This window comes from Lissotriton vulgaris, chromosome 8 (genome assembly GCF_964263255.1).
Source record: "Lissotriton vulgaris chromosome 8, aLisVul1.2, whole genome shotgun sequence".
NCBI lineage: Eukaryota > Metazoa > Chordata > Amphibia > Caudata > Salamandridae > Lissotriton > Lissotriton vulgaris.
The window spans coordinates 1,183,373,179-1,184,356,183 of NC_141696.1; the positions used below are offsets into that span (position 1 = coordinate 1,183,373,179).

The 983,005-nt window shown below is 46.4% G+C and overlaps 4 protein-coding genes and 1 non-coding gene across 7 annotated transcripts; 4 read left to right on the forward strand and 1 right to left on the reverse strand.

Annotated features, from left to right (window-relative positions):
• Positions 1–1,056: 1,056 nt before the first annotated feature.
• Positions 1,057–224,106, forward strand: CKAP2 (cytoskeleton associated protein 2). Of its 3 annotated transcripts, none has more exons than XM_086935045.1 (8): positions 1,057–1,324; positions 42,738–42,819; positions 64,411–64,483; positions 121,833–122,965; positions 144,223–144,418; positions 180,424–180,505; positions 216,394–216,694; positions 223,575–224,106. In XM_086935045.1, the coding sequence occupies exons 1-8, from the start codon at positions 1,306–1,308 to the stop codon at positions 223,828–223,830; spliced, it is 2,142 nt and encodes a 713-aa protein (XP_086791171.1). In that variant the 5' UTR covers positions 1,057–1,305; the 3' UTR covers positions 223,831–224,106. The 3 variants fall into 3 exon arrangements, with proteins under 3 accessions (XP_086791171.1, XP_086791169.1, XP_086791170.1); XM_086935043.1 differs by lacking the exon at positions 1,057–1,324 and adding an exon at positions 1,703–1,903; XM_086935044.1 differs by lacking the exon at positions 1,057–1,324 and adding an exon at positions 1,772–1,903 and having other exon boundaries at positions 216,397–216,694.
• On the forward strand, positions 65,210–65,314 carry LOC147698467 (U6 spliceosomal RNA). Its single transcript, XR_015299495.1, has one exon. It is a non-coding gene; the product is annotated as a U6 spliceosomal RNA (small nuclear RNA).
• Positions 224,107–296,551: 72,445 nt separating the features above from the next.
• On the forward strand, positions 296,552–558,615 carry VPS36 (vacuolar protein sorting 36 homolog). The gene is made up of 14 exons (XM_086935046.1): positions 296,552–296,775; positions 328,165–328,233; positions 356,328–356,398; positions 381,648–381,762; positions 413,040–413,129; positions 419,452–419,538; positions 448,873–448,905; positions 449,008–449,085; positions 501,182–501,316; positions 523,716–523,781; positions 539,567–539,631; positions 555,245–555,329; positions 557,360–557,436; positions 557,524–558,615. Exons 1-14 carry the CDS (start codon positions 296,680–296,682, stop codon positions 557,615–557,617), a joined length of 1,161 nt encoding a protein of 386 aa, XP_086791172.1. The 5' UTR covers positions 296,552–296,679; the 3' UTR covers positions 557,618–558,615.
• Positions 558,616–565,410: 6,795 nt separating this feature from the next.
• THSD1 (thrombospondin type 1 domain containing 1) lies at positions 565,411–675,959 on the forward strand. The gene is made up of 5 exons (XM_086935047.1): positions 565,411–565,543; positions 625,610–625,746; positions 634,079–635,038; positions 656,071–656,229; positions 674,366–675,959. Exons 2-5 carry the CDS (start codon positions 625,671–625,673, stop codon positions 675,778–675,780), a joined length of 2,610 nt encoding a protein of 869 aa, XP_086791173.1. The 5' UTR covers positions 565,411–565,543; positions 625,610–625,670; the 3' UTR covers positions 675,781–675,959.
• Positions 675,960–681,995: 6,036 nt separating this feature from the next.
• Positions 681,996–885,068, reverse strand: LOC147698470 (fibrinogen-like protein 1). The gene is made up of 8 exons (XM_086933449.1): positions 884,937–885,068; positions 875,884–875,967; positions 864,516–864,732; positions 759,797–759,956; positions 740,475–740,572; positions 740,281–740,366; positions 718,293–718,483; positions 681,996–682,413 (listed from the first exon to the last, which is right to left on the reverse strand). Exons 2-8 carry the CDS (start codon positions 875,956–875,958, stop codon positions 682,233–682,235), a joined length of 1,008 nt encoding a protein of 335 aa, XP_086789575.1. The 5' UTR covers positions 875,959–875,967; positions 884,937–885,068; the 3' UTR covers positions 681,996–682,232.
• Between the last annotated feature and the right edge of the window lie 97,937 nt (positions 885,069–983,005).

Consider the following 983,005-nt stretch of genomic DNA (forward strand, 5'->3'; position numbering starts at 1 on the left):
TGATGTGTCTAAGGTTAATGCCTCCATCTTTAATTTCGCGTCTAAGCTTGGCAAAAAACCCACGGCTGCTATGATCAAATTATATGACGCAAAATCTGTAGCAACCGCAGCTTATGGGAGTGAGCTCTGGGGCTATATGGCCGGGGATCAACTTCAGATCACAGAAAATAAGTTTTATAAACGACTTCTGTGTGTTTCAGCCTCTACTTCTAACTTTATGGTGCATGAGGAACTAGGAGTGGGGTATTTGAGCGATATCCTGTCCCTACGACCTCTATCATGTTGGCTGAAAATGTGGTTATGTGAAGAAATCCCCCTTACACATTTAATTGTGAATGATTTCCTAGCCCTTGAGAACGCATTAGGCTCCCCCTGGTTGAAGTACTTAAAAACATGTTTTTCTGAGTTGGGTCGCCCAGATTTATTTGAAAATCCATCAGGAATTGTAAAGGCGGACATTGACCTAGTGAAGCAGGTGTTTACACATCGCAAGATGGCTGAGAGGGAGGGTGCCGAGATACAAAAAGTCAGCGTGAGGAAATTTATTATGGTCAAAACATGTTTGACAACTGAGCCTTACTTACTTGGCACTTTTAGCACCCATGACAAGTTCTTGCTTACAAGATTTAGATTCAACCAGTTTCAACATCTGATTATAAGACCCAAAAAGGAGAGCTTCTGGAAAAAACCTTCGTCCTGTGGCTGCGACGGAAAGTCTCCACAGGACATGATGCACTTTATGTTTTTGTGTAAATATTATGAATTCCCCCGCAAACGCTTTTTAATTGCCCTTTTAAAAAAAATGAATTTTAAACAGATACGACCAGCCTTTTTATATTTACAATTACTACACAGTGAAAGTGTCCTTCAAGTTCTTGAATTTTTAAAACTGGCTCTTAAATTGCGTCTCTGTCTGGATCAATGAATGAATTAATGTATGTAACTTTTTTTCTTATCTGGACTTATAATGAAACTTGATGTATGTATTGTTTGTTTTTAATGTACTTTTATGGTTGAAATACACCGAATAAAGTTTCTTTGAATTTGAATTTGAATGGAGTAGAGAGGGCGTGTCGAAAAAAAATCACGGCGGCGTCGCACTGAACGAAGAGACGGGTGTACAGGGAAGACATTATTTAAAAAAATGCTATCGGACAATATACAAACTGAACTGCAGAAATCTAGCAGTTTGTGGAAGTCTGCCAAGCTCAGCCCTTCTCAGCTGTTCTTTCAGACGGTAGATTCGAAGGAGGACTAAAAGTGAATGCCCGTGAGATCGTAAACAGGCCAATTGCGGCAATCTTCATGAATACGTGCTTACTGAGTAAGTAAAGAAAACTATGCACTGGAACAACCAAAAATAGACATAATTTATCAGTAAAAATTTAATAATTCGATGTAATTTTTACTCTAATCTTTTCTGAAATAATTCGTATATAAAACATTTTCATTGCATTTCTTTACATTTTTCATCCTTGTTGAACTGTTGTTCACGAAAAGCAGAAAAAAATGTATTACTATTTCATTCCTGGTTTGGCGTTTACCTCTGATCACTAACCAAATCCTCTTCCAAGATGGCCGACTCTTTTGCTAGTGCCAACGAATGTTTATCGTCATTTTCTCTCTTTCAAATATTAGCTGGAGTTCAGCACCGAGGTCAGCACAATCCAGTTTGCTTCTAAATAGTACAATCTGATTGGTCGCTTTGGATTCTAACCTAATGCCTGATTAGCTGTGTGTGAGCTGGGGCGTAATTACTCTAAATTCAAACTGCGGAACAGTGCAACGGCTGGGATTGATTTGTCAATTTCATAGTGCAGTATAAGAGAAGGATCAGTCATGAGCTCTGCACTGTTTTCTGTGTCGCGGCAGTCCCTTAGCCACCGATTCCTGTCGGGACGAGGTCAGTTGGTGTCTTTTTCACTGGTGTCATCTGAATTTACGAATTGCGGTTGTAGCATTTGTTATGATTGGGAGGAGTACCTGAATGCAGGTATGAAACATGTTTTAGGCAGTTGAATATTGCTACCATTTGCTTCCTGGAGTTAAATGACTACTTGCAGTTTAAGGTATTGCATGTTTAATTACGTGAAATCGCGTATTTTTTTATCCTGCCTATATGGAAGCATTCCATATTCCTGGTTTCAAAGCGTAATTTATTGCAAAGTAACACAGGCTTAAGCTCATGTATTCTCGGTACTGGTTGTTGAAAAGCCCGACAGGTTTGACACGGGGGCAGTTGGTAGACACCTGTGCGGACCGGACCCTCTGATGTAATTTGAGAGCAGGTGTATGCGCGGTGTTCTCGAAGAATGCATTCTGTGCATGGGATAGCTGGTGAGTGCTGATATGAGAGCGCAGCTGAGATGTGCTCTTCTCGAGGTGGGCGTGTAAGAGAAACGTTGTTGTGTAATATCCGCTATCACAGGGAACACGTATTATCCCGTGGGTTATCTTCGGAGCTTTATTTTCCGAAGACGACCGGAGGGCAGGGTATGAATCCTGATTCTAAGGGACATAACAAACGACGCACAGCACTGCTAATTTACAGTTAGTATGTGCGAATTGAGTTTCATTGAGCAGTTGTACCTCTGGAGTACCGCAGTTGTCTGGATTTTTACATCCAGACTCAGCCCGTACTTAGCAGATTCTGTAATGTCTTTATACGTCAGTTTGTTTCGTGACTATGCATGGATGTGAAAGTGTGTTGTAACTAAAATGCAGTGTCCATAAAAATAAGTGACTCATTTAGTATGTGCCGCCCACCCCCTGCCACTGGCTGCATACAGAACAACGCCATTACGAACTCTCTGTAGATTACAGGGTATGCTTGCATTCAACTACAGTACAGTGCTCGTATACTGAACCTATACCCGCTGGAGAGAGAATGATCTACTTTAATGAGGCTCTATTAGTATTCAAGAAACGTTGGGTTGGAGGAGGAGCAGTCAACATATGCATCGTCTAGACTGTTTCAAGAAAGAATAAGGCGGTGCAATCAGGACCCCCAGCCCTCCCCTCCATTTGTATGTTCTTCCAGTAACAGAGAGCCTGGCGGCTCGGGTATTTTATGCAAAACTCTAATTGAATAATTTTGAACACTTTCTCCCGAAAGCAAATGTATGCAGCAGGTTTGCCTGCTCTTTGCACGTGGAAGGCTGGCACCTTATCTTATAAGTGTTTGTTTACACACACTCTTTGGGAAATGCCAGGACTGCCTTGGCCCAATTTGCTGGAGCATTCAAGTCCTTCAATGCTAGTTTGAGAACTGGTGGCCTGCTGCATTGTATGCAGATTGGTTCGGATTCTGTTGACACAGCAGAGTACCTGATGGGTCAGTCAGTCAAAATTCTTTATTCGATTATTAAAAATCATAAAAGAAGAACGAGCAAAATACATAGCAATTCATCAGAGCACAAATTCATACATGGATTTACATAATCAACATATTTAAAAATATATATTTAAAAAAAGATTTTAAAATTACAATACACACACAAAATATATTATACAAATATATTTAAAAAGTGTTAAAAAGAGACTCTCCGGGAGACAAAGAATTAAAAATTGGAGTTTAAGATGGGAGGCATTATTCAATGGTCAGTAAGGTGCCTAACTCTAGTGCGGTTCTTATTTATCCGAGCTCCAGCAACTAAAAAGCTAGCGACGTAAAAGGCTACTTTCATTAGGAAGGAGTTGCAAAAACATCAGGGCTGGTTTAACCTGAGTAAAACCTTGATTACGCAGGGTTGGAAACAGATATTTTTTTCTAATATCAGTGTAATGTTCACAGAACATAATGAGGTGTGTCGTGTCCTGAATAGAAAAGTGGTCACAGTCACATGGTTCAGCATCATCAGGTCTACTCCAAGTTTTATAATTGCCTAAAATAAGATGGATCAGGTCAAAACAAAATCTTGTTAAAAGGAAACGATGGTATGGTTTAGTTACCAGGAAAAGGTATGGTTCTATTCCTGGGCCAGATTTCAACATACAATGTTTCCTTACCGTGGGTTTACTTAACTCTATAGCTTCCCTCTCCAAGACATACAACTCAGTCAAGGTATTTTTTACTGTTTTAAGATCATCTTGAGTTATTAAGTCTGGGGAAGAAAAAAGCTCCGGGCGACCGGCAAGAGTCAACTGTGTTTGTACAAATTTTATCCACGGAATATACAAGGCTCTATCCAGGGCTAAACAATCTTTTAAGATGATATGATTTAATGTGAGCTCCTGGTTGAGCCAGGTTTTCATCCATCCAATGACAGGGGCTAATTTGAAAGAGTCCATTATATAGCCCAAACCTAGCTCTGCGTGTAATACATAAGTGGGAGTCGATTGGGGGACCGAAAGCAGAGATCTCAAGAATTTGTTTTCTACTTCCTGGATTTTATCGTGGCTAGTATACCCCCAAATAGCAGAGCCATACTGGGCAATGGACACACATTTTGCTTTGTAAACTTTGATGATGCTTTCCATGGGACGGGCACCTAATTTCTTAGCAAAACCGAGCAACCCTGCAGCCGCTCTAGCAACAGCGTTGCTTTTGACGGAGTGCTGAGGGCCCCAAGTGCCCTTTTCATCAAAGGTCACACCTAAATATGGGAAAGATGGGACTCTCCTAACCTTTCCCTGTACAATAAAACGTTTTAGTCTTTCTGATAGGTTCAGGTGTTGTCCTAAGGAGCCCATGTGTTGAATCTACAGGATTTTGGGGGATGTCCAGGTAGTTACTGGAAAAGTCCTGATCTGCAAATATGTTGAGGATAGAAAGCAGATCATACTTTCAAAATGTAAGTGCAGTAGAGCCACTGCTAGGGCGTCTCCTATTTAAGTAAGTAAAGTAGTTCTTTATTGTTGGTTAATTAAAACCATTACAATATATACACTGCTAGAGCGTCTCCTATTGATTTCCACCAACTGTATGTGAGGGTTTCATCAGACTAGTCGCCAGTTCCACAAATCAACCTCTGCCGCATAATTTTTTTGGAGGATGGTGGTGGACTATACATCTTCCTTCACTCCCACAGAAAAAGCCTGTTCCCTAGTAGTTGCTGTCTACACCATAACGCGCATGTCACCTTCGTCTTTCAGAATTATGCATTATTTAATTCTTTTAGGAAGTGAATTGTTTTGACTGTACAAGCCTCCATATTTCGCTCTTATCTGCATGCTAAGTGTTGAAAACGTGAGAAATCTCGGGGGCTAAGGTGAGTCCAAAAGGGAGGATTGCAAATTGAACAAGGTAGAGAACTTTCTCACAGCCCAGGAGCTTAATTTTACACCCAGTCCATTAACTTTCATTGTTTGATCTTGACAGTTAACTCTGTCAGCTACACTCTACCATCTGGGGTCATGGCGGCCCTGCTTGATTCTAGAAGGCCTTCTAAATTGGAAATATGTTTGAATAGGTTGTCGGTGTTTGTGACATAACAAACTGATTGATCCACTTGAAACTGAGAGAGTTGACTGTCTGATTTGCAGGGTTGCAATCAGAAAAACAAGCATTGGAAATGCAATCGGGCTCGCATTAGGAAAGTTTGAGCTATTGGTCTTATAAATGTTTTTTTTTTTTATTTATGTGTTATTTTTTCAAATCGTTAAATTAATAGTTTTGCCATTTACAATGGCAATAGTTATAACTTTCGCAGTGTAAAGCTCTTTCCTACGGTGACGCCAGGTTTGATGCATGACATTTATTTCATAAATTAAGACTTGTTCTTCTAGGCTTCTCACATTTCTCCAAAAGTGGATGGATAATTCAAATTATTTAAGCAAAACATCTAAGAAAAACATCACAAACAAGACAACACAAAATCGGAAGAAACGTTTCAAACTACCCTTTCTCACAGTGACATTGAACAAGTACAAACTACTTTTTCCCCACATTCATAAGGTAATAGTCTAAATTATTTACAGAAGCTAATGCCACATCAAACCTAGGCAAAACTGGAGTTCAGGCAAAGCAGAAACTTGATAAATCAAGTCAGACTGAATAGAAAAATGCAAAGAGAACGTCCTATGTCCTCGGAGGGAGAAATCAACCATACCGCAGGTATCAATCAACACCCCTCGAAAGAAATCTGAAGAGGATCCTCTCTACAGAGGATTTCTCTTGTACTGCAGTTCTCCTTGGATCACACACTCCACCCGCCATCTAAAAGGTGAAACCATCATCAATCTCCCTGAGAAGTCCATTACTGCATACTAAAGACTCTTTTCTCTTAGCTATCAATATGCCAGGTTATGGGTTAGCAAGATGGACGTAACTGTCAAATTATTAATTACTACAAAACCAATGACATTAATAAACAAATTAAAAATGACTGATTATTATTGGTGGAATGCATGTTGAAGGTTTGCCATTTTTGGAATCGTAATAAGAACATGTGCTATATGTTGGGGAATCAAAAATACTAAGCACTTTGATTCTGTCCACATGTCAAGCAAGAAGATTCATCTTCAGGTCTCTCTCAGAGGTTAGAAATCATCTTGGTCTCGTGAGGGGCTCATTCTTGAGGTCTGAGCGCACAATACACCAATATCTCTCAGTAAATTAAATGAATTTGACCCCTGGACTTTGGTTGGAATGCATTTTTGGTTGACTTGCAATCTCTTGTGTTCTATGCATAATGCTAAATTGTACCTTTCTAGGCAGTCGGCAAAGCAACTTCAGGACAGGAGTAACAGGCCTATTCTATGGTGTGTCAACAAAAATGATCAATAAAACATGCTTTCATATTGGTTTACAGACTTTCCAATAATACAGATGGTATGTTACCATTGCAATGGCCAGGGTAACTTTATATGGAAGACAGAGAAGAGCAAGGAGCCCCAGTAATTCTGGTAGATGGTTGCTTGTGGGTTGAAGGAGAGATTCTTACAAAACACCACACCTAAATTACATATTCGATTCTGCTGCTGGCCATGCACCCACTGACAGGAAATACTGAGTTTTACAAGAAGCCAATGAAAGAAAATAGATAGTCTCTTATTTTCAGGTTTATGATGAGTCTACCACCTGAAGCAGTAGGGTTTAAATACAGGTAGAACAATGGCGTTTTAAAAGCACACTAGAGGATGAGAAATGCGGTAGAACAATAGCGTTTAAAAGCACACTTGGGGATGAGAAATGCGCTGGATAAAAGGAGACACGGCCTGGCGGCCGTGAAACTGAAAGTACGGCCATCCGGCTGTGAATAATTGGGGGATGAGAAATGCGCTGGGAGGAGAAATGCAGAGCGCACGCTGAGAAGCTTGTGGGAGGGAGGCTGGGCTGCCTTTGATGTGGTAATGCGAGGCAGGCTGGTGGCATTGTGCACGCGCTTTTTAGGGTTTGTGCTTGCACAATGGCCTAAAAAGCGCACATGCACTGCATGGAATCGCCAGTGGTTAAACTCCGGATAAGCCACTATAGAGCTTCGCCAGCTAAGCGCAAGCGCATCAGTAGGCGAGCCCTAATAAATAAACCTAAAGTAGGTATAGTGGTAGACTGACTGACTGGCTGGGATTTGTTGTTTGCTAGGAGCCACGCCACGCCACTAACCTCGGACATCCTCTGATTCAGCCTGCTGAACCGCTGTGCTCGCCGGACCCGCTGCGCGGTGACAGCAGCTGCAGCCTGATTGAAAGGGGTATCACCTGGTGACCGGCAGGGCTGCGAGGAAACAGCGGGTGGACTCCACGGACCAGGAGTCCCCGCACGCCAGTTTCCAGCTGGGCTCCTCTCCCTGCCGGCCCCGCCCCCTTGGTAACTCAAGGTCACCTATAAAGAGGAGTGGACATACCCACTGCGCGGGAGCGCGCGGGAGAAGCCCGGGACAAGGGTGGGACCGTCTGTGGCCGTCAGTGGCCGAAGGAGGCCGGGCTGGGCTAGGATATTTACATTTTGTTTTTTGTTGGCAGAGCTATAGTATTCTTACATTGTGGATAGTTAGCAGCGGTCTATAGTTATTACACCGCGCCTTCATACTGATCCCTCCTCCCTGAACATGAGCCATTCTGCTCCGCCTGGTGTGAGTGTCTCTGTTCTGGGTCCCCTGGATAAATTTTTTAAGAAATCTGCTAAGGAAGTAGATATGGACTTACTCCTTGCCGAAAGAAGAGCCGAGCGCAGACGCTCAATTGAGCAGTTAAGGAAAAACCCTCTACCACTTTTTAATAACACTAAAGAACTTCCCGCCCAAGGTCTGAGCGTTATTGATGCTGACGCGACTGATCTCAACCTTACCCCTAATATATTTAGGTTTCCTGCTATCTCCCCGCCCTGTAGTAGTGCCACCTGCGGAGGTCAGCTTGTTTGTCCTCCTATTGATCACTCAAGCATTATTGAAACAAGCATCCCGAGACTTCCATTAGGGAAGTAGAACCAACCCCCTTGCTGTCCAACTTGTCTCTGGTCTGTATTGATCCAGGCGAGATCATTCCTGAGACGAGTGGACTAAAGCCAGGAACTACGTCTGATAAAGCTACAAGGGTTGTTCACTCCCCACCTAGGAAGAAAAGGAGAAAGGGAGGGGTTAAAAGGAAAGTACGTAGCTGCCCCACTCCACCACCACCCCCATCAAACCCAAATATTGAGCCGGGTCCACCTCCAATAGTAGAGCCCCTTCCTTCAGACACACGTGATCACGTTACCCCAGAGTTGGTAACTGTAGGGGTAAGTGAGGTGCCCCTTGAAATCTTGGAGAAGCTTATTAAATCCTACATGCTTCCCTTGTTAGAACGTGTGAGGATTATGGGTGAAAAACTGGATCACCTTGTGGCGACCATTGAATCTACACACACCACTGGCCTGGATAAGAACAGGGGCCCCTCTACCAAATCTGCCGGTTCATCTCTTGCTGCTGGCAAACCATCTAAAAGTACCAGCCAACTCACCATCAATACCACTAAAGCAGTCACCATCTCAAATAAAGCACCGACGGTGGTGGCGAAACCCACTACAACATTACCCCCCGTGACAGCTAACCCCAGTGTGGTAGTCAGTAAATCACTGGCCAAGGGATTAGCACCGCAGACAAAGAAAGGGATGGGTAAACCCGCTGGCGCAAATGGTAAAAAGAAAATACCATTACCATCAAAGAGAAATGTTGAGTTGCCGCCAGACTCACTAAATTTTGTTATTGTCATGACAGGTGTGCCACCAGTTCATGAAGGGGAAAGAGAAAATGACGAAAGTCTAAAAAACAAAGTCATTTTCTGGCTAAAAACAAACGGACCCCTTCCACCTAACCTTAACGGGGATATCGTCACGGTCAGAAGATGTCAGTGGGTTGGAGGGCGCCCTAAGGATATTGAGGGGGACATTGTGATTATTAACTTCAGGGACCATCGGGTTGTTTCTCACCTTACAGATTGGTATGTGGGAAACAACGAGGGAGGGATTTCCACAAGGAATCTAAGTTATTTCTACCCCGAAACTTTGATTAACACTAACAATCAACCTCCTGGTAGAGCTAACAAAATCACCAAAAGCCTCCTTAAATGGTCCAACTTTACACCAAGTTTCCATGTTCCCCACTTTAATCCTGAGGCGCTATATCGCTCTTATATCCAATCCACTTACAACTGCCCAGTACAAACGCCGGGGTGGGCAAAGCCTTATATCCAGCCCTCTGGTCCCCCAACACATCTGGAACTGCCATTTGCAAATAATCCCCCGTTTCCCCTGGCTCCCCCAACGTCTGCCTTTACACAGTTACAGCAGCCTCCCAGTTTATTTTCAGTGAATCCTTACACTATTAGGCCCTCCCACCCCAAAGACCTTTGGAACATCCCACTGAGAAACCTGTATGATCCTCTCTCTGGGCTGTCGTCTAATGATTGACAAACAAGAGAGAGTAGTAACGAAGACCTGTATAATTCGTATGTGGGAGGTGATTCGGGTATCCTCCCACGTACTGTTGCAAGCTCTAAAGGCTCTCTGCGCCGTTGTGAGGAGGGAAACTTAGTTCAACTAAGTGAGCTGGTCTCACCAACACAATCTCTTGCCACACTGCAACCCCAGGTCGCTTCTTCCCTAGGCTCTCCTGCAGTGTTCGCAACACAGGATGGGTTAATAAGCACGAAAAGGAAAGGGGTGTTCAATGAGGTTTCTCCATTCGTTGAATCTTCCCTGCAACCCTGTGAACCCCACCCTATTGATACAATAGTCCTGTGTGTTCAAGCTTGTGTTTAAGGGTACTACTTTGGGATGTTGGAATGTGGCGGGTATAGAATCTTGTATATGTATACCTGACTGGGCTGACTTCATCAGTCATGGTGATATTTGGTCTTTTCAGGAGACATGGTCAACCCATCCAGGTTTTCTGAGCTTCAACAAACCCGCAGTTAGAGGCCAAAGAGGCAGGGCTATGGGGGGCCTCACTGTTTGGGTTCGTCAAACTGTAGGGGTCTCAGTGAAGGAAATTTATTTTGACTGTCCTGATAGCCTTATAGTTAACATGAAATTTAATAGTGGGCTGGATTTTTTGTTGTTTAATGTATATGCCAGAGGAACCCCGGGTGGTCGTGTATCATCCACCCTAACATGTCTAGATGAATTCCTTGGCTCTACCAATTCAGTGGGTCAGGTGGTTGTAATGGGTGATTTTAATACTTGCTTCGAACCTCTAAGCAGGGAGGATGGGATGCTAACTGAGGCCGAGGACATGATGTGGGGTATTCCTCAACTCGAGCTTCCTCCCATTACTAAGTGGTCCCAATGCGCTACTTTTATCAAAGGCCTATGTCTGAATTGGGGGTTGCGCGCCCTAAACGGTCGTACAAGATCGGATAGATTGGGCAGCCCAACATTCTTCAATGGCAGGCATAGTAGTCGCATCGATTATATCCTAGTCGATACATCCCTGTGGCCCTTGGTGACGGACATGGCAATCAGACCACGCCCTGAAAGTGATCACAAACCACTCATCGCAGAACTGAAGGACTTTAGTTTTGCAGGGCCGATTGTGCGACATTCTAATCTTGTTCAAGAGGCCGTGGCACTAACTAATGATATGAGGAGGGTTCGATGGCCAAAGGTTGCTGTAGACGGGAGTGCACGTAGCAAAATAAGAACCCTGGTTTTCAGTTCCCTACGGGAACTAGAGAAGTGTGACGTCCCGAACCGGACAAATCCCAAAATCTTAGACATTCATGCCAGCCTGTTTGCATCCCTAAAGACACTATTTGTTAAAATTGTAGCCAAAAAGGGCTTAGGAAAGACGAGGAAACCTGCGAACTGGTTTGATGAAGATTGTGTCAATTCCCATTCAAACTTGTTTAAAGCACTAAAATCTAGGAACCCAGCCCTTATCAAAACCTGCAGGAAGGCTTGCAATGAAGCTAAACGGAGGGCCAAAGCCGCATGGGATGATGAGCGCTGGGCTCTCCTTGTTGAAGCCTGCGGCTCTGGGAACCTCACGCAATTTTGGCATCTCCTCAAATGGGGACAGTCCCAGGACGATCGACCTAGCCCTGCTTCTGTTGATCAACTTACTTGGGTGTCCCACTTTGAGGAACAGTTTAGGTGTGTTGGGGAGGGGGATGCTCCCATTAGTTGGCCACTGACCTGTGATACCCTTGTGTTTTCTGCCAAAGAGGTTGAAAACGTTCTGAATGCCATCCCTAGGGGCAAAGCGCCCGGTCCGGACTGCATCCCAGCAGATATCTTCCAGCAGGACCAAGACTTATGGGTACCTTATCTACTGTATTTGGCAAACTCGTTGGCTAGGGGTGCAAAGGTACCTGATTCATGGGCTGGTGCCGAGATTTTGCCCATCTTCAAGAAGGGTGATCGGTCGGTTCCCTCCAACTACCGGCCGATCAGCCTTATTGACGCGGTACAAAAGATAGTTTCTCGTCTTGTCCTTTCCAGGGTCCAGGCATGGATTGAGGAATTTAATGTACTCACTCCTCTCCAAGCAGGGTTTAGACCCCACGTAAGCACCCTGGATCAGGCTTTCCGCTTTATGCTTCTACACTGGAAGACGGTCACCCTTGGTAAAGGAAACTTATTTGCGGCATTCGTAGACCTTCGGTCTGCGTTTGACCTTGTCCCGAGGGCTGGGCTCTGGAATAGCCTTCTAGAAATGGGTATGCCTCCCACTTTGGTCCGCATTATAGTTAATCTCCATGCAGAGACCTATGCCCTTGTAAGATGGGGCAAACCTGGTGAGGTGACTAAGAAATTCCCTGTGTCGAAAGGTGTCAGACAGGGATGCGTTTTGGCACCAACCTTGTTTTTTCTATATATTAATAGAGTCACCAACTATTTCGACGGATTTCCCACTGATGCTCCGAGTTTGGCTGGCATGAAAATCCCCCTGCTCATGTTCCCAGACGACACTCTCCTGATTTCACGAACCAGACAGGGCCTCCAGCTTGCACTGTCGAGGTTTGAGAGTTTCTGCAGCGAACATGAGCTCGAGGTGAACGTAGCCAAAACCAAATTTATGGTGATGAGGGGGCACAAACAGGTCAAGGCTAGGGTTACAATGGGGGACACCCCCCTGGAGCAGACCAAGCACTTCACCTATCTGGGTGTTACCTTCAGTGACACCCTCAGCTGGACCCATCAGATTGAGCTCATGACCCTGAAACATCAACAGTTGGGTGGAGCCTTGATTAAGGAACATAAAGGGTCTTTCACGAAGCCCATGTCACCGCTGATGAAGATCTATGGTGGGAAGGTATTGTCTGCGGTGTTATATGGAGCAGGGCTATGGGGTGGAAGTAATCTGGAATCCCTGAAACATGCCCAAAACAAGTTTCTAAGGATGGCAACAGGTCTGCCCCAGTCAACTCCTCTAATCCCCCTATTATTTGATCTGGGCTGCCATTCGGTGGTCGACTATGCTAAATTTCGACCCTTATCATTCTGGCGACGCCTGTGGACAACGCCAGAACTACACCACTATGCGGAAGCTTGTCTGGAGGTAAAAAATAGTCCTGGAGCCACTAAAATTGGTTGGCTAAAAGATCTTAGGGCCACTCTACTATCTTTGGGCCTCATTGAGTTGTGGTCTTCGCCCGAGACAGCCAAATTCCCATCAAAAAATGAGCTTAAAAAATGCTATTGGGATTGGGTGACGCACAACATTTTCTCAAATACGAGCTCGAGCAGTCTCTCTGGACTATTTATGGTTCACAAAGATTCACCCAGGTTAGAAAGGTACTGGGAAACCATTACCAAACCTTTGGACCGTAAACTTTTTTTTCAATTTAGATGTGGTTCTCTTCCCCTGGGGGACTTCACCAAAAAGTGGGGAATGGGCAGTATGGGGCTTTGTGCTAACTGTCAGGGCACTGGGGAAAGTCTTTCTCACTTTTTGTACGTGTGCCCACTATATTCAGCCCCCAGAACCAAGTGGCTCAAACCAATATGTAGACTATTAGGTACCAGATCGGCTGTTGAAGCCTTGAGACTGTTAAAAACTAATCTGGATCCACTTATTGTTGTGGGGGTTGCTAAGTTCCTTGGGTGGGCATGGGTGATCAGATGTAGGTTTATCAAACACATAACAGCGGAGATTGCCTAAACTTTTTGTATGCACTGTGATATTATGGTTATGCACGATACCTTTTTAAATTTTGGTATAGTTCTGTATGAAGTCAACTTGATGCCGAATATTTAATACTGGTTTTATATGTTCTTGTGTATTTGGTTCATCATAAAAGACATAAATACAATCGAATAAAGACTTCTTGAACTGAACTGACTGACTGGCTGTGATTTCTGCCTCTAAGCAGCTCTTTTGGTGGAAGTCTTCTTAAGCATTTGGATTGAGAGCCTCAGTCTCTTTGCAGCTACCTTTTCTGCATTCATGAATGACAACATAACCTTGAGTGTTAGGCCGTCTTCACTGAAGGTAGTTTACATTGCTACATGTCTAAAACTGCTTTTTATTTATTTTTTTAACTCTTTTTATTGGTACTTCTATGATGGTGGTATAAACATGGAGTAAACATATCTGTGCATTATTCCATTTTGCATTCTGTTCAATTTACATTTAAATTTAATAATAAGTAGCAAAAATCCTGTTACTTTAGTGTCAATATTACAGTCCTAGGTAAGTCTGCCAGGCCCCCCAGACTTTCTCCCCTGTTTTGGGGCACCCTCTGCTCTTATATATTGCACATTCTGCTTGCCAACACCAGTCCATATTGGTTACTCACTCCTCCAATGTCGGAACAATGACCGCCCCTCTGTACTTGCCACATTCCTTTTTGCTACCACCGTCGCCAGTGCCAGACATTGTTTTATGTGCCTCCTCCAGTACTCGTTCCCGGAGGTTGCCAGCAAAAACCACCGAGGCTCTAGTGGGAACTCGAAGCTGACAACTGTTGCCATGGTGTCGGTGATTTTATTTTTTATTTATTTTATTTAATGCAATTTTATATAGCGCGAACATTACCCGAAGGTGTCGGGCGCTTTACAAAAGAACCAGTTGCGTTACATAAGGACTTTAGATTACATGAGTTACATAAGAGATACAAACAGAAAAGAATTGCAAATGTACAAGGTGTAAAGTCACTCAAGGAAGAGATAAAAACAGGAAAAAAAATGCACGTTAAAAGTCACTCAAGGAAAAGACACAAACAGAAACTCTAAAATCACATGGGAAGGGTAGGAAGTACAAAAGTCTACTACATATACTAGTGGTTAGAGTTCTATATAAACAAAAAGTAAATTCACACAGGGTTACATTTTAACAGCAATTAGGCTTGGATAATTATATAATATATAGCCCCCCCCCCCAGCAAAAAGAGAAACTATCTAGGGTCATCAGGAGTCCTCCTGATGGAAGAAGGAAGGGAACAAAGGTCCGACAAAATGGCGGGTCCGGGTTGTGGGTGTAGACGGAGAACATCTCAGGCGGAAAGCACAAAAGTCAGGAAAGTCAAGAATCCAGAAGAAGAACACAGAGCAGGATTCCATGGAATAGTCAGAGGGGGGACGCAGCATAGGAAAGGATTCCTTGGCGAGGGACTGGCTGTTGAGATGGTCCGGAGTTATCAGGAGGCATTATTTCCTCTGCAGGCGCCATTTTGGAGTCGGGCAGCGTCGAGTTCGGGGGTGTCAGTATAAAAAAATTATTGACCTGCATGTCTCGCCAGTTTCTGTGTCCGCTGCCGCCCCCAGATAGCTGCCTCAATGCCTACCTGGGCATTCCGCTTCTCTCCCCACGGTGTTCTCTGGTGCGTCGCAACAGATGCGTTTCACTGCCACCCGGGCCCCAAAGCGCCGGGCCTGCGCCTCGTACACCACTCCGTAGCTGCATCGCCCGATCTCGGGCAGTAGAGTGAAGCGGGGCCGGGAAGGCGGTTGAAGGAAGGTCGGCGTCTGCGGCCTCCGGTGCTGCTGCTGCTTCACGCCGGTCTCCGTGGCTTCGGGCTCCTAAGATTATGCAAATCTCCTTTATTGTAACAATGAAGAGGATATAGAACTTCAAACAAAATTCCATTACAGTATATAGAGCATGAGCACACCACCTATTTTCCTTCTTTGTTGCTGCTGCTCAACAAGATGATGATCCACATTTGTAAAGCACGAACAATCACCCGTAAGGGTCTCTAGGCGCTGGGGGCCGTCGGGAAGATTAAGCAAGCTATTGCCCAGAGTCACATGGTGCTGGGCTAACCTGCTGCCGGAGCCGGGATCGAACTGTGATCCCCATATTTCAGCGTCGGTCTCCCTGGCCGCGGCGCCACACCTCTCCCTGATGAGTACCCTCACTTTATTTGTGTTCATACAATTTATTTGTTTACCTGCTTGTATTCGTTTATCACATAACTGGGTCCTATTGACCCTACTGTGCGATATCTCTTGTCTAAAAATGTATTTTTCTTAGATGCCTTGTTCATTTGAACCATAGACTTTTTTTTTTTTTTGTATTTTTCAACTTTTTCCCCATGGGACTTAAGACCCTTCAATTCTGACTTGTTGCGCCTTTCTTCCTCTTACCCGGCGTGCCCACATGTTGTTGAAACGTAATTCAATTTTATCTGCATGCTTCCTCTGAAAGACTCGCTCGCTTACCGTTGCCTGGCATCGCTTTGAGCGCGAGCCAGGCCTGTAAGCCGAAGCACGTCCCTATCTCCATTATCCCGAGCCCTACCGGACAGATCGTCTTGTCTTTGCGGCCGCATCGACCTTAAATCTACATACCTTCGGGTCCTCCCGGCTCCTCGCAGCATGCCATTAGCCTTCTTTTCTCCACCGCGATGCGCATCACGGCACAACACTGGGGAAGAAAGATTAAAGGAAAGGCCATAGGAAACAACCACGCACGCAGGAGATGTGCGTGGCTATATCTGAAAGAGACACGTTAGTGATAGATTCCTTACCTTAGAATATCCCCAGGCGTCAGACTGGATCTGTAAACTTTTGCGTAGCAGTACCCTTGCGCGTCGGTAGACGTCGTCTGCGGCTCCGCGTCCGTCCTGGGCGCCGTGATGACGTCTGAGTACTTAGACGCTGCCTCCGCGTGCTGACGTCAGTTCTTCTTTTTTCCGCGCCAGCCAGCGCAGATCTGGAAAGAGCAGTTCCCTAGTCACTTTTTGACTAAGTTTTGGTGATCTTTTGATCCATTTCGAAGTCTGTACGACTCCGACGGTGCCTGTAGGGATGCCCGGATTCAAGCATTGCGACGAGTGCGACCGTACCATGTCGGTCACGGATCCCCACCGCCTGTGCCTGACGTGTCGACCATGACGACGAGGCCTGCCCCGACTGTCTGGCCCGGAGCGGTCCCGCAGGTGACTCGAACTCCGGCAGTCGGCCCGTGCCGTGTGAGGTCCCGGTCCCAGCCCCACAGGAGGTCGAGGGACAGGTCGCGGGGACGGAGCCGTCACAGCTCTGAGTCGGCACCACTCCTCCGGGTCCAAGTTGTCAGGTAAGCAGCATAAGAAGTCGAAGAGACATCATCGCTCTTCTGACTCTACCCCCCCCGCCCCCCCCCCCCCGCTCCGGGCGCTGCGTCCGGCCCCATACCCTCCGGTCCCTGGGCTGAACGCGACGCCGGAGGAGATTGATCATTTCCTCATGGCCATGAGGTCCCTTTCTCCTTGCCTTCGGGCACAGCGAACTCGTCTGGGGGCCCTAGTGGGTCGGGGTGCTTCGCCGCCGACGCCTTCGGGCCCGGCGCCGCAGGGCCCCACGATCCCGACACCGCCGGTGCCTTCGGGCCCGGCGCCGCAGGGTACAGCGGCCCCGGCGCCTTCGGGCCCGGCGCCGTTGGACCTTCCTCAGGCAATGGAACGTCACTGGTGGACCTTACGACCCCCCCCTCCGGCGCCGTCCCCGATGCCTCCTTTCATTCGGTTCCGACGTCGGGACGGCGCCGATCTCGACGCTGTTTGGAGATTTTAGCTTCTACGAACAGACCTCATACAATTACGACCCTGAATCTCAGGAGATGAGGGATGAGGAGGATTGGGAGGGGTCTGAGGACCCTCTGGCCAGGGAGTGCCAGTCTAACATGGACTGGGCAGGAGACCTTGGGGAGGCCAGTGGCCTGGACACCTCTCCAGACACTGGATTTGTCTCTCCTCCTACTGTGGCTTCGGAGGAGGGAGCTACCTATGGTGTGGTGTTGACAAGGGCTGCCAAGGTCTTGGGCCTTGAGCTCCCTGTCGCGGCCATGAGGACTAACTTCCTCACTAAGTCCTTAAGCCGCAGTCCTGCTCCATGGAGCCTCTGCTGCCGTTTAATGAGGCCTTGACGGACGTTCTTTTGGGCATTTGGTCCAGGCCCGCTACAAGTTCGCCTGTAGATAGGAACGTGGCCAGACGCCACCGTCCGGCTCCGGGCGACCCATGTTTCCTGTCCTCCCATCCCACCCCGAGAGTCTGGTAATCCAGGCCTCTAATTCCCAGACCGCATTCCCGACGGCCCCGCCGGACAGGGAATCCAAGAGGTACGAGAACTATGGCAAGAAGATCTTCTCGTCCCTTAGTTTGGGACTGCGGTCTTCCAACACCGCATGCCTCTTGGGCCGCTACACCCACTCTCTGTGGGAGACGGTGGCGGAAGTGCTGCCAGAGTGCCCGTTGGAGGTACGGGCCAAACTCGGCCAAGCCCTTGTGGAGGGCCGGGACGCAGCCAAGTATTCAATCAGGTGTGGGCTGGATACTACTGACTCACTGGGCAGAGCGATGGCTACGACGGTGGCGGTACGACGCCACGCCTGGCTGAGATCTGCCAATTTTTCGGCAGACGTCCAAAACACCCTTATGGACATGCCGTTCGATGGCCGTCGCCTCTTTGGCGACAAGGCAGACCACGCGCTTGAGCGCTTTTAAGGACTCCAGGGCTACGGCCAAGTCCTTGGGCCTCTCGGCCTCGCGCCAGCAAACGGGTGCCTTTCGCTCCGTTCGTGGCCAAGGAAGGGGCGTCCCCACACGCGCCGCCAGCCACTCGCCGCAAACTGTCGTCCAGCGTGGCGGCGGGGGCCGTGGAAACCGCCGTGGAGGCGGTCGGGGAACCAGGCGGCATCAGTCCACACCTGCCCCCGCGGCATCCACCTCTAAACCCTCCTACTCCGTGCTTTTCGGCCCATGTGACGCCAGTGGGAGGCAGGGTTCGCCATCACCACTCTCACTGGCGCACTGTCACTTCGTCCGAAGGGGCTACTCCGTCCCCTTCGAGACGACTCCTCAAGCCATGCCACCGCAACACCACCGCGTTATCGGGGGATCACTTGCGGCTCCTGCAGGAGGAAGTTTCGGCCCTCTTGGCCAAGGGGGCCATCGAACGCGCTCGAGAAGTAGGGCGTGGTTGCTACTCCCACTACTTCCTGGTACCCAAGAAGGGCAAAGGGGGCCTACGCCCTATCTTGGATCTGAGGAACGTCAACGGCTTCCTCCGGAAGGAGAAGTTCAAAATGCTGACACTGGCTCAGTTCTTGGCTGCCCTAGACCCAGGAGACTGGATGGTAGCGTTGGACCTGCAGGACGCATATTTCCACATCCCCGTCCTGCCGGCCCACCGGCGTTACCTGCGGTTCACGGTAGGCCTAGAGCACTTTCAGTTTACCGTGCTCCCCTTCGGCCTTACCAGCGCCCCACGGGTGTTCACGGAGGTGATGGCGGTGGTCGCAGCTCATCTGCGCAGGTTAGGGGTGTCAGTCTTCCCCCTACCTAGATGACTGGTTGTTGAAGGCGGGCTCGCCCCAGACAGTCGTCAGCCACCTCCAGACTACGGCGGATCTCCTGCACCAGCTGGGATTTTCCCTCAATGTGCCAAAGTCACACCTGTGCCCCTCTCAGAAGCTCCTTTTCATCGGAGCAGTTCTCGACTCGGCGCAGTTTCGGGTTTACCTGCCCGAACAGCGGGTTCGGGATATACAGGCTCTGATTCCGATCTTCGGGCCGTTCTCCTGAGTTTCAGTCAGGTTGACGCTGCGGCTTCTGGGGCTGATGGCCTCCTGCATCCTTCTGGTGCATCACGCACGGTGGCGGATGCGGGCTCTGCAGTGGGACCTGAAGTTTCAGTGGGCCCAGCATCAGGGCAACCTGTCCGACCATGTCCTGATCTCGGAGGGCACTGCGAGACAGCTGCAGTGGTGGCTCACGGACCGCGATTGGGTCAACGGCAGATCCCTCTCCCTTCCCCAACCGGAGCACGTAGTTGTGATGGACGCGTCCCTCCAGGGCTGGGGAGGTCACTTGGGAGAGGCGGAGATCAGAGTCCCGGCTCCAGATCAATCTGTTGGAGCTGCGGGCGATTCGTCTGGCACTGAAGGCATTCCTCCCGTCTGTCCGAGGGAGAGCAGTGCAAGTGTTCACGGACAACACCACCGCCATGTGGTACTGCAACAAACAGGCTAAGTGCAAGTGTTCACGGACAACACCACCGCCATGTGGTACTGCAACAAACAGGGCGGAGTGGGGTCGTGGACCCTTTGCCAGGAGGCTCTGCGTCTCTGGCAATGGCTGGAACATCAGGGCGTGACACTGATGGTTCAACACCTGGCAGGTTCTCTGAACGCCAGGGCGGACGAACTCAGCCGTCGGTGCTCGATGGATCACGAATGGCGCCTGAACTCGGACGTGGCGCAAGGCCTCTTTCTGCGATGGGGAGAGCCTTGGTTAGATCTATTCGCCACCGAAGAGAACGCGCAATGTCATCAGTTCTGCGCGTTGGAATTTCCAAGGCGGCACTCGCTCAGAGACGGTTTTCGTCGCGAGTGGAGCTGCGGTCTGTTGTACGTTTTTCCGCCTAAACCACTTCTGCCCAGAGTGCTGAAGATCAAGCACGACCGGGCACAAGTCATCCTTGTAGCTCCGGACTGGGCACAAAGGTACTGGTATCCCGAGCTACTCAGTATGTCAGTCGATTTCCCCCGGTTCGTCTGCCTCTTCAGGAGGACCTTCTGTCGCAGCAGGGGACGATCCTCCACCCGAACCTGTCCAGTCTCCACATCCATGCTTGGAGATTGAGCGGCGACAGTTGAGGCCATTTGACTTGCCTCCTGAAGTTTGCAACATCATTCTGGCAGCCAGGCGTCCCTCCACAAAGTCGGTATATGCCTGCAGGTGGAACAGATTTGTGGCATGGTGCACAGCAAAGGCTGTGGATCCCCTCAATGCCCCTCTCTGAGGTTCTCCTCTTTCTTCTCTCTCTTGCCCAGCAGGGCTCTGCTCTGGGCACTGTCAAGGGCTATCTTTCAGATCTTTCAGCCTTTCTGAGGCTGCCTGACCAACCTTCTTTGTTCAAGTCCCCTATCGTTAATCGATTCCTGAAGGGCATCACTCATACCTTTCCTCCTGTTCCCTTCGTGAATCCTCAGTGGGACTTGAACCTGGTTCTAACGTTTCTGATGTGCGCTCCCTTTGAGCCACTTCACAACTGTCCTCTTCGCCTTCTTTCTTTGAAGACTGCTTTTCTGGTAGCCATCACCTCTGCCAGGAGAGTGAGTGAGCTCCAGGCTCTGTCTTGTAAGCTTCCTTTCAGTCCATCCGGACAAGGTTGTATTACGGACAAGGCCCTCCTTCCTTCCCAAGGTAGTCACGGCCTTCCACATTGGGCAATCCATCACGTTGCCCACCTTCTTTCCGCCTCCGCACCCCTCGAGAGAGGAGGAGAGGCTCCACCGTCTGGACCCAAAACGTGCGCTCTCATTTTATCTGAACCGCACACAACCGTTCCGGGTGGATGATCAACTCTTTGTTGGGTACGCGGGCGCTAAGAAAGGGAAAGCTGTGCACAAGCGGACTATCTCCCGGTGGATTATCTTGTGCATCCAGGCGTGTTACTCCTTGGCTAAGAAAGAACCCCCTGTTGGGCTGAGGGCTCATTCCACTCGAGCCACGGCCACTACAACTGCCTTGGGCCGAGGTGTGCCCTTGCAGGACATTTGCCAGGCAGCTACGTGGGCCTCGCTGCACACGTTTGCAAGACACTACAGGGGTGTGGAAATTTTACAAAAATCTACTTGGCCAATGGACAAAATGTTACAGAAATCTACTTGTCCTGGGAAGATATCTGCTTGCCTCACCTATTCCATAAATCACTGAGGTGTGTCTGCACAGAGATAACCTGCACGGCAATCAGTGCAACATACTTTGCAATATATACTTTCAATGCAAGTCCAATTTATGCAGTGCATGGTCACACCTTTTAATTCAACTATTGTACTGGATAGATGTACAGCATGTGTGCAGATGTGTCAGTGTGCACTGCACTCAATTATTAACCAGTATGCATGAGACAAATTTTCAAATTTAGAGAAATAGTACCTAAAAGCAGAGTGCAGGCTGGTAAGACTACATTTCCTGAAGCGTATTTGGCATAGACTGTGCCGGAATATGAACCTGTAGGGCAAAAGGGTGTTCTTCATTCTAGGGACAATTCATAGCTGTACAGTATAAAAAATACTCACATGTGATCATGCTCTGATAAACATGTGGAGGGGAATAACCACTTCCTGGCAGAGCTTATGAATTGTTTATGGGGCAGCAATAATCACATAGCAGAGGTGTTTAGTTCACTGAAGCAGTATCCACAAGTAAGAAAACACAGGAGAAAGTAATGGGCAGTTAAATCAATCTCCCCTTTTACACTCCTGAGCAGGTGTGGTATCATTATATTATTGTGCACTCACTGCTACATCCCCATATTCTTCTACCACACAAGGAGCATATGCAACACTGGCAGTAGCAGTACAGGGTTCTCTTGTGCACAGTAATGGTTAGTCATGGCACCAGCAGAGAAAGCTTCCCTAACATGAAGGGACGCAGATCAGCAATGGATGTGCAAGTTTGTCTCTCTGAGATTTGTAAAGATCTCTGCCACTTGTCTCTCTCCTTCCAGTGTCCCCAGCCCTCCACTGCCCACCGAAATGTGTGTTATCTTCAGGGAATTCCTGTAATTCTGTTTTAGGATATTGATATACAAGTATTGGGAAGCCTGGTGAAGGAAACAGTTTTAACGTTGCAGCAACTTGTGCAATCAGTTTCTTTATTTCAGAAGCTGAGCATCCTGAGGGTCCAAGGGATGATACTTGGATATTTGAAAATGGGCACATGCATAAAGAAGGCACAAAGACAGGACCCACATGAATAACACCCATTGGCAAATCATGTAGGGAAAGAAATGCAAACCTTTATGTCTATATAGGACAAATATTTACACAGGCGGAAGAGTCACTTTTCCTTAGATCTGTTATGGGCTATTTTTTACTGCTGACGTAACTGGGCAACAAAAAAGCAACACTACAGCGGTTGCATAAAATTCCCAGGTAGGAACATTGTATATTTTCACCCAGTTGTGAATAAAATAGGATTGTGAGACCTACAAATGCGTATTTTGATAATTTCTGCTTTATATTGAACTTGCTTCTTCAATTTTTGCCATTTTATATCGTTGCAAATGAAATATGGTCCCCCACTGGTGACTGGTCCCTCGTGCTTTATATGCAGAGCAACTCTAATTATGAGATTCTACAGCTGAGGAATTTTCCATATAATTTGCCATATAATCAACAGATGCTGCCTAAACGGCATATTTTAACAAAAAACTGTTTATACTAGCTCAAACAGATCAAAAGTTACTAAAAAGGGGGTAACATGTCCTGGCACACAATAAAAAGCCCATCACAAGTAGTGACTGGTCTCTTTTAAATTGCTATTGCTGTATTTGGGTCTTAATCTGAGACTAATGAGGCGAAACATTTATAGAGTGTTAACGTGTACAGATGTCAAAATAATGAAGTAATACTATCAACGAAAGTGAGCTGCATTATGCTACATAATTCTCATTTTTGTGGCAACATAATTTAGTCAACCCTACTGCGTAATTTAGACCTTCCCTGCCGCTTCATTACAATGGCTCTGCTTATTTAGCACAAACAATAGGTACAGGACACGAGAAATTCAACCAAATAAAGGTACAGGCTAACAGAAACGAGCCCTAAATGTGGAGAAAAATCAGTTTCTTGAAAGGATTAAGCCTGCAAGTATTGACACGGACGTGAGGCTTTTCCTCTGCAGCAGTGGCTAGATTGAATGATTAAGCGAGAAGCCGTGGAGCAAAGGGGGAGGTAACGGAATAAGGAAAAGGCAAAAAAGACTGTGGGGGAGAGTATTGGTAAAGGAGAACTCATCTTGGGCAAAAATGTGGACATTGCAACGTTTCAAACGCCAAGAGTGGCCCACATCTCAGTGAATAGTGTGAAATACGCTCCACATTTCCTGGATTACAAAGATACTTTCTGCCTTCAGCAAAATGTGGTGTTTTCTTTATTCAACTATAGCTTGATTTGCATAACACCAGGAAAACAATGCAAATTAAAAAATGCTTCCATTAACAGCACACGCATAATCCTGCAAGGCTGCATTTTCTGTAAGCCTGCCAGGTATTTAAAGTATTCTCGTTTGCTCCGTGCCCCCAAATGCGACCTTGTCCATAAAAGCAGAAACAAAGTAAAGGTCAAGATCGCTCTATTAAACTTCCTTTTATCGTGTTTTCACTCCTTACCAACGATGTACTGGCTCCATTGCTAGATTGTAAAAGGAGAGGTGACGACTTATTGTAAAATGTTAAGGTGCCACACATTTGACCTGACCCTGCTCCCACGCTCACGGACTCCAGATCATTGCGTGCAAAATCAATCACAGTTAACAACATTTTCTTAAAGCTCAGACCGCTGCAAAACCCATTTTCAGACGGACTCACCTTCTGGGGAGGCATACAGTGTGTCAGACGCCGACTTGTTGCTCCCGATTCCATGAAGTGTGCAGCAGCGCACCAAAGATAAGAGGCCTGCCTTGGACGGATCCCACTGGGCAGGGCGATCGAGCCACACAGCATTAAGCGGCAATGAAACCACCAGGTCACTAGGCCAACAGCTCTCGGTGCTGGCAGTGGAAAAGTGTTTCCTGTCTCGGCGCCCGCCCTTGCACCTTCGGCAGCTGAGTTCCAAAAGCAGGTGGGCTGCACCAGTGAGGAATCCGCGCTAGAACACGGACGTTTAGCGCAAGACTCTCCCAGCCAATCACTGGCTAGATAGCGCCCAGTCATGGCCTTCCAGCCAGTCAGTGGCCTCCAAAAGCATTCTGGCTACACTTCTGATTGGCTGTGAGCCCGAAAGGGCCCACAGCTCATATATTTTTAGTGATTCAATGTCTACATGTCCGTCGGACAAAATAGACAATAAATCTTCTTGCCCATTATAAAAATATACTTGGTTTGGGCGTCGGGCGATACGATTTCCCCACCCCTGCACTATTGCCTGGACAGTCAAGTCCGGAGGGACGGCTACTTTGGCCGTTCCGTCCTCCAGGACTTTCTGGTATGATTATTGGTTCGCAGACCCACCACCACGGGGATGGTATTGCTGGGGTATCTATTCTAAGGTATGGAATCTATCACTAACGTGTCTCTTTCAGATGCACAAGTTACTACTTGTGCAACGATATATCTGTAAGAGACATTAGTTAGTGATAGATTCCTTACCGACCCACCCATCCTCCCCGTTCTGCGAACCGATATCTAGGGTTAAGGTCATCCCCTTTCACGGCCCTAGTTTCTTGGGACCAGTGTTGGTTTTTGTCATGGCTCTGCACTTCTGGCGCGGAAAAGCTGTGGCTAAGAACGGACGTCAGCACGCGGAGGTGGCGTCTAAGTACTCCGACGTCATCACGGCGCCCACGACGCCGACGACTGACGCGGAGCCGCAGACGACGCCTACCGACGAGCAAGGGTACTGCTACGCAAAAGTTTCCGGATCCAGTCTGACGCCTGGGGATATTCTAAGGTAAGGAATCTATCACTAACTAGCTGATAACCTTCCTAATCCTATATTACTCCTTATTCTGTGTTTTTTAAAAGAGATAAAAGGAAGATTATTATACCTGATTTTAATATATTAATTCTATTTTCCCTACAATGTCTCTTAATCCAGATTGTAAGCTTGAATCAATGGTCTCGAAGGCCATGGACCGAGCTATGGATTCTTCTAATGAGATAATTCATAAAAAACTTGAAATGCTGTCAGGGGCACGGCCCTCTACCAGTACTGCGCATACCTTTGGCGCAAAAGAAGGGGCAGATAAGGCCCCAAAGAAAAGAGCTGCAGAACCTCAGCCTTGATCTGACTTCCTTAGGAATTTCTCTTCTGAGCCAGAAGCTAATGTAGTCTGCTACATGTTGGGGAAGGAAACCATTCTGGGGACAAAGGTTGTTTGATTAGCTAGGGATCAAACATATTCTCCCCAAAGGGGTCGGTAATGTCCATTTTTGAGCCTGAGGGCTTACTTGCCTCTTCAGAGCTTCCCAATGTTTTGTCTCCTAGGTTCTCATCATCCGAGTCAAAGTTTGATGAACAGGAGAGAACTATCTCTGCTTCATCCTGCTCATCGCTGTTCATGTGTATAGGGGATTCAGAGTTTGTCTTCCGGCCTTCTGTGATGTCAGAGGCATCATTCTCGTCACCGCCTGAGAAGCGTGAATCATGTGTTTTTCCTGTTTTCTTAGACTTTTTAGCAGTATCAACAGGGTGTTATGCTTCATCTCTTTTCTTTGGGGCCTTAATTGCCCCTTCTTCTGCGCCAAAGGTATGCATAGAACTAGTAGAGGGCCATGCCCTTGACAGCATTTCAAATTTTGTATTCATTGTCTCACTAAAAGAATCCATGGCCTTAGAGACCATTGGTTTAAGCTTACCTTCAAGGTTGGAATCTGGATTAAGAGACATTGTAGAGGAAATTTTAATTAGTATATTAAATCAGGTATGATATTCCTTTGTATCTCTATTTTGTATTTTTTTTTAAAAAAACACAGAATAAGGATTTAATATAGGATTAAGAAGGTTATCCGCTTTTTGTTTTATGACTATAAACTGGACAGAGATATAATAGGGGTGGGAAGGGTTTAATATTTTCAATTTGTTGCCGAAGGAGTGCAAGCCAGTAAAACTATATCCGTGTTGCGTTGGTTCAACAGCAGCAACTAACAAATGTTGCCTGCTGTAGTTCTGACAACCACTCACGTCTCCTGCGTGCGTGGTTGTTTCCTATGGTCTTTCCTTCAATCTTTCTCTCCCCGTGTTGCGCGATTGAGATGCGCATCGCGTTGGGGAAAGGAAGGCTAATGGCATGCTGCAAGGAGTCGGGAGGACATGAAGGTATGTAGATTTTAGGCCGATGCAGCCTCAAAGACTAGACTATGTCCGATAGGGGCGCGCTTCGGCTTACAGGCTTGGCTCGTGCTCAAAGCGCTGCCAGGCAACGGTAAGTGAACGCGTCTTACAAAGGACCCATGCACATAACATTTTTTATTACTTTTTAATGATAGGTGGGTGCGCTGCGTAAGAGGAAGAAGGGCGTAACCAGTCAGAATAGAAAGGTCTAAAGCTCCATGGGGGAAAAAAATTTAAAATAAACAAGTTTATAGTTCTAATGAACAAGGCCTCTAAGACATTTTTAAAAAAGAGATATTGCATAGTAGGGTCAATAGCACCCAGTTATGTGATAAACGAGTACATGCAGGTAAACAAATAAATGGTATTAACACAAATGAAACCGCTTTATGTGGGGGGGGGGGGATCTGTGAGATCAGAAGTTGAGTTTCAACACCTCTCGGAGAGACAGTTTTCTCTTCATACTCTTTTAAGCATTTGACAACACAAAGACTTTCATTTAAAGAGAAGAAAGCGTAGAAAATTGAAAATTACATGGTTTTTGTAAGATATAAAAACAAACTCCCTCAGGTTGATAAACTCTGCTAGTAATATCTAAAGCCTTAACATCAGAGGTTCGTTTAAAAAAACTAAGTGAAGCAATACAGTAAGCTTATAAGAGATGAGAAAGGTTAACATTGTCACCCCAAGAGGATATAAGTAGTAAAACATTTCTTATGACCCATAAGGCCGTATATTTAGGGGTTGGAGGATTAAGAACCTGCATACTTCTCATAATTTTCTTTGTTAATATGTTTTGTCCCACCGAGACACCATAAACTAAGGAATGACCCCAGCTATTGCTGATCTATAGACATTAACAGTTCTGTAAGACAGGCCAGAAGCAAACGGTTCCGATAGGAAATTAAGTTCGTGAACTAAATCGATTGAAATGGATCGTAGTGTCCTTGAATACACCAGCACACCCATTTATTCCATGGCAGTCGATATGCCTTCCTTGTTCCAGATGCCCAAGACTCCGATATGAGTCGGAAAGCATCCTGCGAAAGCCCTGGGATTTTCCATTGTCGCCTGAAATCTTCCATGCTGTCAAAATCAGTAGACCTTGGTCGATGAGATTCGCCCTCTGGACCCAGAAGTACTTGCTTGAAAGGCGGTATTAGAATTGTAAAGTCTACAGTCCTCTCTATAATGAATGGGAACCATGCCTGTTGCCTCCAAAGAGGCTACCATGTTCTGTATGTAATGACTGGCATGCAAGAGAAGACATGGAAGCCTGACAAACGGTGGGAAGGCATATGGCTTTAAGCCCCGCCAGTCCTGGAGGAAGGCATCCACCCCTCATGCTCGAGGATCCGGCTTCCAGCTGAAGAAGCTCTTTAACTGAGTGTTCAGTCTGTCTGTGTTAAGATCAGTCCCGAACAGACCCCATCCGTCTTGGATTAACATATACTCCTCTGACTAGTTTCCAGTTGCTGTAATCCTTGAGAACCAATCTGTGATGCCATTGTTAAAACTAGGAATGTGCTCTGCTGTAACAGAAGGTTGTCGCTGTTTCTATTTTTGGTGTATAGTGTGGTTCCTATATTCCCAATAGGCTTCTGCGCATTGGAATAATATATCCTATAGATTTGATGTACAACTTAGGTCGCTATTGAATATACTAAACTTAATTGTGAGTGCCAGCTAGCTCCGAGGTCACTAGAAACTTTCTTGAATTCACAAGAAGGGATTAGTTTCTGACATTCGCATAAACATGACAACTCTAAGAGCATTGTATGGTTTCTAAGCCATTTAAATATGCCTACATAAATACACAGGCTAAAATACTCAGCTGGTGCTTCTAAAATACGCCTACCCCAATGTACCTAACCTAAGTCTAGTACGAGGGAGGAAGAAAGTATGGTCTTTTGCATAGGTTTAGTTTTGCCAATAAACTACCAAAGATTTCTCTAGGAATGAAGGAGGTCTGGTATCTTTGTCTCGGGGGCTCGATTTCCCAACACCCCACAAAGGGAGTCAGAAACACTGGAGTTGGATTTCTCAGCAGAGGACAGCTTCCTGATCAGTGCGTCAGCTCGAGAGTCTGCTTCCTTCGCTACTTGCTGTAGCGGGCATGTAAGTCGTCAAACTGCTCCGAACCACTGTGCTTTGCCATAGCAAGTCAAGGTATATTTATACCTTGAAGGTGTTTAGGAATGCCATAGTTGATGTAAAGTCGGGCATATGAACGTCATGAATGAACCCCTGGGGAATAGTTGTTCATTGTAAAACTGAGTTCTTAGAGAAATCAATATGCAAGCTTAAGCTGGGTTTCCAAGAAATCGTTGTGACGTTTGGTGAACGGATGGAAGTAGCCATGCCTGTATTTGGGTAGCATGGACTATGCCTAAATAAGGGCTTGATTTCTCTGCCTATATAAGGACAGCGTGATTTGTACTTGCATAAGGGCATGAATTGGGAAAATCCATTTGGGATCTAAAACCGTATACAACACCCACTCCACTTTTTTTATGTACGACTTCTACGACTTCTATGTTCTAAACACGTTATACATAGCTAAATATGTTGTGTTAAAACCCACCCAAAATGCATTGGTTGTACATGAAAAGAGCATTTGTGCTGTGCGCATTTAAAGCAATGTTTCATTTCAAGCATATAGTTGACATTTGAAAATGCCATCTGAATGAATCATGAAAATACATTTATGAAATGGCCCGTAAAAACAGAAGAAAAGGTGCTGAAACCATATTATATCATAATACATATAACTTGAGGTACAAGTTCCATTGCTTTGTTGCTTAGTCCTTCATTTTGCACTGCAGATTCTTCAAAGGTGAGGAGTCTCTCAGTTTGAACCTCTTGGAGAGTAGCCAGATTAGGGTGTATGCTACATTGGCGGAGCCCACTTGGCCTACTGCTTATGATCAGCCACATGATGTGGTTTGACCAGGTCGATGGACACAAACCTGTTCTCCTTCTTTCCAGCAAGTGGCGGCAGTAATACTGTTCTTGATCCGTGGATTGCTAGGACCGGTACTGGTTGTCTGTAAGAAGGCCCAAATTCCTTCTTGGCCGTGATCTTTTCTGACTAGATCCCCCAATCTTTGGAATCCAGACAGCCCTTGTTGGGACAGTCTGTTTCTCTTCAGTGGTTGTTGGCTTCAGGAACATGTTACTTTGTTTAATTCTTATTTCATTTAAGTCTTGCAAAACAGCCAAACTATCTTTGATATCAAAGGGTTTTTGTTCTACCACTGAAATCTGACAATCGAGGTCCGATATTATCATTCTGGTCCCAAAAAGGACTTCCTATGGAGTGATACCCCCTAGAGAACTTCTTGGCAGATTATTAAGACTACGTTGGACACTTATTAGATGTTTGACCCACCCACCACCCGAGCCTAATACTATGTACTAGAGTACCGCAATGCAACTCCCAGATTGGCCATGGCCTCCTTGTAAGCTCGAGAGCTAAATGCAGGACCCTAGTCAGAACGTAGCGTGCCGACTGCGTATGTGACGATGAAGACTCTTAAATCTTTTATAACAGTTCGAGCATCAGCCGAGCGCCGAGGCCACATCCAAATGAATTTCGTCAATTGTGGGACTGCATTTGTCCACAAGGATGTCTGCGTGTAGAAAGTCTAATGCTGTCTAACAATGGTGTCTGTACTGGGCTGGCTATGCTATAGTCGGGTATCTGGCGGCTTTCTGTGCTGCGATCTCTATTGCAGCCTCTGCAGTCAATGACCAACATGTGAATGTGATCATTCATTCCTGGCCTCCAGTAAGTCTATTTAACAGTTAATATTGTTTTAGAGATCCCTTGATGTATCGGACCATCTCCCAAATGTGCTTTGTATATCAAAGCTACGCTACGTTTCCTGTTAGGAATCGCTCTGCCCCCCACTCCAGGGATTCGCTCAAAAGGAACAGAGTTTGCGTCAATTATATGAGTATTTGAGTGGAAACTTATTTGGTAAAGCTGCATCGCTGCCTTTGCTTGTGGTATTGATAGCTAGCATTATTTTGCCGTCTATATTTTTTGTTTTTGAACAAGTGATTGCAGCTACGGAAGCCATTTGTACAGCTGCCTTCGCGGCTTCATCAGCCAATGAATTCCCTGCAACGTGAATGCCATCACGTTGATGACTCTGTCTATGTATCACATGAGTGTTTTGTAGTCCCTGTCGTGACTCTACCTGTTCCCAAAGCAACTTATGTTTGATTGTGCCACCTTTTGCATCTTTGGGAACGTTTTGAATCCAGTTCTGCAAGTATTCATTGTAAGATTGAACACAATAATACGAATCGCACACTATGAGTGTGGGAAATTCACCATCAGTATTTTCAAGCTCCATCTTAAATGCTTGTAGTTCAGCTTGCTGAGCTGAACAGTCTCCTAGAGATTGTGTTTGTGACCATAGGTCGGAATTTGCTATCTCGCCAACATCCTTTAACGATTGCGCATGCAGCACTATAAGCTTGTTTACCCCCCTCCCCCCTGTAGCGGGCTGTGCTGATCCGTCAGTATATATTATACATTCATATTTCTCTAGAGGCAGAATTTCAGTAGGCGGAGGACATTCTTGTTCGTATTGTAGAAATTCTTGGGTTTTCAGATATGGATCACAAACTTATTCAACGTCTGTTGCAGCAAGAGAATTAACCGATTATATATCTATCTTGGAGGGAAGGCTCGCTTTTGTCACTGCTTCTAAGGCAGGTACAGGCGTAACGACCAAAATACGCTTATGTGCGAGGGCTCTCTTTTTTTTTTTTTTTTTTGTTTTTTTTTTTGATACTGCAGTTTGAACCGCTGTCAATTTTTTCTGTAGAAGTGAATTTCCTTTCTGCTTGTGTGTACGAAGGTGATTTGTATGCTATTGGTACTTTTTCACCTTCGTTAAAAGTTAAGTATGTGAATCCGCATTGTCCTGGAATGATTCGGATCACAAAGTTGCGTATGTTTAGGCGAGTTTGCAATTGTTTTCTTGCTGACATGTCTGTTTGGACTGAACGTAAAATTTTTGTATGTTTTTGTGTCCAATTAACTGTTTTAAAATCAGGTTTGATTAATACGTAGAGGTTTAACCCTTTCTGCATAATTTAGAATGATAAGTTCTTCCAAAATTTAGGAAACCTAGAATTGACTACGTTTTCCAGCATTTTTGGAGGTTGGAGCAGCGCACACTTTTCTAAAAAGTTGGCTGCTAGGCTTTTTCCTTCACTTGATAACTCGTAACCTAGACAGGGCTCGACAAATCCACTCGACCGCTCTCATTTGCGAGGTTAATTTTATGAGGTCGAGCAATATTTAGGTCATACTCTCCCTTTCTGGCGAGTAGGAAAACATGCTAACTTTTGTCCTCCGTCTTTAAAAACGGAGTAAATGTGACAAGATAACAAGATTTAAAGGCTTTTTTATTGCTCACAAAGCAAATGAGCAATAAAGATACCTTTAAATCTGGTCACATTTGTTCCGCTTTCAGAGACGGCGGTCAAGTAGGTTACTGTTGGGTCGAGGAGATTTTTCAAGGTACTAAACCTGCAGGACTAGTAAAATCTTTCGAGCCCTGCTACAAGCAGGATGTTGAGATGGGCAATTCTTGATTTCTTAAAATTGAATTTATACCCTTCAGAGGCGAAGCCCAGTATAATGGTGGTCACCCTGTTCAAGTGTCTATCCAAATCATCGTATGTTAGGTAGATGTCCTCTACGTACGACAATGCTCAGTCATCATATATGTGTAGTAACTCTGTTACTCTAGCTGGAAATAACCCAGGACTATTCTTGAATCCCAGAGGGAGACGACAGAAGTGACGCTGGGTCCCCATAATTGAGACAGCGGTCAAATACCAACTTTCTGGTGCAATGTTTTGACAGAAGAAACCGTTAGAAATATCTAAAGTGGTTTTGTACTTTTTACGCACAATGGTATTCATTAATGCTGCACTGTGTGCAATTTGTACTGCAAAAGTTTTGCCACAAGAGTTTAGATGTCTTATCCAAAACCAGAAGATATGTACTGTCTGGTTTGGAGACCGGAAACAAAGGATTGTTCATTAATGAGGTGCATGCTTCAATTACCCAATGGTATTCAAGTTGATCTAATATCTTCTTGACCTGTTTTTTAGCTTCTTGCTTTAACTGGATACTGCCTTTGTGCGGTTGGTTGAGTTCAACAGGATTTTATGGTGAGGAGAATCCTCATCCCATCCCACATGATTTTTGTATAATGCAGGAGCCTGGGCAACTGCCCATTTCCTGGCATAGGTATATTTTAAATAAATTTGGAATATGGTTGGAGAAGACTGGCATAATTATGTCCTCGCCATGTGTGCGCTCTGACAAATTCTGGTGGCCAGTCTTGTTCAGCGAGAAGAATGTCATAACCCTGAGAGAGTTGCTCCCAAAAGAGTGCTCTTATTTTTCTTGTTAGATCTCCCTCCATCCGGAGTGTTACTTCATATATTTATGTGGGCAACTAATCCTGGAATCTGCAGTTTCAACTTCCACTGTCTCCAGATGATCCTTCAAGTTCTTGCGAGCTATGGTGACTTCTGCTGCGCTGTCCAACATTGTCTGAGCCCACTCCCCGTTCTTGGTTGTGTCCTAAAGATCCTCTGCATGTCTGATTTTAGACCTGCTACCTTCTTTTTGGTGAATTGAGGTTTCTTGTTTTTCTGAACGTGTTGATAGTCTTTGGACTTCGTGCGTTCTTCCTTGTGTTCTGTCTGGCCTCCTCTTTCGGATTTCTTTCGGAGCCCTTCAGAAGCTCTCCCTAGCGAGGGTACTGGGGCTGCGAGCGACTGTTGTGTTGTAAAACGTGCATCCTGATTTTACACTTTTAAACTGCATTTTTAATCCACTTTGTCAGCGTTTTTCACTCGTTTTTAAAACTGTCTGGAAATCTTTTCTGGGGGCTTCATAATTAAGGGGAAACGATATCTAGGCACTCTGACACCCTAAACACCTTTGTTCTCCTTTCAATTCCGCCCTACCGCTCCTTAGCTGATACGCGGCGGTGGGCGCCATCTTCAGTGAGGCAGTCGGGGAGAGCGCTCTAGTCGCGCACTACTCCCACCCTCCTATCTTCCTACATAATGTGCATAGCAACCAGACGGCGCAGCGGGCTGGCGCAGCGGGCGCGCCGAAGCCGCGCCGAAGCCGCGCCTAAGCCAAGCCCGTCTGCGCCCGTCCGCGCCAAGACCGCGCCAGGCGCAGGACAGGCTGCTCCCACTTCCCCTGCACTCAGGTACGACTTTACTGAGCTGCTGTCTATGCGCCCTTCCTTACCCAGTCTTTCCTGCTGTGTGCATTCCTTTTCTGACCACCTGGGTGGCCCTTACACATGTCTATCGTGTGGTTGGTCATCTTCCAGTCTCGCCAGCCCTATTACCCCCCCTCCCCCTCTTCCTCGGCATAAGACAACCTCCTTCAATGGCGGCCTTATCAATGCCAGATCCTTAGCCCGACATGGACAAGACATCTATGATCTTATCATAACAGCTAATCTTGATGCCTTGTTCATTACTGAATCTTGGTTGCACGATGCTTCAAATCCCGACCTTGCCACCGCTCTCCCCCCTGATTATTCCATCTTCAGGCGAGACAGACCCATCGGCCGGGGAGGCGGTTTGGCCATCATTGTAAAAAGTGCACTAAAGTGCCACACATTTGATCTGGCTCCCCTTAAGGATTGTGAATCCTTGGGATTTGTCATCCAAACTAGTTCCTCCTCCGCTTTTTCTGGAGCACTTGTCTACCGCCCCCCCCGGAAATGCCACTACTTTCCTGGACTCTCTTGATGAAACCCTGGCAGCCTTCCTTACCCATTATCCTACCTTCACTCTCTTTGGAGATTTTAATCTGCATCTGGAATCTGTAACTGATTCCCACGCTCTTAATTTCCGCCACTCTCTTGAGATTTTTGGTCTTTCCCAATTAGTTTCCCTCCCTACTCATTGTGCCGGACACACCTTGGACGGCATTTGCACTAACTTGACCTCTCTAGTTGCTTCCACCCCCGTGCCACAAATTTGGACAGACCACTGTCTCATTCCTTTCTCCATCAATAACAAAGCCTCGCCCCCCCCTCCCATTAAACTTCCTCACACCCCCTTTCCTATCAATTGGAAAAAGGTAGCTGAGTATATCAAACTCTATCCCCAACCAGGGGTACCACCCCCGTTCATCACGGGTGACGTGTCTCTAGACTCCACAAATTTCCACCTGTGGATTGAGAGTGTAATCTCTGCCAATTCAAAACCCGCCAACCAAAAACCTGTCCGAGGGAAAAAGAAACCTAATGCCCCCTGGTATACTCCGGCCCTCGCTGACTGCCACCTTAAGTGTAGGCTTTTGGAGAGAGAATGGAGAAAAACTTACGATCCAACGTCTAGATCCATCTACATTCTCCAGAGAAAGCAATACCTTTCAAATATAAAAAAAGCAAAAAAGGCATTCTTCACTCAAGCTATAGACTCTGCCAAACAGAAACAACAAACAATCTTCAATATCGTAAAATCTTTTACCCACCCCAAAGCACTGGCACTTGAAATCCCCCCCTCACAAGCCCTCTGTGATCAAATTGCTGATTTCTTTGAGGAGAAAATTAATAAAATCCACAAGGAATTCCCCCCGGCACCTATTCCTACCCAAGTGCCTGACACAACTATTCCTTCATTAAACAAATTTAAAGCAGTTTCCCTAATGCAAACGCATAAAGCCATACTAGCCTGTAAATCAGGTGCACCCACAGATTCCTGCCCCCCAGTTATCTTGCACCACCTTGTTGAGGCCGTTAACCCTCTAATTAACGCAATTGTGAACGAATCCCTTGACTCTGGTATTGTTCCTCCTGAGTGGAAGAAGGCCACAGTCAAGCCCCTCATGAAAAAGCACAATAAATCCCCCACTGACTTGTCTAATATGCGCCCTATCTCACTCCTTCCTGCGCTAGGCAAAATCACTGAGCAACTAGTTCATGAGGAACTAAAGAATTTTGTGGAAAATCATTGTATCTTACACCCACAGCAATCTGGCTTCCGCTCCGGCCATTCCACAGAGACCGCTTTGATTGAGTTGTCAGACACCATCAAGTTCTTGCAGGATGAGGGCAGGCAGGCCGTCCTCATCCTGCTCGACCTTACTGCGGCCTTCGACACCATCTCACATGTTGTTCTAATTAATAGGATGCGTGAGATTGGTGTCTCGGGCCCCGCACTGGCCTGGATAACCTCATTCCTGTCCAATCGTTCTCAAACGGTGTCCCTGGGCCCCTTTCTTTCCGATGAACGATCAATCATCTCGGGGGTACCCCAGGGTTCCATCCTGAGCCCCCTTTTCTTCAATGTGTATATGGCCCCCCTTCTCACGTTGATCGAGTCACATGGGATTCTCGTGACATCCTACGCTGACGACACCCAGCTTGTCGTCACCATCGATAAAAAACTTCCGCATGCTGCCATCAGATTCCAAAACTGTCTGTCAGAAGTCTTTTCTTGGCTTAATCTGCATCATTTAAAATGCAACAGCGCCAAAACAGAAATCATTCCCCTAGGCAAAGGCACTTTCTTCTCCCCCAAAGACTGGTGGCCTCATAACTCTGAAGCACCACCAAGCGCGGTTGCTTCAGCCCGCAACCTGGGCGTTCAATTTGACGCTTCCCTCAGCTTCGATGAACATGTGCGCATCACCGCTGGGCGCTGTTTCAGCCTGATCAGGCAATTAAAGAAATTTTTCAATTTTCTGCCCATCACAGCCAGGAAATCAGTCGCGGTGGCGCTCATCCTTTCCCGGCTGGACTATTGTAACGGCCTCTTAGCAGGCATCAAGAAGTCCTCTCTGAAAAAGCTGCAGAGTGTCCAACATGCAGCAGCCAGGCTTGTTTTGAAACTCCCCCGCAGGTCCTCAGCCTCTGCAGCCCTCAACACCCTTCATTGGCTGCCCCTCCATAAGAGAATCTTATTCAAGCTCCTAGTCACTGTATTTAAAGCAAACAGGGGCTTGGGTCCATCTTACCTGACCAAGCGCTTCCAGCACTACATCCCTATCCGCTGCTTGAGGTCATCTGGCGCCAATTTCATTTCGGAACCCCGCATAAAACTAAAATCCAAGGGTGGAAAGACCTTCTCCTTTCTGGCGGCTAAGGCATGGAACCGTCTCCCCCCCCAACCTTAGGCACGCTCCCTCAGAAAGCCTATTCAGGAAATCTCTGAAAACCTGGATTTATTCTCAGTCTGACTCCTCAGTCCTCGCAGCTATTTAATCCATGCACCCCTAGACGACCTCCTGTGGGCTTAGCGCCAAGATGCTCCCTCCGGAGCGAAAGTTAGCGCTCTACAAATGCCAATAAATATCAAATATCTTTCGGATTTCTGTGACGAAGTCTGAAACGTATGAGAGGAACGTGCATCAGAACCTTGAAATCAGTTTTTCTCAAATTATCCCTATTCCTGAGGTTATACCTCCTTTCAGAGGGCTTCTTTTTAGGAGACCTACCTCTAGATTGATAATGCTTCTCTTTAGAAGTTTGTTTAGTGTTCTCCCACTTCTTTTTAGAAGGATTAGGAGTGTTTTTAATAAAGACCTTTTCAGGACTTGACAGTTTAGGTTTCACGGGTTTCCCTCCTAGACTGTCTCTACCTAATTCTTCATAGGATTTTTCAATTCTCCTGGCTAATTCTTGAGGTTGCTTAGTTACATCGAATTCGCTTAGCTTTTGGTGGATCGCCACGGATGCTGCTTCACCTTTTAATATTCTTGTTGAAACCTGTTTGCAATCTTTCAATAATTTCATACCTAAATTTAAAGCAGGCTCTGCCCCGTATTCATTTTGAATCGTCTGTTTCAGGACGTCTGGTATTATCGCCATAGACTGAACACCATGTGTTTCAGTGCAGATTGCAGTAAAGACTGTACCCCAAGTGTCGCAGTCCTCCAGATGTGGTGCGATTTTATTTTTTTCCCCATTGGTAAACAGATTGTTAAAATTCAGTTTTTCTCGTGATGGGTAGTATCAGGAAATCATGCTTTGATTTGAGAAATCTTTTGAGCTATCCAGAATGGAATTTGTTCCCGTTTTTTTTTTTTGTGGGTAATTTACCAACGACTGAATGTAGAGTCTGCGGTGTAATTTTATTCGTATTCCCCTGGTAAGGGGGATATTGTGGAATCCTTATTGCCGGTTGGACTGTTAGTGTCCGCATGACATATTGGACCAATTGTCTATAGATTTTAATGAGCTCTTTGAGTTGAGCCAATAGTTCCGCATCTGACATTTCATTAATTTCAGTGATGTGATGTATAGCTGGCTAAGACCGGTCATGTTGCTCCTGGTCTACCTGGTGAACCGAGCCTGGTAATGTGATTTATGTTTTAGGGCGCCTTTAAACCAGAGCGCATGCACTCTGGTATGTTCATGGAATTTGAATATACTCACAAGGAATGTATTCAGTTAGTGGTTCATCATCTTTGTAGAAGTGAAACACTTGTGTTCTTGGATCTGCTTCAGGGAAGATTATCCACGAATAGAATACCTCTGTCTGGTGATATTCATGTGCCTATATCACAAAAACTACCCCACCACCTTCCTTAAATTTTCTGAAATGCTTATCGTATCCTCGTCGGCTTCAATAATGCCTGTATAGTCTAGAACTTGTAGGGCGTTATTGCCTGTAGCTCCACCGGTATCAGTATTGCCGTTATTCAACATTGTTTAATGAAAGTTGTAGAGCAAGTTTCAAGGAAACCAAGATAAGGTGCACAATATTTTGTAACACTTGGTCCTTCAACGTTGAACAACCCAAAAAGTAATGCATAGGATTTTTGTCCTACTCCGCTATGGCGGATACTTATCCTTTTACCCACTCCAGACGTCTGTTAGAGTATTACGGAAAAAGGGGTCTCTGAGAAAAGCACGACTAAGTTACTTTAGTATCTAGCGTTACATTAGTGCCTTACCACACGTTGGGCACCATGTAGTGTAGTTCCTATTTTCCCAATAGGCTCTGTGCATTGGAATAATATATCCTATAGATTTGACTTACGACTTAGGTCAGTAGGTCGCTATCGAATATACTAAACTTAATTGTGAGTGCCAGCTAGCTCAGAGGTGGCTAGAAACGTTCTCTAATTCACAAGAAGTTATTTGTTTCTGACATCCGCATAAACATGACAACTTTGTTTCCCTAGAACTGGAATAACTATCTTCAGAGTCGTGGAAACAATAGATAAGTATTTCACTCAGTCAATCGTGCATGCTTCATTTCTACAGAGTTGCAGAGAAATAGTGAGACGGGTGTTTTCAATAAAAGGTTTATTGAACAGTCTTCTATCTCATGCCTGAGAGGAGAACTGCTACAATCGACTGGACAGAATGCAAAGTATAACTGCTTAAGCTGGTTTTCCAAGAAATCGTTGACGTTTGGTGAATGGATGGAAGTAGCCATGCCTGTATTTGGGTAGCATGGGCTATGCCTAAATAAGGGCTTGATTTCTATGCCTATATAAGGACGGCGTGATTTGTATCTATATAAGGGCATGAATCTGGGGAAAATCCATTCTAGATCTAAAAAGGTATACAACAGGTGCACACTCCCTCAGAGGCGCATCTGCCTTTAAAGCTTTTATGTTAGGTGGTGGGCTCCAAGATATTCTTAGAGCTGCTGACTGGTCAAATGTAAGTATATTTAATTTTTTTTAATTTTAGAATAATCAATAATGTGATAACGTGCTTCACTGCATGAGCCTGAATCATGCCCATATTGCCACTTCCCGAGGTATGTCTAAAATTACTTATTTACTGTGCTGTCCTGACACCTTTGAGACCTACAAAAAAGACCAACAGACACTCCATAGATCAGAAAGGCGTTTAGCCATTACATTGACAGAATAGGTTACTAAATAGATGAATGTGTACCATAAGATAGGAAATTCGTCGGGGAATCATGTAGTTTTATAGGTGGTTCTGGTTTTAAAACGCTGTCATGAAATCCACCTCAGACTTGCATCTAAGAATTTTGGACTATTCCACTGGGAAAGCCTTTATTTCTGAGTTTGTCATGGGGCTCCTTGAGTGCCTCTGCATTCCCTTTATAAACAGGTCTGTTTGGATATTGTTACATTAGCTGAGCGCCAGCTTTATGTATTGAACTACTCCTGCCATGGTTCTTAGTTTACCTCCTTGCAGAGATTCTGGGAGTTCTTCATATAAGAGATCTGTATGAAAGTGTCCTTTTTAGAACCACCAATTACTTACTTTCTGCAACATTGTTTCCTATCTTCTGCAGATTCCTAATGACCTTACCACCTCCAACCGGAATCTTTGTTGGAGGACTATTAGTAGAACCAAACAATGCTGGGATCTTAGTCTATGGCTGCTTCGGAGATTTGGTAAAAGGAGTCTCCAGAATTGAGCCACTAGCACCTCTGGTGTCTTGTAAAAATCCACTCCATCAAATCAGGTGTTCGTTAAGCGCGACTACTCACCCGTAAGGGTCTCAAGGTGCTGTCGAAGAGCAAGGTTTTGAGACTTCTTGTGGAGATGGGGAGCAATGTGATCTGTCTGAAGTGGAGCGGAAGGTTGTTCCAGGCTCTGGCCCGAGGAAGGAGAAGGAGCGGCCTCCCGATCTGGTCTTTCTGGTGTGGGCGACCATGGCGTAGGAGAGCTGGGTTGATTGTAGGCTCCTTTGGGGTGCGTGGAATTTGAGTCTGCTGTTCAGGTATGCTGGTCCAGTGTCATGCAGGGCCTTGTGAGCGTGGGTTAGCATCTTGATGTTGACTCTAGCTTCAATGGGGAGCCAGTGGAGTGTGTGCAGATGCTGGGTGAGGTGGCAATGGCTTGGCAGGTTGAGGACCAGTCTTGCGGTGGCGTTTTGGATGTTCTGTAGCTTGCAGGTGAGGTTTTTGTTCCAGCATGGATTGCGTTGCCGTAGTCACGCCTGTTGGTGACCAGGGCGTGAGTGACTGTCTTTATGTGTTAAAGGGGATCCATTTTGAAGGTCTTGAGTAGGAGGCCGAGGGTGTTGAAGCAGGAGGACGAGACTGAGTTGATCTGGCGGTTCATTTTGAGCTCTGATTCCAGGATGATTCCCAGTTTGCATCCGTGGTCCGTGAGGTTGGGCGGCCTTCCGAGGGTGGGGAGGGGAAACCGGTTGTTTAAGGCATCTGGGTTTGGGACATGAGTACTTCAGTTTTGTTTGTTTAGTTGTAGGCAGCTGTTTTTAATCCATTTGGCAATGGCTTCCATGCCTTCTCGAAAGTTGTGTCTGGTGGTGTTGGGTTCGTTGGATAGGGAGAGGATGAGTTGGGCATGGTCTGCGTATAACACAATTTTGAGTCCGTAGGTTTTGACGATGGGGGCGAGCGGAGCCAAGTAGACGTTTAAGAGCGTAGGGCTGAGGGAGTACCCCTTAGGGACACCGCAGGTGGTAAGCGTAGGAGAGGAAAGGGGGGGGTCTGACCTGCTGCGTTCTGCCGGAGAGTAAGGAGTGGATCCTGTAGAGGGCCTTGTCTTAGATCCCTGCATTGTGGAGTCTACGTATTGGGGTGCGGTGAGATGAGGGCTGCTGTTTCTCCTTTGTCCAGTAAGGTACGGATGTTGTCTGTTGCGGCAAGGAGGGGGGTGTCAGACTGATACGAGTCGAGGATGTTGTGCTCTTCGAGGAATGTGGCGAGTTGGCTGTTGATGGCTTTCTCGATGACTTTCGCTGGGAACTGTAGCAGGGTGATTGGTCTGTAGTTTTTGTGTTTCCAGTCATCGGGAAACAAGGCAGTTGCCAAAGAGTGGTTGATGGTGTGGCAGAGCCTGGGTACGATGGTGTCAGCGGCTCTGTTTAAAATGTGGTGGGGGCAGGGGTCCATGGGGGGCCCCGGAGTGGATTGACTTCGTCTTCAGTGTGTCTTCGGTGGTGAGGGCTATCCAGTTGTCGATTGCTGGCTTCAAGGTGTCGGTGGTGTTTGGTGAGGTTTCAGTGTGTTGGTTGTCTTCGTCGAAGTTGTTGTAGAGGCTCTTGATTTTGTGGTGGAAAAGGTGTGGAGTTTGTCGCAGAGGTCTTGTGAGGGAGGGTTGCCGGTGGACTCGCTGGTGGGTTGGGCGAACTCCTAGATGATGTTGAGTTCTTTGCTATTGTGTGCATGAGTGGAGATTCACTCGCTTTTTTTTCTCCTTGTTTTTCTGATGAGTTGGTGGTGGGCGTTGGAGGCGGCTCTGAAGTTGTTGTGGTATTCTGTGGATTTGGTGTTCCTCCAGGCCTTTTCGAGGCGGCGGCAAGTTCGTCTGGACACTAGTTCTGTGGTGAACCATCTAGCTTTCTTGGCGTGGGTGTTTTTCTTGAGGGGGGCTATGGTGTTGGCGCTGTCGGAGATCCATCTGTGCGGGCTGTGGTGTTGGCGTCTTAGTTTTCCGCAATGATTGGGGTGGAGTTTCTGAGTGAGGAGGTTAGCTGGTCGTCGGTGATTCTGGTCCAGTTTCTCCGTGAGAGCTGGTGTCTTTGGATGGTGGGTGTTCTGAAGGTGAAGTGGACGCATCGAAGGTCAGTCCATGGGAGTTCGGTTGTGTGGCTGAAGGTGATGGAGTTTCCTGTTATGAAGAGTGGGTCGAGGGTGCCCCTGCTGAGTGTGTGGGTTCGGTCACGATCTGGTGGAGTCCAATGTTGTGGAGGTTGTCCAGGAGGTATGTGGTGCTGGGGTCCAGTTGGTTGAGGTCTCCCAGTAGGGTGTAGTTGGACGCGATGGCATGCAGGGAGATGATGTCCGTGATGGGAGTTGGCAAAAAAGTCTGCGGGGTCCAGGGTGATATTATATCCAAGTGTGCCTCAGATCATCGCACACCATCAGCTGTTGTGACATGGCTTTGCTAAGAATACAATTCTGGCTTCAGTTGAGTCTGAGAAATATATTCACAAATGAAATATAAAGGGACTCTACCTATACATCAGGAATAAAGTTTATTTAAGTTAGAGTACCAATATTTTACCTGAATACCCAGTCATTTTAATTTGGACTTTGTTAGGCATATCAAAGAAGTTGAAATGGAAATGTGGTTTCTTGTGTATATTTGCTGTCCTGTAAAATCTATTGACTTTTTTTTTTTTATGCAGAGCAAAGGCCTCGAGAAGCTGAGCAGTTTTCAAGAAAATCGTTTGTGGGCCCAGGTATAAATCACAAGGGTGCCCAAAGCAGGTTAGTTGTTTGTGTGTGTTCAACAACAATCTTCTTACTTTTGAAAGGCCCATTAATTGGTAAGCTTGGGCTTGTACAATGTTGTGGTCGAGTGTAGTAGAACATGGATATGCCTTTCCATGGCCCAGGAAGGGCATCACCCGAAGATTGTCACTGTCACTTGTCGTAGGACTGTGCATATGCTGGACAAATTATCCACATCAGCGTATAACTGGAAGACCTATTCTAGGGAATGCCTATGAAGATTGCAGATCCATTATTTTAAACCAAATATAGTATGTAAAATTTGCCTGCTACACAGGGAATCCTTGTAATAAGATTTTTTTAGCTCCAAATAAAGAAGCCTTAAAACTGCTGGTCCTATTATGATGCACAGATTAGTAATTTGGTAGGTAGTTAAGGTGGAAACTGTAAGCAATTCACACAACCTTACTTTCTCATCAGCATCATTATCTGTGTCTTTGGCATTTTTCTTACCCCAACTTTTTGGCTTTAAGCTTCGTCTAATTCATTACCTTTGCTGCGGTGTCTTGAAGGACCTCTGTTCTTTTGAAGAACTGATTGAAAGAGTTGTTGGGCTTCTTGTATTGCAAATAATGTGTAGACTTATGTAGTGATAGTGAGTATTTTTCAGGCGTATCGTTTAACAATATAATTCGCTCTGGTTTTTTTTTTTGTTGTTGCTAGGAGAATGTTGATCTGTGAATGATTCAAGAATTTCTAAATTATGGATGACTAATATCCTATACTACTAACCAATACAGTTCAATTGAAAATATTATCCTGGATGCTGTTAATTATAGGGTCTATTTTAGTTGTTCTTTCCCTACTCATTTCCTGTTTTGTGAATCTAGCCAAAACAGTGTTTATTTATTTTCCTCTCCATCATATCTCTACAGTGGTCTTCAAACTTTTTATTTAATTTTGCTCACTCCCCTTCGGGCGGGGAATGGAGAATCAGCGGCTCACCCCCTCAATTTTTTCATTCTATTAAACTGGCAATGTTTTTAAATATGTATGGACTTATTTAAACATTACATTTCAGTTCTGTTAGCGTTTTACCAATGCAATCAAATACATGCTTGCCAAACATACTATTCTGTTGAGGCAGGATTTTCTAACATGTAAAAGATCCACAGTCTGATTATTAGTAGTGGAGGTGTTGAACATCTGGAGTCCTTTCCTTTTTATCACCTTCACCCAGCTGGAAAATAAATGACAAAAGTTGTTAGTGATGGCCTATTACAGGGCGCTTACTGGCACTCTTTGTGTTTTTTTTTTCTTCTGAGAACAAAGGACCGTTGTAAGCATAATGCGCCACCCACCCTCCCCGGAATCACTTAAGACCCCTCTAGGAGCCCCCCCCCCCCCCCCCCCCCCCCTCTCGTTTGAAGTCCCGGCTCTAATTTCAATTGTTGCAATATGTTCCTTAATTACAATTTCCAGCAGAAAAAAACATTCTAATAGAAGATATTTGAAAGCCAGGCATGGATGATGCATTGTACTTTTCATTTGCCCAGAATCACAGGTGTTGAACAATGTCTGAATGCAAACCTTGTGAGCCATGTTCCAAATCAGCTGCTGTAGCCCTTAGGCCAGGGGTCCCAAACCTTTCTGTAACAAGAAGTACTTATGTTCAATGAAAATTATACCGAGCTACTAATAACGGGAGTGTAGTAATAGTGATCGTCCAACCAGTTTACATTAGTTGCCACCCGAGCAAAGAACCAGCAATGATCATATTAGTGCATCACTCTGGCATTGCTGGCCCTAGTCATCTCTCAGATCGACTACGCTAACGCTTTGTATGTAGGAATCCCTCAATATCAGATCAAACGATTGCAGTTGATACAAAACCAGGCAGCTCGCCTAATTTATCATCAACCCAAACATCATCACGTCCACCCCCTGCTCAAAACCCTTCATTGGCTTCCTGTATCAGAGCGCTGCAAGTTCAAACTTGGCTGTCTGACTCATAAATCTTTGGCCGGCATCGGCCCTTCCTTCATCTCTTCCCTCCTACATCGCTATGTCCCCTCCAGGCACCTCCGATCCTCTGACCAAGCACTCCTCCAGGCACCCAGATACAGGCGCAAAAAACATGGAGGTCTCAGATTTTCTTTTCTGGGCCCCTCATTTTGGAACTCTCTCCCATTGGAACTTAGACTCTCTTGCTCCCATCTTCAATTTAGGACTCTCCTTAAAACCCACCTCTTCCGCAGTGCCTATTCATAGGCTTTTCTCACCCCCCTCTGCCTCCCACCGAATATAGTGAACAGCGCCAAGAAACCGTCCGGTGTATGCTGCGCTTTATAAGTAATTTTTACATTACATTACATCAGGCAGGGCTACCAGCAGTTAGTGCATCAGGCAGGGCTACCAGCAGCAATGGGGAAATTGACTTTAATGATTTGCAATGAGTCTACTTGGTTAACAAATGGCAGCCATAGCTGCAATTACCCTAGCACCAAGGTAAACTGTGGTAAGTCTCCCCAAGGCCTCCTTATTTATTGCACAGATATCCGCTTTAAATATAGTTTGGAAATCCAACAATTTCTACCCAAACACCAGGTGATGTGTTGTAAAAGTGCACACATTTTTATCTCGAGTACAGTCTTTTCAATTTTGGGATATATGTGTTCAACATAGCAAAAGCTTTAAAATTAGTAGGCTGGGCTGCACGCTGCCGAGCTACTCATTGGAGGTTCCTGCACTAGGCCACATCACCTGCAAAAAAGGTGGTGTTGCAAGGAAGTCTGAGCCAAATTGTCAACTTCTTAGAACTTTAAAGTCAACGTTAGTTAAGTTGTGCTTTGATGGAGTGTATCTTATCAAAGTTTTATAAAGCGCTCGCACACCCAAAGGTTTCATGGAACTTTTATGTTACCAGAGGGTGTGCCGTGTGGCGAGCCGTGCCGTGCTTAAACCTTTTGTAGCTCTATGGAGCATGAGTCACACAAAAAAGTATACATCTGTGTTATGGCATAGTCTTCGATTTGCATCATTGCAGGTTTTGAGTGAGTTACAGAACCCTAAATGACTGTGCATTGATGTTCATAATAACTCTAGATTTTCAGGCGTACTATACCCACCATGAATAGCATTTTCAAAGGGGAAAAAAGTAATGAGTTAACCTTATGGTGCCACCCACCACCCCCCTTTTGGCAGGGAATCCACTCCAGATTCAAAGTTCTTGGAATCTGATGTGTCCCAATCGCCAACTCAATTGTGATTGCAACAAGTCTTCATTGAACTTCTTAGAACACTTTAAAAAATGTGATTCTACAGGAAAAGCCTTGGAACACTTCCAGGTTTGAAACCATGTTCAGGAGGCATCTTGTCATTCACCGTAAGTAGTTATTTTCTGGAAAGTCTTGCTCCTTCCTCACTTTCAGGTCTTGCTCCTTCCTCACTTTCAGGAAAGCGCTAGTCTTTAATTTGAGTACGAAGACATGTAGTGTTTGGTCTTCCCTGGAAGCATAAGCTCCTCTAAGTGCGACTTCTAATGTGATGGTAAGATCCAGGTTTAGGTACTCTGGGTTCTAATACTGCTTGAATCATTACTATGACCTTGGAGCGATAGTTGCGCGGTATAAATAACCCCTTACATTACATTACATGGAAAATTCTGTTACCACCACCCAGATGTAAAAGTGCGAGGGCTTGAACAGCAATTCCGAAGTTACTTTCTGGAAGGAACCATTTCACTTTCTTTGTAAAAATGCTAGATCTAGACCATTTATTTCAATTTGTTTCTTGAGGGCAACATTGATGACCATATAGAATGCAAGTGACTTGGTGTTCAGTGAGTTGTTTGACACCATAAAAGTTTGTCACTGAGCCAGGCTTGTACTGTTTTTTGTTATTTGTTCTTGGAAAACAAGAGGTATCCTGTCTTGTTTGGGTTCAGCTTCAGGTAGGACCTGGGCATCCATGCTAAATGGTGTTCAGGCAGTGTTTGAGGCATTTTTCTGAAGTATAAGACTTTGAGTTGAGCATATTCGTTAATCCTAATGCTGTCATCCGAGTAGCACACCAGGTGGCTTCATGTTGAAGATGACGGGACAATTTGGAACCATGTGGGGCACTGCTAGGGATTGGGACCTGGAGGTCCCCTTGTGAATAAACTGGTGTCTGGTAGAAAGATTGGAGAAGAGATAATTAAGGACTTTTCAGGTGAAACCACCTGAGGCTCCAGGGTGCATATGAGGGTAGGATGGTAGACTGCAGAAGGCAGCTGAACGGTCCTGCAATATCGAAGGCAGATGTGGAAGGGAGTGTACAGAAAAGAAGACTAAATGAGCAATACATAGCTAAATCTTCGTGCAGTCTGCCCACATGAAATGAAGAACTTCTTAGTTTATTGATGGATGGCTGTTTTGGCTCTGAAGTAAAGCAGTTGACATTTCTACTCTTCATATTGTGTACATGTCATGTGCTATTTCTGGATGACTTCATCAGTATGAGAAGGCACATCTACATACTGCTTATGTATTGCCTTCTGCCTAAATGCTGGTCTTTTGCTTAGGCTGTCCCAGTGTTCAAATGGCCATTCATGTGTGACTGTGAATGGGGTAGTGGACTAATAAGCCTTTAAGGTGAAGATTGTGAGCAAAGCTTGAGGTGGTGATGCTACACTTGTAGATGGGAAAAGAGGTGTGCCCCCCTCCCCCCCCCCCCCCCCATTTTATTAACCGATACTTAAGGGAAAAGTTTTGCTCATTACTTGGAACAAGCTGGTCAAACATGGACATTTGAGTGTAAGCAAGTGCTCTTTAAGAGATTCCTGTTAAATAGGATATTCAAGGACGTTGAGAATAACCTCTCTAGTCACCACAGTGGACTGTCAGGTGGGCATCTATTTGCAGCATATAATTTAAAGCGGAGTATGTAGTGGGTCGGTTAACGAACAAAGAGAAGGCTTCTTAACTCTTTTTGCTACCTCCTAAGTCAATTGTGGAATTTTTGCATGATATATATTTAAAACAAATTGTTTGATTCATGGTTAATAACCCAGATTGCGCAGTCTGCTTTATCTGGCACTTCTTGCCCATCGCTCTGAAAAGAGATTAAAACTGGTTCCTATTAGCAAGCCAAGGACAGTGAATCAAAATCAATGGAATAACCCACTTCATTGTGTCGTTAGTCGACTAGAGTACAAAAGTCTAAACTTCTCTGTTGGTACTAAATGTAAAAACCTACTAGGGATACATTTCCTACTACTCCAGTTTCTGCCATATTGCTATTCTCTTGTGGATTGTCACTTGAGATAGTGGGGATGTCGGTGGTTGTCGTACTGCTAGTGACCATCTCCGGGGGATTGAAAGCTGCACTTATTATGCAACCATCTTTTGCCCTTTAATAATTTTAATAATCCTCGAAGGAGGAAGTTAGGAGGAACAGATGCACAGTGAGCTGTCCCATTTTTAGGTCTAGCCTGAGCCAGCATGCATGCGCTGCTCTGCGTGGCTTCTTGTAACTACTCTAAACCACTCCGTGTGGGTCTGACCTCCCCCCCCCCCCCCCCCCCCCCCCCCGCATAGGATTGCCATATGTGGTCTGACTTCCCTCACTCTTGGGGGCTGGAAGTGTGTGACTCTGTCCCTCTCACGTGCCCCTATATTCCGGCCAGGGAGACAATATCTTTTCCCATTTATTGAAGCAACCTCTACTTTTCTATATTACTTCTGGTCATTGTTACTAATCTAGGTAGGCCTCCCACTCTGCCACTGACTGGGGAAGAGGTGTGCCCCCACTCCCCTTATCGTTGCGCTATATTGCGTTTTACAACTCCTGCTGCAGCCAGAGTCTATTTTCCCGGTGCCAGTCTCACTCTCGATCATCAGTACCACCTGGTGTCCATTGACACATCCACCCCCAATACTCTCGACATCACTTGTTACCCCTTGCCAGGATGATCTGATGACCAGGCATTCCTATAGAATATAGATGAAGGATCCTTTCTGTTGACAACCTCTTGCACATTCCACCAACTGTATTTTGCTCCATGTGTAGCAGTGTGCGTGGGTAATATGAGCGGTGCAAGACCCGGAGTTGTACCAGCCTGAATCTCGCCCTATCGCTATGTCTCTAGGGCTCTACAGCGCCTCAATCCAGTTCTTCATCTTCGATATTGCCCAGGTTGTCTGTCCAGGCACTTCTGGGGGAGGGGGGGGGGACAATGGGTCTGGTGCATTGTTCATTATTTTCTTATACGCTATGGGCATCCCTTTGTCAAGAATGGGGTCTTGTAATATTCTATCTTCCGGATGGGAATTGTTTGGGAGGGTCGTACCTTGTTGTATGCATCTTTTTAGGGCATGCTTGAGTCATGTGTAGGGGAAACTTTGCGAGAGCGCCAAGTATTCTTGTTTTAAATCGTCAAAATGGTGAGGCACCCCGTCTTTCCACACGTTTTCCAGGTGCTCAATACCTATAGTCTGCTATCCAGAGAAGCCCTCAAAATGTGACACCTCCCTCATTTGGTCCCCTATCCATAGTGCTGCCATGCCTGTCAACTGATACTCATTTGCCTCTTTCCAACATTTGACCACAGTTGCAGTATGTGCTGACTAGTCCTTGCGTGGCTTACGAGCATATAGGAAAGGTTCATAGTTCCCGTTTGGCATTGTTTCTCTGTCCATTCTATAGGCCGGTTCCTCCCTATCTGTGTAGACCCAATTGTTTATCAATATTAATTGTGAGTCCCAGTAATGAAGTCTAATGTCTGGGACTGCCAAGCCTCCTTCTGAGACCCCACTCTGCGGTTTATTTTGGGTATCTTGACTGTATGTTGTGCAAGGCTTTGGTTAAATGGATAATGGCTGACTTACGAATATCATGCACTCTAAGGCATTGACCGCTTGAATGTCCCATGGAAACAATGGGAGAAATGGAACAGTTTGTAGTTGGCATATACATTTTGTTATTATACAATAAAACATCTTTGGCCCGATTCACAAAGGTGAACTGGGACGAAAATCTAACTTGACTTTCGGTATTCACAAAGGGCATTAAAGAGTAGTAAAGTTAGACTTTTATCTCAGTTTAACTTAAGTTTACACTCTATTAGACTTAAGACCAATACTTAAGTTACACTGAGTTTATAGTCTAACTATGCCCTTTGTGAATACCGAAAGTTGTAAAATTAGACTTTCGTCTCAGTTTACCTTTGTGAATCGGGCCCCTTGTGTCTGTGGCTGTTTTCTGAATCCATTCACTGCTGCGACTGGGCTGAATGGCTTGATAAGTTGCTGCACAAAACTGAGGTGTAATATTACCTTATTGTGTAAGTGAAAATCAAGAGTCCTTCAGCAGTTTCTTTACTTTTCTGAACCATTGAACAGTGCCTAATTGAAATTAATGGCAAAGGGTGTTTATTGCATACCATAATGGTGTTGAGTTTGATGTAATAAATGTACGGGTGCAGTTTTCTATTGGGTTTTGGAGTTCCTGGCATTGCAGAGAATGAAGGGGCATCTAAGACCTCAAACCCCGTGTTTTCAAAATGTCTGGTAAGAAACGTGAGTAGATTCATGATTTCTTTTGTTACATCTCCTGATGTTAATGGGGTTACATCACAGCTCTCACTGTGGTGTTGGCTTATTTACCAAAGGTATTAAAAGTTTCGCGAAGGCATAATATAACCAGAATTGGCAAAGCTATTAGGACTGGCCTTTCTCATAGCTACAGTAACTCGAGTCTTTATTTGACGTCCTTTTTAGAGTCGGAAGAAACCGACCTCTTTAACAAGACTGCAGCCCTTCAGAAGGTTAATAGATGTCCCTCTCGTCGGAAGTAACTGCTTAACAAGTCTGTCACAAAGCTGCAATAACTCCTGTTAATAAATGTGCCTCCTGAGTGAGATTCAACTGCTTCAAATGCCCTTCAAAGTTGAGGAGGTGTGGCTTCTACATAAATATTGTTGTACTTCTACATAAACTTTTGCTACTCTAACAAGCATTGGAAATGCAATAGGTCTCGCAGCATTAGAGTTAGTGCTTTTAGAATTGTTTATGGGTTTTTTTGTAAATCTTTAGCATTTTTGTTTCCTGTAGCCAATGCTAAAGAATTAAAAAAAAAGCCATAAACATTTCTAAAAGCTCTAACTCAAATGCTCCGAGACCTATTGCACTGTGTGAGGGTGAGGGGTTGAGGGTGAGGGTGAGTGAGGGTGAGTGAGGGTGAGGGTGAGTGAGGGGTTGAGGGTGAGGGGTTGAGGGTGAGTGAGAGTGAGGGTGAGTGAGGGTGAGTGAGAGTGAGGGTGAGTGAGAGTGAGGGTGAGTGAGAGTGAGTGAGGGTGAGTGAGGGTGAGTGAGAGTGAGGGTGAGTGAGGGTGAGGGTGAGAGTGAGTGAGGGGTTAAGGGTGAGTGAGAGTGAGGGTGAGTGAGGGTGAGTGAGGGTGAGTGAGAGTGAGGGTGAGAGTGAGGGTGAGTGAGGGTGAGGGTGAGTGAGGGTGAGTGAGGGTGAGTGAGGGTGGGTGAGGGTGAGGGTGAGTGAGGGTTAGGGTGAGGGTTAGGGTGAGTGAGGGTGAGGGGTTGATGTTGAGGGGTTGAGGGTGAGATGGTGAGTGAGGGGTTGAGGGTGAGTGAGGGTGAGGGTGAGTTAGGGTGAGGGGTTGAGGGTGAGTGAGGGTGAGGGGTTGAGGGTGAGTGAGGGTGAGGGGTTGAGGGTGAGTGAGGGTGAGTGAGGGTGAGTGAGGGGTTGAGGGTGAGTGAGGGTGAGTGAGGGTGGGTGAGGGTGAGTGAGGGTGAGGGGTTGAGGGTGAGTGAGGGGTTGAGGGGTTGAGGGTGAGTGAGGGTGAGGGGGGTTGAGGGTGGGTGAGGGTGGGTGAGGGTGGGTGAGGGTGAGTGAGGGTGAGGGGTTGAGGGTGAGTGAGGGTGAGGGGTTGAGGGTGGGTGAGGGGTTGAGGGTGAGGGGTTGAGGGTGGGTGAGGGGTTGAGGGTGAGGGGTTGAGGGTGAGTGAGGGTGAGTGAGGGTGAGGGGTTGAGGGTGAGTGAGGGGGAGTGAGGAGTGAGAGTGAGGGTGAGTGAGGGGTTGAGGGTGAGGGGTTGAGGGTGAGGGGTTGAGGGTGAGTGAGGGTGAGTGAGGGTGAGTGAGGGTGAGGGTGAGTGAGGGTGAGTGAGGGTGAGTGAGGGTGAGGGAGTGAGGGTGAGTGAGGGGTTGAGGGTGAGGGTGAGGGTGGGTGAGGGTGAGGGTGGGTGAGGGTGAGGGTGAGGGTGGGTGAGGGTGAGGGTGGGTGAGGGTGAGGGTGAGTGAGGGTGAGTGAGGGTGAGGGTGAGTGGGTGAGGGTGAGTGGGTGAGGGTGAGTGAGGGTGAGTGTGAGTGGGTGAGGGTGAGTGGGTGAGGGTGAGTGGGTGAGGGTGAGTGAGGGTGCGTGAGGGTGAGGGTGAGTGGGTGAGGGTGGGTGAGGGTGAGTGGGTGAGGGTGAATGAGGGTGGGTGAGGGTGAGTGGGTGAGGGTGAGTGAGGGTGGGTGAGGGTGAGTGGGTGAGGGTGAGTGAGGGTGCGTGAGGGTGAGGGAGGGTGAGGGGTTGATGTTGAGGGGTTGAGGGTGAGTGAGGGTGAGTTAGGGTGAGGGGTTGAGGGTGGGTGAGGGTGAGGGGTTGAGCGTGAGTGAGGATGAGTGAGGGGTTGAGGGTGAGGGGTTGAGGGTGAGGGGTTGAGGGTGAGGGGTTGAGGGTGAGTGAGGGTGAGGGTGAGGGGTTGAGGGTGAGTGGGTAATGCTACTCTGAGGTGAGCAAAAGGCCTTTAAGTGCCTATGTAAAAAAAATTGGTAACAATAGGCCTCTAGAGAGCTGCACTGTGATACCTGACCTACGAGTAACCACAGCGTTACATTATCTATTTCTAAATACAGGAAAACGATTTTTGTAAAGCATATAAGATGTAGATCCCAATACACAATTCCTAAATTGTTCCTAATTTCACGATGTAGGTCTTCCAATGATAATAACATATATTCCTATATCTATTAATACATTACAGTAAAATAATAAGTTAATGGGAAGAAGTTTTAAGGCACAGTCTACATTTTATTGACAAGTTTTGGACATTACTCTTTTTTGCAGCGACATTACTTGACTGATTCCAAATAACCTGTGAAACAATATGGCTGTCCTACTAGTAGCTATAACAGAATACCTTTTTCCTCAACAAATATATACGATTGTAGAACCATTCACTAGTAATCAATTTAACTGCTTTTTTTGGGTTGAGCCATACTCAATCACGGCTTAGTCCATATAGCCAGAACTAGTCAAAACTGTGTTCGGAAATAATTAAGGTGATAAACACAATTGGCGAATCTTGTCCTGTCAGCTTAATATACTAATGTATTTTCAAGGTACAGACACATGGAAAAGACCCAGTGACACTTCACCAGGAACAAAGGTGTCTTCAGAGCTCAGCAAGAGTTACACGGACTGGTCCAACATGGTGGCACAGAACACTGGGAGCAACACACATTCCAAGAGCAGCGTCATGGCCGCCACTGACAGAGACAAAGGACACTCAACAACAGGAGGCAGACCAGACCACCAGTCACATCTTTACACTATACAATACCTTAATCCTTGGCATTACAAATCTGTCTTTACAGTATGCTAAACATACTGTAAAGACAGAAGTGTTGAATGCCAAGCTCCAGAATTCGAAAGGGGTGGAGAGTGTAGAAGGATCCTATGCCCACCGCTTATTTTTAGGAAATGTACATAGTACCAGAAATGTAGCCAGATGGCAGCTTTGGAGCACTTTCACTTGGCACACATGGAATAGAAGACACAAATGGCCAGAGTAGGGGGAGGATAAAAGCAATATTTGTAACCAGGAGAGGGAAGCATGCTACACAGTTAAGGAGGCACAGATGGTCTACCCTATTTTTATGCGTTTGTTCTGTGGCGTTTATCTGTGTTTTATTATTGACGTGTCTCACAGTCATACATCCTTATTAACATTCGGGGTTGTGGCTTATGTTCAAGAGAGCGAAGTTTGGAGCAGCGTTTAAGGGTTCTGATGTAGAAGCGGTGCTCACGGCTCAGGGTGCCTCATTGTGCGATAACAATGAGAACAGGAAGTTGAAAAGCACAAGACATAGGCGTGGAGACTGCGGCTCGGTTTCTCATACAGGAAAGTCAACAAGGGAGGAGAGGAGGAGGGGGGAGGAGAGTAGGGGAGGCACGGCCTAGCGGCCGTGCAATCAAGTAGTGAGGGGGCGGAGCTGGGGGAGGCTGTGGAAGAGAGTAGGCAAGGCGACACGGCGGGAGGGGGCGGAGCGGGTAAACAAAGACGGACATGCACGCGCCCGTGACTTTTAAGGTCAATGCGCATAAGCTTAATGCGCATGCGCATTGACCTTAAAAGTCACGGGCACTGCAAGGAATCGCCACGATTCCTTGCAGTGTAGATAAAGAGTGGATAACTCGCAATACTCTCGCCTTGCTCGATGCGCATGCGCATCGACAGGCGAGACCTAAAAACTGTGCTTGATTTTCAGTAGGATAAGGAGCTATGCCAATGCTGGTGTATGCTGTTGAATTTAGATCAGTAATTTCAATAAATGTCTTGATTACATTGGAACACTTGTAAAGACAGCCGTGCATGTGTAATAAATAAAATATAATTAGCATTCATTGGTTAAGTCCAGTACCTTCCACTGATAACTGTATTTGGTGAAGTGTGTGTGTGTGAATACTTTATTTCAGCAAGGCAGCATTTCACCACAGGAAAGTAGGTACAGTGATTGTTTCTGCCAAAAGTCCCGACGCGTTTCAGGCTCCTTTCGCCTTTCTTCTAGGGGATGGCTTGTGAGGAAAAGCAGCTCGCAGATGTTGTAGATCATGCGGCAGTCAATAGTCCCGCCCAGTGGGCGTGTGCAGGCAATGCACTATGGTTGATGTAGTCTATGCTATATTTGAACCTGTAGTAGGGCCAGCCGCTTTCATTTTCCTAAATGTTTTTTGTACCACAGTGGGTTCACTGCATCTCGCCATACCATAGTTAAGCCAGTGTTCACCTTGCAGAGATTGCGATGCTCATTGTAGCCCCGTACTAGTGACGGCGCTTGACTTGCTCGTCCGCAGGGAGGGGCTCTCCGCGACTGTGGCAGGCCGCAAATTATTCCATAAACAAGACGCCAAAAGAGTATATGTGTGTATGTATATGTATATGTATATATATATATATATATATATATATATATATATATATATATACACACACACTACCTACTGATAGTTAGATATTTTCCTATGGAAATTAGGTCCTATTTTTTTATGGGAGGGAGGGACATTTGGTGTTTGACAACATGTTTCGACGCTAGTATGACGCAGTTCAGCTGCTATGTTAAGTTTCGGTGTGATTTCACCAAGCGGCGGTTGAGAAAATGAGGGATGGTGGTCCCAAAACTACCCCCTTCCCCCACCAAATTTTAAAAGCTCTTCTATAAAAAAAATATTTTTAGCTGTGAAATTGCGAGAATTCGCCAATTTGTGGCCCAAAAAAACATAGTGCGGGACCCACACTTGTTTAATGATTAGCACCCAGGTGAGCCAGGTCCCAAGGGCTCCTTTTTTAAATTTAAATACAGCTCCAACAATTCAGAGGGACACGCGGGGTTGCCAAGATCATACATTTTTGTTTAATGCATATGCTTCTTCGCGATAAGCCGCCTTCAAAATACATGACATAACGGCCGAAAATGGAAGAAACATTTTTGATTTCACCAATGAGATGTGCTCACTACTTCAATGAACTGAACGATGTGTGCTGTGTCCGGATGTCTGCCTTCTTCCCGGGGAAGGCCAATGTTATTTTAACTGGGGGGAGGTGGGGGCGCTGCATGTGCACCCTCATGAGGCTTCTGAAACACCCAGGGTTCACCACCTCCCCAGGGCCACAAATTAAATTTAAATGGGGAGGGAGATTACGCGGCCTCCCCTTCCAGGCCATTTACAGCCCCGGGACCACCACCACCACCACCACCACCACCACCACCTCCTCCACCTCCATAGGACTGGCTCCTAAATAAAGGATGGAGAGGACTGGGTGGGCCTCCTGGAGCCATTACTGGCCCTGGGGACCACCGTGGTCCATTACACAGATGTAGTGTGGAAAACGCAGTGAACATTTACCCAGGAGGTAGCACTTAGTAGTTGAGCAGTATGAAGTTCACCACATACTGCCACTCGCACACCCATTCATAGACCCCTACAGCCACTAGCAAAATCAGTCATGCACTCTCAAAGGTTAAAGTTCGGAATTAAAATTAAAAATATAAAATGTTGCAGGGACGTTCTAGTTGGGCTCAGATTTGTCATGTACAAAACCATTGAAATTCAGCAGTTATAGTTACCTGAGCGAACTAATCTTTATTCTCCTGCAATGCACTGCTCTAAATAGATGCAGTTGACGCCTCGTTGCATGCATGGCTGCAGCTAGACCAAAGAACAACCTACCTGGTCCAGAACTCCTCAGAACTCTTTTTTTTAATTTTTACATCATCCCTGAATGTTTGTATCGATGGAGGAAAAAGCTGTAAGCTTCTTAAGACTGGCACATATGAAAATGTTAGACTTGTATCCCAATGGCGAGTTCCTCACTCTGAATGACTTACCTGAAGAGGCTACCTGATTGTCTGTTGCTGATTTTTTTTCTTTTTTTTTTTTTTTCTTTTTTTTTATTTTACAGTCGAAGGGGCTGTTCGGAGTGCATTGCCTACCTACCCAGCTGAAGCCTCACCTTCACACCACCTTCGAATTGAAAATACTGTTCCGAATTTAGACTGCTTAAACTAGGCACAAATTAATTACTTGCTTATGTAATTCCATGCAAGCTGAAGCACCAATTATGATAGCCGTGGTATGAGCGAAATGGGTGATAAGTTACGGATGTGGACTGGACGTTGTACTGCACACAGAGGGGCTGAAGTCTCGCTATAGGCTGCATATAATGCACTTTAAACTTCTACACCAACTGTATTAAACACCTGACACTCTATAGACACAGGCAGCGACAAGGCGCTGAATGCGATAGGTTTCCCCGACTACTTTCTCCACTAAACCCGGAGCGTGGCCTCTGATTCAGAGCTTGTGGCAGGTTGATGGAGACTCACTGGCAGACATTATCCTGGACCATATGGAGATTTCTCTTAAACACTGCCTCTTGGGTCTGGTTAAACCTGTATCGGCTGCTGTGCGAAAGGTTGTAGTGGTAGCATAACACGTGGTAAAGAGATGAGTTGCAGTGTATGGGTCATGGGGTGGATGCCTGTCAAATGAACAATGGTTAAAAGATCGAACATATTGTAATGATCCTTTTGACATATATATGTAGAAGAGGTGCCTAAGGCATCCAGGCCAAAGAACATATGTGGGCCTTTAAAGAAGTACTTGCTGGGGTGAGCCCTAAATATGACTCAACTGGGGGAGGACAGCTGGGATACCCCGGAGAAAAAACAAGATCCTGATTGACTATATATGGCCAAAGACAGCCAAAAATTATGAGTCAGTATGTTATTCACTAATGTACTGTTTACCAGATGGAGACTGGCATTACAATATGCAAACGTGTGCTGTTGGAAGGAAGGCTGGTGATGGACTTGAAGAATGTGAGCAACCCAATGACACTCTATTGTCGGGCAATTTGCTGCTGCAAGTGCTTGTTCTTTTCTGCTGTACAAGTTCTGACCCTGAAGTTCCTGTATGGGTTGCCAGTCACCATGTTGGTGTGGATCATTTTAAATTGGACAATTCAGGAAAGCCTCTAAGCACACAAGGGAAGAGGAGGATGTAAGCCAGCACATATCCTCCCTAGAGTGAAAAACAACACAAACTGATTTAGAGGTTGTCCGTCCTGGTGTGAGGGGAGGTTACCTATGATAAAGCATGACACAAAGTGGGTGAGGCTGCCTCTTCCAATAAGATTGGTATCTTACTAAGAAATTTCCTAATGTCTAAGATTAGTATCTGGGTATGAACCAAATCATGCTAAGCAAGGCTTTTAGCCACTGCACCGATTTGTGTGTTTGTCTCAGATGACAGCATTCCTGGATTCAAACGCCACAGCAAGTTGAAACCTGGACCCCACAGATACCTTAGTCTTGTTAGAATAGAGGTCAGAAATGCCACAAGAATCGAAGATCTCCTTTAGGCTCATAAAGACTAGTTCTTGACAACTAAGTAGGACCTTCTGAGAACTTTTACCAAGCAACTTCTGTAATTAAAGGGAGTGACTCTCCATAACGTAAGTAGAATACAACTGTTGGGAACCTTGAATATGCGTTGAGACTGGTTTAAAAAAAAATCATAAAATATATTGGGCAGACTGATAGAATGGGGCTTCACCCTTGTAATAGTAGAATGTGCTGTAACAAACTCCCATCGGACCAGGATGCTTACCGTTCTCTGCTTGGTGTGTGCCTTTTGCTATGATAACATGCTTCGACATCTTCAAAAGTTATTAAGGGAGGAAGTATGTTGATTCTGTTTGAGATTTAACAACCCTTCATAGTTTCCGTTCTCTTGTTCAATTCAAAGTATAGTTGGAGTCAGTTTGAATATGGTTTGTTTTGTTGCTATGAAAATGTGAATCTCTTGCAGTCCTCTGCAGTGTCTTCTCGGAACGGCAGGAGCAAGTATTTGCTAACAGTCTGGAGAGCAAACCTGATGATTCTCTATCAAATTTGCAGGATCTCTGCAAGGTTCATGCGCCTTTCTATATCCTTTAGGCACCCTGCTAAAAGTGATTTTGTGAGATACCAGATGACTATTTCAGTTTCTGGGCATCCACAAGCCATGGTACTGTTTTGGACTGCAGTGTTCAACCGAAAGTCTTACAATTTATCAAATCAATTCCCCCTCCATAATGGCAGTTATCAATCTTTTGGTTTTGCTCTGAGCTGCCTCCTTATGTTGAGCTACAGTTAACTTATTTTTGCAGCAAATTTAAAGGTTTAAGTGCAGCTTAAACACTGCCTGCAACTCAATTTCTTGGCCAGCAACGTGGCTGGATCTGGCTTTTGTATTCTGCTTACTGATAAAATTATTAAGTCTGCCAGTAAAGAACTACTGGATGGTAAGCCTTTACTCTCTTTGCCCTTTTCTGTTCTTATTCAGTTGCTCTGAAGCTTCCAGACTCCTATGTAGCAAGAGACGAAAATACTAATTGGGTAGCCAGCCTTCTGATTTCAGGGAAACACTCCTATTAAACTCTAATTGGGCATTCAAAAAGTAAGCTAGTGGGTCCATATTGACACTGAAAGGGATTTTACTTTCCTTTTTTGAGTTATATTTTGCTTCATAAATAAAGAAAATTGTAAACACTTTAGAGTTGCTTCTCATTGGTCAAATTATGTCCAGTCTCCTTACTGAGATTGTCAAATATGGAGTACCACTTCTGCCCATAAATGAGATCTACAGAAACCTGCATTTAATGTGCTGTGAATGGACCGGAAGCAGAGACCTGCTCCGCTTGACTTTAAGGTTCTACAAGTGCATCCTATGTCTGAAGGGTTGCGGATTAAAGTGTTTTCACCAAAAATGAAAATATGTGCTTTTTCCTAGCTATACAGCTTCTGATTACTCACCCATCTGTCACTTCCTCGACTTCAAATGCAAAGTTGGTTGCTCAGGGTTATAAAATCCTTTTCATAAGGAAAACCCTCAATGAGGGCTGATATGTGAACTATTTCCATGTTAACCTGGCATTTGCGAGGATCTTGCATGCAATGAAATAGCAGTATGGGGGCCTGTGGATAAAGTCACTAGGTGACCAGACAGTTACCTAGTTAAGAAGACTCTATTAGATGGGCAGGACTAATTGATCTGCTGGATATGTCCATTTAATTGACTTTCTGGTTATTAGTGAGTAACTGTTTGTTAAACATGTGGATGGTGTTTTAAAAGATGTAGAAAGGAGGGTACACTGCAACACTCTGAAGTTAGCATCTAGTTGTCAACCGCTTCACTAGGAATGCCATCAGTATTGTAGATATGGTTCTGCTCCTAACCCAATTGAACCCCATCAGTTATTTTAACCTCCGAGAACCGTGAAAGGGCCTAAACTACAGCAACCTTCTTTGCTGTCCACTCAGATAGCAATACACCTTTTTAAGGAGTTAATCTCCAAACATTCCCCATACTCTGCATAGGAAGGGCAGATGTTGGAATTCCTTCTAAAACATAGTAGATTGCTTTGAACCTTAGGATTACTCGGCTAACATTGCTCATTGCAATTTTGTTTCAAGCTGAAACAATCTCCCTTCCTGCTCTTTTACTTCTATGTATCAAAGAAAAAGGAACTACACAAAGTAAAATAGCATAATTGAGTGAAATTGTAAACGTCCAAAAACCCGAGTCCTCTGGTAGCAAATTAACTAGGAAGAATCTGCAGTGTAACTAAATGATGGTCAGTTGCTTTATGTATCGCGTATGTCATTTTATTAGCTCTGTCCTCCAGACCGCTTTTAGTGAACTCTTGTCAAAAGACCTCTGGTGGACTATACCAATAAAGTACAGTTTCCTCATGGCCAGCCCATTGGTTGCCTTCATTAATAATAATACTACAGCGTTTTGTAAAGCGCGAACAGCTACCTCGCTAGGAGGTGTCCCGGCGCTAGGAGAACACAGTTGTCTCTCTGATTGATGGCTTGCTTCTTAATCAATTGCTTTCCTTCCTCTGCCTGTGTTTGTCCATACCCTAGCTTCTTTCCCATCCTTTTGATTGGATTATATGTCCTTCCACTGCTCAGTCAGACTATTTTTTTCTTTCTACACTCCCGTGAGAATGCATGTGTTCTTTCTCCCTCATGCACAGCTTGTCTTTGCGAATGCCACTCCCCGCTCACTCAGTGTTGATCCCTCCTGCCCCTCCTACAGAATGTGCATTGCTTGTTCACCTCATTTTTCACTTCATACCTCTGCAGAGAGGAGAAATATTCAGCTTATATCTCCCCTGAAACAATTAACCATCTATTCACTATCCGGCATCAGGTCAGTCTGGCCGTTTGCACTTAATTAATTTTGTGTGTGTGTGTGGTGCCAGTGTGTCTCATCTAGGTGCCTGTGTGCCATAATGAGGTGGAGTTAAGGAGGACTACAGGTTTTTGTCTTCTCCTGTGGAAATTAGCTATTTTAGGGGCCCACCGGTACAGGGGTTCACCCTATTCTGTCCACCCATCGTAAAACAACAACATTGAGATTGGCACATGTTATGTTCTTTCCACTAGTTCACATGTAATACATGTATATTTCATCAGATGCATTGGAACACTTACTGCTCCCTAGCAACCTGTCTTCTCTGAAGGAGCTCTGGAATGTAGAGCAGTTGCGGTGGAGAGTGGCTGGTCTTTTCAGGGGTCGTACTTCATATCTGAATAACTTTGTATCCATATTATGTGTCATGGCTCTTGAAAAGCACTGAATCTGGAATATCAATACAACATCCTGGGGCACTGTATGAGGTAGTACAAGGGATACAGAAACCCAAGGGTCTTTTATACCCACTTTGTTGCACAGTAAGAATGGAAACTCCAATAGAAGGTACAGGCATACACAGGAGTAGGACAGTTCAGCAATGCCCTTGTACAGGAGAGCCCTCCTGGTGCTATAGGTGCCGAAGAGGCATGTAGGAACTTGGAGAGATGGATCACGGAGGCTCTGGACTGTACTGCCCCCTGGGCACGGAGGAAACCGGGCAGAGCTTCGAGATCGGCCCGTGGTACTCAGACGCCTTGAGAGTAGCAAAAGCTGGGTGCAAACGACTGGAAAGGCGCTGGAGGGTAGATATCTCAGAGCAGGGGAGAGGGCAGTATAAAGAGTCACTAACTAATTATTACAGGCTCAATAGAGGAGCCAAAGCAGCTCATTATCTGGAGAGAATTGATGCGGCTAGTCACTCTACTTGTGAACTGTTTAAGGTCTATAAGGGGATATCCTCCTTAACCACTCTATCTGCACGGCTGTGGGCTCAGAGGAGCGATGTAATCGGATAGCAGACTTTTTTCCCGATAAAGTGGAGAAAATTTACTCCACCTTCCTTGACTTGGCCAGAGCAGGAGAGGAAGGGACGAAGGAGATAGAGTATGGTGATGAGGGAGAGGGGCTATAGAACTTTTTTTTTATGCCCCTAAAAGGTTGAGAGGGAGTTTGGAGAGCCTGGAGCCTTAGATAAGACACCTGTGGAGACATCTTTCAGGACCTGTATAGTACCTAGCTGCTGGACGGAAGCTGTGGTCCTTCCGCTCCCAAAGAAACCGCACATTGATCTAGACCAACTGGACAATCTGTGCTTTTGCCGTACTTTGCTAAGGTGGCGGAAAAAGTGATGAATGAAGATTTGACTCTACATATTGAGGAATTCGATCTCCTTCATTCCACCCAGTCTGGCTTCCGAGCACAATACTCCACAGAATCAGCCTTGTTTTTTAACATGGAATCCATCAGGCAATTTGTGGACGCAGGACATACGGATGCCCTGATTCTGCTGGATCTAAGTGCTGCCTCTGACACTGCGGCCCACCACAAGATGGTGCAATGTCATAGGAATGGAGGGGTGCCGGGCAGTGCCCTGAGCTGGCTAAAATCTTTTTTTTTTTTTTTTGTCTGGGTGCAGCTTCCAGGTGAGACAGGCCGATCACTATTCAAGAGTCATCAAGCTGAGTCGGGGGGGGGGGGTACCGCAGGGATCGAACCTGAGCCCGACACTGTTCAATCTCTATGTGGCTCCCGTAGCGGAGATTGCTGATTGGTTTGGGGTCGTATCCTATGCCGATGACACTCAGTTGGTGGTTTCCCTAACTCGGGCACCAGAGATGGCTGCCTCCAACTTCACTGCATGCCTGCTAGAACTGGCTGCATGGATGGCAAAGAACTGCCTTAAGTTGAATGGCAACAAGACGTAGGTGCTTGTGGTGGGAAGGGCCCAGACGGTATGGTACTCTGCGTGGTGGCCCCAGAATCTTGGGACCACGCACAGTTGCGCAGGCAAAGAATTTGGGAGTGTGGTTAGACACCAACGTTTCCTTTTACTATCAAAACCTGCAGGTGGAAGTCTCCTGTTTTGGAGTCCTGAAGGTCCTGCGGAAAACCTTGGACTTACTGCCTTTGGTGGCCAGGAAGACTATGGTCCATGCCCTGGTGATGTTGCGCCTGGATTATGGCAACATTCTTTATCTGGGTGCGACGACCAAGTGTATTCTCCGACTTCAGGGAGTGCAGAATGCAGCAGCCCGCCTGATTCTTATGCGCCCAAGAAGGGCATCTGCAAAGGCAGCACGGGCGGCGCTGCACTGGCTTCCGATAAAGGAAAGCGTATTATTGAAGTGTGTGTGTGTGTTGCATGGGACTGCTCCGTCGCACCGGTCTGATCTACTTCCCCCCTATGGTCCAACACGCCAATTGAGATCAGGTGGGGTGGGCCTGGTGTGTGTACCCGCTGTCAAGAGAGCTAGGATGGGTGGACGGTCTTGCTGCCTACTGGCGGCCAAGCAGTGGAGTGCTCTCCCTGTGGGCCTCCGGATGGTGGTCCAGGAGAGCTGCTTTAGGAAACATTTAGCAACCTATCTATTCCCCTGTGAGAAGTAGGGCAGGGGAGGAGGGTAGTAGAATTCTGGGCAACGTTACCGCAGCGCGGGGACACACTGGTCATAGTGTAACCATTGCGCTTTATAAATTAGCCTATTATTATTATAGCTATCGACTAACATGGACAGACAAATATCACGTGGTCATCAAAGTAGGAGGGGAGACATAACTGCTTACATCAGTTGGAATAGATTAACAGTTTAATTCTGAAACAGGTGCATTCTAGCAGCTACAGGCCTTTCTGAGCTCATACATTGCTCTGGCTCAGTACTGAAGGAGTTAACTACAGTTGATTCAGCAGAATAGAAAGCCAGGCAACAGTGAAGATGGCAGAATCACATGGCTTAAAATGGATGCCACAACAAAAATGGCTTAGACTTATGCTAACAGTAATTTCTGCGATTTCCATACTCAATCCATGTCCCTTACCAGCCATATGTAAATTAATGTCTGTTTACATGTGTTGTGGCCATGCTTGTCCGTTATGATGTGTTGCTTTTTCGTGACCGTTTTTTTTGTGTATTCATTCTTACATGCATTGTCTGTGCACGAAGTAGAAATCTAAGGTTTTTATTTTTATTCTATTTTTTTTTTTTAACTTGGGGCAACAATAGTCACTAACGAAGGCCTGCCAACCCACACGGTGCCCCCATTCGTCATGCTGACAAAGGTGGCAGGCTAAGCAAACGTAGTCATTTTTTTGGGGGGGTGAGGGGGGGTAAGGTGATTGGGATCTACCTCTTGGGCAGCTCATGTCGTAAAACTTGTCCAAGGCCCCTCTCCTATACGGTTAGCTTTTTAAAATGTATTTTTTTATACTTGGAATTTGTATTTCTCTTGGTATTTAGTGTAAGCGAGTGTAATAGGACAATTTCTGGCATGGGACGAGGGTGATTATGGTTATTAACATGGTAGTGTATGTGGTTATTAACATGGTAGTGTATGATGTGCAAAGAATAAATTTCTGAGCCAGTATTACGTCTTTTTAATATGATCTGTTTATATTTTTAAAGGAGTAACTGGAATGCATTACATGGTGTGACCGTTCGAAAGAAAAAAAGCTGCACAAATCCTACACAAATAATGGTGAGTAATCAAATTACTTATAACATTATGGCATAAAACTAGTCCTATGGATGGCTAAGCATGCATTTTAGTTTTTTTTTCCTGCATAATACAAAAGCTACAAAATAGTTTGTTTTAAATTAAAGTTGGAAGATAAAAACCAATTGATTAAATTCACATCGCTTTATGATGGAGCTATATGATGGATTCCCAAAAATGTAAACGCTCAACCATACTTGCCAACTCGCATTCATCCAGCCTGGTAGTCTTTCTGATTTATCCTAAACTGGAGAATATCTGCATGCTCAGTTTTCTGAAACAACTCTACGAGTGTGCATTTTCAGTTTTGTAATTCAACATAGACGATGTGGCTATAAAAGGAAAGTCCGATTTTGCCAATTAGATTGCATCAGTCATAATAATGTACATTTAAAAGACCCTACTTTAATAGGGTAGTTAAAAAAAAAAAGTAAGACAGGAAGCAAAGGTGCTTCTGTGTAAAGGCTGCAATATGGGAGAAAAATACTAGAACCTCATTGTGCCTCAGGGATTTCCCATAGCTGTGCTTGACAAATAGGAAGGAGTAGAAAGAAGAGCAAATCTAGGAGTATCAGGACAGTCTGTCACCCTGTGGAGCATATAAGATCAGCCTGGGCTTTCCTATTTTTGGAAGAAACGTGTTTGTGAAAACTTAAGTGTCCAACTTCTTGTTGCAATATATTTTGTGCAAACTAATTATCCATACCAGTGCTCTTTCAGAGCACATTGACTAAACTTGGACCAATAAAGAGTAGATTAGCAAGGCCCCAGTCCAAGAAGGTCAAGGTAATTTGTGAAGTGTTCCTTATTTTCATGGCAAATTTGCATATGCCATTCCTTTTTGAGGGCTTGATACTGTTGTAGTGGCAAGTCTACACTGGAATGCCAATTGGAACATTTTCTTGGAGTTTCTGTATCCTGAAAGTTCATTCAATAGGAGGCAGTTTTGAACATAATGACTTCTATATAAAAAAGATGTTTAAAGTCCATGAATTTAGTTCTATGAAGCATGGAAGTGAAGTGTTGTTTCCTTTGGTATAATCCAAAGTAGCTATTCTGAGGCTTCCTGCAGTAAACAATGGCTAAAGGTTTTACTCCTCCAAGTTCAGGTCCTCAAATGTGTTTTGTGAGATCACGTTTTAAATAAAAGCAATAACCTAACACATGAAAGTGTTTATTCTCCAGGGATGATGAGCTGGGTGCTGTTGGACTCTTTTATTACATTTAAAAAGAAATGCCCTTTTCTGTTGGATACTTCTAACTGCAGATTCCTCACCTTTAGAATATTCCCCAGGCGCCAGACTGGATCTGGTAAATAAATTTTTTTAATATTCAATTGATATTGGTAATAGAAAAGAGCATATAAATGAATGTAGTTCTAAATAACTATACAAATTAAAATAGACCTAAAACCGCTTTATACAGTCTGCGCAAATTAATCTACTGGTAGTCCTGAGATTCAGATGCAAACTGATGAGGCTCACAATTTTCCACTCTAGGACCTCAACTTTGGAAGTCTATGCCTATTGCAATCACACAGACCACAAATTACATGGCTTTTTACTCAAGTCTATAGTTAGCTGCAGATTCAGCGGTGGCCCCTAGCTCAGCGCCAAGAGAACTATTGGTGTATGTGCGCTCTATAAATCCCCCTTCACATAACCTAATAAAAACTGCTTTGAGACATACCAACGAATCCATGAAACTAAGTTAAAGAGCTTAGCATAGACATACACTTGTGCAGAGTTTAAGTTGTATCAAATACAATCCTACTTCTTTAATTGATTGTTTGTGCATATACATCTTCCACAAAATTGATTCTATTCATTTTACTCTGCCAATGAATGAATAAAGGTGTCTCAGTTGAATTCAATCGTTGCAAAATCAGAGTGAGCAACAACATTGCAAGGAAAATGAACCTGTGCTCAGATGAGAGAGCGTAACCCGGAGTCATTACTAATAATCCTGAACGGAACAGTAAGGGCTTAATTAGTAATGAACTCAAATGACCTGCCAACTGATTCCAAAACTCATGAAGAGGGGAACATAATGTGGTAATATGGAACCAGTCTCCTCCCTCCAGATGGCATCTGAAATAAAGATTATGAACTCAGGGGAAGAAGCTGCTCACGCACTTGGGAGCATGATGTTGAAGCCAACGAGACTAATGCTCTATGCCTCTAAAATTAGCACCTCTAAGTGATTGATAGCAGAATTAGCACAGCTCCTCCCACTCCTTAGATGTCAATCTAAATCCACTTGCCTTCTCTATTTTCTGAGCATGTTTGGTAAGCAGCTCAACAGAATCTCTGTACCAGCAGCCAACGCCCCTCAATTTAAATGAACACAACATTTTTAAAATTAGCGACCCACCTGAAAAGGAATGCTAAATACAGCTTTGACAGATTGTTGATTTTTTTTTTTTTAGTTAATTCTTACACCATAATGGGTCTTGAATCACTGTATCTTTAAAAAAAAAAAAAAAAAAATTGGGAGATAAATAAAATCCTAAATCCTGGCAGAAAGACACCTGTATACTCCAGCATGGCGCGGATTAAGCAATTGTCAAAAATATGGGCATGAAGCCTATCCCTGAGACAGGAAATGGTGTCTAAAAGTGATGCCAGATAATCTGATCACAGGTTGGGCATCTTAAGGCCTCCGCATTCTTTGTCCAATTGATGATTTGGAAAACTTTGCCTGTGCTGATTGTTCCTGCATAGAAGCAAGTCTTATCTCCGGGGGAAAAAAAATCCCTGAAATTTTACCCAAGGCATTAAAAAATAAAAAGATGAAAGAGGCAAGATTGACATTTTAATTAAGGCTACTCTACCATTGATTAATCAGTTAGTGAAGAACATTTAAAAAGGTTACATACTGTGATTAAACTTAACTATGTGTTTACACTAAACTGTTCCTCATAATTGGATGTGATGTAGAAACACAAATATCTAACTGGATGTAAAGGGTGTACTTCTAGCCTAAGTCTAATATATCTGCAGCTGAAGCATTAAATAATAGAATATCTGCCTTTCCTAAATTTTATTTTGTACAACCCCGGCCCTTCCATTCCCCCCCTCCCCCCCCCCCCCCCCCCCCCCCATTGAGGTAAACTCTGCTCTTGTCAAGTAAATTCTGAATATTATTTTTATCTGCTTTCAGATAAACCACTAAATCATTTGTGTATAGCTTCAGTTTAGAAATACCAAGTAGTGGAGGGAAGATGTTGTCTTTAGTAAGAGGTTCGATAAAGAGCTAACAAAATCTGAGATGACAGGCACCCCGATGTATTATCGATGCTGAGGTATTCGTATGGAGGTCTTTCAACATTGTCAAACACCTAGGAGGAAATAAAGTTCCCCAGAATATGAAAAACAGCCTCCCAATTTACCAGATCAAAGGCTTTTTCTGCGTTTACAATTCAGGTGGCTGCACAGAATTTACTTTGAGCAAAAAAGTTGATAGCCTATGTTAACTGAGACTGATCTATTCACCAGAAACCCACTCTGATCTGCAGCTACAGACATGAGCCGAGATGCAATAATTTACTTCAGTATTGGAACTTTCATAGATTCGCATGCTTGAATCCTTCCCCGTCGTCAGATGTGAGTCCCCAGTACTTGTGTTAGACTTAATAGTAGCCATAGTACACAGATAGGGTAATAAACTAAGAGGCGTAAAAGAAAAGAAACCAAAGTTCTGCCCCAATCAATCTCCCTCTACAACACTCCTGAGAGAAGCTCAGTACCTCAAATTTTCTACTGCACGTTGTGCTAAGGGAGTCTCTGCTGAGCTCTGCTTAGATTTCTCATCTAAAGAACAAGTTTGGATTCCTTCCTTCAGGAAAGTGCATTCTTTTGATTTATATTTCCTATATCGCTAATCTTTCTGTTTGTGGGTTACCAAATCTGACTGGATTATAGCTGACCAGGCTAAAAAGGCTCTCTTCAGAGAATGTGCCACTTGCTTGAAGAGGCTGTATATAGAGGACCCTCAAAAAGACTGCATTTGTTTGTACCCATCTCAAAAGGCGTCAATGTGTGATTTGTTGCACTTTTCCTAACAAAGCCCTCAGAGACTAAGAAGGACTTCTTCTTATCTCGTTCCAGAAATTGTTAACCAGGTGTAACTCATTGTCGACTCTGCAGAAATTTTAGAAACTTTTGAAGAGGTAGACTGTTCACTCTCAAAGAGGGTCAAGGATTCTTCACAATCTGATAAAGAGCGTGTCAGGATATGCACCAATAAGTTATATCCCGAATCTGGCTCTGAACGCAATAAAGGTTCTCACAAAAAAGAACAGCCATCTAAGCCAAAAACATCACCTACGGAGCTCAAGTTAACATTAAAAAAACCTTCTGGCAAACCGCCAGTGGAGATAAGTGTTTCAATTCTGTCGACAACTAGAGGCTGTCGTTAACATCGATGCAAGGTCTAATTTCGTCGACCATTCCACATCATCTAAGGAGGGATAAGCATTGGCGACGAAGTACTCTCCGTTGCCCTTTAATTCGACAACCACCCCATCGTTGTCTAGGAAAGTACCGTCGACGAGGTTGTCGTTGACAGAAAAGTCGACGAAGCCACAGCAGTTGACGAGGAAGTCGGTCGTCACACATGCCACAGTAGACAAAGACCCTATCGTCGACAATAGTGCAGTCACCGGCGTCCACTAAATCTTTGCCGTCTACGAAGTCTCATCTGTTGACATCACCGTCTTTGCCTAAAGTAAAGGTAGTTAAAGGAAAGACATTGTCGTCGATACAATAGTCGACGAAGATGTCCATGAAATTAATTTCACCTGCAAAGACACTGGAAACGGAAATTACACCAGACCATACATCACCCAGTAAAATTACACCACTTACCCACTCCTCTTGTGGAGGAAGGATATTCTGAAGAAGAGGGAGGCCCTTTTGGAATGTTATAGCCTGTCAGTTACACGTTAAGTGTCAACCAGATGATGATCATCATCTGCAATACTATAGTCGAGCCTATTTTGTTCCTCCTGAACAAGGAAATCAGCAGAATCATTAAGAAATGGTAACCATGCCCTCTGCATTACATTCGGATCTGCAATTCATGCTACAAGATTACTGACGACACTTTCCACCTTCCGAGCTGGCTATTGGAGCTACTCCACCTCCGGTGGCATCACCAGTACGACTGAATACTCCTGTCGTACTCTCTGTACCGAATACTCCGCTGTCTGTTCCTCGCCAGGAAATGGTCTCTTCGGTTGAAGAGAGAGAACTTCATGATATGGCCTCGAAATGGGACGATTACAGGATGTTGTCACCTGCCTTGCCAACACCACCTCTGGTAGATTCCCCACCAGAGAATATTGGGGGATTTCACAGTTTATTGGACCGTGCATCGAATTTGCTGTACCAATGCCTTCCAAGCAAGCCGACTGCTTTTTATACAATTTTAAAGAACCTTTTGTTATTCTGTCGGAGCTATTCCCTTAATTCATTACATCTGGGATGAAGGTATTGGAATCATGAAAAATCCTTCCTCTGTACCCAAAAAAAAAAAATATATATATTCTTTACCACACCAAACTTCAAAATGAAAGACGGCGCTGACTCCGTGAATCTTAATCCAAACAATTTATTTACATGATCAGTTCTTGCTCAGACGCGTTTCGGCGGCTTGCTCCCGCCTTGTTCACTAACATCTGCATTACATTTTACTTGGGTATATATACATATACATGTTACCATGGGTTCAATTGACATACTATATTCAACTGGCTGTTGCTATGGTTACATGGGCACTCCCCATGTATCGACATAAACAAGTTCATGACTTGCACATTTTAAGTTTCATGGCAGTCTTTCTTCACGCGGTTAAATAAAATAATGTACGGTAACATAACTTTGTGTCCTTATATTAAAGCGTTTCATAAGAATGCTAATTGTTAAAATACACCCACATCCCATCACCCGTTACACCTCTATGTTCTTTTTTTTTTTTTTTTTTTTTTAAACATTTTTATTGTTTGCAAGAAGTGACAAGGTTCATGACAATTCAATTCCATACTTAACATACAAATACAATTGATACAAACAACAAATAAAATTGAGGAATGGAAACAATATAAAGTAATCCGTAAATCAAACTTCACATTGACTCTACTATTAAAGTAAAAAACTACTTAAATGGAAAAACCAGACTAGGCCTAATCACATCTCTTGGCCATCAAAAAAGTTCTTCCATATCTTTTCTTTTCTCCGAAAAGCTTTAGGACCTCTAAGCTTAGCTAAAGAAAACTCCATAGTTCTAATTTCATACACCAATGATAGCCAATCTGCAACCTTAGGGGGTTCTTTAGATATCCAGACCCTAGCTACAATTAATCTAGCACATGCTAGCAAAATCGTTGAAAGATCTTTGTTGGGACAGTTCCTATCTTGAATATCTAACAAAACCATTTGTGCCGTAAGATCCGTTGAACTTATTTGATTAAATTGAAGATGGTAAGATATGCGATTCCAAAAATTGGAAAGTGCGGGACAGGAGAATAACATATGTTCAATTCCAGCCGCGGCAGTATTACATTTAGCACACCTAGATTTATCTGTCAAAGAATTACCTTGTGCCCAGCTGGATATTCTTTGTGGCGTATAATACAGTTCCGTGATTGTCCTATATAGTTGCATTTTCAGATTGGAAGAGTGAACTATATCATTTAAATGGGTTAGGGCATTACCAATGTGGACTGAGTTAATATTTTGATTTAATCTACGAGACCATTTGGCTGCGATTTGAGTTGTGTTTTCTCCCTTCTCCTTAATGAGCCATTGATATCCCCATTTAATTAATGATTTAGTTTTTTCTGAGTAAATACCCTCAAGAATATCAGATTGTTTGACTTCCATTATTTTCAATTTATTACAAAAAAAATCTCTAAGTTGTCTATATTTAAAGTGCATATCATCCGTGAGCCCGTTTGTGATTTTTAAATTCTCAAAATCCATCAAACCATTAATACCATACAGGTCTCCTAGTGTGTTTATATCCTGTCTTATCCACCGATTACCCAAACCATCCGAAAAAATACCAGGAAGGCCAGGATTGTTCCATAATCTAAGCTCAGCGTTGTAAAATGAGCTATTACTAATGTGCAGAATTTTGTCCCAAATTCTTATAGCATGCTTAGCAGTCTTAAATGTTACTCTTTTAAAGTAATTGGGATCATGGACGCGTGATAGAAATTGGTTGGCATCAGCCCCCAGCATGTATTGATGAAAAAATAAAGATGGAGTGTTTTTAATAAGCTCCTAATGCGCAAAAAAAAAGTAGCTAAAAAGTAAAGATTAAAATCCGGAAAGGTAAGTCCCCCTTTAGAGATAGGTAATGTCAAAAATGTTACCGCCCTTCGTGCCTTTTTATACCCCCAGATAAAGCTGCTACAGATGCCATCCAATTTCTTAAAAAAAAGCTTATTGGGTTGTAGCGGTATAGCTCTACACAAATAAAGTAATTTAGGTAAGATTTTCATCTTAATCAGATTTAATCTCCCTAGCAAACTCAGAGGTATCTTATGCCATTTTTTAAAGCTCGCAGTAGTTTCTTTGAGAAATGACCCATAATTTATTTCAACAATTTTCTCCACTTTAGCCGTGAGCTTTATACCTAAATATACGGCTTCTTTGCAGGTTTTATAAGTACATGTAGCCGGAGTATAGTTGAGTATAATTTGGGTTTTATTAACATTTAATTTATACCCAGAGATTTTCCCATACTTATGTGCTTCCTCTATAATTGCAGGCATAGCTTTACAAACATCCGATGTATATATTGCAATATCATCCGCGAAGGCAGTTAATTTAAGGGTTATGTCCCCATGTTGAGCTGGTATTATATTGGTTTGGTCGTTTAAGGCATTTAAAAAGGGTTCTAAAGATAAAGCAAATAATAATGGGGAAAGGGGGCATCCCTGTCTTGTACCTCTTGCAATCTTAAAATTATTAGAATCTGTACCTCCATAGCTGATCACGGCCCGTGGTTCATCATAAATTGACTTAACCCAATCTAGGTAAGAGCCATTTATACCCATTTTACTTAATACTATCCACAGATAATCCCACCCCACTCGGTCAAATGCTTTTTCAGCATCTAACATTATCATACCGAGTGGGGTGTTAGTAGTTTCTGCTACATCCAAAGCGGTTATTGAGGTATTAACATGCAGAGTGGTATCTCTACCCATTACAAAGCCATGCTGTTGGGGATTAACAATGTCCGGCATATGGGGCGCTAGCCGATTAGCTAGGATTTTAGCAAAAATGTTCACATCGGAGTTTAGTAGAGATATGGGCCGATACGAACCACACTCTTTTTCTGGTTTTCCCTTTTTCAGAAAAAATATGATTTTAGCGAGTTTCCATGAGGAAGGTGCTTGTTTAGAAACAATAATTGAATTAATAACTTTTTGTAGTAATGGAGCCAACTCTTGATAACTAAGTTTATAAAATTCTCCTGGTATACAATCTTCACCGACCGCCTTACCTAATGGTAGATGGTCGATAGCCAGTTTAATCTCCTCAGTGGTAATATTAGAATTTAGTTGTTGAATTACTTCATGGTTTAGTGCTCGCGATGGGCCTAGATATTGATCAAGATATTTTTCAATCTCTGTTTTACTCGGCAACTCCTCTGGGGTATATAAATGTTGGTAAAATTTAACAAATTGATTTAAAATTTGATCCTCTTGCCCATATATCACTGAATCTGATCCAATTATTTCCTTTATTCTAGTTTTCGCTTTTCTATCTGCAGTTTTAAAGGCTAATATTTTTCCGATGCAGTCGCCGCCTTCGTATTGATCTAATTTGTATTTATCTAATTTGTATTTATGTAATTTAACTGCATATCTTTCTCTTAGCGTTTTCCTAAGTCCAGCTTGTAGTTCCGCCAATTGTGTTCTAAGCAAATCAATATTATTTTTTGATTGTAATGTTGCTTCAGCCAGTTGTGTTTCCAGATCTGATAATTTAGATGTCATATCCTTGTTCTTATTGCGGTTTTCTGCATTAAGCCTATATACATACTGTTGGACACACCCTCTAATGCTACACTTGCAAGTGGAGCCAAGAGACGCTGCATGTGGGGTCTGCTCCTGACAATCGCGTTTACGCTGCCTTAATGCTTGATATCTACATACTGTTTCTCTAAAAGGAGAAAGGAGAAAGCAAGTTTAACGTATTTTTTGCAAATTGGCACCTACCGAGAGGAACGAGAGGAACGGTTGGAGACCGGAGCTTGGCGGGATCGATGCTTTGGAAGTTGCTGCAGCACGGCAGGAGCTTGCTTCGCTCCTGGAGCCGAGCGGCGAGCTTCGCTTGTGCTACGCCGCCCTCTACCTTTTCGGCAGGCTGGGCGTTCCCAGCCTTGACTCAGCAGGGCGTACACCTGAGGGCTTTCCCAGTAACACGGCAAAGGCTGCAAAGGCTGCAGAGGCTGACAGAAGCGGCGGAAACGGCAGAAACGGCGGCGGTGTACAATTCGATGTCCTCACGCCAGACCAGATCCAGGAAGACCGCTCTGACACTAAAGAAAGCACCCACAGGTACTATGACTGCGGTGGCTGTAGGGGTAACGGTGGTAGGCTCTTTGGTGGATAAGAATGAGACACAACAAGCATCTTCAAATGGGACTAGTAACTCTGCTAAACTCAAGCACAACTCTGACTGCTCAAAAACTTTGAATGTCCATGGTGCTAATAACGTAGAAGGTGATGTCGGTAAGAGTTTGTGCCCGGGGATGCTATTTGATTCTACCACAGCCGCAAAGGGAAACATCAGTGGCGAGCTAAATGTGGATTTAAGATTAACAGAGATGCTGCCTGCCGGCAAACAAAAGAGGAATGAGAATGGCAAAAGTGATAAAAATAGGGATAAAAATGATGAGATACATGTCAGAAATAAAGAACTTGCTGCACCCATAGGGCCCTCAGAATCATGTAACAAATCTGTGGAGGCTCAGGCAGAGAAGATTACTCAGGAAGTTATTCAGGATAATGGGCTTGCTACTGAGATACGCGGTGGTAAGAAAGGATCGGATAAACTACCCATGGATAAGGGGGCAACAAGCTCAGTAATTAAAGAAACCAGTGAGATGAAACTGGTCAAGATAAGTGAAACTGCAAACAATACAGAGACTGACTTAACTAATAGACCACTACATATGGTACAAGATCAACCGGGAGGCTCTGAGCACCTTAACGTTAACACTAAGACATCTGTAAAGACTGACCAGCTTAAATCAAAAGAGAAGGAGAAAGAGGGTGTGATTGATTTAGTTCAGGAATCTGGGACTAAATCAGATGAAGACTCAAATGTTGACTATGAGGAAATTTCGGAACCAGAAGAAGAAGGGCTCAATGAGGTTCCCAAAGCGATAACTAATAAAAAACTGGTGCCAAGGAAAGCCAAGAGAAAGGTCAAGACGAAACAAAAAATCCTCCTATTAAAAGCAACAGGTAAAGAAATGGTAGAAAATAAAAGTCGATTAATAGATGACAGCCCTTTGAGAAGGTGGATAGAAGCTAAAGGCGGAGTTAAGAATATGGCCTTAAGACTTTCGGGGGCCAGTCCTGACGAGCTGAATGGGCAGTTGAGTAAAATTCAAGAGGACAATTTAAGTAATGATATAAGCTTAAATTTGGACAAACCTATAGATCCACTAACCGATTCTAGCTTAAACGCACTTCCTTTGAATCAAGAGGTATCTAGTAACACGATCATAGTCTCTGAAGAAGAGAATGGTGACTTAAATGTCGTGACACACTCAGGGACTCCTAGAGTTTCTCCTACTCCTACTGGTACTTCAGATATCTTTCTGTCTCATACCATACAAAATGAGGTTGTGAAATCAAGTGAGGAACAAAATCTCGAACTTTCAATTCTTAATATTGATGAGACAAACGAAGCCAATGAAACTATATTATCCAGCTTGAGGAAAACTCAGACACAATTAGATCAACTAGATCATAACTCTGATGATGATCCAGGAGAAGCAGTGGAACCCGATTCTTTGGTTGACGTGTCGGCAGATACAAATCCAAATCATCAAGAAACAGTACCTGTTTTGTCTATAGTACAAGCTAGTAATTCCTCTCCGCCAAGTACTTCTGACACTTCAAATCTTACACCACCGAAAGTTATATCAATGGAGGTAATTATGCAGACCCTGTTAGAACAGAGGGTGGAGATTCAACAACAATACCTCCAATTAAGAGAGGATAATACTAAAATACAAGGAACCATGAGGGATATCTGCCAAAATTTAGGAGGAATAACTAAAGAAATAGAAGATATTAAAACACGAATAGTGGAGGTGGAGGAAGATGTTAACCAAGCCACATCAACTATCAAACAAAATACTTCTAGAGTGTCCCTTCTAGAAGCTAAAGTGGAAGACTTGGAAAACAGGGCCCGAAGACAAAACCTTAGATTATTCGGTATACCGGAAGGTATTGAGGGGTCAGACCCGAGAGCTTTTATGGTTAAACTTTTCCAAAGGGCTTTCTTGGATCTCACGGATTGGGATTGGGACTCCCAACTCCAGAGAGTACATAGACTTCCGTTAGTTCAAAGGAACACTAATAGCAAATTTCCAAGACCTTTTTTTGATTTATTTTGGCAATTTTCTTTTGCGACAAGCAGTTGCACTAAAAGCAAAACCAAACAATCCGGTAACCGTTGATAATTTCACTTTTTTTGTGAAGTCAGACTTAACTAAGGCAACTATGGATAAACGGTGGGAACTTCGGAAGCTAATCGATGCCTTTAAAAATCTAGGATGTTTGGCCTATCTTCAAGAGCCTGCTCGCCTTAAGGTCATTCGGGATGGGCAAGTGGCCTTTTTCACTGATCCCCTATCTGCGGAACAATGTTTGGAAAAATTCTCATGTGATAATGAAAAAAGAAACCAAAAAGAAAAAGAAAATTAGTGTTACACTTTTTTGTTAAAGTATAAAAGGGCAGGTTAGATACAGCCATATGTTTATATCCTTTATCTTCTTTCTTTTTTTTTCTCTATCCTTTGCTTTGTGTGTTATTTTGAGTTTGAGCTAAATATAGATACAATAAGGCATGAATCAATTATGGTTTGAGCAGCCACTCATGCATGCTTCTTCAGAGCTGCCACTCCAGCGGCAGCAACGCTAGAGGGGAGCTCCCCCCAAGAAACTGGTCGCTGCAAGGGAGGGGGTGGGGTTGCCACAAGGGCAAGGGTGGCAACGGGAGTCGTGGGTGGGGGGTGGTGATACAAGTGAAAAATGTGTTTGCAAGATTTGACGCTTTATTTTTTTTCAAGAAAAGTAGGAATGAAAATTTAATGAAGGTAAAATACATGGAGGAACAGGAGAACAATATGTATAAGACCAATATCAAATAAATGCTTAAGTTAAGAATTTTATGTTGGAATGTAGATGGCCTAAACAATAAAAGTAAAAGAAACCTAGTACAAGAAGAGATTAAAATGTATAACCCTAACATAGTGCTGCTGACAGAAACTCATATAAAATATCAAGATAGAAAGTTGCTAACCCAACTAGGCTACGAATTGGTTACTTGTACCTCTTTTAATGAGACTATAAGGGGGGTTGCTATTTTAAAACAAAGAACACTTCAATTAGAGATAATGAGAACTGCCACAGATAATAGAGGTAGATGGGCAATAGCACAGATTCAAGGTGCTAAGGATAAACTAGTATTCTGTGTGGTATACGGCCCAAATATTGATAAGCCTAATCTATGAAGATCTAAGTTTAGAACTACTAGAATGGGAAGGGGAAACTATTATTGCTGGAGACTTTAATTGTGTTATGAATTATAAAATAGATTCTACGGGGCCAATGAACTCTAAAAGAATGTACAAAGTAAGAGCTGCAATTTTAGAGCTTGCAAGACTAAACAATATTAGAGATTTATGGCGGTCCAAACATCCAAAGGTGCCAGGCTTTACTTATTACTCTGCCCCGCATAGATCATGTTCTAGGATTGATATGGTATGGGCCTCTGAACGAATCCTAGAAAACTGCGTGATTGAAATTTGTCCCAAAGTTACATCGGATCATAATCCTCTTCTTTTGGAAATTAATATTGAAAATCAAAATGTAAAATTACGAAAGTTCACTTTTCCTAGACACTTATTAGTTGACCCAACATTTATTTCATTAATTAAAAAACATATACAGGAATTTATTGTACTAAATGTTAACTCAGCTAGCATCAATACGGTATGGGACACTTACACCTCTATGTTCTTTAAACACATTACCACTTATGGTAAACCAATTCGGATTGAATGCGTGTGAGTCAGCTCATACCTGGCTCCGTTCATGAGTGTCATGTGGGCCGTGATTGGCTTTTTCTGCAATGTGGATAGTGTTACTTCCTGCTCGTGTGCGGTCGTGCGGGGAGGTAAGGCAAAATCGCGGTATGCTAGTTTGTTTACTAAAACAGGCAATGCTGCATAGATTAAACAGACCGAAACTTCGGGTGAGTGTTGATTCATTCAACTGAAACTAATAGGAGGACAGTGCCTACTATATTGTCAGTACTTGACTCTTAGGTAAATGAGTGCCTCAGCCGCGGACAACCTTCCGATATTACTGCATAGTGCTTGTGTGTGTATGCTACCCGCTAAAACCTAAGCGTTAGTCCCACATTGCATCATATGCGTTGTAACCAATTGCATGTATGAGATCTCGGACTCCATGTATATTTTGTGTATGGTACTAGTGTGTGAGATGTCCGTGGTGATGAATGGGTGGGTGATTGTGATAGTGACGTGATGTGGCGAGTGTGTGACAATGGTGTGTGTGTGTGTGTGTGTAACAAACCAATTTTAACATGTGGGGTGAATTAAAGTGAAAAGTGTGTGAACTGCAGATGTTCAAAATGGTACTTCGGAAAGAGAACAGGACAGGCTGGGTTATAGATGTACACTATGGGCTTCATCCGCATTCAAACCGAATGGGATCTTGGAATTCAGAAGAATGATGTATCTCGACTCCAGGCGGCGTAGAGCAAGTTTACGGTTACCACCTCTAACATTCCTGGGGATGCTGTCTATGACGAAGTACGTTAGGCCTTGGGCATTACCTGCATGTGTCTCATGGATGTGCCTCGCTACTGGGTACGCTTGGTCATTATTCGTGATTGCCCGCAAGTGCTGCAAGATTCTTACGTGTGCAGGGTGGATTGTGGACCCTTCGTACCTTTTACCACATATACACGTCAGCACGTACACAGCAAATTCTGTTTTGCATGAGAAATGCTCCCTGATTGTATATGGAGTACGTCTGAAAGGTAACTCGACATAGGCGGTATTGATACCATGGTTACAGGCTTTGCATTTACTGCATTTTTTGAAGCCTTTCTTGGATTGTAGCCAATTGTTTGGCTTTTTTATGGCAGGGGCATTGCAGACTAATTCGCTGCGCATAGATTTAGCTTTCCTGAATGACACTAGGGGTGTTTTGCCCACTGCATGGCCTATGGGTGGGTCATTACGGACCAAGGGCCAGTGCCTCCTTAGTATCTTGTGGAGGTTCGTATGGTATCTGTTGAACCCCAGTTATTAGCCTCGGGGTTGTCTTTCTTGGTTATCACTGCTTGTTCCTTTCTCCACCGGGAACAGTAGTTCCTGTTGAATTTTAGTGCTACATTTAGCTTCTGCATTTTGGCAAGTCTTGTCTGTGTACCCCCTCTTTCTGAGCCTAGTGAAGAGGTTTTGTTTAGCTTCTGTGAGTCCCTCAGTGGTACTGCAGTTGCGAGTCATCCTTGGGAATTCTGCGTAAGGGATTGATTGTTTGAGGTGTGGGGTGGAAACTATGAGCATGTAAAATCGCGTTCCCTGCTGTAGGTTTGCGATAAGTGCGTGTTTGTATCCTGTTGTGTTGGATGAACAATTCAAGGTCTAGGAATTGTATTGCTTCTGTGCTAGTGTTACATGTGAATTTTAAGTTCAGTGTGTTTTCATTCAATTCACTTGCAAATTTCTCTGCACTGTCCACATTGCCCTCCCACAAAATAAAGATGTCATCAATAAACCTCTTGTACACAATCACATTGTTTTTCATGGTCTCCGAGTGCTTTGCCCATAATACGTGCTCTTCCCACCAGCCCATATGCAGATTCGCATAGCTGGGGGAGAAGCAAGTTCCCATGGCCGATCCTTGAACCTGTTTGTAGTGTAGTCTATCGAAAATGAATGTGTTATTCGTGAGACACCACTCAGTCAGTTCCAGCAACATGTTCGTATGTTCGAATAGATTAATCGGTCTTCTTCCCAGGTAATGTTTGATGGCATTTAGACCGTCCTTATGCCTGATGCCTGATGCTGGTGTATAGTGCCTGTACATCCAATGTCATAAATAGATAGTTCTCCTTCACTCAACATCGTATATTTTGGCCAAAAAGTCACCTGTGTCTTTTATGTAGGCTGGGAGTTTTTTAACTTCTGGTTGCAGGAAGTGGTCTATGAAGACACTCGTGTTCTCAAAGAGGCTCCCAATCGCTGATATTATTGGCCTCCCAGGCGGTATTTTGTCATTCTTATGTATCTTAGAGATAAGATAAAGTTGGGCGGGGACAGGATAGTCATTTTTCAAAAAATCGAACTCCTTTTTGCTCAACAGTCCCTTTCCTCTCCATTTATATAATTCATTGTGATACCTCTCTTGTATACCAATGATGTGTGTAGGGCTGATTCTTGTGTAACATTCTTGGTCTTGTAGTTGACTAAGCGCCTCTCGATTGTACATTTCCAAAGGCCATAGGACAATGTTGCCCCCTTTGTCCGACCATCTCACACCGATATGTGATCTCGCTTTGATCCTTGTCATCAGGTTGTTGTATTTGCGCATGTGGTCTTGATTTTGAGTGTTGTTTCTTGGTGCTCAAGATGGAAAGTTCTTTAAGGTCTTTTGTCACACAGTCAGACAATAGGTCTAACCCATGTTTGGGCATTGCTGGCATAAACACTGATTTTGGGTTTAAATCCGGTTTCGATTGTTCGATAAATGTCTATATCAGAGCTCATGGCTGCCCCACTTGGTGTAATACCGTCAGTCTCATTTTGTTGCTCCAGATCAATCCTATCCTGTAACGTTTCCATTACTCAGCATTTGGCTTTGGTTATTGGTTGATGGCGTTCCAAGTGTGCGTTGGCTTGAATTGGCAAAGTATTTTTGTAGTTTTTAATTTTCGGACATAAAGGAACAAATCGAATCGCGTTTGAGCATAGTCAAAGTTAGTGTTGCTGCAGTATGTTAACCCCAGCGATAGAATTCCTAGTTCCTGTGGCGACAGCTCCATATTAGATAAGTTAATAACTGTGTTGTCTTTTGTTGTGTCCATCATCGGCGTCTGTTTCATCTGTATTTTGTTTTGTTTTGTTTTTGCCCTTGCTGTCCCCCATCTTCTGTTCTTTCTCCTCCTGCTTTTGGTTGCTGCCTTTGGTTCGTTCGGCCTCTTCCACCCCCATTGTGATTTGGCGGGTTCCTTGGCCGTAGTGTTCTGAGGAGCTGTATTCGTAAAAAAGCCAATTCTTGGGCTGGAGTTGGTGCTGGGCCTGTTGTACCTGTGCTGTGGTTGCTTTCATTGTCTGTGTCATATTCAGAGCTAATTTCATTCTCTCTTTGCTCCACAGTCGCGGTCTGGCCACCATTCATCGGTGCCAGTGGTTGTTTTCTTATTTGATCATATTTCCTCGCAAACGTATAGATTCTACCATTCATGTAGTCGTTGCGATCCCTCTGGAATTTTATCGCTTTCCTTTCTTTTATGTCGGTTTCGTGTTTTTCTAGCCTTGTTTTTATTTTTCATTCTCTCAGCGATTTCGTCTTTGTTAAGTTTTGTGTCCAGTTCTTATAGTATTTCTTCAATGCGGGTAATAATTTTTGCCCTGTCACTTGCTGCAATTTGTATGAGAATTTTCAACATATTTTCCGATGATTTTGCGCTGTTATCAGCCCACATTTGTAGCATTTCAGGGTTGGGGTCCTCGTACATTGGTGCCACTAAAATTCTTAGCCCCGAGGAATTCTCCCCACATCGAGATCTGGTGAGGGATTTCACTTCGCACCATTTAGCTACTTCCTTTTTACGCAGTTTTTCCAATTCATTTAGTAATTTTTTCGTTTCATCTGGGAACATTCTATGTAGTCTGGTGGGGTGAGGTATGCCCTATGTAATACCATAACTTGGATGAATTTAAATCTAACGTTCCTGGACACCTTTCTGAGGTTTTCGAGAACCACTTGCCAGGCGCCATCCGATAATGCTTCCTCGGTGTCCTGTGCCCAGGTATCTGAGTGGGGTAGTCGCATGTTCTCTAATCCCCATATAAAGCCAGCGCACCAAATGGCCCCCGGTTCCCATATGGTAAAGTAGGTGAACTAATTCATGTTGTGCTGGTTTAGTCCTTTGTGGAGCCCAGGTGTGTCTAATGTAGTGCGATACTGTAGCGTGTATTAAGTAGAACCTCTCAGGAGCTCCCGTGGCTTGTAGAAAAGTCATGATCTAATAGTCATTCTCAAAATGCCCCCACATTCTCCACCCCGGCGTCTATCCAAGGCTGCAACCTACGCTGGTTGAGTGTACCCTGTGGTGTTGGAATACCCTTTTAAACAAACTTGGGCGTAAATAATTTACACAATTCACTAAAAATCTAGCCATCTAGCCATTACAGAAATATAGCTGAGCTGAACCATAGACATTATCTCCCTGTTTGAAGCCTGCCTTTAGAGATTGATATTTTTAATTTTGTAACTTTACCTTTCCCGCCGAATTAACGGCATGCTATTTTTTGGGTAGAACACGCAACCTGTGTGGTTTTTGTCTAAGGGGACGCCCAAGTTTGTTTAAAAGATTCTATTTCCCCCCCAGTCCCTTATCAACTGTTGCGGGGTCCTCCTTTTATTTCCCAGCAGTGTTGGAATACCCAACAACTGAACGTTCTCTGCAAATGGCACAGTCCTAGATGTATATGCTAGTGCCTTCCTCCAGCACGTCCATGCTGTGCTCAGGAGCGGAAGGCAGTCTGGTGGGATCCTAGTCTTGGGCAACAGCAAATGGTGCAGTTCTCCACAAGATAATTGCTCCGCTGTAAAATTAATCTCATGTAAGTTTCTTCCCACTACCCAACACGCCAACCACTCTAGCTGGCTGGCGTAGTAATATCCACGCAGGTCAGGTACCCCGAGGCTGCCCCTCTTAGTTCCATTTTGAAGCTTTCCGAGACTGATACGTCTCCGCCCAGACCCCCAAATAAGTGTAGTCAATATCTTATTCAATGTAGTGAATATCTGTTGTGGTAGGACGACCGGCAAATGAACAAAGTAGTAGAGCATTCGTGGGAGCAGAGCCATCTTTGAAACATTTGATTTTACCCATGACGGATAAGGGCAAGGACGTCCAGAACCCTACACTGCCTCGGAGGCCAGCGAGGGCTCTTAATATTGCCCACAATTTGGTCTTCAGGAGTTCTATATACCTGTATACCCAGGTATTTGAACATGGTCTGGGCTACTGGGATCTGGTATCTCCCAAACTGTAGGAGAGGGGGGTGTGGTAGATCTCTGAAATAGAAGCCAGTGGACTTTTGGGGGTTTATGGCAAGACCGGTCAAAACCTCGACGCAGTTGAAGGTGTCCGCTATACCAGAGTGGTCTTCTTCCAAATAGCGAAAGTATAACAAAATGTCAACTGCGAATATTGAAATCAAGTTATGGGTCCAGCTAATCTAGATACCCATCCGTTCCTCCCGAGCTCTATGGGCTATAGCCAATGGTTCCAGCGTTAGAACAAACAATATGGGCGATAAGGGACAACCCTGCCGGGTGCCTCTGTATATTGGATAGCTACCCAAGATGTACCGGCCAGTACGCGCTCGGGCTGAGGGGTCCGTGTATAGTAAGCGCACCCATTTTAGCAGGGAGTCTGGAAAACCGAAACGCTGCAGCACCTCGAACATAAATGTCAAAGACAGTCAAACGCCTGCCAAAGGTCCAGCGCTATACATCCGGCCTGAGGTAGATCTTGCGGTATGGCTGCCATAAGGGCATGAAGTCTCAGTGTATTCTGCGATGTACTCCTACCTGGGAGGAAGCTGCACTGGTCCGGGTGTATCAGGGCAGGGAGATGGGGTTGTATCCTCAAAGCAATTGCCTTACTAAGTATCTTGTACCCTGTTGAGAGCATTGATAAGGGCCTGTAGTTAGTCAATTCTAGCGTATCCCTTCCAGGTTTTGGAATGGAGGGGACCTAATAGCAGCGCGAATGTCCCGTTGTGTAATGGGACCATCTACCTGCTCCTGGAAGTCTTGTGATAGGACTGGGAATTGCAGATTCTGAAGAAACTCTATCAGATCTGGGGCCTCCGCAGAGAGGGGAGCATAAAGTGCTTGCAGATCGTGGAATGCCCTATTAATTTTGGACTGCGTATGTACTATGGCACTTGACCTGTCACGAGTCTGCGTAATCACCGGAGGATCCGGCCTGTCACGTACCAGTCGGGCCATTAAGGCTCCCGACTTGTCAGCTTCGGCGTGTTGACGGCGTAGGTAGTCTTTATAGTCAATGGTTCTCAAAGTTTCTAATAGCTCTACGTGATCTATATTCCCTGCTTGCAGTCCTCTCTTCTTCTCAGGGTCTACACTTGCCTCCTCCTCTAGTTTTTTCAATCGGCTCTCAGTTTCACAAAGTCTCTTATGGATTTCTTGTCCGGCCCCACTAGTTGACCAATAGCGGCTCCTCGAACCGTTGCCTTCATAGCATCCCATACCACCAAGTTAGGGCAAGCACTTTTCTCTTTATCCTGACTGTCAAGTTGAATTTTGCCAGCTCAACGGTACGCCTGCCTGGGGGTGCTATTCAGGAACTTATTCTTAAGCACTCTCCGGAAAGCCCTGCAGGGGACAAATAGGTCTATCTGGGTATAACCAGCCAAGCGGGCCCCACTCCCAACACCCATTTCTCAATGAATCGAGTCGCTCTAGACCCTGTTCCATGCATCAAATACAAATCTAGTTTTCCATTCCCCCCCCCCGGTGCCTCCCTGCATGCCATTATGACAAACATCAACCAAATGTCCCAGAAAAGGATATCAAACTTTGCGGATGATCTGTCCACTCCGGATCGAGTCCCTTGACCTTTAAATTATCCAGCATATCGTCCGCTGCCCTGGGTGTAATAGTTGGGAATAGAATCTCACTGTGGTCCGAATCTGAATGAACCGTGCTTGTGTCCTTGTCTGTGCTGATCTTCTCGTAAGTTGCCCACCAGTGCAACCGCTCCCTGTTGGTCTTCCTTCTGCTGTTCCCGTGGGGGTCCGCACCGTCCCATTCTCCTCTCCGAGACAGGCGAATCTCCGTCTTTTTGTCTCAAACGCTTCCTCGATCCGCCAGCAGATGTGTCCTGCGTTGCCACCTGACTACCGTCAATGCCCATCACTTCCAGCCATTCTTCTACATCTGTGGGGCTTTCGAATAAATGCATTTTTTTGTCATACACAACCTTTAGGTGAGCCGGGAACAGCAGTGCATACTTAAACTTGGCCGTTTTGGAGTTTCTTTTTTACCTCCAGGTATGAAGATCTTTGTTTTTGCACCACATTGGTATAGTCCGGATATAACCAGATACGACTGTTCTCAAATTGTATTAGGGATTTCTCTCGCCTTTTGCAGTAGGACGCCCCTATCCCGGTAATTCAATATCCGCACAATCAACGGGCGGTGCGGGCGGCCTGGACTGGGCCGTCCCATAGGAATGCGATGTGCTCTTTCCACACAGCATTGCGGCGACAGACCCTCCTCAGCAACGTGTTCTCTGAACCATTGTTTCATGAAGTCCTCCGCGTGGGTCACCTTGCATCGCTCCGGAAGGCTAATGACGCGAACATTATTGCGACGATTGCGGCCTTCCGCATCCTCCACACGGTCCATCAAGGAGGCAACCTGCTGTTTTAACTGCTGAAAAGAGGTAGTATGATCTGCCACCGTCTGGGTAAGGTCTGCCACCACTCGTTCCTGGTCTTTAACCTTATTGGCTAGTTTATTATGGTCTGCTTTAAGCAGAGAGGTTGGTGGTAAGGGTCCAAGTTGCATCTCCATTGCGATCCTGGATTCTCTAATTTCTTTTAGAATCCGGTCCAGCTTTCAGTCTGCTGCTCCCCAATAGGGTTTGTCTCACCGGCCCTCTTCTTCCCCATGTTCAGCTCGTTCGTTTCAAACTCATTCCACCCGCCTGGGAGGCAACATTTCCTTTTACCTCCACCATTGGCAAACCATTTCTACAGAATGGGTCCTGCGCCTAGTACAATTTGGAACATACACTCAAATTTATCCTAAAACCACCTCCACACCCTCCCCAAGCCCCCCTACCTCACCCCAGGTATCTCAAGGTTCTTCAGCAAGAAGTCAGAAGCATGCTTCAAAAAGGGGCTATAGAGAAGGTCCCATTGTCCAGCTGGGGCACAGGCTTCTACTCCTGTTTCTTCTTGATTAGTAAGAAATTAAGGCAATGGCGACCAATTTTGGCCCTCCGGAACCTCAATCTGTACTTTTAAGAAGCAATCATTCCAAATAATAACATTGCAGGAGGTACTGAAGCTACTAAATCAGTACGAGTTCTTGACAACCCTGGACCTCCAAGATGCATATTTCCATATACCTATTCACCCAAGATACAGAAAATACCTGAGATTTGTGGTAGCTGGACGCCGCTACCAATTTAGAGTCCTTTGGTCTGAAGTCTGCGCCCAGGATTTTTACAAAATGCCTTGCTCCGGTCGCAGCGTATCTCAGATAACCGCAACATCAAGTCTTCCCATATCTGGATGACTGGCTGATCAAGGCTCCACCCGACACCGCAGCTATAGTCCACAAAGGCCTGCTCAGCTCTCTTCAGGATATTGGGTCTTGCTATCCACTAGCAAAAATCCAATCCGAATCCGTCACAAAAGATTGCCTTCTTAGGAACCCAATTAGACATGGTCTGCTTAGAAGCATATCATGCAGAGGAACGCCAGTGGCGGCTGCTCAGTATGGCCCATTCCATCAAAAGCAGAAAGTCTCTTTCGGTCCGACTTTATAGATCCCTTTTGGGAATGATGTCCTCATGCACACCACTGATCCCTTTCTGTCGTCCAAAATGCGCCCCAATTCAGGAGGAGCTGGACAAGCAGTGGGTACAATCAGCGCTCCTTCAATGTCCAAATCAAGGTAGCTCCACGCTGGTGAAATCCCTAGAGGGGTGGATAGACACAAGCCATCTGTCAGTTGGGATGCTCTTGCAGCAAGAGGCCACACCACTAGTGATTACAACGGATGTGCCCTTAGAGGGATGGGGAGCTTTCTTCCAGGAGCTTCAATTAAGCTACATGTGGCATCGGGTTCAAGCTCAATCCCACATTTACTGGAAATGAAGGCTGTGTAACTGGCCCTCCAGACTTTTCTTCCCAGAATACGAGACTCATCAGTGCTAGTCTGGACGGACAATACCACAAAGATGCACTATATAAACAACAAGGTGGCACAAGTTCTTGCCATCTCCAGGGAAACACAGAAGTTGTGGAAAAGGGCCATACCTCACAGAATCTGCCTCCGAGTAGAACATGTGCCGGGATGTCTGGACACGCTAAGCAGACTGACTACATCATACCACGAATGGAAGCTGAATCAGCAAGCACTGCAGAACATATTCCTACACTGGGGCACACTAGACTTAGACCTGTTCGCAGCTCCCCAGAACCGCAAATGCTGGTACTATCAAAGTTGGCATCCCCAACAGGGGTAATGGGAGAAATGCCTTTTCAATTGCATGCCTGGATCTTTGCTTTCACCTTTCCTCTTATCCCAAGAGTCCTGAGAAAGTTGAAGGCCGAACCATGCAAATTGAGCCTCATTGCTCAGGCGTGGCCACGTCGAAACTGTTAGACAGAACCGCCTCTTATATCGCAGGTCCCACAATTCTGACTGCCAGTATTTCCTTACCTTCGGATTATGAACAACTGGCAGATACTACTTCCAGATATCAGGGACCTGCATTTGTCGGCGTGGCTCCTGAATACGAGTTCCAGTACCTGAACATTTCCAACTAAGTCGTGTTTATTTTAGCAAGAGCTAGGGCGGACAGTACCAACAAAACATACCACCTCAAATGGAAGCATTTCTGTATCTGGTGCCGTCAAGAGGGTTTGCATCTACTGCCGTTCTCTCCAGAGCAGATCTTACCTTACCTCTTGCAGCTAGCGACGTCAGGATTGGCACATAGCTCTGTAAAGGTTCATTTAGCAGCCATCTTCTTTTACAGAAGATCACTTTCCTCTCCACCTCTATAGTCCTCTAGAGCAATTAAAGACTTCCTCAAAGGGCTGTTTCAAGTGTTTCCTCCTGTAAGGCCTCCAGCCTGGCAGTTACAAGCTGTTCTTTCACAATTAATGAAGGGTCCCTTTCGAACCAATTCACACAGCAGATATCAAATTGCTGTCATGGAGTTGGCTTTACATCTTTCCTCAATGTCAGCCAGAAGGGTCAGTGGAATTCTGGCTTTTGTAATAGAGGAACCTTTCTTGCAATTCAATATGGATGGAATTCTACTCCGCACAAATCCAAAATTCATTCCCAAGGTTCCATCTGATTCCACCTGAATGAACCAGTGGACTTTCTTTCTGAATCAAGCTACTTCGGTAGAGGGGACTCTGGACTCCTAAGATGTCAAGCGTTGCCTAAAGTTTTATCTGCATAGGACACAACCTTTCCGCAAGACTTCTCAATTATTTGTTGCATACAGTGCAAGCCTTACGGCTAGAGCAGTTGACGGCGAAGATGGGGAACTGGGTTCTAGTCTCGACAAAGGCGCTATAAATACTGTGATTCTGGGCAAATCACATCTCCCAGAGTCTAACCAAAAAAAAGAAACTGTCCATCTGTATTGAAACTGGTGCTCGCGTAAAGCGCTCTGGAGATTTGCTGTGCAGCAACATGAAAGAATAGACACCCGTTTACCAGACACTACTGCCTGGAGTAAGAAATAAGTTACTTGACTGTAACTAGTTCTTAAATATTGGAAGCTTTCAAAGATTCACATGCGACTTACCATCCCCGAGGGGAAGCCCAACTTTTGTTTATCTCAGCATAATAAATTTAGCCCTTGTGCTTTAAAATCTGAGGTACTGAGCTTCTCTTAGTGTTCTAGAGGTTGATTGGTTGGGGCATAACTTCTTAATTTTTTTTATGACTAATAGGTTATTAATAAACTAAGAGGCCTAGGCCTTTCTAGTCTATACCTATCGGGTACTATGACTACTATTAAGACTAATACTATTCTAAATACCAGGGACTCCCATCATGACGACTGGGAATGATTCAAGCATGTGAATCTATGAAAGCTTCCAATACTGGAGAGTTACAGTTACAGATATGTAACTTTATTTCTTTCTTAAAAAGCTTAATCTGAGTTTAAAAGACATTGGATTAAATGAATTCAGATGAACTGCTGGTTTCTTTCTTCCAAATGCAAGCAACAATTGCCTCTGAAAACCAGGACCCCCCCCCCCCCCCCCCCCCCCCCCTCCCAGATTAAGATTGAATTAGAGTTCAAACAAAATATCCTGCAACTTGGGGAAAACAGCCTTATAAACGTCTATAGGGAGTACATCGCTACTTACCTCTGTCCCATTCTCGCAACTGTCTAAACCTAGCTGATTTCCTCCACTGAAATCAGAGCCGAACATCTGAACTTTGGGTGGAAATTATCTTGGATTGTAATCTTTTGTGTTAAAAATAAAATATCTGAGATACTTTTGATCAGCAGTCTCATCTGCATTATAAAGTCTTGTATAATGGTAAAGAAAACCTCTGAATAAGGTGGGACTCACATACAAGCTGTTAGTGGGTTCTTAGTCGTGTTGCATTGGTTTTGGTCTTTACAGAGTATGCTAGCAATCTGTCTGCAGTTTCACTCTTCTCATAAGATTTATGTTCTGTTGCCTCACCAATTTTCTGCATAAAAATCCTTGCATTTGCTTTGCAGAGTCCAACTCCTGGAGATGGGCTCATGTAGCTTCTTATCTAAGCTTCCAGCAGAGGTGTCATGTTCAACATTCTTCTGAAGTATGAAGTCCAAGCTTTTCCGATTTGTTGCCATTATAGCCGAACGTGCAATCACCTGGCCTCTCAAAACCACCGTTGAGTGTCCCAGACAATATTAGGAGGGGCGGCATCCAAATTAATTTGAAAAAATGTGATTGGTAACATTTTTAATCCAGTTCTGATAGCAACACTATGAAAACACCACCTATTTTGGGGCGAGTAAGCCTGCACCTACTCCAATCTCTGCAATCGTGCTAAAACCAAGGTCAGCTCCTGAGGCGGAAGCCGGGAGCTTTGCTCTTTTTAAAAAATTGTATTTCGCTCTTTTAAAAAACTCACTTTATCACGTTGCTCTGTGCACTTTACCGCCTCATTCTGTAACGCTGTATTGTCGACGCGCAGCCGATTGAACGCTGCGGCGGGGAAACAAGCTGCTGCCAATTACGAGGACAGTGGGACACCTCCACCGCCCTGAGGCCACGCCCCTTCCTCACCATTAAAAAATATGTGCCTAGGTCGGACGCGCAGCGGACGCACGCAGCAGGCGCGCCGTCTGCACGCCAAAGGCAAGCCCGTCTGCGCCCGACCGGGGCTAGGGGCTATACCCCCTGCAAGCCCCGTCCAAAATTTGCCGACGCCCATTCGCTACTCACGAAGCGAACTGCTAGCTCTTCACAAAGATAAGCGGTATAAAAACACATTTATGCACCTGAACGGTACCAGGTCTCACCTAATCACCTATCTCATGCCTCGCTTGTCACTGGGCCAGTATGAGTTTAACCTCATTGGATAACCTTTCACCCCACGAGAAGAATAACCTGTCATTGAATTGTCTATATTTCAATGCAAGATCCCTACCGGGACATGCCCTAGATATCTGGGATCTAATTACTTCTAAGACCCCGGACCTAGTGTTTGTAACTGAAACCTGGCTATCTGAGACCAATGCTCCAGACTTGGCAATTGCCCTCCCCTCTAACTATAAAATCATCTAAAAAAAACAGGGCTGGAAAAAAAAGAGGAGGTGGGGTCGCTGTTGTATTCAGGGAGCATTTAACATGCTTGGCTGAAACAATGACTGCCCACAGCGAACACGAAATCTTGCCTTTTTAAAATACTCCTAGATGGTTTTACCATTCTAGCGGGTGCAGTGGTTTACAATCCCCGGGACAACAAGCCAGCCTTGGCGCCAAACTTTTAAACCAACTTCTGCCACTCTATCTAAAATACAAAAACTATATGATAGTCAGTGACTTCAATATCCACTATGAAAAAATGGATGCCCCGGGAACCTCCCAACTGAAATCCGATATGGAAATTCTCCAACTCAAGCAGTGGATTGTGGGCCCCACGCATTCTGCCGGCCACACACTAGATTTATTATTCACCAATATTGAATCCATCAGTCTTAAAGAGGTCAACCCACTACCCTGGCCGGACCATTTCCTTATATTCTTTTCACTTATCCTTTCCGGACGACCTCCTAAACCCAAGACCGCCCATCAGATTTCAAAACGAGCTTGGAGGCTGATTAACGAATCTAACTTTGAATCAAACTTCCCAAAAGATAGTCATATTCTCAGAGGATCCCCCTATCTGTCATAATGTCGCCTTACTCGACGAGGGTATATTTCAAACATTAAACACACAAGCCCCGTTGAGGAAAGCCAGAATAAAAACCATGACCGAAAAATGATACACTCCCAGCCTAAAAAATCTTAAAAAGAACTGCCAAAAAAAGGAACATCTATGGAGGCAGTCCAAAGACAGTGAAGCGAGACAAAATTACGCTAACACACAGAAGCAGTATATTCTTGCCATTAAGCAGGCAAAAAAGGATTCTTTCACACAGTGCATCCAAGACCACTGCAATTCAACAAAAGAACTATTTAAAATAGTGAAGGAACTTAGTAAATCTTCCAGCATTTCACAAACACTCACTCCTTCAACTGAGGCCTGTGAACGCATTAGCACGTTCTTCTCGGAAAAAATCGGGAAAATATACTCCACCTTTACCCCTCAAAATACCAGTCACCCCGACAATCTACCTAAAATTGTCTCCTCACCAGAAACGTATACAGATACACCAGACCTAGGAACCGGGCCTCGCCTTACCAGCTTTGATCCACTCTACAGAGGAGGTCCGAACAGCCTTTAAAACAATTAAATCTGGATCCCCTTCCGACCCCTGCCCCCATTTTGTGTTCTCGAAAACTGCATCCACGCTCTGTCCCTTAATTACTGAACTTTTCTATAAATCATTAACCACAGCCACCTTTCCTGACATCTGGAAGCATGCCTCTGTGACCCCTCTACTAAAGAAAGCGGGAACTGATATTCTCAATCCTGAGAATTATAGACCCATTTCTCAGCTCCCCTATCTCTCTAAAGCATTGGAGAAACTGGTCAACATACAGCTGACCAGGTACCTTGAAAGTAATTCCCTTCTGGACCCATCTCAGACTGGGTTCAGAGTTAACAACCGCACCGAAGCAACGTTGCTGGCAGTGTCGGACAGTATCGGATCCTCCACCGATCAAGGTGGAGCGGTGGCACTGATACTGCTCGACCTGTCAGCGGTGTTTGATGCGGTATGATTGCCTACTACACATACTTCGGAGTAAGGGAGTTCAATCCAAAGCTTTAAACTGGCTCCACTCCTTCCTGACCAACCGTACTCGGGCAGTACACATGGGACAGTTCCACTGTAGACCCAACCCCATCAGCTGTGGGGTGCCACAGGGCGCCTCTCTGAGCCCCACCCTTTTCAATGTCTGTTTCATCTTTGGCCGATATTGGAAGTAAGTGGGGCATTGGCGTCTGCTCCTATGCAGACGACACACAGCTGGTGGTGGCTATGGATGAGGGACCCGAGGTAACCAAAACCAAATTACACAACTGTCTGGAAGAAATGGCACAATGGATGCACAAGCATTTTTTGAAACTGAATGCTGGAAAATCGGAGATTTTACTGTTCGCGGGAGCAAAACACGTGTGGGACGCCACATGGTGGCCATCTTCATTAGGAACGGCCCCCATCCCCAAACAACATGCCAGGAACCTGGGAATCATCATGGACGCACTCTCCATGAAGTACCACGTTCAATCTCTCTGCGGCAAGAGTTTTGCTACACTCAAACTTCTTGCCAAAATATTTCCCTGGTTACCCCTGGACTGCAGACGGTCTGTCACACAGGCCTTACTGGTCAGTCGTCTGGATTATGGCAATGCACTTTTTAATGGGATGAATGATCCGCTATTCTCCCGCTTACAGATTGTACAAAATCAGGCGCCCAAACTCATCCTTAATAAAGGTAAACGAGATTCGGCATCTGAGTGCTTAAACAAACTTCACTGGCTCCTAATGCGCCAGTGGGCTGCCTTTAAACTACTCAGTCACGCTCACAAAACCTTACATGGAATAGGCCCCTCGATACTCCTAGGAAGGATCGAATTCTATGTACCCAACAGAAGCCTGCAATCGTGCCAATCAGCTTTGGCGAAATCTAAACGCATTTATAAGGTCAGAACAGGCGGACGCTCCTTTTCCCACCTTGCAGCCAAAAGATGGAACAAGCTCCCTTCTGACCTGAGACATACCACTAACCATCTCCAGTTTCGAAGGAATCTTAAAACTTACCTCTTCCCTAAACTGTAAATCTCCCAGTACACACTTCAGCAGCTCCCCTGGTTTCTAGCGCCGTGATATCCCACGGGATGAGTGTTGCGCTCTACAAAACCCGCAAATAAATAAATGATCAGAAAAACCAGTCCTAATAATTTGAGTCTTTGATTCTCCTAAAAAGCGAGAAACCAAGAAAAAATAAATTCTAGATTCTACGCGGAGTCTAGCCATATAACATGTAACCAGTATATTGTCTACATGTTGGGGATTGGAATTACCCTGGGCCTATAAAATAGACGCCAGTCTTAAAAGCGGCAATAAAACATGCAGTTTTTGGCTTAGCTTGCCTTGTATTCTTTCTTAAGGTGTATAATTTGGAGTCTTGATGGAAATTAAAATCTCACCCCAGAATAGGGCCTTTGAATTAGCCTGCAAAGGAATGCAAATGCTGCAGGGCCGCAATCTGGTCAGTAATTGGCTGTAATAGTTCACAAAATTACAAACTGCATCACCCACCAGGGACCGGACCCAGAGCCATCTTCCTAATGGGTCCTTAACTGAGTTGATGATCTCCACCTTTTAATGAGCGCCTAAAATTTCCACAAGAAATATTTGCAGAATTAAACTGAGCCTGCAATTCCCAATCGTGCAGCGAAAGCCTTAGATTGTTGTATTTAAAATGATTCTCTTGAAGAAATATGGTCTCTGGGGGGAATTGGGAGCTTAACAGCTCATAGCCGCACGAAATTTAAACTTATTATTTGCCCCGTTGATGTTGCAGGACACAACCTTCATTATCCAAATGACCAGCATTTCTACAGAAGGTGGTGCCTCTGTCCAAGTTAAACATTAACCTTTGCCAGAACCAAAAAAAGTCTACCATTTCTCCTTTATGCTACCCCCATCACATCCACCCCCTATTTCCTCCCCCTCCACCATGCCTATTTATAGAACTTTCCCCTTAGTGGTATCTTCCCCCACCCCAGAGACGTCACCATGGGATGGAATTGGGGGGCGGGGGCAAAAACATAACCCTGAAAAAAGAAATAAACAGAATATAGATTGTCAGAAAGAGACCACCCGGAAGCAATAATTGAAGGCAGCAACATCCCCTAGCCCCAAGAAAGAAAGCAAAACTAAACCTCATCTATCTAGTCTTGTCATTCGGTAGGGTTCACAAAGATTTGTGCATCTTAGAGTTTAAAGTGTGAAAACGACCCTTATGAAGTAATCTCAGCTTAGTCTCCTAAAACAAATTAGGTTTGCCTGACTGCATAAAGCATGCTCCAAAATTCCTTTCGCGGCTATAATGGTAATCTCTGAAAAGATCTTACAAGAAAAAACTTCTGGGGGACCAAATTAATTCTACTGGATTGCTTTTACCAAGATTTGTTCCATTATGCGGCACTCTGGAAAAGTCACCAGCACAGTCCATGGATAGTTAAGAGAGGTTTTGCATTTGGGCAGGGACTTGATGAGCTCTCATAGTAAAGTCTGCAGTTGTGTTAGAATTTTTAATGGGGAGTTCCACACAAGTAATCATACTACAGCCTGATTTGAAATAGACTTTCTTTTCCTTGTAGCACAGAGTGCACCGGGAGGTGCCTGGCTACCGAAACGCTCAGTTTTTATCACCACCATCTTGTAAGGGTGGTTTTATGTATGTTTTACTGTTTCTCCTGTTTCATTTAGTTTCGTTTTTTTTTTACCAGTAGCTTTGTCTCCACAGGAAAGCGTGTGAGACTCAGCAAGGGTTGCTGGACCTCAGTCTGATTTTACTTTGCCCTCACTTTTTTAGTTCTTGCAAGCGCCGAGGAGTGCTCTAGACCATGAGCACGCAAACCATTAGTAGTCTCATAGAATTAAAAGCCAGTTTAGCAGACGTCACAATCCTCAGTGATTGTAATTATCACCTGGGAGAACCCATTAGATGTAGACTGTCAAACCTATTCGACCATATGGCAAGTGAAGGTCTAATGAAGTTAGTTTGGGGTTCCACACATGAAGCGGGCCACCTCATCGATGGCATTTTTATGGACAACCCACAGCTTAAACCAACATCTGCTCTCTCTCTATGGCTTGGTATGACCATAAGGCGATCATGGTCGAGAAAAGAGTTGTCTAGGGAAGACAATTCTTGTTTTCCTTCAGGAAGCACAGTCCAGCGTCAATGGTGCTCCACAGGCGGCGGACAGCTTAGTTCCTCTCTCTCTCTCATCCGTTTAACTAGGTCTTTCTCTTCGTACATGGATATAGCCTTTTTATCAATGGTTAGACTCCTCACAAACCTAGATAGCCCCAGTAAAAAGTCATCATAGTTGCAAGATCAATCAATCTGAGCCTTGGTTTAATTAAAGTCTCAGATGCAAAAAACTGTAATGTAGGAGATCTGACTGTAAATGGGAGGCTTGATTACAAAACAGCTGACAAAGATTTATAAAACCAATAGACCAACCTATTGAAAAAAAGAACTGATCCAAACTGAGTTACTTCACTGCAAAAATAGAAGATGCAAATAATTCCTTTGAGGAATTTTTTGCAACAGTTTAAACTATAGAAACCTCCTGAAGCAAGAAAACCCAATATCAATCCACTATCCCAGCTAGCCTTGTACTCTCAAGATAAAGTCAAATCAGTGTAAGACTCTTCTCCAATGCTAATCAAATTGTAGACCTAAACCATAGACTGTCAAGATGCACCTAAAACCCCAGTACTAATACTCTATCTCACTTTGGGCCATTGATCAGACATTAAAAGTCTTAAATCAAGTGAAATCTGGCTCACCCCGGGACCCTTGCCCAGCCAGAATAATCAATCTGGTTCTGGAGGTGATAGCCTTACATCTTACAAACATTTTTTATAATATGTTAGAGGCAGGCTACTTTCCAAAAGACTGGAAGATAGTCTATTCTTCCTTTGCTTAAAAAAACCAACCTTGATGCTGGCAACCCCAATAGCTATAGGCCCACTACTCTATCATTTCTGCCCAAAATGGACGAAAAAGTAGTTAATCAGGAAGCGACTACTTTTATGGACAGAAACCAGACCAAACCAAAGGGAAAAACAAGAGCCATGATCCAACGCAGTTCCAATTCCGTAGTCATCATGGCACTGAGCTAGCAATTATCACCGATACGGAGGAAATTAGACAGACCATAGATTGTTGGGGAAACACGGCCCTGATCCTATTAGATCTTTCAACTGTGTTTGACACAGTTAATCATACTTTCCTAATCGACCAACTTGAATCGATTTACATTAAAGATAATGCACTCCAGTTCACCACTTCCTCCTTAGCTGATCGAATCCAAACCGTTTTGCTCTGGGACTTTACATCACCAGCCATCTCACTCCCTTGTGGGATGCAGTGTTGATGATATCCTATGGTTTTGTGTTAGTCTCGTATGCTGACGATAGACAGATTATTGTCTTCATAACAGGTAATCCTGAAGTCACGGCTGTTCAGTTTCACGATTGCATGCTCCATATTGGTAACTGGATGCGCATTAACTGTTTGAAGCTAAACTCCACAAATACTGAGGTTTTGCTGTTTGGTGGTAACCTCACCTGTTGGTCCTCCAGTTGGTGGCCTCAAGATTTGGGAACCCTGCCCACCCAAAGGAGTAAAGCAAAAAGCCTGGAAGTAATTATTGATACCAAGCTATCCTTCAAAGGACAAATAAATCACCCCACCTCCTCGTGTTTCTATAGCCTGAAAATTCCCAGGAAAGTCTTGCCCTATGTTCCACTAATGTTTTAGAAAAAGAATGGTTCTGGTATGGCCACAAAGCTCCAAGGAAAAGTCTCCCCGTTGGCGATACTGTACTGGCATTGGAATAGATAGTTAATATCTTAGGAAACGGTAAGTAATATGCACAGGGACCTGTAGGTAAAAATAACGTATGTTATTTTAAGAAAAATATTCAGGTGCTCACAGATAAATGACAACAAGTGTGACGTGAAAAGTGAGGGTGACTTTAAAAAATAGATATCGCATTGAGGACAAATATTGGAACTTCTCTAGAATTTACAAATTGTAAGGAGTTCCTGTTGTAGGGGGTCGACAGTGTTTTGATCTCAGCTATTCGAGATCCTCTTCAAGACATAACAATGTGAGCAAGCTGAATCTAAAAAAGATATTAATTGTTAGCCTGGTCCCTGGTTACTTGTATATACAGAGTAATTCCTAAATAACAAATCGCACCACCTCTTCGTGTTTCTATAGCCTGAAAATTCTCAGGAAAGTCGTCCTATGTTCCATTAAGCCTGCAAAAAACAGCAGTCACTGCCCTAATTTTGTCTAAAGTGGACTACTATAACGTGCATTAATATTCAAAAACATTTTCTGGGCAAGTTGCTGAATGCAGCAGCCCAGTTGCTGCTGGGTATCTCAAAACCTAAATCTGCATTTCAATCTTTGGTCCAACTACACTAGATCCCCATTGGTAAACTCATCCAATTTAAAACGCTCTGCATAGCCTTTAGGGCAAAACAAGGCCTTGGTCGAGATTACCTGATAGTTTTCCAATGCTACACCCACGCACATTCACCGCTCATTCACTATTGGAAATCTTGTAGTCCCTAGATTAAAAAATGTTAACTGAGGAGGGAGGGGATTTGTAACTAGTATGACAAGGATGTGGAACTCTCTTCCAACAGAACTCAAACAAAGCAAATCTACTGGAATTCAGGAAGAATATAAAAAAAACTAAGGTTTGAATGCAGGGTGATTTTTCGAACTCTGCTTGCATATCTTTTGAGGGCTTTTAATGGTTTGTCCAACCCACTCGAGTGTCTGAGTAGTACCAATCTGATCCTCCAAATCAGAAGCCCTGTGTTCCAATTCATCAAGCCTGCTAGTAGTACTAGAAAGCTTCTGATCAATACCATTTAGCTTACTCTCCACACACCATATCCTAGCCTTGGGAGGTTTTGATATCTCTGATGTCTGAACTTACCATAGGGATCTGTGCCTGGCCCTGGTAATGTAGGATAATGAGTAGTCTTCTTGATGGTTATCTTGAGACATTAATGGAGCCAATGGAATCAAACTTGAAACGGCAGGGTCCAGCTATGGAGTTTCTTGGGCCTTGCTGACCATGCTAACAGAATTAAGTGCTATACCATTTGCTCCATGCACTTAGATTGAGTAAACCTAGGGCATTTCTGGTCCTTATTCTGCAGTAAACAGAGCCGTAAGTACTCCCCAGCAGTTCACTGTTCTGATGCGCTCTACATCTCCATATCCAATGAGCGTGTAGAATCCGTTTCTGTGCCTGACCATCGGGGATTTTTATGGGGCCCAGTTTATAAATGCAGCCTTGCATCGAATGGATGAGGACGATTCAGTTTGACCTGATGCAGCAGCAGAATATTTGGAAAATGCAGAGTCTAAAGTGGGCTTGCCCTTCTGCAGGGAATTCCTTAAGCTGTACTACTTCATTTTGGTGAAAACCATGCTTACAAAGGAGCCTACACCACACTGTTAGCAAACAGTAATTTTAAATAGCCTACCGTCTTCCGGACTCCTGCGCAGCAGTATAATTTATCGCTTAGTAGCTGAAGTACTTTAGTGATGCCCACTTTCCCCCATGGCACCCATTGCCAAACTCCTTGAGAGCAACAAAGTCGGACTCCTCATTTGACTGGAGTTTGTAAGTTTCTTTTTTTTTAAGCTGGAGTGAAGTGAGGAGGATTCAAGATTTAATCCCTGAACAATCTGCTTCCTGCTGCAGTCGTATTTGAAGCTGTGAAGAATATCTACTTGAAGCAGCCAAGCGACCTCCACCTACTTCAAACTGCCCGAGCTCAGCCGATTCTGCATCATGTGATTGCAGCGGACACTGTTTGTAAAAGCTCTCAAGGGGAAGAAAGCATGCATAGGAAGCCAAAACCACAGAGGTGGATAGAACCACTAATTCCCCAGGCTGTCGTTCCACCGGGTCTTTACCATTTTCCAGCTCTCTGAACTCGCTCACTTTGACTGTTGGTAATTCAGTTTGTGGCATGTCTCGGTGATGCGTTTAGTGTGCCCTCATGCACTGGAAGTCAGTCCGGGACCTCAAAGCTGTACACCATTAAACACAGGAAAGTCACAGGCTTCACACAAATCCCTCCAAGCGGAGGACCCGCACTCCAGGCCACTCCCATGAGAAGTAGTCTTCATGTTAGAAGTTCTCTGGTAAGTCAAGGCAGAAGAAAGCTAAGTGGGACTCCGCTTTGGATACTTGTCACAGTTTCTTTGCCAGTTTCAAGGATACTCCTGAACTTTCATCTTGACGGCCCTCGTAACTCAAAAGTAGGTAACTTCTCTGCTGACCTAGCAGCTTGTCAGCGGCTCCAACTGGTTCAAGGCCCCACCCACTCTGCTTGCCATTTGCTAGATCCAGTCTTCTCTAACCTTCCCTACCTCAGTTACTACCCCCATCCCGCTGTGCTGGTTTGACCACTATCTGATCCTCATGACACACTCTAGGATAGAGCCTCCTCGGAGGGTGCTCCAGAAATTCTTTCTCAAACACCCCTGACACAAATTACATTTTGACCATTTCCATGCCCTCCTCTCTATGAACACACCTAGCTTGCCGGATGATCCAGATGCTGCTGATAAAGCACTATCAGACTGGATCTTTCGCCCTTTGGACACACCTATTCCTACTAAATGGTGTACGTGCCGTAACATCAAATCTAGTCCCTGGTACAATGACAAGCTCGCTATTATGCGCAAACCTTGTAAGAGGTTGGAGCGGGTGTGGAGACTAGATTATGACCCAATCCTGAAGGCATGTTATCGGGCAGGAAGTATCACAGAGCTATTTGAACAGTACGGGCAGCCTACTTTGCAGACGAGATCAGGAGCAGCAATAACCCCACCAAGATTATCTTCTCCATACTTAAAGATCTGAAGTCGGCTGGGGTACCTGCAGCGCCCTCTATCACGTCGGATAAGCATTGGGAGGCTATCACCACCTTCTTTGTCAACAAGGTGGAAAACCTCTAAGACCTTTCCTGAAGCTGATATGTGTTCTGACCCTGTGTGTAGACCCTTTCACACTCACACGCTTGCCGCCTTCCTGCTGATCTCTCGGGATGAGCTGCGCTCATTATGCAGCAAGGTTAAATCCGGCTCTTCTGCTGATCTCATGAAGCTTGATCAACTTCTGAAACTGCTAACTGTGTTTCTAACATTTCTGGGTCAGGTGATTAACATGTCCCTGTCTATGGAAGTTGTCCCTAGGACTTGGAAACAGGCCAGGGCTGTTCACCCTCGATACAGCTAAGCTTGCGAACCTTCGTCCTATCGCTCTCCTGCCGTGGGCATTCAAGATATCTGAGGCCTACATAAATTCCATCTTGACTTGTTTTTTGGAAGAGAATAACATACTTGAGATTGGCTTCCGTCCTGGTCACAGCACAGAGTCTGCTCTCCTAGCAGTGACCGAACATCTGAGGGTAGCACTGGATGTGGGATGTTCTTTGGCACTGATCCTGATGGATCTCAGTCCCGCGTTTTGATACTGTTTCTCATCCGATCCTGTTGCATAGGTTGGAGGCAGGCATTGTGGGCCCTGCTCTGGATTGATTGGTCTCTTTTCTTTCTTTGAGGAATTTCCAGGTAACTGTCCCACTTTCACCTCCATGGTTCATACTATTTAACAGGATGTGCCACAGGGTTTGGATCTGAGCCCAACGCTTTTCAACTTGTATGTCCTACCATTAGCAGCAGTGGCCAGGAGTAGAGGACTTGCAGTAGTATCATATGCTGATGATATGCAGTTGGTAGTTGCACTCTCCGATGACTGCGTGCGGGACGCTCATGAGTTTCGGAGCGATCTCGCTGCTATCGATGATTGGGTGAGCACCAACTGCCTCCAGCTCAATGTCCGCAAGTCTGAGGTATTGCTGGTAGGGAAAGATCCTGAGCTGTGTAGTGAACGCTGGTGGCCTAATACCCTGGGCTGCACACCCGCCCCCAAAGTGTCTGGATGGACTCTGCTTTCAGCTTCCAGGTCCAAACTAAAAGTGGCAGGGACTCGTTTTTGGGATATTGCAGGGGCTCAAACCGCTGTTCGTTTTTTTTTTCCCATCCACCCATCAGGCAGGTTATTGTTCAGTCCTCTGTTTTGTCAAGACTGGATTACGCTAGCTAGCTCTACCTGGGGGCTAATCCAACTGAGATTTTGAGACTGCAGAGGGTCCAAAACTCAGCCGCCAGAACTCTCCTTGGCCTTCCTAGAACTTGCTCCACCTCCAGTGCTATACCTCGGTTACAATGGTTGCCGGTGGCCAGACAAGTGGAGTTTAGGTCCCTCTGCATTGCTTTTAAAAACTTTTCCTCTCCTGGCATCTTTGCTTGCTTTCATCATATACTCCCACCTGCCAACTCCGCCTGATAGGTCATCATCTGGCGGTTGTTCCCTGGGTAAGGAGGGTGTGTGTTGGTGGGTGCTCCTTTTTGTACACTGGCAGCTGAACTCTGGAACTCTCTTCCCATACACATTCACAGCATTGATAACTACCTGGCTATTAAGACCCAACTCTTCCCTACACTATAGGCCCTCTTCTGTCAGTAGCCTCTTTGTGTTTGCTGTTTGCTGTTAGGTCCAGGAAGCCCCTTTGCTCAGACAGCTGTGCGCTCTATATAAGTACATAACATAACTCTGAGGGCTTGGCATACAGGCAACACCAGTCTCTCCAACCACTTCAGCAGTGACCCCATCTCTTCAGCAACTACTCCAGTCCATGGTTCTGGTTACCAGTGTATAGGTTATTTGGGGCACCAATTTGACAAATCTTAAATTTCGCAGTTGATTATTCATGTATATTAATACCTCCATATTCAAAATAATTGGCTATCCATTTTGGATCCTATATATCTTGGCTTTAAAAATACATGTGCAAGAACCAAACATTCTTGTTACACCCTATGTATTAGTTCTGTAACATTAGAAACATTTAAGTCTCTTGAGCAGTCTCCACACGTAGTTAACTTCTTACTTTATACCGTACCCTTTTTTTCTGCACCTACCTTAATACACCGTCTCTCAGGAACACTTGTCTATTCTAATGCAGGAGGTATGAGGTTTACTCACTAAAGACATCAAGAAGGTCTCTTTGCTGTTCATCAAGGACCGGCTTGTATGGGTTCTCGTGGACTACCTCACCGCCATGTAGTATTTCAACAAGCATACCAGAGTGTGGTGCTGGGTTGCATGCCAAGATGCTCTGTGCCTCTGGAGTTAGCTGGAGCATCGGGCATCATCAGCCGTCTGGCAATTATCTTTAAGCGCCGGGGTAGACTAGCTCAGCCTGCAGCACCTGGCAGATCAGAAATTGGTGGCTGCTTCCAGAGTTGACACAGGACTTCCTTTCAACAGTGGAAGAACCACGGCTAGATTTTCTTTTTGCCACCGTCTAATATGATCCGGCAAAACATTTGTGCCTGCAAAACTCCCAGGAGATGCATTCCAACTGGAGTGGAGCACGAGGCTCATGTGCATAGTCCTGCTATTGCCTCTCCTGAATTATGTATATTCGGAGAGACTGGACTAAGTCATCCTAGCAGCTAAGATGCACAGAAATTCTGGGCATGAGCGTCTGCCTTCCAAACAGGTTGCTATGTGAGCATGTTCTGTCGCAGCAGCAGGACGGGGTTCTGCCCCAAAACCTGTAATATCTTCTCTGTGCATGGAGACTGAGCAGCAGCAGTTGGCCGTGTTCGAACTACCACCTGAGGTTGTGGGTTTTATATTGCTGCCAGGTGTCAGTCTATGAAGTCTACCTGCAGCAGGCACTGGGCATAATGTGTGGCCTGATGTGAAGTACGCAAAACAGGCTCTTTGCAAGCCAAACTGTTGTATGCTTTTTGTCTTTGGCCCAGCAAGGCCTTGCACTGGACACTAATGAAGGTTATTTTCTGATGTAGTTGTGTTTTGCTGGACCAACCTTCCTTTTTTAAATTACCTGTAGCGATGTGGTTTCTTGAAGGTTAAACTTGTATCTATTCCCAATAAGTAGGTAATGCCAAAGTGGGGTTTTAACATGGTCTTGACATTTCACATGTGTACTCTCTTCAAGCCAATGCACAGCTGCTTTCCTTCTAAAAATTAAAGGCGGACTTCCTCATTGTAATCACTCATGGTTGACACACAAGGTAATTTCAGAACAACCGCCCTACTCTGCTTTTTTCCCAGACAAGTTAGTGCTGAGAACTTAAGCGGCCTTCTTGAAGAAAGTTGGGACTCCTTTCCCGATTGGGCAATCCCTCTGTCTGCCAGCGTTCATTGCTCCACCTCCTCCCCCTCAATAAAGGATAGGCTCCATAGATTTGAACCTTAGAGAGCGTAAATCTTTTACATCAATGGGACCAAGGACCATTCTGTGGACTATCTGACTATTTTGGGAGGATTCCCCTGGGTGAAGATGTAGAAGGCTGTGCAAAAGAGGACGCTGTTGAGCTGGCTAGTCCTCTACATTAAGATCTGCGATACATTGTACAAAAATCGGCCTCAAGAAGGCCTGAGAACCCGTTCTGCCAGGACTAAGGCTGCTATCGCTGTGTTTTCACCTTGAGCGACATTCATATCACAATGTGGCCGCAGGCGGTGTACATGTTCATGAAATGTCAGTAAGGACATTTTGCCCACTCGATTCTGCAGGATTTTTGGTCACTCCCATACCTGCTTCGGGAGGTACTGCTCTCGTATCTGTTCACAAGGTGAGGAACCTGTGTTTAGAAGCATCCATCGGAAGAGCAAGTTACTTAAGTTTGACACTTTTTTTTTTTTTTTTGGTGGCTATGCTCTCTAACTGCAGTTTCCCTAGCACTATCCTCTTGCTATCTAAAACTGTTTCACATTGGAGATCTGCACACTGATCCTGACATTTATTTTGTGCTCTGCATCCAAGGTTGCAGAAAGAGTTGAACAAGAAACTGACATTTGTGCAGGGAATTTATTTATATGTGGCTCACCATCACTTCTGGGGCAGACTGAAGCCTACATTGAGCTGCATGTTGCCACCTAGGAGCTCAAAGGACAATTGCAATGAGGTTTCTGGATCCAGTCTGTTCTTGGGGAATTTTCTAAAGGTGAAGTATCCATCAGAAAGAGCATTATTTCAGGTCAGTAATTTGTTCTTTTGCAAACTATCATATGTTCTCCTTTTTAGTAATTGCCATGTGTTAACTTTCCATGAATTTTGAGAGCTTGAAAGTGAAAGGTAATTTACCAAACAATCTTAGTCCTTAAATTAAATGTAAGGACTAAATCACACTATATTTACTTCTCTTGTTCATGGATACTAAATGGTGTCGTAAGTCCTTTGCCCTTCTCAATATTTTTGCACTTCAGTGTTTTCTTGCTAAGGTTGTGTATTTTACTACCATTCCTGTGGTCTTCTTGCCGAAAAGAAGTAATCAGCTTGCTATTATATTCGGTGTTGATGAATATTAGCGAAGATCCATTGACAGAAGAAGTTAAACGACTGGGTACCAGATATCGTTCAAGGGATGCTTCATTATAATAAAATAACTCTTTCCTGTGAAATCAAGGAAATGAAGCAAAGTTTTGATAAAGGCAGTCAAAAAGAACTGAGGCTAATTGTCCTAGTTCTGCATGCTTGATTTGTAGTGGTCCAATTGTAGCCCAAAGTGTCTGCAGTTTTTCTCAATGGGAAGCTGTATGCTAATGATAAATGTCTTTCCCTTTTTAAAAGGTGGAAAGGGAAGAGCTGTTTTAGTGCTTCCAAGTTGCTATGTTTTTTTTCCTTCTCTGTAGTAGTGTGGTTTGATATTCTCCATTTGGCTTTGAAAAGATCGAATATGCCAGCTGTTGCCTATAGGTGATCATCCATATATATTTTTGAGAGGTTTTTATCTCCACGTGTTCTGGAATACTACATGTGGGCAGCCCTTCATGGTTCATGGTTTTAAAATTTTTAATGAAGATACCCTTCACTAATAACTAGTGTCTCACCGGTATGTAATGTTTTTTATTCTTCCAGTGTAAACGTTGCCTGGAACGATGTCTCATCTTAAGGATCAGTCCTTTGTACGGACTAGGTCCTATTTAAAACCACCATTGGATACGAAGTATAAAAGACAAGAAGAATGAGACCGTTGTCAACTAAGTGGAATTCTTGCGCTAGTACTAGATCTTTTATAGTCTAGCTCTTCAGCAAAAGGCAATTTATGAGAGGCTAAGGGATGGGAGACTCTTTCCTGGAAACGTTTACTCCAGGTCCTGGTCTGCGCTCAAATGGATAAATGCAGCTTTTTATGGCAGATTAAACTTTGGGAATTGGGAAAATTTGAGCAACTTTGAGTTTTGCCTCAGACTCTGCAGAGGAATTCATTTTCAGCTTTCAGTAGTCAAAACAGCAGCCTTCCAACAGTTTCTTATTGACAAAAAAGACTGGCCTGCAACTGGGCTTAATGTATGTGCCTATTTGTAAGGCAATACTTGGGCACTGATGTATTTGCTCAAACATTAGATCGGAATGTGTATTTTTTGTTTAATCACATTTTTTTTTATTTTTTTTTAATCGAGCTTAATCATATTCCACTCTGATAAAGAAGCCTAACTTGGACCCATTTGACTTTGACAACTATCGTCCTATTTCCCTGCTCAACTGGGTGAGTAAAATCGTGGAGAGGTACGTCAATCTCCAGCTGGTTAGCTTTCTTGAAGATAACCAGCTGTTAGACACCACCCAGACAGGGTTCAGACCTAAGCACGGAACAGAGTCCGCCCTCCTAATGGTCATCGAGGAGTCCAGGAAAATTCTTGATCAGGGAGGATCAGTGGCAGTGATCCTCCTTGATCTCAGCGCGGCGTTCGACACGGTCAGTCATAACACCTTACTGAACCGTCTTTCGAATGTCGGCATTGTGGACAAGGCCTGGCTCTGGTTAAAATCTTTTCTGAGCAACAGGTCGTTCCAAGTGTTTGATGGACAGACAGTGTCTTCCAGTATGCCCCTGAAGTGTGGAGTCCCCCAGGGCTCCTCTTTAAGCCCCGCGCTTTTTAATATCTACATGAGGCCACTGGCTGAGGTAGTTCGTCCGTATGGAGTTAAGATCATATCCTATGCGGACGACACCCAGTTGGTGGTCTCATTAGCGCAGGAGGCTCACCAGCCACTTTCAGGTGGACTAACAAAATGCCTGGAGTAGGTGAAGTCCTGGATGACTCTGTCATCGTTAAAACTCAATGGTGACAAAACGGAGCTTATGCTCCTGGGCCCTGCTGACCCCACCTTCTTCAAATCACTGTGGCCCACCTGTCTAGCCTCCCCCACCCCCCCCCCCCCCCCCCCCCCGGCTCCGGAGGATAACATCAAAAGCCTAGGGGTATGGCTGGACAGGAGTCTCTCACTCAACACCCAGGTCACAAAGCTCTCAGCCACCTGCTTTGGATTGCTCAGGACACTGAAGAAAGTTCTTCCTTTGCTCCCAATGGAGGCAAAGCAGATAGCCATACAGGGCCTGATACAGTCACGATTAGACTCCAACAACGCCTTCTATCTGGGTGCACCAGAGTACACCCTAAAGAGACTACAGCTGGTACAAAACTGCGCTGCCCGCACTCTGCTGCAGATGCCACGCAGACTGTCAGTCAAAGCGGCACTGACCAGCCTACATTGGCTCCCAGTGCATAAGAGAGTCACTTTTAAGGCAATGTGTATTGCTCACCAGGCCTTCTGGGACTCGGGACCTCTAATTACTCGCAGTCTAGTAAGCCAGTATCGTCCAGGTAGAGACCTGCGATCCAGCCAGGCTTTTATGGCAACAGTCCCAAGAATCAAAAGGACTAGATTGGGTGGAAGGACGTTTGCCTTCAACACCGCCAAGATCTGGAATTCCCTCCCTTCTCATTTGAGATCCAATCCTGACCTCGCCTCTTTCCGCAAACAACTAAAACACACCTGTTCAATTCTCCTCAATAAAACTCAGTTCTCCTTCCCTTTCTTCCTGGTCTGCAACCTGACCCATCCCACCAACAGGTTCCTCTAGCGCTTGGACGCCTCAGGGCAGCAATTCGCGCTGTTATAAATCCACTTTCATTCATTCATTCATTCATTCATTCATTACAGAATCAATCGTTATACTTTTATAGCATGGCTTATACCCTGAGCGGGTATCCAGGCGTTGTGCCGTAGGAATCTGTCAAAGCGGCAGGTCTTGAATCCCTTCCTGAAGTGGGTCAGCGAGGCGAAGGTGAAGTGGGGCAGGTAGGGGGGTTAGTATTTCAGGCTGTGGCGATGTGGTGGGAGAAGGAATATCCTCCGCAATGGCGGATGCATAGTATGAAGGAGAGGTGAGCGAAGATTTCTGGTAGGTCAGTGGCAATGCAGACTGTGGTTCATGCAGGTAGGTCTATTTGTGAGTCTTCTTGAACGGGTTCAGGATGAATCTGGCAGCTGCATTGTGGATCGTCTAGAGTCTTTGCAGGAGTTGGGTGGTGCCTGCATAGAGTGAATTGCTGTAGTCCAGTCAGCGGGTGATGAGGGCATGTGTCACTGTTTTCCTGGTGCTGATGGGTAGCCATTTGAAGACTTTGCTGAGCGTGTAGAAGCAGGCTGAGGAAACTGCGTTGTCCTGACTTTTCATAGAGTTCGCTGCCAGGATGATGCGAAGGTCGCAGGCATGATCTTTCAGCGTGAGCGTGGGAATGAGGTCCTCTGGCCACCAGGAGTCCTTCCATAGCGTGGTGTCTGCCTGAAGCTCAACACGGGCAAAACTGAAGACCTGATTTTCGCCAGTCCAGGCTGAGACTTTCTTCATACATTTGTGGAATTTGGTCTTTGTGGTGGGGTCTGCTAAGGACGAGCTAGGTATCGTCTGGTAGGAGATGTTGTGTGATCTGATAATGTTTGAGTGGTGTCATGTAGATGTTGACGAGGGTTTGACTGAGGGATGAGCCTTGAGGTAACCTGCAGATGGTGCTATTGGGTTGCGAGGGGAAGGGAGGAAGGCGGACACTCTAGGTGCGCCCAGTGAGGGAGGATGCCATCCATCTGAGTCCACAGTTTGTGATTCCTATCCAGAGTAGTCTATCAATGAGTGTGTGGTGGGAGACTGTGTTTAAGGCTGCTTAGAGGTCCAGCAGGATCAGGACAACTGATTCGCCCCGGTAGGGTGCGGGTGCGGGTGTCATCTGTTGCAGCAATCTGGGCTGTCTCGGTGCTGTGGTTGGCTCTTAAACCTGATTGGGAAAGATCCAGTATCTGGTTTCTTTCCGGGTGTTCAGTGTTTCGAGGTGTCTGCAAGGGTTACTGTGGTTATGGAGGCATGGAGGGTGGTTGTGAGTTGGTGGCTGATCTCTTCTCATTGAAGGTCTAAAAGTCGGTGGGGGTTGGCATGGTTGGTGCTCCCGAGTGGATGGCATTCATAAGTTAATGTATGATGTGCGGAGCTGTTCCCATGTGGTATGAAGGTGGTTGGTGGTGGTCGATCAGTTGCGGAGGAAGTCCGAGGGTTGGGGATTGAAGTTTCTAATGATTGCTATCATTTGGAAGTGGTCGGTTAGGACGTTGCAGAGTTCCTGTGGGGAGGGTATCAAGTTTTTGTAGCTGATGAGCAGGTGAACTCGGACTATGGCGAAAAGTTCCTTGTTCTGGTTGGCGCTGGTCTTTATCCAGTGGGTCAGCTCCTCCTTTTTCAACTTGGAGCTGGCGGTCGTTGTCATTGAGGGCTGATTTGAAGGTGGCTCAGTCGGTGTGGTTCCTGCTGGTGCACCATCTTTCCAGTTGTTTGCCCCTGTGCTTCAACATGTTAAGTTCTGGAGTGTACCAACTTGCTTGTTTGGTAGGTCTGCGCATTTTATCTGGTTTGGAGAGACTGACTCAGTTGGCAGTGCTGGTGATCCAGGTGTTGAAGTTGCCTACTGCCTGGTCCAAGTGGGTTATGACATTCAACTGTGTGATGCTGAGGGCATCGATCCTTTGTGCTGAGTGAACTTGGTCCGGTTGCGGTAAGGGGTGCTGGGGCGGTGCAGGGAGGTCCGGCGAGGTTGACATGTTTCCAAGTGTCTGGTAAGGTGGCTGTGGTTATGGAGGGATTGCTATATCTGATTCTGTTGCTGACAGGAAATTGGGGTCCAGCCTGTGTCCTGCTTTGTGTGTGTGGACAACATCGGCTTCAAGCAGCTGGTCACCAATCTTTCCAGGAGGTCGGTGGCGTTGGTGTCCTTGGAGACTTCCAGGTGGAAGTTGAGGCCACCCAGGATGGCGAGCGGGATGATTTTTGGCAAAGGTGGGCGCTGAGTCCAGTTCGTGGTATTGGCGGTTTGTATGCAAGGGTGGCTTTGATGGTGGTCTTGTTGTCTATGCGGAGATAAGTCATGTGTTCCCACCTCGGTATGGTTTTGTCATCAGTGATGGTGCAGGTGATTTTTTTTCCTTGTGTACGATGGCAGTGCCACCTCTGTCTGTTGGTGTGGTCGCGGTGTTTCATCTTGTAGCTACTGGGTGTTGCTGTGGGGATGTCTAGGGGCTGATGTCGGGGGCGAGCCAGGTCACCGCAATAAAGGTAACGTCTGGGTGAAGATTATGTCCCAGACTTCAGTGGCGTGTTTGCCGAGCGATCTGGCATTGATCAGGTGGCAGCTGACTTGTTTTGAGGGGGGAGATTTTCATCATCCAGGGATGGCACTGGTTGCTGTGGTGAGGGTTGGTGCTGGGATGGAGGGTAATCTGCATTGGATGCAGGTTAAAGGTCCTGCTGTAGAACAGGGCAAGGCAGCAGCGGTTGTTGCGTGCAGAGTATTTGTGGGAGTGCGGGGAGCAGGGTTCCTGCTGCTAGGCACAATCCAGGCATAGGCTGGCTTGTCTTTGTCAAACACAGGTTATTTCCAACATGTAGAACTGCCCAGTTCCCTCACCCCTGTCCTCCACTATACATCATCCAGGTAACACAATCTGTATGTTCTGATATAATTATGAAACATTTGGTACAGATCAAGACCCCTAGGTGTTGAGCCATATACAGTAAATGCTTTGTGTTCACTTTGCAAGGCTTTTTTGATGTCAGATAGTTAATTATCATGCGTGAGCTAAGCCTGGTGTAGGATCGAAAACTGAATGTTTTTAAACATTCCAAGAGACCAACTTGGAACTTCTGGGCGTGCTCTCATTCCTTGTTATGTCGCATCCTCCTGCCTGCTAAATAGCTCTGTCAGTTGGAACGTAGTGTGTTCTCCCATCACATTATAGATCTAAGTAATTCTGTGTCCTCCCGCTCCCTTTTGGAAAAGCGCTTGCAGTGGGGGTAGATGGGGTTCCTCATCCATTGTGGACCAGAGAGCCCGGAGTGTATTACAGAGTTGTCTGTATGTTTGAAATTGGCCTGGTGGCATGTTGTGATCAGTGACAAGCTGGTCGAGGGTGAGTAGGTGTCGATCAGAAGAAATCACCTATTGTGGCTAAAGAGCGTTAATGCCAGAGCCTCAGGTCTGCTGTGGGAAGGGCGTTGCATGCCCTGCGGCGGGAGTGCTGGGGTACATGGTGAAATGTGGCTCGTAAGAAAATGAGGCTAGATGTGCATTTCTAGGCTACCCTAGTCTGTAATGCAACTGGAAGAGCTGCATCTTTCCAGGGAGTAGATAACCTTTAAATGTGGCCAGTTTGAGGGGACCTATCCCTGACATGCCTCTCCTAGGTCCCGCGCCGCAAACCATCAGGACAGCGCGGTAGGCCTTAAGAGGGGGCGTTCATGCCGAGTGGCAACTGCAGCTTATCCAGTATTTGGGTGTCTTTCATAGATTCACATGCCTGAATCATTCCCCGTCGTCGAGACGGGAGCCTCCGGTATATAAAAAGTAGTGTCCTATAGACATGCATATAAAGGAATAGGCCTAAGGGTCTCACCTTAGTGTCCTATCTAAGTCCTTATGTAGGAAGGACCAAAACAGAGTAGGCCCAAGGGTCCCACCTTGGTAGCCTATCTGTGTCCTTTTGTAAAAAGGACCAAAGTAAAGAGAACCAACCAATCAGCTACTACCTCCTTCTAGAACCTTCCTGTCAGGAGCCTCCGTCTTTCAGATTTTCTACTGCACGTTGTGCTAGGGAGTCTCCACCTGAGTTCTTCTCAGGAAACTTTCTTCTTTCTTCAAAAACGAATTTTTCACAACTTCTTTGCTATGGCTGATAGCCAGAAAAAAGGTCTCTTTATAGCCTGTTCTTCCTGCAGTAAAAAAAGGCTACACGTAGAGGACAAACATGAAACTTGTTTATACTGCCTCTACCCCCAACATCAGGCCAAGGACTGCAAAATATGTAGAACCTTCTCCAACAAAACCCTGAAGGACCGAGAAGGACGCCTATTACTATGGCTGAAAAGACTGAAGAACAAACCAGAGAGCGACTTGGTCTCAGAAGGTGAGAGCATTTCTAGCGCTTCGCAGTTCTCCTTGAAGAGGCCAAGGGTTTCTTCCCCTAGCCCCTCAGACACCCCTCCTAAGAAGGCCTCTAGAAAGTCTTCAGAGGGCAGAACACCTGTGTCTGACAAGGAACTTCCTGTCCCCAGGAAGCAGCCGCTGACTCCGGCGACAATGACCGTGTCAATGGTCACCTCAGCGCTAAGAACCGTTTCGACGTCGACGACAACAGTGTCGACGACGACGGCATCGTCGGCATCTTCCTCGACGACGAGAACGACACCATCGTCGGCGAGTAGACCTGTGTCGTCTACCGTCCCATCGACGACTAGGATTGTGCCGTCGACGACGAGATCTACGTCGAAGACATCGACGACTCCGTCGACGAAAACCGCAACGTCGACGAAGCCTCCCTCGTCGACGAGGAGTATTCCATCGACGACGAAGCCGTTGACGACGGAGAAATTGCCGTCGACAAGAGTCTGAACTACTTTCACATGCCATGGATGCCCAGACATCCCATGTCACAATCAAAATAACAAAAAAGCCAATCACTCCAGACATTACGTCACCTAGTAAGGTGCAACAACTGACCCCGTCCTGCTTATTGCAAGATGAGGAGTTATATACTCAGGCCACTAGTCCTTCAGAATTGGTGCTTAAGTGCCAAAGCACAGATGAGGAACAAGGAGTGGAGGAACACATGGAACAGACTGTCCATACTCAGGTGCACACACAAGTAACACCGATGGTGTGCCTACCAGCATCCATTGTCTCTGACTTACAATTCCTCATAAAGGACTATAAAGAGCGGTTCCCAGAGAAAACCACTACAACTGCACCTCCAGTTACACAGGTACCTGCTCCTGTACCTAGACATAAGCCTCCTCCACTGGTACGTTCTAAAGACCAAGATCCAACACAATACATTCTCTCGTCTGATGATGAGGAGAGAGATCAAGAGGAAGGGGGGAAGTCCGTGACGATGACTCAGACCCTGACGCAGACCAGGAGTACGTCGCTCAATCCCCGGCCTCTCCAGAGCCATAGTCTTCGGAATCACCACCCGTTGACATTGGTGGTTTCCATAACCTCATAGAGCGGGCGGCCAAACGGTTCCATATGTCTATGGAAACCCAGTAGACTGAATGTTTCCTCTACGATTTTAAGGAGCCTACAAAAAAGACGACTAGGTCAATCCCGATTATTGACTACCTATGGAAACAAGGCAAACAACTAATGCAAACGCCAGCTTCACTTCCTGTGGTGGTGCCCAGGCTTGATAAAAAATACAAAGCAACCTCATCGGCGCCAGCATGCCTCACGGGTCACCCCAAAGCAGACTCCGTGGTAACACAAGCGGCGCAGAAAAACTCGCACAATCCTGCATCTCCTTTATCGACGCCACCCGACAAGGAAGGCAGGAAGCTAGATACCATTGGGAAACGCTTCTCTACCACATCTGCAATGACGGTGAAGGTCGCGAATTCAATTGCACTCCTGGGCTGCTACAACCGTCAACTCTGGGCAGACATCGCGCCCTACCTAGCTAATCTGCCAGAGGATTTACGGGAGGAAGCACATTCGCTTCTCCTAGAGGGCCGAACATCTGCCTCTGAACTGATTGACTGTGCAATAGACGTAGCCATGACTGGCTTCAGGCAGCTGGCGGGTGCCGCTGTTCTGAGACGACAAGGTTGGCTTAAGGCCACCTCCTTCCGTCAGGAAGTACAAACAAAAATCATCGATATGCCCTACGATGGCGAACCTCTCTTTGGCGAGAAAATCGACGAAGCCCTCACCACTATCAAAAAGGACACCGATACGGCCAAAGCTCTGGGAACTCTACAATTTAGAAACCAGTCCTTTCGTGGTAACAGAGGAAGGGGACAACCTGCATACAGAGGATCCTACCTGCATACAGAGGATCCTACCAGAACAAGTCCTCCTACCCGTAGACCCAGAGCAAAACACAGTACCAACAGCGTCAAGGCCAGACAGGACGTCAATCTTCCTACAATAAATCGACCTACAGGGGAAAAAAACAAAAGAGACCTGCTGGAAACCGCCAGTGACTCATCCCAATGGCCAGCCCATCCACCATTACATTTTTTAAGACTTGGAGGAAAACTCACGTTCTTCCTGAAGAACTGGCAAAAAATAACGACAGATCGGTGGGTGTTACAACTTATCCAATTCGGACATTCACTAGAATTTCTCTCAATTCCCCCAACGACACCACCAGCCAAACGGTCCCACAGACACCTATGGCTGCTTCTTCAGGAAATAGCTTCCATGCTTCAAAAGGGAGCGATAGAGAAAGTTCCACACACCCAAAAAGGGAAAGGATTCTACTCCCACTTCTTCCTAATTCACAAAAAAGGCAAGAAATGGAGACCAATCCTCGACCTGAGAGCGCTCAATGTGTTCCTAAAGAAACAGTCGTTCCGAATGGTCACACTACAAGAAATCCTGGGCCTCCTGGAAGAAGGCGACTACATGACGTCCCTAGACCTACAGGACGCCTACTATCACATTCCTATCCTCAAGGGACACATGAAGTACCTCAGGTTCGCAGTAGCAGGAGCCCACTATCAATTCCGTGTTCTCCCGTTTGTCCTCATCTGCCCCACGGAAATTTACAAAATGCCTCTCTCCCGTGGCAGCCTTCCTTCGTCAACAGGGTCACCAGGTTTTCCCATACCTGGACGACTGGCTGGTAAAAGCACCGTCTGCGATAGCCGCAGCCACATCCTCCAGCGCCTGTCTAAATCTTTTCCGCCGCCTAGGCTTGACCCTCAACAGAGAGAAGTCGTCACTAGAACCAAACAAAGTCATCACTTTCCTTGGAGCGACTCTGGACACGGAACACGTGAGAGCCTTCCCCTCTCAGGAGAGAAAGACCAAGCTCCTCTCCTTAGCCACATCAGTGGCATCGAGAGACTGTGCCGGTCCGTACCTTCAAGTCTCTCCTCCGCATGATGTCCTCATGCATTATGCTCATTCCACACTGCCGTCTCAAAATGTGCCCCCTCCAGGAAGAACTAACGAGGCAATGGACACAGGCCGCGGGATCCTTCGAAGACCGCATACTTGTCACACGAGCTATAGTCAATCACTTGCAATGGTGGAGGTCGCCCAAACATCTGTCGCAGGGACTGCCGTTCCTGCTTCCGGCGGAACCACACGTAATAACAATGGACGCATCCCTAGAAGGCTGGGGAGCGGTCCTGCAAGAACTCCAGATCAATGGAAAGTGGACGCCACAGGAATCCGAACTCCACATCAATCTACTGGAACTAAGGGCAGTCTTTCTAGCTCTACAAGCTTTCCTTCCATGCATCCAAAACTCCCCAGTGCTCGTCAGGACAGACAACACCGCGACGATGCACTACCTGAACAAACTGGGAGGGACGCGATCACTTTCACTCTCTCGAACCACTGAGAGTCTGGAATTGGCTTCTAGAGCATGGAATAACGCTCAAAGCCGAATACGTCCCGGGCAAAGACAACGTCTTAGCGGACGCCCTGAGCAGGGAAAGGTCACCATCCCACGAATGGGAATTGGATACGGAGGCGCTGAAATATATCTTCGCGGAGTGGGGAACACCGCAGATAGACCTCTTTGCCACCAGAGAGAACGCCAAATGCCCAAGCTTCGCAAGTAGGCTTCATCACCCAGGAACCCTCGGGAATGCATTTTCCATTGCTTGGCGGAACGTGTTTGCCTACGCCTTTCCACCGATACCCAGGGTCCTCGGGAAGATTAAGTCGGAGCCCTGCACTCTGATCCTCAACGCCCCATCCTGGTTGAGGCAGCATTGGTACACGGAACTTCATCGCCTATCTGTCCGACCACCCCTTCGCCTACACAATCATCCGGCCCTGCTCACAATGTCTCAAGGACAGATTCTCCACCTGAGCCCTCAGGAGCCAGGCTGACAACTTCAGAGTACCGCGAATTCAGCCACCTGAACATTCCGCAGGAGTGTAGAGATGTCCTCGCTAAGGCTAGAGCCGACAGCACTAATAAGACCTATTCTCTAAAATGGAAGCGTTTCTGTGTTTGGTGTGTGGCAGAAGACCTACACCCCTTCCATGTCACTCCACAGCAGCTGCTACCATATCTACTGCATCTAGCGCAATCAGGCCTTGCACATGCGTCCATCAAAGTACATCTAGCAGCGATATCCAGGTTCACAAGAACTTCCAAGGGTCCTTCCCTGTGGGCGGACAGGCTTGTCAAACAATTCCTAAAAGGTCTATTCAGATCCTTTCCACGACCAAGACCAATCCCTCTGTCGTGGCACCTCAACGTGGTCCTTCACCAACTGATGAAGCTCCCCTTCGAACCCATCCACAGAGCAGATATCAAATTCTAACCTCTGCCAGAAGGGTCAGTGAACTGCAGGCTCTCTCCATCCAAGATCCTTTTTTGCAATTCAGAGAGGACAGGGTCATTCTACGAACTAACCCCCGCTTCATACCGAAAGTCCCCTCGGACTTCCACCTTAACGAACCAGTGGTGCTCAAATCGCTCTTTCCAAACCCAACTACTGCAGCTGAAAGAACCCTGCATTCATTAGATCTGAAGAGATGTCTCAAATTCTACATCGACAGGACACAACACTTCAGAAAGTCGTCCCAACTCTTTGTCGCCTTTAGCAGACCAAGAAAAGGCATGCCCCTGACGAAACAAAGTATATCAAGGTGGATCTCTTCAGCGATAACTTTCTGCCACGACAAGGCTGGACGGCATTTGGAGGCACGAGTCAAAGCCCATTTAACAAGAGCCATGTCCACGTCTGCGGCACTATTTGCTGGAGTGCCGATACTGGACATTTGTAGAGCGGCGACCTGGAAGTCCCCGCACACCTTTACCAGGCACTACTGCTTGGAAACTGAGCTGACGAGGGATGCAGCAGTGGGCAGAGCAGTGCTTCTTCATCTATTCCAGTGAGGTGAGCCTTCTTACATCTCACCATCCTTTACTGGTATGCACATTTCTTTATTCCTAGATACTACATGACATTGCATGTTGGTGATTTGCAATCGCCTGATATGTATTATCTACAGACTCATATATGAGGTACTTTCACAGAATGTGCATAATGTATTGCTTGCTACTCTGATTCAGGCATGTGAATCTATGAAAGACACCCAAATACTGGATAAGAAATGCGTTACTTACCTGTACCTGCAGTTATCCAGTATTAGTGTCTTTCATAGATTCACATGCACCCTCCCGCCTCCCCTGGAAGGACTCACCTATCTCTCTAACAAGTTTGCGCCTAACTAGCTTGGTGCGTACGAAAATCTGAGAGACTGAGGCTCCTGACAGGAAGTTTCTAGAAGGAGGTAGTAGCTGATTGGTTGGTTCTCTTTACTTTGGTCCTTTTTACAAAAGGACACAGATAGGCTACCAAGGCGGGACCCTTGGGCTTACTCTGTTTTGGTCCTTCCTACATAAGGACTTAGATAGGATACTAAGGTGAGACCCTTCGGCCTATTCCTTTATATGTATGTCTATAGGACACTACTTTTTATATACCGGAGGCTCCCGTCTCGACGGGGAATGATTCAGGCATGTGCATCTATGAAAGACACTAATACTGGATAACTGCAGTTACAGGTAAGTAACGCATTTCTTTGCCAATAGTATGCAGTGGAGTTTCCCATATGAGCTCTCAGAAGGGTGCTTAGCTCCTGAAAAAAGGGTTGGGAAGGAACGAAGGGAAGATGTGCAAAATAATAGAGGAGTGTGGTGGAGGTGAAATATCGTTTTTGACAGGACTATTCTCAGTCACGGCGAAGAGAAGCTGTTTCCAGAACAGAGCCCTGTTTCAGTAAGGTTGGGTCTTTTCTCTGGTTACCGTATAATTGAGCGGCTAAAGAGTGATAAAGTTCCACCCTGAGATATCGGATAGGGGCATATTCTTCCCTAAGCATATGGGAACTACACTGACCTGAGTGCTAGAACACCGGGGGAAAAAATTGTACCATGAGATGTTAGAGGGGAAGAGAATATTATTTGTCCTGAAGAAGGTGGCCTAATGAACACATTACCACTGAAACGCTTCGGAGAGATTTTGTTGCATTTGTTGTGTGGCAGCAGCCATTAAGACAGGAAATTTCTATGCCCTGCTGGTGGTTGTTGACTACATGCAAATTAACGATCTAGAAGACAAAATCTTTATCTTGTCAGGTTTTTTTGTTGTTATTGTATGTATTTGGATTCATTGAACTACTAGCATTGTTTTATTGATTCGTATGTATTTTTTTGCGACGTTACATAATTGTCATTGTTTTTTAACTGCCATTCATTGTTATTTGACTTATTAAACTTGTGCACAAGAACTTTTACATCCTGAGTAGAGCGCCTCTATTGCGTATGTAGATGTAAGCATGATTTGCATGACTGCCTGGGGTGAATCGAGCCATAATAGGTCTTTGAGATAATACTGAGTTGCTCCAAGGGGAAATTTTGTTTTTAACCGTCTTGGCAAAGTGGCCAGGCAAGTAGTTGGCTGGACTAGTCTCCCTCGTGATGTGTGCTGGTTGGTAGGCGTTGAAATTAAAGCACTGCAGTCGCTCTAAGAGTGGTGTGTTGCTTCTTAGCCTCCTCCAGTGCGGCGGGTCTCCTAGAAGCACTGATATCTGTTTCCCTCTTCAGCGCCAACAGAAGCCATTTAACAGTCTCTACCTCTGTGTCTAAGGTTCTACGCACCTCCGCGACCACCTAAAGTGTCCCATTCTATTGTTGTAGTGGATGCCGAGGTGCGGTTCTTTTGAAGTACTGGTGAATATGGGACACTTGGGAAGCACAAAGTGAGGGATCCTCCAGGCAATCTGAGGAGATGCCATGTGTGTATCAAGGGAGCCGGCTATTTCATTGCACATCTAACCAAGCCAAATCTTTCATTTACTTTTTTTTTTTTTATCCACTACTTTTGTCTTTACCCATTACTTTTGTCTTTACCTTATGCTAATTTTATAGTAGTGGGAGATTTTAACTTCTGGGTAGAACTCCCTTTTGTATCTGTTGGCAGGCAGGTTTGTGAGTAGTATGGTGGTCCTGGATCTCCCTCGAAGAGTTCAGAAACCAATCCACCAAAATGCGCTGAATCGAATTTCTGGGGCCATAGATACAATTCACTGCAATTAAATTTTATCTTGGGTATAAAGTAACCATTACTTGGTTGATTTTTTTCTCCTGTAAGCAAATATCTGAAGCTTTTTTTTTTTTGTAATAAAAGCAGAATACCGCTGGGGATATAAAAACACTCATGGGCCAAATTATCAATGCCTGCCTTTGTCCACAAATTTAGTTGGAATCCTATACCCCATAATCGGGTCACTACAATAAAAGGATCTAAGACGTATATTCAGTGGATGGTGATCGTGTTGGATGGAGCGCTGCCACTAAAGAAGTTCAGTCCGAAGCAGGACAGACCTTCGAGCCTGTGGTACACTCCCCTACTTAAATAAGTCAATGCAGGATGCAAGTAGTTGGAGGTTATGGCATTTTGATTATTCAGTCTCTGCCGGATTGGTGTTGAGAAAATCATATATATATATAATATTTTACAGGTTCTTTGCTAAAACTTCATTTTATGCCAACAAAATCCTAGCAGCCAAAAACTCCTGAACGGGAATCTTTCAACTGGTCTACTTTCTAACGTCTCCCAAGTGTGCTCTTGCTGCGGTGGAGAATTCTCAGGGTATGGCAGACAAACTTACTAACTACTTTGAGGAAAAATTACTACCATCTGTCCATTGATGACAAGGTTTAAAGATAGTCTTCTAATGCACAAACATGAATAGATCTTGCTCTAATGTGTGAGGTAACACTCACAGGGTCCTCCTTTCCAGTTTTGTCATCTAGGACCAACAAACAACTCCCCGCCTGCACTTGGAACATCTGGAGTCACTTTCAGTTAATTTATATTGCTAAATCAATTGTTATGTTTACCTTTTGGACACAGTTTCACCTAATGTTTCGAAAGCTGCCATTGCAGATCTTGCTGCACCTCTGGTAGGCTTGCAATAACTCTAGCTCAAGCATGTGTCCCACTGTAATGGAAAAAGGCTCTGATAGGGCACTATCACAGATCCACCTATCCCATCCAACGTTAGACCGATTTTCTTTTTTTTTTTCTGCCTGTTGCTTGAAAAAATGATGTTCTCTGGATTTATGGTACAAAATCACATCTTGGATCCTGTTCATTCTAGATTCCTTTTTTGCACAGCATGGAAACTGCTTTGCTGTTGGACAACTTGCAAATGTCAACAAATATGGCAGAATCTACTGCATTTCTGTGTTGGTCTTGTCGCAGCATTTGAAATTGCATTCCATCCTGTTATCTCCTGTTGCTGATAGGATTTGTCCTGCTGATTCCAATCTAAAGGAGAGGTCCGAAGCATTCCATCTGCTCCTTATGTCAGCATTCAAGTCATGCTGCTAGGGTCTGCTCTTTAAACCGAGCTGTTTGAACCAACTGACAAATACAGATGTCAAAATTAGGTCATTTGGGTCTTAACTGTATGAACTATGCAGATACCCAATTAATTGTCTTAGACTAATCTGGTACAGCCCCTTTTACGCTATTCCATCAATACATGACTGCAATCTTGTCTTGGGCAGAACTTAATCGCTTTAAGTTCCATTGTGACAAAACTGATGTGCTTTGAATACACCATTTTCAATTAATTGGGACATTACCTTATAAATTCTGGTCTCCATCCAGGTCCAATTACCCCATGTCCAGCAAAGATTGTGAAAAACATAGGTTTTTATTTGGATCCTTTGTGACCGCTGGAAAAGCAAGATAATCACTGGTCTACCACCTGCTTCTACTTGTTTAGGGTAATGGAGATTTCACCACTTCTTCCTAAATTGGCCTACTTCTTCCTAAATTGGCCTGCTGGCTGGTCACTAACACAACTTTTGAAACTCTTTTGTTGGCTAATCAGCTGTACTAGTTAATGAACTACAAATGATCCAAAATGCCACTGATAAATGTGTTCTCTCATTCCTGCTTCCCTCTTCTGCTTCTAATGTACTGAACAATCTGCACTGGATTCCGGTGGAAAAGGGAATACTTTTTAAATTCCGATAGTCTTTAGAGCTCTGTATGACACCGGTCCTTCCTACCGGAGCAAAAAAAATATACATATGTTCCTGGTCGCGCTCTACAATCCAAGGTGACATTCCTATTAACATTACCAAGATTTAGGAGGGATTGTTCTGGAGGTAGGGCCTTGTCTGAGGTGGCAACCAAACGTTGGCATTCACTTGCTCGTGTATCACACAGGATGCTGCAGTTCAGGAGATTTATAGAAGCTAGCCTACCTTTCTTTATTGACCATCTTGCCTAATCATTTCAATGAAGCTGGTCGGCCTTTAAAGTAGGCTGGGGTTGCCATCATTAAAGTAGCGTTTCTATTATTTTGTGATCGCAAACTCAACCATGGTCACAATTGTCTTTATTTGTAATTTGGTCACAGGGCAGATATTGGAGTCATGCTAGTTGGTATGATCACTTATCTTGATTGGTTTATAGTGGTGGTTTCTGAGCTGTTACGTTTCCCTCTAGTACAGCCGTTTAAAGTGCTCTTTACAGAATGATTCTTTTCTTAATATTGACCTAGAAACCATTATTTGTACTAAAGATCCTAACTCGGTAATCTGTGAACTGATTTTGATTTTAACTTTTTTTTACCAATATTTCATCTGAAATACTTTTGTTATCCTTGCTTTCCATCTATCTACCGATGAGACGAGTGTGTACTTTTATTCTATGTTAATGAATAGTAATGAAGATTTTGTACCGAGAAGGAAACTTCAGTAATCGCCCTATTCTTCTCTGGAAGCTCATGAAAATCGAAATTAAAATGCTGGCCAAGAATTTTGTTTCTCATCTGATTTTTTTTTTTTTCTACATTTGTCTGTTTTAAAGTAGATGCTAGTTATTTTGTAACCACTCTGGCGTTTATACATTTTATTATTATTTTTTTTAACTGTCCTTACACCAGTACCCTTTTATTTTAAAGGGAGTTTTAGCTTCCATATGTGTTAGAAAGATTTAGGAATATTATCAAGATGCCCAGGAAGGCTATCTGGGATTAATGTGTTTCATGCTGGTATCCACTCTGTTATAACCTTTATTCTTAGTTTCATACATTTATTGTATTTTATCTCCCTTTTGACTGTAGGAAGATAAAGAAAATGCAGGGAAGCAACCTGTTCAAGTGAATCCAGTGGAAAGGACTGGGATTACTGTGCTTCAAACAATCCAGTCTCCCAACTTGTGTGCAGCATCTGTGATTACCAAAGATTTTGAAAATCTTCGATTAGAGGAGATAAAATCTCTACCTTTGGAACAAAATGCTGCAGCTATTTCATGTAGTCGCTCATTGGTGAAAAGTGTTGCAGATAAACATTCAGTGGAGGACACGGGCAATGCTGGCGCCGAAATTACCAAAAAGGCACTGCACGGTTTGGAGAAATGTAATCCTGATGCCAAATTTACCAAAAAACCTATCCGTGGAGTTTTCCGTGGCAGAGTAGTGCAATCCAAGATAAGCTCACTCTGGAAAGTGTCAGATAATAGCCAGGCAAAGGCTTCAGTTCTTTCTAACAACTTGGCAACATCCCAGCCTTCAAACAATTCAACTGCTGGTCTAGGAAATAATGCACATTTCACGAATAAATCTTCACGTAAAGAGTCGAATTGCCCTTTGGATAAGGCACATTCTGTAGGTGTTTCAAAACGTCCTGCAAAACATTCTGCTTCCACTGTTAAACCCGCTGGAAAAAAACAGTCCTCTGTTCCGGTCAGGATGACCACAGTATCAAACTATGTTAAAGGTAGTAGCACTGCTTTTTCTGCACGTGGAACTGCACCCTGGCTTAACAGTTGCTCAGACTTGGATAAAAAAACAAAGACTGCAACCGCTGCAGAACTGCCCAGTGGTAAAATGCATCCACCTAGTTCGTTTAAAGTATGTAAAAGCACAAAGAAGCAATCTACTGCTAGTGCCGCACTGCCCAATGGTAAAATGCATCCTTCTAAATCGTTCAAAGTATGTAAAGATATCAAGAGGAAAGAGAAGTCATTATCTACTGCTGTTACTGTGGGGAAAAACTCTTACCGGCCTCCAGTAAAACGGTGTCTTCCTACTGGTCAAGTATATGCACCTGGAGCTAGGCAGTTTCGAGTCTCAAAAACAACTTCCGCTTCCTCAAACACCATTTCTGCACCTTTCCGTCCCAAAGCAGTCTCTGAAATGCTTACTGCTGCTTCTACTAGATTTGTATATCCAAAGGAGTCTGCAGAAGAGCAGAGGTAATTTTCATGATTATTTTTTTTTAAATCGAAAGATTCATTGCTTGTGATGTTTCCATGTGAATTGTCTGTTTCGGACTTTTTTTGTGTGGCTTCCTTAGCAATCTATTATAGTAAACACTGCTTTTGAAATCCAGTTATCACTGCTCTGACATCGAATTGGTGAATATTCGGGTCCGAAGCCTGCCCTCTATAGGATGCTGATCCACTTCATCAGGTAAAGAGACTGTAGGTGGCAGTGGAATGGTAGCTGACAGTTGCTATCTCTATCCTGTCAGCTGCTGGTCCATACAAAACCTCTGCTGACTGGAGTGAGGGGGGGGGGTGGACTTCAGGCACAGCTTGACAGATGCGGTATAGTAGTCTCTGTGCATAACTCCCTGATTGGCTCTCTTCCCCTGCACACCAGGTAGTTGACTGAGAAGGGGAAGAGAATTTAGGTCCGGCTTACACATCTGAACCAGAGGTGGAAAACATCCTGTTAGCGAATTGACATCCTAGGCAACTATAGTTTCACTGTTCATCTGATCAGTTGCAAACCCTCAGTGGGGGAGCTGTTATTAATAGCTACCCATCAATATTTCTTTATGTTGAGAATAGATATCTGCTCAGTGATTAAACCAAGTAAATAATTGTGTATTTCAATACGCTATCTTAGTCGGTTAGCAAATATTTTTATTTGTGCTGTTACAGGTTACAAACTTGATTAAGGGTAAATTGCATCCTTGGATGAACAGCGTGGAAGCAAAATACTAACCGGCAATGCAATTCTTCATTGCCAAGCACCAAAATGCATTGCATGGTATTGCATAAACACTGCTACTTGAAACTGCAATATTTTGTAACCAGTTGGATTCAATAATGTTAAAATTCAGTATGGAGTCCTGAGTTCAAAACTCGCCAATGACGGCTAGTGCACTTTGGAAACGACTAGGCTTCAACAATTGCTTCAAATTGAATTGAGCCAGCTAGACATCTCTTCTTCATTCTCTCTTAACCTCATAATCAAAGCTCATCCTCTGAGCTTAATTTGAAATAAATGAGCCAAATTGTGTTTGTGGGTTTTATTTTTCTTCCCCTACAAGTTGAATAGTCTCCATTGCATCAGTGGTGAGCATGGGGCAGTGAAGCCTATAACACAGCAGCAATGGTCTCCAAGCATATGTCCATGATGACCTTCATTATGCTAGGAAGGAAACTATTGGTGTCATCAATGTGAGATGGGCTTTCACAAACACACCACTCGTTCAAACACCAGCATGAATGTTGTGACAAGCGCATGTATTGAAATAGGCGCAAAAATAGCACCTGTGTTTACAAGGCTTGCACCTTATCTTTCCCTGGACGAAGTCCATTCAGACAGGTGCTCCTAGTTGGTCTTTAGGGGTGTTTGTGAAGGGGTTTTGTCCCCCACCCTCCTACCCACCCACCCTCGTGGCTCTACTGAAAGTGACATGTTGACGGCCATTCAAGACACCACATTTGTCCTTCTGCAGCTCCATTGGATGTGGGATCCAAAGTCCATCAATGTTCACCTTGAGTTTTTTTCAGTAACTGCAGGAAATTGCCCCTTTTTAGGTCTCGCCTAGCGTATTGCGTAAGTGCCCATGCATCTATTAAGGTGCATTTGGCGGCAATTTCACGATGCAGGAGAAACTCAGCACGTCCTTCTCTGTGGTCGGAGAAAATTGTGAAGCAATTCATGAAGGGGTTATTTAGAGTCCGGCCTCCACCACCTGTATGGCAACTGAACGTTGTCTTGTCACAATTTATGAAACAGCCATTTGAGCCAATACACAAGGCGGATCTAAAATTCCTCTCCTGGAAGGTGGCTCTTTTAATAGCTATGTCAATAAAAATTGGACAATTACACATTAACAGATGCAATATGATTTACAACAGTATTTCTGCTACCCTTCTGGCTGATGTTCGAGCTAACTTTTCTCCCGATCGGTTTAACGCCGGCTCGCTCAATCACATCAGTCTACTTTGGGTTGTAATGTCCATCTAGAGGTGTTCACCTCAGCATCCTCAGGCTGTTAAGTTTTGGTTTGACCCAAAGTCACATGACCGCAGTTGTTGATTAAAAGGAATGGAGCAGCACAATAGATTGTTCTGCACCAGCTACGTTCCTTGTTTGGCTTGTATTTGTTTTCTTATTCAAAATGCTTGATAGACCAATGAGTTTCCTCTACACTGCCATGTAATAGGAAGGGTTGCAGGAAGTGGTTCCATAATCGCCCGCCATTTCTGCTGGGTGGGTGGTCTAGCCAACTGGCACTTAGCATCCACAGCGGAAGACCTGCAATAAGTGCATTCATGACAAGTGTTTACTAATGCCTGCTATTGCTGCTCGGTCTAGACTACTGGCACCAGGCATTTACAGCGAGACACATGCTGCTGTCGGCATGACCAACATTAAAGATTGTTACGTGAGCTCACACTTCTAACATGCAGGTACTGTTGATGCTAATCTAGGTTATTAAACCAGGCAAGCACAGGACGGAGTAAGTATGGCAAAGCTGGGTGAATCCTCTAGCTAGCATCACACTTTATCCACTCCATCACAAACTTTACCTTCCTCTTTACATGCAGTGAGGCTACAGGCTCGCCTCTTCACTGTGGGAACTATGGACCACTAATTAGTGTTTCTTTGAGTGTGTACGGTCTACTATTCATGCCATATGTTCAGTGTGAATGTTTTTGATCACAGGTTATGTCCAGTTATGTTCACATTTTCCTCTTTTTACACATTCATTGGATGCTGATCTTTAGATGCCTGCTCGAAAACCATGATACTGTAGATTTTGGATTTCAACACAATAGGCGTTTTGTGACTACTACACAGCTTTTAGGCACACAGGATTTTAAACAGTGACCATTAATATATGTAAGCTAATTCTCACTTTTGTGTTGCAGATTTGGAATAACACAAAGTAGGTGTATGGTTTATATTTGGCATTCAGAGTGCATGATTATGCAGCATTCTGCGCGTTGTAAAGCACAGTTGGGAGTGGACTTGGACTCTACCACTCTACCGCCCGCACTCACTCTACCGCCCGCACTCACTCTACCGCCCGCACTCACTCTACCGCCCGCACTCACTCTACCGCCCGCACTCACTCTACCGCCCGCACTCACTCTACCGCCCGCACTCACTCTACCGCCCGCACTCACTCTACCGCCCTCACTCACTCTACCGCCCTCACTCACTCTACCGCCCTCACTCACTCTACCGCCCTCACTCACTCTACCGCCCTCACTCACCTTACCGCCCTCACTCACTCTACCGCCCTCACTCACTCTACCGCCCTCACTCACTCTACCGCCCTCACTCACTCTACCGCCCTCACTCACTCTACCGCCCTCACTCACTCTACCGCCCTCACTCACTCTACCGCCCTCACTCACTCTACCGCCCGCACTCACTCTACCGCCCGCCCGCACTCTACCGCCCGCACTCACTCTGTGACGTCACCTGCATGGTACACTAGGTGCAGGAACATCAACCCTATATGCTACTGTATGAGTCAAAATTGTGACTGAGTCGAACAGACCTCTCTAACCATTAGTTATATTTTAATTTTAAAACTGCGCTCGTCCAGTAAAGTTCTCTAGCATTAATGTCAGTAATGGAAATCAACTAGCTGAAGTTTTATGGCTAAGCCCCTCGCGAGGCGGTGAGGGCCATGGAATGTTTCAGAGCCTGGTTGCGCGCTCTGTGGCTGGTCTCGCGCGCCACTTCCGCCAGTGGCGCTTGTCCAGCAGACGCGTGGTGTGCAGCCTTGGGCCTGGGATGGACAAACACGTCTTTTGTTTCAAGAACAGCGCTGTCACCGCGCTCCCAGGAAGCAGTTGAAAATTGTGCTGATGGAAAGCTGGACGAGAGGAGACCCGGGGCAGTGATGTAGGGAAGTCATGTGTTAGACAATACGACCCTGCCCTCGACAAGGGCTCGCACCAATGGCTGCAATAGTGACTGCCAGGTAAATATCCCATTTACAAGCAAGCACAAAGAAAGCCACTCAGACAGTGCTGGCTTTTATAGAGCTGCATCCCTGGCGGATATTCCGAAAATAAGCGAACCAAGATCGAATGTTGTACGTGGAGGGAGCCATTTGGTTTCTCGCACTAGCTTCTTGCACTGCTGTGCTGAAAGTATGTGTTATGTAATCACCTTTAAGATATATGAATTGTGCTTTATTGGAGTAGGTCCTATCGACACCTGTAAGTAAAATGTAGTATACTCCATTGCAGGAACTGGGTAATTAGTATCAATGAAATCAGGCGGGCAACTAGAACCAAATTTCGGGGGGCGGGGGGGGGGGGTACAGAAACTAACGAACAGCCATAGAAAGATCTCAACAGCAACAGACTGAGGCAAAGACAGACAGGTAGTAACAGAGTTGGCAGAGACGTACAGAGTCAGAGAAAGAGAGACTGGCAGGGGCATGGAGGCAGAGTTTAGAAGGAGGTTGACCACAAGACGAAGGGCATTGCTGTTTGGATGGGGGAGGAGAAATGCGACACGGCCGCTGCAGGGGGCGGAGCGGCGATGAGGGTGTGAAGCAGCAGGGGCCTTTGAAGTGAAGCTAAGCTTCACTTCAAAGGCCAGGCAGGCAGGCGGCTGGTGGCATGTGCACGCGCTTTTTAGGGCTTGCGCTTGCGCAATGACCTAAAAAGCACATGCACTGCAAGGAATCGCCAGTGGAATCGTGTGCTTAGTTAAACGCTGTTTAAGCCCCTATAGTCTTGCTCCGCTCAATGCGCATGCGCATTGAGAGGCGAGACCTAAAAATCTTCCTGGGAGCACAGATCAACACCTTACAGAGCAAGGTGTTCCTCAGCGAAAAGACCACACTAGCACTGCTGAAGGAGACTTGCCTCTACCAGAAGGGGCAAGCTCTGATAATGAGGACGGCGAGCAAAATAATGGGTATGATGGCCTCATGCATGCATCTAGTGCCAAATGTATGGCTCCACATGAGACCATACCAGGAATGGCTACAGGACCAATGATCACAAGCTACAGGTAGTTTGGACGAGCTAGTGGTTGTAACTCTCTCAGTGCAAGAAGAGAGGCCTCGAACACCACCGACCCCAATGGTGACCATCCCCACAGACTCATCCCAGAAGGGATCGGGAGCACACATAAAACTCAGAGTGAGGGGTCTGTGGACACCAGTGGATGTGGTCAAACACATCAACTACCTGGAACTGAAGACCATTTTCCTTGCAATAAAGGCCTTCCAGACAAAGCTGTACAACAAGAGTGTTGATCCAGACAGACCACACAACAGCGATGTTCTACATCAACAAGCAGGGAGGAACACAATCAGCCCCGCTATCGAAACTAGCACAGGAAATATGGAGATAGGCCATCCCACTCAAAATAGACCTGCTAGCCATACACCTACCAGGGAAGGACAATGTGGAAGCTGACTGACTCAGCAGACCAACATCGATATCCCACGAATGGGAGCTCCATGCACAGGAAACAAGGAAGCTATTCGGCAGGTGGGGAACACAGTCAATTGACCTGTTTGTAACACGCCAGAATGCAAAATGCCAACACTTCGCATCCAAGCAACCAGGGGAAGGGGTCCCTGGGGAATGCCCTATGGATAAGCTGGCTGAAGACATTTGCTTAACCTTTTCCGACGATTCCTGATACACAAAGTACTCAGCAAGTGCAGAACCAGCAACATGACCCTGATACTGGTCGCACCCCAATGGGCCAGGCAAACCTAGTGCTCGCAGATCATGGAATTGACACAGAGTACACCCCACAAGTTCGGGAAAAGAAAAGATCTACTCTCCATGCAAAACGGAGAGGTGCTGCACCCAGAACCAGAGAGCCTCAGCCTAGCAGCATGGCTCCTGATGACATAGAATTTGCACATCTAAGACTACCTGAGAGCACCCGAAGGGTACTACAAGAGGCAAGAAGGCCCAGCACACGAAGGTGCTATGTGGCAAAATGGAAGAGGTTCACACTATGGTGCAGAAAGTAAAAGCTACACAAAGATGACCAAGGAATCAACCGTGCTTAAATACCTCGCACACCTGCTCGAAGCAAAATTGATCTCATCCGCCCTAAGAATACACTTTGCAGCGATAGTCGCTTACACGAGGAGAAAACGGCAAGAGCTTCTTTACATCACTGATGGTAAAGAGATTCCTGGAAGGAGCAAAGAGGATTGCACCGCCAAAGAGGTTGCCACCACCAGCATGGAACCTTAATTTAGTCCCAACGTAACTCAAGAAAGCACCTTTTGAACCAATCCATAAGGACTCCCTACACTCTCTGATGGACTGGGAGCCAGTGTAACTCCTTAATCCCTGTAGATGTTGGGTGATATTTGGGTAGGCCAAGTAAAACCCGACCGCTGCATTCTGGAGCGATAGGAGTTGGTATGGGACAGACCAAAAAACTTCAAAGTATAGGGCGTTACAATAATCGATTCTTGACCGAACCAGGGCTCCGACCACTGTTTTTCGAAGTGACAGAGGAATGAAGTGCAGAATTTTCCGTAAAATTTTTAAGGTGAAAAAGCATGATGAGGAAACTTTATTTATTTGTGAGGCAAGTTTGAGGTCCTTGTCAAACACAAATCCCAAGCTCCTAACCTTGGGCACGGGGACTGGACAGGTGCTTGCTTCAGGAGTCCACCAGGCTTGGCTCCATACCGAGGGTAGTTGCATAAACTCCAGGACCTCATTTTTTTCTGTATTTATCTTTAAAAAGTTTGAATTCATCCAGATCATTACATCTGTGAGGCAATTTCGAAATCTCTCAGCTGTAAGCCCCACATTTTGTGTCACTGAGACCGTTAGTTGAGTGTCGTCACCGTACAACACCAACATTATACCGTGCTCTTTGATTACCTGAGCCAGAGGACTGACCTATAAATTAAATAATGTCTGAGACGAGGCCGAGCCCTGAGGTACTCCACTTGGGAGATGGAAGATTCCAGATTGCAGGCCATTCCAGTGGATTAATTGTTCTCATGAGGTTAGAAACTGTTAGTAGAGTCAGAGCCACATCTTCTATACCCGCTTCCCTTAATCAACGCAGCAATACTGCATGATTTATAGTGTCAAAAGCTGCAGTCAGATCTAACAGGATGAGTGCAGCTCTGCCTCCCCTATCCATCACTTTACGGATCTCCTCTGTGGCCATGATTAAAGCTGACTCAGCGGAGTGCCGCGAGCGAAAGCCATGTTGTGTGGAGTCAAGAATGTTACTGCTATCCAGGTATTCTGTCAGTTCTAGGTTCATGGCTTTCTCCAAGATTTTTGATGGAAATGGAAGACTGGAAATTGGGTGGTAGTGTTTTGGCTCGGAGGGGTCTAAGGAGGCCTTTTTTTTATGATCGGCCTAATGCATGCCTTTTTCCACAAGGAGGGAAACTCCCCAGAAGTAATGATCGAATTTAATAAAGGAGTCAAGGTGGAACTTACTACTTCCGATACCAGATGTAATATTTAAGGGGGGACATGGGTCCAGAGGTGAACCTGCTTTAGTATTTAACAGGTTGGCAACTTTAGCCTTCTCTAGTGTGGAAAAATAAGACCACCTTGGCAGAGATGCCGGGTGATCCACAGAATTTTTGAGACACAAGTAGCAGTGGATTGCCCATCATATACCACTTGGACTTTATTCTGAAAGAACACGGCCATCTGTTCCACAAAATTTTGGTCCGGGAGAAATGCTCTGTCACCCGGACATTTTGAAAACGCTGTCACTGTTTTAAACAGCTCCTTGGAGTTTTTTGCTTCCAGGATTTTTTCAGTAAAGTAGACTGATTTGGCAAATTTTATGGCTGCCTTATAATCTTCTAATGGTACAAAAGGGGGTGGTGATGGACGGAGCATCTGAATCAATCAAACACTCACACCTAGTCAAAAGATCTGGGTTTAGTCCATCACCACCCCCTTTTTGTACCGCTTTTGGCCGCCATAAGTGTGGCAGGGTATGCTCAGACGTGAGTCCCTTGCTCACTGGATTCAAGCAAGCCGGGCTGAAGACGGCTGGAATGCCAGAAACCAGTCCTCAGAAGCTTGTTTCCGGTCTAGGGAAGACATGGCTTGGCAGTTCGGCTGGACTGTTCCATGAGGCAGAGGGTCAGACTGATTTGCATATAGCCATGTCTGAACTGGCGTGCCAGAGTGGGCTAAAGAAAGGTGATGGATTAAACCCAGATCTTTTGACTGGGTGTGAGTGTTTGATTCAGATGCTCCGTCCATCACCACCGCCTTTTGTACCGTTATAATCTTCTAAGGCGCAATTGTAGTCTTTTTTTTTTTTTTTATTTATGATCAGCACTATAATCTGATCTCCAAATTTTTAATTTGCCGTAGCTGTCGTATACCAAGGGGAGCTAATACGTTTATTATGGAGTTGTTTGGTGGTTTCCGGGGCTAAGACATTTACTGCTGAACTAAGCCAGCTGTCAAAGTTTCCGACTGATGTATTAGGGTCAAGAGTCACCACCGGGGGATTATTCGCCAATGCGGTTACCAGATCTCCCTTTTGGGTGGATTTCCAAGTACAAGATTTAAATATACCTGACCTTTCCCAACAACCCCTAATAATAGGGGAATGGTTTATACAGAAATGTATTGCAGAGTGATCCGACCATGGTAAAGGTTGCACGCTGACTATCTTAAAATGTTCGTTGTTGGTAAAAATACCATCCAATGTATGGCCAGCCACATGTCGGCTCTGCTACAAGCGGACTCAAACCCTAACTTGCAAGATTGTCCAACAAGTGAGATGTATCCGGGTTATTATTAGCCTCCAAATGGAAGTTAAAATCCCCCAAAACAGTAAATGTTGGAGTGTCCAAGCAAGACTCCAGAAATGTCTGGAGCGAGCTAGAGAAAGGCGGTTCGACCCCTGGGTGGTCCGTAGATTAGTAGCCCCTGAAGAAGTTCGAAGTTATTTCCAATGTTAAAGGACAGTTCCTCCCCCTTTCGTGAGGATTGTGGCAAAATACGAACTGAAAAGCAAGATCCCTGAGGCTGATTCTCTGGACATCCAGATTGTTGCTCTCTTTTGGGACAGCATAACGGTCCAATTTGTTAGATTGCAAAGCTTTTGAACCCCGCACACCCCCAGTCTTGACACGTTCCATCATGGCTCTCTCCAAGTACCCCCAGTCTGGACACCTGAACTTAGGCAAAGCAGTCCCTCCACTACCAATAAATTGGCCTAGATCCTTGCATGTTAAAGGCGCCAGAGGGTTTCTGTATGCAGTCAATTGGTTCTCTTCCAGGGGATCCTCATCAATTGTCATAAGCATTAGAATATTCCCGCCCATGCGCGGGAATATTCTAATGCTTATGAATTTGATGAGGATACCCCTGGAAGAGAACTAGGATTACAGGTAAGTAACTAATCCTTTTCAGAAGGGGTATTCTCAAAGAGGAGATCTGTCCCTTTTCCGGACACGGATGTGGCAGCCGCCCAAGGAATCTCTGGACAATCCAGGTCTGTGCACCCAATCAGCGGCTCCAGGAGGCAGCAGGTCTCCCCTTTCCTGGCACAGTGGGTCCACCAATCACTTGACAGCAATATGGGGGCTCAACAGCCTTATTTCCACCAGTACCAAGGGGGACTGTGACTGCGCAGCCGAAGGTCTCCAGGAGGCCGTGTGTCTACCCAGCGCCCGCTAATAAGTCTGCAACTCTAGGGGGGGGGGGGGGGTGGAGGGGGACGATGACAAACCGGTTTTGGCTGTCTCAAAATCTGCTCCCCGGTCCGTGCCGGGTAGCAATGCGGAGCAAGTCAGTTGTCGGCCCCCTGCACACCAAGCGATCTAGTGCCACTCCCGTATGACAATGGATCAAGGGGCCACTGTATAGAGGCATAGGACGGGCTTCTCATCGTAGCGGCGGCGCCTTTTAAGACGCGGCGCCGCAGCGAGCACTGGCCAAACCTTCTGGAGCTTCCCTGTCGCCCCACGTAACACGGTGGGTCCCGGCGCAAGCCTCGCTGCGAAGCCCCACCTCTGCAGCGGCAGAGTCTACGAACTCCAGTGACTAAGCAGGTTAGCAGCAGCCACGTTTCTGACCCACAAAGGTGTTCATGCGGCCACTAATCGAAGTCTGCCCTCTTGGGGGGTGGGGGGGGGGGGGGGGGGGAGAGGAGCAACGCACAACAGTTCCATGCAGCACCAATATCTGCACCCCGGTCCTCGTCAGGCGGCGCTTTGGAGCAGGCTGGCGGCCTGTTCACAGCTCACAAAGCGGTCCAGGGCTGCTCTCCTACAGCAGGACCGATGGGGCCTCTGTGTATGACCGCGGGAGCGCACTGGCCACAACGTTCTGGAGCTTCTTCTCTGCCCCACACGACACTGTGGGTCCCGGTGTGAGCCCTGTTGCAAGGCCCCACCTCTGCAGTGACCGGAACTTCGGTCTCCGATGTAGGAGACGGGTCAGGATTAGTGGGTTCGTGTCCGCTACGTTTTGGACTCGCAAATCTGCCATCGGGCAAGCCGGATCTTGGACAGGAGGACGGGGCCGGTCCCGGAGCTGCGCCTTACGTGGCCATCTTGCCTCGCTGCTTGGCCACGCCCCCTTAGGCCACTGTTCAGGGAGATTTGTCTGCTTTCTGCTTTTCTTTGTTTGCCGGATCAACCGTGTTTAATAAACATCATCAAAACGGGAGATTTAAATAAAGGCCTCATTAATAGGTTTCCACCTACTCATTTTGTGTTGCCTCAGTGGGATTTGAATCTTGTTTTGGCTTTCTTGATGTGTTCCCCGTTTGAACCCTTACATAGTTGTCCATTTAGGCTTTTGTCCTTTAAGACTTTCTTGTGGCTATTACCTCAGCAAGGAGGGTGAGTGAGCTTCATGCTCTTAGTCCAAAACCCCTGTTTTTAATGATACATGCTGAAAAGATAGTCCTCAGGACCAGGGCTGCTCTTCTGCCTAAGGTGGTTACTCCTTTCCATCTAGGGCAGTCCATTACTCTTCCTGTGTTTTATCCTCCCCCTCGCCCTTTCAAGGAGGAGAAGAGACTTCACGGCCTGGATCCTAAAAGAGCGGTGAGCTTTTATTTGGACAGGATGAAGGACTTGCGAATGGACAATCTGCTCTTTCTGGGTTACGTTGGACGTATGAAGGGCAAGGTTTTGCACAAGCGCACTCTATCCAGGAGGATCATCTTGTGCATTAAGATCTGCTACGCCCTGGCTAACAAGGAGCCTCCTGAAGGTATTGGGGCTCATTCTATAAAAGCCAAGTGGTCAACTTCTGCTTTGGCCAGAGGTGTACCTGTAGTGGACAGGTGTATGGCAGCGACTTGGGCCTCCCTCCACACTTTCGCAAAGCATTATTGCTTGGATTCCGAAATGAGGTTGGGCCACTTTGCGTGCGCTGTCCTACAGGACTTTTTAGTATAGAAGTCTGGACCCCCTCCTCCGGGAGTGGGACTGCTGTGGGAATCCATTTAAAAGTTGAGGAATCCACAGGCAGATGTATCCATCAGAAGAACAAGTTACTTCCCTTCGGTAACGCTTTTTCTTGTGGATACAGCATCTGCCTGTGGATTCCTCACTGACCCACCCACCTCCCCGTTATCCACCCTTATATACCTTAAAGGTGTTTGTGTTTAACATGATTGTTTGATTTTGATGTATAATTTTGCATTGTGTGATGTTAGGAAATGCTGTTGCTCTTTGGCTTTCCTTTTTGATTTTGCACTATGTGTGGGTATTGAATATTGTATACTTATGAATATGTTGTCGGATCACCCTTTTGCCTCAGGCATGGGAAAAAGTGTGAAACTGACGTAATCACACCGAGAAGGCTCTCTTATGACTCAAGTGACGTCATGCGGAGTCGCGAGCAGAGCGGTGGCATTGTGGCGTTCTCGTCGGTGTGCAGAGCTAGGAAAAGTTTTGCGGAATGCTGTCACTGGGAATATTCTTAAGGTGAGTAATCCACAAGCAGATGTAAGGTGAGGAATCCACAGGCAGATACTATATCCACCAGAAAAAGCGTTACCGAAGGCAAGTAACTTGTTCGATAGACTATAATGGCCCTAGGCCACCTGATTAATAGCCCATCTATGTCCTTTAAAAAAAAAATAGGACCAAAGTTTAAACTATAACCAATCCGCATCTAGCACTCCTTATAACACTCCCAAGAGAGGCGGAGTCCCTCCAGTTTTCACCACATGTGGTGTGTGTGAAGGGAGTCTCCCAGAGCTCTGCTTAGTTTTCTTCTCAAACAGCTTTTTTCAACCTTAAAGGTATTATGTCCGACAGAGGCCTTTTCAGTCCCTGCAAGACCTGTGGGAGGAAAAGGGTTCATGTGGACGACCCACATACTGCATCTACAGCCTCCCTCCTTGACAGGAGGTAAAACAATGGAAAATATGTTGTATTTTCATCTAAAACATTGAGGAATAGAGAGGGCAGACTGCTCTTGTGGCTTCATAAATTTAAGTAGCAGAAAGCATCTTCAGATTAAGACTGGGATGCCTCTTGCAGGTCTCTTAAAAGAGCCAGATCCTAGGAGAGTATGTCTGAGGAGACCAAGAAATTGAAGGCCTGCCACCAGGCTAAAGACTCCTTAAGGCGAAATGTAGAAAATTCTCCAGCCTCGTCTTCACAATCTGCTTCTTCTGATAAGGAGAAACAATATTCTTCTGCCCTGTCGTCAGATTCAGTGAGGCATTAATCTTCTCAGAAGTCCCTTTCTACAGCGCCAATACCGGCAATGCAGCGGTCGTCGACCACAACTACCACACTTTCGTCAAGAAGTCAACTGTGGCTATCGGTGCTCCCTTCTTGTCGACAAGAATTCGACCATTGTCGAGGCAAGACCATCTACTAAAATTCCGTTGTCAACGGATCCACTAACTCCACCAACGATCCCATTGACTGTCCTGTGGATGTCTGATCTGTTGACCGCGGTCCCGTCTACCTCCGATCCATCGATGGTGGTCCTGTCACCTACTTCTAAGTAAGACCGCTCCATCCTGCTAACGACTATAATCTACAACAGGACGTATTACCAAAGTGATTAGGACCGTTTCCTGCCATGAAGTCACTTCCCCATGCAAGGTCTTACCTTTGCCACCAAGCCACTTACTAGACACAGAAGAATCTGACCATGTCTGTCCGTTTGTGACTCCTCTTAGCCCTACACATCTTCATGTCCAGTGGAGTAGGAGGACAATGATGACTAGGAACAATTCTACCAACATTATCCCGCTCCTCCAAGGTAGCTTGAGCCTTATAGGTATTACTTGATCCCTCTCAGACGGTATATTACACACCTCCTTGAGCCAGGACTTGCAAGCTATGTTATCAGATTACAGGAAGCAGTCTTCCCTCCACTACAAGAAGGGTGTAGTGACCTGCCATCACCACCTTAGCTTATCGCTACTCTTACTCCAGCAGGACCTCCTCCTGCTATTTCTAGGACACCTCTGTCCTTAGTGACAGAACCTCTTAGGGACGACCGTCCTCTTCGGATAAGAACACTGAAGAGGGCGAAATTTATCATCCTCATTCTCCACCACCTCATCTCCACATTAAATTTATAATTCCTGCTGAATCCCCTCTTCCAGATCGCTCTGTAGACCCTCATTCGAGAAATTCACTACTTAATTGAGACAGCGGCTACCAGATTCCTCCTTCCTATGACAGTAAAGCAATCCGATTGCTTCCTTTATAATTTTAAAGAACAAACCAGGAAGTCTGTATGCTCCCTCCCTAATATTGACAACATTTGGCTTAAGGGGTTTAATGTCATTAAGACTCCTGCTACAATGGCTGCTGTTCTGCTATGTATAGGACCCCTGAAGATTCCCTTTCATGCCTTACAGGGCACCCCAGGCCCGAGTCAGCCACATCTCAGGCACCGCTTGGATAATATTTGCTAATGCTTCATCATGGCCGTCATAACCGTATGAGCTGCTTTAGCATTACAATCGCCAGATTGTAATGTAATGCAGAGGCTAATGACAGGAAGCCAAGAAAATATTATTGGAAGGAGAATGCACGCCTCTGAGGTGCAGTATATCTATACTGCGTAATAGATATAGCCACCACAGGCTTTACACAACTGCCCGGCACTGCAGTATTAAGGTGCCAACGATGGCTTAAGGTGACCTCATTCAAGCATGAAGTCTAATCAAAGATCTGGACAAGGCTTATGATGGTGGTCATTTATTCGGCAAGGATACTGATGCCTTGCTAGCCATCCAGACCGATACTGATTCCGCCAAATCCCTTGGCACCCTGCAGTATCGAAAGTTGCCCTTTAGGGGAGCATGCTGTCTGGGGGTTTTTCAAGCTATAGAGGTGCATCCAGCAGTACCAGCCCTACCAGTCACAGTATAGACCTAGGTTACCAGCAGCCAGAATATAGACCACCATCTAAATCTGGTTTCTTTAGGCAGGGCTCCCACAAAAACCCACCACTTCAGGGCCTTGACACAGGTTGCAAGCAGTTACCTCAGTCGGGTACTAGCTATTATCCCCTCCCTTCCTGTTGGTGGGAATCTACAACAACATTCTTCACCAGCAAAACATCACCAGGTAGATTGATGTTAAATTTGGTCAACTATGACCACACCCTGGAGTTTTTAGAACGACCACCAAGCTCTCTGCCCAGGGTAGTGCACCATCCTTGTCTTCACTTATTAAAACAAGAGGCCAGAATAATTGTCTCCAAGGGAGCAATTGAGGGGTTCCTGTGACTCGAAGGGGAAAAGGAGTCTACTTCTGTTTTTTTTGCCATAGACGCAAGAAATCAAGAGAGTGGAAACCTATCTTGGATCTCAGAAAACTCAAATTCTTCAAGAAGCGAGCCTTCAGGATGATTAGTCTTAGACATCCTTCAGTGCCTCTACAGTGGACATTACATTACATGACTTTAGTGTAGAAGATGCCTATTTTCATATCCCCATCCATCCAAAACATCAAAGATACCTCAGATTCACAGTAGCTTGTACCAATTCAAGGTACTTCCCTTCGGTCTGACATCCGCTCCTCGGATATTCAACAAGTGCATGGCTCTAGGAGCAGTCACCCCAAGAAAGCAAGGTCATGAAGTATTGCCCTACTTGCACGACTTATTGCTAAAAGCCCCAACCTATGTGCAAGCAGCCAAAGCCATGGAGAACTGCCTGACCCTCTTTCACAAACCCAGTCTTATCCTAAACCATCGAAGACCTCCATTGTTCCCAGTCAGTGACATTCCTTGGAGCCGAACTCGACTCAATCCAGAACAAGGCTTTCGTCTCTCGAGAGAAGAGGGTGGTCGGCAAATTTAGCACTAAGCATTATAGGTACAGCCAAAAGACTAACAAGATCAGTTAAAAGAAACAAACCCTGGGTAACACGGTGGTTCAACATGTAGTGTTTCAGAGCACAGAAGAATCTTAAAATGGCTCCACATGCCAAGCCTAGTGATAGAACTCAAATTAAAAGCGCAAGACAGGCCTATGAAAGTATTCTAAATCAAAGGAAAGAAGAACCAATGAGATTAGCCTGGGAAGATCTGGTGAGAGCTAGTGCCCTCAAAGATTCTAAAAGCTTTTGAGACCTTATTAATTGCCCTTTTTTTACAGCCTAGGTTAGGCACACTGATTCCCTGATTTTTCGTGGATGCCTGGGAATCTCATTTCTTGGTCATATTTAACCCAAATCTTATTCAGTTAGAGAAAAGTGACGATTTGCCATCTGACTTCATCTCAACCTTCCAATTAAGTGTATCCCTTTCAGTAGCCGAGGTTGAGGAGGCCTTAGCAAAGGGAATCTGTATGAAAGTGCCAGGTCCCTATGGTGCCCCATTAGATTTGTTTTAAAGTAAGCCCAAACTTTGTGCACCGTTGCTGACCAATGTCTTTAAAGCGGTGGTGGTTGATCCAATCCCAGCACCTTGGAAGGAGGCCATTGTGGTTCCTGTGTTCAAAAACCGCTATAGGTGTGATCCTGCCTGCTACATTCCAATCTCACTTATCGACACAACGGCTAAGGTATTGGGGAGGGTGGTTCTTGCAGGACTTGAGACGTGGGTGATAGGCGCAGAAATCACGTCAAACACAATATGGGTTTAGGAAGGGGATGGGCACCATAGAGCAGGGCCTCATTTTGTCCCTGATTATGGGCAAGTATATGAAGGCCAGGAAGGGTTCTATCTACCTGGCCTTCATGGACTTATCCAGTGCGTTCAATACTGTTAATCGGGAGAAACTGTGGGCTCAAATGGATGTTGAGGGAGCTTTGATCTCGCTCTTGTGTAGAATCCATGCCTCCACCACCGTTGCCATAAGATGCAGCACTCCGGGGGGGCGGGGCGGGGGAGAGACTGGGCCTATTGTTTTCACAGGTGTACTGCAGGGGTGTATTTTGGCTCCTTTCCTGTTTTATACTAATGGCATAGAGGGATTTTTTTAATAGAGCAGGAAATTGACTTTCCCCGAATTGGAGGTAACCCGGTCTAATGGCTATGACCACAAACCGCCTCCAAAAATCCCTCAATACTTTTACAGATTTTAGGATGGCGCTTGATTTAAGTCAATTTTATTAAATCTTATGTGGTGTGTGGCCCCAAATCGACTGAAACTATAAAGTTTGAGGTAAGGGGTAAGACTATTGATAAACTGGCCAAATTTTTATACTTTGGGAACACTTTTAATAACACTATGACATGGGATCCTCTGATTACTGCAAGGGTGCAACAAAGAGCTGGTTACCCTTTATAAAACCAAATGCCTACCTGTTGCATCTTATGGGGCAGGAGTGTGGTGTGGCCATAAAACCCTCCACTTAGCTTCTGGAATTATTTTTTATAAAAAGGCTATTGATGACCCCAAACAGTGCCCCAGGTTCTTTTGCCATAGTGAGCTGGGGTTGGAATGTATAAGAGGATCGAATACATATTGCTCCTCTGCTTTTATGGGCAAAAATCTGGCTGTCTGAAGGATTAATGTTCACAAGGGAAGTCATTAAGGACTGCATTAATCTATGCAATACATGAGATGGGTGTTGGGCACTACTATGACTAACCTGCTAGCATTAACATAAACGTGAAAGTTATTATAAACGAGTCTTACCATTTTGGGGTAGCCGAGCACCTCTGTCGAGCTGCATCTACCGGTCCCTCACATCTGTCTCCGGCACAACAGCAATTTTATCTAACTTTTAATAATAATGCACACACACGATTTCTTTGAACCAGATCACGTTTATGCACTTTGTGGTGGCATTCCCAAAACAATCAGGAAGGGTCGACAAACTCACACCTTTTCCATGCAATAACCTGGCAGCTCAGAGCACGTTGCACTTTATACTGTCTTGCCCCCTTTATAAAGAGCAGAGGAACATTCTTAGCCCCACTTTTGAGGCTATCAGGCTTTGTACCTACACCGAAGGTTTTAATTTTTTGCATTCTTTGGCTACTGCTGTCATTTTAACTGCAGTTACTAATTATATTAAAGTTGCAATGACTATTAGAAATCGCTATGAGTCACAACAGATCAGGTATGCTGTAATTTTAAATGATACATTTTTATATATTCATGAAATGTTAGCATTGCTAAAGCAGCTTGTCGTACTGGGTATTTGGTACCAGGATTATACTCCTTTTTTTTAAATTGTGCAAATGCTAGGAATTGTTTCTTTTATCGTTTAACCTATGCTGCTGCACAAATATGCTAAGAACGTTTTAAAAGTGGATTGTATATTTTGGCAAACTTTTATGGTTCTTGTAACCAAATAAAGTTATTCTTGAGTAGCATTGCAGGAAGACAGTATTCTTCAGTGAGGATATTCAAATAGCTCCTAGGCATGCTTTCTTGGGCAATCTATTTAATTCCACTAGCTCGCCTCAAAATGAGACCACTGCATGAATAACCAACTACAGTGGGTAGAAGTGACTGGATCCTTCTAAGATTTGATCTCCATCACTTTACACATGAGGGAAGCGTTAAAATGATGGTATCTCAAACCACATTTTTCAGAAGGTCTCACATTTCTACAATTTCTTCCAGATTTCATAATCCACCAATTCTTCTAGGGAGGGCTGGGGAGGTCATTTGCAGGACCTTCAAATGCAAGGGAAATGATCTTCCTCAGACGACTAATGCAGATCAACAGCCTGGAGCTAAAAGACCTATTCCTCTCCCTGCAAGCTTTCCTCCCACGGATCTCAGGATCCTTGGTGCTGGTTTGTATGGACAACATGACCAGCATCTATTGCATCAATAAACTTGGAGGAACCGAGCCCCCAGCACTCTTCCATGAAGCAGAAGAGCTTTGGCTCATAGATCACAGGATAACTCTTAAGAGCCAAACATGTTCCAGGACTTCGTAATACTCTCGCAGATGCTCTCAGCAGGACAAAGGACCGCAGCCACCAGTGGGTTGGGAACCAACATAAGCTAGACAAGGTGTTCTCAGTGTTGGAAACCAGCACTGCACCTCTTTGCCACAGACTGCAATACTAAATGGCAGTTTTATGCCAGCAGACTCCCTCTCCCAGGATCGTGAGGAAATGTCCTTTCGATGCAGTGGTCTGTGATTATATGCATACACTGCCCCCAGACACCCCCTGGCCTCCTTGCCTAGATGAAAGCAGAACGCAGTCTCCTGCTGATCGCGCCCAAGTAGGCCAGTCGGTACTATTTATTTCAGAGCTGCTCCAATGCAATCTTTTCTGACCATGAACAGGGATCAGATGTGTCATCTGGAACCAGCATCTCTCCAATTGCATGCATGGCTCCTGAATTATGCACATTTCAAAATTTAAGGATCTCAAGAAGGCAGAGATTTTCTCTTCAAGTCTACAGTGGAGGCCACTTAAAAGACTTGCAGGATAAAATTGAAAAGATTCTGCATTTGGTGCCAACGGAACAATTTGCATCTGTTCTGCTATTCTCCAGAGCAGATCTTACCCTATCTACTCTCCCTGTCTAAGTCTGGCTTGATCTATGCGTCATTTAAGGTCCACCTCGCTGTAATCTCTGCAATTTATGAAAGGGTTATTCTGAACCTTTCTCCCCCACTGGCGAGAGCCCCATCCACCGGAATGGCATCTTAATGTGGGCTCTCGCAATTCCTGACGCAACCATTCGAGTCAGTTCATTGAGCTGAGCTCAAATTTCTCATAGTGAAAGTCGCTCTTCTCTTAGCTCTCACAGCTACCAAAATGGTTAATAAGATGCTGTCTTTTACCACTGAAGAACCTTTCCTTCGCTTCACGGATGACTCTGTTATCCTCAGGACAAATTCTAAATTCATCCCAAAGGTTCCCTTCAACTATCACCTTAATAAGACTGTTCTCAGGACTTACTTTCCAAATCCAATCACACCTGCTAAACAACCTCTATACTCTTTGGACATTAAACAATGTCTCAAATTCTACCTGCACAGAACTAAGCGTATTCACAAGACTGACCAGCTATTGGTGGCCTATGGACAAGGTGATCAAGGCACCACAGTGACAACCAACCATTGCCATATAAACCACCTCAGCAATTCAATTTTGCCTACCTAGGCGGGCACACCTTTGGTGAGAAGAGTTAAAGTGCATTCAACGAGGGCAGTCTCCACTGCGGCTGCTCTGTTTATGGCCTTCCACTGGAGAAAATATGCTGCTCTGCAACGTGGCAGAGCACCCACATGTTCACTCAGCACTTTGGCCTGGAATTCATGCAGCATACTCACACAGCTGCGGGTCAGGCGGTGTTGCTTCCTCTATTCCAATAAGGCCAGCCTCTTTAAATACAGGTGTTTTTTTTTCGTATTTATATTCAAGAGTTTAAATGTCCCCTTACTTTTGTATCATTTTGCTTATTGAAAGTTGTTGCACTAATGCTTATCTTAATGTCAATAATGAAGAGGTTTGCATGTTGAGATATATTTTCATCGTTTAGCTCTTTAAATGCTTTATCTCCAAATGCTTTATATACAAATGTATATCCGCGTTACCCACCATCCACTAAAGTTAATCCCCTTTATCATAATACTGCTTTCTATCCTGATTGAAGCATGTGAATCTATGAAAGACACCCCAATACTGGATAAGAAAAGAAGTTACTTACCTGTAACTGCAGCTATTCAGTATTGGTATCTTTCATAGATTCCCATGTGACCCACCCTCCGCCCTGAAGGGGCTCCCCTTTTAGTTTTGATATTACTCACACTGGGATGGAAAATCTGAGGGACTCTGCCTCTTTTCAGAGTGGTCTAAAGGGGTGCTAGCAGCTCATTGGTTATAGTTTAAACTTTGGTCCTTTTAAACAAAAATAAATAAATTAATCTGCTGGTCTAGGGCCATTCAAGCCTATGATACTTTTACCCTACTGCTTCATTATGGTACTGTGGGACTCTCACTTCGACTAGGAATGATTCAAGCATGTGAATCTATGAAAGATAACTGTACTGGATAACTGCAGTTACAGGTAGTTAACATATTTTCTTTTGTGCCACCAGTGTCTGGCTCTCCTTAAGTGCCTCCAGTGCACTCTGCATTTGACTAGAAGCTAAATTGGCCTCACTTATTGAGCGGTCTTCAGCAAGCCTTCATTTTTGATAGTTGCAGAATAAAAGCAATGTTTCATGGATGATTTTAAATACACAAACTAATCCGTCCTGGACATTTTGCTGCTGAAGTGTGAAGAAATACTCCTGATGAAGGCTCTTCCTTCTCCATATTATTTCGGTGCAATTGTCCCAAAAGGAGAACATGTGCACACCGTATTTACTGTTGTTTCCATTCATTCCCCTTGTAGAAGTGGGCCAGTGCCATAAGTGAGAGGTATGTAACCTATGAGAGAATGCAATATTTCATGTTAGTTGTAACCTGTTTTCACACCAATGTGTAGCTAGTATAAGGGCATTCCATGCTTTCCTGTCTGTTTGAAAAGGGAGTGGGTCTAGTAGAAGGGTAGATTAAGAAAAAGAATGTTTGTAACCTCGTCCCTTATTTAGAAATATTTGACCCTCTTTGTCTAGATTACTCGCTTCCTGAAACTAAACTGATGGGGAAGTGGGAAGATTAGTTGCTGTAGTGCTGCTCACCTTTCTTTCCTCCAAAGACGTCCATGTGGATCAGGATAAGTAAGGCAGTGGGCTAAAAATAAATACAAAATAACTTGTGGTTCTAATAAAACTGTCTCTTGTTGTTGCAATTTCTGGTTTCTTTATTTTCTTCCTCACTTATACAAACTCGTTAGAATAGTTATGGATTCTAATTGACCTCACATTGTCACTTTTTTAACACAGGGCCCGGCTTGCTCGGTGGCAAGCTTCAAAAGGTAAGGTTATGAAGAGACCACCGATGGCAAAAACTAAGGTGCCTCCGCCTGATGTGCAAAAAGAAATCGCTCCTTTCATCCCAGAGCGCGTAAATGATGACCTACAAAGATTATCCACGGAAGAAGCAGATGAAAAGGACTCTGAATGCACAAAGCTAAATCAGGTATACCAGTACTTATATGTACAGTGTTAGCATTTCATAACATTTCAGTGTACCTGTGAGGCTGTCGGCGTACCTTTCCTTACAATGCGTCCATGCAAAAAGGCTTAATGCTGTAGAAGCTTAATTCAGCAGTCTGCGTAACGTAACGTGCGGCTTAACTTCAGGCAGTTTGTTTCCATTTTCTACTTCTTTTTATTTAATGAAGATGGGATTGACCTTTTTTTCAGACTATTAAAGTACACTCTTGCTGTAAGATGCCTTTCCTCCAGCCTAGTGTGGCCAAAGTGTTTTGTTTCACAGACCTTTAATAATTTGAAAGAGTAACTCCGGGCACATTTTTGCAGTGCAGGAAGAGACCCACTAAGAGCACTGAATAAAGATGGGAACTGATGTCAGTGTGTTAGGTTGTGCCCTTTTATAGCTCAGATCTGTCCGAGGGATGACCTAGAGTTGTGGCGTTGAAAAACTCTGCAAGAGTTTTACAGATCTAGTCTGGTACATGGATGGAATTGCAGCGTGAGTAAGTTGCAGGTAGATGTAGTATTCACAAGAAAGATTGTTAACCAAGGTAACTTATTCTTCGAGGTGCTTAAGGTCCTTTGGAACATATACGGTTTTAAAGATCTAAATGGGCTCTGTTGAAGATGTAGTCCAGTATACTTTACTCAGTTGACGTGATGGTGTTGAAATAAGATGTCCTTATTGAATCTCCACAGCTCCAGCAAGTGATGCCTGGGACCCAGTCTTGACCCTTGGCCTTTGGATGCATGGAGATGCAGGAGTCAAACAGAAAACCTGAGGCTGGTTCATGCCCCATTGGGCCATTCTAGAGGGCCTGCCTTTTCCTATCTGTAGCCAATTGCTGTCCTTAAATTTAAACATTGAATCATTTTGGTTCCATATGACATCTCCCACAGCAAGGCTTTTTGGTAGGTTATTTTGATGTCTTTAACACTGCCCAGCATCACTTTAGGACAGTCTCCAAGGAGGACCTGACTTTGAGATCAGTACTCCAACAGCACCTGACGTCGGAACTGTGAAGGCTCCGGCCTCCGCACTGCTTTAGAATAAACCTTTTCCCTGCAGAGATGGCCATTTGGACCTCTGTGCAATCTCCGGTGCCATTCTAGGTACCACCCCTGTCCTTAAAGTTGGCATACATTCTTTGAGAAGCAAACACCCCTCTAGAGCCCCGATATTCACTCGAATGGAGGAGCCCTTCAGGTCACATTATGAAATTTTAGACGTGCTTGACCGGGATTATAGGTGCATTTAGGTAAATGTTGCCTGAACGGGATTATATAGTAGTAGTAGTAATAGCTTTATTTCGATACGGTACATATCATAAAAGCAATACGGAACATCAAGTAAAAACATTACAAGGGTACATAATATAAAATACCGTAGGGAATCATAATAAAAGCAGTAAGACATAAGTGTGCAAGTATAAGATATCCTTCAACATATATACGCCAGTATAAGATGCAGTTCAACAGGGAGCACATTACTGGATCAACAGCTTCCTTGAGGTTCTTATGCGCCATGCCCAGCCTAAAAATTTTGCGATACAGCATGCAATAAATGGGCGGGCATCTGAGCGCAGTATACATAGGGCTTCTAGGTGTGATCTTGTTCCCAGGCTCCTACACAAGGGCTTTAGCCATTTCGATCTAGGAGCTGCATAGGCATTGCACTCAAACAATAGGTGGGCGACAGACTCAACCCTTGAAACGCAGAACGGACAATACGGAACCGTTTGTAGTGGAGGGTTCCAGGAGGAAGTTAGCAGTCCTAAGGGGAGTACACCCACCCTAAATTTAAAATACAGTGATCTGTCTCCAGAGTTATGAATTAAGTCCAGATAAGGTTCCCTGTGGGGGAGCTCCTTAACTAGCAAAAACTGGGCGACAGATTTGCAATGGTTGGAGTTACACATTCTCTTATTGTTTACCCATAACCAATAGGCCTTCTTTAGGAACTGTTTGGGCGGTGCTGTTTTGTTAACCCAAGCGTCTCCTAAACCCAACTCATAGAGCAGTCGTTTGACCTCCCTAAGCCAGGATACCTTGTTGCAACCTGGAAGGGACAACAGATCTTTTAGGGCGTCAGCGTAACTACACAGTTCTGGGACATTCCATATCCGGGACCAGAGTAGCAGGGGACGCAATTTTGCTTGTTCACAAATTGGGCGGGTGCCTGTATCTAACAGGAGGGGGATTGTAGGAGTACTGTGGGGTAGCCTCATCAGATCTTTATGAAAGTTGTTTTCAAGATGGGCCAGGATATCCACTCTCTGCGTGCCCCACAGTTCTGCGCCATACAGAGCTGCACTTACAACCCTTGCTCTATAGATATCTAGCAGTGCCCCAATTGGTTTTAAGGATGAGGCTCGTTGTTCCTTGAGCAAGGCTCCTGTGACCCTTTTATGAGTCAGAAACACCTTTTGGTGGTGTGCCTTCCAACTCATGGTATCGCAAAGACGTATTCCCAGGTAGTCAAATTCTTTGACTCTTTCAAGGGGGATAGAGTCTAAGACAGGAGGAGCAACGGATTTCTTGGGGGGGTTAAGGACAAGGAATTTGGTCTTGCCTATATTTATAGCCAAACCCTTGGTATCACAAAAAGATTTGAAGCTAGAAAGCAATTTCTGAATGCCCGCTGGGGATTTCGAGATCAGGAGGGTGTCGTCCGCAAACAGGAGCGTTGGAACTTTTCTTCCCGCCAGGGTAGGTGCATCCGCAGGAAGTTGCAGGAGATGCTCCACCACTCCGTTAACATAAAGAGAGAACAGAGTGGGGGCAAGCACACACCCCTGGCGGACGCCCCTATCTACAGGGATACGAGTTGTTTTTTCTCCCTGAACACCCCATCTGATCTGGGCGAAATTGTCTTCATGGAATTTTCTAAGCAAGAACAGCAAGTAGGGGGGTAGACCTAATCCATCAAGGACATTCCATAGTAGTGCCCGTGGGACCAGGTCGAAGGCAGTTCGCAAGTCTATAAAGACTAGATACAAAGTGCCCCCTACCAGCACCACCACTTTCCAATATAGCATTAGAAGGCGGAATGTCTGCTCGATGGTGCCTGTCCCTGTTCTAAAACCTGCCTGAAAGTCGGACAGGATCTTTTCCTCATCAGCCCACTGCAAAATCCTACCCAATACCACTTTGCCCGCAACCTTCTGGGTTGAATCCAACAAACTGATAAAGCGATAGTTGGCTGGGTCATCCCTGCTGCCTTTCTTAAAAATTGGCACAACTTCAGCGCCCCTCCAAGAGTCAGGAAAAGAGCCTCCTAGCAGAACCTCGTTTAGAAGTGAAGCAATTAATCTGCTCCACACTGCTGGGTAGGACTTCAGTAGATCACCTGGGATCCCATCAGGACCTGGAGCCTTATTGGAGACGATACCCCCAATTGCCCTTTCAACTTCCTGGCTAGTGAAGGGGCCGTCGATGGCAAGGGGATTAGCTAATGGACTGGACAAAATTCCCGGACATAAAGGAGATGACCCCAGTGTAGCAGAATATAGCTTGGAGAAGTGAACAAACCAAGCGTCACCAGGGATGTTACAAGTTATTTGCTGGTCAATGGGCTTATTCCTTGCTCTTAGAAGATCCCAAAACCCCTTTGAGTCCTTTTTGCTACTTGCCTCAGTTAGCTCACACCAGAAATGATATTCATGAGCCTCCTTCGCCTCAGCCACCGTTTTTTCTGTAGAATTTCCTTGCGGATCTAATAGTGGCTGGATCCCTGTTCTTTACTGCAGAAATGAGCTCCCCCTTAGCAGCTCGGCATTTAGAGGAATACCATTTATCTCTAGCCTTGGAGGCACTTTTGGGTACAACCCTGGCCTTGGATTGGGGAATGATAAACAGTTCACTCAGTGCTGCTACGGTCTCTGAAAATAACGGTAAAACTTTTATACTAGATGGACTTAAAGCGTCAAGCCGAGGCTCCACCACAGACAAGATGGTCCCGGCTTGCACCAGCCTTGCCTCGTCTGCTTTGACATTTGCCCACTTCAGACGCCTGCCACAGTTAGACGGAGCAATTTCATGGGATGATTTCCAGATATGGACAGGCTGATCTTGCTTCTTCATCTGCCAAGGGGAAGTGAGGGTTAGGCAAAGGGGGTTGTGATCACTATCACAAGACGCTATAACCTCCAGGTCTAGGTGGAAAGGCCAGAGATTATAGTTCAACATGATAAAGTCAATTCTGGAGGTGCGGCCCGTCCTGTTGTAAGTATGAGCACCCATAAGATCCGATTTAGATCGACCATTTGTTGATCTCAAGTTGTGTTCCATGCAAAGTGCATTGATGTCTATCGCACTTTGCGTCCATTTTGGAATCGGGTCGAGGGTCAGGATTCCTCTTCTTGTGTCCTCATCAAAAGAATCCAAAATATCCTCCTTTGCCAATGGTTCAAAACAACAGTTAAAGTCGCCTGCAAGAAGAACATAAGAGTCGATCTTGCAAGCAGCTAGGTCGTTGCTTAGACCTGTCGATGGTAGACTTGATGACCCGCTCCTAGCGCCCCTCAAATAAAGATTGAAAACCTCTAACGTCCTTCCCCCATGGCAGTGTATTGAGATCCTTTGGAGGTCAGGAGATTGGGTGGACTTTTGGCTCACTTTTAGACCCAGAGCAATGCTGACCCATATTAGAAGGCCGCCAGACGGGCGACCCTTAGATCCACTTTGTTGGAGAGCTGGTACAAAGTAGGTTGTAAAGCCTACTCTATGTTTTGGTTCCTGGGACCAGGTTTCTTGCAGAATACAGATGTTATAGGGCTCTAAGAACACATTCCATTCTGGGTTATCAAGGTTGCGAGCAAGCCCTGCCACATTCCAGCTTACAATCTTTAGCAGGGGTACATCTATGGTAGACTGACTAGGAGAGTGAATAGGTACGGATGGAATGGGCACAGCCAGTAAAGGTAGCATTTCTAAGGGCTCACTTTGAGGAATTTTGAGAGCCATGATTTCCTCAGGCAGTTTTCCCACTGTTAAGGTGGCCTGGGTGGGTAACGTGGATAGAATGTGGGGAGGTGCCAACTGATCTTCCCTACCTTGTGGGTAAAAATCACCTAGAGCGGTCAGGTCAGCTGGATCTACACCGCTCGAAGCTATCAACCCCCCCCCTCTGAGAGTGGACTATTTGATGTTCTTACTAGGCCAAAAATGATCAATAACTAGGGGTTCAGTACACACGCGAGGAGATTCGCAAGGCCCATGAACTTGCAATGGCAATACATTTCCCACTGGATGGAAACCAGGGTGCCTGGAGAGTCAATCTACTTCCTCTAGGCCTCCAAATCTGTTTGAAGTTGGGAAGCCATTCCAGTGTGAAAAGGAATTCACACGATTATTAGGGCGGCTTCTCCTTGATTGGTGAACTAGTGACCAGTTATCCGTTTGATTGTATATGGGGCGCGGGGGATAAAAAAAGGACAGTGGCCTAGGAATGACAGAGGACCCTTCACTGCAGGGCCACAAACATATATGCTGTGCTATGTGTGGATCGTCAAAGGTTACAACTATACAATCCCCAGGATTGGTTTTCCTTGTTGGGCCCACCCAAGGAGTTCTACGCACCATCAGGACTCTACTTCTACGGCCATTGGGAATAGGTTTATTGACATTAAGCCAATGCATTATTTTATTTTTCAAGGACCAGTGATTCTCGTGTTGGCCGCTACTAATCTGGGGAACACCCGTCAGCACAACTACAAAGTCGTTGGCCTCCGGGGGGAGGTCAATGTAACCCCCTCTAAAGTTATTCTTTGCCGGGAGATCCTGGGTAGGCTGGTGGGCCGCTTCGCCAGGATGGAGTTTGAGGGTGGCTCCAGGTTTAGGGTTGGCAGGTAGGTGTGTGGAGGCCCGTTTAGGGGCCTTGGGTTTTGTAGCAGTTGAAATTTGGTCCACAGCCACAGTCCTCGGTTTGGGGACCGGGCGTGAAGTACTTGGTATTGTAGGGAGAAGTTGATGGGCTTGTGATGTGGGAGCTAAAGGTGTAGGATCAGCTACTGGGAGACCCTGGTTCTCAAGACTTCTCAGGCCGAGAGTGGCCAGAGCAATAATGCTCTTTTCCATCTCGAGTAGATTGTTTTCGATCCGTGAGAGTCTGAGATCTAAAGGGGAAAGGGGTTTTTTAAGGGATTCCCATACCAGATCTATGAATTCCCTATCATTTTTACCCAAACCATCTACCTGTAAGCCCTCAGCCTCTAAGGTGATGTTAGGTGGCTCAGCAGTTGACCCAACCCCCCCTCCCTCCATTAGGGGCTGCTTCCCAGGGACCCGAACACCTTTTGTGTTAGGTGTCGAGCCTTTCGGCAGTGCCAAATGTTGTGACACCGCGATTTTCGCGTTCTTCCGAGAATAAGCGGAACGAGATCGATGCTTCCGTTTTGGTTGGATAACACTAGTGGCATTAAATAACACCGGGGGGGAGATTAGGAATAGCATTCTGAGTGCAAGAGGTGGCAGGTACACTCATTTCGTCTAGTTTGGGTGGATGGACGGGGGGGCGGAGAAGGGGCAAGTGGGAGCGGGGTCAGGTGAACCTCAGCCTGTGTGACTACACAATGGGGAATAGGAGGGCGCTCCGGAGTAACCGCAGCGGCTATGGGGCTTAGGGAGGATTTTTTGGAAGTAGCAATAACCTCGGACAATCTTCTAGCAGCTACCAACTCTAGAGATACCCGGGCTTGAAGTTTAGATATTTCTTGATCCATAGCAAAGTTGGTGCGGGTAATGAAGTCATCCATGGGGCCACTAATTGGATGGCCACCTTTAGAGGCCTTACTCCTGAACGGGATTATATGTGTATGGAGGGAAATTATGCAGACAGCCCCTGTTTTCCGTGTTTAAGGATGCTGGACTTTATCTAGACCTTCAAATCGGTACGGGTCTTGACCCCTCCTCAGAAGGTGGTATTCTGTACCCTGCTTGACCTTCTGTCAGTTATGTTACATTTCAGTATATGCAGAGGCTCTGGAGTTGCTCTTAATGCTTGTGGAGTCTAAGCAAAACATCACGAGGGAAATTCCCCAGCCTACGTTTACTGTTGACTTTAAACTATGCATTTATGGAGCCAGTACTGTGCTACAAAGCTGCCATAGTAGTGGTGCCTTTGGTCAGGTCCACAACACTCACTATGCACTGGTTTGGATTGTGCCCCTAGATATCTAGAATGATTGTTTCGTCTACCTATCCAACATTTTCACGAGCAAATTTACTTTATTTCTTTTTATCTTGCTACCACTTTGCAGCTCTTCACCGAAGTGCTGTCTGGTGGCGGCTTTTCTCAAGAGGTCAGAAGTACATCCATTCCCATACTTTGACAGCTAACTTGTGAAGGTGGGGTGTTTCATTCTAGTCAGACCATATTCAGCGCATCATGACTACGTCACAGCCTATGCTTTTTAGTTGGTTTACAGTAGCCCGCCTTATTCTGCTCAGAGGGTAAGCTTTATTGGTGCAGTGTTGCTGTATGAAAGCTTTTCCTTTGCCTCAGGCTTCTGAATATTCAGGATATGATTCCAATGTTTGTGGCTGTGTATATGATCACTGTCCTTGGCTTGTTTTATTTAATGGCCTTATGCAGGCTACTTGAACATGTCGGATGAAGTGGAGCTGTAGAGAAGTCTGGCACCGGCATCAGGGGTGTCTTGGTTCCAATGTACAGTTCTTCTGGTTCTCCATTTGTATAAAAAAAAAAGTTCATTTAGTCCTATCTCCGTTGTCACGGATTCCTCCTTGTTGATCTGAGGTGCAGGTCTTAAGAAGTTGATGGAACACGTCTCAGTGGTCCACCATTCAGGAACATTAGCACATAACTGTGCTGGTGTTTTGGGCCGTACTCCTGCATTGAAGGCCTTTCTCTTCTCCATTTGGGGGTAAGTTGTCCACATTATTTTAGACCAAGCAATCCGTTGGATGAAAAGACCGGTCCTGCATTTGGAGGCCTTGTGTTTGTAACAGGCACTCTAATACTGCAGGTTGATAACTTCAGTCTCCTGTCACAAGTGGATCATAAATGGTAGCTTTATTGCGAAGTGACTGACCCTGATTTGAATGTCCTTATGTGAATCTCTCCACAGTGGTTTTAAATAGGAAGTGTCTTTCCTGTACCTTTCGTTTTCCTCAAATATTTTGTAGGGAGCACGTTTTAATCTGCCTATTTGCAGGGCCTGTTTGATGCATTCCTTCTAATCCCTCTGCTTTTGCAGGCCCTGTAGAAGATGTAAGAGTATAAAGCTAATAAGATTAATTAATCTAATTTCTTTTCACCCCAGACTCTGCAGTGGGGTTTTAACAGTGCCAATTGACCGCCTTCTGCCTGCTACTCGAGGTAGCGGACATTTTAGCTGTCAAAAACTCACTACCAAATAAGGCTAAACAGGCCTATAATCTAAAAGTTAATTTCTTGGTGCAAATCTGTAAGCTTAAATCCATTTTGAGGCTCGCTTTTCTGAAATAGAGTGCTTTGCATGTTCCCTTTCTCAACAAGGTTCAGCAGTCATTACCGTTAAGTGGTATGTGGCTGCTTTACATCTCCCTGAACTGTTTGTTCTGCTCATCCTTAGTGGCATATTTTCTTGAAACAACCGCTTTCATGCCGATTTCCTCCCACGCTCTTCATTGTTCTTCAGTGAGCCCTAAACCTGTTAACTCATCTGATTGGATCAACCATCTGGGTGTGATATTTGATAACACCTTGTCGTTCGACACCTAGATTAATAGAACAATGGGTTTCTTCTTCTGGATTATTGGTATTCTGAAGTAAATATTACCTTTTCTTCCAAAAGAGCTGAGGGTGTCACTGGTCATTGTTCTTATCACCTCTCGCTTAGACTACTGTAATGCTCATTATTTAAACTCCAGACAATATTTTTTAAATAAGCTCCAAATCATCCAGATTGCTGCTGCATGCCTGGTTCTGAGTATACCCAAACTCTCTTCGTTTAGGGAGGGACTGAGATTGCTTCATTGGCTTCTAGTTAAGCGAGTGTGCTTTAAAGCACACTGACACACAAGATGATGGCACTGAATGTGGCACATTGGCAGAACATTCGCCCCAGTCACAGATCTGGGTTTAATCCATCGTTATTTTGTTCACACGCCACCCCTGTTCAGACATGGCCATATGCAAATCAGTCTTGACCCTGTGCCTCATGGGTTAGGTAAGGACTAAGATTGCTTCGTTGGCTGCTAGAAGAGAGTGTGCTTTAAAGCAATCTGCTTGACACACAAAGCCCTCCACACTCCGATAGAGTAATCTCCGGACAACCCTTACTTGGTATATGCGCAAAGAGACTGCTGCGTTCGGCTGGACAACCTATGGGGGGGGTTCCTTTGTGGGGGAGGGCGTGTCAAACAGGCCTTCACTGTGGCATCCGCCATGCTCTAACTCCCGGTGCATTTCAGCATCCTCAAGCAAGTTAAAACCTGGCTTTTTGCTGATTAAAGCAGCTTTGTTCCTCTGTTATTCCTCCTGCGTAGTGCTTTGATGCCTTGTTTGGTGTAATAAACTCTATAAGTGCTACAAATACCATTTGAACCAGTGCACAAATTGTTCAGTGTCTGTATTCCTAGTGGCTATCACTTTGGCCTCTAGGGTTCGGTGACTTCTGAACCTTCTCTGTCCGAGAACTATTCAGATTTCTGTTGACAACCTGGTTGTATGTCCCTTGCTCATTGCACCATCAGGATTCAAGCAAGCTGGGCCGACAACGGCTGAAATGCCAGAAACCGGTCCCCGGAAGCTTGTTTCCTTCCCAGTGTAAGAATTGGCTTGGTAGTTTGGTTTGCCCTGTTCCCATCATGCACTGGGACAGGAACAGACTAATTTGCATATAGCCAGGTTCTGAGCTGGGATGGTGCAGTGAGCTAAAAAACGGTGTTGGATCTAGCCCTGATCTCTTGACTGGGTGAGAGTATTCTGCTTAATTCAGAGACTGTCCATCACCACCCCTTGTTGTTAAATATGGTTGTATGTACTGGTCTATTTTGTCTACCAAAATGTGTCTGTCATTCTTATGGGCCAGTCCATACCCCTTCAGTTGTTCTCCTTTCTTCCACACCAACAAGGAATACGAGTGTTTGCACAGAGTGAATTTTAATCTTGCATGTGCTCTCTACCACTAGGTTGCTTGTACTAGTCACGACAGGGTAGAATGATTAACTGTGTGCAACTAAGATGGAGCTACAAAAAGCAAAATAATTACAAAACACACTATTTTGTGTTGGGTTACCTTCTATATCATGATTGGTTACGCCTTGGGCAACAAAATCTGCTGACTGGCATTTGGGCACACTCCCAGGGCTTAGTGGAAGGTTTTATTATTCTCAGCAAGGGCCTCCTGGTGACTGATATTTGGTGGGCGGCTGCTTGGCCTTCTATGCATACCTGTGCTAAATGTTGTTTTACACCCGAGCACAAAGCAATTTACCAGGGATGTGTTGCATAGTTTAGTTTACTAAGTCATATTAACGTATTTCTTTTTTTTAATACCATAGAAACCCAATTACATATTATAAAAGCAATAGAACAAGTAATAACACATTTAAAGAACATTATAAATATAGTTACATCATCAAAAATCTAATTTTATACAAAACTGTTAAATGTTGGGGTAACCAATTCATTTCTTCTACAGACTCTATCAGGCAGTGAATCCGAGCAAAATAAACCATTTTGAAGGTACAAGGAAGCGGTCTTTTACATAATGAGGACACCAGTTTGACAGAATAAAGGTTTCTTAAGGGGTCTGATAACTTTAAAAAAAAGAAAAGAATTCACTAAATATGCATTCGCGTTTGAACCAACCAGTAGTTAAGTGCATGGAATAGTATAATAAAACCAATACTATCTATGGGGGAAGAAATTATTAAATGAATTTCACCCAGAGTAAATTCCATCAGTCAGCCAACCTAAACATTTGTTAGGATGGGTAAATATGGTTCTACACCCAACACGGTTTAGAAATAAAAAAATACTTTTTTATATTAACATAAATCAATAGACAATTACTTGACTGTTAACATGTGTACAGCATCTCAGTCATTTGTTTCAAGGCTTTTATTTCATAGTAGTTAGTTTTGTTTTTTTTTAAACCTTTATTTTCAGATTGCACAGTACACAGCGTCTGCCTACAACCCAATCGGGCCGGCCGCTATGACAAAGTCTGGATACCAGACAACACATTATAACATTGAAGCCATAAATCGCAACATATCGGTGCACTGGCATCAAAACACCATAAAGAAAGGATCGACCAGGTTTCGTTTTTATAATTTTGATGAAAACAAGAACAAACCTCACACACTCACATGGTAAGAGCAATATCTAGGGTGCAGGGTGGAGAGGAGGAGGAAGACAGTTTCTAAAGAATGTAGCGACTACTATCGAGGGGCGGGGGATGGCGAAAAGGATCACAAAAGTTTAATTAGTCAGTCTTCAGGAACGTCAATTACGGGGATGAAGGAACATCAGCAGTGTATTCGAGTGGAGGGGTGCAGATATCTCCACGGTACTCATTCCACTGTGACCAAATCCTGCCCCACTTCCTGGGACGGACCCGAGCCTCATAGACCGTCTTCTCCCGAAACATGCACCAGTCCATGTTTTCCTTCCAGGCTGTTATCCCAGGCGGTCTACGAGAACCTCAGAGTTGCGCTATGTCCCTCTTGGCAACCATGTTGCCAAGAGTTACCCAAAAGGTCTGAGCGGCCGTGCAGTCCGTAGGCTCCCAGACATTAAGCAGGCAACGACGCGCCTCAGGCAAGAGACCCCGGTGACCCGCCCCATAATATCATGCACTCTGGACCAAAAAGCGGAGATCACCGGACATTCCCAGATGATGTGGAGAAAGGTGCCACTCATGCCAAAGCCACGCTTACACAGCTCATCAATCGAGTATCCCAATCGAACCAGATGCGTACCAGTCATGTAAACTCGATGGAGGATCTTCAATTGCACAAAACGAAGGCGAGCTGGAATAGCCACCTCTTTAGCGGAGGCGATCGCTATCTGCCAATCCTCGTCATCTAGTTCGAGGCCGTCCGCAATCCAGGAGGCCCGAAGCCGCACCAGAAGATCAGCTCTGGTATTAATGAGCTTTTTTATAAATCAAGGAAATCGTACTGTCAGGCACGTGGCCATCCAGAATACGATCCTCTAGCGGCGACGACTGGGGGATCTCCGTCCCAGGAGGGAACACAGAGATCAGAGCATGGCGCACCTGAAGATATCGAATACTCCCTGTCGTCAAGCTGGTACTCCACCTTAAGGGCCTCAAAGGACTTAACTGTGCCCTTGGACCACAGATCCTCCACCTTGCTAATACCGATCATATCCCATCTATCAAACCCTTTCGACCGCCACAGGCTGCCCAACCTCTCAGTCATACAATGGAGTCAGCCGTGTCATCTTATCACCCCAGCCCGTAGCCACAGTCTCATCTCCACAAACGCACAGCACATTTTGTAGGTCCAGTCAGAAGTCGGAATGGCTCCTTCGAATACAAAGCTCTGTTGTAGTTGCCACCCGGCAACAGTCATTTGTCCATTGCGAAGGCAGGGACGGGGCCCGTTGAATACGTCACATGGTTGACCGCGCTCCACTGTGAGGCCCAGTAATAGCGTTTGATGTCCGGAAGGGCTATGCCACCATCATACCATGGCAACGTGAGTTTAGATAACGAGATACGAGCCCGTCCATCCCAAATCAATTGCCTCTGGAGCCCCTTAACCTCACGAAAGTAGCTAGAGGGAACAGGGTCAAAGAAATTCTGCAGGGCGTATAAAAATCTAGGGAGGGACATCATTTTGAAAAGAGCCGCGCGTCCCAGTGGGGACAAGGGCAAGCCGCGCCATCGCTGGACGTCTAGTTTAAGGCGCCGAAGAGGAACATATAGATTGCGGTCGTAACGTACAGAGGGGTCCAGGGAAATGAAAATTCCAAATACTTGAACCCAGTCTCCGCCACCTGGATCGGGAATCTACGAGGTAGCGGAGGCAGCACCCCCGCTATAACCATAGTAGTTAATTTAACACATACACGGATGTACTTCTGACCTTCTCAGAAAAGCCACATCCACAGAGCGCATTTTGGTGAAGTCTACTATTCTTTATTCAACCTTACCTACAATCCATTTCAACAACCATTGTTGCTTTCTTGAGTCGCTTTCTCTATTTCTTTCATACATTTTGTATGGATCCCTAAAGTCTCTTGTGCAGCCCTCTGGTGCGCCAACTCGCAATAATACTCAATTTTACCAACAATATTCCATAAACAATCATCATTTTCTTTTGCTTTCTAGCCATATTTCTAAAGTTTGCCAAAGCTTTCTTAATACAAGTATTATCCTTCTTTAAAACCAGACATAGAAATTTGTAATTGTCTATAGTTCAGTCACTGCAAAGCTTTTTAATCTATTTTAACCGAGGGATTTTTAAAAACCAAGTTAATTTGCATTCAGTTGAACTCTGTGGCAAGGTTTATCTAGACCAAAGCCCATAATCGAATTGGGCCTAATTTAATCATTTAGACCCGTAAACCTAACTTCTCATGGCAGGAAAAACGGAGCGTTTTCAGAGACCCCCCAAAAGCATCCTGCAGAATTTCTTTTCCTGTAACTTTGAGATCTCCATTTAACCCCAAATGACCAAACTATAACTAACAGAAGAAACACTCTTGCTGTACTTAGCATCCATTTGTTTCAGCATTTTGTTTTCCAATTTGCTAACGTGATTAAGTACTGCACCTATGGTCTTAGAAACCGCAGAATTCTAGTATATAAAAGAAGAGGGGAAACCGTGTAAACCAAGCAGTCTAAACAACGCGTGTCTTAACAATACAAGCGGAACACAGAGGTCTAAACCACGCATATGCCTTTACCACGCATATGCTTGGTTCGACGTTTGTGGAAGTTGGTCCTCCAGACTCTGTCGAGGGTTGGAGGTGCCTTCCTGCCAAAACCAACTTGGTGAGGGCTTGGTGAGTGACTTTTTTTTTTCCATTACTTCTGTCTAACATTTTTATATTGTGATTATTTCTCACCCTATACCTTTCTCAGTTTTTGCACAGTTTTACTGTACGCAGACAGGACAGCGGCTACTGCTTGGGCGATTGGGACTGTGACTGCTGTGTACACTGCCATCGCAACCTGGGCTGCATCACTCCTCTGCCCAAGTGGGGTGGCAGCGTCCGACTACTGCTGCCGTATCCGCACTTGCACCAACCACAGTTCTACAGACTAGTTTGGTGGGCATGCGGACTGATGTCCCATACCTGTCCTGCACTGTATTCCAGGGGACTGTTTAACTCACCATAGCTCCCAAATTATACATGGGAGGAGAGCCCCTGATTCATTTATTTATTTGTACAGTGCAACACTCCTCCCCCAAAGGGATATCTCGGCACTAGAATTGCTGCGAGCTCTGAAGTCCGAATTAGGGGGTTAACCGCTGTAAAATGCGCCAGAAGTCGTTATTCCCGGAAAAGCCAAATCTCTTTCTTTCTAAAATTAAGATGGTTTCCATGAGGTGAGTGTTAAGGTAGTAAATTCCATTGGGTCGCCACTAAATAAAAGAAGGAGCAGCCCCTTGTCCTCACTTTTTTGATGACTTCAACGCCAAGCTTGTTTTGTGCCTTGTGTGTTCGGCAGAGAAGTCTAAACTTTGGTTTTTTGCGCATGGGCAGCCAGTGAAGGGTTTAAAACCGGCCGAGGCAGAGCTTAATAGGTCTTTGTTGCATATTAGTCTGGCTGCCATATTCTGGATTACCTGAAGACATGAGACAAGGTAATCCGCCTTGCCCACATGTCGCTTTCCCGTAATGATCTACCAGTCACTAAAGCCTGAACTATGGTTCTTCGTACATCCATCAGAAGATATTTCTCAGAAGTATGCCAAGCATTTGCCACAAGTACTATTGACTTGTTCCTGCCTAGATAGGGAATTGTCAATTTGGATCCCTACGTTTTTTGTCACTTTCTTAGGCTCAGGGACAGGGTCAAGCGTAGTCGGCCACCAGGAGGAGTTTCAAATCTGTTGTGCTCCACCAAAGAGAAGGATTTCGTGTTTTTAAGGTGTTTAATTTCAATCCGTGTGCTTTCATCCAACTTGACACCTTCGTAAGAAAGCTGGTCAGATTGACTCTGGTTTCCTGATGTTTTTCCCACATCAAAATTACCAGCTGGGTATCATCTGTGTAAGAGCAGATCTTAAAACACCATTTCCTCACAATTTGTGTGATGGAGGAGACACACACAGGAGTTGGCCTTATGGGAGGAGCCCAGAGGCACTTCGCATTTGGATATACAGGGAAGTGAACTGAAGGCGACTAAAATGACTAATTGTTTTTTCTTATTTAAGAATGAGCCTAACCATTTTAGAGCTTTAGAATAGATCCCAGTCTTGTACAGTTTTTCTATCAATAGGTGATAAGACGCTGTCAAATACTACGGACTGATCCAGTAGGATCAGGACTGCAGCCTTGCCCTAACCCACCTTTTAATATGATGTCGTCGAACAGCCAGAAAAGTGGATTCTGTGCTATTAGTTCTAAATTCTGTCTGTAAAGGGTGTGACAAATTGTTTTCTAAAAAGGTGGGGAGCTGGGCATTGATTAGTCTTTCTAATACTTCTGACATTGGGGAGCAAGGGGATAGGGCGATAGTTGGGCATCGACATGTCAATCTTTTTATTTTTCCTTGCGAAGGGAAGAATGAAAGCTTGTTTTCAGGAACCTGGGTGTACTGCCGAGGCCAGGGATAGATTACAAATTTGTCAGGGAGGGGCCTAAAAGTAGGGCCACCCGAGCATAGTAAAAGGGGGGCGGGTCTAGTGTGAGTGTCATTGTAAATATCTCCTAGTTATGCGCTCTCTCTCTCTCAGTGGGGTGCTAAATTGTTGCCATGGGAATTCGACTAAATGAGGTTGTGTCAAACGTAGCATATATATATACACTTGTCAATGAAGAATTTCCCTATATCTTCACAATTTGTGGCTGACTGGGTAATGGTTTGTAATAAAGCTGGTTGTGAGTTGCTTTATGATTTTTAAAAGGTTTGTTTGGATGAATTACTAATTTCTTCAATACACTTCGTAAAGTAGTCCTTTTTGAAATCTCTTTGGTAGATCTTCAACTCTGCCGATCTTTGATGCATTTGGAGTGCCTCCAGAGTTGCTCCAAAGATTTGCTTATTCTTTTTTTTTGTTCTGAATTCTGGGGAGTACCATTTCTGGTGGTGTGCTCTGCCAAGATTTATTTATTTTCAGCGGGCTCCTTTATTCAGTTGATGGCAGCGTTAATCTTCTCTAGATAGCTGTTTGGTGAGGACCCTATGGTCAACCTGCGGAAAGACAGAATGGTTTTAGAATGAATCTAGATTTATTTTGCTCCAATCTATCCTTTGGGCAGGGGTAGGTCAGTATGCTTTCTTTGAATAGGTAAAACCAACAATTGATGGACAGAATGCAGAACAATGTCATACATTCACCCCAGTACAGAGATCTGGGCCTAAATCCATTGTTTTTGCTTCCCCATGCCATTCCAGTTTGAAATCGAATTGGTGGTGGTGAGAGCTAGAACGTAACCTGAGCGTAGTCCGTCCAAAGTAAGGGTTTCATGTTTTTGATTGTGATGGTTTTAATATTAGTGAATAGTTGGTCTAAAGTGTCCTGCAATGTCTGTTGGGCCAGAAATCCATTTCTTGAGCTGCATGATTTGCATATTCCTCTCCAATCGTTCAGAGGGGATCCTTTAGATGTTAATAGTGTATGTTAGTATCCTATCACGATGTTTGTCATGGTTTAGGATTAATTGAGTGAGCCAAGAGATTTGGTTGGGGCCATTAAGGGTTGTAACCTGGGCGTCTGAAAAAATTCTGGTCCTCCAAGCAATCTTCTATATTATTGGGAGATTTGGAACCCTAAGAACTCATGTTATGTTGGAGGAGCTGAGTTCAGTGGAGCATGTGTATTTATCTTTAAAGATGACGGCCGTGCCGCTTCGTGTATGACCCGATCTGTCACATTTCAAAATTTGTAGCCCATAGGTATTGAAATAATGACGGCAGGGTGTGATCATTAATCCAACTTTCTGTAATAAACACCACTAGTGATAGAAGGGGTAAGCCACAATACTTGCCATGAGTTTGAGTCATACTGACTACTACAAGGACACACCATAGTTCGGGGTGTCACATGGGAGAGATGCGTCTTAGCGCTTGAAAGAATCTGTCTCGAGTCTTTGACTTCTTAGAATTATTGGAATTCTGTAGTATTTAGTGCAACTGAGTGAAAATAAATAAAATATATATATATTTCACTCCGTTGCACTAAATACTACAGAATTCCAATAATTCTGAGTGAAAATAAAATATATAATTGTGTTTTTTTTTTTTAAAGAAGCCCTGGGCTGACATTGAGGTTGAGTGTTTGAGTGCACACCTCGAGCACCTCGCACTGGACCTCTCTGAAAAGCTTGTGACTGCTTGACCTCCCCAGAGTATAGTGCAGGAGGTGTTGTCTATGGCCCAGTTTGTTGAGTCATGGTAGGTTAGGACCCAGGACGTTGGTGGCAAAGAACCTCAACCCTCCAAGGTAGAGGCCCAGTAGCCCGTGCCTGCCCTGTGCCCCCTATACAGGACTAACAATATTTCAGACAATACGAAAGATAATATGATGTGGGATTTTGTAGTAGCAACATTATTCTTGTGAGCAGTAAGGGCACAGCATACCCTGAGATATGTAGAGGAGTTTCTGTTCCTATATCTGCAAATTTCCATTATTATGAATCTGCTTGTTGTGCCTTGATATCGTAATTCAAACTGAAGGTAAGCTTTATCAAAGGCCTTGAGAAATGATCAAGGCCTGTATGAAGTATGCGATCTGAAATCCAAAAGTTACCAGGATGGATGTAACTTGGAGTAAGGCAATGATGACCGTCCTGGTGACCTGGAAATATTTAAACGATTTGGCTACACCGTTCTCAGCTTAAGTAAACACTAGGTTTATATGTTGCTATATTAAGTGATGCGGTAAATGCCCTGACTAGATTCAGCCCTCGCAACAACGGTAAACACTACTTGCTGTTCCATTAAACCGTCATGTAAACCTATGAAATATAAAATCCTAAATAAGAATGTTGCCAATTTATTCATTTTAGAGTTTTTATATAGCGCTGGCTGGATCCAGAGGTATCAGAGCGCTTAATCTGATAGAGATGGTTACGGTAAGAGACAAATTACAGCATAAAAGAATAACAAACATCAGAGTGCTTTACAAGACTGAGATACATGTGGTAAAACAAAAAATTACAACATTATAGGATAAACAGCAGTAAGGCTTGAGGTTATACATATCCTGTAAATAGATACTCTGAGAAAAGAGTTGAAATACCTATAAGATATTGAAGAGCGAGTTTAAGGCGCAGGTAGAGACCCCCAATATTTATTGAGGAGGTGAATTTCGAGAGAGTTTTTAAAGCTGGTGTAGGAAGGGTTGCATCATAGGTCTTTGGGGAGGGCATTCCAGATGTAGGGGGCATTTCCGGAGAAGGACCGGAATTGAGTGGATTTCTTTTTTAGCAGGGTTGGGACAAGGCGGAGAGTGTTAGTGCTTCATAGGGGTCGTGTGCTTCCCGCTTTGCAGAGTTTATTGGCAAGGTATGGTGGTGCATTTTGATGTAGGACTTTGTGTGTGATGCATGCGGAGGCAGATGTGTATCTGCCTTCGATGGGCAGCCATTTTAGAGTTTTGAGAGCTGGGGAAATGTGGCCGAACCGTTTACAGTCGCTGATGAGCCTGGCTGCAAGGTTGAGTACAGATTGGAGTGGAGCTAGGTGGACCTTGGGAATTCCGGTGAGGATGGCATTGCCGTAATCTATTTGTGAAAGGACCAGGGATTGAACCACTAATTTAAAATCTTCAGTTGGGAGAAAGGGTTTGATTTTCTTGATGAGTGAAGAGGGCTCCTTTAGCTGAATTTTTGATGTGGGCATTGAGGTTTAGACTGTTGTCGATGGAGATACCAAGAGATTTTACTGAGTTGGACAAGGAGAGAGAGCATTTGAGGGCATTTAGGTCGGAGATCCAAGTTTGAATGAAGTTCGAGGTTCAATCAAGATTTGAAAGGAATGTTTCTTAGAGTTATAAGTTTAGGAGGGGGCTATTGGTCTAGGACATCTGTGACCGCTTTATTAAAGTGATCAGTAAGCTCATTTGCGTTTTGGGAGAGTAGTGCGGAGCAGTTGAGCATGTAGTTTGAACTCTAGTTCGCCAGGCGGGTTAAGTTTTAGATTTCTGGTCCATTTCATAGGTGTAATTTGTTTCGAGGTGGGGGGGGGGGGGGTGATGGAAATGGTGATCAGTATGAGGTGGTGGTCGGACCAGTCAATGGGGATAATGTTAGTCGGGAAGGCTAAGTCATTGTTGGTAATGATGGCGTCTTTACGGGGGGGGGGGGAGAAATGTGTAGATCAAGCAGCATCAATGTGTGTTCATTGAGCCAAGTTTCTTTTTTTTTTTTTTTATAAAATATTTTTATTAAGTATTTTTCCCCATTTATACATGTACATAGCACTTATCTTGTAAATTATATTAAACAGCAAGTAGTACAATCTAATACAGTGTAGTTACCTTAATTACATTCTTAGATAACATGTGTTTAAATAGCAGGCCGAAATAAAACAGTCAAGCAAATAGAAAGGATACAACAGAGAAGACATTTGAGTGACGTAGGTTTAGGATGTCCAATTAACTAGTACTTCCCTCCTTCCATCGAGTAATAGGTTCCCAGATTTGCCTACCCAGCTTTTTCCCCTTTTTCCCCTTTCTTGCATATATCGCAGTTTCTAGATTATAGATTGACAGCAGTTTAGCTAACCACAGGGTATGAGGTTGGTAAAGGATCTAACCATGCCGAGGCTATGCACAGTCTCAGGACTGCCATGGCTATAAATATAAAGCTTCTACCTTGCATCTGCATGTAATCATTATTAGCTCCTAAAAGTATTATCGATGGAGTTAATGCAATCTCCGTCCCTAGTAGTATATTTAAAAAGATCTCAATATCCTTTTTAGTTGTTTGCAAGTGGGGGCATGTTGCAAAGACGTGCACCAGATCAGCCTCTAAACTACCACATCTGAAACAATTTATGCCAGATACCCCTCCCCATTGGGCTATTTTTGCAGGCGTATAGTATAAATGATACAAAGTTTTGTAGTGTTGTGCCTGGAGTGATGCTGAGCACAGTATTTTCTGCCCCAACTCTAGTGACTGGAAAAACGGTCCCCCCCCCACCCCCCCCACCCCCCCTATATCCAAACTACTTGCCCACTTATCTGCCCATTTTTCCAAATCTTCCTGTTGGTTTTATCAGCTCAGAATAAAACCTCTTAATCGTGCAATCTGTACCAGTTTGAATAAGTTCCATAATTGGGTTTTTCCCAAACCCAGCCGAGCACCCCCTCTTTGTGATGAGAACTTCTAACTTGTAGGTATTTAAAAAATGGTCTCATCTCTAGACCATTTATCGCCTGTAGTTCTGGAAATTGCATCAGTCCTTGTGGGCCAATAACGTTGCCAAGCATCATAATTCCCTTCCTCCCCCATTCATCAAAGGCTAGGCCAGAAAATACCTCACTCGGGAAAGTAGGGTTACCGTTCATCCTTGTATAGGCATTCTATTTCCCCAGGCCAAACCTCTTAGCGAATGCTTTCCAGACCGTATGTGCAGCCAGAATTGTCTTAAATCTAGTCCTCTTAAAATAACTCGTATCAGTAAACTTCAGGAATAGATTTTCTGCTTCTGCCCCCATGACCAATCCATAAATGGCTAAGGTACCCAGCTCATCCTGTCCTTCTACCTCCGCTCCCCCCAGGAGACCCGCCATATACTGTATGACCGCTGCCCAATAGTAGAGTTTGAAATCTGTAGCGTCCACCCTCCCCTTTCCCGAGGGAGTGACATAAATCGAAGAGCTCTCCTTGTTTTTCCCCTTCACCCAAATAAACCTGTTGATCATATGCTCACAGCTTTTAAACCACTTAGCTTCGAATAGAAGTGGATCGCTCTAAAGATATATAAAAACTTGGGTAGTATCATCATCTTTACAATATTAGTGCGACCCACGATTGAAAGAAGGTTATCCAGCCTATCTAGCTCCTTCTTTACATTAGCTATTATGGGAGTGGTATTTTTTTCCACTAGGGTATTAAGATTAGCAGTGATAGTCACTCCCAAATATATTCCTGTCTGGACCGCTCGGTTATCAGAGCAATCTGTCTGCCGATTTTTAATTATCTGCGTCTTGGCGGTATTTAACGCATACCCTAAAATATTACCAAATCTCTGGGCCTCAATCTCTACCTGTCCTATAGCCTCCGTGGGGTTTGGTGTAATCACTCCCACATCATTGGCATATGCAAGTATCTTGCATTGACCCATGTGTGTATTCAACGGAGTGATTCTTTCGCTGATCTCTATTCTGCGAATCAGTGGGTCCATATACATTGCAAATAAAAGTGGGGAGCATGGGCACCGCTGCCTCGTTTTACTTGAAATGGACGGGTAGAGCCTGCATTGACTCGTATGGAGGCCACTGGGGCAGTGTACAGCGCCTGAATCACTTTAACAAATCCTTCTTTGAATCCTGCTCTAGTTAAAACCTGCCACAAGTAGTCCCAGGAGACCCGATCAAAAGCCTTCTCAGCGTCTAGTAACATAACCGCCATCGGGTCCCCTGCGACTTCTGCTGCATCAAACAGTTATAACCTTGCGTATATGGTGGGTGGTGCCCCTTCCTGGGATGAACCCATGTTGGTTACCACTCGCAAGATTTTCTATTATTCTGGCGAAGCCAAAGCCTTAGAATATATCTTAGTGTCCGTGTTCATTAAAGTAATCGGCCTATAAGACCCAGGCTCGGTAGCAGGCTTCTCCTGTTTTAGTATCACAATTTCCGGTCCCCCCCCCCCCCCCCCCCCCCCCCCCTTCCCAGGACGCTGGTATAGATACACCTGCCTGTGCCGACTGCATTGTTGTGGCCATGTCATCAGCTAGTATCTCCCAGAACACCTTATAAAATTCGATTGGCAGTTGGTCAGGGCCAGCCGCTTTTCCTGAGGGAAGATTTAATATGGCTTTTTTTAATCTCTTCTAGATCCAGCGGATCTTCCAGCTCCTCTGCATCTTACTCTGCCATCCTTTCGACTGGTATTCGTTCAAGTAGTCCCTTATTTCCACTGGATCTCTATACTGCCTGTCATCGTACAGTGCCTCATAGAATTTCCTGAATACTTCCCGTATCTCATCAGGATCTGAATGCAAGTTACCCGCTATATCCCTAATTTCCCTTACCACTCCTGATGCCGGTTTTTTGCCTTGTGAGGATGGCCAATGTGCGCCCTATCGTCTCACTAAATTCATGACCTTTCTCCCTTTTTGTAATAAAGCTCTTAGCTGCCTTGATTGCCATATCCTCTTCTGCCTCCATTTTAACCTTCATAAGCTTGGTGAGTGCATGGTCCAATGAAGCCCCTGATAGTGCACATTGATGCAGCTCTTCCTCCGCATCAAGTACTGCATTGGTTAATTCTCTGTTCCTGAGCTGCTCTTGCTTGCGTTTAAAGGTGTTAAAACTCAGTCTCACCGCGAGCCCCTGCCTTAAAGTCATCCCAGACCATCCCTACTGCCGCGCTACCCCTATTGATGTCGAAAAAGCTTTTAATCCATTTTGTCATGTGCTGTATGTGTTTATCATCATGTAGGAGTGCTCTTTCAAAAGTCCAAATCCTCTTTTCTGCTCACTGTAGGCAACGTTCATGTTAAAATAAGGGGATTATGATCACTAAATATCCGTGGGAGTCTATCAATCCCTGAATTGGAAAGTAATACATTTGATATATAAAAGTAATCCAGCCTTACGCAGATTCGATGTGGGGCCGAATAGTATTTAAACCCCTTCTCATTTGGTCTTATTTTCCCCCACACATCTGCAAGCACATTATTTGTTACCATACTAAGTAGCGCTTAATGTACCCTTTTTTTCCTACCTTTATATCTTCCAAAAGAGACTACCCCTAACCCATCTGCTCCATTAATATTAAAATCACCAGCAATGATTACACGAGGAGCCCATATAGCGAGTTCCACGTCTAAAAAAAATCAAAGACCTCCGTATCCTCTTCTGTAGAACCGTATACCACCCCCAGAGTGGTCCATTCACCCTCCAAGAGACATTCAATAAGTGCCCACCTCCCCCACTGATCTTCCATTTTTTTTCCAGTAATCACATTTTTATTTCTTGCTAGTATAGCGACCCCTCTATTTTTAGCACCTTGCTTCGAGCATGCTAATACATGGAATCCCAGCTGATCCAGCAGGTACCCTTGCGAAGCCATAATGTTTCTTGCAACAAAAATAAAATCTACATTCATCTGTTTTAATGCCATAGAGATCCTTTTGCCTTTTCTGGCGATCATTCAACCCGCAGACATTCCATGTTACTAACCTAGTACCCATTCAAGATTTCTAATAGATTTCCTAACTTTAAGATCCAGGAAGCTTTCTTTTCTGCAACAATTTTGAGACCGAACCACATTGCACATTGTTTTTAAACCCCATGTCACTATCTACTCTCAACAACTCGTTTTTCTGTACACTAAATCTGCCTGTTCCACCCTTGTGCTTTCTTATTATGCAATGCCATGTACCCCTCCCCCTCCCCTGACAACCCACCCTTGAATGCCCTGTCCCCCCCCCATACTGGCAAATAGGTCAATCCTGACCTATATCTGACAGCCAAGGCCCCTGGGTTGCCCCCCTCCCTTCTTAGTTCTCACATCCCTTGCTGATCCTCGTTACTGCTGTACAATCCAGATTCTCACCATATTTCTCCCTTTTGATCCCCTTTTTCCCGCTTATTTCCTACTACTTGTAACTACAGCTTGCGGGCTGTTTGCCTCACGGTGACAGTCTGGCTATTCTGCCCCCTATTCTCTCTAAGGGAGTTAAGGTATTCTTGAGCCATAATCTCAGAATAGAATACTCTGAACTGACCATTGACACCAACTTTTAGACGTGATGGAAGCATTAGGTACACCTCGCACCCTGCATTTTGGAATGGAGTGATTAATTGCTGCATGCGCCACCTTCTTTCAACGGTGGCGTGGCAAAAATCAGGCCGGGCAAAAAAACATATAGCTTTATACGTACGCTTGGTCTGTGGCTTTGCCTTGCTCATTATTTCCTCTCTTAACAAACAGTTGCCTACGCACACCAAGATTGCCCGTGTTTTGCTAGACGTTTCCCCCCCCCCCCCCCCCCCCCCCCACCTTTTTCTGTATCAGTGGGAACCTGTGGGCCCGCTGCACTTCATTTTCCCAATCCCACTTATCCATTTCCGGAAATGCACCCTTAAGTAGTTTGACCACAAATGCCCGCACATCTTGACCTTCCTTCCCCTCCTCCACCCCAAGTAATCCTATATTATTGCATCTGTCTGTTTTCGAAATCACATTGAGAAATCAATAGGAGAAACCAAATTATAGGCAAGATGGCCGCCGTGAGGCCGTAGGGGATGGTCGCTCTTTCCCTCCTCTCCTGAGGAAATCATATCTGACTTTACTTACACTCCGATTGCTTGTTTTGTCCGTTTAAACTAGTATTCCCGCAAACCCCAGATCTAAAAACTCAAGATGTGGGGTAAGGAAGGCTGAAAAGCGGTAAGAAATTGACAAGTTGCAGTAGAGCGATGGAGAGCTAGGAATGCTTGAAGCATTCTATACTTGGACAGCTCGCGCCTCATTTTTTTTCTCTGAGGTTATCTACACTGCTGGACACTATAAAGCACTGCTACTTTGGCTGGAGCAGCCTGAAACTAATTATGGCTCCAAAACCTCAGAAACCCCATAAGGAATACAGGGAGCCATGAGAGAAAGAGGATGAAAGATTTCAGCGATGTTGGCGTGCCAGCGGCTAACCTCGGGGCAAAGTCAAGCTCTGGTACTACCAAGACTAGACTACGGTAGTACCACCCTCGCTGGTCTCCCGAAATACAGGCTTGCACCGTTGAGAGCAGCTCTGAATGCTGCGGCTACACTGGTATCAGGAACCAAAAGAAACAATCACATCTCACCAACCTTGAAAGCACTGAACTGGTTGCCTTATGAAGCAAGAATACACCTTAAAGTGGCGTGCATGACGCACAAGGAAATTCACAACAATACACCCAGCTACTTGGTGCTAAAGTTGGAAAAATCAGGAGGCTGCAGACAACTACGAAGTGCGACCACTCTACTTCTGAAACCCCAATCCTTGAGGAAGAGAACAGGCTACAGAGCTTTCTCAGGGATTGCTCCAAAGATTTGGAACTCTCTACCACCCCGAGTGCGTGGAATCACATCCCTTACTGTATTCAAAAAGGAAGTAAAAGGTCTACTAATGAACAAACTCATGTCCTAAATCTAAGTATGGGACGTGTTTGGCTGCTTGTCTTTTATCACATCCCCTGTTGCTCCACAATTGTTTGCTGATTAATGTTTTTCGTGGGATATAGATCTGTGCGGCTGATAGCACAATGTCTAATGTAATTTGTTCTGCAGATGCTATTGCTCTATTATGACAATTTGACATTTTGTTTGTTTTGACTACCTCTTCCACTGTTTGTTATGTTATACTTTATTTTTATAGCGCACGGCTACTCCAACGGAGTGTCCCGGCGCTTTGATTTGGCAGCTCATAAAAAGAAACATAGCAGATGAAGGACTTTCAGACAAACAAGATAACATAACTAAAGAGTAAAAAACCAAGTTTTTAAACTTTTCCTAAAAGACAACCGATTCGAAGTACTGCGTACTTCTATTGTAAAGCGCTCTGATACCCTCGTGCGTCATGTTCGCGCTATATAAGACTTTATAAAAAAATACAATAAAATAAATAAAGTCCCGGCTGAGAGCACAAGCTCGTAAAGAAGCGGCTAGAGCCGTCGAAGGAGAAAAGGCAGTCAAAGTGCCAAGTGTTCAGAAGACAAAAGAAAAAGAAGCTGAAAAGAAGGCTGGTTCCAGCAAAAAGAACAAAGATCGAACAATGGCTGCTGACACAGGCGGCGGAATGGGAAGAGAAGTGGTTCTTCGCCAGCCTACCTTATTTGAATCTTTCTCTCCGATGCCGGTGAGTGCAGCGGCGGAACAGATACAGATACGGACTTGTCCTCAGATCCAGACGCTGCCGCTCCCCCCGCCTTCCCCGCCTGATGTTACAGAAGCAGCTGATGCGTCTGTCATTCATAGCGGGGCACGTAGTGAGAGTGGAAGCGGGGCACGTAGTGCGAGTGGAAGCAATGCGCAGGCAGCCGAAACACAGGCGGAGCTGTCGGTTTCAGAGCGAGAGATGCACGGAGGGATCAGCGCGGAGACTTTGAAGGATGCAGAGGAAGTGAGAAACTGTGAAGGGCTCAAGTAACGAGATTAAAAGTGCTCCCAGTGCATTTCAGCAGACAGACAGCAGGGGAACAAGACTATCCAGATGTTCAACCGACTATTGATATGCAGGTACTGGGGCACTCTACAGAGCAGCTTTTGACTTCTATTGGGGTGCTGGCGACTGCAGATGGGGGTGCTATGCAAAAGTCAAGTACTGTGAGTAGAGAGCTCAACCAGCCCCTTAATGGTATAAATGGTGAAGCCGATGGTAACAAGGCGGTTCAACCTGGCAACGATGTCACTACTTGCAGTGATATAACTGTTGCAAAGGCAACTGGCACAATCGCACCAGTTCTACCAGCAGAAGATTTAAGTACTAAATTATTTGGCTCTTCAAGGGAGACCTCTGGTGATAAAGTTGAAAAACAAGTTAGCGGTAGTGATTCTCGTTTAAAGGCTAATTTTGGTACAGATTTAGACACTATGAATGCGAGACATTTACAAACTAACTCTGGGGGTCAAATAGTGACAAAAGCAGATATTATAAACGCAGAGGTAATACAAGCTGACACTGGTTTGATGGTAGAAGGTCCAAATACTGCTCCATCAGTCACGGGCTCACCTAGCGATGAATGTTTTTCACTGGGAATGATGACGAAGAAGATGATGAAGAGTAGGAGGAGGAGGAATCTGATTCAGCTTTAAGTGAAGGCCTGGACACGGACACGGATCCAGATTCAATATCATTATCCCCGAAGAGTCGGGAATCAGATTTAGAAGTCTCAGAAGTAGAACCAGATACTGTGCACAAGGGGTGTGCTGGCCGAAGGCTAATTAAGTCAAAGCACAGACTGCATAGTAGAGCTAAGAACTCCTTGAGTCCTGCTCAATCGGGAGTTGCAAAAAAGCTTGATTGAGATTATTCGGCCACTTCGCAATTATATCATGAGGGAGCTGGTGGCTCACAGCAGCCCCATCTAGAGACCACGGGATTAAGTCCTAAATCTAGCCCTAAATCTAGCCCTAAATCTAACTCTAATTTTGTTCTTTTGTTTACAACTTTAAAACAAATCCAGAGTGAAGCCAGAGCTGAGGGCCGAAGGGCAAGACATGCTAATAAAAAAATTCAGGTATCACTACGTAAAGTAAATAAACTGTATGCAGAAATGGCAGGTCGAGTTTCAGAGGTGGAGGAAAGAACGGGCAAACTGGAAGATGAGGTGGGGAAACTACAGGAAATTAGACTGGAACAAGAAAAGACCATCAGACGTGCTTTGGAAGCTTGAGCCAAGTTTCTGTGAGAAATGCAATGTCAATAGATTCACTAAGGTTAAATTCGGAGATTTCAGTGGCGTGTCAGGCAGCGGATCGGCCGTTAACAAGCATGCATGCGGGTGGATTGGTGTTATTTTGGGAGGGAGGGCAGGAGTGGATGAAGGTGAGTTAAGGAGGGGTTCTGGGGGAGGGGGGAATGGAGGGAATTCTGTTGGTCCCTAGAAAGACAGGGATGTAGGAATAGGGGGGGGGGGGGCTGTTGACTGAACTAGTATGGTAGGAATTGGATAGGTCGGATGGGGAGAGGCGGTTCGGGGTCGGCGAGGCCTAGACATACTACAAATCAGTGTTATCCACTAGAATCTTTTTATAATTCATTTACAACCTACTATGAACAATAGGAGTGATTCAACTAGGAATATTGTAAATAATACAGAATCTGACCTTAAAACTACTCATGGTTTGGAGTGAGAGATGACTTCCTACCCCCTCTGGCTACTAGTAAAATGGCCTAAAGGAAAAAGTTGCTGGTTAGTTTTAATATTTGTTTTGGAACTATGCAGATTCAGTTTGAAGAAATGTAAAAGCGGGTGATCTAAACACTATGTACAATTGTTATGTAATCTTATTTTAACTAATGTTATGACTGAAAGACAGGAAGGATGTGATAAAAAGGGAGGCTTGGGACTAACTTTGCTCAGCGTCACAATCTAAGGATCAGGCTGCTTTTTGGAGGGTTATAAATACCCCGCTCCTTTATGATAACAAAGCACGCATGGAAATTGCCATTACAGAAGATGAATGGGTGGCCCTTTTCTCCACCCTTTACATGACTGCTGAACTGGCGCTCGATACAGGCCCTGATCCAATGCTGGAAAATATGAATCAAAAGATTTGGTCGTGACCCTCCCTGAAGTCCTGGCAAGTCTGAAGGCAACTAAGGGGGGCAAGGCGGCCGGGCCTGATGGCATACCAGCTGACCTTTATAAGACTTAATACTGATTTATGGGGGCCAATGTTGGTCCAGCTTTTTAATGTTGCCCTGGCAAAAGGCCTAATCCCTACCTGGTTTACATCAATCATTGTTCCGATTTTTAAGAAAGGAGACAGGCAGAATTGCACATGTTATAGGCAGATTTCTTTATTAGATTCCTCCATAAAAATTCTTGGGAGAGTAGTTTTAGCTAAGTTGCAATGCTGGGCAGAAGAAAATGGGGTGATAAGTGATTTTCAATACGGATTTCAAAGGGGTTTGGGGACAGTTGAGCAAGGGTTAAACCTATTTATTTTGCAACAGAAGTATATAAGGGTTAAAAAACAACGCCTATACCTCACTTTTGTCGACTTATCGTCGGCCTTTGATTGTGTGTCCCATAATAAGTTGTGGGAAATAATGGTTGAACTGGGGGTAGATAAAGCGATTATATGCTTTCTGAGAGATTTATATTCTGGGGCCACTGCCACGGTACGGTACGGTAAAGAAGGTGAATGTAGCAGACATTTTGGGATAGGCCGTGGTGTACGCCAAGGGTGCGTTTTAGCGCTCTTTTTATTTTTAGTTTTACATAAATGGTTGGAGCATTGCCTCGTGCAGGAGGGCAGGGATATGCCTATGGTGGGAAGGAGACCTGTCCCTGCACTACTGTATGCGGACGACGCAGTACTGATGGCACGCACCCCAATGGCACTTCAAACTTTGGTTGAATCTTTTAATAGTTTCATGCTTAGCTTGGACTTGAAAATCAACTGCTCCAAGACATTTTTTATGTATTGTGGGACAAGAACACACAGGCATTTGAAGCCTATTTTCATAAATTCCAAGCCCCTAGAGCAGACCTCTACTTTCCCGTATTTGGGCATCTTGTTTCATGAAAGTGGCTCATGGACTAGTGCTATTAATGCTAGAACCCTGTTGTTTTCTAAAACTGTTATGGCCTTACAGTGTTTCCTAAAAAAGTTGGGGAAAAAACCCATAAGGGAAATTTTAACCATCTACAATGCCACCTGTATAGCGGTAGCTACATACGGTTCTGGATTATGGGGTTATTCAAATGTCAGTTTGATTCAAACCGTGGAAAATAAGTTTTCACGGCACATTTTGTCCATCCCGGAAAGTACTGCAACTTTTATATGTCACGCTGAATTAGGTTTGATGTATATTACCGACACAATTGGCTATTTTAAAGGACGTACTAGCACTCGATAATATTAATAATTTTAAATGGATATGTTATGTTCGAAATTTTCTTGAAGAACTAAGCTGTATTCAATACTTTGAGGATCCATTATCTATGGCACACATTTCAAGAAGTGGATTAAAAAACTTGTGTATCGCTCATCTCAAGGAACAAAGGCGACTAGAGGAGGTGAAAAAAAAGACTGTCCTTGCCCACCAGTCGATCATAACTGGAGTGAAACTACAGCCATACTTATCTTTATACATGTCCAACCATGAACGTTTCCTTTTAACCCGGTTCAGACTTAACATTGTTTTTAGGTTACTATCTTTCCCGGAGATGAATTGTTGGCTGAAAGACTTATGTCCTTGCCCATGTGATGATGTGTCCCCGCAATCCGATATTCATCATTTATTTTTTTGTAAATTTTATACTTCTTATCGTAGGAAACTTATCATCCCAATTCTTAAAGATCTAAATGTACATAGATGCCGCCTAGCGTTTTTAGAGTTTCAAAAAATGGAAACTGTTTTTATGGTAGCGTCACTCTCCGAATTTCTTAAATTGGTTTTTAACTGTCGTAAAACCCTTCGTATGAACTAATTCTTATGCTGTATTTATGTTTTTTAATATGTCTTTTTTGCTGTGATTTTAAATAATGGTCATCTGACCCATTGTAAACTGTATTTTACATGCTACTTTCATGGTTATTCTCTGTTTTTAACCGAATAAAGTACTTTTGAACCTTGAACTAATGTTTAATAAATATTGAAACTTATATGCAGGTTTATTTGTAAAAAAAAGTTCAATAGAATTGTCAAACAGAATATTGAACTTGTGCGTTTATGAAAGATTAAGCTAGAGATGCATAGTTACAAGCAAATGAGTTATTCAGTAACGTTCTGTATTAGCTGTTCATGTAGGTGCATTGAGCATTACCAGGTGGTCTTGTCATACAACTCTCTTCATCGGACCTATCCTAGTTTACAAAGTACTAAAAATAAAGATAAGCACAGTTTGTGAGAGCCTTCATTTACAGCCACCGGCTGTAAGGGAAAAACGTATATACTCTGAAATAAAATTAGCATTGGCAAAGTTAATAGGCCTAGTCTTTTGCACATTGGCTTTACCAGGGTTTTGTTTTGGGGGGGGGGGGGTGGATGTGATTCCAGGATGGCTGCTGTGAGTGCTCACCAACAGTGGTGGCTATCTGGTAACGCTTTTCCTTCTACTTTAAGCAAAAAACATTCAAGTTGGCCACTGTGCATATGCATGGGTACCCATCTTGGAATGGCTTGAAAATCATTTTTAGGTCTCGCCTGTCGATGCGCATCGAGCTTGCGAGACTATGGGGGCTTAAACACTCTTTAACTAACTTGCAAGGAATCGTGGCGATATCTTGCAGTGCCCGTGAAATTCAAGCTCCATGCACATTGAGCTTGAAAGCGCGTGCACATGCCCCCAGCCGCCTGCCTTGCATGGATTTTCCCTCAGGCGCACTCCTCCCACACCCCCGCTCCGCCCCCTCCCCTGCCTGCCGTGTCACATTTCGTCACTTCCCTCAGCCGCACTCCAGGCCCCTGCTCTCCTCCCCCCTCCTCCTCCTACTCTCCTCCCCACTCTCTCCCTCACATTCAGAGACACCAGAAGCTTAACACGCAAGATCACTGACAAAGAGGTAATTTTCAAATGACCTATTAGCTTTGCTTCCATTTGATTAAGGGCTTACCAAGATGTTACAGGAATAAGCACGGTGTAAATGTGGTGATAGTCAAAGCTCCAAAACCCACCCTGTGTACACCATCTCACACAACACCCTGTGTACAGAGGGTTTAAGGAACTACAATTACCAAGGAACAAGTGTGATTGACAATGCTGACACCTTCACAGTGCATAATGATTATACATAGGGCTTAGAGCGCTCGCTTCACCACAAAACAGGGTGATTAGAGGGAGGACTGACTAGCTGAAATGCATAAGACCAATGAACCTCCTGGAACACATACCGTTGTCCTTCAGCGCATACCTTCAGTGCAATTGTCCTCTGTTACCACTCATGCTCTGTAAAAGTTTGAACGGGGCATTGAATTATGTCATGTCTAGATAGCCAGCATTGGGGGAGAATAATGTTGTTGCATTTCGCATTTCGTCACTTCCCTCAGCCCCCTCAGGCGCACTCCTCCCACACCCCCGCTCCGCCCCCTCCCCTGCCTGCCGTGTCGCATTTCGTCACTTCCCTCAGCCGCACTCCAGGCCCCTGCTCTCCTCCCCCCTCCTCCTACTCTCCTCCCCACTCTCTCCCTCACATTCAGAGACACCAGAAGCTTAACACGCAAGAGGTCATGTATTACTTGGAAAAACAATACACCCCAGTCATACATGTTCCGTGGCTCTCCGGGTCTTTTATCGAGTCTACCAGAAGGAATATTGAACAATTTAAATTAGGCTCATTTCTCCTGCTTGAATATGAAACTTCATTCCTTTGGTGGGTAGCCTCCATTGTGATGTACCAGCGCCGGTTTTCAGGAAATCGGGAACTCTACTTTAGATCGGAGCCCACTACAACTGACAGTGTGAGGTGTAAACCTGTGCACTGCTGTTATTAGAAGCCTACACCTGCAGGATGAGCTTAAGAAAAAGGTTATTTGACTAGTGTGTTCTTACGCCATATAGTGCTCCTGATGGCAGTGTTTGACTGTGCTGTTGGATGCAGGTAATTGTAGTATTTATAATAATGTGTATGGAAAAATAGTCATGATTACAAGGCTATCTGTGTGCCACTTATGGGGGCGCCTTGTCACTGCCAGGTTGGAGCCTGTACCACGGCCTTGCAGCTGGCAGCCTTATCACAACTCCCGGAGGCAGTAGCATCTCTACCACAGCGTTCACCCCCCACCCCCGCTACTGTCACATAACATCCACCACCGCCACCGCATCCACCACCACCGCATCCACTACCACCGCATCCACTACATCCACCACCACATCCACCACCACATCCACCACCACATCCACCACCACATCCACCACCACATCCACCACCACATCCACCACCACATCCACCACCACATCCACCGCCACATCCACCGCCACATCCACCGCCACATCCACCGCCACATCCACCGCCACATCCACTGCCACATCCACTGCCACATCCACTGCCACATCCACCGCTACCCACCACCACTACATCCACCACCACCACTACATCCACCACCCCATCCACCACCACCGTATCCACCACCACCACCGCATCCACCATCACCACATCCACCACCACATCCACCATCAACTCCACATCCACCACCACCACATCCACCATCAACTCCACATCCACCGCCACCAGATCCACCACCACTACATCCATCACCACACCCACCACCACTACATCCATCACCACACCCACCACCACTACATCCATCACCCCATCCACCACCACCACACCCACCACCACACCCACCACCACACCCACCACCACACCCACCACCACACCCACCACCACACCCACCACCACATCCACCACCACATCCACCACCACATCCACCACCACATCCACCACCACATCCACCACCACACCCACCACCACACCCACCACCACACCCACCACCGCATCCACCGCATCCACCACCACCACCGCATCCACCATCACCACATCCACCACCACATCCACCACCACCACCATCAACTCCACATCCACCACCACATCCAACACATCCACCACTACATCCACCACCACCGCATCCACCACCACATCCACCACCACCATCAACACCACATCCACCACCACATCCACCACCACACCCACCACCACACCCACCGCATCCACCACCACCACCGCATCCACCACCACCACCGCATCCACCACCACCACCGCATCCACCATCACCACATCCACCACCACATCCACCACCACCATCAACTCCACATCCTCCACCACATCCAACACATCCACCACTACATCCACCACCACCGCATCCACCACCACCACCGCATCCACCATCACCACATCCACCACCACATCCACCACCACCACATCCACCATCAACTCCAAATCCACCTCCACATGCACCTCCACATGCACCTCCACATGCACCTCCACATGCACCTCCACATGCACCACCACATGCACCACCACATGCACCGCCACATGCACCGCCACATGCACCGCCACATGCACCGCCACATGCACCGCCACATGCACCGCCACATGCACCTCCACATGCACCTCCACATGCACCGCCACATGCACCGCCACATGCACCGCCACATGCACCGCCACATGCACCGCCACATGCACCGCCACATGCACCGCCACATGCACCGCCACATGCACCGCCACATGCACCGCCACATCCACCGCCACATCCACCGCCACATCCACCGCCACCAGATCCACCACCACTACATCCATCACCACACCCACCACCACTACATCCATCACCACACCCACCACCACTACATCCATCACCACACCCACCACCACTACATCCATCACCCCATCCACCACCACTACATCCATCACCACACCCACCACCACCACCGCATCCACCACCACATCCACCACCACCACATCCACCATCACCACCACATCCACCACCACCAGATCCACCACACCCACCACCACCACACCCACCACCACCACACCCACCACCACTACATCCACCACCGCATCCACCACCACCACATCCACCATCAACTCCACATCCACCACCACCACATCCACCATCAACTCCACATCCACCGCCACCAGATCCACCACCACTACATCCATCACCACACCCACCACCACTACATCCATCACCACACCCACCACCACTACATCCATCACCCCATCCACCACCACTACATCCATCACCACACCCACCACCACCACCGCATCCACCACCACATCCACCACCACCACATCCACCATCACCACCACATTCACCACCACCAGATCCACCACACCCACCACCACCACACCCACCACCACTACATCCACCACCGCATCCACCACCACCGCATCCACCACCACCGCATCCACCACCACCGCATCCACCACCACCGCATCCACCACCACCGCATCCACCACCACCGCATCCACCACCACCGCATCCACCACCACTGCATCCACCACCGCATCCACCACCACCGCATCCACCACCACCGCATCCACCACCACATCCACCATCACCACCACATCCACCATCACCACCACATCCACCATCACCACCACATCCACCATCACCACCACATCCACCATCACCACCACATCCACCATCACCACCATCACCACCACATCCACCATCACCACCACATCCACCACCACATCCACCACCACCACCACATCCACCACCACAAAAGCCATTGTTATTTGTAATATCAATACATCTAAGTCACGTAAATACAACACACATTGCATTACAAATGCTATAGGTGTCACATTTGCAAAAGTCAAAACTATTGACATTGTAACTGACAAAGCTATTAATTTTGCTATTTTCAAAACCAACACATAAATAAAAGTGTCATTTACAATAACAATCGCTCAAACTTTCCTAATGCGAGACCTATTGCATTTCCAATGCTTGTTTAAGATGGCTGCCAACTCTTATAGCGGCAAGCTGCACAAGAGTGTGTATTTGGGGTCAGGTGGCTGCTGGGAACTAAAGCTCCTTTTTGTGTTTTTAATCATCAGAAGAATAGAAAGGGGCAAGGTCAACCAAAACTGACCAAGCAATGCATGGTCGGATGTCTGCAGTGGAAGGATACCTAAATTAGTGAAGCCGAAATGCTGCACACCCATCCTATGAGGAGCAGGGGTGTAGAATAGTCACTGAATCATGAGCAAGAGGTCGATGCAAAAGTCTCTAAATCAGCATTAAATACAGTAGGGCTCTTTGCTTACTGGTAGCTGAAGCAGTAGGCAGGTCTTGAGCAGTAGAAAAGAATGTTCTAAAAAATATATAAATCTCTTATCTCTAATCAAATTGGGTTTGGTAGCTATGGAAAATGGTATAGACCTCCTGCTCTAAAATTATGAATGGTTTAGATGAATTTATAATTCACCCCCCCCCCCTTCCCCCCCATATGCTACTATGATCTTGGTTTTAACATAGTTTTCTTCAACAGACAGTCGACATGCTACAGAACATCCCTCTGAACCAAAACATCCCTCTGAACCAAAACATGGACTCTGCAAAATACGAGAAAGGTAAGGAATAAATGTATGTAATTAATATCCACACATTCAAGGTTGGGAGCATGAAGGAATGAGCTGTTCATGTTAATCTGCATCTTCTGCACTCTATTTAATTAGCCATTGACAACTGTACACATACCTATGCTGTGTATTTACCAAAGGTTTTCAGTTGAGTGCATCAGTTGCTATTGAACAGTTCATGTATGCATTAGAGATTCATTAGGGTCTATGTAGACACAGCACTACATTGGGAAACCCTTTTTTGCATATTTAATTGCTTTGCTCGCCACTGGAATGTGTGCCGGACTATGGGACTACACAGTTCAACATTTAGGATTTAATCCTTCTGAATTTGGTGCTGGTTGTTCAAAGGTGGTTAAAGGTATAAGGCTGGTCCCATCGCAATGGTGGATATTGTTTATATATTTACCGTCATGCCCTTTTCTCAGGATGGTGGGTGATTTGTGGAAACCAGGCCTTAGAAAAATAAAAGGAGTGACATTGGATTCCTAGAGCATCTTTTAAGTAGTCTCCCCTACCTTGCCCTTGGAATCTTCCCCAATAATAAATACGTGGGCAGTTTAGTAGTTCTCAGTCGTTCTTTGCCTGCAAAATGTTGGGCAAGAATGAGAACCAAGCCAACTGGGGCACAAAATGTATACCCTCATTGAAAAGGCAGAGGTTTGAGGGGGGGGGGGGGAAACATGCTCCATAGTCACGGGGAGGTTGGTAGCAGGTCTCTTCCTTATCCAATCTTCTTCCCATCAACCCACTGTTGGACACAGCAGGGAAGGGGGGTGGGGGGGTGTTGGCTCTTAATTACCCACACCCACATTGGATTTAAGGCTAGGATTGGAAAGCTGCTGATATTGAGGGTTATTGCTACTAGTCAGTGATCTGTACTCAGTTGAGGCATACATGCTCATTACTGCTTAGGTACTTTAGGTGTCACTTATGTTGTGACTATACCTTATTAATCATCATAGACTTTATTTCAATCATCATAGATCATAAAAGTATAACCACAAGACAACCACAATACAAACGTGAATATACATAATAAATATCATATATATCTAAAAGATTTCAGTTAGAAGAACAATAGAAAAGACTCCAAATTCATGTTTCAGCCATTATGCTAAAAATTGCTAAGTCTAAAACCACATGTAAAACTACAACATAAAAGAATTCACACCAGCTAACTTCTTTGAAATCAAGCTATCCATATCAAGGATCATTGACCAACTTTAGCAGGTTGGCTCGCTTAATCCAGAATGCCTTTAGAAACCTACCCACACAAAACACTACAATCTGGCTGGTATCACTATGAAATATCCTAAAAGGTTCCTTGGGCTCCTCCATCCCAGGTTTCTGCATAAGGGAACAATCCATTTTACACGTGTGTATATATATATATATATTTATAAAAGGGACAAAAATCAAAACCTGGCTAAGCGTTTCCGACCCTACACACAGTTCGTCTAATGGACCTCTATCCGGTTGCCATTTGCGCGTAAATGATTTTAGGGTAGGGTGCCATATCTGAATTGGAGATATTGTTTTTTTGCCAGTGAGGGGACAATCTCATCGATGTGGCTTTCGTTGGTGGCTATTGGTTTCTGATCAATAAATAACACTGTCAGGGAGCCCTTGCAATCTCTAGCAGTGTCTAGTGCCACACTTTCCCAGAATAATCCCTTAAGGTTGGCCTTTCCAATCTGACACATACTCCGGTGAAGTCCAATATTCATCCATTTTCAACTTCAATGATGGAGTTCTGACTGCACAGATCCAGTGTTTTTCGTGCATACTGTGGGATCAAAAGATCTTTGATACCATAACGGTAGGAGACTCCAAAGCCATGGTTGTTCATAATCTATTCTACATTCAATCTTGTGTACCATTTTCTTTTGTGCCATATTTAGCTATAAGGGAAGTCAATGGTGTACTGACCGTAAGAGGGTTCTAAGGAAACTGTGTTCCACCACAGAAAGACCTACAATATGTGAGTAGCCCCATAATTCAGCACCATATAGAACTGCACCCAAGGCTTTCACGTTGTAAATTTCCAGAGCTGGAGTCACCCTTCTTGATAGTGTTTTTCTTTGGATTTTCCCAATTTGTGTGTTATACAGGATCAAGAAAAGATGCACATTTTCCACCTGTGGCACCCAACATAGGTTCCAATTTAATGCCCAAGTAATCCAAACTGGATACTATGTCTAAAATTATATCGCCCACTAACATCCTCCTCTTACAGGGTTTCGATTTCTGGCTAGTGAAGATCATACATTTTGTCTTGAAGCTATTTAGCTCCACCCCGCTGTACACAAAACAATTGAAAGGAGTTCAGATGTTGTTGCAACCCTTGAGGTGATTTAGAAATTAGCAAAGTATCATCCGCAAAAAGGAGTGCAGGAACTCTCCGACTTCCTATCCTTGGTGCATCACACCCATCTCTATCTAATGTGTCAATATCACCATTTATGTACAAGTAAGAGTGGGTGCCAGGACGCACCCCTGTCTTACCTCCTGATCTATCTGGATCGGATTGGTCAGGGCCTATCCTGCCCCCACCTCACCTGGGCAAGTGTCATGTAATCTCATAAGAACGCTCAACACAGAAATCGGAAGCCCCCTATCCTCAAGAACCCTCCATAATTTGGAACTGGGAACGGGGTTGAATACTGCACGTAGGTTGACAAAGGCAACCAAGTTTACCTTTGCATATGATCACCTCTCTTCAGTATATACAGGCAAAACAGAAGTTCTGATCTACAGTGCTCACATTTTGTCTGAAACCTGCCTGCCAGTCAGAATGTAATTTTATCCCTGATCCACTCCTGTACACGTTATAGAACTGGTGCAGGTATCTTCTGCACCATTATTGACATAATCACCTCTGTGGGAATAAAGCTGTTCAAAGTGGGCCCCCCATTCGGAGGGCTGGATGCAAAAATCGAAGGTTTGCTTGCGACTGCTAAGACAGCCAAACGCTGACTTCCAAAATGCCTTATCTTTATTACAAAGTGCTCTATGCAGGTCGACCCATATGGAACTCTCCCATTCTCTGTTGGCTCTATTGATCACTTGATGGTATAAGTTTCTTTTCTTAGCTACATCTAGCTGAATTTTGGTCTTCAAAGCTACAATGAGCTCCCATTTGGCTTCCTTACATTCACTATTATACCAGTTTACATGTTTGGTGATAATAATCCCCAACCGCTTTTGTTTACCCAATTTATCTCTAGTAAGGTCAATTGGCTTTTCATGGAAGGCAGCAAACTTCTCTATTCTAGAGGCAATCAGGAAATTCGATAGAGACTCATGTATAGTAACACTGTTCTTGATCACTTCTAAAACCTCAGGGTTTGTTATCACCCAGTCCTACCTGATTTCCTTGAAAATGCTAGTATGTGAGAGGGCACCTGTATCTTTATTGCCGTACAGTATCTGCGCTCGGAACTGCATCCCATAGCAACCTAAAGAGTATTGTGGTCACTATTCTTGCGCTCCATTATATCCATATCCCCAATTGCCAGCAAAAGTTTTAGATCAGCTAGAAAATCTATTCTACTGCGATGTCCTACCCTATTAAAGGTCACTTTACCTTGTCTGTCTAATTGACAACTACCATTGGTTGCCCTCAGATAACATTTTTGTGTCATAGCCAATATTTGGACCGCCTTTGTCGTTTACCTAACTGTAGGAATATCTAGAGAAGGAATACCCCTTTGGCTATTCTGGTCCATTATTAGATCAAGTAGGAAAAAAACCATGGGTTCAAAGGTGGCATTTAGATCCCCGGGCAACCAAAAGCCTATCTTTATCCGGGCTCTCAAACAGTGGGTGCTACAATAGACTAATTACATTTTTTCTCCTTACTTCTGCTCTCTGCTCTTTTATAAACATTATAAATTCGTAATATCATGCCAGACCGAAACACCAATCTAACAGCTAGAATGTCACTGGAGGCAACAGGCACAGGGGGTATTCTACACTGGAGTGATTAATCCCCTTGCACTACCCGCCTGAGGGTCTGCCCCTTGCGGACTGGCTAGCAGCCACACAAGGATGTATACCCACTTTTATGGGCCGGGGCTAGACGCCATGTTTCTTGAAAGAGGCAGATGTCAAATGTTTTAATAAAATCACCCCAATCATCCTCCTCCAGTAGCTTAGTCAGTCCTGCTTAGTCAGTCCTGCTACATTACATGACAAGATTTTAATATGGGGGTCCACGGCAGAGGAGACTCAGTTAGAGGTGGCAAGTCTTGTTACCCTATGATGCTACCCCCACGGCTAGTCTGGAGGCATACTAACTGAAGACTAAGTCTGATCCCTCAATCTATCCCCATTATTCCATACCGGAATCTCCCTACCCAGCTGGGGCGGACTAGTTGTTTGAGCTATTGGCGAATGGATCTGCCTGCCTCCTTCCCAGTCTTAACCTGTGTGAGCTTTAGCTTGCTCAGTGTAACAGGATCACAAAACTTTATTTGGATCTGTGTATTTGTATTAGAATGCTATGGCCTTCGACCCGCAATAAGACCTTCCACCAACTCCCTATTAGCAAATGAAATGCGCAATTTATCATAGCACTGGTCAGTGGAACACAACCTTTCTACTCCTATAATAGCACTCCTGGTTAGTGCATAGCATTGTCTGGTAGGTCTAAACAAATAAATTACCTTGTTAATCAAGTAGTCCGAATCTTCTCGGACCCCAGTAGCTAGCTTTAGGAACCTTTGCCCTCGTCGCCGTCCCCCGCATCCGACGAGCGACTACAGGAGGAAGGTCCTTCTCCTACCTGGCCGCCAAGACCTGGAACTCCCTCCCTCCCTCCCGACCTGCGCCTGACCCAAGACCACCTCTCCTTCAGGAAGAAGCTGAAGACCTGGCTGTTCGAGCAGTAGCGGCAACCCCCAACCCGCCCCCCCCCCCCCCCCCCCCTCCCCAGCGCCTTGAGACCCTACGGGTATGTAGCGCGCTTTATAAGTGTCATTGATTGATTGATCATTGATTGATTTGTCTAAAATATCACAGCTGGCTCACCCCCCACATTGTCCCGGGTGTAAATACCATTTTGAACTTTCCCTGTTGGCCAACATCCCTTCCTTCGGCAGAACTCTGGGTGCAGTCACATGGCAAAGGCTGAGGTTGCTGGGCCAATGTAAATGATTCCCATTCGAGTGGACTCAACCAAGATTGAGAGGGTTGCGGACTGCCATTCCTGTCGGCCGAACACACCCTTTTCTCGAACTAAGTCAGTTTTTTCCTTTTCCGCGTGCAACGCGGATCCGGTCCTTGCTACAGGCCTGTTTCAGGCCCCTTTTCTTGTCTCCATTCTTTTGGTGGAGCAGTGTGCACATGCCTTCGGGCTTCAAAACTTGTATGTTTTGCGGGTGTCTTATGTCGGCTACAGACCCACACCTCATTTGTATGTAGTGTTTGGGGGAGGATCACTGCATCACCGACTGCGAGGCCTGTCAACAGTTGAAGCTGAAGTCGCGGCGGGAGCGCCGCATGAAACTTCTCTCAGCATGTCTATTCAGGTAGACGTTCTCCCCTCTGTCTGCTTCAGCGGACGGCTTCAGGTTCGGCCGTGGTCGTCGTCCTCGCCCTTCTCCGATGTCCGTGAGCGTCACTCCCCGGTGGGTAAGTGTCACAGTTTGTCCCCAGGGGCTGGGTTCCGGCCTTCCGGGGGCGTGGACTCTCGGCAGGTGATGCGGACCCACGTGTCATCCTATCCACCCGGTGATGGGGGGTAGAGAGTCCAGGTGGAGACCTACGCGGTGGCTTGCAGGTCTCGCTGGTGTCTACCCCCTCCTTCTGGGGCGTCGGCGGACCCCTCGCCTTGTGCAGGGCGCTCCGTGGTGGCTCCGGCGCCGACTGGTTCGGATCCTGGCTTGGAGGGTGTCTTGTTGTTGGGGTGCGGCTCCTCTGGGGGCAACTCCTTCAGGCCACGGCGTCTCTGCCTTGCTGTAAACTCCTGCAGGAGTAACTGCGGTGTCTCGAGAGGTCGCCGGGGCCCTGGTTGTATCCCAGAGTCTCTCTCGGTACCTTGACAGGGTGGTCCTGTCTAAGGCAGAGTTGACGGCGCCGGCAGCAGCTGGACCGTCCGGAGCCACAGGGGTCGGTGAACCCTCCTTGCCTTGCTCCAGGTCGAGGCCTGGTGAGGACCCCTCACCGGGCACATCTTGTCCTTCCCCCGCAGTCAGCCACCTCGACGAGGGGGGTGAGTTGGAGGTGGAATTGTCCGTGGCAGCTGCCTCATGGGTTGCCGAGCGTTCTACGCCTTATTCTGATGGATACATCTGCCAGTGGATTCCTCACCTTGTGAATATCCTCCTGCATCAGCAACATTCGGAAATTATTTTGTAGCTCGTCACACCAACGTGGACGACCCCACGGAAGCATGGCATCGCGCGTGGCTCCGCTGACGTCACTGACTCCATAATAGGACTCCGTCGGCGTGATGACATCAGTTCCCTTTTTTCCGCGTCGTTGACGCTAACGGTTTTCTAGGGATCCTCAGTAGCTCGTTTGATACTCTGTTAATGTTGGTTGTCCGAGATCTTCGAAGAAAACCGGGTTCAAGCCCTGTGAAGAGTGCGGGAAGATGTCCCTAACGGATCCGCACGAGGACTGTGTATGGTGTCTGACTTCTGACCATGACATCCAAGGGTGTCTATGTTGTAAGAAGATGAACCCCAAGGCGCTGCGAGAAAGAGAGGCGAAGCTTCTTGTGGCGAAGATGAAAGACTGGAAGAGTTCGAAGTCCCGCTTTAGGCGGTCGAGGTCACGTTCGAGGTCTGCTTCGAGGTCATTTTCGGGGCACGCTTCTCGATCCAAGAAGAAGCAGAAGAGTAAGCATGGGTCTCTCTGAATGACACAGAGAGAGTCTGATCTGAAGTCTAAGTCTCCAGGCCGTCGACATCGGAAGGATTGTGTCTCCTTCACCTGTTCTACTGGACCCAGAAGGTGAGCCCTCGCCTGTGGAGCAGTCTCCAGCATCTAAACCTTTCCCGGCGCCGACACACACACTCCACCTCGTGAGGAGGAAGAGGCTCCATTACCTGAAGTGTCTGCGACTCTGGAGCATAATCCAGAAGATCCAGTTGACCTGGTTCCTGTACCTCAACCGGAGCAGCCTGTGGGTCCATACCCTCCCTTTCCAGGCCCGGGGCAAGACCCGACGCATTATTTAAATGCAATGTATGGGGCCTTCTCGAGAGCCATGTACCCCTCTGGAGCACCGGCTGGTCCCATGGGTCCGATGGCCTTTGATCTGGGCGTCCCTCAGACATATGCACCGGTGCCGTTTATTTATTTTTTTAAATATGTTTTATTGAAGCAAGTGACATACAGCTACATTTCCGTGTGCATAATACAGTAGGAAAACAGAGTTATTCAACTCGTACAAAGTCCGTATTGATGCCGCCGACAGCCGGAGTCCCTTTAAGTACCAACAGCAAGGGGTCATGCATTCAGCTGTAATGGGAACAGTCCCGGCGTCTACATTAAAGGACACTCTTGCATTACACTCCAATGTATTGTGTGTTATTCATCCCACCAGAGTGTCTGGCCTACCCCGTCAGATTGGGCGTGTCTCTGGCCGACCCTCTTCCCCCCCCCCCTCCCTGTCTGTAAACATGGAGTGTGGCTATCGCCAATGCTGAGCGCGCCCTGGACATTGTCGTGGTACGGTAGAGGGCTGCGGCAAGGGTCGTCGCGTAGTGTATGAACATGCGTGTACTCGTCGAATGTAAAAGTGCAGTGTGGTCAACTGGGGGGTGACCGTCTGCTAAACGACCTCCAAACCGAGGTAGGGGATAGAAGAGAAATAGGGGTTGTAGTGAACCTTAAGTCAAGGTGAGAGGGGTGTGCTGCAGTGTAGTGTCAGTCGGTGTTGGCCCGCGGCCAGGTGGCGCGTCAGTGCTGGGTGGAGATGCTATGCATTTGCGTGTCAACGAGGTCGTGCGAGTTGTGAGGACTTCCAGCGTTGGGGCGGTGTTGCCTCGTGTGTGTCGGCCTCGTATTCGGTCCTCCCCAACAGGGGGGGGGGGGTGCAAAAAAAGGGGGGGGAGTGAAGAGAGGGGGGGGGGGCGGCAAGCAGGTGGGGAGGGAGGGACCACGTGAGTGGTGGCTCACGCCTACATATGTGCGGCTCCTACATCATGCTGTTGCCGTGTAGTACTTCCCCTTAGTATACCCCTTCACTCCACTGGGGGGGGAAGGGGGAAGGAGATAGGGTTTCCTTCCTGTCTGTCACCCCACGGTCATGGCAAGCCCTGGTGAATGCCTGTAGGATATCATCCCAGATCTGGGCTATTGGAATGGCCCTCCGTCCCGCTGTCTCCTCTCTGCGCAATACTGTACCCTCTGCTGTCGCCCAATAGGTGAGAGAGGCACACCAGTGTTTCGTCTGCGGTGGATTTGTATCTTTCCAATGTCGTGTTATGAGCCGTTTGGCAGTGATCAGTCCCAGATCCCAGAATCTGGTGTGGGCCTTGTTGTGTTTTGTCCTTTTGATCAGGCCCAGCACGCAGGCGTCCCAATCCGGTCTCAGTTCTGTGCCTGCCCCTTTCGTCAAGAGTGTAGTGACATCATGCCAGTACGCTTGCAGTCTGGGGCACGACCACAACATGTGTAGTAGGTCCGCATTCAGTAATGCACATCGTGGGCAGCTGGAGGTATCCAGCGCGAAGTAACGATTAATCTTGTCCAGGGACAGATACGCCCTGTGTACGATATAAAACTGTATTATTTTGAATCTAGAGTTGTGGGGTATGTGGCGTGGACTTTCCAGGATCCTATCCCATTCCTTATCCCTCCAGTCCTTCAGCCCTTGAGAGACAGGTGGACGGCTGACAGGGAGGAGTGTGCACTTGGTGTGGGATTGTAACGCCTGTGCCAGCCAGTGTATCACGTGTGACCCGCTCCCCATGATGTGCAGGTATTGTATCAACTGGTGTGTCGGAGGCTCCTCCGATATATGCCCCCAGTGTGTCGTGAGGACCCGGACCATAGAGGCGTGAAGCAGGAACTGCCCTGCCGGCAGAGCAGGGTCCTCCGTAAGTCTTTCGAACTGGAGTAGGGTGCCATCGTTATACAGGTCCGCCATGGATTCCATCCCCACGCGTTCCCAGCTGTCCTACTGTGTTGCAGTTACTACTCCTCCAGGCCTAGGCAATCCTTCCAACGGGAGTGCTGGGGCGTAGGGCGCTATCCCCTTTGTCAGTTTTAGTGCTCGCTTGTAGCATCGAAGTGCCACCGCAAGGTGTAGTTGCATTCCGCGGGTCGCACTATTGAGGGGGTGGAACATCGCGAGGGCCCCCGCGCGGGTCAGGGCCGGGGCCATTGAGGCTGTGTCGTTGAGGTTCCTTCCCGCAAGCCACGCCACCACCCATTGAAGTTGCGCCGCGAGGTAATAAAGTTCCTGACTGGGGACCGCTAATCCTCCCGATAACGTCGGGCGTACAGCTTCTTCAGGGCTACCCTGGGTCTCCCTGTGCTCCATAGGAGCGTGCGCACCATGGTCTCCAGGTCCTTAAATATCCGGGCTGGGACGTATACCGGTATGTTAGAGTAATAATAAAGGAGTCTCGGTAGTACTATCATTTTCGCCAGTGTGATTCTGGCTGGGACATTCAGCGGGAGCGTATTCCAGAATTTTATCTGGGCTCGCAGGGAGGATATGGCCCTGACCAAGTTGCCCTCCAGTATATCCATTGAAGACCGGTATAGATGGATGCCGAGGTATTTAAAGGTGCCCGCGTACCATGTTAGCATTGTGCCTCCTAGTTGCACCGCACATTCCTGCATGTCAGGGTGGAAGGGGTAGACCCCAGTTGACTCGCAGTCCCAAGTGGGCTGTGAATTCACGTAGGGTGTCCGCGAGCCCTGGCGGTATCTGTGTGAGGTCCCTAACGTAGAGGAGCAAGTCGTCAGCATATAGCGAGACCGCATGTACGCCGTCTATCAATGGGATGCCCCATTCTGCACCTTGTCTCCTTAGTAACTCCGCCAGTGGTTCCCACGCTAAGGAGAAGAGCAGAGGAGACAGTGGGCAGCCCTGACGAGTGCCCCCTCTGACTCGTATAGTGTCCGATAGGAGACTCCCGGTCCTGACCCGGACGCTAGGTGTTTGGTATAGGAGGCTGACCATTTCCAAATAGGCATCTCCCAGGTCAAATTTTTGCATCACCGCCCTAAGATATGGCCACTCCACTGAGTCAAATGCTTTTTCCAGGTCTAATACGAGACAACCCGAACGCGGCCAAAGTCTCCTCGCGTATTCCTGTACCCTGAACAGCCGACGGATGTTGAGCGATGTGCTGTGGGTAGGTACAAAGCCGTTCTGGTCCGTGTGTACCAGAGTGGGTATGTACTGGGCCAGCCGTCTTGCCAGTGTGGAAGCTAATATTTTATAATCTGTGTTTAGGAGAGCGAGCGGCCTGTATGAGCCCAGTAGCGTCCCGTCTTTTCCCGGTTTTAAGAGGGAGACCAGGGTGGCTTCATTCAGAGAGGGTGGTAGTAAGGAGTATTCGAGCGCTGTTTCATACACTTTAATCAGTTCAGGGATCAGGAGGTCCCGATACGCCTTAGAACTCCGCTGGGAGCCCATCAGGGCCAGGGGATTTACCATTAGACAGCGCTGCTATGACCTCCCGGAGTTCCTCGGACGTGATGGGCGCTGCTAGATCTGCGCGTTGGGCATCGCGGAGCGCCGGTAACGGTATCTGGTTGAGGTATCCCTCCGTATCCGGGGCGGGGGAGGGCAGGTGGGAGCGGTATAGTGCGTCGTAGTGGGCGACGAACACGTTATGGATCTCCACTTGAGTGTAAGATCGATCCGTCTGCGCCCAATACTTTTGTGACTGGCTTTGTTTTTTCCTCCCTGGCGATGAGCCACGATAACAATTTACCCGGTTTGTCCCCTCCTATCGGGGGTGCGTGCCGCATGGGCCGCATAGTTCAAACACCTAAGCCTCTCCAGTAGTTTTTCGTGGCTTGCGCGTGCAGATTGTAGCTCAGCGCCACCATCTCTAACCGAATCCTGTTCGTGTCTGATCAACTGTGCTTCTATCTTTTGAAGGTCTCGCTCAACACGCCGTTTAAGGTTGACCTGCGTGCCCAGACATTGTCCTCTAATGACCACTTTAAATGCGTCCCATTCTATTTGTGGGGTGGTGGCAGAGCCCGCGTTTTCCTCGAAGTAATGCGCTATGTGTGTGAACAGTGAGTCCCGAAAGGGTGCATCCAAAAGGAGATCCGGTTACATTCTCCAAGTGGGGACAGGGGGATGTGGGGTTGCCTGAGAGACGGTCAGCATTTGAGGGTTGTGGTCTGAATGTGTCCTACCCATGTAGTATGCCTCCTTCACTAACGGGAGTAAGTCATCAGTGAGCATGTACCTATCTAATCGGGTGTGTAGGGTGTGAGCTCCTGAGTAGTATGAATACGCCCTGGTGGTTGGATTTCGGTGCCGCCACACGTCTTGCAAATGCCATTGGTCAGCCCAGGCTACAAGTGCTTTCATGGCGCCCACTACAGGTGCGTTGGGTAATGGCGGGAAGGAACGGTCTAGTGTGGCGTCTAACACGCAGTTATAGTCCCCTCCCAGTATCCAGGGGATCCCATGCCAGTGTGATAGGGCCGCGGATACCGTCGTAAGGAAACCCTGCTGGTCCGTGTTAGGGGCATAAAGTGACGCTAGAACTAATGGATGTCCATCCAGACGTCCCTTAACCGCCACAGTCTTCCCTCCCCGTCTATGTGTGAGTCTTCAATTTCAAACAGAGTTCCTGGTCTTACCCATATTAAGACACCCCTCGCATAGGAGGAGAACCCAGTCGCGTACAGTTGGCCACGCCATCGCCTGCGTAGTGTGAGTACTTCGGTCGTTGTCAGGTGTGTCTCCTGTAGGAGCGCTATCTGTACCTTGTGCCTCTTCAAATAGGAGTATATCATGTACCTGCTGGATCACCCCGACCCAGACGCTATGTGATTCACTCAACGTCTATTTCATCGATAAAATACAGGACATTAAAGCCAGCATCCCTCGACCAGTGTGTCTTCTCACCTCTGGCATGTCAATTAAACCCAGCCACCATATTCTGAGCAGTTTCCCACCCATCACTCAGGACCAAATTCAAGAACTTTTATCGAGAGTAAAATCTGGCGCTCCTTCAGATAGTTGCCCGCCCCACGTTTTAAAAGAGTGCTTCCTGGCCCACCCAACTCCTGCCCTTACAATTTTGAATAAATCCTTGACTCTTGGCTTAGTTCCAACAGCCTTCAAAGAAGCCATAGTCATTCCACTTCTAAAAAAAACGGGGGCTGACCCAGCCTGCAAGGCCAACTTTCGCCCGATCTCACTGTTGCCCTACCTGGCAAAAGTCCTTGAGGCACATGTGGCCAAATGTCTGTCCAATTTCCTCGAGCAATCCTCCTGCTTCAACCCCCATCAGGCAGGCTTTCGGCCGGCCCACTCAACCGAAGCAGTAGTCACGACAGTCCTGGACAACCTACGCGACTGTGCGGACAGACGCTCTCCACAAGCCCTGGTGCTCCTAGACCTCTCGGCTGCTTTCGACACGGTCGACCACAACATCTTGGTCGACCGTGTCGAACAAGCCGGCGTCAGGGATCTTGCAGCCGGTTGGCTGAGATCCTTCTTGACTGGCCGCAACCAAACTCTACGCCTTGGCGACTTAATGGGCACCAAACAGGATATCACCTGCGGAGTGCCACAGGGCTCCTCCCTATCTCCTCACCTATTCAACCTGTACATACTCCCTCTGATCCAGACCTTGAGAGACAATCAGGTGAGAGTCTTCAACTACGCAGACGATTTACAGCTGCTGTTCACCATCGATAACACCGAAGACTCTATATGGCACTTCCAGTCCACAATGAATTTCATTAAAACCTGGATGGACCAAAACCAGCTTAAATTAAATCCGGGCAAAACGGAATTAGTCCTGACCGGCGAGAGTAGTAAGTTCTGGGGCCCGCACTACTGGCCTCCCGAACTAGGCCAAGCCCTCTTTGTCAGCCAAAACACTAGGAGTCACTGTGGACCGTGACCTATCCCTCAAAACCCAAGTTGGTCAAGTGGTCTCCAAGTGTTTCTTCCAACTGAAGAAAATTCGGAAGGTACGCCGCCTGCTTACATCCGAGGCACTCACCCAAGTGGTGATCGCTACTGTATTGTCCCACCTGGATTACGCTAACTCCATCTACCTAGGTCTTCCCAACTACCTAGTGAAGCGACTCCAGATGGCACAGAATCATGCAGCAAGGTTAATTTTGAACCAACCTAGGCGCCAGGCAGCCACTCCCCTTCTTAAGAAACTACATTGGCTCCCTGTGGCCCAGCGATGTGCCTTCAAAACCGGCTGTATAATCTTCAAGTCCTTATACCACAAAAGCCCATTATTCATCAACAACCTGATTTCCAAATACACCCCATCTCGCAACCTTCGCTCACTCCACCAGAACCTCCTGCAGCCACCTTCTTTCAACTTAAAACGCGCAGGAGGCCGCAGGTTTGCCACCCTTGCCCCCCGCCTCTGGAACTCTCTCCCATTGGAGACCCGGAATTGTCAGGATCTCCTCTCCTTCCGGAAAGCCTTGAAGACCGGGCTGTTCAGACAAGCATTCCAATAATCCTCTTCCCTCTATGTTCATGTTATTACTATCATAGCGCCAAGCAACCAATTGGTGATAGTGCGCTCTAGAAATACTTTTATAACATAACATAACATAACCTGCGTGAAGGTGTGTGTATACCGCGCACATTCCAAGTGCAGAGTTTGACTTCAGCCATCACATTGCATCAAGTTGGTCCCTTCCGCTCTCCCCCCCGCCCCACGCACACCCCCGGGAAGCTTTCCGCCACTCAACTCCACAGCAGTTCCCCGCACACCTGTGGGACACCACGAAAAGTTCAGTAATTCCGCCATTATACTATGATTGCAGCACATTGCAAGAGTAGGGAGAAGGGTGAACACTAACTGGGGGAAATATCATAGGGTCGGCTGCCAACCGGGCAGTCGTCCAAATACTCTACTGAGATATCTAACGTTCCAGTCTGGGGGTTGCTGTCCATCACGCAAGGTGAAAGGGGTAATGAGTTCCAGCAGAGATTGTATGCGTGTACCACTCCACATGGGGGGGGGGGGGGGAGTATACAGTCCTGGACTGCCATCAGGTGGGCTATACCGTCGGCAGCGCAATGCAGCCGTAAAGTCTTGCAGCACCAGCGCTGCCAGTTCCTTGTGTGTAGTGGGTGCCCCGCCCATCCGGAGGGACCCCCGCCGTATCTTGACTCAGGGGGGAGGAGGCTCTCTAGACATATTGTTCAGCGGCAGGTGACCTTATATGTGCGTCAATGTCTACTTACTGCGTCTCAGGCGTGCGCCCCCGTAGGGAAGAGTTGTCTCACCGCTTCTGTCCCACGCCTTCAACCGGTGCCACCCGGCCGCCCACACCGGTACATTGGCCCCACTGGTTGGCTAGTGTGAGGGCATGGAGTGAGTGGGAGAGCGAAGCAGGGCAGAGAGAGTGCCGGGATGTGACACTCCGTCAACCGAACAGGTCTGATGTTTGAGGTGTGACTGCAGGTAGATCACCTGAGATTTGTGAGTCCGGTAGCCCATAGATCGCCTCGTCGTCGCTTGGTGATATCCTGGGGCTGGTGTTGGGTGGGGAGCACTGGGGCGGAGAGCCGCCGAGCTCCGTGACCATCCCTAGGGCCTCTTGCTGCTCCCGGCGTTTTTCCTCTTCAGATGGGCTCGTGCCGTGGTGTGTGCTACTCGCTGCTGGTGAGGGCGATCTGTGTCCGCGTCTCCGTTTGGATCTCCTGCGTCTCCGTAACCTAGGCGGGTCTCCATGTCCCCTTGTATCTTTGTCCGTCCCGTTGTCCAACCAGGCTTCCACCTCTTCCGAGGTATTGAAGAAGTGTCTTTTCGTTGGCTACGACCCTCAGTTTTGCCGGGAAGAGGAGGGAATATGTGAGTCCTAGTTGGCGCAGCCGTTTTTTCACCATCAGGTAGGAGTGTCTCTGACGTTGGACCTGAATTGTGTAGTCCGGGAAAAACATAATGTTTGCGTTATCCACTTGTATGGTGCTGAGTTTGCGGGTTTCCCTCAAAACTGCATCCCGGTCTCTGTAGTTCAGGATTCGGATGAGGAAGGGACGTGGGTTAGAGCCAGTTGGGAGCGGTCTGGTCGGGACCCTGTGCGCTCGTTCTACCACAAAATGGGGCGAAAGGGTACCCTCCGGTAGCAGGGCACGAAGCCAGTCCTCCACATGTGATGTCGGATCTCTCCCTTCCCATTTTTCGGGCAGACCCACTATTCGGACGTTATTGCGTCTCGCCCGTCCTTCTGCATCCTCCGCCCTGTCTTCTAGGAACTCCACCCTGTTGAGAAGATCCTTTATCTGCTTATCCGATTGCGTGACGCGTGGTTCCAGGTCTGTCACGGTGGATTCCAGGGTTGTGGTACGTTCAGCCAGCTTCTTGTGATCCGCTTTCAAGTGCGTCAGGTCAATGGCGACCCCATCTATCTTTGCCTCCAGTGACGTCCGGGTGGACTGAATGGAATTCTCCAGTCGCTCCATGGCCGCCAGTACCGAGTCCAGTCTGGCCGTCACCGGGTCTACATCCATCTGCTTCTGCGTCTTGTCCATTTTGCCCTTCGGGTACGTGCTCCCGGTACCTGTGCGTTTCCCCGCAACTCCAGACATGGGCAGGGTTCTACGCTCGGGTAGTCCGGACTGCGTATTGTCAACGGTGTCTGCGGGTCGTCCGCACTACAGGCACCTCTTCAAGGCAGGGGACTATATTTGTACACCCGCGAAGGAAGCTGCCGGGAGAGGTCCTCGTGAAGGTGCCTTAGCTGAGGTGGTCTGGTCAGTATGCGGGCCCGAGGGTCCCGGTGGTAGCTGCGTCACTACCCGGCACTGTGGCTGGACACGATGTGCTGCGTGGCTCGGCCCTGCGTAGTTAGTTGCGCCTCACCGCTACGTCGCTGAGTCGGTGGAACTCAGGGGGGGTCAGTGTCCGCAGGCCGGCATCCTAATTACTTGTTGACCCCAGCGGTCCAGTAGTACCTGAGTCACTTAAGTACTTAAATGGCCATATCGCTCGTGGGTGTCACTCCCACAAACCCCCCCCCCCCCCGCCCTTGGTCAGTGTATTGCAGGGGGTCGCTGCTCGCCTCCGTGCGTCTCCACAATGGCGTCTTGCGTGGCCAAGTGGCGTCTCACCCGGCCGGGCGGCCAACAATGGCTGGTGGACGCGTGGTTCTGTGGTGGGGTGGGATCGGGCCGCTTCTGCCTGGTGGCGTGGGGTGTTGCGATGGCCCCCCCTGGGGCGCCCGGTTCAGGGACGTTTTGACTGGTCTTTGCTGAGGTCGGTGGTCGATGCACTCAGCAGGCGGTCCCCCGCCAGTGTCGCCGCGTAGGGGTGGACTCTCCCTCTCGATGTGAATGTGGGTCCCTCTCGATGTGAATGTGGGGGTCCTCCGATTGCTGCCCCTGCTGCCCCGCTCACCTCACAGGCTCAGTGCCGGTGGCGCCGGGGGTGCCAACCCCAGTCGGGAGTGCACGGGCCCCCGGGGGCCCTTGCCAGGACCTGCACCGGTGGTGCCAGGCGGGTGTCGGTCGTCCGGTATGCGCTGCCGTTGGGGGCCAGGGGGGGAGGGGTACCTGTCAGTAGCCGATGCTCCCTCGGTGAACCGGGTCTCAGCTGTCCTCAGTCCCGGTCCGCCACTTCAGGTTGTTGCCCTCGCTGCCTCGGTGGTCCCGGCCGGGTCGTTGCCGCCTTCAACGTCTGCTAGGTGATCGCGGTCAGTGCACCTCAGCTCAGAGTCCACCGTTTTGTCACTGGGTGTCTTCTGCTCGTGCGGCCTGCACTTCCGGCTCCGACCCTGGGCTCGCCTGGTGGGACTGGCCGTCGTTGTGACTCCCCTCTCGGCATGGGTGAGCTCCTAAGTGCCGGTGCGGTTCAGGAGCCTTCGGAGCCTTGAAACTCAGTCCGCAGCTGGGTGGACGCTTCGCAAAATACCACACCAAGTAATGGCACACCAGTCGAAGAAATGATCGGAGAATTTGCCCCCAGATCGGAGGGTTACGCCGGAGCTCTGCTAAGGCACAGCCAGCCTCGTTGCGCGCGTAGCCACGCCCCCCCCATGCACCGGTGCCGTTTATGCCAGCACCGGCTCAGTCTTGGCAATTCTCGGGGCCGAGGTCATCAACGCCGATTCAATCTTCACCAGCTCCGGTCTCGACTCGGCCGCTCCAGACTGATCCTCTGGCTCAGAGCTAGACGCCGGTGCCATCTGAGTCTGTTGTGGCTGAGGTCTAGACGGGAGGCGCAAAGGCTTCTGGAGGAGCGGAGATGTAGAGAAGAGGAGATGGAAGAGAGCTGCAAGAATGATTTTTCGATGACCTAAAGGAAGCAAGTGGTTTGGAGTCATCTCCGGAGGGGGAGCTTTCCTCGGCTCCTGATGCCCCTTCGAAGGATGTTGCACCATATTTCAGGGTCATTAGAAAGGCAGCTGAACTTTTAAATTTGAATCTGCCCACTGCAGAGTTTAAATCAAACATTTTGACGGAGGTACTCCATTCTCCCTCTTCAGTGGTGGAACCAATGCTGCCTTTTTAATGTGGCAATTACAGACCTGTTGCAGAAGTGTGGCGTAAGCCCTTTTCGTCTCCTGCAGTATCAAGAGCTGTTGCGAGGAGATATAGGGTGGTTCCTGGGGATCCAGACTTCCTTTCATCACATCCGTCTCCAGAGAGTTTGGTGGTTCAGGCGGCCTGCTCCCAAAAATCTACTGGCTCTTTTCCTCAGGTGCCTGGTGACAAGGAGTCTGAGAAGCTGGACCAATCGGAGAAAAAAGTTTTCTCTTCGGCTAGCATGGCCCTCAAGTCCACAAATGCCACGTGTCATTTTTAGGGTGCTATATACAGGCTTTGATGGACTCTGCGAAGCAGTTAGTGCCAAAGATACCGGAGGAAGACCGGCAGAACTTCAAGAAGGTTCTTGCGGATTCACAGGCTGCTGGTGATCCAGAGCGGTTTGGACACAGCTGACTGTGGCAAGGGTCATGGGATCATTTGTTACCACCAGGAGGGCTGCTTGGTTGAAAACGTCTGAATTTTCTCCTGATGTGCAGGCTACTTTAATAGACCTTCCAATTGATGGTTCCGGCCTGTTTGGAAAGAAGGCGGATGCTACCTTGGAAAGGTTCAAGGACAGTAAGGCGACAGCTAGGTCTTTAGGGCTTCAGTCCAGAGGATCTTCTAGTAAGAGGTTCAGAGGTTTTGGAAGAGCTTCCTTTCGCTCTTGCAAGCAACCGCAGCAGCAAAATTTGTTGTACAAATCGCACAAGGGTAGAAATGGAGGCCGCCCTAGAGGTAGTCAAGCTTCCTCCTCCTCCTCTTCCCACCCCCCTCCTACCACAGCAAAGCAGCCCTATATCCGCCATTCCGGATCATGTTGGTCCTGTAGGGGGTCGGCTTACTCATTTTCTACGAGATTGGGAATCGGTCACAACAGACCTTTAGGTTCTCGATAGAGAATGGGTATGCTCTTTCCTTTCGGGAATTTCCCCCAAATAACCCTCCTTGTCAAGGATTTTGCACGGAGGACCACCTTCTCCTGCAGGAGGAAGTTCTGGCATTATTGAGAAAAGGTGCGATAGAGGTGGTCCCATAGCAGGAAAGGGTTCAGGGATGCTACTCCCAGTATTTCTTCATTCCCAAGAAGGATGACCGGCTTCGTCCAATCCTGGACCTCAGGATCTTGAACCTCTTTCTGAAAGTTCAAGATGCTCCCCCCTTGCGCATGTTCTTCAGGCGCTGCAGCAAGAGGACTGGATGGTGTTGATCGACTTGCAGGACGCTTATTTTCAAATACCGATCCTGAAGTCGCACAGGAAGTATCTCCGTTTTACAGTAGGGTTGCAACATTACCAGTTTGCGGTCCTTCCGTTTGGTCTTACTACTGCACCCCGAGTCTTCACCAATGTGATGGCTGTGGTTGCAGCACAGCTCAGGTCAGGGATTCCAGTATTCCCTTATCTGGACGATTCGCTGATCAAAGCCGAGTCGCCAGAGAGTGCTCCAACTGCAAGTCACAACTCCGTTGTTGTACAGATTGGGCTTTTCGATAAATGTGCCCAAATCTCACCTGGTGCCCTCCTAGTGCAACCTGTTCATAGGTGCTGTACTGGATACCACTGTGTCGGCCATTCCAGCATCCACAAAGGATTCTCGACATACAGGAAATTATTCCTTTATTTTACAATGGAGCGGTCGTTCCAGTCCTGAAGGTCCTTCGTCTGCTCGGTCTGATGGCTTCCTGCATTCTGTTGGTCAACCATGCACGCTAGCACATGAGGGCGCTCCAGTGGTGCCTCGCAGGCAGTGCTGTCAACACAACGGAGATCTCGGAGTCAGTCAGGATCTCCAGAGAAGCTGCGGTGGATCTGTCTTGGTGGAGTGTGGAAGGCAATCTGTCAAGGAAAGCCCTTCCATCTGCCTCCATCGGTGGCCACAGTGATAACTGATGCATCCACCCTAGGGTGGGGTGCTCATCTGGGGGGGGATCTGGAGATCAAGGTCTTTGGTCTCCAGAGGAAAGTTTGCTTCACATCAACCTTCTAGAGTTGCGGGCGATACGTTTAGCGCTCAAGGCCTTTCTCCCTTCTCTTCGCGGTCGGTCCGTTCAAGTCCTAACGGACAACACGACTGCGATGTGGTATGTCAACAAACTGGGAGGAGTGGGATCGCATTGCCTTTGCCTTTGCAGAGAGGCTCTGCGTCTCTGGTCCTGGGTTCAGGACCATCAGATTTGTCTGATGGCAAATCATCTGGCTGGAGTTCTGAACGTTCGCGCTGACAGTCTGTCGGCAGTTCTCAGCCGACCACGAGTGGAGGCTTCATCCAGAGGTAGTTAGTCACGTCTTTCGGACGTTGGGAACTCCTTGGGTGGATCTGTTTGCCACTCAAGAGAATGCTCACTGCCTGTCAGTCTGCAGTCTCCAGTATCGGGTGCAGGGAGCTTTGGGGGACGCGTTTCAGTTGAGTTAGGGCTCACAACTCCTTTGAGTTTCCTCCCATACCCTTGATTCCTCGGGTTCTGAGGAACATACGCCAAGACCGGACCCAAGTCATATTGATCGCGCCGGATTGGCCAAGAAGGGTGTGGTACACAGATCTTCTCCACCTCTCCTCGTGCCCTCCGCTCCGTCTCCCTCTCAGGGCAGACCTTCTCTCGCAGTCGCAGGGGCAGGTTCTACACCCCTACCTCCAGACCTTACACCTTCATGCCTGGAGATTGAATGGGGCAACCTGAATTATTTTTTTCTCCCACGTGACGTGGTGGATGTCATTTTATCCGTCAGGCGGCATTCCACCAAATCTATCTATTCTTATAGGTGGTCTAAGTTTGTCTCATTGTGTGGAGAGAAATCCATTGACCACTTGAAGGCTCGCTTGTCTGACATTTTGCAGTTGCACTCTTTGGCTCAGCAAGGATTTGCTGTGGCAACTGTGAAAGGTTATCTTTCGGCCTTGTCGGCATTCCTTTGTCTGCAGGACCAGCCTTCCTTAAGTCTCCTATTGTTTTAAGGTTTTTAAAGGGCCTTACAAATACCTTTTCTCCTAGCCCTTTTATTGTGCCTCAATGGGACTTGAATCTTGTCCTTACTTTCTTAATGGGTTCACCTTTCGAGCCCTTGCACAAGTGTCCCTTGAGGTTGTTATCTTTTCAAAACTGTATTTCTGATGGCGATTACCTCGGCAAGGAGGGTAAGTGAGCTTCAAGTTCTAAGCTCAAAACCCCCATCCTTGACTATTCATGCTGAAAGAATGGTACTCTGGACCAGGGCTGCTTTTCTTCCTAAGGTGGTAACTCCCTTCCATCTGGGGCAGTCATTACCCTCCCTACCTTCTATCCTCCGCCCCCCAATCTCCCCCCCCCCCCCCCCACCCCCCTCACCCTCACCCTTCAAAGGAGGAGGAGAGACTTCACTGTTTGGACCCGGAGAGGGCGGTGAGCGGCTACCTGGACAGAACCAGAGAGTTCAGAGTTGAGGACAAACACTTCATGGGCTTCATTGGTGCCAGAAGAAGCAAATCGGTGCACAAGCGCACGCTGTCAAGATGGATTGTCTTTTGTATCAAGATATGCTACTCTCTGGCCGGTAAGGAACCTCCAGAAGGTTTGAGAGCTCATTCTACTAGAGCAGTCATCTACATCTGCTTTGTCTAGGGCTGTTCCTGTGGAAGACGTTTGCAGGGTGGTAACTTGGGCCTCCCTCCACACTTTAGCAAAGCATTGTTTGGATGCAGAGGTAAGGAGGGACGGACACTTTGCTCGTTCCGTCCTTCAAGACTTCTTGGTATAGAAGGATGGACACCCTCCTCCGGGAGTGGGACTGCTGTGGGAATCTATCCACCAGGTGAGGAATCCACTGGCAGATGTATCCATCAGAATAACAAGTTACTTACCTTTGGTAACGCTTTTTCTGGTGGACACAGTATCTGCCTGTGGATTCCTCACTGGCCCACCCACCTCCCCATTTTCCACCCTTGTATACCTGTATAGTGTCAATATTTTGATGTATAATTTTTACTGTCAAAAGAGGTGTATTGTTATATTTGCTTTCCAGAATTGTTTGCACACTGGGTGTGTTACCTTGGTTATTTTGTACTGTGTACATTGTATGTATGTATGTGTGTATATATATATATATATATATATCTACTGTTGTCAGTCCGTCCGTGTGCCTCGAGGGCATGGGAAAAAAGGGCAGAACTGATGTTATCACGCCGACTGAGTCCTATTATGGAGTCGGTGACGTTAGCGGAGCCGCGTGTGATGCCGTGCTTCTGTGACGTTGTCGGCGTGAAGAGCTACAAAAGAATTTCAAAATGTTGCTGATGCACAGGGATATTCACAAGGTGAGGAATCCACAGGCAGATGCTGTATCCACCAGAAAAAGCGTTACCGAAGGTAAGTAACTTGTTCTTCTGGGCCACGGAGGGCTTCGTGTCACTCCCCAGGGCTATCTCGTTCCCCCACGCGGATGGCTACCTCAGTGGAGGTCCCTCCAGTGCCGCCCCGGGGCCGGTTCGGCTCCAGCCCTCCTCCGGTGTGGGGTGACTCGCCGGAACCTTGTCTGGCGACGCAGGATGGCGCCGGCACTCCACCTCAGGCAGCGGACTCTATGGCTCCGTGCAGGGGTCGTACCGTGTCTTCGGACGCTCCTTCTCCGGAGGCAGCCTGTATCTAGGTGTCATCCTTCCCGGAGACTGGTTGCAGTGTGGTGTCTTTTTCACCAGCGTCGAAGGCTGGCTCCTCAGCCTTCCTGAGGCAGAGTTGTTCGTCGGAAGAGCGGCAGGTCCCTCATTCGTCGTCTCCTTCTGACTTCCAGGTCTGGCCTTTGCCCGCCCTACCTGGCCTTGGGGACGGCCGCCTGAGTTTGCAGCCATTGCCCACGGAGGAGCTTCTTTCCCCGCCAAGGGGCCCTAGGGAGGCGGGCACGGCCTCAGCTCACACGGTGTCCACGGTTGTGGGCATCCTGCTTATGGGTGACCCGGTGGCTCATTTTCCTGCGGACAATCCATTGGAGGTCCTCCACTAGGGCTCTGGTGGAAGGACGATTCTGCTCCCCTCTGAAGGTTCCCTCATTTCGTCCTTGACAGGGGCTTGGAGGCGTCCTGCCTCGGGATCAGGTGCCTCAGCATCTTTTGCACCGGCATATCCCAGCGCTGGGTGACCCGGCGTGCCTTTCCCTCCAGTCCTCGGCCTCCAGTCCTCTTTTGCGGACTGCTTTTTCCTCCCTGCCACCACTGTTGACTCTGCCTTCCTGAGAGGCCAGCTGGCTGGACTCTTGGAGGCTCAACATGTTCGCCTCGACCAGCGCTGCCCTGTGGGCTCTGAACACCTTGTGTGCATGCTAGCTCGAACCTCCTTGTTTGTAGGACTCGGCTGAATCTCAGCGGCGTCCCCGGAGGGTGGTCAAATGGATTTACGGCATCATGCGATGGGTGGCCGGTAGCTGGCGGCTTTTATTCTCCACTCCCCCCTGGACGTCTGAGGTGTTGGGCTGGGCCATGGCTTCCTCGGTCGCTCTCAATCTCCATGCTTTGCTTCGGGATGGAGTATTCCCTGAGAATGTTGATGAGCGACTCATTGACCTTCCGTTTGATGGCAGCTTGTTGTTCCATGCCCCGGCCGACTCTGCCATCCAGAGGCTCTTGGCAGGGCTTTGTCCTCCTCCTCCGCCTTATTCTCATCCTCCGTCCTTTCCTCCGTGATTCCTGAGTTGTGTTGATTCTGGGCCGTTTTTTCTGGCTGTGGAGTGTTTTCTGGCCATTGTATCCTTCTGGTCACTTTGGCATTGTTGGCTGCTGGACGACCCTTTTGTTGGTTGTGTAAGTCTTGGAATTATTGCGCGGACTTAGCCCTGAGATTAGGCCTTCTGCTTGCTTGGGCTGCTTGTCAAGCCTTTTGCAGGGGTGTTTTTTTCCCCAGTGGCTCCTTTGTTTGTTCCTCTGCTGCAGAAGTTCTTCCAAAGAGGGCTCCCATGTTTGGGGCTTATTGTACACTAGGTCATATGGCTTGCACTATGCTGGACAGTTCTGGTCGCCTTCGGGTGCCTGTTCTCCATGGCATTTGTGTAGGTTGCTTTTGATCCTTGAGGTTGTGTGCGCGGCCACTTGTAGTGGTGTGCCCGGGCATCTCCTCCTTTCCCTGCTCCTGTTCTGAGGTCTGGGACGCTCCTGTGTGCACGCCTACTCTGCCTTATTGGGCCTCGGGCTGTTCTTGTTTCTAGCGGCTTGACTGCCTGCGCTGTTCTGGCTGTCAGGCTGCTCTCCATCTGGAGTGGGCCTTATTTTCACTCTTTTCCTTAGGCCCTCTAGGCTTCTTCCACTTTTCCTTTCTTGGGTGGAAGTTGTTACCTTGTGGGGGAGTGGGATGCTTCAGCCTCTCCGCCCTTGTCTTTGGTTCCTCTGCTGTGATGTACGAGCCTCTTCTGCCTTCTTTTCCCTCCTACATCCCCTTGGGGTCGTTAGGGTTCTGATTGTGGGGGGTTCCCCTTGCCTGGTAGTGACAAGGTTCTTCCTGTTCTGTATTGGCTGGTGGGGTCCTTTCGCAGACCCTCCTTCCCAGGAGGTATTTCTTGGGAATCTATTCTACGTGAAGGATTCTGCGGCTAGTAGTCTCTATCAGATGTATGAGTTACTTACCTTCGGTAACTATGTATCTGGTAGAGATGATTCTAGCCGCAGATTCCTTCACGGCCCGCCCTTCCTCCCCTATTCTGAGAGGGCCCTTGGCTTGGTCTTCGGTACTCTCCTCCCGGTGGGGGTCTGTGTCTCCTGTGAGTGCCTTCCTTGTTCTTGATGGGTGGCTCCGTCTGGGGGCGGTTCATTCTTCCTTGGTTCTTGGAGGATGGAGTTACGGGTTCCGGTGCCCTGCTGCTCTGGCTACTCCAGGTTTGGGGGAGATTTCTTTCTATCCCTGTCCTTCCTTCCAGTGCTATCCCCTGATAAATGGTCATCTGGCCAATGCTTGCCTTGTCCCCTGGAGGGTGGTTGCCCTCTATTGGGGTGGCCTGGAGGGTTGTTGTCCCTGTCTGTCTTGGGACTGGTCCCCTTTCTCTGGATGGGGGTGGTAGGGTTACTACATGTACCAGGACTTTACGCATGTTCCTTGCCTCTGGGGCACGGGAGTGGGAGGCTGTCTATATGCTGACCGGGTGGCTGCGTAGGGCTCTGCTTGCGCTTTCTTCTTTCCTGTCTTTGGGTTCTACAGTGTTGCCACTATTCTGTGTAGTGTTGTTAGTGACCACTTCTTTCCACTTTTTCTGCTCTCCGCACACTGTTCCCATGTGTCCACAGTTTTTTATCTGGTGATTCTGCGTTGTGGTGCAAAAATGTTCTCAGAGGAAAACTGACGTGGGCGCGCCGGGGCGGGTCTTATGAGACCTCGCTGACTTAGTCATATGTGAGCTCGCTGACGTCACGTGACCCGGACGGAGTCGCGTGATGTCGCCCCGCCCGACGTGCGGGGATGCTGTGGCAAAAGTTTCCGGGTCCAGTCTCACGCCTGGGGATAATTTTACGTGAAGGAATCTGCGGCTAGAATAGTCTCTACCAGATACATTTTTACCGAAGATAAGATACTCGTACATCTATTTTTATGTTCTCGTTTGGTTCTGCAGCATCCTCAATGGAGCGGGGCAAAACTGGTTGCTGTTTTCAATAGTCTATTCTATAGATAATGGATTTGACTGAATGGAACTGAGATTTGATTAAGACACACAAATCATTGTGGGGCCTGGCTAGGACAGGGTTGGGATTTAGGTTTGGCTTTTTCAAATATTTTGTGTAACCGTTTAACAGATGCTACATCTGTAATTGGCTGGGCATTGGGGGATACAGGTTAGAACTGGCCAGATCTGTGCATTCCAACAACAAATTATCTATCCTATCACCTCATTTTCTCTCAGACACTTGCACTTTCTTCCCTTTCGGGGCCCTATGCCCACCCCCCACAGCCTTATGTTTGCCCATTCCCAACAGAAAATGCTTTCAGGGAGGCAAGCACACAAAAAAGGACTAACCTTTAAAAATGAATTCTCTTCCAAGACGAGGGCCACTTGGGTCTAGAGGACTACAGAAACCTATAAGCCCTGCAAAATAGAAAAGACCAATCCTTAAAATAAATCAACGGATTGATGGGGAACAGACTTTATAACTGGGTACAAATCTGCTCCCAAAAACGATTTTCAATAATGCGGTATAGTATCTTGATGCCAGGCAAGGTCAAGTAGAACAAAAATGCCCCAAGCCAAAGAGGGGTTGCACAGGCCAGCCTCAGACGGGCGCAGTCTGGCCCGCTCTTGGCCCAGGCACGCGACCTGGTGCATCCCGCGCTGCGGTGGCTGAGGCAGCGCGATGGTGAACGTCTCCCCCTGTCAGCAGGTGTGCGAGCTTCCAGCAGTGGAGCCAGGGGTGCCCTGGGACAGGAGTCCAACCAGATCAGAACCGTGAGTGGCAACAAAGCAGACCGCGCTGCAGGGGTTGAGGTAGCGCTTTGCAGCGCAATGGTAAATGCTTCCCCCATCAGCAGGTGCGCGATCAGGAGTGGAGCCAGGTGTGCCCTGGGACAGCAAGTTCCACCAGGGCTGTATTGTGAGCAACAACAAAGCCGACCTTAATAATGCTCTTGCCATCCAGTGTCATAACTTGGCACCATTATGTACATTACTATACCGGGTCCTTGATGCTTGTTAATTTTACAGCGTTTTTTCACAGTGCACTTATGCCAGGAAATTACAGAGCATAGAGGAGGGGGAATGAAGTCTCAATTAGTATTCATTTTGACACCTATGCTTTTTCGGAAGTGTTGGGCCTGTGTGGAAACCCACTCAAACGGGTTCAGACTTGACTAAAGCAATGAGACTCTACTGGGAGTCCTACCTTTGAGGTGTATTTATTCAATATTTGCCTGAACAGATTTGTAGAGATAGTCTTGGTCTGTGCCACATAAGGCTTTGTAATAGGGAGAAGTTTACTTAATAGCCTTCTGTATTTGGACAGCCAACGGACTGATTTTTAGGTCTCGGCTAAGCGCACCGAGAACCTATTGTGGCTGTGTCTGCTTCCCAGGAGACAATCCTGGCCGCGCGCAAGGCGATTCGAAACAGGCACGCGCCGCGCTCGCCGTGGCTGTCTCCTGGGAAGCGCAAACATACACAGGCACACCTCCCCCTGCACGCATGCGCGCACACACACGAGTGCACATACACGCACGCACACAGAGACACACGCGTACACACACGAGCGCCCCCCAAGGCCCACTTACCGCCAATCCGGTGTTCTGTCGCCTCCGAGGGGCTCTCCCTCAGGCATGGGAGCCCCGCGTCATCACTGCTCCTCGGACCAGGAACTCTGTGGGCGCGGGCTTCGCGCACAAGACTGAAGTCCCGCCCCCACGCTAGGCTTAGTTTTCGAGTGCGCGCACATATTGCAGTCATGCAGCCCGCGACTGAGGGGAAGGGACGGCTGCCGAGGGAAGGCGAGGGGGGGATCCGTCATTTTGGGGAAAGCAGGCGACAGCCATACGATGGATGTCTTCAGCTGTCATGGACGCAGGCTCCGTGCTGCGTCACCGCTTCCTGTATTTCTGATAAGTAAAGCATGAGCATGTCGTATGGAGTGTATTTTTAAGTACTGCTAAGCACTCCGTGTCCATCCTTCTCCCCTGCTTGTTGTCGCTGCCAGGCCTGCCCCATCCTCGTTATTTCTCTTGTTTTCAGTGTCTAAACCTTTCTGTATTTTTCGGTCTTCGAGCCTTTCTTTCCTCTGCCTAATTACAAGCTTCAGGTTTCTTTCTCTCTCGCCTCATTTCCAATCGACTTCCGCCTCCCATTCTCTTTGCCCCTGTCTTTTCATTTCCCTTCCTGGGTGGAAGGGAGTCTTGCCGGTGGCAGTGGCAGGCTCTTTCCGCTCGCGCTGGCAACTTGACTGATCTCCCTGCTTAGCGCTGATTACTGCGTATTTTAATGTTTAGGCACTAGCCTCTTTTTAAAAACTTGTAAAACTTTATGTAGCATTGTTATTGCATTCACCTATCTGCCGACTCCCGCCCCGGTCCGCCGCGTCCATTTCTGGGCGTTTGTTTGCGGAGGGTGAGGAGGAGCCTAGCACTTCCGGGCTCGGGCGGATGGTCAGCGCTCTAGTTGCGCTGTAGACCAATTGTATTTAAACTTCCTGGTTGCTCAGTCGCGCTGTGGAAGGGAGTCTTGCCGGTGGCAGTGGCAGGCTCTTTCCGCTCGCGCTGGCAACTTGACTGATCTCCCTGCTTAGCGCTGATTACTGCGTATTTTAATGTTTAGGCACTAGCCTCTTTTTAAAAACTTGTAAAACTTTATGTAGCATTGTTATTGCACTCACCTATCTGCCGACTCCCGCCCCGGTCCGCCGCGTCCATTTCTGGGCGTTTGTTTGCGGAGGGTGAGGAGGAGCCTAGCACTTCCGGGCTCGGGCGGATGGTCAGCGCTCTAGTTGCCCCTACAGCCTATAAATGTGTATTGGTCAGCGACCGCGCAGCGGACGCGTGCAGCGGGCGCGCCGGAAGCGCGCCGAAGTCGAGCCAAAGTCAAGCCCGTCTGCGCCCGTCCGCGGCCGAACGGGGCGCGGGGCCAGAAACCCTGGTCAATTACAGCCTCCTCCATTACGGTATGACAAACATACTCTACTTAGTCTACGCCCTGATCACGTACCATCTTGTTTACACTCTATGGAGGCGCTATCAGTACATGATTGTTCAGTGTGCCAGTTTACACCTAGCACCAGCTCCTCCGACACCCCCCATAAAAGTGTTTTAAAAGCTGCTCTACTTAACTGTCGATCTCTAAGCAAACATAACACCCAAATTTTTCACCTCCTTGAGGATGAAGCTCTTGAGATCCTATTTCTGACCGAAACCTGGCTGGGTGAGCACTCCGATCCCGACATCATCGAGGCGATGCCTCCAGGATACTCCCTCGCCAGGCTCGATAGGCAGGATGGCAGGGGAGGCGGAATAGCCATTGCCGTCAGAGCCCCCTTTGAATGCTCTTTATCGCCGGTGAATATTGATCACTGCGAAGCTGGATCCTTTACCATTATGGTGAGCCCTAAATATTCCCTATCGGGCATTCTTCTATACAGACCCCCGGGAAGACTGTTTGATTTTACATGCAGCCTTATAGAGGCCACAGCCCATCTTACTTTAAGGAAATCTAGACTTTTGGTGCTAGGAGACATGAATATACACTTTGATGATGCTGGGGACAAAGACGCCACCAGCATACTAGCAGAATTACTGTCTCTACAGCTAGATCTGAAACATCAAAGTCCCACCCATAGACAGGGCCACCTGCTTGATCCAGTATTTAGTAACTGGAACGGAGTAAAAGTGCTTCCTCCTATTCCAGTTCCCTGGTCTGACCATTTTGTGGTCCCCTTACATATATTAGCAACTGAAACGGCAGTCAAAAATGAAAATCTGCAGACCTATTGCTGTCGCAAATGGAAAAATTTTAATCCCAAAACGTTCACCGACAAGCTTGAACTGGCTGGACCCCCTAAAGGCTCCGACTGTGAGACCGCCTATACTTGTCTAAAAAATACGATCCTCACGGTCCTGGATGAAACTGCTCCCATCCGTAGATCAGTGACCAACAAGAAATTGAGGAAACCTTCCCCATGGTTTACAGCTGAACTTCAAGATGCTAAAACCGCCTGTAAAAAACTGGAACGAGATTGGCGTGTTAATTTCTGCCCCAACGCCAAAGCCCATTATAAAAAAGAGCAAGCTAAATACTATAAATTGATCCGTTCCGCTAAAGCTCTACACTATAAAACACGTATAGGTGAAGCAGAAAACTCCTCCAAGGAGCTTTTTAAAATTTTTAAGGAAATTTCAGTAGTCACCAACGAGAGCAATCCCCTTAATGATTCGGTGGCGAAATGCAATGATATTGCCAAATACTTTGCTAATAAAATTACTACCATCTACTCTAACTTCTCCACCGACCTGCCTTCAGGTTCTGATTTTACTGAAAATTTGGAGCTCATCCATACAAAAAAATGTCTGACCAGTTTCTCTGTTCCTCACACTACTGCTCTTACCAGCATCTGTAGGAGCATCAAGTCTGGCTCGCCCCGGGACCCTGCTCCCCCCAAGATACTCACAGCCAGTTTAGAAGTCCTCGAGTATCACTTCAGGCACATCCTCCAACTCTCTTTCTCTACGGCTACCCTCCCTATGGAATGGAAAAAAGCTATTGTGCTGCCGATAAAGAAGAAACCCAACATCAGTCAGGACACTCTGGAAAATCTCCGGCCCATCTCGCTGTTACCCTACTTAGCGAAGGTGGCTGAGAAAATAGCTAATAGCCAACTTATGGCCCATTTAGAATCCCATGGCGCGTTTCACAGCTCCCAATCAGGTTTCAGGGCAGGCTACTCTACCGAAACCGCCCTACTGAGAGCGACAGAAACCCTACGGGCAGGGGTAGATGCAGGACAGACCATGGCACTTATAATGCTGGACCTGAGTGCGGCGTTCGACACTGTAGCACACTCCATCTTGCTACAGTGTCTGAACAAAGCCGGGGTCACCCAGGAAGCTTTGGGTTGGCTAAAGGCTTTTCTCACCAACCGCTGCTTTCAGGTTCAGAGAGGTGTTTATCTCTCTGACAGCATTGCCTTGGAACAGGGGGTGCCTCAGGGCTCTGCCCTGAGCCCCACCCTCTTCAATCTGTATATGGCCCCTCTGGCGGAAGTTGTTCAATCGTTCGGCATTGAACTAGTTTCATATGCCGACGATACCCAACTTCTCATCTCCCTATCCCAAGCTCCCTCTGTTTCTCCAGACAACTTTAAATCCTGCATGCAAGCTCTGGCGGTCTGGATGACCCAACACTGCCTGAAGCTGAATGGCTCGAAAACAGAGGTTCTTGTTATGGGAGGTAGTGATTCTAGCTGGACCAAGGAGTGGTGGCCTTCTTGTCTGGGACCGCTACCCACCCCCTGTGAAGCAGCCAAAAATCTGGGGATTTGGGTTGACCCTAAACTCTCCTACGACTGCCACGTGAACAGGGTGGTCGGTAAATGCTACGGGGTCTTAAAGACCCTTAATCGCACCCTGGATCTCCTCCCCCTTGAAGCAAGGCGCACCATGACCCAAGCGCTCGTGACTTCCAGAATAGACTATGGGAATGTGCTTCTGCTCGGAACATCGCAAAAAAACATCAGGAGACTTCAAGTCCTGCAGAACACAGCAGCACGTCTAGTCCTTAGGCTTCCCAAGAGAGCCCCTTCCAAACCATCTCTAGATACCCTCCACTGGCTACCCATAAAAAAGAGAATTCTTTTTAAAGCTTTATTAATATGCTATAGGATCATCTCCCATAAAGCTCCTTCCTACATGAAAGACTTAGCCATTCCCTATGAGCCCAATAGAACTCTTCGCTCCAGGGGAACTGGCTTGCTCACAGTACCTCGTATCAGGAAGGCCAGAATGGGTGGCCGCTCTTTTCGGGTTATGGCCGCCAAAGAATGGAATGCTCTCCCTATGGAGATTAGACTGGCGGACTCGGAGACTGCTTTCAGGAAAAGCTTGAAAACTCACCTGTTCTCCCTGTAACTCCATCTTGCACCTGACTTCTTTCCACAGCGCGGGGACACGCCGAGATGGCGTCACCAGGCGCTTTATAAACTCCTTTGTTGTTGTTGTTGTCCTCCACCCCTTCTCACCCTCCCCGTCCTTTGTGCGCAGGTGGGGGATGGGGCACCAGGACAGGTATCTGTAACTTGCCCGTGTGGGGGCTTGGATGAGAGGCAGATGGGCAGACATCGCCCTGCCCACTGTCACCATAGCAACAGCCTCTCCCCTGAGCCAGGCTAGCTCCCTCTGTGGTGATGCTGACAGCACGGGAGGCACTGCCAGGGACCCTCATGGCACACTCAGTGAGGAGAGGGGCTTTGCCAAAGGAGGGGGTGGCACCATCTGATTGGCTGCCTCAAGCGATCACATTGAGTGATGGCATGGCACGCAGCGTGGCGTCCATGCGCTGATGACGCTCTCATTAGGAATGTGCACCCCCCCCCGGCACTGTCTATAGGGTTAAAGGACAGATGAAGGCAACATGGGCAGCTTGGCACCCCCTGTGTGAGTATAACAGTTGTGAGTGTCCATCTACCAATCAGCGTAGCTTAGCCAAATGAAATATGACGGGCGCCTGCTGTTTGCAAAAATTCTAAGGACAGTGCTTTTGGGTGGTTTTGTTAACTTGATTATCTGCAATAAAATCGTTTGAATGAATATATACTTTGTTCATTCGGGTGAATTGGTTTTCATGTACAATTATGATGTGTTTAAGGGACTTCGCGATGTTGGAAAAAGATGTGAGTCATTGGCTTGTTTTTCCAATTCAGTTGACCTGTCCAATAATAATTAATTTTAGACTGCCTGTTAGGCTGATCGTTATCTGCAGAGAACCCCATAAGTCCGTATATTGCCCTGGGAAAAAAAGTCATGAGCAATGCCAATAGCTCTACCTTTGATAATGCCGAGACCATTGCATTGTAAATGCTTGTTAATGCAGGGGTGGAGTGATGAGATGCGAACCTTTGAGACTGGAAATGAGTAGGCCAGCAAAGTTTGCATATTGCTTTAGCTGGGAGACCACCAAAAAGTCCATTTCAGTAGTCTGTATCTGAGAGGGCTGCAACATGGTGAGGGGAATTGAGGCTTGAATTTGTGGTTCCCAACATGCTCCATCTAAGTGTCCAGTTCTGGAGGGCCAATGAGCAGGACCTCCGATTCATTGCATTTTAAGCAGAGCCAATAGTTAATATTGTGCATGCTCTGAAGGGGTGTACCACCGCCTTTGGATTGGGATGTGTATTTGCGTATTGTCGACATACATATGGTAATCAGCGTTGTAGCTGTTGAGAACTGGAACAAAGGGAGGTGAGTACACTGATAAATTACGCTGCATACCTTCGGAGGTCAAGTGGACCAGTTTATTTGAAAAATGCAGTAAACCAGGAAAGACTTGAACCATTTGAGAACAGCTCCTCTCAAATATGGACTCCAGTGGAGATAGGAGAATGCTGCCTTTGATCACACACAAGCTGAGCAGAATCCAAGCAAGGTCCCTGATAGTCATTCTGCCATGATGTTCATTAAGGCTGTTTGGAGCCTCTTATTGGTCTGAATCGTAATGGTCATTGAGGAGATTTGATTAGACAGTCTGAAATGTGTGCTTTGACTATTACTTCCTGGACTAATGATGGGGAACATTCCTGTTCATTGTGGAAATTACCTGGCCAATTATGTTTTTTCCAAGGGATCATTGATGCGCATTACACGGACTATTAGGGTAATGTATCGAAAAAAGGTGCCTATGGCACAAAAGCTCAGAAGACAAGACCTGCAATAGTTGAGGTAGTAGTGAACTCCAATTCTGCCATTCTCAGTTTGATTCTTACAGATTGGTAATCTTTACAAATCAATAGCATCACAAATATAAATTGATAAAACGTGAAGCCACAAACCTCATTCATGTTATGTGGAGTTGTGACTTAGGATGAATCCTTGGCATAGCAAGAAACGTACATTTCTCAGGTACTGGGGTATCTTTCATGGATTCACATGCTTGTATCATGATAATTAGCAGTGCAATACATAAGCACTAAAATAAGAAATAATGGACAGTGGATAGTGGGTACAACGTTATACATTTATGGTAGCAGGCTCACCTTATTTGAAAAGATGCCCAAGTACTGCTTAACTCAAGCTGTATCACCACTCTGTGCCGAATCCAGACTACAATGCTGGGTAAAGTGTGCCTGCTCCTCCAGGTTGCAAGAGACACACAACTGATGGACGGAATGCAGAACAAATCAAAACACTCACCCACAGTTAAGAGAGGAGTGAAACCTCGAAACTGGTCCTAGGATGCTGGTTTCCAGTCCAGAGAGGGCCTGGCAGTTTGGGCTGGACTGTTCCCATGAGGCACAGGGTCAAGACTGATTTGCATATGGCTGGGTTCAAACCGGAATGGCATGGTGAGCAAAAAAACGATGGATTTTGGCCCAGATCTCTGTACTGGGGTGAATGTTTGACATTGTTCTGCATTCTTTCAATAAATTGTTCTTTTTGCAATGCTCTTCAGGTTGCAGCACAGCATATACTACCTTCGATGTGCAGCTCAGTCTAAGCCTCCTTTATTGAAACTGCTATAGTAGAGTTTAGTCTTTTGTCTCTAAGGTCTGTCCGCCTTAGAATGACAGAACTGAATGGCTGTTAAAATTCACAGTGCTATGGTGGGCTTGGAAACTGGACCCCCTTTCTTATTGTTACCTTAGGACACACAAATTTGATCTGTACTACGAATATGCTTAGTGCGATGTAAGTAACATCTTAAGCACCTCTTTGCATCGAGAGTATGAAACGCTGTTTCCACTTGTGTTTGAGGATTTCTAAAGTCTCTACCATAACTGGTTGATTGAGATGAAAATCTGTGGAAACCTTCGGTATGAACTTTGGATTAGTCTGAAGAACTACCATGCTATCCTTGAATTGTAAAAGAGGTTCCTTCAATAGTGAATGCTTGGCGTTCGCTCACTCTTCTAACACAGTAAGAGCCAGCAGTAACGCCACTTCCCAAGTAAGGAACTTCAGTTCAGCCTTATGGCTAGGCTAAAATTGAATTTTTATCCCTTGTGATAGAACAATGTTAAGTTGCCATTCAGGTGGTGGTGACTGGACTGGAGGATGTGCTCTTAATAGTCCATTAAGGAATTGGACCATTAATCTGTGAGACCACACAAAACCACCCCCCATCCCCTATGTATGTATAGATGTGCTGTGAATAGTCCATTAAGGAATTGGACCATTAATCTGTGAGACCACACAGAACCCATCCCCCATGTATGTATGGAAGGCAACACAGTTTGCTTATGTTAAACTATGCCATATGACTGTGTCCAGTGCCCCCCCCCTTATCTTTCATCATGGCCTCAAATCTCATCCAAGCTGCAGCCCCAGTTGCTCTAAAGGCCGCTGTTATCTCTCCCAATTCCCATCACCTCTCCAGTGCTTTTGGACAAGTTGAACAGTCTTGATTTACTCTGGTAAGACCGGTCACGTTTCTAATGTAAGTATAACCATTTACAATTACTCACCAGTTGCCATATTTGGTAACCATGCTTTTCTAACCTTCTATACCAACATTTCATGATTGACAAAGCTTAACCATTCTGTTATTTGCAGAAACTCAATATGACTGCCCACCTGATGATGACATTTACGTGATGCCATAAATTTAACAAGGAACAACTGTTCCTGTGGAGTATATGCATATTATTTGATAATTATAAATCTCAATGGCATACACTCATGGGAACGGATTGTCCGAGTGAGAATCAAAATCGTACACACCAAGGCCATCACTGCTCACGTAAGGATCCTGCCACTTGTCTAGCCCGGGAAAGAAGAGTGCATCGCCTCCCTCTCTCTACGTTCCCGTTCCCATGAGTATATGCCATTGAGTTTTATCATTATGAAATATTATGCATATAGTCCTTAGGAACCGGTGTTCCATGTTGCGTAATTGATACCCTGGTTCCTTGTGAGTGTTCTTTTTGAATATACATTTATTTTAAGCATCTTCATAAGGGACCCAGTGAAAAAAGCAGATTGCTGTTGTAGACTCATTCATAACGGTGGGACATGTCGAAGCAGGCTTATCCTGGTAGAGGATACTTCTGCACCGAATCCGGGCAAGCTCGGAATCCGAGCCAGGGCCTCAGCCAGCTGCTTCTGTCTTGCACCTCTAAACCTACACACCCGTGACAGAAGAACAACATTCCTCTAGGCATTCGCTTTTTGCCTACAACTAGCTGCCTGCCTACCTTTAACAATGTCTGAAAACACAAAATGTTGTTGGAATAGGGAGCTATTATTTAAGAGGGTGGCGGGTTATTGGTGACAGTGCGATCGCTTTATGATCGCAGTTTATCTTCAGGTATAATTTTGATCTTATACAAGTTTCTGACTAGAGTACAGGCATATAAAATATACCTTCTGTGATGCATGGTTTGGAGATCAATGGCTGCAGTTGAGTGCACTGCATTTATGGAGAATATAAATTTATCTCATGTAAAGATTTTATTTTTTGTAAAGGGTAGTTTCTTGCTACAGAAAGTGGTCTAGTTTGGAAGACAGGAGTAAGGAAACTGTGGGTTTTTGAACATTTATCATTACTAGGTCTAAATATGTTTCCGATTATCATGTCTGCAGTAGAGATCGGCAAAGAGGAACAGAATAATAACGGAGAACTGGAAGATTTGAAGCATTTGGTCCAGAATGAAGGGCTTGTTGACCATGAAACCAATTCAGAAGTAAATGATACTTTTGAAAAGCCAAAGACCGAAAATATGTCTTCAAAAAAGAAGTTAAACTTGAGACGAGCATACCAAAAGGCAGACGATGACAAAGTTGGAGAATTTATCACATGTTCACAATTCATGTCTCCAGACAATGAAGCAGAAGGTTCATCAGTAATCCGGTTCAATGTGAGGACGACTCCGTCATTGAAAAGGTAAGTGCATTTTTTTGGGTAATTTAGTGGGAATTTTATTTTCCTCCCCCATTTTTTAACGGATATCTCCATCAAGAGATCTTGATATTTTGATTAAAAGTAGTTTGCACAGTTCTCATTTTGCTTGTTGAGGCAGAATTCTTATCTTACACATTGGCAGTATTCCTGAACTCCTCCAACTACACCACTCATCTTCGGCCATGTTCTTCTATTTTTAACTGTGGGCACCTTAACATGGTTTACTATCTTGTCATTTTTCAAATTGTTTAGTCATGGTGAATCAGTTCCATTACCAGGGTATACAAATGAAAAAGGACTAGAGTGAATTGCTGATCAGACTTTTTTTAAAGAGGGGGGTGAAATGTGGCCAGCGGCTAGAGCTGCCAACTCTGGAACCTGGGGACCCAGGTTTGATTCCAGGACTTAGTTCGCACTTGGCTCCACATTGTTATTCTGAAAAAATCACCATCTCCCTGTGCTTACAAATGTGAAATGTAAGTTCTGCATTGCCGGATCTTCATAAATGCAAAATTCACTGCAGCTTGTGTGGACCCCAGCACATCTTTAAATACATTGTCCTTCATGAAATTAACATGCAGAAAGTTATAAATCAAAGTTAATTTCCTATAGAATGTAATGTTAGACTGTCAGAAATACCATTTTTATCTGCATGCTAGTAAATATTGATGAACACGATTAACTTAAGTTTACATCTGCCATGGAAAGAAGCCACCTTTCAACATGAAAAGCATGAAGAGAAAATGCATTAGATAGGGCTACATTGAGGAGAAAGAAAGCCAGTCTCTTTAAGAAGCTTGAAGGAATCTCTGCCCACAATTCCTTGTACAGGCAGTTGCCTGTGAGTGAATTCTTTTTTTCCAACTCCTTCAGGTATCATCTCTGAACACAAAGTGTTTCCCACACCTTAAACAAAAAAGTTTTTAAAAATCCAGTAAATACTTTTTCAAAACAGTTTTACTAAACATATCGCTACTATCAGTGACTGTAATTTTTACCAACTGTACTTCCTGTGAAAGGAAGAAGGCAAGTTCTGATGCACAGTATGTGTGGTATGCTCGCTACCATCTCGTCCGGTGAAAAAGATGTGACATTTGTAGTTCAACACTAGTGATTCACAAATTGCGATAATCAAGCCTGAAAGTGATTCTAATAGCACTGGTCTGGCCAAGACGGTGGTGGTAGACAGACCTTCCACTGTCCATGAGACTCCACAAACGTCTTCCACTCGGGCCTACTATCCAGACTTCACGGCCAGATTTGACATGCAACCCTCCAGTCTTTGAATTTGGCAGCAGAGCTCCTGAAATCACACACTATGGTCACTGAATATATGAAGAAATCAACGCGCCATTCCACAAGATCATTATGCCCTTCAATGAAAGCGATTTTGTATCTGGTATCAAAGCAATGGGCTTAATCCTATTCCTGGTGAAGAAATGTCCTCCAGTCTTTGCTTCACTTAGCCAAAATCAAAGTATAATTTTCATCGATAAAGGTTCACCTAGTAGCCATTAATAAATAGAGGAAATCAAAATTCCTGTAATAAAAGATTTTCTCAAAAGACATAAGATTTTCCCTCAAAGCTTTTTTTTTTTCGCACCAAGGGAACTAGACCTAGTGCTTTCAAAACTATTGGGTCCACATTACAAATTAATTCATCAAGCAACCTTACAACAGCATCCTGGAAGACTGCTTTTTAATGGTAATTGGCTCTTGATACATACTTTGTGATTTTGCAAGCGCTCTCAGCAATATAATCCTTTACTGTTTTTCATCATGATAGAGTAGTATTGCATACTCATCCCTCCTTTTTATTTTGTACCAAAAGTAGTAGCTGACTTTTACATTAATCAATCCTATAACTGCCTACATTGTTTCTTATCCCTTCTATGGCAGCAAACATATCTCCATTCACTAGATATAAAAATGGTTCGCTGTTTTATTTTTTAGACAAATCATGTCAGAAACCCACTTCTACTCTTTGTAAATTGATACATTACAATAAGGTTTACCAACTTCAAAACAAGCCATCATGACATGTAGTGTTACATTTCTTTATGCTACCAAATTTCTAACAAACCTCTCACAGGTTAACTTAGGACTCTCTCAACAAAAGGTAAAACAGCAACCACAGACATGCTAAGGTACCCTGGCTCAGACCTGATCCTATTCTGGAAGTTTTCAAAGTGGCCACCTGGAAGTCAATATAGTCAATACATATTATTATAAGACACTGCTGTTTAAACACCAGTACAAGAGCTGATCAAGAAACACTTAGAAACCTATTTCAGTAAATCTGCCACTCTTTGACAACTACCATTACTAAACAATGGGGGAAACCCAGAAAGACCCTCAGGACCTGGGTATGTAATAGTACAAAAACAATTGATCCCAATGGGATTATTGTAACTTTGATAGTACCCAAAATATAGAAAGCAGACACTCCAAGTGAGCTACTATTGGATTTTATCATAAATGTGATAAATATATTTTTTTACTTTTACAAACGTTATGATAAAGTTGCTCAAAAGTGAGTAAGAAAATGATTGAAGCGAGTGCTTGTGATAAAGAGCCAGCTATTCGATTCTTGTGGACTTTTTAGCTAAAAGCAAATTATCTGCCCCCAGGAGCCAGCTGGCCCTGTATGAGGCCTACCGCCAATTTGACTGGTGTCTTTTTTTAGGTTGTTCTTCACCCTGTCCTGATGACCCCCTATTAAGGAGTTAAATGGCCTACCTTCCGGTTGGGGTCAAAAACCACCAGAAACACTATTCTCATATTATCCTGTTCCAAGACAGCTACTTAGACGCCACCCTCGCCCGCTGATGTTAGTTCTTTCTTTTTCCGTACCTGCAAGTGCAGATCCAGAGAGAGCGGTACCCCTAGTCACTTATTGATCAAGTTTTTCAAGGCCATTTTCTCTTCTTTTCGAGTCGATCGACTCCTGGTGCCGTAGAGATGCCTGGTTTCAAGTCCTGCGGGGACTGTCATTGAATGATGTCGGTGACGGACCCGCACCGCTTGTGTCTCTACCGCCTGGTGTGCGAACACAACCTCAGGTCCTGCTCCGACTGCTGGGCCATGGCGGCGAACACTTTGCGGGAGCGGTCCCGTAAGTTGCTTGAAGTCCGGCAGTCTGCCCCATGCCGCTCAAGGTCCCGTGGGAGGTCGAAGGACCGGTCACGGAGCCATCCCCATCGTTCGTCGGGATCAAAGTCTTTGCACTCTGGGTCCGGTAAGACGAATCATCACAAGATGATGTGGAAACCGGTCCGCTCGATGCCGATTGGGTCTTTTTACCCCGGTGTCCAGCCTCCGTATTTTTGGCCTGTCCAGCAGCCTTCTGAGGAAGGGGAGGACTGGGAGGGGTCTCGTGACCCTCTCACAGCATAGTGAGAGTTTGACCCGGACTGGGTTGAGGAATTGGGGGATGCCAGCGGTCTTGACACCTCTCCTGACCTTGGCATGCTAACTCCTCCTACCATGGCTACGCAGTGGTGTTGTGTAGGGAGGCCGAGGCTTTACACCTCCAACTGCCTACAGTGACTGTCAGCACTAACCTCCTGACCGAAGTGCTTCAGCCGGCGGCTACCTCTGTGGAACCACTGATGCCTTTTAATGATGCACTTTCTGACGTTCTTTTGGGCACCTGGTCCAGACCCAATACAGGGGCTCCTGGTTGTCCAAGCCTCCACGTCCCAAAGCGCCTTCCCTACCGCACCCCTGGATAGGGAATCCAAGAGACTGGAACAGTTCGGGAATTCGATTTTTTCTTCTGCCAGTTCAGGGCTGGGGTCTGTGTACACCGCATGCCTCGTGGGCCATTATTCCCACTCTGTGTGTGTGATACGGTGGCGCAAGTTCTGCCTCAGGGTCCGGAGGAGGCCCGGACAGTGCTCTCTCAGGCTATTGCTGAAGGGAGAGATGTAGCCACATTCACAGTTCGATGTGGCCTTGACACCGCCGACTCACTGGGCAGAGCGATTTCCACGACTGTGACGCTTCGTCGCCACGCCTGGCTGAGGACTACTGGTTTCTTTGGGGATGTCCAGAACACTCTCATGGACTTGCCCTTTGATGGCGTTCACCTTTTTGACAACAAGGCGGATATTGCGTTGGAGTGTTTTAGGGCCTCATGGGCTACGGCCAAGTCCTTGGGCCTTTCGGCCACTCGCCCTCCAGTGCCTTATGCCTTTCGCTCCTTTTGTGGCCACGGAAGAGGTGCCCTGACAAGTACACTTAAGAGCCACAGGCCTGCGGAGCAACAGTCCCAGCGCGACTGCGGACGTGGGACCCGCTGAGGTGGGTCAGGGGGCCAGCGGGCGGGACAGTCCACCTCCACCCCGGCCACCACTGCCTCAACTTCCTAGTCTGGTTTTTCAGGCCCATCAAACGTCAGTGGGTGGAAGGATTTGCTATCACCTCCCCGACTGGCTTATCACTGCGGACAGGTGGGTTTTACAAATAGTCTGCAGGGCCTACTCCCTCCCCTTCGAGACTACCCCTCCAGCCATCCCACCCCAGTACCACCACATGTCTGGGATCCCTTGGCACTTCAACAGGAAGTTGCAGCCCTCTTGGCCAAGGGAGCCATTGAGAATGTTCCAGCGCCAGAAGTAGGTCGTGGTGGTGGTGATTCCCACTACTTTCTGGTGCCCAAGAAGGACAAGGGCCTGCGTCCTATCTTAGACCTTCGGAAAGTCAATCTCTTCCTCCGTAAGGAGAAGCTCCAGATTTTAACTGGCTTAGGTCTTGTCTGCCCTCGACCCTGGAGACTGGATGGTAGCGTTGGATCTGCAGGACGCATATTTCCATATTCCCGTCCTGCCGGCCCACTGGCGTTGGCTACGGTTTACGGTAGGCCACGAGCACTTTAAGTTTACTGTGCTCCCCTTTGGACTGACCAGCGCCCCTCAGGTGTTTATGAAAGTGGTGGTGGTCACCGCTCATCTGCGCAGATCAGGGATTCCAGTCTTCCCCTATCTTGACGACTATCTGAGGCGATCCCACCTTCAACAGCCAGTCGTCTCCCACCTCCAGACTACGTCCGCCCTCCTGCATTTGCTGGGGTCCTCCATCAATGTGCCGAAGTTGCACCCGATTCCCTCTCAGAAGCTCCTCTTTATCGGAGCGGTTCTGGAGAAGACGCTTTTTCGGGTCTATCCTCCTGAACAGAGAGTCTGGATATTCCGGCTCTAATTCCGATCTTTCGGCTTTTATCCTGGGTTTCTGTCAGGCTGATCCGGAGGCTGCTTGGCCTCCTGCTGGACGATCATGTCAGATGGCATATATTCGGGCTCTGCAGTGGGACATGAAGTTTCAGCGGGTGCAGCATCCGGGGAACCTGTCCGAGTCTGTCCAGATCTCGGAGGGAACTGCAAGACAGTTGCAGTGGTGGCTCACAAACCGGCAGTGGGTCAATGGCAGATCCCTCTCCCTTCCCCAACCGGAACACACAGTGGTGACTGATGCGTCCCTTCTGGGAGGGGAAAGTCATATGGGAAAGGCAGAGATCAGAGGCCTCTGGTCTACCGGCGGAGTCCTGGCTCCATATCAACCTTCTGAAGCTTCAGGCGATCCGACTTGCACTGAAGGTATTCCTTCCCTCTGCCAAGAGGAGGGTAGGGCAGGTGTTCACAGACCACACCACTGCCATGTGCCACTGCAACAAACAGTGTGGGGTTGTGGACCCTATGTCAGGATGCTCTGCGCCTCCAGACATGGCTGGAACACCGAAGAGAGCGCGCAATGTGAGTAGTTCTGCGTGTTGGAATTTCCAAGGCGGCACTCGCTCGGCGACGCTTTTCGCCGCAAGTGGAGTTGCAGTCTGTTGTACGCCTTTCCACCTATACCACTTCTGCCCAGAGTGCTGAAGAAGATAAAGCGCGACTGGGCCCCAAGTCTTTCTTGTGGCTCCTGACTGGGCTCAGAGAATGGTATCCCGAGCTACTCCGTATGACCATCGATACCCCGATTCGACTGCCTCTTCAGGAGGATCTGTCGCAGCAGCAGGGGACTGTCTTCCACCCAAATCTGTCCAGTCTCCACCTCCTTGCGTGGAGATTGAGCGGCGGCAGTTGATTCCTTTTTGACTTGCCTCCTGAAGTTTGTAATGTCATTCTTGCGGCGAGGCGGCCCTCCACTAAGTTGGTATACGCCTGCGGGTGAAACAAATTTGTGGCATGGTGCACAGCAAAGGCTGTGCATCCCCTCCCTTTCTGTCCCTCTTTCAGAAGTCCTTTTGTTCCTTCTTTCTTTGGCCCAGCAGGGCTCTGCTTTATCCAGGGCTACCTTTCTGCTATTTCGACCTTTCTCTGGCTCCCTGATCAACCCTCTTTTTAAGTCCCCTGTTGTAAATAGATTCCTCAAAGGCATTACTTAACTTTTTCCTCCTATTCCTTTTGTGATGCCACAGTGGGACTGGTCATGGAGGGTTTGGTTCTCAGATCCGCTCCATTTGTGTCTTCTTCCATTCAGGACGGACATCCTCTTGCAGCGGGAGGGCTGGGGGTTCTCCATCCGAAGATCCACCTTCATGTTTGGGGTTGAATGGGGTAATTTTATCTCCTTTGACCTACCTGTAGAAGTTGTAGACCTCATTTCCCCCTCTACTAATCCTTGATGCTAGGTAATGTAACGTGCCATTTATTTCTCTCAAAGCTGCCTGCTCTATATAACTACAGGTAAGCAACTTTTGCATTCTTAACAAGCGTGTGGGTTTAAAGGTATGACTGCCCTTTGAGCTCTTAGGGCTGGTATTGTGAGCAGAACTTAATTTTAAGCTGTTTGAACTGTGCCTATTCTAAATAGTAAAAATGTATGTGGTCTTAGCCTTTTCATTATTTTTTTCTGTTTGCAGCCTTTCCAACAACATGCACAGTCATCTAGGAGATTCCACTTTTAAAGACTTCAAGTTTTTAACTCCAGTGCGGCGCTCATTACGCATCGAGCGCAAATCATTCAGACTTCCAGAAATGTTGCACGACCATGACCCGTGTCTTTCATCTCTTGGGGAGCTGGCGGAGTTGGAGGGGGACGTTAATGCATATATCTTCAGAGAGAATAACGCTCTAGGAGACCTGGCTAAGAACGCCAATCAACAGAAGGAGAAATGAAGCTTTACATTTTTTTACATTTCTTTTGTATGTGCCTTTTATCCTTTTCTGATATATTTGTTCTTTAATGTCCATGCCTGCACTTTTGTGGGCCTTTTTTTTTTCTTCTTCTAAGGACCGATTATTTGTTTTAAAAAAAATGAGTTTTCATTGTAAGACTGGTTGTGGCTTTACTACTAGGTGCGGCCAGGCCCTTTTTATCTGTTTGTGTGTCATGTACATTAAAATAACCCAAAATGTGTATTAAAAGTATCCTAAATATAAAAGTTTATTTTTATTTTTATTTAAAACAAGTGCCCACATGGGAAGTGTTATCTTGGCAGAACTTATCCACATGGGTGGAGGTGTGGCCTAATTGCCACAGCTACCAACTTTAGAACTGGGTAACAAAGGGCCTCCGGTATGAATAGCAGATTAGATAAAAGGGGTCGCAATGTATGCACAGATTTTATTTTTAATTTTTCACTAATGCGTTCTTATTTTGCAAACCGACCAATGTATTTATAGGTCAGTTCACAAAATACAGAATCCTAGTGTCAGAATTGTACCTACCTCATATATAATGTGTGGTCACAAATTGCGACCCACTATTGTCCTAGGCTGGGGGTCAGCAGACCACCATGTCCGAGATTGCTATTAAATTTTTTTTTTAAATGTAATGCGGCCTGAATTAAGTTTAAGCAACGTTTTTTTCTTTGAGAAGTCAGTGATCCTCGGGACCACAGCCTATTCCTAACAATGTTCACCATTCAAAGATGAAAGGGTCCTATGGGGGCCCATTCGTGTTTGTGAATGGATTAACATCCGTTCTAAGTAGTTGGTAAGATATTAATGTTTTTCATCTGGATTTTGATTGCAAAACATGAATACATACCTTAAGGTATCTATATTCTAGAAGGAACCACTTTACAACGTCCATTCCAAATAATGATTCTTTAATGTTTCCTAAACCCATTTAATGATGCAGAAAACCTTTTCGAATCGTTGTGTGTTCAGTACATTTAAAGTGTTTTTAGGGGTCCCAGACCCTTAGATTTACCTGTATCTGAGGGTTTGTGACCAGCCTTTGTACACGAGGCCCTAGCTTCGAGTCCCAGCGTTGACTCCACTTAATGTGATTTTGGACAAATCGTTGAATCTCTGGGGCCTACAAAAAACAATGAATCCGACATTGTGTAATTTATTGTGGTGTTCATGATAACCTCACCAATGCTCTTGGGACGAGCGGGTGTGGGGCGGGGGGGTACATGTCTATTTTGCTGAAGAAAGTTGAGGCTCTTTTGGCAAAAGGAGTCTTAAGAGGAATTCTGGGCTTGGAAGTTGGAACTGGAATGTTACTACCTGTTATTTCCATGTGCCAAGAAAGGGTGGATACCTTTGTTCTATTTATTTTAGAGTTTTGACTTCTCTATTTCTTCCTGCTGAAAGACCAATTCAAGAAGCCCAGGCTGGCCCAGGTACTATCTGTGTAGAACCTAGAGACAGGATGGTAGCGCTGGACCTGCAAGAGGCCTATTTCTATGTTCCAGTCTTGCAGGGCTAAATGTGCTACTTGTGGTACAATGTAGGGTTTGACTATTTTCAGTTTGCTTGCTCCCGTTCAGCCTCACCTCTGCCTCTTAGGCGTTCATGAAGGTGATGTTGGTGGTTGCAGCATACTAGTGGAGGTTGGGTGTACCAGTCTTCCCCTACCTCAATGATTGGCATGTTGATAGTGAACCTAGATGATGTCAGGAGGTTTGCTGTTGTCTGGAAGTGGTCCAAGTCTGGCTGTTGAAGACTGGCTCACTACAGACAAAGTCACGCCTGACTTCTTCAGAGATACTCCCTTTCATCGGAGTCATCTTTGTTATTGTACATTACTGGGTCTTGAATCCAGATCAGAGTCCAGGACATTCAATCTATGATGAGGTTTCAGCCTCAGTCCTGACCCTCTGTGACAATGGTTCTATGGCTTCTTGGTCTATTGGCCCCCTTCATACTGCCCATCGACCATGCCAGGTGGCATGTAGGGTATCTGAAGTAGGACCTGAATTCTTAGTGGGCCCAGCACCAAGGGAATCTGTCGGATTACATTTCAGGTTTCTGAGGAGCCTGAAAAAGATCTGAAATGGTGGCTTCTTGACTACAATTAGACCAGCAGCAGATCCTGTCTAAATCTCACCCAGAGATTTTGGTGGTCCCAGACACTTCATTGCTGTGTTATTGGGGGAGAGGGGTCATCTGGGAAAGGTGAAGATCGCAGTTCTCTGGTCTTCAGTGGAGACCTTTCTGATAGATACATCTGCCGTGTGGATTCCTCACCTTGTGAATATCCCCCTTGCGTCAGCAACATTCGGAAATTCTTTGTGTAACTTCGCGCCGACGTGGACGCGGACGTCAGAGTCACGGCTCCGCTCGCGACTCCGCTGACGTCACCGACGCCTACAATAGGCCCACGCCGGCGTGATGACATCAGTTCCCTTTTTTCCGCGTCGTCGACGCTAACGGTTTTCAGGGATCGTGCTGTAGCTTTTCAGTAACTTTGTTACTATTTTCCTGTTATTCTGTATAACATCATATTCTTCGAGATGTCGTCGAAGAAGACTGGTTTCAAGGCTTGCGGCGAATGTGGCAAGACTATGTCCATCACCGATCCACATGACTGCTGTGTCTGGTGCTTAAGCTCCGACCATGATGTCGAGGACTGTGCTTGCTGCAAGAAGATGACTTCGAAGGCGCTGAGAGAGAGAGAGGCGAAACTCCTTGTGGCTAAGCTTAAGAGTAAGAAGGAAAATAAATCTTCGAAGTCTCGAGCTCGTCGGTCGAGGTCTCGGTCTCGATCGAGGTCACGCTCTGAGTCGTCTTCAGCTCACGCGTAGAAGTCTTCGAGGAAGAAGCACAAGAGGAGCCACGAGTCACGTCATCGCTCCGGAAAAGACTCTGGTTCGAGACCGAAGTCCCAGGTTAAGCTCCTGAGTAAGGAGTTGGTGGTTTCGGAGTCGGAGCATGTCTCTGTGGGTGAGGCTTCACAACCAGGTTCGCCCGAATCACAGGAGCAGGTCCATTCTCCAGTTCAATCCAATCCTTCTGGTCAGGAGGATGAAGGTGAGGAGCAGGGGGCTGGTGAAGTCGTAGTTCCGGTGCCTGCGGGTTCGTCGACCCCGGTTCCAGGACTCGTGGAAGAGGTAGACGTCGTCTCGACTCTGCCTCCTCAGGAACGTCCCAGAGATTCTTATCCTGAGTTTCCAGCTCCAGGTCAGGATCCATCTCAGTTCCTGAACGCCATGTTTGGTGTCTATTCTAGGGCAATGTTCCCGTCTGGTGCACCTGTTGGTCCCACGGGTCCTATGGCTTTCAACTTGGGTGTTCCCCAAGCTTATGCCCCTGCTGCGCCCTTCATGCCTTTTATGCCGGCTATACCACCGCATTGGCATTTACCGGCACCTCTGGTGTCGTCGACGCCGAAGCGCTCGACGCCGGTCACGTCGACGCCGATGCCCACGACTCCGAGGCAAGATTCTGTCCGACCTCGAGCTGAGAAGCCTCGTCCGACGTCGGGTTTGACGCCGGCTCCTGCGCCGTCGGAGTAGATTCCGAACCCGTTGGCTTCGATTGTGAAGGAAAGGTCTCGGAGAAGGGCTCAGACTCCTGGAAGAAGATAGGTATCAGTATTCGGATACTGAAGGAGTGTTACGGGATTCTGAGGATCCTTTTGTGGATTTGTGTGAGGCCAGTGGGCTTGAGTTGGCTTCAGTTTCTAATGTGCCATCAAAGGATGTGGTGCCTTATCACACTTATTAAAAAAGCAGCAAGCCTTTTGAACATTACTCTTCCTACTGCTGACTATAAGCCTAACATCTTGACTGAGGTTCTTCATTCTCCCTCGTCAGTGGTTGAGCCTGTGTTGCCCTTCAACGAGGCCTTGACTGAGCCCATCTATGAGGTATGGAAGAAGCCTTTGTCGGCTCCTGCAGTTTCGAGATCAGTTGCAAGGAGGTACAGAGTGGCACCTGAGGACCCAGCATTTTTATCTATTCATCCCTTGCCTGAGAGTTTGGTGGTGCAGGCTGCTTGCGCTAAGAAGTCTGCTGGAGCTTTCCCACAGGTTCCTGGGGACAAGGAATCCAGGAAGCAAGATCAGGGTGCCAGGAAGGTCTTCTCATCAGCCAGTATGGCATTAAAATCAACCAATGCAACGTGCCTGATGGGTAGATATATCCATGCCTTGATGGATTCTGTCAAGCAGCTTGTTCCGAAAATCCCTGAAGATGATCGGAAGGATTTTCAGGAGGTGATTTCGGACACTCAGGCGGCTGCGAGACAGGTGATTCAGAGTGGCCTGGACACTGCTGATTCGGTGGCAAGGGTCATGGGATCGTCTGTGGCCTCCAGGAGGGCCGCCTGGCTTAAGTCTTCAGAGTTCTCTGCGGACGTCCAGTCTGCGTTGTTGGACTTACCTTTTGATGGCTCAGGATTGTTTGGCAAGAAGGCTGATGCTGCCTTGGAACGTTTTAAGGACAGTAGGGCCACTGCAAAGTCCTTGGGTCTTCAGTCCAGAGGAACTACTGGTAAACGCTTCAGGGGGTTCGGAAGATCCTTTCGTTCCTACAGACCTTCCCAGCAACAGCCTCAGCAGCAACAAAATACTCTGTACAAGTCGTACAGGGGCAGACAAAGAACCCGCCCTAGAGGTCGGCAATCCTCCTCCTCCTCCTCTCCTTCCCAACCCCCAGCCATTGCAGCAAAGCAGTTCTAGATCCGCCATTCCGGATCATGTGGGCCCAGTGGGGGGTCGGCTTACTCATTTCCTACAAGATTGGGAATTAATTACATCGGATCTTTGGGTTCTCAATCTTGTAGGGAATGGGTATGCACTTCCTTTCCGGGAATTCCCTCCCAATTACCCTCCTTGCCAGGGTTTTTGTTCGGAGGACCACCTGCTTCGCCTGCAGGAAGAAGTTCTGGCTCTTTTCATAAAAGGTGCAATAGAGGTGGTTCCAGAGCAGGAGAGGGGTCAGGGGTGCTACTCCCGGTATTTCCTGATCCCCAAGAAAGATGGCAGGCTTCGACCTATCCTGGATCTCAGGATCTTGAACCTTTACCTGAAACAGGAAAAGTTCAAGATGCTCACTCTTGCGCAGGTTCTTCAAGCGCTGCTGGAAGAAGACTGGATGGTGTCCATCAACTTGCAGGATGCGTATTTTCATTTTCCCATCCTGAAGTCGCACAGAAAGTATCTGTTTTACGGTGGGGTCACAACACTACCAGTTTGTGGTTCTTCCGTTTGGTCTTACTACTGCTCCTCGAGTCTTCACCAAGGTGATGGCGGTGGTGGCAGCTCATCTCAGAAGATCGGGGATACATGTGTTTCCGTATCTAGACGACTGGCTGATCAAAGCGGAGTCGTCGGTGAAGGTGCTCCATCATCTGCAAGTGACAACTCAGTTGGCGCACAGGTTGGGTTTTTCGATAAATGTACCCAAATCTCACCTGGTGCCCTCGCAGTGCAACCTGTTCATAGGTGCGGTACTGGACACTACTGTGTGTCGCGCATTCCCTCCCCCTCAAAGGATTCGCGACATTCAGGAGATGATTCCTTTGTTTTTCCCTGGAGCGGTTGTTCCAGTCCTGAAGGTCCTTCGTCTGCTCGGTCTGATGGCTTCATGCATCCTGTTGGTCAACCATGCACGCTGGCACATGAGGGCACTCCAGTGGTGCCTCCGCAGGCAGTGGTATCAGCACAGCGGAGATCTCAGGGAGTCAGTGAAGATCTCCAGAGAAACTGCAGCGGATCTGTCTTGGTGGAGTGTGGAAGGCAATCTGTCACAAGGAAAGCCTTTTCAGATTCCTCCTTCGGTTGCCACGATAGACGCGTCCACCCTCGGGTGGGGTGCTCATCTGGGGGACCTGGAGGTCAAGGGTCTTTGGTCTCCAGAGGAAAGGTTGCTTCACATCAACCTCCTGGAATTGCGGGCAATTCGTCTGGCGCTCCAGGCCTTCCTCCCTTCCCTTCGCGGTCAGTCGGTCCAAGTCCTAACGGACAACACGACCGCGATGTGGTACATCAACAAACAGGGAGGAGTAGGGTCGCAGTGTCTCTGCAGAGAGGCTCTGCGTCTCTGGTCCTGGGTTCAGGACCATCAGATTTGTCTGATGGCAAATCATCTGGCCGGAGTTCAGAACGTTCGTGCAGACAGTCTCAGTCGGCAGTTCTCTCCCGATCACGAGTGGAGGCTCCATCCAGAGGTAGTTCACGACATCTTTCGGATGTGGGGGACTCCTCGGGTGGACCTGTTTGCCACTCACGAGAATGCTCACTGCCTGTCATTCTGCAGCCTCCAGTTTCCGATGCAGGGAGCCTTGGGGGATGCGTTTCCGTTGAGTTGGAGCTCGCAACTCCTTTATGCGTTTCCTCCCATACCCTTGATTCCTCGGGTTCTGAGGAAAGTTCGCCAAGACCGGGCCCAAGTTATATTGATCGCCCCGGATTGGCCAAGAAGGGTGTGGTACTCAGACCTTCTCCACCTCTCCTCTCACCCGCCGCTCCGTCTTCCTCACAGGGCAGATCTCCTCTCTGTGGGAGGGGCAGGTTCTACACCCCCACCTCCAGACCTTACACCTTCATGCCTGGAGATTGAACGGGGCAACCTGATTTCTTTTTCTCTCCCTCACGATGTGGTGGATGTCATTTTGTCAGCCAGGCGTGACTCCACTAAGTCCATCTATTCTTATAGGTGGTCTAAGTTTGTTATTTGGTGCAGGGAGAAGTTCATAGACCCTTTGAGGGCCCATTTATCTGATGTTCTCCAGTTTGCCCTTTCTCTGGCACAGCAGGGGTTTGCTGTTGCCACAGTGAAGGGTTATCTGTCAGCGCTGTCGGCGTTTATTTGTTTGCCTGACCAGCCTTCTCTGTTTAAGTCTCCTATAGTTTTGAGGTTTTTGAAGGGCCTCGTTAATAAGTTCCCTCCTGTCCCTTTTATTGTGCCTCAGTGGGATTTGAATCTAGTTCTGACATTTTTGATGGGTGCTCCTTTTGAGCCTTTTCATAAATGTACCATGAGGCTCCTAACTTTCAAAGCGGTTTTCCTCGTTGCGATAACTTCGGCAAGGAGGGTAAGTGAGCTTCAAGCTCTTAGTTCCAAGCCCCCATTCCTGTCCATTCATGCTGATCGAATGGTTCTAAGGACCAGGGCTGCTTTTCTGCCGAAGGTGGTGTCTTCTTTCCACCTTGGTCAATCCATTACCCTCCCTTTTATCCTCCCCCTCACCCTTCCAAGGAGGAGAGGTTGCACCGTCTGGACCCCAAGAGGGCGGTGTCTTTTTATTTGGACAGAACTAGAGACTGTCGCATGGACAACCAGCTCTTTATTGGCTTTGCTGGCTGCAAGAAGGGAAGAGCGGTCCATAAGAGGACTTTGTCGAGGTGGATCGTCCCCTGCATTAAGATCTGCTACTCTTTGGCCGGTAAGGAACCTCCAGAGGGCATAAGAGCTCATTCAACTAGGGCTAAGTCTTCGACCTCTGCATTGGCTAGAGGTGTGCCTGTAGAAGATATTTGTAGGGCCGCAACTTGGTCTTCCCTCCACACTTTCGCGAAGCACTACTGCTTGGATACCGAAGTGAGGAGGGATGGTCATTTTGCACGCTCCGTTCTTCAGGATTTCCTGGTCTAAGAAGAGTGGACACCCTCCTCCGGGAGTGGGGACTGCTGTGGGACTCTATTCACAAGGTGAGGAATCCACACGGCAGATGTATCTATCAGAAGAACAAGTTACTTACCTTCGGTAACGCTTTTTCTGGTAGATACAATATCTGCCTGTGGATTCCTCACTGACCCACCCGCCTCCCCGTTGTCCACTCTTCTTTGCCAGAGTATCTCTGATGGGTTGTTTTATTGTAAAATGTTTTATTGCATTTACTTCACACTGTGTGTGTTACCTTGATTTCTATACTGTGTATATTGTGTACATTACTACTGTCATCGGTCCGTCCGTGTGCCTCGAAGGCACGGAAAAAAGGGCGGAACTGATGTCATCACGCCGGCGTGGGCCTATTGTAGGCGTCGGTGACGTCAGCGGAGTCGCGAGCGGAGCCGTGTCTCTGTGGCGTCCGCGTCCACGTCGGCGCGAAGCTACAAAAAGAATTTCCGAATGTTGCTGACGCAAGGGGGATATTCACAAGGTGAGGAATCCACAGGCAGATATTGTATCTACCAGAAAAAGCGTTACCGAAGGTAAGTAACTTGTTCGTCTATACCATCGGACTTTTGTATTGCAGCCCATTCTCCTGGCATTGAAAGCTTTCCTGCCGTTCATCAATGGATGGCCAGATCTGATTGAGACTACTAGCCGCAGATTCCTTAACGTAGGATTATCCCCACACGCTGGGGGGACGGCATCACGTGACTCCGGTCAGGCGTTGTCCGCGTATGTGACGTCAGTGAGGTCACAAGTCCCACTCCGGAGCGCCTACGTCAGTTTTTAGGGCTCGCCCCTTTCCTATTCCGCAGGAATAGGAAAAGAACCCAAATGCAGCCAAACCATACTTTCTGCCAAGGGCTCTCCAGCGGATTTTGAGAAGTGCACGAGCTTGCCGCCTGCCTCAACATCCAAGCCATCTGTTGCTTTGCGCTCGGCTTACGGCCAGCATTTCTCCTCCCCTAATTATTCACTGCATGGCCGGCCGGCACATAAAAGGCTGCTGCTCCCCATGCGTCTTGTCACCCTTCCTCCATTATTTTCACTTCTTTCACTGCCACTCTGCTTTGCGCTCTGCTTTCAGTTTACTTTCAGTTTTCCTCTCTTGATATAACTTAATACTGCAGCCTGCCTTTCTCTCACAGACAAACCAGCCTTAGTACGTGCGCTCTCACTCTCCAGCTCCGCTTTAGATTTCCCATTTACTTTCGCTTTCCTTGTTTCAGGACTCTTTCTCTCCTAGCTTTACTCTTTGCGATCTGCCTCAGTGTCACCCGTTGGTATTAATTTCTGCTACCAATACCTCCTCTGCTATTCCTTCTCTGTGAAGTGGCTCTGTGCACTTCTGTTAAACCTTCTGTCTGCAGTTTCTTTCCCAGCTCCTCTCTTGATATAACTTAATTCTGCAGCCTGCCTTTCTCTCAGACAGACCAGCCTTAGTGCGTACGCTCTCACTCTCCAGCTTGGCTTTAGATTTCCACACTTCTTAGTCTGTTTCCTCTGCCCCTTCTCATCAGCCTTTAACGCTGTCACAGATATTCAGAGCTGTTAGTGTCACAGGCATGGATTGTATCTGCGTGCACAATGTTATGTTTTTGGATTGTTACTAGTTGTGGCTGCACTCTCTCTGGGCTTAGTTGGTCACACTAGTCGTGCAGATTTCAGTGGTTAGTTTCTGGTATCCCCCCCCAACCCCCATTCATATCGCGAACCACCATTTGTCTGCCTAGCCCTAGGCATCAGTCTTCAAAGGCTGCAGCTCCTCCGCCCCCCCCCCCCCCCCCCCCCCCCGCCGCCACAGCAATGCCCAGAGCCTTTTTTTTTTTTTGTTACGAGCAGAAAAGTCCCAGCAATTGCTCAGTATTTTTTTTTTTTTCACCTTACTTGCACCACTGCCGAATACACCATGACTTCCCAGACTTGCACGCAAAAGACAGCATTATACTGGCCTGGGTTCTCATTAAGTATTTTACCAGAAAAGTCCCAGCAATGGCTCCGTTTTTCGCCCTACTAGTCTACTCTGTGCACAACCCTCACTCACTCACACACCCTCACACCCCCTCACCCTCACACCCCCTCAACCCCCCTCACACCCCCTCACACCCCCATCCCCTCACCCTCACCAGACAACTACAGAACCCAAGTCCACCCTCCAACTCCACATGCAAGACAACTACAGAACCCAAGTCCACCCTTCAGCGCCACTCGAACGCCACAGCGCCACTCGAACGCCACAGCGCCACTCGAACGCCACAGCGCCACTCGAACGCCACAGCGCCACTCGAACGCCACAGCGCCACTCGAACGCCACAGCTCCACTCGAACGCCACAGCGCCACTCGAACGCCACAGCTCCACTCGAACGCCACAGCTCCACTCGAACGCCACAGCTCCACTCGAACGCCACAGCTCCACTCGAACACCACAGCTCCACTCAACGCCACTAATCAACAACTGTTTCTAATATGTTCTTCCAATGTTTTAAGCTTTATTAGAAATGTTACAAAATTATGTTAATATTTCACTTCTGTTCTTGGATTTTCATCACAGTAAAATACACTGAACATAATCTTCCCAGAAGTTATTTACAAAAGTTTAAGCTATTGCCATTATACATTACAATAACTTTTATTTAAGTATTAATTCTTAAAACAAAAGCCATTGTTATTTGTAATATTAATACTTCAAAGTCATGTAAATACAACACATTGCATTAGAATGCTATAGGTATCACGTTTGCAAAAGTTAAAAATATATTGGCATTGTAAATGACAAAGCTAGTAATTTCCCTACTTTCAATACCAACACATAAATAAAATATTTGTCATTTGCAATACCAATACCTCAAACTTTCCTAATGCGAGACCTATTGCATTGCAAATGCTTGTTTCCTTTTCCACGTGCAACGCAGATCCGGATCGTGCTTCAGGCCTTTCCCTTTTGCTTATTGCATTGTATGTGGGAACAGTATGCGAATGCCTTCGGGCTTTAAAACGTGCTCGTCTTGTGGATGCCTGATGTCAGTGACGGATCCGCACGCGCATGTCTGGGGGAACACCACGACTTTACTGATTGTGAGGCGTGCCAGCAGATCAAACCAAAGTCCTGGCGGGAGCGCCGAATGAAACTTCTCTCAGCTCGCATGTCCAGGTCGACGTCATCACCATGCCCGGCCCTCAGACGATGTTTGGGACCGTCGCCTCCGTCCTAGACATCGTCCCTCTCCTAGGTCGCAAGGTCGTCACTCACCTGTCGGTAAGTGTTGCAGTTTGTCCCAGAGGGCTGGTTCTCGGGCTCTCTACAGGTGGTGCTCCCTATCTGCTGTTTCTTGGTGTGGGAGTGACTAGAGCCCAGATGGAGACCTATGCGAAAGCTTTGCAGGCCTCACTGGCTTCTGCTCCTCCTTCTTCCCCTCCTGGGATGTTAGCGGATCCCTTGCAGTGTGCGGGGTCCTACGTGGCGTCGCCGGCCCAGACTGGTTCTGGTCCAGGTTCGGAAGATGTGGCACTGCATGAGTGCCCTTCTGGGGTCTTTCCTTAGGCCCACTGCACCTTAGCTTCGCTGCTAACTCCCATGGGAGTCCCTGTGGTGTTGCGGGAGGTCGCCGGGACTCAGGTAGCATCCCGAGTCCCACTCTGTCCTCTGGGCAGGCGGAGGCCTCGTCCAAGGTGACACCGCTTCGGCGGCTACTGCCCAGGCGGTCCCACAGGGGCTGGCGGAGGGCCCTTCTCGTCCAGTCACGGGCCGAGATTGGCGGGGGACCCTCGTCCTTCCCCGAAATTTGTCAGGCTACAACGTGTGAATCAGTGCACACGTTCACAAAGTGTTGTACAGTTCCTGTGCGTTTGTTGGACAACATAAATGGAAGGATTGGTGTCTAGATGGATTCTGGACACCCCCACAGGCTATCAGGCTGTAGACCAGCTATCTCACAGTGCCACCATTTGCCTCTGAACCTTACCAAGGAGCAAATGGATTCTGGCAGCCATTGAAAATAACAACCCTTGACCCTACAGAGATCGTGGATACAGTACTTTTTGCTCAGTCAATCGTGCTCACTTTATCTCAGAGAAATGCACAGAATAATTGTTGGGTACGTTTTCAGTAAACATTTATTGAATTAGCATCCTTCTAGTATAAGCATGTTTGAGGTGACAATCAATAGACTGAAGCAAATGTAAGAGAATACAAGCACTAACCGAGTATACAGTAGATTCATTTCTACCATGGTGCTTAAGCAACAAATATATGCAGGCATATAAACATGACCGTAATTAAACTTACTACTATATGTACCCTACTTAAGTGTACGTCAGTGTACCTAGCATGTATGTGGGTGTGAAGCCAATCTTTCCCTAGGAAAGAGCCAACCCCATTACCTGATGGGCGAGCATGAAGGACCTTATTTTGGTCACGCGTTGGACAGCCTGCAAGAGATGTTAAACCCCTGCGTGTTGAAGCTTCAGCCTGCATTGACCTCAGTGTCTGTGTCAGCATGGAATCGTCTCCTCTAGTTACCTAGTGAAGGTGCAATGCTTTTATATCAAAAAGGTAGCCTTGGGAGTTCTACCACAATCGAGATGTTGGGAGTGCGATTATGTAGATGAGCCTAATTCAATAATTGTAACTATGCAAAGTAGCCCTGTCGCCCTAGTATGAAGATAGTAATGACTTTTGTACAATGTTAATCCTGTTATGTACGTGGTGCAGGGGATTAAGATATGATGCTAAGATTCCTCATGCATAGCAAATGAAGCTAGGTTCATGGAAACCAATCAACATTTATTCAGCATGTACCTGGGTAAAAGGTCATTGCTAAAACAGTTATATAAAGCCAGGTGGGACAAATGTAGATAAAAGGTTGCTTTGCTATGTAGGCCTAGCTTACGAAACATCACAAAAGCGCTACAGCCTTTGGTAATGCTCTTTCTGGAGGATAGTCTATCAAACCTGCAGTTTCTGCTCCACCCTCTCGCCTCCCCCTTCTGTGGAATGGATTCATATCAGAAGGTCCCAAATTAGAGATCTGAACAATGCCACAATTAATTGCTTTTTGAGCTCTATATCAAAGGGTGCAGGCGGCATGAGGAAGGAAGAGGACATCAGCGAGCTTGGGTGGCACTTGTATGCAGCTTTGGCTGTCATTTCCCGGGCTGAGCATGCTTGACTTGATGCAGAATAGGGCAGGTTTACCAGCTGCCTGCTGGACCATTAGTGTATATCGCATTCAAAAGATGCAAATTACCCCTCACTTGTCATGAGGATGCTGCAGTATTGAGGCTTTGGGTCCCAGAGGTGGCAGAAAGACCATTTTAGCTTCCTGGTGTGGGGATTGTGGGCCGTACTCGGATAGGCAAAGCTATTCTTCAAACAAAAAAGATCCTTGGGCTTCAGTTACGCTTCAGGGTCACTGCCTCTGTTAGTCTTTGCTTTGTTCACCCTAAGTTGGCAGGGTATGCCCCGATGCGGGTCCCTTGCTCACTTTGCCACTGGATTCAAGCTAGCCTGGCTAATGAGGGCTGTTATCTTGAAACCGGTCCCAGACTGCTTGTTTCCAGTCCAGGGAAGACATGCCTTGGCAATTCGAGCTGGACTGTTCCCATGAGGTACAGGGTCCAGACTGATTTGCATATAGCTGTGTCTGAACTGGGATGGTGATCGATTCAACCCAGATCTGTGACTGGGGTTGAGTGTCTGAAAAATGTCAGCGCTCCGTCCATCTTGTTTGCTCTGTTAGTGTTGCAACACATTTATAATTAGGTGCTCCTGGTGGATACTTTTACCTTCATATTCCTCACATTAGAATACCCCTTTGAACCACATTACTAAGTGGTGTGTGGGAACATTTCTCCAGCAATGTTCCCACACATCACTTAGTGGCACATTTTGGCTTTGCGTTGGCCCTTATGATCCAGAATGCAGAACTGCATGTAAGAGCCACCAAACTAATTCCAGTGAGCAAGGGAACAAAGTCCCTTCCTGAAATGACAGGTTTCAAACATGCTATGAATGTAGACAGATGTTGGTCATGGACCCAGTTTCTGGTGGCTGGGCGTAGGACTCAACTTAAAGTTGTGCGATAAATGCACCCTAATGCATCTTAAGGCGATCCGAACATAAGACATTCTGGCCCTTGCGTTAAGTCCTACCGCAAGGCGCAGAAATGAACTAGATCTTGCCATGGCTGTTTTCAGGAGAGGTCATGAGCACACATCAAAGTGTAGTCAAGAGATCGCTAACAGTGTGAGACATGTATTGTGTAGGAATGCTTTACCTTGCACATTAAGCTGGAAACACCAGTTCGAACCGCTAGTTCTGGGAAGGTTAATGCTGGCACACATGAGTTAGATGATTAAAGGAGTACAGTTTCTTACCGGAATAGCTTATCCTTAAAGCTGGATCCCTAGGCATGATCCAGGCACAGAAGGGCTTGCCTTAGACGTGCCAGTTGCGCAGAGGTGCTAATGCAATGTTTAAATAAGCCTTCAAATTAGGGGAGGCGTGTACAGAAAACACTGGGGCTAGGAGCGCAATCCTTAAAAAAACAAATTAACACCATCAGCAAAGTTAACAGAACCATCATTTTTCAAGTATACAATTATCAGGTGGGATAATCTTCGCCTTTGTGTCCTTAATAGAATTGAAAATTCTTATTCACATACACTGGAAAAATGTTGATTCTATGTAGGACAGAAGGCTTCAGATTATGCAATAATATAGCTTATCAACCACAATAGAAAAGGCATTACATACTGGTTTATGATAGTTAGACAACTAATCTCCCATGTGGATAATTTCTTCCAATTGAGCATGAAGTCATTGCTCCTTTGTCTGAGTGAGCGCCAGTTATGGAAATGCCTGTTACTGCTTCGAAAAGGAACCATTTCACCCAGCATGCTAAAGTGGAGCAAGACATTAGGCCATGAGGTTGTAACAAAGAGATTAACCGTGAACCTGAAGATAAGCTCCTTAAAGGGGCAGTAATTCTCTTGTACTCCTGTGGGTTGCCAGGGCCTTGAGCTCCCCGTCGCGGCTGTGAGGACTAACCACCTCACTGAGATCCTTAAACCGCAGGCAAGCTCGGCTGAGCCTCTGCTGCCTTTTTAATGAGGCCTTGTCAGATATTCTTCTGGGCACTTGGTCCAAGCCCGCTACAGGTCCGCCTGTAGATAGGAATGTGGCAAGGCTCCGGGCGACCCTTACTTCCTGTCCACCCACCCCACCCCCGAGAGCCTGGTCATACAGGCCTCTAACTCCCAGACCACCTTCCCGACCGCTCCCCCCGATCTGGAATCCAAGAGGTAAGAGCAATACCGGGAAAAGGTATTCTCCTCCCTGAGTTTGGGGTTGCGGTCAGTCAACACTATGTGCCTCTTGGGCAGTTGCACCCACTCTCTGTGGGACACAGTCGCGGACGTGCTGCCTCAATGTCCGGAGGAGGCCCAGACTAAACTCACCCAAGCCCTTGCAGAGGGTCGAGATGCATCACTGTATTCCATCCGGTGTGGGCTGGATACCACCGACTCACTGGGCAGAGCGATGGCAACGACAGTGGTGATTCGTCGTCACGCCTGGTTAAGGTCCACCAACTTTTCGGCTGATGTCCAAAACACCCTTATGGACATGCCGTGTGATGGCCGTCACCTCTTTGGCGACAAGGCAGACCATGCGCTTGAGCGCTTTAAGGACTCCAGGGCTACGGCCAAGTCCTTGGGCCTCTCGGCCCGTGCCAGCAAACGGCTGCCTTTCGCTCCTTTCGTGGCCAAGGAAGGGGTGCCCCCACACGTCCTGCCAGCCACAAGCTGCAGACTATCATCCAGTGCGGTGGCGGATGTGGAAACCGCCATGTCGGCGGTCGGGGACAATGGCGAGGCCAGTCCACACCTACCTCTGCAGCATCTGCCTCAAAACCCTCCTAGTCCGAGCTTTCAGGCCCATGTGATGCCAGTGGGGGGGCAGGGTTCACCGTCACCACCTCCACTGGCGCACTGTCACATCGGACAGGTGGGTGCTGCAAATCGTCCTAAGGGGCTACTCCCTCCCCTTCGAGGCGTCCCCTCCAGCCATGCCACGCGGTACCACCGCGTGTCTGGGTATCACTTGAAACTTCTACAAGAGAATGTTACGGCCACTCGGCATTCCTGGGCCAGAAGTAGGGTGTGGTTGTTACTCCCACTACTTTCTGGTACCTAAGAAGGGCAAAGTGGGCCTACGCCTTATCTTGGACCTGCGGAACGTCAACTGCTTCCTCCAGAAGGAGAAGTTCAAGATGCTGACACTGGCTCAGGTCTTAGCTGCTCTGGACCCGGGGAACTGGATGGTAGCGTTGGACTTGCAGGACGCTTATTTTCATATTCCCGTCCTGCCGGCCCACCGGCATTACCTGTGGTTCACGGTTGGCCATGAGCACTTTCAGTTTACTGTGCTCCCCTTCGGCCGAACCAGCGCCCCACGGGTGTTCACGAAAGTGATGGCGGAGGTCGCAGCTCATCTGCACAGGTTAGGGGTTTCAGTCTTCCCCTACCTCGACGACTGATTGTTGAAGGCGGGCTCGCCCCAGACAGTCGTCCGCCACCTCCAGACTACGGTCGACCTCCTGCACCTGCTGGGGTTTTCCATCAATGTGCCGAAGTCACACCTGTGTCCCTCTCAGAAGCTCCTCTTCATCGGAGCGGTTCTAGACTCTGCGCAGTTTCGGGTTTATCCTACCGAACAGCGGGTTCGGTATATTCAGGCTCTGATTCCGATCTTTCAGCAGTTATCCAGAGTTTCGGTCATGTTGATGCTGCGGCTTCTGGGGCTGATGCATCCTTCTGGTGCATCACGCCAGGTGGCGGATCCGGGCTCTGCAGTGGGACCTGAAGTTTCAGTGGGCCCAGCATCAGTGCAACTTGTCCAACATGTCTTGATCTCGGAGGGCACTGCAAGACAGTTGCAGTGGTGACTCATGGACTGCGATTGGGTCAGTGGCAGATCCCTCTCCCTACCCCAACCGGGGGCACGTAGTTGTCTGACTTGTCGCTCCAGGGCTGGAGGGGACACATGGGAGAGACTGAGATCAGAGGCCTCTGATGTGGAGCCGGAACTCCGCCAGAGACCAACCTTCTGGAGCTGCGGGCGATCCGGCTTGCACTGAAGGCATTCCTCCCCTCTGTCCGGGGGAGTGTAGTGCAGGTGTTCACGGACAATACCACTGCTATGTGGTACTGCAACAAACAGGGCAGGGTGGGGTCGTGGACCCTATGCCAGGAGGCTCTGGCAGTGGCTGGAACATCAGAGCGTGACCCTAGTGGTTCAATATCTGGCAGGTTCCCTTAACGCCAGGGCAGACGTGCATGATGGATCAGGAATGGCGTCTGAACTCTGACATGGCGCAAGGCCTCTTTCAGCAGTGGGGAGAGCCTTGGTTAGATCTATTTGCCACAGAAGAGCACGCTCAATGTCATCAGTTCTGCGCGCTGGAATTTCCAAGGCGGCACTCGCTTGGAGATGCTTTTCGTCGCAAGTGGAGCTGTGGTCTGTTGTACGCGTTTCCGCCTATACCACCACTGCCCAGAGTGCTGAAGAAGATCAGACGCGACTGTGCCCAAGTTATCCTTGTGGCTCCGGGTTGGGCACAAAGATACTGGTATCTACGAGCTACTCTGCATGTCTGTCGATTTCCCCCCGATTCGTCTGCCTCTTGGGTCCTCCACCCAAACCTGTCCAGTCTCCACCTCCATGCTTGGAGATTGAGCGGTGACAGTTGAGGCCATTTGACTTGCCTCCTGAAGTCTGTAACATCATTCTGGCAGCCAGGCGTCCCTCCACAGTCAGTATACGCCTCCAGAAGGAACAGATTTGTGGCATGGTGCACAGCAAAGGCTGTGGATCCACTCCCTGCCCCACCCCCCTTTCTGAGGTTCTCATCTTCCTTCTTTCTCTTGCCCAGCAGGGCTCTGCTCTGGGCACTATCAAGGGCTACCTTTCTGCCCTTTCGGCCTTCTTAAGGCTACCTGATCAGCCTTCTTTGTTCAAGTCCCCCGATTTGTAAATAGGTTCTTGAAGGGCATCACTCATGTTTCCTCCCACCCCCACCCCTCCCCCCTCCTGTTCCTTTTGTGATTCCCCAGTGGGACTTGAACCTGGTTCTAACTTACCTGATGTGCGCTCCTTTTGAGCCGCTTCATAACTGTCCTCCATCTTCTTACGCTTAAAACTGCTTTCCTGTTTGTCATCACCTCTGCCAGGAGAGTGAGTGAGCTCCAGGCTCTTTCCTCCAAGCCTACTTTCCTTTCTGTCCATCCGGACAAGGTTGTGTTGCGGACAAGTCCCTCTTTCCTGTCCAAGGTAGTCACAGCCTTCCACATCGAGCAGTCCATCACCTTGCCCACCTTCTTTCTGCATTCCTCTAAAGAGGAAGAGCGGCTCCACCATCTGGAACCAAAACATGCACTCTCATACTATCTGGACCGGACACGCCAGTTCCGGGTGGATGACCAACTCTTTGTTGGTTACGTGGGCGCTAAGAAGAGACGGGCGGTGCACAAACTGACCATCTCTCGGTGGGTTGTGTTGTGTATCAAGGCATGCTACTCTTTGGCTAGGAAGGAGCCTCCTGCTGGGCTGAGGGCCCATTCCACTCGGGCCACGGCGGCTACTACTGCCCTGGGCCGGGGAATCCCCTTGCAGGACATCTGTCGGGCAGCTACGTGGGCCTCGCTGCACACGTTCGCAAGACCCTACTGCCTGGACAGCCAAGTCCGGAGGGATGGCTTCTTTGGTGGTTCCGTCCTCCAAGACTTTCTGGTGTGATTATTGGTTCGCAGACCCAACACCGAGGTTGGTATTGCTGGGGTATCTATTCTAAGGTAAGGAATCTAATACTAACCTTTCAGATGCACAAGTTACTTACCTTCGGTAACGATATGTCTGTAAGAAACAGTAGTTAGTATTACATTCCTAAGTGCCCCACCCATCCTCCCCGTTCCTCGACCCGATATCTAGGGTTAAGGTCCTCCCCTTTCAGGGCCCTAGTTTAATGGCACCAGTGTTGGTTTTTATCATGGCTCTGCGTTTCTGGCGCGGAAAAGCTGTGGATAGGAACTCACGTCCGCGCTTGAGGGCGGCGACTAAGTACTCCGGCGACGTCATCCCGACGACGACGCCGACGGACGCAGAGCTGCAGACGACTCCTACCGTCTACGCAAATGTTTCCAGATCGAGTCTGACGCCTGGAGATATTCGAAGGTAAGAAATCTAATACTAACTACTGTTTCTTACAGATATGTCATTACCGAAGGTAAGTAACTTGTGCTTTGGGCACTGTGCCACTGCTATTCGGTGCCACAGTGCAAGTGCTCCCTATGGTAAATTGATGTATTAATTAGTGATTCCATGATTGGGTTATTTGATTTACTTGTAAGACCCTAGTACGGTGCACCATGTGTGCCCAGGGCTTGTAAATCAAATGCTGCTGGTGGACTTGCACCACTGGTTGTGCCACCCACAGAAGCAGATTGTAATGTGTGTCTCAGGCCTGCCGTTGCAAGGCTTGTGTGCAGCCTAGTACTGCCATGTCGACTTGGCCAGTTCACCCACTTGCCAGTCCCTCAACCTTCCCTTTGCTTCATATCAGACACCCATATGGTAGGCCAGAGGGCAGAGTGCATTGTAAGTGTAAGGTAGGACATGCCTGGTGTGTGTAGCATGTCAGAATAGTGAATTACAGCCATTTTCGTTTTTCACTGTTGCAAGGCTACCTGTTCTCCATAGGATTATAAGAATGTTTTCATCGAACTGCTCATTCTAGCCTAACTGACTCAGGGAACATGGTTGAAATTCGAATTTAGTATGCCTGGAATCCTTTTTTTTTTTTAGTAAAGTTGGATTTAATATTCTGTGTTTGAAAATACCACTTTTAGAAAGTCTGTATTTTCTTGCCTAACTGTCCAGGCCTGCCTCTGCTAGGTTGCGAATTTCTTTTCTGGGTTTGTGAGAGACCGGGCTGAGGAATTCCAGGAGACAGGCAGGGGCAGCCCAGCGGTGAATAGAGATCTGCATCTAGATGGGAGGGAGGAGTTGCACCTGAATAGGGCTGGGCCTTCCCTATACAATGCTGGCTCCACCTCCTGGGGTGCGGCTGATGTCTCTGCCCTGCACTGTGAAAGGAGAGAAGGAGTCATGTAAAGAAAGTGCTCAGGAACTGGTTTGGACTAGGCAGAGGCCTCTGCCTTCAGAGAACAAAGGATTTTGAGGTATAAATATCGCGACCCAGTCCCAAGAACTTTAGATCACTTTTGCCAGGAGAAGAGCCAAAGGAAGCTGCAGGAGTTTGGACTGCCCCTCTGCCAGCGTGCTGTTTGCTGGGTTGGCCTGCAGTGGTGTCTTCATTTCCAAGGGAAAGGAGAAGGAACTTTTTAAGGACTTTTATCATCTACAGAAATATTCTCCAAGGGCTTGAACTTGTGCTTGTCTCCTGCTGAAGTCTCCGGGACAAAAGACTTCACCACCAGCTCCCCCTGTGAATTTCCTTGCTGGGAATTCTATCTACAGACATTTGTGTGTCGCTGGGAGCTGGAAGCGCGACGCACCGAGAGGAAGCGTGCTGCCGCAGCTGAGATCGTCACATCGCCGGAGAAGCGTGCCTCCGCTGCATCTCCCTGGAAGCGTGTGTTCATCGAAGCTGCCTGCTGCCGCATCACTGGAGACCCGTGTTGTAGGGCCTATCACGGCTATAAATAACAGTCGTCGCAAGCCTGCCAGGGCGTGTTCGCATCATTGCCGCATCAAGGGCACCAGCTTCTCTCATCGCAACCGGATCATCGCATCACATCAAGGTACCATCTTGCGCACCGCAACAGGCCCACAGGCTGAGAATCTACGCATCACCTCCGCACTGGTAAGGATTACAACGCATCCCCTACTCTCCGCAAGCAATTGAGGCAGGACGCAACCTTTCCCCTGGATCACTGAACCGATGCATCTCCACTTTTGCGAGCCTTTTGTTCACTTTGTGTTACGCATCCAGGTACTTTGTCGCATTTATTATCCACTTGAACTAAGCAACGTTTATCATCTTTAAGTCCACTTTTAGTATTGTATTGTGGATGTTTATCGTTTGTGGTCTTGTGTTAAGTCTAGATAAAGAATACTTATTTTTCTAAAACCTGTGTTGTGTCAATCTGTAGTGTTTTCACTGTATTACTGTGTATATTCATAAATGCTTCACACACTGCCTCGGAGATAAGCCAGTCTGCTCGTGCCAAGCTACCAACGGGGTGAGCACGGGTTATTAAGGAGTGTAATCCCCTTATCCTGACTTAGAAGTAAGGGTCCCTATTTGGACAAAGGTGAATACCATTGCCAACTAGAGACCCCTGATCTTGAACATCAGAGACCCCTTTGCAGGATACGAGGCAAAACAAGAGTCAATGTCAGGGATAGGTGTTATTTGGTAAGCAGAGAATTGTTGGCCCAAGGTTGGAAAAATCTAAGGACAATGGAAACTTGCCAAAGAGAAGAATATTTTCGTTGAAGAGGAGCAGAAAATCTTATTCCTTTGAAGTTTGTACACAAGCAGGAAGTTCTCCCACAGGCTGGTTAATGATCGTCAAGTGGCCGGTTGAAATCACTGATCTGGAAGAATTGATGGTACACGAAGGGAGGCTGTCTGAGACTAGGGAGGTAAGAAAATTGGTGACATTAATCACATTTGCTGTCACTGGATCCAAACCCCGTTCCACGCACCAGGCAGACCATTGTGTCCATGCTGTTTGGTAGCATTTATGTATCGTATCCAACCCAAGCCTTGTCAATGAAGTTGCGCGCCAGTTTTGAAAGTCTATTTTCAGAAAGTCCCCAAGCTAATAATCTGAGCTGACTGCTCATGAATAAAGGATGTGGAATCCCGAGATGGTACAGGGGGAGAGTCGGGAACTTAAGAGTAGCAGAGGGCAATCGCAAGACCGTTCCAGCAAAGTCGGAAACCAAGTCTGTGATCTCCAAAGAGGTGATAACAATCACCTCTGCAGTTTGTCATCTGATCTGAGGGGTTACTGTCGGCATTATAGAAAAGCATAGTTTAGCCCAGTTCAAGTCTGCACCCGGCTATATTGCTAGCGGATCCAGTCTCCAAATGTAAAAGGATGGTAATTGGAACGTTAGGCAAGATGCAAGCAGGTCCATCTGGCATGGACCTCCTCTGTGTATGAGCCTGGAGAACAGGTTTCGATCCAACTTCCACTTGCTGGCACCAAAAGTTCCAATCTGCGACTGAATTCTGAGAGCACGGAAGATGAATAGCTATGACCAAGATCTGATTCTGAAGGCAATAATGCCAGAAGTCTTTGCTATCTTCATGAGGAGGCTTGAGCATGTGCCTCGCAAGTAGTTGATGTATTGGACTGCAGACACGCTGTCCATTTTCAGAACGATACAGCAAATTGTGTGATGGGTTGAAAAGGAGCAAACTCCAAAAGAACTGGCCAGCAACTCTAGACAATTGATATGTAAAGAGTTGTGATATGGACCAATGTCTCCCTGTTTAGATGCTGCTGCAGCGAGCACCCTACTCCCAACGGCTGGTGTTGGACTCTGCCACTGTTGGACTTGGCCCATTTCACTGAATTTTTTTTTGCTTTTCTCTCCCCTAATTCTGGAAGTCCCCCCCCCCCCCCTCCCCCTTGTAATGTAGTTGTGTAGGCCCTATGAGGTTAAAATGCCCTGGGTAATGTTAAAATCAATGCTAGGTGCAGGTGCCCTCTACCTTCAACATGGCTGCCATAGACCCCTGCTACTGCAGGTTGGTCTTGTTAAGGCGCATTCTAGCTGCCAGGAGCTGGCTAAGACCCCATACATTGCTGCCATTCCAGCCTGCCTTGCCTGCCCAGTTAGAGCAGAGAAGCTCCTGGCACCTTCTAGAATAGGGGCGGAGCCTAGTATTGCCGCCTTAGAGGGTGGTCACCTGACCTGGGCCTATATAAAGAAAGGGAGGGAAACTTTCCAGTCAGTTGGGGCATCACTGACCTGGGGAACCCACACAGGAGATTTAGGCCGTAGGGCCTAGTCAGGGACTTATGCCACTGGGAGTGACAGGACTTAGGTGCTGCCTCTTAAGTTGAGTGAGGTACCCTGAACTAACCCACTGATTTGGCCCGGTGGGAGGGGAACCCAGGGACCATCTACAGTGATCTGCTGAGGAAACCTGCCAGCAGCCCTCAACTCAACCCCCCCTTCAAGTAACAAGAAACAGCTATTTACAAGGGTGCCAGAACCATCAAGCGCCAAGAAGAAAACTAACCACCACAGGACTGCTGGGGACCAACCAGGTACTGGGCTGGGTTACTTCTGCGCCCCTTAATCCTGTTCTGGACCCTCTTTGCTGATTTGCCACTGCTGTGTGGCCTGTCCTGTTTGAGCTGCTGACTAAACTGCTAAGCGCTCCCCTTTCTCTGCGCCAGTATCCTGGACTGACGATCTGCTGAGTGCTTCTGCCAAAAGAGTGCTGTTGTAATTGCCCCCGAGAAGCGCTGGTCTGCCAAGTTGTGGTGCCCTTAAAGCGCCACAAAGCTCCTGGGCGCTGTTCCTGCCTGAAGCGCTGTGTTCTGAGGACCTGCTGTGCCCCTTGAGAAGCGCTTATGTTCTGCAGACTATTGTGCTCTGAAGCGCCATACTCTTGAAGCGCCATGAAGTCCCTGGGCGCTAGTCCTGTGTGGATCGCTTCTGCCCCGTTGAGCTATGTGCCCCCCAAAGCGCTGCCTGTGTGTGGGTGACTCACTGCCGCAGCCCCGGTCCTTGGCGAGCCCTGAAGTACTGCATTCACGGGAGGGGCCGTCGCTTCCTCCGCCGCGGTCCCCGTGTCAGTGTGAGGCAGTCTGGGCCTCGTAGTCCCTTCCGCAGCCCAGCGCTTTTCCAGGGAGGCCCCCGCAGGTGAATATCGTTGTGGCGGCCTTCGGTGCCAGGAGAGGCCGCACGAGGCCTGACGCCGGAGTCCGCGAATTCCTGTCAGGCCGGACGAGTGAAGCCTGTACCCTCATCACGTGACGGGGGCGCGTCTTGCCCTGCCCCCGCCACGCCACATGCCCATTGGGCCTTGATGCCGTGCCCCCACCCATGGAGGCTGCTGATTGGTCCCCGGCCTCGGACCACGAAGGAGACCCCAGAAGACCGGAGAAACATCGGGACTGATGGGAGGCCCCGAGAAGAGCGCCGGAGTAGCGCGGGCCTCCCCTGACCGGCCCCAATCAAGGGCTCTTGTTGAGGAGCCGAGGAAAAGACAGGTAATCCCTCGGGGGAGGGGGCGGGCCGCTGAGTGCGGGGCCTCTGGAGAACGGGAGAGAGGCCCCGAGACAGCCCCGCCCCAAGGGAGACTGTTGTTGGGCCCTGTTGGCCCTGATTAACGGCGAAGAGGCAGCAAACCCCCAGGGAGGAGGGCGAAAGGCCCCGGGAGGCCTGGAGTTAACCCCTGCCTGGGGTGCTGTTGAATGCCAGTTACTGTAGCCTAATGCATGGCTTGTTTTGGATTAAATGAAATGCCTATTTTGCCTGTTGAAATGTTTTACTTCTGCGGACGAAATGGTTTACCTCTTATGAAATGTTTATTCCTGTTCCGAGAAGTAGTTTTTACCCCCTGCCACTGCAGTGATCTGCTAGTGCCTGCCTAATGAAAGGTTTTGTTCCGAGATAATGAAAGGTTGTCTACTCCAACCTAGTGGAATGTTGAGTAACTTCTAACAGGAGGGTGTTACAAGGAATGGTTTTATATGCATGAGCCAAGGTTATATGATCATGGAAATGCGCATCTTCACCTGAGGCCTGGTTTCCTTTGACTTCTGAAGGGCTTACCTCTGCTGATTAACTATTCTACACTTAATGGAAGGTGTATTACTGATTGAGGAGACATATACCCTGGCATAAGGAGGTGTCTAGTTCTTTGAAAAGTGTTTACCGAAAGGGTTACCTCTGATTGCTGAAATGTTTTAAGTTTGCTTCATAGAAGGTTCTACACCTGCTTAAGGGATGGTTTGTATTCCTGCCACAGAAGATGCTAAATGGGAGTCTACGGTTAACTCCGGAGTTGCTCATATAATGAAATGGTCATGAGCGCCTAATGCATGTTTAGTGCTGAGGAATGAGATGGCTGTTTACCTGCTGAAATGGTTATCCCTATTCATTGAAATAGTTAGTCCCGACTAAGGACATGTTAACTAACTGCCTACAGGTTTCTAATGACAGGGTTGATTGTCCCTGCCTAATGCCATGAATAGTGTGGCCTGATGACATGTTTATTCTGCATTAAATGTTTTACATTTAATGAAATGTTCTATCTTCATATTAGGCACTGTTCATTCCGGCTGAAGGGAATGTTTTACTCTTGCCAAGGAGTTTACTGAAATGTTCACTCTTGCTTGGTGAGAAGTTACTTGCTTTACCTGCTGAACAGGTTACTTACCTGAAGACCTGTGGACACTTGCTACAGGATTTGCTCATCCTTGCCTGATGAGCTGGTTGTCCATGCTAATTCTTTCATGGAAGGTTCATTGTTAACTAATGAAATGCTAATTCTCTAACGGAATGTTATTGCGACATGTTAAATTGGATATTGAACTGCTCCCTTTACTCCCCTCTGATGAAATGCTTTAATGAGTAATTGATACTGTGATTTTCCACTCCTGAACCTTAATCTTATATAAAAGTTATTTGATTTTTAATCAAACTTACTGGAGTGGTGTCAGTCATTGCATGCCTCTTATTGTCTAAGTGGATGCAGGTGCTGTGTAGTCACTTAACACCTAAGCTTTCAGGTGCCTACCTGCTTGTGCCAGGCTACCCCCGGGGAACTGGCGACCCCAGTTCCTACAGCCACCATGTGCAGAATGAGTCCAAAAATGGCCTTCCCATTCCAGGTGTTAATGTGGTCCAGCCATCATAGTTGCCTGTGAATGTACTTCCTGAGTTGAAGCAATCTGATCTGATTAGGACAAATTCTAGAGCAGATGAGCAATCTTCAGACACTAAAGGGCCCAATAATGGTGGGGCCCTGGAAATACGGCTTGGATGGATTATGCCAAGAGGCCCACATGTCGCACTAACCAGTGAAGTATGGTTAGGAGAAAGATTTGTGCATTTTATTGTTGATTGCTTTGATCTTCTGTCATGAAATTGCTAAGGTGGCTGAGACAGATTCAATAGATAATCCCAGAAAAATAATTTGGTGTGTGGTAAGATTGTCGAACTCTTCGTAATTGATGACAGCATAGAAACTCTGACAGGGCTGTCATCTAGGTAAAGGATCAAAGGGATCCCTTTCTCCCTCAAGAACTCCACCACTAGCTTGAGCAGTTTTGATAAAACATCAAGGGGCTGACAAGACCCTAAAAGGCATTGCCAAAAACTTTAGGTAGTCTCCCACCATTAAAACGGCAAGAAACAATGGTGTGGAGGAAAGATTGAGACTTTTAGATAGGGGTCCTTTGGTTTCAAGCGGCCTATGTAGCCACACACTCTCAGCTGATCTCGTACCAAATGAATCCCTTTCATTTTAAAATGACAGTGAAAGATCCAAGAGTTGATCTCTGAAGTTGATGACTAGGTGAAAGGCTCTGCCTTTTTTTTATCCATGAGGAAGATGTTGCTGAGATCTCACAGGATGTAGTTGGTATGGAGCTATGGCTCGCTTCTGCCAGAGAGACAACCCCGGATCTATGAAGCAACTCTTGTGTGATAAGTGGAGTTACCCAAAGAGTGATCTTCTTAACTGGAGTCCCGTAGAACCCCAGTTGAAAACCTTGAATACTCTGAAGAACCCATGCATCATGGGTAATGGAGATCCAGTTGTGGAGAAAAAATTTACCTCTGAAGAATGGTGAAGACTCAGTTTTGTAAGAGGTGTTGGAAGCTGATCCACGGGCATTTCCACAGTTAAATCATCCTCTTAAAATTTGTGCCTGGGTAGTATAGTAGGGAGTTCCTCTCTGCCCATCATTCCAACTAGAGAATCTTCTTCTGCTCTGGCCTTGAAAGGAAGAGCCTGGATACTGCAAGCAGCTGGTGGAGGGGCCCCAGCCTCGACCAGTCTGGGGGAAAAAAGGTGGGGTTGGAATACCTTTTTCAATGCGGCCTGAGCTTTGGCCAGAGAAGTAAGCATGTTTACAAATTTTGCTACTACCTTAAAAAAGGGTCACCAAATGGTGGACCATCAGCCGAGGGTCTGGTCTCATTGGTAGCCAACTCTCAAAGCTTGGGGTTCACGTGAAGGAGGCTAGAGCGCCAGCACTCAGACGATAAAGTGCAGTTAGCATTGCCCAATAAGCAAACGGCTCATTGGATCTAACCAGCTTTTGCCCGAAAAGCCTTATCTAAAGTTTTTTCCAAGGGGATAGATCTATCCAAGAGCTTATCCTGGTGAGCGTTCCAGAGCGTTTGACCTTTTTTTGGGGTCTTTAACAAATTTTCCCCATGAAGGAGGACAGTTAAGTTCAATGTCTGCGGTCAAAGCCAGCTTTCCCTTAAGAAGGCCTGGGTCATTCCAAGCAAATTAAGCTCCAAACCTCCTTAGGGAATCACTTAGAAAGCCTACTCTGGAAGTAGGCTGCAGTCTTGAAGGATGGCGTCCAGTCTGTGCAATGCAGATGTACCATATCCTCTGGAATAACAATATCCTGTAATAAAGGGGACTCTGAGGGACTTGAAGGACCTTTTTTTCTGCATAAGTATCTAAGCACCACTTCTTAGGAGCAGGCAATGAGCATCAAGTGTCTTCCTCATCAAACATCTGTAACCCCTTCTGGAGGTTATATATAACCTTATATAGACACTATACTGTCCGGGATATCCTCTTCTAAATACTCCTCCTCAAAAGAGGCCATAGAAATCAAGTAGACATTTTGTTCCAAGGCGTCCATCTTGCATGTTGCTTTGAGGGGGAAAAGGTTTCTGCTATGGAGGAACTGGGGAGTCTTGAAGCTTCTCACGAGGCATGCCTTCAAAAAAGGTCTGACGTTTTTCAGCCAAAGGTCCTAAAGATTTAGTGATGGTCCTGTTGACATAATTTTGTATATCTTAGGATATAGCCTCGTTGTCAGAAAAGAATGAAATCTGAAAAGTTTTCTTGCGTTAAATCAACAGGCAAGACAGCAGGATTGGACCGACTCATCATGTTTAAACACAGTAAGTAGACTCAATTTAATTCCCCACTGGTTAGTCGCCCTAGGGTTATATAGGGCACACCGCACATATGCTATAGGCAAGCCTGGTTAATACTAATACTGGGGGTGAACACTGGCAAGGTAGCAAAACACTCCCTTGCTCTAAACACAAACCAACATATAGAGAACGGGTGCACAAGCACTAATAACCCACAGTGTGTCTGTATATCTGTAAATAGAGAAAGACTTGGTCTCTCGTGAACACCAGGTTTATTTACCCACAGACTCCAGCTCTGCCAACATCCGCTTGTCTGCACCACTCTGCACCCCTCATCCACGGCCCAAGTGCGAGTGCCCCAACACCACAAGGAGGTCTCCCCGATTCTGACCCAAGATCTGGTTATCTCTGACCTGCCTCGAATCACCCAATGTGAAGCCTGCAGCCTCTTTCTGGAGGTTACCCCCGAACGCGACCGGAGCTGGTAATTGAAACTTGGCGCCTAAAGACACCCCTGCACCCGAAGCCCCACAGCCTTGGGTGGCCCAGCCAATGGTGTCCTAGTATCCCCAGGCATCCCAACTTACCTCTCCAACCAGTGGTCCGCTCCAGAAGGAAGATCTTTGTCCCCGAGCCAACAGTCAGTCAGTCAAAGTTCTTTATTGCGATAACTTAATATCATACAAAGACAATGGCATAAAAACACAAACAACAAATAGCATGAATAAAAAAGCAGTTAAAAACAATTAGAAACAGTTAGAACATTAAAAAAGAGCATTTCAGGGGGAGGAGCTTAGCGGGCGACCAAGATGGCCGCGTAAGCTCGGAGCTCCGTGGACCGTCCGATCCACCGCAATTATCCTGCTTAGAATCCTGGTCCACGTTGGTGGCATTGTATGGCTGGCGGCCTGCTGAGGCGGGGGCTGCAATCGGATTCCAAATCGATGGCTCCGGAGTGAAGTTACGTCGAGCTGAACTCCGCTCCGTAACGGTGCCATTGTCCATCCGGACTTCGTCACTTCGCCACTTCGCTCGATCGCACGGAAGGGGCCTTGCCTGCCATCTCCTGGGTGCAGACGCTGTGATCTGGCCTTGCCCTGGTCGACCTGAGTGGGGTTCTTTCTGATCTGATTGACTCCTGGCTGTGGACCCTGACCTGAGACCTCCGGTCCTTTGTTCTCGGGGACCCAACATGGCGGGCAGAGGCGATTCGGAGAGGGCATCTAATAAAGGTAGTCGTGGCAAACCACAGACGCAGAACAACCGCATGGAGCGGTATGTTAACCTCAAATCGCCACCTACGTCGGGTGCGGTCTCCAAGGGGACCCCAGCTACTGCCCTGCCGGACGGCTCGGATCCTACTCTGGTGGACATTATGGGTGCCATCACCAGTCTCCGCGCTGACGCACAACACCAGCACGAGATCCTGTCTCACAAGGTGGATTCCATGGCCATTGATATTGCTCTGATCAGGACCGACTTGGGCAAGACGAACGACCGTGTGAGAGCGCTGGACATTAAGACCACTAGTCTGACCTCGGATGTCTCTGAACTGCAAACGGAGGTCCGGAACCTACGATCGGCTGCCGATCAGTTCTCGAAACGGCTGGAGGATTTTGAGGGGCGAGCCAGGCGGCAGAACGTCCGCATAGTGGGGGTTCCGGAAGGGGCCGAGGATGGAGCGGCAGACCTCTTTGTGGAGGAACTGGTCAAGACGCATTTGGCGCCCTCTGGACTGAGCAACTTCTTTTCGGTGGAACGTGCCCACCGTGTGCCGGGTGGTCCACCTAAAACGGGGGCGACGCCACGACCCATTGTGGCGCGCCTTCTTAACTTCAGGGATCGAGATGCGATCCTCCAGGCGTCCAGATCGCACGGACCACTGCACTACCAAAACGCGGAGGTGCATTTTTACCCTGATTTCACCAGACAGGTGCAACGCCAAAGGCTGAGCTACGCAGGAGTCAAGAGACGCCTCAGGGACATGGGTCTCAAATACTCGATGCAATTCCCTGCGAAGCTCCGTGTGGAATACAAGGGCCGCGCATACTTTTTTGACTACCCGGACAATGTGAGCGAGTGGCTGGACACTGTAACACCAGAACGGGAAGAGCGAGAGGAAGATGTTGGAGGAGCCTCGGGCGGAGCGGAACGGCAGGAATGAACTGGGAGCCGGGGCTACCCTTGCCTCGAATGACCGCCGGCCTACTGTTTTGGTGTGATTATTCTCTCCTTTATTCATATGGTGGGTGTCGGGACGATTCCACGGAGATTCCTTCCTCCTCTGGGTCTTTGGTAGAATAGTTAATGGGGCGACAGGCACACTGCAGGTTGGGAGGGCTTTTTAGTCTAACGCAGGGGTGCAGGGTGGGGGGTTGGTTGGGTACAGTTTTGGTTTGTTGTGTGTTTCTCTTTTCTTCTTTTTTGTGGCACACGGACAATGGTGATCCTGGACTTTTATTGATGCAGGTGTCTTTGGGTGATGGGTGGGGCGGGCGGCGGAGGGATGAGGGGTAGGGTGTTGAAGATTCTTAGTTGGAACGTTAACGGGTTGGGTGATCGTATCAAGAGAGGGGTGGTTATTCAACTGGTTAAACGGCATATGCCGGATGTTGTACTTCTGCAAGAGACGCACTTGGTGGGCAATGCCTGTAAAGCCCTGAATCGCAAAGGTTATAAAATGGTGGCCCATTCGGGGTTCTCTTCCGGCTCCAGGGGGGCGGGGATTCTCATGCGCACATCCCTTCCCTTAGAGATAGGGACCACCTTGATAGATGATAGGGGGAGGTACGCCGCTGTATCCGGGAGATGGGAAGGGCGTTCCCTCACGTTGTTGTCTGTGTACGTCCCCCCAGGGCTGCAGTCCAGTACTTTTCGGGACCTTGGTGGTGCCATTTTGTCTATGCCGGTTGGTCGTTTGATAGTGGGGGGCGACTTTAATTCGGTTTGCTCTGGTCTCCTTGATCGCCAGCCGCCTCGCGACCTACGTGGACCGCAGATGTGGCTGCCGTCCTTTCTAGATTCTACTGGGCTGGTGGATACGTGGCGGCTTTTGCACCCCACGCTTCGTCAATTCTCTTTCTTGTCGGGTGCGCACGGGAGTCTCTCGCGGATTGACTATGTCCTTACGCTGGCCTCGGACGCACTAGCTGTGTCGGAGGCCCGCTTCCTTGCCCGTGGCATTTCTGATCATTCCCCGCTATGGGTCTCCTTTGACTTTGGCGTGACTCTGTCGGAACGCCCGGCGGCGGTCAATCCTTGGTATTTTCGCGATTTTAAGACCTGCACCCTTTTGGCCAAATCTATCGACCTTTACTTTACCGAAAATGTGGGCTCGGTGGAGTCGGCCGTCACACTGTGGGAGGCTTTTAAGACGGTGCTCCGTGGAGAGGCCCAGGCACTCATTGCGGCCACCCGCCGTGAGAGAGACTCGGCTATGCTGGCTATCGAACAGGAGGTGCTACACCTCGAGACCCAGCTGCGCTCCGACCCTGACCCTTTGGCCCTCCACAATCTCTCGTTGAAACAAGCGGAGTACCAAGCTTTGGCCACTGATGCCGCTCTTGTCCTCGCCAAGGAACAGCAAGGCCGCATCTACGATGTGGGTGATAAAGCCGGGAAACTGTTGGCATGGCTCGATAAGAGAGAGATGGCCAGCCGAGTGGTGCCGGAGCTCCTTGGTGGGGACGGTACGATCCTTACGGACCCCAGCGCCATTGTGGACTCTTTCGCGGACTACTTCCGCGGAGTCTATGAGTCTGCCTCGGAGTTCTCGGAGGCGGAAACGACGACCTTCCTCGCTGATATCGACCTCCCCAGTCTCTCCGAGGAAGACAGGGAAGACCTGGATAGGGACATTACCGCGGACGAGATCGACCTTGCTATCCGCTCCCTTAATTCGGGCAAGGCCTCTGGGCCCAATGGAATTCCAGTGGAGCTGTACAAAATCCGATCGGATGCGGTTTCCCCGCATCTCCGCAAGATGTTCCTTGAATCCTTTGAAAGAGGCTCCCTTCCCCTGGACCAACGACTGGCTACCATCGTGGTCATCCATAAGGAAGGCAAACCACGGGACGTATGTCGCTCTTACCGTCCTATTTCCCTCCTTAATGTGGAACCCAAGGTCCTTGCCAAACTCTTGGCTAATCGGTTAATTGGAGTTATTAGCGACCTCGTGCACCCCGATCAATCTGGATTCATTCCCCACCGTAACACCGCCCTGAACTTGCGCCGCCTTCATGGGGTTATGGCCCGGGCCCACACTCTCAAAGATCCAGCGGTGTTGGCGTCCCTGGACGCCACCATGGCCTTTGATTCGCTAGAATGGCCTTACTTATGGGCGGTTCTGGCTAAATTCGGATTCGGACCGGTCTTCATCAGTTGGGTGAAGCTCCTCTATGCGGACCCGATGGCCAATGTCACGGTCAATGGTCGCCTGTCAGCGCCCTTCCCTTTGCGCCGTGGCACAAGGCAGGGTTGTCCCTTGTCCCCCCTGTTGTTTGCTCTGGCTCTTGAACCCCTTGCGGCACAGCTGCGTTCCCATCCCGACCTGAGAGGTATTGAATGGGCCCCCGGCTTTGAGGACAGGGTCTCTCTATACGCTGATGACATCCTGTTATACATGTCTTCACCGGGTAGATCCCTTATTGTGGCTTGCGATGTCATCAAACTGTTTGGGCGATACTCTGGCCTGGTTATTAACTGGGCCAAATCGTCCCTCTATGTCCTCAAGGGGGATACCCCGCGCCTCCCCGGGGGCTGCGGCATCCAGATTGCGTCGCGCGGCTTTACATATCTGGGCATATACATATCCAGCAACGCCAAGCTCCGGTATGACAATAATCTGCTCCCTCCTCTTCAGCGGCTGCGACGTGACGTCGAAAGCTGGCGCCACCTGCCACTCTCTCTCCTGGGCCGTGCTGCCCTTTTTAAGATGATGGCACTTCCCAGATTCCTCTATGCACTACAGAATGCGCAGGACCCTGTCCCGGCCCGATACTTCCGCGACATCGAAGGCCTTCTTCGTAACCTCCTTTGGGAGGGCCGTCCCCGTGTGGCCCTCCACAAACTCACGCTTCCTTGGTATGATGGGGGCATAGCCCTCCCGGATGTGCGCCGGTACTATTGGTTGTCGCAGCTCGCTGCCCTGAACCATGGTTTTTACGGCCCAGTGGAGAACCCTGGATACGCCATGGACAGATGGCTGATGGGCGGCGGGAATTATTATCGTGCCCTATATTCCAGGTCCTTTGACCGCAAACTGACTGGCCCCACCCGCACGGCGGTTCGCATTTGGAAAACGGTTACCAAGGCGCAGGGATGGCAGGGCAGGCTCACGAAGTTCACTCCCCTCTTTGACTCCGACATCCTGGGTAGGCTGTGGCACACCAAAGGTTTTGACAAGTGGGACCTCATTGGCATCAGCAGGGTTGAGGACATGATTTCTAGGGGTTTGATTAAGACCTTCCCCCAGTTACAGACTGAGTACCAGCTGGGCGCGACGGAGTTCTTCCGCTACGCACAGTTGAGACATGCGCTACTCTCGGCCTCCCCGCCGGATGGCGTCATTCCTGAAAGTTCCCCGCTGGAAGATAGGATCCTAGATGGGCATGTGCCGGACAGTGCGATCTCCCTTGCATACAAGAAGCTGATAAATGTACGTACAGACCTCCTTCTTGGCTTGAGAGATCAGTGGGTGGCGGATGGCCTTGAGCTAGACGACGAGGACTGGCAAAGTGCGGTTTCCTCTCCTAAGGAGGTTGCCATTTCTTCCCGTCTTCGCCTCGTACAGTTTAAGATCCTCCACCGGGTATACGTGACTGGGCCCCAATTGATGCGCATGGGTTTCTCCCCGGATGGTTTTTGCCGCAGAGGGTGTGGGGCCCCTGCCACCTTCCTCCATATCCTCTGGGATTGCCCGGTGATCGCCTCCTATTGGAGGAGGATCCACCGCGTGATGGCGGAGGTTACTGGCGTGGCATCCCATGCGGAGGCCCGTCGGTGCCTCCTGAATGTCTGGGAACCGTCCGATCACAATGTCGCGCAGACTAGGTGGGTTACCCTGGGGAACATGGTGGCGAAGAGGGACATAGCCCAGCGGTGGGGCGCTACCACGGCCCCCCTGCTGGTGCAGTGGAAGGCCAACATGGATTGGTGTATGTTTAGGGAAAAGACAGTCTATGTAGCCAGGGGGAGGCCACGGAATTGGATGAAAGTCTGGGGGGCGTGGAATGAATATAGGGGGGATGTGTGCCAACCGCCTGAACCGATTGACCAGCAGGAGGCTGCATTGCCCTGACCTGTGACGCCAACTGAGTTTTGAATTGTTTCTTTCTCCTGAAGCCCTCCCCCTTCTCCCTCTATCCCATCCTGCGTCTTTCCTTTTTCGATAGTATTACTGCCTTACTCCCTACCCGTCCCCAGACACCCAGCGTCACACACTTTTTGCTTACTGCCACTTTCGCGCCCACGGGCGCCAGTTGTTTTCTCTTTCTTATAAAAATTAACCTTTGATGATTATGTTCTGATGTTGCACACTATTGACCTCCTTCATATTTGGCTGCCCTGCCTCCGGGATGTTGGGCTAAACAGCTGTGTGTTGTGCTCTTAAATAAAGGTTTTCAAAATTTTTTTTAAAAAAAAAAAGAGCATTTCAGATAAAAATCAATGTACCATGTTGCAAATCATTAAGACTTTGTAATTGCGTGGTATTAAAGTGCATTAATAATAAAGTGCATAATAAAGTGCAATATCCCAAGGGATAATCCCCGCATAAATGTTCTACTAAGGTACACACTGTGATCTAAAATTCGTTAACCTGTAGTTGCCATCAGCCCGACTAGATAATAAACAGGTCTGCACTCTTAAGTCTGGAATTCCTGCTTCTTATTGCTCTTACCAGGAAATTTGCCACGAAAAACATGATCCTGGGAGTTTGCAGCATTTGTAAGTAAATAAGAGCAGGTCGGACCAGAATAAATCCCGCTTCCTTAAGTATAGGAACGAGAAACTGCCTCCGGGCATCATTATAATAGCTACAGAACATTATAAAGTGCATTGTGCTCTGTTCTGAAAAAAGATCACATGGACATGGCGGGGCCTTTTCAGGGGTACTCCACTCAGAGTAAAAACCCAAGTTAAAATGAATTAGATTAAGTCTAAAACGGGTTAAAATGAACCTATGATAAGGGTTAGTCACCACATTAAGGTAGTTGTCAGGACCACTAGGTATAGCCAGCAGGAGGCTGGCCCTAACACAGGGTTTCTGTAGCTCGACTTCCTCCCTCTCCAAGGAAAGAAGGTCCTTCATAGCAGCCTTGATGAGGACAACGTCATTGGATGTTATGGAGTCAGTGGCTGTGTATAATTCAGTCCTCCCCAACCTACAAAAACTGTCCTTAATGTACATTAACCATCCAATCTTGTGTACGTTGTCCAGGGTCAAACAGTTCCTTATTATGGAATGGTTTAGGGGAATTTCAGGATTAAGCCACAACTTGAGCCATGCGATTAATGGGGCTATTCTAACCAAATCGCCAATGAAGCCTTCTCCTAGCTCCTGGTGGACAGTATAAGATGGGGTTGACTGCGGGACGCCCAAAACTGATCTAAAAAATCTGTTTTCCGCGGTCTGTATGGGGTCAACTCTTTTATACCCCCAAAGGGAACTCCCATATGAAGCTACAGAGATACATTTGGCTTTGTATATTTTGCTGATAGCTTCAAAAGGCCTGCCCCCTAGTCTTTTTGAAAAGCCATGAAGGGCCGCGGAAGTTCTAGCCAGTGTAGCTACTCTACTTTTTACGTGAGGGCCCCAACTACCTTTCTCGTCAAAGGTGATCCCCCAGGTAGGGGAAAGTAGTAACCCGAACAAGTTTTTCCCTTCCGCAGAAAAAGGTTTTATGGACGGATTTCCTTGAAGCCTGACCCATAAACATGATCTGGGATTTTTTTGCGTTAATTTTCAGGTCTAAGGACCCCATGAAGGATTCGAAAGCATCCAGCAGCCGTTGTAGCCCCACTCCCGTTCGCGCCAGAAGCACTGCGTCATCCGCGTACAAGAGAACTGGAATACCCTGTTCCCCTGCACGTGGAATATCGCAAGTGACCCCTCTTAGAGCGGGCTCTAGGGCATTCACATACAGCGTGAACAGTAGAGGTGCCAAGATGCATCCCTGACGGACACCTCTTTCAGAAGCAAACACTTCAGTACATCTTCCATCAGTAGAGACTCTAATTTTAGCAGACAGGCCAGAATGCAGGTCGGACAGTAAGTTTACTATAGATCTGTCCAGACCCATCTCAACCAGTTTACCCCAGAGCTTAGATCTATTGACCATATCGAATGCAGAGGAGAGGTCCATGAACCCTAGGTACATGGACCCATCCTTGGCTCTGGTGTATTTCTCAATCAGTAGGTGGAGATTGAGGCACTGGTCCAAGGTGCTTCTCTTGGGTCTAAACCCGTATTGCACATTGCTCAAGATGTTGTTCTCGGTGGCCCATGTATTCAGTTTTGCTAATAGGACTCTCCCTAAGATTTTGACTGAGGAGTCTATCAATGAAATGGGCCTATAGCATACAGGGTCCTGCCTATTGCCTTTTTTGAAGACCGGGATAAAAGTTGAAGTTTTCCAGGACTTCGGGATGTTGTCACGGTTTAAGGCGTTAAAAACCCTGCAGAGCAGTCTTGACCAGAAGTTGGGGAAGCATTTAAAGGCATCGGCCGGAACACCATCCGGTCCCGGTGCCTTTTTTGTCAGAGTGCGACTAATGGCATCTAAAATGTCCTCAACTTCAAAGTGCAGATGGTTACCCAGTGTGGTAATAGACTCTTCATGAGCACTATTCTTATCTAGAGACTGGCCTGAGTATATGTCTCTAAAGTGTTGAATCCAGTCCTGATCTGGAATATTTGCTTCCAGAGGGGAGTTATCCTCGCCTGTAAGAAGGGGTTGATTAACAATTCTCCAGAACTCCCCACTATTTTTTAATATGGCTGGATCTGTAAGTTGCGCCCAAGCTTCGTCTTTAAGCTCTTTCTTTCTGGCTGCAATAGCTTTTTTATATAAGGCCCTACTAATCCTAATAAGGTCGTGATCCTTAGGATTGGATTTGAGGGCGTTAAGCAGCGCAGAATGTGCTAGGGAACAGCTGTGATCAAACCATCTTTTAAGAGGTTTTGTCTTAGTCTTACTGATCACAGAGAGCCTACCATTTATCTTACAGCATATGTTAGTAAATGCGAGAATGACATCCCCATCATTAGCATCATTCGATAAGCAGACCCCAACCTCTTCCTCTGCATCTAACAAAAGTTCTTGAATGAACGGTTCTGGGGTTATGCTGTCCCATTTGAGTCTGCGTCTTTGGTCCTTAAGTTTGATTGGTCCATCCATAAAGGTTGAACCGTGGATGCGTCCTAATAATTCACCCTCTCCTATGTCCAGAGAAACTGGGTTGTGGTCACTAAAAACAGATGTCACAGTTCTATACATAAAAACATTGGATAAAAAACATGCAGAGATAAAAATATAATCAATGATAGAGCCATTGTCTGAGCCCTTAAAAGTAGGGGCCCTGACCTCCTCCCCACAACTAGATTCATAAAGGTTCCATCTAGCAAGAAAGTTTTCCAAACATTCCCCCTGCTTGTTGTGCGCCAGATGAACCATTGCACTGTTCGGGGGGGAGTCAACGTCATCACAAACACATGATAATAAACAAGGATGTATATTAAAATCCCCTAAAAAAATAATTTCGAATACATTAACATCCTCACTATAGACTGACAGGAAATCATCCAATCTACCGAGACTATATGACGTGCGATCGGCAGCATTGGAGTTATAAAATTTAATAAACAAAATATTAGGAGACTCAGCACGAGACAATTCAACGATAAGGCAATTTTCTGAACCTGAGGCTAGTAACTTGAGGCATCCCTTAATATCAAGTTTAAACAGGCTAATCAAGCCCCCCTTAGCCCTTCCTGCTGAGCTAGCCACGGCAGGAATACTAAAGTTGCTGAAGCCATCAAGAGAAAAGGTGTTGTTAGTGTCCCAGGTTTCCTGAAAGGCGATAACGTCATACTTGGATATAAAATTTAACCAGGTTGCATTATCTGCCTTTGTCTTAATGCCGGCAATATTCCAGGTAAGGATACTAAAAACAGGCACATTGGTCCTAGGCTTTACGAGTTGTTCTGACTGAAGTCAATCATTGTGGTCTAAAAATGAAAGGGGTGCAAAGCGGTTGGACAGTAAGAGGGGTTGAGCAAAAGGATTCTGAAACCCTTGGGGTACAGAATGATTCACTGTGTTGCGAGTTTGTTCAAAACCCCATCTCTGGTGTGTATCAGGGTTAGAATCCCAGGCAAAAGATGGTGTTTTAGGGTATGTGACATTCTGTTGTTCACCATAAAAGAATTTAAGTGTCAATGGTACAACAGAACCCTGCCTGCGTTGTGGTGGGAGTAAGTTGATTAGGATGTTAGGTAACACCCCTGTGTGAGTAAAACTTACTGCTACACAATCCCCCTTGAATTTTTTAGGGCGATTGCCCAGCCATGAGACCCTTTTGGCTGTTTTAATTTCCTGGGCCAGCTGCCGCCCACCCCCTGGAGCTAATCTCATATTTGTTGTTAGCCACTGTAGGGCTTTATTAGACAGGGAAGATGGGGATTCCTCAGTTCCAGCTTCTAATGGTGGAACATTCGCCAGAACTAGGACGACCGGGGAGGCTTCAACAATAAATTGAAGTGGGTCAGTTGGTTGGTCTTGAGCAGGCGGTATCTCAACCGTTAAGGAGCCCTCCCCTCTGCTAGTACCTGAACTGCTAAAAGGTTGGTCAGGAAGCTGTGGTGGTGGATTACTTGGGGCTACAACTGGAATCACCCTCTCTTGTTCGTCATCCTGACTTCTGCTATTACTCATATTTACCACAGCTGTCATAACACAGTCAACCCCCTCAGTTAGTTTGTTCATCTGCCCTCCCAACTTTTTAATCTCAGATTGAAGTTTATCGATTTTAGAGAGCAAAGGCTTGACGATGGTTTTAATTTTCAAATCAATTAGCTCAGTGAGTCTATCGAATAAGTCCTCATCAAAGGTATTAGTAGACTTTGCACGCCCCCCTCGAGTCTCCTTAGGAGGAGCTTTTGGGGTATTTACCCTCTTCCTCCTAGTCCCAGATCTTAGACCACCCCGCCTAGGTGGATTTTTATTTTTCCCGGAATCCGAACGGGAAGGAAGTTCAGTGATAGAGGTGTCATCATCAGTGGGGGATGCAGGAATGTCCTGGTCCTCATCGCTGACCACTTGATTCCCAAGGTCCACTAAGAGAACCTCGGAGCCAGATCCGGATGGTACGTTACTGGTCACGGGGCCGGATTCCAGTGTTGTGGGACACATAAAACTGGCATCTGGGAAGGTCTGTATAGAGACTATGTCCTCTGATGATGGGGTTAGGGAGGGGGATAAACAACGTAGGTCAGGTGACTGACTAAGACCCAATGATTCTCTCCTTTGAGAGTTGATTTTTTCCACAGTCTGAACCAGATAGTTCTTCATATTATTAGCTTGTGGTACTTGGTTCTTTTTCGACATTATAGCTAATATAGCGCAAAGCCTAGGCAGCTGAAAATGTACGTGGGGCTGTTACAAACAATACTGTCTTACTTGGTCCGTTGATTGCCTCTTGTACTTCTGACAGGGATTCTGGCCCTGCCCCTGCCTCCTCCTGCCGATGAGGGCCGTAGAGGGCCCGCCCTTTGCCCGGGCTTCGCCCCGGGCGTCCCGCTCGCGACGCGGGGGTGCTCCTCCTTTATGGTTGTTCGTTGGTGCTCTCAGGGCGCTTCCGCGTCACTCTGACGCGCCGCCGCGGTGCCTGCCGGGATTTGCAGTCTCCCGGAGCGGCGGCGCGGAGTCTGGTGAATTCTGACTCTTGGCGGCGGTGGCGGCAATATGGGCAGCGTCCTCTAGCCCTCTGGTGAGTTTTCCTGACTCTCGGCGGTGGCGGCGTTTGTGCACTGCGTCTCCCCCGCTCTGCCGGGGTGCTCCTCCTTTATGGTTGTTCGTTGGCGCTCTCAGGGCGCTTCCGCGTCACTCTGATGCGCCGCCGCGGTGCCTGCCGGGATTTGCAGTCTCCCGGAGCGGCGGCGCGGAGTCTGGTGAATTCTGACTCTTGGCGGCGGTGGCGGCAATATGGGCAGCGTCCTCTAGCCCTCTGGTGAGTTTTCCTGACTCTCGGCGGTGGCGGCGTTTGTGCACTGCGTCTCCTCCGCTCTGCCGGGGTGCTCCTCCTTTATGGTTGTTCGTTGGCGCTCTCAGATCGCTTCCGCGTCACTCTGACGCGCCGCCGCGGTGCCTGCCGGGATTTGCAGTCTCCCGGAGCGGCGGCGCGGAGTCTGGTGAATTCTGACTCTTGGCGGCGGTGGCGGCAATATGGGCAGCGTCCTCTAGCCCTCTGGTGAGTTTTCCTGACTCTCGGCGGTGGCGGCGTTTGTGCACTGCGTCTCCCCCGCTCTGCCGGGGTGCTCCTCCTTTATGGTTGTTCGTTGGCGCTCTCAGGGCGCTTCCGCGTCACTCTGACGCGCCGCCGCGGTGCCTGCCGGGATTTGCAGTCTCCCGGAGCGGCGGCGCGGAGTCTGGTGAATTCTGACTCTTGGCGGCGGTGGCGGCAATATGGGCAGCGTCCTCTAGCCCTCTGGTGAGTTTTCCTGACTCTCGGCGGTGGCGGCGTTTGTGCACTGAACAGTCTTTGTTGAACCTGTAGAATACCCATTGAAACCAACAGGGCACCCAATGCCAAAACAGTACTCTGCACCCAGCCGCCACTGCGGGTGCACTTTTTGTGCTAAACAGGATCCCCCTTTGCCCTGAGCCTAACACCAGGAGCTTTGCTCCCACAACCCAGTGGCCTGCTCGTAAGCAGCCACCAACCGGAGGCCCCCTATCCCCCAGTGGATAACATTGGGCCTCTGCACTCTGCACCCGGCCATCCTAGTGCCGCTGAGGGTGTAACAAGAGTGCATCCTTGACCCAGGGGGAACACTTGTTCTTACCCCAGAAGCTCAACCCCAAAGGCCAATTGCTTACCTGGTGACCGTTAACTTCATTTCTCTCCACAGGAATCTACTGACTGTTTTTCTCTGAAAAATGTTCAGCGTAGAGTGGATTTGTATGGGAACCTGAAAAATAACCATTATGCCAAACTGATTTTACTTACCCTTTCTCTCGGAAATGTCCCAGTGTGATATCTGGGCATATCACACTGAGTAGAAAAGTAATCTAAAAAGTAATCTAAAAAGTAATCTGTACAGTAATTTCAATACCTTGACTTATCTGTATTTCAAACAACTGCATTTGAACTTGCATTCACTTGTAAACACTGCACAATATATTGCAAAGCATTTATTTAACTTACCTGTGCCAGGCTTGGCATGGTTCTAGAAATAAAATAACTAAACAATATTTTTATACAAACAAAATTGGTCTGAGTTAAGTCAATGGGTGTGTGGCATAATTTGTTGTTTGAGTATGTACAACAAATGCTTAACACTACCCTCTGATAAAGCCTTACTGCTTGCCCACAATCACAAATAGAGAGTAAGGTGATATCTACTTTTACCTCTGCTTACCTTTGGGGTTCCACTGAACTCTGCACACTATACCTCATTATGGTATACTATATACAGAGCCAACTTCCAACATTGGTGGCTGCAGTGGGATATACAACTTTGCATTTGTTGGACTAACTTTGTTACAAACTGATCACACGACAGAACTCTTAAATTGTGTTTAGAATTCGGATTTTTTTTGAGATGACAAAACTTTCCAAATTACTGAAAGTCTTGTTAGGGCCTTGATTTAAGTTCCTTTAGAAATTTAGAATAATAAAAATTCACTTGAGTTAGGATAAGAAAGTTGTTTTAACAATGTCTCTTAACAAAAACCCAGCTATTAGTGCAGATAACCACAATAGCATAGAGGAGCAGGTTGGGGAGCTCAACCTCACCCCTTATCTCCACTTAGAATTTAGGGAGTTAACGTCTCTATGCAAACTTAAATATACTCGCGGGGTTCTATCCCTTCAAACAAAAGCTCCAGGTGCTGTTGGCAGGGTATGTAGAGAACCATCCTTCTGAGAGTGGTGAAGACCTCTCAGAAGAAGAGGGAGGAGATGAGGATAACTACCAACCTCGGAAAAACAACTGTCAAAAAGAGGGTCTAGGGGACTATGTTTACCGACCTATCAAGCTAATACCCCTAACAAACTATGTTACAACAACAAAACCTTGAAGGTCTAGAAGGCTGAGCAAGGGAAAAACCAAAAAAAGACCGTCCGTCGGTACCTCCAGGAGTGCACTCCTGGAGGTACCGACGGACAGAGCGGGGCCTCTTCGTCCGAGCTGTTGCCTGGTGAGGTGATGCTTTCTTCCCACACAAAGCTGGGAAAGGACTCCTCGTTATACAGTTAATTACGAGGATACGGTAAGGTGGTCAAGTTGGCCACACCATTCTATTTCTGTAACAATCATGTTTTCTGATTAAATCATTTTCCTTATTGTTTTCACACTGACTATGGTGTATGTCGCAGTAGCTAATTTTCCAGCCTGGCCCTGAAGAATGCCTGTAAACTTATACCAAGACGGCAGAAACATGTTGGCCTAAATTCCTAAAGCTTACTGTACAGTGATATTTTCACACTGTCATCACACTGTTTTTAATCTTGACGTCAAGGTAGATACCAATAAATATATTTTCTTTACCCTGACAGTCATCCTAACTATCACCACACGTTTTTTTGAGCACTGCACTTTATCAGCACCACTCATGGTGAGGATACATCTTTCCTTTGAACAAGGATCTACTGTTACTAAGCCACTCTCCTGGGCTTGGTCGAAAAGAACCTGTTCGAAAGATCCTAGATGACGATGCTCTGCCATATGGGTGGGCTGATAGGACTTATCTATATCTGATGGTCCTTCACCGTTAGTTGGAACTGTAGTATTTGTCTTTGTTTGGTTTTTCCCTTGCTCAGCCTTCTAGACATTCAAGTTTTTGTTGTTGTAACTACCAACCTCCCCACTTCATAGGGAGAGAAGGGCTCCAGTGTTCCTGACCTCCAAAAATAAACTTCTCAGCACCTAGAACCCACACAGTTGGATCGGATGCTGCTGAGGACATTAAGGAAAGCCTCAATGAGGAGGACCACCTTTTAGCAAGGTTAAAAGAATGGTTGGATCTAGAGACCAGACTTCTGGCTCTGGAGAAAGAGAGAGCAGAGATGGGCTTAGCACCCATCAATGGTGGCAGCAATATACTCAATAGGAGAAAGCAATCTTCTGATCCTAAAATCCCCAAAGGGATTGTCCAAAAATATGAAGATAGTGATGATATCACAAAATGGTTCACAGCCTTTGAGTGGGCCTGTGAAATGAGAAACGTGAAGAAGGGGGGCACTCCTTTGGAAGCTGTTCACTGGTAACTGCAGGTTCAGACTCCTGACCCTTACAGGGGCATATGCTGGGTCTTATGACCTCATAAAGAGAACTCTGATTGAGGGCTTTGGACTCACAACTGAGGAATACAGAATTAGATTCAGGGGGGGGCTCACAAAACCAAACATGGATTGACTTTGTTGACTACTCAGTTAAGACTCTAGATGTTTGGTTAACTGGACACAATGTGCATGATTTCAATGAATTTGTTGATGAAAGAACATATTTTAAGTAATTACACTAATGGAAAGTTACATCAGCATTTGGTAGACCTAGGTCTAATTTCTCCTCAAGTATTGGAAAAGAAGGCAGGCCACTGGGTGAAGACAAGGGTGACCGAAACAACCACTGGGGGTGACCAAAAGAAAGGGGTTGCAAAACCTCCCCAGGGGAAAGGAGTCTGGAATCTCCAAGATAAAAAGCTTGAGACTTCAGAGGGGCCCTAAAAACCTGCCCAGGATGTGGGACTCAAAATTCTTCCCAATCAAATAATATGTACAGGGGAAAGAACTTTGATCCCTCAAAGGCCTGTTGTAACAACTGTAAGAACAAGGTGGGACACATAATTGGAGATGCTACTTGTCCTAACCATAAGCTCCCTAGTCCTCTTACAGCTACTCTTGGTGTAGCCAGTCTCCAGATGATATCAGCAGTGTGCCAAGAGCAAATCGGGTTGCACACTGAAGCAGTTCTAGTCACAAGGGGAAGTTGAGTTTGCCACTTTAGCTGAGTGGCCACCCAACTTAAAGAAGTACTTGCAATACCCTTGGATCAGTGGGACTAGAATAGAAGCCCTGAAGGATACAGGTACCAGTGGCACTATCGTAAGAGATACACTGGTTTCCCCAGAGCAATACCTGATTGGGAAAACGTACCCAGTCACCAATGCTGGCGGTGTTACTACTAACCATGCAATGGCTACGCTGACATTAGACTGGGGGGTTTCTGGCCTGAACTAGGTAGTGGTCTCGCCAAAGCTTCCAGCTGCATGTCTGCTTGCTAATGACCTGGAAACCTCTGCATGGACTGAGGTAGAATTAAAAACCCGTGCATCAATGCTGGACATCCCTGAGATTGTGTGGGTGAAAACAAGAGCACAGAGCCGAAAGCAAGGTAAAAAAAGTAGTGGAGCCTGAAAGTGGCTCAACCTTTCAAGAACTAAGATAAGAAGACTGGGAAACTAGCTTCTGTACAGCAAAATTATCAGGAACACTCTCCTCCGGGAGAGGGCTTGGAATCCCCAGAGGGAACTGAGCCCATGGAGCTTCAACCTTACCAGGTTGAACTCTTGGGCCCAGGTGGATCCTCTAGGGAAGAGCTGTGCCTTGGACCGCAGGACTGTCTAACTCTTGAAAGGCTGAGGGCGCAAGCTGCTACCCAGGAATAGGGAGATGTCAGTGGTACCAACAGAGTTTATTAGGAGGAAGGGCTATTGTACATTTAGGTTAGAGACCCCAACCCTGGAGACACTAGGAGAGTGGTAGTGCCTCAGACGTACAGACGTACAGTTCCTACTAACTTTAGCTCATCGCATCCCCCTAGCTGGACATCTGGGCCAAACCAAAACCAGGGAAAGGCTAGTCAGCCACTTTTACTGGTCCCAGATGTCTCAGAAAGTAAAGGGGTTTGTCAGCTCCTGTGTTACCTGTCAAGCCAGTGGCAAAACAGGTTGACACCCAAAGGTTCTCTTAATTCCACTACCAGTGGTTGGGGTTCCCTTTGAAAGGGTAGGTGTGGACATAGTGGGTCCACTTGAACCTCCCACAGCATCAAGGAACACATTTAATTTAATTTAATGGCATTTGTTAAGCGCCTGGTTGCACAAGGAACAGTGCGTCCCCGCGCTGACAGTCCCACTAAACATCTCTTCAGCTTAGCTCACAGAGGATGAACTCAGGAGTAGGGGAAACAGTATTGATTATGTTTTGGGGAAGAGATGGGTTTTCAGCCTCTGTCTGAACCTTGTGTCAGATGGTTCCATCCTCAATGGTTACATTCATACTAGTGGTAGTGGATCATGCCACTAGGTATCCTGAAGCAATTCCCCTTTAAACTACTACAGCGCCTGCAGTAGCCAATGCCCTCATTGGTGTCTTCACCAGGATAGGGTTTCCTAAGGAAGTGGTTTCAGGCAGAGGGTCAAACTTCATTTCTGCTTACCTAAAACACATGTGGAAAGAGTGTGGAGTGCAGTGCAACTTTACTACACCCTATCACCCACAAACCAATAGTCTTGTTGAGAGGTTTAACAAGACATTGAAAGGCATGATTATTGGGCTCCCTAAAAACTCAAAAGGAGATGGTATATCCTCTTACCATGCTTACTTTTCACCTACAGAGAGGTGCCTCAGAAGGGAGTAGGGTTTTCCCCCTTTGAACTTCTGTTTGGCCATCCTGTTAGGGGACTACTCTGTCTTGTAAAAGAGGGATGGGAGAAGCCTCTCCAAGAACCCAAACAAGACATTGTGGACTATGTGCTAGGCCTAAGGTCCAAAATGGCAGCGTACATGTAAAACGTTCCAAGAATCTTGAGGCAAGAAAATAACTTCAGAAGCACGGGTATGACCAAAAAGCTGCACTGGTTGAATTTCAACCAGGGCAAAAGGTCTGGGGTTTGAAACCAGTGGCACATAAGGCTCTCCAGGACCGATGGAGTGGCCCTTACCCCATATTAGAAAAGAAAAGTGAGGTCACCTACTTGGTTGACCTCGGCACAAGCAGGACACCCAAAAGGGTGATCCATGTGAACCGCCTTAAGCGTTTCCATGACCGGGCTGACATCACCATGCTGATGGTGACTGATGAGGATCAGGAGACAGAGTGAACCTCTGCCTGACCTCCTCTCATACAGCCCCAAAGATGGGTCAGTGGATGGAGTGGTCTTTTCAGACACCCTCACTGCCCAACAGCAGACTGATAGCAAGCAAGTCTTGCAGCTGTATGCTAAGCTCTTTTCCTTAACCCCTGGTCAGACAAACTGGTGTACCCATGATGTGGACACTGGTGACAATGCACCCGTCAAGAAAAATTATATAGACGGTCTCATCAATTCAAGGAAAGCATCAGAGCTGAACCCTCTGAGAGCCCCTGGGTCAGCCCAGTAGTTCTGGTCCCCAACCCTCATCTCCAGAGGGGGAAGAGGGGAATTGGGTATAGAGGGCTCAACTTGGTCACAAGACTGATGTTCACCCTATCCCAAGAGCAGATGAGTTGGTAGATAAAGTGGGTGCAGCCAAATTTCTTAGTACCTTTGACTTAACTGCAGGGTACTAACAGATTGGCGTGGCACCAGGAGGAAAAGAAAAGACGGCATTCTCGACACCTAATGGGCATTATCAGTTCACTGTTATGCCTATTGGTTTAAAGAATGCCCCTACCAACTTCCAACGTTTGGTGACCTAAGTCCTCGATGGATTGGAGGCCTTTAGTGCAGCATATCTAGATGATGTTGCTGTTTTTATCTCTACCTGACAGGATCACCTGATCCACCTGGCGAAGGTTTTAAAAGCCCTACAAACTGCAGGCCTAAATATCAAGGCATCCACATGTCAGATAGGGCAGTGTGCTGTGGTATACTTAGGCTACCTTGGTGGAGGCCAAGTACAACCCTTACAGCCCAAGATCCAAGCCATCCTGGATTGGGCAGCTCTAACAATGCAGACTCAAGCCAGGGCATTCCTTGGCTTGACTGGGTACGGCAGGGGGTTTGTGAAGGTGTATGGGTCCATTGTGACTCCCCTCACAGAACTTACCTCCAAGAAAATGCCCAAAAAGGTCAACTGGACAGTTAGCTGTCAAAAGGCTTGACACCCTGAAAGAGGCGATGTGCTAAGCAACAATTCTCAAAGCTGCAGACTATACCAAGCAGTTCGTAGGGCAGACTGATGTCTCTGAGCTAGGGATAGTCCTATCCCAGACCAATGATGAAGGCCAAGACCAACCTGTTGCTTTTAAAAGCAGAAGGCTTCTCCCCAGGCAGCAGTGTTGGAGTGCCATTGAGAGGGAGGCCTTTGCTGTGGTTTGGTCCCTGAAGAAGCTGAGACCATACTTGTTTCGTACTCCATTCCCAGTTCAAACTGATCACAGACCTCTCAGGTGGCTAATGCAGATGAAAGGTGAAAATCCTAAACTGTTGAGGTAGTCCATTTTCCTACAGGGCATGGCCTTTATAGTGGAACACAGACCTGGGACTGCCCCTGCCAATGCAGATGGACTTCCCAGGTTCTTCAACTAAGTCAAAGGCTCATCCTCTTTCATTGGGGGGAGGGGGGGTGTGTGAAAAAGTGCCCTCTTTCTGCATGGTTGCCCCCACTTTTTGCTGAACTGCTGATGTACTTTGACTGAGTGTGCCCTGGGCTCCTGCCAATCGGGTACCCAGGGCCTATGTTCTTTCCCTAAAACTGCATTGAGCACCATACCCAATTGGCACTCTCTGGCCACAGGTCAGCCCCTGGTAAATGGTACCACAGCTACTCAGAGCCTGCAGGAAGATCTTTCCCCTGCTCCCAGAGACCGCAAGGAGGCTCCTCATCCAGGGTCTAATCCTGGCAAGATTAGACTACTGTAACGCTATATACTTGGGAGCTCCTGAAGCCACCTTGAACTCACTGCAGAAAGTCCAAAATGCCGCAGCCCGCCTACTTACGGGCACACCTGGAAGATCCTCCGCCAGGCCAGCCCTCAACTCTCTCCACTGGCTCCCAGTCAGAGAAAGGGTCTTGTTCAAAGCCCTTTGTCTGGCCCACAAAACACTCAACAACAACGGTCCCCCTCTTCTGAGAGAACTTTTAATTCCATACAAAGCAGAGAGGGATCTCCGGTCCAATTCTGAAAATCTCATTGCAGTCCCTAGAGTGAGAAAAGCTAAGACCGGTGGCCGTCGCTTCTCGGTTCACACGGCGAAAAGATGGAACCAGCTACCCCGAAAACTTAGGACAGAACCGAACTATCTCCAGTTCAGAAAGACCTTAAAGACCTCCCTTTTCCCGCAAATATAATCCCATTAGTTGGCTAAAACCCCTGGAGAAGCAGATCAGCGCTGGGATGCTCTTCGGAGTTACTACGCGCTTTACAAAACCATTAAATAAATACCCAGGGCACTGTGACCAGGGAAGGCCTCCAAGGAATGCAGCACTTATTGTGCAACCCTTAGAGGCCCTGTGCCTTTACACGTACCCACTCCCTATGCAGGCTGCGTGTTTTGCTGCAGAACAAAGTGGAGTCGACATGGCATGGCATGTGTGCCATGCCTACAACCCACTGCCCTGGCATAGATCAGCCACCCCTCTAGCTGGGTGCACTATACCAGTGGTGAGGGTATAGGTGTATGAGCCCTGTACCCCTACAGTGTCTAAGCCAATTCTTAGTCATTGTAAGTGCAGTAATGCCATTAAGAGTATATGGTGCTGGGAGTTTGTCATTACCAACGCCACAGTATCTTAATGGCTTTACTGATAACTGAGAAGTTTGATATCAAACTTCTCAGCACATTAAACCCACACTGATGCCAGTGTGGGATTTAATAAAAAATGCACACAGAGGGCATCTCAGCGATGTCCCCTGAAAAATGACCTAACACTAGTGTTCAGGCTGTGGGGCTGCTCCCCAGCTGCCACCACAGTCATGTTTCTGGATCCTGGGTCGAGAGCCTGCTGCTCTTAGGGGCCTGAAACAAAGCACATCCTTGGACGAGGTGCCAGGCCTCCTCCCCCATGATGGGCGGGGTCCACGAAGGGGAAGCTTCAAAGGCGTGCCGCCTTTGTGTGCTTCCCCAGGCCTTTTGCTGCTTCCAGCAACTGGTCCCACCTGTTCTAACCCCCACTTCGGACGGGAAAACCAAGTGAGGAAAGGAGGTCTGCCCACCTTTGCCAACCCCCACCCCTCAGGTGGGGGAGGTGAGGTGAAGCACAACTCTCAGTCCCTGCCATCTTGCAGATGGGGGACCCAGCCAACCAGAGTGAGGCATATGTACCCACCCCAAGGAAGGGACTTATTGGTCCCAACCCTATACTTACCTGTAACACCCATACATCTAGTATTTAGGGGCACCCATGTACCTTGCTTCCTCAGACAAGCAACAACCAAGAAGAAGTACCGAACAGCCTTGCCGAAGCGAAGAAGAGGAGGACGCCCACTGACTTGGCCCCAGCCCTACCGGAGTGTCCCCACCTTGAACCTGCAGAAGTAAAACTCCGGTGTGTCCTGCAGCCAGAAACCTCAAGAACCCAGAAGACCTGCCCTGCCGTCCAAAGAAGAGACTCTGTGAACACAGGATTTGTTCACCCACAGACTCCAGCTCCGGCAAAATCCACGAGTCTGCACCACTCTGCACCCATCGCCCTGCATTCTAGCCCCGCGTTCTAGTGGCCCAATACCATGAGGAGGCCTCCCTGGCGATTCTGACCCGAGATCTGGTGATCTCTGACTTGCCACGAATCTCCCAGCGAAGCCTGAAGCCTCTTCCTGGAGGATCCCCTCGGTCGTGACTGGAGCTGGTTAGAGAAACCCTGACGCCTAAAGACACCCTTGCACCCGAAACCCCACGGCCTTGGGTGGCCCAGCGGACGGTGTCCAGGCATCCCAATTTACCTCTCCAACCATTGGTCACCTCCAGAACATCTTCGTCTCCGAGCCTGCAGTCTTTGTTGAAACCAGAGAATCCCCATTGAAACCAACAGGGCACCTGACTCCAAAACAGCACTCTGCACCCAGCTGCCCCAGCGCCGCTGCAGGTTCTTTTTTGTGCCGCTGATGGTGTAACAAGAGTGCATTCTTGACCCTGGTGGAACCCTTGTTCTTACCCCAGAAACTCAACCCCAAAGACCGATTACCTACCTGGTAACCGTTAACTTCATTTCACTAAATAGGGACCTTTGACTGTTTTTCTCTGAAAATGTTCCAAGTGTAGAGTTGATTTGCATGGAAACCTGAAAAATAACAATCGTGCAAAACTGATTTTACTTACCTTTTCTCTAGGTAATGTCCCATTGTGATATCTGGGCTTATCACACTGAGTAGAAAAAGTAATAAAAAAGTAATTTGTATAGTACTTTCAATACCTTGACTTATGTGTATTTTAAAAAACTGCATTTGAACTTGCATTCACTTGTAAACACTGCATAATATAATGCAAAGGATGTATTTAACTTTCCTGTGCCTCGCCTGGCTTGGTTCTAGAAATAAAAGAACTAAACAATATATTTATACAAACAAAATTAGTCCGAGTTCAGTCTTTGAGTGTGTGACCTCATTTGCTGATTGAGTGTGTACAACAAATGCTTAACACTCCCCCCTGATAAAGCCTTACTGTTCGCCCACACTACCACAAATAGAGAGTAAGGTGCTATCTACTTTTACCTCTGCTTACCTTTGTTGTTCCACTGGACTCTGTGCACACTATACCTCATTTTGGTATAGTATATACAGAGCCAGCTTCCTACAAGCACCTACAGGGACCCCATATTTATTAAATTTTTGGGGGCATCCCCTGCTATTATGTGGTACGTTCATCTGCCATATAGAGATCCATCCCCCTCCTCCACTCCTGGACCTCTTCTACACCGCACCATCTAGCCACATATAGCTTGGCCACCGCCAGACCTAAAGAACCAAAGACCAGCTGAGCCTTGTTAACATCAACATCATTAGGATTCCCTGGAGGATAAATCCAGGGTCCGCAGCCAATGGGGCCTCCATAATTGGACTAGCGCAGTCTTTAAACGCGCCAGCAGCCTCAGGTCATGCCATGTTTTCAAAATTGTATTTGATCTTCTTCGTGCTGTGAATCTTATTTGCACAACCCTTCACCTTGTCCCTGCCGACGCGTGCTATTTTGTAAACGTGCTAGCAGCCCCAGGTGACGGAATGTTTTAATACTTTGCCCGGTTTGATTGTTTTAAAAATTACCTTTGAGTGTGGCTCTCAATCCCCTGCTCTTGCTCGATAATTCCACCCTCTTCCCAGTCACTTCCGCCCCCTACCCCGGTCCACCACGGGCTTGCCCGATTGTTGTGGAGGGTAGGTGGGGCGGCAATATCACTATCTCTGGACGCTGGGAGGGCGGAGTCTGGGGTCAGCACACCAGCCATTTAAAGCGATGCACTTCAGGACGCGCAGCGGGCGCGCCGATGGTGCACCTAAGGCTAGCCCGTCTTCGCTTGTGTCGCGCCCAGCGCCAGGCAGGCTGCAGGAGGATTTACAATAGGGCAAACACGCTGGTCCAGGGCACAGCTACTGGCCATGAGGCCTCAGACCGGTAGCTGCAGCGCCAAGTGCAATCCCACTCAGCTACTTGTTGACCATTTCGTTTGCAAAGACTGGCTTTCCCCTGGAAGCTACTACCAGCTGCCCTATTAAAGAAAGACATCAATCTCAAATCGGCAAACCGCCCGGGGAGGTCAAGGCGTGTCTCGTCCACTGCCGCTCCCTACCACGCCATGCAGGCGATATATGGCTCTCTATCACCACCCATGCGTGGGACCTAATGTTCCTCACCGAAACCTGGGTCAAAAACGCCTATAATCCAGATATATCACTAGCAATCCCCCCCGATTACCGCTTTGCAGGAATTAACCGTCCTGGGACAAAAGTGGGAGGAGGGGTTGCTATCATTTTTCGGTCCCAATGGAAAATAACATCCAGGAAATTACCTAACTCAGGTCCTATAGAGGCAATGTACTTTAGCATCACGGACCTCGTCCATTTGGTCTTGGCGGGTGCTCTTATCTACAATCTGCCTGGCACTCAGCCTTCCCATCTTACTGAGTTACTGGCCACCTTAGCTGACTTCTCCCTCAAACACCCGCACTTTACCATCTTAGGTGATTTCAACCTACAGTGGATGACCATACCTGCCCAAAAGCGAGGACCCTCGTAGAAACCCTAGCAGGCATAAACTTAGACCAGAGAGTGCACGGTCCTACCCACACTGCAGGCCACAACCTAGACCTGATCTTCTCAAACCTACCAGCGCTTTCCACTCTGACCCCAAGTCCATTGGCCTGGTCTGACCACTTTCTCATCCCCTTCACCCTCTCCATCCCCCCAAGCAACTAAGCACAACGTAAAACCTGATCTAGGCAGAAAATGGCACAAAGTCACCCTTGAGGCCCTTGAACCAGCATTATTTAACGTGGAGTGGCTCTCAACCAAGAATATAGACGTAGATGTGGAAACATTTAACTCCACTCTGGTCACAACGATGAATGTGATCGCCCCTCTTCTCCCCCTCAACTCGGCCAGATCGAAACCTTCCGCTCCCTGGTTTTCATCGGAAATCCGAGCGGAGAAAAGCAAATGTAAAAGACTCGTGCGACAATGGCGCCGCACATATGATCCGATTGAAAAAACATATATAAAGCAGCGCTGAAGAGATTCCATAAGCTAAAACAAGGCACCGTGAAGGAGTACTTTGCCAACAAAATCAACTCCGCTGACAACTCGGCCAAAACCCTCTTTCAAATCGTGAAAGACTTTACTAAGCCTTCAGCACTCACCCTCTCCTCCTCACCTAGCCAAGAACTTTGTGATGACCTATCTCACTTTTTTCATCACAAAATTGTAGATATTTTCACTTAATTTACACCTCCCAAAGGGCTTGATGAGGCCTTGCTGACTTCTTCCCCCCCCCCCCCCCCTACCCCCCCCCCCCCTGCGGCCAGCACCACCACATTTGTTGCATTCGACCCCATCGCCAAAGACTCAGTCCTACACAGAATGAAAAAATGTAAATCCGGCTCCCCTCTCGACCCCCGTCCCAGCTCTAATATTCACACAGCTATGCCCACTCATCACCACCCCCTTAGTCTCCATCTGGAATACTTCTCTTGCCTCTGGCATATTCCCTTCGGAATGGAAACAGGGAATGCTTATCCCCATACTGAAGAAAGTGGATGCTGACCCATCGGTACTCAGCAATTACGGCGCCATTTCCCTCCTACCCAAGCCTGCCAAGATCTTAGAAAAGGTAGTACAGGAGCAACTGGCCCACTACCTGGAATCTAACTCCCTCTTGCATGACTCTCAATCCGGATTTAGATCCGGATATAGCACTGAGACGGCCCTCTTGGAAGTATCAGAGACCATAAGAGAGCGTGGACAGAGACGAGGTGGCCATGTTGGTCCTCCTCGATCTGTCCTCGGCTTTCGACACCGTGACCCACTCCATACTACTGAACAGGCTATACGATCTAGGAATTCAGGGTACTCCACTGGCGTGGATAAAATCCTTTCTATCCGGCAGAATGCAACAGGTCTGGTGCCGCCCCCACCTAACGAAAAACAAGATGCCCCTTGACTGTGGTGTCCCACAGGGCTCGGCACTCAGCCCCCTGTTTTTTAATGTCTACATGTCACCATTGGCAAAGGTTGTTGAGGACTGCGGTGTCAGAGTGGTCTCTTACGCTGATGATACTCCGCTTATTCTCTTTTAGAGACCACTCTGACAAAGGTCTCGACAATTTTAAATCTTGCCTCACCAAAATAGTTCATTGGATGACATCTAACACATTAAAACTAAATACAGATAAAACTGAGGTGCTATTTTTTTTATTTAAAAACACCCCTACTGCCTTCTGTATGGTGGCCGACTGAGCTTAACCCACCACCCATCCCCGCTCACTCTGCCCGGAACCTTGGGTTCCATTTTTATAATGAACTGTCATGCAAAACTCAAATCCAAAAGGTCACATCTGCTTGTTTTGGCAAACTAAAAATGATTTAAAAAAATCTCCCCCTATCTCTCAAATGACTCCATGAGGACGGTTGTGCACGCCCTCATCACCTCACACCTGAACTATTCGTACAGTCTGTACGTAGGGGTGCCTGCATATCTATGCCATCGACTGCAAATCGTCCAACACGCAGCGGCAAGACTGATCATGTCCCCTATCAGCACTCCATTTCCCCTTACCTGAAAAATTTACACTGGCTCCAAATCTCTCATCACATACAGTTCAAAGCCCTGGTCTTGGCCTTCAGAGCGCTCCATGGCCACGGGCCACACTATCTCAGAGACAGATTGAAGCAGGTCCACTCGGTCTGCTCCCTAAGATCCAACCACCTCAGTCTCCTACTACCTCCCCATTTTCATCGTTAGAGAAGAGGTGGTAGAGCCTTTGTGGGGGTCACTGCCAAGCTGTGGAATCCCTACCGCTTGACCTCAGACTCACCGAATCAGAATCCCTTTTCAGATCCAAGCTAAAAACATACCTGTTCTCACGGTGCTAGTTGCCTAAATCACTGTGGTTGCTGTCCTCGGCGCTGGGACACCCCCAGTGGGGGTAGCCGTGCGCTTTACCAAATTCCATAACAATAATAATTGCATCCAGCTACCCAATGATTGCCCTCCAATAGACCTGGATAGTGGGGCAATTCCATATCGTGTGAACGAAGTCACCCTTTACGTTCATATATTTAAGGAAGTATGGTGTCTCTACTCTGCCCATCTTGGTTAATTTATTGCTATCGTAGTATATTCTATGTAAGATTTTGTATTGAACGAGGCACGATCTAACATTAATGGTTACCTCTCTAGAGTGCATTAGGGCCGCCTCCCAGTCAACATCCTCCAGAGCTCCTAAGTCCATCTCCCATCTCTCACGCAGTCTCCGAAGGTTATCTGGCATGTTAATATTTATTGTTTTATATGTGAGGGGTAACCGCTTTTTCTGTAAGATCCTCCTGTAGTAACTTCCCCTCCAGTGGTGCTTATTCAAGTAAATCAGCACACTGTGTACCCTCAGCCAACCATGCATGGCGTCTCTGTGTATATATTTATGGAATCGGTACCTATGAATCCCATATTCTGCACTGAGAGTAGACCAAGATTTAAGTTTGCTTCTGTCCCCGTTACCTATCGTAGAGATGCCCACCAGGTCCCAGGCTCCAAAACCTTTTCGTTTATGCAACTGCTTGTGCAACCTCACAAGCAGTTGCATTAGCTCTACAGTGGCAAAGGAGCTTCCAGATTATTGCCAGCGACACAGGTTACCCTAGAGCAATGGGATGGACACATCGGGCCACCAGGGCAACACCACCCCCCCTTGCCATAGTGGTGTTGCCCTGGTGGCCCGATGTGTCCATCCCATTGCTCTAGGGTAACCTGTGTCGCTGGCAATAATCTGGAAGCTCCTTTGCCACTGTAGAGCTAATGCAACTGCTTGTGAGGTTGCATTGATTCCCTCTCTAGGCTATATGTGGGAGGATATTGCGCCCTATGTGCCCTTTCGTTAACCGGAATCAAATGTAAGCCCAGTAATTGTTTGTCTGACAGTCGGATCCCTTAATTATAGGGGTTGCGTTGTAGCATTTTTACCGCTATTCTTGGGTGTCCTCCCTGCCACAGTAGTGACCAAATGTCTCCCTCCAGTCCGGTGAACACCGTCTGAGGGAGTGGGTGGTAAGTATTCAGAAGAGTGTAGAGTAGTTGTGGTAAGGTAATCATTTTGAAAATGGCTGCCCTCCAGAGCAAAGAGATGGGGAGATACTGCCACCTCTCTGCATCTTCTTTCAACTTTCACAGCACCTTTTTTAAGATTGTGGTATATTAATACCTCTCTGTGTAGAGTGATAAAAATGCTGAGGTATTAAAAGCCTTCAGCAACCACCTTCAAGTGTCTGGGTAGAGGCAGCCACATCAGGATCTTGCCGGTACAGTACAACATGGACCTGTTCCAGTTAATCTTAGACCCAGAGTGCCTCCTGTATTCTTCTATGGTACTGAACAGGACTTGGATAGTGGTCCCAGGGCCTGTGACATAAAGGAGAAAGTCATCCGCATAGAGGGAGAAATTTTCCTCCCTGTCGTCAGTGGAAACGATTTTGAAAACTAATTTCTGGGTGTCTACGAATAGCACAAGCCAGGGATTCTAGTGTGAGTGCAAAAAGGGGTGGAGAACAAAAGACACCCCTGCCTTGTTTCCCAGCCAATGGGGAAAGCAAAAGACAGCTCACTATTTACCCCAACAGCAGCGATTGGCATGTTCTATAGCTGTGCTACCCAGCTCCTGAATTTTGATCCGTTTCAAATATGGCTAACGTGCAGTCCGGTTAGATGCAATTCTTGCACAGCACATTGGACCTACAAATGAACAAAGTCATATTGTGACATATGCCAGTAAACGTTTGTACCAGATAGATAATACTTACAACCTGAGAAATAAAGTATAGATATGATATGGGCTTGTGTATACTTCCATGTGTTCCTGTATGGAAAAACCTTTACACCCGTACCTGATCATCAAGCTTCACTAATTATCTTTTGCAATACAAAAGCCAAGATGCCTCCTCGCATTGAAGGATGGGGATTACGATAGCAAGAATACAATTTTATACCATTGCACATTGTCCAGGAAAGGATCGGAATCCTTCTGAATACTTTTCCAGAGTGCCTATACAAGGTCAATGAACTACATCCAAGATGGCTGAGGCCTACATCACTTTCATTGTCAAAATAAATACACCAGCTGCCCTATCGTTGGGTCAGATCATCACTGCCACAAGTCATGAAAGTGACATTCTGAAATTGAAAGAGATAATTACACAGCAGTCATGGAACCAACACACTTGACCCCTCACAAATGATGGTGAATATAAAAAATACAAGAATGTTAAAAATTAACTGCCTATAACTCAGGAAGGTGTCATACTACGAGGGTTGAACATCCTAATTCTGGAGAGTCTGCTACAGAAAATGATTGAAATGGCTCATAAAGGACATTATGGTTTAGTTGCCACAAAGAGAGCTCTTCGAGATCTGGTTAAGATCCCATACTTGGATGAGCGACTCAAGGCTTGTCATCTATGCAACTGCCTTTCTACAAATGTGACTCAACATATGTTGCAAATGTCAGAACTCCCTAAGCATGCTAGTAATTGTGGATAAATATATTCCTGCTCATAGAAGATCTTTCGTCCACGACTCATGAATGAGTCATTGAGAAATTGAATAACCTCTACGTGACATGGGGCATTATAGTCATTGTGAAGTCTGATAATGGCCCGCCCTTTAATAATCGTGAATTTAAGGATTTCCTATAGCATCTGAACATAAATCTTAAGTAGAGTACACCTTTGTGGCCACAGACCAATGGACTCATTGAGCTTTTTATGAGTACAGTAAGGAAAGCGGTCTTTCGTACAACTCTAGAAAAGCTCAAGTTAAAAACTGCACTGAATTCTACCCTAAGAGCCAATCGTTCAACACCGCATTTGACAACCGGTGAAAGTCCTGCAACTTTGTTATTCGGGAGAGCAATGACAACCAAGTTACCACAATGGACCAACCAGAGAGAAAGCAGTGAAAGTACCACTTGCATAAAGGACATGGGGCCAGATGTACGACCCTACCAATTTGTGACTCGCAAATTGCGTCATTTTGCAATTTGCAATTTGCGACTCGGAAACAGGAATGCACAACTGTGTCTCAAACACTGTTTGCGATTTCTAATGGGGTTGCAAATTGCCTGACTCATTAATATTCATGAGGCAGGTGCAATTTGTGACCTCATTAGGAATGACTAGCACTACCGGAGATGGTGGCCTGCTGGGGTCAGCAGACCACCATGTCTGTGACTGCTTTCTAAATAAAGCAGTTTTTTTTTTAATGCAGCCCGTTTTCCATAAAGGAAACCGGGATGCATTTAAAAAATGAAAAATGAAAGGCTACTGCTTCATTAGGTCTTGCGCCTAGCGATTCACTGCGCAGCAGTGCTCGCACAGCGAGAGTCCTTTTGTCCGGGGTTCAGAAATTAACCCTGGAATTGTACACGCTTGTGCGTGTTTTTTTACTTTTGATGCCTGCTATTGGCCTTTGCCTGCGTGATTTTTTTTTAAAGCTAGACACAATAGGCCAAAGGTGGGTGCATTGCTCCGCCCATGGCATATTGGTGTCTGTTACCCGCACAGGGTAACATGTGGTTTGCATTATCGTGCGCAGACGTGTGCAGGATAATGCAAAACACATGGCTCGCTGAGGTGCGCGCACCGCTCGTATGCTTGCTGCTGTCGCCACTCCCGATGTTCAGGAAGTGCTGGTACAGTTTTAAGAGCGGAAAATTAAACGCCAAGATAAATGATAGATGGTAAGGCTACACCATTTTTCTCGCTTGCACGACATGTAAACTATGTAACCGGGACATTACTCTTAATTATATTAAACACAAAAAATAATGACAATGCGCGCAGGTGCTCTCTTACCCATGGAGAAGCAGTGGTAGCTGCGGGGGTTGCTGTAGGGTGGCAAGTGCCCCTGATAGCCCGGGCTCTGCTGCTGGGGAACGCCCCTCTGGCAGTACTGGGCCTCGCCGCCCTGGTAGTGGCTCTTGAGCAGGGGTAGGCCATTGCGGGCCGAGCAATACACAATGGAAATTGATACTTGTATAGCGCACTACTCACCCGCAAGGGTCTCAAGGCGCTTGTACGAATACCGCTGTGGAACCCATCCTGGCTTTCCCTGTGAGGCGTCCACTCCTAGGCACCCCCAAGGTGGAGGCCAGGCATCCTTAGCGTTGTGTAGGCAGTTGTGGAGATTAAACCAGCTATTGCCGAGAGTTGCAGAGTGGGACTCCATGATTGGAATAGGCACCGAGGCGAGAATTATCAGGTCAGTGGACTCAAGACCCGCCGAGGCGGGGAATTGAACCCTGGTCCCGGGCTATACCTCTGCATTAGGGTCTGCCGCTCTAACCATTGAGCCACACTTCTCCACTGCTCTAGGCAGTGGCGCCGCTCTTCCTGGAAGGGCAGACAGGGGCCATGACAGAGGCAGGGGCGGGCATACCCAGGGGCAGTAGGAAGTCCTGTGCGAGGTGCCGCTGGTGGTCGGACAGGGAGGGCAAGGGTCTCGAAGAGTCCTTAATGATCAGGGAGACGACGTAGAAGGACCGGGACATCTTGTCTTCTGAGCAGTCGCAAAATCTCTGTTCAAAGGCGGGCTAGAGCTTCATCTGAAGAGCCCGGAGGCTCAGGAGGTGCTTTATGTTGTATGCCTGCACAAAGGGGTCCCAGGAAGGGCTGGACCCGGCAGCCCCCACGTGCCTGCCCTGCCTAGGAGTGCGCACGGGGGAGGGGGGTTGCTCAGCACTCCTAGAGCAAAACTGGCCAGAGCAAGACGCATCGCCGTGCCACTCACCCAGCATGTGTAGTCCCCACTCCCCACTGTACCCTGCCGCCCATACAACAGCCACCAGAGAGCTGCTCGGCGAGACGTGAAACACAGTGTGTCCCCGTCAATCCAACACTTCACACACTACGGCTTACTTCCGTGTGCCCCCACCCCCCGTTATCAGCCCCCTCAAAACGAACCCTGTAACTTTACCCCTCAAATGCAGCCATCGTTTAGCTGTCTGGCGCAGCCGCAACAAGAAGGCAAGAACTGTGTGCCACATGTGAATGTCCGGAGAGAGGGCGATGTCCCCTGTCTTAGAAGTCATCACCAATGCAGATAGAGGAAAGTAAAAAAAAAATGAACGAATTACTGCTATGCTGTGTCTGAAAAGCGGGATCCTACCTTGGGGCAAGCTTGCATGCATGCAGCGAGTGCGATCTCACCGCATATGCCAGACGGATGTTTGCGGAGCGAGCCGAGCGTTACATGAAGAAGGCGGCGGTCAGTCCACGGGGTGCATCAATTGCGGGGCTCTGTCGCGGGGTGGCCAGTCTTGTAATCCCGTGCCCGGTGCTTGCGGTGGCTGCGAGTCCAGTGCTTGGGGTGCCTCGGCTTCAGAGTTCCAGTCGGAGAGGGGTGCCTGGCAGATGCCCTCCTTCCCGGGTGAGTGTGGGTGCTGTGCATCCGGGCAGTGAGGGGAGAGCCACCCAGCCACTTTTGGCTGCAAGTTGAAATGCGAGCTATGACAGCCCTCGTGGATATATCAAACTGCTGTCGGTGCTGGTGGGAGAGGGGTGCTGGCATGGAGGAGAGGAAATGAAAACAAGCATTTGCAATGCAATAGGTCTCGCATTATTAAAATTTGAGCTATGTTGCATTATTTAGCAATGCCAATAGCTCAAACTTTAATAATGCGAAACCTATTGCTTTGCAAATGCTTGTTTTATAAGAGTTGGGAGTTGGGAGTGGTCCGTGGGACCACTACCTGCTCTTAAAAAATATTTTCTATGCCAGTCACAAAGGGAAGGGGTCCTCTGGGCCAAACTTCCTGATTGTGAGTGGGTTACCACCCATATGAAATGGGTGGTAAACTGCGAGTCTTTTGCGGCCGCAATACAATCGTACATTGAAGTGCAAGTCGCTATTAGGAAGGGACACCTTTGGCACGCCCTGTTCTAATAGCGAGTCGCAAACCATATTCTGCAAGTCGGTAATAGGTTACCGACGGGTCGCAAACTGGCTGATTTTGCGTTTGTGAGCGCGAAAAATGGTCGTACATCTGGCCCTTGGTTAACAAGCAGAAAATGGAAGCCTATGCAGATAAGAAGTGACAGGCAAAGAACCTCATGTTCCAAGAAGGAGATCCCGAGAATGCCCGGCAGATGCGACAAAGGAAGTCTGATGCTCACTATGATGTTTAACTCATCGGTGTTCTGATCGAAGTGGTGGACAAAAGACTTAGAATGAAAACCCAATGATTGTAGCTGCTTCTTCACCGTCTTTGAAGGTCTCGGACAATGAAGACCGCTTTCCAGCTTCCAGAAACCAGATCAGGTTGTATGATTAAAGCACCAAAACGACTAATTGAGGAGATATAAATGTATGTGTATATATGCTGATCTGTGAAGAAAAAAATGGTATGTTTTTAAGTAACACAGGGGGAGATGTAGTGTCTTACAAGTTTTTATGATGGAACCCTTTTGGTTCCTACCAGACTTCGTAGAGCTGTGATGTAGGTGTTTGAGCGGAATGCAATTAAAGCTTGGTTTAGAATGCTGAGTTTGCAAGTACACGCAGACGAATAAAGATGTGTAATATCAAGCTCTGTGTGAGGCGTAGTCATTGGTGGGTATACCCAGGCTTGGGTGGACGCTACACTTACCAGCAGAGGACAAGTTAAAAAAACACTGCCAACTAAGGTCTGCGCTGTTGGTAAAAATAACAACCGCCGCTGCCAAGCATGGAACAGACAGTAAAACCAATAACCAATACATTCGCGAAACACTCCAAGAACCCTTTATATCCACAGGTAAGTCATTTGAGGTAATACTTAACATGGTCGCTGAGCAGCAAAGAGAGGGGGAGTTAATATGATTCAGCCGGTCCATACACTGATGTGACTGCTAATTTGATATTTCACATTTTGTTATGACAAATGTGGTAACTCTGGGATTTGTTGTTTATATTCATCTCTATGTTTTCTGTATTTAAATGGTTTCTATGATCGCAGTGCCAAAGCACTCACAACAAAAGTGAAAGATAGTAGTTTCAAAATGTCATCTTCATATGATTATTCTTTAAAAATAAACGACAAAAGTCAGATGGTTGTAGACCATAGCGTGTATTAAAACCAGGAAAAACAGCCGACATGTGTTTCATCATGCAGTGACTTCTTCAAGGCTAGCTTTTCGGTCACGTTTTCATAAGTAATGGAAGAAATGTAAAGAACGTATCGTTGAGGAATATTCACAATGCAGTGGATTCTATACGTATAGTACTCTTGAAAACTGCAAATTCGTCCAAATTGCTCTTCCCTTTATTTTAGGTAGATGGCCTCCCATTTTATTGACGTCCACAAGGTTATGTCCTGTAAAGTGGAGTGTGACATCTGAAATGGGACTCAATCACAGATAGCCGATGCATAAAGATCCATGATAAAGTCCAGCATCTGGTGGATGTGTGATCTCCTCTAGATCGCGGCGTCCCGGAAGTAGTCATGACTGTTGCACATCACAGAAGATGTGCAGTCGACATAAACCACTACTACCTGTTCTAATTATTCTTACATGACTTCTGCAGCCTTGCCAAGTGCCACGCATCACGGGTCACACTAACTCAAATTGTTGGTCTTTCCTACACTGGCACCACATTGGCATGCAATTCTGAGAGCTCTTTTAAGCTCTCTGAAACATTTTTATGCTATGTTCCATTATGTGTAAAAAGGCAACATAATGGTTCGACAGTCAGCATTTAGCTGGCGTCTATACCTGAAAAGTGACTGGATAACCAGGGTTAGGAAAGGCCAGGGTTGTGATGGTAATGCAGGGATTCCAGTGCTCGGGCACTTTGAAGAAGATGGACTGTTCTTACCCTCTGTAGAATTCAGTTACACCACTAGCCTTGGAAGTAGAACAAATGCTGCCAACTACTGTACTCACTTTAAAGGAAACCATGTAAGGTATATTGTCAGCGACCTCACTGAACCCCACAAGGCTCCATATGGGCAGAGAAGCAGACATGGGTCTAGCAACAAATTAAAAAGGAGATCGAAGCTAATAGCCTTGGCAGTAGCTCATCTGGAAAATATGTGGCATCTAAATCATGCACCATGACCAAACGTGATGTAAAAATCTGACAGAGTCACTCTCTTCAGAGTTCAAAAAGGTCTATTTCTTTGACAAACTGATATTTCTTTAAAATGTGGAAGTATTTCTTTCATCTTAATACATGAGATAAGATCACTGTGCTGAGAGGCCTTACACAAAAATATTCCTGCCTCCAGCCTTGACGACAATGTCATTAATAAACAAAGTGGCAAGTCATTTTACATGTGTACTATGTGTGGTGGCCTAAATTCTTCTTATGGTGCACCATTATAGTGTTTCAAATCAAAAGCAAAAGGTTTTTGTTCTGAGCACATATCCTGAACTCACTCATTTGAAAGTTGCTTGAATTTTTGTAGATCTGCACTCAAACAATGCTTATATAGCACGACTTATCACCTGTGAGGGCATCCAGGCACTGGGCTGAGGGTCTCCGTCAAAGAGCCAGTCTTGAGTCCCTTCCTTTGGTCCATCAATGAAGGTGATGTTCGAAGGTGGAGGGGAAGGGCGTTACAGGATTTGGCTGCGAGGTGGGAGAGATGAGCGGATGATTCTGGGTGGCTGGTGGAAGTTTAGGCGATGGTTCATTTATGCTGGTTCTTGGTTGTAGAGGGCTTTGTAGGCTTGGGTCAGAAGATTTCTTCTGGATGAGGAGCCAGTGGAGGGAGGTCTCTTAGGTGCTAGGAGATATGGGTTATTTTGGGAAAGTTGAGGATCCATCTGGCTGCTGCGTTATGGATTGTCTGGAGTTTTCTCATGCGTTTTTCAGTGGTGCCTGCAAAGAGTACATTGCCGTAGTCCAGGTGGATGGTGATGAGGCCCTGCTTCACTGTTTTTCTGTTGCTGGTAGCTAGCCATTCGAAAAATCTGCAGAGCGTGCAAAAGCAATCTGAGGAGACTGCCTTGACCTGTTATTTCATGGAAAGTTTGCTGTCCAAGATGATGCCGAGGTTGGGGTATGATCTTTCAGAGTGGGGGTGGGTTTGAGTTCCAATGGCCACCAGGAGTCGTTCCAGAGGGAGGTGTGGCTGCCAAAGATCAGTACTTCGGTTTTGCCAGAGTTGAGTTTCAGGCAGTTGTCTTTCAACCAGGTATAGACATTCTTCATGCAGTTGTAAAAGTTGGTTTTCATCATAGTGGGGTCCACTGAGAGTGAGAGGATGAGCTGGGTGTCGTCGGCGTAGGAGATGATGTTGATGTCATGGGCTCTGATGATGTCTGCTAGTGGTGTCATGTAGATGTTGAACAAGGTGGAACTGATAGATGAGCCTTGATTGACACCACAGATATTGTACTTTGGCTGTGAGGTGAAGGGAGGGAAACAGATCTTCTGTGTGTACCCCATGAGTAAGGATGACATTCATCTAATAGTTGTCTGATTCCGTTCAGGTGCAGTGGGTTGATGAGTGTGTGGTGGAGATGGTGTTGAAGGCAGCAGAGAGGGAATAAAGGATCATGGCAGATCATTCCCCTCTGTCCAGTAGGATGCAGATGTAGTCTGTTGCGGCGATGGGGGCTGTTTCAGTGCTGTGGTTGGCTCTGAATCCTGATTGGGATGGGCCTAGAAGGTAGTTTCTTTCCAGGTGTTCGGTGGGTTGGCGGTTGATGGCCTTCTCCAGGACTTTGGCGGGAAATGGGAGCAGCAAGATGGGGCGATAGGTCTGGAGGTTGTTGGGGTCTGCGGAGGGTTTCCTGAGGAGGGGTTAGACCTCTGGCTGTGTCCAGGCATAGGGGAAGGTGGCTGTGGTGATGGATGTGTTGAGGATGGTAGTGAGCTGGTGGCTGATCTTGTCGCTTCAGAGGTTGGAGTCGATGGGGGCACAGGTTGGTGGGGGCTCCTGAGTGGATGGAGTTCATTAGGGCCTTAGTGTTTGCTGTGCTGAGTTGTTCCCATGTGGTGAGCAGGAAGTCGGTGGCTGTCTTCACAGGAGTGGGGATAATGAAGAGATTGGTGGCTTGGGGAATGAAGTTTCTGTGTATGGTGGCTACTTTGTTGAGGAAGTGGTCTACAAGAGCGTCGCACAGTTCCTGTGAGGAAAGGATCAAGTTTTCTGTGGCTGGGTGAACTCTCTAATGATGGTGAAGAGTTCTTTGGTTTGGTTGGTACTGGCTTCGATGCGGTGTGTCTGGGCCTTCTTTTTCCCGGCTTTGAGGAGGTGGTGGTACTTGTTGAGGGCAGACTTGAAAATGGCTTGATCACTGTCATTTCTGCTGGAGCGTCACACACACTAGCCCTTGTGTTAACTAGAGATGGGAACTAGAGGCACAGGGACTAGCCAACAGCCTCTAATACGACATGTAAACACAAATGGGGCTGTCCCTAGTTGGGATTCCTACAGGATTTCTAGAGATGCGTGTCCAGTGGGGGCATCAAACAAAAAAGTGAAGGACTGGCCTCACACACCACCTGGTGTCATGCTTCATCATAGGCCGTCCTCGCCCTCTAAAAACTCCGTTTGATAGAGGGCGGTCATACACCTGGAGAAAGGGATCTACTCCTAAACTAAGTGGTGGCCTGTGAGTTTGTGAAAAGTGATCTAAAAACCATTATAGTTGTCAATAAACTAGTTTAATTAAAGGAACAACTGCATGGTATTAAAAAGAAATGGGCAGTGATTTGGGAAATAATTATCCCATCACCGTGCTAAATATGTGTTAGGTTCTCCAGGGTAGCGAAGCATCTCCGAGGGAGAAAACAGCCGTATCCACCGCAGAACGATGCATCACGGGCAAAGAGGAACTACATGTACCAGCATGCCTAGCGCGAACCGCGCACGCAAGGCATCGCATACTTAAGACGCAGAGGATGACGGGAAGCCGTCGGATATACGAATCCTTGCTGGCCATCGGAGTAGTCTTGTTGTTCTCTTGTTCTCCCCCTCCGCAGGAAAGCCGGTGCTCGCAGAACTCGTAGGAGAGAGACCCCCTGTACGGGTGACAGGTACACTCGTCAGGAAGGCGAGCGGCAGCTCAGTTTTCTTTCACTCGTCGGAGTCCGGGTAGAAGCGTTGGGTTATACGCTCCCTGTACGGACACTGGCACAGCGACGCACACCACGGGAGGTGTTTTCCGCGTTGCAGTAATTGGCCATATCTACGTGATAGACCCCTCGGTGGAGCGCTCGACTGGGCGTTCCTGAGTTGTGAGTCTTTTCAGCGCAGAGATGCTGTCTGACATTTCAAAGCTCTGCCTTTCAGTACCTGCCCCATCAGTCGTACTCGAACGGCATTTTCGGCCGTTACATAGCACAGTGTCCTCTGTTGGCCCAACACCGGGACCGGTGTTGTTGCAGAGGACGGTTGGACCTTGGCCCTCCTGGGAAAAGGGCCTCGACTGATGGGTATTGTATATTTACATTTGTTATCGCGAGACTGTTCATCGCTCTATCTTCCTTTCTTCTAAGTTGTATGTTTGTTGTGTGCATTAAACCTAACCATACTGGCATAACCTACACGTGGTGCGATTGTGGGATTATTACGAATTCCCCGATCCTGAGAACTAGGGAGATTACATAATATCCGACTTTCCATACCGATCTTCTCCCGGTCGGGGACGAAGGACTATGGCTGCCCTGGACGACGTATTGGCTGCTCTGGCCGCCGTCCAAATCGAGCTAGCAGCGTCCAGACAAGAAACGGCGGACTTGAGAGCCAGGTTCGACTCAATCCAACGGAATCCTTTTGATGCCAGTGGCCCGGTGACTCCCCCTTCTCCAGCGGTTGTGGTTGAGATGCCCGTGGCAGTTCCTCTGGCCACGACTGAACGCTACAGCGGAGACCCAAATACCGTGCAAGTCTTCATGACCCAGGTGGCATTACACTTGTCCTGCAAACCCAAATCGTTCCCCACGAGTCAGGCTAGGGTGGCTTTTCTCATCTCTTACCTTGCGGGAAACGCCGCCCAATGGGCGGTACCCTTGGTGAGCAGGGACGACCCCATTCTGTGTGATTGGGGGGCATTTCGAGAGGAATTCTTGAAGGTCTTCGACAGGTGGGCGGATACGTGCACTGCCGACAGAGAATTGCTGAAACTACGTCAGGGCAAGAACGACATGGTGCAGTATCTGAACTCTTTTCGTCGTTTGGTGGCCGAAACCAAATGGCCTGTCTCGGAACAGATAGCGTTGTTCCATCAGGGACTGAGCGAGGAGCTCAAAGACGTAGTGGCACAGATCGATCCCCAGCCCAAGACGTGTGAAGGTCTCATCGCCTTGGTCTTACGCCTGGACCATCGGTTGGACGAACGCAAAGGAGACCTTAGAAAGAAAGGGAAGCCTATGCCTATACCAGGGATGCCCGGACACCCGGAGAACAACGCAACCACAAAGGCGTAACCCATGGATATCAGAGCCATTCGAGCCAGCCTCACTGCCACAGAAAAAGAGGCACGTCGCAAACAATGCCTTTGCTTGTACTGCTGCAAGAAGGGACATTACGTCAGAGAATGCCCAGCCAAACCAAGAAACAACCGCTTCAGGTCCAATAAACCGACAACCGCAGCAGTCGACGTCCAGGCGGAAAACTAACTGACTCCCTGAGTAGCGAAGGGGCCTCTCGGAGTCGTTCTAGCATCCCTTCTTTGTTGAGTCTTACTCGGTCAAAACCACAGCATCTCTACATCACAGTACAAGTATCCGTAGACACCAGGTGGGTTTCCGTAGAAGCCATGGTCAATTCAGGGGCCACTGGCCTCTTCATGGACGGAGACAAGGCTAGGCGGTTGGGTGTAGCCCTCATACCCAAGGAATTGCCCGAGAATGTCTACGCTGTGGATGGAAGACGACTGGTCACCGGCCCCATAGGACACCACACGGGGGTACTACCAGTGAGATACGGGGAGGATCATGTAGAGGACATAGACTTCAGCATCATCCGAGCGCCTCAGTATGGGATAATCTTGGGTTTACCTTGGCTCACAAAACACAACCCGACCATAAATTGGGCCACACACTGGGTTCAGATGGTGTCGTCACACTGTCACCAACACTGTGGGTTACGGACGGAGTCCTCCCCCCGGTCCTGAGACGGAACTCACGGTAGCCACAGCGGCAGAGAAGGCTGTTACGTTACCCGGAGCCTACCAGGCTTTCAGGGACGTTTTTGGCGAAGCACGGGCTGAGGTCCTTCCCCCGCACCGGCCTTACGATTGTCAAATCGACTTGGTTCCAGGTGCCAGCGTCCCCAGCGGCAGGCTGTACGCTTTGACGGAGCCGGAGAACGTCCATCTGCGCTCCTACCTGGATGAGCTCCTGGGGTTGGGGTTCATCAGACCCTTTAAGTCACCGGCTGCTTCCCCCCTTTTCTTCCTCCCGAAGGCCAACGGCGAGTTGAGGGCCTGTGTGGACTTCAGGGAGTTGAACATCATTACCGTAAAGCACCGGTACCCTCTACCGCTCATCAACGTCCTGTTGGAACAAGTGAAGAAGGCCCGGGTATACACAAAGCTCCACCTCAAAGGGGCAATCCATCTGGTGCGTATGCGCCACGGCGACGAGTGGAAGACGGTGTTTAAGACCAGATACGGCCTCTTCGAATACCTCGTCATGCCGTTCGGGCTTTGTAACGCCCCTGCGGCCTTCCAATACTTCCTGAATGAGGTGTTCCGGAACATCATGGACGAGTACGTGGTGGTGTACATTGATGAAATCCTCATCTATTCCAACACAGAGGAGGAACATGTACATCATGTGGCCACTGTACTCCAGAGACTCAGAGACAATTTGCTGTTCTGCAAGCTTAGCAAGTGCGACTTCCACGTCACCTCGATGGAGTTCCTGGGGGACGATGTTGAGCCCTGAAGGGCAGGAAATGGCAGAACGCAAGGTCAAGGCGGTGGAAGACTGGCCGACGCCCCGGGGAGTGAAAGATGTGCAGTGCTTCATCGGGTTTGCCAACTTCTACCGCCGTTTCATCGATGGGTTTTCAGGGTTGGTGGCCCCGATTACCCAGCCGTTGAGGCCAGTTCATGGTCCTAGGGGTCAGTGTGCGAGGGTGCCTTTGTCATCGGAATAGAGCTGGAAATTAAAGTATTCTATAAACAGCGTGGTTTTGTCTTCGGGGGTTATACAGATGAATGCTTCCCTGTGTATGATGGTGATGTCGCCTCTGTGTCTGTTGGTGCGGTTGCAGTGTTTCGCCTTGCAACCACTGGGTGTTGCGGTGGCAATGTCCGGGGCTGACGGGGGGTCTCTGTGATGAAGGGCATGCCGGGGGCAAGGGTGGAAATGGTGTCCCAGACTTAAGTGGCATGTTTTCACAGCGATCTGGCGTTGATCTGGAGGCTTCTGAGTTGATGTGGTGGGGTCTTGGCTGGCGGGACGGCGTAGTGCAGGATCCTGCAAGGGGGCTCAGTCCTGCAGTGGAGGTGAAGAGGCAGTGGAGACAGGTGAATGGTCCCGCTGTGGAGAGGGAAGATGCGAAGCAGCAGTGTTTGAGTATGAGGTCCAAGCTACAGAGATCAGCGGCGGAGTACCTGTGGGAGTCCGGAGGGCCAGTGTTCCTGGTGCTGGGCGTGGTCCAGCCACAGACCAGCGCAGATAGGCTTGCCTTTGGCGCACGGCCGCTGCTGCCTCCATTAAGTACATACTGGGAGTGTACTGTGGAGGAGGAAAACGGGAGAGGGGGAAGCAGGAGGGCTGGAAAAACAGCAATCTGGGACAGTGGGAAAATGGGTAACAAGGCTCCTGGGAGCACTAGAGACCTTCAGGGGATAGCTGCGCTTGGGTCTGAAGGGGTGTTTTACCAGCACTTAGTGCTACTGACTGGTTGTCAGGTCAGGATAGGAGCCTGATTGCTGGCAGCAGTCTGGAGGAGGCAACAGACCTCATGGTAGCTGGTCTGGACCTGCTACCACGGACATTTGTACCTGTGTATCTTGAATCTGTGTTGCACAGCATTTTAAATGCTGGGGGCACCAGCAAACCTGCTATGATGACGAACTGTTGCTTGGCCCATACATAGTACTATCATTTTTTTAACCCAAAAGCTAAGATAATGGCCATCTAAAAGGATTTCATGGCCAACACAGCTGTTTCAATTCAACTACTAGAACCTCTGCACAGTTTAGGGTAATTTCTGATATTTATCTATTTTCATGGAGTTCACTGCTTGGTTCTTCTGGTGGAATATCACACATGAGCAGGCTAAGACTGTGGCACTGTCACACAGTAGCAATCTGAAAACTTACCAGCTATCTGTGTTGATAAAAATAAAGCAAAGAGGAGAATACATAGTCTGAAGTCTCCGGTCTTGAAACAGAATCCCTATCACACCTGTCGAGGACCCTGTGTCAAGTAGAACACCTACACAGTTCCGTGTGCGTGGACCTGGGACCCCTATGAAAGCCAAAATGATTCGCTTGGTTGACAAAATACGTTGAAAAAAATATCTATCCCTATTCAGGTGGACTGGTCTGACCACTTCCTCAACCCCTTCTCTTTTCTCCTTTCACACTTTATAACTCTTGGCCAACCTAAAAGGACTACTACCTGGTTCTGTAACACTAAAAACATTGACCTTGACACTCTGTGTGATTCTGCTATGCTTTCACTTCCAAAGCTAGACCCGAACTTGGATGTCAACGATCTCACCTTCCAATGCCTCGCAGCCCTTGCAGGCAAAATTGATAATCTCGCTCCACTTCAAAGCAAAAGAAAAGGCCTACTCCTTCAACACCATGGTCAATAAATCTCTTTATGAAGAAAGGAAGAGCCAGGGAATCCTGGAGAAACATTGGAGACAATCTTCGTCCACCACTAGTCTTTCTATTCTACTTTTCTGCAAGATCAAAATACCACAAACACATCTTCCATGAAAAAGCATCACACTTCAAAACCCTCCAAAACGACTCAGCCAAAAACAGACCCAAAAACTATTTGACCTCATCAAAAATCCAAACTGCTCTCCCCAACCATCAAGCCTGACGATTCTACAAAGAGAGCAGCAGAATTTGCTTCATTCTTTGATGAAAAAGTGAAATCACTGGTGGATCAGGCATCCTACTCCCCTGGAGGATTGCAAATCCTTAGTCATTTAGCAAAACTTTGACTTCATCTCTGAAGAGGCCCTCCTCTAATGCATCCTCGAAACTAAACCCTCTAACCATTCCCATGATCCCATCCCCAGTGACATTGCCATTGATTTCTACACCCATACTCTTTCCTACTGGACCTGTCTGGTTAACCTCTTCCTCAGCCAAGGCTCCTTTCCTGTTGCCCTTAAAACAGGACAGGTTACACATCTCCTTAAAAAACCCTCAGCTGATGGGAACGAGCTCAATAACTACCGCCCCATCACCAACCTCCCCTGTCTTGCGAAAATCACAGAAAAATGTGTAGCGAAACAACTTTACAAACATGTTATAGATAATAATCTTCTTGACAATTTCCATTCTGGGTTCATTCAAAACTGCAGCACCAAAACAGCCCTGCTGCAAGTGATTGATGATGCGCTGCTTATACTCGATTCAGGGGAGTCTCGTCTTCTGATTCTTCTAGATCTCTAAGCAGCCTTTGACACTGTTAATTACAACATTCTCCTTAACACTCTTCAACAGAAAATGCGCTTGGAAGGCACAGTGCTTAAATTGTTTGCCTCATTCCTCGCGGACGGATCCCAAATGATCAAGATAGCGAACAGTCTCTCGTCTCCATTGGTGGTAGGTCAAGGTTCTATCCTCGCACCCACTTTGTTCAATCTCTATTTGGAACCATTGGGAAATCTCCTAAGTAAATCTAGGATCCTATAACATCTCTATGCTGATGACACTCAAATCTACCTTAAGGTGTCCTCCGCACATGATATCTCAATCCTTAACTCTACTCTCAACTCTATTCAAAACTGGATGTTAGCTCAGCAACTCATTCTGAATTCTTCCAAAACTGAATTCCTCCTCCTCTCTACCTCTCTCTCTCCTCCTCCTGTTCAATCTTGGATGGATCAGCTGAAGTTACTCAACAATAAACCTATTGTTGTCGACAGCGCAAAATCCCTTGGTGTCATACAACTCCATTGCAAAGAACCCACAATACCAACTGCGCCTTCTCTGGGGGATTCGACGTTTCTTTCTGGAACAAGACCTAAAAACCCTGGTCCAACCTCTGGTTCTCTCTAGATTGGATTATTGCAATTCTCTTCTTGTTGGCCTCCCCAAATCCCACCTTTCCCCTCTTAAATTCGTTCTCCATTCAGCGGATCGCTTTATATTTGGGGCCAAACAAAGTGACCACATCACACCCATTTTGTCCTCTCTTCGATGGCTTCCCATTGAGGCAAAAGCAATCGCACAAGACTGCCTGTATCACCCTCAAAGCCTTGCACACTTCCTCCCCTTGAAACCTGGTGAATATCTGAACATTTCTGGAGACTCTAGAGTCTAGACCGTCTCTTAATGCGGAAAAGTTAATACTTGAGCCCCCACCTTCAAGAGGGAAAGATCGATGGCTCAATCTTTCTCTGGCAATGCAGTGAGAATCTGGAACTCACTTCCTCCATTACTTCCTACCACCACCTCTATTCGTACCTTCAAAACTGACCTCAAATCTCTTCTCTTCCAAAGACACTTCCAGAACTAATACACCCCTCTTCATGTACCTCAAGGAAGTTCTTTCTTTATTGTAAATTTGTAATCTATGCCTGTACAATCTCCATCAACTTCAATCCCACACTAGTGTGTTTTTGTGTGTGTTTTTGAGCCTCTGCCATCTATTGCTTTATTTTACCTCTTCTTGTTTGTTTCTGTAACATGTAAATTCGGTAACTCTCCTCATGTAACGTACTTGGTTCTATTGTGTAGTGCTCCTACACCTTTGGGTAAAGTCAGCACTATATAAAAATGCATGAAATAAATAAATAAATAAATAAATAAATACAAAATACAAAATACATCTATGACTTTCCCATATAAACATTTCCCGCAGGTTAAACCTCATCGGAGACTGTCTCTTGCTTTACGCATGCTAGCAGGAAGGTGGCGCTGTCTCGTCAGCAAAGGAGGAGGAGAAGGGGGCAGTCCCAATGACAGTAAATACGGAAGTGCTACGGGCCTTAGTGTAGGTGGCCGTGCAAGGCACTTCTTTGAACAAGGGACAGTTTGTTTTAGCTGTTAGGGCCTCGTAATCATGGACCGCTTTGTATGGGCCACCGGACTGCTGGAGATGAATGAGACGTTGGTGATTCAACAGCGCGGTGTGCGAATCTACGATGGGGAAGAGAAGGTAAGGGACACGCTCTAAAACTCCAGACTGCGCATGGGCCAGTCTGCATTTGAGTGATTCCATATCAGAGTCAGGCAAAACAGCACGTTCTGGCACATGACTGGAGGTCTAGATGGCTGCCCGTTCCTTTATATATTGAGTCAACTAGTGACGTTTGCCTGACTCTAAAATGTCAAGCGTTGTGATTTAGGAAGCAACTCCTGAGTGAGACCCACTATTCATAGGTTCTAAATACTGTCCCTGTTCCCAGAGTATCTTTTAATATGCCACTTGCAAAAATACGTTGAAGTATACAGTAATAGCAGCTTTGCATAGCCGCCGCGTTTTCAGCTTGCTTATGTGTGGCATTTCCATAATCTCATCCTGCTTATGTGTGACATAACATTGCCTGTGCATGACACTTCGAGGGGCACTTTATTGCGAGCAGAACCACGTAATGAAATCCACGAAACAAGAGAAATGTCACAAAATACCTTAAACTGCTCACGGTGAAGTTCATGAAATTGCATTGAAACAGCTGCGCCAACCCCTACGCCTTTGGGCTTTAAAAGTGATAGTACTGTGGGCCAAGCAACGATTCGTCATCACAACAGGCATTCAGCGACTGACAGCATTTACAGTGCTGAGTGACGCAGACACAAAGTGGGTAAGATCTAGCCTCAGGTGCGTGGCAGTGACACAAGAGGTGTTAAACTCTGAGGTGTATGGTCTGCTTCACCCTCACTGCAGCCTGCCATGTCCTGCAGAACTGTCTCGATGCACGCAGCTGTTCATGTTCTCAGAGTGTGCTGCAGGTGACTAAAACGAACTAGTAAGGAGGACAGTTGGAATGTAGGACTAAGGTTATATTAATCGGGGCAGTCTGTCTGGGACAAGTGAAGTCGGGGACAACCATAAAAGAACCAGCCAGGCTATATGCTGCAGAGGGAATACATAGCTGCCAAGGTTTCAGATTGCCATGTGTGACATTTTTACAATTTCTGGGAAATTATGAGTGACATTCCAACGACTAAGAGTGACACTTTCTCTCGAGCAAAAATCATGCAATGAAGACTAGGGAAACTCATAAATATCTGAAATGACAGACATTTGAGCAACAAGAAACTCACCCTGCCCCCCAATCACCTGTCCCCCAATCACCTGTCCCCGTCTGGGCCCCAGTGCAGAGAGAACAGCGAGAGCTAGCCTGGCTGGTAAGTCACGCACTGACCCGTAGTCTGGGAAGATAAACCCAGTTAGTCAGGGCGCCCATGATAAGGATGAGGATGAGGAGACAGAGCAGCCCTGCGGCCGGGCCTGAAGATTTACTGTGATTAAATCAGATCTGCAGATGAACCAGGCTCATTCAGAAGGATGATGAGACAGAGCAGCCCTGCCTGTCAACTAAATTGATTGTGTGACAATAAAATAATTTATCAGAGATCAGACTTTGCGTGCCCCTCCGCGGCGGCACTAACACAAGCACTAATTATTAAACTGTGCATAGCCGCCAAGGTTTCAGATTGCTATGGGACAGTTTCATAATTTCAGTGTAATTATGAGTGACATACAGTGACTATGAGTGACACTTTCTTGTGTGCAAAATCAAGCACTGAAGATGAGGGAAACCTAAATATCAGAAATTACACAAATCTGAGCAACAAAACATTCTAAGGAAATCTTAAAACTTTTGCACAGCACCAGAAATGGAAGGGCAGCAACTTCACACGAGGGCCTGTAGTGATAAATTAATGCAAAATTGCTATTGAACTAAAAGAGCTTGTAACAAGTGCACACGACAGCTGCTGGGATGGCCTTGCACCCGAGCTGTGATTTACATAGTGAAGCGCTCGGCTCCTCTGGCCAGCTCTGCTCCTTGAAAGTGTTGCAGGGCTGCTTGAGTCATCTGACAGACAGCCTTTCTGTTGTAGTATCTCTTTTCCATGTGCCACGTTAGGGATGAAATAAAAGCCTGTCCTACAAACTGTGACAAACGCACATGACTGAAGGGCTTCACTGGTAAGTGGGAAGTTCAGATCCGTTTGGCCTGCCAATTCTGTCCAGATGGGTTGGGGGAGGCTGCAGTTAGAGAAAACATCCTGAGCCCATACCAAAAACTTAACATCACAGCACAGAACAGACCAGCGTATTAAGTGTTGTGCACGGCGCCAACTGGGCAGCAGGTGGCAAGGGAAAAATGAAAAGTAACATGTTTTTATGTAAATGCACCCACTGCTGAAAAGTGACAACATGCCAAAACCAGCTGCATTACTATCGATTGCATAGGCCCAGTAATGCATGTCGTTTTTAAATCGTCACGCAGCTAAAGTTTACCCACAGTCACCAGTCAATGTTACACATGTCCCAAAAATATATTGTTACGGATACAATCAAAAACTTCGCAAAAGAAATAGTAAATTATAAAGCAGGCATATTTCTGGCTTACCTGAATGGAAAGTGGAGTTCAAACAGCTAATAATAACCCTGTCTGTGTGCCGTCGGCGCATGGTTTAGTCCAGTGTACCATGTAACTGACAGCCAGCCCCTCGCTAACAATCCCACTGCTGCCCTATCTCTCGGTCGATCCTCTGGATCAGACTGTGTTCATTGAAGCGCGGCCGGTTGGTGCAAAGTGTCACGATGCTGCAACCCACACTCTCCACAGGCCTCCCGGGGCTGGGTTTCTGCCGCCTTGAGTGTCTACAGTCTGTCTCCTGGCCACAGCTAGGCCTGTTAGCATCTGGGCTCAGCTCTGGCCCTAACATTAGGCGAGCAGGGCGACGACTGCCGTGATCCTGAGCAGCCAGCTTACCTGGGATGTGCATTAAAGGGCCAGCCTTGTGACAGGGGGAGCGGGCCGGCGCACCTTCGACTGCTGTGTCCAGGCATACGGGGCAACATGAAGGGGAGGCTAACATTAGGAGTCACTCTCAGGTAGATGCTGTGCCCATCCCGCCTCTGCAATGGTCGCCGGGTTAATTATATTAATAAAGTATTGCCTTGCGCTCGCCCTCCTACGCAGGCAGCCAGCAGCACAACGGCACCACAGAGCTGCCCGTAACGTAACTGCTGAAGGTAGGCCCCGCCCGGGTCTCCAGGCAGATTGCGACATTGTAGCACGCACTTGTGGGAGCATGATATTTAACTGTTACTGATCCTGGCAAGTCAAAGTAAAGTGCGCCCGAGCCAAGCGCACAGCACACAGGTATCCGAGGAGCTGTTTCAGCGCTGTCATCAGAGTGCCGGTCAGTAACACAAATGCGTGACAATGCATTTCAGTGCGGTGATGCGGTGATGCGGATCACTGCACTGAAATGCGTGGGCGTCACACGTGTTGCGTGACGCTTGGCAGGACTGGTGCTGAACAATGTGCACCCAGTAAACGTGGGATAAATCCCACCAAACCTTGTGATTCCAGGCAAATATTTTATTTAACAAGGTATCCTTTTTCTGCATTATGGCATACAAGAGCACCTTGAAATCCTCGAGTTCGGGATTCGCGCCGAACAAAAAATTATTGCCTTTGGTTTAAAAGACTGTAGTGTTGCATCGTGTACAATGTAGGCCATCACATATACTACACAGGATAACTGACTCACCTCTTAGTTCGCTAATGGTATTGCAATTAAGGCTGGGTGCAGGAATGTTTCTAAATAAATACCTCCTAGTGCAGTCACTTATTCTGTTGTTATAAGATGTCGCACTTTTTCATGTCAAAGAGGTGCACTTTTTGAATTTAGACGCGCTAAATGCACATATCTTAGCGCCGTGAGGGAAACGGCTGTACCGTGGGTCTTTCTGCCACGTTGAGTGGCGGTAGACTCGCCACAGCGTCAGCTGTACCAGCGCCGTGAGAGGCTCTACTGCCGCCTACAACTCCCAGGAGCCTCGGGGAGCAACGTCACCACCGCGCCGGCCCCAGCATTGAAAGCCCGCCCGCACCCACGCATCGCGAGACGCGCGCGGGCGGCACCGGGAGAAGCCCGAGACAAGGACAGGACCGTCTGAGGCCAAACGAGGCTGGGCAGGGCCCCCCCCTTTTCGCCTGAGTCAAAGAATAAGGTAGTCTTGAAACATATTGGGACATTGGTATATCTTGGGACTATGACTATAGCAATGGCAGACTGATGTTTATACATATAAGGCTTTTGTACTATCCCAGAACTGCTGGTAATTGCCCACTGGACAGTGGTTGGAGGTCTCATAGGCGTATTTAGGTAACAGTAGTATACACTGCTGCTTTGGTTTACCTGTGTAACTGATCAAACCGGTATGGCTATGTCAACTATGACAAGTACAAGGAAGGGAACCGCTGGGACATTGGACGATTTCATCACTCTGGCAGAGAGTGTTTTGAACCGCGAGATAGTAATCGCACAAAGGAGCCGGGAAACCCTTTTGGGTAGCTGTCGCGCTTTATAAGCCTAATAAATAAATAAAAAATAGAAATCGCACAAAGGAGGCTCTCGCTAGATCCGTCCCAATTACCCACATAAATAACAGGAGGGCAATCTCCAGCAAATATCCAGGGATCTAATTATGACATGGGAACCCTGCAAGCTATTGATAATCTGTGTCCAATTGTAAATGTTTCGGGAGATGACACATCAGGGCAGCAGAGAGAACATGCACAACAAAACACAGGCATTACAAGTAGATTACGAACACAAAAAACTATAGGGACGGCAGGTCATTCAAGCGGGGAAAAATCTGAAAAATCACAGCGGGCGCAAAAAATCAGCCAAAGAAAGGCTAAACAGGAGAGATAGGAAATCCCTGTAATGGGTTCCCCACTACCACACCCGGAAAGAAGGGTACTATCATTAGAACAATAGGTGTACAAACAGAAGCTACAGACTATATTGATGTAACTAGAGATCAAGAGGTAATAGGGGCAATGGAGCAGACAGTGGCTAACATATTTAAAACTGCCCTGTCCTCCATTCAGGCACAAATAAGCGATTGCTTGGATAGTAAATTAAGGGTCTTGGACACTGAGATTGCCCAATTAAGCGAAATGGTGCTCCGTCTAAACAAGAACATAACAGAAGGTAATATTATAATTACAGAGGGGCAGAAACGTATCGATGGATTGAAAACAGCTAATCAGGCCACCATGGCTAATAAAGATGTGGATCAAATTCAGACACAAAGTGACATAGGGCTTTCAAACAAGGCGCACAAATGTGATATAAAAGATCTCCAAGGGGCTAATAAGTGTGTAAAAAGGGCCCATCCTAATCCCACTAGTACCACATCGTCCTCAGAAGCTCCAACCCAAAGGGAAAGTGTATATAGCCCAAACAAGACCGACCTAGTACCTAATACAGATATACTAAAATTTCCCCCTGCTACGTGCCCATATGTTCTGGTTTTAGCAGGTGTACCAGTACTAAAAAGGGACCAAAAAGAACTGTGGCAAAACCTAAAGAATAAAGTGGTAGGTTGGTTGAGCAAACATAAAAAATTTACGGCGAACAAAGCCAACGATATTTTGATGGTATGAAGGGTAGGGTGGGTGGGAAGTGGGGAGAAAAACATACAGGGAGATTGCATTGTGGTTAACTTTAGGCATCCCCATGTAATACGCTCCCTCTTGCAAGCCCATGAAGCAAATTCAATGTGGGAAACAAACATATGTGCAATGCCACTGGGTTACTTTTATAAACATCTGGAACATGGTAGGAACAAAGCAGTAAGCAATTCTCATGCCCAGAAATATACAATAGATTCCAAGAACTGTCCCAACTCGAGGAAGTAGATTGACTACACGGGTCAGGCGTACCCTTAGACTATGGTAGGCAGCCGAAAGTGCTGGATATTGCTCCACTAGGGATGACTGATGATGTAAGTATAGAGGACACAAGTAGTTGTGTAAATAACCCCAATCCATTAATACTAAATGGTAGTACTCCACTAGCTTATGGCGATTCCATGAGAGTTTCAAATAATAAAGAGCGGGTACATTTGAAAATTATCTCATGGAATATAGCGGGTCTACGCAGGAACATTATTGATCCCGAGTGGAACAGTTTTATTTATACAAGTGATATATGCGCGTTACAGGAAACTTGGTCGACTAAGACTATATATAGAGTGGGTTATAAAAGCTTTTTTTTACCGGCTGTACCGTCAGTAAGAGGAAGACCCTCTGGTGGCCTAGTAATTAGTATAAAACAAATAGTGACTGATTCACAGGATATCCTAGGTATCAAGATAACAACTAGGACAAATAGGATAATGCACCATTATAATGTCTATAATAGACCTGGGCCAGGGTCAAAGGAGTCTAAAACAATCAGGCAGCTGGAAAGCATTTTAAATACAGTAGAGCATGGTGTAGGAATAGTAATTTGTGGAGACCTCAATTGTAACATTGAACCCATTAGCGGACTGGATAAGATTTTAGATGATGAAGACATGGTAAATAAAATTCCAGCATTAACAAGTGCGAAACTGGTCCCATATTCCGCTTTAGCCATGCAAATACTTAGATTTACAGTGACTCATGGTCTCAGGGCATGTAACGGACGTTTACCTGCAGATAGGGCAAAACACCCCACATTTTGTAGAGGCCTTACCCAAACCAAAATAGAATATATAATGCTATCCTATGACCTATGGCCATTCGCTGTTGATTTTGCAATCGATGTTAGGATGGAGAGTGATCATCGTCCCCTCTGTCTTGCCCTTGAAGGAGGGTTGATGAATAGTTAATTGAATAATGCGAACAGCCAACCCTATAAAAAGGATAATGTCATGGTGAGCAACAATTATCGCTCAGTTAAATGGGCGCATATTTTGGAGCGTGGGAAGAAGTTGGCACTAGTCTATGCCACTCTGGTGATATTCTTGGTCCGTATGTTTTGTAAAATGAGTATATGGGCAAATTTATGGAATTACATGCCAACTATTCTAAGGCAATTGTCCCACTGATTACAAGAACTGTCAATAAAGGGAAAGACAAAGCCAATCAAAATTTGAATGGAAAGGCATGGTATAATAAAGAATGTCGTAGTGCCAAAACTGAACTGGTTCAAGCTATTAAGCACAAAGAGTGCCAGCTGGTCAAGGAAGCTAGGACCAGGTATGAGAAAGTGGTAGAGAAGGCTAAATCAATTTGGGACGAAAAAATATGGTCAGGTATGTTAGAGGCAGCGAAAGACAGAGACCACATAACTTTTTGGAACATTGTCGCAAATGGAAATAGGAATTGTAGGTACTCCAGGGAAGTCTACCTAGATGAACCAACCTGGGTTGAACATTTCACTAAATTATATTCAGCCCCAGAAATAGGTAGCCTTGAAAGTGAGGGACTAGTATTAAATTTGAATGAAGATAAACTAGAATTTACACTGCAAGAATCACGACGGCTATAAGTCTAGTTAAAGCAAGAATAGCTCCCGGACTAGACAAGATTCCGGGTGACTTATGCAAACATGACATTGGTGTATCAACTACCTATGCAACTCTGTAGCAGCTGGTGCAGAAGTCCCTAAAATGTGGAGGGGTGCTGAAATTATTTGTATTTTTAAAAAGGGCGATAGGAACGATCCCGGGAACTACCGCCCGATAAGTTTAATTTATATTTTACAGAAAATATACGCAAGGCACATTTTAAATCGCATCAACCTGTGGATTGATGACGAGCAGGTTTTAACTAAATATCAGGCAAGATTTAGAGCCAAAATTAGCACCATAGATCTGGTGTTCAGGTTCGCTTGTATGTGTTGGAAATATGTCAACATAAAGAAGGGCCACTTAAATATGGCATTCGTTGACCTAAGAGCTGCATTCGATCTCATTCCTAGACATTTACTATGGGGAGCACTTAACAGGTTGGGTTTACCGGCCAATCTCCTGGAGCATTTAATTAGATTGCACCATAACAACTATGCTAAAGTGAGGTGGGGACCGGAAGGTGAACAGACTGGGGCAATGCCAATAAAGAGGGGCGTCCGTCAAGGATGCGTTCTCGCACCAACTCTGTTCTCCTTATTTGTAAATGATATTCACAGTTTTCTGAAGGATTGTAGTAATGATGCCCCAAAATTAGGAGGAGAGACTATTCCCGCTCTCCTATTTGCGGACGATACTATATCAGTGTCGCAAACACCGAAGGGTCTGCAATGTTTACTTAACACTTTTCAAATCTATTGCAGCAACAAAGGACTAGATATCAATTCCAGTAAAACTAAGTTTATGGCGATAAATCCGCACAGGTCTTTTTCCGGACACATGGTACTAAATAAACAAAGAATAGAATATGTTCAAATTTTTACGTACCTAGGAGTCTCAATTGATTCAAAAATGTCCTGGAAAACCCAGATTGAAAAGAGTAAGCTTCTGCTTACGCAAAATGCACTTCCAATCTTAAAAAAACATGGTAACAGTCATAATAAAGCTGTGTTGCCAGCGCTGAAGGTTTTTAAGTTTAAAGCCCAGTCTGCTGCCATCTATGGCGCTGAACTGAGGGGCCCAACATGTAAAAGAGAGTTCGAGTTGAATGAAAATAAATTCTATAGAGCACTCCTTAAATTACCAACTCGTACTCCATTAACACCATTAATGCTGGATCTCAATGTGAAGCGAACTGATTACCATGTAATTTCAAGACCGCTAATGTTTTGGGTCAGGCTATGGATAACACCAGAGTTAGCGGACTACAGGGCAGCCCTTATTGAGATAAAGGATTTAGATATCTACAACCGCCTTACTTGGTTTAATCATGTTAGGTCCTGGCTGATAACGATTGGTCTTGTACATTTCTGGAATAATCCCTTAGAAATGACAAAAAGCTCGAAGAGGCTTCTAAAAAGGTCATTTTGGTTTCATATGGAACAGAGTGGACCATATGACAGAGCAAATGGTTTATTGACCAGTGAATTTCTGTTGTTTAAAACTAGTCAAAGTTTTGAACCCTTTCTCAATGAGATAAACCCTCCTCTTGCTCAAACACTTTACTTGAAGCTAAGATATGGTATTCAAATGTTAAAATCATATGTGGCAAGATGGACTAAGGATGGTAGCGATTTATGTACCTTGTGTTCTGGGGGTTAAAGGGAAGACAATACTCATGTTCATTTTTTTTTTTTTTTTCTTTTTTTTTTTCTGCCCAGCTTATGGGATGGCAAGGGAAAAATTGATAAAACCAGTTTGTAGAAACATATGTGTGAGATCATACCAGGTGGCTGAAATTATATTAAAATCCAACACTAGCCAAGTATTTGTTTTTGCTATAAGTAGATTTTTGTTAGCAGTTAATTTTATTAGGATTAAGGCGGGTGAGAAGCTCTCGAACACGTATGTGCATTTAAATAAAGATGTAAGAAAATAGGAAACACAATGGGACGCTAGAGCCAAACCATGGCCAGGGGACGATATCTGCCGAATTTAATTAATTTATTCAATTTAATTAATTATCTAATTGTTAATTGTAAATACGATGTAAATTGTTAGATTATGTTTTTTTACGTTTTTGATACGTGCCTTTTTATTCTTAAGTATTTATTGTAAAACTTCGATTTTAAACATCCCTCCTGAATGAAATTACGAATTGAAAAATTAGATCAGAGGATTATGTATTTCTATGTGAACGCTCTATGATAAAATGTGTAAATGTTTTTAATGTACCTTTTATGATACGATAGTATCGAAATAAAGGAATAAAGAAAGAAAAAATTTAGAATAGACTGTTCATATTTGTACATCAGTTTTGTTGCATGATTTAGAGGCAAAGTACTTTCATGGCTCTGCTCGTGCACATACTCTTAGCTCAGCTCTCCCACTGTTGGCTTGACCCACCTCAACTCCTGTGCCGCATTAAAATTGGTGGTGCTTTATTTGAAGTTACTGCCACTATATCTTTCCTTGGCTTGCCTCAGCGTTTGCTTTAAAGTGGGTCCCTGCTCCTGCTGCATGTGTCCTACTTCCAAGGCAGTGCGCTGTGCTTAAGAAATCTATTGTTTTTAATATAAACTTAAAAGGGCCTCCTCTCTTTCCTGGCTTCTCATTGGTTCCTATGTGTGACACTTACCTTTCCTAAATTTCTATTGGCTGAAGCATATTTTCCTGCATTTACCAATGCTTGCTCCTTGTCTGCTTCTCTTATCAGTGTCTCGCTGCCAGGTCCATGACTGGTTTAAAGTAGAATCTTTTAAACATAGATTATGATGACCAGTCTGCAGCGTTTATAATATCCTCCAGCCTGGCTCCCAATGAGAAAGCCTTTGAAGCCATTGCTCCCCTCACGGAGTGGGCTCCAACTTGAGAGACATTTATACCCGCTTCTTGCATTACCCATCTGATCCACCGGGCTATGGTTGGTGGCGTAACCGCTTTGAAAGACTTCCTTAGTAAAGTCAATAACTGGTGTTCCCCTGGTGGATGAGTCTCTTCCGTCATACTGTCATACTCCTTGAGGCATCTGACCATGCACAGTTTTGGGGACTTATCAAAAGCCGGGTAGGACACCATTCTAGAGTCCGACTTGGTTCTACGCACAATATAAAAGGTGACCCCCCTCAGAGGTAAAAACCCTTTCAGAAATGTCTAGAGCTCTAACATCTGACACCGGTCGGCATGATTCTAAGCACAAAAGCCTAGCCAGCTTAGCTGATATTTTCTTGCGGGACAGATATTTAGTAGGTTGCCAAGATTGGAACAGGCGTACGACCTTATTGACATCTGTTGGAAAACAAGGCAGTATCTGTGAGGCCTGCACAAATAACATGTCACATTTGTCCTTCCCTGGGTACCGAACACCCTAGTGTAGCGCTTGCCTCTCAGAGGGTAGCGTTGCAGAGCAGTCTGAGGTGTGGGCTAGTAATCGCCAGTACAGGTGCGCAGAAATAACACTCAATAATTGATTGTCCAGCCTGTACTTTGCTTTATAAAAGTAAGAGTACATTTATTAAACACACACACTACTTAATACTATACACCAATTTACAAATATAAATAAGCTGTTGGAATTACTTTGTGACATTGCATAACATCTCCACCCCTCCCACAGGGGGGGTGAGGTCTAGTACCACCACTCCCATGTATGCACATCATCCTGCCCCCTAATGCAATGGCTTGACACAACCCGGAGCGAGGGCCCGGAGTTGGGATCCCGTGCCCCTCCCCCGTGGAGTTCTTCACGGGGAGCGCAACGGCACTCCCTGGCTTCGGCATCAGTCTTCAGGCCTGGAGTTGGGCTCCCGGGCCCAAGGGGCAGTCTTCACGGGGAGTGTAACGGCGCTCCCCGGCTTATCTTCGGGGCGACGGGCCCAGAGTTGGGATCCCGGCCCCCTGGGGAATTCTTCGTGGGGAGTGCAGCGGCGCTCCCTGGCTTGTTTTCTCCCATGAGGGGGGCCCAACGGTGCTCCCCTCCCTCCAGTCTCATTGGGGGCCAGGGTGGGCTCATGAGACCCCTTGTGGGCAGTTGCACGGGCAGCGCCACAGCACCCCCGTCTTATCTTCTTGTAGGGGCGGCCCCCGGGATGTGACCCACTTCTCTGCCTCTGCTCCCTCCTTCCTGCTCAGGCCTCTGGGTTTGTTCAAAATGACATCGTCCAGGGGTCTCATGCCTCATGGTCTCTGAAAGCCCCTTCCCCCCTCGCGCCTTCTCTCCAGAGCAGCTTGGTGCCTGGCACCAGGTGACAGCTGCTGATGGATTAACCTGTAGCTTCACCCATGTTCTCTTCTTGGAGAGGAGGCCTTCGCCCTTGGAATGCTTGTCGTGAAGGGCTTGGCCTCTGATGCTACAGCTTGGGGAGGAAGGTCCTTTTTTTTTTTTTTTTTTGAAAACCTTTATTGGTGCATTCAAAGTAGTACAAGCTCCGGCCTACAACCACAGGGGCCGGCCTCAAAGTAGCAAATCAATTTAAAGCACATGCATCTATCATCAATCCTGGCGACCTCTACGAAGAATGTGCAGCAAATGATTAGATGCGTCACCAGTACCTTGGACATATCAAAGGTTTCGTTTTTTCCTTTTTTGAAGAGGCAGTAGTGGCATTACTGTGAGAGGCGTCACACCATACTTAAGAAGCAATAAGAGATGAGGGGATGAACTACGCACTGCAGTCAAGAACAGGTAACAAATAATACAGCCTTGGTCACGTACCAGACTAGGAGTAAAAATAAATCTATTAGCAAGCGATCAAGTGCGAGCACCCTCCCAAAGACCCACTCTCAGGAGACAATAAAGTAGAAGCTGGTATAGACGCCCATGAATCAAGAAATGTCAGAAGGAGAAACAGCCGACCCTACTGAGAAGTAGAAAGGAACTAAAAGGACCATAGAACAAACTAAAATAACAAAACCCCCCCTAACACCCGCCACCCTGCACCCCTGTAATGGCTACGGCCTACCCCACTAACAGCGTGCCTGTCGTCCCGGAACTACCCTAAAGAAAGGAAAAGAAAACGGAGGAGGAGAAGAACATACACACTCCCGGTCTCCCTTGCCCCCCGCCATTGGCGACCTCCCCAAGACATCCTAGCCACTGTATGAAGCAAGTATTACACCCCCACTTGGGGAGGACATCCACAAAAACCACCCGACCCCCGTTACAATATGAGGTACAATCCCGACTTGTAGCACACGACGCAGCAAACCCCAGAAGCCAAAATCAACCCTGACCAGTACGTGTCTTTACGATAGTCCTTGCCGCCCAATCCAGAGTCATCTTAAGGAAATCGAAGCGTTCAACACAGTACAAGTCAATGGAGGCAGATCGAAGACAGGATACAAGATGGCGACATCCATAATTCCGGCAAGGAAAGATGAGGAAGAAAGGCGAACCTCTCTGATAGTCACTGAAGAGCTGTTCATGGCGATCAACACTTTTAGCACCGGTGTTTCGTCGAGCAAGGATTGAGTAGGGAAAGTCAGCAATGATCATAGATACGCCATCCATGGAGCCAGAAGCATCTAATTGGGCTAAATCAGGCTTCCGCCCGAGGTTCTCAAAATGATAGGCAGAGGACTCCACAGGGACCACAGCTTGCCGATAGCATGTCGGAGCATCGTGTTCCGGTCTCAAACAAATATTGTTCAGCGGTAAAGACATCCGAACGTACATGTCGGCAAATTGAGAGTGGAGCGCCCCAATGGCGGCCATTACGGACCTCAACGATATTGTGCCATTCGTCTCCCCCATCTCCTCTCACGAAGAGACGATGCAGGACACGAGCACCGAACACACCTCCGAGGCACGCACAAAGCCAATGATAACAGCGGGCGCTCACCAAACTGGCAGAATCGACACCTTCGCCGCCCGCGGGGCCAAGCCCGTCGACCCCGGCCCGGAAGGGTCTCCGGGCGTCGGACCCCCGACCGCGGCTGCCGATCTTCACTTGCGTCACTGTACCATGTCCGCCGCGCAAGCCGATCACTGAGGTGCCATTCGAAAATCCCAAGAATGGTTCAAGTTCGGGAGACCGGACGCAGCCCTGGTCCCACAGCCGATGTTGTGCAATTCCAACCCGGCTGGGCTAGAAATCGAGGTCTCGGCTTCAGCCCTGGAGTAGGCCAAGAATAGTACTCGATATAACTTCGTTACCCCATAAGTTGGGAAGACCGGGATTGCACCGCAGGAGTCAGACGCACTTCATGCGCACGGGAGTCCGGTGAGATGAAAGGATAGTCAGCAGGATATACGAGCCGCCGGCAGAGGTTGGCGGAGCCGGGGGCTTATGCGGCCATCTTGGTTCGTAGCGTGGCTCCTCCCCCGGGAGGAAGGTCCTTAATTCAGCCTGGCAGGGTCAGCCCCAGGCAGGCCCTGGTTATGAGCTGACTCAGAGCAATATGACATTTCTGGATGACCCAAAAACATTACAATTATGTCTTTGGACTCTGCAGAATACTTCTTCTCACATAAGTAACAGTGGACTTTAGTGCATGTCTGGAATTTGTGGGCCCTAGGAAAGTGAAACTAGCCCATGTGCTCCCCATCCTCATAGGAGAGTAATGGAGTGAAAACAGTAAAGCACACTGACTTTCCCTCAAATGTTTCTTCCAATTGTAGAAAGCCTAATCCATGTCATCACCCAGCTCTGCATAAGTCCTACCAGACCATTCACTTTGTAGCTGCTCCTGGGCTGTGCACGCCAGGAATCTCCCCTGTGCAGCCCTTACACTTGTGCACCTGCATGTACACATGTGTCTGCATGTAACCAGCCCGGTGCCCCTTACTCTAGCTGCAGCGCAGTGGCCTCGCGCCAGGGGAACAACGGTAAAATACACATAAAGACCCTTTCATCATGAGTTCATTGTGAGTGAGTCCCAACTTATGAGGCTCTCCCACAGTAAAAGCTCAACAAATAGATGTTCAAAAAGCAAAAAATCTGGTCGGCTCAGATGGTCAGAACCACCTTCTAACAACATCCCATAAAGAAGAATAGCTGGGCTCCGGAGGAAGCGTGAGGCGAATCCCTCGCATCAACTTGCAAATGAATTAGTGTTCACTGACTGGGTCTCCCAGGACCTGTAAGTGGCCTGCTGAAATTGCCGACCTGTAAGAATTGATAGTGCGGAATGCCCGCCCCTGGGCAGCCAATGATGCCAAGAAGTTCATAATGGCTACCACTTTGCATCCAATTGGATCCTGGCCGTTCCGAACACACCAACCACCTCATTCGGTCCATGCTCAATTGTAGCGTTTGTTTGTGCTGTCTGTCCAAGCCGCTCCCAGTAGCTTCTGAGACTCATTCGATAGGCCTGGGACTCTCCAGCGATGCCTGAAATCTGCCATGCTGCCAAGGGTATCCGTCCTTGCTAGACTAGAGGGTGGGGACCGGCCTGGGGATCCCTCAGAAGAAAGGGATCTTGGGGTAGAAGGATTTGAGAATCCCAGGAAAGTTCCAGATGGACTGGAAACCACACTTGAGACCTCCAGTATGGGGTGACCAAAACTACCCTCCCCTGTTGTCTGCGGATTTGTGCCGTGAGTCTCATTATCATTGCAAACGAGGGAAAGGCATACCCCGTCTCTTTGGACTAATCCTGCAGGAATGCGTCTGTAGCGACCTTTAAAGTGTCCGGTTTCCAAATGAAGAAACGCAGAGATTGGTGGTCCAGACAGGACGCGAAGAGATCTATTGAGAAAGGGCCCCACGTGCTGTGGAGTCTCCGAAAGAGCGATACATGTAGTTACCATAGGCCCATATCCGACTAGCTCCTGTAGCACCAATCTGCTATCACGGTGGAAGCCCCCGGAGGTATTCCACTATCACCGAAATGTTGTGGGAGAGACAAAACGTCCAAAAATCCTTGGCTAGATCTGCCAGAGCCTTGGACTTCGTTCCCCCAAGATGGTTGATGGTTGATATAACAGACCGCCAAAACATTGTCCATTTTCAGAAGCACGCTGCAAGACGCCTTGTCCTTCATCCAACACTGGATCGCAAAGGATCCAGCCATCAATTCTAGGCAATTAATGTGGAACTTCTGCTGGTACTTTCCTCCTATCAAAGAGTCCCCGCACCGAGCTCCCCAGCCTGACGTGCTGGCAAATTACTCTATCACTAAGTCTGGTTCACAGCCGAATATGGCTCTGCCATTCCATGCGTCCATATGATCCAGCCACCACTTCATCTCCCTGCGCACTTTTTCTGTTATGGACACCTGGTCGGAATATTGCAGACCCCTGCGGAGATGAGAGGCTTTCAGGCGCTACAACACTCTGTAGTGGAGCAGACCCCGAAAAATTGCCTGAATTGATGAGGCAAGAAGGCCTACCTTCCTCGCCGGAATTCTCAAGGTGTGGGACACCGAGTCTATGATGAACTCCAGGAAGGTTACCTGCTTGGAAGGTGTCGGAAGCGACTTCTTGGCATTGATCAGAAACTCCAGGTCCTGAAGGAGATCTATTGTCTCCTGCAACTACTGTGAAAGCCGGAGAGGGCATTGCTACAAGAGCAGAATATCATCCAAATAAATGATGAGGCCAAAGCCTTTGGCTCTTCGTGTCTCCACCACTGGTTTGAGAACCTTGGTGGTTAAGCACAATGGGGCAGAGAAAAGACCGAAAGGGTGCGAGGCAAACTTGTACACCTGAAACTTCCACGGAAACTGTAGTAAGCGACGGTGCGGAGGGAAGATAAGGGCCGCCAACTACGCGTCCTTCAGATCTAGTCGGGCCATCCAATCTTCGGGTTCAAGGAGATCCCTCAGCAGATGGATGTCCTCAATCTTGAAGTGGCGATAGATTACCCATTGGTTGAACTCCTTCAGATTTATCACTCGCTGTTGGCCCCGTCTGATTTGTCTACCAGAAAAACATTACTGAGGAAACCTCTTGGGTGAAGACATGTGGGAACAACAGCTCCTTATTGCAGCAGATCTGACACCTCCTTCGGCCTGATCGCGTGCAAAAATCAGGGGTCGAGGTCGGACCTCTTGGTGGGAGAACCATGGAATTCTATTTGAAAACCTTGTATGGTCTGTAACACCCATGCGTTAAAAAACCCCAGATAGGAGGAGCTTTGCGCGCGTCCAAATGGCCGCGTGAGCTTAGGGCTCCCGTGAACCCCGCCACCTCCGGAGATATCCTGTCTACTATCCTGACGCCAAGTGGTGGGAATAAGTGGCAGACGTGGAGGTGACCTAGGGGCTGTTCTCCGTGTCCTTTTCGACCCACGGGATCCTGAGAAACATCGAGTGAAGATTTGCGGCCTGCTAGCCTGGAAGCCGGGGCCTAGAGTGGTAGTGTGACCCCAGCCCGAGTTCAACAACAACGGGGCCAGCCACCGGAAGTCGCCGCCTTATCCCTGCCTGTCAAGATTTAGTACCTGAAATTCCAGATTCTGTAGGAGCGTCGGGCCAAAGGTGAGAAGCTAATTTCCCAACTCCCCTACACCGCTGATCCAGATCTCCCTGAACTCTGCGACGAGGGGGAAAGGGGAAGTGGAAGAGAAAACAGAGAGACTGCCACACTGGTGTCTTCAACTCTAATCTTCGGAGATGAGTTGCTTCACCTGAAACAGTACGCACATAATTATAACAGTCCTTACCAACCTAACTAAAGGTCATACTTTATATTTATTCCAGTCTAATCTTTACCTGACTGAGTGTGTGCAATTGCCTCTCTCTAAATTGAATTGACCCAGGATATATTGGAGGAAACAATGAACTGGTCAATCTTGAAGACTAGAAGAAAGAGTCTCAATGAACTTCACTGGAGCAATGTTCTAAAGATGGTTAGCAAAAAAAAAAAAAAAAAATATATATATATATATATATATATATATATATATATATATATATATATATATATATATATATATATTCATCTACTTTCAAGGACCTGCCAACCTTGCAGAGTAAAGAATGCAGACGCGAACTCCAAATGAAGCCTGAAGACGAATTGAGCTGGATGCTATTCCAGTGAAGAGCGCTAAAAGGAAATGTCTGACTTGGGCGCTCTCACAAGAAAGAAGGTCTGTTCTTAGCCTTGAACTCCAGGATACTCCTGTACAGTCTCACAAGCAAATTCAAGAGTTCTTTAAATTAGGCTAACTGGAATCTTCAAATAATTGCTATGACGATATTGCTGAACATGCGACTAGCACTGTGAGTCCGAATTGCAATGCTAGACATGCAGATGCCCACTGGAAAGACAAGGAAAATTCTTGCCAGCGTACTGTGTTGGATGACAACCCTCAGGAATAGGGTTCAAGGATTCAGTCGCTATTCCGCTTCAGCTTAGCCACCAAGAAGCGCTGGAGAAGGAGCAGGGAACGGGGCTCTGGTAAATTGATAAGCACCCAAACTCCTCAGCGAAAACAGCACGGGACCCGCTGGATACAAACTGCTGGAATGTGAGACTAAAGGTTCTGAAATTACGGGATGACTAACCGCTCGAAAACGCGGTCTAGAAGAGAGCACGGAAACGCGACAGTCTCTCAGGAAATAACGGTTGAAGTACACAGCGGCTTAATCGCTCGCGCACCAAATGCCACCTGTAAGCCACCAAGGTCAGCATGCTAGAGCGCTAACCCACAGCACGCAAAATGGCACTAAGGTAAGGTCTACAACCCTTTGGACCTAAACCCCGCTACCATCATTCTCCAACTAACGGAAGGACAAAGAGGGCTTAGGCTCTTACACAGTCTGTATTTAGGGGCTGACAGCAGGTTTGGGGCTGTGATCTGCTTATTCCTGACACTGCCTCTTGCCCGAACAACTCAAGCTAACTGCCGGGACCAGTGGAGACTCGTGCTTGTAGGTCTACTCACACTGAGAATGTACTGACACCACGAATATGGCGTTTTGGAGGGCGATTGACAGAGGTGTCGGGCCCCGTGGGCGATTGAGTGACCCAGAGGCCTGGGCGCTCCTGGTCTGAAAGTTGCTGCCGAGCAGGGCCGAGTGGGTCCTCAAGTGCTGTGGTCCGCTCAAGAGGACAAAGAGACGTTGTGACTATCTGGTTAATCCCGAAGGCGGAATAGCGACCAAACCGGAGGCAGATAAACAGCAACCCAAGAGTACAAGGGGATCCCGCATCGTCCAGTCCAATAAGATGGACCGATACACACAGCCTGGGGGTTCCCCTGCAGGGTTTGGGAAGTCACAAGACGGCGGTGGTGAGGCCTCAGGCCAGGCTTCGGAACCTACATTGTCGGACGTGATGGCGGCCATTGAAGGAGTCCAGACCTCCCTCGGATAGAAAATAGAGTTACTAGAACACAAGCTGGACACTGTGACTATCGATGTGAACTTAATACGAGCTGATCTCACTAAAACTAGTGAGAAAGTGAAGTCACTAGACATTAAAACAACAAGTTTGACTGATGACGTGGCTGAACTACAGTTAGAGGTACGGAGCCTCAAGGCCTCCAGTGAAACGGCGAGTCGTAAGTTGGACGACTATGAAGGACGGGTCCAGCGGAACAATGTGCGAATCATTGGGGTCCCGGAGAGGTCCGAGGGTCAAGCTCCTGACTTATTTGTGGATGATATAATACTAAACTACTTGAAACCGAAGGGACTCCGCAACCTTTTCACATTGGAATGGGCACACAGAATCCAGGGTGGAAGACCGCAAACGGGGGCCCCACCCGACCGATGATTGCGAGAGTGCACAATTACAGGGATAGAGACGCTATCCTGCAAGCCTCCCGGACCGGAGGGCCTTTACAATTTGAGAACTCCACCCTCAACTTTTTTCCAGACTTTACGCAGGTAGTTCAGAGCAGCGGCAGAGTTTCGTAGGAGTCAAGAAGAGTCTCCGCGATAAAGGACTGAAATATGCTATGATGTTTCCTGCCAAACTGCGAGGGGAACCAAAGGGAAGGTCTGGATTGTCGAAAAACCAGAAGTTGCTTCGGACTGGGTGGAGAGCCTTCCCTCTGGGAGATCCTCCGAGACAGAGCGGCGACGAAGATGGGGGCCCGCAAGAACAGTAACATTGCGCGCAATCAATCATTGTGCAGCTGGGAGGTTCAGGAGGGGGCCAGATGTTGGGTGTTCCCGTAAGAGGTGTTTGATATAATTGAAAATGCTGAGTTTAACTACCCACAGGTGCGCGGGGCAGCGGAGAGCCGAACTCCTCCTCAGTTCTATTTTTAGATAGCTGTTAGGTAGATGACAGGGCGACAGGCACACTGCGAGTTGGGGGTTGACAAAGGCCGCGAGCAGGGGTGCAGGATGGGGGGGAGGGAAGGGGGGTGTGTTGTTTTGTATGTGCGTGAGTGATTTTGTTGAGTATTATTATTTCTTCTCAGGTGCAACTAACGTATTGACGCATTTCATGGATGGGTTAGACGTCACGTGAAATCCATGGGTCGGGGATGAAAGTGTTAAGTTGGAATGTTAACGGATTGGGGGACAGGATTAAGAGGGGGATGGTCAGTCAGCTTTTCAAAAGACACTCCCCAGACGTGGTATTACTCCAAGAGACGCACCTAGTGGGTTACAAATGTCGAGCCCTCCATAAAGGGGGGTATAAATTGGTGGCACACGCAGGCTTCACTTCACCAGGGGGGTGGGAATCCTGGTTAAGAACTCATTCCCATTATCCATACGGGCGACTTGGATTGACCAAAGGGGTAGGTAAGCTGGAGTTTCCGGTCAAGTAGGGGGCCAGACGGTCACTCTCCTATCCCTATATGTGCCCCCAGGCCTTCAGACTAAGACATTTCGAGTCTTGAGTGTTATTTTTCTCGCCCTTCCTCTTGGAAGCCTAGTATTAGGTGGCAACTTTAATTCAGTGGTGGATAGGGTGATTGACCGTCGACTGCCCCGGGTGCTTACGCAGGCGCAGAGGTGGCTGTCCGACTTTTTGGTTACGTTGGGTTTGATTGACAGTAGGCGAGTGCGCAATCCAGTTTCCTCGCATTACACACATGTCTCGGCCGCTCATGGCACTCTGTCTAGATTAGACTATGTACTAATCCCGGCGGCGATGACGCCCTTAATTAAAGAAGTCACGTATTTGGGGAGAGGAATATCAGACCACTCCCCGCTGTGGATTAGTCTCGCTCTTGAGATGCCGTCAGTGGGTAGGGTGGCTCCCATAGGGGCTTGGCGGTTAAAGGACCCTGTGATTAAGAAGGAGGTTCTCCAGATGGCAGAACGTTATTTTAAGGAGAATGTAGGGTCAGTGGGCTGTGCTGGGTCACTCTGGGAAGCGTATAAAACAGTGGCTAGAGGCGAGGTGTTGTCCATAGTGTCTAGGAAAACGAAAGAGGGGCAGGCAGCGGTGGTTCGCAAAGAAGAGTAGGTATTGCGTCTGGAAGAGAAAGTAGTAAAGTCGCAAATGGCGGCAGATCTCCATCTGTTGAAAGCCCGAGAGGAAGAGTATAGGAATCTCACCAGGCAAAGCGCGGTAGCTCAGCATAATGCCACTCAGAGCCGTATTTACGAGCACGGCGATAAGGCCGGCAAATTGATAGCGTGGCTTGAGAGAGGGGAGCAGGCCTCTCAGTTAGTGCCCGAATTGGTAGGACCGGAACTGAGTAAGATCACAGACCCACAGGCCGTGGCGGATGAATCTGCTTAGTATTATCGCGGGGTATACGCAACGGGTGGTGACTTCACGGAAGAGGAGAATGGTGATATGATCAAGGACATAATTATGCCGCACTTATCAGAGGATGATAGGAGTTATCTAGACTCAGCGCTGACCGATGACGAGGTGGCCCAGGCGATACGACAAGTTAAATCCGGTAAGGCTACAGGCCCCAACGTAATACCAGTTGAACTATACAAATTGAATGCCAATACACTCGCCCCCTACATCCGTGCAATATTCTTAGAAAGTAGAGAGAATGTTGAGTGTTCCTCCTACAGGCCTGTATTGCTCCTCAACGCTGAGCCCAAAATATTGGCAAAACTCCTGTCTATCAGATTGGTAAAAGTGATTACGACCTTGATTCATCCAGACCAATCTGGTTTCATGCCGCGCCGCAACACGGCTTTAAATCTGCGTAGGTTGCATAGCGTTCTCGGGGCTGCCTATAAAATACAAGATCAGGCGGTTCTGGTATCATTGGGTGCCCTAATGGCCTTTGATAGAGTGGAATGGCCTTATTTGTTTGCGGTACTGGCGAAGTTAGGATTTGGGAGGGAATTTATCTGCTGGGTGCGCCTATTATATGCTGCTCCCCTGGCAAGAGTGGTTGTCAACAATTGTAAATCCGGTGACTTCTCCCTCGGGAGGGGCTCCAGGCAGGGATGCCCACTATCCCCATTACTCTTTGCGTTAGCAATAGAGCCACTGGCGGCTTGGGTGAGGTGGGACATTACGATACGCGGTCTGCGGGTGGTGGCCTGGCTGGGAGGATAAGATCTCGTTGTAGCGGACGATGTCCTGCTTTATCTCACGAGACCCAAGGACTCCTTCCGTTTTTTCCTGGATGTACTTGCTATTTTTGGGAGGTATTCTGGCCTAGCTATTAACTGGAATAAATCGGTGATTTTTGTGTTGGCTGGAGATCCCCCGGTGATCCAGCGGACTTGCCCCAGCCGCACAGAGACGGTTGGGTTTAAATACCTGGGCATATTTGTCACGCTAGACCCAAAAATGCGTTAAGATAATAATTTGGCCTCCCCACTGGCCCGGTGTCGGCGCGATGTGGAGCGGTGGAAATCTCTTCCACTTTCCCTGCTGGGTAGAGCCACGCTCTTCAAGATGATGGCTCTGCCACGGTTCTTATATGCCTTGCAGAATTTTATGGACCCGGTGCCAGTTGGTTACTTCAAGGAGATTGAGGCTCTTCGGAGACAGCTGCTGTGGGACGGTGTGGCCTGTATCACTTTTAAGAAACAAACTCTTTCCTGGTATGATGGCGGGATTGGTCTTCCTGACCTCCGTAGATACCACTGGGCCTTGCACTTGGCCGCAGTGAATCAAATCATTTATGGGCTCCGGATGACCCGGGTTATGCTATGGACCGGAGTCAGGCCCCGGGTGGGAAGATAGACTGAGTGCTTTATTCTAAGATGGGGAAATACCGTCTGTCGGGCCCGACTGCACATGTGGTACATGTATGGCACGCGGCCAATAAATGTTTGGGGTGGGAGGGCAAAATCACGCTCCCCACTCCCTTGTTGAACTCCGAAAAGTTAGGTAATTTGTGGAAAACTAAAGGGTTTGACAAATGGGACCTCATTGGAATTACTCAAATTAAAGATGTATGGGGGAAGGATTCGGTACTTACATTCGACTCTTTAGAGAAACAGTATAGTTTGCATCAGACTGAATACTTCCGTTATCTGCAAGTGAGGCACGCTCTTGACACCCATGTCCCCAGGGACTCGAAACTCCCGGAGGCATCCCCTCTTGAGGACCGAGTATTAGACGGGCATATCCGGAAAAAACCATCTCTCTATTTACCGGAAATTGATTAACAACTCAGAAGACCCGATGGTGAGACTTCGGGCTCAGTGGTGTGCGGATGGGTTGGAATTGGATGATGAGGATTGGATGGAAGCAGTATCCTCCCTCAAAGTCGTTCTATCCAGATCCGGCTCCGTCTGGTACAGCTGAAAATATTGCACAGATCCTATATAACTGGGCCGCGTCTGGTGCGCATGGGGCGAACTAAGAGCGGAGCGTGCAGAAGAGAGTGTGGGGAGGAAGGTACCCTGATACATATCCTTTGGCATTGTACGGTAATACAAGACTTTTGGGTGAAGATTCATGATGAGTTGAGAGATGTAGTTGGGCTGGAGGTGCGTCTGGTGGCCCGGAGATGTTTGTTAAACGTGTGGGAGCCAACGGATTTGAATGACTATCAAAAGCAGTGAGTCACGCTGGCATGTATGGTGGCCAAACGAAATATTGCACAATTATTGGGAGCTCGTCAACCGCCCGAGTCCATAAATGGTCAGAAGATCTTGACTGGTGCATGCTCAGTGAACGGGCAGTATATGTAGCCAGGGGTTGCCCGCGGAAGTGGGGGAAAATTTGGGGAGCGTGGAATGCCTATCGTGAAGGTCTCTGTGAGCCACCTACGCCGGTGCCGGACCAGGTGGCACTGGAATCCCCTTGACCCCAGTGTTAATCATTGAATGTTTTATCCTGCATTCTGCAATATGGACCCATATGATATAATTGATTGCCTTCACCTGAGATAATTTTTCTTTGTTGTATTGTTTATAATAAAAAAGAGTTACAAAAAAAAAACCCTGATAACATAACATAACACCCATGCGTCTGTGAAGATAAACCTCCAATTGTGCATGAAAAACACCAACCTGCCGCCCATCTTTAAATGTGGAAGGGGGGAAAGGCTCAGCTGATGCTGCCAGGGGTTGGCCTCTGGCTGTTCCTCTGCCATTGCGACCTCTGTAGCCTCATCTTGTCTGAAAGAACTCCTGTCTGCCTGACTCTTGGGTTTTCTTGCCGCCTCTTTGAGGGCCTTGGATGTAGAAACGGCCGGCAGAACACCCTCTGCCACGGCCACCCTGACAAAAACTCTAGGGTGGAAAACCTTCTTAATGGAGGATTGCGCCTGGTGTGGCGACAAATTTGGTAAGTTCTTTTTCTCTCCAAAGAGACCGTCATGAGCCACCATGCCTGCCTCGGAAGAGGCCAAGTCTCACAGTTTGGGATCCACTTTTAACAGAAAAGAGGTCTCCTCTCAGTAAAGAGGGCACAATTAGCATTGCCCAGGAAGACGATTGGGCGTTGGGCCCAGTTCAAAACTCTTTCCGAGGAGAGAGGGGTGCCCGTCAATTTGGCTTCCTCTGCCAATTCTAAAAGCTTTGTGATGGGGCCTGCTATATCTAGCAACTTATCTTGACATGTTTTCCATGCTCTGTCATTCCCCTTCTTTGGATCGGAATGCACTTCTGCAAGAAGGTAGCCATCTTAGGGTCAACCTCTGGAGTTGTTGGCACTTTACCCGGTAGGCCCTCACCTCCTTATCAAGAGGTTTGCGCAAGCGTCCTACTACGAACGCCAAAACTTTGGGGGAGGGGACCCACTCCGAGGACCTGGGATGTATTAGATCTTCAGGGACAAGCATATTAGAAAGATCTTCTGACCCTTTGGGTATGTCTGTGGCGAGGGACCCCATAGGGCGCCAGGGTCTGGATGGACCTGCTTCATCAGCGGACTCCCCCAAGGAGTCCTCTCCGTCCTCATGCAAGCTAGGGATCTCTGGGATGGTATCTTGCGACCCCACATCTAGCCAGGCTAAGAACGCTTTCTTCAGGTGTTCAAATGCACCCCTATCCATGCCTGAGGTGCTCATACGCTTCTGAGCACGCTGGAGTTGCTCCGCCTGGCAAGCATATGCCATTTGCATTATGGGGCGCTCAAAAGGGCCCTTGGCAGCTGCTACCGCCTGGTGGATGGACACATCCACTGCGTCGCAGAACTCCTCATCAAGGGGGAGAACCTGCAGAGACTCCTCCTCTGTGTATTCATCCTCCATGACGAAAGCGAGTACTATACTAGTTAGGCCAGTAATATATATAGCAATATATATATATTTATATACCCCAAGCGCTCTATGCACTAGTAGTCACACTACTATATCAGGGGGGCTGGTATGTGCGTGATTAAATGTCACTTTTAGGTCAAGATGAAGGTGGACAAGCCGCATGCCAGTAATTTACGAATGAATGCGAATAATTGGGGAGAGAACTACCTCTCCCAGAAAACCTAAAGGATAGCTCTGTCTTCTCTGTCTACTATCCTTTCCTTCCTGCTACTTCCTTTATATGCACCTCCTTCATGTTGCACGGTGCTTGTCACCTGTAAGCCTAGGTGAAGTCTACTTCGAGCAGAGACGCTACCCCAGTTGCGCTTGCACGAGAAATCCTTGTTGTGAGAAGGCTCCTCATCATTTGTTTTGCAATGCGTTAGCGCTGGTGCGAGATCAGGTCCTTTCGTTTGCCGGCTGGGACCGGTATTCAGTGATTGTTTCCTCCTTGTCAAGTTGAACGCGTATGCGCTGGAGCGCGATCGCCTCCTTTCTCCCTTCGGCAGAGACCGTTATTCAGCGCGGGGGTTTTCAGCTCGCATATGCGCTGGAGCGCAACCTCGAGTAGTGATCTCCGAGTTTCGGTCAATTCTGCAAACATGTGCGCTGCTGTGCTCGCAGGAAGACTAGCTCCCTTTATTTTTTATGTTAATTTTGGCATTGTTGAGCCGTTGAGAGGCTCGGATGTGTTTCCTCATGTATGGGATTTTACCAGTGTGCTTTCAACATTGTGTAATCTGAATCAGAACGTCAATCTCGCCTTTAAAGAAAATACTTGAGGCTCAAGACTTCTAAATCAGATAAGTTAATTCTACAGTGACTTCTAGTATTCTGAAGCTTAATTCTGCTGAGGCTTGCAACCCTGGATTACTAGGAATTGAGAAAACTTTAATTTCCTTTTCATTTTTTTACCTTTTGTGCTTTTTTTTGTTTTAGGATGATTGTGGCAGACATTATGGAACACGGGGCTGTCCTAGGAGTGAAGCCTACAACTCCCCCACCCCAAGCCATTGAGTGTTCTGGTAGCCACAACTTTGTTTAGTTTATCCCTTTTATCCCCTTCCCCTGCTGTTGTAATATCTGTAGAGTGAATACATACTAACTCTCAGGTGGTGCCGCTTTCAGGGAAAGGGTTATCTCACATCCTTATCGCTCCTGCTGTACCCGGCTTCTCAAAGTTAGTCAACCAGTCTCTGTTGTAACACTAAATCACTGGATTTTATGCACAACTGAGTTTGCTATCCAGATCTATTAATCCGCTAGGGGGCGACTCACCCTGGAGGTCTAATGGGTGTTCGATGCGTCTGGGCCCACCCCGCCAGCCTCCCCACACCAACACGACACTTATGCTCGCCTTACGGCGTTCAGTACAGACCCGCTGTGCGGGTTGTCAGAGGAGGCAGCAGTAAGCTACGGACCCACTCAGTGGGCGTCAGGGCTTCCGAGACAGCAGAGCTGGTGTGGCGTACTGCTGGGGCGTTCTTCTGGGACTTGGTTGTCCTGCTGTTACCAGCGTGTCGCAGACCAGCGAGACTTGCAGACATGCGCCCCCTGTCTTGTGCGTGCGCACCGCACTGCCAGCCTGATTTACCTCGAGGGGCCATGAGCTGAGGGAACGAAAGGCTCCTGCGGCCCGAAATGTTTAAAATGAACGACACAAGCAAGCGTGTACACATATCACATAGCCACAAAGCAAATATACAATAAAGTGGGCTTAAATTATGCTTAAACAATCTAAATTATGCGTAAATTCCCCCTGTCCTGAACAAGCGAGAGGGAAACAACACTTATCTGCTGGAGAGCAGGAAAAGAAAGAGGTAGTGACATAGGAAGAGCACCCCCACCGGAACCTTGAGGACTGCCGATTGGTGGAATGTAGAGGACCCTTACTGCATGCACTATGGGAATCATAGTTTATTTTGTTGTTTTAAAGTTGAAGATGCTGGAGTAAGGAATAAAAGAAAGTTGAGTATAATCCTCGCCTCCGCGTCCTTAATAGAATTGAAACTTTCCGTCATGATTACTAGGAAATTTTTCCTTATACCACTTTATGTGCCGTAGAAACAGCACATCATTTTTATCACTTAATTTTACTTTACTCCTCTTTATTTATTCATTGAAATGTCCTACTAAATCATTAGATTTTGGAGTAAATAAAAATTGAACGTAATTCTTAATAGCATTTTTTTTCTAAAAACGTCACATACTTTTTAACAAATTGATTCATATTGCCTGAGACTGCAATCCTAAGTGTACATTCCACCACAAAAACACCTTGTGAGAAATCAATAATACCAGCAGTAGGTTTATAAACAAAAGAATAGTGGACCCACCTCAAAAATAATGAATTTACACAATTTAGTACAGATTTATCTTTTCTTAAAAGCACACTAGCTCAAGCTCAATTCTGAAGCCACTTGAGCTAAACGGTGCACATTTCTCTAGATGTTTGGCATATAGCCAGTTACTCACCACATTATTGCATACCCTTTATGCAAAAATCCTTGAATTCATCGACATATATATTGCCTTTATAAAACTCCACAGAAGCTATTCTGTGTGCTTCTATTGAAAAACGAATGTCAAAAATCACAGTCCGACAAATCTTGATCGTCAAACCTGGTTTGAAGAATTTTAAATCTAGAATGGCTTTAACCAACCTGACAGAAACAAACCTGGTGAATGCCCTTAGTAAAAACCTTTTTCTCATAGTTTTTTTGGTTTAAAGTAACCTTTCCCTTTTTTACACACCTCACTCCCCCACTTTTGCCTTTTCCGTTTCTCTTTTAATGCTCCCCCTTTAACCTCTTTTCCTTCCAACCTTTCCTGATTTCGTATTTACCATGGGGATAGTTCCTCCTTTAACCCTCTGCCTTCACCCACTCCTTCATTTCTTTTCCACCTCTGCTCCCTCTCCTCCGTGGCACACTTTTTCCCCTCCAACCATTCCCACTCCATCAAAGTTTTACTCACTTGCCCTCTCTTCTGTCCTCTTTTTTTTTATTTATTTCCCCTTAGAGTGCTACTCTGCATCTTTTTTTCTGGGTCACAGTAGACCTAGTGAAAAGACTATGGCAACTCAGTTTTTTTCCAACTTTTGTTCTTTCTATTAATATTTTATTAGTAGTTGTATTATTTTGCTTTACTACACTTATACCAGATCAGAGATGATATTCCTGGTCCAATATATCCTTTCCACAAATATATGTTTTTTTATGGAAAATATATTTTAACTCTGACTTTTTCCTCAAAATTATTTTTTTGTTAGCTTGATTTTGCCCGACTTTTTTTCTTCATTTTGGGGTTTTTCATATTAGTAACGAAATACCACAGATTATACCACAACATACGCTGCATCCTTTGAATACAAACAAGTGCCATTTGCTGGAACAGGTAACCTAGATAAGCAATCAGCTCTGTGATTCCATCACAGATGTTTGATTTGAAACTTATAAACTTTCAAACTTCAAACAAGCCCACATTTTCCCCTGCCTTGAAAGACCTACATTGGTTACTGATTACCAGAAGATCAACATTCATGCTGCTTTGTATCACCCACAAAGCAATACATGGAACAGGCCCGCTTTTCATCGGTAATAAAATGACCAAATACATTTGAAAAAGGAAACTCCGCTCTAGACTGACTCCTCGCATTAAATTCCCAAGATACTAGAAAAAAAAACATAGGTGGCAAATCGTTCTCTGTTCAAGCAGCCAAACTATGGAACTCTTTACCCCAAACATAAGTACCATGGATAACTACCTTATCTTCAGAGGACTACACAAGAGTTGGCTCTTCCCCACATAGCCACCATAGTCAAACATAAATATACAGCACATTATTTATGCAGTTATTTGGAATATATATATGTACCTAGATATGTGCAATCCTTTTTATAAATGTGTATAATAATAATGTTTATAAATATATAGATATTCGTTAGTTCTGGCAAACAAATGTACATATTACTTATGGTTATATTATTCTGTGTTTAACGTGTGTATATAGGTCACTGCATAAATAAGTACATTTTTATCATAACTGTTCATCTACAATTGCTTCACTATTAAATATTTTTTTAATAAAAACAAATTATCTTAAAGTACACCAACACTTGAAAAGTCTGAGTTTATTATATACAAATTATATCTAGATATATTACCCTACTTATACATAAATACCTTCCATGTACTTCTGTATATATATTTGCTACTTTAGTCCTATTTCAGCTTCTCCAATGCACTACCCTATATCTCACACTATACCTTTCTCATTATATCCTCTACCTCCACTCTCTGACTCACCCCAAGCTCCATTCTACTGCTATAATGCTCAAACTGACCCTTTCTAGACTCTTTCCTACTCTAACCCTCCTTGCATCCTCTCAAACCTCTTTTACTATTCAGATCGCCCAAATAAGCCTTCTAAACCCTTCCCTTAGACTCTTCCCTTCTCCTCTCTACTCATCCCAAACCTCCTCCTGCTGCTATGATCTCCAAATAAACACTTCCTAGACCCTCCCTCTTCTGTCCCTCCGCTATCCTACTCAATCCAACTAACAGACTCAAATGGCCACCGCTCAAATTAATTTCATATTTCCCTATACTAATTCTCCACTAATCCTGTGTGGGTTCTGGAGTAGCAAGCTACTCCCCGAAAGAGCTTTGAAGCATCATCAGGGGTATCAAGTGCTATATAAATGAAAACCCTTCCCTTAGTCTATCCCGCCACTATCTTTTTTTCAATCCAAATAACAGACTCACATGTCCACCGCTCAAATTAATTTCAGATTTCCCTATACTAATTCACCACTAATCCTTTTTGGCATCTGGAGTAGTGTACTACTCGCCGAAAAGCGCTTCGACACCTCGTCAGGGGTAGTAAGCACTATATAAATATAGTTACAATACCTCCTTACTATAAAAAATCTGTAGGAGGCTCTACTTTCTCATTCCATTTCGCCAAACTCTTGAGCTTGCTACTAGAATAGAATTGAAGTACTCGGGAGCATACAGACTTCAGAAGTGAGTTAAAAACATGGCTATTTCCAAGATAATGGGTGAAAAGCATTGCCCAGCTGGGTAACGTCCCCCAATGGCACAGCCACACTCCAAAGAGGAGGTTATTCCACTTTTATTCAGTTAATGAGTGACAGGTAGATATGAAAGTATGTATTTTAATCCACAGTGGTTTTAAATTCACAATAGATCCTACCAAGGATATCGGTTCAAACCCAATGGTCAATCAAACCCAAGGCATTTCGGTGTGCAAGTACCATCCTTCTAGTTTTTCCAAGATAATTACATATAACAACTTGGGATAGAATCTAATATGATAATCGCACCTTGAAGTACAGTAAACAATTTACAGTCTAAAGACCTAGAATCAGCCCAACCATTAGACTGCATTCTATATTCAGGTAAGTCATGAAGGGTTGCCATTTGGCTATTCTCTGCATTATGTAGTAATGTTGATTCATAAATAGCCCTTCTGACCTACACTAATAGAAATATAGTAACACTCAGCGATCAGCAGCCAAATGCATTTCATAAAAACCTAATAATCACTCCCTATACTGAATTATATGCACATAAGACAGATCTGCTACAGGTCTTTTTCAATCACCAAACTCTGTACTGTCCCATAAACCTGCTATCATCAAATGAACTATCTAGGAATAACTGAAGAGATCTGCCACATTCTGCTGGCCAATTGACAGATTTTAATCTAGTCCACCACTGAATGTCCGAGCAAGCTACATACTATGACCACTTCTCGACATTTCACCATGACAGGTATGGATTGATTTTAACAAATACCATCCATCAGATCCCCCCACTATGTCTCCCTTTCTTCATGCCTTCTTAGGACTATAAACGTTAAGCAAATATAAAAACGGACACCCTAGTGTCCTGGGCCTGTGACTCATAATAACCTTCAACAAAAATGTCTGAACAAGTCAAGCACAAATCAGACCTTGTGGCTATTCATGATGTGATAATTGATTGACATTTTCATAGGCATCTTTTCTTACTTTAATAACATCTGTACTCCTGGCCATTTATGCCCCTTTCTTTATATGACTTCTTCATCCCGCGTCTATTTTACCCTACACCTGTATGCTCCATCTTGGTAGATGGTGAGATAAGAAACTGCGGAAGGGAGGACCAAAGGTGTATGTGAGACTGGGTGGGACCCGGCTGCAACTGGACATGAGCATTGATGTTACCCCATATAAGAAGAATGTCTCTTGTTTAAGACAGGACAGGAGAATAAGCACAACGAGCAAAAAGTTGTTATACTAAGCCGTGCGTTCTTGGTGTTCTTGTCCGTACCAGCTAGGCCCACTGTAGGGGTGCTGGTTCATTCAAAATGTTTTGATTGACTCTTTTTTTTTAACCTCTTGTGGAAAATGTAGTGACAATTGAATGTGCAATATTGAACTCTATATTAATTCTGGTTTTCATTTTCAATCCTTTTCAGGCAAAGTTTGACGCTGGAAATCTACTCCTTACTACTCATAGACTTATTTGGAGGGACCAGAAGAATCATGTATGTATCCATTATTTCCTCTATAAGATAGTAAACTAAATGTTTACAAACCTTCATGATCATAAATACCTAGTCACATTTGCTGACATCGTACATGATTTTGTAATAGATGACTTTAAAAAAATAAATTTAAAAAAAGTGTTAGTAAAGATTTTTAAAGCAAATGAGTACAGTATTGAGACAGTTCTTTAAAGCCTTGAACATTCATTACGTGAGTGTGACAGCTGTGTAGTCTTATTAACAGGAAATATGGGTTACAAGAAGCAAAGGAATGGACCTTAAGGGAAACATGGAGAGAAGGGTTAGGTGTAGTAACAGAGAAGGAGAGAAAGAAGTGTATCTGTCAAAAGAAATTATCCATAATACAGAGGTGAAAAAGAAGAAAATACAAACACTTATTTAGAAATCAGACGGATCCAGAATGCAGCAGCGAGAGCGGTGGTGGGCCTTCCAAGATTCTGTCCTACCTCCAGCACCATTCGAGCGCTGCACTGGCTCCCGGTGGCGCAGCGGATTCAGTTTAAGGTCCTCTGCGTCGCCCATAAGATCTTGAAGGGGTCCCCGGCAATGATCCTTACGACCCTCATGGCCAACTATATTCCGGCACGACCCTTAAGATCGGCAGATCTCGAATTGGCCGTGGTACCGCGCTTTAAGCGAAGCAGGGCCGGTGGGCGCTCATTTCGAGTGCGGGCCGCTGCTCTGTGGAACTCCTTACCCCCGGCAATTCGCGCCATGAGCGATTTGCTTTCTTTTCGTCGCGCCTTGAAAACATTTCTATTCCCTTAGTTAGTTTGCTTGTGCTGTTTTATTTAGTTGTGTTGTGTAGCTGCCTTGTCGGGCGCCAAGACGCTCCTTAGCTGGAGCATTTGTGCGCCTAATAAAAAACCACATAACATAACATAACATAACATAATAGTATCTCAAAGATCATACAAAGTATTAACACATTAACATTGCAAGGATGTGTAATTGAAATAGAACAGTAATACTACACATATGATAAAGTTTCTATTTATAAGTTTACAACTTCAAGTGTTAATGGCTTAGCAGTTCTGGATGGTGAGGTCGGTGTTCAGATGTCAGGGAACAGGCTTCAAATGCAATGGAAAATACTAATTTGGTCCAGCAGCTTATAAATCTGTATTATAATAGATATTTCTTCTTTGGACTTTGTGTAGAATGTAATGGTTTCTAAAGTGAATCATGTCATGACTATGCTTCTTGAGATTTCATTCTAAAATATTGATTAGAGTTAAACTGAACACAACCTGTTAACATGATGGTCATAGATAGATGGACTATTTGTTGGAAGTAGCTAACACCAAACTCCATTGTGGTGGGGGTGTGACCAGCAGCCGACCAAGATGGCCACATCTTGAGGGGAATCCCGAGGCTCGCAGTGTGAATCCCCCCATCATCTGTTCAATTATCCGTTTTCCGTACTGTCATGCAGCTGAGAGTAATCAGACAGTGCCCCTGACAGAAAGGAGAGATCTTCCCCAGCCGATCTAGATTATTCGGTGAAGAGAGGACGCCGGGGCTGCAGCTGTCAGACACGGCCAGATCGACTGGGTGCGCTCTGATACCGGAATAGCATGGCCGCAAGGAGAGGTGGCGCCTCTCTTCCTGCAGCAGGAGGGGGCTGCCGTCTTGGAGCGCGGAGCCGGACACTAAAACTGAGCCAAGTGGTTGAGTGGCAGCAAAAGGAAACCACTGTAAAAATGAAGCCAGTAGGAACACAAGGAGCTGATGCGGCTTGAGTCGAGGCATGGCATTAGGGCTATGAGGCCCATGACAAAGAGAATCCACTGGACCAACACTTTAGGTACTATATAGGAGACAAGCCAAAAGAGCAAAGGACCGCTCCGGCGCAAGTAACAACTGTAAAATCTGCTACACCCTCCCCTAGCAGTACACACAACGGGGGGAACAAAGTGAGCCTAGGTCTCAGTGGAAAAAAGAGGTATTTATGTGGGCCGTGAGACTGATCTACACTATGAGTTCTCTACCGCCTCTGCATTGACTACAACGTGACCCTGCTCGGGTTGGTGGTGACACCCACGTGGGAGCTTACAATAGGAGCCTTACACTCATGGGTATCTCACACCTAGCAGGTAGTGAGACACACAGACGCTATCTCTGAGATACAGGGGACAAAATGCAGCCATAGAGACATCCTGAGATTTAGACTACGACCCGAGGGGTGTGCCTATCACCTCGAATCCTCCTGTGATACGATCCGAGACCTATATTATTCACTACCCTCTTAATAATATTAATTAACCTTGCAAGATCCCGCTTATGCACAGTGTGCAAACACAGCTACAGACGATGTCGGGTAACAAAGGGGCCAGAGTGACGCACCAAACAAAGTTGGATACATTTGCGCAGCCCAGAACAGACGCTCCAGCAACAGTGGAAGAAGAGCACCAGCTGCCCCCCAACTGCATCGGAAGGGGCCCTAACACTACAGGACATAATTGCGGCAATTCAAGGGGTGTGTACAGCCTTGGAGAGTAAAATAGACACAGTCTCCTCAGAGGTTACCTTGATGCATGCTGATCTCCGGAACCTCTGTTCCCGAGACAAGATCACGAAGACTCCATGGCCACGCTCCAAGCCACTACTAAAACACTGGAGGTATAAGTTAAGGAATTTCAAACTACTACTGCCACCCTAGAGGCAAGTGTGGAAGACTTTGAGGGGAGGGTCCGCAGAAATAATGTTAGGATTCTGGGAGTGCCAGAGTGGGTGGAGGGCCTGGCAACAGACCTTTTTATTGAAGACCTAATTGTGAAACACCTTCAGCCACGTGATCCCTTCAACTACTTTTTGGTGTAACAGGCCCACCAAGTTTGGGAGGCGCACGAGACCTGGGACACCCCCTCATCCTATAGTGGCGTGGATCTTTAACTATAGAGACAGGAACTATATTTTACAGACGGCCAGATCTGCCCCGCCACTTAAACTGGAAAGTGCTACAATCACATTTTTCCTGGATTTCTTGATTAAAGTCCAGAAATTGCGGCTCTCCTTCCTCAAGGTCAAGAAGGCCTTATGAGTTAGAGAATTACAATATGCGATGTTATTCCTAGCCAAACTCAGTAGTGGCTGAGGGTAAAACATGTTTTTTTGAGACCCCTAAGGAGACCTGGGATTGGTTGGATGGTTGGCAAATGGCATGGAGTCAGTGATCACGCACCAATTGTCGGAAAAGCAACAAAGAGCAACGACATTGAGGGATGCGGCAAAACCAGGAGGCCGAAGATGCTGAGAAGATAACTTCTGAAACTGTGATTCCGTAGAAGCTCAGACCCGATGGATCTCAGAGACATTTCAGGTCCACGATAAGACACTGGAGACCTTCTGAAACTGTGATTCCGTAGAAGCTCAGACCCGATGGATCTCAGAGACATTTCAGGTCCACGATAAGACACTGGAGCATCCTGTGGCTTAGCAGTGACTTGATAGAACTGCTGCAGTGGGGTAAAGACTAAACATGCTTTGGGGTCAATGGGACTTAAGGGATGGGGTACACAGGCACTCTGCAACGTTGGGGGGGGGAGTTCTAAGTCCACAATGCAAGGAGGCAGGAAGGGGGGAAATTAGTCTAAATTGTTTATATGTTAATTTCATGAGTGTGTGTGTGGATGACAGTGACAGTAATGCAGGACAACTAATGCAGGCAATTAGGAAACACATGTTAGCGCAGACCTCACCTAGACTCTGGAGCAAAGGTAGATGTTTTCCCCCAACATCTTTGGGCATTTAAAAATAAGATCATGACCGCCCAAGGAAAGCTTGACATCCAGGTGAGGCATCAAGGTATTCATTGTAAAACCTAATGACTACTGTCCAGGTACCTTTTTAGTTTTTAAATCCTTTCCTGGAATGTGAATGGGTTGGGGTACAAACTCAAAAGGGTAGTGGTGCTGCAATACTTTAAAAGGCACTCACCTGATTTAGTCCTCATCCAAGAAGCACATCTGCAGGGAACAACTTACTGTGCATTGAATAGGTGGAGTTACAAGTTATTGGCACATGCAGGCTACTCTAGAGTCTCTAGGGGAGTGGGTGTCCTACTCCGCAACTCCTTTCTGTTACTATACAAAATATCACGCACAACTCACACAGGGGTTTAGTGGTGCTCACTGGATTTGGGACGGCCGACATATTCAACAATTTACCGAACGGTTTCAGAAGTGCTGACATCCACTCAGGTCCATGACACAGGATGATGCACTGATGTCCACTGTAGACTCGTGACACAGGATGATGACATCCACTCCAGACTCATGGCACAGTATGATACACTGATGTCCTCTGCAGGCTCATGACTCCAGATCCGCTAGATGCAGTTATGATGAAGTCCAATGGTGACCGGAACTGCTTTGACGATGCGATCGAAGCCGCACAGATTCCCAATTGGCTAGCAACTGGGTGCAGGCGGGGAGTGTCTTTATAGTCCAGGCCCAATTAAGCTGGCCTGAGTGGTTGACTCATTTCCTGATTGAATAATAACCAAGCTCATACCATGACCTGTTCTGGGTGACTCATTTCCTGATTGTACAATCATCAGGCCCAGTCTGGGTGACTCATTCCCTGGTTGTAAAATCACCATACTTCACACCATGGCATGTTCTGGGTGACTCCTTCCTGATTGTATAATCATCAGGACCCGTCTGGGTGACTCATTACCCGAACCATGACCAGGTCTGTGTGACTAATTTCCTGGTTGTATAATAATCAGTCCTAGACCATAACCTAATGGTGTCAACACAACAATTACACACAAACTATATGGGGTGAGAGCACACACAATCAGATGCAGACTTGGAAATCACACAGATATGTCACACAGATACCTATGGGTTGTAAATGTGGGTTTATGCAGAGCGCATCCTCCAAGATCGCAAAGCGCCTGTCCAGGAAAGCACATGACAGCAAGCGTTATATGTGGTGGTGTATGTCCCCATGACATTGGGCCGGACTGTTCTCATGGGAAGTGGGATCAAGACTGATTTGCATATGGCTCGGTCCAAACTGGGGTGGCATGGTGAGCAAAAAAACAATGGATTTAACCCTGATCTATGACTGGCAGTGAATGTTTAACAATGTTCAGTATTGCGTCCATCATCTTTTTGTTTTGCTATAGTCACCCTAAGTGAGAAGGGTATGTTGAGATGTTGGTCCCGTGCACATTGTGTCATGGGATTCAAGCTAGCCTTATTGATGAGGGGTGATACCCTGAAACTGGTCACATGATGCTTGTTTTCCGGTCCATGGAGGACCTGGCCTGGCAGTTCAGGCTGGACTGTTCCCATGGGGAGAAGGGTCAGGACTGGTTTGTATATGGGTGGGTCCATACTGGAGTGGCATGATGAGCAAATAAACAATGGATTTAACCCAGGTCTGTGACTGGGGGTGAATGTCTGACTGTTCAAGCATTCCGTCCATCATCTTTATGTGTTTGCTATCACTCAGTAATTACCCTTTAGAACTGGATCTTCATTTAACAGGCTCTGCCATAAATTACAATTCCAACTGCAAACTGTCCTTTATCAGCTTTTGAGAAAGTTACCACTACATTTCTTTTCTTTGCTTTCTTATAAGGCTGTTTTTAGACACTGTGAGAAGTTGGCCTGATATATGATGTTTCCAATTCTGGAACCACCTTGTATCAGTCCAAACAATCCCTTATGGTGTCTGGTTGTAAGTCAACCTTATAGACAAGCTGTCTTAATGGTAGGTTAGACTAAGCAGCCTTAAAGGCTAAACTCAAGAGGTCGTGTTAAGCGAGCTTTTTTACCAATCACAATCCTGTAATATCAAATGAAAGGACACCACACAAGTATATATTATAAAAATATATGTGTTTATTACTAAAAATAATCCCCAGTACTCTTTATGAGCAAAGGGGCACAAGCGTTAAATAAAAATCACAGTATAACATACAAAGTTGCACAATTATGGATGAGGGCGGGTGGCCACTCAAACCATATATTAAGAAAGTGGTATAAGAGATACCAATCGAACAGTGGTTAGGCCTAGGGCCTAGGGAATCGCTGGGAGCAGTCTGGACAAGCAATGCTGAAGTCGGGAAAAGCCGGCGGGATTCGGGTGCAGCGCTTAAAGCACACGCATGCACCAATGTTAAGTCAATGGTGCGTAAAAGTTACACAAATAGAGTTTTAGGATACTTCCGCTGAACCTAGATGGACAAAACTTTAGACACAGACCCTAGAGGTGTGTACCAGTGTGGGAACACCGGCGTTGCAATGTTACCTCACCCACAGGAAGCGGGTGCATAGGGTCGAAGTGGCGTCGGGTTTCGTCACGCAGGTTCTTGGTGCTTGAAGCTGAAGATGCTGCAGGCGATGTGAAGGAGAAGTGTCCGGTGTGATCCAAGGGGGGATCAGAGTAGAAAAGTACCTGAAAGCAGAGGGGACAGAGTCTGGGTCACTCAGCAGTGACCAGGGTGGAACCAGGACGGAACCAGGCAATGTCGGGCGCAATCAGGTGGTTGTCGAGGAGCTTCTCTCCGCTGCCACATGGGCTCTGGGGCATCTGCGATGTCCAGGAGCGGGTCACGAGCTGTCCCACGCAGGCTCTCGCCGTCGGCGCTGTCGGCTTCAAGATCGGAGCAAACAACACTTGGCGAGAGCAATCCACGCAGGACCGGAAGATTGCTTCTCACTCGGACCAGGAGGGTCAGAGCGGGTGCTCCTTTTCAGAGGAGCTGGTGCAAGTCTGGAGCAACCAGAATCGCAAGTCGGTTTTAGGTTTTCGTCGGCACAGGGGCCACAAGCCAGCTGGCAAATGACCGGGCCAACGCGTCGAGCCAAAGCAAGCAGAAGGGCCCCATGCAGCACTCATCTACAGTAGAGGGGTGAGCTTCGGTGCAAGAGAGGCTCAGGGTTGGGGCTTCTCAAACCCCCGTGTACAGCTTCGAGGGTCACTCATGGGCTGCACGATCAGCGTCTTGTGGTCTTTTCAAGATGGCGTGCCCCACGCTTCCGGTCGCCTCCTCGGGTCTCAGCTCTGCAGGGACTGTGGATCGGGCTGTAAGAAGGCAGGCAAGCTTGATCTCGTCGATCTCTGTCGCTCGAATTCCGGCGGGAACTGCAACAAAGCAGACGTCGAGGTGCTGGATGGTGCCTGTTTGCACAGGGTGGTCACTCCTTGACCACAAGGGAGATTCTTCAGTCTTCTACGTCGAGTAGGATGTCAAAGGGTCCAGAGTTTCGTTTCTTATGTTTCATCAGGATAATCTGAGTGCGTTGGCACTGCTCCCATTCTTATAGCAATCTAGGGGGCTGGATTACCTGCTCGGTCCCCTCCTATGGGTGGGACCCAGGAAGGGGGTGGATACACCCCTTTCCTTTGATCCAGGCCGCGCTGGGACAGGGGCTGGTGTGCCCAGAACCGGTTTGTCCGGATTATGCAAGGGGAAGCCTTGTGCTCCCCAGGCAGTGTCTGGTTTCTTTCAAACCTCCCTGCTGCAATCCACTATCTCCTGTCTGGGGTGGTGTGACACCTCCCTGTGACAGGAAACGCTTTGTCCAGGCCTCCTTGGCTGAGTTTCGGTCAGCTGCAGGAGGTCAGACTCGTGTCTGTGGCAGAAGCATCCATTTTGTGGATCTGAGGCTCTTTTAAAATCAACCGCGTTTTAGCAAAGTAACATGTCGTCTCCCTCTAGAGGGGTGGAATGCTACCCCATCGCCAGGACTGGCGAGGGGGTAGTATTCCAAATCGTATGACACTTTACACAACATGTTTTGATAAAGCCAAACCAAAGTTGCTATATAACCGCGAGGGTTATAATGCACTTAATAGTATATGGTATGGCATTATCCCGGAACAGCTTAGGGAATTGGTCCCGACAGCTGCAGACAGGCTCAGCCCATGCTAGAGCACCATCCCACATAAAACCAAGCACTCTGCCTCCAGGATTGTTAAGGCCTGCCATAGGAGTGACTGATAGGTAAATATGTGTCCAGTTAGGTTTAGATATAGGCATACTATATCTAAGCAAGGGGTGATTACACCACCTTGCCCCAGCTGAGTGATCAGCCAGTTGTGTCAATTTTAGATAGCCAGCCAGGGGTGGCAAAAGATATGCTGCAGCCCCTGGTAGGCCTTGGATGCGCCTATGCCCTGGCCACCTATAGTGCTCTGTACAGGGGCTGATAAGGTGACCCAAGCCAATCTAGTTATGCACCTAGGGTACATGGAATCCATTTTACAGAGAGAGCAGGTAGCCTGGGGCCCTGATTAGCAGGGAACCAGGCCAACTAAGTCGAAAACCAGCTAAACACAAGGCATAAAATCTGGGGTAACCATAGTCAGGTAGCCACCTTCCTACATAACCCCCCACCCTCCCCCCCAAACGAAAGGAGATAAGGCTATCCTTGGCCAGGTAAGCCTATATTGCCTGAGTGGCCATATAAGGAAGTACCTGCACTAGCATGGGTCCCCCTGTCTCATGGTCCACTAAGCAGTCCCTCACCCTAGGGGTATTAGAGGGACTCCACCATAGGGATTCACTACCTTGGGTGTGTTTATGCAAGGAAAAATGCTGATTTTGATATGGAGTATTGAAGTGAGGCTCCACTAACTTAGGGCTCAGCTTCCTCCAATTATCTTCCACCATGTATGCCTTTCTTTCTTCAACTGAGTTGCACTGTGCTCTCAGGGTCAACCTCTGGCTACCTAAAGCTGGAGGCTGGGTCCCTCTGTTTGGCTTGCTGGAGGGACAGGTCAGGTTTGGGCCCTTTGTGTCCCAGGTTTGGCTGTGCCCAACAGAATCCATCTGTGGGAGGTCCCTAACTACTTTTAAGGGGGCTCCCTCAGGAGTTTTTAAAGTTTTCACCTTATAGGGCTACTAGTTTTGGTGCCCCTAATCTGTTGATGGGGGTGCTTTATTTGACAGGGAGCCCTCTGGGTCTCGCTGTCCTTCTTCTCCTCTGCAGTCCTGGGTTGACTAAGGCAAGGTAGAGAGGGGCAGGTTACCTGCTCCAGACTGGGTCCCACCTGAGAAGGGTCCACTGCCATCAGAGGCTCTGTCAGGCCAGGCCTAACAACCTCTGGGGCAGTTCCTTTATCAGGGGTAAGATCAGTTCCCTGAGGAGGCTGATCCTGTCCTAATGTCTGGTGAGGGGGAGATTTCTCTTCCTCCTCCATGCTCTCAGTTTGGGTGGAGTGATCCATCATTTCAGGCTTCACAACACACATATCTGTTTGAGTTTGGGCTGTGGCCATCACAGCCCCACCAACCTTTTCAGGAGGAGACTCAGTTTGGGTATCTGCTGTTATCATAACAGCTTTGCTATTCTGTTTAGGAAGAACTTCTGCTAAAGATGGGGCAGAGAGTTGCTCAGCCCTACCAACCTTTTCAGGAAGGACATCTTGGGTTGGGGCTGTAGCCATCACAGCCCCACTAACCTTTCCATTGGAGTTTACCATTCTAGAATGGATTTCCTGTTCAACCTCAGCCCAGGCTGAGATTTCTAAATCATTACCAAGTAGGCAGTCTACAGGCAAGTTTGGTGACACTGCCACTCTCTTTGGGCCAGTGACACCTCCCCAGCTGAGACTTACTACTGCCATGGGATGATTTGTCTGGATTCCATCAATGTTTGTTACCTGGTATGTGGCACCTGGTAAAAGTTGCTTAGAGGGGACTATACAGTCAGCCACCATGGTGAAGTAGTGTGGCTCACTGGTTAGAGGCGGCAGACCCGAGAGCAGAGGACGGCCCGGGACCAGGGTTCTATTCCCGGCGCGGCAGGTTTCTGGACCAGGGTCAGCGGACTCGATAATTCTCTCGCCTCGGTGCCCACTCTGATCAGCGATCACACTCGGCAACTCTGGGCATTAGCTTGCCTCATCTTCACTAACGGCCCCACCAGACCGCCGGGGATGCCTGGTCTCACCCTGGAGATACCCATTAAGGGACCATCTCTCAGGGAAGCCAGGAAGGGTTTCGCAGCGGTCGAAGCGCCTTGGGACCCTACGGGTAAGTAGTGCGCTATATAAATGCCAATACATTTACATGGTGATGCTAGCCCCTGTGTCTCTAAAGGCTTAAACTTTCAAACCATTGATGATGGGTTCTTGTCTATATTTGCTCATGGTGTTTGGGCAATCAGAGAAGTTGGCAAACCCCATGCCAGTCTCATAAACAAGATCATTTGGGGATGGGGACCTGGATAGGCCAGGGTCCACCTGGGCTCCAAAAGTAAACCCACCCAGATTCCTTGGTGTGCTCCCACTTCCTGGAGGATTACTGCTGACAGTAACAGGGGGTGTTGGAGCTACCTTTGGAGGTATATTCTCTTTATTGCCATTCTTGGGACAACAGCTGTCTGTTTTGTAATGCCCAACCTGTTTACAGGCATGACAATAAGGTTTTTTCTGAGTTGAAGAAGTGTCTTGGGACCCACCCCCATTCTTGGAGTTTTGGGGCCCTGGGGAAGTATTTTCCTTACTTTTATCCCCACCCTTTTCTTGAAGCTTGGTAGACTCCTTCTTGTTACTGTCCTGATTCTTAGGCCTAATCCTGGTTCTGACCCATTTATCTGCCCTCTTTCCCAATTCTTGGGGAGAGGTCAAATCTGAGTCCACCAGGTGCTGGTGTAAGAGCTGGTTCTGACAATTACTTAGGATCTGCACCCTCATAATCAAATTATACAATCCTGTAAAGTCATGTACTTTGCTGCCATGTAGCCAACCCTCCAGAGCCTTAGTAGCACAATCTACAAAATCAGTCCAGTCCTGTGTCTGTGTCTTCTGGGTGTCTCTGAACTTCAACCTGTACTGTTCAGTGGTTAAGCCAAACCCATCTATTAGAGCACTCTTCAGGACTTTGTAGTTTTTAGCATCCTCATGTCTGATAGTGAGGAGCTTATCTCTCCCTTTCTCTGAAAAGGAGTACCATAAGATTGCTGCCCACTGTTCCTCAGGAACCTGCTGTACCATGCAGGCTCTCTCAAGAGCAGTTATCCACTTGTGGATGTCATCCCTTTCTGTGTAGGGGGGCACAATCTTTGTCAGGTTTCTACTATTATAGGACCTGTCTTTCTCTCTAGGATTATTGTTGCTGCCACCAGTGGCATCTAAGCCACATATTTTCTGTTCCCTTGCTAAAGCAAGTTTAGCTTGGGCCAGGGCTAACTCTTCCCTCTCTATCTGGAGTTCTACAGCTCTCATCCTGGCCTTATGCTCTCTTCTCTGGGGGGAAGTCATTCCCCTTTGAGAGTTTCTGGAGACACTAGAAATGTGAGAATATCCTGAGGGAGATCTCACCCTTCTATTGCCTGTGGGAACTAGGTTATAGGATCTGGGGAGGTGCTGGCCCTCTCCATTCCCATGTAGGTCCAAGTTGGCTCGGCTAAGCCCTCCCCACTGGTACCTGGTTATCCCTCTGATCCTGATCATCAGGCCCATCTACTACTGAGCCATTTTCCTCCTCTTCCTCCTCTCCTTCTTCCTCCTCTGGAGTTTTCTCATTCTCAGGGGTGTTCACTCCATCTCCTAAGTCTAAGGGAGCTGCACTCGCCTTATCTAAGTCATCCTTTTCCAGGATGGCTATCAGGGAAGGAATGGTGGGGTTTCTGCCCCTTTTTAGCCCCCTTGCAATGCACAAGGCACTCAAGTCTTTGTGGCTAAGTTTGTCATAGCTGGAAGTTGCCTTGGTAAGGTCAACTGTCACAGGGGCAGAACCTGAAGCTCTTCCTGTGTCAGACATGACTGCTAGTGAGGTGCAAGTGGTGCACTTACCTACACTAAGTGTTTTCCTACTGTACCTTGCTAGTGAGTTGTAGTCAGGGTGTGCTAATCCCTTTAATCTACAACTACTAAGTTCAGAATAACTTAATATTCTAAGCTTTTGATTTATATGTACCTAGGGTACTTTATATGATCTTTCAATTTGATAAAAAGATTGCAATGGTAAAACAACAGCAAGCTCAAAACCGCACCGCTGCGCACCAATGTGAGAAGTTGGCCTGATATATGATGTTTCCAATTCTGGAACCACCTTGTATCAGCCAAAACAATCCCTTATGGTGTCTGGTTGTAAGTCAACCTTATAGACAAGCTATCTTAATGGTAGCATAGACTAAGCAGCCTTAAAGGCTAAACTCAAGACGTCGTGTTAAGCGAGCTGTTTTACCAATCACAATCCTGTAATATCAAATGAAAGGACACCACACAAGTATATGTTATAAAAATATATGTTTATTACTAAAAATAATCCCTAGTACTCTTTATGAGCAAAGGGGCACAAGCGTTAAATCAAAAGCACAGTATAACATACAAAGTTGCACAATTATGGATGAGGGCGGGTGGCCACTCAAACCATATATTAAGAAAGTGGTATAAGAGATACCAATCGAACAGTGGTTAGGCCTAGGGCCTAGGGAATCGCTGAGAGTAGTCTGGACAAGCAATGCTGAAGTCGGGAAAAGCCGGCGGGATTCGGGTGCAGCGCTTAAAGCACACGCATGCACCAATGTTAAGTCAATGGTGCGTAAAAGTTACACAAATAGAGTTTTAGGATACTTCCGCTGAACCTAGTTGGTCAAAACTTTAGACACAGACCCTAGAGGTGTGTACCAGTGTGGGAACACCGGCGTTGCAATGTTACCTCACCCACAGGAAGAGGGTGCATAGGGTCGAAGTGGCGTCGGGTTTCGTCACGCAGGTTCTTGGTGCTTGAAGCTGAAGATGCTGCAGGCGATGTGAAGGAGAAGTGTCCGGTGTGATCCAAGGGTGGATCAGAGTAGAAAAGTACCTGAAAGCAGAGGGGACAGAGTCTGGGTCACTCAGCAGTGACCAGGGTGGAACCAGGACGGAACCAGGCAATGTCGGGCGCAATCAGGTGGTTGTCGAGGAGCTTCTCTCCGCTGCCACGTGGGCTCTGGGGCATCTGCGACGTCCAGGAGCGGGTCACGAGCTGTCCCACGCAGGCTCTCACCGTCGGTGCTGTCGGCTTCAAGATCGGAGCAAACAACACTTGGCAAGAGCAATCCACGCAGGACCGGAAGATTGCTTCTCACTCGGACCAGGAGGGTCAGAGCGGGTGCTCCTTTTCAGAGGAGCTGGTGCAAGTCTGGAGCAACCAGAATCGCAAGTCGGTTTTAGGTTTTCGTCGGCACAGGGGCCACAAGCCAGCTGGCAAGTGACCGGGCCAACGCGTCGAGCCAAAGCAAGCAGAAGGGCCCCATGCAGCACTCGATGAGTGTAGAGGGGTGAGCTTCGGTGCAAGAGTGGCTCAGGGTTGGGGCTTCTCAAACACCGGTGTACAGCTTCAAGGGTCACTCGTGGGCTGCACGGTCAGCGTCTCTTGGTCTTTTCAAGATGGCGTGCCCCACGCTTCCGGTCGCCTCCACGGGTCTCGGCTCTGCAGGGACTGTGGATCGGGCTGTAAGAAGGCAGGCAAGCTTGATCTCGTCGATCTCTGTCGCTCGAGTTCCGGCGGGAACTGCAACAAAGCAGACGTCGAGGTGCTGGATGGTGCCTGTTTGCACAGGGTGGTCACTCCTTGACCACAAGGGAGATTCTTCAGTCTTCTACGTCGAGTAGGATGTCGAGGGGTCCAGATTTTCCTTTCTTATGTTTCATCAGGAAAATCTGAGTGCGTTGGCACTGCTCCCATTCTTATACCAATCTAGGGGGCTGGATTACCTGCTAGGTCCCCTCCTATGGGTGGGACCCAGGAAGGGGGTGGATACACCCCTTTCCTTTGATCCAGGCCGCGCTGGGACAGGGGCTGGTGTGCCCCAGAACCGGTTTGGCCGGATTATGCAAGGGGAAGCCTTGTGCTCCCCAGGCAGTGTCTGGTTTCTTTCAAACCTCCCTGCTACAATCCACTATCTCCTGTCTGGATGGTGGTGTGACACCTCCCTGTGACAGGAAACCCTTTGTCCAGGCCTCCTTGGCTGAGTTTCGGTCAGCTGCAGGAGGTCAGACTCGTGTCTGTGGCAGGAGCATCCATTTTGTGGATCTGAGGCTCTTTTAAAATCAACCGCGTTTTAGCAAAGTAACATGTCGTCTCCCTCTAGAGGGGTGGAATGCTACCCCCGTCGCCAGGACTGGCGAGGGGTTAGTATTCCAAATCGTATGACACCTTACACGACATGTTTTGATAAAGCCAAACCAAAGTTGCTATATAACCGCGAGGATTATAATGCACTTAATAGTATATGGTATGGCATTTTCCCGGAACAGCTTAGGGAATTGGTCCCGACAGCTGCAGACAGGCTCAGCTCATGCTAGAGCACCATCTCACATAAAACCAAGCACTCTGCCTCCAGGATTGTTAAGGCCTGCCATAGGAGTGACTGATAGGTTTATATGTGTCCAGTTAGGTTTAGATATAGGCATATTATATCTAAGCAAGGGGTGATTACACCACCTTGCCCCAGCTGAGTGATCAGCCAGTTGTGTCAATTTTAGATAGCCAGCCAGGGGTGGCAAAAGATATGCTGCAGCCCCTGGTAGGACTTGGATGCACCTGTGCCCTGGGCATCTATAGTGCTCTGTACAGGGGCTGATAAGGTGACCCAAGCCAATCTAGTTATGCACCTAGGGTACATGGAATCCATTTTACAGAGAGAGCAGATAGCCTGGGGCCCTGATTATCAGGGAACCAGGCCAACTAAGTCGAAAACCAGCTAAACACAAGGCAAAAAATCTGTGGTAACCATAGTCAGGTAGCCACCTTCCTACAGACACTGTTTAATTTTTTTTTTTGTAACTCTTTTTTATTATAAACAATACAACAAAGAAAAATGATATCAGGTGAAGGCATTCAATTACCTCATATGGGTCCATATTGCACAATGCAGGATAAAACATTCAATGATTAAGACTGGGGTCAAGGGGATTCCAGTGCCACCTGGTCCGGCACCGGCGTAGGTGGCTCACAGAGACTTCCACGATGAGCATTCCACGCTCTCCAAATTTTCCCCCACTTCCGCGGGCAACCCCTGGCTACATATACTGCCCGTTCTCTGAGCATGCACCAGTCAAGATCGTCTGCCCATTTATTAACTCAGGCGGCTGACGAGCTCCCCATAATTGTGCAATATTTCGTTTGGCCACCATACATGCCAGTGTGACCCACTGCTTCTGATAGTCATTCAAATCCGTTGGCTCCCACACGTTTAACAAACATGTCCGGGCCTCCAGACGCACCTCCAGCCCAATTACATCTCTCAACTCATCATGAATCTTCACCCAGAATTCTTGTATTACCGTACAGTGCCAAAGGATATGCATCAGGGTACCTTCCTCCCCACACTCTCTTCTGCACACTCCACTCTCGGCTCGCCCCATGCGCACCAGGCGCGGCCCGTCATATAGGATCTGTGCGATATTTTCAGCTGCACCAGGCGGAGCCGCATCTGGATAGCAACGACTTTGGGGAAGGATACTGCTTCCGTCTAATCCGCATCATCCAATTCCAACCCATCCGCACACCACTGTGCCCGATCCGCATCATCCAATTCCAACCCATCCGCACACCAATGTGCCCGAAGTCTCACCAACGAGTCTTCTGAGTTGTCAATCAATTTCCGGTAAATAAGAGAAATGTTTTTTTCCGGGATATGCCCGTCTAATAGCCGGTCCTCAAGAGGGGATGCCTCCGGGAGTTCCGAGCCCCTGGGGACATGAGTGTCAAGAGCATGCCTCACTTGCAGATAACGGAAGTATTCAGTCTGATGCAAACTATACTGTTTCGCTAAAGAGTCGAATGTAAGTACCGAAACCTTCCCCCACACATCCTTAATCTGAGTAATTCCAATGAGGTCCCATTTTTCGAACCCTTTAGTTTTCCACAAATTGCCTAACTTTTCGAAGTTCAACAAGGGAGTGGCGAGCATGATTTAGCCCTCCCACCCCAAACATTTATTGGCTGCGTGCCATACATGTACCGCATGTGCAGTCTGGCCCGAAAGAGGGTATTCCCCATCTTAGAATAAAGCACTCTGTCTGTCTTCCCACCCGGGGCCTGACTCCGGTCCATAGCATAACCTGGGGCATCTGGGAGTCCATAAATGATTTGATTCACTGCGGCCAAGTGTGAGGCCCAGTAGTATCTACGAAGGTCGGGAAGACCAATCCCACCATCATACCAGGAAAGAGTTTGTTTCTTAAAAGCGATACGGGCCACACCATCCTACAGCAGCTGTCTCTGAAGAGCCTCAATCTCCTTGAAGTACCCAACCGCCACCGGGTCCATAAAACTTTGCAAGGCATCATCTTGAAGAGCGTGGCTCTACCCAGCAGGGAAATTGGAAGAGATTTCCACCGCTACACATCGCGCCGACACCGGGCCAAAGGGGAAGCCAAATTATTATCGTAACGCATTTTTGGGTCTAGCGTGACAAATATGCCCAGGTATTTAAACCCAACCGTCTCTATGCGGATGGGGCAAGTCCGCGGGATCACCGGGGGATCTCCAGCCACCACAAACATCACTGATTTATTCCAGTTAATAGCTAGACTAGAATACCTCCCAAAAATAGCAAGTACATCAAGGAAAAAACGGAAGGAGTCCTTGGGCCTCGTGAGATAAAGCAGGACATCGTCCACATACAATGAAGTCTTATCCTCCCAGCCAGGCCTCCTCCGCAGACCGCGTATCGTAATGTCCCACCTCACCCAAGCCGCCAGTGGCTCCATAGCTAACGCAAAGAGTAACAGGGATAATGGGCATCCCTGTCTGGTGCCCCTCTTGAGGGAGAAATCACCGGATTTACAATTGTTGACAACCACTCTTGCCAGGGGAGCAGCGTATAGTAGGCGCACCCAGCTGATAAATTCCCTCCAAAATCCTAACTTCGCCAGTACCGCAGACAAATAGGGCCATTCCACTCTATCAAAGGCCATTGTGGCATCCAATGATACCAGAACCTCCTGCTCCTGTATTGTATTGGCTGCCCCGAGAACGCTATGCAACCTACGCAGATTTAAAGCTGTGTTGCGGCGCGGCATGAAACCAGATTGGTCTGGATGAATCAAGGTCGTAATCACCTTTACCAATCTGATAGCCAGGAGCTTCACCAATATTTTGGGCTCAGCATTGAGGAGCGATATGGGCCTGTAGGAGGAACACTCCGTCTTCGGCTTGTCGGCTTTATGGAGAACTACAATATTGGCCACTCGCTGGTCATATGGACGCTCACCATTCTCTCAACTTTCTAAGAACATTGCACGGATGTAGTGGGCAAGTTTATTGGCATTCAGTTTGTATAGTTCAACTGGTATTCCGTTGGGGCCTGTAGCCTTACCGGATTTAACCTGCCGGATCGTCTGGGCCACCTCATCATCTGTCAGCGCTGAGTCTAGATAACTCCTATCATCCTCTGATAAGTGCGGCATAATTATGTCCTTGATCATATCACCATTCTCCTCTTACGTGAAGTCACAAACCGTCGCGTATACCCCAAGATAATACTAAGCAAATTCATCCGTCACGGCCTGTGGGTCTGTGATCTTACTCTGTTCCGGTCCTACCAATTCGGGCACCAACCGAGAGGCCTGCTCCCCTCTCTCAAGCCACGCTATCAATCTGCCGGCCTTATCGCCGTGCTCGTAAATACGGCTCTGAGTGGCGTTATGCTGAGCTACCGCGCTTTCCCTGACGAGATTCCTATATTCCTCCTCTCGGAGTTTCAACAGATGGAGATCCGCCTCCATTTGCGACTTTGCTACTCTCTCTTCCAGACGCAATACCTTCTCTTCTTTGCGAACCACCGCTGACTGCCCCTCTTTCTTTTTCCTAGACACTATGGACAACACCTCGCCTCTAGCAACTGTTTTATACGCTTCCCAAAGTGACCTAGCGGAACCCACCGACCCTACATTCTCCTTAAAATAACGTTCCGACATCTGGAGAACCTCCTTCTTAATCACAGGGGGCCCGATGTAGGTAGGCAAATACCGGTCGGTAACGGCCGAAAATCGGTAATTTTCGCCCTTACCGACTGGTATATGAAAATCGAGATGTATGTGACCTAAAAAGTACCGAATCGCGAAAAACCTATCGGTAAAATACCGAATCAGTATTTCACGACTCGGAAAATACCGAAATCATATTTTCCGAATCGGTAAATAATAAATGGTAAAATACCGAATCGGAACTTACCGATTCCTCATTTACCGATTCCTCATTTACTGAATCGGAAAATAAGAAATGGTAAAAAAGCCATATCGAGATGTAGGAAACTAAAAAAATACTGAATTCCATGAAAATCGGTATTTAAGAGTCGGTAATTACCATGGAATGAAAGCAGGTGGAAACCAGGTAGAGCCTATAAAAGAAGGCCCCAAAATGCAACACTGCAAACACAATTGCTTCTTTCTATGTCATTGCAAGGCGGCTACGGATACAGGCAGCAGGAGAGAGGGTCTGGCAAATGGAGGAGCAGGTGTATAGGCAGAGGATCACCCTCTTCCAACTGACTGAACCTGAAATCCTGCAAAGGTACAGACTCCACCCCAGAACCATCCTTGACTTGATCAGGGACCTCCACCCATATCTGGAACACCCAACCCCAAGAGCACACGCCATCCCACCCCACGTGCAGTTGTTGTGCTGCCTACATCTTTTGGCTTCTGGGAGCTACCAGCATGCGATTGCTGCAATAGGTGGGGTGTCTCAGAGCTGCCTTTCACAGTTTTTCAGAAAATTCATTGACTCCATGATGCAGAGGATGGAACACTACATAGAGTTCCCTGACACACCTGCTGATCTTGCAAAAACAAAAACTGAATTCTATCACCTTGCACAGTTTCCGCACATCATTGGTTGTATCGATGGGACGCATATCCCACTATGCCCACCAGCAGCAACTGAACACATATACAGAAATCGGAAGTCTACGCATTCCATCAATGTGCAGGTGATCTGCAACGCTGGTAACATGATAACGGACATTGTAGCAAAATTTCCAGGGAGTACCCACGACTCCTACATATTTCAGAATGGTGGGATATACAGACGCCCTGTGGCTGGTGAATTTGGGGATGGATATCTACTAGGTGAGTATGTGTGAGACTTCCTGACAGTCAATGCAGAAGGAACAATTATGAGCATGTGACTAAATACAATTTAATTTTCCACCCGGTGACAGTGCATATGCGCTGCATTCATTTGTCCTGACACCCTACCTGAATCTATCTACAAGGAGCGAAAGGCGTTACAACGTGGCACACAGAACAACACGTTGCGTTGTTGAACGTACTTTTGGACTGCTGAAAAGCAGATTTATGTGCCTCCATAAGAGTGGAGGTGCACGGCAGTACACGCCACTGATGTGTTGCAAAATCATAGCTACCTGCGCCATGCGGCATAACCTTGCCACCAAGGTTGGCACTGAGGTAGAACTCGCATATCATGAGGACATGGATGATGGGACAGAACAAGCCGATGACAATGCAGCAGGTGTAGCACCAGCAACAGATGGCAGACTGAGACGCGCAGAAATCACAAACAGATATTTCTAACATATAGATGACACATAGGCAGGTTGACTACTTGGAGCACTCTGTTTAATTTGCACAACCTGACTCCACAGAAGGAAGAACACAAGATTTAAATAAAATACACTATTCACACTGGGTGGCCAGAGTTAACTCCACTGTGACTTGTCCTGTGTCAAGGAAGAAGTGTCAATGTTTGCGTTTACGCATGATGTTTTGGGAACCACGGGGCAGGGGGCCAACGTGCGCAGTGGTGCCAGGGTCATCAGTATGTAGCCTGGAGCTCCTTCGAACATCCTGTACAGGCATGCTGGAACCACTCCTGCTTGTGGAAACCTCCGTGTCCACGACGCACGTTTCACCACCAGCAGTGGCTGTCTGCTGTGTCAGCAGTACCTCCATAGCAGAGGTCACCCTCCCCATCCCCCGGGACAAGTCAGTGCAGCAGTGCACTTTGTCATTCTGCATGTTGACAGACCTGCGGCATAGCAGGGTGGTTGCAGTCTCGAGCGGTTCATGGATTTGTTTAACTGCTTTAGTTCGTGCCTGTTCCTGCGCCTTTCTGCATGATCACTCTCTAGCCTGTCACAGAGAGCACCCATGCGCACACCCATGTCCCTCACCCCCTCTGCCATGGACTCCATTCCTTTAGCCATGGACTCCATTCCTGTGGCCATGGCGCTTATGCCCCTATCAATGTTTGTCATCCTGCTGTTGAGGATGCGCACCTGTCTGTGCACTGCCATGATCCCTTTGGCCTGCATGCGCTGAATCCTCACCATTGTGCTTTCCAACCCGGCAAACACACCCTGCATTTCTTGTCCCTCATCTTGCTGACGTGCCCTATGTCCATGGGCACCTGCACGCCTAGATCCGGATGAACCCTGTTGCCCTGCATTCCCTGTCACTGTTGGATTGCTAGGTGCCTGTGCCTCCACCTCATCATTATCGGAGATCTCAAGAATCCTAAGTGGTGGTACGTCCTGCCTCCGTGGCCTCATTTGCACAGAGGACCCTGAGCTCGGTGTTGTGGCACCTTCAGGTACTGCTGTTGTCTGTGTCTCAAACAGCAGGGGTGAGAGTGGCTGCGCTGTGGTGTCTTCCTCCATTGGTGTGGGTGCCTGCGTTGTGGTAGTGTCCTCGGGGACAGTGGTGGGTCCTCCTTTGTCTGTGGCCTTCTCCCTCGCAGGCGTAGCTGTTGCACTTGCCATCCCTCCCTGCGCTGCACTGCGCGATGACTCGCCTGTGGGAAGACATGGACAATGATCACCTGTGTGTTTTCATTGTACATATTCTCATCATGCAGTTTCCTGAGCTGCAACTGCTTGTGTATGGGGGGTGTGGCATGGCATGCAGTGTTCTGTGTTGGCTGCTTTGTTGAATGTTCCTGTGACTACGACTACCATGATGCATTCAGGGGAGTTCTGACATCTGTCCTGGATTGTGCATGTGTAACCCACATTGGGGAAGGGCCCAGGGAATGGGTGGGGATTCATGTACATGCATCTTACCTTTCTTTCTTGCAGCTCTGGCTGAGCTGTCAGCATCCCCAATCCCATGTATGCTCTCTGGCTCCATTGTTGATTCCACCATCTGCTCTAGTTCTGTGAGGCTTGGTGCCCGGCTCTTTCCTCCACCTGTGGCTAATGATTCTTTCCTCTGGCTGGCGATCTTCTTTTTGGTGGTGATCCTCAGATCATACCACCTTTTTTAATGTCTTCAATTTCACGGTGTGTAATTCCAAGGACATTAACTTTGCTCTGTATGGCCAGCCAGGTGGATCTTTTGACTGACTCTACCACTTGGAGGTACTGTCTCCCGAAAAGCTGGCTGTAATACTGCACTACCTCCTCCACCAGCACCTGCAGCTCAGTTGGGCTGAATTTGATCTTTCTTTTTCTGTCCACACCATCCTTCTGGCCTTCCTGGGACTCCATGTTGATGCTCTGCTGGGATCAGTGCAGCCTGCTCCTCTGTCTCCCCTCCTGCACTCCAAACAGTTCTGTGGCTCTGCACCTGCATGGGTGTGGCCAACTCCAGGTATTGGGTGTGGTACTTGCCTCTGGTTGGTTGAATTTACATTGGCTTTGTTGTGGGGTGGGGTGGGTGTCCCCGATTGGTTGTCTGGCTCACATGTCTCCTTTTCGAATTTTCCACATCGGCTTTTACCGATTCGGTAAAGTCCGAATCGGTATTTACCGAATTAGTATCTCCCGTTCATTCCTATGGGCCTGGTGGCCCATTGGGTTGTATGGGTGATACCGATTCGGTAATTACTGATTCGGACTTTACCGAATCGGTATTTACCGAGTCACGATTCCAAATGATACCGATTCGGTATTTTTTTACCATGTTTTATCTACATTCGGATTTCCGATTCATAAATACCGATTCGGTATCAATCGGTATTTATGAATCGGTAAAATGGAATTAACTTCATCGGGCCCAGGGTCCTTTAACCGCCAAGCCCCTATGGGTGCCACCCTACCCACTGACGGCATCTCAAGAGCGAGACCAATCCACAGCGGGGAGTGGTCTGATATTCCTCACCCCAAATACTTAACTTCTTTAATCAAGGGCGTCATCGCCGCCGGGATTAGTACATAGTCTAGTCGAGACAGAGTGCCATGAGCGGCCGAGACCTGTATATAATGCGAGGAATCTGGATTGAGCACTCGCCAACTGTCAACCAAACCCAACATAACCAGAAAGTCGGACAGCCACCTCTGCGTCTGCGTAAGCACCCGGGGCTGTCGACGGTCAATCTCCCCATCTACCACTGAATTAAAGTCGCCACCTAATACTAGGCATCCAAGAGGATGGGTTAGAAAAATAGCGCTCAAGTCTCGAAATGTCTCAGTCTGAAGGCCTGGGGGCACATATATGGATAGGAGAGTGACCGTCCGGCCCCCTACTTGACCGGAAACTCCAGCGTATCTGCCACTTTGGTCAATCCAAGTCGCCTGTATGGATAATGGGAATGAGTTTTTAACCAGGATTCCCACCCCCCTGGAACCGGAAGTAAATCCCGCGTGTGCCACCAATTTATACCCCCCTTTATGGAGGGCTCAGCATTTGTTACCCACTAGGTGCGTCTCTTGGAGTGGTACCACGTCTGGGGAGTGTCTTTTGAAAAGCTGACTGACCATCCTCCTCTTAATCCTGTCCCCCAAACCGTTTACAATCCAACTTAACACTCTCATCCCCGACCCATGAATATCACGTGACGTTGAACCCATGCATGAAATGCGTCAATACGTTAGTTTCACCTGAGAAGAAATAATAATACTCAACAAAATCACTTACGCGCATACACATACAAAACAACACCCCTCCCCTCCCCCCACCCTGCACCCCTGCTCGCGGCCTTTGTCAACCCCTAACTCGCAGTGTGCCTGTCGCCCCGTCATCTAACTAAACAGCTATCTAAAAATAGAACTGAGGAGAAGTTCGGCTCTCCGCTGTCCCGCGCACCCCCGGGTAGTTAAACTCAGCATAGTCAATTATATCAAACACCTCCTACGGGAATACCCAACATCTGGCCCCCTCCTGAACCTTCCAGCTACACAGTGATTGAAACACGCAATGTTACTGTTCTTGCGGGCCCCCATCTTCATCGCCTCTCTGTCTCTGAGGACCTCCCCGAGAGGGAAGGCTCTCCACCCAGTCCAAAGCAACTTCTGGATTGTCGAAAAACCAGACCTTCCCCTCCGTCTCAACTCGCAGTTTGGCAGGAAACATCATAGCATATTTAAGTCCTTTATCGCGGAGCCTCTTCTTGACTCCTACGAAACTCTGCCGCTGTCTCTGAACTGCCTGCGTAAAGTCTGGGAAAAAGTTGAGGGTGGAGTTCTCAAATTGTAAAGGCCCTCCGGTCCGGGAGGCTTGCAGGATAGCGTCTCTGTCCCTGTAATTGAGCACTCTCGCAATCATCGGTCGGGGTGGGGGCCCCGTCCGCGGTCTTCCACCCGGGATTCTGTGTGCCCGTTCCACTGTGAAAAGGTTGCTGAGTCCCTTCGGTTTCAAGTGGTTTAATATTATGTCCTCCACAAATAGGTCTGGAGCTTGACCTTCGGCCTTCTCCGGGACTCCAATGATTCGCACATTGTTCCGCCGGACCCGTCCTTCATAGTCGTCCAACTTACGAATCGCCGTTTCACTGGAGGCCTTGAGGCTCCGTATCTCCCGCTGTAGTTCAGCCACATCATCAGTCAAACTCGTCGTTTTAATGTCCAGTGATTTCACTTTCTCACTAGTTTTAGTGAGATCAGCTCGGATTAAGTTCACTTCGATAGTCACAGTGTCTAGCTTGTGTTCTAGTGACTCCATCTTCTTTCTGAGGGAGGTCTGGACTCCTTCAATGGCTGCCATCACGTCCGACAATGTTGGTTCCGAAGCCTGGCCCGAGGCCTCACCACCGCCGTCTTGTGACTTCCCAAACCCTACAGGGGAACCACTGGGATGTGTGTCTCGTCCAGCTTATTCGACTGGACGATCCGGGATCCCCTTGTACTTTTGGGTTGCTGTTTATCCGCCTCCGGTTTGGTCGCCATTCCGCCTTCGGGATGAACCAGATAGTCACGACGTCTCTTTGTCCTCTTGAGCGGACCACAGCACTTGACCCACTCGGTCCTGCTCGGCAGCAAATTTCAAACCAGGAGCGCCCAGGCCTCCGAGCCACTCGATCGCCCCCGGGCGCAACATCTCTGCCAATCGCCCTCCAAAACGCCAAAGTCGTGGTATCTGTTCATTCTCAGTGCGAGTAGACCTACGAGCACGAATCTCCACTGGTCCCGACAGATGGCTTGAGTTGTTCGGGCGAGAGGCGGGGATAAGGCGGCAACTTCCGGTGGTTGGCCCCGTTGTTGTTGAACTCGGGCTGGGGTCACACTCCCACTCTAGGCCCCGGCTTCCAGGCTAGCAGGCTGCAAATCTTCACTCGACGTTTTCTCAGGATCCCGTGAGCCAAAAAGGACGGGGAGAACAGCATCTAAGTCAGCTCCACGTCCGCCACTTATTCCCACCACTTGGCATCAGGATAGTAGACAGGATATCTCCCGAGGTGGCGGGGTTCACGGCTCACCCGGCTATCTTGGACGCGCGCAAAGCTCCTCCCACTGTTTAATTTTTAGTGTAGTTGTCTATGCCTGCTGGTAGGTAAACCCCACGTTATGTTTTGGTGTTGTCTGATTATTGTTGAAGAGGTAATTATATCATGTAATTTGTCAACCAAAAGGTCAACAAAGAGGTCGAATAGTTCGGGAATTGGGCAATTCTGGATTTTAACCAGCATAGTCTAATTTGGTCCAGCCATCCTAAGCACCTATGTAACACAAAACAAAAACAAACATCCCACTTCTGTAAAGGAACATGTTATCACTATTGTGAGCAACTTTTCCAAGTGGCATTATGAAGTCTCTGGGGAGAGTAACAAATCTGATGATGATGGACTTCAGGGAGATGGCCATCAGTAGTAGCATCAACACTTTCTGCTGTTCTAGGATACCATTATCCTAATGTCACCTGTGTGGCTTGGCTCAGAGATCCCATGGAGAAAAAACCCAAACACCGACAACATGGCCACCCTCAAGGCAGCATTCAAGGATCGTCTCGACAACAACACTCACAACAGCAAGGAACTCTTCAACATCGTCAAAGAATTCACCAACCCCACCGCAGCATCTAACGACATCACTCCCTCCCAAGACCTCTGCGATGCGCTAGCCTCCTTCTTCTACAACAAAATTGCCGACATCCACAACAGCTTCAAGAATACTCCCAACGATCTACCCTCCCCACACCCCTCAGATCCTACTCCGCCAACTAACATCCTTAGCGCCTGGAACCCAATCACCACTGAAGACACCACCCGCCTAATGAACTCAATCCACTCTGGCTCGCCAACTGACCCCTGCCCCCACCACATCTTCAACAAAGCCGACTCCATCATCGCACCCCGTGATGTCATCAACTGCTCGTTCAACTCTGCCACCTTCCCAGAAAGCTGGAAACATGCCGAACTCCGCGCCCTTTTGAAGAAACCCACAGCAGACCCCTCTGAACTTAAAAACTACCGACCCATATCCCTCCTCCCATTCCCGGCCAAAGTCATTGAGAAGGCCGTCAACTGCCAGCTTGCCGCCTTCCTTGAATCCAACAACTCCCTCGACCCCTCTCAGTCCGAATTTCGAGCCAAACACAGCACCGAAACCGCCCTTATTGCAGCAACAGACGACATCCGAACACTACTGGACAACGGAGAAACAGTGGCCCTCATTCTACTCGACCTCTCCGCCGCTTTCGACACAGTCTGCCACAGCACCCTCATACAACGTCTCAGCAACATCGGCATACAAGGAAAAGCCTTGGACTGGATCATCTCGTTCCTAGCTGGGAGAACTCCGAGAGTCCGACTTCCCCCATTCAACTCAGAGGCCACTGAAGTCATCTGTGGAGTTCCACAAGGATCATCACTCAGTCCCACCCTCTTCAACGTTTACATGAGCCCACTCGCATCCATCGCGCGCCAACACAACCTCAACATCATCTCTTACGCCAACGACACCCAATTAATCCTTTCCCTCACCAAAGACCCCAACATCGCCAAAACCAATCTGCACGAAGGCATGAAAGAAGTAGCCGAATGGATGAAACATAGCCGCTTAAAACTCAATTCAGACAAAACGGAGGTGCTCATCCTAGGATCTTCCCCCTCTGCCTGGGACGACTCTTGGTGGCCTTCCGCTCTGGGCACAGCACCCACACCCACAGACCATGCACGTAACCTTGGCTTCATCCTAGACTCCTCTCTCTCGATGTCCAGACAAGTCAACGCAGTCTCATCCTCCTGCTTCAACGTACTTCGGATTCTCAAAAAGATCTTCCGCTGGATCCCCCTCGAGACAAGAAAGACTGTCACCCACGCACTGGTCACAAGTCGACTGGATTATGGTAACACACTATACGCCGGAATCACAGCAAAATTACAGAAAAACTCCAACGCATCCAAAACGCATCAGCGCGACTCATATTGGACATCCCTCGCCAAGATCACATCACCGGACACCTAACAGACCTCCACTGGCTTCCCATCAACAAAAGAATTGCATTCCGTCTTCTCACCCACGCACACAAGGCCCTCTACAATCTGGGACCCGAATGCCTCAACACTCGAATATCCTTCTACAAACCCACCCGCCAACTAAGATCGTCCAATCAAGCCCTTGCCGCAGTCCCGCGCATCCGAAAATCCACCATGGGAGGAAGATCCTTCTCCTTCCTGGCAGCCAAGACCTGGAACTCACTCCCCACTCGCCTCCGCCTTACTCAAAACCACATCTCCTTCAGAAAAGAACTTAAAACCTGACTATTCGACAAATAATGAACCCCTTCCCAAGCGCCTTGAGACCCTCTGGGTGAGTAGTGCGCGATATAAATGCCCGAACTTGAACTTGACAGGAAGGCATAGAGTGTACCATGTTTGGTAATGTGCTTTGGGCTTTTCAAAAGGCTTTCGGTGTAGCAAGGTGGAGAAGGGTTTATATGGATTGGTTTCTGGACATGTTCCCAATCTTAATGTGGGGTTAGTGAGGCTAAATGTATCGATAATTACAATAATTGTCTTAATAATGTATGTCCATGTACCGCCAAATGCCCTTTCATCTCTTATTTGTCTTCACCAGCCACAGATACAGTAAAAGCCTAATGTGTGCAGGGGTTCACAAACTTCATACAGCCAAGATTCATAGACATCTAAAAGGATTAAAGGGCAGTAAAGGGAAAGGATAAATAGGGGGAGGTGTTTCCGTTTTTAAAATTAAAACCATACATGACTTTAAAAATTATGAGGTGAAGCATAGAGCGAATGGAGGACAGCCACGTAGGATCTCCTGAGTTGGCTTGTTCATGGGACTGGGATGGAGTGATGGCGGTGGAAGAAACCTTGAGACGGAAGGGTAAGTGTGCAGAGACCAACAGATAACACCCAAGAAAGAGAAGATAGACAAGGCCATTGCAGGAGGGTTTAGTACAGGATGCAAGCCATCATGGACAAAAAAGATTAACCTGACCTATATGCAGGTGGAGTCAAAAGGGCTAAGGAGCATTTGTTCTCCTAGCAAAGACGTGAGGATGTTAAATATGGAAGAGGGTGGAAAGGAAGGTGTCAGAACAACAGCGCAGCGCAGGGATAACACTGAAGCAGTTTTCAGGAGCATATATTAGTTTGGAGCCTGCAGTTCATTTTTTGCTGGACTCTCTTCAATGTCTGGGATAGCTTATTGTGCAGTTGAGTGACCTTTTCATTGTGACTTCCCAGTTTTCTGCATGAATTGCCTGGAGTGTCATGCCCAACTTTGACCAAGGCTCTAAATGTGCCCCAGCTGTATCGTCTTAGACCTGATATCCAGCTCTTTGTTAGATTGTTTGTGTTCCCAAGAGCCTGCCTGCTATCATTTTTTATTCTCTTTCAAATTAACATGTTTTGCTTTTTAATCATTTGTCTTTGGTTGCACCAAAAATCGTTTTTGAAAAACTGATCTTTCAAATCTTGTGCAAGAATCGTATTCAGTTTTATTTAAATCCTCCTGTTTATCTAGGAATGCTGCATCGCCATCCCCCTGTCCCATATTGTTTTCATTGAAGAGCAAGCAGCTGGAATTGGAAAAAGGTAAGCACATGGTCAATTTCTTTTCATATTTTCATGCTGTATAGGTCCTACACACCCTTATCTGACTTTTTGTTTTTGCCAAAGATGTTATCCGTCAGACAAGACGTATTCTCTTTCCTTGAGTGATGGCAGCGGTAGAGGGTTTTTCGTTTGTTGCTTGAACTTAGAAAAGACAAAAGCAGCATCAAAATACTGCATCTCCTCTAATATCAAAGAAATCAAATATCATTAACAGGAGGTGGACGGATAAAGCTAAACTCCTATATACTGAGATATATAAATGAGGAACCAGAGTTATTCAGCTGGCTCTGGAAAGAAGAAAAAATCTTAACGCATCTTGTGTCTAGATGGTGACTGTACCAATGTCATGTGGTGCTTATGCTGCATCATTAGAATAGAGAATGTAATATTGACTGACCGTATTAGTCACAGTGCTTGGCACGTCACTTGGGTTTGGTGGATTGAAGTGGGAGAAGCTGCAGCTTGCCAGGAGGGAATAATTACAAATATAGTGTTGCTATTCATCATTTCAATGAACAGTACGTTTAATCGGTTCACGTCTCTCAAGGTGTAATCCGAACAATCTCCTTGCATATATAATGGGTAGGAGTCTTAAAAGATTTTTTCCTTGAGTACGTGTGAGTTGAGAATAAGTCATACCTACACACAGGAAAATATGACACAGCTTGCTAGTCTATAAAATACAATGAACAGTATTACAAGAACCATCAAAATTATCATAATGTAGTTAGTAGAGCCGGTTAAATGTTTACAGGCCTTTCTGGAGTCATTTATGCCCATTGGGGCTGCAGATATGTTTCAGGGCCTTATTTTGTAAAAACCAGTAGCCTTCAGAAGGGCAAACAATTACAGTTACTCAGAGTAAGGTAATGTTCTGCTGTGACTAATTAATAGATCGGATCTGTTTAAACCTGGAACAGTGGCCATGTACCTCTTTTTACTGAGTTTCCTGATTGCATAAATGATTGCTTGCTGGTGGATATTACATCCACCTAGTAAATAATATTAACAGGCGTTGGGAGTAGACTAAAGAGATAGTTCAGTAAAAGGTAGCTCGATCTGTCTTACTGCCATTGAGGGTGAGACTATAATCCTGCAACCAGGAGTGCATCTATTTTGACAGTTCAGTGAATACTTGGCTGCTTTTATTCTATCATGTTCATTCAGAAGATGAGGCTGCTGAGCCCCATCTGGTGTGCCAACTGCGCAAAAACAATTGTATGGTCAAATGTGTTGAATGCCACCAACAAATGATGAGGGTGGCAAGTTGGATTGGAAAATGTTTTTGGAAAGTTTCAACACAACTTTCTTTGTTTAATAGAGGAGGCCTGCTGCCTTTGCACATTTGATTTCAATGTTTGAATAAACGTCTATATGTTTGTAATTGCGTCTGGCATTAGGAATTGGCGATTAGAGCCATTTTTTGTGGAGTGTGCCTTCAGTTTCTTTAGTTAGGTGAGGAGTTGTAGATTGTCAAATCTTAGGACATGGTCATTATTTTTAGGTGTGTCATAGATGACTTTAGCTGTTCCGCAAGACTCATGTAATCTATATGTATAAGGCAATATACATATGGTAAAAGTTTGAATTAAGCCATTGGTTGATGATAAGAGTCATTCCTCACATTCATCTACCATTGGTTGATTCGGTCATCCATGACTTCATTCAGAGCAGCACACACTGCAGTGGCATATTTGGGACAACAGTGATCTTTCTCACCATGTTGGCAGACAGCTGGATTTTTTTAATCACACTTTGTGTTTTGTCAACAGTGGCATAACAGCCAAGAATCTGTGTTGTGTTTGTTGTCAACAACCTATTTTAAACTGTAAGTTTTCCTCTAGTAATGTCCTGTGACATTAATAAAATGTCACTTAAGTAAACTATTCTCCTGATTCCTCTCTCCCTCGGATACGCCACGAATGGTGATGGATCTTCTTAAAACACCACAGTGCTGAAGACAGACTAACAGGCGAATTTAAAAAATATGACAGCTGTCTCTTACATTTGAACTGAGGAAATATCTTGCTGCCATGAGGTATCAGGAGAGTGAAATAAGCCTCTTTTAAACGCAACTTTACTAACCAGTCTCTCACTAGTAAAATATCTCTTAAGGGATGAACTTCTCAATTTTGAAATGTCTGTAGACTAAAAATCTGTTCTGACTTCTCAAATGTGTAAACAAGGCTCTGACATTTGTCTTTCATTTTATCACAAATACTGTACCTATTTAAACCACGCCTTTCTCTTCCAAGTTCCCAATGGCATCCTTTTCCAACAACTGCAACACTTATAAATCCACTAACTCCTGTTGATCTTTCTAAAAACACAACACTATTGTTTCCTCATCAGAATCTTATTTTTTTTTGTAATCTACCTTGTAACCTAGCACTGTTTTCAACGCCAGCGTATCTGTTGTAATTGCCCTCCAATTCTCAAGAAACTCATTTAATCTGCCTCCCACCTTTAAGAGGAAAGAATCAAAATGTATCCCTGTGCTCACCTTGGATTATGTATAGCATTTGATCTTGCCCTCTTGAGCAAAAGTTACTAGGGGTAAGAATACCACCTGAAATCTGTGGAAGGATCATCTAGCTTGACACTGGAATTAGGACCTTTCATAACTCTGGTGTGCTTAGCATCCCCATCTATAGATCAATACAAAAAACTGTATCCTCAATGAATGTTGAGCTTTATTCAAAGCTGTCAAAAATATGCACATTTGCCACACTTTAACAAGCCCTTCACTAAATAGTAATCCCTTTGTTTGTAAATTGGACTCCTCATTGGCTTAATCACCCAACTTTGCCATAATTTTCCTTAGAATTGACAACCTCCATCACTGCTTTCATCAGAACTTCCTCCACCATGCCCATAATAACCAACTTCTCTTGGCACAGTTTAGTTTGTCTTTTTTTTATGTTTGTGAGTCTCAGCCCAATCTGAACAAGATCCAAGTGAGGTGATATGCACATCTGATCCTCAATACTACATCTTAAGCACACTCCCTTATAATGGTTCTAGCATTATTCCTGAAAGGTTTGCAGTTTCACTCTTTTCTGTAAATCTAGTAGGCATTCATCACCATGTTTATCACCGCCTCTCTTAGTAGAAAACTGAGCAAATGTTCTTATTTCTCAGTATGGTGTGTGCAAGGATTCCTTTTCAGTGGTGCATTCCATGCCCACGTAACTCACTGAACCTTTGTTGGTTTTAAATTGAACCTTACCAATTTACTTTGGATTTTAGCAGCAATAGGTGCCATGTCGGTATTTAAAGTGGTTTGCCCCAGTTTGCCATCTGTAAGAATGGATTGCAGTCCAATAGAGTCTTGACCGGTTATCTTATTCCAGGTACCATTCCTGCCCTAAGAGGATATTTTCTAAAATAGTGATATATTCTAAAATAGAATATTGGTAAATAATAAGTATGCTTTGTATCATGAGAAGATAGCCATACATCATAGAATACATATTGCCTCAGAAACAAGTTTTAAAATTAAGTTTTGAAAACAAGAGTCTAACCTGGTCAGCTCTGTAGTTCAAGTTGCAGCCTCACAGGTGAAGGGAAGTGGCAACGGTGTTAGCAGTCCAGAGGCGCACCCCTATAGAAAAACGTAGTAGTGTCCATGTTGGGAGTTTACAAATTCATCAGGCAAACAGGGTCTCAATATAGACTCCCAGCGACTATCACTTATCTTCTGCTTGTGGTCTCAATTGTATTAACCACTTAGATCACTAACTGCCCATATCAGCCTAGGAGCCCTCTGGTATAGAAGGCACAGCCATAAGTGCTAAGGTTGAGCATGTTCTTAATCCATTGCCTTGCATTCTAGGCAACAGTATCTAGTTATCCTTCCATCACAACATACAGAATACACTGGGGGATCGTTCTGTTCAAGGTGGATAACTGTATAACTTCATTCATGTCCGGTCTTTATATGACAGTGTTGTGTATTCAGTTGTAGGGTTTTGGATACCACTTCCACATCTATTGAATCATCAGCTTCCATAAACATCAGATTGTGAGCCGGAATCGGTGGATATGGGAACATTTTCTACTTCTTGCATCACTCTACCATAGCAACATCTTCCTGTGCTTCCATGACTCTGCATTGGGGTCAGAGTGGTCTTTCCCATTTGCTCCTTTGTATTCTGCCTTTTGATGCATAAGTCAAAAGTCAAAAAGTACTATATTTCGGCCAAAGGCCATAAATATTGTGTACAGATACAACATCTATAAAAAGTGCAATTTGCTCCAGTAAAAATGTCTATACATAAAAGCATCATCATTTGAAAGAAACAAACCAACTGTACAGACCCCAGACAAAACCTATCTTGGTCCGCCATGTCAGTCAGATATGTACGAGCCTAATACTGGGCGTTGATCCGACCGTTTCTACAGTGGCCTCCAACATTATAATTCCAGAAACCCCAGAGGGGGAGTTCCAGACTTTGTCTAAGATGCTTTTGGGAGACCGATTATATTAATCCTGCTAATGTTTCATGGGACAGTATAATTAAACATGTTCAAAAGAACAATTAAGAAATGTTTAGCCATTGTGCAAAAAAAAATCTGAAAAACATTGTACCACAAAGTAATTGCGAAGCCTATTTCGCTCATGGAACTTGGAGTCTTTAGATATTTGTTTGGCCTGGAAGGGGGAGGGGAATGCTAGGTATCGATTTGGCACCACAGTCATTTGAACCCTAGTGGCCCCTGCCATGCAAAATCCAATTCAGGGCAAGGATCCTAGTAGAATGTTAAAATGTCCACAAGCAGCTATAAGGTGCAAATTCTTCATAAAAACAAGCCAAATTCCTGATACGGTATTAGGTCATACACAGTGGACTAAAAATAATATAACACAAATACTCTAATACACTGCCCCAGGATGTCTGGGTCTACACTTGAATTGCATATTTCAATTTCCACCTTCATATAGGCCAAGCTGCTTCCAAATGTTTTGCAACCGAAAATACGACGCAGGGGCAGGTATCCACCTTAAAACCCTCAGGGCCATTCTGTGTTGTTTGACGCCCAGTAGCCACAGAGAGGTAGGATCCAGCGCTTCCTTTGTCTTTCTAACTTTATGTAGAAGAATAGAAAATAAGCCTCTGTTTCCGGACCGACACCACATGCACAAGAATTGGCTTGCTCAGAAAGGTGGGGCTTCCATTTGTCTGTGAAGTGGATGAGTGGCAATGTACCCAATTTAAACTGAACAAAACAAAAAGGGGATTCATGTAATTGAAGAAAACTTCAAAACAGGGAGCGAGGTTGAATTCCAAGAACTGCAGGGTTAATCACCCTAAGTTGTGACAACAATACAGTATTCCCCATTCACAATCCCAGTGATGCAACTTCACAAGTTTTCTAGAAGCTAGATTGATACACGCCCTGTCCGCCCACAGTTCACTTAACCAGAGATCTTCAAGGGATAACTTGACAAACCGGAATCAGGGTTGTTTCAATGCTCCTGAAGAGTTTAAGATATCTGTCAGACAATCCCTATATGGTTTAAGGTCAGGTACAGCCCAGATCGGATCCAAAACAGTAATAGTTTTATTATGATCAGATCTCTAATTTGGTTTTAGATTCAGGTCTACTCTCAGGGGTTCGATAGGGGTGCTTCGGTGTTTGATGCTGTGAGGGTTACTGTCATTGAGCCAGGTTTATACTGTATTTTGTTTGCTGTTCTTGGCAAATAGCAGGAATTGTCTGTTGGCTGGGATGCGCTTCAGTTTAACTCTGGACATCCAGGGCCGGATGATGTGAAAGCATAGTTTGAGGAATGGATTTCTGTAGCAGTGGATGCTTACAAGTAGCCCTGTGTATCTTAAGAATGTTGGTGAATCTTCATACTGTTATCTGTGAGTAGAGCACCAAGCTGCTCCAAGTAAAGGATGAAGATGAAAGGAGGCAGTATGGAACCCTGGTGTACTCCACAAGTGATAGGTTCTTTTGTGCCCTGCAGGTGCCCATGGGAACAGTCTGGTGTTGGTTGGAAAGTTAGTAAGATAACCAGTAACAACCATAGCTGGTGAATTCACATTTGAAGCCCCAGGGTGTGTATGAGTGTAGGATGGTCAACTGTGTAGAAGGCAGCTGAGATGTCCACCAATATTAAGAGACCGGGTTCATCTTCATCTGTGGTCAGGAGGGCATTGTCTAAAATGTGTACGCTAGAGGTCTCCATACTGATGTATGATCTGAAGACAGATGGGTTGTGCAGGAGATAGTTTGTATTCTTGTGATATTGGAGTTGATCTTGCTGATGAATGGTAGGTGAATGATGGGCCAGAAGTTGCAAAGGTCATCAGGGTCTATTGCAGGTTTCTTTAGGAGTGACAGGGTATGGCCTGTCTTGAGAGCTGAGATGGGTCTTTGGGTGGGGCAGGCATTGACAGGTGTAAGAGAGTTTCCCCAGAGAGAGCTTTGATGAAAGGCGATGATGATACTTCATAAGAAGTGGTTTTGAGGGAGCTGATTATGTCAACGAGATCTTGGGAGATCGGATTTTGAAGGCTGACGGACTACTGACAAATTCTACGGAATGGGATGGGTGTAAGAGATGAAACAGCTGTTGAATCTTCTGTATTTTATCACTGAAGAAAAGGTTGATGGCACTGCACTTCATTGTAGAGTGAGGAACAGATGGGTCTGGTGGAGCTTAATGCAGTGCTTGATAGTCTTCAAGGGTGTTCAGTTTCTATTAGTAGCTTCGTTGATTGTGTTGGTTTAGTAATTTGCTTTGGCTGATGTGATAAGCTGTCTAGGTGTAATGCAGAGGGACGTCAGTATCAAAAGGTCCTCAGGAGTTCAGTTTTTCTACCATTTTCTTTCTTGTCTGTGGATAGATTGTTTACAGTCAGCAAGGTCTTTAGAATACCAGGGTGCTGAGGGCTTTGACTTGCACTTGCATGTTGCCCCTTGAGTATGTATGTTCACATAGCCTTCCAAACAATTGTTGACATTGTTAAGAAGGGTATTGGCATTGGATGTGGAATTGATATGGCGAGAGATTAGTTCAAGCATTTGGTTGCCTGTGGAAAAGTCTTTGAAGGATCTGAAGGTTTGGACTTCTCTTTTGTGTTGACCTTGATTTGATTGTAGGATGCTGAACAGAGAGCTAGGGATAGCAAAGTTGTTAGTGCAGCCTAGGGGTGTAGGTGGCTTGTATTGTATTGTTGATAGGGTTGAGAAGACAAGGCAGAGGATGTGGCCATTCGAGTGTGTTGGTTCAGTGTCATGTTGCACCAAACTGAATGTATTGATGAGGTTGAAGAAGGGTGGTTTTTTGAGCTTGCATTGCCTGGGAAGTTGAAATAAAGGGATTAACCCTTGCTCTTGCCAACAGTAAAACTCTCACTGTTAATAAGGTAGTACTTTTGCCAGAAATAAGGTTCCTGAATAACGTTGTGGGGGTGCACCAACTTTGAACAGCATCCTGTACAGCATGTTAACTGTCCATGTAATATTACACCACACTGCGTTATATATATGTAAAATGATTTACGAGTGCAAAATCGCTTTTTTGTGAGTTGGACAAGTGAAGTTGCACTTTTAAATAAAACAATAGACATGATGTGTAAGTTGAACTTATTTAGGGATGTTGCTAAAATCAATAGATGCTTGAGTTGGTGTTATTTCAGGGCTGTTTTTGCTATTGCGGAATGCAAGGCAAAACATTGATACAGCTGACAAGCAGTATCGTTCTGCGTACGTCTTCTTATGGACCCCAACTCCACTTGTTGATTTTGAAAGTGGTTGAATGGACTCTGTTTCTGCACAATTGACTGAAACGTACATTATATTAAATTATAGGAAGGCAAGTATCAGCAATAGGAGGGCATGTTTTTCACTAAGCGTTTCAAAGTGACCTCAAAGAAAAGAGCAAAGCTTGAGTTCTCTATCTTGTCGCTCGCAAAGCTTTTTGGATTTTATTAAGAAATTGAAATGATAATATGATAGATATATAAATCTTTGTTTATATGATGCATCCATGTGTTAATTCATATTTTACTTATAGTATCCAAACAAGTCTTTATTAATAATAATACAATAACATAATTAAGTTCTTTCAAACATAAATCTCAATATTTTGAAGAATTTGCTCCAAACAAATTGTCACTCGCACAATTGTAGCTGAAGCTCATCGCCTTTATTGGTAGCTACCCATACACAATTTCTGCAAAACACATTTGACATGTGTAAAGAAATGATAGTCCAGTATTTGCTCATGAAGTAATTTTTAAATCATTATGAATTGAAGAGTTTGAAATGTTAATTGTTTACTATTTTATGATGACTATTGGTCACATAAGCAGGGTGCAGCAACAGGTACAGCTCACTGAAGAAAGGCGGGTACATATACGAAGAGTGGGGTTGCCCGGGTAAGTTTACCGTGCCACCCCATCTGTCGGACTGTAGCCCGCCAGAGCAGTATTACTACTTTACCTGCTGGAGTCATAAAATCCAGGTGTGAAGCTCTATATAAGAGGTGGAGGAGAGAGGTCTGCTCCATTGCCGCATGCTCAATTGCATATGCCGGGTCAGTAGGGGAGTTATATCACCATTTGTTTACCATGAGTAGCTGTGACGCTGCGTAATAAGAGTAGATGCCCGTCGCTGCAATTCCTCCGCAATACGTAGATTGCACACACGTGCGAAGAGCGACCCTGACCACTCCACCGTTCCAGAGAATTTTGTTTTGTATGGCATTGACCTGTGCAAATCAGGAGCGCGGGATATGATAAGGGAAGTTTTGGAGACGATATAAGATTCGGGGTAACAATACCATCTTGAAGATGGCTGAGCGCCCATACAGGGACAAGGGAAGGAAAGCCATATCTCAGTTTCACTATTGAGGCTCGCTAGCAGTGAAGTGATATTGTGTGCCCAGGAAATTTTGGGGCATGGTGACACGAAGATGCCGAGGTATTTAAAACCATCCGTAGCGTGGGATAGCTGCGATACCCAAGTATCTCAGCCTTGATGACCACACACCGGAAACATTATGGATTTGGCGGGGTTTGTGTGTAAGCCCGTAGTTCCCCCAAAATACCCCAGGATCTCCAAGATGTGTGGCCCGGAGAACCATGGGTCCGTGATGAAAAATAGAACATCATCCGCGAAATAACGCAATTCGGTCTGAGCGCGACTGTGGCCATTCAAAGCCTCGGAGGACCTTGTCATTTCTAACCCACGCTGCCAAGGGTTCAACCGCGAGGGCAAACAATAATGGTGAAAGGGGGCAGCCCTGCCTAGTGCCCTTTTGTATAGGATTGGGGAGTGAGCGATGCCCAGCTATTCGCACCGACTCTGTTATTAAGTTGGTATATAGTAAAAGTATATAACCAATGATTCGGGGTCCAAAATTGAAGGCCTCGAGCAATTGAAAAAGGTACACCCAACTAAGGGATTCGAAAGCTTTGTCTATATCAGCCAAGAGCATTGCTGCTGGTCGGCCTAGCACTGGGGCAGCTGCTAAAGCGTTGTGTACTCTACGGATATTATGACGGGTTGCTCTCTGGGGCATAAATCCGGATTGGTCAAGAGGAATCAGATCCAAGACACGCTTACGGAGGCGATCTGCAAGGACCTTCCCCAACAGCTTAGGCTAAAAATTAATGAGGGAAATGGTGCAGTAGGAGGAGGGGTCTTCTGGAGGGCGACCGGACTTGATGAAGACAACTATTTCTGCATGTCGGCAATATAGAAGAGTCCGTGGCCTCTTGGATTGCCGCCAGCAGGTGAGGGCCCAAGAGGTGTATGCAGTCTTTCGTTTTTTTCCCTTGTTGGTGCAGACATGTGGAGGATTGAATCACAGTCAGATTCCAAAGAAAATAACATTAGAACAACACTCACTGGAATAGTTACTCCTCAGTCTGTAGGCTGAAAAGAGATGTTAACCCCAAAAGGCTGTGGAAATCGCAGACTAAAAGTGACAGAAAAATGGGAACAGACCAGTTGATCATACTGCACCGGGAGCAGTTAAGTCAAAGTTGGGACCGCCTAGACCGGGCCCTCGTCCTCAGTGCCTGTGCACACCTCCCTGTTTATTAAAGCAGAGACACCATCTTCTCATCAGTCCCAAGAATATACAGTGCTTAAGAAGCACACATACTTCGAAGAAGTTTTTACCCCATACACAACAGAATGACAGAGCAAGGTAAAGAAGAAAATACTACATGTGTATGAGAAAAAACTGGATACAAAATGTGTTGTGGAAAGAGGTATCCTTCTCGGTAGACATGGGAGATGGGCTCTTTGTTTGACAAAGAAGGCGAGGGTAGCTGTTTCTCGTTCTCTCACTTAGTTTACAGTAGTGGGATAGAGTTTTTTAAACACACAGCGCCCACATAAGGGTTAAAAAAAATCTGTTTAAAGAGATCTGTTTGCAGTAATTCGGATGTAAATTAGCTCTTTTCAGCGACGATCTCACTTAAGGCAGCAAGTATGGATCAGAATAATCTCTTCATGAGATCAGAGACAAGCAGCGGACTGGAGGACGGTAGCAACAATGCCGCAGATCTGCTCAGTCCATCGCGCGTTACAAATCAGTACAGCGTTATACACCGTGGGCCTCTGAGTTCGTGGGCAAACAGCCTGCCTCGCCCTGTCCCTCCTGCAGAGAAAACTCGTTGGCAGCATCTCATCAACACAGATGCTCTCGGCTCTGCGTCACGCATCCTATTAAAAAAAACACAACCAATGCCGAGGGAGGGAGGCAGCAACAATGAAGACAGGGTGAGGGAGGGTGCAAATAACAAAGTGGGAAGAGTGCTGGGGAGAAGAGATAGCCTGCAGATGCACTCATATAGAGTGCTAGATCCCATATGACCAATAGTCTGAAAGGGAACGATGAAATAATGTTCCCGTATAATCGTGAATTAAAGCGAATGCGCAGTGCGTCGAGGCAACAACTTTCTTTAAAATATTTGGCTGCGCACCTCGGGTTAACGGAGCCTCGGCTCGTATTATCACTAACGAAGCTCTCATTATGGCCCGCGTGGCACAATAATTAAATCAATAAACAATCGCGGCCGAAGTGGACCGGCTAAAGAAGCGCGGCCAAAGCGTACTGCGCTGTAAATAAAAACAAAAGAGTGCTTACAGACTTATGGGGACCGTGGGGGTTAACGCCACAAACTAACGATCCAGTCCGGATGGGCCTTCGCAGAAGGAGACAGAGTGGTAACAAAAAAGCCTCACTTTCAATCGGAGGCGAGCATTTAACATAAATGATGAGCCCAGCCAAACAAAATGATGGGCGTGGCTGCAAGTACCTTACTGAAATTTTCTCGATCACAATAAGCCTTGCAGAGCGAGAAGCGCATGCGTGCTCCAGCGCTAGGCGAGACCTAAAAATATCGAAGGCAGTAGAGTAGACTTGCTTACTCCTCAAGCCGAGCGTTGAAAATGTGTACCCATCTGATTTGCTTCCTCTGTGCCTTGCCACCTGCACAGCGTAGAAAAGTTGAACAAAAAAGAGCATAGCAGACTCCGATCAGAGTCTCATATAGGACTTCACTCCTCCCCCGCCCTGCCACAGCCTACCTATAACAATTATGGTTCATGCCCAGCAAGGAACGAAGGAGCCAGGTGTTGGTGATACACTCACTCCATCCCTGTTCCCATGTGCCTGCCCCCCCTCAGCCATCCACTCTAACAGCCCTGTTCTAATCCCGCCCTGGCCCATGCAAATAACACCCAAAATGAGAGCCTGTACCTAGAAATGCAACCCCCACGCTCACCACTATGTCATCATGGGCTTCCAGGTCAAGGAAGACTTCAACCGATAAAACAAGTGCACTCCTCAGGATGCCTCCACGTGCACTGCTCAGGATGCCTCCGACCATTCCCATGAACCCCCTCCCCCCAAGAAAAACAGATTCAAACAGCTTCCACTGTTTCGTAACCGAGCAGCAACTGCAATTTACTCCAAGCTTCCTGCTCTTCTTTTTCATCCTCTCTTCTCCGCCCTCCCGCCCTTTAATACCAGCCGGCCCTGGTTAGTAGAAAGCGTTGCAGCCGCAGAATCACATAATTCCAGTGGCCCTGCCTATAAACCACTGTGTCCTTTTTAGGTCTCGCTACGACGAACGCGATAAGCGCGTTCTCGCAGCGAAAACTATAGTCGGCGTCTCAGCCGAAAAACGACGAGGGGAGACCAGAGCTGGCCGCGCGCCCAGCATTCCCTATGGTGGCGTCGGATTCCGACGCGCGCCTTCGGAACGGGTCACGCGCGTGAGCTTCTACCGTAGACCGCTCACGTGAAGTCGCACAGCCCAATCCGAAGGTTCGCGTCGGAATCGGCTCTCACAGTCCCGCCCCTTCTCACCGGACCGGCACTCGCCCTGGGCGTCTTGTTTTACATGTGTGCAGACGTGGGCTTCGAGAGCTTTGTGGGGGTGGACGGAGGAAAGTTCATAGACTGCTCGGCACCAGCTTTTCTCCTCTTGCTGTAAGAAATCATTCGTGCACACTCTCACACAGCAGTGCACAGGGCGAGGGCTTGTAAGGTAGGCAGGCAGGCGCAAGGAGTTGTGTCCTTGCATTTGACCAGCATAACCAGTAGTGCTGGCATTACACCTGTAGGGAGGCTGCTGCAGGGCACTGGTTCGTTTCGTGCTTGGCGGACCTGGATTCAATGTTTGTGTATCTGCCATCTCGGGAGTCTGTGACGGCATGTTGCTAGGTTTCCTCGTCCAAGTAGAAGTGGGCCGAGGGTGTGTCTGTTGCAGAGTAACATTCTCCCAGCCAGTCCCCGGCAGCACTCTTCGTGGTGAAACCTGAGCACATGGCTGCAGACTGCGTCCTTTGGAACTAGAGGCTCCGTACTCTTGATGACGCAGAAGCATGCGTGCTAGCTTGTGTGTACTGATTCATGCGGCCAGCGATGCTGTGCAGAGAAATGCCTGTGCCTTTGTCTCAGCAGGCCGTTTTAGGGGCAGAAACCGATCATCTCTATGGATAAGCATGTGAGCGATGAGCTAGGTAAAGGGCGATCGAAAGAAGCCATATTGCCTGTAAACCCGTATTTGCTGTTAGAGGCCTGAATAATTGTTTTAATGCTCTTTTTTCATTGAGATCTACTGTAGAGAACTGAGCATGGATGTGCACCCACTATATTTTGAGGACACACATTATTTGGAAATAGTTATGCTTTTGGATAGGGATATCTGTATTTTCCGTGTTTATAAAAAACCCCAAGTAAAACGAAGAAACTAAATAAAACGAATAGTTACCTTAAGCTATCAGCTTCTCTATGAAATTGAATTTAGGTACACAATTGGATTTTTCGGGGAAGTATAGCGGCGATGCATTTTCTTAATACAAAATTATGTATCTTAAAACTATATTGAAAACACTTTAGTGTGTGTTTTGTCAATTAAAAATGTCATTCTAGTATACAGCCATTTAATAGAATTACAGGGAAGCATGAAGGATAGTGTTGGGTCAGGCAGTAGCCGTGGTAATTGGTAGAAAAACAAAGTGGGGCAAAAAGTGGGACTGGTGGGTGGCCAATTCATTTGCAATCCTTCAGAGCAAAGCCATACATTTAGAGTCAGAATATACTTGAATAGTTAACAACTGCTGCAATACGTGCCCACAACCAGCATGGTGTTAAGCTTAGTGACAAGTGCCTATAACAATTTCTAAATACCATTTTTGGGAGATAACATGGACAACAAGAGTGATCAGTAACGGTGTTTGTTTATGGATCAGGTAATATGCTATTGTGGAGACTCTGGATGGAGGGGATTGAATGCATGGGCATGTGGGCAGCATGTTTGGTTCTGTCCCTTCTAACTTCCTCAGTCCTGAGCTACAGCAGCACCCAAAGGTTTGTCAAAAGTTGTAGTTTCCTGTACCTTTCAGTGATAACTTTAATCATTAATCGGTTTCTCCAGGAGATAGGGGTTAGACTCAGACACACCGTAACGCAATGATTTAACCATCCGTAAAGGTCCACGTTCACTCAGTGGGAATTCCTTGATAATTTATACCTCTTTGATACATCAATAGAATTTTAGAATGCTTAAAATAAAGTGTCTTTTATTTAGTGAAGGGAGATGAGCAAACCACCAACTTCATAGGGAGAGCTGATCAAGAAGTTTGGCTTAACCCCAATAACAAAAGCACAGCAAAACCATTAAAAGACCCACTACAAAAATGCTCAGTGTTTTGCAGCCGCTCTTCTTCAATTTGAAGTATGCTGCTTGTATATTATTTTTGTTACAAAACTGCATAAAAGGAGGCGGAGGGAAGACAATTGCCTGGCTCGTCCTTTAATGTGCCCATATAGGTTCTATTCGCTCACCTAAAATAGTGCATAAGGCTACAGTTCTGTCATTTCCATGCATTTTAAATCACAATGAATTTCGTCCATATTAATAGTTCATTTGAATAAGATTGAATTTGCATACTTGTTTGTTGTTTTATATTCACACTTGGGATCTTGTTGAGGGTACTGAACCATTTTCTTGAGATTTGAAAGCACTCCAACATGCATCCTCTCTTAGAAGTGTCTACTTGTAATAGGCAAAAGTCCCTCTTTCTCTGCCACATTCGAAGATTGAACGAGGTGGTCTTTGTAGTGCATTTTAAGCTATTGTGGTAAAAATAATTTATATTGCTTATTCGAATACGCGTGGTTCATGGCTATTAGATACCTTTAGTTCGTGACATTTTAACTACAAAGAAGAATTTATAGTGCCTTCTCTGTTAGATGTGGCAACAATAGGGGTTCTGGCTCCAACGCAGTAAGGCTGCGCCAATACAAGAATCAACAAAAAGATGCCAGTACTGCACTACAGTTCAATATTTTCTATTAATTGAGTAACAATCCTTTCTATTAATTGAGTAACAATCCTCAATTAGAAAAGACCAATCTTTTAGTCTAGTTTCTTATGAACACTTCTTTTTATTTTGGATTTTATTTTTTGTAAATTTTCTATTTTTGTTGGACCTTATTTAGACAAAAATTATTTCACAAAAAGAGAGACTTGAAAGGTATATACAAGAACATCCAATATATACAAAGACATCAAAAAATTCATCAAACAATGACTTTCAAGTCTCTCTTTTTGTGAAATAATTTTTGTCTAAATTAATAGAAAATATTGAACTGTAGTGCAGTACTGGCATCTTTTTGTTGATTCTCTGTTAGATGGTCATCCTAGCTCCTTCTTGCACCCTCCTCTTAATATTCTTCAATTCATCAAACTTCGAGGATAAGAGTCTGCCCAAGATGGAATACAATCTTTGACCCGCAGGACCCACAGGAATCTGCTTATTTCAGAGTCCTAATGCTGGCCTAGTGAACTAGAGATATGCAGAAGTGAAAATCCCAGAGTGCCATGCGTACGCAGTTGGGGCCAGATGTAGGTCGGCCAATACCGGTCGGTAACAGCCCAAAATCGTTAAAATCGGCCGTTACCGAACAGTATTGCGAGAATGAGATGTAGGTGCCAAAAATAAACCGAATCGGTAAATATCAATCGGTAAAATTCCGACTCGGAAATAACTGATTCCATATTTACCGAATCTGTATTCACCGATCGGATAAATACCGACTCGGTATACACCGATTCGGGAAATAAGGAATCGGAAAACATGGCCATCGAGATGTAGGAAAGGGAAAAAATACCGAATTCATCCAAATTCGGTATTTCAGAGTCGGATTTTACCATGGACTGAAAGGTGGTGGTAACCATGTGGATGCTATAAAAAGGCTCCCAAAATGCAACCCTCCAGTCAAAATGTCTGCACTCTATGTGATAGCGAGGAGGCGAAGGCTACAGGCTGCAGGACTGAGGGTATGGCAAAGGGAGGTGCAGGTGTACAGGCAGAGGATCACTCTGGTCCAATTGACTGAGCCTGAGATACTCCAGAGGTACAGGCTGCACCCCAATACCATCATGGACTTAATAAGGGACCTCCACCCATACCTGGATCATCCAACACCCAGGGCCCACGCCATATCTCCCCATGTCCAGGTGCTGTGCAGCATACACCTGCTGGCCTCTGGGAGCTACCAGAGTGTGATAGCTGCAGTAGGAGGAGTATCCCAGAGCTGTCTGTCCCGTTTCTTCAGGAAGTTCCTGGATGTCATGACTCAGAGATTGGGAGACTACATACAGTTCCCTGACACACCTGCAGAACTTGCCAATACTAAAACAGACTTCTATGGACTGGCTCACTTCCCGCATGTGATAGGCTGTATTGATGGCACCCACATTCCCCTATGCCCACCTGCAGCCACGGAACACATATACAGAAACCGTAAGTCTACACACTCCATCAACGTGCAGGTGATATGCAATGCAGGGAACATCATCACCGACATAGTAGCTAAATTTCCAGGGAGCACGCACGACTCCTACATATTCCAGAACAGTGGAATATATAGACGGCTACAGAATGGCGATTTTGGAGATGGTTATCTGCTAGGTAAATATGTAGCACACACCCTGAAATGTATTTCTGCTCCATGTGGAATGTGTATGAAACCCATGTACCTCTTGTTCTCTCCCAGGTGATAGTGCATATGCCCTGCGTTCCTTTGTGCTGACACCGTACCTGAACCCAACCAACAGAGCAGAAAGGCGATACAATGTTGCTCACAGGTCCACCCGCAATGTTGTGGAGAGAACCTTTGGACTCCTGAAGAGCAGGTTCCGTTGCCTCCACAAAAGTGGAGGTGCGCGACAGTACAACCCCCTCCTGTGTTGCAAAATAATAGTGACCGTGCCATATTGCACAATCTTGCGACCAAGGAAGGCACAGAGGTGGAGTTGACACATAGGGAGAACATAGATGAGGACCAAGAACATGCAGATCCCCAGGCAACAGGGCCAGCCGCAGTAGATGGCAGATTGAGACGGACTGAAATTACACAACGCTATTTCTAGGTAAAGTATGACACACACACAGGTATACTTCCGGACATGAGTAGTTTATTCTGCACTACTTCATGATGGTCACATGACTGTACGTGAATGTCACTGGCTGCACATACTCAGTTGCTGTCACTGTGTGCAGTAGAGTCAGTTCCCTGCATAGTTCAGTTCTTGCGCCCTCACACCACATTGCGGGACTTAGGTGCCTGTCCTTCAGGTTCCCTGATGGTGCCTGACTCACCATGGCTGTGCCTGCCGCTCCTGCGCACCTCCTGCACAGGTGTACTGGAGCCACTCCTGCTGGTTGACCCCTCAGTCTCCTCCACACCCGTGTCACCAGCATTGCCTAGGTTTGAGGTCAACATCTGCTCCATTGCAGAGGTTACTCTGCCCATGCCCCGGGTTAAGTCAGTGCAGCAGTGCTCTATTGCCTCCTGCATTGAGATGGAGCGTCTGCAGAGGAGAGCTGTGTTGGCAGCGAACCTGTTAATGGCCTTGGTCTGTTGGCGCATGTACTGCCGTTCCCTTGCACGCTGGAGATGTTCCCTATCAAGCTTGTCGGAGATGACCCCCATGTAGGTTGAAATGTCTGAGATCCCCTGTGCAATCAGGTCCAGGCTACTAGCCATTTGGGTAATGCCCTTGTCCATGTTGGACATTGTTGCGCTCAAACCGCGCACCTGCCGCTGCATGGCTTGCAGCGATTTGGCCTGCTGCCGTTGGACCTTCACCATCGTGCCCTCCAGCCCACAGAACACGCTCTCACCATCCTGGCCCTCCCCACCATCACGTGCCCTCCTGCAAAGGACAGTAGTGCGCGCTGAGCCTGCAGACATAGTTGGTCTTGGCCTGTCAGGCACTGGCGCACTCTTCTGGGGGACATCTTCCTCATCCTCTGAATCAGAGGTCTGCAGAATCCTCTGCGGGGGCTCCGCCTGGCTACTTTCCCCTCCCGGCATGGGCGTGTTTGTGAGGTCTGGGGACCCAAACAACAGAGGGGACATTGGGATTGGTGTAGTGGGTGGGTCTGGTGATGAGGGGTCCTGGGTAGGGTCGTCTCCACCATCTCCTGCGCTGTGACGATTTTTCCTTTTTTCTTTCTCCCCTCTTTTAGATGGTACTGCCCTCTCCTCCCTCGGCTGTGCAGAACTGCGTGACAACTCTCCTGTGGAATGAAATTGACGTAGTGTCAATGCTGTAGTTTGTCTGTGTGTTTTTCTTAATTAAATGGTCTGCACACCTTTGCACAGTCCACATTGCTTGTTTGGGGATGTGTGTGGCATGCCTTGCTGAGTCATGTGTGGTGTACTTTGCTTCTGTGTGTACATGACTAAGTCTACCATGATACATTGCAGCAATAATTTCTGACCTCTCCTGCTGTGTCATGTGTGTACACAGTGGGGTGCAGGGTTGTGATAGGTGGGGATGCATGTGGGTACATGCCTCTTACCTTGTTTTTTGGCTGATTTTGCTGTGCTATCCAGGTCTCCAATCCCGTGGATGCATTCTGACTCCATGGTGGATGCAACTTGCTCCTCAATTGGTGTGAGTTTTGGGGCTTTGGCCCTGCCACCTCCTGTCAAACCAGCATCCTTTTTCTGTCCTGCTATCTTCTTCTTGGTGACTATACGCAGATCATACCACCGTTTCTTGATGTCCTCAATGTCCCGGTGGGTGACTCCTATGGCATTCACTTTGCCCTGAATTGCTAGCCAGATGTTACGCTTCACAGTCTCTGCAACATGCAGAGACTGCCTCCCAAATATTTGGCTGTAGTCGGTGACAATCTCATCCACAGTCACCTGCAGTTCCTCTTGGCTAAACTTCTGCTTCCTTTTCCTCTCACCAGCATCCTTCTGTCCTTCCTGTACCTCCATCCTCTGTCTGCTGGCCTGTGGATGCTGTGCTCCTCTCTCCTCTGCAGATTTGTTTGTTCAGTTGGTTTCCACCTGCATGGGTGTGGCCACTCCCAGGTACTGGGGTGTGGTGCCTCTCTCTCATTGGTTGGATTCACAGGGCCTTGGCTGTGGGGGGTGTATGCTCTCCCTGATTGGTTGACAGGCTCACATGGCATCTTTCAAACTCCCAAATCGGTATTTACCGATTCAGTAAATTCCGAGTCAGTGAAATCCGAGTCGGATTTGTCCGATTAGGAGATTCCCATTGATTCCTATGGGCAATGTGGCCCACGGGTTTGCTTGGGTTTCACCGACTCGGATTTTACCGACTCGGTCAATTCCGATTCGGTAATTAACGATTTGGCTTACCGAGTCATACCGAGTCGGTAACTTTTACCGATTTTTTTTCCTACATACCATTTTCCGATTGGGGAATACCGATTCGGTATGAGTCGGTATTTTCCATTCGGTAAATGGAAATTACCTACATCTGGCCCTTGGTGAGCTAAAGTTCCAAATACGATCCAGTGTAATTCAGTTTGGTCAAAACAAAATTTGGTGCGAGTCTGTTTGTAAACACTAAAGTTACTAAACTGTATACATCTTAACTAGAAGAAAGTGAACGGATACAAAGTTTTTCAATGTGCTAGATAAATGTAGTAGTAAAAAATTCTTTTAGGGTTTAATGTAACTCTGCCTGGTTTGTGTTTTACTGTTTGCTGAGGAAATGGATCTTTTTTAATAGGATGGAGCCTTAAATTAGTTTTAGTTTCCCTGTTTCTTAGAACATTATTAGCTGTCTCTCTGTGGTCGTAGGACTACTGAAGCGGAAAAAAAAATCAAAACCCAGGACTGGTCGGTCATTCAGATGTCTTTTTTTTCTGTCACTCTCAGAGTACTAAGGTTATCAAAGGACTGTCCACCAGACATACCTGTTGTGCCCATTTCTTTATTTTTGGTATCTAGGTTTCGAAGAATCTTGATTAAATAGGGTTAGGATTACTGGGGAGACATCAAATAATATATCAAGTAAACAACAGTTGGGGTCAAAACAGTGCTTTTTACTGAGCGTTCTAACAGCAGTTCATATTGGTGCTATCCAAAAGAAACAGGTAAGCATCTGATCCAGTAACCTGTATGGCATCCAATGTTGTAACATCTGTGCCTTAGGGTCTTTAGGAAGCCTGTGTGTGCCCAAAACAATTCATGCAACACATTGTCATATACAATGCCAATAACTCAAACTTTAATGCTGCGAGACCTATTGCATTGCAAATGCTTGTTTTTTGGGTTTTCCTTGTAGGAGACGAAGCCTGGCTTTTACGTTTTTTGGGGTATTGTGGCTTTACAACAATGAAATACCGATCGATCTTCATTGTTATTAACACAGTTCATTAAACAATCTATCTATCTATCTATCTAGCTAGCTGTCTGTCTGCCTGCCTGTCTGCCTGCATATATTTTTTAACTGCCACCATGTTCTACCTACCTTGGCTTCTCCTCACGCTTACCCTTTCATGAAAAGAAGCTCACTGATTCCTGTCCTGCCTCCCCTCCTAGCTCTGTCTGCCCTTACCTTCCTCGCCTTCCAAACCTCAGCTAGGGGAGGAGCAGTGCAGGCGCCACGCTTGGCAGTGGGTCAGTGCAGGAAAGAGACAGTATTGTAGGTCTTCACTGTCCTTTCACAGGTATGGGAGATGGCACCAACACAGCACCTACCATTGCCTGCCTCCCTTGAACCATATTGACCAAGGGGAGGTGGGGGCAGGTAGGGGAGACAATGATGCATCACCCGCTATTCCATAGGCCGCCATATGTCTCAGTTCTGTGGATGTCCAGGCATGTGGAGAAAAAGCAAGGGTGCTGCTGTATCCTGGTTGATGTCACCGCGTTGGGAACAAAGTTGTTTTCTTCATTTCTCTGATGTCAGAGCACTAAATAACAATGATTAAATTCCTATTCAGTGTAGGAAGGTGGATACCTTACTATGGTTACCCCAGATTTCTGCCTAGTGTTTAGCTGGTTTTCGACTTAATTGGCCTGGGATCCTGCTAATCAGGACCCCAGGCTATCTGCTCTCTCTTTAAAATGGACTCCATGTACCCTAGGCACATCTCCAATTGGATACTGGGTCACCTTAGGAGGCCCTGTACAGTGTACTATAGGTACCCAGGGCATAGGTGCATCCAAGGCCTACCAGGGGCTACAGCATATCTTTTGCCACCCCTGGCTGGCCATCCAAATTGACACAACTGGCTGATCACTCAGCTGGGGCAAGGTGGTGTAATCACCCCCTTGCTTAAATATAGTATACCTATATCTAACCTTATATCTAGACACATATACACCTATAAGTCACTCCTATGGCAGGCCTTAACAATCCTGGAGGCAGAGTGCTTGGTTTTATGTGAGATGGTGCTCTAGCATGAGCTGAGCCTGTCTGCAGCTTTCGGAACCATGTCCTTATAGCTGTTCTAGGATATTGCCATACCATATACTCTTAAGTGCATTATGTACCTCGCGGTCAGATGCTAACTATGGTTTGGCTTTATCAAAACATGTCGAGTAAGGTGTCATACAATTTGGAATACTACCCCCTCGCCAGTTCTGGCGACGGGGGTAGCATTCCACTCTTCTAGAGGGAGAAGACATGTTGTTCCTACTATTCCCGGTTAAAGTTAACCAGAGCCTCAGCATCACAAAATGGATGCTGCTGCCACAGACACAAGTCTGACCTCCTGCTGCTGGGAGTCCTTCCTGCTAGGGAGGCTTGGACAATAGGTTTCCTGTCTTGGGAGGTGCTAGCACCACCCCAGACAGGGTTTTGTGTATTAGGGCAGGGAGGGCTGAAAGAAAGGAGACACTGCCTGGGGCACACAAGGTGTCCCATGCATAGTCTAGTTCAAACCGGTGCTGGGGCTCTCCAGCCCTAGCTCTGGCGCTAAACCGGACAAAGGGAAAGGGGTGTAACCACCCCCTTCCCTGGTCCCACCCATAGGAGGGACCTAGCAGGTAATCCAGCCCCTAGAGTTGGTATATAGGTAGGAGCTGAGTCCCAAGACTTTAGATTAATCCTGACTGAAACTCTGAAACGAAACTCTGGACCTTCGATGATCTAGTTGAAGAAGACGACTAAAGAATCTCCCTTGTGGTCGAGTGACCACCCTGCACAAGCAGGCACCATCCAGCGATCAACGGCTTGCTTTGTCGCCGCCGGAGCCCGAGCACAGAGCCTGACAAGAACCGGATTCCCAGAGATCCAACAGCCCGATCCACAGTCCCTGCAAAGCTGAGACCCGTGGAGGCGACGAGAGATGTGGGACCGGCCATCTTGAAAAGTCTGCGACCTGCTAACTGTGCAGCACCGAGGCCTCCTCGAAGCGGTGCATTGGGGATTGAGAAGCCCCAGCCTCGATCATCATCTACACGAAAGATCGGCCCTGCACACTCCACGAGTTCTGCGTGGGGCCCTTTTGCATTTTGCTGCTGGACGCGTCTGCCCGGTCATTTGCCCGTTGGCTAGTGGCCATCTTGGCGACGATCCTTTGAATTTACACCGCTTGTCTGGTTGCTCCAGACTGGCCCTTGCTTCCCTCAAAAGAAGCAGCCCCTCAGACTGTTGGTCTGAGTAAGAAGCTAACTTCGTTTCCTGCGTGGGTTGCCTTTGCCAAGGCTTGTTGACTCCAATCCTGAAGCCGACACCGCCAACAGCGAGAGCCTTCGTGGGACAGTCCGTGCCTGACTCTGGTCGTCGTCTACGCGTCCTTGTCCACGTGTCTGCAGAGACAAGCTTCCCATCAGCACCTGATTGCTTTTCGACATCGCCTGGTTCCTTCCTGGTTCCTCCCTGGTCACTGGCTAGTGACCCAGACTCTGTCCCCTCTGCATTCAGGTCCTCTTCATCTTGGATCCACCCTTGGATCCACCCGGATACTTCTCTCCTGGTCCCCTGCCGCTTCTTTCTTCCAGGCTCCATAGGATTCGACGACGAAACCCGACACATTTTGACACCTATGCACCCGCTTCCTGTGGGTGAGGTAACGCGAGTACTTCGGTGCTCCTGTGGGTATCCACTATGCAGCTGCCTAGGTTTCAAGTAACTTTCACTGAGTCCAGTCAGAAGTGCCCTAAAAGAACTAGTTTGTAACTTTTACGTTCCCATTCATTCTCTATGGTAACCTGCGTGTGTGACTAGACACTGCACACGCCTCCCGTGGGTCTCCTGCTTCCTAACTCTTGGTAGCTCAGCGTAGCCCCAGCGATTTCCCTAGGCCCTAGGCCTATTCACTTTTCGTGCGGTGGTCCTTATACCACTATTTTAGTATATGGTTTAGCGTGCCCCTAGCGCCCTACTGTATTTTGTGCAACTTATTGTATTTAAATTGATTATCTTGTATAGTGCTTAGACCTCTGACCTCATAAAGAGTTCAGAGGGTTTGTTTAGTAATAAATCACATATATATCCTATATATATCCTGTGTGGTGTCCTTTTTTGGTGTTAAAGGGGTTACATATGGTAAAACAGCTGGCTTCACATGCCCTCTTGAGTTTATCCTAAGACTGCTCTGTCCATGCTACCTCTAGGATAGCTGGTCTATAAGGTTGACTTTAAGTATGAGCTTAAAATCCGTTCCGCTCGCGGATTTTGGGAATTTTCAGTAAATTCGCGATCCGCGAACTCCCGCGAATTTACCGGGAATTCGCAAATCCGCGAGCGGCGGATCCGGGGGCAAAAGTTGAAGCCTGGCCTGTTGTAACTATTTTACGATGGCGCCGGCAAGCTGCCAGCGCCATCCTAAAATAGTTACTAAGTTAGCTTCAACAGGAAGCTCTAATAGATAAAATAAAGCAGGTGCTCGATTTTATCTATTAGAGCTTCCTGTTGAAGCTAATTTAGTAACTATTTTAGGATGGCGCTGGCAGCTTGCCGGCGCCATCGTAAAATAGTTACAACAGGCCAGGCTGGTGTGCTTTCTTTAATCTTTTCCCAAATGTACCGTGGAAAATCAGCTGTGATGCTGGATAGAGGCTTTTGCATCCTTGACTTTCACGAGCGCAATACCCGTGCTGTTCTTGTGACCAGGGGCTTCTTTCTCTTCATCTGCTGAACTGATCTTTCTCTGACCTTTTATGCACAAAAGAGGCATGTGAACTCGCATGAAAGCCCCGCATGTTTGGCCCCGCCCACACACTCGCGGTTTGCACCGTCTTCCCGCCATTCACCCACTATGATGGACAGCTCACTCAAGGGACCCCTGCGCCCTTCGGGGCGATTGCATAGTAACACACTTATGGTCGCTCGAACTAGTTGATGCTCAAATTCAGTGACTCATTCATTAGCCCAAAAACAATCGTGAGCGTCGTCGAGGCTGGACAGGTGTGCCTTCTTCCCAACTCTACCGTGGAAAATCAGCGGTGATGCTGTATAGAGGCCTTTTCATCCTTGACTTTCACGAGCACAATACCCGTGCTGTTCTTGTGACCGGCAGGGGCTTCTTTCTCTTCATCTGCTGAACTGATCTTTCTCTGACCTTTTATGCACACAAGAGGCATGTGCACTTGCATGGAAGCCCCGCCTCAAATCCGCGGATCCGCAAAATCCGCGGATTTTGCGGATCCACTATCCGCAAATCCGCAAAATCCGCGGATCGTGGATCCGCAAAATCCGCCCATGCTTAGTTGACTTTACAACCATCACCATAAGGGTTGTTTGGACTGGTGCAAGGTGCTCACTAGAATAGTGAACATCCTATACCAGGCCAACTTCTCACATTCAGGGTAAAGGATTCCTACGATGACCATATACACAAAAGGGCTGCCTCATACTTTTCTTTCTCATGGTGAAGGCACTGAGATTTGATATACTTGATATTCCAGGTCTGGTGGCTCAGTGTACTAATACATCCACTGCAGGAGGCGGGGTTTGACCTCAAGGTCACAGGTTCAAATCTCGCTGAGTCTACTTAGTCTTTCATACTTTTGAGGTCAATAAAATGAGTACCATTGAGTTGGGTAACAATAAACATCTGTTATTCAGCGCCAAGATGCTCACAGGTAAACATGTGCTTTACAAATACACGTAATACATGATAATCTGATGCTGTTTGTAGAGCCAATAACATTGTACTTTCCAAGCTTGAGCCCAATATGGATGAAAAGCTATTGTGCCCCATCCTTTTCTTCTCCCACCCCTACTTCTTGAACGAAGGTTGACTATACCTTGCTTCTGTCATAGTTTCATTGTGACAAGACTTCTTATTGCATTTTCTTTTCAATGGCAAATTGTGATTTTCTGATTTTGAGACATATTAAGTTAGAATATAAAAGTTAAAATAGTGTTCTTGAAATGTGATTTACTTTTAAATTTTTCCCTTTGCAAATATTTTATTTTGATATTAGAAATATTTTCTTTCTGTACAGCGCAAAAATAGTGGTTCATCTTCACCCCTCTTCTCCCAGCAAAGATCCGGGACCTTACCAGACCAGCAAGTACTCGTTCATCAAACTTTCTTTCAAAGAACATGGCCAGATTGAAGTGAGTGTGGTGTAATGCTAAGGGTATAGCTACAGCAAGTTTCATTTTAACCTTCAGCAAACAAAACAATCAGACCAAGTAGCCTACAGTTTATACTATGCCCAAAACCTGAAGGAAGACATTTAAGTTTAAAACAAGTTATAATCCTCGGTAATGTTTTGGTCGGATAACGTATGAGTCCATTCATTTTGTTTACTATTCAAATGCTGTATGCACCTACACGCATAATAAGTGTGTCATGGAAGAGTATGTTTTGGGTGAATCATTTAATACGTATTGAAAGGGAGAGCATAAAGAAAGATATATTTAATTTATTTCATAGTTTTCCTCAGAGCTACTGTGCCTCAGACGCATATTAGTGTGCTTTACAGAGTAAAGAACATTTTGCCACTGAGTGATGAAAAAAAGCATCAACACAAAACAGGGATGATAAATTGCCATTTGGTACTTCCTGAAAGAAGGAAGGCTGTTAAGGGATGACATGTTTGTCAGAAGTGTGACCTGTAATATTTTTGCTGTACTGATCAATAATTGATTCCACTCTTGTGAGGTTTGTGATCTTTTGTCATGTGTAGACCGTTCTTGCTTACTTCTTTTCAAAGCTGAATTACAAAACTCCAGTGAGCAGATTTACTCCATGTGGCTCAGTATATTCCTCAATTTTGATGCCTCGTGTTTGAATCTATACAATTGTAATCATTTTTTGGGTAAGCAAGCGTCCGTTACTATTTTACGACTAATCCCTGATCGCCTTACAAATTACCGTTGGGAGTGGATGTCATTTTGTTTAATTTGAATAATCTTCCTGCCGCACAAGTTTCATATTTGAATCATCACAAACCAACTATCAAGTTAGTTCAACAGAGTGGGTAATTATAGGGGCCAACGAGTTCTATTAAATGAAAAAACACATTAGGTATGCAGTCCACACCAGAAAGTGGGGGTCACTAAAGCGTAAGTGACACTCAATAAATAAAGTAAGTAGTTGAGTGGAGGAGTATGGGGTGAGTCTAGGAACAGTACAAGAAAGTGAATTAAGCAACAAAGTGTACATTTCCAGCCATTGGCTGTATACACAACACATTTAATAATAATGCATATACATATAGAATATAATTACAGTATAAACAGTTCAGATCAAATGGAAAATACACACAGCACAGCTGTATATCGAGCACAATGCTGAGTATAAGGTAATGTTATAATCTGCCATTTAGCCCACTATAAGACTCACAGTATCACTTTATTGGCGATTGTTTGGAAATTAATTTTTCCCTCCTATTTAGCCTGTATACCTCTCCAGTCCCTCCTTTTCTACTATGGGTCATACCCAATTGCTTTGGCATATCCACACTTTCACCTCCCGGTGGGAAACAGTCCTACTGTATTATTTCCTGGAATATGCGGAGCATGCATACCTCCTCCAAAGACTATAAAATCTACATATACCTTATGAGTAAGGGTGTCCAGATAGCCTTACTTCAATAGGCTCACATGCCTCATACCTGGGCCAAACTCCAGAACTGATGGAGAGGCCAGGTCTTTTCCACCAACTTCTCCACTCATGCCTAGGGTACATTGATTTGGGTGCAAAGGCGGGTGTTCCCCTTACTGTGGTAATTCAAGATGTAGATCTGGAAGGTAGATTTGTACTCCTGGAAACCACACTGGATGGCTCCCCCTACTTCTAGACAGTATTTATGTCCCAAACTCAAAACAACCGCAGTTGTTTTCAGCGTCTTTCCGCCTGCTTGGCCACTTGGACCTGCTTACCTTATTTACTGGGAGTGGACTTCCATTGTGTGTTAGACCCCATGTTGGACTGCTCCCACCCTCCCCTTCCTAATACTTCAATGATCATTAACGCTCATAGCTTGGCAGCAAGGCTCCAACAGTCGTACATGGCAAACGATTGGTGCCATCATAAGTAGGAAGATGAAGCTCTACTCCCAACATTCCCCAGTACACAACGTTTATGCACGGTTAGACAGGATGGTTTGTCCTTCTGGCTGTGTCTCCCAGTTTCCTCACTGGGCTACCTTGGTCAGAAGTTATCAGATCACAGCCTCCTGATCCTGGACATGAACTTGGGGTGATTCCACTCTCCCATCCTCCGCCCTTCAGGACCCTATGCATCTGTGATCGTATTGTGGAGTATTTTGAACATAATGAAGGGATCCCCTCCTCACCTTCTGTCAGGTAGGAAGCCTTTAAGTTGGTGGTCATGGGCCTCTGTACGCATGCTATCTCATGGAGAACGGAAAATGCTGCTCTGAGCATTGGATACTCCTGAACAAGAGTAGATCGAGCATGAATGGCATGCGTTGAGGACCCTACCCTTTGATCCTCGCTATTTCAGCTCTGGGAAAATGAGGCTCATTTTATGGAGCGCTCGCACAGTTTGGACTGCATGTCTTGCACACACTTGGAGGATGAGAAGTCAGGCCACCTCCTAGCAAGGCTGATAAGCAGAGAGATCAGGCAACCCCAGATAGTTTCCATCTGCAGCTCAACCAGCGGTTTACTCCACGCACAAAAAGACGTATATAACGCTTTTACCACTTATCACTCAGCCCTAAACAGCCTCCCAGTGGAGGCCCCTTGCACAGGCTTGCAAGCTTACTGAACTGCCATACATCTTTTCAGACTCTCTCTGGAGGACAAGGATGTGTTGGATGCTCCCATTACAGTACAAGATGTACAGGCAGCGGAGAAGACCCCGGGAACAAACAGCCTCCCAGACAAATTCTACAAGACATACTTAGTCGTGCTGGCCCCCACACTGACAAAGCTCTATGATTGCATTCTTCTCGAAGCAATCCTATTCTCGCTAATAAACCCCGGAAAGGACCCCACAGACCATGGCTCATATCGCCATATACCCATATTAAATATGGATTACAAAATCCTTAGTAAGTTCTTGGCCGACCATGTTTATCAAGTGCTCCCAAGCCTGGTCCACCCAACCAGAATGGGGCTGTCCCTGGCAGGAACACATCCCTCAATATCTGTCGGCTCTACTGAGTCATGCATGGAGGGAGCCCAGGGGAGTTGGCCCAGGACTTTTGCCCTTGTGTCAGATTTTCAGAAAGCCTTCGATATGCTCAGGTGGGAATACTTATTTGCTGTATAAACGCAATCTGCCTTGTTCAGTGGATCTGCTTATTCTTCACAAATCCGACTATCAAGGTGCGATATGGGTGACAGCTATCAGACTACATCTAGGTTGGCATGGGCACCAGAGAGGGATGTCCCTTGTCTCCCCTTCTCTTTGCAGCGGCAATGGAGCCCTGGTGGCCTGAACCAGGCTGAGTGCAAAGGACTGGGGCATATCCCTTCCAGACTACACACACACAATCCCGCTCTACGCAGATGACAAGCTCTTCTATCTTAAAGATGTTTCCTGTGATCATTCCCACATCAACCAGGTGACCTTTCTGGCTTGTAGGTTAGTTGGCGCAAGTCCTGTATATTCACCTATCTCTGGTGATGAGGCCGATGCAGATTAATCTGGGAGAAGGTCCACTGGGAGCCCCCCTCTTTCCGATACTGGGGATTCAAATCTTCCATTCTGTCCCGCATTGACAGGCACGCCTCTCATCCTTTGGAGGGTCCAGGATGCACAACCAACCAACCTCCAACTCTTCTAGGCCTTGTATACCTTAGGGGGCGGCCGTAGGCTGATCAGTTGGCTTTCAGGGCCTTAACAACGCAAACCCAGATCTCCCTGCAACCATTGAGGGATGCATGGGAGGAAGACTCTGTCAGAACTTTACATGAGAATTAGTAATCCAAGGCTCAGGCTTATCCAAAAAGGGTTTCCAGGAATGTCCGCCTAAAGTTAATCCAGTTCTATGTTTTGCATAGAGCCCTGTAGAATCGCCAGAATTTTTCTTGGAACCCTGGACCCCTGTATTGTCCCTATCCGTCCTCCTGGGAATCTTTTTGCCATCTGTATGCTACATCATTTTCTGTTTGATCACAATTCCTGGGAGCACATCACTTATCTACTCTTGTGACTTGATTTCATTCCTTTTCTTTTTTCCTTGTCACATTGGTCCCAAGCTTTTATCCTCCTTGAAACTATTTGACATATGTGCATGTTTTCCCTCCCTTCACCTAGTGTAGACATACTGATGGTAATGAATTCCATCTAATTGAATATAATTGATCCTTCAAAAGACTTGTTCCTTTGTTCTTTTCGTGTTTATATTCATTTATATGAAACTTTCAGATCTCCCCCAAGTTGTTTTTTACGAAGATCTATGCCTTGAGGAAGGTGAGACCCGTAATAGGTCTGTCACCGAAACGTACGTTGGCACTGACTCTACAATTCAAAGAACTCGGCGGAGTTTACCACATATTTATGTTTTTCTATAATTATTTAGCCTGTACATAGTCTTGTTTATATTCTGTTATTCTTGGACATTGATTGACACCTTGAGCGTTATTTAACTGTTTCTTCTATTATTATGAATTTGAGAAATTAGTGACTTCTATTTAATATTGATATTTTGTGACTGTTCATGCATTTTGTGGTCTGCCGTCTTTATCGATTTGTATAATACTTTTTTCTTGATTGACTGGATCCACTAGGATCAGGACGAGTGTGAATGTGGAATATATGCTGGATGCTTGAGTGGGAAACTGAATGAACTCTGTGGGGAAATGTACTTTTGTTGTTATGTCTTATATGGTGTCTTTTGCATTGTACATATGAATATTGATTAAAGCATTTATTTATGGATTTATTCCTCACAAATATTTCTCTTTGATCATTTGGCCTGATGGAGGGAGTTTGTATTTCTGGTGAGTTTATCAGCACCATTTTGATATAGTTCGGGTGGAGACATTCCTGTGTTTATTTATTGCCCCGGACCCCTGTGCCAGGTTTTAACGCCCCAGCTGTCGGACTGTGCTATATGCTATGGGATTGCCCTCAGATCCTCTCTATTTAGGTCTCGCGCCTAGCGGTGCAGTGCGCAGCATTGCTCGTGCAGCGCAAGACATTTAGTAGCTAAAAACAGTGTTTTCAACCTGACCTAGCAATTGCACACGCTCGTGCGTGTGCTTTTCATTTTGTGGGCCGCTATTGGCCTTTGTGTGCGTCTTTTTATAGAATACTGCACGCAATAGGCCAAAGGCGGGTGCATTGCTCCGCCCACGGCCTATTGGTGTCGGTTACGCGCACCGGGCGTCACGTGCTTTCAATTATCGTGCCCAGACACGGGCGCGATAATTGAAAGCACATGTCTCGCTGTGGCGCGTACACCTGTACCACTCGCAGGCTTCTTTCTTTTTCAAGCGATCGTGAAAGTGAAAGCGATTGCGAAAGTGAAAGCGATCGCGAAAGTGAAAGCGATCGCTTTCTCTGCCGTTTGGTTCTTCCTTCTCATTTGGTGTTGGTGTGGGCGTGTGTGCGCATCTGTGTATGTGTTCATGCCTGTGTTTGTTTGCCTGTATATGTGAACGCATATGTGTATGTGCGTGCCTGCCTGTGTGTGCGTATCTGTGGATGTGTGCGTGCCTATGTGTGTGTGCTTGTGTATGTGGGCGCATCAGTGTGTGTGTGCGCATCAGTGTGTGTGTGTGCATGCCTGGGTGTGTGCGCATCTGTGTGTGCTTGCCTGTGTATGTGAAAGCATCTGTGTGTGTGTATGTGTGTTTGCCTATGTATGTGAAAGCATCTGTGTCTGGGGATGTGTGCCTGCCTATGTGTGTGTGTGCCTGTATATGTGTGGTATCTGTGTGTGTGTGTGTGCGTGCGTACCTTGGCCTGTACGTGCATGCCATCTGTATATGTGTGCGTGCCTGGGCGTATGTGTGTATCTGTGTATGTTTGCCTGTGTATGTGAAAGCATCTGTGTGTGTGTGTTTGCCTATGTATGTCAAAGCATGTGTGAGTGTGTGTGTGCATGCCTCTGTGTGTGTGTGTGTGTGTGTGTGTGTCCAGGGCAATGCAATCCTGCACTTCTGTCAAGATTAACATAAAAATGAATGTTATGTTTGTATCACATTTGACGTTGTCAGAATAAAAAGAATGCTAATGTGGCCAGGCCTCGACATGGAGTTCCAATTAGCTGTTTCCCTCCAACCTGAAGTGTGTTTTAGGTCAGGCGGAGCTCAGTGTCGTGGTTCATGCGAGGGGTGAGCTGAGGTCTTGCATTTTGTTATTTCGAAGCATGTTCCCCCTGGTCAGAAATGTGAGCACACACGTGTTTTGAGTTAACTCTTGTTCCCACTCTTTTAGACAGATACGCACGCCCAGGCATCCTTAGGACAGCAGCGTTTAATATGTGCGGTGTTATCGAGGAGTCTTACATGCTCATGTAAAATGAGCAAAGCAGGGTGCAGTATTGTTGGCGTGCATAGAGAGCGGAGAACGAATAGAAGAACTTTCATTTAGAAGTTTTAGTTAATTCACAGAAATATTTTCTGCCTAAACACAAAATCCCCCGAGCTGGAGGCTGCTATCTGTTTTCAATGACCTCTCTGTGGGGAAAGGGGAGGGGGGCGAGAGAGAGAGAGAGAGATCGTGTCTGTCTCAGAGTGTCTCTTGCCTCTTCCTTACTGGTTGTTTCACAGCTCTGACTTAAGAACCAAAATGCACCCAAACAAAGAGTAGAAGAGAAAGAACGGCGAGTGTCAGTGAAGTGAAGGATGAGGGCATGCGGGCCACTAACCACACACAAGTAAGAACAACAAGGAGCCGACAGTGCTAACGATTGCTTTGGAGTTCTAACTTACAACCCCTACGTATCCGCTTTCAAAGAACTCGTGCAAGAGCCCTGCTCAGGTCACCATTTAGAATTCCATTCCCATAATTAACATGGATAGGGCAGCAGAACATTATAATACTTGCAGTGACCTGTATTATCTGGTGTTTAATCTGGAACTGCAGCCTGTCCCGTGCAGCGGGACAACTCGCAGACATGTGCTGCCTCCGCTAAATAAATATGTATTTCCTACGCTGCTTAATAACACATTATGTTGACATAGTTTGGCTTCCTTTCCTTTGTAGTTGGATATATGCATCAATTTAAATCGGCCCATAGTCATATATTTGGAAATGAAGAGGTTCCACATTGAAAGATGCGTTTGAAGTGCGTGGTGTGAGTTAGATGAAGTTTAGGGGCATAAGAGCAGTTGAGCATAGAAACACGTTAACATGTGCCAAGTAAAGGAGATTAACGTGTTAGGCTGCACTGGAAGGTTAGCTGTGTGTGAGTCTGCATGTGTGTGTCTGTGTGTGTGTGTGTGTGTGTGTGTGTATGTGTATGGCTCTGTGTGTGTGTGTGGCTCTGTGTGTGTGGCTCTGTGTATGTGTGTGTGGCTCTGTGTGTGGCTCTCTCTGTGTGGCTCTGTGTGTGTGTGGCTCTGTGTGTGTGGCTGTGTGTGTGTGGCTCTGTGGGTGTTTGTGTGGCTCTGTGTGTGTGTAGCTCTGTGTGTGTGGCTCTCGGTATGTGTGTGGCTCTCGGTGTGTGTGTGAGTGTGGCTCTGTGTGTGTGTGTGGCTCTGTGTCTGTGGCTCTGTGTGTGGCTTTGTGTGTCTGTGTGTGGCTCAGTTTGCGTGGGCAATTATTTTCTTTTTCTTAGCCGTAGTATGCAAATGTGAATCAGGTGCAAAATCTCAGTTTTTGCATGATCAGCCTGCAGCGGACTAGAAAATGAATGAATTGTACGCTGCATTTTTGCAGTGATCCACTGACTGCCACAAAATGACTGCCCAGGCATGCCAACTTGCAGATACATTTCACAATGGGGGGAGGATCTTATAGGCGATGTGTCTATGAAGGGACAAAATCATAAGCCAGTTGCGTTTACGAGGTATGAGGGCACAAGGTCATGAAGAGGGTTCGGGGCTTTGGGCTCAGATTTGACCCCCAAAACAAAAGCTTCTGAAGCTACCACTAATGCCCTGGGGAGTATGTGAAAAAATACCCATGAAACGCAGCAGCGCCCACCCTCCAGATATGAGCTGGAAACCCACATCCCACAACCCACACCTGCAGTGTGAGAGACAGCAGTGTGTATGAGAGACAGCAGTGTGAGACAGCATTGTGTGTAAGAAAGACAGCAGTGTGTGAGAAACAGCAGTGTGTGCGAGAGAGAGACAGCAGTGTGTGTGAGAGAGACAGCAGTGTATGTTCTAGGGAGAGCATGATGTGAGATAGCCAGCAGTGTGAGATAGCCAGCAGTGTGAGATAGCCAGCAGTGTGTGAGACAGCAGTGTGTGAGACAGCAGTGTGTGTAAGAGAGACAGCAGTGTGTGAGAGACAGCAGTGTGAGAGACCTTGTATTTATGTTTTGGTTTTTGAAACATAAATAAAACGCATTGTTATTTGCAATGTTAATAGCTCAGACTCACGTAAATACGAGACCTATTGCATTGCAAATGCAATAGGCCTCGCATTTGCGAGAGATTAAGCTATTGTCACTGTAAATGACAATGCCATTTATTTATCTGTTTTCAAAACCAGCACATAAATATATAGTTTGTCATTTATGCCAATAACTCTAACTTTAGTGAAGGCGAGACCTATTGCATTGTAAATGTTTGTTCTTTCTCTTCCCCTCTCTCTCACTCCCGTCTCCTTCCCATTTCTTTATTGTTTTGACCTATCTTCTTTTTTCCCTTGTCTCTACTCCTCACTATCTTCTTTACCAGTCGTTCTTTTCCCTTGCCGCCTTTCTCTCATTCTCTTATAGCCCTCTCCCCTTCCGGTTTTTGCCTTACACATTAAGCTGCTCCTGTTTCTCTTCTTCTTATCAGTAGCTTTATACAAGCATTTGAAATGCGTTTCTTAAAGTTACAGCTGTTGCTGTTAAAAATGACAATGTTTTTTACCTTTGCTTTTTTATACCAATAGCAATTGAGCTATGCAAATATATTTGTGACACTGCAAATAAAAAAATCTAAAGTAAAAAACATTCTAATTTTCAAAGTCAACAGCTCTAACTTTAGCAAATGCGAGACCTATTGCCTTGCTAATGCTTGCTGGTATTTGTTACTGAGACGTTTGGGGAAATCACAGGCGTATCGAAAACGAACTCCTGGGAGGTATGCGCCGTAGGTATCCTTAAACATTCTTGAAAACGCAAGACAACCTGTTTTTTGGACCGCGGCTGCAGTGTGGCCAAATGATCCATAACAATGAAATGGAAGCTCCCTTCACCCCCATCACTGGAAGCCTGGGTTCACACCCTCATTAAATGAACGAAGGCTGAGGTGATAGCCCTTTACCGAGAGTAGGTGAAGGTTCTGCGCCGTTGACCTAAAGCCCACGACTGGGACAGCTTGCTGTCCCAGTTGACTGACCCACTGAACTCAACCGACTCCTCGTTCACAGCTATTATCCCAGACCTACCCTCTTCTATATGCACCACAGCTTTGCCCTGATAGGAGGGTGCACGGGACAACGATAATCCTATTTGGACCGTCAACCCGGGGTGGCCATTTTTCCCTCCCTAGTCCCTGCCAGTGGTAGAAGACTCTCTTATCAACCATATTGAGGCATTAGGGACCCGCTCCTACAGCTACCCTGTTGTTTTCCTGTTGTTTTCCACCCTACATCTTGTTCCCCGTTTCTACCCTGATTGGCAGTTACACTACATTAGGTCCCCAAAGACTTGGCCCAACCCACTTTACTCTGTCTGGTGCAGCTCCCATACCATCACACATGCAGATCCCTAATGTCTTCGCACCGGCCCCTCCTAAGTGGACCATCTCGTCACATCCTCACTTGACCGCCTCGATGTGCCATTATTTACAAGTGCCATTTGCATTCAGTACTCAATGGGATCTTATGATTTATTGTTGGAATAATGGTTGGCCTGTATTGCCTCTCTTTTCTATGTGTGCTTTTCTTTTCATGGTTTATATGCCACCATGTCATTCCTGCAACAATGCCAGCAGTCTCTGGTGCAAATTTGTTGGAACCAACAATCTATCACATCTCCGTACAATGCCATCAACTATGGATATCTCATCCCAAACATGCTTGAGCTCATTCAAACTCTCCACATATCTAGGCATCTTTGTACCTGGTAACAACTTAATCAAACCCTGCAACTCCTCAACTTTCCAAATCGCCTTTCTCCATTCCTCTTCACTAATGACCTCAGAGACACCAAACTTAATTGTAACCAGCTAGAAAGGAAATGGAGATCCAGCCACGACACCACTGTTAGAACTACCTACAAGGCTGCACTCAAATGCTATTACCAGGAAGTTAGAGACACCAAGAAACAAGCACTTGTAATGCAATCGGTCTCACCTTTGGGACCTTATATGTATTTAGCTATGCAGCACGTTAGCCTGGGTGCTGAAACATCTACTGTTCTTTAACATGGAGGGAAAGTAAGCACCAAACTGCGTGACACAGACAAGGTAGCGTAGCGCTTTGTAACAGGAGCGCATTGCGTGTTGACCGTATTTTAAACTGTTTGTGTGTATTTAGCGCGCTGATCTAGTGCTGCGTTTAGATAATCTGGGCTTTTTAAAATTCCCTCTTACCCTCACCGTAAATTGTGCCCCCCACCGCCGTTTGGCGGGCTTGGTTCCTCGGGTGGGCGCCATAGTAGAGAGGGGCAGAGCAGCTTCATTCAGCTTCATTCCGCCAGCGCTTACTGCGCATGTGTCAGCGAGGGGACGCCTACTAAAGGCGAGTCCCGGGCGAGTGTCCAGCAGACAAGGTAGCGTAGCGCTTTGTAACAGGAGCGCATTGCGTGTTGACCGTATTTTAAACTGTTTGTGTGTATTTAGCGCGCTGATCTAGTGCTGCGCTTAGATAATCTGGGCTTTTTAAAATTCCCTCTTACCCTCACCGTAAATTGTGCCCCCCACCGCCGTTTGGCGGGCTTGGTTCCTCGGGTGGGCGCCATAGTAGAGAGGGGCAGAGCAGCTTCATTCAGCTTCATTCCGCCAGCGCTTACTGCGCATGTGTCAGCGAGGGGACGCCTACTAAATGCTCCTCCCTTCCGTAGCGGGATCGCGGAGCGGGCGCGTCCTCGCGTGGCCGGAGTCGTGCCAGAGTCCTGCCCGTCTGCGCCCGTCCGCGACAGGACGTGCTGGACGTGGCTGGGCTCGGACCCCCTTCCTGGCCGTACTATTCTACATCATGCTGTGCTATACCAGAGACAGTCTGGTTGCCATTGACAGGTCTCGGTCGACCTGTACAACATCCAGGGTGGACCCCCTATGCGGCCCGTTTTCGTGTGGTTGCGGATGTTTCTCCTTGCCCGCCCCCGTAAGCAGGAGCTGCAGGGACGCCCCGCGTGCGCCCCTAAGCCCATTGCCTAGTATTTGTATATGGAATCTTAATGCTAGGTCGCTTGTTAAGCACCATCTTGACATTTACGATCTGCTAGGTGGGGAGTTGCCTGACCTATTCTGTGTGACAGAGACCTGGCTGCAGGATGCCGACACGGCCATTGTCAATCTGGCCTTCCCGCCGGAATACTCGGTATTCACCCTGAATCGTACTTCAAGAGGCGGTGGAATAGCTCTTGCTGTCAAATCCTGCTATTCCTGTACGTGGCATGGGCAAAAAATCCCGGGGTGCGAAAGCGCCTTGTTTAAGGTTGCCATTACATCTAACTTCACCCTGTCGGGACTATTGATCTATCGGCCCCCGGGGAGCGAAGTGGCCTTTAGAGCAGCGCTACCTGACGCCATTAGTGAATTGGCTACGGGGTGCTCCAATTTTTCCATCATTGGAGACTTAAATCTGCATTTTGACAACTCCATCAGTCCCTCAGTATCCAGTTTCTTGGCAGACCTCGAGGCGCTCCAGCTGAAGCAGTTGGTGGCGCAGCCCACCCACTCAGGGGGTCATACCCTTGATCCGTTCTTCACTAATCTTACGGAAGCCTGCGTCACCAGCCACACACCTCTGGCATGGACTGATCATTATTTGATACAGATCCACTGCCCCATCGTGGCTATTCAACCTAAGCCAGTGGTGTGCTCGGTTCCAAGACGACGCTGGAACAAACTTAAGCTGGATGAGTTTTTCCACCTCCTATCGGCTGACCCGCTTGACTTCTTGGGTTCGCCTGATCAGGTCTATGACAGGTTTTGCTACTGGGTCTCCAGCGCCCTGGACACCCTTATTCCCTTGGTAACCTGCAAAACTGGAGTTGGCAAGGCCAGCCCCTGGTACGACGACTCACTGCGGGCTCTGAAGGTCTCTTGCAGGCGCGCTGAGCGGGCGTGGCGTAAAGCCTATACCAGTTCGAAGAAAGTTCTATATCTGTCAACTGTGAAAGTGTACCATCGGGCGGTATGTAGAACTCGTGCCGCATTTTATGCTGCACAATTCAGGAGTAGCTCGAACCCGTCTAAGGCTATCTTCAAGGTACTGAAAGACCTCACTGCCAAAAAAGTCACAACATCACACCAGAGCTCTGTTGAGCATTGTGAAAAATTGGCAGAGTTTTTCTTGGAAAAGGTGAATGCCATCTATCGAGCCTTTCCTCTGGTCACTCCCTCGGCTAATCCACCTTTTAAGCCTCCACCATCTGAGGGACTACATTCTCTACCTTTGCTAACATCTGATAGCCTAGACACATTGGCCCGCAGAGTGAAGTCTGGGTCCCCAGAGGATCCACTTTGCCCTGATGTGTTCAAGGACCTAGCGATACACGACATCTCACCGCTATGTTCCTTGATCAATTTGTCACTAACATCTGGCAAAGTTCCACTGAAGTGGAAGCGAGCCATGGTTCGGCCTATTCTTAAGAAAACTAGCCTGGACGTGAGCAAGCCGGAGAGCTATCGGCCTATTTCACTCCTGCCTTGGCCGGCTAAGGTTATGGAGGCGCACGTAAATGCTGTCCTCTCGGAACATCTCTGCCGAGCAGATATCCTCGACGCTACGCAGAACGGGTTCAGGGCGGGTCACAGCACGAAGACGGCCCTGCTTTACATGGTGGAGCATCTTCGCTCCGTGCTTGACGCAGGACAAACGGCAGCGCTTGTGTTATTAGATCTAAGCGCTGCCTTTGACACCGTCTCGCACCCTATCCTTCTGCTGCGCCTAGAGGAGGCTGGTGTCGCCGGCACCGCTCTCGAGTGGTTCCGGTCGTTCTTAACCAACCGGGCCTTTAGCGTGACCGTCCCGCCTTATCAGTCCAAATTCCATCCGTTAAACCTGGGCGTCCCCCAAGGCTCCTCGCTGAGCCCTACGTTGTTTAATCTGTACGTAAGGCCGCTAGCTGAGGTTGTCAAACAATGGGGTATGACCATGGTGTCATATGCCGATGACACCCAGCTGGCGGTCACGATCAGCGGGGATGCCGAAGTCGACGCCCCAAGGTTTCAACAAGGACTGCGGGCGGTCGCCAGCTGGATGACGTCCAATTGTCTTCAGCTGAACGCTAGTAAGACCGAGGTCATGGTCTTTGGCAGACAGCCGGAACTGTGGGGAGAGAGATGGTGGCCGGGGGAGTTGGGTCCTGCTCCCATCCCAGTCGCCGAACTTAAGAACCTCGGGGTCTGGCTGGACCCTTCCCTCACGTTTGTGTGCCACACCAAACGCACGGCTGCATGCTGCTTCGGCATCCTGCGCGGGCTCCGTCCTGTGCTAAAGTTCTTCGATGCCCCTACCAGGCAACTCATGATCCAAGCTACTGTCATCTCGAGGCTGGATTATGCGAGTTCCTTGCTGGCCGGTTTGAATCTGGCAGAGATCGGGCGCTTACAGAGGATTCAGAACGCCGCAGCTAGAGCGGTGGTAGGCCTCCCAAGATTCTGTCCTACTTCCAGTACCCTGCGGTCACTGCATTGGCTTCCGGTGGCCCAGCGGATCCAGTTTAAGGTCCTCTGCGTCGCCTACAAGATTCTGAAGGGGTCCCCGGCAACGATCCTTACGGCCCTCCTGGCCAATTACATCCCAGCGCGACCCTTAAGATCTGCAGACCTCGAACTGGCCGTTGTGCCGCGCTTCAAGCGGAGTAGGGCCGGTGGACGCTCATTTCGAGTGCGTGCAGCTGCTCTGTGGAACTCCTTGCCCCCGGCAATTCGCGCTATGAGCGATTTGCTTTCCTTTCGCCGCGCGGTGAAAACGTTTTTATTTCCTTAGTTGTATACTCATGTTTGTTTATGGTTTAGTTGTGTTGTGCTGCTGCCTTGTCGGGCGCCAGGACGCTCCTTAGCTGGAGCATCTGTGCGCCAAATAAAAACGCATAACATAAAAACGCATAACACACCAGGTTTGGGAACACATGGAGAGAAATATTGCCTTTCAGCTGGAAATGGTATTGTTCAAAGCCCTATTTTTAATAGAAAAGCAGGGCCTTCGGTGATCATATCACTGAAAATAGTAGATTTGAAAATAATATTGTCTATGGGTGCTCGTGGAAGCCAATTTCTATGGACTGGAATCTAGAGAATGCTAAAGTGATTATGTTATTTTACTAAACTCTCTGGTCGTTTTCTATCAAGAAAGTTAAATAGAGGCAGTTGCCAGAAAAATTCAAAAAAGAAAGTCCCTCAGCAGAAAGCAATTCTGGTATTTTATTGCCCTCTGCTGGTCATGTTCTATAAACACAGTTAAATAGAGGCAGTTGAACAGAAAAAAAAGTCCCTATGCGGAATCAGACCAGTCCTAGGGCTGATCTCCAGAGCCCACAAAGTACTAACACATATAAGTATTTACTAAAGTATTTACTAAAGTATATACAAAAGGTCTTGAATGCTCGACCTAAAAAGCACTAGTCTACCACATCGCAGAAAGCTCCAACAGCTGCAAGGAGATCATCTTGATCATCAAGGATTTCACCTTACCCTGTCGGCAACATTGCTTATTCCTACAGCTCTGTGACAACCTATCCAGGTTCTTTCTCAGCAAAATTGCAAACATCCACAGCAACTTCGCCTATCAACCCTACCCCAGAGAACTCATTACTAACCTACCAACCACCGACCAGGACTGCCATCTGACTAAATGGGCAACCCTCACCAGAAACGACACAGTGCCAATCATGCAGACCACTCACTCAGGAGCTCCAACAGACCCATGCCCCCACCACATCTACAAACTTGGCACATCACCAATCAGCACCTTCCTAACCCACATCATCAACACCTCCATCACGTCCGCCATTTCCATTTCTTTTGATGAATAAAAACATACAGAAATCAGCTTTCCTCAAGAATCCCACAGCCGACCCGAATCAACTGAGCAATTTCCGACCCATTGCCCTGTTCTCTTCTCTAGTCAAAGTGATTGAGAAGGCCATTAACAAGCAACTCGTGACCTACCTTGAACTTCACTATCTTCTAGATAACACACAGTCAAGATTTAGAATGGACAACAGCACTGAAACGGCACTCATCGCAGCCACCGACGACATTGGAAACATCCTGGACAGAGTAGAAACAGCCGCCCTTATGCTGCTCGACCTTTCAACGGCCTTCGACACTGTCTCACACAACACCCTCATCATTGGCTTCCACAAGATTAGCATACAAGTATCTGCTCTCAAATGGATATGCTCCTTCTTCATGAGTAGAACCCAAAGTGTCAGGTTGCCACACTCCACATTAGAGACCATGGGCCAGATGTATGTAATCCTAATTTACCTATTCTTAAATACCGAATTTTACCAATTCGGTATTTAGGAATAGGTAAATGGGATGTAGATATATTTTCGGTAAAAATGACTGAATCTGTAAGATTCGGTATTTACCAAATCTGTATTTACCGATTCAGTAATTGCCATTCAGGAATGAATGGCAATTACTGAATCTGTAAATACCGATTCGGTAAAATGGGGAAAATATTGAAGGGTGGCAGGGTGTCACTTTGACACCCTGTTGCACCCCTCAATTGTGTATGGGTGCACATGTTGCAGACATACATGCCCTAAGGGCAGGTATGTCTGCAACATGGCACTGAAGCAATTTGCATAAAATTGCTTTTTTTTCGTTATTTACCACCAACTTTTGTAGTTGGTGGTAAAGAACGAATCCTAACATGGGATAAGCACTCATTTAAGTTCTCCCTACATTAGGAATTCAGTAATTTACCAAATCGGTATTTAGGAAATCGGTAATTTACCGATTCTTTAAATTACCGATTCGGTAAATTATCGAATCCTTAATTTCGGCCCCTTCATTCGAAAAGCTTATTACCGGTCGATAACAGCCGAAATTCGTTAATTTCGGCCGTTACCGACCGGTAAGAGCCTTCCTACATCTGGCCCCAAGAAACTTATATGCCATATCCCACAGGGATCGTCCCTCAGCCCCACTCTATTCAACATTTACATGACACCCTCGCCAACATCATCTGATCACAAGACATCACCATCATCTCCTATGCCGATAACACCCATCTCATCCTCTCCTTGATGGACAAGTCAAACACCAGCAGCAGCAACTTCACCATTTACATGACCAAGGTAGCAGACTGCATGCAGACCAACTGCCTGAAGCTCAACTCTGATTAGATAGAAGTACTAGAATTCGACAACAAGACCTCCCCAGGGGATTCCACCTGGTGGCTGGCAAACCTTGAACCAACACCTACACCCACTAATCATGCAAGGAATCTGAACATGATGGCTCAAGTAAATAATAATATTACACTTGTATAGGGCCTGGTTACACCAACCGCGCTGGTAAACCATCCTCCGGAAGGGGCCCAAGACCAGGAGCTAAGCAGAAAAAAGTTGTGCACAGGACTCAAAGCTGGAAAAGTCAGGTTTTCATTTTTTTCCGAAAATGTTTTCCGAAGGCTCTGCTCGGATAGAGCTAGGTAGGGAGTTCCATTTTTTGGCTGCCAAGTATCCGAATGATCATGCACCCATTTTGGCTCTTTGGACTATAGGAACCTTGACCAGATGGGCTCCGGCACATCTAAGACGGCGGGCCGTATGATGAGGAATGAGAAGATGATGGAGATAGCTGGGGCCTTTACCCTGCAAGCCCCGATGACAATAACATAGGGCTTCAAAGAGTATTCTTTTTCCAACTGGTAGCCAAAGTAAAGTGTCTAGGGCTTTCGTAGAGGAAGCTCTTCTAGGCAGATTGATGACCAACCGTGCAGCCCCATTTTGGATGCAATGCTTGTAGACACATTTATTTGCAGCTTCAAGGTACAAAATATTACAGTAATCCAGCTGGGATGTTACGAGGGCTTTTCTAGCCAATAAAGGGAGAATATCCAAGGTTTTTCTCAGCATTTTAAGGATTCCAAAGCATTTACCTGTGACCTTCCTAATGTGTGTCTCAAAGGAGAGTGTGGGGTCCACCAGACTCCACGACCTTTAGTTTCCTCTTTCGGAATAGGAGTGGGGCCCAGAGTTTGGGACCACCATACTGAGGACCAGATGGAGGGGGTCCTCCCTATGATCAGCACCTCTGTTTTGCTGCCATTCAATTTAAGGCAGTTACAAGTCATCCAGGTGGCAAGGCCGCTCAAATAGGAAGAAAACTGGTTAGCTGCTTCCTCCGAGTTATGGGATAAGACATCAATCAATGATAAATGCAGTGTGCACCATCTGCTACCTCAACCTACGCATGCTGCAAAAGATCTTCAAATGGTTGCCTCAGAATACGAGATGGGCTATCACACAGGCCCTCATCACCAGCAGGCTGGCCTACTGCAACACTCTCTATCCTGGAATCTCCAAACAACTCCTACACAGACTCCAGACCTTCCAGAACGCTGCCGCAAGACTCCTACTCAACCTCCTATGCCGCACCCACATCACACCGCTCCTCAGGAAGCTTCACTGGATCCCCATTCACAAGCACAGCCAATTCAAACTTTTCACACACACATACAAAGCCCTACACAACACAGGACCAGAATACGAATACCTGAACAGCCCAATACATTTTCACCTACCCACCAGACACCTACAGAGCGTAGGTCTCTCACTCGCACACACTCCCCACATCTACAAAAGTAAAACTGAATGTCTCTCAATCTCCCTTATCGCACCTAAGACATGGAGTGACCTCTCTCAACACACCCAGCCCTTCTCCTCACTTCTTGAGTCCTGCAAGAAGCAAAAAACCTGGCTCTTCATATAAGCACCTTGGAACCACACACCTTGTCCAAGCACCTAGATACCATCTTGGGTGAATAGTGTGATATACAAATCAACATAACATAGCATAATGGCATCCTTACATGTCCTGGACACCTCCGCCATTACCCACTCATCACCCTTAAAGGAACACACAGCAAAGGGGAGCACCCTGAAAAAAAGAAATATATATATATATATATATATATATATATATATATATATATATATATATATATATATATATATATATATATATATATATATATATATATATGTATATATGTATATATATATTTTTTTTTTTGGGGTGAGAGGGGTTTTTGGTGATTACATTTTGGAAATCGGATACCTGAGTGCCTGCCTCTTCTTTTATGGATGCAGAAAAAGTGTAGATATATATATATATATATATATATATATATATATATATATATACGTCCAGAAGACCGTAAAAGTGGAGGACCGTCATAAGTTTGTAGTCCAATCCACTTCTTCATTTAATCTGTTCAGAATACTTGAGCTAGCATCTGTTTTGAACAAAAGTTTCTATTCTTCATATAGTAAATTTGCAGCCCAGGCCAACATGTTTGGACAATAAAGTGGACTTCATCATGGCTGCGAGAAACATGCAAAAAAACTTAAAAAACGTTGTTTAAAAAAACACCACGCAACACATTTTGGCCCACCTACTGCCACATATGGACTGAATTTACTAATTAACAAAATCAGAACTATCCATGACATAAATCTTATACAAAGTCTGTAATGGAATATTAGATCATAAATTCCAGTTTCCACTTAGATAGATCAATCAATATTACAGAAGATGATTCTATCATTAATCAGAACCTCCACCCTCTTCTCTCATATCTTTCACATAAAGTTATACTCACAATTGCCAACCCATTACATCATTAATTTCAGCATTAGAATAGACAACTGTACTCATAATTGTAATAAAGAAAGCAGGTTATTGAATCAACACATATGTTTCAAAGTAAAATACACGTTTTAACATTTTACTTTATCCACCCCATATTTCATGGTGATTAGCATAGTAACCAAAGACTTTACTAAAGATTTTTTTTCAAAAACAGCAGGACATTTGTAAATCACATGATAATTCTCTTGATAAATGACAACTTCATATTATTTCTGCAGCAAAATAATTACATATTATCACACCCTTAGTGTAGAAGGTATCTAATCACAGCCACAAAATTCTTCCTAATTACATTTTAGTAGTCATGAAGGTATCAAATTTCAGGATCTCTCCATACTAATACATTTGTGTTGTCTATCTCTTTAAATCTAAGAACAGCATAGCTCCAAATCAGCTCACATTATCACAGAAAAAAATAAACTATAATGAATACCCAAACCTCAAACTGGACTAACCTCCCATATTCCAAAAGGATATATGAATTATATACCCAATCAAATACACATCCAATATCGAACCCCTTCAGCAATCTACTATAAAGTCAAACAGCGATTGAGTAACACAACCCGTTTCCAAAAAGACAAGATCTCTTTTATCAATGGAATCAGTCCCGTATCAAAAAAGGCAAGCAGCAGCAAGCATAATCCATATCATACTTTCAAAGAATAATAATACCTAATCACACCAGGCCTGCAGGCACGCCCCTACCTGTCAGTGTTATGTGTCAATTACTAAATAGATAAGCCACAACATGTCAATAACCCTCACATGAATTAAGTTACTTTCATCACCTAAAACTTTTTCCAGAGACGTGCTTCTGCTTAACAGTATAGCGCTTTGTTCCCCTTTCACATTACAAACTTGTGTAACAAAGCAAATTTCCTCACTTTTCCTCTAAAGATGTGCACCTGATTATCCATATCACGTGTCTATCTCACCAAACATCAGCCTCAGTAACACTAAAAATCCATGTAACACAGCTAACGCAACCACATTCACATTCATATTCATATTAACCCATTCAGTTACAAACAAAAAGTGAAACAAACGTACTAACTATAGAACATGCTCGCATATATCGCTGCCTAAATCTACTTATCGTAAAAGACTTTATCCAAAAACAGGACAATAGGCGTCTGTGCTCCGTCAATCTCAGCCAAAAGCAAAAGCGGTCATCTATAATATTAATGCTCTTTTCAATTGCCTTCCCTCCAATCACAGCCACTTCTGCATTAACACATCCGCTCGTATCTTTCAAACAGTTACCTTTTACAGAACTACCAATCAGGAATCCCGTGTGGGGCCACCTCACTGTCGTAATGCCACTCCCTTGACTACATTGGTGAAACAAAGCACCATCTTAAAGTGACGCATACCCTGAGTCCTAAATCGTGCTTCCATTGAATTATGCACCCTATTAACAATTGTTATAACGCTGATACCCACACAGAATGACTTAGACCAGTCAACTGACTATGGCAATCGTCCTACTTTTATTCTCATTAAAAAATGTAATAAATGAATAGCCAACTGCATCCATAAGAAAACAATCCTCCACATCCAGAGGAACATCATATGTCATCTTTATATTCTTTTCGGCTCAATATTATGCAGGGAAAGGCGATCTCACATCAAAGTGGCCATCAATTCCCATATATTACTTTTTGATAATATAGCTTTTTGGTAAAACAAAGCTCTAGCTTACAATTGTGCATAATCCCAAACAATATCTTCATTTAAGTTAGGAAAATAAACAAGCCACAATAGTATTCCTGTCCTCAACCATCAGTACCATCTTCATTAACTGACTGATATAGCGGGAAGAAAACTTTGGATTGAGAAACATTTTTGTGGCTCCTGAGTTTTTGGACATCTAAGAGGAACTGTATATTTGCACATGTGATAAGGTTCTCAATAGAATGCTTTAATATCAGTATTTTTGAACATTCTAAAGAATTTCTTTAGACTCTTTTAGCACTCCCTTTTGTATAGGATTTAATTTTACAACGTGCGAGCTAAACTTCAGACACAATGACACAATAATTGATGGCCGCCGCTCATGATCTTGCCTCTTAGGCGGGCAACATTTCCCTATTGTGGCCTCCTCGCCGGCTTGCTGCTGCATGCATCATCCCAGCTGCCCAAGGTGTGCACGACACTCCTTCGATTCCCTTACTCTCCTTCTCACTCCAACCCTTAGTTCGCCGGGTGAGGACATCAACTATTATTGAGGCTCTTTTACCTTAAATCAAAGTCCATTGTCAGCTGTCTATTCCTTTTGCTTGCCCGCCACATTAAGGTCGTGGTGACTTACTGTCAGATAACGGTGTACAGGGATCACGTTGAGATCTCCTCACCTTAGTCTGGCCTTGTTGTTTAACTATGTTTAATATCACCAAATGCTGCATCCTATCCTCGTCAGCAACTTTTTAATAAGTGACACAATGGCAACACGAATCGGGTAGATTTAAGAGTTACTTAAGTGGAAATACACGAATCCTGGGAGGCTCTACTAGCAACAGCTGCTCTCAACACTCACCCAGCCTTCCAACCATCAGCATTCCACCCCAGCATTCCAAGAGCAGCCATGGCTTCAACCATTCCAGTATATGTATGTATATATATATATATATATATATATATATATATATATATATATATATATATATATATATATATATATATATATATATATATATATATATATATATATATATATATATATATATATTCACAGAAAAAACCATAGGTTATAGACCATATATAGTTAGGAATTTGCATTTACAAAACCTTGAAAATTCACTGAAAAAACCATAGGTTATAGACCATATATAGTTAGGGATTAGCATTTAAAAAACCTTATTTTATTTGCACAAAACCATTGAAATTCCATATATAGTTAGTTGCACTAACTATATATCGCGGACCCGCAATCCACTGCTAATGATGTCACATATTACATCATTCATGACATGGTCAGTGACATCACTGATGACATCACTGATGACATCTCAAATGACATCACTGATGACATCACTGATGACAACACCCAGTGACTGTATGTTTCTGTAAAGTTAAAATATGTCTTACATATTGAAGAATGAGTGGATGTATAAGTGTCTGGATGAAGGATTTAGTAGGTGCATGACTGACTGTATGAGAGAATGATTAAATGTGTCTCACTGAGTGCATGGGTTAGTGATTAAAGTGTCTTAATTTGGCAATCATTATTTATGTTCTTCTGTAAACTGCTGCATGTTTAAATCAGTAGCTATATCAGTAACTATATGGGTTATTGAATGGTTGCCCAAGTATTTGTATGGGAGACTGAGTATGTGTGTGGGTGGCTGGGAGGTGTATAACTCTGTGCATAGATGTGTGAGCAGTTGATTCCCTAGGTGTATGGCTTCAAAAGTGCATGTAGAAACAGCTGTATGGACAGTTGACTGTGTGCATGAGTATATTGGTGAGTGAATGGATATCTCAGTTCTACATGTCAAAGTAAGTACATATGTAAAACACACTCCATGTGAGAGTTGACATATATAAATAACTGAACATAAGAGCCAGTGAATGTGAGAGTGGCTGTATGAATCATTGTGAACTTGTATCAAGGATTGTATAAGAGAGTAAATATGTGTTAGTATATGTTTGAATAAGTAAGGTGTGTATAACTGTATAGTTGAGGAAATGGAGGTGTGATTGATTCTTTGCATGACTGACTAGGTGTGTGAGTAACTCCATGGATGTGTGACAGTCTGTGAGTGCCTGTTTACACTGAGTGTATCTAAGGTTATATTAGAGTCTGAAGATGTATTATCACATAAATGATATCATCAGTGATGTAATCAGTAATGTCAAATGAGATGTCAGTGATGTCATCAGTGATGTCATTTGAGATGTCATCAGTGATGTCATCAGTGATGTCATTTGAGATGTCATCAGTGATGTCATCAGTGATGTCACTGACCATGTCATGAATGATGTAATATGTGACATCATTAGCAGTGGATTGCGGGTCCGCGATATATAGTTAGTGCAACTAACTATATATGGAATTTCAATGGTTTTGTGCAAATAAAATAAGGTTTTTTAAATGCTAATCCCTAACTATATATGGTCTATAACCTATGGTTTTTTCAGTGAATTTTCAAGGTTTTGTAAATGCAAATTCCTAACTATATATGGTCTATAACCTATGGTTTTTTCTGTGAATTTCATTGGTTTTTTAAAAGCTAATATCTATAGCTGTAAAATATATTCTTTATTAAGTGACGTATCACGTAGCCCGTGAGACGCCTCATGATGCATCGCATAACCGTGACGTATCGTCTCTGCAGCGCAAACCAAACCCAAAACGTAAGCGCGCCAAAACACGCTTAAAGATATATATATATTTTTTTAACCTTAATTAGACAAAATCCACACGTGCACATATCACAAACGTTCAAAAAACACAATATGTCGGACTCCCGTTACGCTGCTGGTTAGCTGCCCGGTTAACGTACCAGGAAGCACCTTTACCGCGAAAAATCACATTTTTTTTTTCACCCCCCAGGGAACTTTAATAGCCCCCTCATCAATCCTAGGGGTTCAGGAGGGGTCTGCCTTACCCCTTTCATTCATTTACACCTTTTTTTTTTTCCACCTCTTGTCTCTCGATCCCACAGAGAGACAAGATGGCGGCCGCTCCAGACTGTTTACAATGATAACAGCCAATCAGCTTCTCCTCAGACTCCCGTTACACTGCCGGTTAGCTGCCCGGTTCGCGTACCAAGACGCGTCTCTACGGCGAAAAAATCGGAATTTTTTTTTTTGGGCCCAGCGTGGCTTTATAATATCCCCTCATCAATCCTAGGGGGTCAGAAGGGGTCTACCTTGCCCCTTTCCTTCATTTCCCCCTTTGTTTTGGCCTCCTCTTGTCTCTCGATCCTACCGAGAGACAAGATGGCGGCCGCTCCGAACTGTTTACAATGTTGACAGCCAATCAGCTACTCGTCAGACTCACGTTACACTGCCGGTTAGCTTCCCGGTTAGCTGCCCGGTTCGCGTACCAAGACGCGTCTCTACGGCGAAAAAAACGGATTTTTTTTTTTTTTTTTTTTTGGGCCCAGCGTGGCTCTATAATATCCCCTCATCAATCCTAGGGGGTCAGAAAGGGTCTACCTTGCCCCCTTTCCTTCATTTCCTCCTTTGTTTTGGCCTCCTCTTGTCTCTCGATCCTACCGAGAGACAAGATGGCGGCCGCACTGGACTGTTTAGAATGTTGACAGACACCGGAGAGCCAATCAGCTTCGCTTCGCAAAGTTCCGATAAGCGAAAAGTACGCGAACCGGATCGCTGCCTGGAGCGCTGTTACAGATATATATCTTGATTTAAACGTTAATTTCTCAAAATCCACTGAAGCGCATATATTGAGACCTAGCAAAGGCACATCGGGCTAACAGTCCCTACAATTTTGCCAAGTTTCGTGCAAATCCATTCAGCCGTTCGAGCTAAAAGTGAGTCCAACCGCCCTATGGAAAACTCAATGTTAAAAACGCGTTTTGGGACCCCCCTTTTTTCTCAGCCCCCCCTTGACGAAACCCCCCCAAATTTCCAGGAGCTGCTCAGAAACAAAATGTGCCATTTTCCTGAAAATTTCAGCCGATTCCGTCCACAAACGCCAAAGTTATTAGACATAGAATTTTCAGAAATCCCATAGGGAAAAAATCCTAACTATATATACCTACTGGCGACCGCCAGTAGGTAATATATATATATATATATATATATATATATATATATATTTATATATATATATATATATAATCAGGGGAAGTCCTTATTGCGAGCCCACCTCAGCTCACAAATGACAACAAACGATACCTTCCAGCCACTCCCATTTATTTGATTTATAATCCTAAGGTGAGATCTGGTACTGGAAGTCCTTTCAAACCCATGTGGGCAGTTGTCACAGCAGTCCAATTCCTTAACATCCAGCTCACATCGGGCACCTCCCCAGTGTACAATGAAACTCCTCCTGCTCTGTTTTCCGCTTAGTATGGACACAGCTTCCCCTGATCTCTACTTGACCTCCTGGGAGTGCATTCCAACTGGTGGGCTCCTCCTCTTTCTTTCAAATCAAGTGTCCAGCCTGGTCGCGGGATGACACCGCCGTGTTTCACGGTTCCGCCGCTGGGTTTAAAGGACTTCCAGTCCCAGAAATTGACAGAAGGATTCCTTTTGCCCTCCTGAGGCGGAAGCCGGAAGGTCTCTCCTCTCCACTCTTTGCATTTTTACTTACCCGTGCATTTTATACGTTGCATTTTGTGGCTTGATTTAATAAGCTTTTGTTACTTTTTCCTCAGACTTCCTTTGTGCTCTGTGACCTCTCCCCCCCCTTCACCACCAGACCGCTCTCGGCCAAGCATTGACGCCGAGGGTTGGTTTCAGGCTTTGGCGGACATATTGGGTGTGAGCTAGGCAGGGACGCGCTCTTGTTGCTCTTAAAAGGGGCTTAGAGAGCCCGGCGATCTAATTGACAGAAGGATTCCTTTCCCCCTCCTGAGGCGGAAGCCGGGAGGTCTCTCCTCTCCACTCTGTGCATTTTTACTTATCCGTGCATTTTAAACGTTGCATTTTGTTGCTTGATTTAATAAGCTTTTGTTATTTTGTCCTGAGACTTCCTTTGTGCTCTGTGACCTCTCCCCCCCTCCCTTCGCCACCAGACCGCTCTCGGCCGAGCATTGACGCCGAGGGTTGGTTTCTGGCTTTGGCGGCCATATTGGGTGTGGGCTGGGCAGGGACGCGCTCTAGTTGCGCTTAAAAGGGGCTTAGAGAGCCCGGCGATCTAATTGACAGAAGGATTCCTTTCTCCCTCCTGAGGCGGAAGCCGGGAGGTCTCTCCTCTCCACTCTGTACATTTTTACTGATCCATGCATTTTAAACGTTGCAATTTGTGGCTTGATTTAATAAGCTTTTGTTACTTTGTCCTGAGACTTCCTTTGTGCTCTGTGACCTCTCCCCCCCTCCCTTCGCCACCAGACCGCTCTCGGCCGAGCATTGAGGCCGAGGGTTGGTTTCTGGCTTTGGCGGCCATATTGGGTGTAGGCTGGGCGGGGGCGCGCTCTAGTTGCGCTTAAAAGGGGCTTAGAGAGCCCGGCGATCTAATTGACAGAAGGATTCCTTTCCCCCTCCTGAGGCGGAACCCAGGAGGTCTCTCCTCTCCACTCTGTGCATTTTTACTTATCCGTGAATTTTAAACGTTGCATTTTGTGGCTTGATTTAATAAGCTTTTGTTACTTTGTCCTGAGACTTCCTTTGTGCTCTGTGACCTCTCCCCCCCCCCCTCCCTTCGCCACCAGACCGCTCTCGGCCGAGCATTGACGCCGAGGGTTGGTTTCTGGCTTTGGCGGCCATATTGGGTGTGGGCTGGGCGGGGACCTGCTCTAGTTGCGCTTAAAAGGGGCTTAGAGAGCCAGGCGATCTAATTGACAGAAGGATTCCTTTCCCCCTCCTGAGGCGGAAACCGGGAGGTCTCTCCTCTCCACTCTGTGCAATTTTACTTATCCGTGCATTTTAAACGTTGCATTTTGTGGCTTGATTTAATAAGCTTTTGTTACTTTGTCCTGAGACTTCCTTTGTGCTCTGTGACCTCTCCCCCCCCCCTCCCTTCGCCACCAGACCACTCTCGGCCGAGCATTGACGCAGAGGGTTGGTTTCTGGCTTTGGCGGCCATATTGGGTGTGGGCTGGGCAGGGACGCTCTCTAGTTGCACTTAGAAGCGGGCGGTCATGCCTCCGCGCAGCGGACGCGTACAGCAGACGCGCAGGACCTGCGCCGGAGTCGTGCCAGAGTCCTTCCCGTCTGCGTCCGTCCGTGCACAACTGGGCACTAGGGCCTATTCCCCTGCTCGTCGGTTGACATACTCGGGTGAGTTACACCTGTTACATACTAGCACTCTCACATTACCCTCAACCACCTTAGCTAAGTTAAAAGAGTCTAGTATACTGTCCACAGATAGGAGCACCACGGGGCGTCACCCCAGTTTGAGGTTAACTTGCCTGAACACCAGATCACTACAAAAACACCACCATGAAATTTTTACTCTCCTTCAGGATAATGACATCGACATTCTAACCCTCACAGAAACGTGACTGGGCGATAACTCTCTACCTGATATTATTGCCTCTCTCCCTAATGACTATGATGCAATTTGGCAAAATCGTGCCGACAAGGCCCGTAGGGGCGGGGTAGCTATTCTTTTTAAAAAACATTTGACAGCTACTAAACTAATGGCCGAAACAGTGGATTTAACGGACATACTTGGGGTGTAGATTACACTGAGAAACACCTGCCTGGTCATTCTTACAGTTTACCGTCCACCAAAATCCACTGTAATGTTTAATGACCTATTGACCCCAATTATTTCAGACATTTGTACACGTTATCAAAAGGTCCTAATAACTGGAGATTTTAATGTCCACTGGGACAAACTATGTAAAGAGGGAGCAACGCGACTGTTGGAAAATACTATGACCCTACTTGGACTTAAACAATTAGTGGAGGCACCCACACATATTAAAGATCACACTCTGGATCTTATCTGGACCTCTGACCCGGCTGTAGTGCTAACAGATATTATACCCTGCATATGGTCAGATCACTACATGATAAATTGTGACATTCCTGTTGATGGCCTTCCGCCTCAACCTCCACCCCTTAAATCCAAAAAAGTTAGACAATGGAAGAAAATTGACTCAGAAACTTTGTCGGACACCCTTCTTAAAAACTAACAGTTCCATGATACGCATGGGGACCTTGATCAGGAATGTACCTATCTTATGCAAAATCTTGGTCAGGCTATCGATCAAATAGCACCTGAAAGAAAATCAAAAGATAAATAGAACGGTAAAGGGAGCCCCATGGTTCAATTCCTCCCTGAGGGAACACAAAATTAGACTACGTCTGTTAGAGAGACGTTGGAGGAAATCAAACTATCCCGTTGATAAAGATCACTATAAATCGTTTCTTAAATTATATAAAAGCTATATTCAGTCAACTAAAGCGGAGTACTATGAATCCCGAATTAACAACGCGGACAATGTTCAAAAAGAAACCTTCAAGATCTTATCAGAGTTGAGTAAGAAAGTAGAAAGATCAAAATCTCCTATTGATTGTAACACCTTTCAACACTACTTCCTCGACAAAGTACAAACTATTTTGACTGATATTAAGAACACCTCCAGTAATCACCCCTCTCTCCCACATCCCCAACTTCCTTCGCCAATACATACCATCTCTAACTTTCCCCCGATTGATTCCACGGTCTTAGGACAGCTCATGAATAGAACAAAATCCGGTTCCCCTGCAAATCCTTGTCCTCCCAGTATCTTTCATAAGGCGCTTCCTGCCTTTGGTAGTCATTTTGTCTCCCTACAAAATAAATTATTAGACTCCGGCCAGCTTCCATCCAGCTTTAAAGAAGCTCGAGTCAGGCCCCTAATAAAGAAGCCGGGGGCTGATCCCATCAACCTAAAAAATTATAGGCCTATGTCTCTGCTTCCTGTCTTGTCCAAGATTTTGGAACAACATGTTCTGATGTCTCTGTCATCTTTCCTGGAGTCACGAACGTTAAGCAGGTTTTCGGGCGCATCATAGCACCGAATTGGTGATGCTTTCGGTGCTTGATGAGCTCAGAAGTATGGCTGACAGTAAAAAACTGAGTGCCCTGATATTATTAGATCTGTCAGCGGCATTCGATACTGTCAGCCATACCCTGCTCTTGGACAGATTGGCCGAGTTTGGGATACAAGATGTAGCCTACAAATGGCTTAAATCCTTTCTCTCTGGAAGATCTCAAAGAATTCAATTGGAGGACTGTATATCAAACCTGGGTACCCTGAAGTGTGGAGTCCCCCAGGGATCTGCCCTGTCCCCACTCCTTTTTAACCTTTACCTGCAGCCTCTAATTGACTCTTTAGTAAGCATGGGCTGTAAAACCTTTAACTATGCAGATGATACCCAGTTGTTATTTAGCATTGATAACACTGCATCCGCTCAGACCCATGCTTAAAAAATACTTAGTCATACGGTGAATTGGATGACCGCAAATTCGCTGAAGATCAATCCCGAAAAAACAGAGGTCCTGGTGGTTTCATCTGAAGCATCTCCTTGGGGTGATTTGTTTTGGCCGCAAGATCTTGGCCCGACCCCTAATCCCTGCTCCAACGTAAAAAGTCTTGGCATTAAGATCGACCATGAGCTGTCAATGGTCAGCCAGTTCTCCTCAGTGGTTGGGACTTGCACTAACTTAATCAGACAGTTACGCAAGTTAGTCCCCCTGCTTTCCCCCTCTACACTCCGGACAATTGTCTCTGCTACAATCATTTCGAGACTACACTACGGGAATGCCCTGTATTTGGGTCTCCCCAAAACACTGATAAATAGACTGCAAGTAGTCCTGAACGATGCAGCTAGGCTGATCTTTCAGCTACCTAGACGCACTCCTGCATCGCCGCTGTTATGTAAGCTACATTGACTCCCCAAAAAACAACGGGTGGAGTTTAAAAGTTTGTGCATTGCCCATAAGGCAATCTATGGCCAAGCACCGGCTTACATTAACCCCTCCCCTGCTGATGACGGAACCGCTCCGTCATCAGCTACAGTTGAGCTGTGCTGATGACAGAGCGGTTCCGTCATGGCCCGGCCGCCGCGCCTGCGCGACGCTGATTTCGCGCCTGCGCGGCAGTCTTAATGAGCGGGGCGGGTCATGACGGAACCGCTCCATCACCAGCACAGCTCAAATGTAGCTGGTGACGGAGCGGTTCTGTCACCAGCATGCGGCGGCCGCGCGGCCGCCCCGCCCCTTTAGCGCTGCGGCGGAATAGCCGCCGCAGCGAAAGGGTTAAAGATCGCCTTGGAGTCTATAGACCGACACAATCACTAAGGTCTTCTAACACTCAACTGCTGTCCTGTCCTCGCTACAAACTAGCTACGAAGGGTGGCAGGTCTTTCTCGGTGGTTGACCCACAGGTTTGGAACAAACTTCCTGAATCCCTTCGTAAAGAATCCAACTTGCTGCAGTTTAGGAAATCTTCAAAAACATTCCTGTTTAGAGAAACTTTAAGCCTTACTTAGTGGTATAGCTTCATGTATCTGTTCCTTTGTTAGCTTAGCTTCTTTCTGTCAAAAGCGCCATGAGACCTGTAGGTGATTTGGCGCTATACAAGCTGTAGTTAACAATAACAATAACAACTCTTTACGATATACTCACTTTAGGATTATATATCAAATAAAAGGGAGTGGCTGGAAGGTATTGTTTGTTGTCATTTGTGAGCAGCTTGCCTTTGAGATTAAAAAAAAAAATATATATATATATATATATATATCTATATATTATTTTTTGCAACCATTTCTTTTTTTTTTACCAAGATCTGATGAGTTCAAACCTCATTATGTGTGAATTCCCACAACAGCAATGCAGTACGGATACAGTATACAAAGTTTGCGAACGGCTATTGTTCATCATGCTCTACTGCTATGGATACTGTTAACTTAAGCAGAGAAAACTAGTCAAAGTGGTGTGGAAAAACAAGAGTAAAATTAAAACAACCAAAAGCAATGATGCAAGTAAAATCAGGCAAAGGATATTGGACACATCTCAGGAGATCCTAGCAAGAATGTGCCATAGAAGGCAGGGGCAAAAATTTACCCGATAAACATTGTTTGTTATTAATCTTACATTTATAACATGAAATCAAAGGGATATGCAAGTCGTGAATAGAGGACTTTTCATTTTGTGAAGCAGCAGTGTGGTGTATTGTTAAGAGAGATCAATCAGTCTATCTAATGTATGTATGTCTTGATAAACTAGCAGAACTTACAGTTTAAGCAGAAATCTGCATCTCTTTCATGAAGCATTACAGTGACAAGAGAGATAGATTACTGCACATGCACTTTCCTGATGAGTTAAAATGTTAATGACAAATGCGAAATACTTAGGCTGTACTCCTATTTTTCTCATCAATTGTGATTTCTCTAAAAGACAAAAGGTCAAAATTTGCCTGGCTGATAGTATTTATAAAACACACACTGCCCAGCTGGATCTTTTAGTGCTAGGTTTGAACAGCCTACATATAAAGTAAACTTCAGCTTCTGCCTATAAGAGAGTTGTGTATAGAGAAAATATATTTTTTTTAAAATCAACTAAAGTGACTTAGTATTTACATATCTGTGTATTAGTTCACTTTTTTTACATGCATGTATTTCTTTGTTCACGCACTACCAATCTCTTTGCTGCTGTTTAGTTCCACAGACGTCTTGCGGAGGAAATGACACAGAAGCGGTGGGAGCGTATGCCCGCATCTCAATCAATTCAGCTGAACAAAGATACACAGGTAGGTTTGAATTGATATATGTTAGTTATGTTAAGGTTTTTGTATGTGTGACAGTTCTGATAATACTGAATGTTTTTTCAATAATTTGAAAATAGACTAGTTTATAATGTACATTACAGTATGTACAGCAGACAGATCGCAGCGCGCCATTCAAATAAACCTTATAATCATGACAATTCGGGAAAGTTACCAAAACTCATGTGCAGGAGTCTTGTCTTGGCACCTTTCAGTTTTGACACAAGCATCTAGACGTAGTTGTGCAACAAGTTGGCTAAATAGTCTTGTAATAACATTTCAGGTCTAGCCTGATATAAGGATACAACAAATCTAGCTGCAGTTTTTATGCTGCAGTCTAGCTAAAACTGCGGAAGGTCATTTTGGCTACCATCATACAATAACATAGATGATAGGTGATAACTAGCTCCCCTATTAATAATGCCTATGCATAAAGTTGAGAGAACCTTTACAGGATTTTTCTTCTCAGACACCTTGATATGTTTCTCTGATATCTTTGTATCATCAAGAGTGCAGGGGTAAATTCTCAGAAAATCTGTTTCTGCTCTTTCACACTGGGGAGGATCCAGAGCTTTCTAAGATTACACTTCTGTTTTTCATTTCTATCTCCTGTTTGCGGTCACTAAGCCTGAAACTGGTGTTGCGTTTCCAAAGGTGAATTTGCTGCTACCGTTATCAGAAATCATTAGCTAGTGGCTCATCCACTGTAGGGAAGCCAACGTGTGTGTAAGGTCCGCAAAACACACAAGATGAAGAACGGAATGTTGCACAATGGCAAAACATTCACCCCCAGTCAAAAGGTCCACACTAACTACTGCTGGCCTTCTGATCTCCATTTTTCCGAAGAATTTTTCCAAGTGAGGCCTTGTAGCATGGGCATGGAATGTTGTTGATGTGGAGGGAGAAAAGTTCATCAGGAGCATTTGTTTTTGTCCTTGGTCATTGAGTTTGCTTCTGAAAACATGCTGGTCTGCCTGCATTTGTGCCACATAGTCGAGAGCATTTTCTGAGAAAAATGGCCCATCTCTGCCACAGCAATATTGAAATATGGTGGACAGGCCATCACAATGCCTTGGTAGCCTCTCTGCTCATCGATAAATGCCCCTGAGTCCTATTTCTTTCACGAAAAATTTAACCAATAGCTGTATTTTATTGTTTTAAGAATAATATTAATAATCCCATTTATTAGAAGGTCAGCAATAGCAGAAAGTGTTCTTAGTTTATTACCTCTACAAAATATGAGTCCCTTATTAAAAACATCTAGAATATGAACCAGTTAAGAGAGTTTCACTGTAATTGTGGAACTATGGAGTTAATGAAATGAAATGAAAGCGGGATTTATAAAGCGCATGGCTGCCCGTGAGTGTCCCAGCGCTAGTGAGAGAGCTAGTGGAAAGGAAGTGGGGAGTTATGGGAAGAGCCAAGTTTTCAGGAGCCTACGAAAAGCGAGAAGGTTGGGTTCGGCGCGCAAAGTCAGGGGCAGCGAGTTCCACAGCTTGGGGGCGTTATAGGAGAAGAGGCGTCCCCCTGTGCGGACCTTTTTGATCCTAGGTATGTGGGCCAGATGTAAGTGTGCTGAGCGTAGATTTCTGGGGACTTCATGGGGTCTAATCAGATTTTTTAGGATATGGGGCCCCTTGCCATGAAGGATTTTATGAGTCGTGCAGAGGGATTTTAACTATATTCGCTCCTGGATGGGCAGCCAGTGAAGCAGTCTTAAGGGCCGATTTTGCAGAGCTCCTGCAGTTAGTACCTGTTAGAAGCCTGGCTGCGGAATTTTGTACTACTTGTAGTTTGGCAATGACTTTCTTAGGGGCCCCAAGATACAGAGCATTGCCATAGTCAAATCTGGATAGTAGGAGGCTCTGGATGAGGAGCTTCCTGGAGTCTTGGGGGAGCAGGGGAAGAATTTTACGGGTAGTCCGAAGGATGCCGTAACAGGCCCCTGCTGACTTCCTGGCTTGCGTAGTGAACGGAAGATCCTGGTCGAGCCACATGCCCAGGCTCTTGATGGATTGTTTTGGGGCCGGGGCAGGCCCATGCAGGGAGGCCATAGAGTCTTTGGAATGAAGTGAGATTGGTTGCCCAATACCAGTATTTCAGTTTTATCACTGTTGAGTTTAAGATGTGAGCAGTCCATCCAGTGTGAGATATCTTGGAGGCAAGAGTGAAGGTTATCAGGGGGACGGTTGAGCTGGCTGAGAGAGACAACAAGCTGGGTGTCGTCAGCGTACGTCACAAGTTTAATACCGTGGGGAGTGACTATTTTCTCCAGGGGGGACATATAAGCGTTAAAAAGAGTGGGGCTCAGGGAAGAGCCCTAGGGGACTCCACAATGTACAGGGGTGGCACGGGATTTAGAGGTTCCCTCAAGAACTTGAAAGGAACGATTGTGGAGGAAAGATTTCAGCCAAGACAGCCTGGACCCAGAAATTCCCAGTTCCCTGAGCCGGTGAATCAGAGTGACGTGATTCACTGTGTCGAAGGCTGCGCTCAGATCCAGGAGGATCACTGCCACTGATCCTCCTGAATCAAGGATCTTTCTCGCCTCCTCCACCACCGCAATCATAGCGGTTTCCGTACCCTGACCCGGGCGAAAGCCCGTCTGGGACGGGTGTAGGAGTCCACTGGTTTCCAGGTAGGCTGAAAGCTGCTGGTTAACAAGTTTTTCAGCCGTTTTGCTGACTACGGGCAGTAATGAAATGGGGCGATTACACAGTTCAGCAGGATCGAGGTGGGATTTTTTTAGAAGGGGTATTACTATAGCCCTTGGCCAACCAGGGGGCACGATACATTGTAGTAAAGAGGTGTTAATGAGTTTGGCCAACGGGGGAAGGATGGTAGGGGCAAATAATTTTAAGATGTTGGGTGGGGCTGGGTCAAGTGGAGAGACACTTTTGATGGAAAGAAAGATGGGGAGAAGAGTCTCCTCTGTGGTAGGAGAGAAAGAGTTTAGGTAGGGACTGTTTTGTTGCTGTGTACTGGAGGGGGGTTCTAGCGGGATTTCTCCTGTGGGGGTAGGGAGGGATTTTAGAATGTTTTGGATTTTTTCGTTGAAAAATTCAGCGACCTCATTGCAGCGATCGCCGAGGGGGTCTACGATGGGGGGGGGTCTGGAATTTTTAAAAGCTTGTTTACTATGCGGAAGATTTCCTTAGACGAGCTAGAGGAGGTTCTGATTTTTTCCTCAAAGGAAGCGGCTTGAGTTGTTTTAAGGGCCTTTTTATAGGTTAGGATTGATTGACTGTATTCTCTCTTTTTTGGGGGGGCAAATTCTTTCCTCCAAGCTCTTTCAGTTTTTTTGCAGAGTTTTTTCAGCAGACTGAGGTCGTTATTGAACCAAGGGGACTTGGGCTTCCCACCAAGGGTGTGGATGGGTTTCTTGGGAAGGATTATATCAAGAGAGTCCTCAATCCAAGCAGAAAACGTAGTGTTCGCTGCATGGGTAAGGGGGTCGTGGGGCGGGAGGGAGTGTTCCAAGAGTTGCCTCCAGTCTTCTGTGGCCAATTTCGAACAGCGGTGTTCAAGGGTATTGGGGGCCGATTTGGACCGGTAGGAGACCAGAATGTGCCAGCTAAAAGAAATTAGGGAGTGGTCTGACCAAGGGAAGGGGACGGGGTTTTGCACCTTAAGATCGGAAATATTCGAAAATAGGGGGTCGAGGAGGTGGCCCTTAATATGGGTAGGTTGGTAATTAAGCAGATGAAGTTGGTATGCTGCGAGGTCAAGTTCCAATCTCAGACGCCACTTTGTCGCCAGAGTTGTCAAAGTGAAGGTTTAGATCTCCTAGAATGGTAAAGTTAGGAGAAGTGCTAGCCAGGGCAAGGGAGGCTTCTAAGAAGGAGCTGCAAAATTGCCCTGGGGGGCCCGGAGGGCGGTAGACAAGGATTCCTGACAGAGATTTCAGGGGGGAGATTTGAATGAGGAACAGAGCATTTTCACAGTCTGAAATAGGACTATCGGCAGGACAGGTGGTCTTTATATATTATTGCTACTCCTCCTCCCTTCCCTGATAGTCTGTCCAGACGCTAAATCAGGTAGCCAGGGGGCAGGGCTCGCACGATGTCAGGGTTGGAGTCAGGTGAGAGCCATGTTTCCGTAAGAAACAGGACCTCAAGATGGTAGTCTTGGAGAAGCATATATATTTCGACGGCGTGTTTGGGCAGGGATCGGCAATTAAGCAGGGCCATGCTGAGTGGGACGAGTGAAGGGGGGGCAGGGGTCATGTTCCACGAGTTGAAAGGAACAGTTGGGACAGTGAGTGGAGGGGTCCATCATAGTGATGGTATGAGTGCAGAGCGTATGAAGAGTTTGCCTGAGTTGCAAGAGAGAGTCCCTAGAGTAAAACGGAGGTTGGAGAGTCTTGGTGGGGATGGTGCAGGGCCCTGGGCACGATCTGGTGCGGACGGGCGCAAACGAGCTTGCCTCTGGCGCGCCTCCGGCGTGCCCGCTGCGCTCGTCCTCTGCGCATACGGGTAGCGTGGTTCATTTTGTAGAGTGAAGCAAGTATCACCCACAACACTAGCCCGCCGACCTCCACTCCCCCAAAGATGGCGCCCGTGGAAGTGCGCCCGCAAGAGAGATCACGCGTCCAAGTGAGCCCCAAATCGGCCGCCTGGAGGTGCTTGACCCTCGGGGAGAGCGAGTTCGGTAAGTAGGGCTAAAAGGGATTTTTTTTAAAAAGGTTACATAAAAAGCATTTCTACACAGTTTTAAAATCACAGTATTAGATCACTGTCCCCTAGTTCCCGGCTTCCGCCTCAGGAACTTCTAACTCAATCAGTGAGTCCTCGGGATGCAGGGTCTATATGTAGAGCGAGGCAAGTATCACCCGCAACACTAGCCCGCCGACCTCCACTCCCCCAAAGATGGTGCCCGTGGAAGTGCGCCCGCGAGAGAGATCACGCGCCCAAGTGAGCCCCAAGTCGGCCGCCTGGAGGTGCTTGACCCTCGGGGACAGCGAGTGCGGTAAGTAGGGCTACTAGTGTGGAACTATGGAGTTAATTATCCCCCCACCCCTCGATTAGACCACTCAAGTCATTTAATAATATTGTCATAGTTTTAAAATTGAATCCTACAAAAAAAACATACAAAATGATGTTCAATTATTCAAAAAGTTTAAATCTGGAAAAAAATTAATTGAGGGGAGTGGCACTTGCCATTAGGACCAGCAGGTAAATAGGTAAGATGTATTTGCTAATGCCAAGGTTCGTATCTTGTCTGATCTTTGTTTGCAATGATAGTGAATTTGAACTGGATGAGGACTGTCACTGATGGCCAGGCAAATAGAGAGCTCTTTAACTCTTTCTTTTGTCTTTGTCTTTCTTTTTTTCTTCTTCTCTGCCTCCAACAGTGACGATGATGCTATGGAGAACTACAGCAAAGAATTAAGGCCCTCATTTTGATTGTAGCGGTCTGCCTGACATCCAGAGCATTGGTCCGATCGCCAGATTACAGTACCGGTTGGAGTGATTATGGCACTGGGCAAAGACTGCTGCCTCCGACAGGCTCAAAGAGCCTATCGGGGTGGCGGGCTGATTCCTAACCCTACAATGGAGGCGGTGCCTATGCAGGCGCTGCCGTAGGGATCTGGAAGTCCCTTTCCGACGGCCTGGGACTGCCATGAAAAGGCAGCTGGAACTGAACTTTGGGGGCCCCAAGCAGGGACCCTGTCCCCAGTTGGCCACTGCTAAGTGGCCAGGGAGGCACATGTTGTGCCCCCACAGACATCCATGCACCGTGTGCCAGGCATCCCATAGTGCCTGGTACACGGTGCATGGATGTTTGAAAAGTGTCTTTTTCTACTGCGGCTTGTGCTGCAGCCCTTTCCCGGGATGCAGCAGACACCGCTGTAGAAAAAGGCATTTTTCAATTACCTGCACGGTGGTCGGTATGTAATAGGGCGGGCTGCACTGCCGACTCATTGTTGGACGGTCACCTGCCCGCAGCAATAGCAGTCGGACGCTCGTATACTGTTGGAGGCAGAGAAGAAGAAAACGTTTTAGGCATTCTTGACATATAATACAGACAGGCCAACTTCAAAGTATTTAGAAATGTTTTGGAAAGTGACATAGTTCGTCTACTTCAGCCTTCTCTGCAGTTCTGTTTTTATCACATTCTTTTTATACAATTCTCCTATCTGATTCTTACAGTCTATTTTTGAGCTAGGCCTTCTACGTATCTCTTGATATATTTTGAGTGTCATTCCTGTTCTTGAAACACTAATATAGTACTCAGCTTATATAATTTTGTATTTAGTGGAGCTGAATAAACGCTGATATATTCTTTTATTTGTGTGTGTTAACAGTCGGGAAGAACAAGGGCTGTGGGAATTGTTGGCATCGAGAGGAAGCTGGAGGAAAAAAGAAAAGAGACCGACAAAAACATTTCAGAGGTAAATAGTACACTTCTCCATGCTCTAGTTCACTTACAGGTATATCTTACACATACAAATATGATCTTTCATGTGTGCAATCTATAGTGGTTATGGAGATTGTATGGTACCAGAATATCATTGCTGACATATCGACTGACAAAAATATTGTGTCCTAAATATCGTTTACAAAAATATTTCCCCATAGGAATTAACAGAAAATAAACACCCAGTGAAGCAATATTTTTCTAAACCATGCTTATGCCTCAATATTTTTTCCCAGACATTGTTTTTGTTAACAATATTCTGACATACAACTGATGCAGACGGGTTGTGTTCATCCCGCTAGTTTACACAGATTAATCAGTGTATAGCTGTATAAACAGATAGCTAGGGACATACTTTATAGCTGAAACAAGTCTATTGAAACCTAATTGAAAGTTAAATTGGAGATAGCTAGAGGTAATGGTGGCTTTGTTGATAGCCAGCAAAAGTGGATATGAATGAATGAATGAAATGAATGAAACTTATATAGCGCACGACTTACCCTGGGGCATCTCAGCGCTTGCTTAGGGAACCCGTCCTGGTATTCCCCTGTGAGATACCCTGGCAGGGTATCCACAAGGTGAAAGCCAGGCATCCCACCGCGAGGGGCCATTGTGGAGATTAAGCAAGCTATTGCCCAGAGTCGCAGAGTGTGAACCCGTGAGTCGAGAAGGCACCAGAGTGAGAATTAACGAGTCCGTGGAATTTTGAGCCCAAGAACCGCCGAGGCGGGGAATTGAACCCTGGTCCCGGGCCGAACTCAAGCTCCAGGTCTGCCGCCTCTAACCCCTGAGCCACACTTCTCCATATCAATATCAAGAGGTGAGTTGAAGAAAAAGTTCAAGGATTCTTCGAGAGACTTTTATGTAAGAATTCAGAAAAAGCAGGTAATGCAAGAATGCCACATATATGGTAACAGCACATGAGACCAACCCTTAATGTGTAACATTTCAAACCACACAACAATCAGTTTATAAGATGTCCAAAACCTTGGTGCCTGTGCCGCAAGGGTCAGGCTCTGGCTCTCATTAGCAAACACCAAGGTAAGATGATTGTTTTGTCTAATCAATTGCATTTTTTAAAATAATTTTTGACATTTCCTTCTGTTGCTCCTGAGCAATCTTACGATCTCCTCTCCTACCTGTGTTGGGAGGTGTGCTCTCCCTGCCCCGGTCCACCGCGGATAGTGTGCCATTTGTGTGCAGGGCAGGTCGTCATCTTGAGTTAGTCCCCGAGCCCGGCCGGATCGTAGGCAGCGGTCTAGCTGGAGGAGGGGCTTGGCTATATATTGCACATGGCCTTCCGGACGTGCAGCGGACGCGCCCAGCGGGCGCGCCGCCGGTGTGCTGAAGGCGTGCCAAAGGCAAGCCCGTCTGCGGCCGTCCGCGCCCCGGAAGCGACCAGCTCCAGCCATGCTGGCCGAATCGTGCCAGATCAGGCCAATTGGAACAAAACCTATTCATGCAATGACTTATTAAAGCTGAAGGGGCCATGTTGTGTGGGGGGCGGGCATTGGGAGGTCCTTGATAATGCTTCTAGGACATGCCCGGTGTGCAAATTCCGTTTCCGCATCCACCTGCCCAACCCTGGTCCCCCAGAGACAGGCGAACCTAGGATTCATATGAAAAAAAGTATGAAAAAAATATGAAAAAAGGGGGGTGGTCCTTGACTATGAATTGGTACAAAACTTATATTGTTATCATTTGTTTCTCAATGATGCGATTAGATCTGCATATATTGATTAAAGCAACATGGGGGAGATTCACTGCAATCATGGACAGTACCCAAAATATAGCAAAATCAATTTGTGAAAGGAAACATTGATTATAACCACACTCTGATTTCTCGTTATATCAAAATTCACGTATTTATTTACAATACCATAAAACAGTTCTAAACGGCGCAAAGGACTATCAGAGTATAGTCCGTGAAAAGGGGAAAAGGGGTGCTCTTAGTGATGTAGAGAGGAAAGGGGAAAGAAGAGCGAGTGTAATCTACAATTGTACTATTTACAGAAACCAAAGCGGGACAGCTTACGCTATCATAACAACCTGTCCACAATAATTGAAAGAGGGAGGAACTTGGACTAGACAGGGTACAGGCATCCAAAATGATAAGCGTCGACGTTTCGACCCTAGTGCTCCTGGGGTATTTGGGACCTCAGCTGCGGGTCTTCTTCAGGACAAGGTGATGGGATGGGGGCGGAAGGGTGGGGAAAGACTTGGCCGTATTCCAACGGGTGATCTGGGTTAAACACCTGTGGTACAAGAATGAGGTAGGTGTTAAGACTATGTTAAAAAACGAGTAACAAGCGTGTAGTTAGTGTGGAGTAATGGGTACATTACCAATAGTCCTGCTCAGGTTGGACCTCCGTCCAAACTTGTAGGGGGTTGGTCACCTATTGGATAGAAAAAAGGATACCGGGTCAGAGCCCATCTCCCAAGGGCGACTGATTCCAGATATCCAGTCCAGTCATATTTATCTATGATAATAGACTCACCTAGTATCTTCTTGGTGGTCTGATGGTTCAACTTAACGTTCAATCGGATTGGTCTTGCATGTTGGGCCTGTGAAGGGTGGAACGGTTAATTAAAACCCAATCCTTATGTCTTGAATATTAAACCTGTTTGGTAAATAACGAGACTTACAACTAAAAAGTAGCTAATAGGGAAGTCCTACCGGTGCCCCCTCGGGCCTGCCGGTGGTTATAGCAAACAAGGTTGCCAATGTTGTCTCTGTTGGGTGATTAAAGGTATGTACTTCGATTGTCCAATATCGAGTCCTCAAGTGACCTGGAGCGTGAAAGAAAGCAGGACAGTGTGTTAGAAAATACTCTATGTCCCAATGCGGCCAAATGATAGACTGCTCGGATGTCAGTGAGCAAGAACGGCTTGCCTACGGGAGTGAAGATCACGCGAATCTTACCTTGGGAAAACTTGGGCAATTGCTAAATGCCGGGGCAACGTCCTTCGCCGGTGTCTTTTCAGTATCGGGACCGCGTCCGCGCTAGACTGATACTTCCGTGATCGCGTTAAACTGATACTTCCGTGATTTGGCGTCACATGGGCTTGTGTCAGCCAATCACTGGGCAATAGGTCAAAACGTGGACAGTAAGGAAGGACTATCGTCTTGGGTCCTTTAATGCAATCGGCAAGGGACTAACTATTTCTCCCACATTCGGGTAGTGTGTATATTTCTTATTGGATTCCACTGTTGTTGTAGGAAACGGGCGATTTATTTGTAATTGGATATTATTTCAAGAGATGACCGTATATTATTACAGGATTGCTGAAGGTCATTGATCCGTGTTAGATCACTTGTAAACTTGTAATGAACATATCAGTGGAAAAACTAAATTACATTTTCAATAAAACAAAATTACATTTGGTAGAAAAAAATGCACAAAAACAGTTGTACAGACGATATATACAGAAACAATTTCACAGAGTCATCATGTAATTGCATTACATATTATAGAGATTCCATATCATGCAAAAGGTACTGTGTTGTACAACATTACTACATTCGGTGAAAAGGGTTAAGTGTACTTCACAGTTGCCTTATTGCAACTTACTATGAACAGAACAAACTGGCTGGTGTGTGAGTGTGGCCGACAGGGTAGTGGATTGGTAGGTTGGAATTGTCAACCATTTCGAATTGCCACCATTTGTCGGAGTACCTCCTCGCGATCATTCAGGCCGCGATTTACGGTATCAAAGAGATGCATCCAGCGGCATTCCCGGGTGCAGAGGAGTTTGGCATAATTCCCTCCCCGGGAGTTCTTAACAACCTTCTCTATTATCCACCATTTCAGACTTTCAGGGTGGTGATTAAATTTCAGAAAGTAATCCACTAATGGGGCCCCTTGCACCTTGCAGCGTATCTTGCTGCAATGTTGTAAAATCTGGGTCTTGGTTTTTTGAGTGGTTTGACCAATATACATAAAGCCACATGGGCACATTATGGGATATATGGCCCCCATCGTGTTGCAATTGGTATGTTGTTGCATTGTGTGGGTGTAATCATTGTAGGTACACGTTTTTAATTCTGATACCATTGTACATGCTTTACAACTGCCACATTTTGAATGGCCCAGTACGGGGGGAATATTCCATAGTGTTGTTTGACTTGCACTTCTTTGTTGGTTAAGCATAGAATGTACTACAAAGTCCTTCACACTTTTGCCTTTACGAAAAGCATGCATAGGGGGTTCGGTTACGCCTATCTCTTCTGCTACTAGATGCCAATGTGCGTTGATGGTTTGTTTAATCTCGGTGCTACGTGTGTTGAAGGTGGTGACCCATATTAATCTACTCTCGGTGGGATCAGATTTGTGGTTGGGTTCTAGTAGGGACTCTCTGTTGTTAAACCATGCCCTTTTGCGCGCTTTTCTAACTAGACTTCTTGGATATCCTCGCTCTATCAGTCTTTTGATTAGGACATCAGATTCATGGAAGTAGTCGATTTTCTTGGTGCAATTCCGTCGCAACCTCAGGAATTGGCCGTATGGCAGGTTATCCCTGAGGTTGCGAGGGTGATGGCTGGAATATCTGAGAAGTGTGTTTTTCTCAGTGGGTTTTCTGAAAAGTGTGGTGTATAAAACACCACTTTCCTCTTTGATAGTCCGATCTAGAAAATTGAGGGAATTGTTGCTACTCTCAACTGAGAACTGTATATAGTTGTCTCTTTCATTTAGCCATGTATGGAAGGTCATTAATTCCTCCTGTGTGCCCCTCCAAATGAGGAGCACGTCGTCGATGTATCGACGCCATTCTACAATTTTTGATCTGTGAGGGTTGGTGTTGTGTAGGATCCATTTGTGTTCAAAACTATCCATGAAGATAATGGCAAGGTTTGGGGCAAAGCTCGCCCTCATTGCCACTCCACTCGTCTGTTCATAGAATTGCCCATCAAAGATGAAGTAATTTCTTTTCATCGCTACTTCCAGGAGTGATAAAATGAAGCTGGTTGGAACCCTATGTGGGCGTATTCTGCTATCTAGGGCCTTTTCAATCGCAACCATTGCTGCTTGTTGAGGAATGCTGGTGTATAGGGACGTGATGTCCATGGTCACCAGCAATTCCTGTGTGGGGTCTTTCAATTATTGTGGACAGGTTGTTATGATAGCGGAAGCTGTCCCGCTTTGGTTTCTGTAAATAGTACAATTGTAGATTACATTCTCTCTTCTTTCCCCTTTCCTCTCTACATCACTAAGAGCACCCCTTTTCCCTTTTTCACGGACTATACTCTGATAGTCCTTTGCGTCGTTTAGAACTGTTTTATGGTATTGTAAATAAATACGTGAATTTTGATATAACGAGAAATCAGAGTGTGGTTATAATCAATGTTTCCTTCCACAAATTGATTTTGCTATATTTTGGGTACTGTCCATGATTGCAGTGAATCTCCCCATGTTGCTTTAATCAATATATGCAGATCTAATCGCATCATTGAGAAACAAATGATAACGATATAAGTTTTGTACCAATTCATAGTCAAGGACCACCCCTCTTTTTTTCATACTATTCATACCCAGGTCCTTTGATTCTGTGGGTGAACCCCATTGATTTAATGGAACCTAGGATTCAGGCAGCTCTTATTAACACATGCTCAATGGTCAAACCTGCGGTCGACATCGTTGAGCTTCTTGCAGAATCCAAGCTGGACGCTCTTTTCATTACCGAAACCTGGCTTGATGAGTCCAGCGCTCCTGTGGTGGAACTCTCTATTCCTAGAGGCTTTAAATTTTCCAGGGGTGATCAGGGTTCCGGGAGAGGGGGAGGGACGGCGATCGTGTTTAGAGACTCCTGGTCTTTCACTAGTAAAGTAATTGGGGATTGGGCGGGGGTGAGGCCTTGGATTTTACTTTTATCCTCTCCCCCATTTTACCCTGGGGGGGACTCTGGTCTATCGTCCACCGGGTCCTCCCGGAGCCTTCCTGAGGGCTTTCGATGATATTATTATTCCACGCGCCCTCCGCTACCCCAAATTTTTCCTTTTAGGGGACTTCAATATCCATCTGGATACTCCGGCCTCTTCAAAAGTCAGGATTCTCCTGGATTCTCTAGGCCTAGCCCAGCTGACACAACATGTGATGTTGCCATCCCATGAGGGTGGCAACCTCATTGACTTGGCTTGTTCCAACTTTCCTGTCCTCGTCAATGATCCTGAGCCGGTCACGTGGTCCGACCATCACCTTATTAGGTTTTCCTGGTCGGCGGGCAGGACCGCTAGAAGTCCTCTCTTACCTCACAAGCCATTAGCCAGGAAGATTAACCTCTCTTCCCTCTGTATGGCCTTAAAACAGTCCCGCCCCACTCCTGCCATGGACCTTGAAGGAGCGGTGGCCAATTTTAATCGCTGGATCAGCCTGGGGGTCTGCGCCAGCTCCAAAGCCAATAGTGGTTGCATTCAGCGCGTTCTCCCCTCGCAGCCCTGGTACTCTACTAAGCTCAGGGATATGAAACTGGGGTGTAAGAAGCTGGAGCAATGCTGGCACCAGAATTACTGCATGTCCGCTAAAAAGACCCTGCGCCTAGCACAGAGGGAGTTCTGTAGGTTCATTAGGCAGGCGAAAAGTGACTACTTTGCAGGGAGAATTGCGCAGGTTAGGAACAATGGCAAGGAGATCTTTGCTATTGTCCAGAGCTTTTTATCTCCTTGTGCTGAACAAATACTGTTACCATTGTCCCAACACTGGTGTGAGGACCTTTCCACCTTTTTTGTGGACAGGATACTAAAGATCCAGGATAGTGTAGGCTCACATCTTAGTATTGCGGAGACCCCCTCCTTGGTGACCCCCCACACTCAATGTGCGGTCGCCGCCAGGCTCACCTCATTTCTGCCCGTTGCCGAGGCTGACAATCTGGCTATCCTTAGCTCTGTTAAGTCTGGCTCCCCGCTGACCCTTGTCCGGCTCGAGTTTTAGCCGGTGTAGCCAACGAGGTCTGTCCAGAAGTAGTAGATATTGTCAACCGTTCTCTTCAGATGGCTGTGGTGCCGGCCCAATGGAAACAAGCTAAACTGCTCACCCTTCTGAAAAAACCATCACTGGACCCGCTGGCCCTTGCTAACTATCGTCCCATTTCGCTGCTACCAGCCTTGGCTAAAGTCTGCAAGAAGGTGGCCTTTCGGCAGCTGGAGACGTTTGTGGAGGCATCTAGTGCTCTGCATCCTGCTCAGTCAGGATTTAGGTCGGCCTACAGTATGGAGACTGCCCTGGTGGAAATGTCGGAGGCTATCAGAGAGTGTCTGGATGGGGGCGGCAGGGCGGCCCTGATTTTGCTCGACCTCTCTGCCGCCTTCGACACGGTGCCCCACCAGTTGCTCTTGGCCAGGCTTTCGGCGATCGGGATTTTGGGCCTGGTCTGGGAATGGGTAAAATCCTTTCTGGATTCTCGTTCACAGCAGGTTTGCATGGGCCTTGTGTTTCCTCTGTCAGGAACTTAGCAACGGGGTTTCCGCAGGGTTCCACTTTAAGCCCCCTGCTTTTTAACATATACTTAACCCCTCTGATCTACCAGGCTGAGGAGCTGGGAGCAAAAGTGATAGCGTATGCTGATGATACACAGCTGCTATTCACTTGGAGAGGCTCGGACCTGTCCACTGATGCTGCTCAGAAGTGCCTAACGTCAGTATTTCGTTGGCTGGCCCGGGCCTCTCTCAAATGTAATGAGGATAAATCTGAGGTCCTCCTTTATGGGCAGTTTCCTCTGGATTTTAGACATCGCCTATGGCCTCCCGACTTCCCTGACCCACGCTCCAAGAATGGACCGGACAGAAATCTGGGGGTATGGTTCAGCGAAGATTTACGGTTTGCTGACCACGTAAAAAAATTGACGGGAGCCTGCTTTGGTACCCTCTAGGCACTCAGAAAAATCTATCCATTGCTTCCGAGGGTGGCCAAAGAGACGATCGCCCGTGCCCTGATCCTGTCGAGGCTGGACTATGCCAATGCTTGGTTTATAGGCCTGCCCGGCTATCTTCTGCGTAAACTCCAAATTATACAGAATGCCGCTGCAAGACTCCTCTTCAACGCTCCGAGGAGATCCAGCGCCCGACAATATTTACGAGAACTGCACTGGCTGCCGGTGGCCCAGCGAGTACAGTTTAAAGCAATTATCCAGGCGCACCATGCCCTTCACGGCTCTGGTCCCACCTACCTCAGGAAGCGGTTTGCCCTTTATGTGCCGAACCGCCCTCTGCGATCTGCTTCATTCCTCCGGATGATTATCCCGCGCTTTCATAGAGTTCGCTTGGGAGGCCAGTCACTCGCTGTTAAAACCGCTAAGGCCTGGAATTCGCTGCCTCCAGATCTTCAACTTATCCAAGAGTTTCAACTTTTTAAAAAACATCTTAAAACCCATCTGTTCAGTCAGGCCTTTTAAAGTGCCTCTCGCTCTGACCCCAGCCAACCTCCGCGCCAAGACACTCGAGAGTATCGGTGCGCGCTATAAATCCACTATAACATAACATAACATAACATACATGCAACTCCCTAAAGTTTGTTGAATTCCGTGCTTAATTTGAGCTTGTGGTTGCTGGTTGGGGCCACCAGCACTCATTTTTCCTCATCACACTTTTCTCTAAGGAAAGAGAGGGAAAACGCACAAAGTGGGAAGACGAAGGAAGAGAAAGGTGGAAATAACATGGCAGTGGAGAAAGAAGGCACCCGCCAGAGTGAGATAAAGGGGCATGGAGAGTCTCCTAGCTTATTAAAGTGGCCTGGGGTGGATTCAAGACAATGCAGCCTTGGTTTTCAGTTCGCCTACATATTACAGCACCGGGCATGGGCTTTTAAGCAGAGCTTTGGACACTGGTATTCATTTTTGTTTTACAAATTAAGCACTCGTTGGATTTAAATAAAAATGTCCCCATATGATATGACAGAATGACCGTGCACAGAATGACCGTGCACATTATATTTTGCGTTCCCTTTGCATTTCATTGCACTAATAAGAATCATTTTCCCTCTGATGTGCAATAAAACTATAAAGGCTTCAGGTTTATATAGATGCTTTGAGCACCCTCGTCAATCAGGAGGCACCTGAACTGTTCAAAATTATGCTAGTATTAACTTTTTTTTAAAAATGTAAATGCTTATTGTAAGCATATGGCAGCCATGTTTAAGCAGTAACCCATTTTAATTTTTCATGCTCCTTTTTTTGGCATATGTTTGAAAATGTAACCATCACAGCATCTTACCAAGGCCAGATCTGTTTTCTTCTCTGATGCTTGTTTAAAATGTTTTCAAGCTAACAACAATGCCTTTCCAAGGATAGACGTTTATGCTATGCATAGTTTATCAGTCTCTCTTTAGTGTTCAGATAGTCTGAAAGTCCAGCTGAACTGTTGGCATCTTAGCTAAACGAGTTTAATCACTACTTACAAAAAGGTAGTACTACCCCTTTCAAATCCATTCCTATAATTCTATCTTTACTCCAAATTCCCCTTTTTAAATCAATTTCTATCATTATATTCCTACCCCCAAACTCTGCTAAACACACATGAAATCAAGAGCACAAACCCAACACAACTAATGCACAAAAAAAGAGGAAAATCTACTAACTACTAATCTAGTTTCGGAGTAGTGTGGTACTCGCCGAAAAAGCGCTTCAGTGTCTTGTCAGGAATCATAAGCGCTATATAAATACATTTACAATTCACAATCTAAAAACACATGTACCCCCAAGCTGTTATTCTTGCCACCACTGCCCTTCACCTTGTACAACCAGAATGAGAGTGTGACATCCTCACTCAGTTTGAGGCGGTCACATTTAGTGTTCTTTCCAGAGCCTAACTCTGCTGCTGAAGCAGTGCAGTAAATACATATGGCAATTCCTTTGGATTCTCAGATTCTTCAGTTTACTGGAGGAAAGAAAACAGTGGGGATCAGGGCTGAGCAGCACAATATTTCCAAGCCATGCAGAGGACTTTCATCCCAAAAGTTTCTGACAAAAAGGTGTTCTAACAAAAAAAGGAGATGACCCGGTACTGTGTCTCAGGTCTAGAGTTAAAATTCCTTAGTAAATACCATAAACCATAGAAGGCCACGAACTGAAAGGTAAATTGATTGTAGAACACTGAGTAGGGACAAAATATAAGCACAAAAAGTGTGCATCAGTTGTCTGTTTTTCTTTTTTACCATGACAAGGCCGAATGGCGGAAGAGAAGAGGAGGCAGACGACATGGACAATGAGGAATTATAATGCAAGGAGAAATGGGCAAGGGGTTCGGAGGGTAAAAAAGGATGATAGAGAAAGATGCAAAGGTACAGGGTATGAATACCGGAAGGAAATCACCTGTTTAAAAACAAAAAAATTGTCCCCGATTAAAATAAAAAATGAAGGGGCGTGGCTTGGCCGGCGATGATGGCGGTCGCGTTGTAATTGCGGTCCGACCAGCCATCTAAAATCCTGTACAACTATCCTGCCTCTGGACATCTAAAACGGCGAGCCTAGCACCGGAGAGCCCATCGATCATCTAGGTGGCTCTCTGAAGTAGGTTGGAGTCCGGACGGTGCAGCGGCGGTGCTGGAAGAGGCCCAGCGCGGAGTGGCAGCCTAGCAGGAGGTGGCTGAGACGGAGCCGGGGCCTCCCGTGCTTTGCCTGGCCGACAACGAGAGCCTGGAGGTTGGCGCGTCTGGGGAGGTGCAGCCGGTGAGGCCGGCACACATTGAATTTCCTGCGCCTGATTCTGTGTCCCCCCTCCCTCGAGACTGCGGCGCTGGAAGTGGCTGTGCTGCGGCGGCCGGTGGGCTGAAGAAGGGAGGACTGGTGACGGCCGAACTGCGGCGCCGGCTTCCTTGGGTGAGGAGGCCTCGGGGAGGTAGCGGCCATCTTGTGGAGCTCCGGGCGGCCGCGGAGAGTCAACCAGACCCTGGTGTGTGGTGACGGAAAGGGGGTAGCCGGTGCGGAGAGGGAGAAACCCCCCCTCCTTTTTGTTTCTTGACGGCATCAGCCCCTGATCTTTGTCAGCTCGGCGGCCAGGTCGGGCCGCGGTGGTGGCGGGGGCAGTGGTGTCCCTGGGTCCTATGATTGGTCGGCCCCTCATACAGTGCTGCAGTGGGTGTCAGGCCGACCTGGCCACAGTGGTGCTTACTTAGTGGCAGCAACACTGGTGGAGGCCGAAGAGGGTGGGGTCCGGCTCCTGGTCGCAGTCACGTTTGCCCACAACGAGTTCGGAGTCATTGGCTGTGCATCGTCATTGCTGGGGCCGTCGACACACATCGGTGGTCGGATCGGGCCGTAGCGAAGTGGGGTGCGGCCCTCCGGGGCTGAGGCAGAGGCGATCTGGTGGTTTCTTGGGGGGCCCCTGCGGCAGACGCAGCCCATCTGGGGCTCTCGAGGAAGAGACTTTAGGTTTGGAAGCCACGCCGCTTTGTCCCTGCGCTGCTTTTCACGCTTGGCCCACTTGGTTTTCGGCCCCAGAGCTCGGTGACACCCAATGTACTACGATGACGCACGAAAAAGGTGGTGGATGTAACACCAGGCAGGGCACCATTGACAAGTTTACAGGGGCGGATGCTGCAGCCAGGACTGCGGGGTCGCAGAGCCAGGTCCCTTATAATGCGGCGCTCATGGCAGCCATTACCCAGTCCAGGGACATGCTGGATGCCAAGATCGGGCCGTGGGATCTGATGACATTTTGTTGAGACAGGACTTGCGAAATGCGGTTGAGCGTATCACCGGGACGAAGACCTGCATCTCGGAGGTGGAAGACAACGTCACAACCTTAAAGAAGAAAGTTGCAGCTAAGATTCAGAAAGGTCTGGCAATGCGGGTCGAGGATGCCGAAGGGCCGGCTTGGCGAAATAACCTATGCTTCATGGGATTCCCGGAGGGATGCGAGGGAGACAATGTGAAGCGGTTCCTGCCATGGTTGGAGGGCTGGCTCCCCCGGGTGCGCTCTCTCGCTGCTTTGTGGTGGAGCGGGCCCACAGAGCTCTCATGCAGAAACCTCCTCAGGGAGCTCGCCCGAGGCCAATCATCGCCAAATTCCTGAACTATATGGACCGCAATACCATCTAGAATCAGGCCAGAGCCAGGACATCCCTCACCTGTGACAACGCGAATATCCTTATCTTCCCAGACTACACACGCCTGGTGCAGCAGCAGCGACAATCTTTTCTGGCTGCCAAGGCGCCCCTCCGGGACCTTAAGCTTAAGTATGAGTTGTTGTATCCGGCCCGGCTGAGAGTTATCTACCGGTCTCGTACACCTTTCTTCGACTCTCCAAAGGAAGTATTTAAATGGACTGATGAGACTGTGAGGGTGCGAGTCCACACGCCACCGGGCAGAGATTCTGATTCCTCATCGAGTGAGGTGGCCCGGGGGGCCTCCATGGCCAGCAAGGAGGTAGTAGGAGGTCACGGTCCAGGCGTAGATCTCGGTCTGGCTCTGCTCTCTGGCAGAAGGGCTCGTCGCTGGAGAAGCAGGCTTCGGCATACCGGCTCAAGGGTCCAACTGAGTATTGGGCTCTGAATTTTGTGGCTGGATTTCTAGTTAGGCATGTTCTTTCTTAGGGCTGGGAACCTGGTCACGCAGTGGTGGGCGGGAGGGAGTGAGGCCCAAAGGTTGTGGGTATTCAGTTGGGGATCCATTGGAGGGTGTGGTTCTTGTCCCCCGGTTGGGGACTTGGTTACGATCCGACCGCGACTGGTACTACCATGTTTATGAGGTATGGGGTGGGGGGAGTGGGGGTTGGCGGGGTGACGGAGGTTGGGGGGTTGTTTTGATTGTGTATTCATGCTGGTTGCTCATCAAATTTTGTGCACACTGGGACATAGACGTGCCCTCAGGGAGGGCAGAGGATTTTCACTATGGAACGACGGAGGGAGGGCGGATAGCCCCTGGTTCCCTGCGCTTGGTCAGTTGGAATGTTCGCGGGGCGCTGGATAAGGTGAAGCGAGGGGCCATCCTTCAGTATGCCAAGCGAGCTGGGGCCGATGTGCTCCTGCTTCAGGAAACACACTTACTGGGCACTAAAGCTTTATGTCTGCAGCGGTTTGGGTATCACCAAGTGTTCCATTCGGGGTTCACACGGGGCTCGCGGGATGTTGCGATCCTGATCCATCGTAGGGTCCCATATGTACATGAGAAACTCTGGTCGGATGCACAGGGTAGGTATGTTATTATACAAGGCAGGGTTGGGGGTGATATCTTGACGCTGGGTAGTGTGTATGCTCCACCGCCGCTACAGTGGTCCCTGGTGGAACAACTCTTAACGCTCTGGGGGGATATGCCGAACACTCTCTCCGTGGTGGGATGGGACTGGAATGATGTGATGGAGCTGGGACAAGACAGGTGGAGGAGCGGGGATGCTGTTGAGGCGGCTGGCTCACCTACTAAACTTCACTTCCTTGCTACAGGACTTGATTGGACGGATGTGTGGAGACACATGTATGGCCCTCGTCGGGAATACACCTATTTCTCCACAGTACACAACTCTTTTTCAAGGTTGGATTATATCTTTGTTCCCAGGGGGCTAGCACACAGGGTATTGTCGGCAACTATTCTGCCCAGAGCCTTGTCGGATCACTCGCCCGTTGCTCTCCAATTCTGGATCGGCCCGAGATGGCAGCCAGTTAGGTGGCGAATGTCGGGGTGGCAAATGCAGCAGGAGGAGTACAGGGAGCACTTGACTAAGGAAATAGATAATTACCTAGCGACTAACGTAGGGTCAGTGGAATCTCCAGCGACTCTTTTGGGAAGCATTGAAATGCACGCTGGGGGCATTAATATCTCTTGGTGCGTGGCGGCGCGGAGGGAGCGGCAGCAGGACTTGGTGCGTCGGGAGGCTGACATAGAAGCGCTGGAACGCAGGGGTCGGGTAGAAGACAGCTAGTGCTGGCTCAGCAGCACTACACCGCAATACTGATGGATGAGGCATGCCAGGCTTGGCTTGCTACGCGTAGTAGGGTATATCAATGGGGGGATAAGTCAAGCAAGATGCTCCACCGCCTGTGCCAAGGTACCCTGCACGCCCAGCCGTTGCCTCAGGTCCTTGACCCGGCGGGTTTGCCCATTCTTTTTTTTTTGGAAAACCTTTATTTTCAAATCAGGGTACACAGCTATTTAGCCTTACATCCCGGAGGCTAGGCAGCTTATTATCGGTCAATCGGCTGGCGTACAGTAAGCATATTACCAAATCGGACAAGCTTTATTTTTTTTATTTTTAAAAATTGTGTTTGTGAAATAACTAAGATGAGAAAAAAGGGAAAAGCACCAACCTAGTGCTAGGAAACAAGGCAATTAAACATTGTGTAAAATAGCCCGATCATAGGAAAGGCTAGGCCCAATTGCATAAAAACAATGTGAACAGCATCTATGGCAAGATCATGGAGGGGGGGAGGATACAGGATATAGCAGCTAATAGGACGTATGTTGGAGCCATAGGCTACGGGGACATGTGTTCTTCCAGGGGGGCGGTATCAGGAGGTAAGCAAATATCACCCCTGTACTCGTTCCAGGCCCCCCATATCTTTTGCCACTTCTTAGGTTTACCTCTGGCCACGTACACCGTCTTCTCTCGGAACATGCACGAATCCATGTTGGCTTTCCATTGTACCACCTTTGGGGCTGCAACGGCACCCCACATCTGAGCAATATCTCGTTTCGCAACCATGTTCCCAGGGTGACCCATTGTGTTTGTGCACTATTATAATCAGTAGGACCCCACACATTCAGGAGGCAGCGCCGGGCCTCTGCCACCACATCTACCCCAGTCACCTCGCTCATGATCATATGTACACGCCTCCAGTAGGAGGCGATCATACGGCACTCCCAGATAATATGCAGGAAGGTGGCCAATAGCCTTGGCCATGAGTCCACGAGTCTTGGGGTTGCGGAAATACCACGGGTTAACTGATACCACCCTCTCGGTCGCCACAATGTCGAAGTCAAAGGACACCCAGACCGGAGAGTGGTCTGAGATGCCCCTCGCCATTAGTCGGGCCTCAGAGACTGCCGACGCGTGGGCCGCTAGAGCCAGAACATAGTCGATTCTGGAGAGGCTTCCGTGTGCCCCTGAGTGGAATGAGTATTGACTCTGGGTAGGGTGCATGAGCCGCCAGCAGTCAATAAGTCCCATAGTGTCCAGGAAGTTGAGAAGCCAGGATTGCGAACCTAGGAGATCTCTGGATGGATGTCTGTCTAGGGTCCCCGAACAAACTGCGTTGAAATCCCCTCCTATAATAAGCAGACCCTCTGGGAGACCTAAAATGGCGCTCCCAATGTCCTGAAACGTGTTGTTCTGCAACCCAGGGGGAACGTAAACCGAAACCAGCACCAGGGACCGCCCCTCCCATCTCTCGGAGACGGCGACGTAACGCCCCCTCTCATCGACAACACTAGAGTCAATCTCAAATGGGAGAGACGTGCGCACCATGATCCCCGCCCCCCGGGATCCCGAAGAGAACCCCGAGTGCGCCACCATCTTGAAACCCTTCCTGTTAAGCGCTTTGCACGTGTTCCCCACCAAGTGTGTCTCTTGCAGCAAAATAACGTCTGGCATACATCTTTTAAACAGTTGCAAAACAACACCCCTCTTTATGCGATCCCCCAGCCCATTGACATTCCAACACAATACTTTTAGGTTCCTACCCCCCATTGTCAAATTGCGGGCCTTCGCTGATCCCGGCAGGCGTCATAGTTACAGAACCACAATAATTACAGTTTTTACATTGCCTTGGAGAAGAGGAAGGGAACAAAGGGGGAAAAACATACAACCAACAACCAAACCACCCCCCACCCTGCACCCCTGCATCAGACTAAGTAGCCCCCCCAACCAGCAGTGTGCCTGTCGCCCCAGAAAACTACGCTACAAAAAGACCCTAGAGGAGAATGGAGATCACACAGTCCCCCCGCCACCCTCCAAAAACAAGTAAAGGATATTCAGTATAAAGTGCAGGAATGTGATATCGATTGTCACCAGCAGTCCCAGTGTCCGACAATGTTCCGAAGATAAACTCTACTCCTGTTGCTCAGGGCCTCCCGAGGCGCCCTCCGATTGTTCCTCGCGTTCATCTTGTCTCTGCGGCAAAGTGTCCAACCAGTCGCTCACCACTTCAGGCAAATCAAAGAATAGGGCACGGCCATCATGTTCAATGCGCAGTTTCACGGGGAACATCATTGAGTACTTCATCCCCAGATCTCTGAGTCGCTTCTTCACCCCCGTGAAACTTTGTCGTCGCCGTTGCACCGAACGAGTAAAGTCCGGATAAAAGTTTATGTCCGCATTTTCGAACTTAAGCGGCCCATCTCTCCTGGATGCCTGCAGGATAGCATCCCGATCCCTGAAGTTAAACAGTCTTGCTATGATGGGCCTCGGCTGGGCACTCAATTTAGGGCGTCCCCCTGGCAGTCTATGAGCTCTCTCCACTGAGAAGAAACGGCTGAGGCCCGCCGGGGCCAGATGAGTTTGTATCAGGTCTTCCACGAAGAGATCGGTGGCCGAGTTCTCTGCCCCTTCTGGTACGCCGATGATTCGGACGTTCTGTCGCCTAGCCCGTCCTTCAAAATCATCCAGCCGTCTCGCGAAAAAATCGTTGGCCGATCTCAAGTCTCGGACCTCTGTTTGTAGGTCCGATACATCAGTTGTGAGGTTCGTGGTTTTAATATCCAACGATTTTACCCTATCATTGGTCTTGCCCAGATCGGCTCTAATCAAGTTGACCTCAATCGCCAGGGTGTCGACCTTATGCGTCAGGACCTCATGTTGTTTATGCATCTCCGTTTTGATGCCCGCAATGGCGCCCATGACATCTCGGAGTGTCTGGTCCGACGTGTCTGGCGAATCGTCCCGATTTGAGTTCTTAGGCCTGGTAGCTGCACCCGGCGAGCTCTTCTGTTGGGCATAGCGATCCATATTGTTCGATTGGGAATAAGTAGTTTTCCTACTCCCACGGACCTTCGTCTTGTCTGAATCGCCTCTACCCGCCATGATGGTTTTGGGGACCAACACAATGGATCACCCACCGGGGCCTCACCGGCTCTTCGGTACGACTGTCGGGCAACGCGAACACCAGTTGCTGATCAGCACTGTCTCACTCCGCCACTACGCGTGCTTCGCCGAGCAGATGGAATAGTCACCCTCGCACCACTCCGTTTCCGTGCGATAGTTTCGCCGGCGTCAACCAACTCACGGGTAGTAGCGCGGCCCTGGCACGATTCTTCTGCACGGTGTTACTCCACCTAGGAGTGTCGGATTCGGAATCGGACAACGAGTCCCGCTTCAGCAACCGTTCACACACAATATCCCACAGTCGTGGATCAGGATTCTCATCAGGATTTATGTGGAGGGTCGGAGGGTCTCCGGAGCTCCGAGCTTACGCGGCCATCTTCCTTGCCCGCGAAGCTCCTCCCCGGGTTTGCCCATTCTTGAGCCCCCAGCAATTGCGGAGAGTTTCGCGGCGTATTATGAGGACTTATATGCGCCCAAAGAATGTCTCACAGCGGAGACTATTCTTAAGTTTATAGATGACCTTCCCCCTCGGACCGTCTCGGATGAAGTGTGGGAGCAATTGGATAGACCCCTTTCAGACGATGAGTTGGGTGCGGCCCTTGGGGAACTGAATCCCGGGAAGGCTCTGGGCCCGAATGGCTTCCCTTGTGAATTTTTTTAACGGTTTTTGTGCAGCTGGCCCCTCATTTTCAGCCTGTGGTGGAGGAGGCGCGCAAGAGCGGCTTGCTTCCTCCAGACTGGAGACACGTGGAAGTGGTAGTGTTTCTCAAGCCGGGCAGACCTCCGGAGAGGCATGCGTCATACCGTCCTATATCCCTTCTCAATATAGAAGCCACGGTTCTGGCCAAGGCTTTGGCCAACCGGCTTAAGCCGCATATTACGGACTTGGTCCATCCGGATCAGGCTGGATTCATGCCTCAGAGGGCGACCCGCCATAACATATCGGCCTGGAGGCAGCTTGGGGAGCCGGCAGTCTTATTGCTAGAGGACATGGATAGGGCGTTTTATTCTCTTAGTTGGGTGTACCTGTTCACTTTGCTGCGGCGCCTTAATCTCGGCCCGCGCTTCTTGGCTTAGCTGCAGCTGTTGTATACAGACCTTACAGCGTCGCTGTGGGTGGGGGGGGGCAATTTCTTGCTCCTTTCTGATCCGGCGGGGCACGCGTCACGGCTGCCCCCTCTCCCCATACCTTTTCGCGCTCGCTATGGAGCCACTGGCGGCATAGGTGCGCATTGATGCTCAGCTCCGGGGGTTCAGATGGGCGCCGGGTCTCACTGATAAGATAGCACTCTATGCAAACGATGTCCTGTTTTTTCTTACAGATCTAGATAGGTCGGGACCGAGATTGTTACGCATTCTGCAGATTTTTGGTGAGACCTCTGGGCTTTACATGAATCCGGGCAAGTCCACGCTGTGCGTTCTGGTGGGTGGACCGAGGGTGGGAGACTGGGCCTCAGCCCTTCATCTGGCGCCGGGGGGATGAAATACTTAGGGGTCTATCTATCAGATACACTGGCCGTATCTAGAGACCATAATTTGACCCCGGTGTGGGAGCGTGTACGGGATGATCTGAAGGTGTGGTCCCACATGCCTCTGACGATATATGGTAGGTCGGCCATTTTCAAAATGGTCGATACAGAAAAGGGGGTGGTGATGAACAGAGTGTCTGAATTAAGCAGACCACTCTTACCCAGTCCAAAGATCAGGGCTAGATCCATCACCGTTATTTATCTCACTGCCCCATCCCAGCTCAGAACCTGGCTATATGCAAATTAGTCTGTCCCTGGCCCAGTGCATCATGGGAACAGGGCAGACCAAACTACCAAGCCAATTCTTCACCAGAAAGGAGACAAGCTACCGGGGACCGGTTTCTGGCATTTCAGCCTCTTCGGCCTGGCTTGCTTGAATCCTGATGGAGCAGTGAGAAAGGGACTCATGTCTGAGTATACCCTGCCACACTTATAGTGGCCAAAATCGATACAGAAAAGGGGGTGGTGATGAACAGAGTGTCTGAATTAAGCAGACCACTCTTACCCAGTCCAAAGCTTGTTTCCTTCCCAGTGTAAGAATTGGCTTCTGTAGTTTGGTTTGTCCTGTTCCCATCATGCTCTGGGACAGGAATAGACTAATTTGCATACAGCCAGGTTCTGAAACTGGGATGGTGCAGTGAGCTAAAAAACGGTGTTGGATCTAGCCCTGATCTTTTGACTGGGTGAGAGCTTTCTGCTTAATTCAGAGACTCTGTCCCTCACCACCCCTTTTTGTAAATATTTTTGTCCACCCTAAGCGTGGAAGGGTATTCTCAGATGTGAGACCCTTGCTCATTGCACCATCAGGATTCAAGCAAACCGGGCCGAAGACGGCTGTAATGCCAGAAACCGGTCCCCGGGAGCTTGTTTCCTTCCCAGTGTAAGAATTGGCTTCTGTAGTTTGGTTTGTCCTGTTCCCATCATGCACTGGGACAGGAATAGACTAATTTGCATACAGCCAGGTTCTGAAACTGGGATGGTGCAGTGAGCTAAAAAACGGTGTTGGATCTAGCCCTGATCTTTTGACTGGGTGAGAGCTTTCTGCTTAATTCAGAGACTCTGTCCCTCACCACCCCTTTTTGTAAATATTTTTGTCCACCCTAAGCGTGGAAGGGTATTCTCAGATGTGAGACCCTTGCTCATTGCACCATCAGGATTCAAGCAAACCGGGCCGAAGACGGCTGTAATGCCAGAAACCGGTCCCCGGGAGCTTGTTTCCTTCCCAGTGTAAGAATTGGCTTCTGTAGTTTGGTTTGTCCTGTTCCCATCATGCACTGGGACAGGAATAGACTAATTTGCATACAGCCAGGTTCTGAAACTGGGATGGTGCAGTGAGCTAAAAAAACGGTGTTGGATGTAGCCCTGATCTTTTGACTGGGTGAGAGCTTTCTGCTTAATTCAGAGACTCTGTCCCTCACCACCCCTTTTTGTAAATATTTTTGTCCACCCTAAGCGTGGAAGGGTATTCTCAGATGTGAGACCCTTGCTCATTGCACCATCAGGATTCAAGCAAACCGGGCCGAAGACGGCTGTAATGCCAGAAACCGGTCCCCGGGAGCTTGTTTCCTTCCCAGTGTAAGAATTGGCTTCTGTAGTTTGGTTTGTCCTGTTCCCATCATGCACTGGGACAGGAATAGACTAATTTGCATACAGCCAGGTTCTGAAACTGGGATGGTGCAGTGAGCTAAAAAACGGTGTTGGATCTAGCCCTGATCTTTTGACTGGGTGAGAGCTTTCTGCTTAATTCAGAGACTCTGTCCCTCACCACCCCTTTTTGTAAATATTTTCAAAATGGTAGCGCTTCCCCGTCTTCTCTATCAATTGCAAAATCACCCCTACCAGATTTCGCCCTGCTGGTTCCAGCAGGTCAATTCGGCGCTGGGTGGGTTTCTATGGGAGGGGGGTGCAGTCCGGGTGGCCCTGCGCACCAGTTTTTTATCCACGTATACTGGGGGCCTTGCTACGTCGGATGTCCTCTCCTACTATCAGGCGGCACACTTGCTTGTTCTCAACGAGTGGTGGTACGGTTATAGGGGGGACCCGACTTATGCGGTCGAGCGGCACTTGATGGATAATAAGTCCTTACACACTCTGCTGTATTCCGCACCACTACGAAAGCATCTTCCCTCGGTCAAGCAGGTGGTGTTCCATGTTTGGAGGCGGGCTCAGAGTAGGATGGGGTGGTGAAATGTTCTGACCCGGGAGACTCCTCTTTGGGGAAATGGGCGGTTGCCCCAACTGGCGGCGCTACAGGGCTTCCAGGGTTGAGACTCTGAAGGAATCTCGTCCCTAGGTGACGTGATGACGAGCCTGACACTTAAATCTTTCCAAGATATTCGAGATGAATATGGGATGCCGCGGTCCCAGTTCTTTTTTTATTTGCAGTTTCAACATGCACTGGCACCTAACCTGGAAGGTCTGGAGTCCCTTCCCGACTTTAGTCCAATAGAGGCGAAGGTGTTTATGGGGGAACTACCTGACCGCAAGATTTTTCTCATCTATCAGACGCTGGTCCTTCATTGTTCCACTGACCTGCATAGGCTCAGGATGGCATGGGAAGGGGATGTGGGTGACCTGGAGGAAGAGGACTGGGCGGAGGCACTGGCAAGCCCGCGGGGGGCAGCAATACCTACACGCCTATGACTGGTACAATTCAAATTCTTGCATTGTGCTTATTTCACCAGAGTGCGCTTGTGGAGGGCAGGAATGATTGGTTCCCCTGAGTGTCTCTGCTGTAGGACAGATGAGGGCACACTTATGCACCCAGTCTGGGGTTGCCTTGCGCTGCATCGATTTTGGAGGGGGTGTTCTCCTGCCTGTCGGAGGTGTTAGGATGGGAACTTCCGCACTCGCCGCAATTGGCCTTGCTACATGTGATGGAGGGTATTGGGGGCAATAGGTATAAGCGCCATCTGTTGCTTTTAGGTCTCACGCTGGCGAAGTGGGACATAGCCAGGGCTTGGAAGGCGCCCCGGGCTCCACCATTGGCTGCATGGAGGAATGGGATGGACTTTTGCATGGGGCTCGAACTGCCGATCTTTATTGCCAGGAGATGCCCCCGTAAATATTTTAAGATTTGGAAGAGATGGGCGGACTACCGGGGGCTGGACCTCGATCTGCCGCCGGAGGGGGTCACTCGCCCGGCAAACTGATGGGTGGGTGGAATTTGGGATTTGCAGGGTGTTAGATGGACTCAGTGTGCTGTTCCGGGGAGGTAATCCTTCTTTTGTTGTGGCATGAACGCAATCGGGGGGTGGGCTTGTTCCGTTATGAAAGTCAACGTCATCATTGTTGTTTCATTAATGTGTGCAGCAGTCTCTGGGTTGCGGAGCTTTGAAATGTATGTGAACTGTGACAAATAAAATCTGTTTAAAAAAAAAATATATATATATTGAATTGGAGATGCAAGAAGATAGTGGATAGACGGGAGGAGGAAGTGGGGCTCACAGTAGAGGAATAGGACAAAATAAGGGATACAGGATGTGCTTTCTCCAATATTGAAAAAAATGTGGATGAATGTGAAGGAAGAGAGGCAGGAGAAATAATGGGGTGGAGATAGAAAAGTAAAGAAGGTCTAGGATTGAAAAGAGACTGTGGGGGTTTCCCTCCATTCTAAATGAACCCTCAACCTTAGCATTACCATAACTGAATGGAATTTAGAAAAAATTAAGGGCCTCATTGCGAGGAAAGTCCCTTTCCAACATCCTTTCCATGGCTGTCAAAATGATCGTATTGGCAGTGTGGGCCATAGATTGTTGCACAGGTATAGTTTTCTCTATTAGTATCTAGATCTAATCTGCTCAAACATTTCGTGACGGTTGGACTGTCCCCATTGTAGGGAATTACGCTCCGACGGACGCTCCAACAGGCTCCTTGAGTCTATCGGAGGTGGTAGTCGGTCCAGCTGCGCTCCAACCGACCGTATCATTATGTGGCGGTCAGACCGCAGCCTCTAATGTCTGACAGACTGCCATTGACGGCCTGTCGGTGGCGATCCGCCCAAAATCATAATCGGCGCCTTACTTGTTATTGAGAGTTCATCTTGCCAGAATTTGTCAAGTGTTATTTGAGAATCATAGACACTTTTAATTTACCTTCAATTTGTGACAGTAAGACTAAAGTAACTCTATATTGGATAAATACACTAAATGCCGATAGCCCAGATCGCACTACAAACCACTTTAGAACATAAAACACAATGAAACAGACATTGAAAAGATTGGAAAGTAATCAACTTCAAAATAATTGCAAAAAAAGAAATACACAATGTTTACAAATTTTACAGCGATCTAGTTCCTTTCCAGATTCTATTGAGCAACCTTCTGCATCAGGCTCAATACGTTTCTTTTGTAACATTAGTGTGCCTTTCAGTAAGTCATAGGCAGTCATAGGCTTTAATCACAGGCCAGCTCCACTTCCGTCTGTCTGTCCGCTCTCAGGCCTAAATAGGTGTGGAAAAACGAACTAAACTAAATTCATGAAATTCGAGAACAAATATTTAACCATATAGGAGTGCACACAGTAGTGAATTTTTCTAGTAACTTTTCAAATTCCCTTAACAAAAAAAAATGTTCAACAGTGCAATTCTTAGAAAATAATATTTAAGACATATCAAGGATTAAACAACATCACTACACACAGCAAACAAAATACTTTATCTACCATATCACATTTCTGAAGTAACATACCCCTAAAACGTAACAAATAAATGCTAATTCACAAGAGTAGAGGAAATTGCATAGCCATGATCCACAGAACGGTCGAATCACTACTGAAGGTGAGTGAAGGTTGCATTGGTGTGCGTTCACAGTTTGTCCACCACCTAATCCTATCAGCCTTCAAAAACCAGTGTGATGTAGCTGGGACTCTTCATCAATATAACCACACTTGCATCATCACTTCGCCTCTATCCCTGGCTGTTTCTCTTTAAAGGCATTAGTTGTATTGTTACTGAGCGCAATGATACACTGTTTTTAAGGACCAGCTACAGACAGCTTGCAAGACTTGTCAGCATACAACAGATGCAACATGCATGTTCTATATTCTTAATTCGCATAGCATAGCATAAAGAAAGGAGTTTTGAGTCGTCCATTTTAGGCCCTGGGATTGTTTGGTAGAGCACCCTTCAAGCATTGGCTGAATGGTCTATCTGTCATGTTTTGGATCAGCCAACGGCATTTTACAGATGTTTACATATTTGCTGGTACAGTATTTAGGTGGTGAGAAGACAACAAAGTAGTACCAGAGGACAGGCTCGGTATTACCCACCCTTGACCACGACAGCTCGAGTTTATTTACCTTATAAACAACATATTATCCACAGGTAACACTATCTGGATGGTACTTTACATTCTTTTTTTTAGCATGTATGAGCTGTTATGAGCATGTGCAGTATGGTGACCCTTCTGAGGATTGAAACCAGCAGTATCATTGAGATCACTGTGCCGCACATGCATAGAATAAAGAGCTTTGGCCATACGTGTGTAATGTGTATCAAAAGGAACTCTATGCACGCAGGGATGCTGCCGTGTACAGGCTGAAGTAAGTTTCCAGGTTGAGCTCTGGTGCTTCTTATTGACACTCTGCTCAAGGTTGGTGTGGTGCAGATTTTCTTGATCCATTGCTTGTTATTACTTCTCCATTATTTCATCTGCAAGATTCTCCAAATTGGTATTATTTTTCCTATTGTAATGGGCTCTAACCACCTGGAGTGCAGTCAGCACTTACTGCCTCCAATATTAATAGAGCGGTGAAGCCAGCGATGCACCCAGTTAGACTGCTGATCACTCATCATACAGAAAGGTCTGCCTCTCAGCTGTGTCTCGACTGCGCCATAACCAGCACCACTGGCACACTAGTAAGCCATAGCGAAAGTGCAGACGTGTAATAGGAATGCAAGACCACAATTTAGTAATACATCACGACTCCTCACCCACACTGGTGATGTACCTGAGCATCCTTCCAAGAAGAGGCACTCGGCACTGGCCCGTTGTTAATATTTTACATCTGATGCTAGTCTGCATTTAGTCCATGCAGCTATGCAGTTGCAATCAGTGCCTTCATAATATCACCCTGCAGATTTTACATATAATTTGCGGACCCTGGCTACCCAGCTCAAACTCTCCATTTTCACAGCTGACGCACAAAATGTTACCTCCTTATTGTATATAGTAATCGCTTTCAAAAGCTCACAGAAGCTACTTTATATGTTAAACTGATGTTGTTGGACTTATGGCATGTTCTTGGGGGAGTTCAGAAACCCTGTGCCACTTGGCCATTATCTAAGCCCCCTCCTTAATCACATTAATACAATTTAATTTTTAATAAATATGAAAAACACACCTATTAGTATAATATGGTCTCTTGGAGTCCATCTTTCCAGTATATACAATGGAATGACAGAACAGCAAGTATTATAATTATAGACATCCACCTTATTGTACATGTGGTCAGTTTGGGAGGTTTTTAGTCCCTGAATGTGAAGAGCTGAGTTGTGAACCCAGGTTGTCCACTTAGCCTAATTTAATGCTCACACCCGCAGATGGACTTTTTGTATAACCATTTTTATTCAATCTTGTTTCTTCTGTGGCTTGAGATCTTACTCTTATATGTCTCGGACCCTCTCTTACATACAATTTCGGAATGTAGTGTATCGGTGTAACTTTAAAAGTATATGTGTTGCCTCCAAATTGTGTTGTTAGCAAACCCAAAATAATTAACAGCTGATTTCCAGGAAATGCAGTGAAAAGCATGAATCATAGTTATTTAGAGCAGTTTCCTTTTCTGAAGTGGCTACTTTAAAAAAACGATGATACTACAGTTAGAATTTGAGGAAATCACCACCTGACCTCTAAGCTTTTGGGCAGTAGCCAACAAGATGGTTTAATGAGTTGAGAGCTTCATGTCCGTTCTTTGTGATCTGCGGTTCACAGTAACATGTCCTGGTAGACCTAACTCTGCACGTCACTCTTCCAGGGTTTTTGAATTAGGTGCCATTGAATTGTGTGATGGTAGCACGTGATATTTATTCATTGATGCTAAGAGCGATATAAAAATGTGTTATTATTATCTGCATTGTTTCCTACAGTCTCACTTCATATATTGTGAGCCAGAGTGAAATATTTAAGCATTTATCTATAGCATTGAAGCATTGGCAAAGTAAGTAGGTTGCGCATACAACTGAAATTGCAAACCAGACTTGTTGGTTTTGCCATTGCTTGTTTGTATTCTCAGTGCAAGTAAGTTTCAATCAGGTTCTTAAATATACTTATGATCAGCCTGTTGTTGGGTAACTCTTACTGCACATTCCACAGATATCAATCAAAGGAAACAATAGTACTTTGTTTTGTCCTCTTCAAAAGCTCTTTATTTCTATGTTAGAAGGCTAACTTCAGAGCAGGAGGGGGCCAACAAAAAGGCATCCTGTGTCAGCTGCTAGCTGCTGATAAGAATAGAGCATTGTGGCCCATTGTTTATCTGAGGAAGTTCCTGTTAGGTGTGTGCCTTCGTTCGTTGTTTTTAGACTCGTTCTGAAGCGTGGTTGCAGTGAGGAAAGTTATGCTGCTCTTTAGAAAAATCCAGCTTTGTTGCACTTTGGCAAGTGTTTGTACTCTACAATTCTGTGTGCTAAATAGCGCAGTAGCGCAAAGTTAGAGGCACTTGCCTCATTACAGAAAGACCAACAGCATATACCTTGGGGATCATGACAAGCAATACCCACCAGCCAAAACAGAAAAGCTGGCTGTGCCCAGCAAAGTGCTCTGCTGACAACTAACTCTACGAGTTGGGTACTGGCTGGGTTACCAACTGCCTGTATGAAGCTCATGAGGTCTGTGTCCCAATACCACTGACAGTGTGATACTGTTGAGTTTGAGAGGTTGCGTGCCATGCATGTACTCTACACTGGTTTCACTCCATTTGGAAATGGCATTTTCTTCTGTTGTCCAGTCGACCACTGGATGAACCTGCCAGGAAGTGGTAAAATGATATTCTCTGCCATTTTTACATATTGCCAGAGTGGAACAAAAATTGTATATGTAATCTTTCTTTTATGGGGTATTACTGCATGTAATCTATACTAATATAATAAAGAGCGAGCCCAAACATTTGTGGTGGGTGATCTCAGGTACCACAGCACCAATCACAACACCCAATACAGCGTTGGAAAGGGCAGTTGCAGCAGAAGGACATAGGCTATGCAGACGCCCACCATATACATTTAAAAGGTAAAAGAACCGTGCCAGCAAAGTAGTCCCTTGTGGGAGTGTCTGGGTTGTGCTGTGGGCGTGTGCTGGGGGCGTGACAAACACTGGGGGCATGTGGTACGTTCCGCCCTTCATGCCATGTCTCATATCGTGTGCTGGGGGCGTGTGCGGGGCGCGGGATTACGTGAAAAAAAAGCGAGCGTTGTGCCCAATATTTAATTGTTTTTTCTTCCCAGGTTCTGTACATTCCAGCTCCGGGTGTCCACCCTGCTCCCTTTAAATACCCCTGCACCCCATAATCATAACCCACCCTTACTCCTTAAAATACCCCAACACCCTTAAACACTAACCCATCTTAACCCTATAAATATACCCTGTACCCCAAAACCCAAACCTATCCCTAAACCCTTAAAATACCCCTGTACCCCAAAACCCAAACCTAGCCCTGAACCCTATAAATACCCCTAGCCCTGAACCCTATAAATACCCCTGTACCTCAAAACCCAAACCTACCCCTGTACCCCAAAACCCAAACCCAGCCCTGAACCCTAAAAAGTTGCAGAATAATGGGTGTTTACCTTCCCCCGGTAAGTACATTGGTTGAACGGCGGCCCACATCTCCAGCAACATACTCATATTTTTTCACCACTGATTTGAAAAATGCACAGGTCTCTCTCATTGATGGCCAGCACCGACATACACTTTTAGACACACCTCCCGCCACAAGTTCTAGAATTGCGAACTTTAGAGCTGGGGAGCTACGTTCGAATCTCGGCATCAGCTCAACATCCTGCGATTCCAGGCAAATCGCTTTGTCTCCCCGTGCCTACCACAAATGAATGTGTTCTTCTGTAATGTAAATTGTGCTCATGCCATGTTGTCGAGTTTGCACTATATAATATTGCAAGGAAAAATAAAGTAGGGAAACTCGAGTTCACACACTACTGAACGAGCACTCTTAAGTGCATCAGCAGTGCACTGTGAATCGGAGCATTTCACAGGCCTGTCACAGATAAGAAATGCTATCAAAACGAAATCCTACAAAACAATATACTACTGGCCGGCAGCAATTCATACCCGGACAATGTCGGGACGGGCTGCTAGTGTTTCATAAAAAGGGCATTGGCATCTAAGGGTATGGACATAAACCAAATGAAATTAGATATTTTAAGTCAGTTGCATATTAGAGATAAGGCTTCTGTTGACAAACCATTTGAAACTGAAATGGTGTAATTGCATTTTGTGCCAGGGGTTTGCTTTACCACTGTCCACAGTGCACACTCTTTATGGGATATTCCTTCAATGATTTAATAGAGTGTATTGAACTTTTTTAATTATTTGAGCTTTTTTAAGGAAATGTATGTTATCCTCAGTCTTCTCTCAAACTTCAATTTCTCAAACTATTATCTAAATTTAGTGAATTTCAAAGCATTCCTCTGTGTATTTTGTGCATTATTACAGTTTGTCTGGAGCCATTCATTAGATCCTCCTTGACTAAAATCTATGAAACAAGAAAATATAGGAAACTCCTTTTACTAATATTGCCACTAGCTTTACCAATCATACATATGTTTTTTTTATATATATTCAGAGTTTTTTTTATATAGCACGAACTTGAACCGTAGGTATCAGGAATCAGAGGTCTTTACACGAGCACCACTTGCATTACATAAGCACACATTAATTTTTTGTTAGGCACAGGGAGAGTAAATGATTTGACCTAAATCACAGGATGTTGAGCAGCTTTGTCGAGACTCTAACCCGGTTCCCCAGATTGGAGGCCAACCACCCTAGCCGTTAGCGTTAGACCACATCCTTTCCTATATATTCAGGAACATAACTACACTAAAATACTTTCAATACTCAAGTCAGGCTTCTCTTTAACAATCTTAGAATGCTGTCTAATTAAAGCTCTCACTAATACTTCTGTTTAAGGCTAAGTTAAATTACCCTTGTTAGATCGAGACTTCATTGTCCTGCATTTTCTCCACTCTTTCTTCTTGCCTCATTTTTCAACTGGCCATAGAAAACAGTTACATTCAAGTCTGTTATTTAATCAATGAGGATATGAAGTGTCAAATGTTCTTCCCGTGAGATAACATGTGTTTATAGTCTACTTAACAAGCTAATTATATTATCAGTTTTAAAACCTGAAACCTAATTTTCCTCACTTGATGTCTTTGTCACAAAATGTACTGTACTGGTGCTTTCTGACGCTTTAGTGTTTTTATGATTGGATTAGCGAGGCTTACAGAATGCTAATAAGGTAGACCCTCTTCATATGGTTGTGAGTTTAACCTGCCGTAAGCAAAAGTGGCTTTGAGCACAAACAAATTACAAGGAGAGGTGAGATGGAGTGTAGTGAATCAATAGGCTTGCATTCATTGTACTTTAAGCTTGTAACCCACTAGCCTCTTTTATTAACATTGTGATGCTCGGTATCTTTAAAAAAGCGAAAATGCATTAACAATTGCACATGCACGAGGTAGTGATGTACAATGAAGGAATTTAAGTCAGAAACTAAATATATGCTTTTTGCAGTTTTTATTGTCCATTCACAACTGATCATAAATACGTTACCAGAAACTATCAAATTATGCTTTTTTGTTTTTCAGGCTTTTGAAGACCTCAGCAAGCTGATGGACAAGGTACATTGTACACATTCCTCAGTCTGTAACATATCTTCTTTGATCTACATTTCTGTTTTAGTTTGCTAGAACTCATACAGTCTCAATATTGTTATTCTCCAGGCAAAGGAAATGGTAGAATTGTCCAAATCCATTGCTAACAAGATCAAGGAAAAACAAGGGGACATCACAGAAGATGAGGTAAATGATTGCTGTGTTGATCAGGAAACATGCTTAACATTATTTTAAAATTGCCCTGTTTAGTGTGCATGGCCTTGTGAAGACCTTGCTGAAATCAGACTTTAAGGATTTTAAGAGTACATTTAAAACTCTGACATTCAAATGCTCAGTTTTTTTGCTACTGTGACACAGTGCTACTCTGAGTCTATTTAAAAAAAGAAATATAGGGACCCAAGATTTTCCTCCCTTTTATGTATAAATGTATTTATTTTTTCATATTTTACAGAACCCAAGAATACTTTGTAAATCACACACATTACAGATTTCCAGCCCTACTCCTACTACCATCTACTTACCCTTTTAATATTGTCCACTATTCCAATGCGTTATGGCAGAAATGAGCCTTTGCACCTTTTAATTATTTTCAGCTTTTGGAAAAATATCTATTACGAAGAAATGCTTTTCTCTTTGCCCCTGAACACATAGACAGGCTTGGGGCTGTTTCATAAACACAAATTTCAAACTTTGATCATTGTTACACTAACTTGATGTGTGCAAATAGAATAAGAAAAGGCATTGGAATATTTGGGAGTACTCACATAGCTACCGCTTTGTGATTGTTCACAACATTCTCACTGCCCGCTGCCCATGCTCTTTTCCTCTCTTGTGAGCACCTCTGTTCCCAACCCAAGCGCTGAACCTTCAATGCCTGAGCACCTGAAATGCATGTAGTTTTTTAAAGCCATGTGTTGGATTTGGAGTTGTTAAAAATATATAGCATCTAAGTTACTGACGCAGAAAGTTTGAGAATGAGCCACTCTGTATCTCAGCTTTGTTTCCTTTTGAATTTGATTGGCTCTATCCTCTAGAAGCAAAAAAAGGCTTTAAATTCAAGTTGATAATAAAACATGTATGCTAATGTGAATAATAGGGTGTGGAGGGCTTTGTGTGTGAACTCCTAGGATAGAGGGTGCTTTGTAACAAAGGCATCCGTGTTCTACACTTCAGAGGATCATGCACATTTGAAATGATCCCAACTTTGAGCCATTTGAATTATAAATGTGTTCAGTAGTGGTATTTGTAGTGGGGCTGGAAGTCTATAGTAGTGTTGATCAAAGGTCCCCAGAGGATTTATTATAGGGGAGAAACATTTGTAATGCTCTATAAATGTATTGCATAGGTTACAATGTTCCTTCGGAACTATCGCAAATCTGAATAACTTTGCATGCATTTTACGTTCAAACAGTTCAGTGGAGGATCCAACAGATTTGAGCCCTCTTTTCTGTCCTCCAACCCTCCACTGCCATAAGATAACCTAGACTTTGTTGGCAGTTAATGCAGCCAAGCCATGGTGGCCTGTGATGGGCATCCGCATGGGCGTGATCCTAATGCCATCATGATGTAAAATATTGCCAGGCAGTATTGTGCCATATACCACAAAGCTGTTACATCTGCCAAAGTCAACGGCTTGTGCTGATTTTGGTAGATGATGTCACAAACTTCAATATAGTTCCTTGGATATCCGGTCACAAATCACAAAAAAGTTACTAAAAAATGGCAGCATTTGTTTAGTAAGTTCTGCAGGGTTCGATTCAAGGACACTAAAATCAGCAGTGGGTGAAGCCTGTTGTGATCAACACCACATCGCTGCTGTGCATTTTCCCCTCCTGTGCTGTTTTATGATGAATTCCATTGTTCATGACAAGCTCAGCTCGTCATCAGCACAGCTCCACTGTGCCTCATGACGAGCTGAGCTCGTCATGAGCATGGAAGGGGTTAAAAGTCGGAATAACCTTTTCTTTCCTTTAAATGTTGCCTCTGTGTATGTGCCTTAAACCCTCCTGCATTCAGTTTGGTTTTGTACCACCACCACCTCTTATGGGTGTGAGCTCATACTTCTTCCCCTAACTCTATCGCCTTAACTTTGGTTTTTTTTTTTTTCCAAATTATACATGCTCTAGACCTGTTTTGTGATTTATTTCAGCAGATATTTGAATTCTTTTTTCTAACTGTATTTCCAAACACCTAGTGAGAGGTTGGTCCGAGGGCTACTATGGTCCTCCATCCAAAAGTTATTTCAAGATTTGGCAGTCCTGTAAAGCAAGAGGTGGCTTTATTGATAAATCTGATTGGAGATCAGTCACTTGGCAGACTTTGCACTGGCTCTCAGCCAGAATCATCAAATTGGTTAAGGTCATTTATACCAGAAGCGTGGATCATTTTGGGGTGGGTCGCAATCATTCTCAGAATATTGACAGCAATTAATGGTAGCTTAATCTAGAAGAAGTTAGGACTACAGGTGGGCAATGGTTCTGGAAGAATGTGTGCATACATGGCCCAGATGAGTTTTGGTTAATTCAAGTTTGTCATCTGTTAAAATAGAGCTTAAACTGAAAGGGAATATGACAGCCTGTCACATTTGGGTTTGATGTCTGATTCAAGTTACCTTTTCTACCTTAAAATATAATACAGTTTGTGGTGCGTACTATAGAAGGTTGGAGACAGCTTTCTGTAACTTCTTGGACGAACACATCTATGCTGGTACCTTCTAGTTGTGTTGCAGGGATTCTATTTTAGAAACCGAACTATGCCTGGGATCACAGAATGTCGGTATGTAAGGACTGAGTCCCCATACCACAACAGTACCTATAGGCCCGAACCCTGACTAGCTTATTGTTCTTTGCTTGCCCTTCTAACCTTTGAAGAGTAACAAGTAACTTGGCACCCCAGAACACAGCATTTTAGTCCCCTAAGGGAACCGCAGTAACATGTCGTCCCCTTTTGTTCTCTCACTTGTACTTGTCCATAATTAACAACTGAAAGACATGGGTAAAGTTTACGATATTTTTTTAAACTATTGTGCTCTATCATGAAGCAACTGTGCTGCAATCGGGAAACGTATACAACTTAGTTAAGTGATTAGCATTATCAATAGACTATACACAATGGAAAGCCCTACCATGGCGAATTATGTATTTGCCTAAGCCTAACCACAAATGGTATATCACAGATCTCTTGGGTTAAAGCCGGGCTCCATACCTGGCATTTGCCGTTAGCTGGCCTGCATCTCAGATTCCGCAAGGCTTGCAAGCTTGTTCCATGGTCTTTCCTGTGCAAGAAATGTGCCTCTCTATTTTCAAACAATGCAAGTCTCTGTTTATATGATAACAACTGCTATTCCAGAAAAAAACAGCTGGGTCTCTTTATTATGCCTATGTGTTAGGTGTGTTATTGACCGACCCCAAAGAAAAACATGGCACATTGTTGTTCAACCTTGTACGAAATGTTCAGACCGAATCCCAGCAGACGAGCTCGATAACAAAAAACATGTGTAGCCAATTTATAAAATAATAATGTGGCACAAAAATAAATCTGTAACTTCATACCGTGTGCAAAGCAAAAGCGGCCTACAACCGACAGTTAGGCTAACATAGGGGAGGACTACAGTAGGCCCTATTGGGAACTCATGACAATTGCAAGTATATTAAGCTGCTCTATGATGCCCAGATCATGAACACCACGCCCACCTCCACGTCGCCCAATCCCCTCCCCCTCCTCCCCCCCCCCCCACAATCACCAAACCCTCAACACTATTTCCTTCTCTCTTCAAACATTGTCATGGCTTGAAAATATGAGACGTCCTCAGGCTTCCGCTGCACATAAACTTTTTGGCAACTTGCAAATTACTAAAACTTTAAAAATGCTTTATTGGATTAGGTTTGCTTGAGCACCCTTATCTTGAAAGGATCTAATAAACTCCTTGCATTCCCATTGTCCTTTAGGCATGTCTATATATATATTTGCAAAATTACTAATGTCAAGTTCATTATTAATGGAAAACTTTTTTCTTTTTCACATCCTTGCTCTGAATTCTGTCTCCGACACCATAATCCTGAAATGTATCAACACTGTAAGGAGTCATGCATTATGCTTTGGTGGATTAAACCGAACTCTTTGGGCTCACGTTATAGATAAATTCCCCTCGAAACCTGGAGTAACTTAACCCCTTCACTGCGGCGGCTATTCCGCCGCAGCACTAAGGGGAGGCGGGGCCGCGCTGCAGTCCCGCGCTGGTGACGGAACCGCTCCGACACGGCCCGCGGGTGAGCTGTGCTTGTGACGGAACGGTTCCGTCACGGCCCCGCCCGCTCTTTAGAACGTCAGCGCAGGCGGGGAATTCACGCCACGCAGGCACAGTGAGCGGGCCGTGGCGCAACCGTTCCGTCACCAGCACAGCCCACCCGAGCGAGCATGGGAGGGGTTAAACTTGTAATATTATTTCAGTCATGCATATAGTTGAATTTCCTTCGAGTTTATTCTTAGACATTCCCAGGAAATGCAGATTATTTCACCTGGACCTGCTCTCTAGATCCACTTGCTGTATCTTTAGTTGCTGAATTTGTTTTGTTTTTTGCCACTGAAATCTGTGCCTAGTTTCTAGCCTCTTTCACTTATGAAATGTTCAATTTCTTCTAATTGCCCCCAAAAAGCATTGCAGTTTCTCTCGTTCATTTCCTCTGTTTTTTGATCCAACAATACTCTTCTCCATATGTATGTGAGTTCTGTGTCACTGCATGTATTTCAGACCCTTGCAAAATGTTATAGTTTGTTTTTGTGCATCATAGAAGCCTGCACTTTCAGAGGATGGTCCATGAATTCCCCATCATCTTTTGAGAATTTATGATAATTTATGCCGCAGGTACTTATGAACTGATGGCCATGGATATGCCATTTGCTGCCTTATTCTGTGGATCCAAGCTCTCTGCCATTCCTTGTTTAGTTTAAGTGGCTGCGCCCCCAATGTGTCTGAGTCTGTAGGCCATGTTTCATTAATCTCCACGACATCTGAGACTGTTTCTACCAATTCTTGCTTTTTCCTGAGTACGTGTTGAATGAGTCATCTCTGGTCTCCCACCCTTCTTTACCAGGGTTTCCTGGGCTGCCGTCCTTATCTTTGATCTTGGATCTCCATAGGTTGTCTTGAACTAGGGCTTTCCCGTTTTTTTCAAGCCTTGAGGTAAGCACCTAATGCAGAAGCCTGTGAGAGACTGCGCCATTGGGTAGGAAACAAGATATTTTGCCCCTCTCGCTTTATTGTGTTTTCTATGTGTAGACTGTTTATTGCTTAAACAAGGCCTTAAGAGTCCATTCCATTGTTACTCCTCCTTCACCCCTTGCCTTTCCTATTTCATATTATCTCACTTCTAAGGCTACCTTTTACTCCCTTATTTTCTAGAGTTTTTTCTGCTATCCCTGCTTGACTGTTTTCACATGTAGCCATCAGAATATTAGTATTTGGTGCAGAGCCACCTAGGAAGGGCAAATCGATTTTTGTAAACGTTGAATGCCTAGGCAATAAACTCCATAGTTTAAGAACTGTACCCCCATATTACTCTACCATTTCTTTTGTCTCAAAAAATTGTATATCTCTGCCAAGGGTGGGAGTACTTTTAGCCCTTAAGTGTAGAATATATAGCCTTCCAGATTAACCACAGCCTTTTCTCACTTCCATCTTGGCCTCATAGAGAATATGTTATTGTGCCTCCTGAATCAGTGCATACAATTGAGCATTCTTCAGGGAGACTTCATAGCAGAAATATGTTAATTCAAAATACTTTATGACAGGGCCACTCTTGAATTTCCTTAAGTCTGAGAGGGTGAATACTGGAAAGGATCAAACAGGCTCTAGTGCCACCAAGGATATTCTGATCCTTTACCTTAAGTTAGGCTGTCCGGAAGTCGGTTTAAACCGACTGTACACAAGAGATCCCTACTGGATGAAAATCAGCTGACCCGGTTTAAACCGAGGGCCAGAACAACACCAGGCCCCCTGCCTGGCTCACATAGGGGGAGAGGAGCTATTGTTGTCTGCCGTCTGTCTAACTGGCCACACCCGAGTACTTCATAGGTCTTTATAAAGACCATTTACTTAACGAGGTGGAAGACAGGCTTTATATTTTGCTGCAACATCTCAGTGCAGGACTCTCTGAGGAGGCACGAGGCAATCGGTAATTCCTGCGGTGGCTCGAGCTCGACTTACAGCAACTCAGAGAAGTGAGAGAGAGCGGTGTTGCAATGCAGCCACCGACTGTGTGCGTGTGTGATTAACTAATTCCTTCCTTTTAATTTATTTGTATCTTTCTGTGATGACATTTCCCAACCATTTAGTAATTGGCCCACATTTTTCAATCCATGTCTCATTTAAAACACATGCCTCACACTACTTGCTGACACGATCAGAGCACCTGCCATCATGTTAGCTTCCAGAAATAGGCAGAGTGGAGCTGCAGGTGCTCCAAGATGGGGTGAAAAACAACAAAGCCTCATTATGAAGCAAATGGTCTTTTAAAGACCTGCTAAGTACTCGGGTGCGGGGCTGACACACACTACTGGGGGGTGAGTGTGGGTGGTGGTGTGAAGGGGGGACTGCAGCCCTTTGAGCTCACCTGTTCCCACCCGCCCACTGCATTCTCCCCTGAAGACTTTCCCTAATCACTAGCTTTCACAAAACCCAGACCGGAGTACATGAATAGATTCAGCAAGTGCAGGAGAGGTGAAGCAGAATTCCAGGAACACAAGCGATGAAGCAGAAATCCAGGATAGATGAAGTAGAATTCAAGGAGAGATGAAGGAGAAAAACACAGAAAACCAGAAGCAGGTAACCAGAAGGAAAACATTCACTGGAAGGTGTGCGATGCATAGTATTAAGAAGCAGGAAGTCAGTGGCAACATAATAAAATGTGACAAAATTATGGATTTCGGAGGCGACAGTGATGGCTTAGGAAGAACTAATGACTGTGTCACTTCCTATTGCTTCCTGGAAAGTTGCAATAGGAGCCACCTTGTTAAAGAAGAGTTTTACAGCCCTGTGCTGACAAGGAAATTCAAAAACAGTGTATTAGTGGTCAGAGAACAGTTAGTGTGATGTTTATCACTCAAAGAGTTAGAAGTATGTACAGAGACTGATGAGTGGCTGCCAGAGAGAGCAGTATAGCATGCTGGGAATAACATAGGCAGAGAAACTGCTGCAATCCATGGACCACAGCCGGAGGGAGATCTGTGCGGCTGCATGCCATACCATGATTATAATAAGTAACCTAGTCTTCAAAGTCAACAAATACACATCACCAATGCGAAGAGGCATGAAAGGAAAATACAAAAATGCCAGAACCAAATTAAAATTCTACTGTGGTACGATAAAGGGAGCCGGGGAAACATGCGGGAGACATTTTAAAAACTGATGACAATAGATTTGAAGAACGAGGGATAATCAGGCAAGCAAAGAGGCACAAACTGCCAATAAGGACTCCTTAGAAGTGCCAGGAGTAAGCATTACCTGTCCAAAAAACAATGCAAGCAAAAGGAGAGGAGCGCGCCTTCACAGTTTTTCATTCCTTGTAGCAAACCTGGATGTTTAGTGTGACGCACAATTCCACACTACACAATGTCACCACCACACAGCTCAACACCACCAGACATAATTACACTCTACATAATATCACTCAACATAACATAATTCAACTTCACATAATTACCCTCTACTCGACACCACATAAATACACCCCACATAAAATCACTCTGTCACATAGCAGTAATCCACATAAATACACTCCACACCATGCCACATACTTCCAATCAGCATAATTTCACTCAATGCAACACAGTTCCAAGCCACACAATTCAACTCTAAACATTTACTTTCCACACCACATAATTTGACACCAAGCCACATAATTTAGCTCAACAACACAATCACACATCGCTCCACATACAACCAATCCGCACCACAGTATTACACAACATAGCGCCAGGATGCCCGTAGGGTTGCAGAGCGCTCTACAAATACAATAAAAAAAATAAAAAAAAATAAAAAAAAATCTTGCCACAAAATTCAGCAGCACACCACACAATTAAACTCTGCTACATACCACTCCACAACACAAAATACCATTCAACTTGATTACACTCCATAAAACACAATTCAACTGCACATAATTCCAGTACACTCAATACCACATAATTGTTATCCACACAATTTCACTGCACTCCATGCCGCATAATTCCACCACACAATTCCACTCCACACCGCACAATTGCAAGGCACATAATTCCACACCAGCATGTTAAAAATCGAACATGTTCAAAACAGCATGTATACAGTATGCAACATGGTATGCACTTCCACTGTCACTTTAGTGCTAAAAGAATGATAATAGCTATGACCAAGTGTGTGTTTCTGTGCCTTCCTTTAAGTTTGCGGTTTATTTCTTGAAACAGCTGGGGGTAATTTGAAACAGGTTTCTGACAGCAATAAGCTATCCTCTATATTGTATTGGAGATTATTGAACAACGCAGAAAATGCAATATATACGCAGTCAGCCGTTCCTTTGAAAGACACCAAATGAAGTGCCAAACAGCGTTTCACGCACACAGTACATGTGAGGGCGCTATATCGATGATACAATGCAATGCAACACTCTCTGAGCAGGAGAGGGGTAGCGACTCTGGAACACAGACTGTAACTTCCAACTTGCTGAGTGACCAATTCATGCTTTCATTTAAAACAAGCATTTGTAATGAAATAAGTCTTGCATTTATGTGAGTTTAAGCTATTGACATTGCAAATAACATAGCCTTGTATTTTTGTTTTTGTTTTTAAAACATAAATAAAAGGCTTTGTCATTTACAATGCGAATAGCTTAAACTCGCATAAATGCAAGACCTATTGCATTGCAAATGCTTAATAATTCTGAAACAAAAGGGGATAATGGACGGGAGCGTTTGAGCAAATCAAACACTCATCCCAATCAACTGATCTGGGTTTAATCCATCACCATTCTTTAGCTCACTCAGCCACCCCAGTTCAGACATTGGCATATGCAAATCAGTCTGACCCTGTGCCTCATGGGAACAGTCCAGCCCGAACTGCCAAGCCATGTCTTCCCTGGACCAGAAACAAGCATCCTGGGACCGGTTTCGGATTCATAATCCTCATCAGCCAGGCTATCTTGAATCCAGTGGCCAAGTGAGCAAGGGACTCACGTCTGAGCATACCCTGCCAACTTAGGGCGAACAAAGCGAAACAAAAGGGGATGATGGACGGAGCGTTTGAGCAAATCAAACACTCACCCCCAGTCAACTGATCTGGGTTTATTCCATCACCATTCTTTAGCTCACTCAGCCACCCCAGTTCAGACATGGCCATATGCAAATCAGTCTGACCCTGTGCCTCATAGGAACAGTCCAGCCCGAACTGCCAAGCCATGTCTTCCCTGGACCGGAAACAAGCATCCTGGGACCGGTTTCGGATTCATAATCCTCATCAGCCAGGCTATCTTGAATCCAGTGGCCAAGTGAGCAAGGGACTCACGTCTGAGCATAACCTGCCAACTTAGGGCGAACAAAGCGATACAAAAGTGGATGATGGACGGAGCGTTTGAGCAAATCAAACACTCACCCCCAGTCAACTGATCTGGGTTTAATCCATCACCATTCTTCAGCTCACTCAGCCACCCCAGTTCAGACATGGCCATATGCAAATCAGTCTGACCCTGTGCCTCATGGGAACAGTCCAGCCCGAACTGCCAAGCCATGTGTTCCCTTGGCCAGAAACAAGCATCCGGGGACCGGTTTCGGATTCATAATCCTCATCAGCCAGGCTATCTTGAATCCAGTGGCCAAGTGAGCAAGGGACTCACGTCTGAGCATACCCTGCCAACTTAGGGCGAACAGAGCAAAACAAAAGGGGATGATGGACGGAGCGTTTGAGCAAATCAAACACTCACCCCCAGTCAACTGATCTGGGTTTAATCCATCACCATTCTTCAGCTCACTCAGCCACCCCAGTTCAGACATGGCAATATGCAAATCAGTCTGACCCTGTGCCTCATGGGAACAGTCCAGCCCGAACTGCCAAGCCATGTGTTCCCTGGACCAGAAACAAGCATCTGGGGACCGGTTTCGAATTCATAATCCTCATCAGCCAGGCTATCTTGAATCCAGTGGCCAAGTGAGCAAGGGACTCACGTCTGAGCATACCCTGCCAACTTAGGGCGAACAGAGCAAAACAAAAGGGGATGATGGACGGAGCGTTTGAGCAAATCAAACACTCAGCCCCAGTCAACTGATCTGGGTTTAATCAATCACCATTCTTTAGCTCACTCAGCCACCCCAAAAATAGAAACTGAAAACAGGAAAGCCTACCTTAAGTCTTTGTCTGCAGCACCAACCCAGCTCCTTGGATCGACACCCCTGACTCCGTAACCACCAGGGAGCTGTCGTGCAGTGGTGTCTGCATTGTTTCATGTTCTGTACTTTATGAACCCTTTGTTTAAAGAGTAGGGGCTTCTGGTACATAGACCTAACCTTGAATGTCTAGGCCTCCTTCCTCCTTCTTTCATAGACCTGGAAATAAGGTCAGCAGCAATGAACAGCCTCGCCTTACCTATGCTTCTACTTTTGGGCTGTAATAGGAAACAATTGCAGACACATTTCAGTCACTGTGGTGAAAAAGATATCAGTGGTGGCCTTCATTACACTTCTTACGTCTCTGGAACTGACACAACGGCTACTGTGATGAGGAGTGTTACAGAGCGGCTCACCTTCCTCTTCCTTCTGTTGGCCGGGTGATAAGGTCACCAATATTGTACTCTTTGACTTTATTTCCCCTGCAGGGCAGCAGCCTCAGAGCCCCAACTTTTGTTGCTAACGCATTTCAAAATGATGTGAGGAAAAAAATCACATGTGCCACAATGCTCAACATTACTTTCCCCGCACCTCAGGAGCTGACGCCATGACTGCTGTGCTAAGAAGCTGCAGAGGGCCTGGCTAGCATAGCACATGGGAGGTGTATAGCGATCCATCCCCTTTCATGAGCTGGAATTTTTAAAATTCTGATATCCCCATCTCTTTGTAAGAGTGAATTTAGGTCATAGCTGAGCACCAGCAACGTTTTCTCTTAGGAAAATGGGGGAGCAGTGGTTCTACACCATTTGTATCTGAGTGGACCACTGAAAGACATTGAGCCCCATAAAATGGATTTTTCATTGTCTGAATGTGATCGCTTCACTATACTTGCAAATATGCCACTGGATAATGATTCTGCAGGTGATGCACGTGACCGCAAGACGCTTACTTTCGGATTATTTCCTGAATGCGGCTGTGCAGCAGCATAACTCCAAGGCGCAAAAAGGCTGATGGGCTTCAAAGGCAGGCTGGAGAAAGCATGTTCAACCACAAAGAGATCAGTGCGACCTATGTACACACTAAAACTATAATTCAGGGTAAATCCAGATAAAAACAGCAACGTTTTCATAGCACTTGCTGCCTAAGTCTGCAAAATGGCACCAAAAAGCACAACCAACTCCACAGTAAGTGTTTACAGATGGCATCCATGGGTTTCCCAGGTGTAGCAATGGAAACCAATCTCTTTGTTTTTCCTATTATCTTCTGTAATGAAGTGTGTATTTTGTAGAAAAGCAAAGTTGTTTCAAGACAAAGGAACAACTCTGGACCCTGTGCTATTTATCCAGTCTTCTGAGTCTCCAGACCCCAAATACTTGACACCAGCATTTTTCTTTACGTACAGACACCCAATGTTTCAAGTGTGCCATAGGTTCACCCTGTCACACTCTACTAGTCCCTTCCCATCTTCCATACATAGGCTGATATCACCAGGATGCTGCTGTTTACTAACGTTTACTGAAAGTGTATGGTTCCTATTGAATGAAGAAGCTACCCTATACTAATTAAAGATCAATTGTATCTTCCCCCGAACAAGTCTACATACTTAAAGCGGGCTCAAGCCCGATACCTTTGTTAAGGACTCATCCTATCCAGGAGACATAAACATTACATGAAGCAAGTACCTCAGTTTTGTTCTACCATTCTCCTGAGAATAAATACAGCTTGGTCGGATTTAGTAATCAACTTTTTTTATGAAACATTTTTATAAAGAGTTTCAGATAAATACAGCGGCATTCACACAGCTTTAGTACAAAACTGTTGTAAATAAAACAGCTCTTGGGAGACCTAAAAGTCTAACATGCGTTTAACGCAAAAATAAGCCATCATACAAGCAAAAATCCATAATCGCCAGTTGCTGAATATCTGCCCAAAATTGCGTTACTAAAATCTGTACATTTTTGTTGTATTTTATACACTTTTTCTCAGAGCAAGTGAATTGAAGCAACAAAACAAGAATGCATGATTGATATTGTTACTTCAAGCGAAACCAACTAACGTGAGAAGTCCTTGAGAACAAGATACAATAACAGAAAGAAGTGCCTACTCATCAGTTTTCTCAAATTCACGTTCTGCAGTGCCTGTTTTTAAAACGAGGCTACGACAAGAAAATGTGCAAATGTATGACACTAAATAAAATGGCTTCTTAGCTTCAGAGAAGCAAGACACGTAGCAGGCATATTACTCTTCCAGTTAATATAAACAAGAAATCATAATTTAAAAGTAATGGCATCAGTGCGCACTCCAATATTGGTACATTCCTAATAAAGCAGTAGTATGAGGGCACAGACACCATTGAAATGGTTTTACTTTCTCACAGTCATCATCAGATAATACATTACAACCAGGCTATGCCTAGGGGTCCATTATCTGAACTCTACACATCCAACGAGAAACGAAAGGTTTTGAGTTGATATGAGGTTTGTGGATTTAGTAAGAACAATCACCCTGTCCCCCACAGTGGGGACATCTTCTTGCTCTCTGTGCAAGGACTTCCAAGGTCATGCAGTGATCTAACACTTTTCACCACATTTACAGTGGTGAGGGCTCTATATTGCACCAATTATTGGCAATAATACTATTTGCAATAAGCAAGACGTGCCATAGAAGTGTCATTGTATAACGATTCATATCTATAGCTAGGTCTAGCAAAGCGAGTTTCAGAACTTCTGCGAGGCTCTCCACCAATGCCTTTCCCAGAGCTTCATAAAAGGGTGTTATTTTGCAGCAGTACCATACTGTGAGTGCAAAATCTCCTGCTTGTTCACGCATCCAACAAGTTTTATAAAACAAGAGCTGCCCATAAACTCAGGTGGCGTGGGAATAAATTTACAATTGAATAATGGGGCCATAGGTATCATTTTGAGGCATGAATAAACATATTGCAGGTTGGATAACCTACAGCACTTAGTGCAATCTTTGACCACCTTTAGATTAAATCAGTCCTTTATCCAATTTGTTGCCAAATGTTAGAGTGTTTGTTTGTAAGTTACTCTTATTCCTTCACAGTAACACTTATATGCTTACACTAGTGAGATTGATGCGTACCTTTCCAATCCCTCGGATTCAAGGTAGTATTAGTTACACCCTTCCAGTACTCCTTATCAGACCACCCCTCCACATCCTCAATTTATTTAGTCATTTTCTTTCAGATGCTCCCCACATTGCTTTTGTCCTGATGAGACCCGGCTAGCCTTCTGGGTCGAAACACCATTGACGTAATTAACAAAAAACACTCTATAACATTTGGCCCAAAGAAAACCAAAACACTCCTTCATTATTACAGTTGTTTTTCAAGAAGGAATACACTTTCACTTGTTAAGTGTATTGTTTTGATGGTTCTTTAATTCACTGGGGACACTGCGCACTAGTTGTCATGTATCGATGAGTGGTTTTTTCATATGTTTTTTAAACAAATTGGATAAAATACATATTCTGAAAGAAACAGGTTAGTATTAGATTCCTTACCTTAGAATATCCCCAGGCATCAGTCTGGATCCTGATCTTTTGCGTAGCAGTACCCCTGCGCGTCGGTAGGCGTCGTCTGCGGCTCCGTGTCCGTCGTTGGCACCGGGATGACGACACCGGAGTTTCTTAGACGCCGCCCTCACTCGCTGACGTCAGTTCGTCTTTTTTCCGCACCAGCAAGCGCCGTTCCGGAAAAAGTGGTACCCTTTAGTAATTTTTGACTAAACTTTTTCGATCCTTTTTGATCTGTTTGGTCGAACTACTCCATCGGTGCCCGTAGGGATGCCCGGGTTCAAACCATGTGCCGACTGCAACCGACTGATGTTGGTTATCGACCCCCATCGCCAGAGCCTGTATTGCTTAGGGGCCGACCACGATGACAAGTCGTGCCCCGACTGCCGGGCCTTGACGTCGAAAGCTAGGCGGGAGCAGTCCCGTAAGCGCCTCGAGCTCTGGCAGTCGGCCCTGTGCCACTCGAGGTCCTGGTCCAGGAGGAGGTCGAGGGACCGGTTGCGGGGCCGGAGTCTTCACAGCTCGGCCAGTCAGCACCACTCATCGGGTTCCAAGTCCTCAGGTAAGAGGAACAAGATGTCGAAGAAGTGACACCGCTCTTCTGACTCCCCCCCCCCCCCCGACGCTCGCGCGACACGGCCGGGGGTTCGGGCGACACTTCCCAGGCGGCTCCGCCAGAGCCGCCGACGTCGCGGCCTGCTCCATACCAGTCTGTCCCTGGGCAGAACGCGACGCCGGAGGAGATCGATGGCCATGAGGTCGTTCACTCCTCCGTCGGGTTCCGCGGTGCCTTCGGGTCCCGCGGTCCCAACTGTAAGCCCAAGCGTGCCGGGTGCTTCGGCCCTGGCGCGTCGGCAACTTCGGTCCCGACGCCGCAGGGCCCCTCCGGATCCAGGTCGCCGCTGTTCAACCTAATGACCCTTCCGCCGGCGTCGACTCCTAGGGTGTCGCCCCCGACGCCGTCCCCGGACAACGTCGTCCCCGATTTAACCCCCCCCCCGATCCGGTTCCGACGTTGGACCGACGTCGATCAACGCCGCATTCGACGCCAAGAGAAGTACAATACTTCTATTATCCGGCCCCATCATTTGAACCTGAGTGCCAGGAGATGGAGGGCGAGGTGGATTGGGAGGGGTCTGAGGATCCTCTGGCACGGGAGTGCCAGTCTTTTCAGGACTGAGCAGGTGAACTAGGGGAGGCCAGTGGTTTGGACACTTTGCCCGACACTGGATTTGTCTCCCCTCCTACCGTGGCTACGGAGGAGGGGGCTGCCTACAGTGTGGTGTTGACGAGGGCAGCCAAGGCCTTGTCTCTTGAGCTCCCCGTCTCGCCCGTGAGGACTAACCTCCTCACTGAGGTCCTCAAACCGCAGGCAAGCTCTTCGGAGCCTCTACTGCCGTTCAATGAGGCCTTAACTGACGTTCTGTTGGGTCGATGGTGCAGCCCGCTACAGGTCCCCCTGTAGATAAGAATGTGGCCAGACGCCACCGCCCGGCCCCGGGCGACCCTTGTTTCCTGTCCACCCACCCCACCGCCGAGAGCCTGGTTATCCAGGCCTCTAATTCCCAGACTGCATTCCCGACAGCTCCCGCTGATCGGGAATCCAAACGGTATGAACAGTACGGAAAAAAGATGTTCTCCTCAGTTAGTTTGGGGTTGTGGTCGGTCAACACTGCTTGCCTTTTGGGCCGTTATACCCACTCTCTGTGGGACACGGTCGCAGACGTGCTGCCACAATGCCCGGAGGAGGGCCGGGTTAAACTCGCCCAAGCACTTGCGGAGGGGCGAGATGCGGCACGGTATTCCATTCGATGTGGGCTGGATACCACAGACTCGCTAGGCAGGGCGATTGCAACGACAGTGGCGGTTCGCTGCCACGCCTGGCTGAGGTCTGCCAATATTTCGGCTGATGTCCAGAACACCCTTATGGACATGTCGTTTGATGGCCGTCGCCTGCTTGGCGACAATGCAGACAGTATGCTTGAGCGCTTTAAGGACTCCATGGCTATGGCCAAGTCCTTGGGCCTGTCGGCCCCTCGCCAGCAAACTGCTGCCTTTCTCTCCTTTCGTGGCCAAGGAAGGGGCACCCCCACACGTCCTGCCAGCCATTGGCCGCAGACTAACATCCAGCGCAGTGGCGGACGTGGTAACCGCCGTGGCGGTGCCAGGGGACAACGGCGAGGCCAGTCCACATCCACCCGTGCAGTATCCGCCTCAAAGCCTTCCTAGTCCGAGCTTTCAGGCCCATTTAATGCCAGTGGGGGCAGGGTTCGCCATCACCTCCTCCACTGGCGCGATATCACATCGGACAGGTGGGTGCTGCAAATCGTCCGAAGGGGCTACTCCCTCCCCTTCAAGGCGACCCCTCCAGCCATGCCACCGCAATACCACCGCATGTCGGGGGATCACTTGCAACTTCTGCAAGAGGTGCAAGGGGGCCATCAAGCGCGTTACTGGGCCAGAAGTAGGGTGTAGTTTTTACTCCCACTAATTTCTGGTTCCCAAGAAGGTCAAAGGGGGCCTACGCCCTATCTTGACCCTGCGGAATGTCAACGGCTTCCTCCAGAAGGAGAAGTTCAAGATGCTGACTCTGGCTCAGGTCTTACCTGCCCTAGACCTGGGAGACTGGATGGTAGCGTTGGACTTGCGGGACGCTTATTTTCACATCCCTGTCCTGCCGGCTTACCGGCGCTACCTGCGGTTCGCGGTAGGCCACGAGGACTTTCAGTTTACCGTGCTCCCCTTCGGCCTTACCAGCGCCCCTCGGGTGTTCATGAAAGTGATGGCGGTGGTCGCAGCTCATCTGCGCAGATTAGGGGTGTCAGTCTTCCCCTATCTCGACGACTGGTTGTTGAAGGCGGGCTCGCCCCAGAAAGTCGTCAGCCACCTCCAGACTACAGGCGACCTCTTGCACCTGCTGGGGTTCTCCATCAATGTGCCGAAGTCACACCTGTGCCCCTCTCAGAAGCTCCTCCTCATCGGAGCAGTTCTAGACTCAGCGCAGTTTTGGGTTTATCCTCCTGAACAGCGGGTTCGGTATATTCAGGCTCTGATTCCGATCTTTCAGCCTTTATCCCTAGTCTCGGTCAGGTTGACGCTGCGGCTTCTGGGGCTGATGGCCTCCTGCATCCTTCTGGTGCATCACACCAGGTGACAAATGTGGGCTCTGCAGTGGAACCTGAAGTTTCAGTGGGCCCAGCATCAGGGCAACTTGTCCGACCATGTCTTGATCTCGGAGGGCACTGCAAGACAGTTGCAAATGAGGAAATAGAAATTTTTAGGTAGTCAGTGTGACCCCCACTCGCACCCTATCCATGCACCCGTGCCCCTTGTATGCCATGTAAATTCCTTCCCGTGTCTGTCATGTTAATGCTTCTGCATTTCCGTCTAATGTTAGCATGTCAGTTAGTGAGCCCTCCATGTATAAAGTACTGATTCCACTTTAAGGCCTACGTTTCCAATGCATTTACATGGTGCACTTTTAAATATTGCAAAGCACACGTTTTCCTGGCCCAGTTGAGCCAGGCCCTGAATTGAGGCTCCGAGTCTCTTCTGTCTCTGAAAGCTGCAGTTTAGGTATGCATCCCTGACCTCTACCTTACTTCCTGCCCAGTCGAGCGGTGCCCGGCCCGGCCTGGCCTGCCTGCCAAGACGGTATTTTGCCTACAGTATCTGTTCAGCCTCCGCAAAAACACATTCCAGTCTAGTGAAATAGGTAAACATATTCTCGCCTGCAGAGCAAAGGGCCCGGCCTTCCTGTCTCCTTGCAAGTAATTTACTGCACCCGTTACCATGGTAGGCCCATGGCCCCCGTACATTGCACGAAGACACGTATGCACGCATTAGCATTCAGTATTGAACGGCCTCTGCCCGAGAGACCTTTTACTTCAGACACTACATCCTACAAACACTAGATACCAGATATGTTATAGGTGCAGGTCGTTCTGACATCCCAGACACCAGACACCAGACTCCTCTACTAGTGCTAAAGTCAAGCCCCCCAGCTCTCCCCAGTTATACGTCAATACCACGTCATGCTCAGTTGCGCGCGCATATGTGGTAAAGGTTTCTGCTGACCCTGCAAACTTTTCTCTATGCATCCACCCACTTGTGACACTTCTGTGACTCATCTGGTACACGCCTTCGTGTACGCCTCCTTACACGCCTTCTGTTACGCACATGTGTTCTTATCTCTCTCTTTTCACTTGTCACGCCTACTGTATTCATTGCAATTGTACAGTTTTACTATATATATTGTGTGATGTTAATAAATCGTTAAATATCCCTTCCTGAACCTTAGTGGTGATGGAACCCGATGTCCAGTGACTCGAGCCACTTAATTAAAGCCCGTATGACTCAGATACCACGGACTCTGCCTCTCATTTTTATTGAGCTATCCTTATTGTCATTTAATGTATAGAAAAATAGTCCCGGTAATTGTATTTACCACATAATCTGGCGCCCGAACAGTGACCCCTCCCCTTCCCCACGCGCCGGCGATGTAACGCAGGCCCCTGACCCCTTCTACAGCCGTGACGGACCCCTGTGCACACCTGCGGGTATTCCTGCTAACTCCCTCAGGCCCACGGAGGAGACGGAGACTGCGACCCGGCATCCAGACGAGGCGGTGAGGAATGCGGAGAGTCCCGACCAGAGCCCAAGCCGAGAGAGCAAGGTCCGAGGTATCCGGAGGCCCACCTGTTCCGAAGCGCATGCGAAGTGGTAGTAGCAGTCCGAAGCAGTCCAGTCCAGTCCAGTATCGAGTTTCCGAGGCCTTCAGTTTTGCTTCCCGGTGAGTACCGTTGTTGGGAACGCATATAGACGGGTTCATTTATTTGTGCCCGGTCCAGACGGGTCTGGGTACACAGACCCGGTCCAGACGTATTCACCTAGGTGGATACAGTATGACGTGTCTCTTTAATGGGACCGGTATGTCTGTACTGTTTTAGCAGTGCATCCAGTAATCCAGTATTCTAGTATTGTATTTCGAGATTTTTCAGAATTATGTTATTTTATGTACCAGGTAGTATCTGTCTGAAATGTTCTAATGTGTTTTAATGTCGTGGTATGAATGATTGTTCGCAACTTATTACTGTGTTTATTGTGTTCACGTTCAAGTAAGTTCAAACATGCCGCTGTTTTCGAAATTACGTCAGATAGGAACTAGGAAAGGGATACTCGAAGAAGCAGTTCCCGTCCCGCCTAGGGACACTCCCAGACATTTTATGTACCATAAGCATGGCTTAGATGCCATACTGTACTTAGACTTATGAGTTGACTACACCAAAGATCTGGAGGAGAAATATAGATGGCCTGTCTCAGGGACATGGGATGCTGAATGCATCATGAGAGTAGAGGAGGCACTGTGGAAAAAGAAAGCCAGACAATCCCAGAAGGATGCCATAGAATTGTGGCGTAAAGAAGCGCATAGAAGAACAGAGAAAGAAATTAGAAAAGCAGAAAAAAATAGGGAATCATCAGAAAAGGCACAAGAAAAAGAATTAATGGAAGAAGGTGAACGAGTTAGAGCAGAACAATTAGACAGACAAAGAAATGCCCTTATTAAAGGCATGTACCCTCTTCTCGCCGAGGGCGACCCCGGAAGTACCTAGTAATTTACCGCCACCACTGGTCCCAACTAAACTCCGTCATAAACAGACCGCAGCGGACATTTTCCTTTCCTCCTATTTAGATGACGCTGCTCCAGAGTATGTCAATGCACATGTACCACCTACTAATCCTCCTCCTCAGCCCCCTGTTAATAGTACGACTTCCCCCATCGTTCTTCCGATTACCAACCCCCCTCCAAATCCTTTTCTCACAGCACCTGTAGTTCAGGATCAACCTACGTTATCAGTGGCTACATTACCAGCTACACTACCAGCGACAGCACAGCCAGTAATGGTCGATGCGGGTCTAGGCGATCACACTTTAGGAGCAGCGGGAGGAGGACCCCCTCTCACCCCGCCTCAAGTAAAACGAACGACATTAAGAGAACTAGCAATACAGCGCACGCCAAAAGCAGCTACATTCTCAGCCCTTAAACAGTTCCTTACCGATTGCATATATGATCCAGTACCAGGCGAAGACCAAATGCTTGTATATTCATTACGTGTACGACGCGTTACAAACTATTTGAGTATTCTACCAGACATGAGGGGGCATTTAGACAACATATATCATTTTATTAGAACGGGGGAGAGACCAGAAAGTATTCACGAGGCCATGGCACACAGGAAAGTGGAGATCCAAAATATGATCTTGCAGTTTTTGATTAATTGTTTGATAAGGGAACAAGACCAGCCAGGTAAAAAGAAAGAAGAGATGAAAGTCCTGACAAAATGGAGTGATAACATAGCTGATGGTAAACATAGTAAACAGGGTTGTATAGAATCCATGTACAGAAAGATTCGTAAAGAAATTCTAGACATACACGGGAGGGAAAGAGCAGAGAGAGAAGCCGAGAAAGCGGATGATGAAGTTTCAGAAGACGATGATATAGAAACTGAGGACCCAGATAGAATAGCGTACGTGGGTAGGGCAAGACCCTTTGATAGACCTATACGCCCAGAATGTAAGAAACGTTTTCTTTCTCCCATACCAGAACAATGTTCTCTTGAACATCTATTCCAAGCCACTGACAAAGCATTGAAACCACGAGTAGGTTATAGTGAACTTAATACCATGCATGAACAGGAACTAGCCCGGTCAACAGTACAATGGGCTGGCAATACTAGCGTGTATAAAGACGACATAGTAGTGCAAACATTTTTGAATCTTCCTCCGGAAGAACAGCGGTTAGCTGGTATGTACATGATTCAACATCTCATTACATTGTACGAAAGTCAGCATTCTGATCCAGGTCCCCTATATAATATATTGGACGAGTTACTCCTAGGAAGATGGAGAGGCCTAGGTACTGATTTAATTAATGTCATTCTAGAACAACGACACAAATTCAGGACTTTCCTGACTCCACATTTTGTTCCTGTTCCACACCAAGAAAGGAAAACATTTTACATAGACAGACAGAATCCCTTACGAGAGGTTCATCCCGTTAAAGATAATGGAGGTACACTTCATCGAGTATTCGTATACACACCCTTGACGAAAATGGAATTATTGGAAATGAAAAAATTAGTACCCTGTCACGATAAAGATCCAGCAGGGTTTCACCGTGAACTGAAAGACATGCTCCGCATGAGAGAGTATACATATGCTGATATACTTAAAATGTTAAAAGTCCTGTTGCCTGCTGGTATTTACGAAAAACTTAAAGAAAAAGAATGGGAAGTGGGAGAGAAAAAGATTAGTTGGACAGAATTAGAAGACGAGGAAAACACACGAACCCCTGGCACTGGCCTCGGGGCCAAAGCTAAAGCATTACCAGAATTATTAGTACAGGTCTTGCCGAGGTTATTGACAACTAAAAAGGAAGATTGGGATGCTATTTCTGCCTGCAAACAGAAACAAGATGAAGACACTAGTGATTTTTATTCTAGATTCGAAAAATGTTTCATTATAAATAGCGGCCTAAAAACAAGTAGTGAATCGCATCCACATCTGTTTGTGACCAAACTAGTAGAGAATTCTATACCACAGGTTAAAAATAGAGTACTAAAAGTTGAGAGTAACTGGCAAGCTAATACCCCTTCCCAAATGTTACAAATGTTACAGTACCATCAGAACCGAATTAGAGAGGAGCAGGAACAGGAAAAGAGACGTATGAAAGACACGAAAATGAAAGTATTAGTTGCCCAAACTGTTCCGGCAGCTGATGGTCAGAAAAAAGGCGCGCCGCCTGTAAAAGGGACGTGCAATTATTGTAAACAGCCTGGTCACTATATAAATGAATGTACCGTCCTGAAACACAATATAGCTACAGGCAAGACGAAAGAAAGACCGCGTCCTCCTAGACAAGAACACGTTCCATAGAACACGCAACCTCCTCAGAATACCCAACAGACAGTAGCTGTGCCCCAGCCCATAGCTGCCACACAACGTTACACAACAAATGTACCAGTATGCTCAGTCAGATTACCCGGATTATCAACAGTATTCATGAAACAGCCTAGAGAGGGAGGTTGGCTTGCCCCTTATCGAGGTTCCTGTAGATCAAGAGGGTCCCTATGTACATAGTCAGGTATTAGGGAAAGACAGAAAATTTTTGATTGACACAGGGGCGAGCAGAACTACCATCAGTCATGACGAGGTTCCAGGGGCACCCCTCTCAGGCTCACGAAATATTTCCCTGGGATTTTCAGGAAAGCCTATTGTTAATGAAGTGTCAAAGCCAGTTTCCCTAGAAGTTGGTCCATTGTCCCGTACTACAGACTTGTTACTTACGAAATCATGTCCTGAAAACTTGCTTGGTATAAAAACGTTGAAAGAACTAGGAGCAGTAATATGTTGTTCTCCGGAAGGAGTGAGATTGTTTTTACGTGATTTTAAAGGACATTATGTGTTGAGAGATTTTGATCCAAGATTGCAGAGTGTACCACAGCATTTATGGGCACAAGGTCCGAGTGATGTAGGTTGTATGCACATTACACCATATCGTGTCTCTCTCAAACAAGGAGTTGTACTGCCCCGAATCCGACAATACAAGCTACCACCTGAGGCTGTAGTTGCCTTACTGAAAATTATTGACGAACTCATTGCACAAGGAGTGGTTGTAGAAACTGACTCTAATGTATGTAATTCTCCTATCATTCCGATTCTTAAACGAACTGACCCGAATGCACCACCGGTCTACAGACTGGTGATCGACCTTCGAGAATTAAACAAATGCATAATACCCCAGTACCCAGTGGTCCCAGATATTTCTTCTTTATTGACTGCCATTGATTCCGAAGCTGCGTTCTTCACTGTCATCGATCTCAAGAACGCCTTCTTTAGTGTCCCCATCCATCCGGAAAGCCAGTATCTTTTCGGATTCTGTTTAAATGGCCGAAGTTTCAAATTTGCACGTGCTCCTCAAGGGTTCACGGAAAGCCCCAGTATTTATAGTCAAGCTCTGAAACGACAACTAGACAGTATCCACATGCCTACTGACACTGCCCTGCTCCAGTATGTTGATGATCTATTGATTACAGCACGGACAGAACGAGATTGCGAACGTGCTTCACTGACAGTCTTGTATTTCCTGGCCGAAAAGGGGCATAAAGTGTCCCCTTCGAAGCTACAATTCTGTGCCCAGCAAGTGGTATACCTTGGGCACTTGCTGTCCAAGAGGGGTAGACAGCTGACACCTGACCGCATTCAGTTAATTGCACATCTTCCACAGCCCAAGACACAAAAGGAAGTACGGGCCTTCATTGGCCTCACTTCTTACTGCAGACAATGGATTCCTCAGTACGCATATCTAGCCTAACCACTCATACAGTTGACAACACAGGAGGCAGCGACATCGACTGTCCTCCCTTGGACTCAGGGACATACACTTGCTTTTGACGAATTGAAGAAAGCCCTATGTCAAGCACCTGTTTTAGCGACACCATGTTACAGCAAACCTTTTACACTTTTTGTCACAGAACGCGATGGCACAGCATTATCTGTCCTTACACAAGATCAAGCAGGAAAACACAAGCCTTGTGCTTATTTTTCTAGTACACTGGATCCAGTAGCCCAGGCATTGCCTGCGTGCCTAAAGTCAGTTGCAGCAACAGCTCTAGCTATCAGACAAAGCGATTCCATAGTGTTAGGACATCCCCTGACAGTACAAGTTCCACACTCCGTGGAAGTTCTCTTAAACAGGACTCAGACCCAACACCTGACCATAGCACGACTGACAGGTTATGAACTGACGTTATTTCAGCCACACATAGAAATCAGACGTTGCAACATACTGAATCCTGCTACGCTGTTACCCTCAATTACAGCAGACCCTACACCACATGACTGTGTGGAAGTCATTAACACAATGACGAAACCGAGAGAAGACTTGACAGACATTGCATTGTCCGACCCAGACCTGACGCTTTATGTGGATGGTTCATGTATGAGAACAAGCACAGGAGAGTTAGTGGCCGCATATGCAGTGACCACTGAAACTGAAGTCATAGAAACCCTTCGTATTGACACATTGTCTGCTCAAGCAGCAGAGCTCATCGCTCTGACCCAAGCCTGCATACGAGCCAAGAACCTGAAAGTAAACATATACACAGATTCACAGTACGCATTCGGAGTCGTTCACGACTTCGGTGTTCTCTGGCAAGAGAGAGGTTTTTTGACTTCTCACGGAGCCAAGATACAGCATGGATCCCTCATTCAAGCTCTGTTAGATGCAATACATTTGCCTACAGCCATTGCCATCATGAAGTGCAAAGCACATACGAAAGTCACTGACACTATTTCCCAGGGTAACGACCTGGCAGACCGAACAGCCAAGCTTACAGCCCAGACTCATACAGCCATTCCAGCTAACACGACAAAGACTGAAGTAACTACACTGACGAATTGCATGACAGTCAGGGATCCCACACAAGATGTACTCGACATACAGACACATGCCACTCCGGACGAAACAACTGAACAAGGAGGGGTCCAGACAGATCAGGGATGGATGACAAAGGGGAAAGCCACATGGTTTCTCCCCGACTCTATGGTTCAAGTTATCATTAATACAGCACATAGTCCAGCACACTTAGGAGAAAAAGCCATGTTAGACAGCATACAGAACATTTGGTCCAACAAACATTTACGAGCAGCAGCAAAACAGAAAGTACGTACCTGTATGATCTGTTGTCAGTTCAATCCAGGCAAAGGCATTCCCGTGGAACAAGGTGGATTTCACCCTCCTGACCACCCTTTTGAAGTCCTCCAGATGGATTATATCCAGATGGATCGATGTCGAGGTTTCAAGTATGTCCTCGTAGTTGTATGTGCCCTATCCAGATGGACAGAAGCATACCCAGTCCCAGATTACACTGCCGTGACCACTGCCAAACAGTTGGTCCGTGAATTTTTCCCGCGATACGGCTTGCCCTGTGTCGTGTACTCAGATAATGGACAGCCATTCTCTTCTGAACTCATGAAACAGGTATCTCTCCAGTTAGGGTACCAGTGGAAGTTCCATTGCGTACGACATCCAGAGGCAGCTGGCCTCGTAGAGCGTCACAATCAGACTCTGAAAACACGACTAGCAAAAAGTTGTGCAGAAAAAGGTGTAGATTGGATGGTAGCCTTGCCGTTTGCCCTCTTTTACATGCGTACGGTAGCTCATTCCAGAACCGGACTATCTCCCTATGAGGTTGTCTTCGGTAGACCCCCGAATATCTGGGGTACACCTATGCCTAGGAAACTTACCGACGTTGACCGTAATATGCTGACAGATTACCTGGCTTCCTTGATGTCTGCACTACTCTCTTGTCGTTCACAGGTTGTCGCCGCCTTTCCAGACAACACCCAGGTTAAGGACCACTCCCTCGTCCCTGGAGACATTGTGGTTGTACGGAATTTCGACAGGTCAAGCCCCTTGGAGCCGCGTTGGAAGTCACCAAAACTTGTTTTACTAACGACGAGGACTGCAGTGAAGGTGGAAGGACGCAAGGGCTGGATACACGCCCAACACGTCAAACGCTTCCACGGACTTAACTCAGATTCCAAAGACTGTTTCCCGAAGGTTTCTGAGAACATTACTGATAACGACTCTAAACTCCCTTTGTTAGAGAAAACTCCGCAGCAGGAGTATAAAGCCAAGCTACGGTCTAGTAAGTCAGGCAGCGTTTAATTGTTTAAGTCCCTCTCGGATGAAGCGGTTAGACAGGTTCCTGACATGTATGAGATAGACCCAAATAGTCAGAGAGATAGGCGTAACGAAATGAAAACCAAATATTGCAAAAATCTACACAGCAGATGTATTGTCACTTTGATTATCATGTTTTTTCTGAGTATATCGATTATATGTATGAGCTTGATGCTACATGTTTTCTTTCCTCCTCTTGGTTCACATGTACATTCCTTTCTCAATGACACTGTAGAGCACACTTTCAGTGACCTGCCACCTTACGAATTATCCTATCGACTAGCACTGCGCAACAACACTTTTATCCGTATGTTACACCATTCTCACCAGACCAGCAATGTCACGAATTGCTGGATATGTGGCCGACTCCCACCTTACCAGAAAATGAAGGGAGCTCTGCCCCTCTTTCCTTATCCGTTTTCACACAATGGTTCGTGCGGGGCATGGTTTACTTTAATGTCCTCGTTAGACAGTAAGTCCAAAGTTTCCCAGGGCAATTGGATATGGGGGAATCTGAATACAGTTATGAATAAAGCATGTTTCCCAGACAAGGACGGTCTTCCCCAAAGGATAGGGACCGATCTAGAAAATGAAGTGTATGATTTAGGTAATTTTTCCCTTAACCTCATGATTCTGAACGTTCAGTCCGAGACTAATTCGGACTTACCGTCTATAACAGTTTTACCAGTGAAAGGTGAATTATGCGTTAGAAAGGATGGTTCAGTACATCTAGGACACAGTGATTGTAATACTGTGGTCGAATTTAGTGATAAAGGAAAGTCTACTTTCAAAGCTTCCCGCCATTCCTATTTTATTTGTGGTCAGACAGCTTATGTACGTCTGCCCTTAGATTGGGGTGGAACATGTTATATTGCGTTCCTACTGCCACCTGTTTTTCTAGCCCCATCTAATTATCATCGAGATACCCACCTTGTACATGTAAGACATAAAAGGGAGATCGAGTCCCCAATTGTCGATCAGACTGAGACGGCGTGGGAACAATATACAGATTTCAATAAAGGATTCTTTTTCTTTGTAGGTCCTGTCCAAAACAGTAAACTGATACGCAAATTAACCAGAACTTTGGAAGCAGTAGTGAATGAGACTACTTCTGCTTTAGGTAACCTGACCGAAGAGCAGTCTGCTATGAGACTTGTTGTTCTTCAAAACCGCCTTGTTCTTGACGTCATCTTGGCCGATAGGGGCGGGGCTTGTAGAGTGATCGGCTCCAGTTGTTGTGTGTTTATTCCTAATAACGCACCGTCAGTATATTCAGCAATAACAAGGCTCCATAAAATAGCTCACCAGATACACCAGAATCCTGGCACCTGGACTTGGTCCAGTTGGCTCTGGAGTGTGATATCAGCCTGGGGATGGAAAGTACTGTCATTCCTAGGAGTAATACTGCTCGTTTTATTCAGTTATTGTCTCTGTCTGCAATGTGGGCCAGCGATTTGCGGCTTGTGCGCCACTGCTTGCATTCCCCGTCCCCGTTCACGTTCCCGTTCCCGAATGAAAAAAGATGAGCAAATGATGTTATACGAACAAATAGATGGTCTCAGGAAAATAGATATATCCTAAAGGGCGCAGTAGGGGCCAAGGAGGGAATGAGGAAATAGAAATTTTTAGGTAGTCAGTGTGACCCCCACTCGCACCCTATCCATGCACCCGTGCCCCTTGTATGCCATGTAAATTCCTTCCCGTGTCTGTCATGTTAATGCTTCTGCATTTCCGTCTAATGTTAGCATGTCAGTTAGTGAGCCCTCCATGTATAAAGTACTGATTCCACTTTAAGGCCTACGTTTCCAATGCATTTACATGGTGCACTTTTAAATATTGCAAAGCACACGTTTTCCACGTTTTCCTGGCCCAGTTGAGCCAGGCCCTGAATTGAGGCTCCGAGTCTCTTCTGTCTCTGAAAGCTGCAGTTTAGGTATGCATCCCTGACCTCTACCTTACTTCCTGCCCAGCCGAGCAGTGCCCGGCCCGGCCTGGCCTGCCTGCCAAGACGGTATTTTGCCTACAGTATCTGTTCAGCCTCCGCAAAAACACATTCCAGTCTAGTGAAATAGGTAAACATATTCTCGCCTGCAGAGCAAAGGGCCCGGCCTTCCTGTCTCCTTGCAAGTAATTTACTGCACCCGTTACCATGGTAGGCCCATGGCCCCCGTACATTGCACGAAGACACGTATGCACGCATTAGCATTCAGTATTGAACGGCCTCTGCCCGAGAGACCTTTTACTTCAGACACTACATCCTCCAAACACTAGATACCAGATATGTTATAGGTGCAGGTCGTTCTGACATCCCAGACACCAGACACCAGACTCCTCTACTAGTGCTAAAGTCAAGCCCCCCAGCTCTCCCCAGTTATACGTCAATACCACGTCATGCTCAGTTGCGCGCGCATATGTGGTAAAGGTTTCTGCTGACCCTGCAAACTTTTCTCTATGCATCCACCCACTTGTGACACTTCTGTGACTCATCTGGTACACGCCTTCGTGTACGCCTCCTTACACGCCTTTTGTTACGCACATGTGTTCTTATCTCTCTCTTTTCACTTGTCACGCCTACTGTATTCATTGCAATTGTACAGTTTTACTATATATATTGTGTGATGTTAATAAATCGTTGAATATCCCTTCCTGAACCTTAGTGGTGATGGAACCCGATGTCCAGTGACTCGAGCCACTTAATTAAAGCCCGTATGACTCCGATACCACGGACTCTGCCTCTCATTTTTATTGAGCTATCCTTATTGTCATTTATTGTATAGAAAAATAGTCCCGGTAATTGTATTTACCACACAGTGGTGGCTCACGGACCGCGATTGGGTCAGTGGCAGATCCCTCTCCCTACCCCAACTGGAGCACGTAGTTGTGATGGACGCATCCCTCCTGGGCTGGGGGGGCCACATGGGAGAGGCGGAGATCAGAGGCCTCTGGTCTCCGGCGGAGTCCTGGCTCCACATCAACCTTCTGGAGCTGTGAGCGATCCGACTTGCACTGAAAGCATTCCTCCCCTTTGTCCGGGGAGTGTAGTGCAGGTGTTCACGGACAACACCACCGCCATGTGGTACTCCAACAAACAGGGCATGGAGGGGTCGTGGACCCTATGCCAGGAGGCTCTGCAATGGCTGGAACATCAGGGCGTGACCTTGGTGGTTCAACGCTTGGCAGGTTCCCTGAACGCCAGGGCGGACGAACTCAGCCGTCAGTGCATGATGGATCACGAATGGCGTCTGAACTCGGACCTGGTGCAAGGTCTCTTTCAGCAGTGGGGAAAGCCTTGGTTAGATCTATTCGCCACAGAAGAGAACGCGCAATGTCATCAGTTCTGCGCGTTGGAATTTCCAAGGCGGCACTCGCTCGGAGACGCTTTTCGTCGCGAGTGGAGCTGCGGTCTGTTGTACGCCTTTCCGCCTATTCCACTTCTGCCCAGAGTGCTGAAGAAGATCAGGCGCGACCGGGCCCAAGTCATCCGTGTGGCTCCGGACTGGGCATGAAGATACTGGTATCCCGAGCTACTCAGCATGTCAGTCGATCCCCCGATTCGTCTGCCTCTTCAGGAGGACCTTCTGTCGCAGCAGCAGGGGACGGTCCTCCACCAAAACCTGTCCAGCCTCCACCTCCATGCGTGGAGATTGAGCGGCGACAGTTGAGGCCATTTGACTTGCCTCCTGAAGTCTGTGATGTGATTCTGGCAGCCAGGCGTCCCTCCACAAAATCGGTATTCGCCTGCAGGTGGAACAAATTTGTGGCATGGTGCAGAGCAAAGGCTGTGGATCCACTCTCTGCCCCCCATTCTGAGGTTCTCCTCTTTCTTCTTTGTCTTGCCCAGCAGGGCTCTGCTCTGGGCACTCTTAAGGGCTACCTCTCTGTCATTTCCGCCTTCTTAAGGCTACGTGATCAGCCCTCTCTTTTCAAGGCTGAGGAATATATGAAATGAAATGATTACGCACTTGTATAGCGCACGACTACCCGTAGGCATCTCGGCGCTTGTACGAATACCGCTGAGGAACCCTTCCTGGCCTTTCCCTGTGAGGAGCCCACTCCTGGGCACTCCCAAGGTGAAGTCAGGCATCCTCAGCGCTGTTGGGGCCGTTGTAGAGATTAAGCAAGCTATTGCCCAGAGGTGCAGAGTGGGACTCATGATTAGAATAGGCACCGAGGCGAGAATTATCAGGTCCGAGGATATTGAGCCCGAGACCCGCCGAGGCGGGAATTGAACCCTGGTCCCGGCCAGACTACTGCATCAGGGTCTACCGCTCTAACCATTGAGCCACACTTCATATAGATGTCGAAGGGACCGCCGTGTCCCTACTGTCCTCCTTTTTGGAGGCAAGGGAGCAACAGCTTTTTTGGGACGGCATGTAGTCTAAAAGCTTTCATCTTCCTTGTGGAGTTCCGCAGGGATCAGCGTTATCTCCAACTCTTTTTAATCTTTGTTACCCCTCTGGCAGAAGTAGTAAGAAGACATGGCTTTGGATTGGTTTCGTATGCTGACGATTCTCAGCTCATCATTCCCATCTCTAACCAACCAGAGACCACAGCAACAAGGTTCCACGCCGGCCTTACTGACATCATGACCTGGATGTGTCAGAGTTTTTTAAAGACTAATACAGAGAAGACAGAGGTGATGGAATTTGGACCAGGCCCACCTCTATGGAACCAGACCTGGTGGCCACCTGAAGCTGCAGAATGTCCCTGTCCGGTGGAAAAGGTTAGAAATAGTATCATGTTTGATAACAAGCTAAACTTCGGCGCACAGGTGAACAATCTCACCTCTTCATGTTTTTTTCTTTTGAAGATTCTGAGAAAAATATTCCCATTTATACCTAAAGAGCTCCAAAAAACAATGATGGTTGCGCTACTCCTGTTAAAACTAGACTACTCAAATGCACTGTTTTTAGGAATTGATAAATTCCAACTGCAAAAATTACAGTCTCTGCAAAACGCGGCAGCTAGACTCCTTCTGGGGCTACACAGAGGACAGCCAACGTCAGCAGGAATTAGATCACTGCACTGGCTGCCCATTATACAGCGCATTGAATTTAAATCTTTAACCTTAGTCTATAAGGCTATAAATGGAGGGAGCGCTGAGGATCTTTAAAAACCGTTCATACCATATGTCCCCGCTCGGGCCCTCAGATCGGCTAGTCAAGGTCTTATAGAAATCATGAAGTATAAACGAGCCAGATAGGGTGGCCGAGTGATTACTTACTGCGCGGCCAAGCTCTGGAACAAATTGCCTCTTTCCCTGAGACACCAGCCGAATCTTCAATGTTTCAGAAAGAATCTAAAAACCTGGCTCTTTACAACTACATAGGATATGCTTTCACGATTTTCCCAGCTTCTTTTCTTTCTACCTCTTACATCCTAGTGCCAAGACGCTTCGCCATTCGAGCGCTTTACAAGCATCTAAACATAAACATCAGTCCCCAGTTGTAAATAGGTTCTTGAAGTGCATCACTGATATGTTTCCCCCTGTTCCTTTCGTGATGCCTCAGTGGGACTTGAATCTTGTTCTGACTTATCTGATGTGCGCTCCCTTCGAGCCACTTCATAACTGCCCTCTTCGTCTTCTCACTCTTAAGACTGCATTCCTGGTTGCCATCACCTCTGCCAGGAGAGTGAGTGAGCTCCAGGCTCTTTCTTCACAACCTCCTTTCCTTTCTGTCCATCCGGACAAAGTTGGGTTGCGGACGCGACCCTCTTTCCTGCCCAAGGTAGTCACCGCAGTCCCTCACCTTGCCCACCTTCTTTCTGCCTCCGCATCCCTCGAAAGAGGAAGAGAGGCTCCACCTTTTGGACCCAAAACGTGCGCTCTCATACTATCTGGATCGCACGCGCCAGTTCTGGGTGGATGACCAACTCTTTGTTGGTTACGTGGGCGCTAAGAAGGGACGGGTGATGCACAAACAGACCATTTCTCGATGGGTCGTTTTGTGCATCAAGGCTTATTATTCACTGGCTAAAAAGGAGCCTCCTGTGGGGGTGCGTGCCCATTCCACTCGGGCCACGGCGGCTACTACTGCCCTGGCCCGGGGAATCCCCTTGCAGGACATCTGTCAGGCAGCTACGTGGGCCTCGCTGCACACGTTTGCAAGACCCTACTGCCTGGACATCCAAGTCAGGAGAGATGGCTTTTTCGGCTGTTCCGTACTCCAGGACTTTCTGGTGTGATTATTGGTCCGCAGACCCACCACCGAGGTTGGTATTGCTGGGGTATCTATTCTAAGGTAAGGAATCTAATACTAACCTATTTCTTTCAGATGCACAAGTTACTTACCTTCGGTAACGATATATCTGTAAGAAACAGTAGTTAGTATAGGATTCCTTACCGCCGCACCCATCCTTATCCCGTCTGGCGAACCGATATCTAGGGTTAAGGTCATCCCTTTTCAGGGCCCTATTTTTATGGCACCAGTGTTGGTTTTTATCATGGCTCTGCGTTTCTGGAGCGGAAAAGCTGTGTATAAGAACTGACGTCAGCGCGCGAGGGCGGCGTCTAAGTACTCCGGGGACGTCATCCCAGCGCCAACAACGCCGATGACGAATGCGGAGCTGCAGACGACGCCTACAAACTTGCAGGGGTACTGCTACGCAAAAGTTTCCGGATCCAGACTGACGCCCGGGGATATTCTAAGGTAAGGAATCTAATACTTACTACTGTTTCTTACAGATATATCGTTACCGAAGGTAAGTAACTTGTGCTTTAATCTTAAAGTTTTCAGACATTGCATTAAGTGCTCTAGGTCATCTAACCTGTTCTATATTTATTTATGCCTCGAAATGATACCTATGGGTGCTATTGTTCAATTGTGCTCATGCATTAAAGGTATGCTGGAAAGACTGTTTGGCCATTTTGCTGAGCTTAGTCTGGTGACGTATGTACGGTAAACTGAATTATGCAATTTGTTATATTACATCTGATTCACGTGAGGCCATTCTGCCTGCGTGCCATTCTTCTAGTTATCAACATTTTGACATTTAACTTTGCCAGTACAAGAACTTTGAGTTTTAAGAACTAGATTACATTTGTGATCCACAGAGTAGCCGATCCTTGCTCTACAAGTGTAAGCAGTCAGCACCTCATAACATATTAGGCTGCCTGGATTGATGAGACATGATAGGGACCACCTTGACAAAGGTAACTAGATAAACTCTTCTGATGAGTATTGCACGGCAAAACACTCGGGTTAAGAGGCGTGTTTTAAAATCAAAATATGTGTGTTAAAATGTCACGTACGCACACGTATAGAAAATATAAGAAACAATATATTTTGTTGTTACAGCCTAACTTACAGCTTCATATAATCGCCTATGCCCCATCCCCCCAACAAGGAGCATGCCATAGCAGTTATATTCTTCATTTGTTTTGAATGGCAAACTGACAGTATGCAGAACATTGAAATGTAACATATAATCACTGTTTACCCCAGCATTTCCATTCCTGCGTCATTCAATTGGGCATTCATAATGTTCTGGAGTCACAATTTTGACTAACACCTGATAGGTATTGTACAACATGCCTTCATGTGGGCGTGTTGACACACATTTTTATGTTCTCTGACGTGTCACTTGGAACTCTGATGTGAAAAACATATCTAGTTGAACAACTCGTAGGATAGGAGTCATAGGACACTGGTGCAACATATGCCCCTCCTTCACTCTCAGAGGGTCCCCGAATATTCCTCTTCCAACACTAAATATAAAAAAAATCTTTTTATTGCTATCCTCTCTATCCCCTTGTTTCACTTGAAAGCCATTAGGCAAAAAATACCTGGCTCCAGGCCACATTTACACACCTCCTGGAGACAGTGGACATTTTTAACTATTTCCTGTCTCACTGTACCCAACTCTTCCCCACCCAAATATCTCAAAAAGAAAAGCACCGGGTATCCTGCCATCCTCCCCCATTACCTTTGGTAACGTTCCTCCCCCCAATTGAAATTAAAAGTTAATTTCTGCCACCTTCCTATACCACTTTATAGACCTTCCCTCCATCTCTCAACCTGTGTGTCATGCTTTCTGCTGTTGTTGAGAAAACAGCGAGCTGGCTTTGTGCTGGCAGGGACCCTATTAGTTATGGCCACCACAAAGGGAAGAACCCCTGTTGGCCAAAAATCTGCAGAGAGTTTGGCCACTGGAGTATTAGCCACATGCCTCCTCTCTGTTGGGCCTGTAGAGACATAGGTAAGATAGAATAAGGCAGAGGGAACGGCAGTCCATCATCAGCCACCACTTCTTCTGGGTTTCCTGCGACTTTGGTAAGGCAGCAGTTCATCGTCTCCCTAAGCACCGGTTCAGAAGTCCGATTGTCTTAATGTCTAAAAAGTGAATGTCAGAGTTTCAAAACTGTTATTTATATATGGGGTCTCCCAATGGAAGCCATACAGTGCATTTGAATTCACTGCTCTTAACTTATAACATCCACTTAAATTCTATCTGAGTAACATCAGGTTCTGTGTTTGTTTGATCATTTTATAAATTGTTCATTGAGGTAGGAGTGGCCTTTGGTTTGCCTTTGCTCCCAGCAGAACTCTGTGTATTGTTTATCAGGAAATGTTTACCTTTGTGGAAGTTTTCCTTTCATGATATCCATCACTCACACATTTGTTCCATTGGATGTTGTCTTAAGAATGAACAAAACACAGTATTTTTATGTCAGACTTCAGCTGTGTGGAGCAATGATATTCTGGTATATTATTCAATCCCTTCAAAGTGGTCTGTTGTATTCATTATAGAGAATGTTGTGGTAAACTATATTTACATTTGTATTTACATCTAAACTAGTAGTAGTGTATACGAATATGTATCCTGGATATTTTTGTAAATTTGCCTTTGTTAGTGCTTACAGGCGTGCCCAACATATATGCGAAAGGAAATTACAGGCAAGTGCCTTGTTCAGTTAGCAGATTTGTGCATTTTCTCAGGCCTTTCTGTTATACCTGCTGCTCAGCCCATCCACCAACTGACTCATGCACTCACTAACATTCCAGGCACCAACATTCTCTCACACAGTCCCCCGGCTGAGCAGCAGGTATAACAGAAAGGCCTGAGAAACTGCACAAGGCTTCTCCTGGTGGGCTCTCTCTTATGTAAATTCCTACCTGAATAAAGATACCTGAAGAATCTACCTGGATGGACTACTCTTATTTACAACACTTTCCCTGTGGAAGTCATAAAACTAATTAATCAATCAATCAAAGGTTTGTTAAGCGCAACTACTCACCCGATAGGGTCTCAAGGCGCAACTAATGATTGGCTTTGGTCGTGGAACACACCTGTACAGCATAATGCACTCTAGCAGCATTGGGTTGCCACAGTTGAGTGTGTGGGTTAGCGATTGCTGGGCTGGTTTAGTGAATTAGAGATGCACTTCTTTGGTCAGCCCTATTTTGTTTCCTTTCTCTCCCAACACGCCATTTTTTCCAAGCTCTTCAGCAAGGTTTAGGATTTAGTTTGTGAGAATGTTTTTTGGCAGTGGGTGAAAGATGTATTACCCTGTATATAAGAGGTTAGCAATAATTTGTCTTTATCGAAAGGCCATTGGGCAGTCTGTCAGCATCTCTTGAATGATCCAATGTAAAGAGGAAAAACATCAGATGTTAATATTTGAGTTGGTGCTTTCAGTGGCACATAGGATGAATGTATGATCCAAGGTTGCAGTTCTATTTAAATTAAGGTTTTACCACATCTGTGACTTTGAATGCTTGCACCATGATTGATATACAACCTTTAGAGTACAAAAATACCCTTTAAATGGTGATGCATGATACCCCCTTTGTGCAGATCGCTCCTGCAAACCACGGTCCATACTAGTTTCTAATGAGCTTCCACATACACGTTAAGATGTCCCACCAATCTGTTCATAGTTTAGGTCCCAGGTATTTGTTTGCCTGATTGGGTCTACAAGTGCTAAACACATTTGCCTTCAAATCAATACCGTAGTTCCTCAAGATACAATTTAGGATGATGAACTCAGCAGTGACTGGTGCGGGCAGTTTGGTGACACTTACTCTTAGGTTTCAAGATTAGCACCACTTATGATCTTTTCTCTAATTGTTGCCAGAACACCTCGTGCATGGGAAAGAAAATGGTCTTACCGAGGGCTGCCTTGTCCATAGATTATTCATTGCCATAGCCTGTTAATCCCTCTAGTTCTTTTAAACCAGTTCAGCAGTCGTGATTGCACTCTAAGGGTTTACCAATCTATTACCTGGGAACTTTAGTTGGCTCTGCTGTACCAGCCATTTTACTCAAGAGCCATGTATCAGCTCTTAAGTGTAGAGAAGGTGCCTCACCAACATCTCCAGTGCTTAAGCATGGCAGAGCGGTTACTGGAGCTTTGGTGTGTATACAACTGAGCTCTTCAATTAAGATCTTAAGATCTTGCAGTGTGGTGCAAGATTCAAGAAATAACCTAAATAAGAATGTATGGGCCACTTACTGATTTATTAAGATGACAATGCTCTTGTTTCACTTGTTTCTCACTAATTTAATATTTTATCTTTTTTTCTTTGTGTGGAAGAAATTGTTTGTTGTAAATGTATGTAAATGTAAATGTATAGGCATTTATATAGCGCACTACTTACCCGTAGGGTCCCAAGGCGCTTCGACCGCTGCGAAACCCTTCCTGGCTTCCCTGAGAGATGGTCCCTTAATGGGTATCTCCAGGGTGAGACCAGGCATCCCCGGCGGTCTGGTGGGGCCGTTAGTGAAGATGAGGCAAGCTAATGCCCAGAGTTGCCGAGTGTGATCGCTGATCAGAGTGGGCACCGAGGCGAGAGAATTATCAAGTCCGCTGACCCTGGTCCAGAAACCTGCCGCGCCGGGAATCGAACCCTGGTCCCGGGCCGTCCTCTGCTCTCGGGTCTGCCGCCTCTAACCAGTGAGCCACACTACTTCACTTGTTGAGCCTTTTATGGGTTAAATATGTGGTATTGCCACTTTGATAGTTTGTAAACTATTTATCCAAGGCAAATTCTGCAAGTAAGTATCGTGTTTACCCTTGTGAGGGAACCTCCTTGGTGGACTGTAATGGTCTAATTCACCAAGCTGTAGCTACAAATAAGTAGGAGCTGTTCATTGAAATAGTCATAACTTTGTGTATTTTAGTTGAGATTCATGTTTAAGTTCCCCATACAAAGGTGTCATTTATATATGAGAGGTTTTGCATACCTCCCTCAATCATAAGTTTTTTGTAGATGTGTTTTGAGCCTAGTGGACAGAACTGGATAAAAGCTACTTCAATGAACAAAACTTCCAATTTACTATGCTGCACATAGGAGGATACTATCCTCTAGATACAGTATTGCAAACTATAGCACAGGCATTCTCCAAAGCAGTTTACAATAAGCACTATATTCTTATATTAAAATTTGAAAACTTGCAGAAAAACATAGAGAAAACCAAATTATTTGTCAGCAAAAACCAATAGCATTGGGGACTGGGTTAAGCAATGGTTACATACAGCTTTTTCCCCACAATTTCACTAGGGCCACTTTAATAACTTCTAGTTCAAAATTGTTACACTTGCCCCTTGTCTCGATTGAGGAAACAGTGAGTTTGTGGTCCTGTAGGTCTACAGCCACATCCCCATTATTTGACAGAGGAATGGAGAAAGTGTGGCATCCCATCTGTGATTGAAAGGAATCTTTATTGGATCACTGGCAAGCAGGTTCTGGCATTTGAAAGCAGTGTGATGGCTCTACCTGTAAAAGAACAACTTGTAGCAGATGCAGGCAACAGTTGGCCATGGCAGGGGTAATGCTTGACTTGCCTGCTAAATTAGATGCCCTAAGCAAACTGCTCAAAAGACTGAAAAGAGTATTTCGAACTTTAGAAGAGTAAACTTAGTTTCCAAGTATTTGCTCCGTCCGTCCCACCCTTTCTTCCGTTGTTTGATGTCATTCTGCTTAGACTGTAGGACATCTCAACTTTCCATCTGCTTAAAGAGGCATTAGACACACACCTCTTCAGCTAGTTTTCCCTCACCTTCTCTGGGTTCTCTGTATTCCCAGCACCAACTTTTCTGCAGGTGAGTGTTCTCTATCTGTAAGTAAAAAAGCTATTAAATGGTTCACTACATTTCTTACTGATAGGGGTTCAAGCCAAGCCGGGCTGCAAGTTGGCCGCTTATTAAGAGGATTCTACCAGCCGAATCAAAATACGTCATCCTTCCGCCGCTTTGTGGTCTCCCCAATATGACTACCTGGTGCGGTGGCCTTCCTGATGGCTGGTGCACCCCCTGTTTGCTCCTGTGGGGTGTCTGGTGTGTTGCGCGCCCAAGTGGCTACGACGTTGCCTGCCTGTGCCTGGCTCAGTGGGGCCGGGTGTGCTCCTGGGCTCCATACCTGCTGACAGCTGTTGCCATGCTTGCTCCACCGGACGTGGGGTGCTGGGACGTGCATATTTCCCGCACCGGTGTCTAACATCGCCCGCAGTGCTCCTGGCACTCTGGCCTGGGTGGGCCGGAGTCATGCCGCATCGGCTTAGGTGTGTGGCTGCCCCCGTGAGTGTCGTCGCCCCTGCTGGACCCCACGGATAGGCACCGCCTGCCCTAGCCTGCACATTTGACTGTGGCTGCCTAAGGCCCCCCGTGGCTGCGGGGGTTTGTTCTGCCTGCACCATGGCCTGGGCGTACACCGCAGGTGAGTGCTACACCCTTTTTGACTTTCTGCCTCTGAATTTCGCCTGCAAGCCTACCGGCGTAAGCTGCGTCCACTACTTCTCCCTCCTGTTCTCTGACGGATGGGGCCCTCAGTGCTACCCTTGCCTTTTCTCTGCATAATACGCTCACCTGCTCTGCCTCTGAAGGATATTTCATGGCTTTGCCCCGTGGGCCCTCTGGAGTGTGTGATTTGGGTACTACACTCGGAGAGACTTGATGCCCCCGGCGTGACCTGGTCAAGTCAAGTCAAGTCAAATAATTTATATAGCGCGCTACATACCCAGAGGTTCTCAAGGCGCTTGAAGAAGGGTGGGGAATTACTTGTCGAATATCCAAGTTTTAAGTTGCTTTCTGAATGCTAGGTGGTTCTGAGTGAGGCGAAGGTGAATGGGAAGTGAGTTCCAGGTTTTAGCTGCCAGGTAGGAGAAGGATCTTCCTCCCATGGTGGTTTTGTTGATGCGAGGTACAGCAGCAAGGGCTTGGTTGGAGGAGCGTAGCTGGCGGGAGGGGGTGTAGAAGGAAAGTCGTGTGTTGAGGCATTCGGATCCAAGTTCGTAAAGTGCTTTGTGTGCGTGGGTTAGGAGGCGGAATGTTATCCTCTTATTGACGGGGAGCCAGTGGAGGTTTTTCAGGTGACTAGAAATGTGGTCTTTACGCGGGATGTCTAGTATGAGTCTGGCTGATGCGTTCTGGATGCGTTGGAGTTTTTTCTGAAGTTTTGCGGTGGTACCGGCATATAGGGTGTTTCCGTAGTCCAGGCGGCTCGTGATCAGTGCGTGGGTGACCGTTTTTCTAGTTTCGGTGGGGATCCAGCGAAATGTTTTTTTGAGCATGCGAAGAATGTTGAAGCAAGATGATGAAACGGCGTTGACTTGTCTGTTCATCGAGAGTGAGGAGTCCAGGATGACGCCCAGGTTCCGTGCGTGGTCCGTAGGGATGGGTGCTTTTCCAAGGGCCTCTGGCCACCAAGAGTCATCCCAGGCGGAGGGGGCGGTACCTAGGATAAGGACTTCTGTTTTGTCTGAATTCAGTTTCAGACGGCTGTGCTTCATCCACTCGGCAACTTCTTTCATTCCTTCATGTAGGTTGGTTTTGGCGGTGTTAGGGTCTTTGGTGAGTGAGAGGATCAGTTGAGTGTCATCAGCGTAGGAGATGATGTTGAGGTTGTGTTGGCGTGCGATGGTCGCGAGGGGGCTCATGTATACGTTGAAGAGGGTGGGGCTGAGTGAAGATCCTTGTGGCACGCCGCAAATGACTTCAGTGGCCTCGGACTTGAATGGTGGAAGGCGGACTCTCTGAGTTCTTCCGGTAAGGAATGAGGTGATCCATTCCAGTGCTTTTCCTTGGATTCAGATGTTTCTGAGGTGTTGTAGCAGGGTGCTATGACAGACTGTGTCGAAGGCTGCGGAGAGGTCAAGGAGGATGAGGGCGACTGTGTCTCCATTGTCCAGTAGAGTTCGAATGTCGTCTGTTGCTGCGATGAGTGCGGTCTCAGTGCTGTGTTTTGCTCGGAAGCCGGACTGTGAGGAATCGAGGGATTTGTTGGTTTCGAGGAAGGCGGCGAGCTGGTTGTTGACGGCTTTCTCGATGACTTTGGCCGGGAATGGAAGGAGCGAGATGGGGCGGTAGTTTTTGAGTTCGGTGGGGTCAGCTGTGGGTTTTTTCAGAAGGGCTCTGAGTTCGGCGTGTTTCCAGCTTTCCGGGAAGGTGGCGGAGTTGAGGGAGCAGTTGATGACGTCTCGGAGGTGTGGTGCTATGATGGAGTCTGCTTTGTTGAAGATGTGGTGAGGGCATGGGTCTGTGGGGGATCCTGAGTGGATGGAGTTCATCAGGCGGATGGTGTCCTCAGTGGAGATTGGGTTCCAGTCATTAAGGATGTTCAAGGGGGGTGAAGGTACGGCAGAAGGTTGGGTGGGTTGGTCTCCGGGTTGGTTGTCGAAGCTGTTGTGGATGTCTGCGATTTTGTTGTGGAAGAACGAAGCTAGGGAGTCGCAAAGGGTTTGAGAGGGAGTGATGTCGTTGGAGTTGGCTGAGGGGTTGGTAAATTCTTTGACGATGTTGAATAATTCCTTGCTGTTGTGGGCGTTGTTGTCTAGTCGGTCTTTGAGTGCGGCTTTCTTGGCAGTCCGGATCAGTTGGTGGTGTGTGCGGGTGGCGTTTTTGAAGGCGTCCTTGGTGCTGGTGTTTGGGTCTTTTTTCCAGGCCTTCTCAAGGGAGCGACAGAGTTTTTGGGATTTCTTAAGATCATCGTTGAACCAGGGAGCGTTTTTGCTGCCTAGTTTGATTTGACGTTTTTTCAAAGGTGCTAGATTGTCGGCGCTGTTGGTTAGCCATTGAGTGAGGTTAATGGCTGCTTGGTTGGGGTTCGAAGAGTGGGCAGGGGGGTTTTGAAGAAGCGATGAGGAGATCTGGTCGATGGTGATTTTGTTCCAATTTCTTCGCAGAGTAGGTTGAGGATGGTTGTGGGTTGTGGTCTTTTTGTAGACAAAGTGAACGCAGCTGTGGTCCGTCCAATGGAGAACTGTGGTGTGACTGAAGGAGATATGTTTGCTGGAGGTGAAGATGGGGTCGAGTGTGTGACCTGCGTAGTGAGTGGGGGTATTAACAAGTTGTTTGAGTCCGAGGTTTGCGAGATTGTCCAGAAGGGTGGTGGCGTTGCAATCGTTGCTTTTTTCCAGGTGAAAATTGAGGTCTCCCAATAGAATGTAGTCCTCGGAGGGGAGGGCGTGTGGGGTGATAAAGTCAGTGATGTCTTCACTGAATTGTGCACGGGGTCCTGGAGGCCTGTAGAGGAGGGTGCCTCTGAGTGTGGTCTTGGGGTCGGTGTGGATCTGAAAGTGAAGGTGTTCGGCGCTAGCGAGGTTGACGTCTGAGCTGGTTGAGATGCGGATGGAATTCTTATGGACGATAGCGATGCCTCCTCCTGTTTGGTAGGTGCGGTCTTTTCGGATGATCTTGTAGCCTTCCGGGATGGCAATGGTGATGTCTGGGGCTGAGGAGGCGTTCATCCATGTTTCTGTTAGGAAGGTGACGTCCGGAGAGATGGTGTCTAGTAGATTCCAAAGGTCGATGGCGTGTCTATGGACCGAGCGGGTGTTGAGCAGGATGAATTTTAGGTGGTTGGTGTCAGATCTCTGTTTGGTGTTCGTGGATGAGGAGTTGGTCTTGGTGCCGTCATATTTGCAGGAGTTGCAAGTGAAGGGTCCATGGGTGTGTCCAGGAGCGGCTTGGGCGCAGTTGGGGAGTCGGCCGGGGTTTAGGGCTAAGAGGGTGGAGGCGTCGTATGTAATGCGGGTGGGGTGGGTGGTACCGGGGTTAGGGGGTCTGGCGCTGGGCGCGGGCTTGGCGCGGACGGGCGTAGACGGGCTTACCTTTGGCGCACCTTCGGCGCGGCCGCAGCGCGTGGACGCTGTGCGTTGATTCATCTGTCCTAAATGGTGAGTGGAGGGGGGGGCGGAGCGTGGGAGGGGCAGCTGGGAGGCGGGGAGGAGACACGGGCCACGAGCACAACAAATGGAGGTAGGGAAAGTGAAACTGGGGCACGAACACACTGAAGGGGACAAATAAAGTACAATAAATGCAGCGCAATTCACATAAAATATTAATTTCTATTAAACTATACCAGGCGCTCTCAGAGGACAGGCAATGGGCGCTAAGACAGCGTCGAGGCACTGGAACTGCAGGCGATGTCTGGCGCAGCAAAATGTAATTCACTCTGAAATCAGCAGGAGGGGTGCCGGTAGGTAGGGAAGTGAGGCAGGGAGCGACCGTCGAGGAGCGAGTCCAGCTGGTCACAGTGAGCCAGGGGAGGAGTGCTCTAACTCGGCTAGTGGGTGGGAGGGGCAGCTCGGAGGCGGGGAGGAGACACGGGCCACGAGCACAACAAATGGAGGTAGGGAAAGTGAAACTGGGGCACGAACACACTGAAGGGGACAAATAAAGTACAATAAATGCAGCGCAATTCACATAAAATATTAATTTCTATTAAACGATACCAGACGCTCTCAGAGGACAGGCAATGGGCGCTAAGACAGCGTCGAGGCGCTGGAACTGCAGGCGATGTCTGGCGCAGCAAAATGTAATTCACTCTGAAATCAGCAGGAGGGGTGCCGGTAGGTAGGGAAGTGAGGCAGGGAGCGACCGTCGAGGAGCGAGTCCAGCTGGTCACAGTAAGCCAGGGGAGGAGTGCTCTAACTCGGCTAGTGGGTGGGAGGGGCAGCTGGGAGGCGGGGAGGAGACATGGGCCACGAGCACAACAAATGGAGGTAGGGAAAGTGAAACTGGGGCACGAACACACTGAAGGGGACAAATAAAGTACAATAAATGCAGCGCAATTCACATAAAATATTAATTTCTATTAAACGATACCAGGCGCTCTCAGAGGACAGGCAATGGGCGCTAAGACAGCGTTGAGGCGCTGGAACTGCAGGCGATGTCTGGCGCACCAAAATGTAATTCACTCTGAAATCAGCAGGAGGGGTGCCTTTAGGTAGGGAAGTGAGGCAGGGAGCGACCGTCCTGTTCTGGGCTGATGACCGTGGATCCCGAGCCTGCTCATACCCCTCGGGATTGGAGGCTGTCCTGGGTGTGGCACGGCTTGGGGTATGGCGTTGGGACACCTTGCCTGCAATTTTTGAGGCACGTCACATTCCAGACCCATACGATTTTCAAAGTACTCACTCCCTCCACATTCACTGTGCCAGGAGGCACATTGTGTTGAGACTTAAGGGCAGCCCTCCATCCACCTTGCTAGGGGTGCTCTTCATTCCCACAGTGCAGGACCTCTTGCCTTCAATATTGGGGGCACGTCACCTTCCAGACCCCTAAGGGTTACAGGGGACTTGCTCCCCAACTGGTAATGAAACAGGAGGCACAGGTGTTGAGACTTGCCTGAGGAGGTGGACCTCCTTCCACTACGCTAAAGGTGTTCTGCACTCCTGCAGCGCGGGACATCTTGCCTTGCAATCATCGTCTCCTTTACACATCGTAGCCATCGCCACTGAACCTGTGCCTCTGTGCTGTGGCCCTACATTGCACCTTCTGGTGGAATTTGCATTTTCCCTGGTGTCAGTGGCGCTGCTGGTCAGGGACGGGCACCTCACTCATGGTCAACATAAGCAAGCACAATGCCTGCCAGCAGAAGCTCAACTTTAAGAGCAGACATTTAACTCACCTTGCCAAGCAAGAACCTCCACCAGATGATTCCTTCATATGCTCTGGAGGTGAAACTCCACCAGATGTTGATCTCAAGGAATTCTGATCGAGGTGAAATCCAGTCTAAAATCTATTGTTGCCAAGTTGAATAGCCTCACCTCCCGTTTGGACCATATGAAACAACACGTGGGCAAGCATGAGACCATACTTGACCATTTAGAGACTAGGGTATCAAATGCAGATGATGCCCAAGCTGAGTCCAAAGAGCACTTGCTGAGAATGGAAAAGGTCCTGGAGGTTATTAAGGCAAAAAAAGAGGACTTGGAGGTGCCCTCGTGCTAGAGCAACCTCCGGATCATTGGCCTCCCAGAATCCAATGCTATTAATAAAATGGAGAACTTTGTGGAAACTCTTTTCTGTGAGCTCTTCCGCGAGGCCCTATCCCCAGTTTTCATAGTGGAACAGGTGCACCGATCATTGGCACCACGGCCCCCTATGGGTGCCCCCCGCAACCCATTGTGGCCAAATTACTAAATTTCAGGGATCGTGACATCTTCCTGCGACTTGCCCGTGAACGGTAAACCATCGCCTATCAAGGTAGTGAGCTATTATTGTATCCCAACTTCGCCTTATAGGTTAAGGCTTCACAACAAGAGTTTCTTTCAGCTAAAAGGGTCCTTCAAAAGGCAGACATACCCTAGGCTGTCATGTACCCAGAAAAATTGTGCATCTCGTTTGAAGGGAAGTCACACATTTTTATAGATGCTAAGTCTGCCCTGAATTTCAGTAGATGTATTACCACTGCCCGGGACTCGCCTGGTGGATCTTCATGTGAATCAGCGAACAATCCTCTTGGTGACAATGATTGAGTCAAAACTCACGTGTCACCATGTGAGCTCACCTGGGCAACATACCCAGTGGTGGCTGCCGGCAGGCGCTCCCTCTGTGCCAAGACGACAAGACTATACTCCCACACCGTTGCTCTTTAGGAGGGCTGCCGCCACTCTCAGTTAGCCCATCTGTTGCACGGAGGCTGCCTCTACACCTGGGGTATTGCCACCCATACGGCCACCTTGTGCGATCAACATGGGTATCCGCCCAGCCTCCCTCTACCTCCAGGGATGTTTCCTGACCAGCTTACTGCTTTTCTATCGAAATGAAAGGTAGGAATGTTTTACTAAACCTTGTTTTTGGGATGGTGTGGGTGGGTATAAGTTGTTGATCATCATCGTTGTTTGAAGTTGCATTGTTCTCCCCTCTGTTCCATAGCACGATCTGTCTCCTTACAGAGAACACCCCTCCGGATATAGATGTGCCCTACCCCAATGCCCCCTCCTTTCAGTGCCATGACCTCCTCTAAGTGCCTTACATGGAATATCCACCCCCTAAATGACCACAGGGAAGCTCAACACCAAGTTGATATCTGTTTCCTTCAGGACCTACACCTCACTCAGCCCTTAGCACCGGGTGTGGGGAGACGCATACCTTTTTATATTCCAATTATGCTAGAGGGGTCACCATAATACTGTGTAAAGGCCCTCAGTGGCAGACGCACCGAGCCATCTGTGCTGACAATGGCAGATATGTGCTTCTTGCACCACTCTGCACTGCCAACCAGTTATATTGGCCACTGTATATGGCCCTAAAACTGATGACTCCGACTTTTCCTTTGAGATTTGGCATTAATCTCTGGGCTTGGACCTGGGGCCATTATATGGGGTGGTGATTTTATTGTTGCTTTAGACAATCAACTAGAGATGTTCGGAACATCCAGACAGCCACATCCACATCCACGTTCTGTGCTAAACCTTAACACTATTACACAAGGCAGCCGCTTACAAGACATCTGGTGGCATATGCATGCTACAAGCACAGAAGGCCCCTGCATTACAGCTCACCATAATGCATGCTCCAGGATTGATTAGTGGCTAGTCTTGTTGGATGCTCAGACCTGGATATCACATGTGTCACATCTCCCTCGCATTCTTTTTGACCATGCCCCTGTTGTGTTAGAGATTCTGATCCCTCCATTGACTCAACGTGCTTTTGCTTAGCTTATTCCCTCTGGAGTGCTGCGTGGCGCTGAATCCCACGAAGAGGTTCATACTTCAATTAGTGTTTTTCAACATAATGAGGGCTCTGTTAACTACCCATCCACGCTCTGGGAGGCCTTTAAGGCGGTTGTCAGCGGCTTGTGTATTTCAAAGCAATCTTGGGTCCTTAAAGCTATACGGTGACGACTCACCCTCTTGGAACAGGTGATCCAGAGCCTAGAACAGCTCCCACAGCGTGGCCACATTAGCCGAGATCCAGAACAAATGAGAATATTTTTCAGAGGAGGCTTTGGCGAAACTCACTATTTAGATAGAGGAATGCCTGCTTGCCGCTACAGGGAGACCGATCGCCCCAACAAGACGCTCGCTGGCTTATTACACAAGCCGCAGGCTTCTACATATGTGGTTGAACTGCTTTTCCGAGCACCAAGGCATATAATCCACCCGACAGCCCTACTAGACACTATGACCTCCTTTTATTCCAAGCTATACACTGGCTCGCCAGTTCCCTCGAAGAGCAATTTAGAGTCCTAATGTGATGAGATACAGCTCCTCTGGCTGGACCACGCTCACCGAAAGAACCATGACTCACCCATTACAGTGGAGGAACTCACACAGCTTATACATGGTGTCCCGGGCAATAAGGTGTCATGCCTAGATGGCCTTACAACAGCAATTTATAAAATGTTTGCCCCGATCCTCACACCCCTCTTCTTAGCAATGTTTAGGAGTAGCGGTAGAGGGGTGTTTTGCCCCCTCCCTCACGGAAGCAGTCATAGTGACTACCATTAAACCTGATAAACCGGCACAATGTTGTGACCTTTATAGCCGCTGTCCATGATTGACGTGGACAACAAGCGTTTTGCCAAAATCATAGCCAATCATCTTCTTCCGTTGCTGCCCACGATGGTCAGACCAGATCAGTCCAGGTTTATCCTGGACCGCTCTGCCTCTCACAACCTGCGCACCATCCTCGCTGGCTTGCACCATCTAGACCCTTGGGTGTCGGTGGCCTCCTCGATTCTACGAAGGTCTCCGACTCCCTCAAATGGCATTACCTATTCGCGTTACTAGCGCCTAAGCTCCAGATTACTTCATCAGATACAGCTCCTATACACCTTGCCCACTGCCTGTGTGCAGCTCAATGAAATGTTGTCTGATGCATTCCAGGTGACCCATGGAACAGGGTGACAGGGGTGCCATCTCTCGCCCCTCCTCTTCGGCATAGCGATGGAGCCATTGGCGGCACAGTTTAGACAGCATCATGTCCACCGTGGTCTGGGTTTCACTTCCATTGGGTTGGTGGTTTCCATGTATGCTGAGGATATTACTCTTTATATTCATGATCCGCAGGTGAACCCGGCCCCACTGACCCGCGAAATAATCCGCTTTGGTGGCTTCTCTGGCATTTTGATCAACTGGTCAAAATCAATATTGTTTCTCCTTTCCAATGGCACACAGCATTTCCCCATGAAATATGCGTTCAAGTAGGCAACTGAGCCAGTGTAATACTTGGGGATCTGGATCAACCGAGACATGGAAGAGCTCTGGCGGACTAACTATGATACTACAATGGGATTCTAATTTGTTCCTGTCCGCAGCTGGCTGGGCAAATTGCAATAGCAAAGATGGGCGTCATACCCAAGTTTTTATATTTTTTTCCTAACTTGCCCATTCCTCTAATGACCCATTAACTGCCCCGCTTATGCTCTGACTTAATCGCACTCGTGTGGGCGGGCAAGTAGTAACACACTCAATCGGAGATCCTAAGGCTACCACTCACCCAGAGAGGCCTATGTGCACCTGATATGGCGCTCTATGCACTATGTGCCCTGGTGCAATTTCTGTATTTTTGTCTCTACCCAATGATGTTCCATCCACACATGGCGGTTGAGGCGGACCTGAGGCGCCCTGGCCACTCAACACTGCCCTTTACATAACCTATTGTGCCTCCAGGGTGAAGTGGACACTGGTGTCTGTGTGTGATGGGCATGGGGTGCTCTGTGGAAGGGTGCCAAACCACCTTACATGTATACCCCTTCGATTCCACTTTGTTGTAATCCCACACTGCCAGCACTGATGGATGCGGGTGCTAGAGCTCGAACCGAAGAGTGCAGCCTCGTCATCTCCTTTGATCTCTATCCATAGAACCAATTCCTGCCCCCATTTGCAGCATCTGCTACTTCGCTCCCCACGGCTTTAGAGATGCTGCTATGTCACCAACTCCGGGCCACCTGTTGTGCCCTACATAACACATTTCCAGCACCCGCCCCTTCACGCCCTGGAGCATATATTGACAAACCCCTCACCATGCAAACTAGTCACCAGGCTATGCTACCATGCAGACATCCGCACCACTTGACATACCTAAAGTCCATACGGCTTGGATATCGGACACTGACCTCCCCCCCCACACCCACCTTACTGACACCCACTGGACCTACTCCGGTGACCAGACAGCCTGACAGTCTCCCAACTACAGACTGCGACTCGTGCATTTTAAGTTCTTACACTGCCTCTACCGCACCCCGAATCAGCTTTTCAGCATAGGACTCAGCGTGGTTGGCACTGCCTTTCCCCACAAGCCACTTTTCTGCACCTTGTGTGGTAGTGCCCCCATGTAGCTGTGTTCTGGGAGGGGGTGTTCCTTTGTTTATGAGATTACTGGCCATGTTCTCCCTTTTGCCGGTGGCCCTACTGTGGGATGCTGCTGTCTTATTGCCAAGCTTCTACTCTTGGCCAATTGCAGGGTGGCCATTTATTGGGGTCGGCGACCACCCCTGCTGTATCCGCTTGACTCTGGAACACGGCGTAGTGCCAGGAACAACTTGTCCAATTTCTGCGACATGTTACCCCCTCTAGCATGCCCCAGGGAAATTTGGGAACCATTTCCTGCAAACATTCGCTACAGGGACTCACCCGTGACCTCACCACAGGGTCCTACACTTGAGGTCAAATCGTTGCTTCATGCCTCACTGCGCTCCCCTAACTACACAGCAGAGAGTCACAGCTATCTCACCCCTATTGCAGAGATGTGTTCTCCTGTCCCCCTACCACTGATCCTGCTTTTCTGGTTGGTTAAAACTAGCACGCTGTTGAGGGTCAGGAATCACAACGTGGATATTGGACACTTGGAGCACATATGAAGGAGGAACTGTCTTGATACTGTTAGTACTGTACATCATAATGACACCTGTACTGGGGTGAATGTATTACATTGTTCTGCATTCTGTCCATCAATTGTTCATTTTGCACTTGTCACCCCGAGTGGGACGGGTATGCCCAGACGTGGGTCCCGTGCTCTCCATGCCACTGGAGTCAAGCTATCCTGGCTGAAAACGGCTGAAAGCCCGAAACCGGTTCTAGGAGGCTTGTTTCTAGTCCAGGCAGGACATGGCCTGGCAGTTCCGGCTGGACTGTTCCCATTGGGCGCAGCATCAAGACTGATTTGCATATGGCTGGGTCTAAACTGGAATGGCATGGTGAGCAACAAAACGATGGATTTAGGCCCAGATCTCTGTACTTGGGTGAATGTATGACATTGTTCTGCATTCTGTCCATCAATTGTTCTTTTTGCAACCGTGCTTATCCCCTACATCCCTCCCCCTTACTCTCCCGCCTCCACCTCTCCTCCACCCTCACCTTACCCCATTCCTCCGCCATGTCTCACAGTTGTGACTATTTTCATGTGTTTTTCTATAAATGCTGATAAAAATAAATGTTAAAAAAAAACAAAAAACTGTTCTTACTGATAGATTATCAGCACATTTGAATAAAACGCACATGTAACATACAAACCAAAAAAAGCATAGTGGTTGAATTGTCAAATGGATGAAGGATTCAGCCTGCCTTCCCAAGTTTCCCCATTTATTGGTGCCAAAGATGGTACGGCCATGGCATCCCATACGCCACACTGCCACTCCTTAAGGGCATCATAGATGCCATAGCAAGTTTCATCTAGGCCCTGAAGGAACATGATTGCATCACCTTCATCCTGATGGAACTCCATTGGCTTCCTTTGCCGGCCTGCACCGCCAGCAATACCAGCTGCACCATTTACAAAACCATTGTGCCCAGGACCCACACTTCTCTCGCAGACAACTCTCCATCTCTAGTGGTTCTCAGCGCACCCTCATCCAGGACACCATCAGCCTGCAGACTAAGAAGTGTTAAAAAGAAAAACAAGACAGCAGGTGCTTTCCATCGTGCATCTGGAAAAACATCCCAGTGACTATCAGAAGTGATCCAACGTTGCTCCAATTTAGGAAAAGTTGAAGACTCCCCTCTTTAAAGAACACTACATCACAATGCATTCAGCGTCCACAAGGCAGCTTTCTCTCCTATTTCGCGTTGACTTTATGCCTATCATTGAATATGCACTGCGCTCCGCTGCCATGTGGCTAGGTTCACGCCACATACGTACACATTACTTCAAGAAGGTGCTGTTTCTCGAGCAGATCTCCTGACTTGTAGAATCTACTCCCCTTGCATCTGTATAATGATGCATGCAATACCCTCTGCCGTTTCCTTTTTCTCAACTATGCGTTTTACTGTTATAGCTTTGATTTTCTGATGTTAAATGTTTACTTCATCAAGTTTGTTAAATTGTTACAGACTTCATTTGGGGGCTATAGCACTTAATCTGATTGCAATCAAATGGGTAATTGAATAATCTCTCGAACCTGCTCCATTGAATCCCTTGCTCAGTGGTAGTCTGAGGCAATTTCTATCAACATTTTCTTTCTTGGATATGGTTGGCAGGCAGAAGTCTTCTCATTGGTCCACATACAGTTATTTTTGAGAAAACATAAACAATATTGAAAAATATTAATTTATCTAATGTGCAATACGTATAATATTTTCATAGCCTTGAAATTTCTAACAGGCAGAGTTCCCTTTTGTGCAATTTTCTTAACTTCATAATAAATATTAGTTCTTTAAGATAGGATAGGATAGGATTCATATTTATAATGCGCACGAATGCACAACGGTGTCTTGGCGCTTTTGATGGTAGACCCATGGATCTAATGGAGTTCACAGTCACAGGTCACCCAAACATGGTGGCAAGTGTATGTGATGTTGGACAATTTGTCCCATCCCTGTGTTTAAATTAAACCACTAAAGTACAATGATAAAAAGATCACACAAAGCATACATGTCCTAGCCATGGCCTGGCTAAAAATACATTCTTACTTTTTTCATTTGCTCAGCCTAAATGAGGACCCCTGTTTGTCCTCCAGAATAAATAAGTTTTAGAATAGATGCATTACATGTACAGTTGTGCCTTTTTTCTGGCTATTGAAGGCATTTCATAAATGCCACCCATAATTTGCAATTTAAAAATTATGGATTTTGTTGCAAATGCAAAATTATCCAGATATCCTAAGTTACCATTGCTGGTACTTTCTCCCCCTATAGTCACACATTTGCGTATACCTTGTGGAACCTGTCTTATCTGGTTTAAAAAAACATACTTCAATTGTATCCTGCATTGTATCTTGTGATGTGTATGTGTTTTAGGCCTGGGCATAATTAATGTTACGTGGGGCTAACATTGCGTAAGTTTCTTAATTTTGTGTTATGCTTATCACAGGAAATTCACCAAATTATGCTACATCGTGTATTTTTGGCAAACATTTTGCTCTAGTGCATAAAAATAACATGAACAACCAGAATGCTCACAGCTGCTGTTTGCGGCTTTTGTGTTTTTAAACAGTTTCTTACCATAATATATGTTAGGATGCATTGTGTGCTAAAATATAGCATTTAAGTGATGGTTTTGACTTTTGCATAGCTGTGTGGAATTTCACCCAGTTTTCCAAAACTGTATAGTATCTTGTGATGCGGAGAGCTTTCCAATGCAGTGAATCAATATATTATGGTCCTAGATGTTAGGAGGAAGGAGCTTACAGCCTGATTCATGAAAGACCCGTTTTGCGAGTCTCTAATAACGATTCATAAGGAATCGCTATTACAGGCTCGCAAAACGGGATTCATGTAGGAATATCCCAAAAAAATGTGATTCCTAATTATTCCTTATTTGCGATTAGCAAATTGCTAATCGCAAATAAGGAATAACTCCCCATTCATTCCTATGGGCCAAAAGGCCCATAGGAATGAATGGGGAGTATTCCTTATTTGCGATTAGCAATTAGCTAATCGCAAATAAGATGGCGATTTAAAGGGTGCCAGGGGTGTCCAGAGGACACCCTGTAGCACCCCTTAAATGCTAATTTAAACAGGTGTTGCGCACACATGTCCAAAGGACATGTGTGTGCAACATGCAACTCAGAAAAATGCTTTTAAAAGCATTTTTCTGAGTTTTCGCGATTTACCACGAGGTTTGACCTCGCGGTAAATAGCGGCCCGAAATTGCGATTTCGCAATTTGAAAATGGATGATGAATTGCATTTAAGGAATCTCAAATAGAGATTCCTTAAATGTAATTCCTCGCAAATTTGCGAATTCGCTATTACCGATTTTTGCATTTGGGATGATGAATCCCAAATGCAAAAATCGCACTGGCAAAGGGCCAGATTCTCAGAATCTGGCCCTTTGCGAGCGCAATTACCTTTGATGAATCAGGCTGTAAGTGGGTAAGAGACCTTGCTCATGGAACTGTGCAACTGTTCATGCATGTGCCTGACTGTGTCCACCCATCAGTGAGAAGCACCTGCACCAAATGCTTGAATTGATCTGCATCACAGTTTGAAATTGGTTATTTTTTTATTTGTAACCATTGTTTGTGCTTCCTTTTAACAGACTATCCGGTTCAAATCTTATTTGCTGAGCATGGGCATCTCTAACCCAGTTACCCGCGAAACCTATGGCTCTGGCACACATTACCACATGCAGCTGGCTAAACAGCTGTCTGGAATTCTGCAGGCTCCTCTAGAGGTAAATAGAACAATGCATCTCAGGAGGTGTTTTCCTTGTAGCATTTGTAATACCTATATTAAATCTGTGGTTCTCGTAGTCAACAGTTTTAGGCAGACAACAGCTTCCTATGGTTATGTTTGCTAGCTTCATGATCCCAATGGATTGTGATATTAGCTCTTCATTCATTTCACCTTGCCCTCCAGCAGGCTTTAAGTAAGTTCAGATTCCATTTGTCAGAAACAAGAGCTGGGTTCTTAGTCCAATCCCTAGTCCATACAGTCCTGGCTATGGCTCAAACAACCTACAACATATTTGTCTTTATCCACTCCAAAAATAATTAGTTTTATTGAAGGTGTTTTGCAAATGCCATGTATCTTGAAAATACAACTAAACATTTTTATCCTACAAAGAGGAATATATTTACAAGTAGATTCCTGCCACATGGTAATCAGTTGTTGGTGTTTCATAATTGCCACTACCAGCTTGTCTGAGTAAGTTGTGCAGCTTCATCATTGGCTGTTGTCCCACAAATGCTGACTATAGGCATGTACGTACTAGTGGCCTGTCAGTGTGGTCAGTGGCGAGTCACTCGTGTTCAGTGGGAACTGGGTTGATGAACCTTCTAACCTTTTGAGGAGTACTTTCAGATGCAATCATTCTTGCCCATGACCAACGTTTTTTCATAGCTTCCACTGAAGCACTAGTCATTTGAATGTGTTTTTTGTTTAAAGAACGTAGCTCTCATCCAACATTATTTCATAAGATATGTACTGGTAGTGTGCCTTGTACACCCTCATTTGCACATGGCTATAAAATGCTAAAATTGTATAAGACGCATTGTCTTATTAATTGAGAGAGACCCAAAGTGGTTGAAACAAAGTCTACACATTTAATCAGCCATTAGAGATGTCTTATTGTTTCAAGGTGCAGAAGGCTGTTGGTGTAAACATGATTCCCACCTACTCTACTCTATTGTTCCTGTGCACTAGACCAAGTAGGGTAGATGCTCTCTTGATTTACTGTTTTGTACGTCCATAAATTAAAAAGGAAAAATTGTTGCATAGAAGGTACACTTGCATGCTCTTGGCATCCCTCTTTTCACAGCAAGTTTTAATTGAGCTAGTTGCGAACCCACCAGTGGCTTTTGCCTCATGGTGGTAGACACTGCTGTGTCTAAAGACAATTTCGTTGTGGTATCTGGAATAATTCCACCTTCTCCCCAAGGAAATAATCAGAAATTAGACTTCTGATACCGGTTAATTGGAGTGTGTAGTCTGCCCAAAGACTTATTGGGGGTTATGCCAAGGAACAAAAATAGTCCTAAACATAGCATTCAAGGCTGACTCATAATCATAGGGGAGAGAAAAAGTGAAAAGGCTCTTTGCAGGCCCTACCTTACATAAGAAGTAATGTGCTGGGGGTTTCCTTAATAGTCACCACTGCCTGGAAAAGTGCTAATGCCCTATCTTCCTTGAGCCCTGTGGGAAGAAAGATGGAACGAACAGCAGCCAAGCAATGAAGAACTGCTAACTTCAGCTTTCTGCTCAGCAGGCATTGCCGGCAAGAGGAGGAGGAAATAGGAGAACTCAATAATATCTACCTGAAGAGTGTAAGAAAATAGCAAAGTCAGTGATCCAAGAGAGAAAGACAATCACTAATAACGGCCTAAATTCATCCCTAAATGCTGTTGATACTGCAAGCAGCAATTGTGTACAGACATATTCCAGAGATGCAGCACCTGGTTTAGAATCTCTGGATTCAATCCTGAAGGTCAGGGTACAATTATAAATACACCATTAGCCGTTTCTGCTGTTGATTAGTGACTCTAAGAAATTAATTTGGACAATGAGACAGCAAGAGCTGTGAGGGCCCTCCGAGCCAGAGGAGCATTTAGGCGGAGAGCTCCAAATAGTAGACGAGGCAGGGCGATGACTCTCAACAGCAGCATCACTTCCATTCTTTATCAGTAAGAGTCCTAGAAAGTGCCTCATGTTTCTAATGGAGAATGATCATTACCAATTCAAGTGTTGCACTGTAGAATAAAGTCAGCGCCAAGCGTGTTACCAAAAGGCATAGTAGTAGTTGCAGCAAACTTAAAGCACCAGAGGATCCCTACCTAGGTAGCTGGCTGGTGAAAACAAGTACTCCCTTGCACTACCAGAAAAGCATAAAGCAAATAAAACCTGGCCAAAGGCATGAGGAGATTGCAAGATGCAATCATTCCTTATACTTTTTTCACTGTCAGTGATTGTGATGTCTGGCATAGATGAACTTATAATGCTTACAGTGCTAATACCATCTCCTGTATTGGCTCTTACTGAGTCCAAGATAGCTCCCAAGAAGGTTTTCTCGTCGGCAGGGATGTCTCATGATTTTCTCCAGTTGATAGAAAAATGCAGTGTGAATAGGGTTATATATGAGACTGATATGGGAGTGGGTCTCAAATCAATGGTCTCAGATCTTAGAGGCCTGGGGTGATCTAGTGGTTGTCACAAGTACACTTGGGCAGCAATTGAAATTGTAGACAATAAAGAACATGACAAAGGGCAAGGACTTCAGATACCCAACTTCTTCACTAATCATCAAAAAAGACATACTACACTCTGAGTGGGGTGCTCACCTTTAAAATCTAAATATCAGAGGAGATGGTTGCAGGAAGATGCAGGCTAGCACATAAGTGAGTTGAGACAGTGCTTTCTGATGTTAAACACCTTTCATACCCTAGGAACAGGAAAGGCAATGTAAATACAAACAGGCTATATCACAATCCTGTTCTGCTTCAAATAAAAGGAGTGGGGAGGCATGAAGCCATACATACCATCAAAGCTGGCACAAGCTATATGGAGGAGGGTGATTCAAAGAAACATCCCGTTAATTGCATTACATTTTTGGGCTTCAGGCTACAAGGCCTGCTATAGGGATGACTTACCTATATTGCATGCAGTGACCTTGACATGGCACACAGAGAGTGTGCCTTATCGTGTTTTCAAACATGTTTTTCACCATGTCATGCAGTCTGCAATGGCAGTCTGCAATGGCAGCCTGCATTTAGTTTGTATGGGGTCCCTTAACCCTTTAAGTGCTGCCATCGGCCAACGGTCGTCGCGAGCACTACCTTGCCAGTGCTGCGCACGACCGTTGGCCGACGGTGCCGCACCCGTTATGTATTAAGCCACCTTAACTCCTTAGGGGCGCTGAACGTTCGACGCCCCTAAGGAGTTAAGGTGGCTTAATACATGCTGCAGCTCTTAGGGATCCTCTTTGGTACCCATAGCCTACGTACCAAGGGTACCTCTTACTAGGGACTTACAGGGGTGCCAAAATGTGTGCTAATTGCTTTACAATTAGACAGTTACCTTATTGTAGGGACTTGCACTGGCACTGGACACTGTTTAGCAGGCTTCAGTGCACGATCAAAGTTGAAAACCAGCCCCTAGTAGTTCTAATGGGAGCAAAAAGTGGATGAACAATTGCAATTGCGGATTAACACACTGTCTGTGAATCTAGAAGAGCTCCAAGCTAAAACACTACAGTTATAGGTTAGTAACTTGCTTCTTGTGGAGTAACCCAGTGTTAGAAATGGGAATTCTGATTGGCTAGGGCATGCAACTAAGCCAGGCAGAACCTAGCACTCTAATCAGGGCAAGTAAATTACACACCAAAGATAACCTATGCTCACCGTCTGTTAGCTTGTACATACAGCATAGACCAAAATTACATGAATCATAAAGCTTTGCATATTATTTAATTAGTTTGTAGATGAGTATCACTTTAGAAGCATAGGCAACCTTCGTAGTCTCAGCCAGTACTCATTATTGGGGCAAAACTGCATAAATATCATGTATGCTTTTTAAGATATCACAGTTATAAATAGTACTGGTTAGCCTAATGTAAACAAGATAAAACAACGTAACTTTAATTGCATCAGGTATCACGTTTCAAGTGTAAGCATTCAGAATTACAGTACTTAACAAGATACGTGCGCTCTCTTTAAGGGAGTTACAGTAATGCCTCTTTCAGGCCAGAAGAGCCTTTGTAAATATCAGGCCGATGTGGTCTTCTGACTGGAGAGATTTGCAGGTGATCGGCTTCCCCTAGTACCATCTGATTATGGCCCCCTTCGGGACCGGAAGTTGAATGCGGAGCCAATACCCAGCAGGCAGTCAAGAGCTGTAGCTCAGGTCCTCGCCGGGTGATTACAAACAATGAAGTTGAGAAGTCCACTTCCTCATCTACGTTTTCTTGTTGGTTTCTAGATGGTCACATGATCCTGCACACCACAGGCAGCCTCGGAGCAGTTAAAAGTTTCTTTAGGCGACTGGGCCCTGCCAACAGCTGACGTTGGTGGAGGTCTTAGTGTTGCTAGACGACACTGGGCCAGGGTTCCCTGAGCACTAACGAGAGGTCATAGAGCGGAGACATGCGCTGCATTGTAGGTCCATGTAGAGTGCTTCAACACGCGCTATTGTTCAGGATGTTGTTCAGCGTTCAACATGCTCTGACCTGAAACAGAACCAAGCGCTCAAAATGTCCTGAGGAAATCCACAGGGAGCAGAAAACTGCTCCTCATGCAGTGAGATTAGAGAAGACAGGAGCAGTACACAGCACTCTCCATGCACTCGGCTCCTGGGAGAACACTTTGGGGGACACAAAGAAGTGGGCTTGTGGCTGGCCAGCACATAAGGCAGGGGCCACGTAGTAGTCCATCCTGCATCCCAGCAGTTAGCAAGCCAACACAACAAGGCAGTCAGCCAAATTGGCAGTCCCTCCTGGTAGCACAACAGTCCTGTTGGCGATAAGGGAATCAGGGACCAGCAGGTTGCAGGGCAACAAGCAAAAAAGCAGTCCAGTTGAGTCCTTTAGGCAGCACAGCAGTTGGCAGGCAGCAGGGCAGCAAACAGAAAAGCAATCCAGATGCATCCTTTAACATCTTGGCTGCTAGAGGTTTTCCCCTCCTGTGCTGCATATGCATGATCCCCATTGTTCATGACGAGCTCAGCTCGTCAGAAGCACACAACCAGTGTACTGCATGACGAGCTGAGCTCGTCATGAGCAGCAAAGGGGTTAATTAGTGCAGCAGTCCTTCTGACTGAGGTCCAGTTCCAGATCCATAAGGGCTTCAAAAACATGGGGTCAGAACTCCTGTACTCCAAAAAGTTTTTCATGTAGGGGGTGACTTATCACGAACCCTTAGAAGTGCACAACAATCCCTTTCAACCCAGCCCTGGCTCTAGATGTTCAGTAGGGGGTAAACCTTTCTGTGAGGGCTTGACACAGCCTATACAATTGTAAAGTGTGAACGCCTTCTCCCAGCCCAGGGAGACCATCAGTATGCAAATGTAATGTCCGTTACACCCACCGCTTTCTGTGTGGTGGCTGTCTGTAAAGTTTGTCCACCATAAGCGTGGAAGGGTATGCTCAGACATGAGTCCCTTGCTCACTGCACCATCAGGATTCAAGCAAGCCGGGCCGAAGACGGCTGTAATGCCAGAAACCGGTTCCGGAAGCTTGTTTCCTTTCCAGTAAAAGAATTGGCTTGGTAGTTTGGTCTGCCCTGTTCCCATGATGCACTGGGACAGGGACAGACTAATTTGCATGTAGCCAGGTTCTGAGCTGGGATGGTGCAGTGAGCTAAAAAACGGTGATGGATCAAGCCCTGAACTGTTGACTGGGTAGGAGTGTTCTGCTTAATTCAGATACTCTGTCCATCACCACCCCCCTTTTCTGAATCGTTTTGTCCACCATAAGCGTTGAAGTGTATGCTCAGACATGAGTCCCTTGCTCACTGCACCATCAGGATTCAAGCAAGCCGGGCCGAAGACGGCTGTAATGCCAGAAACCGGTCCCCGGAAGCTTGTTTCCTTGCCAGTAAAAGAATTGGCTTGGTAGTTTGGTCTACCCTGTTCCCATGATGCACTGGGCCAGGGACAGACTAATTTGCATGTAGCCAGGTTCTGAGCTGGGATGGTGCAGTGAGCTAAAAAATGGTGATGGATCAAGCCCTGATCTGTTGACTGGGTAGGAGTGTTCTGCTTAATTCAGATACTCTGTCCATCACCACCCCCCTTTTCTGAATCGTTTTGTCCACCATAAGCGTTGAAGTGTATGCTCAGACATGAGTCCCTTGCTCACTGCACCATCAGGATTCAAGCAAGCCGGGCTGAAGACGGCTGTAATGCCAGAAACCGGTCCCCGAAAGCTTGTTTCCTTTCCAGTAAAAGAATTGGCTTGGTAGTTTGGTCTGCCCTGTTCCCATGATGCACTGGGCCAGGGACCTGGGGCCTAATCGTTGCTTTCCGGGCATTCAACTACACAGGCCCCAAATATCTAATTAAACGCTACCCCCACTACAACCCCCAGAGGACCCTAAGATCCTCCAACAACAACTTGCTAAAACTCGCCAAATTCAACCTAAAAACCAAAGGGGTAAAAACCCTGACCCATCTATCCTCCAGAGCATGGAACTCCATGCCACACAACCTAAGGTCACAGACCAAAGAAATTCATTTTAGGAAGCAACTAAAAACATGGATCTTCAGTCTCTCAGACGAATATGTCTTGGCCGCCATCTAACCCTGCCTCTGTATTTGTAACTGTTTGCATACTATCTAGCCAGCGCCAGGATGCTCCTTCCGGAGCGGTAGTTGCGCTCTACAAATACCAAAATACAAATACAGACTAATTTGCATGTAGCCAGGTTCTGAGCTGGGGTGGTGCAGTGAGCTAAAAAACGGTGATGGATCAAGCCCTGATCTGTTGACTGGGTAGGAGTGTTCTGCTTAATTCAGATACTCTGTCCATCACCACCCCCCTTTTCTGAATTGTCTGTAAAGTATACACAAAGTGTAGCTATCATGCAGGTCCAGATGTGGATTGGAGTCGAGCTGCAAAGCACAAAAAGTCATAAGCACAGAGAAATGCCCACTTTCTAAAAGTAAACCCAAGAGAGGAGTAAGGCCCTTTTGGACAGGACTTCGGTAGGGCCGTAAAGTAAATATTTAAGAAAGAAATTTACCAAAAGTCCTAATCTTTATGTAGAAAAATCACACTATATGCTTTTTGTGATTTGGGTTGTTTATTTACCCATTCTTATTTCTTTTTTTTGGAAATATAAAAAGATTTCCTCCTACTTTTTGGAGAATCACACAAAAACTTTACGCATACCTTTAACCTTTGCAAATCATTAAACCATCGCATAATGACCACATAAACACACAATATGTCAATAGGCTATTCAACATTAATTACAACATATACATGTGATGTATACAAGTCATTGCATACGCCAACACCTATTTAAGCATATGCACACAAAAATCAATGTTGACTAATTTGAAAAACCATTATTCAACATCAAATATTGACTCAGTGGCATTTCTAAAATAGTAATGTAAAATCCAACTGCACCAGTAAGCAGAATTTATCACTACCATTCTAAACATACCACACATGGCAAAGTTTCTCCTTTCAGATTGGGAATTACTACTTAAAAGTTTAAAGGGAATTCCAAGTGCTAACCTATGAGAGGAGTAGGCTTCACAGCAGTGAGAAACAAAATAGGCTCTTTGTCCCCTACCACAACATGCCACAGAATAAAGGTACATGTTCTACATTTTACTTACACAGCACCCTGCACATATCGCTCCCTATGGCCTCTATTAGTGGTGACCTATGTGCAATAAAAGGGGAGTTTATGCCTTCGCAAGTAGTTTTAGATGCCAAGTCAAAGTGTCAGTAACCTGCAGATGCAGGTCCTGCAGTGGTAGCCCTGAGACAGGTTTGAACTGACTGGTAACCCGAGCAGAACTAGCGCCTACTGCGCTAATTAGCGATTCATAGCGATAATTTTTTTAAATCCCGTTTTTGGTATCTAATTTATTTTACTTTGCCTTTTTCCCTGCTTTTAAAGTACCTGGCCCACTCGCTTGCACCATAATAGTAAATCACCGCTATTTTGGCGGGTTCCGTGTTAGACATCCCCTCCTCGGCGGACATCTTGTGTGGAGAGAAGGACGCCTGGCGACGCCATCTTTGCTGACGGTCTAGTCGTCATAAGGACGCTAGATCCGTATTTAATACGGATATGTTAACGCGAAGCGGTCACGCGCAGCGGGCCCGCCGGACTTCCGCCGGAGTTACGCCGGAGTTCAGCCCGTCTGCGCCCGTCCGCGCCAGGACGGGCCCAGGGGCCACGACTATTTTACTTGGCTCTACTGACTGCTGCGAGACTCCCGGGACCCATACCTATACCGGTGAGGTTTTAAAACTTCTACGGCCTCCCTCACATGCTGATTGTACCTTCTGCATTCTACCGATCCATAATTTCAAATGCCCAGGCTGTAACTTTTCTACTGGTAAAATGTCTAGATGCAAAGCAATGACTCGTATTCGAACACGAGGCAGACGGAGGGATGTAAAATATCCCCCTACCCGCCCTCCACTCAATTTATGGAGTATTAATTGCAGGTCCCTCCCGAAACATAAACAAAATATCTTTGACTTCCTCAGTGATGAGCAGCCTGATGCCATATTTCTTACTGAAACTTGGCTCCATGAAAGCTCTGGTCCCGACATTGCTACCGCAGCTCCTGACAATTACGTCATAGTGAGGCAGGACAGAGACTCCGGAAAAGGGGGAGGCATCGCTATAATATTCAAATCTAGTTACACTTGCAAACTGGAAGCATTTCCCTTGTCCGGATGCAAAGCTGCCTTTTTTAAACTAGCTATTAGCCCCCAATTCACCCTGTTGGGCCTTTTTGTCTACCGCCCTCCCGGTAATGCTAACACCTGGACATCCTCACTTGCTTAGACTATAGCTCCCCTACTTCTCAGGGCGGCAAATTTCACTATCTTAGGGGATCTTAATTTGCATCTTGAAGATCCTTTATGCACTATTAGTAAGCACTTCCTATCTGATCTTGAAGTTCTCTATCTTTTACTGCGTAATTCTGGTCCTACTCATTCTGCGGGACATCAATTAGACCCTATTCTTTCCAACCTTCACTTTGATTGTTCACAGAGTGCTCGCCCGCTGGAGTGGTCTGACCACTACGCAGTTCACTTTTCCTTATCTCAGGCCAAGAGATTGGTGAAGGGTAGTTGCGATGAGGGCGAATTAATCCATTGGTGGGGTAAACTTGATATTACGAAGTTAAACCAGCACCTTTCTAATACACGCCCTGACATGGATGTTCCTGTTTTGGAACTGAACACCGCAGTATCGCACTGGCTTACTAGTGCTGTAACTACTCTTCTCCCTTTAACGCCGAAACATTCTAGGTCTCATCGTTCTCCTGCACCTTGGTTCTCCGATGAGTTGAAGATCTTACGAGCCAACTGTAAAGCCCTTGAAAGGAAATGGAGGCACTCTTACTCTGTTTCCAGGAAAGCTGCCTATAAAGAAGTGCTGAAGAGGTATCATTCACAATGCAAAATTGCGAGAGCTGCTTACACTGCGAGTACAGTGACGCAAGCACAGAATTGCCCGCACACTCTTTTTTCTGTAGTCAAGAAGCTAACAGGAGCGGCTACTGTCCCGATCCCTCCAGCTTTGGATGAAGCCCAATGCAATTCCATTGCTGAGTTCTTTATTGCCAAGGTTGAACGCATATACGATTCTATGAGCAATCCCTTGACAGCAACTGAACCCCGATCAGGACAGACTGCGGTGACTGAACGACCGTTTTTAACGGCTAAAGTCACAAACTCGCAATTATTTGATGATATCTCGTTCCTTTCCTGCTTGACCAGTGTTAAATCTGGATCACCTTGCGATCCAGTACCTGCGAAAGTCCTAAAGTTATTGGACCTTGAACCCCGGCGGGTTCTTATGAGACTTCTCAATGCATCTTTAATGGAGTCCCATGTATTACAGGAATGGAAGCATGCGATGGTTGTCCCTCTTCTAAAGAAGGCAGGAGTGGAAGTGTCCAATCTTGCTAACTTTAGACCCATATCCTTGCTACCTCAAAAGTGCTAGAAAGGCATGTCAACACTCAGCTAAATCATCTTGTGGAAAGCTCGGGATTTCTACATCCTTCCCAGTCTGGCTTTCGAGCGCACCATTCCACCGAGACCGCCCTCCTTGGGGTGACGGAGAGGTTACGGCACGGTATCGACCGCGGAGAGACATCTGCACTCATCCTTCTGGATTTGAGTGCTGCATTCGATGCTGTGTCCCACTCCATCCTCTTGAACTCTCTCCAATCCCTGGGAGTAGATGGTCCTGCGCTAGCCTGGATTGCCTCCTTTTTAAGTGAGCGCACTTTCCAGGTCTTTTCGAGGAAAGCTGCATCTGCTACCTGTTCATCGGCGTATGGCGTTCCCAAGGGGTCAATAGTCAGCCCCCTACTGTTTAACATCTATGTTAGACCCCTGGCTTCCATCATAGAGGACGCTGGGCTGACAATATTTTCATACGCCGATGGCACTCAGATTGTTTTCTCCCTGTCCAGCAGTGAGGGCAACAGTATATCGGTCTTGAAGACCGGACTATCACGTGTTGCTGAGTGGATGCAGAAGCATCTCCTTAAGTTAAACGGTGACAAGACCGAGATTGTCATCTTGGGGAAGAACAAAGATCTTTGGGGCCCCCAGCACTGGCCGAGTGATATGGGACCTCTCCCCCAGCCGCTCTCCGTAGTCCGTAACCTCGGATTCCTTATAGATGACAAGCTTTCCATGAGACAGCAGGCCACCAAGGTGGCCTCCGTTTGTTTTGCCACCTTGAGATGGCTTCAGAAAATATTATGGATGCTGCCTCGTGCCACCCAGAGAACTGTTGTTCAGGCGCTAGTAGTCTCCCGCCTGGATTATGGAAACGTTCTCTATATCGGTGCCGACACTTTAACCATTAACAAACTTTAGGTGGTGCAAAATTCGGCGGCCCGACTACTTTGTAATGTACCTAGGAGATCTTCGGCCTCACAGGCTCTTCAGGATCTACACTGGCTTAGGGTCCCGAGCCGCATTAAGTTCAAAGCCCTGTGTTATCTTTTTAAAATTAAGCAGGGCTCGGCCCCTAAATATCTACAGAGTCTTGTCCAAACTTACAAACCCAGTTGCACATTGCGATCTACTGCAAATGGTAACTTTGTTGTCCCAAGATTCAAACTTGTAAAGATGGGGGGTCAGTCCTTCTCCCATCTAGGTCCCAAATCCTGGAACGCACTTCCTATTGCCCTGAAATCAGAGACCAATCTACTCTGTTTTCGGAAAAGACTCAAGACTTGGCTCTTTCAGTAGATCCGTTCTTTTGCATTAGCTGGCTCACTGTATTGTGTTGTGCTCCTTTTCTTTTCCTTTTTTCTTCTTGTGTCTATCCCTGGCGCCGGGAAACCCACTGCGGGTAGCTGTTGCGCATTACAAGTTTAAATAAATAAAATAAATAAATAAATACGTCAGTGTGTGGCAAAAGCAGTGCTGAAGGTCTCTACTAGCTAGTAGCATTTTATTTACAGGCCCTGGGAATATGGGATACTACCTTACAAAGGATATACATGTAAATTAAATATGCCAAACAGGTGTAAGCCAATCATACCATATGTAGAGGCGAGCACGCATGCACTTTAGCACTGATTAGCAGTGGTAAAGTGCCCAGAGTCCTAAAGCCAACCAAAAGGTCAGAAAATAGTCGGAGGAAGGCCAAAGGTTTAGGGACAGCCCTGCAAAAAGGACCAGGTCCAACACCCAGCAATTCTGCATCAGGGAAGATGCTAGAAGCAATCTAGTACTCGTAGTGAGAAGCAGGGCCACAGAAAATGAAAGAAATTATCAAATTGGGACTCAGTTGAAAATTGAGCTGAAAAATGTGTATTTCCTGAATTAACTGAAAATATCCTAACCGATATTGTCAACTAAATTAAATTATTCTCTTTTTTTTTATTTTTTTTAAGTATGTTTATTATTGCAAGAAAGAGCAGGTTGCATTTACATATCGAAAAATATCAAAGTATACTTTAGTAAACCATTCAATTGATTCCAGAAAAATGAAAGAATAAAAAAACATAGATAAAGGCCAGAGGAGAAACAAATACGTTTTAACGAAGCAAATGAAGACTTTAACACAAAATACAAAATCCCAAATACGTTTGGCCTCATTTTCAAATAGAAGTTATGCAGTTAAGTTTTCAAAATTCAAAAAACTGTTTCCAAATCTTTTCCTTTTTTTTGCACGCTTTTGGGCCTCTGTGTTTTGCTAGCGCGAGTTCCATTATTCTTATTTCGTTTACCAGACTATACCATTCTGATATATTTGGCGGTTCTTTAGAAATCCATGCACTTGCTATCACTAACCTAGCACACGCAAATATTATAGTTATAAGATCTTTATACAAGCAATTAACGTCTTGAATGTCCAAAAGCACTAAATGTGCTGAGAGCAACGGGGTATTAATTTGTTTACTTTTTAAAACATCGATTATACCTTCCCAGTATGTAAGTAGCTTTGGGCAAGAAAACAGCATATGTTCTATTCCAGCTGCTGTCAAATCACATTTCGAACATTTTGTTTTCTCAGTTACTAAATTGCCCTGTGTCCAACTGAAAATTCTTTGCGGAGTGTAGTATAGTTGTGTAATTGTTCTATATGATTGTAATCTTAAATTAGAGGAGTGTACTATAGAATTTATATGGGATAATGAGGTTGCAATCTGCACCGAATTAATGTTCATGCCAAGTCTGTCCGACCATTTAAACGCAATTTTAGTACTATCATCATATTTGCCACGTGACAAATGTTCATAACCCGAAATTGATGAGTGATTTTGTTCTTTCAGAGTATAAACATTCTAAAGTATCTGATTGTGTTACTTCCATTATTTTCATTTTGCGTATTAAGTAATCTCTTATCTGTATATATTTAAAATACATATCATTTGTTAGGCCAAATATGATTTTTAGTATGTCAAAATCCAGAAAGCCATTTGGGCCATATAAATCCCCCAAAGTACTAATACCCCTTCGAATCCAAAGATTTCCTGTCCCATCTGAAAATATATCTGGAAGTCCTGGGTTGCCCCATAGTCTAAGTTCAGCATTAAAGAAGGAACTTTTATCTATAATCATAATTTGATCCCAGATCTTTTTAATATGTTTAGCCGTCTTAAATTTAACACGTTTGAAATAGTTAGGATCATGTAAGCGAAATAAGAATTGATTACAATCTGGTCCCAGCATGTATTGATGATAAAATAGTGAATTCTCATTTTTCATCAAGCTTCTTATGCGCCGAAAAAAGGTTGCAAGAAAATATAGATTGAAATCAGGAAAAGAAAGACCCCCCTTTTCAATTGGTAATTCCAGAAGTTCCATTGACCTACGTGCTTTTTTATATCCCCATAGGAAGCTACTACAAATACCTTCTAATTTAAAAAAAAAGAGTTTATTAGGTTGTAGAGGTATGGCCCTAAATAAGTATAATACTTTAGGTAGTATCTTCATTTTACAAGGTTGATTCGCCCTACTAGGCTGAGCGGGATCTTATGCCATTATTTTAAAGTTAAAGCAGTTTCCTTTAATAAAAATCATAATTCATATTTATTATCTTCTCCATATTGGCTGCTATCTTAATTCCTAAATATGTCACACTTTGACATATGCCAGGTATTGGTTCATCTGGGTTATAATTAGTAATGACTTGTGTCTTGCTCACGTTCAATTTATAACCTGACACCTTGCCAAATTGTGTAGCTTCTTCAATTATTTCGGGTATAGCCCTAACTAAGTCTCTTGTGTATACCGCAATGTCATCTGCAAATGCCGTTATCTTTAAGCTTTTCTCGCCATGATACGTTGGGATAATATTTGCCTGTTCAGTTAATGCATTTAAGAAAGGCTCTAAAGATAAAGCAAAAAGCAAGGGGGACAGAGGGCATCCTTGCCTTGTTCCCCTTCCTATCCGGAAGTTAGCAAAGTCCTTCCCCCCCGTAGCTAATCTTGGCCAGCGGGTTATCATAAAGTGAACAGACCCAGTCAAGATATTGTCCACTAATGCCCATTTTCTTTAGTACTTCCCACAGATATTCCCACCCCACTCGGTCAAATGCTTTCTCCGCATCCAACATGACCATTCCGAGTGGGGTGAGAGTAGTTGCAGCAACATCAAAGGCTGTAATTGCAGTGTTTACATGGGCCGTGGTATCTCTGCCTAACACAAAGCCGTGTTGTTGTAAGTTAACCAGGTCTGGCATGATGGGAGCGAGACGGTTAGCCAAAATCTTAGACAATATTTTTACATCTGAGTTAAGCAAAGATATTGGCCGATAAGAGCCACATTCTTTCGGGGGTTTACCTTTTTTTAGGAAAAAAAATATTTTTGCTATTTTCCATGATGTTGGAGCTTTCCCAGAGTTGGTTATAGAATTGATGACTTCTTCTAACAAAGGTAGAAGTTCCTGAGCACATATTTTATAAAGTTCCAGCGGTAGACAATCCTCTCCAACTGCCTTTCCCAAAGGTAGAGCAGAAATTGCGAAATTTATTTCAGTTAATGTTATTTTTGAGCTTAGTTGTTGGGAAATTGCTGTACCTAAGTCTCTAGTATAGTAGATATTTATTGAGATATTGCACTATTGTAGCTTTAGAGGGAATATTGTCTGGAGTGTACAGATTTTGATAATAACTAACAAACTGGTTTAGAATCTGTTCTGGTTGTTCATACTCACGTTGATCTTCTAAACCTATAATTGTCTTAATCTTAGTTCTAGCTTTCTTATCGGCTGTCTTATATGCCAACACTTTACCGATTCTGTCTCCGCCTTCATATTGAGCCATTTTATGTTTATGAACTTTCGCGCTATATCTCTCTCTAAGGGTCTTTTTAATAGACGATTGTAGTTCCGCCAACTTAATTCTTAGCTCATCAATACTTGTTTTTGCTTGTATAGTAGCTTCGGCGAGCTGTTGTTCTACTTGTAGTATATTAGAGGTAGTTGTTTTAATAGTTCGACGACTATCTGCATTTGTCCTCAATATATATTGCTGAGCAAATCCCCTAATGCTACATTTACAAGTGTCCCATACAATATTTATATTAGCGGAATTAATATTTAGCGCTATAAAATCTTTAATATGTGCTTTCAATAGTGTAACAAAGCCAGAATCTACAAATAAGTATCTTGGGAATGTGAAATTTCGTATATCCCTCTTTTGGTCTCTAATTTCAATTACAAGTAGCATCGGATTGTGGTCAGATGTGACTCTTGGGCATAATTCCATGTTGCAATAGTCTGCAATTTGGTCAGATGCCCAAATCATGTCTATTCTGGAGCAAGATCTATGAGGCGCTGAGTAATAAGTGGAACCTGCTATTAGAGGGTATTTAGAGCGCCATACATCTTTCAAATTATGTAACCTTCCCAGTTCAAGTATTGCAGATCTGACCTTGCGCATCCTATTTGAGGTGCCCTGTCCAGTGGAATCTATTTTGTAATCAATAACATAATTGAAATCGCCCATTAACAAAATTTCCCCCTCCCATTCTAATAACTCTATGCTTAATTGCTCATACAATTTAGGATCGTCGATATTGGGCCCATATAGTGGAGAAGTGTGGCTCACTGGTTAGAGCAGGCAGACCCTGAAGCAGAGATCAGACCCGGGACCAGGGTTCAATTCCCGACGAGGCAGGGTCTTGAGCTCAAATGTCCATGGACTCGATAATTCTCGCTTCGGTGCCTGACCTAATCATGGGTTCACACTCTGCAACTCTGGGCATTAAGCTTGCTTAATCTCCACAACGGCCCCCCCGCGGCGGGATGCCTGGCTTTCACCTTGGGGATGCCCTGTAGGGGCTATCTCACAGGGAAAAGCCAGGACGGGTTCCCAAGGCAAGCGCGGAGATACCCCTTCGGGGGTCGATTCTGGCGCTATATGAGAAACATAATAATAATAATAATAATATACCACACAAAAAACAAATTTTTTATTTTCGAAATGTATCTGAGCTATCGCCCACCTTCCCCGTGTATCTGCAGCTGTCTTAAGAATTTCGGTCAAAATTCGTTTTTGTTTTAGTATGGCTACCCCCGAATAGAAGCACCCAAAGTAGAGCATACCACCAACTCATAACCCATTTGGGATAGTAGTTTTCTTTCCTGATAGCTAATATGAATTTCTGAAAGAAACGCAAAATGGGGTTCATACATTTCAATCTCTTCTTGTACCAATTTTCTCTTTAGTTTACTATTAAGACCGGCCACATTCCAACTTAGTAATCTTAATTTAAAAATTTTTATATCTTATAGTCTTTTCAATAGTATTGAGTCTCCTCTGTTTATAGTCCCTATTGTGCAAATAATTTTTATTTTTATTTAAAGCATACCTATTTCTTGCAATAACATTTTTCTCCCTTCCCCCCCAACTCCCCACCCTTCCCTCCCTTCCATTCTCATAGATCTCCACCCCCAGTGCCTACCCGGAAGTATCCCCCTATCTTATGCTGCCGCTTATGGGGCAGCCATCCAGAGAGGATTCCCTAGGAACCTCAACCCTCTGTATTACTCTCATACAGAAAGACAAATGACCCAAAGCTGTATAGCAGGATTCAAAGGAGATGGAAATTGCCCTTATCAGTTGGAAACACATATAACACCAATAGCAGATTAGCATCATAGCAAGTTAGGCAAATGTATCTTATTGTTTCCATCTCTCCTTTTTTCCCCCATTATTTTCTTAATTAAGGTTTTAATTTAGAGTCCATTTTCGAAAGAAAATGCTCCGCCTCTTTGATGTCGTGAAAAAAATAATTATGACCATACATAATAACTTTGAGGCGGACCGGTTCCTGTAGATAGACCATTGCTCCATGAGACTTAATGGGATCAATCAATTTGCGTAGGCCCCACCTTCTGTCCATTGTTACTTTGCTCAGGTCTGATTTTACAAAAAAAGTTAAGTTATCAATTGTCACTGGAGTTCTTGGTCTGGCTTTCATTGAAACTGCTTGCCTAAGTAAATAATTACCAAAATAGATTAGAAAGGGCCGTGGGTATTTACTCTCCAGGGTTCTGGGAATGATTGGAAGTCTATGTACTCGCTGGAGTTGAGAGTCCCAGTCCCAGTCAAATAGATCCGGAAAGGCCTTTTGTAGTATTTGGACCATATAACCCCTTGCGTCAGCCCCCTCAGACCCTTCAGGTATCCCAAAGAGTCGCAGGTTCTGTTGCCTCTGTCGATTTTCCAAATCTTCGACTTTACTCTGCAGAGTTCCTATTTCTACATTGTGTTGATCCGTTGAAGCCGTAGTAGTAGCAAGCGTTTCCTCGACTTCAACAATTCTTTGTTGTATATCCTCAATTTCTTTTGTTACGCCATTCAGTTTGTTAGTGACTTCCTGGAGAGAGCTGTGGATTTTAGTATTATCCTCCCGTAGTTGTCTGAAGTTGTCTTGTACTTCTTGGCGATGATCCATTAGTGTTTTTAAGATTAGGTCTAAAGATGAGGCATTGGTCGATGGAGAGGTCAGTGGTGAAGAAATGTTAGATATTAGGGCGGAATCGCTATGAAATGAAGTAGATCCAATTTGTTTGTTTTTCTGAGTGTTCCCAATAGTCCCCATAGTATCCTTATTGCCGTCAAGAGTGTTTCCAGTAGATATTGTATTCATAGAAGCGGGAGCGGGGGCGGGGGGGTCAATTGTAGGAAGCAGGGGCAGGGGGAGAGAGTCTAAACCTGCACTAAATAGGGCAGTGTCCCCGGGGAGAATAGTCTGCAGGCTTTTTAAATGATTTTTTTTAAGGCTTTCATCTGCAGCAAACTTATCTGCTGCTGGTTAAGTCGATGGTAATTTGCTTGTTTCTCTTCTTGAGGCTTGAATCTATTTGCTCAGCGGGCTCTGATCTACGAGCAATTTTCCTCCAGCAATGGTTGGTATTAATGTATTTAATAAGGCCGTGGGCATCATATTTCTCCCCCCTTTCTTGGTTTTGTTTTTTGCCTTTCCCTTTTTTTTTTTTTTGGAGCTGAGGATCTATTAGTTTTTAAATGCAGAGAGCTATTCTCTATGTCCTCACGTGTGCTCTCTCCCCTCTCTGTATCACCACCCTCAATTATCTCCTCATATTCCGGGTCATCTGAGTTAACCTCCAAGAATATCTGATTATCAACACCATCATTTCCTTCGGCGCCATCAGCGTCATCAGCGTCATCAAAAAGATTGTCTTTTCTCTCATGAATTATCATCGGAGCTAAGCCCAGTGGAGAGTCGAGAGATTGCGCAGGTTGTGGAGCAGGCTTAGTAATAGCATCCATAATATGGGCCTCTGCCACCGTATTCTTGTTATGTTCTACCTTGCCCAGCTTATCCGCCTTGTAAGTAGCGCACCGTCCCACCAAATCCGACATCGCTTTGCCTTTGCCTTCTTTATCACTGGATTTATCAAATTTATTGGTGGATATTCCTGCTGTTTCGTTTTTGTCCTTACCTTTGTCTTTATCTTTGTTTATAGTATCTGTTGTAGTAGAACTAGTTTTGTTCAGTGCGTCTGGAGATTGTTGAATAGCATGTTGCTTGTCGGGTTGCCTATCAGTGTGCCAGGGCACCCTTGCTACCACTGCTGGTGAAATCGGTTTGAAATTTGGTGGAGTCTCCTCGCCCGCTCCGTTTTTCATGGGAGTGCCTTTAGTGAGTTTGCTCTTGATATTTTTGGGTGCCATTAGCGCAATATGCCTGCTTGATCCCCTTGGTGCAGTGTAATGACTAACAATGTTTGATAGCGTAATTGGTCAAATCATTCGGTAGTTCAATATATATATACCTTCTCAATATATATATACCTTCTCCCCCAAGCACGTCAAGCAATCAGACCGGGGCTAGCCTTGATTTTCAGGCACCGGTTCTAAGTTCTACTACAGTTCTTATTACAGTTGCTTTAGTCTTACTGGCAGCTCAGACTATATGCCACTGGTAAATTGCATCCAAGAGCCACTGGTGAACAAGCTCCTCAAAAAAAAAAAAAAAAAAAATTTTAAATGTTAAAAAAAACCAACGTATTTTACCTGGCAAATCGGCCAGTGAAGGCAGCCTCTCTATTTCGGTGGTTCGTCTCTCCAACACAGTTTGTTACCAGCTTTAGAGGCTGTGGGAGAACATCTATCTCTGCCTCTGCTTGCACTTCCAATGCAGTTGAGCGCCCTTGCAAGGGTGCTCCAAGCGTTCACCTTCGCCGACTTGGTGACTCTTCCTCCCGGCAGTTTTAGCAAACGGCAGCCCTCCAAAGCACCGCCGAGCCTGAGCCGAAGCCCAAGCCCGATCCAGGTCAAACAAAACTACAGCAATTTTCTCACGCTGAAGACACTGCAGCGTCAGCCACGGCTAGGGATAAAAGAATCAGGTCTCCCGTCAATCACGCAAGTAACATTGTATCTCTGCAGCGCTATCGAAGGGCTTTTTGCTGGCAGCGCGAGACACGACTCGGAAAAGCTTCTGGAAAAGATTGTTCCCGTCTTTTCGGCAACCAGAGCGTTTCAGAGATTACAAGGGCATATCCGGCGTATTCGGCATTTTCAGTCACTCAGCTGTAGAGAGCGCGAGGGGTTGAGGGTTCACATCGGGAGCCTCCTCTCCGTGGCGTCGTCACACCGCCATCTTGCTTCCCTTAGGATTTCCCCAATTAAATTATTCTCAAAATAAATAATGAAAATAAAGTGTAAATGAACTTGAACTTCTGTTAGATATTGTATGTGTGTAGAAGGGATGGAAGTATTACAGAAATAACTGTTTTCGAGGAAAAAGTTTAAAGGAAGACTTACTGTACTCCTGGCCTTTCTGTTTTTTCTACCTGCAAACTGTAAGTGCCCAGCCAGCTGGTAACAGGTTAGGAAATAGACTCTCAAATTTTAATTTCAGACTTTTGAATGGAAGCTACTGTGCTGGTCAAACAATATATATGTATTCTCATTTGCCCCTACTGACGAGTACCCTTCTCAGTTCCTTCTTTTTCCCTGACTGAAATGAATTAGAAATGACATCCCTTGCACACAGAAGTTCTATAATGACAACCACTGATGCAATGAATAAACAACTGGTGCATATGGAGAAAAAAGATGATCCCAGTAGACTTTTAACTTTATTTTTAAGTAGAGAGGGATGAGTTTTGTAAATGTGATTATAAAGCAGGCATGATACAAAGAATATCTTCTATTGGTAAGGAAGCAATGCACCATTCCCAAGAGCCATCGCTTTTCTGGATATAAGTCACTATTACTGGCGAGACACAGTGGACGAAAGTAAACTGTAGAAAGGTGTAGGCAATTGGTCAAATAGCACTCAACCTTCCATTACACTTCCTCCCCCTAACCCATTTGGTCTCTGATTCATATTCTCACACTTTAGAATAAATGACCTCCAACATCCTTCCTCTCATATCCTGGAGAGTGATGCTATCTTCAGGTTGACTACCTGTCCACCATGCATCTGTAGAAGTCCTTCAAAACAAAAGAGGACCCAGGACACATTTATTGATTTGTCCTTTAGTGTGAAGTATTTCTCCTGTCTCTTACTGGATGATGTTCAATAGCAGGGAAGACAAGTTCAAACGATGCCCAATTGCTCAATTCTGTACAGTCCTTAGTACATTTTTAGAAGCTGAGGATTTACAGAATTTACCTTTTATCCTCAAGCTTCCCCCCATCATTTCCTCTTTCTCTCCTTTGACTTAACAGAGCTATAAGAAACACCTTACATGGGGAAATTGAGTCAAAGCCCCAGACCACAGTTGAGTTTAAGAAGTTCCAATCAATAGCAGCTGGTGTTGTCAAAGAGTGGCTGGGAGGGAGAGGGGTCAGGGAACAACAGATGACAAATTAAGAAAAAACATTTAAAAAAAGAACTCACCTGCAGCCGGCTACGTCACGCTCTTCTGCTCCTCTCCTCTGTAGGCACAGGCTCCTAGACTTGACTGCGGCCAATCCTGACGCTGCTCTCATGATGCTGGAAGCAGTGTAAGGATTTGCCTGAGCAGTCTGAATTTGTACTGCCTATCAGACTGGAAGGCTGTGTCGGCTGTCTTAAACCAGGCAACGCAGGTTGAGTTGAAGACTGCTTCAGTGTGCAACACGGTTTGGCCCACAGTGGACTTACCACTCCTCCTGTGGCCTGTCATCCCCATTGTCCCGCCCCCTATGACTCGCAAGGAAAGGAAAAAATAAATCAATAATAAAACGTGTTTCCTGCTGTTTAAAGGCAGCTGGCATGGAGGGCGACACTTCTCCACCATATCGGAGAAGGCGCCGCTGGTTCCAATAAGTTCCCAGAGGCAGTGCCTCACATTTCTGACCCTGGTTTCCTTAGGTGGTTCACGGCTCCTACAGGCTACAACCTTCTCAGTTGCTACGGTTGCAGCCAGTTATGGCAAAGTAGGCCACTGAAGAATGTCTGGTTAAAGTGAAAGCTACTTTAGAAGCTATAGAGTCCATCCTGCCTGCAGAAAGAAGGTAGAGATATCACATACACTATTTTTGTTGTACTGAAGAATGCAGATTGGCTGTCAGCTTACTTTATATATAACACATGAACCAGTCCTTTCTATCTTATGAGATTCAAGATGCTAATCACAGCCAGCCCAGATGATAGCAGTATTTCGTGTACTCGCGATAGGAGCAGTCATACCATAAAAAAACACTATGTGCAGTCTAAAATCCTGGAGTCACCTTACCCCACAAGGATTGGTGTCATCATTGGATTTTGAGTCAGAAGCAAAAAATGCATCAACACTTTAATTGTAAACAATATTTCTGTTTCACATATTTTTGCTAGTGTAGTGATAATTAAAATGTGTTGTAAAGCTGCGTTGTTTTACATCACTGTGTAGCATGCTCACAGACAGTTGCTAAGGAAACTAACACTATCAGTACAAGACATGCGTCCCTTTAGCAAAAACTTTCATATCTATGTCCCAGTAGTGTAATTTTTGCATCAGTTGAAGGTCCACTGATACCTTAGTCTTGATAACGGCCTAGTAATAGTATCTATCACAGCTGTAGCTGCAAACCTCCTGGTTCTTGTACTCAAGACGTACAATTTTGTTGTGTTTTCAAGACATTTACCCACAGATCTTCCTGGAACTAAACAAGATGATATAAATCATTGGGATCATTTTGGGCACAGCATTTTCCAAAACATTCCTCCACTTCCTAGCGATGGAAACCATGGTTCTCATCCAGGAGGGCAACTTCTTGATGGTCTGGTAGTTCAAGAAGCATTTGAGGTTAAATGCTTCCTACATTGAGGCTGTTCCCCATTGACAACTGAATGTGATCCGTGCTACTTTGTCTGGCAGACCTGAAACCGGAAGAAGGGGTTTCTGTAAATGAATAGTACCTGACATATGTCATTGAACCATGTGCTGTGTGATGCATATGAAAAGGTAGTATTGTTACACAATTTTTTATCATTTACCTTGAAATTTATCAACAGGAACGTGGCGGAATAATGTCGCTTACAGAAGTCTACTGTCTTGTAAATAGAGCAAGAGGAATGGAGGTATGTTTTACTGCTATTGTTATTTATGTTGTATGCATGTGTTGTGTGGCATTGTTTGCTAACAATAATATTGATAGGGAAATGTGTAAAAATGTTAGAAAAAGTGTGAGATAAAGATACTAAAAATCACAGATGAAGTAAATGCAAGTACAAATTGTTTAAAGTTATGGAGTTGTCTCAAAGCACATTTCAAATCTGATTCATGGGTTAGTTCATATTATCTCACCTGCATTTTCTGGTGCTGAATCAGAATGCACCAGTTGAACAGCTGCACGATGTGGGGTACCTCATTGGAGTGCCACGTCAAATGCTAATTTGCAGATATTGAGTTGGCTAGCTGGAAACAAACAAAGATGTTGCAGTGTTGTCTGGTCTCAGGCTCGAAGCTTGTTCTTGACATTGAAGCTCCAGTGATATCAAATGATCTGTTAAACCATTGACTGCTGCTTGTCAATGTGGGTTCAGACATGGATGCAGTTGGCTCAGGGGATGGTGTGTGTAAGTCTCCAACTGAATTAAGTTACCTCTTCAAATCACAGCTGGATGTAGGATGCAAGGAATAGCACAGACAAAAGGAGCTTTGCACACTTGTCTGTTTGATGTCCATTGGAACCCCTCAAGACAACAACCCCTTTATTAACAGCTAATCATTTTTAGAGCTATATTGTATGCCTAACCTCATAAGATACAGTAGTGCCAGCATAAGTGGTAACATTAGTCTCCATTCAGTATGAAGCTCTTCACTGCCATTTTGCTTGGTTCGTGCTATGGAACTGCCATATACATAAATACTGTACATATGTCAAATGGTGTTTGTGCTTTCATTTTAGTGTTAGACACAATAAATCACAGGATCTTGATCATCTGACTGGAAGCCCCAAAGCTGAGAAGCACAACATAGGTTGTTTTTTCTTATTCTTGGACAATTGTTCACAATATGCCACCTTGCCCCCTTTCATGTCTTCTTCTCATGCCCTTACATGTAGGGTTCCTAAATGTTGCTACCACAGTAGAGCATTGTTCAAAACATACTGTTTTACACTGGCTGAATGATATCAAGTTATGGCCGGGGATATTTAGCTACGCAGATGATACCCATATTTTAGTTCTGATTAATATTAATGCAGTACTGAGATCTGCATACTTTTGGGACCTTTACTTTGCTATTTATGACTGGATATAGACCAACAACCTAACAATCACAGCAGCAATTGTCATTTGTCAGCCAGGATTACTCATGGCCTTTGTCCAACCGCAGCTGGATATGTCCAACTGGATAACAATTTACCAATCAGCATTCCCAGTGGGGCAGTTTCAAGTTGTTGTGGTGCTCTTCACATAGAAGTGTGAAGCTGTCACCCACGTACCTTTGAAAGGCCACAGAACTTCAGGATGACGTACAATATGATTTCTATATACATTTGTGAGTTCTTCATTCTTTATGATGTGGGAGTTTGAATGGTACAATAAATGCATGCACAATAGTAAAGATCCAACTATTGTTAGGCTGTATGAGTACCTTATACTGGCTGCTAAACGATTTATAAAGCGCATAGCTGCCCAAGCGATGGGGCTTCCCGGCACTAATCCTAATAAAAGAGCGAAATGCCAGAAGGAACCTATCGCAGAGTGCTGCAAGAAAAACTAAGTAGAGAACAACCATGGCTCCATCATTTTCCCGAAGGACCAGTGGTTCTGGACACTCCTAATAGACAGAGGGAGTGAGTTCCAGAGGGTAGGGGCCTTAACATAGAGGGAAAGTCCTCCAGCTCTGACACTTTTAACACAGGGAATTCAAGCCAGAATCTGATCAACTGAACGAAGTGGCTGCAAGGGTAGATACAGGGACACTAGATTGGGCAAGATGTGGGCTTCCTGGGAGAAGAAGATCTTATGAGTGGTGCACAAGGTCTTAAAGTGCACATGCTTCTCCACAGGGAGCGAGTGCAATTTACGAATAAGACCGGAGACAGGACATTGGCGTGTAAGAGAGAACAGCAGCCTGGCTGCGGCATTTTGAGCCAGCTGGAGAATGTGGGTGACAACTGGGAAAGGATGGCTGCCTGTATGTTTACTTGTCGGACGGAAATGTAAACAAAACAAGAATAGGTTTAAGTCCAAAACACTTACCTGCCACTGATTTCGCCTGTGCTTCAATAGTTAAAGCGTTGTGCACCAAAACACCAAGGTTTTTGACCATCAACTTGGGACACGGAGGGCATTCGAGTGAGGGAGAAAACCGATGGTCACCCCAAAAGTCGGTATCTTCCCTAGAAGGAGAATCTCAGTTTTGCCTGCGTTTAGTTGCAGACGATTAGCCTCCATCCACTCTGCAACGGCTACCATTCCCCTTTGGAAATTAGCATGTCTGACATGGGTTTGCTGTAAAAAGAGAGCACAAGCTGGGTGTCTTCTGCGTAGGACACCAGCGTGAGCTCCAGGGATTTCACAATCTGAGTCAATGGTTCAATATAGATAATAAAGAAAGTGGGGCTCAGAGAGGAACCCTAGAGAACGCTGTGCTGCAGAGTGGACAAATTAGAGCTGTATAGGGGAGAGATAAACTGAAAAAAGCAGTCAGAAAGATAGAAGGCGAAACCAGTCTTAAGCAAGCCTACCTATACCAATCTCCTGAAGGCGTTGAAGCCAACGTTTGTGGGAGACTGTGTCCTAAGCGGCAATCAGGACTTGTGAGCATAGTATTGGAGTGTGCAGAAGTGTGAGCAGCATTGGAGTCCAGGTGTTGGAGACCTAGTACCTGCTGTCATTTTTATCAGACACCTGTCACATTCTGAGTTGAAGCATTTAGCAGGAATGCATTCCAGGCCATTGACAAATGTCTGTGACCTCTGTATCATATATTTGTCTGTGGACCAGGTCTGGACATCTAGTCATCTTGTGAGCAAGGCAGTCCTTATTATACTTCAGTAACATTATTGAATAACTAATGTCATATGTGATGTTATCAGGCATGTCATTGATGATTTCATCGTAGGTTTCATTTGTGACGTTACCGGAAGTGCATTGTATTAGGCTTGCTTTACGTTTACATCTGAGATATGGCCTGAAGAAGAAAGATAAGTTGGGGCACATGATTCAAAACAGTGTGTGTTAAAGAGGAAGACCAAAGCAGAATTATTTGTCAAGGGTTGTAAATGGCACTTGTTTGTCATGCAATGTCCAGTAGTGTTTAAACTGAGTTTGAGGTCATTGTGTGCACTGTAATTGACTGTTTACATATGTGGCTTGAGCCATGTACTTTATGACTTTAGGAGATTAGTATGTTTAGAACTTCACGAATACTGCTCTTTAAGGTTGCAAGGGTCATATTTCTGATTTATTTCTCTTTCATGCTAGAAATGTTTGTATGGTGCTTTTAGTATTGCGCTCCTATGCCCAGTGGTACAATGTTTTCCCCTCAATTTCTGTTCCATCTGTGTTCAGGTTTCAAGGTTATATTATTTGCGTAGTTACCAAAAACCATCGCAATGCAATAAAACAGACCATAAATACACCCAGTAAAATATAGCTTCTAATCCATAACTGGTAGCCTTGATCACCCTAAACATTTTTTAATTACATAGCTGTAATTAAAAAGAGCAGCATTATCAGATAACAGCCAAATTCTTCACAGGGGAGCCGAGGGCAAAGTGTGCAATGTGCTAAAGTGCTTCAAGTGTTTTTAGTGCTAAAATTAAGGTTTTACTACTCAGCGTAATTTTCTCAGCGAAGTGAATTCGAGCAAGAGTAAATGTAATTTTTTTGGCCTGCCACCCACAAAAGTGAAACTGCCCAGATGAGGGACTCCCTTGGATCAGCTGGCCCCTCCCTCAAATTCACTTTTAGTGTTTTCCTATGAATATTTTGAAGTTACAGAGCCAGTGGGCAGGGCTACTGTCTGTGATTGGAAAGTGGAACAATGTTGGAGCCAGTCAGACTCTGGTTCTGGGTGCAAAGAGCGCAACTTGCAAAGTGCGTCCAAGTTTCGCCCTTTCTGCATAGTTTGGACCGCAAAAAGGAGATGGTCGGGAACAGATGTAGTTATGGCCTGCCATCTTATGAAATGCTAGATGGATCATGATTAAGGCACTGTGTTGACTCTTTTTGGCGTTTTCCTTCCCACCAGTGCGAGGAACTTTTCCAATTGACAGTTCAACTGCGGATCCCTAGGGGTGAAGCAGTCCGGTACGGCCTGCCTCCATGTGCGGATCCCTCTTTGATTGAACTGGGCCTTGAGCAGCTGCCTCCTCTCCTTCAGCAGGTCTTTGCAAGTGCGGACGGTCTTTTGTGACTTTGCCACTGGGGGAGCCATTTCTGAAGCGAACTGCTGTTGCTGCCAGAACCCTTTGGCGATTTAAAGGCCATTTGGATTTCTTGACTCTTGTGCTTTTGCCCACCCGCCTCCCGCCGCCTGACTCCTGCTTCACCTCGGGGTCTGGCCGCCGAGCGGAGCGCGGTGTGGGGAGAACAAACTACATCTCCCAGCATCCTCTGCGGCGCAAGCCGCGTCATTCGCGTGCCAGGAGGCTCTTAAGTTTGCAGTCACCCCCGTCTCGCGGGACGCCGGGCGAAGCCCGGGCAAAGGGCGGGCCGTCTGAGGCCGTCTGAGGCCGTCTGAGGCCGTCTGAGGCCGTCTGAGGCCGTCTGAGGCCGTCCGAGGTCGGACTAGGTTGGGTTGGGCCAGGGACCCTGCCTGAAAATTCTTCTGCACACTTCTGGATACAGCCCTTCTTGGTCTACTCTGCATCAGGTAATTAAAACTACTGCTGAATCCTGTGAGTAACCATCTTGCTCTGAGTGTATTGTCCATCTCAATCATGCCCGGGAAAAAGCAAACTCCAGTCAATAACACCATGGAGAACTATCTTGTTCAAGTCGTGGCAAAAATAAATAGCGACAGGAGATCCTCACTGGGATTAGACTCATCTAACCAATCTCCTTTGGCCGATAAAGAGACAGAGGATTCTTTTGCACTACTAAATAGCAGCATCTCCGGTGTGGTACATGACTCTCTCCACGATACAATTACCATCCAGCCTAGCGGCATAGTTGCTACTACCGAAGACAATAGTGACAGCGAAGTGGTGGCTGTGATATCTACTAATAACGAGTCCCCTATCCCTACTGCCGTCCCTGTTCCAGCCCCGAGGGTTACTGGGGGCAAAAGAAAGGTCATACAAAAACGGGGGGGTTTAAGGTCTGCTAGAAACAAAGTTGCAACACCACCAAGGAAAATACTTGAAGATGAGGAGGATGATCTGACTGGGGAAGCTTATGTGACCCTCTCCAATGCTCAATTCAATAAACTATGGAGCATGATGGACACAAAAATTAAAGGTATAGTTAAACCCCTGGTTAGTAAAATAGACAAACTAACTGCTGAGGTCAGCAAACTGGAAGGTTTACTAGAAAAAACTCTGGGGGAGGTAGGAAACCTCCCTGAAGTCATCGTGTCCAGTGTAGAGCCATTAGTGAGTAAGATACAATCATGCGAAATCAGTGGACCTACTCCTATTGCTGCGCCAAATCCTCCAATGGTACCACTGATTAATCCACTTGGTGGTGCCTCTGGTGTTGTACCCCCCGTTCCTCCAATTGATGATTCTAATACTGGGAAAGGGTCTTTCGAGCTTGTAGTGGAAGCTTCGCCACTAGTTCTCGTACTTGCAAATGTCCCTCCACTAGCATCTGGTGAGGTCGAATCGACATCATCCTTATTAAATAAATCTTTATCATGGCTCACTAATAATATGGTAATTTCACCCTGGGGAAAGCAGCAATTATCTGAAGAACTTGTAAATGCCAGAAGGGTAGAGTGGATTGGTAATAGGGTAAAAAGGTTCAAGGGGGATTGCGTTGTCCTCAACTTCTCAGACCCTGAGGTCCTGCCAAACATCTTGCCTAACATCTTACCTCCTCAGCGAAGATCCACTTCAATTGTTCCATTGACTCTGGACTTTTTCTATCCTCGGAAAGGTAGAGGCCCGAATTCAAGTACCTTAAGAACAAAATGGAACGTTGTGGCCAAAAGGGGCAGTAAGGATGTTGGTTTTACTGAGTGGGGACTAGGCTTGGAAAACAGATTTTCTGCCCTTTCAAACTTAGATGCCTGTGATTGACAACCATTTAACCCCATGCCTTTGTTGCAAATTACCCTTGATGCATGTACTACTGGGGAGCCCAGTCATTTAATAGGTGCTCAAAATGAGATTCACAACCCTAAGGTCATAGTAGGACCAACTAATGTAAATGTAAACGATAATGGTACTGATGACGCGATGTTGAACGGGTCTGTTCCCAGCTCTAAACCAATCACGGCAAAGGTCACTGGGAATCTATTGTCCTGGAATGTGGCTGGGCTATGCTCCAAACTGGATTGCGGAGACTGGTTTGGGTTTGTTAGCCAGTACGATGTTTGTATTTTTCAAGAGACATGGGCCTGTGATCCTGTTTTCGCTCTGGGGTACTTACATTTCTATGTTCCGGCCACTAAGGGCCCTAAAGGACGCCCGATGGGGGGCCTCACCATATGGGTCCGTCCGTCCCTAAAGGTTGTAGTGAAAAATGTGGAGCTCCATCAAAAAGATATCCAGCTCATTAGACTCACGAGTGTTTCATCCATTTCCATCGATATCTATAATATATATGCTAGAGGTGGAAGTGCAGGAAAATCAGAGGTCCTTCTGACCCTGTATAATCTTTTAGAGACACATTCTTCTAGGAAGAACATAATAATTGCAGGCGACTTAAATCGCACGTTTGAACCACTAGATACTGGCGATGCTTTCTTGGGTGCAGAGGAAGATAAGCAATGGGATATTCCCGCACTAGACACTACTCCAGTAACTCGCTGGACTGAGGATATTTTAGGTCTAAATGCAATGTGCCTCGAACATGGTTAAGAGCTCTGAACGGTCGGACAAAGTCAGATAGAGTACCAGCTATGACTTTCAACAACGGGAGAAACAAAAGCCACATTGATTATGTCATCTGTAGCATGTCTCTTTGGTCATTTGTCAGCGATATGGTTGTAATGGAAAGGCTTGAGAGCGATCATAACCCTTTATGTGTTTTTCACAAATGGTGGTTGTCTGATGATATTGTTCCTAGTCCCTGTGACGAACCTTTACCCCCGTTGATTGTACCAACAAATGACATGCGCAGGCTGAGGTGGACAAGTGTTAGGACAGACCAGCTGGTTTTAGAAAAAATAGGAGTGGCGACAGATAAGGCTATTATGGCCCTAGAGTGTGTGGCTGGTTATTCCCCGAGCCAAGACAATACTACTAGGGTTCATGAGATTCTCTTTAATGAAATCAAATGTCATTTCTTAAAACCTGTAAACAGAAAGAGGGTATGTGCTTATAGAGCTGCTAAATGGTATAATCATGACTGTAAGGTGGCACAAACCTCTCTGGGAGCCGCAATCAAGAGTAAAAATGTGGGGGCTATTAGATCTGCTAGGAAACATTATAAAAACTGTATTGTCAAAGCGAAAAGAGACTGGGACGAAGCCCATTGGAACAAGCTGAAATGTGCAAGTGATCGAAAACACTCTAGATTATTTTGGCACATTGTCAAATGGGGTCAAGAAAGGATTGAAGAGGCAAGTACCAACAACGTCCCACAGGATGCCTGGGTCAAATTCTTTAGTGAACAGTATGCAACTAGGGATCAGACTGTAAATAGTAGTTGCCCGACTCTTTTATTGGCAGAAGATAACGTTTTCACGCAGAGTGAAATACTGTCTGCCCTTAAAACTGTTCATAGTGGCCGTGCTCCTGGCATCGATGGGGTTCCAGCGGACGTTTTTCTAAATGACACTGGAAGGTGGTGTAAATACATTTATCTGCTAATAAACCACATTGCCAGAGGTGCAGATATCCCGGTATCATGGCGGGGTGCTGTAATCATTCCGGTATACAAAAAGGGAGATCGTGCCCAGCCTTGCAACTACCGCCCAATCAGTCTAATTGATACTGTCCAAAAAATTGTGGGGCGAGTGATTGTCAACAGATTGCTTGATTGGGCGGAGGATCACAATATTTTATCTCCCTTCCAGGCTGGGTTCCGCAGGGCAACCAGCACTGTGGATCAAGTCTTTCGCTTTCAACTGATCCAGTGGAGGACCGTGGTGCTAGGTGGAGGCAGCCTTTATGCGGCATTTGTCGATCTACGGGCTGCCTTCGACCTGGTACCACGGGCAAAACTGTGGGATGTGCTTGCGGCTTTAGGGGTCCCAGGGGTCTTGTTGTCCTTGATCATGAGATTGCACGAAGGTACTTATGCCAAAATCCAATGGGGTGGGTACGGTAATGATACTGCCGAATTTCCTGTTGAGCGCGGGGTTCGGCAAGGGTGCTCAATGGCCCCAACTTTGTTCACCCTTTTTATTAATGGTATCGTCCCCCGTATGCAATCTCAGGTAGTGGATGCTCCCTCTCTCGCAGGTGTAAAAGTTCCTATTTTAATGTTCGCCGATGATACGTTAATTTTATCTAAAACCCCAAGTGGTTTGCAAAAAGCATTGGCAATATTTGACGAGTTCTGTGGGGATCACGGTTTGGAGGTGAATGCTTCTAAAACAAAACTCATGGTTTTTAATCCGCATAGAAATTTTAAACCCAAAATCTCCATGAGTGGACGCATTCTTGAGGTTGTAAAATCATTTACTTACCTGGGGATCCTTATCTCTAATGACAACAGGTGGCACCAACATCTTAATATTGCTACATTAAGGCACAAGCAATTAGCTGGTACCATTATAAAGGAACACAGGAAATCGCTGACCAAACCGATTAAACCACCCCTGATCATATACGAGGCAAAAGCATTTGGGTCACCTTTGTATGGGGCTGAGCTGTGGGGGCATGAAAATCTGCAGGAACTCCAAACATCAGAGAATAAATTCTTTAGGACACTCACAGGTACCCCACAGAGTAGTCCGTTATTGCCCCTGAGATATGAGCTTGGCAGGAGAGAAATCTCGGAAATGGCCAAACTACGACCGATTCTATATTGGCGTAGGCTTTGGACCACGCCTGAGCTCTCCCACTACGCGGATGGGTTCATTGATGTCATTAAAGCAGACCGCTTTAATAAAATTAGATGGTTCAAAGCACTAAAACTTGCACTATTCGAACTAGGACTAAATGCATTATGGTCCGATCCAGTTGGGGCATCATTTCCCACCAAGTCAACCTTAAAAAACATCTTTTGGGAACGGGTTGCTAATAGGAGTTTGCTCAGTACCAACAGCGGGTCCATGACCACCAGTTTTCTTGAAGTTAAACTGTACCCTATATATGAATTGTATTGGGATTACATATCGAACCCCATGGATAGGAAACTGCTCTTCCAACTAAGGGTTGGTTCCCTCCCTCTTCGTAATTTAACATCTAAGTGGAAAGCAGGAGGTCCAGCTACTTGTCCAGTTTGTGGGGAAGGAAACAAAACCCTTGGACACTTTTTGTTCTCCTGCCAAGTATATTCTGCTCCAAGGCGAGCCTGGCTGGCACCTATGTGCAGGAACTTAGGTACAAAAAGCAGCATGGTAGCGTTGCGTATTGTTAGATCTACTTCTTTGACTTGGATCACAATTGCCACCGCAAAGTACTTGGGGTGGGCGTGGGTAATAAGGCAGAGATTGCTAGTAGGGTAACTACTCTCTGCCTATTTGTTCAGAGACTGCTAGACTATTGTCTATTCTCTGTAACGGTTCATTTTATGTGTCATTCGGAACGAAATTTTAATGATTTTTAGCACAATGTTACTGTAATCATTTTTAACTGTATTTTTAACAGTAATGAACTTTACACCTGTGATCATGTTGAGAAATAACTTTTTTAATAATGTGATATGTGCTTATGTCTAAAATGACTTTTGTAATTTAATTGACTTTCTTATTACATGTTTGTATGTCTGCTTTTATGAGTAATACTCGAATAAAGCACTTTTGAATTGATTGATTGACTTTGCCACACAAACGGTAGGCACTTAAAGTAGCCTACCTCTGCCAGTGCTGGAGGTGCAGAGCAGATTACAGTAGCCCCACACCATATTTCAGAAATTGCTCCTTGAGGGTTCTGGATTAGCCCAAGCTAAAATATTTTTGTGGGGCAAGTGAGCCGTAGCTAGTTAGTGACATCCAGGCATGAGCTCTGCCTGAAAAGGCAGCCCCGTCTTCCACTAGCGAAAGGAGCTTTATTAATTTCCATGCTGATTTTTTGAAAACTGTACGGCTGGCGGAGCCTTATCAGAGGTGGGTCATCCGGTGTTAGTTAGGGATTCTTGAAGGTAAGCTCTGGTGGGCGATGTGTCTCTCTGTTGCAGCTCCTGCCATAGATAGTAGTTTAGAGTGCAGGGGCCTGCCTTCCTGTTATTGCCCAGCAGATTAAAGATGTTCCTTCCCTGTCCAGGAACAGGAGTTCGCTGTCACATGTTATTGTTGGTAAAAGTTTGGCCTAGATTACCTGGAGGAGGGGGGACAGCATTGGCCCTGTCAGTTTTGATGTTAAATTCTTTAGTGTCACTGCCAATTGCCTCCTTCTGATGCGCAAAAGTGGCCCTCTTTGTCGACGATTACCCCAACATTTTTATATTCTGTTGCGGTCTTGATTTGTGTCTTACCCCAGTATCAGAATGGTGCCCTTTCCTGTAGTTATTAATACCCATATTGCGTGCCTTGCCAAAGCTGACGTTCAAGCCATTCTCAGCAGAGTATTCCTGCATTGTGTTGAGAGAGTGTTGTAGGCCCACCTGAGTTTGACTAACCAGGACCACATCGTCAGCATAGAGGAAGCTGGACAATGCCGAGCCCCCTAGCCCAGGGTCATGGGAGTTGCAGGCATTTAGTGCCTTCATCAGGCCAGTCATAAAAATGTTGAATGAAGTGGGAGCCAGGATGCACCCCTGCTTCAGCCCTTTGCTTTTTGGTATACACCGGGAGAGGTGTGTTCCTGCACCCAGCTTCACCTGCATCTATTTATCCGCGTGGAGCATTATTACCTAGTCCAGGAGCATTAATAGCTAGCCCAGCAGGGTCTGCGGAATGTTCCAGTGGGCCAGCTTACTGCAGAGCCTGCCCTGGGCTACATGGTCGAAGGCTGCCCTGAAGTAAACGAAACTGAGATGAAATGGCAGCTTGGAGAATTTTGCCATGTAGATAAGGAGTGACATGGCCAAGATGTTAGTTTTCGTGTCTGATGTTCAGGAGAATCCTGTTTGATCGAGTGATATAATGGCATTCTCAGAAGTTCCAAGTTTATGGTGCCTGCTTCCCACAAATAGTTATTTGTGGTGCTGCGTCTGAGGCTAGAATGCCAGATGTTGGTGTAAGAAGGCGATTAGTTGCAATCCAGGCATCGGCGAGCTCGTTGCAGGGCCAGCCATCCTCACTGATGTCACTTTATCTGAGGCTATTTTTTTGGTTGCGCTTCCCTCCTTAGCAGGCCAAGGAGGGGCGGTGGCTGAAGATGTGCCCCTGCTGTGGGGGTCAGTGGTGCTTCCAGGGAGTTGCCCTATGTGCACCCCGGGCTTCTCTGGTGTGATACTCATGCTCTTGAGTGATGATGCTCCCACAGCTTCAGGCCGAGCTCTCTCCCTCCCCCCCCCCCCCCCCCCCAAAAGGTTTGGTGGGGGGGGGGGGGGCTCTTCGGAATAGGTTTGGCTAACAGGAATTGGTACATTTGTGCTCTTTAGATGGTGCTTCCACAGTTTCCAGCCTAGCTTCCCCTCACACCTGTGATTCGATAAGGGAGGGACTCTTCAGTAGAGGTTTGTCTAATGCATACTGCTGTATCCGGTGGATGAATGTCCGGGTCTGAGGGTATGTCCGCTGATTTTCCAGGTGGAGGCCTGAAGAAAGGGTAAATGCCTGTATGATTTAGGATGGTCTTTTTGTTCCATCCTTTCCTCCTTTGGCTCTGCCTTTGCCTTGCATTTCTTTTTGTTCTCAGGGAGCCTTCCAGAGTTGGGTCTCCTTCGGAAATAAGATCCGAAAGGTCTGATAGGGGAGGTTCCCCCAGCGATCTATTGAGATTTTGCAGCTGAAAGCTTGTTGAAGTGACTGATGCGGGTTGGTGCTCAATATGGAAGTGCTCTTCTGAAGGTGATTGGCCACAGGTACCACTGGGCTCTTTTTTAAAGTTCTATGGTTGCTGAGCATAGAGTGGAGAGAGGATAATATGTCCACGATCGGACCGCACCTGCAGCTTAGTTGCGCCTCAAGTGAGCCTGACTGTGCCCTTTTGAGGAGTGAGTTCAAGTACCCTAGCTTTCCATCAGTGCCAGCAAAGAAGACTGCCAGAGTGTTGAGCAATATCAGCTGAATGTCCATTTTGTCTGATTGATACTGGAGAGCCTCCACCAAGAGCTGCATAGTATTATGGAGAGGCCCATGCGATATCCGTATGCATTCGATCTCCCCAGCCAAGGTTGTCCCCATCTTCACAGTCCAATTTGGGGTCTGTAGTGCGCCTTGCGGCTCATCTGCTTATTTGGTGCCCCTGGGTGGGTCCTGCGGGTATGAACCCAACATGTCTTCCTATTTCTGTGTGCCAAGATACAAGACCATCCCTTGCACTCTCTCCTGATGCTCTTGGTGCTCCGGAGCGGAGTGACATAATTTGTTGTTGTTAGTTGATGGTGTAATCTGAGGTGATTGGGCCTTCAGGTCTATTGAAGGATCTAATCTGGGGTATTATTCCTCAGTTCCCAGATTGATCGAATTGTCCTCCTGGATTATAATTAGGGACTCATTTAGTTGGCAGTTCTGGAGCCCTCTGGCTTTTGCCCTCTGGCGTGCTGCATGCAACTAAACCCCTGCTTTGGTCCGCCAGGGTGCAGTAATCAGTTCCCCAAGCTGATGTTATGGGGAGTTGGCAAGCCTCGCTGGCACAGCCTGGTCCCTGCCTGTGGTTTTGGACAGACGGCCTTTCCTCTGGAACCATGGCCTCTGTTTGCTTGAGAGCCGACTCACTTTGTCTGAGGGATAAAGGCCCCATGACAGTGACAGACCTGGGCCTCGTCCCCCCTTCCGGCTTAGCTTCAGCAGGGGGAGGCTTAGTGGAAGCCCCCCTCGCTTGGCTGCCTGCCTCTCACAGCTGTAGAGGCGACTGCAGGCCTGGATGCCTGCTGTTGTTTGAGAAGAGAGTGGAGCCTGCATCTTTCAGAAAGCAGAATTTCTAATATATTTTAGCTGAAAAAAGCGAGTGAGTCTCTTTTTGGCTTTGACCTCAACTACATTTCTGCTTAGTGTGTCCTCCATGTCTGTCCCCATTTCAATTATTGGCGATCCTGGCATTGATTGTGGTTGGGTTTGTGCTGTCTACAACCTCTTGGGATTTTTCCTCTCGGGTTTTGTGGGGATTGGTCCCTCATTCTCCCTGACATCCTTGGGGAGGTCTGTGATGGTGCTGCTTGCAGATTCTGTTATGCTAAGTGGAAAGCAGGTGCCAGCAACCTATATTCTCCTCCCCTAAAGCTCTCTGGTGAGGTAAGATGTCCTGTTAGTAGGACAGGTGATGCCTCATTTCCCCAGCCCCAACATTTGTGTGGGCCGATGGGTGGGCAGCAGACGGGCTGATGGAACTGAAAGACTGATGGGCTGGCAGGCCCGCCCCCTCTGTAGTGCTGTGTCTGTTTAGGGCTGTTTCAGGATTAGGACTGGCGTAGCGCACAGCGTCCAGCATTTGGACCACGTCCACCACCTATGCCTTAGGTGAGCCTCACCTCTGCTCCGTGCAACGCTCCAGGCTCTGCTCCAGGTTCTTCTCCAGGTTCCCCTGTCTTAGTTATCGCAGGGCTGTGGAACGCCTTGGGCGAAGCTTGCGGGAGCCTGGTGTCAGATGTTGGCTATCCGATGACCCGGTTATCCTCCTCTTGGCTTCCTGCGGCCGCCACTCAGATCGTTCTCACCATGCCCCTTGTACACCCCTCTACTCACTGTTGCAGACGCCAATTGGACCTCATCAGTCTGCAATTGCTCTCGTCATTCCTCTCACACCAGGGGAAAAATATGCTGCGGAGCAGAGCTGTGGGAGAACGTACGGCCATCCCACCTGTGTCTCACTCAAGCCAGTGTACACGTTTATGGCTGGTTTCGACTTGATCTTGAATGCGAAGGTTAGGCACATTCTGGCCTCCTGATATTTGGAGCCTCCGGTGTATTTCTTAGGGAGGACAGACTAGATGATGTTGCAGTAGTAGAGTGTGCCAGGATGTGGGCTGTTGTTAGTTCAGTTGTGTGGATGATGTGTAGGAGTAGGAAAATGTTCTGGAGAAGAGAGAGCTGCATGGTCACACTCTTTGCCTTAGCATTAACAGTGATAACCTTCTTTTGAATTACAACTTTGCCTTTGCTCCCCATGTTAGCAGGTCAGCACCCCAACGTTTGCCAATCATGCAAATGTTAATGATAGTTGGAGCCTGTGATCACTAGGGTCTCAGTCTTGATTCCATTCATTCACAGGTAACTCTGTTTCATCAAGTGTATTCTATTGTAATGTTCATTGTACATGGTAAAGGAATCTTATTCTGTGTGTAAGCCGGCTAAAAAATGTGTGATGTTGCATATCTTGTGAAACTTCGTTGGAAACTGGTTGTGACTTCTTATGTTGATATATCTCCTGTTAACAAGATAGTGCTGTGCCTTGTGGCGTCTTCTCGTTCAGTGGAGTATGCAGACGGGTGGCAGACTATCCCCTCAGTTGGTAGCCACGTGGCTTTAAATGCCTTTGTGCTCCCTCTAGGGTTGGTGGAGAAGTATGCAGGAGTAGTTATTCACTTTCTACAAAAGATTGGAGGTGTACAGACTGGGACTTCTTCTAGGACAGGTTGATTATGCTGGATCCTGGTGGAATGTGATACCTGCCCTCTGTACAGCGAGGTACCCAACTGAATCGAGAGAGACTCCGTTACCAGCAGCTGGTGATCAAATGTGCTTGTGGAGCCAAGTGCTGTCCAGAGTTATCAATTTTCTCAGCATGTTTGCATTGCGTCTTCTGGCATGGCCTGCTACTGGCCATGTTCAACTCCTACTCCAATTGGTCTAAAAAAGAAAGAATGGGGCATTAGATAACCATCTTCAGGGGGTGCTTTGTCCGGTCAGTGACACGCTGCTCATTTTCTTTTGCAGCCAGTCAGGTCTGTAGTGCTTCTCACTTTGAGTATTTTACAAAATATGATTTTTCGGCAAGGAGACCCTACTGCTCTACAAGGGTCCTCTCCTTTGGAGGTGGGAGAGAATCCTTGTTGCCCAAGGCAACAGGAGACTTTAGGATGATGTTTGCAACTCCTTTTAGGCCCCTGCTCTTTTTACTGTTATGTTTTCCAGCTCTTTCTTTGGTCTGGAGCACAAAAGCGCCGGGACACTCCTTTGGAGTAGCCGTTGCGCTATAAAAGTCCCATTTAACATAACATAACATAACATTAATGAGCCCCTTCCAAGACTAACAACATTGTTTGGTATTATATTGTGCTGTGCTGGTAATAGAGATTAGTTTGATCACTCGCTGCTGATATCTGAATGCATCGTCCAGAATTCCAGGTGCTGTCCAGCAAGGCCCACCCAGTCCTTTGCCGGCTTAACGGATATAATTGAGTTGGCTATTTATACCGTTTACTGAGTTCAGTTTTTGATGTGTGGGATGTAAAAAGTTCACTTAAAAAGTTTGTATAAAGGTCCCTGTTGTTTGTGCTCCACTTCATGAAGATTACATTTTGTGCTGCATGTCACTTGATAAAATGTGTACCAGTCTCTTTATCTCTTCCACATTTCTTTGTAGTTGCTCTCTCCGGAGGATTTGGTGAATGCTTGCAGGATGCTTGACTCTCTGAAGTTGCCCATAAGGTAAGCGGTGTGAACTCATTGGCTAAGAAAGAGGACAGTTGTGTGTAGGGTAAGTAGTATTTTGAGAAGGGAGGAGTTCTAATGTCCCTTTCCTTCCTGGAGATAAACTAGAGGCAAATACCAGGAAAAATAATTACCGTCATAGAGCATTGCACAAGTGTGGCTTCTGCTTCCTCCGGGAAACCTTTGATCAGCACTTTTTCGAAGACTGAGAATTTGGAAATCATTTATTTGCAGATTGTTTTGCTGAGTCCTTGTTATTACCTCTAAATGAAAAAATGAAATGTGCAGAACATTCATTTAATTAAATCACAGATGTTTAATTTGGGTACATGCCATCTGTATTTTTGTTTTTTTAATGTTACAGCACAAACATCATAAATGTAGGTGTTTGGAGGTGTGCTGTACTTTTGAGACATCTTGTGGTCTCAATTGATCTGTGCCGTAAGTGCTGGCGAAGATGAGTATCTGTGACATGTAAAGTAAGCCCCCCTAGCATTTGGTGGCTACTGCTTGTATTAATAAGGGGGAGAGGTTCCTGCCGTAATGTAGGACCACAGGCATAGATGGGACATCACATTGCTGGCGTGAGGTCATCATCCTATCCCTGGCATCTGGTTGGTACCACTAACATAAAGATACACCACCCTGGCTGGCGTATGCTGAGCATCCCATACCTGGGATCTGGTGGGCATCCTATCCGTAGAATTTGATGGTACATTTGATACACACAGGGGATTCTCTGGCATAAGGAGGACATTACAGGTATTGGGAAGTCATCTCATCTTTTATTTCTTGTGGCCACTTCTGTTAGAAGGTAGGGATCATGGCCTTAAGGCGATGATCCCTGGCATTACATTGCTAGCATCTAGGAGCCATCATCAAGGGGGAGGGTAGAACACTGCTTGGCATAGCAGCACTAGATGTCCCAGATGCATTTCGGTGCATGCAGTGCATGAATACAATCACTTTAATTTACGTAGAACTTGATGAGTGTTTGCCAAGTGTGGATGCAGTCAGTGCGTTCGTCTCTAAACACGTATTTCTAGATTTTTCTTTGTTATTGACAGAGAGTAACATGTTTGTTTGAGCAATGATGGTTGCATCATCCCTGATATCTGGAAGCATCCTAGGCACACTGGAGCTCTCTGGCATGATCTGGGTATCTTTGATGTGCGTTGGTCTCTCTAGTTATTTTTCTCTTCCCTAGCGGCAGACGTTCGACATCCCTTGCAGAAAATGAACATCCCAGACATAATGTGATAACCCTTGGCATCTAGTGGCCACTCCAGTCATCCCGTAGCCTTTACTGTCACCTTGAGGGTATCCTTGGGGTATAATTGGCACATATTTCATGTGATACTGACAGATCTGCATACGAGACAGTAGCTGGCCTTGTATGTCAGTAGTAAACATTTGATGAAAAATGGGGATGTTTGAGGATATAAGCAGTGTATTTTCGGAAAATATTAGATTTTTTGTATGGATACAGGGTTTATATTGAAAATAATGACAAGCAGACATTTTAAGGGCAACAGGAGTATATTTACAGAAACATGGCAAGTTGATGTTGGACTGTAATGTGGTTGATTTCCAAAACTGAAATACTGTTTTTTTGGGGGTGCCAAAATGTAATTTGATGATTGAGCTGATGTTTCAGTACTAAAGAATTGAATTTCCAAACTATATTCACAGCTAGTATTCCAGTGATATTTCATGCTGCGTTAGGGTTGTTTAGGCCTTTTGGCTGTTATTGCTATGCGTTTAATTTTTAGTCGTCAACTATTTGCCTTTATAGTCACTGTTACTGTTTACGGTCTGAGGCTGGGAGACTGGTATGAACTACAACAGGATTCCTCCTCATCTCCACCATTGCTCAACGGATACATGTTCCCTCTAGCACAACTTCTGCAACAATTCCAGTTATTTTTTTTAATGGTTGCAGATGATAATCAGATTATCTTCCACCTTGAAACTGCTATGGTAATCACTCGGCCATCTCTAAATACTCCAGTCACACCAATCAGTGGATGAAGGAGAACTTCTATCTAAGTGGATCAAATTCTTAGATCCCTATGCTGAGAATGACCACATCATTTCCCATCCCATTTGAGTGGCCTCCTTCCAGGGCAGCCACTTCAAGTGTTTTTCAGAAAGTAAACCCCCCAGATATCTTTAACAAAGGTGTCTTATATTGCTCCCCTCAAATCGATACTGTGGATAAAATAACACATAACTGGGTTGCGGCCCGAGTAATTGCCAGTAGTTGAAATTAATTCAGCCATTCCATCCAAAACTTTTTGTGTTGAAATACAGCCGGAAACAACATGTGCTAGTCCAGCTCCCAACATGGTACCCAGAATCGGATGGACAGTAGTCTCCCAACACGTAATCAGGCCCAGCGTGTTGACTCATTTTGTCATATTTTTACCCTTCGTGACGTCCCATGTTTGGATGGGAAACTCTATAGAGAACCATTCTGAAATCATAACTGAACAGAATTCAGTTTGTGCACCTTGATTAGTCTTCAGGGTCCACTGCCCTTATTATCTACGACCGCCCTCCAAGGCTGAGGAATCTTTACATTTTTGAGTCTTCGGTAGACTCTTGTGTAGGGGTCAGTCGCAAGGAAATTAACTGTAATGCCTGCCCTTTTCCATTAATAGACAGACATTATTATTTTTATTGAAGTGGTGAGAATGTGATTATGTATTGTTTAGTACCAAATCACATGTTTTGCGAGGTAATTCGTGGTAATATGCAAAAAGAGGGTTTAACATTTTGTTTTTTTAATGTTGCAATTCATCCTTGTGATGTAGTGCTAAATGTGTGTGATCATTTTCTTGAATGTCTCCCTTTTGAACACCGACAAGTGACTCTGGGATAGCGCTTCTCTCTTTGCTAGAGAAGGCGTCTCATTCGTCGTTAAGTGACTATAAGATGGCGCTTCTGTCTGAGCTGCTGAAGGCCTCTGTATGAAGTCAACAAGTGACTGTGAGAAAGCGCCTCTCCCTGCATTAAAGGAGGCCTCTCTTTCTAACGTCAGCACGGCCTCTACTCCGGAAGAGCAGGAAGTGGTTCTCTTCCTGAGATATCTCTAATTGTGCATGGACTAGGAGGGGTCTGTGGATGTTTTGTCTAGCCAATTTGCCATTTACAATGAGGAGTTTAGACTTAATAGTGCTTCGAAGAGCCTTGCCCTTCCCTTCTCCATTAAGTGTTTCTCAAGACAAAAACTTGTATAGAATGCTATTCGAACGGATTCTATTCCTAAAGCATACTGTTTATCCTGCAGTATCCCAGCCACTAGCTTGGAGGTTCAAACATTTTTCGCATTATTATTACACTGGGTATGTCCTGTTTGTTTCATTTTACTTTTTTACTTTTTACCTTAAAGCAAAAGTTTTAAAGTTTCAAGAGCTGCGGCCAATATCTGAAAGATAATTTCATTGATTCATATCTTTGACCGCGTTATGTTATGATTGGGTGTTGAGCTGAATAACCAATTGAGAAGTACTTCTATGAAATATTTGTTAGGCCAGCACTCTGGAGAAAGAAAATTAATAACTCTAGCAAGCTTACCTTGGTGGAACTGAGTGCCACCCTACGCCGAACGAGCTGGGAGCGAGTTACTTGTCTGCATTTCCAGGACCTGTTCTCCCACAGGAGCCCTTTGACTTAAAAACATGTAAGAAGATGTGGTGGAGTCTTGGAATTTATTTGTCTTTTAGACACAGGCATTTCTCTGAGGAATGTACAGGCCTCCTCTCCTGACCACTAGGAGAGTTTGAACTGGTGCTGGAGTCATTTGTGAAATGCCTCTCAAATCAGGGCTTGAGCTGAACACAAGCTGAGGCATTACACGAGGGGCGTTGGCAAACATTCCCCATCATTTTAAATGTATTTTGTTCAGTATAACGCAGTTTAAGCGGCCGCAGACCTACACTGTCTTAACTCTTCTTCGTCTACAATGTGGAACCAGGTCAGCGGTGCCAGATGTGTCCAACAAAACTTCTATGCTGTATAGTTTCACTGGTGTATTACAACAAAGGGAGAGATAGGGAGATTCAAGGACACTCTCTCAGTCCCCGGTTAAATGCACTTCAACAAAAAAAGAGAGGTCAGTTTAAGAACTGCCACAAAACTGGAGCAAAGTTTAGAAGAATAACGCACTCACTCAAATTGAGTAGGAAGGCCCTCACACACCGACCTAGTCAGTGTCATGCTTCATCACTGGGTCCCACCAAAGAGGCCGAGTGCCTCTTTGGTGTGCTGCGACGCCAGAAAGACTGCGGAGCTGGTTGTGTGAGAAGGGCGTGATGTGAAAATAACTACAATTAAAAGTGCCTAAGAAGGTATCGAAATTTTATTTTTTATTTTAATGAGTGACCCCTAAGACACAGGTGAGTAGTATTTATGTGTCTGAATTTACATGCCAAGGTTTTAGGATTAGCTAAATTCAGCTAAATACAACAAAGTCAGTCAACATGTTTCTGCCATACGGGTGGTTTCAATTTACCAAGGCATTCATCAGGACTATACCCCGGCGGTATGGACTCTCTAATCGTCCACCCTAACCTGGGGGCGTGAAAGTGAAAATAAAAAGGTGAAAAAAGTGCTTAAAAAATTAGAAAAGCGGGTAGCTCATTCTAAAGAAAAAGAACTCCAAATTCAGGAGTGTCTCAGCACCTGTAGAGTGAAAATACACAGACAGACATACACAGACATACATATAATTAATATACGCCATTGCGATTGATCATAGTGCTCCATAGATGGTGGCAAACAATGGTGTGCCCACAGTAAACGCTATTTTTAGCACCATCCAAGTAGCCCTGTGGGGATGATAGCGATTAACTCTGGGAAGTGAAGTGCTAGAGGTGTTTAATTAAAACTACTACTGTAGATGTGGGGTTAAAAACACGATATAGGTTCTCCTTAAAGGAGGGATCAGTGGACCAAGAGGTCTGTGAACCCCCTAAGATGCTAAATTCTGGTGATATCTCACTTTAAAATAGGGCGCTACTTGCACCATGGGTCTCGGGAGGGGGGTTGGAGCGCACCTGGCACATCCTGAAAGAAAAGAGGATTAAATGTCATTGCTTCCAAAGCATTTTGGTACTTAGCTCGTTATATCGGGATACCAGTCCTGTGGTTAAAGTACACTCACGCCCTCAGCGCTCACAGCCCGCTCTGAACCTTCAGATTGCCTCGAAACCGGACCCCGACGATGGTGAGCGGGGCCGGCGAGTGAGTATAAATGTGTTTTTGCTCTCGGGCGCGTTGTTCCGGGTGGGCGTGTCTCGCCCAAAACGAGGCCTGAAACGCACACGCCCACGTTGATGAGACGCGGCCGGTTTCCAAAGCGAGGCTTGGAAGCGGGAGCCTATCATTGCCCGGCCAAGGTGATAGCCGGTAGGCTTCAGTAATTGCAGACTGTAATTGTAGCGAAGACTACGGGGGTATTGAATGGAAAGGAGGTGTGCTGCAAATGCTGTTATGCTATCTCTGCAGGGATTCCTCCTGAATTTTAGTGCTCAGGTACATCTATGGGCAGTACTTTTGCCCCTAGTGTGGCCGGGTTGTATGTAGCTGACTTTGAGGCCAAACACATTTTGCCACCTAATGCAGTTTTTTCATCATCGATGCTTCTATGGAAGCGCTATATAGACGATGTCTTGCTCATCTGGACAGGCAACAACAGTGACCTTGAGAACTTTCTAGCATGGATCAACACCTTAGACCACAATCTGAGGTTTACCAATACTATAAGCAAAACAGACATTGTCTTCCTGGATGTGGTCATTTCTGTGAATGGAACTAGACTCACTACCAACACCCATAACAAACCGACTGCAAAAAATAACCTCCTTGAATTCAGCAGTTTTCATCCTCGCCCTTTGAAGGAAAACCTTCCTTACGGGCAATATCTGAGACTAAGGAGGAATTGCAGTACCACTTCAGACTTCAAAGATCAGTCCGCCAACCTCACAGAAAAACTAAAAGACAGAGGCTATCCAGCATCTGTCCTGAGCAAGGGATACAAAAGAGCAAGGAACCAGCCAAGGGAGGCACTTTTGGAAGAGAAGACGAACAATTCTGATGCAATACCACTTACATGTGTCACCACATATAGCAGCCTCTCTAATCCAATGAAAAAAAGTATTAATAAACATTGGAATATTCTGACATCTTGTAAAGAGAATTGGGAAAAACCCCTATTTTCTTTTAAAAAAGGACGTAGTTTGCGAGACGCATTGGTCCACACTCGCCCAAAAGAAAAACCACCAAACGCGATGCCCACAGTGACTGCAGCATGGGGTTTGCCAAAAATCACCGGGCATTATCCCTGCTCTGACTGCAGCGTCTGCCATTTAACAGAAGCAACTAAAACACTGTCACTGGAAGCAGGAAGAGTGTGGACTCAACGAGAACATACCAACTGCAACTCAACAAATGTGGTCTATCTGATCACCTGTCCTTGCCAGCTCCGCTACGTGGACATGACTACACGTAAGATCAAACAGCGCATCTGCGAACACCGGAGCAATGTGAGGTGTAAAAAGGCAACAACCAAATTGAGCCGCCATTTCTTGGATAATAACCACACTACTAATGACATGAGATGGACCATTATTGAAGCAATTAATGGCACAAGAAATGTACAAAACAGACTGTTCGAAAAAGAACAGCGCTGGGTGTATCGTTTAGGCACTAACATCAATGGCCTCAACGATGACATCCCGTGGAATACTGTCCTGTCATGAACCCATGTACTGGGGTTCTTAAATCATTACTATGAATTCGAATAACATGTGCTTAATACCTAAATGCATGTGTGTTTTCTTTCTTTGTTTTCCCTTACTCAAGTACACTCTATCCTTTGAATACCTAACCCTCGCTTTCCAACTCAGCGTAAATAAACATAAGCAGGACAAACCCTGCTGAGGCAATGCATTAATTACTCAGCGCACACAGTGCCACAAACTTGCACAGAGCACCCATTGCCTTGATATATATTTTCTTTCCCAGCGCTAAAATGCAGAAGGAATCCCTGCAGAGATAGCATAACAGCATTTGCAGCACACCTCCTTTCCATTCAATACCCCCGTAGTCTTCGCTACAATTACAGTCTGCAATTACTGAAGCCTACCGGCTATCACCTTGGCCGGGCACTGATAGGCTCCCGCTTCCAAGCCTCGCTTTGAAAACGGGCCGTGTCTCATCAACGTGGGCGTGTGCGTTTCAGGCCTCGTTTTGGGCGAGACACGCCCACCCGGAACAACGCGGCCGAGAGCAAAAACACATTTATACTCACTCGCCGGCCCCGCTCACCATCGTCGGGGTCCGGTTTCGAGGAATCTGAAGGTTCAGAGCGGGCTGTGAGCGCTGAGGGCGTGAGTGTACTTTAACCACAGGACTGGTATCCCGATATAACGAACTAAGTACCAAAATGCTTTGGAAGCAATGACATTTAATCCTCTTTTCTTTCAGGATGTGCCAGGTGCGCTCCAACCCCCCTCCCGAGACCCATGGTGCAAGTAGCGCCCTATTTTAAAGTGAGATATCACCAGAATTTACCATCTTAGGGGGTTCACAGACCTCTTGGTCCATTGATCCCTCCTTTAAGGAGAACCTATATCGTGTTTTTAACCCCACATCCACAGTAGTAGTTTTAATTAAACACCTCTAGCACTTCACTTCCCAGAGTTAATCGCTATCATCCCCACAGGGCTACTTGGATGGTGCTAAAAATAGCGTTTACTGTGGGCACACCATTGTTTGCCACCATCTATGGAGCACTATGATCAATCGCAATGGCGTATATTAATTATATGTATGTCTGTGTATGTCTGTCTGTGTATTTTCACTCTACAGGTGCTGAGACACTCCTGAATTTGGAGTTCTTTTTCTTTAGAATGAGCTACCCGCTCTTCTAATTTTTTAAGCACTTTTTTCACCTTTTTATTTTCACTTTCACGCCCCCAGGTTAGGGTGGACGATTAGAGAGTCCATGCCGCCGGGGTATAGTCCTGATGAATGCCTTGGTAAATTGAAACCACCCGTATGGCAGAAACATGTTGACTGACTTTGTTGTATTTAGCTGAATTTAACCAATCCTAAAAACTTGGCATGTAAATTCAGACACATAAATACTACTCACCTTTAGGGATCACTCATTAAAATAAAAAATAAAAATTCGATACCCTCTTAGGCACTTTTAATTGTAGTTATTTTCACATCACGCCCTTCTCACACAACCAGCTCCGCAGTCTTTCTGGCGTCGCAGCACACCAGAGAGGCACTCGGCCTCTTTGGTGGGGCCCAGTGATGAAGCATGACACTGACTAGGTCGGTGTGTGAGGGCCTTCCTACTCAATTTGAGTGAGTGCGTTATTCTTCTAAACTTTGCTCCAGTTTTGTGGCAGTTCTTAAACTGACCTGACCTCTCTTTTTTTGTTGAAGTGTAGTTTCACTGGTGAGAAGCTCATGGAGGAATATTCTTGGTAGCAGGTAAGGCACAGGGAGCAGAGGCTGCACTGTCGGGCAGCTGGTCTGAGGCACTGTGGATGATCCTGGTGGTTCACAGGGTGATCTGTGGCTGCGTTGATGCTATTGCTGATGTCCACGACGCTTGACCTGGCGAAATCCGGTCCAAGGATTGTTATCCTTATACAGAAAGCTCATGCGTCTAACCGTTTTGACACCACTCTGGATTTGGTGATTGGGGGCCCATTCTAAAGATACAGCACATTCCTACCGTGCACATTGATGAGCCTGTCCACACTATGCATGAGCTTCAAGATGCAAGTGCCCTCGGTACTTCACCAGACAATGTGGTGACTATGGTTGCGCCTTCCACACTGTCCGAGATCTACTGTTCACACAGTGTACTTATGAAGTTGGCTTGTTCCACTTACAATGCAAAGCCACCATATACCCAAGAAGTTAATGCCCATAATAAAGTCTCTGACATTTTGCCCAAGAGGCCTCAGGGTGCGATGCATTTCTTGCCTTTTAAGAGGTGTTAAAGAATCACATTGCTGACATTTGAGAAAAGTGAGGGTCTTTCTAACGGAATTTAGTCCATTCTGTGAACAACCTATTTTGTCTAGGAAATCATACCACTAATACCGGGAGTGGGCATATTCTTCAACTGGGGCCCTGATAGAGTCTAAATGAATGTGTATGTTGAATAAGAAGGGTTTTGCGATTGGCTCTCTGGCTCTACGGTCTGTCTGTGCAAGCAGCAATTGGACATAAATATGTGTTCATTTCAGAAACTATGGAAAAGATGATGCTTGATGAGGAAATGGAGGCTTTGAAGCAAGTAGTAGCAAATCGTATATACAAATAAATCATTCAATCAGGTTTCAACGCTGTTGTCTGGATTTCAAGAAGAATGGCCGCCTAATTAGGACTGAAAAGGAATTCTTGGCTCATGCTCTCTTTTTTTCTTGCTTGCTGAATGTATATACAGAGGCCCTGATTACGAGATGAAAGGAAAGTGCCAAGTTGTTTAGCGCACCTGATATATACGGATATCCTCAGGTTGGGTATTCACATGATGTAGTTAACACCCTCCATTCTGATTTCTGCATTTTCACGACTCTATTGCACATTTTTCCCTCTGTAAATTTCAGCAGGTTTGACCTGGTAGTTGTAGCTTACAGTAATTATATCAGTCAGTGGAGACAGACTGAAAGATCACTGGGCCTTTCATTAACATCTGAGGTCAGTTATACTGCAAAACAATACAGATTCATGCCTGACCGCCCAGAGGCAGATGTTTGGTAAGGGAGAGATTTTTAGAAAGACTCCCAATGCAGGAAATGTTCAAAGGATGAAGACAGGCCATAGAGAGGAAGGAACTCGGGCTATGGCTAGATTTGCTGGCCAGTAGAGGATGCTTTGATAAAAACTGCACAGCATTTGCCAGTAGGCAAGGGGTCTTGGATAAATAGGACTGGCCTGACATATGTGTTGGGATTTGCAGATAGAGCAAATGGGGCACAGTGTTCCATTAGATGGTTTTCCTTCAAATTGCCCCTGTACCCCCACCGCCAACTTCTAAAACAGATTTACAAACAGACAAGCTTTAAGAGGAAGTTCTACAAATGTTTTATTTATTTATTTATTTATTTTATTTTGAAAGTTTTATATAGCGCGAACAAGATCTTTGAAGATATCAGAGCGCTTTACAAATACAGGAGGTAGGGAACAAGAAACATGGGAGAGATTAACAGACTTTTGAGCATAGAATACTTGTAGGTAAAAAATGAAAAGCAAAATTGGGTGGGTACATGGGGTAGCATAATAATTGACTAAAACCAATGATACAAATCGACAATCGAACAAACAATAGTGCAGATAGGTGTATATCTTCAAATAGATCAAGAGTAAAAGTTCAGGTGAATTTAGTCATGAGGATAGCTTTTACTTCTTTTTTAAAGAATGCAGAGGAGGAGATAAGTCTGGTTTCGGGAGGGAGTGAGTTCCAGATCCTGGGTGCCATTCCTGAGAAAGAGCGTTTATATGTTTTTTCCTTCCGGAATCTACGAGGTTTCAGGAGAAGATTCTTTGTGCTTCTAGTGGTTCTTGAGCCACCAGATATTGTCAGTTTCTGAGTGAGGTAGCCGGGTGAGTTGTGGTGTACAGCTCTGTGCATCATGCAGGCAATTTTCAGATGTATTCTGGCTTCAAAAGGCAGCCAGTTCAGGGATTTTAATTCTGGGGAAATATACGAGTGTTTTTTTTGATCCAGTGATGCGTCTTGCTGCAGCGTTCAAAGAGGCTTCCATGGGTGCAGTTGTAGATAGAGGGAGTCCTCAAAGGGCGACGCTACCGTAGTCTAAGCGAGGAATTACTAGGGCTTGTACAGCAGTTTGGAAGTCTTTGGCTGGGAGGAAGGGTTTAAGTTTCCTCAGGGTATTAATTTGGAAATTAGCTCCCTTAGTTGCTTTGCTGATATGCTGCTGCATGTTGAGATTGGTGTCAAGTGTAATGCCTAAGCGTTTTAAGGCTGAACATAGTTGAAGAGCTTCCAGAAGATTGCAAAAAGAGTGTTTTACTCCAGGTGTGTTCTTGTTCGGAAATGGTACATGGACGTTGACTCCAATTATAGACTTCTGGTGTCTCAACAGGTACATGTAAAAAATAAAAAATCAGGATGGTCTCTCTAGCACAGATTCTGGCTGCATTATGAAAAGTTCATGGGTGGTGGGGTAAGATGCAAGTTGCACATTTGTTTATTCCAGCTCTGCCGGCACATTAAAAAACAGTTCTTTTTAATTCAGGTTCATGTTGATAAAGCTCATTTGAATATGTCTTGTATTTAATCTCTGTAAAGACAGGGATTCCAAGTGTTTCCTTGCATGTACAACTGGCTGTGAAGCCTGTCTTCTAGGAAGGAGTACAGTTGGCACTGAAGATCACAATGAAACTGCTACTCAGAATGGGACTTTCACTAAAAACCTTCCCAAATCAAAACTTGCACAAACCTGCAGTGCAGTGAAGTACACTTTTGTGATGAAGGTATTCCCGCCTATAGAGCGAGTCTGGTATCTAAGGGAGAGGATTACTTTTCTCAGACAAGGTGTGATTTTTCAGGACTTTCTTGTTACGATTGCGTGGGCTCATGCTATCGTGGATTCTACTGGTACCTCAGCAGAGGCTGAGCTCACTGAAGAATCAACATCAAGGGCGACTTGTCTTTGAGGCCCAGCATTGACTCTCCCAGTATGTCAGTTCTATTGGCACAGGTCCCTCTCAGATTGCTGAGGAGGATCAGATAGATTTTCTTCTCCAGGTGCAAGTCAAGGAGGTTTCGTTGTTGATGGACATTCAATATAACTGCCATGCACTGTGTCAACTTCTGCAGTTGTGCAAGAAAGTATTGATACTCTGGCGGTGGATAATTGTAATCGTTGAGGGCTGACTTTACAAAAATTGAATTTTCATCTTGATATATTCAAAACTGTTTGGGATGGAAGTATAAGGATCTCTTTGCAAGTTAGTAGATTTGCTAGTGCGTATTATTCTGCTCTTGGGTGTTTATGTGGAGAAGTGCTTTGTGTGATACAATGCTTGGGCACTGGAATTATGAACTGATATATCCTTTTCACACATTTTGTAATTATCGAAACGTTCTTGAATAGAGTTGGGTAGTTTCAGACAACAATAATTCTGGCTACCCTGGATTGACTCAGGATGATATTTCTGGTTTATCAGCAAGGAGAGAGGAGTTGGCCTAACGGCTAGGGCGCTCGACCTCGAACCTGGGGAACCCGGTTCGAGTCTCTGTAATGTCGCTAAACCTCCTGTGATTCTGGGCAAATCACTTAATCTCCCCGTGCCTAACAAGACGAATGTGTGTCCTTGTGTAACGTAACTGGTGCTATGTAAGGCACTCTGATACCCGGTTCAGTTCGGGCTATATAAAACTCTGCAAAAAAGGTAAGTGTGGTCAGGACATTAACAGTTCGAAAGTGAACGCTTGATTCCTGAGACTGAATTTACTCAGACATGGCCTCGTTGATAATATGCGTTATGTTATTGTAGACACCAGATAATATAACACATGGCTCTAGTATAAGTGGAAGCGGGTGGGATTCTGTATGCTCTTCAGTCATAAAACCATTATCCATTTACAGTTTATGAGATGATGAATTTGCAGGGGATAACTGTCTATCTGGCAGCTCTCTAATCATTTCGAGGAAACCTCATGGTCCTTCTCTGTTTAAGATATCTATTCCGTTCTATTTTCAGAAGGAATTGATGAACAGGGTTCCCCCTGTGTCTGGAAACCCGGTTTATTGGTCGTTGCCTCAGTTAATGACTGTTCTTTGAATCAGCCACAAATGTGTGCAAGTTGCAGTGCTTGTCACCAGATGTACCTTATAGAGTCGTCTCTAAAGACAGCATAACATTGGCACCAAGGCATTATTTCTTCCAAATATGGTCTAAAATGTATTTAAATCAATCCATTGACTTGTCAGCCTTCTTTTCGTGATCACATATATCTAAGGTGGGGATGTGGGGTACAGACTGCTCGAAGTGGACATAAAAAGGGCTCTTAGTCATAATATTTGCAGATCTTATCAATGCAGAATTGGCATGCAACGTTTTTTTTCCCGAGTACTTCAAAGGTGTGACTGTTACACAACAGACAATTTCAAGATGGATCCTATTGTGCATTGGTGAGTGCTTGCATATAGGTTACATGACTTACAGCCTGAGGGAATAATTGCACAGTCAACAAGGGGCCGGGTGGACCGTATTACATTTTAAGAGGGTTATCACAGAGACTTGCAAGGCAGCTACCTGGTTTCTTTAATAGACATCGGAAAAAAAACGAATTTATTTATTTCAGATGCCAAGGCTAACACCTTCTTTGTAAGATCCATGGTTCTGCACGTATGTGTATATGTTAACTTCTGTTTGCTTATGAGAGGCCCCTCAAGCTCATACCTGTTCTGTATTGCTGTGTAATCTTCCAAAGATAAAGAATCGCCACAGGGGATAGGATAACACTGAGGGAAAAGCTGTGTACTTTCTGCGTTGTTGGTTCTGATTGTATATTATTTCCTCTGCAGATTGTGTATTACCTGTCAACCTCCCTTCTGATGCCTACTGGCAACAGAGGTTAACAGGAGTGAGTGGCAGTAAACTTCCCGTCCATCAAAACCATGTTACTGATCCTATTACTTCTCCTTTGGCTTTCGAGAAAGATGGACTTGCAAATGAAACACATATAAACCTTGCTTGCATTATTTCTTGGTGCTTGCTTTCAAGGCAAGACATTCACTGCATCCCTCAGTTTACTCCATAAATGTCTATCCTGACCACTGTTGAGAAAGATGCGTCCGGTTTCTATGTATAACGACCTGCTAAACTGAGGAGCCCACACACAGAGACAACTATTAACCAGAATTGTAGCAAAACATCTCTCACATCAGGAAGCCTATGTGAACCCCTTGTGTGACATTCTTAACTTCTCTAAAATTGTGTCGATTCAGATGGAGTGTTTTACCTAAGTCTCTGAACCTGTGTGCCCAACAAACATGTCAAAGTCTGCTATTGCACTCCTTTTCTAGCCTTCATTCCTTACGTCTCCTGTCGCAAGATAGAGAGACAGAAAAAATACTAGATGAAAAGCTGTTTTGAGGCAAGGATAGGGGTTGGCAATTTACTATGGGGGATATAGAAAAGACATTATTGAAGAAAACGCAAGTAAATAATTATTGGAGTGTCCTAGTATGAGTATGTTGAACATCATAGTAAAAGAGATTAGGTCAGAGTGCACAATGAGCACGTCTTGAGTACAGTTTAACGAACAACCTAGTATTTAAATTAAATAATTCAAATATGTGCATAGACCTACACTTACTCATGTACAAAGCCCCTCCCCTGCAGACACCCACCAGAGCCACCAGTGTAAGATGGATAAGGAACAAAGTAACAGAGACCTTTAAAATGTAACTGACCATAACTACAGAGTACTGTTAGAGCTGAGAAGGACTGACTATTCATGCCTAAGTATCCCATATGCCTGAAAATCTGTAAGAATGTATGGAGAGGCTGTGTAGTGCCTGTCGGAGGTGACACATCTGTGACAGACCGTTGGGTTCTCAACAGTGGCTGTAATTTCTTCAGAATTTATTTGAGCATAAATGGCAGTGGGCATTACCCCCTGGATCCTGGCTACATCTCCTGCATGTGACAGTGCTCTTGTCCTTCTGGTGGTATGCATCCTCTGTAACCCTATCTGAAACACTGAACATCTTTATCCATTCGTACAGAACGATCCACAAGTTGGCAATACCCTTCCTGTCCATTTCAGACCTCAAAGTTATTCTGAGAGTCTATTTGCGTCTGCTTGCCCAATGCCCACTCATAACCCATTGCCAGAGCCTGTTCTGGGTCTTCAACCCCTCATTCCAGAAGCCCACACACCTGTAGATCTTCACTTTTACAGAACTTCCCAAGTTTCTTCCTTTTCCTTCAAGAATGGGGTTTTCCCAGTAGGAGTGCAATTCAAGAAAGGGTACTTACATGAATCACTTATCTGTTGTATCACGATGTCGCCCGACTGTAGTTTATTTGCTCATAACATTCCTGTATACCGGCAGCAAGTCTCCCTTCCCTCTGGCAGGCGGTGTTTGTGTAAGGGAACAAGACGGGCAAAATGACTCTCTATCTGGCAAGAAAAAAACCTAGCAACTGCACTGCAAGTTTCAATGCAAGAAGATTGCCTGCACCATTAAGGCAACGCTTCCTACTCCACCATGTCCTGTTTGAGCATATGATCTTACGTGGAAATCAATGAATGGTTATTTATGTACTTTAAATCTGTGGCAGATTAATGGGGACTGTGTGAGATGTAAAAATGATCTTAAATGTTAATTTGAACTTGGTGATGAACAAGGACATCAGACCTGGTTTAGAACTTATCACGCCAAGGAACATGAAACATCTGTTTTAAATGAGGGGCATGGAATCTATTGTTTTAATTTATATAGTTAGGATGAAGCTAAATACAGTATATTTACAAAGAATTATAGCTGCAATTGCTAAAACGTGCATTTGTTTTTCTTATTTTCTTCTTTCATAGGCTGCGTGTTTTTGACAGCGGTGTGATGGTGGTGGAGCTGCAGACCCACAATGAAGAGGAAATGGTTGCTGCTGCTTACGCCACCGTATGTGAACTTTGCTCAGTCCTCTGCCTAGCATAGGAAATGGCTCACATTAGTTTTGAGGAGTGTTGTGCAGGATTTCCTATTGACAGCAAATGTTAGCTTTTTCCGGTGTTAGTGATTAAGCTGATCCACAACAGCTAGCACGGTTGCAGTAGGCACGAAGGGCCTGGTTTGCTTTTATAGGAGGCTATTCCAGGAAGTTATTCATGGTGATTTATACTCCTTTTCATCAAGGTTCCTATCAGATTTGTTAAATTCTTTAGCCAAAAATTGTAGAGTTAGTTTTCAGATGTTCGAAGCTACATGATAAAGCTTTGTGACGTAGCTTCATGTTGGGTGTATCATGCATATGATTGCGATTCATGGCATTTCATCCTGCAGGAGTTGGTTTGGGAATCCTTCTTGGATCTGGCTGTTAGCGCAGTTGTCTTCACGCATATTGTTACCAATTCTTTCAAACATATTGATTGTTTGATGTATCACTCCGCCTTCTATTGAGTGTTTGCCTTGTACCTGCAATAGGCCTTTTAAAATGTTTTTGTCACCACTTGATTGCAAGCGATTACCACCACCTTCTTTACTACCACCATTTTTCCTACCAACAACACTTCCCCCATTACCACCACAATAGCATTTGTGCATACCAGTGTTTGTATGCTTCACTACATGAATGCCAGATCTATTGGCTAAACCAATGCTTATTTGTGTGTTAGTATTTTCAGTGAGCAGTGACCCATTTCCAGTGATTGATTCTCTCTTTGTAAATTTTGCCCTCATTTCCTTGTTGTTTATGTACATAAGCCGAATTGTTGTCTGCAGTTTATAACTAGTCCATAGTAGTGTTTATGTTTTTTTAGCTGGTTTTCAAAGCCGTGTTTCATTGGTGACTTATGCAATTTAGATATTTAGCTGGCGTTTACAGTACTTTAGCTGTGTACAAATTTATTTTTGTCCTGGTCTAAAAGCCTGCAGTACAAAATACATTAATTTCATTTTGAAGTTTGTTTTCTGTACATTTATTTGCAATATGGCCTCTAAGTTAAAACAGACAAAGGCAATAGTTTACATCTTTCTGCAGGTTTTGTGGACAATGCGTGCCACAAATGGTCTGAAGAAAACCGGTTCCCCTAGTTTTCCCTTGTCTCGTAATTAGGAACAGCATACTTTTTGTATCTTTACTGAAGAAATTGATATCACGGGTTCAATTAGTGGGATGGCTATCAAATATATTGAAAGGTGTCTTAGTGAGTGAGACTTGGTCTTGTTGAAAGGAACAGAAGGATGTTTACGTGTGATGTGCTTCTTTATTGAAGGCGGTTTTAATTTCAAAAAGATTGTTGATGTTCGTTATTCAGACAAGGAGCCCTTGATGTTGGCCAGCAATTCAGAAGTGCTATCCCTCAATAAGGCGGAATGCGCCACTGAGGTGGTTGGTGGTGTTTGGGTCCTTCTATCCTCAGTCCCAGTACAGTTAGTGTGTTGATTCTGTATAGGAGGTCGGATGGAGGTCAAGGGTTCTACTAAACAATGTGGTGTAACAAGAGGTGTGGGTGCATGTGTGTGTGTGGGAGTGTTTCGCTTAACTCTCATACCATAGGGCTGGTTTCTGAATAATCACGCATCTTTATGACACAGTTATCCAGAATATATAAGATGTCTACACATATTTTGTGGTATCCAGCACACAATGCCTCAATAAGACAGATTAATGTTTCTGCCCTTTTTATGGCAATCTGTTGTCTAGGCATGGTGTAAAATGATGTGTCGCTCTGCAAAATATACTGACGGTCACTAAAATGTCCCTTTAGGCTTGCTGTCTTATAGCTATAGAAAGAAACTTTCTTGCGTGGAGCTTCTCCAAGGTGTGGTGCCCACCAGATTAGTCCTCTGTGTAGCCACTGTTCATCACTTGATAATGTGTCAGGTACTAGCTGTTGTATGTAAGCTGGAGAGAGGGTGTACATAAATATATAAACTAGCTAGTCAAACACCAAGTGATTTTTATAAAGTGTTACGTTTTATGTTTGCAGGTATCTGAAAAGGGCTCCCTTACTTCCGAAGAGTTTGCAAAGCTTGTGGGCATGTCTGTTCTTTTAGCGAAAGAAAGGTAAGTTATGTGTATTCAGTCTTCTTTATTCTGTCATGCCGTGCAGGACAATTCAGAATGTTCACCTCTTTTGTTTTCCCTCTTCAGGTTAGTTCTCGCAGAAAAGATGGGGCAGCTTTGCAGAGATGATTCAGTGGAAGGACTGCGATTTTATCCAAACTTGTTTATTACACAGAATTAAGGACGTTTTTTCTTCCTTGAAGTCGCAAAGGCTATCGAAAACCCTCATAAACTGTGCACCAGGGATAGCAAAGGAGATGCAGAATTGTATTGCGTTGAATTTCCTCTGTTTGCTGGATGTTGGAAACTGCATCCTCGCTGTGTAATTTAAGTTATTTTGTATAAGGTTGTATGGCTTAGTGATTGGGTAATTAGAAGTCGGAGTACATACTGGTTTGGTGGGTTTAGCTGATCTGTGTTCTAGCAGAGATGTCGAGCAGTGGTCACTATTGTAAAAGAGTTCTCCATGCAAGACATTCAACATATATTCACTGTTTGTGAATGTAACAAGAACTGTAAAAAGAACACTTCTGTCAAATAGGTGTTCAAATAAAGAACTGATATGAAACACCACTTATGAGCAGTGTGTGCCGAGGAGTAACAGATTATGTGTTTATGTAATCATATTTAAGATAAGGCATTCGGAAAAAGCTGAGCAGTCTGTATTGATGCAGCAACATCAGGCTAGTTAGAAGCCTGAACAAACTAAACTTTTTTTAAGTAAAGAAAGGAGTGTATGGCTGTGCATAGGTTTATGCGAAGATCAAAAAAGTTTAGAATCGGGTCATTTAAGGTAATAAACTGGAGTGTATGACTGGTAATGGGGTTTTTAATATAGCAAAAGAATTCAGGTACATGCTTGGTGTATGTTGCGTTACTTCCGATAAACCAAGCCTGGTCTTACACCTCTGCATGATATAGAAATGAGAAGGTAAAGATCCCTCCCAACCATGCCTGCTGCAACTGTCTGATAAAGGCATAGGTATGGATATTTGTGATACTGTGACGCGTTACAGTAGTGACACAATTATAATAACACTCCTAGATGTTGAACTGATGCAATAAAGAGAATGAATCTTAGAGGGAAATTGTGTGAGCAGAAAACAGAAGAGCAGTGCCTGATAAAAAAAATTGGTAGACTTTAAATCTTCTTCAAATAAACCATAATGTTTTGAAAAATGCTTTCAGTGTATCCATGTTTGCCAGTCAGTTTTGTCTAAGGAATTTGCAGAGCATGAGCCTATGTAGTTTACATTCTGTGCTTAGTGGTGTTTGTGAATTTAACCTTTCTCATCCTGTGAGTGTAGTAGCGAAAAGCTCTCCCTTTGAACCATACTTCAGACACGTGTTTGCACAGTTGGTTACATACACAAGGTTCAAGACATCTTGCATAATATTTGTCATTGCCATTTCCCTGCTCCTTTCAGATTTCTTCCTGTGGGAAGCGTATCGCAGCTTTTGGCGGTGTCCTTCACTTTATTGTTGCAGATGTTTTACTGTAGGAAAGACGATTTTTGCAGGCCCTCTTCGATTTCTATAAACGTCTTCCAGGATAAACTATAATGTGTACCACTCACCACGGAATTGTCCAGTCTAAACCAAATTTCTTTCCACTTGATGGATCATTCCCAGAGATCTAGCAAGTCATTCCACATATTTTATCTGGTGTTACTTGAAGCTTGTGTTTTGGAGTCAAAGGAGAAAGTCTGAAGATGTAGATGTTGCATCGAAAGAAATGTCTTCTCTAGGTCTCCACTGTCCTGGTTACCCCCGCACAATTTACTTCATTTTATTGGTAAGACTGAGCTGTGCTGTGGCCTTATTTTCCTGTGGGCTTGGTGCATATTTTAGGCTTTTGATTGTGGTCATTGCTGTATGTAGGTTTCCCCAAAGTGCTCCTCAGATATTTTCCCAGGATTTCTCTCCACAGTTGTTAAATCCACTTTTGTACGAGGTTAGGATATGTGTCCTGGATTCAAGCAGCCCTGATTCATGCTTCCTGTGTCTGTTGCCTTAGGCACTTGAATCCGTCTGCAAAATTCAGCATATTTCACAAATTGATGGAGGCTCAGAAATAGATTGGAGTTCATCCGGTTTCTAGAGACTAAATCTGAAAACCTGGAGAAAAACAATTCTAGAACTTTGACAAAGTGACAAGATGCTGAACATGAAGGAGGAGTTGTTATATTGCTATGCCTGTCACTATTCATCTTGAGATTGCAAAATAGCGTAATAGCCAAGCAAGACTACAGCGCGATAATCTAATAGGAAGCTACTTGACATTCAGTGGAACTGGGGAACACTAGACCCTCTGATGAAGTCTGTTGAAATACTGTCATTGCCAGATTTAATGCAGACGTTAAATGCAAACGTGAAGGTCTTTTTGGGGGTGTACACAGCCCATGCACCCTCTAAAGTGCAGCAGGTATTGAAGCCAGAAGAAGTAATTTTCTGTATTCATTCGCATAAGGAAGGATCGGCGAGCAACACAAGTACAGGAGCCCTTACACGAGGCAGGGTCGGCCATGAAGCCATGTTCTAGCTGGAAGTGTGTAGCCAGAAAAACAGAGCACTGGGAGTGCTAAGAAACTAATACACAGACATTTGGGGGGGGGGAGGGGGGCAGTGCACTGGGAGGGCTGAAAGTGGCAGTGGACGCGGTAAAAATAAATAGGAGGATTGAGGTGCTGGAAGCAGAGAGTGGGACAGAGGAGAGGGGAGCAAGATACTGAGAGTGCCGCAAACCTTAGCGGTTTGTAGTATCCTGCCACCGCACCAGGAAAGCACGAGTTGTAAGGATGGGCTTGATTGAAACAATTTGGTTGTCATTAGCAGGAAAAACAATTCACCAGTAATGGGGCTTGCACTGAGGAAGCTGGTTTGGTTGTCATTAAGGTGAAAGATCATGGTCTGATTCAAGAGTTCAACGAGAGACGCACCCAAAAAATCTTTGAAACATTTCTTGGCTATCACATGGCCAGATGGGCTTGACATGGTACCCAGGGTGCCCAACGAAGGTGTAAAATGCTGTTTTTTTTCACTACTCTGCTTTAAATTTGTTTTTGGTTGGTTAGTCTCTTTTAAGCCCAGTTTATTATCTTCGTGAGCATTCTTGACTGATCTGCCTCAAGGGCCAACTATTCAAGTCAAAATGGTATATTGGAGACGACCTCGGGCTGTGTGGGATATCATTTAGCTTCAATTTCATATTGTTTCTTTATCAATTAAGATTGGAGCCAGTGCTGACTACCCATGACCCCGACGGGAAGGGGACAAACCATTTAAGGAGCGGGACATGAAACACAGAATGGCAAGCTGTACTGCTACGGGGTTAATTGCACATATTATAGATGTAATCCAAATATTATTTCCAAAGAAAATGGTGATCTATCCAATCCCACATTGATGATACTCCCTGACACCCCCCCCTCCCCCCCACCCCCGTTTTAAATATTGTAATGTAGGGAGACGCAAGCTATTGTGAAGGGGCTACTTACTGGAAAATTAAACAACTTGCAAGTAAATGTGCAGCAAAAAAAACGACCATTTGATAGGAAAAAGAGAAACAAACCTTGCCAAAAGCACCTCAGCAGAACTGGAAAATCAAACCAGATGTATTCAGATTAGGGGTGTTTATTTTCGACCCTCACACGATAACCTGTCGCTCCTCCGATGGGGTGGCAATTAAAACAGTCCAGAGGTGTTTTTTATTTTTCTGTGAATTGCTCCTCTCATGTTCCTCCTACAGTCGCTCACTTGTTCTCTCCTTTTGTGCCCATTACAGACAAACAGCAGTAATGTATTCAGTCACTTAGCCCACTTTTTCGCCCGCTCATATTGTAAAGTGACCTTCTACCCCCCACCCACAGGTACTTTCCCATTCTCTCCTCCCCCCAGACACACTTCTACTGCACTCGGTCTTGCGTCAAAACAAGCAGGTGTGGCTCCCAGCATCCTTTCTCATGGCCCAAATGTATCCAAGCGTGACCCCATTGGACCATGGAAACAAGGAAACAAGTTTTAGGAGAAACCCTTTTATGAAAAGGGAGGGGTTTAGTGCTGTAACACAAATACAAGGGTTCCCTTTTCATGTATTCTTTGGTAAAGAGACTAAAGTCTCAGAGGGATCCAAATAAGAGACAGTGGGTAACCACTAGGTTATATCTGAGGTTGTATAGGGGTTAACAAATTTACAATTTATACAAAGTGGAACTATTTCAAATGATTGTGTCAGACATCAAGTAGAACCAATGAGAGTGTGGAGACAAATGGATTTTTTCAGGTATATCTCTGAAATGTATTGTCTATTTGTACAATATGACATATTTTTCTTTGTTTGAGTGAATATTGTTTTTAGATTATGAAATGTTTTTTATGAATAAATATGATGTTTTTAACCTATGATACTTGTACAAAAAGACAATAAATTTCAGAGATATACCTGAAAAAATCCTTTTGTCTCCACACTCTCATTGGTTCTACTTGATGTCTGACACAATCATTTGAAATAGTTCCACTTTGTTTAAATTGTAAATTTCTTAACCCCCATTGGACCCTGCCCTCATCGGACCACGGTCATAGGGGGCTTCCTGTGAGCAGCCTCCTAGGCAAACTAGGCTGAGGGCCCACACTCTGGTAGCCTAGCCCAGGGCCACTCCAGCTAGGTGTGTGAACGGGCATGGACTTATGCATGCTGATTAGGACTCCTTCTCGAGCCCTGGTACTTCTTGCTCTCCAGGTCATCAGAGCGCCTACGGAAACCAATGGAAATCAATGGAATTGTTCGTTTTAGCCCTTCCCCAAACTCACACCTTATCGCTTTTGTGCTTGTGGGATCCAGAGGAGAAATGTGTCAATCAGGAAGAGGCAGCCAGGGCCGGACTGGGAATCCAAAGCAGCCCTTGTCACTGTGGGTTGATATTGTAGCACCCTTGCAAAACCGGTCCCCACCATTGCAAAACCTTCCCCCACCCTTGCAGCCTCCCGTGGAAATGCTTGATGCCCGGTACGGCCAGTCCAGCCCTGAAGGCTGTGGTGTTGGTGCCGACACTGTCATATGGGGTAGAGGTATCGGACTTTGATGCCCCAGGCCTACTGCCCCCTTAATAGTTTACCTTTCATTGCAACACTCTGAATAGCCTGCTTTCAATCTACGAACCGAAATATACAGACACACACAAGCCCTGACTCCATTTGCCTTTCTCTCTCTCTCTCTCTCTCTCTCTCTCTCTCTCTCTCTCTCTCTGATGACCAGCCTACCCTTGCCTTGCTGCGTCTGTTCGTAGAGTCCAGCCAAACATACGCGTAATGCTCGCTGTAGTCTGCTCTCAAATGCGTTACCGAAACATCACCCAAAAGCAAGACGCCACAGTACCACCAGAAGCAGTACTCAACAGACTCACCGCAAACCCTCACCAACCACACTTCTGATATGCCATAATCGGACACCCGGCTCATAATACATCAAACATTTCCAGTTACTCTTATAAGGCACCTTTCTCAAACAGAACATTCTAGACGGGGCCACTGATACTCTTATGCAGTACACTGCACCAAACTCGTACAAATTGCAAAGCCCTGCCAACACAACAGAACTCCCTCTGTGCATAATTTGTAAAAGAGTAAGTTCTGACCCCAACGTTTTGGTCAGCTGGCACTATCGAAGGTCGGGTGCCAAGTACTTAGGCTGCATCGTCTAGTCCAACTGATGCCACTTTCATGCATCACCAGACACTCTGTGCTGCTTTATCTCGCTCTCGCAGGTTCTTTTTCATCCATGCTTTTCTACCTTTGTCATTGTTTTTCCTTCTTCCTCCTCCTTTCCCCATTTGTGTTTCCCTCTCTTCAAGTGGATCTAAGTCTGTTGAGAAAAAATAAGTATTGGTTCCCAAAATTGAGTGCTGGTGGGCTCCACCTGCAACTACTGGGTCAAATAGAGCACTGAACCTAAACATACAATAATGTCAAAATTGCTCCATAGAGAAAGAATGGAGGCAGCACCAAGCATGAAGTAAACCAGGACCACGTTGTGTCAAAAATATATTTTCTTTTATTTTTTCATTTTTAAGACAGCCAACGCGTTTCGCTCCCCAACCGTGGGAGCTTCGTCAGGGCAAAGATGTTGGTAGATCTTAAAGCGACGAAATGACGTAGATGAAAAAGTTTGACCAATAGAGTAGTATAGATGCCGATATCAAGATTCCGATATCAGGATAAAGTTGTAGACACACGTCAAGGGCCTTTGGATGAATGACACCACTAACCAAGGAGGTAATATTTCCAAAAAATATTGTGGACTTTACGTCGAACGGCGGGCGCGTGTGCAGGCCTTAATAAGCTGCTACCACAAATGCTCCATGCTTCCTATTTCAGCAGTGGCCCCATGACGGATTCGGTCCATAGCCATTACCATGGACGTCATTCAGGGGTCGTAGCTGTGACCCCTGGCTAGCCCCTTGCAACCACTGGCGCTGTCTTTGTGACCCTTGGCCTTAGAGGTGGCAAAAGCAGTGCCAGGGACACGGAGACAGTGAGTATACTTAGCAGCAATATGACCCTCCCTGTGAGTTAAGGTAAGTTAAAAAATGCTTTTAAATGTATATTGTGTGTGTGTTTGTGAGTAGAGTGCATTTATGTGAGTGTGTGTGTGTGTATGTATATTTAAGCATGTGTGTGCATATAAAAGTGAAGGTCAAATAGTGTGCGATGTATCTTTCGCTACACCAAGAGAAAGTATGTAGTTCCTGTCGAAGGGTGTAGGTCTCTCAGGGGATTGAAAGAGGGGGAGGGCTCCCTTAGGAGCAAGGGCCCTCACACACCCCAAGGGGTGTCATGCTTCAGTATGGGGCAGCTCCTCATTGGGCTGGTGCTACAATGCCCACCGGTCCTGCGCATGGGCTCATTTTGCCAATGTGGAGCATTGGGTGTGGTGCCTGTGTGAATTAGAAGTGAGTAGATAGGAAAAAGTGTGTCCAGTGTCCTGCGATGTATCTTTCGCTATTCCAGCCATTTTGGTGAATTAATGTCCATGCTATTACCTGGCTAGCAATGTAACTTACTAAATCCTAGGCCAGGGTATGGACAACCGAGCTTGAAATACAGCAAAGTCCTTTGGCAAAGCCAACCCCAAACATGCAACGCACTAGGAAGACCTTTAGCAGATCAAACTCATGTTTCTTCTAAAGTACCCAGCACAAACCCCTTCCTGAGTGAATAATTTAACAAAGCTATAATAACCGTTCTCAACCCAACTGCTTTACACAACACGGACCAATTGGAATTCTCCAACTCGGTAAAGGCGCCCAGATTGAGAAGAGACCTCAAGCTCATGAACTAACACACGTAAGCATGTTACCAATGGACGGACACGTCTTTTGAAAACATCATCTGAATATACCACTGAACAGGAGGAAATATTGAAACGTAATGCTGCGGCTGACAGACTTGCTCCGGAGACAACCATTGGTTGGAAGCAGTGGGTGCCTTTGCGTCCTGCTCTGAGGCCCTGAGTGCTTGCAGGCTTTCCCCGGTGTTTGTGCCTTTGATTTTCCCTGTTGTCGGAGCCCTATTGTCCGATACACACTCGTTTCCTGGTCCAGCTGTGGAGACCCGGAACGGATGCCGCTCGCTGAGGTGAAGTCAGCGCTGACGCTGGTTGTGCGTGGCTGGTGACCCCTCATGTCCTGACGCTGGTCCTGCGTGGCTGGTGACCCCTCGTGTCCTGCGTGCCCGGTGACCCCTCGTGTCCTGCCGCTGGCCTGGTCCTGCGTGGCTGGTGACCCCTCGTGTCCGGTTGTGCAGCGCGTGCAGAGAGCAGGGCGTTCACCTCGCAGCAGGCCCACCCTTCCGCCTGCAGCGCCTCTCTGCTCGGGGACAGCAGTGCGCTTGCAGATGGTGCCAGGCCGGCGGTGATCGTTCTCCCAGCCCTGCAGGCAGCCCTGAAATGAGGGCCGGCTCGGGGCTGCTTCTTCAAGGGTCTTCAGGACCACCGTACTGATTGTGTCTGACTGACTGACGTGCGCCCAATGGAAGGAAAGAGGAGGATTGCTCACTTCGAGGCAGCACTGCACACTTCGCGGCACTAGGATGGAGCTTTAAAAACATGCAGGTGAGCTCCCTAATGTTTTTTCTTGTCACGATTGATTTTTTTGTTGTTTTGTCACCAACACAATATTGATAATTTTAACAGTAGGGGAAGATGATTGGCTGTTTTTCAAACAAGTGCCCATCCGTCCATACCACTCTGTAGTCTAGGCTTGCTTTAGGATGGCAGTTAGATTGGGGTGGTGCTGAAAGGGCTTTCATTTAGTGAAGTCATCATTTAAGGGGAGTGGGTGGATAAAACTGTTCTCTAAGCACTGCGTTAGTCGCACTTTGGTTTTCCGCTACATTAAATGTCTGCTGACTTTTTTTGTGCAGCCATAACTTAATTTGGGCAGAAATAGTTGGGTGCCTAATATGGAATAGTACCATATGATTGTTTCTAATTTAATATTCCCTGTTAAATGTCCTTTCAACTTTGGTGAGTCCTTTGTATTTATTTATTTATTTATTTATTTATTTGTAAATATTTCTATCCCCCACAGCTGCTTTGCATACAGTCGTAGGTCGCTAAACTTGCCTCAAGGCGAGGTTGGTGTGATAATGTGAGGGTGAAGCTGTTGCTCACCTGAAGCCAGATTATGGAAGCGCCCTGGCGTTTGCGCTTATTTTTTGCTTTCTGTGGGCATTTCCATATTGCAGAAGGGGCTACAGACCCTTGTGCAACCGTGCTATAATACACATTACGCAAGTGCGTCTTCCTAACCTACACTGTGAAATGGGCATTTCCTCATGTCATGTGCATGGGGAAAAGGATGCACATTACACCCATAAGCATGGATGTAGCATAACATTGTATTTACCCACGGAGTGTAGCTTCTTTCTAAAGTCGGGCACATCTGCCTATTAAACAAGCATTTACAATGCAACAGTCTCGCCTTCGCAAAAGTTAGAGCTATTGGCATTGTAAATTTCCTACTTTTTATTTATGTGTGGGTTTAGGAAGCAGATAAATAAATGGCATTGTCATTTACAATGCCAATAGCTTAACCTCTCGCAAATGCGAGACATATTGCATTTGCACACACACACACACACACACCCACGCACACCCCCCCCCACACACACACACACACACACACACACACACACACAGAGCCACACACACACAAAGAGAGCCACACACAAAGAAAGCCACACACACAGAGAGCCACACACAGACACAGAGAGCCACACACAGACACAGAGAGCCACACACACAGAGAACCACACACAGACACAGAGAGCCACACACACAGAGAGCCACACACACAGAGAGAGCCACACACACACACAGAGAGCCATGCACTCAGCCACACAGAGCCACACACACAGAGCCACAGACACATGGAGAGCCACAGACACAGAGAGCCACAGCCACACACACACACACACACACACACACACACACACACACAGAGCCACACACACACAGCCACACACACTAGTTTCTCAGCCCTGCTATCATAGTTACTTGTGACTTCTAAAACCACGGCTGCTCTTAGTACAATGTCTTAAAGGTCGTTTTCTGTGATTCTCCGTGCATGTCTGTCGGTGCCAGTGTTTGTACGTGTACCTTCTGTGTATTCAGTCGATAGATTTCTGAGTGTGCATTCTTTGCGTTTCTTTCTGGATGTGTCTGTATTTGTGTACGTGTGGCGTCAGTGTGTGCTCCCTGTGTTTGCGTGTGTGCCTACGTGTCTACATACATACAGTTGTCTACGGTTTATTGGTCAAAATAAATGTAATTATGTTCCGTCAGAGAGACAGCCAATTTTAGGTTATACGTGTAGTTTTACTGACCATAAATTACATAAGTGCGCAGTATGTATGTGCGGCCTTCGCGGCCCATGCGCCTCCCCCGGAAGGAGAATGCGAAGGGCCCCTCACTTCTGACATGAAGAGCAGCCCGATCACAGAGTGGGCTCAAGGCCTCCTGCAGCCTGAATGTAAGTGGACTCGGCACACACCCGTTCGGATCCACCGGGCCCCGACTCACCTTCACTCAGGTCTCCAGTGCCCGTTCCTCTAAGCACTTAATAGAATGCCAGCCACCAATCCATTCACTCATTCATCCATCCACCCACCCATACCCACTCGGATCCATCCATCCATACCCTCTCATCCATCCACCCATACCCACTCATCCACCCATCCATCAATCAATGTTCATACCAGTGCACTCATCCACCCATGCATCTTTGCCCACTACCCTGATGCCGTTGTTGACGTGTCCGTGGCAGAGGCCAGCCTTCGGAGCACGAGGTTAGTCCATCACCCCAACCCAAGCCCCACAACGCGGTCCAGGCCTGGGCCGGACCATGTCCCACGTACAGAGGCCCTGACCCCCCACAAGGTCCGAAATGCCGGCACCAGTGTGGCCGGGGCCAGGGAGTAGGATGGTTTTTTTTTGGGTGAAAGGGGTGTTTGGCCTAGGAGGGGGCAGTCGGGCAAACCTGCAAGGCGTCCGCTGTAGAGCGGCCTTAGATGTGGGGGTTAATATTTCCCCCAGCATGCCACCTTACATGCGAGGTAGTGGGTTGCGGCTACAAAGCACCCAGTAGCGTCAGGCGTGATTGAGGGCCCATGGCAGCCCCTCTCCCTGCCCTGTGAGTATGGGGGAGACAGCATCTGGCTCCGGCATCACGCCTAGAGTCAGGTTATTTTTATCGGAGCCGGACCTGTGGGACACCTGACGTGTTGTGGGGGGTGGGGGGGGGGGTAGTTGCGTTGCCCTGATGACTCAGCTGTTAGCTGCGGGCAGGCGAGCACCCTCAGCGCAATGGTGAAATCGCAGGTGACCCCCGATATAGTGGAGCCAGAGTCACAGGCAGTGCTTAATTTGTAAAATATGAAGTGCAGGTGCTCACATTTTTGTGGGAAGCCACACCCGCTTCTCCTGGCTCCACCCACTTCCTTCACTGGCTCCACCCACATCCTCAACTGGCTCGGCTGAAAGCCACATGTAATACCCGATTTGAATTCCTACCTTAGTAATATGATGGTTGACTTTAAACGTGCTGTCTCGAGCTCCTTGGAAAGGATATCTTCATAAAATCAAGGCAAAACAGCAAAAGAAACTGGATGTCATGACTTTTGGAACCAAAGATAATGAATTTGGTCTGACCTTTAGAGACCTGACTCTAAAGTAATGCTGATATGACTATCATCTTCTGTTGTATTTTGTGCCTCCCCAGGCTTGACACTAAACTGCCCCGGACCAATCTTTTACTAAAAGACAGTACCACTCCTTAGACACTTCTCAATTCTTTTGCTCTGAGAATTTGGGGAATTTCCCACTGATATATGTACATTTTTTAGCCAAAGCATACATGACATTACAGAGATCAGAGGTACAAGCCCACTATGAAGGCCTCTATCACATAAAGAATATATTTATTCTGCTAGAGGCACAATATGCACCTCCCTGATATATATACAACTTGTAATGATGTTGGCACATCATTCAGTCCTGTAATAAGCCCAATATTGTAATTGTATTTATATAGCACTTCCACTCCTGACGAGGCATCACAGCACTTTTCAGTGAGTAGTACGCTACTCCGGAACCTAAAAAGTATTAGTGGTGAGTTAATATAGGGAAATGTATGCTAATTTGAGTGATGGACATATGTGTCTGTTAGTTTCGTTGAATGGTATAACGGATGGATGGACAAGGGAAGCACCTAGAAAGTGTTATTTAGGAGATAGTAGTAAAACAAGGTCTGTGATGGGTGGAGGGAGGGATAGAGGAGGGAAGAATCTAGAAAGGGTTATTAGGGAGATCAAAGTAGTAAGATGAGGCTTGGGTGGAGTAAAAGGAGAGATGGAGGAGGGACAAGACTCTAGAAAGGGATTTACTCTCACAAGTGCATTGTAAATGGGAATAAACCGAACACATCTTACCCCAATTGGCACCCCTTAGCCCTTAAAATAATGTTCCCAACATACAACAGGGCCTTTTGCTCTCTAACATGAAGGTAATACACAATGATGTAGCTGTCAAACCCCAACCATCACAGAACACAATCGACAACAGACTATAAAGAGGTCTATGTTTGACAGGGTGCATAGATGAAGAGACAATGGACCAAAATAATTTGAATGTTGATACCATCCTGTTTTGTTTTCATGTATACGCGACATTTGAAGGTTAGCAAACTCAACTGTACAAAATGCACTACACATATTACACATGCACATAACACTTGAAACAGCCAAATACACTCTGCTGGATTTCAGTACTAGTTTTTCATTCTGTCATTTTACCACTTAAAACGTTTAATGAATCAATACATTTTGTAATAATCAAACAGTAACCTTTCAACTGAAAAATGAAGGAAAAATCACACTAAACCCGTATATTGGCATTTGTCTTAAAAAAAAATCGAATTGTATAAAAAAAAAAAACCACAAATGTGTCTTACACTTAAGAAAATTAATGAACTCACAGCACATGTGGCCAACGTGCATTCTGGCTGTGTTGTTCTTGAAAATAGAATGAAAGTGCAGTGTCAAAGCAGAGATTTAAAAATGATTTATGGCCAATTCAGCTTACATGTATTTGGGAGCGAGGGAGGGATGCTGCAGCACCTTAAGTGCTGTTACTAAAGTAAAATACAGCATTTTGTATTCGTGGCTATTCCAACTATTAAGATTTGTGTAAAGTAAAAGAAAGAAGGGTGGTAAAGTGTCTGTCTGGATTTGAACTGTTACATTTTCTACTAAGTTAAAAACACTATTCTGTTTAATCTCACCACACAAGGTTACAATCAGCATTGCAATCAGGGCTGTGTGAAGTGGAAGGGGTAGCGTTTCTAGGGGGCTGCCTTGGGGAATGTTGTTGGTGACTCGAGGTAAATCAGGGGTGGGTGATTCAAATCTTCCAACGCCCAGACAGCAAGATTTCTCGCAGGGGCAGGTTTTAATGACTGTTTTTTCCAATGGACAAGTAGACAATAAATGAGGATAAACTGATATGAAGTTATCCTCTGACCTTCAAGTTGCAAAACAGCACAGGAGCACTGGGTTTAACCCGAACTTTTATAGTGTTTGCAGGGAGTAGAAGGGACAAAAAGAGCTTTCAGAGACTCGCCTGTTGTAAATTAGATAAATGTGGGATATTGGAACACCTGTGGGCATGCCTGTTGTGAGACCAGAGCTATAGTTCGGGCCACTGGAATTCTGCGGCAGGAGAGAGCCAAATTATGTTGCAGGGTTGAGTCAATTACATGGCAAGTAAAAGGCAAATTATGCGACACAATGCAGCACATTTTGTAATAGAATTAGTTTGTTTTATCATTTTTAAACGTGCTAACACTCTGTGGGCATTACTTGCAACTCACTACTAGTTTAGCATACAAAAACAGCAATAAGCACCTGAGGGTTGATTAGTCCAGTTTTACAAAAAGGGTTTCCACTGTGAGGCAAATCTATAACCATGTGAAAATCGCCCGTAGGGACTCAGTCACATAATTCCAGTGGCCCTGGCAATAGTCTCTGCGAGAGCCTGAGGTCGCATCACGTAGCAGATGTCAATGGATGGCCTTTGTCCTGGCTTAAAGAAATCACCCTCAGTCTAGCGCCACAGTGCTGCTTTAAAGTCATAATTGGTGCTGCACATAACAGCTTATGAATCCCTCATAGTTTCAAGTGCAAGGTTTTGGTGACATTGTTTTAATGACAGTAAGGCTTAGGCTTTTAGTTTGTGGTAAATGTATAACTGCAGACCTGCCTGCAAAAGCAAACTCTGTTTTGCACGTTTTTTTTTTTTTCTGGCATATGATTCCCAGGTGCTGGGGAAGGAATAAATCAAAGCGATCGGGGCTCATGAAAAGGAAAGTGATGGGGTGGGTCTGTAGGCTGCATGCGAGACCCACAGAAAAAGTAATGTGCTTAAATGTAGACCAAACATTAATGGCCGAGAATAGCGGTGAGAGGCCCCGGATGAAACAGACGGTAAGCAACTTGTGAAGGGAGGGCCGAAGAATTACATGACAAGAGGAATCAAGGTGCTTCACTGCAAGCCTCGGAAGTGAAGGAAGGGGAGAGGAGCGGAGCGACCTCGGTTGAGCACGAGACGCCCAAGGGTGGAGCAAAAGAAAGGGCAGGAGGATCAGAAGGGTGAAAAATAACTTAGAGGTTTAGCCCCGCATGCACAGTGTTTAAGAGGTAAAATTAGAGTTCTTAAAATCCATGTGCACACTCTCGGCACTGTAATTTTCTGTGTTAGCTCCATAAAGCTATGCATCCTATGTAATACAAGCGGTAATGGATCACTGCCTGCATCACGCCTCACTTTTTAAAACAATCGGTACCTGGGGTGAGCAGAGCCATTCATAACTCATTTCTTCTGGCTGGAGTCTGACTCGACTGCCCGGGCGGGTTCAATTATCATAAACAAGCTCCTCTGCATCCTGGAAGAATTTGTCATGTGTGCGTGGCTGGAGGGATCTCGGCCTGAAATTTCAGTGTCTGTTTAACTTGAGCAACTCCCGCCTAGACCTTCATTAACCAATAGGGAGCTGCTGAAGGCCTACGTGACAGGTAACGGGCATTAAGAGTCCAGCCTTCTTCCGCTCATCAAGGGGCTCTGTAACATGCTCAAGGAGGGGGGGCGGGAAGGGGCTCTGTAACTTGCTCGAAGGGAGGGGGTAGGGGCTCTGTATCCTGCTCGAAGGGAGGGGGAAGGGGATCTCCAACTTGCTCTAAGGGAGGGGGAAGATTAACCACGGAAATAAAGACAGCTCGTGGGGAGCCCGTTTGCTTTTTTTATTACAACACGAAAGTTGAAATCCAGCCGCCAGCCAGCCAGGAGTCAGTCAGTGCATGCCTTGATGAATGGGAGACAGTGAGAGGCTGAGCAGCACAGACGCCGTGGAAAAAGTTAAGCTGTCTCACTCTGTGTCTGTATTTTTGAAAAATTACCTTCACCAACACTGCCTCCTGAAAGACATGTATTGCCCCGGCCCTGACAATAAAGTACCGGTGCTGAGCACCGGAAAGCTCCGGCACAAATTAAGCACTGGTCACAGGGCGTGTTGGGTGGAGGGGGGCGGCGAGTCACAGACCCTGCAGCTGCTCGGTGGGGTTATTAGCATTGGGGGATGGCCGAAAGTCAGCCATCATGCTCCCTTCACTGCCTGCGGGGTTTCCAGTGCCGCTTGCATCTGCAGGGACTCGGGCACGTGGGCCTGTTTTCAGGAGGAGGAGGGGGGCAAGCGAGCGTCACTAGGTCACTCCTCTGCAATTACTGCAGCCTAGGTGGTCGCTTGGTGGGGGACAGCGAGGTCGCGTGATATTCACACGTATCGTCTATGCAAGCAAGTACCCTGTCCATCCAGGAGTGCAGTCCGCATGCCCCACGGCGGTGGGAGGGATGTGCAGTTGGCGAATAGCGTGCCGCTCACCTCCCACTGTTTCCTAGCTGCAGCAGTGGGGCAAATGACCAGCGTGTCATGAACCCGTTGTCACTTGTGAAGAAATGTCCGGCTCAGAGGCTTGAGGGACAAAGCCGGCAGGCAGAGGTGTCAGCCCCCCCTCCCAAGCCGAACTTTTCATCCTCCCCCACTACGGCCAGGGTCTCAGAAATGTGATAGTTTAAGGCTCCTCGTCGTACTTCCGGCCATGAGCGGGCCAACACCCCGGCTTTCGGTTCCCCTTACCTTCAGCTCTGTCATCTTGCGACATTGTCGGAGAGATCGGTCTGGCACGGAGGCAGCGTGGCTTCTCTTCCCACACCCGCAAAGCGCAGGAAGGGGCTGTGGGGGCCCCGGACTCCGAGGACCACTCGCCGCATTCCGAGAGCCAACGTTGCCCGGGAGAGCTCAGACAGAACGGGCGGAGCAAGGGGCGCGTGTCCCCGCCTCCCCCCCTGTGAGCCCAGCTATACTGCCAAGGCCTTCCGCTCTCCCCCGCCCGAGAGGGAGACGTATACCCGAGGCTCCATTGTATTTTCAGGCGCGGAATAACACGTTGCATAGGCGGGCACACACACGGCCCCGGGAACCTCCCTCGCATGGCGCTGCTGTACAAAGCATAAAGAGCTTGCTTGTGCTTTATTTTCATGAGGACAAAAAAAAAAGAACTGCTCCACACGCTTGCCATTTCTCACTAAGCCCCGTCCTTTGCAGACTGGGGGGCGTGTTTTTCTTTCTCCCCTCTTCTCATTGGCTGGAATGTAAACAACAGCCAAGGTTTTGACTGTTGTTTTTACATTCCAACCAATGGAGAAGAATGAGAAAGAACGTTAAAAAACACGCCCCTCAATCCGAAAAAGACGGGGCTTAGCTGGAAAAAATGACGTCACTAAAACCTCTTCTCCAATGGCTGGCCGCCGTTTAGGAAGCCAGCCAATGGAGAAGAGGGGCGGGGATTACCCTCACTACTAAGAAACATAAAATCTCGCAGCAAGACTGCGCATGTGCGCAGCCTACGCTAGCCAAGACCTAAAAAGGGCGACCTGTGTTTTCCAACTGCTTATTCATCTTTTACTTCTGCGCTCTCCACAGTGCAGGTATGAACTCCCCACGTTCTTGCCTATGAAGGTCCAATATTTTTTAGATATTGTCATTGCGGGGTGTATTGTAAGCTTACAGTGGGCTTAGAGTCTGGCCATTGCTTACCATTGGTTGGCTTCATTTTCACTCTCATTTGCTTGCTTCTTATATGCTAGATTGACTTGGCTTACCTTCTACTTATGGTTCCCCCTCCCCTGGGCATGACTGCAATACTTGTGTTCTTCCTCTGCTCATTTTTTAGGCACTTTTTTTTCTTTTTCAGCACTTTGTGAGAGTGCATGTGTTTTTCAGCTGTCTTTCCTAGTGTGCTTCTCTTCCCCGCTCTCTGCGCTCCATGTAGGGCGCTCTCTTTTTTACCCGTGTGCTTCTCCCTTGTCCACTTCCATTGCTTTCTCACCCATTTACTTTCCCTTCCCCCACACTTCACTTGGTCTGCTCTCCCCTTTAGTTGTCTTTTCCCTTGCCACCTCCTCGGTGTTGCTTCCCCCACCTGCTCCCCATGTTGCTTTTGCTCCTGCCTCTGACTTGCTTCTCGCTCTCCTGTTGCTTCCACCACCTCGTCCTCTATATTTCTGCCCCCTTCTCCGTATTGCTTTTGCCTCCTCCAGCCCCCTGCGCCCACCATGTGCTCCACACTCCTGTCTCTCGCTTTGTGCTTCACGTCCAGAGAGGCTGAAGATATTTGGATCTGCTGCGCCAGGAAGCAAATGACCTACATGACTTTTGGATCAACTTCACCAGGGAACACAACTTGCAGCTCCACTTGTAAAGGGACGTGGTGGCACCAAGAGCCCTGGGACCTAGAGTCATGGCCTGGGGTGTCACAGTGGATGAGGCTTTCTTTCACTGAAATACACAACTCCCACAGCTGACTTGTAACACCAGCTGTGTGCACCTGCCCTCCCAGAGAAGATATACATTGAATGCCGCACTGGAGCAGAGGTCGCTCATTCATTCTGCTCCACAAGTTTTTTAATTTTACTCTAAGGACTCCATGGTATTACAACTTTCAATTTTAGGTTTCTCCTACAACACCACTTTTAGCAGTCTGAAAGCAAAAAAAGCCTACTGTGGATCACAGTGCTTTAAGTGGCTTGAAAAAGGAGGCATGGCTCAATTAATTAAGGGGGTGACTTTAAATGTGTGCATGACAATCCTGTGCCTTACATAGTATATTGCCTGACCAGCTTTGAGGTGCCTCTTGAGTTTCCAGTTAGTGCATCCAGACATATAGCACAACAACAAACATATGTCTAAAACAAGCCAGGCCTATTGGCCCTGCAAGAGCTTGTTAGCATTTTGATACATATGGGTAACAACAATGATTTTGCTGTAAATAATTAGGATTGCTAATTACAAATGGTACATATGCAACCATTACTGTATGATCATCTTATCTATATGCCATCTGGACACGTAAATGCAGCTCAGATCACACGTACCAGACAAGCATCGAAAAAAGCATTAGCTTAGCCTTTCACAGCCGTGATGTCTGGGCCTTTGCAAGTACTAAAGTACATTACAGTTACTGTGCAAAATTGTGCTAAAGCAAGGAGAGTTTATACATCTTAACAAATTCGAAGGTTTTACTAATGTATTGCTAAGACCATTGGCAATGCCAATAGGTCCCAGAGGTGAGACCTAATGGCTTTGCCAATGGTTATTGTATAACCTGGCATAGGGGCCCTCTGTGCAGGTAGCCTCCTCTTCTGGATGGAATTGGATATCTTTACTGTGAGTGGAACTGCAATAGGCGCATTAAAACTAACCTGTTGCTAGGAGCACACACTTGTTTCACTTCTAACCAAATGTTATCAGCTCAACTCTGCAGAACCCACTCTTATCTTCCAAACTTATGGGAACATTGATGAGTTTTTTTATTTAAATAGATTTCACGTTTTGGCCGAATTATCAAACACTAAGGCAACCTGCCCACGTGAAATCATGAGGCCATCATGAAATGCTCAGTTTCATTATATAAAAGGGATGGTCCTGGTGGTGTAACACTCAAATGGTTGGAAAATCGCATGAGACGGTAGGGGGTGATATCGCTCACCACTTGGGGCTGAATCACAAACCGTTTGGTAAATGTGTTTTTTTATGATAGCATACAAGGAAACACATGCAGTTGTGTGGACTTTTGTTCAAAACGGATTATACAAAATAAGAATGAATAGTTCAGGTATGATAACTTAACAAATATTTTATTGGAGCTTCAGTTTTTTAATTCAAACTAATTTGGTTCTAAATAATACCAGCCCACACTTCCATTTTCCCACCCCAAGGCCTCCATGCAACGTGTCGTACCTCACAATGCTACCCGATAACTCACTTGTTTTATTTTTTATCTCAGAGCAGAGGTTTGGGGGTGGAGCCAGGGGGATGACAGGCACTAGGGGGAGTGTTTTGCACTGTTATCAGTGCGCATGATGGTTTGGCCAGCTGTCTCAGGATGGCCAAACCGTCATGCGCACTGAAGCTCTCTCCAACGCAAGCTGCAGTTGTAGAGAACAGGCACAGGCTCACAGTCGAACTGGGAGAACAAATCGAGGGTGCTCAGTTAAATCCTGATGCTACTTTCATGCTGCTGAAAGCAGCGTCTGGATTGGCCGTAGCGGACTATGGGAGTCGGTGCCTGCAGTGGAGAGGAGCGCCATGCAGCAGGTAAGTAGTTTTCTTTTGTCTTGTCATCCGTTCCTTTAACCCCCCCCCCCACCCTACGCACCCCGGCCGCTTCTGCTTCAAATGTTCAGATTTGCAGGTAACATGCAGTGGCGTAGCACGGATGACACAGGCCTGAGTGCGAGCAGCTAATGCCCCCCCCTGTACTTCTGTTGGGTGGTTACAATTTATTTATTTATTAGTTTGCTAAAGCGCGACAGCTACCCAAAAAGGGTTTCCCGGCGCTGAGAGACACTATATTCCAGAGCAGTATGTATAACTCTGAGAGGGAGGCTAGAGCAATTTACTGATTAAAAAGCCACGTTTTAGTTGCTCTGCAAAAGTGGTCGTATCGAGTTTCCAGACGTAAGTTCAGTGGGAGAGTGTTCCATAGTTTGGGGCCCAGCAGTGAGAAAGACCTTCCTCCGATCATAGTTCTGCGCACTTTCGGTACGCAAAAGAGGCCTTGAGATGCCGACCTAAGACAGCGAGCCGGCATATAAGCCTGCACAAGGGATTGTAGATATCTGGGGGCATTCCCCCATTTGATTCTGTGCATAAGGCTCAGAGTCTTAAATTTCACACGGTTTTCGATTTTTAGCCAGTGGAACGCCTTGATGTGTCCAGATATTCTTTCCCTTCTGGGACACTTGCAAAGTAATCTAGCCGCGGCATTTTGGACGAGTTGGAGACGTCTCTTGACTGCTTGTGTTGATCCCAGGTACAGGACGTTCCCGTAATCTAATCGGGAGGTGATCAGAGCATTGACCACTAATTTCTGCGTGTCTTCTGGCAACATCCAGATGATTTTTCGGAGCCATCTCAGAATGGTGAAGCAGATGGCAGTGACATTGTTGACTTGTGGCTCCATGGTTTATTTATTGTCAATGATGATACCCAGATTGCGTACTTGGTTTGACGGGGTAGGTAGAAGGCCCATTTCAGAGGGCCAGTGCCTGGGGTTCCACGAGTAGTGATCTGGACCCACGACTAGGACCTCCGTCAGTAAAACATTTGGTTCATTGGGCCCCTAATATGTCTGTGCTATGGTGTAACTTCACCGGCTGAACAACTGACAACTCATGAACAGCCTGGCTATGCTGGAGACTAAGGGCCAGATGTATCAAGAAACACTTTTGCAATTCTCAAATAGCGATTTTTAAGGAATCGCTATTTGAGAATTGCAAAATGGTATGTATGTAGAAATTCGCTGTTTTTTAGCGATTTCTTAAAATTCCTTAATTGCGATTAGCAAAATGCTAATCGCAATTAAGGAATAATTTCCCATTCATTTCTATGGGCCAGGAGGCCCATAGGAATGAATGTGAAATTATTCTCAATTTGCGATTCGCAATTTGCTAATCGCAAATTGAGAATAATTTCAAGGGTGCAAGGGTGTCCAAAGGACACCCTGTTGCACCCCTGAAATAAGCATGGGTGCACATGTGGTGCATCACATAGCACTTTGAAAATGCAAAAATGGGCATTTTTCAAGAAATTCGCAATTACCAACAACTTGAAGTTGGTGGTAATTTGCGATTCCGTAGGGACAATTAGCAAATTTTTTTTGCATCATACATTGCACTTAAGGAATCGCAAATTTTGCGACTCCTTAAATGCAATCGCAAAATAAGGAATCGCAAATTTGCAATTCCTTATTTTGCACTGAAATTTGCTACATACATACCATTTTGCGAATTTCGGCGTTTGCAAACCCATTTGAACTTTATACATCTGGCCCTAAATAGCATTTTATAGTGCAATAGCCAGTGAGGAAATGAGCAGACTTCAGGAAGGGCGAAATATGCTGTGGCGCGAACCATGAATGAATCACAGCACATTCTGCATCTTAGCACTAATCACGCTCACGCAACACATGCCCCTGCACCCACACCATACATATGTACGATGATGTGTCTGCTCCTGCTGTTCGTAGATTCTGAAATATGTTTTTGGGTTTATATGCTGCAATATTCGTGCCTCTTAGTGCTGTGATGTGGCTGAAAGGTAACGGGTAGGCGCTATGCTAAAATACAAACACATATTTTCAGCGCTTCTAGGTGGGGCCCTGCGTCTTTCCTCATGTGCTTGCTTTTCCCACCCCTTCATCTTCTTACCATGTCTGATCTGCCACCGCAGCCCCGCCCCTTCAGCCTCATTAGCTGATGCCACTCTTCTCATTTACTCTACTCGCTCTTATTTCCATGCCTTTTGCTTTCCTCATCTTCTTGATTCTCTCCTCTTTGTTTTCTCTGCCCCTGTCTTTCTCTTCTCTCTTTTTTAATTAACGCCCCCAAATAAATAAATAAACAGTTATTGAGAGACAGCAAGCATATCTTATCTCCTGGATGAGTCTAGACACTTGGGCCAGAAAATGGAACGAGAGAAGGAAAAAGCCTGCTCAGCCCTCCCAGCCGGCATCTCTCCCCCTCAAGGACAGAGCAGCAGAGGTTCCAAGATGTCTCATATCTGGTGATAAGTTCATCCTCCCCTTTGTTTCATTTTTTTGTGTTATTTGTACGAGTAATAGCACATGTGTAATAGGGAAAACATTTGTAAATCTACCAGAATGCAAACAGAACTAAATGAATTGACCACACCGGGTATGGACCAATATGAGACCGTGTATTAGCAATAAAAGGCAAGTGGAGGAGGTGGTTACTGTCTGCACCCATTCTTAACTTGCAGCCTGTCCCCCACCAACAGTCCCACAGGCCCTGGAGTGGTTGGATGAAGGAGAGTTGTTTTGGCAGTGAATCAGCATCCTCCCACCCTTAAAATGTGCTGAGACATAGGGCATAGTTTGGAGCTCGGTAGATGGGATACTAGTCTCAAACGTGAGGGATTTCCCTGCCGCAGTTATTATATTCAGAGGCACTTGTAATACAGCGGGCCGGATGTCGGTCATGTGTGTGATGGAGTATCCCAACCCCCAAACTCTAAATTAGGTCCATGGTCTTTTGGTCTTTCAGAGCGGTATCCATCATTGGTTCAGTAGGGCAAAATCTGAGCCAGATTTTAAGGATACCCACATACAAAATTTCAATATGTTTACATAGAACTATTTTATAGCATCAGTGCCTACTTTCAAAACCTGACCTTGATCCAGCCCTCCTGGCCATATGTTGGGCACATTGGAGCTATTTAGCCCTTTGTATTTGCGCAGCCATGCTTTAAGATGGTTCGATAGCTCAGTGAGTTAAAGCACCTACTGAAACAACCTGGCTGTATCCTGCATTTAACTTAACAGGTTGGAATCCTGAAATACTGAGATACTGAGATATCAAGAAGGGGTTCCCAATCTATGGCCAGGAGGTGGGCGTGATCCAGGTCAGATTTTCATAGTAGGCTCTGACTCTCTAAAATAGTTCTATGTTAATCTAATAAATGCAAATTGTGTATGTGGGTATCTTTAGCATCTTCGTAATCAACTGGTAGGGAGGAGGAATTAAAGTCCATTCTATTCCCCAAACTCAATATATCAAGCAATCAAATGTGAGAATGGACACTTGTAACTACTTGACCGTAGGTTAGATTGAATCACCCTCAAAAACGCTATGTTTTGCGTGCGGTGTATATCGGTTCTCCGCCCCACATACGCGTTATGGCATTGTCATTGGGTGTCCAAATGTGCTATATGCCAGCCTCATCCTGAGGCAACCTCTGGATAAGGTAGTAGTGTCCAGAGAAAAAGGGGAGGGACACCCCCCAAAAAAGGAGTAAGTGAAGGTGATCATTAAAAGACAAAAAAAACACCGCAAAAAAACGTTAATATAAAAGATGAGATTTTGTTATTAAAATCTTTTATAAAAAAATGGTGGGTATAACCTAGGATCGTGTTACTTGATCTCGTTATACTACATAGTTGGCAACGTCGACATGTTTCTTCTCCTTTTGTGCCCAGCGGGTCTACGGAGCATTCGTCAGGACAGACAAAACACAAAAAACGTTCATTTACTTACACAACTTGTGAAGTATTCAATAGTGTTAACCTTAACACAGAATTTCTAATTTGTTCTAATTTCCTGCAGTAGAGACAAAAGAAACACAACATACATATATGGGGGTGAAAATTCAGCACTGTATAAAATCTCCTATTTGGTATTGTTTTGGAAAGAGAGTGCCCATATTATGCACTACATCCAGAGGTGTAGTTCCATCATGGCTATTGCTACATGTTACGGCAAAATATATTAGATGTAAATATGTGCACAGAGTCACTATAAGGATCTGGGTGAGGTAGGTTCTATCACTTATAGTAAAAGGTCTAACAAGTTATCACAAATAAAATGGCAAAACTACAACCTGTATATTGTAAGGCCACACGTAAGGTGGATGTGACGTGTGTTTAAAACATTACCTCCCGTCCCGTTGTTAAAGGTTTTTTTTTTTAAAATAGCACCTCTTCGTATATGGGGAGCATGTGTTAACTCAAGAGCATTGTAATTTTGACGCTAGCTTTTTAAAGGAATACTTTCTATAACGGCTCCCTGTTGCTGATGGTTAATCAGTGGTCCGTGGTTGTGGGAAGAAAGCATGTACTTAATTCGAAGCGCGGTGGTTTGCGTTCGTTCATTTGCATAGTCATAGTAAGTCTCCGTATGTAACGAGCAACTGTGAACTAAAAGGCATAGTAATTTACGCTCACTAATTAAGGGTAACTCCTCTTAAAAGCGCCCATTGTTAATGGCGGTTTAATGGGTAGCGCGGGAATTGCGCTCAAAAGTAGGCATGTAGACGTTCTTTACCTTATTTAAGGAAACTTCCAGCTTCATCAGGGGGCAAAAGGACTCACTGGTCCCGGGCTGATGGAAATGAACAGGCCACAGTTATGAGGGCACAAATCTTACCGCTGAGAGCAACCGCTACGAGCATTTGTGGAAAACGCCATTCTCACCCGCATGAGGAACGGTCTCCGCGTCTGGTGCTGACTCTGCCCCTGGACGCCGGAGAACCGTTCCCTCTTCCTATTTAAAACGTATGGGTAGAGAGAGGACTCTGTCTGGTTTTTGAATCCAAAAAACTTTATAATGATTCTACAGGGTGGAACTCGTCAGATGCTTCAGAAGGAAGCTCAGAAGACTCGACCCCGAGGAGAGGTCGCAGTAATTACCGTTATCAACGTCCCCGGAGAGTCAACAGGTGGCAGAGACCATACTTTAATGGGAACCAAGTGCCATTTTTTCAACCATTTCTACCCCATTATGCTGGATGGATGATTCCCTTTAATCAGGGATTACATCAATTACCACAGTTAATAAACCAACATATGCCAAGCTCTGAAAACCCACAACAGCAACAGCCTTTTTTAGGAAGAGGCCAAAACCAACCACGTGGACGAAGAAAAAATCTGACCTGGCAAGACCAGCAACGCCACATGATGACACGGAGCATGTCATCAGACAAGGCCAGCACGAGCAAGAACAATCCTTAATCGTGAATCTGTCGGACGTGACCTTGTCTGAAGAGCAGACGAGAGTTCTTAACAAGGGTTTGGGTTTCGTCCCAACCCCCTCCCTTGACACCTTTAAGTTGAAGTGCGAACTATCTGAATTTTGTAGGACTTTGAAACTGAAAGCTTACTTTTCAGGTACAGAACCAATAGGAAACGAAGGTGATACAAGAAAAAAAGTCTACATTTAATCCCCCAAGTGGCTCAATCCCAATTGAAATACAGACTTTTGAGCAGGCTTTACTAAAAGGAGTAGACACTCTGGACCAAAAGAACAAACGACCATTTCAGAACCTAAATAAAAGGGAACGCCTAGCACTGGAGGAGCTACAACAAAATGAAAAGATAATAATCAAACTGGCAGACAAGGGGGGAGGCATTGTGATCCTGAAAAAAGAAGGATACGATCAAAAGTGCCTCACCCTCTTGTCTGACACCAAATTCTACAGCAAGATCTTGATTGACCCAACATCTAGATTGCAAAATACCATATCCATCATGATTCATGAAGCAGAAATGAATACTTGGATTTCCAAAAAAGAAGCGGATTATTTAACAACTAAAGAACCTAAAACACTGTTCTTTTACTCGCTCCCGTAGACCCATAAGAACAAGTCCCCACCACCTGGACGTCCGATAGTCTCGGGAATAGGTTCTATATTAGAACCTTTGTCCAAATTCGCTGATGAATATTTAAAAATGTTGGTAAAAAAAACTCTGACCTACCTGAAGGACACACGCGACCTCCTAATCCAAATATCTGGAAAAAGCTTTGATTCTAACACCATGTTACTGGCAGGCCTCGATGTAGAGTCACTCTACACCAGCCTTCCACAAAAGGAAACTCTACAAATGCTAGAAGATCTACTCTTCATGGAAGATTGGACTCACAATACCCCCAGACACTTTGTGCTGGAATGCTGCCGTCTAGCACTGATGGAAAACTTCTTTGAATATAATGGGGATCTGTTCTTGCAATGCCATGGAACTTCCATGGGCAGTGCATTTGCCCCGTCAGTAGCGGGCCTCTATGTTAGCCAGTTTGAGAGTCGCTTTGCACTCAAGAACACCAACCCTTTCGTTTCCAGTATTTTATACTGGAAACGATACATAGACGACATCTTACTGATTTGGCACACTGACAAGGACCTGAATTCATTCATTGACTGGCTCCATGGTAGAGACAAATGGTTAAAGTTTACTTATACATCAAGTAACAAACAACTAGACTTCCTTGATTTAACTATCTTCATTGAAGGAGGCAAAATGGAGACAAAAACATATACCAAGCCTACGGCGAAAAAAAAGCCTTTTGTCTTACAAGAGTTACCATCCAAAACCTTTACGAGACAACCTGCCATACAGCCAATTTTTAAGATTAAAATGAAATTGCAGTAAAGAAAGTGATTATAAACTGCAAGCGCAAGAACTGAGTCGAAAACTAGAAGCCAGAGACTATTCACCCACGACAATATCCAAGTGCGGGAAGAGAGCAAAACATCAGCCAAGAGATTGTCTCCTTCAATAAAATACAAAAGAGCCTATTCCTGATCTAGTAACATGTGTCACCACATACTGCCCAGCGACTTATGATATACAAAAACTAGACAACAAGAATTGGCGCATTCTTGCTACGGGCAAATACAACTGGCCAAAACCTAGATTTGCCAACAGACGGACAAAAAACCTCAAAGACTTACTAGTACATACAAGGCCAGTGAGGAAGACGAAACCTACACAAACAAGACACATGAACATGACACCTGTCACAGGCCATTATCCGTGCGGAACTTGCCTAGTATGCAAACTGACAACAATGTCCAAATCACTACAACTAATAGAGTCTCTTAATTAGACACAACGGCAACATACAAATTGTAACTTTACTCACGTAGTGTATATGATTTGTTGCCCATGCGAGAAAAAGTATATCGGCATGATCTGTAAGAAAATTAAAACCAGGATCGGAGAACATAAAAGCAATATCAGACTAAAGAAAAATACCACAAAATTATGTTCCCATTTCATTGAAGTGGGTCACAATTGTGAAGAGTTGAGGTGGACAGTTTTGGAAATGCTCACAGACAAGACAATTAATGCTGAGAGGATACTGTTCGAAAAAGAACAGAGATGGGTGAACCGTCTACAGACGCATGTGACAGGTTTAAATGATAATATACCATGGCATACATTTGCATAAAAATCTGAGAGTCTCAATGCCATTGACCCATTTCCATGTAGCCAGAATCACCTCCACACCAAGCATAAACGAAGGAATGCACTAAACAAGAAGCATTTAGAATAGGCTTTATGTATAAAGAGGTACTTATATCAATGAATAATCATGTAAATAAAACGTACCATACATAGGGACATTAACACCAGTATTTACTGCACATTATCTTTACGATAACATGTACCCTATTACGAACACAATTGGGGTTATTAATAGTTATCTTTATGCAAACCCTTCAACACCAAAGACGTTATACTAATTACGAAAAGGGATTCCTAATATAACCGTATATTATTGAGAAGCACAACCTGCCCAGCTAAACGTCTATAAAGTTTTTTGGATTAAAAAACCAGACAGAGTCCTCTCTCTACCCATACGTTTTAAATAGGAAGAGGAAACGGTTCTCCGGTGTCCAGGGGCAGAGTCAGCACCAGACGCGGAGACCGTTCCTCATGTGGTTGAGAATGGCGTTTTCCACAAATGCTCGTAGCGGTTGCTCTCAGCGGTAAGATTTGTGCCCTCATAACTGTGGCCTGTTCATTTCCATCAGCTCGGGACCAATGAGTCCTTTTGCCCCTGATGAAGCTGGAAGTTTCCTAAAATAAGGTAAAGAACGTCTACATGCCTACTTTCGAGCGCAATTTACCGCGCTACCCATTAAACCGCCATTAACAATGGGCCGCTTTTAAGAGGAGTTACCCTCAATTAGTGAGCGTAAATTACTATGCCTTTTAGTTCACATTTTCTCGTTACATAGGGAGACTTACTATGACTATGCAAATGAACGAACGCAAACCACCGCGCTTCGAATTAAGTACATGCTTTCTACCCACAACCACGGACCACTGATTAACCATTTGCAACAGAGAGCCGTTATAGAAAGTATTCCTTAAAAAAGCTAGCGTCAAAATTACAATGCTCTTGAGTTAACACATGCTCCCCATATACGAAGAGGTGCTATTTCAAACCCCCACCCCCCACCCCACCATAACAACGGGATGGAAGGTAATGTTTTAAACACACGTCACATCCACCTTACGTGTCGCCATACAATATACAGGTCGTAGTTTTGCCATTATATTTGTGATAACTTGTTAGACCTTTTATTATAAGTGATAGAACCTACCTCACCCAGATCCTTATAGTGACTCTTTGCACACATTTACATCTAATATATTTCGCCGTAACATGTAGCAATAGCCATGATGGTCCTTAGTGGAACTACACCTCTGGATGTAGTGCATAATATGGGCACTCTCTTTCCAAAACAATCCCAAATAGGAGATTTTAGACCGTGCTGAATTTTCACCCCCATATATGTATGTTGTGTTTCTTTTGTCTCTACAGCAGGAAATTAGAACAAATTAGAAGTTCTGTGTTAAGATTAACACTATTGAATACTTCACAAGTTGTGTAAGTAAATAAACGTTTTTTGTGTTTTGTCTGTCCTGACCAATGCTCCGTAGACCCGGCTGGGCAAAAAAGGAGCAGAAACATGTCGACGTTGCCAACTATGTAGTATAACCAGATCAAGTAACACGATCCTTGGTTATACCCACCATTTTTTAAAAACAAAATCTCACCTTTTTATATTAAAGTTTTTTTGCGGTGGGTTTTTTGTCTTTTAATGATCACCTTCACTTACTCCTTTTTTTGGGGGTGTCCCTCCCCTTTTTCTCTGGACACTACTACCTTAACCAGAGGTTGCCTCAGGATGAGGCTGGCATACAGCACATTTGGACACCCAATGACAATGCCATAACGTTGGGGCCGAGAACCCACATACGCGTTATGGCATTGTCATTGGGTGTCCAAATGTGCACCGCACGCAAAACATAGCGTTTATGAGGGTGATTCAATCTAACCTACGGTCACGTAGTTACAAGTGTCCATTCTCACATTTGATTGCTTCATATCCTTAACATCTGTCACAGGTTTGATCCTACTGCACTAACTCTGTATAACCCTATGAGAGATCAAAAGACTGACCCAGAGTTACTACCATTTGACGCAGTGCAATACAGCAGGCTACATGCTGCGCTGCATCAAATGGAGAGAGAAGGAATGTAGTAAAAGCAAGAGTATGCAGTTCCTAAAGGGAAGGTAGGGGAGAAAACTAGGAGGCTAGGTGTCCAAAATTGAAAAAGATGGTGAGCATAGAGTAGCTCCATTTAGGAGCAAGGGCCCTCACACACTCTGGGGGGTATCATGCTTCATCATCGGGCAGCTCCTCATTGGGCCGGCGCTGCTATGCCCAACGGGCCCTGCGGGGGGCTCTTTGCTGGAGGTCTTCTCTTTTTGCAGATGCGAAGTATTTGTGGGGCAAGTGTGTCAAGAGGAGAGCTGGGAGGGAGTGAGTATGGATTAAAAATAGCTGTTGGAGTCCCACAAAATAATTTTATTAGCTGTGTTCCTATGCTATACTAAAAACAGAAGAATATAGAGTTGTGGGTAGACAGGGGGGGATTACATACTCTCAAGCTCTAGGTTATGTGTGTAAAGTGAGGTGGGTCAACATGTTTCATGCCTTTTCATATCTGGCACCAAGATACTGGAACCAGCTTCCCCAGGCTCTGCGAGCTACCCCTAGCTATGGCACATTCAGAAAACAGCTGAAAGCTTTTTTGTTCTAACCCACTTTTTAGGCTGTCTGTGCTCCCCGCAGGATCCCAATCTTTTAGGCAGCGCCGAGATGCCCCGCGGTGAGTTGAGCGCTTTATAAACCAATTAACATAACATAACATTTATTGTCCATAGGATCTTGGCATTTTATCAGGACCATAGGCTCTTCGTTTGCTCTAATGAGGACGGTGTGGATAAATGTCTGTCAGGTACTGTCCCCTATAGTAAGGACTCGTGTGGTAGTCCTGTGTGATAGGGGGAAAAAAAAGAATTAAAACGTGTACCTTCTGGAATCACGTAGAAGGTGGGGGCTGGTGGCCCCAACAGTGACGCTTAGGAGTCTCCCAAAGGGGCAAGAACAGATACGTTTGCGAGCCCTCTTTAGTGCGGGGCCTACCCGTATCCGTCCGTCACTGGAGGAGCGCAGGGATGTGCCACATTTAATATTAGATGGCGCATTCCTGCTCTCTGTCTGCACTGGTGCATAATGTGGTGCCTAGCACCAATGCAGGCACCCTTGCGCCATGGCGCAAGGGTGCCTTCTTCCACAAAATCAATCCTCAGAGGCATTTTTCTCTTTTTATCTGTTCTGCAGGATTGATCCTCGTTACGCCTCTGTTGGGATGGCGTACTATTTTGACACATTCCCAGGTTTTCTAGTCTTAGTAAATCTGAGAATCTGCCAAAATACCCACGGTCCAACCGAGGAATACCTTCCAAATGCAGAGTAATGTAAGCAGCGATTTGTGCTGTATTAGGTTGGTCTAGATTTACTAAGCCGGGTAAAGCATTGCAAGATGACTTTGCATGGCTTAATAGATCTGATTTAAGGGCTTTCGTTGCCTTGCTTCGTCTTTCATGACACAAAGTGATGCAAGCCCTCAGTAAATCTGGCCCTATGTCTCTGCACTTTTTAAGTGTGTTTTTTGACCCAGAGTAGGCAGTGACTGTCTACTCGAGGTTATCAATTATTGCCAAAACAGCTCTCCCCCTTCATCCAACCACACACCAGAATCTGTGGGAATGTTGGTGGGGGAGGCTGCAGCTGAAGGATGCCTCAAGTAGCTATCTCCTACACTGATATTTTCGATACAACCTTCTTGCAGCAGATCTCACCTTTTGAATATTCCCTTAGACTAGATCCAGAAGCGTGTGAGCAGCACCTCTGTGTGCCGGTAGGGGGCGCTGTGTGGCTCTACACTGACAACATTCCACTCCGGAAATGACGTGTGGGGCCTATATAAACACCACTCCAACACACTGTTGTCTTTTCTCTTCGTGCCACCATGTCGAGGATCTGAAGCTACTTCTTGTCACTCAAGAAACTTTTTTACCTCAGAAATAAAGAAATCCAATAGGCAAGGGAAATGTTACCCTCCAAAGCAGCAGGTTTTATACTCTGTAAGGGTTTTCACAAACAAATGTCTGTGACAGATCGTCATCACGTTTTCCTGTGGTGCTTGGGGTTGAGTCACGATTCTAAGACATGCAGGGATTGTGCATCGAGGAACCCGAAAGCCATCTCAGACCACAAGGCAAAACTCTGTCTCAAAGCACCAGAAGACTCCAAGTGACCAGTACAAGTCAAAGGGTCAGTCTGTGTCCTTCTCCATAAGGCTTTCCCGATCTGCTCATCATTGTTCTCCCAGAGTTTGGGCTAGTCGAAGAAAAAAAAACCACAAAAAATCCAAGCAGTCTCTGTCCCTTCCTGGAACTCACATATTCATTAGCAGATGTGAAGGTGTCTCCATTCCTCTCGATCTCACTTCTGAAGTCGATCGATATAGGGTCAAAGAACTTTTTCCGGTACATCCAGAGTTTATGGGGCAGTCTGTGATACCAAGGCAGATCGAAGTGTTCCGCAAGGCTATGCTCCAACTCTTCATACTCTTACTGACTCCCTCTGGCATAGCTTAGGGCCCTGAGGAGCCAGGAGGCCCTCCATCTCTGGTAACATGGCAGGTTCGTCCCCAGTACCTTGACACTGATTCCGACTCTATGGATACCAGAGAACGAGGTGCTCATTGTGCTATCTGACTCCAAGTTAGCGGCAGTAAGACTGAGGCACCACTTGACTTGCCCCTTCACAAAGAAGGGCACATATTTTGTATTCCTTATTTGGCACTGATTAGGCAAAGGATTATGATGCAGGTGATAAGATTGGACAAGTATACCATGAGGACAATGTGTCTTATAACCTTCAAGAAGCCATTGGCTTTGATACTTCCCATGAGTCAAGACTCTTTCACCACTTGGTCTGCCACTGAGGAGAGTGTTTCTTAATTCCATGGTCATGCGTACTGTGATAAAAGCTCTTTACCTCCAATTTTCCAACTTAAAGGTCAAAACCAATGCCTTAATTGAAGTGCTCCAGCCTAGGCAAACATCTACTGAGGCCCTTCATGGCACTCACATATTCCTTAGCAGATGTAAAGGTGTCTCCATTCCTGTGGATCTCACTCCTGAAGTCGATCGATATAGGGTCCCAGAACTTTTCCCGGTACATCCCCTTTTGGGGAAATGGCAACTCTGAATTTTTGTTTCAGCACCCATGTCCTGAAATCTTCTTCAAGCTGGGCGCACCTGAAACCATTTCAGACTACTCCCCCTGATAGGAAGTCCAAACGAGTGGAGACCTTTCGGAAGCGGATATTTTCTTCTACCAGGTTGACCCTCATATCTTTGAATGCCAGCTGCCTCCTTGCTGCTGTTCCCATGCTCTTTGGGATTGGGTGGCTTAAGTCCTCCCAAGTGTCCCAGAATATCTCCAATCTGTCTCAAGCCAACACATACAGGTCTGTCGGGATGCAGTCAAGTTCTCAATTTGTTGTGGCTTGCACACCACGGAATACATTGGGCGAGCAATTGGCACCAGCGTTGCCATACGTTGCCACACTTTGCTGCAGTCCACGGGTTTTTCAGGTAATGTCCAATCACCCCTTAAAGATATGCCCCTTGAGGAGATGCACCTGTTTGGGGACAAAGCTGATTTTACTCTGAAATAGTTCAGGGATATCAGAGCAAATGGAGGCTCACTGGGCCTATCTGTCCTGCCTTGTCAGCTACATCATCCCTACCATTCATTTTGGGGCTTTGGCAGTGGTACCACATACCATCAGCCAATTCAGTCCCAGCAAGGTGCACACGAGTATAGCAGCTGCAGCACCTGCCAACCCTGCAGTCAGAGCCTGTAAGCCACTCAGCCCACTGCCTCCACTACAGTCCCACCTGTCAAACACCTTTATCTTGCCCTTAGTGGAGCACAGCCACCCGCACGAAGGCAGGATGCAAGTTTCTTGCCAAACTGGCAGACAATAACGTAGGACAGGTGGGTCCTGCAGATAGGCCAGAAGGGGTACATAATACCGTTCATTACGGCACACACCAGAGTGACTGATGGAAGACCATTTGTCAGTCTTTTAGTAGTAAGTGCAAGCCCTTTTGTGCCAGAAGTAGGCTGTGGTTATTCCTGCCACTTTCTGGTGCCAAAGAAGAACGGAAGTTCTCATCCTATTTTAGACTTGAGCCTACCCAACTTAGGAAAATAATTCAAGATGCTCACACTGGCCCCAGGTCTTGGCTACCATTGACTCTGGAGACTGGCTGGTGGCAAAAGACCTGCAGGATGCCTATATCGGTATCCACATCCAGTAGGTTCATTGGCGCCCCTGTGGTTTGTGGTGGGAGACGAGCATTTTAAGTTCACTGTGCCCACCTTTTGTCTCAGTCATGCCCCTCAGGTGCTCAGAAAAGTGATTGCAATGGTAGCAGCACACCTTTGGAGGTCAGAGGTCCCAGTCTTCTCCTACCTCGATGACTAACTTTCAAAGGCGGGCTTATTTCAGGCAGCCGTTTACCAACACTAGACAAAGATGAACCTCCTGTCAACATTTGGGGTTTCCTAGCAACGCGCCAATGCCAAACTGTACACCTTCTCAGATGCCCCCCTCTCATCTAAGCTATTCTGGACATGGTTTGGTTTCAAGCCTTTCCCACGATAAAGGAGAGTCCAAGACCTTCAGGCTAGAATTCCAATCTTTCAATCTCTGTCTTGGTTTTTAGCGAGGTCGACTCTAAGGCTACTGGGCTGATGATCTCCTTCTTCCTACTGGTCAATCATTCTAGGTAGCAAATGTAAGCTCTACAGTGGGATCTAAAGCCTCAGTGGGCCCAATATCAAGGGGATCTCTCTTACCGCATCCAGATCTTGGAGGAGACTGCAAAAGATCAGTAGTAGGGGTTACTAGGCTGCAATTGCGTCAGCAGCACACCCGTCTTACTACCCTCTCTACCCCACTCGGAGCTGACAGTGGTGACCGATGAATCCCTTCTGGCTGGGGTGGCCATCTGGGAGAGGTGGAGATCAGAGACGTCTGGCATCTGGTGGAGACCCAGCTTCATATCAACTTTCTGGAGCTGAGGGCCATTCGCTTGGTGGTGAAAGCCTCCCTTCTATCCATCAAAAGGTGGTTGTTGAAGGTGCTTATGGACAACAACACCACCACCATGTGGTATTGCAACAGGTCAGGCAATGTTGGGACCTGAACCCGTATCAGGCGGCACTGTGCCTATGGAAAAGCTGGACCATCAGGATCTTCCTGGTGGTAAACCATGGGGCAGCATCTTTGAAAGCCAGGGTGGGTGAGCTCAGCTTTTAACGCCTAGTCGATAGCGAGTGGCAGTTATACGTGGAGGTGCCGCAACGTCTCATCCACAAAAGAGGAGAACTTTGGTTCAATCTAATTGCCATTGCTTTTCATTTGAGTTTTCAAGTAATTGGGCACGGGAGTATGGTATCCAGAACTCCTGGGCTTAAGCATCTGTCCTCTGATCAGACATCCCCTCCAGCAACAAAGGGGCTGGGTTCTACACCTGGGCCTTTGCAATCTCCACCTTCATACATGGAGACTGAGCATCGACCACTGAACAACTTTGATTTTCCTTCATAGGTGGGTGATATAATCTTGGCAGCCAGATGCCCCTCGACAAAAACAGTATCTGCCCATTGTTGGGCAATTTTGTGATTTAGTACAGCACACACCAGATTGCCCCCCCTCTAGGCCAATGTATCTGACATTTTGTTTGTTTTGTCTCTTGTCTGGCAAGACTTTGCTTTGGGCATTGTTAATGGGTACCTTTCAGCTCTTTCAGCTTTTTAACTGTTGTTAGACCAGCCCTCATTATTTAAATCACCAGTTGTAATTCAGTTTTTGAAGGGGCTCCAACACTTTTTTCCTCCCTCTCTTTTCGTCATGCTTCAGTGGAACAGTAGCTTGGTCCTCACATATTTAAGGTGCACTCCCTTTGAGCTACTTCACAGCTGTCCCATGCAACTTTTCACCCTCAAGACCGTGTTCTTCATTGGCATCACCGTGGCGAGTGACTGAACTTTAGGAGCTCTGTGTTAGCCCACCGTACACCACCTTCTTCCCACGCAAACTGATTTTTGCGGATGTGAGCATCCTTACCAAAAGTAGTGACACCGTTCTACGCTGGTCACACCATCAGCCTGCTGGTGTTCTTTGCTCCACCTCACTCTGCTAAGAAGGAGAAGAGACTCCATTGCTTAGACCCAAAAAAGGCACGTGCTTTTACATTGATTGTACCAAAGAACACCTGGTGGACGATTAGTTCATTGTAGGGTTTACTGAGGTGAAACGAGGCAAGGCCATGCAGAAGAGGTTCACCTCCCATTGGATAATACTCTGCATCAAGATCTGCTAAGCAATTACGACAAAACCGCCTCCAGAAGGTCTGAGAGATCGTCCCACCAGGACCAAAGCAGCTGCAACTGCGTTGGAATGTAGCGAGCCTGTCTTGGACATCTGCCTGGAGGCTATGAGGGCACCACTCCATACACATACGCACAAAGCACTACTGTATGGACAGCCAGGAGTGCTGAGAAGGGTTTTTTGCCCGTTCAGTCCTACAGGGCTTCTTGGTTTGAGCCAATTCACAGACCCACCTCCCTATAGGTACTGCTCTGGTATCCATTCCAAAGGCGAGGAATTTGTGGTTATAAGTCTCTATCAGAAGAACAAGTTAACTAACGCTCTTTCTGGTAGACTCCAATCACAGATTCCTCACCAACGTTCCTATTCTCCCCATTCTGTGAACTGAGCTCTATCCCTTAATAAGATCCCAAGTCTAGTAATCCGCACACTGACACAAAGCCAATTTGCTGTTGGGGCTCTGTGTTTGAGACATCCTCAAAAGCAACTGGCGTCAGTGCACAGGATGGGCACCTTTATAGGCCCCGGGAAGTGCAAGTAAATGTGTAAAGAAGCCTAGTACAAACCTAGAATAGATGTAATTATGTATTTGTATTTCGGCACAGCACCAATTTGTTATCTTTCAGCCACACCAGAGCACTAAGAGACACTAATGTTACAGCCTATGGAAAGGAAACCATAATTTAAACTAAACAAACAGCAGACAGAGGAGCATATATTTGCATGGTGGGGGTGCAGGAGGGGGCATGAGCATGATTGGTGCTAATATGCAGTATGTGCTCTGGTTTACTCCTGATTAGTGGCCGGTCTGATCATTTCCTCACCTGTTGCTTCATTAGGAACTGCTACTTGGTCTTCAGCATAACCAGGCTGGTCAGGTGCTGTCAGTTGTTCAGCAGGTGAAGTTACACCATAGCGCAGGCTTATTAGGGGCCCACTGAACCCAAGTTATGACTTTCTGTAACCACCTATAGTATCTTTGGGAGGTGAGTCCTCTCAAGAAAGCCCCAATAGACCGACAACTTAAAAGTTGAAATTATATACACCTCTGCATTAGGCAGGGCAGCTATTGAAGCACCAGCCCTCGAGTGTGCGCCTGGTTATTTGCGGTGTGCCCTGCCAACATTACATCACCCAACAGAAGCACAAGTGGCCCATATTTCTGCTTGCTCTAGAGCCTGTGTCACCTGTGCTACGCCACTGCTTGAATCCTGAATTTTGTGAATCCGTGTTTATGAACTCTGTCCCTAAATTCAACTTCTTGTGGTTGGAAATACAATCTATGATTGTGAAATGTTTAGTGAATCGGCCATTAGTTATTAACAGGCCTAAATATTGTCTTCTCTGTATCACGTATAGCGTTCATGATGATGCATTACCATGACTTTTCAGCATCCTTTGAGTAGACCTAGATTTTTGTGAAATGCTGGCACCAAAGAAGTTACAAGATGACTGAATAAAATTTGCAGTAAAGTTGTAAACCTCTAAGATCTAGGACAGGAGCATATCATTCACTTATAATAAGGGCCATGTTCTGCACTACAGTTACATGTCAGAATATCATACAAATAATATTGTGCTCTAAAAGTATTGTAGCTAAAACATCAATTTCCAAAATATTGTAAGTATATAGGGTAACATGTGTTTATTATTCTGAATTTCACATATGTGTATGTATACACATATATACACAACACCATTACCTATTGGCTACTAGGTAGCTATAGTTAGGTCTGCTTTTCCATAGATGAAACGTTTTTTGGTTTGCTAATAACTTTGGCCCTGTTTGACCAATCTTCACAAAACGTTCCCCAAACAAAAGTTCATCCACCTCAGCTCCTTCCTGGAAATTTTGGGGTGTTCCATCCAGCGAGGGCCGAGAAAAAAAGGGGGTTCCAAAACACAAAATCCCCATGCATTTTCCATAGACTTCTTTAAGACGGGCTAAAGCAAAAACTGCTGAACGGAATTACACCAAGTTCTGAAGGAAGTTAATTCTTGATACACAAATTGCCCTTTTGAGATTTGGTGTAAATCCATTATATAGTTTTTGCGATATTAAGGGTAAAAAAAAATAGATATATGGATAGTTGGGCTTGCGTGAATACAATGAGAACGCAAATTAAAAAATGGAGCCCTGTGATTAGGCGGGAGGTCCATTTTTTCCGTGATCCTTCATGCCCTCATGGGAGTGTTAGGCTCTGGAATTTTAGAAATGAAATGGCTGCCATTACTGTTTACTGTGAAAAATTGCAGGTGTTGTGGAAATGAAGTAAAAAAGCTATGTAAGGGGGCAGCAGAAAGGCATGCTGTTGCGCTAGATTTAGAGAAGAGGTCTCTAGGGGCTACATTCTGTGATAAAAATGCATGTATAGTGTTTTCAAAACATTTTTACGATCTTGTGGGACTCTTGTGGAATCGTGAATAGTAGAAACAAGTAGGTAAATTCTCAATACAGCTAATACTAGGAATGCATATCATGACTCTTGTTATTAAGAGGAAGTTTATTAGAGATAAATACTGTGATGAGTAGAAGCTAAATTTAAAAAAAGAAAAGTCACAATCAGGCGAGACTCTTGTGGGATCGTGAAAAATAGGAAAGAGTAGGTGATTGTGGACTACACATTAGTATGTAGACTTGATACTGGAGGAAGGAGTCTTACTGGGAATGTTGTTTATCAGAGTCTACTATTTATGCCCATCTGCTGAGGAAGAGTTCCGAGTAGAGCGTTAACACTCCTCCCACGCCCTATTATCCACACCCGTCAGATAATAGAGGGGTGTCAGAAGAGAAGCATGTCCCGCCGCACACCTACTACAGATGCCCATCATCTTAGAGAGAGGTCTCAAGGGAGAGGTTAGTTCATCCATGTACCCTACTACGGACAACCATCATCTGAGAGAGAGGTCTGAAAGGAGAGGCCAATCGATTGACACACCCTACTACATTTATCTGTCATTTGAGAGAGAGGTTTGAAAGGAGAGGTCAATCCCTCTCCTCTCACTACTATGCACACCTGTCATTTGAGAGAGAAAGGTCTCAAAGGAGAGGCCTGTTGCTCCACCTACACCCTATTATGCACACCTGTCATCCAAGAGAGAGAGAGGACAGTCCCTCCCGACACCCTTCTAAGCACTCCCGTCATCCAAGGGAAGGGTCTTATTAGAGAGATCAGTCCGTCCATGCACCCTACTATGTACACCCGTCATCTGAGAGAGAGGTCTTGAAGGAGAGGGCAGTCTCTGCAAAGGACAAGCCAGTCAATCCACACACCCTTCTATGCATACCCGTCATTTAAGAGAGGCACTTCAAAGGAGAGGGAAGTCCACGCACACACCTTACTGCTCACATCTGTCATCTGAGAAAGAGGTCTGAAAGGAGAGGACCGTCCCTTCACACATCCAGATATGCACACCCTTCAGCTAAAAGAGAGGTCTCAAAGGAGAGGGTAGTCACTCCTCTTGCCCCTTACTATGCAAACCCATCATCTGAGAGAGAAGTCTCAAAGAAGAGTCCAGTCCATCCACTCACCCTACTATGCAGACCCATGATTTGAGAGAGAGGTGTGAAAGGAGAGGCCATTCCCTCTCCACTCACAACTACGCACACCCATCATTTAAGAGTTCTGAAAGGAGAGGCCAATCCATCCACACACTCTACTACTCACACCCGTCTCTGAAAGAGAAGGTCTCTAAGGGGAGGATAGTTGCTCACCATACACCCTACTATGCACACTTGTTATCTGAAAGAAAGGTCTCTAAGGAGAGGCCAGTCCATGCACATACACTACTCTGCACACCTGTTGTGAGAGAGAGATCTCAAAGGAGAGGCCAGTTGCTCTCCACACACCCTACAATGCACACCCGTCATCGGAGAGAAAGATTTCGAAGGAGAGGTCAGTCCATCCACACACCCTACTACGCGCACCTGTCATCCAAAATAAAGGTCTAAGTGGAGGGGTCAATCTCTTCCCACAACCTACTACGCACCTCTATCATGCAGAGACAGGTCTCAGTGGAGGGCCCAGTCCCTGTCCACACCCTACTATGCACTCCTATCATCCAAGAGAGAGGTGTCAGCATGTGGGGGGTTGAGTGCAGGGCCTGGCCGCAGGCCTTGCTTGGCGGGGGTTGCATTTATGTATTGTATTTAAATATTGCTTTACTTTAAAAAAAAAGAGAAATTCAATGAAAAAGACAAAGGTTAAACAAACATTATAGTTAGGTGAATTTGAAAATGACACCATTATGGTTTTAAACTAGAAATGAACTCAGCAGTTATAGTTAGCAGCACTAACTATAACTTAAGCCCCCGCCATTCACTGCTTATGACCTCATATATGACATCACTCATGACAAAGTCCATGACATCATTTATGACATCACTGATTACATCTCAAATGTAATAATTGATGGCATCACTGATTACATCATCCAAGCTTTGTTTTGTCATATATTTCTCAATAAATTGCTATGGTATTAGAGGCCTGACGGTAAGTACAAAATCGCTCAGAAGAATATCAGCGATCACTACTGCCATCACAGACACAACTCCCTTAGGTGTAGAAAGAATGCATTATGTGCAACATTGACCCTATACCACGAACATTACAGCTAGCATAGTTGATATTAATAACCAACCACAGATATATAGGAACCTCTCATTTAGTATGGTGTTCAATCTATACACAGCTGTCAAGGTCCTAAAAATAGCGAACGTCCGTTCCAAAAAAATGTCCAATTACAGACAGCTTTTATTTGTATCAAACACCTGAAACTCACAGTACCTACATTGAGAAATTAAATTGATATTAGTAGTTTACTCAATACCACTGTTAGAAATGGGGTAGCGTGGTGCAGAGCGGGCGGGCCAAACTCCAGAGGACATGTGCAAAGCATCCAAGCAGCACACACAGGCGACACACAAGGCACACTACAAAAAGAGTCCACACCAGTTTGAGTGAAAAGCAATATGTGTATTGTAAGATAAACACCATAGAACGTAATCACAGTTAAAATAACTTGCGCCAGCCGGTACTAGGTAATTATTTATACGGGGACTATTTACAGGGCAGCGCTAATCGGGCCGCTGCCAAGACCATTGCTGGTACAGTTTGGAGGATGAGAAGGGTAAAGGAAAAGGGTACCGTCTGTTGCTAAATATATAACATTGCAATAAACACAGGGCCTAAACATAAGGCATCCTCATTGGCCTGCAGCATACACAATGGGTCCCGGATAACACAGTAGGTCAGTCTAGAACCACACTATGGCCATGCCTTGAAGGAAAACATTAGGCATGTACAACAGGCATTAAAACTCTAGCGCAGGTATTGGCATAAATCATGTGGTCCAACGCTGTAGCCTTAGGGGGAAAGAACATTACCAGCAAAACTGCCACATCAGTAGCCTAAAAGCAGTAGCCCACACCTGTGAGCATAAACTTATGCAGTAGGCACCATTCTGGCTTAACCAACACATGTATGCAGCCTATCAGCAGATGTCACCCCGGACCTAAACACGAGACATGACGACCTCACCGGTAGCATAAAAGCTTAACATTAGCTCCCCAACCCTCATTGGCATAACGGGGTGGGCAAGGGGCAGCTAAACAATACTTTAGGTATCACATTAGGCCTAACACAGATTATGCTTACAGCATGAAGTGGGCAACATCACATTAGACACCATTGGAGCATCAGGCATTATCACCGGCATAAATCCCATCCTGTAGTGCACTGGGCATCACCTTGGCCCTAATCATATTAGCTGAGGCATAAACCACACTGCATATGTAACATTGGCTTACAACCGTTTCAGTATAGGAGCATTAGGCATAAAAGCACATTCTGCACAGAACCATCCGTGTAGGCATCCGAACGGGTCAGTTAGGGGAAATCACAAGGGCATAGGTGCAATATCTCCCAACCTTACTTACATTATGCATTCCCTTCATCGCACAGGTCCTAGAATATGGCGTTGAGGCCTCCTCTGCGGGGTGGAAACACATTACATAACCAATGTGGGGAAGAGTCCTGTGGTCGTGGAGCCTAGAACATTCCCCGTAGTGTCTGTATAGGGGGCCCCAACCGTTCCCACAGCCCACTGTCCAACGGGGCAGGGAGGAAAAGCCCAGTCAATGCTGACAAAGTGGAAGCCCCTCTCCCGAGCCTTAATCAACGTGCATGTCTCAACACTACATGCAGTCACAGGGGCGCGGGCACCGGCAGTGTGCCCTGACTCCAGCCCCCCCCACCACCAGGTAAAAGCTGAGCACTCACCCACCGGGCTTCTTCTGGGGCTCGCCCGGTCTCCAGCCTCTTCCCACGGGTCTCTCGGGACCTTCCAGCAGGGAACAGGCACCAATATGTGCCTTGACCGTCCCCTGCTCCACTGGGACATCCCTGCTTACTCCGGCTGTCAGTTTCACCCAGGCCCCCCCTCCTGGGACCTGGACCATTGGCTGGGAGCCCGCGAGGCTCCGTATGTCGTCGGGTAGGGGGACAATGCGGGTAGGCTCCTGCTCGTCGTCTCTGCCAACCCGGGGCTCCCTCGTCACCACGGGAGCCTCACAAGGGACCCGCCACCACTTCCTGCCTTGGCTCCGCCCACGCCAGGCAGCTTACAGGTCTTCCAGATCACTCCTTTCTCTTCCGGGCCGCCTACGGCGGCCCTGACAAGACCGTGGGTCGCAGCAGTGATTTATTCCATAGCGGCAATTATGCAGGGTGGGCACCCGTGCGGCAAAATTAGCATAAGGCGGGGTAGGCACCCACTAGAGGATGCCAAAAAGCGGGGTAGGCACCCGCCAGTTTAAATTAGGCAAAAGCATGGAAATATGCTGGGTGGGCTCCCGCGAGGGCGGCAAAATGCGGTGTAGGCTCCCGCGGCGCTTTTAAGTAGAAAGTCCTTCCTGGCCACCCGGCGCTGCTGAATCCCCGCTCCTTCTCCTTGGGTTGATTAACATTAGGTGCTAGGAAGCAGCATAGGCTGGGCAATCCCACAATATGGCGCTGCAGTCACCGGCTCCTACCTCTTCTCTTGGGAGGGGGGGTTGCAATACACCGCTCCAAATACACGGCCCGCGAGGCGCTAGGGCCCAGAGGCACACAGTCCCACACAGCAATGTAGCGCCCACGCTCCTCACCTCCTGGGCAGTAAAGATCAAGCACTCTCCTTCACGGGCAATGACAGATAGCCCTCCCGAGGAGCTAGGGAGCAGGCAGCAGGGCACAATCACTGGAGTTATCGCGCTCTCGCAGCACAGCGCGGTAGGTGTCAGCTCCTCACCTCCTAGGAGCGCAGTCCAGTCCCCTATAGCGCTCCTTTCCCCTTCAGGCGCTAGTCAGCAGGTAGAGCACAGTTGTAGCGCTCACTAGGCGCTAGGGCAGGAGAGCAGGTGGGCAGTGCTAGGCCAGGTCAGCAGTCAGTGGATACTCATCAGTACAGGACAGCAGCTCCTCGGAACCATCATCCCCTGTAGCGTGGCACTCCTCCTGGTACAGCTGCCTGTACTCTAGCAGCGGGCTCTCACTGGCCCTGTGGACAGGGGAGCGGTGCAGATGGGCTCAGGGGTCAATACACAGGCCCATGTGGCGGAACCCCCTGGAAGCAGGTCCCATCTCTCTCTCAAGTCCACCCTCTGATTGAGCACATGGTGGCACAGCCCTCCTACTTATACGCCCCTCACCCCACCCTACCAGACAATGCCAGAAGCTTCTAGAAGCATCTGGGGAAACTGGTTCTAACTGGCTCAGGGGGAGGAGTAGAGCACCCTGGGTGCCAGGCTTTCCCTCCAAAAGCTGGGATGGCTGGGAAACAACAACTAGACTGCTAACCCACCACAGTCAGGTGACACCACACATAGCCATGCCATCCATTTTAAAAGCAACATTACACCAGGGTGCATTCTTATGATGGGGGGAATTATAGGTGCGTTCACCATTACATCACATTTAACCTGGCATCTCACACCACACATGGCCTATACATTTCTTTGTTGAGTAGCGTTATTCCAAATGAGAGTAACATCCCCAAATGCACTCAGAAAACAAATTTAGTTAATTTTCGTTCATGTAAATTACATTTTTATTTGGAATGTTCATTGAAATCTTTTCAATATCTTTTGACGTTGCTTTCACATCAATTCATAAATTGTAAACATCATTTCTCATAGCCCAATGCATTTCGGGCAATCAGCCCTTCATCGGGGGCTTCTTGTGCTGTCAACAAAAGAATTTACACAACAATGAAACCAAAAGGTCTATATGTCGTTTGAAACATTGATGTATTAAATTTGAACCAATTGAGTTAACCAACCTTGTTTTCCCCAGTATATGAGTGCTCAAAGCAACAAACAGGTATATCACTATCATTACATACGTAAAACAAAAAGTAGCCATAAGCAGTGATCAAAAAATGGGTGTGTGGTGTCTTAAACTTAATTGTGAATAGCAGTTTATTAAACGTAGTGAATTGTACCGAGTATTTAGAGTGCTCAGCATGTGAACAGTAAACGGTCGTATTGTGAGTATCATGCTAAATATTGTGTGACTGGTCGATCTTGTGGCACACAGAAATGTCATACCTTCGAAAAAATCGGTAAAGCACATGTAGTAGTAACGATGGATTTGAACGTTAAACGCTAAACGCTTATATTTTCATTTTCTAAAAAGCCAATAAACAAAATGCAAAAAACAACCGCCAGGAGACGTTCAATGCGTAGCAAACATGTCTACCTGGTGCACACAGTCTTCCATGTTATATAGAGACTGTCATGCTTACACAATTCTATTAATTCAAGGCTGCTTACAAAAGTTAGTAGCTACTAAGTAGAATCTTACTCCTGTTGAAAACTTTTTCTGCAAAACCAAAAAAACGTGTGTGGAACATAGTGAACTCAAGTCAACTCTCACCTGCACATAGAGTTACTCTTGAATACAAAGACTTATAACATGTTCAGTACCTCTATTCACCTATGTTTCATTATGTGCAGATGTGTTTTGTAAACACTTGCATCCTTTAGCTGGACACATGCTGTACAACATTAGGTAGACAAGTAATATGGTACTTACCACTATGTCGACTATAAAACAAACTAGCACACTCATTAGATGATGTCATCAATGATGTCATACGTGATGTTATAGAACATGCCATGAGTGATGTCATATGTGAGATCATTAGCAGTGCATGGCGAGGGTGCAAGTTATACTTAGTGCTGCTAAATGTTATATGTGTGTGTGTATATATATATATATATTTTTTTTTGTTGATGAAGCTTGAATAGCGAAACGCGTCTGTCTGGGGTAAGGGGGGGTTGCATTAAAATATTGGAAATCGGATACCAGCGGGCTTGCCGTTTTTCGACTACATAGTCAGATTGTGTTGCAATATATATATATATATATATACACTTATATACTTCCCACTCTCCTTACGAAGAAAGATTCGCACTCACGGGCAGGGCCGGACTGGGAACAAAAACCGGCCCTGGCCAAGTCAAGTGCTCGGCCGGCCCCCCCTTCCCACCCTGGGGGGGGGGGGGGACGGAGGTGCCGCCGAGCGGTTTTCGGCCGATTTTGTTGCAGGGCTAACAAAATCGGCCCCCAGGGGCTCAAAACCGGCCCCCACCCTTGCGGCGCACCGGGGGATTGCCCGGTGCCCGCTATGGCCAGTCCGGGCCTCCTCACGGGTACTTTTTGAGATGTTATCTTTTTTATTTTGATTTTCAGGTTTGCACAACCAACGCGTTTCAGTGTCTGCTGACACCTTGATCACGGTATATATATATATATATATATATATATATATATATATATATATATACTCGCTCCAAATGCCGTAACTTCGACTTCCATCCTACGGTAAAAAAGCACTCACGGCGGAGTCGTTTGGGTTATTTATTATTCACCAGCAAACAGACACTACATCAACAGATGCGTTTCGGTAAAAAACCTTCATCTATGTTTACCGAAGCGCCATTTTAGCCACAATTTATCCTCATGTGCAAAATATCGCAATAAAGGAAGGACTCAGAAATACCTCACGAGTCACTACAAATGATGCGCCATCTTTAAACATTCAAATCAATAGAACCCAATCATCGGGAAGATGTGCAGTTGATAATGCCCATAGATGGGCTCAATATAATATATATACATTATATACACGGCGTTCCATAACAATTGTATATACAATCTAAGCTATGATAAATCAAAGCAAAGCAAACAAATCCTGCCCTAAATGGGCATGCAATAAAGCACAAGGCCTGTGTCTAATCTAGACCAACAATACATCAAATACACAGTTATATACATCCAAGAAGAAAGAAGGAAAAGAATATCAGAACCACTCAAGAAACATGGCAACCATGGAAGATTAGTAAGGAGAAAAATATTACCATTTACATATATACATATATTACAAAAATCAGAAATCAGGCAAAACTCGAAAGTGCTAATACAGTAAGTTGACATCCCTGGATCTTATAGGTCTTCTCACTCAGCTCATCCAGGACTGTATATATAGCCTCAACATTGGAGTTAGATCTAGTACAATTATTCTCCCAGGTGTATTGCAAGTTCTTCATTACTATTCAAACCCAAGGGATGCTTAGTTTGCATGTCAATACTATATCTTGACTCCAGTCTACGGAGCGGGAGCAATCTATCCCCCCCTCTTGGATTGCTGGAGACATGATCAAGCCCAAAGTAACTGAGCAAATCCCTGTTGCGTTGATGTACTTTGTCAAAATGACGCTCAACAGGGTATGCTTCATCTCCTTTAGCAATCGCCCGCATGTGCTCTAGTATCCTCATCTTCATGGGATTGATCGTACTTCCCACGTAGCGTAGCCCACACAGGAAGGTTAAACAGTAAACACTGTATGGGGTGGTGCATGTAAGGAACCTTCTAATCTTTCTACGGATTCCTATTTTGGGAATTTCATAGGTCAGGACTCGCTTACTGATTTTGCAGGCTTTACATTTCCCACATGGGAAAAATCCCTGCAGGGGTCGAAAAGCTGATTTAGGGGTTTCAGCCATATAGCTGTGTACAAGATCGTTTTTTAATGACCTCGCCTTCCTGAAGGTAATTAAAGGATTGGAAGGGAGATCCACACTCAACACCTCATCGGTTTGCAATATATGCCAACTCCTTTTCAAGATCTTTTTAAATTGGGTGGCATTTTTAGAAAATGTAGTTATAAGGCGGAATTTCCCCCCATTTTTTGGTTCTTGTGTACTCCTGTCTTTGATCTTTAAAAGGCTTTCTCTTTTCAATTTGTTAGCTCTTTCAAAAGCGCTGTTCAAAATCTCGTGGCTTTAGCCACGTGCCTGAAAACGTTGCAAACTGGTTTTGGCTGCACTTTGGAACTCTCTCTCGTCTGTGCAGTTCCGTTTAATCCTAAGAAGTTCCCCATAGGGGATACTTCTTATGAGATTAAGGGGATGGCTGCTCGACGCTTGCAATATAGAATTGCCCGCTGTCGGCTTGCGGTACAATCTGGTTTTCAATTCTCCTGATTCTATATAGATATTAATATCCAAATAGTTAACAGAGGTCTCACTTATTTCACCAGAAAGTTCCAGATTGAGTTCGTTCCTGTTAAGGACATTGATGAATTCTTTAGCCCTCTCTCGCTGTCCATTCCATACGACAATCAAATCGTCGATGAAACGATACCACCCGATAATCTGCTCAGTCCACTCTTTGTTGGCCTCCCCCCAGGCCACCTGCTCCTCCCCCCAGCCAACGAACAAGTTTGCGTAGCTGGGGGCGAAGCAGGTGCCCATCGCTGTCCCAGACAGCTGTCTATACAGTTGTTTCTGAAATAGAAAAATATTATTAGCCAAGCAAAATTCAACAAACTCCAGAATCATCGAGCTATGTTGAGTATACTTCAATGGACGTTTGTCCAAGAAGTATTTAGTGGCTAAGAGACCATCTTTGTGTTGAATGGATGTATATAGGCTAGTTATATCCAACACCATCATGGTGTATCCATCTTCCCACTTTAATGTAGCCAATTTGTCCAACAAGTCTGTGGTATCCCTAATATAAGATTTCAGGGTCTTTACATGTTGTATCAAGAAGAAATCCACATAGATGGAGAGATATTTAGTTAGGCTGCCTTGAGATGCCTCAATAGGCCTTCCAGGGGGCATGGTCTTATTTTTATGCACCTTGGGTAGGTGATAAAATGTGGGTATCGTGGGATTTAAACGTCTCAAAAAGAGGAACTCATCAGTATCCAAAAGTCCTTTATTGTGCCATCTGGATAGCACCGCATGATAATCCACAGTGCTTTGTTGGTAATCATTGGTAGTAATCGCCATGTATGTGTCCTGGTTATTCAATTGGCAGAATGCCTCATTGTCATAGTTTTGCTTTGTTTGAATGACAATATTGCTGCCTTTGTCCGCAGGCTTGTAGACGACACCCTCATCATTACTCAGATCAATCAGAGCTTATTGTTGTTTCTCCGTGAAATTTCCATCTGGAGAACTCCGATATTTTTGTTTACGTCTGAATTGGGTTAAATCTCTCACCACCACTTCCGCAAAGATATCTATAGCATCCACTGCCATCTGCGGATGAAATTTAGATGCCGGTTTAAAAGACGTGAGTCCACCCAGTTGTTCGGTATCAGTCACAGCCAGCTGTTGGGTTCTACTTAAGGACATCAGATCTTCTTAGTTCTTAATTCCTCCAGGATCACAATCGTTTCCAGATCTTTCACAGCCAAGAGATCAGTTGCAGGTGCAGTGACACCCTTCTTAATGAATTTGCCAGTTTGCGGCCTAGTCTTAAAATACTTATGAAGTTTTAATTTACGCGTAAATTTAAATAAATCAATTCGCGTTTGTGTAAATTCCATCGTTTTCTGGGGACAAAAAGTAAATCCAAGCTTAAGTACTGATTCCTCAGTGCTCGTCAGTTGTTTATCCGTCAAGTTGACTATAGTAAGATTCTCCTCCATCATTACCGTTTTTTGTTGTAGATCTTCTTGCTTTGTGTTGCTGGTGGGGAGACATTGTTTCTTGCGGCCCCTCTGCCCCCTCCTTGTTTTCCTCTTCCCGCTTTTTCCGGAGGTTTGCCCGCACCCCCTTTCTGCCAAGATTGGCGGATCAGTTTGAATTCCTCGCGAAAAGGAGTACGGAAACGTCCTGATCTTAGGGTTCCCGCACCTTCCTCTTCCGATGATTCATTTTCGGTTACCTCTGACTCTGAGGTGACTGGAGCCTCCGCTGTTCCAGTTGTCGTTTGGATCACAGTCTTACTCTTATTCAGTAACTCCTTCCGTGGGGTGTCATATTTTCTTGCGAAGGTTAAAACCCTCCCCTGGGCATAATCGGCTTCATCACGATCGAATTTCCTTTGTTTTCGTGACTTGATCTTCTCCTCATAAGTTTTAAGACGCTTCTTCATTTGATCTCTATACTCCCCAATCTTCACTGATCCTCCTCATTCTTAAGTTCTTCCTCTAAAGTTTCAATGTCTTTAAGTGCCTTATCACGGTCGCTCCATGCGAACTTTACCAAAATCCGCAGACTACCTTCACAGGATGCTGCAGTATGTTCTGCCCATTCATCCAGTAGTAATGGGTCTGGGGACTCGTAGGCAGGCACAGTGTAAATTCCTAAGCCTCTCGGGACCCTCTTGACTTCAATGTACTTTTGGAGGGAGGTCCCCTCCCACCATTTCCTTATTTCGCGCTCGTACAGCCGTTCGAGCGCGATACATTTTGTAATAACAGTCGTTTTTACGGGTCCACTTTGGGTTTGTGAAATGGCCCCTCTTTCTTCTTTGCTTTTAAACATGTTTGAGGCCGCGTCCCGGCGCTCCGATTCACAGAACAGGTTTCGTAAATTTTCTGTAGCTTAATGCTTGCAATTCACGTATCTCCTCCCCCTCGCCTTGCCCGAGTGAAGCAGTCACAAAATAAGTTGGTACGCCAGCCGGCGTCCTACCGGAATTCTCCGCCGTGTATTGATGCGGATTGGTGCTACTTCCGACACCGCCCAGTTCCGTACAGTTTAGGCTTCTCTCGGTCGGTGCTCCGCCAAATTCAAATCCCGCTCCAGAAACACCTAGGCAGGGAACTCGCAGGCGGGTGCTTTCCACTGTGGGGGTGCTCCCACAAATCAATACTTGCTCCAAATGCCGTAACTTCGGACTTCCATCCTACGGTAAAAAAGCACTCACGGGGGAGTCATTTGGGTTATTTATTATTCACCAGCAAACAGACACTACATCAACAGACGCGTTTCGGTAAAAAACCTTCATCTATGTTTACCGAAGCGCCATCTTAGACACAATTTATCCTCATGTGCTAAATATCGCAATAAAGGAAGGACTCAGAAATACCTCACGAGTCACTACAAATGGAGCGCCATCTTTAAACATTCAAATCAATAGAACCCAATCATCGGGAAGATGTGCAGTTGATAATGCCCATAGATGGGCTCAATATAATATATATACATTATATACACGGCGTTCCATAACAATTGTATATACAATCTAAGCTATGATAAATCAAAGCAAAGCAAACAAATCCTGCCCTGAATGGGCATGCAATAAAGCACAAGGCCTGTGTCTAATCTAGACCAACAATACATCAAATACACAGTTATATACATCCAAGAAGAAAGAAGGGGCCATTTCACAAGCCCAAAGTGGACCCGTAAAAACGACTGTTATTACAAAATGTATCGCGCTCGAACGGCTGTACGAGCGCGAAATAAGGAAATGGTGGGAGGGGACCTCCCTCCAAGAGTACATTGAAGTCAAGAGGGTCCCGAGAGGCTTAAGAATTTACACTGTGCCTGCCTACGAGTCCCCAGACCCAGATCCGTACTCCTTTTCGCGAGGAATTCAAACTGATCCGCCAATCTTGGCAGAAAGGGGGTGCGGGCAAACCTCCGGAAAAAGCGGGAAGAGGAAAACAAGGAGGGGGCGGAGGGGCCGCAAGAAACAATGTCTCCCCACCAGCAACACGAAGCAAGAAGATCTACAACAAAAAACGGTAATGATGGAGGAGAATCTTACTATAGTCAACTTGACGGATAAACAACTGACGAGCACTGAGGAATCAGTACTTAAGCTTGGATTGACTTTTTGTCCCCAGAAAACGATGGAATTTACACAAACGCGAATTGATTTTTTTAAATTTACTCGTAAATTAAAACTTTATAAGTATTTTAAGACTAGACCACAAACTGGAAAATTCATTAAGAAGGGTGTCACTGCACCTGCAACTGATCTCTTGGCTGTGAAAGATCTGGAAACGATTGTGATCCTGGAGGAATTAAGAACTGAAGAAGATCTGATGTCCTTAAGTAGAGCCCAACAGCTGGCTGTGACTGATACCGAACAACTGGGTGGACTCACGTCTTTTAAACCGGCATCTAAATTTCATCCGCAGATGGCAGTGGATGCTATAGATATCTTTGCGGAAGCGGTGGTGAGAGATTTAACCCAATTCAGACGTAAACAAAAATATCGGAGTTCTCCAGATGGAAATTTCACGGAGAAACAACAACAAGCTCTGATTGATCTGAGTAATGATGAGGGTGTCGTCTACAAGCCTGCGGACAAAGGCAGCAATATTGTCATTCAAACAAAGCAAAACTATGACAATGAGGCATTCCGCCAATTAAATAACCAGGACACATACATGGCGATTATTACCAATGATTACCAACAAAGCACTGTGGATTATCATGCAGTGCTTTCCAGATGGCACAATAAAGGACTTTTGGATACTGATGAGTTCCTCTTTTTGAGACGTTTAAATCCCACGATACCCACATTTCATCACCTACCCAAGGTGCATAAAAATAAGACCATGCCCCTGGAAGGCCTATTGTGGCATCTCAAGGCAGCCTAACTGAAAATCTCTCCATCTATGTGGATTTCTTCTTGATACAACATGTAAAGACCCTGAAACCTTATATTAGGGATACCACAGACTTGTTGGACAAATTGGCTACATTAAAGTGGGAAGATGGATACACCATGATGGTGTTGGATATAACTAGCCTATATACATCCATTCAACACAAAGATGGTCTCTTAGCCACTAAATACTTCTTGGACAAACGTCCATTGAAGTATACTCAACATAGCTCGATGATCTGGAGTTTGTTGAATTTTGCTTGGCTAATAATATTTTTCTATTTCAGAAACAACTGTATAGACAGCTGTCTGGGACAGCGATGGGCACCTGCTTTGCCCCCAGCTACGCGAACTTGTTCGTTGGCTGGTGGGAGAAGCAGGTGGCCTGGGGGGAGGCCAACAAAGAGTGGACTGAGCAGATTATCGGGTGGTATCGTTTCATCGACGATTTGTTTGTCGTATGGAATGGACCGCCAGAGAGGGCTAAAGAATTCATCAATGTCCTTTTTTTTTTTTTTTTTTTTTTTAAATTTATTTTTGTTGTTGCATCAGGCGGATCATGGGTGCAGGAGACAAAAACCACTCGGGGGAGCGTCAACATTCCGCTCTTCCCGATATTCTGCAACTTTTCAATGTCAGGTACATAGCTTTCATCATGACGAACTCGTTTTCTGTTTTCACCCCAAACTCCCTCCCACCCCCCTTAACTCCTGGAAAAGTCAACAACTGAGAAGCCTCTATCGAAAGCCCCTCTTCCCGCCCTCCCATCCCCCCCCCCCTCGGCAGCATATCCCCCTTTTTCCGCCATCCCCCTCGACCCCCGAGCCTCTCTCCCCCTCTAAGTCTTAACATAGTATACAGGTAATCCAGCGACCCGAAACCTCCAGCCACAACTACGTTGGAATCAGCGACAAACATGCCTCCCCGGCTGTCTCCCCTGCCACCCGCCCTTCTCCCCGGACAGTCCTACTCCAAACCATGGTAGCGCCTCCACTTAGTCCATATTTTTCGGAATTTCCGTGGGCACCCTCTAGCTTTGTAGGTCACTCTTTCCGCTGCCATATACATATCTAAACCCCTCCTCCATTCCTCCAGGTTGGGTTTCCCAGGCGCCCCCCACATACGTGCTATGTCTCTTTTTGCTACTACCAAAGCCAGCAGCAGGAAAATGAGTAGGTATCGAGTGATGTCTACTTCCGTCAACATGCCCAAAAGCGCCAGTTTGGGGTCTCTAGGAATCTCCACCTCCAATATCATACTCAGTTCCCTGAATACCTCACCCCAATATTCCTGTATCACAGTGCATCCCCAAATGATGTGGAAGAAATCGCCTGTCTGATGCTGGCATCGTAAGCAAGAGGTGTCGGTCACCCTCCCCATCCGGGCAAGCCTCACTCTATCGAAGTAAGCCCGGTGAAGGATCTTAAACTGTATGAGGCGAAGCCTTGATTTTATGGCCACTTCCCTCGGGTGCATGAGTGCTAGTTCCCAATCCAGGTCCTCCATCGTGCCCACATCTGCCTCCCACCTCTCCCTGAGTGTCCGCAAGTCTCCCAACATATTATTTGTCAATGTTTTGTATGTCATAGATATTGCCCCCCTCTGTATCTGCTCCTGTAGTAATCAGCCCTCGAGTGGTGCAAACTGGGGTATGTCGGTAAGCGATATGTGCTGAGCTCCCCATGCGTGTCTCAACTGCAAGTATTTATAGTATTGGGTGTTCTGGAGGCCAAAGTCCTGCTGTAGCGCCTGGAAGGTTTTAAGTTCCCCCTTTGCTATGACATCCCCCACCGTGGAGATGCCAATGTCGTCCCACCTGTGGAATCCCTTCAGTTTATGCAGCTCTGTCAGCCACCTACACGACCATAGGGGTGTCTGTCGGGTGATCCTTTCATGCCAGCCCATTCTAATTGACGCTCTGCGCCACGCCGTCAGGGTGATCCTCGTCGCTGGTAGGAGCTGGCGGCCCCCTTTCCCTCCATACAGGAAGTGTAATACCGTCTTGTTGCCCCATTTGGATCTCTCTAAGGCATATGTGGGATGGTCAGCCGGGGCGTGTAGCCAATCATTGATCGGGGCAAGGTGTTCTGCCCAGTAATAGGCCTCCAGATTAGGTAGCGAGATACCCCCACTGTATTGGTGGCGCTGCAGGGTCGTGAGTGCCACCCGGGACTGCTTCCCCAGCCACAAGAAAGAGCGAAGGTCAGCATGGATTGTCCGCAGTGTCGCTTCTGGTAAGGGATAATACTCATTTTGCAGGGCGTATAAAAACTTTGGTAGCAGGATCATTTTATACAGGGCGGCTCTGCCTAACATGGTGAGCGGTAGCGGTCTCCATCTATCCATCTCCGCCTTCGCCGCCACCAATACCCTATTTACGTTGTCTGCGTATGAGCGCCGCCTATCCCTGGTAATAAAGACCCCCAAATACCGGAAGCCTTCCGTAGTGTGAATGAGCAACTCAGGCAGGCACTCCCCCCGTGGCTCACCTTGCGGGTCGTAGAGAATCGACTTATGCCAATTTATAGTGTGTCCGGCCACTGCCCCAAAGTCGCCCAGTTCCCTGAAGAGGGCCGGGATCGTCCTAGCCGGGTCCGTCACATATAGCAGCACGTCATCGGCGTACAGGGAGATCTTCTCCTGGTCAGTTGCCGAGTTCCCCCAGTGAATGCCAACCACCTCCTGATTGAGCCGGATACGGATCGCCAGGATCTCAATCATTAGGGTAAAAAGGAGTGGGGACAGCGGGCAGCCCTGACGTGTCCCCCGCTCTATCGCAAACTCTCTCGACATCCGCCCATTAATTCGCACTCTCGCCCTCGGGTCCGAGTAGAGAAGACTCACCCACTGTCGGAACTTGGGTCCAAACCCAAAACGTTCAAGAGTGCCCATCAGGAAGGGCCAGTGGACCGCATCGAATGCCTTCTCTGCATCCAATGAGAGGAACCAGTGTGGCTCCCTTTTGTCACAGACTTCCTGGAGCCAGTTGTGTGTGCGCCGCAGGTTAAGTTTAGTGGCCCTGTCCGGCAGGAACCCGGACTGGTCCGGGTGCACTAGGTCTGTTATGACCTGTCGGAGTCGCCTTGCCAAAATGGTGGCGAGGATCTTATTCTCACTGTTCAGAAGGGATATAGGGCGATATGAAGAGCAGTTCTCCCTGGGCTTGCCCTCCTTATGGATCGGGATTATGGTGGCCAGGGCCAGGTCCGGCGGGAGACGTCCGGAGTCAAACGCCCCCACATAAAGTGATTTCAAGTGACGTGCCAGGAGGTCCCCCGTCCGTTTGAAAAACTCCGCCGGGAAGCCACTTGTGGGACACCCACGCACCGCACGGCCACCAGCTGCTGCGTGTGCCCCTTGCCTGCCCTCTGCCTCGCTGCTGCCTCGTTTTGCCGGTTGCCGGCTTGCGCCGCTGCGGTTGTTTTTGCCCTTGTTTTGTCTAAAATTTGTGCCTGTTGTGTATAACTTTGGTTTTTTCCTTGTTTTGTCGAGAATTTGTGCCCGTTCTGTTTAATTTTTATTTCCCCCGTGTTGTGGTTTCCTTCCTTGTTGTCCGCCTACCTCGCCGCCCTCCGCCCTCCCTTCCCGCCACCGCCGCTTTTCCCCGCCCCTTTTTCTATTCTGTACCCTCCCCGCTCCCGCCTCCCAGCTGCTCCGCCCACCCGCGCACTTCGCCTTAAATGGCGACCGTGCGAACGCGCAGCGGTCACGCGCAGCGGGCGCGCCGATTGTGCGCCGAAGGCGCGCCAAAGGTAAGCCCGTCTACGCCCGTCCGCGCCTGGACCGCGCCCAGTGCCAGGACCCCTGGCCCACGAGGACCCCGACCGACCCGCCTGACGTACTCCGCCGCCACCCTCACCGCTCTCAACACCGACCGACTCCCAGAATGCCATCAAGCCTCTCCACGACGTTCCCACGGACCCTTCAGCTGCCACGCCTGCAAGTTCACCTGCATCCGGACCTGCCTCGCACCAGCACCCACCAAGCCGAACACCAGCAGCACCCACCTCAAGTGCATCCTGCTCAACACCCGCTCCGTCCACAGACATGCCATCGAACTCTGGAACCTCCTCGACACCACAGCTCCAGACGTTGCCTTCCTCACGGAGACCTGGATGAACGCCTCTTCAGCTCCCGACATCGCCATCGCCATCCCAGAGGGCTACAAGATCGTCCGGAGGGACCGAAACGCCAACCAGATGGGAGGAGGCATCGCCATCATCCACAGGAGCACCATCCATCTCACGACCAGCACCGACAACTCCCTGACCACCGCCGAACACCTGCACTTCCAGATCCACACCAACCCGAACACCACCCTCAGAGGCACCCTGATCTACCGACCCCCTGGACCACGCACACAATTCAGCGAGGACATCGCCGACTTCGTCAGCCCACATGCCCTCCCCTCCGCTGACTACATCCTCCTGGGAGACCTCAACTTCCATCTGGAGAACAACAACGACCGCAACACCAGCACCCTGCTCGACAACCTCGCCAACCTGGGACTCAAGCAACTGGTGTCCACCCCCACCCACCTCGCCGGACACACACTCGACGCTGTCTTCTCATCCAGCAAGGACATCGACTTCAGCCACGCCACAGAGCTTCAATGGACGGACCACAGCTGCGTCCACTTCACCTTCAAGAAAACAACGACCCACCACCACCAGCAACAGGCCGCCCGCAGAAGCTGGAACAAGATCACAGCAGACCAGCTCGCCACCTCCCTGAGCCAGCACCCTCCTGCCAGCTCAGCGAACCCCAGCCAGGCCGCCGACAACCTCACGAAGTGGATCAGCAACTGCGCGGACGAACTCGCCCCACTGAGGACCCCGCCCAGCAGACCCGGCAGCAAGAAAGCTCCATGGTTCACCGACGAACTCAAGAGCTCCAAGAAGAACTGCCGAGCCCTCGAGAAAGTCTGGAGAAGGGAACCGACACCGGACAACAGGACCTCCTTCAAACTTGCCACCCGGAAACACCACCAGCTGATCCGCGCCGCCAAGAAAACAGCATTCAAGGACCGGTTGGACAACAACGCACACAACTGCAAGGAACTCTTCAACATCGTGAAAGAGCTTTCCAACCCCAGCGCAGGAAACAACGACATCACCCCATCACAAGACCTCTGCAACTCCCTCGCTTCATACTTCCACAACAAGATCGCGGACATACACAACAGCTTCAACAACCAACCAACGCACACCATGACCGAACAACCACCCCCCACCACCACCCTCCACGCCTGGACCCCGATCAGCACCGAAGACACCATCCGCACGATGAACTCCATCCACTCCGGATCACCGACCGACCCCTGCCCTCACCACGTCTTCAACAAGGCCGACGCTGTCATCGCACCCCACCTGCGAGACATCATCAACACATCCTTCGACACCACCATCTTCCCTTAGAGCTGGAAACACGCCGAACTCAGCGCTCTACTCAAGAAACCAACAGCGGACCCCACCGACCTCAAGAATTACCGCCCCATCTCGCTCCTCCCGTTTCCAGCCAAAGTCATCGAGAAGACCGTCAACAAGCAGATGGCCGCATTCCTCGAGACGAACGGATCCCTCGACCCCTCACAGTCCGGCTTCCGAGCCAACCACAGCACCGAGACCGCCCTCATCGCCGCCACCGATGACATCCGAGCCCTGATGGACAACGGAGAAACAGCGGCCCTCATCCTCCTAGACCTCTCCGCGGCATTCGACACGGTCTGCCACCGCACCCTAGTACGGCGCCTCAGCAACGTCGGAATCCAGGACAAGGCGCTGGAATGGATCATCTCCTTCCTCGACGGAAGAACACAGAGAGTCCGCCTACCACCGTACAAGTCAGAGGCCACCAAAGTCATCTGCGGCGTCCCCCAAGGATCATCTCTGAGCCCCACCCTCTTCAACGTCTACATGAGCCCCCTCGCGGCCATCGTACGCAAACACAACCTCAGCATAATCTCCTACGCCGACGACACCCAGCTGATCCTCTCCCTGACCAACGACCCCGCCGCCGCCAGAGCCAACCTGCACGAAGGGATGAAAGAGGTAGCCGAGTGGATGACGACCAGCCGCCTGAAACTGAACTCGGACAAGACGGAGGTCCTGATCCTGGGCTCCTCTCCCTCCGCCTGGGACGACTCCTGGTGGCCTCCCGCCCTGGGCACCGCACCCAAACCGACAGACCATGCACGCAACCTGGGCTTCATCCTGGACTCCTCCCTCTCCATGACCAGGCAAGTCAACAACGTCTCCTCGGCATGCTTCAACATCCTACGCATGCTACGGAAGATCTGGTGGATCCCCACCGAGACCAGGAAGACCGTCACCCAGGCCCTCGTCACCAGCCGACTGGACTACGGCAACGCCCTCTACGCCGGTACCACCGCCAAGCTCCAGAAGAGACTCCAGCGGATCCAGAACGCCTCAGCCAGACTCATCCTCGACATCCCACGAACCAGCCACATCTCCGGACATCTGAGAGACCTTCACTGGCTCCCCGTCAACAAAAGAATCACCTTCCGCCTCCTCACCCACGCACACAAAGCCCTACACGACCAAGGCCCGAGCTACCTCAACAGCCGAGTCAACTTCTACGCTCCCAAACGCCACCTCCGATCAGCCAACCACGCCCTCGCCGCCGTCCCCCGCATCCGAAGAGCGACTACAGGAGGAAGGTCCTTCTCCTACCTGGCCGCCAAGACCTGGAACTCCCTCCCGACCGACCTGCGCCTGACCCAAGACCACCTCTCCTTCAGGAAGAAGCTGAAGACCTGGCTGTTCGAGCAGTAGCGCCCCCCCCCCCCCCCCAGCGCCTTGAGACCCTACGGGTATGTAGCGCGCTTTATAAGTGTCACTGATTGATTGATTGATTGATTAGGTCCCGGGGTTTTTCCCAGGTTTCAGGACTGCCACTGCCTCCGCGATTTCTTCCAGGGAGAGGTCGGCTTCCAGAGCCTCGCTATCTTCGGGGGTCAACTGCGGCACTTCCATACTACCCAGGAACGACTGCACCACCTCGCAATCTCCGAGGTCCCTAGCCTTGTAGAATTCTTCAAAATAGTTCGCAAAGGCCTCTGCTATCGCGCCATCTGTTGATGCTCGTATCGAACCCGGGAGCCCAATCCAATCAACCCATCTGGCCGCTTGCTCTCGCCTGCTCAGCCATGCCATGAGTTTCCCGGATTTGTCGCCTACATCATACAGGCGATGAAGGGTGGCCAGCGCCTGCGTGCGCGCTTCGTCCGTGAGCAGTTCCCTGTATAGCCGTTGAGTGTCTAGCAGAATCCGTAGATGTCCCTCCCCCTTTGTTCTGTGGTATTCAGCTTCTTGGATCAAGATGTTTGCCTCTTCCTGCGCTATTTCCTCAGTGCGTTTCCTTCTGGCCTCCCCTACCCTGGAGCTGAAGCGGTCTCTCAACACGGTTTTCATGGCTTCCCATAGCGTAACTCCCGATTGCACCGACCCCTCGTTTTCGGCCACAAAGACTTTGATATCCGCTCTAATTCCCCCTAGAATCTCAGGAGTCTGGAGATCCCACGGCGACATACGCCACTGTGCCTGTCCACTCCCCCTACCATGTCCTATATGTACAGACAGCGGGGAGTGGTCCGAGATACCCCTCGCCCTATATTCCGCCAAGTCCCCCGTCGAGAGTTCCTGTCGCGTAGTGAATATATAGTCCAATCTAGAAAACACCTTGTGGGCCCCTGAGTAAAAGGAGTAGGCTTCCTGCACAGGATGGAGCCACCGCCACACATCAGTGAGGCCAATCGTGTCCATTCTACGGGCCAAGGCAGTCACTGCAGCTGCTGCGTGAGAGTCCCCAGATCTATCACTAGTCGTGCACATCACATCGTTGAAGTCCCCACCCATAATCTGTATCGTGTCAGCCGTGTCTAGCAGTATGGTCGTGATCTCCTGCATCGTCCGGTTTTGTAATTTGGGTGGAGCACATACTGACAGCAGCGTGTACCTGCGCCTCCTTCATGTCCCCTGTACCCCCGCAAACGTGCCCTGTGGGTCCAACCATGTGCGTGTCACTGTGAATGGCGTCGTTTTCCTTATGAGTATTGCTGTGCCCCGTGAGTCCGTCGTGTATCCCGCGTGTGCTAAGACTGTGTACTGCCCACGTGCTAGAAAAGCACAATGGTTCCCCCTCAAATGTGTTTCCTGGAGGAATATGATGTCTGGTGCTATGCGTTTAATATAGGCATTGACCAAGCCCCTCTTAATTTTGGAACCCAGGCCGTTTACATTCCAGGTTAGCGCCTTTACCCCAGCGCCATCCCGGCTAGGTTCAGCTAGTGTACCTGCCATTGCACTTCACACTGACCACCGAGTGCCCGAACCTGGGTCCAGGGTAGTAGCAAGGGTAAACTCTGCTGCTTCACTGATACCACCCCCCCCCCCAACTCCCCAACTCCCCAACGTGAGGAAACAACAGTACCAACATTCCCTTCCCTCCCCCACCCCACCTCCCTCCCCTTCCAGCTGCGCCCCAACATGGGACCAAACCATCCATGGGAGTAGGTCAGTCGCCCTCCCGCACATCCCTCCCCAGATTAAACTGTGTTCAGTTCAAACACCCAAGAAAGAAACTGTAGGGGGTGTGCCAACTTGCGTGCTCCTGTAAGCCGAGCTGCTATCTCATCCGAGCTGCATGTTCCTGCCTTCAAGAATGTGAGTCCTGAGTGTCTATGATCGGGTCTGGACCCGAGGAGTCTTGTTCCAACTGACGGATCTCCTTAACCAAGGGGTGTAGCGATTCGCCCAAGAGGTCCATTTCTTCCTCGCCAGATGAGGGGCCTTCCGATCCCTCCACGTCATCCCTCTCGGAGCGTACCCCTTTCCTCAGACTGCTGAACCTCGAGCCCGCCACTGAGTCTTTGTCTGGGGATTCCGATCTACCTCCCCTGTTGTTCGCCGATCCTCGGGTCCTATATGGCGTCGCCGCGGTCGTGTGTTGGGTCCTCCGTAACCTCCGTCGCTGCGGCTTCGGCCGCTCCCAGCTCGATCTTTCCCTCACCTCTCTGTCCATTGCGTCCCGACTGGCCGTCTCCCTACTGTTCAAGATAGGGCGCTCCTCCAACCACTGCCACGCGTCTTCCGGGTGGGCAAAAAAGATAGACTTGTCTTTATATATCACCTTCAGCTTGGCAGGGAAGAGGAGCATGTATTTAAGATTCAGGGACCTTAGTTTCGCATTCACAGCGTCAAAGGAGCGGCGTTGTTTCGAGACCTCCTGGCTGTAGTCCGGGAAGATCATTATTGTAGTGTTCTCAAGGCGGATCTCCCCCAGGGCCCTGGCCTCCCTTAGAATCAGGTCCCGGTCGGCAAAGTTCAAGAAGCGCGCTATAACTGGCCTAGGTCTCGCGCCCTCAGGTGGCTTGGCCAGAAGCGCCCTATGTGCTCTTTCAATAATAAAGCATGTAGAAAATGGCGCCGCGGGGAAAGTAGCTTTCAGCCAGGTTAGGAGGAAGGCGGCCATGTCCTTTTCCTCAATCCCCTCCCTAAAACCTACAAAGCGGAGGTTGTTGCGCCTGGACCTGTTCTCAGCATCGTCCACCTTCCATTGGAGGTGACGGTGCGCAACCTGTAGCTCTGCCATGTCTTTCTTGAGCGTAGTGATCGCCTCCCCGTCCTCCTTCACTCTGTCTTCCACTGCCGTTACTCTGTCGGTCAGGTTCCGGAAGTCCTGGCGCAGCAGCGTCACCTCGGCCCCAACCTCGCCAATCTTGGTCTCCAGGGCAGATCGTGATGCCTGGATGTCCGTCCTGGACGCTTGGATGGCCTCCAGTAGCATGGCCGTGTCAGTGCGGGGGCCTGGGTGGTCTGCCAAGGACCGTGGCGCCGCGAAATTGTCCATAGGTCCCTGGCGCGGGGGTTTGGGTACCGGGTCTTTCTTCCCCATCTCCTCGCCGTATAGCCTCCCAAGGGAATATGCCGGGATCCCTGTTTCTGTATGGGAGCGCCGGTCAGTGTGAGAGCCGCCGGATGACGCGAGCGAGGGTCACTGCCTCCGTGTCTCCCCTCGCTCACTAGTCCCCCAGGCCCTGGGTCTTTCCGCTCGTTTCACCTGCAGGCTGCCCGGTACAATCAGCCCCCTCTCCTGTGGGCCATAGTCTCGCCGCCCTATGTGAGCCGTCTCCGCCACATCGCTGCTGATCCCAGCGCCCCCGGATCACTCCACCATCAAGGTGGCTCCAGCCGGTGACTCAGGGGGTGGGGGGGGGGGGGGAGGGGGCCGCTTCATCAATGTCCTTAACAGGAACAAACTCAATCTGGAATTTTCTGGTGAAATAAGTGAGACCTCTGTTAACTATTTGGATATTAATATCTATATAGAATCAGAAGAATTGAAAACCAGATTGTACCGCAAGCCGACAGCGGGCAATTCTATATTGCAAGCGTCGAGCAGCCATCCCCTTAATCTCATAAGAAGTATCCCCTATGGGGAATTTCTTAGGATTAAACGGAACTGCACAGACGAGAGAGAGTTCCAAAGTGCAGCCAAAACCAGTTTGCAACGTTTTCAGGCACGTGGCTACAGCCACGAGATTTTGAACAGCGCTTTTGAAAGAGCTAGCAAATTGAAAAGAGAAAGCCTTTTAAAGATCAAAGACAGGAGTACACAAGAACCAAAAAATGGGGGGAAATTCCGCCTTATAACTACATTTTCTAAAAATGCCACCCAATTTAAAAAGATCTTGAAAAGGAGTTGGCATATATTGCAAACCGATGAGGTGTTGAGTGTGGATATCCCTTCCAATCCTTTAATTACCTTCAGGAAGGCGAGGTCATTAAAAAACGATCTTGTACACAGCTATATGGCTGAAACCCCTAAATCAGCTTTTCGACCCCTGCAGGGATTTTCCCATGTGGGAAATGTAAAGTCTGCAAAATCAGTAAGCGAGTCCTGACCTATGAAATTCCCAAAATAGGAATCCGTAGAAAGATTAGAAGGTTCCTTACATGCACCACCCCATACAGTGTTTACTGTTTAGCCTGCCTGTGTGGGCTACGCTACGTGGGAAGTGCGATCAATCCCATGAAGATGAGGATACTAGAGCACATGCGGGCGATTGCTAAAGGAGATGAAGCATACCCTGTTGCGCGTCATTTTGACAAAGTACATCAACGCAACAGGGATTTGCTCAGTTACTTTGGGCTTGATCATGTCCCCAGCAATCCAAGAGGGGGGATAGATTGCTCAGGCTCCGTAGACTGGAGTCAAGATATATTATTGACATGCAAACTAAGCATCCCTTGGGTTTGAATAGTAGTGAAGAACTTGCAATACACCTGGGAGAATAATTGTACTAGATCTAACTCCTATGTTGAGGCTATATATACAGTCCTGGATGAGCTGAGTGAGGAGACCTATAAGATCCAGGGATGTCAACTTACTGTATTAGCACTTTCGAGTTTTGCCTGATTTCTGATTTCTGTAATATATGTATATATGTATATATGTAAATGGTAATATTTTTCTCCTTACTAATCTTCCATGGTTGCCATGTTTCTTGAGTGGTTCTGATATTCTTTTCCTTCTTTCTTCTTGGATGTATATAACTGTGTATTTGATGTATTGTTGGTCTAGATTAGACACAGGCCTTGTGCTTTATTGCATGCCCATTCAGGGCAGGATTTGTTTGCTTTGCTTTGATTTATCATAGCTTAGATTGTATATACAATTGTTATGGAACGCCGTGTATATAATGTATATATATTATATTGAGCCCATCTATGGGCATTATCAACTGCACATCTTCCCGATGATTGGGTTCTATTGATTTGAATGTTTAAAGATGGCGCTCCATTTGTAGTGACTCGTGAGGTATTTCTGAGTCCTTCCTTTATTGCGATATTTAGCACATGAGGATAAATTGTGTCTAAGATGGCGCTTCGGTAAACATAGATGAAGGTTTTTTACCGAAGCGCGTCTGTTGATGTAGTGTCTGTTTGCTGGTGAATAATAAATAACCCAAACGACTCCCCCGTGAGTGCTTTTTTACCGTAAGATGGAAGTCCGAAGTTACGGCATTTGGAGCGAGTATTGATTTGTGGGAGCACCCCTACAGTGGAAAGCACCCGCCTGCGAGTGCCCTGCCTAGGTGTTTCTGGAGTGGGATATATATATATATATATATATATATATATATATATATATATATATATATATATATATATATATTACCTACTGGCAGTCGCCAGTAGGTATATATAGTTAGGATTTTTTCTCTATGGGATTTTTGAAAATTCTATGTCTAATAACTTTGGCGTTTGTGGACGGAATTGGCTGAAATTTTCAGGAAAATGGAACGTTTTGTTTCTGAGCAGCCCCTGACAATTTGGGGGGGTTTCATCAAGGGGGGGCCGAGAAAAAAGGGGGTCCCAAAATGCGTTTTTCCCATGTTAATTTCCATAGGGCGGTCGGCCTCACTTATAGCTCGAACGGCTGAATGGATTTGCACGAAACTTGGCAAAATTGTAGGGACTGTTAGCCCGATGTGCCTTTGCTAGGTCTCAATATATGTGCTCCAGTGGATTTTGAGTAATTTAGGTTCAAAAAAAGATATATATCTGGGCGGAGCCTAACCACACATCTGATCTGATTGGCTGTCAGCACTTCATCCAAGAAGTGTTGGCAGCCATCTTGGGACCAATATACATGATAGCACCTCATTAAAAAGCATTGTAGTTAATAGAGGGTTTTAGGACTTTAGTTACATTATAAATCATTTGTTGATGGTACCATACTCGTTTTAGGAATTGTGGTGGGTTCTAAGGTGATTTTACCATGTGAAAAAACCTTCTGCTGTGATATCATGAATATTGTTTGAAAGAAAACTAATATCTCATGATTTTCCCACAGTGGTTTGGAAGGGGATCTATAAGCTAAACTGAAAGCATATTTTCTGTAAATTCACATTATCTTTCTCAGTCATGTGAAAATGAAGTCTGACATTCTCAGTAAAACATGTACATCCAACAAGGACAGAGACTGTCAGTTGATTCCTTTGTGTTCTACTGCAGCCTCCTAGAGTGTTCTAAAGAACAACTAGAGCACTAACAGTCCTACTTATTACAAAGGTATGGCACACCTGAAGCCATCTTGATTGGAATAAAGTGGTAACTCTTAAAACATTTAATTTAAAAATAAACAACATGAGGGGGTATATTTTGCCATAGAAAGTATGATTAGTGCTGCAGAATGAAAAATTAGGGCACATTTTGAGTGACTTCTCAAATCCTTTTCTATTTCATTAAAACATTCTGACATGCAGTCTCCCAAAATGGCCACCAGAGACAAAAGAGCCCAAATGTAGCCCAAATATCACCCAGATGTAGCCCAAGTATAGCCCAATGACAGAATGTCCCAGAGTGTTCTAAAGAACAACTAGAGCGCTAACAGTCCTACTTATTACAAAGGTATGGCACACCTGAAGCCATCTTGATTGGAATCAAGTGGTAACTCTTAAAACATTTAATTTAAAAAGAAACAACATGAGGGGGTATATTTTGCCATAGAAAGTATGATTAGTGCTGCAGAATGAAAAATTAGGGCACATTTTGAGTGATTTCTCAAATCCTTTTCTATTTCATTAAAACATTCTGACATGCAGCCTCCCAAAATGGCCACCAGAGACAAAAGAGCCCAAATGTAGCCCAAATATCACCCAGATGTAGCCCAAGTATAGCCCAATGACAGAATGTCCCAGAGTGTTCTAAAGAACAACTAGAGCGCTAACAGTCCTACTTATTACAAAGGTATAGCACACCTGGAGCCATCGTGATGGGAATAAAGTGGTAACTCTTAAAACATTTAATTTAAAAAGGAACAAAATGAGGGGGTATATTATGCAATAGAAGGTATTATTAGTGCTGCAGAAAGAAAAATTAGGGCACATTTTGAGTGACTTTTCAAATCCTCTTCTATTTCATTAAAAAATTCTGACATGCAGTCTCCCAAAATGGCCACCAGAGACAAAAGAGCCCAAATGTAGCCCAAATATCACCCAGATGTAGCCCAAGTATAGCCCAATGACAGAATGTCCCAGAGTGTTCTAAAGAACAACTAGAGCGCTAACAGTCCTACTTATTACAAAGGTATGGCACACCTGAAGCCATCTTGATTGGAATAAAGTGGTAACTCTTAAAACATTTAATTTAAAAAGGAACAAAATGAGGGGGTATATTTTGCCATATGAATTATGATTAGTGCTGCAGAAAGAAAAATTAGGGCACATTTTGAGTGACTTCTCAAACCCTCTTCAATTTCATTAAAAAAGTCTGACATACAGTCTCCCAAGATGGCCACCAGAGACAAAAGAGCCTAAATGTAGCCCAAATATCACCCAGATGTACCCCAAGTATAGCCCAATGACAGAATGTCCCAGAGTGTTCTAAACAACAACTAGAGCGCTAACAGTCTTACTTATGACAAAAGTATGGCACACCAGAAGCCATCTTGATTGGAATGAAGTGGTAAGTCTGAAAACACTCAATTTAAAAAGGAACAACATGAGGGGGTTAATTTTGCCATAGAAAGTATGATTAGTGCTTCAGAAAGAAAAATTAGGGATCATTTTGAGTGACTTCTCAAATCCTCTTCTATTTCATTAAAAAAATTCTGACATGCAGACTGAAACATGCACTTTGAATACCAGCAGCAGACGTCCCTGGTGAGCAGTAGCTTTACTACAGTGATCTAATGTGCAACTAGAGTGCTAACATTCAGAATTTATGGCAAATGTGTGACACATCTGAATGCCTTCTTGATGGAACCAAAGTAAACAAGCATTGAAAATGCAATAAATCTCACCCTCGTTTAAGTTAAAGCCATTCTGTTTGTAATGAGGTGTCTTTTTAGCTTTGCATTTATTAGTGTTTTTTCAACTTTCATGTAAATAACATGCATCTGTATGCATATAAGTATATGTATGCATGCATTTATGTTTGTATTTATATAGATATACAGATGATATATGTTTATATATGTATGTATATATATATATTCACTGAAAAAACCATAGGCTATAGACCATATATAGTTAGGAATTAGCATTTACAAAACCTTGAAAATTCACTGAAAAAACCATAGGTTATAGACCATATATAGTTAGGAATTAGCATTTACAAAACCTTGAAAATTCACTGAAAAAACCATAGGTTATAGACCATATATAGTTAGGAATTCGCATTTACAAAACCTTATTTTACTCACACAAAACCATTGAAATTCCATATATAGTTAGTTGCACTAACTATATATCGCGCACCCGCAATCCACTGCTGATGATGTCACATATTACATCATTCATGACATGGTCAGTGACATCACTGATGACATCACTGATGACATCTCAAATGACATCACTGATGACATCTCAAATGACATCACTGATGACATCACTGATGACATCTCATTTGACATTACTGATCACATCACTGATGATATCATTCATGTGATAATACGATGAACCTCTTCAGACTCTAATATAACCTTAGATACAATCAGTGTAAACAGACACTCACAGACTGTCACTCATCCATGGAGTTACTCACACACCTAGTCAGTCATGCAAAGAATCAATCCCACCTCCATTTCCTCAACTATACAGTTATACAAACTTTACTTATTCTAACATATACTAACACATATTTACTCTCTTATACAATCCCTGATACAAGTTCACAATGATCCATACAGCCACTCACACATTCACTGGCTCTTATGCACAGTTATTTATATATGTCAACTCTCACATGTACTGTGTGTACATATGTACTTACTTTGACATGTAGCACTGAGATATCCATTCACTCAACAATACACTCATGCACACAGTCAACCGCCCATACAGCTGTTTCCACATGCACTTTTGAAACCATACATCTAGTGAATCAACTGCTCACACATCTATGCACAGAGTCATACACCTCCCAGCCACCCACACACACACTCAGTCTCCCATACAAATACTTGGGCAACCAATCAATAACCCATATAGTTACTCATATAGCTACTTATCAACACATGCAACAGTTTACAGAACAACAGACATAATGATGCACAAATTAAGACAGTTTGGTCACTAACCCATGCACTCAGTGAGACACATTTAATCACTCACTCATACAGTCAGTCATGCACCTACTAAATCCTTCATCCAGACACTTATACATCCACTCATTCTTCAATATGTAAGACATATTTTAACTTTACAGAAACATACAGTCACTGGATGTTGTCATCAGTGATGTCATCAGTGATGTCATTTGAGATGTCATCAGTGATGTCATCAGTGATGTCACTGACCATGTCATGAATGATGTAATATGTGACATCATCAGCAGTGGATTGCGGGTGCGCGATATATAGTTAGTTCAACTAACTATATATGGAATTTCAATGGTTTTGTGTGAGTATATATATATATATATATATATATATATATATATATATATATATATATATATATATATATATATATATATATGTGTATGTACCATCATACTATTGTGGGAGTTTACATTTTGGTCACCTTATTCTAGTATAATACCAGCACTGTAAACTTTAAAGTCCATGTCCTTGCCCTCACCACATAGGTTCGCCACATTCTGTTTATGCCCGATCAGCAAAATAACAATTTATTGACTGTCAACTATCCAGGCTAAAAGGGATTACTCACAATTAACAGCCCCTCTAGTATTAGATGGTGATAGCGACTGTGTAAAAAATTAGAAATAGAACTCACACACTAAATTGTTTTCATTTTTAGGAAATCTAGGGTTGGTAGCCTGTGAGTTAACTTTGACTGTGGTTATCTCTCTGGTGTTAAGGGTATAGTTAACAGTGCGTGGTGCCATAATTGGGTGTTTGAAACACAGCAATTGTACTAGATAAAGATATATATATATAATATTCATGCCCTAATATTTTTGCATTTCACTTTCAGAAGGTGATCACAAAAATGGCATCATTTTGTGGCTGAGACTTAAATCAAGGATTAAGATGCCATGTGTTCACACATCAGAATGAAACAGACATTGAGAGATTTTTCCAATGTATTGCTTGTGATTCTATGTGATTACGGTGAGTATTCTACATCTCAAAGAAAAATAATAAAACCATATTTTCATATTCGCTTCCCTTTTTACAGCTCCAAATGTCACCTTTTCATATTTGCTTCACTTTTCACAGCTCCAAATGTCACCTTATGTCTAATTTAGGACCTGTTAAGCTGTTAATGTGTAGAGTGGCTTAATGAAAAGTTATTACCACCACTCCTCTTGTTGCAGTCTTTGCGCCGCTGAGGGTGGGCCATGCTCTCAAGAGAACAGGCAATATTGCGCCCCAACGTTTTAGGTCAGAATAGGTACGGCTTTATTTGTTTGCTGGAGCACGTCATAACAAAACAAACATTGACAATACCAATGCATCTGGCTTTCTTGTAATACTTACTACAGGCCATAATTCCATGTAGCACAAATTGTAAGCAGAAAATGTAGACACTTTATCTCTGACATAATATCAATGTAGAGTATCCTGAATATGCCATGGGTGGGTAGTATGGAAATCATGAGCTTCGCCAAAAGACAACTAAAGCAGTGTGTAGCTTGATGCTAAAAAGAGAAAGTACAGAGAGGGGCTTTAGAATGCCGATTACCCTCTTTTTGGGAGGTGGCCAGTTAATCTTAAAAGGTTGCTTGGGGAGAGAAGCACCCTTTTTTGGTTCTAGTTAGAGACAACTTTAGCTCTCTAGCAGAGATCAAAAAAACTATAGAACTCCTTGCCAGCACACATTGTGTTGTTGGACTCCTTTGTGGTTTTCCGCAAGCAACTGAAAACCTGGCCTTTCTCCCTTACGTGATTGCAGCACTCGGGTCTTCACTGGTGATTTCCATACTGGTTTTAGCGCTTTGACACCTTCGGGCTTGAAGCGTTCTACTTCTCTCATTCCATTCTATTCCATTCCATCATGTGATAACAAATATATACAGCTGGGTGCTTTGGGGTAGCCCCTTTTAACCACACAACAGGCACATTAGCTGTAAGCACAGCAGGTACATGAATTTCACTCGCAAGCACACGTTACGTTTGAAAAAGGTTTCCCTGTTTAGTTTACAGACACAGTAATTTTAAACAAAGCATACACAATTTCTTTTGGTTCTTGTTTCTTTTTCAGGTTTTATTCTTTTGATTTCAGCCACAGCCAACATGTGTTTTGTCGCAATTGGGGCGTGATCCTGTGACTTCCTCAAGGTGTTGGGATTTTATATGTGGTGATATTTCCAACCCACAAAGGGGTTCCAAGTAGTCTTGCGACCGTCCTGATGCACAATTCCTTATATATGTAGGTCCAGATTTCAACTATCTAGCATGTAGTCTTCTTCAAAAGTTACAGAGTACAGCAACCAATTCCGAGGCAACACGTCCACCGAGTGTGGTAAACGGCCGTTTGCTTGGGAGTGAAATTCATGTTTATAGAGCTTTGCTCTTGTTTTTGTGGAGTTTAGTGGTTCTCCACACCTTTGAGCACCGTTGACATAATAAGTTTAGAAATTTACAAATCTGTGCAAATCTGCCAAGTGGAGCCGAAATCCCTATACATAATACCACGTACTTTAGGATTTATCCCCCTGTTGTTTAATTAGGATTTATCACAGCAGCTACAGCAGCAGTGGCTACAATTGTAATGCCACAGCAGGGACTTTCGCTACCAGTATGCAGGACCCAAAGCATTGACTACATTGGCAACAATAGCAGAGATCAAAGCAGTGACAACTGCTCTCAACTACACAGGAGTAACAGCTGACAAAGTAGCATGTACAGAAGCAGAAACCACACTTTAAACTACAGCTCCTACCACAAACCAGATTAAAGCAGGGACCTCAGCTACACCCTCAGCATGAACAACAGAATCGGCTACAGCTGCCACCACAGCACCAATAGCAGTTGCCTCAAAGGCAACAACAACAAGTCTAAACAGTAGTCATAACAGCTGTGACCACAGCCGCTACCACCGGACAACAACACTAACAACTGCTGCGAGCAAGGCAAGGACAACAGCTTTAATCAGAGCTGTAGCCACAGCAATGACAGCAGCAACAGCTGCCACAACAGGAACAACTGTGTTGACCTCAGCTGCCAGCAAAACATCAACAAATCATGCCACAGGGTCGAGCACAACAGGCCCAAGAGCAGCAACCACAGCAGTAACAACAAAAGGGGATGCCGTAGATACCACTGCTATCACCATGGTTGGGATCAAAACAGTGATAGCGGACGTGCTACAACAGGCAATAAGCATTGACCACAGCTTCCATCAGAATATGAAGAATAGCACAGTATTGATGAGAGCTTCCGCAATAGCAGGGGCTATTGTCTTGGCCACAGCTGCAGCCTTAGCAGGAACAAAAAGCATCGACCACTGCTGCCACCATGTCAGCAGCAACAGCAGAGATACAACTTCTGTCATAGCAGGTACCATAGCAGCAACAAGAGCCACAATAGTAGCCATAACATCTATGAAGTCAGCCACTGTTACAGCAGCAAAAATAACTGTAGCAATATTTGCAAGCACAGCAGTGGTAGCAACTGCCACTACAGCTACCAATACATGAACAATAACAGCAATGACTTTTGTAATCACATCTTGCAGAAAAGCAGAGCAACAATTGCCACAACAGCAGGGACCTCAGTAGCACCCACACTTGTATCCACACCTGAGACCAGAGCAGCAATCACATCTACCACAAAAGCACATCTACAGCAGAAATGACAACAGTAACAATATCTGCCAACACATCTGAGACCTCAACAGCAAAAATAGCCGGCACAACAGCATTGAACACAACAGCAACCAGAGGTGTTGCCTCATCATCAGTGACAGCAGCATTTATATCTGCCACATTGGCAGAGCAAGCAGCAGTGACCTAAAATGTAACCAATCAAAGACGATAACAACCCCACACATTGAGCAGCAACTGCTTTCAGGACAGTGGGGAATACAGCAGCAAAAACAGCTGACATGAAGCAGTGACAAAGCTGCTACAACAGCAATGACCACATCAGGAATCAAAGGAGTAACCATAACTGTCACCATGTCATGGACAACAGCAGTGACAATGGCAGACAGCAAGACAGGGACAACAACAATAACAGCTGCCACAAAGCTGGCACCACAGCAGAACACAGGCTTCCCAAAACAGCTGCTACGACAGTGGCCACAACAGCTGCTACAAAACCGGCAAACCCTTTATCAAAGAACAGGGGCTCCCAGTATTCCAAGAAACATGGATAATACAGTCATCGAAGAAAGATTTTCCCGTATGAGTCGGTCAAGTGTAAATTAAACATGTTGCAATTCTACAGTTGGCCAAAACAACATATATAATAAATAACATCACCATCAATTCATCTGTGTTTCAAATATTGTTCTATATTTAAAATATCCAAAATTGATGAAAAAAGTTTTGGAAAAGTAGGTGCTCCTAGTGATGGCGCAGTGCAGATGCAGAAAGTTGAGCCAAAAACATATGCCACATTAGAGTATTGGCAATACGTATAGTATGTACAAAATGAGTCCCTCTCAAATGTAATAGATCCGACACTGTTGGTATTCAGATTTCAATAGTCAGTCCAAAAATTTTGTGGGTGACACCCACAAATGTGGACGTTTCAACACCTTGTAGAAAAATACATGTGGTCTTCATCAGGATAGGTGTAATCTTGGTAGCAACCTTGGCCTTTTCACAGTGTGACAGAATTATTTGAACATCAAGAGACCGTATCTATAGAGCTTAATGCACAAGGCTCACTTGTAGTATGTTGCATAAGTGTCTTTGACTACGCTCGGCCTGAAACACTTTTGTAAAGTCACAGTAATGAAAGAGTGAGCCATGCAGATGTCAGGCGCCACACAAGACTCGTGCATCTTTGTATCATTATATATAGCCTCCATAGTCTGACTTATTAATTTATTGATTGCTTTTCTGAATTGGTAGCATCGTACTTCACAGATACCAATAAACTAGTGGTACTAGGTGATTTAAATATCCATATGGATGACGATCAAGACAAAGTTGCCCAAAGTAGCAGACTTTTTAAAGATGATATAAACATTGAAATGCTGTGTAGAAGCCCAACTTACAAATCTGGTCACTCTTTGGATCTGGTTTTAAGCCCCAAATATGTTATTAGTTTTAAAGAGGTCATCGAACAGACGTGGACTCAAGTAGTCTTTGATATTTTAAGAGAACAAGACACCAAATAATTGGCACAGAAACTAGAGCTCACATATAGGCCGTGGAGTACTTTACATTGCAGAGCCTGGCCCTAAATTTTAGATGATTCTCATATTCCAAAAATGTTCTTGCAAATACAAAACAATTTGAGCAATGGATCACTACATTCTTGGATAGCATGATACCAATAAAACACATATCCAGAAACCGACCTTCTGAATCTTGGTAGGATGATAAACCTAAAAAGATAAAGCGTGTGTAAAAAAACGTGAAAGAAAATGGAGCATTAAATTACCAGATAGAAGACAAAATGAATTATAAAAATAAACTCTAGGCACAGTATAAGGAAATTAAAATTGCAATAGCAGATCAAAAGAAGCATTTAAAGTGTTTAAAAGTATAGCTTCTTGGACTGTGGAAAGAAATGCAATACTCCATCGCAAGAATAATGTGACAAACATTTAGAATTCTTCCAGGAGAAAATTGTCAGTCTTCATTTAAAGGTTCTTCCAAACATCATGATCTTGAAGATAAATGATGCCAGTCTGATACAGTGCCTAGAGGAGAAACGGGTCCTCCTTCACCCTGTTGACGGCAGAAGAGGCGTTTAATATCTTTAGGTCTACAACCTTGCTTTCCCCGTTGGACGTTTTTCCTGTCCATCAACTGAAGTTTGTTTCAGATACTATTGTCCCTGTATTAACAATTGTGTGTAATTCCTCCCTGAGGTTGGCAATCATACCACTGAATTAGAAATCAGCTTTGGTTAGTCCTCTATCAAAGAAACCCTCGGCTGGGCAAATAGATTTTCTAATTATCGGTCCATTTTGCTACTTCCTTTATATGCTAAATTAACGAAGAAAATAGTAAATAAACAATTGACTGACTCTGATGAATCTAGGTGGCTATTACATAAAACCCATTAAGATTTAGATGAGTTTTTAGTACTGAAATGTTCCTTGATAAAGTAGTTGACAATATCAGGGACCTTAGGAACAAAGGGTAGGTGCCCAGAATTGGTCTTATTATGCTTTTCCTCCACGTTTGACACTGTTGCACATCCCCGTCTCCTTAGCTATCAGAGGCTGGAATCATATACAAGGTTTGAAATGTTTTTTAATTTTAAGTCCTCCCCTAAACAATTAATATTAGGCGTTCCTCAAGGCTCCATGTTAAGCCCTAGCCTGTTTAACATTTATGTAGCCCTGTTGGTTTAATCAATAAAATCCTTTGGCATGTCATTTTTTACATACACTGATGACACTCAGATGGTTGTCAAATTAAATGGGAAATCAGTTGGAGATTTAGAGAATTTTAAAACCTGTCTCTAAGGTGTCGCTTTATGGATGGACCAAAATTCATTATCTCTGCATGGTAATAAAACCGAAATAATAGTCTTAGGCACATAGACAAAATGGACCACCCGGTTGGGGGCGAGAGACTCGTCGAATGCTGATAATACGTACCCGCCAGTCGGTGGCCACCAGGTTAATTGATGGATACTGTTTGCTGTCTTAAAGAGCATTTGTCACAGGATAGGAAGCCAATGTAGTATATGCAGGCATGGCACATTATCATTTATTGTGGGGTCTTTTTTCATGAAGCCCAAATAACATAATAATTGATTCTGGCACTAAATATAGTTTAAGCAGGATAGGTTTATAGTTGTTTTGAAATAGCAGTTTTTTATATAGCGTTCAAATGGCAGCTACAACTTTTTTGCATCATTACTTTTTTTTAGGTCGAGCCTAGCGGCAGCGAGCGTGTGCTGCTTGCTCTGCAAGACTGCTGTAGTAGAGTATGGGAGAGAAGCTGCGCCCACGCTCCATCCATATTTTTAATTGGCTTGTGTCATTGTCTTTCATAAATGCTGCCATTGGATTCATTAATAGGACTGTTAGTCCCTCCTTAGTATGGCCTTGTCTTCATTTGTGACCTCCCATGGCTACTGGCCCCTTTACTTTGGTTGTTACACAGAACCTGTTATTTAGTTTGTAAGCACTATTTACTTTATTGAGTTTCTCTTACTGCAGGCCGGACATGCGCTGCTTCAGCTGAAAACGCTTGTGCTTTTTTAAGCAGCATGGCCACCCCCGTAACACGGCACCCGCTTTCAATCACTTTAACCCGGCATTATCTTGTGGCTGTTTCAACCCCCAAGTAAAATGGATTTAGAAATGATTAGCGAATTAAGTCATATGAATCCAGGTAGCACATAATTTTGTGCTAAAGGGTTGAACCTGACAACAACACATCTGTGTTACATGTCATCTGCACTAAAGCCACCGGACGGGTTGTTTTCAAAAGCCTGTTTTATTACCAGCATCAATACCAACACCACCACCATCAATACCACCACCTCCACCAATACCACCACAAATACCATCACCAATACCACCTCCACCAATACCATCACCAATACCACCACCAATACCACCACCACCAATACCACCACCACCAATACCACTACCACAACTACCACCACCACTACCAATACTACCACTACCAATAACACCACACCAATACCACCACCATACCACCATCACCAATACCACCACCACCACTAATACCACCACCACCATCAATACCACCACCACCACCAATCCAATCCCACCACCAGTCCAAAACCACCACCAATCCAAAACCACCACCAATACCACCACCAGCAATACTATCACTAATACCACCACCACAAATCCCACCAGCAATACCAAAACTAATACCACCACCACCACCCATACCACCACCACCAATACAACCACCAATACCACCACCACCAATACCAATACCACCACCACCACCAATACACCAATACCACCACCACCAATACCAATACCACCACCAATATCACCACCACCACCAATACCACCACCACCACCACCAATATCACCACCACAATACCACCACCAATACCCACACCAGTACCACCAATACCAACACCAGTACCAACAATACCATCACCAATACCACCACCTACACCAACACCAATCCACCACCACCAATACCACCACCAATACTACTACCACCACCACCACCACGAATGCCGCCACCACCACCACTACCACCAATACCAGTACCACCACCACAAATACTACCCACCACCAATACCACCACCAATAACACCACCGCCAATACAAATACTGCCACCAATACCACCACCACAACCAATACCACCACCACCAATACCACCAATGCCACCACCAACACCACCAATACCACCACCACCAATACCACCAATACCAACACCCCCAATACCAATACCACCACCTCAGCACCTCTGGCTCACTAGTAATATCAGGGACACTGTTCGAGGCCAGAGTTGCAGCCGAGACCATCCCTCCCGCCCTCCATGCCTGCCATAAAGCATAGCCCACCCTGCACCAGGAGGTAAAACCAGGGCCCTACTACAGCTGAAGTTTTTTTTATTAGGCCAAAGATAGCAATTACATTACACAATGCCACACTGCACACTCAAATCATGGAGGGGGAAGGAAATAGCCCCCCCCACTCTTCCTCCTGAGCCGTGACAGTGTAATCACAGAGTGAAAGGTTTTGGAATGCTTTATTAGTATTTATAGCTCGGATCATATGCAACTCTCACTTCACACTTTGTGTCTGTGTAATTTACAACACTTACACATCTTCTTCACTACACTGTTTATCACTACTTTGAAGACTTCGCAGGCCTGTCTCTTCCTCTGATATTTACAATATAACAAGCGGTCGAGAAGGCCCTTTATTGCAATGCAATAGGTCTTGCATTTGCGAGAGTTTAAAACCCAAAATATAAGTAAAAGGCATTGTCATTTACAATGCCAATAGCTCAGACTCGGGTGAATGCGAGACCTATTGCATTGTAAATGCTTGTTATATATTGCGTTGTCTTCAGAGTTAGGGTGGGTTGTTTCTGCACCTCATGAACATTCTGTCACTTTACCACCAGTAAACATGCACATACATGACATAAATGTATTGTGTACTTAATGCAGCAAGTCTTTCTTCATTTATCCTGAACCCTAAATCCATGTGTATTACTGTGAGCTAATGTTAGTAGTGCATTTTATTACTGCTGGACGTAGCACAGGACATCAAATGAGCTCCTTAGGGTATTATTGAACATCTTCAAAATGCAATTTATTTGTTAAACATAATTAACATAGACCTTTTTTGTGTTGCAGTTCTTGGAGAAGACAAATATATTTTCTTGGAGCGATCAAGCCACATAGCTTTGAGCAAAGACACAGTATTTGTGGAGTACCGCTACCAAGACAATGACACAACAGCTGCAAAGAACATGTCTATTACTCTTATGAATGCCAGCACCAACCAAACAATTGCTGAAAAAGAGCTTCTATCAAATGAAGGTGTTGTGGGATTTGAGTGCTTCTATTTCACCGTTGCTGGACATTATCAGTTCACAATGACCATGCAGGCTGAGAATGGAAGTCTTATTGAGTTGAGGAGCAGGGTGCTGAATGTCACATGGCCTGTGTTTCACATCGACGTCAACAGGACCCTGCATTCAGCAGTAAGCTCGCTCCTGATTGGAGTGTTCACAAATGAACAGTTGTGTGACCTTGCAACAGAGGACAGCTTAATTGTATCTGTTGAGTTCAAGCATAGGAATAGCCTCCATGAATTGGGAAGTCTAAGTTTTGAAGAGGCACTGTCCAAGGGGATGAGCAAAACCATCCCCCTTTCTAGCTCACAGTGGGTGGAGTTTGACTGTACTTCCACTAACCAGGATGTCTTCATGGTAGCATCCCTGAAATCATTACAGGGCCGCTCGGTGATAACCTCAACAGGGCCCATAGACCTTGTGAAGCGATTTGGATATACGCTTGTAGTTGCACCTGAACAAACTTGTGATTCGTTGGCTGATGTGCGTGTTGTGCCACCTTCTTGCACCCTTCTCCGCGGAAAGATCGTTGTCTACAAAGAGACCCCAAGGCCTTCTGGTGAACGTATAACATCACTGGCTGAAACCGTCATATACCCAGGGAATGACCACATGGAAATCAACTGCACTCTGTTCGAGCTTGGAGTTAATAAATACTGTTTTGAATTTTTTTTGGTCTCAAGCAAAAGCCACTTTTTTTCCAGAGCAAAGGAATGTATAGCAGTGCGGCGGGATATAGGTTTGTATTAAAACTCATTAGTTTAATGTAATTTACTTGAAATTGAAAGATAAAAGAGGGGTGTTACATGACAAGTACTGTTTTCTGAAATGAAGATCTTTAATGGATTGGAGTGTTGGGCTTTGTGTTAAGTTCACGGGGGACTGTAGTTTAGCGGAGTAATACAGAAGGAGGTGATACTTCAAAATGCCAATTTTTCATTGCTAAGTTCAAGTCACAATATTAAAGTTCACAGTTTATTGAATTGTTTAGGAACATCATACAATTATCCCCAACAACTAAACAGTTAATATATTGTTCCATGGCCTAACATTAATGTTTGGTTAAAAAGTGCAAACATTCATAAATGCTTAGACCAATCCTTAAGTTCACAACACACACATTTGAGAAGGGCCAACACTGATTTGACATCCCACTGGAAATGCTGGGACTAGGTGTTCCAGGATTTTGAATATTCATTGTTCCATTCCTGGAGGCACAATAATCGCATAGCTTCTCTCTCTCTTGTTTGAGGAACATTTGGCCAGTGCATACCTCTGCTCTGCTCGTTTCAATCGATATGAGATTCTGCCAGAACTAACTGGCTTGCACAGAGAGTAGGGATGCACAGATCTTGTAGAAGGAAACAAGCACTACCAGTAGAGGACGCTGTGCTTATGGCTCTTAGGTCTTTATCAGGATCCTCGACCTGTCAACAATTTTTCTCGGGTGAAGAAGGTCTACTGCAACCCCTACCTCAACAATTGTCTCTTTAGAGCAATATCGAGGAAGGAAGCAGAGTCTGGTGCCTCTGTGACCATGCCATTCTTAATTATTCTTGGGCTTTATGTGATTACCTCAAATCTTCTTTCTAGGAGGATCTATTTTTTCAGGGTCATCCTGGACTCCGGTCATGCAAAGGGCTACCCTCCTCCATAAAGTTTAACTGCTAATCCGCAAGATGACGGACCACTTTTTGCGCAACAAGACTGTGTCAGCTTGAATGTTCCAGCAGCTTCTAGGACCATGGGCTTCTTGCACAAGTGTTGCCACTCATACCCCGCTCCACATAAGCTCCCAGAAACAATTACTGGGGAATATTGAGACCAGTTGCTGGATGATCAGGCCAAGCCTGTCTCGAACCTTCTATTTACGCTCACAACCTTGCAGTGACGACCCTGTGATGCTCACTAATAAATGGGAGGTCTCTACTGCTAGCTCTGTAGCTCACATTCACAACTGTCTCTTCAGAGTATAAGTGGAGTGGTCACACGAACTCTACCTCAGTACCCATTGGGAATAATTTGATTTGTTTCTCTTCATAAACATGTTGGAGCGCAAGACAATTGTACAACTGATAAAAAACTTTCCTACCTATGGCAAGATCACAGTGGTTGTGATAATCATGGAAAATATCACAGATCTGTTCTATGAGAGATAGCAAGGGGCCACTCAATCAGTGCAATTCTGCTGGCTGGCAGGGAGCTGTGGGACTTGATGATTTATCAGTAGACGCTTCTGCTGGTCTCTTCCTTTGCAGGAGTTGAAAAAGCATGACAGACAGCATGAGCAGGTTTCGTCATTTAAACTCATGAGCCCAAACTCCACAGGAAGCCCTTAGATCCATGTTTGAAGACCAGGCTCACCCACCTCTAGATGTTATGACAATCCATCTCAATTACAGATGCAATCTGTTTGCTTCCTTGATGGGTGATTAATCTTGTATTTGGAATGCACAAGAGCATTTCTTTCAATTTCTGTGATTCCGTCTTTAAGAAGATCAGAGGCAACCCATGATGTTAAGCCTTTCGGTGTCTCGAGCTTCATCATGCCATGCTTGCTTCTGAGATCTACTCCATCTGCATTACAGGGGCCACACATGCCTTCCACAAAGGAAATCACTGTTGTCCATGGAGGTAGGGATGGTGCTTCATCTGTCTGTGCCATCTCTCAGTTTGACTTTGTGATTAGTATCTGCATCTGTTGTGTATTCCACAGCGAATGTGGATTTACTGGCAGCTGCCAGCAGGATCCCCACAGACACTCAGTATAATAGTAATTGGCTACGGTTTTATAATTGGGTACTTATTAAAACACGCCAACATGCTTACTTTCTCATAGGATGATATGTCCCTTGAAAAAAGACAGCAGTGGGTAAGCGCGAGAGTGCCTGAGCTTGTATGTCACGTCAGGATGGATATCACATGATGAATGGATAAAGTTATGACTACTACACCTAGCAACTGCATCCAGACCTACCATAGAGTTCACAACCTATCCCGACATGGGTTTTCAAAAAAAAATCTAAGTTGTACATAGTTAGACCACGTACCACAATTATGTAAATATTCACGGATCACTTCATTAGTCTTGTATAAAGAGGCTTAGGGAATTTTTTTGCCATAGTGTAAGATAAAGAATAAGAATATCTATATATCACAGGACAACACGGTCCAACTCATAAGGATGGATGAGACACGATGAAATAAGTCTGGATGAATCATGAATAAGATATTGATTACTCCATTTCTCCCCCTACCAGAAAATCTACTGCGGACGAAAAGAAGACAGGTGAGAGCATTAGGCCTCGCATTGGTGCATGGAGTGAGTGCACAATATAGCTGTAGAGTTAAAAAACATAGATAAATAGCCCTGACGAAGGCCCCTGACCACGTGAGCTCCTAGCAAGGGCTGAAACATGTTGGCACTTTAAAAGGGGTACAAAGAGATGGGGGGACCCCCTCTGAAAGGTATGTTTTTTTTGGCCAGGGAGAAGAGGGGAAAACAACAACACAATATGCAAAACTCCCTTGTGACCTCTATTTCTTTTTCAGTGATTCAATAATGAATTCAAATACAGGCTGTTAATGATGTAAAACAAAAATCCATAAAATGGCTTAGGTTAATTACTGGAAACAAAGTTCTGTGAATTTCAGAATTTAATACAGCTCCTTTATCAGGAAACCATTCCATAAGTATGTATACACCATCTTGTTAATTATTAAAATTGGGTATACTTTGTAAAAAAGGGGTTATCCAATCCTTAGCTGCACTAAGTGTGGGATTAAATATTTAAAAATACACTATAATACAAAACATAAATATAAAGGTCATGAGTACCTCCATGAATACAGAGGACGTTAAGGGACAAAAGAAATATGGCATGGGACAACTGCAAAGACAGTCTGGGTCTTTGGTTCGTATGGTTAATAATAAGTCTACCAGGGATGTTTGCACAGAGTTCCTCATCCACCAAAGCCATGGTCAGTTCCAGGTTGTTATAAGTAAGATGAGTAGAGAGTAAGATGGGGGTAGAGCCTTTTCTTCTGCTGCGCCCAAAGTCTGGAATTCTCTTCCCTCCTCAATCTCTAGACTGGAGTCTCACTCTTTCTTCCGTAAGGCTCTGAAGACTTGGCTTTTCACCCATTCATCACCGTGAGCCCTACTCATTATCGTCTGTTGGACCCTCCTCGAGGCGCCTTGACACCTCTGGGCACTTTATAAGGCTAAAATTCATTCATTCATAATACACTGTTGGCTATGAAAGCCTTTTGTGCACAGACATAGAATACTATTCTTGAGTATTATTTATTAATTTAAAATATGCAAAACCTTGGCCCCCAAGCATCTGAACAGGATATGACCAACAGATAGGTGCCCAGCAGGAAAACGAGCAGAAGAGAAATTATTTTTACGGTGTTTCTAAATGAAGAGATGATCAGCTAGTTGTTGTAAAAGACAGGTAAGCTTATCCCAAATATGTGGGTGTTACACTCTGAGGCCCTCCCTCCACTCCTGTAGCGAGTGATTTTATGCAGAGAAAAAGAACCAGACCAAAGGAGTCTGAAGGAGAGTAGGGTTATATCAACTAAGAAACTGTTGCCTGGCCGAACAAAAGGTTTGAGTGCTTTGAAATGAATCCCCTGTTTGATCTGAAATTAGAGAAGGGTGTGGAGGGCCTCAGAAACATGGTCGTACGTGTGAAGTCCACAAATAAGCCTTACCACTGTTTTGAATTCTATAAAGCTTCCTCAACAGATCCTTTGGCAAGCCAAGAAAGATACTGTTACTTTATTATATGCTGTCCATTATCACAACACCCTTTACTGGGGCTACTTTTTCTGTAAAATAAAGGGAAGAACTTCCTGAGGGCCATGCAATATGAGAGACAAGCTGACCTAACAAACTGGATCTGGTGATCAAGAGAGCCACTGGTTGAACGAGATCCTAGATTGTAAGTTGTATCAACTGGGACAGGAAAATTTACATGGATGGCGCCCACAGCCTCTCTATACATATCAACTGGGCTTGGCCAATCACCAGGTTTCCAGTTAGTTTTAGGAAATTCAGGGACATCTACTTCCACTCCTTAACTGTGCTATATGTATTTGTTAAGTGTTCTATCATTTGCAAGGATATCCCGTGGTATGCTGGCTAATTGAAAAGTCATGTCTTCGGGTGAGGTAATCACAAAAGCGCTCAATACTGTCACAGTCAGTGTGATAAAATCTCAACAACAACTGTGTATTGTTTGCATAAAAGAGTGCAGTGAAGCCAAAAGACCTGAAAAGCTCTACCAGAGGCACGGTGGGGCGAGAGGACTGACCCCTGTGGAGCCCCACACCCAATGAGTATCTCTTTGGATCTAAAAGGTAAAATCACCACTGTTTGAGAATGCATGGTAAACAATTCAACCAATCACAGAGACAAGGTTAAAATAAAGGGTGCCAACACCAAACAAGTGATGTGTGGGAAATACTACTCTTTCTTCAATCCACACTCTTTAGGTTATGAGAGGCATGCCAAGAATAGGTTATTTGTATGATTAATATTCAGGCTTAGTTACTTAGGGCAATTTACGCAGCATTGGAAAAAGAGGCATTCAGCAAATTACGGTTTCCATATAAAGAGAAGTTTTAGGTGAACCCATAGAATTTAAGTTGGGACCATGTAGATTAGGGGATCACATTCCAGATAGATATACCAAATCAAATAAAAATATCACTAGTCTCACTAATCTGATTCATTGTTCTACAGTCATGCCTAAAATTATATAAGCTTGAGGGACAAGCTCTTGTTCCCCAGTTCCACGTTACGATGAAGTGCTTTCCGTAGACTGTCTGCTCCGCAACCACTAACAATGCAATTATTCGTAGATCATTCTGGTGCATAGAATCTTTTTTGAAACGTTGTCATGTCACCAAGCCACTTCTCCCTGAGCCAGGCTAGTGATTTATTATGGAGTGTTTCCCAAAATTCCCTGCTGTTATCTATCGTTGGACGCATTCATGATAACAATGTTTCTTTCATCTCTCACCAGGGTGTTTATCGTCCCATTTTCTACAACCAGTATATTTCCCTTAGGCTTTAAAGTATTACCTGTGTCCAAATTAGCAGGAGGAATGAAACCTGGTGGTGTTGCAAAACTCAATATTCTGGATTTACAAGTGGTTGCGCTTCCATAAAATAGCTTCACACAACCTTATTGTCCACCATTGCTGTTGGGTGGCTCTTTACCTGTCCAGGTGCTTTCACTTCTTTCAACTTTGAAAACTCTCTGGCCATGTTAACAGGAGGGCTGAGAAACGTTCTGAGTAATGTTTATCTCTCACAAAAAACTATTGGAGTCCATTTGTGACGATGGGCAACTCACCTCTCTGTGCGACAGAGGACAGTTACAAGGACATATTTACGGCTAGTAGACTAGAAGACGACTTCACTCTATCTACTAGCTCCTTCCCTACTATGCCAGAAATTCTCACTCCTCACCTCCCACAGAAGGCAAAATAGGTTCTAACCTCTCTATGTCCAGACAAATATAATTGTCAATTCTTATCTCAGTAATGCATGTAACTTCAAGACTTACTTAAATGGTGAGCCTTCACAAGGACATGTTTTGTGTCCATCATACGGTCTACTCATCTGCCATGGTACAATGAGTATTTGGGGTGAAAGATATGGGCTAACGGCTAGAGGAGTCTACTTTGGAGCTGGGGAATGGGAGCAAGTAAAGCAAACGAATATTGCTGCCCTGAACGCACACAGAAGTGATACCAAATGACCCTGGAGAAGATAGACAAACTCAAAAGACGAGGTAGCCGTGCCTTGAAAGATCTTTTCTTGCCAAGTAGTAAAGATGTGTACACTTATTCTGGTTGCTCGTGATTTTGTCATTGTGGCATGTAATATGTGACGTCATCAGTAGTGCATTGTGGGCGCACGAGTTATAGTTAGCTGAAGTAACTATAACGGGGGAATTTCATTGGTTTTATATGAGTAAAATGTCCAGTTAACTATAACATGTGTCAAACCTATGTTTTTTCAATTAATTTCATAGGTTTTGTAAATGCTACTTCCTAACTATAACGTGTGTAAAACCTTTGGTTTTTTCAGTGAATATATATATATATATATATACACATATATATACATACATATATATATATATATATATATATATATATATATATATATATATATATATATATATATTCACTGAATAAACCATAGGTTTCAGGCCTTATATAGTTAGGAATTAGCATTTAAAAAACCATTGAAATTGCTCCTATATAATTAGTTGTACTAACTATATTTCGCGCACCCGCAATCCACTGCTGATGATGTCACATATTAGATCATTCATGACATGGTCAGTGACATCACTGATGACATCTCAAGTGACATCACTGATGACATCACCCAGTGAATGTGGTTTGCTTCGGTATTTAAATATGCATTATATATATAGCAATTTGCATTGAAGAATGAGTGGATATATATAAATACATATTTGGATGGAGGATTTAGTAGCAGTGTAATTGACTGTTTTCTTGACCAATTTATTATATTCCACTAAATATAGTGGATAGTGACTAAACTGTGTGAATATTTGTATCACTTTGTCAGTTGTTGTGTAAACTGGTTCTACAGATGGTTACTAGCTATGTGAAAGTCTATATTAGTTATTGATTAGTTAACTGAGTATTTGTATGGGAGAGTGAAAGTGTGTGTGATTCGGTGGGGTGTGTGTGACTGTCCAAAGATGTGTGAATAGTTGATTCAGTAGATATATGAAGTTAAAACTACATGTTCTAACAGTTGTTTGGGTGAGTGAATCTCTTTATGGGTGTGGTGATGAGCAAATATATTTCTCAATGGTACATGTCCAACAAACTAGAAAAATAAAAGGCAGTGTATGTGTCAATTGTTTTATATAAGTAAGCATACATAAGACTCAGTGATTGTGTGAGTGACTGTATGGATAACTGTATACTTGTAATAATGATTTTATAACTCACTAAGTATGACTTAATATCTAAATGAATAAATGAAGTGGTGTTTGTATAAGTGTGTAGCTAAGTAAATATGTAAGTATGATCCATTGTTTGCATAAGTGAGTAGGATGACTTCATATGTGAAGAGGATGTGTGCTGGTGTGTAATGTCGATATAGATGTATAAGTATTTTTTTTTTTTTTTTAAATATATTTTATTTTATATTTCAAAAAGCACACATTTTGAAAGAAGAATACAGCATTTTGCTTCTACATTTGTTCGTCACAGAATATAACCAAATAAATTTTGAATTGAAACTATTTAACCACCAAGAGGGGAGGCCAAGACAACATATATCATACATCATATTATATAACAAACACAGTCGTAAATCAACATCAAAATAAATCATCCTATTCCTGTTCTCCATTTCTCCAAAGGTCCCCATATCTTAATACCTCGCGCTCTCCCAATCCTACCCTTCCTTGCATATATGTATTTCTCTAAATTATGTATAGCAATAAGATTTGATAGCCATGTTTGCAGGGTCGGGGGATTCTTGTCTAACCATACCCTGGCTAGCATTAATCTAAAGACAGCCGCTGCCATAAACAAAAACATTGCATCGCCTGGATCCAAATACTAATTTCCTGCGTCCACACCCAGCATGATTAAGCCTACAGTGAAATTTACCCTGATCTTTAATGAGTTAGTTAGAAAATTTTCGACATCCTTAATTAGTGTGTATAATTGAGGACATGTAGCAAACATGTGGACAATATCTGCCTCAGTAGAATTGCACCTGGGACACGTAGTACCCTCAGTGCCCCCCCACTTCGCGATCCTGGCTGGAGTGTAGTATAGCGAAAATAGCGTTTTGTAGTGTTGGGATTGCAAAGGGGCAGAACATAGCATAGACCGACCTAGCTCCAGTGATTCGTTAAATGATTCAGGTGTGGCCTCTATCCTTTCCCCCCATTTTGCCCTATGCTTATCTAAATCATCCTGGTACAGAATAAGGGTTAACCCACTAGTACTGGGACCTGGGTAGTTGAATGTTGTATATAGAGTGGTCCCAGTTGGAACAACATACTAAACACACAAATTAGTGGACAACATTAAAAATCATTTATATAGACAAATCAATATGAGTGATGTTCTTTAATATACATCCTCAAATGCAAATTAATTGTCTGATAATTCATACATAGAAGGCATATAAATGATCTCAGTGTCAAAGGAGGAGGGGGGACAGGTGAAAGGGGGAACCGTGGTTGGGATGGTGTAGAGGATAGAAAGCAAGTTGAAAGAGTAATCACAAGTGGTCTTATGCACATTCATAGTTCAGTACCACATTGACATATATGCATTGTCAAAAAATAAATCCATCATTAAATAATCCTATCCTATACAAATAACACAGTCACTAAATGTTCTGTTGTTTAGGGGGTAGGATGATAAAGGTGTGTCGACGTTTCGACCCCATACAATTGTAGGCTGATTCCTGCCCTACTCCGGGGTCTTCTTCAGGACAAGTGAGGGAGGTGGGAGGGTGAAGAAGGGCACCTGAGAACAATGAATTCAAATTAGTGTTTTAGGAAAATGGAGCAGTGCTACTACTAATCAAGCGCTAAAACAGTCACAAGATATTTACCTAAAAACCACAACAAACAGCGTGTGGTATCGTCTGAAAATGTAGGGTGGGCCGGGCGGCTCCAAGGGGAAGGAGAGCGTACGAACCTATAACAGAGATTAGGGTGTATTGAGAAAAGGGGGCTGGTAATCAGAGTGTCCCACATTAAAATTGAATCGTATCACAACATCGTGCTCAAAATCAGTGAGCATCTAAATATACCCAGCCGGGTTAAAAAGTAATTAGGTCAGTCATACACACGAGGGGTGACCAACACAGGGCTCATCTGGACAAAACCATTACAATTCAGTACATCATTGGGATATGAGAGGTAATGAAATCACCGCAACTCTTAAACAAAAGTAGCAATACATCTGCCCTTTGTGCAGCAATTTGATTTATACAAGCAACCCCATAGTGTAAAAGAGCATATTATTTACCGAAACATCACGTGTTGCACTATTTGTCACATAAACACAATACCCAAATGCATTTAGAAGGTCGTATTCGGCCATGGTATCGAATTGTTGGTGCATATTAAAGAATTAGTTACATAACTATCATGGTTAACAAAGTTGTAATCATTATTGTGAAACCCTTGCATAACGGTGTTTGTTCAGCATAGTTGTGATAATTGTTTAATACATAGTTAAATGTTCGCACAGAAACATCATCTAATACGACCTTCTAAATGCATTTGGGTATTGTGTTTATGTGACAAACTATGCGGAACAAACGCCGTTATGTAAGGTTTTCACATTAATGTTTTGAACTTTGTTAATCATGATAATAATATGCACCACTAATTTGATACCGTGGGCTAATATGGCCTTTGCTGCATTGGGTATTGTGTTTGTGTAAAAAGCAACTGCCTTACACATACTGTTGTGCTTAATTTTATTTTTAACCGGCCTTAAAGAACTACACATCGGTAGTCTTTCCACTTAAAACTACAGTACACATGTGATTGGCCCAAACGAACTGCAGCCATCCAGCTGCTGCACACACGCGCGCGTCCCTCGCGCTCCGTGTGAATTCCCTTTAAAACCCGAGACAGTAAGAGCTCCCATCCTACGGTCCCCAGACGAATGCTCGGACCGCCGTGAATGCATTGATTGCACAGGCGCTGACGAAATGCGGTAAGCTGAATAGAACCCGCATATGACGAGTGACTTAGACATCGCTCTTCTTTACAATAGTGCAACACGTGATGTTTCCATCCCGGTTTTGCAAATAACATTACGATCCCCTTCCCTTCCTTTCCCCAACCTGCAATAGGCGACCAGACTAATATTGCGGAAGCCTTTTATGGAGATCCACCCCTCTTCTTTAAACAACGCTCAAGGTAGAGTGAACAAACCTTCGGTAAATAATATGCTCTTTTACACTATGGGGTTGCTTGTATAAATCAAATTGCTGCACAAAGGGCAGATGTATTGCTACTTTTGTTTAAGAGTTGCGGTGATTTCATTACCTCTCATATCCCAATGATGTACTGAATTGTAATGGTTTTGTCCAGATGAGCCCTGTGTTGGTCACCCCTCGTGTGTATGACTGACCTAATTACTTTTTAACCCGGCTGGGTATATTTAGATGCTCACTGATTTTGAGCACGATGTTGTGATACGATTCAATTTTAATGTGGGACACTCTGATTACCAGCCCCCTTTTCTCAATACACCCTAATCTCTGTTATAGGTTCGTACGCTCTCCTTCCCCTTGGAGCCGCCCGGCCCACCCTACATTTTCAGACGATACCACACGCTGTTTGTTGTGGTTTTTAGGTAAATATCTTGTGACTGTTTTAGCACTTGATTAGTAGTAGCACTGCTCCATTTTCCTAAAACACTAATTTGAATTCATTGTTCTCAGGTGCCCTTCTTCACCCTCCCACCTCCCTCACTTGTCCTGAAGAAGACCCCGGAGTAGGGCAGGAATCAGCCTACAATTGTATGGGGTCGAAACGTCGACACACCTTTATCATCCTACCCCCTAAACAACAGAACATTTAGTGACTGTGTTATTTGTATAGGATAGGATTATTTAATGATGGATTTATTTTTTGACAATGCATATATGTCAATGTGGTACTGAACTATGAATGTGCATAAGACCACTTGTGATTACTCTTTCAACTTGCTTTCTATCCTCTACACCATCCCAACCACGGTTCCCCCTTTCACCTATCTAAATCATCCGGTCTATTTTTTGCCAGTGCAGCATATATTAACCTAATGGAGTATTCCTCCCCCGTTGTTAGCCCTTCCATCAGCTCAGTTGGGTGAAAGCCCAATGGCCCTCCTTGTTTATTCCTAAGGAAGCTCCTAATCTGAAGATACTTAAAGAAGTCCCTTCTGTTTATTTTATATGTTTTAATCAATTCCTCAAATTGTATTATACCCTCTGAGTTAACTAAATCCCCGATTTGATGTATCCCTTTGCCCTCCCATTCCGCCATTAATAAATCAGAAAAGATTTCTTCAGGGAAGGATTTATTTTTATAGACTTTGATGTACCTATTAAATCTACCCATGCCAGTTTTTTTTTAAAAAATGCTCCAGATTTTAAGTGCTGCCCTTAGAGTCTTATATGTCTGCCTTCTGAGGTACCCCAAATCCGTATAATACAGGAATCCGTTGACAGTATTTTGTCCTAGTATCATTGTAAAGGCTTCATTTGACATGTTAATGGTCTTTGATGCCCCACCGCCTCCTCCAATTAATCCCTGCATGTACTGAAGAGCAGCAGCCAAAAAGTATAATCTAAAATCTGGTGCACCCCACCCCCCTCTATCCCTTGGCAAGGTGATAAATTTATAAGCCCTACGTGTTTTTCCTCTTGCCCAGATAAATCTGTTAGCCAGACTCTCCAACCTATTGAACCATTTGTTCTCAAAAATCAAAGGTATTGACCTGAATAAATACAAAAATGTGGGCAGGACCATCATTTTCAACACATTTGTGGATCCGACCAAAGAAAGATGTAGATTACTTATCCTTTCCAGGTCTTTTTTAACCTTCGCAAGCAATGGTTCCATATTGCGCTCTACTAGTTCCTCCAATTTTACAGATATGTCAATCCCTAGGTAAGTTGCATTGCTGACCACCCTGCTATCTAGACTTGTTGCAAACCTATTCAGAATGATCTGGGTTTTAGTTTTATTTAGACTGTATCCTGAGATCAGCCCAAACTCATGCGCTTCTGCCTCTACTCCAACCATGGCTATATCCGGATTTGGAGTCAATATAGCCACGTCGTCAGCATAGGCAAGAGTTTTCACAGTGCAACCATTGAATGACATAGGTTGAATAACACGGTTTCCCTCTAGTTTACGTAATAATGGCTCTATGTACAGAGCAAACAACAGTGGAGAAGACGGGCAACCCTGGCGAGTCCCCCGTTGTACATGTACTAAATCCGAGTGCCCTCCGTTTACTCTGATTTTAACCACTGGGTCTCTGTATAGAGCTTGCATAGCTCGTATGTAACCTGAGCCAATACCACACCACTTCATAGTTTCCCATAGATATTCCCAGGCGACCCTATCGAAAGCCTTCTCGGCGTCTAAAAACAGTGCTGAAATAGGGTCGCCTGTGACTTCTGCAACGTCGATCATAGTAATCAGCGTCCTAATATGCTGAGTGGTACCCTTCCCGGGTATAAAACCATGTTGTGATGGGCTCACCAAGTGTTCAATACATCCTGCTAATCTCTTTGCCAACATCTTAGAATATACCTTGCTATCTGAATTCATCAATGTGATGGGTCTATAGGATCCAGGAAGGGTTGCGGGCTTCCCTTTTTTAGCAATAACAATTAAATCTGCCTCACGCCAAGAATCTGGTGATAGCCCTCCTTGCTGTACATATACCATAACCTCAAACATATAAATCAGCAAACAGTCACGGAATACTTTATAAAATTCGACCGGAATTTGATCAGGTCCGGTTGCCTTTCCTGATGGTAAGCTGTTTAATGCATCGATAAATTCCTCCAGACCTAGGGTAGAGTCTAACATTTCACCTTCTTCTTTTGTAACAGAGGGTGAGCGCACACCTCTAAGATAATTCCTAACTTCCCCTATACCCTCTGTGTCACCCTGTGTATACAATTTTTCGTAAAAGCCTCTAAAAACCTCTCTTATCTCATCTGAGCCTCTAACAGTGACACCCATTGGATCTAATATCTCTTTTATTTCTGCATCCGCCCTCTGCTGTCTAACTTTAACCGCGAGTATGTGGCCCACCTTCTCACTACATTCATATAACTCTTCTTTCTTAGCCAAATATTTTTCCGCAGACCTTTTCGAGAGACTTTCTATCGCGTCCGCCTTTAGTGCTACTATAGTTAATAATATATTTTCCAAGCTGGACTTAGATCTTACTGCAGCAACTAGTTTTCCTTCTTCAATGATCAGCTTTTGCCGAAAAGTTTCGTTCCTTAACCTCTCTTTCTTACGTCTGGTCAACACGTAGCTTAGTGTTTCTCCTCTGACGCCTGCTTTAAAACAATCCCACGTTTGCCCCACTGAGGCAGTTCCGTGATTGATCTCCCAAAATAACCTAATCCACTCTTCCATATGTTTCCTATATTCAAGGTCTTGGAGCAGACTCCTCTCAAACGTCCATGTGGACCTCTTACTCTGCGCTTGCGAGACCTTAACTGATAGTATTAATGGACTATGGTCGGATATAGTTCTTGGTTGCTTTTCAATCTGTGTCTCCAAGACCAAGGACCTAGAAACTAAAAAGTAATCTAATCTCACCAACACCTGATGAGGTGCCGAAAAAAAGGTACTACCATCTACCAATGGGTGTTGCATTATCCAGGGATCTGCCAGAAGATTATTTTTAACCATATTAGTAATGGCCCTGTTTACTTTTTTCTTTCTACCATTATACACTGCGCCTGTACTCATAAATGAGCTTGTAGGGTCATGCATGTTAAAATCACCACAGCAGATTATTGGTTCGGGCCACTGTGCTAATTCTATATCTAAAAACTCCCAAATCTCTGAATCGTCCTCAGTGGAACCATATATGTTTACTAATGTGACATTGAGCCCTTTAACGTTTAGTTCCGCCATAGCCCATCTCCCCCAGCGGTCCTCTTTCTTTCTTTTAACAGTCACTTCTCTACCTCTCCCCAGGATAACAACTCCTCTTGTCCTAGATCCCTGCCTACTGGCCGCAAGTACATCAAAGCCCAATTGGTTCATTAAATAAATCTGCTTTTCCTCTATATGCGTTTCTTGCAAACATGCTAAATCTACTTGTAGATTTCTTAGATACGCTGCTACATTTGTCCTCTTCCTTGGATCATTCAAGCCACATACATTTAAGGAAACAACCTTGCATGACATTTTGTACTAAAAAAAGAGCCAACTCTTCCTAACCCAGCTATCTCTTTCGGCTTCCCCCCCCCCCTCTTTCATTGTTCCTCCCTCCTGTTTTACTCAAAAATTTAAACAACGAACAAAATGTATAATCAATGTGTGCTAACTGCCCTATCAGAACCATACGCTTCAGCTGCTTTTTGCTTTCCCTTTCCCTTCCCCCCCACCTCCCCTGATTATCCCCCCCTTCCCCCCCCCCTACAGGCAAATAGGTCAATAGTGACCTATATGTGGACGCTTCCTGGTTGAGTTAGTCGCACCCCTCTCCCATCTCCTCAAATGTGCCCCCCCTTTCTCCAACAAAGAACCCTCAGTGACCCTCTTTCTTCGCCCTTTCCAAATCCTGAATAAACTCCTGCGCTTTCACTTCTGATATAAACATCCTGACCTTGCCCTTTGTAACCACTTTCAACCTGGCAGGGAATAGCAAATATGCTTCTGATCCAAGAGCCTGAAACTCCGAGATCAGTCTTCTGAGCCTCCACCTCCTCTCTACTGTCACATGGCAGAAATCAGGTCTCATAAAAAATGTAACACCCTCGACCGATCTTTTGCTATCTGGTCTGGCTTTCTGGATGATTTCCTCTCGGAGTAGGAAGTTCCCAACATACACTAAAATTGCTCGGGGGAGTGGAGATTTCGACCCTCCTTCAGCTCCGTATATCTTCCGCTGAACAAAGGGGAATCTATGCGCTCTCTGGACCTCTGCCTCCCACTGCCACTGGGACTCAGGGAATGCCCCCCTTAATAACTTGATCACAAAACCCCTCGGATCTTGCCCTTCAAGCCCTTCCGCCACTCCCAAAATGCGAACATTGTTCCGCCTTTGGCGATTTTCGAAATCTTCCATCTTCCATAGAATATCATCTGCTTTCCTCTCTTGTTGTACTTTAAATTCGCTAAAACTGCGAAAGTCATCCTCCATCTTGCCCGTTCTCTCCTCGACCTCGGAGACTCTCCCCGCCAGGCCTTCATATAGTTTGTTAGTTTTTCTGAGCGTCGTTTGGATTTTCCTAAAATCTTGCCTTGTTTTCCGACTTGTAGATCTTGCTTCTGTTTGTATTTGCTTCAGCATATTAAACACTCTACCAAATGCGTCTCCCTGATTCAGACCTGCTTCTGACTCTTCTTGGTATGTCTGCGATGTAGCTGAATAGTCCCAGTCCAGCTTCCTTTCAGCACCCCTTGTAGGTGACCTTTCGTGCCTATGCCTCCTTGTCTGTTTCTTTTTTAATGTAGACTCCTTATCAATATCAGTTTCTGAGGAGGTAGAGGCTGTCCATGAATCGTCCTCCTCATCGTCTTCATCCTCTTCCTTCTCCGCCTCTTCTTCCTCCTCCTCCAGATCTGAACCCCTCCCCTCAAATTGAGCTGAGTCGGAATCCTCATCGACAGAAAAAAAGCGGTCCCCCTCCAATGAGCATATATCTTCCTTCTCTTTGGGGTGACCGAGTGTTGACTTATCATGCATCAAACTAACTGTGCTTCCCCATGTGGGATTGGGGGTTTTAGCCATTAGCTCTGCTTCCACCTGCATGATCGCCTGCATCATATCGTCGGTATTCTCATGGGCTCTTGGCCCCCCTGCCTCTTTTTGTGCTTTTAATTCTTTATCATTGTCAATTTCATTAGCCTCATTGTTCTTGTCTTCAAGCAACCCCCTCTGAGACATCTCTCTTGCTTGTTCCCTTTCAGTACTCGCCCCAGCCCTCTGTCCCGCATTCCCAGCTGTTACCTCCTGTTTCTTGCTGTTGGCGTCCTGCTCGTGTCTCACAGAAGACTCCGCTGCTGGTTGCTTAGCAACTGCTGACTCGGCGTCTCTCACGTTCCGAGCTCCTGCTTCTGCCGCTGCTGCTGCGTCCTCGAGGACGTTCCTTTGCCTTACACCGGGATCGGACTCTTGTTCTGTAACGCCGGCTGCTCCTGGGCTCCTGCTGGTTGATCCGCTGTCTGTGCAACCAGGGCGGGTGAATGATTCAGGTAGGGTGGGCTGTCTGAGAGGGGTCGCTTTACTTTTACTTTTGGGAATCGCCGCCTTCTCATTTGTTTTGATGCGCTCGTCCCCCAGCCGTTTTCCTTTCATGTCCGTTTTGTTCTTAATGGGTGGCACAAACACTTTCTTTATTGCTCCTGGATTTTTGGCTGGTACCTGTAATTTCATCGTGGCGGGTGTCTCCGACGCAGCCAGATTTAAATTGTTCGGTTCAGTCTCGATGTCTTCCTTGCTTTTCTTTTTATCGATCTTTGCAGGTCTCGGCGGCATTTTATCAGGAAACGTATTGCTCCAACCTTTAAGGCCTAGCGCTGCAATACTTGCCGAATGCTTGGCTAGGTTAATTTTAAAGATTTCAAGTTTCCACTTTAGGCTCCTTGCCCACCTGCCGAACTCAGCTGCCACCGCGCCCCCGAGATCTCTGAGGTAGCTGGCGTTTGTTGGTACCGTTTTTTGAAAAAGTACGTTTTCCAGCATCACAGCATCCCGACCTTGTGTATACAGGCAGAGTCAATAACGGTACTTTTCAGCTTTAACTGGGGAAGACTAGCGCTCCATTAAACCATATTCATCAAACCAGATGGGAGAGAGGCTCTGGTGCGACTATTCACCTCAACCCACCCGCGGCCATCTTGCCCCCCGATGTATAAGTATTTTTGATAGTGTTCTATTGTTCATTGACAGGATGTATGAGTGAATCTACAGGTAAGGGATTAGATGTGTGTATACATCTATGAATCACTGAGTGGGTTTTTAGATACTTGTATTGCTGTGACAATGGATTCAAATATGATACTCTGTATTTTACAAAGAGTGATGAAAGATTCTACTAGTGTATGAAAAGGTGTATGTGATTGTCACGTGGATGATGTCATCAGTGATGCCATCAGTGATGTCATTTGAGATGTCATCAGTGATGTCACTGACCATGTCATGAATGATCTAATATGTGACATCATCATCAGTGGATTGCGGGTGCGCGAAATATAGTTAGTATAACTAACTATATAGGAGCAATTTCAATGGTTTTTTAAATGCTAGTTCCTAACTATATAAGGCCTGAACCCTATGGTTTTTTCAGTGAATTTCAAAGGTTTTTTATATGCTAATTCCTAACTATATAAGGCCTGAAACCTATGGTTTTTTCAGTGAAGTTGCAAGGTTTTCTTTTAATGCTAATTCCTAACTATATATAGCCTTAAACCTATGGTTTTTTCAGTGAATTCGCAATGTTTTTTAAATGCTAATTCTATTAGCGGATAACGTTTAAATATGTTAATATCCTTGTGGGACCACCTGAGCAGGCCTAGGGGGTCAGGTTCTTTCTACTCTGCCCCCTTTTTGCATTCTACATGTCTGTTTTTCTGCTTCTTTTGTGCCTCGGTCTACCTAGCACAAGATGAATGCCAACACTTCCTGGTTAGAAGTATTGACCGCCAATGAGCTTGCTGCTTTCCTGTGAAAGGCATGCTGATTGGCTGCCACTGTCTGTCAACACTCCACACCAGGAAGTGTTAGCAGCCATCTTGTGCCTCGGTAGAACCAAGGCACAAGAAAGCAGTGAAACAAAGGTGCAAAACATGCAAAGGGGGCAGGGTAGAAGCCCCCTGACCCCCTAGGCCTGCTCCGGGGGACCCACAAGGACCCCCCAGGCCCAAAAATAATGTTTTTTCTTGTTTTCCCTGTGGTACGCTCAGGGTACGCGTACCTGTAAGCGTACATGGGAACGCAGCAAGCGCTTACCCCGCAATTTTTTTTAAAAAAAATGTTTTTTTGCTCTTCAGGGTCCTTCTAGGCCACCCTCAGAAAACCTAGGGGGTCAGGGGGTGTCTACCCTGCCCCCTTATAATGATTTCCCCCTTTTTATTTTCACCTCTTGTGTCTCGATTCTACCGAGACACAAGATGGTGGACTCTCCGGACTGTTTAGAATGTTGTCAGACACCCGAGAACCAATCAGCTTTCCGCTCACGCACTCCCTGGCGCGCCGGGTGCGCTCCCCGGTACACGTACCGGTGAGCGCTCGGCGCGCGCCTATAGCTATATAGGTGTTTTTGAAGTTAATTTTCGAAAAAACCACTGGAGCAATTTTCACCAAATGTAGCAAAGGCACATCTGCGTACCAGTCCCTACAATTTTGCAAAGTTTGGTGTAATGCCGTTCAGCGGTTCGGGCTGTAGCCTTGTCAGTTCGTCCTATGGAAATTAACATGGAAAAAACACGTTTTGGGATCCCCCTTCACGAATCCCCCCGAAACTTTCAGGGAAGGAGCGGAGTGGAGCTGGCCTAAATTTTGGAAAATTACACCCAAATTCCTCAACCGGCGCCAAAGTTATTCCCAATAGAATGTTGCGGATTTCCTATGGTAGCTAGGTCCTAACTATATATACCTACTGGCTATCGCCAGTAGGTTATATATATATATATATATATATATATAGTGCTCCCTGCTACTACTGGCCGGTAAAGGCCCACAGAGTAACATTCCAATGTGTTACAAAAGCCTCTCGGAGCTCGAGGGTATTTAAATACCCTAAAGCTTTGAGTAGCCTTTGTTTTATTTGTTAGAGCATTCTGCCCTCTAGTGGCAGAATGTTCTAATAGCCTTATAACACTTCTTGGCGGGGCTATACCTATTAAAGTTCCCTCCCCTTATTAAAGTCCCTCGCCTTCGGTTCGGGCCTTTAATGTGGGAGCGGGCCTTTAATAGCCGGTATAGCCCATTACGGCAGGCAATAAGGCTATATTATCAGACTTTCAACCCCAGATAGAGCGGAAAAGACACAAACAGGAAAAAGGCTGAAAAAGAAAAAGCTTGAAAAACAGTGACAGAGAGAGAAAGAAAGAAGTGATGAAAAAGAGCCCACAATAGTGAAATAAAGAGACAGGAACTGCAGGGTGGTGGAAGAAAGAGGGATCAGGTGGAATCAGAACTGGACTCCCTTGGGATTCAGCATCTACATGCAAATAGCATCTAGATAAACACACACATGAGCAAATGAAAACCCGCACCTCGTAAACCTAGACAACCTGAGGTTATTACAGAAGGGGCTCACGCTTAACCAAGCTGGAAAGCAAATTTTGCACATTTAATTTAACAAGATTTCAATTGTGGAAGGCACAGGCATTCATTTAAATCTAATTTCAGGTAGTGTATTTACTTAAATTTCACTTTCACATTCCATAGTTCTCTATGAGATCCCAACAATTAGAAGGAAATTTACAATTCATATCCAGCTCAGGAATCTTTAGATGGCCATAAACAACATACTTCCCACTACAGTAATCACAATAGTATGGAGAAAATGTGCTTTTGAAAGAATTACCAAACCAAGGCAGGCAATTGGAGAGGCTCCAGAAAGAACAGGAGGAAAAACCTCAATGTATATTTCCAAAACAAACCATCTCTGATGCAAAGGTAGAAGAAATGTACAAAAGCAAACAAAATCACTAAAGTTTTTAACGTCTCTAAACAAATCTCAACTACTGGGGAATAATACTATCTTGCTGGCAAAAGCTGTGTCACAACATGAGCTACCTTTTCCTTCCCCTAAAATACCCTCTTAATAGAACAGACAGCCCAGAGCTACAAAAATGCAAAGGTGAAGAACAGCCCTTCCTGCTAACTTAAAACCTCCCACAAAAGGATCATTATGGAGTCCCTAGAAATCAAGGGGCATATTTGTTAAAGACTGGCCCCCCCTTGCTCTACGCAATGTGGAGCAAGAGTGACGCAACTCTTAAGTTAGGTTGTTGAAGCCAAGCAAAGCCACCATGCGTGGCTAATCTAGAGTAACGCAACACAGCGCAAATCACTGCTTTGCTCTGCCCCAATGAGTCATTCAGTGGGCGGAGTGTGGGTGTTTCCACACATCCACCCATGAATTTTGATGCATTCCCAGATTTACAATTAGTGGTAGACCTGGGAATGCGTAAAAATGCTATACCTCCCTAGGTGAGGCGTAGCAGGGAGAAATATCTTTATTTGTCCTTGTTACTTCCTGTTTCTATGTGTGCTGCATTCTGATGCACACATAGAAAGATGAAAATTCATTTTAGGATTGTTTTTGTGCAGGAATGTGTCTTGCACAGGGAAAATACAGGAATGTGCTGTATAATGGCACATTCCTGTCCTTTCCCTATCACACTGTGCAGCACAGCAAGGTCTGCTTGGAATGGCTCATAGCCAAAGCATGAGCTGTCTCTGTACGATGTAATAGATAGAACCTCCGATCTCAAAATCTCAAATCAGCACCTTTATTCATTCCTAATGAGAGGCTTGTTGTTACAATGTGTATTTTCAATCATCCATGTGAAAAGTTTATTCCCTTCCGTACCCAACATATAATGGTATGTTCCTCCCTTGTTCACCCCTATTATCCCTTGTTATCCTCCTCTGTTCCCCTGGAGGCTACCTTAGAAAGTTCAGGTATGAGTTGCTGAGCTGACGGCGGAGAGAGGAGTCTGGTAATACAGAGTAGATCTTACCTGAAGAGTTTGGACATTTTATCACTTGTGGCTATCAATGTGAGGGTTCGCATCCAACTGTCTTAGATGTTTTATTGTAAAATTATTCAGCAAAAGCCAATGATAATAACTTGCTACTCTGAGAGGAAAAGCAGCATTTATAATACTGGACATTTAGATATGAAAATTAATCTCCCAGTCTCAATAATTGTAATAAATGGAAGACATTTTATGTTTCCCTAAAAACTGTTATCATTTAAATTATTGGTTAAGTTGTATTATCCTTCTGCAGCGGCATGGGGTGTTTGGGAGTCCTGGAATCCCTGCAGCGTGACATGCGGCGATGGAGTCCGTGACAGATACAGAAAATGCCTCACTTCCTCAACATTCAAGCCAGGATGCGTGGGACCACATACGGAGGTCTCCCTCTGCTCTCTGGATGACTGCTCGAGTAAGGGTTTGCATTTATTTATGTTTACAGTTAAATGCATGTGCAAAAAATATCAATGTGCAAAAGTATCATGACCTAAATATTATAAAGGTACATATATATATAAGTATAGATTTAGTATACTTACCTTCACATCTATGTACATTAGCTTTATATACATACATATATTATCCAGTGGCAGTTGCCACTGGTTAGTTATAGTTAGGTCAGTGTTTTCATAGGAAATGCCTTTTTTTGGTTTGATAATTACTATAGCTGAGTTTGACGAATCTTCACAAAACTTTCCACAAGGTGCTCTTTTTTTGCCTTCTTTATGCATGTAAAGTTTTGGGAGGGCTTGGGGGAGGGGGGAATCCGTCAAGCAAGACTGAGATAAAGGGTGGGGGTCCTAAAATGCAATATCCCCATGCCTTTTCCATAGACTTTTTTGAAAAGCGATATCACAAAAACTGCTAAATGGAATTACACCAAATTTGGCAGGAAGGTAAATCCTGGTCCCAAAAGTTTTGTAATTTGATATAAATACGTACAGTAGTTTTTGAGATACTCAGCAAGACAAGTATTTGTATATCTGGACGGTTAGGTTCGAGGCACTTTATGAGAGTCCCTTGAAACCAATTAAAAAAATTGAATGTTCTGATTGGCCCGGCCTTTTTTTTCTCTTGCGTCAATTCGCTCCCATGGAAGACATGCTCCAGCGGGATCGTGGAACAAAAAAAAAGAAACTGGCCACCTGGAATTTTTTTTATATTCTGAGTGCAGGAGTTAGGCTCCTCTAAACGAGATATTTTTGTCCCTGAGGGACCCCATGCCCTGTAGCGGTCCTGGGGACCCCATTCCCTGGAGCCAAACACTTCAGCTTTAGGGTAGGGGGCACTTAGCCCCACATTCCTGAGCCTGTAGTGACCTAGGAGACTATATCCCCAGGGGAAAAACAGTTTATTTTTAGTGGAGGGGGCGCACCCCCCCTCCCGAGCCCAAATGAACCCCGGGAACACCAACCAACCCCTGTGTCCACATTGTTTGAGGGGGGCTAAACCCTAAATCCTGAATCCTAAAAACCCCTTACTCCCTTTACCCCTACCCAAACCCTAAAAAACCTTTACCTTCCTTTGTCTCTACCCACCTCTGAACCTTAGAAACCCCTTATCTACCCTTATCTGTACCAAATCCTGAACCTGAATAAAACTAACCTTACTTAATTACTAGATACTTACCTTCTCCTGTGTTGTAAAGGCATGTGTTGTAAAGGCTCATGCATTCTAAAATATTAGTGGTAAAGGTAGGTTCTTTAACTAATGCTGTGTAAAGGTGACATATCCCCTGCTACTACTACACTCCATGTGGAACGGTAAGAAACTAATTATGCTGTGTCATCCCTTTCGGAGGATGCTACCCAATAGGCATTGTTTAATCATACATTCTAGTGCATTGTTTGTTATTTGATCTAAGTTTGTTACAGTATTATCTAGGTATCTTGTAAGTTTTCTACAGGGCCGTGTTATATGTATAAGAATGATGTCTCTATCTCCTCACATCAAGGACAGGCTGATTTCGTCGGGTATATCTTCTTACATTTTAGTGGTGGTGATTGTGTCCGATGCTGACGAATATAATGAACTCTTTTTAGTGGATCTAATTGAACCTTAATTCTTTCCCTGGTCCAAACTTAAGCTGCTGTTAGTTTATCTAGTTCCTTAATGTTGACAGCTTAATATAGCACATGGTGTTGTGCAAGACAGACAAGCACCGGGGAAGAAAGCCCATCTTAGCCACAGCTATTCTACCCATTACTGGAAGCAGCAACGTGTTCCAGAATTGGACCAATGATTTAAGATGATCTAGTTCTCTTCCCATATTATAAAGTATAGTTTTTTTTCAGATTGTGCTACTTTAACACTTAGGTGTCTACATGTATCCAGTACCCAATTTAGTCCCCATTCCAGCAGTTGATCCAAGGCCCACCAAACCAGCCTTTCCAGCGGCAATATGATTGTTTTATTACGGTTTATCCGCAGTCCTGAATCCATCACCTGCATAAAATGAGGGACGAAACTGACTAGGTGTCTAATATAGATCAGTGTGTCATCAGTATACATTGATATAGTATGTATTTTATCTCCTACTACTATTGCCAGTTGTTAGACCTGTCTGGCTTTTTGGCGAAGTCCCTCCTAATTTTTATTTATTTTGTCCCCTTTTTGCCCCTCAAACCCTTGTTAATTTTTGTGTCTACTAACTTTTTATAGGTGTTGACCAGGGGGATAGGTGTTCTTTCCCCCCTTGTAATCTTTTACCTCAGGCCCGAGGCCTGTGCTGTCAGGAAACCTCATGTTGTCACAAAATGGAGGGCCCTAACTGTCACCAACTGCCACACCATAATCAGCCCCATAGGATAACATTAGGTTTTCCAGAACCTTCTGGACCCTACTGGACTCTGTGAGGCTAGGTTATAAAAGGGCAGGGGGCAGGAGGCCATTTTGAGTAGTCCAGTGTGAGAGGAGAGAGGCTGCAGTGTGAGGAGGAGGACGCGCTAGAAGAGGCTAGTTGGTTTAATAAACTGACAACATCTTTCAGAGGACGTTCCCCCTTGTGCTTCTGACCGAACCCTTTCATTGGGCTAACATCGATCTGGTCCAGTCAAGCAACCAGGGACTTTGGACATCTACCCAGTGGGCCGTGTCCCACCTCCACCTATAAGACCCCCCTTAAGATTACTAATAAGCTCCCCGCCTTTCTGCTGAAGCCCTAGCCTACCCGAATTTGAAGAGCGGTGCCTGGAGTGTTTGGACATCTTGGGAGGCTGTGGCGTCTCTGTCTGAAGGGCGCGAGGGGGCGTGAAGGAGTGCAGACTGCAGGAGAGCGGCGCCGCTCGCTATTCAAGCTGCGCGGCGGAATTGGCAGTGAGACGCTGTTCCCCTGCGCAGGAGCAGGAGCGTGTATCTTCCGGCGGAATTGGCAGTGAGACGCTGTTCCCCTGCGCAGGAGCGGTAGCGTGTATCTCCGGGCGGAAGGAGGCGGTGCCGGCTGTGCCACTGGTTCCCCCGCATCGTCGCAGCAGAGGCCTGTATCCGAGAGACGCGAGGAATCCCCAAGGAACGGCGCGTCTCCGGTACCTCAGCGGACCCGGTCTGGTGAGGGCTGGGGCGAGAGAGCGTCTCGCATTTCCCGAGGAGCGGGAGCCTTGAGCCACAGTTGATCGATTGTCCGCCTGCCCCGTGCCCGCTTCTGAGGGTGTGAGGAAGAGCGAAGGGCCACCGTCATTAATCCTCCCCACTCCAGCGCTGAGATCAAGAGGCTGGCTGGGCGGGGATAGGTGGCTGCTACTGCCACTGGTGTTCGTTCGGTGGAGCCGGCTGAAAGCCCCTACCCCTGTGGACTGGGGCAGGACAAGTGACCTGAAAAACAGTAAGGAGAAGTGGGGGATGAGGAAGAATAAGGCTGAGCCCTTTTTGGTGTGGTGATAAATCACAAGTCTTAGCGCCTAGCTAGGTGCCCTGATATCCTAACGCCTTTAGTTTAAGCTGTGACAGAGAAGGTGTGAGGGAGGTTAGCTTCATTACCCCAACATCATTTTCTCACAAGTTTGGAGAAGCAGCTAATAAGCTAGAGATCAGAGGGGAACCTAGGCTGTCATGAGAGAAGAGCACTGACAGTACTTGTTAAAGGGGAAACTCCCTCCAGATCCTCATAGCAATTGTTGTGGAGAACAGTAAATGTGTGGAATTCCTGCAGATCACTCTGTGTGTGCAAGCTAGCACTAAGTTAATGGGCAGATAAGGGGAGGGAGATCTTACCACTGCAGAAGAGGTGCAGTCAGCTATTTGGCAGGGTGAGGTGCTGGGATACATTAATGTCATTGATTGTAATGCAAAGTGTCACTGCTTAGTGTACTCCTAATGAGATAGTTCCTTTCTCAGAAGTAAGCGTTTCTGTACTCCTGAAGACTGAATGTTTTGAACCATAATTTTTCCACAGCAGGAAGAGTGTTATTTACTTCTCTAAATCAAAGGTATAATCGCAATTCCTGAGAAGAACTAAAATGTATTACACTGTATAATTTGAAACTAAAGAGCATATTATTTTTATAAAACGGCACGTATTTTCACATAATTTTGGTGTAGTGGTTTTCTTTTTGAGTGCTATTGCGTGGAGTTACTTTTGGGTGGTCTGCAACCTTTACACTGTGCCTCTAAATGTTAGTCTTACCCTAGGCCAGGCTACCTTAATTCCAACATTTGGTGCCTAGCGGTGGGATTGCGGACTTGGTTGCAGCTACTTACTAGTAACTTGGCGTAATACACCTAACCTACACCAGGAGTTTTCTCCTTGCGGCCCTCCCAATTAGTCTTTTTGTTTTTTCTAAATTTATTCCTGGTGGTGGGTGGAGTTGGTTTTAGGTTACCCTCACCCCACTGAAATCTCTGGTGTGTATCCAGGTTTGCCAGACTCACAATGGAGTTTGCGGTGGAAAACCTGGAAGTCTATTCCGTGCCCCAATTGAGAATGTTCTGCCAGCAGATGGGGGTCTTCTTCAAACATGGTGCAAGGAAGGGGGAGCTCCAGACTAGCCTTAGGGCCTGGGTGGAGGCACACCAAGAGACAAAGGAGGAGGATGAAGAGGTTGACCGGGGCACAGAAGGGGGGGTGGAGGAGTTATTCCACCATGAGGGGGAAAACTTGCTCACCGGCCCAGTGTCCTATTCCAGAAAGGGCAGTAGCATTTCTGGGAGAAGCCTAACAGAAGCTGAGCTCACCGATAGGAGGGAGAAAAGACAGCTAAAGTGGGAGTTGGCTAAGATGGAATTGGAGAAAGAGGAGAAGAGGATGGTCCACGAGTTTAGGCTAAAGGAACTGGAGCTCCAAAGTCTACAGCGGGGGTCCTCTCCTGTTAGGAATGGTGGCAGCGAACTGAAAGAGTCAGCCAGGGAGACCAAACCCTATATCCCAAAGGACCTGATAGCGAGCTTCAGTCAGGGGGATGATGTTGCTAAGTGGCTGGCCGCTTATGAGGTTTCTTTGAAGGTTCATGGAGTGCAGGAGAAGCACTGGGGGGGTAGTTTGTACAAGTACATGCCTCCTGCTGGTCGGGACACCTTGTTGGCCCTGGATCCAGAGGAACAGACAAACTACCCCACCATGAAGCTGGCGTTATTGAGGAAGTTCGGGCTCACCCCAGAAAGGTACCGACAGAAGTTTAGGGGGAGCCACAAGATGGGAACTCAGAACTGGGTGGACTTCCTTGATTACGCCAGAAAGGCTTTAGAGGGTTGGGTCAAGGGCAGTGAGGTAAAAGATTATGAGGGGCTGTATGATCTGTTTTTGAGAGAACACCTCCTCGAGAAATGTTTTCCCGAGCTGCGCCAACACCTGGTAGACAGCAAGCTGACCAATCCCCGGAAGCTTGCAGAGGAGGCGGACATCTGGACAAGTACCCGGGTGTCCACCAAGGGGACTGGAGGGGAATCTCAAAAAGCCGGACAGGGCGCCCCCCAGAAGAAAGAGGGGGGGGAGAAAAAGAAAGAGTTCTCTAAAGGTCCCCAAAATAACTTCCAAGGGAAGGGAGCAGGTTTCACCCCTAGGGCAAACCCGCCCCGGAACCCTCATCCTGGCCAGAGCCAGCAGCCCAGGGTTCCCCACTGTTTTGAATGCGGTGGCGTTGGACATTATAAGGGAGATGTCAGATGCCCAAAGAGACCGCCCCCTCCCACCGGAGGAAAGTCACCGGGAGTAGCTAGTGTAGCGCTCGGGGAGGAGTTGCCCTTAGATAAGGGGGGTGAGTGGGCGGGTGTCACCTTAGTGTCCCTGGGAGAACGGGAGATGGTGCCAAAGATCCAGGTGCCCCCAAATACTACAAAGTATGGGCAATGGGTTACCATCAATGGCCAGAGAGGGGAGGCTCTGAGGGATACAGGAGCCAGCATGACTATGGTGAGAAGTCAGCTGGTGTCCCCAGAGCAGGTTGTTCCAAATGTACTCCACCCCGCCGCGATGGCTGACGGCAGAATGGGCCACTATCCAGTGGCTGAGGTTCCCTTTGAGTGGGAGGGGGTTGCAGGTTCACTTCGAGTTGCCGTAAGCCCTGCCGTGCCAGTCGATTGTCTGTTGGGTAATGACATGGAACACAATACTTGGAGAGAGGTGGAATACCGGACGCATTCTGCGATGCTGGGTACACCTGACTGGGCCTGTGTCAGCACACGGTCTGCGACTGCCCGGAGAGGGAGTTCGCCTGGGTTGGAGCCTGGAACAATGGCCCAACCCGCTGCTAAGAAGGGACAGACCCGGAGACAGAGAAAGCCTGCTCCGGCTTCCACACCCCATGAGACAGATCGGCCACCTGCGGTGGTGGACCAGGAGTCCGTGGAGGGGGAAGTAGACTCTCTGGAGGATTTGCCCATCCCTGCGGAGTGGCATGTGGAGGGAGGTCCTACCAGAGAGGAATTCTGTAAGGGGCAGAGGGAGTGCCCCACCCTTGAGGGACTGAGGCGACAGGCTGAAGCCCAAGCAGTAGGTGATGTTACGGGACATTACCATATTTACTGGGAGGATGGACTTCTCTACAGTGAACCCAAGGTACCCTTGCCTGGTTCATCAAGGGCCTTGGTAGTCCCGCAACAGTACCGAGCCTTTCTTTTGGAACTGGCTCACGCCATACCCCTGGCAGGACACTTAGGTCAGGACAAGACCTTTGCCCGGCTTGTCCTCCACTTTTACTGGCCTCGAATGAAAGTGGCGTCCGACACATACTGTAGGACATGTGTAACCTGCCAGGCCAGTGGGAAAACAGGGGTGAAGCTAAAAGCTCCCCTGGAACCACTTCCAGTCGTTAGCACCCCCTTTGAGAGGGTGGGCATCGACATTGTAGGGCCTTTGGATCCACCGACAGCAGCTGGTCACAGGTTTATCCTGGTACTAGTGGATCATGCCACACGGTACCCAGAGGCAATACCTCTGAGGACAGTCACTGCACCTGTAGTGGCAAGAGCCCTAATGGGAATCTTTACCCGAGTGGGATTTCCCAAGGAAGTTGTGTCCGACAGGGGGACCAACTTTCTGTCAGCTTACATGCGGGCAATGTGGAAGGAGTGTGGAGTGACCTACCGGTTCACCACTCCCTATCACCCCCAGTCAAATGGACTGGTTGAGAGGTTCAATAAGACCTTGAAGGGTATGATCAGAAGTCTGCCTGAGAGCCTGCGGAGGAAATGGGATGTCCTCCTACCCTGTTTACTTTTTTCCTACAGGGAAGTGCCCCAGAAGGGAGTGGGCTTCAGCCCCTTTGAGCTTCTGTATGGGCACCCTGTACGCGGTCCTCTCAGCCTGGTGAAGGATGGTTGGGAGAAATCTCCCAGGAAACCCCCCCAGGATGTGGTGAGCTACATGCTGGCCTTCAGGAGCCAAATGGCGAAGTTGTGGAAGCAAGCTTCTGACAACTTGGAGGCCAGCCAGGCAGTCATGAAGGAGTGGTACGACCACAACGCTCACCCGGTGGAACTGGAGCCTGGACAGAAAGTGTGGGTGATGGAGCCTGGAGAGCTTAGCGCCCTCCAGGATCGCTGGACAGGCCCCTTTGAGGTGTTGGAAAAGAAGGGTAAGGCCACATACCTGGTGGACCTTAAGACCCCTCGACAGCCCCTACGGGTGCTACACGCCAACAGACTCAAGCCCCACCATGAGAGGCCCGAAGTCATGCTGATGATGGTGACTGACGGGGGAGAGGAAGCGGAAAGCGAACCTCTCCCCGATCTCTTTTCGTCCCAAGAGAAGGATGGGTCAGTGGAGGGAGTGAATCTCTCTCCTACTCTCACTCCTGAGCAACGGGAGGACTGCCGCCAGATACTGGAGCAGTACTCTTCATTGTTCTCCCTTGTCCCGGGAAGGACCCACCTGTGTACCCATGATGTGGACACAGGAGACAGCCCACCAGTGAAGTCCAAGACCTACCGGCTGTCTGACAAGGTGAAGGCTAGCATACATGGAGAAGTTGCCAAGATGCTAGAGCTGGGAGTAATTGAACCTTCCAACAGCCCTTGGTCCAGTCCGGTGGTGCTCGTGCCAAAAGCCGCACCACCAGGCACCACACCTGAACTGAGGTTCTGTGTGGATTACCGAGGGCTGAATTCAGTGACAAGGACTGATGCTCATCCGATCCCTAGGGCGGATGAATTGATTGACCGGTTAGGAGCTGCCCAATATCTGAGTACCTTTGACCTCACTTCAGGGTACTGGCAGATCTACTTGACAGATGGAGCAAGGGAAAGGTCAGCCTTCTCCACGCCTGAGGGACACTACCAGTTCTGTGTGATGCCCTTTGGGCTCAAGAACGCCCCTGCCACATTTCAGCGGCTGGTGAACCAGGTCCTCTCTGGAATGGAGAGTTTCTCTGCTGCTTACTTGGATGACATTGCTGTCTTCAGTAGCAGTTGGGAGGACCATCTGCAGCATTTGCAGGCCGTTCTCCAGGCACTGAGACAAGCTGGATTGACCATCAAAGCCAGCAAATGCCAGATTGGGCAGGGGTCGGTTGTGTACCTTGGACACTTGGTGGGTAGGGGGACTGTGCAGCCCCTGCAGGCGAAGATTGAGGCAATCATGGCCTGGGAACCCCCCAAGACACAGACTGAGGTCCGAGCTTTCCTGGGCCTCACAGGTTACTACCGTCGCTTTGTGAAGGGGTATGGCACTATTGTAGCGCCCCTCACAGAGCTCACCTCCAAGAAACAACCTCGACGGGTAGTTTGGACAAAGGCTTGTCAGCAAGCCTTTGAAAAGTTGAAACAGGCAATGTGTGCGGCGCCGGTCCTGAGGGCCCCAGACTTCTCCAAGGAGTTCATTGTCCAAACGGATGCATCAGAGCATGGCATTGGGGCAGTGCTATCGCAACTCAACGAAGAGGGCCTGGATCAACCTGTAGTCTTCCTATCTAGGAGGCTGCTTCCCCGGGAACAGAAGTGGAGTGCTATTGAGAGGGAAGCTTTTGCGGTGGTGTGGGCTCTGAAGAAGCTGCGGCCATACCTCTTTGGCTCGCACTTCCTGGTTCAGACCGACCACCGACCCCTTCGTTGGCTGATGCAAATGAAGGGGGAAAATCCCAAGTTGTTGAGGTGGTCCATCTCCCTACAGGGAATGGACTTCCGGGTGGAACATCGGCCTGGAGTGGACCACGCCAATGCAGACGGTCTCTCCAGGTATTTCCGCCTTAGTGATGAGGACTCCCAAGGGGTTGGGTAGTTCTCCCCACTTTCAGCTGGGGGGGACGCGTGTTAGACCTGTCTGGCTTTTTGGCGAAGTCCCTCCTAATTTTTATTTATTTTGTCCCCTTTTTGCCCCTCAAACCCTTGTTAATTTTTGTGTCTACTAACTTTTTATAGGTGTTGACCAGGGGGATAGGTGTTCTTTCCCCCCTTGTAATCTTTTACCTCAGGCCCGAGGCCTGTGCTGTCAGGAAACCTCATGTTGTCACAAAATGGAGGGCCCTAACTGTCACCAACTGCCACACCATAATCAGCCCCATAGGATAACATTAGGTTTTCCAGAACCTTCTGGACCCTACTGGACTCTGTGAGGCTAGGTTATAAAAGGGCAGGGGGCAGGAGGCCATTTTGAGTAGTCCAGTGTGAGAGGAGAGAGGCTGCAGTGTGAGGAGGAGGACGCGCTAGAAGAGGCTAGTTGGTTTAATAAACTGACAACATCTTTCAGAGGACGTTCCCCCTTGTGCTTCTGACCGAACCCTTTCATTGGGCTAACATCGATCTGGTCCAGTCAAGCAACCAGGGACTTTGGACATCTACCCAGTGGGCCGTGTCCCACCTCCACCTATAAGACCCCCCTTAAGATTACTAATAAGCTCCCCGCCTTTCTGCTGAAGCCCTAGCCTACCCGAATTTGAAGAGCGGTGCCTGGAGTGTTTGGACATCTTGGGAGGCTGTGGCGTCTCTGTCTGAAGGGCGCGAGGGGGCGTGAAGGAGTGCAGACTGCAGGAGAGCGGCGCCGCTCGCTATTCAAGCTGCGCGGCGGAATTGGCAGTGAGACGCTGTTCCCCTGCGCAGGAGCAGGAGCGTGTATCTTCCGGCGGAATTGGCAGTGAGACGCTGTTCCCCTGCGCAGGAGCGGTAGCGTGTATCTCCGGGCGGAAGGAGGCGGTGCCGGCTGTGCCACTGGTTCCCCCGCATCGTCGCAGCAGAGGCCTGTATCCGAGAGACGCGAGGAATCCCCAAGGAACGGCGCGTCTCCGGTACCTCAGCGGACCCGGTCTGGTGAGGGCTGGGGCGAGAGAGCGTCTCGCATTTCCCGAGGAGCGGGAGCCTTGAGCCACAGTTGATCGATTGTCCGCCTGCCCCGTGCCCGCTTCTGAGGGTGTGAGGAAGAGCGAAGGGCCACCGTCATTAATCCTCCCCACTCCAGCGCTGAGATCAAGAGGCTGGCTGGGCGGGGATAGGTGGCTGCTACTGCCACTGGTGTTCGTTCGGTGGAGCCGGCTGAAAGCCCCTACCCCTGTGGACTGGGGCAGGACAAGTGACCTGAAAAACAGTAAGGAGAAGTGGGGGATGAGGAAGAATAAGGCTGAGCCCTTTTTGGTGTGGTGATAAATCACAAGTCTTAGCGCCTAGCTAGGTGCCCTGATATCCTAACGCCTTTAGTTTAAGCTGTGACAGAGAAGGTGTGAGGGAGGTTAGCTTCATTACCCCAACATCATTTTCTCACAAGTTTGGAGAAGCAGCTAATAAGCTAGAGATCAGAGGGGAACCTAGGCTGTCATGAGAGAAGAGCACTGACAGTACTTGTTAAAGGGGAAACTCCCTCCAGATCCTCATAGCAATTGTTGTGGAGAACAGTAAATGTGTGGAATTCCTGCAGATCACTCTGTGTGTGCAAGCTAGCACTAAGTTAATGGGCAGATAAGGGGAGGGAGATCTTACCACTGCAGAAGAGGTGCAGTCAGCTATTTGGCAGGGTGAGGTGCTGGGATACATTAATGTCATTGATTGTAATGCAAAGTGTCACTGCTTAGTGTACTCCTAATGAGATAGTTCCTTTCTCAGAAGTAAGCGTTTCTGTACTCCTGAAGACTGAATGTTTTGAACCATAATTTTTCCACAGCAGGAAGAGTGTTATTTACTTCTCTAAATCAAAGGTATAATCGCAATTCCTGAGAAGAACTAAAATGTATTACACTGTATAATTTGAAACTAAAGAGCATATTATTTTTATAAAACGGCACGTATTTTCACATAATTTTGGTGTAGTGGTTTTCTTTTTGAGTGCTATTGCGTGGAGTTACTTTTGGGTGGTCTGCAACCTTTACACTGTGCCTCTAAATGTTAGTCTTACCCTAGGCCAGGCTACCTTAATTCCAACACCAGTTAAGAAATGTCTCTCACAAGTGAATGGCCAGGGGTTCCATTTCTAGATCTAATAGCAGGGGAGACAAAGGGCACCTCTGCCTGGTACCCCGCTCTATGCACCACTCCTCTGCCATTATTCCTTCTGGCTTCACACATTGCTACGGGCCCCATGTATAACTGCTTAATCTATGTGAAGAAATCAAGACCAAAACCTGTATCCCTTAAAACTGCCAGCAGGTAGACCCTATCTAAGGTATCGAAGGCTTTTTCGATGTCTAACACAATTAATGCATATTCTTCATCTGATTCTAGCGTGGCATGTGTCACATGATTGAGTTTCAGTAGATTCCAGAGGATGTTATGCCCTGCGATTGAGCTGCTTTGGTCTTCATGCTCTAGGGAACCCATTATTTTACTCAATCTATTTGCTAGAGCCTTAGAGAGGGCCATCAGGTCTGTGTTTATCAATAACGCCGACATATATGAGCCAGGATCTTGTGGGGCCCTCTCAGGCTCCTGAAACATAACAGTTATCACTTCCCTCTTTGATCTAGGCATCCTGCCTTTTTGTTTGGCTTCCTGGAATACTTCTTGTACTTTGTCTATAAACTCTGGGACCAAGATTTGGTAAAACCCTGCTGAGAGTCTCCCCACCAGGTGTTTTCCTGCTGGGCATGCCCCAGACAGCCTCTATCAGGTCTTCTTTTTACAAATCCCTTTCAAGTTTTTTTGTATAACATGGGGAGCTGCAGCTCTCTTGGAAAATCCTCTGCAATAGACGTGTCCTTTCGAATCCAGTCTATATAGAGGTTTGTCAAATGTTGGGGCAAAAAAGTATTTATTCTAGATTGGGTCCCCGAAAGTCTCAGGATCGGCTCAACATCCTGTGGTTCTGGGAAAATCACATAATCTCCCCGTGCCTATGGACAGCTCCTGGATACCCTCACGGGTGATTAGCTGTGCTATACACATCTGAGTATAATTCCCAGTGTAAATATGGGAGATCCTAATACTACATGTATAGAAAACATAATATCTAGGTGTCACCTAGTGGCATGTAATACCAATGACGGGGGAGGGGAAAGAAAACACCCCAGCCTTTACTTTCCCGTTGACCCTGAATCATCCAACTTTCAGTGCGCCTCCTACACTGATATTATCAACTATCCGTGAATATACCCATTTTACCTTGTCATATTAGAATCAAAAGTAGCCACTTAGTGTGCTACACACATGGGGACGTGGAGTGCCTCCCCGCCATCAGGGGCATTTTTTCATATATATTTAGAATCACCCTCTCAACATAGCAATTCCAGCTATATCACTGTTCATGCTTATTACTGTGAACATTTCACTTAAGAGTGGAATCTAGGCCATCAGTCTGAGCATTTGCAAAGTAACATACTCACTTGTTGTATTTTGATCTGGTGTTGTATCTCTTGCAATCGAAGAAGAGTCTTGTTGAGTCACATCATCATCTGTTCTGTGGCATTGTTTAGTGAACTTCAATGTTGCTTTGTGGTCCATAACGTATTTCATCTTTCCCCCAGTCTCCACTTGCAGCTTTGTAGAGTATTGCATAGCACATTTGATTTCCATGGCATGTTGCAGCTTTTAAGTGTCCATGAATTTTCACCTGGCATTCTTGTATCACATAAAATACAAAGAGAGGGGCCCCACAGACTAAAGAGACAGGGCACCGAGTAAGACTTAAATGTCAAGTATATAATTCCTGTTAAATGCACTTATCTTTCAACCACTCCACATCCACTCACATGCATGGAGACAGTCCTCAACGGACCACAGATTGGCAGGATATCGAAACACTTATGAATTCAGTTTAATAAAAGCATTCAATAAAGAAGGCATCAAATTGCACATTAAAACAAAAAATCTTAAAAACATAGATCAAACAGATTTGGTGATGTGAAAATTGGAAAAGACTCCAAAAAGACAATCACATTTGTCATAAAAGCGTTAATTCGTGAGAATACATAGAAACAACACATAGCATAAGCATAAGTTCTTTGTCAGAATGTGGTTCTGTGTCGCACACATTTAACAGCAAACCTTTGCTTGTTAAATTTGTGCAAATTCAGTGTATGTGAGAACAGTAAAATGCGTCTTGGTTCCTAGTTCCCATCACCAAAACGAATCTAATTGGTTTACATCCAAGATGGGCTAAACAGCCATAAGGGACCCATCATAAAGTATTCAACATCACCACACTTCGAGATTCAATATCATCCACAGGGTTCCTTGTCAGGCACTGAAACAGTCTTCCGTATTATACTAGGAACCAAGACGCGTTTTACTGTTCTCACCTACGCTGAATTTTGATTCTAAGAAGGCTCACACGTTGGCCCTCTCGTGTTCGATTTGGCATTTGGAATCGGAGTACTGACTTTGCGCTTGTATATTCTTTGACCATACACTTAGAATATCTCTGTGACTCTCGGTGGATCAACTTTTGCCCAGATGAAGCCTTTTGTGAGGTGAAACGCGTTGGCTGGGCTTTCTTTCGGAACACATAATAAAGATGAAACCATATTCCAGACTCAAGTTTTATGAGCATTTATTATACTGTTGTAATTTGTGGTCAATATGCAGCTGAACATTGAGGTGGGCATCATTTTCCCTTTTGATCGAAGTGTCTACTCTGGGTGGTGCAGCTTTGGATGCCCTGGCTACCTTTTCTCTTGATCAGTGACAAATATTCGTAACTGAGATCCGTCACAAAGATATGCAGAGCACATTGAAATATAATGGACAGAACCCTATGAAAAATCAATATGCTTCAATATATTATAATGTGATTTATGACATATATTAACAAGCCTCAAACATTGATGCCAAAATGGCACTCACATTTTCCAGAAATGTTTGCCCCACCTTCCAGAGATTGCAATATTTGTAATCCTATGTGTATGACAAGAAAAGGGATTTACTTACTTTTCTGTATCAGGCCAAACATATTTGAAATAAGCAACCTTATTTGTAAATATATTTGCTTTGTAGGTAAATATTTGAGATGTTTACCATAACACAAAAGATAAAAAGTTAATATATTGTCAATGAATCTTGTCTTATATATCCTTTTACTAAAGGTAGTAACAATTTGCTCGTGCCTTAAGGTGATTAAGTTGACAGAGCTGTTTTATACAAGCTGTTTCATTCATTCATCTAGAAAATCATTGATTCATTCATCTCGTAATCATAATTGAGGCCGAAATGTGTGCTATTCTTGATTTGGGCTTGTTTATGGTGTGATCTTTTAGCCTCCTATTTCTGTTCTCTTTCCTTTTCAATCTATACCTCACACGGCAAACAGGCTACTACGAAAATTTCTATATAGCATATATATTTCCACCGGATATATCATCATTGTCTTATTTTCGTTTTCTTCATCAATTTTGCTGTGTCTGTATTATTTTCAAATGGCTCGCTAGCTTGTCCCCTTCCTCTGTACCTTTGTTTACTTAATAGCATATATATAGTGGAAGAGGTGTGGCACAGCGGCCAGGGTGCCTGACTCCGGACCTCATGGCTCGATCCCTGGCAGCAGGTTAGCCCAGCACCATGTGACTCTGGGCAATAGCTTGCTTAATCTTCCAGAAGGCCCCCAGCGCCGGGGCACTTCTCCGGACATAGCTGTGCAGTTTACAAATACTGACACACACACACACAGACACACACACACAGACACAAACACACACACACAGACAGAGCCACACACACAGATAGAGCCACACACACACACACAGACAGAGCCACACACACACACACACACAGAGCCACACACACACACACACACACACACACACACACACACAGACAGAGCCACACACACAGACAAAACCACACACACACAGACAGAACTACACACACACAGACAGAACCACACACACACACAGACAGAACCACACACACACAGAGCCACACATACAAACACACACAGACAGAGCCAGCATAATGGTACTAATAAAGGACACTCTTACTACTGCTCTGAACGCATGAGTAAATAAAATGCTAAAGGTGAGTCACTCAGCTACGCACCTGAGAGCGCCAGTACTGTTGGACACCATGGAGAGAGAGTACCACGGACAGAGGTTACTGCACGCATGGTAACCTAACATATTTGGCAACGTGATTAGATCAAGTAATATAATTACCAATGGTTTTGGCCGTTTACTAATCCCATCTAGTCTTACTACCACAACCAATGTAAGAGTGCAAAAACCAAGCAAGGCACATCCACAGGTTTCCCCCTTGAGTTATCTAAACCATTCCTAGGTTACATATAAAAAAAGAAAACATCACAACTGTATACGATTTATTAACACATGAATTAAGTATGCTGATACATTCTGCAATCGGCACCGCATTCTACTAATGAATGTACCTGGCTGCATCAAACTGTGGGCGTTTAAAATACTGCCCTCTGTACTTATAACATTGTAACCCAAAAGAGTACTCGTGAGCACAATTTTAAAACATTTTTGGAATTTTCTAACCACGTCTCCCAACATTAGGAACCATATGACATCTTGCTAGAGCCCATAACAATGCTAGACGCCTTCATAACACACAGGCTCTTTCTTTGACCCTAGACACCTATGACATGCACCCTTCCCAAATTTAGACCCATCATGTGCAACGACCCCTTCAAACCCACCTCGCAAACCTACCACCAAGAACAGATTGACAGCTATCAACAACTCCCCCAATGACTACTCATACTCAAGAACATCACCCCGCTTCCCAGCGACGAGGAACACCCTGACAGCGACCCAACAGCTAACGTTAATGCCTGAAGTGAAAACCCAGTTATCCCACACTTGTCCAGAGCACCTTGCAATCCCTCAGCAGGCTACTAACACCCACTGATCTACTTCCCAGAATCCAAAGATTCCATCCAGCTTCAGCTAGACATCAATTCTTTCCCATGTCCTCGTTTCATACTTAACGGGTATTCACGCTTCCATGGGATAGGCCGCAGGTTGCCCTCGATTGCCACTTCTTTCAAGGACATATGAAGCACCGGCTCTCACCTGGGGTTAGACTAGGCTGAGCCAGTTGGCGACCCCGGAGCAGGCCACCTACTGCCCCGCTTAAAGCGCAGCGACGGACCAGCGAGGCTGCGAGCATGGCTGTGTACGGATGGAAGGCAAATCGTGTCTGGCTTCGACTTCACGATACACAGGAACGCGCCTCAAAGATGACCCACGCACGTTCCTGCTCAGTGGTTGCACCACACGCTAACCGGAAGTACAAACGTTCACGCCGGCTGCAGTGACAGCGACACAGAAAGGGCAGCACGTAGTGCTAGAGGGCGAATGGACGTCCTGCGTCCCGTGACGTAGTCGCGCTACGAACGTTCCCGCACTCCAGTGCATAGAAGTGAGAGAAGGACTACAAAGGAGTACACTCAATGGGAAGGAGGACTTTTTTTTTCAAAGGTAGACAAAGGATATATATTAAACGAAAAACTATTGTGAAGGAAATGTTTCATTCTATTAAGGGCACGGAGGCGAAAATGATAATGTACTTTCTTTACTTCAATCTCACTGCTGTTAAGAATAATAATACAAACTATATTACCCAGCCATTATGCATTTGCATGCATGCCAACAGACCCGATTCGAGAGACTCCTGATTTCTTTAAACAACAAGCCATCAGGAGGGCAGTTGAACACCACCATGTTTCTCCGAGGTGAAGCAGAAATGCCTCGGAGAAACGACCTGTGATTTTCAGGTTCGGGGGTATGTTTTTCTTTCTCTCCTCTTCCCATTGGCTGGAATGTAAAATTCCAGCCAATGGGAAGAGGAGAGCAAGAACATGAAAAAACACCCCCCCGAATCCCTAAATGACAGGGCTTAAACTGACAGACGCCCCTCTTCTCCAATGGCTGGCCTCCGTTTAGGAAGCCAGCCAATGGAGAAGAGGGGCGGGTTCAAGCCCCACACTAAGAGACATAAGATATCGCTGGCGAGACTGCGCAAGCGCATCCTATGCAGGTCAAGACCTAAAAAGGATCATCTACTTAGGTTAATGTACATTACTGTGAAATTCCATTACAATCCATTTTCCATTTTACTGCTACGTCCAATACAACCATTCTATGTGAAATGCATTTGGGCCAAAACCTGTTTTGAGACCTATCTTTTTTCTTTGCATCCCCTTGACCAGTCACCCCGAAACTGTCCATTAACTTCCAATATAGAAGGATGATTAGGTCTGGAAAGTTTGGTGGAGATTCATCAAATGGGCGCAAAGATATAAAGGGTAAAAAGTCAGAGGAATCCCTATCTCTGGTAACCCTTACTATAACTACAAAGTGGCTACTGCCACTCAGCACAAATTTACTGAAAAAACAAATGTTAAAGTGACTTAAAAGGAGGGTCTCGTAATATTAACTTACTTCATTTGAAAAAAAGCCCCTAGGAATTGAATTCACATAAAACCCAGTAATGTCACCAATTATGTCATCAATGATGCCATTTAATATGTTATGAGTAGTGTAATCTGTGAGGTCAGAAGCAGTGCATGGCGCAAGTTCTTGTTAGCTCAGTAAACTATATCTGGTGAATTGTAGTTTTTCGTTTACAAATTTTATTTTTTAACTGACATTTTCACCTAGATATAATCTCACTTTAACCTTTGTTTTTTCAGCGAATACAGATATCCCATGAATCTATAGCAATTGTATTTTTTATTTCCATTTTAATCTCAGGCCTTTTAAGCTTTAATTGTCTCATCTTATCAACTTTCTTGTATTTTATTGCAGCTGTGAGGCCTTCAAGGGAGCCATCTCTGCAATCTGACAGTCATGAGAAATCTAGTAACACAGTAACTATAAGCGGAATCTCTTTGTGCTTGTCCATCATTGTAGTCACCATTGTCATTACCATGTGGAGAAAGCTGTGCCGGGTTGAGAAGTGCACCACACCAGCAAGGCATAGCAGTGGCTGTTCACCCACCTTCCGGAAGAACTCTGATCAGGAGAATATCTGTCAGCCCAATCAGGTGAGAGAAAGCATCTTTGAAGGGTGTGAAACTCCACTGACGCCAACTTCTGAAGCAGTCAGTGTACCTCTCAACAACAGACGGAGCCTACACCTTGCCCAAGAACCTATACCTGGGCAAGATAGCCTTACTCATGACAGCTCACAAGCCAACACTCAGAAAATGATTCCTCCAATTTTTAGCTACCGCTTGGCACAGAAACAACTAAAGGAGATGAAAAAAAAGGGTCTAACGGAAACTACAAAAGTTTACCATGTGTGCCAGAATCCACTGACTGACACCCTGTTTGATGCAACTATACTGAACCCACCATTGTCCACAGAGAGTTCAGATGAGAATAGCATGAACACATTTAGGATCAAGACTCCTTTTCAAGAACCCTCTGTTTTATCTCCAATGCTTCAAGGAGAAAAGCCCAATGCAAGGCCACCTAGGAATTCATACCAAGCCGCACTTGCCCTAAGCCCTAGTCAGACATTGACCAGACTATCGCATTGTAAACACCAAGACCTCAGAGAAGGACAGTTTGAAAGAGGTTACAGGAAAAACCCAAACTTTAGGAGAACTTCCAGTTTTCATGAAACCAATCAAGCCAGGCCCTTCCGAGAAAGAAGTATGACAACCCTTTCACCAAGGCAGACTGCAGCCTTCAGTTCATGGAGCAGAACCTGGGATCGTGGAGTAGAAGAAAGGTTCAGACCCAAGTCCAGAGAGTCAGAGAAAAGTTCTGAAATGCTTAAATGTGCTCCCAGTACCAGACTGACTAAGGAGAACCTGAACTATTTCACAAAATACAATAATGCAAGGCTTATGGAGAAAAATCTAGACTGGGTTGGTGGCCAGCATCATTTTGGTCGACCAACACAAACTGAAAAATCAGAAACTAATAAAACTAGACGAGGGTCCCCACCAACTTACAGAAACTCATGGAGGAACACAGAAGAGTCAACCTTTACTCTGAAAGAGAGTTACCAGAGAAGCAATCCTCTTACTACTGGTCAGAATAGTATAGACAAATGCCAGAGCTTTCCACAGGACCCAGAGTATAAATGGTATGACAATACTTCCTTTGGCCTAACTGAAGCAGAACAGAGGATGATTGACTTGCCTGGCTACTTTGGATCAAATGAAGAAGATGAAACAAGCACTATGAGTATTGAGAGGCTGGTGATCTGAAAGACTGGAGGGAATCACTTCTAGCTCAGCATTTCCAATCTGCTTTTTCCCAGCTTTTCCAAGTGCTTGATCTCAGAGTAATTGATTGTAATGCCTTCATTGAATTTGAATAATTCATGGGAGAGAATGTGTTCAATAAAATGGCTAAGTGCATATTTGAGCACGTGCCAAAACCTTTGTCCACCACATATTTCCAAATTCTGAGCTGCTACTCATAAATTACTTTCTTGGTTAACTGTCTTTTGGTAGAATACTGTCTTGTTTACCGTTGCTCATGATTTATATTCTATTCCAGTAAGGATGTACTATTTCAGAATGACACCTACGCCACCCCAGAGTAGTGTGGCCAGGCCAAATTCTTCATTGGCAAAATTATAAGACCTCACAAATACTTGTTTCAAATTTATGTCAATGTCAACCAACCAGGGAGGTAGATTCGACCACACATTACAACTTCAAAAAGTGCATTAATCTTATTTTTAGTACACTAAATAAACATTCTTTTGAAAACAGGCCCTATAGCTGGCTACTCTGTATTTGCCATGCTCACTCATTTATATTGTTAAATAAACCTGCCCCACTTTCGAATTGCTGCAAGGTTTCAAAACATATACTCGTATAAGCCTTGGCCTCATCTTGTTTCATTTACATTCACAGAAAATGTTGGGGAAGATCAGGTTATTGGGGATCGAACTTGAGCATTACCTGGGGCAATTGGAGGCTTCAACATAAGCTAATCTTTTTAGGTGTGGCTACAGACAGCTTTAGCTCTATGCCAGATTTAATGACTACAAAACACACATGCAGGGTGGCTATTTCACGAACATTTTCTGTAGTTAAATCTTTAAAAGGTAAGTTCTATGTAGCCCCATCCAGTAATTTTATGTTTTTCAATGTATATTTTGGCTGTTTTTTCCTACTTCAACAGTTTAAAGTTGCCAAAAACGTAGCAGCTGACATCTTTTTCCTTACTTGCTATTCTCTGACAAATTTCAAGTGAAAGGGAATCACATGTTACTTTGTTAGTTTACGTAGCACAGTCAATTCAACACACCCTGTTTATCATTTTCCAGATGATGCTCCACACCTTATGTAATGGTATGGTAATTAATAAACATTGAAAATTAATCACAGCACAGTGGAATGACAATATGGATATGACAAATTAATTCAGCAGAAACAAAGTTGGTGCACAGGAACACAACCGACGATGTCTTGCAGAAGGACAGGACAGGCAAGCAAATTCATGGAGTGAGAAAGGCAAATAAACTCTTGTAACTGGGAAGGGAAAGTCAAATCTTAAAACAGAAAAGCATACTCTTGCATGGGGACAGGACACTAAAGAGAGACAGTAAAGGAACAGAACTGAATACATACACAGTAGATGACACGAGAATGCTCTACAAATGGAAAGATGCAGTATATAAGCTGCTGTACATTCGTACCCAAGTTTGGGAAAGGACGGGGCCTCTGCTTAAAGGATGGAAATGCCTAACTGCAGGGAGAATTACAATGAAAAAAAGAGTGCCCAAGGCTAGGCGATGAACTAGAGCTAATATTGATAAAGAAACCAACGAACAGGGGGGCATAGTACCAAGCCTGGGCGATAAAATTATCGCCGCTTTATCGGCAGGAAACTGCTGATAAAGTGGTGATAATGGGCTTGATAATATGCTCTATGGAATTCTAATCGAAGCTCATGTTAGATGTCCTTCACATTTAACATGAGCTTCGATTGGAATTCCATAGAGCATATTATCAAGCCCATTATCGCCACTTTATCGGCAGATAAAGTGGCGATAATTTTATCGCCCAGGCTTGATAATATGCCCCACGATACATACAATAAACTATGACATACAGAGATTGGATATTCAGTCATTTAATTTATAGAAAAATTGTCAAATATTTTATATAGGCATTTTTCTGTATATATTTAAAGTACATTTCTTGGCATAAATTGATAATCATGAATTAAGTATAGATAGCAGTGCTAACCAAGTAATGCAATCATTGTTGTTGTGCTTGTTCTCTGCGATACATTGTTTGAATTGACTTGATCTGAGAGTAGTTAACAATAACATTTGTTTGGGAATAGATACCACACAAAAACATTTACATGAACTGGCGGTCAATTATACACACACTACACGCGTTTCGGCTTTGCCTCAGGGATCCTTCACAGTTAGAATCTTGTTAGTAAAATACCTTTGGAAGTACTAAAAGTTATTTGCCTGAAGGTCTGGACTTCCAATAGTCATCAAGGTTAGAATGTCCTTGTTAGGACTGGCGCTGCAGGTATTTCACTTAATTTTTACTATACATAAGGTAATTTATAGAGAAAATGTAGGATTGTTTTAATAACAAAGCAGCTGGTGGTGAGCTCCTAATATAACTGGCCCACTGATAGCGGCAAGCAGCGGGCTTAATAAGTCTCTGCATTAGGTATGAGGCATGTTGTTCCTCACAGAGTTGCAACGGTTTCCAAATAAAATGATAAAGATGCACTCTGGAAATCTGGTTCCGAAAAATAGACACATCAAGCGCGAGATTTTCCTGCGATACCACTATACCATAGTTTATTGTTTGTATCTTGTCCATTGGTTTCTTTGTCAATATTAGCTCTAGTCCATCGCCTAGCCTTGGGCAACCTTTTTTTCCATTGTACACTCGTACCCAAACAGTAGATTGTAGTAGGATGTGCTTCAGAAAACATGGCATAAAACAAATAGTAGATTGTTAGCCAAATGAAGATTATAAGGATTAACCACTACCCAAAGTAGGTACAGAAGATGGGAATGGATCAGTAAAACGAGCGGTCCCTGGAATAGAATCAAATCATAGCTTTAAAATTCTTTATGAAAGAAAAGAGCATGATACTGCAAGAGAAGCAGGTGGACCTTAAAAGAAAATCTGATGCCAGGAAATATCTAATATGTGCAAGCCCTCTTCGTTGTCATCCTCGAGTGAGCAGGGGACAACCCCATCTAAATAGACGTGGCACTTTGAGTTCCACCCAGTAGTGTAAGATGAAAATACATACTTGATGTACTGGCCCAGGTATATCAATTTGAGGACAAATAATTGATGGTAAATCTTTCATTAAACATTGTGATTACATTTAATGGCATGCAGATACAGATCTTACAAGATCTATCTCTGGTAATATTACAGACGTCAAAGGAAGTTTGAAATATGAGTGGCTAAAGAAAGAAACAAGCCGATGCCGGTGGCACCACCCCTTTTATCTGCTGGATATGTAGAAGGCCAAACAATGGGATAATAAGCCCTTAAGGAGACCTGTAGCCTCCATAACAATGTTAGATGCACCTGTGGAGACTGAGAGACACCTGCAGGTGTGGGGCCACCAGAGGTCGGCGATGGGATGGTAGTAGGCAGACAGCAACATTGCCTTTTCTCTTTGGTTGCCCTAGATTCTGTGCCTGTGTATTTGCTTTTGAGTTGGTTGAAGACTCTAGGCACTGTGAAATTGTCATTTAATCTGATTGTGCAGTATTCTGCCCATAAAATATGAGATGAAAGTGCTCTGCCATACAGTAAAACCTTCTCATTAGGCAAGTCCGCCTTAAGTGTGCCCTTTAGCCCACAGGGCTGATGGATTACTTTATGAGAGTGGGACATGCTTTATAATAAGGAAAAGTATGTTTCTATAGTCAGTAGTTACAAAACTCTTTTCACTGTGTAAGTAAGGTGGTATTCTCATATGGAAAGGTTGATTTCTGATTATAGGTCAATTTTCACAATGTTGGCTAGAAAAATATTATAAACATATTATTTCTATTTCTCTTCAAAAATCGATTTCTACGGTGAAAAGTACTTTGCACTGCTTGGAAACCAGACAGTAATAAACCAGTTCTGTTGTGTTTCATTTCCCTGGTAACAGTAACTGGAATCCCGATGAGCTGTAAGAAGTTTCTCTGCAATACAATAACAGACAAGCTTCTAAAGAATGGAACACTGAAATTGCAATCCCTAGCTCTTATCTTATCTGGATGGTTTCATGAAGGGCTCAGACTGAGACCATGTGTTTGACATGAAAATGGCAGGAAGAGCCTTGTGTGGAAGGAAATTTCCATCAGGGGCAATCCAAGATTCGTTTCTGCTTCTAGTAGAGGGGAAGACTGTCCTCAAAACAAGAAGAGGGGACTAGGGGCTGTAGTGAGGTAACCTGACTTCTGCCATTTTGAACAAAGGGTTCCAGGATGGTTTTCTGTCAAGTGAGGCATGAATTGTTGAAAAAGTAGGAGGTATAGTGGTGGGAAAATCAATTGGGCTTAGAAAAGATGCCAATCGTTGGCTAGTGTACTAGATAAAAATTGCACCTTATCACTAGCTCGTCAGTATACTTCTTGACTTTAGAAGTGACCAGAAGAGAAGAAGAAGTGGAAGTCTGAAGTCTTTCTGTGAAAAGGACTGAAGTTTATTCCGATAGTCACTTGCAGCAAGCGACTGAAATATTCTGCAGCAGTCAGTTGGCTGTCTGTCTGTCTGCACGATCTCGAGGACACAAAAGGCAACCGCACGGTTCCATCCTTTGAGGGAGGACCAGCTGCACGGAAGAGGACTGTACTGGAATCTGTGGGAGACTTGTCTCTATGAAGTCTCATGACTGGCATAAGGGGTTCTGCTCCTCATTCTGAATCGCAGTTAGGAGGAGGAATGAAATGTGCTTTACCTCTAGTTGCCATGTGCAATGATATGTATTAGAGGTTTGGAACCATATGCTAACACCTTTGTTGGGGTGGTCTCTGGTTCGCAAAACTTTGTGAATCATGTTGGTTAGTATTGGGGTAAAAGACAGTAGTCTAGGGTACATGAGCAACTTTAAAAAACAAGGTCTCCTTTGGGGAAGGCAGGAATGGAGGTCTGCTCTCCCTTGAAAGCTTCTAGCCCGTTGTTAATAACCAATTGGAGCGGTTGCAAAAAGCGACCTCGTAATTATTATCCATTAGGTAGGTTGTTTTGAGACGCTCTGCAAATTGGCTATGTACTAGTAGTTTGCATCAAAAAATGAAAGCCATATTGCAAACATTAAGTGTACAGTTTGCACCTGATGTTTGCAACCTGCTTGCAGGTAGATTCGGCCCTAAATGCAAAAAAAAATTTTTTTTAAATGTTGTATGTAACATTCTAAACGAGATTAGAAGGAAACGTAAGAAGGCTAGAACTTTAAACTAACATTGTGAAAGCAAGACCTATTGGCTTTGCCAATGTTTGTTTAATTGGTTAGGCTCCCTATTATACGTATTTTGACCGTGCAGACTGTTTTGCAACATTATGGCAGGGGCACTATATTGACAGCCATTGACATTGTCAAGGTAAGGTTTCATTATTCCCCCCCTCCCCCCCCCCCCCCCCCACTCCATAGACCCTACCTCGATCTTACATTTTCAATTAACACATTTGTTTTTTATTAATAATTCATTTTTTCTGAAATGTATTAATAGTCCTTTTTTACTTATATTAAATATTTTAGTATATCATTCTTAACCTAACCGTAATACACGCTCTAACAGGGCACAATAAAGCTATTGAAATATAAGTACGGTCTTTCACAGGATTCCGGTATTCTCCTTAGAAATGTTTCGGGAAAGTTTTTTCTTCTTCAGTTTGGAGGCAGTGCTGCATACATGATTCTTTGTAGCATTACGCATGGTGCCATTGTCTTCCTTCAATGTCACATTTTTCTCCTGCATGTTGACATATTTCTTCCTTTGTAGAAACCGCATCGGCTAAACCCTGCCAATTTTGGGTGGTGTTCCCTTTCCATTCCCATCTTGGAAATGAATGTACTCCTGCTCTTAACAGGACTACATTTCAAATATTTCCACGGGAGAAGATGACAAAGAGGAGTTTGAGAATACCAGGGTTTCCCTAAATTTACCAGGGGAAATTATATCCTGGAATGCCCAGAGTCCACCCCTCTTGTAGGATATACGCATGCGCAGCACACCTTCATTGTGAGGTAAAATTGGGCGCGAGTAAAATGTTTACAAGTGCACGTCACCTTTTCTGTATAGCCTGCATCTTAAATTAAGCTAATTTGTGCCTCCAAACTAGATTTTCATATGCCTTTGACACTGTGAATCAGACTCAGTGTGTAAACCCAGGTTTGGGATTAAAACAGAGAGTCAAAGTACGCAAGAGCAAGCAAAACTATAAAGCGCGTCAAATGAAAAACTCGAGTGATTCAATTGTTTAAGAATTGCTTAAAGTAATTTTATATGCACCTTGTTAGCCACAACAATTAGATGTATATAGTAAAACACCAGCCATCGTACAAGTATGACAAGCCATCTTATCCTGCAACCAAACCTGGTGACTTGATGGTCTTCCACCACTGACGTAAGTGCATGCTGCTTGTTCCTCTGCTTATTTGACAGGTGAGACTACATTTAGAGTATCTCTAGAGAGTACTTGTGACATTTGCCTTAGGTATTCATGCCATTTCCACTTCCTGCCTGGAGGAAAGATGGTGGTCTAATCTTCATTGCTGCATATTTGAGTGAGTACCAAAGTCCTCGCCAAGTTGACCATATCACCCCATTGTCATAGGCGCCGCTGTAGTTTCCATTCTTGTAGTATACTCCGTTGAGGTTAGCTGCATGGCACCTGGAAGCAGATAGGGGAAGACATGAAGGAGGCTTGTCGGGAAACATGCCAACAAAATGCAACCTACATCTTTATTATAATACAGTCTGATTTCGATATCGGAGTATTTTATTCACTCAGTCAGGGTGAAGAAGTTAAATACTCAGTCGCCCTGATTTAGTAACCATACTCCAAATTTATCATATCTGCCAGCCCAGAAGGTATCTCTTAACATTAGCAGGAACTGCTGTCACAGAGGTTCCTGTTAATGGATTTAAAAAGTTTGATTGACGGCTCAGCATGACGGTACTGCCCGTCAAGCTTCTAACCGCATCGCTGCTGCGGTCATTTTTGCTCTGCGCAGCTTTTTTACAAAAGCCGCGTTACATGACGAGCTCAGCTCGTCATCCGCACACGCCCCCGTGGCTGATGACGAGCTGAGCTCGTCATCAGCATCGAAGGGGTTAACATGTGTTTGTATTTTCAAAACAAGCATCAGAAATGCAATAGGTCTCGCATTTATTTGAGTTAGAGCTATTGACATAGCTCAACAGCTACCAGACAGAAATTGCCACTTTGCAGGTGCCGAACAGAGCATTGCTCCGTAAAATGGCCTGAAAGCCTAAAACGATGCTGATAGCCTACAAAATAAAAAGGCAGATCAGGATGACCAGGAGCAACCGCGGATGCATTGGGCTGGCCAACGCAAGCAAACAATGAGTGAAATCTCCTGGGCGTGACTCAAGCACGCAAAGGCGGGAGAATCAGACCCAATGCACCAATAAAAACCTTGTGTTTCAAAAATGGCACAACAGCGAACAAATGGCAATTCATGGGCATGCCAAGAGCTAATAGAGGAGATAACAACAGGTCTTGCAGACAGTGCATGCACGCTGCCTAAGATCGACCTAAAGAAAATCCGAAAGTGGGATTTAGATTTTTTTTAATACAAAACCTAATGATCCCCACACCAAGTGAGGTGTTCCCATGGTGTAGGGGCCATTGTTTAGTTTTCACTGCCCCTTCCTACTAGGTTTTACCCAGCAGTGATGGACAGTGCAGGATTTATCTAGCAGTGATGGACAGTGAAAACCTGCCCATTTGATAACCCACTCTAAAATGGGTGAGCGGCTGAACAGCCAAACCTCCAACAGCTCTTACTACATCGGGCCATCGAAGGAGTATCTCAACAATGGTGTAGGAGTAGTCTCCGATGCTGACATACTTAAGTTACACTTGTCTGTAAATCAGGCAGAGGGACCTTCAGTGTGGCGGCGAGAGTATTTTGTCACCTTTGCAATGAAGTACCCTCTCTGCCAAACTCTAAATCAGCCCCAACGTTTCTTAGGTTATAGTGAGTCTGCTAAACCACACACAAATGAAAAACAAAAAAGAACACACACAGTCTCCAAGAGACCAGTTTTCTTTTTTTTTTTTTTTTTAATTTTTGAAAACCTTTATTGTGCAGTAATAAAAGTACAAATACGGGCCTACAACCATAAGGCCGGCCACGAAAACTGTTGAAGCACTGGCGCATGCATTACGGCGACACAATAGCACATGAGGATCGTAGGCAAACATTGATAGTTACACTGTAAAACAACGTGGTATCGTGTCTCAGGAGCATTGAAGGTTAATTTTTAAAGGTTTTTTGTTGCAATCATTTAAGTCCGACTTTCCTGTTTTAATGCAAAATCAAAACTAAGGTTAAAGAAGCAGGGTCCGTGGAGGTGTAAGCGTAACAATAGCGGTACTTCCACCATACAGTTCAACAACCCAAGAGTCAAGTTCCCGCAGGCGGCCTGGGGGCTCAAAATGTGAACAACAGGGGTAATAGGACTCACAACCTAACTGAAGTTCACCTCCACCCGCCCGCTCTCAGTCCCAACACAGACCCAAGATGGAGTAAAGAGAAAAATAAAAAGGAAGAAAAAACAAGGCACCATAGAAACCGAAACTAGAAAACCAAAAACCCCTCCCCCAACCCCCCAACCTACACGCATGCAGAGGCTACGGCCTACCCCCCCCAGCAGTGTGTCTGTCGCCCAATAAACCCGAAATTTAGTACAAGAAGAAGAGAAGAAAGGAAAAAAGAAGTGCAATAATACCTGAAATATAGAGAGTAAGAGAAGAAAATCCTAATCTAAACTCCCATAAAAGACAGAAGCCCGGAGGAGGGCCAGGAACACTTAAACCCGGACACCCAGCCCGCACCAAATCTACGCCCCATCAACTATAACCCACATAAGAATAAGTAAATTGCAGCCGTAGGTGAAGAATGATAGCACTACTATAGCCTCTCAGCGCATCCAAAGAGTGGTACAGTCCAGGTACTAACCAGCAGAACAAATAAAACATAGTGGAGACGTCTCCATCGGCACTTACCCCCGGACTGCCTGTCCACAGGAATCCCCACCCCATAGACATGAATCAGCAAATGTGCCCATCAGTTACAACCTTATGTGGGGAAAAACATTACACAGAGCATATTAAGAAATTCCAAGATAATAGTCCAGTCCGGGTCTCCGCCAGCCAAGCAAACAAAATCAGCGCAAAGAATGCCGTCAACCCTGGCCTGAGCGTTGAAAACCTTCCAGACATGGCCACCGCTGAAAGCAAGCCAAAAGCAGAACAAAGAACCAAGATGGCCGTCCCCGATGAAGAAGAAGCATAAGAGGATGGAATGGATGCCCCCATTCACCAGTATGTCCAGTGTCAAAAAAGACGAGCGTTTCAACGCTTACAGGAGGAAGCACACTTAGTCGATGAAGAGAAGAGGCTCCGGGGGCCAGAGCAGCAGGGAGGACCAACAACCGAGGAGTCAGCAAGCGATGCAAAGGCAGCGACTGCAGAGGCAGAGTCTCAGGTCTCGGGGTGGGGGGAGACAATGTAGCCGAGTCTCCACCGACGGGTAGATCCGAGGCATTGTAGCCAGGGATCGCCCGCCGCACTGTATACGCCTGCTGAAACACAGTATCCATTTCAGGAGCATTTGTAGGCGGCAAGGAGCCAGATCGCCTCAGGCGCCCCAGTGCAAATGTCGCCTCGTCAATCTTGCGACCCAGCTGTCGAGCGTTCTGCTGGAATGTAGTCCTTAAGTCCGCAATGGCCCCCAGAATATCGCCATAATTCAGGACCCGCTGCAGTTCCATACCAAACGAGCCTTGGGTCGACGTCGTCGGTCCGTCATGGTGGGCAAGGGCAGGCGGGACAGGGCATACCGGGGACAGAGAAGCGCTCTCCTCCCCGTCTTTAGAGACCGGCGCCATCCTCACCACCTCAATAGGATCACAGCGGAGGGAGAGGGGCGATGTCGGTATCAAAAAGCATCAGGCAGGGGCGCCGGTAAAAGCACGGCTCACTGTTCAGAACGGCGCACAATGAGCGCCGCTTCGCCGCCGGACCATTAGGCTGCTCTCAGGCAGAGAAGGCACCGCAAGATGGAGTCGACTCAGCCCATCCACAACACAACAAAGACAGGCGACGGGGGAAGGGATCCTGTCCCGCCAGTACACATCGCCACCAAGCAGGGAATCTCACCGGATCGGGAAAGGGCCACACCGTCTCCCTCTGTAGGCAGCAGCGCTACCTCGAACATCGGCGCCTCCACAAGCCGTCCTACGGACACCGGTATAGCAGGGTCAGCAGCGGCGATCAGAGCAAGGTCCAGGGGTAGCAACGGCAGTCGGCTTGCGCAGCGAGATCTCCGTCCAAACAGCAAGCAGAGACCTCGGAAGAACGCGGTTGCAAGCAGCGCGTTTAATCCATCGTGGCACCGCAACATTTACTCAGGATTAATAGCAGGATGACGGTGCGGAAGTGAGAGGCTCGCGGAGCCGGGAGCCTACACGTCCGTCCTGTCGGCCATCTTGGCTCCTCCCCCGAGACCAGTTTTCTTGGTGCCTAACCGGCCCAACCACTTATAGAAAACCCAGTTAGGGTAAACACTGACCCAGTTACAGAAAACAAGGATATGAAGGTTCCAGCCAAAAAGTGACATTCGAAAAACACACGGTCATCGAATGAAAACACCTTTGCCTGGGAAGTGAATTTAAAGATTTGAATGACCTATTAACTCAGACATAGATTATTGAAATGAGCAAGCAATGGTCAGGGCACAAAACAACAAAGAATCTTTAACTGAAACTTATTACCATTTACCCAGCACACAACAGAAAAAATATGTTTAATAATAAAGAAATTAAGAGTTACTGCAACTCTTCATGGTATATTACCTAACTACCAAAACAGTTGCCAGATATTTGGAGCTGCATTAACAGTCAGTAAAGACATATAATTTTCGTTGCACATCAGTAAGGGTAGCCACTCAGGTTAACTGGTGCGAAAGAGTCCTCAACAAGAAGTGCTGATCAATATAAACAATGTCTCCTAATCTCACTTTTAAATCCCAACTAATCTAAATACCTTATTAGCACAATAGAAGGCCCACATAAACATGTAACCCAGGCCACGTTTGGCTCCCAGTGACTATCACACAAACTTTGCATAAACTAAAACCACAGTTAAGGATAAACCCGTCACGGTAAACTCATGGACACAAGTACAGAGGACAATTTTAACTTGCACCATATGATAGAAACAGGGTACAACCCCTCATTTCAAACCAACATTCACAAACATACAAATCTGCACCCCCAAATACCCACATTTGCATACAAACATTGCCCACTCACTAGCAAAATCAATGAAACTCAATATAGTTTCTCAGTTCCCAGGAGCTACTAAAGTGTTTGTTGAGCAATCTATCAATGAAATGTGCCCACTGAAATACCTAATGGGATATAATGCCGATTCAGGCAGTAACTTGCTTTATTTGATGAATGGATATTCCTCAGCAGTTATAAAAAGAGTCTTGGTGACTGTACCCTAAAATTTGGAAACTTTACTTTGGTTGAAGTGTTTAGTTAGGCCAAGCTATATAAGGTTGGCACTTCTCTCAACATTGCTACCAACCCACTCAAAAAGGAAAAAGGTGGATATCATTAACAAACTGAAAGTACGTTTAGTAGTCTGACCACTGACATGCCATTTACCATAACTACTAAAATTGCCAAGGCAACAGGACTAGCCAAACCGACAGCAAGATGGAAAACAAGTGCTACCGGATTGATCAACGAACATTCTTGCATCTTTAAGGTTTAGGGGAGGAAAAACAACGGGGCATATCATCAAGGAACGGCTTTAAAATTATAGCCGCTTTAGTGGCAGGAAACTGGCGCTAAAGCAGCGATAATGGGCTTGATAATATGCCCTTGAGAATTCCAATAGAAGCCCATGATCTGGTGTTAACATGGACTTCTATTGGAATTCTCTACGGCATATTATCAAGCCCATTATCGCCGTTTCAGCCGCAGTTTCCTGCGTGAGAAAACCCCATGAGATGTGTAGCATTAATCTCTGCAACACCCAAATGCATAAATTACAAATTCCTATAAAAATAACTGATCAAGACCACAAATCTCAAAGCCTATAATTTCTACTGGGGAGCCTATTACTAATAACAAACTGTTGGCTCTTGTCACACGTTTTCCCTCTGTCTAAAATTATTCCTTGGATACGTCGTTCCTTTCAGACCAGGAGTTATTCAATCTATTGGTCATCATTCTTTTACCAGCCGGTGCCCGACTTTAATATTTATTTATTTATGTGCCTAAGGATCTCAACAATCTGCACTCTCACGTGCTCCAGTCCGGTGTGGTTGGTCTGCGCAGCTGGCTTTACACGCGCTGTACTTAGTGCTCCTTGGCGTTCTCCTAATTTTGTCACTTACTAGGATCTTACGGTATAATTAAAAATGTGAGATTCCAAGTCTGGAAAGGATAAAGAACTGAAAAGGACCAAACAGCATCCTCCGATTCCAAATTCGCCAGTAAAGGAGAAATTGGATGAACCTTCTACCTTGGAGACAGTTCTGAAAAAGCTGAACTCTGTTTACAATATTACCCAGAGTACATAAACTAATACTGACCTCGTGCAGGTGGAGGTCACTGGAATGTGGAGAGAACTTAAAGACCTAAGCATCAAGCTCTTGAATGCGGAGAGTAGGATTAGTATAGTGGAAGATCACAACTTCCTCCAGGAGAAGCAAGTCCATAAATCGGAAGCCTTAACCCCTTTGACGCTGATGACGAGCTCAGCTCGTCATGAAGTACACCTCTCGTACGCTCATGACGAGCTGAGCTCGTCATGAACCGCGGGATTTTCAAGTCTTCAGCGCACAGCGGGAAAATGCGCCGCACCGATGGAGTTAATTGCTGCAATGAGAAGGGGCATCACCGACTTGGAGGACCGGAACAGACACAGCAATCTGCGTATATGTGGTGCACAGGACAAGGCAACCTCCACAGTCGCCTTTCTGGAATCATGGTTACCTGCGATGATCAATATAGCTTTCAACAAAGGTCTGAGCTAAAACGTGCTCACAAGATCCACACCAAATAACCTAAAAATGCTTCCTCTTCGAGACCTCTGACTTTCAAACCACAGCGGCTTCAACATACGGAACTAATCCTCTCTCATATGAGGAGCAAAACTATTTCTTTGAAAGGATCAAAGATATTGATCCCCTAATATTATGCCAGAGACACAGACCAACGTCAGAAAGGTCTTCTATCCCTCAGCAAGTCTTTCACAGATAAGTCTATTCAATCATCCTTTGTGGAGCCTCCCAAGTTTAAAATTGTCTCCCAAGGGAAAGCCATTGTCTTTATTTAGCCAGCTGATCTTGAATCATTACTGGAGGACAAATCGTATTTGCTGATTGAAGTGGATGCAGGCCCTACTTGACTTTGAGGTTCTGGCCTTTTATGGTTCTTGTTGTCTCTTGTTATCACTATTATGTGGTTGAGGGAATAAGTAGCTTTTCTACACAACTGTAATTTTGGTTGTTACACTGTGCATGTGTGCCATGTTCATTGTTTTCTATTGCTATGCCACGCGCTAGTTAACTTTCCATTTGCCGTCTGTTTTGCCATTGTCTCTCATATTTGTCAACTGGGGGTTCCCCCTCTTGGCTTTGTATTTTAGCAATAGTTTTCCACCATGCAAAGGTGTCCTGTTTTCTCCTGTCAGCGGGATGGGTAGTTGTATTGTCATTCTCAATTTTCGAACTCCTGCCTTTTCATAACTGCTTTGTGGACCTGCATTTAATGTTTGCATTATTTTTGTTTGATTCACACATGCCTTCAGGGTTCTTCATTCTGCTTACTCAGATTTCCTGTCCACAGGTTTCCTTTCTATGGCAGCTGGTCTAGGCGATGTGAAGAATTCTCTATCATCCGGATCGCTTTGCCCCCTAGTTCTTTCACTCCATGGAGAGTGAACATGTCATAGGGCACCCTAAGTTCTTCAGGGAGGCAGAGCAGACACTTCTAGGTGCAAACACAAGAGACACACCTGGATACTAGTTTGACTACAGTTGTCTTTCCCCCACTCTCCTCCCAAGGGGCGTGTAGGATACTAACTGACAGTTTGTTGAGAATCTATCCTGTTAGAGTGTGACACAAGTCAACCTACCAAGTGGTAATTTCATACCAGTTCAGTTTCAGTTTTATAACTTTATTTGGATATACATCCATATCCATAAAAGTACAATAGCAATATTAGTAGCAGGAGAAAAGTGACAGTATAAGCAAATAAATAACAATTTATAAAACACAATGTAATACAATCAGGCTAAAACAATAAATCCATTAACAGCAATTACATTGTCCCATTCATTTCATTAACTCCTTCGATGCTCATGACGAGCTCAGCTCGTCATGCAGTACACTGCTCGTGTGCTCATGACGAGCTGAGCTCGTCATGAACAATGGGATTCAAGAAAGTGCAGCATCCTGGATGAATTGTTGCAACACTGATGGTGTTAAGGGAGGAAAAAGACAATAAAAACCATTAGCAGCAATTATAAAATATGTCTTTCAGTGCTTATGGGGCTCAGGGTGCTAGCATTAACTTACGTGCCCGAGAGGCAACCCTCAAAAAAGTGCTAGTGCGAAAAACAAGCTCTTCATTGCTCAAAGACAACATATTTGAGTACCATTATTTTGGTAAGAATGGAGCCCTTATAATTTATTTGTCCTGATGAATGCCGCAGACCCTTTGGGCCAAGAAGGCAGAAACATGTCGAGTAAAGTAATCACTACGGTGAGGGCACAATAATATTCCCCCAAGTCTCACCGTCCTTGTATTTGAACACCATATAGTTACCTTTCTGATTAAATGTAATTTGGTAATTATTGCGGTTTTTAATCTTCACTCCCTTTCACAGGACCCCACATAGCTTTAGAAGTGCCTCCTTGTCTTCAGGTGAAGGCCTGCTCTCTACCAAACCTAGTTTCTAAGAAGGGAGGACTGCCGAGGGTGAAGCATGACTCCTGGTGGTGTGTGAGGACAGTCCTTCACTTTTTGTGACATGCCAGCATCTTAGGTGAGGATTTAAGAGAGTTTTTGGTCAAAACCTTAGGAGCAGCTTCTATTGTGTATGCATTGTTAATAATTAGCCTAGTTGTTTGCATAAGTACTATTCAAAGCTTGAGCACATTACTTGGTTTAGTTTGAGCTCACCAAAACAATTGACCCTGCATCAGTGTGTAGTGTCTTACGAATTAGAAATGCTAGAACTCTTTTGGCTCCTGATAGACTCCGTAGAACTGTGACATAAGTGTTAAGAGTGGAATGCAATGAAGACTGGTTTATATTGATGAGTTGACAGCTACACGCAGATGAATGAAGGCGTGTAATACGAAGCTCCTTATGTGGCGTAATCATTGGCAGGTACCCAGGCTGGGGAGGACCCTACACAGTGGATTCAACAAACTCAGGTAGACCTCCATAACCTGCCCCCCTTATCTCACTGAAAACAACTGCTACTCATGCTAAACTTTATTTTATGGCAAGATAGGGTGACTACAGAAGCCAGTATCTAAGAATCTGGCCTCGATCGGACATGGTCCATTAAATAAACCTACTCTTTATGTTTGCTAATCCAGAACATTACACATCCAGCTTGCTTGAACATTTGGATGCATATATTTGTCTACATTTCAAAATATTATTAATAGACTCGAATTTTGATAGTATTATGAATTCTATTTCAGTGTCAATGATAATTTATAGGATTTGATGGAATGTGAGACTGTCTGGCATGTGAAAAGTTGGCCTGGTATATGATGTCCACTATTCTACTGGGCACCTTGCACCAGTCTAAACGACCCTTATTGATGGTAGGTTGTAAAGTTAATCTTATAGAAAGCTATCCTAGTTTCAGCTGTGGAGAGCAGCCTTCAGGCTAAGACTTAGAGGCGAGTTAAGCAAGTTGTTTTACCAATTATAATCTCTTGAATGACCAAATGATAGCACACATCACAAGGTATATATCAAATATATATGTCTTTGGGTGTTTTTGCATTAGAGCATGGGATTTTATGTGTGCTTGTGTTCTTGGAGGTTTTCTGCATACTATAAGTTGCACAGTATACGTTATGCCCTACGGGCCTCACAAACCATATACTAAAATAGTGGTATAAGAACCACGTGAGAGTTAGAAAGCACCCATAGGGCCAATAGAACCGCTGGGGCTACTGAGAACTACTAAAGGTTAGGATGCAGGAGGCCCACGGGGGACGCGTGCAGTGTCTAAACACAGCCGCGGATCACCATTGACTTTCTAAGGAGAACGAACAAGTTACAGCTTTAAAGATTAGGGGTGCCTAGAGGTGAACTACGATGGAACCTGTTACAATCTTATTTGATTATATTTACACCTATTTATAACGTGATGTCATTTTTATACACACCTATTTACAATGTGTCCGCCTTGGTATGTTCCAGCCACCCCCATGTGATAGCGCACTTGGTAGCTTCCTGTGAAGCTGCTCTTAGAATGTTCATGTGAGGTATTGTCATTGCTGGAGAGCGGAGCAGTGAATAAAGGCAGTTTTCTATCTGACGCCTCAGGCATTCATCTTTTAACAGTGGCGACGAGGGTGGGATTAGTTTGTCCTTTCTAAATAATAATTCTTTGTCTATGCAAAGTTCATTGCGAACCTCCCAAAATTTCCTTGTGTCAGCGTTCAATTGTTTTTGTGACTCAGGCCACCCCTGAAACGTGTATGACTTGAGTTGTGTCATTGTGCTAACTGAGCTCATGTGGTCCAACCATTCTTTTGAAGTAATGGTTGGAAGCTCAATCTGAAGAATGGGGTATTCGCCTACCTCAAATTGCTCTTCCTTATTGAGTGGGCTCCTAGAAAGGAAGTCTGCTGCAGAGTTTTGTGTACCTCGCACATATTCTATTTTGAGGCAAAACCCTTCCAACCCCAAAATCCACTTAGCAATTCGAGGGGAGTTACAAGAGTTGTTCTTGGGATTGAACATGAAAACCAAGGGTAAGCATGAGCGGAAAATCTGTTCCGCTCGTGTATTTTCGGTAAATTCGCAATCCGCGAGATTCGCGAATTTCCCGCAAAATCCGCGAACGAAAATCCGCGAACGGAAGGGATTGGGTCAAAAGTTCAAGCTGACTTTTGTTACTCTTTTAGAATGGCGCTGGCAAGCTGCCAGAACCATTCTAAAATAGTTACAAAAGTCAGCTTCAACAGGAAGCTCTAAAAGATAAAGTAAAGCAGGTGCTGCTCAAATTCAGTTACACAATCATTAATCACCCCAAACTTGGGGTGATTAATGATTGTGTAACTTAATTTGACCTTCAACTGGAGCACCTGCTTTACTTTATCTATTAGTGCTTCCTGTTGAAGCTATTTCTAGCTATTTTAGAATGGCGCTGGCAGCTTGCCGGCGCCATTCTAAGTGGGGCTGAGGGCAGAAGGGCACAAAAGTAGGACAGAAGGCAGAAGGGGACAAAAAATGAGTGGGGCAGAGTGCAGAAGGGCACAGAAACAAGTTGTACAAAGGGCAGATGGGCATAAAAAACGAGAAGGTGGCAGTGATTAAGCAGGCAAAAAAAAAACCCTGCGAAATTGCAAAGCGCCTCGCGAAAACCCGCGAACACCAGCGAACACGCAAAGCGCCTCGCGAACACGGGCGAACACGCAACAATAAAAAAATCCACAAATTCGCGCGAATTCGCGAATTGCCAATTCGCAAAATTCGCCCATGCTTAACCAGGGGCTTATGATCAGTTCGAATACAAAACTGTATGTCCCACAAGAAGTGTTTTACCCCCCAAAAGCAAGCCAACGATTCTCTTTCCACCACTGAGTAGTTCAATTCCGCCTTGCTTAGGGTACGTGAGGCAAACGCCACAATTCTCTCTTTGCCATCAATCACTTGTGACAGAGTTGCCCCCAACCCTTTTCCGCTTGCGTCTGTGGTGAGGATGGTTTTTCTGTTATGCTCAAAATTGCACAGATATGGGGCGGAAATAATGTTCTCTTTTACTTCTGTAAAAGCACGTTGGTGTTCTTCCGACCATTGATATGGTACATTCCTTTTTGTTAGTTCCCTTAGGTTAGCAGTGATTTCCGCAAAATGATTAACGTATTTTGCCATGTATTTTGCCAGTCCTAGAAAGGATTTTAGTTCTTCCTTGTTGGTCGGTGCAGGGGCATCCTTTACGGCCTCGACCAAACAAAATTTTGGTTTGAACCCATCTCTTGAGATACAATGTCCTAGGTATTCCACCAACTCCACTCCCAGTTTGCACTTTTCCTGTTTGAGGGTGAGACCCGCATCCTTGAATTTTGAAAGGACTTGTCTTAAGTTATGGTCATGCTCCTTTTCGTTGGCCCCGTAGATTAGAACATCATCCTGAAAGCAGAGTGTCTTAGGTATACCATCCAGAATGCGCTGCATAATTTTCTGGAATACGGCAGCCGCCGATGCTAGCCCGAATGGCATGCGGGAGAACATGAAGGTTCCCAAGGGAGTGGTGAATGCTGTTAGTCTCCTGGATTCTTGATGTAGCTCCACCTGGTGATACGCCATGGATAAGTCTAACACGCTGAAATGAGTTGCCTTCCCCATGGTGCTCAACATTTCATGGATGCGAGGCAAGGGATGTCTTTCAACTAGGATGCTGTTGTTCCGATCTCAGAGGTCAATGCACATCCTAATGTCCTGACTATTACTCTTCCTGGTGATAACAATGGGTGCCACCCATTCCGTGCAATCCACAGGTTCAATTATCTTCAATTCTTCTAGTCTGTTTAGTTCTTTCCTTAGGGGTTCCCACATCAAGTGGGGAATGGGTCTGGTTTTGTGCACCACCGGTTTAGCATTGTGTTTCAACTTGATTTTATGTTGATAGTCTTTAAGCAACCCTAACTTTTCCGAAAAGACTTCCTTGAATTCTTTAATGATATGCTCATAGTCACTTCCAGGGTTGGTGCACAGTACTTGTTCCGGATGATTGGGGTCTAATTTAATTCCCAACTCTTTCTGGTGTCGCCATCCTAATAAGTTCGATCCCTTTTCCACTATGTACACTTTGCCTACCGTGGTGTGGTCCTTGAAGGCAATAATGGATTTGAGCATTCCCTTCATTGGAATAGGGTCGTTAAGAAGTAAAATTATAGACCTAGTACACGGAGTCATTTGGGGAGAAGCTTAACTAAGGCGAGGTTACGGGAAAGCTACTGGTTCCCCAACATGGACACTCTAGTAGAAGAGAAAGTAAAGCTTTGCCAAGCATGCAGTAGTAGTGACAAATCAAAGATACCTAGGAAGGTCCCAATTTCCCCGCTTCCCGTCCCAAGTAAACCATGGGAAAAGATTGCTCTCGACATAATTGGTCCACTTAATCTACCGAGAGTAGTTAAGAAATTTGCCATAGTCCTAACTGACTACCACTCGCATTGGACGGTGGTTAAAATGGTCAACCAGATAACCACTGCATCTGTAATTCAGTTCCTGAGAGACACTTTTGCTACGGAGGGCATGCCTGCATCCATAGTCACTGACAACGGGGTCCAGTTTGTTTCCCATAGCATGACAGAGTTTTTCAACAACCTAAATATAAAACACATCACCACACCACTGTACTGTCCCAGGTCCAACGGGTTGGTGGAAGGGATGAACCGTATGGTTAAATGAGGAAATCAATTAGCCAGTAATAACAACATTCCCATTGAGCAAGGTCTTCAGGAGATGTTATGGGCCTACCTCACCACACCCAACCAAATTACAGGTATCTCTCCTTTCTCAGCATTAAGAGGGAGAAAACCCTGTACCAAGTTCTTCCCAAATTGGTTAGGGGGAGGAACACTTATCACCAGGGACATGAGTGCTTTCACTGACAGAGTTCAAGACCATCAGAACAAATATGAAGAGCGTTATGACTCCAAACACAGTACTAAGAACCCAGAATGGAAGGTGGGTGAATGGGTTTGCATAAAAAATCCAAGATGTAGCAATCCTGAAAGCAAGTTTTCCAAACCTAGATGCATAACAGCAGTCAAAAGAAACACGGTCATTTTAGATGATGACCAAATATGGAGCATGGACAGACTAGTAAGGGCACAACAATAACAAAATAGTCATAACCTTCCCAGTTCTGAGCACTTATCTGACATCACCTCTACCCAAAGAACACGCAAGACACCTTGTTGGCATAAAGACTTTATTGGTTACAAATGAACTTCCTCCGGGAGACATGTTATGTTAGACTGTATTGAGGGAAGTTATTTATTGCAATGGTTATAAGGGGGGAAGATGTTTTACAATCTTATGTTATTATATTTACACCTATTTACAATGTGATGTCATTTTTATATACACCTATTTACAATGTGTCCGCCTTGGAATGTTCCAGCCACCCCCATGAGACATGTTATGTTAGACTGTATTGAGGGAAGTTATTTATTGCAATGGTTATTAGGGGGGAAGATGTGTTACAATCTTATGTTATTATATATACACCTATTTACAATGTGATGTCATTTTTATATACACCTATTTACAATGTGTCCGCCTTGGTATGTTCCAGCCACCCCCATGTGATAGCGCACTTGGTAGCTTCCTGTGAAGCTGCTCTTAGAATGTTCATGTGAGGTATGGTCATTGCTGGAGAGCGGAGCAGTGAATAAAGGCATTTTTCTATCTGATGCCTCAGGCATTCATCTTTTAACAGAACCCTTTTATACTTAGACATTTCGAGAGTCAATACCCACGGGAGCAATGGAGTACTCGAGTTACCTCACCCACGGAAGCCGGGTGCATAGGTGTCTTTTGAAGTCGGGTTTCGTCGTCGATTCCAATGGAGAGCTGCGATGAAATGCTGCAGGCGACCAGAGGAAAAGTGTGCGGGTGGATCCAAGGGTGAATCAGAGATGTGAAGAACCTGAAAGCAGAAGGGACAGAGTCTAGGTCACTAGCGAGTGACCAGGATGGCCAGGAGAAGATACCAGCCGATGTCGGGTGATTTCAGGTGAAAGAGGTGAAGCTTGAATCTTCAGCCACGAGGCCAAGAGGTGTCGACGATGACCAGGAGCTGGATTCAAGCTGTCCCATGAAGGATGTCGAGTGCTGCAGCATCAGAATCCGGATTGGATCCAACAAACCTTGGCAACAGCAACCCACGCGAGATGACAAGATTGGCTTCGGTTCAGACCAGCAAGGTCTGAGGGACTCCTCCTTTAGAGAGGAGTGGGAGCAAGTCTGGAGCAACCAGGAAAGCTCAAGAAATCAAAGATGGCCCTTTGTGGGGGCTCGCTAGCCAATGGACTAGGAACCATGAAGGGGCCTCGAGCAGAAATGCACAAAGCGGGCCCACGGGACACTCGTGGAGTGTAGGCCTCTGAGCTTCGGTGCAAAAGGTGCTCGGGCAGGGTCTTCAAATACCCCAGTGCACAACTTCGGGATACTTTGGGAAGTAGGTGCAGTTGCAAAAATGCAGGATGTCCAGGAGTTCCGGTCCCACGTCTCTCGTGTCCGCTACAGGTCTCAGCTTTGCTGGGAGCGCAGGTCAGTTTCAGATATGTCTGGAAGTCTGTGTCCTGTGTCGCAGATTCCTCGGGATCCGGCGGGAGCCTCGAAAATGCACACCGCAAAGATGCTTTTGTTGCCTGTTTGAACAGGGTGGTCACTCTTTGACCACAAGGGAGATTTCTTTCATCTTCCAGTCGATGTGGAATGTCGAAGGTCCAAGATATATGTTGCAGAGTTTCGTCCAGGGTAATCTAAAGTCCTCGGGATTGGTGTCCTATTCTTATAGCAAGTTTAGGGGTTGGACTAACTCTAGGGTCCCACCTATGGGAGAAGCTGGGGAGGGGGTAGTTATACCCCTTCCCCTTTGTCCAGTTTCATGCCAGAGCTGGGGCTGAGTGACCGAGCAACCGGTTCGAACTGGGAAATGCATGGAGCATCTTGTATTCCCCAGGCAGGGTCTGAAAAGCATTCACTGAATGCAACCCACCGTGCCCCAATACACTAAAGCCTGTCTGGGGAGGTGCTGGCACCTCCCTGGACAGGAAACCTATTGTCCAGGTATCCCCTGCTGGAGTTTCGTCCAGCAGCAGGAGCGCAGACTCGTGTCTGTGGCAGCAGCATCCATTTTGTGACGCTGGGGCTCTGTTTAACTTTATCCGGTTTTACCAGTAACTACATGTATTCTCCCTCTAGAAGGGTGAAATGCTACCCCGCCGCCAGGACTGGCGGGGGGGGGGTAGTATTCCAATATTCCAAAGTGCTTGACACCTTACACAACATGTTTTGATAAAGCCAAACCAAAGTTAACATTAATCACGAGGATTATAATGCACTTAAGAGTATATGGTATGGCTATATCATAGAACAGCTATAAGGAGATGGTTCCGAAAGCTGCAGAGGGACACAGCTCATGCTGGGGCACCCTCTCACACAAAACCAAGCACTCTGCCTCCAGGATTGTCAAGGCCTGCCATAGGAGTGACTTATAGGTTAACCCCTTCCATGCTGGTGACGGAACCACGACGTCTCGAGCCATGGGTGGCGTGTGCTCATGACGGCGTGGTTCCGTCATACTGAGGCCGCTCCGCATGGGCGGAGCAGCCTCAGCATGATTAGCAGTACCACAGCCATACTAAAGTCGAAAAACCAGTGAATCACAGCAAAAAGTGGGGGTAACCATAGGAAGCAGACCCTACTCTCCTACATGGCATATTAGTGTTTTAGAATTGAAAACAGACAAATGCCCACTCATTCCAAAGGAGCAACATTGGCAGTCTTTCACGATTTACAACCTAATAATGGAGCAAAACAAAATATTGTACTTAAGAGCTGTGAGTACGATTTAAAGTTAATATGAGAAATGTGTATCCAGCAACTTGTGCAAGAAAGTGATAGAGCATGTCAGTGCACACCTTGACTTCTGCAAAGACATATTTGTTGACATTCTAAAAATTCCTTTATAGGTATCGGAAGCATCAAAATTGAGGTCTGAGGACTGTGGTGACGAGTCTTAAAAGGGAACACATTACTGCAGACTTTTTAAATTTAAAACATCTACCTTGGAATTGATAACCAGTAGGTTCACAAATCAATTTTAGCTAAAGGAATATCAGTCAGTATCTTCCTGCTGCAGGGGCGAGATTTTAGATCTCTATCTTATCACTCTAGATCTAAACCCCGTTCTGGTCGACTGAACCTTTATTGCCTGTCATTAAGGAAAGAAAGTGCATCCAATACCAGGTTAACTTTGCTAATGATGGACTCGACTCAGAAAAACCAGAAACTACTTCTAGCTTTTAAAGATTTATTACAGAGTCAAGGATAACTGCAAGTACAGACATCTCAAAATGAGATTCAAAAGATATATGGGCACCACTACAAACATGTGCTCTCGAAAGGCCCTCAGGCGAGCGAAGAACACAACTAGGACTAGTTCCAAAATTAAAAGGGCTGCAAGCATAGACACAAATTGTGATCTCTCCGTCATTTACAAGAGGAGGGAAGGTTTCAGGTTAGGCTGTCCCTACCCTGCTCTAGATGGTATCCCTACTTAACAGAGTCCCAACCTACCAAAAGGTGTCAGCTGTGAATGACTTCCTAAGAAGATCACCCACACTTAGTCTCTAGGTGAAACCCTATGATCGCCAGTCATGACCCCTCTCTGCCTACCCATCCGCTCTCTGACGGGTCCTCAGGCAACTGCTCTAACTCCACCCCGGGGTGCTGACCCTAATACAAAACACAATAACATTTGAGACGCCCCTCGTGAGACGCCCCTCACGTGGTGTCGATTCTGACTTTTTCCATGATGATCTTTCTCTGGGCCTCATGCGTTAGCGTTGACCTTGCTTCTCAGACTCTTCTGCGGCCCGCCGATACCCCCTAAAACATTCCTGAACCCTCCTCCATGTCTGCACCAGTCTCTTGAACAGAACTCTATTCATCCAATTATTAATTGGAGCCCCCTCACATTTGCAGACAGACATCCGTAGCTGAATCTCCATTCTCATAGACTTCTAACAGAAGTTTGCAACTTATTTCCTGACACAACTCGGCCTGTACCAGTACGTACAAATCCGAAACCCTTTTATCACTTCAGGCCTACAACTCTTCTCGCAGAGGTTAACTAAAATAATATGTTAGCATCTTTCTCTGACATAATAAGAAAACACATCTATGGAATATAAATCTAACAAATAAACAAATCATAGTAACATTAGTGCAATCCATGTCTATGCAAAGGTGTATACGTTTCTACCCTTCTGGCCTAGCCATAAGGCCCGTTCCCTTCTATGCCTTGCAGCATGACATTCTTCTATTAGCATCTACATATCATGGATCATGATTAAACACATTTCTACATTAGTTCCACTTCTTATATGAAATCTCTAGATTAACTACACATTTCGAAGTATAGGTGAATATATTTTCAGCACTCATAGCATTTCTCTTATAATTTGTGCATACTACTTGTAACTTTGGTGCACTCATACATTTTGTTCAGTTTAAACTCTCTCACTGCCAATGGATTAAGGTCTGTTGCTTAGGGACCGCTAGTTAAGAAAGCCAAAAGTAAAAGTAGACTTTTATCTATAAGTAGCACAAAACTCTGATCTCTATAAATTTGTGAATTAAAGGATATATTTCTAGAACTGATTAAATGCAATCCTTTAATGTTGTCCAACCTCTCTCTTCACCTGTGATTGTATACGCACTGCACTGGTATATTAGCATGGTTCCAGGTTCATATAAAACTGTGAGCATAAATACATTGTTGAGTAACTTCTGGCACAGAAACGTATGCTATGTTTTTGGCTTCAAAACAGTTAAGGTTGTTGCTTCATCTGATATGATCAAAGTGTCATGATCAGCATAGCAATTAAACGTTTCAAACAGCATTTACATTTTAATTAAATATTGAGACTGGCATCATGCCCCGTAGTAAGAATTAAATAATGTCACTCTACTACTGACACAACGTCTTCAACATTCATTATGCAGAATGCAGCACACTTGGAAAGAGGAAACAATGAAGAAAATTAAAGATATTTCTCTTTTTTGTTGCTCCTCTGGTGGGGAGGCTTATGATTCTGGCGCATTTCCAGGTCTGCCTATGTTGGTGAATCTGGGGATGTGTTAAAATCCATGTGTGAATGCGTGGGAACACCCATGCTCCATCTATAGACCGCCTGCCCGCTGCAGAGTAACAAAAGGCAGCAATTTGCACTGTCTTGGCTTACTCTAGAATTATCAAGTTGTGCATGGTGGCCTTGAAAAATCTCATTTAGGCTTTGTGTCACCCTTGTGTGGGTGCTAGGGTGACACAAAACCTTTACTAAATATGTCCCTGAGTGTATGGCGCCAGTCAAAACGGAAAGCCCCACTTGTATGGGACTTTTTTCTGACATTTTTGCCAAGGTAGTGGACAACACATCCTGGAGGAGAGATGTTGTGTAACGTACAATGATGAAGCCACCCCCTGCAGAGTGCTAAGACGGGCCATTGGGTCACCCATGTACCACAAATATTCACTGGCCTTGACGCGGAATGGCCCTAATGAAGGATTTGTGGGCCCCTGAAGGGTTTGGCCCCTTCCCCCTGTGCCACAGGGGCCAACGTTACATACACCCCAGGAGGAGAGTGATGAATAATATGGCATCTTGCTTTTGAGGTGCTGTAAGAATATTCTCTTGCTAACATGTCTGGCACCAAATTTTTCTGCTGCTGAAAGGCTAAATGAATCACAGCAGATGTCTTTAATCTCAGGTCGCATTTTATGCGACAAGTCCTTCAAAATTCTTCTGTAGCACTGCCATGTCCTTTATAAACACTTGCAATAACAGCTCGCCTCTGTTTAACCCTTATGCTTGCAAATGCTCTGTATCTCTCTGTGTCTGGATCTGCACAGTGTCATCCTGCCTCATGCTACTCCATTGGAGAGTACCATAGATATCTCAAGATCATGTTACCACTGTAGGGCTGTAGTTGCCTCTCCCCCATCGGCCTCATGCCATAGATATCTTCAGTCATGATGCCTATGTAGTGCTGTAGTTGCTTCTCCCCCGTCGGCCTCGGGGGACATATTATTTCCATGCCTGTAGCTGGGGCTATAGTGTGAGGAGGAGCAGGTGGACACCAGCACTGCCTCTGACTTTACTTGTTTCACTGCTGTCATCCACTCCTGCATTTGCTTTCTCACCAGCAATAGGTGGTGATGGTCATCTTGGATTAATCAGTGGAGAGGGCACTGTGGATCACCTTCTAAAAAGTACAGCAACCAACTTATATAATTTGAAATGGAACATTCAGCTTCCCCAAGCCACAGCTTCCTAATGCCTGACAATCACTATTGCTTAGGGCATTAGTGAATTCTGGTGGCCATAGCAGGAGTCCAATGCTTGGAACTTAACATGGTTCTATCAACATCCTTTCTGCATCGATTCTTCGGCCACACAGCGGCGATGCGTTGGCTTTTCAACTGCACGGCAGTGCTGCGTTGAAAAGAAGGGCGCTGAGAGTCGATTTGTGGATTTCCTTCTCAGGTTACCAGATTCTACTTACAAGGGCGCGGGAGTGGGTTTGGCTCCACTTGAAAAGTCAGGGCTCTTAGCAGAGGAGCCCAGACACTGTTAAGTGAAGTCGTTGATGGCCCTGAGGCTTCTTAATAGGAGGAAAGCATGCATAAGTCCTTGGAGAACCCTGGAAGCAGAATGAACAAAGCAAATTCCAGTCCTTTAATACCCAGGACAGAAGGAGTAATCGGCAGGTCCGCACAACAAAGCAACAGGCAGAGTGCCAGTTCCTCATACAGCATCCAACTCTCTTCCCGGCAGAATGTCCTTAGTCCAGAAGTGTTCTGAAGTTATGGTGTCACAGCTCTAGTACTTATACCAGCAGCTGCCTTTGAAGTAGGCACACTTTAAAGAAACATCTTTGTAGTGTACAAGACCGGGTCTTTCCCTGACCTGGCTCCAAACACACTACAGGGGGTGGAGACAGCTTTGTGCGAGGACAGGCACAGCCTATCAGTGAGAACTCCTCCCAACACTCTAGCTCAGGAAGGCCCATCAGCCTGACCCACTATCCCTTTGTGTGACTGTGTAGAGTGAATGCACAAACAGGCCAACTGTCATTCTTAACCAGACACAAATTTTAGAGACAGGCAGAGGCACAGACCGGATAAGCAAAAAAAAAGTGGCCACTTTCTAAAAGTGGCATTTTTAAACACGCAGTTTAAAAACCAACTTCAACAAAAGATGTGTTTTTAAATTGTGCGTTCAGGGACCCCAAACACCAAATCTCCATCTGCTCTCAATAAGAAATTGCACTTAAAAGATATTTCAAGGCAATCCCCATGTTAGCCTATAGAAGAGATAGTCCCCGCATTAATGAAAAATGAAATTATCAGTATTTCACTATCAGGACATGTGAAACACACTGGTATATGTCCTACCTTTTAAATACACTGCACCCTGCCCATGGCACTACCTTGGGCCTAACTTAGAGGTGTAGCAAAAGGGAAGCTTGGGCCTGTCAAGTGGGTGTACTGACCAGGTCGACATGGCAGTTTACAACTGCCTACAACAGACACTGCAGTGGCAAGTCTGAGACATGGTTGCAGACTTACTTATGTGGATGGCACAATCAGTGCTGCAGGCTCACTAATAGTGTTTGTTTTACAGGCCCTGGGCACACGGTTTGCATTTTACGAGGGACTTACCGGTAATTAAACCAATTACAATCATTTTATACAGGGAGCACTTGCAGTTTAGCACTGGTCAGCAGTGGTAAAGTGACCAGAGTATTAAAACCAGCAAAAACTAAATGCAGCACACAGTCAAAAACAGGAGGTCAGAGGTAAAAAAGACAGGGGGAAAACACACTAAAGATGCCAGGTCTAACAGTATCTAATGGGCAGATCATGCCACTGGTCACCTAATGTCCATGATAGACAATGGAACATTTCCCAACATGTCACTTAGTTGCTTTGATTGTCAATTTCATACCCTATTTTCTGACCAACACATGTTCTCTCATGATCTGCTAAATAAATGTAATGTCATCAAGGTCAGTCACTCAAGTTCTGATAAACTACAGTTCATCAGGCACTGAAAAGTAGTAAGGGCATTCTTGAGCTCAAAAGGCATGGCTTTAAACTGATATAGGCCTTCTGCCATCAAGATCATGACCTTTCCTATTGCTAATGTGTTCTGCCAATGGCTACTGGGCAGACTACAGTATTCAAGCACTCAGCCTGTCCACCAGTTCTTTAGCTTGGGGGAGCAGGTAAGCATCTGCCTTGTCCACCTCATTGAGGGCCTGATCGTCCATGTAAAAGCATAGTTATAGCAAACATTCCTTAGTAACTAACAACACTGGACTGGTCCATGGGCTGTGAGTGTGCTAAATGACTTCCAGATCCAACATCTTAACAACCTATTTCTTGATGCACTCTTGGACCCGGCCTGACATTCTATACACCTTGCTCAAGCCATCATCTCAATCTATGTCATGCACAAAGGCTATTGACTTCTGCTTCTATTCTTGCAAGCTAAAACGCAATGTTGTTCTTCATGCTATTGGCATGATGAAGAATCTGCTCAGGTCTGAGATACTTCCTCTCAACAATAGTCTTGTAAGTACCTTGTGATTCAAGGCATCTGTGTTCCGTTCCCAGATGTCCATAGCAACTAGGTTGAGTGCAACTAGGTTAAGTGCCTCGCATTGCCTCACCAACAGTTAACTTTGCTGGGTTTGTCTGGTACAGGATCATTCACCTGATAAAATGTTTGTAATGTCTCTCCTACTGGCGCCTATAGTCAGTCACCACTTTGGTCACAGAGGAAACTGCATTTCCCCTCTTAATCTTTTGCTCCTGACTAGCAACCCCATTTCCTTTTTGCCTGTGTCTAGTTCTGAACCCTTGGAAATTGCCCTGGACCCTACTCTCAGTCTAGAACTAATACGTTGAGAGTTCTATTCCCCTTTTGGCTTACATGTATGCTGCCCCTCCCCTATGCTACGCCTGTTAGCTAACCACTTGTCAGACAACACTACAAGTTTCTCTGGATTCCTTTCCGTCAAGTCATCCTCTTACCATTAATTGTTTAAATGCATGGAAATCCTTTATCTCCATGCCCTTACTCATTCATTCATTGTATTCATGCATCGCACCATGAATGCACATTTCAAACAAATGACTATCCGCTGCTTTGTTTTCCCTGAATCTCTGAAAGTATTTTGTTGTATTTATTTACCTCCTATCTTAGGTGGACTCTACCCTACTGCATCCACTCAGGTGCAGTATTTTATGCTGTACTGAACTGCCATGATTTTAAGGGTCACTTACTAATTCATATAGGATAGGATTAAATCGTTCTGGTCCTGATGAAATGCCAGTTGACCCTCCTTGCAACATAGGTATGAAACATGTCGACCCCACCTTATTCCTCCTATTTGTAGCTATCAGGGTACATTGTGACTTGAGGATAGCACCACTATTTGTATTTAGTCAAGGGACCATTACCTGATAAATATCCCCTTGGTTCCCCTGGGCTATTTTACACTCACCCCTATCACCACCCTATTCATTAAATGAAACCCTTACATGCGCTCATCTGTCGGTATCTACGAATCAAATGATCTCCGATAAAGAGCCCTTAGGCCCGTCAGGCATTGCAGTGCCAGTTTGATGAGGAGCGCCCTCTGATGAAGCATGACACCCTACCAGGTGTGTGAGGGCATTAAGATCTGTCCACTCGGATCCCCTGTGATCCCTCCGGTTGGTCTTGTGATTCCACCAGAGTTAAGGTCGAATTTTCCCCTAGAGAGGAACTACTCCACTTGAAGTGTTTAGTAACAATATTAAACTATTCTAGGAGGAGCAGGGTTGTGGGACCTTTTTAAAATTTCAGGTTTACATCCCTCTTTTGACTATATATATTTCCTTTATTGGACAGGTGTCTGTAAGAAAAGCCCCAAGGACAAGCAGATGCATTTCAAAAGGGGGTGGGGTCGCACACCACTCACTCACCAGCGGGATCGCCCCTAAGGACTATGGTCAGTGTAGTTTAGTATTCCGCGATGTATCCTTCTTCGCCATCCCTGGACACGTGTTTCAGGGTATTTACCCCTCATCAGCAGGGAATAGGCCATCTTCTTATCTTCTGGGGTTGCCGGTGGCTGCCAAATATTGCCAGGTCTAGTACCACACAGGCGCGCAGGTGCGGGGTCCCAGGCTCGTCAGCCCAACAGCTCGAGGGAGCTTTAAACATTTCAAAAGGGGGTGGGGTCGCACACCACTCACTCACCAGCGGGATCGCCCCTAAGGACTATGGTCAGTGTAGTTTAGTATTCCGCGATGTATCCTTCTTCGCCATCCCTGGACACGTGTTTCAGGGTATTTACCCCTCATCAGCAGGGAATAGGCCATCTTCTTATCTTCTGGGGTTGCCGGTGGCTGCCAAATATTGCCAGGTCTAGTACCACACAGGCGCGCAGGTGCAGGGTCCCAGGCTCGTCAGCCCAACAGCTCGAGGGAGCTTTAAACATTTCAAAAGGGGGTGGGGTCGCACCCCACTCACTCACCAGCGGGATCACCCCTAAGGACTATGGTCAGTGTAGTTTAGTATTCCGCGATGTATCCTTCTTCGCCATCCCTGGACACGTGTTTCAGGGTATTTACCCCTCATCAGCAGGGAATAGGCCATCTTCTTATCTTCTGGGGTTGCCGGTGGCTGCCAAATATTGCCAGGTCTAGTACCACACAGGCGCGCAGGTGCGGGGTCCCAGGCTCGTCAGCCCAACAGCACGAGGGAGCTTTAAACATTTCAAAAGGGGGTGGGGTCGCACACCACTCACTCACCAGCGGGATCGCCCCTAAGGACTATGGTCAGTGTAGTTTAGTATTCCGCGATGTATCCTTCTTCGCCATCCCTGGACACGTGTTTCAGGGTATTTACCCCTCATCAGCAGGGAATAGGCCATCTTCTTATCTTCTGGGGTTGCCGGTGGCTGCCAAATATTGCCAGGTCTAGTACCACACAGGCGCGCAGGTGCGGGGTCCCAGGCTCGTCAGCCCAACAGCTCTAGGGAGCTTTAAACATTTCAAAAGGGGGTGGGGTCGCACACCACTCACTCACCAGCGGGATCGCCCCTAAGGACTATGGTCAGTGTAGTTTAGTATTCCGCGATGTATTCTTCTTCGCCATCCCTGGACACGTGTTTCAGGGTATTTACCCCTCATCAGCAGGGAATAGGCCATCTTCTTATCTTCTGGGGTTGCCGGTGGCTGCCAAATATTGCCAGGTCTAGTACCACACAGGCGCGCAGGTGCGGGGTCCCAGGCTCGTCAGCCCAACAGCTCGAGGGAGCTTTAAACATTTCAAAAGGGGGTGGGGTCGCACACCACTCACTCACCAGCGGGATCGCCCCTAAGGACTATGGTCAGTGTAGTTTAGTATTCCGCGATGTATCCTTCTTCGCCATCCCTGGACACGTGTTTCAGGGTATTTACCCCTCATCAGCAGGGAATAGGCCATCTTCTTATCTTCTGGGGTTGCCGGTGGCTGCCAAATATTGCCAGGTCTAGTACCACACAGGCGCGCAGGTGCGGGGTCCCAGGCTCGTCAGCCCAACAGCACGAGGGAGCTTTAAACATTTCAAAAGGGGGTGGGGTCGCACACCACTCACTCACCAGCGGGATCGCCCCTAAGGACTATGGTCAGTGTAGTTTAGTATTCCGCGATGTATCCTTCTTCGCCATCCCTGGACACGTGTTTCAGGGTATTTACCCCTCATCAGCAGGAAATAGGCCATCTTCTTATCTTCTGGGGTTGCCGGTGGCTGCCAAATATTGCCAGGTCTAGTACCACACAGGCGCGCAGGTGCGGGGTCCCAGGCTCGTCAGCCCAACAGCTCGAGGGAGCTTTAAACATTTCAAAAGGGGGTGGGGTCGCACACCACTCACTCACCAGCGGGATCGCCCCTAAGGACTATGGTCAGTGTAGTTTAGTATTCCGCGATGTATCCTTCTTCGCCATCCCTGGACACGTGTTTCAGGGTATTTACCCCTCATCAGCAGGGAATAGGCCATCTTCTTATCTTCTGGGGTTGCCGGTGGCTGCCAAATATTGCCAGGTCTAGTACCACACAGGCGCGCAGGTGCGGGGTCCCAGGCTCGTCAGCCCAACAGCTCGAGGGAGCTTTAAACATTTCAAAAGGGGGTGGGGTCCCACACCACTCACTCACCAGCGGGATCGCCCCTAAGGACTATGGTCAGTGTAGTTTAGTATTCCGCGATGTATCCTTCTTCGCCATCCCTGGACACGTGTTTCAGGGTATTTACCCCTCATCAGCAGGGAATAGGCCATCTTCTTATCTTCTGGGGTTGCCGGTGGCTGCCAAATATTGCCAGGTCTAGTACCACACAGGCGCGCAGGTGCGGGGTCCCAGGCTCGTCAGCCCAACAGCTCGAGGGAGCTTTAAACATTTCAAAAGGGGGTGGGGTCGCACACCACTCACTCACCAGCGGGATCGCCCCTAAGGACTATGGTCAGTGTAGTTTAGTATTCCGCGATGTATCCTTCTTCGCCATCCCTGGACACGTGTTTCAGGGTATTTACCCCTCATCAGCAGGGAATAGGCCATCTTCTTATCTTCTGGGGTTGCCGGTGGCTGCCAAATATTGCCAGGTCTAGTACCACACAGGCGCGCAGGTGCGGGGTCCCAGGCTCGTCAGCCCAACAGCTCGAGGGAGCTTTAAACATTTCAAAAGGGGGTGGGGTCGCACACCACTCACTCACCAGCGGGATCGCCCCTAAGGACTATGGTCAGTGTAGTTTAGTATTCCGCGATGTATCCTTCTTCGCCATCCCTGGACACGTGTTTCAGGGTATTTACCCCTCATCAGCAGGGAATAGGCCATCTTCTTATCTTCTGGGGTTGCCGGTGGCTGCCAAATATTGCCAGGTCTATTACCACACAGGCGCGCAGGTGCGGGGTCCCAGGCTCGTCAGCCCAACAGCTCGAGGGAGCTTTAAACATTTCAAAAGGGGGTGGGGTCGCACACCACTCACTCACCAGCGGGATCGCCCCTAAGGACTATGGTCAGTGTAGTTTAGTATTCCGCGATGTATCCTTCTTCGCCATCCCTGGACACGTGTTTCAGGGTATTTACCCCTCATCAGCAGGGAATAGGCCATCTTCTTATCTTCTGGGGTTGCCGGTGGCTGCCAAATATTGCCAGGTCTAGTACCACACAGGCGCGCAGGTGCGGGGTCCCAGGCTCGTCAGCCCAACAGCTCGAGGGAGCTTTAAACATTTCAAAAGGGGGTGGGGTCGCACACCACTCACTCACCAGCGGGATCGCCCCTAAGGACTATGGTCAGTGTAGTTTAGTATTCCGCAATGTATCCTTCTTCGCCATCCCTGGACACGTGTTTCAGGGTATTTACCCCTCATCAGCAGGGAATAGGCCATCTTCTTATCTTCTGGGGTTGCCGGTGGCTGCCAAATATTGCCAGGTCTAGTACCACACAGGCGCGCAGGTGCGGGGTCCCAGGCTCGTCAGCCCAACAGCTCGAGGGAGCTTTAAACATTTCAAAAGGGGGTGGGGTCGCACACCACTCACTCACCAGCGGGATCGCCCCTAAGGACTATGGTCAGTGTAGTTTAGTATTCCGCGATGTATCCTTCTTCGCCATCCCTGGACACGTGTTTCAGGGTATTTACCCCTCATCAGCAGGGAATAGGCCATCTTCTTATCTTCTGGGGTTGCCGTTGGCTGCCAAATATTGCCAGGTCTAGTACCACACAGGCGCGCAGGTGCGGGGTCCCAGGCTCGTCAGCCCAACAGCTCGAGGGAGCTTTAAACATTTCAAAAGGGGGTGGGGTCGCACACCACTCACTCACCAGCGGGATCGCCCCTAAGGACTATGGTCAGTGTAGTTTAGTATTCCGCAATGTATCCTTCTTCGCCATCCCTGGACACGTGTTTCAGGGTATTTACCCCTCATCAGCAGGGAATAGGCCATCTTCTTATCTTCTGGGGTTGCCGGTGGCTGCCAAATATTGCCAGGTCTAGTACCACACAGGCGCGCAGGTGCGGGGTCCCAGGCTCGTCAGCCCAACAGCTCGAGGGAGCTTTAAACATTTCAAAAGGGGGTGGGGTCGCACACCACTCACTCACCAGCGGGATCGCCCCTAAGGACTATGGTCAGTGTAGTTTAGTATTCCGCGATGTATCCTTCTTCGCCATCCCTGGACACGTGTTTCAGGGTATTTACCCCTCATCAGCAGGGAATAGGCCATCTTCTTATCTTCTGGGGTTGCCGGTGGCTGCCAAATATTGCCAGGTCTAGTACCACACAGGCGCGCAGGTGCGGGGTCCCAGGCTCGTCAGCCCAACAGCTCGAGGGAGCTTTAAACATTTCAAAAGGGGGTGGGGTCGCACACCACTCACTCACCAGCGGGATCGCCCCTAAGGACTATGGTCAGTGTAGTTTAGTATTCCACGATGTATCCTTCTTCGCCATCCCTGGACACGTGTTTCAGGGTATTTACCCCTCATCAGCAGGGAATAGGCCATCTTCTTATCTTCTGGGGTTGCCGGTGGCTGCCAAATATTGCCAGGTCTAGTACCACACAGGCGCGCAGGTGCGGGGTCCCAGGCTCGTCAGCCCAACAGCTCGAGGGAGCTTTAAACATTTCAAAAGGGGGTGGGGTCGCACACCACTCACTCACCAGCGGGATCGCCCCTAAGGACTATGGTCAGTGTAGTTTAGTATTCCGCGATGTATCCTTCTTCGCCATCCCTGGACACGTGTTTCAGGGTATTTACCCCCTCATCAGCAGGGAATAGGCCATCTTCTTATCTTCTGGGGTTGCCGTGTGGTACTAGACCTGGCAATATTTGGCAGCCACCGGCAACCCCAGAAGATAAGAAGATGGCCTATTACCTGCTGATGAGGGGTAAATACCCCGAAACACGTGTCCAGGGATGGCGAAGAAGGATACATCGCGGAATACTAAACAACACTGACCATAGTCCTTAGGGGCGATCCCGCTGGTGAGTGAGTGGTGTGCGACCCCACCCCCTTTTTGAAATATTTATGCGGGCTGACGAGCCTGGGACCCCGCACCCGCGCGCCCGTGTGGTACTAGACCTGGCAATATTTGGCAGCCACCGGCAACCCCAGAAGATAAGAAGATGGCCTATTCCCTGCTGATGAGGGGTAAATACCCCGAAACACGTGTCCAGGGATGGCGAAGAAGGATACATCGCGGAATACTAAACAACACTGACCATAGTCCTTAGGGGCGATCCCGCTGGTGAGTGAGTGGTGTGCGACCCCACCCCCTTTTTGAAATATTTATGCGGGCTGACGAGCCTGGGACCCCGCACCCGCGCGCCCGTGTGGTACTAGACCTGGCAATATTTGGCAGCCACCGGCAACCCCAGAAGATAAGAAGATGGCCTATTCCCTGCTGATGAGGGGTAAATACCCCGAAACACGTGTCCAGGGATGGGGAAGAAGGCTACATCGTGGAATACTAAACAACACTGACCATAGTCCTTAGGGGCGATCCCGCTGGTGAGTGAGTGGTGTGCAACCCCACCCCCTTTTTGAAATATTTATGCGGGCTGACGAGCCTGGGACCCCGCACCCACGCGCCCGTGTGGTACTAGACCTGGCAATATTTGGCAGCCACCGGCAACCCCAGAAGATAAGAAGATGGCCTATTCCCTGCTGATGAGGGGTAAATACCCCGAAACACGTGTCCAGGGATGGCGAAGAAGGATACATCGCGGAATACTAAACAACACTGACCATAGTCCTTAGGGGCGATCCCGCTGGTGAGTGAGTGGTGTGCGACCCCACCCCCTTTTTGAAATATTTATGCGGGCTGACAAACCTGGGACCCCGCACCCGCGCGCCCGTGTGGTACTAGGCCTGGCAATATTTGGCAGCCACCGGCAACCCCAGAAGATAAGAAGATGGCCTATTCCCTGCTGATGAGGGGTAAATACCCCGAAACACGTGTCCAGGGATGGCGAAGAAGGATACATCGCGGAATACTAAACAACACTGACCATAGTCCTTAGGGGCGATCCCGCTGGTGAGTGAGTGGTGTGCGACCCCACCCCCTTTTTGAAATATTTATGCGGGCTGACGAGCCTGGGACCCCGCACCCGCGCGCCCGTGTGGTACTAGACCTGGCAATATTTGGCAGCCACCGGCAACCCCAGAAGATAAGAAGATGGCCTATTCCCTGCTGATGAGGGGTAAATACCCCGAAACACGTGTCCAGGGATGGCGAAGAAGGATACATCGCGGAATACTAAACAACACTGACCATAGTCCTTAGGGGCGATCCCGCTGGTGAGTGAGTGGTGTGCGACCCCACCCCCTTTTTGAAATATTTATGCGGGCTGACGAGCCTGGGACCCCGCAACCGCGCGCCCGTGTGGTACTAGACCTGGCAATATTTGGCAGCCACCGGCAACCCCAGAAGATAAGAAGATGGCCTATTCCCTGCTGATGAGGGGTAAATACCCCGAAACACGTGTCCAGGGATGGCGAAGAAGGATACATCGCGGAATACTAAACAACACTGACCATAGTCCTTAGGGGCGATCCCGATGGTGAGTGAGTGGTGTGCGACCCCACCCCCTTTTTGAAATATTTATGCGGGCTGACGAGCCTGGGACCCCGCACCCGCGCGCCCGTGTGGTACTAGACCTGACAATATTTGGCAGCCACCGGCAACCCCAGAAGATAAGAAGATGGCCTATTCCCTGCTGATGAGGGGTAAATACCCCGAAACACGTGTCCAGGGATGGCGAAGAAGGATACATCGCGGAATACTAAACAACACTGACCATAGTCCTTAGGGGCGATCCCGCTGGTGAGTGAGTGGTGTGCGACCCCACCCCCTTTTTGAAATATTTATGCGGGCTGACGAGCCTGGGACCCCGCACCCGCGGGCCCGTGTGGTACTAGACCTGGCAATATTTGGCAGCCACCGGCAACCCCAGAAGATAAGAAGATGGCCTATTCCCTGCTGATGAGGGGTAAATACCCCGAAACACGTGTCCAGGGATGGCGAAGAAGGATACATCGCGGAATACTAAACAACACTGACCATAGTCCTTAGGGGCGATCCCGCTGGTGAGTGAGTGGTGTGCGACCCCACCCCCTTTTTGAAATATTTATGCGGGCTGACGAGCCTGGGACCCCGCACCCGCGCGCCCGTGTGGTACTAGACCTGGCAATATTTGGCAGCCACCGGCAACCCCAGAAGATAAGAAGATGGCCTATTCCCTGCTGATGAGGGGTAAATACCCCGAAACACGTGTCCAGGGATGGCGAAGAAGGATACATCGCGGAATACTAAACAACACTGACCATAGTCCTTAGGGGCGATCCCGCTGGTGAGTGAGTGGTGTGCGACCCCACCCCCTTTTTGAAATATTTATGCGGGCTGACGAGCCTGGGACCCCGCACCCGCGCGCCCGTGTGGTACTAGACCTGGCAATATTTGGCAGCCACCGGCAACCCCAGAAGATAAGAAGATGGCCTATTCCCTGCTGATGAGGGGTAAATACCCCGAAACACGTGTCCAGGGATGGCGAAGAAGGATACATCGCGGAATACTAAACAACACTGACCATAGTCCTTAGGGGCGATCCCGCTGGTGAGTGACTGGTGTGCGACCCCACCCCCTTTTTGAAATATTTATGCGGGCTGACGAGCCTGGGACCCCGCACCCGCGCGCCCGTGTGGTACTAGACCTGGCAATATTTGGCAGCCACCGGCAACCCCAGAAGATAAGAAGATGGCCTATTCCCTGCTGATGAGGGGTAAATACCCCGAAACACGTGTCCAGGGATGGCGAAGAAGGATACATCGCGGAATACTAAACAACACTGACCATAGTCCTTAGGGGCGATCCCGCTGGTGAGTGAGTGGTGTGCGACCCCACCCCCTTTTTGAAATATTTATGCGGGCTGACGAGCCTGGGACCCCGCACCCGCGCGCCCGTGTGGTACTAGACCTGGCAATATTTGGCAGCCACCGGCAACCCCAGAAGATAAGAAGATGGCCTATTCCCTGCTGATGAGGGGTAAATACCCGAAACACGTGTCCAGGGATGGCGAAGAAGGATACATCGCGGAATACTAAACAACTCTGACCATAGTCCTTAGGGGCGATCCCGCTGGTGAGTGAGTGGTGTGCGACCCCACCCCCTTTTTGAAATATTTATGCGGGCTGACGAGCCTGGGACCCCGCACCCGCGCGCCCGTGTGGTACTAGACCTGGCAATATTTGGTAGCCACCGGCAACCCCAGAAGATAAGAAGATGGCCTATTCCCTGCTGATGAGGGGTAAATACCCTGAAACATGTGTCCAGGGATGGCGAAGAAGGATACATCGCGGAATACTAAACAACACTGACCATAGTCCTTAAGGGCGATCCCGCTGGTGAGTGAGTGGTGTGCGACCCCACCCCCTTTTTGAAATATTTATGCGGGCTGACGAGCCTGGGACCCCGCACCCGCGCGCCCGTGTGGTACTAGACCTGGCAATATTTGGCAGCCACCGGCAACCCCAGAAGATAAGAAGATGGCCTATTCCCTGCTGATGAGGGGTAAATACCCCGAAACACGTGTCCAGGGATGGCGAAGAAGGATACATCGCGGAATACTAAACAACACTGACCATAGTCCTTAGGGGCGATCCCGCTGGTGAGTGAGTGGTGTGCGACCCCACCCCCTTTTTGAAATATTTATGCGGGCTGACGAGCCTGGGACCCCGCACCCGCGCGCCCGTGTGGTACTAGACCTGGCAATATTTGGCAGCCACCGGCAACCCCAGAAGATAAGAAGATGGCCTATTCCCTGCTGATGAGGGGTAAATACCCCGAAACACGTGTCCAGGGATGGCGAAGAAGGATACATCGCGGAATACTAAACAACACTGACCATAGTCCTTAGGGGCGATCCCGCTGGTGAGTGAGTGGTGTGCGACCCCACCCCCTTTTTGAAATATTTATGCGGGCTGACGAGCCTGGGACCCCGCACCCGCGCGCCCGTGTGGTACTAGACCTGGCAATATTTGGCAGCCACCGGCAACCCCAGAAGATAAGAAGATGGCCTATTCCCTGCTGATGAGGGGTAAATACCCCGAAACACGTGTCCAGGGATGGCGAAGAAGGATACATCGCGGAATACTAAACAACACTGACCATAGTCCTTAGGGGCGATCCCGCTGGTGAGTGAGTGGTGTGCGACCCCACCCCCTTTTTGAAATATTTATGCGGGCTGACGAGCCTGGGACCCCGCACCCGCGCGCTCGTGTGGTACTAGACCTGGCAATATTTGGCAGCCACCGGCAACCCCAGAAGATAAGAAGATGGCCTATTCCCTGCTGATGAGGGGAAATACCCCGAAACACGTGTCCAGGGATGGCGAAGAAGGATACATCGCGGAATACTAAACAACACTGACCGTAGTCCTTAGGGGCGATCCCGCTGGTGAGTGAGTGGTGTGCGACCCCACCCCCTTTTTGAGACAAGCAGATGCACTTGTGGGTGCAGCAACTTGGTCCTTCTTCCTTCTCTTTGTGCAGGACCTGCTGCACAGTCAGTGGCTCTGGGAAAGTCTCCTCTGATCAGGGCACTGCCAGTGGTTGGCTTCCGTCAATTGGTCCATGGTGCGAGTCCCAGTCAGAGGGCAGAAGGCATAAACAGAACAAGTCCATTGCCTCCTGTGTGGTTGCTGTAGTGAACACACTATGAGGTGATGCAGTGGTTCAGAAAATCTTGCTTGAATGTAGAAACAGCCTAGGAGGCTGAGAGACTTTCATGAAGGCTCTAGTTAACTCTGGATACTCTTCTGAAACCGTCCGCTCTTCTGTGCCACCCTTCTTTAGGGCTTGGCAGCTGGGTTTCTCCTTCCCTATGCTGTCAGGTCCTGTGGAGTCAGGCAAACTTCTCCTCCTCTGCAAGTCAGGCATACTACTAGATCACAGGGAGATCCACAACTGTTCCAGCTACATGTGTAGACTTCAGGTGATTACCCTTGACCTCTGGGAGTCTTGCTGTCTGACAGACAGCAGCTTTGGGTTTCAGCAATCCCTCAAATACTCTTTGGAGCGCCCTTTCTTGGTTTTGAAGACATTGAAACTGGAAACAAGTTTGGAAGTTTGGCTGCCACTTTTATACACACTTCCCAGATTTTTCGAATTGTATTGAATTTCACTTTTACCTCTTTAATTGTGTTACTTCATTTAGTTTCACAAACTTTGTATAAATGTACAAATATGCATGTTTATGTAAACATATCAATTATCATTAACTTGCCAGTGTTGGTTTTCCTCCCTCTCCCTCTGGCAGGTGAGATGAAGACCATTGAAAATAATTCAAGAATAGTGCATGGTTTTGGTATACTCTCTAAGCAGCAAGACATGTTCAGATGCTGGATAAGTAAACAACTATTGAAAACACCATGATCATTCTGCTATGCGATTATACAACTGCAGAGCGATTAGAAACAAACCATTGCAATAGAAAGCCTCTTTGAGAAAAAGTGAGGCACTTCTGTTTGTCGAATAAAAGAGAATCCCTGGAAGAAGAAGGTGAAAATTCTTGTATGTGGTAATTTTGTGACAAAATTAAGCTGGAGAAGACATATGGATAAACTCAGCTCCAACATAGTTTTGAACAGGTTCATTCAGAGAAAGAAACAATAGGAAGTATTGGGGCTTTTAGCTCTTAGTGCACTGGAAGCCAACGTAATCGTGTGTATGCATGAACATGCTGAAAGTGGTAGGAATGAGTAGACATTGGAAAGACACAAGGGAGTCAAAGGTTCATTAATGCTGAGAGCTTATAGTCATGATGCGAAAAAAGTGATCTTGGCTAAATTATTTGGCTTTGGAGAATTTGGGGAAAATATGGTCAAATGTGCAGTAGGGTAAACAGCAACTGGTGAATAGTAGGCATATGAGGAGGCAGCTTTGATTATTATCTTCTTCAGCTTCCTCTCTCTCCTAGGACTCAAATAATGAAACATTTTCACAACAAAAGTTCAATTTAGGTCCACAAAATAATTAATATCTAAGAACAAAATCCCATTCTAGATTCAAAGAATTGGGAATGGCAACATTATAGGGTATCTGCCAATACAGACATTTAACAAGTAGGGTGATATTTACACTCCCACAAAATTAGTAGCATTGGCAGATTTAGTGGGATTCTCCACAAGGAATAATATTTTTACTATGAAAAAACAAAAAAGTTAAATGTGCTAATGTATATATGTGTTTCATCTCTGCGCGGTTACTATTCCTCCTACAGAAATGTTATATGCTGTTTTGTAACGCGCACAACTACTACCGGAGTATCCTGGCGCGGTTTACCGCTGGGGAACCCGTCCTGGCTTTCCCTGTGGGATGGTCCCTACTGGGAGTCCCCAAGGTGGAGCCAGGCATCCCTGGGGTTGATGGGGCCATTGTGGAGATTAGGCAAGCTAATGCCCAGAGTTGCCGAGTGTGATCCCTGGTTAGAGTAGGCACCGAGGCGAGAATTATCGAGTCCGCTGATCCTGGTCCACAACCCTGCCGCGTCGGGAATTGAACCCTGGTCCCGGGCCGACTCCTGCTTCCGGGTCTGCCTGCCTCTAACCAGTGAGCCACACTGGTTAGAGGCATACTTACAACAACTGATTACTTAAAGGCATCTAAAACTCCCATACATGTTCTGATTACTCCTGTAAATTTTTGAGACTGCTAACAAATGCCATAAATTGGTCACAAATGTAGGAATTATCCGATGAGAGCAAATTTCCCACTTTTATCCCTGGTCCTTCGTGAGTCAGCCACTTTCTGCGGGTGGGGCTGTTTACTGGTAGCTTAGAAGCAAAAAATAATTACTGCTACATTTGCCAAGGGGTCTGTTATCCCCAATATTGTACCAAATATTTGATCGCGAGGACAGGATGACTAAAAAGATGTTTCTGTTGAGTGAGTGTGATGATTTTTAAAAGGCAATGGATTTATTGGATCTTTTTAAAGTTGCAGTGACATAACTTCATTCTAGTTTTTTTGATGAAAGTATAATTAAAACCTTGATATATAGTTATTGATTATATTGCGGCAAAGATCAAGGTAATGTCAGGCCTGTACACTTGAATTGAATCGAACAAGTATCAGGAATATCACGTTCTGACAGTCTGTGGGATCTATTTTATTCTTTCAAGCATTGCTTTCTCATGGTAATGTATGATGCTAAATTAATCATTATCATGTTACAGCACACATTTATTCTTTAAACCCCTTTAATGAAAAAAAGTATTGAAAATGTTGGTTATTTATGTTGGCCAAAAAAGTTAGCACATTCACTGCAAACACTTCCCTCCTCCATATATGTATTTCTGTCTGAATTCTTCGAAAGGGTTGACTGGTTGAACACATTTTTATGATGCTATGTACCTGTTAAACCACCAGCCACATTTGTTCTCTCGTGCACAGTTGCCTGTGCCATATCTGTCGTTATCCTTGTCTGGAGTGCAGAACTGCATCCCATTGAGAGATGCGGACCATTGCTCTTCCACGTTACTTCCGCCGGATAGTGCGTCACCTGCATTCCCAGAGTATATACTGACCAGGAGTCTGTAATTATCCTACAAAAACAATAGACTCATAATGAGGGATAGAGGAAAATCAATTTATTGATGGGAAATAACACAGATGCAGTATACAAATTTACAAATGTACCATAGACAGTCACAGCAATGCATATCTGGGAGTGAAAGACTAAATATAGGCAATTTTATTAAAGAGAGTGCAATATGGGATAATATAACCCTAACTACACCTAATATTTGTGATAAAGTACCCCCACTCTACCATTTAAGGACATTACTGGGAAGTTCCTTTTGAAGGTCAAATAATGCTAGGCCTATTGCTGTGACCTTTTATGTAAATTAAGAGTTATTTAAACGCATAATACAAGGCCATAGCCTCACCGTTAAATCCTTGGCCTCTTCCTCGGAATATTAAAAAAAACTCTACATGTTGCACAATGTATTATGAATATTAACCTATGAAAATAGGCACATCTATAGAAAACTTGTAATTTCTAGCAAATGCTGTTCAGCTTTTATACTTTTGATGTAAGTCTGTATCAAACCTACTTTTATGCTTTAGAATTTGCGGGTAGCAGTATGTAGCGAGGATGCAGCTAAAGCCGCTTGCAATAACCTGCTAATGACTGCATTTTCATTATAACAAGTTTCAAAGATAGGGTTCAGAACAAGAAGACTTTCCCTTAATTGTTTAAGTTGCAATTAATTATCCTGGCCAAGAAGCTGCTTTTCACACTTTTTGGCTCTGAGGGAGGCATTGTGATTTCAGAACTCAACTGCAATAAATCATTACTGCAGCTCTGATGTAATTTCCTCATTTCAGGTAACTAGTGATTTTCCACCTAGATTACAGTGGGGAAATTATTCACATATGTGGCAGAAGGAGATCCACAATACGTACACTGGGAAAGCGGGCAACAACTAGAGAGCAGATACTAGGCTGGGGAAGGGCAGCGCACAAGAGTAAGGAGACAGACGTAATAGGTAGACCGCAGTGGTGGGCTGGTTGGAAAGAGGCCAGAGCTTCAGATAAGCACTGTGGAATCTTAGGAGGGACAGAATACTTTTCAGTGAAACAAGGAAGCTGAGTGATTATGTGCAGGTTACTTTAGCAAAATCAACCCTGAAAACCAAATGAGGAAGGGCATCATGAGGGCAGGATGTTAAGAAAATGGGACAGCCGACACGTGTTTCGCCCTATGTGGCAGAATTAGCCAGGGCTTTCTCAAGGCTAGCTTGTGATATTCAGAAGTCATACAGTTTATTTGAAGTGTATTACATTCCAGATTTCTTCATTGTAGTATATAAGAATATTCACAATTCGAAGTAACGAGGTTTTAGTCCCAGGATAAATCCAGCTCTTAGCAACACTGCAAAAGAGTATCATAGCCAGATATGGTTTGACACCTCAGTATTGGTTATAAAAATATTGCCCGATTGGCATGAATAATAGAAAATGTACACAGAATGGCACCATCATTTTTTGGAAACTATGTTTAGGATACATTTTTTATGTTACCACTATTTGCGTCTGCGATATCTATATCTATACTACTATAATAAAGGAGAAACTTTCAGGCTTTGAGGCGGGTAAACTCCGGAACCACTGCGCCAATATACACACCCGATACACCGTAGAAATTGTCAGGGTGTGTAGATGGTTATAGGCTATATAAAGTTTCAAAATAAACCTTATTTAAAAAATTTATTTTAACAAAAAAGTAGTCCCCCAAAGTAGCGCCGGCCGTGACGTGCGTGCTCACGTCGAGGAGCGGCGTCAGAGCGGCGTCAGAGGAGCGGCGGACATGGCCCAGGGGAGGAGCGGTCATGTGAGGAGCAGCGGACAGGCCAGCGGCGGTGCGACCAGCGGAGAGGCGGACATGGCGCGGGGGAGGAGCAGCGGCGGACAAGCGGTGAGGAGCAGAGCGGTGAGGAGCTGTCAACTCAGGAGCGGCGGCTGAGGTAAGCAGGCGGGTGTCGGGCGAGGCGGGGGACGAGGAGTTACAAAAGGCAATGTCGGGGCAGGCCAGGCGGCAGGTGGGGGACGGGGCGGGCGGGGGCACAGGCTGCTGGGCAATGTCGGGGCCGGCGGGGGTAGGGAGAAGCCTGAAAGCTCCCAGACAAGGTCGGGACGGGCTGCTAGTTCTGACATACAAACGATTATTGACAGTAAAGTATTGATATAAGCCTTAATTTGAGTGGGAAGCAGCTTCCTTTTTTGACTCTGTGAGCCAGTACAAATGCATTTCAAACCTGATGCTTACAGGAGAGTGAGGAGAAGTTTCAAAGGGTGGATCCTTACAGAAATGTGACAGGGATGTGTGTGGCACAGTTCAGAGGCTCAGTGTGAACAAGAGCACAAGCAGATTTAGCTAGCCATCAGTATAGAAGAAGCGTGAAAAGACAATAGCAGGCCACATGTACTACCTGTAGGGTGAGTCCTCCATGACGAATATGAAGGTAGTACCACTCCTAACATGGATGATGAAGGAGGTGATTGGTAAAAAGCTTTGTTGTGTTCAAATTCTTTAGCCTTATATTAGAAGTAGAAAACATCAATGTACATCAATGGAGAAGTGTGGCTCACCAGTTAGAGGCGGCAGACCCAGAAGCTGAGGTCGGCCTGGGACCAGAGTTCAATTCCCGACGCGGCAGGGTACGGAACCAATGTCAGCGGGCTCGATAAATCTCGCCTTGGTGCCTCTCTAACCATGGGTCCCACGATGCATCTCTGGGCAATAGCTTGCTTAATCTCCACAACGGCCCCCTCGCTGCCGGGGATGCCTGGCTTCACCTTGGGGATGCCCAATAGGGACCATCTCACAGGGAAAGCCAGGACGGGTTCCCCAGCGGCACACAGCGCCAAGAAACCCTGGGGTGAACGTGTGCTCTACAAATTCATACTAACATAACATAACACATACGCTTTGGGCTCTTATATTTACACTCTAATCTTGCATGTTCAGTGTGTGTCTGAGAAGCAGTGGTTAGGATAGGAAGCTGTGTCCATAAGTGGCCTTTCTCACCTACATAGTGTTAGCGATTCCCTTGCCATAAAGCTTAGCACAAGCTATAGCCAGCCGTGAAGGTCCCTATCTCCCACTCTCACGGCTGACCCTTTGAATTGTTAGTCAATGATAAGAGGTGGTGGGACCCTGGAGGGGCAAAGCATGAGCCAGTCATTGATACCTGCATGTGTCCTGGCCTCACCACTACCTCACAAATGCAGCTTCCCCTGCTTGTCCCCAGGGCCTCCATCATGGCCGCCAGATCCCGGCCTGTTTCCTGCAGATTCCAGCCCAATCTCTGCCAGTGGCCAAATTACTCACGGCTCAGGAAGAAGAGAGCTACAAAGGTCACTCATCCATCATCTGAGCCCATGGAGGCTTAGCAGAACATGGCAAGGAGGCATAGCATCACCTGGCCAGCACTGGAGCCTGCAGCTTCTCCAGCTGCTTTCTTTTGGGAAGAACAGACTGAAGCTAGAAAGGTATACAACCACCAAACCGATTACAATCACTACCTGGGAGGTAAGTAGATAAAATGAAGTGTCAGTCAGGGTCAGGGAGTCAAAGTATTCCTTACCCATTGGAAAATAGCAGGCCCCCCATGAAGGCCAAAGGGGGGCACTGTGAATTGGAACAAACTGTCAGGGGAGGAAAATACAGTCTTCTCATTATCTTGATTTAGTGGGATCTGACAATATCCTTTACTAAGCTCTAAAATTTGCCTATATTGAGATTCCCCAATCTGTTCTATCATTTCATCTACTCTAGGAAGAAGGTATGTGTCTATTCTGTATTTTTGATTAAGCTATGTGAAAATCAATACAAAAACGTTATTGATCCATCAGGTTTCAGAACCAGCACTACTGAGCATCCCAATTGCTGTTAAGTGCTTCAGTCACACTTATTTCTAGCATTTCTGAACTTATTCTAGTGAGCCTGCTCTTTTTGCTTCAGGAATCCTATATGGTTTATTTTTAATAATCCTCTCATGTTCGGTCACTATGGAATGCTGTATTAAATGGCTGTGTCCCAAGTTCACAGAAAACAATGCAGAGAAGTTTTTTAATACATTTTCTATGTTTTTCTTACCACATTTCCCAATTGTTCATCTATACTCACGCCCTCACCCATGCTCTCTCGGAAGGGAAGGAAGAGAGTGAGCTTGCCCCCTCAGTACCTGAGAGGGAACTCACGAATCAACCATCTGTGTCTCAAACCCCGCCGCAGGATCGGCTGGGTGGGGATTCCTCATCACTATCTATTGATTTTGATCTTTGTGGCCGTTATGTAAACACAGCGAAAGTGGAGTCGCTGGCCCCTATCAAAGCTTCGGGGGCGCTACTCCATCTGGACTATTGCTGTATAGTAGTACTCCTTCGTTGAATGGTCAGGAAATGTCTGATCTGTTAGGCGTTTCTGGGCCCTCGGGTCTTGACCTATCTGGTATTTGCCGGCCAGTGGAAGCATGTGAAAAACCTATCTCTGAATCTATGATTGTTCTGGAACAATTATTAGCCTCTATTTTGTCTCTTTTAGGGAAATTTGTTGGTAACTCGGATTGTATTTTGGAGTCTGTCACCCAAATACTAAAGTCCTTGTTACAGAAGTCTCCTGATATGAGAAGTGTCCCCTCCCCTATGATCAAATATAGTTTGCCACTGAGGGAAACAGATGTGGCCTCAGCGGAAACTGACAGGAAAACTGGGACTTCGGCTATGATATCAAACACTGTAGCTATTCCCCAAACTGCAGTGCCCAACTGTATTAATAATTCTGCTCTTGAGATTATGGAGGAAGGTAAATCCATATCTGGCCTTAAGGCGGCTCAAGACCTCTTTCCCATCTTCAAGTCTGAAAATAACAAAGAACCTATCGATAATAAACAGGAGGAAAAGGTAAAAAATGGTAAACTTAGAAACAATAAAGGGAATAAAAAGAAACCAATTAGAAAATACAAGAAGAAAAGGCAGCGTCGGATAATCTTCCAAAATTCTCTGACCACACTGGAGAATGAAGTGATCATTTTGGATCCTTCTCCTATATCTGCAAAGGTGGATATTGATACTGAAGTGAACCCCCCCCATTTCTACTTCTATTAAGGTAGAAGGTGAATTGTGCCCGTCATCATCCTTGGAAGCTATCCCACAAACGGGGGTCCCCTCCCAAGTCTTTTTCTATCTACTGCGACTGGAGGCTCAATTCAATATCAATCGGGGCCCCTTAATCCTTTGGCTTCTCCTTTCTTTGTAGTTTCAGAGAGGGGAGATGGCCATCTTCCGGATCGCCCCTTAGCAGCTCAAAAAGCTCCAGTGGAAACCCTTGTGTTAGACTTTTTACCCTTATTTGATGTGGACTTGCCCTTAAATAGAGCTTGGCTCCTTAAGCGCTTTAGTGAGATAGAAAGTCTCCGTCATATTCAAACTAGGGACATTGAGTTAGTTTCCCTGTTTGGTGAAGTCAAGGTAACGAGTATAAGGGTTAAATTTTATTCACCTATTATCGTAAATTTGATATTGCAGCAAGCAGAGAATTTTCATCGTACAGGTATTGATATTCTTCCGATTTTTAATCTCGGTAAGATATACCTGTCCTCTGGGGAGGCATGTAGAGGGGAGGAGCAAAATGGGGTAGCCTCTTCTCATAGAGACCTGAGGATTTGGGTATCTAAGGGAAAACGCTCGGTCTCCCAAGTGCAGCCACTTCCGCTGACTCAGAATTCCTCCTTTTCAGAGGATAATATGCAGTGGAACTGGCTGCATAGTGCCTTATCTACAAAAACAAAAGATAATCCCAGATTGTTTCAACATCTTTAACACCACATTAAATATAATTTCCTGGAACGCGGCAGGGATACACAGTAGCCCAGAGAAATTTGATTTTTTATTCTCACTTGGAGCAAACGTGATCTGTTTACAGGAAACGTGGTGTATCAATACGTTGAAGGTTCCTAAGGACTATTATGTCCTGGAAGTGCCTGCTATCCCTTCTAAGAAAGGTCATGCTAGGGGGGGTATTGCTTGTTTACTATCTAACAAATTGCAATGGAGATTTTCCCATTATATTGATCCTAGCAAATTTTTCCATGCAATAACCATTGATAACCTGTTTAATAACGGCATAAAGTCCCCCATTGTAGTTTTGAATGTTTATATTCCTCCAGAGGAGTGTTTTAATGTGATATTAAAGCAGATATTTTTATATATTGATCGAATCAAAAATGTTCCTGTTCCTCCGGAAATTATGCTTGTGGGAGACTTGAATTGCAAAATCTCCAATGTTAGTTTGGAACTTTTTAGGAATAAACCTAAGGAAGAGGCATATTGTATTCCTCAATCACTCTTCCCTGTTAAATCAGTGACAAATAAACGAGGGAAGATTTTGCTCAAAGAATTGGCGGCTGTCGATGGTCTTATATTAAATGGGAGATTTCCGTCTGATGTGCCTGCAAAATTTACTCACAAGTCTCCCTTTGGGTCTTCTATCTTAGATTATGTAATCGCCGACTACGGCTTGTTTCCTTTTATTCAGGACCTTAAGGTCCTAGCTACTCCTTTGAGTGATCACAGCATATTGTTTGTAACTATTTCTTTAAATCCCTTGTCAATCGCACCTTGGTCTATGCACGGCAGTGATGCTGCCTTCCACGCTTCTTCTGGAAGGTGCTTTTGGAATCCTTTGGCCATCAATGGGGTTCAGGATTTTTTATCCGACACCCTATTAGTTTTAAATGAGTGGCGCGGGAATGAAATAGTTTACTTTATAGAATTTGTGCAAAAGATCACTTCGTATGCTAAAAAAATCTCTCGACCAAAAAATGGAGTGGTGGTTCCCAGTATTTTGCGTAGCCTGAATAAGGAAATAAACAAATTAGTCCGTGAACAATATCTCGACAGAGTCATGGAACGCGGAAAAGAAATTTCCAGGCTAAAAAGAAAGAGAAGTAGACTCCAGCTAAAAATAAAAATGGAACGGGAGGATAATGTTTGGATCAGCTTGAGGGAAGCTGTTGTTTACGGCAGGATTAGAGAATTCTGGGCAATAGTAGGTAGGGGGTGCGGTTCTAGAGTAAGCCCATCACCTATCCCTATAGCTGAAGAGGTATGGATCTCCTACATCCGGGATCTTTATGCAGGGAACGGGAGTTTAAATGATGTTTGTGCCACCGGTGCTATTTTGAGTAATGATTCCGACATTAGCGGCACCTCTGTGGGTCTTATTAATTATCCCGCAGAAAAAGAAATCGAGTTGGCTATAAAAAATATGCGTGTTTCAGGGGCAATGGGCCCTGATGAACTCCCCATGACGGTCTTGAAATCTGATCCTGTAAGGTGGAGTAAAATCCTGTATCCCCTGTATAAAGCCTGTTTTTTGTCTAGAACGGTACCTGCCTCCTGGAGGGGAAGTATCTTGGTCCCTATTTTTAAGAAGGGAACTAGGGATAGTCCTAGTAACTATCGTCTGATTGCTCTCCTCGACTTTACCGGAAAGGTCTTTGCGAAATGTCTTTTGAAATCCCTTTCCGTTTGGGTTGAGGAGAACAATATTTTGCCATTAGAACAGACCGGTTTCCGTAGGAACCACGGTACGCTAGATAACCTCACTGCTCTACATGTGGTCACAGACAAGTATGTTCAGGTGAGAGGTGGGGTGGTGTATGCCGCCTTTATTGATTTCTCCACAGCGTTTGATAAAGTTGATCGTGGAACGCTGTGGAGAAAATTGGCAGCGCTTGGGCTCCCACTCTATCTGTTGGAGTTGGTGAGGGCTTTACATACAGAGACTTGGTCTAGGGTCCTGCTGGGGGGCGAAAGGGGGCTATCTGATACAATCTCAACTTCGAATGGCCTTAAACAAGGCTGCTTATTGGCTCCCCTTTTGTTCTCCTTATACACGGCAGACCTTCCCGCCGCCTTGGCTGCCAGAGAGGGCATTGCCCCGGTGGTGGGGGGGGCACCGATTTCCTGCCTGATGTATGCCGATGATGTGCTTATCCTCGACTTAACTCCTAAAGGACTAGCTAATCGGCTTCACGCTCTGCACTCCTTTGCGGTAGCTCATGGCATGAAGATCAATATTACTAAAAGTAAAGTCATGTGTATTGCTGGCAAGAAGAGGTGCCGATCTGTAGATTATGGTTGGTTTATTGGGGATCAAAAACTAGAGGTGGTAAAGTCCTATACTTTTTTGGGGAAAATTGTTACGGCAAACCTGAGTGAGAAGCTCCATATAGAGCATTGTTCACGCAAAGCTACTGCCCACGGCAAAGGTCTAAATGCCCTATACCAGGCAACGGGGAAACGGCACTCTTCGAGTCTATTGGAAGTATATAGATCTAAAATCCCCGCAACAATACTGTATGGTATCGAACTTATCGAAATAAAGAAATGGGACTTTTGCCATAAGATTGAGGGGAAGCTCTTAAGATCGCTTATGTCCCTAAATACTGCGTGCTCTCTGGCAGCCTGTAGGCTCGACCTTGGCCTCAGAAGTAGTTGGGTCCAGGGACTATGTGCCCTTGTAAGATGGGTGGCTTGCCTTGCAAGAGCGGAAGTAGGGACAATGAGAGCTCTCCTCAGAAATGAATTGTTGGGTAATTTTAATGAGTTTTCTCAACTTGTTTGCAATTTCAGAAAAGCTGTAACCCTACTAAAACTTGATGAAACTGCTCTTTTTTTGTATTCTCCTTTACAGTTAAAATCGGTCTTGAAAGCAGCTTCATGGGACCTATGTTTCCAATCTGATAAAAAACTAATTAGTGAAAAAAGGAATGTAGATCTTCTAATTGATTCTTACAAGATGAAACAACCACAACCCTATGTATTATGGACCCTTCCGCATGGTATACGTAGGTTTTGGTTTCTACTACGTTACGATTTAATACCTCTAAATCGATTGTTATCTAAATGGTATGGCTCCTCTCCTTTATGCAATTTATGTAAAGAGAACGTCCAGGACTGTATGCATGTGCTACTGATATGCCCCGCGCTTCGTAAATTGCGCTCTAGGTGGTTAAAAGCTATCTGTCTCCGCCTCGGCATTGTCACCCTGAATGGCTTCCTCTCTGCACTTTATTGCCCTCCCAATGGAATGTTCTGGTTTCATATTTTTAACTTTTTTAAAGGTTTTCTGGCTATTTATTAATATGCTCTGGGAGATGTCTTGACGTTTTGACTATCTATAATTTTGCTCCACATGTCAGTATTGTATTTAGCCTAGGTATCTTATATGGTATATGTGTTGCTTTCTTGCTTGTAATGTATTTGCTTTGTGTTGTAGTGTGTATATTTTTATGTGGCCCTCTATTGAGAGCCAAAACATAATAAATAAAATTGATTGTGATTGTCACGCCCTCACCTAGAGGAGGGATAACACCAGTCACTTTTACCTCCCTGGGAGGCAGATTTTCCCATATTGTCAACAGACTAGTATAATAATTTTGCGCTCATTTTTCCTTTCTGACAATTCTAACTGATATGCCACTAAACCTATTCTTTTAAGTTTTCTATTGGGACCCTGTCACTGTTTTAACACCTTACTGACAGAGGAAGCAAGAAGGAGACACATAGGGGCATATTACCAAGCAATAGCGATAATTATCGCTATTGCTTGGTTAGAGACAAAAATTTACCTCTGAGCTGCGGCGATTTTTATCGCAGATAAACCTTGGTATTACCAAAGTTTATCGCAAATGCGATAAAAATCGGCTGCAATGCATGAATATTGCTGAAAAGTCAGCGATATTCATGCATTACCAAGCTAATGCTCTTAGCCTTGTTATCCACCTCCCATTGGATAACATGGCTAAGAACTGCTCAGGGCAGGTGTTAGCTTTTGGAGATATTCGTGCTTAGCGCGAATATCTCCAAAAGTTGGTAATAGGAGATAGCGATGTTAGCGACTGTTTCCAGTCGCTAACATCTTGGCACGCTCACTTTGCATGTCATTAGTCATAAATATCACTGACATGCAAAGTGGGGCCCAAGATGGTCGCTATCTCCTACTAGCTGTCGCTAACTGGTGTTAGCGACAGCTAGGTAATAGGGAGATAATTTTATCTCCGCTTTCTTGGCTTTTAAAGCCAAAAAAGCGGAGATAAACCCCCTTGATAATATGCCCCATAGTCCCCTGGCTGAAACTCTCTCAGTTTTGTTCTCTTATCGTATTCTTGCTTTAGTCTCCCCTGTGCTTTCTCCACAATCTCTCTATTTCCCATAATTTCACTACATGATTTCTCAACTGATGAACATATTATAGCAGAGGACTTCTGTGTTGGGTTTTTACTCCCATACCTTCTTCGTCATCTCCAGTAATGTTTGTGGTTTACAACCAAGTAAAAGTTCAAAAGGTGAAAAACAGTACTATTTGTTCCTGCCTTCCAACACCAAAACTAGAGAGTGGGAGTATTTTGTCATAGTTTCTTTTTCCAAGAAGAATATTTTCTTGATAGTTATCTTTAGAGTAAAGTTGTAGCGCTCCACCCATCTGTCTGATAATGGTAGGCTTCAGTGTGGAATTATTTAAGCCTCAATTGTGAACACACTTGAGCCATCTTTTTAGACAAGGACACACTCCCCTGATCAGTGAAAATCTCTTGTGGAAATCCTACTCGGTAAAAAATTTCCACCATCTCTTTAATAATTTGAGCCATATTAATTTCACTTAAGTGAACCACTTCTGGATATCTTGTTGCATAATATACTATTAAAAGTACATATTTGTGTCCTTTGCTAGAATGTAGCTGCGGCCCAATCAAATCCATCCCTACACTCATCGTCATCCCTAAATGGACCAGAATAATAAATGCCTTGCTATCACAAGGGATACTCCCTGATTGCTTAAAAACAGGCAAAGTGGTTCCCATCATCAAAAAACCAACAGTGGACCCAGCAGACCCTAATAACTTTCGCCCAGTTACCGATATTCCAGTACTGGCCAAATTAATCGAGAAATGTGTACAAAACCAACTGAGCCACCACATATCGAAATTCACACTGCTAGACAACTGTCAATCTGGATTTAGAACAGGCCACAGCACAGAAACAGCAATCCTGCATATTGTCGACCATGCATTACAGGCCCTAGATCAGAATAGAACATGTCTACTAGTACTTCTGGACCTGTCCTCTGCATTCGACACGGTAAATCATGAAAAATTACTAAGCAGGCTGCATAACAGGATGGGAATATCAGGAAATGTGCTGAAATGGTTTGAATCCTTCCTTCAGAATAGAACTCAAAGATTTTTGATCAGCCAGACACTATCCCCATCATGTCCTAATTTGAACGGAGTCCCTCAAGGATCTACACTATCTCCTTCACTCTTCAACCTTTATGTCGAACCTCTGACAGAAATCCTCAAAGACGCAAACATATCTTATAATATGTACGCAGACGACACACAGATATACATCAAGATCGCTTCTCTGGAAGATATCATGTTAAGGAACGAGGCCTTAAAAATGTCATTAAATTGGTTGACCAGCAATCATCTGAAGCTAAATGCACAAAAAACGGAGTTCCTTTTAATCTCTTCACCTAAGAACCACACGGAAGTGAAAGAATGGGCTAAATTGATCACAGCTCTAAACTGCACTCCTACTCTAGTGGACTCAGCGAAATCATTAGGAATCACATTAGACAAGAACCTTGACATGAGAACCCATATCAAATCTATGGCAAAAAATGCACGCTTTCACTATATTAGGAAAGTGAAACCATTCATCTCTGCAGCAGATCTCAAAATGGCAGTACAATCCTTAGTTAGCTCAGGGATTGAATAAGGATGTACTACCTTAGCAGGTCTACCAAAAATTTCCACGGCACCACTAAAAGCATGTCTCAATACAGCTGCAAGGCTCATCACCAGATCGAGGTAATTCGATCATATCAAGCCACACCTGAAATCTTTAAACTGGCTACCATACGAAGCGAGAATCCAACTTAAAATGGCATGTATCAACAACAAAGCGCTTCACTACAAAACACCAAGATACCTGGCTCAAAAAATAGAGCTATCTGGAGGAGACAGACCAGCCAGGAGTGCCAAGGAGCTGCTGCTGAGACCACCCATCTTCCAGAAGAAGAAAACATACGACAGAGCTTTTTCAGGGGCAGCTCCTAGAATCTGGAACTCACTCCCTCTATATGTTAGGAAAAATACTAACACAGCAACATTCCAGAGGGAAGCTAAAATTTTTCTAATGAGTAAGTTCCTCACTTAGGCAAGAAGAGACATCACCGCCACCGCGACATAGTTGTGCCAAAGCAGAACAACAAAGGGAAGTAAATAGAAAGTCACTATTGTACTGGGAATAACCTAGAGGCGCTATACTTACCCAGAATCTGAAGGAAAAATGCACAGATAAAGACTATTGGACCTATTGGTATTGTACTACAAGACAGACACCGGCTGAAATTATATTGGAATATACACATGCCGATGTCAAGAAGTAGCTTAATATACTTTGCCATTGTACATTGTTATGATAAAATGCTTTATAATCGTATACCTAACCTACCACATATCAATATGAAACGGTTTACTACATAACTTTATACCTACCTCATTCTCTGAATGGTTATGATATGCAAGATGTATCCCTAACCCACCTATTGTATTGTATTTGTATCTGTGAAGCGCTCTGATACCGAAGGGTCACGTTCGCGCTATACAAAACTGTCTAAATAAATAAAATTAATTAATTAATGGCGCCCATATGGTGTACATCGGCCATCTTTCTGACAAATGTCACACTCTCTGCAGTATTGACAGATTTTGGCAAAAATTCCAGGCCAGTAAAAAATTTATAGAAAATTCTGCTCAGATCTTTCCCTCCGAAAATATCTTGCTAGCAAAAGCGTCTGACATATGGAGGTGTCTAAATTGAAATATGATGTCTGAATATGTTGGTTACACGCCATATAAGTGACTGAATAGATAGGAGGTTGCCTCTCTGTCTAGGTAGTGTGTAAAGAGGATTACCCCTCCTGCCCCACTGGATTGCTGTGGTATTGCATTTGAGTGAAACCAGGTTAAAATGGATGGGTACTACAAAAGATTTTGATCAACTTTTAATTGTGATTAAGTATTGATGTATATACATTGTTTTTGTCTTATTATGAATGTATAATCGTGCAGATACCCATATCTAGAAAGATATGTGAAAAGAACTGAGAGCATCCTCGTGAGACTATAAAGAGTTGACAAGTTATAGTTGGGGTCTTTGCTCCCATGCATGAGGCAAATGTGTTTTTTTGTTATTTTTGCTATAGTCGCTTGTACATATTTTTCCCTGGACATCACCTGTTTGTACTTCTAGCAAAATAGTCTGAGGCAGGAATAAAACAATTCCCAGAATGCCTGAGGGACCAATTACTGTAAAGGTTGATCCTTCTTTCCTTCTCTATAAATCAACCCTCGTTCTTCTTTTTTTTTAACAGAGTACTGATATACCTCAGCAGCATTCTTTTCATCCATCACCAGAGCTCATACTTCCTGTAATATGGGATCATCCTTTTAGATGCTGCCAAAATCACAATTTCCCTTCTAAATAGACTGATCCATACAGATATGTAAGGTTACATTTTTTTTTTCTCTAATCTTCATTTGTTTCTAGTTTTTAATCTCTTGTTGGGGTAGTAGTGAGGTTTTTCAACTGGTCCTCTGGACATTTTGGACTTTCTGCCACAGACAAGGCTAGGAATATTCCTACTCAGACCCACTCCTGCCGGGCCTTTTTCCACTATCACGTCTGCTATTAGATGTTCTTTTTGGTCCCTTTGAACACATTTAGGGGCTTATTTCCAAGCCTCTTGCGCCAACGATGTGTCACTTTATGTGACGGACTGGCGGCGCATCTTGCTGCACCATATTTTTCAAGGACACGTAAAGCCATTGTTGTAAATACAGGCCTTTTACACGCAGCACTTTGCGTGAAAGGGGCGTGCCATGGGTGTTGCTGTGGGTGTGCCCATGCAACATCCATGGCTTCTTCCACATTTCCGATTTACGAGAAATTGGAAACTTGGAAATGCGTCAGAATGGTACGCCTCCCCAGGGGAGGTGTAGGGAGACATGGCTTTGCAGTTTGGGCTGGACTGTTCCCATGAGGCACAGGGTCAGACTGATTTGCATATGGCCATGTCTGAACTGGGGTTGCGGAGTGGGCTAAAGAATGATGATGGATTAAACCCAGATCAGATGACTGGGGGTGAGTGCTTGCAATGTTCAACACTCTGTCCATCATCCCCTTTGGTTTTGCTTTGTTTGCCCTAAGTTGGAAGGGTATGCCCAGAAGTGGGTCCCGTGCTCACTTTGCCACTGGATTCAAGCTAGCCTGGATTGATGACAGCTGATTAGCCAGAAACCGGTCCCAGGATGTTTGTTTCCGGACCAGGGAAGACATGGCTTGGCAGTTCGGACTGGACTGTTCCCCTTAGGCACAGGGTCAGACTGATTTGCATATGGCCATATCTGAACTGGGGTGGCAGAGTGAGCTAAAGAATGATGATGGATTAAACCCAGATCAGTTGACTGGGAGTGAGTGCTTGCAATGTTCAACACTCCGTCCATCATCCCCTTTTGTTTTGTTTGCCCTAAGTTGGCAGGGTATGCCCAGATTTGGGGCCCGTGCTCACTTGGCCACTGGATTCAAGCTAGCCTGGCTGATGACGGATGATTAGCCAGAAACTGGTCCCAGGATGCTTGTTTCCGGTCCAGGACATAATTCAGTCTGGATTTACAGAACCCAATGGGGTGTTTATATTAAACATTATTTATCTATAGCCTTCTGTTATTTCCCTATGATTCTAAAGGGAGCAATACGAGTGTCTGAAGAATTTCTGGGAGATCTGGTTTACCTTACTTTTAGACTTCGAAGTGATGCTGCTGCAAAGAAATACAGTAACCCTGATGAAGTCCTCTCAGAGGACAAAACGCATGGGCCGGGCTGTTTCATTGATGTAGTGAAGATTAATAAAGACAACTGTTTTAAGACTTTACACAATGGCTCCCACGTTATTTCGGTACTGGAGGAGAGTATGTTTGGATTGACACCATTAAACTATGAGTTTATCGTGAAAGGAGGAAAGAAAAAAAGAGAGCAAGCTTTATAATAAAATTGTTGGACCTTGAGGCACTTCCTTTTGTTTTTTGTTCTGTTTATATTAATCTATGGTTTTAGAGTAGTTTAACCATTAGGGGGTGAGTGCCTCCTAATATAACCACACAAGACTAGAACTTGTGTGGCCATCCATAACAATAACTATTCTTGCTCTAGGATTATTAGTACTTTTATTTAAGAGTTGAATACCTCAGGGCTTCAGTTCTGAACCTCTATGACCCACATGGGCCATAAATCTGAGTGGAGGCCCGCTCTTTATCAGGCTCTGCTACCTGCAGCCAAATAACAATGTAAAATAAACAGCCTTTCCTCAACTTTAAAAGGACAACAGATCACTTATTTATTGCAGTTCTAAGATAAATATTATCTCAAGGCTGGAAACTACTCTGGAAGCTTCTTCAAGCTACTAGTAGCATGAGATCGACTGGTTGGATACACCGGAGATCGATGTCCTTCTTTCGGAACAGCACCGCATATCCTGCAGTAAAAATATGTGCACTACAGTCTCAGTAATTTAGTCATGGTATGTTATTGTCCAGACAGAGCGAAACTGGATTTTTTCCTGTGAAAATAGGGCATATCAACCAGATGTGAAACGTGTTGGATGCTTGCTATGTCTTGAGAGGCTGAAATGATAAGAATGTGACACAGTGCAGGGTTTAAGCACATATCGATGAGGTTAATGAAGTGTATCAGAATAATATCTATGCACAATTAATGAGCTAGCAGAAAAATCAATGATAAAGCAATCAATTTTGGTTACATGACCCTAACAAAATAATAACATTTTAAATGCATACCACACACTAAGATATTACAGAGTGATTTCTTAGGATGGATTGCCTTCAAAGCTCTGATGTAGTGTTTGGGGACACACTTCAGTGCATCACTTGCGTCATAAAGTTGCTGGTCTATTTACTCCCTCCCTGCATCCTTCTCAGGGTGCTTACTACCCTCAATACTGTAGCATTGCACCTCCATTTAAGTGAACGTTCAGCCCATTTTGGCCAGAAAGGCATGCAAACAATTAGGGTCTCAACAGCAGAAACTTTGTAGACATTAAGAAACTGCCCTTTGCCACATTGTTAAAGGCTGATGAGTTCACATTGTAAATAAATAAGGTACTTTGTTGTATGCATGGTCAATGGCAATATTTTCAGAACAAGCATTTGCAATGCAATAGGTCTCGCATCAGGAAAGTTTGAGCTATTGGTATTGCAAATGACACATTTTTTACTTATGTGTTGGTTTTGAAAATAGCGAAATTAATAGCTTTGTCATTTACAATGCCAATAGTTTTAACTTTCGCAAATGTGACACCTATAGCATTTGTAATGCAATATGTGTTGTATTTAAGTGACTTAGATGTATTGATATTACAAATAACAATAGCTTTTAATTTTTTTAAATAATGAATACTTAAATAAAAGGTATTGTAATTTATAATGGCAATAGCTTAATAGCTTAAACTTTTGTAAATAACTTTTGTGAAGACTATGTTCAGTGTATTTTATTGTGACAAAATCCAAGAACAGAAGTGAAATATCAACATCTTTTTGTGACATTTGTAAAAAAGCTTGAAACATTGAGAGAACATATTTGAATCAGTTGTTGTTGAATGGTTGCACCAATTGATGCTGTGGTGGCTCTGAATGATGTTGTGGCGGCGACAAGTGATGCTGTGGCGTTCAGTGATGCTGTGGTAGCGCATAGTGATGTTGTGGTGCCCCTGAGTGATGCTGTGGTGATGCGATAGATAGTGAGGGCGATAGATAGATAGAGGGAGGGCGAAAGATAGATAGAGGGAGGGCAAAAGATAGATAGAGGGAGGGCGAAAGATAGATAGAGGAAGGGCGAAAGATAGATAGAGGGAGGGCGAAAGATGGATAGAGGGAGGGCGAGAGATAGAGGGAGGGCGAGAGATAGATAGAGGGGGCGAGAGATAGAGGGAGGGCAAGAGATAGAGGGAGGGCGAGAGAGAGATAGAGGGAGGGCGAGAGAGAGGTAGAGGAAGGGCGAAAGATAGATAGAGGGAGGGCGAAAGATAGATAGAGGGAGGGCGAAAGATATAGAGGGAGGGCGAGAGAGAGGTAGAGGAAGGGCGAAAGATAGATAGAGGGAGGGCGAAAGATAGATAGAGGAAGGGCAAAAGATAGATAGAGGGAGGGCGAAAGATGGATAGAGGGAGGGCGAAAGATGGATAGAGGGAGGGCGAGAGATAGATAGAGGGAGGGCGAGAGATAGAGGGAGGGCGAGAGATAGATAGAGGGGGCGAGAGATAGAGGGAGGGCAAGAGATAGAGGGAGGGCGAGAGAGAGATAGAGGGAGGGCGAGAGAGAGGTAGAGGGAGGGCGAGAGATAGAGGGAGGGCGAGAGATAGAGGGAGGGCGAGGGATAGAGGGTGGGCGAGGGATGGAGTGTGGGCGAGGGATGGAGTGTGGGCAAGGGATGGAGTGTGGGCAAGGGATGGAGTGTGGGGCAAGGAATGGAGTGTGGGGTGAGGGATGGAGTGTGAGGCGAGGGATGGAGTGTGGGGCGAGGGATGGAGTGTGGGGGGAGGAGGGATGGAGTGTGGGTCGGGGCGGATGGAGTGGGGCGGGGGAGGGATGGATGGGTGGATGGGTCGGGGGAATGGGTGGATGGATGGAGGGATGGATGGATGGATGGAGTGGGGGGATGGGTGGATGGATGGATGGATGGAGTGGGGGATGGATGGATGGATGGATGGAGTGGGGGATGGATGGATGGAGTGGGGGGAATGGATGGATGGATGGAGTGGGGGGAATGGATGGATGGATGGATGGAGTGGGATGGATGGATGGATGGATGGATGGATGGATGGATGGATGGAGTGGGATGGATGGATGGGGTGGGGGGAATGGATGGAGTGGGATAGATGGAGTGGTGGGATGGATGGATGAATGGAATGGGGGGATGGATGGATGGGGTGGGGGGATGGAGTGGGGGGATGGATGGATGGAGTGGCGGGATGAATGGATGGAGTGGAAGGATGGATGGATGGATGGATGGAGTGGGGGGATGGATGGATGGAGTGGGGGAATGGATGGATGGATGGATGGATGGAGTGGGATGGATGGATGGATGGATGGATGGATGGAGTGGGATGAATGGATGGAGTGGGGGGATGGATGGATGGATGGATGGATGGATGGACTGGGATGGATGGAGTGGGGGATGGATGGATGGATGGATGGATGAATGGATGGAGTGGGGGGATGGATGGATGGAGTGGGGGGAATGGATGGATGGATGGATGGAGTGGGGGGGATGGATGGATGGATGGATGGATGGATGGATGGATGGAGTGGGATGGATGGATGGATGGAGTAGGATGGATGGAGTGGGGGGATGGATGGAGTGGGGGGTGGATGGATGGATGGATGGATGGATGGAGTGAGGGGTGGATGGATTAATGGATGGATGGAGTGGGGGGATGGAGTGGGGGGATGGATGGATGGATGGAGTGGGGGGATGGATGGATGGAGTGGGGGGATGGATGGATGGATGGAGTGGGGGGATGGATGGATGGATGGAGTGGGGGGGATGGAGTGGGGGATGGATGGATGGATGGAGTGGGGGGGATGGATGGATGGAGTGGGGGATGGATGGATGGGGGGATGTAGTGGGGGGATGGATGGGTGGATGGAGTGGAGGGGATGGATGGAGTGGGGGATGGAGTGGGGGGATAGAGTGGGGGGATGGACTGGGGGGATAGACTGGGGGGATGGATGGATGGGGGATGGAGTGGGGGGATGGATGGGGGGATGGAGTGGGGGGATGGATGGATGGGGCGATGGATGGATGGGGGGTGGATGGATGGGGGGATGGAGTGGGGGGATGGATGGATGGAGTGGGGGGATGGATGGATGGAGTGGGGGATGGAGTGGGAGGGATGGATGGATGGATGGATGGAGTGGGGGGATGGATGGATGGATGGATGGATGGATGGATGGATGGAGTGGGGGGATGGATGGATGGATGGAGTGGGGGGATGGATGGATGGATGGAGTGGGGGGATGGAGTGGGGGATGGATGGATGGGGGATGGAGAGGGGGATGGATGGATGGATGGATGGAGTGGAGGGGATGGATGGATGGATGGATGGATGGATGGATGGATGGATGGAGTGGGGGGATGGAGTGGGGGGGATGGAGTGCGGGGGATGGACTGGGGGGGATGCATGGATGGGGGGATGGAGTGGGGGATGGATGGATGGGGGATGGATGGATGGGGGATGGAGTGGAGGGATGGATGGATGGATGGGGGGATGGAGTGGGGGGATGGATGGATGGGGGGATGGATGGATGGGGGGTATGGATGGATGGGGGGATGAATGGATGGGGGGATGGAGTGGGGGCGATGGAGTGGGGGGATGGATGGATGGATGGATGGATGTTGTGGGTGGATGTATGGATGGATGGATGGAGTGGGGGGATGGATGGGGGGATGGAGTGGGGGGATGGAGTGCGGGGATGGATGGATGGAGTGGGGGAGATGGATGGATGGAGTGGGGGGATGGATGGATGGATGGATGGAGTGGGGGGGTTGGATGGAAACACTACAGAAAACATAAGCTTGTGTGAATTAGAAGGCCAAGATTACTATGGGTAGTCAGAGATGCAGGGTGAGGCAGGGCTTTAAGTGGGAATAAAAACAAGCAATGGGACCGTGACAGTGAGAAAGGAACACATAATAGTCCTAGGAAGGTCACACGTGCAAACATTTCTATTTTTAAAATTTAAATTCCATCAAAACAAAAAGCATGTATTTCTTAAATGTGTGATGTTACTACTTTATTGCCCATGAAACGCGTTCTCTTGTAAGAGCCGCACTTTTCCCCAGGTCTAAAAACGGGTGCTCTGAGAACCTGTTCAACAAACCACGGCAAAGCTCTTCTTGAAGAATTGTATAAGAGGCCCCTTTCTGCCGTTCTCTGTAAACAGTGGACAGCAGAATGAAAACGATTTGACTGTTTGCTTAGCAGATGTCAGACAAAGGATTGGATCATATAATGTTGAAAACAGATAGGGCGCTTCGGCTCTAAAGCGGCACCCGGTGCCATAATCTGTTCTCAATGTCCCGCAGGCGCCAAAACAACCTGGAGGATAATCTGGAGAGCACAAAAAGTGGAGGACAGAGAGGTGAGCCAGACGCTTCCCCTGGTTCACTGAGCGGCCCCCAGTCTGTTTAAGGGACTGCTGTTTGTCTTTGCAACTTCCATGTATTCCCCCAACACCACTAGAGTGTTGGAGGTCTGAGGGGCACTGCCCTCGAAATATGTTGATTAAGCAAATGCAGTGGTAGTACGCTTCTCACTGACCTCATCTGGACTGCGGCGCAGGACGCGCTGAGGGAGGGATGCCAGAAATATAAGCCTCGCAACATTAACAAAACAAAGAAGAAAGCAACCAAAGGGAAAGGAAAGAGTAACACCAGAACGAAGGATAGGAGAAATGGCAGATGGGGGGATCATACATAAAAATTTAAACAAGCCAAAGAAAGCAGGAAACAATAAAAATAAGATATTCTCATTAAGATATTCACAGACTTTCAGCTAATTAGTTACACACACAAACATGTAAGCGTGTGACTTCTGCCTTTCCGGGGGTATTGTCAAGCGTGACCTTTCTCTAGGAATGCAGCAGATGGTCCTGTGTATGACCTGCAGAGCGCCGCTTCAAGAGCCTGGTGGGGGGGGGGGGGGGGCGGGGGAGCGAACGAGAAGCCTCGCAACATTAACAAAACAAAGAAGAAAGCAACCAAATGGAAGGTAAAGAGTAACACCAGAACGAAGGATAGGAGAAATGGCAGATGGGTGGATCATACATATACATTTAAACAAGCCAAAGAAAGCAGGAAACAATCAATAAAAAACAAGTGTGTTGAGATATTCACAGGCTTTCAGCTAATTCGTTACACACACAAACATGTAAGCTCGTGGCTTCTGCCTTTCCAGGGGGATTGCTGATGCGTGCAACAAATGGTAGTCTGGTGCGAGGTGTGGGTGGCGGAGGAGGGGGAGCAGGGGAGCAGGTGGGAGTGGGAGGGAATGAGCAGGCCAAGCGCGCGCCTGGCGAAGCTTCACGTTTCAGTAGACAACATGCATTGGGAGGAATCCGGCTTGGAATCCTCTTGGTCAAAGAGTTGTTTTCAACCCAATAGGTTCAGAGCAATATATTGCTCGACCTCATAAGGTTTTGTAAACCACTGGTGGTGTCAAAGAACGGTTCCCAGCACCACAACTATACATGGTCAGGCTTCCATTGTGGTTCTGAAATATAGAATAAGCAAACTAATATGTGGTAGGATGAAAACTAATTTTAGATCCTTTGGGGATGGGACACAGGCATATTTAAAAGAACTTTGTGCCGCTCCAGAGACTAACATGAGAAACTATCTTGCTGATCCTTGGCTGTAAAAGGAAGACTCCATAACCTGTACAACTCTAGAACAAAAACAAGCACTACAAAAAGAACATTTGAATGAGAATTCAGACATTTATAATATTAATTTCCTTTTTTTTCATAAATAAAGGATTTTCTATTCAGAAACAGACAAGAATATCCAAATAAAGAAAGGCACAATGGTAAAATTATTTGATTAGACTGTTGTTCAAAAATGTATATCAGGTCAGCAAGTCTTGTGTTTAACGTCCATGAAGACCACAGCGTAAATTTCTTACTTGTTCATTTTGTATCCTGAGGTTTTCGTAGATTGCGTATCTCCTTCCTCCCTGCCAATCCATGAGATCTATTTGTAGCGTCATTTCTGCAAGTATAAAGATCGAGTTTCCTTTAGCTCACATTCTTTAGTTATGATTCATATCCCTCGTTGATTGATTAGCTAAATTTAGTTAATTCCTTTCTAGATCCTTACCTCCTCCCAAGAGATCATGGATTCGATCGTTCCCGAGCCAGTATTCATCATTCTTGCCCTTGAATAGCCCAAACCCTTCCTTGTATTCGGCCCATTTCCTAGAAAGACAAATTTCTAATTTGAAACCAGGCATAACAACTTGTCCACTATGAGACATCTCAAAACGAAGCCAATTGTATTGTAGATTTATGGAAAAAAATACCTTTGTCCGATTTTTTGCAAAAACTGTGCAGTTTGAATATTCCAAGATGATTTCACTCAATTACTAAATCACTTGTGGAAGAGGTGAACGTGACTGAGATTTTGAAATTGGTAAATTTACGGATAGTGCATCACCATATATGGGGCCGGTTTAGGGTTGTGCACAACTGACAGGGAAAAATGCAATCAATGTAAATGGTGCAGAACTACATACGCTAAATTAGGATACCGCAGAGTGAGTGCAAGGGCTTCATTTTACCTATAGTATTCATCCCTAAATAGTTATTATTTCACAAGGTAATGGCCTGGGATATTGGCAACTGTATTTGCCTCTTTAAAAACCTCTCTGACAGTTTGTTCCTTCTGAGGGCGTGAAAGACCTCCAACTTGCAGAATCCTCCTGTTTGCATACTTGAGCTGTACACTTGGTTGAAGATATTGGACTATGGAGTTCAGTCGATAGTGAATGGCAGGACTGTGAACTAGTCAGCTATGTAAAGAAAACCCCTACGTAACCCTCCAATTTCCCTCAACCAGCCCTTCCAATGTGAATTTACACCAAGCACTGCCCAGTCACGGCCTTGGCCACTGGCATTAAGTACAAATAAACATAAACAGTGCTGAGTACTTTATCAGAAATCACCCAATTAGACAATGCAGAGCGAAGTGCATTAGTGCAAGAGTCATTCAAGTAGAAAATGCCCAGATCCAACAGATAGTGCTGACAAAGGTGTAGACTAGAGTGTTTCAAAGGTGGCAGTGTTTAAAATCAATGACATCACCTGTCTGCTAGCCTAGAAGACATTAGTGACCTACATGAGAATTTGAATACCACAACTCTATCATTCAAGTTAAACAGAACCACAAAGCAAAGACAATGATGTACAGTAATAAGGAAGATATTTCTCTGGATAACCCAGATTAGGAAAAAAAGATTTCAGTAAAATATGCCCTTCCACATGTGTTTTGGAACAAGCTTTTGGAATAAATCCAGGGCTCAGTGGTAGAACTATCTGTTCCAGCAAAACTTTAATGTATAGTGTGTTGTTCAGTCACGATCTAAGCACCTCATTACAGCAAGCTGATCTCAATGCCACTACGGATACCATTTCTGCATCTAAATTATAAGTGAAACCTCCTCCAATTGCTGGACTGAATCATGTACAATGCATGCAGGAAGTCGAGAAAGTGAGGGTCCTATTCTTAAAAGTACATTTGCACATTTAGATTTACTCACATGTAAACTTACTTCTGTGCTGACATGTAAATATACACTTTTGTGCTATTCACCATTTCCAAGTGCAACTTTTTACCTAAGTGTAGATATCATGTCACCAACCCTGGTACCAGGGGTTGGAGACATCTAATTGTAAATTTACAAGTGTAAATTTACAACTAGTAACTTTTTTTACATAAGTGAAGACCTCTCCCACTGTGGTGGAGATCTCTTTGTGGGACTATGAAGGGAAAAATATTTAGAAATTTCGTATTAACATAGAACTAATAAAATAAAATGTTACTGTGCATTACCTTTTTACATTAAATATATATGAAGTTATTAATTTAAATATTTGTATTTAATTTACAAATAATATTTCTTAAAGAATATTTTTTTTAAAACACCCATATTCATTAGGTCTCGTCTATTATATTCCGCAAGGAATAAATAGACAAGAGTATTGGGGGCAAACCAAGGTCTAAACCATCGCAGATTTCATACAGTTTGTGTGGAGCACTCGAGTGGAAAGCGCGTCCACATCAAAGCCATCCGCCTCCCTCCCACAGGCATCTGAAGCATCCCCCAGCGTGCGCTCGACCTCAGGCATTTCTCCTCCCCCTAATTATTCACCCCTGCTGTTGTTCAGACCCGCCACAGCAATGCTGCCCTCCATCGCCGCCGGCCGTCAAGCATTTTCTGCCTGCAGTCAGAGCATGTTGAATCTGTGTTAAATGTGCACAGCTTCCCGCTTTTTTTTTTATTTTAGCTGGGGCGCCTCGCCATGCGCTGGCAGATAGCCCTATTTGATATGTGGTAATTGAAGTTACATTATTTTTATTTTCAGTAACAAAAGTTTGAAAGTTTAACTCCATTTTTTTAAAAATAAGTTTTTATTACATTTTAAAATAATACATTATGTGTTTGATTATATATGTAAGCAAAGTCAAGCGCACACAACCTTAGTTAGTTCCTAGGTTAGGTTTTGTTTCATTAAATGAAAGGATAAGATTCAACTCCAACTTTTTTGTTCGTGTTTTTATTTTTCTGGTGAGTATTTGTTTCACAAAAAAAACAGCCGACACGTGTTTCATCAATAATGGGGTAGACCCATGACTCTTCAGGGCTGTTAAGTAAGGCTGAGGGCTGTATCGTTGGACCAGTGATAATTCCAACCCGGTCCTAATCGGGTGTCAGTTTCGAAAGACGCGAGAAGGGAGTGCTTTCAATGCGTCTAAACAACTCTAAGGTGGCAAAGTCCGCCGCCGGGTATGCGGTCGATCATAGAACGCAAGCCAATCCGCTTGTCCTTGTTTGTAGGCTTAATGCCGTGTTACGGGGAGGGAAATTAATCCGCGGGTTCTCCGGGTCACTAATGTACTTTGAACATTCACTTGAATTTCTATGAAATCACTTATACATTACAAAATCATTGTACCGTGAGGGTGCCTGTCTTGTTTTTGGTCTCAAACATTCTCGGGTCCTCGCTGCACTAGAAGAATCTTGGCTTTTCCTTCACCAATTGACATTATCGGATTGACCTTGACTTTTCCTATCTGTATGTGAAGAACTCTGGGGGGTCATTAATTTTAGAAACTCTCACAACTTTCGAAAGACTCCAAACATTCCCATCTGTCAACTCTACAACTTGCTTGCCAACTCTGACCACTTGCATAGGGTTTGAAAAACGAGACTCTCCACTCCGAACAAATCTACCTTTTTTCAAGCGTACCCAATCACCAATGTTAATGAGTTGAGAACATGTAGCATCTGAAGCCCTAATAGTGCTATGTGATCTCTTTGACAAAGAGATGTTATCTCCTTTAATTTTAGAGACAATCAAATCCCTCATCCACTGCTGACTTAAATTGCAGCATCCTTTCCTTCTACGCATTTTCTCAAAAGGTGATAAATCACCGTCATACCTGGGAGTATTTCTATAATTCCATAACAACTTGCTCACAGCATCATAACAATTTTTCACATTACACAAAGCAAGTTGCAATCCTTCCTTTAGAAATCTAATCCAACGTCCCACTATACCATTTCCTTGTGGGTAATAAACTGATGATCGTTTGTGAATTATCCCATGATTATCGAAAAATTCCTTCATTTCCATAGAGGTGAACTGCACACCATTAACAGATAAGATCGAACAGGGAAAACCTTCCGTTTCAAAAATACCATTCAGAAATTGGATAATAATCTTGGAAGTCACATGAGGTACAAATTTAACTTCTGGCCACTGAGAAAATTGATCTATTATCACAATGGCATACACTGGATTGTGCCCAAAACTCATTGGACCAGCGATGTCTACCGACACACATTCCCACACTGCAGAGGGTCTAGAAACAGGATCATGATGGTAATTGATCGTCTTCTGGGATTTGTCACTTACACTACACTCAATACATGGCCTTACCTTTCTCTCAATGCACCTATCTATAGCAGGCCACCAAAATTCGCTCCTAATTCTTTTCTTCATGCTTGACATTCCGGGATGTCCCTCGTGAGCCATATCCAAAACAATATGTCTGAAGCTACGGGGTACCACCAGTTGCAAACCTCTCAACAAAATATTGTTTTGAATAGTTAATTCATGAGAAATTTGAAAATAAGGCAATAAGTCTTGAGATAGATCAGCTTTCAATGGCCATTTGCCTTTGACAAAGGACACGACACTCTTATAATCACCGTCCTCGTCACAGGCAGCTCTCCATTGTTCTTCTTTTATACAACCGTTAGAGACTTCACAAATAGAAATAACTCTATCTTGAATATAATCTGCTGCAATAACATTATCATCTTTGACAGGCAGCCTAGATAAACAGTCGGCTAAAACGTTTTTCACACCAGGAATGTACTCTACCTGAAAATGAAATTCCTGTAATTTGTATTGCCATCTAGCTATTCTGGCAGTTGCCTTTCCACACCCCTTAGTTGTGAATAAGTCTACCAAAGGGCGATGATCAGTCCTGACTTTAAATATTGTGCCATACACGTATTTACGAAAATACTGAATTCCCCACCAACAGGCTAGAGTTTCTTTCTCCAGTGTAGAATACCTATCTTCTGCACCTCTCAAGGGTCTGGATGCAAAAGCAATAGTGACAAGACTACCCTTTTGCTTTTGCATAAGTACAGCACCTATGCCCACATTACTGGCATCCGACACAATAATAGATTCACACCATGTGTCGAATGGCGACAAAGCAGGTGCAGAAGCTATGCATTTTGTGAGATAAACAAATTGGTTTTTACAATCAGAATCCCAATTGAAAACTTGATGATTTTTCATTAAATTTCTCAAATGTTTGGTTTTATCAGCAAATGATGGAATACATTTGGCATAGTATTCTGCCAATCCTAGGAAAGACCTAAGTTGGTCCTTGTTTTGGGGTTCAGGGGCATCCTCAATTGCTTTCACTAAGCTTTGTTTAGGTGAAATACCATTTTTGCTGATGGAATGGCCTAGATAATCAACAGAATCCATGCCAAATTTGCATTTCTCTTTGGTTGAAGTTAACCCATTGTCTTGAAGAATCGACAATACTTTATGTAAAATTTCCGAATGTTCTTTCACATCTTTTCCAAAGACTAAAATATCATCTTGAAAATACAGTACACTGGTTAAATCTTTAAATAACTTGTGCATGACTCTTTGAAATACCGAGGAGGCGGACACTAACCCAAACGGCATTCTTTTGTATCTGAATGCCCCCTCAGTAGTTATGAAAGAAGTCAAGTGTTTGCTGTCATTGTGCAGCGCTATTTGATGGTATGCATTCGATAAGTCTAATGTCGTGAAAATGGTGGCATCTTTAAGTTTAGAAAACATTTCCCCGATATTTGGGAGAGGATGCCTGTCAACCCAAACACTGGAGTTGAGATCTCTCATGTCAACACACAATCTCACATTGCCATTAGGCTTATGTGCTAGACCACTGGCGAAAGCCATTCGGACGATTCAATTTCTTCTATAACGTCCAGTTCACAAAGTCTCTCTAGTTCTTTCTTTACTGAATCTCTTAATAGCAAAGGAATGTTTCTTACTTTATGGACTTTAGGGGTGGCATTATGCTTCCAAATAATCTTATGTACAAATTTCTTGAGGAGCCCCAATTTAGGTGAAAATACCCTTGGAAATATTTTTTCCCAATCACTTGCGGTAATACAATTAATTTGGCTGATAATGTCAGAATATCCTAACTACTTGTTGAGGGTGGTTAGGGTCAAGGATGATCATTAAATCACGCTGCTGTGGCCACCCTAACAAGCAAGAACCCTCCTTAGCTACATAAACCCTTGAAGATATAGTTTTACCTTTGAATGAAAGGTCAGATATAAAGTAACCTAAAACCTCTATAGGTTTTCTCCTATACCCAAATAATTTAATATCCGGTGGGAGCAAAGTTACGTTAGGAAATTCTTTTAGCCATTCATCACCAATTAGTGTATGCCTGGCACCAGAATCAGCCATAACTTTTATAAATTTAGTACCCACTTGCAACATACAAAATGGAGCATCTTTCTTGTCTTCATCAATCTCATAAACTGTCAACAAATTTTCTGAGTCATCTATATCACTATCAATTTCGTTGACGTTGTCAGATTTAGAATTCCTGACCTCAATAGATTTGTTTCTAAACTTATTTCTGTTTCTGCACATTTTGGCAAAATGCCCTTTCGATCCACAATATTTACATATTTGACCTATAGCTGGACATCTATTGTCTGTAACAACATGACCAGGGAATCCACACTTAAAACAAATTACCTCTTTCTTATTACTGTTGTTAGTATTATGAGAATATTTGCTGTAACTGTTCTCCCCGGATTTCTTTCTGACAACGTGAACTTCAGATGTTGCTGTTGCTGTCTTCTTCTCTGCCAGTTCCTTCATTCCCAGTTTCATGTCCTCAAAACGATGTGCTATATCAATGCCTTGGTAAGAGATAATTCCTTTGCAGCTAGTAACTTCTCTTGTAACTTTGCATCTGCAACATTGTGCACCAATTGATCTCTTACCATTTGATCATGAAAATCTTGATAATTGCATTTTGCCGCCAAAATTCTTAAGTCTTTCACAAAGGTATCGACAGGTTCGTTAGGTAATTGTAGCCTACTTAAAAATGTATGTTGAGCTACAACTTCATTGACCTTTTTAATATACTGTTTGTCAAGCTGCATTATGGCATTCTCATAAACGTCACCCTCGTCATCACTTGAATTGTCCGCAATAATGGGAGGTAGATGACTAAAAACTTGTCTGCCCTCTGCTCCTAAAGAGTATTTCAAAATTGCCAGTTTGCGCTTATCTGTATAATCATCACCACCTATTGCTTCCAAATATGCCTCAAAACCTTCTCTCCACTGCTTCCATTCTAGATGTGGTTCACCTGGGGAAGCTAGAAATGGTGGTGGAGCACTGAAATTTTCCATCAGTCAAAATGGGGTTAAATATTGCTGTGTGTATCAGCGTGGTAAATATTTGATACACTTAATGTCTTGCAGAATGAGTAACACCCAGTTTATGAAGAAAAACAACAAAAATAAGTGATTCCTTTATCTCTATTTGCTCACTGCTTGGACAACGCTGATGAGAAACCCATAAGATAAGCAATTCCTTTATTTCTATTTGCTCATTGCCTGGACAACGCCTTTTATGACCTCAGCACTAAGCAACCACTGAGAAGGATTTTGTAGGTGCCGTGTGTCATAATCATAGCGTAGCTAGGAGCTAAATTCACTTTAGCGCGAGTGCGCGTGAGCAAAATATCAGCGTGGTAGTCTTGTGAGCGTTGCTAGGAGACAAAGATAAACAATTCTCCTTAGCGCGAGAGCGCATGTGCAACAGATCAGCGTGACAGTCTTTGTGATGCGCGATGTACTGCGCATGCCTGGAAAGCACGTAATATGGAGCGCGAGAGCAGGGCTGCTTATCGGCAAAAATGCACAAAATTGAATAGAACCTCACATAGATCAGTCGGAGAAGCAGGACTTTCAGACAGAAGAAACACACAGTGAGTCCTTTCTCCGACAGAAACGTAGGGGTAATTAATGAGGCAGACAAGGTAACGGCATACGTGATCTGCGGAAATTGCAGGACTTCAGGCTTGCGAGCAGTAGGTCTTGTTCTCCATCGTCGCCAGTGAAGTAATCTCCCAAATTGAAGAGCCAGGACTCGCGGAGGTATTTAGTATCTTTATTCTTGTAGAGAAGGATAAAAGAAAACGTCGTCTATGCAAGCCTGAGTCAACCGATTCCCCGTGGAACATCTCCACACCCAGTGTTCTAGATTCTATGTAGGAATGGAGGATACCACAGGTGGATATGGGTTTTGGGGTACATGGGAATAGTAATTTCTACCCCTACACTATCCAACACTTCCCTACTGTTGAGCTCACTGGAGTGGGAATAGTAATGTTTACCCCTACACTATCTAACACTTACCATATTGTTCACTCACTGGAGTGGGAATAATTATGTTTACCCCTACACTATCCAACACTTACACTACTATTGCCCTAAAAGTATTATGCATTGTAATGGTATGCATTGTAATGGTATGCATTGTAATGGTATGTGTTGTAATGGAATGTGTTGTAAAATCATGCGATGTAATGGTAGTTGCGATGTAAAAACTGCGCTGTAAAAGCATGCATTGTAAATGTTTGCGTTGTAACGTCATATATTCATTTTTAAGACCATGTTTCCATATTCATCAAGTGGGGGTCAAGAAAAAGGGGGATTCCAAAACGTGTCTTTTCCATTCATCAATAGGGAAACTGAACAGCAATACAGCAAAAACTGCTAAACGGAATTATACCAAATTTGAAAGACAGCTAGATCATGGTTGAGAAAACACATTTTTGGGATTTGGTGTAAAGAGTGCACAAAGGCAACTTTAAAAGTTGTGTAGTACCGTATCCAATTTTCGAGTGTTTAACTTAAATGAACAGAAGTGAAGCACACACATAGCATAGTATCAGGTCCACAAATGGCCCTGGTCCACCGTGGCTGTTGCCGTTTGAGTGGAGGGCGTAGACCTGATCACTTGCCCTGCCCTCACTGTGATGCATTTCCGGGACGTGGAGGAGGCAGGCTTTCTTTGCCGCACCCCACCATTTAGCCCGAATGCCACCACGGACGCGCCACTGGTGCTCCGAAGGCTCGCCTAAGGCAAGCACATCTGCGCCCGTCCGCGCCTGTATGCCGCCAGGTGCCAGGACTCCTGGTCCTGGGTCATCCCCCATGTTAATTTACTCACGGGAAGACGTGCTTGTTCTGCAAACCAAAGATGGCATTTTGACACTCCTGAGAAACAGCGCAATAAATGTGGGTTCTAAAAGTTGCAGACTCCTAGCTGTCCCCCTCAGGTCTCAGGCTCAACTTATATAAATATATTCAGTCTCAACTGTAGGTCACTTGTAAAACATAATGCTGAAATATTTGACCTTCTACAAGACTCCACTCCAGACATACTATTTCTGACGGAAACCTGGTTGAACACTGATTCCGTGGCGATTCCCGCCTTGGCTCTCCCTGCAGGCTACAGGATTCTTACACAGAACAGGCCTAGCAGGAGGGGGAGGTTTAGCGGTTATATTTAAATCTGCCTTCCACTGTACACTGTCCTCCCAGAATATCTCAGACTGTGAGAGCGCCCTGTTTAAAATAACCATATCACATAATTTTACCTTCACAGGGCTTCTTGTTTATTGTCCCCCAGGGCCAGCCAAGGCTTTCCAAGAAGCCTTAGTTCATACTGTATCTACTCTTGCATTAGAGTCACTTAACTTGAACATCATAGGTGATCTGAATTTAAATCTGGAACGCCAGTACTACCAGGAGAGTTCCAACTTCCTGGATGCCTGCCAACTAACTCAGTTAGTGGAGTGACCATCACATCTGGCAGGCCACGTACTTGATCCGATATTTTTGAATCTTGAAACTCAGACTGTCAACACTCCCATTCCTTTGAGCTGGATGGACCATTTTCTTATTTCAATACACCTCGGTATTGTAGGTGCCCACTTGAGGACCCCTTGTCAGTCATCCATGAAGCGCCCTTGGCACAAATTGGACGAGCCTATCGTTATATCTGCCTTAAACTCGTCTCTCCCAGATTGGCCAACTGATCTGGAGGCAGTCGATAGAGCCTTTAGGGGCTGGATTAACAATACGCTTGACCACTATATCCCGAATAAACTGATCGGTGCTAAGCGCATGCAAATGCACGCTTGGTACACTAAAACTCTGTTGGTGGAAAAGAAAAACTGTAAAATGTTGTAACGTGCCTGGAGGCACTTTTACGACGCCACTGCAAAAAATATCTATAGAAAGGCAATTAAAGCCTACCACAAATTAGTGCAAAAGACTAAAGCCTTGTTCTATGCCAATTCAATCCTGTCTAGTTCCAACCCCTTCAAAACCATTTTTTCCTTGATGAAAGATATGTTAAAATTCCCGACAGGAAACAATGACACTATCAGCCCGATTCATGAAGGTAAATTGCGCTAGCAAAGGGCCAGATTCTGAGAATCTGGCCCTTTGCGAGTGCGATTTTTGCATTCGGGATTCATCATCCCAAAAGCAAAAATCGCTATTAGCGAAATCGCATATTTGCGAGGAATTGGATTTAAGGAATCTCAATTAGAGATTCCTTAAATGCAATTCATGAACCAATTCTAAATTGCGAATTCGCAATATTTGGTCGCTATTTACCACGAAGTCTGACTTCGTGGTAAATAGCGAAAAAATAGTAAAAAGCACTTTAGTGCATTATTTACTGTTGCATGTTACACACATACATGTCCTTTGGACATGTGTGTGCGCAACACCTGTTTAAATTTGCATTTCAGGGGTGCTACAGGGTGTCCTTTGGACACCCCTGGCACCCTTGAAATCGCTATCTTATTTGCGATTAGCTAATTGCTAATCGCAAATAAGGTATACTCCCCATTCATTCCTATGGGCCTTTAGGCCCATAGGAATGAATGGGGGGTTATTTCTTATTTGCGATTAGCAATTTGCTAATCCCAAATAAGGAATGTGTAGGAATCGCATTTTTTTTTGCGATTCCTAAATGAATCCCGTTTTGCGAGTCTGTAATAGCGATTCCTTACGAATCGCTATTAAAGACTGGCAAAACGGGTCTTTGATGAATCTGGCTGTATATCCACTAATACCCAATGTGAATCACTAGCAAGGTATTTCATTATTAAAGTTGAATTCATCTATAAAGCACACGACTTGAGTCGGGGGGGGGCTCAAAATCTCCAATGATCTCCACCTCTATAGACCTTCCTCACTCTCTGCAAGATTTCCCAGCCATGTCTCTTAAAGACTTGGAGGTCCTGGCAGCTAAGGTATGTTAGACGGACCGGGAGGGTCGGCCGAGGACAAGGGGAGAGGTCTCCGGGGAGAGCCGTCTCCAGCGATCGTACAATCGAGTAACTTCCCCCCCACAGACGTACACCACACAAGGATAAGGTTTAACGTTCTTTATAAGCAATCTTTAAGTACGGTAGAATGGTACAAGGAGGTCTGGACTCAGGGGTCCCCTCGATTCTAGTCTCTTGGGTGGAAAGGGGGTACCGTGACAGTCTTGTTACCAATCTGGTAGAGGCGATGATAAGGTGGATAGCTCACAATCCTCGAGCTCGGCATTCTAGATGGTCGGGCCGCGGCGGAGCCAGCAGGTCCCGAGTTGATCGAAGGTGACGACGGTCCGCGGCGGCGCCAGCAGGTCCCGGTGAAGGTGGTCGTTACAACGGTCTGCGGCAGCGCCAGCAGGTCCCGACGAGGAAGAATGATTCAGAAGGTTGCGGCAGCGCCAGCAGGCAAGACAATAGTTCGCAAGGCAGGACTACGGCAGCGCCAGTAGTCCGTCAAGGATGAGTTCTTCGCGGTGTCTCTCGACTCCAGGATACAACTGCCTTCCTGCTCTGGAGCTGCCCCAGTTATAGGGCTGGCGCCCTTTGATGTCCGGACCCTCGCACTTGGAGGTCGGGAGGTCCGGGATGAGGGAGTCCAGACACCCAGCAGGGATGTGGAGCCAGCGCCCGGGGGAGCTGGGGGCGATAGGCACCTGGCAGGGGAGAGCCATCGACACTTCTTTCTCCCATTGACCTGCCAAGTGGGCCGTTCACCTCCTGGGTGGATGTTGGTGCCGGGATGTCGGGGCCTGGCCAGGCCCAGGGTTAGGGTCGATCTGAGGCCACGCGGCCTCGTGGTGCAGTGTCCAAGATGGCGGCCGGGCCGGCCGAGGGAGCTGGAAGGGATTCGGCCCCATGATACAGCGATGTCCGGGGGCAGGAGTCCCGTATGAGACGGGGTGCGGGTTGCTTCTGTGGGTAACACCTGGAGGACCGGGGCTCGGGCCCTGTCATGCGGGGAGGAAGCAAGCCCTTCACGTGGCCTGTCCAACATGCGTCCCCCCCAGCTGAAGGCGGGGAGAGTCACCCATCCTCTTGCGGACTCTCCTCGTCGAGGCGGAAAAAGCGTGACAGGCCATCTGCGTTGGCGTGGTCTTGGCCAGGTCGATGTTCCACAGTGAAGTCCATCCCCTGCAGGGAGATGGACCAACACAATAGTTTTGGGTTTTCCCCCCGCATCTGCATTAGCCACTGCAGGGGCCGATGATCTGTCTGCACCCGGAAGTGGGTACCGAAGAGATAAGGCCGGAGCTTTTTGAGGGCCCACACCACTGCGAAGGCCTCCCTCTCGATGGTGCTCCAGCGTTGTTCTCGGGCCAGGAGACGTCTGCTGATGAAGGCCACTGGTTGGTCAAGTCCTTCGGGGTTCAACTGGGAGAGGACTGCCCCAATGCCATGGTCGGAGGCATCCGTTTGGACGATGAATTCCCGACTGTAGTCGGGGGCCTGGAGCACAGGGGCAGAGCACATGGCGGCCTTCAGCTTCTCGAAGGCCGCTTGACAGTCTGGGGTCCAGTTGACCTTCTTTGGGTGGTTTTTGGATGTGAGTTCCGTGAGGGGCCCCACAATGCTGCCATAGTCCCTCACGAACCGCCGGTAGTAGCCTGTGAGCCCCAAGAAGGCGCGGACCTCGGTCTGCGTGATGGGGGGTTGCCAGGACTGGATGGCAGCGATCTTGAGTTGAAGAGGGGCCACCAGACCGCTTCCCACCTGGTGTCCGAGATAGGTCACGGACCCCTGACCAATTTGGCATTTGCTGGCCTTGATCGTGAGGCCGGCCCGTTGGAGGGCCTGCAGGACCTCTCGGAGGTGGTGGAGGTGGTCGGACCAGTGGCGGCTGTACACAGCGATATCGTCCAGGTAGGCGGCGCTGAATTCCTCGAGTCCCGCCAAGACCTGGTTCACCAGTCGCTGAAAAGTAGCTGGGGCATTCTTCATGCCGAATGGCATGACCTTGAAGTGGTAGTGGCCATCAGGGGTGGAAAAGGCGGATCGTTCTTGAGCTCGGGGTGTGAGACCGATCTGCCAGTAGCCCGCTGGCAGGTCGAAGATGCTGAGGTAGCGGGCAGCTCCCATGTGGTCGATCAGTTCATCCGCTCGGGGGATGGGATGAGCGTCGGTTCTGGTGACAGCGTTCAGGCCCCGGTAGTCGACGCAGAATCGGAGCTCGGGAGTTGTGCCGGGGGCGGCAGCTTTGGGGACCAGTACCACTGGGCTGGCCCAGGGGCTGTCTGAGGGATCGATGACCCCGAGCGTGAGCATCTTGGACACCTCCTCTTGGATGCAGGCCCGTACCCGATCTGGTACGCGGTATGCCCGATGTCGGATAGGGGGACTGTCCCCAGTGTCTACGTCGTGCAAGCACCAGGGGGTGACCCCTGGGGTGAGGGAAAACAGGGTTGCAAACTGCAGCAGGAGGTCCCGGCAGCCTTGGCGCTGTTCCGGGGTGAGGGCCTCTGAGAGTCGGACCCTGTCCACTGAACCATCTTTCTCCCGGGTCTTTAGGAGATCAGGGAGGGGCTCGGAGTCTTCTTCGGCTCCGCTGTCTGTAGCCATCAGGAGGCTGAGCTCCGAGCGCACAAAGTGGGGTTTGAGTCTATTGGCGTGGAGGACCCGGAGGGGGTTCCGTGAAGATTCCATATCGATGAGATAGGTGACGGGGCTCTTGCGCTCGACCACTTTGAAGGGCCCCGTCCACTTGTCCTGTAAGGCACATGGTTCGGTGGGGGACATCACCCACACTTGTTGGCCAGGTTCGAATTCGATGGAGGAGGCATTTTGATCGTACCACTTCTTCATGTCCTCCTGACTGGCCTCAAGGTTCGCTTTCGCCATTTCTCTGAATCGCCTGGTCTGATTGCGTAGGGTCAGGAGGTACTTGAAGACATCTGGAGGGGTCTTTAGGGGGGGCATCTCCCAACCTTCTTTGACTAGGCTGAGGGGCCCTCGCACAGGGTGTCCGTATAAGAGTTCGAACGGGCTGAAGCCGAGGGACTTCTGGGCGACTTCTCGATATGCGAAGAGGAGGCACGGCAGTAACACATCCCACTGGCGACGGAGGGGCTCTTCCAACCCCCCAATCATCCCTTTGAGCGTGCGGTTGAACTGCTCGACTAGCCCGTTTCCTTGAGGGTGATAGGGGGTCGTGAATCGGTAGGTGACCCCGCACTGTTGCCAGAGGGATTTCATATATTTTGAAATAAAGTTTGTGCCTCGGTCGCTGACGACTTCTCGGGGAAAGCCCACCCGGGAGAAGATCCCCATCAAGGCCCGGCCGACCAACGGGGCTGTCACAGTTCGCAGGGGAACAGCCTCGGGGTAGCGGGTGGCGTGGTCCACCAGTACCAGGATGAACCGATGTCCTTGTGCTGTACGGGGGTCCAGGGGCCCCACAATGTCTATTCCCACCCTCTCGAACGGGGTGGTGACAACTGGGAAGGGTTGCAGAGGTGCTTTAAGTTTGCGGCCGCTCTTCCCGCTGGCCTGGCACGTGGGGCAGGACCGGCAGTAGTTGAGGACGTCGTTTCTCATCTTGGGCCAGAAAAAGTGGGTCACCAGGCGACTGTAGGTTTTGTCTTGACCCAGGTGACCAGCCAGGGGGACATCGTGGGCCAAGTTTAGCAAGAAGTCTCTAAAGCGGAGGGGCACCACTAGCACTCGACTGGCCCCTAACTCCGCGATTCTCTGTTCACTGTACAACAGGTCGTTGTCCCAATAGATCCAATGGGTTCCGGAGGTGTCCCCTGCGCTCTGGGCGAGGGCTTGCTGGCGGAGTCCCTCGAGGGAGGGACAGGTCTTCTGCTCTTGACGGAACTGTTCCTGGGTGGGCCCCCCTTCCTGACGCCACTGAGCCAGGTCGGGAAGGTCCTGGAGCGGGGCGAGCCCTTCGGGGCTTTGCTCTGGGGGGTCGGCATGGTCGGTGTCTTCTACTGGAGCGACCGGGGGAGGAGGTGCTGGCCATTCAGGTTCTTCGGGTCGGGGGATGGTACGGGCAGCCATGGACCGGGTGGTTACGCACGCTCAGTCTGGGAGGCCCAACATCCCCAGGTGTTCTCTTCTCTCTACGGCGGCCCACGGGGAACTCTCAAGATCATTCCCCAGGAGACAGTCCACGGGGGCATCATCTCGGACCGTCACCTTCAACATGCCGGAGACTCCTCCCCATTCGAAGGGGACGCAGGCCATCCGACATAGACTCTCCGAATTGTCGGCTGAACGGACAGGGCAGAGAATGTTCGGCAGGATCTGTTCTGGGGTCACCAGGTGACAGCGGACGGCTGTCACACTGGCCCCTGTGTCACGTAGGGCTTCGGCCCTGCGCCCATTAATGTTCACCCACTGACAATATTTTCTGGTGTTGGCGGGTAGGGGAGCCCGCGGGACCATGTCTCTTCCTCCTAGGCACGCTAGAACCATGGCGGCCGGTTCCCACTCTTGTTGTTCTTGCTCGCATTCCTCCTGTTCTTCGGAGATTTGTTCTCCCCCCAGGGCGGCGGCAGCTACCTGGCGGGGTCTCGGAGTCTGGTTCTGTGGACAGTTCGGGTCATTTGCGTAGTGGCCGACTCGCTGGCATCGGTGACACGTGACATTGGCTCTGTACCCCTGGCGCGCCGTGGGGTTGCCCCTGTTGGCCGGAGGCGGGGTGCTGGCAGCGGGAGCGGCCGGGGGGGTCTCTCTTCCTCGTCCCTGGCCTCCTCCTCCTCCTCGGGGACGGTGCTGACCTTGGTTGTTTCGGTTCTGTTCGTGCGGCCCACTCCGGCCTACTCGGGTGATCTCCCACCGGTCAGCCTCGGCGGCGAGCTGCCGTGGATCAGTCAATTTACTGTCGAGGAGGTGCTGCCTGAGCTCGACAAAGCAGTTGTTAGAGAGGTGCTCCCACACCATGAGATTAAAAAGCTGCTTATAGGTCGTTACATGGCTTCCCTTGATCCAACCCTTAAAGGCTCGGCTGAAATAGTTTACATATTCCACCCAAGTTGTACCCGGGATCTGGGTGCAGTCTCGGAACCTCTGGCGGTACATTTCAGGTGTGAGCCCATATCGGGTGAGGAGGGCAGCCTTCATGTGGTCATAGGAGGTCATCAGATGGTCTGGGAGCTGTAACAGGGCATCGCGGCCCTCATTGACGAACCTCCCCCATAGACCGGCTCCCCAGTCACTTCGATCGATCCGGTGGGAGGTCATGGTGATCTCGTAGGCCTTGAACCATTGTTGTATGTCGTCATCTCGGAAATACTCTCGAACGACATCCTTGGGGATGTGTACTTTCTTTTCTGTTGCTCCTGGGGTGCGCGGTTGCTCGGGCACCCCCAGTTCTTTGTTCTGCTTTCGTAAGTCTATTTCTGCTAGCTTGCGCTCGTGTTCATACGCTAGTCTCTTTTCTTCGAGTTCTCTTTGTCTCTGTTTTTCTTCCCGTTCTTCTCGGAGCCGCAGATGTTCTAGGTTCAGTTTTTGTTCGGCTAATTTGAGTTCACCGTCCATTTTGAGCCAGGCCATTTCTAACTCATGTAGTCTGTTTTTTTCTCTCTCTTGGATCTCTTCCTGCGAGAGACCCGTTCTTCGCTCCTCGGGAGCCGTGGTGTTCCTCTCTGATGCTGCAACATTTTGGTCCGGGGGTCTGACGGCCCCGGTTTCTGCCCACGACTCAATGGCGTGCTTGAAATCGTCTTTAGTACTCAGACCGGTGGTAGCAATGCCTAGTTCAATGCAGAATTGTTTCAACTCACGATGGCTGTATTCTTCCAATTTCTCCATCTGGAATTTCTCGGTGGATCCGCTTTCTTTGGTTGTCATTGTGGTTTCGTCGTGGGGTGAGCTACTCTCTGTACGATTACGCGTTGATTCGGATCGCGCCGCTGGCCACCAATGTTAGACGGACCGGGAGGGTCGGCCGAGGACAAGGGGAGAGGTCTCCGGGGAGAGCCGTCTCCAGCGATCGTACAGTCGAGTAACTTCCCCCCCACAGACGTACACCACACAAGGATAAGGTTTAACGTTCTTTATAAGCAATCTTTAAGTAAGGTAGAATGGTACAAGGAGGTCTGGACTCAGGGGTCCCCTCGATTCTAGTCTCTCGGGTGGAAAGAGGGTAGCGGGACAGTCTTGTTACCAATCTGGTAGAGGCGATGATAAGGTGGATAGCTCACAATCCTCGAGCTCGGCGTTCTAGATGGTCGGGCCGCGGCGGAGCCAGCAGGTCCCGAGTTGATCGAAGGTGACGACGGTCCGCGGCGGCGCCAGCAGGTCCCGGTGAAGGTGGTCGTTACAACGGTCCGCGGCAGCGCCAGCAGGTCCCGACGAGGATGAATGATTCAGAAGGTTGCGGCAGCGCCAGCAGGCAAGACAATAGTTCGCAAGGCAGGACTACGGCAGCGCCAGTAGTCCGTCAAGGATGAGTTCTTCGCGGTGTCTCTCGACTCCAGGATACAACTGCCTTCCTGCTCTGGAGCTGCCCCAGTTATAGGGCTGGCGCCCTTTGATGTCCGGACCCTCGCACTTGGAGGTCGGTAGGTCCGGGATGAGGGAGTCCAGACACCCAGCAGGGGGGTGGAGCCAGCGCCCGGGGGAGCTGGGGGCGATCGGCACCTGGCAGGGGAGAGCCATCGACACTTCTTTCTCCCATTGACCTGCCAAGTGGGCCGTTCACCTCCTGGGTGGATGGTAGTGCCGGGATGTCGGGGCCTGGCCAGGCCCAGGGTTCGGGTCGATCTGAGGCCACGCGGCCTTGTGGTGCAGTGTCCAAGATGGCGGCCGGGCCGGCCGAGGGAGCTGGAAGGGATTCGGCCCCATGATACAGAGATGTCCGGGGGCAGGAGTCCCGTATGAGACGGGGTGCGGGTTGCTTCTGTGGGTAACACCTGGAGGACCGGGGCTCGGGCCCTGTCATGCGGGGAGGAAGCAAGCCCTTCACGTGGCCTGTCCAACAAGGTCAAATCAGGTTCTCCTGATGATCCTTTAAAACCAGACATCTTTAGGAAATTCTATGACTGTCTTGTGGTTGAGGGCAGGGAACTCATTATTAGATCGCTCCTGTCCACAGAGATCCCTAAGTCATGGAAGCATGCTAAGGTCATTTTACTGCTGAAAAAGCCCACACTAGACACATCACTGCCGGAGAACTGTCGGCCTATCTCTCTGCTCCAAGATTTGGCCAAGATTATGGTGTCCCATGTTAACATCACTCTGACCAAATATTTGGAAGCAAATGAGATGCTAGACAGTTCGCAAAATGGGTTCTGATCTAGACACAATACGGAATCTGCTCTTCTGGCGGTTACAGAGCAGCTGTGGGCCACGCAAGATGAAGGTAGCACTTCGGTACTATTTCTACTTGACCACAGTGTAGTCTTTGACACGGTCTCCCACATGACTCTTCTCCAACGATTAGTGGAGATCGGGGTCAAAGGCAAGACCGTAGCCTGGTTTACCTCCTTCTTATCTGAGCGCTCTTTTCATGTCCATTTTCTCCCTTATCTATCCAGTATTCACACCCTTAGTTGTGGCGTTCCTCAAGGCTCTGCCTTGAGCCGCACGTTGTTCAACGTGTTTGTCCGCCCACTGGCACTTATGGCCAAAGCTCGGAATATTAATATGATATCTTACACAGATGATACCCAGTTGGTATTCACTTTTTCCAACAATCCTGATCAGGACCAACTGAAATTTTGCGAGGATGCCTTTGCCATCTCTGGCTGGATGGCGGACAATTATTTTCAAAATAATTCTGCCAAGACGGAGGTGCTCTTGGTAGGCCTGATCCATAACGCCCTCTCATTCAAGCCTCACACTAAAAAAGTGGTCGGTACTTGCTTTGGCCTCCTACGTGGCCTAAAACCCATTCTGGGGTTTTTTGACGCCCCTACCCGCCAACTGATTGTTCAATCTGTAGTCCAATCATGCCTGGATTACTGTAATGGCCTTCTGCTTGGCGCAAACAAAAAAGTCATTAAAAGACTCCAGCAGGTACAGAATGCGGCGGCACGCATTCTTTTAGCCTTACCAAATCACTTTCACACTTCCAACCTTCTTCGCCACCTTCATTGGTTGCCAATCAAACAGAGAGTCCAGTTGTAAACTCTCTGCACCATTCACAAGATTCTCCATGTCCAGGGTCCCCAAATTCTACAAGGACTGTGCACTTCATATGTTCCCTCGCGAACTCTGTGCTCCGCTGACCTGTACCTGGCTTGCACTCCTGAGGTGCGCAGGTGTCAAGCAGGGGACCGCTCTTTTAAGGCTCAGGCTCCTGTCTTATGGAACTCTATTCCACTGATGGCCCGGGGCACACAAGATCATTGGGCATTCAGGAAATTGATCAAAACTTGGCTTTTCTATTCCATCTAGCCCGTATCCTCTCTGGCCTCTTGTCCGCTAGCGCTGGGACGCCCCGTTGTTGTGGCAGCCATGCTCTCTATAAAGATGTCTAATATAGCATAACATAACATAACATAAGACATGGCTACCTATTAAAATTCACTTTGCCGTTGCTGCGGCGCTGAAGAACAGTCCATCCCCCGCCATCAGACATGTCACAGTACACCAGGAAAGGCTCCTTCTCTGGCCTGGGCAGGATCCGGAAATAGCCACTCGTAGTTCTTCTGCTTTCAAACACCGTAGAACAATCTGAAGAGAGAACAATTGATGAAGTAATACGGCCAACACATATTCTGCAACATTAATAAAAAGTTGAATTAAGCCAAAGCAATGGATCTAAGGCGCTCTTGGTAGGCAACAGATTCAGGATTTGTACATGCAAATGTTTTAATATGATAACAAAGGAGAGAGAAAGGGTTTTACAGAGCCAATATCAGCGCAACCTCCCTACTCGTAAAACAATGCACACAAGAACAGGCTCTTCCATACAGCGAAAAATAATTGATTTATCTGAATGAGTATCTTGTGTGCCTCTTAATTTGTTTGGTAAAAACTTTTTTTTTCTACAAAGGATGCAAACCCTTCTCCCTCAATATGAGTCATGCTACAAATGTATTAAAAGGATAAATAATGATATTTATTAAGGCTGAATTTTATCTTACACAAGTTTAAAAATGGGTAAAGAGAATGGGATAAATGGTAGTTATTCGGGTAGTTTCCTCATCTCCATAACAAGTCCAAAATATTTCTGCCAGTCCTAGCATATGACAACATCACTAGGCTTTCATCAGAACCTAGGTGAACCTTCTGAGCAGTATGCAGTTTGAACTACCCTATTTGACCTATCTAACCGCTGTAGGTAAAGTTGTAATATGACCTGTCTGTCAAAGTGATCCTGTTTTCTGGATTCTGTCCTAAAAACAGAGAAGCGTGGTCTACAAGCCACTGGAGGTTGGAGCGACCTGGTCTCCCACGTGTCACACCGTATAGGGTCTGTATTCCGGCGTTAGCACTTAAACAGAACCTCCCCGCCTCCACTTTTGCCCATTCTAAACACATTTTTATTTCCACTCATAACCCTTTACACATCCACAAACGCTTTGTGTAAAAGCGATCCTTCTCACAGCAAGTAGCACTGGGGCCATCTCCAAGGAGGAGCACCCACAACTTGGACACAATGAAATGTGAGGTCTCTGCAGCTGTCTGTCATCAACCTCCCTAAAGTGGTAATCAGGGACAGACAAAAGGGAAGGCATTTCTTAAAAACGTCTTCACCTTGAACAACAGAAACTGCAGTCCCATCCATGGACGCTAGCATCTATTAAAAGGCAATACTCAGGAAGAAATAACCAGCAGCCCCTTGCTAACAAAGTCTTCATTGACTTTTCAAAAGTAGCCTTGTCTCCAACCTCCGCACGTCAGTGTTTGGGTCTCCACCTTTCAGGAATGCAGCCAATATGTTTTTACTGTGTGGGGAAGCTATCCTCATCCTGCATCTTGTGCCATGCTAAACCAGGGGCATCCAAAATGAATACCAGTGGCTTTAATAACCCCCACACATGTGCACACATGCACACACACACACACACACACACCCACTCTCCCACTCTCTCTCTCTCTCTCTCTCTCCCTCCCTCCCTCCCTAACTTCCTCCCTCTATCTCTCTTTCTTATGTTCACTCACTTTTCCTCTCTCTCACTACCCTGCATGTGTCACAGGCTCACTGTACAAGCACAAGTACTCGATATACACATGGATGTCAGCATGAAGTGCTGTATCTCACATAACACTTTATACAAGAGGGTCAGTAGGCCATGTCTTCCTTGACACACACAAAAAGGTCTGGTCACACGACACATTATGAAATATGGTAAACTATCTCCACCGCTTTACGTGGAGAACCCAAAATAGGGACACAGTCCACTGTTCACCATGAGGCATTGGTGTGACTCTCAAGTTCACTGAAAATCCTGGATTTCACATTGTCAAAAACAGACTTAGGCCTCTCTGCACACACATGATTAGCATGCCAACAGGACCGATATTAAAGTCAGAATGTCATAGTAGGGCACTCATGGCAGGGGAATACGAGCATATACAATGCAGGGGACATTGCTGTTCCAACAATCCCATTGTCAAACGAAGGGGCTTCTTTAAATTTCAGGCGATGGAGTAATTACCATCTCCATGGCAAAGTAACTTTACTTTTGTCATGGCGAAGGTACTCTGCCTGTCATATTTAGAGATATCCACTGCCCCTGCAGGCATCTCTTCCGTTTCTAGAAACCGCCACCATAGAGGTCACTGGAAATGTATTATAAGTTTGACAGATGGCTCCACAATCCATCTGTACATCAAACTTACACGTTTTTAGTTTCTTTTAAATAAAGCTGAATTCAATTTTTTAAAATAAAAAGAACAATGTCCCAATCGCTATGGAAGCAGTCTCCCATGGCGTGGGGGTCATTTAAAAGTTTTCCCTGCCCTTTACCACCACTTTTTTCATGACGGTGATGGACAGTGAAAACTGCCCATGTGCCGGCCCACTCTAAATAAGGCGGGCGGACACATAACGAAACCTTCGATGGCCCTTACTCAGCTGGCCTGGAGAAGATGTGTGTAGGCGGCAGAGAAAGAATAATCTCTGCCGTTTCCACACTGAAGGTCCTCTCAACTCTAAACGAGGTGGGCAGAAACCTTCAGGTTGGTGGGAAAGGTACTCCATCACAGTTGTGATGGAGTGATCTTTCTGCCAACATATAAATCAACATTTAAATCAGAGTAAAAATTAACTGTTGTACAAAAACAATGTCTCAACTGGAAGTTAAATAAAAAGTAGGACAATTCAGAATGGTGAATTAAATCACAAAGGTTGGGGGAACAAAAGGAAGGGAGACCACAACGAGAGGGTAGGGTGAAGTAAATTAAACTATAGTTACGTAAGTAGTTAAGAAGCACTACAGTACATGATTATACAATGACCATAACACACAAGGTGAGCACTGGACGTGCTAGTGAAGGTGGACGGCGCAGTGACATAAGAGTGCGAAAAACAGCGTGAACGTCAATAATAGGTACGATTAAAGTGGTCAAAATGTGCAAGTTCATATACAGTATTTATGTACAAAACAGTAAGATAAATAGATTGACCATAGTAACGCCAGCGTTCTAGGCTGAATAGTCGAGGGCGTTTCAACCTGAATGGTTGCAGGTCATCATCAGGACAATGGTCATTAGTTTGAGGGTAGTGCTCTAATCAAGAGGGTAAAGGGTAGAAGAGGGATCACAGGTAAATCAAGATCTAAGGGTCTTCAGGGAAGCTGTATGTTCTAGGTGATATATTCCAAGAGCGTGGTAGGCAATGAATGAGGGATCAGGGGGGCCTTGGCAAGGAGTCCAGAAACCACCCAGTTAATGGGTGCGAAGGACAAATTTGGAGGTCGAAGTCAGGAAAGGATCCAGGGGTAACGCAGCATGATGGCAAGGCAAATGAATTGGTGATGCAGAGGAACGAAACCTCTGTGCTTCAGTAGGGTAAGGATGAATGAAGCGGTAAGTAGGGTAAGGACGCTTCATTCGTCCTTACCCTACTGAATTCAGGTGTCCATTGTTTCTTCTTCTTGCTCTAGAGAAGGAACCTCCATGGGTGTACCATATGTCTCTTCTATCTCTCAAAATCCTAGATCGACCTCAACTATGGGTTTGGAGTATGAGTATCGTTGATTACAGCAGTTAGGATTTGCAAGGGATGTTGCTTCAATATACAACATTGAAATCCTTTGAAAAACATTGACAACAGTTACAGTTATCTTCCGGGCGTTCCTATAAAGGATTAAGTCCAGAGAATTGTGATCCTTTCTACACTCTTGATTTTGAAAGAGATAATTTTTAATGTACTTCTCAGTGTCCACGCTAAGGGTGCACTGGGTAGTCGCTAAGACTTTCAGATATTCTATTTGAGATCTATCTTCTATTGCATATTGAGTATCATGACTTTGGCTCCGTTTTTCCAGGTGCTAAACAGTTATGCACTCTACAAACACTCCATGGGATTTACTTTTAGCGTTAAGAGGTTTGCAAAAAGAGCTTTTTGAACTTCCCTCTTTCATTATTTTGGACTAATTATTGCAAAGTTCTTTTTCAGTTACTATAACCTTAGCCCACAGAGTAGGAGACTTTTCTAAGCCATGAGCCATATTTGTTTTACCTGAGAAAGTGATTTGTGGTCTGTGGTCAGTTGGTAAAGCAATTGCATCATACTTAGTTTGTGGCTGCCTGCCCCATCAGGTCAGAACCGTCTGTAGGCATTATTAACATAAGAATACAGCGAACCCCAACAAAAAAACCCTCCCTCCCAGGTCCTTCCTTAAGAGAAGCAAGGTGGTCTGTGGTTGTGGCATGTCAAGGCAAGCATTAGGTGTTTGAATGTATGTGGTGGGCAACAAGATCAGACCGGGGGCATATTATAAGTAGACGTGGGATCTGGCAGCAGGTGGGGCAATTTAAGATAGGTCGGGCAGGTTAGCTCGTTAAATTCAGAGGAGAGAATAAGGAGCAATGGTGCCCACACATTGGAGTATGTCTCATGCTTCTGTTCAGGAGCTAATGATTATTTCTCCATACCCAATATAAACCAAAACGTGTGAAGCTAGGCAGTGTGATCGGGGCAGTACCTCACAAGCTGAGGATCACCTGATGAGCTGCTCCCAGGACGAGGGCCATCTGTTTCCCACTCCAATAGCGAATCCAGTACGTCAAAGTGGTAGGAAGGTCCAGGATGGTATAGACTGGGAACCTTGGGATAGTCATTTGGAAATCTTTGTCTATGTCGTTAAGTATGTAATCCCCAGGGGGGGCGAACGCAATGGCCGCCTGAATGTAGAGCTCCGCCGTGCGGGCTACAACAGGAGACATTCCCAGGAGATCCGACGCTGTCTGGAGCCCGAAAATGCCTGCCTCCGTCTCCGGAGACCACAGGGTGACGATGGCTGCAGTTTGAGGCAGGGGACGGCGTGGACGTCGGAGATCGCGGAGGGGTGGTGAGGCCTATCGGGACTCGCCGCACATGTGCCCTGTTGCGCCGGAGCGCCTGTTGAGTCTTCTTCGGGGCCCCTGCGTCCCCCCCTTGGCATTGGGGTTGCTGTTGGGCCCTCCCCGGTCCGTTATTTGTCCCCGGTGGGCTCGGTTGGTGGGGGTTTTGGCCCCCGGAGCTGATCCGGCCTTGAGGCCTGGTCCGGCCTCGGGAGCAGGGACCTCGATTTTTGAGCCTGCCTGGGCTAGGTGGTGGCGGGCGGGGACGGCGTACGGCTGATCCTGGGTGTGCTCGGGGGGTGGCGAGGGGAGCGCCGGGAAGGACTCTCGGTGGTCTTCTAGGCGGCCCCGCATCTCTGCGTCGGGTGGGGGCACTACATCCTCGCCCCACCACTGTATTACACTCTCGGTGCACGCCTGTCCCCGGATTTGCCCGCAACGTGTGTGCCAATATCGGTCCTTCACCTCCACGGCCAGTTACATACTGTATGGGCCTGCCTTCCACCATGAGAAGGAAAGATCCTACGCAGAAGAAACTTAGCTTTGAGAAGACTTCCCTCCGCACGGCTGAGGGCCTGCCTGCCCAGCCCGTGCCATCGGGAGATATGGCTGGTATGGTGGCTGAAATGCTGGGCGAGATGCGAGCGGGGTTCAAGGCCATCGATTCCCGCTTTGACGCCCTTGATCAGAAAATGGCTGATATGGGCGCGAAAATCCAAACACATGATAGGCGCCTGGATGTTGCTGAATCCCGAGTCTCCGATTTGGAGGATGGCGCTGCATCCACGCTGAAAAGGCTGGAACGGGTGGAGAAGATCCTTAAGGATGTGGCTATTAAGAACGAGGATTTGGAAGCGCGTAGTAGGCGCAATAACATTCGCATAATTGGTGTGACGGAGAAAACGGCCACTGGCCGCTTTGACACGTTTGTGGAACAGCTCCTGATTGAGTTATTCGGCAGGGACACTTTCACAGCTGGCTTTGTGGTGGAAGGAGCGCACAGATCCTTGGGGCCTCGCCCCCCCCCCGGGGTTGCCGCCCCGACCCATCATTGCCAGACTTATGAACTTTAGGGTCAGGGACGCTGCTCTGAAAGCGGCTCGTGAAGCGGGCGAAGTGAAATGGCAAGGCGGGGTGTTATCTTTCTTTCCAGACTTCACAGTGATGGTGCAGGATGCCCACCGTAAATACGCAGGTGTCAAGGCCTCGCTGCGTAAACTGGGGTTGCGCTACGGAATGCTGTACCCTGCCAGATTGAGAGTAGACATAGATGGCATGTTCCGCATATTTGACTCCCCCACTGAGGCACAAGAATTCTGCCAAGCCTATAAAAACAAAGGGTCGCCGCGGGCCTCGGGAAAAGCGCAGCTGTCCCCACCGCACATAGACTCACAAGCTAGTGCCGACCTCTTTGCTGAGAGGGACAGGGCTGACTCGTGTCTCCTTTCCTCTAGGCCGCTCACTTTAGCATTATGCAGCTAAAGACATGGATCTTTTTGCAGTGCTCGTATAGTCGATACGATTTGAATGTCGACCTGGCTGGGACGTCTGAATGGCGAAGCGTTGCCTCCCCCCCATGGCACGGGCCGCTTGGTGCCTTTTCCTAAGACTACTTTTCTTTTTCAAGAATTGCATTGGACAATTGCTCTTGTTTGCTAATATTGGTGTTGTTCTTTGGGTTGGGTGGTGCCTCCTGGGATCTAACGAGAGGCTGGGTGGTAGGTGGGTGGGTGGGGGGGATTGTTTCACACAACAGTTCTAATGTTCATGAACATGCAATGTTTTTCATTTTGAGAGATGCCTATTTTGCGGGAGGGTGGCGACGGATGCACACACGCTTGTTTACCTATGTTTTATGCGGTTTTGAATGGCTAAGATAGGTCAACAGTCCGGTCCTTCCAGACTGACTCTGATGTCCTGGAATGTTCGGGGACTAAATGACACTAGGAAGAGGAGACAGGTCCTGAATTATGCAGCGCGACACGGGGTTGATGTGTTGTTCCTCCAGGAGACACACTTTGGCGGGCTGATTCCACCTCGGTTGCCAAGGGCTGGGGCGCGCATAGGTATTTCTCTAACTACAGTAGATATGCGTAAGGGGTGGCAATTTTGGTACACAGGCGGGTCCCCTTTGTGTTCTCGGACAGCGTACTTGATGAGGAGGGTAGATATGTGGTCGTTACTGGGGCGCTTCTTGGCTTTAAGATTACATTTGTTGGGGTGTATGGTCCCAATATTGATTCCCCCGCCTTGTTCCAAGGTCTCCATGACGTTTTACTGCGCATTGACACTGATATGTTGGTGATGGGTGGGGATTTTAATTTGTTGATGGACCCGGCACGGGACAGCACTTCTACATCCCCAGATTGCAAACCTCGCTCTCGCGCAGTGCTTGCAGACATGTGCGCACACTACCCCTTATTGATATCGAGGCTCGTCTTCACCCTAACTCGCCCGCTTATACACATCACTCTGGGTATCCCAATACTAGTACCAGAATCGACTATTGGCTTCTTTCCCTGGGGGTGGCTAGTTGGGTGGATACACATTCGACACTCCCACGCACGTTGTCAGACCACTCTCCTATACTTCTGACTCTACTGGTCCCTAGGCTAGGTGGATACGAGAGACAGTGGCGCTTCCCTGGCAAGGCGTTAGCTGATCCGGTCTTCAAAGAGGGCATTCGTACGGCGATAGAGGACTACTTTGAACTCAACACTGGCACGGTTGACACTTGGGCCACATTATGGGAGGGCTTCAAGGCCAGTATTCGAGGGGTGTGCATCACGAAATATGTTGGAGCCTTACGCGAGATCCGTGCCACTATGACACATATCGAGAATGACATTGCTGTGTTGGACAGAGGCAAGCTCCCTGACTCCGATGGCGCTACAGAGGCGAAAAGGCTGGGATTGTTGCAGGAGTTCTGGGACGCCGCTGACAGGGAGTTGAATTATTTGCACACACAACACTCAGCTAGGCAGCACGGAGGAGGTGACAGACCCGGTAGGCTCCTAGCACAGCTACTGCGCCCGCCCCGTCAGGCTGCATATATCTCTGACTTAGTTGATGACTCTGGCGTTCGCCACCAAACCACCCCTGCCATATGTGATGCCTTTCTATCTTATTACAAAACACTATACACCTCCTCCCTGCCCGAAGATCGTCGTGACCCTGGCCCCTACATCAATGAGATAGCTATGGTATACCTGGAGAAAGGCATGCAGGATTTCCTGGCCGATCCTATCACTCCCGAGTATGTTATTGAGGCCATTGACGCACTGAAGGGCTCTTCCGCTCCGGGTCTTGACGGCTTCTCGGCCGACTTTTACAAGGAGTACAAAGACGAACTGGTGCCCCGCCTGATGGAGGTGTACGCGGAGGCACTGGAGACTGGGGTTTTGCCGCCCACACTTCGAGAGGCGGTGATTGTGCTACTTCCCAAGCCTGGTCGTGACCCTTTCCTCTGTGGCTCTTACAGGCCCCTTTTGCTACTCAATCTCGATTACAAGATCTTGGCCAAGGTCCTCGCAAGCCAGTTATCACTGCTAGTGGAGCAGAATATTTCCCCGGCCCAGTCCGGATTTGTCCCCCATCGTTCCACCTCCTTTAATCTCAGGACACTGTTTTCAGTCATACACAGAATAGACCCGGACACCCCGACAGCAGCTGAGTTTTTGGACGCCGAGAAGGCGTTTGACTCTTTAGAGTGGCCCTTCTTTCTGTCCGTCATGCGACGAATGGGAATGCCCACGATGTTCGTCGCCACTGTAGAACTTCTCTACTCCGCCCCTAGGGCGCGGCTGCGCCTTAATGGCACCATCTCTGATAGTTTCCCGCTCTCGAGGGGCACCCGACAGGGATGCCCTCTTTCCCCACTGCTGTATATTCTAGCCATGGACCCATTGGTTCGTCACTTCCAGGAGAGTCACATGCCCCGGGGCCTCCAGTTTCGCACGGGCCCGCTCCTGATCTCTCTATACGCGGACGATACCATTCTCTATGTCCGGTCCCCTGAGACCAATCTGGAACCCCTCCTTCTGGAGATAGCCCGGTTTGGGGAATACTCGGGCCTTCGTATTAACTGGCGCAAGCCTGATATTTTCCCGCTCACGCCCTCCACAGTACGCTGGGACTGTCCATTCCCACTTGAATGGAATGCAGACTCAGTGAAATATTTAGGTATACACATTCACTTAGATACAGTCTCCATGGTTCGTCTGAACTATGGCCGGGCGTTAGACTTTCTGGAGGATAACCTCGCCCCTTGGCTACGTCTCCCTCTTTCAATGGCTGGCCGCATCGCTATCATAACAAGCATTGGAAATGCAATAGGTCTCGCATTTGGAAAGTTTGAGCGATTGTTATTGTAAATGACACTTTTTTTTTATGTGTTGGTTTTGAAAATAGCAAAATTAATAGCTTTGTCAGTTACAATGTCAATAGTTTTAACTTTCGCAAATGTGACACCTATAGCATTTGTAATGCAATGTGTGTTGTATTTACGTGACTTAGATGTATTGATATTACAAATAACAATGGCTTTTATTTTTGTAAATAATTAATACTTAAATAAAAGTTATTGTAATTTATAATGGCAATACCTTAAACGTTTGTAAATAACTTTTATGAAGATTATGTTGTGTATTTTATTGTGACGAAAATCCAAGAACATTGCATTTGCACCTACACACACACAGAGCCGCACACACACACACACACACACACACACACACACACACACACACATATAGATGTGATGGTGGTGGATCTGGGGGATATGGTGGTGGTGGATGTGTTGGTGGATGTGGTGGTGGATGCGGTGGTGGATGTGGTGGTGGTCATGGATGTGGTGTTGGTGGATGCAGTGGTGGTGGATGTGGTGGTGGATGTGGTGGTGGTGGATGCGGTGGTGGATGTGGTGGTGGTGGATTCGGTGTTGGTGGAAGTGTTGGTGGATGTGTTGGTGGATGTGTGGTGGATGTGGTGGTGGATGTGGTGGTGGTGGGTGTGGTGGATGTGGTGGTGGTGGGTGTGGTGAAAGTGGTGGTGGATGTGGTGGTGGATGTGGTGGTGTATGTGGTGGTGTTGGATGCGGTGGTGGATGTGGTGGTGGTGGTGGATGTGGTGTTGGTGGATGCGGTGGTGGTGGTGAATGTGGTGGTGGATGCGGTGGTGGATGCGGTGGTGGATGTGGTGGTGGAGGTGGTGGTGGATGTGGTGGGTGTGATGGTGGATGTGGTGGTGGATGTGGATGTGGTGGTGGTGGATGCGGTGGATGTGGATGTGGTGGATGTGGTGGTGGTGCATGCGGTGGATGTGGATGTGGTGGTGGATGTGGCAGTGGATGTGGTGGTGGATGTGGTGGTGGATGTGGTGGTGGATGTGGTGGTGGATGTGTTGGTGGATGTGGTGGTGGATGTGGTGGTGATGGTGGATGTGGTGGTGGATGTGGTGGTGGTGGATGTGGTGGTGGTGGTGGTGGATGGGGTGGTGGATGTAGTGGTGGTGGGTGTGGTGGATCTGGTGGCGGTGGATGTGGCAGTGGATGTGGCTGTGGATGTGGCAGTGGATGTGGCAGTGGATGTGGTGGTGCATGTGGAGGTGGATTTGGAGTTGATGGTGGATGTGGTGGTGGTGGATGTGGTGGTGGATCTGGTGGTGGATGTGGTGATGGTGGATGCGGTGGTGGTGGTGGATGCGGTGGTGGTGGTGGATGGGGTGGTGGTGGATGGGGTGGTGGGTGTGGTGGATGTGGTGGTGGTGGGTGTGGTGGATGTGGCGGTGGATGTGGCTGTGGATGTGGCGGTGGATGTGGCAGTGAATGTGATGGTGGATGTGGTGGTGGATGTGGTGGTGCATGTGGAGGTGGATTTGGAGTTGATGGTGGATGTGGTGGTGGTGGATGTGGTGGTGGATGTGGTGATGGTGGATGCGGTGGTGGATGGGGTGGTGGTGGATGGGGTGGTGGATGTAGTGGTGGTGGGTGTGGTGGATGTGGCTGTGGATGTGGATGTGATGGTGGATGTGATGGTGGATGTGATGGTGGATGTGGTGGTGGATGTGGTGGTGGATGTGGTGGTGGATGTGGTGGTGATGGTGGATGTGGTGGTGGATGCGGTGGATGTGGTGGTGGTGGATGCGGTGGTGGTGGATGCAGTGGTGGTGGTGGTGGATGGGGTGGTGGATGTAGTGGTGGTGGGTGTGGTGGATGTGGTGGTGGTGGGTGTGGTGGATGTGGCAGTGGATGTGGCGGTGGATGTGGCGGTGGATGTGGCGGTGGATGTGGATGTGGCGGTAGATGTGGCGGTGGATGTGATAGTGGATGTGATGGTGGATGTGATGGTGGATGTGGTGGTGGATGTGGTGGTGGATGTGGTGGTGGAGGTGGATTTGGAGGTGATGGTGGATGGATGCACACATGGATGGATGCAAATGTGAATGGGTGGGTGAATGGATGCATGGATACGTTTATAGTTGAAGACTAAGCCATGGCTGTGTCACTGAAAACTATCGAAGCCGAATTGTGACGAGCCCATCAGAAGCTATCAGATCATTTTCATCAACACCCGCCGCTCCCGACCTCCAACTGGGCAATGAGGGCGTGTTTGGTGATGCAAGCAGGAGGAAAAGGTTCAGCTACCTGCGGAACTGTAAACAACCCCCATTTGAACAACAGACTAGACAGAGCCGATCACGAATCAAATAAAGCCCACGAAGTCCATATATTACAGTAAAAACACAGTTGAAGGCAAGCAGACATGGGCTGCAGTCTCCAAGGTTGCTTACCCGTAGAATAAACACAGCTGTACACGGGGTAAAATTAGACAGACATTCAGAATAACAAGCTTTAAACAAGGGGCGGAGCGAGGGGGAGGTGTGCTGGGTGAGAGAGTGGGGAGGGGAAGAGCTGCTGGCGGAGTTCCAAGCGCTATATGTCAAAAATATTATTGTTAGTAATTTGATGGGCAATTAATTTGCAGTGGAGGAAATACGCTAATAACAGAACATTCAGTATATAGACCTAGACAGAGGGAGGGAAGACAAGAACGCTAGTTGCCGTAATGAAAGAATCAAAGTTTGGGATGAGGATTAACCAGCTGCTTTAATAGTGAAGGACCTCTTGGCAGCAGTCATAATGAAATCTTCCTGAAAAAGGCAATGAGCAGGATAGTCCACGGAACCTGGAGTCAATTCTTCCTGCTGAATTCCGTGCTGTATGCTGGAGGGGGAGGTGTGCTGGGAGAGAGAGTGGGGAGGGTGCGGAGCGGGAGGAGCGTCGTGAGGGGAGAGAGAGTGGGGAGAGGGCGGAGCAGGAAGAGCTGCTCTCTGCAGGCTGGGGAACAGATGCTGCTGTTCGTGTGCCAGCAGGAGAGGTCCGCAGTTGTGCGTCTCCTCCCTCATCATCTGGCTCCTGGAGGAGGGTTAGCGGCTCTCGTGATGTCCTTGGGCAAAGGGAGGAGGGTGGGAAGAAGCCGGGGGGAGGGAAGGAAGGGGGAGGAGAGGCGGGATGTCTTTTCAAGGTTTAATTAGGGGCGGATCGAGGGGGAGGTGTGCTGGGAGAGAGAGTGGGGAGGGGAAGAGCTGCTGGCGGAGCCTGAATTCCGTGCTGTATGCTGGAGGGGGAGGTGTGCTGGGAGAGAGAGTGGGGAGGGGGCGGAGCGGGAGGAGCGGCGTGAGGGGAGAGAGAGTGGGGAGAGGGCGGAGCAGGAAGAGCTGCTCTCGGCAGGCTGGGGAACAGATGCTGCTGGGGAAGTGATGAGGGGAGGTGCCCTGAAGAAATGCGACACGGCAGGCAGGGGAGGGGGCGGAGCGGGGGTGTGGGAGGAGTGCGGCTGAGGGAAAAGACGTGCAAGGCAGGGGGCTGGGGGCATGTGCACGCGCTTTTAATGTCAATGCGCATGCGCATTGAGCTTGAATTTCACGGGCACTGCAAGGAATCGCCATCGATTCCTTGCAAGTTGGTTAAAGTCTGTTTAAGCCCCCATAGTTTCGCAAGCTCAATGCGCATGCGCATTGACAGGCGAGACCTAAAAATGATAGTGCTTCCCCGTTTCCTATATTTGTTTAACAACATGCCGATCCCACTCACCAAAGTCTTCTTCACTCAGCTGCGCTCGCTCCTGCTGCGGTTGGTGTGGGGGGACAAGAACCCGTGAGTTTCCTGGCGGATCCTGACCCTGCCTTATGAATGGGGTGGCTTCGGTGTGCCTGATTTTTATCTTTACTACCTCGTCGCTCAGTGCGCTTACGCACACCCCTGGTTCCACCCTGACGCTCGGATCCCTCATCTGAGACCAGAGGCGGACTTGGCATGGCCTATTGCCCTCCGGACGTTGCTACCTAAGGGCTTACCCCGTGACCCTCAAGATATTCAGACCGTCTCCACTACGTCTTGGGCTTGGATGCAGCTGTGTAGACTGCTCCAGCGGGACGTACTATATTCACCAGCTCTCCCACTGCCGAACCCCCACTGGCTCCCTATCACTGCTGAAAAGGTGGTTTGTAACACTCTATCCAAATACCAACTTACCACAATAGGGGATTTGTTCCCAGAGGGACACGTCTTTTCGGTATCGGACGACCACCGATTTACCGATCGGACGTTCATGGACTCATTCGTTTTGACCCGGTTGCGATCCATGCTCAGAGCACAGTTCCCCTCTTTGCCGCTTCCTCCGGATGAAATGGAGGCCCTGACTTTCTTGATACAGTCCCCAAATGGTGCGCATGTTGTCTCTAGGTTGTACAGACTCTGTGTAGAGGCTCTTCCTGCTTCGGACGCGCGAGTTCGAGCAGCATGGGAGGCTGATCTGGGCGGCACTATCACTGATGACCAATGGTCCGCTTGCTGCCAGGCCACCAAAGACGTCTCTGTCAATAGCAGACATAAATTAATACATTTCAAGTTTTTGCGGCGGCTGTATTTCACACCGGCCTTGGCTCACAAGCTCGACCCAGCGAGGCCACATTGCTGCCCCAAATGCAGGGCCCCACGTGCCGACTTTGCACACCTTACCTGGACGTGCCCCAAACTACATGACTACTGGCTGCAGGTGCACCGCATATTGGGTGACATTCTAGAATGTGTCCTACGGCCCATACCTGAGATTGCGCTGCTGGGATATGTTGTTGAATTTCCCCGTACCACGCGGAAACTCGCTGCCATTGGCTTTTTGCTCGCGAAGCGGGAAATTGCTATACTTTGGGGTTCCAGAAGACTTCCCACCTCCAAAGCATGGCTCCGCAGCCTGGCCCATTGTAATATTAACAGTGTGGAATACTCCGCGCAGATCCCGGCGGCCTCGCGCCCTGTCGATATCTGGGGCCCATACAGAAAGTACATCAGCAAGTTAACACAGGCTGCACAGTCTCAGGCTGCGAGTTCTGTTGTCCCGGAGGGGGTGGGATAGATACTGATCACCCGGCATGGGTGTATTGTTTGCTGAGTCGGGATTGTTTTGTTGTTTTTCTGCGCTGTGGCAGGAATGTGGAGGGGTGCTACAGATTCCATTGTTGATGAAGCCTGGCGACGGGATGTGTGGTTCCCTGTCTCTTTGCTTACTAGTCTCCAAATGACAAGATTGTTCTACTTGCATTTATTCACATATCACACCGGCGTGCTACGATTGCCTATGCAACCGCCATTACCACCTTGTCATGATTGATGTGTTGATTGTCGCTCTCTCTCTCTCGTTGGCATTTTTCTTTTTGATGTGTTTTGAATTATGTTTATCTCTTTGCATCATCCTCGCTTGTGTGCGATTCACTGACAGAACTGGAAAACGGAAAATGAGGTTTCTAGAATGCGTAACACCGTTCGTCATATTATTGGTCACGTCTTGCAGATGCTTGTTTTGTATTATCACTAACGAAGTTTCTGATGTCATTTACACGCCATATGATTGTATGCGTATATGGACCAATCTGATGTAAATAAAGAGATTAAAAAAAAAAACAAGTATGTAATCCCCAAAACGATGTGGCTTTGGCTAATGCCAGGGAAGATGAATTAAGGTGCCATACCGCCGCACCCGCACCAGCACTCTTTCGATTCCAATCTTCGAGCCGGGCCAGAGTCAGGTACCAATAAGACACTATCTTGTACACTGTTTCGGTGCTGGCCATGTTGTGGGCAGTGTGTTGAGCTCTGTATTACATATTTTCCCACTCTTTGGTAGTGAGTATCCTACTGAGTTTTAAATCCCACCTAACCTTCCCCGGAGATGTAGTTGGAGGCGTCCCTTTCCCAGCAGGGCATAAAGATCCAAGATTAGGCGCTTGTCATCTTTTTTAAGGATGAGCCATTTTTTCAAAGGGGGTAAGGGGCCTTCCTACATACTGTTTAATGGTCTCCTTCGTCCAGCTCATAGTTATGCTTCAAGTGCTTGAAAGAAATAATCCACTTGGAATCAAACATACTACTGATACGCCTGCAGCCTCCCACCTGCCATCGACGGAAACTCTCCTGTCACAGTCATGGGCTAAAATCAGTATTAGTAGGATTGGAGTCATCGGGGAATAAAAAGTGGTCAGACCCAATTTAGTCGCAACATCATCCTACACTTTCAAAACTAAGCTAGTCACTGGGGTAGAGTAAAAGACCCCATGCTCATTGCTCAGGGGGAAGCCACAGCTCCTTCCATATGTGGGAGCCCGCTACTGTTACTGCCTGGTCCATGAAGCACCAGTGTTTCCCAGAAAGGGGGCTAAAAAGCAATGCTGGGAGGCTTGGAAGTAGCACACTATCAGGGGAACCACTTGGCCACCTTCTTGTGTTGGTTGGTAGAGGAGATGTTTCTGGGGGCAAACTTCTTTCAGTCCCAAATTAATTTAGTGATTTCGATTGGCAGGGAGCGTAGAGTGTCTGGTGGTGGAGTCAGAGGAAGGGCCTGAAAGATATAAAGGATTCACAGCAAAATTGTCATTTTTATAGCAGAAATTCTGACCAGCCAAGAGAGATGAAGGTGGTACCATCAGAGTTTGAGTGATAGTGTCTTAGAAATCTAGCATGCTAATTTGATACCAAGATAGGGAATTAAATAATTTGCCCACTCGAAGGGAAACAAGGAACGCAGATGTGCCTAATGGGGTGGGGCAACCAAAAGACTCAGAATCTAGGATTTTTGCATGTTTACTTCAAAACCAGATACGTTATCAAATGCTTGGAGTTCAATCACAAGGGCAGGTAGGAATGACATCAGATTGGGAATAGAGAGGATAACATCAGCAGCATATAAACTAATGAGATGTGCCTCACCACTGATGGGTATCCTTGAGATAGAGGGGTTGGTTCTCATCCTGTAGGCTAGGGGTTCCATATATAGGGCAAAAAGTAGTGGAAGAGGGAACAGCCTTGTCATGTTCCCTGTTAGATAGGGAAGGGCTGAGACAGTACCCCGTTGACTCTAACAGCTGCCCTAGGAGCACTATAAACAGAGCAGACTCACTTCCAGAATGTGTCACCAAACTGCTTCGGAGTTTCAAACAGGCATGGCTTGTGAACTCTGTTGAATGCTTTCTCAGCGTCTATGGAGAGTATGAGAGTTTTCTTTTGAGACCTGTGAATTTTTTCCAATAGATGCAGTATGCGTTTGGTGTTATCACCACATTGGCAAGTGGGAATGAAGCCTGCTTGGTCTGGGGCAACCAAGCCAGGCATAAGAGGGTTGAGACGGTGAGCCAGAATATTGGTAAAATGTTTTCCATCTATGTCCATATGTGAGATGGGCCTGTAAGACCCGCAGCGGGCAGGTTCTTTGGCGGGCTTCGGGATAATAGCAATTCAAGCCTCAAGCATAGAATTGATAAGAGTGTCAGTATCGGCAGGGGCGGCTAGTAACTTGAAAAATTGGTGGGGCACAGCGCCGATAAACTCACCGAGATACTGCTGGCTGGTGTCTCTCATCTTCTTCACGACGAGTAGGAAAGGGAAGGAAGGTGGTTAACTTCCTGCATGCCAATCCTCCAATCCTTAAGCTGCTCTGTTTTCAAGATGAGCGCAACTCCAGGATTAGTTGGAGCAGGCTAACCCAGCACTCATTTTGAGGCTGGGGGCCTGTGCCTGTAATCCCCCAGCTGTTTTACAGCGCTGCGCTTTCTGGCTCTAAAGTGCACATGTCGTCTATGCTGGCTGTAGACAGAGGACAAATCTGACCTGCACACCGCGAGTGCCTATAGGTGTCATCCTGCAATCTGCAGGAATCTGCCCCTCCCCCACCATCACAATCACACTAGTGTGGCTGGTGGCACACAGACTAATAAAATGGTAATAACCATTTCATAACTCTGTTTTCTTGCTGCGCAGCAGGCGGGCAGACGCTCCTCTGCCTTAAAAGAGGAGCCACTGCTGAGTATCGGCAAAGGTATTGTAAAGGTGTGTGAAGAGTGGGGCCAATTCCTGGCAAAATAATTTTTGCAAGGGGGACCAGAAGCCATCAGGCCGCGGGGACTTCATAACATTTAAGAGAATGATGGCAGAGATCACCTCCTTAATCCGGATACATTTCTCCAGATCTTCAGAGGGGGCTAAGGGGAACAGTGTAGAGATAAATGGAGGGGCCTTCACAAGGGCTATCCGAGTTTGCGTACAATGTGCTGTAAAAGTTCTGGAACTCTAGCGCTATATGTGCATTGTTATGTGTTTCACTAGTCGGGTTGGGTCAGATCACCTATACTGATCCAGTGTAAATGTCCCAAAGGCGCTGCACAAGCATCCGGCCACATCGATTTCTCCCTAAGTAGAACTGGTGTTTCAAAAACACTATTGCGTATTCTACCCTGTCAATATCTAGTCGTTAAGGAAAGTCACCCTTTTTCCAACTCTCTCTAAATTCTCTGCGCTCCTAATAAGAACCCAAATAAACCCTAATAACAAAGGTAACAAAACCATAATTTGTAAAACTCCATTGTTAGTGGTAAGAAGCCTGATGGGCATGGACTAGCAAGGGTGATGTGCCAGTGCAGTAGTGTGCATCAATGGATTACCGCCACCATCATTGGCTATGTGTATATGATGGTGGCCCAGCTTAGGACAGAGTACCTGGACACTGATTGCCCAGAGAGCACTTCTCATGAGGCACCCCACCAGTCCCTCAGACCAAACTGCCCAACACCACCTTTGCTTTTGGGCTCGCTCCTCTGGGCTTGGATGAAGCAGTTTACCACATTTACCGACTCTCTGCCATGTCACCGCCCAGGGTGGGGACCCGCAGGAGGAGACAGGCCCGGTCAACAGAGATGGGTTCTCCAGGAGGCCGAGCACCCGACGGGCATCTTTGAGTGTCTTCAATTGATTAAGTTGATCTTCCCAACGAAAGACCGGCCTGAAGGGGTGCCACCAGCTGTAGGAAACCTCTTTGGAGCGGAGATGTAACTAGGTACTTGTATAGCACGCGGCTACTCCACAGAGTGTCCCGGCGCTGAAAAGACCACAAGACAGACAGAGTGCATACAAGCTGGTCGGCCTAGAACTAGTGTTGGAAAAGCCAGGTTTTTAGTTGCCTCCTAAAGGCGAGGAGATCCTGTACCTGTCTAAGAGAGAGGCGCAAGCTGTTCCATAGCCGAGGTGCCACCACTTGAAAGGATCGGCCACCCCTACGAGAGTGGAAGAACTTTGGGATGGTCGTCCCGAGCTGTGCTGAGGACCTCAGAGTCCGTTGTGGAACATAGTACTGAATCCTTTTCCTAATGTAAGGAGCCCCTATATTATACAGATATTCAGTGACGGGTCTAATCTCCCTGCAGTGTTCAAAGGTAAGAAGTGAGATATCCTGGAAAAGCTCAAAGGTGTGGCCGTGAAACTGGATAGGTTGCTTAGATCTTGCTTTTTTCAGCATTTCCTCTTTAACTTGGAAGTCATGCACAAACGCAAGGATATCTGGTGGTCTGGCATTAGGTCCTCCGGTTGTACGACCCCATGCACTCTATCCAGCTGCAATTCAGCATTGTCCTCCCAGTCCAGGATAGAGCAGAACAGCGCCTGGGTGTATCCTCAAATGTCTGAAACCTCTGAGCCTGGAGGGCTCCCTCTGAGGTGGGCAATGTTATGACGGGACCTGTTCTCAAGGTCTTCAGTTTGGGCTAGGGGCTCGTTGTGCCGTTTGTGGAGGTGAATTATTTCTTGGCTAAGCATATCCACCTCTTCACTCCTCACTGTGCCGTTGTTTTCAAGAGAGATCACTTGGTCTCCCACAAATGACAAGTCTTTACCCAGGGCTCAATGTCCTGGGTTAAGTCTGTTTTAAGAGAATAAAAAAGGCCCCCCTCTGGATCTAATTACGTCAAGGCTTGTGTGTTAGAAGTCAAATCCCTGGTGAGGACTGGTGTGGAATGGGTGAACATTTCCCGGACTGACTGGTCATGCGTGTTTTTAGCTGCTGCCATGGCTGTGTAGAGGGTGGTAATGACATTTGGGGCCCAGGAGGTAAGGCCATGCTCGAAGCCTTAGGCAAGGAGCCCCTCTCCAAATCAGAATCCCTGGAGGCTTAAGAGGGGCAGTGATCCTCCGTCATCCCTGAAGTAGCAAGGTGCCGGAGCCCCCATAGGGGCCCATGGGTGGATGATTCCAACCCAGCGTAGTAGAGCAATCAACTCCAATAGATGATAAGTCATAAAGGCAATCCTGCTCCCCTGACTATTCCAAACAATGGGAGATGTCTGTCAGGGTAGAGGGCCTCCCCTGTGTAGGGCTGCCATGCAAAGTCAGGTGTATCACCTGGGTCTTTGTGCACCCCCTCCCCCACACTGTCACTTAGTCTCCAGGCAATGGGGGGTAGAGGGAGTGGCCCTGCGCCATAGGAGATCAAGGTGGTTCTCCTGCAATCTATGTGGCAACGGCAAACAAAGTACAGCCCCAATGGAGGCGCAAGGAGGCAGCCTCAGTGCTGCCGCCACCAGTAGGATTTATGACCGCAGGGGCCTGACCTTCGTGTTGTTGTGGGAGGCCCGTGTGTCCAGCTGCATCAGACTTGACAATGCCCCGCTCTGTTGGCTGCTGATCAAATTACCTCCATTGGGCTGTGCCAGGATATAGGGGCCCAAAAGATGAGGTAAACAGCGCAGCCGCAGGAGGCAGCTTAGGATGTGCACATGGTGGGATGGTCCGGTAAGGAGGAGCTTGAGAGGGTGTCGCACATCAGCGGCCCCCTCAGGAACCAACAAGGTCCTCCAGGACAGGCTCCCGGGCCTGGGATCTGACATAGTTAGCCACGCAGGCGACTCGGGACCTCGCAGTGGGATTGCAAGCTCCAGCGGTTAGGCCCAATCTGCAGGTATCAACACCGGGCTCTACGGTGAGGAAGTAGGCCCCAGTGACTAGGTCCAGTCCTCAGGGATCTTTGTCCCCACCGCCTCCAATATTCCAGAGCCCGTGGCGTGGACACAATGCAGAGGCAAAGTCCTGTTGCGGGCCCTCCAGACCCCAGGCAAGGGCAGCCAAAACTGGGCACCCTGGCCCATCCGGAACTGCGAGGGCCGACAACTGCAAGCAAGGCCTGGTGAAGGACTCACGCGGCCGCCATGTTGAAGTGCATCAGGCGTACTGCCTCGGGAACCACAATTACAGATTGGGCGCTTGCTGTCTTCTTGGAGTTCCCTTGCTCTCTGCTGGACATGTCTTGAGGCCGGAACGTGAATTCAGCGGCTAAAGAGAGCCTGCCTAATCTCGAAGCAGTGCTTTAATGGCCTCGGCGGCAGAGGCGCAAGGGTTGCGACTTACTCCGTTGCCATCTTGGCCACGCCCTGAATATCATATTTTAGACTGTCAAGAGAAGTTTACACGTTCAAGGTTTATTAGACAAGCCAGTCAGTTTAGTGCTCCAGATAAGGGTGTCAAACTCTGAGGAAAGAAGGGCATGGAAGCCCTCAAAAGGTTTTAGCCTACTCAGCTCCAGGCAAGAGGCTGGTGCAATGATGTCCTATCGACATACTAATTGGTGTGGTACACTCTAAGGGCCCGATGTAGGTGGCAAATACCGGTCGGAAACGGCCGAATTCGGCCGTTTCCGACCGGTATTTGGCATCTTGAGATGTAGGGGGCCAGATTTTACAGATTCTGTAAATTTACCGAATCGGTAAATTTACAGAATCTGTAAAATACCGAATCGGTATTTTTACCGATTCGGTAATTCCCAGATGTAGGTGGGACTCTTCTGAGTCCCAAAGGCCCTACAAATTCGGTATTTTACCACCCAATCCAATTGGGTGTTAAGATACCGAATTCAGGTGTGCATGCACATGTGTGCATGCACACCTAGCCATGTGACAGACAGACATGCCCTTAGGGCATGTCTGTGTGCCACATGGCGCACATGCCTATTTTTGGGGTGCCAGAGGGTGTCAAAGTGACACCCCCTGCACTCTTGCAAAATTCGGTATTTACCGATTCTGTAATTACAGAATCGGTATTGCCCATTGATTCCTATGGGCTTTAAGGCCCATAGGAATCATTGGGCAATACCGATTCGGTATTTACAGATTCGGTAAATACCGAATCTTAATGATTCGGTATTTACAGAATCTGTAATACCTACATCTCCCCCCTTCATATTTACTGACTCTTAAATACTGAATCGGTAAAATTCGGTATTTAAGAGTCGGTAAATATGAATTACCTACATCTGGCCCCTAATTCACTTGACCTTTGTGTGAAAACACTGTGACAAAGATCTGATGAGGTGGTAGATGGCTACTTTATTTTGTAAGCCTGTAGAAGGTTCTGTGTTTTCCTAGGTCTTAAAGATTTCCGTCAGGATATTCTCAACATTATTGATTGCTCTAGAAAGTTGTGTTTTAGAGGTTATTATTAAATGTTTGTATTTTTTTCATTTGTGTAACGTAAACAGTTTTATTTTTCAGGCTATCATTTTAATTGTTGGCCATCTTTTTTTATGCTGCTGCATAAACCGTTTATACTTCAGAAATGTGGGCTAGGTAGAATTGGTTGTAAAGAGAGCCAACTCATAATGTGCAGACTTAATAGTGCTATGCTACATTTCGGCTAGGTTCACACCATACAAATAACACATACATGCATACATACATACATACATAAATAACAATGTTATTATACATCTCCAGTTTTTCAAGAAAACTCTCAGGATCTAGCAGAGTAAAGGCAGATAAAGTTTCCTATGTTTTTGATACTTTTTCTCAGGTAACCAATTTCTATTCTGGGGAAACACTTTTAAGAGCCTCTAAATGTTGTTTCTAATATTTGGCCGTGCGTGAATTAGTGCATTAGTCTTACACAGATGGGATTATGAAAGTTCACACAAGGGTATGCCTTGCTACGTGGGTGGGCTAATAACTTCTTATTACAGGGTACATGAGCCAAGGCTCCCTAAGATCATGTCCTATGGTAGGAATAGCCTGAGTTTCCATCCATACATTGACGACAACAAGGATAATTAAGTCACTAAGGGTCACCTTACAACTGGCCCTATAAAACGGTATTATAATGCTTCACATGGTATTTCCGTGAATTTATTGGGTCTTTACAAGCAACAAAATCTGGAATGAGTAATAACATGCTAAACTTGGTGTTGCTGCAAAGATGTATGTATGTTTTCTTCATTTTCTGAGGAAAGAAATCAACAGGTTAAGTAAAAGGGTGAGCAGGCTTTAAAGTCTCACTGTTCAGCAGGCAGAAGCAAGACAGTAATCATCAGATTAGTGTGAGGGGGCCCGCTCTGTGCCTGCCATTGAGGAGGCAAGAAATGTACTGAAACGGTTTGTTTATTGTCTTACGAAAGACACATAGGGGCTTATTACGATGGCGATCGGAAGCCTTTCCGACTGCCATCGCCAGTTTCAATTCCGACCAGCTGAATATAAATCAGCTGGTTGGAATTGAAACCAGCTGGTCATTCCCGGCTGGCTTCCGCTGGGCTAAAGGAGCCTGTCAGCCAGTCGTAGGCTGGCCCGTAATCCCAAAGTGCGGTCTTTCTGCATTTGGGACTACGATGCAGGGTTCCGGTAGGATTGCCATGCTGGCCTTTCCGACATGGAAACCGTGTCAGAAAGTGTGCTTGGGGGCACCTAGCAGGGCCCCCTTGTGTGTGCGGCCTCCGGTTGGGGGCTGAGGGGGCACATAGGTGCCCCCCTGTTAATCCCTGGACCCCGTGGCAGACACCTTGAGGTCAGGCACCTTGAGGTGCCTGTCATGGGTCCAGGGATTAATACCACCTCCCATTTCCCTATGAGAACCTGTACTGTAACACATGCTCCCATCGGGAAATGTCGGAATGCGACCGAACGGAGTTCGGTCATATCCAAATCAGGCAGTCAGAACCTCCGACTGGAGGTTGGTCAGTCCTGTTTATAAGATGGTGTCGGGAGGAAGCAATTCCAGCCGACAACGTAGCCGGCCCCTTATTGTAAGGTAACTCATTATTCCCATAGCTGCGCCTTTAGGATTGCACAGGCTCCATTTTCGCTCCACTCCTCTTCAACCTCTATGTTGAACTATTAATTGGGACCTTCTCTAAATCAAACACTAATTTCTGCCAATATTTGATGTTATGATTGAAGTTATCAAATGTAGTGACTCTCTCCCCGCTTCCCTTTTTGATACCGACTCCTGGGTGTCATGAATGACAATCAAGCTTCAACCTAAAAAAAGGGGTTTCTCCTCCCCCCTCACATACAGCTCACAGTGTCTTTTTCTTGGATGGAATGAAACGCTTTAGGCCCTAAATAACTTCTTTGCCATTATATTGCCAGCCAACTCTATAGGTTTCACTCTAAGAAAAGCTCTCAATCTAGGCCTCCATGCCACAGGACTCACCAGGATTGCTAGATCGGTTGCCAAACTCTTTATCCCGAAACAGTGATTCAAATCTGCCATGAAGTCTCATGGTAACACGGTAAAATGGTGATAGCATGCACAGTGGCGTAACGAAACCTGAGGGGGCCCCCCTGCAAAGTACATGGAGGGGGCCCCCTGACCCACCGCCCACCACTTTGCCCGGCCACCCAAAAATCTGGTACATTTTGAATTGACACCTCCAACATTTAATGAAATGCCTCTATAGGGTCTGCTGGCTGGCCCCAGCTCCCAGCTCATAACTTCTTTGTTGGCTGGCGCATCTAGGGTTTTCTAACTGCCACCGGAGCTGGGTTAATAGAACTCATCATATTGTACCCACCACCGCTCTGTCGCAGTCAAAGACCAAGTCTAAGTTATAGTCAGAGGGCTTGTTATACAGTCCATCGTACAGCTGTTGTTGGAAAACAAAGGATATCTCCGACAATAACACCATAGGACCACACTGTGTCACTCTCTAGCCATATGCAACTGCAAGATCGAAATTTACTTACAGAAGAACGTAGCAATCTTTAGGCAGAAGGTGGGGCCTAGCACTCATTTAATTGATAAGCTTTAGCGATCTGCAGTCATGCTAGGCGAATCCTGGTCCTCCTATGCAAGGCCTTTAAGCAATTAAGATCTCGAACAATCCACATGAAAAAACTGGGCACGGAACGGTCCCCAAGAAAGAGCAAATGCCAGGCAGCCCATATTGATGTACTCCCCTGAAGTTTAGAAATAACTGTACCCCCCCACCCAAATTAAAAAATGGAACAGGCAAAAATATTAGTTGAATAGGAAACAAGCATTTGCAATGCAATAGGTATCGCAATTGGGAGATTTTGAGCTATTGGCATTGTAAATGACAATGCCTTTTATTTATGTGTTTAAAAAACCTGCAATAATAAAAGGCATTGTCATTTACAATACCAATAGGTCAAAGTTTTTAAAATGTGCGACCTATTGCACTGCAAATGCTTGTTATGAGAGTAACAAAGGAGTGGAAGAAGTATGTGATTGTAAGCCGGTCTTGAATGACAATCTGTGTAGGGGCAACTGAAAGGAATCCACACTCAACATTCCCTGTAAGAGGGCCATAAAGCTCTGTTTGTAGGCAAGAAGCACTATTCACTCATTAGAACTGCTCATTTTCATTTTATTCATGTTTCTATGTCATATAGCGTTAATCAGTTAAAAGTGTTTATTTATTGCCCATTTCATTCTGTTTTTCAAGTTTCTTTGTTAACGTACGTTTTTCCATAGAGGTTCGTGATGTGCCTTTTTCCCAACCAACATGTGATTTACCCTATCATGGAATGGAGGCTCAATGCTTTCTCAAGGCTTAAGGTTGGCATAGCTTTTAAATATCAATACAACAGACACTCATGTGAAGCAAGGGGGGACCCAGGGAGAGCCAGGCGCGAGCCGGTCTCTCCCTGGGCAGGTTCGCGCAAGGAACAGGACCAGGTGGGGGGCTGATTGCAGAGGGATTAAAAAGGGGAAGTCAGGCGGGCGGTTAGCAACTGCGTGGCGGGAGGTGCGAAGGGAGGTTGTTTTGCGGCGTGGTTTTTTGGTCTACCTTGTTTTCCCTGGCCCCATGGAGGAAGCGGAGGAAGTCAGGAGGGCTGTGCAAACTCTTTGTGCGGCAGGGCGGGAGGATTTGTTAATGCCAGGAGTCCCGGCGGAAGCATGGATAGGTATGGCCCGCCCCCCTCGCAAGGCTTCGGTGGGCGTCTCCAGGGCAGTGGAGGCGTGCCTATCGCCGGGCCCAGCGGACGAGGAAGACGGCGAGGCGGCCATGCCGGCAGACGGGCCTGGGCTATTTTCGCCCGCCGTAGAGGAGGAACCCCCGCCGTGTGACCCGGGCGCCCTCCAGCAGGTATGTCAGTTCCCGTTTGTTGATGCTGGTGCCCGAGGGGCGCCCGGGGGGAGGCGGGGGCGTTCCACGGGCCGGCAGGCTCCGCGCACACGCGGGCTGTCAATAGGGAAGCCGGGGAAGCCGCAGGCGGGCCCCAAGCCCAAGCGTGGGCGCAGTTTGGACCCGCATGGGCGCTTGCACGCCCCCCCCCCGGCGGCGGTGCCTCTCGACCCCCCCACCTCTGCGCCGCCTTTGCCGGCTGGGGTCCCCCCTTGTTTGTGGCTCAATGGCCAATGTTTTCTGCTCTCCCCGGCAATGCCGGGGCTTGTGGCTGCTCCCCCACACGACGTTGACACTTCCCACCAGGTTGACGCTGATGCCAGGCATCTCCATGCCGCGCTGCCGGCACCCCCCCCCCCTTGAGGCCCCGTCCACGGCCCATGCTGTGTTCCCGATGGGCGATACACATGCCATGCTGCCCCCCCTGGCCAACGGGGCTGCTATCACTGGTGCCCTTGGCTCCCGGCCGCCCCCTCCCACGCCCTTGAACTCGGGTGGTAGGGGTTTGCTGCACAGGGGGGCGCCCCCGGCTACTGGTCAGCCACGGTTCCCGGTCACTAGGGGTCGTCCTGGTGGACTCCTGGGTGGCCCTGAGGCTGGGTCGGAGGATGTCCATGGTCTGGCGTCGGGGGGGGATAGTGGTTCCGCTTTAGGGGGCAATGTTTTTGGGACCATTTCTTTGTCTGGCTCGAGCGGCCGCAGTTTTCAACCTGCGCCTTCGGCTGGGCGGCTGTTGGCTGTTTCTACAGGTCTGGGAACTGTCCACACGGCTGTTTCCAGTGGTGGACTTACGGGGGGGCTGTCTGGAGCGGATGGCTCTTCTACAGCTTTCGGCAAACACAGCTTTCACAACATTGACTGGCAGTTTTATGATGGGGGTATTGGTGATGGGGCTATGCCCAGTGGTAGTGATCAAGTTGCATTTTCTGATGAAGCTTTCTGTGGGAGTTTTCATGATGATGAGTTGGAAGAAGGGGAATTGAGAGACAAGGATGTTGGGCTTTTGGCAGCACGGGCCCAGGTGGGTGGGTTGGGGCAACCCACTGTTTCTCGTGTTTTGCAGGCGTCTCGTGCGGACCATGCAGCAGTACGAGGGGCAGTGAGGTCTGGACCTACTCAAGGGGTTCGAGTGGATGTTCCACCGCAGGCGGAGCAGCTGCCAAGAGGTAAGGATGGATGGTGGTCTGTGTGGCAACCCAGGGAGAGTCTCCCTGTTAAAAGTACAAGATCTGTTGGTTCGGGTGTTGGGGTTGTGGTTGAGCGAGTCGCTCTGGCACCCAGGCTTGAGCGGCCGGTAATTTCGAATGTTTCTACTGGGCAAGTTGCAACAGAGTTTTCTACAGCAGGGGATGGTGGGGTTGTGGTTGAGCGAGTCGCTCTGGCACCGAGGCTTGAGCGGCCTGTATTTTCGAATGTTTCTACTGTACAAGTTGCAAAAGAAGTTTCTACAGCAGGGGATGATGGGGTGGTTGCCTCACGGGTCACGGAGGATAGTATCCTACCGAAAAAGTTGCCTTATTCAGGGGTTGGGATGCCCTTGGGGTCCCATTTGTCTGAAAGAACAAAGAATTTGATATGGTCTGGGGCATTTGTGGATGTTTTTCGGCTTCTCCATAGGGATGTTCAGGCAAAAGAAGGGTCCAAAGAGGAGGAACTAGAATTGGCTCGGAGGCCTCGTGTCCCGAGGTCAATAGAGAATTGGACTTCGGCATTTCTTATTTATGCCAGCGTTTATTGCCAACGTCATCCAGAGAAGGCAATAGACATGTTTAAATATGCAGATGTCATCCGCAAGGCCCACAGTTATTTTGGCGGCTTTGCATGGTTGTCTTACGATGACGAATTCAGGGCGCGCATGAGCGCGTTCCCCGAGCGTTCGTGGGGTGAGGTTGATTCCGAGTTATGGTTGCAATGGATGGCATCAGCGAACCCGTCTGCTACGACCCACACGGCTAGCGGGCTACCAGTGTATTATCGGCCCTTTTCAGCCCGCCCCGCTCAGTCTGGGGCGGGGGTTTGGGGCAGAGGTCAATCAGCCGGCTCTGGCACATGCTGGCATTTTAACAGGGGTTCCTGTAACAGACCTGCTTGCAGGTACAAACATGAGTGTTCGCAGTGTGGAGGGAAGCATGCCCTCACTCAGTGTTTTCCCGGCCAGCGATTGGGTGATCAGGGAAGAGGTTCAGGGGGCAGGGGACAGCAACACCAGTCTGTTTACAAGGGCTCCTACTCCTATTAGGCAAGAGGTTCTCGATCTCTGGCTGGTGGATTATCCGGATTTTGAGGCCGCTAAGATTTTGTCTTGGGGTTTTAAAATTGGGTTTCGGATTGGGTATCAGGGACCCAGGGTAGGCAGGTGGTCGGACAATTTGAAGTCTGCGAAGGAGAGTCCCCAAGTTGTGCGGAAGAAACTGGATGCCGAGCTTGCGGCTGGTAGGATTGCTGGTCCTTTTGTGAATTGTCCTCTGCCTGACTTGATTGTATCACCCCTGGGCGTGGTGCCCAAGAAGGCGAAAGGGGAGTTTCGTCTTATCCATCACCTGTCTTGGCCCGAGGGTTCATCAATTAATGACTTTATCGATCCAGCTGACTCAACTGTCAATTATGCTTCAGTGGACGATGCCTTACGGCTCGTGCGCACGGCAGGTGTTGGGGCTTTGCTGGCAAAGAGCGACATTCAGTCGGCTTTCCGGCTATTGCCCATTCATCCTTGGGATTTCAGTTTGTTGGGCATGCATTTTGATGGTAGTTTCTACGTGGATCGGGTGTTGCCCATGGGCTGTTCAGTGTCATGCTCCCTTTTTGAAACTTTCAGTACCTTCCTGCAGTGGCGATTCACTTTTGTTAGTGGCCACGTATTGGTCTGTCATTACCTTGATGATTTTCTTTTCATTGGGGAAGGTCGATCTGGGCAGTGTCAGTCGGCTTTGAACATCTTTCAGGCTCTAGCGGAGGAATTGGGTGTTCCATTGGCGCCGGACAAGACGGAGGGTCCCTGTACGTCCCTGACTTTCTTGGGGATTGAAATTGATACTCTGTCTATGATGGCGAGATTGCCTGTGGCTAAAGTGAAGGAAATGTCTGATTTCATACATCTGGTTTTGGGGGAGCGGAAAGTTGTTTTGAAAACTGTTCAGAAGTTGTTGGGTTACCTCAATTTCGCTTGCCGGGTTGTTCGAGCGGGCAGGACGTTCTGCAGACGTCTGGGTCTGTCCATGTCCGGAGCAAGCCTTCCCCATCATAGGGTGCGCATTACCACCGCTGTGCGTGCCGATTTGTCTGTCTGGCTTCGTTTTTTACAGGAGTTTAATGGCGTGTCCTTGTTTTTTGCGGATGAGGACATGGTGTGGCAAGTACAGTTGTTTACTGATGCGTCAGGGGCTCACGGCTTCGGAATATTCTGGGACGGTCGATGGTGCGCGGCCGGCTGGCCGGCGCACTGGAAGGATCAAGGTCGCAGCATAGCGTTTCTGGAGCTCTTCCCGCTGCTAGTTGCTTTGCACTTATGGGGGGCTGAGTTTCAGAATCGCTCAGTTTTGTTTCACGTGGACAATTTGGCAGTAGTACACCTTGTCAATCACCAAAAGGCTCGCGATTTGCGGGTTTTGCGGCTACTGCGCGCTTTCATGCTGAGGTGTCTGCAATTAAATATTGTATTTAAAGCACGGCATGTTCCTGGTACTTCTAATTGCATCGCTGACTCTTTGTCTCGCTTTCAGTGGTCCGAGTTTCGCAAGTTAGCTCCTGGGGCGGACCTGGAACCAACAGCGATCCCACAGTACGTATGGGACCTGGGGGATTAAGGGTTCACCACTTGGTGGAAAATTCAGTGGCTGAATCCACCCGGCGGGGTTACGTGAAAGCTTGGAATGAGTTTCTGCAATTTGGTAAGGATTCGATGGGGTCGATTAAGGCTGGTTGGTCTGATGAACAATGCATATTGCAGTTTGTTTTACATTTGGCGGACAAAGGCCTGTCGCCCACTACCATTTCTGGCAAATTGGCTGGGGTTTCTTTTTATGGACAGCTTTGGTGGGGGAGGGATCCGGTTGGGGGGGTGTTGGTTCGTAAAGTATTGAAAGGTTTGGCCAGGCTCCGGGCTGGTGGTCAGCAGCTCCGGCAGCCAGTGACCTTTGATTTACTACAGTTACTGTTGCCGGAATTGGAAGTGTGTTGTTATGATGCCTTGGAGTGTGCCAAATTTCGTTTGTGTTTTGTTTGGTTGTTCTTTGGGGCATTTCGGGCATCAGAGTTGCTAGGGCTGAGGGGCAAGGTAGGTATGACCAGCAATGAGGTGGTGTTGGAAAGTGACAGAGTGCGGCTGTGGCTGCGGGCATCTAAGACCGACCAGATGGGGAGGGGTAAGTGGGTGTTCCTTGGTAGGAGTGGTGTCTCTACATGTTGCCCGGTTGGGGAATGGGAGGTGTTTGTGTCCTCTCCGCATTTTCTACAAGGGTCCATATTTTGTCATGCGGATGGTAGTCCCATAGTGGCATCTCAATTGTTGGCTGTGTTACGCAAGGTTTTGTTGCGCTTGGGGAAGGATCCTGTTCAATTTGGTACTCATTCTTTCCGAATTGGGGCGGCGACGGAGGCCGCTAGGTTGGGGTGGGATTGGTCTCAGATCCGACGCATTGGTCGTTGGCGTTCCAAGTGCTGTGAAAAGTATGTGAGGAAATAGTGCATTTTGGCTTGGCTAACATTTCTTTCTCTCCTAGGTCCTTGGCCATCAGCCGCCGGATGCAAACGAAGGGTGTGGATTCTGGGGCACTCTTTTGTTAAAAGAGCAGCTTTAGCCGCTGCCAGTCAGATATGTGGGAGATCACTTGGTCTGAACAGTATGACACACGAAGTCTCCTGGCATGGAACAGGGGGAATGCGCTGGGGTGGGCTTTTTCCCGCCTTGGCCGCTTTGGTCTCACAGTGTTTGGGGGGCCCTCCGGATCTCCTGGTGCTACATTTGGGAGAGAATGACTTGGTTTCTCTCTCTGGGTTGACCTTGTTAAAATTAATGAAGCAAGATCTGGAAATCATCAGAACCACATGGGTGAGCACCATGCTTATATGGACTGAGTTTGTGCCTCGTTTGCAATGGCGCGGGGCGAGGAACCATTCTGCCCTGGAAAAGGCTAGAAGGAAAGTGAACAGGACAATGCGCCCCTTTTGTCAACATTGGGGTATCTACAGTTTGGACCATTATCATTTGAAAGTATCTGAACATCATTTATTTTGTGAGGACGGTGTGCATCTCTCAGCTTTGGGCCTCTCTTTTTACCTCCTTGAACTCAGGGATTTGATTAGCAAGGTTCTTCAGGTACAATTGTGGTGTGCTCCTTCTTTTTCTTTAGGTGGGGCAGGAAAACGCTAAAGGTTTTCCTGGGTGGCGGGTTTGGGTTAGTGGGGGTGGGCAGCCTGGAGCGGGTTGGCCATCCTGAAGGGTAGCGTTGGGTAGGCTAGGGGTAGTAGGCAGGAGTTTGTTCAGGGTTTTGGGATTTAGGTTTCGTAGGCTCACTGTAGAGTTGAAATATGTAAATAATAAATAAATAATGAATGTGTTTATGATTTATGATGCACCTGTCCTAAAATAAAAGTGGCCTTTCTTGCTCCTAAAAGAAGGTGTGGACAATGTTTTCTTGCGCGAGGGGGGACCCAGGGAGAGCCAGGCGCGAGCCGGTCTCTCCCTGGGCAGGTTCGCGCAAGGAACAGGACCAGGTGGGGGGCTGATTGCAGAGGGATTAAAAAGGGGAAGTCAGGCGGGCGGTTAGCAACTGCGTGGCGGGAGGTGCGAAGGGAGGTTGTTTTGCCCCACCCACCCTCCCTCTTTTTTCTTTTCTTTATTTATTTATGGGTTTTTTATTTTGCGGTGCTCTAGGCACTGTTTAGTTTAGGTAGGTTTGCCACTGTTAGGATGGGTGCCTTTGTTCTTTTGTAGGCGGGTTTGGGTTAGTGGGGGTGGGCAGCCTGGAGCGGGTTGGCCATCCTGAAGGGTAGCGTTGGGTAGGCTAGGGGTAGTAGGCAGGAGTTTGTTCAGGGTTTTGGGATTTAGGTTTCGTAGGCTCACTGTAGAGTTGAAATATGTAAATAATAAATAAATAATGAATGTGTTTATGATTTATGATGCACCTGTCCTAAAATAAAAGTGGCCTTTCTTGCTCCTAAAAGAAGGTGTGGACAATGTTTTCTTGCGCGACCACACATCTGCCCTTTTTGCAACATCAACATTTGAAAAAAAAATTGTCTATATAATCTTAATAACCATGGGTGCTAGTTGATGTCTAGGCGTGTTTCTTCTATATATCACCATTTACAGTAACACCATCGAAGAGTGTTTTGTTAAATCAAAAGCACATTTAAAATCATCATTCCGGTAATCGAAACTGAGAAGTTTGAAGGCAAGAAAATGAAAAGCAAACTACCCTGGTTCAATATGTATTTAGCTTTTGTGAAAAAAAGCCTCTCCGTTAAAGTGAGCAAAACAAATGAGGAACAGCATGTGTGCTAAGGAAGCGATCGAAGTAGTCGAACTTTCCTTGATGACGCCATGTGTGTCTTTGTGTTTCATTTCTTTCTCGTGCACACCGTGTGGCCCGGTAACCATGAATAACTACACACTGAGGATTGAGGAAAAAACAATGTTCTAATTTAAACCAAGGCGGCCTGGTCCATGGCCATGCATCTCCTCCTTGAAGCCGGGACCGCCCGGGTGACGGGTCATAGCAAAACTACTTACTTCAAGTTCGGAATGGAACTGGACATCGGACAGTCACAGGCTGAGCGTGGGCGGGCTGCCTGGCGGCTGCTTTCTTTGTCTTGGAAGGTCGGATTAGGCAGATTGGTTCGGTTCGTTGTCTTCTGCTGTTCACTTTAAATTATAGCTATGGCTATACGCGCCGCTGCTCCCGGGCGTCCCTCATGACACGCACACGCCCCACACGCACCTGAGTGCTGCTGCTTATTGGCCCGTCTGGCTGGCGCTGTGGCGCATGATGTTTGTGCGTGCCCTGGGGGCTGCCCCATTGCTCACCACCACTCAGCAGCAGCCAGCCCTAGTGCCCACACCCCCCACGCGCATACGCGGCGGCGGAATTGCGGAACAGAAAGTGAAAGAATGAAAGGCCTGTCCCGCGGCCCGCCGCCATTTCATAGAATCAGGCGGGCTTAGACTAAGATAACCGTTATCTTAGTCTAAGCCCGCCTGATTCTATGAAATGGCGGCGGTCCGCGGGACAGGCCTTTCATTCTTTCACTTTCCGTGATTCCATCCAGTTCGACACTCACTCACAGGGTCAGGTGACGGGGGGCCACGGCTGGGACAGGGGGCCCCCCCACCATTTCGGACTTGCTCTCGGGCCGGGGCCCCGCCAGCCGGAGCCCCGGCCCCCTGCCCAGCAGCCCAGGCCATCGAAGACTCGGGCCCGGCCGGCCGGGGCCTCGCACCACACGCACCATGATTTCGAACAGTGTCACTGACACTGACTAGACTGACTGACTGTCACTAGTAGAGGGGGTGGCCACGGCCGGCGGGCGGCCGCACCATTTACAAGACTCCACGGCACCCACTCCAGCCAGTCTCCCAGGGGGGGGCCCGGCGGCCGGCCGGGGCCCCGCCCGCTGCCCGCACCCAGTCCTGCCTGCACCATCTCAAATACTCGCAGGGGCCCCGGCCGGCAGCGCTGCGCACCATTTAAGAGCGTATTGTATTGTCATTTGTACTGCTCTGCTGAGTGAGTGACGTGAGGAGGGGCCCGGCGGGGGCCCCCCAGGAGCGCGGGGGCCCCCCCGCAATGCGTGGTCTGCGGGGGCTTGTGTTACGCCCCTGAGCATGCACTGACGGCAGTGATGTCAGGAATGTCACGTCTAGATCGATCCCCCAAACCACCCCTCAAGGCAGTCCTTCACTCAGCTGATAGGCTGATCAGTAACACCAGAAGAGTTGATGGAATCCACCTGTTCTCTCCCTCAAAAGGCTTCCTTTGGAATCTTATTCAATCTCCAAGACAGCTTGTTTAACATATAAGACCTGTTACATTGTCACATTGAGTCCACTGCTTCCTTCGCACAGAAACTGAAATGGTCTGGCATAATCCGAATTCTAAGGTGTCAACCTAAGCAACTTCTCAAGAAATCTTGTTACAAGAAAAATAACCGTTTAAAACTCAGTAAATGCTCGGAGAACTTGGGGGCATATTACCAAGCAATAGCGATAATTATCGCTATTGCTTGGTTAGAGATAAAAATTTACCGCTGAGCTGCGGCGATTTTTACCGCAAATAAACCTTGGTATTACCAAGGTTTATCGCAAATGCGATAAAAATCGCCGCAATGCATGAATATCGCGGAAAAGTCAGCGATATTCATGCATTACCGAGCTAATGCTCTTAGCCATATTATCCACCTCCCATTGGATAACATGGCTAAGAACTGCTCAGGGCAGGTGTTAGCTTTTGGAGATATTCGCGCTTAGCGCGAATATCTCCAAAAGTTGGTAATAGGAAATAGAGATGTTAGCGACTGTTTTCAGTCGCTAACATCTTGGCACGCCCACTTTGCATGTCATTAGTGATAAATATCACTGACATGGAAAGTGGGGCTCAAGATGGTCGCTATCTCCTAATAGCTGTCGCTAACTGGTGTTAGCGACAGCTAGGTAATAGGGAGATAATTTTATCTCCGCTTTCTTGGCTTTTAAAGCCAAAAAAGCGGAGATAAACCCCCTTGATAATATGCCCCTTGGAGTGAGCTTTCCCCTCCTATAATATTCAATTCTACATTGAAGAACCCCTACTACACCCTGTAGAGTTCTCACACTTTGATGTGTTACGAATGTCGCCCTGACAACTCTTGACTGTCATTGTATGTATTATACTCCATATTCAGCTAAATGTTTTTTGTACTGAAAAGCACAATGTGTGTGTTCTTACCAGGTTCTTACCAGGGATTATGAGGTATTACACGCACCATTCCAGGCACTGTTTTGCCTTTCTGTTCTGCATCTAGTTTTTTGTTGTTTTTTATTTTTTTTTATTGTGTAAAACATAAACAGGACAATATATGTACAAGTGCAACCATACATTGAATTAAAATTGTCAGCTTTCCTCAATAATAGAATGTATGATAAACAATAAAAAGAGAAGCGAACAGAGGAGCACAAATTAGAAATGAAAATGGAGGCAAGTAGCCTACACAGAGAACTAAAAGAAGTGAAAGACGGACTGACCTATAACTCTGGCTACCCAGTACAGAGACCGATGACCCAAAAGCCTTGAGCCTGCTAGGTGATGTGTTAAATAAACTGCTCTATACACAATAAAAATTCGGAGGCAGAGTGGTAATCTACTTGAAGACAAGAGTTGGGAATGGTGAAAAAGATGGAGTGCTGGACACAAGGCAAGGGGCAAACTGTGGTGGGATTATATTACTGTACAAGGCTTACAGAGGTCTTGATATTTGTAGATGATGAAAAGATTGATGAAAGTACTTATTCAGGCTGGGCAATCATCCATGAGGATATCCTGTCGTTATGATTCTAAAACTGAGACCAGATGCTAAAACCTTACTATTAAATCCCAAGATATTGAAATAACCAAGTCTCGGTATCATTATGATATAGTAAATGGTCATCAATAAAGCAAAAGGTCGGTTGTGACTCGTTCCACTGTCTGGTGCCTAAACTGGAAAAAGAGCCGCCGCCGCCAGGTCTCACTTTTCTTTGCCCAGGAACCTACAGAAGGCAACGTGAGGAGGACCCAAGAGGACGTCCAGGGATATAATGATTGAAATTGTATCAGAGATAAAGAGGACCCTTGTTATGGAAAGCACAGGGGACTCCACAGAGGGTCATAAAAATGTGCTTAGTTCAGGAAGACAGTGAAGTGCAGCAATCAAAGAAGTATTGGCACTGCAATGGAAACTGAAACTGATCTGTGCTTTAAATATGCTGCAGTCTAATTAAAGAAGAATCCGGTGAACCGAGGTAAAATAGGCTGCTGTCTCAGCATAAAAAAAATGACCACCTGAACTATAACCTGCAAAGAGGCTGGGGCAAACAGGAAGATATTTTGCTGAAGAGGCAGAGGTAGAAGAAACAGACAACAGAGACTGTTAAATTGAAAGGTGGGGGATATGGATAGGTCAAAACGGAAAACTAGATCACGAGCAGAGCTGCCAGGGGTGCCACCTTGAGTAGCCGCCACCATGCAGTAGACCAGATGGTGGAGAGATACATATACTGAACCATGTGGTACTTAGAGATGAATTATGGTGGATGCCTTGAGCTAGCTCTCTGACTTAAGAAGATAAAGGTGCAAGAGAAATGACTTGCAACAGATATGATGCCATCCAACCTTGAACACTGCCATTGATACCAGTTTCATGGAGATAAGTCCGAAGAATGGAGTGTGAAACCGTATCTATTTCATTGGAATCGTCTGGTAGAAAGAGGACCACAGAGCCTCTCACATCTACGCCATTTCACAAACCATCCAGAATAGCTGCAGAGGCTGGCTCAGTACTGTGAAATGGTTCAAAACCAGACTGAACTGGATTGAGTATAGAATCTGTGTCTATGAAAGACATAACCTGGGAGTTAATCTCCTTCTCTAGAACTTTGATTTAAAGCAGGTGTGATTCATCCTACGTCGAGCTGTCGCTGCTCCTAAGTTCTAGTGGAGAAGTGTGGCTCAGGGGCTAGAGGCGGCAGACCCGGAAGCTGAGATCGGCCCTGGACCAGGGTTCAATTCCCTGCCTCGGCGGGTCTTGGGCTAAAAATTCCATGGACTCGATAATTCTCGCTCCGGTGCCTTCTCGACTCACAGGTTCACACTCTGCGACTCTGGGCAATAGCTTGCTTAATCTCCACAACAGACCCTCGCGGCGGGATGCCTGGCTTTCACCTTGTGGATACCCTGCTGGGGTTATCTCACAGGGGAATACCAGGACGGGTTCCCTAGGCAAGCGCCGGGAAACCCACTGCGGGTAGCTGTGCGCTATATAAGCTCAAATACATTTACATTTACATTTTGCTGGGGGAGGAGGGGGGGCGGGGTGGGAGATGGGAGGGATGGGAAGGGAGGGGAGGGGGAAAACTCTTCTTGGATTGTTTCAGTATGTTTTTTGTATTCTTTTCTTTTATTTTCAGATATCCATTTGCTTACAAAGGTACAAATTCCTTTAAAGCAGAAATGTCTGTCATCGGTTTCTCATCAAATACTCTGGAAGTCCTTTCTTAAATCTGGCGATCTTATCACCAATCCAGGCCATTTCCCAAATCCAATCTGACAGTAGTCATCAATACAGTTGGATTATCAAATGGCAAGCGACACACGGCAAGACCCTTGACCCATACAAAGTCCATTTCAGAAGGCCTTAGCGTTGTCTCCCTAAACGTCAAAGGACTCAACCACCCGGTTAAACGGAGAAAAGTCCTAGAATATCTGGTCAAATCCAAGGGCAACATTTTCCTTCTCCAGGAGACCAAACTGTCAAACGATGACGCTGAATTTATCAAACAACACTGGATCGCGCACACTCTGTGCTACCCGGCTGTGCACAAAAAGAGGGGAGTCCTCACCCTTATTGCAAAGAAGACCAATATCTCCATAGTATCAAACACTCAGGATACCGATGGTAGGTTAATCATGGCACACCTTCTAAAGAACGACGACCATATCCATGTATTGAATATCTATGGCCCAAATGGTGATGATCCGATCTTTTGGGACTCACTCTCTCCTATACTAGAAAACATCCCACAGGATGAATTACTAATCGTTGGGGGGGACTTTAACCTACCTTTAGACCCAGTAATTGATCACCAATCAAACTGTATTTACCACCCCACTCATTCACACGACAGTTTACAACGCCTCATCTCCAAATTCGACCTACAGGATTCGTGGCGATTGCAACACCCAGACGGTCGTGATTACACTTTTTACTTGCCTCCCCACAATTCCTATTCCATAATCGATTATATCCTTGTCAACAGTCCTTTCACTCACCTCATTGAAGAAACCAGTATTGCACCCAAACTAGTTTCTGACCACTCCAGCATACAAACCAAACTAGTAGGCCCCAGGTCCATTCTTCCCCCGAAGAGATAGAGATTTAATGATGATATTTTCTCCGAACCAGAAAACAAAAAAAGATCGAAACGGCCATACATGAATACCTCACCTTAAACGATACTCCGATTCGGATGTGGCAATTGTCTGGGACGCTCTTAAGGCCACTATAAGGGGAGTGATTATTAGCATCCGAGCGCAAACAAACAAGAAACTAAATCTAGAACTCGTCACTCTAGAGAACGACATTAAGACTCTAGAAATATCTCATGCGGCTGATCTGCAAAACAAATCGATTATGAACGACCTCACTAAAAAGAAATACCAATATAACGCAATTCTTAGCAGAAGAGCGGGAGTTTGGGTAAATAAATTTAAGGCCTTGAAGGTATGCGAGGGCAACAAAGCTGGGAAGCTTTTAGCTTCCTATCTAAAACATAAGAAAAGGCAATTTAACATTGCCTCAATTAAAGATCAAAACAATATCATCCAAACTAAACAGAATCACATTCTTCACACCTTTTATGAAGACCTCTACAAGAATAGACTAGACTTTGATACACAGGCATGCTCTGCCTACCTGAACTCTTTAAGCCTCCCAAAACTCAATGATGCTGATAATTCTAAGCTGAATTCCCCACTCACCCTACAGGAAGTCTCGACATCCATTAAAACCCTCAAATGCAATAAAGCACCGGACCCTGACAGCTTCACAGCCGGATTCTACAAGGGACTCAACACATATATTAGCCCAACTCTACTAAAGTTGTTCCAATCCTTCGCCTCAAAAAAAGGGGTAACTAATTCAATGAGTGAGGCCACCATTATCATCATACCTAAAGAAGGGAAGGATCCTCTTCTGACGAAAAACTACCGGCCAATATCATTATTAAATCTGGATTTTAAGATCTATGCAAAAATTCTCGCGACCAGGCTGAACTCATTCCTCCCTAAATTGATTAGTCCATCACAGGTTGGCTTCCTAAAACATCGCATGTCTAATGATAACACGAGACTCCTATGCCATGTCATAGAGAAAGCCAAGGCGGTTGCTGCTCCCTCCGTGGCTATTACACTAGACACGGAGAAAGCATTCGATAGAGTCTCTTGGCTGTTTCTTAAACAGTGCATGTCCACCTTCAATCTAGGGAACACCTTATTAGACATGGTAATGGCCTTATACCTTTCCCCATCCGCTTGTATTGCCATAAATGGCTCATTGTCAGAACCATTTACCCTGGAACAGGGAACAAGACAGGGCTGCCCCCTTTCCCCATCACTCTTCCTGCTGGCGATGGAACCCCTACTCGCCGACATTTAAAAAAATGATAAAATTAAGGGTGTGAGATTTGGAGATACCTGTGTTAAATTAGCCGCCTATGCGGAGGACATTCTGATTGTATCTGAATCACCGAAGTCCTCCATCGCCGCATTGATGTCCACCATTGAATTGTATTCCACCCATTCGGGATATAAACTCAATCGGGATAAATCGGAGGTCAAACCATTAAACATCTTAGCCCCCAAAGATATGTTGGGAAACTCAGGTCTCTGCTGGCAATCAGGGTTTGTAAAATACCTGGGGATAGAGTTTGGTGAGTCCCTTATGGAAACTCTTCAACAAAATGAGAAGACAACTCTAGCTAAAATCAAAAACCAACTGGAAGGATGGTCCCCTTGCTTCATCACTTGGTGGGGCAGAGTTGAGACCATTAAGATGATGATCTCACCTCTGGTGAACTATCTAATTTCCATGCTTTCTCTAACCCTTATCCAAGATTTCTACCACAAACTAGACAAAGCACTTACTAACTTCCTATGGAAAGGGAAAAAGGCGAGGATCAGCATTACAAAAACTACGTTTGGATAAACTTTACGAGGGGTCAACCTACCAGACTTTAGGCACTACGAGTCCGCCTCTCTAGCAAAACAAGGGGCCCACTGGCTGGCTCCCACGGTAGACTACACCCCTGTTTGGCTGGAAGTCGAGCGAGTGATCCTTGACGGCATCGCCCGGCTGCTTTTTACCAACTTAAACATGTTAACCCACTCCAAAACAATATTCCGGAATACAAAAGCGGCACTTCTTAAAATTGATAAACTTCTAGAACATAGCATTCGCCGCTCAGGTTGGGAATCCCTATGGAATAATCGACATATATTATACAAAGGCAAACCACTGTATAACTCGCACTGGGTAAAAGAAGTCATCCTCTTCCCGCACCAACTATTCGAGGGGTCATACTCTATTCCGTTCAGGGACTTGCAAGCTACTTATAGCCTTGCACCACTAGAATTCTACACCTTTTTAAACATAAAAGCTGGACTCTCCAAGGCGAAACTGTCACTAACACCCCCCTCCCTCCCAACTTACCTCGCTAGGTTAAACAGACTAGGTCACCATGTGTCCTATCTCTACAAACTCAGTCGCCCCAACATTCCAACCTAACCGCACCGCTCACACAGTTCTGGTCCGCTCTTTCGTCTAGGCCGATCTCAGAAGCGGATTGGACCAATACCTGGGTATCTTGCATGCAACACAAAATTAGCCCTACTTTATCCCAGACCAAATATTGTCTCCTCCACAAAGCCTTTTGTCTCCGGCGCGTCTGTACGCGCATAACATCAGCCCAGACGCCTTTTGCTGGAACTGTAAGCGGGCAGAAGGCGATTTAGCACACATTATACTACAATGCAACTGTGTGTCCTCCGTCTGGGACAACATTTTTGATTTTATTAAAAAGCTTCTCTCCATTACTCCGGCGAGAGAACTACCGTACCTGGTCTTCGGTTTCACCCAAGATCCCTCCCTCAACGCAGACGACAGGACATTACTAGATCTCCTACTCACAGCAGCTGTTAAAATAGTCCTTAGCAATTGGAAGGACACCAGCAAAGCTAACTTTGCCTGCTGGCTCAACTGGGTAATTAGCATCTGAGGAGCAGATAACATAGCTCTGCAACAGTCACCTTGGCGCCCTCCTATGAGAAGGATGTGGTCTACCCTTGACAGTTATTTTAACACCCATAAACCGCCTTAGGTATCTTCACCCCCTACACATTTGTCCCGAACTGACAACAGTTTAGAGGCCTGTAGGTGATTGAGCGCGCTACAAATCAAAAATAACAATAACAATAACAACAACACCATGAAACCAGCTGTGTGAAGTTACCCTATTACTATTGTTCACCCTGAGATCCTGAGCTCCAGCCGCATAACTTTACCGCCTCTTGTTCTGTACTACTTCACATGCTACCGATGAAGACTGTTGTAAGCAACTCAATTACATCCATCCACATACACCGACCGATGTAATATGTATCTTTTCGTACCCTACTTTACGTTAAATATTATTATCCTTTTTGCATTATTGTACTGTCTCTATTGTCGTCCAATGTATGTTTTATTTGCATTTTCATTGATACTGAAACAACCAATGAAAAAATTATTTGAATTAAAAAAAAGGCAGGTGTGGGGAGATAGTCCTAAACAGGGGGTCCCCAGAAGGTTTTACAAACAGTAGACGTGCCAGTTTTTACCAATAAGGTGCAGATCTTGTGAAGATGCATTAGTTACACATGTCGGTGTGTGAACGGGAGCTTTAGAACATATGCCTAGATGATGAATATGTGCTGGAAAGGGAAAAGGTGCAGATCCCAACAACATAGAGAGAGCAGGAGCAGTGGTGCCATCAATGGAAATCGGTTTGAATTCATGAAAAGTGGATTTATGTGGAAGGTGGTTAAACTGAATCCACAGTCTCAAGAGCATTAGCAGAAGAGAGTAAGAGAAAGCATGGCATATTTAATAATCTAATCATGAAAAAATTATGAGAGAAAGCTTCACACAGCATGAGATGAAATAGTGGGAAGGGAGCAATAGATGGGTTGAAAGCAGTTGGAAGAGTTAGAAGATTTTGATTTAGCTACAGATATAAGCTGTCTAACAGACCTTTTAACTTATTTGTTGGTGCGGGGTTCTTCCATAGCATGTTCTTGCATTGTGTGGTGTTGCGCACCCATCACAAGTTCTGTGTCGGCCTAATGTAAATTATTTAGTACAACAGCATAGTTTAGAGGCTGTAGCTGGCAAAAAAAATCATTATTAAGTCAAAGGTCATCTGAGTTAAGAGGGGAGTCGAGACAGGACCATAGAGCTTTGAAATGTATGACCTAGAAATTATCTGCCAGAAGGTCAGATTTGTGAACAGTTAAATTGCTGATTCCGCTTGTATCTCTTGACCTAAATCCATCTATCACAAGTTTATTTCCCCTGAATATGGAATAGCCATTCATTTCGGGAATACTGTGTGGCTGTTTACATGTTTAATGCTGATTCTGAGGCAAATCTCAGTCAACGCAGGTCGTCAATCTGAGCAGGACCTGCGATAAGTGCGGGTAGGGGGTCAGTGGTGATCAGGAGGGTGTCTGGGGCCAAAGAATGGCGTTGTGTGCCAGATGGGTGCTAGAGAGGATCATTGGGGCCAGTTTTTGATGCTGCCCCCAATTCCTGTGCCGTTCTGCCAACATTTTTACTTAGTGTGGTAGATATTGGGTCTGGTGTTCCCACACCAGTAATTCTAGGTAATAGAATACTGGGCCACTTGTAGTTGGGCAGAGCACGATCCCCTTCGGAGAGACCGCTCTGCCCAACTCGTAATAGGATCCCGAGTGAGGAAGTTAATTTTTCTGCTGTTTCAATACCAGGCATCATATTGAATGGGGATCATGCTCTAGACTTGTGTGATCAATAGTCATGGAATTTTGGCTATAAAGTTCAGTTTTATACTTTTAGCGAGCTATTGTTGTGCAGTGCATATATGTCAGCCTCAATGTCTGGGATATCCATGTGTTTAAGATAGCTTGTCGGACCTTTTCGACACAGCTATGTACATTATTCAATGTGTCATACATTTTAGTGGCTATATGAACACAGCTGGTCCTATAATTGAAGAGAATAATGAAGTGCAAAGTTTATTAGTTCATTATGATTTTGGATGTTACCACTTTTAGTTAAAAGAGACTTATACAGTAAAGTGGTTAGTATGTCATATTTAGGGTTCATTTTTGCAAACAGGGATTATGGGATCTTTTAGATTCTGACATGTGACTCACCAGCTCACTAGGGCAGTAGAGACATTGGTATCCACTTCCATGTAGTAGAGTCACCTAACATATTACATAATCTTCCCTGCCCACCATTATAGCGGACACAATAAAAACACACATTAAACTCTGACGCAGGTTTCATGTGGCGCAGGGCTTTACAACGTGACGCATCTGCCTAGATGCGTCACGTTGTAAATAAGTCGCAATGTGGTGCATTGTTTACGCTGCCACTGTGTCACAAAAGTGAAGCAACAGCGGCGTAAAAGTGTCGCAAGGGGCTTGTAAATCTGCCCTATTGTGTTTTTTAACTGAAAGAGTACCCTTGCAGTACAAAGCCTATGCTTGACATCATCTACACAACTTTGCAATATGCACAACCCCAAGTGATATCTTCAAAGATATTGCGCGCCTGCTTTCATCCCTGGCACTGGTACATAAACAGCAGACTGCCCAGACATATGGACAGACCGCTGAGGGAAGATAATAAATGACTGAGTTCCAACTGCTGACCGGGTGATAGCATAAGGCAAGTGAAGAAGCTGTACCAGACTTGTCATAAATTAGAATAAGTAAACTATACAGCCATTTAATTAGATGTCTGCCACAATCTTGACATTTTGGTAGGGAATAAACGAATAGTTTAAGAAGGCCTGATGAAAAAAGACTGGGGCTTGTACAACATTTGTCCTAAAATGCATACTATCTGTTGAACTGTTTCTAATAATTACAATCATTCTGATACACATGATTTGTAGATAAATACTACATAACAATCATACAACGATGAAATAACCATTCACTGTGTTCATGTACTGGTTTGAGGGTACCAGGGCATGGCTCCGTTGTTTAATCTCAGTCAGATAAAAGATTGTCTGGCATGTTTGTCTGTCTCCTAATACCCCGTATGTGGCAGAGTAAAACAAGCTGGAAGAGGAGTGGGTGACGCCGGTCAGTTCATATTTTCTTATAAAAGAGTAAATTTCCTATTGGGACTAAGAGGATCTGCCTAATGTGACAAGAGCAATATTGAGGTCAACATGACAGGTATCCAACGGTTCTATGAAACACGCACGGTATATAAAGTTGAGAGCGACCAAGCCAGTAAATTCAGGGATTTAGCTAACGTTCTTTCTTTTTGGACCAAATGAAGCCCCAAACATCATGTAGACTTGGCCCTCTAAGGCTTGGTACAAGGTGAATGGCTGGTTGGTAATTGTAGAATTTGACTAGTTTCAGTTTTCCATTTGTCCTTTCAGATTGATATTTGCATAAAACAATCTGTTGTTTATTCCCAGCCCACAGAAATGTGTTAACTTTCTCAATGTCCTTTAATAGGGACTTCATTCTACCACAGTAAGATTGATATTTTGGTAAACATTAGTGAGTTTAAGGATATTTTTACAATGGCCAACTTGTCATTTCGCTCTAGAGCTTCTCTAATGCTACGACCAACGAATATTCCCCGATATTTCAGCAGACCAGATTTTAATCTGAGACTTGAGTCTTTAACCATTGCATATGTAGATCAAGTAGTTGAACATCAAGTGCTTTGGATTCATTCAGAATATAGCTAGAAACCTTAGTGTGTTTGGAAATATGTAAGAATTGAAATGTTTAGGATATTTGGAAATAGTTTTAAGAATTATGAAGATTGGATTTTAAGGTCTGCAGCAAACAAAATAATGGAATCTAGGTTAGAAGCAACCCTTTTAGATTCAATTAAAGCCCTCTTTCCATCTCTGCAATGTTAGCAGGAGCTACAGTACTAATGGGGAGTAACTAGGTGACAGGAGTAAACCCTACCTGGCTCTATGGAAGAATACAAAAGTGCTTGATAATTAGGTCATTCTCTCCGATTGGAGCCATGCAGGGAATCATGCAATGCAATCACTGCCTTACTCAAGGTTTTATCATGACAGTTTCTAAAAATGACTGCACTTTCTCAAATACTTTTTGGCATTGATGGCTGGTTGCAGCAGTGCTTTTTTTTGTTTTTGCTGTGGTGATCATATGCAATAGAAATCATTATTATGAATAGGAGTGGACGACAGTCACAAAAGTTGGCTCTGTGGAATTCTGCAGAGTTGCATAAAAACTCAGCGAGATGCCGCACAGTTCCGCCAATGGGCACAATTAGGCACGTTGCACTGCTCACACTGTGATTTAGCCCTAGGAGCATATTTTGACTGAAAAATCAGTGCAAACAGAACCACGCAGTGTGCCAAAAGGGTGCAGCCACTCAAATTGATTTTGCTGCCGCTCCAGTAGATTTTCTACTCAAGCAGCAGCCTTCTAACTGCGAGCGGTTGTGACCGATCGTGCTAGATTTCCCCTGGATGTGTCCTTCAAGCATACGGAATAGGGGGCGCCAAAGCTCACTTTCACCCGCCAACTTATCATTCTGGAGCCACGTGCGAGACATAAATCCGCCATGCAACGATTAGCGGAATTTGACCGGAATTCCCCGCTACAAGAGAAACGTGGAGTTGCCAAAATTCTGTAAATTCTGCGGGGGAAAGGTAATATTTCACCCACCCCTAATTATGATCTTTCTCCATCTTAGGAATTACTGCAGCAGCCGATTCTAATTGCGAGCTCACCATTTTACCGCTCCACATTAAGTTTTTGGAGGACAGTGAGAAATACAAAGTTCACTTTCAGTGTGTTACCTAACATTTTGAAAAATAATGTTTAGGAGATAGTCCGGGCTGGTGACCTTCTAGGGGGGAGTGTGTTTATGGTACAAATAATCTATGCTTCTTTTCTTTTGGTGCCTTACAGGTCTTTAGGCCCCTGGATTTGATAGTGTACTTGTTTCTGCTAGGATAGAAGTTATTTTTTGAATTTCACATACTGTACCAGTAAACTGCTGATTTGTTTACAATGCAATAGGAGCTTGTAAAATTGTGTTGCATTCAAAATTAAGATATTTTACTTAGCATTTGATTATATTCCTATTTCAGACTTCTAAGCTTATGATGGGGAGAGCTGGATCTTGATGCCCATCGTTGTCTGCTGCAGCATCAACCAACACAATATTGAATTACCCCAATATCCCCCCTCCAAAAGATTTTGTTTTCCAAAATATGGGGCCCGATTACAATGGATGACGGACCTCAGTCTGTCCACCATCGTTTCATTTTTGGGACGGCCCGCCTACAAGGCGGCAGTCCCACAGGGCAAATTAGGATGTGGCCACCACTGTGGCGGTTGCATTGCTCATGTTTGTATTGGGGCGGGTACCCACATGGGCAAGTACATAACAAACACCCCACACATATCCCTGCACTATGTGGCAGGCACCAAGCGGTGCCTGCCACTTGGTGCAGGGATATGCAGGGGGGGGTATGGTTGCCACCAACAGCCAAAGTCAAGGGCCAGAGGGTAAGGAGGGTCCAATACGGCACCCAAAGTCCCTTTCCACCAGCCTTTTCATGATGTGTTAACCGCCATGAAAAGGCAAGTGGAAAGGGACATTGTAATCCCTATGGCGGTGCCTGGCAGGCCATAGTAGTGACTACAAGCCCCTCCACCTCACCTGTGGGGTCAAGGAGCCCATCGGATGCATGGCAGTCATAATCAGGCCCATAGTCCCTCCTGTACTTAAATAAAAAATACACAAATATCAGTAACAAAAATATCGCTGTAAAAAATATGTACACTACGGTAATATCAAACACAAAAATATAGGAATACAAAATATCACCATGCCATTAAATATATAGAAAATATCAAAAATAGTAAAAAACACCCATTGTTTTAATTTAAAAAAATCAATAAATTATTAATTAACTGTAAAAGCCCAGAAAACTACAAAAACACAGATAACCTAATATGAAATATTTTCCTTATCGTATAAACCGAAAATAATATATAAAACATTCTATATAAAACCTCAAAAACAACTACAATAAATATACAAATTAAACCATTTAAACACATAAAAATAATATAAAAATAATAAAGTGACATTAATATACAAAACATCAACTACTAAAATTTTACATAACATTACATAAACGTAAAACAAACAATCTTTATAATGTCATATTTTAATGATACTGTATAACCATTATACCCTTTCAATGGACATAACACCATTCCAAGATGCGCCCACAGTGGTGCATAAGGGTTGAGTCCTATGTCATTGTCTATGAATGTAAAATAACTTTAGTAACATGCTGTTTGCATGTCACGAGTGACACACTGACGAAGGCTCACGCCGAAACGCGTCTTGTGCTTTTTTCCCATATTAAACCACCGTGATATTCTCATACTCCTTGAGTGCTGCTTCTTTTCTTGCCAATTGAGAAAAGCTCGAGTGTCATATATCTATGTAAATATTCACAGTGACAGTTCAACATACCTGTAGATATATATGTTTTTGAGATAGTCTGTTTTCCATTGTGATGCGAGTCACGTGACTCACTGGGAAACAGAATGGTGGGCGGAGCACTTTAAGCACTTTATAAGCACTATCATTGCACTTTTGCCTTGCATGTGAACAAGGGCTGTTTAGCTCGAAACGCGTCATGTCTGGTTACTCACAGAATAATCTGGAACAATAAATCTTTTTCCTGAAAGCTGTGGTCTGTCTCCTGCTTCGCCGTTCCTGCTGGTTCGGAGGTAGTTCTTCAGGAGTGACTGTCGATAATTACAGAAGTTTGGTTTTGCTTCTGATCACAGACCCCCTCTCCGAGTGAGGCATCCATCCTTCAAAGCCAGCGGTACGTTTTTCCGGGATCGGAACTTGGTACGGATGCTCCCTATCTGCAGTACGGTGTAAGGAAGTCGGTGTTCCAGTGCGATACAGTCCCGGGCTGGGTCGGCTGACTCTGCCTTCCGGATTGGTGCACGAAAACTGACTCTAACCACACGGCATTTGATAGGTGGAGAGGTGCTTCGGTAAACTCAGCTGCACTGTTCAAACGTGAACCAACAGCCGCGTCTGCAGCAATCTCGGCAAGCGGCGTGTTTTAGTGCGGACCGGATGATTACACTATTCTGTAAACAGTAACCAGGATGTCAGCGGAGGCTTTCCGTGCCAGAGAAGCAGAAGCGGCACAATTATTTGAAAACATATCCATCACGAGTGTCACCACTAGCAAGGTCCCGGCTGGGGCGGAAAATAGTGGCGAAGGTAACATTAAGACGCTGTACAGAAATTTGGAAAAAGAACGACGCTTGGAGATCACTAAGTGGTGGGAACATTACTCATTGACCAAATATGCGGATGCTGGTCGTGTTCCGAGGGGGCTCCGCATCATGCTGGCTCCGAGTTTCGATCGCCCTAACCCCATGATGCTCAAGGAGTGGGGGCAGAGTAATTTGGCAGCCTCAATGAACTTAGTGCATATTTTAATTAAATATGCTGCCATCGACAGGGATCAAATACTGTTGAACATAAACAAAATCACTGAGGAAATCAGCAAATGCAAGGAGTCCGAGGAAATTGTAAAAAGCCTGGAAACTTCCATGACTGACCAACTCAAAAAACATGAGGACAAAATCAAGGCTAGAAAAGTCAGCAAGTTTGCCCGCGACCAAGCAGACTATGCTAATGGTCAGATTTTTATTTTTGCCCGGAAATACAGCGCCGCTAAACGCCAGCAATATAGTGGCAACGTCAAACAACAACCGGTTCCCACTGCTGCCTGCAACTATCCTGAACATGAGGAGGGGCTGCCGAATGATGAAACCGGCAGTAACATCTCATCAAGTGTCTCCAGCGAAGATCTGAGTAGGGATCAACAACAAGCGCCTATTTTGGATGTGGGTGAAGAACTTGATTTTTTAGTGGCAGAGAGACTGAGAACACTGCGCCCTCGCTTGGACAGTCAAGGGCAAGTCATAAAACAAAGAACCAAAAAAGACGAGAACGAAGGAAACACGCAAGAAAACAAAGGACCGCAACAAAAAAAGAAAGCCAAGGGGCCATGGCTGCGAAAGAAGTGAGTGGCAGCAACGCAGTCATTAATCTCTCGAATGTAGTTCTGGAGAAAGCAGAAGAACAACTTCTATCTTTAGGACTCAACTTCTGCCCGGCCCAGCCTTTTGACTATGCAGCGACGCGTATAGATGTGTATCGCTTTATACGCAAAATGAAATTGCGCAAACACTTTGCCACACAAACTTTGAAGTCTAATACCGTGATCCCGGTTCCAACTGATGTCAACACCCCGGACGGGGGATTGGAGGTAAGAGCCGCTGATGTATCCACCTACTTAGATCTTAATGACCTTTGTCAAGCCACTGATTCTCAACCATTTATCTCTGAGTCAGAAAGTAACACTCAAACCAGACTGGCCACTATCAACATCCACCAGAAGGGTGCAGGCATCACGCCCTTTAAAAACAAATCTAAGTTTGTACCTTTAATGGCCAAAGATGGTATCGACACGTTCCATGAATGTATAACCAATGATATCAAGTCATTATACATAAAGTCTTGCAAAAGGAATAAAAGTAGATATTACCAACAACAGGCCAAGTACATAGCACTTATGAAAAAACTATCCAGTAACCCAAATATCGTTGTGAAAACAGCGGATAAAGGAGGCAATTTGGTAATCTGGGATAAAAAGGACTATGTAACTGAAGCGTTGCGGCAACTGAATACTATCACTTGCTATTGCAAAGCAACTAAGAAAGATTATCTCAACGCCAAAACTATGTTGGAAAAAATGCTCAACAGATTTCGGCGAGAGGGATTGATTTCAGGTGAGGAGTACAAATTTATGCACAAAGAGTTCCCCGTCCTCCCTGTTTTCTATCTAATCCCGAAAATACATAAAAACGTCTCGCCAACCCCTGGAAGACCTATCATCTCGGCGATCAGCAGTGCAGGGGAAAATGTGAGCCGCTATGTTGATCACTTTTTGCAGGACCTAGTCAAGAAATTACCCAGCTATGTGCGTGACACTGGCGATTTCTTGATGAAAATTCAAGACTTGGAATGGCAGGAGGACATGCTGCTTATCACTTTGGATGTGGAATCCCTCTACACGAGCATTGGCCATGTAGAGGGACTTAGAGCTGCTAAACATTTCTTAGACACTCGCTCTGCGGACTTCTATGAACATAATAAAGTCATCATGGAACTTATGCACTGGTGTCTCAATAACAACTTTTTCACCTTTGGGAAAGATATATGGAGGCAATTGCGAGGCGTGGCCATGGGTTCCTGTTTCTCCCCCAGCTACGCGTGCTTGCACGTGGGCTGGTGGGAGGAACAGGTCCTGGGCACCACACACGCAATTTGGGTGAGAGAGAAGATCATCAAATATTTGAGATACATAGATGATATCTTCATTCTTTGGCAAGGAAGTGAACAGGAAGCTTTGTTGTTTATTACTGAGATTAATGACAATGTGTTAAACCTCCACTTTACTTCACATATTAGTGCTTGCCAAATAGAATTCCTTGATGTTCAGGTCTATGTGGAACAAAACAAACTCTTTTCCACATTGCATCGCAAACCGACATCAGGTAACACCTTGCTACACGCCTCCAGTCTCCATCCGAACCATACTATTTACAGTATCCCTCTTGGCGAAATCTTGAGAGTTAAAAGAATTTGCAGCTCTACACTAGAATTTGATAAGTGTATCACTGATCTCAGAGGCAGATTTTTGGAACGTGGTTACTCCAATCACATTTTCAACCAAGCTTTGGCTAAAGCAAGGCTGAGAAGTAGAGAGAGTCTATTCTCAACATCCAATTCTGATAATGCTAATATTTCCGTGATGTCTGACTCCACTACCCACACTTGTCCCAGGTTTATCACCGCGTACAGTAGTGATCAACAGGCCATTAAAAAAATAATTCAAAAAAATTGGCCTGTTATCCTGACTGACCATATTCTAAGCCCTACTTTACCTGTTAGACCTGTGGTGACTTTCCGTAGAGCAAGAAACATGGGTAGTTGTCTTGACATCTCCAGTCCTGAATTAAAACAGAAGGAAATATGGTTGAAGGCCACACCAGGATTTCGGAAATGTTCACACTGTAGAGCATGTAAATTTGGGGAAAACAAAACTCACTATCGTATTCCATTTTGCTCTAATGACATCCCTATCAAAGGCAGGTATGACTGCAAAACAGATTTTGCAGTCTATGTTCTGACGTGCACCTGTGGACTACATTACATCGGTAGTACTACTGCCCAGGTGCACGTCAGGATTCTCCAGCATTTAAGGGCCATACTACATACAGATACAGCATATCCTGTAGCACGCCATTTCGCGGCTAAGCACAACAAAGATCTCAATTGTTTGAGATACTTTGTAATAGGATCTGTATTGCCCTTACGCAGGGGAGGGAACAGAGAGCTGTTATTACGACAGCTCGAAACTCGCTTTATACTCGAGTTCGATAGTAAGTGGCCTAATGGCCTTAATAATACTGAGGATTTTTACAACTTTCTCTAGAAGTATTACGAACTCCAGTTACATGGTTTGCTTCCCGTGCCCATACCTGTAATACCTGTTGATTGGAAATGAGCTGTTCGGTTCTCTCCAGTACGGATTATCTGCCCTGTGTCCACGAGTAGTCAGGTTCCCTGTTGCTCAGTACAACTCAATTTATAACACAGGACGGATGTTTAGAGTATGAGTCTCTCTTAGATCCTGGTTAATGTTGAAAGACAGTCAGGTTCCCTGTTGTCTTTCATGGTTTATATGACACTCATCTGTTCATAGCACTTTATATGTATAATAGGATTATTTATTTGCATATTTATGTGTTGTGTATTTTGAATTTTCTTATATTGTGCCATCCCCAATTTTATATCTGGGGTTGATATATCTTCTCTTCACGTTTTTTACACTTTTAACACTATTTAATGTTTATATCATAGTCTGTTATGTTCTTTTTGGATGTGGTTTTTATGAATTTCATGGTTTTTAGATTGCACTTTTTAGACAGAAAAACATAATATAGTTCCTGATTTTATCATGGGTAATAATAATGTTTTTTCATATTTCAGTGCTTTATGTACATAATACCATGAACTTGATATGCTTAATCTAGTTGAACAGACAGTATGCACTTTGGGGCAGATTTATGTTAACTGGCGCATCCCCAGGAATGCGCCAGTTAACATGCGCCACAGTGCGCCACAGCTCCGCCAGCCATGGTGCGCCGCATTTATAATGCGGCGCACCATGGTGCAAAAACGGCACAGATGCGTGACGCATCTGTGCCGGAAATGTGTCGCATTGCTGGAGTTGCGTCGCAAGCGCGACGCAGCTCCAGCAAGGCTCGGGGGTGCCCCATTTTAACAATGCTGCGTCAAGACCTAAGCCTGCTTCAAGCAGGGGCAGGCTTTTGACGCAGCATTTGCTTAAAAGTGACTGAGTGAAATCTCATAGATTTCACTCAGCCACTTTTGCGAGGCGCACCTGCCCCGGAACGCCCACCCTGCGCCGGAACGCCCACAAGCAGCGCAGGGCTTTACAACGTGACGCATCTGCCTAGATGCGTCACGTTGTAAATCGTTCGTAGGGATGCGCCACGTTTACGCCGCCTTGCATGACGCAACAGCGGCGTAAACGTGGCGCAAGGGCCTCATAAATCTGCCCCTTTATCCTTAGCCTCCTTTGCACACTAGGCATGGTTTGTCCTAGCATGTTTGTGGTTGTTAGTTATATGGCTCTGCCATGCCAATATTTCTTTGTCAAAGGTTGATTCTTTTGTAATGATTAGGTATATATTGGCCACCCCAAGAATTTTTACTATCTCTTTACGTTCAATTTGACTGCTCTATTCTGCAGCTGTGAATACTTGCTATCTGGATTCATCCAGTTATAACTTCTTCCTTTGGACAAATGTCCTCAGAATATGTATTTTTTGTGTGTATAATAATTTTAAATGGATTCTAAATATTGTTTTTAGATCTTTGTTACACATTGCGCATTGATGCAGGAATTGTAAATATTCACAGTGACAGTTCAACATACCTGTAGATATATATGTTTTTGAGATAGTCTGTTTTCCATTGTGATGCGAGTCACGTGACTCACTGGGAAACAGAATGGTGGGCGGAGCACTTTAAGCACTTTATAAGCACTATCATTGCACTTTTGCCTTGCATGTGAACAAGGGCTGTTTAGCTCGAAACGCGTCATGTCTGGTTACTCACAGAATAATCTGGAACAATAAATCTTTTTCCTGAAAGCTGTGGTCTGTCTCCTGCTTCGCCGTTCCTGCTGGTTCGGAGGTGGTTCTTCAGGAGTGACTGTCGATATCTATCTATATATATATATATATATATATATATATATATATATATATATATATATATATATATATATATATATATATATATATATATATATATATATAAATTCAGCTTTTCCCCGTGGGGAAGTTTGGTTCCTCATGCACTCCCGTGTGAAGATAGCAATTCAAAAACCACACCGGGTTTTAGTCAAATTACAGATTTCTTTATTTAGCATCCAGCAACACCTAACGCGTTTCGGTCTCTACGGAGACCTTGCTCACAGGTTAGTTTACTCGACAACATTTTTTCATTTAAATAAAGAAAAAAAAGACCCCTTCGGGATTACATCACTTCCTGTATGTCATACAGGCATTCTGGGACATGTAGTATTCTGGTGTTATTTTGTCAACCATAAGCGCAAAAAGTTTTTTCTTCTCAGGGTGTGTAAATTCGAAATTAAACTAATGTTGTTGAAGTTTTCAAACACGTAAGTTAAAGCCCTCTGGTGGGCGTTTGAGTCCATGTGCATTTAACTCATGCATTTGTACTGTTATAATGTGAAGCAACATTAAAAAGTAATAAACCTCAAAAATCACATTAGAGCCCTCCAGTGGGCAAACCCGTTCCACACCAAGTTCATTTATCAGTTCTTTGACAGTGCAAAAATTATTCTTAATATTCAAAAATTGTGAATTTAACTCATACATTTGTACTGCTGTATTGTTAAGCAACCTTAATAATAAGAGTTCCTAATGGAGCCCTCCGGTGGGCAAAACCATTCCACACCCCGATCATTAATCCATCTTTTGAAATTGACAGTGCAAACAATGTTATAAAAATTCTAAACATGTCCTAATGAAGAAAAATTGTATGAGAGATAAACGTATAAATTAAGACAGGGCAGGCATCAGTTATTTCTGATAAGCGTGTAAGTACAACTTTACAGGTGGCAGTGTAGTTCTTCATCCTGATTATGCCCAAACGGGCTCAAGGTTCGGAAATTCATGATATGTTTGGACTCCTTTTGCCTCATCACCAATTCACGATCTCCACCTCTTTGATTTGGTCCAACACTTTCAATTCCGTAGAAGATTAGAGATTTCCAATCCCCTTTGTGTTCCTTCTCCATATGTCTAGCCATGGCATTACTGCGATCAGAGTTAATTGTCGCTCGAACATGCTCCAAAATACGAAGTTTAAGTTCTTTTTTAGTGCTTCCGATATACTTTTGGGAGCACGGGCATTCTAAGGCATAAACAACAAATTGTGTTTTACAGTTAATTAGTTGCTCAATTTTCCAGGTCTTTTTATTTGCCACCTGTATCTCCTTGGTTGTTTTAGCAATGCAACAGACTTTGCATCCTGAACATTTATAAAATCCTTTGGGTCTCCGCCATACTTCTGGTTTTTTTTGTTCCTGAAAATGGCTATGAATCAATTTATCCTTCAAGTTCTTTGCCCTTCGATAGGTCACATTGGGATGATCTCCTACAATTTGAGCCACTGTAGGGTCCATGTGGAGAATATGCCAGTTTTTTTTGAGAATCTTGGTAATTGCTTGGTTGGCCGTTGAGTGAGTGGTGATGAAGCGAATTTTGTCTGATTCATCCTCTGATGGTTTTAATTTATCCACAAGTAGATCAGTTCTTTTAATGATTGCAGAACGATTAGAGGCTGTTTGTATCCATGCTGGATTGTATTTCCTTTTCAAAAATCTGTTTTTAGCTAGGTCTTTATGTTTTTGCCAGTCATCTTCGTCCGAGCAGATCCTTTTAATTCGGAGAAATTCTCCATATGGGATGTTCTGTATAAGGCTAGGTTGATGAAAACTCTGAGCATGTAAGACCGCATTTGTTGCGGTACTTTTGCGGTGTAGTGTCGTGTGCAATACATTGTCTTTGACGAAGATCTCCGTATCTAGAAAAACAACCCTAGAATCACTGATTGTGTAAGTGAAATTTAAACCAAAGTTGGAATTGTTTAAAATTTCAAAGTAAGTTTCAAATTTTTCATTTGTTCCCTCCCAAATTAGCAACAAATCGTCTATGTATCTTAACCACGCTATGGTTTTTTTAACCGCTCGGTCGTTTTCCGATCTCCATACCCACATACAAGCTGATCACAATGGATGTAATATCTCTATACTCCAACATTCAAAACAAAATCGGCATGGAAGCCTGCAAATCTTTCCTCATGGACAGAAGTATACAACTTATGGATCATAATCCCCTGGAAATCAAGTCACTGCCTTCCCTCGACCTCTTTAGGAAGTCACTAAAAACTTGGCTTTTTAATAATGCATACCAGTAAGCTCTGTTTCTGTTTGCTAACAGCCTGTTATTTGACTTAGGCGCCTTGACGCCCACTGGGCATAGCTGCGCATTATAAATGCCATTTCATTCATTCATAATAACATGCTGATGGAGATGATCTCGATGTGTCTGGAGCAAAATATCTTCTTATTTGGTAAAGAAATTTATCGTCAATCTAAAGGCACCGCGACGGGCTTTTCTTTTAGCCCGTCGTACGCATGCCTGACAATGGGACAATGGGAAAAGACATGGGCATGGAGATCGGAAAACGACCAAGCGGTTCAAAAAACCATAGCATGGTTAAGATACATAGACGATTTGTTGCTAATGTGGGAGGAAACAAATGAAGAATTTGAAACTTACTTTGAAATTTTAAACAATTCCAACTTTGGTTTAAATTTCACTTACACAATCAGTGATTCTAGGGTTGTTTTTCTAGATACGGAGATCTTCGTCAAAGACAATGTATTGCACACAACACTACACCGCAAAAGTACCACAACAAATGCGGTCTTACATGCTCAGAGTTTTCATCAACCTAGCCTTATACAGAACATCCCATATGGAGAATTTCTCAGAATTAAAAGGATCTGCTCGGACGAAGATGACTGGCAAAAACATAAAGACCTAGCTAAAAACAGATTTTTGAAAAGGAAATACAATCCAGCATGGATACAAACAGCCTCTAATCGTTCTGCAATCATTAAAAGAACTGATCTACTTGTGGATAAATTAAAACCATCAGAGGATGAATCAGACAAAATTTGCTTCATCACCACTCACTCAACGGCCAACCAAGCAATTACCAAGATTCTCAAAAAAAACTGGCATATTCTCCACATGGACCCTACTGTGGCTCAAATTGTAGGAGATCATCCCAATGTGACCTATCGAAGGGCAAAGAACTTGAAGGATAAATTGATTCATAGCCATTTTCAGGAACAAAAAAAACCAGAAGTATGGCGGAGACCCAAAGGATTTTATAAATGTTCAGGATGCAAAGTCTGTTGCATTGCTAAAACAACCAAGGAGATACAGATGGCAAATAAAAAGACCTGGAAAATTGAGCAACTAATTAACTGTAAAACACAATTTGTTGTTTATGCCTTAGAATGCCCGTGCTCCCAAAAGTATATCGGAAGCACTAAAAAAGAACTTAAACTTCGTATTTTGGAGCATGTTCGAGCGACAATTAACTCTGATCGCAGTAATGCCATGGCTAGACATATGGAGAAGGAACACAAAGGGGATTGGAAATCTCTAATTTTCTACGGAATTGAAAGTGTTGGACCAAATCAAAGAGGTGGAGATCGTGAATTGGTGATGAGGCAAAAGGAGTCCAAACATATCATGAATTTCCGAACCTTGAGCCCGTTTGGGCATAATCAGGATGAAGAACTACACTGCCACCTGTAAAGTTGTACTTACACGCTTATCAGAAATAACTGATGCCTGCCCTGTCTTAATTTATACGTTTATCTCTCATACAATTTTTCTTCATTAGGACATGTTTTGAATTTTTATAACATTGTTTGCACTGTCAATTTCAAAAGATGGATTAATGATCGGGTGTGGAATGGTTTTGCCCACCGGAGGGCTCCATTAGGAACTCTTATTATTAAGGTTGCTTAACAATACAGCAGTACAAATGTATGAGTTAAATTCACAATTTTTGAATATTAAGAATAATTTTTGCACTGTCAAAGAACTGATAAATGAACTTGGTGTGGAACGGGTTTGCCCACTGGAGGGCTCTAATGTGATTTTTGAGGTTTATTACTTTTTAATGTTGCTTCACATTATAACAGTACAAATGCATGAGTTAAATGCACATGGACTCAAACGCCCACCAGAGGGCTTTAACTTATGTGTTTGAAAACTTCAACAACATTAGTTTAATTTCGAATTTACACACCCTGAGAAGAAAAAACTTTTTGCGCTTATGGTTGACAAAATAACACCAGAATACTACATGTCCCAGAATGCCTGTATGACATACAGAAAGTGATGTAATCCCGAAGGGGTCTTTTTTTTCTTTATTTAAATGAAAAAATGTTGTCGAGTAAACTAACCTGTGAGCAAGGTCTCCGTAGAGACCGAAACGCGTTAGGTGTTGCTGGATGCTAAATAAAGAAATCTGTAATTTGACTAAAACCCGGTGTGGTTTTTGAATTGCTATCTTCACACGGGAGTGCATGAGGAACCAAACTTCCCCACGGGGAAAAGCTGAATTTACGTAATCGCAGCGGGTCCTGCTGCGCCTCGCGTGCACCGCCTTAGAGCACCCGGGAGCCTCCGAACTTGGGCCAGACTGAATCCCATATATATATATATATATATATATATATATATATATATTACCTACTGGCGGTCGCCAGTAGGTATATATAGTTAGGATTTTTTCTCTATGGAACTTTTGAAAATTCTATGTCTAATAACTTTGGCGTTTGTGGACGGAATCGGCTGAAATTTTCAGGAACATGGCACAGTTTGTTACCGAGCAGCCCCTGAAAATTTGGGGGGGTTTTGTCAAGGGGGGGCCGAGAAAAAAGGGGGGTCCCAAAACGCGTTTTTCCCATTCATTTTTCCATAGGGCGTTTGGCCTCACTTTTAGCTCGAACGGCTGAATGGATTTACACGAAACTTGGCAAAATTGTAGAGACTGTTAGCCCGATGTGCCTTTGCTGGGTCTCAATATATGTGCTCCAGTGGATTTTGAGAAATTAACGTTTAAAAAAACAGATATATCTGTGACAGCGTCCCGGATAGCGCTCCAGATCGCGTACTTTTCGCGTAACGGAGCTTTGCGAAGTGAAGCTGATTGGCTCTCCGGTGTCTGTCAACATTCTAAACAGTCCGTAGCGGCCGCCATCTTGTCTCTCGGTAGGATCGAGAGACTAGAGGAGGCCAAAACAATGGGGGAAATGAAGGAAAGGGGCAAGGTAGACCCCTTCTGACCCCCTAGGATTGATGAGGGGGATATTAAAGTGCCCCGCGGGGCAAAAAAAAAAAAAAAAAAATTGTGTTTCGTTTTAATTAAATTACAAGATGGAGGAAAAACAATGTGGGAAATGGGTATAAGGGGGTACGGGAGACGTATCCTGACCCCCTTATTTTCTGAGGGTGGCTGAGGATGCTCATATATGTTGATACTTGTCTTCCAGCGGCTGCGCGTGAGCGTTTTTTTTTTTTTTTGCTGCGTGACGTCTGTTAACGTTCGATTCGAAGGAAATCAGGAAGTGTTGACCGCCATTTTGACACTGCGAGTAAATATATTGTTAAAAATAATTGTTATAAATTAATCCGTATTGATAAACATTGTCTGCGCCATCTTGCCTTTTTTGCAATGCCACACTTTTGTTGAGCACGGCAGCCATTTTAGATGCCTTGACCAGACCCACTCTCTGCACGCCGCCGATCCTCAGCATGGCTCCCCACCCTCGTAAGCATCTCCCCCACGCACTGGTCACCCCCGCTCTCTCTCTCATGCATGGGCCAGAAACCTCCTCCCATCTGCGCTGTTCTTCTCTGAGAATCACACCCTGTGCCCGCCCGACACCTCCCTTTCACCCTATTCGCTACCGCACCCTCTGACACTCCTCTTCCTCTGTGTCCGATTGTCCAGGCCGGTCCCAGGCTATCACCTAGCCCTGCAGATGTAGTTTATGGCCCCAGCTGTAGAGAATCACCCCTCTTCAAACGAGTTACAGTAGATCAAGGCCCCCACCCGATGAGATCCGTCACACCAAACGCGTTCCTACTATCTGATAACCATCCTGTATTGTGCTTGGGGAGGGGATTCTCACTGTGAGGGTGTGTGGGTCCGAGCCTGAAGCGGAAGATTCCAGGGATGCCTCTTTGTACATCAAAGTTTTTACAATTATGTGTCACATTAAAAATATATAGCACTCCAACAAAGTAGTAGGATTATAACACTTTAATAACTTATAAATATATACAACGCAACAAAAACAGTAAATACATTTAAAAAAAAATTTGAAAAAAGAAGCAACAATGGTCAGTAGCTGTGTTTTGTGCGAATAGTCCCAAGGCAGCACAACGTGCTGAGTTCTGGACGGCACCCAGGTGATGTTACCTGGGTGCCGCACTGGTTTTTGGTATCCTACAATGCAGCTCCGAAAAACGGCGTGGGGCGTCCCGGGGGGTAAGGAGGGAGGCCTCGTCAGTAGCGGTCTGTTGTGCGAATAGTCCCAAGGCAGCAGAACGCGCTGAGATGTGGATGGCACCCAGGTGATGTCCAGTAAGTTGCCGCACTGGTTTTGGTATCCTACAATGCTGCTCCGAAAAACGGCTAGGGGCGCCCCGGGGGGGGGAGGGGGGAGGCGGCGTGAACGGGCCTCCCCAGGTGGAGGCTCGTCTGCTGTAGTGGGGCGCCCCTTTACCGTTTCAGTTGCCATTCCGCCCGCTTTTGCTACACTGTGCCTCATGCGCCATTCAGCTGTTTATCGCCCGCTCTTGCGGCTACAGCGTCTCGCTCACCATGTAGTTGAGTTGCGCCCACTCTTGCGGTGCAGCGATAGGCGGCTGCCACAGGACTCTTAAAATGGCGGACGGCTCTTCGGATTTGGGCCTGGTCCACTAAAATGGCCCTGGGACACCTTGGAACTCGGACGCTTGTCTGCTAGGTCTTGGACCCCATTCTCGAAAGCGTCCCCTGAGCCTTGAAGATTCTACAAAAGTCTTGGGGGCCCCCGACTCCTGCAGGCTTCCAGTGGGGAGCGGCTGCCATGATTGCTCGCGGAATGACCACAACGGAGCCACGAGATGGTGGTGCTCTCATGCTGACGCCAGCTTCAGCCTGAAACATCCAGAAACAAGGTGGGGCTTTCATCGTTTGGGAAAAAAAAATGTTTTAATCCAATGAAAAGTGTTATTTTTAGGTCATATGATCAAGCCTTCCATCATTAGGAAACCAAAAGTAAAATGAACCAATGAAAAGTTTTATAAACAAGTCACATGACCTGTTATGCGGCATAGGGCTATAAAAAGCGTAGAAAATCCGTTGGCACGTGAGGCGGCGTCAGTAGCGGACCGATGTGCGAATAGGCCGAAGGCAGCACAACGCACCAAGATCCGGATGGTACCGAGGTGGTGTCCAGCAAGTTGCCGCACTGGTGTGGCCATCCTACAATGCTGCGCCGAAAGTCGGCGTGGGGCGCCCCGTTGGCCTGTGAGGTCGCGTCAGTCAGTGGGGGCTGTTTGAGGATCTGACTGCATTGGAAAGCAATGTGATGCTGTGCGTCGCCCCCAAGATGGAGGCTCCTCGGCTGCAGTGGGGCGCCCCTTGGTGTTTCACTCGCTATCCAGCTGAGTTGCGTCCGCACTTGCGGCTACAGTAGGCCGAAGGCAGCACAACGCGCCGAGATCTGGATGGCACCGAGGTGGTGTGCGTCGCCCCCAAGATGGAGGCTCCTCGGCTGCAGTGGGGCGCCACTTGGTGTTTCACTCGCTATCCAGCTGAGTTGCGTCCGCACTTGCGGCTACAGTAGGCCGAAGGCAGCACAACGCGCCGAGATCTGGATGGCACCGAGGTGGTGTCCAGCAAGTTGCCGCACTGGTGTGGCCATCCTACAATGCTGCGCCGAAAGTCGGCGTGGGGTGCCCCGTTGGCCTGTGAGGTGGTGTCAGTAGCGGACCGATGTGTGAATAGGCCGGAACCAGCACAAGGCGCCAAGATCCGGATGGCACCGAGGTGGTGTCATAGTTGAGAGTTCTGAGCAGCGCTTGTAACACTGTCTGAAGCTTATTTGCACCTGCTGCAGCTTCACTATTGCCCTGGTGTGGCCAAAGATCGCCCATGACATAGGCGGCCGGCTCCCGAGGTCCGGCTGAACTTTTTTCCTTTTCCTTTCTGCATCTTGTCCCACAATCCGTTTGACCTGAAGACACGACCAGGTCCCTGAATGTGTGCAGGGGGACGCTATTGATTGAATCAAAATGGCGGCTTCACACAAAGCTGACTCAAGCGTTGCTGCTGATGCTATACAGACAAAAACTGGTTTTCAGTTTGTACATTCTTCAGGATTTTTCCATCCAAGGCTGGTTGAGAGTTTGTAGAACAATGGCTTCAGATCTTGCCCTCCCCTCTTTTGACTGATGGTTCTTGTTGCCTATCTCTTCTGTTGTCATTTAACTGAACCTTTTTTGACTGCCGAAAGGGGTTCTGGTCCGACCGCTGGTTGGTGGAGACATTTTGACTATATCCTGGACCTGCCCGGCCTCGCCCAAAATGGCGCCGGTATAAATGGGACTCGTAACTCCTTGTTGTGTACTGGTTGCACAACCTTGATATCACGAGATACGTATGCAGTTTTGAAGCACATGGCAGGCGGGGACGAGAATTGATTGAATATTTCGACATCCCTATTGATATTAAGTTCTGATGTGTTATTGATTACTGTACTATTGAAAGTTCGAATTAACGTCACCCATGGTACTTGCCCGCAAATGCATATCTAGATAATTTTATTGTAAGTGGCCCTGTCGTATTTTAATTACAAAATGTACGTCCACCGATTCCGCAACTGTTAGACACCTTAGTTCTTGCAACCTAATGGCCCGCTCGTTACGTTCCTCTACAGTGTAAATGTCTCTTCATCATATACGATTCCAGTTTGCTCCGTGGCCGGCCCACGTGGTTATAGGCCCGTATTTGTATACTGACATTTTCACAATAAAGGTTTTTAAAACAAAACATGGTAGTAGTATTTACATTGGTAAAGTTTTTAATTTTAGTCACTGTTTTCGAATCAGTAAAAGGCAAGTGAAATAAAGCAGTCCAATTACATGACGGATAAAAGGTATAATACGCAGGAACGCAGTAAAGATAAATGGTCAAGGGCTGTTGTGTTTTCTACTCCTGCAACATAAAGTGATCGATAAGAATCTGATATTCAGGCGTATCGGCGACTAAGACAGCAGGCCAAGCCTCTTTTGCTCAACGGCTCCGTCATGGGACGAAGAAACGCCCTTTTTCTAGAAAAAGGAATATATTTTACTTGCAGGACAGTTGTAAATTTTCCGGGAAAGTACATTAGCCTGGAACATTATAACATATATGTTTAAGAAAAAATAATGTTCGAAAGCAATAAAAAGCGTAATTTTTAGGTCATATGACCAAGCCTTTCATCATTAGAATAACAAAAGTAAAATGAACCAATGAAAAGTTTTATTAACAAGTCACATGACCTGTTATGCTTACGTTACGCGCTGCGCGCCGCGCGCCGCGCTCCGGATCGCTTCCGGGAAGCTGCGCTTCGCGCACCGGAGCACTTCCGGGTGCGCTAACGCGGCGTGTCATATAACGCATTACGCGACAACGTAGGTCCAGAATATAGTCAAAATGTCTCCACCAACCAGCGGTCGGAACACAACCCCTTTCAGCAGTCTAAAAAGTTCTGTTAGATGACAACAGAAGGGACAGGCAACAAGAACCATCAGTCAAAGAGGGGAGGGCAAGTTCTTCTCTACCGGGTCACGTTGGGGCGCTACCGGAACTGATCGAATTGGTAGTCTACAGTGTTTCTGGATGTTTCAGACTGAAGCTGGCGTCAGCATGAGAGCACCACCATCTCGTAGCTCAGTCGTGGCCATTCCACGAGCAATCATGGCAGCCGCTTCTACCAGAAGCCTGCGGGAGTCGGGGGCCCCCAAGACTTTTGTAGAATCTTCAAGGCTGAGGGGACGCTTTCGAGAATGGGGCCCAAGCCCTAGCAGACAAGTGTCCGAGTTCCAAGGTGTTCCAGGGCCATTTTAGTGGACCATGCCCAAATCTGAAGAGCCGGCCGCCATTTTGAGAGTCCTGTGGCAGCCGCCTATCGCTGCATCGCAAGAGCGGGAGCAACTCAACTACATGGTGAGCGAGACGCTGTAGTCGCAAGAGCGGGCGGTAAACAGCTGAATGGCGGAAGAGGCACAGTGTAGCAAAAGCGGGCGGAATGGCAACTGAAACGGTAAAGGGGCGCCCCACTACAGCGTGTCTTCAGGTCAAACGGATTGTGGGACAAGGTCCAGAATGGAAGAGTCATCAAAAGGCAAAAAGTTGCGCCGGACCCCGGGAGCCGGCCGCCTATGTCAGGGGCGATCTTAGGCCACACCAGGGCAACACAACTTGGGGAGGGGGCAGGAGCCAAGCGCCCCCTCCCAGTCCGCGCCACCACACCGTATGTTGAAAATCTGAAGCCATCGTTCTACAAACTCTCAACCAGCCTTGGATGGAAAAATCTTGAAGAATGTACAAACTGAAAACCAGTTTTTGTCTGCATAGCATCAGCAGCAACGCTTGCTATCAGAGTGCATGGTCTGGCCCTCTCCGTTGGGGACCGTGGGGGGTCCCCAATCCCCCCACGCTCCTGCCGTCTATCCGCCTCTTGCGGTAGCTGGCATTGCTTTTCCACATAGGGAGCTACTAAGATGCAGCTCCCCGTGTGGAAAAGCAATTGGCTTTGGTTTTTGGAAGAGAGAGCAGGTTTCCTGCTCTCTCTTCCAAAAACCAAAGCAGTTTCCTATGGCAGGGCCGGAGCCGTGAGGCTCCCGCACTGCCATAGCAAACAGCAGTGTCACAGGGATGGGCACCCCGGGACACTGCAGGAACCGGCCCTGGGGGGGTAGCGGTCCCCAGGGCCATCGAGGGATCCAGTAGGGGGACCGCCTCCCACCATGTACAAAGCCCCGAGGGTGGTGGTCCCCGGGGTTGTGGGTGGGCCGTGAGCCCCCCGGAAATGTGTTTCAAAAGCCCGGGGTGGTGGTTCCCGAGGCTTGGGGGGGCCTTTCAGCCACCCACCCACTCTTTTCAGAAGCCCCAAGGGGTGGCAGTCCCCAGGGCTGGGGGGGCTGTGAGCCCCCCACATATATTGAAAAAGCCCTGGGGTGGTGGTCCCCGGGGCTTGTGGGGGCTTTTGAGCCTCCCCAACCATTTCTGTTAGAAGCCCCGGGGGTGGTGGTCCCCAGGGCTGTGGGGGCTATGAGCCCCCCGAATATATTGTATTGAAGCCCCAGGGGGTGGCGGTCCCCGGGGCTGGAGGGTCCCCTTGGGCCCCCACCCAATAATAACATTGCCCCAGGGATTTGGCCCCCCGGGGCTAAATAGCAAGTAAGCGCGGGAGCCTGTGCTTCGTTTTTTTTTATCGGCAGGATCCGCACACCCTGCGTGGATTGTTTTAAATATTAAAAAAAGAATAATTTTTGGGCCCTGGGGGTCCTTGTGGGACCCCCTAAGCAGGCCTAGGTGGTCAGGGTATTTCTACCCTGCCCCCTTTTTGTGTTTTGCGCGTTTGTTTTACTGTTTTCTTGTCCCTCGGTTCTACCGAGGCACAAGATGGCTACCAACACTTCCTGGTTTGGAGAGTTGACACCCAATTAGCATACAGCTTGTCATTGGGTGGGTGCGCGGATCCTGCGCACCCATAGATATAAATGCGATTTTACTTTTGATTTTCTCAGCAACTACTGAGCGGATTTACCCCAATTAACAAAAAAGGTTCTTTCTGAACCAAGAACTACCTCTTTGCCAAATTTGGAGTAATTCCGTTCGGCAGTTCGGGCTGTAGCCGTGTCTAAAGTTTCCTATGGGAAATTGCATGGGGAAAACATGTTTTGGGACCCCCCTTTTTTCTCGGCCCCCGCTTTACGAATCACCGTGAAACTTTCAGGATAGGAGCGGACCGGAGCGGGCCATTAGTTTAGAAAACTACACGAAGATTTGTTAAAGTTATTGGGAATAGAATGTTGCAGATTTCCTATGGAAAATAGGTCCTAACTATAACTACCTACTGGCGACCGCCAGTAGATTATATATATATATATATTTTTTTTTATGTCACAAAGGGAGCGGCACACCAAATTTCTGTTTGAAGCCTTTAATCAGAGCTTCACCCCACCAACGCGTTTCAGCCTCACAGGGCTTTGTTCACGGTCAGTAAGTCCTTCTACTATTTTCTTTTTTTATACTAGCCCATATTAGCCTCAGGTGGCATTATGGGAGTTGTAGTATGAAAACAGTGTTAACAAACAAATCATATTTTTAAAAGAAAGACTGGTGTGTCATTAATTTCATACATATTTCTTAACATGTTAAATCACATGAGCCAAATCATTTTTACGTTTATGATTGGAATAGTTCCAGTTATTACTGTCAGTAGAAGGACTTACTGACCGTGAACAAAGCCCTATGAGGCTGAAACGGGTTGGTGGGGTGAAGCTCTGATTAAAGGCTTCAAACAGAAATTTGGTGTGCCGCTCCCTTTGTGACATAAACTCTAACTGGGTCAGGATCCGACCCCTGAGCCGAGCACACGCTGTTGACCGCATTCACTGTCTGCAGGATCACTTTGTGGCAAAAAAAATAATTTATTTATATATATATATATATATATATATATATATATATGCCGCAAAGCGTGCCAGCTAGTGTCCGGACCCAAAAGTGTGACGAGGGCTCCTGAAATGCGCTGCTGGCTGGCACATGTAAAGTCTCCAAGCAAACCTCCCTCACGAATGACTAAGCAGGAGCCCAAGGGGACAGGTAAGAAAAGCTTTATTCCACAGGTTTCAGTTCCAATGGCGGCGAATGCATTTCGGCTAATGCCTTCATCATCGCCCAACACCGGATAAGTGAATCACAGTGCAATATTCCTTGCTGCCTGATGCCGATCACCTGTTGCAGGTTGCCTGTACTGCCACGAACTACAACTCCCAGGGTGCCAAATGTTCAAGCAACACAGGTCGGTGAAAAATAGGGGGAGAGATAATGATGAAAAAGTTCTCCGTAGCGGAACTCCATTGAGGCAGGGCACGATGACTCACTCCACTGTTCCCTGAAGACAGAGCCCCTCCTCGGGTCCCCTCGTATCGCCACAGCCACCAGTGCCAGGAGACCAATGTGCAGGGGCTAAATGCAGGAAGCAAAATGCCACGATAGAGGTATGATACCTCAACTGCTCGTGTTCTCCTGTTACCAGGGCGGGTACCAGGCATATCCCGAACAGGAAAAACCAAACAATGCCGCAAGGCGTGCCAGCTAGTGTCCGGACCCAAAATGTGACGAGGGCTCCTGAAATGCGCCGCTGGCTGGCACATGTAAAGTCTCCAAGCAAACCTCCCTCACGAATGACGAAGCAGGAGCCCAAGGGGACAGGTAAGAAAAGCTTTATTCCACATGTGACAGTGATGTCACTGACCATGTCATGAGTGATGTAATATGTGACGTCATCAGCAGTGCATTGCAGGCGCGCAAGTTATAGTGAGTCCAACTAACTATAACGTGGGAATTTCAATGGTTTTATGTCAGTAAAATTTCCAGCTAACTATAACTGGTGTGAAACCTATGTTTTTTTCAGTGAATTTCATAGGTTTTGTAAATGCTAATTCCTAACTATATATAGGGCCTCAAACCTATGTTTTTTCCTGTGATTTTGAAAGGTTTTTTAATAGCAAATTTCTATAGCTATTAAATGTAATATTTTTTTAAATTAATCATATATTGTTTATTTATGTAATACTATTTTTTTATGTATATTGTTTTTTTTTTTCTTTGCCCAGGAGCGCTCCTGGTGCGCGTACTGGTGTGCGCACCAGTGTGCGCAGTCTTCCGGTGTGCCCCGGTGTGCGTACCGGTGAGCGTCCCGTTAGCGCTATTGCCGCGAACGAAAACATCATTGTGACGTATCGCGTAGCCACGTCCGCGTGATATGCGCGGCGTAAGCGCACCCGGAAGCACCCTTGTGCATACGATTGCGCTACGTAAGCGCCCCGGGGCGCGTAGCGTAAGCACGTCGGGTCATGTGACCTGAAAATAACACTTTTCATTGGTTCAGAACTGTTTTTTTTTTCAAATGATGAAAGCCCACACCTTTTTTCCTCATTCTCACTTTGTTCTTTGACTGAGGAAGACCTGTTTGTGAGAAATGGCTACAGTAGCAGCAGCAGCAGGAGCATCACAACCACCACCACCACCACCACAAGAACCACCACAACACCACAGTGGTGGAGAAGAAGAAGAGGAGGAGGAGGAGGAGGAGGAGGAGGAGGAGAAGGTGCAGAGGCGGTTCCTGCCTGAAGACAATACCCCCTATAAGGCAAAGGAGCACATTGTCTGGTTTTTTAAAATCCCAAGGGGCCTTAAAAAAGTTAATGCTCCCAAAGTTACTTGTCTGATCTGTGGCACTGTACTTTCAAGGGGGAACCCTGCCAAAAAGTATTCTTTTGGCAACAACACCATGATTCGCCACATGCAACGCCGGCACCCCAACAACTATGCTGCGGCAGAGGTCAGAGAACTGACCAGAAACCCTCCCCAGTCTTCTCCCAGCACCTCCCAAAGTGAACAACCCACTCCATCGGGTCCAGAGACAAGGTAGATGGTCCCAAACATCCAAACCCAGTTTGGTGATTTTAAAATAGTTAGCAAATTTTGCGGGACTACAATTTGCTACAGAGAGTAAAGTATTAAACTCATCAACCGTGCTGGAGACAACAACAACTGTAAAAAGAAACCTTAATTTTTTCCTGTTTTTTTTGCTCCAGTTGAGCCGTTTACAATTCCCTGTTTTTTGTTTGTCCCCATAAAAATTACAAAAAAAATGTAAAATTATTCATAAAAGCCAAAAAAAGTAAAAAATGTTCCAAAAAACAATAAAAAAATATAAAACAACAAAAAGAATTAAAAAAACAGTTCTTTTTAGAACTACCTCCAATTATAAAAAAATGCTACATTTTTTTAAAAATCTGTCATTCTTTTTTCCCCACGGTACGCTCCCAGGTACGCTCCCTGGTGCGCGTACCGGGCGCTCCCCCCGCGCAAATTGAAAAAAAATATTTTTTTTTTGCCCCGCGGGGCCCTTTTATGGCCTCCACATCAAACTTAGGGGGTCAGGGGGGGGTCTACCCTGCCCCCTTTTGGTCATTTCCCCCTTTGTTTTTGCCACCTCTTGTGTCTCGATCCTACCGAGACACAAGATGGCGGCCGCTCCGGACTGTTTGGAATGTTCACAGACACCCGAGAGCCAATCAGCTTTCCGCTCGCAAACTCGCGTAGCGCGCTGGAGCGCGCCCCGGTGCGCCTACTGGGGCGCGCTTATAGATATATATATTTTTTTGAACCTAAATCACTCAAAATCCACTGGAGCACATATCTTGAGACATAGCAAAGGCACATCGGGCAACCAGTCCCTACAATTTTGCCAAGTTTGGTGGAAATCCATTCAGCCGTTCGGGCTAAAAGTGAGTCCAACCGCCCTATGGAAATTCACATGGGGAAAACACGTTTTGGGACCTCCCTTTTATCTCGGCCCCCGCTTGACGAATCCCCCCAAACTTTCAGGGAAGGAGCGGAGCGCAGCGAGGAAAATTTCAGGAAAATTACAGGCAGATCCCTCAATTGACGCCAAAGTTATTCCCAATAGAATGTTGCGGTTTCCCTATAGAAAATAATCCTAACTATAACTACCTACTATATATATGTATATTCACTGAAAAAACCATAGGTTTTAGGGGTGTTATAGTTAGCTGGATATTTCACTCATACAAAATCATTGAAATTCCTCCGTTATAGTTAGTTTGAGATGTCATCAGTGATGTCATCAGTGATGTCACTGACCATGTCATGAATGATGTAATATGTGACATCATCAGCAGTGGATTGCGGTTGCGTGAGTTATAGTTAGTACATCTAACTATAACGGAGGAATCTCAATCGTTTTGTACGAGTGAAATGTCCAGCTAACTATAACACCCCTAAAACCTATGTTTTTTTCAGTGAATTTCCAAGGTTTTTTAAATGCTAATTCCTAACTATAACATGTCTGAAACCAATGGTTCTTTCAGTGAATTTCAAAGGTTTTTTAAATGCTAATTCCTAACTATAACATGTCTGAAGCCTATGGTTTTTTCAGTGAATTTAAAAGGTTTTGTAAATGACAATTGTTAAGTGTATTAATTGTTATATTTATTTTTTTGATACTGATTTACTACATTTTTTTAAACTATTTAATTTTAGATATTTTATTTTTTAAATTACATTATAATTACATTATACATTACATTACAAAATATTCTTTCTCAGAATGAATTACTTTAGTTTAAATACTTTGCAAATAGGCAATAGACTTTTAAGTACAGTAGTTACAGTTGTTGCAATGGGCAACACAATTTCAAACACTATGCAACATTGAGCTGAATGTGAATTTCCAGTTAAATGAAATTAGTTACTTTATGGATTACCTTTCTAACCACAGGACTGGATCCTAGATTCAGTCCAGGGACATCTCCTGTAAACAGTTGAGTAAAAGCGATTTGGTTACATTAGTGATTTTTAAAGAATATTATTGTATTTTAAAAGTTGACACTTAGAAACTTTTTCACATAGAATCTCTAATGTTATCCTATGGGAGGAAGTTAACTTAGCAGGTAAGTAGTGTTATCGTTACTTTTTCTTACTCAGTGGTGGATCCTGGATCCGGCACTGGTGCATTTCTTGTAAACAGTTGAAAGAATGCATTTAAGTCATACAGGCGATTTTTAAGGAATATTTGTAGTTTGTGAAAATAGACACTTAGAAACTTTTCTGCTGAATACCAGACAATGGATTCCTATGGAAGGAAATACAAGTTACTGGTAAGTATGGTTAGGGTCAGTGCTGAGCTAAAAGATGCAGCACTGGGTTCTCTCCTGATAACAGGTGAGTAAATTGGAATTCGTTGTTCGGATGATTTTAGAGGAATATTTGTAAGTTCCAAAACTCTACACTTACAAGAATTTCCAAGTGAAACCAGTCAATGTTAGCCTATGAAAGGAAATTCAAGTTACTGGTAAGTACGGTTAGAATTACTTTTCAGGATCAGTACTGGGCTCAAAGATGCAGCACTGAGGTCTCTCCTGGTAACAGGTGAGTAAATCGGAATTCGTAGTTTGGCTGATTTTAGAGGAATATTTGTAAGTTCCAAAACTCCACACTTAGAAGAATTTCCAAGTGAAACCAGTCAATGTTAGCCTATGGAAGGAAATTCACTTAGCATATAAGTAGTGTTATCATTACTTTTTCCTACTCAGTGGTGGATCCTAGATCCAGCACTGGTCCATTTCCGGTAAACAGTTAAAAGAATGCGTTTAAGTCATACAGGCAATTTTTAAGGAATATTTGTAGTTTGTGAAAATAGACACTTTGAAACTTTTCTGGTGAAAACCAGACAATGGATTCCTATGGAAGGAAATACAAGTTACTGGTAAGTACGGTTAGAATTAGTACGGAAAAAGTACGGTTAGAATTACTTTTCAGGATCAGTACTGGGCTCAAAGATGCAGCACTGAGGTCTCTCCTGATAACAGGTGAGTAACTCGAAATTCGTAGTTTGGCTGATTTTAGAGGAATATTTGTAAGTTCCAAAACTCCACACTCAAAAGAATTTCCAAGTGAAACCAGTCAATGTGAGCCTGTGGAAGGAAATTCAAGTTACTGGTAAGTACAGTTAAAATTACTTTTCAGGATCAGTACTGGGCTCAACGATGCAGCACTGAGGTCTCTCCTGATAACAGGTGAGTAAATCGGAATTCGTAGTTCGGCTGATTTTAGAGGAATATTTGTAAGTTCCAAAACTCCACACAGAAGAATTTCCAAGTGAAATCAGTCAATGTTAGCCTATGGAGGAAATTCACTTAGCAGATAAGTAGTGTTATCATTACTTTTTCCTACTCAATTTCAAGAAGCCCCGGGGGTGGCGGTCCCCGGGGCTGAGGAGGCCTGAGAGCCACCTAAACAATTGAAAGAAACCCCGGGGTGGAGGTCCCCGGAGTTGGGGGAGCCTGAGAGCCCCCCCACACATAATTAAAAAAATTCCTGGGGGGGTGGCGGTCCCCGGGGCTGGGGGGCCCCTCTGGGCCCCCATAACATAATGCATATTGCCCCCGGGACTTGGCCCCCTGGGGGCTAATCCCGCGCTTCGTTTTTTTTTCTGCAGCCGGATGCGTGGATCCTACGTGCATTCAGCGATTTTTTTGCCTTGGGGGTCTTTGTGGGACCCTCTGAGCAGGCCTAGGGGGTCAGGGTGTGTCTACCCTGCCCCCTTTGCATTTTTTGCGTGTTTGTTTTCTGCTTTCTTGTGCCTCGGTTCTACCAACACTTCCTGCTTTGAAGTGTTGACAGCCAATTTAGCATAAAGCTCGTGCACGAGAGGATCTGTGGCCCTAGATATATATCTAATTTTAATTGTGATTTTCTCAGGAACTACTGAACGGATTTACACCATTTAAGCAAAAGGCACGAGTCTGAACTAAGGACTACCTCTTTGCCAAATTTGGTGTAATTCCGTTCAGCAGGTCGGGCTGTAGCCGCGATGAACGGTTCCTATGGAAAATTGCATGGGGAAAACATGTTTTGGGACCCCCCTTTTTTCTCAGCCCTCGCTTGACGAATCACCCCGAGACTTTCAGGATAGGAGCGGGCCGGAGCTGGCCATTAGTTTTGAAAATTTTGCAAACATTCGTCAACCGGCGCCAAAGTTATTCCAAATAGAATGTTGCGGATTTCCTATGGAAAATAGGTCCTAACTATAACTATCTACTGGCGACATATACGTATATATATATATATATATATATATATATATATATATATATATATATATATATATATAAACATAACCAAAATTAGCAAATCACCCTCACCAAATAATGAACAAAAATGAGACTAAACACAAACCAATAAACCTTAACGTGAAACAAAGTAACCAAAAGAACTATTTACCAAATTAAATTAGCACTTCAAACAAGGAAGAAAAGGCACCCTCCCTTTATAGTAAAAATGCTATTCCTATACATAAGCGATAGTCTGCTCGATTCCAGACAGAAATTTCAAGAGATACCCTTCATAAAACATACCGCCCACATCAAAAATTAAGTAATATAAACTAAAGCAATTGCTTACAGCTTAACGTAAAGTTATTTATTTCTCTTAACAGTTCCAAATTTTAGCTTCCGTTAGAAGATTACGGAGGAGAACATCCTCCTTCAGACCAAAAATGCTAACTTTCCAAACAACAAACTCGACAAAGAAACTTTAGAAATAAGTACATATAACTTAGGCACTGATTACAATGTTGTTCGGTAGGAGTTGCCTCCTTCCGACCTCAGGTGGGCGGTTCCAACATCACAATTTGGATGTGATCACACATGGTGTGGTCGCAAACCTCCATTTTTCAATGGGAGCTGGTGCTGTGGGCTGAAAACGCCTGCAGCACAAAAACATTCCTGCACCATACCTAAAGATGCCTGCCACACGGTGCAGGGATGTGAAGGGTGGCACCATAGGAGCTTCTCAGGGCCACAGGTGGTAGATGATGCTCCAACCTAAGGAATAGTATGATTTACTATTCCAACACCTTCGCTACTTTTGCACAGGGTGGAATTGGAATAGTAAATTATACTATTCCTAATGGTGGAGCGCCATGTAGTGAAAGTCGATCTAATGACTTTCATTGTAAAGGTATCACGTTCTTACAACGCGGTCGTTGCTGTAAAGAAGGAGCGGAGTCAGAAGTAAGTTCCACGCAGTTCATTAACATAAGTCCCTGACACCAAGGTACGTCTTCAATTCAGTCATTCCTCGCCGCAACTGCCACTGTCAACGGTCATCCCTGCCAGGTTCTAACATAGAACACTGGGACGTCATAATGCCCAGGGCATGGCTCGTGACACTGACAGCGGCGCGAGGTAAACACAGTGTTATACCATAGGACATAGTAGATTAATAGAACACAACAGTTGCAACGACCGCGTTGTAATGGAACGCGATGTAAAAGCATGTGTTGTAGCATTCTGTATTCAACCACTGGACATACTAAATAATCCTTCCTCCTTTACGATAATAATAACAATAGTAAAATAATAATATATGCCACGGACGCTACCTCCTTAGACTAACCCGAAGCCGAATGTGGGTAAGGGAAGGCACTTTTAAATTGTGTTCTCCACCATGTACGCCGATATACACCAATCACGATGAATATCATAAAAGTAATATATGCCAAATGTATGCACTGCTTCCTAACAAGCAAATTGATACATACTATGAACTGCCAAACCAAAATAACATAAAACTAATGATTACTACCACTAAATATCATCATTAACTTTGATCAAGCAATGATACAGAAAGAAATTGAAAATCTACCCATATACAGCCATACAATTAAGATCGGGCTAAGCATGTAGAGGGAGGCGAGCCCCGGAGCTCCTCCGCGGTCGCCCTCCATAAACATTGATCCTGGCCAGCAATCCTGGAACCCAGCGCCACAGTCTGCGCATGAAGGTCCGGTGCCCCTTTTAAGAGGGTCGACGGAGCCTAGAAGGGCCTAGAAGGGCCGAAAATTGGGGTTCTTACCTCTCTCCCTGCTCGTGAGATCTGCAGGCGACAAGATGGCGCCCGCGACTGTCGAGGCTGGCGTCAGGCAGTAAGGGGACCCTTCGAGGCTGGCGGCAGCACTGGGGAAGCTGGAACCCAGCCGCTGGGACCGGAAGAAAGATTGCTGCTCCCGTTCACGATAGCGGTGAGGAGGTATCGCATGCCGGCGGGCGGGGGCCACCCAGCGACATCTGTTTCCCCCCAGCTGCCTGACCCTAAGATGGCGGCGCCCGGGACAGGCCGGACTTTTGCCTTTTAGCGCGAAATCTCCTGCTGAGGGCCCTACGAGATCCCCACTAAGGACGGCGGAGCCCCCCGCATCGCCCTGGACCCACCACCAAGAGCAGAACGAGGTCAGAAATGGGAAAAGCAGCCGAACCAACACGGACCCAGACGAACATCATTCTGCCTGACCCCCAAATGGCGCCCAAGTTGGGTCACCGCACTGAAAAAACATCTCTGTATTCCCTATCTGCCTGGGAGATAGAGGGGATTAAAGCACACATCCTCCCTCCACAGGACTTACAGGGTTAACCAATCCTGCTATTTCCACGCATTAGAATTAAGATGGAAAAATTGTGCTGGGGAATCTATGGCCTTGAGAAAATCTTTCAAAACAACGAGGTTTCCTGAAGTTTGTCACTTGACATGACCAGTGCGAGCCACCTAAATCCATAATACTAGACTATCATCAAGCGCGGAGAGAAACTTGGAGACAGAGAGCTTACTTGGTTGCTGCTGGGATTGAAACCTCCGTCATGACTTCAAACAAAGTAGTTGTAAAGGGACAGCTGAAATTCCAGGAGCCTAGTCCCGACAGGTCGACGATTTCGAAGGGCTGGAAGAGGTCCCCCGCTACACGGTGGAGGAGGGCACTGGACATTCCAGGAGCCTAGTCCCGACAGCTCGACGACTTCGGAGGGCTTGAAGTGGTCCCCCGCTACACGGCGGAGGAGGGCACTGGACATCGAATGCTGTCTTATTTAAAGCGCTTTGATAACCTATTCGGTTCAAGTTACTGAAATGTGCAACGTAACTGATTCTATGTAAACTGCTGTGTTAACATGTAACGAAACTTGCGCTATGTAAAGCGCTCTGATAACCTAATCGGTTCAAGTTCGCGCTATAGAAAACTCTAAAAATAAATAAAATAAATAAAATACAAGGTTGATATTACTATTTTAACCAAAGCAATTGGAGATATCTCCCAAAAAGTACGCTAAGGGCCTAATTATGAGTTTGGCGGTCCATGGACCGCCAGACTTGTGGGAACGCGGCAATGCCGGTCTTCCGAGTGCCCTATTACAATTAAGGCGGTCGGTCCCTCATTGCCCTGCCACAGCTGCCAGGGAACCACTGTTCCCAGGCGGTATTGCGGCAGTCAGATTGCCGTAATATGCTTGGCGGCACCACCACAGTCCTGCCAAGCATTTTAAAAGTTTGGGGAAAGGATGTGGCCAAACGGACTAGGGCGGTCAATCTCAGATCTGGAGAACCGGTTTCGAGTTTTGGCAATGACACTCAACATCCTGTGATTCTGGGCAAATCACTTAATCTCCCTGTGCCTAACAAAAATGAATGTGTCTTTGTGTAATGCAACTGATGCTCATGTAAAGCATTCTGATACCCGATACCTTCGTGTAAAGTTTGCGCTGTACAAAACTCTGAAAAAAAGGTTCCTCTCCTCCACGGTCTTCATGAGACCCCCGTTCCTGCACAGCATGGACTTTTCAGTGCCGTGCAGGAACTGTTTTTGGCATTCCCGTTCGGAACATAAAAGAAAAGCCGGCCAGACACGAGAATCACTTGTAATCTGGTGGTCGGCCCAACCATAAGTTTGCCCGTGTGGCGGCCGGGCGGACCCAGTGCTCCATCGCCAAACTTGTAACCAGGCCCTTAGTATAGATTATGCAACAAAGGGACCAGTCACAGATATAGTTAATTACTACAAAGTCCTCATTGAATACCCCTACCACCAAAAACACAGAAAAAAAGTAAGTCCCCTAAAGGACCACTTTGAAGACACTTAGCTTGACAGACTGCACTATTATGGCTACAGATGCCACCCAGGTTTCAAATATCATGGTGGATTGTATATGACAGGCCAAACCAAACAATGTAGGTGAAGAATGGGTCAGTGCCTTCCAAGTCACATGAGAGGAAAGCCCCCTTACCCTCTACCAATTCATATAAATCCTAAAAAAAGAACAAATCTACCAAGAACTTAAAATAGCAATCTATAACCCTAATTAAACTTAAAATATTCAAAAAGAAATGCTACAATGCAAAGTAACACTCTTCATAAATAACAAAGGACCACACTATCTAAAAAGCATAGGAAGGAAAATACTTACTATAAGCCACCTAACAATCTAAAGTATACTAAAATCCAAGTGGAACCAACATACACACTAAAATATATTCATTTATAAATGTTATTTCAATTATATTTATTACTCTACTTAATAGTCTAGCTTACAAATATAATTAAACAATATCCAATAAATCTGATGAATAAAAATAATTTAGTATAAAATTACCAAATAAATAAACACGTATCATAGACAGAAAACAAAATTTAGTAATTGAAACATAACAACCATTTCAGAACACATATATACAACATACAACATTTAATTGAACCTAACATAACAATACATAACTTTAAGAATACAAACATTATCTACTCAAAAAGAAATAAAGACAACAAATCCAAAAAATAAGTCAAAAGTAAGTCAAAAAATGCAAAAACAAAAAATCAAAAAAATATACTCACAGAATTAATCTTAATCCACAGGATCCCAGATACCCCCCAAGAATGTAATGAAAAAAAACATAAATTAAAATGTAATCTTGGTTAAATTATAAATATATTGAAATGCTTTTGTATGCAAAATACATCCAAACATATGTAAAAGGTTCCACTCTGCGAAAAAAGCTTTTAAGAAATTTAATATACCCATCCACACAACATACATCCCAAAAACATTACAAACAATATAACATTATTTTACTGATATCACTGCATAATACAAATAACTACACTACACAAAGTAAATTGAGGCCTGCCAGACTACGGTATGTAATGCCAAAATCCAATCTTGCACAAAACTATGAAACTACTACAAAGCAATAGACTACTCTACAATCATTACTCTTACTCATATACCTAAAACTCCCAAAAATTACTTAATGGTGGTATTACCTTATCCGTAGCTCAGCAGCAGGAAACTGTGACCAACAGGAACCAAGAACCCGTAACAATGATGTTATGAGAGTCAACAATATAGGTAGCGATGGGAAAGAATGGATGCTAAATGAAAATGTAATAAAAATAGTTTCTATAGAAATCAATCAGTATTAAAAATAATTAATACAAATGTAAAAAAGCATGTCATAAAAATGTTTAAAATAGTAAGAACATATACAGCATTTTTATTAATATTAAGAAGTTCTGTAAAACTATGTAATGAAATGCCTCTTTTTCCATGATCACTCCCATAGTTTTGAACTGAGGGTGCTGAATATTTGACTCAGAATGCACTGAGGCCTGCTAACCAGACCTAAGCACCAGTGTGCTAACCCCTTAGAAATGATATGTTGAATTGGCAACTCCCAACTGGCATAAGCTGACTTGCGTATGAGTCCTTAGTATATGGTACCCAGGGCAAGTAAAGCAAAGTGCCCCCCCCCCCCCCCAAGGCTACAGCACTGGTTGTGCTATCTTGTGTGGGACAAAGTACAAACTGGCTCTCAGCCTGCCGGTGCAGCCTAGAAGAGCAGTTTTAAACTGCTAGTTTGACTTTGCTATTTAAACCAGTGACAAATCCCCCACTTCTCTTAAGTCTCACCTAAGGAAGGCCTATGAAACCCTGCGGCAGGGAACTATAAGTTATTAAGCAGGACATATGTTTTCAATGTGTCCTCAGAGCAACACTTCCAAATTGTCGTTTTGCAATGGAAAAGTAGTAGCCTCATTGGCTAACACAGAGTTACCAGCTAACCCCTCCGCCAGGCTAACTTCTGAATGGGACTACTACAATGGGTACTTCAAGGTATCAAATTAATCATGGCTTTAAACCCTACTTGATAGCTAACAAAACAAGCACATATAATCTCATCGGAGCAGGACCTAAGGGATCTAAATTCCAAACATCATGGCAGCTGGGCTGCACACTTCTACTCTCCTGGTTCCCTACCTGATTACCTGAGTTTGCCTCTCCCAAATCATGCAAAGTATGCCTGCAAGAGAATGGGTTTTGGGCTAATACCCCTAAGGGGTTAAAGGTATGTCATACGGAGGAGGAAGTTGATGCACAGTGCAGATGGTGTGGCACAACAGAAGAATCTTTCACACATGTAATCTGCATATGCAAAGCTCTGAAACCCATCAGGCGCTACTGGCTCGGACCAATACTCCAAATTCTAAACGTAAGGACATGCAGGGCTGCTGTCCTAGCCTGTCTACAAGGAGAATCATGCCAACTGTCTGGGTGTTTCATAACGTTTAAGAAATCCAAAATGGCCATGATGGCTGCTGTAGGCAAGGAACACTGGAAATTGCCCTGGTTCACATAAAGTAAGGAAAGTGGCGGCAGACAATTAAAGATGTCCGATATACTCTGGTAATCCATGCCCGATCTTCCTGGATCACACTCGTCAGGGTCGCACCTCACCAGTAAGGAACTACGAAGGAGCGCACATTTTAAGGCACCTAATCGCTACTCTATCAATTACAAGTTCGCTTGAGGCAAAATAAATATGTTTTTTCATTAAAAGCACAAAGCACTTTTGGATGTTAATAGATTGCACTTATTGGGCTACACTTTAACTGTTTAGAAAGTCCATAATCATAATGTATTTTTTTATACCATGCTCTGCTATTGTATGTATGCTTTTATTCTGCATTAATCTGCTCTGCTCTTTCTCTTTTTTGGCTGAGATGTAATCATTTAAAATAATTGAACAACAATGAACCACTTACCCTTACTTGAATGCACAAGTCGAATTTAATGTCACTTTTAAGGAAATGCAACTTTTAGAAAGGATTGTTTTTTTAAGATCATGAAATGAATTCATTTACTGTGTTTTTATAACTGGTGATATTTTTTTATGTACAAAGTGAGAAAAGTGGAAATTGTGTATCAATTGTTTTTATTCTATGTAAAATGGTATAATAAATAATAATGTTGATATAATTAATATCTTCATTTGATGATTGAATCCATAGACTGGTTAATTTTTTCTAAATGGCTCATAGACTGCTCTAATTTTTATTCTTATAATTTCTTCATATTATAGACCATTTGAGGGAGGACCCTGCGGATGCTCCCACCCTGGCGGGCGAAAAAATCCCAACCCTCCTTTTCGCGGACGATACCCTCCTCATGTCCAAAAACCCTTCTGGGCTTCAAAAACGTCTGAATAGGTTTGATACTTTCTGTGGGGACCGTGGGTTAACAATCAATACCACAAAAACTAAACTAATGGTATTGTCCCAAATAAAGAGACCTAGGAAGATCAATGTGGCACTTAATAGATGCTTACTGGAGGATGTTGATGCATTTGATTACCTGGGAGTAAGGGTGAACCGTAGAATGAAATGGGACTCCCACCTAGCAAAAATGGTCCTGAATCTGAAAAGGGTTACATGAGCTATTTCCAGAGAACACCGAGCCTCCGCCAGTAGGCCCATTGCCCCTGCTCTTGTCGTCTACGAGGGGAAAGCATTGGCTGCAGCAATATATGGGTCAGAACTATGGGGCTTTGACAACACCCTAAAACTAACCAAAATCGAAAACAAGTTTCTAAGAGACCTGGTAGGCCTCCCAGTCTCCACCCCTCTGAAACCACTACTTCATGATATGGGCCGCCGTGCAGTTAAAGACATTGGCACCCTTCGCCCATTATTGTATTGGGTGCGATTAAGAAGGACACCAGAGCTGGCACACTATGCTGCAGTTTTAGACGAACTTATTACCCTGCATAGGACGACCAAGATTGTATGGCTGAGCAACTTGAGGTACTTGATCATTAACTTGGGGCTCAGTGAAACATGGGTGTCCCAATCACCACTTACGAAAGAATCCATCAAGAAAACTTATTGGGAATGGGTCCAAGCCAGGGAGCTCGATAAATCAAACTGGGGGGTTTTAACTGATCAATTCTTAGAGCACAAGCCGGTGAGGAAGTTGGAATCCTTTCTGGATGTTATCAAAGTACCTAGAGATAGAACTTTGTTTTTAAAATTTAGACATGGAACACTTCCATTGAATGCATTCACTAGGCGCTGGAAGACTTCTCTGTCTAATCACTCTAGCTGCCCCGGATGTGCAAACCCCACTGAGTCCTTAGCACATTTTTTATTTGCTTGTAGAGCATATAGTGGACCCAGGACAAGATGGTTAAAACCAGTATGCAGAGAACTGGGAGTCAGGCACTATGTGACGGCACTCCGCATATTGGCAACGGACACAACATCCATGATGGTTATTTGCGGAGTTGCAAAGTTTCTGGGAAAGGCCTGGCAGATAAGATCAAGACTGATAAAGGTAGGAAACTGTGTATTATTATCATTTTAACTACCGAAAGTATCAGAATATCTCCGGCTCTCTGTTTCAATGTTTTATCTTATTTATTTCTTAACTGTATACTTTCTCCATTTGTTGTAGAAAGGACCTCTCTTTTTTCTCTTTAAAAAAAAAAGCTTTTATATTCTTTTTAACGATGAAATTGTATGTACTTTTATGATAAACTTTTTATCGAAATAAAGTATTACAACAACTATAACAACATATTATATGTTGTATGGTTTGACGATTCGTTGAAATAGTAATCTGTATGCCTTTATCGCGCATTTAGCAGACCCACCAGGATTTCGCGATTTCGTGGTTTGCCGCGAAATCGGCACTTTTGTAAAAATGCAGCGATTTTTACAAAAGTGCCCGCAAAATTGGCACTTTTGTAGAAATCTCGGCATTTTTACAAAAGCTGCTATATCCTGGGGGGTCTGATTATACACCGGACCAATTAACGAGGTGGGGTGCAAATGTAAATTCGGATAAAATCAGATGCCTTAAGTGCAGATGCCAATCTGCTGCTATCTTACACATGCTGTATACCTGCCCAGCTTTAAATGTATGTTGGGAGGAAGTGGCACGGATAGCCTCGGCAATGTTAGGATAAGAGCTAACAGTTTCTCCTGGGAAGAAACCTCCCTTCATTGCTTTGATGGGGCTGATGGCCAGGAAACGGCTGTCAATCCCGGGCCTGTGGCGCATTCTTGGAGTAGCCTTGTCCATGTCCTGGTGTCTGTGCTTCCGTCGGACTCTCACTTTTCTTGAGGGGGCACCTGTCATGTCTGAGCACTTGTGTGCGGAGGCGCCAGGCGCGCGCTGGGTGTGGAGCCGCTCGTGGGACCCCTCGCGACGCATGAGAAGCACGTGCTGGTCTGATGAATGAAGGAGAGGCAGACACTATTACGGCCTGCGTGGGGCCATTCACTGGTTCTTTCTGCGCGGGCGGCCATTCACTGATGCGGCCTGCGTGCTGCCATTCACTGGTTCTTTGTTGAGCGACACCTACCACCAGGATCGACCAACAGTAATGAAAAGCTTGGTCAGAGCATGTAGAGGCCCCTGCTGCACCCAAGGCCCCGCTCATACCAGATATAAGTATGAACAGACAACCCATGAACTACGAATCAATTATTGAACACGTCATCAAAGCGGTAAGGCCCTAATTATTAGTGGCCTGTTAAATTCCGGGAATGTGTGGTAATTCCTGCTTTTGCAGTAGGCACTGCACCATTCACAATTTTCTCCAGTTACATTTTGGCAGGTCAAACCTTCCAAACTTTAGCAGGTGGTGGAGGGTATCGTCAGTAAAGCCTGGGACATGAGGATTTTGGCGTAGTAAGCACCAAAACCTAATTGTTATGCCCCATTTTGAAGACAAAACGTATACCAGGTAATAATTATCGCACACGATTGACACTAGACAACTTGGGGGCATATGTATGAAGCCCATTTTCAATCAATCAATCAAATCATTTATAAAGTGCACTACTTACTGTGAGGGTCTCAAGGCGCTGGGCGGTGAGGGGTGCTACTACTGCTCGAAGAGACAGGTCTTGAGGAGTCTACTGAAGGGAGGCAGCTCTTGGGTCTGCCGTAGGTGTATGGGGAGGGTGTTTCAGGTCTTGGCAGCAAGTTGGGAGAACGATCTGCCACCAGAGGTTGCTCTTCGGATGCGAGGACTATTTCGAAGGCAAGGTCGGCAGAGTGGAGTTGGCGGGTGGGGGCGTAGAAGCTGAGTCGTCTGTTGAGGTACGTTGGTCCGGTGTTGTGGAGTGCTTTGTGTGCGTGGGTGAGGAGCTTGAAGGTTAACCTCTTGTTGACAGGGAGCCAGTGCAGGTCTCTCAGGTGGGGTGTGATGTGGCTTCGGCGAGGTATGTTGAGTATCAGGCGTGCCGAGCCGTTCTGGATGTGTTGAAGCCGTCTCAGGAGTTTGGCCGAGGCTCCTGCGTAGAGGGCGTTTCCGTAGTCCAACCTGCTGCTGACGAGGGCCTGGGTGACCGTTCTTCTAGTTTCGGTGGGGATCCACTTGTAGATCCTGCGGAGCATGTAGAGGGTGTTAAAACAGGAGGAAGAGACGGGGTTGACCTGCTTAGTCATGGAGAGGGTGGAGTCGAGGATGACCCCAAGGTTGAGAGCATGAGTGCGGTCAGCCACCAGGAGTCGTCCCAGGCCGACGGGGTGGATCCGAGGATGAGGACCTCCGTCTTGTCCGAGTTCAGCTTCAGTCGGCTGTTCCTCATCCATTCGGCGACGGCCTTCATTCCTTCGTGTAGGTTGGTTTTGGCGGTGTGGGGGTCCTTGGCGAGGGAGAGGATCAGCTGGGTGTCATCGGCGTAGGAGATGATGTTGAGGTCGTGCAGTCAGGTGACGTGGGCGAGTGGTGCCATGTAGATGTTAAACAGCGTAGGGCTGAGGGATAAGCCCTGGGGTATGCCGCAGATGATCATGGTGGCTTCGGAGTGGAAGGGGGGAAGGAGGACATTCTGTGTTCTGCCGGAGAGGAAGGAGGAGGTCCACGCCAGGGCCTTCTCTAGGATCCCGGCGTCGTGGAGGCGTGTTCGTAGTGGCAGACCGTGTCGAAGGCGGCTGACAAGTCCAGAAGGATGAGGGCCGCTGTTTCTCCGTTGTCTAGTAGGGTCCTGATGTCATCGGTGGCAGTGATGAGGCAGTTTTGGTGCTGTGGTTACTGCGGAACCCAGACTGGGAAGGGTCCAGGATGCTGTTCTCCTCAAGGCAGCAGATCAGTTGTTTGTTGACGGTCTTCTCGATGACCTTCACCAAGAACGGGAGCAGGGAGATGGGCCGGAAGTTCATGAGGTCCTTGGGGGCCGCCTTGGGTTTCTTGAGTAAGGCGTTGATCTCGGCGTGCTTCCAGCTCTCCGGGAAGGTTGCTGTCTCAAAGGAGATGTTGATGACTTTCCAGAGATGGGGTGTGATGGCTGTGCTGGCTTTCTTGAAGATGTGGTGTGGGCATGGGTCGGACGGAGATCCTGAGTGGATGGTGTTCATGATCATGATGGTGTCGATGTCGCTGATGTTGGTCCAGGAGAGTATGCGGTTGGTGCTGGTGGTGGTCGTGGGGGAAGATGTCTCGGTGTTTGTTGGGGCGGTCGTGGCGTTGAAGCTGTTGTGGATGTCTGCGATCTTGAAGGCAGTCCTTTGCTTTTCGAGGGAAACAAAGTGTCTACATTGTAAATAAACCAAATATACTTAGCTTCATGTTGTTAAATAACTATAAAACGAAGACATCTGTGTTTGTTGTAGGAAAAATGGCCAAATAAAACGCCGCAAAATTGCTGCTAAATTTCCATATTTGTACTGTTAAATCTCCATTTTTGTGCCGCTAACTTTGCTAATCCATGCCGCTATATCCTGCGGGGTCTGATTTAGTTCCACCCGATAAATCAGACGGTACTAAATAAGTGATTTTGAAAAGAGATTCTTTGATGTTATGAGAACTTTTAGAAAGTTGCCTGTCTGACGCCCAGTTTGTTCAGTGGCCCCACACAGGAAACAGCGTTTACAACAATGTCTCCACAACGCATGCCATTACAACGCGGTCGTCACGTGTTAGTACACATACCAATACATTAAAATTCATTACAATGACTTGCTGTAGGGGACGCACTGGTATTGGATTTAAAAGCCAACATGTTCCCTGCTGTTGTGCAAACTGGAGTAGGAATAGTAAATAATACTATTCCTAAGTCCAACGCGCCCCCTACAGCAAGTCACTGTAATGGCTTGCGATGTAATGGTACGCGTACTAACAATGCAGTCGTTGTTATGACCACGTTGTAAGGGCATGCAAATTAATTGCATGTGTTGTAAACAGCCATATTCACCCCACACAGCTGTTGGCCACAAGACAGGTTTCTCCTCTCCTGGGGTGTCTTTTGATTAACTCCCAGGCTTAGGAACAATGCCAGCCTGCTACAGAGGCATGTGTTACCCTCCCGCCCCTTGCAGGAAGCTACTATGGCCTTAATTACGAATCTGGTGGTCCGAGGACCACCAGACTCGTGGGGGGGTGCAGTGGTGGAATTCCAGCCATCGCTGCACTGGCGGTCTGACAGACCTATTAGGTCTTCGGCAGTTGGACCACCATGGCACTGCCCGAGCCGTCAGTGAACCACTGTCTCTTGACTGTCCCGCTGTGTTTGAGGGCTGTAATATGCTTGCTGGAGTCCTAAAGCACCGCCAAGCATATTACGACTTTCCTCACCACCAGCGCTGGCTGTCGGTGAGGAAAGTAGGGCCCCCTCTTGCACCTGTGCACCAGGGTCCATGCAGAGGGGGCACATGTTGTGCCACCCTGTATTTCTGCATCTTCAGTCCCTGCACCGGAAGAAATAAGTGACATGGTGCATTTCTTCCTGTGCAGGAATGTACACTGACAGTCACATGGCGATGCTGTTTCAGGCTCACAATGAGCCATTGAAACAGTACCGACGATGGACTGCCATGCCACCTGCCCGCCAGACTACACAAAACTTGTGATCTGGCAGGTAGGCAGGCGGCAGCAACACTTGGCAGTGCAGGGCACAGAGGTGATGAGCCGCCTGCCCACGAACCGTCAAAAGTCTTAATTGGACCCTAAAGGTGCGGCAGTGGAGAGCCGCAGGCTCACACACTGCCAAAAGTTGTAATTGGGCCCTACGGGTGTTGGACCTAAAGGCGAACTTCAAAGTAATGCTGCCTTTGGTGGGCAGAAATCTTAGGAGTGGACAGAAGAGTGCACACATCATCAACAATCCTCACAGGGCAGGAGGGATACTGGTAGCTCATTAGCTAGGGACTGCATCATCACCACAGGGCATTTTCTGGGCATAAATATGTCCCCCTTGCACCTTTCCCATCAGATCATGATGAAACTTGAGAAGGACCGAAGAAGGACTGCCCTGCTGACACTGGACCAGGCAAAGAGAGGCTCCACTGTCTGCTGGATGGCACCGGCTGCAACTTGGGCGAGCGGAGAGAGGACTGTGCCTGTGACTCCTGGCTTGAGGCAAAATCACTCCCAAACCCCAGACCAAAGAAGTGACTCAAAGAGTCAGTCGGTGGACTTCCAGGAACCAGCACCAGGGCTATCAAAGGTAGAGTAGCCCAACACTGCAATTCAGTAGCCATTTCTAGAGAATCGCCGCTGGGTGCCTCAAGAGACTGATCCTCAATGGCCAAACGTTGTACCCGAGTCTGTCAGACCCAAGAGTGTTGTCTGATTCCAGATTGGTCACTCAAGAGGGACACTAGCTTTCACCAAAGTATACAACTGGGGCCACTTTTAGTGGAGACCGGTAGTCCAGCAGTCACTGGCCTTTATTGGCTGAGAGCGAACTTCGAGTGACCCCGTCCCCTGTCGCCAAAGTCACCCTACCTGACATGGATCAAAGAGTAAATGCAAGGATACCGCCATCTACAGCACAGCAGCCAGATCATTCTTGAGCATCCTTCATCTCCTGCTCTAATTTTTATTATTATAATTTCTTCATATTATATGTTATATGGTTTGACGATTCGTTGACATAGTAATCTGTATGCCTTTATCGCGCATTTAGTTCCACTCCTTCCGATAAATCAGACGGTACTAAAAGAGTGATTTTGAAAAGGGATTTTTTAATGTTATGAGCACTTTTAGAAAGTTGCCTCTCTGACGCCCAGTTTGCTCAGTGGCCCCACACAGGACACAGCGTTTACAACGATTTCTCCACAACACATGCCATTACAACACGGTCGTTACAACGACTGCGTTGTTAGTACACATCCCAACACATCACAAGTTATTACAATGACTTGCTGTAGGGGACAAACTGGTAATGGATTTAAAAACCAACACCTTCCCTGCTATTGCGCAAACCGGAGCAGGAATAGTAAATAATACTATACCTAAGTCCAGCGCGCCCCCTATGCTGTAATGACCTGCGATGCAGTCTTTGTTATGACCACATTGTAAGGACATGCAAACTAATTGCCTGTGTTGTAAACAGCCACATTCACCCCACACGGCTGCTGGCCACAAAACAGGTTTCTCCTCTCCTGGGGTGTCATTTGTATGACTCCCTGGCTTAGGAACAATGGCAGCCTGCTACAGAGGCATGTGTTACCTCCCCTTGCAGGAAGCCACTATGGCCTTAATTATGAATCTGGTGGTCCGAGGACCACCAGACTCGTGGGTGTGCAGGGGTGGAATTCCAGCTATCGCTGCACCGGCGGTCTGACAGCCCTATTAGAACTTTGGCAGTTGGACCCCCATGGCACTGCCGGAGCCGTCAGGGAACCACTGTCTCTTGACTGTCCCGCTGTGTTTGAGGGCTGTAATAGGCTTGCTGGAGTCCTGAGGCACCACCAAGCATATTACGACTTTTCTCACCACCAGCACTGGCTGTCGGTGAGGACAGTAGGTCCCCCTCTTGCACCTGAGCACCGGGGTCCATGCAGGTTCTGCATCCCCAGTTCCTACCCAGGAAGAAATGCATGACATGGTGCATTTCTTCCTGTGCAGGAATGTAGACTGGCAGTCCCATGGCAATGCTGTTTCAGGCTCACAGTGAGCCTTTGAAACAGTACCGCCGATAGACTGCCATAGCACCTGCCCGCCAGACTACAAAAAACATGTGATCTGGCAGGTAGGCAGGCGGCAGCAACTTTTGGCAGTGCAGGGACCAGAGGTGATGAGCCGCCTGCCCACGAACCGTCAAAAGTCTTAATTGGACCCTAAAGGTGAGGCAGTAGAGAGCCGCCCGCCCACGCACTGCCAAAAGTTGTAATTGGGCCCTAAGGGTGTTGGACCTAAAGACGAACTTCAAAGTAATGCTGCCTTTGGTGGGCAGAAATCTTAGGAGTGGACAGAAGAGTGCACACATCATCAAACGTCATCACAGGGCAGGAGGGATACTGGTAGCTCATTAGCTAGTGACTGTATCATCCCCACAGGGCCTTTTCTGGGAATAAATATGGCCCCCTGGCACCTTTCCCCTCAGATCATGATGAAACTTGAGAAGGACCGAAGAAGGACTGTCCTGCTGACACTGGACCAGGCAAAGAGAGGCTCCACTGTCCGCTGGATGGCACCTGCTGCACATTGGGCCAGCGAAGAGAGGACTGTGCCTGTGGCTCCTGGCTTGAGGCAAAGTCACTCCCAAACCCCAGACCAAAGAAGTGACTCAAAGAGTGAGTCAGTTGACTTCCAGGAACCAGCACCAGAGCCATCAAAGGTAGAGTAGCCCAACACTGCAATTCAGTAGCCATTTCTAGAGAATCGCCGCTGGCTGGTTCAAGAGACCGATCCTCAATGGCCAAACGTTGTACCCGAGTCTGTCAGACCCAAGAGTGTTGTCTGATTCCAGATTGGTCACTCAAGAGGGACACTAGCTTTCAACAAAGTATACCGCTGGGGCCACTTTGAGTGGAGACCGGTAGTCCATCAGTCACTGGCCTTTATTGGCTCAAAGCGAACTACGAGTGACCCTGTCCCCTGTGGCCAAAGTCACCCTACCTGACCCATGGATCAAAGAGTAACTGCAAGGATACCCCCATCTACAGCACAGCACCCAGAGTGTTCTTGAGCATCCTTCATCTCCTGCATTCTCATCATCAGGACCACTCCATTAACCCCTTGGACGCTCGTGACGGAACCATTCCGTCATGAGCCACGGTGGGGCTGTGCTGGTGACGGAATGGTTCCGTCACGGCCCGGCTGTGCCTGATTCCGCGCCTGCGCTGAGCGTTCCATTGAGCGGACGGGGCCGTGACGGAACCATTCCGTCACAAGCACTGCACGACGACGGCTTGTGACGGAGTGGTTCCGGCCCGAACATGGCGGCGCTGCGTGGCCTCCCTAGCGCCGCAGCGGAATTACCGCCGCGGCCAAGGGGTTAAAATCTATGGCGGCCATGCTGTAAAGCGCAGAACTGGACTGGAGAATGCTTTGGTTGCCAGGTAATTGTCGAAATACATCTCAGTGGCCTCCCTGATGTTCTCCCTGTCGGACTTGGTCACCCTAGTTGGGCCAGAGTAGCTGAACAAAACTCTTACAAACTTTTCAGAAGACACTAAACTTTACAGTTACCAATGCTTGTTTTTAGCTATAACTAAAAAAATCTGAAAATTACGTTTTCTTCAAAAATCTATCTCTCTAGAAATCTCTTATGGATTTTGCTCATCTTGGTCTCTAAACATTGATAAAAATATAATCAATTTTTATAAATTCGTGTTGGATTTCTTTTGTCTTGTTTGACTTTCTTATTTTGTTGTTGAAGCGTCTACATTATTTACACTAGTTCCTTTTTTAAGCCTTTCTGCTCAAAGCCACAGCTACCCAGGGTTGAGGTAAAGGTTTTAAAATGAGCCTGGCTGGACCCAAAACTGTTTTTGCGAGAATATTATGTGGTAAAGTTGCACAACCATACCACGTAATACACTCAAATCCTCACAAAATAATAATAATTATCAATGGTAGTAAAATGTTCATGTAATGTGTACTTTAAAATAAAATGTACATGTTGGAAAATAATTGTATACAAAAACATGTAGCAGTATAAAATATAGAGTATGTGATATGAAAGATTACACTAAAACATCCATCTAAACATAAAAAATAATCATGTACATGATTATTAATACAAAAGTATTTTGGGAAAGGAGTTGAATATGGAAGGGATCAGATTTACTCGTTCCACCACAAACAAAACTAAACTTGGGAAGGTATTGGTGATTGAATGGATACAACGTATCATTCCTAGTCAAATATAAACTATTTTGGGGAAGGTGATGAATATCAAATGGGTAGAATGTACTATTCCCTCTCCAAAATAAGCCACATTGAGAAACATGTTGGAAAGTAAAGGTGTTATATATACTCCTGTCACTCCAAAATATATTGCATAATGGATAGGGTTGTACTTGTTAAACACAAAGTTTTTATAACCTATTGAATATTATCTATATTTAAATAAATAACAAACAAATATTTCAATCAAATAATATACATTATATTTGAATATTTATAAAGAAAAAATGTTACTAATGTAAAGCAATTCATTTCTCCTACTTAAAAAATTATATTTTATTACATTTCAAAACAATTTTTTTTAAATGCATACATTTTAAATAAATAATTAACATTAAATTAGTTTTTTTGTAAAACAATATATAAAATATATAAAGTACCTACAAATAAATGTCTGCATTTCAATATCACAAATAAAAATCATTATATATAACATTTTCAGCTACAATTATCATAACAATTTACTATAAAATTAAAAAGAATTATATTATCTACATAAACTAATGAGCCAACCAATATTTTAATTTCATACAGAAGTAAATGAAATAAAATATTACATTATCTAAAATGTAAAATTACATTTAAAAAAATACTATTTACATTTTTTAATGTAAAAAGAATTGTATGTTTAGTGTGATTATTTTATATATTCTCCCGACCACTTTCCTTATATAATTACAACATCCTGCTCATAAAAAATTAACCTAATTGAAAATAAAAGCAATATTTTTCATAAAAAAATAAATATTATCTAATTAGAAATGTATTTAAACTCTTATAAAAATACAACATAACTACTAAAACAAAAGCATATTGTAAACATTTCAACATAAAAACCATTAAACAATAAGTAGCACTTCTAACATTACAATAATATGGAAAAAAACAATATCACTTCCAACAATATTTTTACCTTATTAAAAACAACACTTAGGGGCCGATTCCGATCCTGGAAAAAACTGTCCGTACGATTTTCATCCGGAGCCATCGCCGTACGATTCGTACCCGTCCGTCAGAGTCGCGTAGTACGATTCGTATTCCGTCAATCCGTCCGAATCGTCGCGATCCGTACGTATTGCAAGGCTAAAACAGTGAACCGTACGACTCGTCCACATGCCGTACAACCCGACGAGTACGATCCGGACCGGGGTATGAGGACGCGATTCGTACGGTCCACGTCAGGTAAGGGCGATTAGTACGGAAAAGCACACAATCACTTACACACCGTACGGTGCGCACACCTCATGATAGCAGGGGTGCGGTGCGTACCCCTGCGATCATGGGGTGTACGCACCATAACCCGCGATCGCAGGGTGTACGCACCGTACACCCAGCGAACATGGGTATGGTGCGTACACCCCAAGATCGCGGGATACAGTGCGTACACCCCGTGATCGCAGGGGTACGCACCGGACCCGGGGGGGCGTTCCGTACCTGTTTAGGGGCGAACTCTGCTTTTACGGCTGTTTTCAGCTCCAGTAGAAAAAGTGTCGTACGGTGCGTACCCGACACAAATCGTACTTGCCGGGTCGGAAAAAGCAGCCGCGAACTGTACAGATGTCGCGTACAGCGGGTTCCGAGGGAGATTCGTACGGGGATTTGATTTGTACGGTCTCTGTGTGATTCGTACGGAGTCCAGCTCCTGGTACGAATCGTACTTCGTCTTACGTATGGGGGACGATGCAGGGTACGATTCGTATGGAAAAAATGCTCAGAATGGCTATTCGGAGCGGTTTTTCCCGAATCGGAATCGGCCCCTTAAAATCAATATTCGGATGTTTTATATATCTGTTGATGATATTTTCTACATTACGATATCCGTTCAAGATAATCTGGTATAACAATATATAAAGCTCAATAATTTATCCAAACACCCCATCAAACTGCCTTAATATCTCAAATACCCCTTCCAAATTATTAAACTTTTTGGTTTATGACTTTGTTCTTTTTAACTTTTACTCAGTTCAGAGTGTTTCTAAAGAAGGACTTTACTTCAACACAAGGTTTGTGAGCTGGTATCCCAATAATTTACATAAAATAACAAGTCTGGCTCAACCTTCTCTAATTTGGCTGAATTTTTTAGGACCTTTGCACAAGCTTTCTAGTTCAGTTACCACATTTTAGTTGTGGGATTAGCTGCTAATGTCAAAGCAAATCCTACATACCAATGATCCAAAATTGAAATTCATTGTATAAAGGTTACGTTGAATTGGCTACTGTGGTGGGCATCAACATTAACTTGATTAAATTAGGGGTAGCCATGAAAAGGCATGCTACATGAAAGTCTCTATAATGGGGTCAAAATAAAAAGATATACACTCCATCTGGTGAATTATGTATTCTCCACACATATTTTAAGGAGAGTTGTATGCAGATGGAAAATAGGGATTTTTAGGCCTTGAATAGCTGAAATGTGAGTCGATTTTCTAAATTCAGGATATGGCTCAAGGGGTGTATTCTCAAGAATGTGTGATAACCATCACAAAAGAAAGTTAGCGCAACTCCCAACATTGCAGTCTATTGCGGGAAAATTACGGCGTGTTAACGAAGCATTCTCAACACAGCTGTACCATGCGATAGTCATTAGATAACGCGTCAAATGTTTGCGTTAAGACAAAGGCCACACCGCAAAAATGTGAAACGCTAATGCAAAAAAACTTGCGATGAGGCCAATCGCGGTACAAAAATCAGCGAAAACCAGAGACAGGCCTGCAAATCCCACACGTCTGGTGGGAAAATTCACTATTACAGCTACAAAAACAACACACCAGAAACAATCTAAAGTGCGTAGTGACATGGGTGCACCTTGACTGAGCACAGAGGCCGACGCAAACCCGACAAGCCCCACAGACCACCAGAAAGAAACAGCGGGGTCGGGGAAGGCCAAGGAGAAGAGGGAGAGGAAGACGGGGTGCAGTCCACAGCAAAACAAGATCAGCATCACAGAGATGACAGAACACAACCATCAACTGACTCACGATTACACTACAAGGAATGCAGTCAGAGTGTTGAGGAGGACAATAGAGGAGGCCAAGAGGTTCTGGCATGAAGTGAAAATTTAAACCAGGCACAAAGGCGCTGCCAACAGGAAGGCAGCAACGGTGGCAGAAGGTGGGAGTCCTGGGGCGTGGCTACGGTGGCTACGATGGCGGACGCAGCTTTGTGAAGCTCCGTCCCGCCGCTCCGTTTCTCCATCAGTTATCCTGTCTTCCCCGCCTGCCTGTGCCCATCCCGCGGCAGTGAGGGGCGGCGAAGGGTATTCGACGGGCTTGGCGTGACTCCTGGCCGCGTTGGAGCCCGGGATCGAGCGCAATTGGCCCCGAAGGTGATGCGGCCTATCCCGGCGGTTGGAGCCGGGACCTAAATTAGCAGGTGGCGCACGAGGAGTGCGTGGGCTGCTGGCAGACGGCGAGAGGAGGCGACGGGGCGGCCCGACCCCCTCCCACAACACTGATACCGGCAAGGGACTGCAGGCGGAGTGGGCTGCCTGACCTGGTACTACTCCTGGAGGACCGAGCGGCCGCCGAGGAGCTGCGGCCGGCGCAGCACTACCCGACTAGCTGCTGGAGGTGGCGGACATCCTGGGAGAGGCCTGTGACGCGACCCCGGTGGTGAGTTCACACTGGGGGCGTGCAGCGGCTGGTGCCAGAGGTGGTAGGGAGAGAGTGGTAGATCCGGCGGTCAGGTCGGACCACAGCTGTCCGGATCCCTGGGGCGTGAGCACGTTGTCCTTGACCCGAGGAGTGTTGGTTGGTGCCCAAATCAGCCGCGGCTGCGGCCTACGACTCGGCGGCAGTATCGGGCCGCGGCGTGTGTGCCCCCCTCCCCCCCTGGGGTGCCCCCTCGCAACAGGACAGATATCCAGAGCACTGGGCACGTGGGGCGGTACACCACCCACGGCGTTGACCAATATTGACTGTGTGGGGTTGCCCGAGGCGGCGCGGGGCCTGGCGGTTGCGCTGCTGTACACTGACCGTGGGCTGGTGGAGCTGCGCAGAGGCCCGGGGTGAGCCGTGAAGATCTCCGGGGCCCGCATGCTACTGCGGAGGACTGCTGCTTGGCCCGGTGCGTCGTGCTGCGGATTGCCTGGCCGTCTCTGCCTGGTACAACACCGGGGATTTAACCAGTGGGCCTGCCGGCGGGTGGCTGGCGAGGGGCCACTTGGGCCGCGACGGAGAGATCTTGTGGGTAGCCAGAGGAACTTTTCTACCAGTCGGACTCCACTGGCTGTGGATCATGACTAGAGGTAGCGGAAGCAGCGTATCCTTGAAACAAGGCACCCTCGACAAGTTTACGGGTGCGGGTGGAACGGCCGGGGCCTCCGGGGACCCTCCGCCCCAGGAGCCGGACAACGCTGCACTTTTGGCGGCGATCACCCAAGCTAGAGACACCCTGGATGCCAAGATAGGGGCGGTCGGAGCCGATGTCACGCTGCTGCGTCAGGACCTGCGAAACGTGTTGGCACGTATCTCCGAGGCCGAAACGAGGATCACCGGGGTAGAAGATGACGTAGCAACCTTAAAAAAGAAAGTGGCCGCCATGGAGGGGATCCAAAAAGGCCTGGCGCTCAGGGCGGAGGATGCCGAAGGACGGGCCCGACGCAACAACCTGCGGTTCGTTGGCTTCCCGGAGGATTGCGAAAAGGGGAATATGGAGGCCTTTCTTACTCAGTGGCTGGAGGGGTGGCTGCCGCCGGAGTCCCTTTCTCGCTGCTTTGTCATAGAGCGGGCGCACAGGGCGCTCGCTCCGAAGCCGCCGGTTGGAGAGCTCCCGCGGCCGGCGATAGCTAAACTGCTTAACTACCATGATAGAGAAACTATCCTGAAGCAAGCGCGGCTGAAAGAACCCCTTATGTACGGCAATCACCGGATCATGATTTTTCCGGACTACACCAAACTAGTACAGAGACAACGGCAATCCTTTACAGAGGCCAAGGCTCGCCTGAGGGGACTCAAAATCCAGTACGCCCTCCTTTACCCGGCCCGCCTGCGAGTGATCTATCAATCCCGGACCCTGTTCTTCAATTCTCCGGAGGAAGTATTTACATAGACTGATGAGACGGTCCGGGTTCGGCCGCACACCCCGCCGGCTCGAGACTCCGATTCATCTTCCTCGACGGCGCTGCGGCAGACCCACCGGTGCTCTCGTAGCAGGAGTAACTGGGGGTCCCGCTCCACTAAGAGGTCCCCCCGCCAAGAAGGACGCTGCGGAGGAAACGGCTCCTCCGGACTCTCAGGATGCTGATTCTTGAAAAGTGAAGGGACAAGAGTTACCTAATGCTGTTGGGTCGCGGAGTGAACTATGAAAGTGACTGGAGTGGCCCAGCCCGAGGGGTCGGACGATGGCCGATACACCGCTGACCTATACTATGGACTTGATTAAGCAGTTATGAGATGCGGGTAGGGGAGGGTGGGGGGGGGAGATGACAAGGCAGGCTACTGCCCCAGAGTAGCGGCAGTCTAGTCGCCCGCAGGCGTTCATTCCCCCTTTAGCGGGGTTGATTGGGGGTTGAGGGTGTGGTTGTTGGGGATCCATTGGAGTAGGTAATCGCTGACCTCCCGTTGGGGTTGGGGCTGTCCTGCACCCGACATGTACTTTAATGTTGTTGAGGTATAGGGGTGGGGGGGCAGTTTTCCGTGTGTTGGGTTGGGGCGGAATTCAGGTGCGGGGGGATGCACGAAGTTTGGGTCCACAGGGGTAGCTCGTTCACGCACGATGGTCCACCAGGCTCGATTCATGTTCTTAGGACAGTCGCACTCACCCACATCCAGGCGATTACTGACCTTCCCAGTCGATGGCGGATAGAGGTTCGGGTTCGGGGCTCCCCAGGGCGTTGCTGCGAATTGTGAGTTGGAATGTGTGGGGCATGCTAGATAAAATCAAACGAGGCGCGGTGCTGCGACAAGGGAAAATGGCGAGGGCAGATGTCCTGCTGTTGCAGGAGACTCATCTCCTGGGCATCAAAACTCTTAGTTTACAGCGCTATGGTTATCATCAGGTGTTCCATGCTGGCTTTGTCCGGGGGTCCCGGGGTGTGGCGATTATGATTCACCGCAGATTATCCAATGTGCATTCTGCCCAATGGATAGACGCCCAGGGCAGATATGTCTTTGTTAAAGGAACGATTGATGGGGAACCAGTGGTTTTTGGCAGTGTGTATGCCCCACTCGTTGCAATGGTCTTTGGTGGAGAGGCTGTTCACTGTATGGGCTGAGATTCCGGATGCGCTGGCTGTGATTGGGGGTGATTGGAATGACGTTATGGATGGAACTGTGGATCGCTACAGACCGAATGGCGGTCAGGTGGCGGCGGCCCCCATGAGATTGAATGATATGGCGAAAGGCATTGGTTGGATGGATGCCAGGCGCTATCAACACACGCACAATCGAGAATATACATATGTTTCGGCGGTCCATCGGTCCTTCTCACGGTAAGACTACTTGTTCGTCCCCTGCGCCAAGATGGGAAGAGTGGCTTCGATGGCTATACTGCCGTGTGGGCTCTCTGACCACTCCCCCATAGCGATAGATATCCTCCTTGACAGGAGGCGGCAGCCTTTCCGATGGCGCCTCTCTACCTGGCACCTGCAACAGGACGACTATCAATCCCATATGCGGGAGGCCATAGCCCACTACTGGGAGGACAATGAGAGGTCGGGCTCAGATGTGGTGACCCTCTGGGAGGCCATGAAGCCTACACTCAGGGGAGTAGACATCGCCTGGTGCGCGAAGGCCCGTAGGACGCGGGGAGAGGATCTGGAGAAGGCGGCGGGACGTGTCCGCACCCTAGAGGCACGTTTCGCCGAAACCGGGGCGGAGGAGGATATACGACGGCTGCTGCAAGCGCAGCGGGATGCGGCTTCCCTGCAACTTGAGGAGTCTCGCCACATATGGCTCGCAACGCAGAGTAGAATTTACCAATGGGGGGACAAATCCAGCTCAATGCTATATCGACTGTGCCAGGGCGCGTTCCAGGCGCAGACGTTGCCGGCGCTACGGGATGAGGCCGGAAATTCCTTCTCTGATCCAAGGGCCATTGCCGACAGCTTTGCGTATTACTACGAATCACAATACGCCCCTAGGGATTCTCTCCCTGCGGAAGACGTGGATAAATTCTTAGCGGATCTCCCGCCTCGGGGGATTTCCGATGAGCAGCGAGTTCGTCTCGAGACTCCACTGTCCGCGGAGGAATTAGGTAAGGCACTCAGTGAACTAAATGCTGGGAAGGCCCCCGGGTTGAACGGCTTCCCGTGCGAGTTCTTTAGGAAATATCATCTCCAGCTAGGGTCACATTTCAAGAAGGCACTGGATGCTGCCAGAGAGCTGGGTCATCTGCCGCCTGATTGGAGACACGCCGAGATTGTGGTGTTCTGCAAGCCGGGTAGGCCACCGGACATACATGAATCGTATCGCCCTATTTCACTTCTGAATATCGAGGCGAAGATCCTGGTGAAGGCGCTCGCCAACCGTCTCCTTCCATTGATCACCACTCTGGTCCACCCGGACCAGGCCGGATTCATGCCACACAGGGCCACCAGACACAATATCAGGCGGGCCCAGGTGGCCCTGGAAATGATGCGAGCCACTGGCTCTCAGGCAGCGTTCTTGTTAGCCGATATTGATAGAGCCTTTGATTCGCTAAGCTGGACCTACCTGCAGGCGCTCCTACCTCGTCTGAATCTCGGCCCTCATTTCCTTTCGTATATACGACTGCTCTATACTGACCTGACTGCGTCTGTGCGGGTGGCTGGTGCGATTTCGGGTGCCTTCCCCATTGGGCGGGGTACCCGACAGGGGTGCCCACTATCGCTGTACTTATTCGCTCTTGCGATGGAACCTCTCGCGGCGTGGGTGCGTATGGACGCGCAACTGAAGGGGTTTGAGTGGGAGGCGGGGCCGTCAGACAGGATCGCGCTTTACGCGGACGATGTGCTCTTCTTTCTTACAGATCTTAATAGATCGGGCCCAAGAGTTCTTGACATCATGAGGATATTTGGTGAAGTCTCGGGGCTTAACCTCAATGTAAGGAAGTCCACCTTGTGGACCCTGGGCAGCGGAGTGGCTCTTGGCAATTGGGCGTCCGCCCTGCAAGAAGCGACAGGAGGCATTAAATATCTTGGAGTCTTCATAACAGACATCCCTAGCGTCTCGTGGGAGCGTAATATTGTTCCGGTCTGGGACAGGGTCTGTTCAGATATGAAAACTTGGTCCTGCATGCCCTTGAACTTGTATGGCCGGTCGGCCATCTTTAAGATGGCGGCTCTCCATCGTCTGCTTTACCAACTGCAGAACCACCCCTATCCTATCACGCCGCAATGGTTCCGCCAGGTTAACTCGGCGCTGGGCCGCTTTCTCTGGGCAGGGAGGGCTGTACGCGTGGCCATTCGCACCTGTTTCCTTTCAACGTACTGTGGTGGCCTAGCATCCTAGGACATCCTATCCTACTATCAAGCGTCCCATTTACTAATACTCAACGAATGGTGGTATGGGGATCGGGGCGACCCGGCGTACGCCCTGGAGCGCTATTTAATGGAGCCAGATACTTTGCACACGCTATTGTATTCGGCGGGAAAGAGGAGGAGGCTCCCAGTGGTCACGCAGGTGGTCTTCCAGGTTTGGCGTCGGGCCCTCAGGCGTATGGATGGTGGAATAGGCTGACCAGGGAGACCCCGCTGTGGCAGAATGGCCGCCTGCCGGCCCTGTCGACTTTGCAGGGAGTTCGCGGCTGGGACGCGATAGGGATCTCGGCGCTGGGGCATGTCATGAGGGGCACAACCCTTAAATCCTTTCAGGAACTGAGAGATGAATACGATATGCCGCATACCCAGTTCTTCCGATACCTGCAATTCCGCCACACTATCTCCCCTGCCCTGGAGGGACTAGACTCCCTGCCGGAGTTCAGTCCGTTGGAAGCCAAGATATTTATGGGAGAATTGACAGAAAAGAAAATATCCTGCATCTACCAGTCACTGGTTACCCACTGTTCCTCCTCCCTAGATGGATTGCGGTCTACCTGGGAGCGGGATGTTGGAGAAATCGATGAGGAGGGATGGAGGGAGGCCCTTCGCGGCCCCGAGGGAGGCGGCCATAGCCATACGGCTGCACTTTATCCAGTTTAAATACCTGCACAGGGCTTATTACACGAGAGAGAGGCTGTGGCGAGACGGATTGATTGTCTCCCCCGATTGTCTGAGGTGTGGCAGGGAAGTGGGCACGTTCCTTCATACTGTGAGGTCTTGTGGGGCACTGGAGAGGTACTGGAGGCGTGTATGGGACTGCCTGGATGAGGTACTGGGTTGGCGGCTCCCGCGTACGTCGCAGCTGGGCCTCCTGCATGTCCTGGAACATGTGGGTGGTAACATATACAAAAGACACATATTACTCCTGGGTCTTACGGTGGCCAAGAGAGATGTGGCCCACGCCTGGAAGGACCCTAGGGCTCCCCCGATAGAGGTATGGAAACGGGGCTTGGACTACTACATGGGGCTGGAGCGTCCAGTGTTTGAAGCCCGAGGCTGCCCTAGAAAGCACTATATAACCTGGAAGAGGTGGGCGGACTACAGGGGGCTGTGGCTGGAGCCGCCGCCGCGGCAGGATGCAACTGAAGACATATTGTCCTGAGAACCAGGGTGAGGGTGCGAGTGTACTATAACGTTTGCATTTACTACTTAGCTTGGATCAAGCTGACCGTCGTGAACAGGGCTAGGGTGGGACCCTGGAGGGGGTGGCGTTCAGGGGTTGGGGGGATATGGGTAGTTTAAAGTACAACGCTGATCCTGCTTACTGTATTGATTGCTATGTTTTTCTTTCTTATTTTATGCTCACAGCCCCTCCGGTGTTCGGAGTACTGTGGATATCTTGCAATCATATTTGACTTATCAATAAAAACTGGTTCTGAAAAAAAAAGAAGGTGGGAGTCCTGAGCTGGAGGAAATGGAGGCCACAGTCAACAGTGTGGAGATGGTGCTAGGAGTTGGGAGTCCAGACACAGCTCGATAGGACCTGACACAACAACAACACGGTGAGTAACGACCAGGGACTGGGGGGACATGGGCTCAATGGCACACATGCACAACAATGTGTCGCACACTGCACACCTACAATGACCCTGGATCATGTCCCTTATCCCCATGAAACACTGCAGCACACACACATAGCAAGAACAGCACATCGACATTGATGCCTATGTGGTACAATGTGAAACTCCGACACTGCAAAATAGAGGACACAACTGGCTCCGCACATGTGGAGAAACAGGCCTACTACATCTGACAGAGATGGAAACTGTGAAATGGAAATGTACGCGTACAACCTCACATCCGTAATGTAGTCAAAATGTACACTGTCCCGCATCTAAATGCAGCACCTCCAAAACAGTCACGATGTACATTGTCACACAGTCTGCATGTAAACAAGAACAATGACAACATACATGTCAACACAATGTCAACATGCATCTCCACTTCACAATGCAGAGGGACACACAACACCTCCAGCAGAGCAGACCAGACAACTCATCAGTGATGACAGAGAGGACACCACACCTTCGACAACTAGGCTCTACAACGGCCCATTGACATCCCATGCAACCCACCACCAGGATCAGGGCAGCCAAGCTACTTAGGGGAGAACCCAGCCCCTGCAACAGACCACACAGCATGAAGCACCCGCAAGCACGGCAGGCCCACAACACTTCACCGACCCACACATGGCACCCCAATGCCAGGTGTCAGAACGCCAAAAGGAGGTGGGCGGACAGGTGCGGGTGTGGTCCGAACCCATGGAAGGAGAAATAGATCACATAATGGGTGTCCATTACCCTTCAGGGACCACCTACACCCCACAAAGGATAACCACACTGTCATAGAGATACATGCAGATGCACATTTCCAGGACAGAACCACGTCCAGGGGCACGCACATATCAGTCACTCACCCACGTTGGCTCTGCGTACGACGGCCCAGTCCATTCCCTTTACAAATTGAGGGGGTGACGACAAAGCTACATGTCCAACCACCAACCCGCTGCCTGGGGTGACATGTCTGGGTTCGCTGTACACAGCACAATGTAATGCCGTAGGGTCCAGGGCCCTCATGCATACAACAAGAGCACAGGGACACACGCAGATATTATGTTGAACTGGCCTTGGGCACGTGCGCCCAGACCCTTTATTAGCAGGGCCACATGTACAGTGACCTGTGCTGAATTTGTGTGGGGTGAGTGTGAGACCGCCCACAGGGAATGCTTAGTGCCGGCAACATCTTGAACCTTTGGACACCAGTGCAATGGAAACAGACAACACCTGCATAACAGAGTCAACTGCTGAGCAAGATGGAGGGATCCGGAGCAAGTACAGAGGACACTCAACATACAAACTGAAGTGTCCGTGAGTTTCAGTGCGCTGAGGTTGGGACACTAGAGCTGAGCGCGCTAATCTGCAGATAATGTCTAGGATAGTGTCCCTCAGGGACATTCCTGATGCACCTGAAGGGGGTGGTGTTACACCTGCATCATCTCCACCATCGTCGTCCCAGGTCTCCCACACTGCGTGAGGTGACATTGTTGCATGAGCTCTCCACAGCACATAACCAAACAGTAATGGAAGATGATTCTTGGTGCACTGAGTTAGTGGCACCTGGAGGGCTGAGCAGGGGATCAGGCAGATGATGGCATCCACGACAGGTGTGTGCATCTCCGTCAATCAGCCAGTACCACTGTTTCGTCTCTGGCAGATGGCGTTTTGAGGTGGTCCTGGTGATGGTGGCGTGTGCCTCCTGTGGTGATGCCACGTCCGGGCCGGTCTGGACTCAATTTGATGTGTGAGCCCTGGTGGGCCGCATTTGTGGCCGGAGGCAGTGGACAGTGCAGGGCCACAGACACATGGCATTGATGACCCTAAGACCACAACCTCAGAGGCCATCCAATACCTCTGAAGAAAGGGTCCCAGACTTGACCAGCACAGAGTTGGTGGCCCCTATTGCACAGCGGCTGGCACAGGCACCCCGCCACGGGATGTTGACTAGCGGTCCACTGAGGTAGGGCTACATGGACTGAGCGGGTCCTCGTCCAGGTCCACGGTGATTGTGGTGGAAGGTTGCGGGTGACAGTGGAAGGTGTCCTCCAGGGCATGATGCAGAGGTCTGATCTTATCCTGATACAGCAAATGGGGGAGTGGAAAGCGACAGACTCGATGCCACCACCAATTCAGTATCAGGTATATGAGGATGAAAACTATCCCCTAGTCCATTGACACCACCAATGTACGATCAGAGAGTGTCCATGAATGTCAGGAAACAGACTTAGGGGCACCGGGCTGAGGGGGATGCAGTCTGCGATGATGCCGGTACACTGATATGAACTCCACCATTGCTAAATCAAGACTCTGTGACCTACTGTACCGCAGTGTACATCTGTTGCCCTTCAGGTGTGGCTGTGGGCAGGGCTCCCTTTTGTGGTGCAGGCTGTGGTCTGACTTTGCACCAGGTCGGAGCAGGTGTTAATTTGCGGCTGCTGTCATGCATTATCGCATGCTTTGTGGTCATATCGCCGACCTGGCTGGTCGTTGAGAATGTTGCGGAGTGGTGTTGTCACAGCTTTTTGGACGGGAACTCCTACTTTGCATCTCATTAGCGTGGGTCGGGTCATCAGTGGCGATGGTTTTTGCGGCTGCTATCGTGGGTAAACTGGTGCTATGGGCTGTTAGCACCAGCTTGTGAAAGGGGTGATATCTTTATCGCGACTTTGGCTGCGGTAAAGTGCCGTTAACTCGGCGATAGCTCCTTGAGAATATGCCCCCAAGTTGGAATCTCCTGAAGAATGATATTGAAATTGATAGTGATAGATATATTGATGCCTATTTACATAGACAATTTGGGGAACATTAAAAGTTACTCCTGTAGTACTCTTTTGCTTACTCTTACATGCCTTATTGAATTAGCCTCACAACATCTAAAATGGGAATATTCATCTATAATTAGTACGAATGAAAAGGACTGTGCCTCTTTACCTATTTTAGATATTTTGGGGCCACTTGCAAACACTTGCAAGAGTACATAAAAGAGTACATAAAAGAGTTATTTTATGTGCTCCAAAATACGATCGTGAATAGGCCACATTGTCTTCTTGAACTAGGTGCAAAAGTAAGGTGAGTCTGTAATAGGGTCATATATGTTAAAATGTAGTTGGAGCTCTAATCTTCTTGGTAGGCATTGCCCTTCTTCAGGTTCCCAAGAGCTTGCTTAACATTGGCGTATTTGGCTGTAGGAGTTTAGACTCAGTTTTCTCCCCTTGTTTCGTTGAAAAAATGCACTATCAACCCTTCCTTTTTGAGAAGCTTTTTTGTAAAGAACATAATTTTTCTGGGTATTAAAGTGATTTGTTCACTTTAGAACGGTTAATTAAGGTCACTAAGTGGCCAGAGCTTTAATTTAGGCATCAGTCATGGGGTTCCAAGTCACAACAAAGCAAGATACCAACAAGACAAAGAGTAGCTCTGGAGTGAGTGCTTTGCCATAACAACATCCTTCCACATGACAACATACAATCCTTGCCCATAAAGAAAAAGTAAGAAAATTTAAGATAAGTGATATTAAAATTAAGGACAGAAGAAAGGAAATTAGAGAACATATAAAAAATAAAAGGTTAATATCCTTTAAATTGAATCTCCTCCCTTTTGCACCCCCGTCCACCCCAATAATCGAAATTGACCTGGTACTGTTGCATCTTGTATGGACCCTCCTAAGAAGCCCCCTTATTTATTTATTTATTTATTTATTTATTTATTTAGAGATTTATAGAGCGCCTGGTGACCCGGAGGCATCCCCGCGCTATAAAGTCAAAAGTCAGAAACGAGCAGAAGGAAGCGAAAAGACCTATTTAGGAAAAAGAAAGGTTTACAATCGGTTATCGGAAAATAAATAAAGTCCAAACCTATAGTATTCTACATTCTTGCTTTAACAGTACCATGAGCAACAAAATTGCACTATAATGCAGAAAGTCAGACCATAACCATCATTTTCCACAAATGCCCTTCAACTTTACTGTACAAGGCCTGAGTATTAAACAATGAAGTCCTGTGTCTGCACTAACACCGAGGGGTTTACAATGATACTAGAACAATAAATAACATGTGAAACCAAACAAAAGGCAGCCTTCTAATCGGGAAAAGCAGACCCGATTTACATAAATATATGCAGATAATCACCTCTGAGGTTTCCTCCTATTTTTAGAGTAATTTTAGGACAACCAGAGAATTCACAGGGGATTCTCCAGCTCCACCTGGTGGTCTGCAACAGTCTCAAATTTTCACACGATGCTAACTAATTTATGAATTTTCCTTTGCTGTTTGCTTTCTTCATGGGAAAATATGTTTTCCTGTGTAGAAACCTCTTCAACAAGTGCCGCAATAATCTTGGGGTTTCTGTCCCCACTCTCTCACCCCAATTAGCATTTACTCCAGCCCTTGAGAATGAAAAGATTATATCTGGGAGTATATTTGAGGTGGAAAACAGCCTGGAAAGATTTATAAATACACCAAAAACTGGGTGTTAGCTGCCTTTTTCAGGTGCCCCAGTCACACTTCTTCCAATAAGTAGATTTACTTAAACATAAAATTATGGCATGTGGAAAGGATTTTTTTAGGAGTAAATCCATTTACGATTGTGTAAATTTACATTTTGTAACTCATTAAAAACAATAGGCAACCAAGCCTTTTGCAAGCTTAAGTTCAACTTAGGTGCGCAAATGGCTTTTTGAATGAAGCCTGCCATGTCCAGGAGAAAATAGGGGAATATTAGCAACACATTTTATCACAGAGATAACGTGCTATTAGGAACTTTTATCTCAAATGCAATAAAATATCCGGCGATAGTGGCTCAATGCGTGAATATCGCTGGAAATCCAGCGATATTCAGGCATTATCGCCAATAGGGTCTTAACCTGAATATATAGCTCCCATTGGATATACAGGGTAAGAAGTGTAGGTTTTGGCGATATTCGCGGTTAGCGCACATTTTTTTATCGCTCTGCCTGCGTTGATAATAGGCGATAGCGATGGTAGCGACTGTTTTTAGTCGCTAACAGGTTGGGTACGCCCACTTTGCATGTCATTAGCGATAAATATCGCTGACATGCAAAGCGGGCCCCAAACCTGTCGCTTTCGCCTAAAGCTAACTAACTACTGTTAGTGACAGCTTGCTAATAGGGCCATAAAATTATCGCCGCTTTAGCGGGAAAAAGTCCTGCTAAAGCGGTAATAATGCCCTTGATAATATGCCCCATAATGCCTCACTAGAAATTCTGTTCGACTTATGCCGCATTGTGGGGCATATTATCAAGAACGGATTTAAATGATCGCTGCTTTAGCGGTAGTTTCCTGCCGCTAAAGCGGCGATAATTTTAACGCCGCTCTTGATAATATGCCCCTCTATGCTGTTTAGTCTTTCAGACCTTTACTCAGTTCCATGACTTAAATATGTGAGAGGAACTACAAATGTTGCTAGAAAATATTGCTGTGTCAGTGTAGTATGTCGGTCTACATGCAGTAAACTGGTGGCGTTGCAGCTACTCACCTCTGTCATAGACTATAAGATTGCCACTGGTTGGTGGGAGTTGCACTTCTGGCAGCTTGCTTCTGGTTACATTGAACGAGAACACTTTGCTCTTCACTCTGTGATAGTTGTTTCCCAGGAGGTCTCTCAACTGCAAGTCCCCCAGCAGCAGTTCATCGTGTAGGGCATCCAATCGCTGCTGAAGTTTAATGTTGTCCAACATGCAGATCTCATGATCCTAAGAAATTTGGACAAAAGATTTATCACTATATTTGTTCGGTGAGACTCGCAGATGCAGTTTTCTTAAGATTATGGCGGTGCACATATCCTCTGTATCCACCAAGACTTAAAGGTGATAGGCGCGTCATCCCTTCTCAATCATGCGGCAATCCAATCCATTCCTAGAAAATACCAGGCTCCGTGGCCAATGAGCATGGCTGGCAATTGGTGACTAAGAGCCCAAATCGTATAATCCTTACTATGTGAACAGGTCTTCTTACTCATTTGAAAATGACACATGAACACCAGGAGTAAGACACACATAAACATAGAAAAAAATCTTGGGAACACAGATGTGGGTTTCTAAGGCTTACCTTGGGCCGTATTACACATTATCATTGTTTGCACCTGGCACACCTTTCAAAATGGAGCGCTGTCAATGCGCCTCCTAAGGGGTTCTTTGACTGCACCCATGTCTGTAAAATTGCCCGGGCGTAGTATGCAAAGGAATTCCTTCATTTGCATAGGGCACGCCCCTATGCAAATGAGGGAATACCCTCTGATGGCAGTGCTTTAAATGCACCAGCGCTTTTGGTATTATAGAAAAGGACGCACAAGCGTCTGTGCCCCTTTCTATAATATCAAAGTGCCCCTGGGACGCGCAAAGTGGGCTCAAACGCCCATTGCGCCCTCGTAGCACCTTCTGTAATATGGCCCTTGGTGTTATTGCAATACTGATCGTGATTCAGTTTATATGATGTTCACTAGGGCACTGATATCAATGGTGACATGAGTTACCTTGGCATTTACCGAGGGACGAGGCAACTCAGGGGGATATTTTCAAGAATGTGTGATAATTACCACAAAATTAGCTTAACGCAACTCTTCACATCACAGTCTATCGCGGGAAAATAACGCTGTGTTAACGTTATATTCTCAACACGGCGGTACCATGCGATAGTCTCACAATAACGTGTCAAATGATCACGTTAAAATCAACGCGACGCCGCAAAAATGCGAAACACGAATGTGAAAAAAGCGGCAATGTCCCAATCCGCGATACAAAACTCAGCGATAACCAGTGACAGGCCTGCAATACCCACGCATCAATCAATCAATCAATCATAGGCATTTGTAGAGCGCACTACTTACCCGGAGGGTCTCAAGGCGCTAGGGGGGTGGGTGCTGCTACTGCTCGAACAGCCAGGTCTTGAGCTTCTTCCTGAAGGCGAGGTGGTCTTGGGTCAGGCGCAGGTCGGTCGGGAGGGAGTTCCAGGTCTTGGCGGCCAGGTAGGAGAAGGACCTTCCTCCTGTCGTCGCTCTTCGGATGCGGGGGACGGCGACGAGGGCGTGATTGGCTGATCGGAGGTGTCGTTTGGGAGCGTAGAAGTTGATGCGGTTGTTGAGGTAGCTCGGGCCTTGGTCGTGAAGGGCTTTGTGAGCGTGGGTGAGGAGACGGAAGGTGATTCTCTTGTTGACCGGGAGCCAGTGCAGGTCTCTCAGGTGTTCGGACATGTGGCTGTGTCGTGGGACGTCGAGGATGAGTCTGGCTGAGGCGTTCTGGATCCAATGGAGTCTCTTCTGGAGCTTGGCGGTGGTTCCGGCGTAGAGGGCGTTGCCGTAGTCCAGTCGGCTGGTGACGAGGGCCTGGGTGACCGTCTTCCTGGTCTCGGTGGGGATCCACCGGAAGATCTTCCGTAGCATGCGCAGGATGTTGAAGCACGACGAGGAGACGGCGTTGACTTGCCTGGTCATGGAGAGGGAGGAGTCCAGGATGAAGCCCAGGTTGCGTGCGTGGTCTGTCAGTTTGGGTGCGGTGCCCAGGGCGGGGGGCCACCAGGAGTCGTCCCAGGCGGAGGGCGAGGATCCCAGGATGAGGACTTCCGTCTTGTCCGAGTTCAGCTTTAGGCGGCTGGTCGACATCCACTCGGCTACCTCTTTCATTCCTTCGTGAAGGTTGGCTCTGGCGGCGGCGGGGTCGTTGGTCAGGGAGAGGATCAGCTGGGTGTCGTCGGCGTAGGAGATGATGTTTAGGTTGTGTTGGCGTGCGATGGCAGCGAGGGGGCTCATGTAGACGTTGAAGAGGGTTGGGCTTAGCGAGGAACCTTGGGGTACGCCGCAGATGAGTTCGGTGGACTCTGACTTGTACGGTGGTAGGCGGACTCTCTGTGTCCTTCCGTCGAGGAAGGAGACGATCCATTCTAGTGCCTTCTCCTGGATTCCGACGTTGCTGAGGCGCTGCACTAGGGTGCGGTGGCAGACGGTGTCGAAGGCCGCGGAGCGGAGAGGTCAAGGAGGATGAGGGCCGCTGTTTCTCCGTTGTCCATCAGGGCTCGAATGTCATCGGTGGCAGCGATGAGGGCGGTCTCGGTGCTGTGGTTGGCCCGGAAGCCCGACTGCGAGGGGTCTAGGGATCCATTCGTCTCGAGGAAGGCGGCCAGCTGCTTGTTGACGGTCTTCTCGATGACTTTGGCCGGAAAGGGGAGCAGCGAGATGGGACGGTAATTCTTGAGTTCGGTGGGGTCCGCTGTTGGTTTCTTGAGTAGCACGCTGAGTTCGGCATGCTTCCAGCTCTCTGGGAAGGTGGCGGTGGTGAAGGAGGTGTTGATGATGTCCCGTAGGTGGGGTGCGATGACATCGTCGGCTTTGTTGAAGGTATGGTGAGGGCAGGGGTCGGTCGGCGATCCGGAGTGGATGGAGTTCATCATGCGGACGGTGTCTTCGGTGCTGATGTGGGTCCAGGTGCAGAGGGTGGTGGTGGGGGGCGTTGGTTCGGTCGTGTCGGTCGTGGCGTTCGTCGGTTGGGTGCTGAAGCTGTCGTGTATGTCCGCGATCTTGTTGTGGAAGTAGGAGGCGAGGGAGTTGCAGAGTTCTTGCGATGGGGTGATGTCGTTGTTTCCGGCGTTGGGGTTGGAGAGCTCTTTCACGATGTTGAAGAGTTCCTTGCTGTTGTGTGCGTTGTTGTCCAGCCAGTCCTTGAAGGCAGTTTTCTTGGTGCATCATGCGGGAAAATGCACCAGAAAAGCAGTGAAAAAAAATGGTGAGATGAGAATGTGCGAGTACAACCGCACATCCGTGATGCAGAACAAATTTCCATTGTCCCGCATCAAATAGGCATCTCTTCACAAACAGTCACAATGTACAGTGACATGCAGTCTGCATGTAAAGTGTGCCAATGCGGAAACATACATGGAACACACTGTGAAACCGCATCTCCCCTTCACATTGCAGAGGGACAATCAACACCTCCTGCACACAGATGTGTCATGTCCATGATCAATCAAGTGTGAAAGCAAGGCCGAATTCATGGGTAGTGACTCCCCCTTACACACATGTAGCTCATGTTGTGGGACATGAGGCACAGGGGGCATCCCTGCATCCCTGCATCATGGTGGCACGTAATTGACCCTGTTGTCATGTGTAGGTCACAAATGACAGCCTATATGTAATGATTTGGGACACATGTGAAACACCGAAGAGTGGGATTTCGTACTATCTGTGACACACAGAACTGGCATTTCGAATACGTGACACCCTAAACAGCCTCTCCGTACAGAGGTGAAACACCCACCATCCATCATCAAATTATGAAATCGTTAGCACTACATGTGGCACTTACACTTGTCTGAGTAATGTTATTGTACAGATGATTGCTATGCGCTCAGGGAATGTGTCTTGGAATGCATTTATTAGCACATGCTGTGCCTGTGGTCATTTTGTACTGTCCCATGATTGCTAAGGACTGTCACAATGTGACATGCTCATGTGAAGAAATTGTCAATGATGGTGTTCCTACTGGCTATTCCTGCTGCAGCTGCAGTGGTGTGTGGTCCACCTGCCTCATCTTCCTCATCATCGTCCGGTGCATCTGGCACTTGGATCCATGGGGCATTGGTGCGTACACATATGTTGTGCAGCACACAACATGCAACGATCATCTTGCAGACAATGCCTGGCCTGTACAGGAGCCTACCACCTATGATGTTCAGGCACCTGAAAAGTGACTTCGACACGCCAAATGTGCATTCCACGATGCCCCTGGTGCGTTTGTGGGCCGTATTGTACTGCCTCTGGGCCTGTGTGTTCTAGGCTTGGAGGGGTGTCATTATCCAGGTGTAGAGTGCATATCCTTGATCACCTGTAACAGTGCAGAGAGACATGAGTCTATATTTCGTTCTGCATGATGTGTTGGCAGGCTCACTGCTACATTGGTGTGTGAAATATGTGACTTTGTGATTCCTGTGTGACATGTACTGCTTGTAGCAAATGTGCAGCTTCAATGTGTATTACGTAGCCTCACTGCAGCTCCTCCATCCCCCCGGGCCTATTCACAATTGTGCATAGCGCAGTTGCATCACTTGCACTGCCATGGCATACCGTTGTCATGCCTGTCTGCGCATGTCCACAAGCCTGACAACGACACTGTGATGTTGTGCGCTGAAGATGGGTGGCCATGTGTGTGTAGGCCTATGGTAAGGATAGGGCGGACACAGATGTAGAGTGCATGGCTGGCTGAACTCACCATGCGGTTTAGGGTAGACTTTGGCTTATGCTGCGGTAATAGCGACACACATAACAGTTGGCATTTATGATCCCTGACCCCGAGCGGGCTTGCGCTACCACATTTTCCCCTTCGGCCGGGCCCGCACTCCCGGGGCATGCTACATAGCAACATTGTATATTGCGTGACAGGTGGCGCCGATACTACAACAGAGACACGCCCATTAGTTACTTCCTTGGCAAGGCCTAAAATTAACCAGAGCCACGGGTTGATTAACCTCACCCCTACGCTGGACTGTCATACGCAAATCCACTCCGCTTATGCTCACAGGGGAGTACGACACAGCTACATGGCCCAGGTCTACCCCACCGCCTGAGGTGAAATGTTTGCGTCTGCTTCACACAGCACAATGTAATGTGGCTGTGCTTTGGGCCCTCATGCATACATACTGACCACACGGACACACTTAGATAGTTTGTGGACCTTGCTACAGGCACGTGTGCCCGACCGCTTTTATAGCCAGGGTCACATGTCCAGTGACGCCTTTGCTGGATGAGTGTGGGGTGAGTGTATGCCACCCCTCAGGGGCTGGTTGGTGCTGGCAACAACTGCAACAGTGATCAGACAATTAGAAGTTCAAAGTTCAAATAGCAAAGGTCCATGTCTTGAGCTGCACAGAGTTAGTGGCCCCGGATGCACTGCGGCCGGCACATGCACACTGCCATGGGACGGTGACTTGCGGTGAACTAGGTAGGGCCACGCGAGCTGAGCGGGGACAGTGGATGGTGTCCTGCTGAGCATGAAGCCGAGGGCAGAAGCCGGCAGAAACAGGCAAATGGCGGAGTGGAATGCTACAGCCTCATTTTTGCCACCAAGTGAGTATCACCGACATGATGAGGAAGACAACCCCCAGGCAATAGACTCAGATGCCACCAAAGTTCAACCATAGGGTGCCCATGAATTGTGGGGCACAGAGTTAGTGGAACCATGGTGGTAACGTTACTTTGCGGGCATTACTATGAAGTGCCATTACTACGCATTTTTTAGTTCGAGTTTACCTTTATTTTGCATGTTTTTACAAAGCATTCTGTTACTTCGCAAATGCTATTACTTCGCATTATTTTACTATGACGGGACATGCAAAGAGGAGAGAGGTAAGTGGGAGTGTGTATTTAAGGGTGTTTGAGTAGTAGTTTTTTTAGTTTTAGGCTAGTGCAGGGGTTTGTGTTTTAAGGTTTAGTGTAGTGTTGTAGTGTTTGTGTAGTGCAGGGTAGTGTTTGAGGGTTTAGGGTAGTGTCGGAGGGTTGTGTAGGGTAGTGTAAAAGTATAGGTGTCGGAGTGAGAGTAGGGAAGTGCTGGGGTAGTGTTTTAGGGTTTAGGGTAGTGTTGTAGTGTTTGGGTAGTGTAGGGTAGTGTTTTAGGGCCCGATTCACAGAACTAACTTAAGACAAAATCCTAAACTTACTACTTTTGGTATTCACAGAAGTTAGGATTTTGTCTTAAGTTTGTCTTAAGACAGACTTAAGACAGACTTAAGTTAGGATTTTGTCTTAAGTCTGTCTTAAAACAAACTTAAGACAAAATCCTAACTTCTGTGAATACCAAAAGTAGTACGTTTAGGATTTTGTCTTAAGTTAGTTCTGTGAATCGGGCCCTTAGGGTTTAGGGTAGTGTCGGTGGTTTGTGCAGGGTAGTATTACAGTGTAGGGGACGGAATCGTAGTAGAGGTAGGGGTAGGGACATGCTGGGGTAGTGATTTAGGGTAGTGTTGTAGTGTTTGTGTAGTGTAGGGTAGTGTTTGAGGGTTTAGGGTAGTGTTGAAGTGTTGTGTAGGGTAGTGTTTAAGTGTGGGTGTCGGACTGATAGTAGGGGTAGGGTCATGCTGGGGGTAGTGATTTAGGGTTTAGGGTAGTGTTGTAGTGTTTGGGTAGTGTAGTCTAGTGTTTTAGGGTTTAGGGTAGTGTAAGGGGGTCGTGTAGGGTAGTTTATCAGTGTAGGGGATGGACTGGGTGTAGGTGTAGGGTCATACTGGGGGTAGTGTTCTATGGTTTAGGGGAGTGTTGTAGCGTTTGTGTAGTGTAGGGTAGTGTTTTAGGGTTTAGGGTAGTGACAGGGGGCCGTGTAGGGTAGAGTAAAAGTATAGGTGACGGAGTGGGAGTAGGGGTAGGGACATGCTGGGGTAGTGATTTAGGGTAGTGTTGTAGTGTTTGTGTAGTGTAGGGCGTAGTGTTTGAGGGTTTAGGCTAGTATCGGAGGGTTGTGTAGGGTAGTGTTGTAGTGTAGGGGACGGATTGGTAGTAGGGGTAGGGTCATGCTGGGGGTAGTGATTTAGGGTTTAGGGTAGTGTTGTAGTGTTTGGGTAGTGTAGTCTATTGTTTTAGGGTTTAGGTTAGTGTAAGGGGGTCATGTAGGGTAGTGTATCAGTGTAGGGGATGGACTGGGGTAGGGGTAGGGTCATACTGGGGGTAGTGTTCTAGGGTTTAGGATAGTGTTGTAGTGTTTGTGTAGTGTAGGGTGGTGTTTTAGGGTTTAGGGTAGTGTCAGTGGGTCATGTAGAGTAGAGTTTGAGTGTAGGGAAAAAATGTGAGTAGGGGTAGGGTCGTGCTGGGGATAGTGTTATAGGGTTTAGTTTAGTGTTGTAGTGTTTGGGTAGTGTAGGGTAGTATTTTAGAGTTTAGGGTAGTGTGAGGAGAACATGTAGGGAAGTGTTTGCGTGTAGGGGCAGGACTTTGGAATAGGGTAGAGTTGTGCTAAAGGTAGTGTAGAAGGGATTACAGTAGTGTTGAGTATTTTGAGTACTGTTGGGGTGTTTATTTATTTTTAAAATGAATTAAAAAAATTATAATACCTTTCTAAGTGACTGTGTGTTTATTAATAGAAAAAAAGCGAAGTAAAAGTATGCTGTGCATTAAAATACATACATGATTTTTAATTTAGAAAATATATTTTAAATTACCCTCCCCCACCCAAAACCCCTATTTCCCTGCAATCTTGTGCCATTGTTTAGGTAACTTTTATTTAATTTCTTTTTTTTTTTTAAATGGTCCTTCTTTGCGTAGTAGTGGTATGCAAAAAAATATACTGCAAAGTAAAAGAATATTCCTATTTTAAAAGTGGTTTGCGCACTAAAAATATGCGGAGTAATAGATTTTGCGATGTAATAACATCGCACTAAAAGCATGCGTAGTAATGGCATGCGAAGTAAGGTCATATATTCCACCCGGGCTGAAAGGGGATGCAGTCTGTGATGAGGCCTGTACAATGGTATAAACTCTGCCATAAGTAAATCAAGAGTAGACGCAGTTCCAAATGTGTGACTTACTTGACCGCAGTGCTGTCCGGAGGCAGTGGACAGCAGGGGCACACATCCAAGTGTCGTTGGCTCACGATCCACAGAGTTAGTGACACCAGGGCAGTTGTTGGTAGTCTACGGTCACCTCCGTAACGATGATCCTTTTTTCCTCCAGACTGAACTGCGTCTTCCTCTTACAACTCTCATAGTGTGCAATGATATGAACTCTGCCATTATGAAATCAAGACTCAGTTCCAAATGTGTGACCTACTGGACCGCAGTATGGGCCGAAGGCAGTAGTCAGCAAGGGACCACAGACATGTGTGGTTGGAATGCTATGCACAGAGTTGGTGGCACCACATCGAAGGGAATACAGTGATATCAAACGTCCCATGAACATATGAACACGGCCATCTGGATATCAAGAGTCAGTTCCAAATGTGTGACCTACTTGACCGTAGTGTAGGCCAGACGCAGCGGAGGAGTACGCCAATGAGAAAGGAGTACTGCGGGCCTATGTCGCGGAAGGCGGTGATGGTCTGAGGAGGCTCCCAAGGTGGCGGGCCTCGGGCTTAGAGCTTGCGCCGGCATGTGGTGGGCCTTCGTTGACACACGCCAGTGTCGGCAGGTGAGCATTAAGGCCTGGGTGTGCAGGGGCGCAGTCAATGCCCTAAAGGATTCTGGAAATGGGACTTGATAGATTTATCCACCCTAAAGGACATTTAGGATGCAAACGGTATAGCCCCCATTGAACACTTTCAACAGGTATACAACATGTTTCCCAGCCAGCTATTTAAGTACCTGCAACTCCGCCATACACTACACTCCAAGATCCCTCCTAGGGAAGAGACCATGGAAGAGTTGCCCTTGGAGAGACTGCTGCTGGAAGGCCACATGACTGCCAAGGCAATCTCTCTAATTTACGGCACAGTAATGGTGAACAAACAGGGAGACTTGAGCAAACTAGGAGGGCACTAACATATGGATCTGGGATATATAGACGATGATGATGACTAAAGGAACGCCTTACAATTCGCCAGAAAGGTGGCATTACATGCGCCCCTCCGGTTAACACAGCTCAAAATACTACTCAGGATTTACTACAATAGGACATTACTGCACATAACAGAATGGTTGGAACATGATAAGGGTCCTTCCATTAAATGCTAGGGAGATCTGCTTGATCATGGTGCAGTTATGTACAGGGTTATGGACCAAGCTGGAAATTGCTCTGTGCACACTTATAGATGGGCAGGCACCCCTAATACTACTAGGAGTATTGAGGGGTTCAGAGATTAGTTTGTACCATAAGTTAGAGGTCAACCTGGGACTACTGCCGACTGTTAACCAAAAGAGAAGTTTTACGAAAGTTTATATTTTTTTCTTTACTGCAAAGCTCTAATTTTCCCTAATCTGGACTGCCTTTTTGCTGATACTGCTGCATTTATGTAGTTGACCTGGAATCCTTCTTTGCTGCACTAGTTGAATTTTGCTTCATAATTTCTGTTTGCTAAAGCTCATGGATCTATCCTCAGAGGATTTTAAAACTGATTTCTTTACCCCTTTGTTTTAGATCTGTAGATGCTGTTAAAAAGGACTGAACTATCCTTCTGCCTTTAATGGTAGTAGGAGTCTGTAATCCCATATCTGATGTTTGTTTTAAACCATCCTATTTAGATTTGAACCTCTGATGAAATGTGTAGCCTTGCACTACATGCTTTAATATTCTTGACTGAGATGCTTGAGGAATTGCTTTTCTGTGTCGATTTTGCAACATTAATACAATAACTAAACTATCTAAATTGCTTGAGTCTATTATTGTGTCCTGATGTTCTTTATTTGAACTGAGCTACATTTTTCTTGTGATCTAAATGCGTTGTAGGCAGAATCAACTAATATTTCCAGGCTGTCAAGTTTTGCTTCTTCTATTCTATGTCACAGCAGCAGAGCTTCTAGTGTGTGTCATTTTAGTTAGACTTAATTTCTTTAGGAGATTGGGTTTACCCATTGCAATACTTTATTTTTACAGTATGTTTCATGAGAGAGAGAAGAGTGTATTTTAAACTTATTTCAAACTTGTGAGTTATTCACCAATTAATGGTCCTAATTGGGTGGCTAACATTGTGTTTTTGACATTCTAATTCCCACCCCTCCTATCAGCAGACAAAGATCCATCAGAGGACCATTCTCTTCTGTGGAGAGGATAATGCTGAAATCTGTCTAGCTGTACGGGGCCCAGTACAGTTAGAGGGCTACATTAGTAAGTAGTGGATTGAAAGATAAACTTAAAATACATATACCGCTTACACTGGATCAAATCCAAGCTCTTGGAAAGCCATGTCTGGGCTCCCTGATGATACTGAGCCGCTGTTAACTCTGAGACACTGACTATGATGAGCCTTATCTGTACACTCATTAAGTGGAGGATGGGCCATTGAACTCATATTAAGTATTATCAATGGCTTAATATTTCCAGGGATTCAGTGCCATCAGTGATTCTGTGACGTCAGTGGCTCAGTACAGTTAGTAGCTGAGTGCTTATAGTGATGCAGTATGATTATGTGCTCAGTATTATTAGTTGCTTATTATAATTACTGAAATAATATCATCAGTGAAGCAGTATCCTCCATGGTTCTATATCATCTATGGCTCTGAATTATTATCTAATTTTCCATTCTCGCATTTGTTTATTTTTTTGGGGGGAATGAATGGGAAAATCTTTCTTTCTACACCTCGATAGTCCTGTCTGTCCCAAGAATTACAGAGTAATGAACTGGTTGGAGGGCATCTGACAGCAACTAGTGTGGAGGCTATGTTTTTTTTAAAGATTAAATCAAGTGCTATATCAAGCGCTTTGTGTTAGAAAAAAGTTTGTGGGACCGGTCAAAGAAAAAGTGTAAACACCTTCCTCTCTACTGAGCAGGGTTCCATCTTCTATATAACAGCTGATGCATATCTATATAGAGTCTCTGGATCCTCTAGATGGATTCTTGTCCAGTCATACAAAACATTATTTGAATGAATACATTCTTCCCAGTTGTTAGGCATACATTGACTTTCTCAATTTCCAAATAAGCCCACAGACCATGGGGTAGAAATATTCAAATAATTTCTGATACAAGATATGTTCCCATGATTCCTCCCAAAAAATAAAAAAAATTGAGAGATTGGAAAATGTATTCAGAATTATGCAGCATTTTGGATACATACCTCAGACTAATGGCCAGATTGTCCAATTGAATTTATGAGTAATTCAAGCAAAAAATGATCTCTACATTACCACTGATAAATACTTAACTTACTTAGACTGGCATAAATAAACTGAATGCTTCCAAATTTAGTTGGTTCTTAAACTCCCAAAAATATTTGATACTCACTGGCAATCTAGGAGCAGATGAACAGTGATGAACAAAGAAAAAGGTAATCAGAAACCGTGGCATCAGGGCGATCATTTTGAGAACCTGGAAATAAAATGTAACAAAGTGTTAATCATAGTATGGTGTTAATCATAGCATCTCAAATGTTACCAAGTACAGTTTACTTTTTTCATGTACTCAAATCTTCAGGCAATTATAGGATGAGGGGTTTGTACTTACAAAAGCATAGTAGACATTTTTAAAGTGAGGAGGGAAGACGGAAAGAAATTCCAATCTGTAGCCCTTAACACATTTTCATTGGAGAAAGAATTTCTTTCTGAACAAGTGCCTCAGACTATATTTCTTGGTTTCATCAATACCGTTTTTCCATAGCCAAAATGATTTGAATATGTGATACAGAATTTAAACATCTAATTTGGGTTTATTTTGCCTCACATTTATAGCAGTCCTCATTGTTATTCTCTAAAACGTTTCGTATGGTATAACATGGTTGTAGAAAGTCTCTTCCGTCACCTTTAGGTTTGTCATTTTATTAAACGTGTACCTGTAGTCATTATATGTATGGATATGGTGATTTTAATCTCCTATTTTCTTTGCCTGTTGAGCTGTCTTCCAAGGCATTTAAAAATGATGTAAGCAATTCCTATCAGGGGTTATCTCCCAGCCACAGCCAGTTAACCCTGTCCTTGGAGACATAATTATGCGTTGGTCCAGATTGGCATGCTGTCATAATAGATACAACTATAATAATTGAAACACTTATACTCAAACTGTAAAGTTTAAATACTTCAATTCTGAAATATTTTATTTTAAAAATGCTTGTCCGATCTATTTTGTACTGAAGATCGTGAAACTTAGAATTATGGTTACATCTGGGTTTTGCCTGGTTTTGAGTGCAGAATTAATGAAACGATAGGGTTATGTATAAGATTACATATGGGCTATAGTTAAATTTAGGTTTAAAGTTAGCATAAGATTTGGTTCAGGGTTTGGAGTTAACCTTTGCATAAGGATGCGGGCTCAGGCTAGGGATATGTTTATAGATAGCATTATGCTTATGGACAGCGCTAGAGCTAAGCGTATGGACTGCTATAGGCTGAGGATTGGAGTCAGGGTTATGCTTAAGGCTAGCATCAGTGTCAAGAATACAACTGTTTCCGCGAGAGAAAGCCAGATGATAATGTCCCAATCTCTCCTTTAGGGTTTAGACAGAAATGTCAACTATTGTGATCTTGACCTCTTTTGGTGGAATATGTAATGGCCAGAGCTGCTGACTTTGGAGCTGGGGGACCAAGTTTGAGTCTCGGCGTCGGCGCAACATCCTGTGATTCTGGGCAAGACACTTAATCTCCCCATGCCTACCAAACATGAATGTGTCCGTGTATGATGTAACTGGTGCTCATGTAAAGTGCTCCAATGACTTTGGGTCGAGTTTGTGCTATACAAAACTGCAAAAACAACACAATGCAGAACTTTCTTCTGCTGATATTTGGCACAGAACAAAAGAGCAGTGTGGGGAGAGAACAGTTAAGAGTTCCTCCATCCCTCCATGACAGCTGTCTGCATATTGTGAATCTCTTTGAATAAAGCTCTACCAGCAATTCCACCACCCACTTTGTACACATATCATTTCAACACTGTAATGACTGATGGGAATCAGTTTCACATTTGGCAGAGCATAGGTACTGCGGAGACTACAATGTGAGGGTAAGTGGTGTTCTCAACTGCCTGCTAAGGTGCTTAATTGCTTTTTCTTCATAGGGTAGCTGTCCTTCACTACAACGTGGGATTCTGAAAAAATCCAAGCATCACACAAAAAACAAGTGTCACAAATGAGCCATGCGCATTCAGCAGGAGAATTTGTAGTATGTAGCTGGTGTTGCATTTAGGAGCACACTGTCAGCAAAAAATTACTAAAGCATTGTGTGGAAACCACTATCCTTTACAGATAGCACTTTTCCCATTGAAATGACAGCTAAATGTATACATACAGTTTTACTGATAAAACTATATAATGTACAAACAAAAATATGTGGGTATAAGTGAATATTTGCCATTGCGCATTATCAAGAAAAGAGCCATGATTTGTTTTGATCCTACTAAAATCTTTGTTTCGGTCACACATCAGAATTTCAAAAAATGTGCTTCACTTATGCTTTCTTAAATGTTTATTTTTTAGAAATATTTGTACAGTTCATTTATTTGTATTTACGTGTTGTTTTGTGTTAGAAGAAAACTATATCCTAAAGCCTGTCTGTGAAAATTGGGTTGCTGGTTGAGTGGAGTGTGATCTCCTCTCAAACAGCAGTCAAATCTTTGTCAGAGTGAATCACAAATGTCACAAAATAAATTCTCTGGTAGCTTGGCACAAAAGCAACCAGGCTTAAATTAGAGGCAATGTATAAAGTATTTATTCAGTACTTCAACAGAAATAATGTAAAAACACAACTAGAAAAGTCCTACACTAATTTAGGAAAATTGAGTAAAATGTAATACAGTATGTGAGACCAAAATGACAAATACTCAAGCTGTGGAACCGGAGATATGGCGTTTTAACGATTTTGGTACGTATAGCACCTAAAAGGACAAAGCGCCATTTGCAGTTATCTGGGTGTGCGACACCATGTGAAAGTCACAAGTTCAGGCCAACCATGATGGGACACGTCTGGATACAGAGACAAAGTTAGTTCTACAGTAAAAGTTACCTTCTCAAAGTCAGCCACGAAGACTCCAGTTTATAAGGTTCAGTTCATACGGTAGGAGGCCACTAATAGCAGGGAGATCAACACAGATGGTGTCGCTGTAGCATGAAGAGCAGGCCGGGTGTCACGGATAATCATTGCTGTAGCATGAAGATCCTGTCAGGTGTCGCGGACGGTCGCTGCTGGACCTTCCCGTTGGCAAGATCTTGGAGCCAACATGCCCATTTGCAGTTGCAAAGAGCCCAAAAATGTCAGGATTTCTACTTTTCTTCACATGAGGAGTTCACATGATGTCAACCAAAGATCCAGAAACTGGGAGGTATCTCTTGAGATCAGGAACTCACTCTAGTAGAGGCCAGCAGGGCTCAGGTAGGTCAAATTGCAGGTCCGGTGTCACGGGTCAGCTGGGCAGTTGCAGAAAGGCCACTGGAGCTTGTTATGTTCCTGTAGCTCAGAATAGAAGGTTAGTCTGCCGCGCCTTGGATTAACTGCGCTGGGATGAAGGGAACAGGCCTTCTTAGACAGCATGGCCGGCATTAGACAGCAGGGCAGTCCTTTCCTTGTAGTATCCAGAGGTCCAGAAGTGTACTAAAGAATTGGGCTAAGGGTCCAATAATTGAACCCAGTGACAGGTTTGAAGTGGGAAAACCTTTGAGATTTAACCCCACATCGGCCATGTACTAGGATGTCTGGAGTCACAAAAGGCTAGTATGAAGCAATTTCTTTGTGTGTGTGCGCTGAGGCAGCTCCTCCTCTCCCATCATGTGAGATTAGCCCATCCTGCTAACACCCAGTCCCCCTTTGTGATACTGTCAGGGAGGAATACACAAAGGCCAACTACACCTAGTCATGTGACCAAGGATACAGGCTGCAGAAACGAAATAGTACAAGAAAATGCCAACTTTCTAAAAGTGGCATTGTGACTTAAAATCTGACTCTGCCATTAAAGAGTTTTTGAACTTCTATTAGACACAAAAATGACACTTCTAACCCAGTGTTATCCTATGGGAGAGGTAGGCCTTACAGTAGTGAAAAATGTATTTGTGAGTTGTTCTCTACCAGGACAAGTAAAACTTAAAAGTACCTGTCCAACTTTTTTAATACAATGCAACCCGCCCTAGGTGCTTTTTAGGGCCTACCCTAGGAGTAACATATATATATATTTAAAAAAGGCAGTTTTAGGTTTGGCAAAAGGTTTATTTTGCCAAGTTAAATTACAATTTAAACAGGCTGTAATGGCAGGCCTGAAATATGTTTTAAGTGGCTACTTAAGTGTGTGGCACAATAAGTGCCGCAGGCCCACTAGTAGCATTAAATTTACCAGCCCTAGGGATACGGTATATCACTTTACTAGACACTTATAAGTAAATTAAATGTGACAGTTGGGTGTAAGCCAATGTTACCATGTTGAAAGGACTGGTTAGCAGTGGTAAAGTGCACAGTCCTAAAGCCACCAAAAACAAAATCAGAAAATAGCAGGGGAGAAGGCAAAATGTTTTGGGTCGACCCTGCAGAGATCACCAAGTCCAACACTTTTCTTTCTCACTGTCAATATTTTCAGATAGTTCACTTTACAAAATTCTTTTAGTTTGCAGGAAGAGAAAGAAAATTAAACATCAGTCTCCACGTTACAAAAATAAAACAGCAATTTCTCAGAAAGGTTAGATTGACATTTGGACTCTGTCTTTAAGCACACTGCAAATGTGACAAGACAAAAACAAACACTAAAGTTATCTTTAATGCTCTTTTACCTTCTGAACTCCAGCATGGCTATTTAGGTGCCCTCTCATGGCTCAAGGGGCTAGCACTGTTGTAGGTGTGCCCTCTCCCACCTCTGGACCCCGCTGCAATGCACCGGCTGCATCTGTGGTAGCTACGCCCCTGTTTACAACTACTATTACTCCTTAGCTGTTAGTTTGCACAGAGCCTCTGGCTAGCAATGGGATACATCTCTACGCAACAAGTCATTTTCATCATCATCATTTACAGTGATGCGCATATTTAATTTTTTTTAAGAATCTGACATGGCTGACTGCAACATTAGATACTGCTCTAATAAAACTTTAAGAACTTTCCTGAAACTCTGGTGGGTATCTTACAACTTTGCCAGGTTTCTTTGTGCTGCTGAATATCATGTCTAATGGCTGTGGCTTGTCAACACAATCGTGTTATCCCTATTAATTAAAGCAGGTCAGAATGCAATGATTTGGTTAATTTTACTTCTTATACAGGGATTTCTATGATTGGGGACTGTCATGGTTTCCATATTCAATATGTACATTGGAAGTAGCACTTAATTTGAACTGGTGGTGGTAAATGGGGCTCACAGGCACTCATTTTTGGAGAGATGCACTTATTTTTCCCCGAACAGTTTGATAAACATAACATATGGACTTGTAAAGCGCACGTTCACCCAAAAGGGTATCTTGGTGCTAAATAACAGATGTTCATTGTTACCCAATTCAATGGTACCCATTTTATGAACCTCAGAAGGATGAAAGGCTGAGCGGACCTGTCAGGGGTTGAACCTGTGACCATGAGGTCAAACACAGGCCATCTAGAGTGCATGTATTAGTCCACTAAGCCACGAGATCCAGAGCAAGAGAGAGAAAAACACAGAGAGGAAGAGAAAATTGGGGAACCGATAACAAAGGGAGAAAGCAGGGATGAAAAAGAACCTACATCATTGAGATAAGGGGGGTGTCTGGTGGTGGTTTAAAGAGGCATGAGGTATAATCAAGACTACAGAGCCTTGGTGTTCGGCACCCCACCTTTGATAGAGCCGACAGCAGGCTCCTGAGCAAAACGTTTGGCCACAGCACGTATTCCTTTACAAATTAAGTACTGATTCGAACACTTTCCAGTTGCAAACATGCTTATGAAATTTAGCTCTATTTAAAAATCCATCACATAAATTGAATGTCTTAATAAAACATACATGTGAATATTAGTGTAGGAAAGTGCCCTTTTCGACATGTTCACCCCCACTTTTTGCCTGGTATTTGATGTGATTTTGACTGGAAGTGAACTGGGTTCCTGCTAACCAGAGCCCACTGCCTGATCTCTCTCCCAAAATCGTACAATTGTTTCCCCAATTAGCAATATCTTTGGTACCCACTGAAAGTCCCTAGTAAATGGTATTAAAGAGGATCCCTAAGGGCAGGAGCTCGAATTGTGCCGCCCTAAGGGCCCCCGCACGAAGCTCATGCAAACTGCCACTGCAGCTTCGTGTCTTGGTACAGATGAAAGTTAAAACACAACATGGCACACAGCCTGTGTGCCATGTATACCAACACTGCATGCAGTATAGGTAAGTCATCCCTACCGCAGGCCTTACAGCCCAAGGGCAGGGTGTACTATACTACATGTGAGGGCATCACTGCATAAGCAGGTATGCCCCTGTGCTGGTCAATTCCATTGCTGGCAGTACAAGTGAACGGGGAAGCCATTTAACCATCATGCGCCGGACACTGATAGAAACAATTTCCCCAGCTACATGATGGCTTCACTGAAAAAAGGGAAGTTTGTTATCAAACATCTTGGCTTAATAATTAATTAGTGTCAGATTGAGTAATACATGCATACAGAGGGCCCCTTAGAGGTACCCTCTGAAACCCTACTAGCCACTGGTGTGCCGATTGACTGGTTCTAACCAGCCTTCCACAAGAGATGAATTTCTAACCCCCAAGTGTGAGGGTCTTTGCTCTCCGGGGCCATTAAACCGAGCCAGCTCGAGCAGGAGTTGCCTTGCACCTCCGCCAATAGGATGACCTGGGGATTGGCATTCCAAGGAGCATCAAAGAGCCCCACCGCCTTTGGTATATAAATCTGGCTTCTCTCACAAGAGAGGAAACAGACCCCCTTTGTCCAGAGCCCTTTGGCACCTGGGCAGGCAGGAAAATTAGCTAGTCAAGACAAGCGTGTACCCCCTCAGGTGAGCACTGCCCCTGAACTGGGTTACCTGAAGTGGATGCAACTTATCAGAAGTGATGGCAAATTTAGGATCTTTGGGATGGAGTTATGCCCACTTACGCCAGGAAGTGGTCATACAGGGTGTGTAGTGATCCCAATAGTAAGTAGCCCATTGGCTACTACCCTGTACTCCCCTAACTCCCCTAAATTCATTTTACAGGAAAGCGCTGGTACCAGGAAAGGTGATCCTGCCGACCAACATAAGAAGAAGTGCCAAAGAGACATGAAAGCAAGAACTGCAAAAGAAGCAGCTGACTTGGCACCAGCCCTGCCGGCCTGTTCACCTATTCTTGACAATTGTGCTAAAGTCATCTCACCCTGCAAGCTGTTGATCCTCCAAAGCCTGTGAGAACTGCCAGCACTTCTCCAAAGACCCCTGAGCTCCTGTGGAACAACAGAGCTGTTTCTCTGCATCTTGCAGGTACCAAAGACTGAGCTGTGAAGCTCCACGACTGCGAAAACCCAACACTAGAAAGCACCACTGCACCTGTGCTGCCTAGCCTGAGCTGAAGTGGGCCAATGGGGCCAGTGTGGCCCTGAGATCCTGAAGATCTATGAAGATGGAGGACACTGAAGAGTCGCAAAAGCAGGAGTACGAGGACGAGCAACTGGCTTGGAACCAGCCCTGCCTGCCAGTCTGCTGTTCGCTGTCAAAACTGCACCAGCGATGTCTTGTCCTGCAGCTGTTGTGCCTCCAAAGCCTGAGATTTCTGCCTGCCTTCACTAAAGCCTTAAAAACTCCCATGGAACATCAGAGCTGCTTTCCTGTGTCTGGCAGGCACCTCAAAGAAGACTGTGAGTGCTTCGGATAGAAAAAACCTGACAACACAAAACACCCTTCACCTGTGTTTCCGAGCCCGAGCTGAACTAGGCCAATGGTGCCAGCGTGGTTCCCCGGCCCTCCAGAGACAAAGCTCACCTTGGACTTGCCCACTGTGGACTTTCCAACGCCGCATGGAGCCTCTGTTTGCAGAACCTCTCTACTGCAAGTGTTGCCGGTGATGAAAATCCGATGCCTTAAGACACCTCTGCACCCATCTCCCTTACCCCCTGGAGAAGAGGACCAAAGCCGCTCACACGTCCGCAAAAATAACAAGAGTTGAACCCCTGTTGGTTCAGCAAGGTGAGTGCCCCAGTCCGAGCCTACATCCTCTCTTCCGACGGTCCCATCTCCATGGATTTGAATGGGCCACCCAACGCTGTAAGGCACCTCTGCACCCGGACGAACCAGTGCTGCCCAAAGTGAACAGTTGGTGCTGCCTTGGACCTTGCCCCATACACACCTTAAGTCCAGAAGATCGGTCACGTAAGTTGCTGTTGAGTGCCCAGATGCAATACATGATTTTCCTACAGAGGTTAACATTACCTCAAAGTGCTTCAAATCTGATTTAAAGTATCACAATCACCCGACACTGAAAACCACACATCTGCGCTCAGATGCCTCAGTGCCTCTCGAGGTAACCTGTTGGTGTTGCCTAGGATCTTGCCCTATACTCACCTTAAGACCTGAGGAAGGGTCCCGTAAGTCATTGTTAAGTGGCCGAATGCAGCGTATGTTTGCTTCCTAAGTTAACATTGCCGCAAAGTGCTTCAATTACGATTTAAAGTATCAAATGTTTCTTCAAACCTGCTATTTTAAAAGTATTTACCTGATTTTGATGCTCTTGGCGCCTAAAGTTATATAAAGATAAGTGTTATTTTTATAAATTCATGCGGATCTCCTTATTGAGTCGGGTGTGTCATTTATTGGCTGTGTAGGTGCAGGGGAAGTCTAACACTCCTCTCTGATAAGCCTAAGGCTGCTCGACCAAACTACCCTCTAAGAGAGCGTTTTAGGATTGGTAGAGCAAGCTCCTGTCTACTAGAAAGGAAAACTCTGGATTCTTTGCACAGTATACCTCTTTTTGGTACACCATATAAAGAGCCAGCTTCCTACAGTAAGGAAATTGGCTTTAACATAGCAGAACTACAACAGAGCTACTTTTGACTGCGTCACAAATTTTTTGCTCTTAATGCACAGACAGCCTGACAGAAATACCAGACACAAAGCAAAAGTAAAACAACTAAAACGTACATATTTATATAATGATACATGATACAGACAATTTACTCAAAAAGGCTATCTGTATGTCCCAACATGTAATTACTTGCTAGCAGCTCATACTCCTGGGGACTGCGAGGGCAGATTTTAGAAGTGCATTATGTAGCTCAGAAAAACTTTTTTCATCTGAGAGGAATGAGGGGGTGTTTTTGCACTAAGCGGGGGAACAGGCCTCTCCGTTCATGCAGAAGTGGGTTAATAACGAAATGAAGGAAACGTATGGAATCTATAAAGTCATGCAGCATTCAGCAAAGCTGGTCGTAAAATGCCTAGTTTACCTGACGCCATAGACTTCCTGGTCTGTACGTTGCGTTTTGTTCAGAACGTCGCTTCCCGAAAATGCAGGCGGAAGTATTGAGGGGATGTTTTGGGTTGTGATTTAGTGTAGTGACGTATTCCAGATGGTCCACATTAAGTGCAAAGATCTTTTTGTTTTGTTCAGGCTACTTCAAACATTCCTGGAAAGATATTTGGAGAATTTCATTTTGTTCCGTGATCGTGCCGTTTTCGTACAATGTTCTACGCCTAGTTTGGGGGACCTGGTGCTGCATCACTAGTACCCTTTGTGCACGCTGTGCTTCATCCGAGCCTGTGTTTGCAGATGGGGCCCACCAGCACTATTTGTTTCGTTCTGGTATTATTTTTTACAATCAGAGTTTGACTTGTAACAAGACAGACAAAGGCAGGAAAGGGAGAAAGGGGGAGGGAGAACAAGAAGAAAAAAAACCAAGGACATAAGGAGAAAGAAGGATTAAAAAACAAGCATTGGCGAAGCCAATTGCTTTCGCCTATGCGACATCTATTGCCTTTGTTAATGTTTATACATGTTGCACAGATGTGTTGCTGTGCACAACGCATCTGTGCAACATGGCTTAAACGGAAAAAAGTAAGCGCTATGACGCGTTAACGGCTGCCTGAGTCATAGTGCTTTTTTTGCCTTGAGTGCAAGTGTAAATCACTGCGGCTTTTGTAACTTGGGGCCCATATTGCAGCACTGCTGCAAAACAAGCTCCCAGTAACAAAAAATGAAGTCTCGACCTTCCATCCTCCCGGGAAAACGCCTGATGCTCGCTAAGGACAGTCCGGCACTGGTATCTGACACTTTGTACTCCACAGACAGGTAGGAGAGGGGATACATTGTCAGTGTTCTGGGGAGGACAAAGGAGGGGTTATGAAAGCAATCCTGTGCAAAGTTGTCAGTTTAGAAAACCTCCCGCTATCTATTGTCTGTAATTTAAAAAAAGCAGTACCTCCAGAAGCATGCAGCCAGTGGAAGGACACTGGCCATTGGAAGCAGTACTTGGTCCAGGCTCCATGGCACGAAGATGGAGGTGAGGAGGCGGCGCTGACAAGCACAGAACAAGAGTGTTGTAGGAGCCAGCAAATGGTAAGTAAAGTGAGGTAGAAGCCACATGGGAGCCAGTCAATGGTAAGTAAAGGTAAGTAATGGGCGGGTACTAATCCCTGTTTAAGATTTTTTTTAAATACAAGAGATTTGGCAAGCACAGAGGAAGATATGGAGCACAGAGAAGGGTGAGTTGAACGAGGCAAGAGGTGGACTTTAGAGCAGACAGCTTTGGTATTTAGCAATCTGATATGTGGCAGAGCTAGTCATGCACTTCTGAGAAAATTTGGGCCATGGCACCTATTCTTTTATAAATTAAGCACTGAATGGACTGTAAGTAGGTGCCTAAATGTGTGAATGACAGATTGAGATATATAGCATGCTATGAACCGGGTAGTGGAATTCTGTGACAAAAACTCCAAGGGTCTGAAATCCTTGGCTCAGTACCACTGTGTCCCTCTGCTCCTGGTTCCTGGTTGCTTTTTTATAGATAACAATGCCCTACCCAGCAGAACCTCTGACATGAGTCTCATGGTAATTGTGGTTAGATATTGTAAAAAACAAAATGTAAATTGATATTTGTATAGCGCACTACTCACCCGCAAGGGTCTCAAGGCGCTTGTACGAATACCGCTGTGGAACCCATCCTGGCTTTCCCTGTGAGACGCCTACTCCTGGGCACCCCCAAGGTGGAGGCCAGGCATCCTTAGCGTTGTGGGGGCCATTGTGGAGATTAAGCAAGCTATTGCCCAGAGTTGCAGAGTGGGACTCCATGGTTGGAATAGGCACCGAGGCGAGAATTATCAGGTCCGTGGAATTTTTGAGCCCAAGACCCGCCGAGGCGGGGAATTGAACCCTGGTCCCGGGCTAGACCTCTGCATCAGGGTCTGCCACTCTAACCATTGAGCCACATTGTTATGTACCACTTATTGAGATGAGTGGTTTTCATTGCTTGTTCTGCAATATTGCTCCTCAGCAGATTTCCGGGCTGAGGTTCCGTGACAATTGTAAGTGGTGCATTCGACTCGCACGAATATAGTCGAGTCTGGTATCTACGAACCGCAAATGACGAGTTTAGTGGGTGTATGCAGTTTCGCTGTGCTAACCTAAACCGTTCGTCCGTTACGTGGGTATTTCTATCTGTACCCACGGGTTCCATCTTAGATACGGCATCCATTTTGTCTCTTGCCCTCAAGTAGCCAGCGAACGGACGTTGTCCGCTTCGCGACCCTGGGACTCCCAAGATATTTGCGGAAGACACATGTCCTTTGTAAGTGTCTTTATGATGAGGGGGATGCTACTGTAAAGCAGATGGCGCCGCTCGAGGCTCATCTTGCCGCACGGACTTATTGTCTCAGCCGTGCATCTCATTAGGCACGTCCCTTTGATGCCTGTATCTCGTGTTTCCTGATACCTCCCCTTTTACACCCTTTCCGATCTCCCCACTGTTTCCCTCTTCCTCTGCACCTGTCCCTGTTCCTATTTCGATCTGTTTTACTACTGATTGGAATGCGCTAATGGTGGGAAGATGGTTTTTTTACAGTTGGGAACCGCCAAATGTTTCCGCACTTATGTCCCGGACCTTGTGTGTTTCAAAGTGACCAAAACGACCCCTCTGGGGGATGATTGTGGGAACCGGGTCATAAACTTTTGTGTTCAATGTAACTCTATGGGGAAATTGTGTATAAAAGGAGAGATCCACAGAACCAATTTGAAGCAGTCTCCCCAAGTTGCACTAGTTGTACTTGTCGTGATATCTGTGTTCCCTGCAGCAAATAAACCTTGAATCTTTGACGCCGGAGGAAGTGTCCCGTGTCTCTGTCATTCGTACGCCGGAGCAGGTTACCCACGAAGGTTTCAGGTGTTGTGCCCTGGCACCGCTGGGTCCTACAGAACCCAGTCCTTCAGTTGGTGCCCAACGTGGGGCTGCATCAGTGGTACCGGTCCAAGCCCGACGATCGTGAGGAACTTCGTGTGAAATCTCCGAGGGAAGGTGCACCCCGCTTCATCGATCCTGTTGTCGAAATAAGTGGCCCGAAGACTTTTCCCGCGAAGATTCCCGCCTCCTGACGGCTGCGACGGACCGCTGCCCTGACTGTAGACCTGTTTTGGCGCCTGGCGTAGACCTTGGTAGAGCGAGACGATAGACGGGCCTTCCTGGCGACGCCATCGATCTTTGAGTTAAGTATTTGTGGGTCGCTCCCAGAGTTCTTGGTTGTGGTTACTTAGTGGTTGCATGGTTCCATTGCATTTGTAGTTCTTGGTACTTTGTTGTGTTGTTTGACGACTGCAGCCGCCAAAAACCGAGGGTTTTGTTCTTTGCTGGGACTTGGTAAATCCCGTAACCCTTGAAGTTTGTGAAACTCGGCTAGTGTGCAAGATGCCTGGTCGCAGTACTTTGTTTGGTTGTTTCAGACCTTGTGGTACGGATTCCCGACTGGAGGACTCGTGTCCGATACCTCCGGTTGGAACTCCCACTTATGAACTATATAGTAAACATGGGCTAGGTCCGATTACTTTTAATGATTATTGGATTAAATACACGAAGAAGGACGGTGACCTTCATTGGCCACCTCATGGTAGCTTCGAGGCCCCATTCTTAGATAATCTAGAAATTAAATTGTTCGAAAGGAAGTCAAGGCCGGCCATGTTTGATGCCTTTCGGTTGTGGCGTAAAGAAGCCAAACAGAAAGAAATCAGACAGACTAAACAAAATCAGAGAGATAATGTTGCTACCATAGTGAAGAAAGCAGAGCAGTTTCAGCGCGACAAGGAGGTTAAGGATAAGGAAGTGTTTGATAGACTACAGCGTATGACTGTTGATAAATGTTATCCCGCTTTGCCTACGGAGTCGGAAAAGAAGGAAGAGCCAGTTGAGGATCCTTTAATGTCTTATCTTATGAAGTCGCCACCTCCGTACGTACAGGGTACCGCAGCTCCTGTGGTTCCTGCCGTACCTATTCTCCCGCCTATTCTTCCCCCGCCTGTTCCTCAACCTGCACCCGCTCTTCCGACTGTTCCTGCTCCTTTGCCTGTTGCTATCCCTACTGCTCCACCACTTCCACATACTCCTGTTCCCGCTACTGCTCCTGTTTTGTTAACTCCCGCTGTCGCTACTGTTTCTACTTCTTCACTTGTTAGTCCTGTGTCCTATACTTCTCCCTCGACTCGTTCTCGTACTACTCCTCTTGCGGCTAGCTTCTTTCATTCGCTCGGACCTGTTCATGGGTCCGCTGGTTCCGATGGTCCTCAGAGACGTAGTCAGCTTCCTGGAAACAGAGAACGCGTTGCGCTATATAATATGGCGATGGGTTGGATGGTAAACCCTCTTAGAAGTCCACCCCGTGTTGTACTCGAAACGTTTTGTCAATTCAATATACCAACCCAGAGATACGTGTTCGATGAAATGTGTAAGTTCCTTCGTGATCAGATATCGGCCGATGCGCCTGACGAGGTGCTGGCCGCCCTGTCTGATCTTCAGCTTCAGTTCTCAAATGGACTGATAGTGGATACTAACGTTCGACGTGCTGTTGAACGGTTGCTATCTTTTCGTCCCACTCCGATACCTCATGCATTGTTTGTTGAGGATATTGAAAGACAGCCAGATGAGTCTGGCCAATATCCCATGCGTGAAGTTCCACCAGTGTGGATGCCAGGTGATGCTACAGCTAATCCTATTGTTCTGCCGCATTTCCAGAGAGTATGGATACATCTCCCATGGAAACGCTCGGAAGTGCTACAGGTGAAGCAATCTTTGCCTGACCCTCGCAAAAATCCTACAGGGTATTACAAAGAATTATCGCAGCTTGTAGACGCTACAATAATGAATCTTGCCTATATTGATATGTTGTTCGGCAATGTCGTACCGCAACCTGTATGGGCTAAGATTCGGCAGGAAAATCATCCGAATGAATTAGGTGGTGATTGGGCTGCCATTGTGGCGGCGGATGGGTTACAAACTGGTGGGGCTAAACCTGAGCAGATGATTACTGCTCTTCCTCAACGAATAATAGCGTTAATGAAAACTCTTATGCCGGCTATGAGGGTAAATTGGGACAAATTGTCAGCTTGTAAGCAAAAGAAGGACGAGAGTGTTTCCGACTTCTTTACGAGGTTCGAGGAAGCATTCATTGACCACAGTGGACAGGATATGGGTACCGAGGGTGGTCAGCGATTGTTTGTGGATAAATTTGTTTCTAACTTATTGCCCGATTTGAGCAATAAATTAAAGAATTCGGAAAGTGCATGGGCCGTTTCTACCTCAGCTCAGATATTGGCTACAGCACAATATTATGAGAATAGAGAGAAAGAGGAGAACGACCGTGCTGATAAAAAGACGAAAGAACTAAAAACTAAAGTGTTGTTGCAACAAGCGTATCCTCCGCGTTCAAACCAGAATGCATCCCAACAGAATAGAACGCAGTCGCAATCGAATCGATCGCAGCCGCGTAATGATTCCTCCTCCCAAAGATCGTTGTTAGGGTACAACGAATGTGCTTATTGTAGACAGGAGGGACACATTAAATTCAATTGCCCTGTTCTAAATGACCGCAATAGTGGTAATTCGTCCAAAGGAGGTCGTGGTGGTTCGCATCAGGTATCACGTGGTAGGGGTCGTGGTGCTCAGAATGATCGTTCCGATAACTCCTCTAATTCTAATAATTGTTTCGATCAACGTGGATCATCGCAAGGACGATCTGCGCAGTACAATGTAGACGATTATTACGTCGATCAGGGAACTGACGACAGTAATTACTAGGACAGCCAAAGACAAGGAGAGGGAGTGGTATCAGTTCCGGTTGATCAGAGAGGGCCTTACGTCGCAGTTGCTACATCGGGCGTCGTTGAGCCTTTTCTGTTGGACACTGGTGCAGCGAAAAGTTCCATCAAGCATTCGAAACTCCCTGGCGCACCTTTGTCTGGCTTAACAAATGTTTCCGTTGGATTCTCTGGTGCCCCTGTCAGCAATCCAGTTTCACGCCCTTTGCCCCTTACAATAGGGCCGCGTGAGCTTCAAGCTCCGTTGATTTTGACTACTGGTTGTGGTGAGAATCTTTTGGGTCTGGATTTGCTTAAACGTTTGTATGCAACTTTGTATTGTTCTCCTGCGGGTGTAAAGCTTACGTTAGGAGAGAGGGTTGTCTCTCCTATGTATTTGTCTCTCGATAAGCTTCCACCGGAATTGAGTTCTCTTCCTGAGTCTTTGTGGGCAACGGGTCCCAATGATGTGGGCCTGCTTGACATCTCCCCTTATGTTGTTCAGTTGAAATCTAATGTGCGATTACCACGTATTCCCCAGTATCGTATCTCTCTTGATGGTGAACGAGCATTGTTAGCGATCATTTACGACCTGATCGAGAAAGACGTTATTGAAGAGACTCGGGGAAACGTGTGCAACAGCCCTGTACTGCCCATTCTTAAACGTACTGATCCTTCAAAACCGCCTGTTTATCGCTTTGTTATCGATTTACGGGAGGTGAATAAAATTGTGGTTCCTCAATTCCCTGTTGTGCCTGACATCACGGCGCTACTGACTCTGATTCCAGCTTCTGCATCGTGGTTTTCGGTGATTGACTTGAAGAATGCGTTCTTCAGCATCCCGATTGCCGAGGAGAGCAGAGACCTTTTCGGTTTCTCTCTCGGTGGACACAGCTTCCGGTTCAAACGCGCTCCTCAGGGCTACTGTGAAAGTCCATCGATTTACAGTCAAGCCTTGAAGGGTCAACTGGATGCGTTTAGGTTGCCGGTCGGTGCGGCTTTAATCCAATATGTCGACGACTTATTGGTGGCTGCTGATACTCAGGACATTTGCAAAATTGCTACGGTGTCATTGCTGCAACATCTCTGTGAGTTGAATCATAAGGTTTCCCCTTCTAAACTCCAATATTGTTGTCAAGAAGTAACCTACTTAGGTCACTTATTGTCAAAGGAGGGAAGGAGGCTGACCCCAGAGAGGATTGCAGCGATTGCGCGAATGGCTGTGCCAAAAACCCAAAGAGATGTGCGTGCCTTTCTAGGTATCACGTCGTACTGCAGGCAATGGATTCCTAATTTTTCATTGCTAGCGAAACCATTGGTGGCTCTTACGTGCAAGGATGTTTCAACTCCTTTACCATGGACGGAAGAATGTCAGAAAAGTTTTTCTGAACTGCGTGATTCATTGTGTTCGGCTCCTGTGTTGGGTACTCCCGACTACAGTAAGCCGTTTACATTATATGTTCACGAGAGGGAAGGTTGTGCTTTGAGTGTCTTAACGCAACCTTTTGGTGGTAAACAGCGTCCATGTGCATATTTTTCCTCGACCTTGGACCCAGTAGCTAGAGCCTTGCCGAGTTGTTTGAGAGCAACTGCGGCAGCTGCGGTCTCCATCCGACAATCAGCAGGACTGGTCATGGATAATATGCTTACGGTGATGGTTCCGCATGCAGTCGATACTCTTTTGAATCGTACGAAGACTCAGCACTTGACGAGTGCGAGGTTGTCTGGGTACGAGCTGACGTTGCTGGCAAGTCATATTCAGATAAAACGTTGTAATGTTCTGAACCCGGCAACTTTGTTACCAATTAGCGCAGAGTCAGATGAAGTAGCAGAACATGATTGCTACTTGAGGACAGAGGAAGAAACAAAAGGTCGAGTGGACCTTAAAAACACCCCATTGGAAGACCCGGACGGTACATTGTATGTGGATGGGTCATGTTTTAAGTTGCCGAATGGCGATGTGACTACTGCTTATGCTGTTGTAACGTTGAATACTGTTGTTGAGACTGCAAGGTTGAATCAGAATTCTGCCCAAGCTGCAGAGTTGATCGCTCTCACTAGAGCGTGCGTGTTAGCAAAAGGGAAACGTGTGAATGTGTTTACCGACAGCCAATATGCATTTGGCGTCGCACATAGTTTTGGACGATTGTGGAGAGAGAGAGGTTTCTTGACGTCGCACGGTACGAAGATTCAGCATGGCCAGCTTGTGAATGATCTTTTGGATGCACTGACGTTGCCTAAGCAAGTAGCGATTGTTAAATGTAGTGCGCATCGTAAGGTGACGGATGATGTTGGTCGTGGTAATGCGTTTGCGGACGAGATTGCTAAGGAGACTGCCTGGAACCTTAGCACTCGAATGTATGTGACGAGTTCGGTTAGGTGGCCTACAGAATCGAGCATGTGTGAGGACACTATCGAGAGTGTGAAAGAGATTCAGAATGAGGCCACCGAGACTGAAAAGGCGAAGTGGAAAGAAAGCACGGGAAAATTGGATGCGAATGGTTGTTGGATTGATTTGTCAGATCAGAAAAGATGGTTGTTGCCCGATGCGTATGTGCTGGCCGTTGTGACAATGGCACATGGGTTAGCACATATTAGTGCGAAAGGTATTTGTAAGTTGTTGTCTCCTGTGTGGAAGAATGATGGTATCACGAAATGTGCTGAACGTCTGGTGAAGAATTGTATGGTGTGCATGATGTACAATCCTGGCAAAGGAACCCCAACTCCTCCTGGCAGTTTTTCTCCCCCTTCATGTCCCTTTGAGGTGATTCAATTGGACTTCATCCATATGGAGCGATGCAATAACCTGAAATACGTTTTAGTTGTGGTTTGCGCATTCTCCCGATGGATCGAGGCCTATCCTCTCAAAGACAATACTGCTTTGTCTACTGCGAAAATCCTACTGAAGGAATATTTTCCTCGGTACGGAATGCCTAGAGTCGTGTGGTCAGATAACGGAAGTGAGTTTGTGGGTAGTGTGATGAAGAGTGTATGTAAGGGCCTTGGAATTAATCAGAAATTCCACAGCGCCAATCATCCCCAGTCAGCTGGTTTGGTTGAAGGGTATAACGGCACCCTTAAATTAAAGCTAGCGAAGATTCAGGCTACAACTGGTCTTTCGTGGCCTGACGCTTTACCTTTAGCATTACTGTCAACTAGGGCGACTGTACACTCCCGAGTAGGGCTTAGTCCCTATGAAATAGTGTTCGGTCGCCCTGCGAATGTGTGGGGGGTTCCTAGGCCAGGTATTTTCTGTGATCTTGAGTACCCAATGTTGATCGATTATCTTCATGACTTGACTGCTAAACTGAGGTTAATTCACCAACAGGTTCACGAAGCATTGCCGACGCAGACGGAGGGTCCAGGCCACCAGCTCCAGCCCGGAGACTGGGTGGTGACGCGGAACTTTTCGCGCAAGAATAACTTGGACCCGAGGTTCACCGGACCCTACCAGGTCCTCCTTGCCACGAGAACTGCGGTTCGTCTTGAGGGGCGGAAGAATTGGGTGCACGCCACCCACACGAAGAAAGTCCCCATCCCGTTGCCAGCAGACTCGTGGGTGAGGAAAGGCATTGCATCAACTGAAACCGAAGGATTGCCGGCGTTTGTACCTTTCAGCGACGCACAGCCGGTTGGAGAATCCTCAGCGCAGCAGAAAGACTCTGTTGAACAATTGTCATCAAAGGGCTTGAGACCAGAACACTCAACTGATCAGCAGGACGCTGTCTCTTCAACGGATCCTTTGTTCGACGAGCAGACACGTCCTGGGAAAACCCGATACTTTCTACGATCCCGCACTAAAGACTAATAAAAGATCCTGTTCTGTTCTTTGATAATTGCATTATCCCGTTTTCCACGATCAGTTTGAACATTCATATTACTGTGATTATTCTTGTATATACACACTGAGCTTCATTCCTTATACTTTTTGCTCCCACAGCCGAGAGACATTGTTTTTGCATATATATATATATATTGTACATTAAAGGCCGTAGGGCCGCGCGTGTACTTCCTTCTGGATAGTAGGTCTTGATGCTAGGTTAAAGGCCGTCGGTTCCTGGGAACTCCCAGGGATTGACTATTGCTACACAGAACGAAGTGCGTCAAGAAACGTTGCGGACGGTCGTAGGGAATGGCATTCTCGAAGCTGAACGATTTGGAAGGAGCACAGGCTCATAGATTCAAGCTGCAGCAACTTAGTCGTACCAAATGTTTTATATTCCAAATATTTGTATTGTTTTTGACTGCTTCTGCATTATTGGCGGGTGGGGTGTATTACACGATGTCTTACTTCTTACTTTCTGCTACACCTACTCCTACCCCTGACCCTAAACTTATCTCCACTGCATCTCCCCATTCTTTCCACATCCTACCTGAACACGAGCAGGCTAGACGTGCAGAATTCCGCAATAATTCCTTTATTCAGCTCCTTCATCAGCATCAGTTAGTGGTTAACACTACTAATTGTTGGGTGTGTGGGCTGATGCCACATACTACGGATAAGGGAATTCCATATCTGGTGTTACCGTATAGTTCCCAAGGGTCAGCTCGAGCATTTCAAACAATGTTTCGAAGCGCACTGGGTTTCCACCCCATTCGAGAACCACGTTCCCCCTACTCTGGTCCTACCTCGTATCAAAAACCTTTGTCAATAGCAATAGAGGACTTAGACAGCGATATCTATGATCCCTCGCTTATCCCCGAAGAAGAGGTACAAGCTTACAGGGTCCTGAGTAGAGGCGAGTATAGTGTGTTCACGAGTGAAAAGCAGCTTAAAAGCTCACCTCCGATATGGGTCGTACCCCACATTGGTAATTATTGTCTCATGGGTCGTGGCCGAAGATCGCAAGCCCGACTTGGAGCGAGTGCTTGCACTGAAAATTACATTCTGCCGATGTTCTCGTCCCCTGTGTTTCTGGCTGCCAAGGGTACATACTTCATCTGTCATGATCGTGCATACGCATGGTTGCCCGCTGACTTCATGGGCTCATGCTTCATTGCAAATCTGTTGCCTCCGACGTTCACTGTAGATGCCGATTATCACAAGACTAGAGTTGTGAGAGGCGTAATTAGCGAAGAGGACACTGCCGGTCAAGAGGCAGGAGACTTTTTCAAGGGTTTCCTCCCGTTTTGGGGACCTATGGTTAATAGTAGGAACCTGAGACAGTTGACTCGAGTGGTAGAATCGACAGCTAATATTACTGCCAGTGCCCTTGGTAATATCACCACAGAACTTCAGGCGGATAGACTTATGACGTTACAAAACCGTATGGTTTTAGATGTCATCTTAGCAGATCGAGGTGGGGTATGTAAGGTGATCCATTCGAGCTGCTGCATTTTCATTCCAGATAATGCTCCAACTGTCTATCAAGCCATCTCTAAGTTGCATAAGATCTCTGAATCCATACACGTGGATGTAGGGGATTGGACGCTACTTGGGTGGTTTTGGGGCCTAATGTCGACTTGGGGTTGGAAAATTCTGATGATCATCGGAGTCGTTGTGGTGTTCCTGTTCACGTGTTGCCTTTGCGTGCAGTGCGGTCCTGCCTTATGTGGCCTCTGTGCTACAACGTGTATGAGACAGCCGCCTGTTACCAATGGGACTCGATTGGACAGAGCTATGCTACAGCAACATCTAGATGGTCTGATGAATATCGAGTATGATTCCGACTAGTGCTTGCCTACATGAGGGCAAAAGGAGCGTCTGAGGTTCCGTGACAATTGTAAGTGGTGCATTCGACTCGCACGAATATAGTCGAGTCTGGTATCTACGAACCGCAAATGACGAGTTTAGTGGGTGTATGCAGTTTCGCTGTGCTAACCTAAACCGTTCGTCCGTTACGTGGGTATTTCTATCTGTACCCACGGGTTCCATCTTAGATACGGCATCCATTTTGTCTCTTGACCTCAAGTAGCCAGCGAACGGACGTTGTCCGCTTCGCGACCCTGGGACTCCCAAGATATTTGCGGAAGACACATGTCCTTTGTAAGTGTCTTTATGATGAGGGGGATGCTACTGTAAAGCAGATGGCGCCGCTCGAGGCTCATCTTGCCGCACGGACTTATTGTCTCAGCCGTGCATCTCATTAGGCACGTCCCTTTGATGCCTGTATCTCGTGTTTCCCGATACCTCCCCTTTTACACCCTTTCCGATCTCCCCACTGTTTCCCTCTTCCTCTGCACCTGCCCCTGTTCCTATTTCGATCTGTTTTACTACTGATTGGTATGCGCTAATGGTGGGAAGATGGTTTTTTTACAGTTGGGAACCGCCAAATGTTTCCGCACTTATGTCCCGGACCTTGTGTGTTTCAAAGTGACCAAAACGACCCCTCTGGGGGATGATTGTGGGAACCGGGTCATAAACTTTTGTGTTCAATGTAACTCTATGGGGAAATTGTGTATAAAAGGAGCGATCCACAGAACCAATTTGAAGCAGTCTCCCCAAGTTGCACTAGTTGTACTTGTCGTGATATCTGTGTTCCCTGCAGCAAATAAACCTTGAATCTTTGACGCCGGAGGAAGTGTCCCGTGTCTCTGTCATTCGTACGCCGGAGCAGGTTACCCACGAAGGTTTCAGGTGTTGTGCCCTGGCACCGCTGGGTCCTACAGAACCCAGTCCTTCAGGGCTTTTCCGGGGAAGGAGATGCACTCAATATGTGCTCCCACCCTTAAGAGGGAAGACTGGTATTCCTCTAACCAAGCTACGGTGAGCAAGAGCAGTCTAATAATTTGCAGGTACCCAGGCCCAATTGTCTGGGAGCCTTGGGGAAAAAACAATGACCTCTTTGTAGTGAGTTCTCTCCAATGCCTCTTCGCTGCACCCTTCACTACACGAAAGATAGGTGTGTATTTTGGATGTTCATAAGACTGCACATAAATAAATGAGGTATCATCTCTTGAAGTGCTTAATATGTAAACAAATAAATGCTAGGGCACACCTCAAAATGCCATTGCAACTTGCACAACCCATTGCCCCTGCCAGTGCCAGTTACACAGCCACTAACCATCACATTTGCCAGTGATAATTCAGACTATTCCATTTAGACCAAAGCTTAAAAATTGCCTGGAAAGTTGGCGCTATTAATTTTTATTGTACATTGAATTATGAAACTCTTGTCGATGGCTGACCTGAAAAGTAACCTAACAGAAATGTATGTTCTGGTGCTGAGCACCAACAAACACCGACATAAATTAACCACTGCTCTCTGGGCATTCTATGGTTTTATTTCAGAGATGGTATGTTAGTCATTAAAGAACTAATGTAATGTATTCTAAGCAGCTGTTTTTTCTTTCTCCTCTTGCAAAAGGGTAGGTAGTAAGGTTTTGTGCGTTGCTATACCATCTTCAACAAGTTCCAGCAGGGCAATAAGTGTCATGCAAGATTCTGTCATGAGGAGCTTTGAAACCCCATATGCCCATGCCAACCTTGATGAGACGCATAGAAAAGGTCAAACACTACATAGGAACTTGCTCACTCCCGGCCAAAGGATGTGCTCATTATTCATATCCTGTCTTCGGCTCTGGTAGATTTGTAGCACCAGGGCAGCCTCTTACTGGCTGAAGAATAATTATAAAGACTCCAATACAAAGAGTGGGCATTGTGGAATTCTTCCTGTGGTGCAACTTTTTTTGTATACCAGGTTTGATGGTATCACTACAGCAGCCCAGAAATGTACTGCAAACGTGTGGGAACCGTGGACTATTAAAGAATTAAAAGAAGCAATGTCTTAAGCGGTGGCTGGCACAGGTAAGTGCGGTGGGGCGCAACAGGGGGAAGTCGACAGACGACTGAATAGGAATTATTTATTTATTCATACCTATTCCGTCATCTGTCGACTTCCAACACCCCCTCCCACTCGCCTCTCCGCGCCTACCTGTGTCGGCCGCCACTGAATGTCTTGGTACTTGTGCTGCCTAATACTATCACTACATGTGTCACCTGAAGAAGAAGTCTGTCCTTGTCAATGCTTGATGGCTCCTGTGCAAAGCAGAAGCAATCCTCAGGATCCTAACCTCAGTGTATGGAAACTCGGGGTACGGGAGATGCTTCAGTCGCTACATAAAACTTGAAAGAGTGTAGATAAAGAAAGAACAATACTAGGGCACTTCGAGCGTTTTTCATCTGGCAGAATTTGTTTTGGTTTCAAAAACAAACTGTCATATATCCATTATACCTTCAGTGAGGAGGCTTTATTGGCAATCACTCTTAAAATGGTTCCAGCACAATAGCCCAACCTTGAGTGAAATGTGTATCTTAAACAAGTTATGGGGGCTCATTATGTCTCTATTTTCCCAATCATCTTGTGGTTGGGGTAGAGAAGTCACTGCCTTCGCCAGTCCGGATGTCTGAGACTACCATGGTGTGCGTGGCTTTACCTTGAGAGGAAAAAAGTCTTCAGACATGGTATTGATATCACACACACTGTAAGAGTGGGCACATGGGAAAGCTGGCAATTTTACTATATTTTCCCTGGGTCTACATAAAAGTAACTACAAGAGAAAATACTTTTTATCGACTTTTCAGTGTGAATGAAGGGAAAAGTGTTTTCCTGTTTTATTAGAGAAATACCAAAATAGAGCGAAATTACGTTGCTACGTTTTTTTAAGAACAGTCATGGGCTACAGTTTTTTTTATTAAAATCTCTTTGACTTACATAAGATTTTATATAAGCAATAAATAGTTAAGTCTGGCACAATGTTCCACAAGCCATGTGCCCTTCTAAAATGTTTTCTATACTAAGGCCTGGAGCAATTTCTTTTATTCATTCTGATATCATAAGCTGCAAAATAGTGAAAAATGCATTTGTGTTGTTTTGCATTAATGTGAAATATCTGTAATGTTGCTTTGAGGCCAGTGTAATGGAAAGGTCACTAAAACGAGGTGTCTCTGGTACACAAGAGGCGCAAATCAGAGACATGTAACACCTGTCCTAACTCTTGAAGTTTGTGCATGTGCTATTGACATTGCAGAATAGAAACAAGGAGCAGCAGTTTTCCCGCAGTTCCTTTTTATGTTTCGCCTGTACAGCGCTTGCGCTGTGCTTGTGAAATCTATTGTATTTAATATATCTTAAAAGGGACTTACATCCCCCCAGCCGATGGTCTGTGAGAGGGCTTCGGAGGCACCTCTGAACAGCAGTGGGCGGGTCTCAGGTTGCAGTCGCTGTAATGACCCAGCACCAGGACATCATCTGGTTAATTAGTGTCTCAAGCTCTCCCTGCTTTCTTAGCATGGCCTTCAGTCCCCTCCCACACCTACTGAAGCAGATCAGTTACCTGCTTCTCCCGGGGCGTAAACATCTCCGGAGCTCATCCGCATGTGACGGCCAGACACTCTATCTTCAAGAACACAGCCTGAGAGCCGCCTGCCCAGCACAGAGAGTAAGTGTCCTTGTTTAACCCTACTCTTATCATTCTAAGGGTCGCCTCCTCTGCAGAGACATCACATGGCAGACAGTCTTGCACACAGAAACATGACCACGTTTGATACATTCCACGCACAGACGTACGATTTGATATCACTTACATTACTTTGGTATAGTATATACAGAGCCAGCTTCCTACACTAACCATCGATTTGAATCTCTGTAAATATTATGTATTACTGTTATCCATCTATACTCATTGATTCCCATTGTGAAATTGTAAGGGCTGAAAGTTGAATCCACAGTGCCTGTAATCAAACCTGCAGCTCGCTGGTTGCGTCAAGAGCTTAGCAGTAAGTGCAGGGGGACCCACAAGGTTTCTTACCACTCAACCTACTTAAGAAACGTTTCATTATGGTGCAACTTTCTCCTTTATACAGCGCTTCGTTCCAGTGCCTTGCTCCTTCTTAGCACTGCACGACAAAGTGCCTCAGTACCCATGCCAAAATTGTTTGTTTTATAGACTTGGGCATGAAACTAGTAACGTGTAGATTACACGCAGGTGCCTGCAGTTTGAACATTAACTCGCCGAGCTGTCTTACATGCAATTATGACAAACACATGTTCAACAAAATGCAGCTTATTATTAATCACATAGGCGAAACGTACTGCATTTACCAATGCTTGTTAGGTCTGACTTCACATCGCAGCAGTCTATAAAACATTTTCATATCACTTTGTTAAAACATGTAAATAAAGTAGGCTTTGGCTAAACCCCGAGACTATTACACTCTCTTTATATTGCTGGCTATTTGTAGTGCCATTCCTCCTTCCAGGAAATGCTGCTAATGGTATATACATGGGGGTCCATTTTACAACCGAAAAGGATGTAAAAACATTTGTGAATGTCTATGTTTACATGCATTGGCACATTAAAGCCAGGCCTACTGGCTATGCTAATGTTTGCTTTCAATGCAGGTGCTCCCAAACATTTAGGGGGGATAAACGTGGGTAACTTGTTAAACTGCTCCCACCGTCGGCCAGTGTTTGTGGGGTGCCAGATACACTTGTGCAGATACTGACAGAGCAGCATCTTCCACGCTCTTAGAGAGACTGCAGGTGGCAACCCAGTCTCTGGATAAAACTGAACCCCTGAATCTTAGGTGCTCTCCTCTATATAGAGCCCTTTAGCTGAGCAGTAATTTTGCCGCCGCTCCTCATTGCTGCATCCACAGTCCATGACCTTGTTGCCTGTGCGTCTGCATTTCTAATGGCATCCGCGCATGCGCAGAACCGTGTTTTCTATGCATGGACGGAATATCCGCTTTCCATTGTGTAGGCGTCAAGTTTGAAAATGCACAAGGGCAGTTAACAACAGGGGCCAACGCCCCAAGACCAAATGCAATGCCCCTTATGCACTGGTAGCAGTTTGTGTGATACATAGGACGGGTACAGCAACGATTCTAAGAGATTCTTGCTTTCAATCAGTTTTATTGAAGTTTTGAGTAAAACAAAAGCTTGCACAGGGCAAATTGTGTAAGGACAACATCAAATGTCAAGGGACGAATGAGCAGTAGTGCTCGTTTGACATAAAGTCCTCGTTCAAACTGGAAAGCTGCAAATCAGGGACGGCTGCATACAAGCATATGGGAGAGCCTAATAACAATGATAACATCTAAAGATAAGTAGAAGGTTTCTCACGGGGAGATGATAGAATAAATCTCACAGAGATGCACCATGCTAAATGAAAAGAAGGAAAAAAAAAAAAGAGTCGAAGAGTGCAGGAACATAGTGCCAATATCGGCCCGCTCACCAGCCCGCTCGCAGCAACATGCATGTCGCAGAAATAAGCAGACAAGACAACTTTTTGTTGGAGAAAAGTAGCTGCTGGTTTATTAGCATATACACATGCCAACAAGGTGGGCTATCTTACAGACGATCCAAAGGCAAGCCGCCCCTCGCGGCCTACCACCTGATGGGCCAATTTGCAACGTGGCCTCGGCCAATCGTTGCTTAGCGGTTGTGGTGAGGAGATAGCCCCTCCCATTTCCGGTGAACCATTGGTCCACCCTCTTGCTCACACCCCCCCCCTACGAGGGGTGGAGCGTTCAAGCGACCCCCGGTTGTACAGGTTTCCAACCGCCCGTAGGATAGCGGGGCGCCGTCGCACCCCAGGGTCCACCGCACAGACTTCCTGGGGATATTAGGCCTCAGCATCCTTTGTGCTCCTGAAGAGGGTACTCCCGGGTACCTTTCAGCCTCTGAATCGCCCGGTAACTCCGCCTGCAACACAAATGAGAAAAGATTAGAAGAAATCCCCCCCCCACCCTGAAAACGCCGGGTATGCGGTAGGGAGGGAAACGGCGTCAGGGTGAGGGGACGGCCGACAAAGAGGCCGCTAGGTGGGCGGGGGAGGAATATATACTCTCCCCCGCCCACACCTGGCAGGAAGTGACGCGCGGGACCCTCCGGGATCTCTTAGCGCTGGGCTGCCCCGTGTGCCATCTTGTGGCACTATGGGGGTCGCCCTCTTACTTGTGTCCCCTGCGGGGACGTGTCGGTCAGCCTGCATAGTGCCAATATCGGCCCACTCACCAGCCCGCTCGCAGCAACATAAATGTCACAGAAATAAGCAGACAAGACAACTTTTTGTTGGAGAAAAGTAGCTGCAGGTTTATTAGCATATACACATGCCAACAAGGTGGGTTATCTTACAGACGATCCAAAGGCAAGCCGCCCCTCGCGGCCTACCACCTGATGGGCCAATTTGCAACGTGGCCTCAGCCAATCGTAGCTTAGCGGTTGTGGTGAGGAGATAGCCCCTCCCATTTCCGGTGAACCATTGGTCCACCCTCTTGCTCACGCCCCCCCCTACGAGGGGCGGAGCGTTCAAGCGACCCCCGGTTGTACAGGTTTCCAACCGCCCGTAGGATAGCGGGGCGCCTGGGTGTGGCGACCGTCGCAGCCAGGGCCCCCCACCAAGGCCGGCATTCCTCTTACTATTCCTAGCGCGTTCTATCTAGGGCCTCTCCCCTAACCAGCCTGAACAGGTCCAAGTCTAATTAGGGCAGGATGGCCAAAAATGTCCTCCCAAAAGCCCCTTGCGCTTGGCGTAATGTCTCCCAAGTCTAATGACGTCCTCTCTCCTCTGCCCCTTGGATTACCCACAGCGCATGACTTCCTGCGCATTGGCTCCAGCGCCTCCCCTGACGAGCGCCTTGCCTACAGAGATGGAGACATGTCTGACCACTGAAATTTACCTGTCCCCCACTGGTGGCAAGACCCACCGTAGGTTCAATGTGGTCGTTCTATCAGGTGCCAAAACCTGCCGTGATGACCAGCGCACAACTCGCGAAAGATCCTTGGTGCACACACCAGATGTCATGTTCAGGATTGGGGAAATAAGAGTATTGGGTCCGATCATGAAACACTGCAAAATTTTGCAAGTGCCAACCTACACTGCTTGCTGAACCAGGGACTGGCCACAGATGCCTGGACCCTGCTAACGCTTGGGACCCTGATATATACACCAGGAGGTGTCGACTAGAAAGATAGGGTTTCAACAAGGTTCCCTAAATGGTGGACAGGGAGAATCCGCTGGAACCAGTCTGTGAACGTGTAAAAACAGTGACACGCACCTAAGTCCTGAATACCCTTGCCTGATCCTCAAAAGGCACCTAGAGCCCGCTGCCCCCGCAGCGCACGTCGAGGGAAAGCTGGCCCAGAACCCCCAGACTGGGTTTCGAACACCATCACCACCACAGGCTCTAGCTAAAGGTTGGCTCCCTCTGACCTGGCAAGGCCTGACGGAGGCCAGCCTCCCCCTTAGTTGACTACCTAGTCCTGGGGAAATGAGCTTGCAGTGAACCAGCAGAGGGGTCAAAGACCGAAAACATGCCAGATAAGAGAGCAGAGAGTTGCCCCACAAGCCTACTTCCAGCAAAATGTGCCAGAATAAGCTCTCCCCCCTTGCTCCATTCAACATAATGCACTCCAACTACGAAAGACAGTTGGTCACAAGAGCCAAAACCTGTCTAAAGGGCAGGACTTGGAGACTGTCTAAGATGATCTAGATGAACCATCTCATGGTGCACGCCTGCACTTCCAACAGCCCATCTGTTGACATAGTCAATGCTGCTTAGTTGCACAAGGTAAAGAATCCAAATTAAAGCTTTCTTGCATAGACGACCACGAACTGGCCACCCTTAACAGGGCTACACGGGTTAAATTGCTATGTGTGACATTTCCATTAGTTCAGTGCACAAAGAGTGACATTGGTTTTTTCCCTGCAGTATGTATAAATACTGTTGTACCTGCCCCCTCTGGGCCCTACAAGTACATCAACATACAAAATACCTCAAAATACGAAGTGCCTCATTATGGTGCCTGGTGCCCAATATCATTAGTTGGACAACTCACTTCGTGGCCGCAAGCTTATCCATCATGCGCATAAGGCCTATAACATCTAAAGATAAGTAGAAGGTTTCTCACGGGGAAATGATAGAATAAATCTCACAGAGATGCACCATGCTAAATGAAAAGAAGGAAAGAAAAAAAAAGAGTCGCAGAGTGCAGGAACAAAGAGTGGAAATGGGATGGGGGACGAGGGGAAAAGGAGATATCTAGTGGTATTTGACAGGGTCGTCAGGACCAATGACAAGACACAGGTTGGCAGGATTCTTTTCCACCAGAGGTTTCCGGGCTTCCTTATAAGGTCTGTAGGGTGTCACACCCTTTAGGGTGGTTTGGATTTTTGTAAGTACCTCTCAAAAGAGTCCCATAGTCGTTGTGTGCTGGATATGTTGTGCGTTTTTTGTACATTATGTTGTCAGCACCTCTGGTAGAGCATAGCATATTCCACCATCTACTGAAGGGGATCTCAGATGTCGAATTCTACTCTATAGTATCATCTTTGCCACCAGCGATAACATCAGATCTAACAATAGCGGATCCCTTTCAGGAAGAGCAAAGGAGAGTGGATTGGCCGTGATTCCCAGTGTTATCATTAAGATGTCAATTATAAGCGACATTTTAAGGATGTCTTCAATCATATGTTGTAGTCTGATCCATAAAGGTTGGGTCATTTTACAGGCGAGAAACATGTGTTCAAGGGATGCCGTCCCTTTCCGACACTGCCAGCAGGTGTCCGTTGCAGTGAGATCTAGTTTGTGACGGGGTCCAGTATGTCTTGCGTATAGACCAAAACTGGACTAGCGCTGGGGTAATCTTTGCCATAAAGGGGGGCTGCCAAATTCTATTCCATGTTGAGTTGGTGAAGCGGAAGGAATGTGAAGCTGGGATGAGAGAAAGCCATTTCTTTATTATTCCTTTAAGAAATTGGTTCCTCGGGGGCTGTAATAGTTTATATAGGTGTGATGCTGTATGTCCTATCTTCCTAAAATCACCCTATTAACCAAGGAGCTCTGGCAATTTCAGGATAGCACTCTTTATTTTAAAGAAATTGTAAAATTGTGTATCAGGAAGATCATATTGTGCACACAATGCAGAGAAGGGTATGGGGTTTAGAAATGTGACCCGATCTCCTATTGTATTTATACCTTTGTTGGCCCACAATTCCCAAAACACTGTTTCCCTCCTAATTTAATCTTGTGATTGTCCCACAAGGAGGCCAATACTGAGTCAGACAGACGTTTGTTCGCTTGTCTATTCATATTAATGCAGCAATCGTGTCTAGAAGCATGGGTTTTGAGTGGTCTTGGGGCAGTTTTGTTACACACCGAATATAGTGTATAGGTGTGAGCATTGAGAGGCATCTGGTCATCCTGAGGCACCTGATGGGGAGCGCATGAAGACAGACAGTAATGGCATGTATTAGGGTGTGACAAGTTGTTCGGATTATACAGATCACCATAAAAGGTTTGGGATGCATCCAGAATGTCCTGGAGGTTGTGGATACATTTTCCTGGCATTGTTTCTGATAGCAGAAATGATGGCCCTGTTTTAGTATATTTCAGGCTGTTTGCTAGTGCTTTCCCAACTTTATTTCTATTTACCACCTTTTCGGCAGCTGAGGTCTCTACCCACTTCTGGACTCTCTTTCTCAGAATTTTGTTGTACTCATATTGTAATCTTCATAGGTTTGACAGAACGGTTAAACCTGCAGAGTGCCTGATGGATTCATTTAGGATTTGTTTTTCAGATTACATGTCTGCCAGTTATTTGTGCAGTGGCCTATTTCGAATAGAAGCAAGGTTTATCAGAGTCTCCTCAAGGCATCCCAACTAATAGTAGCAGAGGTTTCCTTGGGGGCATTTTGACTTATGAATCAGTCAATTGCTATAGCTATGTTTTTCCTGGCATCGTCATCCTCTAATAAATTATCATTAGGATGCCATTGTTTGGGGCAGAGAGGAGTTGGTAAGGACGATGACTAAAGACATGAAGGCATGATCCGAGACTGTTAGAAATGGGGGTCTCTAGTTGGCAATGGTTTTCACCTTTGTCCAAGTAGGAACCATTCTTCCTTGTCAGGGTAAGGGGGATACAGTTCCAAAATAACCCCTGCTCACCCCCTTGGTAGCTTGGCACGAGCAGACAGACTTAACTCAAGGCAGTGTGTAAAGCATCTGTGCACACATACAGTAATACAGTGAAAACACTACAAATGGACACCACACTAGTTTAGGAAAATGAGTAATCTTTATCTAAACCCAAAACAAGACCAAACCGACAAAAATCCACAATTCAGTACTAAAAATATGATTCTTAAAAGGTAGAAACAGTTCTGTTCCAAGAAAATGTTAAATGCAGCACTTTTACACAAAGCATCATGGATGCACCAAAAAATGCAAGCAAAAAGGGTCACAGGAAAGGTGATGCGTTTGTTCCTTACACTCGGGGAAGGTGATGCATCGGTTCCTTGCTCCAGGGGAGGTAATGCGTCGGTTTCTTACTGCAGGGGAGGTAATGCATAAGTTTCTCACCGGAGGGGAGGTGATGCGTTGGTTTCTTACTGCTTTTGGAGGTGATGCGTCAGTTTCTTACTGCGTCCCCCAACAATGTGACAGATTTGACGCTGCGATGCGTGACAATCTGGCATGATGCGATGCGTGAAGACCTGGGATGCACTGTGATTAGTTCAGCTGCGCCCCCCTCGATGCGTCGGTTCTTCCCCAACAAGGCCGGCGTCAGAATCGGTGTGGTGATCTCGGACGTCGGAGATCGGTGCTCAGGATTCCTTGCACGGCAGACACTTCAGCCTCGAGCAGGCGCTGTGTCGATTCTTTCAGCACCAGCGATGCATCGAAAAATTCTTCTCACACTGATGCGATGTGTCGGAAACAGGCGATGCTCTGAATTTCACAGTTCTTACAGTTTTTCAGTTCCAAAACAACCTCCAGAGGTCCAGAAAACTGCAGGCATCTCTCAGCAGGTCATAACTCGCAGCAAATGAGTACAGGGAGGACTGGGGGTGAAGTCTTTGTGTCCCTGAGACGTCAGAACTTGAGGCAAGCTCTATTTCAAACCCTTGGAGATCTTCCTCAAGCAGGGGACACAACATACAGCAAAGTCCTTCTCCTTTCCTTGGCTGAAAGTAGCTACTGCAGGCCAACCCCAGACAGCAAACTGCACAGGGCAGTATTCCTCCTCAGTTTCTCCAGCTCTTCCCATTGCAAATGTTCCTCTTGATTCCCAGAAGTGATCTTTGAAGTCTTTTCTATCCCTGAGACTTCCAACAGGAGGCAAGCTCTACTTCAAGCCCTTGGAGAGAACTCTAACAGCAGGATGATGAAAGCACAGTCATACAGAAGCAACCACTGCAGGCCCACCTGAACAGCACCCAGCACAGCGGCAGTACACCTCCTCTAGATTTCCCGGTTCCTCTTCCTGGCAGGTTCCTTAGTTCAGCAGTAATCTAAAGTTCAGGGTTTTGGGACCCACTTTTGATAGCACAAATTCCTTTGTTCTCTGGTAGAAGAGAAGCTCTTTGCCCAGCCAAACCAGTTCTGTACTCTCTGGTGCAGCTGCCCGGCAGGAGGTGAAGACAGCATTGTCCAAGGCAGATCATGCCTATTCCGGTGTGAAAGAAATCTCCTCCCCCTACTCTGAATGCAGCCCAGGTCTATTCAACCCAGATCTGACACATTCAGGAAAGGCAGGACACATATCAATCCCCCTCCCCAGTGGCTGTCTAAGAGAATGCACACCCCCAGCCCCTGTTATTTAAAAGCCATACAGTCAATCCACAAACCAGCTGAGGCACACAGGATGGCTGAGCAAGAAAATACCCACTTTCTAAAAGTGGTATTTTCAAACACACATATAGAAATCATCTTTACTAAAAGATGAATTTTTATATTCTGAGTTCAGGCATACTAAACTATGGGGCATATTACCAAGCAATAGCGATAATTATCGCTATTGCTTGGTTAGAGACAAAAATTTACCGCTAAGCTGCGGCGATTTTTATCGCAAATTAACCTTGGTATTACCATGTTATCCATGTTATCCACCTCCCATTGGATAACATGGCTAAGAACTGCTCAGGGCAGGTGTTAGCTTTTGGAGATATTCGCGCTTAGCGCGAATATCTCCAAAAGTTGGTAATAGGAGATAGCGATGTTAGCGACTGTTTCCAGTCGCTAACATCTTGGCACGCCCACTTTGCATGTCATTAGTGATAAATATCACTGACATGCAAAGCGGGACCCAAGATGGTCGCTATCTCCTACTAGCTGTCGCTAACTGGTGTTAGGGACAGCTAGATAATAGGGAGATAATTTGATCTCCGCTTTCTTGGCTTTTAAAGCCAAAAAAGCGGAGATAAACCCCCTTGATAATATGCCCCTATATCTTTAAATGTTGTCCCAATAGGAAGTTATATTTATAGGATGTTATAAATAAACCCCATTCTATCTAATGGTATAGATAGCCTTTCAATAGTGAAAAACGAAATACACTGTATTTTACTATCAGGACATGTCACACACCTCAGTACATGTCCTACCTTTCCCAGACACTGCACCCTGCCCATGGGGCTACCTTAGGCCTACTTAAGGGGTGACGTACATGTAAGAAAAGGGAAGGTTAGGGCATGGCAAGTGGGTGCACTTGCCAGGTCGACACAGCAGTACTAAACTGCGCACAGACACTGCGTGGCAGGTCTGAGTTACATTTACAGGGTGCTCATGTGGGTGGCACAATCAGTGATGCGGGCCCACTAGCAGCATTTGATTTACAGGCCATGGGCACACACAGTGCACTGTACTAGGGAGTTACCAGTAAATCATATATGACAATCATGGAATCACCAATGCATCGTAACATCTCACAGGGAGAGCATATGCACTTTAGCACTGCTCAGCAGTGGTAAAGTGCCCAGAATCATAAAACCAATAAAAACAGATCGGAAACAGAAGGCCAAAAAACAAATAAATCTGGGGATAATCCTGCTGGACAAACCAGGTCTAACAGAGACTATTATATGTTTTAATTTTGCGTTTTTGACCATTGCAAGAAGTGGATTGCTGACCAGGATGCAGTCAATTCTGGAGTAATAATAGTGTGGTGGGGAGTAAAATGTATGGTCACTTCCTGATGGGTTGTACAGCCTCCAAATATCAATCAAATTATTATTATTGCAGAAAAGTTTCATTTGTTTGTGGGATCGACTGGCCAAGAATTTTTTTGTAGAAATTCTATCTAGGTTCCTGTCCATCGGGAAGTTAAAGTCCCCACCCAGGATGATTTCTAGGTTATCAGGAAGCTCTGAAATGTGTTTGTCAAGCTCCCTTACAGAACTCCACTGAATGATCATTAGGGGCATATACGTTCACAATAACAAACTCCTTGTCTTTTCTTTTAAACGTGGTGATAAGCTAGCGACCATGGTGACCCTGTGTGTGAGATAGTACAGATTTTCTAGAGAACAGAGTAAGAACTTCGTTGTTTTTTGGTTAAGTGCCGGGAGAGTACAGATTCAGCCATGCAGGAGGAGTTTGAGGTGTGTCTCTTGTAGTAATATTATATCCCCCAGTCTGTTACAATACCCCGCAATCGTTTTACATCTCACTGGGTGATTCAGGCCACTAGTGTTTAGCGAAAGGATTTTAAGTGGTGCCAACATTATGTTGATCAGAAAGTCGAGTAAATGATACAGTAGAAGGAAGAATAAACAACTGAGCCCAATAAACTGTGTATGGAACTTTTGTCCACTTGTTTGTGCATGTTGGTGTCAGCGAAGTCAGAGTGCACAAATCCAATTGACATGAAGAGGAAAATCACGAAAAGTATCAACCAGATGAGGGTCAACGAGGGAACCAGGTATGTCTTTTTGAACCAAGAGATGAAAATAGTTAATTTTGTCGGTGGAAGTGCCAAAGTGTAAGACGAGGAGGATGAGTCACAAGAGAAGCTGGAATGGTCTCCAAAATAACCGCTTGCGCTCCTGTTTATTAGAGGTGGTAGGGCAGCATCACGTGATGTTGTGGGGGACTGTTCAGCACTTCACTATGGGACTCATCTGTAGGGTCAGTATACTCAATGTCTACGTGGGAAGAGGATGGAGGCAGAACAGGCGAAAGGTCAACAGTAGTTTCCATCTCTCCCTCAACCACACTGGCATTAGTGGAAGAGGATGAAGTCACCAGATTCATCGAAATAGCGTTGCACGAAACAGCAAGTGTGACACTATTCAGAATTGCCCAGATGGTGTAACTTGACAATGTCCACTGAGATGTATCTGTTGTCTTTGCGGCCAGGTAAAGGTGGTAAGTACCCTTCAATCCAAGTACCGGAACCTGTGCTCCATAAGAGGGACCACATTCTTTTTTGTTCTCCAGCTTTTCTCGTACCAGATCTCCAATCTTCGGAAGCCAGCCGGCAACCGGAATCAGCAGTGCTGCATCATTGAAAGAGGGTAAATGTTCAGTTACTTAGCTGTCACGGGTCTTTTGTAGGTCCAGTAACATAGTAGAATGATTATCTACGTCAAAGGTTGCGGCAGTCGCCACAACGTCTAGACCATCAAGGTCTGGGCAAACATTCAAATGCGAAACAGCATTTTGTACGGGGTCCGCCCACCCAGAGATCTTCTAAGGAGATTATTTAGTGCATGTTGAACCCTGTACAAATGGGCAAGCCAGTTCCAGCCAGTACCTAAGACCCTAGTTGTTAAAGATTGCTTTAAGTCACGGTTCATTCGCTCCACTATAGAATTGCCATCACGCCTCTATGGAGACGAAAACTGCACCAGCACCCCCATTGACATCATCGCGTCCCTGTATGCCTTAGAGACGAACGCTGGACCTTGGTCAGAATAGAAGGTGCCACAGGCAAATATCCCGACAAAGAAACGCAAATCTCTAATGACATTTCGAATGTCAGTACTGCATTGTGGCCAAACCCATAGGAATCTAGTGCACAAATCAACTGCAACCAAGATATATTTATATACAGTATCAGAAGAGAACGGACTGCAGTCATCACGGTACACACAGCCATATGGCTGTTAGATATACATAGCTGTGCTTGTGGTGGGCGCGAGGCCATAGACAGCTTGCCTTGCAGACAAATGTTGCATGAAAGTACATAATTACGGGTCTGTTAATATAAACCATGCCACCAGTAACGTTGCTCTAAAATAGAGACTGTCGCAGACACTCCGGCATGTACAGAAGCCATTACTTTGTGTGCGGCAACAATCAAAACAAGTCTGCGGTCCTTGTTGGGAATCAGGTGATCCCCAACTGATGGAATTTTAGCATAAGGAACTTGTTCAGGAGATAAATGATAAGAATACTTCGAAGTGAGCCCTTCGGATAAGCAGTTATCTATCTTAGCATGGACCTTGTAACTGCTGCTACAGAACACCTGGCTACTGCAGATTTGGCCACTTCATCAGTCAAAGAATTACCAACAGCATGTGCTCCCACACGCTGATGGCCAAGAGTATGGATAACCTGTGTGAGTGGGAGACGTTGTTTAACTTCCGCTACTCGAACCCAAAGCAATTTATGCTTTATGGCGCTGCCTTTAGAGTCTCTAGAGTAATTTTTTGATGAAAAGAATAAGTTGTCATCAAAAGACTGAACACAGTAGTGAGAATCGCATACAATAAGAGTATTCACATTAGGATCAGCAAACTGATCAGCAAGAACAAGAGCACACAGCTCCTCCAACTGCGCGGTACAGTCCCCATGTGCCTCTGTATGCACTATGGAAGACTTAAATACTCCATGGTAAATTGAAACAGCCACAAAAGCGCAAGCCACTGAATAAGCGTGTTTGGAACCTACGGCTGGTTGGGTATAGATGATACATTTGTACTCATTTAAAGGAAGCAACAACAGTGGAGGAGGATGAACATGTTCATACTGTAAAAACTCCTGTGTCTGAAGAGCAGGATCAAAGATAAACGTGACATCAGCCGATGTCAAAGAAGTAGCCTATTGAATCCAACGGGGATGTAATGCCTTAGAGTTTGGTACACTTGCCTTAGTCACTGCTTCTAAGGCAGGGAGAGGCGTGACCATAGGAATGCGTTTTTCCTGCACTAACGAGCGTTCCTTCAGAATAGCCATTTGGACCGCCATCAATACTTATTCAACATTCGAAAATCGCATTTCAGCTGCTGTGTATAAATGTGATTTGTAAGCAATAGGTACTGCGTCTCCCTCATTGAACGTCAAGCAAGTGAAACCCCCCGTCCCCGGTACTATACGTATCACCAGGTTCGTGGTATTGTCACGCGTCAACAAGTAGTTAGCAGCAATCAAATCTGATTGTAAAGATTGCTGAATAGAGGTATGTTCAGGAAGCCAGCTGGCAGAAGAAAATGTTGGTTGTATCAACGCATATAGTGGTTTGATATGCTGGGCGTAATCGGGAATGTATGTCCTCCTGAAATTTAAAAATCCCCGCAATGACGGAAGCTTTTTCAGTGTAGAAGGAGGTCGCAATTGTGCACATTTCTCCAGAAAGTGGGGGGCTAACCCCCTACCTTCATTATAGAGCTCGTAGCCCAAAAAGAGCACCGCAAAATGTGCGATGTGTGGTTTTGCAAAATTGAATTTGTATCCATATCCGATGTGTCCTGTAAAGAATAAGGAGTGCGCTGATCAGGGACTTCAAATCTATCTAGTCTTAATTTTCGTGCGGTTGCGTAAATCAGCAAATGACAAAATAATGCAGTTGACTCAGACAAAATGTGGCATCAGTTCATCGTCCATCAGATAAATATCATCAACGTACGAGAATGCATCAGGGTCTATGCTGTCTAACAAAGAGACAACCTATGCAGCAAAAGTCCAGGGGCTAATATTTTAGCCCAAAGGCAAAAGCGTAATTTTTTTCTGATTCCCAACTCCGGTAAATGCTGTCAAGTCACCGCTCTCAGGAACCAAGTTGTGACTATAGAAACCATTGGATATATCCAGTGTAGTTTTGTATTTCTTGCAAATGAGACTGTTCACTAGCGCAGAGCTATGTGTATTCTGTACCTCAAATGTTCGACAATGGCTATTCAAATTTCGATAATCTAATACAATACGATATGAGCCGTCAGGTTTAGATACCGGAAAAAGAGGATTATTCATCAGTGATAATCAGGATTCAATCACTCCTTAATACTCCAACTGAGTTAGAATGTCCCAAACGGGAGCCTTAGCTTCCCGTTTGATTGGATATTGCGGCTGTGGCATAGATCGTAACGGGATCTCATATGCCTGGGGCTCTCTATCCCAGCTTACCTGATTATGGTACACTCCCGGGGCAAGGCTAAAGCCCACTCATATGCATAAGCTTTTGCAAGTTCCTAAGGGACATAACACTAAACACTTGGGAGTATCCTGTCTTCCCCTCTAGGAGCGGCTAGCACAAATGGTGGGGGCCAATCCGCCTCCGCCAACAAAATATCATAAGAGGAAGTCAGATTTCCCCAAAAAACGCTGTGATTGTACGCTGTATATCACCTTTCATTTGGAAGACAATTTCATAGAGTCCATCCGGGGGGGGGGGCAACCCGTGTATCAGCTGTTTCTTCTGTACTGAATGTATCAGTTGCTTTCACCTCCAGACACGGGCGCAGTGCCTCCTACACTATGGTAAACTCTGCCGTGCTGTCGAGTAGAGTCACCTCCCATGTCCAATCTAGAAGACTTGTTCTCACCATCTGAGGCATACTTCACTGTTAAGGCTGCAACTTTCTTCTTCTGATATGGGAGTCTAAAATGAGGCAGATCCTCTTGTTTGGCCTTACCGTCAAACTGTCGAGGTTGATCCCGTCCCTGTTGTGTTGTCAGACCTTTGCCATGATCCTGGAGTTCCCCACCACCGACCTGAGAGTCCGATGTATCCTGTAAAGAATGTGGAGTACGCTGATCAGGTACTTGAAATGTATCTAGTCTTAATGTTTGCGCATTTGCGTAAGTCATAAGTACGCTCAGAAGACTTGTGTGTCAGTGAAGAAGCATGTGCACCCTGCTTTTAGGAAAGAACGGGCACCCATCTTTATCAGTCTGGGCCTTTTGTTGAGTTTGAGTTTGCGGTTGAGTAAAGGTTTTATTCCCAGACTATTGTGCCATATCCGTCCTCCTCCTCCCCTCAGCCTGTAACATTGGGAGTCACCCAGGGATCCTCCCGTAACCCCCTTCTTTTTAATATCTATGTTACTCCGCTGATATATTTGGCAGAGGAGTCGGGGCTAAGGTTATGGCGTACGCAGACGACAATCAGCTGTTTTTTACTTGGGACAAAGATGCGGACTCTGTACTACTGGTTCAACACTGCCTATGTTCTATCTTCAAATGGTTGGCGGAGGCATAGATTAAGTATAATGAAGAAAAGTCAGAGGTCCTGCTATTTGGTAAATTCCCCCTCCACTTTACAGAGCAGCTCTGGCCTCCTGAGTTTCCATCACCTACCTCATCAATGAAGCCAGCCAAAAACCTGGGCGTATGGTTTGATGAATCTCTTTCCTTCTTGACACACATTAGGAAGCTGGTTTGATGCTGTTTCGACCTGCTTAAAACTCTCAGAAGATTCTTCCCCTTCCTACCTCAGGCGGCAAGGAAAACAGTCACCTGTGCGCTGATTCTGTCACAGCTGGACTATGCCAATGCCCTTTATGCTGGTATCCCTGGGTACCTGCTGAAGAAGTTGCAGGTGGTTCAAAACACGGCAGACAGACTTCTATTGGGCATTTCGGCTAGGAACAATGTTCGTCAACAGCTGCGTTCTCTCCACTGGCTCCCCATGGTGGATAGAGTTCAATTTAAATTTTCGACTTTGGCCTACCGTGCTCTTTATGGTTGTGGCCCTCTTTACTTGCAGAGGCATCTCTCTTTCTATGTTACCGAACGTCCCCCGCGATCCTCGTCCCTTTGTTATGCTCAGGTCCCTCGTTTCAAGTTTCAGAGAATAGAGGGCAGCTCCTTTACAGTGAAAGTGGGAGCTGCCTGGAATGCCCTTCCTCTTGTCCTGCGTACCGTCCATGACCCAGTTGCATTCAAGAGGAAACTGAAAACACACCTATTTTCCTGAATGCGCACCGTCCTTACCCCGCCAGGCACCACGCCGGGATACTCATGAGTAGCTGTGCGCGTTATAAACTCATATAACATAACATAATATAACATATGGTTTTATAAGCTTTAGCAATAATCTTCGGCAATTTGCGTTGCTTGTCTGCGTCTGCCACACCTATAAGTATTGCGCCATGTGTCAAATCACAAAAACAACAGTTGATGGACAGAATGCAGAACAATGTCATACATTGACCCCAGTACAGAGATCTGGGCATAAATCCATCGTTTTTCTGCACTCCACACCACCCCAGTTCAGACATGGCCATATGCAAATCCGCCTTGACCCTGTGCCTCATGGGAACAGTCCAGCCTGAACTGCCAAGCCATGTCTTTCCTGGACCGGAATCAAGTATCCTAGGACCGGTTTCTGGCTATCAGACGTATTCAGCCAGGATAGCTTGACTCCAGTGGTGTGAAGAGCATGGGACTCACGTCTGAGCATACCCATCCCACTCGGGGTGACAAATGCAAAAACAACAGTTGATGGACAGAATGCAGAAAAATGTCATACATTCACCCCAGTACAGAGATCTGGGCCTAAATCGATTGTTTTTTTGCACTCCACACCACCCCAGTTCAGACATGGCCATATGCAAATCAGCCTTGACCCTGTGCCTCATGGGAACAGTCCAGCCCGAACTGCCAAGCCATGTCTTTCCTGGACCGGAATCAAGCATCCTAGGACCGGTTTCTGGCTATCAGCCGTCTTCAGCCAGAATAGCTTGACTCCCGTGGTGTGGAGAGCATGGGACTCACGTCTGAGCATACCCATCCCACTCGGGATGACAAATGCAAAAACAACAGTTGATGGACAGAATGCAGAACAATGTCTTACATTCACCCCAGTACAGAGATCTGGGCCTAAATTCATTGTTTTTTTGCACTCCACACCACCCCAGTTCAGACATGGCCATATGCAAATCAGCCTTGACCCTGTGCCTCATGGGAACAGTCCAGCCCGAACTGCCAAGCCATGTCTTTCCTGGACCGGAATCAAGCATCCTAGGACCGGTTTCTGGCTATCAGCCGTCTTCAGCCAGGATAGCTTGACTCCAGTGGTGTGGAGAGCATGGGACTCACATCTGAGCATACCCATATCACTTGGGGTGACAAATGCAAAAACAACAGTTGATGGACAGAATGCAGAACAATGTCATACATTCACTCCAGTACAGAGATCTGGGCTAAATCCATGGTGTTTTTGCACTCCACACCACCCGAGTTCAGACATGGCCATATGCAAATCAGCCTTGACCCTGTGCCTCAAGGGAACAGTCCAGCCCGAACTGCCAAGCCATGTCTTTCCTGGACCGGAATCAAGCATCCTAGGACCGGTTTCCGGCTATCAGCAGTCTTCAGCCAGGATAGCTTGACTCCAGTGGTGTAGAGAGCATGGGACTCACGTCTGAGCATACCCATCCCACTCGGGGTGACAAATGCAAAAACAACAGTTGATGGACAGAATGCAGAACAATGTCATTCATTCACCCCAGTACAGAGATCTGAGCCTAAATCCATAGTTTTTTTGCACTCCACACCACCCCAGTTCAGACATGGCCATATGCAAATCAGCCTTAACCCTGTGCCTCATGGGAACAGTCCAGCCCAAACTGCCAAGCCATGTCTTTCCTGGATCGGAATCAAGCATCCTAGTACCGGTTTCTGGCTATCAGCCGTCTTCAGCCAGGATAGCTTGACTCCAGAGGTGTGGAAAGCATGGGACTCACGTCTGAGCATACCCATCCCAATCGGGGTGACAAATGCAAAAACAACAGTTGATGGACAGAATGCAGAACAATGTCATACATTCACCCAAGTACAGAGATCTGGGCCTGTCCATCGTTTTTTTGCACTCCACACCACCCCGGTTCAGATATAGCCATATGGAAATCAGCCTTGACCCTGTCCATCTTGGGAACAGTCCAGCCCGAACTGCCAAGCCATGTCTTTCCTGGATCGGAATCAAGCATCGTAGGACCGGTTTCTGGCTATCAGCCGTCTTCAGCCAGGATAGCTTGACTCCAGTGGTGTGGAGAGCATGGGACTCACGTCTGAGCATACCCATCCCACTCGGGGTGACAAATGCAAAAACAACAGTTGATGGACAGAATGCAGAACAATGTCATACATTCATTCCAGTACAGAGATCTGGGCCTAAATCCATCGTTTTTTTGCACTTCACACCACCCCAGTTCAGACATGGCCATATGCAAATCAGCCTTGACCCTGTGCCTCATGGGAACAGTGCAGCCCGAACTGCCAAGCCATGTCTTTCCTGGACCCGAATCAAGCACCCTAGGACCGGTTTCTGGCTATCAGCCGTCTTCAGCCAGGATAGCCTGACTCCAGTGGTGTGGAGAGCATGGGACTCACGTCTGAGCATACCCATCCCACTCGAGGTGTCATATGCAAAAACAACAGTTGATGGACAGAATGCAGAACAATGTCATACATTCACCCCAGTACAGAGATCTGGGCTAAATCCATGGTGTTTTTGCACTCCACACCACCCCAGTTCAGACATGGCCATATTCAAATCAGCCTTGACCCTGTGCCTCATGGGAACAGTCCAGCCCGAACTGCCAAGCCATGTCTTTCCTGGACCGGAATCAAGCATCCTAGGACCGGTTTCTGGCTATCAGCAGTCTTCAGCCAGGATAGCTTGACTCCAGTGGTGTAGAGAGCATGGGACTCACGTCTGAGCATACCCATCCCACTCGGGATGACAAATGAAAAAACAACAGTTGATAGACAGAATGCAGAACAATGTCATACATTCACCCCAGTACAGAGATCTGGGATTAAATCCATCGTTTTTTTGCACTCCACACCACCCCAGTTCAGATATAGCCATATGCAAATCAGCCTTGACCCTGTCCATCTTGGGAACAGTCCAGCCCGAACTGCCAACCATGCCTTTCCTGGACCGGAATCAAGCATCCTAGGACCGGTTTCTGGCTATCAGCCGTCTTCAGCCAGGATAGCTTGACTCCAGTGGTGTGGAGAGCATGGGACTCACGTCTGAGCATACCCATCCCACTCGGGGTGACAAATGCAAAAACAACAGTTGATGGACAGAATGCAGAACAATGTCATACATTCACCCCAGTACAGAGATCTGGGCCTAAATCCATCGTTTTTTTGCACTCCACACCGCCCCAGTTCAGACATGGCCATATGCAAATCAGCCTTGACCCTGTGCCTCATGGGAACAGTCCAGCCCAAACTGCCAAGCCATGTCTTTCCTGGATCGGAATCAAGCATCGTAGGACCGGTTTCTGGCTATCAGCCGTCTTCAGCCAGGATAGCTTGACTCCAGTGGTGTGGAGAGCATAGGACTCACGTCTGAGCATACCCATCCCACTCGGGGTGACAAATGCAAAAACAACAGTTGATGGACAGAATGCAGAACAATGTCATACATTCACTTCAGTACAGAGATCTGGGCCTAAATCCATCGTTTTTTTGCACTTCACACCACCCCAGTTCAGACATGGCCATATGCAAATCAGCCTTGACCCTGTGCCTCATGGGACCAGTGCAGCCCGAACTGCCAAGCCATGTCTTTCCTGGACCCGAATCAAGCATCCTAGGACCGGTTTCTGGCTATCAGCCGTCTTCAGCCAGGATAGCCTGACTCCAGTGGTGTGGAGAGCATGGGACTCACGTCTGAGCATACCCATCCCACTCGAGGTGTCATATGCAAAAACAACAGTTGATGGACAGAATGCAGAACAATGTCATACATTCACCCCAGTACAGAGATCTGGGCTAAATCCATGGTGTTTTTGCACTCCACACCACCCCAGTTCAGACATGGCCATATTCAAATCAGCCTTGACCCTGTGCCTCATGGGAACAGTCCAGCCCGAACTGCCAAGCCATGTCTTTCCTGGACCGGAATCAAGCATCCTAGGACCGGTTTCTGGCTATCAGCCGTCTTCAGCCAGGATAGCTTGACTCCAGTGGTGTAGAGAGCATGGGACTCACGTCTGAGCATACCCATCCCACTCAGGATGACAAATGAAAAAACAACAGTTGATAGACAGAATGCAGAACAATGTCATACATTCACCCCAGTACAGAGATCTGGGATGAAATCCATCGTTTTTTTGCACTCCACACCACCCCAGTTCAGACATGGCCATATGCAAATCAGCCTTGACCCTGTGCCTCATGGGAACAGTCCAGCCCAAACTGCCAAGCCATGTCTTTCCTGGATCGGAATCAAGCATCCTAGGACCGGTTTCTGGCTATCAGCCTTCTTCAGCCAGGATAGCTTGACTCCAGTGGTGTGGAGAGTATGGGACTCACGTCTGAGCATACCCATCCCACTCGGGGTGACAAATGCAAAAACAACAGTTGATGGACAGAATGCAGAACAATGTCATACATTCACCCCAGTACAGAGATCTGGGCCTAAATCCATCGTTTTTTGCACTCCACACCACCCCAGTTCAGACATGGCCATATGCAAATCAGCCTTGACCCTGTGCCTCATGGGAACAGTCCAGCCCAAACTGCCGAGCCATGTCTTTCCTGGATCGGAATCAAGCATCGTAGGACCGGTTTCTGGCTATCAGCCGTCTTCAGCCAGGATAGCTTGACTCCAGTGGTGTGGAGAGCATGGGACTCACGTCTGAGCATACCCATCCCAATCGGGGTGACAAATGCAAAAACAACAGTTGATGGACAGAATGCAGAACAATGTCATACATTCATCCCAGTACAGAGATATGGGCCTAAATCCATCGTTTTTTTGCACTCCACACCACCCCAGTTCAGACATAGCCTTATGCAAATCAGCCTTGACCCTGTGACTCATGGGAACAGTCCAGCCCGAACTGCCAACCATGTCTTTCCTGGAGCGGAATCAAGCATCCTAGGACCGTTTTCTGGCTATCAGCTGTCTTCAGCCAGGATAGCTTGACTCCAGTGGAGTGGAGAGCATGGGACTCACGTCTGAGCATACCCATCCCACTAGGGGTGACAAATGCAAAAACAACAGTTGATGAACAGAATGCAGAACAATGTCATAAATTCACCCCAGTACAGAGATCTGGGCCTAATTCCATCTTTTTTTGCACTCCACACCACCCCAGTTCAGACATGGCCATATGCAAATCAGCCTTGACCCTGTGCCTCATGGGAACAGTCCAGCCCAAATTGCCAAGCCATGTTTTTCCTGGATCGGAATCAAGCATCCTAGGACCGGTTTCTGGCTATCAGCCGTCTTCAGCCAGGGTAGCTTGACTCCAGTGGTGTGGATAGCATGGGACTCAGGTCTGAGCATACCCATCCCACTCGGGGTGACAAATGCAAAAACAACAGTTGATGGACAGAATGCAGAACAATGTCATACATTCACCCCAGGACAGAGATCTGGGCTAAATCCATCGTTTTGGCAGTTCGGGCTGGACTGTTCCCATGAGGCACAGGGTCAAGACTGATTTGCCTATGGCCATGTCTGAACTGGGGTGGCTTGGCGAGCAAAATAATGATAGACTAAACCCACATCTGTGACTGGGGGTGAATGTTTTGCCATTGTGCAACATTCCGTCCATCATCTTGTGTATTTTGCTATTCACCCTATGTGGGAAGGGTATGCCCAGACGTGGGTCCCATGCTCACTAAGCCACTGGATTCAAGCTATCCTGGCTGAAGACGGCTTCTAGCCAGAAACCGGTCCTAGGATGCTTGATTCCGGTCCAGGGAAGACATGGCTTGGCAGTTCGGGCTGGACTGCTCCCACGAGGCACAGGGTCAAGACTGATTTGCATATGGCCATTTCTGAACTGGGGTGGCTTGGTGAGCTAAATAACAATGGATTAAACCCACATCTGTGACTGGGGGTGAATGTTTTGCCATTGTGCAACATTCTGTCCATCATCTTGTGTATTTTGCTATTCACCCTATGTGGGAAGGGTATGCCCAGATGTGGGTCCCATGCTCACTAAGCCACTGGATTCAAGCTATCCTGGCTGAAGTCGGCTTATAGCCAGAAACCGGTCCTAGGATGCTTGATTCCGGTCCAGGGAAGACATGGCTTGGCAGTTCGGGCTGGACTGTTCCCATGAGGCACAGGGTCAAGGTAGATTTGCATATGGCCATGTCTGAACTGGGGTGGCTTGGTGAGCAAAATAACAATGGATTAAACCCAGATCTGTGACTAGGGTGAATGTTTTGCCATTGTGCAACATTCCGTCCATCATCTTGTGTATTTTGCTATTCACCCTATGTGGGAAGGGTATGCCCAGACGTGGGTCCCGTGCTCACTAAGCCACTGGATTCAAGCTATCCTGGCTGAAAATGGTTGATAGCCAGAAACTGGTCCTAGGATGCTTGATTCCGGTCCAGGGAAGACATGGCTTGGCAGTTCGGGCTGGACTGTTCCCATGAGGCACAGGGTCAAGACGGATTTGCATATGGCCATGTCTGAACTGGGGTGGCTTGGTGAGCAAAATAACAATGGATTAAACCCAGATCTGAGACTAGGGTGAATGTTTTGCCATTGTGCAACATTCCGTCCATCATCTTGTGTATTTTGCTATTCACCCTATGTGGGAAGGGTATGCCCAGACGTGGGTCCCGTGCTCACTAAGCCACTGGATTCAAGCTATCCTGGCTGAAAATGGTTGATAGCCAGAAACCGGTCCTAGGATGCTTGATTCCGGTCCAGGGAAGACATGGCTTGGCAGTTCGGGCTGGACTGTTCCCATGAGGCACAGGGTCAAGACGGATTTGCATATGGCCATGTCTGAACTGGGGTGGCTTGGTGAGCAAAATAACGATGGATTAAACCCAGATCTGTGACTGGGGGTGAATGTTTTGCCATTGTGCAACATTCCGTCCATCATCTTGTGTATTTTGCTATTCACACTATGTGGGAAGGGTATGCCCAGACGTGGGTCCAGTGCTTACTAAGCCACTGGATTACAGCTATCCTGGCTGAAGACGGCTGATAGCCAGAAACCGGTCCTAGGATGCTTGATTCCGGTCCAGGTAAGACATGGCTTGGCAGTTCGGGCTGGACTGTTCCCATGAGGCACAGGGTCAAGACTGATTTGCATATGGCCATGTCTGAACTGGGGTGGCTTGGTGAGCAAAATAACGATGGATTAAACCCAGATCTGTGACTGGGGTTGAATGCTTTGCCATTGTGCAACATTCCGTCCATCATCTTGTGTATTTTACTGAGAACACCCACACTCCTGAGGCGGAAAGCCGGGAGAATCGTTGCTATTGTTTCTTACTTGTGTCTGAGAAACTTGTGTTTTTAACTCAACACTCCCCCTTGAGCACTTAACCCAGTGACAGGGCACCTCCTGGGATTAGCCGTGCAGCGGATTTCAGCGCTGACACAGAGCTCTGTTCCTTTTGCCGCCATCTCCCCGGGCCACGCACAAGCCACGCCCACTATCGCTAGGCCACGCCCCTTCTAGGTCGCATTTAAATCGCGCTGATTGCGAGCGCGTCCAGAGAACACCCACACTCCTGAGGTGGAAAGCCGGGAGAATCGTTGCTATTGTTTCTTACTTGTGTCTGAGAAGCTTGTGTCTTTAACTCACCACTCCCCCTTGAGCACTTAACCCAGTGACAGGGCACCTCCTGGGATTAGCCGCGCAGCGGATTTCAGCGCTGACACGGAGCTCTGTTCCTTTTGCCGCCATCTCCCCGGGCCACGCACAAGCCACGCCCACTATCGCTAGGCCACGCCCCTTCTCTGTCGCATTTAAATCGCGCTGATTGCGAGACGTCCAGAGAACACCCACACTTCTGAGGCGGAAAGCCGGGCGAATCGTTGCTATTGTTTTTTACTTGTGTCTGAGAAACTTGTGTTTTTAACTCACCACTCCCCCTTGGACACTTAACCCAGTGACAGGGCACCTCCTGGGATTAGCCGCCCAGCGGATTTCAGCGCTGACACGGAGCTCTGTTCCTTTTGCCGCCATCTTCCCGGGCCACGCACAAGCCATGCCCACTATCGCTAGGCCACACCCCCATTTTCCTTCATAATCATGTGCCTCTCAAGGACGCGCAGCGGACGAGCGCAGCGGGCGCGCCTATGGCAAGCCCGTCTGCGCCCGTCCGCGCCTAGCCGGGCCCAGGGACTAGGCAGAATGGAGAAAATAGCAGCTACACCTCCCTTGAACTTCGCTCTTTGCAATACTCTGGCCCCCCCTTCCTCGATTCTGCTACATGCGCCTGTTTGAAGGCTAATAACATCTATCCTCTCCACTTAATGCAGGAGACCTCCTCTACTTCACCTCAAGGTTCTAACTCCACTAGCTCTACCACAAGTCCAAATGCTTTGACCCTTCTCTGTCTATACCTCAACACCAGATCTTTGGTAAAACACCAACTAGATATCTTCTTATTGCTCAAATCGGAAGACCAGACATACTATTTATCTCTGAAACCTGGCTCACAGCGGACTCCTTACCGGATATCCTTACAGCTCTACCGGCAGACTATTACATTCTGTTAGCAAACAGAGAACCAGGAAAACCTGGGGGTGGCGTCGCCGCCATCATTCATAAAGATCATACGTTCACCACCTTATCTTCCTTGGATCTACCAGACACTGAAAACCTTGTAATCAAATCCGATACAGACAAGGGAACTATGGTGCTGGTATTGATTTCTCGCCCACCCAAAACTATGCCTACTTTCCCAGTCTCTTTGTCTGAGCAAATGGCCAGCTTAGTCGTTGATTATGATAAGGTCATGTTGATTGGGGATTTAAATCACTGGTACAACGACCTGGAAGCAGGACCCCAGGCCACAGAACTTTTTGAGCTTCTCTCCCATATGAACTTCTCTCAGTCAGTCCTGACTCCCACCCATGAAAAAGGACACATCTTGGACCAGATTTGGTCACGCAATGTCCCTCTATCCACCCCGACAACATTGCCTTGCATATGGTCTGATCATCACTTACTGCAATTCTCTATCACCTTTCATGGCCATCTAAAAACCCCATGCTCCCTCAGGGGGGCTAGTCAGGAAATGGAGCTCATTAAATAATCAAGATTTCCTGTCCACCTTGGCTAATTCTCTCCCAGCATCTTCCCCTGATATTAATCTGATGGACAAATAACTCACTGAATGGCTCCTGGCTGCCTGCAAAGTGCATGTCCCTTTAACCAAGTTTTCACGTGCTCGCCGCATGGACGCCCATAGGTGGTTTACCACAGACCTAAAAAATCAAAAATTAGAACTGCGCCAACTGGAGAGAAAATGGAGATACGGGTACTCTGACAAAGATAGATCATCATATACTGCAGCCCGCAGGAAGTACAAGAACTCAATTCTATCTGCTAAGGCAGTCTTTTTCTCCGAAAAAATCTCCAACGCCCAAAACAAATCTAGAGAAATCTTTAGGGTCGTAAACGAACTGTGTAATGATGGCAGAACCTCCCCCTCTCAGCCCCCCACTCAAATGATGTGTAATCAGCTTAATGACTTCTTTAAGGATAAGATCGCCATTATAAAAGATAGTATTCAGACCACCTCTACCATTGCGGAAAGAGTGGAAATCTGCAGAAACCCCTACGAACTTGAAGCTATTCCTCCTATAGATCAACCCAAGTTAGTGGAGTTGATGAACCGCGTAAAGTCCGGGTCTCCCAACGACCCCTGTCCCCCGCATACACTGAAGGAAGTCTATTCAACACTTCCGCGAGGAATACTCCCCCTCCTGAACGAGTCCCTATCACAGGGAATAGTTCCCAATTCATTTAAAAACGCCACGCTAGTCCCATTAATTAAGAAACCAGGTGCTGATTCTTAATCTATCGAACTACCGGCCCATATCCCTCCTCCCTAATGGTGCTAAGATTCTTTTTTTTTTTTTTTTTTTTTTTTGGAAAACCTTTATTGATAGTAAAAAGTACACCGCTATTCAGCCATACATCCCGGAGGCCAGGCAGCATCAATGCAATCCTCAAAATCGTGCACAAAACCGTACACAGGACCGGTCAGGTTTAATTTTCAAAAGAAGCTTAAAACAATAAATAAACCAAGTTCCTGAAAAGGTCAAGGAGAGAAAAAGAAGAAAAGAAAACGAAAGAAATGGGGAAAGAACCTAGGCTGAGGACAGGTAAAGTACCCTGGGCTGATATCACGGGTAGAGATCCGGGGTAGCACCCTGCATTACTAGCAATGTAATAAATAGCAGCGTTACAAATGGGGGGTTGTAGTACAGGATAGGAAGCATGGAACTATGGGAAGGGGGGCACTACGGGGACAGACGTGCGTCCGGCGTCACTGCCTCGGGGGGTACACAAATATCACCTCGGTACGAATTCCACGCTCCCCACACAGACCTCCACATTCTAGGCTTGCCTCTGGCCACATACACAGTTTTCTCGCGGAGCATGCACCAGTCCATGTTAGTTTCCCATAAACCAATCGTGGGGGGTGCAGGCGCACCCCACCTCTGTGCTATGTCCCTCTTAGCGACCATGTTGCCCAGAGTGACCCAGCGGGTCTGAGCGACATTGTAATCATTCGGGCCCCAAATATTGAGAAGGCAGCGCCGGGCTTCCGCAGGCAAGGCAACCCCAGTCACATCTCTCATCACCTCATGCACCCAGCTCCAGTATCGAGCCACCTCAGGACATTCCCAAAGGATGTGCATGAAGGTAGCAAGCACTCCACACCCTCTCCGACACATACCATCCTGCGAAAACCCCATGTGTACAAGCCTGGAGCCCGTGACATAAACCCTGTGCAAAACCTTCAGCTGAACAAGACGAAGCCGTGCCGATATGGCCACCTCCCTGGGGGAGGAGACCGCTGACTGCCACTCCTCGTCATCCACCTCAATTCCATCATTCACCCAGAGTTCTCTCAGTTTCGCCAGCAAGTCAGACCTCGCATTAACAAGCTTATTATAAGTCAGGGAGATGGCGCTATCTGGCATGTAACCGTCCAAAACTCTATCTTCCAGCGGGGACGATTCAGGCACTACCTCCCCCACCGGTATACAGGACGAGAGAGCGTGACGAAGCTGCTCGTATCGGAAGTACTCCGTCGCGCCCAGTTGAAACTCGGCCTTTAATACATCAAAGGATTTGATCGCCCCACCAGCCATCACGTCTCCCACCTTGGATATCCCAATGACATCCCATCTGTCGAACCCTTTAGTATGCCACAATTTCCCCAACAAGTCGGAATCATACAGTGGAGTGGCCATAGAGATCCTGCCCTGCCATCCCAAAGTCTTGGTAACCGCCCTCCACAGCCGTACCATTGTCTTAGTGGGACCCGTCAGCTTCCGATCCAGAGACCTCGAATACAACGCCCTGTAGTAGTTTCCATCATTCATAAGCCATCGGTCCATTGCATAGCCGGGGCTAACTGCTGGGCCGTAAAGGCCATGGTTAACTGCAGCCAGTTGGGACGCCCAATAATATCGACGCACATCCGGTAGGGCAATGCCCCCATCATAGCAGGGTATGGTCAATTTCACCAAGGATATCCTTGGCCTACCGTCCCACAGCAAGGTGCGCTGCAAATTCTCAATCTCCCCAAAATACTTGGCGGGCACCGGATCCTGAGTGTTCTGTAACACATAGAGGAACCGCGGCAAGGACATCATTTTAAACAATGCCGCCCTGCCCAGTAAGGAAATCGGCAACTTTTTCCAACCCTCCACATCTCGACGCAGCCTCGCCAAAGGAGGAAGCAAATTGTGTGTGTACCGTGCCCGGGGATCCTTTGATACATAGATGCCCAGATATTTAAAGCCCTGTTGGGCAATCTGTATTGCACAGCCGCGGGGAAGGCGCGGAGTGTCACCACACAACGTGTAGAGAGAGGACTTGGACCAGTTAATGACCAGGCCAGAATAGCTACCGAAGGTGCCAAGCAATCCAAACACTACTATAAGGGAATGGCAAGGGGAGGTGAGGTACAAGAGGATATCGTCAGCATAGAGCGATATCCGGTCCTCAAAGCCCGGAGACCACGTTATCCCCGCGACATCGGGGTGAGCCCGGATCCACGCCGCCAATGGTTCAAGTGCCAATGCAAACAGGAGAGGCGATAACGGGCATCCCTGTCTGGTGCCCCTGCGTAGCGCAAAAGAGGCAGACACTCGGCCGTTAACAGTAACATTAGCCAATGGGGCAGAGTACAGGAGCCGGACCCAGCCGATGTAAGCGGGTCCAAACCCCAATTTGGCAAGCACGGCCCACAAGTAGTTCCACTCCAGCGAATCAAATGCCATGGTGGCGTCGAGCGAAGCGAGAACCGTTGGTTCAGTAAGCAGGTGAGCCCGCGCCATGACCGCGTGGAGCCTGCGAAGGTTGAGGGCCGTGTTGCGGTGCGGTATAAATCCTGATTGATCTGGATGGACCAGGTCCGAAATCACCCCAACCAAGCGGTTAGCCAGCAGCTTGGCCAGGATCTTGGGCTCGGCATTTAACAAGGAGATGAGCCTATAAGAGCGACACTGGTCACGCGGCTTCCCCTCCTTGTGTATCACCACTATGGTGGCAAGTCTGTGGTCACGCGGGAGCTCACCAGCTTCGCGGGCCTCAAGGAACATATCCAGTAGAGGCGCAGCCACAGTATCGGCCTTGAGCTTGTACAGTTCAACGGGAATGCCATTGGGCCCCGGCGCTTTGCCAGATCGCAGCGACCGGATCGCCAACGCCACCTCGTCGACCGCTAAGTCACGGTCCATATCCTCCCACTCAACATCCGAGAGGCATGGGAGCTCGATGTCCTCCAGAAAGGAGGCCGAGGCCGACTCCGGTAGGGAAGCCGCGGAGGTATAGACCGCCTCAAAGTATTCCGCGAACGACCCGACAATGGCGGCCGGGTCCGTCAAGACCAGACCATCCTCGCCCAGTAATTCCGGGACAACACGAGATGCAAGGTCTCTCCTATCCAGCCACGCCAAAAGCTTGCCGGCCTTGTCCCCTGACTCATAAATTCTGCCCTGCTGTTCCCTGCTCAGCGCCTTCGCAGCGTCAGTGGCAGTGTTCCTAAGTTCCGTCTGCTTCAGGGATAGGGCATGGAGCAGGTCCGGAGTCGGCCCCAAGGCCAGCTGGGAATTCAGTTCAGAGATCTCAGACTCCAGCCGTACCATGTCCTCGTCCCGCCGCCTACGCACCTCCGCAATCAAGGAGTATGTCTCACCGCGGAGCACAGTTTTAAAGGCCTCCCATAGGGAGATAGCCGAGTCAACCGAACCAGAGTTTTCGGAAAAGTACCTCACTATGGATTTAGCCAGGAGGTCACGAGTCTTCGGATTCCGAAAATACCAAGGATTAATGGGGGCCACCCTCGACGTCGCGATAACTTGGAAGTCAAAGGACACCCAAACCGGGGAATGATCCGAGATGCCCCTGGCCATCAGGCGGGCGGTGGACACCGACTGCGCCTGGGCCGCAGGAGTGAGAACATAATCAATACGAGACAAACTACCGTGGGCACCCGACATGAACGTATACTGCCGCAAGGCGGGATGTAGTAGGCGCCAGCAGTCCACCAACCCCATGGAACCTAGGAAGTCTGGAAGCCAGGACTGTGATGCGCGTAGGTCTCTGGATGGGAAGCGATCCAATTCCCCCGATACCACCGAATTGAAGTCCCCCCCCAGAATCAACAGGCCCTCAGGAAGATTCAAAATGGCGCTACCCAGATCTTGAAAGGTGGTCGCCTGCAGCCCCGGGGGGACGTAAACCGAAACCAAAACCAGGGTACGTCCCTCCCATTTACCCACCACGGCCACATATCGGCCCCTCTCGTCAACAAGTGTGGACTCCACCTCCAATGGAAGAGACATGCGCACCATGATGCCCACGCCCCTGGAGCCCGTAGAGAACCCCGAGTGGGCCACCATCTTGAAACCCTTCCTGTTCAAAGCCCTACACGTATTTCCCACAAGATGGGTCTCTTGTAGGAGTATAACATCTGGCGAGCAGCGTTTAAGCAGCTGCAGTACAACACTCCGTTTTATTCGATCCCCCAACCCATTCACGTTCCAACTCAACAAGTTCAGAGATTTACCCCCCATCGTCTAGGACGCTGCACCCCATCAACCCCACCCGCAATAGTGCCCGCAGAACAAATAGAACAAACCAATGAACCCCCAGCCTAGACAAAGAAAGGAACAAAAAGGAATACAGAAATAACACACCCCAACAACCCCCCACCCTGCACCCCTGCATTTGACTAATAGCCACCCCAACTAGCAGTGTGCCTGTCGCCCCTTAACTAAGCTACAAAAAGCCCCTGCAGAGGAGAAAGGAGGCATCCTATCCCCCCCGTCACCCTCCATATGAATATCAGAAGCAATCAAAACTGAAGCAACAATGTCTGCAGTCGATGTCACTCGCAGCTACCCCCCCCCAGAAAGTCAGAAATCTCGTCGGTCATTCCTGGGCACCTGCTCCTCCGGTGGCCTGCTCCGCCTGCTCCTCCGGGTCAGTCCGCTGTTGGGATAAAGTGTCCAGCCAGTCCCCTGCCGCATCCGGGAAGTCGAAAAACAAAGTTCGATGGTTGTGTTCAATGCGAAGCTTGGCAGGATAGAGCATGGAGTAGCGCAGCCCTAACTCCCTAAGTCTCCTCTTCACCCCAGCAAAGCTCTGGCGGCGCTTCTGTACGGCCTGGGTGAAGTCGGGGAAGAAGTTAACATCCGAGTTCTGGAAACGCAACGGGCCGGCTGTCCTCGATGCCTGTAGAATGGCGTCCCGGTCCCTGTAGTTAAACAGCCTCGCAATGATGGGGCGAGGGGAAGCGCCCGACTTCGGTGGGCCTCCCGGTATCCTGTGCGCCCTCTCCACCGAGAAAAACTTGCTCAGATCCCCGGGGGCCAGATTCTTGACCACAAGGTCCTCAACGAAAAGTTCAGCTGAGTCCTCCTCGGCTTTCTCCGGTACTCCAGTAATGCGAACGTTCTGGCGTCGCGCCCGGCCTTCGAACTCATCCAGCCGGCGAGCCAGCAATCCGTTAGCCATCTTCAAGTCGCGGACCTCGGTCTGCATATCAGACATATCGTTGACCAGGCTTGATGTTTTAAGGTCCAGCGATTTCACCCGATCATTAGCTTTCCCAAGATCGGTCCTGATGAGATTGTGGTCGATCTTGAGGGTGTCCACCTTGCCAGACAGCGCCTCATGAAGGGTGTGCATCTCCGTCTTCACCCCAGCAATCGCTCCCATCACGTCCCTGAGTGTGATTTCAGAGTCATCCGGGGACTCGTCCCGTATAGGATCCTTAGTTCGACCCGCCAGTCCCGGCGACCCCCTAGATTGTGAGAACCGCTCCGGAATGGTAGATTGGGACTGGTTTGGTTTTCTACTGACTCTCGGAGGCTTGCCTCTGTCCGGGTCCCCTTTACCCGCCATGTTGGCACACCAGGGTAGGATAGTCCCAGGGGGCGAAGGAGGCGTGAAGCTCACCTACAGTCTGCCGACAGGGTCTCGATGTCCACAAAAGGGAGTACTCAGCGCAGGGTTTAGAATCCTGGCACCCCAGCCGGGTCAAGGAGGCTGAAACGAAGAGTTCCGTGAAGAGGCGCCGCTCGTACCCCTCGACGTCCGCCAGTGACGCAGGCGGGGCCACCAAAGTATCGACGAGACAGCTAAGTCCAGGAAAGTCGGATTTTCATTCTGAAAACGGGCGCCGCTTCAGCACCGACTCAGCTATAATTTCCCACTATCGTGGGACAGGATAGGTGGCAGGATATTTGCGGAGGATCGGGAGGTCTTCGGAGCTCCGAGCTCACGCGGCCATCTTGGTTGCCCGCGAAGCTCCTCCCCGGTGCTAAGATTCTTGAAGCCCATGTGGCTAGCTGTATCTCTAATTTTATAGAGACATCTGACTACCTGGAGCCCAACCAAGCCGGATTCCGCCAGGCGCACTCTACCGAGGCGGTGATCCTCGCTGTCCTGGACACTATGAGGTCTCATGCCGATAAGGGCATACATCAGGCCTTGGTGCTCCTGGACCTGTCGGCAGCGTTCGACACGGTGGATCATACCATCTTATTACACTGTGTCGAACTAGCCGGCCTTCGCGGCTCGGCTCTTGGCTGGGTCAAGTCCTTTCTGAATGACCGATCCCAGGCAGTCAAGCTCGAGAACTTTATGGCGCCCAAACTCTCCACCACCTGCGGCGTTCCGCAGGGTTCGTCATTGTCCCCCCTCCTGTTCAATCTGTACCTTAAACCGTTGTTGCATTCCTTAAAAAATAGGAAGGTCACAATATACAACTACGCGGACGACCTGCAGCTTATATTCCCACTAAACTCAACGGACACCGTTGAGGAATTCCAGGCTACTATGCTGCACATTCAAGGGTGGATGGAGCAGAACTATCTAAAACTTAACCCTGGAAAGACGGAGCTGGTACTCCCAGGTAAAAGTGCAACCAGCTGGGGACCTCATTTTTGGCCGTCTTCAATGGGATCTCCTCCGTCTCCCTCTCTTTCGGTGAAAAGTCTCGGGGTCACCCTTAGCTCCGACCTTTCACTGAAAAGTCAGGTGGGAACGATGATCTCCTCTAGCTTCTTCCAGCTACGAAAGATCAAGAAAATTGCTCACCTGCTCACACACTCTGCCCTCATCCAGGTGGTAATTGCCTTGGTCCTCTCCCATTTAGATTTTTCCAATTCTATTTATTTATGCCTTCCCCTGGCTCTTTCTAAACACCTGCAGATTGTGCAAAATCAGGCGGCCAGACTAATATTTAAAAGCAACGGCAGGAGTTCGGCAAAATCATTGCTAGCCACCCTTCATTGGCTACCCATAGTCCATCGGTGACTTTCAAGGTAGGCTGCCTGGCCTTTAAGGCTCTCCATGGCAAAAGTCCCAAGTTCATTAACCATCTGATAAACAAACACGAACCGACTCGTAATCTCCACTCTGCTCACTTGTTCCTCCTCACCTTGCCCCTTTTCAAAAAGAAATGACTTGGCGGATGCCGATTCGCTTATTTGGCCCCTAAGATCTGGAACTCTTTTCCCCTTTCACTCCAGAGCTGCACCAATCTGGCGGAATTCAGGGGCGCACTGAAGACCTGGTTATTCAAGCAAGCGCACGGTTAGGGTACTGTTTACCATCCTTCTCACCTCTAGCGCCATGAAACCCCTGGATGCCCATGCGCTTAATACATTTCGAATAACATAACATAACAAAATCACAGCATCACCTTTAACATTAGCAAGGCTCATATCGCAAACAATGTCGAACACACCCACCAGTCTCATTCCCAACTCCAGGGCCGCTTCGGCCCCATGTTCATCCTGAACACGTTTGATCACGGAAGGGAGAACGTCACTGAGGGGGTACCGAAACACGTTGAATATACCGCTGCAAACACTCTACCCCAAGTGTTACAATCAACTAATTTGGGAACCAGGCCTTTAGGCAGATTTATGATCAAAATCCTGTGTTTCTCCACAGGTGTGGTATTTGGAAAAACAGCTTTGAGTTGTCAAAACTTCTCGGAAAGCCAATAAGGAAGTTCATCCTCATTATGCGAACGCTTGCCCCTCACAGATTTAACCATTAAGGGACTGATGGTCACAGCACCAGGTGCAGGTGATTGCGCAGCATCGCCAGGTGGTCTCACCTGGAAGTTGCGTGACATGAACTGAATAACAGCTCTAGGTATACGTATTAACGAAGTGTCAATCAATCAATCAATCAATCAAAACATTTATATAGCGCACTACTCACCCGGAGGGTCTCAAGGCGCTTGGGGGGGGGGGGGGGTCCGCTACTGCTCGAACAGCCAGGTCTTGAGCTGCTTCCTGAAGGCGAGGTGGTCTTGGGTCAGGCGGAGGTGGGTCGGGAGGGAGTTCCAGGTCTTGGCGGCCAGGTAGGAGAAGGACCTTCCTCCTGTTGTGACTCTGCGGATGCGGGGGACGGCGGCGAGGGCGTGGCTGGTTGATCGGAGCTGGCGAGTGGGAGTGTAGAAGTTGATGCGGCTGTTGAGGTATCTCGGGCCTTGGCTGTGTAGGGCTTTGTGTGTGTGGGTGAGGAGACGGAAGGTGATTCTTTTGTTGACCGGGAGCCAGTGCAGGTCTCTCAGATGTCCGGAGATGTGGCTGTGTCGGGGGATGTCGAGGATGAGTCTGGCTGATGCGTTCTGGATTTGCTGGAGTCTCTTCTGGAGCTTGGTGGTGGTTCCGGCGTAGAGGGTGTTGCCGTAGTCCAGTCGGCTGGTGACGAGGGCCTGGGTGACCGTCTTCCTGGTCTCGGTGGGGATCCACCGGAAGAACTTACGTAGCATGCGCAGGATATTGAAGCAGGACGAGGAGACGGCGTTGACTTGTCTGGTCATGGAGAGGGAGGAGTCCAGGATGAAGCCCAGGTTGCGTGCGTGGTCTGTTGGTTTGGGTGCGGAGCCCAGGGCGGGTGGCCACCAAGAGTCGTCCCAGGCGGAGGGCGACGAGCCCAGGATGAGAACTTCCGTCTTGTCTGAGTTCAGTTTCAGGTGGCTGGTCATCATCCATTCGGCCACGTCTTTCATCCCTTCGTGAAGGTTGGTTCTGGCGGTGGAGGGGTCGTTGGTGAGGGAGAGGATCAGCTGTGTGTCGTCGGTGTAGGAGATGATGTTGAGGTTGTGTTGGCGTGCGATGGCCGCAAGGGGGCTCATGTAGACGTTGAAGAGGGTGGGGCTGAGCGATGATCCTTGTGGTACGCCGCAGATGATTTCGGTGGCTTCTGATCTGAACGGGGGTAGGCGGACTCTCTGTGTCCTTCCAGCGAGGAAGGAGATGATCCACTCCAGAGCCTTCTCTTGGATTCCGACGTTGCTGAGGCGCTGCACTAGGGTGCGGTGGCAGACAGTGTCGAATGCTGCAGAGAGGTCTAGGAGGATGAGGGCCGCTGTTTCTCCGTTGTCGAGCAGGGTACGGATGTCATCGGTGGCAGCAATGAGGGCGGTCTCGGTGCTGTGGTTGGCCCTGAAGCCCGACTGAGATGGGTCGAGGGATCCATTCGTCTCGAGGAAGGTGGCCAGTTGCTTGTTGACGGTCTTCTCGATGACTTTGGCTGGAAATGGGAGGAGCGAGATGGGGTTACAATACCATAGAATATAAAAGGGGATATAATCATATACAGACTGGCCTAACCACCCTGCCCTTGGTAAGTTGAAGTTTATTATATAAAGGAAGATCTCTGGGCTTTGTCAGCCGACCCCATACCTTAGAGCCTAGATGGAAGGCTTAAATCATAGGAACAGCAGAGCTCTTCAAGTAATGGTCTCTCTGAAAGTGTGTGTGAACAACATGCATCCCCGTAATATCAAAGCTCAAGTCTCCAGCAGTGCAGCTGTGTTTAGCATGTTTTGTCTAGGTGCTAGGGACTGACCAGAACAGAATAACAAGGGGCATGTTTATCGACCTTGCACATCGTGTTCAGACTAAACTCCAGGAACAAGCAGAGAGCGCAGAAAGCAGACAGTTCTCATGTGAAAGGCGCAAACAGAGTCTTGCAAAATAAAGTCATGTAGTAACGTGCATAAAAGCAGCATCATGGCAGCACAGCTCATGCAAACTTAGCAATGTTGATAACAACCCTAACGGCCAATTAACAGTGACAGCCACACCCAACACCATGGATGCCCTAGTGGCAATAGCCTGGGCTGGGTACGCAATGCAGTGGGGGGATACAGCTAGGAGCAGGATACACTGGGGAAGGCGAAGGGCCCAGCCACGGTGGTTCAGAAGGAGGGGCCTGCAGAGCAGGCAGGGTCAACACAGGAAAACCCACAGGATGCCAGGAGCGTGGAGGACGCCGGCGGGTGTTAGCCAACCCAAACAATCAAGGTGACATGGCAAGGCCAGGGGAGCCCAGTCAGGCAAGGGCAGGGCAAGGGCAGGGCCCATCTGGCAAACCCGCCAGTGAACACATATGCCCTTCACCAGGAGACCAGCCCACCACCACCCGGCTAATGGAGTTAGCCAATCTCATACTGCTAGCAGTAAAGGAGCGAATTTGGTGGAAAGAATACATCTATGTATTTTCCTTACTGGAAGTGTGCCAGGCAGGTTTAGAAACGATAGTACAGGATAAGAAGAATGAGGACAGAAGAGATAGGCGCAAGCCCAGAATAGAAAAAACAATAGAGAATTGGGTGCGGGCAATTAGGACCTTGGCATTTCCTCAAAGCGCTGCAGCCTTGTTCCTGCATGAATAGAAAGTGCAGGAGGCACACCAGAAGTACCAGGGGGAAGCGTGGTTACGGTACGCGGAGGGTTTTAGAGAGAAGATGCAGACCTGGCCAATGATAGAGTGGGACCACCAGGACATAGATGATTTTACAAATCACATGGTGGCAGCCAGGGAGGGGATCGGTGCGTGGGAGCACAATTTTCGTCCCTCAGGGTTCAAAGGAAAGTTTGAGGGTCAAGGTCAGGGGCCTAAAGGCAGAGACCAGTCCAGCGGGTAGGCTGGGAAAGGACGCATGTCAACGTGCTGGAGTACGATAAGGATGAAAGCAAATGGGGGCACGCCTGCAGATTTAAGCACAGCTGGTGGAACTGAGGTGGCAACCACCCCTCTGTACACTGAAAACAGTCACAAGGGTGAGGAAACAGCAGAAAGAAGGACAGCGACAAAAAATAGTGGAGAGTGCGAGCCAGCTTGGGAGAAATGGGGGCAGGGAAAGGGGATATCACTGCCCTCCCCCATCAACACAAGGAGATTGGTGGCACTGCTGAATAACTGCCCAAAAGAAACACACAGGAAACAATTGGCAGAAGGGTTCACATATGGATTCCCCATTCCTTACAAAGACCCGGTGGCCCCGCAGCATAGTCTCAACCTAAAATCTATACGGGATAACCCAGAGGCAACAAGACAGAAGGTGGGGAAGGAGGTTCAGCTGGGGAGGGTGGCTGGACCCTTCGCATCCCTCCCACTAAAAAATCTTATGGTCTCACCACCTATCACACCCTCAATGGAATTCCATAAATGATTGGCTGGAGCAGGGCAGCTGCTCAGAAGCGTATGCCTCCCTGGACAATGCGGTTGAGCTGATCAAACAGCAGGGAAGGGGGCCCTTTCAGCCAAAACAGATATTGAATCAGCTTTCCTCTTCTGCCAGTGCACACAGACAGTTATCACCTCCTGGGCTTCCAGCTGCATGGGGGCCACTATTATAACAAGTGTTTATCAATGGGTTGCTCCATATCCTGTGCCCGGAAGGGGGATGGGTCTGCTACTTGGACGACTTCCTCTTCATTGATAGGGCAGGAACAGGCGAGTGCGCGAATCTCCTCCGCAACCTTGAAGGGCTGTCAAAGAACTAGGAGTCCCGCTAGTGCCAGACAAAACAGAGGGTCTAGCAACCAAGCTATCTTTCCTCAGGATTGAGCTGGACTCAGTGGGGGTGGACATGCAAGCTACCCCTGGAAAAGGGTGCTGAGCTGCACCAAACTGTTGGACCCGGGCCCTTTGGCTGGTTCACCCCTGAACTTTTTGCTTTTAATGGTGATCTGGCGTTAGTGATTTCTGGCTTTGGCGCACTTTTTCCCTGTGTCCCAGGGTAAAGTGCATGCGTGTAGTGAGGTTGGCCTGCCCTCCCTTAGGAATGCATGGGGAATGTATGTGACCATGTTAGTTCCTGATGTGTGGGGAGTGCAGGCTCGAGTTTGGTATGTGCGGACTCGTGGATTGAATGCTGCACAATGATGTGTGCGGCGTGAATGTGTCTAGTGTGGAAGTGCCACTTCTAGACGTTGGTGTGCTTGTGCAGTGAAGGTGCTGGCTTGTGATTGGCTGGAGCTGGCTGGTGTGCCTGGCTCCTGGAGTCAGGATGGGTCTTCCCCGGTGGTGAATGGGAAATCTGCATGTGTGATGTAAGGGAGGGGAGCACCTGGGGCCTGAATAGGGCTGGGCTTCCCCCCACACAATGCTGGCTCTGGCCCCTGTGGTGTGTCTGATGTGCCTGATCCACCTTGTGAATAGGCAGAGGGGCTGAGCAAAACAAAGTGCTCAGGAACCAGTTGTATCTGGTTCGCCCCTTGCCTACACCCTTGTACACAAAGGATTGCTTAGTATAAGAAGGGGCTGTGACCCCATACATGTTGTTCTTGCTCCTGATCCTAACTTTAGGGGGGGGCTGCTGCTGCTACTGGGCGCCAGGAGGAACTGCCACTGGGTGCTGCCTCCCTGCCTAGAGGGCCTCGTGAGCTGGCCCCAGGGCTCAGCCCTTGCCCCTCTATCTGCTACAAGGAACTTTGGCCTGGGCTTGAGACTTTTTTGGGCTTTTTCCCCAAAGCGGCTGGGAGCGCTTTTGCTTTTAATTTTTCCCAGCGCTTTATGCACTAGGGGAGCGGTGTTTTACATGCCTCTTGCCCATTAAAGAAGCAGGTGCCCACCCTGCATTTGACCCGCGATTTGGCCGTGGTTTCATGACCTTAGCAGGCGCCTACCCCGCGTGTTTCACCCTTCATTTGGGCCCTCTGACAGGTGCCCACCCTGCCAGAGCCGTGGTGCCCGAGGAAGCGTTGCCGGGAAGCTGCCGCGCAGGGCCGCGCTGTGATTGGCCCCGGGAGTCCCGTCGCGTCATCGTCAAGCCCCGCAGCCATTGGTCGGGCCGCGAGGGCTTCCCCCAGATCGGAGGACGTCGACAGAGGCCGGGGGAAGGCAGGAAGCGACGCGGGCTCCCCCCGCGAGGTGCTCCCCAGAGTGAGGGAGCCCCGCTGCCGTCCTGGAAGCAGAACCCAGAGCCCGTTAAGGTGAGGGTTTGGGGTTGTCCCTATGAGTAGAGGGGGGCGTCGGGACACATTGCCGGTGTCCGCCCCCGAGTAGCGCAATCTTTGTCCAGTGGGCCATTGTGTTGGTTTCGAGTCCCCCGAGAGGGACTCCCACGAAGGGGGCCAGCTTTATTTAGCCCACGAGGGCTCCAGGGGCATTTTTGTTTGTTTCAAGTCCCCTGAGAGGGACTCCAACAAAGGTGCCATCTGTATTTAGAGCCCATGGGGCTCAGGGGGGCATTTGGTTATTCAGAGCCTGTCGAGGCTCCAACGCGAGGGCGCTTGTCCATGTCAAGTCCCCGGAGGAGGGACTCCACCGAAGGCGCCAGCTGTATTTAGAGCCCAGGAGGCTCAGGGGGCAATTTGGCTATCCCGAGCCCAGGAGGCTTCCGCGCTGGTTCTCGCCCCATTGTTTGTTTTGAGCCCATGAGTCTCCCACGTGTGTTTTGCCCCATTGGTGATTCAGCTGCCCAGCACTTAGTGGGCAGTTGCTATGTTTAGGTTGAGAACTCTTGCGCAGTTCTTCTTTGGCTGCCTGCGCAGCCTGCCCTGACTTTGCTGGACAGAGGGCGTGTGAGCCCCCGAGAGGCCAGGTTGGCCTGGGGTCAGCGTTATAATGCTTTGTCACAGACGTTTTACCTGCCTAACGTGATGTATGCAATGCTTTTGCCCATACCTCTAAAAACTGTGTTTTTTTGCCTAGGGGGTTGTTTGCCCTAGAAAAGTGATGCTAGTGAGGCCATGGTGCCCTGCGTGAGGTTTGCATAAGGTGTGTTATGATTACATAGGTGATACTTACCTGTTACCAGTGAGTACTGGTTATGTGTTACACGTGCTATTTTGGTACTTCAGTTATGATATGTTTTAAGTGCTACTTCTAACAGTGATTATCCCTGACAGTTGTCCAGGTGGCCCTGTCCCATTTAAATAATCCCCTGTACATTCTACCTGTGCCCATGGCACTTTGTAAAGTATATGTTTATTATCTAATGTGTGTGGTATAATACAAAGACTATTTTTATATATATACCCTTGTGTGGAGTTTCCTTTGTGGTGGGCCTTGAGTATTGTTGCTGGGTGCGCGCACAAACGCTTTACACCTTGCCTCCGGGATAAGCCTGTCTGCTCGTGCCAAGCTACCAAGGGGGTGAGCAGGGGTTATCTTGGCGTGTGACTCCCTTGCCCTGACTAGAGTGGTGGTTTCTGCCTGGCTTTGGCGCAAGCCTTAGCCAACGAGAAATCCCATTTCTAACATTGGAGATCAGCGGTGAGGATAGGACTTGCGTTTGCGCTGTACCGCAGCAGCAACTGGCTGCACCACAAAACTCTGCCCTTTTTAGATAATTACATGTTGGGGATTATTGTTTTTTTTGTAAGTTCCATTATTTCCTCTCCTGAGAGTGTCATGTTCAGATTGTGTACTCTTTTTTCAGCTCAGACTGGTTAGGTCCCCTGTGTTGCACGTGTCCCTGAGCGTCCTGCCAAGATGGAGTCTGCTTTTAACTTCTGTGGGCTACTTAGATACAATATGTATGAGTTGATAGAATTTTGTGAAGAAAGAGACATAGCAGTGAATGAGTCAGACACCCCGTCCAAATTGAGGGACAACCTGATCCTGTGGCAGAAGGATGAATGGGAACGTGAGCGCAGTGAGGAAGATAGGGCCCGGGCCGCACGCCATGAGGGTGGTGGGTCTGAGGGGAGCCCTGAAGAGTCTGAAGAGGAGGAGGAAGATGACAGTGAATGGGCACCAGCAGATAGTGAGGACCCCATAGATAGGGAGTCCCTTGCTGGGTCCAGTGTCTGGTGCAGCACCCCTTCCCTTTCCCTGTCTCCAGAGGAGTGGGTGGATAGGAGGGAAGAGAGGGAGCACCAGCTGGCTTTGGAGAAGCTCAGGTTAGAGCATTCCAAGGAGATAGCGCAGCTGGGTGTGCAGGAGAGGATTGCGGCGGCTGAGAGGGCCTTGGCCAGGGAGAAGCTAGCCCTAGAGGGTAGGTTATCCCCTGAACGCAGTTATAGTTTTCTGGATTCCTCAGGGAGGGTTGGATCCAGTGGTGGCAGCAATAGAGAGTTCAGTACAGGAGGTCCCATTCCCCTTCTCCAAATAATAGTACCTTGTTCCCGAGAGGACAAGTACAGGTTGAAGTTCAGGGGCAGTAGGAGACTGCCTCACCAGGACTGGGAGGATTTTGCGGATGATTGTCGTGATGCACTGCTTGATTGGATAGAGGTTCACGAGGAACCTGATTTTGATGGACTGCTCAACCTGGTTATCACAGAGCAGCTGCTCAATTGTTTTGCGCCAGAGTTGCGCCAACACCTGTCAAGGTGTGACTACTTTTGTCCTTGGGATATTGCGAAAGAAGCAGACCGCTGGGAAGGTGCCAGAGGTTCTGAAAAGTCATGGATGAGTGATCCCGAAAGTAGTGGTTCAGGTATCTTCCAGCCCAGCGTGGTGGAAGAGGCTAGCCACACAATCATGACGAAGGGGGCAAGTGGTCAAAGAGGTCAAAAGGGGACTCGGGCCGCTCTTTTGGCCATACGGAAACCTATTGCCTCTGAATCCCACCCACCCATGCCAAAAGGATGCAGTCATCGCAGGCGCAGAGTCGATGGGAAGGGGAGAAGGCGGAGGCAACCCAGAGAAATACCCGAAGGGGAGAGTAACATAGGAAGAAGAGCTACTCACACAGTGTCCTCGGGATGCCACATGGCAGGGGCACTTGGGAGCAGGCGAGTGGCCAGCAAGGGACCAGGGCAAGCGGACAGCACTTGCATCCCGGGCCGGACCTAATGGATGCCCACAGAGTCGGTAGCAAGAGAAGCCTAGACCCGCAAAGCAATGAGACACTTGCATAAAGGGGGCCCTCGAGCAGGGTAGTGCTGTCATCCAAGGACAGAGCCAAGCATTGGAAGGACAATGTGTGCTGTAAAGTAACATGGGTTGCAAATGACCAACCAATAAGTTGTTAGATGTATAATCCATGTTGTTAAATAAACTGCGGCCTTTTTCTACACACCATAATATGTTTGTTGTAACTTGGTATGCCCCTCGTTGTCCCTGGAAGGATTTATTGGGGGGGGGGAGGGACGCAGGATAGCAAGGCTCCAAGGAAGGGTGTGAACTCGCCGTAGGCGTTAAGCATTCACGTACAAAATGTAAAGATAAAACAACTAATTGAGTTTAGACATTCATTTTTACAACTTAAGCCAAGCAACTTCACTTCCACTAAAAGCAGAACTGTATTTTCTGTTTACATCTGTGTGTGGTGTGCGGTGTCCAGAGTTGTAATCTCAGCAGGGCCAACTGAGCCTTTCATAGTTTGAAAGTTAATCGATTTATAGGAAATTGGGTATTAACAACACCTGCTACTCACGGTTTTATAACAGTCCTCAGTACAATATAATAAAATCTTATTATTATTATTGGATCTAAGAGAGTGTCAATCGTTAAGCGTTATTATATGCTTTGGTAACCTTGGGAGTGACATTACAATTCATATTCTTATTAGAGAAATGTAATAGCGTTGCTAAAATACTTCAGTGGGTCCTAGAGTTGAATTTATTTACAAGTCTAATAAACACAAATTGTCTTTGAGTTTATAAAATTATTTTAATAGCCACAAATGAATTTCTCTGTTTCTCTCATTACTTAAATCAATATTTTTACAGTTCTAAATACAAAAATGTTAGTTTCTCAGCTCAAAGTTGAACACAAAAACACCAACTGAAATGTAACACTCTTAGTTCTGTGTGTGATAACTATCTTTCCAAGGTCGCAGGAACATAATGTAATTCCTGTCAAGGGAATTACTGACGGGCAAAAAAAGTTACACTATCTCAAGTTCAACCTGTGACTTGGGAGGACATCCTCTCAGGATAACACGCTTTCCTCAAAATGCCTAACAAGGGGACATGAGAGATTGCTGCTTTCCTCTTCCACAATACTAATGACTGCACACAGCTCTATTTGTTAGCGAGTAAAGAGTCAGTTGCTGCAGCGACTGGTGCTCCTGAAATATAGAATGTATCTAGTTCAGTAGATCTGACTTCCAAACAAAGGCCAGATTTTGTCTTTGTCAGGAGGAGATTGTAGCCTATACTGTTTTTGGGAATTCTCACGTATGAGCACAATTCACTATCACATTCATTAAAACAAGGGATCTGAAAATATTTTCCTTTTTCTCATGAGTCAAGGATATTAAAAATAAATGTTGGGAATTCTTAAGACTCATTCTATCATTCAGGGACACATGTTGTGCCAGTGTGTGTTTTTCCTTTTTCTCGTACATTGCAATTGGGTGGTGAGCAAAACACGATGACTAAGTCCTCAGATACATGGTACTTCCACTTCCTGGTAGGATTAACATGGTGACCTGTTCCTTATAGCAAGATACCAACAAGTCTTAGTACCAGAACGAATAGCTAATGCTTCTCAGTATATGCTATAAACGTGGAATATAACAGTCACTTTATTCTTAGGAATACTATGCGACTCAGGTAAATCAAGGGTACAAGTTCTAAAAAAACACAATAGTAGATGTCTATGTTGGAATTATGGATTCATCTGGATTAGCTGTAATATCAGAACTCGCATCCAAGGGTGGCCAGTGCGGGAAACATCCATTATAATGCAGGCAAAACAATGCAATGCCTTTACAATACATTCAATACAACGCAAGTTCCATTACAACGCATGCCATTACAATGCATGCCATTACAACACATATCCTTCACTGATCAGCACCTTCCCTGAGGTAAGCAACCGGCGGTGTAAGAATAGTATTTTTAGTTGTAATCGAACATGCGTTGTAATGGCTTGCGTTGTAATGGCATGTGTTGTAATGGAAGTTTAGTTGTAAAAACCACATAGTAAAGGTATACGTTGTAATAGTTTATGTTGTTATGTCATACATCCGGTCAGTGCAGGTCCATGACGTGTTCAGAAAATCCACACACAAAAATCCTAAACTCATTTACGTAGTCAGTCTTTATCTTTAGCCCAGACAGGGATCCTTTCCTCTGCTTCACTGTTTTTCTACTGCCTTGCTCCCCCCGTCCCTCCCCACCGCAGTCTTTGGTGGCATCCAGAGTTTCTCATTTTGGAATCCTGGTCTGTAGGAGGTTCATAACACCAACATCCACCACTAAAACCGGTAAGCCTGAGTCTTGTTGTGTTACTGCTACTTTCCACCAATCAGTACCCCATACCCACCTGAGGTTCATGATTAATTTTAGCCAGAACATTGAGCTCCCTATATGGCATTTCCTCCTATTGGTGTCTCCTTTTGGCAATCATTTGTTTTGCGTTAGAAACTCTTATGGCGAAATTGTGGCCACAGGAAGGAGCCATCCCTACCGTAGTAAGTCAAAGGAGCAGTTGAATCTACGTACGCTGGCCCAGATTTACATAAAAGTCATGGAACGCAGCGCATCAGCTAAAAATGCTTTGCTGCGTTGCGTAACAGGGAGGGAGAAGGAGTGTGCCATATCTACAGAAATAAGTCTCTCTCCTCCCCTCTTCCTAGCACCTGCGCCGTTTTCGGTTGGCGTGTGCCGGGCACACACCTTAGCACCATAGTGCCAGCGTGTGTGCCTGAGTCTACCATAGGTTTTGTACAGAAAAGAAAACCTTCTTGTACAAAATACTATACGTAGACACACTTTAAGACTTTTCCTTCTTTGCATATGTGCTGCACAGTGCAGCACACATGCAAAGTTGGAAAAGGAAGGAGAAATAACAAACATTTCTCCGCTTAACATCTCTTTTTATGGAACCAATCTTTTTATTAGTAGGAATTGAAAAATATAATATATAATAATATAATATAAAATATAATACATATAATAAAAATATAAATACGCCAAACTTTAGCACCTCTTTTTGAATGGTGCTAACGTTTGGCCCTAACCCCTGTCTACTATTGCTTGTAACTAGGGTTTTGCATCAAAAGAAATGGGTGGTAGCATGGAAATGCCCATGTACCACCCATGTAACGCTCCATTGGCTTTGCGCTGCTTTGTGTTACTTTCATGGTGTTTTTCAATGCATAGAATGTAAATTCTTTTTTTAAAAATGGTGCTGGTTATCATTACTTTTGTGACGAAACCCCAGTGCAAAATGTTAGTAGATCTACCCCTTAGTGTTCAGCCATCGAGAACTGAAAACCTGAGGACTCTGATGATCCTTGTAGAGGGGAATGTATAGGTATGCATCTTGTAGATCTAGGGAAGCTACAAATGTCTTTAAATGAAGAAATAAGTCTCTGAATATGGTCTATTTATGCTCTTTAAATTGAATATTGGATGAAAACCGACTGAGACTTTCCGTACTTAGAAACAGGATGGAGAATATTTCTTGTCCCCATTCGCTGAAAGGAACTCATACCTCTGCTCTTTTCTTTGTCAAGTCACTGAAAACAGAGCTGCAACACTGGTCTTGCACCCAGGTACGAGAGAAGGGATGAAACCCTAAGCCGCGGTCCGTGCTGGTAACAGCGGTGGGGCGATGGGGCCGGGTGGGAGGGGGGGGAGGAATTTCGTGGGACGATGCAGAGGGAAAATTAAATAAATAAATAATCCGTCGGAATACCCCACCCCCCACCTGGCCCCACCACTGTTACCTGCACGGTCTGCAGCTGGAACCCCTACTCTGGAGGTATGGATGCAAAGTCTATATGGGAGCCTTTGGAACAACTTGTAACACCCATGGATCTGTTACATCTGCTTCCCACAGTAACACAAACAGTGGCGTAGCAAAGGGGGTGGCGGTCGACCCAGGGAGGCGCGTGTTTTGAGGACGGCATCCCCCACCCTTACCTGCGGTGGTCGCGGGGCGGCAAATGCTGGAATCGCCAGCAACCCGCTCCTACATTCGGCCGCTGCGGGGCGGCAAACGGAGGGGCTGCCACGGCGTCAAAAGGTGTAGCTACACCACTAACTGCACAAAGCCTTGGAGAGGGTCTGATCAGAACCAAGGATTTGTAGCGTTCTAGTCTACGCACGTCACGCCAGCGCGACGTGCGACGGCCATGTTAGCGCCGGATGCGCGCGCATCCATTAGAGCGCTGGTAAATACACGGAGAAGAGCGCCGGCCGGCGCTCCTCGGTATAGTTGATCTTGTATGCAAATAAATACAGATTTCACCTGATATACCGGCTGCCTGTCTTCATTAACCAACTCTACAGGATTCACTACACTCCGTAAATCAGGAGGATTTTGATCTATAGTTGTAAAAACATTCATGTGCATAAACGTTCATGTTTAAGTACATCTGCTTACAGGGTTAGGAAGTGGATGTGTGAGGTTGAGAATGCACTGGGCAGTCGATAAACTCACACAAATGGGGTTTCATTTACTAACTTTGTTACAATCCATTCACACCCTGAACATAGTCAGAAATGTGTCAATCGAGATTCAAAACCTCCAAAAAATCTGAGTAAAATTAGAAGGTGGAGCCCAAGGAACACCCCTAAATTGAGCTATATACAGGTGGTAACTTGGTAACTTTAAAGTGCATTATTTCGTTCAATCTTTTCTCACGCTCCCTGGCTTAAAATTGTACACCCTTACACGAAAGATCTAGATAAAATGGGGACTGCGGGAGAAACCTACGTCGCCAGTAAAAAATTAGTTAATTTACATATTTTGGGAGGCATACACAGAGTATCTATTGGTATGCCGTCTGAACATCTTAGAATTAAAAAAAAACAGAAGGCTGTCATCAACATTGATGACATTTTTTGTGAAGACTCCTCTTCAGTCATACATACAAATTAACCAGAAAAGGAAAAAAAGTTCTGAGCATTGAGGGAATTAAATTTAAACAGCAGAGACGTTGTGGCCACATGTCAGGAATTTAGCTGAAGTCTCAAGGTCGAAGGAAAAGAGATTAACGACTTCCGAGGTAGTTCAACATCCCTGAGCATGAGTTGTGGTTTCGTGACAATTTTACCAAAAGAAGGAATTTATATGAAATGGGAAATCATACCTATTTCTGAAGATACATTGAACAGGCCTCTCTTATTTGACTTGTACATTACGCGAATTTTTTTTAGCAAACCAAGTATGGAAACAGGTACATGGGGCAGGAGGCAGAACCTTCGACTTCCACCGAATACGCTTCCTGTGTGACAATTATGAAAAGGAAAGAGCAAACGTAAACGTTGTCACATTGTTTTTGTGAAGGAAGGAAGCTCTAAACATCCTTTGAAAGCTAATGACGTAGATAGTGCTTGATGCGTAGTGTGTAATCTTGCCTTGAAAAGCATACAGGGGATGTTAACACACATATCACTAATCCGGTCTTTTGTTACCTTAGAGTGAGTCCCTCATTGTTCGTAGCCCACTTATGTGCTTAGGCAAAACGGTCTGCTAAAAATAGAATGGCAGGTTCCTTGGTGTACCACAATCAGGGGTGTAGCAATGGTCTCACGGGCCGAAAGCAAGGAATGGCCCTAGCTGCCACCAGGTGGTTAGAAAAATACAGCCATCTTTGGGGTGGAGGGGGGCCCTTGTTTCCTGAACCCCTGCTTCTGCTGCACTATTGATCACAAGCCGAACCATTCACACTTGAAGTGCTATGTTCAATTGGAATATGCCTAGTGTTGTAAAGTGTCAAGCAGTGGCGTAGCAAGGTCATGTGGTACCCGGTGCGGAAAATTTCTTGTCACCCCCCATATTGAACTTTTTTAATTGACTTGAGTTTCTTTAATAAACACTGAGGTCCTGATTACGATGCCAGTCGGAGGCTTTCCGACCGACATGGATTAAAGTCCGACCGCCGTAATTATGATGACAGCGGTCAGAGTTTAAACCGGCGGGGGAATCCGACGGTCTCCTTCAGCCTGATGGCCAGTCGGAAAGTGCTCATAATCCCATAAGGATGGCGTTTCCGCCGTCTGGATTATGATATCGGTTTCCGACAGCCAATCCATATTGGTCTTTCTGGCATGGATTGGCTGTTGGAAACTGACTTTGGGGCCCCTAACAGAGCCCCCTTCCTTATGTCTCTGTGCATTTGGGCCTGGTGGCACCTATGGTACCCATCTAAACATCACTGCACCGAATAGCACACGGTGCAGGAATGTTTATAAACTTCCATTTTTCAATGGGAGCTTATGCTGCAGGCGGTTTCGACCCCCCGCACAAGCTCCCATTGAAAATTTTAAGTTTGCGACCATATCATGTGGGGTCGCATCCTAATGTGGCTGTCGGAAGCGCCTACCTATGGTCGGACTGTTCCTTCCCTGAAGCGGTGTCGTTTAGAGGCTACTGCAAACAACATCGTATTTAGGCCCTGAGTGTGCATAGAGATTATAGTTTGTATAAGAAATTTGATTATTAATTAGGCTGGGTGACTACCCACGTTAATGTATAATCACAACGCATATCAGACTGAACCCTCAAAGTCACTAAATTAACATGGTGTATGTGATTTCATAGAAAAACTATTTCATGGAATACCATTACTAAGAAACCATTTCACCTAAACTGTTTAATGTAAATTTTTAGAATGAATGACATTCACCAATCCATAGAATGCCTTTTTTAAGTGTGAATGCAATGGTTGCACCCATCCCTGAACCCCAATGGCCATTTCTACCCATACGCTCCACCCATCCATGAACCGTAAACCCTCTCACTACCTTTAAACTCGGCCCATTCCTGAACCCTAAAAAGCCCTTCTTATGCCTAATCCCCAACCATCTCTGACCACTTAAAACCTCTTACTACACCCATCCCTGAACCCTAAAAAAACAACTACCCTTAAACAGCACACATCCATGATTCTTAAAATTCTTCGCCACGCCTAAACTCCACCCATCCCCAAACCTTAAAAAACAGTTTCTACATCTAAACTCCAACCATCCATGAATCCTTAAAACCCGTCACCAGTATACACTCAACCCAATCCTATCCTAAAAACTCTTCAAAATCCCTAACCTCTACCTATTACTATACCTTAAAAACCCTCACCAGCCTAAAACCTCTCAACACCCCTACGCACCACACATCGTGAGCCCTAAAGTCACCTCACAACCTTAAACTCCACTAATCTGGGAACCCTAAAAACCCCATACCACTCCTAAACTCTTGATAGCTAAAAAAACTCACCACCTCTAAACACTACCCATCGCTAAACCCTATAAAACCCTTTCTATGTCCGAACTCCACCTATTCTTGACACCTAAAAAGCCCTGACCACTGCTAAACATTAGCCATCCTTGAACTCCAAAACCTCTTACTAGTACTAAACTCCACCCATGTTTAATGTCATTTTGGATTTTTCCTTAAAATGATATTTCCTTTAAAATATTTCCTTACATTTTCAATTTATTTGTATTTCCTTAAAATTGGTTTTCTATGATTTGGTTTCCTCCAATATGGTTTCTCATTTTTGTTTTTTCCATTACTTCACAAACATCAAAATTAACCTGAGCTCAATCCCCTAGCAGCAAAGCCAGAGAGCAGTCAGGCTTAACATAGGGCAATATGTAAAGTAATTGTAGAGTAACAGTAATAAGCTCAAAATGAAAATCAATAAAGGTATCAAACCAAATTAGAACATTAGAGTAAAATTTAACAGACAAACTGACACTGAAATGACAAAATTATAATAAGGGAAACCAAAGTTATGAATTTTTACAGTTTTAAGTAAAAATATCGCCAAAAAGCACAAAACGCCACTTATAGTAATTGGTTGCTGTAGTCCGGTACCAGGTGCAATCTGAGGTTGGCCGCTGCGGAGCGTGAGTCGGATACACCAACCACATTGGTCCCTGTTGAAGATTTGACCTCCTGAGTTAGTCTCTTACGTCCTAGTCACTATGGGCCATATGTATCAAGCCGTTTTTGAATCGCAAAGGCCGAAATTCGCAGAATTTCGGCCTTTGCGACTCGCAAACGGCCGTTTTGCACGTTTTGGAATGTATGAAACATTCCCAAAATAAGGAATTGCAAACTTGTGCGATTCCTTATTTTTCCATAGCATTTAGGGAATCGCAAATTTGCGATTCCTTAAATGCTATGGGGCAGATTTATGTTAACTGGCGCATCCCCAGGGATGCGCCAGTTAACGTGCGCCACAGTGCGCCACAGCTCCGCCCCCATGGTGCGCCGTATTTATAATGCGGTGCACCATGGTGCAAAAACGGCACAGATGCGTGACGCATCTGTGCCGGAAATGTGGTGCATTGCTGGAGTTGCGTAGCAAGCGCGACGCAGCTCCAGCAAGGCTCGGGGGTGCCTCATCTACACAATGCTGCATCAAGACCTACGCCTGCTTCAAGCAGGCGCAGGGTTTTGACGCAGCATTGGCCTGAAAGTGACTGAGTGAAATCCCATTTATTTCACTCAGCCACTTTCAGGAGGTGTTCCTGCGCAGGAACGCCTCCTTATGGCGCAGGGCTTTACAACGTGACGTATCTCCTAGATGTGTCACGTTGTAAATAGGGTGCATTGTTTGCGCCGCAGTTGCGTCAAATAAAGTGACGCAATTGCGGTGCAAGGGCATCATAAATCTGCCCCTATGTATGTAGCAATTTTAGCTTGCGAATTTTGTTTAAGAATTCGCAAATTACCACCAACTTTTAGTTGATGGTAACTTGCGAATTCTTCCAGAAATGCACAAATTGGCATTTTTAAAGGTGGCATATGATGCACACACATGCCCATAGGGCATGTATGTGCGCCATATGCACACACATGTTCTTTTCAGGGGTGCAGCAGGGTGTCTTTGAGACACCCCTGCACCCTTGCAATAATTCTCAAATTGCGATTAGCAAATTGCGAATTCGCAATTTGAGAATTATTTTGCATTCATTCCTATGGGCCTCCTGGCCCATAGGAATGCATTGGAAATTATTCCTTAATTGCGAATTCGCAAAATGCGAATTCGCAAATAAGGAAGCTTAAGGAATCGCAAATAAAAAGCGATTTTGTTCATACATACCATTTTGCATTTCCTAAATAGCGATTCCTTAAAATTCGCTATTTAGGAAATGCAAAATAGTTTGATGATACATATGGCCCTAAAGGAGTACACTTCTAAAGGCCCCCAAGACCTCATTAGAGCACTTAGAGAATCATAGAATGCCAGTCAGATGTCAACAGCAGGATCCAGTCATGGTCCAGTGGCCACTGGTCAGCTGGTTACATCTTGGAAAGCACTAATTGCAGCTGGTTGTCTCCCTGTATACACAGAGGAGTTCTGTCAACTGACCCTTTGAATCCACTTCTTTTTCCTGGGTACAAGAGTGAGCAGGTCCAGTCCTTCCGAGCGCCTCTCAGGTCACATACAGCAGGTCCAGACATCTTCTGATTTTCTACAGGTCCAGAAAGTGTTCTAAAGAGGCGTCTGGAGATGCCAAATTTAGCTTGCGGATGGAGGTGACTCATGGCCCCTCTGTAACCAATGGGATCAAAGTTCTCAGACGCTTTAACTATTTCTTTATCTGGTCACATTCTAGAGACACAGTATTAGTATTTTAATCTGTACCATGGTTTTCTACTTAGGACAGCTAGGACTGCCACAGTGAAAATAGTTTTAGGCCGTTAGCACTGTAGGGACATCGTAATATTAATTTGCTGCGTCCCACTTTTAAATACTGGCCTTCCTGCCTTCTGGGCTATAAAGCCTACATAGGAGTGACTTACTAATATTTAAAAGGGAGGTTTTCATCTGGCAAGGTCGTCCTATAGATTGAACAGCAGTACTGGGGCTACAATGGAGACCTGAAGCCATATGTTCCCACCAATGGATGGCACAATAATGCTACAGTCCACATCTGGCATTTAACTTTCAGGCCATAGGTGCATATTTTTCTCATACACTAGGAATTTACAGGCAAGTTAAATATACCTAATAGGAAAAGGCCAATTCAACCATGTTTAAAGCGGGAGTACTGCCCCCTTATTACTGATTAGCAGGGGTAAAGTGCACAGAGTTCTAAAAACAGCATACCAAAATAGGGTCCAGAAAATGTGAAAAACCCATGGTCACCATGCCAAAAAGGCAGATTTCCTACAGTTTGGGGTCATTTTTCTCGATGAAGTCAGTTTGGATTTGTTTATCCTTATAATAATGACTGGAACCAAGATGAGGGGCATTGAAATAATGGCCCAACTACTTACAGATAATCTCCATTCCTCCTTTTCCGATTCGTCCTTGTCCCAGTAATTAGGACCCTTCATTCCTTCCTTGCCTGGATGGCTTTCATCTAGGTTTGGAAGGTCAGAAGGAATGCTGCAGTGATTTTATGAAGCGCAATCAGGATGGGAGTGGTTTCACTGCATGTACTGGAGTTTCCCATCTTGAGGAGGTGCGACTCACTTCATAAGTAATAACTGGGACGAGGATGAATAGGACTAACAGTAATGAAGATTAACAGTAAATAATCAGGACACTATTTTTCTGCCTGCTGGTATTTTGAGAAGGCACATGTAAAAAGAAAGTGTAAACTGGGCACAAGTCTTTTTCAGAAGGGAAAGTTGGGCATCTGGAATATGCTGTGCAGGGACAGTCCCACTCATTGCAAATACTAAGCATTTGAATAGGCTATTGTTAAGATGCAGAGGTGCCTCATTTATGTGTGTGTCCCAGTCCTTTATTCCAAACACCTCCTTTGATCAGATCAAGGTATGATGCGAGAAATTTAACTACCTACAGGGTGATTCCCTAAACCTGTCCCAGCATCATATAGCCCTGTTCATATGCTACATGAGATTGACTGCTCACATTTTCATTTTCATTCCTTTATTCAAGGAAGAAACAGAACAGACACATAGCTCAAGGCGTGACCTAACATAAGCTCCTCTACTCCCTCCAGGCTATGGAAAGCCTGCTCGGCCAAAGGCATTTGTATATCTGAGACACAGCCAGTCTAAGTGAACGTTTAGGGATCCTGCAACCAAACTTTTCAGAAGGACCCATCATTTCGTTTTGCACCACTATTCAGAGGACCTTTCAATGTTCTTCAATGGCCTTCAGGGGTAGAGCATAGGGTCACACTGATGCTGGCAAACTTCCAGTCTCCGCCTACATGACAATGCACGGCTGAGGCCCTCTTTACATGATCATGGTCAAATTCCAATCCCTCTGCAACCAAGGGTTTGTACAGGAATCAGAATTATGAGTTGTGTGATAATTATCATAACCACAGTTCTCTAATAGATTCTGGCAGGTCAAACCTGCTGAAATGAGAGAAGGGGTTCATAAAAAAGGCTATACATGTGGAATTCAGTGTGCCTAAACAGATTTTGCATCTTATACCTTATTTCCCTGTTCAGAGCTCAAATTCTAAAGTATTTTAACATGTGTGGTAAATACCTCACCATGGGGCAATGTTATTTACTTGGTGTGGAAAATAAACTTGTCTTATTCCACTCAACTTGTAAATGGAAGTTACATATCGAGAACGCAGTTATGAAGTAAGGGGAGGCGTGCGGGCTGCTGTACTCAAGCCTCTCTTCCACAATACGCAGGTACCCCTACCGGAAAACAGGACCCATGTGATGACATGGCCAGATCTCACAGCAGTGTTTGACAGCCCGCATCACAATCGCGCTTGCCTCCTGCTCTTTGTTAATTCCGCACAGTAATCTTCGGAGGCAGATTTACAACGTTTTCATGCAGCTGTGCTCTGTGAAAAGGAGAAAGGAGGAGAGCACCAAATGTACAAAAATATGGCACTCTCCTTCCCTCTCCCTAGCGCCAGCGCTGAAATCAGCTGCCGTGCACCACAGAGACACCTTTGCAACATGGTGCAAGAGTGTCTTTGTGCGTCTAGCATAGGTTTTGTACTGGAAGGGTACCTCTCTATTACACAATACCCTGCCTAGACTAAATTAAACCATTTCCCTCTTTGTATGTGTACAGTACAGTGCAGCACACATGCAAAGTCGGAAAAGGAAGGAAAAATTAAAGGAGTCTTCCATTGTTGCCCCTCTTTCAAAAGGGCGCAGTATTTAGACGGTAGGCCCTGTGTACTTTATTTAGTAAGTTGGGTTTAGCATCTGAAACCTTGGGTGGTTGCTTGGGAATGCCCCTGCTCCACCCATGGTACGCTCCCATGGCGCTTGCTATGCGCTGCTTTGTGTTACTTTTATGTTATTTCCAGCACTAAACAAGTTTAGCACTGGAAAGTAAATAGGAAAAACCTGAATTCTCACTGATTTGCATCATTTTGTGATGCAAACACAGCGTAAAATCTTATTAAATCTCCCCTTTCATGCTTGCAGACACTGCCATCCTGAATTTGAACATGGTGGCAAAAGTCAGCTAAAGGTTTGGCATTAATGTTCGCATCTTAATAACATGAACTCATTTTTGTTTTTGATATTTGCATTGTGACTGGTTGTTGCAAAGATCTGCTCATTAAGGCATTTGACAGTTAGTGTCCTCATTATGAGTGTTCCAGTAATTGAGCCGGATTTTCACAGTAGTTTACCAAGATAGTTCAAAGGCTACAATGATGTATCATTGGCTAAACGACATTCTACGTTGACATTCTGAAATATCATCCATCTCCCTTTTTTTAACAAAAATACATTTTGTACATCGGTGAGAAAACATTTGACATGAATTATCAAAAATTTGGTGATCACATACAGGTCATAAAAAATAGAATACCTACTATAACACAAAATATTGCATACACAGGGGCATCTCCTCGACTATAGTGGAGGAGCGTCACCCCATTAAATACAATGCTCCCAGAGATTAAACATAAAATAGTTATGAAGTGAAAGTATTACCATTTTATTTTTCATCAACCCGTCCCCAACTGAGTGTCAGCATGGGGCGGGGCCTGCTGAGTGGCAGCAGCAGGGAGGAGTGGTGGGCTGCCTGTGCACTTAAGTTTAAACTGTGCATGTCACTTTGCCCTACTGTCTTGCCAGCAAGAAATGCACACTTTAAATTTCTCTTCTCTTAGACAGATGGGTTGAGAGCAAGCATAGGCCTCCAGTGCCGAGAGAGGCCTCTCCCTCCAATCCTGCTGATGCTCTGGGTATAAGCATGAGAGCAGCGCCGGGATTGGTTAAGAGAGTTGGCAGGGGCCCACACTGGAGCAAGGGAGAGAGATGAAGAACAGCACACAAGAGCGAGGAGGATGTGTCGTGCAGCAAGCAAGGCACGTTAATATTTATTTATTTTTAGCTCACGTGCATGTTCCCACCCACCACACATTTGCCCATTCACCACTCTCAGTAGTTGCCAGCCACCACTGTGCAGACAACATTACATTAACTCAAAGGAAATGTTCTAAAAAGTGAAAAATGTCACACGAAGAAGTATGAACATGGTCCATCACATAACGCTGGAAGTAACCATTAAGGTAAATAGGCTTCCAATTTTTCTTTTTACAAGGGTATCGATAGCAGTACCACCATTGCTCCTAAGTCCACTGCTTATGTATTTTCTTCTTCACTGGGTTGCCGTTTACTTGACTTAACGTTAACATCAAGAAATACTGAGAAAAAAAGGGAAGCATTTATTTACAGGTTGATTGAAGTTAAAGAAAGGAAGAAACAAAGGTGTTATGCACAATTTAACTGTATGAACACTTTCATCTTTAAAGACATCTTGCAACAAACGTAAAAATACGATTAAATCTCTTCAGAATTATGTTAACATGCAGAAGCATTTCACCCTAGTACATCAAGTTGTATCAATGCGAGAAGTATTTTGTTTAAAGTGATGTTTCAATCCTTGAGTGAGAAGTTAGCCTGGCATATGATGTTCACTAGTTCTAGTGGGCACCTTGCACCAGTCTAATCGACCCTCATTGATGGTAGTTGTAAAGTCAACCTTATAGAGAGCTAGCCTAGTGGTAGCATGAACCAGTAGTCTTCAGGCTAATACTTCAGTAGGCGAGTTCAGCAAGTTGTTTTACCATTTATAATCCCTTGAGTACCAAATGAAAGGACACCACACAAGGTACATATCAAATATTTATATGCATTTAATCTAAACACAACCCCTCTGCACTCTTTTTGAGGTCAGAGGTCAAAATACAATACAAGTCACACAGTTAATATACGATAAGTTGCACAGTATACGTTATGCCCTAGGGGCCTCACAAACCATATACTAAGAAAGTGGTATAAGTACCACGAGAGAGTTAGAAAGCAGGCCTAGGACCTGTGGAATCGCTGGGGCTACACTAATCGACCAAAGGTTAGGAAGTAGGAGGCCCACGGGAGTCTCGTGCAGTGTCTAAACAAAGGCACGGGTTACTATTGACTTTCTAAGGAGTTCGTAAAAGTTACAAATATGCAATTTAAAGACACTTCTGGATGGACTAGGATGGAACCCTTTTAAACTAGGACACTTCGAGAGTCAAGACCCACGGGAGCACCGGAGTACTCGTGTTACCTCACCCAGGGAAGCCGGGTGCATATGCGTCTTTTTGTGTCAGGTTTTGTCGTCGTTTTCTATGGAGAGCTGCAAAGAAGTGCCGCAGGCGACCAGAGGAAAAGTGTCCGGGTGGATCCAAGGGTGGATCGAAGATCTGAAGAACCTGAAAGCAGAAGGGACAGAGTCTGGGTCACTAGCCAGTGACCAGGAAGGTACCAGGACGGAACCAGGCGATGTCGGGTGAATTCAGGTGAAGTAGTCAAACTTGTCTCTTCAGCTACGAGGTCCAGGAGGCATCGACGATGACAAGGCGCTGGATTTGAGCTGTCCCATGATGGATCTAGATGACTGCGGTGTTGTTATCCGGATTGGACCCAACAAGCTTTGGCAACCGCAACCCGCACAGGATGTCAAGATTGGCTCTGTTGCAGACCAGCAAGGTCTGTGGCACTTCTCCTTTTCAGGGAATCTGGAACAAACCTGGAGCAACCAGAAAAACAAGTTAGATTTAAGATGGCGTCTTCAGGGGGCTCACTAGCCAATGGGCAAGGAACCAGGAAGACACGTCAAGCTCAAATGCAAAGGCAAGGCCCACTGGACACTCACAGAGTGTGCGGGCCTGGGCTTCGGTGGAAATGGTGCTCGGGGCTAAGGCTTCTTGTACTCCAATGCACAACTTACTGAGGGTTCAGAAAAGGAGTGCAGGTAACAAAATGCAGGATATCCAGGGTGTCCAGTCTCACGTCTCTCGTGTCCGCCACGGGTCTCAGCTTTGCTGTGGATGTGGGTCAGAGTCAGAGAAGTCTGGAAGTCCAGTTCCTGTGTCACAGATTTTTTGGGATCCGGCAGGAGCCTCGAAAATGTAGACCAGCAAAGTTGCTGTTGGTGCCTGTTTGAACAGGGTGGTCACTCCTTGACCACAAGGGAGATATCTTCCATCTTCCAGTCAGAATGGAACAATGAAGGTCCAGGATATGTCTTTCAAAGATTTGTCCAGGGTCATCTAAAGTCCTAGGGACACAGCTCCTATACTTATACTACCTCCTATGGGTGGACCTGGGCAGGGGGCGGTTACACCCCCTTCCCTTTGTCCAGTTTCGCACCAGAGCTGGGGCTGAGTGCCCCAGCAACTGGTTTGAACCGGGCTATGCATGGAGCACCTTGTGTGCCCCAGGCAGTGTCTGGAAAAGCATCTGCTGATGCAGCCCTCCCTGCCCCAATACACAAAACCCTGCCTGGGGAGGTGCTGACACCTCCCTGGACAGGAAACCTATTGTCCAGGCCTCACCTGCCGGAGTTTCGTCCAGTAGCAGGAGGTCAGACTCGTGTCTGTGGCAGCAGCATCCATTTTGTGATGCTGAGCCTTTGTTTAACTTTAACCGGGTAAAGCAGTAACTACATGTCTTCTCCCTCTAGAATGGTGGAATGCTACCCCCGCCGCCAGGACGGGCGGGGGGAGTAGTATTCCAAAGTGTTTGACACCTTACACAACATGTCTTGATAAAGCCAAACCAATGTTAGCTTTAACCACAAGGATTATAATGCACTTAGGTATGGCTATATCATAGAACAGCTATAAGGAGATGGTTCCGAAAGCTTCAGAGAGGCTCAGCTCATGCTAGGGCACCCTTGCACATAAAAACCAAGCACTCTGCCTCCAGGATTGTCGAGGCCTACCATAGGAGTGGCTTATAGGTATATATATATATATATATATATATATATATATATATATATATATACATATATATCCTAAGTAAGGGGTGATTACACCACGTTACCCAGGCTGTGTGAACAGACCTGTGGTGTCAGTTTGGAAGGCAAACCAGGGTGGCACAATACATGCTGCAGCCCCTGGTAGGCCTAAGGTGCACCTATGCCCTGGGTACCTATGGTACACTATACAGGGGCTCACAAAGGTGACCCAGTAACCAATCTGGTATGTACCTAAAGTACATGGTATCAATTTAGAGAGAGAACAGCTGGGCTGTGGGTCTGATTAGCTGGCCCACAGCCACACTAAAGTCGAAAAAACAGAGAATCACAGCAAAAAGTGGGGGTGACCATAGGAAGCGGGCCCTACTCTCCTACACCTTGTGTGCGTGGGTGAGGAGCTTGAAGGTTATCCTCTTGTTGACCGGGAGCCAGTGCAGGTCTCTCAGGTGGGGTGTGATGTGGCTGCAGCGAGGGATGTCGAGGATCAGGCGTGCAGAGGCATTCTGGACGTGTTGGAGCCATCTCAGGAGTTTGGCCGAGGCTCCTGCGTAGAGGGCGTTTCCGTAGTCCAACCTACTGCTGACGAGGGCCTGGGTGACCGTTCTTCTCGTTTCAGTGGGGATCCACTTGTAGATCTTGCGGTGCATGCAGAGGGCATTGAAGCAGGAGGAGGAGACGGCGTTGACCTGTTTAGTCATGGAGAGGGTGTAGTCGAGGATGACCCCTAGGTTGCGTGCGTGGTCGGTGGGTGTTGGAGCGGTTCCCAGTGCGGTCGGCCACCAGGAGTCGTCCCAGGCCGAAAGGGTGGATCCGAGGATGAGGACCTTCGTCTTGTCCGAGTTCAGCTTCAGTCGGCTGTTCCTCATCCATTCAGAGACGGCCTTCATTCCTTCATGAAGGTTAGTTTTTCGGTGTGGGAGAACCTAGGTGAGGGAGAGGATCAGCTGGGTGTCATCGGAGTAGGAGATGATGTTGAGGTCGTGCCGACGGGCGACGTGGGTGAGCGGTGCCATGTAGATGTTAAACTGAGTTGGGCTGAGGGATGAGCCGTGGTGTACGCCGCAGATGATCTTCGGAGCGGAAGGGGGAGAAGGCGCACGCTCTGTGTTCTGCCGGAGAGGAAGGAGGTGGTCCAGTCCAGGGCCTTCTCATGGATCCCGGCGTTTTGGAGGCGTGTTCGTAGTGTGTGGTGGCAGACCGTGTCAAAGGCGGCTGACAGTTCCAGGAGGATGAGGGGCGCTGTTTCTCCGTTGTCCAGCAGGGACTTGATGTCATCGGTGGCGGCGATGAGGGCAGTCTCAGTGCTGTGGTTGCTGAGGAGCCCCAACTGGGAAGGGTCCAGGATGTTGTTCTCCTCGAGGTAGTGGGTCAGTTGTTCGTTGACGGTCTTCTCGATGACCTTTGCTGGGAACGGGAGCAGGGAGATGGACCGGAAGTTCTTGAGGTCCTTGGGGTCCGCCTTGGGTTTCTTGAGTAAGGCGTTGATCTCGGCGTGCTTCCAGCTCTCCGAGAAAGTTGCTGTCTACAAGGAGGTGTTGATGACTTTCTGGAGAAGGGGTGCGAATGCTGTGCTGGCTTTGTTGAAGATGTGGTGTGGGCATGGGTCTGACGGAGATCCGGAGTGGATGGTGTTCATGATCTTGATGGTGTCGTAGTCGTTGATGTTGGTCCAGGAGAGCAGACGGTTGGTGCGGATGATGGTCGTGGTGGTGGATGTCTCAGTGGTTGTCAGGGCGGTCGTGGCGGTGAAGCTGTTGTGGATGTCTGCGATCTTGCGGTGGAAGAAGGTGGCAAGCGAGTCGCACAGGTCTTGAGAGGGTGGGACGTCGTTGGAGTTGGAGCTGGGGTTGAAGAGTTCCTTCACGATGTTGAAGAGCTCTTTGCCATTGTGCGCGTTGTTGTCTAGGCGGTCTTTGAAGGAGGCCCTTTTGGCGGATCTGATGAGGTGATGGTGTCTGCGGGTGGCGTTCTTGTGAGCTGCGTGGCTGTTCGGTGTTCGTTCACGGAGCCAGATCTTCTCCAGCTTTCGGCAGGTTTGCTTGGAGAACCGGAGGTCTTCAGTGAACCAGCTGGCTTTCTTGTTGGTGTGACTGTTGGAGGGTTTCTTGATCGGGGCAAGGGTGTTGGCACAGTCGTTGATCCACTGTCTGAGGTTGTGGGTGGCGGTGTTGGGATCGGTGGGGTCGGCAGGTGGTCTCTGGGCAAGGGTGGTGGTTAGCTGGTCTTTGGTGACTTTGCTATAGCAGCAGCGAGGCATCTGTTGGGTGTGGTGGTGCGTGGTGGGTTTCTTAAAGGTGAAGTGGATGCAGCGATGGTCAGTCCAGTGGAGTTCGGTAGTGTGGTGGAAGGAGACGTGGGGGCTTGCGGAGAAGATGGGGTCAAGTGTGTGACAGGTGGAGTGGGTGGGTGTTGTGACGAGTTGTCTGAGTCTGAGGTTGGCTAGGTTGTTGATCAGGGTGGTGTAGTTGGTTTCGTTCTTGTTCTTGAGGTGGAAGTTCAGGTCCCCGAGGAGGATGTAGTCCGTGGAGGCCAGGGCGTGTGTGCTGACGAAGTCGGCGATGGGGTCGCTGAACTGTGGTCGGGGTCCGGGGGTCTGTAGATGAGGGTTCCTCTGAGGGTGGTGTTGGGGTTGGTGTGGATACGGAAGTGCAGGTGTTCGGCGGTGCTGAGGGTGTTGTCAGTGTTGGTCGAGATTCTGAGAGTGTTCCTGTGGACAATGGCGATTCTTCCTCCTGCTCCATTGGTGCGGTCCCTGCGGGTGATCTTGTAGTCTTCCGAGATGGATATGGCTATGTCGGGTGCCAAGGCGGGGTTCAGCCAGGTCTCCGTCAGGAAGGCGACGTCTGGGGAGGTTGAGTCGAGTAGGTCCTAGAGTTCAATGGAGTGTTTGCAGGTGGAACGGGTGTTGAGAAGGATGCATCTGAGGTGGTTGGGTTCTTTCCTGGTCGGCAGCAAGGTGTGGCAGATGCTTGTGAAGCTGCAGTTCCGGCAGGTGAAAGCTCCATGGGTGCACTTTGAGGCGGCCAGGAAGCAGGTGTGTGATCGTCCTGTGTGTAGGGTTCTGACATTGTAGCAGTGTCGGGCGTCCGCAGGGTCCAGGGGTCCTGGCACTGGGCGCGGTCCAGGCGCGGACGGGCGCAGACGGGCTTGCCTTAGGCACGCTATCAGCTCACCAGCTGCCTCCATATGTGGGGATATGGGAGGGAGGAGCAGCTGGGAGGCAGGCGGCAAATGGGATTACAGGGGGCGGGGCCGCAGGGACGCAGCGGTGGGAAAAACGGGCAGGGGCCGTGGGAGAGCTGAGCACAGGTAGGAAAAACTAGTTTAGGCAAGAAAACAAGTACAGGGTAACTTCGGCAGATCCTGCCCTGTCAGATCGAGAGGAAGATGGCGGCCGGCTAAGACGCTCGGTCGCGAGCTCCGAAAATCACTGTAGCATGATTTGCTTACAGAATGCTTTTTCTCTTTAATTTTCCCCCCGTGCAAGCTGGGTACTTACTAGTACATGACACCGATCCCACTGAGCATATCAGGTCCGCGGCGCTATCAGGAGACTCACGAGATGCAATTTCCCCTTTGCCGATATACTGCCGAAACTGATGAGACGCCGCGCACTGGGACCTTGGCGGCAGCACAGGAGGCGAGCAGAAACTACTGGAGGGCACGGGGAAGGATTTCCTTCCTGTTCCGGGGTAGCCTGGGTAGCGGCAGCACTTTAGGAAGCGAGCGCGTCAACACAGGCTTGGAGAGAGCAAAATCGCCGCATTATCGGGCGGTTGAAGAGAGAGGCTCCAGATTCGACGGTAAACCCCCCAGCGCCCTTGGTGATAGCGGCGGCGGCGGAAGGTCTGATGAGCCAGGGAGGAGGGTAGGAGAGGAGCCGGTGGCAGCGGGGGGTCGCCAAAGTCTGCCTAGTGTTCCAGAGGGGAAAGAGGAGACAAAAATCAAACGCCAAAGGTATTATAAGAGGAGTTCCAGCAGAGCAAAACATCAAAACTCCAGACAGAAGCAAGAACCTGGGAGGAAGTTCTACATGCCCATGATCAAGGTAAAGGGGGGGGCAGGAGGTGGGAGATCTGCTGCTCCAGATTTAATCACCGGGTGTAACCAACATAATCTTAAAAATTATCAAAGTGTGATTCAGGATACACCACAATGGGCTCTCTTTAGTTTGGGGTCGGGGACTGGAACTGGGACTGGGGCTGGGCAAGATAACTTTGCAGAAGGAGGTAAAGAGGAAGTGAGAAATGGGGAGATAAATGGTGGGATAATCACTACACCAGACACCCAGGAAGCAGAAAAAGTAGAGGGGGATAAAGACAAACAGCTTCACAGTGAGAACAACGACAAAACAAAAACCTTCTACTGCCTCAGAAATAGACAATTTTCAAAGCAAAACTTCCCGCCAACAAAGCAGATTGTAGTCCCTAAGACCACAAAAAGAAAACTGAAAGGGTCCCCCAAACTCGAAAGCTTATCGCAAAATATAAAGACCAGAGCAGCAAAAGCGAAGGAGCAAGGAAGACCTCAATCAGAGCAAAAGATAAAAGTCACCTCCTCCTTAAGATCTTACTTTAAAGTCCAACAACTGGTCCAAGTCAGGGGTAGAGACAGTGTGCAACAAGATAAGAGCAAACACCTGAACCTACAATCAAGCAAAACTGGAAAACTGACTCCCCTAATGGCAGATGGAATGGAAATGGCAAAGGATAACGCAGCCGCAAGTAGGGGGGAAGCCCACAAAGGCCCTCAAGTTGAGTTAACACCGAGTCCAGACGCCCCACACAGAACAGAACAGTCTGAAGCGACCAGAGAGGACCCAGGGATTGATCTTACATTTAATCAGACTGAACATCTGATGGAAAAATGTATGGGCAGAATGATGAGTGAAATGAAGGAGAGATTCACAGTGTCACAATCAAATAAAAACAAAATACAAGAAATGTGTGAAAACCTAGACCAGAAATTAAACTATCTAGGTGAAAGAGTCACTGCGATGGAATCTACGGTAGAGTCTCTCAGCAAAAAAGTTGACATAAACCATAAAGATATAAGATCATTAAAGGACTGTGACAGGATTATCAAAGAGAAACTAGAATCGCTGGAGAACCAAGCAAGAAAAAAAAACTTAAGAATTTTAAATGTTCCGGAAAATTTGGAAGGGTCGGACATCAAAAACTTCATTGTCTCTCTCCTAGAAGAATCTTTTCCCTGGACCAAGGAGGTTAACCTGATGGAAGACATTCAGAGGGTCCACAGAGACCTCTTTGGAAAAAGTAAAGAAAGAAGGTCAACACGGAAAATCTTAATTAATTTTAAGATTTACACACTAAAAGAAAAAATTCTAAGTGAAGGGTTGAAAAATGGAACACTTAAAAAGATAGCTGGACTTTTAGAATCCGTTCCGATATGTCCAAAGCCACACAGGACACACAATGGGAATTGGGGCAGTTCATGCAGGAACTAAAATCCCTAGGAGCCACAGTACAAATGAAGTTCCCTGCAGCTCTCCGAATTATGTGGCGAAATAAAATGCATAATTGAAGGGACCTCAGAGAAGTAGAAACCTTAATTGAACAGATCAAGGATCAAATACGAACAGAGAAATAAATGGAGAACTAAAGACAAAAAAGGGAAAAAAAGGGGAAAAAAATATTACAACTTTTCTAGGAGAAACAGGAGCTCGAAAAGGGCAAAGAATACCGCCCAAAAAGAAGAAGGGATGCTTCCTCAGGGTGGGAAAAACTAATCATCACAAAAAAGAACTATTGTAAAGTAAAACTAGTACACGGGTGGGGAGCAAAATAGGGGAAAAAAAAGAGAAAAAAATGTCCTCTACAACTAACAAAAATGGAGTTATCGGGAAACACATAATTCATTTCAACCCAGAACATATAAACAAATGACGATAAATCGGAAAAAAATTAATATTCTCTCATGGAATGTCAATGGCCTTAGAACGACTAACAGGAGGAATAGAATTTTCGAATACTTGAAGGAGACCAACAGTGAAATAATTATACTACAAGAGACTCATCTCTTGAGCACAGAGTGGGATCAAATAGCAAAACAACTAAATTGGGTGGACGTCTGTGTTTGCACTAAACAAAACTGTAACATCAAAGGAGTAGCAATCCTCATTAAAAAATCTCTTAAAGCAAAAATCGAATATCCAGCAGTAGACAGTAAAGGAAGATGGGCCATTACTAGAGTGAGAGTAAATAACAATATCTTCTCCATAGCTGAATACTATGTGTAGGAAGGTAGATCCCGACTATGGTTGCCCCCAACTTTTTGCCCTGTGTTTTAGCTGGTTTATGGCATAGTTGGCCTGGGACCCTGCCAATCAGGACCCCAGGCCTACTGCTCTCTCTGTAAAATGGATTCCATGTACCTTAGGTACATATCCAATTGGTACTGGGCCACCTTATCAGACCCTGTAACTCAGGGCATAGGTGTACCCAGGGCCTACCAGGGGCTGCAGCATGTATTATGCCACCCCTGGCTGGCCATCTAAAATCTGACACAACTGGCTGCACGCCAGCTGGGGCAAGGTGGTGTAATCACCCTTTGCTTTAGATATAGTATACCTATATCTAACCCTAAAATGGACACATAGATTCCTATGAGTCACTCCTATGGCAGGCCTTAACAATCCTGAAGGCAGAGTGCTTGGAATTATGTGAGATGGTGCTCTGGCATGAGCTGAGCCCGTTTGCAGCTTGCGGAACCAAGTCCTAAAAGCTGTTCCATCATAACGCGTACCATATACTCTTAAGTGCATTATAATCCTCGCGGTTATATGCCAACTCTGGTATCGCTTTATCAAAACATGTCGAGTAAGGTGTCATACGAATTGGAATACTAACCCCTCGCCAATTCTGGCGACGGGGTTAGCATTCCACCCTTCTAGAGGGACACGACATGTATGTAACTGTGAACCCCGGTTACAGTTAACTCGAGCCTCAGCATCACAAAATGGATGCTGCCACCACAGACACAAGTCTGACCCCCTACAGCTGGGAGTCCTTCCAGCGAGGGGAGCTTGGACAAAGGGTTACCTGTCAGGGGCGGTGCTAGCACCATCCCAGACAGAGTTTTGTGTATCCTGGGTAGGCAGGGCTTTACAGGAAGGTGACTGCAAGTGGCACCCCGGTGCTCACTATGCATAGGCGGCTAGAACCAGTTCCAGGGGCACACCAGCCCCTGACCTGGGGAAAGTCCGGCATGGGAGAGGGGTGTAACCACCCCCTTCCTGGTCCCACCCCTAGGGCAGGACCTAGTCGCGTACCCACCCCTTTCTTTAGGATAAAGGCAGGAGCGGGGACCCTTCCAAATTAGATCATCTTTGAATCCTGAAACTACTTTCTACGAAAGGAACTCTCGACTTCTTCTCAAGATTTCTCCCTTGTGACTAAGGAGTAGTCACCCTGCACCCGCAGGCACCATCTAAGAACACTGCGGTTTGCTGCACGTCCTTCCTCCGGAATCCGACTGACTAGCACAACGAGACCCGGCTTCCCTGGCACCTCTGACCTCTACCTACCTCTACAGCTAAGCTGAGAACCATAGGTGCGACGAGACCTTGAAGGACCGGCCATCATCAGAACTGCACGACTTCTATCCAGCACGACCGCCGAGGGATCCTCGAGAGAGTGCTTTGGGGTCCGAGAAGCCCCGACCCTGAGCAGCTCCAGCACCGAAGTACAGCCCCCCAGCATCCACGAGGTCGGCATGGGGCCCTTCTGCTCTTTGCTGCTCACCGTGTTGTCTGGCTACTAGCCCGCTGGCTTGTGGCCCTCCCGACGACGAACAACGACATCAATACTGCTGTTCTGGTTGCTCTAGACTGGCCCTTGCTCCCCTCCAACAGAGGAGCACCCCGGACCCTCCTGGTCCACTCCAGACGCCATCTTAGGTCCACCGCGTGGGCTTGCATTTGCCAAGACTTGTTGCCCCAATCCTGGGCCCAGCGACGTCGACAGCAGATACCACCGTGGAACAGCTCGCCCTCCATCCTGGTTGCCGACAACGCCTCCTGGTCCGAGAGACTGCAGAGCACAGCGTTGCCCACTCACCTGGTCGAGGTGACTCCATCCGGTGCCATCCTGGTGCCCATCTAATCACTGGCTAGTGATTCAGAACTTGGTCCCCTCTGCTTACAGGTGTCTTCCATCTTCGATCCAGGCTTGGATCACTTCGAACTTCTTCACTGGTCGCCTGCCAGCAACTTCTTCTTTCAGGCTCCATAGACTGCAACGAGGATTCCCGACGTCTTTCCAGACCTATGCATCCGCAGCCCCTGGGCTAGGTAACTTCGGCATTTTGGTGCCCCAGCATAGCCTCACTATCCAAGGGTCCAGATCCTTTTTCGTTTCAGCTCTATCTAGTCGGGTTCGCCCGAGAACACTAACTTTGCTTTTACTAGCCTCCATAGACTTTGTCCCGCATCCCGCGTGAGAGTGCACACTCTGCACCCGAGTCCCCTAGGCCTCCTGCTAGTAATCTGAAGGTTCAGTAGTCCAGTCCTAGCGATTCCAAACCCTATGAGATTAGTACTTACCTGCTAGTAATTTTGCATTCCACTTTTGTAGTATATGGTTTTCCGTGCCCCTCGGGCATTTGTGTAAATTGTGCAACTTTGCGTATTTTCCTAAGAGTTTTGTTGTGTGCTTAGTACCCTGTCCTCATAAAGAGTACAGGGCTGATCTAAATAAATGCACTGTTTATTTTCATAACAACTTGTGTGGTGTCCTTTCACTCGGTGTTCAAGGGGTATATGTGATGGTATAACAGCTGGCTTAACACGCCCTCTAGAGTTTAGCCTGAAGACTGCTCGTATCCATGCTACTAGGATAGCTGGTCTATAAGGTTGACTTACAACCAATCATCAATAAGGGTTGTTTGGACTGATACAAAGTGCTCACTAGAATAGTGAACATTACATATCAGGCCAACTTCTCACACTATGGCCCCAATTTAGACAATCCTCTCCCATTGCAAAAATTATACTCGGAGCTTCTATGTAAATGTATTTGAGCTTAAATAGCGCACAGCTACCCGCAGTGGGTTTCCCGACGCTTGCTTAGGGAACCTGTCCTGGTATTCCCCTGTGAGATATCCCGGCAGGGTATCCACAAGGTGAAAGCCAGGCATCCCGCCGCGAGGGGCCGTTGTGGAGATTAAGCAAGCTATTGCCCAGAGTCGCAGAGTGTGAACCCGTGAGTCGAGAAGGCACCGGAGCGAGAATTATCGAGTCCGTGGAATTTTTAGCCCAAGACCCGCCAAGGCAGGGAATTGAACCCTGGTCCAGGGCCGATCTCAGCTTCCAGGTCTGCCGCCTCTATCCCCTGGGCCACACTGGGCCATTACTAGAGTGAGAGTAGATAACAATATCTTCTCCATAGATGAATACTATGGCCCCAATTTAGCTACCTCTCCAATTGCAAAAATTATACTCAGAGCTTCTATCCATCTCTGGCCCCATAATCCTAGGTGGAGATTTCAATATTCTATTGGACGCAAAAATGGACAGATCACCACCTAGTAAACATGTGAACCTACCTAAGATGAGGGAATGGCTAGGAGTTTATAAAAAAGGTTTAAATTTGACAGACATCTGGAAACAAAAGGGGGACAACAAGCAACCATTCACATATCATAACAAAAAGTTGGGCCATAGATCCAGGATTGACTTCTTTATGGTAAATAAGAGCTTATCAGAAAATGTCAGAAGCATCGAACACATTCCGGCGCATTTATCTGATCATTCTGCAGTCCAGTTATCCCTAAATATTACAAATAACTACCAACCGCCGAGATGGACAGTCGATCAGACCATATTATCTGACCCACAAAGCATGGAAGAATTAATAAAGGCCTCTGATATCTTCTTTGAGGAGAACCGAATTGGAACATCAAAGCAAATTATCTGGGACACATATAAGGCGGTGGCTAGGGGGAAGCTGTTAAGCTTGGGTGCTTACAAATCTAAAATCAAGAAACAGGAAATCAGAAATATGGAAAACGGCATTAAAAAATTGGAAGAGCAAATTATGACAGGAACCTCCGCAGAACGAAAGATCTATTGGAAAAAAAGGTCCTACAACTCAAGGAGAAACTAACCGATTATCTGGAAAATATAGTGAGGAAAAAATGGGAAGCAAGCAAACTGTCAAACCACGAGTATGGGGAAGGATGCGGAAAAATGTTGGCGTGGAGAACTAAAACAGACCAGACAAGAAACACAATATCCTGTATTGAGAACAACCAAATGATACTGAGCTCTGACGACTCCGTGATAAAACAGGAGTTTGCATCATTTTTTTCCAAACTATATAAAGAAGACACAAACCCAACTGACGATCAAATCAGAAAATATTTAGATACCATCTCACTACCATCACTAATGAAGGAGGAGGTGAATGAATTAAATAACGAAATCAAAGTCGAGGAAGTAAGAGCGGCGATAAAGAATTTGAAAAGGGGTTAAGCTGCTGGCCCAGATGCTTTGCCAAACGAATTTTACTCAGCACTGAAGGATTCAGTGGTAGTTCACTTACCAGATCTAATAAATAAAGTATATATGGACCAGGAAAATATTCCTGATTCCTGGAATGATGCCACGATCAGTATCATATTAAAAGCAAGAAAAAATCTGAAGCACTGTGAATCCTACATGCCTATTTTGTTGTTAAACTGTGACTACAAAATCTTCATACAAGTCATAGCAAAGAGACTATCCACAGTAATACCAAAATTAATTCATCCTGACCAGAAAGGTTGTACAAAAGGCAGACAACTACACGAAATAACACATGAACTTTTTGCAACAATTGACATAGCCATCTGTGAAAAAATGCTGTTAACCATAATCACCTTCGATGCTGCCAAAGCATTCGATAGAGTAAACTGGGCCTTTTTAAAACAAACCATCAAAAAATACAACCTAGGGACAAGATTCGGCTGCATGATAAAAGAAATTTATAAAAAACCAAGAGCAAAGATATTAATCAATGGATCACTCACCAGCAACATTGAAATACAAAGGGGGACAAGACAGGGGTGTCCTTTATCCCCTCTCATCTTTAATCTCTGCATCGAGCCACTAGCTTGCTCCCTGAGAAAACACACCTCAATATCCCCCTTCAGCTATCATATGTGGTCAAAGAAAGTGGCACTATATGCAGATGACTTGATGATATTCACAGATAACTACGACAATTCCTCCAACGCAATAGAAGACACGATATCTAAGTTTGGCAATGTATCCGGATACCTAACAAATCAAACAAAAACTGAGGCCATGAGTTGGAATACACAACCCAACACTACATACTCCAGAAACAAAATAAAATATCTGGGGATTAACCTGGTCAACGAGCTGGAGAAAATCCCACAACTAAACTTGAACAGAGTGCTTGCAGAAACAAGAAGACTACTTAAAGTGTGGGACGGGCTACCTTTAACTTTTCTGGGAAGATCTAACATCTTAAAAATGTCAATCCTACCTAAGTTCACATATTTATTTAACGCCATTCCCCTGGAATTCCAGAAAGACGCATTGAAGAAAATCCAAGGTGAATTAGCCAGCTTTATTTGGGCATCTAAAAGCACGAGAATCGCATGGAGCAAACTTAGGAGGAAGAAAGAGCAAGGAGGAATAGCCAGCCCAGATCTCTTTGAATATTACAGGGCTTTTCATTTTAAGAACATGAGACCCTTACTAAGAAAATATCAATCCTACCCAGATTGCTTACAGAAAATGACAGGCAAAGTTGATAATTTCTTATTCAAATTCGGCCATCCGAACTTTTTAAAGAAAATAAAACTAAAGATCTTATACAACGCCGCAAAATTGTGGTACCAAATTAGAAACACAGTAAATATACCTTACTATAGCAATATGGCTCCAATATGGGATTCCCCGGGCACACCTGACTGCCTAAAAGACTCTCTGGCTCTACCACTAAAAGTAGCCAGAATCGAAACTAAGGGGCAACTCCTAAAAGATAAACGCCATAATTACGTGGGACCAAATTTTCTCAGCCACTAACTCCAATCTATCTAAATTCAAGTTCTACCAGCTGTCCAGCTGGACCAAATCTTTAACGGAAAAAAAAACGGGAAATGAAAGTTTAGAGAAAGAAATGATAAAATCCTTAACAATAAAAAAAGAAATATCGAAATGGTACTGGGCCCTTGTAGAGGCCGGAGAGGAAGACTGCCCAGTCCCGGAAACAACTTGGAGGAAAGATATGATTAAAGCGATGACAATAATTCAGGTGGAATAAGTTCTGCCGAGTAGCCAGGATGGCTAGCTCCCCTCCTTTACAAGAATCAGAATTATTGGCAATGATAAAGGATAAACGAGAAATCTGTTTACAATCAACACCGAAAGGGATACTCCCCAACTAAGTCCGAGATACATGGGGCATTGACGGCATAGAACGTTGAAGTAACAGACTCCTGAAGTTTACAATCGGAAATCGCATATAATACAAAAGAGGTAGACATTGGTGTTTGGATATAATCGGTGGCAAATAGGCATCAGAGAGTTAAAGATTTAGGATGTCAATTTGTTCATTGGAAACATTTTTGCTTCTTTTTTGAAGGCTCTACCTGCATCTAACTCTGACTCTCTCTCTCCCTCTCTCTCTTTCTATCCAGTATCACTTTAAGTTTTTGTGATTCCGGGCAAGAATTATTTTAGTTGATTTTGTGTGGAAGTGAAAGTATAATCCAATATTGTTGCTCTGAAAAAAACACGGGGCCCCTGAAAAAAGGATACTACCCTATCAGGGAAAACAATTCTATTGGAAAGATGTGCTGCACCGGGTTCAGTGCTGGATATTTTTGTTAAAGCTAATAAACTGTAGACCACTGATTCAATCCAAATACACAATGCAACGCATATAGAAAAATATATTTAATTTCTTTTTTCTTTCTTATTCTTTCTTTTTTCAACTTTTTTTCAAAGATAGAAGGTTATTTATAATACATTGTTTTGAAAGACAATAAACTTCAGACAAAATTGATCATCCATAAATCACAAATTATAGCCAGTCAGTCAGTCAAAGAGGTCTTTATTCGATTTGCATCATAAAAGACATACTATATATATATATATACAGCACAAACTAAAGTAAAATATCGTGATAACATCCATAAATACAAAGCATATTAAAAACAGGAATAAAAAGTTATTAATCCACACTTAATATAATAAAGAGAGAGCCCAAACCTTTGAGGCGGGTAATCTCAGGAACCACAGCACCAATCACAACACCTAATACAGCGTTGGAAAGGGCAGTTGCAGCAGGACATAAGCTATGCAGACGCCCACCATATACATTTAAAAGGTAAAAGAACCGTGCCAGCAAAGTAGTCCCTTGTGGGCGTGTCTGCGTTGTGCTGTGGGCGTGTGCTGGGGGCGTGACAAACGCTGGGGGCGTGTGGTACGTTCCGCCCTTCATGCCATGTCTCATATTGTGTGCTAATCCCACCCTGCTCCCTTTAAATACCCCTGCACCCCATAATCATAACCCACCCTTACTCCTTAAGATACCCCAACACCCTTAAACATTAACCCATCTTAACCCTATAAATATACCCTGTACCCCAAACCCCAAACCTATCCCTAAACCCTAAAAATACCCCTGTACCCCAATACCCAAACCTAGCCCTTTACCCTATAAAAAACCCCTGTACCTCAAAACCCAAACCTACGCCTGAACCCTAAAAATACCCCTGTACCCCAAAACTCAAACCTAGCCCTGAACCCTAAAAATACCACTGTACCCCCAAAACACAAACCTACCCCTGAACCCTAAAATACCCCTGTACCCCAAAACCCAAACCTAGCCCTGAACCCTTAAAATACCCCTGTACCCCAAAACCCAAACCTACCCCTGAACCTTAAAAATACCCCTGTACCCCAAAACCCAAACCTAGCCCTAAACCCTAAAAATAACCCTGTACCCCAAAACCCAAACCTACCCCTGAACCCTAAAATACCCCTGTACCCCAAAACCCAAACCTAGCCCTGAACTCTAAAAATACCCCTGTACCTCAAAACCTAAACCTAGCCCTGAACCCTTAAAATACCCCTGTACCCCAAAACCCAAACCCACCCCTGAACCCTAAAAATACCCCTATACCCCTGAGGAACTGGCATCGATTTTCAACTATATAACGCCCATAATCGATATATTAGAATTAGCATGATGTATCTAAATGTAGTAGCTTATGCACTTACACATTAGCATAGTTCCATCTGTCACTTTCTAGAACCCTAGCTGGCGCCGCTCCCTGCATTTTACGCTTCCTTGTCCTGACCGACGCCATTTTTGTGGCCTCGCTCGGAGCCCTGTATTAACAAACCCGATTCACTTCTTTCCTCAGAAAGCATTCTCCTGAGAAATATGCCAACTGTTGCAGAATTGTTGTTTCAGCTCGTTAGGCCCGTCAAGGTCGTAGGTAGCCGGAGAAGGCCCCGATAAGCACATTCCGGGAGGGGTACGGGGCAGGCTGTCCAGGAGCTGGCAGAAGGGAGTCACCCGTTCGACCTTGCTAATCTAGGATGAGCTAAACCAAGAGCGCTTTGTCCGCCATATATGGACTTTCCTTTATGCACCAACCGGTACCAGCCTGTATTTTTCCATCTTGGGTAATGATTCTGCAAATGCAACTGTATATATGTGATGTTCTGATAATGTGCCAGCAGTCTTCTTGGCGGACCTCGTGGGGTTAGGTCGCAAGGAGCTCCTCTGGCAGAGTTTGTTTTTGTCTAATAAATGCTTGGACCTTCTACACTGCCAACTGACTGATTATTGGTAATGGGAATGGGATTGGTTGTGTTTGTAACTATAATTGGGAGGTGGTGAATAATTTTCAGTACTTCACCCCAAAACCCTAACCTAGCCCTGAACTCTAAAAATACCCCTGTACCCCAAAACCCATACCTATCCCTAAACCCAAAAACTACCCCTGTACCCCATAACCCAAAACTATATCTGAACCCTTAAAATACCCAAACACCCCAAAACATATACCTCGGTACCCCAAAACATATACCCCTATACCCATACTTACCTTATCCAAACATTTTTTAAAAAAACATGCTTTTACCATTCATGCATTTACAATGAATTTCGTTGTAAATGTATGTGTGGTAAAAGCATATAAAATGTAATGCCATGCGTTATAATGGCATTGCGGAGTCATGGTACTTTCGTAATGAAAGTATGCAGAGTGATGGTATGCGGAAAGAAAGTTGCGGAATAATGGGCGTTTACCCTCCCCCGGTAAGTACATTGGTGGCACGGCGGCCCACATCTCCAGCAACATACTCATATTTTTTCACCACCCATTTGAAAAATGCACAGGTCTCTCTCATTGATGGCCAGCACCGACATACACTTTTAGACACACCTCCCGCCACAAGTTCTAGAATTGCGAACTTTAGAGCTGGGGAGCTACGTTCGAATCTCGGCATCAGCTCAACATCCTGTGATTCCAGGCAAATCGCTTTGTCTCCCCGTGCCTACCACAAATTAATGTGTTCTTCTGTAATGTAAATTGTGCTCATGCCATGTTGTCGAGTTCGGGCTATATAATATTGCAAGGAAAAATAAAGTAGGGAAACTCGAGTTCACACACTACTGAATCGGAGCGTTTCACAGGCCTGTCACAGATAAGAAATGCTATCTAAATGAAATCCTACAAAGCAATATACTACTGTCCGGCAGCAATTCATACCCGGACAACGTCGGGACGGGCTGCAAGTTGTATATACAAAGACTCGCGACTGAAGCAATCAATAAAACATGTAGTGGTTAAAAGCGAAATTCATGTGGTGTGGACAATCTTGCTAATCTACATGGTTCATAAAATACTCAGTGTATTAAGATCTCATATTCCGGAACCGAATTGTCCACGCCCAACTGACAAATTTAGATACGCATATAAAAATAAATTTAGTGATTTCAGATTGCAAAATTCTTCTAGCATCCAATGCGGATCTGGTACCCAGCGAGCGACATACAGGCCTCAGCCAGACTTGTCTGGGTTGTGAGTACATTGGACAACAAAAGAGGAAGTGGTCGACTGTTTCAAACCTCCTCCACAAAAAAGGGACATTTGTCAGAACTACCAGAATTCCAAGAGCAGGTTAACCCTCTGAGCGGGAGAGAACCTACTCTTAACTGGTGACAGAGTTTACGATCTAACGGTTTTGTAATAATGTCCCAATATTCCTCGTAATGGGGAGAGTCCTTGATAACAAGTAATAAAGCAGTCATACAGCTTCCCATAACAGATGCCACCCTCTTTTCCCTAATCCTGCTCCAATAAATTTCCTTAAGACGCTTCTTAGAGGGGAAAACGGCAGTAACTGGATCCACCCATAAGGATCCCAGCCCCATATCCATCAGGCAAGTCTTTATTCCTGATAGCCAGGAAATCCTGTGTGCACCCTGAAGCCCCTTTACTTCCAAAAGGGCCTTAGCATACAATGACAGTTCTGGTGTCGGGCGCCGCCAAAACGCCAGTGGTCTATACCGAATCACGTCTTCAACGGGGTCACATCCTAGGTCATATAATAGAGGAATACCAGGTGTTGATTGGGGTAGCTCTATTGCCGATCTGAAAAATTTGTTCTGTGCGACCTTAAGTTGGGAAGTGTTGCTAAACCCCCACAGTTCTGCTCCGTACATAATGGCCGGGAATATTTTGGAACCATACATTTTAATCAGGGGGTCCAAAGGTTTGGTTAGGGAGTTTCTGTGCTACTTCAACAGAGCACCACCAAGTTGGGCATGCTTAAGAGTTAGAAGGTCTAGTTGCGGTTTCCAACTTAGGTTTTCACTAAAAGTGACACCCAAGTATGTGAAGACAGCTGTCTGTTCTAGGATGACCCCACCCATTTTGACCCTAGCTTTAACTGGTCTTGGACCATGGAATACGATAAATTTGGTCTTCCCAACGTTGACTTCCAGCTCATGCTCGCGGCAGAAGAGCTCAAAGCCAGACAGTGCAAGTTGTAACCCCTGTCTCGTCTTAGAAATTAAGAACTTGTCGTCCGCGAACATGAGCAGTGGAAATTTCTTGCCAGCAAGGGAGGGTGCCTCAGTCGGGTGGTTATGAAAATAATTCATAACCCCGTTGATAAACAGAGAAAACAAGGTAGGAGCTAGCACACACCCTTGTCTGACCCCTTCAGAGACCTCAAAACTGTTCGTCACCTCCCAGGCTTACCCCATCGAACTCTAGCATACGTGTGTTCGTGCAGGTTGATAAGGAAGGCTACCAACTCTTTAGGCATACCCATCCCCAATAATACTTCCCACAACTTAATCCTCGGGACAAGATCAAATGCGGACATTAGGTCCACGAAGGCCGCAAATAGCATGCCACCCCCCAGGAGGACCTTTTTCCAATATAGGAGCATAACCCTAAACGCCTAGTCTAGGGTACCAATGTGGGACCTAAACCCCACCTGAAGGGGTGTTAATACATAAAAATCAGCCATCCAGCCCTGAATGCGACCCAAAAGAATGCGGGCCACTATCTTTTGTACCGCGTCTATAAGACTAATTGGACGATAGTTCGCCGGGGCAGAGCGATCGCCCTTCTTGTAGATAGGCAATATCTCTGCCCCTAACCATGAATCTGGAACTAATGCTCCACTAGCAAGGGCATTGACTAACATGGTCAAATATGGGACCCATAGATATTGCTCATGTTTAAATAAGTCGGCAGGAATACAGTCTGGGCCAGGTGCTTTGCTGCTCGGAATGCCCTTTAGGACAGCCTTCACCTCACTTGGTACAAAAACCAGGGAGTCCTCACTCATAGGAGACTGAGTCTCAGCTGAGGGACTACTCTTTAGTTTAAACTGGTTTTCGAAGTACGAAACCCAGGCCTGTGGCTCCACATGATTTGCGGGAACCGAATCATGCAAGCGATTGCCCCATTTGAGGAGGTGCCAGAATTGAGTCATGCTCCACCCCTCGCAAGCCTGAAGCAACCACCTCCAGCGGTCCTCGTCCCAATTCCTCTTAGCAGTTAGTTGGGCGAGTTTGTAAGAAGCCCTACAACTATGGATGTCCTCTGGAAGTCTAGATTTAATAGCTGTAATCAGGGCTCTTTGTGCCTGTCTACAGCCTTTATCATACCAGGAACAGGGTCTCAACTCTTTATTATTATTGTTAGGGGGTAAACTCTTAACAAAAAGAGATTTAAGTTCAGAAAAAAAACCATTGTGGATTTCTGGGAATTTCCCGTTAATCTCAACCTGTGACTCAAAACTGTTTAATCTGTCCACCGTACTAATAAGCAAGTTCCTTATCCTGGTCAAAGAACCCTCATTCATAGCTATTTAAGGCCAACGTATCCCTTCTCTCATCGTTAGATAGGGTTACCTTTCCCTGAACCATAGGGACGTCTGCCATGATTGAGGCAATAAAGTTGTTATCTGTCAGAGACATAACTAAGGGGTTGTGGTCGCTCTCGGATCTACACGTGACAACCATATCGACAATAACCGACCACAACTCCAAATTGGCCAGTATATAGTCGATGCGAGACCCAGATCTTCCATTGTCAAAAGTAACTGCGCCTGCCCTATCTGACTTTGTTCTGCCATTAACAGCCTGCAGGCCCTTTTCAAGGCACAACCCCTTCATAAACAGAGCTGCATGCGTCCATTTTTTAATGGGCGTCAGCTCCAGCTGAGGAAGACCCCACATAGAGTCTTCTGCCTCTGTAAGCTTCCCGTCAACCAGACCAAGTGGCTCAAAACAGGTGTTGAAATCCCCAGCCACAACCCTATTGCCGTTGTTAGAAATGGTACAAAGAAATTCCTCTAATAAAAGGGCTGTTGGAGAACATCTCCCACCTGGGAGCCCCCCCAATATATATGTTAATAATAATAATGTTAAGACCCTTTGTGGAGGTAATCCTTATTGCCATAATATCCGGGCTGTCTATCGGAATCTCAACCGCGGAGACACCCTCGCGTTGACGTACCCATAACGTCAGGCCTCCCACCGGTCTACCCCTACTACCCTTGGCTGCTGGTTTAGAGAAATTTAAATAACCAGAGCGAAATAGAGGGACTAATGCCCAAGTTTCCTGGAAGGACCAGATGTCTGACTCGCCGATAAGGCTAGCCCAGTCTGGTACATGTAATTTCTTTTCCAGGCCCGCAATGTTCCATGAGGAGACCTTCACCAAGGGGACCTCGTAACTAGAGCTCACCTCCGGCTTCCCCCCCATGTAAAGAGGAACAGAATTTCCCGTGACAACGCTGTTGTTAATAGGAGTGGAAGGCAGGAGGGGGGAGTAGTCATGAGGCGGTGATACAATACTTCTGGTGGAAACCCCTAAACTATGAGGTTGACCCCCATTACGCTGTGACCTGTGCGAGACCTTACCATCCCCAAGTCAGTCGTTTTCCTCTAGGGTAGATAGGGGAGCAAAACGATTATTTGTAAAAATGGGGTGGTTGAAAGGGGTGTCCAATTGATGACCCCGGGGAAAATAAAGCTCCACCCTGAAACCAGAAGTAGGATGTCTAGAAGGGGTTTCGTACCAATTTCATGAAAACAGAGAAATACCTGTATTAGGGCGAGGATAAAAGTAGCTCAGATCAAGTGCTAAGATCCCACCCTCCCCTCTAGGTACCTTTCCTTCGCAGATGAACCTGACTGCTCTGGGGTCTCTAAAATTTACAATTATACAATCCCCTGCCAGGTCCTTACGTCTGCTACCCAACCAACTCACCCTCCTTACGTGAAGGATTTCACCGTTGATATATCCTGGGAGTGGTCTATAATTGCTGAGCCAAAAAATAACTTTATTTTCAATCCCTGTGATTTTCCTGTTTATCCTGTTCTGTTATGTTATGTTACGCCATTCTTTTAGAGCGCACGGCTACCCCAGGGGGTGTCCCGGCGCTTTGACAAAGAGGCCTGAAAACCCAGAAACACAAAGGCTGCAAAAACGCTACGATCTCAGGATTGAACAGAAAAGAGCGTGGTCTTAAGCTCCTTCCTGAAAGCTAGGAGGCTGTTGGCTTTACGAAGGGTGAGAGGGAGCTCGTTCCAACGGCGAGCCACCACATATTGGAAAGACCGTCCTCCCATCCAAACACGTCTAATAGACGGCACATCCATTTTGGCCAAATTGGCTGACCGCAACATCCTCCGCGGCACATAGAAAGCCACACGCTTTCTGATGTAATTAGGACCAACAGAGTGAAGGGCTTTGAAAGCCAGTGTGAGGATTTTAAACAGAATTCTTCTAGAAATAGGTAGCCAATGCAACCTATTTAGAAGCAATGAGGCACTGGCTCTCCTTGGCAGGCCAAATATGGCTCTAGCCGCCGAGTTTTGTACAATTTGCAGTCTAGCCAGTAGATACTTGGGCAGTCCTGCATATAGCGCATTAGCATAGTCTAACCTAGACCCTACTAGCGCCTGGACGACAGTCTTTCGATACTGCAGGGAGAGCAATGGAAGAAATTTCCTGAGCATCTTTAGGATGCCGAAGCATTTCCCTGATAGCCCCATAATATGGGGTCGAAAAGAAAGGTCGTCGTCGAACACTACCCCAAGATTTTTAACTTGGGAGGACGCCTTCTCCGGAGGGAACATGTCCTGGGGCCACCACAACTTCCAGCCAGGGTCAGGAGCACAGCCAAAGAAAAGCAGCTCAGACTTATCCGAGTTGCATTTCAGGCTGTGCCGCTGAAACCACGCAAAGACCGCACTCAGACAGTCTTTGATCCTGTCGCCGTCAAAAACCTCTCCTTTCCTGCAAGTAAACAGGAGCTGGGTGTCATCAGCGTATGATATGACCTGGGCCCCAAAAGCCTCCGCTACCATCGCCAGAGGGGCCATGTAGATATTAAAAAGGGTGGGGCTCAGAATGGACCCTTGAGGAACCCCTACCTCTAGCGATGGCATTTCGGCAGAGAACGGTGGAGCCCAGATCACCTGTCGACGGCCCGATAAAAAGGATTGAAACCAATCCAACACCGTCCCACGCAATCCGATCTCCCAGAGTCTTAAAAGGAGACCTTCATGTGGGACGGTGTAGAAAGCCGCCGACAGGTCCAGCATGACTAACATAGCCTTTCCCCCGTGATCGAGCGTCTCCCTGATGGCTTCGGTCACCTCCACGAGGGCTGTCTCCGTGCTATAGTTAGCACGGAAGCCAGATTGAGAATCATGGAGAATGTTGTTACTCTCAAAAAAGTTGGTAAGCGTATGCTGAACATGTTTCTCAACCACCTTCGCCAAAGCAGGAAGCAGGGAGATAGGTCTATAGTTAGCCTGCAACAAGGGATCTAACAGGTTTTTTGAGCAGCGGCAGAATCAATGCGTGTTTCCATTCCTGAGGCACCACTCCGGAGCTCAGGGACAGATTGAGCAGGGGGTTCAGCAAGCTGTTTACTGCCGATGCCACTCTGCCCAAACATTTTGCTGGACATAAATCCAGGGGTGAGCCAGATTGAAGCTGGGACAGCAACTCAAGCGATGTTACACAGGACATCCGTGGAAAGACCGATAGTGTAGGCCCAGGCTCTGCCCCTAAAGATGGTACAGGCCTCCATTTACATGCTAACGCGTCAGTGTCCGTGGAAAAGTCCACGGGGGGGAAGGATTCTTGAATAGTTTTGATTTTCGTTACAAAAAAGTCAGCGAGCTGCCTAATCCATGCTTCAGTATGAGAATGTGAAAAGGCACCTGCGGCAGGATCAACAAACTCCTTAACAATTCTAAAAAGTTCCCTACTCATATTATCCGCTTGATCTATTCTGCGCTCAAGATATTCCTTTTTGGCTTCAGAGATATATTTATGGTACTGTTTTATGACATCACGGTACTTTATTTTTTCGTCTGGGTCGTATTTGCGACGCCACAGTCTTTCCCCCTTTTTACAATCTTGGCGCATTTTTCGTAATGCAGAAGTAAACCAAGGAGCGGACTCATGGCTGGGGGCTGTTCTAGCTGACTTCGCTGGGGCTAACTCCTCAAATCTTGTTTGCAGCCATTTCTGAACCAAAGCCAGGTCCGCGTCTAGATCCCCTGTAAGTTTACATGGATGTTGACAGAGGGCATCCAACAGCATATCTGCTGTAACTAGATGAAACGCTCTAGACTGTCGAGTCACATCCTTCTGTGCTCTCTGACTGGTCCTTGTCTCATGAGGGATAGCAAAATTTATTAAAAATGATCCGACCATAAGACAGGGTGCGGCGGGGTCACCTCAATCAGTGTCGTAGAAAAAATTAGGTCTAAAGTATGGCCTTTAACATGGGTAAGTCTATCAATGAAAGGGACTAACCCCAACAGTGCAGTAATATCCCGCAACTTAGATGCATCAGAATCCGCAATCGAGTCCATATGCAAATTTAAATCACCTAACAGCACACAGTGCGCTGATCGCAAGCAGGATACGGAAAGAGCCGCCTGCAGGTCATCGAAGAACGAGCCAATAGGCCCGGGTGATCTGTAAACGAGGATCCCCGTGCAGGTCTGAGAAGCAGAAAGACTAAGTGTAAAGCCTAAGGCTTCACATCCTGCGATATTCTCCACAGGAAAGGAAGAACACACAAGGGCCTTATCCACTATCAGGGCCACTCCTCCTCCTCTGCCCCCGATTCTGTCTCTTCTTAAAATGGTATAGTTAGACGGTAGGGCACAGGCAACATCCGGTTCAGATCCTGCCCCCAACCAAGTCTCTGTTAAGAACAGACACGATATGTTGGAGTCTGCAAGAAGATTCCAAATGTCCTTGGAATGGCGGACCAGGGACCTGGTGTTCAATAAAGCACAGTGACAGTGCTGAAAGGGAGGTGGCGGGGCTGGAGTTGGCGAAACCACTGGGCGCCAGCCACACGCAGGACAGCCTTTCCCCAGAAGGCAGCCACCAGGAAAAAGACATTTGCATCCTGAAGGATGAAAACGCAGAGCAGACAAGACAGCAGCACTATATGTAATCATCCCAGAGCAGCAAAGAACAATATAAATAAAAAGATCAATAAGACCACACTGTTAAAAGTAAAAGCAATGGGCCAGAGTCCCGCCTCGCACGCCTCCAAGACGCTGACGAGCGCAGACGGGCAGGACTCTGGCACGACTCAGGCGCAGGGAGGGCGCGACCGCTGCGCGTCACCGCTGCACTCTGCAAGCGAGCATTAAATAGCGTCGTCTCGGCGTCCCAGGTCACCTGGACTCTCCAAGATGGCGCTCACGCTTCTTCCCCAAACCAAGATGGCGCTGGCACCCACAACCTCCCGGGAACCCGGACCCGCCGAACAGCAGTGGTGTTTCCTGAAATTATGGTGCAAGGTAAGGGCCAGAGCGTGATTAAGATCAGGGCAAAAGGCAAAAAATTAAAAATTAAATTAAATCCAAAACGGGAATTTTAAAAGTTATCAGTGCAGTAACGAGCGCGCGGCCAGCGCGACCAGCAGCGAGGCGCCGATGTAAGTCTCGGCCTCAGGAACCTTAGCAGGCTCACCCCTCGTCCAGCTCGCCCTAAATAGCGTCGTCTCGGCATCCCAGGTCACCTGGAAGCTCCAAGATGGCGCTCACGCTTCTTCCCCAAACCAAGATGGCGCTGGCACCCACAACCTCCCGGGAACCCGGACCCGCCGAACAGCTCAGGTACCCCAGGCATTATCACCGTGTAGGGCTCTGAGTCAGGGGGAAGGTCAATACAGGGAAGCTTCCTCTTCCTATCTTGTGCAACTGCCACCTCCTTCTCTTTAGGGATAGACTCTACCGCCACATTCCCGGGTTCTATCACCTGCTTACCCTCCCGCCCCTGTGCTTCAGCTCTCCTTCTGGTGGTGAGGCTTGTCTTAAGTGCCCCAGAAGTGCCCCTCTCATCTTGTTGACTTGGGAGCCTGTGAGGTTGGGTGTGTGTTGTGTTGGGGCTAACGTCAGAGTTACCAATATGAGCTGACAAAACAACTCCATTGGATACACTATTGTGGGCCATAGAACAGCCCACACACTTCTCCAAGACAGTAGTATTAGTCGTTACAATATTTTCCAGCCTCCTCAATTTTTCAAGGACTAATTTCATTCTTTCGAATAGGGGTAGCATCAGCGACTTCATCAAATGCTCTATCTGGCTGAAGATGCTATCTGGGGGCTGTGCAGACAACGGCAAGCGTTGAGGTAACACAGAAGTCTGCTCCCCTGAAGTTGTGGTGGTAGGCAGCGTACTATCGGTAGCAGGATGGGGCCGTGTAACAGGGGCCCCTCCTGGGGTGGTGGATTTAATTACTTTGGGGCGTCTGCCCTCATGACCTCGCCCCCTTCGTTTCCTTTTCCCATTTGTAGGTGTTTTTAAGGGGCTATCCTCTGAGATTGAACTCGAGATAGTAGGGGCCACCGTAGAACATATATCAGATACATCGGTTGCCTCCATATCCCGACTCGTATCCAGCCGTATGACGACCTTAGATGAGTTTGTGGACAGCAGCTCAGGGGTGATGGCGTCACTAATGATACCCAGTGAGGAACGCTTAGAGAAGATAGGTTCTAGTGACAATCTCTTCCCCGTTATGGCTATCTCGCGTTCCAGCGCTACGGCAGCCCTAGTTATAAACTGGTCCATAGTTCTTGTCAAGGACCCACCCGTGCTGCCAGTCGCACTTTTATTCCCCTTCCCTGTCTTGGGTGACATGTTTTAATGATAACCCCAAATGGACCTGCAATCCCAGGCAATTAGCCGACTTTAGCTTTTACACTTGTAGGCGACAAGAAAAAATAAATATAAACCCCTACTACTGCCACGGCTGGCAGGGAAACTGTGGGACGACTTTAAAAGACAACAAAGTAAGTTCACTGACCCACAGTCTTTGCAGACGACACAGTCTGTATTGAACATGTTAGGGGGGTTTCCCGGCCCGGCCTCCTCCGCCCCCGGATGGCCACAGATGGCCCGCCCTTTGCCCGGGCTTAGCCCGGCGCGACCCGCGCGCGATCCCGCGACGCGGGGGTAACCGGGAATTTAAGTGCCTCCTGGCGCGGGTGAACACGGCTTCTGCCCGCAAAGGCTGCCTGATCTTGAAGTCCCCAGGCAGGCAGGTCTCCCCCACTGCGACCGCGCTCGATTGTGCGGAGCTGCGGCGGCAGGAGGAGACCCCCGAACAGCAGCACTGGCAGTAGCTGCACGGCAGACTAGAGAATGGGCTCTAAAGCACGCCCCAACAGCAAGCGGCGCAGTGTCTCCAGGCAAGGTAAGGCCCCCCAAATTATAGCAAAAAAGCATGATAATACATCTTAAAACCACCAATTAACATACATTGTAAATGACCCTGCATACATTTGTGCCTTCAGTTGTTTTTCTCCAATAAACTAGACATACAGAAAAAGAAGGGAAATGCAATTATAATATTCATTTTCCCATATTCAATACATTGGTTTTAATTGTTGGCTACTAATGCGTTTCGGCAAAGCCTTCTTCTGGGTTTTCTTTACCAGTGGTTACCAATGTAATGTATT

Excerpts from the sequence above, each read along its gene's own strand:
- LOC147698470 (XM_086933449.1), bottom strand. The coding sequence starts at position 875,958 with ATGATCGCCCTGATGCCACGGTTTCTGATTACCTTTTTCTTTGTTCAT. Across the intron at positions 864,733-875,883 it reads CATCTGCTCCTAGATTGCCA|GATCATGAGATCTGCATGTT; the intron begins GTGAGTATCAAA and ends CAAATTTCTTAG. Across the intron at positions 718,484-740,280 it reads TCAGGATACAAAATGAACAA|GATAATTACAGACTCCTGGT; the intron begins GTAAGAAATTTA and ends TTGTTTTTGTAG.
- THSD1 (XM_086935047.1), top strand. The coding sequence starts at position 625,671 with ATGTGTTCACACATCAGAATGAAACAGACATTGAGAGATTTTTCCAAT. Across the intron at positions 635,039-656,070 it reads AGCAGTGCGGCGGGATATAG|CGGCATGGGGTGTTTGGGAG; the intron begins GTTTGTATTAAA and ends ATCCTTCTGCAG. Across the intron at positions 656,230-674,365 it reads CTCTCTGGATGACTGCTCGA|CTGTGAGGCCTTCAAGGGAG; the intron begins GTAAGGGTTTGC and ends ATTTTATTGCAG.
- VPS36 (XM_086935046.1), top strand. The coding sequence starts at position 296,680 with ATGGACCGCTTTGTATGGGCCACCGGACTGCTGGAGATGAATGAGACG. Across the intron at positions 539,632-555,244 it reads TCTCTGAAGTTGCCCATAAG|GCTGCGTGTTTTTGACAGCG; the intron begins GTAAGCGGTGTG and ends CTTCTTTCATAG. Across the intron at positions 555,330-557,359 it reads TTGCTGCTGCTTACGCCACC|GTATCTGAAAAGGGCTCCCT; the intron begins GTATGTGAACTT and ends TTATGTTTGCAG.
- CKAP2 (XM_086935043.1), top strand. The coding sequence starts at position 1,840 with ATGAGCTCTGCACTGTTTTCTGTGTCGCGGCAGTCCCTTAGCCACCGA. Across the intron at positions 1,904-42,737 it reads CCGATTCCTGTCGGGACGAG|AGCAAAGGCCTCGAGAAGCT; the intron begins GTCAGTTGGTGT and ends TTTTTTATGCAG. Across the intron at positions 180,506-216,393 it reads CTCTGCAAAATACGAGAAAG|TAGAGATCGGCAAAGAGGAA; the intron begins GTAAGGAATAAA and ends TCATGTCTGCAG.